Source organism: Trichosurus vulpecula, chromosome 6 (assembly GCF_011100635.1).
Source record: "Trichosurus vulpecula isolate mTriVul1 chromosome 6, mTriVul1.pri, whole genome shotgun sequence".
Lineage (NCBI taxonomy): Eukaryota > Metazoa > Chordata > Mammalia > Diprotodontia > Phalangeridae > Trichosurus > Trichosurus vulpecula.
Genome location: NC_050578.1, coordinates 6694707 through 7762804, shown reverse-complemented (window position 1 = coordinate 7762804; position 1068098 = coordinate 6694707). Strand labels below are relative to the sequence as shown.

General features: G+C 39.5%; 5 protein-coding genes and 2 pseudogenes across 12 annotated transcripts; 3 read left to right on the top strand and 4 right to left on the bottom strand.

Moving 5' to 3' along the window:
* Nucleotides 1-28517: 28517 nt before the first annotated feature.
* On the bottom strand, nucleotides 28518-28844 carry LOC118853299 (60S acidic ribosomal protein P1-like). The gene has a single exon (XM_036763320.1). It carries the CDS (start codon nucleotides 28842-28844, stop codon nucleotides 28518-28520), a length of 327 nt encoding a protein of 108 aa, XP_036619215.1.
* Nucleotides 28845-63485: 34641 nt separating this feature from the next.
* Nucleotides 63486-287914, top strand: SH3RF1 (SH3 domain containing ring finger 1). Its single transcript, XM_036763467.1, has 12 exons — nucleotides 63486-63549; nucleotides 63861-64335; nucleotides 207993-208268; nucleotides 210355-210450; nucleotides 234297-234608; nucleotides 243747-243857; nucleotides 257478-257629; nucleotides 261816-261986; nucleotides 266396-266655; nucleotides 269534-269883; nucleotides 273799-274136; nucleotides 285024-287914. The coding sequence occupies exons 2-12, from the start codon at nucleotides 63952-63954 to the stop codon at nucleotides 285190-285192; spliced, it is 2619 nt and encodes an 872-aa protein (XP_036619362.1). The 5' UTR covers nucleotides 63486-63549; nucleotides 63861-63951; the 3' UTR covers nucleotides 285193-287914.
* Nucleotides 258748-259638, top strand: LOC118853410 (60S ribosomal protein L6-like). The gene has a single exon (XM_036763468.1). The coding sequence runs from the start codon at nucleotides 258758-258760 to the stop codon at nucleotides 259607-259609; it is 852 nt and encodes a 283-aa protein (XP_036619363.1). The 5' UTR covers nucleotides 258748-258757; the 3' UTR covers nucleotides 259610-259638.
* A 19652-nt stretch (nucleotides 287915-307566) lies between the features above and the next one.
* LOC118852770 lies at nucleotides 307567-307916 on the bottom strand (annotated as a pseudogene).
* Nucleotides 307917-399008: 91092 nt separating this feature from the next.
* On the top strand, nucleotides 399009-422761 carry CBR4 (carbonyl reductase 4). Its single transcript, XM_036764858.1, has 5 exons — nucleotides 399009-399251; nucleotides 406731-406851; nucleotides 407614-407750; nucleotides 410570-410704; nucleotides 422472-422761. The coding sequence occupies exons 1-5, from the start codon at nucleotides 399110-399112 to the stop codon at nucleotides 422648-422650; spliced, it is 714 nt and encodes a 237-aa protein (XP_036620753.1). The 5' UTR covers nucleotides 399009-399109; the 3' UTR covers nucleotides 422651-422761.
* A 14544-nt stretch (nucleotides 422762-437305) lies between these two features.
* PALLD (palladin, cytoskeletal associated protein) lies at nucleotides 437306-1030533 on the bottom strand. Of its 8 annotated transcripts, XM_036763236.1 has the most exons (23): nucleotides 1030399-1030533; nucleotides 993361-994399; nucleotides 762203-762381; nucleotides 735885-735951; nucleotides 732787-732892; nucleotides 729686-729760; nucleotides 725758-725899; nucleotides 724834-724857; nucleotides 701506-701625; nucleotides 696518-696860; nucleotides 498353-499045; nucleotides 480756-480891; nucleotides 475769-475867; nucleotides 474805-474858; nucleotides 473131-473352; nucleotides 468628-468777; nucleotides 454483-454577; nucleotides 451261-451393; nucleotides 444530-444737; nucleotides 441697-441862; nucleotides 441052-441185; nucleotides 440848-440898; nucleotides 437306-439478 (listed from the first exon to the last, which is right to left on the bottom strand). In XM_036763236.1, exons 2-22 carry the CDS (start codon nucleotides 994290-994292, stop codon nucleotides 440885-440887), a joined length of 4092 nt encoding a protein of 1363 aa, XP_036619131.1. In that variant the 5' UTR covers nucleotides 994293-994399; nucleotides 1030399-1030533; the 3' UTR covers nucleotides 437306-439478; nucleotides 440848-440884. The 8 variants fall into 8 exon arrangements, with proteins under 8 accessions (XP_036619131.1, XP_036619128.1, XP_036619129.1 ...); XM_036763233.1 differs by lacking the exon at nucleotides 440848-440898; XM_036763234.1 differs by lacking the exons at nucleotides 440848-440898; nucleotides 1030399-1030533 and adding an exon at nucleotides 1000679-1000701.
* Nucleotides 963863-965094, bottom strand: LOC118853213 (annotated as a pseudogene).
* Nucleotides 1030534-1068098: the final 37565 nt, after the last annotated feature.

Sequence of the window (1068098 nt, the reverse complement as noted above, 5' to 3'; positions counted from 1 at the left end):
AACCATTTCCCTTTCAAAGTGCTCACAAGCCATTTGTTTAATAATTCTTTTTAGCATTTTGCCAAGAATCAAAACTGAACTTGCCTTCCTGTATTTTGCTGAACTCATGTTCCCTTTTCTGAACATTGGAACATTTGCCCATCTCCAGTTTCATAGCACCTTTTCTGTTCCAAGCCTTCTTTAAAAGAAACCAAGAGTAGTTTGTCCCTCACATCTTTGCATTATATAACCATATTATAATATTACACTCATACTCTCATTTAAAAAAAAAGACAATGTGACCTTAAAGAATAAAATTCTGTGCAACTAGTAACGATATAACATATCATCTAATGAAATTTAGTCAAATCTTCCTTTGAAAAAACCTTTGAGTCAACATTACTCAAAAAGTAAATGCTAGTTAGTAAGTATAATTATTACTTAAGAAATATAGTTCCAAGTTCTAGGCAGCAAATGGGAAACTGAAATATGAGTGGTTTGAGTTTGTCTCAGTTTACTATATGGAGAAAGGATCATGGTAAAGAGGAAAGAATCTTGGGGTTAGGATTCACAGGACCTGCATTTAAATCCAATTTGAATAATTTTACATACATATACATATGTATACATACATATATATAAATATACACACACACACAAACATACACATTTGTATCTAATGGTAGCCATGGGCGGGGGGAGAAAAAAAATTTACATAATGGCTTTATTATATATTTAAAAGGAAAAGTAAGTTGTACAGAATAGATTTACAGTTTCATGTAATAATTTTTTTTTAAATTATACTGTTATGGAAATGCTTGTTTTATTCCATAAATTAAAAATAAAATAAAATTTTTTAAAATAAAATAAATCCAACCTCCGTTACTACTTATGGGACCTTGGGCAAATCAAGGCCCAGTTTCCTTATCTGTAAAATGTGGGGGTTAGACTAGACAGCCTAGTCTCATCCTAAAGTCCCTTTTAGTCATATAATCCTCACAGAATTTACTATTGAAATAAGAGCTTTATGAATTATACTTAAAGTACATTTGTGTCAGTGTGGACATTTCCTCCAGTGATACAGATCATTAACCCATTCATGCCTGCCCATCCTATGCTACTCTTACTCATGTCCTCTCCTAAGTAACCTGACATACTAGGCACCTTTCCACTTTTTCTAACAATGCAAAGATATATGGGGAGCACATGAGGGGTCCATTGGTAACCCCTCTCTCTTGCCATATAGCCAACCCATCATCTTTTAATCATACCATTTCTTTAATGACTTCTTTTGCTCTGGATCAAAAGCTGTGTATAGATGAAAGCTATGATTATTTTTACATAGAGCCATAATCTATACAGGATAGATGCAAACCATATGGGGACCCTCTAAAACAGGGGTTCTTAACCTAGAGTTTGTACACCTTTTTCTTTGACATCTTGACAATTGTATTGCTCTATGGTTGGTTTCCTTTGTAATCCTAAGTATTTATTGTATGCACTCAAAAACATTATTCTGAAGAGTCCATAGGCTTCACCAGGCTACAAAAGGGGTTCATGACATACACACAAAGTTAAGAACCCCTGCTCTAGAGAGAAGAAATGGGTAAGAAAAGTTAGATTGGGGAAAAAACAAATTGCAGGTGGGAAAGTATTGTATTTACTTAAGTAATTTCCCCTATTAAGTACTTCCCTCCTACCACACCACTCCTGACACAAATTTAAAGAAGAAACTCAAGAAAAATACTTTTTTTTTTATCAATACTAAGGGTTTCCCCTCAACCCCCATCCCCCACCCATGAAATAATTTTGTGTCTTTCAAAGATTTTCCTAAAGGGAAATAACTTCTTAGTCGACAAGCATACAGTCAAGCATACTGTTTTCTTGGCTCAGAGATGGGAAGGAAAAAGCAAGGCGACTGGGAATCCTTAACTGCCACCAAGCAGCCTCATTTTATCTCTTGGTTTTTAAGGTTTTCTCCAACTTCCAAAGGACTAGGGTCACAGGATTACCAGACTAAGTAAAATAGCAAAGTGAGCAATCCCAACAACTACACACCTAACTGCATAACCAGGAGGTGACTCGAACAGCAACACTTTGGGCAGTTGTTTGAATTAGGAGAAAGAACAACAACCGTAATATTTATGTAGTGTTTTAAGGTTTACAGAGTGTTTTACATGTATTATCTCATTTAATCTGCACATCGATCCTGAGAAACAGGCTCTATCATTATTCTCATCTTACAGATGAAGAAACTGGGGTTGAGTGGTTAAGTAACTTTGCTACACAACTAGTCACACAACTAGTAATTGTCTGAGGCTGGATTTGAACCCAGGTCTTCCTGAGGAATAGACCTATATGGTAAAAAATATCTATAGTACCAAATTTTGTTGTAGGAAAGAACTAAAAACAAAGAGAATGCCCAATATTTCAGGAAAGACTGCTAAGCAAATTATATATGAATCTAATGAAATATATCCACTGTATAACTTAAATGCCTAGTTAGTATAGTATGCAGTAAAAAGGGCTGAACTTGGGTGAGAGGACCTGAGTTTGAATGCCAGCTCTGTCACTTACATGCTGTATATGAAGACTAGATAGATAAGATAGATAAAGTAGATAAATACACACATAAACATGTGTATATATGTAGAAACAGAGAGAGATGCACCAGGAGGCACATAGGATTGGAGCTGTACTGCCACTTAAAAGAATCATGATAAAAGCACAATTTAGAGATGGAAGGGACCCTAGGAGTCATCTAATCCAACACTTTCATTTTATAGATGGGACACTGGAGCCCAGGAAGAGAGGCTAAGTGACTTGTCCAGGGTCATGTAGCTGGTAAGTGACAGTACATACCATGCATGATTCCATAATAATTCACTACTTAAAGTTTGTTTTTATTCTGACTTCTTTAAGAAATGGTTCTCATTGAAGCAAGGGAGAAATGCTAAGATAAAGTAGGATTGTAGGGTTGTAGTAGCAATTTAGATTTGAAGATCTTTCTCACCCATTAACAGACCATGTGACCTACTGATGTCACAGGAAGCTTATGTCACCACAGGAGGAGCTTCCTGACAGAAAAAGGAAGTTATGTCAGAGAGGTTTTGGGAAGGCGAGCCTCCATGTTGTGATATCGTGTATTGAATGTTTTACTGCTGTGATAGATTGGATAAATAGCTTAGGGGACATGGTTCTGTGGTGTCTGAATAGAGAGTGGAGAGTCTCGTATACTTTGCAATACAGAACTCCATAGGCATTTTGACAATTATCATCTACATTGTTTTTATTGCCTTACTGATATAAGGGTCAAGTCAACAAGCAGAAGCAAAAAGTCTCTGACCTCAAGGAGCTTACATTCTAATGGGGGAAGATAATACATAAAGGTAAAGGCAAATAATAAGGGTAATCCTTGATATCTACGTAGAACTTTAAAGTGTGCAAAGCAAACACAACTCATTCTGTCTTTACAACGGCTCTGTTACATAGCCATTCCATGTGTTATTTTCTCCCATTTAGAGATGAGACAGGTACTCAAACTGACTGCCTTCTCTAACAGCAAAAAATAAAAGAAAATGAAGCCATGTTCAGAGTGGATTGGTACAAATCAAGCATTTTGGGCAGAATATTGTGACAATTTCTCAATAATTCACATCTTACTGGCACTTCTGATACAGAGCTCTAAACTAAAGCAGTGTACAACCCAAAACTTATTGTTATCTTTCCCTATCATTATTCCAAACTTCGAAACAGGCATTTTTCATCTCCCCCTCCCCCCCCGCCCCCGAATGAGTTGCATTAGCAGAAAAGATTGGGGCTATTTAAAATCCATGTTATGCAATTGAGCATATCTTTCTAAAAATGCATTTTATTGCCTTTTGATATTTTGATTCCTATCATAACATCAGAGTCATTTCTTCCAAGGAAAACAGAAACAATATTTTTTTTAAAAATCTCCCACCAATATACTCCTCCCTTGTAACAAGGAATAACCATTAAACAAAAACACTCACTACAATGCCCCATCTGCCAAAGTAGCCACCATGTTGCCCAGGCAGTCTCCCATATCAGGTCAAATGCTGGCTACATTAGTTGTCAGATACAGTTACCGTATGGGTATATGCTTAATGCCTTTTCACAATTCTTAAAGTCATCTATCTTGATTTCATCAACTGTGGTTACTATACTCTGGGGACACTCCAATATGAAGTTTTAGAAATGTTAAATACCTTTCATAACTAGATTTGTAGACAAATACAATAATATTTAAAGGTAAGTGGTATATTTTAAACTTAATATAGCAACAAATAAAAATAAACCGAAGGTATAGTGTTCTTGCCGAACATTCCTTTTGGTCAATTATAAATCTGGTATTCTTTACTTTTAGCAAACATATGTGAAAATCTAAAACTAAACTTTTTTGTTTGTCTTTCATTTGTGTGTGATTTCATTGATGTAGGGAAACTACCTCAACTCATACAGGTCAGCGGCTGTTCCACAACTCAGAGAATTGACTGTGATGCTGAGAGGCAGTAACTCACCCAGGGTCACAGTGCCCATATGCATCAAAGTCAGTATTGAACCCAGCTCTTCAAGACTCAAAACTTCTGGCCCTTAATTTAATTCCTTTTTAAAAAAAAAAGTTTTAAACTTATTTTTTAAATTGTTAAGCATGTATTATTTTCTTCCTCCCAACTTTAAAAAAGAAAAAAAATTAAAACCCTTATAACAATTATCATAGCCAAAACAAGCCAAAAAAAAAATTCTATATTAGTCATGTCCAAACATGTGTGCCTCTTTCTACATATTGGTTCATCACCTTTGTCAGTAGATGGGCAGCATTCTAGAATCATGGTTGGTCATTGGGTTAATTAGAGTTCCCCTTAATTTAATTCAAACCAGCCTGCAAAGGCACTTATGCCTAGATTTGTTTCACTGAACTTCTCCCTGGTGTAGAGGTGACTGAATTCTTGAAAATTATAGAAGTTCAGGTGGAGGCTTTTGTTTGTTGTTGTTCAGTTATTCTTCAGTTATGTCTGCACCCTATCCACTGGACCACCCAGCTGCCCTTCTATTTCTTAGGATTGGTTGGTTACTGTCCTTTGCTCTGGAAGAGGACCAAAATGACATCACTATATTAGAGTCAAGTTATAGTGTGTACAGTCTAACTGTGGCTGATCAAACCAATTTGAGCTCAGAATGCTCTACCACAAGGTTGGGCACAAGTAGTTCATGTGAACAGTTGGGGTGGGTTCTCTAAATTTGCACTTTTCACATTTCTTTTGAGCTATCTCAATTCAGCTTTGCTCATAGAACACAGCACCTTCTTTGATGAGAGCATGCCATGCTGGGCAGTCCTACGCCAGTGTCTCCCATGTCATGCAATCAATTCCAAAGTTCTTAAGAGAGATCTTGAGAGTATCCTTCTATCACTTCTTCTGACCACCATGTCACCATGTGCTTGCCTTGTGTGAGTTTGAAGTCAACAGTGGATAATGATATCTACTATCACTTGTAATCTCTAAGTGAAGAAATCTGACAATCCTTTTGAGGGAATGTCTTTTGTCAGGGAGTATGAGTATCTGTTGGGAAGCATCTGTTGTGTCAAATGATGTATCAATAAAAAGAACAAAGGCTTTTAAGCCTTGTTGATACAACAAAGCCTTAACGAAAATAATTAGTAAGAAGGTAATTGAGAAAAGGCTGAATTGACTTGGCTTCCTTCCCCTTGTAACAGGGAAGAGCTACAAGACTCTATTGTCTAAATAGGACTTCCCTCTACCATGTTCAGGAGGGCAGAAAAATGAGTCTTGAATTGTATTCTACCTCTGCTTTATCTTACTATACTATCTGTAGCAGGGGAAGCAAGGCAGGGATAGGAGGGGAAGACTGGTCCTTGTCTTAATTTCATCCAGTCTGCAAAAGTAATGCCAAGACAAGATCCCCTCCATTCAATGTGATACAGTGCGATGGATGTTCAATGAACAGTTGTTGTTGAGGAAAGAAATAAAACTGTATCTCCTCTTTCCATCATTGTTACCCTACTGGTGATGTTAGATGATCTGGGGTTTTCACCTCCTTTTGTATGTCCATGATGATGATGATGCAGCTTTAGCTGTTTCCTGGTCAAGGAAACAGGAAGATCCAATGGACCTTCAGGGAGGTCAGTTTAAAAAAAATTACTCAATAGAGGCAGAATTTATCTTACCTAAGACGAGGTGGAACAGTGGATAGTGTGCCAAGCCTGGTGTCAGGAAGACTGTATCAGGAGGGCAGAGTTTATAATCTCAAAGAGGATCATAAACATGTCTGAAAGGTTCGGAACCGCCAGATATAAGAAACTCTCAAAGTAGAAGGCAGAAGAATCAAAACATATATTTAGGCTCCACAGTAACCAACCCATGAACCAGCAACCCCATTTTGACATATTAATGAAAAGTTTCCAGGCCCAATAAGTACGCCTTGAAAGAGTAACCAGGAGGCTACAGAGAAGCATGATTGCGTAAAGCAAAATCATGCTTCCCCCTCTATGGTAATAAGATTACCCACTGGCCTGAAGTCTTTGTTCAGCTTCCTCCCGTAGGTCAGCTCTGCTACTGGCAGCTCCTGCTTCAGCTGTGGCTGTGGCTGTGGCTGTGGCTGTGGCTGTGGCTGTGGCTGCAGCAGCCTCTGGCTCCAACGGGAGCTGCTTTTAACCATCCAGCTTCTGCGGGGGTGTAAGGTACGCCGGGGAAAGCACAGGTTCTTTCAATCTGCTTAAGCAAGGTGAAGGGGTTGACCGGGAAAGCACAGGTTCTTTCCATCAGCTTAAGCAAGGGAAGCAAGGTGAAGGGGCCGACAAGCTTACTCCAGTCCAACATACAAACAGCATTCAGTTCAGGGGAAAAAGCCAAACTAGTCAAGGGCACTTGTTGACTAAGTGCTAAGGAGCGCATTTTTGGTTGCCAATACAAAGACTCATCTTCCTAAGTTCAAATCTGGCCTCAAACACTTACTAGCTGTGTTACTTAACCCTGTTTGCCTCAGTTTCCTCATCTGTAAAATGAGCTGGAGAAGTGTACAGGTAATGTAAATTTGAAGATCTTCCCCATCCATTAATAGGCCCATGTGACCTATTTACATCACAGGAAACCTAAGTCACATGTGGTGGGAGGAGCTTGCTGAATGAGTGGAGCAGGAAATGCTCAGAGGAGTTAGAGCTGAGGGAGAAAGCAGATGCAGGCAAGGAGTCAGCTAGGATTTGTGAGTGTGTTTGTGGGAAGGCCCCAGTGGGGGGAGGAGAGAATGGCTTTGAGATGGAGTGGCTCCCTACATTGATAATGTATATTAACTTCTTTGCTGCTTGATGGATTGGACTGGTTTGGGGATTGGGCTTTCTGGTGTCTGAATAAATGTTTTGCTTCTGTCTTCTAAATGGAGAGTCTGTTATATTTTGTGTTTCAGAACCTTGCCAGCGTACTCATAACAACAGCAACTGTTGTGAATATTGCCTTGGCGATACATTTGGTTCATGAACAGGATCGCAAAATATAAAATCCCCATTCGGAGACAGAAAGGCATTAGAGGAAGAAATAGATATCCTAGAATGGTAGGATTTACCTTATTCCTCCCTAGCAAGGGAAAGGGCTAAAGGCACCATACCCTGTGAAACCTGGGAACAGAGGCAACAGAAAGGAGAACCTAGAGGTTTGGAAAGTTTGCAAGGAATTCAGATTAAACCAGGGGAAGAACTGTGAGGAGTGCCTAGAAGAAGCTGGATTTTACTAACAGTTTACCTTATTATATAAAGCAGAGACAAACTGTTACAAGAGAAAACTCAGATGGAAAGAAAATTGGCTAGCCTACAGGGAAATCTTTCTGTGCCACAGCAAGATGGGGGATCTCAGGTGGCAAAAGAACAGGTTACTGTTCAGGGGTATGCTGGTTTGAATAAGGATTTTGCTGTTAATTTAGTTAAGAAAAAAACAAAGAGCAAAAAGGTTGAAAGTGCACACAAGTTTAGCACAGGGTGACCCTAGTTGCCCTGGCATGGGCTGCAAGGAGAGCATGTGGGGGCAGAAAATAGACGAGGCTCCTCAGGCAGACACACGCCCAGTACTACAAAGGAAACAAGAGACTCAGGGAGACAATACAGCATCTACAGAGGTACTTGAAGATTTTACACAGCAGGAGTTCACAGATATCTTGAGTCAGTTCACCCAGAGAATGAGGGAATCATTAATATCTTGGATGGTGAAAATCAGTGATGAAGGGGCTGGAGGAGTATATGAATTGCTTGAAATGCATAGATATTAGTCAGAATCCTTTTGTACAGCAAGCTTTTAGGGATTACCATCTGCAAGGAGGTAACAGAATGATTAATGTGTTAGCTTTAGCAGCTGGAGGATGCAACAGGAAGTATTCCACTGACTCTATGTGGCCCAGTGTAGATAGGCCCTGGTATTCACTTAAAGACTATATGAGAAAGTTAAAGGAGGAAGTAATGAAGACTGCTATTATGATGGGAAATGCAGATGTGTACTATCATACCCCCTTAGGAGTTTCTCATAGAAATATAATAGTGAAGATGGTTCCTCCTGCTTATGAGCACCTAGTTCTGACTTTACTAATTGGGGAGATGGGGCACCCTCTTTTGGAGGTGCTAGATAAGATTTCACAGTTAAGTGACTTAGGGGACTGGGGAAAAGATGAATTTCCTTGAGAGAGAAAAGTGAATAGCCAGCAGATTCAAAGTCAGAATAGATTGACAAGAAAAGAATTGTTTACTGCTCTATTGAGAGCAAGGGTAGGTTTTGGAAGTATAGATGGTATTCCAACTAATGAACTATACAAAATGTATCAACATAAGGGGCTTAATAGTAGACAGAATAGAGAAGTAAGAACTGCCCCTACAGGTCCTGAACCCTTGTATCCAAGTGTGTCACACCTTCAGGGAGACTAGGAAATAGGCCGAGCCACAGCTCAAATTAAAGAAATACACAGATGGGGTTGCAGACCCCATATTAATCCAACTATATATTGGAAAAATTAATCAAATACTGTAACAACTAGGGCAGAGGCCTCCCTTATATGTGGATACCCTGATAAGTTTAAACATGGAATTCCTATTACCATCACAGGACTGGGAGGGGCTAAAATATCAGCCAGGCAAATCAAACTAAGGATGAAAACTGGACAATTACCTAAGAAAGAATATACTGTGGTAATTGTACCAATTCCTGAAGACATCATTGGAATAGATATATGGCATGACTCTAAATTTACCTGAGGGGAGATACCAATTTGCAGTAAGGAAGACAGTAATTAACACAGTTTTGTGGGAAAAATAATAATGGACCCAACAAACCTTCTGAAGTAATTACTTTAAAGCAGTATCAGTGCCAGGTGGGCAAGATGAAATTATCAATACTATAAAGGAATATGTTGAGGCAGGAGTGTCAGTCTCTACAATCACTTGATGAAATAATCCTGTCTGGCCAGTACAAAAGTCAGATGGGACATGGAGAATGACAGTGGATTATAGACAATTGAATAAGGTGACTCCTCCTTTGTATGCTACTGTTCCAGATATTGCTACTTTAATAGAAAAGATCCAGAAATACCAGACTTGGTACACAGTTATTGATTTGGCCAATGCTTTCTTTACTATCCCAGCAGATTCTAAACAATGGGACCAGTTTGCTTTCATGTGGCAGGGCCAACAATATACTTTTACCTGATTGCCACAAGGATATCTACATAGCCCCACTATTTGTCATAGGATTGTGGCTGAATATTTGGATGAATTAAAGCTACCAGGTGTACAGCTGACCCACTACATAGATGATATTATGATACAGGGATAAAATGTAAAAGAAGTGGAGATAAGTTTAATACTTTTAATTGAGCATATGACAAGCAAAGGGTGGGAAATTAACCCTGCAAAGATTCAAGGGCCAGCTCAAAGCATAAAATTTAGGGGCATACAATAGAATAAGGGGACTGTGAGAACTCCTCCTACAAGTCCAACAAAAGATTCAGGATTTTCCTATCCCTACCAATAAGGAAGAGGCCCAAAAGTTTATAGGACTATTTGGATATTGGAGGTACCACATTCCACATGTAGGTCAGATTTTGAAACCCCTATACAAAGTTACTGGGAAAAAATATGAATTTGATTGGGGATTTGAGCAGAGTAAAGCTTTTGAAGAAGCCAAGGTTGCTATACAATTGGCCCTAGATTTATGGCCTATGCAAAGTGTCCCAGTGGAATTACAAATCACTGTACAGGATGAATATGCAAACTGGAGTTTATGGAAAAACAACAAAGCTGAAATGTACCCTTAGGATTTTGGTCTAGGAAACTTCCTTCATCTTGAGTTCAATATACCCCTTTTGAAAAGCAGTTGTTAGCTGCATGTTGGGCTTTGGTAGAGACTGAACAACTGACTCTGTGCCATGAAGTAATATTAAGGCCTGGAATCCTGATTATGACCTGGGTAACAAATACCCCAGCTTCTCACAGAAATGGACATGCATGAGAGGCTAGCATAATTAAATGGAAATGGTATATTCAAAATAGATCTAAAACAAGAGGAGTTTCTGTTCTACATGGATCTATAGCAAACACAGACACTGAGGGAAATGATAAACCCCCTGAACCAAGGCAACAGTTGGTACAGTCCTTGGTAAAATGGAATGAGGGTTATAATGGATTAACTGAAGAACAAAAGAAACATGTATGGTTTACTGATGAGACAGAAAAAATTGGGGCCATAAAAGACATTAGGAAGTGGTAGTCTATAACCCATGTACTAAGCGAACTTTGGAAAGTATTGGGACAGGTGGAAGTAGTCAATGTGCTGAACTTATGGCAGTATATCAAGCTACCAAAACAGAACAAGGAGGACAGTGTCATATATTCACTGATTCATGGGTGGTAGCTAATTGGCTAGCTACATGGATGCTCATGTGGAAAAATCAAAATTGGGAAATTCATGGTAAACAAGTCTGGGGCAAAGAATTATGGGAAGATAATGGGACATGTCTCTGGTTACTAATTTGCCGGTTTTTCACATAGATGCTCATGTAGCCCTCACTATGCCAGAACATGAGTGCATTGCACATGGTGATAGACTAGCAAAGATTCCTACTCGAAATATTGTCCCTACTCTGAAACCAACTGATGATCCAGTACTAGCAAAATGGGTCCACCAAACAGCCAGCCACTTAGGGGTCCAGGCCACACACCAGTGGGCACAAGATTGAGGTATTAGTATCTCTCATTCATTATTAAAACAAGTAGCAGGCGGGGCAGAGCCAAGATGGCGGCTGAAAAGCAGTGAGCTCTCCTCCAAGTCCCTCCAAAAACCTATAAAAAATGGCTCTGAACCAATTCTAGGACTGCAGAACCCACAAAAGAGCAGAGAGAAGCAGGACTCCAGCCCAGGACAGCCTGGATGGTCTCTGGGTGAGGTCTATCCCACTTGGAGCTGGGAGCGGAGCAGAGCAGAGCAGAGCCCAGCGTGGGCGGCTTGGACCAACCAGACCAGGAGCTTGCCCTAGCGCCCTGAATCAGTGAGCTGCAGCAGCTACCAGACTTCTCAAACCACAAACACCAAAGACAACAGAGAAGGTTAGTGGGAAAAGCTGTGGGAGTGGAAGGAGTTCCCAGTTTGGCCACCGCCCCGGGGGCAGCTACAGAACTACAGCTGCAGTTGCTTCCAGCCCCAGGCTCACCTGGTGGGAGGAATTAGGTGGCAGATCAGAGCAGGAGTGAAGAGCCTGCTGAAGATCTAAGTCCAGTCTGGGTTGGGGGTTCTTGGGGAAGGAGGAGTGCTGGTGTGGCAGAGCTGGTGCATCCGCCCAAGCTTGGAACATAGAACTCTTTAGTCTACAAGCAGTCATACCCCGCTGAAAAACTCAAGGGTCAAGTTAGTTGGCTGGGAATATGGCCAGGCAGTGAAAACGCACCCAGATTCAGTCTCAGACTTTGGAATCTTACTTTGGTGACAAAGAATACCAAAGCATACAGCCAGAAGAAGTCAACAAAGTAAAGAGCCTACAACAAAAGCCTCCAAGAAAAACATGAACTGGTCCCAGGCCATGGAAGAGCTCAAAAAGGATCTGGAAAAGCAAGTTAGAGAAGTAGAGGAAAAATTGGGAAGAGAAATGAGAAGGATGTGAGAAAACCATGAAAAACAAGCCAATGACTTGCTAAAGGAGACCCAAAAAATACTGAAAAATTCAGCTCCCAGGCTGAATTTAGATGTTGGTAACTGTGAATTGTATTTGGTCTGTCTGTCAATGTTTGTAATTTGTTTGTATTTTGCTATGAAGTTCAGGGTGCTAGCTTTTTCCCCTAAACTAAGTGAATGGTATTTGTATGCTGGATTAAAGTGAGATCGTTGACCCCTTAACGTTGCTTTCCTAAGTAAAGCAGATCAAAAGAACCTGGGCTTTGGCAGCATTCTTGTTGTTGGGCTTGTGTTGGTCTTTCACCCCCACAACAGCTGCTAGCCGGACTGTTGAAACACCCTGTTATATTGATGTGAAGTTCTGTTGACACCAGTTACCCCATTGAGCTATGTAATGGATAAGAAAGATTGTGGGGCCAAATGTAATGGTAATGTAAATTTGAAGATCTTCCCCATCCATTAATATGCCCATGTGACCTACTTACATCACAGGAAGTCTAAGTCACATGTGGTGGGAGAAGCTTACTGAATGAATGGAACAGGAAAGGTGGAGCAGGAAATGCTCAGAGCAGTTAGAGCTGAGGGAGAGAGCAGACACAGGCAAGGAGTCAGTTAGGATTTGTGAGTGTGTTTGTGGGAAAGCCCCAGCAGGTGGGGGGGGGGAAGGGGAAGGGCTTTGAGATGGAGTGACTCCCTGCTGTAATAATGTGTATTAACTTCTTTGCTGCTTGGATGGATTGGACTTACTGGTTTTGGGACTGGGCTTTCTGGTGTCTGAATAAATATTTTGCTTCTGTCTTCTATATGGAGAGTCTGTTATATTTTGTAATTCTACTCATAACAATAGCAACCATTGTGAATATTGCCTTGGGGATACAAGAAGGAAATAGCAAACCACTGCAGTATCTTTGCCAAGAAAATCTCAATTGGGTTCATGACATGACTGAAAAAATGACTGAACAACAAGGATAGGATCATTGTCCAAAGGACACACAAGTTGACTAGATGTACTATATATATATGGATCTTAGGTGAAGTGAACTAGAGAGAACAGTATATTCCCTTTATAATTTAAATGGCATATCATATTCAGCATCTTAGTATAGCAGTGTTAATTCATATTCAGTATGTTCAAATCACTATGTTGGGTTGGGTCTCTGTGTTTATAAAGCTCATGAATATCCTATTCCAGTGTTCTGTATACATATTCATGTGTGCTTATTAATTTTTCTCTTCTCACTCTTGGCTTCTTAGTCTCTTATTTCTTTGTTTTAAAAGCACTCAAAATTTTTTTTTAATCCCCCTTTGACCTACTTAAAAAAAATAACTCAAGAAGCCAAAACCAGAATAAAGAGCGGTTTGTCGAAGGATAATCAAACTTTCTATGGGAATGTTACTTTGAGCTGTGGAGCAGAAACCATTAGGAATACTGTTTATCTAATTGCACCATTAACCCTTTATGGTACAAATCAAGAATCAAGATCCTTGGAACATAAATTGGTCCTAGTCAACTGCCAATGAAAAAAAGCACTTACTAGATGCTTTGGCAGGGGAGGGGAAGGCCTCGGGGGAAGCAGCAGATCCTATTGACTCAGTACAAAAAGTAAATGCAAAAGACAGTTTCTCAAAATGGAGCCTAATGATATGAATCAGGAGCTTGAAATGTGCACTTAGTGGTCTAAAACTACTCAGCAGTAATTGCTTAATTATACTTAAATGAGGGTTTCCAATAATCAGGGGGAAGAAATCCAGGCAAAATGAAATTGCTTTTATCACAATTACAGTAATTTTGTAAACTATTCAAAATGCATCATTTCATCGAATCAACAGATTAAAACGTTAACTTTATGCACTGATTCATGACTATAGGAAGCAGGCAATGCTTATTATTGTGGACAATGCTTAGCCTCCATGGTAGTTTTTCCTTTTTGTTTATTCCGAGAGATGGGGAACCTAATCTTCACTGTGCCCTATGGAAACATTAAGGTTAGAGGCTGATTTCATAAGAGCTTCATGCTAGGCTTATTTCATGCTTGATCCTGGAGTGTCAGGGTTCAAGCATGACATTTCTTCCACATTGAAAGGGAAAGCAGAATTCTCTTATTTTCTTTTCTTCTCCCCAAGATTAGAGAAGAGCTGCGATTTACCAAATGATTTTGAACAGTCACAAGCTCCTATCCAAATGAATGCCATTTGATGTTTAATCATTGACATTTCTGGCCAATGTAACTGTGTCTGAAAGCTGTGGCTTTAGGTCAAAGTGTAATTATTTATTGCCAACTTCAAATGTATTCAAAAGAACACCATGTTCCATAACAGTGGCCTGGAAACCAAAGCTAATCTAGTGTCTCTATCGATGGCAAAGAAGGGGACTTTTATCTCAGCTGGCCAATTTGTCACCTGGGGCTGTATGACAGAGCGTGCTTTCTACTTTAAGAGGCATGTCAATGTGAACTATCTGCAGGGGTTCTACCCAGAGCTGTAAAATAATAGGTTCCTACCTTCTTTGTGGCATATTTCCATCAAGTAATAAGAATTAAAGAAATAGGGATCTTTACATTAGGAATTAATTACAACTCTGCCTGGGAAATGAGGTGTGTGTGTGTATGTGTGTGTGTGTGTGTGTGTGTGTGTGTGTGTGTGCGTGTGTTTGTGGTAATAAATACTTCTGGATTTGACTTGACTTGGAGGACTTTCATGAAGATGATGGAGTAGTCACCATGCCAGGGAACCATCATGCTTTCACCAAGAAAAATGGTGGAAACCCTACCAATAAAAAAAGAAGGAGAAAGAGGTAGAGAAGAAGGATATAAAAATGAAACAAACAGGAAAAAAACCAACCACCACAACCCCAACTAGCCAAAGGGTCTTAGCTTCTGCTGAAGCTACCAGAGGCATCCAAGCAGCTGACTTTCCACAATTCTTGCCGCTGGCCTATTCATCAAACGGTCTCATCACTATCAACTGCCACAACCATATCTTTCATAGTCTTTATAGGGAATAATGAAAATAATAATAATAGTTAGAATTTATTATAGCTCTTTAAGATTTGCAAAGCAATTTACATTTGATCCTCACAACCACTCTGTGAGCTAGATGTTTATCCCCCTTTTACAGAAAAGGAAACTGAGGCTGAGAGAGGTTAAGTGACTTGCCCAGGGTCACACATCTGGGGCAGAATTTGAACTCAAGCCTTCCTCACTCCAAGTGCAGTGCCCCATCCTCTGTGCCACCAGCTGTTTAAGAAGAGAAGAGGAGAATAAGCCCGGAGATCTTGCTAAATACTAAAACTAAATACTAAAAGTTCATCTGGTTCCAAGATGGAGGATGAACCCTGGATTCTCCAACTCTCCAGCCTGCATTGTGCTCTTCCAAGGTCTTTCTCCTAGAAGTCTCCCCCAAAAAAATGTTCCAAAAGACCCAGTTTCCATATTGGTGACTGGTGGAAATTCTGTGTAAATGTCTTGCATCTCAGTGGCCATGACAATGTGGAACTAATGAAGGAAGTGGCTCCAGCAGTAAGGTCACACTCATCAGAATATAGGGGCTCACTTAGCTTAGTCTTGTACTAAAAACTGATAGCACAAAGTCAGATGCTCATCTGTGAAATGTTCCCAGTATGCCAATCTTCCTGGCTATTTCTAATAGAAGTTGAAAGATGCCTTGACAATTTGGTTGAGTTTTCCTACACTTGATTTTTGATCATTTTGTAGCATCATGCTAGGCAGATACTTAGTATAGTTTGTATGATTCCCTGTCCATATCACAACTTAAATCATTTAAAAAACATTCCTGGAAAAAAATATTCTTGGAAAGGAGGATCTCGGAAAGAAGGTTTAAGCATATGTTCTGTTCTGGTCAAACTCTTGTAATGACATTGTGCCCCCAATTAGAAAACAACAGAACTCCTGAGATGGATTTTCATTGAAGAACATTCGAAGATCTTCCCATCCATCAAAAGGCCCATGTAACCTGCTTAAATCACATGGAAGCCTAAATCACATGTGGTGGGAAGAGGTTGCTGAATGGGTAGAACAGGAAGGGAAGAGCAGAAAATTGTTCAGAGCATTTAGAGCAGAGGAAGAGAGAAGATGCAGCTAGGCAGGCAGCTGTGCTGACGGTGTTTGTTTGTAGGAAGGCCCTAGCAGAAGGAGGGCTTGGCAATGGCAGTGATAATGTGCATAAACTTCTTTGTTGCTTTGATGGATTTGGTTTACTGGTGTTGGGATTTGGCTTTCTGGTGTCTGAATAAATGTTTTGGTTCTTTCTTCCACATAGAGAGTCTGTTATATTTTGCGATTCATATCTACTCCAGCATATTCATAGTTGCTATCGGTGCTGTGAATATTGCATGGGGACAGCATGCACCCTGCTGTCCATATTAAAATCAAGGATACAATGTGCAGAGTTAGGTGAGCAAAGGGTAAAATTTCCTTCTTCAAACTACTTTAAAAGGAATAAACTTGACTCAAAAGGGGAGTCTTCAAATACAAGACAACAAGAGAAAATTTTTTTCTTGTATTCACATGTGAATACTCCCTAATCATAAATGGCTCAGTATAGAAGCCGAAAAGGTAGTGATGGATAGGAAGGACACATGGTGAACAACTTGTTGTCCTGCCTTTGGTTCACCCAAATATTCTATTATACGATATTCCCAAATAACTGTAATGTAATAATTATTAATATTTATAATTATGATACTGAAAAACTATAAAATTTGAAAGTGACTTCTGAATAATCAAATAATTTTCAGTATCATTTCAAGTTACATTTATTTTTATCATATCTTAATTTCTGCAATACTTCAAAAGATTTGTGATTTCACTGACATTGTCATTCACTCCACAGACAAGAATCACAGTCACTCCCTGCTTCTCTTTGAATATTAAAGATCCAATAAACAAAAATTTCCAGTTAACTAGAATATTTTATTAACTAAAAAAAAACAAACCCAAAACCTTGTCTCAACCTTTACAGGTTACAGAGTTTATTGAATTTGTAACAGTCATAGATTGGACAACACCCTCTTTGGGTTTACTTTCCCAACCCCATTCACATTGGCAGGTTGTACCCCTAGTGGGCAGCTGACTACTGCCAAAACTAGTTTGAGCAGCTAGGTGGCACAATGGATGAGCACTGGGCTTGGAATCAGAATGACTCATCTTCATAAGTTCAAATCCAGCCTCAGACACTGTGTGACCCTGGCTAAGTCATTTAACCCTGCTTACTTCAGTTCCTCATCCTTAAAATGAGCTGGAGGAGGAAATATTGAACCACTCCAGTATCTTTGCCAAGAAAACCCCAAATTGCATCATAGAGAGCCGGACATGACTGAAATGACTCAACAACAAAAGCAGTTAGTCCAAAAATAATCCTTAGGAAATATGGCTTACCTAAAACTATCTTTCACAAGCCCTCATCTGGTGTGATTTTCCAAATATTGATGAATCTATTGCTACCAATTAGCTTTTACAAATAAATACAATTAATTTTCGTTATTCATAGATTCTGTATTTGTGAATTCACCTACTGACTAAAATTTATCATAACCTGAAAAATCAACATGTGTGGTGTTCTTATGGTCATTCACAGACATGCCAGAGCAGTGCAAAATTTGTATCACCTGAAGCACCTGTTCACAGCTAAGGTCAAGGACAGCTCTGCTCTGCCTTGTTTCAGCTGTGATATGGTAAATAAGTATTCTTTCCATGGTCTATTTAATGCCATGGGGTTTTTTTTTTTGCATTTTTGTACTTTTTATTGGTGATTTTACTGTTTAAAATAATCCTCAAGTGAAGCGCTAATGTGCTGTCTGATATTCCTAAATAAAAGAAGTTCATGATGTGTCTTATAGAGAAAATAGATTAGATGTTAGATGAGCTTCATTCAGGCACAAGTGACAGTGCTGTTGACCTTGTGTTCAATGTCAATAAATCAACAATATGGTTCATCCAGAAAAAGGAAGAGGACATTTACTGATTTGAATGTGAGGCCATTTGAAAAGTGTAAAAATAAATGTTATGACCAGAAGCTTGCAGGAACCTAACCCTGTATATTCCCCTAGGGCCAACGGTTCAATATTTATTAATTCAGTATTCATGGTGACTTTATAGAACATTGCTACTATGAATGATGAGAATTGACTTTATTCTTGCAATTGATTACTGAAGCGCAGCCAAAAATTATTCATTATGAAATAAATTAGATTTATACCAGAATTGCAAGGTTGGTTAAATATCAAAAAGCAATTAGCATAATCAAACAAATTAATAAAAACAACAAAAACATAACTATGTAGAGAAGGGAGGAGGAGGGAGAGAGGGAAAGAAAGGGAGAAGGAGAGAGAGAGAAGCGGGGGAGGAGACAGAAGGCAGAGGAGGAAAGAGAAGAAAAGAGAGAGGAAGAGTCAGAGATGAAAATAACAGAGAAAGAAACAGAGAACATTTATTAAGTGTTTACTATATGCCAGAACAAAGAAGTCTCTGCCCTCAAGGAGCTTATATTCTAATAGGGGAAGACAGTAAATGATGGGGTTATAGAAAGGAGGGGAGGGGAGAAAAAGCAGTGCAGATGCTCAGCATCCTCAAATAACACTCAGTTGTGGGGATGGGGGTAAGAGATAAGAATCATGCATAGAGGCAGTGTGTTCTAATGGATAGAATGCTGGCTCTAGAGTCAAAAAGATTTGGGCTCAAGTCTTACTTAACCTCTCATGGCCCCAGGTAACTTTCTAGGGCTCAAAGAGCCGGTATAGACAGAGCTTCATTGGTTCAGGAATTTCTTCACTGGGGACTCCCTACATTGATGAAATCCCAGGTTCAGGGGGGCAGAGCCAAGGTGGTGGCTTGAAAACAGGGATTTGCTTAAGCTCTCCCCCAAATCCCTGCAAACACCTGTAAAAAAATGACTCTAAACAAATTCTAGAGCTATAGAACCCATGAAATAACAGAGAGAAACAAGCTACAGCCCAAGACAGCCTGGATGGTCTCTGGGAAGGACCTATCACACCGTGCTGGGAGCAGAGTGCAGCCCAACATGGGCCACCCCAGGACAGACCAGGTGTGGAGCAGACCGGGTGGAGCAGGCCTCAGGGCCCGGAATCGCTGAACTGTGACAGTTACCAGACTTCTCAACCCACAAACTTCAAAGACAACAGAGCAAGTCAGTGGGTGAGGGAAGTGCTCAGTCCAGCCGCAGCCTCAGGGTGGCAGAGGTGGCTAAAATGGCAGCTGGGGTAGCAGCAACAACAGGAGTGTGGAGGTTGCTTTCAGGTCCAGGCCCACAGGGATTCCCAGGGAGGAATGAAGCAGCTGATCAGAGCAGAAGTACAGAGATTGCTTTGCTGGCACAGAGGCAGGGTTCTCTTGCTTTGTCCTGCTTAGATCTGAGTCATGGTTGGCAATTCTTGGGGGAGGAGGAGTGCTGGTGTGGCAGAGCTTTGTGGTGGCTGTAGAGAGGGAGTCCCCCTGGTGGTTACACAGCAAAAAAGAGTGCCTGCACTCACAGACCAGAGCACAGGCCAGGAGAGGAGCATCATACCACCTCAGAATAGTAGTAGCTCTGAAAACAGCAGCACAAAACTGCTGAAGCTTGGGACAAAGCACTCTTCACTCCAAAAGCAGTCATACCCTGACAAAAAGCTCAGAAGTCAAGTAACTGTCTGGGAAAATGAGCAAGCAGCATAAAAGAGCTCAGAATATAGAATTTTTCTTTGGTGGCAAAGAAGATCAAAACATACAACCAGAAGAAGTCAACAAAGTTAAAAATCCTACATCAAAAGCCTCCAAGAAAAATATGAATTGGTCTCAGGCCATGGAAGAGCTCAAAAAGGATTTGGAAAAGCAGGTTAGAGAAGTAGAGGAAAAATTGGGAAGAGAAATGAGAGTGATGCAAGAAAACCAAGAAAAATAAGTCAATGTGTTGCTAAAGGAGACCCAAAAAAATACTGAAGAAAATAACACCTTAAAAAATAGACTAACTCAAATGGCAAAAGAGCTCCAAAAAGCCAATGAGGAGAAGAATGCCTTAAAAAGCAGAATTAGCCAAATGGAAAAGGAGGTCCAAAAGACCACTGAAGAAAATACCACCTTAAAAATTAGAATGGAGCAAGTGGAAGCTAGTGACTTTATGAGAAATCCAGAAATTATAAAACAGAACCAAAACAATGAAAAAATAGAAGACAGTGTAAAATATCTCATTGGAAAAACCAATGACCTGGAGAATAGATCCTGGAGAGATAATTTAAAAATGATTGGACTACCTGAAAGCCATGATCAAAAAAAGAGCCTAGACATCATCTTTCAAGAAATTATCAAGAAAAAATTGCCCTGATATCCTAGAACCAGAGGGTAAATTAGAAATTGAAAGAATCCACCAATCACCTCTTGGAAAAGATCCCAAAAAGAAAACTCCTAGGAATATTGTAGCCAAATTCTAGAGTTCCTAGGTCAAGGAGAAAATATTGCAAGCAGCCAGAAAGAAACAATTCAAGTATTGTGGAAACACAAATCAGGATAACACAAGACCTAGCAGCTTCTACATTGAGGGATTGAAGGGCTTGGAATATGATATTCCAGAGGTCAAAGGAGCTAGGATTAAAACCAAGAATCACCTACCCAGAAAAACTGAGTATAATACTCCAAGGCAAAATATAGACTTTCAATAAAATAGAAGACTATCAAACATTCTCGATGAAAAGACCATAGTTGAATAGAAAATTTGACTTTCAAATACAAGAATCAAGAGAAGCATGAAAAGGTAAACAGGAAAGTAAAATCACAAGGGATTTACTAAAGTTGAACCATTTTGTTTACGTGGAAAGATGATATTTGTAACTCATGAGACCTTTCTCAGTATTAGGGTAGTTGAAGGGAATATACATATATATAGACAGAGGGCACAGGGTGAGTTGAATATGAATGAATGATATCTAAAAAATTAAATTAAATTAAAGGGTGAGAGTGGAATATATTGGGAGGAGAAAGGCAGAGATTGAATGGTATAAATTATCTCAAATAAAAGTGGCAAGAAAAAGCAATTATAGTGGAAGAGAAGAGGGAGAAGGTGAAAAGGAATGAGTGAATCTTGCTCTCATTAGCTTTGGCTTAATGAGGGAATAACATACACACTCAGTTAGGTATTTTACCCTACAGGAAAGTAGGGAGGAAGGGGATGGGGGGGGTGATAGAAGGGAGGGCAGAGCGGGGGAGGAGGTAGTCAAAAGCAAACACTTTTGACAAGGGACAGGGTCAAGGCAGAAAAGTGTATAAAGGGGGACAGGATGGGATGGAGGGAAATATAGTCAAGTCTTTCACAACATGGCTATTATGGAAGTGTTTGCATAATTATACTTGTGTGGCCTATGTTGAACTGCTTGCCTTTCTCAAGGAGGGTGGGTGGGGAGGGAAGAAGGGAGAGAATTTGGAACCCAAAGTTCTAAAAACAAATTTTAAAAACTGTTTTTACATGCAACTGGGAAATAAGATATACAAGCCACAGGGGTATAGAAATCTATCTTGCCCTACAAGAAAGTAAGGGGAAAGGGGATAAGGGAAGGGGAGTGGGGTGATACAAGGGAAGGCAGACTGGGGAAAGGGGCAATAGGGTGGGGGGAGGGTAGAAATGGGGAGAAAATTTGTAACTCAAAATCTTGTGGAAATCAATGTTGAAAACTGAAAATATTTAATAAAAATAAATTTTAAAAAATTCCAGGTTCAGAAGAAAAGGGGATCACATAAAACTCTTAATTGGGAAATGAAATTCAAAACTCTTGACTAAGAATAGATAAGAAGAGATCATTAATGAAAAATAATACTTTTCTTGTAAGGATTAAGCTGTGGCTTTTTTTCCTGCCTGGGTTTTAGGTTACATTTCAATGAAAAGCATCTTTTGGCCATCACATTCCTCACAAATGCCAGATTCATCACTCAGGAGAGTGTCTGTGCACCTCATCCCTCCCCCTTTACTTGACCTTGGAACCTGTTAATTCTGGACAAGCATGGGTAGGAAGGAGGCTCCATTTTTCCAACTTCCCAGCTATTCAGTAATGGTCTGTGTAAATTTCATATACTGATATCAGCACAAAACTAGGCACAGATTTTCTGGTTGGCACCAATCTGCACTTGATAGCTCTGAAAATTCCAGCAGCCCTATAATGGAACTGTATTCTCTGAGCCTTTACAGAGATTCTGGCCACTAGAAAATCTTTCTTATCTCTGGCAATTATGAACAGAGTGAGCACTGTTATCTTTCAGTTTACTAAAACATACAAGGATCAGTGGAAGGAATTGAGATTGTGTTGTAGAAACAGTTTCATTGTATTTGTTGTGGTGCATTAGCTGTTTTTTACTTGCCCCTCCTCCCCTAATCCCCCACCCAGGACAAGACCAGAAGATGGGAGCCAGGATGGTGGTGCAAGCCTACAGACACTACTCTAAAGCTAGAGGTCTCTTAATTCTGGTTCAGTTTTGAGAAGAAATGAGGCCCTCAACAATAAAGGAGGTTTACTTTGGCCTGACACAGAAAGGATATGTAACAAGGATACTGAGGCATTTAGTTTCTCTGGATCACTCCACCTCATCTCCATCCTGCCATGTGGTATGGTGATGCTGAGGATTTGGGGAGACAAGGTCCAGGAACCCCAACACTGGAGTTCCCAGACAGGGTAATTGAGGGGGAGTACCCCTCAAGGACCTGAGTACTGGAGAGGGTTGGGGTCATCTGAAATGAATTTGCTGACTCAAGCATTCTCTAAGTCAAGGTGGAAAAGATTTATTACGCTTTTCAGCAGGCAAGAGTTCTTAGGGAAACTGTAACCTTACAGGGGTGCAGGTAAAATTTATATAGGATATTTTGGGGTAAAACATGTGCCAAATATGCTAATTAGTTGTTTGGGGGTGGGATTAGGGAGTGGTTAAGGGGTGGTTAGTTCTTAAAGGAACATGCACTTTTTGTATCTACTGTACAGGTATCTTACCCAGAGTTCACTGGGAAATGGCCCAAGGTAGGGGCTACATGGAGGTGTGTTTTTAGGCCTGAAACATCACTAAGTCAACTGAAGGTTAGGGCTGACTGGGAAATACCCAGGCTGCTCCCATCAATGTCTTGTTAGACAAGATAATTCTAAGGGAGTATACCTATGTCTAGGTCTAGGATACATATGATAGGTCAGTAAGTAGCAAATATCACTATGACCTGGTACACAACCAGTTTAGCACATACACAGGGAGTTCAAAGTAATAAATTCTATAGGTGCAGCCAGCTAATGTGACAGGAGGAGAGACAAGTATTTTGCTAGGGCACGCTGCCCTTGAACTGGAGAGGAACTGCCTGAGACAGTATTTTGAGGCTAGAGGAAAATGTGATTTTGGAACTGGATGTGATTTTGGAACTGGGGTGCAAGCACAGGCACCCAAGCACCCTCATCATCCGCATTCTACCCTCAAAACTTTCCTGTCTTGTGTCTCATATTCTGAGCACCAGTCCCAATACAATGGCTGGCTAATCCAGAATAGAAATCTTTCCTTATATGCTAATGGATCTTCCAATCCATTATATATTAAATATATAATTTATTAATATTACCCCAAATGTACAAATATATATTTTAACAATGGCCTTTTGGCAACAGGGTATTAACCCAAACCCTTAGTAGTGGAGATTTACAATAGAGGAGATTCCTTGAGGGAGGTTGATGGGGGATGTCAAGGGATTGCACAGTCTGGTGCCCCTCAAATGACTTTGCATGTATCAGACTAACTTTACACACATCCTCTAGGAATGTATATACAATGGGGAAGCTACCAGCTTCAAAAGGTTAAAACAAGAGAGAAAACCAAATATTCAAAACTTCTGAACAAGAGATGGGATTTTTTTTGGTGAAACTGTCAGATGAACATAAAATATATGATAAAATGGAATTAGACAGACTTTCTGAGGATGAAAAGCTTGTCCCAACATTCCAAAGTGGATTCATGTAGGAAATCATCAGAATAAGGAATTCTTATGACGACTAACAGCTACACATGAAATCACTTTCCCCCAGATTCTTGAAGCAGACTGGAAAAAAAAATAAGGCAGACAAGTCCTTGTCTTACTAACATACCTCTTCTGAAACTGATCTCTAATCTATGCAATTCCAGGTAGCTTGGAAGATGTGCTACCTTAGGGACCCACAAATGCCAATCCAGGGGATATAAGAATCCCATGGGATGTTATCTGCCATCTGTAGTGACAGTACACAAAGTGTGGAAGGATTCTTCATATTCATTCTTCAGAACTCTTCCTACCTATCCAAGGGATGTGGCTGACGATGGGGAGAAACTCGAATCTAACATAGAATCTCTTACCTTTCCTCGGGAATCTTTTATGTTTAATTAAGACACATATATGCACAAACTGACTTTAAAGTGTTTAGCTTTCCCTTTCTAAATCATGGTGATTTCTCCAATGTGGTTATAATTTACAGACAGAATTGCAATTTGGAGTAGCTATTTGTCCTCCCTGGGATGTTACATTTTGTTGGCATTTATGAATGCTTTCATCCCTCAGATGATTGATGACTTACTCATATGACTGAAACTTCCATATGAATGTTGTTCCTACACACACATACACACACACACAACTTCAGCAAACAGAAATATTAAGTTTCCCACACTTGCAATGCCTATCTCATCTCCATGAGATCCAGGTGCTGAGAATAAAAAGTAGTCATAAAATAAATGTGGAGGGAGAGACAGACAGGCAGGCAGAAAGAGAGAGAGACAGAGACAGAGAGATGAGAGAGAAAGAAAGAGACAGAAACAGAGAGAGATGGGGAGGGAAGAGAGCAGAGGGAGAAGGAGACAGAGAGAGAGACAGAGAAAGAAAGAGACAGAAAGAAAGTTTTCCCTTATGACTTTCCATGGAGTTCTATTTGAGTGTTGAGGGGTTGTAAGTAACTACCTTTCAAAATAAGGTCATGTCTAAGTTTTTCAGATGAAGAAATTAAAGCTATCTGGAGTCACATGAAAAAAATGCTCTTGATTAGAGAAATGCAAATTAAAACAACTCTGAAGTATCACTTCACACCTATCAGATTGGCTAATATGACAAAGAAAATGATAAATGTTGGAGAAGATGTGGGAAAATTGTAACACTAATGCATTGATGATAGAGTTGTGAACTAATCAATGATTCTGGAGATCAATTTGGAACTATGCTCAAAGGACTATAGCAATACAACTACTAGGTCTGCATCCCAAAGAGATCATAAAAGAGGGAAAAGGGCCCCTATGTACAAAAATATTTATAGCAGCTCTCTTTGTGGTGGCCAAGAACCGGAAATTGAGGGGATGCCCATCAACTGGGGAATGGCTGAACAAGTTGTGGTATATGAATGTAATGGAACACTATTGTTCTATAAGAAATGCTGAGCAGGATGCTTTCAGAAAAACCTGGAAAGACTTACATGAACTGATGCTGAGCGAAGTGAGCAGAACAGGAGAATACTGTACACGGTAGTAGCAACACTGTGTGAGGACCAACTTTGACAGACCTAGCTCTTCTCAGCAATGCAACGATCTAAGACAATTCCAAAAGACTCATGATGGAAATGCTGTCCGCATCGCATAGAAAGAGCTATGGAGTCTGAATGCAGAGTGGAGCAGATCGTTTCTCTCTCTCTTTTTTCTCTTTCTTGTGGTTTTTCCCTTTGGTTCTGATTCTTTTTTCACATGACTAATGTGGAAATATGTTTAATATGATTGTACAACTATAGTCTATATCATATTGTATACTGTCTTGGGGAGGAGGGAGGAAAGAGGGGGAAATTTGGAACTCAAAATATTATAAAAGTGAATGCCAAAAACTAAAAATTAATTAAAAATAAAAAAGTCATGCTTAGATGTAGGGAGTAAATCGAAAGCGGGGAATTGTAGGGAGTTGGTACCAACCCCGGGGCTGCTCGGACCCTAGTGCTTGGCCTGTTTCCTGGGTAAAACCAGACAGGCTTAGTAGGAGTTGGAACGGTAGGTGCCTGGAGGAAGGACTCCCATCCCTAACAGCCCCCCTAACAGCCCCCCTCCCGCTCTAGTAGCCATCCTTTCTCATGCAGGCAGAGTCCATTCACCAGGGACTCACAAGCCCAGTAGGAGGAACACAGCTGGCCACTACCTAATGCTCTTGAACCAGTGCCTAACACAACAATGCTTTGACACTTTACTTACTGGAACATCTTTGATACTTTACAAGGGCATCCTGCCCCGTGCCTCACGTAGCTCATACAGCTCTGATATCAGCTGTTTACATCCCTGAGCCCTCCCATGCCTCCATAGATACTGTAGGACAGCACCCCCCTTTGTTCCCATACTCCCATGGAAACTACCTTACTACAGCCCTAGTTTTTCCCATACGCTTGTAGGAATCATAGTTTACTACAATCCAGATTCTTCCCACCTGATATCGATCTTCCCATCCTGTCATCCCCTTACCCCTTGAACACCTGCTTCTGCTCATGTAGTGCAAAACTCCCGCCTCATCATTGCGTACTGAGATAGGGATCCTTGCTGGTCAGGGACCCCTAACACTTAAACACATCCCTTTGTCTCCTCCTGGAATAATAATAATTATTATTATTGTAATCTAAGATTCATGGAGCACTTCCTATGTGCTAGCATAGTTATCATCTCATTTGACCCTCACAACAACCCTGGAAGGTAGGTGCTATTATTATTATCTCCATTTTAAGTTCTGATCCAAACAGACGTTAAGTGACTTCCCCTGGGTCACACAGCTAGGAAGTGTATGAGGCTAGATTTGAACTCACGTCTTCCTGACTCCAAACCTAGAGACTCTGTCTGCTGCACCACCCAGCTAAATAGAACATCGCTCAGGGTGAAGCCCCTAAAGCACCTTCTGCTGAGGGCAGAATATCACACGAAGCGGTAAGAAGGACAATATTTATGTAATGAAATCCATGGTACATCCAAGTTATTTTGTTTTTGTGAAATTTTGTTATAATGGCATTGCTAGAAATCACAATTCCCAAGATGACAATAAAAGCATCTACCTCCAAGGCAGACAGAACTGATCTCAAGATTCTTTAGTGAGTTAATCAAATGGAAAGTGCTTTTAGTCCTGATAAGAAAGTGTGTATCATACATACATACATACATACACACACATACACACATTTTCATCCACTATGGCTTATCTTTTGGAGATGTCAACATAGCTTTGTTGTACAGTATCCTTCTTTGTATTCATATTAGGTTGACATCACTCCCCCTTTTTTGTGTCTGGAAGTCTAGTGAAGCCTGCAGACCTCTCCTCAGAATGATGTTTTTAAATGCATAAAATAAAACCCATAGGATTAGAAAGGAAACCAATGGTATTGAAATATAGAGATCAAACTATTTTTTTAAAGTTCATAGACCATGGTTAAGAACCCATGGTACTGAAGAAGGCCTCCATTACGTTAGATGGATCCCCAAAAAAGGGTTTCTTGGAAGGGGAGGACAAAAATTTCAGAGAATGAGTGAGCAGTTGTGATTTGCACTGGCAATAATATTTTCTCCATCTGAAAACTTAGGCATGACATTTTTTCAAAAGGTAGTTACTTACAACCCCTCAACACTCAAAAGTCCCACACTTATGAGATCACTGAATCAATGAAATGAGATCATTCAAGAAATTCATTGAATTGTTCAGATTTCCGTAATTTAAAATTGCCTTGGCTCATCTTATCTTACAATTTATAAACACTAAACTAGTAAAGACTTTGAGCGCTGTCCTCTTTGGCTAAGTGTAATAGTAGACACATAACTGGACCTGGAGTCAGGAAGACCTGAGTTCAAATCTAGCCTAAGAAACTAACTAGTAGTACGATCCTGAACAAGTCACTTGCCCTCTCCCTGGTTCAGTTTCTTCATCCCAAAGTGGAGATAATAATACACCTACCTCCAAGGATTGTTGTGAGGATACAATGAGATAATATTTCAAAAGCACTTTGTAAACCTTAAAGCACTATTTACATGCTACTTATCATAATTATTTGAAAAAATAAAAAATAAAGAATAGGTCTGAATAATAGATATTCTCTGTGTGTTTTTATTAAAGTGCAGATTATTAGGACAGACTCTTTTAAGTAGTCACAGAGCTTGTCCGGGAGGTTCTACAACGTTCCAGTACTTAATGCAAACAACATAGTGTCATTGTTAAGCAGGACTTGAATGAGGCAAATATATCGATCAACAAATACTTGTTCACTCCTTACAATGTGCCAGGCCCTGTGGTAGGAGCAGCTTATATAAAGGTGTGACACGTCTTATTTTTTTTTCAGCTGAGTTAAGCTTTTTATTTAACATAAAAAAAATTTTAGTCAAACAGACCAAAGCCCCTGTCATCATTGGACTCCTCGGATTCTTCTTTTTTTGCTTCCTCTTTCTTCTTCTCAGCAGGAGCAGCCCCTCCAGCAGGGGCAGCACCACCAGCTGCTGGGAGAGGTCCACCAACTCCTACATTGCAGATGAGACTTGTAATGTTTACATTGGACAGGGCCTTTGCAAATAATCCAGGCCAGAATGGTTCAATGTCTACACCTGCTGATTTAATGAGGGCATTGATTTTATCCTCCATGACTGTAACCTCATCGTTGTGAAGGATGAGGGCAGAGTAGATGCAAACAAGCTCAGGGATGGCCATTTCAGGAGATAGGTGAAGAGAGACTTGTTTGTAGTAGTGCCAGTTGCTGCCTGAAGTGAGGGTTCACCCCAACACAGCCTCGGCTTCCGAAAAAGAACCAGGCACCTTACAGATAACTGAAGAGAAGGAGCGACATGCCCTATTCTTAAAGAGCTCACATTTTACTAAGGAGATACAGCTTGGTCACATTTAAGTAAATTTTAAGAAATATATAAATTTTAATCTATTCAGTAACAATCATTTATTAAATATCTATTTTTCATAGGACCACTCGTACTAGGCACTAGAGGAGATGGAACAATAACTAAGATATAGTCTCTGAACTCAGAATTCAGAATTTGTATATAATTTTTTTCACACTTTTCTTGATAGTTTGGAGTTCCAAATTCTATCCCTCCTTTCCTCCCTCTCCTCCACCCTCCTTGAGGGGTCCATGTCCAGTCATCTTGATCTATATCTTGTCACTGGACCCAGATAGCTCTGGAGGAAAAAGAGAGGTTGATAACTTTACACAGCCCTCCCTCACTTAAATCCAATTCATTTGCAAGTCATGGCATCACCTTCCTGATTCATGGTCCTTTTTGAGGATGAAGGACAAAGAACAACAACCCTCCCTCCCCACCCCAGATGGTAAGCAATCAGCTATAAGTCATATATGTGCAATTATATAAAACATTTTCATATTAGTTATTTTGACAAGAAGACGAATAAAAGAAAAAATGAAAGAAAGTGAAAATAGCATCTTCAATCTGTATTCAAACAATATCAGTTCTTTTTCTGAAGGCAGATAGTATGTTTCATCATTAATGCTTTGGGATTGTCTTGGATCACCGTATTACTGAGAATAGCTAAGTCATTCACAGTTTTTCATCAAACAACTTTAAAGTTACTATATATAACATTCTCTTGGTTCTATCCACTTCACTCAGCATCGATTCATATTAGTCTTTCCAGGTTTTTCTGAAATCATCCTGCTTGTCATTTCAAACAGTACAATAATATTCCATTACAATCATATACCATAGTTTGTTTAGCCATTCCACAATTGATGGGTATCCCTTTTATTTCCAACTCTTTGCTACCACAAAAAGAGCTGCTATAAATATTTTTGTACAAATAGGTTCTTTTACTTTTTTTGGATGTCTTTGGGATATAGACCTAGCAGTGGTATTGTTGGATCAAAGGACATGCAAAGTATTATAGCCCTTTGGGCATAATTCCCAATTGCTCTCCAGAATGGTTGGGTCAATTCACAACATCACCAACTGTGTCCCAGTTTTCTCACATCTCCTCCAACATCACACATTTTCCTTTTTTGTCATATTAGCCAATCTAATAGCTGTGAGGTGGTACCTCAGAGTTGTTTTAATTTTCATTTCTCTAATCAATAGCGATTTAGAGCATTTCTATATGCCTATAGATAGCTTTGATTTCTTTGTCATATCCTTTGACCATTTATCAATTGGGGAATGACTTGTATTTTTATAAATTTGACTCAGTTCTCTGAATCAAATGAGGCCTTTATCAGAGGTACTTGTTGCAAATTTCCCCCCAGTTTTCTGCTTTTCTTATAATTGTGGTTGCATTTGGTTTTGTTTGTGCAAAAACTTTTAAATTTTATATAATCAAAATTATCTATTATACATTTTGTAATGATCTCTATTTCTTTGGTCCTAAATTCTTCCCTTGTCCATAAATCTGACAGATAACTATTCCATGCTCTCTTAATTTGCCTAGGTATCACTTTTTATGTGTGAATCATGTTCCCATTTTGACCTTATCTTGGTATACAGCGTACGACATCAGTCTATACCTAGCTTCTGCAATGCTGTTTTCTAGTTTTCCCAGTAGTTTTTGTCAAATAATGAGTTTTTGTTCCAAAAACTTGGATCTTTTGGTTTATCATATATTAGATTACTACAGTCATTTACTATAATGTAATTTGCACCTAATCTATTCCACTGATCCACCACTCTATTTGGAATTTGTATATAATTGTTATAATGTGGGATAGTACATGAGAAGAGCATAAAAAGAGGTAGAAAGATCTAAAGCAGAAAAGATCCCAATGGGGGATTTCAGTAAAAGCTTCAGGAAAGAGGTGGTCCTTGATCTAAACCTTGAAGAATGGGTAGGAATTTCAATAGGCAAAGATGTAAGAGAGAGGGGGCAGAGTACTTTCAACATAAGAAATAGGTTTGAGCAAAAAACACAGAGCAGAGGAAAGAATGGGGTTAGTACAGGATATAGTAAACAATCAAGATTAGCTGGAGGATGTTGTATATGGCTATATGAGAGGAGATACCATATTGTAAAGAACTTGAAATGCCTGGCTGAGGACTTCGGATTTTACTCCATAGGTAATAGGGATCCATGGAAGTGTTTTGAGTAGGAGAGTGAAATGATCACTGCTTAAGCAGGAGTGAAGAACCTGCAGCCTTGAGGCCACATGTGGCCTTCTAGGTCCTCAAGTGCAACCTTTTGACTGAGTCCAAGTTTTATGGAACCAATCATTTGTTCTATGAAGTTTGGATTCAGCCAAAGGCCAGTACTTGAGGACCTAGAAGGCCACATGTGGCCTTGAGGCCACAGGTTCCCCACCCTTGGATGAAAGATTAATCTGGAGGCACTATAAAAGATGATTTAAGCAAAGAAACCAGTTAGGAGACTATTGTAATAGTTCAGGTAGGTCACAAGAAAGGCCTGTGCTAGGGTGGTGGCAGTAGAGATAAAGAGGAAATGATGGGAGAGAAATAACAAGAAGAACATGGGAGGGCAACCACTAAGCACTCAAACTTGAGGTTTCTTCAGTAATTCATTAAATAGTTTTAAGAATCACATTTGGGGGGTGCGGGGGAGAGAGTCAAGATGGCAGCTGGAAAGCAGGGACTTGCCTAAGTTCTCCCCCAAATCCCTCCAAAATGACTCTGAACAAATTCTAGAGCTGCAGAACCCACAAAATAGCAGTGGGAAACAGGTCTCCAGCCCAGGAGAGCCTAGATGGTTGCTGGGAAGGGTCTATCGCACTGTGCTGGGAGTGGAATGCAGCCCAGTGTGGGCTACGCTGGGACAGACCAGACCTGGAGTCAGCCAGCCGGAACAGGCCTTGGGGCCATGAATCAGTGAGCTGTGGCAGTTACCAGACTTCTCAACCCACAAACGCCAAAGAGCAGGTTAGTGGAAAACTACGGAAGCGAGTTCAGAGCAGTCTGGCCACCAGCACTGGGGGTGGCAGAGGTGGTATAGCAGTGGCGGTGGCAGCAGCAGGAACCTCCTGAGGCTGCTTCCAGAGCTCCAGCATCAGCTGCTTCCCAAGTCCTTGGTTCACAGGGTAGGAGAAATCTAGCAGCCGATCAGAGCAGGAGTGAAAGGAGCACTTTGTGGACACAATGGGAGATTCTCTTGCTGTGCCTTGCTTGGATCTGTATTGTGGTCCTGGTTGGCGGTTCTTGGGGGAGGAGGAGCACTGCTGTGACAGAGCCTGGGGTGACAGTGGAGTAGAAGTAGCTCTGAAAACAGCAGTGCTTGGACCCTAAAGCTTGGGATAAAGTACTCTCTACTCTACAAGCAGTCATACACTGACAAAAAGCTCAAGGGTCAAGTAGTTGGCTGGGAACATGAACAGGAAGCAAAAATGAACTCAGACTCAAACTCAGACTCGAAATCAAACTCTAGATTCCTTTTGTGGTGACAAAGAAGACAAAAACATACAGACAGAAGAAGTTAACAAAGTCAAAGAGCCTACAACAAAAGCCTCCAAGAAAAACATGAACTGGTCTCAGGCCGTGGAAGAACTCAAAAAGGATTTGGAAAAGCAAGTAGAGAAATAGAGGAAAAATTGGGAAGAGAAATGAGAAGGATGTGAGAAAACCATGAAAAACAAGTCAATGACTTGCTAAAGGAGACCTAAAAAAATACTAAAGAAAATAACACCTTAAAAAATAGACTAATCCAAATGGCAAAAGAGCTCCACAAGTTGTGAGCTGATCCACCCATTTTGGAGAGCAGTTTGGAACTATGCCCAAAGGGCTATAGAAATGTTCATACCCTTTGACCCAGCAATACCACTTCTAGGGTTGTATCCCAAAGAAATCACACAAGCGGGAAAAGGACCCATATGTACAAGGATATTTATAGCAGCTCTTTTTGTGGTAGCCAAGAATTGGAAATCAAAGGGATGCCCATCAATTGGGGAATGGCTGAACAAGCTGTGGTATATGAAGATGATGGAATACTATTGTGCCATAAGAAATGGGGATGATGCAGACTTCGTAACAACCTGGAAAAACCTACATGACATAATGCTGAGTGAGCGGAGCAGAGCCAGGAGAACGTTGTGCACAGCCACAGATATATGGATTCCATGAGGACCAACCCTAACATACTTCGCTCTTCTCAGCAACCTAAGGTGCAAGGACAACTCCAGGGGACTCACGATGGAGAATGCTATCTTCATCCAGAGAAAGAAGTTTGAATACAGATTGAGGCGCACTACATGCTCGCCTTTTTTGCTTCTCTTTTGTTTTTGTTTTTGGGTTGTTTTTTTTTTTTGGTTCTGTTTCTTCTTTCTCATGATTCATTCCATTGGTCATAATTCTTCTCCACAACTTGACTAGTGTATAAATTAATTCAATGCGAAGTTATACATGGTAGTTATATGAGATTCCATGCCGTCTTGGGGAGGGAGGGGAGAAAATCTGGAACTCAAAATTATGTAGAACCGTGTGTGGTAAACTAAAAATAAATAAATAAATTTAAAAAAAAAAAAGCTCCACAAAGCCAATGAGGAGAAGAATGCCTTGAAAGGCAGAATTAGCCAAATGGAAAAGGAGGTCCAATGGACCACTGAAAAAAATACTACTTTAAAAATTAGATTGGAGCAAGTGGAAGCTAGTGACTTTAAGAGAAATCTAGAAATTATAAAACAGAACCAAAGAAATGAAAAAAGTGGAAGACAATGTGAAATATCTCATTGGAAAAACCACTGACCTGGAAAATAGATCCAGGAGAGATAATTTAAAAATTTTTGGACTACCTGAAAGCCATGATCAAAAAAAGAGCCTGGATATCATCTTTCAAGAAATTATCAAGGAGAACTGCCCTGATATTCTAGAGCCATAGGGCAAAATAGAAGTTGAAAGAATCCACAGATCCCCTCCTCAAATAGATCCCAAAAAGAAATCTCCTGGGAATATTGTCGCCGAATTCCAGAGCTCCCAGATCAAGGAGAAAATACTGCAAGCAGCCAGAAAGAAACAATTTGAGTATTGTGGAAATGCAATCAGAATAACCCAAGATCTGGCAGCTTCTACATTAAGAGAATATGATACTCCGGAGGTCAAAAGAGTTAGGATTAAAGCCAAGAATCACCTACCCAGCAAGACTGAGTATCATGCTCCAAAGCAAAATATGGATTTTCAATAAAATAGAGGACTTTCAAGCTTTCTCAGTGAAAAGACCAGAGCTGAATAGAAAATTTGACTTTCAAACACAAGAATCAAGAGAAGCATGAAAAGGTAATCAAGAAAAAGAACAAGAAAAAGAAATTGCAAGGGACTTACTAAAGCTGAACTGTTTTGTTTACATTCCTACATGGAAAGATGATGTGTATGGATGTGTATGATTCATGAGACCTCAGTATTAGGGTAGCTGAAGGGAATTTTCACATATATATACATACATACATACATACATATATACACACACACACACACATATATGTTTATGTATATATGTGTATATATATGTTTATGTATATATATGTATATGTGAGTGTGTATGTATGTATATATATGTGTATATATATATAGAGAGAGAGAGAGAGCGCGGGCACAGGGTGAGTTGAAGATGAAGGGAAGATATCTAAAAGAAATAAAATCAAATTAAGGGATGAGAGAGGAATATATTCAGAGAGGGAGATAGGGAGAGATAGAATGGGGTAAATTATCTCACATGAAAGTGGCAAGAAAAAGCAGTTCTGTAGGAAGAGAAGAGAAGGCAGGTGAGGGTGAATGAGTGAATCTTGCTCTCATCAGATTTGACCTGAAGAGGGAATACCATACATACTCAATTGGGTATCTTATCCTACAGGAAAAAAGAGGAAGAAGATTAAAAAAGGGGGGATGATAGAAGGGAGGACAGATGGGGGTGGAGGTAATCAAAAACAAACATTTTCGAAAGGGGACAGGGTCAAGGGAGAAAATTCAATAAAGGGGGATAGGTTAGGAAGGAGCAAAATATAGTGAGTCTTTCACAACATGAGTATTGTGGAACGGTTATACATAATGATACACATGTGGCCTATGTTGAATTGCTTGACTTCTTAGGGAGGATGGGTGGGAAGGGAAGAGGGGAGGGAATTTGGAACTCAAAGTTTAAAAACAGATGTTCAGAAACAAAAAAGAAGTTTTTGCATGCAACTAGAAAATAAGATACACAGGCAATGGGGCGTAGAAATTTATCTTGCCCTACAAGAAAGAAAGGGAAAAGGGGATGGGAGGGGAGTGGGGTGACAGAAGGGAGGGCTGAGTGGGGAACAGGGCAACCAGAATATACGCCATCTTGGAGTGGGGGGAGGGTAGAAATGGGGACAAAATTTGTAATTCAAACTCTTGTGAAAATCAATGCTGAAAACTAAATATATTAAATAAAAAAAAATTTAAAAAATAGCAGATCCAAAAAAGTAAAAAAAAAAAAAAAAAAGAATCATAGCACTTGGGAGTCAGAAAGGACCTTAAAGGTCGTTTTGGGCAACCTTCTCATTTTACAGAGGAGGAAACTCCAACAGCCTGTTGTCATTAACAGTGGCTTCAATTTACAATCCAGGAATGCAGAACATCTAAAAGGGGCTACTAATGCACATCCTGTCTTCTCAGCTGAATTGTATTGTCAGCTCCTTATAGGCAGAGACTATAATGAGCTTTGCCCAGGCTCACCTCAGTACCCTGGACATAGCAGATGCTCAATAAATGTTTGTCCACTGTGAAGCCCCTAGAATTATGCTTTTATTGGCCATGATGATATGAGACTCGATGACTAACAGGAAGTTTCCATTTCTACTATGTACAGATCATGATAATTTGTAGTATAAATGTTTACAATATCTCTTATCTCATCTCCTTTGTTCTTGTGATTTTTTTCTTCTTGTCTAAATTACAAGAAAGAATTGCTGAACTGACAGTTTAGGTCTAACCTTGAGGAGCCACTTCTGGGTTGCTGGGGATAGGAGTGGGTGGTGAGTATAGGGTGGGGGAAGGGGTGCCACTCCCTTATCCACCCAAGGGGCTCCTCTGCTTTACATGTAGGCATGAAATTGGGCCAGGTCTAGTACTGACAGAGCCTGACATGTGATGAGAAATATTAGACGCTTTTTTCCCATACTCTTTGGATCATTAAAACCCCTATCCTGAAGACTCTGGCGACAATTTTACTTAGAGATGCGTATTAGGTTATGGCTCATATCTAGGATTTCCTCAAAAAGAGAAGAATAAAAGACAAAATATAAATCAGGTATAGGGCAGGGGATTTATTCCTACACACGAAAAATGCTAAATATAGAAGACTTATAAACATACCCTAAACAGAACAAGATTTGGTATCTTATAAATACGTAACTTAAAAATTGGCTTGTAGACTGGCACACGAATCTTGTCAGAATATAAAGCAATTTGAAGGATTATTTTGCTAAGCAGGTATCTTACTTTTCATCTCAGCTCTGCACTACCCAAATGGTTTGAGACACATATCTATGGGTAAAATAGACAGGCTCGAGCCAGTCTTCTTATTGGTGGCTGTCCTCTATGATGTAAAAGCTCCCCTTCCCATGAGCCACCTCCAACCTAACTGACTCAAGTTTCTGGACCTTTCAAAGGCAGCTAGGTAGAGCAGAGGATTCAGTGCTGGCCTAGAGTCAGAAAGACCTGAATTCAAATCCAGCCTTAGATATTTGCTAGTTTTGTCTGCCTCAGTGTCTTCAACTGTAAAACGGAACTAATAGAAGTACCTACTTCCCAGGGTTGTTGATCAAACGAGATAGAATTTATAAAGTACTTAGCACAGCGCCTGGCATACATAGTAGGAACTTAACAAATGAGTATTCCTCTCCTTTCCCTCTTAGCTTCACAAAGCTACCCCTAAGCCTAGTTATCTTAGTACACGTGTTTGCCCACAGGTTTGACCAGGCAGGGCAAGTGGTTTTGACACCAGGCCCATTTCTAAACCATGATGTCTATACTCTGGCCATTCTCCTATTGCCTTCCCTTCAGAACTTGCCTCTGGGATGCTCTGGTTCCACAGCTAACAAAGGGACTCATTGTTATTTCAAAGTGTAAGTCCCTCAGAGATGAGTCACATAGGGCTGGAAGGACCCCTTCCCCTTCTCTGAACCAAGCCTCCACATGGTGGCAAGGAAACAGGAATGTTGAATGGATGGCTTTTACTACACATGAATGCTACCACCAGGGGCAGTAGTTCCTCAGTCATTCTATGAACAACAAACATTTATAACATATGTTATTGCAAGCCAGGGAGAAAAAAAATAACAAGAAAAACACAGGAAAAAAGTTGCTTCCATGAGGACTTTACATTTTCCTAGGTGCATACATATGAATCTAGCTTTAAAAAAATATAAGATGTGCATTACCAAAGGGTGTGTATTTATGCTTGTGTGTATATCTCTGTCTGTCTGTCTGAGGGAAGGCTTCCCTGAACAAGATACATCTGAATTGAACCTTTTAGAACCTTTCTAGAAAGGTTTAGAAAGATGAAACTTCTGAGAGCCAAAAAGGAGGAGTGAGTATATTCTAGGTACAGAAGACAACTTCTTTGAAGGAACAGCAGCAGGAGATGGAAGATCAAGTATAGGAGACAGCTGGAAGTCCTCTTTGGTTGGAAAATAGAATATGTGAAAGAGATTACTAGGAAATGACATTGAAAAAGAAGTTTGTGTCATGATTGTCACCATTGAATGCCAAACTAAAGAGTTCACATTTTATCTCACAAGCAATAGGGAAGCCACTTAAGCTTTTTGAGTATAGCACAATTAGATGATTTGTTTATAAAAATTATTTTGGCATCTCCTAGGAAAATAGGTTAGAAAATAAAAAGCCTGGACATTAATTAGGAGGGTATTCCCATAGTCCTAGAGAGGGGTATAAGTCTTGAATTAGAATTTTTGCACTGTGAATGGAGACAAAGGAATGGATTTAATTAAGCAGGGGTGTTCTGGAGCTGATTGTTAAATTTTCAGTGTGAGCATTTCCACCTTGGAAATTTGCAAACACTACAAATCAGGGCTTGACTTATTGTTTTCTTGATTGTCTAGACTTAAGAAAGTAATGAAGAAACTGTTAAAAATGTAGACTAAGCTAAAAAGAGTGGTATGTACATTTTCATTTTCAACCATCTGGTTGTTAAACATTCACCAGCACACCACTGGATGCAAGAAATATTGTGGAACTAGAACCATAGGACTTGATAACTGATTGAATTTCAAGGGGGTGGGGAAAGTAAGGAAGAGAGAAGCCTCTAGGATGGCTCAGCTAATCAAAGCAATAGGTTGTTGTTGTTTGTTCTTTGTTCTTGAAGAGAATTTTCAAGTGAATTGGATTTAAGTGGAGGGCTATGCAAAGTCATCAACCTCATCTTCTCCTCAGGAACCACCTGGTTGGTCTCTGGCAAGGTATAGATCAGGACAACTGGAGATGGCCCTGACTGCAGTGGGAGACCTTGGCCTTTTTAAGTTAAGGTCTTTAACAGGTCTCAGTTTGACTGACGCAAAGCCCATTCAGTGATTAACTCTAGGTAAGAAATGAGGGAGAGAAGGATCTCTTTACCTAGTCAAAAGAGAAAAAATCAATTTGGGAGGGGAAGACCCTTAGGGTTTCTGGTCAAAACAGAAGCAATCGCTATTTACATTCACTCTAAGCCATCTAGGCCCAAACAAAACGACCAGGTGGGGCTTAGGGTGGTGTAATGGCAAGCAAAGTGCGAATTTTTGTCTTTTGTTTTGAAGTACTTCTCAGCACTAAGGCAATCAAGTGCCTTTGAGTCTTGCCTTTGTTTGAATCAGTCACTGATTAGAAACAGTATATCTGATGTGGTACTAGTCCTGATTAAAGATCTTTCCCACATCCTTTTGCTAATTATATGCTAGGCCTCAGGCCTACTACACCCTTTTGCTAAGTAGGTGCTAAGCCCCAGGGCCCTGAACAGGGTATATATGCTATTCGGTTAGCATTTTCCTTTGGGGGCTTACTCATGGGAAGAGTGTTCAGAGTGATTTGGCCAGACACCGGGGTAAGTAGCCCCCTCCCCGCAACCTTGAAAACCCTGAATGTTGGTGCTTCTCTCTCTGTTAACTATGTATGTATTCTCTTGGTCAGACAGCTAGAAGCCTATCTGTTAATTTGTGTTATTTGCTTGTAATATTTGTTCGTATTTTCTCTGAAGTTCAGGGTGCTGACTTTTTCCCCTAAACTAAGTGAATGATATATGTATGTTTAATTAAAGTAAGATTGTTAACCTCTTAAAGCTGCTTTCCTTAGAAAAGCAGATCAAAGAACCTGTGCTAGAAGCCCTCCCATGTGCTGTTGTTATTGGTCTTACACCTCCACAGCAGCTGTTAGCAACATTGTTGTTATAGGTGGAACCTATTGTTGGCCAATCAATGAGAGCTAGAATGATTTGGGTCTAAGGCATGGTCCTTAAGAAAGAACTCCCAAGATATCTAGCTAGGTTTCAGGCATCAAAATTTACCTTCCATTGGGCAGTGCACCCACAGGTAAGGGCATGAACACAGGAGAAGGGAGGGGAGGGGAAGAGAGGAAAGAATTTTTTTTGCTGGCAAAATAATTATTTTTTAACATTTAAATTAGGGTTTTTAGGGATCTTTAATAGTATTTTTCCCCCAATTACATGTAAAGATAGTTTTCAATATTCATTTTGGTAAGATTTGGAGTTCCAAATTTTTCTCTCCCCCCGCTTTCCTCCCTACTCCCCAAGACAGCAAGAAATCTGATATAGGTTATACATATATTATCATGCTAAACATATTTCCACATTAGTCATGTTGTGAAAGAAGAAACAGAACAAAAGGGGAAAACCACAAGAAAGAAAGAAAAAGTGAAAATAGCATGCTTCAATCTGCATTCAGACTCCATAGTTCTTTGTCTGGATGTGGTTAGCATTTTCCATCACAAGTCTTTTGGAATTGCCTTGGGTCGTTGTATTGGTGAGAAGAGCTAAACCCATCATAAATGATCACTGTGTTGAGGTTTAGGGGTTTAGGGGTGCTCAGGACTCCCAAATGCCAAAGTGCGAGGCCCTGCTTGAATGAATTTGACCCAAGCCTTCTTTTAGCCAAAGAGAAAAAGAAAGTTTATTAAAGATTCCCCATATTGGGTAGACTCTCAAGAAATCTTACCACTTTGTGAGACTTGTAGCCGGCCAGAACAATCTGAGCTGGGCTAGACTGAATCTGAGCACCTTCGTGGAGGCAAGATGGGTCTCATATACAGAAAGACTGTGGGAGGGATCTAGGGGGATGGGAGGAGGGGTTTAGGGAGGGTCTTGAGGAGGAGTCTAAGGAGGATCTTGATCAGACTGGGGTGACTAGAGGTCATTCTCCAAGAACCAAGAGAATGGGATTTAGGGTGGGAAGTTGCTGGAGGCTACCTGGAGATGATAGACAATGGAGGGCTAGGCTAGTTTAAAGGTAACGGATTTGGATATAGATATTTTGACAGGATGGTGGGGGAGGGGAAGTAGCCAAGTATCTGACAATGAAGGGCTAGTTTAGGTTAAGAGTAACAGAGATTTGAGCCTAGTGATAATGAAAGGCTTGTGACCTCAGGCAAACGCCTCATCAAGTGGGAAGATTCAAGGAGAGTTCAAGGGGACTCCCAGAGCCTATACCTCATCAGTTAAACAAAGCTGCTTTTACTGTGTGCAATGTTGTCCTGGTTCTGCTCATTTCACTTGGTTCATGTAAGTCTTCCCAGGTTTTTCTGAAAGCGAACAATAGTGTTCCATTATATTCATATGTTACAACTCGTTCAGCTATTTCCCAACTGATGGACATCCCCTCCATTTCCACATCTCTGCTACCACCAAAAGAGCTGCTATAAATATTTTTGTATGTGTGGGTCCTTTTCCCTTTTTTATGATCTCTTTAGGATACAGACCTAGAAGTGGTATTGCTGGGTCAAAGGGTATAGAGTTTTATAGGCCTTTGGGCATAGCTCCAAATTGCCCTCTAGAATGGTTGGATCAGTTTACAACTCCATCAACAATGCATTAGTGTTCCAATTTTCCTACATCTTCTACAACATTCATCATTTTCCTTTTCTCTTATATTAGCCAATCTGATAGGTGTGAGGTGGTACCTCAGAGTTTTAATTTGCATTTCTCTAACCAACAGTGATTTAGAGCATTTGAAAATGGTAATGCTTTGGGCAAAGATAAGTGATGAAGTCAATAAGCATGTATTAAGTGCCTGCTATCTTCCAGGCATCATGCTAAAGAGGTGGCTAATTCTGAGCAGTGGGATACTTGGACAATTTTATTACTTTTATGTCTTTTTTCATCACAATCCTTGAGGCAGGCTGATACTGAACCCACTAAGACTGAAACTACATGAATCTAGTTATAGATCTTGCTATATGGCCTTGAATGAGTGATTTAAGTTCTCTAAGCCTCAATTCCCTCAACTGAAAAAAAAAAGGCGGGGGTGGGGGGTGGGGGGGGGGAGAAGAGAGGGTCAGACTGCACGATCTCTGTGACAATCAACCGTGAGTTTTGCAGATGTTGTTTTAGGGGGAAACAGGTATAAATTACATAACTTTCTTCCAAATCCCTCTCTCAGCCCTACTTTATTCATCTGTAAAATGAAGATAATAAGAGTACCTAACTCCCAGGGTTGTTGTGAAGACAGAATGAGATACTATATGGGAAGTGCTCTTCAAATCCTAAAGTGCGATATAAATACCAGCTATAATGATTACATTTTCCACTATTAATTGACTCTGAATTTATAGTTTGAAGTCAAAAGCCCTTTCCAGTAGTTTGTTTAAACTTTAGAAAGGTAATGTCAAAGTGCTTCTATTGTGTATGGCACAGGAAGGGTCTCTTCATTTTGACTTTTTAAACCAATTAGAGAAAAAGAGAGTTGCCTTTCTAGCAATTAGAGTTCCTTTCTCCTCACATAGTAGAAGAGGAACCTACAAGCAATGGCTTCATGTTATAATGTATCTCAGGTGTGTAATTTTCAGAATTGTTTTCTTAAAGGGCCTAGAACCATCGTACAGAATTTGTTGTTGAGCCATTTTTCAGTCTTGTCTGACTCTTTGTGACCTCATTTGGGGATTTCTTGGCAGAGATACTAGAGTGTTTGCCATTTCTTTCTGCAACTCATTTTACACATGAGGGAACTGAGACAAACAGGGTTAAGTTGCACCATGTTGGGAGCTGATTGCTTTGCTGGCATAGAGGCAGGGTTCTCTTGCTTTACCCTGCTTGGATCTGCGTCATGGTCCTGGTTGGTTGTTCTTGGGGGAGGAACGCTGGTGCAGCAGAGCTTGTGGTGGCTGTGGAGTAGAAGTAGCTCTGAAAACAGCAGCACAAGGCCCCTAAAGCTTAGGACAAAGTACTCTCCACTCTAAAAGCAGTCATACCCTGACAAAAAGCTCAAGGGTCAAGTAGTTGGCTGGGAACACGAGCAGGCAGCATAAAAGGACTCAGACTCAGACTACAGAATCTTTCTTTGGAGACAAAGGAGATCAACACATACAGTCAGAAGGAGTCAAAGAGCCTACATCCAAAGCCTCCAAGAAAAATATGAATTGGTCTCAGGCCACGGAGGAGCTCAAAAAGGACTTGGAAAAGCAAGTAAGAGAAGTAGACGAAAAATTGGGAAGAGAAATGAGAGTGATGCAAGAAAACCAAGAAAAAAAAGTCAATGACTTACTAAAGGAGACCCAAAAAAATACTGAAGAAAACAACACCTTAAAAAATAGACTAACCCAAATGGCAAAAGAGCTCCAAAAAGCCAATGAGGAGAAGAATGCCTTGAAAGGCAGAATTAGCCAAATGGAAAAGGAGGTCCAAAAGACCACTGAAGAAAATACTACCTTAAAAATTAGATTGGAGCAAGTGGAAGCTAGTGACTTTAAGAGAAATCCAGAAATTATAAAACAGAACCAAAACAATGAAAAAATGGAAGACAATGTGAAATATCTCATTGGCAACACCAATGACCTGGAGAATAGATCCAGGAGAGATAATTTAAAAATTATTGGACTACCTGAAAGCCATGATCCAAAAAAGAACCTAGATATCATCTTTCAAGAAATTATCAAGGAGAACTGCCCTGATATTCTAGAACCAGAGGGTAAAATAGAAATTGAAAGAATCCACAGATCACCTCTTGAAAAAGATTCCAAAAAGAAAACTCTTAGGAATATTGCAGCCAAATTCCAGAGTTCCCAGGTCAAGGAGAAAATACTGCAAGCAGCCAGAAAGAAACAATTCAAGTATTGTGAAAATGCAATCAGAATAACACAAGATCTAGCAGCTGAGGGATCTAAGGGCTTGGAAAATGATATTCTGGAGGTCAAAGGAGCTAGGATTAAAATCAAGAATCACCTACCCAGCAAAACTGAGTATAATACTCCAAGGCAAAATACAGACTTTTGACAAAATAGAGGACTTTCAAGAATTGATGAAAAGACCAGCATTGAATAGAAAATTTGACTTTCAAATACAAGAATCAAGAGAAGCATGAAAAGGTAAACAGGAAAGAGAAATCATAAGGGACTTACTAAAGTTGAACCATTTTGTTTACACTCCTACATGGAAAGATATTTGTAACTCATGAGACCTTTCTCAGTATTAGGGTAGTTGAAGGGAATATACATATATATAGACAGAGGGCACAGGGTGACTTGAATATGAAGGGATGATATTTTTAAAAATAAAATAAAATTATGGGGTGAAAGAGGAATATATTGGGAGGAGAAAGGGAGAGATAGAATGGGGTAAATTATCTCACATAAAAGTGGCAAGAAAAAGCAGTTCTACTGGAAGGGAAGAGGGGGCAGGTGAAAGGGAATGAGTGAATCTTGTTCTCATCAGCTTTGGCTTAAGGAGGGAATAACATACACACGCAATTGGGTATCTTACCCTATAGGAAAGTAGGGAGAAGGGGATGGGGGGGATGATAGAAGGGAGGGCAGATTGGGAGAGGATGTCATCAAAAGCAAACACTTTTGAAAAAGGAGAAAACTGAATAAGTTGAATAAAGGGGGACAGGATAGGATGGAGGGAAATATAGTTAGTCTTTCACAACATGACTATTATGGAATTATTTTACGTAATGATACATGTGTGGCCTATGTTGAATTGCTTGCCTTCTCAAGGAGGGTGGGTGGGGAGGGAAGAAGGGAGAGAATTTGGAACTCAAAGTTCTAAAAACAAATGCTCAAAAAAAAGTTGTTTTTACATGCAACTGGGAAATAAGCTATACAGGCAATGGGGTATAGGAATCTATCTTGCCCTACAAGAATGTAAGGGGAAAAGGAATGGGGGGCGGAGTGGGATGACAGAAGGGAAGGCAGAGTGGGGAAAGGGGAAATCAAAATATATGCCATCTTGGAGTCAAGGAGAAGGTAGAGACGGGGAGAAAATTTGTAACTCAGAATCTCATGGAAATCAATATTGAAAACTAAAAATATTAAATAATAAAAATATGAAAAAGAAAAAAATTTTAAAAAAGAACTGACACACAGAAATGTAAAAAAACACAACAATATAATTTAGTCTATAGAATGCATTTTTAAATATATTATTTGAAAATTTTTAAAAATATTCTAAATCATTAATGATTAGAGAAATGCAAATTAAAACAACTTTGAAGTACCGTCTCATACTTATTAGATTGACTAAAAGGATAGAAGGAGGAAATGACAAATGTTGGAGGGGATATGGAAAAATTGGGACACCAATACACTGTTAATGCAACTGCAAACTGATCCAACCATCTTGGAGAGCAATCTGGAATTATGCCCAAAGAGTTATGAAACTGTGTGTACTGTTTCCACCAGCAATATATTAGGTCTGTTTCCCAAGATGATCAGGGAAAAAGGAAAGGAGCCCATATGTTCTAAAATATATCAGCTCTCAGGGGCAGCTAGGTGGCACAGTGAGTAGAGCACTGGCCCTGGAGTCAGGAGGACCTGAATTCAAATCTGGCCTCAGACACTTGACACACTTACTAGCTGTGTGACCTTGGGCAAGTCAATTGCCCTGCCTTCCCCCCTGAAAAAAAAAATCAGCTCTCTTTGTGGTGGCAAAGAATTGGAAATTGAGGGGATGCTTATCAATTGGGGAACGGTTGAATAAGTTGTGGAATATGATTGTGATGGAATACTACTGTACTATAAGAAATGATGAGCAGGTTGATTTTAGGAAAACTTGGAAAGTCTTGCATGAAATAATGCAGAGTGAATTGAACAGAATCAAGAGAACATCATACATAGTAACAGCATATTGTCTGAAGAGTAACTGTGAATGACTAAGCTATTCTGAGTAATATGAATATTCAAATCCACTATGAAGGAAAATGCTATCTACCTCCTGAGAAAAAACTGAAATACGAAATATATTGTACGGTTCCACATATATATCTATATAAATATATTGGCCTTTTCTAATTTTGGGCTGGGAGGAAGGGAATCAATTTGGAACCTGAAATGTAACAAAAATAAACTAAAATAAAATTTAAAAATATATTTTAATTGCCTTAAAGCAGTAATAGAACTAATCCTCTTGCAAACAAATTTAAGCTGGACTAACCCTCAAAGCCCTTAAAGGGGACTGATTTCTTGGGGCCCAGAAAGCAGCAGCAGCTGCTTGGCAAAGCTGGATAGAGCTGAGATCACAAGTTGATCTTTAACCAGCAAATTACACATCCATGGCCCTGAATGCATCCTCAAAGCAGCTTTTAAAGACAAATTCAGTTGAAGGAGAAGAGGAAGAAACTCTGAGACACTGGCTCATGTTGAAGATAAGAGATTCGGGCTATTGAGGAATCTGTGGGATAAGCTTTATTCTGGTAGCTTTCTAATTTAACTATTAGGTTAAGGTGCTAAGTTATTTCTGACTGCTAAAAGCATATGTATTGTCAGCACCTCTGAAATTCTGGTCCTTGTTGCCCTGCCTTAGTAATAGATTTGACCCCAAGTGCCCTCGTATGCTCTGCATCAGGCAGCAGGAATTTGACAGTGGCACTGAGGGGCTTTCACTGGATTGTTAAGAAGGACAAACAGGTTGAAACTCAGTCTTCTCCAAATAGCAAAGTGGTCCAGATCAAGGGAGGAAATATCAGTTACCTTCGTTGCTTGTTGTCTCCAGAAATTCTTCCTCCATTGTAAAGAAGGACCCCACTTCATTCCCCTGCCAGCTGTGCTTCTAACTCTTTGGACATTGCCATCATGCCTCAGCTGCCTTCTCACCCTGAAACTTGCCTCTGCCCTCCCATTCCCCTTCTCTAATTGGTGAGTTCCTCCAAGAATTTGAAGAATTTTGAGGAAGGGCCTGGGCCAGCCATTTTTCATTCCCCTTCTAGCTTTGCTTCTAAATCTCCAGACGTCATCCTTCTCCCCCTTCCCCCTTTTATGTGTTGTATCCCCCCATAGAATGTACACTTCTTGAGGCAGAGACCATCTTATTACTTGTATTTGTATGCACAGTGCCTGGCACGTAGTAAATGCTGAATAAATATTTGTTGACTTGACTTGTCGACTTCTTGCTAGGCGCATGACATCTAAGAAAGACATTTACATGGCTTACTTTGTGGAGAAGTCCAATCTGAATCATGGTTAAAAACAAATTTTTAAAAATAATCTCTGAATATAAACAAACAGATAAACAACTAAGGACATGAGAGAAATACCAAGCAAGAGTTTAGATGTGATCTTTGTTCTTGTTATAGGAGAAGTGATATGTTGTTGGCTGTGGTCTTCCTTTCCCATGGTAGTGGGATCTTCTCTGATGGTTAAAAAAAAATTACTTCAGTTTCTCCTTCGGACAACTCTGTGAAAATAAGTTCAATTAAGTTATGGACATGAGCACATTCATCTTATTCTTCTGGAAAGTGCTGGCTTATTGAAAATCACATGAAGTTGTTTAGAGAATTATTCCATTTTCAAATCCTTTTGCTGTTTTTCTGTTTCCTCTTTTGACATTTCAGGGCCAAGTTAATTTTTACCAAGGAGACAAGGCTTAAGATTGCTTTATTTTTCTGAAGAACACTGCGGCATATATCAGAAGAATCTGCTGCAGTGTTTCTGGGAAAAGGATACTAGAATGCCCAAGCTTTTTCTGAAACTTCTAGCCCTGTCCTCACTTCACTTTTGCTTTTGAAGTAGATGAGAATGGAAGTAGGGAATGGGGAATAAGGATCCTTGAGGTTTCCTAAGATGTCAGAAGAATCTCCTGACAAAGTAACTGATCTAGAGAGAAGCTAAGGACTACTATTGGTTTGTTTAACGGTTCATAGCAAGTGTTTGGAAGGCATCTGGCCCACTTTCAAGTAAGCTCATTCAATGCTGGCTGAAAGCCGAAGTCATGACTCCAGAAATCATTTGTACTTTATCCCTTCTGGAAAATGTACATCGTTTTTGTAGTGGGTATGGTACACCTGCTCCTTGACCTGACACTCCAGATTCTCTACTCCATCCTTAATTCTCCCCATTTTTTAGTCTATGAAATTTAGGCAGAACTCCCATTTCTGTTTTGTTTTTTAATCTAAAAATTTTTGTATTGTTTTAATTCATTTAGCCTTTTTCAAAAAAAAAACAGAAGTATTGGTATGGATTAATTTATTCATATTTAAGTGTTTTGTAAACATTTCTGGATTCCACATGTAATAGTGAGTTCATATCATATATATTTACTGTTTCATCACCAGCTACTAGTCAATACAAGCCTAGAAATGAGGTATTAAGTCTCAAACACAAACAATGACCACAGACAGTACCTAGAAAAGACAGCCCTTGCATTTCCCACTATGTTCTCACCACTGGATGGTGAGATCCACCACTTTGGTGGATACAGTTTTTCAGTCAGTCAACTATCATTTATTAAGTACCTGCTGTGCGCAAGTCACTGTACTAAGCAGATACGAACGAAGTATAAACCTAGTGAAAGAGACACTGGGAGCCACACACTATTTAACCTTCTTGAGTTGAGTGCTGGGCCTGGAATCAGAAGACCCGAGTTCAAATCCAGGGTCAGATATTACTAGCTACACGATGCTGGGCAAGTCACTTAATTTCTGTTTCATCTTCCTCATTTGTAAAATACGGACAATAGTAGCATTCACCTCCCAAGGTTGTTGTGAGGATCAAATGAGGTAATATTTATAAAGCTCTTCGCATAGTGCCTTGCACAGAGTAATGCTTAATAAATGCTCACTTCCTTCCTTTCTTCCTTCCTCTGTCCTTTTGTCTCTATGCTCCTTTTTCTTCCTTCTCTCCTAGCCTCTTCCTACTCTTCTCTCCTTTTCTTCCTCTCTGTTCTTCCTTTCTTTGCTCCCTCTCTCCCTTTCTCTCTTCCTACCTAGAATGTTCAAATAAGAGGGAGAGAAATTGCTCTTGGCAGGCACAATTAACAACAATGAGATAGCCTGTTTGCAAGGAAGGAGCCGGGAAAACCATAAAAAATAGACTCCCGAACCCCATCTGGGGCCATTTAGTATAGGGGTAAATAACCCTATACAACTCAATAGACCCTGAAGACCTAACTCAATTTATTCCACAGTAATAACTGATCATCATGAAAATTGTGAGTCGTAAAGAAAAGCTTCAATTATGCTCAGTATATTGTTTGAGAAAGGAAGAAAGTCTGTAATATATTTTAGAAAAGGAGCTATCGAAGACAGTTAAGATTGGAAAAAAAAAAGAAATTTAATGCTTAAATGTCAAAATCCAAAGTTTTAGATTTGGCAATCTAAAAATGCTTGGCTTTCCAGACTGACTTTTTTTTTGGCACCTTTATTGTGCAAAACTTTGTGTTATCATCTATCTAAGTATGTACCATTATTACATGATAAGATTCATCAGGACAGGAACAATACCTTATCCTACCTTTTCTCTATTTTGGTGCTTGACACAAATGCTCATTACATAGTAAGCACTTACTAAGGAAATTTACAGGAGTTACAGGAGCTTCTGCAAGTGAAATGCCTCCTTTACAAACCATTATTATATCTTAGTAAACAAAAATAATTTACACCTTGAGTGTTTGTTCCAATTAATTTGTGTTTTGCTGTGCTTTGTAACCATTTTTATTAGAATCAGTGTTGGGGGGAAATCATGAGATATATTCATTGGTTATAAGGTTCAGATATTGTACTGTGATATCCATAGCAGTTCCCTGGCAATTCCCAGCAAAATAGATTTTATATGTGCCTGGCATGGTTAGTTCTAAACAAAACCTTAGCACGGATGCTTTCTTGTCTTCTGATTCTCTGGATGCTCGTGTTATACCTATAAAACTTGAGATAAGCATTAACCATATCCAAATAGCTGCGGACCTCAGAAGGAGTTTGCTATTCACTGGGCAGAGCCATTATCCCAACCCTTGTTTCCATTCTCTTATGTGGCTCACAGCATGAGCCTAGAAAGGCTGTTCCCCAGCTCCTCCTCCCCCTACCCCCTAAGGTCTTCTTTGTGTCCACTTTCCAGGGATGGGTTGCCTGCCTTGTGAACTTGCAGCCGGCTCACCTGATCCCATTTCCTCCAATGTGTCAACTCAGCCATAACGGGCTTTGAGCATCTGACCTTCCCTTAACCCCAGCAATACGCACACAACTACACATAACAATATATACAGTTTCTTTTCGTTTATCAAAGGCAGGGATTCCTTGGGGAATAAAGATTTGACAGCTCCAGTTACAAGATAACTGTGATCCTTAAAAAGACAGAGAGGGAGAGAGATGAGACAGATGGTGTACACTAGAGACATGGAGGCTTTTTTTGAAAAATAGCTTCAGAAATTCAGTCGAGGAGAGTGACAGGAAGCTATGCAAATCATTCCTTTTTTTTATGTAAAATGTCACAGAACTCAAGGAAATGATCATGGTCTTTGGGCTCTCATCAAGTGACTTCTGATTGATAGGATGAAGAATACTAAAGACTGATAAATTACCTGCTTTCTGGTTTTGGCTGGGAATCTCTAACCACTCATTCTAAACTATGTGGGAACATTACTTTTTTTTCCTTGAGATTATGATGGCAACACATGTTTTCTACATGGTTGAGTTCAGGCTTAATATTATAGCATCTACCATAAACACCAATTTAAACTTTTCAGGATTGTTCTATATAGTCACACAACAATTTACATGTGTGAATGCCTCATAAGAACTTTATTGGTTGACTATTCCTGGGCATAGCTCATGTCTTGCTTACGAAGATGATAAAACTGTACTTTGATTCTTTTTTTTTGTGTGGGTGTTTTCAAATCTGCTCTTTTAAATTGGGTCAGGATGGAACTTTAACAACATTTAGCTATTTTCACACATCATGAAAAGGAATGACTTTTCTACCTCTCTTCTTCATTTCTTACCTGACCCTCCAAACATATATGTTCCAGGATGGACACTGCATCACAAGTTCTAAGGAACAGAACTAGATTTGGGCTGTAAATTGTTGCAAGTCAACTCCAAATTGAAAAAGAAAGTTTTTCATCCTCTCCCCCTCATTTTTTTCCCTTTAAAATAGTAAGGAAAAGAGATTGTAGAGACAAAGTGGAAGTCAAGTGTTGGATTTAGTCCAGCACAGCCAAAGATGGAGGCAGAAAGAGGCCTGGTAGGATTATTGCTTCATATGATGATAATTATATTTAATGGGTTGAATAAAAACACATTTTGGGGGCAGGAAGGAGGAGAGATGAAGGGCTGGTGAGAATGAAAGGCCAAAAGAAAATTTAATGGGATTCTAATATACGAAGGGTGTGTGTATGCATTTGATAGGTGTGTTGGGGTATGATCAAGTTGACCAGTGCCTTCATCTTCTGCCCAAGGCTGTAACGAAAGGAAAACTGGGTTACGACTTTGGGAAGCTGAGCAAAATACATGCAGATGTTTTGCTTGTACTTTCTGGCTGGCTTGGTTAATGACAGCAAAGAATTTTCCCTCCAAGTTGGATTCCAAAATAAGTTTGAAAATGAGTGGTCAATTTTTAGTTTATAAAGCTGGGTTGTCCAGGAGGATGAAGGAATCTAATTTCCTGGAGATAACTGGATAGATTGATATTTAACTACTCCATTTAGGAAGAAGAATAGAAGCGAAGAAGGAGGAAGGAGAGTAAGAAAAGAAACATGCATTTATTAAGCACCTACTATTGTTGTACCTACGGCAAGCAAGACACGTCACAGAGTAAAAGTTTTAAATGGAGAATGTATTAGCCGGCGTCCGTCCAGGGGCATAAGCAGCCCAAATCAGAACGGTCAGGAATAGGGCTGAAGGAGACATATTTATACAGAAATCAAGGTGCAGTGGTTAATTATCTCTTGAAACTTACATATGTTATTTTAGCAGACCCGGCAAGCCTGCTTTACCTCACTTTTATGACCATGATACAAGAAAGGGAACTTCCTTAATGGAATGGATTGTAAATACAACAAATCAGATAGCTGACAACCCAGGATCTCTGTGTCCAATTTGCCATTAACATTCCACAACATGGTACATGCCCATAAAATATCAGGACAAGGAAAAGTCACATAATTCAAGATAATGCCTGGGGCCAAGGTTTTCACCCTTAATGGCCATGGACAGACCAAAGGATGCTCCATCTGGGTTTGTTGACATAAGATGGAGCCATCTCTGAGCCTGCTCAGGAAACAAAGAGACTGTTAGGGTCAGGCTTTTCCTCTGGTTAATTAGTGGACATTCCTTGGAGCAGTCACAGGGCCCCAGGGACATAAATGGCAAGATCTCAGTCCATTTTTTCTTATGCGGGGCAGGGGTCTTCTTAGCAATGACGGATTTCTCAAGCACCACGCTATGTGCCAGGCACCGGCTAAGCACTTTCCAAATATTATCTCAGTTAGTCCTCACAACAGCCGTGGGGGTGGGGCAGTATTATTATTATTATTCTCATTTTACAGGTGAGGGTCTTTGGTTTTGTTTAGTTTTGTTTTAGTGACTTGCCCAAGGTGCCTGCTAGTTAGTATCTGAGGTCAAATTTGAATTCAAGTCTTCTTGAGTTTAGGACCAGGGCTCCAGCCACTGCGCCACATAATTGTCTCAGAAGTTAGAGTGAAATCTGGCTATGTAAAGTGATTGATGAGATCAGAGAAGGTATATGAATTTTATTTTGTTTCGTTTTTGTTTTAAAGGCTCCTGCCCCTCTGGCTACAGGGAGAGATAGGGAGAAGGTATATTTCAGAATGGGCCAGGGCTGAAGCAGAAGGTCACTATATTTTTGAGGGCCACAGTTTCCTTATTTGTAAAATAAGGGATTGGATTTAAAAGGTCCTTTCGAGCTTTTAATCCTAGGATTCTACAAGTTTATTTGGAGACAGAGTGGGACCCTATAATTTTACATCTAAATTTTAAAGATCTTTTTTTGAACTTTTAAAATCATAATGGAATTTGGTAGCAGAAATATTTTAAATAAGAAGAGAAAAACTTCCCTTCCCTTCTCTACCAAGCTTGATGTGAATGATTCTAAACTATATGTAAGTTTCTAGGGGGAATTCTTTGATTTTTGAATGTTTGCCCTACGGCTTAGGTTGGAGCTAAGGAGAGATAGGATCTACAGCTTCCCCAGGGGCCAGGTTCCAATCTACATATTAATTAATAATTAGATTGTAAATTCTTTTTGGGCAGAAACTAGATTTTTTTTGTTTTGAGTTTTAATTCTTAGCATGTAGCAGATGCTTAACAAACGTTTGCTAAATTGAATTAAATTGATTTTTCCTCCTACTATACTTTCTCAATGGTCCTGATCCACTTTTAAGAAGAGATGGGAAAGTCCATTTTATTATGTTTCAAATTGATTATTGATGGTTTCCTCCTAGGTTCCTTTCTAGGTGAATGAGAGTTTTCTGGGGTACCTGCAAAAAAGCTCAGAGGACCTTCAAACCTTTAAGTCTGGCCTTTCCCACCTTCCCAATATTAGTGGAAATAGGTTCCTTGGGCTTCCCTGACTAACTTCTGGGTATCCAGTCACCTATAATGATAAAGTGAAATGACTTTATCCAAGAGGCTTCTAGAGCCCTTAGAAATCACTTGTTCCTGACTCAAAGCCCATCGGTCCCTTTAGAGATCTATCACTCCTCTCACTCATTTGCCTCCACTAGGTTGTAATTAGGAATGTCTCCTCTGAAGTTAGCCATCAGCTTCCCTTAAAATACTCAGGCTCACAAAACATCGAACTTTATTCTGTCATGGTTATTCTCCAGCAGTTCCCACTTTTAGCCAGGAGATGGAACCAGCTGCCCAGAATTTAGAACTGCCAAAGTTCTTCATACTCGGGCCCCATGGTTCCAGGCTATTCATTCTTTCTGTTCTTCAACACTGGGGTCCCACAGCTCCACACTTCAAACTGAGGGGTTCTTCAGATGTTATGGAAATTGCTTTCTATTTGCTCTGCTCAAAAATTCCCCAAACCTTCCTTCCTGCCCCATCCTCCTCCATTAGGCAAGTTGCTTCATACCTCCCCTTGACTCTCAAAGGCTTGGAGGTACTCCATTCCCTTTACCTGATAATCTCCGTATTACTTATCTTTCTCTAGGCAGGATAGGCAGACATCAGCAGGGCCATGAAAATCTAATGCAATGTAAATCTACTTCGAGTGTCTCTGATCCACAAGTTTTTTTTTTTTAATTTTTTTTGGGGGGGTGGGGTAGGTACAGCCCCTCAGTATGTTGATAGAAAGGGGAAAGGAATAGCACTCATTAGGCAGTTACTGTGTGCCAGCCCTGTGCTAAGTGCTTTACAAATATCCCATTTTACAGATATGACCTCGTCTTCCTGATTCCAGGCCCACTGCTCCACATACTGTACCACCTAGCTGGCCATGGTATATAAAAGATAAATAACTCTCTGCCCTACCAAACACCCTTATTTCCCACTCTTACCCAAATTCTGCTCCATCTGGTAGGGCTCAGTTTTCCCCACACGCTTTAATTCAACAAACATTTATAAATATCTACCTCTCTACTGTGGCATCTACTGGGGATACCAAGCTAGCTATAATAGCAACCCTGATCGTAGGGCTCTTAGGATCCAGCAGTGATATCTTTGTAGGATTTAGAATTATAAGGACCTTAGAGATTCTCCCTTTAGAGCTAGAAACAGCTCTTGGTATTCTGATAAATGTTTAACAACTGGCTTCCCCCCCAAAAAAATTTATACATGGCACACGTTTAACTTTAATCTGCATTATTAACATTTTCTTTATCACTTTCTTAAGTCTGGAAATCAATAAAACTATAAACCAAGCACTGATTTGATTCATTTGTATATTTCTGAGGTGTAAATCCTCAGACTGAAAATTTAACAATGGGCTTCTCTCAAGGTGTCCCTAATACACCCTGGCTAGAAAGGATGTCAGAGGTCATTTGGTCCAACTCCCTCATTTTACAGATGAGGGAAGTGGCTCAGGGTCACAAAATTACCTAGCCTAATTAGATAATTTAAAAGTCTGTGCTCAGACTTCCAACTGAGTGCTCTTTTCACTCTGTAACACTGCTTCAAAAGTTTAAATAATGCCTGTATTTCAAGAAATATGATGTAATCTTCTTAAGACTAGAACTTTTTTTATTTGTGTTTTTTTGTATCCCTAGTAACCAGCACAGTGTCTTTCACACAACAGGCAATTAATAACCGTTTGTTGAATTAAGTTCTCTGTGAAGCCTTTAAAAAAACCCCAGTTGGTAAGCACTTATTAAGCACCAGTTACTATGTGCCGGGCATTGTGTTAACTGCTGGGGATACAAAGAAAGGCAAAAGTTAGCCCTTGAATTCGAGGAGCTCATAATTCTCTCCTTTCCTTTTCAAAGCCCCAAATTCTTAATGCAGGGCACAATATAACACTTAAAAATGTTATACTGTGATTCTCCAACTGGGTTTCAAGCTGGTTGAAGACAGGGCCTATGGGTTATACTACTGTTGCATAGTCGACATAAGAGGTATTCAGTAAGACCTTACTGGTTAGTTGATTTTAAGATAATCTGCTTTCTCAATAAATGAATGGTCAAAGAGTACGATCAAAAATCCTCAAAATAGAAATGGTAAACTATGAACAACCATATGAAAGAATATGATATGAAAGAACGCTCCAAATCTCTAATAAGAGAAATCATTTCGAGGCTTCATCTTAGGCAGAAATTGGCAAAGATAACAAAACAGGGGGATGGCTAATATTGGCGGGGATGTGCAAAGTGTCACTTTTGGCAATTTGCTGGGTAAAGTGAAACCTCAGAATGGTTTTGATTTTACATTTCTCTTATTTACATTCTGGAGCATTCTTTTCTTTTGTATGATTGTTAATAGTGGGTAATTCCTCTAAAATGTCCCTCTAAACTCAGAAATTCTACCCCATGAAGGTCAAGGATAAAAAGAAAAGGTCCAAATACGGCCAAACACAGCAGAAATTGTGGTGAATGGATGTAATAGAATACTATTGTGATGAAAAGAACAAGGAATATGATAAATACAGAAAAGCATGAAAAGATTTATGTGAACTGATGAAAAGTGAAGTAAGTTCGAGTAGGAAAATAGTGTGCCCAATGACTACAACAATTTAAACAGAAATAATAACCACAATCAAAGAATTGAAACTGAATGATATGGAGTTATATGAGGAAGCTTGGCTTCAAAGAAGGGATATGAGAAGACACTTCCCTCCCTTCTTTTCAGAGGTGGGGGACTAAGGGTACAGATAAAGATAATGTCAGACTTTTTTTTTTTACATACTGTCCACGTGCTCTCCTTGAGAGCAGGGACTGTCTTTTGCCTTTCTGTGTATCCTTGGCTTAGTTTAGCACTGTGCCTGGCATAGAGTAGGCACTTAAATGCTTGTTGACTTGTTCTATTGGTTAGTTTGGTTGGATTTTTTAAAAAATTTCTTTGTCATAATGGATAATTTTTTGGGAGGGAGATGGAAGAAGGGATACATAAAGATATGTAGGTGATGGAAGAACAAAGACATCAATAAAAATACATTTTTCAAAATAAGATAATCGTTCGGTGAATGGGCACCTATCCTTCCATGGTAGAACTGGGCTAGCAATGTCTGCATGATTCCAAATATGCAGTGCAGAAGTATGACAGAGAAGGGTCATTGTATAGCTTATCAACATGTTTTTCTTTCTATAAATTTTTTTTAAATTGTTTTTGATATCATTTGTTTGAACATCACCATTTCCCAATATAATCCTTCCCTCAACTCTTTGCAGGGAGCCATCCCTTATTGCAAGTCAGTCAATAAGCATTTATTAAGCACCTAGTATGTGCCAACAAAAGAAGAAAGAGGAGGGAAAGGCAGTTCAGCCAAACTAACTAACTGGCTGACTCACCCACAGTCCTGATCCATCTCTGCAAAGAAGGAGAGCTAAGCTCTCATCTCTTCTTCCCAGGACAAGCTTGGTCCTTATAATTAAGCACCATCCAGTTTTGTTTTCATCCTTGTTCTTTCCTTTGACAAGCAATGACTTTATTTCTGGTCCTTTGAAACAACAAAATCATATCAACATGATTTAGTTAGTCAGCATGTATGCAATACCTGTATGTGGATTATTTTTATATCTTTATAGAATCAGACTTAGAGACCATTTAGGACAACCCCTTCATTTTGTAAACGAGGAAACTGAAGCTGAGGGAAGTTAATTGACATGCCCCAGGTCAAGTAAGTAGTCATAGAGGCAATATTTGAATCCAAGTCCTCTGACTACAATGCCAGTGTCCTCTCCACTGTACCACTCAATATATATACTTATGATAGCATAGGCTGATGAAAAGTGGGAACCCAGAGATGGGCTCCACTGCAGAGCACATAACCTAATCAGCCTTTTTTTCCCCATCTGTAAAATGAGGTTAATTATATCTGTCCTTACCTCTTACTTCACAAAGATGCTGTGAAGATAATATATATTAAAATGCTTTGAAGTCTTGGGAGGAAAAGGACTAAGTGAATCTCAGCCACCATTAACAGCAGGTCACACAGTGAGGCATCACCTTAAAGACTTACAGTCCTTTGAGTAAATCATACCATGATCAGACAAATAAGTTGATTCTTTCCTTAGAAAGTTCAATCTGTAGGAATGAAGGGAAGGAAAATCTCATCCCGTGCCTCCCTTTCCCAAGCTTTCCCTTTGGGTTATGAGACTGTGAGGTCCTTGAGAGCTGGGACTGTCTTACTTTACAACCTCAGCTCTTAGCACAGTGCCTGGTACATAGTAGATGCTTAATAACTGCTTATTTCTTTCCTTACTTTATCCTAACTGGGGTAGCTAAGTTTCAATCTATCCAGTTACCTCCAGGAAATTAGATTCCTTCATCCCCCTAGATAACTCACCTTTATAAACTGTTTATTGACTTCTGACGAATCTTAAGGAAGAAAAAAAGTATTGGTCCAATTTTAGGAGCCTAGATTAAAAAGAGAATAAGCTATCTTCTATTATAAATATGGTTCTGGGGTAAACTTTGACTCAAATTGGCTCCTTGTATTATCAGTCAATAAACATTTATTACATAACTAGTATGTTCTAGGTACTGGGGTAAAGAAGAGGCAAAAAGACAGTCCTTGCCCTCAAGTTGCTCACAATCTAACTGGGAGACAAGCAACCAAATATGCACAAATAAGCTATATATAAGGTAAAAAGGAAATAATTACAAGAGGGAAGGCACTATATACAGAAGTGGGGAACCTGCAGCCCTGAGGCCACATGTGGCCTTCTAGGTCCTTGGGTGCAGCCCTTCGATGGAATCCAAACTTCACAGAACAAATCCCCTTAATACAAGGATTTGTTCCATAAAACTTGGACTCTGTCAAAAGGCCACACACAAGGACCTAGGAGGCCACATGTGGCCTCGAGGCTGCAGATTCTCTACCCCTTTGAAGGGTTGAGAAAGGCTTCCTGTAGAAGTTGAGATTTTAGTTGGGACTTAAAGAAGCCAGTAGGCAGGGCTGAGGAAGGGAGAGTTATTCCAGGCATGGGGAAAGGCAGAGAAAATGCCGGAAGCCAGGAACAGACAGGAGGCCAGTGTCACCAGATGGAAGACTGCACGGAGAGGAGTAAGGTGAAAAAGACTGGAAAGTAGGAGAGGGCTAGGTTATGAAGGGCTTTGAATGCCAGACAGGGTACTTTATATTTGATTCTGGAAGCAACGGGAAGTTCCTAGAGTTGATTGATCAGTGGTGGTCAGACCTGCACTTTAGGAAAATCACTTGAGTCGCTGAGTGGATTGGAGTGGGTAGCCGCCATTAGCATCTAAAAAAATATGATAGCTTTTATCTAGGAAATTCCTATAGCTGCCAGTACGTTATCAAATACTGTATTCACCAAGGTTATGTGGACTGGTCATCTTAGCCCTACTCTGGTACATGCAATTTTTTAGAGTCAATCAAAAAAAGCACTTACTACTACTACTCGGTGCCAGGCACTACGGGGTAAGGCCCAGAAATGTAACAAGGAATTTTTGTGCCCCACCATTCTAGACCCCTGTCCCTGACCACAATCCCAAACGGCACATACCAGCAAAGCAAAAAGTAAAACTCAACCACCTTCTGGCCAGTCAACATTTACTGACTGCAGGGACAGAAGATGGCTAACCAAAAGTGACCGACAGTGAGCGCCGTCAAGGCAGAAGCAGAGGATGGCTCTTTGCCCGGTCTCCATACTCCACTACTTAATCCTAACTATTCATGCCAGGGGATGTGAATTCCGAAAAGTCCCGGGGCAGAGCAACCCCAAGCACAATCGCTCCGTTTGGAAGTTGACAGGATGAAGGAATCGTCTTCTCCCTTCCCCCACTTCCCCCACCTCTTCCCTCTCCACTAAAGCCTATTTTATTTGCCCATTCATTTACGCACCACCGCCCCTCCTCCTCCTCTTGTGCCGGAGGGGGGAGTCGGTCTTACAGGTGTGTGCAGGGGGCCACCCAAGACAAAGAATCCAGGTGAAAGCCGCTTCCTTGGCTCGGAAGCAATCGAACCTGTTTGCCAGATTCCTTCCTCATCCCTGCCCCCACCCCACAACTCTCCTGCTCGGAACCCTGCACTCTCGGGGCTGCATGGGAGGTCGTACCTTACATTTCTGGTTTCTGACCCCCCCCACAGGCCGCTTGTATACCGGCACAGAACCAAGATTCTCCGCCCCAGGTGTGTATTTGTGCGTGTGAGTGCGCGCGGGTATGGGCGCACATGCGTGCGCGTGCTAGACTAGGAAGTGAATGGGTGGGAAGGAAAGGTTGGGAGTGGGGGTGTGGCCCCGGGAATACAGCAGCGAGGACTCTAGGAACTAACTGGTTTATGTTAAAATAGTGTGCCACGTTTCCTCCTCGCTGACCATTGCAGTCACTCCTCCCCCCTATCTCCTGGGGGCCGGACAATTTAAGACAGCCTAGCGAGGTTGGAACTAGACTCCCCTCTTGCTCCTTAGGGCGGCTCCCGACCCTGCTCCTCCCACTACTCAAGCCGAGGAGTCCAGCAGACCGTCTCCCGAGCACTGCAGGAAGAAAGGCTGGTCCGTCCCGTCGTTGGCCCCTGGGCATTCCAGGGTCTTCTGGCCATCTGTCCTGGGAGGAGACTGGGCACAGAGCGGAGAGGGAGGCAGGCATTGTCTTCTCTCGTTTCCACTTCTTTCTTTTTCATTCTGCCGCCTTTGACCGCTGTCTCCTTCCAACAGCTGTCTTCCAAATCTACACTAGGACCCTCACCCTAAAGCCTTTAGCGTAGAGCTTCTCCTTCCCACTCCAAGCTACGCAGCGGGGGATGGCGGTCTCTGAACCGGGCCCTCCCGACACACTGGAGTCCTTCAAGATAGCTCAAAGTTGCCTTTTTCCATCTCACCGTTTCTAGTGCCTTCCCTCTCAAATCATCTCCCGCTTACACAGTGTATATCATGCATAAATGTGATGGTTTGCATTTCGTCTTCCACAGTAGAATGTGAGCTTCCTGAAGGCACGTCTTTTATTTTCTTTCTCTTTCCTGCTACAAAGCCTGGTGCACACTTGTTGACTGAGGGACATGCCAGAGTCCTTCAAGACTCAGCTCATATCTCACCTGCAAGAGGCCACCCCTTGATTCTTATACCCCGCTCCCTACCCGCACCCCACCCCCATGACTTCCTCTAAGATTACCTCCCAGTGTATATATTTTGTTTGTATGTAATTATTGTCTCAAATCCCATCTTCTGCAAGAGGCCTTTCTGGGTCCTTCCTGCATCCCCCCTGCTGATGTGTTTCCTCAGGAATTACATTGGATCTGTCCCGTATATAATCGTGTGCCTACATAGTCATTTGCATTTTTTTCTCCCATTACAGTGTAAGCTCCTCGAGACCTCTTGACTTTTTTTTGTATCCTTAGGGCTTAGCCCAATGCCTGGCACACCAGTAGAGCTTAATAAATGCTTGTTGAGTAAGGGTTAAATCAGAGTCCTAGAATGGGCTCAAAACCACATTCTGCAGGCCTTTCCTAGTCCTGTCCCCCACCCACCTTGTGTATGCGTGTGTGTATGTGTATGTATATATCTTGTATGTACGTGGGTGTTTGCTTGTAGTCTTCCCCACTAGAAAGTGAACTTCTTGAGGGCAGGGACCCTGTTTTTGCTTTCTTTGTATCCCAGGCGCTTAGCACACGTATCTTGTAAGTACATGGTTGTTTGCATGCTGTCTCCTCCATTAGAAAGGGAGCTTCTCCAACGCAAGAACCCCTGTTTATGCCTTCCTTTGTATCCCCAGCGCTCAGCACATAGCACTTCATAAATGCTCGTTGATTAGCCTGCTGGAAAATTTTTGCCCTCAGTTGTCCCTTGGTTCAAACTCTTTGAGATGCCCGATGTACGCTACGATGAGCCGCGTTGGGTAAGCTGAACTCTACAGGACCCCTCCAATTTTCTTCCCGGTAGAGGGAAGGCAGAAGCCTGCGCTGCTGGAGGGGCTGGGAGCGGGCTGTAGGGGCAGCGGTAGCGGCGGCAGCATCAGGCTAGCCGTCCACCCCACCCCCCTCCCCGGGCCGCGTTGGGCGCCGAGGGGAGGTGCAGTGTGCTCCTGGCCAGGCGGGGCAGGACTCTGGAGTCCTGGCACCCCGGGGCTCGGGCTGCTGCAGCTTCGCCGCTGCCTCCCCCCTCTCCCTTCTCCTTGGCTCGGAAAGTGGGAGGTGGCGCGCGCTTCGTGTGTGTGCGTGTGTGTGTTTGTGTGGCAGAGAGGAGTCGTGTATGTGGGTGCGCGCAGGGGGCGCAGCAGAGAGGAGTCTCCTCTGTGCCGCTGCGTCGTCAGAGACAGACAGACACACACACATATACACGCGCGCGCGCGCGCGCACGCACACATATACACGCACACACACACATACACACACTGGCAGCGGGGCTGGGGCGGCATCGGCTGCATCTGCTGCTGCTGCCGCCGCTGCCCCCGCCGCCGTCGCACCCCCCCTTCCTTCCACTGCTGCTGCTGCAGTGCCCGCGAACAAAGAGGAGGAGGCAGCTCCACACTGGGAGCAGGGGGCCCCTGGACCCCGGCTCCTGCCTCCTCCAGCCCCCCTTGGCCACGGAGGAGCTACTCAGGAAGGCGATGGTGGGTGCCTTCTCTCTTGTTCTCTCCCGCCTCTCTCCCTCTCCCTCTCCCGCTCTTTCCCTCTGCTCTCCCCCGCTCTCTTTCACAGGGTGCAGGGCGGAGATGTCTCTCCTTCCCGGGAGCGCAGGAGAACCAGCTCGCTTTGCCGGCTGGGTCCCTGTGGGTGCCCGGGGATCCACGAGGGAATTGGCGAGGTCCGGGATATGCGGCAGGGCTTCCGTGGCCCGGGCGCCAGGCTTGGCGAGGGGGTCCTCCCCGGGCTTGACCAGCCTCCCCGCAATCTCCAGGACCCCCCACACCACAGATAAATCTGTTTCTATGGTGACTGTTCTCTCTACTTCTCCCGCCCCTTTATCTAATAGGTTTTGTTTTGCCTCCCCCCCCCCCCCACTTTGTGCAGAGCTTAGTTTCGCAACTTAAGGCCACGCATTTATTTTTAAGTCCATGAAAACTTCCAGAGAGGGAGAGTGAGAGAGAGGGAGGGAGAGAGACAGAGAGAGGGGGAGTGTTTGTGTGTGTCTGTGTGTCTGTGTCCTGCCGCAACCCCGAAGGGCGTAAGCACAGAGGATTCTCTTTAATAACCACTTACCCCATCCCCTCGCCTTGGCTGCGTTAGCCCTTAACTTTTCCCACTTGGAAGTGGCCGTGCTGTGCCCCAAACACGTTGCTGTGGGGTGTGTCTGGAGAGAGAGAGACAGATGGGTGGCTTGCCTCTATAAAGTATGTTTCCTCTATTTTGAGCCTGAATTAATAACCTATAGGGAAGCGAGGGGATGGAGGTGGGTATTGACTTTTTTACTGAGTAGTCGAATTTCCTGTTCTGCCAACAGCTTTTTAAGCAAAGATTCCCCATTGTCGGATTGATTCACAATTATTTTTGCCTGTTTTGCATGGAATTAGGGCAGGCAGTTCAAACAAAAAAGCCTATGTACTTTGAGAATTTGTGAATGACTGGAGGTGGAGATTGGTATAGATGACTGCTGCTTTTGTATTTTAGAAACTTTCAAACCAATCTTTTTAGAGATATCCTTGGAATTTGGTCATAGAATCCAGAGTTGGAAGGTACCTTACAGCCATCTAAGTTCCAACCCCTCATTTTACAGTATTGACCTTTCATTCTTTTTTATGAGAAATATCACATAACCTCATTTTTAAGACCAGATAAGAAACATAATTTGCTTATTGGCTGAGGGTCTTACTGGTTTGGGAGTCGGTAAGACGGGTTCAAGTGCACTCTCTGATACATACTTTCTGAACTCTTAATGCACCTAGCCTCTCAGTATTCCAGGCGAACCTCGAAGACTGAAAGTTACAGACAGGTGGCTGATCTGCATCAGGGGAGGGAGTTTCCATCTTGGGAGTTCCCTTACTCGTTCAATTACAGCCCCAGACTTAAAAAGAAACATATCTGATACTGGAGCCAGCTTGCTACAAGTGATCACAGGCAGAAGAATTTATTAAATTCTAAGTGGTTTGAAAATTGGAGCTTTGTTGGATGTTAATAGTGATTTCAGGTAAAGAAAACTTTAAATTGGCTTCTGTTTAGCTTTTCATTTGAGCCAAATACAGCAGTTAATAGCGCTGTGATGGTCAAAGAAATTATCTTCATTTCATTTCATAAATTGCATTTATTACAGAAATCCTTCTGTAATAAGCACTTAATGGCTATTACAAAACAGTGTACTTCTAAATAGCTTTAGGGATTATTTTTGAATTGTGTAGAAATCTTTTAAACAATGATTGACCCACCAGTGTAGGAGCAGTATTCAGAAGCAAAGCAGACTCTATTAACAATATTTATGAATGTTTTAGTTCTTGGCCCTTCTTCTATAGATCCGTGTTGCCCAAGTTGGAAGGGACTTGGAAACCATCCGATTTGATGCTCTTACTTTGCAGGTGAGGAAACAGAGGCAGGGGAAGGCCAGTGAGATTCCTAAGATCACAAAGTGATTTATTAATTTTAAATAAAACCAATATTATAGTGACTTACCATAATTTAAAGTCCGCTTCTTTTACTCTATTAAATTTCTTAAAAAGTAAACACTTGATTTAGTGAAGGAAAGTAAGCTTGTTAGTAGCAGAGCTGGGACATAAGTCTCTGGACCATGGTGTTCTTTCTGCTTTTCAATGAACTCTTTTTAAAACATTTTCCCCAGATCACAACATTATTTATTTGTTTTTCTTTTTTCTCTACCTGCCAATCCCAGAGGAGAGTCTGAACAGGCATGGATGTTACATGAATCTCTTTAAGGGCGGTGAACAACTATGAAGACTTTTTTCTCAGTAAATTAGATAAAGATGGATGAATCTGCCTTGTTGGATCTGTTGGAATGTCCTGTGTGTTTAGAACGACTTGATGCTTCTGCGAAGGTCTTGCCTTGCCAGCACACATTTTGCAAACGCTGTTTGCTGGGGATTGTTGGTTCTCGAAATGAACTGAGGTGTCCAGAATGCAGGACTTTAGTGGGCTGCGGAGTTGATGAGCTGCCCAGTAACATCCTGTTGGTTAGGCTGTTGGATGGACTCAAGCAGAGACCTCGGAAACCAGGCACCAGCAGCGGGATTAACTGCACAAATGCTCTCCGGGCCCAGGGCAGTGCTGTTGTGAATTGTAGTTCAAAAGATCCTCAAGGCTCCCAAGGTGGACAGCAACGAGTGCAGGCCCGGAGCCCCCCAGTCCGAGTAAGTAGCCAAGAAACAACTAGTTGGTGAATCACAATAAGTGCGTGGAGGACTGGATTTCTCTCTTTGCTTCCATTTATTCATTACCAGTACTTAAGAAAACAAGTGCTTTTGGAACTGGTGGTAAATTATCTCTATTTCACAATATCTTGATATTCTATATGTGTTCTCAGCTACAGTAAGTTTTTTGGGGACGATTATTAAATTATTCAAATGTAATTTAAAAGATGGCAGGTGGTGGTAACTTGTAAAATGTTGGTTAGGTGTGATTATGATTTATTTTTTTCTGCTACATTGATTATATATGTCTGGAATAGAAAATCAGCCCAGTGGCATTTTTTTTTTTTTTTGCTTCTGGTTGTGGTGGTAGTTAGGCTTTATGAAAACATGGTACTGTATTTGCTGGTAGGAGGAGTTCTTAGCCAACCATAGCCACAGGTAGGTCGGTTTTGTTGCCATGGCAACAAAATGTCATTCTGGACTGTGGACAATCTAATCACAGTTTGTTTTTTTTCTGGGAGTGCAATAAAATTAATTCAGCAAGATCCTTTATTAGAGCTTGGGTGTGGGTCTGAATTGGGGCTGGAATAAAATTTTAAGTGTAGCTCCTAATGTGACTGCTCACTACCACTTGAAATCAACCAGTGTACAGGCATTTATTAAGCACCCACTGTGTGCCAAGCAGAGGCAAGTAGATGACTCAGTGGTTAGAGTGCTAGGCCTTGAGTTAGGAAGACCTGAATTCAAATCCAGCCTCAGACCATTAATAGCAATGTGACCCTGGACAAGTCACTCGTTTACCTTAATCCACCCCAGAAGGAAATGGCAAACCAGTTCAGTATCTTTGCCAAGAAGACCCCATGGCATGCCATGGTCACTGGTCGCTCAGTCATGTTTGACTCTTCGTAGCACAACAATGTGCCAAGCACTGTGCTGGCCGCTGGGAATGTAAAGGTGAAAGTGAGGTTGCCTTTGATGAGCTTATTAGCTGAGGGGATGCGGATAGAATTGAGTTTGGAGCCAAATTACCTGAGGTTAAACCCCACCGGATACCTGTGTGACCTTGGGCAGGTCACCCTCTCTGTTCTGTAAAATGAGTGTTTGCCTAGTTGACCCTTGTAACTTTACATTTGTGACTGTATGCAGTTTGATACAAAATAGACTCAAAGCAATTTGGGGGGGCAGAGTGCTTGTGGGTTGGGCATATCAGGAAAGGCTTCAGGTAGAACTGAGCCTCAATCTATTTTAATCAAATATATTTCTTAGGAATAAACTCTTTTATTAGGTAAGGTCAGAAGTTAGGTAATGATATTATCTTGTAATAAGATAATATGATATCTTGATACTCTTGTGCATTTTTCTGGCTTGCTCCTTTTTTTCTTTTGGGTAAATGTAGGGAAAAGTAGTCGTCAAGTTAGTAGTTGCATTTGTCATGGAGAAGACTATTTGGAAATTGGACAAATTGTCATGGATCCAGTTTTAATTAGTAGCTAATCTTGCTTAGGATATTTTTCAACAGTTCATAGGATCTTAGATTTAGAGCTAAGGGACTGTAGAATTCCTTGAGTCCAGCTATATCTGATTTCGCTGTTGAGCAGACTGAAGACCAGAGAGGATTAGTGACTTGCCCAGCATCACACAGGTGGTAGAGTAAGTTCCTAGTAAGCATCTATAAACTCACACTTATTTTTAACACATGAAGGTTTATAAGGCCTTTTCCTCCCAACAACCTGGAAAGGTGAGTAGTAAAATTTTTAAAATCCCTATTTTCCATGTGAAACAACTGAGGCTCAGAGAGATGAAATGTCTTGACAGGAGTTTGCACAGGTGCTAAGTGTCTCCAGGTCTTTCCCCTGGTAGAGTGTGGGTATCTATTATTATAACCTTCCACTAAAAAATACTGTACTTTGTAGTTTCTTCTGTAGTTTCCTTTGACTTTTCATCTTGCAGGCATTAGAGAGTACAGGTTTCACCTAGAGTGGAATGAGTGGCAGCTGGTCTCTAGCTGGGATCATGTGACTGCTACAAACACTGGTTTGCCTCTGTATCCAACCCCCAGGGGATGTCCCAAGTTTAGAAAATTGATCCTTTGAACCCATCACCGGCAGACCATTTGATGATCTTTCCTTTTGATTCACATTTTAAAATTTCTTCAGGAGAGTGCATGTTGTGAGAGAGAGGGTGATCCTTTTCAGTGTTTGGAATCCATGTGTTATGGATTAAATAAATAAACAGTTCCCCTCAGCGCTCTTCTTGGCATTTGTTTATTTCCTGGACTCTTTCAAGAAAAATTCTGCAGGAAACAAGGCATGGGGAATTTCACTCATGAATATTTTAACTGGAGAACCAGTCATCACATTGGTCATTTCTGAGACACCTAACCCTGGTCTGCTTCCTTTAATGACGGGGGAGATTTGCTCCTTTGGAAAGGTTTTGTTTCACTCTTAATTAGACTAGAAGGATAGCTTCTGGCTATGAATAGAAAGTGTCTTTGTTATTGACACATCACTTGTGTTAGGAGGAATGCTCTAAATGTTTGATCATTGGTAAAAAGAATTTGGAGGAGAGGGCTCAAGTATTCAACTGAACAGCCCTAAGATTCAGAGTTAATAATTTACAGCCTTGGTTTTCTTTGTAGGGGAGGCATCTGCTACCTGCCTTCATTGATTGAGAGCTCAAAAGGACCTCAGAGGTCCTTTAATCTAACCTCTTTATTTTGAAGATGAGGAAATGGAGACTTAGGGTGGTGAAGAGACTTGCCTGAGGTAACACTGGCAGAAAAGTGAGTCAAACCCACGTCTGTTGACTCTAAAGGAAGCCTTCCTTCCAACTGTACCTTGTTATCTCCCTACATAACACACCCACACAATTCTTGTGTTTTTGAACTGCTAAGGTATTTCAGGTATGCATCGCTATGTAAACAGTTGTTGCAGTAATACCAACTTGTATTGATAGTATTTTCCTAGGTTTTACCATTTTCTTATTTTATTACTACCTAACTGATCTCTTCTGGAACAAGAATAGCAAAGGAGCTCTGATTTCATCAGCATGGGGAACTCCTGGTGTGAGAATTCCTTCCTGCAGAGCTATATATATAGAACTATATATAACTTTAGTAAATGAATTTTGTGGAGTTACTTGGTGCCTATAGAGTTAAAGTGACTTGTCTAGCATCACAGAGGTGACACAAGAACCCAAGGTCTTCTTTATTCCAAACCCAAGTGTTCTATTACTTAGTATATTACTTGTGATTTCTTTGCATGAGAAAAATTGTTTTTTTAAGAAACCCAACTTACCTTGCTGCTTACTACAACTTGGGTACTTTAGTAGAGATGGGTAAAATGGGAATAAAATATGTTGTTTTTATTGAAGCAGAATTTACCCCAAGGTGGCATAGTAGATAGAGCACTGGACCAGGAAAAGCCAAAATCAAATCCTTCCTTATACGCACTTACTATATGCCTCTGGGAAAGTCATTTAACTTCTTTGTGCCTCAGTTTCCTCATTTGTAAAATGAAGATGTTGGACTTGATGGCTTCTAAGGTCTCCTCCAGCTCTAAATCTGTGTCTGATGAGTGATGCCAAATATTTCATTACTTATAAGGACAGCCTCTTCCCCTGCTTAAAATAGCTCTTCATTGGCAGTTAACAGTACCTTTTATACTGAGAATAAACAATACATTCTATTTGATGCATGTTTTCTAAGCATTTTAAAAACATATTTGTAGGTCTGGGAGATAATTCCTTTTTTTTTTGGAGAGGGGAAGGCAGGGCAGTTGGGGTTAAGTGACTTGCCTAAGGTCACACAGCCAGTAAGTACGTCATGTATCTGAGGCTGGATTTGAACTCAGGTCTTCCTGACTCAAGGGCTGGTGTTCAACTCATCGTGCCACCTAGCTGCCCCTAGGAGGTAATTCTTGAGAAAATAAAAAATCACAGTTTGTGGGTGGCACTGAGGTTGGCAGGCTCAGGCACACTCTCAGGCACACACACACACACACACACACACACACACACACACACAACTTCTTCAGCAGATTCTATCAGAGAGTGGCCATAATGACTGCCAAATATTTATCCTTGTCAGGGAGATATTTTTAAATGACAGTAGTGTGCAGCATGCATGTTGCCACATGTTTTGGCATAGCTGAAAGTGATAACACATGTAACATTGCTTTAGTTTATTAGTTATGTCCCATTATATACCAGCAGACTTAAGATGATGCGGCTTCCTTTGCCCTTAGCTGAGGCAGTGAGTATTATCAGCAGATCTGAGCATTTCTAATACGTTCTGCATATCTTGTTTCCAGAATTTGACTTATTAGCTCAGTCCAAAGACTGAATGAAGAGGGAGAGGTAAGGGTTAGGGCCTGCCCTGCTTGAGTCAGCATTGGAAGCTTCCTTCTTGCCCTTAGGCAGAGAATTACGTTGACTTGGTTTTAAGCTGAGGACAGACACCTGCATGGACCTCAAGGGAAGGATGATTCTTGCCCATCCAATCCTTTCCCCATCTTCAGTGTAATGGAAAGAAGACTGCCTTGGAGTCTGGGGCTACCTCGGTCAACCTTTGTGATCTCAGGCAAGTGCCTCAGTTTCCTTAAAACAAAAAGTTGGACTAGATGCACTCTAAGGTTCCTTCCAGTTCTAAACTTATATGGTGCATTCAATAGAGTGCTGATCTTGGATTGAGGAAAACCTTGGATGTTATTAGCTGTGTGACCCTGGTTAAGTCACTTAACCTTTGTCAGCCTCAGTTTCCTTTTCTGCAGACTGGGGACCATAATAGCACCTACGTCATAGAGTTGTTGTGGATCAGATGCAATAACACATATTTAATCTACAGTGAACATAGTGAGACGAGGCCTAGAGAAGGCAGCCTGGCATTGTGGATAGACAGCTGAGCTTGTAATCAGAAAGATCCAGGTTCAAAGCCTGCTTTGGGGATTTTCTAACTGTGTGACCCTAGGTAAGTCTTTTAACCACTATGTGCCTTTGATCGCTTTTAGCCTGCCCTTCCATATCTTATTACTACACCATCAATCTTGTTGTGTCTTGGAGCTCAAGTTCCTTGGATTCAGAGTCAGATGAGACTTTGGAGATCACCTGGTAGAGAGGTGTCAAACTCAAGGCCCATCTGGGACTAGGAGGGAGGGATCCCTTTCTATCTGAGTTCAACACAACTGATCTAATCTAACCATCTCGTTTTACAGGCCTGGAGGAAGTAAAAGGACATGGTAAAAAGTCTCACAGGTAGAGAGATGTAGCATTAGTGTTCAACTCCAGCTCCATGGACTGTGTGGTATGTCCCTAAAGTCTCAGTGCAGTTTGTAAGCTTTCATGGTTTAGAGCTTTAACAGCTTAAAACGTTACTAAGAATTTGGGGACACTAGAATAAGTATAGCTCTGCTTTTTTGACTGTCCCACTGTGATAGATAACTGGCCTCGCCTTCTTTCATTCCACAAGTATTGATTGCTGGGCTTGGACTCAGGGAGACTCATCTTTGTGAGTTCAAATCTGGCCTCAGATACTTAACCCTGTTTGCCTCAGTTTCCTCACCTGTAAAATGAACTGGAGAAGGAAATGGCAAGCCCCTTTAGTATCTTTGCCAAGAAAACAAAAAAAAGGGGTGACAGAGAGTTGGACATGACTACATAACAAGAAAAACCTAGGATCAGAAATTGCCTGGTGCTGAGGGAGAGGTGTGACTAATGTCTTTACCCTCAAGGAGTTTACACATGAATATTTGAGGAGAAATTCAGTAGTAAACTATAAAAGACAACCAGAGGAGAGGTGTTACAAGGATATGATTGGGAAGGTGAATTTGAAAACGTTAAACCTGGAGTCTGTGGGACCTGAATTTGAATCCCTACTCTTCTATGACCTTGGGCAGCTTACTTAATCCATTTGGCTTCAGTTTTTCATCTGTAGAACGAGAAGGTTGGAATTAGATCATCGATGTGATTGTAAATGTTTAACAACCTGCTCTCCAAAATACACAAGACACATTTTAAAGTTTAATCTGCATTATTAACATTTTCTCCATCATTTTCTTAAATCTAGGCAATTCACAAAACCAGAAATCAAGCCAGTTTCCAAGGTATAGATGCTGACATCTCAGGAGGAGCTGTCTCCAGCACATCCTGGACTAGATGACAGTCAGGAGCCCTTTCAACTCTAAATTGATGATCCTGTGGTTAAGGGCCAGATAAGTGTTACAGCCAACAATTAATAACAGTAATTCGTAACACAAATTGTGGTGATCGATGACTTAGAAAGCATGTTCTCAAAACAGCTCTGTGGCGTAGGTAAATATGAGTGTTATGATCCCCGTTTTGTAAATGAGGTCACTGAGACTCAGTGAGATCAAATGACTCTCCTGTATGTGGAAACTAGGATTTTCAGGAGGAAGTGGTCACTGGGATGGCCAATTAAGGCTTCATGAAGAAAGTGAGACCAAGAGCTGGGCTTGGAAAGCTGAGATTCGGATAGGTAGAGGAGAATTGGGGAGGAGGTAGTTAGAACAGAGGCCAAGATGGTATTTTGCTTCCAGCTCTTAGAATCCTACCTTTGCTCTATAGTCCCTGTGGCTCCCTAGCCTTTCTCTTACATTTACCAATTCCATTCCACAAGACAGTGGGATTAAAAATACCTATCCTGTGCCCATGAAAAAACCAGTGATAACCTAAAAAGAGAAATCCCCTCTCTCATTCACCCTCTGACTGCCCCTCAAAGCTTATGTATGTAGCCATCAGTGCCAAGACAAGAGGAAGGCAGTGGTTGTTTCATGAATGGTGGCATATGGGCATATGTAAATATAGCCGTCTTAAAGATAGATGTGTGAGCGAGCTCTTCAGTGGAAGCTGGAAGGGAATGGAGGTGCCATTTCAGATGGATGACAGCAACAGTAGGCAGTAAATTACTTGAGTTGTGAAATGGAGAAAAGTAAGCAGTAGGAGGGCTCGAAAATGAATTTTTCGGCTGTATTAAATATAGTACAGAAAGTCAAGGGTTGTCAAGTTTTAAACATTTTTCTATTACCCTAAGGAAATAACAAATTTCCTAAAATAACTTTTTTTAAAAAGAATCCCCTCCCCCCAGTGCTTTTTTTTTAACTGTTAGAGGCCACTAATTCATGAGTGAGTGTAAATTTTTATTATTTTTATTGTTTAATTAGCAACTGTCTCCAAGTAATAAGGAATCACTTTTATCCTTTTGAAACTTAGAAGTGAGAGTCTAATTTCTGGTTTGTGGTAGAGGCTTCTGTTCAGTCATTTTCCAATTAATAGGCTTATGCTTTACTGCTTCTGGGATCCATGATTCATGTGGGTATGGGGAGATGGCTAGATGAGTACAGTGGTCAGAGTGCTGGAAGACCTGACTTTGAATCCTTCCTCAAATGCTTTCTAGCTGCATGACCCTGGACAAGCTGCTGAATCTGCCTCAGGGTCCTCATTAATAAAATGGGGTAGTAATAGCTCTTACCTCAGTGGAGTGTTGTGATCATCAAAGTGCTTTGCAAACCTGAAAGCATCCTGTAAAAGTTCGCTCAGGGATCTGTCTTTAAGATGGCTATATTTACGCATACATTTCTGATCTCCCTGATGTGTGCAGACCCCTCCTCTGATACAGATTGCAGCTGTCCATCCCTGCCTGGCCTGGTAGACTCCTGCCCATTTCCTCTCCCATAAGTTCAGCAGGGAAGGTCCATCCAAAATGCAAGGGGACTTTCTTGCTTTCTTTTCCCAGCAGTGAGGATACTAATGGAGTACTTGTCGATCTCCTGATTTTCCTTCAACAATTCTCATGTGATCACTCATAAATTTCATTGAGGGCATCCTGACTACAATGTGTACCACTTCCACTTTGTAATGTATTGTTCACGGTGTGTGGCAGCCTGTTCTTTCCCTCCACGCACATCTCTGTGGCCCTATTGATGTAGATAAATCTCCTCCACTCACTTGGCAGTTTAATAAGTGGCTGGCGCTGAGGACAGTTCTCACTTAGGGGCCAGCCTTCTGGTGAGGAGTCTCAGGACTTAGCTAGTGTGGTCCTCAGGGAAAAGACATATCATTTGTTCCCAGTGAAACACCTCAGGTCTTTCCAGATTGATATGGTAGCATCACTTCTGAGAACACAAAGTCCTGTCCATGCCATGATGAGGGATGAGCCACATCTAGTTTTAATTTATTTGAGGCATCTCAGTACTTTCAGAGAGCGATCAAGTATAAAGTTATTCTTTCAAAGATCAGTTCTATTTTAAAATGTTTAGTGCATAGATTTTTAATCTCTCTTTTGTCTTGGATACTCTTTGACATTTGGGGAGGCCTATGTACCCCCTTTTTAGAATAATGTTTTCAAATGCATAAAATACATAGGATTATAGTATATTGAAGTACAGTTATCAAAATATTTTTTTAAAAGTTCATGCATTTTAGGTTAAGACCATCTGATGTGGTCCCTTCCATTTTTTTCGAGGCGGGGAAGGGTCAAGGGAGTCTGGGTTTCCTTATTTCACTCACACGAGCTGGAGATGCTATGTCTCTCTCACAAGTCTGACCCCATTGCTGATCTTAAAAGGAAGCTCTGACCTGCTCTGTTTCCAGCTTGGGCCAGTTCGTCTCTCTTTAGGCAGCCTAGTGGCGCCCAGCTCCCAGGGGCTTGCTATATTAGTGCTGGACCTAGTGCATTGTAGCTCATGATGCCCAGCCTCAAGGAATCCAACCGGCTCAGCCTCCCCAGTACCTGGGATTGTGGGCCACACCTTTCTCAACTCACTTACTTTATCTATCAAGGAAGTGAGTGCCAGCATTTTGTTTAAGGACACACAGTAAGTAAATCAATAGCAGAACGGGAATTTTCAAACCAGCTTCAGCTCTTAGTGGATGGATAACTACTTGCTATAGGTGTTACAGAGGATATTTTCCTTCTGGTATAGGTTTGACTAGATGGGCCCAGAGGGCCCTCCTATTTCTGAGGTTTAGTGCTGCCTTCCATTTTACTTTTCTCCCACTACTTCTCCAATATCCAGCTGTACTCTGAGGAAAGAGAGTTTTATGGGGTGAGGAGGAAGAGGCAATTTTGGATTAAGGAGCACTTTGGGATATAGGAAAAGCCTCTGGGATTAGGACAGCATGAAGGTACTGGAGGTCCTGGGGATAGGAGCACAGACGGGAACTTGGGAGACAGAATTCACTTGTCTCAAATTGGGGAAGAAACTCTCCTCCCTACCCCCATTTCTTCCTGCTCTTTCTTCTGCACTGTTGGGCCCTCTACTAATAAGGCTCAGAACTCTGGCTAGTACTATTAATTAATGAAGCTTAATTATATATTAGGTATGCTTTTGTGGGTCAGTCTGGGAGCTTATTTCCCATTAATACTTCTTTTGGGGGGGTGGGGGGGATGTTCTGAGTACCAAATCCGTTAATGAACTTTTGGGTCAAACCCATTGGAAAATTGAGGAGTTGTCTGATGTATGAAATGTATGTTTTGCTTATAGCAGCAAAAACAAAACTAGCTGTGTTATGTTACATGTTGTGTGTATGAGAATTTTTTCCTTTAGTTTTTTCTTTTAAATAAAATGTGGGAATAGATACTATAATTCAAACTATCTGAACCATAAGTCTTTCAACTTGGTTCCTGTTTAGCTTTCAGAAGCTTTAGAGTGGACTCTTATTAATGGATGACAGAAAGAGTTTGGAGTATTCTGAAGGTTAATTTTAAGGAAGGCAAAAAAATTCTACTGTTGGTAAGAAAGACTTTTAGATCTCATCTTACGTTCTTATGGTTTTTATTTATAGTTGAGAGATTTTTTTCCTCCCTGGATGACACTGAGAAGATTATAGTTCTTGAAGAATGCATAATAAATTCCTTGTCCAGTTATCTGTGTACTGAATATTTCTAATAATATTTCTAAAGTCATAATATTTCTTATAACTGGGAAAGTGTATGTCTAATTATTGCATTCTCCAGCAGACACTGTATGTAAGATTTTGGGAATGCAATGACAGTAATATATTTAACTGTTTTGAGCCTAAATGTTTTAATCTATACAAGAGTACAGAGTCATCTTTTTGGCTTATCAAAAATAATACTCCATAAGAAAATATAAAGAAAGAAATTTGACAAAAGGTGGTCATCTGCTATATTTTTTTAAAAAACTTTTTATTTGAGACAAATACTAAAATATGTAGTAAGAAAAGGAAAAGAAACATTATAAACTTAAGTATTAAGCTTAAATATAAAATAAGAGAAAATCTATCATGTGCACAGCAGAACATAGGAGAAGATTCAAAATATATAGCAATAACTTATCATTTCAAGAAAGCCTACATATTAAATACTGTGCATTAAGTTGAAAGCTGTCCATCTTTTTTTTTCTTCACTTCCTTGTAGGTTTTCTTTTGTTCTCTGCTGCACACTTTTTACTTTGTTCTTCCCCCCCCCCTTCCTCCCTCTACCCACCATCCCAAGGCTAATTGAGCATGGATATATTTATATATAGGTATTGATAAATACATAAATGTATACATATAGACAAAACATATATAAACATATACTTTCCCTAAGAGATTCTACTCCTAATCTTGTTTTTATGTTTGTGCATATCAGTTTTCCTATTTCTCCTAACTCCTCTACTTTACTTCTACCTGCTACCTTGCCCTATTACTTAACCTACCCCTGCTCTAGCAATCCCTCCCTTACTGTCCCATTCCCTTAAATCTAAACACCCTTTTGTATACCCCTTTGACCTATTCTATCCACTTCCCCTCTAAAGCCCTCTCCCTTATCCTTTCATTCCCCTAAATCCAAACACCCTTCTTATACCCCCCTTTTAACCTATTCCTTCCCTTTCCCCTCTGAAGATCCCTCCTTTATCTTCTCCCCCGTCCCTATCCCCTTAGAATTTTATTTCTTTTTTAAATTTAGAAGATTTTAATACTCTTTTATTGTTTTTGGTTTTTTTTTTTTGGAGGGGGGTAAGGCAGGGCAGTTGGGGTTAAGTGACTTGCCCAAGGTCACACAGCTAGTAAGTGTGTCAAGTGTCTGAGGTCCTCCTGACTCCAGGGACGGTGCTCTACTCACTGCACCACCTAGCTGCCCCCTTTAATACTCTTCTAGATGGATATGTATTTTCCCCTCTTTAACCCATTCCCGATGAAAGTAGGTCTCCAGAACTAACAGCCTCCCTCTCCCTACTAATTCCTTTGCATTGGTTGTTCCTCTGTCTCTCTCATTTGTATAAGATAATTACTCTTTTAGCTGTTCTTGAACAGTTTTACTTTTTAAAGTCATTTCATACTCAGGTCTACCACAAACTTTCTTAATAAGCTATCTGATTACTAGTAACAACCTTAGACATAGGTTTTAGATTTTCCATACAAAAAAGTAAACATTCTATCCTTGAGCCCCTTGTAATTGGTCTTTGGTACCTTCTGTTTCTCTTGGCTTTTGTTTGTCAAATCTTCTGTTGAGTTCAGGGTCTTGTTTTTTTATTTTAACAGAATCTTGAAAGTCTGACAGTTGATCAAATGTCCATTTTTTTTTTCATTCAAAATTATGCTTAGCTTTGCTGGGTATGATATTTTCAGCTGGAGCTCCAGTTCTTTCGCTCTTCAACATATAGTATTCCAAGACCTGCAATCTTTTGCAGGTCTAACGCTAGGTCTTGTATGATTCTAATTGTGGTACCATCATATGTAAATTGCTTTTTTCTTGTGGCTCATATTTTGTCCTTGATTTGGGGGTTTTGGAATTTAACTATAATATTCCTGAGTTTTCCTCATGGGATCTCTTTCAGGTGGTGATTGGTAGATTTTTTTCCATTTCTACCGTCCCCTCTTGTTCTAATGATTTCAGGACAGTTTTCTTTAATTATTTCTTGTATTATTGTATCAAGATTCTTTTTTTGATCAGAACTTTCAGGTAGTCCAATTATTCTTATGTTTTCTCTTCTTGATCTGTTCTCCAGAGTTGTTTTTTTATGAGATGTTTCACATTCTCTTCTATTTTTTCATTCTTTATATTTTGGTTTTTTATTTCTTCATCTCCTATCTTTGCTAGCTCCACTTGCCCAGTTCTGATTTTCAGAGAGTCATTTTCTTCCTTAAGATTCTGAATCTCCTTTGCCAATTGGTTGACTTTCTTGTCATAATCTTCTTGTTTTTCTTGTATTATTCTTATTTTTCTTTTTAATTTTTCCTCTGTCTCTCTCATTTGATTTTTAAAGTCTTTTTAAAGTTCTTCAATGAATTCTTTTTGGGCAGGTGACCATTTGATATTACTCTTTGAGGTAGACTAGGGTTTCTTTGCTTCAGTATCCTCCTCTGAAGTTGAACCTCAGTCTTTTCTATTCCATAGTAGCTCTCTATGGGTTGGATTCTTTCTCCTTTGCCTGTGCATTTTTTTTTGGGGTAATAATTTAGTTTTTATGATCACCTCTAGTCCTGGGGTGTGGGGTATGATGACTCTGACCACTGATCCTCTTCATTTCTCCCTTCTGACCTTGAACTCCTACCAAGACCTCCAGCCTCCATACGTGACCACAGCAAGCGGTGTCCCACCCCACTGCTTCTCCACCCTCTGGGGCCTGTGCTGGTTCCTTCTCGCCACCCTGAGGCTCTCTGAAGCGCAGCGGGGGCTGGCGTTCCTTGTCAGCAGAGGTTCCCTTCATCTTCCTGGCTCAGACACCCAACTTCCCTCGCTATCCTGGGGGTAAAAGTTCTGGTGGCAGTGGGGCTCAGCCAGTCTCCCAACCCAGCTAGCTAACCCTTGTTTAATCAGCTTGCCACTTGTTGTTAAAGTGGACCCTAGTCTGGAGGTGTGGTGTTTACTCTTCACCAAGAGGAAATCTAGTCCTGGGATTTTTCTTCAGATCTTCTCCAATTGTCCCGAGAGGACTCCTGTTCTGCCCCTGTTCTTATTTGTTTGCCCAGAGGTGTCATTTTCTCTCTTTAGTGGAGGAAAATCATGAGAGCTTGAAATTTTCTGACCTACTTCAACATCTTCCCAGAATCCTCTCCCTACTCTATTTTTTTAAGTCTCTAGAAAAGTAGATTTCCAATCTTAATTGCTGCACACATTTCAGTATCTTAGAGTTTTCATAGCCAGCAAGTTTTTTCTTGTATTAAATGTAAATCCCCACGGCTTCAATTTAATCCCATTTCCTCTTGTTCTGTTCTTGGTGGAAAAGGAGAGCTTGATCACATGCTATCCTTTCATATCTGCAAAAATTCCTGTTAAGATTCCATCTCTCATCCCTCGTTTAGGGTGAATAACTCCATTTTCTTTTGTATTTCCTCTTAGGACCTATAATTATTTTGGTTGCTGTCTCGTGGACCCTTTCCAGCTCTCTGCACATCTTGCTTAAGTTTCAGTGTGGTAGAGCTCCCAGGACTATAATAAAGTTCTGACCAAGGTTTGGGATGGTGGAATGATTATCACGCTGCTCCCCTGCACTGTCCCGCTTATTTTTATATCTTAGTGTCATATGTGTGGCACAGTGGAAAGAACCAGGCTTTGGAGTTAGAAGTCATAGGTTTGAGTCCTGCTCAGGTTGTAAGCTGCATCAGCCTTGATGTCTGTGTCTAAAAAATAGGTGGGTGGGTGGGGCACTCTTTACCTCACAGGGTTATTTACAAATCCCTTTGTAAAGCTTAAAGCATCAGATGAATATTAGTTATCATCATCATTATTGTGGTAATGATGGTGGTGATGGTGATGGTGATGATGGTGATGGTGGTGATGGTGATGGTGATGATGGTGATGGTGGTGATGGTGGTGATGGTGATGATGGTGATGGTGATGATGGTGATGGTGGTGATGGTGATGGTGATGATGGTGATGGTGATGATGGTGATGGTGGTGATGGTGGTGATGGTGGTGATGGTGATGGTGATGGTGATGGTGATGGTGATGGTGATGGTGATGGTGATGGTGGTGGTGGTGGTGGTGGTGGTGGTGGTGGTGGTGGTGGTGGTGGTGGTGATGGTGATGATGGTGATGGTGATGGTGATGGTGATGGTGATGATGGTGATGGTGATGGTGATGGTGATGTAGATGTAGTACTTTTTGAACAGCTTCACCACATTGATGACTTATTTGAAGAGCTGGAAAGGACCCCAGGAGTCATCTAGCCCAACCTGAATTGGAACAACAGCCGATCCTCCTACAGCATCTCAAACCTTTGGTCATCCTGCCCCCGCTGGAAGACCTCCAGTGAGCAGGAACTCGTACCTCCTTGACGCTGCTATTTGCATTTTTGAACAGTCCTTTATAGTAGCAAGATTTTTCCTTACGTTGAGCTGAAATTCACCTCTCTGTAGCTTTCTCTCATTGCTCCCAGTTCTGCCACATGTTTGTGAAGTGAGTTTTTCCGATCACATTCCTGGCCTTGTGTTGCCCCTGGGGTCCTTCTCATGGCTGTGTCAAGCTATCATCATCACCGACACCGACTGAAAACATTCTGCATCATAGTAGATGGTTTCATGAGTTGTACACTTCTTCCACCCCACCCCACCCCAACTATATACACACTTACCTGGGAACCCTCTTTCTGGTGATGAGCCCTTGCGAACCTCAGGGCTCACACTTGAAGCTATTGGCAGTTGGCATAGGACCTGATGGAGCTTGTACTACCCAATATAATTTATGAGTACTCAGTGCCCCCTCCATGCTAAGATGATTCATTAGAGTAGGAATTTAGTTCACAGTCTTGTCTATTGTGATTTGGAACACTTTGGCCTTGTAGACCCTGCCTTTGTCTTCTGATGGGCTTATGCTCAGAGCCATGGATTTTTTTTTTGTTTATTTACAGTTTTATAGACATCTTGTTTATTTTATACCAATCATTGCCCATCATGCAACATCGAACCCTCTTGTTACAGAAAAAATAATTGAGCAAAACTCAAAATAATTGACCAGAAAAACATGGTATGCAACATTCTATGCATGTAGTTCCCCAGCTTTCTGCAAAGAAGAAGTGTATAAGTAAATTTCCTTGCCTGTTTTCTGGGACCACAGATATTTCATCATTTCATTGTAAGCAACTTATTAATGTGCTGGTTAATTTAATTTTTCTATTAAATTAGTAGATTGTAAGCACTTTGAAAACAGGCACTATAAGAAACAACATAGTAAATAAAGTGGATATAGCGCAGGAATAAGAGGACCTGGGTTCCAACCCCTCTTGGGTCTCATGGGATTGTCAGCAAATCATAATAACCTCCCTGGGCTTTAGTTTCTTCGTCTGTAAAGTCAGAGAGTTGGGCTAGGTGGCTCCTGAGGCCTCCTCCCAGCTCGGGACCTTCTAATAGTCTTTTAATCCTCAACGTAACTGGCACTTAGACTTGGATAAAAACACAGTTCATGGTCTTCTTCCCCACTCCAGCTGGTCAGTCACTTTGAATTCATGACCTGTTTTTGGGAGGGCATTGGGGGGCAGTTGGGCGGTTCAGTCTGGGCCTGGAGTCAGGAAGACCTGTGTGACTTGAGATACTCTTTGGGTGACTATTCTTCTGTCTGCCTCAGTTTTCTCAGCCTTGAAGTGGGGAAAGTAATAATAGCACCTACCTCTCAGGGTCGTTATGAGGATAAAAATGAAATAACATTTGTAAAGCACTTCGGACAGTGCCTGGCACACAGTCAGTGCGATAGAAAATGTTACTATGCTGTATATAATTACGTATTATATTACAATAATTATAACATGCTTATTCATTATATAATCACACAATTATATAATGGTAAGAGTTTAAAATCTTTATATAAATATTAGCTATTATTATTAACTAGCTGTGTTTCCCTGGGCTTGTCAAACTTCCCTCTGCCTCAGTTTCCTCAATTGTAAAATGGTGAAAATAATAACAGTACCTATTTCTTAGGGTTGTTGTGAAGTCCAAATCAGATAACATTTGTAAAGCACCTAGCGCGTGCCTAGCACACAGTAGGCACTATTAAGTTTATTAAAATGCTTTTTAAAAAAAGTATCTAGAATTAATTCTTACTGTAGTAAGAATTAATTGTAAGTAAGAATTAACTGTAGTCTCCTTTCCATTGTCTGGCTCTGTGATGAAAAGCTTCATCCTTCAGGTCCTATTGGAATGCTAGTTCATCGGTCAGTAGAGCCTTCCTAATTATTCTTCTTGAGTGTCACTTTTGAATCTTTCCCAGTGGTTTAAACCATCTACCTTTTAAATGAAGGTACCATATGGAATTTAATGAAACATCTTATTAAAGTCAAGACATTATCTCTGACATTTCCTTATCTGTCAGTTATACCATATGATCAGTGCAGAAAATGAGGTCAACCTGACAGGGCATGCATGCTCTTCCTAATGTAATTTTGACTTTTTTTTTTACTGAACAGCTGGTGAATCCTGTGCTTTCCTTTACACTTGAAGGATCACAAAGATATTACACAGGTGCCAGAGCTGGGATTTGAATCCAGATCCTCTCACCACAAATGCAGTTCCCTTTCCATTTTATCCAGTAGAATGCAAACTCATTGAGGACACAGGGGCTGTTTTGGTTTTGTCCTTGTAGCCCCAGCAATTAGCACATACTGCCTCTCACTTAGTAGGTGCTTAACAAATGCCCATTGAACTTAAATTTGTTCCTTGTACTACTGGTATTGGTCTTTGAGTCCATTTAGTCTATCTAGCAAATGGCTTCTGGAGGAGTCTCAGTAGTAATGGAAAATATGACATAATTAACAAAGACATCATCAAATTCTAGAGACAACATGTATTTATAAAATAAAATTAAGCCTACTGACCCTGCATGAAAAGGGATGGAGGAATAAGAAAAATAGAAAAGGAAAATCAAATGGTTCCTTTGCCCCCAGAAGTCCCCTTCACCCCCCCCCCCAAAAAAAACCCCACAATGATTTAAGTTTCCATATATTCTATATATGCAAGACAAGGAAGAACAGGGAGTTTGAGGAAACAGCATGTAGCATCAGTAAATTGATCCCAAGAGGCCCTTAATAAATTCTTGCATCAGACTGCTGGCCATAAAAATGAGAGGGGGAAAGAGAAGGTTATCAGCTTTATTTCCTTGTTCAAGTTACTCCTTAAGATAATTAATCCATAAGATAGTTTTGAATGCTTACAGAAAAGTTAATGGGGAAAATGAATGTTAAATTTTTTAACATGTAATTTGGAAATAATGAAAATAAATAAAAATATATTTAACATATTAATGTTAAATGTCTGTAATACAGACAGAGAATCAATAGAGGACTCACCGTTTCATTGTAGAGTAAATAGCATGGGAGAATAGGAAGTTCAAGAAAATGATTTTTTTTGTTGTTCTGAACCCATGACTTTATTGCCGTAAGGAGCTCTTAGTGAGGAGTAAGCAGCGTTGACTGATGCCTGTCAGCAACTTCTCTGCCAAGTTGTCATCTCACTGGCTTAGCTAGAGGAAGGGACTCAGGAAGACCTGAGTTTGCATCCTGCCTCCAATTCTTAGATGTGTAACCCTGGATTAAGTCACTTAACCTCTCTCGGTCTCAGTTTTCACATTTGCAAAATTGGGATGGTAAGAGGGTTGCCGTGAGCACACTGGCACCTTCTGTGCAATTTAAGAAGTTTTCTAGAGCGCCGAGAAGGTTAAGTAACTTGCCAAGAATCACAGCGAGTACGTGTCAGAAACAGTCCTTGAACACGGGGCTCCTGATTCCAAGATTGACCCCTCTATCCACTACTAAGTCATATTATCTCTGAGGGACAATTTAGTATGGTTTAATTTAATTTAAAACAATTTGTTTTTTAAAAAATGCCGCTGAATAATTTCTTTGTTAAGAATGAGAATGTCACTTGAATTAGGCAAATTTATATCTATTTTATTTTTCCATGTTTTGCTCTAAGCATCATCTTTCCTTTGGAGCCCAGGATTTATAGCAGCCGTGCCTTAGACGATCCAGTATTCGTGACTGGGCAGTTAGACGCTAACCATCTTTCTCTGTTGCTTTAGGGTGGGCAGAATAGCCATTTGAGTTTTCAGCACCATACTAATTTAAAAGTTGCCATGAAATTGCTTTTTAAAACTTTTTTCCCCTTTGGATATTATGTTCTTAGATCGATGTTAGTAGTAGTGGTGGTGGTGGTAGTTGTGATGTTGGCGGGAGTGGTTGGTGGGTGGTAGTAGTGGTGGTGGTGATGGTGAAGATGATAACACCTATAGCTAGCCATTTAAAGTTTCCTATGTACTTTACTTAGGCTATCTCAAGTCACAGCACTCCTGGGAAGTAGGTAGGTACTCTGTACTCTGAAAAGCAAAGTGGCTGCCTTCACTGTGGGCTAACAGGATATCACTGCCCATCTCTTAGAGGAGCCAAGCACAATTTTAGCGGCTCAGTATCAGAAGACTTATGAATGGGTTTGTTCTGTCCTTTGTGAGTAGTCTGCCTTGGACTCATTGTTTATGAAAGGAGGGCAGTAATAAACTGACTCAACTGGAAAACTCTACAGACATGGCCTAAAAATGTAAAAATGTAGGATTTATTTGGACATAGTAGGTTTGGTTTGAAGTATGTGTTTACTCTGCCCTCACTTTACACGTGCTCGCTCGCTCTCTTGCTCTCTCTCTCTCTCTCTCTCTTTTTCTGTTACTTTCTTAAGCATAGCACAGTCAGTATTTATAGAGATGTATAAACCATAGCTTACAGATTCTTACTGGCAAGTGCATTTCTTTGGCACAAATGTATTTGATCAAAGGTCATGTGAACAGCATTCAACAGAAAACGACGACTATTTAATGTTTTCCTTACTGCCACAAATACTATAGCAAATAGCAGTGATAATAAAGTAAACAGAAGAATGCAACTACCTCCAGTGATTTGGGCAGCCCTGAATTGTGGAGGGGAAATGGGGCTTTATTCTCAGACAGATTGTGTTTCCTTCTGAGGGAAGCCACTTTGTTCCATGTCACTGTTGTGGCATTTCTTACAGGTGAGATCACTCCACACTGCTTAGATCCAGCCTCTTTCATAAAAGGGGCATGTGGTCCACTCCTATTGCATTCCCTTTCTCACAGTCTGTAAAATACAGTTTAAACGTACCTATGCATTAAGACCTTTTTGAGGGCTAAAACCAACCATACAGGCTTTGTAAACCATGAATTGACAGTAAAAGACAGTAGGCTTCTGTTTTTCAAATAGCTTGTTTATGGACAAAAGGACTATTCACTCCTACCTGACTTTCAAGTTGTTATAATAAAGAAAAGGAAGGCTGGTTACCCTGTTTTATACATGGCTGTGAAAGTATGGATCTAGGACAGCTGGCGTTGACAGTTTCAGTGATGCCTCCCGATGATACAAGCCACTGGAGGATGGGTGCTGTCACAGACCTCTTTATATAGATTTCTTTAAATAGGATGCCTTTGAAGAGCATGATTCCCCTTCTTGAGACTCGGAAGATGAATATACTTGAAGAACATGATGAAAATACCAGATTCTTTGACTTGGCATATGCAGGGTATCACTACTTTGAAAACTTGTTTTGGATATGGGTAATAATATTTCCCTGATAGAATATAAGATTGTTGAAGATAGCAATTGCTCCATTGTTGTGGGCCTAGAAACACTGCCTGACACATAGTAAGTGTTTAATAAATGATCGTTCATTCATTCATTGCTGGATTGCTTCGTTCTCTGAACCTTTACATGAGCAAGGAGAATACGGTATCTTGAACTCGGAGGACTTCCAGTGTGAGAATTGCCTTTGCCACTTCTGGCAATCTGATTTATTTCCAGCTTCTTTGATGCCTACCTACCAAAACACTGTGTATAACCTACCTGAACAAAGCTGATGTTCCTTGCCAACCCACTAGTTGTTTTAAAACATTTGACTTGCCTGGTACCACATAGCTAGTAAGTGTCAGAGATGAAATGGGAATAAGGTCTTCCTGGTTCTCCCTGCCCATCGCTCTAACCACTACACTTCAGCTATATTACTCATTATTTATAAATATAACTAATTTGGTGGTTGTGTTCTTTTTTTAGAAACAATTGAAAGAACAGTCTAAACTTTACTATTCTTTTTCTTCCTAAACTTCATCTGGCTTCTTTCCCCCTAGAGATTAATTCTTCTTAAAATGGCTTTTCTATTGGCAACCCCAAAAATATTTCAGGGGAGCTTGTTGAGATCAGCACTTACTTAGCTAATGAAATACTTCAAACTAGTCCTGGGGACTCAGGAGTGCAAGTCTAGACAAGGGAGGTGTTTCAAAGGACACTTTAGTTGAATTTGGAATCAGGGAGTCTGACCTAGAGCTTGTTTGAGGCACCATATTAATTTTAGAGTCTATTCTAGGGTAGACATGGTAGTAGTAGGAAGGAGTGGAATATAGTTGGACCTGGGCCTGCTGTGGAGTTGGCCTACACCTTTATGTTAGCCCTGATCCAGGTGAGTGGGAGGCCTGTCTTGATCCGTTTGGCCTCAGAAAGCCCCTCTGGCTTCCCTCAGGTCCCTCTGGGTCAGGTCCTCTAAGCCAAAAGGTGTAAGACATCCTATACCCAGCATTCCACATGGGCTGTTGAATTGTCATTAAATCCAAGCAAGGAGAGGTCAGCCTTTCGCTGTTATCATTCATACTAGACTTTTTCTCATTCTAACTTTGTGAAACAAACAATTCTTATTTAACAAGTAATCTGGAATTTTTCAGAGGGGTGGGGGTGGGTCAGACCCATGATTTCATCAGTGGTAGAGAACTGTGGTTACAGAAACTGCTTTCACCTACACCTATCGGTATATGGTCTGTAAATTATGTCTCTGAGACATTGAGAGATTGGCAGCTAGGTGGTGCAGTGGATAGAGTGCTGGGCCTGGACTCAGAAAACCTGAGTTCAGTCTAGCCTCAGATACTTACTAGCTGTGTGACCCCAGGCAAGTCACTTAACCCTGTTTGCCTCAGTTTCCTCATCTGTAAAATGAGCTGGAGAAGGAAATGGCAAATTACTCCAGGATCTTTGCCAAGAAAACCCCAAATGGGGTCCCGAAGAGTTGGGCATGACTAAAATGACTGAACAACACAATTGAGAGATTGTCACTTGCCCGTTTTCACACAGTTGATCCCTGGTAGAGAGGTGAGCTCTCTGCTTCACCAGCGATGTCAAACTCAACTCACTTTTAAAGTATGATGTTACCTATGTTTTATTGCATTTTTACGTATTCTGTTAAAAATTTCACAATTACATTTTAATTTGGTTCGGCTTGGGAGGGCTGGGTGGTATCCACAGTGGGGAGGAACTGTATGTTGATTGATAACTCTGTATCATGCCAGGATTCCTTACTCATATGAATCTGTGCCCGTGAAAGTATTTGGTAATTGTAAATGGGTGTACAAATATTTTCCCCTCTAAAGGCCTACCCTTGTGCCTCCCCTTTCTGTGGAGATGCCCTGAATCACTGGATTATAGATTTAGAAATGGAAAGGACCTCAGAATCCATCTGGTCTACCCTCCCCCTCCTTTTATAGATGAGGACGTTGCAGCTAAAGGTTAAGTGACTTACTTTGGATCACAGAGGTAAGATTGGAACCCAGGTGAAGTGATTTTCCCAGATTCTCAGAGCATTTGAAGGCTAGCGTTCTCTTCACTATTCATACTGCTTCAGCATACCATAAATGCAGTGGACTCTAAGCTCTGATAAACCTTTCCAGTGTGGAAGAGTTTCAAGCACAGGTGTCAGTCTCCCACCTGAGGAAACCAGGTTAAAATGTGACCGGGGAGGGGCAGCTAGGTGGCACAGAGTAAAGCACCAACCCTGGAGTCAGGAGGACCTGAGTTCAAATTTGGCCTCAGACACTCGACACACTTACTAGTGTGTGATCTTGGGCAAGTCACTTAACCCCAATTGCCCTGCCTTCCCACTTCCAAAAAATAAAATGTAACTGGGGAAGTAGTTAACAAAATAAAAATACAGTTGGACATAGAAAATGTTAATAGGTGGTTTTTCTAAGTCAGCGTGCAGCCAGAAGGTATCCCTATGTACTTGCAGTGTTCTCTAGTTTCTATTTGAGTTTGACATCGCTGGTGTAGTGTAGCGATCCAGTGACCAGATGGTGGCTGCCCAGCGAGCCCCAGCTTGCACAAATGGATAGAGGTCATCACTAGAAGCTTGGTCACCAGGTGGATGATTGGGGCAGGGAAAGGGAAGGGGAAGACAAGCAATTTGTGAAATATGGATGGAGTGTAGTCTCAGCTAATGAAGGGAGTACCATTGCCAGTTACAGTTTGGATACTTCCAGCATGTATGTGTGTGTACATTCATACATATATACACATACATATGTGTGTGCATACACACACAGTGTTGTCAATCAATCAGCAAGCATTTATTAATAAGCTGCCATGTTCCAGGCATTTTGTTAAGATCTGAGGGTGCAGAAACAAAAATGAAACATATTCTATCAGCACACCAAGGATCTGTGGTTTCAGTGGAGTGGTTAATTCCTCCAGTGACAACAAACCACATCCTTTCTCTGATGGAGTGGACAGTAGAACTTAAGAACTCAGGGTCATCTCAGTGCTACTGTGAGAGTCAAGGGGTTGCTCTCTCTCTCTTCCTCCCTCCTTCCTTCCTTCCTTTCTTTCTGTCTCTTCTCTCCTCCCCTCCTCTCTTCTCATCTCCCTTTCTCCTTCCCTGCCTCCCTCTCCTTCTCCTTTTCCCTTTCTGTCTCTTTCTCTTTCACTTTTTGAGGAAATGAGACATGCAACATGGTCTCAAACTCTGTCTGTGTAACTCTTTCTAATTTGTAAATTTAGACACAAGTACCTAACCAACAGTTTATATACCCTTTGGCAATTTTACTTTTTCCTTTTCTGGTGTTTTTAAGCTGTCTTTTAATGATTTTACAGAAAAGAACATTTAAAAATATATTTTGTTAAACTCTGGTACTTAACATATCCTAGGTAGGGGAAACTGAGACTTACCGTTCCTAACACAGTTAAAGGTGTGGGCAGGACAAAGCTTTTTAAATTTGGTCTGCTTCATGACCCCAAGAAACCGTTCTGTCTTTAAAGGTCGTTTTTCTCCTAACTAGTCCTACCTAATGAGCTTCTCCAGTGTGCTCATTGCTTTGTAAGGATTAATGAGAGCAAAACACTTTTCCTTTTGCCAATTGAGTCCCTGTTCTCTGCTAGAGATAAAGGCTTGGTGTCCTAAAAGTCTTGGTTCAGCTTGAAGCTGGAAATGGCACTAAGACATTTGGGACATCTTCTATGTTACAATTAAAATAATTTGAAATATACCTGTACTGAGATTCATAAACAGGACCACGATCACAGGGTCTCAGAAGTGACACCAGCCATGCTTAAATGTAGATACGCATTCTTTGGCCTGTTGAGTCTGCCAGAGGAAGTCATAGCTCACTGAGAATGTTCCACCCTTCCCCTCCCAGCCCTGTGAGAGGCTAGCAGGTGAAGGAAGCTTTGGGTTTCTTTTATACTAAGTGCTTAAGAAACGTTATCCTGATCCTTTACAGTTTCTTGGTTAGCAGGTGGGATTTCTATGTACAAGGAGAGAAAAGTTATATTTATTGGACGATTTTGCAGGAATCCCAGTGAGGAAAAGCCCTCTCGCAAAGTAGATCTACATCTCTGTGTCTACAATGCTCTGTGGCTGCTTTTTAGAGCTACTAATTCTTGTCCAACATAGAAAATGGCCTGGAAATTAGTGCTTGTTCCCTCTCAGTCAGTGCTTTTCTTGTTCGACTCCCTTGAATCATCCTCTTCTCTGTCCCCCAAAGCTTATGTAGCCCTTCTTATCTCTCCTGGTGGGTTCTCCTGAAATTCCCCTTTTCCTTTCCTTGCCCCATCCTTCCAGCCTCAGCCCTACCACCATTTGTCAGGGCCACAGGGAAGTACCACACTGGATCAGTCAACTAATCAGCAGTCACTTAGTAAATACTTCTTATGTGTTGGGCACTGTGCTAAGTGCTGGGGCTCCAAGGGAAAAGGGAAAATAGCCACTCCCCTTAAGGAGTTTGCATTCTGATGGAAAGAAAAGAAAAATACTTTTCTGTCTAAGATAAATACAAAGTACATTTGGGTAACCTTAGAGGGAAAGGTATTAGCAGCAGAGAGAGGATACCAGAATAGGACCTATATCAGTATGACACGCTTATGTAGTTATATAATATAATTATCTAACATATGATGTAATATATTTTTATAAGTGGGACCTATCTAAACCCAGGCAGAATTATATTCCATCTTAGAGGGTCTTCCAGGTTGTCAGTCTCTTTATTAAGTATTCTCCTGTCTTAAAGTACCTTTAACCTTTCCCTACAAGGAGCATTAGGGCAGGGGTTCTTAACATTTTTATGCCACAGACCCCTTTGGCACTCTGGCTTTAATAATAACAACCACCACAACAATGACAACTAGCACCTGTATAGTGGTTTAAGGTTTGCAAAGTGCTTTTCGAGTATCGAATTTTATCTCTATAGCAACCGTGAGAGATAGATGTTATAATTATCCGCTTCTTACAGATGCAAAAACTGAGGCAGACAGAGTTAAGTGACATGCCCAGGGTCATATAACTAGCAAATATCTGAGGCCAGACGTGGGCACTGGTCTTCCTGACTCCAGATCCATCTGTTGCCCCTGGATCCCTTCCCCCCCCAATTTTTTTATGGTCTTAAAATACACAGGATTACAAAGGAAACAAATTATTTATACACAGTTAGCAAAATATTAAGGAAAACAAGCTCCTGGACCCCAGGTTGGGAATCTTTGTTTGTAGGGCTATTGGTTGTCCGACTACTCTACACTCATAAGATGAGGTCAGAAATTCTTTAGATTCTTCTCTCCCTGGCTTCCCTGTTGCCCAGATTCTGTTTTACCACAGACAGTTTCCTAACCTGGCCCTCTCAAGCTTGAAAAATCACTTCCTTGCCTTACCTCTCTGTAACTGCCATTTACTGTATTATCTAGCCCCCAAGCAAAGCCCTTTTCTTTGCTGTATCATTGAGTTCTAACCTTTCTTCTGCCTCTGTCATTGACACCTCCCCCACCCCCATGCCTAGGCTGTGCTTATTTTCTGTCTCTTTCCAGCCACCCGTATCAGACATTGGGTACATTTTTGGAGCACTCATGCTTGTTCCTTCAATTCTGTCCTATCTCCTATTAAAGTAGCTCCCTATTGCTAATAATTGCTAATAGCTTCCCATTGATACCGTGGGATCAGATACCATCTTCTGACCAGGACTTCTGAGGCCCTCCACAGGTTCTCCCCTCCTTACCTGCGTCTACCTGCTTTCCTCCTGCACGCTCTGTGCTGGTTCAGCTTTCTTCCTTTTTGCTTCCTGGAAAACTCAGGCTCCATTTTTAGTCTTTATCCTGGAGAATCCAAGATACTTGCAACATCTTCACTTCTCCTAGCTGTGCTCTGTAATCTTCAAATTGGAACCCAGTGTGGCTACTAAGCTCTTTTTGATTTTGTGCATGAAAACAGAAAGCAGAGTTAACTTTAATAGCTTTCCTTCCAGACACATAAACACAGTGGAATGGTCACTTCTCCCACCTTCATTTTTAGGTTACTATAGTAATAGTGAAAATTTCAAATTTAATGGAGAATTGCTTTATAGGGGGAAGGAGTTTGGATTGGGTTCCTTCTAAAAGTAAATGCTAGTTAGCTGACTTCATATTAGTGGAATAGACCAAGACTCAGAGATGGGGAACCTGTAGCCTCTGTGAAGTTTAGATTCAGTCAAAGGGCCACACTTGAGGACCTAGAGAGAGCTACATGTGGCCTCGAGGCTGAAGGGTTCCCCACCCCTGGACCAGGTTAATATGAGTTTATTCCAATCCTAAAGTGAAAATTGAAAAATTAAATTTGTTCTTTACTCATTTGATTGGTAGGAAGTAAGGAACAAAGGATTGCAAGCAGTGCTTTTAAAATCAGCTGTAATTAATTGCATGTGCAAATGCATCAACCAAAATTGGGAACCAATTAGTGTACTTATGTTGAAAATGTGGTTGCACACTCAACTGGATAATGATGCCCCTGGACTTGCCCAGTTCTCTACCCTCTTGCCCTGTTCAGATGTGTAGGAATTTCTTTGACACTAAGCATGACCCATTCAATTTCTACGAATCACAGCACTATGTCAAAATTCCAAAGAGCTGAATTTGTACATGCCCTTAGTCACCATGATCTTTGTTTATCATATTTGATGCTTTTTCAAAATAAATAATGCTTAGGGATGTCCTCCCCACTCCAATTACTTTGTATTTATTTTGCGTCTCTTTTGGTTTACTGTCCCCCTGACCCCCAGTCAAGTACAAGCTTCTTGAGGGCAGGACTAATGGTTTCATTTTGTTTTTGTAACTCTAGCACTCAGTACAATTCCTGACATATGGCAGGTTCTTAAAGATGCTTGTTGAATTGAATATATAAATGAAAAGGAATGATAATGTTTAACTTATAAAAGACTTTGGAGTATGTGGGGGAACCTGATTGATCGCTGTCAAATATTTGAAGACCTAAGTGAAGGAAGTCTTGCTCTGATGGCCCTTGAGGGCAGAAACAGGAGCAGTGAGTGGAAGACAGCAAGAAGCAAATTTAAGCTTGATATCTCAGGAAAAACTTTCTCACAATTAACCAGTGTTAGAAAATGGAATGAGATACTTTGAGAGGTGGTAGATTTCCCTGCCTTGGAGGTCTCCAAGCAGAGAGTGATGACCACTTATTGGGCAGGGATTCCTTTGGTATGTGGGTTGGACTAGATAGTCGTTGATATTCCTTCCAACTCAAATTCTGTGATAAAATAGCTGGCTAGCTGGGGGAAAAAGAACAGTATTGTTCTTTTAGCCAAGTTTATTTAAAATATCTTTGATAACTAGGCTTTCTTTTATGAATAAGTGCCTTTCCCTTCTGGTTGGAAATAGGATCACTGAAGTTCAGTCCTGCAGTGAAGATTGTGACCATTTTTGGTTTCAAATTATAATCTCAATAAGAATTTATATTCACATTTCAGGGTTTACAGATTGCTTTTTTCTTTTTAGTCCAAAGGGAGTGGATTTGGAGCAGACATTCTGAGTCTGAATTCTAACCTTGTTATTTTCCAACTCCGTGTCAAGTCATATTGTCTTTCTGGGCCTCTGTTTTCCTCATTAATAAAATGAGGGAATGGGGCTAATACTTAATAAAATGCTTGCTTTGTGCCAAGCACTATGCCCACCAGCTCTTGAAATACAAAGAAAAAGAGGGGAAAATTCTTGCCCTCAAGGAACTTACAGCCTAATAGACCTGTTGGTCTAAAATCTTAGGTATATAATGCATACCTTATTGTCCCTTATTGTTTTACAGATAAAGAAACCAAGATTCACAGATGCTAACTTGGAATGCATTTTATAACCACCACAATACTTAAAATTAGAATGAATGGTCACCCCACTGCATTTATGTGTCTCAGAAAGTTGAGATAGAAGTATTGCCTGCAGCTCTGCAAAAGTTTTGTGTGTAGTCTTAAGCCCCTTAAGCTTCAAATGGATATCAAGTTCCTGCCAAAGTTGTGGTTTTCTTTTTAACTAAGGGGACCAACTGACTTTCATAAAGGAGAGTGAACATAGATGTTTATGAGTGACTTCTCCCTCCTTTCACTAAAAATTAATATGACTAATTTTTCTATTCCCTGAATTAGGTTTTATTGGCAGAATCCATCCAAGGTGGTCTTATATAAATATTCCCATGATAACTTTCCTCTGGTTCCTGGTAGCATTAAAAGCAATTTACAAATTATATTTTCTTTTTACATTGTATATCCATCCTACAGTCAGGCTTCAGGTTTCGTTACAGACCCACCACAGCGTGATGTCTTTTTTTTTTTTCTTCCAGTATTTTACTGTAATTCTTGTCCAAAGTGCTTTTAGGTTTGGAAAATGCTTTACTTATATGATCTTATTTGGACCTCATAACAGTGCTGTAAGGTAGGTCTTACAGTTATAATTATCCTCATTTTACAAATGAAGAAATGGAAGCTCAGCAATATAAGTCACCTAGTAAGTGTCAGAGTGGGGATTTGAACCTAGGGTGGCTTTACTCCTGGTCCAGCAAACTAACCACAACATCATGCTAGTCCTATTGATTACAAACTACAGTTTTTCCGTTCAAGCGACTGCATCTCACAGAGACCAACACCAACAAGAAGGGAAAGATATTTTATCCTCCACGTCAACCCAGATGCTTGCTAAAGTTACCCAAACCAGAACTTTGCTCTCTGAATTATTAGGATTGTTATTTGTGACACCGATTTCTCTCTGAGATCTCCAGCTTAAGCCTCAATTAGTGATCAAAAACCCAGCACATTCTGTTGCCACTGCCAAAAACCTCAAGTAGAGAGATGGTGAACTCATTCAGTGCATCCAGCACTTATTATCTGGATAATTCAGGTCAAAATAATTTGCTATTGAGAAATAAGAGCCTTTTTTTGGCCCAAATCATTAGACCACGTCTTTGTAGCTTATTTGTCAACACAGCTTGAATTCAGTCTTCAGGCATTACATGCAGAGACACACACAGGCCCAAACAGAGGTTAGTTTGGGAAGGGGGTAGGGAAAGGAAGGTTTCCTATTTCATTTCCTGGCCCGAATTATCTTCCCCTCCTTTTAGGTCCAGCTCGACACAAGTTTCATTTGAAAAAGTTTATTGTCACCTTAATCTCTACTTTAAAATGAACTACTCTTTTTAATTGAGGTTGGCATGAGTGGATTCATTTTTAATCAATAAAAGCTTATGTTGTTTGGTTCTCAGTGACACAGCCAGAAGAAGAAAAGACTAATTATTTTAATGGAAGTGTATTGAACGCCAGTCATCTCCTCATTATGGACAAATTTCTGATTGAACTGGTCTATTTATTCAGCTGCAGGTGCCTCTCTGCATCACAGGGGCCAACCTAGATTAAAATGTCGCTTCTGTTTTGTGTAACCTTTACAAAAAAAAAAGTAGGGAGATCTCCTCCACGATTTGTTTTTGTTTTAGCATTTTTTGTAACAGGCCAGAGACTTTTTTTTTTCCGATGTTATTTCTTAGTGTTAAAAAAAATCAAATTGTAAAGTAAAAAACAAACCCACAAGGAAATGAACATGAGTTACAAGAACAGAGTTAAAAACCTGCTGGTAGGGGTTTGGTGAAACCCAGTCCTTGCAGGTTCATTTTTGTATTCTTCTGAATGTATGTCAAATTTGCATTTTGTCCTAGAGGGGACTTCATTAGACCTGCTTCTCATACCAGTTTATCTTAATTGTTCTCTTAGGTAATAAGACTTGACTAGGATTCTTCGGCTCTGGTTCTTTCTCTTTAGTCTGGTGTACATATTGGCTTGACACAGACTGACAAGTTTAGACAATTAACTTGTAGAATGGGGTGTATTTGAGAATGAGTGCCACCCTGGCCTCCATCACACACTGTATTCTTGAGTCCTCTAAAGCATTCATTGTGAAAGACTAGACTAGGTAGGGGGTGGGGGTGAGGAAGGGGGAAGGGGGATGGAGGGAGGAATCCATGGTGTGGTGTGCTTTAAAAACAACAACTTGAGAGGAACTTTATAAAAGCAGCAGGAAGTACTTACTGAATCAGCCCTGGCCTATTGTGTGGAGGGGGGTTTGCAGATTTTTTAATTAAGCTCTGAATGTTTACAATTCTCAATTCCCATGGAAAATGTAAAAGTTATAATATATAAAGGAGGAAAGATAGAAACTGGGTAGAAAGCTAATGAAAGAAAGAGGACTAGGTACCTAAAATGATATGATCAGAAACACTGAAATGAAGGATGCCTCATGGTTTTTTCTCTTTTCTTTGGGGAAAAAAAAGGCTTACTCTAGGCAACTTTGAGACTAGTGAAAGGGGTGGCCAGGGCATGATGAGAGCATGTAAAAGCTTGTTCCTAAATCAGAAAGGAACAGGCATGCCGGCCAAAACTTCATTTACTACTCCTTAGTCTGTTGCCCTAGAGACAGACCTAACATATTGACTTTGGCAGTACTGGCCCATGTCTGCCGTGGCTGCACTTGTTGAAATTTCTAAAAAAAATTAAATTGTGCTATTTTTTGGGGTTTGTTTTCAAAGTTTACTGTGATTAGCTTATGCAGTGTTTATGTCTGTTGGGAAGAAATTGACAGTCTGTTCATTCTTCTTAAAAAATGTGGGGGAAAAAAGACAGGATGTCTGTTTTATGATTTAAAAAATTACCTATGAGAGGACTATGGAAATAAGAACATGACTTCTTAAAAAGCAAAAACAAGATGTATTTAAAAAAATTTATATTTCAGCCATGATCTGATGCATTCAGTGAGGTGACATAGTGGGAATATAGAGAACAGAAAATTAATGTTGATCCAGAGTGCGCCTAAGACATTTTTAAAAGCCTCAGATGAGAACATTGAACTGGATTATATATGTAAGATCTCCATGTTTTATGATTTTTTTTAATACTTCAAGGATCTATGATTTCTGTGAGTTGGGTATACCCTTTCTTGGATACAGACTAAAGTTCCTCAGTGCCTTAGGAAATAGTCACTGTACATCATTGTGACCAAAAATTTTGTTCCACTGTAGCTAGCTTGATGATGAACTGTTCACCTAGGCTGGTCCTCAGATAATAGATGTGCGGCCCATCCCTGAGCCCATACTCAAATCTTAGAAGCTAAGTATAACATGCCAGTCAGAGTCAACAGCCTACTAACACCCAGGGTCTCTTCCAATCCACAACAAGGCCCTAGAGAAAGTAGGCTTTTAGGATTTCTAAGCAGAGTGGATTGAGCCTTTGACTTGGATCCACAAAGAACTAGGTTCAAATGTTGCTTCAGATACTTACTAGCTGTTACCTTAAACAATCGCCCTCTTTTTGACTCAGTTTCTTCTGTTTAAAAATAGGGCCAAAAATAGCACCTACCTCACAGGGTTTGTTGTAAGGATCAAATGAGGTAATATGGGTAAAATGCCATGCAAACTTTAAAATGCTATATAAATGTCAATTGTTTTGATTCTTCTATCATTTAAAAGAAGGAAATGGTTTCCAGCTCATTTCCAGAAGCATCCTCCCTTGCCTCTTGTCATTTTGAAGTTGGATTGAAAAGTACATTCTACAAAATTTCATTAAAAAAGTAAACAAGCACAAAGACATTTCTGAGGTGCAGTGCAGTGGAGAAGATAGTTTAATTAGTAGCATCTTAAACGAGTCTCAAAATACTTCACTTGGCTTGCTGGTTTCCCAAACCCAGAAACCTCAACTGAAGAAGATCCTAGCTGAGCAAAAAGTTCAAATATCTGTTCATTTCTTGTTGGGGGCAATTTGGGGAGTGGGTGTCAAAGTAATATCTTCAAACCAGTTTACCCTTAGGCCTAGCTTGATGGGATTAAGCAGCTTTACCTTGTCAGGTGCTAGAAGTTAATTCTGATGATTGAAGTCACTTTCAGGCAGAGGATTTTCTCTGATGCATGGAGGTGGGGGTATTGTTCCATAGTAGGATTTCTGCCTTCTCAGTATAAAACAAATCCTTTACTTTTCATTAAAAGAGAAACTACTTTGATTTAGAATTTATAGGTCTGTCTTTCCTCTTTATGTTTTTTCATTCAGCAGGGAATCTCTTTGTTCATCTGTCCTTCAGACCCTATTCAGATTTGAATCCAATTGCCAGGTGTTTCAAGCTGCTTCTGTGACCTCGCTTGAGTTTTTGTTTTTTCCCAGGCTTCACTTTCTACTGCCCAACTCTCGTTAACAGACTTAAAATTTGGGGCCTCAAGACTGGAGGCTGGGAAGTCTCCAAGCTAACTTGACTAAAATATCTCATTCCTGGTCTTACAGATGATAACCAGTTTTCCATTATTCACAGAAAATACTTTGTCTCTAGAGTCTAAGGTACACTGTCGAAGTTGCTGAACTGATGTTTCAGTGGAATGTCAGTGTGAACATTGTTGTTGTTTTTTGAATAGGCATGTTTCCTTTTTATTGTTGATGTACTGATGGAACACCTGAATTTCAGGCAATTTTCCAAAAGTACCAGGAACACTAGAAACTTGAAAATTTCTGCCCTGGTTAGCTCAGGTATACTCATGTAGAGACAGCTAGGAACCTGAGTCAAAGCGAATTGTTTGGTCTACTGCTAAAGCTACCCACAATCCTTTTACTCCTAATCCTTTAATTTCAATGGATCATAATTTTAAAAACAAATAACAAGCAGACCTTCTACCCCCTCACTTCTCTGCCTCTGCCTCCCACCCTCCTTACAAACTTGGGGGTGAAAATTTATCCTATTTAATTTAGCCCATTCATTGAAGAAAATCCATCTTGTTTTCTCATTAATAGATTGTTCATTTAGTCAATATGTGATTTTAAAAGTCTAAGCTCGTTTCCATTTTAAAATAGTTTTGAGGACAAGTTTAAATTCTTGACCTGCAAGCAAGAGTTCAAAACAATGACCCTTATTTAAAAATCACAAAGTGAACACATTTCCTGGAAAGAACCCCTCTCATCCCTTTTCTTTCCATCTGTCAGTCTACTGACAAGCATTTATTAACTGTGAATCAGGCTCTGTGCTAGGCACAGAGAATGCTAATACCTTACCTCTAGGAACTTATATTCTCTAATGAATAAGGGCTATCCTATGTCAATGTATGGGATTCTTGGGCAGTTGTTACTCTCATGGTCAATATAAATGGATAAACTCTATTTTTGAGTGAAGATTCTTAAGTATTAGGTAGTTGCCTTATTCGTAGTTGCACTGGCTCCAGAAGAGAAAGTGAGGCTGGTGACCTTGCATAGCCCTTCCTCACTCAAATCAAAGTCACCTGCAGGTCACATCATCACTTCCCTGACATCATGGTCCTCTTCGAGAACAAAAGACAAAACACTCCCTATTCGTAGTTGTATCTCTTGGGTGCCATGCTAGGATTGCAAGGACAGGTTTACTTTTAGCTTGAAGAGCTCGTGTGGCCTGCTGTTCTCACTGGAGATCATGACTTTTGTTTCTAGCTGGCAATCTAGTTGTTCTGTTCTTCAAGTTGGACGAGGTTGTTGGCAAATTAAAAATAGCATGCACAAGTCATTAACTCAGATTTGGACTTGGGGGGCCTAGTTTCAGTCTCAGCCCAGCTACTTTGGTCGTCCTGTGGAATTCTTCACCTCTCTGGTCCTGGGTTTCTCCATCAGTGAGGCCAATGAATGGAAATAGATCACCCTTTTTGTCTCAGGGACCCATCTGGCAGTCTGGTAAAGTCTGTGGACCTGTTTCTCAGAATAATAGTTTTAAATAACTGAAGGAAATGCAAAATTTCAGTTAGAGGCTGGTGAAAATAACAGTAGTTTCCCTCTTCCCCCATCCAAGTTCAAGGTCCCCTTGATATCTATCCTCCTATCCTTTAGGGGGAACTTCAAGTGAAGAACACGTAGACTATATGATCTCTGAGGTCTTTCTTAGTCGCCCTAAGTCCTGTGAGATTCAAAGCTGTTTTTTAATGTGTATTAGCCTTTCCACCTCATTCTGTATATCACCCCGGCTGTTCAGCGCTTAGAGTATTTTCAGCTTTAGAGCAATCTTATCCACCCCCCAGATACTGAGTGGTTAGAATTTTCGGTTTTACATCAATCCTACACATGCACACCTACCCGCAACCCACATCCACCCACACCACCACCACCACCACCACCACCACCACCACGGCTGTTTAGAGTTTTCAGCTTTAGATCAGTCACTCACACACGTAAACACACACACACACACACACACACACACACACAGCCAAATATAGGAAAATTGGAAAGCTTCAGCCTGTTAGGCTATAGATACAGGCAGAGTTTAGATAGATATTAACTTTAAACAATGGCTTTAATACAAACAAGAATCATGAGTATACTAACAGCAGTGGCCAAAGTTGAATATTCCCAGATGTCTGTTAAATTTTATGCATATCCCTTTTGTTTCAACATTCTCCTCATTAACCTCTCATTGTCTCCCTTCCTGGTGCTTGACCTCTCTACTACCAACTTTCTGGGGAGAAGGCATGTGGGCATATTCTATTTTCAATATGCCTCTCTCATTCTACTTTGTATATTAAGAAAAGCTTTCATTTTGCAAAGAGATGGGAGAGATTTACCTCCTTGACTGATGGGCTGAATCTTGGCAGACAGCAGGGATCTGCAGACTGGAACAGGCAGTACGTGAAGTGGGAGGACTGAAAGCTAAGCTTGTTGTGGGGGAAGGACAAGGGGTGGAGTTGGGAATAATGGCCAAGATTGACGGTCGTTCCTGAAATGGACCGAATGTGCCCAGATCTACACCAATACCTTACTTGTAGCTTTCAACAACTGGCCAAGGTCTTTGCAGAGCTTTTAAGCAGTCATTTTTGAGAATGCATGGAGGACTGATCTGGAAACTGGAAAAAGTCAAGTGAATTAGAAAAAGGGTGGGGGAAGCAACCCAAAGAGGGATTCTCTTTGAAATAATTTGCCTGTCAATTTCTGTAGCTAGACAGACTCAAACCAATCAACCAAGGAATCAGAGGGCCTGGATGCCACACCAGTGGTGCTTTTAAGAGAGTTAGCCCTGTAGTGGAAAGAATACGGGGCCTGGAGTCAGGAGAGTCTCGAGTATTGTCTAGCCATATGACCATGGACAAGATATTTGTCCTCTCTGAAGCTTTAGTTAATCCCATCTGTAAAATGGGGAATAATATTTGGATCATGGTATCTCATTTAGATATTTCATAAGGAAGCACTTTTTAAAGTGTTATATGAATGTGAGCTATTATGCTTAGGGTTGGAAATCTCAGTTATGAATTGATGCTATTATTGGGGCTAGCACATCCTCTCCTCACCTGCTCTGTTAAATCAGAGAGATTGTTGGTTTTTACTCTCCCAGTGGGCTAGAAGAGTGTACTAGTGGCCTCCCTAACCACTTAACTTAGGGAGCAAGTTGGCCTTAGTTGAGGGATGGGGAAGGAATCAATAGAAATTGTCTGCATCAGCTGAACTCCTGTCATGATTCTTGCTCAGTATACTCTACAGCCTTGGTTCTCAGTGTCAGCAGCCTATAGGAAGTCTTCCCCTTGATAGAGAGGTCATATTACTCTCTTCATGTCACAACTCTCTCTGCCTCTACTCAAAAACCTTCAGTGGCTCCCTGTTTCTTATGGAGTCAAAATACAGTGTTTCAAAAGTCTTATTGCAGTTTTAAGCAATATCTATATATATCTATTGAGCTGCATCAGGTCTTTTTGAATACCTTGTGTGGACTTCGTTTTCAAGGCTCTTTGTAGCCTGACTGCAAGCTGCCTTTCCAGTCTTTATCTCATACTCCTTCCCTTTAAAAATACAGATTGCATGAAGCTATTCAGGGTTTAAAACTGCACTAAGATTTTTGGGACTTATATTCCAGACAGATTGTATTATTGTTTTCCATCCCATTCCTGTTCTGCCACTTCCTGTATCATACCTAATAAAATATCATAACTGATAGGCATTTGATAAAGTGGGGCAAAATGAAGAGCCTGTCTCATTTACTAAAATGACCTAAGTTTTCCTCATTGTTGTACTACTATAAAGGCAGAGAACCATCTCCTATTGAAGACTGACTCCAGGCTTCTCTCCCTTTCCTCCCTCTTCTCCTCCTAGAGTGGTACCCTTTTCACTTCAGTCCATCTCATCTGTCATTTAAATGCTCGATCAAATTTTCTCATACAGTACCACTCAACCTTTCTGGGCCTGTTTCCTCAGTTGTAACATGAGGAGGTTGCACTGGATAGCCTTGAAGGTCCCTTCCAAGCTCTGTGATCCTTCCATCCGTCCTTTGATAGTGTGATGGTGAAGGAACCCGGGAATGTAAACTATATTGATGCAGTTAAGGTATCTCCCAAGTATAGTCACTTAGTTTTGAACAAGGTTCAAATTCTGGATTTTTCAGCTGTTGGCCACAGGTTTAAAAGTCACAGCCGACCTGTCCAGGTGCAACCTGTTGTCACTACCCTTGAACTACAAGGTTTCCCCTCCCTTCTACTAATCTCCCCACTTCCACCCTCCAATCCCCAGGCCCGGCCACTGCCTTTTGTTCTCAAATTGGTCTCCGGAGGAGGAATGTTCTTTGCTGTCCGGCTGCTACATCCTCTTTCTAGTCTTTGATAGAAGCCCTTTTAGAGGATGTTATTTTTCCGGTCTGGATTAAAGCGCGTCTTATGCTTCCTTTTCTGTACCTGGCCTGCTGTTAGTGGGCTCTGTCTGGAGCACTTTGCCTTTGTAACGGCTCTTCTTCCCAACAGGATTCCCATGCTCCTATCCTCGACGGTCTTCGTGTCCCTTCTTGCCAAATCCTCTTCTTAGTTCTTCCTAACTCTTTCCCTGGAGCTCCTCGTAGGAACGTGAATTAAATCTCTAAGAAACTTCAGAAATCATCTAGTTTAACCCACTCATTTTAAAGGTGAGGAAGCTATGGTTCAGGAAACTGAATCAAGGTCACACCAAGCTGAGATTTGAACCCGTGTCCTCTGTATCCCACAAACTACTACACCATATTACCTTCTCCTCCACTAAATATCTGGTATGATCTGGGATTTCAGAGTTTGAATTTGGGATGTTTACACCTCTGCATTTTAAAAGTACTTGCAACCCCCCATTTGTATGTTAACAGTATCACTTCAAAGTGCCCTCCCTCAGATACTTGCTAGCCTAGGCAAACCACTTATCTCAGTCTCCATTTCCTCGTATGTAAAAATACCACCTCACAAAGTTGTTCTGAGTATCAAATGAGATAATATATACACACCTCAAAGCACTATATAAATGCTTGCTATTATTATTAAATATAAAACACTTTGCAAACTTGAAAATGCTATGCGAATGTTAGCTATTATAATTTGCCTGGATTCCACCAGCCCTCGATATGCTGCCCTTAAATTCACAATCCCTTTATAATATGTGTGTATGTATGTGTATATATGTAAAGATATATATATATATGTGTGTGTGTGTATGTGTGTGTATATGTAAATATACACACACATACAGAGAGAGAGAAAGAAAGAAGTTGGATTCACACAGGTGAAAGAAAATTCCTCCTGTAAAGGGATTTTATAAAGGGAAATATTATATGTATAGGTATTTGACATTTGTATGTATATATGTTTATGTATACATGTGTATGTATATATGTGTGTGTTTACATACACACATACATATATATCCTTTTATAACATCCCTTTAGAGATAGAAGAGGGAGTATTTTTTTCACCTGTGAATCAGACTTTTCCCCTCCTTTATTTTAGAAAGTCCTCCTTGCTTTTCCCCATTTCTAATAAGGAGTGAAGAGACCTTCCTGAAACCTTGATCTCTTCAAAACCCTGGTGGTTCCTACAAATTCCTGTGGGCATGTAGTTTTCCTACCCCTTAAAATCTGTTGTTTTTCTCTCCCAAATAAAGACAAGGACCACAGCAAATGAAACTTGAGGAGTCCAAGCATGATGATGCTCTTTAGACCAGGTCCTCTGCAGCGCATGTCTGGGGACATTTTGTGTTGCAGTTTCACACCAGAAAGCTCCTTTTCAGTCTGGTGACCTTGTTCCCAGTAATTGGATGTCAGGTGCGTGTTCACTTAGTAGACATTACTGTACGTATCTTGCTGCCAGTTGGCACTGGGTACTTTGGCTCCTTCTGCTAAATCTCTTCTTTGCTGTCTGGCAGTTTGAATATTTTCATTGAGAAGGGAATATGCAAGTGTGCAGGATGGGGAATGGGAGTGCAAACAAAAAGGGGGACCCTTTAGAGTCAGTCCTTTTGTGTCCCCTTTTTATTCTGTCTCTCTTCTCACTCCCATTCTTTGTCTTTATTTCTCTCCCAATCATTTGCTTTTTCTCTCACTTTCTCTTCCTTTCTTTCTCCCTCCCTCCCTTCCTTCCTCCCTTGGTGTCTTTCTGCCTCTGTCTCTCCTCACCCAATCACTTTCTTTCTTCTTTTCCTTTGGTCCTTGTGTTACTCAGATGGGCCTTCTGACCACCAGTTATTTGGTGCCTTATGAACCAAATGTTACATTAAGATTTTTTTATTCCTTTGAATACAAAGACCAGTGATCCCATCATGACAGCTTTGAGTAAACTTGTCTAATAGTACCTAGGTAGTCTTCAAGGCTTGCCTCTAATATTGCTTCCTGTAAGAGGCCTTTCCTACTTTCTGTACTCCCCCCCCCATCTTATTAGCCCTCCTTTGAGCCCCCAAACTAATGTGATTTATTTTATATATATTCTTTGCATTTACTTATCTCTATGCATGTTTTCCTCTCCGTAGAATGTAAACTCTCTGAGGTCAGAGACGGTTTAGTGTTTGTATTTGTAACTTCAGTACCTAGCACAATGCCTAGGACGTCGTAAGCACTTAATAAATGCTACCTGAATTGAATTGAATTAGAAAGAAATTGGAAAATCAGCTGAATTTAAATGCTAAATGTACTGGCAAATGTAAGATGTTACTTACCATGGTAGTGTCCGTGCCTATGGAGAAGAAATATACTGGAATTAAAATTAGTTAGTCATCAACAAGTATTAAGGGCCTACTGTGTGTTAGGCACTTTGCTAGGTGCTGAGGATTTGAAGATAAACCTTCATCCTCAAGGAACTACCATTCTATCCAAGGAGCAAGACAGACACATAGAAGTAGAGGCAGAATTTATGCAGAATGAAATGGAATCCTATTGCAGCATAATCCCTTATCACATGGGACTTGTTACTTCACGTGCCACATCACTTCCCCCAAAACTAAATAATTGTGTCCAGAAAAAATATTTTGCTGTTGTTAGCCTGTTTCTTCCTCAATTCCATTATAAAAGAATGTCACTCTACTGACAAACCAAATTGTCATGCTAGGCCATTGTTTTTGTTTTAACAAATGAGCGTTTGGTGTCTTTGGTCAGGCTTCCCTCTCAAGAATGGAGCAATGTTTTGGACGCAGTAGAATGTAAGTTTTGTGAGGGCAGGAACTGTTTGTTTAGCATTTGTCTTTGTGTACTTGCACAGTGCCCAGTCTGTGGTAAATGCTCAATAAATACTTGTTGAATGGAACAGAATTGGCCGGGCTGTGCAGTTGTCTCCAGTTGGAGACGTGGACTTAAAATGGACTTAAAATTAAAATCATTTGTCAGTTGGTGGACTGCATTTTCCCCTAGGCACCAGTATATTGTCCATGGGATGGTTAGGTTCTCATGCCAGCCCAGATGTCTCTTTTATTTAACTGATAAAATACCTGAACTTGGAGACTGTATGGAACTGCCCTGGTGGGTTTGTAGAAAGAGCCTTGGTTTTGGAGTCTGGAGGTCGGGTTTCACATTGACGCTCCGCTGCTTACCTGTGTGACTTTGGGCAGGCCTCTTCACTTCTCTGGCTCTCAGTTCCCTCATCACCTGTAATGTGAGAAGATTGGACTAAATGGTCCCTTCTAATTTATGTGATCCTATCACCCCTTGATTCTGTATGTTTTTGCGGTCAACATGGTGTGTAACAGGGGCAGCTAAGTGGCGCAGTGAGTACAGCACTTGCCCTGGAGTCAGGAGGACCTGAGTTCAAATTCGACCTTAGACACTTGACACATTTACTAGCTGTGACCTTGGGCAAGGCACTTAACCCCAAACGCCCTACCTTCCCTGCTCCAAAAAAAAAGGGAAGATGGTGTGTAACAATAGTTTTATGGGAAAAAGCACTCTTAAGTTATGACTCGTGAATGCGGAACTAACCCCTCAGTCACTCCCCCACCTCCCAAGTGGTGGGAGCAGAGACACCCTCCGCTTCAAGCTGTTGGTGATGGCTCCTGTAGGATACATGAGGAAAGCAAGGGTCAGAGGTCAAGTCATATAGATAGGCAACTTTGAACCTACACTTCTCCTGTCTCCCTCCTTTATTTTAAAGGCTTTGCAAAATACACATCCTTTGTCTCACCATAACCCAGATAACTGGTGGTCAGAAGGCACATCCCCGTGATGCCAGGACCAAAGGAAAGAAGAAAGTGATTGGGTGAGGAAGAGAGACAGAGATAGAGACAGAAGCAGAAAGACACCGAGGGAGGGAGGGAGGAAGCAAGCGAGCAGTCGTGGGGTTCGCCTTTCTCTCCTTGCTTCCTTTTACCCATGGCTGTTGTAGCTCTTGCCCTGGACCAAAGTACATTGAACAGTAGTTAAGTGCTTCATACGTAATTACTGAATTGAGTTGGAAGAAAAGAATCCGGGTGGAGGTCGTAGGACCAGTCCTAGGCAAGAGGTAGACAAAGCAAGAACCTGTGTAAGAGAATTCCAAAGACCTGGGTTCAAATCCTACCTTTGTCACCTGTGGGACTTTGGACAGCTCTTTTAACCTCTTTTGGACCTTAGTTTCCTTATTTGTGAAATGAGGAGCCTGGACTAGCCGGCCCCTAGGATTCCTTTTAGTTCTAAATCTATGATCCTATAACCTTAATAATTAAAGGACATGTAGGTCAGGTCAATGATATTTCAACAAATAGAGTTATTTTTATAGGCCAAGTGGGTAAGAATAAATGACTGAACTAAATCCAGTGTGTGAAGGTTGGGATTCTAAAAACAAAATAACTCAGGGGCTGGTTTTGAGTTCAACAGGATTCTGTTTTTTGCTCTCCTGTAAGATTCTTTTCCATAAGAAGTTTCCCTATTTTTTGACAAATGCAGGTAGAATTTTGTTTTAATGAATTACCACTGGAATGACCTATTTTATATAATCATTTTGTTTCCACCAACTCGAACAGCTTTGCTGATGGGACTGCAGAAAATTCTGTAAAACACAACATCTCATACAACGTGCATTCACAAGTCCCTGCGCACTTAGTAATTAATCATTTTAACAATGAGTTTATCTAGTTATCATAATATTTATAGTGATAGTATTTAAATAAAAGTAAAGTATTTTTAACCATTTAAATTAAATATTAAATGACCTTGCAAATAGGTATTTAGTACAAGTGTTTATATAATTGAACTCAAAACATTTTGACATCCTTGTGACCACATTGGTTACAATATTTTGAAATTTAGCTTCAACTTATGTTTATCTTTCCTTCCTTCCATATAGGAGGGGCCGTTGGCACATAGTCTGAGGGCTTAGTATGGAGTTTAGTCGTTTCTGTGATTCCCGCCCTGACACAGGAATTCTAGTGTACCTTGGACAAAGGTACTATTACTACTCACAGAAACTATATTCCAGCCTTTTCTCCTCAACTATGTTATATACCTCCCGTTCCCTCTCCCCTTTCTTTAAATTCACTGAGAAAATCGAGGCCAATTGGTATGTATTCTGTCCTCTTTGATCTTGAAACCTGTTGTCATCATTCCCTACTCTTTTCCTTTCTCCATGATGAGGTGGCCCTTCTCCTTGCTCAAGCCAGCCTTTCAGTATGTACTAGAGCCCATTTCTCCCTGCCTTCTCATAGATTGCTCCTTCCATCATTATCTTTCTCTAAACATCGATTTTTCTCATTCTATTGGTTTGTACCCTTCTGACTTCATAAATGCCTAAGTCCCATCCCCGCACCCCTCACCCCCCAATCCTTAACCTTTTCTAAGTCCTACCATCCCCTCAAGCTACTGTCTTATATCTCTCCTGCCTTTCACAGTCAGTTTCAGGGGAAGTGCGGGCAACAGTTTACATTCATTGTCAATCTGGTTTCTGACCTCATCTTGCAGCTGACACTGTTCTCTCTTAAATTTATCAAAGATCTCTTAATTGACCGACTTTTTCCCCTCAGTTGCCTCCTTGCTGCATTTTTTACACTGCTGATTACCTTCTTGTGGTGGTTGTTCTTTCCTCTTTGTGCCTCTGGCTGCGGGTGCACCCCACAACCTTGTTCTGGACCTTCTTTGTCTTCTTTCTCTATACTGTTTCAGTGACCTCATCATCTCTTGTGGGCTTATGATCTCTTTGCTGCAGATGACTCACAGATCTATATCTCCGGCTCAGTCCTCCATCACCATTTGCCTATTGCACATTTCAAATTGTTATGTTCTGGAGACATCTTAAATTCAACATCCTCTCCCATAAACTCAAATCTCTATTCATCTACTCTATTTACAGAGTATTTACTTACACTGTATTTCTGTGGAAGGCAACACCATTCTTCCAGCCTCCAAAGTCTGTAACATAGGCATTATTCTGGACTCCTCACTTTCCCTCACTGCACATACCAAATGAAGAGGTCTAAGCAAAATGATGATGGTAGGGAACCATACGTTTCTAAGGGTGCTCGTGACCCCAAAATAACAACACGCCGGGTCCTGCCGAAAGAATTCGACTCAAGCCTTCTCAGCCAAGGGAAAAGAGAAAGTTTATTAAGGATTCACCACAATGGGCTGTCTTAAGAAATCCCACCCTTTGTGACGCCTGTTTCCACAAGTGGGCCAGATTCAACCTACTGAGCTAGATTGAGTCTGAGCGCCTTTATGGAGGCAAGATGGAAATTATATACACAAAAATTGTAGGAGGGATTGAGGGGTGGTCTGGGGTGACTAGAGGAGGGCTTTAGGGAGGGTCTTGAGGAGGAGTCTAAGGAAGACAAGATGAGGTCAGAGTCCAGGAACCAAGAGAATGAGATTAAGGATGGGAAGTAGCTGAAGGCATAGATACTGATATATCAAGGGTGGGAAGTAGCTGGACAATTAAGGGCGAGGCTAGGTAGAGATTTGGGCCTAATGATAATGTGAGGCTTGTGGCCTTAGGGGAAGGCCAGATCTAGTTGGAAGATTCAAGGACAGTTCAAGGGGGCTCCCAGAGACTGTGCCCTCATCACAACCAGTGACCAAATCTTGCCATTGCTACCTATAGAGTATCTCTTGCATCTGACCCCTTCTCTTTCCTTACATAGTCACAGCCTTACTTAAGACCCTCTTCACCTCTTACTTGGATTATTACAGTGGCCTCCTAATTAGTCTTCCTGCCTCAAGCCTTAATCTCTACCCCACACAACTGCCAAAGTGGTTTTTCTTAAGTACAAGTTGAACTACTCAATAAACTTCCAATAATTTTCTTTTGCCTATCGGATAACATCTAAACTCCCCTGTTTGGCTTTTAACGTCCTTCACAACCTACCACCAGCCTGTTTCCAGACTCCTTGTATGCTCCTTCCTTTCCTGCACACTGTGGTCCAATCAGACTGGCATTTTCTCTGATCCTCTCACACATTACTCCATCTGTCAGTCTTTGTCCTGGTCCTATCTCATGCTTAGAATGTACTTCCTTATTACTTTTTGTCCATTTAAAGTCCGATGTTTCCTTCAAGTACTATATCAGTAAGGCAAGATTCATGATCTGGAGGATGACCATGAACATGCCTGTGTTATACCAAGAGCGAGTGAGACACTCCACAGAGTATAAGTTTTAAATTTATTAGCCGGCGTCCATTCGGGGATAATCAACCCAAATCAGAATGGCCCTGGGTTGGGGTAAAGAAGTAGTTTATATAGAAAATACAGGGTACAGAGGTTAATTATCTCTTGGAACTTACAGGCCAGGTCACAGGGTGGGGGGTGACACGGGGACAGATCAAGGATTTTGACAGGTTATCGTTCAGTGAGATGATCTTATCTATTGACATTCCTTGGAGGAGTCACGGAGCCCCAGGGACATTTGCTAAATGCCAAAAGGTCTGAGTCCATTCTTTATTATGCAAACTGGGGTTTTCTCAGGGGTCTCCTTAGCAATGACTGACTTTCCAGTACCGCACCTGTACGGTTCAGAATCACCAAGTATGAAAAACTCTCTAGGTAAAAGGCAGAGGAAGTATAACACTTATTTAGGCACCAAAGAATCAAATCCCAGAACCAATAATTCCAGTTCGATATATATAGCAGTAATTGTATTCCCGAACCAGTCGATGTAGCAACAAGGAGATTAAAACACAGTCTTACAGCAAAGAGCCAAGTCATCCTGAACCCCCCCCCCCCCCGGGGCCTTCACTTACGAATCCTAACTGTTTGCTTGCCTGTGTCCTCCCCCTCCTCAGTCCTCTGCAGCTGTCTGGTCTCCACTCTCCCCTCAGCACTCTCTTCTGCAGTTCTATGGACTCAAAGTTTTTATTCCTCCTTGGGTGATCGCTACCTTCTAGGTGTATGTTCTTTTTAGGGCTCTAGGGCTTCATGCCCAATAGGTAAAAAAGTATGGGAAAGATCTTTAATCACATTATCCATACAAGCACCATCTTCGACCTGAAGCCTTTCCTGGGCATTCCAAATGTTAGCATCTTTCCTCCCTAGATACCTTGTATTGAGCTACTATATATTTACATTTTGTGTTTATGTGTTGTGTATGTCTCCATGTACTATATATGGTACTATACAGGGTATCGTGTGTGCATATGTGTCTATCTTTCTGTCTTTGGCTCCCCCAATAAACTACAAGGTCTTTGAGAGCACAGATTGTTTTACTCATTATTTTTGAATCCTCATCACTTATCAGAGTTCCTGTCACACAGTGGTCACTTAATGAATGCTTGTTGGTTGATCGAAGCAGTTGGGCAAAGTGGACAGACAGCTGGACTTGAAGTCAGGAGATCTGGGTTTGAATACTGATCCAGATAGCCTTGTGATTGTGATCAAATCAGTTAATCTCTCAGAGCCTCTGTTTCCTTACCAGTAAAATAGGTCTGATAATACTTGTAATATTTATCTCACAGACTGGCTGTGAAGGAAGAACTTTGCAGGCCTTTGTATACAGATGTTTGTTATCATTATCCCAGGCCAGTGTAGGTCAGAGTAGATGGTTGGACAATGAAGCCTAATGGACCAATTAAGGAAAAAGAGAAAGGTGAGATCAGGGTTATTTCTGGTCTTCTGGGGAAAGGGTGTCTTAAGGGTCCAGAATGGAGGATACTTGGTAACTTGGAGAGATAGAGAATGTGATTCATAGCAGCTCGAGGGCAGGGGGGAAAAAACTAGAGAAATTGCCAGGGAAAAAAAAAACTCAATTCACCTAGAAGCTAGGTTTTCAATTGTGTTCATTAATGAAATGTCAGTTCCTGGAGGATAGAGCTGACAAGCATTAAAGAATGATGGTGCTGGAGGATAATATGGTAAGGAAAGTGGTTGGCAGATTAAATCGCTCATTATTGAGAGACTGGAGAAAATTAGTCATTGTCTCACCTGCTTCAGTCCTCCAGGGATCTGTGGCACTTCATCTCTGTGGGTACCTCCCTCACCTCTCAGATGTAACCCTTCTCTGCCTTCATTAGACTATACCAGGAGGCAGGTGGCTGGCATAGTTGCTGGAGAGTTGGAATTGGGGTCAGCCTCTATTCTGCCCCACACTCTTACTGTGCGACTGAGGGCAATCACTTAATCTTTCTGAACTTCAGTTTCCTTGTCTAAAAAATGGGGATAATACCCTCCCATAGTATTTACCTTGCCAGGTGGTTGTGATTCTCAAATGAGATAAGATATGTAAAGCCTTAAATCAATCTATCCTATACATCTATATGTCAGTTTTTATTATTATTTCTACCATCATCATTATTATTGTTTTTATTACCCAAGAAGTATAATAATTTTGCTCTGTCTTTTGTAATTTCTCAATAAATATTTGTCAAATTAAATTGAATTGGATAGAGCTTTCTGTGGCTGAAGGGATCACCACTAAGGGATGGCCCCGCTTAGTGAAGAATTTCTCCAAAGTGCTTTGCAAACCTCAAAGTGCTATATTAAGTGCCAGCCATTGTTTGGATAACAGACGGACACACATCCAATCAACAAACCTGTACTTGAAGCCTCTCCCATCTGGTAGATTGTTCTTGCATTCCAGAACCCCAGGGTTGGTGCACTATCGTGCCATAATGAGGCGTCAGAGTGGTATCCAGTGGGGTAATCATCATTTCTCAGAATCTCAGCTGGGTCTCTGATCTCATCTACGAGCAAGTCCTTTGCTGCTGTGGGGGCTGGGGCAGGGTTTCCTTTATGACTCTTCTCCATGTCATAATTTTGTCGCACGAGGCCCACCCAGTGGCCCTGAATGGCCTTCCTTCCTTTCTCTTACAACCCATTGCCTCATCCTACTAAATACATAATTTCAATTTATTCAGAAGTCAAACAACCAAAGATTCCATAAAATTTTAAAAATTGTTGTTTATTTTAAACTAATACTTGAGGTAATAATTGATGTTCCTAAGGATGACTCAAGGCTTTGCATTTTTTGGCCATTTGCCGCAGCCGGATCTGGGTAACGTATGAATTGGGATTGGTGGTGGGACAGGTGGGAATTAGACAAGTTAGGGTACTGAAATAACATTTGTGCCGGGTGGAGGGAACAGCATGAGTCAAAGGCATGGAGGTGAGAATGCTTGGGCTATGTCCCGGGAATAGCAAATAGTCCAGTCTGTGGCCTAAGATAGTAGCAGAGACATCTATGTCCCTTATTGTTTATGAACAACTGGACTTTGGAGAGAACAGAAAGACCCAAAAGGTCACCTAGAATATAACCCACTGGCTAAGCAAGGACCGTTTCTCTTCTCTATGATGGATGAGTCTTGTCCATTGGTTTTCCTTAATGAGTGTTAAGCAGAAGTACAAGTTGGCTTTATTTATGCAGAATAAATACCCTTTTTCTTCATAAAAGAGGTTCGTTGTACTTGCTTTTCTATTTTAAAACTCAAACAGATTGTTCCTATGGATTCTTTTTCAGGCAACTGTAGAATTTTAACTGAAAAACAAGGTAAAAAGCTGTCATTTATTTTAAAATAAACTTCCCATCCCTTCAGAATGATGTTTCTCCATCTCGATTGCATTTTGGTGGATAAAGGTAACCTTTGGCTGAGTGGGCAGAAACACCTTTGAAATACCTTTCATCCATCTCAATGTTGCCTATAAATTGTGATTTGTGAGCTCAGACGCTTTGTTTCCTCAGACATTTAGAATGAGATATGGTATGAAAGTAAACTCAGCATTCTTTTTATTTTTTCGTAAACATTTTTTGGTTTGCTGAGCCTAGCCCCAGTGAAAGTCCTATAGCATTAATCAGTTCTGCATTTAAGGGAACTTGCCCGTATTGCTGCTGGTCAGTTGTTTCAGTGGTGTCCAACTTTTTATGACCCTATTTGAGGTTTTCTTGGCAGAGATCCTGGAGTGGTTTGTCATTTCCTTTTCTATATCATAATTTTGAGGAAACCAAGGCAAACAGGGCTAAGTGACTTGCCCAGGGTCACACAGCTAGTAAGTGTCTGAGGCTGGATTTGAAATCTGGCCTTCCTGACTTCAGCCCCAGTACTTTATCCACTGCACTTGCTCATATACAATCTATTAAAAACCAAAGGCCATTATCATATATGGACTGTGTCAGTCTGTAATCATAGCTGCATTTTCATTTTTCAGAGATTTGGAGCTAGAAGGGAACTTGGAAGTAATTTAGTCTAATTTTCATTTTAGAGATGAGGAAACTGAGTCTGAGAGAAATGAAGTGATAAGATGGTTCACATAGGAGTCATTGACAGCACCAGGACCAAAGCCCAGCTCTCCCCCCATGGGCTTTATTGTCCCTTTTGTGAACTTTTCAAAGGCTAGGCCTGGTCTCCCCTTCCTGGTGTCTCTATAATCAGTAGAGGCTCTCTTCCCCCAGCTTCTCATTTAACACAGAAGTTAAATGATGTATAATTATAGTCAGCACTTTAGATTAGGACAGTTAACAGATCTCCGTATCTGTGACTAGAAATTTATAAGCCTTGGGTAATCTAAAATTTTAGATGATTTTTTTTTAAAAATTGGGGCTTTTAAATGGGTTTTCATACTTACATTTGAATATTGGCATGTCTGGTGCCAGGATTTATTTGACAAAAAAAAAAATCATGTAACTCCACTGGTCTTTAGACTCTCTAAGACATTCTTCCCTATTCCCTGTAAACCTTGACAGTAGTGCTCCAGCCTAACGGAGATTGGACCTTCCCAGGGTCAAGGGAGATGATGGAACATTTGGGTTGGCTTTCTTATAAGCAAAGCAGGTTCAGGGAGCAAGGTTAGGCAGAGTATGTGAAAATGGGTGAGTAAACTGGACAGCAAGATAAGATACCTCCCAAAATATTGAGTGGATTAGATGTTGCTTGGTCCAGTGAGTTAAGCTGTGGTTGGTTAATCTAGCTATTCTTTTTGTGGTTGTATATTTAAAGAGCAAATAAATAGGAAACAAATGCATGTTCAATTTAGTGTGCTTATTAATTTGAGAGGAAATTACAAGAAATGGAGGCTGATTTTTCATATTTAGAAAATGGTTCTTCTGATTGCTATTCATTTTGTCTGTGGAAAGTGATTTAATTTTGATGTGCAAAGACTATGTAGAATAAAAAGTACCTCACATCCAACATTTCCTTTGCACCAGCTGTCTCCCAGGCCTGGAATAGGCCTCCCCTTCACCTCTTCCTCATAGACTTCCTCTTTTCCTTCAAGGTGCCACGCAGACACCATGAAACCTTTTTGTACATGAAACCTTTTTCGGCCCCACAGTTTCTAGTGCCCACTCTCTCCAACTACCTTATGTATGTTTATATTTATTCTCTTTAACATGTATATACCTACAGATATACTTGTGGTTTTCCCAGTTAGAATTAAGCTCCTTGAGAGGAGGGATTGTTTCATTGATTGAATTTGTATCTCTAGCACTTAGCACAGTGCCTGGTACACAGTAGGCACTTAATAAATACTTAGTTGATGGATAAGTCATTCACCAAATTTGTGTGGAAATTTTAAAAAAGCTTCTTTCATAAGTGAAAGATAATTGTAAAAGGTAACATCATGGAAATGAGTCAATTTTTCTGTTGTTTATTTAGAAATTGGAATATTTTGACTTGCTTTTAGTTTAAATGACAGCAGATGACAATTGAGCTCTGTCCTGGGCACTCTCTTCTCTCTCTTTATTCTTAGTGATCTCATCAACTCCCTTGGAAGCAAATATTCTCTTTCTTTGCAGTTCACTTCCATGTTGACATAGATAGCCCCTATCTCTCTCCAAGAGTTCCAGTTCCACATCTCCCAACTACCCACTGAATATCACTTTGATGTCCCATATGCATCTCACACTGAACATGTCCCAAACCACTCATTTTTGCCCTTATTCCGCCTGTAAGCCTCCCTTCCTTCTAGCTTCCCTGTTTTTATATAGGGTACCATCATTCTTCCCAGGAATGGAACATAGGACCTTCTTTGTCATTTCATTATTATTCTTGGTCACCTCCCCACCCTATATCCAGTCATGTCTAATTGACTTATCTTTATCTACCTCCTCAACACCATTCACCTAGGTTGCTTTCTCTTTACTCAGTTACAACCCTTCAAATCCAGAGTCTCATTACCTCTCACCTGGAATTACTACAATAGCTTTCTAATTTCCTCTTCCACCCATCTTCAGCAAGACATTCTTAAAGCACTGGTCTGACCAAGCCACTCCCAATCCAATTTAATCCAATCCAATAAACATTTATTAAGCATCCACAACAGTACCAACCACTGTGCTAACCTATAGGGGATGCAATTAAAAGGGGAGACAACACACAAAAAGAGGAAGGAAGCAGAGGGAGGGGAAGTACCAACAGGTACAGGACACAACTCGTTCCATGGAGTTGAAACCAGGCAGGGCAGCAGATACAAAGTGAAGTGATCAGAGAGTTCAGTTTTTGCCCTCTACGAAGGAAGGCATTGGGAGGAGTTTGGTATTCCACCCTCCAGCTCTCCAGTAGGGAGGTAATGTCAATGAGGGTTTGAGTTAGCATAATGGTGATGACTTTAGAAGTTATGAGCTTATTCTGGGAAGGGCATTTCATTTTTTGGAGTTGAAATCAGACAGAGCAGAAGATGTAAGATGGAATGACTCCTCTGTTCAAGAAGCTCTATGTGAACTTCCTGAGGGCAGGGACTACTCCACTTTGTGCGGGGAAGGGGGGAGGGCGGAGGGCGGGGGGGGGGTATTGCCAGCACTCAGCACAGTGCCTGGCACATGGCAAATGCCAAATCAATGCTTGTTGATTAATTATTTGATGGGCACCTGTAGTTAATTGCATAGAAGCATTAGAACTTGTGGAAAGCTGCCTACTTGTGAAACATAATAGAGTTAATGTGATGAAACAGCATTCCACTTATGCAGTTACCCTGCATACCGAAGAATGGGTCATGGGCAAGACCAAGTACCTAATAACTTTGTCTACAATCAACATTGAAAAGAGATTCATTAATTGTTAAGCCGCTTGTATGCTAAGGAGCCTTTTCTGGCAGGAGGAATAAATCCACTTTTGTTATCTGTTAAAGGTCATTTCTGTTCTCTGCTCTCCAGAACACCTAAAATTTCTTTTTAACAGTATTGCATTTTAACATAAGTTTCTTTAAAATACAGAGTTATAAAGTTGATAAGAACCTTCTGTGAAAATACTTAATATAGTTAATCTTAAGAAAATAAATAAAAATTGAGAAATCTAGAAGGGCTTGAATATTTTCTGTGTTTTAGGTGAGTATACGTATGTGCATATGTGTAAAATATATATGTTTAAAGTATATGTGTAAAGTATATAGAAATGTATGTATCCACACACATGTATATAAATGATGTATCTCTTTAATTTATCTGTCATTAAAGAGGCACTCAAACCTGTTTAGGTGGATACCTGTTTTTGAAAATCACCTGCTTAAAATAGCAGAATTTTTGTTAACTCAGATTGTACTTCCATTAGGAGGAATTCATTTTAGCTTGTCTTTCAAGGATGGATGGTTTGATTTTACTGCAATTTATGAAGCAAAGTAATAAAATAACCTTTTAAAGAAAAGCAGCAGTTGAAAATGCATTACAGTACTTTTATGGGAAATAAAATCCTTAATAAAATTCAAATCAGGCGTCTGGGACTCAGGGTTGATACAAGACGTTAGAAGTTACATGAATTCCATCAGGTCATTTCAGGATTATTAAATACCCACTCCTGTATAATTTTTATCTTTTATTATGAACTTAGTAAACATCAGTAAGCATGAACCTTTTAGTATGCAAAGAACCAAAAAGAGAATCTTATATAAACCTGGGAATTTCTGAACTTCTATTAGGCACAGCTCTAGGCCTCTCAAACTTAATATATTTAGTCCCTTCCCTCAGGAAGCTCACAGATAGCCTAGTGGCTAGAGAACAGAAAGGGAAGCCTGGGTTCAATCCTGCTTCTGACACATACTGTATGATCCTGACCAAGCCATTTAGTTGCTTACTTCAGTTGTAGAGAAGGTGCATTGGCAGAGGGAATTTTTTCATAGGAAGATCTCTGTAGCAATGAAATAAATCTATTCACCATCCCTATCCCTATGTTGGGTTTAAGGACAGCTAGGTGGGCCTGGGGTCAGGAAGACCTGAGTTCAAATATGGCCTTGGATATGTACTAGCCGTGTCATCCTGGTCAAGTCATCGTTTGCCTCAGTTTCCTCATCTGTAAAATAACTGCAGAAGGAAATGGCAAACCCCTCCACTATCTTTGCCAATGAAACGCCAAATGGGGTCACAAAGAGTTGGACGTGACTGAACAATAATATATTAAATTTAACACAGTAATATAAAATTGCCTTGTTTGTGTCCCTTTTTGAAATCTTTGTAGGTGCATTTAAAACAGTATCTTTTTTTTCCTTTTTCTTTTTTTCACTAATGCACCCTTTCTAATCTAAACTTTTCTGTGTGATAAATCAGCACAGTCAAACAAAGCAAATTAACACATGGACTATGTTTGAAATGGTAACAATAGCTAGTATTTATATAGTGCCTTAAGGTTTGCAAAGGGCTTTACAAATATTATATCATTTCATCCTCACCACCACCCCATGAAGCTATTATTATCCACCTTTTACAGAGGAGGAAACTGAGGCAAACAGCCTAAATGACTTGCCCAACTACTAAGTGTCTGATCTCAGGTCTCACTGACTCCAGAGGCACCATCTATGACTCTGCCTGTCTTTTGTAATTCTGGTCCAAAATTTCTCTGCCAAAAGGTGGGAAGCTTGCTTTATCATCAGGCTTCTGAAACCATGATTGGTTAGGGCTTTTATCAGCTCTAAAATCTTTCAAAGTTTTTTTTTTCTGTTTCATTGTTACAGTCATTATGTATATTCTCATCTTGTATTTTTTTCAAAAAAAAAAGTTTCATTGATGTTTTCTTTTAAATACTGCTCACACTGCCAACACTTCTCAATTATTCTCCTACCCAATAGTTACCTGTAACAATAAAAAACATATCAAGCCACTGTTTGTTTCTGATAACATAACCTTTTCTCTCCTCCCAGCAGTTAGAATTTGAACTCAGATCCTCTGATACCAAATTTAGTACTAGATCAAGCTACCTGCTCTTACGAAATAGTGTGTGAGAGTTTCTTGAGTGGATGCTTTTCAGGGGATCCTTCAAATTCTGCCTCATCACTTGAGAGGTTTCTGTTGGAAATCCAGCGTGACGGAATCCTTATCCTTAATAAAGGATGCTCTGGCATTTTAGTGTCCTAAGAATCTTCCCCATTATGATTCCAGTAACCCCATTATTATGGGTTTTTTTTCCAGAATATCTAATTATGATTCAGATTTTAAGCAAAGTAGCAGTATGCTCCTCTAGGCTTTTGGCTGTGTAGTGAAACAAATTCGTGTGTCTCACCTTACATCTGTTAAGGAAGAGACTTGCATTTTGGGGTGTGTAGTCAAGAGGATGATCTCCATGAATTATTTTTCCTGGGCCCAAGTTAGTAGAAGATGGGATATTTAGTGATGAGCATACTTTTTTTTAAGTCCTTTCTTCTCCTTTCTTCACAGACAATACCATTTTATGTTGATTTTCTCATCTCTAAAATGGGGATTAATAGTAATACCTACCTTGTACGATTGTAACGAAGATCAGATGAGATAATAATTACGAAGCGCTTAGCAGAGTGTCTGGCACATAGCAAGCATTATATAAATGTTTGCTATTATTGTTATTAATTATTATTATATTCTGTGAGAGCATCAGATATGTGGATTATTTGGAAAAAAGTTCACTGATGAGGAAGTCAGTTGACTTCTGTTTTTTTTCCTCTTCCTGGTTTCCTTTTGTAAAGTGATTAAGCATGAGCTATTTTTTTAAAAAAGCTTTTAGCCCAGCTAGATGAGGGAAATACTTTTCGTCTGGTTCTGTAGTGGGATGTGATTGATGAGCTGATCACCACTAGGCAATTACTAAAAGCTTTTGGTGCCGCCAATGTCTCTGAACAAGTGATGTGGATAAAGCCTCACCAGCTTCAGTTTTATGCTCTAAGATGAGTAATATCAGTGCAGCAAGTTCTGAAAAAGAAACTTGCTCACGCAGACCCAGCTGTGTGCTCTGCAGAAGCCAGTTGTGAGAAAGAGGAGACAAATATGTGAGCATGGGAAATAACATGGGAGAACATCAACTGCTCATTTAATCCATTTAATCCACTTTTTATCCACCACCCTTGTGTTCTTCTCTGTTCAAATTTAGGGATAAGGTTTAGGTACTCATAAAAAGGAACCAGCTAATTAAGTGAAAACATCCAACAACTCCCCTCTCCATCTTTCTATTCTCCCTCCCCCCAGCTTTTTATTATGATGTAGTGGAAAGAATAGCTGTGCAACAAAGGGCAAATCATTTAACTTCTCTCTGGCCCTCAGTTTCCTAAGCTGTAAATTGGGGCGAATAATCCTTACAATGATACACTTTACGATTTTGTTATAAGGAAGGTACTTTGTCAACCTTAAAAACACTATTTAAGTATGAATTAATATGATAGATGGATCTATGATTGCATCAATGTGGAGATTCTCTCCAAAGGTACAGATATCCGTCCTTCCATGCCTGCCGATCCTATGTAACTCTTGGCAGTGTCCTCCCATGGGGTCCAGTAGGGACCCAAAAGAACAGGGTTCTTAATCTTTTTTATGTACTGGTCCACTTTGGCAGTCAGGTGAAACCTTTGGACCCCTTCTTAGAATAACATTTTTAAGCACAGTCAGTCAGTCAACATTTATTAAGCACCTGTTAGGAAGTAGGAGTCCAGTCAGTTCATCTGCAAACATTTAAGTGCCTACTGTGCGTCAGAGTGCTAAGATGCAAGGAAGACAGAAAACTGAGCCAGCCTCCTGGGAGCCTTGCTTTCTTCCTTTTTGTCCAGAACTGTGATTTCTTCAGAATGGAGGATTGAGTCCTCATGAAGAAGTTGCTGTCGTCAGTACAGATCAGCAGCTGTCTTAGAGAGTCATCTGGGGTCACTGAAACATTCAATGACTTGCCATCTGTAGTCATGCAGCCAGTATCTGAGGCATGACTTATTTGAACCTTGGTCTTTTGGACTTCAAGGCCACCCTTCCATTCATAAGGCCTCATTGCTTTTCTCAGATTTATTATTAGAGCAGTAAAAAATATAACTTAAAGACAGGATATTATGTTGGGCATGGGTTCATGTCCTTGGGCTGACAGTTATGGGATATGTGATCCTGAAATACAGGATTAACAATTCTGAGCGTGTTTCCTTAATTGTATAATGGTAAAAAACAAATAGCATTGCTATGAATAGTGAGACTTTGTAAAGTTTTTTGCCAACCTAAAGTATTAATAGAAATGTCAGTTATTTGTTGATTTCCATTTTCTCTTTTTGTATTGGCAACCAAAAATGGGCTCCTTAGCACTTAGTCAACAAAGTGCCCTTGACTAGTTTGGCTTTTTCCCCTGAACTGAATGCTGTTTGTATGTTGGACTGGAGTAAGCTTGTCGGCCCCTTCACCTTGCTTCCCTTGCTTAAGCTGATGGAAAGAACCTGTGCTTCCCCGGTCAACCCCTTCACCTTGCTTAAGCAGATTGAAAGAACCTGTGCTTTCCCCGGCGTACCTTACACCCCCGCAGAAGCCGGATGGTTAAAAGCAGCTCCTGTTGGAGCCAGAGGCTGCTATAGCCACAGCCACAGCCACAGCCACAGCCACAGCCGAAGCAGGAGCTGCCAGTGGCAGAGCTGACCTACAGGAGGAAGCTGAACAAGGACGTCAGGCCAGTGGGTAATCTTTTTACCATAGAGGGGAAAGCATGATTTTGCTTTACGCAATCATGCTTCTCTGTAGCCTCCTGGTTACTCTTTCAAGGCGTACTTATTGGGCCTGGAAGCTTTTGATCAATATATCAAAATGGGGTTGCTGGTTCATGGGTTGGTTACTGTGGAGCCTAAATATATGTTTTGATTCTTCTGCCTTCTACTTTGAGAGTTTCTTATATCTGGCGGTTCCGAACCTTTCAGACATGTTTATGATCCTCTTTGAGATTATAAACTCTGCCCTCCTAATACACTTTTCCAATTCAGTTCCAAATTGTCGTTGTTCAGTTGCATCCAAACTCTTCATGATCCCATTTGGGGTTTTCTTGGCAAAGATACCAGAGGGGTTTGCCATTTCCTTCTCTGGCCCGTTTTACAGATAAGGAAACTGAGGTAAACAGGGTTAAATGACTTGCTCAAGGTCATACAGCTAGTAAGTGTCGGAGGCCAGATTTGAACTCAGGAAGATGAGTCTTCCTGACTCCTAGCACCCTATTCACTGTGCCACCTAGCTCCTCTAATTCCAAATTAGTCTCCCTTTAAAAATAAATCTTTGAACATCATTTAAATGGTTTTTATTAAAATGTATTGCCTATCTGGGAGGGCTATTATAAGGAAAGTGGCTTGTAATCATTGAAGTACTATATAAATATAAGCTTCTATTCCATCTAGATTTTAAAGTACTCTAGAGAATCTAACTATTTAAAAGAATCTTAAGGCAAATTATTTTCATTAAAGTTAATAATTGAACTCTAACTTATCTGTTTTCCTTACTCTGGACTTTTTATTACTGAGTTTACTTAAAACAGAGTTTCCCTGTATTTACACAACTGACAGACAAGGAAAGGGTGAATCTCAGTGATGATACAAGCTGGTCATAAGAATCCTAAACCAGAAACCTAAGCAGGACACAGCAGCAGCAAACGCTGATGGAGTGTGCCTACTGGTATAGACCACTGTGTTAGGTGCCAAAACTAGGGTGAGGTTTCCAGGCCTCTGACACCCTCAAGCATAGGGTTCTTAATCTTGGCAATCTAGTGAAGCATTTGGACCGCTCCTTAGAATAACATTTTTAAGCACAGTCAATAAACATTTGTTAAGCACTTGTTTCTTTGTTCAGTTGTGTCTGACTCTTTGTGACTCCTTTTTGGGGTTTTCTTGGCAAAGATACTAGAGTGATTTGCCATTACTTTCTCTATCTTCTTTTACAGGTAAGGAAACTGAGGCAAACAGGGCTAAGTAACTTGCCTAGGGTTACTCAGCTAGTAAGTATCTGATGCTAGATTTGAACTCAGGGTCTTTCTGACCTTGGCCTGGCACTCTATCCACTGTACCACCTAGAACCTACTCCCTGCTAAATGCTGAGGATACAAAGAAAAGCTAGAAAGCTCTTGCCTTCCAGGAGCCCCTCAGGGTGACACCATGCAGATAACTATGTATAAACAAGACATATACATGATAAATAGGAAATATACAACAGAGGAAAGGCACTAGAATTATGAGAGATTGGGAAAGGCTTCCTGTAGAAGGTGAGATTTTAGCTGAGATTCAAAGGAAGCTGGGAAGCAGAGATGAGGAGGGGAGAGCAGAGCAGTTTAGGTGTGAGGGAATGTCCAGTGAGAATTCTTAGAGTCCAGAGGTGGAGGGTCTTGTTGAAGGAAACTTGAGGACACTGGTGTCACTAGATCTTTGGCTATGTGGGGGTGTGAGAAAAGATGGAAGGTGTAAGATGACTGAAAAGGTGTGTATAGGGGTGGCAGGTTGTGAAGGCCAATTATATATAAAAAAAAAAAAACCCACCAAATGCATGGACTCCAGTTCGAAGGCCCCTGCCACAAAGGTTGTTAATTGGCAAAAATGAATCCCTCTCAGATCAGGAAAAGTGTTGGGATGTCTGGGGAAGCAGATATCTTGATCATACTTTCCCAGCCCTTTTCAGGAGACCATTTATGGTTTCCAAATCTGCCTGAAACAGAGACCAGCCTCTTAAAATGTTTTGAAGAAAATAGCAAAGCTAAAAAGAAAACAACTTCCTTAAGTTTCTAGGGACATATCCTGTAACCTATCATTAGAAAAAAGTTTCAAAGAGACATTGTCTCTGAGGCTTTGATGTGCTGATATAAGATATCCTCTGTGATTTCAATATGTGATTCTGAGCATTTTGAAAATTTGAGGTTAATTTGGCATAAATTTAAAGTTTAACTCATATTTAAGCTGTGAATATTAATGAAGTCAGTTAATTTAAGCATTTGGGGATAAATTATAGCCTTGCTTCTTCTCTCAAGGATAAAATATTAATGGGCAGAATAGTCAGTTTAATCAATTTGTCATCCAATGGTTTAACCCCCACATGTGGTTATAAAACTTTGTCACATTGTGAGAACTTGAACCTCTATCCAAAGTTGTGGTATATTTCTTTTTGTCTGTTTAGATTTTTTTTCCTCCCAAGATAAAAACAGAATACTAATTTTTACTGTAGCTGACTGAGTAAGTGGTTTAGCCATTGAATGGGCAGCTTTCATTTTTCTCTCTGTAGTTTCATCATCCCTATTAATACTGTAAATCCCCTTTTCATGATTTGCTTTTTTGCTTTTCTCATATATAAAGTAGCGTCATAGTACTTAGCTTTGGAAGGGAGCTTAGAGATAATTCAGTCTAGCCCCTCCTTTTTACAGATGAAGAAACTGAGGCCCAGAGGCCAAGCTTTTCTTTTATTATACCATTTTTATTACTCAATGTTCAATATTAAGGTGTGTAGTTTTTCTGCGATCAGATATGAACCAAACATAAATTCGATGAAAAGTAGAATAATTATTTTTATTTTTATGAATTTAGCTCTAACACAACTCCCAAGTGAGATACAAAATCCAAACCATGTGGAGTTTATTAAATTCTCTTTAAATCAGCGAAATAAAATATGATGCTATTTCTCATTTAATGTGGGTTTTACAGAAATCTTGGAAGGTTCTTTGTTCAGTTACTAAAAGCATTCAGCCCCTCACTTCATTACTGCCTCATTCAGCTGTTTTCAGTGGTTTTAACTACCATCTTCATTTTCCCCCTCCTCTACCTCTTCCTTGCCCTGTTCCATCTAGGATAGATGCTAGCCATATGTCCTGCCTGGGATAATGGATGAAAACCCTTCCTCAGGTTTTTACACTAAGGAAGGTCTTGGAGGACCTTTAGTAACTGATTCTGTGTGATAGGAGTTTGGATAACTGGCTAGATAGAATTATCTTCCCTTCTCAGGACACTGAACTAACCTCTTCTTATCACTAGATGTTTGGGGGCAGCAAGCTAGGAAGTGTTTCTAGCCTACCTGCCTAAGTCTACAGAGGACAAGAACGCTGTCATTCCATCCTATTTGAGAACAGTCAGCTAAGTTTGACAGCTAAGTTCAGAATGTGAGGTGTTACAGCATGCCCTCACAAAATTGAGTTTTCTCATTTGAACTCGTGCAGGGGTACTGTAAGAGGCAGGAAGGAACAAACATGCACCATAAAAGTTAAAGTATTCTGTGACTGAGACTTGTTAATGTGAGTTTTCTCACTTTTAATTGTAAAAGGCCTTTCAGAAGGTGAAAGATTAACAAGGGAAGTAATAAACCTGACGGAAACTTGCCCTCTAAATGCTTTTCCAGTTTGATTTGAACCAGAACACTTACGATTGGGTTAATAATACGAAGAAAAAATACCAGGTCTAATGGGTTGTTGCCTAATTGGGTCAAATCCTAGTATCTTAAATAACTGTTGGGAAGCTGATAAAGTGTCCAGGAGATTCAATAGTATGTGACTTTGCTGCTCATAATAATCAGTGTTGCTAGTCTGACTGGCAGGATGTATTTTGACTTGGAGGGGAAAAGTACCAAACCTTTATACAGGAAACAGAGCAAAGACTGATATGATGACACCTATCCACAGTAAAAGGAAAATGAAAACATTTGCCTTTGTGGGGAAAAAAAAATAGAGATGTACTTGAATCAATCTGTAATGTCATTGTTTTAGCCATAAGTTTTCCTTGGAGGGATTCATCCAACGTATTGATATCTTTCTAAGTTTCTCTTGATGTCACAAGGATAGCAAGTTGGGCATATGGGCTTCTGGTTAGTAATCCATTTGTATTTCCTTGTGACCTTTTTTTACTTATTTTATGATACTTTCTACATTGTTTCTCCTTCATCATATCTTTTTTTGAATATGTTGTAGCCTGTTTATGCCCACTATTTACCTCCTCATAGCACTTTGGTTGATCCTCACCCTTTCTTTGGCACTTTAGTTTTCCCATAGCTCAAAGACATATCTCATCACTGAAAGGATGTTGGTATCAAAAGGATGAGTCCCAAAATACCCAAAATGCTAAATCTTGTAGTTGATTGCCCTCTGAACCCACCACTCCTCCATGGTGGACATATCACCTCAGTGATAGCAAGTGTTTCTGAAGTTTAGAGTTAGCTTTCCCTGAGGCGTGGCACAGTAGAAAAAGTACTGACTCTGGAGTTGGGGACCTGTATTTAGCTCTCACTTTAGACATTCACTACCTGTATAACCTTGGACAAATCAATCTCCCTGGGCCTTAGTTTCCTTACCTGTAAGTTTCCTTCCTCCTTCAGATGGATTGTGCCGAGTCTATTTTAGTGGTTTTAGACAGACAACACAAATTCGCAACATAAAAATCTGTGTGATTCGAATAATTTCTTTAGTCTATGTTCAGGACAGACTTTTGGACAAAGAAATTCTTTCTCTTCAGGGAGAAGAAATGTGGAGGAAAGCTTAAGTCAGGTAGTTTTCTTATGGTTTGCAGTGTGACTTGCTTGAATATATTGGGCTATATGGTTTCCGGTTGGGCCATTTTAGCTTTAGATATGTACTCTTATGACCTAATATTATGATAGGACCACTATATATCTGTGTTCTCCCAAGCCCTTCCCCAACTTGGGTGAAGCATGTTTTCCCCTTAAAGGTGAAATAGCTGTCCCCCAGACTAGATTGGCTATAGGGGAAGAGAGGACAAGGTTCAAATTACCCTATATTTGATTTAGCTTCCTGGTAGTTTCTGGCCATATCCACATGGCTTCCTGGTTACCTAGGAACATAATGAACCCCACCCAAGTGGAGTTAGGGCCATTTAGATGTGATGATGTCCCAGTACTGTTTGAGTTACTCTGCCCTGCTGCTGACCAGATGAATTTCCACATGGGAAGGAGGAGAGCCACGTTTACTCTATAAAGTACTGGCGTGATCTTGTTGAAAAGCTTTCTTCTGTTATGGCTAAGTAAAACTTTTGTTAGTTGTTGAATGACTCATTTACCTTATTTTGTTCTAGTATTGAACTTGAACTAAAAGGGGGCCTATTTTAGGGCCATTTTCAGCAGGTATACGCACTGAAAATGTAATCTTCCAAACAAGCTGTTTGGTGGTGAAGCCACAGTGAATGGTATCCAGTTTCACAGTGGTGAAGCAGGCTCCTTCCTCTTTCTTTGTCCCACTTCAGTCCAGGCCCAAGTCACTTAACCTCATTAAATGTTTCCTCATGTATATAAAAGGAGACAATAATACAACTTTAGCCACTGCCCCATAGGGTTGTTGGAAAGCTTATGTGACATAAGGTATGTGCAAATATTTTTGAAAACCTTAAAGAACCGTGTAAATGCCAGTTGAAAATAATAACCACCGTTTATAAAGTGCTTTAAGATTTTGCGATGTGTTTTGCATGTTATTCTTCTTAGGCAGCCAGTAGTGCAGTCGATAAAGAGCTGGGCTGGGAGTCAGGAAGCCTTGAGTTCAAATCCAGCCTCAGTTGCTTACTAGCTGAGTGACTCTGCCATTTATTTTCTGAAACTTAAACTTAAAGCCATTTAGCTGCTGCCTCAATATCTTATCTCACAGGGTTGTTTGGAAGGTCCAATGAGAGAATATTTATAAAGTGCCTGGCATATAGAAGGCACTTAATAAATGCTCGTTCCCTTCTTTTCCCTTTCATTTTCTTTCTGAGGCAGGGCAATTGGGGTTAAGTGACTTGCCCAAAGGTCACACAGCTAGTAAGTGGTCCTGACTCCAGGGCCGGTGCTCTACTCACTGCACCACCTAGCTGCCCCTTCCTTACATTTTCAAGACAAGGAAACTGAGACCAAGAGAGGGTAAATACCTCTGCCCAGGGTCACACAGTTAGTAGGTTTGTGAGGTCAAATTTGAACTGGCTCCAAATCCAATTTTCTATCCACCACGGCACGTAGGAAAGCATGATGTGAATGTAAAAAGTACAAATTTTTCATATGTGTATGTTCCTGAATTCTGTTTTTGAAGGTATATTTTCCCTGAAATTTCTCATTTTTCTCAAAACATGGTTCTCACTCTAACTAAATATGACTTGCCTCAAGTTACACACTGTATTTGTTTGATGGGAGTCCTGAAACAGCAATTGTGGGAATTTTCTCTTTTGGTTGCTGTGGAAACCAGGTTTTGAAAGTGGTTCCAAACCCAAGGCTGGGGCGTGAGGGCACAGCTGGTTGATTGTCTAGTGTGATTCGTCACTTGGATACCCTACTCGAAGCTCCATTCAGAATAGAGTCGGAAGCCAGAAGCTCAGAGAGCTGAAAGTTGGAGATCTTTTCAAGATTTTGATATTTTTAAACTAACCAAACAAAACCAGAGCTGTAAAGCCCCAATGGAATCTCACTTCCTCCATGTAGCCTCCCTCTCTGATCCTCTGTTAGAAAGGTTCTTTTTCCTAAGATTTCATGTAATAGTTTGCTTTGTATCTCTTTGGTGCACTTATTAGGTAATATTGTTTGTTACGGTTGTTGATAATCTGTCCTCTACATCTGTGTCTCACTTAAGCTTTGTATCACCCCCGGGCCTAGCCTGGGCAGCTTGGTGGTACAGTGAACACAGTGCTGGATTTAGGGCCAGGAAGATATAAGTTCAAATCCTGCCGCAGACACTAGCTGTGTGACCCGAGACAAGTCACTTAACCTCCCTCACCTTCAGTTTTCTCCTCCAACAAAGTGATTGGAAAAGATCTGAGTTTGAGGGGGGCTCCAGACACGTAATAACTGTATGACTCTGGACAAGTCACTTCACTTCTGTCTTCCCCAGTTTCCTCAACTATAAAGTGAGGATGATAATAGCACCTACCTCCAAGGTTTGTTGTGAGGATCAAACGTGATAATATTTGAAAAGAACTTACCATCATGTCTGACGCATGGCGGGTGCTATGAAATGCTTATTCCCTCCCCCCCACCCTGGCCCATGCCCTGCGGTGGGGGTAATAACGGCGCCTACGTTACAGGGTCATTATAAGGTTCAAATGAGAAACAAATTTAAAGCGCTTTGCGAGCCTTGAAAGACTATATCATTGTCAGCCCAGGGTCCTGCGCTTGGGATTTAATAAGTGTTTGTTGGATTGAATTGGCTTAAACCCTTGACTTTGAAGAAAAATGATAAAAAAAACATTACCTGACTCATATTTTATATTTAATTTCTCATTTTAAATTTGTTTAAGATTATGCTTGCTCGCTAGAGAATAGAGAATGATACTGTATCAGCAAATTGAAATGCTATATATATATTATAGTGAGCTCTCATCTGTGATTAACCACCTGTCACCTTGCTGCTATGAAAGTTATTCTGTGTTTAAAATAGCTTAGTTTAACTGAATTGCATCCTGCTTTAAGCTTACTGTTTTATTTTACATTTGCCAAGCTTTAGCTCTTAATTAAGCTCTGTGTCTCACCCTCAAATTAATAAGGATTTAAATCATAGGTTCTTAATCTGGGGTCTGTGACCTTGTTTTCTGAGTATTTTGACAATTGCATTTCAATTTATATTTAATTTCCTTTGTAATCCTAGATATTTTATGCGTATAAAAACATTATTCTGAGACAGGTTCTCTAGACTTCACTAGAGTGCCAAAAGGGTCCATCAGACAAACTTGAGGACCCCTGATTTAGAATATGTAAAAGTGTATGATGTCATTCACATAAATTGTAGGAGAGATGTTTTAAATGTACTGGTTTCCATCATTTTACACTCACATTTTTAGGCCCTTTTATCCACTAGACAGCCCAGTGCAGAAAATTACTCAGCCCACTTTCAGGTCCCATGATACAAAGCCTTTCCCTGAATTGTGCTGAGATTTTGTGGGTCACTTGTTTGACAAGCCACTAGAGCTGAGCATGGTGAAAGCCAAGCCTGCTGAAACAGGGTGCCCAGGCTGGCGGATGGTTTACAGGGTTGTGAATTCCTAAATCTAAGGCCAGACCATGGGTGGTCTCTTGGAACCAATGAACATTTTCCCTAATTTCTCCCCCTTCCATTCTTAATCTATTCTCTTAAAAAAAATACTAGGAAAAGAGATTAGGGTGGAGTAGAGAAGATCAGTCAATAAACATGAATGAAGCATGAAAAATCAATTCATGGGGTTCCTTCATTTGAAGTAGACAACAGCTGGGAGAGATGTTTAATCATACAACTTGGGAAACAATGTTATTGAAATGAAATTTTTTCTCCTTTCAATCTTGAGGGTGTGAAGAATTAAAATTTTGTTTTGAACACTGAGATTATTCTCTTAACTTTTAAAAAAGCAGTGGGGGTAGTTTAACCACAGTTAGTACAAAAGATGTCAAATTGTTGGCTTTCAGTGCAGTTTTCAACTAAATGTGCTTCTTCATCGGCTTAGCTACTTTCATTTTTCATTTATGTTAGAAAGATTTTATTTTATGTTTAAATGTTTGAAACTTACAATTTCTCTCCTTTGTTTTTAAATCACTGTCATTTCCAATTTATCCTTCTCTGGCAAGCCATCCCTTGGAACAGAGAGGGAGAAAAATGAGAGGGAAAAATAGAAATATTTTAAAAGTGACTTTTCAGTGTCTGTAATTGCCACATTGGTGTGAATACAGATTAGCTGCTCCCCTAAATCTGTTCAGTAGGGGAAAAAATAGGTAAACCCTGTATAAAAGGAAAGGGCTTTAACTTTGGGTGTCAGGAGACATGAGTTCAAGTTCTGACTCTAACCCAAATGGCATGACCATAATTCATTTCATCTCTTAGAGAATCAGTTTCCTTCTGAAAAATGATGATGACAGTACTTGCACTACCTATGTCATTGGGTTATTGCACAGAAAGGATTATCAGTGGAATAATATAAGGCGTTATTTTTATCCAGAACTTCATAGAGAACTAATGGATGTGGAAATTCTATCTGCCAATGCATATTTGCAACTCACCCCTAATTTGTGGTCAGAGAAAATGACTAGCCCAGGGTCACATTGCTAATAATTTTCAGAGACAGGATTGAATCCAGGTCTTCTTTAATCCAAGGCTAGCCCACTCTCCATGGTGACACTTTACCTTTGGTTCTTATCGTTTCCTTGCTAATGTAGATTTATTTTGGGTTTTTGACCATTTCTTTCATTTCAAAGAAAGATATGTCAATCATCCTTCATTGTCACTGTGCTCATCTGTCATGTTCATTGTCCTTTTCTTGCTAATTTGCTCTATTTTTTTCTATTAGCCATAGTCTTTCCTTTGAAAGGCAGTGTTTTTCAAACCTGGATAATAGGTATTCTTTCCCAGCAGTTAACATCCATTTATTTGCACAGGAGATCTTCAGACAGCTTATTAATTTTTCTGCCTAAGGTCAGGATATGCCTTATAGATAAAAGCCCATCAGAATCCTCCTTTTGAAGACTGTCCTTGGAGAGCTTGTTCAGAACCACTGTTGTTTGTAGCAGTTCCGGCATAATTGATAATCACTGTTTTAATGCTCAAATCTTAATTTTCTCTCAATCTACATAGATAAAGTAGAGATAAGGAATCGGTATAGGACAAGGATGAGGAAACCAAAGCCAGCGGTTTTCATTGGGGAGCATATCAAACAAAGGCATTCTGGGGGCAGCTAGGTGGCACAGTGAGTAGAGCACCGGCCCTGGAGTCAGGAGGACCTGAGTTCAAATGCGACCTTAGGCACTTGACAGATTTACTAGCTGTGTGACCTTGGGCAAGTTACTTAACCCCAATTGCCCTGCCTTCCCCCCTGCAAAAAAAAAAAACAACAAAAAACCCAACCAAACAAAGGCAATCCCAAAGCAGCGTCTGCTAATTGATTGAGAACCTGTCCCTTGTTGGTCAGAGAGAAGCTTAATCTTTTAAAAATACACTTTTATTGATGTTTTATTTTTACTAAATGTCACTTATGTTTTCTACTGTTTCTTCCCAGAGAACTATCCCTTTATAATAAAGAATAAAAAAGTTCAGCAAAATTAATCAACATGCTGAAAAAGTCTGACTTTATATCTCACCTCTTTATACCCTCACCTCTGCATTTAAAATGGAAGGTATCTTTTCGTATCTCTTACTTGGTTATTATCATAATTTTGTAGCATTGAGTTTCAGTTTATTTTTACAAAGGTGTTAGAACACCTTTGTAAATTAGAGAGAATTGGAGATGATTGGATGCTTTTAAATGGACAAACAGGAGCCAGAAAGGAGAGAAGGCCCTTTGGTGGACTGGAAAGAGGGGAGGATTTGGGGTCTAGATGATTTTGGTTTAATACTACTTATTGAGTAACCAGGGCAAGTCACTGAACCAATCTGGCCCTAACTTCCCTCATTTATAAAAGGAAGGTTTGGACCAACCTTCCTTCCAGCTCTAGATCTGTGACTGGGCAGATGCAGTAAATTCATGGGCGAAGTTTCAGGACTTTTGGTCACAGAGAATTAAAGGTTAATTACTTGGCAATAATTAATTATGTATGTTGAGAAGAGGGAAAAAAAAAGCCGTATGAAGGCAGTGTACTTGGGGACAGTGTTGAATGTTCTGGAAATTCTTGTAAGAAGGCCACCATAGCAAAAGACCCTGTTCTTCATGTAGCTTAAAGACTTTTGGAACATCTTATATAAGGATCAGCTAAGCAGAATGGGTCTTGAGGTATGTACCGACCCACTCATAACCTGTGTGGGTCACACAGCGAGTGCAAAATGAATAACTCTTTTCATCGTAAAAATATGATTAATCATCCCATTAGAAGACAGGCCCCTTGTGAATGGAGATTGCTTCAGTCTTGGTATTCATAGCCCTAGGACCCAGCCATGTAGTAGTTGCCTCATAAATACTTGTTGGTTGATTATTTGTTGGCTTCAGTTGGGGCTTTTCTGCTAGCTCTTGCTCCCTCTTGTAGTTCCCAGAGGCTCAGAGTAACTCATTCACTTGGTGATATAAAGAGAGAGAAAGAGAGAGAGAGATAGTTAATAGATTTTGGTCATTCACACATTTCCCAGTCTAAATCACATCTAAAATCTGTATTCCAAATTCATTTATTAAGTGCTCATTATATGCCAAGAATTATCTTAAGCACTTCACAAATATTATCTCTTAAAACAACCCTTGTGAGGTAAGTACTATTCCTATTTTACATTTGAGGAAACTGAGGCAGGCTGAGGCTAAGGGACTTTCCCGAGGTCATTCAGCTAGTTAAGTGTTCTCCACAAGTTACTTAACAAGCATTCATTCAGTGCCTGCTATGTGCCAGGCATTCTGTTCGCCCTAGAGGTACCAAGAAAAAATGAACATCGCCCCTTCCTTCAAGGACCTTAGGCTTTGCTGTGGGTGAAACAACACGTACGTAGATAAGTAAATACAAAGTATAATTTTTTTTGAAAAGAACTAATGAGAAATGCTAAAGCTGGACCTGGAGTCAAGAAGACCTGGGTTCAAATCCAGTGGTCAGATGTTTACTAGAGGAGTGACTTAATTTCTGTCTGCCTCAGTTTCCAAAACTGTAAAATGGGAATTATAAGGGCACCTGCCTCCAAAGGTTGATGTGAAGATCTACTGATACAATATTGGTAAAGCAGTTAGCATAATTCCTGAAACGTAATGAGCGCTTAATAAATGTTTGCTCCTTTTCCCCCTTAAAAACAAAACAAAAAACTAGTGATCTCTGTGGGATTTTCTCACGGTTTCCAAGGCCTCGTCTGAAATCATAGCTTTGCTAAGGATGCTACTGAGAGGATGGGTCTAGGCTGCTTTCAGACTTTGTAGAAGCTGGATTTAGGGAAAACCTCTGCCAGACCAGTGTGGTAGATTTTCCAGGACTGAACCAAAGACACAGATATTTTCATCAGTCCAGTCATCCTAAAGAAATTTCATTCTTTTCTTTGACATGGAAACTAAAAATAAAAGTTGGAATACTTTCCCTTAAATATCTAAGGCATTGAATAAGCAGTATGGTGTAGTGGGTAGTGTTGGACTTGGGCTGATTTCCTGCCTCAGGCATTGACATGGTTTGCCTGAACGTGGGCAAATCACTTCTGAGATGCTGTTTCCTCATCTGTAAAATGAGTTGGATTGGATGACTTTTAAGGTCTCTTCCATCTCTAAATATATATGATCCTTTGAATATTTATGAGAATGTGCTTGGCATAGTCTGGTGAATTTGTAATTCAAGTTTAAATCTATATGATTTGAATAGACTAGCACATAGAAGACAGTAGCATTTAATAATAATGATAGCTAGCAATTATACACTGTGTTAAATTGCAAAGTGTTATACACATATACAGACTCATTTGATGAGGGTAGCTCAGGAGATGAAGGGAATATTACACTATTTTAAACTCTGACAACTGTGATGTGTCATGATGGTAGGCCATGTCACCTCTTAGTCATCTGAAGCAGCTTCTTAATCCTGATCCTGCTTTTCTCTTTCAGCCAACACATTCCTAGGTGCCTGTCTCTTCTCCGCTTCTATTTAATTACTCAGTTATTCAGCCTTGAGCTACCAAACCATGTTCAGGGATTGGCTTAAGCCAAAAGTAATTAGAAGGTAAACCTGTTCTCAGTTCTAAACCCAAAAGGAAATTTGGTCTTAGTTATCGTTTTGGACTTCTGTTGCCATGGCCTCCTTCACTTAATACAAATAATGGAGAGTAGATTTATAAAATATGGACCGGGTGCTTAAATAAATGCTTGTTGAACTGAGTAACCAAAAATATGCACATAGGAAGAAAGACAATTAACTAAGCTTTATACAAATGGAGACTAAAACAAGAGAGAATAAATTTTGTTTCTTAAAATTACAGAGATTCACAACAAACCAAGTCACTGTCTTCTGAACAATTTCCCCCAGTAGAATTTCAGCTTCCTCTGGAGAGGGGCCATTTTAACTTTTTTGTATACTCAACAATAAGTACTGCACACAGCAGGTGATTAATAAATGCTTGGGGGGGGATGGGAAATTGGATTGAAGAGCCTGAGCTTTTTGTAACTAGGACCTTGTTCTTTCTTGATTTCAATCCTATCTGGATTCAGCAACAGATCTTGGAACATACTGCTTGAAAGACAGAAAGCAAGAACCTTAGCATGATTAGAAGGAGCCTCTGGTAATCACCCGTTTGTTGTGAGCTTCCCTGTTAGATTTTTAAGTGAACATTATAAGAATAAAAGTATTTTCACAGTGACTTTTTGAAGTCTTTCTTATGGCCAAGTCAAAACTTAGTAATTTTGAAATGCTCTAATTTCAGCGCAATGAAAATGATATTTTTGATGATTTAATGTCTCCATGTTGCTATGTGTGTGATATTTTTGTAGGTACATGCAAGGATAAAATGAATAGCTAATCTGTCTGCAGTTGCATAGCATCCTAAAGAGTAATCCAGAATAGTGTTTGTACTGGAATCAGACCAAATTAACGTTTCCATGGGAAACCTAATTTATATTTTCTTCCCTTTTTTTGTTTTGTACATCTGACATTAATGGTTTTATTCCATTCTGTTTGTATCTGTCAATACTTACTGTGATGAGAGTGAAGACACAGCAAATACCAATATCCTTAATCCTGTGCTTGCCTGTCAGTTTGTCATTATTTTGTTTATTTGGGTGTATGTATACCCCCCACATAACGTATATTGCATGGTGTACATTATATGTATATTTTATAGAATGCATAATATGTATATTATAGATGTCATGTAATATATTTTATGGTATATAGTATATGTAACATGTATAATATATGTACATTTTGTGTATATTCTACGTGCATTTTATATTTATATGTACAAAAACCTGAACTGTCATAAATGATTAATCTTTATATATACGTATATGTATGTGTGTCTGTCTGTCTGACTAATAGCACCTACTTACCTACCTGAGTTGTTGTGAGGATGAAATTTTATATATGTTATAGCCTCAAAGTGAAATTCAGCATTTGCTGCAGTTAATGAATGTCAGCAACAAACATGATTCTGAGAAGGGCCTCACAGTCTTCACCAGGCTGCTCAGGATGGCACAAAACATATTAAAAAATCCTAGTTTAGTAGAGCCAGACCCTCAGTAGATTCTCTTTAAGAAAGGAATCAATCAAACCTCTGCCTCTCATAGAGCAGCTCGGTCTTCCTTCTAATCAGCTTCTCAGTCTCTGACCTGGCCTTATCGATTGCTGGTTCCTCTGTCTGTGCTCCCACCTACCCCCCCACCCGGCTTTGCTTCTCACCTCTGACTTCCCCCGTTGCCTGGCTGTCATGTTTCTACTTGCATCCTGCATTGGCTTATGACCTAATTTTATCTCATCCCTGGCTTGACTCTTTTCTCAAGCCTTACCTACCTTAATGCTTGGTCACAAGGCTTGACCCTACCACTTAATTCCCGTATAATGATAATTCATAGGATCATAGATTTAGAACTGGAAGAGACCTTACAGATCATCTAATCCAATCCTTCACTTTGCCAGTGAGAAAACTGAGCTCAGAAAAACAAGGGCTTGCACGTGGCCACAGAGTTAAAAAATATCTGAGACAACATTTGAACGTACTTCTTCCTGACTCCAATTTCAGCACTTTCTCCACTGAACCATACTGCCTCTTTAAATCGGTTCAGTTCAGCAAACATCCTCAATTCAGTCAGTCAATCTGTTAGTTAATTTAATTCATTTCCACAAGCGTTTATTAAGTGTTTGCTATGTGCTAGCTACCATGCTGGACAATGGAAATTTCAAGATAAAAATGAAAACCTTACTAGGGTGTGGTGTTGGGAATTCTTGGGTCAAGCTCTGGTTTGTCCTGGCTGTTCTTGGCATAAGGCAAGCATGGGCATGTTTGAAACATCACACATTCTAAGGGCAGTTTAGCTCTTAGCTCTCATCTCTCATTGACATCCCACATAAGTTAGGAATCATACCTCTTTTTTATTTTATTTCTCCAGTGACCGCAATCGTGTTATTTCTGGATGTAGCTTTTTTGCTTTTAGTACACTGGTCAGTAGACCAGGAGAGCCTTGTTAATGAGTTATGTCTTCCTAGGTAAAGAATAGCTAAAACCAGATCAGACCAGAGTCTCTTTAGATATTCATCTAAGGACAAGAATCTTTGACAGGACCAATGTGCTCTGTGTTACTTTGTTAATATTTGTAGGGCTTGTGAGAGCTGCTGGTTCTATTTGGGGTAAAACATGGTCACTCCTGAGAATGAGAAATTGGAACATCACTACAAAAATAAACTCAACCTTCCCTTTTCCTATTTTAGAATCAAGTTTAAGTGGCATGTAGTTAGTGAAAGGAAAATCATTTGAATGAACAGTTTGGTGAGTGAATTTCTATTTGGCAGCTGATCTTTCTGGAACTTTTTATTGAGGTAAAGACCTTTGTTAGCAAGCTAGTTAAAATTCTATTACTCTTTGATAGCTGATAAAACTAAAGCACATGCCTCATATGCTTGCCGGATATTCCAGTCAAAAATAGAAAATCTAGATTATGATCTATAAGGTCATAAGGGAACACAGTCCTTAGTCTGAATTAGTCATGGTATGATGTGGTCCTTTGGACTTTGGAGCTTTAGCTTATTTGTCATTGTTGGTTCTTGGATCCCACTAAAAGAACCTCCATGCCTGTCATTTCAGGTTTGGTTAGATATTTTCTCATTGTGACAGCAGCCTATGAAATAAGGGTATTATTGGAGGGAATTATTTGATGGAATAGAGATAGGGCTTATACTGGTGTTTTCCTTGACTCCCAGGCGAGGAACCTCTACTGGTACAGGTCAGCTCTGCAATTTATAGCCACAGAGAGTTCCTTAGAATGACTTGCCCAAGGACCTACAGCTAATTATGTGTCAGGAGCAGGAAGTGAACCCAGCTTCCCTTGGTTCAAAGGCCGGCTTTCTATCTCTTACACATGCTGCCTCTCTGAAATGCTTTAAAGGGCACCAAAAATTAGATGGATGTTTGTATGCCATTCAGGATTCAGGATACTGGTTTTTAGGTTGTCTTTTCCTATTAAAAAGGCACAAAAAAAACTAGGGGGGAAAAGGAGGAGGAGAAGAAGAAGAAGATAGATTTCAGTTAGTATAACTGACTGTCTGCAGCTATTTTAGAATCCCATGGAAAATTCTTCATTTTGTGTTCACACACACACACACACACACACACACACACACACACACACACACATTCTGCTACTTCACATTTTTCTTACGAGAAAGAAATGCATCCATTATGATACGAATACTAATACCAATGCATTTCTCTCTTTAGCTTTCTATCCCAGGGATAACCCTTTCCTTTGCATTTTGAGATATAGCTTCTTTAAGAACAGAAAGAAAAGCAGACAGAAGAAAATGAGGCCCTAGTGAGGCCGCAGTAGGTTACAAAAGGATGAATGAAATTCCTTTGGGGAAAAAAAAAAAGTAGGTGGCAAGCAAGGGCAGAGGTCATTTAAACTCTGGACAGTCACTGCTATTGCTTGTGGGGGGGAAAAATGAAAGACAGCGAATGAAGAAAAAGTATTTTCCCTTTAGCTAAGAAATTCTTCTGATGTCTCTAATGAGCCAAGGTGGCATAAATCTTTTTGCATCTAAATGAGACCCTTTTAATTTAGGTGATGCATGGGCACAGGATCCCAGGCAAATGAGCCCCCTAGTTTGTGCTCCCCATGTTTATTGTCAGGTATGGCTGTTGTCACATTAATCCTAGGTCTGGGGCCTGCTCAGTGGGAGGGTTTGCTCCCTTCCATGCCCTTTTGGAAAGTGTCACCTGTATAAACAGCCCTGTCTTTTTTGTTCTAATCAAATTAATCATGGTGCCTTTTAACTCACTGGACAATGGGTTAAGGAAAACTTAGCCCCCCAAATGAATGTCTTCCACAGAGCCAGTTTAGTTAGATGTAGGTCAGATCCTTAAGGCCTGTTGGATTCATTTACCTGACAAAGCTCCTTCCACCTGGCACCTCAAAGCCCTATTCCCCAGAGTTAGGAAGGCCCACTGATAAGTTGATCACATTTTACATGGTCTGCATTTTAATACTTTATGATCTCTGGGACTTCTCTTCTTTCAATTGTGGTTCATCATTCTTTTCCAAAGAAGACCGATGTCCTGTAATGTCCTGTGAGTGAATTGGATTTAAATGAGGCAGAGTTGCACAAAGTCACCAGCTTCACTCTCTTTTCTAGAGTCCAGTGCCAGGACAAAAGTCAAGATGCCTATTGATGGTCTGGGATGCAGATGACATTGGCATCTTTGATGTGTGACCAAACTCTTTAAGTGCCCCACAGTGCCTGCTTCAGTCACTTTCATGGCCATTGGAACATATTGTTCTCATCTGCCCATTCTGCCACATGCTTGGGGTAGATACTCCCCTAACTCACTAACAGGTTTGAGGCCTGTTGGTTGTCCTCACCCACGTATAGCCAAGATGGTTTTACTGGGGTGTGGCCACTGCGCATGCTACAGCTTACATTTCTGGTTTAAGAGTTAGAACCTGGTCCTAAGCAGTTTCAATTTACCATTATGACCTCCCCAGGTAATGTTTTGGAGTGAAAAGAGTTCTAGTTTTGGAATCAGAGGACCTGGGTTCAAATGTTGTCTCTTCCGCATATTAGCGGAGTGACCTTGAAGAAGTCATTTAACCTGTTCGTCTCAATTTCCTCATTTGTTTTATGAGAGTTAGATGAGACAAGTCTCTCATCTAACTCTGAATGTTTGATCCTAATCTTTTCCTACTTTCTTGCCTTTTCTGCCTTCTCTTTTCCTTTCCTCCCCGTTTCCCTTTCTTCTTCTTCCTTTCCCTATTTTCTTTGATGCCTCCAAATGCTTCAATACAAAGGATTGAAGAGAGATTCCACAAACCATCAGTCAGAGAGCCATTTAGCTAATGGAATATAGTAGTTTGAGGGAAAAGAAGAATTTCATTGCCAGTGACTAAGAAAGGTGAAAGCAAAACCGTACCTACTGAATGTGAAGATGGCCATAGATTGAGGGTAATATGGATATCTCTTCTTTCACCCGCTCATTGTTAAACAATTCTATAATATTAAATTCAACTTAAACATTGATTTTGCACCAGCTATGTGCTAGGTGAGCAGCTAGGTGGTGCTGTAGGTGGAGTACCTGGCCTAGAGTCAGAAAGGTATGAGTTCAGTTATGGCCTCAGACACTTACTAGCTGTGTGGCCCTGGGCAAGTCATTTAACCCCGTTTGCCTCAGTTTCTTCATCTATAAAATGAGCTGGAAAAGGAAATGTAAATCACTACAGTATCTTTGCCAAGAAAACCCCAAAATGGGGTCACAAAGAGTCAGACACAACTGAAACTACTGAGTAACACATGCCAGGCACTGTGAGAACATGAACTTGATTCTTCCACTAATCAGGGAGGATCAAACCAGTGCTTTTTTTTTTTTTTTTTTGGAGGTACTTCTGAATAATATTTACTCAAGTGATCTGGGGTATTTCACAATTCCCTTTGGCATTTAGATCAGTCTTTGCCGTAAAACCTTTGTCCTTCATCATCTTCAAGCCTCTGCACTTCTGAAAGTTATGCTTTACAAAATTCCTCTTAGGCTCACATATGTCTCTTTGGTAGTTCTGGGAAATGGAATAGAGAGCCCTAAGCCTCTGGGGAAGCAGTCTGGTCCAGTAGAAATATCACTGGCCTCAATACTTCAGCTCAGATCCAAACTTTAATACTCAGTATCTATGTGATTTTGGGCAGATCACTTAACTTTCCTGGCCCCACAGCCTCCTTATCTATAAAAATTTCTGGGTAGGACTAGAAGTGCTTTCTAGAAAGCTGTGATTTATGCTGTTAGACCTTTGCATAGATCTGCGTGGTCATTTCAGACTCAACAAGTCCAAAATGGAAAACACCCTCTGTCCCTCTAAACCAATTGCTTTGCCTAAATAGCTCATCCTTTTGATCTATTCTCAGTAGTTCCTCCTTTCTTCCAGTTCTATCTAAAAATCTTGGGAGCCATCTGTGACCCTCCCTTCTACATCCTCGATTTGATCTGATTTGTCACCAGATACTGTTGTTTCTTCTTGGATTTTCCACTGTTACCATTCGAGTTTTATTTCCTCATCACTTCACATCTCCTAAATGTTCTCCCTGGATTTCAGGATCATATTCCCCTCCAAGCCAATCCACATACCAGTGTCAGATTAATCATCCTCACTTGATCTTTACTCAGGTGCCCTGGAAGAAAACTAGAGCTTTATCAGGGATTATGCAAACTAACCAAGGGTTCCATGAAGCTGGCCTGTACTATTCTCCTCTGCTTTAGTCTTGCTTTTCTCTGAATGGCTATTGAATTTATAGTCTGTATCACAAAATTGAAGACTTAATTTCTAAGAAATCATTTTATGCATTTCAGTTGCTCCTCCCAGTAGGATTTTAAGGTCTTTGAGAGTATGTCTTTTATTTGATGCTGTTTCCCCACAGTACTTAGTAAATGACCTCTTCTAGCTACACTCCAGTGGCCTATATGGCTTGAAAAGGCAAATTTTGAAGGTTTACTACAGTCGATATGTAGTTTGTAGCCTGTAATTTGTAATACGTAGTCTATTGCCTGTCGGTTTAGTAAGCAGGTGTGACAGCAAATCTACCAGATGGAAAAACCTAATAAAAATACAAGAGTGGGAAAGCTTTGGTGATTTATTCAATGTGATGATCAAGTCCAGTATTGATAATAATAATAATGATAATATGGTTATTGTCTGTCTGCGGTTTTACAGATTCTTCTAAATTCTCTTGGACAGCTGAAAGTGGAGTAGACTATGTTGTCCTAGCTCACATCTAGCCCCAGACACTTACTAGCTGTGTGACCCTGGGCAAGTCACTTCATTTCTGTTTGCCTCAGTTTCCTCAATTGTAAAATGAGTGTGATAATAGCACCTACCTCCAAGGGTTATTGTGAGGATTAAATGAGTTGTTATTTGTGAAAAGCACTTAACGGCAGTGCCTGGGGTGTACTAGGTTCTGCATAAATGCTCATCCCCTTTCCTCCTTCCTCTCCTCCCCACCCCCCAGTCCTTTACAAATGAAGAATTTAGGCCTTCAAGAGGAAGAGACTCACCAAAAGTTATGCAAATCCTAAATGTAAGAGTTGGGATTAGTACATATATCCTTGACTCTCTGAGTATATATATACTTCACATATAGTTTGCTGCCTCCCCATCATAATTTACCTTTATTTTAGATATACCCATGCTGTTTACATGATATATGAGGTAGGAAATCAAAAGCTGTTGTAAAAGACTTAAGTATTTAAATGTGGCTACGTTCGTAGCCATATGAATGTACAAAAGTACAAATGTTCCCCATGGGCTGTGATTGCTTTTTGGAAAGTTACTGTTATTTGATAACTCCTTTGGATAAGGTTTGGCGTGAGAGCGTGTGTGTTTAAGAAGTTCAAAGCATGCTTTTTAAAGCGATTTTCATGAATCCTGGAAAGGATGGCAAGAAAGAAATGCCTTTGCTATTCGCCCTCTCTGTTTTTCCTTTTTCCTTTTTTCTGGGTCAGTGGTTTCTTTTTTTTGGTCAGTTTTTGATGTTGGTAAATGCCAAGAAAGAGAAAAGTATAATATATTAGTTAGGTCCTGAAAATCTGTCATTGAAAATCTGATCACAGTGACTGCTTATATTACCAAGTGAAAAATCACCCTCTAAATCTTTTCAGAAAGGTGGGCATTTGTAAAGACATAGAACCAGTCAGTTTAAACCAGCTTGTGGCTCTTGTGTCAGACTTTCTTTCTACCACCTTCTTTAAGGTAGTGTTTGACAGTACTTGGAAAGGGACCCTTATTTTAAAACTGCATGTTTTTTTTAAAAAAATCGTAATAGTTGTTGGTATAAAGAAAGTAATTCACGAGTGGGTTTAAATTATGCTTATTTCTGCCTTATGGGGGGAGGTAGGTCTTATAGAAACAGAAAACAGATTTTATGATACAAATTGGAACAATTTTTCAAATAGGGTCTCAGATCATTCCTGTATTTGTCAAAACCCATACATCTGGTGTTAATTTCAGTCTGATTCATCAGTTTTCTGAAGCCCTAACACACCAGCAGTATGTACAAAAATCACTAGACTTGCCGGCATTAACTTTCCCACTGCTGTTGCCAGCAGAAAGAATATGATAATCCTGAATTTGAATCTGGTTTCAAAACATTGTCAAAATGTCAAGATTTTGGATTTAATGAGGAGTAAATAGGCCATTCAGTGGGGTACTTGTGTTGATATTGTTCTATCAACATACTGAATAATTCTGGCTTGCTAGTGGATTGCCTTTTTAATATATTTATTCCCACTTTTTCTTCTTTTTTTTCTAATGACCAGTTAACACATGAAAAGGAAATTCAGGCCTCTCATTTACCAGGAGGACCCATTAAGGAGACAATTCAGTCTCTTGACTGGCACTCATTGACATTAGTGATGACAGCAAAATGTCAGATAACAAAATTAAGATAAGTATAGGTCCAGTCTCTGCATCGGAGGAAATTGAAACTCAGGGTAACTAAACAAGGTTGGGCTTTATTTGTGCAAAGAATTGTATATTCAGTAAACAACTTCCTCCTCTAATTGCTTTTGGGGTATGTGGTTAGGGGAAGGTCGCACTTGTGGAAAGGGGTGTCATTGATTGAAGTGGAGGTGTATCTTGCAAATTTGAAATCAAATACACTTACTGTATTGAAAGAATAGTTATCAGAGTGGGGAGGAAGTCATTTTACAAAAGCTGGAAAATATTTCTTCATTACTGTTTTTGAAGTGTGTGGGTTTGGTTTTTTTTTTTTTTTTAAATGGTGCTTTTGATTTATCTAATACCATTTAATAGCTTGGCCTGAAATTTTATTCTTTTTCCTTAGGGCTTAAATGAAGGGAGTGTATGGGGATGGGAAACAAAGGTACAAGATTTTGTAAAATCTCAGATCCAGTCTATTTGGGTGAATATGGAAACACAAGGCAGGGAAAGAACTCATGTACCTTAAATTTCTTCTGTCTCCAAATGAGAATGCTGTGAAGATACAAAATCAATGAGACCCATCGTTCTTTTGGAGAAAATACAAACTACAAAATGTTTTGAACTGAAGTAGCATCGTTAAAAACCTGACTGCAGATTTCCTATTCACTCAAACATGAAGTTTTCAGAGGATAGCAATATATGGAAAAGCTAGGAATGAATGTATTCAATTGTAAAAGAAGCTTCTTGCCTTTTCTTCTTAGCTGAGAAGACATTTTTCAAAACTAACACCCACCAATACAAATACTGCACTTTCTTACTCAAATGAATGGCTTCCACATTTTAGGGAGTGAAACATACATACATTCACTTTCCAGACATTTGAAGTTTTGCATATTCTACTATATCTGATTTAAAGTATAAATTACTGTTGTTGTTCAGTCATTTTCAGTCATATTTGACTCTTTGTGACCTCATTTGCAGTTTTCTTGGCAATGATACTGCAATGGTTTTCCATTTCCTTCTCCAGCTCATTTTACAGATGAGGTACAACGAGGTTAAATGATTTAACCAGGGTCACACAGCCACTAAGTATCTGAAGCCAGATTTGAAGATGAGTCTTTCCAACTCCATGCATGTTATGTATCTAAGTTACCTATCTGCCCCCAAAGCATAAATCTTGATTTATTTAAAGTATATTTATAGCATGACTTAAATGTAAAGCATAAAATGTATAATTTATTTTATTAGAGTCCTAAGTGGGTTGGGATTTAGTTATATCAAAACTACCTCTCTACTTGTTGTGAATTATTGGATTTTTCCTAAAACATTAGGGGATAGAGAGAAAACTCTGTATGTGTGTGTGTGTGTGTGTGTGTGTGTGTGTGTACACTCATGCCTTATGAATTTGGGTGGTTCTATGAATTGGAAGTCCTCTTGGTTCAAATTCAAATCTGACAAGAATTTAAGTGACTCCATGTGTGCAAGGCACCAGGATGGAAAATTGAAATGAGACACAGACTGTTTCCTCCACGAGTTTACAGTATAGTTAGAATTGCAGTCTGTTGTGGAGGGCTTTGTATCAGTATTCATGCCCAGGATAAGGAGAAATTTTTTTTTTGCAAGAGGGCCATTCAAAAGTTTTGAAGTGATCAGATATAATCAAAATTGTGCGTTAAGAAGACTAATCTTGATTTAGAATGGATTAGAGGGGAGACCCTAAGCCAGGAAGGGAGATGGTCTCATTTAGGGAGTTATTAAAGTGTCCCAGCAGAGAAATAAAAAAGGCCTGAAGAAAGAGGATTGATTGAGTCTGCATTGTTAAATGCTGCAAAGAAGTTCAGAAAGATTATTAATTGTAAGAAAGGCTGTTGGATTTGGAAAGTGTTATTGTCAATAACCTTTGGGAAAACAGTTTCAGTAAAGTAATAGGGCAACCCAGATTATAAAGCAACAAAGAATGAGTTGGTGAAAAGCAAGTGAAGCAATAATATAGATTAGGACCATGGAATTTAGAACTAGAAGGGACTTGGAGATGGTAAGATTCAAAGCCAGATCTGGAAGAGACTTTAGAAGTCATTGAAGCCAACTTCCTCTTTTTACAACTGAGGGAAACTGAGGCCCAGAGAGATTAAGTGACCTCCATAGGGTCATGTAAGTAAGAAGTAGCAGAGCAGGGAGCTTCTTAACTCCCAGCCTAACACACCCTTTCTACAACACCAATAAAAATAATAACTAACATTTATACAGCCCTTTCAGGTTTGCAAAAATATTGCTTTAAAAAATATTATCTTTGATCCTCACATCAACCCTGGGAGGTAGGTACTGTTATTATCCCCATTTTACAGAAGAGGTAATTGAGACAAAGGTTAAATGATTTGCCCAGAGTCTCTCGGCTAGCAAGTGTCTGAGGTTGAATTTGAACTCAGGTCTTCTTGACTTCAGGTCAGATGCTCTATCCACTGTGCCACCTAGCTGCCTCTATATAAACTTAGCAGTAATAAAAAAAACAGCTGAGAATGGTATAATGTTTTTAGGTTTGCGAAGCCCTTTATATACATTGTCATTTAATTTTCGATCAAATGAGATTTTGAGGTAGCCTCTGAGGCATGCCTCCCATAGGTAGTATCATTTTTATTTCTTTTATATTATTATCCCATTTTAAAGATGAGGAAATAGATTGAGAAAGGTTACATTCCTAGTGTGTGGGATGAAAGACCCTCACCAATTAAATTTATAATAAGGAGCCATCTCAGGGTGGAAACAGAAATAAATTTTATTCAATTCTCGATAGGGCATCCTCTGCTAGAACAGATCTAGCAAGGGAAGTGCTTTACAAGGAAGGGGCAAAGCACCAATAATTATACCTAACACAAGAGAATTCCCTCCCACCTCTGACCCTTCTCACCATTGGCTGGGAGGTGGGCTTACAATCTGAGCTCGAAAGCTAGACAAAGAACTGGGAAATTGAGGCACAGTAACTCCAATTCCCATTCCCTTAGTTAATGATTACAACTGAAGTGACATCTATAAATCTAAAGAAGGAGAATAGGATAAGGGGAGGGGGAGACTCTCCATTCTCTTACAGTACTTTTACAGTAAAGGAAAGCAGGTCACAGTGACCCTGTTCTTACTGAGCAAATCTTTAAACCAGAACCATAAGAAAGAACAAAAAGTTTCAGGGTAAACTTTCCCAGAGGCTGAGCCATCAGATTCTCATGGCCTCAGAATTTTTTTTTTTTACTTCTCTATTTCCCTATTTCTTGATTTTTAAACATTTCTTAGTGTGTGTGTGTGTGTGTGTGTGTGTGTGTGTGTGTGTGTATATATATGTATATATATATATATTTATACATATCTTCTCTGTGAAGTCTTCACATTTTATTTACCTCACACACTAGTAAGTGTTACAGGAAAGGTGTAGCATTTAAACATATAAGTAAATACTAAGTCATTTGAGGAAGGAGAAAAAACACCAGCAAGAGGGAAACTAGAAGAAAAAAGAAGCCTCTGAGCTGCCTTGAAGGAAGAAGATAAGAAGCAACCACTGTGGGGACTAGAATAGATCATAAGAAATATCCACTCATTCCCCCTCACCTGCCCTCTCTTACCTTCCAACAGAACTGCTTTTTCTTGCCACTTTTTATGTGAGATAATTTACCCTATTCTATCTTTCCCTTTCTCCCTCTCTTGATATATTATTCTCTTATCCCTTAATTTTATTTTATTTTATTTTTAGATATCATCCCATCATATTCAACTCACCCTGTGCCCTCTGTCTATATATATGTATATTCCCTTCAACTACCCTAATACTGAGAAAGGTCTTACGAAATTACACACCTCATCTTTCTATGTAGGAATGTAAACAAAACAGTTCAACTTTAGTAAGTCCTTTATGATTTCTCTTTCTTGTTTACCTTTTCATGCTTCTTTTGATTCTTGTGTTTGAAAGTCAAATTTTCTATTCAGCTCTGGTTTTTTCACTAAGAAAGATCATAAGAAATAAATAGAAAAATTTTGTCTCTGCCACTTAATTATTGGGTCATTACCTTGGGTAAGTCACTTCCTTGAACTTCAGTTTCCTCATCTATAAATTGAGCGAGGTGACCTTAAAATCTCCTTCCAGTTCTAAACCCAAAAATGTCCTTAATAAATGTTCTTTAATATTCCTTCCTCCTTCCTTAAGATTGTTGACTTTAGGGTATGATATGAAACTGAGGTTGCTTAATATTTCTTGTGTTAATGGGATTGATTTGGCTGGTCATAACTTGGCTTTTTATAATTATGAGTGTAGAAATTGATTACTGCTGCAATTATATATGTATATATATATTAATAGTTTCGGACAATAGTTAACAGTTTTGTAAACCCACATAACTTTTGACTATAGGCTTGTGACTTTTCTTCATTTTAATTTTTGGAAGGATTTTGTTGTTTCTCTTAAAGAACCAACTTTTTCCCGATGAGATGCTAAGTTAGAACAATGAGGATCTTTTGAAGTGATAGAGGAGTGGAGATTGATGTGGACATTATCTGACTAGCAAGTGTTAGACAAGCAATCCTGTCCCTATACTTGTGACCCACAATCCTAATAATATTATGTCAGTTGTAAGTTTTTTATCTTTTAGTGAAGAGTGTGTGTGTGTGTGTGTGTGTGTGTGTGTGTGTGTGTGTGTGTAGAACCATGATTAGTAAGATTGGTCTTAGACCACAGGTTTAACGAATTTAAAAATGGAAGACTGTTAAAAAAAAACACATTTTTTTTTAGTTTTCAGCATTCAGTTTTATAAGAACTTGAGTTCCAAATTTTTTTCTCCCTCCTTTCCCTCCCTCCCCTTTCCCCAAGATGGCAAGCAATCTGATACAGGCTTTACATGCACAATTATAGTAAACATATTTCCACATTAGGCATGTTGTGAAAGAAACAGAAGAAAAGGGAAAAACCATGAGAAAGAAAAAAAAAAAAGATAAAATAGTGAGATTTGATTTGCATTCAGACTCCATAGTTCTTTCTCTGGATGTAGACAGGATTTTACATTATAAGTCTTTTGGAATTGTCTTTGTATCATTGTATTACTGAGACAAGCTAAGACTTATCAAAGTTGATCATCTGACAATGTTGCTATTACTGTATACAATGTTCTCTTGTTTCTGCTCACTTCACTCAGCATCAGTTCATGTAAGTCTTTCTAGGTTTTTCTGAAAACATCCCGCTCATCATTTCTTATAGCATAGTAGTGCCATTATATTCATATACTACAGTTTGGGCATCCCCTTAATTTCCAATTCTTTGCCACCACAAAAAGAGCTGCTATAAATATTATTGTACATGTGGGTCCTTTTGCAAGGGAGATCGTCTGGTCCAGGGGGTTGGTTTTTAACCTTTTTTGGTTTTGTGGACCCCTTTGGTGAAACCTATCCCTTCTCAGAAGAATGTTTTTAAACATATAAAATAAAACAGGATTACAAAAGAAGCCAACTACAGTTATCCCTCTGTAATGGCAAACAAAATGGGACTTTTCGTTGTTCTTTGTTTGAATGGGGCAGGTAAAGTGGGATCATTTGCCTTGGAATGTTTCTCAGCTCTAAGATAATCGAGGGTCATTGAATTGTATATGATATGGTGCTGGTGGTTCTACACTTATTTCTTACACTCTAAATGGTGAGCCTCAAGTGCCCCAGGGCCCTGAGATGGGTACATAAAATCTGAGATTCGTGTTTGACTTTTGGGGGGTACACTCACTGAAAGAATGTGAGTGACAAGACTCTGGGCAAGCTGATGAACCCCACCCCCCCGCCCCACTTGGTAACCCAAACAGATAGATGTTGGTGCTTCTCTGGTAACTGTGAATTGTGATTTGATCTGACATGGTCTGTCCGTTGATGTTTGTAATTTCTGTTTGTATTTGCCTTGAAGTTCAAGGGGCTGATCTTTTCCCCAGAACTAAATGAATGATATATGTATGTTTGATTAAACTGAGATTGTTAACCCCTTAAAGTTGCTTTCCTTAGAAAAATAGATCAAAGAACCTGTGCTAGCAGCTCTTGTTGCTGGTCTTGTGTTGGTCTTCCAACCCCACAACAGCTGCTAGCAAAATTGTTGATACACCCTTCCACATTGTGACTTTCCCCATCGCAGTTTCAATATATCACAGGTCAGCATAAGAAATTAACTGGGAATTTTGGGGGAGTTTTGCAGAAGCTGCAGACAACATGGTAAGGCCAGCAGACGACACTTCTAGTTTAGAAACTCAGAAATACGTAAAATATATTTATAGTATTGTATAATATCAGCATGTTTTATCTTTTAATACCGTAATAATTCAGACTTCTTCTCTAGTACAAAGGGAGGGCCAAAACATTTTGTGCAGATTTTCCCTATCAATGGGGCTCTGCGTCCCTAACCCCTGCTATGTGGAAGTTATACCTATATAGTGAAATCAAAATGGGAAAAAATTTTAAATATCAAAATTAAAACATTAAACTTAAAATAGGAAAATTGATATCAAAATGTAAAATTTCAATCAACATATCAAAAAAAAAGTCCACCAATCCATGGTGAGGAACTATCTAGTCCAGTTTCCTCATTTAACATAGGAATAAACTGAAGTCCAGAGGAAGAATCACAGAATTTGAGACTTGGAAAGTAACATCAATCTAATCCAGTGATTCTCAAACTTTTTTGGTCTCGGGACTCCTTTTCATTCTTAAAAATTATTGAGGACTCCAAAGAGCATTTGTTTATATGGGTTATGTCTGTTAATACTTAACATATTAGAAATTACTACTGATAAAATTTTAAAATACTTATTCACTCATTTCAAAAGAACAGTAATAAACCTATTACATTAACATAAAACCATTTTTATGAAAAATAATCATAATTTCCAGAAAAACAAATCAGTGAAAAAAGTAGCATTGTTTTACATATTTTTGCAAATTTCTTTAATGTCTGGCTTAATAGAAGATAGCTGGATTCTCATATCTGCATCTGTATTCTGTCTGTTGTGATATGTTGTTTGGGTTGAAGTATATGGAGAAAATCCAACCTCACACAGATAGTAAAATAACATCTTAGAACTGGGCGAATAGATTGCCTAAGTGCTGGGCAGGAGTTAGGAAGGCTCATCTTCTTGAGTTCATATCTGGCCTCAAGACACTTAGTGACTGTTTGACCCCAGGCAAGTCATTTAACTCTGTTTGCCTCAGTTTCCTCATCTGTAAAATGAACTGGAGAATAAAATGGCAAACCACTCCAGTACCTCTGCCAAGAAAACCACAAATAGGGTCACAAAGAGTCTGATACAACTGAACAACAACATAATTATTATGAAAATAGTATTTGACTTCACAGACCCTCTGAAAGGCTTCCTGGAACCACACTTTGAGAACTGCTGATCTAATCCAGCTCATACAAAGAAGAAATCCCCACTATTACATGCCTGACTTGCCCCAAGTTCACACAGGTAATTCCTGTTTTTTTGTGTGTGAGGCAATTGGGGTTAAGTGACTTGCCCAGGGTCTCACAGCTAGTGTCAAGTGTCTGAGGCCAGATTTGAATTGGAGCCCTTCTGTCTCCAGGGCCAGTGCACTATCCACTGTGTCACCTAGGTGTCCTTCACGCAGGTAATTCTAACAGTAACTTACATTTTATTGTGCTTTAAAGTTCTACAGAAATACTTCTCTCACAGATAACTTTATGACTTAGGTAATGTGAACCCTGCTATTGCTAGCAGCCTCCTCTTTACACATGAAACTACTAAGCTGAAGAAAGGGGCTGCTTTGTTAAGGTCCAAATTCAGTTCCAAAAAGGCACAATTCTTTTAGCATCAGTCTTAGCCCTGGTCCCAATAAGGACCATGATGGGAATGAGGCTTTTGGAGCAGACAAACCCTTCCTCTTCTGAAACGTTCTGCTGGCTTCCTCACTTACCTTTGTAGTAAAGACACTGGGCCTTACTTTTTTAAGAGCTTACTTAGAATCCTTGAACTTAATACTCAGGCTACATTCCCTCGACTTGCCTTGGGGAAAAAAGAGCAACCTTGGTCTTAAGATTTCAAATGGAAAAGAGGAAGCAGCAGCATCAGAAGGCAATGTTAGAACATTCTATTTGTGACATCATAGCCTGTTGCCATGGAAACAATTATGGCATTCTGTAAAATACAGAATTATGATTTCAGTGAAAAAAAAAAAGGCTGTAAAAGGAGATAAAATGTGGAGGAACATCATGCAGTGTCCTGATTTCAGAAGGCTGGGTTAGCAGCATGAGGTGTGAATACCTGGTCTCCAAGTAGCATTCCTGAAACAGCAACATTGCTCTCCCTGGTCTTATTACCACTTTAAGAACTTGTTGAAAGCAAAATAATTCCCATGTGTGCATGTGTGTTTTTAGTTTAGCAAATGTTGTTTTTCACAGATTCCCTGCACACCTCTTCTGCCTCCCCCTTTCCTTGTTCCCAGTTGAGTCAAGGTTCTTGGTTTTTGCATCAGTAGCTTCCTCCAGGTAACATCTTAAGGACTGGCTCGTATTAATTGTTGTAGCTGCAGCTGAGCAGGATGGGCAAAGATATATGATGACTTCAAAGAGGAAAACAACATTCTTTTCTCTGTAGGAGCTGTCATTTGATTTTCAAGTGCTAGCATTCCTCTTACTCCTTAGTTTATGGACAAAATCTTGAAAAAAATTTAATTGTCTATTTAAAGAATAATGATAGGATCACAGATTGCCTGTTAGAAGGGATTTTAGAGACCACATAGTGTAGCATTATTTTACAGAAGAAATTATAATAATGACTCATTTATACTTTGCTTTTGGCCTTACAGATGTTCTGAGCACATATAGTCCTTGTGTCTCATGATCTAGAGATGAGGTGTAATGCCAGTGTCTCTCTCCCTTTCCCTTTCTCTACAGCGGTCCTCTAGGATTCACACATTTAGCTGATGTTGTGTTTGAGTGGCTCCCGAAGACTTCTCTCAGCTCACTGTTGTTATTCCTCTTACAAAGAATGATCTACTTTAAAGGATAATCTGGCTCTTGGTCTGGCACCCCAAGCTGGACGATGTATCATACTAACACATTTCAATTACAGCAAATTACTGCGAGATCCAGAGTTGGTTTTGTGGCCAGCTTTGGGGCCTGTGACTTCGGAGAATTACTCGGTGTAATGCTTCTTGATAGCGGTAAAGCTCTCTTAGATTAAAAAGTAATTTAAAGATGTAAATAGAGACAACTGAGAGAGAAACTGGCAGCAGGTAAAGGCCAGGGTGTTTTTGTGCATCATGAAGCAGCTAGGTGGCTCAGTGACTAGATACCAGGCCTGGAATCAAGAAGACCTGAATTCAAGTGTGGCCTCAGACATTAGCTGTGTGACCCTGGGCTAGTCACTTCACTTTGGTTTGTCTCAGCTTCCTCGTCTGTAAAAATAATAATATACCCTACCTCCCAGGGTCATTGAGATCCCAGGATCAAATGGGATAAAAATTGTAACACACTTAACACAGTGCCTGGCATATAGTAAGTGTATATAAAAATTAGCCTCTGTCTGACTCAGTTTTCTCATCCGTAAAATTTGGATAATAACAGCACCTACCTTCCAGGGTTGTTGTGAGGATCAAATGAAGCAATATTTGTAAAAGCACTTAGCACAGTGTTTTGCTCATAGTAAATGCTTTATCAGTGTTTATTCCTTTTCCTTCCCCTAAGGGGTATCTAAGGATCAGTCAGTCAATCAGCAAACCTTTATTAAGCATCTACTGTGTACCAGTCATTGTGCTAGGCACTGGAAAGACAAAGATGAAATGAATGAAACAATCCCTCCTTGCAAAGAGTTTAGAAGGCCAGAAGTAGCTAATTCTTATACTTGGACAAGCAATTTTACTAGATATTTTTAAAGCCCTCTTTCTTTGATCTCCTGCCCCCTGTGTAATCCATTACCTCCTCGGAGACCTAGCATTCCTCTCTTGGTACATGCACATTCTTTCCTTGGTAGCCCTCTCTTTGGTTCTTCCCACCGTACATTCATTAACCCAGATGAAAAGATCAGGAAAAAAAACGAGCATTTGATTTTTCCAGAGCTTGTTATTTTAGAAAAGTCACAACTATTTAAAAGTTCAATATTACTAGTGATGCAGTGACAACAAAAATTAAACAGTCTATCTGCCCTTAAGGAGCTTACTTTCCCCTGCTTGTGCTAATATTAATCATGTTGGTTTATTCTCATATATACTTAAATTGGCATTGTATACATGACTAATATATCAGGGTTTGCCTCAGCCAGTGGGGCAGGCTCCTGCTTGTGACACTTTTCATTGCCTGGGTAGGGCAGGCTTCTACAGTGGCTGGAGAATTGCCTCCTTCCTTTCTTCCTGTTATCTCTTAACTCTGGTGCCATCTATCACTTGAGGCTCTGCTCCCACCCACAGGAAATGCCTCTAGTTTGGATCCAGCTGCTTTTATTTATTCTCTTAGGTTTCTGATTATATCCCAAGCAAAGCAGTTTAATTAGATTCTCAGGAAAGGGTGGTAATTTCACCAAATATTGCAAAAGTTAATATAAAAACTCCCATCAACATTTTCACAATAATTGTAACTTATCATTTCCACTACTCTCTCCACTTCCTCCACCCCCTACCATCCCCAGGGTGGATTTCAAGTTCTCTCTCTTTATTATCCAGCTGCTCCTGAACTGTGGGAAAGTAAACTCAAAAGTTCAGAAGCTTATCTTAAAACTTCCTGGCTCTCTCTTTAGGAAGAGTGAGAATGATCTCAATCAGTCTTGGAATGGGGGCAGTATGGACATGGGTGCCTTGCAGAAGTTTCAGTGACTCTTCTAGATTTAGCTGCTGGCTGAGTGATACCTTGACACCTCTGTGCTCTAGAAAACTCTAGCTTTCCCCTCTTGCTCTTAACCTGAGCCTTCTTAGACATGGGAGTATAAAACCTCATAGTTGGAGGGAGCCTTTCTGTCCAAAAGGGAGAGTGTGTAAGAGGGCTGCTAGAATCTGTGGAATGAGAGGGAAATAGAAGAGCCTGAATATTTATCATCCCAAGCTGCCCCCCCCCTTTTCCTCTGCCCTTTCAATTTAATGTTGGTGAGTACCTGCCTCTTTGGGCATTTCTTCTCAGCCAACCTATCCAGATCATGCTGGCACAAAGCCACACTGGGAATGTTCCAGTAATAATGGAATCATATGTTTAGAGCTGAAATGTACTTCAGAGGTCATCAGGTCCAACTCCCTCATTTCTCAGAGGAGAAAATTGAGTCTCAGAGAGGTCACATAGCGAGTAAGTAGATGAGCCAGGCTTCAGTCTCAGAGCTTCCTCTGCCTCTAAGTCTGTCACTGGAGTTCACTGGGAAAACATCATCCAGACAGGCCCCTTATACTACTGTGTAATTCATAATTGATAGGATATATTTTAAAAACTTAGCTTAATATATCAAGAAGCATTTATTAAACAACTAGGTAGGCACTATGCCTAGAACAGGGGATAGAAAGCAAAACAATTCCTTCCCTTCCATCATGGAGCTTATGTTCAAGTGGGGGAAATAACATGAATACATCTAAGTATATACAGCCTAGATACAAATTTTTTAAAAGGTAGTTATGGGAGAGAATCTAGCATCTAGGAGAGCAGAAAAGGCTTCCTGTAGAAACCTTGATACTTGAGTTGAGTCTTAAGGGAAACCAGGAATTCCAGGAGGGGAAGGTGAGGAGGGAGAATTCTGGGCATGGGATTATCAATCTATCTATCTGTCTGTCGGTCTGTCTGTATGTCTATCTATCCCTCAGTCTCTCCATATTTGTATCATATCTATCAATTCATCCATTTAACTCTCCATCTATCTATCTATTTATCTATCTATATCTATCTCTATGCAAATAACTTAAAGATTTAGATGTATGTATGTGTATACACACATGTATGTATCCATCCAGCTTCAATCTCCTTCTGTCCTACCCTAGGTATATCTCACACTCCACAAACATGTCCAAAACAGAAATCATTCTATTTCCTTCAAACTCTCTCCTCTTCCAAACTCATCCATTTCTGTCAAAGTTTTCACTCTTTTTCCAGTTTCCCAGGTTTAAAACTGTGGCAATTATCCTGGACTCTTCTCTGTCTCTCTCTCTCTCTCTCTCTCTCTCTCTCTCTCTCTCTCTCTCTTCATAGATCCAATTATGAGGGGCTCTATGGATATACAATGAATCAAACAATCAGTGTTCCCAGGCTTACATTTGGCTGGGGGATTGAGGGGGGAGGAGGGAGAGAAAGAGAGAGAGAATAGTTACATACAAGCATATAGATGCAAATAAATACATAGTAGTTAAATAGAAGGTAGTTAGAGAAAGAAGACATTAAATAGTTGCCAAATCTTGCCATTTCTAAGTTCATAACATCTCTCGGCTCTGACCCCTTTTCTTCACTCAAATAGCTACCTCCTGGTCTAGGCAATCATCATTTCTCAGCTAGATTTTTGCAACAGCCTTCTAATTGGTCTCTCTGCCTTAAGTCTCTCATTATTACAGTCAATTCTATACACTGATGCCAAAGTAATTTTCCTTAAGTGCTGATCTAACCACGTGACTGCCCTATTCAATCAACTCCAGTGGCTTCCGATTGCCTCAAGGATTACATATAGACTGTTTTGTTTATCTTCTGAAGGGTCTCTTATAACCTGGTCCAACTTATCTTTTCTAGCCTCATTAGACATAATTTCCCCTCCCACACTCGTTGATCTAGCCAAACTGGTCTTTTTTTTTCTATTCCTCACATCTCCCATCCTCATGCCTTTGTATAGGACTTGCCTTATGTCTGGAATACATTTCCAGATCCTTACTTCTGTCTCAGAGTCCCCTTCTCTCAGAGATGAAGCTAAATCTTTTGCATGAAGCCTTTCATGATCCTCCTGCTAGTTTCCTCTTTAACCACCTTGTATTTAACTATTTTGTGCATTTTTGCATTTTTTAGTTTCTATTTATCCTCTGTATGCATGTGTACATGTATGCATTTGTGGTGTCCCCTATTAAAATGTAAGCCTCTTGAGAGAAGGGGTTGTTTGATTCATTATTTTTATGTGAGTAGATGCTTAATAAACACTTGTCGATTGATTGATTGGAGAATGGGGAGCGTTGAGGTAGGGAAGTCAGATAAAAGGCTCTTACAAGGTCTAAGTGATGGGGACCTCAACAAAGGAGGATAGCTGTGAGTGGACAGGAAGAGATGTACCTGGACATATATGTGGGATGAGTGAGAGTGAGAAGTCAATGTCATTTTGAGATTATAAATAAGGAAAAGAGTAAAATGATAGGAAAGTTTAAAAGAGGGCCTGGTTTAGGGGGAAAGATAAGTTCTTTTTTGGGCATATTGAGACTGAGATTCCTAAAGCACATAAAAATGACCAGTGGGTCATTGGGCAATTGCTGATGTAGGCCTGGAGCTCAGGATAAAGGTTAATATCTCTACAGGGAAAAATATGAATACATGTAATAATAGTAGCTGGCATTTATATAGTCATTTATGGCTTACAAGGTCTTTATATGCTTTACCCCATTTGTTTAATAATGCCCATAGTATGGTTTAAATTTTCAAATATATATTGATCTTGCATGACAAAATTATAGCATTATTAGGTTTAAAAAATATAATGACCAAAATGTTAACTGCATCACTAGAGAAGTGAATAATTACTTTCCAAGTGTTTGTGGCATTGAAAGAGAGAACCAGAAGATGGTGGCTGGAAAGCAGGGACTAGCATGAGCTCCCCGCCGAGTCCCTCCAAAAACCTATAAAAAATGGCTCTGAACCAATTCTAGAACTGCAGAACCCACAAAATAGCAGAGGGAAGCAGGGCTCCAGCCCAGGACAGCCTGGATGGGCTCTGGGTGAGGTCTATCCCGCACGGAGCTGAGAGCGGAGTGGAGCAGAACCCAGCGTGGGCGGCATGGACCAACCAGACCAGGAGCCAGGCAGAGCATGCCCTAGCGCCCTGAATCAGTGAGCTGCAGCAGTTACTAGACTTCTCAACCCACAAACACCAAAGACAACAGCGAAGGTTAGTGGGAAAAGCTGGAAAAGCTGCGGGAGTGGAAGGAGCAGCAGAGGTGGGGCAGCTACAGAACTACAGCTGCAGTTGCTTCTGGCCCCAGGCCCACCTGGTGGGAGGAATTAAGTGGTGGATCAGAGCAGGAGTGCAGAGCCTGCTGAAGATCTAAGTCCAGTCTGGGTTGGGGGTTCTTGGGGAAGGAGGAACACTGGTGTGGCAGAGCTGGAGCATCCCCCCAAGCTTGGAACATAGTTCTCTTAACTCTGCAAGAAGTCATACCCTGATGAAAAACTCAAGGGTCAAGTAAGTTGGCTGGGAACATGGACAGGCAGCGAAAATGCACCCAGATTCAGTCTCAGACTTTGGAATTTTTCTTTGGTGACAAAGAAGACCAAAACATAGAGCCAGAAGAAGTCAACAGAGTCAAAGAGCCTACAACAAAAGCCTCCAAGAAAAACATGAACTGGTCTCAGGCCATGGAAGAGCTCAAAAAGGATTTGGAAAAGCAAGTTACAGAAGTAGAGGAAAAATTGGGAAGAGAAATGAGAAGGATGTGAGAAAACCATGAAAAACAAGTCAATGACTTGCCAAAGGAAATCCAAAAAAATACTGAAAAATACACTGAAGAAAACAACGCCTTAAAAAATAGACTAACTGGGGGGGCGGAGCCAAGATGGCGGCTGGTAAGCACGGACTAGAGTGAGCTCCGTACCCGAGTTCCTCCAAAAACCTATAAAAAAATGGCTCTGAACCAATTCTAGAACGGCAGAACCCACAGAACAGCAGAGGGAAGCAGGGCTCCAGCCCAGGACAGCCTGGATGGTCTCTGGGTGAGGTCTATTCCACACGGAGCTGGGAGCTGGGAACGGAGTGGAGCAGAGCCCAGCCTGAGCGGCGTGGACGATCCAGACCAGAAGCTGGGCGGAGGGGGCCCTAGCGCCCTGAATATGTGAGCTGCGGCAGTTACCAGACCCCTCGACCCACAAACACCAAAGACTGCGGAGAAGGTTAGTGGGAAAAGCTGCGGGAGTGGAAGGAGTTCGCGGTTCGGCTTCCAGCCCTGGGGGCAGCTACAGCTGTTGTTACTTCCGGCTCCAGGCCCACCTGGTGGGAGGAATTAAGTGGCGGACCAGAGCAGGAGTGCAACAGCCTGCTGAAGATCTAAGCCCAGTCTGGACTGGGGGTCCTTGGGGAAGGAGGAGTGCTGCTCTGACAGAGCTGCACCTCCCCCCCAAACGTAGAACATAGAACTCTTTAGTCTACAAGCAGTCATACCCCACTGAAAAACTCAAAGGTCAAGTTAGTTGGTTGGGAATATGGCCAGGCAGCGAAAACGCACCGAGATTCAGTCTCAGACTTTGGATTCTTTCTTTGGTGACAAAGAAGACCAAAACATACAGCCTAAAGAAGACAACAAAGTCATAGAGCCTACAACCAAAGCCTCCAAGAAAAACATGAAAAAACAGACTAACTCAAATGGCAAAAGAGCTCCAAAAAGCCAATGAGGAGAAGAATGCCTTGAAAGGCAGAATTAGCCAAATGGAAAAGGAGGTCCAAAAGACCACTGAAGAAAATACTACTTTAAAAATTAGATTGGAGCAAGTGGAAGCTAGTGACTTTATGAGAAATCAAGATATTATAAAACAGAACCAAAGGAATGAAAAAATGGAAGACAATGTGAAACATCTCCTTGGAAAAACCACTACCTGGAAAATAGATCCAGGAGAGATAATTTAAAAATTATTGGACTACCTGAAAGCCATGATCAAAAAAAGAGCCTAGATACCATCTTTCAGGAAATTATCAAGGAGAACTGCCCTGATATTCTAGAGCCACAGGGCAAAATAGAAATTGAAAGAATCCATTGATCGCCTCCTCAAATAGATCCCAAAAAGAAATCTCCTAGGAATATTGTTGCCAAATTCCAGAGCTCCCAGATCAAGGAGAAAATACTGCAAGCAGCCAGAAAGAAACAATTTGAGTATTGTGGAAACCCAATCAGAATAACCCAAGATCTGGCAGCTTCTACGTTAAGAGATCGAAGGGCTTGGAATAGGATATTCCAGAGGTCAATGGAGCTAGGATTAAAACCAAGAATCACCTACCCAGCAAAACTGAGTATCATGCTCCAAGGCAAAATATGGATTTTCAATAAAATAGAGGACTTTCAAGCTTTCTCAGTGAAAAGCCCAGAGCTGAATAGAAAATTTGACTTTCAAACACAAGAATCAAGAGAAGCATGAAAAGGTAATCAAGAAAAAGAAATTGCAAGGGACTTACTAAAGTTGAACTGTTTTGTTTACATTCCTACATGGAAAGATGATGTATGTGATTCGTGAGACCTCAATATTAGGGTAGCTGAAGGAAATATGCATATATATATATATATGTTTATGTTTATATATGTATATGTGAGTGTGTATGTATGCATGTATATATATATATATATATAGAGAGAGAGAGAGAGAGAGAGAGAGAGCGAGCGCAGGCACAGGGTGAGTTGAAGATGAAGGGAACATATCTAAAAGAAATAAAATCAAATTAAGGGATGAGAGAGGAATATATTCAGAGAGGGAGATAGGGAGAGATAGAATGGGGTAAATTATTTCGCGTAAAAGTGGCAAGAAAAAGCAGTTCTGTAGGAAGAGAAGTCAGGTGAGGGGGAATGAGTGAATCTTGCTCTCATCAGATTTGACCTGAGGAGGTAATACCATAAATACTCAATTGGGTATCTTATCCCACAGGAAAAAAAGAGGAAGAAGATAAAAAAGGGGGTATGACAAATTGCAAATGAGTGCATTAAGAGGTTTTGCTTGGGTAAATGGCCTGTAGTGGATCTTCAGGAAGGGTGAGGGGAAAGTTAAGGAGATATTTTCTAGTTGGCCAGAAACTAGAAGGCAAGAAAATTTTGTGCAGTGTGATTGTCATCATGAACATCTACAGATGTATTAGTGCCATTGGAATAATAAATTTGATATGGTGATGAATATCAAAAAAAAAAGGGGGGGTATGATTGAAGGGAGGGCAGATGGAGGTGGAGGTAATCAAAAACAAGTACTTTCTAAAGGGGATAGGGTCAAGGGAGAAAATTCAATAAAGGGGGATAGGTTAGGAAGGAGCAAAATATAATGAGTCTTTCACAACATGAATATTGTGGAAGGGTTATACATAATGATGCGCATGTGGCCTATGTTGAATTGCTTGACTTCTTAGGGAGGGTGGGTGGGAAGGGAAGAGGGGACAGAATTTGGAACTCAAAGTTTTAAAAACAGATGTTCAAAAACAAACAAAAAAAAAGTTTTTGCATGCAACTAGACAATAAGATACATAGGCAATGGGGCCTAGAAATTTATCTTGCCCTACAAGAAAGGAAGGGAAAAGGGGATGGGAGGTGAGTGGGGTGACAGAGGGGAGGGCTGAGTGGGGAACAGGGCAACCAGAATATACGCCATCTTGGAGTGGGGGAGGGTAGAAATGGTGAGAAAATTTGCAATTCAAACTCTTGTGAAAATCAATGCTGAAAACTCAATATATTAAATAAAAAATAAAATAAAAAATAAAATAAAAAATAAAAAAAAGAAAGAAAGAGAGAACCAGTATTAAAATGACTGGCTAGGTTAATAGTCTTCCTTATTTCAGTAGCCTAAGAATTCATTCTTTCTATTATAGCTTGAAAACTGCCATTATCTGAAAATCAGCTTCTGGAAAGTAGGAAAGCAAATGAAGGGCCAGACCAGGGGACTTTGTTTTAGACCTTTTCATAAGGAAATTTATCTTTTTCTGATAGCCCAGCAGGTTGGCAATACTGACAGAAAATATCTTATTATTCGAGATCATTTAGATCAATAGTTTTTTTTAAAGAATCTGTTGAATTGTCATTTTGTAAATCATAATCAGAGTTTGTAATCTCAGTAGTGGTGTTATATTGGCAGGGGAAAGAGAAATATTTAAATGTCATATCCATGAGTATGTATATGTTTAACATACTAAGTATGATAAAAGTTGAAGCTTTGATTAGGTTGAATGTGGTGTTGAGAGGTCACCTTAGTTAAAACCTCAATTTTTTTAGTACTATTTTAAACACATATGTATCTCTTAATCCAGGGATTCTTAACCTGGGGTCCTTGAACTTGTTATTTTATTTTATTTTTACCTTTATATTTTCCTACCTGTATTATAGTTAGCTGATTTCCCTTGAAATACGGTGTATTTTATTTTACACATTTAAAAACATTCTGAGAAGGGACCTATAGGCTTCACCAAACTACCCAAATATTCTGTAACAGAAAAAAGATGAAGGACCCTTGCTTTATAAGGTACATTCATGTACAAACACATACATAATTAATATTTTCAGTATGTATGCTGTTTGACCAAATACAAAGGAGAAATATATCATTCCTTTATTATAATAGCTCTAACTTCTGTCCTCTATTTTTTTTTTAAAGCTAATTTTAGGTAATAACCTAGCATTTCATTCTGGCCGCAATTTTGTTTTACTGGATTAGATTGTAATATCAATTTATGAATGGTATTGTATTCCTTATTCATTTTGTTCCTCCCCTCCATTGGTAACAAGGTGTATAGATAGATATAGATAGATAGATTTATAGTATATAGATAGAAGTCAGTGAAAAGTATCAGTTTTGGAAAACTAGACAGCATATACATAATATTACATTTAAATGAAACAATATTTTACATAGCATAGGGGGATGAGCAGTGAAGAATCTCAGGATACAGAGGACCTGAGTTCAAAATCTGACTTTGATACTCCCTATCTATGTGACTGTGAGTAATTTCTTCATTTGTAAAATGAAAGGTTTGGACATAGGGGTGGAGAACCCTTAAGTGTGGCCTTTTGACTGAATCCAAATTTCACAGAACAAATCCCCTTAATAAAAAGATTTGTTCTGTGAAGTTTGAATTCAATCAAAAGACCGAACCTGAGGATCTAGAGGGCCACCTGTGGCTTCGAGGCTGCAAGTTTCCCACCCCTGGTTTGGAGTATGTGGCCTCTAAATCTCTTCCAGATCTGGATCTCTGCTCCTTTAAGGGCAGGGACTGTGTTTTTGCCTTTTTTTTTTTTTTTTTTATCCCTAGAGCTTAGCACAATGCCTGGCACATAGTAGGAGCTTAATAAATGTTACCATCCTTTAAACCTAAAGAAGCCAAACTAACCTATCTCTCTTTGAAAGATCTATCCCTAGCTACTTTTCCACTGGGGAAGAATTTGTGTCTTACCTGATCAGACCTGAAGCTGTCGTTGGAATTCTTGTGAAAAAATGCTCTTCTTCTCTTCCTTTTTCTGATTTATCTGGGCAAGGATTTTATTTTTGTGGAAGATGTTACACAGGTGATCTAGGAAATAGATTTTCTCTGAATTACTAGTAATGATAGAGTCAACAGCAAGCTGTGTCTACTTTACATCTCATCCCTGAATTCTTTAGCTGCCTCATTTCTGAGTCGCCTGTTTCTAGGACTGTGGTGAGGAGGGGAAAACTTCAGCTGACTCAGCTTTGATTTCTGCTGCTTGTGGCCTCTCCCTTCTGGATAGTGGCATGAGCTGATACATGCCGCAGGACCTGAAAGATGAATGATTAAATGTGGCTGAAAAACATGGCAGAATATCAGCTGTTAGGTGCTGACATTTTTACTGTCTTATGATGTATCTGACTAATTGCAAGCAGTACTCTCTCAATTGATTTGGGAAGGCTTGGGATTTATTTCTTGTGGAAAAGATTTGAATGTTGCATCAACTGGAAATAGAATGGAGAAAACCAAAATGTGCTTCATTGTAGACATCTGGAAAAGCTTTTACTTAGCTGGTAAGAGTACTTTCTTCACAACAGCTATTTAAACCAAAGCTATTTTTACTAGAATAAGACAGTTTAATTGCATCCCCAGAAAATTTCTTTCTGTGTATTTTTTTGGCTTTGCTACCGTATCTGAACAGTGAAAAAATGTCAAGGTGTCTACATAATTCCATTGAAAAAGTCAGTTACAAGTGATACATTGATAAACTATTTCCTTAGCATTGTAGCCACCAAAAAGTTAGAGAAGAAAAGAGCATGTGTTTAACTAACTGTCTGCTGAAAACTTGAGGCACATAAAAATATTGATGCAAGGAGCATGGAAGAAAATTATTTTGCCAATTTTGGCCACTTCTGTGCACAAAGCCATTCATTTAGTGTTTCTTCAACCATGGCAGGCAGGTTTAAATGCTTAAATCAGCCTGAAAAGCTGTAGAAAATTAAATTTAAACATTTCAAATGGAGACTTTTTGATGTGGGCTGTTACTCCGATTTCCTATGATAAATCGTCTTTTGAACGAAGAGAAAACAGTTGGGTGTGGATAGCTTTACTGACTTTGCACGGATCCTTCTGTTTTTATTGTTGGATTTTGCTTTGAACATCAGGAAATAAGTTTCTTCAACCCTAAAATGAGGGGGTTGGACTAGATGACCTCTAAGGTCCCTTCCAGCTTGAAATCTCTAGTGTTCTGAAGTCTGACTTTGTGAGCATGACAATGCGTAGCTCCATCAGAATGATGACTGAAATGTGAAGATGATGTGTGATCTTTGTTAACTCAGAGAGGAAGGGTGAGGCATGCTATGCCTTGAAATGGGAGCAGATATTTGCTTGTGTTCGTATTTCCAGCTCTGTGTTCTTTTTAAAAAAAACAGTTGGAATTTTATTTAGAGTAAAATTTCTATGTCACTTGAAGAAAAAAAGAGGCCTGGGGACAATATCTTTCTTCTTGTACCTAGCTCTTATTTATATCTGGTATCAATTAGCTTTAATACAGTTTTATGGATCTTAGACACCTTAAGAGGTAATCAAAAATTTGAAATTTTTGTTTGCAAAATAAGACCTGTTTGATTGACCTTTGTTCTGAAGTCTATTTTCACATTATGTGAACTGGTGATTTCAGTCCTGGAGACAGTGCTTCTGAAAGTGATAACAAGGTAGGGGGAGTGCTTATTGGTCAGTACTCTATTGTAGGACCCAGATTCCCCATGTGTCATGGTTACAAGTCTTGGAATGCTGCCCTCCCCAACAACTTGAAATTAATCATCATCTCAAGGGCAGTGGGAATGTGGCACACATACAAAGGGCAGTAGAGGAGCATGGCACATGTGAGCAAACTGCAACACCTTATGCTGTCTGTCAGCAAGCATTTATTAAGCACTTACTATGTACTAGACCTTGTACTAAATGCTAGGGATATAAAGAAAGGCAAAAACATTTTCCCCTGCCCTTAAGGAGAGACCGTATTCTAATGGAGGAGACAACATACAAAAATCTGTGCACATGTGCAATGTATGTAGTGAAAATGGGAAGTCATCCCTGAGGAAAGGCGTTAGCAGTAGAGGCAGTGTTTAACGGATGCCATCTCAAAAGAAGATGGGCTGGTCGGAGTGAGAATGAGCGGCAGTGATGGACAGTTCATGCACACCGTTAGTGTCCACCAATGTCGGGGGATTTCAGGGAAGCTCCAGAATATTGGGTCATCCCCTGTCTGATGGGCAGACCTCGTAGATGAGCTCACAGAGTGACCGTGCATACTAAATAAACTCATTAAAACTTACAAATTAGAAGGTAGATAGTTTCTAGTAGTCCTGACAAATTAAGATGTGTTACATAAGAAAAATAAAACCCTTATTTATTTATTTTTGCAAGATACATGTAAAAGTTTGGGCTTTTAAAGGAATGTATTCGTTTTGGGTTAGAGATAGAACCGTACACAGGTGTAAAGGTCCAGATTAAAGGTCAAGGCGCAGCTTCCCTCATGTGGATTTAACACCAAGATAATTTAGGTCTTAGAACAGTACTTTGAATTTCTGTATATTACATTTCCTTAGAATGTTTTTTTTTTAAGTTTTATCAGAAAATTAGCGTTTTCCCCTTAAAAGATGAGAAAATAGATGAATTTAAAATGTTTAGTTTTGAAGTTTCAAAATATCAAATATGGCCTTTCTAACTCTTTGGCACTATAAAATATTCCTTTGTGGAAACATATGTTACCCAGAATTATCTTGTATTCATTTTTTGAAGAACTTCTTAGTGTGAAGTTATATAAGTAATAAATAACCTCTCTTAACTCTTTTGAGTGAGATTGTGGGATAAGGGAAAGCATGCTGCTCTTGGTGGAAGGAAGACCAAAGCTACAAGTCCTGTCTCTGATACATGCTGTTCATGTGACCCTGGACCCTTCATTTACCCCCTCCTTGATCCAGGAAGGTACTTCTCTTTAAGACTTCAGAGAAGGTACAGGGAAGAGTACAGACCAGCTTTGATAGAAGGGGTCTCTTTATCCGAGAATTCTCTTTTTTAATGAAATATTGAGACTGGGCCTATTGTCTTTTAAAAATTATTTTTAACAGTTTTGTTTGTATATCACCTTTTATTTCTATATTAAAATCATTTCTTCCTCTCCATACACACTCATCTAACCTTCCCTTTAACAAAGAACAACGCATAAGCAGAACCAACCAGCAGAGTGGCCACCTCTAACAGTTGATGTGGCATTAAGCACCTCTACTGGCGGGAGGGAGATGTGTTTGATTATGGTTTCTGAGCTCAGTGTTGACCATTAGAGTTATTCAGTTAGTCCCCATGTAAGTGTTCTTTTTGTTTACCTGTATTTCTGTACCCAGTATTCAGAAGGGGAGATAGGTACTGGGGTAGTGGGGTAGGAATGCAGATGGGGTGGAATAAATTTCTCAATGTTTGTACTATAAAAAAAAGTAATTTTGAGTAGAGCAATTTTAAAATATAGGACAGTTAGCCTACTAATTTTAGTTGTTTCCCTTATTCTAGGTGATTTTGCTCTTAAAGTTACTTTTATGAGAACTGGTGTCACCATCTTACCCACTGCACTACAGATGTCATGGTTCTCTGACAAGTGGTCCCTTTAAAATAGTAAGGAAGGTACAAGCACAGAATCTCAAAGGTACCCTAGAGATCACCTGTCTTACGCACTTTATTTTTCAGATGGGAAAACTAAGCCTTCAGAATATAAATGACTTGCCCAAGGTCACATAGGAGTAAGTGGCAGACCCAGGCTTGAACCCAGGCTTGCTGGCTCCAGGAGCAATATTCTTTTCAAAAAACCAGGCTAAGCTTTTCATTGAGTGGGAAAAAACAATTTTTCTGTTTGCTCTGAATTTCCTAAATTGTTTCTATTGATTCGGAGGGTTTTGAGTGAAAATTTACAGTACACACTTCCCCCACAGCACTGATGTTTGTCTCTTACTCATTCATAATCCCTTTGAATCCCAGGCTGGCAGTGATGGACCTTCTGCAGGCTGCAGTATCGATACAATGAGAGAAGCCTATCTCCAGCCTCTATCAGAGCTCTGGGAATTTCTTTCCATTGAAAACTTCTTCCTTGAAGGCAGACCACCTTTGGTCACTTGGAAGAGGTTCAGATATAGATATATTGGTCCTTCTGTCAAAAAACTTTTATTTAAAAGGAATATATACAAACATATTTAAAAGGAATATATATTATGTACTATATATTTAAAAGGAATAGCAAGTTGCACATAATAGATTTTCAGTTTCATGTGCAATCATCTTTTTATTACATGCTATGGAAATGCTCGTTTTACTCCATACATTAAAAATAAAATAAATTTTTAAAAACTGTGCTCCAGGGCCCATAACGAAAAGGGAAAATTTAACAGCACATAGACCTTGAGAGGCAGCAAACACACAGACTCTCCGGTACAAGAGCAAGCCTGCCTGCCCCAGCTTGTTCTCTGTTTTGTCCTGTCTAAAGCCATAAAGACATCATTTAGGCTGTGTACCCCTAAGGCATGGATTTTGTTCTTGTATGCTCAAGCCAGTGCCAAGCCCTCTGTCCATGTTCAATAAATGACAGCCCTGTTATATCTCAAGCATTTAGGAAGTTTGGAATCCTTTCTCTGTTGCCTTCAATATCTGGTTATCTCCTTTTTTCTTTTTCTTTTTTCTTTTCTTTTCCCTTTTTTTTTGAATCCATACCCCACTGTTAATTAGTGGTTGCTGTGGTCCTCAGCTTTAACTTGATATGCTTTTGAAAAGTATTGTATCATTAAATCCGAAAGGGTCGGAGCTCATCATGTGGTTTTTGTAAAACCTTAAAATTTAACTTCAGCTGTTGATGTATAGGCCTTTAACTTGAACTGATTTGCTTTTATGCATGTCTGATATGCCTAGTATTCAATTCAAGAAGCATTTATTAAGTGGCTACTTTGGGCAAAGTATGGTGTTTTTTGAAGGATAAATTAGTGAATTTACGAGATCCTAGGGATCTGGGCACAGAATGGGTTCTGAGACATGTAGTATGGCCACATCAAAACCCTCTTCCTGGACTTTTACAGTAGTTTCTCACTCTCCTCCAGTCTGTCCTTGACACTGCTGCCAAATTAATCTTTTATACGCGTGTAATATTTCATATCATGCCACTGAAAAACTCAAGAATGTTTAATGATTCTCCATTACTTAATGTCTAAAGCAAAAAAAAAAATCCTTGACTTGTCATTGAAAACCCCCTCTGATAGAACACCAAATTGCCTTTCTAGGGAACTCATTCCACACTATAGCCGAATTGGAATACTGTTTATCCTTCAAACATATCCTGAACTTTCCCACCTTCTTGGAAAGTAATCTCTATTGAGATAGGATTCTGTATGTATGCTCTTCATCTGAGTAGCTGCCTTATAAATCTTCCTAAAATGTATGCTCTTTGAGGGCAGAGTCTGTGCTTTATTTAACATTGCGTTTCCATCCTTCCTTTGCAAAGTTCACTGCAAAGGGTATACATAAATAAAAGTTGGTCAAAATGAATGAATCTATAAGCTGCATGGAGATTTTACAATATCCCTTAGCAGCCTAGGCTCCATTTAAGTGAATCCATTTCCATCTTCAGTCCAAGTTGCTCACTAATCAATTCCAGCCATCCTCTCATGTGAGTCCCCACGATGGCAGAGACTCAAGTGAAAGGATGACAGAAGCTATTATTGCTTTAACAGGAGAAACACACCCCAAATCAGCAGGCAGTCGACTGATTTCATCTTTTTAGGCAGATGAGCTTCATCATATCGCAGAAATCCTCTGGGAAGTGAAATATTTGATCCCTCCAACTCATCATTCTAATCTCCTTAGTAAAAATGAACAACCCTGTCATAACACATTTGCCTCTCTTAAAGAAGCAGTTTAGTGTAGTGGAAAGAACCCTGGCGTTAAGAGACAGAAGACCTGGCCTCAAATTCCACCTCTGTGTTTTGCTTCCTATGTGAAGGGGAAAAGGAGGCCTAGGGGAGATCACCGAAGGCAAATTTCAGGCACTTCATGCCTTACCTTTGTGCTCTGTTACTGTACACAAAATAATTTTGTGTGTGTATCTTATGTGAATTTTACCATAACTTTGTGGTGTGGATGGGCCCAGGTTACAATGCAAAAAATTGCAGCTCAGAGAGTCTGACTAGCTTTTTGCCCATAGTCACATAATTAGATCCACATCCGATTCTTCTGAGCCACAGTTTAATGTAGAGTTGTGATGAGATAGAAGGTTGGCCAGTACTGTGTGATGCACACTCAACAGCCAGGGTACTAGTACCTTCTAATATTCTTTTCAGCCTGGATAATTGAGTTTTATTGCAGTGTTTGGGGTGTGGGGGTGGTGAGGGTGGGGGTAATGGAGCAGGGACAGGAACATTTTGTTTGTTTATAGTCCAATGTCATGTAAAGTTAGGAGATTGGACTAGATAGAGCATGGCAGATTTTTACTGATCTACAAAATTTTTATTACAAGTCTTTACTTCTCAGAATCCATGAAGTTTAAAAATAGACTCCTGCTGCTCCTGCCTCCTTCTCCTCCTACCCTCCTGGAGCCAGGGAGAACAACAAGCTGAATGAATGAAGGAGGATAGAAGCGTGAAACAATCCCAAGTGATGAATTTAGCTATCTTTGGTTGGGAAATGACCATTATAATACCTGACATTAAAGTTTTCATAGGGATGGATGTTTCCCACCTTTGACCCTCACCACAATCTTTTGATATAGGCGTGTTGTTATCTCATAAACTCAAGCTCAGAGGAGTCCTTTGGCTAGAGTCACACCGCTAGGAAGTACCATAGACCCACTCTGCTTGACAAGAGCCAATTATTAAATTTTCAGCGTACCTTAAAAATCAGCAGGTGCTACAAATCAGGGTTTGATGTTGTTTAGACTGAAGAAAGCAGTGAAGTGTTAATAATACCTATTAAAAGTGTGTCCTACGTTCATTCATTCATCCATCCATCCATCCATCCATTTATTTTTGGAGAGCTGGTTGTTAAACATTCACCAGCCACCGGCACACCCCTGGGATTCAAAGTGTTTCATTTACACTGCACTAGAAAACCTTCCTTCTAGCTCTAGAATTCTGTGACACTGACCCATGCCCCCAAACATATACAGAAATGTACTTTGCCTTTCATTTTGAGAATTAAACACTCTTGTTAGAAGTGTCTAAAAATACTCGGGCTCCTAAGAGAAATATCCCTGATTGCCAGGGTTGGCCTATATTTCAGACTTAATTTATTTTACAAAGAGAAGAACATAACACCTCCCTGTCTCTGGAGAGGGGGTAGAAGGGAGGAAAGGAAGGAGTAGCTGGTGGAAGAAACTCATCCTCCGGCTAAGGCTAGGAATGATAATAGCAAGTTGTGACTTTTGAAGAATTTTTATGTTGAAGTTTAAGAAGTGAGGGGGGAAGTGTCTGGAGAGGGTAGTTCTATGCACAGATAAATCTGATGTAAATGAATGTCTTTATCTTGTGGTATATGACAACATGCATATTTAAAATCTTTTGCAACTTAAAAAGAATTGGAACTACCCAGAGGCTTGTCCAGAAAGATCAGAATCCTGGCTGCACAGTGAGTTTCTTGTTCTCCATTACATCTGTCTGTCTCTGTCTGTGTCTGATTCTATCTTGGTCTCTCTCCCCTCCCCTACTTCTCCTTTTCCTTCTATCCTCTTTAATCTCTTCTCTCTTCCTTTCCCTCTCCTTTCACCTCCCCTCTTCTCTCTCCTCTCAAGACATGTATGAATGGAGCTGGTGAAAGCTAGTTCATCAGAGTAGATAGAATTTCCCCAGTTATTGTGGCAATCCATTAAGCCATCCATGCTTCTTGTTGCAACTGGATAATTATATAATGTTAATTCAAGTGAACAGGAGGATCAGTATTTATGCAGGTATGGCTTGGAGCTGGAGTCCTAGATACTCCAGTATGAGCACATTTTTCCTCTGCAAAGATTTTCCATTTAACCCTTTCCACTTGGGAAGGCATATGTGGAGGAGGGGAAAAAATGGGTATTTTGGTGTCAAAAAAACCCCAGGTTCCAATCTCACCTCCCAGCTGTGCCATTCACTGATTGTGGGAGAATGTAATTTATTAACCTTTCAGAGTCTCAGTTTCATCATCTGTAAAATGGTGATAGAAATGCTTGTACTGCCTACTTTGGGGAATAGTTTGTGAGGATCAAATAAAATTCTCTGTTTTACAGTACTTCTTAACCTGGAGCCCACGAACTTAAAAATCAAATTTTGATAACTAAATTTTGATCAGTTTGTTTTCTTTATAACCCTATGTATTTTTATGCATTGAAAAACATGATTTGCAGAAGGTATCCATTGGCTTCCCAAGCCTGCCAGAGGGGTCCTTGATACAGAAGACTCCTTCACTTATGAATCTCAGCTTTTCATCAAGGTATTCATCCCTTTCTCAACAGAACATTCTGCCTACTACGTGTGACCTTGGGCAAGTTACAACTTCTCTGGCCCTCATTTCCCCATCTGTAAAATGAGGATATTGGTCTTGATGACCTCCAGGATCCCTTCTGGCTCTCCACTTTTGAAACTGTGAACCCAGAGAGTAGAATGCAAAGGGCCATTTAAACAATGAATTCTGTAAAGGATGAAACATATTGCTTCCCCATTCTCCCCACCCCGTCCCCAATCATGGTGGTGAGATGGAAAACTACAGATTTTTAATGTCAGATGTTTATTTTGAAAAGATTAAGTCAAATGGTATATCAGTGATTGTGATATTAAAAAACACAAAAGGCATCAACAAAGCATTTTTTAAAAGAATGAGTTCAGACCTGTACTTTGCTTTTATTTTCCTCTCCCCACCTTTCCCATTTCCCTTATGCTGGTGTTCAGACCTTGGCTGAGTTTTTCAGCTTTTCAGAATTTCCTCTTATTTCTATTCTTTCCCTGTAGAGTGCATGTGGTTAAGATTTATACAGTTTGTATATAGCATTTGATCCAACCCTTTGATGCAACCACACCTTCTTCTAAGAGGCTTATTGCAGAATGGAAATATAAGGGATGTGTGTTAAGATGGTAATCCGCTGTGATCACCCAGATTTCTGGTAGTTCTTGTGGCAGGTAGAATGGATCTTGGGAAAGAATGCACATTTCTGATGATATACAGGGGGGCAGGGGCAGTCGGGGTTAAGTGACTTGCCCAAGGTTACACAGCTAGTAAGTGTGTCAAGTGTCTGAGGCTGCATTTGAACCCAGGTCCTCCTGACTCCAAGGCCAGTGCTCTACTCACTGCGCCACCTACCTGCCCCGATGATATACTTTTTCAAAAGGACACTAGTTAGCTGTTTGAAGCGGAATTCCAGAAAACAAATTCAGAATCAACCTTGTAGTGCTTGGGAAGTCTATGTCAAAGAACAAGTTAAGGCAAACAGTGGAATTTCGTTTTTTCCAAGTCTGTGCGGTGCTGTACTTGCTCATGGGTTTGTCAGTGCCTGGCACAGAGTAAGTGATGAAGGCACAATCTCTGGGAACCCCCTTGAACCTGGAATACAGTCTCTGGGAGCCCCCTTGAACTCTCCTTGAGTCTTCCAACTGGATCTGGCCATGGGCCTTGCAATATCATTGGGCCCAAGTCTCTGCCTAGCCTAGCCCTCTATTGTCCCGCTGTTTCCTGATCACTTAATCCTGATCGAAATATCTATACCCTAGCTCTGTTACCCAAGCCCTCTATTGTCTGTATGTCTCCATGTAGCCTTCAGCTATTTCCCACCCTGGAGTCTGACCTCAGTCCCATCAAGCTCCTCCTTAGACTCCTCCTCAAGTCCCTCCCTAAACCCCTCCTCTAGTCACCCCAGACCACCCCTCCATCCCTCCCACAATCTTTGTGTATATAATCTCCATCTTGCCTCCATGAAGGTGCTCAGATTCAATCTAATTCAGTAAGTTGAATCTGGCCCGCTTGTGGAAACAGGCGTCACAAAGGGTGGGATTTCTTAAGACAACCCATTATGGTGAATCCCTAATAAACTTTGTCTTTTCCCTTGGCTGAGAAGCCTTGAGTCGAATTCTTTCGGCAGGACCCGGCGTGTTGGTATTTTGGGGTCTCGAGTGCCCCTGGAAACCTATGGTTCCCTACCGTCATCATTTTGATTAAACTTCTTCATAAGTACTTAATAAATGCTCAATGACCAACTGTCCATGATGGGGTGAATTTGCAGGTGGCATCATGGGGGTTATGAAGTTTGGGGAGTCCCTTTAAGAATGAAAATACTGGTGAAGATCACTTTTGTCTAGAGGGTAGCCTAGGGCCTGAATTCTGGAATCCATTAATGATTTCTTACATTAAACATACAAATAAAAAGGAATTATTATGTGAAAGTTTGTTCTAAATTGCCAGAGTATTCAATTATGACCCAATTGAATTATCAATGAACTAATAGTATGACCTTCCTTTTGCTTAGATAAACAATAGCTAACATTTATAGAAGACATTACAAATGTGAATTTCATATGAGCTTCACAACAACTCTGAAATGGATCTGACACAGGTACTGTCACCCATATTTTACAGAGAGGAAACTTGGGCTCAGAGAGGTAAGTGATTCACCCAGGGTCACATAGCTAGTTAGTGTAACAAGTAGCATTTGAATCCAGGGGTCTTCCTGTTCCAGGTCCATTGTTTTCTGCACTCTGTTACAAGCCTTTTTCTGACCCTTAAGGAATTTTCAGGATATGTGACTTTATTTTGGTTTTTATGTTGTTTCTTTGTATACACACACCACTTCTGTGGGTATGCATTCAAACAGGCATATTTATTTTTAAGGCATCAATAAACACAAATTCATGGCCAAAATATAACTTGGGAAGGGAACAAGCATTTATAAAGCAGCTACTGTGCACCGGGCACTGTGCCAAGCACTTTACAAATATTACCTTATTTGATCCCTACAAACAACCCTGGGTGATAGGTCCTGTTATAATCCCCAATTTACAGATAAGGAAGCTGAGGCTGTCGGTGTCTGAGGTAACATTTGAACTCCGATCTTTCTGACTCTAAGCCACTGTGTGTAGTACAGAGCTCTATGCCATTCACTAGAGGCTCTTCTTCAATTTATCATTAAATGGTGATCTGTTAACATTCTTTGAAGGTTGAATTGTTCAGTTAGCAAATAGCCTTGAACTGTGTCAGGAGTATCTAAATCACTTCTGTTTTTTGCTTTATCGCATATTATTTTTTAGACTTCTAGAAATAAAGCATGATGCCTTCTGCTTTTTCATTTTCTTAAATTACATGTTGACCTGTATGTTGCACATTTATTTGACATTCAGTGAAATAATACTTAGGATTTTCAGTGTTGCTTTTCAAACATTTTACTGTTTTTCTGTTCTTCGGGGAGTTCTTAGCTTAGTTAATGATTTCTCATTTAATTAGATGGAGAAGAAAAGCTCTTTTTGCATGACAAATGGGTGGTTATAAAATGACAATCCCTTAGGCTATAGCAGACGGAGAACAGCTTTAGGAAAAGACCTGTATTTTCAAAAGAAATTGAAAGGAAGAGAACAAGGAGAGGAGCACACCCCTAATTAATAGGACCCATGTGCCCAGCCATCATTGGCTACATGTAAGAGAAAAAAAAAATCCACTGCTCTAAGGATACCACGTGCAGTTAATCTATACCTAAGGTTCAGAGTAGTATCTTACTGTCCCTTAAACTTGGACCAGCTAGCTTTATTTTATAGATAATTTAATGTTGGCATTTGATCTCTCTGCTCTCATGTGATATATTATGTAAGTGTGTGTATATATATATATATATATATATATATATACACACACACACACACACATATATATATTACACATATAACTTATTACATTTATGTTGTGTATTATATATGTGATACATGTATAGATACGTATATATCTCATATATCTAGATCTATCTGTATTATCTATCTTTGTAAAAGAGCTGGAAAAGGAAATGGTAAACCACTCCAGTATCTCTGCCAAGAAAACCCCAAAAAGGGGTCACAGAAAGTCAGACATGATTGAAACAACTGAACAACAATACTTTATTATGGAGAGAGCTGGAGGGAACCGTAGAGGTCATCTAATCCTAACCCCTCGTACATTTTAGAAGGTTCTTATCAAGTTGAACCAAAATCTGCTCTTTGTAATTTCCACCCATTAATTCTGACTCTTCCCTCAGGAATGATACAGAATAAAATAAGTTCTTTCTCTCATAGCTAGGGATATTCGAAATGAGTTGCCATGTGACTAGTCTGAATCCCTAACTCATCTGGTATCCAGACCCTTCATCTTCTTGTTTTCCTTCCACGTACCTCATTGTCAATAATATTCTTTTAAAAATACAACCTCCAGAACCTGGATTAAATGTTCTCTGTGTTCCGACCAGCGTAGACTACAGTCTGACTATGACCTCCCTTCACCTGAGCACTTAAATTAAGATCCTGTAATTCTGTGAGAGTAACATAGCCTAAAGTTTTAGTGGGCTTCTTTGAGCTTATAGTCAGCTAAATTCCACACGAATTTTCCCTGTGACTTCTTTTGATCCAGGTCTCTTCCCTATCTTGTACTTCTCCATGTGAAACTTTTGTCTTTTATCTCTGTTAAATTTCTTCTTGTTCGTTTAGATTCACATTCTCGCCTATAGAGGCTCTTTTGAATCTTGATTCTGTTATCCAATGCATTATATGCATCTTCTATCTAGCTTATCTCTTTTTATCATTGATAAAAGTCTTGAACAAGGTATATAGAACTCTGTTTCATCCTTCTAGAGACTTTTCTTCAGGTTATTATTAGGTGGTCTATTAATTAGCACTCCTTGAAGGTTGAGTTGTAGTTAGAAATCTATCCAAATGTACTGTTCTCCAACCATATTTCTCCATCTTATTTACAAGAATTTCTTGAGTTTCATCCTATGACTCTGAGTAATTACGTTCAAATCTCAAGTTTCTAGCTAAATGTTTTTTTTAACTTTAAAATCTGAGCCACCCTCATTTGGAGAGGACTCATATTTTCTTCAGACACTGTGACCAAGGGCTGCTTATAAAACCACAACTTTTTACCCCAACTTAGATTTCCGGGTAGCCTATGAGTTAGATTCAAATTCTTGCCTTTGATCAGTGGTCTTTTGTTGATGAAACTATAAGAGCTCATAAGACTTTAAACATAAAATCCCTATGTTCTGAGTGATTAGATAACTTACAATTCAGAATTGCAGTGTGAATTCTTTAGTTAAAATCATCAGTGGGTTCAGTTGAAGATTTCTCAGGAGAATTTTTTTATATTTCACAAATCCAGGAATTTGCATCCTCAACCTTGCAGATTCCCTCCTAGTATATGTTGCTGTAAGGTCCTGTGACCTCCACAGGGTCAGGAGATTATAGTCATGCAACTGCACTGATGAGATCACTGTGATAACCTGAGGAGTCAGGAAACCTGGAAGGAGAGATAATTCACTTGCCCTCCTTTTTCAAGAGGTAAGGGTCAGTTTGTGAATGAACCTTTGCTATCCTTAAAGACAGCTCAACACTTATCTAAACTTTTTTTTAAATAAAAAGTTCTGGATATGATTTGTGTGTTTGTATATATGAGAGAGAGACAAATAGGAAGAGAGAACAGGGGATAAAGCACCCAATTCATCCCAATAGGCCTGGCATATTGTTCAGCAAGGTTCCAATGTTAAAGTGATTTCATCCATGTGACACATGATTTCGCCTTGAATTGAGGCAGGAGCCAACAACTGAATGCTGCTGAATGCCCCAGGCAGTGGTGGCAGGCTGGGGACTGAGAATGGGGGTGGCAGGGTGGGGAAAGGTTAGAGGCAGTTGTCGGGGTCTTTCTGCCTGGTGCTTGACCAGCATTCTTCCCCTTCATCTCCTTGCATGTACCAGATGCAGCAGTTGCAAATGCTGGGGAAGACAGAGCTCTGTTCTCTGAACTTTGGTTTGGATTGTGTAAACTCTTGGAGAATGCTAGCTCCCTGGGGGATGGAGAGGCTCCCTGCAGGAGACAACTCCACTTAGACTTCCCTGGGAGTCCAGGATGAATCTTTAGTTTGCTCCTCAGAACAATGTTGGAGCTTGACCACACACAGACAGCCAGCTTGGGAGAGAGAATGGAGGAGGTAGGGGCGGCAAAGAGGAGGATGGGCCCGGTCTAACAAGATGAAATTTAACAGAGATAAAAGCAAAGTTTAATATTTAAGTTGAAAACAGCAAATAGGCCATTATGGGATAAAGGAAAACTGAAACAAACAAGTCATGGGAAAAGTATATGGGGATTTCAATTGACCACAAAACCAATATTAGTCAATAGAATTTTAGGCTGAATTGATCCCACAGAACCACAGAATCTTAAAATTCCTTCCTGCCATTAATTAATATATGGTTAGTTGTTGTCCTTCATTCTGGAAGAGGACCAAAATGACATCACTGTGTTGGAGCCAAGGTTCAGAATGTCTGACTGTGGCTGACCAGATCAATATTTTATTAAATATTAATATAATTAATATATAGCATATACTAGAATGTCAAAACAGTAACAATTTATCATTATTATATTGGTGCTGTAGTAATAATGTGAAAGCTCCCATGATAAATGATTGTTTTGTTCTTCATTAAGATCTTTGAAATTTTGAAAGAAAGCGGATTATTAAATTCTCCGTTTCTCTTAGTCTGGTAGCTGCAATTCTTACAGGTTCACAGGGAATGTTAGAGATCAGCTAATCTAAGCCCCTCATTTGACCGATGAGATAACGAACTTCTTTGATGAATTCGTGTAGCAGAGCCAGCATTCTCCAAGAGACCTCTTGCTGACTCGAGTTTCAGTGGCTCTCTGCACCATAACCCCCTCTCCTCATATCATAAGAAGGTGTTAAGGGTTTTTACCTCAGAGAGGTGTGATGAAATATGTAATTATTGCACTGTTTCTGCCTTGAGGGAATAGATGAAGTGGAGGTAGTTAGAGCCTTCTTAATGGATAAAGGATAAGTGGATAAATGAAATTATATATAGGCCATGGAAAAGATGGAATACAGTAAATGCAAACCTATGTATTTCTCCATGTTATTTAAAAATAGGTCTGTACTTGGGTGACCTAGAATTTATGCATAATTGAAGCTTTGGAAAGGGTGATATTAGTTGGAGGCCTGTATCTCCCTGGTTGAAGAAATGATACAACCCTTGGTGCTCTTTTTTAGAATACTGTTACCACCTGTGATTAGTAGTAGCTTCCCCACTGGGGACCCAACTAGCAGTTCTAGTTGAGCAATGCAACTCCCTTCCTTCCGTCTTTCCTTCCTTCCGTCTTTCCTTCCTTCCGTCTTTCCTTCCTTCCATCTTTCCTTCCTTCCGTCTTTCCTTCCTTCCGTCTTTCCTTCCTTCCGTCTTTCCTTCCTTCCGTCTTTCCTTCCTTCCGTCTTTCCTTCCTTCCGTCTTTCCTTCCTTCCGTCTTTCCTTCCTTCCGTCTTTCCTTCCTTCCGTCTTTCCTTCCTTCCGTCTTTCCTTCCTTCCGTCTTTCCTTCCTTCCGTCTTTCCTTCCTTCCGTCTTTCCTTCCTTCCGTCTTTCCTTCCTTCCGTCTTCCTTCCTTCCGTCTTTCCTTCCTTCCGTCTTTCCTTCCTTCCGTCTTTCCTTCCTTCCGTCTTTCCTTCCTTCCGTCTTTCCTTCCTTCCGTCTTTCCTTCCTTCCGTCTTTCCTTCCTTCCGTCTTTCCTTCCTTCCGTCTTTCCTTCCTTCCGTCTTTCCTTCCTTCCGTCTTTCCTTCCTTCCGTCTTTCCTTCTCTCCCTCCTTCTCCCTCTGTCTACATGGGGTAGAGCCTACAGGTGCTCTGCCCAAAGGAATATAAATTCTGATCTCTGAAACCTAGCGAGATATCTTGGGGTTTACAGGCTAGATTTCTTTCTTAAGGACCATGACCCAAATCACTCTGGCTCTCTTTGATTGGCCAACAATAGGTCCCAGCCCAAGCCTCATTTGGTAATTATTTGGGCCCCAATGCTCAGAGTGAGTGTAAACAGCAATTGTTTCTGTTTTGGCCAGAAACTCTGAGGGTCTTCCCCTCCCAGATTGATTTTTTTTGACCAGGTAAAAGAGACCATTGCCTCATTTCTTAACTAGCCTTAATCACTGAATGGGCGTTGCCTCAGTCAAACTGAGACCTATAAAAAACCTCAACTTTCAAACTGAGACCTGGGAAAGACTTTAACTTAGGCTGAGGGCTTCCACTGCATCAGGACCCTCTCCAGTTGTCCGGATCTGCATCTTGCCACTGGACCCAGATGGTTTCTGAGGAGAAAGTGAGGCTGGTGACTTTGTATAGCCCTCTCTCACTTAAATCTAATTCACTTGCAAGTCAGCTCCCTCTTGTCATGGTCCTTTTTGAGAACTAAGGACAAACAGCGTTACTACTAAGTAAACCACCCTCCAACCTGAAGAGAGGCCACCTTAGCGACATAGGCATAGCCAAGCAAAACAAATCACCACGTTGGAATTAGAAGCGTGTTTGGTAGATACTGGATTTGACCAGTATCTTACACCATACACCATGATAAACTCCAGATGGATACGTGTCACGCTATGTCATGTTAAAAAAATGGAAGGGAAGGAAAGCCTCAGCTCTTTGTTTTATAGGTGAGGAAACTGAGACCCAGATCATATGATGTGCCCAGGGCACACAGGTACCATAGCTGTATCACTGGTGTTTGAACTAAAGCCCGTTGATTTGAAACCCAGCCATGTTTCCACTGTGATCCATGGTCAGTCCACAGCATGGCACAGATCCTGATCTTGAAGAGCTTATCGTTTGTTGGGGAGAGGGAAGGAAAAGACACCCATGGACTTGAGTCTGATATGGGGATAATGTGGTATATGCAAAGGAGAGGTCCAGAAAAACTGCTGTAAAAAAAAATGTGAGGAAGGAGAAGTTGTTTTCAGCTAAGAGTGTGGGGAATAGACATGAAGTAAAACCCAGGCAAGAGACAGGCAGGGGAGTAGGGAAGTAGTCCAGTTTGGCTGGTATGTAGAATAGAGGTACTGACTTCACAAAGGAAGCAGGACCTTGAAGGAAGGGAAGGATGTCACTAAAAGAGGTAAAGGACAAAGCATTGCAGGAGGGTGGGACAGCATAAGTAAAACCAAAGAAATGGGAGAAGGTACTAGAATGTATGAATGATAAAAATAATAGTTTACATTTATGCAGTTCCTCCAGGTTTGCCAAGCACTTTACATATGTTATCTCATTTGTTCTTCGCAACATCTCTGAGATAACCGTTCTTATTTTCTGGTATTAAAGATGAGGAAACGAAGGCTCCAGTTAATGCATTGTCAACTTCCCATGGCTTGTAAGTGTTTAAAATGCTAAACCAGTGTCTTCCTTATTCTAAATCTAGTGCCAATGCACAATGCCGCATTGACTTGTTTAGTCGTTTCAGTCATGTCTAACTCTTCCTGACCCCATTTGGGGTTTTCTTGGCAAAGACACTGGAGTGGTTTGCCATTTCCTTCTCCAGCTCATTTTACAGATGCGGCAACTGAGGCAGAGTTAAGTGACTTGCCCAGGATGACACAGCTACTAAGTGTCTGAGGCCAGATTTGAATTCAGGAAGATGAGTCTTCTGACTTCTGGGCTGGTACATTGTTCACTGCGCCACCTGGTTGCCCACATTGACTTGACATGAGGCTAAGAAAGTAGTTTGGACCTTTATTTATTGTGGAAGATTTTGAACACTGGGTTCAGGAGGCACTGAAGATTCTTGAGTAGATGACCACAAGCAGTGCATTAAGAGGAAGGCAGCATGGTGTGATAGAAAGTACTGCCTCTGTAGTCAGAGAGTCTGGCTTCAAATCCCCCAACTCTTTGCTACCTATTTGACCGTGGGTAAGTTCTTGGACCTCTGTTCCTCATTTGTAAAATGAGGAGATTGGACTAGATGACTTTTAAGGCCTCCTCTAGCTCTAATTCTGTGATCCTAAGTGTAAAGTTTTGTAGCTGGATAGCCAGAAGAATGAAATGGAGCAGAGCCTCTAAGCTTGCTGCACAGGGATTTTTAAGTTCATTTAGCCTAGAATGACTGGGGATAGCATAGAGTGGTGGGAGTCTGGGGAAGGGAGGAGCAAGGAGATAATACTGATAAATGTGATGAAGAAGAAATCTGTTTGTGTTGGCGTCAAGTTTTTTTTTTTTGAGTCTTGAAAGTTCTTTGGAATGTTACTTTCAGCTATCATTCATTAAAGAAACCATTATTTGGTGTGCATTAACCAGTGTTCAGGATACTTTGGTGGGGTAAATAGTATTATTATTGTAGTTATTTTCTACATACAAAGGTATACGTGAGGTACAAAGGCTGTGTGACTTTGAACCCAGTTTATTGGTCCCCCAGATGATAAACCTGTTTTCACAAGCAAAAACCAGATCACATGGGTCTAGATTGCCATGTTTTGATGAACAAAATAACTTCTCCCCAGTGAAACATTTCTACAAAATTTGTTCTTTCCCAAAGAAAAAGGCCCCATATGTGCAAAAATATGTGCTAAGCAAAAAACCGAAAACAAAGTAAGTGCCCAGTAATTGGGGAATGGCTGGACCAACTGTGATACGTGAATGTAATGGGATATTATTGAGCTGTAGGAAATGATGGAAGGGATGGGTTCAGAAGACCTGGGGAGACTTGTGTGAATTGATACAGATTGAGGGAAGTAGAACAGGGTACACTGTGGCCATAGTAACGTAAAGGAAAAAAAAAACCGTTATCAATAGTGAGCTCAGACACCTGATGTTGGAGCATGTCTCCCTCCTGTTATCAGAGAAGTGGTGGATCTCTCAGTCAGCTGCTAATTTCATCCCCAATCACATCTCACCTAATTTATTGCAACAACTTACTGATCTCCCTTCCTGCACATTGCTGCCAAAATGATCTAACCTTCTCATTCCCTCTTCAGTAAATTCTAGTGGCTTCCTGTTGACACTGGGATAAAATATAAATTCTTCTGTTTAGCTGTTAAAACCCTAAACTGCCTGGCCCCAGCCTATCTTTCCTGCCTCACTGCATGTTACTCTCCCACACTACACTCCAGCCAAATTGGCCTTCTCTGTGTTCCTTTTGCCCACCACTCTGTGTCCTGTTTCCTTGTCTTTATACTGGCTGACCTCCCCAGGCCCGGTAAGTACTCCTTATTTAACTCCTTCCTTATAGAATCCCTCTCCTCAGGGTGCTGCTTTTACATAAGGTCTTTCCATTGCTAGCACCCTCGTTCCCAAACTACCTTGTAGCTAATTACTTTTGTATTTATTCTCTTTCCATTTATTCTGTGAAAACTTATATGTGAGTATGGATCATTTCCCTTCATTGTAATTGTATTCCCTCAGGCCTCATATAGTGCCTAGCACAGAGTAGATGCTTAATAAGTGTTTGTTGATTCATTATATTGGCATGTTCTACTGTAATTTTTTGTTACAATGGAGGATTTTTGGGGGGAGTAATTATCTGGAAGTGTCAGCAGTATTTAAAAAGCATCAATAAAACATCTATTTTCTGGGGGCAGCTAGGTGGTGCAGTAAGTAGAGCACCGGCCCTGGAGTCAGGAAGACCTGAGTTCAAATTTGGCCTCAGACACTTGACATACTTACTAGCTGTGTGACCTTGGGCAAGTCACTTAACCCCAATTGCCCTGCCTTCCCCCTGCAAAAACAAACAAAAAAACCATCTATTTTCTCATTCGCTCTAGTGGAGATATGGGGGATGGTAGGAGAAGGCTGGAATTATTTAGCCTTTTGTCCTGTGGGCTCTCCCTGTTGCTTCATGTTCAGGTTATCAAGGTGGCCGCTGGCTGCTGTCCTTGAGTTGTCATGAACTATTATTGTTTTTAGTGTAATTTTAAAAATTCTTCTCACTTCTTAATGTTGTTTGTCTCGTTGACATGTTTTCTTCTTGTCTTTCTCTATGTTTGTCTCACTAAGTCTCTTGGCCATTCCTTCCCTCTGGGGGCCATTATAGCCAACCCTGCCACTGGTTTGTTGCCTCTCCCAAAAGCTTTGGGCTTGTGAAAAACGCACATTCCTGTTCCTTTGAGAGGGAGGCAGTGTGGCATACTGAAAAGTGTGTTTGACCTGAAGTTCAAAGGGACCATCATGGCACCAAGAGGAAGGATTGGATTTGTTCTATATGGTCTTAGAGGACAGAACTAGGAGCACTGAGAGGGAGTTGAAGAGATATATTTATACTTGATAGAAGAAAAAACTTGCAAATGCTTGGAGCTCCCTCCAAAATTGAATGGATTGAACTGAGAAATACATAGATTCATTGGGGTTTACCATTAGAGTCTACAAATGAAGGCTGGATAACCGTTTGTCAGGTACATAGAGTCATATATTTAGAGCTGAGAAGGACCTTCAAGGTCATCACATTCACCCCTCGTTTTACACATAAGGACACTGATGCATGACTTGTCTGAGCAAAGTCACTCTGAGGTCACACTGAGTCAGCAAGTGTCTAAGCAGGACCTTCTAACACTAAGTCCAGCGCTTAATCCACTAAGCCACTGAGTTCTAGTGGAGGTTTTTTTCAGGTGAAGTTTAGACAAGATGGCTTCCAAGGTACCTGCCAGCTCTGGGATTTTGTGATTTATTTAAAAAAAGAAAGGAGGGAAGATATTTGTTCTTTCAGATGGGTGTATTTTCCTGTGCACAAGAAATTCTTATCCAAAATGCTTGGGGTTTTTTGCCTTAATGTAGGTGGCAAACATTTCCAACTGTCAGAGAATCAAAGTTACCTGTAATTTGTTCATTTTAGTTCTCAGTGTATAGAGAGCGAAAACAATCTGTTTGTTATTATGCAACATACAGTAAGTTCTTAATAAAAATCTGCCTTTTACATCTCCAAATGGGTTCCTAGCTAATTTTTGTTTTTATATAGATACATTCCAAATGGGTTCCTAGCTAGTTTTTGTTCTGTTTTATATAAGTACAATTTTGATAGGAGGGGAAAAACAAAAACCAGCACCATGCCTATGTGTGAGTCTGTGTCTGTGTTTGTGCACACATGTGCATGTGTACATGTGCACTTTGTAGATGTCTTATAATCCAGATCCCTAGCTCAATACTTGACACCTAGTAGGGGCTTAATACGTGTTTGTTGATTGGTGAACTTAGAGAAAACAGAACTCATTATCAGTTTATGACTAGATTAACCTTTTTTTGTTAGAAACACTTGTACAAACCATCATGTCATTATTTTGAGGATAGTGACAAACCCAAGGTTCCCAAGTTCTGCTAGTAAGGATGCTCTTCCTGTTGAAGCTTGTGCCTTTGTTTGGGAAGGTAGTATGCACAAGTAAATATGATCCAAATTAGCCTGTTTTAAGGGCAAAGAGAGAATTCACTTTCAGCTGAACAGATCTGGGAAGCCTTTAGCTGTCTTGTTTCATAAAAAGTCAATTCAGTAGTAAAATTTCTATCTTAAGCAGGGAATTATTTTGCCATTCAACTATAACTGTCTTGGTTATAGTTTAACAAAAAAAGCTTCAGAGTGGCTGCCACCAGGGACTCTCGATGACAGCCATTTTGTGTTTAGGAAATAGGACTTATTTCCATGAGCTTCTTTAAGTATCTCTTTCAAATCAAAGATTCAAATTCTTAGGACAGAAATTTGAAGTAGACTGTGCTTTCAGTCTCTTGTTCTTACTTTTTGAGTAGCTGAGTTTCAAAGCAAATATAATTTTATTCTAGTGAATAGATTCCTTTGTATTCAATGCCCTTAGTTTCACCCTATAGGCTCTATAGGGTTGCTTTTATATTCTTGTAAAAGATTGTATTTCAAAGGGAAAGGACATTGTGTTGAATGTGTTGAAGTAATGACTCAGTCTTCGCTGCATAAATGTGATGTTAAATCGACCAGTGGCCAATCCCTTTGAACAGTAGCATGTATGTATTATATATGACTTTTCATGCAACAAGCAAAAATAATGAAAGGCAGCATGAGATGAAAAAACACACACATTTCAGGAAGAATATCAATTTTATTGCAAAAATTCTTTAAAGAAATGAAAAATATTTTCTCAAAAAGGAAACTGCAGATTATTTTCTCCCCAGAACTTTCACATTAACTGACCCAGTCAGTACAAGTAAAACACACCAATTAGTCAGGAAGGAAAAGAAAATGAAACCCTGTTGAGGGCTTTGTTGGCACCTATCATGCTTAACCAGGAGATTGGGGCCCTTAGGCCTCTGGAGTGAGGTATGTGGGTGCATTTAATTCCCTGGCATGGAGGAAGGGTTAGGGTGAACTGACCAAACACACACACACACACACACGCACACACGCCAGGATCATAGCTTTAGAAATGGACATCTCAGAGGACATTTAGTCCAATGCTCTCATTTTACAGTGGAGGTAACTGAGACCCCGAGAAGTTAATTGACTTACCCAAAGTCGCACAAATAGTAATTGGTAGAACCTGGATTTTAGCATAGGTCCTCTGATTCCACATCAAGCACTCTTTCTAGCGTATCAGGAATTACCAGAGGATAAGCATACCTGATCTCTCCTGTTAGTGTTGGTTTCTCTTCCACCATCCTGGGCTTAGGTTGGAGTAAATAGGTTATCCCCTTAAATTATGTTCCAGAACACTGTAAGTGTGGCAAAGTAATGGCCCTGTCTTCAAGAATAGGCTCTACTAACAGGAAGCTAGATGGTACAGAGTAATGAGTGTGACATGGATACGTGGGCATGCAAAATCTCTCATCCTTCAAAAAATTCTTCTGAACCACATGTGGATTAGCATCGGAGGAACAAGGAAAGTCTGCCCAGTGAGATAGTGTGACTTATTCCCTTGTGCCTTATTTTACTCTATCTCAGTTTATCTGCTTGGGTTCCAAGGGCAGTGGCTGAGGCTAGTGCCAAAAACCGTGGGAAATCGATCTCAGTGTGATTTTTGCCAGCTTTAGAATAATCAAACCACGTACTGAGCAAGAAGACTGACCTCTCTTCTCTACTCCTGTTGTTGTTTGTCCTTCCTTACCAAAGAGGACCAGTGACATCATGAGGGTGATGTCTTGACTTGCAAGTGAATTGGAATCAAGTAAGGCAGGGCTGCGCAAAGTCATCAGCCTCACTCTCTTAGGGTCATCTGAGTCCAGTGGTAAGACATAGGTCAGGATGGCTGGAGATGACCCCATGGCTTTTTTAAGCCCAGGTCTCAGCTTGTCTGAGGCAACACCCATTCAGTGATTTAAGTCTAGGTAAAAAATGAGGCAAAAGGTGAGTAGAGCATTGGCCCTGAAGTCAGGAGGATCTGAGTTCAAATTCGGCCTCAGACACTTGACACACTTACTAGCTGTGTGACCTTAGGCAAGTCACTTAATTCCAATTGCCCTGCCTTCCCCCCCTCCAAAAAGAAAAAAAGAGGCAAAAGATGGTTAAGTTTGCTGTAGTATCAGTTAAGTAGGGACTTTTTTTTTTTTTTTTTTACTGTTTTAGAATGATAAATTAGTTAAGTGTCTTTGATTGAGCCTCACTAGGTGCAAAGCCCCAGGCCCAAACCCCTGTCTACTAGGTGCTGTGTGGGTCAGAAGACCACTGACTCAAGTTAAAAAAAGAGGTTTCTCAAAATAGGGAAAACAGAAGTTTTATTTGATCAAGTCTGGAAAGAGTTGGGCATCTCTCTCACTACCAGGGTGGACTAGCAGTGATGAGAGAGGTGGGAGGAGAAGGCAAGCAGGGAGATATATACCCTTGTACGAATAATTCTAAGAAATCCCACCCCAGAGGCTGGACCCCCATCCCCATTGGCAGGGACAGGTGGCCTCACAATCTAACCAGGAATAAAGAAATAAGTTTTTACCCAGTACAAGCACAGAAACTAAAGAATTACCTTATAGGGGAACTCTAATGCTAAGATGGTAGTTTGCAAGTAGGCGAGGGGTGGGGGAGAGGGAATTGCCATCTGGTTTCCCCAAAATCATATGATTTACACGAAAACGAAACTTAGGCCTGGTGAGGCTTACTGCCTGAGTTATTCATAGGGAAGCTTTCACAATCTTGTATTCCACTCAGTGCCAAGCCTATGTGGGTGTGAAGCCTTCAGGGTCTTAAGGGGAGTTGCTAACACCAGAGCCAATAGTAGGAGCCTAAGTTCTGGTTGCTCAGATGACGTTTGATGATGGCTAAAGAGTATATAAAAAGAGAGAACAGAGCTATTTGCGGTGGTGCTCACTCTTGGAGGAGTGTTGATGTGGAGACTCTGGGAAGTTGTAGTTAAGAGCCCTCCAGCTTGTGAACCCAGTTGTTGATGCCTTTCTTGGTAACTATGAATGGCATTTGGTCTGTTTATAATGTATGTTTGTAATTTGTTTGTATTTGCTCTGAAGTTCAGGGTGCTGGCTTTTTCCCCTGAACTAAGTGAATGATATTTGTATGTTGGATTGAAATAAGATTGTTAACCCTTTGACGTTGCTTTCCTTAGTAAAACAGATCAAAAGAACCTGTGCTGGCAGCATTCTTGTTGTTGGGCTTCTGTTGGTCTTTCACCCCCACAGCAGCTACTAGCCCAATGGTTGCAACATTTGCTTACTCAAAACAAAAAAAAAAAAACTGGAAGGGGAAGACTCTCAGAGTTTCTGGCCACAGTGGAAACAATTGCTATTTATACTACTTTGAGTAGTGTTCAAAACTCAAACTATGACCAAGTGAGGCTTGGGCTAGGACCTATTATTGGGCAGTCAGTGAAAGCCAGAGTGATTTGGGATCAAGGCATGGTCAAGTAGCTCTATTTGAATGCTAGTGGGCTGTATCAAAGCCTGGTTTTCTAGAGCTCAAATTCAAGAAATCATAAATGAAACTACATGGGACAAAAGAGTTAAATGTCCCACTTTTAAAAAAACAGGTAAAACAAATAAGTAGGGAATAGAAAAAAAAAAACTATCCCTCCAGACTCCAAGATGTCTTGTAAGCCTTCAGTGATCAAAATTTATATTCCTTTGGGCAAAACACCTACATGTAAGGATATGATTCCCCATGTGGACAGAGGGAGAGGAGGGAGGAAGGAAGGAAGAAGCATTGCCCAACTGGAAATGTCCAGTTGGGTCCCCAGTGGGGCAGCTACTACTACTCAGATATTGTTGCATGTCCTTCATTCTTGAAGAAAACCAATGACCTTAGGAGGGTGATGTCTTGACTTGCAAGTGAAGTGGATTTAAATGAGGCAGGGCTGTGCAAAGTCATCACCCCATTTCCATAAGGAAGGAGAAGCAGAGAAAGATAAGGGGTTTGGGAGAGAGAAGGGACAAGAATAAACACAGAACCTAATTCCTTGTGGAAGGTTGTTGAAAGCTGGACAAAGATGACAAAAGACAGAAATGGTAAATATTGGAATCAAGAAAGAAATGAAACAAAACTTATTTTCTAATAGAATTAAAACAAATAGAACACTAACTCACTGTTGGGAGAATTGTGAAAGTGGTCCAATGATTTCATAATCTGTAAAACAATTTGGGATTATGCTAGGAAAAAGCCACCACACTATACATTCCCTTTGACCTAGTAATAACATTAGTACTTGGCATGTCAAAGATAGTTGAAAAGACTCAATAATATGCCAAAATCGATATGGTGGCTCTTTTATGTAGTAGCAAAATAACAATAATAATGATAATAAAGTGGGTACTGATAGATTGGAGAATGACCAGACAAATCGTCTCATGGATGTCATGGAATACCTTAAGAAATGAATCAGAAGAATATTGGGAAACTTGTATGAACTGATGCAGAGTAAAAGGAGCAGAGCTAGGAGAAAAAAAGGGAGATGCTGTCGTACAGAGGAAGTGAGAGATCTTGGCTTCAAATGTACCTCTGTTCACTTACCATCTATATGTTTTTGGGCTAGTCACTAGTTTTCAATTTTCCCATCTGTAAAATGAAGGTGTTTGACTTCGTGGCTTCTCAGGTCACTTTTAGCTGTGAATCAGCTCAATGTGCTATGATGTGTACAACTACCGCAGTGCTATGATGGAGAGCCGTTTTGAAAGGCATGAGAGCTTTGACCAATTGTGACTTTAAGGAACTGTTGGCAAAGCATGTCTTCCTCTTAGTAGAGGTAGTGGATTATAGGTGTGGAATGAGGCATATGTTGACTCGTTCTGCCTCTTTGTTACAAGCATAGGTGTATCTAGAGCGTGGGCCATATGTACAGTATGAGTATAAGGGAAAGTTCTATGTGGCTGAGGAGAAAATGTCAATAAAATGTCTTTTTAAAAAAGATAAAGAAAAAGAAAGTTGGTGGATGACCTTGAAGCAAGTCAGGGAGTTGGAAAAGATCGTGAGAATCTGCCCTTTAGTCAGAACCAAACATAAGAGGCTACCTAATTTTTTAAAAAGCTTTCCAGTGAGAGATTTCATAACCCACTCCAAAATCTAACAACCCTCAGTGTTGGGAAGTATTTTATCTACCTTAAATAATTCATGCTTCACTTGAACTTGTTTCCTTCCTACTCCTTATCCTAAAGTGAATATGGAAACTAGCCGATCACCTTCCCTTTGAATAGAGCCTTCCATTATATTTGAAGATTTATTTTCATGCTCCTAGCCTGAGGTAGAGAGGGGGAGGGGAGAGCCTGACTGGGGAGAGGGTGGCTGTGGATATAACAACATAGCTTCTTCAACTATTCTTCATGTGCTGTATTTTCCAACCCTTGAATCATTTTTGTGGCTTTTCACTGAATTCTCTCCAAGTTCCCTATGTCCTTTAATTAAAGGCCTCAGAACATAATATTCTGTGTCCCTAACATTCTGGTAAGGATCTAGGCGGTGCTGAGCATATTGAGTAAAGTTAACTTACATTGGGTATTTGTATAGTCTTTGACTCTTTGTTGTAACCAGTCAAATTGGACCTTCTTATTGTTCTTCGTCCACAGCACTGTGCCTGCTATCTTTCCTTGTCTTTGAACTCATAACTTCCCTACGGGGTGGGTGCTCTGTATTATCCGCATTTTGCAGATGAAGAAATAGAGGCTTAGAAAAGCTAAAGTGACTTGCTCACAGTCACACAGCTAATAGGTATCAGAGGCAAGGCTTGAACAAAGGTCTCCTACAACCCTGGGAGGCAGGTCCTATTAACTTCCCATTTCACAGGTGATGAAACTGAGATAGAGGTCAAATGACTTATCTAGGGTCACACAGGGTCTGACAGATGGATCACTTCAGCATATAGGCATTATTAAATGGAACTATTGGAATGAAGAGGCATCTGGTGGCACCGTGGAGTCTGGGCCTGGAGAGTTCAAATTGTCCTCAGACACTTAAGTCATTTCACCACTACCTGCTTCAGTTTCCTCAGCTATAAAAGGGGGTAATGATGGTGCCTACCTCCTGAGATTGTTGTGCGGATCAAATGAGATAATGTTTATAAAGTGTTTAATGTAGTACCTGGCACTGGCAGACCCTTAGCAGATGCTTCCTTGCTTTCTTCCTTTCCTCCTCCTTTCCCCTTCCTTACTCCCTTCCTTGCACTTTCTGGAGGTAGATAGCATTTTTCGTCATGAGTCCTTTGCAGTTGCCTTGGATCATCGTGTTGATCAGAGTAACCAAGTCCTCCAGAGTGGATTGTCATTACAACATTGCTGTTACTGTGCACAAAGATCTCCCAGTTCTTCTCACTTCACCTTTTATCAGTTCATAAAGGTCTTGCCAGATTTTTTGAAACCATCCCTTTTCTCATTTCTTATAGCACAGTAGTACTCCATCACCATCACGTGCCAGAACTTGTTCAGTCATTCTCCGATCGATGACCACCCCTTCGGTTTCCTATCCTTTGCCACCATGAAAAGAGCAGCTATAAATATTTTTGTATGTATAGGTCCTTTTCCTTTTTCTTTGATCTCTTTGGGATATAGACCTAGTAGTATTGCCAGGTCAAAGGATATTCCGTTTTATAGCCCTTTGAGCATAGTTCCAAATTGTTCTCCAGAATGCTGGGACCAGTTTACAATTCCATCATCATTTTATAAGCATACCTATTTTCTCACGTTCCCTCCAAATTGTCATTTCTGATAAGTGTGAAGAGGTACCTCAGGGTGTTTTCAACTGCGTTTTTCTAATCAATAATGATTTAGAGAATTTTTGCATATGATTGTAAATAGCTTTGATTTCTTCTGAAAACTCCCTGTTCATATCCTTTGACCATTTATTGATTGAGGAATGGCTTTTATTTTTATAAATTTGACTCAGTTCCATTTATTTTTGAGAAATAAGGCCTTTATTGGAGAAATTTGAAGTAAAAAAATTTATATTACTTCATTGTCTGTGGTACCTTTTAGCAAAATGTAGTTTCCCTGATTGTCTCTTTTAATTAGGTCTGTTTTTGGTTTTGCTTTGTCTGAGTTCATGATTGCTACCCCTGCCTTTTTTACTTTTGCTGATACATAATAGATTCTGCTACAGCCCCATATTTTAACTCTGTGTATGTCTTTCTGTTTCAGTGTGTCTCTTACAAAAAACATACGTTCTGGCTTCTAATCTGTTTTGCTCTTCACTTCTGTTTTTATAGGTGAGTTCATCCCAGTTACATTCACAGTTATTATTACTAACTGTGTATTTCCTTCTATTGTATTTTCTTTACTTCATTCTTCTCTCTCACTCTTTTTATCCTTCTCCTCCTCAAACGTCTGTCTTGCTTTTGATCATTGCCTCCCATCATCACTCTTTTTTATCATATTCCACCCATCCTCCCCCTCCAGTTCTCTTATCCACTTCCCCTCCTCTTTCTTTATTAGGTAAGATTTTTATACACAGCTAAGTATATATAGATATTCTTCCTTCTTCGAACCAATCCCAGTGAGAGAAATTGAACCAATCTTGAGCATTACCTGCTACTACCCTCCCCACTTTATTTTTCCCTCCTCTGTAAAAGTTTTGCCTTGCATGCCTTTTTTATGTGAGAAAATTCTTCCCATTCTACCTCTCCCTTCTTCTTTCTTTCACTGCATCCCTCTTTCTCATCCCTTCATTTTTTTGGAGATCATCCCAACATAATCAACTTACACCTACGTCCTCTGTCTATGTAAATTCCTTCTAACTTCCCTAATTATGATAAAATTGTTGGGAGTTAAATGCATCATCTTCCCATAGAGGAATGCAAACTTTATTGAATCCCTTATGATTTCTCTGTCACGTTTATGCTTTTATGTTTCTCTTGAGTCTTGTGTTTGAATGTCAAATTTTCTATTTAGCTCTGGTCTCTTCATGAGATATGCTTGAAAGTCACCTATTTTATTATATGTCCCTTTTTCCTCCTGAAGGATTATACTCAGTTTTATTGGCTAGGTGATTCTTGGTTGTAATCCTAACTCCTTTGATTTCTGGAATAATTTGTTCCAAGCCCTCCACTCCTTTAACATGGAAGCTGCTAAATCTTTTGTGATCCTGATTGTGGCTCCATAATATTTGAATTATTTCTTTCTGGCTGCTTGCATTAGTTTCTCCTTGATCTGTGAGCTCTGGGATTTGTCCTGTAATATTCCTAGGAGCTTTTATTTTGGGATTTTTTTCAGGAGTTGATTCAGGAGTGGATTCTTTTAATTTCTATTTTCCCCTCTGGATCTAAGATAGCAGGGCAATTTTCCTTGATAATTTCTTGAAATGTGATGTCTAGGCTCTTTTTTATTTTTATCACGGCTTTCAGGTAGTCCAGTAATTCTTAAATTATTTCTCCTTGATCTATTTTCCAGGTCATTTGTTTTTCTGATGAGATAGTTCACATTTTCTTCTATTTTTCATTCTTTTGACTTTGTTTTTATTGTTTCTTGATTTCTCATGAAGTCATTTGCTTCTGCTTGCTGAATTCTAGTTTTTAAGAAATTTTTTTTCTTCAGTGAGCTTTTGTATCTCTTTTTCCATTTGGGCAATTCTGCTTTTTACCATTAGGCCAGTTCTGGTTTTTTAAGGTGTTATTTTCTTCAGTATTTTTCCTGCCTCTTTTACCAAGATGTTAATTAATTCTCGTTTCATAATTTTTTTGTATCACTCTCATTTCTTCCCCTAATTTTTCCTCTAGCACTCTCATATCTTTCTTATTCTTCTAGGAATTCTTGTTGGGCTTAGGTCCAATTAGCATTTTTCTTTGAGGCTTTGTAGCGGTTTTCACATTGCTTTCTTCTTCTGAGTTTGGGTCTTTGTCTTTCCTGCCATGGCAGTAACTTTTTATGGTCAGGTTCTTTTTTGTTTTTTGTTTATTTTCCAGCACAATTCTTGCCTTTATGTTAAAGTTGGGCTCTGCTCCCCTGGGGGTGGGGATACACTGTGCCAAACTTCAGGCTTTTTCACACTGCTGTTTTCAGAGCTAGTTCTGAGTGTCTGTAAGTTTTCAGTGCTTCCAAGGTAGAGTGTTCAGGGAGAGGTGTATTCACTGTTCACTGTGATCTGGTGTTTACTCAGGGAGGTCTCCTATTCCTCTATAACCTGTAAGTGCTAGCACTCCTCTTGGCCCTGGAACTGTGACCAAGGCCTCTGCTCCCCACAAGCATTCCTTTCCACCTGTGTATGAGCAATAGAGTTGACAATCAATGGTGATTACACCCTGTATCAGCAAGGGGTCCCCTGTAATGTCTTTTTGACCAGTTATCCAACTCCCTTACAGTTTCTGTGCTAGGACCTCCTGAAGCTGCTGCTGCAGCTACTATTTGGGCTGCTTCCAAGACCAGCTGCTGGTTCTATGGTGAGGTGGGCTCCGGTGTCACAGAGCTCCTCCTACTGACCTTGTAGATTGTCTTAGTCTGGAAAAATGTCTCAACCTGACCTTTTGTTGGTTCTGCCACTCCAAAATTTGATTTGAGTTGTTATTTGAATGTTTGGAGGGGAATGTTGGGAGAGTTCAGCTGGCTGTTGCCTCTAATTCACCATCTTGGATCCACTAGGCTCAGTTTCTAAGAACTCATGGAAAGATAGGGAAGGTTTTCTGAATAGGGGTCAACATTGTTCCTATATCTAGGGAAAAGCCAAACTGATAATTCTGGGAATTATTCAGAATAATAGTTTAATTTTTCAACTTGTCAATTTAATTTTTATACATATAAAACAGAGGAAATATATTCACAAATTAGATATCCCAGCACCTCAAAGGTAATGTCCACTTTTCTCATCTGTAAAATAGAGATAATAATGCCGGCAGTACAACGGTGGTTTCCTCGCACAACCATTCATTTAATCAGTAAGCATTTGTTAAGTAGCTGCTACTGAGAGGTTCTTAGCAAGTGCTAAGTGAGTCAGTATATCTAAGGGCTTTGAGCATTTCAAGTTCTCTATAAATGTCAGGTATTTTATGATTATTATTGAACTTCTCTTTTCCAATTTACAAATACATCTTTGTTTATCTTTCCTAAAGGACTTGAAAGGGATGATTTACCAATGTCATTTTAGACTTGGAATGCCTGGTGCTGGTCATCTCTCCTAACATTCCCATTTGATGTTACATGATCTCTCGAGGTCATTATTGAAAACATTAAACAAAAACCTAAAATGACAGGTGTTAGATTGACTCTCTGTCGATTGAGCGATCCCTAAAGTCTTTCACCCTATATGAAATATGAGAACAGGACCCGCAGGGCCTTTAAAATATGATTGTTAGACCTCACGTAGGTGACGGTGATCTATTAAAAAAATCAATAATCAATTGAAAAGCATTTGTTAAGCACTTACCATATGCCAGGCTCTGTGCTAAGTGCTGGGCATACAAAGAAAGGCGAAAACACAAAAATTGCTGCTGGATACAATCCCTACAGCCAATGGTGCGCTCCCCTGGTAGGGGCCCAGGGCATAAGTAGATGCTTCATAAATGCTGAATTTTATGAAAATAAGAGCCACAGACAGATGGAAGGGACGTCAGAGATGATTTAGACCAACCCCCACATTTTACAGATAAGAAAACTGAGCAAAAGAAAAATTAGTAGGTCACCTGAAATTCATAGGATCATAGATCTGGAGCTGGGAGGGACTTCAAAATTGATCATCTAACCTCCTCCCTCCTTGTTTTCCAGGCCCAGGGAGGTTTAATGACTTTTGCCTAAGAACTCACAGGTAGTAAACACTGGAGGTACAATTCGAATTCACATCCTCTCACTTTGAAGCCATTAGTGACCTTTCCATTGTACCATACCACCTCTAGACCCTAATTGCTTAGTTATACATGTGTATATCATAGAAGAGTAAAACTGCGCTAGGTGGCACAGTGAATAGAGCACTGGCCCTGGAGTCAGGAGGACCTGAGTTCAAATGTGGCCTCAGACACTTGATACTAGCTGTGTGGCCTTGGTCCAGTCACTTAACCCCAATTGCCTCGCTTCCCCCCCTCCAGTCCCTTCTCACCCCGCCCCCCTCAAAACTATGGCTTATTCAAAGAAAGACAGATTCTATCTCTTGTTTTCCAGTGATCAAAGAGAACTGTTAAAATGTCCTAGAAGCAAGACTTGCTCACAACAGCCATGCTCTGGCCTCCCCAGTCCTAAAAAGACTTCCTTTGACTTTTTTATTCCACTTAGCTTCAGCCCCATCATTGTCCTCCCCTGTTCTACTAAATTGTGTGAAAAAAGCTGTCTAACCAAATGCCTTCACTTCCTGAGCCCTCTTATCAATAACACATTTTTTCCTTAGACCTCATATAATGCTGTTTTTGTACATTTGTAATGCCCTTATCAATCAGTCAATAATCAATAAATACTTATTAAGTGTGTACTGTGTGCCAGGCCCTGTGCTAAGCCCTGGAGATACAAATATAGGCAAAAGATAGGCTGTGCCCTCTAGGAGTTTATAATCTGATGGAGGAAACAACATGAAAACAAATATATACAATCCAGCTACATACATGATAATTAGGAAACAGTTAACTGAGGGAAGGCACTAGAATTAAAAGGATTTGGGGAAGGCTTCCAGTAAAAGCTGGAGTTTTAATTGAGACTTAAAGGAAACCAGGAAAATCAGTAGTTGGAGAGGAGGGAGAGTATTTGGGGAAGGGAAGATTGCCAGAGAGAATGATTTCAGTTAGAAGATAGCCAGGAGGCCAAAATCAATGGATTGGGGAATACACGGAATAAGGTAGGCGAAGACGGTCAAGATAGAAATGACTTTGAATGCCACACACAGAGCATTTTGTATTTGATCCCGAAGGCAACAGGGAGCCAGCGGAGTTCACTTTGTATTTTATTAACTGTACTTTCTGAAGCCAGATGCCGTCCTTATAAATTCAGAATCTCCCCACGTCTAGCGCTTTGCGCACAGTAGGGCACTCGGTAAATGGCTTATTGAGTTGAAGTTGATGCCGTGCTTGGGGATTGTTGTTCGGTCGTGTCCAACTCTTGGTGATCCCGTATGGGGTTTTCTTGACGAAGATGATGGAGTAGTTTGCTGTTTCCTTTTCCAGTGGATTAAGACTAACAGAGTTTAAATGGCTTGCCCACTCACAGCTAGTGAGTGTCTGAGGCTAGATTTGAACTCATGTCTGACTCTAGGCCCGGTGCTCTATCCAGCGAACCATCTAGCTGCCTCACGCTGGGTTTTACTTATTACTTATTTGTATTTGAGAAGTTCAGACATCTATGTTGTGAGTTTTTTCCTTTTTTTTTTTTTGGCAAGTGTAGAAATTCTGTTGACTGCTTGAAAAAATAAAGGTAGTTTGAATTTTTTTCAAGATCATAAATTTTGCTTTTTCTTAAACCTAGCCACAATGCTGACCATTTGAGTTCTCAGAGGTGGTAACTCCTATTCATATAGAACTTTGTCCAGCAGGCTTTCCTGCTGTCACTAAGTTGTTGTCTAAATTAATTTTGATTTATGACAAGGCAGAAAACTGGGCTTTTGTGCAATTTGAGGCTTGACTTGTCAGTATTTCACTATGGACTCTGTTCTCAATGCATATTTTTTTCTTTATAAAAATTTACAATGGCTCCCTTCATGGTTTTGCCTAGATGCTCCATTCTTAAGGCTTTCCAAGGAGAAAATGACATTACAAACCTTGTGACGCTGTTTCTTCACAATAGCGAGAGAAGTTAGACAAATATTTGTTTGTTTTAGTTGGTAGTGAAGTAGTGGTGATCTTGATGGAATGCCTACAGTGGGCATTGTCCCTGCATCCTCCTCAAGCCTGTAGGAGAATCTGATGAAGAGTGGGGTAGAAAGCAGGGATTGGCTTTCAGTGGGGTATTTATTGAAGGAGAATGGGGCAGTAAAACATGTATGAATGAGCATGGAAGCCTGGAATAACTGAAATGGAGATCAAGAAGTATAAGGATGGATAAAGAAAAGAGATTCTTTTTTGAGCCTCCTTGTAATTTAATTCTTTAATTGGTCTGTGAAATCCTTGAAATGGGTACTTCCTCCTGAAGAGGTTTAAGTAAAAATGATGATAGTTAGAGGAACCATACATTTCTAGGGGTGCTCAAGACCCCAAAATACCAACACACCGGGTCTTGCCGAAAGAATTCGACTCAAGCCTTCTCAGCCAAGGGAAAAGAGAAAGTTTATTAGGGATTCACCATAATGAGCTGTCTTAAGAAATCCCACCCTTTGTGACACGCCTGTTTTCACAAGCTGGCCAGATTCAATGTGAGGCTTGTGGCCTTAGGGGAAGGCCAGATCTAGTTGGACGATTCAAGGACAGTTCAAGGGGGCTCCCAGAGACTGTATTCCAGATTCAAGGGGCTTCCCAGAGACTGTGCCCTCGTCAGAGTGACTTCTCTGGACTTCAGTTTTTCAAATGTAAAATGAAGTGGAAGGACCTTCAAGGTCCTTTTCAGTTCTAAATCTGTGATCTTATGATCTGAAAGAACAGTTAGATCCTAGAAGCCACTGGATTATAGCTATGATTATATTTTATGTAAAGTTAGAGACTTGTCCCCTTTCTGCTTTATAACTTTCTGTGAAACAATTAAGTACATACTTTGGGGAGAGTAATTCTCATTTCAAACCTGTTTTGCTGAATATTAAAGAATCAATACTTTCATGTGATTATCTCATTTTTATCTTCTTTCCTCATAGTATACTAGTATTGAATAGCCAATAGATTCCCCTTTGTACAAAAGAACTATTTTAAAATCTTTTACCTTTGCAGAGGGAGTTAGGTGGCATGGTGGATAGAACCTTGGACCTGGAGTCGGGAAGACCTGAGTTCAAATCCAGCCTCAGACACTTAGTAGCTGAGTGACTCTGGGCAAGTCATTTTGCCTCTGTCTGCCTCCGTTTCCCCTTCTGTAAAATGGGGATAATACTACTTCTACCTCCCATGGTTTTCATGAAGATAAAATTAGATATTTGTAGATCGCTACATAAATGCTAGCTATTATTATCATCAGCTCTACCAATTTCCCTTTTTCCTACCTCCTTTTGTGTGTTGTCTCCCTCTTTAGATTATCAAATACTCCTTGAGGACAGGGATTTCCCTTCTTTTTATTGCCCCAGGTGCCTGGCACAGAATAGGTGCTTAATAAATGTTGATTGCATTGGATCACAGCCAAGTTCTCCTTCGGTAGCCTTGGAAAACCAAGGTGAATCCAGACAGTATTTAGTGCTTATGTAGTTGGAAATATCACCTCAGTTAAAAATTAGCACTATTAAATTAAATTATATCAAAGAACTATAGATTTAGAGCTGGAAGTCCAGCCCCTCCGTCTTATACATAAGAGCACTGAGCCCTAGAGAAGTGAAATTACTTGCTTAAGGTCATGAAGTAAATGGAAAAAACTTGATTTTGACCCCAGGTCCTATGACTCCAAGTTCAACCATCTTCTGCCGTCCCAATTCTACCCTATTGCATCCTTCTGAATAAAGGCCGCCTCCCTAAAGTGAGATTCAAGATCCCTGTGAAAGAAGGAACTGTAGTACAGGGATCCACCCCAAAGCGACACTGATTACAGGCCACACTCCATGTTTCTGTGCGCCGCATTGGAGGAAATGAAGTTTGTGTTCAGGCCATCATGGTATTTTCCCCCATAGTCATTGCCGCAATATTTGGGGGGAGAAAAATCTCAATTTTCTTTGAGAGGTTGATTCTTGAACTCTTCCCTTCTATCACACAGTGGTAAGCAATGCTCAAAAGAGTTTGGATTGAAAAAGGCCGCCTTGCGTGTGAATCTGAGCATTGGAATTTGGAGGCTATAAAGCGGATTGACAATGAAGCATATTTTATTTACCGGTAAGAGTCCTAGATGGATCATCAGACTCACTCAGGCAAATCTTGCAGTGCCTCCCACTAATGGGACTGATTGAGGCTGTTAGGACTTATTCGTAATTCAGAACATTTGTTTTAAAATATTTGTGTGGGCATAGGTTTCCTATGCATTCTTTTAAAAATATTATTTAGAAATTTTAGTGCCTATCACAGAAAAATACATTCATACATATTTTATGAAATAGTAGTGTTGGTGGCATAACAGATAGAGAGGATGAGGGGCCTTGGAATCACAGTGATTGGTGTTTCGGTCCTGACTCTGACACCTACTAGCTGCATGACCTTAGGCAAGTCACTGAATTTCTGTGGGTCATTTGAAAGTGGGCACTAGCAGCTGTTTGTTTTTGCCAAGAAGAGGACAGGAGACCAAGAAATGGATTGTTATATTACAGCATGAGAGTTTCCTAGCAATATGAATTGTTTGAGAGAAGCAAGGTAACATAGTGGGTAAAGTCCATGGAGTTAGAAGAACCTGTGTTCAAGTCCTGTTTCCTGTTTCTTTACCAGCTCTGTGACCATGGGCAAGTCAGTCAGTTAGCAAGCATTAGCAAGTGCCTAATTTGTGCCAGGTGCCACTAGGTGGTGCAGTGGATAAATAGTGCTGGGCCTGGAGTCAGGAAGATGAATTCAAATCCAGTCTTGGACACTTCTTAGCTGTGTGATCCTGGGCAAGTCATTTAACCCTGTTTGCCTCAGTTTCCTCATCTGTCAAATGAAGGAAATGGCACCACTCCAGTAGCTTTGCCAAGAATACCCCAAACGGGGTCATGAAGAGTTTAATGGGTGACACAACTCAACCACAACTACACAACTGTGCGAAGTGCTCTGAATACAAAGAAAAGCAAAAGACAGTCCCTATTCTCCAGGAGGTCACGGTCTAGTAGGGGAAGATGATATGTAAATGATTATGAATAAAGAAGATACATGCAGGATAAATTGGAGATAATCAACAGAGGGAAAACACTGGCATTAAGGGGGAGTACAGAAAGGTTTCTTACAGGAGGTGGGATTTTAGCTGGGACTCAAAGGGAAGCAAAGGAAGCCAGGGGGTGGAAATGGGGAGGGAGAAAATTCCAGGTACAAGGGACAGAAAGAGAAAATGACTGGAGTCAAGAGGCTTCAGGGAACAACCAGAAAGCCATGGTCCCTAGCTTGGAGAGTATTGGGGGTGGGACTGTAAAGTGTAAGGAGACAGGAAAGGTGGGGAAAGGCCAGGTTGCAGAGGGCTTTAAAAACCAAACTGAGGATTTAATAGTTGATCCTAGAGGCTGTAGGAAGCCACTGAAGTTGATTGAGTGGGGATGGGTGTCAGGTTGACATGGTCAAACTTGAACTTTAGGAAGATTAGTTTAATAGGTGAGTGGAGGATGGACTGGAGTGGGGAGAGGCTTGAGGCAGGGACCTCAATCAACAGACCATTGCAATAATCCAGGTGTGAGGTGATGAGGGCTTGCACCCCTGTTGGAGCTGTTTTAGAGAATGGAAGGGGATATATATGAGAGATGCTGTAAAGGTAGGAACAACAGTACTTGGTAACGTTAGACATGGGGAGTGAGAGACAACATGGACTTGAAGATGCAAGCTTAAGAAGTGACTGAGCAGATGTTAATTCTCTTGACGGTAATTGGGGAAGTGAGAAAGAAGGCAGGGAGGGTGAGGCTGGAAGCTAATGAATTCTGTTTTGAACATGTTGAGTTTGAAATGTTTATGAGCTATTCAGTTCAAAATATCCAATGGTCATTTGGAAGTACAAAACTGGAGGTCAGAAGAGAGGTCAGGGCTGGACAAATAAATCTAGTGGATGTGATAGTTTAAAATCAAACAAGGGAACTGATGAGATCACCAAGTCAGATAGTATAGAGGGAGAAATCCCAGGATAAAGCCTTGAGGGACACCTACGGTTAATGGGTGTGTCCTGGATGAAGATCTAGCAAAGGAGACTGAGAAGAAGCAGTCAGACAGATAGGAGAAGAACCAGGAAAGAGTTATGTCACAAAAACCTGGAGAGAAGAGTGTCCCATAGTATCAAGGAGAAGAAATGGATCCATAGTGTCAGAGGCAGCAGAGAAGTCTCGAAGGATGAGGATTGAGAAAAGTACATTAGATTTCACAATTAAGACATTATTGATAACTCCGAAGGGAACACTTCCTTTTTTTTTAGTTTATTTATTTTTAGTTTTCAACATTTACTTCCGTAAGTTTTAAATTTTCTCCCCCTTCTTCCTCCCTCCTTCCCCAAGATGGCATGCAAGTCTGATACAGGCTCTACATATACATTCTTATTAAACATATTTTCACGTTAGTCATGTTGTAGAGAAGAATTATAACGAATGAGAGAAACCATGAGAAAGAAAAAAAAAACCAAAACACACAAAAACAGAAAATAGTCTGCTCCACTCTGCATTCAGACTCCATAGTTCTTTCTCTGGATGTGGATGGCATTTTCCATCATGAATCATTTGGAATTGTTTTAGGTCCTTGCATTGCTGAGAAGGGCCAAGTCTGTCAAAACCAGTCATGCCACATTGTGTACAGTGTTCTCCTGGTTCTGCTCACTTCACTCAGCATTGGTTCATATAAGTCTTTCCAGGCTTTTCTGAAGTCCACCTGTTCATCATTTCTTATAGCACAATCGTATTCCATTACATTCATATACCACAACTTGTTCAGCCATTCCCCAGTTGATGGGTATCCCCTCAATTTCCAGTTCTTGGCCACCACAAAGAGAGCTGCTATAAATATTTTTGTACATATGGGTCCTTTTCCCATTTTTATGATCTCTTTGGGATACAGACCTAGAATTGGTATTGCTACGGCAAAGGGTATGCACATTTTTATAGCCCTTGCATAGTTCCAAATTGCTCAGAGTGGTTGGATCAGTACAGCTCTACCAACAATGAATTAGTGTTCAGGTTTTCCCACATCTTCTCCAACATTTATCATTTTCCTGTTTTATCATGTTAGCCAATCTAATAGGTGTGATGTGATACCTCAGAGTTGTTTTGATTTGCATCTCTCTAATCAAGTGATTTAGATCACTCTTTGATATGACAATAGATAGCTTTAATTTCTTCCTCTGAAAACTGCCTGTTCATATCCTTTGACCATTTATCAATTGGGAATGACATGTATTCTTGTAAATTTGCCTCAGGTCTCTATATATTCTAGGAATGAGGCCTTTATCAGAGACACTAGTTGTAAAAATTCTTTGCCAGTTTTCTGCTTCTGGAGGGAACACTTTCAGTTGTATGTTGGGAAGCCAGACTGCCTTAGAGAGTTGAGAAGAAAGTGAGAGGAAAGGATATGGAGGTATCAGCTGTAGAAGGCCTTCTCAAAGAGTTTAGCTAAGCAAGGGAGAAGAGAAATAAGATGATTGCTCACGTGGGATTGTTAGGATTTTTTGAGGATGGGGGAGATGTGGGCATGTTTGTAGGCAGTAGGGAAAGAGCCAATAGACCGGGAGACATTGCAGATAAGAGAGTGGTGATGATAGTGGGGGCAATTTGCTGGAGAAGAAGCCAGGGAGTGAGATCTCTTGGGCAGGTAGAGACAAGTCACTTAATCCTTCAGTGCCCCAGGCAGTTCTCTTAACTAGATAAAGAAATATTTTTAAGGTGTAACTGGAGTGAGTTTCCACAGGAAGAATTTATCACATGAATGAATTCCAGGTTAGGACCAAAAAAAAAACCAAAACCCCTAAGCATATATTATTGAGGCATTCCATACTCAGTTCACACATATCTTCCTATGATTCTCTTTATTATTCCTATAAATAATTTCCTATGACACAAAACATTTCCATTATGTTAACAAACCACAATGTTTCCATACTCTCTTGGATATATTAGAGAAGGGATACATGGATGAACTAAGTGACTTCCACCTTGGAGAGTCTGTGATCCTGTGGAAATGAGACAGGTTTATTGTCATAACTTTTTTTAAAATTAGTAATGTGATTAATGTTTAAATCCTTTTCTACTGGAAAATGTTACAAATCAAGAATATTTAATACACCAAACTTTAAAATTATCATTACTAAGAACTTAAGCAACCTTTAAAACCCGAATGAATATGAAATTCTCTTTACAACTTAAGTATTTCTCTTTCAATCTTGAGACTAAGAATTTTCACTAGAGCTGGCTGGGTAAATGACAGCTGCAGAGCAGTGGGTAGGCTTCAGAGTGGTAGAGCTCTTCTCCCTCCCACCCCTTTCTCTCTTTCTCTGAGTTTTTTTTTCTCCCTCTCCTTTTAAGCCTCTCTTTCATGTGTAGCCAAGTGAAAGACTCAGAGCGAAATATAAACTCTGGCTCAGCAGATCTTGGGGGCCGGGAGGCTGATGAGAGTTTAGAGGCCAGGAAGCAGCCTGGGAAGACAGCCTGTAGGCACAGAGCAGTAGGGCCCCAAGGCAGGCTTTGGCTCTCAGATCTTTTTGATGAGGAGATGAATGTGAAGATAGTGCCCTGGTGGGTTGTGATATATAGTGCCCCCAAGAATAGAAGGGGGGGGCACTATCCAAACCAAGGGCATTTTTTTGTTGCTCTTCAGAGTCAGTTCACAATTCGTCCTTAGTCATTGGCTGTCTCAGAATAAGGCTTTCCTCCCCCTGAACTTTGTTGTTTTTTTTTTTTTAAATTATAGAGCAGAATCCGGTTTATTTCATGTGGGAAATGTTCCTTTGAGATCCTTGACAGAATCTAGCTTCTTGGATTCTGACTCTCAGGGTTTAATTGAAAAAGGAACATTGTGGGAAAATGGAGCCAGATGTTTGAGCATGGGTTCACTTTCTGTGGCCTCTGTGATCCACTGTATGTTTCAGAATTGATTTTTGCCATACCCTCAATAGGCCAGCCAGCAGTAAATTACCTAGTGGGTAATAGTCACTAGAAAGACATGAGCCCAGGCCGAGGAGAATCCTAATGTTGTTGTAGTAAACAATATTATCCTCCACCATTTGTGCTATCAAGAATATTTAATACATTTTTTGGAATAATTCATAATTTGTCTTGGAAAAACAAGCCACTGGGTTCTGGATGTGATTGTGTTCAGGGAATAAGTACCAACCTTAAAATGTCACAACAGTTTATCAAAGGAAAACCAGGTTGTAGTTCTTTGTAGCCTTGCAGATGACCTTCAAAGATCAGCTCATAAGGGGAAAGTCCATGTGGGATAGTGGTTAGGACTTGGAAGACCTAAGTTCAATTCTCCCTATAGACATTTCCAGTTGTGTGACTATGTTTTAAAATACCAAGGAAAAAACCAAGAACTTACAGTATGTTTTAAAATACTAAATACTTCTAGGAATATTGTCTGAGTTGTGATGAAGTAAACATTTTCAGGGTGTCATTGTGGCATAAATTCCTTCAGGGCAGAACCTCACCTGTAGTTTCCTCTTCTGTATAATGAGGGTAATAAATATACTAGCTATCTCACAAATTTGTTGTGAGACTCAAACTGGAAAAGAGAAAATGCTTAATAAATAATTCAGGAATGATCTCTCTCTTTTTTTCCTGGACAGTATCAGTCAGCTACTACACGGCAGGCACGGTGCCAAGGACAGGGGGTACAAAAAAAAGGACAAAAAACAATCTCGGCTTGAAAGGAGCCCACAGTCTAATTGGGAGACAGACAACTTGCAAACAAGATGTAGAGAGAGTGTAGTCTGAGAGGGAAGACGTTGAGATTAACGTTTCTTGCAGATCTTGCAGAAGTTGGGACTTTAGCTCAGATGCCGTAGAAGCCAGAGAAGTTAGGAGGTGAAGACGAGGAGGGAGAGTACCAGTCATGGAGAATAGTCAGGGAATACAGGGAGTGTGGTGTGTCAAGAACAAGGAGGCCGATGTCAATGAGTTACAGAGTTTTCTTTGCTATAGAGAATGTCTATTTAGAAAACGCTCTGCTAATGACCGTTGGCAACTTTTCTGCAGTTCCTAGTCTTTACTCCTTTTGAATCATCTGTGAGAAGTTTAACATACATCTGTGTTTATTTGGAAGGCGTGTTTTTGCATAAAGTAGGTCAGCCAGAACTAATTAAGATGGAGAAGGATTAGGGGAACTGGCCATCAGGTTGGACAAAATTATTTGTGACTAGGTTTGTGAAAGATTTGAATTTAATTTTCTGTAGGCTTGTGTGCCATATTGAAATGGGTTATGACCGCATCTGAAATATCACCTGCTACTAAGTGGTATTTGACAATGAATTTCTAATTTCTTTTATTTTTTTATCTGAAATCATTCATACCTAAAAACTGTATGTTTTAAAATGCTAAGTACTTCTAGAAATATTGTCTGAGCGTGTCATTGTGGCATAAATTCCTTCAGGACAGAACTTCATGGCATAGTGGTAGATATATCCAATATAGTCAGCAGTTAGTCAATAAGCATTTCTTAAGCACCTACTATCTTACTGGGGACCGTGCTAAATGCTAGGGATACAAAAATTATACTATGTTATGATGAAAAACATTTATGGGGGCAGCTAGGTGGCGCAGTGAGTAGAGCACCGGCCCTGGAGTCAGGAGGACCTGAGTTCAAATCCGGCCTCAGACACTCGACACATTTACTAGCTGTGTGACCTTGGGCAAGTCACTTAACCCCAATTGCCCTGCCTTCCCCCCTGCAAAAAAAAAATTATGAAAGTTACAAGAATATATTCCATAGTATTTGAAAACGTATTTTCTGCCGCAGGTTTTGATGTACTCTCTTTTCATGAAAACAAAGACAACTGAGTTTTAATTTTCCTTTATGGAGTATTTTCCTACCTATCATTTGTGAACACAATCAGAGGTGGAGTTATATACAGGAAAGGATGAGGGATTTGGCATCACAGGATCCAGGTGCAAATAAAGGCTCAGTGACTTCTCTGGGCCTGTTTCCTCATCGGTAAGATGAGGGGTTTTGACTTAATGGCCTCCCATTCTAAATCTGTGATCCCATGCTCTCCAGAAAAAAAATGATAGGCTTCTACATTCTAACAATGCAGGATGCTTCAGACCAGAAATATAAAGACTAAATGGAGAATGTGACAAACATTTACAAAATCCTGACTGATTTGACTTGTTCCTCAATTTCCAGAATAGAACTAAGAGATTTGAAAGAGAAAAATAGAAGGAAGCGTTGCTTTTACACAGCAGGTTGTAACTTAGGAAGGTCATTTCCCTGAGAAATAGTACCAGCTGAAAATATAAATGGTTTCCAGACTTACGGATGAATGACCCATATTTGTGTTTGAGAGAGTACATGTTTAATCCTTTGATATCAGTATTACTAAGGGCAGGGATCCCCTCTGCCCAGTGCCAGTGTCAGAGATAGGATCCTTTACTGAGCTAAGCGACCTTGACCCAGTATTGCACTTCCTGTAGCGTAAGAAATCTACATCCATCCTTGGAGCGGCATAGTACGTTGGAAAAACTCGATTTGGAGTTAGAGGACCTCTGTTCAAGTTGCCCCTCTGTGTGACCTTGGGCAAATCACTTGATCACTCTGTGCCTCAGTTTCCTTGTCTGTAAAATGAAATGGTGGGATTTGATGGCCTCTAAGGTCCATTTAAACCGTAAGTCTGTGATCCCATGAATGTATAATGTAGGATTATATCTATATATCTCTGTGTCTACACCTTCTCAAGTTGTAGCCTTTGTGTCATGGCATTGTCTGTGTGTGTCATTAGGCTGCTCTGACCGTCTCTTAAATCCTATTCTAGAGAAAGCTAAGAACACAAAGGAACAAGTCACCAGATTGTTTTTGTTGTTCATCCTTTGTTTTCCAAGTGGATCGATGACATCACAGGTGACGTCTTGACTTGTGCATGCATTGGGTTTAAGTGAGGCAGAGCTGCACAAGGTCATGAACCTCACTTTCTCTTCCAGACTCCTCAAAGTCCAGTGGCAAAACGAAAGTCAAGGCCATGGCCCAGGATGCAGTGGATGGCCTTGGTGTCTTTGATGTCTAACCGAGCTCTAAGCACCCCAGAGCACCTGCTTCAGCTGCCTTCATGGCTGTTAGAACACATTGTTCTCCTCTGCCCATTCCACTGGGAGAGATCTTCACATGCTTGGGGTAGACATCCCCCTAACTCACTGACAGGTTTGAGGCCTATCTTTTACCCTCAGCCTGGTTTAGCCCATCTGCTGAAATGGCTTTACTGAGATGCGGCCACTGCATATGCTGTAGCTTCTTAGAACGACAGGTTTGAGTGTCAGGTGGAGACCGAAGGTAGTTGAGCAGCCCTGAGAAGGGCTTGGGAAGCACTCCCACCAGAGATGCTCGTCCTCCTGAACATCCCTACACCCCTACCACATTAGGCCATTATTAGATAATGGTAGGATAATCAAATCAGATAAGAGTATCAAAGAAGAATGGTAGAATTTGTGGTTTTATAGAAATAAGAACTCAATTGTGATTTTCTAGTATTGGGCTTGGAGTCAGGAAGAATCTGAGTTTTAATGCTACCTTGGATACTAGCTGTGTGACCCTGGGTGAGACATCTAACCTTTCTCAGCATCAGTTTCTTCATCTGCAAGGTGGAAATAATCATAGCACCTAACTTACAGGATCGTTGTGGCTCAAGTGAGAGAATGTGTAGGGCACTTTGCAAACCTTAAAGCACTCTACAAACACTAGCTATGGTTCTCTAAAGCTGTAATCCTGTGATCTGTGATAACTGCAGCAGCCCAGGTAAGAATAGGCCTGGACCTGTGATTTCATTGGTATGAGGGGTGGGAAGGGAAGGGGAATAAGCACTTATATAGCACCTACTGTGTTCCAGGCACTCTGCTAAATGCTTTACAGATATTTCATTTGATCTGCAAAGTAGAAGCTATTATTATCATCCACATTTTACTGTGGAGGAAACCGAGGCAAATAGAGGTTAACTGATTTGCCCAGGATCACAGATAGTAAGTGTTTGAGGCCGCATTTGAACTCAGGTCTTCCTGACTCCAGGCCCAGGACTTTATCCACGTGCCACCTTGATACCTCCGTTCTCAAAAGAGAAGACTTCTCGTACCAAAGCAATATGGCACCTTCTCTGAAACTCACAGTCTTAGAGAGTTGCTTAGAGATTGTGAATTCCTGTTCGGGCTCTCCCAGTATGTGTGGAAGCTGTCACTTGAGCCCAGGTTTTCCTGGCTCCGAGGTCAGCTCTATCCACTACACCATGCTGCCTCTCAGAGGGTTTATAAAGCAAGAAGATTGCCCTAGATTTGAATTTTGAATACCTAGGTTCAAAATATAGCTTTGCAGGAAATTACCTGTGTAACCTTGGGGAAATCACATCACTCTCTGTGGACCTAATTTCCTTATCTGTAAAACAAGCAGGTTGGACTGGTTGATCTGTAAGGGTCTTTTTGCTCCAAGTCCTTTTCATGTGACTTAGGAACCAAAGTGCAGCTTTAGGAATCTCCCTTAGATAGGACCCGACTCAATGGAATCAGTGTATTGTATTGAAAAATGTGCCGTATTTGAAGTCAGAAGACTTGGATTCAGATTTCCACTGTGCTTCTTACTGCAAGCCACTCAGCCTTAGGTGAGGGCCTTACTTGCCACACCTGTTAAATGAGAGGGAACTGGACTCAAAGGCCCCTAGTTTGCCTTTCAGCTCTGAAGCTATGATGCTGAGTAATGGCATTGGCATCTTTGGTTTTCTGGTAGGCCCTAGCAGGAGGCAACTGTAGACTAAAAAAAAGTATCCACCGTCAGGCCAGGATTTGTGCTACCATTGCCCATGGACTAGACAAGGGGACTCAGTCCAGGGATCTGGGAAGAGACCCAGCAGACTATGATACCGGATACCCAAAACTATCAGCTCTCCGTCTAGTGCTATATAGAGAATGTCTGTTAGAAATTCTTTGGTGCAAGCATTTGATCTACTATTTTGGAGAAGTAATAAAATGAAAAATCTCCTCTAAAAGTTTTTTTTTCTTTCAAAGGTCTTTACAGATTAGGGTGATTTGCCATTTGTCCTCTAGGAAACTGAAGACTAAGTGGCAACGTTACAGGAATCACGCTCTAGGTTTCCAAGCGAAGCTTCTTGGTTAGACCGCTTCCTCCTGGGTTGTTTTGAGATTCTCATATTCACTCAGTCATTCATTTTGATTATTTACAAAATGGAATCCTTTAAGATGAAATTGTCTACAGGACACTATAGAAGTGTGAAGCAGGCTATTAAAATCCATGAAACAAGGCAGCCATTTTAATGTCGCTGACAGTGGCATATCAGTGTCAATATGCTCACTTGTTAGGGAAGTCTGACTTTAAAGATACGTATCGTCAGTGACTTATAGAAGAGATCAGACTTGTTTTCCTTAGCCTTAGGAGTTGTGGAAGACAGATCAAACTTGCTTTTCTTAACCTTAGGAGGCAAAACTAAGATAAATAGGGAGTTTTAATTTAGTATGAAGAAAAACTTCTAATAATTAGAGCTGTCCAGATTGGAAGAACTGCCTTAAAAGACTGTCATTGGAAGATAGCCAACAGCTTGTTGGAAAATTGTAGAAGAGATTTATTGTTCACATGTGAGTTCAGCTAGATGACCTCAAAGGTCCCTTTCCATCTTATGCTTTGTGGTCCTCAGTGTTGCTAAAGACCAAAGGAATATCAATCCATTTTTTCATGTTGTCTTCTCCATTAGAGTGTGAGCTCCCTGACAGCAGAGAATATCTTTTTAATCTTTCTTGGCATTGGCAGTGGTTAACACAGTGCTTGGCACATAAGTGCTTAATAAGTGTTCATTGTCTTGCTTGACCACTTGACAGCTATAAAATGAGTGAATTGTGCTTTTATATAATAGGAAAAGCTAACATGTATATAGTCCTTTGAGATTTACAAAGGAAGTTACAAACATCTCATTTTATCCTTACAATACCCTTGGGAAATGGGTCCCATTATTACCCCCATTTTACAAGTAAGGAAACTGAGGCAGGCTGACTTGACCGGGGTCACCCAGGCTAGTATATCTGAAGCTAAATTTGAACTCCTCTCTTTCTGAGTCCATGATCATGAGACAGCCAGATGGCATAATGGGTAAAACATTGGACCTTGAATCAGGAAGTCCTGAGTTGCTTTAATTTTTATTTCTCTAATCAATAGTGATTTAGAGCATTTTTTCACATAACTATAGTTAACTTTAATTTCTTCATCTGAAAATTGCTTGTTCATATCCTTTGACTATCAATTGGGGAATATTTGTATTCTTATAGATTTGACTCAGTTCTCTATATATGTTAGAAATGAGGCAAGGCTTTACTTTTAAAATGCTGTTAGTAAGTATTCTTATTTTCAGACCTTTTTTCTCTCTACGTTCCAGCATTAAAAACTCACAATCATGTTTTTCTTTCCTTTTAAGGGTGTACCTCAGTTACCATGTGCCAAAGCATTATACAGTTATGAGGGAAAAGAGCCGGGAGATCTTAACTTCGCTAAGGGCGACATCATCATTTTGCGTCGACAGGTGGATGAAAATTGGTATCATGGAGAAGTCAACGGGATTCATGGATTTTTTCCCACTAATTTTGTGCAGATTATTAAACCTTTACCTCAGCCCCCGCCTCAGTGCAAAGCACTTTATGACTTTGAAGTCAGAGACAAGGAAGCTGACAAAGACTGTCTGCCATTTGCAAAGGTAAACTTTCTTAAGTTGGACGTTTTGTTTGTTTCTTGTTTGTTTTGAGGCAGACAGGATGAAAGGTTAAGTTACTTACCCAGGGTCACGCAGCTGGTAAGTGTCCGAGGGCAGATTTGAGCTCAGAGCACCTCATACCGCCTTGCTGCCCCGGACATTTTTTTAAAAAGTCATTGTTGTGTTTTTAAACCACAGTCATTTACCCTTAAACCACTGAACCTGGTGACCTGCCTCTCCCCCCCCCCCCCAAAAAGCCATTGAAGCAAAACTAATAGATATCACTGTTGTATTTGTCAGGGTATACGTCATTCCGCATCCACAGTCTGACACCTCTTAATTGGGATGTTGAAGGTGGGTTTTATCATCAGTTAATTAGAGTTAATCAGAGTTCAACTGCCTTTCACCGTTGTTCTGTTTCCTCTCTATTTGGTTAACAAGGGTATGACTGAAAGGGATAGATTTATGGCCATCTGTACTTTCTTGTACTGCCATTTTATATGAACCAGTTCCTAACTTTAAGTAGGATCTTCATTTTTTAAAAATAATAGTCAATAGAGAAACAGCATGACATAATGAATAGAACTGGCCTCGGAGTTTGGAAAACACGTCCTGGTCTGTGTGATCCTAAGACCCTAAGTCAGTGCCCCCAGGTGACTCTCTGAGTTTTAGAATAGTGGACAACCTGCGTTAACCAGTTTCCTCATGGGGAGTTCCAGTGAAATTGCATGTGATCGGAAAAAGAGTAATCATAATTCACCAAAAGTAGTTTTGTGCATGGGGCAGGTAAGTGGTGCAGTGGAGAGAGCACTGGGCTTGGAATCAGAAAGACTCGTTTTGATAATTTGAATCCAGCCTCAGACGCTTACTAACTATGTGACCCTGGGCAAGTCACTTAACCCTCTTTGCCTCAGTTTCTCATTTGTAAAATGAAAGGGAGTAGGAAATAGCAAACTACTTCAGTATCTTTGCCAAGAAAACCCCAGTTGGGATCACAAAAGCATTGACTTTTGTTCACAAATATTATTATATGCTGTTCCAATTTTAAAAATCCCTAGTGTTTTCTTTTTTTGTTGTTTCATTTATCATCAAAATTATATCTTTCCCAGCCCCTTCCCTTAAAGTGTGTCTATGTCATGCTGGGGTGTGGAAGGTTGAATGCACTAGTGGGATTCCAAGTCAAAGTCTGCTTCTGTGATTGAAAGGGTACACAGTAGCACCAGAAGAGTTGTCTGCTGAGCTGATGATGGGCAGGCATTGTAAGGTGAATGTAAGTAAAGTTTGTAGAGCAATAGAAGGGCTTTTAGTTTCCTCTAAGAAATATTTGCTGTATGAAAAGTTTGAGAGTCAGTCCGACACTAACCTGGTCCCTTCCTATCTTTCCAGTCTTTTCACGCCTTACTCCTCTTCACATACTCAGTGATCCAGTAACACTGGCCTTCTAGATATTTCTCTCACTAGACAATCCATCAATGGATTTGGGGCATTTTCAATGGCTCTTCCAAATGCCTGGAACCCGCACCCTCCTCAGCTCTGCTTCTCCAACTTCTTTCAAGCACCAGCTAAAATCCTACCTTCTGCCAGAAGCCTTTTCCTATCCTCCTTCATGCTGATGCCTTCCCTCTGTGCATTATCTCCAGTTTATCCTGTAAATCTTGTTGCTACACAGTAATCTCCCCATTAGGTTCTAAGCAGTTTGAGAGTAGGGATTGTCTCTGGACTCTGTTTATATCCCCAGCACTTAGCATAGTGCTTGGTACATCATAGGCACTTAATAAATGCTTATTAATTGAGTAACTGACTAAGATTTTATAAGCTCAAGGGAGGTGGGGATGGATTGCAACAGCCTAGATATATAATATTGCAGCCCATCTTCTTCACAAGGAAATCACAGGGGAGCAACAGTCCTCAATCTGTCTGAAAAAATCATTGAGCTAGACAGCATTTGATTTGGGAAAATTGTGGATGCATACACAGACATACCCATCGTTAAGTTTTTATTCAGATATCTGAAATTGTCAAAGGGCACAAATTAAGCGACAAGTCTTCATTAGAATGTGGAGACATCATCTTTTTGGTATTCCTGCAGGATGATGTCCTGACGGTGATTCGGAGAGTGGATGAAAATTGGGCTGAAGGGATGCTGTCTGACAAAATTGGGATATTCCCTATTTCATATGTTGAGGTAAGTTAAGCTGCAGCAACTTTAAGTAGACCATTGATGGACCCAAGAAATAGACTTTGATGGTGAAATTGCATTATTAGTCATGACTCCTCTCCCTCTCCCCTCCCCAAAGAGTGAACTGCACCATAATCTTCTTTTATGAGACAAATCTGGAGTGATTCCTGACTCTTGCCTGCCCTGTGATTGCTGAATGCTGAAATTTCATACGCTGCTTCCTGCCCCCAACCATTCATTATTTATTAGCATTCTTTTCTTTTTAAATTTTGAGTTCCAAATTCTCTCCCTCCCTCTCCCACCTTCCCCCGCCCACTCGGAAGGCACGCAGTATAATATCAACTGCACATGTAGAATCACGCAAAACCTTTCTATATATCAGTCATATTGCCCATATATATGTGTGTGTGTGTGTATATATATGTGTGTGTGTATATGTGTATATGTATGTATGTATGTATGTGTATGTGTATATGTATGTATGTATGTGTATATATATGTATGTATGTGTGTATGTATGTGTGTGTATGTGTGTGTATATATGTATGTGTGTATGTGTATATATGTATATATGTATGTATGTGTGTATATGTATGTATGTGTATATATGTGTGTATATATGTGTGTGTATATATGTATGTATGTATGTGTATATGTATGTGTATATGTGTATATATGTATGTGTATGTATGTGTGTATATATGTATGTGTGTGTGTATATGTATGTGTGTATGTGTGTATATATGTATGTGTGTATATATGTACGTGTATGTGTGTATATATATGTATGTGTATGTATGTGTGTGTATATATGTATGTGTGTATGCATGTGTGTGTATATATGTATGTGTGTATGCATGTGTGTGTATATATGTATGTGTGTGTATGTATGTGTGTATGTGTGTATGTGTGTATGTGCGTATATATGTATGTGTGTATGTGCGTATATATGTATGTGTGTATGTGCGTATATATGTATGTGTGTATGTGTGTACATATGTATGTGTGTATGTGTGTATATATGTATGTGTGTATGTGTGTATATATGTATGTGTGTATGTGTGTATATATGTATTTCAGTTTGCATTCGGAGTTCATCAGTTCTCTCTCTGGATAGTTGCCAAATCTCTCAGATTTGATCATCATTACAACATTGCAGTTATCGTGCACAGTGACCTCCTGGTTCTTCTCACTTCACTCTGTATCAGTTCATACAGGTCTCGCCGTCTTTTCTGAGACCATCATCCCCCTCGTCATTTCTTATAGCACAGTAGTACTCCTTCACAATCATATGCCACAATTTGTTCAGCCATTCTCCTCTAATAAGTATCTGAAGCTAGATTTGCAATCAGGACTTAATGATTTAAAGTCAAATGCTATATCCACTGTGCTACCTAGCTGCCTCTTTTCCATAAGAAGTTATAATTAAGCCTTTTAAATTTTTTTTATTTTCAACATTCATTTTTTAAAAATATTGAATTTCAAATTTTCTCTCTTCCTTCAGCCTTTCCTTCCCCCACTGAGAAGGCAAGAAATATGATATAAATTATACATGTGAAATCATGTGAAACATATGAATGAGCCTTTTAAAAAATATGTGAGGGCCATATTTTTATGGCTCTTTGGGGGTGGTTATGGAAGTGAGACACAGGAGGTGTCTAGTTGTTGTAAAGACAAATAGTATCAGTAAAATCTATTTTTAAAAATATGTGAGGGGTCCCCAGTCCTACAGAAGCAGCTCAGTGTCTCTCTTACAGTATCTGTAAAGCATGTAGCACAGTGCCTGGTATGTAGTAGGTGCTAAATAAATGCTTGTTCCCTTTCCCCTCTTAGAGATGCCACTATCATCAGTGCTTCCATCTCTGACTGACCTTAAAGTGTTTCTTCCCACAAAAAGACAGACTATAATAGAGTCTTAAGGGAACTGAAGAGATCAGCTAGTTCAACCCTTACGTTTTTATGGATATGAGAACTGAGAGGCCAGACAGAGGACCCCTAATATGTGTCATCAGAGGATTTTAGGACTTAGAACAGCTAGGCCATAGAAATGATCCAGTGGAATGCCTTCATTTTCAAAATGAGAAAAAGGAGAAGAGAAATTACTTTCTCAAGGTCACATGGCTAGTAATTAGGAGCACTGGGTTTAAAGCTGGCTGTATTTTTATTCCCAGAACTTAGCACAGTGCCTGGTAAACAGTAAGGACTTAATATTTAAATTATCTAATCTAATCTTTTTACTCCCTACCGCCTGGTCAAATATATGACAAGAGCATACTGACCCTAAGCGTCTTGAGCTTGAACCATGCTGGGATACTTACTGATTCATTAAATGACTGATGGTACAGACTTTAGGAGGATTGCTAGTTCGGAAGCCATTATGTGAGTTAGAGCCTCTAGGAGGACTGAAAATTAAAATCTGTTACGGGTCAGGCCTGGCTCAGGCTGGTTTGAGGGTTTAGACTCAGAATTGGAATGAAAATGGGCTCTTGTTCTCTAGATAACCTTTAAAACAAGGAGGGTCCCTCAGTAATGGCACAGAAAGGATATTCAGCAAAGATACAGTGGTAGTTAGTTCATTTGGGTGCAGCTCTCCTTATCTCTACATTTGGCACAATGGCATTGGGTATATCAGTTGAGATATTCCTGGCCTGAAGAGCACTGACTACTCATGCCTTGTATTTTTATGCCTTAGGCAACCAGGAAAGTATGTCAACCATTTTATCCTTAGTCCTGAGAATCAGTTAACTATCGAGGATACTTTCATTGACTTTTTAGGAAAAACAAGTCTTTATTCATGGACCTTCTATCCTTTCTGCCATTGATACCAACTATATAGTAGCAGATATTGCCCCTGCCACAAGGGCCGAATTAAAAGGAAAATTGTTAAGGGCCAGGCATAGCCCCAGGAACCAAAGTTCCTCTGGGACTCACAAGGCCGAGACTGGTATTATAGGTGGACTGATGAGTGTTTCATAAAGAGAGAGGATGGGGTGACTGGAAGCACCAGCAGTTTACGTTGACGAGTAGAGGCTTTTTGATACCTGGGAAAAGAGCAGCAGATGCAACAGCTGTCCCCAGAAGGATTGCAGAAACTCAGAGGCCATGTTAGCAAGCAGCTGGGGTACAATCTGGGTGTAGTTCAGAAGACCTGTTGGGAAAAATTGGGATGTGAGTTGGGAGTGAAGTGAACCTGAGTGTGCCTGGGAGGTTTATTTGAACCCTCACCTGGTAAGCGTGACCAGTCTTTTGCAATAACTCCGTGTTACTTGATGCCATACAATGGCACCTTGGGATTTGCAATTGTTCAGAAATGATTGATTGCTCAAACTTGACCTTATAAATTAGCTTCCACGGAATAAGAGTGGGTGCCAAAGGAAGTGTGTATGTTTTTCTTAAACCTAAGGACTAAGAAGTTTTCATAGCCAGTGTTCATCTTATGATTGCATACAAAACATTAACAGTTATGCTCCAAATATTACTTTCCAATTGGATACATCATAGCTGTCATGCTCCGCTGCTAATTATAGATCATATGATTGGAGGGCAAATGCCTTCATGCTTCTTGAATCCTGGATCTTGTAAAGACAGACAATGATAATGCATTCCATCTGTTTGCTAGTGATGTGACCATAAGCAAATCATTTAACCTATCTGTTCCTCCGTTTCCTCTTCTGCAAAACATAAAGGAAGAACAAACTAGATAAACATTTGCAAAGGAAGAATGAATTGTTTTCAACATTTTACTAATAAGAAAAAATTTTTAAAATTTAATTAGTAAAAATTGATCAGTAAGCTTTGCTATAGTACTTTATTGATTGATTAAATATCTTGTGGTAGATACTTCAGGAGGACTGGTATGACATTTGGAAGCTATTATGTGGTCTAGAACCACAAATAGAACTTCAAGTTAATGGCTCTTTTGGGTCAGTCCTGGCTTGGGTTGGTTTGATGGGTCAGGTTCAGGGTTGGAATTATATTAGGTACTTGTATACCATATAACCTATTCAAAATAAGAAATAGGATATGTTATATTGAAGTAATTCATTTAAACCTACTAAAGCACATATGAGACTTTGCAGACAAAATAAAAAATTTCATTGATAGAAATAGGGAAGATCTGGACAAATGAAGGGATGCGCCATATACTTGGCTAGTGTAAGTCAGTCAGTTGCAACCCTAATTCTAACCTGTCCACTCCTAATAGAATGTAAACTTTTTGAAGGCAGAGACTATTTCATTGTCCTTCCCTTCCCTAACCCCACCCCCCATCATATATTCAAGGACTAACACAGTGTCTGGCACACAGTAGTCATTTAATAAATGCTTGTGGAATTAAATTAAAGTGAATTGAGTTGACTTGAACAAAATTATTCCAGCTGAGACATTCTGTGATTTCACGTTCTTGTTTAACCCTACCATATACCACTCCAACAACACTGAAGACCTCCTTTGGCATTGTCCTATTATAGACCTTAGGTGAGCACCTACTAGTATGCTAGCATAATCAGTAAGAGTTGTTTTCCATGATGGTGTTTTATATCTCAGGAGCTCCTCTAGGAAGATCTTTAAGCATCTTCTAAGTCAGGGGTTCTTTACCTTGGGTCTGTGAACTTGATTTTTCAGTATTTTGATAACTGTGTTTCAAAATAATTGATTTCCTTTGTAAGCCTCTGTATCTTCTTTTAGGCATTTAAAAACCATTATTCTGAGAAGGGGTAAAGTGAAATCCTGTGATATGGAACAAAATATTCTGGGATTTTATGTTACAGTGGAATTTTGATCATTTAAAAAGATTGATTGGATTGGTATCTATCAAGATTGGCTTGAAAAATCATTTTTGGTTATTCAGAGTATATTTAAATATTCATTTCACATTAAATGTGTGACTTCCAAAACTAAGCATGGGCAGTGACTCAGAATTCCCCCTCTTTTTTTTTCCTTTCAGAGAAAGACCTCATTTTGCATAGGCTTTATTGCAGATACCAGTCATTCAAGGTATAATTGCCTCTAATTTGCATATATACAAGCTTGTCTTATCCCCAGTCAGCATGCTTTGTGATTTGAGGGAATAGAGAGTTAGGGTAGGGTTGACCGATCCTGTTCAGAAAGAGGACTTGGAGACTAACCAAGTTGCACAGGCCTATAGAAAAGCAACGAATGAAATAAATTCATCTCCACAACCCAGATCTTTAAGGATCACTGTATACCTATGACGGTAAACAGTGGTACACCCACTGCTGTTTTGCAAAAGTTTACAAACCACAGTCTCATTTCACCTTCGTAGAGAAATGAATGAATCAGTCAGTCAATCAGCAAGCATTTAGAAGCATTGATTATATGCCAAGTGTGGTGTTAAGTGCTGGGGCTACAAGGAAAGGCAAAAACTAACAGAAAGCTAAATTTTAGCTCTTCAGTTTAAAGGAGCAAAACATACACAGTATTTGAAAGACAATTCCTAGATTCCCCTTCTTTTTATCCAAAATATCCATTTTTGCAAGCTTCTGAAAATTAAAAAGCAGTTTATCATCATAGCCAGTATTCAGTTTGCCTCCCCCAGTGTTGAGGACTCCGAGGTTTTCATAGCAAATCAATTTGTCCACACCCATTAAAAAGTGATTCAAAGCCTGTACTCATCTTGAATTGTGGCCATGCCCTTTAGGTGTTTCGTTTTGCTGAAATCATCTTCCCTCCTTTGAAAATCACCACCCAAAAAATTTATATCAAGTAGGCTGGAGTTTCGTTACATCACTTGTGTATTCTAATAGTTGTGCCAGGGAAAATTCCGAGAATTTAGTGGTCATATTTGAAAGCACGGGTAAGCATCAGACTAACGATGAAGACCTGTCCTCGCTTGCCAGGTGATATCAATTGCATGCTAGTATTTGTTTTATGATGCATCAGAGGAGGCTGCTCTGTTTTTATTGTTCACGAACAGTGCAGAAATGTGTGCCTATTTGCACATGAGCATGTAAGAACAACCTTGCCCCAAACCAGAAAGATATATTTGGGTCTGTTCAGACCTTTCATTTGGGGCCATTGGCTCTGACTTGTGACAGGTAGAATAAACAAGTCCCTGCCCAGGCAGGAATTACTATAAATCTGTTACACTTCTTTTCATTTATGGGCAATAACACGTAGGGCCCTATTTCCACAGGGGCCATAACATAAAGGCTGTGGCTAATGACCAAATGTAATTAATCTGCTTAAGTAGCAACTGGATCTTGTAGGGAGTGGCGAGGGCTCTATTTCTGCCTAATTAAGAATATTCCCCCTCTCGAGAGGGAGGATAAACTGAACAGATGTGTCTCCTGACTCGCTCTGAAGTTCTGTACAGCTGGGGGTTTTGCTCAGTCAGGCCAGGTACATGGGATCAGCTGTTGCTGCTTAGCCAGCTGGGAAGTTTTCCTGATTCCAGACCATCGGACAGGGAAGAGAGTGGAGGTACTGCAGATTAAATTAAAAAGTGTGTTTTGCACACATGTTTTTGGGGGGTTGGGGAGGAGTGAAAAGATCGCCAGAGTGAGTTGAATGCTGATTAATGAAAAAGTTAAGGACCTGGAAACACAATTCCTCTGTCAGTGATAAGAAAGGTGGACAGCCAGGTGGTCACGTAGGGCAGTGTGGTCAAACTCAGACAGAAAGAGGGGGCCACTGAACCACATATAAGGATCCCTGCAGGCTGCATATTGACTCAAGAAAACCCCATTTTAATATTATGTGTGTTTTCTTATATTTTTAAAAATTTTATTAACTGTTTTCCAATTACATTTTTAAATGGTTCAGGGGCACTTGGGAGTATTGAAGTAGGGGATAAAATGCCAGACTTTGGAGTCAGGAAGACCTGAGTTCAACTCTTACTTATCTACTAGCAGTGTGATGCTGGATAAATCACTTAACCTTTCCCAGTCCCCTCATTTGGTGAAATAAGTGTCATAATAGCCCCTACCTCACAAGATTGTTACGAGTATTAAATGAGATAATGCATCTAAGGTGCTTTGCAAAAACTTAAAAGTACCATATAAACGTTAGCTCCTAAGGTTCATCAGACTCTGTCTACAGACTGAATACTTTGCTTTAGTTGTTTTTCTTTGTGACAAGAGGGGGAGTGGGGAATGATGATGTAAAAACAAAAAGTTTTTGGATATTTAAGGGTAGTGAGTGAACCTGTGATTCATCCTTGTACTAGTTCAGGTCGCCACATCTCTGGGAGGTTGTGACTCCGTAAGGATGGTATAACTCAAACCCTGACTCTGTCTATGACATAAATTTTAACTTCTTTGTGCCTCAGTTTCTTCATATGTAAAAAATTAGAGAGTTGTACTTGATGGCCTTCTCAGGTCTAAATCCAGCTCTAAATCTAGGCTTCCATGATTGCACATAAACAGACCCTTAAAGGGTTTACAAACCAAAAAATACCAGTCCTATTCTTGCTGTTTTATAAGAGAAATCCACTTTATAAAAAAGAGCTCTCCACTAAATCTTAAAAGTTCTACATCCCTATAAGTGGTCAGATTTTCCTAAGGTTTTAATGAATAGGGATTTTTTTTAAACAGTGAAGGAAGAAAAAGCATACCCATAGCTACCCAGGCTGTGTTGAAAGTCCAACAACTCCCGTTTCTTTGTAAATATTTAACCATTTCTCCATTGAGTTAGAATTTTCCTTCTCTCTCCCTTTCCAACACTTGCCTTCTCTCCCACTGGGCTCCTTACTGTTTCTCAAACTAGATCCTCTATCTCCCAACACTGACTGTTTTCAGTATCTCTCCTCCCATCCCTGGAACTCTCTCCCTCCTCATCTCCACTTCCTGGCTTCCTTTAGGCCTCAGCTAAAGCCACACCTGCTGCATGAAGCCCCATCCTCCTTAATATTTGTCTTGTTGGTACATAATCATCTCTTCCATTAGACTGAGCTCCTCACAGCAGAGGCTGCCGGCCGGCCAGCCGTCTTTTGCCTTTCTTTGTATCTTTAGTGCTTGGCATAGTGCCTAGCACATGGTAGGTGTTTAATAAATGCTTGTTACATGACTGCCTGGCTGATTCCTAGATCAGCTTAAGAAAAAATACGTTGTTACTTCTTAAATCATACAGCTGATCCCAATGAAAGCATTCCTTTTCCCCCCCTTTTCTTTTGACCAAAATCATCCAGATTATGAAGGTAGTTCAGCTTTGCCTAAAGGTCCGAGTTAGTAAATAACTCCCCAATCCAACAAACCATCCATTCTTTTGTACTGCTCAGAGGCAAATCAGGCTACCTGCCACTATTCTTTCCACCCCCCACGCTCCCCTCGCCACCCCTAAATAGACACTAAGCCTCTGTCATATGATGTATAAGTTTTTTAGGTTATATACTGGTGATTCTTCTGGAATATCCTCTACTTAATCCAAAACTTTTTTGTTGCTTTGTGGAATGAGTAAGGGAAGAAGGAAAAAAAAATAAGATTGGCCTTTTCATCAAAAAAAAAAAGAGTAGATTGAACTGTATAAAAAGTAAAATTTAATTTGCCTTTACCTTGAATATTCTTTCTCTTTAGAATTTAGGTATAATGTTCAATTGATAGAATCCAGAGGCAGCTTTGGTAAACTCATTTATATTAACAGAAGGGGATCATAAGGAGTTCTGAAGAGAATGCTGATAATTCCTAATACTCTTAACTTCATACTTTATAATATAAATTTGACCAGTTTGATATATATTTGTACGAGAGGATGATTTTTGGTGCTGGAGGCTTTAGTCCATGTTGGAAATTTTGTATATCTTCAGAATTCTATCTTCAGATTAGTCATCCTTGTAATTTTTAGGCAACCTTGGGCTGAAGCCACTGAAAATAGTCAGCTCTTTCTTCTCCCCAGGAACAGTGGTTTAAAGTGTGGCTTGAGGTAGTGATGGTAGTTGAATTGAAAATAGGCCATTTAAAATAAGTAAAACATCCCCACGTCGTAGAGCTAGATCTGCAAGGGTCCTCAGAGGAGATTTAATCTGACACCCTTATTCTATATGTAAGGAAACTGAAGCCCAGAGAGGTTAAGATTAGTCACTTAAGTAGACAAGAGAGGATTTGAACCCTGGTTTTCTGACTCCTGAGCTGAAGTCTTTACACTAAGGTTTTTATAACCTGGGGTCTGTAATTTTTCCCCTTTATTTTAATTATTTGACTATTTTGATTATTATATTTCAGTATAATTTGTTTCCTTTGTAATCTGTGTATTTTATGTATTTAAAAGTATTCTGATATAAAAAGACCTACCAGACTGCCAGGGGGGTTCATGACAAGCATTCCTATTTTACCCTATCTGGCCTCTCCTGTTTCTTACTGGCCTATTGCTAACTTAGTTTACTTTTATTTAATTTTTATTAATTTGTTTGTTTTAAAAGTTTCATTTATGACATTCATTTCTATGTCATTTCAAGATGTACCCTTCCTCCCACCCCCAACCTTTCCCTTTTAACAAAGAAAAAGTTAACAAGATCAGCTGACACCAGGACAGCATCTGGCGTTGTAGGCAATATTAAACACTCTTATTCCCCTACGTCCTCAATGAAATTTCCCTTTGTTTTAAATCAGATTATTTTTATTTCATTACAAGGAATTTGTGTGACCAAGATTCAGTTAGTGCTTATCAAGTACCCCCCTGGGTAAATGATGCAGGACCCATACTTTGAGTTATTTTCACAACACGAAAAAGATGCAAAGCCTGTTCATTAAGTACTGATGAAAACCACAGAGTAGAGCTTTAGGATTTAGTGAAGGGCTCTATTTTTAATAGCTTATAAAATAGCAAGATTATGGCTCATCCTGTGTATATATAGTTGGTATTTTTTGGTTTGGTAAACCCTCTATGATCTTAAGATCCTAGATTTGGAGCTGGAAGGGACCTCAGAGGCCATCAATTATAACTTCATTTTTTACATATGAAGAAACCAAGGTACGGAAAAGTTAAGCAAATTGCCCAAAGTCACACAACCAGAAAGCATCAGAAGCAGGATTTGAAGTCCCATCTTCCCTTCTCTCAGTCTGGGGATCTACCCACTTCACCATGATGACTCTTTAGTGTTACATAGCTTTACAAAAGAATGTAAACACAGTTAGCTGTGACTAAAGCCCAAGAGATAGCCTGTTACGGGCTTCCGAAGCCTCGTAACTATGCTCGGGGTTCCCTCCAAGCCCCAGGCCTCTGCCTAAGCAAAGGGCCTGATCTCGCGGACAATGTACGGGGCGGGAGCCAAACAAGATGGTGAATGACTCCGTTTATTATTTCAGCAAGCAGCACATTTATACCTTTAGTGATGTAGGTACACTCTTTGGTTACATGGGTGAAAGACAGGTGAAAACTCAATACACCTGGGTCCTAGGACCACCCCGACTCCACCTACTCTCCTCCCCTTCTCTTCCCGCGCTACCCGAAGCTCCCTGTGGGCAGGCAGTCCAGGAAAAGAACCGGAAGTTCCACATGCTCTGCCAGAGAGCTGGAAGTTCCACGTGGTCTGGCAGGTCCGGGCTCCGGCAAAGACCTGGAATTACTAGGGAGGCAACAAAGGCGAGACCCCTCCTCCTGGCTCCACCCACATCCCAAAGCCCTGAGTTTATCTCAGCAGGCCCCTGGGCCTGGAGGTCTGAGGAGAGCAGGGCTCAGCTCTAACTCAGCCCCTAACATCTCCCCCTTTTCTGTTTGCAAGAGTCAACGGGTATCAACTCAATGACTGTATACAGGGCCCCAAAAAACATACTCGTCACTAAAGGAGTACAACATAGCAAAAAAGGCAAAGCCCCCATAATGGCCACAGTCTCTAAGACATGACTAAGCCAATTGAGGGTTAAAAAGATCTTAATATGACTCAAAGTTGTCTATAACACTGTCAGGTTGTAAATTCTCAAGTACTACCCCTCCTTCCTCAGTGGCCAATTGTAACACCTGGGTAATTTCTGCTGTAATGTTCTGACTATGAAATAAGGCTTAAACATAACATTCATTATCCTAAAGACACGAGGTGGACAAAAACTTACTATGACCTAACAAAAAACCTAAGGCACTGTATGGAAAATAGTCAAGAATACATTAGGAAATGGGTAAATGTTTTGAAAATACCAATAAGTTTTTGAAACTATCAATAATCAATAATTGTTCTGCTACTTCAGTACTCCACTCAATGACTTGTACTCCCCTTTTTTGTCTATGCTGACACCTCACCACTATAGGTACATCCCAATTCTTTCCTATGTATAACTATCCCCTTGTAAATAAACATTGGAAAGATTGATCGATGCATTGATAAATCAAAGGGGGCAGTCCCCTTTGTAAATACAGATACATCATTGTCCCTTTAAGATTCAAAGAGTCTTTTCCTGTATAGCTGTCCAGCAGGGAGCATCAAGTCTTCTGGTCCTTGGCATCTGCTCCAGACATCTCCAGCACAGAGGCTTCTTCTTTTTCTCTTCTTGTAGGAACCAGCTTTCTGTCCATTCTCCTACAAGAGTAATCTTAACAGAATTTTAAGTTACCATTTCTAATTCTTATAACCCTGATCATTTTACAAATTCAAAATTGGAACCTTGACCAATTGTTCTATTTAAGAAATTCACATCAGAACCCAAATTCTTATACTTTGCATTACTCATCATTAATTTTTCCTCACCAGAGGGATGAGACACCAGTACATACATAAATACACTAAATAACCAATTTTCAACACAGTACATATTAATGTCATAAACTTTTGTCATGCCATGTTTCTTTGATAGCATTGACAGGATAATACACAAACCATTCTTCTAATATTACTAATTGTAACAAAGCTTTAGACAAGCTTGATATTAACCAAATAGCAAAATAATATTCTCACTAGCCCTTGACCTAATTGTCTCTATACCATTACTGAGAGAAAATCTAACTTATGCCTATACAAAAACACTCATCCCAATCCTATAGTAATCTAAGATGTTTCATAATTAATATTAATAGATATTCACTGTGCTTACAAAACCTTCTGATAATAGAAATTTTGCCATCAAGAGAGTAGGGACTCAGAGTTAGGGGACGATATTTTCCCCAGCTTCCTGTGAACTCCAGGCAGAGGCCATGTTAAACTACAAGCTGCATTGAGCCAGGCCTAGTCTGCCAGGCTTCAATTAAGGCATCAGGTCAAAACGGTCCCACCTCAGCACATGCTGAACAGTTGCCCTCTCAACCCTGCCAAGAAATCATACCTGCAGCTCATGCTTGCCCTCTCACAGGGCTGCTGGCATCTTGGGTCAGCCTTCCTTGATACTCACACCTGGAGTTAGACTCAGAAAAACAGTCAGTTAATAGTCCCATAAAGTCTTTGAGTGGCAAGATTGAACGACTATAATCTCACATTGCTTCAGGAACATCCTTAAAACTAGCTCTAAATAGCTTGTATGCATTTCCTCCCTTGTTCATAAAATCTACCCCTTAAGATCATAAGTTACTGCTCTAATACATTTGCATCAGTTTCTCTTCAGTCTTCCTATTCTTCTCTAATTATGCCTGATCTGAAAGAATTGAGCCATATAACTTTATCTTTATGTTTTAGATGATGGAATGAATTCAAATCCACATTTAACTTTTTCCCATTAATACAGAAATATTCTACAACTTCTCTTTTGTCACTACCTGCTTAATTCTGATTACAGAGATCTGCCATAAAAAACATATCATCTCACCCAGAACTTGGATAACTCACAGAAAACTGCAACCCATTAGCTTACAGGTGGAAATTCAGCAGGCCTTCTGAAAATCATACAAAAAGAGTTTACAGAGCATTTTAAAAACAATTTAAAATTTATCGTGATATAAACAGGGATGGTCACTAAACTTTTATGAAGAAAAATTATTTAGAGAGCTTTAAAATGAGATGTGTCTCCTACTTAAAGCAAAATAACCTTTAAACATTTGGATTCATTCACAAATTAGACCGTAAACCTCCAGATTAACATAAATACAGCTTTAGATGATACAGGCTTGAAAATCACACTCCTATATTTTCAAAGTATTATAACAACTGAATTCTTTGTTATTGCAGAATTTCTAGATATCACCTATAGGAATTGTTGATCCTGTGACTTCTGGTATTTCTATATTAATGTATTAATATATTAATACATTAATATATTAAATACACTTTATTAGGAATATTTGCCTGGCCATGAATGAACTTATGAAAGAAAAGAAAAAACTTTATTTGCACCCAGCTTTCTCCAAGCTTCATCTTATGCATTCCAATCCCTGACTCTAGCTCTTCCGATTTTACAAAAAAGGGTTTGAATTAACAAAAAACCTAAGAAATTTGAAAGAGTTGAGCCACTTCCTTTTAAGCAAAAGGAGCAAGCTAAAACAATTTAAGTTTCTGAGCAGAACTGACAAAGGTGAGTTAAAAAAGAACTCATGATAAAAACCTCAGCCACAGGTAAATTACCTTGGGCCGGGAAGTCCCATTGAAAAAGAAAAGAGCCTGCTTACGTTAATTTTCCAGGTGGGGAGCTTCCTAGACCAACAGTAAAATTTTTAACATTTTTAACACAGTCGTACCTTACATAGACAGAGCTTAATGAATCAAAATCTTTCTGATAGTAAATACCCAGAGATACAATAAAACCTCTCATTAATTACAGGTTACAAATTTCTTTTAGTTTCAGCTCCTAAGGTGGAGTGGGGGGAGGGGTTGGCCCCCAAGCCACGTGGACCCCGAGGCCACGTGGACTGAACTACAGCTTCTACCCCCACAATCAAACTCCATACCAATCTCTCTCACCTTCCCAAACTTTTACCTTAACTTTTTCCTTTTCTTTTTACTTTTTACCCTCTGTATCTCCAATTACAATCTTTCTTTCCCAAACTACCTTGAACATTTCAAGCAAATAAATTACACACTCACCCAGCTTTCCCTTTCCCCAGCTGGCTTACTTTTCACCTTAAAACTCAAAGATTAAAATGAGCAACAGCTTAAAACTTTTTGGAAGAGAGAACTTTGAACTTGCCAGTCAAAGGTGAGTAGGACTCTGGAAAAAAGAGAATCCAGTGGTACCTTGTCCCCTCTCCTTGTACTGGAAGACTCAGAGTGTCTCTTTATAAGAGATTCACGCATTTTCCGAATTTGCCTTAGTGCCAAATGGTATAAAAAATTCTGATTTTATCTTAAGCCAAATTAGAACACATTTCCACTTAAATTTTAAGGGAAAAGTTCCCGCTTTCTTTCTTTTCTCTCTTCAGATCCTTCAAACTGGCCACATTTGAAGAAATGAAGTGAAAAAGAAAGAGCATTATTTTCCAGCACTTTTCCAAAACTACATTTTTCTCTCTCTTTCTCTCTCCCCCACCCCACCCGCTGCTCCGAAGAGCCTGGGGTCAGGAAGGGAGAGAAAGAGATAAGGAAGATTACACAGGGTGGCTGATTACACACTCACACAGAGACGCAGACAGAGACAGAGACACAGAGGATTTTTTGAATCCTATACACAAAGTGCTTGGCCCTCTGATGCCAGGTGCATGCTTCACTGGGGTCATGGAGACCCTGCTCTTAAGGTAATCTGGGGCAAATCGCCCCTTTGTCTCTTCCAGTTGTTTAGGAGATATTTTTCCCTTACTAGTTTCTTCCGAACTTTCCTGTAATGTATTTTAAGTTCCCAAATGCGCTGATTGAATTTGTGTAGAGGAGTTGGGGGAGGGGCCGAAGGAGACTTCATTCTTTCCTCCGGATCACAGTCTAAGTTGCCTTTTTCTGGTATCTTGTCCTTTAAATCTGCCAAGTTTGCAAGTCCCTCCTCTTGCTCTGTTCCAATAGCCCCAAAAGTCTGTAAAACTTTTGTTTTGAGGAACTTCAGTGTCTGCAGCTGCTGCTGTGATGTGATGCCCCTAACTTTTCTCAAATAAATCATGCATCCTTGCTTCTTGCTAAGCTTGTGAAGTATTCTATGGAATGTCTCTAAGTACTTAGAGTCTGTAGAGGATGCATACTGCCCCATGATAAGAAGATAGACCTCCTACCTCATCAGCTTTGTCGAGTTGTGGTTATGAAACTGAGTTGTCTGCGGAGACGAGAAGATAAAGCGTTTCTCTCTGTGTTGAACCTGGACCAAGGCTGTGCGTGCACGCGTAGTCTTCCCTCCTGATCGTCTCCTTCTTGTTCCCCGAATGAGGCACCTTGGGTACCGCGGGAACACACAGGCGTGGCCAAACCTGTGTCACCGCCCCACGTTGGGCGCCACTTGTTACGGGCTTCCGAAGCCTCGTAACTATGCTCGGGGTTCCCCCCAAGCCCCAGGCCTCTGCCTAAGCAAAGGGCCTGATCTCTCGGACAATGTACGGGGCGGGAGCCGAACAAGATGGTGAATGACTCCGTTTATTATTTCAGCAAGCAGCACATTTATACCTTTAGTGACGTAGGTACACTCTTTGGTTACATGGGTGAAAGACAGGTGAAAACTCAATACACCTGGGTCCTAGGACCACCCTGACTCCACCTACTCTCCTCCCCTTCTCTTCCCGCGCTACCCGAAGCTCCCTGTGGGCAGGCAGTCCAGGAAAAGAACCGGAAGTTCCACATGCTCTGCCAGAGAGCTGGAAGTTCCACGTGGTCTGGCAGGTCCGGGCTCCGGCAAAGACCTGGAATTGCTAGGGAGGCAACAAAGGCGAGACCCCTCCTCCTGGCTCCACCCACATCCCAAAGCCCTGAGTTTATCTCAGCAGGCTCCTGGGCCTGGAGGTCTGAGGAGAGCAGGGCTCAGCTCTAACTCAGCCCGTAACAATAGCCAGTGTGTGCATAAAGTTCCCCATTTGCCTACTGAACAAAGTCTGGAATTTCAAACCATACAGCATCTCACTGCATTCTATGGAGCTCTCCTTCCAAGCTTTTCCTGGGCCAGCCAAATTGGCTGACTCACTCACTCTTCCCCAAACACACCTTTTGCTCTTCTTTGCCACATCTTAGCTCATGCCATTCTTTCTAGGGGAAACTCCCCCTTCTCAAGTCTTGCCTGGCCTTTGAAGCCCAGCTCAAATGCACCATCTTCATTTCACAAATATTTACTGAGCTTCTAAGGAGAACTGTTACCTGTGGGAGGTTTTAGCCCCCATTTGGAGAGCCTTCTTGTGTAATCACTTCATTCTTTCTAATTATTTCTCCCCAGAAGGAGACTCATTTTATACATGAAGCCTGGGTATTCTTTTGTCTTCTTGGCCATCCAAGAATAAAAACTTCATTACCAAAATTGCATCTAGGAATGAGAAATTGTTGGAAATACACACTGTCATTGCCATGAGGCCAAATGCCTTTTTGCCCAGTGTCTTGGTTGATCCAGGAGGGGTCCAGATGGAGTTGAATTTCAGAGGCATAGCTTGTGTTTCTAGCACTGTTTCTAGAGGGCTACTAGCTGGGGAAGTCTGGGGCCCTTACTCTACTGTAAAGGAGTCCAATGTAAAACATTTTAACTGCAGATACATACTCTGACCCTCAAAAATGAAAAGCTCGTTCACCTTCAAAATTCTGGTCATCCCATCAAAGACATTAAGTGGTTTCCTCCTTGCCTACCAAATAAAATAAATTCTTGATCCTTGCATTCAAGGCCTTCAGTGGGGTAACTTTAAACTATAGTTAGGTGGTGTAATGGATAGAGCATTGGGCCTCGGGTCAGTTAGACTTGAGTTCAAATGTGGCCTCAAATACTTACTAGCTACATGACCTTCAGAGAGGTCTCTGCCTGCCTCAGTTTCCCCAACAGTAAAATAGGTTTAATAATAGCACCTACCTCACGGGGCTATCATGAGGATCAAATGAGATAATGGTTGCAAAGTGCTTAGCACAGTGCCTGGCACATAAGAGGTGTTTAATAAATGCTTCTTCTCTTCCCCTTCCCCTTCCCTTTCCAACTTCATCTCATACCACTTCCCATGAAATATTCTGCAGTTCAGCCAAACTGATTACTGTCCTTCCCCTGTTCTTTTCTGGCAGTCTCCCATCTTTCCTTTTATCATCCTCTTCCATATCTGAAATGGATTCTTCTTCCTTTCCCCCATTCTTGTCTGTTGCATCCCTTCCCATCTTTTAAGGCCCAGTTCTGGTGCTGCCTTCTGGGTGAATACTTCCCTGGAAACTCTTCAGTGAAAGTGATCTTGCTCTTCTCAAATTTCTGAGCCTCTCTTTTGCATTTCTTCCCTGTTCTTTTTCACATTCTATCCTGAATACCCCTTACTACAGAATCTACAGCACATCTACCTTTGTCTCCTCCGTGCCTAGTATAATGCCTCGCATGTCCTAAATGCTTCACAAATGCTTACTTGTATTTCTTGCAGTTCCGCGCAATAAATATTTAACTTGTCTTTTTAAGAGAAATTCCACACCAAACATTTTTGGTTCTGGAAATGTTTAATTTCAGCATGCAAAGGGCACACAAACACACAAAGCATATTGTACGGGGCATAAAGCATCCAAAAAGATCTGTCACAATGGAAGCTGGCCTTGCTAACTGCTTAATTTTAGGAGAGAACTCTTTTGTCTGTGTTCAGATTCAAAGGTGTGTTTATGCTCTCCATAACCTAGAATTATCAGTGGTGACTCATTCTGAGTCAGGTCTTTTGCAAAGGGCTTTTATGACGCAGAGGCATTGGGACAGAAAGCACCATTCTGGATGCTCAGAATAAAGTCCGTTTTTGGCGTCATCACAGAGACTTTTAACTTTGTCCCTAGCTCTTTGTCATTATCAAACTTGGTTCACCAGATGCACCCACGGAGGCATTCTGGGCTCCTGAGCTTCTTTGTAGGTGATGAGTGAGCCCACCGCTAGTGAGGAAGAGCTTAAAGGACCCACTACTGTGCTCAAACATTTATAAATGGAGTTAATCCAAATTCCATTTAACTCTTAAATCCTTACTTTTTTTTGCTAAAGGTCAGGGGTCTCATCAAAAGAAACATCTTTCAGTTTCAGCCTAATTTATTCATTAATGCTGCTGAGGGGTAGTTACCATGTTGTAGTATTGAGTCCCCTAGAGCAAGGGTTCTTAACCTTAGGAACCATGGATAGATTTCAGGGTGTCCTTGAATTTGGATGGGAAAAAATAACATCTTTATTTCAATGTAATTGGTTTTCTTTGTAATCCCATGTATTTAACATTATGCATTTTAAAACATTTGGAGAAAAGGTCCACAGATTTTACCTGCCGAAGGGGTCCATGACACACACAAAAAAAGATTAAAAACTCTACCCCCATAGAAAGCACCTCCACTCCACCCCCCTCTAGGAAGCCTAAAGACGTCTTGAAAGCTCAACAAAAGCCACACTGTTAACAGTTAGCTGCACATGTAACCTGTGAGGTATATACTTTGCAGATCTCAGAACTCTAGATAAATGTATCATCATCATTATCACAAAATTATTGATTTTGAGCTAGAAGTGATTTAGATTTTAGAGGTGATTAAATCCACCCCCTTTATTTTATAGATGTAAAAATGGGTTTCCTAGAATGAAGCAACTTATCTTGGGGTCACACAGACCGCAGCTGAGATTCAAACCCAGGTCCTCTGAATCTGAAGCTCTTTCCCCTGAGGTTATGGGGGCAGCGGGTTGGTTTAGTGAATGATGATAGTCTTTTCTTAAAGAGGCTGTACACACACAGTTTTTGTTCTTTTGTTTTGGTCTAGACTGATTTATGATATCAGCAGAGGGAATTTCCAATATGAATATATTCCCCAACCCGATAAGAAAGTTTTAAACTGAAATTTAAAGGGGAGGGAGTAAAAAGTTCCAGGAAAAAATGAAAACCCAGATATGGGAGAGGACATTAAAAAACTGAAGCACATCCAGGATAACCTAGGTGATTTGAGTATTTGAAACCAAATCATCTGAAGTTGAGGATCCCTGAGGCTATTTAGAATGAAGAAGAGAAGACTGAAAGGGAATATGATAGCTGTCTTCAAATATTCAAAAGGCTGTCAGGTAGAAGAGAGACTATCACAGAATGTTAAATGTGGAAGACATCTTTAGAAATCACCTAGTCCAACCCATTCAGACAGATGAAGAAACGGAGCCCAGATAGGGGAACTGACTTGTCCAAGCGTCACACAAACCAGCTGTGGCAAAGCTAGGATTGAACCAGGTCACCTGGTACTGTGCTGTTCCAAAGAGGAGAACTAGGAAAAGCGAAAGAAAAAAAAAACAAACCCAAATCTTATTTATTTACTGGCTCAGAATAAGGGGTAGTGAGGTAGCACAGTGGCTAGTGTGCAGGACCTGGAGTCAGGAAGACTCATCTTTGTGAGTTCAACTCTAGCCTCAGACGGTCTAGCTGTGTGACCCTGGGCAGGTCGCTTCACCCTGCTGGCTTCAGTTTTCTCATCTGTAATATGAGCCGGAGGTGGAAATGGCAAATCACTCCAGTCAAGAAAACCCCAGAAGGGGACACGAGTTGGACATGACTGAAAATGGCGTGGTTGACAAAGTATAACTTTCTCATAATTCAGAGGGTCCAACAGTGAAATGAGTGGTTTCAGTCATCTACAATTAGACCCCATCTCCCAGGCTTACAGCAGATGACCTGTCTAGGCCATCTATCCTACTTCACTGAAATCAAGGTCACCCATCTGGAGTGCTATCAAAATACCTCTTTCGTTTCTTAGAACTTGTAATATCTTCACCTATTCTCCTTTCTTTCGTACAAAGATGTCTTTACTCCTTGCTAAGGATAATTTCCCTGGCCGTATCCTTAATCAACAGTAGTCCAAATTTCTTAATCTTTTTCATTGTTGACCCATTTGGCAGTCTAATGAAACCTTATGGATTCCTCAGAATAATGTTTTTAAATGCACAAAATAAAATATATAGAAATGCAAAGGAAACCAATTATATTGAATTATGGTTATCAAAATGTTAAAAAAAAAGTTAATACTTAACTCCAGGTTAAGACCCTGATCTAGTACCTTGCTGCATTAATCATCCTCCCACACTCATTCCTCTTCTTGATTTTTCCCACTATACTTTCCCATCTCTCCATAGCCATTCTCTCTAACCTAAAAAATACCTTCCTATGACCTTTGCACCTCATCAGACTACCATCTCACCTCTCTCTTACATTTGACCACAAAGCCTGAAAAAAAATCTATATGCTGTGTCTCTATATTCTGCCAACTGCTCACTTTAATTGGAGTCTGTATGTACCATTGTTAACGAATCTGATCTCTTTCCAACGACCGGGTCACATCATCTGAAGGCCCTTTGCTCGATCCTCATCCTCCTTGACCTCTCCAGAACATTTGGCACCGTTGATGATCTCTACTTTCACCTTCTTTGTTTTGTCTTGGTTCTCTTCCTGTCTCTCTGATGACTCCTCCCCAATCTGATTTTCCAGCTTTGCCTATTCTTCTTGACGCTTTAACATGAGCACTCCCTAAGGTTTACTTTTTAGGCTCTCTTCCCTTCTTACTCTGCAGTCTCCCCCAGTTTCATTTCTTTTCATTCTTTCAACAATTATTTCCAAGCAGATGACTCTAGGACCCATATTTCTACCTTTCACAGTGTATCTTGAATTAAGTGTTACACCAGTGTATCTCAAGTTCAGTGTGTCTCAAATAGAGCTACTGATTTTCCCTTTAAACCTGCTCTTCCTAACTTCACTTATTCTGTCAGTGGTTGCCATCATTCACTTTACCTCCTATCCTTGAAACCTTGGAGTTTTCTTTTGTTGCCACCTTCTTTTCACATCTCCTATGTGGAATGGACCACAGAAGCCACCTAATTCAGCTCCCTCATTTTACAGAGTGGGAAACTGAGGCCAAAGTAGGTTAAGTGATTTACCTTAGGTCACACAAGTTGTAAACCTTAAGATTTGAACTTAAGTCCTTGCATTTCAGAGCCAGTGCCCACACTGCCTCCCTAAGTCCACTTAATTTTTCCTTTACAACATCTTTCAATCTGTTCTCCTCTCTTTATTCCCGCTGCTACAGTCCTTGCATAAGTCCTCATTGCTACCTATCTGGACCACTACCATAGCCTGCCAGTGGTTCCCTCCATTCTCTCTTCACTCTAATCCATCCTTTACACTGTTGCCATGTAGTACGCATTCCTTAACCTGGCACTCAGTGTTCTGCAATCTAGGAGTAACCTTCCTCTCCAACTTCATTTCCTAGCGCTTTTTGCCGTGTACACTAGCACACCAGCCTTGTTGGTTGAATTGAATTCTGTGCTAGCTGAATCAATTCCATTGACAGGCAAATGAAAGTAATTAAAGCATTAGCAGATGTCTTGTAGCCATTTTTTATTATCTTTGAGAGTTTGTTGGAACAGCTCAGGAAAGCCTTGAGGCCTGGAAAAATGGAAATGGACTGTTCATCGTTGAAAAAGCATGACCCTGCTAATTATAGACCAGCTGGGTCAGCTGAATTTTAATACCTGGGGAGATAACTACAACAAGTCATTGATCAATTTGTAATCACCCAGAAGAGAGCTAGGTACTGAGCAGTAATTAGCATAGCTTTGTGAAAAAATAATTGTGGCAGACCCAGTTCATTTCCTCATGGTGTTTACTGACAGTCTTTTGATTCTGGTCAATAAGACATCTTCATCAAGACACCAGGAAGACTGGAACTAATCCTACCATTCATGGGTGGGTGAAGGATATCCATTGATAGTTCTTCTTCATCATACCCACCATCATCATCCTTAGAAACAGTTATTAATTAGAGTACACATAATACTGTGATAAGGATTTGTCCGTTTGGTTTTGAAAGGCTCTTTTGTCTTACATTAAAATATGTTCTGTCAGGGAATGTTTGAACTTTTTTGATTCTTTACCTTTTATTTCATGTGGTGCTAAGTTTGCCTTTTTATAAGATTAAAATAACTGTATTTTGGATTTTTTCCTCACTGCTTTAGCTACCTGCTCAACATAATTACAAGTTGTTGTAATGTTGGAGGATTTCAGGAATATTTTTTCCTCCTCTGCCTGGCCTAAAACAAAAAGCTTATTATTTACTTTACTGCTTACGATGATTCAGTTCCAGACACCTAAAGTCTATATCAGGAAGAAGACATGAACCTTTAGCTCCTTGTAATCTTGGTTCTCTTGTTGTTATTTGTTTGAGAATGCTGTAGCAGGTCCCCATCGGTGAGCCCTGAGGTTTATGTTTGACCCCGTACTATTTTGAAAATTGAACATGATTCAAGACATAGGGACCTAAAAAAAAAGCTAGGCTTCAGACACTTACTAGCTGTGTGACCTTGGGCAAGTCACTTAACTTCTGTCTACCTCAGTTCCCTCATCTATAAAATAACACCTACCTCTCCAGGTTGTCATGAGGATCAAATGAGATAATTGTGAAGAGCCTTCTAAACCTTAAAGCACTATATAAATGTCCATTGCTGCTGCTGTCGCTGTATTATTATTAATTATCCATATCATTTTGTCTCTAGCTTTCCTGTTCTATAGTACGTGGAGAGTAATTAACTATAAAAAGGAAGACACTTTTCACTAAGAACAGCGCTGCCTTTCTGCCCATTCTCCAAAATCCAAAAGTCACCAACTTAACTTTTGAGGCCTCATTTCTTGGGCTTTGTGTTCAGCTAAAACACAGCTCCTATGAAAAATAGAGTTTAAAAAGTACAAGCAAGAGGACCACGGATTATGTGTCGCACCACAGAAATAAGTGTCAGTGTTTATATCCAATGAAACCTTAGCATTGATGGAAAATTATTTCAGTGAGAAAGTATGTGTAGACGTGTATGTATGGTGGTACAGTGGGTAGAGCACTGGGTCTAAAGTCAGGGCAGCCTGCATTCAAATCTGGCCTTAGACACTTACTAGCTATGTGACCCTGGGCAAGTCACTTAACCCCATTTGCCTCAGCTTGCTCACCTGTAAAATGAGCTAGAAAAGGAAATGGCAAACTGATCCAGTATCTTTGCCAAGAAAACCCCAAATGGGATCACAGAGAGTTAGACATATCTGAAACAACTGAACCACAACAAACGTACATATGTATGTATATATGAATGCCTTATGCCAGAGCCTTTAAAGTCTAAATGAAGATGAGAGGCAGCATAGCAGAAGGAATGTGGTACAGCAGAAGGAATTCTGGCTTTATAGTGGGAGGACTTGGGTTTGAATTTTACCTCCACCATTTATTGTCGTTGGGTCCCGTCATTCAACCTCAACTTCCTTGTTTGTAAAATGAAGGGGTTGGCCTGATGGCATCTCAGGTCTCTTCTGTATCTCAATGTATGACGAGATTTAAAGAAAAATGTATGACAAGATTATGGAGGGCTTCAGAGTCAGGAAGACGTGGGTCAGTCTCACTCCTGATAGAGGCAGCTAAGTGGCACCATGGATAGAGCCCTGGGTCAGGAAGAACTGAATTCAAATCCAGTATCAGACAATTACTGGCTATGTGACCTTGAGTAAGTTATTTAACCTCTGATTGTCTCAGTTTCCTTTTCTTTAAAATGGAGATAATAATGCTACCTACTTCCCAAGTTGTTGAGAATCAAATGAGATAATGTTTGTGAAGCACTTAGCACATTGTCTGGCACGTAGTATAGACACTAAATAAATGCTTGTTATTGTCGTTATTATTATTATCGATATATATTGTCTGGTGACTGTGGACAGATCCCTTAACCCTAAGTACACCCAGGCAACTCTGTAAGACCGTAAGTTACAGAATAGTTGCAATTGGTATTGGTAGAAGGAGTCCTCTCCCTCGGAGCTCTCTAAGCCAAAAAAATTACAGGTCCATATTAAAAATCAATAACCTGAATTGTAAGCAAGCACAATAAGGAAATTTGTTATGAATAAATAAATTTCGTTGTACCTATAAGGTTTTTCTAAACTTAAGTCTGTTGATGGTCTTGCAGTTTAACTCGGCAGCCAGGCAGCTGATAGAACTGGACAAAGCTTCGTTGTCAGGTCCAGGTGCTGACTCTGGAGAAGGCCCTTCAGGGACAGCCCACAGCAGTGCAGCAGCCCCAAAGCCCAGTGACACCAAGAAGAACACCAAGAAGCGGCACTCCTTCACCTCCCTCACCATGGCTAACAAGTCTTCCCAGGCTTCTCAGAACCGCCATTCCATGGAGATCAGTCCTCCTGTCCTCATCAGTTCCAGCAATCCCACTGCTGCAGCTCGAATCAGTGAATTGACAGGACTTTCCTGTAGTGCTCCTTCTCAGGTAAATGAATCATCAGAGGGTGGGGGCAAAGGGGACACACAGAAGCTATTGCACTGAGAACAAGCCCTGTTCTCTCCCTAATAATGGATGGTCATTTGGAAGTACATTAGTGTTCTTAAGGCAAAATGGTATCATGGCTTCATTATTTATTTTTGATCTGAACTAAAATTTCATTGGTATAGGAAACTCCCAATAAGGAATCCCACCATTGTAAATAAGCATCTTCATTGCAAATTATCATCTTGGACAACACCACAGATGTTACATGAACCCATGTGTTCCTGGATCCAAGTTTGGCTCTCTATTCACTATGCACCCTTGTCTCTCTCTGGTCCATTTTTCATGTGGGAAAGCAGACATTAGAGGGAAACTAACCTGAGTGTCTTTACCCAAGACCACCCAAGCAGTCTTTAGAAGAGGAAACATCTTGCCAACCCAACCAGTTGGGCCGAATTTTCCCATAAGGATGGTTTGGAAAAGTTTGCCAAGTAAAATTTTACTCTTCTCCAATCTTAGGATGCTGCGGTTGAAATGCTTTTGTATAAAGCTTTCGATTGCCTATATTTACATAAGCCTACCTTCCTCTTTTAGTCTTTTCAGTAAGTATTAGAGAGGAGGCAAAACAAGGTGAAGAAAGAGTTCTTTTAAAGGCGCCCCCCAAATAAGCTTAAAAGATCCCCCACACCTCTCAGTTCACTAAGACTTGATGATCCTATAAGTGTCCTTCTCCTGTGTGCTGGCATGCTAATCATGATACCTAAGGAGATCGTGAGCACCTGCTGTTTGAGAAAATACAGTCATGCCAGTGTTGGGTGTTACTTTCCATCACTATTAAAATGCTTCCTTTTCCAACAACCATTTTCATTTGCTTTCTTGCTCTTCTACCTCTGTGCCTTGTTGTGTGGCACAAACTTGGTTGAGCTTCTGAACAGTCTTTTTTGGGTGGATCCATATATGTGATCTCATTGATTGAAGGAACTCCCAGTAAGGAAACTCTCTCTACTGATGCTGATCAGCACTTGCTTTACAGCTTAGAGTCTCAGAGAATTGCAAGGCGGGGGGGTGGGGGGGTGGGGCACCTAGATGTTAAGTTTCATGCCCAGGGTCACACTGCCAATATGTGTCAAAGAGATCATTTTAACCGAGGTCTTCCTAACTCTGAGGTTGGAGCTCTGTTCATGACTGCCTCTTGATGGGTCTTTTAGTAGGGCTTTATTTTCAGCCAATCGGTAAGGCATTTCTAAGTCAGCCATTCAGTTGAGCAAACATTTATAAAGCCCCTACTCTGTGTAGAGGACTGTGTGCATGCTTTGTTTTATTGAACACCCACCTGAGGTTCCCCCCTTGGAGTTTCTTGGATAGATTTTGGGGGATCCATGAACATAGATGGGAAAAAATTACAGTATAATTGGTTTCCTGTGTAATCTTGCATATTTTATTTTATGCATTAAAAAACATTATTTTGAAAAGGGGTCCATAGGCTTTACCAGACTCCTGAAGGGATTCATGATTCTAACAGGGTTTAAAAAAACAACAACCTTGTTTATATAGAGGAAAAAGACATGGCTTTGATATCTTAGTGGGAACAGGACAAAACATATATAAAATATGTAGTGAAAAGAAACATACAAGTTTATATTTATTCATTCAACAAAGTTTGAATCCAGGATTTGCCCCTTATTAGCTCCCTGACTTCATGCAAATGAATTTCAATCTCCTCACCTGTAAAGTAGGAATGAAAATAATTCTTTCTAATGCTCACACCTCAGGCCTCATTGCATTATTTCTGAGGGAAGCGCAGTGACCTGTCCAGGGCTGTATACATGTGAGCTGCAGCTATATTTTTTTATCCTGGGATTTGAGATGACAAGAAGATCTGTATCCAACAGGCTTTCCTTTCAGGGACTGTGGCACCAAGAAACCTGCCCCACCTCAGGCTACTATCCTTTGAAAGTAATGAAATCCTGAGGAGAAACAACCTTTTGCTCCTAGTCACCCTGGGCCCAAGTCCTTCTTGCTCCTACCATAGGAAATAGGCTGTGCGTCCCAGAGGAAAAACCTAGATTCAAATTCTTCCCCTGAGGTTACCTGTGTGACCTTGAGCAAGCCACTTAACCTCTGTTTGCCTATTTCCTCCTCTACAAAATGAGGAAGTTATCTCTAAATCTATGATCCTATAAAAAAGATATTTTTAATGACATCTACAGTATATGATCAGATACACATGATTTATCCCTTCGGCATTCTCCTGTCTACTATGCTATGCTATATTGAGAGGATTTTATTGAATACTACATGGTGCAATGGATAGAGTGGCAGGACTAGAGGCAGGAAGACCTGAGTTCAAATTTGGCCCCAAACACTTACTAGTTGTGTGACCCTGGGCAAGTCATTTGCTTTAGTTTCCCCATTTCTAAAATGGGGATAATAGCACCTACCTCCCAGAGTTGTTGTGAGAATCAAATAAGTTAATACTTTTAAAGTGCTTAGCACAATGCCTGATAATCAATATTTTTAAAGTGCCTACTATGTGCTCCGCATTGTGCTAAGTACTTTACAATTATTAATTTCTATGTTTATTTTCTATATGTATTATCTAATTTCTATAGAAATATTAGCTATTATTACTAGACTGTTTATTTCTATAGTGTAAGAGTAGGTGTGTAAGGTTTTCTCCCTCGAGGTCATGATTCTGGTAGGATCTATCTCATGATGGAGATGTTGATAGAATCCCAGGATTTGAGCTAGAAAGGACCCTAGATATAACTCATATGACCCCTTTACCTTATAGATGAAGAAACTGAGGACCAGAAACGACTGGCCCACAGTCACCTAGGTAGTAAAGGTCAGAATTTTGTCTGGAAGGCATTTCACATTCTATTCTAAATCAAATCACATAATGTCGTCTCTTGAAAGTCCCCCTTAGCACCTCACAACAGCCCACTTAGCCCAGTCTAGAGATCCCATCCACCCTTTCTTATCTCCACCCGTGAATCATCAACTCCCCTTCTTCCAGGCTGGCACCTCAAATACAAAAGTAATTTATTACCATGTTAAAGATGGCCACCACCATCTGACCCTAGGAAGGCCTAGCATTGTCCTCCCTTAAGACACTGGAAATTTATCATAGCAACCTTTGCCCCTTTGGACATAGGCAAGGGTGAGAAATTCCTCTACCCTGGCTTGTTCAAAGGGACGTCTGTGGTCTGAAAAGAACAGAAACACAAATAATAATGGCTTAGTAATATTCATTCTTAGATGCTTCCCATCTTACGGTGTTGTATATGAAGGGATAGTGGTCCATATAACTTTCCTTTAATATGGAAGGAAAACATATTTGTGGAGTATTTTGTTTATCATTTTTATTCTACTAAGGTCCTACTCTGATGCCTTATGGAGACCTTTGGGTTTTCAGGATCTATATCATGGACACGCTGAAAGGCCCTGCCGAGATCAGAAGGCTTCATTGGTTGGTCGTTTAAGGACCAGCCTAACTATGTGAGAAAAACTTGTCACTAGGTTGGAGATTTTTTGGCCACAGTAAACTGTATTGTATGGTGTATTTTGGATCAGTGGAGTAGAGTATATGTACCAATAAAATCACAAATCCTTGAAATACTAAAACATGATATATTAGCCATCACTTTCCTTTCTACCTTTCCTGCTTCCACATAGGGCTTGAGATAGCTATTGTTGAGTAATACTGCTATCTCCCTAGATTTCCTTCCATGACCATGTGGAGTCCTATTGGAGACCTTGAAGGCATGCAACCACATCCCTTCCCTGAGACAAAAACTCCCCACATCTGTAAAATGAGAGTGGATTGGACCAGATAACCTCTAAGATTCCTTTTAATTCTACATCTGTGAGCCAAGATAGGAATTGCACTGGATCTGATGGAAATGATCATGTTGTCTCTAAAGATTCTGCATGCATGTGGTGTTTGTCCCAATGCCATCAGTATTTAGCTGCTCTGTTGGCCTCCTAAACAGCAAGTGACAACTGACATTGATGTAGCATTTTTAAGGTCTGCTCACTGTTTTATACACATGATTTCCTCGAGCCTCACAACAGCCCTGTGAGAAAGATACTGCACATATTAAAAATCCCTGTTTTATAGATAAGGAAACTGAAGCCTGGTAAGAAGGTCATGGTCACACATCTAGTAAATGTTGAACATAGGTTTTCCTGACCCCAAATCCAGCATTTCATCCATGATGCCATGCTTCTTGAGTGGGCCTCGTTGAATTCATATTAAGTCCCTCACCTAGGTACATTTCTCTGTTTCTTTGTTCTAGTGTCTTATTAATTGCTTCTGGTGTTTATTTTAAAATATTTGCACAATGATTTATCTTTCTATGTGTACTTGGAGGCTGTTGTGCTTGGCTACTGTTCAGTGAAAAATAAATTCCAAAAACATAAATAAATCTATTTGTTTATAAGATGTGTCATCCAGGTGAGTCACCAGAACAGGTGTTCACAGGTGTTTGTGACTGACAAGCTACGTACAAGGGTGTTGAACTAGATGATCTCCAAGGCACCTTCTGGACCTATAATTTTATGATTCTGTGATAAACCTGCGGTAATAGATAATCATAGCAACACAGTACAATGGATTTGAAGTCCAAAGACCTGAATCTGAATCTTGTATCTGCACCTTACTAGGTGTGTAATGTTGGCAGGTCACCACACCCTTCTAGTGCTATCTTACCCCTAAGATGCCTTCTAGGTCAAAATCCTAGAATGGCAGGCTCACATGTGATACTTTGCAAAACTCGTCCTCATAACACTGAGAGAGATGTACTATCACCTCCATTTTACAAATGCAGATGCAGAGGTTACATGACTTACCTAAGGCCATACCGCTAGTAAGTGGCAGAACTAGCACTCAAATCTGTGTTTTCTGAAAGAAACTAAGTCCAGCACCCACGATCTTTCCATTGCGACACATGGTGAGTGGTTTTTGCCTATTCACGAACCTCCTCTCACACAACAGTGATTGACCTGGACTTCAATCAGCCAGAGGAGTCATTAATATTAGACTTACTAGGACTGAGGATATCTTCACTGGCCTCAGGGATCAAAGAGAGTCCTCCATCTTCTTCATTCAGCCACCCTTTCATGTTGTGCTGGGCTAATCACTTTAATCTGTTGCACCAGGAAAAAGAAATGGGGCGGAGTAGAAGGTCACCACTTTCCTTCCCAAGATAATAATATTAATTGGGCTGATGTGTTGGTTAGTTTTACAGAATAGTTCCTAGGCCTCCCCCTTTTTTTTATTTGCAACAAAGGATGTCTCTCTGACTAGGGTTTATATTTGGAAATGAAAGTATTATAGAACTAAAAGTACCAATAATTTTTTAAAAGAATTTAATCATTTTCAGCCCACATTCTCTGCCTCTTTACTAGCATTCTCTGGGGCAGCTAGGTGGCGCAGTGAGTAGAGCACCAGCCCTGGAGTCAGGAGGACCTGAGTTCAAATCTGGCATCAGACACTTGACACACGTACTAGCTGCGTGACCTTGGGCAAGTCACTTAACCCCAATTGCCCTGCCAAAAAAACCCAAAAAACAAACAAAAAAAAGCATTCTCTTTATATAAGATTAAATGAAATAATATTTGCAAAGCACTTAGCATAGTCCCTGGCATACAGTAGGTACTTTTAATAAAAGTGCTTGTTTCCTTCCTTCCAATCATCCATCTCCCACTTTTCTAATAATTAGGTTTTGGACATAATAACTATTAAGAGTTGAAAGGGACCTGAGAGATCATCTACTCCAGAGGTTCTTAATTTGGGTGTCATGATTCCCTTTGGGCAGTTGAGGGAACCTACAGAATAGTGCTTTTGCAGCATAATGCTTTTAAATTCATGAAATAAGATGCATAGGAACATAAATGGAAACCAGTTATAGTGAAATACAGTTATCAAAAGATTAGAAAAAAATTTCATGGACTCCGGATTGAGAGCTCCTGATCTAGTCCAACATTCTCATTCAATGAATAATTGAAGGTTAAAGAGGCTAAGTGATTTGCTCAAGGTCACACAGGTAATAAATGACAAAGCCGATTCCAGGATATTCCTGATTGTTTGTTAATAGGTCCTGAGGGATAGTTTAGGGTCCAGAGTGATGCACAGCTGTTTGGGCTCTGGTCCAGGGCCTACAATTAGCAGCACTCACTGCATTTTGGCCTTCCTGGTCAACCCCTTTTCTCATTTATCCTTATAGTAAAAATAGCTCTATTTCTCAATACAGCATGTCCCAAAAGTCTTAGTGCAAGTTAAATGGGATACTCTGTATTTGAAGGATAGAAGGAAGAGTGAATGAATAAATGAGCAGAAACTTTTCTAGTTAGAAAGTGGAAAATGGGTTCAGTCTTTGAAAGGAAAGTAGTTCACAAAATGTGCTTTCCAAGAAAAGCACACTCTGTGTGTGTGTGTGTGTGTGTGTGTAAGAAATATAGGAAGTGTGTGTGTAAAGCACACTCGTGTGTGTGTGTAAAAATATAGGAATGGTTGGAAATCTTAAATTCCCTCAGAGGTGCTTGAGTAGAAAATACTATTATAGAAGCCAATTTTAGCTGTTCTGTAGAGTATCTTTAGTATCACTAAATCCACTCCCAGTGATGGAGTTTTCTGCATTGATGGTGTATCAATGATTTTCAGCCTTAAAACCCTATACAGGAATGTCCCAAAAGTCTTAGCGAAGTTTTGAAGTTTTAAACTTTAAGGGCTTACGATTTCACTAAGATGCCTTGTGAGCTGCTCCTAATGTGGCTTCTGTGCTTGCTGCTACTGTTACACCTGAAATCATAGCCGTGCCTAGAATATCGGAAAATAAAAAAATAACTGTGGGTTTTGCCGTAGAACCAAGCGTTTTACCCAACAGCAGTTTTTCTTTTCCCATACAGACAGTTTGTCTTACATATGGAAAACGTGTTACATTAGAATTTCCTTGTGTACGTCATCGTTGCTCTTCTTAGCGTGCCATTACTTCCTTAGGGGGAGAAATTCATCAAAATTCAATTTAGCATTTATTGAGAGAGCGAGCTAGGTTGTGGAGACCCAAAGACACAATGGGGAGTCAGGGGACTTTGATCCAAAACTCAGCGCTGATGTTTATTAGCTATGTGTCTTTAGGCAAGTTATCTAATTTCCTTAAGCCTCAGTTTCTCCAAGTGTAAAGTGAGAAGTTTGGAGCGGATAGCCTCTGATGGGTTCCCTCAGTTCTAATCCTTTGAAATAGCTTGGGCCCTCTAGGAGTTTATAGTCAATTAAAGGGAGCACAAACAAGTATGTAAAAGGCCATTTGAGAGAAGAGAAAGTGCTAACAAGAGGGATCAGAGAAGGCTTCTGAGAAGAGGTGGTAAGTGAGCTGAGCCTTGAAGGAAGAGAGGAACTGACAAGCAGAGTTTTGTCTTCATTTGCGTAAAGACTATTTTGTAGTTGTATCCATATAGTTTGCATGTGTGTCTTGGTAGTAAGACTCCCAAATATTTTATACATTCTGTAGTTATTTTTAATGGAATTTCTCTGTTGGTAATATACAGAAATGCTGGTGATTCATGTGGATTTATTGTACATCCTGTAATTTTACTGAAGTTATTTTTAGTTAATTTTAGTTCATTTTGTGCTTGATTCCTTAGGCTTCATTCTCTAGATAGATTAGGGGCTCTTGACCATTTTTCAGAAATGGACCCCATTTGACAGTCTGGTGAAGCCCATGGACCCCTTTTCAAAATAATGTTTTTAAATGCACAAAATAAAATACATAGGATTACAAATTCCAATATAGATAAGCAAAGATTTTTTTTAAAGCAAGTTCATGGATTGTAGATTAAGAACCCCTAAGATACAGACCATTATATATCTGTAAAAAAGTGATGGTTTTGTTTCCTCTTTGCCTGTATTTATTTTCTCAGTGTCTTTTACTTGTCTTATAGCTATAGCTAGGATTTCTTGCATTATATTAAATAGTAAAGGAGGGAGGGAACAAGCATTTATTAAGTGCCTTCTATGTGCCAGGCACTGTACTAAGTGCTTTACAAATACTATCTCATTTGATAACACTAGTTGGTGATAATGGGCATCCACATTTTTTAACCTCTGTAAGGCAAAGTTGAGGAGGTTAGGTCATTTCTGACATGGGGAAGTCACCTGTTTGAATGCACAGAAACAAACCACATCCCTTATTCTAGCTATGGGGATGGCAGGAAGGACCTTTTCATTTAAAGAGAAAAAGAATAAACACCTTTCCCATCTTCAAGGTACCACTTGAGTGGAATTGATTGGATGTCTAAGCATTGGACCTCAGAGTGAATGGACATCCTTCTCAGCACACATATTTCTGCTTATATAGGTGCTGCTGACAAGGAGCCTTTGAAGACAGCTACTTTGGCTAGATGTTGTCTCCCTTAGGCCTTGATAAGTAATCACTTTCTGGAGGCATGTTGAGGCAACTGTATCTTAATCACAGGTGGAAGTTAGGGGTGGGAGTGAAGGAAATGATTGTCAAAGAGTGAAATGCCTTGTGAATTAAACCCAGATTTGACTTAGTGATAGCCTATGGAAGCTGAATCCTCAACAAGATTTGAAGAGGGCTCGTGTGCAAATGATTGGGCATGGAGCTGTTTGCAGGGTTATTGAATCTGAGAGGTTGGTCCCATGAAGAGCATCTTCCAAAAAGAACGAAGGTTCTTTTCTTGTTTCTTGTTATTGTGAAGGGCCACACCAGGAGCCCTGTCTCCTGGTCAGCATAAAGGGAATAAAAATACATACTGGCTTTTAAAATAAGGGAGGCTGCATATTAAACACTGCATGATTTGTTTCTCTGGAGGCTGTGCCAAGACAGTGTGTTCGTTATGTGAAATTCACAGTCCAGGATTACATATTGAGAGTGGGGAGGACTCTCAGAGGTCATCTAACTTAACCCTTTCATTTTACATATGAAGAAACTGAGACCTAAAGAGGTAACATGACTTACCCAAGATCCCATAGGTCAGCAGGTAGCAGAGCTGGGATTTGGCCACAAATTCAGAACCCGTTCCACAGTGACTACATTACTTTTTCTTTCCAGGCTTATTATGCATTAAATTTACAGTTGGTTTTCTGATAACCCTTTTTGTATTTTTCCTTGATAGGTTCACATCAGTACTACTGGGCTAATTGTGACCCCGCCTCCAAGCAGCCCAGTCACAACGGGACCTTCATTCACCTTCCCATCAGATGTTCCCTACCAAGCTGCCCTTGGAGTAAGTACCAGATGTTTCTCCCATCCTTGATGATTTTGTCCTTAGCTGTTTATCGAACCCATCTGTTGGCATTAATTTGGTTCTCTCAACCTGTAAGCAGCCCTAGTTTATTATTGATGCTTGTTCCTTTGGGTGGAAGCCTCGCCAGCCATGTTTTTCATCTACAGTGTTAGTCATCTAGAGTGTTATTTCTGCCAGTTTTGCAGATAAACTGGGAAAGTTCCTCCTGAACTGTACCAATTTTTCACTCTTCCTTTTAATACTAAATGAGCTTATACCTAACATATATACCTATATACCTAATATATGTTACGCTATGATATATAATAATAATAATACTAAACACACAGTCCAGTCAAAATGGACTGTTCCTCAGATACATCATGTGCTATGCAGGCTTCATGCTGAATATCCTTCTGCGCAGCTGCATCTGTCCAACATGACCTTCAAGGACCAATTTAAATGCTTTCTCATTCAGGAAACTTCTCTTGATTTCCCCAGCTGCAAGGAATCTCTTTCTTCTCTAAACTAACTTTATCTATCCATCGATTCATCAAGTGAATTTTTAAACATCTGTTATAGGTGGATACTGGGAGAGAAACCGAATTTAGACAACCTAATTACCCTCATGGAGTTTACAGTCTCATGCTCTTAGAAAAAATACATATACATTCACCTTCTATTGTTCATTATAGTTGGGCGAGCATGTTTCTAATCTTTCCTACTACACAGTAACAGAACTGAATTTGTGGTTGGGAATATACTTTTTTCTCAGCAGTGCGTGACACATACTCAAAAAGTGACCACATATTAGGGCATAAACACCTCACAATCCAGTGCAGAAAGGCAGAAGTAGTCAAAGCAGATAATGATGCAATAAAAATTATTTGTAATAAATGACCATGGAAAGATAAACTAAAAATTAATTGGAAACTAAATAATCTAATCCTAAAGAATGAGTGGGCCAAAGAACAAATCCTAGAAACAATTAATAATTTCATTCAAGAGAATGACAATGAGACAACATACCAAAACTTATAGGATGCAGCAAAAGCAGTTCTTAGGGAAAGTTTTATATCTCTAAATGCTTACATGAATAAAATAGATAAAAAGGAGATCAATGAAATGGGCATGCAAACTGAAAAAGCTAGAAAAAGAACAAATTGAAAAACCCCAATTAGATACCAAATTAGAAATACTGAAAATCAAAGGAGAGATTAATAAAATTGAATTCAAGAAAACTACTGAACTAATAAATAAAACTAAGAGCTGGTTTTATGAAAAAAACAATAAAATTGATAAACCGTTGGTCATTTTGATTAAAAGAAAAGAAAGAAGAAAACCAAATTACCAGTATAAAAAATGAAAAGGGTGAATTCACCTCCAATGAAGAGGAAATTAAAACAATTATTAGGAATTATTTTGCCCAGTTGTGTGCCCATAAATTTGATAACCTTAGGGAAATGGATGAATGTTTACAAAAATACAAATTGCCCAGGTTAACAGAAGAGGAAGTAAATTACCTAAATAACCCCATCTCAGAAAAAGAAATTGAGTAAGCCATCAGTGAACTCCCTAGGAAAAAAATCTCCAGGGCCAGATGGTTTTACATGTGAATTCTATCCAACATTTAAAGAACAATTAATTCCCATACTTTATTATAGACTATTTGGGAAAATAGGTTAAGAAGGAATCCTACCAAATTCTTTTTATGACACAAATATGGTACTAATACCTAAACCAGGAAGAGTCAAAACAGAGAAAGAAAATTATAGACCAACTTCCCTAATGAATATTGATGTAAAAATTTTAAATAAAATATTAGCAAAAAGATTGCAGCAACTTATCACGAGAATAATACACTATGACCAGGTAGGATTTATTCCAGGAATGCAGGGCTGGTTCAATATCAGGAAAACGATTAGCATAATTGACCATATCAACAACAAAACTAGCAGAAACCATATGATTATCTCAACAAGATGCAAAAAAAGCCTCTGACAAAATACAACATCTATTCCTATTAGAAGCATTAGAAAGCCTAGGAATAAATGGAGCCTTCCTTAAAATTATAAATAGCATCTACCTAAAACCATCAGCAAGCATTATATGTAATGAGGATAAGCTAGATGCATTCCCAATAAGATCCAGGGGGAAACAAGGATGTCCATTTTCACCCCATTATTCAATTTGGTACTAGAAATGTTAACTGTAGCAATAAAAGAAAAGGAAATTGAAGGAATTAGAATAGGCAAAGAAGAAACTAAATTGTCACTTTTTGCAGATGATATGATGATTGACTTAGAGAATCCAGTAAAAAACTACTTGAAATAATAAACAACTTTAGCAAAGTTGCAGGATGTAAAATAAACCTACATAAATACTCAGCATTCCTATATATTACTAACCAAGCCCAACAGCAAGAGATAGAAAAAGAAATTCCATTTAAAGTTACTGTAGACACTATAAAATATTTGGGAGTCTATCTGCCAAGACAAACCCAGGGCCTATATGAACACAGTTATGAAACACTTCTCACACAAATAAAGTCAGATCTAAATAAATGGAATAACATCAGTTGCTCATGGTTAAGCCAAACTAATATAATAAAAATGACAATTTTACCTAAATTAATTTACTTATTCAGTACCACACCAATCAGACTACCAAAAAATTATTTTACAGTGCTGGATAAAATAATAACAAAATTCATCTGGAAGAACAAAAACTCCAGAATATGAAGGGAATTAATGAAAAGAAATGCTGGGAAAGGTGGCCTACCCATACCAGATATCAAACTGTACTATAAAGCAGCAGTCATCAAAACTACCTGGTACTGGCTAGGAAACAGAGTTGTGGATAGGTTAGGGATACAACGCAGAAGTCAACGACTATAGCAATCTACTCTTTGATGAACCCAAAGAATCCAGCTTCTGGGATAAGAATTCACTATTTCACAAAAACTGCTGGGAAAATTGGAAATTAGTATGGCAGAAACTGGACATAGACCAATATCTTACACCTTACTAAAATAAAGTCAAAATGGGTTTATGATTTAGAAATAAAGGCTGATACTATAAGCAATTTGGGAGAGCAGGGAATAGTTTACCTATCAGATCTATGGGAAAGGTCAGAATTCATGATCCAACAAGAGAAACCATTACAAAATGCAAACTGGATAATTTTGAGTATGTTAAACTGAAAAGTTTTTGTATAAAAAAAAACCAATGCAATAAAGATTAGGAGGGAAACAGAAAATGGGGAGAAAATTTTTGCAACCAATGTCTCTGATAAAGGCCTCATATCTAAAGTATACAGGGAACTGAGCCAAATTTATAGGAATAAAAGCCATTCCCCAATTGAGAAATGGTCAAAGGATATGAACAGGAAGTTTTTAGAGGAAAAAATTAAAGACATCCATAGGAATATGAAAAAATGCTCTAAATCACTATTGATTAGAGAAATGCGAATCAAAACAACTCTTCGGTACCATGTCTCTCCTGTCAGATTGGCTAACATGACAAAACAGGAAAATGATAAATGCTGGAAAGGATGTGGGAAAATTGGAACATTAATACATTGTTGGTGGAGTTGTGAACAGATCCAGCCATTTTGGAGAGCAATTTGGAACTATGCCCAAAGAGCTATAAAAATGTGCATAGCCTTTGACCCAGCAATACCACTACTAGGGATATATCCCAAAGAGATCACACAAGTGGGAAAAGGACCCATAGGCACAAAAATATTTATAGCAGCAGCTCTTTTTGTGGTGGCAAAGAATTGGAAATCAAGGGGATGCCCATCAATTGGGGAATGGCTGAACAAATTGTGGTATATGAATGTAATGGAATATTATTGTGCCATAAGAAATGGGGAAGATACAGACTTCATAATAACCTGGAAAGACCTACATGATACGATGCTGAGTGAGAGGAGAAGAACCAGGAGAACATTGTACGCAACGACAGACATATTGATTCTGTGATGACTAACCTTGATAGACTTGGCCCTCCTCAGCAATAAGCCTTAAAGGCTCAAAGACAGTTCCGAAGGACTAATGATGGAAAAAGTGAGCTACGTACATCCAGAGGAAGAACTGTGGAGCCTGAATGCAGATTGAGGCAAACTATTTGCATTCTTTTTTTTTCTCTTCTTTTTTGGTTTTGTTTCTTCTCTCTCATGATTCATTCCATTGGTCATAATTCTTCTTTGCAACTTGTCTGTTGTGTGAATAAGTTTAATGCGAGTCTATATCAGACTGCATGCTGTCTTGGTGGGAGGGGGTAGGGGAGGGGAGGGGAGAAAATTTGAAACTCAAGAACATGTAGAACTAAGTGTTGTAAACCAAAAATAAAAAATCTAATTAAAAAAATAAAAATAAATAAGGGATAGAAAATGGACCTCAGAGAGCCAAGAATCATCTCTATACTATAATGATGACAATGAATATAGCAATTATTAATAATTTAGAAATATATTAATGTAAATACTAACTGCTATTGTATGTTAATAGGAATAATAGTTATAGCAATAATAAATAGTAATAGGACAAGGAATAGACTTCTGACTGCATTGCTAAAGGGAGCCCCGAGCTGAGGAAACGCCATCCGCCAGTGCAGATCATCACTTTTCCTGCATTTTCTAATAACAGCCAGCATTTACACAGCACTTACTCTATGCCAGGCCCTGTGCTGTGTACTTTACAATTATTATTTCCTTTGATCTTACAAAAACTTTGGGCAGAAGGTGTTATTATTATCCCTGTCTCACAGACGAGGATGCTGAGGAAGACAAAGACTAGTCGTCGTCCGAAGCCAGACGCTGAAAGCAGACAGAGACCTTGCCACCTAGTGGCAGCTTTAGCGTCTTAGAGAATGATCTTAGAGAAGGAAATTGATTTGCTCAGGATCACACAAGGAATGCACGCAGATGTGGCACTGGAGCCCAGGTCTTGCTGGCTCCAAAGCCAGTGCCTCTCGGCACTGTACGGAGCTGCCGCTCACTTTAATGCCAAAGAATTCCATGCTCTGTTTAGTGCAATACAATGCAACAAGCATTTATTTAGCACCTACTAGGTACCTAGTATTGTAGTGGGAATGCAAAGGTGAAAATAAAAACAGTTTATCCCCTCAAAGAGCTTATATTCTACTTGTTGTTGTTCAGTTATTTCAGTTGTGTCTGACTCTTCTTGACCCCCATTTGGGTTTTTCTTGGCAAAGATTCTGAAGTGGTTTGCCATTCCCTTCTCCAGCTCATTTTACAGATGAGGAAACTGAGGCAAACAGATTAAATGACTTGCCCAGGGTCACACAGCTAGTAAGTGTCTGAGACCAGATTTGAACTCAGGAAGATGAGTCTTCCTGACTACCAGGCCCCGCACTCTATCCACTGCACCACCTAGCTGCCCCATATTCTACTTACACAGCTAGGAAAAGCAAAATACGTGGAATATAAATGTGGAATATTGGGGAAGGGGGTCAACAACTGGAGGGATCAGGAGCAAACATACAGGAGATGGCACTTGAATTGAGCCTCGAATGACGCAAGGGATTCCAAGTAGCAGAAGGGGAACGTTTCAAGTGTAGATGTAGCCTGTGCAAAGGCCAGTGACACAGCAGGCAATGCGCTTGACATTAAATTAAGGAAAAACTTCCCAACACTGAGAGCTGTCCCCAAAGTGGAAGGGGCTGCCTCAAGGGGTGGGAGGAGCCCCACACCTTTTAGGTCTTGAGAACAGGCTGAATGGCCGCTTCTAGGATGTGTGAGTGGGCTGCCTTGGGAATTGGTAGATTTACCTTCATTGGAGTTCTTCAAGTGAAGATTGAGTGACCCCTCTTTGGGGATAGGGTAGTGAGGATCCTTTGCCAGGTACAGAATACATTAGACAGTCTATTAAGTTCTTCCCAGTTCTGAGATTTTGTGACTCTGTAATGCCAAGGAGATCAGTGGCATGAAACAATAATGTATTTTCATTACATTTCTTGCTCTCTTTAGCTTTATTTCTTATAGGCCTCACCTTTATTTCTTTTGACCTACCAGTCTCCTGATTTTTTCCTTTTTTAAATTGCTTTGTTTCATTTTGTTTTTATGCCACCCTCATTTTCCATTAGCCTCTCCCTCCCCCTAGTCCCCTGCCAACTGTCCTTTGTAACAATGAAAAATATTTAAACAAAACCAGAACAAGAACTGTATGCCAGTGCTTGGCATGTATAGCTGGATGGAGTGTACATGCTGGCATTGCCATTACTGAAGGAGGCATCTGATCAATCTGATTGCTTGAATGTGGAGGAAATAGAAAAAAAGGGAGGGAATTAAGGGGAAGTGCAGAGGGGGTACAAAAGAGGAAGAGAACAAGAACAAAAAAAACCGAAGTAGTGAAAAACAAGCAAACACAACTTTAGAAAACAAAGATATAATTGGCATCATCTTAATTTCTTGAAATAAAAGGAAGCTGTTGTCAGTGTCTCAGAAAGCTGGGGAAGAATCAATTGTTCATTGAGCCCAAGGCAAGGGGTGAAAGCCCTAACAACTGGCCCTGAGATAATCATCGTATGTGTTTTTAACTCTCAGAGGGATAAGTTAGGCATTCTCCTATTCAATAAAAAGGGGAAGTTTGCTCTGATTAGATGTGGAAAAGAAACTTCAGGAAATTTTCTGGCATCTTACTGCTACAATTGTTTATAGGACAGCTACTTGGTAAAGGAAATGTGGTTGTGCTTTTCATTCCTTTGGGAAAACATGAAGTAAAACTGACATTGAGTGAGACATAATTCCCATGAAAATGGGGTCGCAAAGGATATTTTGTCCAGAGACAAGTTCTATGAAAACCCTCCTCTCTGATTTCCTAGGGTGGAGGAGGGGAGAACAGAAAAACTCTCCTCCCATCCTCCTTTCCTTGTCAACCTCTATCCCCAGTATCCAGCTGATTGGTGCTTCTGTTGCTAGTGGCCCACCACACATGGAAAACACTAATTTCATTTCTAAAAGGAGGGGAAAAAAGACTGTAACTTTCTGATCTTAGAATAATTAATTATCCAAGGCAAAATATGGACTTTCAATAAAATAGAGGACTTTCAAGCTTTCTCAGTGAAAAGACCAGAGCTGAATAGAAAATTTGACCTTCAAACACAAGAATCAAGAGAAGCATGAAAAGGTAATCAAGAAAAAGAACAAGAAAAAGAAATTGCAAGGGACTTACTAAAGGTGAACTGTTTTGTTGACATTCCTACATGGAAAGATGATGTGTATGATTCATGAGACCTCAGTATTAGGGTAACTGAAGGGAATATGCATACATATATGTTTATGTATATATATGGATGAATGTGTATGTATGTATATATCTATGTGTGTATGTATATCTATGTGTGTGTATATATATATATATATATATATATATATATATATATATATATATATATATATATATACAGAGAGAGAGAGAGAGAGAGAGAGCAGACACAGGGTGAGTTGAAGATGAAGGGAAGATATCTAAAAGAAAAAAAATCAAATTAAGGGATGAGAGAGGAACATACTGAGAGAGGGAGATAAGGAGAGATAGAATGGGATGGATTATCTCCCATAAAGGTGGCAAGAGGAAGCAGTTCTGTGGGAGGAGGGGAGAGGGCGGATGAGGGGGGAATGAGTGAACATTGCTCCCATCAGATTTGGCCTAAGGAGGGAATACCATACATACCCAATTGGGAATCTTACCCCACAGGAAAGAAGAGGGAAGAAGATAAAAAAAAATGGGGGGATGATGGAGGGGAGGGCAGATGGGGGTGGAGGTAGTCAAAAACAAACACTTTCGAAAAGGGACAGGGTCAAGGGAGAAAATTCAATAAAGGGGAATGGGTCGGGAAGGAGCAAAATATAGTTAGTCTTTCACAACATGAGTATTGTGGAAGGGTTATACATAATGATACACACGTGGCCTATGTTGAATTGCTTGACTTCTTAGGGAGGGTGGGTGGGAAGGGAAGAGGGGAGAGAATTTGGAACTCAAAGTTTTAAAAACAGATGTTCAAAAACAAACAAAAATGTTTTTGCATGCAACAAGAAAGTAAGATACACAGGCAATGGGGCGTAAAAATTTAACTTGCCCTACAAGAAAGAAAGGGAAAAGGGATGGGAGGGGAGTGGGGTGACAGAGGGGAGCGCTGACTGGGGAACAGGGCAACCAGAATATATGCCATCTTGGAGTGGGGGGGAGGGTACAAATGGGGAGAAAATTTGTAATCCAAACTCTTGTGAAAATCAATGCTGAAAACTAAATATGTTAAATAAATTTAAAAAAATTTTAAAAAAGAATAATTAATTAACGGAAAAAGCACAAAGGTGGCTGAGCTTCAATTCCCAGAGATTAAAATTTAAATTTGGAATGTATGTCAGGTCACTTGTAATCATGAATTCACCCTGGGACAGATTAGTTAAAGTTAAGTCCCAGCACAAGATGGGTCCAGAAATCGATTTACAGCAGATCATTTCCTCTTAGGATTAGCTACTCAAATCTGCATGCTGGCCAGGTAAAAGGAGGGTTTATGAGTTACTGTGAATACTGTGCCAATCACAGTCAACGAAACACCAAATTCAGTTTATGACTAGAAGGCCAGGTTTTTGAAAACTTCACATAAACATTTTGGATTGCTGTGGAATGATTCAAGTTTATTTACCCTGGATATCACATATGAATGCTATCCGGTGGTATGTTTAGAATGGGAAAGGTCTCTCAAGACTTATAGTTTTATAGCTAGCACTTATATATAACATTTTAGGGTTTGCGAAATGCTTTACAGTAATTTCATTGTATCCTCACAATAATCCTGATTAGGTGCTGTTGTTAACTAGGACAGATGCGGGTTAGGTGACTCGCCCAGGATCACATAGCTAGTAAGTGTCTGAGGATGAATTTGAACTCATGTCTTCCCGACTCCAAGCCCGGTGCTCTAGCCACTGCACCATCTTGATCCTTTTAAGATATTTTGCTTTTCTTCACTCGAAGTCCCCAAAGATCAGTAGCTTTCCATTCGTGGAAGATGTTGTTAAAGAGGTTGTTATTCAGCTGGGATTGGGTTCAGCATCTGTGATACTATAAGCGCTGGTTCCCTTAAGGAAAGACATATGCTTCATTGTGCCACTTTTTAGGCAGCAGATTCCAGGATCAGAATATGAACTGAAAATTATTTCTAGTATTTTTCAGCATTTGAGCTTGCTGTATATGTTTTACAGAGGAGGTGGTTGTGAGGGTTCCTTTAAAGTAGATACCAGGAAAAATTGCCAACATTGCTTGTTAATAGATTTTGCTGGACCAGTAAAACGGTGGGTTTTATTGGACCAAAAATCTCCATGGTAGGTAATTTCTTAAGCTTCTCTCCATTCAGTAGGACTTAATCTATTTATTAGAGAAGTGGTATTTTCAGAAGTGTTTTGCTTAGTTGTTTTTTTTTTTTTACCTGTGCCTGTATTTAAATCCCTAGAAAATATTTGTTTCATGGGTTTCCTTGGCCAAAGAACAGCACCAAAGAACAGTGAAGTGGATAGAGTACTGGGCCTGGAATCAGGAAAACCTGAGTTCAAATTCGCACTTTACTAGCACTTACTAGCTATGTGACCCTGGGCAAGTCACTTAACCCAGTCTGCCTCAACTTCCTCATCTGTAAAATGAGTTGGAGAAGGCAATGCCAAACCATGCCAGCATCTTTGCCAAGAAAACACCAAGTGGAGTCATGAAGAGTTGGACGCAACTGAAGAACAACTTAACAGCGATGACTAAAGAAATACTCACCAAGTTCATCGAGGCTGCTCTGATGGTGATGGTCCTCAGAAGGCGGGCTCAGGTTTTCCTCATGGTGAGTGGTAACAGGCTGTGACAAACATAAATGTGGAATTATGAAGAAGATCTAGAATAAAAGGATGAACACAAAAGAAGACGGTCTGTCCATGGAGTGTGAGCGAGGAATAAGCTGATGGAAAACTCGTGTGCTGCAGTGGTATCCTCATGATGTACAGCACATTGATTGGGTAGACCTCCCTCTGCCAAAGTTTTGGGAAAATTTCGACTGCAGTTGCCCAAGATGGTAATTCATGAATGACTGATGATCTGTTTCCTTGAAGGGAATTCCAATATGGAAGAAATCCCAGCCCCATTGATGCATTTGGGTATACAGTATTATGTTATATGTATTTGATAAAATTTGGCAGTTTTAAAAGTGTTTTATTAGAGGTCTTTTGAAATTTTAGAAAGTTTTTCTTATTGATGGTAAAGGGTGGTAGCTGGTGGTAGCTATAAAGTGAGTTCTGTATCTTTGAAGGGAATTTCTACATGGTTGAAATCCCAGCTCCGTTGGTACATTTGGGTATGCAGTATTATGTTAAATGTGATTAATGAAATTTGACATCTTTCACAATGTCATATTAGTGGCGCTTGGAAGTTTTTAAAGATGTTTCTTATGGTTAGTAAAGGTTGCTTGGGTTGGTGGGAGCTATAAAATGAGAGGGCTCTGGATCAACTATGGTGAAGCCAGTACATTGTTGTGAGATGCTTTGTGAAGAGCTCAGATCTTTTTGGGTACTGTATTATCTGAAGATCAGTATTACCATGTCACTTTGTGAACTCCTACTTCACCATGTGAGTTTAGCCAAGGGTCATTCATAAAACAAGTGACAGCACTTCATACTCTATTATCTTCTTGGGCATATCATATTATAATATCTAGTAATCCAGAATCCTGCTTCACCGTACCTCTATCTGTCCACCTAAGCCCAGCTCAAGTGCTTCTACCTAAGCAAGCCTTTTCTTTACTGCTCCCCTCAACTCGGTAATCCTGCCCCACCAAAATCTTTTCTTTTTACTTTATAAATATTTTGTATTTACTTATTAGCCTTCATGTTGTTTAACCTCTACCCTCTACCTACAATGAAATGTAAGCTACCTGAAGGCAGGACCTTATGGGTTTTTGAGTCAGTATCTCCAGTACATAATAGGCATTTAATAAACACTTGCCTCATTTAATAGGATCATAGAACCACAAGTTGAAAGGCACCTTCAAGATTGTGTATCCAGCTTTCCACCCAATACAAGAATCCTTTCTATCACATGCCAGACAGGTGGCCAGTCAGCCACTCTTGGCTTAAATGCTTTCAATCACAGGGAGTTTAATACTTTTCTAGACAACGTCTTCCTTTTTTTTTTTTTTAAAGCTTTAATCATTTAATTCTTACTTCTATTCAGCAAAAAAAATTAAAAAATTAAAAAAAATTGCCTTCCTTTATATTCTATTTACTGGTCCTAATTCTGTCCTCTGCAGCCTCAAAGAATGACTCATTATTCTTCCATATGACAGCCTAACATTATAACATTATGTCTATTTCTGTACCTATGCCCATATCCCCAAAGTGTCATTTGTGCATCTCAGAAAAATTCAATGTTATTAATAATTTATAAAGCATTCAAATACAGAAGAGCATTGCTGTAGTTACACTCTTGGGGACCAATTTCCAACCTATCAGAACAACTCGAGCAATGTGCTTACGCTCACCCCATCCCATCACTGTTCACATAGGTACTGTACTGTACACCTAGCATTTGCTTCGTATATATATATATATGCATTTGATATAAATGATTCAGTGTGCTTCTTCCATATTGTTGCATCTCTTGGAGAGATTCTGAGAAGTTCAGAGATGGAAGGGTCCTGAGAGATCTACCTGTCTCCTACCTACATTATTGATTTGTGAAATTCCCATGCAACTTAATGATTTTCATTCACTTCAACACTAGAACTGTGCCTATATTTTGACTTGGAGCCTTTAGATGACCTGTCATTATTTGGGTACATGGCATGTTCTGTCTTTGTCCTCAGTTAACAACCTATTTTGAGATTTGCCCTTTGGAAATTTTTCAGTTTTAATGAAAGTAAGATCGTAGGAGAATCATAGATTTTAAACTGTAAGGGACTTGAAAGGCTACACTTTATTTTACAGATGAAAAAAACTGAAGCCAAGAGACATTAAAAGACTTAGCCCAGGATTACCCCGGTAACAAATGACTCCAAATCTAGCACTCTTTCCTAAATAGCCTCTTTATAGTTTTCTTATTGATCTTAATCTCTGTTCAGTCTGGACTTGTTTATCTCCCCCTCCTTAGGCTATTGGTATTGTTCCCATCACTGAGATCTGTGTAGGAAGATATTTCCTAGTTCAGCATTTTACTGGGGGTTATCTTCCTCCCTCCACTTTTTGTTTTGTCTCTGTTAACAGTAAGATGGAGTGAGAGAGTGACTCTAGGTGGCTTACAGGTTTGGGAAAGTACAAAAAGCTTCAGGAGAACTGGATTCCAAAGCAGTGACTCACGTTCAGTCTGCTACTTGGTGTAGTTAGGGTGTGAGAAGCCTTTTTCAGGAAAGGAGTGAAATTTTGTGAACAGCCCTGGTGCTTTCCTGGCCTGTGTTAACACTGCTCTGCTCATGATCTGTTTTGTTCATTTTGTGCTTCGTAACCACTGGCATAAAGCTGCTGTGGGGAGGGTTGGGGAGGGGGGGAGACTAACTACAAGTCACTTTGGCTTGAAATTAAAAATAATGTGGGAAACAGTTGCAGCATATGTCTAGAAACCTGAGCTCTTTTCCACTCAGCCTTAGGAAATGGGCGTGTGCGTCGACAGGCCTGTGAAGTCACTGCTTGGTGAAATTTAAATTTTGATTCCAAGAACTGGAGATGAAATGGCTGTTTGTGAACTGCAGTTAGAAATTAATGGTTTGTTCTTACAATCATGCTGATGTATAGGAGCCAATTTATGCTTTCTTTAGGCCCTTCTTTTCTTTTACTTCTCCTTTGAATCATTTCTTACCCTGCCTGTGCTTCAGAGATGGTTTGGGGCTGACTGCTTTTGTGAGCCTACTTTCCCAGGAGTGTCACTATACAGACCCTCCAGAATGATTTGGGGTTTTATAGATCAGAAGATAACAATTGCCCCATTGATTTTCAAAAGGAATGGAATCCTGCAGGCTGGGGCCTCCATCAGGCCGTGCCCATAAAGGAAGGAGCAGCATTTCACTGGTATACTTGTGAAAGATTACCAACCTTGATAGTGATGATTTTCAAAAGCTGGCAAAGTTAAAAATAGTCAGAAGTGGCAACAACAGCCCAGAGGCCGTGGCCTGCTGTTATTTATGCCCATTGTAGAGTAGGCATCAAAGGGAATTTTTCAAGTTATAGAAACAATCACAGATTAAGTCCTATCAAGTGGCGGGATATTAGAGCTGCCCCTTTAGAAAGTAGTTGGATTCTGCTGGAAGCCCTGCTTCAGGGCTTTCTTGAAAATGCTATTTACCCTTCAAAATGCCTGTAGCTCTTTCATTTTTCCCCCCTTCCCTGCTGAAGTGAGATTACTTACCTGTTTGCTAAAAGGCATCTGGGGCTTTAAGGAGATTAAAAAAAGAAATCAATAAAATAATGGGATTGTACAGTCAGTCCTTGCCAGGAAGCAGCCTCGCAGTTCAGCACTGTGAGGGGGGCTCCATTGAAATGCCCCACCCCACCCCACATATGCCGTTCCTTTTTTTCCCCCACTCATTCACCCATCCTCAATAATTTGATTTCTCTGTATTTCCTCCCCAATAGAATATGAATCCTCCTCTACCGCCACCTCCCCTTCTGGCTGCCACTGTCATCGCCCCAACATCTTCAGCTGCTGTGGCATCTGGAGTCGGACAGAGACCTGCAGGATCTGCTGACCAAATTGCACATTTACGGCCCCAGACTCGACCCAGTGTGTAAGTGGTCAACGTAGCCGGCCAACCATGAAATATTTGTTTAAAATTGGGCCCAGAGTGTGTGGGAGTTGGTTGGGGATGGGGGTGGGGTTGGACGTGGCCATGGCTTAGGGACAGGTGGACATCTAGTCCACTGGGTGGTTTGAGATTCTGGCTGTCCAAGATCTCTGGCAGGTTTCATGTAATCATGCATCTAATTGGGAAACAACAGTGATCAGGTCTATCTGATATTTACCTCTCTGGAGGCCCTTGGTGTCAAGTACCACTGAAGAGGTTTTTGCAAAAATGATGATTGTAAGGGGAACCATACATTTCTAGGGGCGCTCGAGACCCCAAAATACCGACACGCCGGGTCCTGCCGAAAGAATTCGACTCAAGCCTTCTCAGCCAAGGGAAAAGAGAAAGTTTATTAGGGATTCACCATAATGGGCTGTCTTAAGAAATCCCACCCTTTGTGATGCCTGTTTCCACAAGCGTGGGCCAGATTCAATCTGAGCACCTTCATGGAGGCAAGATGGAGATTATATACACAAAGATTGTAGGAGGGATGGAGGGGTGGTCTGGGGTGACTAGAGGAGGGGTTTAGGGAGGGTCTTGAGGAGGAGTCTAAGGAGGACCAGGTGAGGTCAGAGTCCAGGAACCAAGAGAATGGAATTAAGGATGGGAAGTAGCTGAAGGCATGGATACTGATATATCAAGGGTGGGGAAGTAGCTGGACAATAAAGGACGAAGCTCGGTAGAGATTTGGGCCTAATGATAATGTGAGGCTTGTGGCCTTAGGGGAAGGCCAGATCCAGTTGGAAGATTCAAGGACAATTCTAGGGGGCTCCCTGAGACTGTATTCCAGATTCAAGGGGGCTCCCAGAGATTGTGCCCTCATCACCACCATGGGTTAGGGGATCATAAAAGCCACAATCAGGACAGCCTTTGGTTGGCTTAGCTACTCCTGCTTTCCCTGCCCACCCACCTTCATTTTTATTCCCTACTGCATTGGGGTGCTGATGGACTTGGAAATAGCCCATCCAGGTGGTCCATAACCAGGAGAATTAGTTGGGGGGAGGGGCTCCTGGGGGAAGGGACTGAACATTAAGCAAGAGTAGCTTGTCAAGCGCTTTCCCCTCGCTCAAGATGGCGGACAAAAAGCCTCCAAAGGAACCAAAGGAAAAGAAGGTCAAAAAGGAAAAAAAAGAGAACAAAAAGGAAGATGTGACTGACAAGGTGGTGAAAAAGCCTCGAAAGCATTGCAGTCGGAACCCAGTCCTGGCCCGAGGGATTGGTAGATACTCCAGGTCTGCGATGTATTCCCGGAGAGCCATGTACAAGCGGAAATACGCTGCACCAAAAACCCGGATTGAAAGGAAAAAGAAAGAGAAGGTGCCTGCTACTATCTCAAAGCCAGTTGGTGGTGATAAGAATGGAGGAACCCGTGTGGTAAAGATTCGCAAAATGCCTCGGTATTACCCTACTGAGGATGTGCCTAGAAAGCTGCTAAGTCATGGCAAAAAGCCCTTCAGCCAGCATGTGAGGAGACTTCGAGCTAGCATCAAACCAGGCACCATTCTGATCATGCTTACTGGCCGCCACAGGGGCAAGCGAGTGGTTTTCCTGAAGCAGCTGGCTAGTGGCTTGCTACTGGTGACTGGACCTCTGACCATCAACCGTGTTCCTCTGAGAAGGACCCATCAGAAATTTGTCATTGCCACCTCTACCAGGGTTAACCTTTCAGGTGTAAAAATTCCAAATCATCTTCCTGATGCTTACTTCAAGAAGAAGAGGCTCCGTAAACCTAGACGCCAAGAAGGAGAGATTTTTGACACAGAAAAAGAGAAATACGAGATTACAGAGCAGCGCAAGGCTGATCAGAAAACAGTGGACTCTCAGATCCTGCCCCAAATCAAGAAAATTCCTCAGCTCCGTGGCTACCTGCGTTCTGTATTCTCTCTCTCCAATGGAGTTTATCCGCACAAACTGGTGTTTTAAATGCCTTCCAGAGAACTCTTATTAAAATATTTGGAACAGTTTTAAAAAAAAAAAAAGAGTAGCTTGTCAAGATTGTTGTGACTAGGAAAATGCCTTTAAAAAGTGACTCTGAAGATTCTGGTAACTAGATGCTGGGCCGCGGCAGGATTTTGTGGAGTCTTAAGATCAACAGGTTACAGAGGAACAGCGTTTATAAAACACTTACTGTGTGTCAGGCATTGTGTTGAGTCAGGAATGGAGAGTCATGTACGAGGAATGACCAGGAGGCCAGTGCATATGGATCGCAGAGTATATGGAGGGGAGTCAGGTGTAATAAGACTGGAAAGGTAGGAAGGGGCCAGGTGATGAAGGGCTTTAAAAGCCAAACAGTGGATTTTATATTTCATCTTGGAGACAGTAGAAAGCCATTGGAATTTAGTGTGACTGTTACGAAAGGCTAATATTTTGCCTGTCTTAATAAAAAAGAAATATATAAACATAAGTCAATCTGTGGCCTGCAGGGATCCTTAGGTACAATTTGGCAGCTTCCATTTCTATTTGCATTTGACACCATAGGTTTAGAGCACATATCTAGTAACTAGCCATTCAAGCATCCAGAACAAATTCAATTAACAGGAGAGCCTAAGGGGTATCCCCTCTTCCAGAGAGTACTACCAACACCCCTAAGGTATGGTTGACTTTCATTTCTTTTTTTACCTGCCTTATCTTCTACTGACTGTGCTTCAGTATCTCAGTTCATCCATCACCTGTCCTATGATCAAAAACCCAGGATCACAGTACTGGGGAAAGAATGTTTTATACTGTAAGAACTGCTACAATTGGTGGGTATCAGTTTGGTGTAAAATAGGTAAATAGTAACCTTTATAACATGGCACATTTTGTTTATCAATATGCACCCCATCCATGCCTCCTTTCCTTTTCAGATCCAATAACTTAACCAGCTTGACATAGGAAATAAATGCCACTGAAGTCTCTATGTTTGTCCATTTAGTTGGCAACCACCATATGCCGTTCCTCCTGATAGTAACTGACACCACATATCTCCATTCGGAGTTGAGTCTATTTCTAACAAGTGCCTTTTGGGCTGCTAGATTTGCCCAGGGGGGATAGCTGCTCCCTGAGAGCAAGCTTGGCCTTCTTAGAGGCTGAATGAATTCTTTCACAACACTGGAGAACCCTTTGGTACACCATCCTCTCAAACAGTGGAAAAATCTAGCTCAGTAATTCTTATCAGGAAGTTATTCAGCAGTCTTCATGGTTCCTAGACAAGGCATCAAAACTTTTCACCTGATAGGATTTCCTGGCTCCATTTTGACATTTAAAGCTTATATCAAGTAGCTATATTTGGTTAAAAACTCAGCATCTCTAGGAAAAATTCAGGAGTATCCTGGAGATTTTTATTTTAGGTTTAGTCGTAATCCATCCACATTGTTTGTAATCTAATGTAGCACCTCGTGTTTCATTTTCATTATTATCCTTGTATTTTTACTGGGTCCACCTTAAAATCATATACGACAAAGACAATGCAGTTTTGCATTTGCTGGTAAAGTAACTGTTCAAAGGTAAAGGAGCACTTGGTAATTTTAGTTAAGCTACAAATTCTGCTTAAATTGGTCAGAGACTATCACTGGACTGAAGTTTAGAGGGGATTTTTTAAAAACATGTATAGCCTCGAGAATGGATATTTCTCTAGAAATGTCTGGAATGTCACAGTAGCTTCTTGCTTTCAGAAAACAATGTAAAACATTGAAATTCAAAGGAGAAAAAATGTGCTAAATATTGTAGAAAGGTCCTTTATGGGCATTAAAGAACTACTGTATTCTGATATTGGAGTAGGTTTGAGTTTTTGTAATTCTAGACAACTATCCCAAAATATGGACTTTGCTCTGTCATTAAAATGGGTTTTCTGTCTGGCATGGGGGAACTGATTCTATGATACTTTGCCTGTCTCCAGGACTATAGAATCACATGTATGTTGCCAAATACACCAATAGGACTTCCCACATTTTGCTGATTCTTGCATCATCTTTTCTTAAAAAAAAAAAGATTGGCACATATTTGAAGATTTGACAAATCACATATTTCAGATAAAACATGATATGGTAAATTAGAGGTCATATTGTCCTGTAATCACTGAATAAAAGGAAACAGACATTTCTAATTTTGTATTTCTTTTAAAGAATCTAATAGCTTCTCTTTCCCCCAGGTATGTTGCTATTTATCCATATACACCCCGGAAAGAGGACGAACTGGAGCTAAGAAAAGGGGAGATGTTTCTAGTGTTTGAACGATGCCAGGATGGCTGGTTCAAAGGGACTTCTATGCACACAAGCAAGATAGGAGTTTTTCCTGGAAACTACGTAGCACCAGTTACAAGGTGGGGTGTTAAAACTTTTTTTTTCATTCACTGGCTATATCACATTTTTAGTTATACCATCCCTGCCTTCCTAACATAAGACATGTTTTGGTACAGAGAACTTCCAAATGAGGAAACATTGTGCAGGTGGACATTTTCTCTGCAACTTAAACTCACAGAGAGTTACCTCAGGTACTGAGAGGTTGAGGGATTTGCCCAGAGAGTCGCCCAGCCATATGTGGCCACAGAATCTGTGATCCATTTTTCTGTCAATAATTTATACAACACAAGTTTTTTCTGTTTTAATGTTTCTGCCCAGATTCCTTTCACATGGGTATCTGAAGATTATCTGTAGATACATAGATCCGGACTACTTTTCAGATTACGTGCCTTGGTTTACACATAAGCAAATTTAAATTATTCTTTTTCAGTTGTCATTTAAGTCCAACCTCCAGAAATTTTATAAGTGAGTCATAAATGTCAAATTAAAGATGATGAGGGGCAGAGTGAAGATTTGAATCCCATTTCTCTTTGTTTCATTCTTTTTATTTATGTTCCCAGTGCTAAGAACAAGTACAATGTGCTGCAGCACATAGTGCATGCTTTATAAATGCTTGTTGATTGGTTAACTCCAAATCCAGCACAGTTTCCTCTCTATCACACAATAGATCATAATTTGTTTAGCAATTCCCAAATCACTGCATACAGGTCTGCAGTTTGTTGCTATTCTGAATAATACTGCTAAAAGATAATTTATTTCATTTAACTGTTATTTCAGTGTGTACTGTAGGCCTACCAGACACAGGGCTAAACATTGTGGGGGATGCAAAGGAACTGCGTGACAGTGTCCATACCCTGAGTATATTACTTCTACTGTTAGGACCCTAAAATCCGAGATATAGTGGAAGAGATCTCCACGGTCACAAGAAGACAGTCTTTAACGGTGGAGGACAATTAGAGAACAGCAATATAGAAAGGTTATAATCAAGGCTTGGATGAGAAGCGGTAGTGTTCTTCATCACTAGTCCTCAGAAATCATGGTTGGTCTTTTTTTCCTCCAGAGTTCTTAATTAACATTTACTAAGCACCTACTACATGCTAAGGATAGAAAGACAAAAGTGAAAACATCCCTGCCTCAAGAAGCTTAAACTCTTATCAGGGGAAACGTCGTATATACATAAGGATTCCAGCCTGGATGGCTGGAGAAAAATTATGGAGGACCTGGAAGGACAGGCAGAGAGGTTTGGACTTTCTATACCAGGAATTTGGGAATCACTGTAACTTTCTGAGTCGTTGTAATTTCCTAAGCTGAAAAAAGATGTAGTGATTTAATCTTTCTTTGGTTCAGAACATACTTCGAAATTACACAGTGCCTCAGGCTCACCATTATTTTGAGTTCACTGTTTTTCAGCTCAGTAAAGGTGAATTGTTCTATTATCATCATCATCCACCAAAGACATATTCTGATGCGGCTCATCTTAGAAGTAACTATGGGTTTTTGATCATGGGTTTATGCCAGAGGAGGATAAACTCTGGCTAGGCCTAGCAAGCTGAAAGGGCTTTGTCTATAGGCCTGATCAGTCAGTCAACCAGTTTTTATTAAGAACTTACTATATACCAGGTACGGAGCTAAGGAGCTGGGAGTAAATACAAAGATAAAAACATGGTCCCTGCCCTCAAGGAGTTCACATTTAAGGGTGGAGACAACATTTATACCTATGTTCCTCCAAAATATGTATAAATGGGAGGTCATGTCAGAGAGACTGGACTAGCAGTATGAGGAGGTGGAGACCAGGAAAGGCCTCTTCCAGAAGGCGTGGTTTAAGCTGAGTCTTAAAGGAAGCCAGAGAAGGTAAAAGGCAGAGGTGAATGGGGAGAGAGCATTATGGGCATGAAAGGAACTTCAGTACAAATACCTGGAGTTGGGAGAGGTTTTGTTTGGAGAATGTTTTGTTCAAGGAGGCTGTGTAGTCATAGAGTACATGGAGGGGAACATAGAGTAATAAATAACACTGGAAAGGTTATTATCCTGTATGTCTGTCTTCCACCGATCAGATTTTTAAGCTCCGAGAGCCTCATAACTCAAAGGTTCACCAGGGTGATCATGTTTTTGGCAACAGCAGCCGTATACTAAGGCGTTGGAGGGTTGCAGTCAGCCTGAATTGAAGGAATAACATTAATAATAGTTAGTACTTAGAGTAACATAAAAGGTGTTAATATAATAACGCTGCATATTAATTATTGTTAATTATAATTAACACTTACATTGATTAATATACAATATATCAATTTAATATGTTCATACTCTATAACAATCATATAATATAGATTATAAATAATAATATGATTTTATGCATTTTATGTAATTTTATGTCACTAAGTTGAAATACTCATAATATAATTAATAAACAATTATATGATGATATATTAATACATAATCTATATTAACTTAACTTAATACTATATATAACTTAATAGTAGCTAGTGCTTTAAGGAATGCAAAGGTCTTTACATATGCTATTTCCTTTGATCCCCACAATAACTCTGGGAAGTAGGTGCTTTTATTATCTTTATTTTACACATGAGGAAACGAAGGCTGAGAGTCATTCAGGGTCACACAGCTAGTAAGTATCTGAGGCAGGATTTGCACTCGGGTGTTTCTAAAACAAAGTTAAGCACTTTATGGCCACTGACGAAATCAGAGAATTCTTCACGTATCAGATAGAAGTAACCAGGTTATCATTAGAGTCAATAAAAGTGATGGTGAGCCTTGGTACATAATGTGGCCAGGATGTGAGCGATGTGTGTGGTGGACAGGAGAGGGGCCTAGGCTTAGAGTCAGGTTGAAATCCCACACCTGAATATTCCTCTTTGTGTGACTGTGGGCACTGGGCTTCATGATGAAAATAATGCTACCTCCCACGGTTGTTACAAGGTTTGAATGAGGTGATGAAGGTTAGATGCTTTGACAATTCCAAGGCAATCCCTAAATGATCTGTTCTTCTTCATCCCATTCTTCTTATTTTCTTCCTGTGGCGTTTGGATAGAAATAATCTTGGGATAGGTCACTCTCCTTTGACATCTTCTTTCTCTCCTCCTCCTCCGCCTTCCTTACGTCCTCCTCCTCCTCTTCCTTTTTCTCGCCTTCCTCATTCTGTGCCTCCATGGGGTTATTATTACTAATGATTAACTGGGAGGTAATCGTGTGCACTAGGACTTTGACTGGGTTGACATTCGATTTATTTTTTGCCTGCTCCTGTGAGTTTGGGGGACTCCCAGTTTGGAAACTTTCTATACTAATGAAGAACTTTTCTGTAAGAATTCTTAAAGTCTTAGAGAATTGCCTGGAGCACTGAGAGGTCTTGAACCCAGGTCATCCTGACACCAACTTTCTAGCCCCTGAAACATGCTGCCTTTTTTATTGTCTGTGATGATCACAAGGATGGTGATTTACTTGGAGGCAGCTGTGGCACAGTGGTTAGAGCGCTGGAATCGAAGTCAGGAGGACCTGAGTTCAAAGGTGGCCTCAGACACTTATTAGCTGTGTGACCCTGAGCAAGTCACTTAACCTTTGTTTGCTTTAGTTTCCTTAACTGTAAAAGGAAGAAAATATTAGCACCTACCTCTCCATGTTGTGGGTGTGTCAAATAAGACATTTGTAAAGAGCATTTAGCACAGTGCCTAGCACACAGTAGATACGATACAGATGTTTTTCCCTTCCCCCTACTTCTTTACCTGCTGCTTTACCCTATCTGAACTCTTTCTGGTCCATAGCATTACCCTCTCTTCTTCTGTCTTTGACCAGTCTATCCCTGTGCTAATTACACTTACCTTTCTAATTTCTACTTCTTGTCACCCCTCGCTTCCTTGAAGACTCAGCTCAGCAGCCGCCAACTCTGCAAAGCCTTTCCTTTTTCTCCAGCTCTCCTCTCAGCCTCTGGAGTTTGTGTGTTTGTTTGTATGTGTGTGTGTGTGTGTGTGTGTGTACACATAACATACGTACACATATACATATAAAACACATACACAAATACACATGTGTGTGTGATATGGCATTATAATATAGTTGCTTTATGTTACATAAATATAGTATTACATATCTACACTATCACGTATTGTATTTGCTATGTATATCACATAAATACACAATATACTATGTGTGTATCTACTACATATAGGTTATAGTTACTTGACTCTGCAGGTGTTGTTCTTCTCCGGAGAACACAAGCTTTTTGAAGGCAGCACCAGCGTAGTGCCTGGCACATAGTAGATACTTAATAGATATTTATTGAGTTGAGTTGCATTGGCTTGAGCAAATCAAGATTTACACTTGAGATGATTCTATCAGCAATTATCTACATGAGCGGGCCTTCCTCAGCTTTTATTTCTCTTTCTTCACTATCAAAAACGTTATTTCTCTATTTTGACAGATCTGTGACAAGTACTTCCCAAGGTAAAGTCTCTGTGTCTACTGCTGGTCAGACGGGTCGAGTGGTGACCATGGTCAGTCCCTCCGCTGCGACGGGGTCTTCCCAGAAACACCAGGGGAACGGCATAGCAGGGAGTCCCAATGTGGTGCCTACCGTAGAGGTGTCAGCGGCTCACCTCCAGACAAGTCCACAGGCCAAGGTTCTGATGCCTGTCATCAGACAGATGACAGTCAGTCAAGCTCGAAATGCTGTCCGTACAGGTAAAGAGAAAACTGTGAGGGGCTTCACCTTTAGAAAAGTCATGAATAATATTAGGAGGTGGAAACAGAGACAAGCCGATCAAATGGACGTCCGCCTCACCTCACCTGGGCTTATGCCGGGTGTATATATATTTGTATCAGACTGCTGTGACCTGGAGCTCAGGCATCATTTTGTGCCGTGTCCCATCATGCTGGCCGCTCCCTGCTGCGTCGGGGCTAAGCTTCTGATCGATCGCTAACTCTCTGGCTGTGTTATTTTTCAGGAACCTAGTAACAAGCTTGACTGGTATTCTGGCAGTGCAATCAGGGGCAGATGAGTTCATCTCTCTGAGTCTCCGTTTCATCATCTGTAAATTGAGGGTGGTACACTAGGTGATTTTTTTAAAACCCTAGTCTTCCTTCTAAGAGTGGGGGAAAGGGGGACGGAAGAAGGGTATAAGCATTTTAGAACCTACTATGTGCCAGTTACTGTGCTGCTAAGTACTTTACAAATATCTCATTTGTAAATTTTAAATAATATATAACAAAGATAAAACTATGTTTCTTAAGGTGACTTTCCATCTACTCTGCATATATCTCCTATGCATTTATTTACATGTTGTCTCTCCCATTAGAATGTGAGCTTCCTTGCAGGGCAGCTAGGTGGTGCACCGGCCCTGGAGTCTGGAGGACCTGAGTTCAAATGCGACCTCAGACACTTGACACACTTACTAGCTGTGTGACCTTGGGCAAGTCACTTAACTCCAATTGCCCTGCCAAAAAGCAAAAAAAAAAAAAAAAAGAATGTGGGCTTCTTGAGGGCTGAGACTTTGTCTTTTTATTATCCAGAACTTAGCACAATGCTGGCACATGGTTGTCGTTTAATTAATGCTTGTTGATAGAGTGATTGGTTGAAATACCTGTTAGCTTAAAGGGCAGTGATCCTATGATTCTAACATAGGGGACAGGGATTGAACCTGTGACTTCCTTGGTCTGAGGAATTCCCAAATGAAGAAAATCTCCTGTAACAGAACATAACAGAGAGAGATGAAGTGATTTACCCAGGGTCACCCAAATAGTATGTATCAGAAGTTGGACTTGAACCCAGGTCTTACTGACTTCAAAGTTAGCTCTCAAACCATGATGAAACTGTCTCTCGTGATTCTAACGTATGAATTACAAAAGAAATGTCTCCCCACCTTTTTATCTACCCTGAGTCTGTAGAATTCCTTACCACTCCCCAAGAGCCCACCAGTGGTACAAAACAAAACTTTTGAGTCCCCCTGAATAGCCTAAGTGTTAGAGTAAATATTGAAAGGTTTAAAAAAAATTGAAAAGAGGAAGGACTGAAACCAGAGAACCATGTATTTGGTTGGGCAGTTGCATGAGTGCAAACTGACTATGCCTTACAGTTTCAGAGACTTGCTCAGAGAGTGTTGGACTGGCCTGGTATCACAGTTAATAAGCATCAGAAATGGGTTTTGAAAGAGTTGATGGGACTTAAAGAGGAGAAGGACAGGGGAAGGACACACACTTAATACCTATCAGATGTGGCTTTTGAGAGAATTATCTGAAGCTCAAAGACAGAAAGAAGAAGGCATAGTAGGATGAAGAGGAAATGACTGAGGAAACAAAAGTTCGAACTTGCAAGCATATTGATTTATCAAGCAATGCCTGGCAATTGCCTGACAAAGCGGGAGCAGACCTCTTTAGCTTAGGCCTGGAACCCAAATATAGAGGGAAGCAGACTTTTGTACGTTAAAAACAATCAAATAAAGCCAATTAATTAAAAGGAAACTACAACGTTAGGTAATCTGATTTCTAATTGGCTCAAATATTAGGGACTTTCCACATTGGGAGGGGGAGAGCAGATGGGTGAAATTATCCAAATTCAGAAGAAGAGGTATCCCACTCACCCCAGATGTACTGATTACAGTACAGGACCAGTTTTTAGATAAGACATAAGAGTCACTTGGTGTGTACAATTGTAAGACAATTCCCTGCATCAGTCTTTGGATCTGTCTAGGTGTCTGGTCAGCATAACCTAGGTCCTTAATTAAAGGTCTCTAAGCAATGGGGAGAGGCGGTCCCGCCTCATAGCCACGAAGGGCCAGGTTCAAACAACGCAATAACGTTTTCTTCCAGTTCCCCCAATTGAAGTTTTCTCACAAGACAGAAGCTGGACTAGACCCATGATTGAATAGAAAGGGAACTGAGCTGGCTCTGGAATTGAATCACAAGATGGAGGCAGTGTGGTTCAAATTAGCCACTGGCTGGCCCAGTCCCCTCAGTTCCACCAAAGGGGAAAAGAATAAGCATTTATTAAGAGCCTACTATGTGCCCACCACTGTGCTCAGCACTTTGCAAATATTATCTCATTTGATGTTCACAACAACTCTGGGAGGTAGGTGCTGTTACCATTCTCATTTTACTGCAGAGGAAACTGAGGCAAACAGAGGTTAAGGGACTTAACACTAAGTCCCACAGCTAGCACGTGTCTGAAGTAGATTTGAACTCAGGTGTTTCTGACTTTCGGGCCCAGTGCTTGGAATACAACGCTGCCTCTTTCGGTTAATCAGGTGCCATAAAAAGTTGTCTCCAGTGGCACTGGCATCATGAAAATCCTACCCATCTTCCAGAGCATTGAATGTTAGCTGGACAGAAGGCCCCTGGATAAATAAAAAATCTGACCTTTAAAAGACTGACCTCTAATTGGAAATGCTTTTCCTAGTATTTGACTGAGACAAGACATTGTGAAGCCCTCACCGGAGAGCCTTATTGTGGTAGACAGAATAGCAACCTTTTATCATGTTCTGTTACAATGGAATGACTCATCCTGAAAAGTAATGCTTATTAGAAAATTAAAGTTTTGAGCTATGTTTCCTCCCCTCTCTACTAGCTGCTGTTCACAACCAGGAACGCCCCACAGCTGCAGTGACGCCCATCCAGGTACAGAATTCATCCTGCCTTGGCCCTGCAACTGTGATTCTACCCCATCAGCAACCTCAGCCTCCGATTCCAAACTCTGCTGCCTATGTCGCTGCTGCTGTCAACCTCAGCAGGCCAACTGTGCCACTGGCCTGTGCGGCAACTGCTTCCTTGAACTCCCCCGACATCCCTGCCACGTCTCTGGAGACAGAACTGAGTGGTCAGGCAGGGACAGCCCTCCCTGGACTCCCTACTTCTCCTGAGAATGCATTATCTGCTGGTGCAAGTGGCCTTGCCACCAAATCAGACAAGGATAGCAAGGTGGGACCAGCATCCTCTTTCTCTCTCTTGTAGTGTTCCTTGCTCAAGGACTGATTATCTGAGTCACTTATTTCTCTTCCTTTTCCTTTTTTTTGTTGCTCACTTCTCATCTTACTGCTCCATGGAAAACACTTCAGATTTATAGTCAGCCAGAGGTCATAAGATTAAATTGTGATTCTGCCACATACTTGTTATATGACTCCTTTTCCTTATCAGCAAATGAAGGAGGTGGGCTAGGTGATCTTTGGTCTTAAAGGAAATTTAAATGGAAAGTTAACCTCTTGGAGCCAATCCAGTCTAATCCAACAAGCATTTATTTAAGTTTATTTAAAATAATCCCTGCCCTCAAAGAGCTTATATTCTACTTGAAGGGTGGGGTGGGAAACATAGCACTTAAACATACATGTATGAGACTCTGTGTGTGTGTGTGTGTGTGTGTGTGTGTGTGTGTGTATGTGTGTGTGTTGTGTTGGATGGGGGCAAGACATGGGGGTGGATAGATTCAAACCAAGGAAGTGACTGACGGCAAAATTGAATCATTCCAGTGACTCTTAATGAACATTTCATAAATTTATCCCAGTATAGCTCACGTCAGCCCCAGGGCACAATTGAACTCTCAGCCATCTGGTTCCTTGCTAATGTACATAGGTCTGTTTAAATTGTTAGGTATACCTATAAACAGTACTTTATGGGGGAATAAACCTCGTAGCCTACTAAAAAGTTAATATTTGATTGCCAGATTAACGAGAGTTTATGAATAAAGCAGATCACTATTGGCTTGGTGTTTATAATTAACTGCATGAAACTAAGTCCCAGGACTGATATTTCATACTATGTGAATACTTTTTAAAGAAGATTTATTGTTGTAGCTTAGATTCGTAGGTTTAGAAAAAGCATTTCAAGGTCTGTTGCTGCTGACTGATGAAACCTAATGGTGGTCTTACCCCTGTAATGGAGAATCTTTCAGAAAGCCAAAGGAAGCCCAGCCTTTGACAACTCTTAGGGTCTTTAATAATGTCAACTTCTACTGGCATGGAATCTCTTTATGAGATGTATTTGCCCAGATGCTTTTCAGTTCTCCCAGTTCTTTATCCCTTGCCATCTAAAGCTGGCCTCTTAAGGAAGGCTGCCAAGTCACTTCCCCTCCCACACCCCCGCTAGCAGCTGTCCTTCAGACAGAGCATGTCTTAAGGATCTTGATTTTATATACAGTGAGGATGCTTCTTCCTATTGGTGGGGCAGCAGAGTTTCTAGAGAAGGTGCCTTCTAGAGAAGTATGTAGGGCACATACTTCATAAACAGAATAGAACATTAGGGCCTGGATAGACCTAAAGATAGTTTTTTTGTTTGTCTGTTTTTTCCCTAAATCCAACGCTAGTAAATTTAAGTGGGAGTTGAATTTAAAAAGACTGATCTCTGTTCAAATTTAGTAAATTCTAAATTCTTAGATTACCATCCTTGAGAAAAGGGACAAATTTTTTATGTTAAGAGGCAGTGCTAGCAAAACCAGGTCATTTCCCCCATCCCTTCTGCCTCTATTTCTCTTGTGATGCTGTTCTTGGGGTCTGCAGGGCTTAAAATAGGTTAAAAAAATCTATCTTAAAAGTTCATCAAGACCAAGATGGGGGAGTGGTTCCTTTTTTTTTTTTTTGTAATTTTATTTGTTTAGTTTCTGGTTATATTTTAAGCTGTGAACTGTCTCTCTCCTCCCTCCCCACCCACCACCATTTTGATATTTTGATACATACGTGTGTGTGTGTGTGTGTGTGTGTGTAAAACCATACTACACATAATTCTATTTATCAGTTCTTTCTCTGGAGGTGGATAGCATCTTTCTTCATAGTTCCTTTGTAGGTGATTTGAGTATTTATGATACTCAGAATAATATAGTCTTTCACAGTTACTCTTCGAACAATATTGCTGTTACTGTGTACAGCGTTCTGCTCATTTTACTCTTCAGTATTTCTTTCAGGTCTTTCCATGTTTTTCTAAAATCAGCCTGTTCATCATTTGCACAGTACTATCCTAGGGAAGTGGTTCTTAACTTTTTTTCTGTGTCATGGACTCCTGGGGCAATCTGGTGAAGCCAGAATGACGTTTTTACGTGCATGAAATGAAATACTGAGAATTACAAAAGAATCAAATTACACTGAAATATAGTTGTCAAAATATTTTTTAAAAATTTCATGGACCCCAAGGAAAGACACGCCCCTCCTCCATCTACTTCAGTCTCACTTTACAGGGGGTAAGATGTTCATTGAATTGAATGAAATTGGTTACAACCTTCACTCAAATTTGAGAACTCTTGACTGTTTGGCGATCAGTTACTCAATCTGGAAACAGCAGTCCATAGCTCTGGATTTCTGTCTGTCTTCTAGCTTCTCAGCCTAGCTTGAAAGCAGGAAAGGAAATGAGAGAGAAATCAACAGGCCTGTAAAATGCCGTTGTTATTAACACCGATGTTAACAGTTTGGGTTGGGAAAAGAGGAACAAGGCCTTGGTAAAATGAGAGGTGTGGAGGGACTGACTTCAGTTTTCATGCTGAGCTTTCCTCCTAGCTAATTGAAAGTTTGCTGTATTGGTATTCAGTATTCCTCTATAATGCATGAAGGGTGCTTCCTGCCTGATGCTAATTTCTGTCCTTAATAGTTCTTTTCAATTCGGACGCCAGTCACTCCATTAAATCCCCTGAAGAAAAAACTTGCCTGAAAAAACATTATTTCATCTAGAAATAATTTCCTGAGAAATCCACAGAGAAGTTGGAATTAGGAGGGCTCATTAAAAATGGTTTGTCCTCTTTTTCAAGGATAGTGATCTCAGAGTTTAGAATTTGCTTTGAACAGAGATCAGTCTTTTAAAATTAAGCTCCTGTTTACATTCTCTACTGTTGGGTTTAGGGAGGAAACACACACACACACACACACCCCAAAACCAAAAGTGCCCCTTAGTCATTTAATGGATTATAAATTGCTGAGTTTCTAAAACCCTCTCCCTATAGCAGCCCGTTGCTCGTATTTGTATGTAAGGTATACAGCATAGGATGAAGCACCTCACAGAAAGAATGTGGTGCTTGCTGTCAAGGGCCCACCCAGGCTTTTAACTCTTGGCAAATGAGAAGTAAATGGTGAAAATATGATCAAATACATGCAAGACAGTGTGGAATTTGACAGTTGACTTAGTGAATAATGCCTAAATTAAGGAATACTTCTTCGGAATAAGAATCTAATGAGTAACCAAATGGTCAAAATCAGGAGAAAGGAGAAGCAAATGATGTGGAAAATCTCACAAAAAGACCATCAGTCCCTTGATAATTGACATGTTTAAAACTAAATTAAATGTGGAGAAAGAGGTCAGAGGCAAATAAATGACAAGATATACATATACAGGGAATGGGACCTAGCAAATCCTACAGACCAGTGTGGTATGGATAGAAAAGCGCCAGAATTATAGTCAGAGGACCTAGGTTCAAATCCCCACCTCTGACACTACCCATGTGACCTTTGGCAAATCACTTAAACTTAGGCCTAATTTTCTTCATCTGGAAAGGGAAGGAATTGGACCAAATAACCTCTGAGATCTTTTCCAGCTCTCAACTTATAATTAATTGTTCTTAAGTCTTTTTGGTCATGTCCAACTCTGTGTGACCCCATTTGGGGTTTTCTTCACAAAGACACTGTGGTGGTTTACTGTTTCCTTCTCCAGCTCATTTTACAGGTGAAGAAACTGAGAGGCAAAGAAGGTGAAGTGATTTGCCCAGGGTCACACAGCTAGTAAGTGTCTGAGGCTGGATTTGAACTCAGGAAGCCCAGCACTCTATCCACTGTACCACCTAGCTGCCCTCAATCTCTAATCCTATGGTGCTTTGATTATAGTAGCAAACATAATACCAGACTAAAACTAATGTGTCTGTTACAGAAGGAAAGGAGAAGTCTGCTGAAGTTGCTTTCTGGTGCCTCCACCAAACGGAAACCTCGAGCTTCTCCTCCTGCCTCCCCAACTCTGGAAGTGGAACAGGGTCCAGCGGAGCTAACCCTGCAAGGGGCTATAGGGCCCGAGCTCCCCCCAGGAGGCAGTCATGGCAGGGCTGGGTCCTGTCCCTCCGATGGGGACAGCCCAACATCAGCGGTCCTAGAGGCACTTCACAGGAAGACAAGCTCGCTGGATGCCAGCGTTCCCATCGCTCCACCCCCAAGGCAGCCGTGCTCTTCTTTGGGTCCTGTCCTGAATGAGTCAAGGCCTGTTGTCTGTGAAAGGTGAGTCGTAGGGGTTACTCCAGAAGAAAGAGTATAAGCATTTATTAAGTGTCTTCTTACAGGGGTGGGGAACCTTTGGCTTCCAGGCCACACACGGCCCTCTAGGTCCTCAAGTGTGAGCCTTTGACTGAATCTAAATTTCACAGAACAAATCCCCCTAGTAAAAGGATTTGTTCTGTAAAAGTTGGTCTCGCTCAAGGACCTACAAGGCCCCTTGTGACCTCAAGGCCCCGAGTTCCCCACCCCGCTGTGTGCCAGGCACTGTCCTAAGCACTTGACAAGTATTTTCTCATTTGGCCCTCAGAATAACCCTGGGAGGTAGGTGCTACTATGGTCCCCATCTTGTAGTTGAGGAAATTGAGGCAGACAGGTAGTGATTTGCCCAGGGTCACACCGCTGGTAAGTGTCTGAGGCTGGATTTGAACTCAGATCTTCCTGTCTATGGACCTAGTTCTCTATTCACTATACCACTTCGTTGCCCCTAGTTTCCAGTTAGCAAGCTTTTATTTTCTCTCCCTCCCACCTTTCCCCTTTTAAAACACATCTGCAGTCCAGCAAAACAGATCCAGGGAAGTGCTTTGTAATCTGAGATTATTAGGACTGCTGCCCTGGGCTGGGGTGTGAGGAGAGGCAGGTTTTGTGTCAGTACCGACTCATCAGGAAGCCGCCGAAGCCTTTGGCCACCCAGAACATTCTGTTTCGATTGTTCCTCTGCCGGAAGCGTGTGGCCGACTTGCCCTGGTGTTCCAGAGAATTTCATCTCCTCCTGACCCAGTGATTCGAAGGCCGTTGGAGCCGCTCGGGCTTGATTAACAGCTACGAGAACGGACAGCTGTCCTTTGGCATAGCCGCCAGTTGCACCAGAGTATGTTGGGAGGTGAATTATTTTTAGTAAGGCAAATATCTACTAGGGCCATATAAACTCCAAGATGAAATGTGGTTGTTGCCTGGGGGGGAAAGCCAGCGTTCTCTGAGACCCTGAAAACAGGCCCGACATTTACTGGAACGTAAATGCGCTGCTTCGTGAAGTGTTCTTTCCCTCAGTGCCTGCTTTTTTCACAAGGCATGCATTCCTCATATGTGTAGAATTCACCTGTGGGGCTTCAGTATTCTTGTGTTGGTTCAAAATTACTTTCAGGCCTGTGGAATTATGGAGGCATGTTTATAAAAATAACTAGTATTTGTAGTACAAGCAATGATAATAACATGTATGTAGCACTTTAAGGTTCGCAGTCATTCTTTGGTCATGGCTGACTCTTTGTGACCCATTGGGGGTTTCTTGGCAAAGATTCTGGAGGGGTTTGCCATTTCCTTCTCCAGCTCATTTTACAGACAAGGAAACTGAGGCAAATAGGGTTAAGGGACTTGTTCAGCTCACACAGCTAGTAGGTGTCTGAGGCAGGATTTGAACTCAGGTTTTTCTGACTCCAAACCCAGGTTTACAAAATATTTCACACACACTGTCTCCATGGATCTTTGTGACAGCCCTGTGAGGTACCAGGTATTGTAGGATCATAGCTCTAGAGCTAAAAGGAACCTCAGAAGCCATCTGGTCCCACATCTTCATTTTATATTTGAATATGTCAGTCAATCAACAAACGTCATTAAAAGCCTACTCTGTATCAGATGCTGTGCTGGGTGCTGGGGATCCACGAAGACAAAAAAAAACAAAAAACCAGCCACTCCCCTCAAAGATTCTCTGCTTTATTATGGAAAACAACAGTATACATGTATGTGTGTGTATGTATGTGTATGTGTGTGTGTATCACACACACACACACACGTGAGCATAGTAAGTATAATATATACCGTTATGTGATAAGTATTGATAGAAATAATAGCTAATTATTGAATTAGGACCAGGGTTTTCTCCTTTTCTACTTCCTCATCCAGAAATGAACCAGTGTGGGAAATCTTGGGTAATGACTTACCCTGGCTAAGATCTAATCAAAGACAGTAAAAGAAATTCTCAGTTTAGGCAGATGGGTGGATTCCTGCTCATTGTGAAAGTGTGGATTCTCCCTTTTGTCAGACAGGTGATAGGGACATTGATAACTCTCTTTGACCAGTATTTGGGTGCTCAGTGTCACATACCCCAAGACCCTCATTGTGTATTATAGCCCACCTCTTATTGTAATAGTCATTCTTTATCATGAATTGTTAACCAATCAGAGTTGATTGCCACCCTTACTCCCACTCTTCCAAGGGCACTGCCATTGGGGTCTTTGGCAATCAAGAGTGCCGCTGATGTCTTTTATTAATAACATATTAGCATTATTAATAAAATGATTAATTACCCAGAAACTGTCTCTTGAACTTTTTAAATGTCACAGTATAAAAATATATATGTATAATAAAGTATAATTATAGCTAAGAGCTAGTATTTATAGATAAAGAAATTGAGGCACAGAATTAAATAATACAACCTTTGCCCAAAGTCACACAACTAGTAAATGCCTGACGCTGGATTTGAGCTTGAATCTTAACTAATTGTAGACCCAGTGCTCTATCCACTGCCCTATCATATTTGCAAAATACAGTCAGAATAAACATAATTTTACTGTGTGTTTGTATTTGTACTATAACACGTATGGTTCTTTGTTCAGAGGCACCCAACTAACAGTGACTTTCCCATCCCCTTGATGGATCCTCCGATGCGGGAACATGTAGGTATATTTGGGCTAGAGGTGACAACTGACCATGGCTATTTTATGTGCCCCCTGTTCAGGAGCATAAATCTGCAGAAAAGAGCCAGCAGCCTGTGTGACTTGTTAAGTAGGGGCAGTGATTTACTAACATATCTTTGATGTCATTCAGAGTGAGCAATTTGAAAGGGGGGGCTTGTGTAAGTCCAACCCTTGTGAAAACAATGGTCAAAAAGAAATATTATCTTTTAGATCTCAGCTGTCCAAAATGCAGCCCGCCTACAAGCATAGAAATTTACATAAATGCTTTAGTAAATGAAGCTCTCACTAAAATGGCAAATCAAAATATATCATCCATTGTTTCAATAAAAACCTAAGGTTGGACAGCCCTGTTCTAGATTGTTCTTTCCCAGCAGGCAGAAACTCTGCCTATTTCCCTCATCTATTATGCTTTTAATAAAACTCAGTGCAAGTCTACCCTGACTTTTTACTTTAATGCTCCTCTCTTCTCTTCTGCCTTCCAAGGACAAACCCTCCCATCCCTGAACCAGCTACTTCTGGTTGACATTCCCGTTTGGCCGCAGGGAGTTTGTCTTGGTTTCATTCCTGGGCATTGGTCCATGCTGTGTCTTTCACAACCTGAGGGCATTGCTTCTTTTCTCTGTATTTTTGTGGATGTTTTAGATGGTATGTTACCATGCCCAGAAATCTTGGACTCAAGCACAAAGTCCTGCCCCCTTCCCTTTCTCCGTTTCCTTTTTTGTTGCCAGATATCTCTGCACTGCCGACATCTCATCCTGTTTCTTCTCTCACCAGCTCATGTCTAACATCAAGTCCCTGCTGTTTCAGTGTTCTGAGATGTAGAAATCTGTTACTCAGATAGGCAATGGGTTTTGGTGGAGATTGGGAGTCCCATCAGATGAAACACATAAATAATTTAATCATTGGGCAGATGGTCATAGGCACAATTTAATCCATGGGCAAAATTTTTATATGACTATTTCCTTTTCTGCAGTGGCAAAGGGGACATTAGGAAAAATTCCTGTCCAACTTCTTCTCTTAAAAAAATACATCCATTCAGTGGAGGATCTTTAAATAATATTGCTTGAATAAGTAACTTCAAATTTGATTCATGCAGGGATTATAATGAACTTAGGTGAGTACTCAGTTCTACCTTACTGGACAATAACAAGACACCTAGGGCAGTAGGGAAAATGTGGGGGGAAAAGGAACATCATAAAATGGTTGGAATAAGCCATTTTGGCAAACAGAAAGTTACTACATATAACAATGTGGGATTTAAATTTTTCGGAGAAATTTTGTTGTTGTTCAGTTCTTTCAGTCATGTCTAACCCTTCTTGATCCATTGGCAAAGATTCTGGAGTGGTTCGCCATTTCATTTTCCAGTGGATCCATTTTCTCAGGCAGTCAGAGGTTAAGTGACTTGTCCAGGGTCACACAGCTGGGAAGCATCTGAGGCTAGAATTGAACTCAGGTCTTCCTGACTCCAGACCCAGTCAGTGCCTCTGGCTGTCTTTAACTATTTCAGAGAAATAGAATATATATTATAAAGTGTGTTTAACACTAAAACCAAGTGAAGACTAAATTCAAGGTTGGCATGATGATTTAGGAGGCATTTATAAAGCACCACATAAGGTTCAGTGGAAAGAATGCTAAATTCCAAGTCAGAGAATGTGGGTGCAAAGCTAGGCTTTACAAATTGAAGGAGGTTGTACTAGATAATTTCTAGATCAAAGATCCTGTGGCCTTAAAACCTAGGATATAATTCTATCATATTCCACGGCCTCAGAATCATCAATATGCATAGTTCTAATTGATAGAATTACATAAACAGAATTTATTGTATAATTCCTAGTACAATAAAACACAATACATAGGATCGTCATAATTAACTTAATGTATAATTTTAATATTCTCAAAGAGCGTTGCATACGTTATTTCAAAACAAGCCTGTATAATAGGTGCGGTCATTACCCCCATTTTGTGAATGAAGAAAACTCAGGCTCAGAGAGGCTAATTGATTTTCTCAAGGTCACAGCTACTCAAGTGTCTGAAGTAGGAAGCAAACCCAGGTCTTTCTGACTCCGTGTCCAGGGTGCTTTATGCTATACCATACTGTACCTTTCTCTCTCTCTTTCCTCCCCCTGTCTTCTTCTCATATTTAGATGTATGCTTGTATGCATCATGTGATCTATTAACATACCTCACACCTATACGAGGTTTACAAAGAACTTTTCTCACAGCCAACCTTATGAGTTTAAAATTAGGATTATCTTTATTTTACTGGTGGTGAAACTGAGCCTCAGAGTAGAAGGGTGATTTACCAAAGATCACCTAGCTACTAAGTGGAATTCCAGCCCAGATCTCTGCTGATTCTAGGCTTTCCCCACCACGACAAAAGGATAATGAGAAAGGATCGAACATTTCCTCCTAGGTACGCTAACTCAAAGTCAGAGGAAAAAGGGAAATGACTGAAGGAGGTGGCTCAGTCAATGAATAGAGGCAAGCACAAGATCTCCTTAATAAGGAAAGATGAACCTTGAATGTGTTGGAGGTTATTGGTGTCAGCTGAGAATTCTCTGAATAACAAAAGGATCCCTTTGTGTTTGCCAAGAAGTCTGAGGGAAAGAGGCCTGAAACTGTTCTGTATCTCAAAGGCAGAAAAATGGAAAATTGATGAAAACATAGAAGTGGACATTTGGACTTTTTGGACATTTGGACTTCTTAAAGAGGGATTGAGAAGTAATTTAGAGAGTTGAAATGAGGGAAAGCTGAAACAAAACACTGAAGAACAAGGACAAAAGGAGGAAAAATGAGTTTTTCCAGATTTCCTCTCTATAAAATAATAAGCTATCTAAATGGTCTCCATACATAACAGATCTCAAACTCACATCCCTCCAAGTCTGCCTCTTAAATGTGGAAAGAACCCATCTCTTTGATGAAGGACTAAGCTAGAACTCTTGGGAATGTACAGATTGGTTAGAGATAGATTTACAGAAAGGCAGTCATGCTTAACCAGCACAAATAATTTCTCGGAGGCAGTGACCATGACTGGGTGCAGCAGTGGACATAATTTACTTGGACTTCAAGCAGGCTCTATAAAGTGAGTGAGTGCGGTATTGCCAGGGAGATCCTTAATTAGATATCAGATTGCCTTGGTAACCAGCCGAAACAGTAAATGGTTACGGAACAAGCCAATAAGACATGACAGGCTTGGGGACTTTCCAGGAGCTGGGGGGAGGGCTTCTTTGGTATGCCCCGAATGAAGAAGAAAAAGAAAAGTGTGTGGACCTACAGAGGAAATGAAGATTAATGAGCCTGTCCCTACCAGAATGGTCAAAATAGTGATATGAGAGGGAGAGGATGTCATCATAGGAGAGAATAGGAGATGATATAAACCATTTAACTCAGAACTAGAAAGGCTCAGCCCAAACCATGGAAAGATCATCTCAGGATTTTCAGAAGACATTTATTTCTTCGTGGGACACGCTGTTTCAAGTCATCACGTATCTGTTCTCTGGTGGTAGCTAAAGAGCATTTGGGCAAACCCTTTGAAGAAAAAAATAATACTGCAATCGTCCATGTAGGTGGGTGAGTCTGGAAAACTGGCAACCACCTTTTTTGTGAGGAGCTACTATTGATCACCAAATCATGCGTTGGTTTATGATTTTCTTCTGTGTGGAAGGCACATAACCTGACATCTTAAAAAGAGGTCAGTTTTTGGCGTGGTGAGTACAGCACTGGCCCTGGAGTCAGGAGGACCTGAGTTCAAATCCAGCCTCAGACACTTGACATACTAGCTGTGTGACCTTGGGCAAGTCACTTAACCCCAATTGCCCTGCATTCCCCCTACAAAAAATTAAAAAAAATATTTAAAAAGAGGTCAGTTCTCTTGAAACATGCAAGGATTATTAGAATGAGTCAAGATGGGGACAGGAAAAATGTGAAGGGCCTATGCAGCTGTGCCCACACAGCTGGTTGTCAGTCTGCAAATAACCGGCCTACCAAAAAAAGAAAAACAACCAGAACACTTCATTTCCCAAGATAGTAGCTTCTAGTTACATCCAGTTATTTGTTCCTTTATCCCTCTGTGTTAGAATTCTCTGTGCAAACCAACCTTCCCAAGATCTCAGCTGCCTATGAGCCACACTCACAGGACAATTTCTAAGGCAAAGCTGTTATGGCTACACCTGGCAGTCATGATAAACGATGAAGGCTATGTCAGAGTTTCCATTAGGCCCATGGTCTTTTCCCATGGTTTCCCATTCCCATCCCAAGAGGCTTATAACTTAAAAATGAAAATTTGCTCCCAGTAGGGACTTGGCAGGAAGGCTTTGTCCTCAGTCCAGCTGCAGTTCTACTTCTAAAACAAAATTTGATAAAATGGGTTTGGTGCATGTTATTAAATGAAAATACCAATCTTCAAAAACTTCACTTTTAAAGAGGACAATTTATTTTTTCCTGTCAAACTGTAGAGCAAGCAGCTTAGGAGAAGTTGGGGATAAATTCAATAAACAATTAAATATGACCTGAGCCACACATCTTTTTTTTTTAAAGGGGCAAGACTTTGTGCCTTATTGTTAACTCAGCTCAAACGGCAATTGTTAACACCTTCCTTCCAAGATTTTTTAAGTGTAAGAATCATGGGGTTGGAGAAGGTTTTGAGATGATCATTTCTCTGCTTTCCAAAAGAACCGTACCTCAGTTCTACAAGAAACGTGAAATTGTCCTGCTTTTAAAGACCTCCGTTTAAGAGATTCCACAGCCTAATTGCTCTGGTCTATTTAACTATTCTTTTTGGTCCAGACCTGTGATTTCATCAGTGTAGGGGAAATGCTCCACAGCAATTCAGATCAGCAACCTGTCTGTAACTTAGAGTCTTAGAGAGTTACCCAGGACTTATCATCCATGGTCCCACAGCTAGTATATGTCTCAGGTAGTACTTGAACCCGGGTCATCCTCTACCCTGAGCCAAGGTCAGCCTTATACACATATACTACACTGCCTTTCATAGCAATCTTTATGCTGTAGCATAATGGCTTATTTTCTCTTCTCCTGTGCTGTTCTCTGCAGAAGCAAACAGTTAATTCTTGACAGTTTTCAAGTCTTTTATCAAACAAGTACAAGTTTGGCATACGGTAGAAAGAGCCCTAGACTAGTTAGTGCATCAGTCAGACCAGCATTTGAGTCTTGGCTGTATCACTTATTAGTTATGTGACCTTGGGCAAATCATTTAACTTTTCTGTGCTTTAGATTCCTTATCTGTAAAGTGGTAAGAATAAAACTTGTATTACCTGTTTTAATAAGCTTCTTATGGGGAGCAAATGAGAAAATGTGTCTGAAAATGCTTTATAACTATAAAAAATTATAAAAATACAAGGTATGATTATTTAGTAGCCAGCCCCTCAACTTTCTCTTTCCTAGGGCAAATGATTCCAGTTCAAGCCTTTCTCCAGAACACCATTTTTCAGTCCTTTAATCATTCTGTAGTTCTGCTAAATAGTCCCTAGGTTCCCTCCATCTCCCTCCATTTGAACGGCAACATCAGATCATTAGTCCTGGTATTTGAGTGGGGAAACATTAGCATCTAGAGACCTCAAGATCATCCATTTCAAACCCACAAAGTATGAAAGAGAAGCCTTGCCTTGTATCATACAGCTAGTAACAGGCAGTGCCAGGTCTTGAATCCAGGTCCTGTGATTCCATGCCTCCTTTTCTTAATACTCCCTCATGCTGCCACAGTGTTTATAGATACTTAGGATCTATAAAGGAAAATGCTTGTAAATTGTGGTAACTTTCATTTGGGTGCTTTTCAGATTTTTTCTTAATTTTTAAGAGTTTATGAAGAAAAATTCTACTTAAAAAGTAAGCGAAATAAATGTACATATCTGAGTGTAAGATTTCTACTGACCTTTTTTGGTTGGGAATTGGACTAGATAACCTCTATGGTCTTTCCCAGCTCTTTAAAAATATTTTTAAATGATTTTATTATTTTATAAATAGAAACAAATTCTTAAAACTGAAAGTAGCTAAGGAAATCAAAAAATCTTTTACTGGCATATAGTAAAGTAGTTCAAAGTTTTTTGCTCCAAGTAAAATTTCAGAAGGAGCCTTCTTACCCTTTTTAGTTACACACACACACACACACACACACACACACACACACACACACGCACGCACGCACACATGTATACATACAACCTCTGTCATCATCCAGTTCCTAAGTTACTTGATAGTTTTTACAGTTTTGGAGAAAATAAAGGGGGACAGCTATTAGAGGCTGTTTTCCTCTTTATGACTAGCTTGTTCTCAGTTGCTTTTTGTCCTCCCCCATGCTGTCCAGAGCCCCATAGATAATTAACTCTCAGTAAGCAAGGTGCTGTGGAAAGAACCTTGGGTTGGTGGGTATTTATAGCATTGGACAAGTCACTTAATCTCTCTGGGTCTCAGTTTCCTCATTTGTAAAATGTGATTGTACTAGAGGACTCCTACAGCTCTAACTTTATGATACAAAGAAAAATAACAGATGTTAAGATGTTGAGCTAGCAGGTAGCTCTTGTCAACCTAGAGGGTTTAGTTGAAGTGTAGATATCACGTAAATGTGCCATTTTGTTGAGCCTTTGAGTAGTACTTTTATAGTGAATACAGGTCATAGGATCATGACCTGGAAGGAACCTTGGAATTCAGCTCCCTCATTTTACAAATGAAGATATTAAGGCTCAGAGAGGTAAACAAAGTGATTTGCTAGTGTCCCATGGGTCATAGAGTCAGAATTCCAACCCAGTTCTTCTGAGTCCAGATCAAGGTCTTTTTCTATTCTGTTATCCTGCCTCTTTGGTCAAATTTATGAGTCCATGGAATAAGGAGAATAACATGGTTCTACCCATGATTCTTATTAAGGCCTTTTTAGACTCTGGGCTCAAAATTTTTGCTTGCATTCTCTGAGCATCTTGTGCCTATCTTTTTAAATGGGGAATTTGGTTTGATGCTCCTGATGTAGTCATTTCTTCAACTGAACTATGGTTTTATATGATGCAGACTGATGAAGCTCAAATCCTCTTAAAAAGCAAAACAAAACAGGTTTCTTAGTCAATCAACAAAAATTTATTTAAGTGCCTGCTGTGAATTAGGTGTTGTACTAGGTACAATACAGGTACAAAGAATGAAACAACTCAACCAGCTTCTATTTTAAGAGTTTCATTTCTTAAGGGCATCATAGGGCTAAGACCAGAAAGTTGGAGTTAACTCTGCTTGCCTTTTCTTGGGCTATAACATTCTGTACCTTGAGCGAGTGGTGTCCATGAGGATATAAACTCATTTTCTGTCTTGGAGAAAAAAAGGGAAAGAAAAAACTCAATCTTTACCCCGCCCCCTTTCTTTTTACAAATGACTATCCATTCCTTAGCAATAATGTGGGGTGAGTGTATATTGATGCAGATTTTCTCTGTTCCTAATAACCTCTCGTGGAAATGACAAAGAGAAGGCAAGGGAGAAATAAATCTTTCCTAAGGTGAATGGGGTAAAAACATTTTGGGAAAGCATGTAAGGTGTGGGATTGATAAAGGCATCAGAGCATCCAGGCGAGCCACCTCATCCTTAAGTATAGCTGCTGTTCTATTTCTTCCAGAACAGGCCAAGAAGGAGGAGGGCAAGGCTCTGTGTATATTGTACTAACAAGGCAGAGAAGCCAGTTACAGCTGTTAGTGGTGGGCTCTTGTGCACATTTGAACATTTTCTTTGAGCAGTGTTATGTAGCCCTGGCTTCCCTGAGCATGCTTTTAAAATGGAGCTGGCCTTGAAGGTCTTTGAGCATGCCCGGTTTGTCTGACATGGAACCTGCTGTGTGTGCTACCATGGATGATGGTAACCACCTTTAATTAGGTGCCTATGTCTTTAAAAGTGGAAAGGCCTATTAAGTTCATGGTGGCATCTATGCTGTTCAGCTGAAAGATGGCAGAAAGATTCCCACTTTTAAAAACAGGCTGCCAATCAAAGGAGGCTACCCCCACCCATGTAGTAGTAGATACAGCAAGTTCCATGCCGGACAAACTGGACATGCTCAGAGAAGCCCAGGCTACAATTCTATAAACTCTATGAACAGCTTCATTTCCTGTTCTTGTTCAGCTATTTCTTGGAGCTCACAGATTCTGTGGAGTACCCAGTTTTCAAGCATCCCTGCTTTGGAGGAATCTTGACAAAAATGTCTCCTTCCCTCTTTCAGGCACCGAGTGGTGGTTTCTTATCCTCCTCAGAGTGAGGCCGAGCTGGAGCTCAAGGAAGGAGACATTGTCTTTGTTCACAAGAAGCGAGAGGATGGCTGGTTTAAGGGCACACTGCAGCGTAATGGGAAGACTGGCCTTTTCCCAGGGAGCTTTGTGGAAAACATCTGAGAAGACTGTATTTAGAAAGCTTCAAATCCCATGACCTAATGAAAGAGCACAATGATCTTAGTAGAAAAAATGAGCACAGTCACCTGTCTTCAGATGATCAAGGATAGAACCAGACTGATGGATCTGCAGCATCCCACAGCAAGCATGATTGCAGCATCAACCAGAGATGATGGTGGCTTCATCTGTGGCCTTCTCCCTTTGGATTCTGATGTGTGATGTGTGCCTTGTACTGTCTGATTTCTTCTACAAAACAATTTTTTTTTAATCTGTAACAAAAATGAACAATTGTTTACAAGGTTATAACTAATTTATTTGATTTTTTTAAACTTGAATTCTTCTTGTTATAGATAAATTCTTGGGATTATGATTTTAAGAGATTATTAATTTATGAAATGATAGCTAAGGAGAAGCTGGATTCTCTCCTGATGAGCAAGTGATTCTTTTGGACAGAGAGTACATTTCCCTTTTTGGGTTGTTTCCTCCTTTTAAACTGTGTGTGGAAGATTGTAACTTGTCTTTTTGAAAAGGGGTCAATGTTGTCAGGTTGTGATGATGATAGTGTATTACTGAATTGATTAAGTCTCAACAGGTAAAATACTGTATTTTGTGCCCTAAGATAGAAATAGTGGTTATCACCTTCGCCTCTTTCTTTTCTTAAATGACAGTCATATCCCAAACAATGTAATGTTCCTGGAGGACTGAAGACTTACAACCAAATCCACACCAACAAGGGTGTACAGAAGAAGGGAGAGAACCCAAGAGAGGAGCAGAAAGAGATTCCTGCTCAATCTCATTTGCTCCGGAAATTTTGCCATGCGAGTTTTCAGTCTAATTCTGTGGGTGGGGTATGTTCAGAGAATAGTTGTCATAATCAGGGAAATATGAAGGAGGCTTAAGCACAACAAAAAATGTTATCAGAAACATATTTGTAGAATCATAGAATGTTAGAGCAGACTGGGACCTTAGTACTCATCTCATTAAACCTTTCCCCCTCCCACTTAACAGATAAGGAAACTGAGGAAGAGTGACTTTTTTTAAGGTCCCAAAGTCAGTCAGTGGCAGAAGTAGGAGTAGAACCATGGTGTCCTGACTCCCAGTCCAATGGGATAATGAATAAATGAATTAATTGAAAGATGTCTATTAAGTGCTTACCATGGGCCACACCTTGTGATAAGCCCTGGGAACACAAATACAAAATTTGCCTACTTGGTTTTATAAGAATAGCAGCTCAGTCCCTTGGGTTGGAAATTAAGTAAAATTAGAAAACATACTTGCTGAGAATGGCTATGAAATATAATTTGCCCTTTCCCTCCTAAGTAATCTGCATGACCAGAAGATGTTAAAAATATGGTTGAGCAGTAATGGTGGTGGTTCACTTGTGTTAAAGTAAAAAAAAAAAAAAGTTTTTAAAGGCTATTAGGCACTGTGAAAACTTGACTAAGTTTTTAACCATGGAAACTTTAATCCATTGGGATTCCCTCCTTCCCCCCACTGTCTTGCATGTATTACTGAATTCCCACAGTCATGTAAATGGTGCATGGTGTGTGTGTGTGTGCATATTTCATTGTCGTTTCCTGTTGTGGCTAGTTTGCACTCAGAGTGGCCCCCCATAGGGACTGTAATATAAACAGTATTCTTCTATCCACCCCAAAGTCACTGCTGACCACATCTGAGTGAACTCTGCTGCAAGGTGAGGTGCCCATTATCCACTAAGCTGTGTCGTAGTGAGAATGCACCTTTACCATCTGTCCGCCTGGCTGATGTGACACCTGGGCTCAATGATACCCCTTCTCCCTTCTATTCTGGCAGGCTCAGCCTCAGCGAATGCACCCACACCTTATGACCCTGGTAAGGATCTAGGTAGCCATCTCTCTCTCTGTCTCTGATATCAGTGGTCTTCTCAGTTTGTTGCTTTCCATAAAGCACAAAGGATTGGGATAGGCCCAAAAACAGGAGGGGGGAGGTGGTGGGGTGGGAAATCTCATGGTTGTGAAGGACATCATTGCCATGGTTTTCTAATGGAAAATGCCTTCTAATTTTTTTTTTTACTCTTAAAGAATTTCAGCTGGGAAGATAAATGTAATTTTCAAAAAAGGCTTCTTGAGGGGTCAAGAAGTGCAATTGGTCTTAAAAATTTTAGAGTGAGAGTTGAGAACGAAACATTCCTGAATTCATCATTTTTAATGAAACACTGTATATTCTGTTTCTCTGTTTTAAATATTTTTAAAATAGTTTACTTGGATATTCATGTAATATATAAAGGTTTTGTGAAATAAACTTTAGCTAGGAAGAAGCTGTTGTCAGCTTTCATAAACATATAGGTTGATACCAGTGTGTCATAATATTTTTTATTTTGGGGAAATTAGCACATTTTATAAAATAAGATTTTAAAAAAGGCAAAAAGACTACTACAGGTTAAAGTTCTTTTTTCTACCTGTCTGTTTTCTCCATATCTTGAGCTATATGGCTAAGGTACCTCTGTGAACAGTTTTCATGGCGTAAAGTCAGTTAAGATTCCATCTCTTAATAGTTCTGTTAGATAATGTATTGTATGGCTTTTCTATCGACTTTTTTGAAGATAGCAGAGTTAAGTTTTGAAACGAGTTTGTTACACAACAGTGCAGCAAAGATACAGTGACAATTTTTCTGGCCTTTCCATGCGAACGATTTGGGGGGAGATGGACCTAAGTGTCCAAGATTAAAATTTGATGTTCGGTCTTTACGCTTGTCTTGTTTCATTTCACGGTTACTTCTTTTTTAAATCAGAGGCAAAGGGAATGCAGGTGTGGCTTCAAGCTATTACCAATTCCTGGAAGAAAGTAAAGTGGCTTAATTTCTCAGGGCTCTTGGCAACTCTGTAAGACCAAGTTGCAGAGGAGGTGTCAACCTGCATCGCTAAAGGGAATTTCCTCATCTGGGACTTCCCTGACCCAATGAAATCGTAGGTCCAATGTCTATCTCTATCAAACAGAAGATCATAGAATCTTTGGATCTAGAGCTGGAAGGGACCTCAGAGGTCATCTAATTCATCTCCCTCACAGATGGGAGGTGGGACACAGAGAAAATAGATTTCTGTTAAAAAAAAATATATATATATATATATATGTATGTATTTTCAGATGAATCACAATATTATCATTTTTACTTAATTGTTTTACTTTGTTCAAGAGACCTCTCATTGGGGTGGAGGGGGTGTAATCAAATTGTTTGTAATGTAAAAACATATGAATAAAACTTTTCTTTAAAAAAGGAAACTTGAGCCTAGGAAAATTAAGTCACCTGTCTAAGGTCACACAGGTAACAAACATCTGGGGAAAGATCTGAACACAGCTAGAGCTCCAGAGCCATTAACTTTCATTGTACCATCCTGTTTTATGATCATAAAATAATGGATTTTTGAGTGGGAAAGGCCTTCTGATACTATCTAGTTGATTAAGGGTTAGAATTAGAAGTATACTGAAGTTGGTTCATACTAGCTCACAGAGCAGATTGTTAAATTTTTAGTGTGAGAATTTAAACCTGCCTTTGAAATCAGCAAGTGCTATAAATCAGGGCTTGAATTGTTTTGTTGATCATCCAGACAAGTGATGGCTGAAATATCAACTAATGCAAATTAGATTTAGCAGTCTGTTGGTCGTTTTTAGATAGTCTGTTGTAAAACATTTACCAATACACCTCTGGTTAGAATTCATTTCTAAGAAGAGCCTTTCTTAGATTTTAAACTATGGCACAAGTTTCTATGTGCTATTTGAAACCAGTTAATAAACATCAAATGCCTACTATGAGCTAGGCTTTGTGCTAAGCCCTCTGCATACAAAGAAAGGTAAAAGATAGTTCCTGCCCTCAAGGAGCTCACAGTCTAATGAGGGAGGGAGCAGAAGCAACCATAGACAAACAAGCTACAATATAGGATAAAGTAGAAAGCATTATTAGAAGGAAAGCACTAGAATTTAGGGGAAATCAGGAAAGGCTTCTTGTAAAAGGTGAAATTCTAGCTGGGACAAAAAGACCATTTCAAACCAACCAAAAAAAAATTTTTAATAGTTATCTCATAAGGATCAACATTATTGGGAGAAAGAAATCTGCACAGGAGGACAGCCTTTTAAAATTAGGATGTTAAGGTAAAGCTTTAATAATGACATGAGCTGGCAAGGATGTGTGCCTTGGGTCAAGCTAACTGGGCAGGCAGAGGCAGTCTGGGCAGTGACAGTTACAAATGGTAAGGAGGAAGGCTTTGGCCTTGGCAGCCAGCCCAGGGAAAATGAAAAGCTTTAAGCTGTAGGCTTGCTAACCCCTGGTTTAAGGATGAAGATTCCCATGTCCTCTGCAACTCTATGTAATTTGGGGATGTGGTTTTGACTTAGGAATACACAGCCCTGCTCAGCTGTACTCGTTTCTCATCTGCACCTCTGCATTGGCCAAATTCAGTCTCCCAAACCTACCTAGGGCACACAGCTAAGGAAAATCACCATAAAGCTGAGCAGTGGGACTTAATTGCATTAACTTGAGAACCTTTCTCCAAGGTGAGGGCAAGAAGAGAAACTGCACAGAAGAGGCAGAATTAAAGATGTCATCAGAGAGATGTAGCTAAAGAGGTTAGGCTGCCTGGCATGTAGCAAAAACACAGTTTAACTGATGTCTGTGTGCTCCATTTTTGTCTGCAATGTCCAAAGACCTAGAGGTAGGCCCCAGCATATTGGGTGGACTCCCTGTAATGTATATTTAGGACATAGCGATCAAGGAAAGAAGGAAGATAGTGAGAAAGGGAGAAAGGCAAGGAAAAGAAAGAAGAGAAGAAAGGAAAGTAGGAAGTATATCTATTAAGTGTTTACTATATGTCAAGCACCGTGCTAAATGTTGGGATACCAATACCAAATAGAAAATTGACACAGTCCCTGCCCTCAACACGGAACAGAGTACATATATGGAAGTGGTGGCCAGGAAAATGTAGTCGTGATGTGCGAATCCCAAAGATGGTGAGTTCGAAAGGGTGTCTATTGACACACTCCTCCTGATGGGTTTTGCCTCTTACCCCAAAAGAGTTTGGGTCCCATTTGTCTAAAGGGCCCTGGAAAACCCCACCTTGAAATCTCCTTGTATTTCCCCACTTGATCTGGTGTTTTTCCTTTGAGGCCATGAGCCTTTCATTGTCGCCATAGCCAAATCTCTGTTCAGCTAATTCCCACCCTTAATCAATCCCATTCTCTAGGCTACTGGCCACTCCCATCAAGATCCTCCCTTGATCTGACCTCTAGTCACCCCAGGATACTGGTCATTCCCATCAAGATTTTGACCTCTAGTGACCCTAGGCTACTGACCACTCCCATCAAGACCTTCCCTGGACACCCTCCCCCCCATTCCAGACACCCCAGACTACTTGGCCACCCCTGGATTCCTCCCAGTCTTTCTGTATATAAGATCCATCTTGTTTCCATAAAAGTGCTCAGATTCTATCTGGCCTGCTGGCCAGTGATACAGATGCTCAGATTCCCAAGATCGTGGATCTTTAAGAAACTTTTTCTTTGGCTAAAAGAAGGTTTGTGTTGAATTCATTCAGGCAGGACCCGTGGGTCTCACTATTTTGAGGTCCCAGCACCCCTAAACTTCACCATCCCCATTGCCACAGCTAGTGTTGATTTAATTCAAGTTCTCTGAGCAAGAGGCAGCAAGGGAGTGAGCAGAGGAAGGAATGCAGGACAGAAAATAGCCAGGGTAAGGATGTCTGCATGTTTTGAGGGAGTGCACAGTTTCAAGTTGAGTCACACAGAAGGAGAGACATGAACAGGTCACATGTTCCCCCAGGGGTACTGGCCACATGATGACACATTTGGAAGTGATTGCGGTTGCTTGCAGGATTTACCTACCTCTCAGTGCTTCTTGGAGGGTCAAGGTGTGAAAGTGCTTTGTAACCATAAGTGCTACACCGGTATAGTTTTCACTGGGTTTACCAAGGTATGGACTGTATGTTATTCCTTTCAACATTCCTAGACTTCTTTTTTCTTTAAAAAAAAAATCATTAGTCTTGTTCTTGTATCACCTTCATTTCCAAACATATAACTCTTCCCTTCCTGTCCTAGTGACCTTGTAGGGAAGAATAAAAAACACAAGCAAAAGTAGTTCAGCAAAAACAACCAATATATCAACTTAGTCCAACAGGATATGCCAGGGGTGGGAAACCCGGGACCTGGAGGCCACATGTGGCCTTCTAGGTCCTTGGGTGTGGCCTTTTGACTGAGTTCCAAGTTTTACAAAAATTCTTTTATTAAGGGGATTTTTTTTTTGTGAAGCTTGGATTCAGTCAAAGGGCTGCACTTGAGGACCTAGAGGGCCACATGTGGCACTATCTCACAGCCATAGCTTCCCACCTCTGTAAGAAAAAGATACATTTTCTCAATTTGTCTCCATGACCCTGGTTCTTGGAAATTATGATTAAATATCCTTAGGTCTCTATTGTTTCCTCATATTTCTATCCATTTATTTTCTTGAAGTGTATATTATTTTCATGGTTCTATTTACTTCCCTCTGTATCTATTCGTATAAATCTTCCCTTGTCTCTCTGAATTGTTCCTATTAATTATTGCTAACAGCACAATAATATTCTAAAGAGCTGCCAGCAGGGACAATCTCTCCCAGCCCTCTCCCCTAGTCTACTCATGCCAGTCTACCCAGACTTCGTCTGGTACTGTGGGGTAGCAAAAGCACCTACAATCCTTCTGGTGATAGGGAACACCACTCAGTTTTACCTTTTGACCTTCAGTCACCCCCTTGAAACCTCTGGAAAATTCCATTTGACTTGCCTATGCACCCTAAGGATTCTTGGACCTTTCCATCCTCCCTCCAGCTGAATTCTTTTGTAAAAAAATTCAATTTGATTTTAAAAAATTTATTTTCAGAGCTAAATTATCTCCCTCCTTCTAGCCCTCTCCTCCACCCATTCGAGAAGGCAAGAAAGATGTGGTCTCCCCTAATTAGAATTTAGGAGCCTTGAGGGCAGGGACTGTCTTAATCTTTCTATTTGTATTACCTGTACTTAGTGCTGTGCTTGGCACACAATAAGTGCTTAATAAGTGCTTTTTCACTCTTTCAGCTCCAGCATCTGTTTCATTTACCTTCAAGGCCAGTTTCCCCCTTTACAAAGTGAGGATAATAATCTCCCTTCTTAACCCTTGTCACCTGGTTCTCTGAGAAGAGAGCTTTGTTAAATCTTAAAATGCTACAGAAACTATTCATTCTTATTCTTAATCCACCTGGGAGCACCCAAATGAACTGTGAGAATGATGATGCAATTAGGTGCCATCTCTAGTGAGTCAGATGTGTCAACTTAACATATCTGAGGTAGCCAGAAGGTACAGGAGTCCAAGAGACCTGTGTTCAAATGTGAACTTGGATACTGTGAGGGGAATTATGATTTTCATAATAATCTATTAGCATATACACATATATCAATTATTAGGAAAATCGTAATTCCCTTCATAATACTTATTAGCTGTGTGACCCTGGGCAACTCACTTATCATTTGTCTGCCTCAGTGTCCTCACCTATAAAATTTGGATAATACTAGTACTTACCTCCCAAGTTGTTGTAAAGCATTTAGCATAGCTTAGAATACCGTATAGTAGGCATTTAATAACTGTTTGTTCTGTTTCCTCCTCATATTGAGGGTTGGATTTTTTGCTAGTTTTTTCCCCACCTCACCCTGTCTAAGGAAGAAAAAGAAGTTTAGGTGCTTAATGTAAAATTATAGACCTTTGGGAAAAGGTCATTTCAGGGTCAGGGCAATGCTGTGTCACTCCTATCTGAAGCTTATCTGGCTCATTAGTACCACTGAGGCCACTTTCATTTCTTCGCCAAGTGAAAATTAAAATCTTAATGGAATGACTTCCTGATTTTTTTGAAGCATTCCAGGCTGTTACAAGACATGGAGTGAGACCTTCTGCAAACACATTTCCTTATCAGTTACACCGCAAAAGCATATTAAATAATTCCCCTAAAGGCAGGAATTTACGCAGGGTGGAAGGAGGGTGAATGCCTAAGCCATGATGCGCCCCTTTAATCCTTGCCAGCTCAGATGCCTTGCCTGTCTTCATTCCTAGTACTGCCTTTTTACCCCAGCCTGGAAACCCCCATTCTGACTCAAGATCCCGTTTTGCTTGTCACACAATTCCCATGTTCCCTTGCTGGAAGTCCAAGGAAGAGAAAGCCCTCGGAAGAGGGTCCCCCAAAAGAGAGCCCAGAAGAGTGCAGGAAGAGACGTTTCCATCCTGACTCACAAGAATCCACTCTCCCAATTTCCTACAGCCAGTCATCTTTGATGCAGCTCCCTGGGGTGTGCTGGGAAATGTTTAACAAAAGACTCTGAAAAAATGTGTTAATTCATATTATTAATATTTTCTCTATTGCTTCTAGACCTTGATGAGGTAGAAAAGAGTGTTTGAGGCAGAGGGAACAAGCAGGATGCAGGATGTGAGATATGAGATAAGATACAAGATGTGACCAGCCAGAAAAGTGATCACAGAAGACTATGCATTGAAGCCCGCCACCTTGGACTTACCCCCAATTCCAGAACAACTCCCCTTTGCTGTTCTCTTTGCTTATCTGTATGATAAAGTCACCTCCAGACTAGCTGATATCCCAGGCATTTTGGAGCTGTGCTTGTTCTTCCTGTTCTCTTGTTCCCTTTCCTCCATTCCATAAAATTGTATTTAAAGCAGACACCTAACCCCAGTAACTGCCTTTGCCTCCTACAGGAAGCAGGGCCATGTTCTGCTCCTAAGGGATAAGATCCATGCTCTATCTCTCCCACTTGGAAGCAGGCTTGCTTAGGTGTGTCACTCCAATAAATGCCTTTCTTTAACTTGAAGACCGTCCAAATGAATTCTTTCAGGATAATAGGACCTGCATGTCTATTCCTCAGCATTTCAGGTGGCACCCAATGTTGGGGTGCACCCTGAACTCATCAATGTCCAACTTAAATAGAAACAAGACCATTAAACCATGTTATAAGGATTCCTTAAGGCCATATGTTGACTTAGTTTTCAAAAGTAATATTATATTTTATTATATTTTTATTAATTTTGTTAAATTTTTCTCAATACAATTTAATCTGGTTCAGACAGCAGACTGTTTGTTTGACACCCCTGGTCTAGACAGTCCAGCACTTCTTACCAGTGTGACTTTAGAGAATTGACTTTGTCTTCCTAGTTGTGAATTTTGTCATCTATAAATGATGGGGTTGGACTGGGTGGCCTCTGAGGGCCCTTCCACTTTTAGATCATCGCTCCTGGGGTTCTATTATATAGCTACCATAATACAGCTACTTGTGCTGTTGTGCCTAAAAAAGCAAGCGAGACCCGGATAGGATATAAATTTAGATGTGGATTTATTGAAGCGCGACTGTTGGGAGTATTTACTCAAATCAAGGAGCCGTAGGGATAGAGTATTTAAGGGGAAAGAACACAATTAGATTTCCGTGGAGATGGGGACACAAATAGTAGGACAAGCTGAGGCAGGATGATTTCCGTGGAGATGGGAGTACACACAGTGGGGTCCGTGGAGATAGGAGTAAAAACAGTGGGGTGAGCTGGGGCAAGATGGAGAAACTGGAGGGTGGGGCAGGGCATAACAGCGGCACTGGCGCAAGTCAGCCATCTCTCAGAATAGAAAGCTATACCTCAGGAAACCTGGAGTCTGGATGAGGGCAAAGAAACTACTCCTTCAACCCTGGCTGGGTTGGAAGGGCAGTGACCCAGGAAGGAAATGTGGGGGTGTGAGAAGCTGTCTGCCTTTCCCTCCCAGCTCAGACTCCAGATATAGCAGGCAATGCATGCTTTACTGGGGCAGTAGTTGTGGGCTTTCTGTGATGTGGTGATGGTGGCGGGAATCAAAGCCAGTCTCAAAGTTTTGCCCTTTTAACTGAGATTTTTGTTTCCTGTGATTTATGGACCCACTGAGAGAGATTTGTGGGATTGGCATATTATCAGTCAGTCCCTATAATAAAACCAAAGTGAATGGAGCTTTTTAAGAGGAATGTGTCTCCAAAGTAATGCTTAACACAAGAAAAGCTGTAATAATCTCCCCTGCCATCTACAACTCACCCTGTGGTTTCACCATGGGGGAAATGAGTTCAAATCTTTTTGGAAGTCAGCATTCAGCACGGGGTCCTGGAATATTCCTGCTGCCAGGGCACATGTGATTTTTCTTTGTACTTTCTTCTTTAAAAGGTAACTATCTCATTTGATTTTCATATGAACAAGGAAACCAAAGCTAAGACTAAGTGATCACACAGCTAGTAAGTGTCTGAGGCAGCATTTGAACTTAGGCTCACCCGACTCCAAGTTTTAAGCACTCAACCTAATATACCATCCTGCCACCGCTATTTGGCACTTTAGCACCCACCACCAAATTTGTTTCAAATGCTTCTCATCTCTCCAACCCCTCACCCCTGACTCCCACATATTTCCTGTCTTCCTTTCTGCCTCCCCTGTATAGGCAACTGGGGCCGAGTGAAGAACCGCCAGGCCAGCCAAGTGGCCCAACGGCTAGTATGCTCATCCGGCTTATGGACTTCCAGGACCAAGGTGGAACACATTCAGCTGCTTCTCCTTGTCTGGCCCATCACTTCAGCTTTACCACTGACTGTCAAATGCTGGCTCAGTGGAGGGGTAGAGGGAGAGACAGATAGACAAAGACCGTGAGAAACAGAAAGAGAGGAAAGAGAGACAGAGAGATGTGGAGAAACAGAGACAGAGACAAACAGGACCCTTAAAGAAAAACTGCCTGGGAAGCACACATAACACCTATGCCCCCTACTTTATTGTAATTGTCAATCAGCAAGCATTTACTGGGAATTTGCTGGGTACTGTGAGGGGTAGCAAAGTGGTTGATGAATCGGGTTCCTGCTCTGAGTAAGCTCACAATTCGGTGGAGGAGCTGAGATAGTAACAGCTCTAATTTCCGTAGCACTTCAAGGTTTGCAGAGCGCTGCACCACTGTCGTCCCATTTTATCCTCACAACATCTCTGAAAGGCAGATGCTGTGATTGTCCGTATTTTACAGACGAGGAAACTGAAGCAAAGAGAGGTGAAGTGATTTGCCCAGGGTCACACAGCCAGCAAGTATTAAGGCTGGATTTGAACTCAAGTCTCCCTGATTCCAAGTCCAGCTCTCTATACATTGTGCTGTATAGTCACCTCAACATAACACACAAAATGAGCATGAACAGTAAGGGTGGATGCTAATGAAGCACCAAATTGTGTGGTATATGCTATACATGCTATAGGAGTTCCAAGTAATAAATAAGTAATAAATGTTTATTCAATTCATGGGAGTAAGCAGCGGTGGAGAAGGAAGAAGACTTCCTGAATGAAGCAGGTCGTGTGGAGGATAAGTGAGATTTGGATATGAAAACAGAAAAGGACTCAAGCAACCAAAGACGGGCATCATTCACCAAGGGTTTATCTACCACGGGCAAGGCTAGTCTTGAGGGCTACAGACACAAAGAGAAGCAGTTCCTGCTCTGAAGGAATCTAGCTGGGGTACATGGATTTGTACATGGATAGGGCCACAGAAAATGTATACAAGGTGGTTTGGGAGGTACTGGAAAGACCTCCTGTAGAAGGGTGAATGTTTGAGCTGAGCATTGAAAGAAACAAGGGCTTCTGAGGACGAAGGCGAGGCGGGAGTGCGCTCGAGTGGAGTTTCTAAATGAAGAGGGCCACGTGAAGAAGGATGGATGGACAGGAAGGAGTTTGGCTCTTTTTTGTTCTTTTTTTTGGGAGGGGGCAGGGATGGGGCAACGAGCAGAAAGCACAAAATGGGCGTGCTCAGATTATGGAGGGCCTCGGAAGCTATCATCTGAGTTTAGATGTCATTTGGTCAGAAATCAGGAAGCAGTGGGTTTTCTAATCATCGAGTGGTACAATTGAAACACTTTGACTCCAGAGTCAAGGGCCCTGAGTTCAAATTTTGACTCTGCTGTTTTCTACCTCTGTGACCCTGGGCAGTCACAAATCCCCTTCTCATGTTTCTTCTTCTATAAAGTGGAGAGGTTGGATTATTATTCTATAAATAATATGTTCAGAGTATTTTTTAGAAAGGTTAGTATAGTGATCATTCAGGATAAATGAGAAAGAAGGAGATTCACATCAGGGACACCCGCTGGGCATCTACAGAATTCAGTTATTATAAAATAAATGTAATTCGAGCATCATAAAGTGACATTTATATACCCTTCTGATGAGGGCACAGTCTCTGGGAACCCTCTTGAATCTGGAATATAGTCTCTGGGAGCCTCCTTGAATTCTCCTTGAATCTTCCAACTACCATAAGCCTTACATTATCATTAGGCCAAAATCTCTACCTAAGCCTTGCCCTCTATTGTTACTAACTTCCCAACCCTGATATTCCTTCAGCCACTTCCTACCTTTAATCCCATTCTCTTGGTTCCTGGACTCTGACATCATCTTGTCCTCCTTAGACTCCTCCTCAGGATGGTCCCTAAAGCCCTCCTCTAGTCACCCCAGACCACCCCTCCATCCCTCCTACAATCTTTGTGTATATAATCTCCATTTTGCCTCCATGAAGGCGCTCATTTCTCAGATTCAATCTAGCTCAGCTTAGATTGAATCTGGCCCGCTTGTGAAAACAGGCATCACAAAGGGTGGGATTTCTTAAGACAACCCATTATGGTGAATCCCTAATAAAGTTTGTCTTTTCCCTTGGCTGAGAAGGCTTCAGTCGATTCTTTGGGCGGGACCCGGCATGTCGATATTTTGGGGTCACGAGCACCCCTAGAAACCTATGGCTCCCTACCATGATCATTTTCCTTAGACCTCTTCATTTTCACATAAATATCTCCCATAATTCTTATAACAACATAAGGTTTTTGTCTTATACAGATATTATTGCAAATGTGGAAACTGAGGCTCAAAGAGGCAATTAAGTTGTTTTTAATTTGAATTTAATTTAACATTGTTTCACTCTATGTTTTCCTTTATTCAGATCTCTCAGAAGGATGTTTGGCCCAAGCCTGCTGACTGTGCCTTTTGAACAATTCTCAGTGAACTAGTACTCACTCAACTAGTTAAGTGCCAGAAGGAGGATTTAAAACTAGGTCTCTCCTGACTGCTTTCCCACCGCTCTTTTCACTACATTGCACTGCCTCTCTTAAGAAGGGGACAATGCAGCCAGCATTGGTGGGAACAATGAGAATAGAGAGAAAGGCATGGGTGCCAAAGATATTTTGAAGGGAGACTTGAGGACTCAGTGGATATAAGGATTAGAGAGAGATGAGTCAGAGATGACTTAAATTTCAAGTCTGAGTGCCTAGGAGAATGAAAGTATCACTGGAAAAAATGTGGGAGAGGGAGGAAGAGATTTATTTTAAAAGGATTCAGATATGTTTAGTTTAAGGGAATTGCAGAGCAAATGAGTAGAACTGGTTAGTAGGCAATTGGACACCCAGGACTGGAGCCCATCTCATTCTAGGGATGGATGCAGATTTAAGAATTAGGGTCTGAGGGCCAGCTAGGTGCAGTGAGTAGAGCACCAGCCCTGGAGTCAGGAGGACCTGAGTTCAAATCCAGCCTCAGACACTTGACACATGTACTAGCTGTGCGACCTTGGGCAAATCACTTAACCCCAATTGTCCTCCCAAAAAAACAAAAAAAAACAAGAATTAGGGTCTGATAATGCCACAGAAAGGAAGAGAGAGGAGTTTCAAGAAAATGGGGGTGTGATCAACAGTGTCAGTGGAGCAGAAAGATTAGGGAGGGGGACAGAGAAGAGGCCATTGAATTCCTCAGTCCCTCTTCATACTCACCAAAAACAGATTTATTCCCTAGAGGACTAGATTTAAAGTTATAGGTGATCTCTGTACCAGATTAGCCCTGGAAATGAACCATGTAATTCTTAGGACTCCCCCTGATTTCCCTGCCATTGAAAACAATATCTGCCGTTCATCGAGGAACTTGGAAATGTCTGGAAGACCTGATACAGAGCTGAAATGAAATTGCTGTGTTGCTGTAATGATGTAATTGTGCAGTGATAAATCCTGCTGGCAGTTCACATGGGAATTGACATATCAAAAGAGTACCTTTAAAACCATACAAAAATCTCATCAAACACAGCATGACATCTGATGGCTAAATATGGCCTTGTTTTCCTTTACACTGAGCTTTTTGTGTAAAATAAAAGTGGCTCTCCTAAGAGAGCATTCATCCTGTGCCTGCCAACTATGTCTTTCATGCAACTGGCTGCAGGGAGCTTATACCTTGGCTGGAGCAGCAATTTCAGCAAGGGCTTGCTGCTGAGGTGGCTTACAAGCTTCCCTATTAGCTGTCTGACTTCATGTTGCGGCTGGTCATTCCCTTTATTCAGCTTTTTCCATCTCTGATCATTTTCTCTGCCTCTTCTATTAAAGCCTACACTTGGCATAAAGCCATGGATCCAGGGTGAGGAAATAAACAGTGGTGGCTTTATTTATTTATTATCTGTAGCGCTTGAAATGGCCCTTAATTGAGTCTGCTGGTTGACTCTAAAGAGGACATAGGCTGAAGAAACACATTGGATGACTTTAACCTGCATATCTTTCCTGACAAGAAGAGTCGCCAATCTATTCATTTTCCCTCCCTGGAGGGAATAAGGGCAGAAGACATTTGTGAAGAAGCACACATCTGTAGGAGCTCAAAGATAGCAGACAGGACCAAACGAGAGACCCAGTTTCTTGTCTGCTGGGATTATGTACTCCCAGGTTCCACATGGCAGAACGCTGTCCTATTTGCTCAAAGCTCCTAACCCAGTGTGGCCTCTCTAAGTGCAAAGGGAAATGGGATTAAAACAGCAAAGATCTGAATTTGTGTTTTCCAAGGGGAGTCATGTCCCTCTCTGTCTCAGCTGACTTGCTTGGGTTAGTAGATTGTGACACTCAGTTCAGAAATAGGAAGGAGGCTCTTTGTAAGGGCCCGAGGGAGGGCCTGCCCAGAGTGGACTTCATCACAGGTTCTCGCAGAAAACGGAAATAAAAATACTTGTTCTATTCCCCCTCACAAGCCTTGTGTAGGTTTAGAAGAGATTGTTTGTGGGAAAGGTTTCAACATAAACATACACTTTTGCAAAAGGCGGGGAAGGGCGTGGAAGGTTGTGTAGGGAAAGGAAGAGAAATAAAACTGGTCTGGAAGTTAAAGGAACCATGTTAAAGGAATCTTGGGCAAATCACTAACCTCTCTGAGCTTCAGTTTAAGTAGATTTTAGTGGCCACTGAAAAGAGGAAGCTAAGAAATGAGAGACTGAATCTTCCCACTTGATCTGGCTTTTCATGCCCAAATAACCTAGCCTAGTCCTCCATTGTCTGATTACCTCCAGATTGCCTTTGATCCAATCAAAATATTTAAGGGTAATAACTAAATCTATTGCCCTTAAATTGGCCTAGTCTTCTAAGAGTGGTGATCTCCAGGTAGCCTTCAGCTATTTCCCACCCTTATTCCCATTCCAAGAGTCTAACTGCAGTCCCATCCTCCTTCCCCCCCCCTTTCGCCCCTCACCCCAGCCCCATCAAGATCCTCCCTAAACCCCTCCTCCCATCACCCCAGAACCAGCCCTAGATTCCTCCCACACTCTTTCTGTATATAAGATCCATCTTGCCTCCACTTAAGCACTTAGATTCAATCTGGCCTAACTCTCAAAGCTACTGCCACAAATGGTGTGGTTTCTTTAGCTTGAAGAAGAAAAAACTTAGGTGGAATTCATTCAGCAGGACCGGGCATGTTGCTATTTTGGGGTCCCGGGCACCCCTAAACCTCAAAATAGGATTCCCTCACTAGGAAAAACTGCTAATCTCAATTTCCTCTACAGCTGGTACTGGAAGGTAATGTAAGCCTCTCCCTATCCCTTGGTCACTCTCCACGTACCTTGGAGGTTTTTTTTAGGGAGTGGGGTGGAGGCTGACCCCTCAAGTCCTGGTAGGTCAGACACCTACTGTATTGGCAACCAAAAATGGGCTCCTTAGCACTTAGTCAACAAGTGCCCTTGACTAGTTTGGCTTTTTCCCCTGAACTGAATGCTGTTTGTATGTTGGACTGGAGTAAGCTTGTCGGCCCCTTCACCTTGCTTCCCTTGCTTAAGCTGATGGAAAGAACCTGTGCTTTCCCGGTCAACCCCTTCACCTTGCTTAAGCAGATTGAAAGAACCTGTGCTTTCCCCCGGCGTACCTTACACCCCCGCAGAAGCTGGATAGTTAAAAGCAGCTCCCGTTGGAGCCAGAGGCTGCTGCAGCCGCAGCCGCAGCCACAGCTGAAGCAGGAGCTGCCAGTAGCAGAGCTGACCTACGGGAGGAAGCTGAACAAAGACTTCAGGCCAGTGGGTAATCTTTTTACCATAGAGGGGGAAGCATGATTTTGCTTTACGCAATCATGCTTCTCTGTAGCCTCCTGGTTACTCTTTCAAGGCGTACTTATTGGGCCTGGAAACTTTTCATTAATATGTCAAAATGGGGATGCTGGTTCATGGGTTGGTTACTGTGGAGCCTAAATATATGTTTTGATTCTTCTGCCTTCTACTTTGAGAGTTTCTTATATCCGGCGGTTCCGAACCTTTCAGACATGTTTATGATCCTCTTTGAGATTATAAACTCTGCCCTCCTAATACACCTACTTGTAATAGTAATTAAGGTGGGACTTTTTGCTGTTGACCTAATGATTCTGGCCTCTGTTTGAATGGGGCAGATGAAGTGGGATGTTTTTGTTTTTCTTAGCACTGAGACAATTGGGTATCTGATGTGATATTGGGGGTGGGGAACTTCACGCCCAGCCTGGGTGAGGTCAGAGCCACAGCAGGAGTGGCATGAGACTCTGGGCCAGCCATTCTAATGCTCCCTGGCTGTAACTCAGATGTTGAAAACTATGAATTGTATTTGGTCTGTAATTCAGGGTGCTGGATTTTTCCCCTGAACTAGGTGGATGTTATTTGTATACTGAATTAAAGTAAGATTGTTAAACCCCTCACGTTGCTTTCCTTAAGTAAAGCAGACCAAAAGGACCTATGTTGGCAGCTTTCTGGGTGGTGGTTGTTGGTGGATCTTACACCCCAACAGAAACTGCTAGCTGGAATGTTGATACACTCATGTTTTGGTCCAGCTTTTATGTTGGAGGCCATGGAACTGGGCACAGCTTCTTAAGCATGGAGTACAAGGATAGATGCCCAATCCAATTGTATGTCCAGTTTTTTTCAATTCTCAATGCTATGGCATTGGGAAAACTTTCACGTACCTTTTTGTCTTGTTTTATGGGTCATTCCTTTCAATTCCCCACACTTTCTCTTTGGGTTGTCTTTTACAAAATTTACGCTCTTTGGCTTAAGTATCACCTAGAGAGCCACGAAGCATGGGCTCTTTTGAGGACTTAGCCCAAGAAACTATCTTGAATAATGTGACCTGTTCTTAATATTTTATACTATGTTAGGGCATGTTAATGGTAGATTAAACGGAGATCCTGGGTTGTAATTTCAATGGACACTTTGTCAACTCTCTTGTCTTGTTGTATTTACAAACTTTTCAATTAAGGAAAGTCCTTTTCTTGTATCATGGTTAAACATACATGGGGATGGTAAAATTGAGTAACACAGGCATGAGTTAGGACTAAAAATGTAAGCTTTCTCATTACTTTGTTCAGGTAGTCAGAACTTATGGTATGGCTCCTTGTACGTACTAGCTTTAAGGGAATGAACATCAGGAGTTTACATATTACCTAGCTCGTTTGCCTCCTTTAACCAAACTTTCAGGTCGACAGAAGGGACCTGCTGTTGAAATTGGAAGTCAATCCTGGAACCAGAGGGCCACCAGTGCCTGGTTCTTAAGTTACCCCTGACATAATACACTACACACTCCTGAGTCCCGAAGCAGTGTGGTACACAAAACAGGTTGTTAGGAGAGCTAGGTACTAGCTTTAATTCCCTTCCAGGAAATTTTCCTTTAACTATACTCATACTGTCTGTTTGGTCATTATTTGCTTAAATACTATTTGTGTGGTCCTTGTTTGCCTTGCCAGGTTTTGTCTCCTGTTGGAGCCATCAACTTCCAGATGACTGCTCAGGCTATGTAACCCTTGAACCCAGCAAGGTAGGGACTGCTCTACAACCCTTGCCAGTAGGAAGCAGTTTCAGAATCCTGAGACTTGCCCCCCTTGCCCCCAAAGGAAAGTGGGTCCCATTTGTTTGGAAGGTGAGGAGAAATGATGGGGTACAGAATGGGAAGCACCTTATCCTCCCTGGCCACTGCCATTAGTGTCACAAACGCTGAGTATACCCATTATGGCAAAACTGGAATTCAGCAGGACCCAGTGTGTTAGTATTGGGGTCCTGAGCACCTCTAAAAAACCTCAACTTTTTGGTTCCCTGCAACCAGGAAAAACTTCTCCAGCCAAGACTTGTAGGTATGTAAGCCTTCCCCCTCTCCCTAACCAATACCCTCCAAGCAAGCACCTTGGAGATTCTTCAGGCCTGATCTCAGGTCCCATTAGGTCAGACAGCTAGGAGGCTGTTTCATACTCAGCCTGACTCCAGTGGTTATGTTAGAGGCTATGGACTGGCCACACCTTGGACAATGACATCTTTAGGTTGTCTTTTACAAAATTGGCAAGCTCTCTGTTCTGAGAACTCTGTAAGATGCTGGGATATTTTGGATGACCCTCTTATGGCCCCCAGGGTTTTGCCCCCCAACCTGCCCCACCCCTTTTATTTCTCTTTTTTCTCTGACCCCCTCCCCCCACTCACCTTCCATGTCTCCTACCCTGAATCTCTGCCCATAGCCCCTCCCCCCACCCTCTGTTCTGGCCTCAGGACCTGCTCCTGCAACAATCCCTGCAGTATCCTACTCAGATTCTGTACTGCACTCCGTCCTTTGTTCCCCTCCTCCCTCCCCCCCCAAGTTCAGCCAGCATTCCCTAGACCCTCCCTCATAAGAAGTGGTCTCCCTCAGCCCCTGTTCCACTGCTCCTTCAGGGCTTTCTCTCCTAAGGGGAACCCTGTCTCACAGGAAGACAATTTTGAGTGCATGTTCCCTTCGATTCAGATCTCCTGGTTAAAGAGGACCTGAAACTGGGGCCATACTTTTTCCTGGGGTGATTTGCATATCTTTTCCACTTGTACAAAGAGGAGAATCTGGGAACAAACCTGGAAACTTGGCAATCATTTGGCTAGCAATGACCCCCACAAAATACCTCCCAGAAACAGCTGCCATTCCCACTAGTGATCAAGAGTGAGGATAGGGGACCTAGAGACTATAAAGTAATTTGCCTGAGAGAAGGTCTAAGAACTGCATTTCAAAAGCAAATTCTCAAGAAATTACTCCAGGGGAAAAGGAAAACCCTGTCCTTTTCCAAGACCAGCTAGTAGAAACTAAAAAATGTACAAATATATCAGTTGATATAAAGAAGACCCCAGACTCTTCAGAAGTTGGGAGTCTCAAGTGTTCAAGAGGGTGAAGGGTCTCCCCCTTCAGTTCTCTAGAGAAGCTGGCACAACTCCTCAGAAGGGAAGAGTGCACTGGATACAGAAACAAGAATGAGCTTTATAGGGTTAGTGCCACCCCTCCCCTCTGGATCATGACTGCTCCTAAGATTGGTCCTGATCCCCCCCCAGTTACATCGTACCCTATGTGCCCATGTTAGTTATAAACTGTTGATAAATTGTTAATGACCAAGGCTTCTAAGCCCCCCACCACACCCTTTCCATAGGTCTTTCTAAGTTCTTTTTCTTATCTCAACAACCCTCTATGGTTTCCTCTATGGAAACTTGTTTCACAAGAGGGCTCCTATGGCTCCTTCTGCGTGGAAACTTTAAGATTGTCACAGACCCTATGTTAGCAACCTTTAGGTTGTCGTGTCCTCTATGTGGAAGATTTTATGAGAGGGGCCCTACTACAGCTTCATCTGTGTGGAAGCTGAACTTTTATATTTTACAATCTTACATCAGTCTTCGCCAGATATTAGAAGGTACCCCGAATACCTCAGACCCAATTATTGGAGATGGCCTTTGGAGTCTGACAAGAGACTTAGGAAAGAGCTAGAGACAGAACATACTCGATTCTTGGTTGCTGCCATGGCTAGGAAAAGACCCAAGGAGAGCTCCTCCAGGGTGCCCCCTCAAGCCTGGCAACTTGGGCAGTGAGGATACCTACTTTTGATGCCACAAGGAGGGTCTCTGGTCACAGGGGTGCCCCTCCAGGCCCCCCCCGGGCATCCCCAAGATCTTTGCCTCCTGAAACCATGCCCAGGTGATCAGGAGGGACATTGGTGAAAGAAAGGATTATCCACAATGTTGGAAAAGTGATGCAGCTGCCCCCCAGTAGTCCTCCTGTTCCACTTTACCACCTGTCTTTCACTGAGCTGAAGGTAAGTGGGTACACTTTATCATGGCTACTTCGTCTTTTCTTTCTTTACTCCCATACTGCCTGTTTAGTCCTTGTTTGCTTAAACTCCCTGTCCATCCCCCCACCCCCAGCCAGGTTTGTCTCCCCTGCCCTCTAATCAACTTCTAGATGACTACTCAGGCTATGTACCCCTTAAACTGGACCCAGCAAGGCAGAAACATCTCTATCACTATTATTAACTTATTAACTTAATCATTAATAATAATTAACACCCTTGTCAGCAGGCAGCCCTAAAAGCCTCAACACTTTCATTTTCTTCTTGATACCCATTTCTCTAGGTTTTCATGACACTGATCTCCTAAATTAAATCTCCTACCTGTCTGACCACGTTTTTCACGTTTTTTAAGATTTTTAGTTTATAACACTCAGTTCCAAATGATTATGAGTTCCAGATTTTCTTTTTTAATTTATTTATTTTTTTTGTTTTTATTTTTTTTGTACTTAATTTTTTTAAATTTAAATTTATTTATTTAACATATTTAGTTTTCAGCATTGATTTTCACGAGAGTTTGAACTACAAATTTTCTCCCCGTTTCCACCCTCCCCCCAACTCCAAGATGGCATATATTCTGGTTGCCCTGTTCCCCAGTCAGCCCTCCCCTCTATTATCCCACTCCCCTCCCATCCCCTTTTCCCTTCCTTTCTTGTAGGGCAAGATAAATTTCTACGCCCCATTGCCTGTGTATCTTATTTTCTAGTTGCATGCAAAAACTTTTTTTTTTTGTTTTTGAACATCTGTTTTAAAACTTTGAGTTCCAAATTCTCTCCCCTCTTCCCTTCTCACCCACCCTCCCTAAGAAGTCAAGCAATTCAACATAGGCCACATGCATATCATTATGTATAACCCTTCCACAATACTCATGTTGTGAAAGACTATATTTTGCTCCTTCCCAACCCATCCCCCTTTATTGAATTTTCTTCCTTGACCCTGTCCCCTTTCGAAAGTGTTTGTTTTGGATTACCTCCACCCCCATCTGCCCTCCCCTCCATCAACCCCCCCCCTTTTTTATCTTCCTCTTTCCTGTGGGGTAAGATACCCAATTGGGTAAGTATGGTATTCCCTCCTCAGGCCAAATCTGATGAGAGCAAGGTTCACTCATTCCCCCCTCACCTGCCCTCTGCCCTCCTCCCCCAGAACTGCTTCCTCTTGCCACCTTTATGCGAGATAATCACCCCATTCTATCTCTCCCTATCTCCCTCTCAGTATGTTCCTCTCATCCCTTAATTTGATTTTATTTCTTTTAGATATCTTCCCTTCATCTTCAACTCACCCTGTGTCTGCTCTCTCTCTTTATATATATATATATATATATATATATATATATATATATATATATATAATACACACACACATACATATATACATACATGCTCCCCCCACCCCAGTCTAGTTGTGAAGAATTGTGACCAATGGAATGAATCATGAGAAAGAAGAAACAATCCAAAACAACAAAAACAAAAGAGAAAAAGGAGAGCTAATAGTGTTCCTCAATCTGCATTCAGACTCCACAGTTCTTTCTCTGGATGTAGCTAGCTCTTTCCATCATGAGTCCTTTGGAGTTGTTTGAACCTTGTCTTGCTGAGAAGAGCCAAGTCTATCAAGGTTAGTCATCACAGAATCAATATGTGTGGCTGTGTACAATGTTCTCCTGGTTCTGCTCCCCTCACTCAGCATCATATCAGGTAGGTCTTTCCAGGTTATTATGAAGTCCATATCTTCCCCATTTCTTATAGCACAATAGTATTCCATTACATTCATATACCACAACTAACATGTTAGCCATTCCCCAATTGATGGGAATAAATCCTAGCTGGTCATATTAGCTTTGCCTAACCATGAGCAACTTCTTTTTTTTTCAACCAAACACGGGGCTCCATTTTATTCTGCTTGCCCTAAAGAGAATCCTGGGCTTGTGTGGCAGACCCTGCTGGTCCATCAGCACCCTCTGGGCTGTTCACAGAAACATCACCACTGTGCCCTTCTTGCAAATTTGCCAAGGCTCCAGGGGGTAGAACCAAATGTTAATTCAGTCCTCACTCAGGCTCAGCTCTTTGGTGAGGAACTCAAAGAACTTGACAGCCGTGGTCTCTGTTCTCCTCTGCTGTGCTAGCTAACCCATTCCAGTGGAGATCATGACCTGGGCACAGGGGTTGCCTGAACCACTCAGAATCATGGTGAGGTCTGGCCTCACAATGACATTCACTCTGTCCTGGGGCTTGCCCAGACAGCAGCACGCAGGTGCTGCCTCAGGCTGCTGGGCAGCGGGGCAGAAGGCAGGTTGGTGTCTAGCTCCAGGAAGGGCATGGCAGCTAGACAGGTTGGGACTGTGTGGTGGCGACTCTGGGAGCACCCTGGACTGGGGCTCAGTGGACAGACTGTCTGGCACAGGGACTGACTGCTGGTCCCCAGTGGTGTCTGGGGTGGCAGGAGGGGCATGGGGGAGGGGTGGGCCAGAGATGGCTAGCTCTGGGACTGGCTGGGGGTAGCCAAGCAGGGCCTGTGAGTAGGGAAACCTACTTTTGATGCCACAAGGAGGATCAATGGTACAGGTAGTACCCCTCTAGGGTGCCCATCAGGAGGGACCCCTAGGACTATGCCCATGTCATCAAGAGGGACTTGGAGAACAGATTTTCCTTGAGGTTGGAAAGGTGGTGGAGCCACCCCCAGTAAGTACCCTGTCCTCCATCTCTCAGCTGAGGCCTGTGCAAAATTGAGGGTGAAGGTAATTAATATTGCCCTGCCCTGCCCCCCTTGTTGGGAAGGGACCTGATGGTGAAATTGGGAGCCAATTTTTTCTAGTTCAGAGCATTCTGGAACCAGAGGGCTACCAGTGGCTGGCTAGTCACAGGTTCACCATACATCAAGCCTTGTTCTTAGATACATCTACATATTCCTGATCCCCAAGCAGTGTGTTACACAAAACAATTGGTTAGGAGATCTAGGTACTAAATAGTCATCTTTAATTCCCTCCAGGGAAATTGTCCTTTCTCTATACTCACACTGTCTGTTTGGTCCTTGTTTGCCTTGCCAGGTTTTGTCTCCTCCACCCTTTAGAGCCATCAACTTCCAGATGACTGCTCAGGCTCTGCACCCCTTGAACCCAGAAAGGTAGGGACAGTTGTACACCCCTTAGCAGCAGGAAGCAGTTTCAGAATCCTGAGACTTGCTTCCCCCTTGCCCCAAAGGAATATGGGTCCCATTTGTTAGGGGGGGCAGGGAGAAATAATGGGGTACAGACTGTGAACCACCTTATTCTCTCATCTGGCTTTTCATGCCCAAATAACTTGGCCTAGCCTTCCATTGTCTGCCTCCAGCTGTTACCCACCCTCCATTCTTTTTATAATTATCTATACCTAAATCTGTTACCCTTAGACTATCTAGCTCATTTTGGATTCAACCTGGCCCACTGGCCTTAGTGTGACAATGCTAAGAGTACCCATTGTGGTGAAACAAATTCAGCAGGACCAGGTGTGTTAGTATTTTGGGGGCCAGAGCACCTTCAAAAAACCTCAACCTTTTGGTTCCCTGAAACCAGGAAAAATTGCCCTGGCCAAGACTGTAGGTATGTAAGTTGCTGCCTTCCCCTTCTCCCTATCAAATGCCCTCCAAGCAAGCACCTTGGAGGTTCTTCAGGCCTGATCTCAGGTCCCATTAGGTCAGACAGCTGGGAGGCTGTTTCATACTCAGCCTGACTCCAGTGGTTATGTTAGAGGCTATGGACTGGGCACACCTTGGACAATGTCACCTTTAGGTTGTCTTTTACAAAATTGGCAAGCTCTCCGTTCTGAGAACTCTGTAAGATGCTGGGATATTTTGGATGACCCCTTTATGGCCCCCAGGGCTTTGCCTCCCCTTCCCTGTCTACATTCCATTCCCTCCTAGCCCCAACCTGCCCCACTTCTCTTTCCTCTCACCTTCCATGTATCCTACCCTCCATCTCCTCCCGCAGTCCCACCCACCCCCTGTCCTGGCCTCTGGACCTGCCCCTACAACAGTCCCTGCAGTATCCCACCATGGCCCCTATCCCCAAGGGGACCCCTTACTCAGATTCTGTCCTGCACTCTGCCACCACAGCAGTCACTTTATTTCTCCCCGCCCCCAGCCCCCTATTCCTCCTCAGGTGCCAGTTGATCTCTCTTGCCAGCTATATCTCCTGGCTTTGTAATCCAATCCAGTTTAGCCAGCACTCTCTAGATCCGCCCTCTCAAAAAGTGGGACATCCTATCTCCCTCAGCCCCTGTCCCACTGCTCCTTCAGGGCTTCTTCCCCTAAGTGAAATCTGTGTCTCATTTTTGAGTTAATGTTCCATTCTGTTAAAGAGGAACAGAAACTGGGGCCATACTGTTTCTTGGGTTTGTTTGCATATCTTGTACAAAGAGAATCTGGGAACAAGCCCCAAAACTTGGACATCATTTGGCTAGCAATGACCCCCACAAAATACCTCCCAGGAACTGCTGCCATTCCCACTAATGACCTGGAATGGGGATTAATAATTTGCCTGACAGAAGGTCTTCTAAAAACTGCATTTCAAAAGCAAATTCTCTAGGAGAAAAGGAAAACCCTGTCCTTTTCTAAGACCAGCTAGTAGAAACTAAAAAATTACATACAAATATATCAGACCCCAGACTCAGTTACAAAGTGAGAGTCTCAACTATTGTTAAAGAGGCTGAAGGGTCTCCCACTTCAATTCTCTAGAGAAGCTGGCACAACTCCTCAGAAAGGAAGAGTGCACTGCATACAGAAGCAAGAATGAGCTTTATAGGGTTAGTGCCACCCCTCCCCTCTGGATCATGATTGGTCCTAAGATTGGTCCTGATCCCCCGCAGTTACATGATACCTATGTGCCCATGTTAGTTATAAACTGTTGATAAATTGTTAATGACCAAGGCTTCTAAGTCCCCCACCACACCCCTTCCATAGGTCTTTCTAAGTTCATTTTCTTATCTCAACAACCCTCTATGGAAACTGTGGCTCCATCTGCATGGACACTTTAAGATTGGAACAGACCCTATGTCAGCAACCTTTAGGTTGTCGTGTCCTCTATGTGGAAGATTTTATGAGAGGGGCCCTACTACAGCTTCATCTGTGTGGAAGCTGAACTTTATATTTTACAATCTCACATCAGTCTGTCCCAGATATTAGAAGGTACCCCAAATTCCTCAGACCCAATTATTGGAGATGGCCTTTGGAGTCTCTGACATGAGACTTAGGAAAGAGCTAGACACAGAGCATACTTGATTCTTGGTTGCTACCATGGCTAGGAAAAGACCCAAAGAGTGCTCCTCCAGGGTGCCCCCTCAGAGGAAGCCTGGCAACTTGGGCAGTGAGGACACCCACTTTTGATGCCACTGGTCAAAGGGGTGCCCCTCCAGGGCCCCCTCAGGCATCCCCAAGATCTTTGCCTCCTGAAACCATGCCCAGGTGATCAGGAGGGTCATTGGTGAAAGAAAGGATTATCCACAATGTTGGAAAAGTGGTGCAGCTGCCCCCTAGTAGTCCTCCTGTTCCCACTTTACCACATGGCTACTTTGTCTATTTTCTTTCTTTACTCCCATACTGCCTGTTTGGTCCTTGTTTGCTTAAACTCCCTGTCCACCCTCCCACCCCCAACCAGGTGTGTCTCCTGTGCCCCCCCCCATCAACTTCTAGATGACTACTCAGGCTATGTACCCCTTGAACTGGACCCAGCAAGGCAGGAACACCTCTATTATACCCCTTGTCAGCAGGCAGCCCTAAAAGCCTCAACACTTTCATTTTCTTCTTGATACCCATTTCTCTAGGTTTTCATGACACTGATCTCCTAAATCTCCTACCTGTCTGACCCCTCTTTTTTAAGATTTTTAGTTTACAAAACTCAGTTCCACATGATTTTGAGTTCCAGATTTTCTTCCCCCCCACCCCCCACCCCAGTCACGTTGTGAAGAATTGACCAATGGAATGAATCACGAGAAAGAAGAAACAATCCAAAACAAAAACAAAAGAGAAAAAGGAGAGCAAATAGTGTTCCTCAATCTGCATTCAGACTCCACAGTTCTTTCTCTGGATGTAGATAGCTCTTTCCATCATGAGTCCTTTGGAGTATCAAGGTTAGTCATTACAGAATCAATATATGTGTGGTTGTGTATAATGTTCTCCTGGTTCACTCAGCATTATATCATGTAGATATTTTTAGTTCACAACACTTAGTTTTACATGTTCTCCAGTTTCAAATTTTCTTCCCTTCTCTCCCCCCCTCCCTCCCAAGAGGGCATGTGGTCAGATGTAGATTCTACATAAACCTTCCATTAAACTTACTTACACAATAGTCAAGTTGCAAAAGAATTATGAGCAATGGAATGAATCATGAGAGAAGACACAGAACCAAAAAAAAAAAAGAGCAAATAGTTTGCCTTAATTTGCATTCAGACTCCAGTTCTTTCTCTGGATGTAGCTACCTTTTTCCATCATGAGTCCTTTGGAGCTGTCTTTTTTTTTTTTTTTTTTATAGATTTCTTTATTTATTTTTGGTTTACCACACACGGTTCTCCATAGTTTTGAGTTCCAGATTTTCTCCCCTCCCCCCTCCCTCGCCAAGACGGCATGGAGTCTCATATAACTGTCATGAATGACTTTGCATTGAATTAATTTATGCACTAGTCAAGTCATGGAGAAGAATTTTGACCAATGGAATGAATCATGAGAAAGAAGAAACAGAACCAAAAAAAAAAAACCCCAAAAACAAAAGAGAAGCAGAAAAGGTGAGCATGTAGTGTGCCTCAGTCTGTATTCAAACTTCGCAGTTCTTTGTCTCAATGAAGATAGCATTCTCCATCGTGAGTCCCCTGGAGTTGTCCTTGCCCCTTAGGTTGCTGAGAAAAGCGCAGTATGTCAGGGTTGGTCCTCACGGAATCCACATATCTGTGGCTGTGCACAACGTTCTCCTGGCTCTGCTCCGCTCACTCAGCATTATGTCGTGTAGGTTTTTCCAGGTTGTTATGAAGTCTGCATCATCCCCATTTCTTATGGCACAATAGTATTCCATCACCTTCATATACCACAGCTTGTTCAGCCATTCCCCAATTGATGGGCATCCCTTTGCTTTCCAATTCTTGGCTACCACAAAGAGAGCTGCTATAAATATTCTTGTACATATGGGTCCTTTTCCCGCTTGCGTGATTTCTTTGGGATACAACCCTAGAAGTGGTATTGCTGGGTCAAAGGGTATGAACATTTCTATAACCCTTTGGGCATAGTTCCACACCTCCACACCAGCCAAAATGGCTGGATCAGCTCACAACTCCACCAGCAATGCAACAATGTTCCAATTTCCCCACATCCTTTCCAGCATTTATCATTCTCCTGATTTGTTATTTTAGCCAATCTGACAGGAGAGATGTGGTATCTAAGAGTTGTTTTCAGAGGAAGAAATTAAAGCTATCTACAGACATATGGAAAAATGCTCTGGATCGCTGCTGATTAGAGAAATGCAAATCAACTCTTAGATACCACATCTCTCCTGTCAGATTGGAGCTGTCTTTTGAGCCTTGTATTGCTGAGGAAAGCCAAGTCTATCAAAGTTAGTCATCATGGAATCAAATGTCTGTGGTTGTGTATAATGTTCTCCTGGTTCTGCTCCTTTCAGCATCATATCATGTAGGTCTTTCCAGATTATTATGAAGTCTTATCTTCCCCATTTCTTATAGCACAATAGTATTCCATTACATTCATAGACCACAACTTGTTCAGCCATTCCCCAATTGATGGGAAATCAAGGAGATGCCAATTCATTGCCACCACAAAAAGAACTTGTACACACAGGTCCCTTTCCCACTTGTGTGCTCTCTGTGATACAGCCCTAGGAGTGGTATCTGCTGGGTCAAAGGGCATGCGCATTTTTATAGCCTTTTGGGCATGGTTCCAAATTGCCCTCCACAATGGCTGGATCACTTCACAACTCTACCAGCAATGTATTAATGTTCCAATTTTCCAACATCCTCTCCAGCATCTATCATTTTCCTGTTTTGTCATGTTAGCCAATCTGGGCAGGAGAGATGTGGTACCTAAGAGTTGTCTTTATTTATTTTATTTAGAAAAATGCAAATAAAAACAACTCTTTTCTAATCAGTAGTGGTTTAGAGCATTTTCACATGCCTATAGTTATTTTTAATTTTTTCCTCTGAAAACTGCCTGTTCATATCCTTTGACCATTTCTCAATTGTGAACGGCTTTTATTTCTGTAAATTTGGCTCAGTTCCCTGTATATTTTAGATATGAGGCCTTTATCAGAGACTCTGGTTGTAAAAGATTTACCCCCAATTTTTGCTTCCCTCCTAATCTTTGTTGCATTGGCTTTTTTTTATACAAAAACTTTTCAATTTAACATAATCAAAATTATCCATTTTGTATTTTGTAATGTTCTCTATCTCATGGTTCTCTATCTCATGTCAAATTCTTTCCCTTCCCATAAATGTGTTAGGTAAAGTATTCCCTGCTCTCCCAAATTGCTTATAGTATCAACCTTTATTCCTAAATCATGAACCCATTTTGACTTTATTTTGCTACACAGTGTAGGATATTGGCCTATGCCCGGTTTCTGCCCTACCTTTTTCCAATTTTCCCAGGAGTTTTTGTGAAATAGCGAATTCTTAGCCCAGAACCTGGATTCTTTATCAAATAGAGTAGATTGCTATAGTCACTGACTACTGAGTCTTGTGTACCTAACCTATTCCACTGATCTGCTACTCTGTTTTCTAGCCAGTACCACACAGTTTTGATGACTGCTTCTTTATAGTAGTTTAGTATCTGGTATGGCTAGGCCACCTTCCCTAGCATTCTTCTCATTAATTCCCTTGATATTCTGGACTTCTTGTTCTTCCAGATGATTTTTGTTATTTTATTCAGCTCTTTAAAATAATATTTTGATAATTCAATTGGTATGGCACTGAATAAATAAATGTAGGTAAAATTGTCATTTTTTATGAGCTCTGCCTAACCATGAGCAACTGATGTTTTTCCATTTTATTTAGTTAGATCTCACCTTATTTGTGTGAAACGTGTTTCATAATTATGTTCATATAGGCCCTGGCTTTGTCTTGGCAGGTAAGACTCCCAAATATTTTATAGTATCTACAGTAACTTTAAATGGAATTTCTCTTTATCTCTTGCTTTTGGGCTTTGTTAGTAATATATAGGAATGCTGCAGATTTATGTGGGTTTATTTTATATCCTGCAACTTTGCTAAAGTTTTATTATTTAAAGTAGTTTTTTACTTTATTCTCTAAGTAAATCATCATATCTGCAAAAGTGATAATTTAGTTTCTTTGCCTATTCTCATTTCTTCAGTTAACATTTCTAGCACCAAATTGAATAATAGGGATGATAATGGATATCCTCGTTTCACCTCTGATCTTATTTGGGAATGCATCTAGCTTATCCCCCATTACAAATAATGCTTGTTGATGGTTTTAGGTAGATGGTATTTATAATTTTAAGGAAGGCTCCATTTATTCCTATGCTTTCTACCGTTTTTAATAGGAATGGGTGTTGAGATGATCATATGGTTTCTGCTACTTTTGTTGTTGATATAATCAATTATGCTGATAGTTTTCCTAATATTGCACCAGCCTTGCATTCCTGGAATAAATCCTACCTGGTTGTAGTGTAATATTCTTGTGATAAGTTGCTGCAATCTTTTTGCTAATATTTTATTTAAAATTTTTGCACCAATATTCATTAGGGAAATGGGTCTATAATTTTCTTTCTGTGTTTTGACTCTGGTTTAGGTATTAGTATCATGTTTGTGTCATAAAAAAAATTTGGTAGGACTCCTTTGCCTATTTTCCCAAATAGTCTATAAGGTATGGGAGTTAATTTTTCATTAAATGTTTGATAGAACTCACATGTAAAACCATCTGGCCCTGGAGATTTTTTTCCTAGGGAGCTCATTGATGGCTTGCTCAATTTCTTTTTCTGAGATGGGGTTATTTAGGTAAATTACTTCTTCTATTAATCTGGGCAATTTGTATTTGTAAATTTTCATTCCATTTCCCTGTTATCATTTATGGACGTACAATTGGGCAAAAATAATTCCTAATTATTGTTTTAATTTCCTCTTCATTGGAGGTGAATTTACCCTTTTCATTTTTGTTACTGGTAATTTGGTTTTCTTTATCAATTATACTGGTTTTATTTATTAATTAAAAGTTTTCTTGATTTCAATTTTATTATTTCCTTTGATTTTCAGTATTTTAGTATTTAGTATCTAATTTAGTATCTAATTGGGGATTTTCAATTTGTTCTATTTCTAGCTTTTTCAGTTCCATGCCCATTTCATTGATCTCTCCTTTTTATCTATTTTATTCATGTAAGCATTTAGAGATATAAAACTTCCCCTAAGAACTGCTTTTGCTGCATCCCATAAGTTTTATGTTGTCTCATTGTCATTCTCATGAATGAAGTTATTGTTTATATGATTTGTGCTTTGGCCCACTCATTCTTTTAGATTATTTAGTTTGCAATTTTTGGTTTCTGACCTCTCTTTAACCCTCTATCTCCTTTGCTGAAATTCATTTGTTTACATTTATCTCCAAGTTGAGTTACAAATTTTCTCCCCCCACAACACAGCATGTAATTGATGAAGTTCCTACATACGCATTCACAAGTGGTTAAGAAGAACTAAAACCAATGGAATGAACCTGGAGGAAGAAGAAACAAGAGAAAAATTAACAAATTTTGCTTCAATTTGCATTTAGATTCCATAATTCTGTGTATGGGGATAATGTTTCCATGAGTCTTTTGGAGTTCTTAGAACCTTGCATTGCTGAGAAGAGCCAAGATTAGTTCTATTCCCCACACTCAATATCAGATCATATTATGAAGCTTGTCTGTTCCTTATTTCTAATAGCCCAATAACATTCCATTACATTTAAATACTAACACTTGTTTACCCATTCCCCAACTGAGAGGCATACGCTTAATTTTGAAGTGTTTGCCACCACAAAGAGCTACTATAAATATTTGTACATACAGGTTCTTAATTCCACTTTTATGATCTCTTTGGGATACATCATCTGGGGATTGCTCCAATGTAGGAAGTAATGGTGGATAAAGAAGTAACTTCAAGGGATCCATGATAAGAAGACAAGTGAGACTTCTGCATTAATTTTTTTTTTTTTGTTTGGTCCTGTAGCCCTGTCTTCTGTCCAGCTGTGTAGAAGATTGCATTCACTAGTGCTTTGAATAGTGTTCTGTGTCCTGCTGGGTTACATTCTTGGGTAACCCTCTATAAGTTTTAGTTTACAACAGTGCACTGGCAGTGTGAGTTGCAAGCCTTTGGTTGATTATCTGCGTTGCTAGCCTTGGATGAAACTTGATTTTGTAAATTGCTAGAAAAAGGAAGTCCAAGGCAGCTTTCACTGTATTAACTGGGGGTGGTTGGGCCTTTTTTCTAATAGGTTAATTTTAGTGGGGTTTTTCACATTGTGCCTCTTGCTTGTCTGTAGGAAATTCCCAAATGATCTGGAAAATCCTTTAATGACCTATGAATTAAGAGAAACCAATTATTTTTTGGAAATTTTGCTTTCACCTCTTCAGGTTTATGCCTTGGTAAATATCCTGAGGATACCATTTGGTGACCTTTTGATGGAATTATCTTCCAAAGCCTTTGTAGCATTTTAGATGGTGATCCCTTGCTGTGACCTAAATGGGCCAAATTCCTGCTACTACAATGAATCCTATTGTTTCTCTTCTCCCAGGTCCTCCTAATTTGTCATACTAGGGTTTTTTACACTGGAATTTGACTTATCAATTATTATCAATGGCAATATGGCCATTGTTTTTACATCACATTCCTTACTGATGAACCCCTCATCTTGAATGCTTCATTGTAACGTTTTAAACCAAGAGACCAATTCCGATGGTCCTTTAACTCTACTGAAAAGCCAGGAAATTTGGTCATTCGTTTTGTAAGGCTAAGTTTGACTACTAGTTTTTCTGAATTTTATTTAAAACTTTTTAGCAATATTTTAAAATATTTTTTATCAAGATTTTATTTAGACTCCATCAAAATGAGTTTTCCTGCATTGTCAGATACCTGGTTTCCAGAAACTACTTAATTAGAAAGTTACCAGTTGATTTTTGTCTACAAGTGTATGTGCCTTATGGCCTTTATTAAAAATAACTTCCCCCAAGGTAGCCAGAAGCAATTTATAAATTATTTCTGAACACCCGTCTTTTACCACCTGGGGTTATTACTGAACAAACCCTGCTAAGTTCCTTTATTTCCAAAAGTATTTGAACAATCATAATGGTCAATGCTTTGAAGAAAGGAAATTTGTTTATTAAATTTTCTCTCTTGCTTGTGTTGCTTTATTTTATTCCTGCCTGTAAATGATTAATGCCTCATTCATTAATCAATCAATAATAAGTTACAGATTTCTTTTAAAGTGTATATGTAACTTTCAAAGCCTGCCTTATTTCCATCTGGTTTTCCTTTTGTAACTGTAAAAGCCAAGCTAAAGTGATTCTTTTGAGTTTTTTTTTTTTTTTTGGCAACTCTTTATTACGCCTAATTATTTATCTTTAATAATTTTTCCAATTACATGTAAAAGACAATTTTTAACATTTAAAAAAAAATTGAGTCCAAATTTTCTCCCTTCCCCCTGTCAGTACAATCATGCAAAACATTGCCATGTTAGTTATGCTGGGAAAGACACAGACAAAAGGGGAAAAAACCATGAAAAGTGAAAAATAGCTTGCTTTGATCTGCGTTTGTTGTCTTTCACAGGTTTAGACTTCTAGGTTGTGTTCATAATGTTTGTGTAGAACCTTTTAAATTTACGGTCTCTTATCTCTTGTATATACATAAATTCTCTTCACTCCTGTTTTAAATCATCTACACCTTGAATGTACATACATACCACTAGGATCTAGTTTTACTTTGTAAAATAGTGACATGGATTTGACCAGTGATCAACGTGAATCCCATGACTGACACATGAGCAATGAGCAGCATGGGAATGTGCCTTTATTGATAGGCGTGGGGTTGGGAGAGATGGGAAACTGATGTGATCACACAACATGGGAAATAAGAATTTCACATGGGGGCGGACACAATGACGCATACAATGCGAATGATTGTGTAATGTGTGAATGACGTGTGGTGTGAAAATATCAGCGGTATACATGGCCACCTACACGCCATGCATGGCACATGTGGGGCGGCATGTGTTGATCACATGTAGGCATACGTACGGGCTGTCACATGTCAATCGCATGTCGACATGCACGCAAGCAATAGCATGTGTGTTGATCACACGTCAGGATCACTATGCGTGTCAAACGCATGTCCTTCACACATGTCAGCATGCATGTACGGACTGTCACGTGTGCAGATAGCATGTTGCCATGCATTTCCGCCACATGTCAGGGCCTCCATGTGTGTCAATTGCATGTTGTGACATGTCAGGGCTGTCATGTGCGACACGAAATTGACACATGACGGTCATGACATGTCACAACATGCAATCGACACACATGGTGGGCCTGACATGTGCCGGACATGCATGGCAACATGCTATCTGCACACGTGACAGTCCGTACATGCATGCTGACATGCGATCCACATGTGACGAGACTGCCGTGTGTGCCCATCACATGTCAGGACCGTCATGTGTGTCGATCTTATGATGACATGCATGTCGATCACATATCAGTCTTGTCGCATGTGGATCGCATGTCAGAATGTATGTACGGACTGTCACGTGTGTTGATCGCATGTTGCCATGCATGTCCGGCACATGTCAGGCCCACCATGTGTGTCGATTGCATGTTGTGACATGTCATGGCTGTCAGTCAATCGCATGGAGACCGTCATGTGTGTCGAATCCATGACGGCATGCACGTCGACAGCGTGTCAGGACCCGTTGGTGTCTTGATCGGTTGTTTGACATGTCTGGCGAGACTACATGTGTGTTTGATCGCATGTCGATCACATGGCAGCGCCGTCATGTCGACATACATGTACAGACTGTCCTGTACGCTGGCTCGCATCTCGACGTGCATGCTAATCCCATGGTCATGACCGTCATGTGTGTCGATCGCATGTCGACATGCATTCAAGACCACCATGTGTGTCGATCGCATGTTGACCTGCGCGTTAGGACAGTCATGTGTGTCGATCGCGTGCTGACATGCATGTCGAACACTTGTCAGGACCGTCTTGTGTTATCACATGTCAGCACCGTCACGTGAGTCATTCACAAGACTACACTGATGGTGCCATGTGTCATTCACATGATGCTTGCATGTCAGTGTCCTTGACGTCGTTTGCATATCATTGTCATGTGCGACGTTCACATATGTATGACACTAGTTCCATGTTGGCATGCCGCTGTCGCCATGTGTGTCATTCACATGTCACTGGCGTCGTGTGGCATTCACATGTCTGCATGTAATTTGTAATTTCCATGCTCCCATGTCACTATCGTCATGTGTCATATGTTGCTGTTGTGTCGTTCACATGTTGCTGACCTGTCAATGGTGACGTGTTTCAATGACACAGGCGTGTTTTGTTAGGAGGGCAGAGTTTGTAATTTCAAAGAAGATCATACATATGTCTGAAAGGTTTGGAACCGCCGGATATAAGGAGGCTCCATAGTAACCAACCCATGAACTAGCATCCCCATTTTGATATATTGATCAAAAGCTTCCAGGCCCAATAAGTACACCTCAGAAGAGTAACCAGGAGGCCGCAGAGAAGCATGACGGTGTACAGCAAAGTCATATACATGCTTCCCCTCTATGGTAAAAAGATTACCACTGGCCTCAAGTCCTTGTTCAGTTTCCTCCCGTAGGTCAGCTCTGCTACCGGCAGCTCCTGCTTCGGCTGTGGCTGTAGCTGTAGCAGCTTCTGGCTCCAACGGAAGCTGTTTTTAACCATCCGGCTTCTGCGGGGGTGTAAGGTACGCTGGGGAAAGCACACGTTCTTTTGGTCTGCTTAAGCAAGGGAAGCAAGGTGAAGGGGCCGACAAGCTTACTTCAATCCAACATACAAACAGCATTCAGGGGAAAAAGTCAAACTAGTCAAGGGCACTTGTTGACTAAGTGCTAAGGAGCTCATTTTTGGTTACCAACACACGTGTGCGTCGTTCACATGTCGCCATCAAACAACTATTAAGTAAAAGCAAAGGACAAACCAAACAATAAATCCCGTTTGCTTTTACAAAACAGTAATTTCCAGTTCTACGCTCCTCCCCATCCTGGGCAATCAAACCTTTGCATGTAGGAAGGAAAAAAAAATAACTAAACAAAATCAGTATGGCAACTGTCTGACAATGTATACAAAACATTAACCTGTAGTCTCCAACCTCTCTTCCAAGACAGCTTTCGGTATCTGTTCTAAAATACCAAGGTGAGTTGTTATAGTTTACTCAGTTTTACTTCCCTTTTCATGTTCTTTTTTATTACATTAATATTATATTATGCTCTTAATATTGTACTTACGTCAAATAATAACTCATGTTATTAGCTAACAATATTATCGTACTCATTGCATACATTATTCTGTATCTTCTTCATTTCATACAGGCTTTTCCACGTTTCTCTGAATTTCCCATTGTCATAATTTCTTAAGACGCCATGATATTCCATTATATTCATATACCAGTTTATTTCTGACCGACATTTTATTTCCACTTTGCTCTCATTAAGGAAATGCTACTATTAATACTTTGGCATATATTTGACTTTTCTGTTTCTGGCCTTTTTTGGGGTGGGTGTGGGAAGTACATCTCCATTAATGTTATCTCTGGGTTAGTCACAGTTCTCAAGTAATTCCAAATTACAACTCTACGTGCTCCAGTGTAGGTTGGCTCACTTAGCATAACCTAAAGCAGACTAGCATCCTCCACTTGTGGTTTAAATTCTTACTCTCATTCTTCCCCTTTTGCCCCCACCCCTACCCAATAAGGTCCACACTTTAAGAAATCCTACAGTGATTACATACACACACATTTCCAGAATTGTGGGGACAGCAGTATTGCAGTGAATTAGAGTTTTAGGGAGGATTTCCTCAAATCCAGTTTATCCCCCTTCACAGAAATGTGTACATAGGGATCTAAGCAAGGACTTCTGATTCCTGCGAGGAGAGGCAATCACGATAAGACAAAAAGTTGGTATTTCTTCTGAGCCTGAACCCCAATCCAAATCCTCTTGGATAAAGTAATTTTCAGTAGACTGCAGCAAATCTGCTGCTGCCTTAAAAAGCTTTTGAAAATAGTGACTATCATTCACATTCCATCCACTGCAGAACAGAGGGATCATTTCCACCTATTTCCCATGAAAGGCTTTCCTTGGCTTCCCACCCAACAACTTAGCTCTGACCTGGGAAAAAACTTTCATTTTTCTTGGGGCTTCATTTCTGGTCTCCTTTTTGTTCCCTGCCAGAGTTGTTCTTGTATCTGTCAAATCACATAGCTTTTGAGGACAATGCCTGCCAGCTCCTGTGAATTATCTTCTGCCAACCACCTCACCACCAGCCCCAGCAGACAGTTGATGGGCAGTTCTCTCTTTTTTCCCCCCACTTCACAGTAAGAAGCTGTTACAGAGTGTCTTAGTTTTTCCTTTCTGTTCCTTTTGTTCTTCCCCCCACCAGCACAAGCTGCTTTGTAGGACTAATCATGCCCTTTTTTCCCCATCATTAAGACAGACTGTGTGGATGGAGCTGATCAAATTGGCCGCCTGAAGATGCCAGGACTTCCTGGAATGAAGGATATGTGACATTCAGCTCTTGGCATGCCACTGAATCTAAACTTCCTCAAGTCTGCTCCATTACCCCAAGGGCTGAAATTATCTGGGAGATAGGTGAAATGATTATTTCTCTCAATGCTCAAGTCAGTTAAGATTTTTAAAGACCCCACTGACAGCCCCCATCTGAGGTCTTTTATTTGTAGAGTTGAGAACTGCCATGCTCTTTTCTGTCACTAGCTCCCAGTGTAGCCTTGGGGAAATTGTTATGTGGTGGGTCTTGGTTTCTCTAACTGTAAATACCTATTCTTTCCCTAGCTGTCTTTACCTTCATCCATCCATTCAGTGAGCACTTATTGAATGTTAACCATGTGACAGGCACTATGCCAAAGATTAGAGATATAAAGACAAAAACAAGACTGTCCCTGTCCTCAAGGAGCCTACATTCAGCATATTTTCCTAATAGGCATATTTCTAAGAGTCCCTGAGCTCTCTCTTTCTTTTGCTGAAAAGTTGTGTCTATTCGCAATGGGCCTATACACAATGGGCCAGTCCATTCATTTTAGCTATATCCTTGAGGAGGCAACATATTTGAGGTCTATATTTGAATGCTATATGTGAAATCAAGACACCTGGGTTTGAATCCGACCTCTGATATTTACTAGTAGTGGGACTAGAATGTCGGTTTCCTCATCTATACATAGGAATGATATTCGCCACATCTGTCTCACAGGTTGTGAGAAAGAAAGTGCTTTGTAAGCCCTAAAGGGATATTTAAGAGTTAGTTCCTGGCATTAATGATACTCGTGATTGTTAGACAAGCAAAAATTATTAAGCACCTAGCTGCGCCAGGCACTATGATAAGCACTGAGCAAACAAAAGAAAGGAGGAAACATCCCTGCTCTCAAGGAACTCAGTCTAATGGATAGACAACATGCAATGGATAAACAAGATGTATACAGCATAAATTGGGGATAGTCTCAGAGAGAAAGCACTAGTATTAAGAGGGATTGGGAAAGGCTTCTCTAGGACTTGAGGGAAGCCAGGAGGCAGAAGTGAGGAGGGGAAGTTTCAGGTATGGGGAACAGCCAGTGAAAACACACTGAATTGTGAGATAGAGCACAATGTATGAGGAACTGCAAGAAGGCCAGTGTCGGCCATCGAGGTATGAGGTGGCCGGGTTATAACCTTTGAAAGCCAAACAGTGACCAACTAAATTCTTTAAGGTGGAAATCTTCACCAAATATCAAGATTTCTGAAAAGTATCTCTCCTTTCCTCCCTTCCCCTAGGAAAAAAAAGTAATTACTGAAGAGTATCAAATGATCTTTTAATAATATTGAAAAGGCGTTGCAACTGTCTCAGCACTAGCTACTTACCAGCAAGGATGTGTTGGTAAATGTTCAACAGCAGGCTTTCTGAAAATGAATTAACCACTTTTAAGTTTAATAAACATTCATCACTTTCTTAGGTCTAGACAGCTAACAAAACAGTAAATCAAGCCCTGATCTGTTGTGTTTGTCAGTTTCTGAGGTGTTATAAGCTGGCTTCAGAACACCTTTGTTTATGTGACAGACACGACTCAATCAGCTGAAGCTGTATTATTTTGAAATCTACCAACAATTTGTAAAACTTTCAGTATTGCCATTCAAGGTTTTTTACAATCTGACACCAACTTCTCCTTTTAGCCTTATCTCATACTACTCTCTTCCACGTGCCCTATGCTCTGGTCAGACTGAATATTTTGCTGTTCCCCATGATTTCCTCCAGCTGTGACTTTCTTTATTCTGTTGCTTTTGTCTGGAATGTCCCCTTCCTTTCCTCCATTTGGAATCTTAATGATTCTAGAATTTTAGACCTGGAAGAGCCCTAGAGGCCACCTAATCCAACTCCCTCATTTTACACACACGGAAAATGAGTCACAGAGAAGCAAAATGAGTTGTCCAAAGACATACAGTTGGCAGAGTTACTAGAAAATCTAGTTCAAACACCACCTGCTTCATGCAACCTTCTCTGATTCTCAAGTTGGTAATTCTTTTTCTCCCCTTTGGATCTCACATAGTACTTCGCACCTTTTATTATGTAATGTTATGTTCCCCTACTACTCTATAAGTCCCATGACGGCAGGAGCCTTGTCTTTTATTCCCCTCTCCCCTTTCCCTGAACCAGCACAATGCTTGGCACACAGGGAGTGCTTCTATGATAAATTGAGTTGAATCAGATGCTGAAATCCTATAATATGTATGAAGTGCTAGATGAGGTTAATGTTCATTCAGTGCTTAGCATAATGGCTGGCACATATTAAGTGCTTAATAAATATTCATTGATTAACAGTCAAATGAAAAGGAAATAGGTATGATTTAGTGTCATACTCCAGTTCTCTTTGTGTTTCTTGTCCCCCTTCCCCCATCTCCAGCCAACATTTATGCACCCCTGTGAGTAGCAACCCAAGGTGGGGACAGAGTTTGCAGAATCAAAATTCATTATTAAATAAAATAATGAAAAGAGAATGAAGACTTACAAATGGGAAACCCAAAGATTATTATTTGAAGGTGTCTCATAATTATAATTCACTATTATAGTATCTTTCACAGGATCTAGAGAAGGTATTGAAATTACTGGTAAAATTGAAAGCCAGGTTTGGATTAGTTAAACTGCTGAGTGGCCAGAGGGCTTGTAAAGTCAGTGATTGAGTCAGTATCAAATGAAACCCAGAAACCTTACAAAAGTAAAACAATACCACTTCTCACTGGTTTTATCTTGCTAATGTAGGGTACAGAAAATTGCAGTCTTTCCAAGATGAGTTTCTGCCAATATTACCTAATAATAAAATTAAATGTGTAGAATCAACAGCTGGGGATCAGGCTGTGTAATTATAATAACCAAACAGCTCAAAAGAAGAACTGAGAAAACAAATCTCCAGAGGTGGGGGGCTATGGATATGGAATATTACATATAGGAATACACACATAAACATATACACACATATATGTGACTGATGTTCTGAGTGGTTTTGAGGAACTTTTTTAAATTTTCTTTTTAAAAAATGTTTGGGTGGAGCCAAGATGGAGGCTGGCAAGCAGGGACTTGCCTAAAGCTCTCCCCCAGGACCCTCCAAACACCTATAAAAATGGCTCTGCAATTTGGAACTATTCCCAAAGGGCTACAAAAATGTTCATACCCTTTGACCCAGCGATAGATACCACTTCTAGGGTTGTATCCCAAAGAGATCACACAAGTGGGAAAAGGACTCGTACGTACAAAAATATTTATAGTGGCACTTTGTGTGGAATTGGAAATCTAGGGGATGCCCGTCAATTGGGGAATGGCTGAACAAGCTGTGGTATATGAAGGTAATGGAATACTATTGTGCTATAAGAAATGGGGATGATACGGACTTCATAACAACCTGGAAAAACCTACACAACATAATGCTGAGTGAGCAGAGCAGAACCAGGAGAACATTATACACAACCACAGACATATAGATTCTGTGAGGACTAACCCTGATAAACTTTGCTCTTCTCAGCAACACAAGGTGCAGAGACAACTCCAAAGGACTCACAATGCAGAATACTATCTACATCCAGAGAAAGAACTATAAAGTATGAATGCAGATTGAGGCACGCTTCATGCTCGCCTGTTTCTTCTTTCTCATGATTCATTCCATCGGTCATAATTCTTCTCTACAACATGACTAGTGTATAAATTAATTCAATGCAAAGTTATTCGTGGAAGTTATATGGAATTCCATGCCATCTTGGGGAGGGAAGAAAATCTGGAACTTAAAACTACGTAGAACCGAGTGTTGTAAACTAAAAATTAAAAAGAAAATTTAAAAAATGGCTCTGAACAAATTCTAGAACTGCAGAACCCATGAAATAGCAAAGGGAAGCAGGGCTCCAGCACAGGACAGTCTGGATGGTCCCTGGGTAGGTCTATCACACGTAGCTGGGAGCAGAGAGGAGCGGAGCCCAGCATGGGCCATGCCCGGACCAACCAGACTGGGAGCCAGGCGAAAGAGGTCGTAGAGCTCTGAATCAGTGAGCTGTGGCAGTTACCAGACTTCTCAACCCACAAACACCAAAGACAATAGAGAAGGTATATTAGGAAGGCAGAATTTATGATTTCAAAGAGAATCTCATATGTGCCTAAAAGGTCCGGAACCGCAGGATATAAGGAATTCTCTAGGCAGAAGGCAGGAGAACTAAAGCATGTATTTACACTCCACAGTAACAATCCCACAAACCAGCGTCCCCATTTTGATATTTTCATCAAAAGCTTCCAGGCCCAATAAGTCCGCCTCACAAGAGTAACTAGGAGGCCACAGAGAAGCGAGATGGTATAAGGAAAAATCGTATACATGCTTCCCCTCTACGGTAAGAAGATTACCCACTAGCCTCTAGTCAGCTCTGCTACCGGCAGCTCAGCTTCGGCTGTAGGCGTCTCTGGCTCCAACCGGAAAAGGAAAGGAGGATCTTCAAGCTGTCCTCTCCCCTCTTATAGAGTTTTTGACATCATCAAGCGCCGCCTGAACGACCAGGGCCGATTGGTTCTTGACTTGGCCCCTCCCCCAGCAGTAGACCACATTAACACACGTCCCCTCAGCCAGCGCCACGACTCATCACACAGGAAGCTCTGGTCCTGCCCCGGAAGAGCAAGTCCCAGCGTCCAGGGAAGGTCAACGAGGCGAGCTGAGTCATTCAAAGAAAACAAAGTCCATTCTGGCTACACTCCACCCCTCACAATGTTCTAGGATGTACAATCCAATCATAATTCAAATTAAATTATATATCCTAGAACATTGTGATCCAATTATGCAGGAAACTAAAACATATCATTCGCAATAAAGCAAAACATATCATTCAGTGACATTCCCAAATATTGGTTTACGATTCAAATGTGATCCACCCCTAGATCCCAGCCAGATAATCTCTTCAATCAATCATCCCAAAATAATTATTAATAATTCAAATGTCCACCCCTAGATCTTCGTATCCATTACATAGGATCAATAATATCATAACAATAAAACAATATAGCAAGGATAACACAAAATAAGTACACAGAACACTATCATCATCCCCCCCTCAAACAATTGGGGCTCAAAATCTTGGGGTAAGGGGTGAAGGTCTCATTTTCCATAGCTTCTTCTTGCTGAAATTGGATGTAGAGGTGTCCCTCCCCCAAAGAGTCCAATTCCAGAGTTCAGTTCTTTAGCGAGCTGGCAGGAATTCCAAGAATGCTACGTGCTTAGGCAGTCACCGGAAACTGCAGGGTGCTTAAACCTGCAGGAGACAGAACTAGCGACAAGGTTAACTAAAACAGAGAACAAAAAGAGTAGGCAAGTATGGGCTATTATCCTTCAAATAAAATCATCTCCAGTTTAGTTGAAATTTCAGTTATGCAGAGATCCAATATCAGAGCCAAACTCAGATGGGAAATGTTTCTTTTTAAACGGAACACAATGAGGAAACTAAGCCAAGAAGATCTCACCCTACATGGAGACCAGGATTGTCCTCCCAGCCTTTCCCCAGATGTATAAGGGAAACCAGGAGGATCCCATCCTAGATAGAGTAGGATTATCCTCCCAGCCTTTCCCCAGATGTACAAGGGAAACCAGGAGGATCCCATCCTAGATAGACTAGGATTGTCCTCCCAGCCTTTCCCCAGATGTACAAGCTTTCATCCGTTAATCACACAAAGTCACCTTCCCTCTGAGTGGCTTGTGTCAATTACCAGCATCAGCCATACCTGTGGGGTCCGTGAATCTAATATTATAGCCCTATTCACGGTAAAATATATGGTTCAGGGGTACGATTTGGTAATTATCTTCCTCTGAATAGACAACTGTTACAGTGTTGTTCTTCCCATGGGCTATGACTTCTGCAGCCTTTGGAATATCATCTGGCTTCCGTTTTACCCATACCTTAGCTCCCAACTTTATTCTATCAATGGAGCAAGCCCCTTTTTCCCCTCTAGTAGTTATTCTGGGAGGAGGGTCAGTTTTCACAAAGGGTATTTTTTCACAGGGGATAATAATCACTTGAACTATCCTATCATTCCTACCAAATTGTACAGGTTTTTCACCCAAATTCTGGAGTGTCACAACAATTTCTTTTTGATAATTCGAATCTATCACTCCAGCCAATACATGTACTCCTTGAGCTGCTAATCCTGGTTTAGGTAATATCCGTCCAAAATGATTCTTGGGGATTCTCATACATACTCCAGTAGGGGTTTTTCTTATCTCTTTCCTATTCAACCTAAAATTCTCTATACAATGTAAATCATATCCTGCCGAACCAGGTGTTCCTGGACATGGTAGGGGGACATCTTCCCTCACAGTCCAAAATTCAATATTTTGGATCTCACGTGTTTGCTGTTCTCTAATCTGCAAATTTGGGGTCATCATTCTGGCTAGAGGTGTACTCTTCCCTAAGGGCCTATTATTCAAATTACGTAAGGCAATAGACAAATTATCCTTCCAATGTAGATATGAATTATTAGAGCTTAATTTTCTCAGCTGTTCTTTCAACAATCCATTCATTCTTTCAATCAGCCCAGATGCTTGTGGGTAATATGGAATATGATATATCCATTCTATATTATTCAACACACAATATCTTTTCACTTCTTTGCCCTTGAAATGTGACCCATTGTCACTTTGAATCTGCATTGGGGTTCCATAGTATAAACTTACAATATCTAGGGTTTTACATGTGTTTTTCTGAGTTGCATCCTTATAAGGACAAGCCACTAGGACACCTGAATAGGTGTCAACACACGTACATACATATTTACATCCTTTATCCTGGGGTAGTGGGCCAATATAATCTATCTGCCAAATTTGGGCTGGAACTTTTCCCCTTGCTATTTCTCCAGTTACTATCCTAAGAAGATTTCATTCTTTTTCTAATTGGCATATACAACACCCCTCTGTTATTTGTTTTAACAACGCATGAGAGATACTGATACCTCGATCCTGTGCCCATCGGTGGGTGGCCTGGACCCCTAAATGGCCGGCGGTCTGGTGGACCCATCTCGCTAAGGCTAAGTCATCAGTTGGAGTTGGAGTAGGGACAATACATTCAGTGGCAATCTTTGCTAGTCGATCCGCGTGTGCATTGTACCCACGCTCTGGTGTGTTCAGGGTCGCGTGAGCATCAACATGAAAAACTGACAAATCCGTAACCAAAGACATGTCCCATATATTTTCCCATAACTCTTTACCCCAAACTTGTTTGCCATGAATCTCCCAATTCTGATTCCTCCATATAGGCAACCAAGTAGCTAATCCATTAGCTACCGCCCATGAATCAGTAAATATATGACACTGTCCTCCCTTCTCCATTCTGATGGCCTGATGTACTGCCATCAGTTCAGCATATTGGCTACTTCCCCCTATCCCAGAACTTTCCAGAGTTCGCCTAGTACAGGGGTTATAGGCTACTGCTTTCCAATGTGTCTTCTGTCCTAAGTATTTTGCTGTCCCGTCAGTAAACCAAGCGTGTTTCTTCTGTTCTACATTTAGTCCATCATACCCATTATTCCATTTCACTAAGGATGGCACCATCTGTTGCTTAGATTCAAGGGGTTTTTCATTGCTCTCAGTGCCAATGTTCACCACCGATTCATGTAAAGCAGAAACTCCACTTTTGCCTGCTCTGGACCTATTCTGAATATACCACTTCCATTTGATTATGCTTGCCTCTTGTGCATGTCCAATTCTGTGAGAAGCTGGGGTACTCATTACCCAAGTCATAATTGGAATTCCAGGCCTTAATATCACTTCATGACCCAGGGTTAGTTGCTCAGTTTCTACTAAAGCCCAATATGCAGCTAACAGCTGCTTCTCAAAAGGTGTATACTGCACTCCAGATGAGGGCAGTTTCCTTGACCAAAAGCCTAAAGGTACACTTCGGCTCTGTTGTTTTTGCTACAGACTCCAATTTGCATAGTCATCTTGTACAGTCACTTGTAACTCCACTGGCCCATTTTGCATAGGCCATAAGTCCAGGGCTAATTGTATAGCAGCCTTTGCTTCCTCAAAAGCTCTACTTTGTTCAAGGCCCCAATCGAATTCATATTTCTTTCTGGTGACTTTATACAAGGGTTTTAAAATCTGTCCCAAATGTGGGATGTGGTGTCTCCAATAACCAAATAGCCCTATGAACTTTTGGGCTTCTTTCTTAGGGGTGGGAAAATCCTGAATTTTTTGTCGAGCTTGTGGGAGAATTTCTCGCAGTCCTTTATTCCACTGTATCCCCAAGAATTTTACAGTTTGAGCTGGCCCTTGAACCTTTGCGGGGTTGATTTCCCATCCTTTGCTTTTCATATGGTCAGTTAATAATGCTAAACTCTCCTCCACTTCTTTTATATTCTTTCCCTGTATCATGATGTCATCTATGTAATGTGTAAGCTGTACACCAGGTAGCTTTAATTCATCCAAATGCTCAGCTACAATCCTGTGGCAAATAGTTGGGCTATGAATATATCCTTGTGGCAGGTGTGTAAATGTATACTGTTGGCCTTGCCAAGTAAAAGCAAATTGGTTCCATTGCTTGGGGTCTATTGGGATCGTAAAGAAGGCATTGGCCAAATCAATAACTGCATACCAAGTCCCTTCATGTTTTTGTATTCTCTCTATTAAAGTAACCGTGTCTGGAACAGCAGCATACAAGGGAGGAGTCACTTTGTTCAGCTGTCTATAATCTACTGTCATCCTCCATGTCCCATCTGACTTTCGGACTGGCCAGACAGGGTTGTTCCATTGAGTAGTTGTAGGGACTAACACTCCTGCCTCAACACATTCTCTTATAGTGTTGGCAATTTCATCTTGCCCACCTGGCACACGATATTGCCTCAAAGTAATTACTTCAGAAGGTTTGGGCAAAGTGATTGGATCCATCTTGATTTTCCCCACTAAGACTGCATTAATGCCTATTTTCCTCACAGCAAATTGGTATTTCCCTTCAGGTAAATTTAAAGTCATACCCTTCAAAATGTCTATTCCAATGATGTATTCAGGAATAGGCACAATAACCACACTATATTCTTTCTTGGGAAACTGTCCAATTTTCATCATCAATTTAACTTGTCTGGCTGATATTTCAGTCCCTCCTAGTCCTGTGATGGTAATAGGAGTTCCATGGCTGAATTTGTCTGGATTCCCATAGATAAGGGTGGCCTCGGCCCCAGTGTCTATTAATGCCCTAGTTACTGTACTTGACCTATTTTTCCAATATATGGTCAAGTTAATGTGAGGTCTGCAATCCAGCTTACGTATTTCCTTAATTTGGGCTGGGGCCTGGCCTGTTTCCTAGTATTCCCTAGCATGTGATTCACTTGGGTATGAAGGTTAAACATCTGTAGCATTTGCAGGAGCAGTTCTGATTTCCCTATCTCTCCTGTTATCGAGTCCTTTACCTCGGTACATCCTGTACAATTCATTGGTTGGAATGCCGTCTATCATTTCAAAACCTACCCCTGCTCTCAATAGAGCAGTGAACATTGCTTTTCTTGTCACTCCATTTTGGCGCCAAGTTTGCTGGCTGTTCACCCTTCTCTCTCGAGATCTATCCCGTCCCCAGTCTCCTAAGTCATGTAACTGTAAAATCTTATTTATCACCTCTGTAAGATGGGTCCCTACTTCCCCAAGTAACAGATTCAAAATTAGTTGTTTATAAGCAGGGGGAGCTGTCCTAATTATTAAATTCCTATGAGGGATTCCTATGGGATCATTGTAATATTTGTCTGCAGTTCCTGTCATAATAGCAGTCTTCATTACCTCCTCCTTTAGTCTCATGATACAATCTTTAAGTGAATACCAGGGTCTGTGCTCAGTGGGCCACATAGAATCATTAGTATATCTCTTATTGCATCCCGCAGCAGCTAATGCCAACAGAGTAGTCCTGCTAGCATCATCTCCTTGCTGATGATGTTCCCTAAAAGCTTGCTGAACTAGAGGATCGTAGCTGATACCTATGAATCTCCTACAGTCCCTCTTATCTACTAATATTCCACCGGCCCCTTGATCACTGAGCCTTACCATCCAAGATATTAATGGTTCTCCTACTCTTTGGCTGAATCTACTCAAAATATCTGTGACCTCTTGTGGTGAGAAATCTTCCTGAAATTCCCTCGTAACTAAATTGCCACCTCGGGTTTCTGTCCTCCTCCTCTCTACGGGACGAACGCTTGTCTGAGTATTTAACCATCTCCCATTCTCTGTGCTAGGGATGTCCTGAACCCTAGTAGCGTTTTCTGTCTCAGCCCCTAACACTGTCTCATTTTCCCCCCACTCGCTTCCCCTGCCACCATGGCAAGGACAAAGCAGGCAGTCAGGCTTGGTCTGGGCTGAGTTGGGATGCACTCTTGGCTTATTTGGCCTCCTGTTGCTCCTAGCCACATTAATAGAAAAGTTCTCATCTGAGTCAGTGGGTTCTTGAGCAGCAATTTGTTCTCCTGCTATCTGAGATTCCCCTTCTTGCTGTGGGGTAGGAGTGCCCCCATCTCTTTCACTTAATCTCAATCTTTCATATACTAGCCGGTAGGCTGATAACACTATCCAGCTTTGCCTAGATAGTGATGCCCCTGACTGAATCCCAACCTCTTGTAAACACCTTTCCAAATCCTTAGGATCTCCTCTCTGTAGCCTTGGTTCCCAGTTTTCACAGGGTCTGGCTTTTTCAGCCAATTCCTTTGCTAAGGAGGAATAAAATGGATCCTCCCACCCTGGGATATTCATCTCTTCCTCTGAAGTTCTTCTGCTTCTGAACAGAGATCTTATATCTAGCGATCCCATCCACCTCGTCGCCAAATATATTAGGAAGGCAGAATTTATGATTTCAAAGAGAATCTCATATGTGCGTAAAAGGTCCAGAACTGCAGGATATAAGGAATTCTCTAGGCAGAAGGCAGGAGAACTAAAGCATGTATTTACACTCCACAGTAACAATCCCGCAAACCAGCATCCCCATTTTGATATTTTCATCAAAAGCTTCCAGGCCCAATAAGTCCGCCTCACAAGGGTAAATAGGAGGCCACAGAGAAGCGAGATGGTATAAGGCAAAATCGTATACATGCTCCCCTCTACGGTAAGAAGATTACCCACTAGCCTCCAGTCAGCTCTGCTGCCGGCAGCTCAGCTTCGGCTGTAGGCGTCTCTGGCTCCAACCGGAAAAGGAAAGGAGGATCTTCAAGCTGTCCTCTCCCCTCTTATAGAGTTTTTGACATCATCAAGCGCCGCCTGAACGACCAGGGCCGATTGGTTCTTGACTTGGCCCCTCCCCCAGCGTAGACCACGTTAACACACGTCCCCTCAGCCAGCGCCACGACTCATCACACAGGAAGCTCTGGTCCTGCCCCAGAAGAGCAAGCCCCAGCGTCCAGGGAAGCTCAACGAGGCGAGCTGAGTCATTCAAAGAAAACAAAGTCCGTTCTGGCTACAGAAGGTTAGTGGGAAAAACTGTGGGGACAGAGTGAAAGGAGTTCACTGTCAGCCACCACCCCGGGGGCAGTGGAGGTGGTGGAGCTACAGAGCTACAGCTGCAGTTGCTTCTGGCCCCAGGCCCACCTGGTGGGAGGAATTTGGTAGATCAGAGCGGGAGTGCACAGCCTGCTTAGATCTGAGTAATGGTCCAGTTTGGTGGTTCTTGGGGGAGGAGAAGTGCTGGTGTGGCAGAGCTTGCTGAAAAGAACAGTGCAGCCCCTCAAGCTTGGGACAAAGAACTCTCTACAAGCAGTCATACCCCCACCAAAAACTCAAGGGTCAAGTAGTTGGCTGAGAACATGGCCAGGCAGTGAAAATGGACTCAGATTCAGACTCAGACTTTGGAATCTTTGGTGACAAAGAAGACCAAAACATACAGCTAGAAGAAGTCAACAAAGTCAAAGAGCCTACATCAAAAGCCTCCAAGAAAAACATGAACTGGTCTCAGGCCATGGAAGAACTCAAAAAGAATTTGGAAAAGCAAGTTAGAGAAGTAGAAGAAAAATTGAAAAGAGAAATGAGAGTGATGCGAGAAAACCATGAAAAACAAGTCAATGACTTGCTAAAGGAGACCCCAAAAATACTGAAGAAAATAACACCTTAAAAAATAAACTAACTCAAACAGCAAAAGAGGTCCAAAAAGCCAATGAGGAGAAGAATGCCTTGAAGGGCAGAATTAGCCAAATGGAAAAGGAGGTCCAAAAGACCACTGAAGAAAATACTACCTTAAAAATGAGATTGGAGCAAGTGGAAGCTAGTGACTTTATGAGAATTCAAAACATTCTAAAACAGAACCAAAGGAATGAAAAAATGGAAGACAATGTGAAATATCTCATTGGGAAAACCACTGACCTGGAAAATAGATCCAGGAGAGATAATTTAAAAATTATTGGACTACCTGAAAATCATGATCCAAAAAAGAGCCTAGATATCATCTTTCAAGAAATTATCAAAGAGAACTGCCCTGATATCCTATAGCCAGAGGGTAAAATAGAAATTGAAATAATCCATCAATTGCCTCCGGAAAAAGATCCCAAAAAGAAAACTCCTAGGAATATTGTCACCAAATACCAGAGTTTGCAGGTCAAGGAGAAAATAACGCAACCAGCCAGAAAGAAACAATTTGAGTATTGTGGAAACACAATCAGAATAACCCAAGATCTAGCAGCTGCTACATTAAGAGATCGAAGGGCTTGGAATACAATATTCTGGAGGTCAATGGAGCTGGGATTGAAACCAAGAATTACCTACCCAGAAAAACTGAGTATCATGCTCCAAGGCAAAATATGGACTTTCAATAAAATAAAGGATTTTCAAGCTTTCTCAGTGAAAAGACCAGAGCTGAATAGAAATCTTGACTTTCAAACACAAGAATGAAGAGAAGCATGAAAAGGTAAACAACAAATCATAAGGGACTTACTAAAGTTGAACTGTTTTGTTTACATTCCTACGTGGAAAGATGATGTGTATAATCCATGACACCTCACACACAGATATATATATCTATATCTATCTATATCTATATCTATATATCTATCTATATCTATCTATCTATCTATCTATATATATATATGGAGAGAGACAGACAGACAGACAGACAGACAGAAACAGAGAGACAGACAGAGGCAGGCAGAGACAGAGGGCACAGCTGAATATGAAGGGATGATATCTAAAAAAATAAAATCAAATTAAGGGATGACAGGAATATAGTGAGAGAGGGAGAAAGGGAGAGATAGAATGGGGTAAATTGTCTCACATAAAAGTGGCAAGAAAAAGCAGTTCTGTAGGAAGGGAAGAGGGGGAAGGTGAGGGGGAATGAGTGAATCTTGCTCTCATCGGATTTGACCTGAGGAGGGAATAACATACACCCTCAATTAGGTATCTTACCCCACGGAAAGAAGGAGGAAGGAGATAAAAAATGGGGGATGATAAAAGGGAGAGCAGATAGGGGGAGGAGGTAATCAAAAGCAAACACTTTCAAAAAGGGACAGGGTGAAGGGAGAAAATTGAATAAAGGGGGATAGGATAGGAAGGAGCAAAATATAGTTAGTCTTTCACAACATGAGTATTGTGGAAGGGTTTTGCATAATGATACCCATGTGGCCGATGTTGAATTGCTTGCCTTCTTAAGGAGGTTGGTTGGGGAGGGAAGAGGGGAGAGAGTTTGGAACTCAAAGTTTTAGAAGCAGATGTCCAAAAAAATTTTTTTTGCATGCAACTAGGAAATAAGATATAATAGAAATCTATCTTGCCCTACAAGAAAGTAAGGGAAAAGGGGATGAAAGGGAGTGGGGTGACAGAAGGGAGGGCTGACTAGGGAACGGGGCAATCGGAATATATGCGATCTTGGAGTGGAGGGGAGGGCAGAAATGAAGAGAAAATTTGTAATTCAAACTCTTGTGAAAATCAATGCTGAAAACTAAAAATATTAAATAAATAAATAATAAGAAAACAGTTTTGAAGTCAGGTCTTCCTGACTCTAGGTCTGGCACTCTATTCACTGTACCACCTAGCTGCCCCCATACAGCTCCATACACACATAAATATTCCTAAAACACCTATCTGACCATGTCACTCCCCTATTCCAGAATCTTCAATAATTCCCTATTATTCTTGGAATAAAATGCCAACTTCTCAGCCAGAGAAGTCTGACTTTTGCCTATTGTTTTAAGCATTTCGTTTCAGTTCCACTCAAAGTGTATACTCTAGCTGAATTGGCCTGCTAGTTGCTCCCTAAACTCAACTTTCCAAACTCCCACCTCCATGTCTTTGTAGCATGGTTCCCTATGGCATGCATTTCTGCCTCACCCCTGCCTCTTGGAGTCTTTGGCTTCTTTTAAGACTCACTTCAGGCGCCACCACATACACTAAGCCTTCCTTGATTCCTCCTTGGTATTAGTACTCTATACTTCCTCAGATTACCTTGTATCTATGTACATGTTGTATCCCTCCCAAGAGATTGTGAGCTTCTTAAAGGCCAGGATAATTTGTTTTTCTCTTTGAATTCCCAGCCTCTGGCATAAGGCCTTGCACATAGTAGGCACTTTGTAAATGCTTGTCAAATTGCATTATCACTGAGTCCCATTAGTCCTTGTTTTGAAATATCTCTCATTCGTCTATCCCTTCTTTTCCATTCACTGCCATCACTGTAGTTCAGACTATTACTATTCCACATCGGGATCCTGAGAGGTATATAGAGTAATGAGTAGTGAGCTGACTTTGAGGACCCAGTCCTGCTTCTGACACACACTATGTATGCAATTCTGAGCAAACCACTTAACCTCTCAGTCTTCTGGGTAACTCTCTAAGGCTCTAGGTTGCTGTATTGGAAGAGGGAGTTTCCTCATCTAAGTGTCCCCTATACTAAAGGGTTCTCTTCCTCTTTGGATTTTCCCAAGGCACGTTTTATTGGTCTCTCCTGTGCCCTTATCACGTTCTAGGTTGTATTATACTAATCTGTTTTTATGTGATAGAGTTAATAGGATTTAGAGCTAGAAAGGACCTTAGCTAGACTCCTTCATTTTACTGATGAGGAAACTGAGATCAAAGGAGATTAGGGGTAAAGGTAAAAACTGGCAAATAATACAGCAGGAATTCAAATCTGGGTCTTCCAACACTAAATTCAGAATTCATTCCCCTACATAACATTGACTCCCTAATATAATGTAAGTTCCTAAACATCAGGAATCACATAATTTTTGTGTCTCCCAGTGTCTAACACAAAGGCTTAAGCACCATGGGTGTTTTGTTTTGTTTTGTTTTGTTTTAAAGACTTAGTCTCCTCATCTTGCCCATGTTGCAAGTGCATGCTGCAAGTCACTCCTGGGTCTGATCCTACTACTGATGAGAGTGGAAGCCTTGATCTTGTCTATTCTTCTATCTTGGGCTGGTTTGCCCATCCTTAGGCAATCTGGTGGCCTTCTGCTTCCATGGCTCTACATACCAGTGCCAGGGTTAGTGTGGACACTCAACTGACATTGGCCCTTTAAATTCTGTCACCCGGAACTCCTGAGCTCAAGAGATCCACCAGCCTCAGCCTCCCTGTAGAAGAAATTACAGGTGTGTGCTACCCCACCCATCTTAACAGGTCCCTGAAATAATCTTATTTTGATTTAAACTGAATAAGTTTCTGCCCCCCTCCCCCAACATACATGCTCGACCCTGGCAAATCCCAAGTCCAGTCAAATAGGCCTTGTACTTTCCTCTTTCCACACGTTTGCTCATTGTGTTCCCTCACCCTGAAATGCCCTCTTCCTCATTTATAGAAATCTCACCCGTCTTTTGAGATTTACATTTAAATGCCACCATTTGCAAGAAGCTTTTCTTGAGCTCCCTGAAGGCAGGAATTCTATCTTATATGCATTTCCATTTCTGCACAGTGCCTAGCACAGTCCATTTGGCATATGCCAAAAAGATATTTATGAAATAAATCAATGAATTAAATAAGTCCAAATCAAAACAAGAGAGAAAGCCCCTACTATCTGCTTTTTCCGCCCCCTGCCAACTTGTTTCATATGCAGAAACAATGTCCAAGAAGTCTTTACATTTAGGGAGCTAGAAGACCTGTCATCTGCTAGTTGCTAAAGAATAAAATAGCTCTTTCTTGAATTTTTTTTTATGACAACCGTTTAGAGATTTGGGAGTAATTTTATTCTATCATTTGATCAAATTAAACTAGAACCAACCTAACACTGATGCCCACGCTAGGCCATAGCTAGGGATTTTGGTACCCCAGGGAAATTCAATTTGGGAGTGTGGTGGTGACATTGGAGTTAGAGAGAGAAAAAACCCTTAGGGAGGAAGGTGGGATCTTAAAGACGGGTAGGATTATTTTTGTGGCACCTCATAGTATAGGACTCATGACATGCACCAGAGAGTTAGGCATTCTTGGGATATTAACACCATGGACTGAAGTTCCAGTTGCCCCACCTTAGTTATGGTTCTGTGCCCATCCATGAGTTTAGGCAATCACTTCAGAGGAAGAGATTTTTGCCAAATAGCTCTCATTGGCATTGTGAGACTCAAGGAGATGAATGAATAAAGGGATAAACAAATGCTAAATATGGTGTGATTTTTTTTTCAAGACACTTGAAAAGAATGAATGCTCTTCTCTGTCCTATTCCCAGGAAGTAGCTTAGCAACCTTATTTCATTCATGGCTACAATGGAGCATAAAACCCAAGTGCTTTCCTCAACACTCAGCTGATACATGGTGCAGCTGCCTTTCTTCACCTATTCCTAGATAGCCCACTATGGCCTAACATTCATTCCTCTCTTGAAGGGAAGGAGACATAATTTCCATTTGTTTCCAACAATTTCATATTGCTGTTGTCGATTTTTCACTTTCACCCCACACAAAGCAGTTTTCTCCCCTTACATAAGTTAATGAAGCTTTTATTTAAGATTTAACTTTTTGGTGACCCTACACAAATGTTGGCAGAAATTCTTGGAAAGGATGACATGGAATTGGTCTTTTGGGGCAGATCCATTGTGAGATAAGATTTCACACTATTCATTTTTCCAGATGGGACTTGGTCTCCAGAGTGGTCTTTCCAGAACCTTTTCTCAGCACTGAGTTCATTCCCAGGAATAAAAATAGTAGTTTAGGGCCTGATTGCCTCACAAAAGGCTTCTCAATCTTGGTGCACAGTGGGAAGAGGTGCAGCTGGGAAACAGGATGAAATTCTGATGCCTACAATGACAGGAAGAAAACTGCTGGTTTATGTAAAATGGAGGATGAGGGAACAGAGAACACTGGACTGAGGAGTCTGGGGTAGGAGGTAATGGAAAGAGGAGGGAGATCTCCTCCAAATGTAATATCTAGTAGTTTACATGGCCTGAGGTGCAAGAAGTCAGAGCTTTACAAAGCAATATGCCCTCCATAATTTGGTTAATAAGTGACCTTCCTGCACCTTAGCTTTAGCCTCCATTCGAGCCAGTTAACTACATGGTTTAGCACCATGTATTAATGAAGACTTGGCTCTAGGCTTGAACTACACTGGCCAGTTAGCCCTGAGCTATTCCATGACTACAGATTGTACATTGGCCTGATTGGCCAGCCATATCATAGATGGATGCCTAAGGTTACCTTTGGGATAAGAGAGTATATACGTACAAATAAATCCATCTACCTGCATTGCGTGTGGTTCTGTGACATTATTCTTAACAAAGACACATTTACTTGGGAAGGACAACAATATAGATTTTCTCTGATTCTTTTAAAAAATTAATACATATTTTATTGATGCTTTTTTGACATCACTCTCATTTACAAATGTTTCCCCACCACCATATCCTTACTTCCACCCTCAGTCCTCTTCCTCCCCATCTCACTTCTGTGAATATGGTTAAACAGAAAAAACCAGAAAACCATTGGCCAAGTCTGACAATGTATATCTCATTAAGGGGTATGCTGAAAGCAGCATACCCTTTGTATGCCTGGAGCTAGATTGTTAAATTTTCAGTGTGAGCATTTACATCTGGGAAATACACAGATGCTACAAATGTTGTTCATCTAGACTTAGGAAAGTAATACAGAAAATTTAAATAGTGCAAATTCAAATTAAAAGTGTGTTGTTTGTGCATTTTGTTTGACAGAAAGCTGAAGGTTAAATTTTTACTAGGATACTCCTGGTCTCATCCTACATCTTACATCCACTCCTACAGTCTACTACCTTTCTGCTGAAAGTAGGTGGTGGGGAGACATACTTCTCCATGTGGAATTTGTCTCCTAAATATTAGTACTTTTTCTCCTGGATCAATTAATGTTAGCTTTATTTTAACCTAAATAATCTTGGAAATCTACCAAAATATCTCATTTAGGATGTGAGTGAAATAACAAAAAGAGCCTACACATAGATCTATCAGGTGTTTTAAAAAGAGCCTAGATTTATACTGGGATTCAATATGGGAAAATGAAGGTCCCTGGAAAAATGGTTTCCATTTAATAAGCATTTATTAAGCACCTACTTATGTGTCAGGCATTATTGGGCACTATAGACACAAAGACTAGGTGCCAAAGTGAATAGATGGCTAGTCTTTGAGCTGGGAAGAAGTGAGTTGAATTCTACCGTAGACACTAACCATGTGACCCTGGACATTAACATTCTCAGCCTCAGTTTCCTAATCTATAAAATGGGGGAGGGGACTTTTCAGCCTCTAAGTTCCCTTCTCGCTCTAAAATGAATGATTTGTGATTTATAAGCAGTCGCTTCTCTTAAAGAGCTTAGATTCTCCTGGGGGAAATGGTTTTCATTGTTCAGTTGTGTCAGCCATGTTTGACTCTCTGTGACCCCATCTGGGGTTACCAAGAGGCAAAGACATTGGAGCAGTTGGCCATTTCCTTCTCCAGCTCCTTGGATGGAGGAGGAAACTGAGGCAAACAGGAGTAAGTGACACAGCTAATAAGTGTCTGAGGCTGGATTTGAACTCAGGAAGATGAGTCTTCCTGACTCCAAGCCCAGTGCTCTCTATCTCATTGAATCACCCAGCTGCCTTGGGGAAAATAATATGTATATAAAAAATAAAATTTATGTGTATACATATGCATATATATGCACACATACACATACATGTATATGTTTATATATGCATGTATACATGTATGCCTGTATGTAGTAATATTGGGGGAAAGCCTAAATCCTTCCATCCTTATTCCTACACGCAGTTTGTAGTGGGGCTGGAATGCGATTGTTGGAGGATAATCATATGCTTCCCTGTGCCAGATATAATATTGAGACAGAATCTTTGTGCAATGGCACCCTTTTGTAATATGTTTGGTTAGCTACTCTAGCAGATTTGACCATACCAGTGCTAAAACTGGCAAGAAGAAAATAAAACTCTCCTTTGTTTTTCATGTCACACATGAATTAGCAATTTCTTGGCAGCTAGTTAAAATTCATAATATTACCATTGTCAGGACTCAGCAGCTTTGCCCACCATGCTGATGTAAGTGTTCTGTCTTTGTTCTTCCCTCCCTGACTCCTAGCTATGTAACTATGCTAGCTATATTTTGTGTTTCCAGTTCATGGCAACCTTATAGATAGAGGTGGGAGTAGGAGTGGGGGAGGGAAATCACTCAATGAATCTCCCTACTCTTTTGAGGGCTCATTGTTAGAAACGGTAAATGGTGTTCTTTGCTATTGCTACCAGTGAAAATCTGCTCCAATTGAAACATCTACATTGGCAGAGTACTGAAGAGTTATACTGTCTATGTAATATAACTTAACATGATATGATACAACATATGATATAAACACCATCATATCATAGAATATATGTGATATGTAATATTTTTATTAAGTTGTATTGTCCCTTTGTAAGGGATAAATTTGTAAGCAGAAGAATGTCCTTCTCTCCAGAATAAAAGAGTTGTCAATTAATGTGAATTTGATAATATCCAGTCTTGTGAGAGCATAAATCTCCAGGGGTCTCAAATACCTGGCCCTTGGGCAACATTCCCTAGTGTAGCCTAAACAAGTATAATCAGCAATCATTTAACAAAATAAATAAAAATACAACAGAACACAGATGATGTCAATATGTGGTTTTTCCAGTCAATATGCAGCCTGCAGTAATCCTTTTATATGGTTTATGGCTCTAGTTTCTATTTGAGTTCGATATTACTGCTTTAGACATTTAGAAATAGCCTTTCACCAATCATCTCTGTATATTCATTTACTAATGACAATCTTTGTAAGGATGAGAATAAGTCATCATTTGTGTCATTCGAGTCCACTCTATATTAGCATGGGATTCATAAGCAGGGCATCCCCATGCCTGCAGACCATCTGACAATGGCATTCAGCCCCTCCTCAGCTCAGCAGGACATCGTAAAGCACAGGTCTGGGGCGAAGCAATTCTCTGCTTGATCCTCCAGGAGCTTGGTGCTTCCGGCAGCTGGAGCCAAAACTTTATTTTCCTCCTTGTCTCTGAGAAGTGACATGATGGGGAAGCAGAGACTGCTGCTGTGCTTTCTAAACAATAACTCAGGAATGCAGAGAGTCATCCCTTTGCAGTCTGGAAGATGGGATGGGAAGCCTCCCCACCCTGCGTCAGTCAGCCTCAAAGAGATTTCTCCCCAAGGTTTATGTGACCTTTTTCTTTCCTAGTTCCTTATGAATTTTAACTAGCTGCCAAGTAATTGTCAATTCACCCATGACATTAGCATAAAAAAAATGAAATGTAAAACGAAAAGAAACCCAACAATTCTCCAGGGAAAACAAAACCTTATGTGAGAACAGTTCCATGGCTGCCGAAGGCTTAAAAAGAGGGATTGTAAATAAATATACAGTTTTTCTGCGGCAAGTTCCCTTCCAGAGTTTTCCACTCCAAGAAGAGATGGAAAAGTAGCAGGATTTACCTGAGTTTATAAATCTTTTCTGCTGATGAGAAGGCAGCATTGCTACTGATTTAAAAAAAACAAACAAACAACCTTACCATTTTAAAACAGGTCAGGCTCATTTTCATAATTTAGGGTCATGAATATAGAGCTGAAAGGGACCTGAGGGGTCCTTTGGTCCAACTCCCTTATTTTATAGATGGGGAAACAGACCCAGAAAGGTGAAGGAACTTGAATGAATTCTCATAGGTGGTAAGTAGCAGAACCATGATTCAAACCTGATCCTTTTGCTCTCTGTCCTGCTGCAACACAAGGCAAAGTGATATGAGCAGAGATACTGAAGGGACGAGGCACACAAATTCTATTATTAAGATTTGCTTTTGATAGATTGCTGTGTACCATGGATATGCACGTACTTTTGGAATATGCATGTGTTATGTCCTGTATGTAGCTAGCATGTTGTGACTATAGCTATAGTATCCTTCTAGGTGATACCCTGTGTAGAGCCATGTGTACTGTATGTACTGTTAACATGCATTTGTTTTGTTTCAGTTTTAATGGTACTAAATGTTGGTTACCTGAGGGGCCAGGAAAATCACCCTTGTTTCAAAGCACTGATATTTGTATTCTTACTGTACAGTTATAAGTTTTGGGCTTGCCCCAGACGACCTTTGCAAGAGAATACAAAGTTTCAGCTCAGGGGAGGAATGTAATCCCAGTCTCTGAGCCCATTGGTATGGGACTCTCTCGTCCTTGGTGGAAGATGAATGGCTGGTGTGAAGGGCAGCATGAAGTTGGTGAGAGCGGGAGAGAGGACAGCTTTTCAGTCACCTTCAGGTCTCTGAGTCTCTTTGGGCTCTACAGTCACTTTTGGGACTTATGGCTTTTAGTTCCAAGTTTCAGGTTGCTGAAAGAAAAGTCTCTGGGGAAGCAGACACGAGAAGCTGGCAGCCTCCATCATGACCCTATCCCTGCTTTGGTACACTAGAGACTTCAGGGAGTTTTCTCTTGGGTGAGATTCAAGACTCTTGATTGAACTGAGTTGCCTTGTTCTCACTGGAAGAGATTTTCACTCTTTATTGTTTAGTATATGTTCTCCTGTATATACTTTTTCTGATTTCTGTTTGCTATTGAACTGGTTAAATGGATTTCTTTGCTATTTGCAAAAAATAAAATAAAAATAAACAAAAGAAGAGAAAAGAAAAAAGAAAGAAAAGAAAAAGAAAAAATGAAAATGTTAAGGACAAATTGAAAAAGGAACGAATGAAAAGTCTTAACTTTGTTTTGCAATAATATGAAGGAAGGAAAGAGAGATCAGAACAGGGGTGATGGAGAATAGAGAACATTTGATGAACCAGAGGTCTTGGTGAAGACAAATTTCTTCAGGTCCATTTCCTAGGGCCAGTGACAGGGGTTTTGATGAGCCTGCTTTGAAAACTTTTTCTTGTTCTCTCCAATCTGATTTTTTCCCTGACTCTAATTACTCTCAAGTTCATTTGTTTTTCCTTTCTTCTAGGCCAAGAGTTCTTAACCTGGGGTTCACAGACACCCTTCCCCAAAGGACTTGTGGACAGATTTCAGGGAAATGTCCATGAATTTAGATGGGAAAAATTTACATCTTAATTTTCACTAACTTCTAAATGAACTTTAGCATTTTCTTCAATTATTTAGAAACATTATTCTGAGAAGGGACCTATAGGCTTCACCAAACTGCCAAAGGAGTCCATGGATCAAAAAGAAGCTAAAAATCCCTGTTTTAGACCATTCCCATTACATAGATGGCATACTATCCCAATCATTTATTTTTTTTTTAATTTTGTAGTTTAATTAAGAAATCTAGCTCTTTCCAGAGCCATAATTCCCAATTCTGCCATCTTCCACAAAACTACCACAAAAGGAGAGATACCTAGGATCTTGGGGCACAGCTAGAGTTGTGCTGGTGTTTGGTGTTTAACAAATGGCTCTCTGAAAAACAAAATGTACATGGGACATACTTATACACTTAATCTGTATTATTAAAAATTTCTCCATTACTTTCATAAATCTAGATGGGGAATCTGTGGCCTTAAGGCCATACATGGCCTTCCAGGTCCTTAAGTGAGGCCTTTTGACTGAATCTAAATTTTACAGACAAATCATTTTATTTTTATTAATAAATTTTTGTTCATCTTTTATATTTTTATTTTTAAAATAGTTTCAATGAAATAATCCTTTCAGATTGACTAGAACAGTTAGAATATTAGTAAGCCATAAGGGTGAAATTGATGGCTGCTACCATAATTATTAGTTCTAACTTCCCCTGCCTGACTGGCGCTGCAACTGCACAGACTGGTTGGCAAGAGTTTACGGGGGTCAAGTGTGCCAGTCTGTTATCAGCTTTTGACAACGGTGCACTATGTTTCTGTTTGAAGTGGAATTTATGAATAGTTGCACAGCAACAGTGTTTTTTAATTCTGTCTGCTTAATAGCCCATCATGTCAAATAAGATCAAGAGAACCCTGAAGGAAGAAAACTGATTTTTTAATGAGGATTGGGAATTGCAATATTACCTTGTTTCTGCTAAAGATAAGATGATTTGCTTTCTTTGTGGTATGCAATATCAACATTAAAGAAATTCATTGCTCATCAGCATTGTAATACTCATAGAGATCATAAATATTTTAAATTAAAGGGAGAGGTGCAAAAGGTTGCATTGTAGAAATTAAAAAATGAAAAGCAAAAGCAAAGACAATTCTTTCAAGCAGCAATAAGACCTGGAAATAATGCCACTGAGGCAGCTTATAAATATATAGCTTAAATACTAGGGGAAAAGAGAAGCCATTTAGTGATGTAGAAATTGTGAAAGAATGCATTGTCGAAGTTGTAGGATGCTTAGACCCTGATAATGTTTCAAAGTACAAACAACTGCCTCCTTCAAGGAGAACCATAACTGACTGGCAGCATGAAATAGGCTTCGACGTAACAGAACAACTTCATGCAGTATTTCAAAAGAAAAATATATTACTCATTTGCTTTGGATGAATCAACTGATACTACTGACTTGGCACAGGTTTTATATTTTATTTGGGTCATAACAGAAGATTTTCTTTACTACGAAGAGTTACTTGCTTTGGGTTCTCTTGCAAACAGAACGTGGGGAATAGATATCTTCAACAACTTTGAAAATAAATGTCATGAAGTTGGACTGAATTTGGTAAATGTAGTGGGTGTACATACAGACAGTACACTTGCCATGACAGGAAAACATGAAGGGTTTATTGCGTAGACAAAAAAGTGTTAACAGATACAGATGCTCTCATTTCTTTTCATTGTATCTTGCATCTGCAAAATCTCTGTGCTAAAGTTACTATTTTAAGTGACACTTTGCAACAAGTTATAAGTATTAACTATATTCATGCAAATGCAACATGCATCATCAGTTTTATAACATGCTAAAGTTGAACCATGAGGTACTTAGTTTGGATTTGCTATATCTTCTTAAAATGCATTAGCTCTCTCAGGGATGTGTTAGCCAAAATTTTATCTCTGCAACAACACATAGTTAAATTTTATGAAGAACAGAATCAGCAAGGTGAATTATTGAAAGAAGATTCTTTAGGAATGCTTCATTTCTGTGTGATATGTCAAATCAAAATGACTTGAACAGCTCTTTACAAGGTAAAACTAAGTTTATATATGATACGTGGCCCAAAATCCAAGCATTTCAAAAAAAGCTGTCTTTTTTCAAAATACTTCTTCAAAAGGAAATTTCAGATGAACGTTTTCTCCAGTTAGCAAAGGTCACTGATGAACATGATGATATATGCAAACCATTTGAAGAATACACAGCTGTTATAGGTCTATTATTGGAGAATACATTGAAAGGTTCACTGACTTTGAGAATCATGACATCACACTCAAATTAGCATTTCAGCCTCACCTAGTTGTTAACACCAAGACACCTAAAGAACTATAGATGGAATTGATTGAGCTCTCACTAGATGACATTTTTAGAGTCATTGTTTGATGCTAAGAAAGAGCCAATTGAAATACGGAAAAATGCAGCAGAATACCCATGCCTTTGGTAACATGCCCGAAAAAGACTTTCTTGCTGCGAATCTAAATTCTCTCACCTAACTGAAATCAAGCCACCCTTATCAACTGAAACTGTAGATCTCCATGCTGCAACCAAATATTCAAATGCTTTCCAATAAAAAGCAGACACAAGAAAGTCAATAAAAGGTTAGTTAACTTTAAAATTAATAAATAGTCTTCATTTTTTGAAATTATTAAGTCCATAGCTAGATTTTTACAAAATAAGGTTCATTTTTAAGTATATCTAATTGAAGTTTCTTCAATGCAGCCTTATTTGATCACAGCTAAATACTAATGAGGCCTTCAGACATGAAAAGGTTCCCCACCCCTGATCTAGACAATGAAAAGAATAATAAGTCAAGCTCTGATTTGTAGTGTTTGCCTATTTCTGAGGTGTAAATGCTCACAATAAAAATTTAAGATTTGGTTCTCCTGAGCTAGTTTGATCTGACTCCAGCATAATTTGAGCAGAGGTGGGTAAAGACAATCTCTTGATCAGGGTCTTTGTGTGGGTCTGAGACCACTGCTCACGTTAAAAAAAGACAGAGACTGTTCTTGAGAAAAGGCAAAAAGGAATTTTATTGCTTTCTCATGAGAAAGGACACCATCCAAGCAGTAGAGGTTGGGGGCACTTTAGTTATGTTTTACATTTATTTGGTGTGAACAGAGTACAGGAGAGTACAAAGGACTCAGATGGACACCAGTCCTTGTATTGATCCCCCCCCCCCAAATCTCCTGCTAGGCTCTTCACTGGCCAGATACAACCCCAGACTGTCTACATCATGCCCTCCTCAAATGGCTCATTTAAGTATGCATACAAGCCTCCAACCCTTCACCCCAGAGCTTTGATTAGCACTAGTTCTAACCAGTCACCTGACTTACATTCTGCTAAAGCTGGGGGTGGGGAGAGGGAGGAAGAGGAATGCTTTCAACTCTGCGGAAATAAAACTGCTTCCCCAGTTTCTTACAATTCCCTCTCTTCTTTTATTCAAATTTTTGTTTCCACATCTTTAATACTCCCTCACTGTCTTTCTCATCTGAATTTTTTCCCTTAAACATCACCCCTTTAAGTAAATATGGGTTAAGTAAATAAAGGTTGATCGATGCATTGACAAATCAAAGGGGGCAGTCCCCTGTATAAATGCAGGTACAGAAACCCAAAAGAAAACAATAATGCAATTGTCCCTTTAAGATTCAAAAGTCTCTTCCCATACAGCTGTTTAGCAGGGAACATCATCAATGAAGTCCTCTGTTCCTTGGTATTTGTTCCAGCCATCTCCAGCACAGCATCTCAACATCTTCTTCTTTTTGTCTTCTAAGTAGGAACCAGCTTTCTTTCCATTCTCCTACAAAAGTGACCTTAGCACAATTTTAAGTTACTATTTCTAATCCTTATACCCCGATCATTTTTACAAATTCAAAATTGGAACCTTGACCAATTGTCATGTTTAAGAAATTCACATCAGAACCCAGTTTCTTATACTTTACATTAATCTATTATTAATTTCCTCACCAGGAGGATGAAATTTCACTAAGGAGTTAACAATGGGCTCCAGTACATACATATATACATCAAACAACCAATTTTTAACGCAGTACATATAAAATCTTAACCTTTTAGTTGGCCATGTTGTTTCAACAATCCGACTAGCAGCTTCTGTGGGGGTGTAATGTCCACCTACAACCAGCACCCAGAAAGCTGCCAACACGCTGCAAAAGCACAGGTTCTTTTGATCTGCTTAACTAAGGAAAGCTACGTGAAGGGGTTGACAAGCTTACTTTAATTCAGCATACAAATATCATTCACTTAGTTCAGGGGAAAAAGCCAGCACCCTGAACTTCAGAATAAATACAAACAAATTACAAACATCCAGACAGACCTTGTCTGATTCAAATCCCAATACATAGTTACCAGAGTTTAACAAAGTCTCAGCATCCAGGTTACAAGCTGGAGGGCCCTTAGCTACAGCTGCCTGGAGTCTCTGCATCAACACCATCTCAAGTGAGAGCCCTGCGCAAATGGCTCTGTCTTCTCTTATAGGATTTCAGAGGTCATCGAACATCATCTGAATGACCAGAACTTAGGCTGCTATGATTGGCTCTTGAGTTAGCCCCTCCTTTTAGGACCCTGGGAGGTTCACATCCACATAGGTTAGGTTAACACCTAATAGGGGTTAGAGCCTGGGGCTTAGCACTTAGTAAGACTCAATGAAATACACTGAATTACTCAAAAGAAACAAAGCCAAACTCTTCAAGGGCACTTGTTGAACTAAGTGCTAAGAGCTCATTTTGCTTACCAACACACTGGGCTATGGGGTGGTGTCATCTGGAAAGAATTCTAGGACTCAACCCATCTTCAAGTCAAGTGGCAAAATTTTATTGTGATGCTATATATCAGGCTGAGATCCTTAGAGAGCTCAAAACTTAATGGAGGTTAAACAAAAGAGAGACAGTGTTTCAACAATCTGGCTAGCAGCTGTTGTGGGGGTGAAAGACCAACACAAGCCCAACAACAAGCATGCTGCCAAAGCCCAAGTTCTTTTGATCTGCTTTACTAAGGAAAGCAATGTTAAGGGGTTAACAAGCTCACTTTAATTCAGCATACAAATACCATTCACTTAGTTCAGGGGGATAAGCCAGCACCCTGAACTTCAGAGCAAATACAAACAAATTACAAACATTGACAGACAGACCAAATACAATTCATAGTTACCAACATCTAGGTTCAGCCTGGGAGATCATAACAAGGGCTGGCCCAGAGTCATGTGTGCCACCGTGGCTGTGGGTAAGAGCTCCGGAAAAGAGAAAGCCAACCCGTGGTTTTATATCTTTTTCAGGTCAAAGGTGAGTCACACATGCGACTCACCCACGTGACCTAAAGTCATCACAAAGAGGTGACTTAAATCCACCTGGTCTAAAAGCTTGTCACTGAAGAAAGCCTAACATATTTTTTTAGCACCCCATTAAGGCTGGCTGTGTGCTAAAAGGGCGTGTTCCAACTTGATTGGTTTGAAAGCAGAAGAGAAACAGCTTTTCTTAGCAGAAAAGTATTGAGGACCAGAAAGGGAACAGCTAGCACAGACGTAGTTTCATATGGTACAGATGTTAGTGATGGGACTAAGGACATGAAGGCCAGTAGTCCAGAGTTGTGAACAGTCCTGGGAGTATTTTTTCTTTCTCATGTAGCTTCCTTCTAGGTTTCAATAAGTATATGCCCACTTTCCTTCATGGACACTGCATTCAGTGGTGGAAAAGTGTGACCCAGGTTAATGGGTAGACTTAAATTTTTATCATTCCTGATTTTGCCTTTTATTAAGTAAAATTTATGAGTATTTTTGTATTTTCTATATATTTGCTATATTTTTCTATATTTTAATATATTTTTATATATATTTTCTATATCTCTATTTTCTATTACTATTCTAATGAATAAATGTAATGATTCTTTTTGATTTTTACCTTATCATTAAGTAAATATTTTATATTCGAGGGAATGGTGTCCAATATCTCACATTATATACTAAGATAAGATCAAAATGGATACATGATTTAGACATAAAGCATGATATCACAAACAAATTAGGGAAGCAAGGAAAAATTTACCTGTCAGATCTATGGATAAGGGAACAGTTTATGACCAAACAAGAGATAGGATAATAGGAAGTAAAATGGATAATTTTGATTACATGAAATTTAAAAGTTTTTGCACAAATAAAACCAAGGTAGCCAAAATTATAAGGAAAGCAGGAAAATGGGGAAACATTTTTAAGTCATCGTTTTACAGTTATCAGATTGGCTAAAATGACTGAAGGGGAAAGCAACACATGTTGGAGGGGATGTGGAAAAATTGGGACACCAATTCACTGTTGGTAGAATTGTGAACTGATCCAACCATTTGAGAAAGCAATATGGAATTATGTCCAAAGGGTTATTAATCTGCCTACACCCTTTGACCCAGCAATACCACTACTAAGTCTATTTCCAAAGATGAGTAGGGGAAAAGGAAAAGAACCTACATGTTCTAAAATATTTATAGCAGCTCTCTTTGTGGTGGCAAAGAACTGGAAATTGAGGGGATGTCTATCAGTTGGGGAATGGGTGAACAAGTTGTGATATATGATTGTGACGGAATAGTGCCATAAGAAATAATGAGCAGGATGGTTTCAGAAAAACCTATTGTTTTTAGGAACACTGTAAAGCTTTTGAAAGACCTATATGAACTGATGCAAAGTGACTCACAATGGAAAATACTATCCACATCCAGAAAGAGAACCGATAAACTCTGAGTGCAGACTGAAGTATATTTTTTCACTTACTTTATTTTTCTTGCTTTTTTTGCAACATGGCTAATATGGAAATATATTTTACATGACTTCACATGTATAATTGATATTATATAGCTTGTCTTCTCAATTGATAGGGGAAGGGATAGAGGTAGGGAGAGAATTTGGAACTCAAAATAAAAAAAAAGAATGTTAAAGTATATATATCTATATCTACGGATATAGATATATATGGTGTTATGGTAACTGATTCCATGGAAATGGAAAGCTCACTGGTGGGAGCTCTAGAACTAGAGAGACAAATAATAATAACATACAAATGGATTATTTCTAGTAACCTGAAAGAGAGTAGAAAGTTGTATCTCCTTGGTCAAGGCTGTGAATGGCTCCCTCACTCCAGGAAAATCCACACCTCCTCCACTTTTCCAAGAAGCATAGTTCTTGCTCCCCTTTGATATGTCCTTTGCCACTACCACTTAGCTACCTTTCCTGTACTTGTCCAGATCCTCTTGTCATCTACTAATCTCTAGGTCACCCTCTAATCCCTCAGAGACTTTGAGGCCTCAGGTCTTCCTTCATATCCCAATATCTGTATTGGTGATTTCAATACTCATGTTGATGACCCATCTAACATTCTGGTCTCTCACTTCCTCAACATCTTTAACTTCCATGCCTTCCATTTGTACTCTTCCTTGGTCACTCTCAGGAGTGGTCATCTTTAGACTTCACTTTAACTCAAAACTGTTCCATCTCCAAGATCCTATATTCTGATACTTTTCTGTCTGATCACAATTTTTTTTAACGTTAATGAAAACCATACTAAAAGGCAGTTTAATTAATCATAATTAAAACCAGCTTAACTACAATTAAATCTAGTGACCAATATCAGAACTAGTGTTAAAACAACACATTTCCTTCCTTTTTTTAAAATTGAAAAAAATCTTTAATAGTATTTTATGTTCTAAATAAGATCTAGTATGTAAGTTCTGATATGCAAGAAAATGGCATATGTACATAATATATGATGCATAACATCTGACATTAAAAAATTACATATAATAATTAAAAGTTGTACAGTATATAAATTCTAATATGATCTATATGTCATTATACATTATATACTGCATAAAGATACTAATTTTGCTTCCTCAGAAAAAGCTCTACAGTCACCCAATCATAAAAATAAGGCTGCTCTAGCAAAGAAACCCTATGGTTTTTTTATTTAGTTTTCAGCATTGATTTTCACAAGAGTTTGAATTACAAATTTTCTCCCCATTTCTACCCTCCCCCCCACTCCAAGATGGCGTATATTCTGGTTGCCCTGTTCCTCAGTCAGCCCTACCTTCTGTCACCCCACTCCCCTCCCATTCCCTTTTCCCTTCCTTTCTTGCAGGGCAAGATAAATTTCTATGCCCCATTGCCTGTGTATCTTATTTTCTAGTTGCATGCAAAAATTTTTTGTTGTTGTTGTTTTTGAACATCTGTTTTTAAAACTTTGAGTTCCAAATTCTCTCCCCTCTTCCCTTCCCACCCACCCTCCCTAAGAAGTCAAGCAATTCTACATAGGCCACATGCGTATCATTATGTATAACCCTTCCACAATACTCATGTTGTGAAAGACTAACTATATTTTGCTTCTTCCTAACCTATCCCCCTTTATTGAATTTTCTCCCTTGGCCCTGTCCCCTTTTGAAAGTGTTTGTTTTTGATTGCCTCCACACCCATCTGCCCTCCCTTCTATCATCCGCCCCTTTTTTTTATCTTCTTCTTCCTCCTTTTTTCCTGTGGGGTACGATACCCAAATGAGTATGTATGGTATTCCCTCCTCAGATCAAATTTGATGAGAGCAAGATTCACTCATTCCCCCTCACCTGCCTTCTCTTCTCTTCCTACAGAACTGCTTTTTCTTGCCACTTTTATGTGAGATAATTTACCCCATTCTATCTCTCCCTTTCTCCCTCTCTCAATATATTCCTCTCTCATCCCTTAATTTGATTTTATTTCTTTTAGATATCTTCCCTTCATCTTCAACTCACCCTGTGCCCACTCTGTCTCTCTCTCTATATATACACATACATATATACATACACACACACTCACATATACATATATATACATGAAGATATATATATGCATATTCCCTTCAGCTACCCTAATACTGAGGTCTCATGAATCATACACATCATCTTTCCATGTAGGAATGTAAACAAAACAGTTCAACTTTAGTAAGTCCCTTGAAATTTCTTTTTCTTGATTATCTTTTCATGCTTCTCTTGATTCTTGTGTTTGAAAGTCAAATTTTCTATTCAGCTCTGGTCTTTTCACTGAGAAAGCTTGAAAGTCCATATTTTGCCTTGGAGCATGATACTCAGTTTTGCTGGGTAGGTGATTCTTGGTTTTAATCTTAGCTTCATTGACCTCTGGAATATCATATTCCAAGTCCTTCGATCTCTTAATGTAGAAGCTGCTAGATCTTGGGTTATTCTGATTGTGTTCCCACAATACTCAAATTGTTTCTTTCTGGCTGCTTGCAGCATTTTCTCCTTGATCTGGGAGCTCTGGAATTTGGCGACAATCTTCCTAGGAGATTTCTTTTTGGGATCTATTTGAGGAGGCGATTGGTGGATTCTTTCAATTTCTATTTTGCTCTGTGGCTCTAGAATATCAGGGCAGTTCTCCTTCATAATTTCTTGAAAGATGATATCTAGGCTCTTTTTTGGATCATGGCTTTCAGGTAGTCCAATAATTTTTAAATTATCTCTCCTGGATCTATTTTCTAGGTCAGTGGTTTTTCCAATGAGACATTTCACATTGTCTTCCATTTTTTCATTCCTTTGGTTCTGTTTTATAATATCTTGATTTCTCATAAAGTCACTAGCTTCCACTTGTTCCAATCTCATTTTTAAGGTAGTATTTTCTTCAGTGGTCTTTTGGACCTCCTTTTCCATTTGGCTAATTCTGCCTTTCAAGGCATTCTTCTGCTCATTGGCTTTTTGGAGCTCTTTTGCCATTTGAGTTAGCCTAGTTTTTAAGGTGTTGTTTTCTTCAGTGTATTTTTCAGCATTTTTTTGGGTCTCCTTTAGCAAGTCATGACTTGTTTTTCATGGTTTTCTCGCATCCTTCTCATTTCTCTTCCCAATTTTTCCTCTACTTCTCTAACTTGCTTTTCGAAATCCTTTTTGAGCTCTTCCATGGCCTGGGACCAGTTCATGTTTTTCTTGGAGGCTTTTGTTGTAGGCTCTTTGACTTTGTTGACTTCTTCTGGCTGTATGTTTTGGTCTTCTTTGTCACCAAAGAAAGATTCCAGAGTCTGAGACTGAATCTGGGTGCGTTTTCGCTGCCTGGCCATATTCCCAGCCAACTAACTTGACCCTTGAGTTTTTCAGCGGGGTATGACTGCTCGTAGAGTTAAGAGAACTATGTTCCACGCCTGGGGGATGCGCCAGCTCTGCCACACCAGCACTCTTCCTTCCCCAAGAACCCCCAACCCAGACTGGACTTAGATCTTCAGCAGGCTCTTCACTCCTGCTCTGATCCACCACTTAATTCCTCCCACCAGGTGGGCCTGGGGCTGGAAGCAGCAGCAGCTGTAGTTCTGTAGTTGCCCCACTTCTGCTGCCCCTGGGGTGGTGGTCGAACTGTGAACTCCTTCTACTCCCTCAGCTTTTCCCACTAACCTTCTCTGTTGTCTTTGGTGTTTGTGGGTTGCGAAGTCTGGCAATTCCTGCAACTCACTGATTCAGGGCGCTGGGGGACACTCTGCCTGGCTCCTGGTCTGTTGGTCAGCGCTGCCCACACTGGGCTCTGCTCTGCTCCCAGCTCTGTTCGGGATAGACCTCACCCAGAGACCATCCAGGCTATCCTGGGCTGGAGCCCTGCTTCCCTCTGCTACTTTCTGAGTTCTGCAGTTCTAGAATTGGTTCAGAGCCATTTTTATAGGTTTTTGGAGGGGCTCGGCGGGGAGCTCACGCTAGTCCCTGCTTTCCAGCCGCCATCTTGGCTCCGCCCCCCCCATCACAATTTTGAACTTATATGTTTTCCACTGCTTCCCTCGTTCCTGAACCTATTTTTTGTATTCTTCTAATTTTTTTGTATTCTTTTTGTATTCTTCTAATTCCTCAGTCCACTCCTGTTCTTCTAGTCCATCAACTGTATTCTGGCCTCATATAATCTCAAGCAGTTCAATAAGCCACTAGGCATCCACCCTTGAATACATTGCCCTCTTAATCTTTTGCTGTTCACACCCTACTATTCCCCACCCCTGGATTACCCTCTCCTTCTGCTCCTTCTCTGCTCCTTCCCCTAACTGCTGTAGGAGATCATGAGATCATGGGGCTGGAGCCACTACAAAATTCCTGTTACCTACTTCATCTGGGCTCCCACTGTTGCTCCACAAAACTGTTTGATTCTCTATCCTAATCTTAACAATGGCTATTTAATCTTTTCTTCCCTCAAAATCCCGAAGCTATGTTCCATCCATACTGAATTACTACCTCTTCTCTTGTTTTGTCTTGATACCTCCTGCCTGCATCTACACAGACTGGACCTGGATTTCATGCCTTCCTCATTACCATTTGTTGAAAATTTTCTCTTCCTCCAAAGTGTTGTTTAGGCACTACTTTCCTATGAAACCTTTCCCCAGACTCCTTGCTGAAAATGTTTGCTTCTGTCTTAGATGTTTGTATCCTTCTCAGTAGAATAGGAATCCCCATAGAGGGAAGCAACTATACTTTTTCATTTTTTTGAGGAATGTTTCTTGTTACACTTATTGTTGCAAATAATAGCAAATTCCAAAGCTTTGGGTAAAAAAAAAAGACAGATCTTTCAACAATTAAATTCTTTTGGAATACCAACAGTGGAATGCATCTTTTCTCCAATGAAGCTGAACTCCTCTCTGATGTCCTTAGGTGTTATTTTAATTGCTCTACTCTAACAATGAAAAGAGGTCATAGAACTCCTGGAGGCCAGGTGACATAAGGGCCTCTGTTCTTTAAAATAACCAACCCTAAGATCAACTTGAAAGATGCATCAAGATGGGCTCATGAGATTTTATTTTAATTATGCTGCCTGAAGGATAATAATACTTTGTTCTTTTCTGTCATTATTCCTCAGAGGAGCTCAAAAGGGGCTTCACAGACAAATAATGATTAATTGTCCAAACATCACTTAGGAATGGCAAGTTGCTCTTGTCCTCATTCTTCAGAAGGGTAAACTGAGGTCAGGTGATTCTCTGTTCTTAGCAGGATCTTTAGTTATTCACATTTCATCATAGCCAACAGATTTTTAAAAAATCAATCTCTTTCCCACTGTAAGGGTAATTGTTTGCTTTGTGAACAGACAGTGCCTCTTACCTTTTTAAGCCATCTCTTTCTTACAATCATTTTTAAAAGGCCTTTTTGTATGTGGGTTTGCTTCTAGGACTGTCTTAGTTTTCTCTTCTGGAGAACTCTGAAGGTGGAGAATTGGGAAGACAGGTAAGCAATCTAGATTAAACCTGATAGAGTCAGGTGAGAGGTACCAGGAAAGGACAAGTCAGGTGGCTGACTCCACACCGAAGGCTAAATGGAAGAAGTGTATAACTCAGGGATGATCCAGAGGCCACAAGAGAAAACAGGGGCTGAACTTGTGATGGTATTTGAGTAAAATCAATCATCTAAACCACCTGCTGTTGAAACTGTCCCCCAGCTAATAGGGTCAGTTGATCCTGGAAGATAAACATTTCAGATTTAAAAAAAATCCTGGCATTTAGGTGATACTCAGTAGTGAAAGCTCAAACTCTAGTTCAGATTGGAGTCATGCATTGCTGAGTAATCAAATTTTTGTTTGCAGTTCATAACAATTTTTATTCCTTCTGTGGTAAATTCAGTACATCAGGGCACTCCTCTAAGGAACCAGATTAGGAAACACCATTACACTTTGCCACCTTTTTTTTTTTTTTTTGCAGAGGGGAAGGCAGGGCAATTGGGGTTAAGTGACTTGCCCAAGGTCACACAGCTAGTGTGTCAAGTGTCTGAGGCTGGATTTGAACTCAGGTACTCCTGACTCCAGGGCCAGCGCTCTACTCACTGCACCACCTAGCTGCCCCACTTTGCGGCCTTTTTGAAAAATGTTTTAATACCTTGTGTGTTTCCACGACCTTCACTTCTAAATATATCTCTTTTCCCTTCTCTAACTAGCAAGCCCTTTCTCATACCAAAAAATAAATAAAGAAGAAAAAAAAACAGCACAGCCAACCAACACTGCAAAAAGATAGCTATCTAGATGATAGAGATAGATTAAAAATAGATAATTAGATGGATAGATAGCTAGATAAAGCATTTATTAAGCACCTATTATGTGCCAGGCACTGTGTTAAGTGCTGGGTATAGCAAAATATTCTAAAGGAGTTTACATTTTAATAGGAAAATGCAAAATACAAAGGGAGCTGGAAAGGGTGAAGAGTAATGATGATGGCACAAGGCAGCTGATGTAGAGGTGAAGGGGACTGGAGAATAAGCAAGAGTGAAGTAAGCAACATGGCTGGAGTTCTCCTAGTTATGGTGGTCAGGGCCAGGACTCACTCATCACTGAGGTCTAAGGGCACATGCAACGATCTGTACCTATTGTCGTTCCTCCTTCCGGCTTCTCCAACTTTTAATGAAAGTGGTTTTATTCTAGAATCTGGAGCACAGATCTGTGCAACCGCGCTTCTGGATTTCTAACAGGCTCCTCTGCATCTATCTCACTACAATTTTAAGATTTTGTTATTTTCAGAAATGTGAATTCTTGGGTTCCGAGACGACATACGCCGTTGCATTCCTTTTCTCAAACCATCCCACCTTACGCCAATCACCAGGGACTGGCACTATTTCTTCCTGAGATTTAGAGAAGGATAATTACAGAAATTGTGTTTTTTTAAAAGGAGGTTTTTTTTAAAAATTTAAACTGTTACCAGTTTGATTATTTAGAATGAGTCTATCAGTTTAGCCAAAAGACAGGCCAATTTTGTCAAAAAATTGCCTTGGTTGGCCGCATCTACTCCTCCTCCCCGCCCCCCCCCCCCCACATTTAAATTGTCTGGCTGTTGAACCAGAGCAATAAAATTAATTGGTTATGTTAGTTTATGTAGGAAGTTATGTAGGCAGGAGTTTAGTTAAGAAAATCAGGAGGGGCTTTCTTGCAACTATAGGGCCTAGTTGTGGGCAATGCACTGGTTCAGACAAGAGCCCCAAGAGGGAAATGTATGCCCTACAACACGGCAATTTGTAAGCTAGTATGAAAAGCAGTGCTTTTATTAAAAAGTGCCTTAGGCCTGAACAAGTTAACCACTCCAGAAAAGCAAATTAAAAAGCAAGAGATAGTATTCCCAGGGAAAAGGGATTCAATACAGAAATTACGTAGTGGCTCCTTCTGTAACTTGGAACAATTAGATATCAGAAAGTAGGAAGACAGCCTTTGTACATATGTGGATTCCTAATGTAGCAGGTGTAAGCTGTCTCTTGGGAAGCTGAACAGCTCTTCTAGGCTCTTTTTTTTTGGATGTTTGCCACTGGTGGGGTGAACAAAACCCTTGAAATACAAAGATTTCATGTGATATGGAGGCTGAATAATTAGATTTTTAGATGATTTTAGACTTGCAAGATTCTACCACAGGTGTACTTCCTGAGATATTTTCTGTCAAAGAATGGAGAAAAAAAAAACTCTCTTCCCCTTCTGAGGTTAGAGGACAGATAAGAGACATTCTCTTGTGTGAAGGTGGGAGGGGTGGAGAAAGAAAAAACAATCTTCTCATTCTCTGACCAATTTCTATAGGCTATAGAAAGGGCTGAAGGAGTTGGGGGGTGGGGGGAGGTGTAAAATGAGACTACTTATTGTTTGCCTGACAGAAAGGAATGTGAACTTAGATGTTAGTAGATCATCATCCTTAAGCATTTGTAGGTGATATAGAAAACTCATGGGAACAACAGAAGGAAGGGAGGAGTATTGGTAGGTACAAATGGACTTGCAGTCAGGACAGACCTGGGTTCAAATCCCACCTCAGATGCTTACTAGACCCTGGACAAGCGCTTGACCTCTTGGTTACTCAGTTTTCTTATCTGTGAAATAAGAATATTCAAGAAAATTACCTTTCTCATCCTAAATATGATCCAAGGAAGGGAAAGGGGAAAGGAAAAGTAGAAAGCTTATTATTTTACCTATAGAAAGAGTAATGTTGGGGCAGCTAGGTGGTGCAATGAGTAGAGCACCGGCCCTGGAGTCAGGAGGACCCGAGTTCAAATCTGGCCTCAGACACTTGACACATGTACTAGCTGTGTGACCTTGGGCAAGTCACTTAACTCCAACTGCCCTGCAAAAAAAAAAAAAACAAAAAAAGAAAGACTAATGTTTTGGTAAATTTGTAAAGAACGTCTTATCTTCCCTACTTCCCCTATCACTGTAGAGGGCAACACCATCCTCTCAGTCCCTCAGGCTCACAACCTAGGCGTCTTCCTAGACTTCTTACTATATCTCACCCTTCATCTCCTGCATCTAATATGTTGCTAAGGCTTGTCAATTTCACCTTTACAACGTCTCTCAAATATGTTCCCTTAGACCCTCATCACCTCATTTCTGGATTATCACAATAGCCTTCTGCGGGGTTTGCTTGCCTCAAGTCTCTCCTCACTCCAATCCATCCTCCATTCAGCTACTAAAGTGACTTTCCTGAAAAGCAGGTCTGATCATGTCACCCCTCTGCTCAATAAATTCCAGTGACTCCTTATCTATCACCTCTAGGATCAAACACAAAAGGCTCTGTTTGGCATTCCTAGCCCCTTCTACCTTTCTGATCTTACATATTACTTGCTGACAAGCACTCTTCAATCCGGTGACACTGACCTTGTGGCTGTTACCCAAAAAAGACATTCTATCTCCTAGCTCTGGGCATTTTCTATGCCTGGAACACTCCTTCTTCCACTCCAATTGCTGACCTCCTTAGCTTCCTTTAAGTCTCAACTGAAGTCTCAACCACTTTCTACAGGAAGCCTTCTCTAATCCCTCTTTAATTTCAGTGCCTTTCCTTTGTTAATTATTTATTTAAATTTTTTAAATTTAAATTTTTATTTATCCTGTATAAATATCCTGTATCCTTGCATGTTTTCTCCCCCATTAGATTGTAAGTTCTTTGAGGGCAGGGACTGCCTTTTGCCTCTCTCTGTATCCCCGGTGCCTAGCAAAGTGCCTGGCACATAATGGCACTTAATAAATGTTTATTGATTAAATGATTGACTGGGGTGGGGAGAATGTAAGAAAGATTGAGGACAAGAGTTGGGGAATGTGACATCTACTCTGATTTGTAGGAAGAGGAAGATGTGAGAACACTGAGTGGTCAGAAAGAGCCTCTCTTCATAGAGAAGCCAGGTTATTCTTTGTTTGGTGCAAAACATTTTAATCACTCACATAAACTAAAAAGTAGTTTGAGGCGGTATGTTATATTTAAATGTGTTTTGCAGAGCTCATCATACAATCTGAACAGGTAAATCTGCTCCCACCTGAAGAACGAAGTCCCATTTGTCTGAATATAAATCTTTTTCCAGCTAACTCCTTCCCAGTAGATAGTGACAAGTACATATAGTCAGAATGTGCCCCTGTAGGATGCTGCTAGATGGGCTCTACAACAGTCATTGACAGGACAGCAAGGTTACCAAAGCATATGCATGTTCTAGTTGGAGCAATTGCCCGGAGTTGCACATCTTTTAATCTATCCAACAGTGCCGGCTTGTAGTCGGACCCAGTTATGTCAGTACAATCTAAAGATTGAGTCACCCATTTTAGGGATTTACTTTAAATTAGGGGGTATCAGGCACCTCTTTGGGTGCCACCAAGGAAAATAAAAAATGTGTGTGGATGCCAATGACACTGGCATCAATTGTCAATGGAAAAGGAAGAGAGAAGACAAAGAAAGAGAAGGGTTGATAAGAGCAAGATGAAAATGAGAAAGAGGAGACAAAGATGTGTGGAGATGAGGAACGGCTGGGTACTACCAACACTACCTCATGTGCCGCCCATGGCCACCCTACTGACCAGAGTCCAAGGCAAGAGCCACAAACTGTGCCCAGGACAAGCAGCATGTAATTCATTCTCAATTAAAGGACAGGGTAGGGATGGCTGAAGCAGTGAGAATGTCCCATGAAGGTGGGTGACTGACAGAGACTCCAGGAAAATTATGGGAGAAATCTGGGAAAAGAACAGAGGGGCAGCTAGGTGGTGCAGTGAATAGAGCACTGGTCCTGGAGTCAGGAGGACCTGAGTTCAAATATGACCTCAGACACTTAACACTTACTAGCTGTGTGACCTTGGGCAAGTCACTTAACTCCAATTGCCCTGCCTTTCCCCCTCCAAAAAAAAAAAAGGACAGAGGAGCCCCTTCTCAGGTAGCTTCTTATTTCAACTAATTATTCTTGTTATATAATTGCTAGGCTTTATTTGTTTGCTTTTTCTACTGCTAACACTTTAAACTCAGTGCCTTGGGACAAAGTCCTAATCCTGCTGTCCTAGTTTTGCTCTGCTGGGGGTACAGGTTGCTTACCTCTGTTTTAAACTATCCAAGCGGAACTAGTGCATATTATCTGCATCTCATTAAAACCATGTAAAGAAGAGAAAAAAGAACCATGTAAAATTTCAAAATTTTCTACTTAGGCCAAATCCACATTGGAGTTTGAGTCACTTTGGCAACAAGAGTGCTTTACAACCAAGAACAAACATAATAACTATTGCTTTACATGATTTTGTTACCATAGTTTCCTTGTCCAGGGTGAGCTAGGGTGTTTTTTTTTTTCCTTCTTTCTTCTTCTTCTCACAGTTGTGCTTGATGAAACCACTGACTGATCCCAGGGGGAAGCCTTTTTCCAACATAACTTGTAGCAGTCTGTGTAACTGTATTATAGTGAACTGAGATTGTCATTGGGTTTGAGATCAGTTTTAAACACTGCTAAGGAGATGGTGAACAGAAAGTCCAGGAAGAACAATGATCTTGTCTGTATCACCTGATCCAGTCAGGAGAAGGTGGAGAGGCAATTACGCAATTATGTAGTGATTTGTCAGAGCTTTCCTGAGATGAGAGAGGTCCACCCCAGCCTTCTACTTTAATTCAAAGGGAGGGCTTAAAAAAATCCCAAATTCCAGTAAATTATTAGAGGCTGTATATTTTGATCATGTTCCACCAGCTAAAATTCCCCTATCTTAATATCTCTGTACTATTTATGATGTGATCCAAATGGGCTAAGTGGGGTTTTGGACATCTTCAAAAAGAACTAGACAGCTTTTGATAACTTTCCCAAAGATGGATATTTGTTAATACTAAAGGAATTAAAATCTGATGCAAGCCATCGTGTTAAAATGTCACTCGTCTTCTCCAGCAGCCTACTTCCTGTCTCATTAAGCCAGTTGTCTAGGTGTATGTAGACAATTTCGATCTTGATTTACCGCCCTAATGCTCAGTCCATGAGGGGAATTGAAGGGTGGGGGAAGGGACATAACAATGAGGTCTTCTGTTTCCCAGGGAAGGAAGATGAAGTCCTTAGTCGCACAGCGTTAAACACAGAAGTTGAGTGAGACAATGGCCGTAAAGCATTTTCACTGCTGTTATGAGATGAGATATAAAATGAGATTTATTTGTGGCAATCTGATAGAGAAAATTGAGTCCTGGGAATTGATGTCTCGGAAAGCTTTCCAAATCTGCCAGGAGGTACTGGGGAGTACGTGACTCACACCACAAACTGTAAAGCAGTTGGAAAGGCGAAGAAAAGCCAACTGGGCTTTGACGTGTCATTTGGCTAAAGGATTCAAGCAGTTTGCACGATATGAGTTACAATCACCACTACGGTCTTCTCCTGACCCGGTCACTGTTAACAGCCATATTCTCCATGCCCTGAAATTGGTTCCATCATTCAGCCCATTGCCTTTTTTTTTCACGGAGCCCTTATTTTAAAGGTATGATATCAAAGCTACGATAAGACTTTTTCCTCCAGTTTTAATACTTGTTCGTTCATTTCAAAGGAAAATAATAACTTAGATTATTGCATAATAAAAACTGACTGAAAAATTGGCATTGCATTTGATAATGTTGAAATCCCAAGACTATGTTTCTAGCTAGTGGTAGAGACTGGGAGGATGTGGCAAATTGGACTCCAAAATTGAGCATGAAGCAAATTCAGTTTGGTGGTGGTGGATGAGTGGGTGTGTTGTTTATTTTTTGGCAAATGGAATTGGGTTGACCATGCATAAGACAGTAAAATGGGTAAGGAGGGACATAGGAATGCAGAGGATAGTCTCTGTCCTTGAAAGTCCTGTGGAGATGGTTGTACCCCGCCACCTCCCTCCACAGGACCACAAGACAAGACTCAAGGATAATGGTCACTGTGAGGAGGAAGAATAGAAGTGCCCTCCCACAGAAGAAGTATGCCCTCCTGGAAAGGAAACATCCTCCCTGGAAATTGCCACCCTGGAGCAAAACCTCATTTACTCAGTGCTAGTTATAGCTCTGAGATGTAGTCCATGCAGTTGTAGGACCACCTGGCTCCAATATGTGTTTGCATTCCTATTGTTGATCTGAAAGTTTGGTTAAAGCTAGGTGGTAAGTAAATTCATATTGTTTACTCCCTTAAAGCTAGCGGATACATACATGTATGGAGCCAGACACAATCTGACTGCCTGAACAAAAGTATGAGAAGGCTTAAACACATTTTTAGAACAGTTGCAACTCAGCATGCCTGCATTACTTCAATTTTATGATCCCCATGTATGTTTAACCATGATACAAGAAAAGGACTTTTCTTAATTGAATAGGTTATAAGTACAATTAGATAAGAGAGTTGATAGAGTGTCAATTTGAAATTACAACCTAGGATCTCTGCGTTTAATTTACCATTAACATGCCATAACATAGTATATGCTCATAAAATATTAAGATAAGAAAGAGTCACATTATTCAAGATAGTTTCTCGGGTTAAAGGTCTCATCCTTAATGGCCACAGAGTTGAGAGGAAAGAATGCTCTTAAGTCAGCCTGATCAGGCCTTGTTGACATAGGAAAAGGTATTCTCTGAGTTTACTCAGAGAACCAAGAAGCTGTTAGGTCCAGGCTCTTCTTCTGGTTGATTAGTTCAGGCTCTGGCTCTTATTGGGGTTACTAAATTAATATTAAATGATCATCACTATGTGCACCTAATGTGCACAACAGCATTTCAAGCACACTGGACAGTATAGGGGACAGAGAAGAAATTACTGAACAATCTCTGTCTTGTTATAAGGGTTCCCTGGTTCAGGTCACATATAAAAAGCAAGAAATACGAGTTTCAGAAGTTCACTAGCCCTTATTGTGTGAGGGTTTGACTCCCATCATTTGGAATTCTCAGTTCCTGATTTCTGATTAATAACTGGAAACGCCCTTCAGATTCTGTGAGACTTATTTAGAATGTTTGATTTTGATCCAACACCTGGATTTTACAAAAGTATCTCATTCCCTCCTTTGCTTCCAGGCAGACCTAAACGTCCACCCTCAGACACACTGACACCCTATTCTCTCTCAACAACCTGATTTGCTTTGAACCTGATGATTCAATTTGATCTTTACAAACACTTATTAAATCCCTAGTGTGTGCAGAACATTGAGCTGGACTGGTGTGATGGGTGAAATTAGAAGTAACTAAGGAAACCAAGGTTTGAGCTTCTGAGCATATCAAATAACTAAGCAATGCATATTAAGTGCATAACAAATCAGGACCAGGCCCCTTCAGGTTAGCTCTTGGCCCTGCATACAGGGGAAGACAGATTTTTATACATTAAATGAAAACAATTAACAGGATACAAATCAGGATATGAGATTAGGTAATCTGATTTCTAATTGGAGGAAAGAGTAGGGGCTTTCCAAGTTGGGAGGGGGAGAGAGAACAGATGCAATTCCCTGAAATCAGAGTGTCTGGGAACAATCAAAGGATCATGGAAACAATAACTGATTGATCAGTACAGAGCCAGTTTTCAGATGAGACATACAGGTTGCTTGAGATGTATAATTGTGAGAAAACTCCTTGCATCAATCTTGGATCTGACTGGGTTTCTGGTCAGTAAAACCTAGGTCCTTAGTTAAGGGTCCTTAAGCAATACGTAGAAGTGGTCCAGCCTCCTAGCCACACAGGGCCAGGTTCAAACCATGCAATAAAGTTTTATCTCAATTCCCATAACTGGATAAAGTTCTCTCACAAGACAAAAGTTGGACTAGACCCATAATTGAATAGAAAGGGAACTGAGCTAACTCCACAATTGAGTCATAAGTTGGAGTCAGTGTGCTTCACTCAAATCCCACAATTCCCACACTGGGAAAGATAGAAAATTAGATTAGACTCAATTCTGCCCTCATGGACTATATATTCTAGAGTCAGAAGAACAATAAAACACAGATAACTATTTTATAGTATTACATGATAAGTGCATTAGTTACAAAATGAAGTGCTATGTGAGGTACGGTAAGCCAGTAGATGAGAGGTATCAAACAGGCTTCCTAAACATGCCTCCCAAAATGTAATTGGTAAATATTTAACAAAATACAATAAACTATAGATGTTAATATGTAGTTTTCTAAGTCAATATGCAGGCAGCAGAGCTCCTTATGGATGGAGAGTAGTAGGTAAAGTGCTAGACTCAGAGTTAGGAAGACCTGGGTTCAAGTCCTACTGCTGACATACAACAAGTGTGTGACTATGGGTAAGTCATTTAATGTTTCTATTCTCTAGGCAACTTTAAAGTTTATCTGCTAAGTTGCTGAACTATTGTGATAGGCTTTGGCAAAGGAAGTTCCCAGCCTCTGGAATTAGTCCATCTGACATTGTCATGTCTGAGGAAGAAGACAGAGTTATTGACAGAGGGTTAGGGATGGTCTCATGGAAGAGTTGTTGTTTGGGGTGGGCTTTAAAGAATGGGCAAGAATTCAGCAGGCCTTTCTTTTCTAGAGTCATAGGGATGGAACAGAAAGGCTACTTGTCAAGACACAGTCTCTCTGGGCCTCAGTTTTTCCAGCAATGTATTGGCCAAAATGACCTATAAAAGTCCCTTCCGCTATAACATTCTATGATTCAGAACAAGTCAAAATGGGTTACATTTATAAACACAATTTATTATATGATGTAGGAAAATTACTTGACAGTTTTTTATTTGAGCTTTTTCATCTGTAAAATAGGTTTATCATCTTCATTAATCATCTATGGTACTTGTTTACCACCTCCCTTTGATACTTTTATGGGGGAAGTCTAGTAAAATAAATATCACAGCTTGCCTTGAAGGGACAAAGAAATCACAAAATGATACCCTATAGCCCTGGGTTTGGGGTGAGGTGAATCCAGAGAAGGGGCTGTCCCACCCACCTTGCCTTGGCCAACATGGAGGTGGTGTATTGTTCTGGGCTATTTTATGTATGTAAGTCTTTACTTTTACCCCCCAGTCCTATCTAGGGCAGGACTTATTAATCTGGGGTCTGTGAGTTTGTTAATATTTTGATAACTCTATTTCAGTATAACTGATTTCCTTGGTAATCTTGTATATTTTACATATTTAAATACATTAAATACAATCTGATAAGGGGTTTATGGGCTTTACCAGACTGCTAAAGGAATCCATGACATACACAAAAAGGTTAAGGACCCCTGAAAGTTCACATCTCCCCCTCTTCTCCTTCCCCTTCCAGCTGCCTTCCTAATTCTCTGCTCCATTGATGCCTGATACATAAGATCTCATGTGATTACCCCAATATATATGTTTCACTCAAAGACTAGTGTAAAACAAAATATTAGACTACTATGTATTTATAGCTTCCTTCAGAATTAATTTTGTTTTTATCCAGGAGATTTCTAAGAATAATATCCTTTTATTTCAAAGAATAATGTGTGGTAAGATTTAGACTATATTAATATATTGTGGGTAAGGTGAAAATGGGATGATAAAATATAGTTAACTCAGTTTGATGTACTTCACTTTAATGAAGGGTTGAGACATAAGCTGCTGGTTCCCAGCCACAAGTCCCCTTCAAACCATGAAATTGTACACTGCATTGTTCCCATTTGGCTCTCCCTGTAGTTATCATAGAGCTAGCCTTGGCACTACAGAGCAAAGTTTTTCCGTTTAGATTTTCACCAATAGTAAAATAGCCCACAAATCAAGAATAAAAGGAAAGATACTATTCAATTAAAGATTAGTATAAAAGTGAGTATAATTTTAATTAATTAATCATATTTATCTTAAGTGAAATTAAGAAAATTTGTTTCCAGTATGAAGGAGCAGAGAGAGAAACCACTATCCTTTTGCTCATTTTCTATCACATTAGTTCAGATGATGGTAAAATACAATGTAATTTTTGCTGCTAGTCCCTGGAAGGGGCAAATGGTGTGCTCAGTCATCCCACCTCTGTTTCTGGTAATCCACTTTGATGAGAGATTAAAAATACTGTTTGGCTTTGCAGGGTGTACATCTCCAATGGACAACCTCCTGGCAGAATGATCCAGAGAGACTTCTAGCATATGAGAGATTTATACTATTTAATAAGCTTGTGACTGGTGATATAACAAGTCAATAGTTTGTCTGAAATAAGCAGGAAAGTGAAAAAGGGTCCATAGTGACTAGCTAGGTGGCATAGGCCTGGAATCAGGAATACCACAGCTCAAATCTAGCCACAGATGCTTACCAATTATGTGACCCTGGGCAAGTCACTTAACATCAGCCTGCCTGTTTCCTTATGTGCAAAATGAGGATAATGATAAAACCTACCTTCCAGGGTTGTTTTGAGGATTAAATGAGATAATTATCTGTAAAGACCTTTGCAAATCTTAAAGTATTAAATAAATGCTAGCTATTATCATTACCTGTATGCTGTGCCTCTGAAAAATGAGATGCTACCAACCTCCTCTGTGGCATAAACATATACTGTACATCAGTGAAATTAAAGTCAGGCCAGACAACATATATCTTGAGGTAACTGGTACCAGTTCATTTAAAAAAAACTTTTTTTTGGCATGGGTAGAGATGAGCATATTGTTTCTCCTTTCCTATAGCTGGCCGCAGAGTGTTTACCTTCGAAGTCCTTAGCAATCACCTGTCATATACTATACATGTGGCAATTGATCATGTTCTGCCTTGTGATGTTTCTTATGGTGTTGTCTTAAACTCTTGTATTGGTAGGAGGAGAAAGTGAAGCTGGTGACTTTGCACAGCCCTCCCTCACTTAAATCCAATTCATTTGCAAGTCATGGCATCATCTTCCTGATGTCATGGTCCTCCTTAATAAGAACAAAGGACAAATCACAACTCTTGTATTATTATATAATTTTGTTGGCGTCCATTGCTTGGACTAGAAGGGGTTCACAGAAGATGAACCACATGACATTGAAAGGAATGGGACTGTTTATTTGGGGCATTTGTCAACAAGCCTAAGAAAGAAGGCCATGTGGAGAAAGACAAGGGAAATGAAGGGAGGAAGGAATGAAAGGGGAAGGGCACTCTGACCATCTACTGGGACCATCACATTGAGTCCTGAAATAACACCTCCAAAGTAGGGCGACCCATAAATCTCCTTAAGAGGAATCTAAGATGGACATCTTCAAACTAGTATAGCCCATTCTCTCTCACACAGGGATTGGGACCAACACCTCCAAAGTAGACTTGGACAGGAAAGGGGCACAATCAGTATGATAGAGTAGGCCATGTCTGGAAGAAGGCGTCTATGATGGTTTAGAACTCTGAGGCCCTTGCTTCAGGCAGCTCAGGGAATTCTAAGCTCAAAGTGGTTAGCACAGTTCAGGGAGCATGGTAACTTTGGGGGTCAAGGAAATTCCTGTATCAGAGCTGCTCAAGAGGGTTTGATATCTGAGAGATATAAGGGATCAATACAGCATGTAAGAGCCACTACTCTGGGGGGCGGAGCCAAGATGGCGGCTGGAAAGCAGGAACTAGTGTGAGCTCCCTGACAAGTCCCTCCAAAAACCTATAAAAAATGGCTCTGAACCAATTCTAGAACTGCAGAACCCACAAAGTGGTGAAGGGAAGCAGGGCTCTAGCCCAGGACAGCTTGGATAGTCTCTGGGTAAGGTCTATCCTGCACGGAGCTGGGAGGGGGGGGGGGGAGCGGAGCTGAGTGGAGCAGAGCCCAGTGTGGGCGGTGCGGACCAACCAGACCAGGAGCCAGGTGGACCGTGCCCTAGCGCCCTGAATCAGTGAGCTGCAGCAGTTACTAGACTTCTCAACCCACAAACACCACAGACAACAGAGAAGGTTAGTGGGAAAAGCTGCTGGGAACTGGGATAGAGTTTGTGGTTCAGTCACCGCCCTGGGGGCAGCAGAGGTGGGGCAGCTACAGAACTACAGCTGGGAGCAGAGCAGAGCCCAGTGTGGGCAGCGCTGACCAACAGACCAGGAGACAGGCAGAGTGTGCCCCAGCGCCCTGAATCAGTGAGTTGCAGGAATTACCAGACTTCGCAACCCACAAACACCAAAGACAACAGAGAAGGTTAGTGGGAAAAGCTGAGGGAGTAGAAGGAGTTCACAGTTCGACCACCACCCCAGGGGCAGTGGAAGTGGGGCAACTACAGAACTACAGTTGCTGCTGCTTCCAGCCCCAGGCCCACCTGGTGGGAGGAATTAAGTGGTGGATCAGAACAGGAGTGAAGAGCCTGCTGAAGATCTAAGTCCAGTCTGGGTTGGGGGTTCTTGGGGAAGGAAGAGTGCTGGTGTGGCAGAGCTGGCGCATCCCCCAGGCGTGGAACATAGTTCTCTTAACTCTACGAGCAGTCATACCCCGCTGAAAAACTCAAGGGTCAAGTTAGTTGGCTGGGAATATGGCCAGGCAGCGAAAACGCACCCAGATTCAGTCTCAGACTCTGGAATCTTTCTTTGGTGACAAAGAAGACCAAAACATACAGCCAGAAGAAGTCAACAAAGTCAAAGAGCCTACAACAAAAGCCTCCAAGAAAAACATGAACTGGTCCCAGGCCATGGAAGAGCTCAAAAAGGATTTTGAAAAGCAAGTTAGAGAAGTAGAGGAAAAATTGGGAAGAGAAATGAGAAGGATGTGAGAAAACCATGAAAAACAAGTCAATGACTTGTTAAAGGAGACCCAAAAAAATACTAAAAAATATTGAAGAAAACAACACTTTAAAAAATAGACTAACTCAAATGTCGAAAGAGCTCCAAAAAGCCAATGAGGAGAAGAATGCCTTGAAAGGCAGAATTAGCCAAATGGAAAAGGAGGTCCAAAAGACCACTGAAGAAAATACTACCCTAAAAATGAGATTGGAGCAAGTGGAAGCTAGTGGCTTGATGAGAAATCAAGATATTATAAAACAGAAACAAAGGAATGAAAAATGGAAGACAATGTGAAATATCTCATTGGAAAAACCACTGACCTAGAAAATAGATCCAGGAGAGATAATTTAAAAATTATTGGACTACCTGAAAGCCATGATCCAAAAAAGAGCCTAGATATGATCTTTCAAGAAATTATGAAGGAGAACTGCCCTGATATTCTAGAGCCACAGGGCAAAATAGAAATTGAAAGAATCCATCGATCACCTCCTCAAATAGATCCCAAAAAGAAATCTCCTAGGAAGATTGTCGCCAAATTCCAGAGTTTCCAGGTCAAGGAGAAAATACTGCAAGCAGCCAGAAAGAAACAATTTGAGTATTGTGGAAACACAATCAGAATAATCCAAGATCTAGCAGCTTCTACATTAAGAGATCGAAGGGCTTGGAATATGATATTCCAGAGGTCAATGAAGCTAGGATTAAAACCAAGAATCACCTACTCAGCAAAACTAAGTATCATGCTCCAAGGCAAAATATGGATTTTCAATAAAATAGAGGACTTTCAAGCTTTGTCAGTGAAAAGACCAGAGCTGAATAGAAAATTTGACTTTCAAACACAAGAATCAAGAGAAGCATGAAAAGGGAATCAAGAAAAAGAACAAGAAAAAGAAATTTCAAGGGACTTACTAAAGTTGAACTGTTTTGTTTACATTCCTACATGGAAAGATGATGTGTATGATTCATGAGACCTCAGTATTAGGGTAGCTGAAGGGAATATGCATATGTATATGTATATGTATATGTATGTGTGTATATATGTGTTTATGTATATATATGTATATGTGAGTGTGTATGTATGTATATATGTGTGTATATCTATTTAGAGAGAGAGAGCGGGCACAGGGTGAGTTGAAGATGAATAAAGGATGAGAGAGGAATATATTGAGAGAGGGAGATAGGGAGAGATAGAATGGAGTAAATTATCTCACATAAAAGTGGCAAGAAAAAGCAGTTCTGTAGGAAGAGAAGAGAAGGCAGGTGAGGGGGAATGAGTGAATCTTGCCCTCATCAGATTTGACCTGAAGAGGGTCATACTCAATTGGGTATCTTACCCCACAGCAAAGAAGGAGGAAGAAGATAAAAAAGGGGGGATGATAGAAGGGAGGGCAGATGGGTGTGGAGGCAATCAAAAACAAACACTTTCAAAAGGGGACAGGGCCAAGGGAGAAAATTCAATAACAGGGGATAGGTTAGGAAGGAGCAAAATATAGTTAGTCTTTCACAACATGAGTATTGTGGAAAGGTTATACATAATGATACGCATGTGGCCCATGTTGAATTGCTTGACTACTTAGGGAGGGTGGCTGGGAAGGGAAGAGGGGAGAGGATTTGGAACTCAAAGTTTTAAAAAATAGATGTTCAAAAAACAAAAACAAAAAAGTTTTTGCATGCAACTAGAAAATAAGATACACAGGCAATGGGGCATAGAAATTTATCTTGCCCTACGAGAAAGGAAGGGAAAAATGGATGGGAGGGGAGTGGGGCGACAGAAGGGAGGGCTGACTGGGGAACAGGGCAACCAGATTGTATGCCATCTTGGAGTGGGGGGAGGGTAGAAATGGGGAGAAAATTTGTAATTCAAACTCTTCTGAAAATCAATGCTGAAAACTAAATATGTTAAATAAAAAAAATTAAAAATAAATTAAAAAAAGAGCCACTACTCCATGGCTAAGTGATTAAAAGATATGAACAAATAGTGCTCAAAAGAATTGCGAACTATCACCAAGGACATGAAATTTGGCTACAGATTACTACTAAGGGAAATTAAAATCAAAACAATTCAGTTTTCACTTCATATCCAGCAGTGACAAAAAAACGGAAAAAGCCAATGAAGAAAGGAATATGGAAAGACAGACACATTTACACTGCTGGTAGAGCCACGAACTGGCCCTGTCATTATGGAAAGTGTTATAAACATACTTAGTCCAGGAATAAACAATACTCGTTGGAAAGCCAGGAAGGTTTTAATTATATTTCACATTTATTCATTCTGCATAAATGGGTATATGTCCTTTTATTGGCTCCTAATTCAAATCTCCTGCCTGGCTCTCTATTGGCTAGATGCAATCCCCTGAACTGCCCACGTCATGTCCCCCTCAAACAGGGTGTGTGCAAGCTTCTAACCCCTCACTGATCGGAATCCTGGTTCTGCTAGAGCACAGCTCTTGATTAGAACCAGTCACCTCCAGCTTACAATCTGCTATCACTATCCTGTGGAAACAAAAGTCCTCCCACCATTTCTCACAATTTCTCCCTCTTTTCTTTTATTCAGTTTTTTGTTTCCACATCTTTAATACTCCCTTGCTCTCTTTCTCATGTGAATTCTTCTCCTTAACTATCTCCCCTTTAAGTAGACATTGGCGGGGGGTGGAGATTGATGGATACATTGACAATTCAAAGGGGTCAGTTCTCTTTATGAATACAGATACAGAGACCCAAAAGAAAACAATAATGTAGTTGTCCTTTTAAGATTCAGAAGTCTCTTCTCATACAGCTGTTTGATGTCTGATGAAGTCTTCTGGTCCTTGGAATTTATTCCAGCCATCTCCAGGACAGCATCTCAGCATCTTCTTCTTGTAGGAACCAGCTTTTTGTCCATTCTTCTACAAAAGTGACCTTAGCACAATTTTAAGTTACCATTCCTAAGTCTTATTTCCTTATCATACTTACAAAAATCAAAATTGAAACCTTGCCCAATTGTCATGTTTAAGAAATTCACATCATAACCCAGTTTCTTATACTTTACATTAATCCATTATTAATTTTCTCACCAGGAGGGTGAGATTTCACTGAGGAATTAACAACAGGCTCCAGTACATACATAAATACATTAAGTAATCAATTTTTATCAAGCCATTATTAAGCCACAAGCTTCTAGTCATGCCATGTTTCTTTTAAGGCATTTACAAAATGAACCACAAGTCTTCTTTTAAAATTAACTAATTGTAACAAAACTTAAGACAAGTATGATATTTTAACCAAGTAACAAAATAACATTCTCACAAGCCCTTGACCTAATTGTCTTCATGCTATTACAAAGAATTAAAGGATCCTAATTTATACAGGAACAACCACACGCACACACACATGTATATGTGTGTATGCATGTGTGTGTGCGTGTGTGTGTGTGTGCATTAGTAATAGATATCAAATCTAACTAGCTAGTTGTTTGGGCTACAATCCTAAGCCTGATCTTATGGTAACCTAAGATGTTCCATAATCAATCATTTAATAGATATGTATTGTGCTTACAAAACCTTTTGATTACAGAAATTTGCCACTAAGAAATTAGGGACTTAACTTATAGCAAGGGAACAATATTTTCCCAACACCAGGCAGAAGCTATGTCAAACTGCAAATTGCATTAAGCCAGGCTTAAAGTCTCCCAGATTTCAGTAAAGGAATCAAGTCAAGAGAGTCCCACCTCAGCACATGTGGAACAGTTGCCCTCTCAACCTTCCTATGAGATCATACCTACAGTTCATACTTAGCCCTCACAGGGCTGCTGGCATCATGGATCAGTGGCTCAGACAGCGTTTCTGGATAGATTTCCACACCTGGAGTTCAGAAAAAGTTCAGGTGTGGAGTTCCACACCAGGATTCAGAAAAACAGCCAGTTAACTGTCCCACTAGATCTTTGAATAGCATGTTCCAATAATCAGTTTAAGATATGCCTATAGGGTTGGAGCTTGCTTAAGCTCTCCCCCAAATCCCTCCAAACACCTGTAAAAAATGGCTCTGAACAAATTCTAGAGCTGGGGAACCTACAAAATAGCAGAGGGAAACAGGTCTCCAGCCCAGGAGAGCCTGGATGGTCACCGGGAAGGGTCTATTGCATGGTGCTGGGAGCGGAGCACAGCCCAGCGTGGGACATGCCAGGACAGACCAGACCCAGAGTCAGCCAGCCAGAACAGGCCTTGGGGCCATGAATCAGTGAGCTGTGGCAGTTACCAGACTTCTCAACTCACAAACGTCAAAGAAAAGGTTAGAGGAGAACTGTGGAACTGAGTTCAGAGTGGTCTGGCCACCAGCCCTCGGGGTAGCAGAGGTGGTGCAGTGGTGGCAGTGGCAGCAGCAGGAAACTCCTGAGGCTCCTCCAGAGCTAGTGTCAGTTGCTTCCTGAGTCCCTGGCTCACATGGTGGGAGGAATGTAGCAGCAGATCAGACCGGGAGTGCAAGGAGCGCTTTGTGGGAACAAAGGCAGATTCTCTCGCTCATCTTGCTCTGGTGATCTTGGCTTGGATCTGTATTGCGGTCCTGGCTGGTGGTTCTTGGGGGAGGAGGAGTGCTGCGGTGACAGAGCCTGGGGTGACTGTGGAGTAGAAGCAGCTCTGAAAACAGCAGTGCTTGGACCCTAAAGCTTGGGAAAAAAATACTCTCTACTCTACAAGTAGTCATACCCTGACAAGAAGTTTAAGGGTCAAGTAGTTAGCTGGGAACATGAACAGGCAGCAAAAACCAACTGAGACTCAAATGCAGACTCAAACTCAAACTCTAGATTCCCTTTTTGGTGACAAAGAAGATATAAACATACAGCCAGAAGAAGTCAACAAAGTCAAAGAGCCTACAACAAAAGCCTCCAAGAAAAATATGAATTGGTCTCAGGCCATGGAAGACCTCAAAAAGGATTTGGAAAAGCAAGTAAGAAAAGTACAGGAAAAATTGGGAAGAGAAATGAGAGTCTCTGTGACTTGATGAGAAATCAATGCAAGAAAACCATGAAAAACAAGTCAATGACTTGCTAAAGGAGATGCAAAAAAAATACTGAAGTAAATAACACCTTAAAGAATAGACTAACCCAACTGGCAAAAGAGCTCCAAAAAGCCAATGAGGAGAAGAATGCCTTGAAAGGAAGAATTAGCCAAATGGAAAAGGAGGTCCAAAAGACCATTGAAAAAAATACCACCTTAAAAATTACACTGGAGCAAGTGGAAGCTAGTGACTTTATGAGAAACCAAGATACTATAAAACAGAACCAAAGGAATGAAAAACATGGAAGACAATGTGAAATATCTCATTGGAAAAACCACAGACGTGGAGGATAGATCCAGGAGAGGTATTTTAAAAATTATTGGACTACCTGAAAGCCATGATCAAAAAAAGAGTCTAGATATCATCTTTCAAGAAATTTTGAAGGAAAATTGCCCTGATATTCTAGAACCAGAGGGTAAAATAGAAATTGAAAGAATCCACTGATCACCACTTGAAAAAGATCCCCAAAAGAAAACTCCTAAGAATACTGTCACCAAATTCCAGAGTTTCCAGGTCAAGGAGAAAATAATGCAACCAGGCAGAAAGAAACAGTTTGAATATTGTAGAAACACAATCAGGAGAATACAAGATCTAGCAGCTTCTACATTAAGGGATTGAAGGGCTTGGAATATGATATTCTGGAGGTCAAAGGAGCTAGGATTAAAACGAAGAATCATTTACCCAGCAAAACTGAGTATAATGCTCCAAGGCAAAATATGGACTTTCTTTTTTTTTTCCTTTTAAATTTGATTTATTTAATATATTTAGTTTTCAGCATTGATTTTCACAAGAGTTTGAATTACAAATTTTCTCCCCATTTCTACCCTCCCCCCACTGCAACATAGCATATATTCTGGTTGCCCTGTTCCCCACTCAGCCCTCCCTTTTGTCACCCCACTCCCCTCCCATTCCCTTTTTCCTTCCTTTCTCGTAGGGCAAGATAAATTTCTATGCCCCATTGCCTGTGTATCTTATTTTCTAGTTGCATGCAAAAACTTTTTTTTTGTTGTTTTTGAACATTTGTTTTTAAAACTTTGAGTTCCAGATTCTCTCCCCTCTTCCCTTCCCAGCCACCCTCCCTAAGAAGTCAAGCAATTCAACATAGGCCACATGCGTATCATTATGTATGACCCTTCCACAATATCATGTTGTGAAAGACTAACTATATTTTGCTCCTTCCTAACCTATCCCCTGTTATTGAATTTTCTCCCTTGACCCTGTCCCCTTTAGAAAGTATTTGTTTTTTATTACCTCCACCCCCATCTGTCCTCCCTTCTATCATCCCCCCTTTTTTTATCTTCTTCCTCTTTTTTCCTGTGGGATAAGATACCCAATTGTGTATGTATGGTATTCCCTCTTCAGGTCAAATCTGATGAGGGCAAGATTCACTCATTCCCCCTCACTTGCCTTCTCTTCTCTTCCTACAGAACTGCTTTTTCTTGCCACTTTTATCTCTCCCTTTCTCCCTCTCTCAACATATTCCTCTCTCACCTCTTAATTTGATTTTATTTCTTTTAGATATCATCCCTTCATCTTCAACTCACCCTGTGCCCTCTCTCTCTCTCTCTCTCTCTCTCTCTCTCTCTATATATATATATATATATACACAGACATACATACACACACATACACACACAAACATATATATATACATATATATGTATATACATATATACATATATATACACACACACATATATATATACACACACATATTCCCTTCAGCTACCCTAATACTGAGGTCTCATGAATCATACACATCATCTTTCCATGTAGGAATGTAAACAAAACAGTTCAACTTTAGTAAGTCCCTTGAAATTTCTTTTTCTTGTTCTTTTTCTTGATTCCCTTTTCATGCTTCTCTTGATTCTTGTGTTTGAAAGTCAAATTTTCTATTCAGCTCTGGTCTTTTCACTGAGAGAGCTTGAAAGTCCTCTATTTTATTGAAAATCCATATTTTGCCTTGGAGCATGATACTCAGTTTTGCTGGGTAGGTGATTCTTGGTTTTAATCCTAGCTCCATTGACCTCCGGAATATCCTATTCCAAGCCCTTCGATCTCTTAATGTAGAAGCTGCTAGATCTTGGGTTATTCTTATTGTGTTCCCACAATACTCAAATTGTTTCTTTCTGGCTGCTTGCAGTATTTTCTCCTTGACCTGGAAACTCTGGAATTTGGCGACAGTATTCCTAGGAGATTTCTTTTTGGGATCTATTTGAGAAGGCGATCGATGGATTCTTTCAATTTCTATTTTGCCCTGTGGCTCTAGAATATCAGGGCAGTTCTCCTTGATAATTTCTTGAAAGATGATATCTAGGCTCTTTTTTGGATCATGGCTTTCAGGTAGTCCAATAATTTTTAAATTATCTCTCCTGCATCTATTTTCCAGGGGGAAGGTGAGGGGGAATGAGTGAATCTTGCTCTCATTGGATTCAACTTGAGGAGGGAATAACATACACACTCAATTGGGAATCTTACTCCACAGGAAAGTGAAGAGAAGGGGATAAAAAAAGATATGACTATAATTTCACATTGATTAAGGAATATCTTTAAAGTGAGCCTTAAATAGCTTACATGCATTTTTACACTTGTTTATAAAACTTGTTTATAAAACACTAACTTTATCTTATGTTTTAGATCATGAAATGAATTCAAATCAAAACAGAAACGTTTAACTTTCCCATCAATGCAAAAGCACTCCACAAGTTATCTCCCTCTAAGAAACTGACACTGAAATTCTTTTCCACAAACTGAAGATGTCTCTGATTCAGTTCCAGTAATTAGTTACACCATTTCTATTAATACCCAATTGCTCTTACACCACTTTGAAACATGTGAGGACTTTATTCCACATAGATACACAGTAACTTTAAATTCCAGCCTTAGTCTATGGGATAATGATTCAACATTGTGTTTGTATCTTTATTTCTTTTTCCCTTTATCCAATTATCCTCATAACATTTGGAAAGAATGTTATCTTTTACATGACTATACAAGAGTGCCAATTTACCCAATTATTTGATTGAAAACATCAAGATTTGCAGAGACCTTCCATCAAAAGGAAAACAAAGCAACACAGCCTTCCACAGGCAGAATGGCATTTCCCCCAGAGGGTGGTTTCCTTTACATCAGATTGCAAGATCCTTTGATGGAAACTTTACCAGGACTCACATCTTAAATTCTGATTTTAAAATCTGTCCTAAGCCAGTTACTAGAGATCATTGGCAAACCCTCAGCTAATCAAATTTCTTGTTCAGGAACTCCATATACAAAAGTTTACCAATTTGATACACTTCAATTTCATTAGATGCACTTTACACAGAGACTACAATTTAGGTATGCTGCTTTCCAAACTCCTTCTTCCAGGCTTTTCCAGCCCCAGGCGCCTTATTGTACAAATAGAAATCCCAGTAACTACTGTCCCTCCCCCTCCTTCCCTTCTGCCAGGTGGGAAAAGGTAAAGCTCTCTCTTCTTATCTAGACTAAGGAGGGGAGGGGGAGTGGAGGAAGGGAGTGAAGAGATGTTAAGGATGCTGTTTCAATCAAAAGACCTTTAGCAGTCCGAACTTTTTAACCTGAAGGAATCCCAAAGTCTCCTTCCATAGAATTTCCTGTCTCTTCCCCCATTCTGGGTTTCCCTGTCTTCCTTATCTTTTGCCATAACCTTTCCTCAATCTTTTAACCTCCTACATAAGCATATCTCCCAGACATCTAGGTCCAACCAATAGACTCATAAAATTCATAGTGGGTTTGAATATAAACTTTCAATATCAAGTTATTACAACAAATGTTCTTTAAAAATAGTTCTAAATTTATCCTGATGTTAAGAGGAATATTATCTCCTACACTTTCATGAAGAAAATCAGTTGGACAGCTCTGAAATAATAGGCGTCTCTCTCCTCCTTAAAGCAAAAATAAACCTTTAAATATTGGGATTCATTCAAAAATTCCCAAAGCGCCATAACAAATTAGTCCATAAACCTCTAGATTAAAATACATAAATATATCCTTAGATGATACAGGCTTGAAAATCATACTCCTATATTTTCCCAAGGATTCTCATTTGTACCACACAGAAGAGTTCATAAGAATTGAAATATAGGCAAAGCTTGGAAGTTTATCCTAATTCATTCATTCTTTGTTATGATGTTTTTTGCACAATTCTTAATCTAACATCTAGAACACAAGAGAAATCGCTTTTTAATAAATTCCCAAAGTATTATAACAGCTAAATTCCTAGATATCACAAAGTGCCAAATTGTCACAGAACCCTTCTGTGCATACTGACAAAAATTACAAGAGGAGATCTTACAAAATCTTAGTTAACAATCTCACAAATGCTATAAGTGATAGCAAAACAATTTTAACTGAAACTTCCTTTTAAATAAAGACAAAATGTGGAAGTTAATGATTTCTTAAATTAAAGCATATAGTCAAATAGAATGTCTTAATAGCTTCTTAAACTATTCATCATTTTTTTCTGAAAGTACAATTCTTAACATCTAGGTAAGAGAAATTGCTTTTTAAACAATATAGCTTAATATATATTTAAAACTTGAGATAGCTCATTATCAGTTTAGCTGAATACATTTCTAAGTCTCCTTACACAGAGTGTCATTCATCTCATCACCAACACGTGGAAACGATCACCCTAAACCACCATATATGTTTTCATAAAAAATCCAAGATTTCAAATTGAAAACCTGCTATATTATTTTATGTAGAGGGCCAGAGCTGAATCTGACCTCGACATGAACTCTTCATGTTTTGAGGAAAGGCTCCAAGGAATGCTCCAAACAGGGCCTCCGTGTACCCAGACTGAGATGGAACACGGAAATGCAGTATGGGAAAAAGAAAATGTGGTATGTGGAAAACAAAGTGATAATATTGAAGAAACACAGGCAACATTCTTGGCATACGACTCACACAAAGGCTTCAAAGCAGTAGAATCACTATATAAGAACTTGCCTAGTTTTCAATAAACCTGCTGTGTTCCAGTACCCACCCCACCGGTGTCTTCATTTCCTGGTGACTCTGGCTGGGGTCTGCCGGCTGGACCCCGAGAAGTGGCGCCCAACGTGGGGCAGGAACATTGCCAGGAAACCCCGGGAAAGGAGCTCTGAATCAGGTACCGGGGATGCAGGGCTATAATCCATTATAGCTCAGAGAAACTAAGTTAGTGCTCCCTCTCGGTACATCGGGTCTTTATAGGCGAGAGACAGAAAAAATGCGTCATGAGTTACTGAAGCACGCTGGGAAAAAAGATTGTAAAAGCTACACCAAATTGTTAAAAAATTTAATGAAGGAAAAGGGCTTGTACTGCACTTCCAAACAGATCCGTATGTTCCTAGATGTGTTGTATGCTTGTTCCCCCGGGTGCCGAATGGACTATAGATCCACAGAAATGGAAAATAGTTGGAGAGCAGATGAATGAATACTATTCTACAGTGGGACCAGACAATTTTCTGATAGAAGCTTTTTCTTTATACAACATTATTAAGATTTGCCTGTCTAAGCCAGAGGAGCAGAGAGAGGTTAGAAAATTTTCCCAGGAAAGCCAGACTGAGGAGAAGAGGAAGCGTGAGGATCCCGAGCCTGATTACAAATTCCCTCCACCGCCACAGCCATGTTTACCCTCCTGTTCCTCGTATAACCAGCTGGTGCCTCCGCACATGCCGATACAAAAAGCAATTTTACAAGCAAAAGAGCAGGGAGAAGATTTCGTGGAATTTTTGAGAGGCATGGCTTTATTGTCCAGTGATTGAACTGGAGGTAGCGGGCGGGTGGGGGGGGGGACCGCGAACCTTTCAGCCGTTCAGCTTAGGGGACTTAAAAATGCTAAGGAAAGCCGCTAGTGAATACGGCCCAACCTCACTGTATGTCAACAGCCTCCTTGATTCTTTGCAAGTCACGGCCCTTATGCTTTTTGACTGGCGACAATGGCAAAATTACACTTAGAGCCAGGTCAGCTTTTACTCTGGCAAACGGAGTTTCATTTTCAATGCCAAGAACAAGCTCTGTGGAACCTCAAAAATCAGGGGGCAGCACGCGTGGTCTTTGATCAATTAGCGGGGGTCGGTCATAATTCTACCCTGGACCGACAAACGGTACATTAGAAGTTTATAATCAGATAGCCAATTGTGCCCCAAGGGACTGGAATAAATTACCCGGCAAACAAGGATAAAGGACAATCTTTCACAAAAATACAGCAAGGTTCACAGGAAAATTTTGCTGATTATTTGGCAAGGTTACAAACAGCAGAGGTAAGAACGGTAGGCAATGGGCAAGCCACTGATATTTTAATCTCCAAATTGGCAGTGGAAAATAGCAACCCTGATTGCCAGAAGGTTTTAATGACCATGAATCCTAATGTCTCTATTGAAGAAATGATTCAGAAATGTGCCCGGGTGGGCTTACAAACTTTTTATGTTGACTTGTTGGCTGAAAAATTTTCCAGAGTGGCTATTACCCAAAAAAAGGGGGTATGCTACAATTGTGGAAAATCAGGACATTTTAAAGCTGAGTATAAGAATAAGAGAAAAGAGGGATCAGAGAAAAGAATGCCTCCTAAACCGTATCCCCGATGTGGGAGAGGCTTTCATTGGGCAAATGAATGCCGATCTGGGAAATTAGAATGAAAGGATCAGGGAAATGGGTAGAAGGGCTCTCCTCCCAGCCCCGGACAAACAATTGGAGCAATACTTTCCTCACCCCTGGATGGTCAGCAGATTCGGGTCTCCTCTCTCATAATTAAGATGGTAAAAGAGCAGCGGATTCCCCCAAAAAACATAGAAGTGCAGGTCATTGTTCACCTGGAGCAAAGTGAGGCTCAAGATCTTATCATTGTAATTGGCAATGTTTTACAGGAATACAGCTCCTTAATACCACAGATTTTGTCACTCTCTAGACCATATTTCAAAATGGAGATGAGGGACTGATCTTGCCTCCTGGCATATCCCTTGCCCAAGATTTTATGGGTGTCTAAGAAATCCGCAAAAGGCATTCAGATATTGTGGTCTCAAGAAATAAGGAAGGACCACCCTTTGCTCATGAGATTCAAGGAGTCCCTGTTCAAGGGCTACTGGACACAGGGGCAGATAGAACTGTAATCAATATGGAACAATGGAATCCCTCCTGGCCCCTTGAACAGAGTTCCACAGATATGCAAGGGATAGGATATCCCAGCCAACCCTTAAGGAGTGTACAACATTTAAATTGGAAATATCAGCAAAAAACAGGAAAAATTCAATCATATATAGTCAGTGGCCTCCCTATAGCATTATGGGAAAGAGATTCCTTGTCCCAGTTGAAATTCTCTCTTTATTCGCCTTTTTAGGAGGGGCCATTGATCATATAACAATGGAGCCTCATTATGCTGAACCCCTAGTATGGATTCACAGAAACCAATCTGGGTAGATCAATGGCCCCTTAGTCAAGAAAAGATACAAGCTCTCCAAACAATTGTATCTGAACAATTGCAGGTGGGACATATAGAACCTTCCACAAGTCCTTATAATTCTCTAGTTTTTTCCATAAAAAGGAAGTCAGGGAAATGGTGTATGCTTACTGACTTGAGAAAAGTTAATGAAGCCATGGAAACCATGGGAGCCCTTCAGCCAGGGCTACCCAACTCGGCTATTATTCCACGAGACTGGCAACTTTGGGTGATTGATCTAAAGGATTGTTTTTACACCATTAAATTACACCCTAAAGATGGCAAATATTTTGCCTTTTCATTACCACCCTTAAATCTAAAGGAGCCATGGCAGAGGTACCAGTGGAAAGTTTTGCCCCAAGGAATGAAAAATAGCCCCACATTATGTCAGATGTATATAGCCAAAGCGATTGCCCCAGTGTGAAAGGTATATCCTCAGGCATATATTATCCATTGTATGGATGATATTCTGTGTGCACATCCCGAGATTCCTCGGTTGGAAGAGATCCTGCAGGACATTACTACTGCACTGACACAATGGGGATTTTCCATTGCCCCTGAAAAGGTGCAATGAAGTTCACTGTTTTCTTCTCTAGGTACCTTAGTAAGTGAAAGGAAAGTCCAACCTCAAAAAATGGAAATAAGAAAGGATAGATTAAACACTCTTAACAACTTTCAGAAGTTAGGCTACATTAACTGGGTCAGGCCCATGATTCAATTACCATTACAATTGCTCTCTCCTTTATATGACATCTTAAAAGGAGATACAGATTTAAATCCGTCCAGAAAATTGACTCCCGCAGCGGAAAAAAGTTTGAAAAAGGTAGAAGTGGGGATTCAAAAACAGTTTGTAGTAAGGCATGATTTAACAATGCCAGTAGAGGGCGCCATAGTATTTACTGAAATTTCCCCATTAGGATGCATTTGTCAAAAACATGGGTTATTGAATGGGCTTACCTCCCATCCTTATCCTAGTTTAGTAGCCCAATTGGCACTTAAGCTCATAAAGTGCACCTTGTCACTCTTGGGGACAATGCCTGATCAAGTGGCTATCCCATATATACAACAACAAATACAAGATTTGTTTATGCTTAATACACATATCAGGGGCCTACTAATCATAGATATAGCTTTCCAGGACTGATTTTCATTGCCACACAAGAATGGGTCTTTCTGAGAGTGGGGGTTGACCTCCTGTTACAGGGAGGGGTTATAGCACTAAAAACGGTCAAGTGTCTGTATATATCCCTCAAAGACACTCCCGTAAAGTGATCACAACTCCTTATGACTCTACTCAACAGAATGAATTGTTTGCCATAATTTACGTTATCAGATCAGTTGGGCAACCACTTAATATTGTCACAGGTAGTCATTATGCCATAGGAGTAGCTAAGCATCTAGAGACTGCTCAGATTAAGCCTGTTAACACACCCGTATATGGATTGTTCCAGGAACTTCAGATCTGTATCAGAGAAAGAGAACATCCTTTATATATCCTTCATGTCCCATCTCATACAGACAAACCAGGGCCCATTTGTAAAGGTAATGCCATAGCAGATTCTTTACTTACCCTAACAGTGTTAGTGTTACAAGCTTAAAAGAGTCACAATCAATCAGCTAGAATGTTGGCCAAACAATTTAACATTACCAAAGAGCAAGCAAGGAAAATTGTTAAAGCCTGCTCTCCTACAGCAACAATAGCTTCCTTAACCGCATTTAACTTTACTTGTACCATGCTGGGAATAGCAGGCATGCCTTCTAATGACAGTACTCATAAAAGCTTACTGCCAGCCTGTAATCCCAGACTGTGGAACTCTGAGAAACCACTTCCTCCATTCCTTAGGAGGACTCTCACACAATATAATAATGCCTTTTTGTGCCTTGTGTCCTGGTCAGGAGGACACCCCTTTGGGGAATGGGTGCAGCTGGCATGGATCTCTCCATTGGGTCATGAATAGACTGAATTGTGGAAAGCTACGGCTGCCATAGGGAACCTCAGCATTAGTGAAACATGGCAATTGAACAAACCCCCGAGGGTGGAGGTTCAGAGCGTTACCCGAATAAGGGCATGTTGAGGTGGAAATTATGCTTTTATGTGGGGAAAAAAGGATAACGTAAATATCAGTAGAATAGAGTTTGGGTATAATATCACATGTAGAAATTGTGTAGTAAGTGACTGTATTGGTCAGCAAATTGGGAAGAATGTCACGCTTTTTGTGTTAATGCGGCCTTCTTTTGCTCTGATGCCAATGAAAACCAGCGGGTGGTTTTCTGACAGGGTCTTTGAAAAGCTGATTGAGAAGGGACAAGGCAAATCCCGAAGAAAGAGGTGCATTAGCTGTGTGATTATAGGAGTAGTTATGTTGGTACCCATCGTTGCATCTGCTGTTTCAGTGGCCGTCTGTAAGCACTATTCAGAATCAGGTGGTCACAGCTGAATTTGCAAAAGAACTTGCAAAAAATGCATCCATGGGTTTTAGAATACAGAACAGAATTAATGATCAATTTTATCACCAGTTAAATGCAGTTAAGGAAGCTATTGTTGCTGTAGGAGATGAATTGGATGTCTTAGAAACACAGTTACAAATGAGATGAGACTATAGATACCCATGTGTGTTACTCCTGTAGATTATAATGAAACCATGTATAACTGGACATACATACGTAATCACTTAAATGGATTATGGGCAATAGTACGGTGTCCCTCGATGTGGCTGGTTTACAGCAGTTAGATAATGCTATAGATGAAGCTAGCAAAAGGGACCTTAACCCCGAGAAGACAGCTGAAGAGATCTGGGATTGGTTCAAGAACAAACACCCCTTCTCTTCCACATCGCACTGGTTATTATCATTATTAACAAATGCCGTAAGTGTGTTAATACTCCTATGCCTGGGATGGAGCTTGTTCAAAATTATCTTGAGTTTTATTCACTCATTCTAAAAACAACCAGTATATCTAGTTACATCAAAAGAAAGGGGGAGGTGTAGAGGCCCAGAGCTGAGTATGGGAAAAAGAAAACGTAGTATGTGAAAAATGAAGTGATAATATTGAAGAAACACAGGCGACATTCTTGGCATATGACTCACACAAAGGCTTCAAAGTAGTAGAAACATTATATAAGAACTTGCCCAGCTTTCAATAAACATGCTGTGTTCCAGTACCCACCCCACCCATGTCTTCATTTCCTGGTGACTCTGTTTGGGGTCCGCCGGCTGGACCCTGACAATTTTAACTTGCTTACAACCAAATATAAGTTTCAAATGATCACATTTTTTATCACACCCTTTTAAAAGATCAATTCAAAAATTGTTTTAATACCCTTCCTACCTAACAGTGGTCTCTCAAATTTTATAATCTAAGAGAACTCTAAAAGTACAACTTAGAAATAAGATTACATCAGGAGGCAGAGCCAAGATGGTGCTTGTGAAAGGAGGGAACTACTGGAGCTCTCTCACAAATTCTGTCAGGTACATCTGAAAAAGTGAATCTGAGCAGATTTGAGAGTTAGAAGCCACTAGTAGATTGAGAGGGGCAGAAGCGCCAGGAACACAGAACTGCACCAGACCACACCTACTGGGAACAGCAGAGGAACCCAGCAAGCATGCCTGTCTGGGAGAGTGCTGGGTGAGCGAAATGGAACAGGAGCAGGCCCAGGGTGAAAGTGCCAGCTACGGTAGCGATTGAGCCCCAGGCCCAGGACGGAAGTCTGTCAGGGTTATGGGAGATACCAGGACAGAGCTTGGGGCCTCTGGAACAGCTACCCCGGAGGCCTACAACCCACAGCCTAAAGGTTTGAAACTTGCCTTCTTGAACTTTCAGGAGCCATGATGTCCAGGTAAATTGGCTCTCCCTCCCTCCCTCACCCAGAGAACACTACCTTGGGATAAACAGAGGAGCCAGAAGTGGGGCTTCAGTAGCCTTTTAGTGAGAGAAGTTAGGGAGAGGGCTCTTCTTGTGGTGGCAGAAGGAGACTAGTGCAGGAAGAGAGGTGTCGTAGCAGGCCTCACCTCAGCAGAACAATGAGAGTTACTGAGCTCTAGCGGGGTAGAGCTAGCAAACGTCAACACCAGGACACCAGACGTGCCTTTGCACAGCCAGAGAAAGTGGCAGACACCAGCACGGACAATGGCTGAGACCACCCATGCTATAGAGCAGTCCCAGGGAAGAGACTTCCAGCAGCCAGACCACACCTCACGAAACCAGAGGTCATAGTACAGAAAGAAAGTGAGCAGGCCCACAGATCCCAACACAAGAAGCTTGGGACAGGGCCCCCTGAGCCCCAGAAGCAGATATCCACTTTAGAAGCCAGAAGGAAAAAAAACACCATGAAAAAGCACACTAAAAAGCCAAAGACCATTGATTCCTATTACACAGACAGGGAAGATCAAAATACCAATTCAGAAGAGGACAGCATGGACACTATACCCACATCTGAAACCTCAAAAACAGAATGTGAACTGGTTTCCAGCCAAAAAAGCATTTCTGGAAGAACTCAAGGTGGACTTTAAAAATCAAATTAGAGAAGTAAAAGAAAAAATGGAAAAAATGGGAAAAAAAACTCACTGATGAAAACAAATCTTTAAAAAGTAAAATTGGTGAAATGGTTAAGGAGATTCAGAATATAAATGGAGAAAATGGAAAAGGAGATAGAGAAGCTAAAGAAGAAAACAATACATTAAAATTACAATTGGGCGAGTAGAAGCTAATGACTCTATGAGACATCAAGAATCAGTCAAACAAAATCTAAAGAATGAAAAAAATAGAAGAAAACATGAAATATCTGATTGGAAAAACAACTGACCCAGAAAATAGATCCAGGAGAGACAATCTAAGAATTATTGGTCTACCAAGCCACAATGAAAAAAAGAGCCTGGAGAGTATCTTCCAAGAAATCATCAAGGACAACTGCCCCGAGGTCTTAGAACCAGAGGGTAAAATAGTCATTGAAAGAATCCATTGATCACCCCTTGAAAGAGATCCCAAACTGAAAACTCCAAGAAATATTATAGCCAAATTTCAGAATTATAAGGTCAAGGAGAAAATACTGCAAGCAGCCAGAAAGAAACAATTCAAGTATTGCAGAACTACAGTCAGGATCACCCGGGTTCTTTCAGCTTCCACATTAAATGACAGTAGAAATTGGAATATGATATTCCGAAAGGCAAAGGAGCTTGGACTACAACCAAAGATCAACTACCCAGCAAAACAGCATAATTTTTCAGGCAAGGAGATGGACATTCAATGAAATAAGGGAATTCCAGACCTTCCTGATGAAAAGGCCAGAGCTCAATGGAAAATTTGATCTTCAAATACAAAACTCAAGAGAGACATAAAAAGGTTAAAGGGGGGAAAACCCTCATTAATCAATAAGGCAAATTATTTACATCCTTATATAAGATTATATTGTTTTATATGTTTTATACATATGTCAATCTTGAGAATAGTACAGTTATTATGACAATTGAAAGGGATATACATAGACTGTGGGTGTCAGTATAAAATAACTGACATAATGATAAAAACATAATTAAGAGATATAAATGGATGGTTCTGGGAGAAGAGGTAAGGAGGTAGTAGAAAAGGGTAAATTACATCACATGAAGAGGCACAAAAACATATAGTAGAGGGAAAGAAGGGAAGGAGAAGAGCAGTATTTGAGCTTTACTCTCATTGGATTTGGTTCAAGGAGGGAATAACATACTCTGAAAAGTATAGAAATCAACCTTGTCCTACAGGCAGTAGGAGGGGAAAGGGGAAAGAAAAGGGAGGAGGGTGGTGAGAAGGGAGGGAAGAAGTAGCAAGGAGAAAAAGGTAAGATAAGGGAGGGGAATCAAGAGGGAGGGTAACCTGAGGAAGGTGGTGGTCGAAAGCAAAACACTTTTGAGGAGTGGAAGAGAGAAGGGAGAAATAAAAGCATAAATGGGGGGAAATAGTATGGAGAAAAAGACACAGATAGTAATCATAACTGTGAATGTAAATGGGATGAACTATCCCATAAAATAGAGGCAGATAGCGGAATGAATTAAAACGATAATCCTACAATATGTTGTTTACAAGAAACACATTTGAAACAGGGGGATACACACAGGGTAAAGGTAAAAGGCTGGAGTAGAATATATTGTGCTTCAGCTAAAGTAAAAAAAAGCAGGGGTAGCAAGACAAAGCAAAAGCAAAGACAGATACAATTAAAAGAGATAAGGAAGGACACTATATCCTGCTAAAAGGCACCATACACAATGAAGCAGTATAATTATTTAACATATATGCACCAAGTGGTAAGCATGCAAATTCTTAGAGGAGAAGTTAAGGGAGTTACAGGAAGACATGGGAGCAAAACTATACTAGTGGAGGACTTCAACCTCCCCGTCTCTCAACTTGATAAATCTTACCTCAAAATAAACAAGAAAGAAGTTAAGGAGGTGAAGAGAATTTTAGCAAAGGCAGATATGATAGACCTCTGGAGAAAACTGAATGGGGAAAAAAAGGAATATACTTTCTTCTCAGTGGTACATGGCACATACTCAAAAATTGACAATGTACTAGAGCATAAAAACCTCACAATCCAGTGCAGAAAGGCAGAAGTAGTCAAAGCATCCTTTTCAGATCATGATGCAATAAAAATTATTTGTAATAAAGGACCATGGAAAAATAAATTAAATTAATTGGAATCTAAATAATCTAATCCTAAAGAATGAGTGGGACAAAGAACAAGTCATAGAAATAATTAATAACTTCATCAAGAGAATGACAATAATGAGACAACATACCAAAATGTATGGGATGCAGCAAAAGCAGTTCTTAGGGGAAGTTTTATATCTCTAAATGCTTTCATGAATAAAATAGAGAAAAAGGAGATCAATGAAATGGGCATGCAACTGAAAAAGCTAGAAAAAGAACAAATTGAAAATCTCCAATTAAATACCAAATTAGAAATACTGAAAATCAAAGGAGAGATCGATAAAATTGAAATCAAGAAAACTATTAAATTAATAAATAAAACTAAGAGCTGGTTTTATGAAACAACCAATAAAATTGATAAACCTTTGGTCAATTTGATTAAAAAAAGAAAGAAGAAAACCAAATTACCAGTATCAAATGAAGAGGAAATTCAAACAATAATCAGGAATTATTTTGCCCAATTGTATGCCCATAAATTTGACAACCTTAGGGATATGGATGAATATCTACAAAAACATAAAATGCCCAGGTTAACAGAAGAGGAGATAAAATTCCTAAATAACCCCATCTCAGAAAAAGAAATTGAGCAAGCCATCAATGAACTCCCTAGATAAAAATCTCCAAGGCCAGATGGTTTTACATGTGAATTTTATCGAACATTAAAAGAACAATTAATTCCTATACTTTATAGACTATTTGGGAAAATAGGTGAAGAAGGAGTCCTACCAAATTCTTTTTATGACACAAATATGGTACTAATACCCAAACCAGGAAGAGTCAAAACAGAGAAAGAAAATTATAGACCAATTTCCCTAGTGAAAATTGATGCAAAAATTTTAAATAAAATATTAGCAAAAAGATTGCAGCAACTTATCATGAGAATAATAAACTATGACCAGGTAGGATTTATTCCAGGAATGCAAGGCTGGTTCAATATTAGGAAAACTATCAGCATAATTGATTATATCAACAACAAAACTAGCAGAAACCATACAGTCATCTCAATAAGATGCAGAAAAAGCCTCTGACAAAATACAACACCCATTCCTACTAAAAGCTCTAGAAAGCATAGGAATAAATGCAGCCTTCCTTAAAATTATAAATAGCATCTACCTAAAACCATCAGCAAGCATTATATGTAATGAGGATAAGGTAGATGCATTCCCAATAAGATCTGGGGAGAAACAAGTCCATTATCACCCCTAATATTCAATTTGGTACTAGAAAAGTTAGCTGTAGCAATAAGAGAAGAAAAAGAAATTGAAGGAATTAGAATAGGCAAAGAAGAAACTAAATTATCACTTTTTCCAGATGATATGATGATTTACTTAGAGAATCCTAGAGAATCAAATAAAAAACTACTTGAAATAATAAACAACTTTAGCAAAGTTGCAGGATATAAAATAAACCCACATAAATCCTCAGCATTCCTTAATTTAATTTAAATTTATTTATTTAACATATTTAACATATTTAGTTTTCAGCATTGATTTTCACACGAGTTTGATTACAAATTTTCTCCCCATTTCTACCCTCCCCCCCCACTCCAAGATGGCATATATTCTGGTTGCCCTGTTCCCCAGTCAGCCCTCCCCTCTATTATCCCACTTCCCTCCCATCCCCTTTTCCCTTCCTTTCTTGTAGGGCAAGATAAATTTCTATGCCCCATTGCCTGTGTATCTTATTTTCTAGTTGCATGCAAAAACTTTTTTTTTTGTTTTTGAACATCTGTTTTTAAAACTTTGAGTTCCAAATTCTCTCCCCTCTTCCCTTCTCACCCACCCTCCCTAAGAAGTCAAGCAATTCAACATAGGCCACATGTGTCACATTATGTATAACCCTTCCACAATACTCATGTTGTGAAAGACTATATTTTGCTCTTTCCCAACCCATCCCCTTTTATTGAATTTTCTCCCTTGACCCTGTCCCCTTTCGAAAGTGTTTGTTTTGGATTACCTCCACCCCCATCTGCCCTCCCCTCCATCATCCCTCCCCACCTTTTTTATCTTCCTCCCTCTTCTTTCCTGTGGCGTAAGATATCCAATTGGGTATGTATGGTATTCCCTCCTCAGGCCAAATCTGATGGGAGCAAGGTTCACTCATTCCCCCCTCACCTGCCCTCTCCCCTCCTCCCACAGAACTGCTTCCTCTTGTCACCTTTATGCGAGATAATCCACCCCATTCTATCTCTCCCTATCTCCCTCTCTCATCCCTTAATTTGATTTTATTTCTTTTAGATATCTTCCCTTCATCTTCAACTCACCCTGTGTCTGCTCTCTCTCTCTCTCTTATATATATATATATATATATATATACACACACACATACATACATATATATATACACACACATACACACAGATATATACATACATATACATTCACCTATATATATATAAACATATATATATGTATATATATATGCATATTCCCTTCAGCTACCCTAATACTGAGGTCTTATGAATCATACATGTCATCTTTCCATGTAGGAATGTAAACAAAACGGTTCAACTTTAGTAAGTCCCTTGCAATTTCTGTTTCTTTATTACCTTTTCATGCTTCTCTTGATTCTTGTGTTTGAAAGTCAAATTTTCTATTCAGTTCTGGTCTTTTCACTGAGAAAGCTTGAAAGTCCTCTATTTTATTGCAAATCCATATTTTGCCTTGGAACATGATACTCAATTTTGCTGGGTAGGTGATTCTAGGTTTTAATCCTAGCTCCACTGACCTCCGGAATATTGTATTCCAAGCCCTTCGATCTCTTAATGTAGAAGCTGCCAGATCTTGGGTTATTCTGATTGGGTTTCCACAATACTCAAATTGTTTCTTTCTGGCTGCTTGCAGTATTTTCTCCTTGATCTGGGAGCTCTGGAGTTTGGCAACAATATTCCTGGGGGATTTCTTTTTGGGATCTATTTGAGGAGGCGATCTATGGATTCTTTCAATTTCTGTTTTGCCCTGTGGCTCTAGAATATCAGGGCAGTTCTCCTTGATAATTTCCTGAAAGATGGTATCTAGGCTCTTTTTTTGATCATGGCTTTCAGGTAGTCCAATAATTTTTAAATTATCTCTCCTGGATCTATTTTCCAGGTCAGTGGTTTTTCCAATGAGATATTTCACATTGTCTTCCAGTTTTTCATTCCTTTGGTTCTGTTTTATAATATCTTGATTTCTCATAAAGTCACTAGCTTCCACTTGCTCCAATCTAATTTTTAAAGTAGTATTTTCTTCAGTGGTCTTTTGGACCCCCTTTTCCATTTGGGTAATTCTACCTTTCAAGGCATTTTTCTCCTCATTGGCTTTGTGGAGCTCTTTTGCCATTTGAGTTAGTCTATTTTTTAAGGTGTTGTTTTCTTCAGTATATTTTTCCGTATTTTTTTGGGTCTCCTTTAGCAAGTCATTGACTTGTTTTTCATGGTTTTCTTGCATCCTTCTCATTTCTCTTCCCAATTTTTCCTCTACTTCTCTAACTTGCTTTTCCAAATCCTTTTTGAGCTCTTCCATGGCCTGGGACCAGTTCATGTTTTTCTTGGAGGTTTCTGTTGTAGGCTCTTTGACTTTGTTAACTTCTGTCTGTATGTTTTCGTCTTCTTTGTCACCAAAGAAAGAATGCAAAGTCTGAGACTGAATCTGGGCGTGTTTTCGCTGCCTGGCCACATTCCCAACCAACTAACTTGACCCTTGAGTTTTTCAGTGAGGTATGACTGCTTGTAGACTAAAGAGTTCTATGTTCCACGTTTGGGGGGGAGGTGCCAGCTCTGTGACACCAGCACTCCTCCTTCCCCAAGAACCCCCAACCCGGACTAGACTTAGATCTTCAGCAGGCCGTGCACTCCTGCTCTGATCCGCCACTTAATTCCTCCCACCAGGTGGGCCTGGGGCCAGAAGCAGCAGCAGCTGTAGCTGCCTCACCTCCGCTGCCCCTGGGGCTGGAACCCGAACAGTGAACTCCTTCCACTCCCGCAGCTTTTCCCACTAACCTTCTCCGCTGTCTTTGGTGTTTGTGGGTTGAGAAGTCTGGTAACTGCCGCAGCTCACTGATTCAGGGCACTAGGGCCCCCTCCGCCCGGCTCCTGGTCTGGTTGGTCCACGCCGCTCAGGCTGGGCTCTGCTCCACTCTGTTCCCAGCTCCCAGCTCCCAGATCCATGTGGGATAGACCTCACCCAGAGACCATCCAGGCTGTCTTGTGCTGGAGCCCCGCTTCCCTCTGCTGTTTTGTGGGTTCTGCATTTCTAGAATTGGTTCATAGCCATTTTTTATAGGTTTTTGGATGGACTCGGCAGGGAGCTCACACGGGTCCCTGCTTTCCAGCTGCCATCTTGGCTCCGCTCCCCCAATCCTCGGCTTTCCTATACATTACTAACAGAGCCCAACAGCAAGATATAGAAGAAATTCCATTCAAAGTTACTTCAGACACTATAAAATATTTGGGAGTCTACCTGCCAAGACAAACCCAGGGCCTATATGAACATAATTATGAAACAGTTTTCTTTTTTTTTTTTCTCCTTTAAATTAGATTTTTTATTTTTAGTTTACAACACTTATTTCTACATGTCCTTGAGTTTCAAATTTTCTTCTCTTCCCTCCCCTCCCACCCCCCCAAGAAGTCATGCATATAGAATATAGATTCTATATAAACCTTCGCGTTCAACTTATTTACACTATAGTCAAGTTGTAAAGAAGAATTATGACCAATGGAATGAATCATGAGGGATAAGAAACAAAACCAAAAAAGAAGAAGAAAAAAAAGATCATCTAAACCTCAGTTTTATCATCTCTAAAATGGGGATAATAATGCTTTTACTATCTAGATTGGTCTTTGTTTAACGTATTTTCTAAACTTTAACATGATAAATAAAAGTATTTAAGGCTAAAGTGTTATCATTGATAGAAAATTCCTCCCATTTAGACTCTTTATAAGACATCCTCCATGCAGCATTTTATAGTCCAGAGAACCTGGGTTCAAATTCCACCTCCTTGAGTTACTTTGGGCAAGTCACATAACTCCCCTGAGCCTCATTTTCCCCAGTTATAAACTGAAGGCGTTGACCATCTCATGTTTACCTAGATTAGCTCCAAATGGACATAACAGATAGAAAATGTCTTAATATAAACAAATTATAGGAGCAAGGAAGAAAATAACTTTCAGAGGTATGGATAGGTAAGAGTTTATTTATTTTGTTAAATATTTCCCAATTACACTTTAATTTGGTTTGGCCTGCCCTTGGGGCTGTGTGTTTGATACCTTGGCTCTAGAGTACTAATAATGAAGAATGCTACCAGCCTCCTGAGGCGAAGGATTCAAGGTACAGAAGGAGGCGTAGCTTTTTGGACATGGCCAATAACAGAATTTGTTTGCTTTACTATGCATATTTGTTATAAGAACTATTCTTTCTGTGCATACATATATAAAAATTTATATGTACAAAAACAAGTGTGGATGTATACATTTATGTGTATATATGTGTATAAGTGTATCTATATATTATGTATGTGTATATGCATACACATGCCACCAGCAAGAAAAATGGAAACATTAATGCAACAATATAGATCAAATATCTAGGCAACGAGTTATCAAGATACACAGATCTACAGAAATACAGCTTCAACATGATTTTGAACATGTATCAAAGCAAAAAAAACCCCAAATGGTGTTAATATAATATTAATAATCAAAATGGTATTAACCCTGAACGTATTAATACTTCTTTCACTGAACGAATTTTACTCAATACCAACAGATCATTTGATAGATTTAGATAAAATTATAATAATTCATATAAACACAGAAATATGGAGAACTATGAAAAAATTTCTTGGGATGATCAGGCTCAGCTGGATCTCAGGTCAAATCTTCTGAAGACTCAGTTACCACCCACTACTTTTCAGTGTTTTGTGAGGCAATGTTGCTCACAATCTTTTGTCATCCTCCTCTGTAATAATGTTTTACACATGAGGCTGTATTCTAAAATCAGGTTGTCCTTAACTTCTATAGCAAGTAGAATAAGTATTTACTGGCTAACAATTTCTGGGATTTTTTAGCCTCCATGTTGTGGTGTCCTTTGCATATGTAAAACTTCTATGAGTTGTAAATAGAGCCGATGTTTTGGTTTTTATCAATCTTCCATTTTTCAGTGTTAACAACTCACATATAATTCAAGTTGGAGCTCCTATAATTACATGCAATGATTCCTCATCCTTCTTCAGCAATTTGGCCTCTACTTAAAGTGCACAAATTGATTTTGAAACGACTATGCTATGTTTTTAACCAGTAATTTCTCTTCTGTTCAAATAAAATCAATGTCATTCATTTTGGTGATGTTGGTTGATGCTCTCCACATCCAGCACCAACTCTATTCTTAAAGTTAATACATATTTATGTTACATAGGTAAGAGACTTCAGAGTAGTCTACAAGTTGTTAGCTTTTTAATATCTTGATACCCAACCAAAAATACTTTTTGCTCACTTCTCTTGTGTGCAACTTGACATTGAAAGCATTGAGTAACAAGATAAGTGTTATAGGAGGATCTTGTGAAATTTTTGTAGAATTTCAACCTGTGGATGCTGGGGGGGGTGGTGTCAGAAGAGAGTTAGGTTTGAATTTCACCTCTGCTGGGTGATCATTGAAATGTCACTTAACTTCTCTGGGACTCAGTTTCCTCATCTATAAAACAGGGCAGTCATACCTTTGCTACCTACCTCCTCATTAGGTGAAGATCAAATAAAATAACGTATGTATAGCATTTTGTAAACCTTAGTGTTACACAAACGTCAGCTAATACCATCCCCTTCGTTGAAGGCTGCTTATACTGATAATGTACCCTATAAGGTCCCACAAAATACTCCTTGTTCCGTTTGGGTGCATAAGGAAACCAACTACTTGACTAAGAACCTGTGAGCCACCCTTCCATTCTTTTTTGTCTTCCGGCATTTTTGTTCTATTTATACCAAGAATGGCAGCATCACTATGGCTCAGTTCCTGCAGTGGTGTATTGCCTTGTGCATTGTTAGCTATTGCACACAAAGAATACTCAGTTATATTAATATTAATAAACGGTATAAAAGCTGGGAAATTTGTAGCCACTCTCTGCTCCCTCTCTAAGCCACTGGCTCTGAGGAGACAGGAAAAGGCTGTACAGTAGTGAGGGCCATTTTATATTTTCATGTTTTATGGATCATCATGGGGAGGAAAATACGTGTTAGCTGGTGGACAGTCTTTTAGATACAGTCTTCCTCAAGGATCTTACTCAAAGCTTTGGATTTTAATTACTTGGCATAACCTTTAAGAATTGGGGCCAAATGATTCTAGAGCAGAGGTCAGTTACATTTTTTTAAAAATGAAAAAACTGTTCTTAGCTCATGAGCCATACAAAAATGTGTGGTGGGCCATATTTGGACCACTGGCCTTGGTTTACTGACCCCAATCTAGAGGACTGATGTGAAGTGAGTTACCCACTTCTTGGCAGGGAGGTAATGTTTCAAGATGCAAAATGAGACATATATTTTTAAGATATTGCCAGTGTCAGAATTTATTTTGCTTAACTATGCTTATTTGTTACAAGGGTTTTTTTTTTAATTTTGGGAGGAAAAAAGGGAAGAAGGTCACTGATGCAATTTTTTAAAATGTACAGAAGACAACAGGCTACGTTGTTTTTGTTTGTCCTTTGTTCTTGAAGAGGATCAATGACAGCAGGTTAGAAGAAAACAATAAAGTGGGGCAGCTTCGGAAGTTAACACGTTGAATTTATTATATACTTAAAAGGAAAAACAAGCTGTGTATAATAGAGATTTGGTTTCACTTGCAATCTTTTTCTACTCCACTTTGTATATAGAAATGCCCATTTTATTTGGTGCTTAAGTTTAGAAGGTTTCAAAAGTTAAAAAAAAAAATAACCAGGGCCACCTCTAAGCCATGAGGATGTACAGGATAGGACTTCTGTTATAAAGCTATATTCTTTTTAATCTTAGTGCTCATCACAGTGCATGGTATCAAATGGATTCTCAACAAATATGTAATGATAATTATAGTCCGATTATAAAATATTCTCCCTTCAGGTCAGCATCAAAAGCTTCACTTACAATTAAAACAATTATGAAAGTCAAATTTAAACTTTAATCTTTCTGACTCCAGGCCCAGAGCTCTAGCCACTGAACCACCTACAACAAAAAATGTATATGTAATGTGATCAGCAGAAATAGAGGTCCAAATTCTTTCTCTGACACTCAATAACTTTAACTGTTACAAATATATATGACTATTACAACATACATATAATATGCATTGTATATTATGCATCACATATACACACATAAGTACATATAATATACATGACACAATGCAATACCATACATGTATATATAATATTCATATATATTTGTGATTTAGTTAACATTAAAGTTAAGCGTCAGAGACAGGATTTGAACCCCTATCTCTCTGGACTGCAAGTCCAGCATTCTTTGTACTGGCCTCTCTACTTCTGGGCATTTATTTTAAGCCTGGTGCATCTTCTTATACCTTTTGGTTTGTATTACTGACACAGCAGATGATGACTTGTTAAAAGTGACAAACAAATAATTCACATTCATATTGCTTGCTGTTTTACAGATGCCTTCCTCACAGCAACTGCGCTCTTCAAAAGGTGAAAGCTTCTATCCCCGTTTTAGGGAAACTGAGGCCCAGAAAAGTGTGCTTCAGATTCTCTGGGGAAAAGATCAAATGCTCCGGGGAATTTGGGCAATTCTAGCTATGATTATGATCGCAGTTATATCACGGTGTACATAGCGTTTTCTCAGCGCCAGGCATTGCGCCCAGGGCTCTACCATCATCTCGCCAGCACCCACATTGGCGTCCCCTCCGAACGCAGTCACCGTCATCTCGGCGTGGTGCCTGCAAAGGACGAGGAAGGGGAAACCTCGCATTCACTCTCACAGCCTCTGACCCGCTTAAACCTCCGTGCAGGGTTTGGGCGCAGTTTTCGGTCACGCCTTCCAAACGCGGCTCTCGCTCGCTAAGGACAAACATTGGCACCCGGCCCGGACCGGGATGAAGGACTACACATCCCATGCGCGCTCTCGCTCCCGAGCGGAACTGCACGTTCTGGCGCGTAGCGCGGCGCCTTCTTCCTAGCAGAGCCGCTTCCCGCTACACCTCGGAGAGCTCTTTCTTACTAGAACCCGAGCCGCGCTGCTGGTAGCGAGCCAGCTCTTCCACCCCGGAGTCCGAGGAAACGCGAGGACAGCGGGGACAACGTCATCACGCTGACGCGAGGGCGGGGCCCTGACCTTGCACTGGACTTTCACTCGCTGCCGCTCGGCGCTCCGGGGTTCCGCCTCCTTCCTTCCGTCCAGCTCTGCCCTCCATGGAGAAGGTCGGCGTCGTGTTCGGCGGTTCTCGAGGCATCGGCAAGGCGGTGGCCAAGTTAATGGCCCAGAAGGGCTACCGGCTGGCGATAGCGGGCAGGGACTTGGAGGCCGCGGTAGCCGCCGCCCGGGACCTCGGGGGTAGGTATGGCAGAGCCGCGTCCACGTGGTCACGCGCCCGAAGGCAGAGAGGGCGGGGCACCACACTTCATCTTCTGACCCTTGACCCCATCCTGACCCACCCTCCCTCCCTGGACGTTCTGTGCACCTTGAGATAATGAAATGCCTGTTGTGTAATAGGCACTTGTGCCACCTTCAGCAAACCAATCCCTTTCTTTCTAGGACGAGGCCCTCCTTCCGTGGCCACGCCCTTGGACTCCTCCTTTAAGTCCGGAGCTCTTTGCATGATTACAATGAAGACTCGGGGCCTTTCTTCATCCCCTTTCCCCCGTATCCAATCCGAGCCTTGTACGAACATTTCTGGGGTTCAATCCAATAAACATTAAATGCCAACAAAGCGGCAGGCGCTGTGCTGAGCCCTGGGGATTCAGTTACTTGAAAGACACTACCTGCCCTCAAGGAGCTTACAATCCAAAGTGAGAGCACGCAAAAGGGGACAGGAGAGGTGTCTTTTCCACTCCCGCCACAACCACCTTGATTCAGACCTTGTCTTCTCTTTTCCAGACTGTTATAATAGCTTGCTGATTGATCTCCCAGCGTCCATTTTTTTTCCTTGTCCCCTACACAGCTGTGAAATTGGTGCCCCTGAAGCACACAGGTCATTCTTCTGCCCAAGAAACTGAACTGGCTCCTAAGAGCTTCTACGATAAAACACACATGTAAACATTTTTCTGCTTGTTATTTAAAGCTTTTCATAATCCGGCTTCAACTTTTCTTTCTAGAGGGGTTTTGCATTGCTCTCCCTTCCACCAGAAGTGGTGAACCTCATTCAGTCACGTGCTTCCACCCATTTGCACAGATTGTACCCCCTGCCAGAAATATTTTTCCTCCTTATGTCTTCTTGGAATCCCGAGTTCCCTTCAGGGTTCAGCTCAAGGATCACCAGAAGCAGCTCAGCGAGGATCCTGAGCTCCTTTGAAGGCAGGGATTATTTTCATTTTTATCATTTTATTTTAGGAGCTGACCATAGTGCCTGGCACATAGTAAGTCTGATAAGTCCTTACTGAAGGCGCTGTGCCCAGAGTTGAGGATACAGAAATAAAAAACGATCCGATTAGTGCTGCCAAGGAGCTTACATACAGGGGAAGCCTTCCAGTGAAATCAGTGCAACAGTTTGGAGAGTGAGGGGGATATATTTAGAGCAGGGGTGAGGAATCTTTGGCCTTGAGGCCACGTGAGACCTTCTGTGTTCTCTAGTACAGCGCTTTGACTGAATCCAAACTTTCCAGAACAAATCCCCTCAATAAAAGGATTTGTTCTATAAAACTTGGACTCAGTCAAAAGGCCACACCCAAGGACCTAGAAGGCCACATGTGGCCCCAAGGTCAAAGGTTCCCCACCCCTGATTTAGAGAATACAGTTCATCAGTTCAACACTTGAGAGAGTCAGGTTAGCGTAGGTAATAGGGGTAGCTAGGTACACAGTACTGAACCTTGAGTCAGGAAGTTCAAATATTGCTTCGGACTATAGCTGGGTGACCCTGCCTCGGTGTCCTCAACTGTAAATCCAACTAGTAACAGCACCTACCTCTAAGGTATTATATTATATAAATGTTAGCTGTTCCTCGAGATAGTGTAACAGAAAATGTAATTAGATTGTTCATAGCTTAACTACTAGCAGCTAACATTCTGGGCCTATTCTTTCACCTGGCTGAAGATAATCTGTAAGGATTGTACCTCTACATTCTATGATTGTATTATTCACAGAGTATTTATAGCAAGAGGTTCAAAATTTAATTTTTAATTCATTTTGTATTTTTGGTGCTTTACTCACAACACATATATCTTGTGAGAAGATAGTACAATATACTAATAAGATATGTAAATTGAGGCCCAAAAGATTAAGTGATTTACTCTAGGTCATACAGCTAATAAAATTCAGAATCAGGACTCTTACCCAGGTCTAAAGAATTTTAAGTCCAAAGCTCTTTACATTATAGTGTAATTACAATACAGGCCCTTCCCTCACAAAGCTTACGGTTTAGAAGGGGAATGAAAGTGGCCCAGAGATTACTAGGGTACACAGTAACATACGGTAATTATATTACAGAGATGGAAAATAGTATGGTGTGTCAGTTTTTAGGGGGAAATCGAGATCTGTACCATATCAAAGTACCAAAAAATTATAGAGCTAGAAAAAATAACAATTCATCTTGAAGAACAAAAGGTCAAGGATATCAAGGGAATCAGTGAAAACAAATGTAAAGGAAGGTAGCCTAGCTGTACCAGATCTCAGACTGTATAATAAAGCGGTAACCATCAAAACTAGCGAAGAAAGCAGAATGGTGAAATCAGTGGAATAGATTAGTTATGCAAGATTCGGCAGTAAATGACCGTAAAGATCTAGTGTTTGATAAACCCAAACACCCCGGCTTCTGGGATAAGAACTCGCTATTTGACAAAAACCACTGGGAAAACTGGAAAACAGTATGGTAGAAACTGGGTATAGACAAACATCTTGCACCACATACTAAGATAAGCATAAAGGGTGATGTCATAAGCAAATCAGGAGAGCAAGAAATAGTTTACCTGTCAGATCTATGGAGAAGGGAAGAATTTATGACCGGATGAGATAGAAAGCATTACTAGATGTAAAATGGACAGTTTTGATTATATTAAATTAAAAAGGTTTTACACAAACAAAACCAATGCAGCCGTGATTAGAAAGAAAACAAAAAGCTAGGAAACAATTTTTATATCAAGTGTCTCTGATAAAGGCCTTATTTCTCAAATATATAGAGAACTGATTCAATGCAAGGCATTCCCCAATTAATCAATGGTCAAAGGATATGAATAAGCAGTTTTCAAATTAAGAAATCAAAGCTATCTGTAGTCATATGAAAAAAATGCTCTAAATTACTATTGATTAGGGAATTGCAAATTAAAACAAAGGGTAATCAAGCTGTACATACCCTTTGTTCTAGCAGTACTACTAATAGAACTGAATCCCAAAGAGATAAGAGGAGGGGCTGAGGGAGAGAGGATGGAACAATTTATACAAAAATATTTATAGTGGCTCTTTTTGTAGTGTCAAAGAGTTTGAAATTGAGTGGTTGCCAATCGGGGAATGGCTGAACAAGTTGTGGTATATGATTGTAATGGAATATTACTGCCACGAGAAGTGATTAGCAGGCAGATTTCAGAAAAGCCTGGAAAGACTTATATGAACTGCTACAAAGTAAAGTGAGCAGAACCAGGAGAATATTGTACGTAGCAACAGCAATAGTATATGATGATCAGCAGTGAATGACTGAGCGCTTCTCTGCAGTATGATACAAGATACTTCCAAAGGACTAATGGTGAAAAATGCTGTCCTCCTCCAAAGAAAGAACTGATGGAGTTGGAATGCAGATCAAAGCATACTATTTTTCACTTTCTGCATTTTTTCCTAGCCTTTTTTTTCCTTCGGGTCTGTGTCTTCTTTCACAATATGACTAATATGGTAATTTTTGCATGATTAACATATATGTGCGTTGTATATATGTATAACATGTATATCAACTTGCTCACTGTTTTGGGGGGTTGAGGGGATGGAGAGAGAAAATTTGGAACTCAAAAATTTTTTTAAATGAGTGCTAAAAATTGTCTTTAGGTGTAACTGGGGAAAAATTAAAAAAAAATTTTTTTGTTTTGTTTTTTTTTTGAGGGGGGAAGGCCGGGCAATTGGGGTTAAGTGACTTGCCCAAGGTCACACAGCTAGTACATGTGTCAAGTGTCTGAGGTCGGATTTGAACTCAGGTCCTCCTGACTCCAGGGCCGGTGCTCTACTCACTGCGCCATCTAGCTGCCCAATTTAAAAAAATTTTAAAAAGAAAATAAAAATAATGATAATCTTTTAAAAGATAAAAGAGGGAAATCATGGAAGACTTCATGTCTTCCTACCAAGGTGGTTTCTACATAAGGACAATTGAATCGGGCTTTAAAGAATGGGGAGAATTTTAACAGGTGTTGGGGGAAGGGAAACCATCTAGTCTAGGTATTGGAATTAGCATGAGCAAAGCATGACAGGAAAGTACCAGTTGTTTTGAGAGTCACATGATGAAGTAATGAGGTGACTCAGTGGATAGAGAATGAGAAAGAGCTGAGTCAAATCTGGCCTCATACACTTGCTAGTGTTAGGACCCTAGACAGGTCACTTAGCCTCTGCCTTAGTTTCTCCCACTGTAAAATGGGGGTAACTGACACCTAACTCCTAGATAGGTTGTGGGAATCAAATGAGATAATATTTGTAATGATCTTAACATGATGCCTGACATGTAGTAGGCAATAAATGCTTGTTTCCTTTTCTTCAAGACAGTGAGGAATCCAGTTTGGTTGGAGCTCAAAGAACCTGATAAAAGAAGAGATTTGTATACGGACCTTTTTGTAGCATCACGTCAATTTCAGTGTCTTGTACAGAATCAGTGTTTGATGTGTTAAAGTATCTATTGACCAGTGTGGTCATTTGAAAAGACAGTAGAGAGGAAGAGTGGGCTAGAGCTAGGAAAATTTCCAAGTTGGAAAGGACCTCAGAGGTAATCTAGTTTATCCCCTGTCTGAACAGAAGCCCCCTGTACAACAACCCCAGCAAGCTTAAAAGACCTCTTTATTTCTAGCCAAACTCTGTTTCTCAAAAACTTCCACAGGTTGTTCAGTGAGGTAATGCATGTAAGCCTTAAAGCTCTTTATAAATGTCAGTTATGATTATGATTGATTATTACTGCTGGTTCTGCTTGCTGGGGCCAGGCAAAACAAGTCCAGTCCTTCCCTCTCTCCCCCATGACTAGCCCTTCAGATTCTCAAAATAGCTCTCATGTCCATCTTAAGTCTTTTCTCCTCCAGACTAAATAGAGACAGACACAAAGACAATTGAAAGATCAAAGAAGAAAAAGTGAGAGTAAAAGGCATAGACAAACAGGTAGAGACAGATGAGTGACCAAGAAAGAGGCAGAAATGGAGTAAAAAGAAGAAAAGACAGAAGGCTGTGGTAGATCTTTGGTTGAACGTTCAAGTTGTTGTTCACTTGTTTCAGTCATGTCTTACTCTTTGTGACCCCTGTTGGGATTTTCTTGGCAAACATACTAGAATGGTTTGCCAATTTTTTTTTCCTACAGCTCATTTGGTAGATAAGGTAACTGAGGCAAATGGAGTAAAATGACTTGCCCTGGGTCACAAAGCTAGTAAGTATCTTAGGCCAGGTTTAAACTCAAGGTCTTCCTGACTCCAGGCCTGATGCACCACCTAGCTGTCCCCAATTAAAATGCTGACACTTCAAATGAAGGTGCATGGAGCCAAGAACAGTCTAGTTTATGGGCTAGTGGGGTTTAGTTTATCTGGTTATTTTAACTGCCAAGTGAGAGGATGGCTTCTCCAAATAGATACATTTTGGTAGGAAGGAAGGAGAGGTAAGATTGTTGAAGAGTGGGCATGTGGAATGTGGGTGGAGGGAAGGTAGCAACAAGAGGGCCCTGGGAGAAGATGGTGGCAAGAGGGAAAGGGAGGGCACAGAAGTAGGAGTAGAGAATGATGCAGGGGACTGGGAAGAAGGATTGGGTCTCGTCTTTACCTCTGACTTGGGGCAAATTATGTAATATCTCAGAGCCATAGTTTCATCTTTAAATGAAAGGATTGGCATTATCATGTTGACCTTACTTTGGTTTCAACAAAATAGTCACTGTGATTAGCATAATAAATAAGTAAACAGACTAAATAAATGTAAGACTAAATAAATAGTTTTTCTTGCTCATATACATATCGCTATTTGTCAAATATGTAATTGCCATGGTGATGAATAATGAATAAAATACAAACTCATTTGAAAGTATTGCTGAATTTGTAGTTTTTTGTTATATGTTTCCTCAATCATAAAATAGCATTTATTCAGTTAGGTGGTATTTTGAGAACAGGGAGCTTTGAGATATTCCCTCTTTGCCTTGAAACAAGCCCCCAGAAGAATCCATGGCCTGTAGTCCAATCAGTCAGTCACATGACTTCTTTTTATTTTATCAGTCAATTTATCAGTTATTATATTTTGTCTTATAAGTACTGGGGATACAAAGACAGGAATTAAACAATTACTTTTCAAGGACCCTACATTCTGATGGGGAGACAGCAAGTACATAGATAAATATATACAGAATAAATAGAAGGTAATTAGGGAGGGAAGGCACTGGCAGTTTCGGGGAATCAGGAAAAGGTTCATGTAGAAGGTGATGAAGTAAGGAGGGAGAGCATCCTAGGAATGGGGGCTAGCCATTATAGAGACATGTGTGAAGAACAGAGAGAAGGCCAATTTGGCTGGATTTAAGTGCAGGAAAGTAGTGTACAATAAATCTGGAAAGGTAGTATGGGACCATGTTATGAAGGGCTGTAGAAACTAAACAGGAGTTTATTGAAGAGATGATCCACTGCCATGGGAGTGGTAGAGCTGGAGGTCACATGGCCAGAGTCCTGATCTTTGGGATTTAAGGGAAATAACTTTGGCTATAGCGTAGAGGATGTACTGTAGTAGGGAGAGACTCAAGGCAGTTAATTAGACCTTTGTAATTCGGGAGCGATGTAATAGCTTGGACTACGGTGTTGGTCATGTGATTAAGGAGGAAGGGTGTGGATATAAAAGATGTTGCCGAGGTAGAATTAGCAAAGTTTGACAGCAGATTGAATATTGGGGATGAGGAGAACAAGGAGTTGAGTAGAATACTGACCACAAAGCTGTGAGACAAGAAGAAGGATGATCCCTTTAACAGAAATAGAGAAGTCTGGAAAAGGTTTAGGGGGCAGAGAGACAAGTAGTTCTGTTTTGGATGTTTTAAGTTTAAGATTTGTCTCATGTCCAGCTTAAACTTAAGTCCAGTAGGTAGCAGCTGGAGATGTAGACAAGCAGAGGAGAGCCTGGGCCAGATATCTAGATCTAAATAGGTCGTTCTAAATTCTTTAACTGAATATGGGAAATTAAAAAATAACTATTAAATTTTGAAACATTGAATCACTTTTGTTGCCCTTAAACCCCATTTTTAGTATATGAAAGAGAATTTTTGGAGTGAATTAATTGCCTAAATTCTCCCCAAACTTACCAACAGCAACTCTAAGATAAGTTTCATGAGGACAGAGCAGTGTCTCAAGTAGTTTCTCCAGGATCTAAAGGAGTACCTTTTGTAGCACTTAGTGGAAGTAGACATAAATTTAGAAAAATCTAATGTAAGGAATATAAAAGTGGTTGTAATAATTTTTATAAATCGAATTGTGGAAGATGGGACTAAGATGTCCAATTAGCTAAGACTGTAAAATTAACCTTAACAATCTCTTAGTTTACTGAAAAGTTATATATCTTTAAAAAATATGCTTTATGAAGAAGCAGAGACCCTGGATGGTGGTACCTTGAAGAGTTCCCCATTAAAAAAAGTTTGAAATACTTCAAAACTATAAAACATTACCTTCAAAATGTCACTTTATATTTGTGTAGGAAATCATTTGGCACTTTGCTGTGATGTTGCTAAAGAGCAGGATGTTCAAAACGCGTTTGAAGAGATGGAGAAAAATTTAGGTCGTGTTAATTTTTTGGTAAATGCAGCTGGCATAAACAGGTTAGTTTTCAATTTCTTTCGGAATCTAATATGTACTTGGCATATGTTATTTGTACATTTAATATAAGTTTGATTTTGAATTAACATTACATTCAAAACTTTAAATGTTGACATAGTGAAATTTTGGTTATCCATGTTGATCATTTGCTGCCAGTCACTCAGCTTGGCTTCAATTCCAGCATCACTTTCATCATACCCTGCCCAGAATACACTCGTCATCAGGATAATAATAATAATAAAAATAAAATAATCACCAGGAAACTGATCATCATGGAGCTTCAGCTTGGCTAATCATACTCTATTAATACACTCAGTTGTTTCTGCCCCTTTGATTGGAGGGCTGCAGGGTGGAACGATAGCCTCCTTTTATAGAAGGCTCAATGTGTCAGCCATATCTTAGTTTGTTAACAGCTGCTTGGCTTGACTTTGATTCCACCATCCTTTTCATCATGTCTTCCTTCTACTTTCTGGCGTTCCCCCCACCCCCGTCCCTTTCAGTTTCCTTTTGTGTCTCCCCTCATTAGATTGTAAGCTCCTTGAGAGAAGGGACTGTCTTTTTCTTATTTGTATCCCCAGAGCTTAGCACAGTGCCTGGCACATAGTAGATAATTAAGAAATGCTTATTTCCTCTTTTCCTCTTCTCCATACTGGGTAATGTATAGCTGTACTATACAGATGACCAACATTGGCAACTAATTTGAAAGTTATAAACCCTGAGGGAATGATATTTTACAGCAAAATTTTGTTTCTTGTTCTTTGTAGGGATGCCTTATTACTAAGAACAAAAACTGAAGATATGGTGTCCCAGCTTCACACTAACCTCTTAGGATCCATGCTGACATGTAAAGCTGCTTTGAAGAATATGATTCAACAACAGGCAGGCTCTATTGTTAATATAGGTGGGTTTATTCATTTTGAAATACGATACATTACAAGAAAGTTTGAATTCTCTCCACTTTGATTTGAAGTTTTACATAGTTAGGCCTAAAGCTTATTTTTGTACTCTTTATACACTTATGAATGTGATAAATTAACAGTGTAAGATTTCTAGGTCATTTCTGAACTATTTCAAAATACATATAAAAGGTAATATTGTTCAGGGTGCACCCTTTTTGACACTACAGTGGAAGTGAGAAACTTCTAGTCTGTGGGGCAAGTATCAAGCAGGAATTTAATTAGAACAAATGAATCTTCCAAATCCAACAATACATGGGCTTTGAAATGCGGTTTGCTTGATAGCTGTGAAAAAATAGTATTCCCCTTCTCATAGGTGTCCCAAAAGTCTTAGTGCAGCTCTGATGTCTGATCCTGTGATCCCTCCCTACTCTGTTCCTGTTCTTTAACTAGGCACAGTATTCACAAAAACATACTGGACAAATATTTGTTAAACACTTGATTTGTATTAGCACACTGTGTAAGGCACTGGGGAATACAAAAGCTAATATAATGATTAATATAATGTGAGCCTTCAAGGAGTCCAGAAATGAAATAACATAATTTGTTGTTTTTATTTAATAGAATTTTTAAATTTTCTGTTAATATTAAATTTTGGTGCTTGGTATATTTTGTATTTTTCTCCCAATAATTTTCTTTTTCTTTCCTTCAGCATTTACCAATGTTTTAAATATAGTAGGCACTTAATCAGTGATAGGTGAATAAATGAAGTGTCAAATAATAAAAGTTAGGTTTCCTTTTTCTTTGGCCTTTGGACCGTTTTCTATGATCAGTGACTCTGGATAGAAAAATAGGTTTTCTACCTATGCTTTAGAAAGATCTCTCTATGTATATATTAAACCAGATCATCTGGAGACCCTGAAAGACAATACAAGTTATAATAAGTCCTTGGAAGTAATTGCTGCTTACTAAAATGTAGTGCACTTCTTAAAAATAAATCAATAATTCAGATTTCCCATCTCTTGACATATCCTGGCTGTTTGACCATCTGTCTATTATTTAACTTCTCAGTCACCATAAGGAGTTGCTGATCTGCATTGTTAGAGAGAATTTCCTTACCAGAAGTCCCATATATTAATGAAATCATAGATCTGACCAAAAAAATCCAAACAAAAACTTAATGAAGTCACATTAGCCAGTCCAAACTGAGATTTTATCTTTATATAAGCCAGTTTCTATATCTAGAATTCTACATGCATTAAAACTTCTCTAATTTTATAATTAAAGGCATTTTAATTAAACAAATATTATAATTAAGGCAGTAAGGTATCACAGGGGATAGAGAGCACTGGGCCTGAAGTCAGGGAGACTTGAGTTCAAATGTGACCCTAGTAGTTAGTAGCTATATGATCCTGGCCAAATCGTTTAACTTGTCTGCTACAGTTTTTTCAGCTGTAAAATGGGGGTGATAATAGTACCTACCTCCCAGGGTTGTTGTGAGTATCAAATGAGGTGTTTGTAAAGTGCTTGGCTTAGTGCCTAGCAGGTGATTGGTACTTAGTAAACCTACCCTCCTTTCCTTCCTTCCTGTCAAGAAGACCTGAGTTTGAGTTTTGCCTCAGACACATTGTGAATATGGGCTTTTGTAGGAAGTGTCTACACTACTGACATCACAAGTCAGTTGCTAGTATAAAAATACAATTAATTATTCACCTGGTCTTTCACTCTTTCTACCCCAGGCCATCCTTTTTAGAATTTTCATTGTGTCAGTGCTTTGCCCAGGAGCTTATAGCAGCCTTCTTTTACCTTTTGGATCAAAACTCTGTAGCCCAATTCTTCTCTTTCCCTCAGACTGCCATTCATACATGGGTGACCCACATTGAGCTTACAGTTCACTACAACTTTTTCTCAAGTCTTTTTTCACATGATCTGTTGTTTAAGCAATGTGCTTACATAGCTGATTTTTTTGAACTTAAGTGTAAGACTTTGTATTTCTGTATATTGAATTTCATCTTATTAGGTTTGGGCCATTGTTCTTTGCAGATATTTTAGAACTTGATTATGTTCTGTTAAATCTTAAGTAGGACAGGTCAAAGACCTAGGAAGAGCCTGGGAAGAGCCATTAGGTAATTCCTTCTTGGTTGACATTGATTCATTAAAACATTACTCTTTAGTTCTTTTATTTTTATTGTCTTCTAATTAAACTAATTGTATTCTCATATAATCCACATTTCTCCACTTTTGGACTCAAGGATCATAGGATCATAGACCAAGTTGGGAAAGACCTTAGCAGTCATCTAATTCCATCCTTCATTTTACAGATGAGGAAACTGTGACCTAGGAAGTTAAGTAGCTTGCTTAAGGTTTTTGAGATCCTCTCGCTCCAAGGCAGTGCTCTTTCCACCCCAGCATGCTGAGAGATTTAACAAGAGAGCTTACATTGTTTGTCTTAAAGTGATTGGCCAGTTATTCCCTTATGTTCTGCTAAAAAGCAGAGCTGTCTTTTTGTCAACTCTGTCTCCATGGAAGTTATTACTGTCAGCTGTAGCTTTAGGGTCTCTGCTGTCATGGTAGTCAGCTAATAAGTGAAACCACGAGAGTAAATATGAGTGAACCAAGCAAAGTATTGGCCCAGTAGAGCTGTTGGTATTCACTTTAGAGCAGAATTTGATTCTCAGTTAATACTATTTCTAATGGGAAAAGTATTAGGATTTCTAAATGTTAAAGCATACTCTAAAAATTCTGAAGTTTTCCAATTGTAAATTAACTGAATTAACAAGTGAATCACTAATTTTTAAAAAATATTTTCTTTCTGTTTGTGCAGGAAGTGTTGTTGGTTTAAAAGGAAATCCTGGCCAATGTGTTTATAGTGCTAGCAAAGGAGGATTAGTTGGTTTCTCCCGTTCTCTTGCTAAAGAGGTAGCAAGAAAGAAAATTCGAGTAAATGTCATTGCTCCAGGTCAGTATAAGTTTATGGATGTCACACACACACACGCGTGCACAGACACACACACACACACACAGTGATGGGAAGAAAAATACCTTGTACCTCTTTTTCTTTCATTCTATTTTTTCTTAATCTTTGGAATTATATATTTGGAGTTCTACATTTTCTATGAAGTGATGCTAACAAATAGAGTCTCCTTCAGACTTATTTTTATAGCATGAAAATATATAGGTTTTTTTTGTTTTTGTCCTGATTTTGTCTGCTCTCATTTTTCCAGGTGCTGAACATCTGATTTTTTTTTAATTAGACCTCTCAGTTGCTTTTCTTTTTTCCTACCAATGCTTTCTTTTTAAAATGCTTAATTGTTCTTCTCTGTTGACTACTATAAAGATAATATAACTTACAAAAAGTCTTTTATGGCTTATTAGGAAATATAAAAAGTTTGACGAGGAATGACATTTAAACTTTTGATGGAAATGAATATTTCAATGTAATCATGTCATTAAGTCAAAAATATTTTTTTTCCCAAGTACTAAAGAGAGTTGATATTGAGTGTATCAGATGTATAGGACAGCTGTTATTTTTATCCACTGTTCAGATTAGTATGATTATTAGTATGACTTGAGTTACTCTTCCTTTAGGATTCCTCAATGATTGAAGATTGAACTAGTGAAGCTAGTACTGAAGATAGCATTTTAGTTGTTAAACTGGTAGACTATAAGAGATCGTTCAGAATGTTGTGTTTGTGGGGGGGAGTTCCCTAATTTTTATATAGGGTTTTATTTCATTAGTCCAAATCTATCTAATTTAGTGAGTATCAGGGCCATTAGTCTTTATAAGTGAGCTCATTCATTAGCTGCATTGGTACTACATCTTGGTACTGCTTTCATTGCATTATCCTAAACAGGACGGTTTATCTGCACTTTTGAAATCAAGCTGATTTTAGGGTTAGATCAGGTGAAATAGAGTCAACCAAGAAAATTTACCCAAAGTCTGTTGGTTGTTATGGATGAACTATACTATTGTTTTCTGAAATTTTGGGGAAATCAACGTAAATGTGAATTATTATTAACTAAAAATCGACTATAAATCTATTATATGCTCTTCTCTGCTACTCTAAGAACATCTTCTATGATCTCAGGAAGGTAGTGGGTTTTCTGGAGGTCATTCCCTAATATTTGATGCATATTTTATAATACTAATATTTCTGAGTACCAAGAAGTTCTATACAAAACATGGGATTTGATTAGATATGTTGAGTGGTTGGGAAACTAGTTTAATTATATATAGGAAATTTCAAGAGTCCTGGGGCAGGCTGTTAAACAGCCTTGTATTGCATCAGAAATGAACATCTCTAAAAAAAAAATACAGCTTTATGTTTCCTGCCCATTTGCTAATGTAAGTAGCAATTATCAGTGAAATGTCTAGAAAGCACATAGTGAGAAGGAAGAAAAACAAGGGGCATCACTTATTCACAAAGTGCCTTATCATTCTCTAAATCTTAAAGTTGACTGTTCAAAGAGTAATTACTTGCTAAGAATGCCTGGGTTGTTTTTTTAACTTGAGGTTACTTTTAAAACAATTATAAATTTCCTAGTAGATAAATCTTGTTGGCTGGGAAATATTTAACACAGGAGACATCCTATACTTTGTTTTGGTAAGTACTCCTTTATTAATTGAAACATTCCTATACCAACATTACTTTATTTCCATGGGGTTACCTAGTTTCCCTATACTTTGTAAAGGTGGAAAATGTTTGTGTTTACTACTTGAAAGACATTTCCACTAGAGAATGGGCAAATGGAACAGTTATTGAACATGTAATCTGGTAGGTCTATCAAATTCCAATATATCACATTATTATCACTGCTCATAGACACAAATCATAGTATGTTATTTAAAAACTGAACTTGTCTGAGGCCAGATCTGAATTCAGGTCTTTTTGATTCCTGACTGACTTTCTACCAACATCTACTACATTTATTTTTTTACTTACTTATTGATCTGTACTTCATTTCATCAGTGTGAGATTGTCCCACTGTGAAAATACCTTCTACTGCTTTAGATCAAGATCATAGCATGTGTTGGAGGAGGACTTGAAACTGAGTCCTCTCTATTCCTAGGCTGGCTCTGCTCATATGCCATATTAAAACAAATAAAAAAGAGAAGAGCATTTCCTATCAGCCTTTACCAATTCTGAAATCTCATTGGCTGGCTTGTCTTTTCTTAAGTCAACGCACATTTATTAAGTGCTTACTATTTGCCAGCCACTGTGCTAAGTACACATATCAGCAGAAAGTAAGACGTTCCTCATACTCAAGGAGTTTACTTTCTAATGGGGAAGACAGCACCTAAAATGGAGCTGAGAAGCAGGAGGAGATGGGACAAGGAGGCATGGTGGGAAGTCTGGAGAGTTGAGTGGAGCCTAGAGAAGAATGAAGAAGTGAACATGGCTATCCTGTGTACTTTCCTTAAAAAAGAGGGTTTAGGAGGAACTGACCAAACAGAGGAAGGAGCCAGTGGAATGGAATGAACTTCTAGGAAGAGAAGGATGCTTTGGCATGGTAGAGAAAGTAGAGTGATGAATGGGAGCCCAGAGAAAAATGTACTCTCTGGAGTGCACACTTCTATATTCTGGACCAAGTAGGTACTCAGAAATGTGGAGGCACTGTCACTGTCACCCTGTAAATACAGAATAGGTAGCCTAATGTGACAAAAGTTTGAGACAAAAATTTCATGCTAATAGAATGAGTAAAATAAGGTAATTAACTATTATTAATTATTTAACATAATTATATATTTAATATAATTATAATTATATCATAATATGTATTATACATAATGTATATAATGATATACAATTTTATATAACTATATAATAATTATTAACTATTAACCAAAGTTTTGAATTTAAGGGATGCTGAGGTTCTGTTACATTTTGTTAGATGGTGGTACCTATAGCGACTTGTAATCCATTGTAAATGTTGCCAGGTTGTAAGACTGATGGATATGAATTTCTTAGAACTGCAAATGTATTATCAAAGGATGACATAGGAGAAAATCCTCTGCTCTGGAGGTTATGGGAAGCCTGCTAGCTTAATTTCCATGAAGGCAGCATAGGGACAGGTCAGATTGAGGACCTTAAGAACTAGACATTAAGAAGATCCCTCCCCGGGGTGGCAGAGGTGGCTGTAGTAGCAGGGGCACCAGCAGTAGTGGCTGCTTCTGGAGTTCCAGGCCCACAAATGGGGGGAATCAAGCGACTGATCAGAGCAGGAGTGCAGGGATCTCTTTGCTGGTGATGAGGCAGGATTCTCTTGCTTTACCCTGCTTGGATCTGGGTCGCAATCCTGGTTGGTGATGCTGGGGTGAAGGAGGAGCACCAGTGTGGCAGAGCTTCTAGTGGCTGTGGAGAGGGAGTCCTCCTAGCAGTTCTAAGGCAGAAAAGAGTGCTTGAGGTCACTCACAGACCAGAACACAGGCCAGTTTAGGAGTAAACACCTCTTCTCGGATCACACCGGCTCAGAAAAACTGAAGAGTTTACAGGTGTTTACAAGTAGCTTTGAAAACAGCAGCGCAAAACCCCTGAAGCTTGGGACAGAGCATTCTCCAATCTGGAAGCAGAGTTATACCTTGAGAAAGAGCTCAAAAGTCAAGGAATTGGCTGGGAAAATGAGCAGACAGTGTAAAAATACTCAGAGTATAGAATCTTACTTTGGTGACAAAGAAGATCAAAACATACAGCCAGAAGAAGACAGCAAAGTCAAAGATCGTACATCAAAAGTCTCTAAGAAAAATATGAATTGCTTGCAGGCCGTGGAAGAGCTCAAAAAGGATTTGGAAAAGCAAGTAAGAGGAGTAGAGGAAAAATTGGGAAAAGAAATGAGAGTGATGCAAGAAAATCATGAAAAATAAGTCAACAGCTTGCTATAGGAGATCCCCCAAAATACTGAAGAAAATAAAACTTTAAAAAATAGACTAACCCAAATGGCAAAAGAGGTCCAAAAAGCCAATGAGGAGAAGAATGCCTTAAAAAACAGAATTGGCCAAATGGAAAAGGAGGTCCAAAAGCGCAATGAAGGAAATAATTCCTTAAAAATGAGAATGGGGCAAATGGAAGCTAATGACGTCATGAGAAATCAAAAAATTATGAAATGGATCCAAAAGAATGAAAAAAAGAAGACAATGTGAATTATCTCATTGGAACAACCACTGACCTGGAGAATAGATCCAGGAGAGAGAATTTAAAAATTTTTGGACTACCTCAAAGCCATGATCAAAAAAAGAGCCTAGAAATCATCTTTCAAGAAATTATCAAGGAAAACTGCCCTAATATTCTAGAGCCAGAGGGTAAAATAGAAATTGAAAGAATCCACTGATTGCCTCTTGAAAAAGATCCCAAAAGGAAAACTCCTAGGAACATTGTAGCCAAATTCGAGTCCCCAGGTCAAGGAGAAAATATTGCGAGCAGCTAGAAAGAAACAATTCAAGTATTGTGGAAACACAATCAGGATAACACAAGATCTAGCAGCTTCTATATTAAGGGATCAAAGGGCTTGGAATATGATATTCTGGAGGTCAAAGGAGCTAGGATTAAAACCAAGAATCACCCACCCAGCAAAACTGAGTATAATATTTCAGAGCAAAAGATGGATTTTCAATGAAATAGAGGACTTTCAAGCATTCTCCATGAAAAGACCAGAGCTGAATGGAAAATCTGACTTTCAAATATAAGAATAAAGAGAAGCATGAAAAGGTAAACAGAAAAGAGAAATCATAAGGAACTTACTAAAGTTAAACTGCTTTGTTTACATTCCTACATGGAAAGATGATATTTGTAACTCATGAGACCTTTCTCAGTATTAGGGTAGTTGAAGGGAGCACAAGGTGAGTTGAATATGAAGGGATGGTATCTCAAAAAATAAAATCAAATTAAGGGATGAGAGAGGAATATATTGAGAGAGGGAGAAAGGGAGAGACAGAATGGGGTAAATCATCTCACATAAAAGTGGCAAGAAAAAGCTGTTGTAATGGAAGGGAAGAGAGGGGAGGGGAAAGGGAATGAGTGAACCTTACCCTCATTGGACTTGGCTTAATTTAAGGAGGGAATAACATACACACTCAGTTGGGTGTCTTACCCTACAGGAAAGTAGGGGGGAAGGGGATAAGAGGGAGAGGGATGATAGAAGGAAGGGCAGATTGGTCGTGGGGATATCAGAAGCAGACACTTTTGAAAAGGGACAGGGTCAAAGGAGAAAATTGAATAAATGGGGGAGGGAGAGGATGGAGGAAAATATAGTTAGTCTTTCACAACATGACTTTTATGGAAGTGTTTTGCCTAACGATACAGGTATAACCTATGTTGAATTGCTTGCTTTCTTGAGGAGGGGGAGGTGGGGAGGGAAGAAGGGAAAGAATTTGGAATTCAAAGTTCTAAAAGCAAATGTTAAAAAACAAGTTGTTTTTACATGGAACTGGGAAATAAGATATACAGGCAATAGGGTATAGAAATCTATCTTGCCCTACAAAAAAAGTAAGGGGAAAGGTAATAAGGGAGGGAGAGTCGAGTGATAGAAGGGAGGGCAGACTGGGGAAAGGGGCAATCAGAATACATGCCCTCTTGGGGTAGGGGGTAGGGGAGAGATGGGGAGAAATTTTGTAACTGAAAATCTTGTGGAAATGAATGTTGAAAACTAAAAATAATAATAATAAAAAAAAGATCCCTGCTGGGCCGGGCAAGAAATCCAGGGCTGTGCTAGCTGTGATCAGCAGCATGGAGGACCAGTGGAGAGCAGGTATATACGGGATGGTATTGGGAGAGTAGAGTAGGCACACAGCAGAAGGCCAGATGATGAAGGTGATCGATCATCAAGAGGAAGGGCCTGGCAGCAGGAGTTGGGGCTCAGGCTTGGGGCATCCTGCCATTTCCCAAGGGCCCTGTTCCTGGAAGAACTAGGGTGGAAGAAAAGGTGATATCGAAAGAAAGAGCCTTCTACTCACAGTCAGAAGCCCTTAAGCCCTGGCTCTTAGTAACTAGGTGACCATGGACAGGCATTTAAACTTTCTAGATCTCCATTTCCTAATGTATAAAATTAAAGGTCAGCAAACCATATCCAATGAATGGGTCACGATTAAGTAGGCTGTGGTAAATTAGTGCTAGAGAATGGAAGTGTCAGACTCAAGTAGAAAGAGATTCCTCCTACAGCTTATTGACTTAAAAACCACAAATTAACATCATATTTATTTTGTTAAGCATTTCCCAGTTACATTTTCATCTAGTTCTGGTGCATTGGGGAGTTTTCCTGGTGTGGGTTTGACACCTCTGCCATAAAGTTACTATTAAGAATGAACATAATAATGAGATTATACAGAAATATTGAAAAGTATATATGATGTCAATCATGTAAAAGATTTGTACAGTCATTTGATGTCATTATAATTTTTTTAGTCAATAGTATTTGTGTAGTAATTTATTTGTATTGTGAATTTGATTAAATATAAAAATTTGGGGAGGGATACTGGTATAAGAACTGGACCAGTAATTTTATTAGTGTAGGGAACTGACAATTGAGGAATTCATTGTACTAATACAGATCTGGCTAGAAACTCAATTCAACAAAAGGGTCTATAACTTACAGTCTAAGAGAGCTATCCTGGGACACTGATACTTTTTTTTAGTGACTTGCTTAAGCCAGTATATGCCAAAGGCAGGACTTGAACCTAAGACTTCTTGTCCCACTATCTCCCATATCATACTGTCTCTCAATTATCAAATAAAGTAAATAAAATCAGAGGATTGGACTAGATGCTTTTCAGCTCAAACATTATGAGAATCTGTGATTTTGTTTAATGCCCAAGGTAGTTTCCAAAGTGACTTAGTTGGGCACAGTAAGAACAGGAGCATGGTGATAAGGAAGCAAAGCAAAAGGCCAGTTATTAGAAGTAGGGCTGCAAAGATAGAGAGAAATCAATAACAATTCTAATTGGGTACTGAGCTACCTGGGCAGTGGATTAATGAGGTCATGTTGAGATTGTGCTTGAAAGTGGCTCCAACTCTGAGGGCTGAAGGGATGGATGGGCAGTTAAGACGTTAATTAACTTTTCTGACGAATCTGAAATGATTTTTTCAGTATAGTAAGTACCTTTGAAAATAACAATGTACTCTAAAATGTAAAAGCCTTTTCTTTTTTGTCTTTAGAAAAAAAGACTAGATTTCTTATACTTAACCTTCTGAGATTCTTCATTTGAATCCTCTAAAAAAGTTATCATTTGAAGTTGATTTTAATTATTTCATATTTGATTATACAGTCTGTGCCATTTGATTCTCCTTTTCCTTTATTTTTCACCTTTGAGACTGTAAGCCCCTTGAGGGCAGAGACTTTTTCCTTATGTACCTGGCATAATATTTTTAAAAATATACATAAAAGATGTATTTGGTTAAATTTATTTTGTTAAATGTTTCCCATTTTACATGCAAAAAAGTAACACTCATTTAAAAAAATTTTGGGGCAGCTAGGTGGCGCAGTGAGTAGAGCACTGGCCCTGGAGTCAGGAGGACCTGAGTTCAAATCCAGTCTCAGACACTTGACACATGTACTAGCTGTGTGACCTTGGGCAAGTCACTTAACCCCAATTGCCTTGCCAAAAAAAAACAAAACAAAAAGAAACCAAGATGCTATTTTCTTCAGTATTCTTTTGGGGCTTCTTTAGCAAGTTGTTGACTTGTTTTTCATGATTTTCTTGCTTCCCTCTCATTTCTCTTCCCAAGTTTTTCTCTACTTCTCTGACTTGATTTTCCAAATCCTTTCTGAGCTCTTCCATGGCCTGAGACCAATTCGTATTTTTCTTGGAGGCTTTTGATATAGAATCTTTGACTTTGTGGACTTCTTCTGGCTGTATGTTTTGATCTTCTTTGTCACCAAAGAAAGATTCTATAATCTGAGTCCTTTTATGCTTCTTGCTCATTTTACCGGCCAATTACTTGACTTTTGAGCTTTTTGTCAGCCCAAGCTTCACGGGTTTTGCGCTGCTGTTTTCCGATCTACCTCTATTTTGAGGTGGTATGATGCTCCTTTCCTGGCCTGTGGTCTGGTCTGTGCACTCCTTTCTGCCATGTAACCACCAGGAGGATTCACTCTCCACAGCCACCACAAAGCTCTGCCACACCAGTGCTCCTCCTCCCCAACGCATCATCAACCAAGACTTCGACTAAGCAGGGCAAAGCAAGAGAACCTTGTCTCAGTGCCAACAAAGAGATCCCTGCACTCCTGCTCTAATCAGCTGCTTGAGTCCTCCCACTGTGTGGGCCAGGGGCTCTGGCAGCAGCTACTGCTGCTGCTGCCGCCCCAGGGCTGTGGCAGACTGTGTACTTCCGTCACCCACATCCAGCAGTTTTCCCACTGACCTGTTCCCTTGTCTTTGGTGTTTGTGGTTTGAAAAGTCTGGTAACTGCCACAGCTCAGTGATTCAGGGCCCTGAGGCCTGCTCTGCCTGGTCTCCTCAGGCTTGGTCTGTCCTGGTGTGGCCCATGCTAGGCTGCACTCCACTCCCAGTGTGGTGGAATAGACCCTTCCCAGCAAGCATCCAGGTCATTTTGGGTTGGAGATTTGTTTCCCTCTGTTATTTTGTGGGTTTGGTAGCTCTAGAATTTGTTTAGAGTCATTTTTTACAGGCGTTTGGAGGGATTTGGGGGAGAGCTTAAGCGAACGCCTGTTTTCAAGCAGCCATCTTGGCTCATCATTTCTTATAGCACAATAGTAATCCATCACAATGACATACCACAATTTGTTCAGTCATTCCCCAGTTGATGGCCATCTCCTTGATTTCCAATTTTTTGCCACCAGAAAAGATCTGCTATAAATATTTTTGTATATGTAAGGCCTTTTCCTTTTTGTTTTTTATCTCTTTTTGGATACAGACCTAGTAGTGGTATTGCTAGGTCAAAGGGTATTCGGGGTTTTATAACCTTTTGGGCATAGTTCCAAATTGCTCTACAGAATGGTTGAATCAGTTCTTAGCTCTACTAACAGTGCTTTAATGTCTCATTTTTCCCATATCCCTTCCAGCATTTGTCATTTTCCTTTTCTGACCTATTAGCCAATGAGGTTAGCCTCAGAATTGTTTTAATTCACATTTCTCCAATCATTACTAAGTTAAAGCATTTTTCACATGGCTATAGATAGCTTTGATTACTTCATCTGGAAACTGTTCATATCTTTTGATCCCCTTTTCTTTGATCTCTTTGGGATACAGATCTACTAGACCTGGCACAGTATTTTGTACAGAGTAGGTGCTTTCATAAATGTTAATTGACTGGATTTTACTGCTGTTAGAAGAAATGAAAAGGAATGTATACGTATACACACACATTAAATTTATGTATATTATATACGTATTTTACTAGTTATGGTAAAAGATTTAGTAATAAAGGGATAAAGTAATAAAGTCCCTCACATAAAGATAATTGGATTTCATTTATTTATGCTATACTACATAAGAAGGAAGCAGATATTTACAAATGAAAAAGAAGTTAAAGAGGAGCTAAGTATAGTTCTTCTCAGTCTTTTTCAACCTTTGTGAGTCAATTGGACAAAGTAAAACAAAATAGAAATTTTTAATCAATTCAAGGTAGTTTATGAAATGTAGCCTGTCTTTCATTATTTTCCCTGTACATTCTTAACTATATTTACCATAGAGTCTATATTTCTGTCTATTTTCTGCTGTCCTAACCCTCCACCAAAGCCTATGTGAAGGCTATGTCTGACAGATTCTGGCAGGTCAGGCTAAGCTTGAAAGTACTGAGTACAAGCCTGGCCACTGACCAATGTGACTTGTCAACTTAACCATCAACTTAGCCAAGTGCCCAGAGGCTTATCACCAGAAGATTAGTCAATCACTTGTGAAATTTTTAGCCGCAGCAATTCATGAAGATCCATTTATTAAGGTATAGTAGGTTTGTGAACTTCATTTGTGTAAAGAGTCTCAATTATAGATTCTTAAAAGTATTTTTCCTGATACTATTCGTTTCTCATACCAGTAACAGAAAGTACTAACACTTTGAACCTAAAATATTAGGATAGCTTTGGAAAGAAAGAAATGAAATTATTTTGTTAAGAATTATTCAATGTTTAGCATTTTTTGATGCTAAACATTTTGTTCCCATATCTAATATCCCTTCTAATTTTATAAGATCCTTATTGCTTTCTGATTTTCTTTTTTAGGTATAATCATATATCTGTGAAATGACTAGACTCTATTTAAAACTAGGCTGATCTTTGTTCTGCATAAAGATTTATTTTCCTGGAGTCTATTATTCTTCATAGTATGCTTTTTTGTTTAGATTAGGTTGTGTAATGCTTAAAGTTATAATTATTGCTTTAATTGATGCTTCAGTTCAGAGTAGGCTTTTTTGTAAACTGTTCTGTGTAATTTATTAAGTTACTTCATTCTTAACTTTTAACTCTCCCTGTTGAGACAAACAACATCACAACCAGTTATGACCAGCAGATTTTTTTTTCCTTTATGGCATAAAAAGAATTGCATCAAGTTGGTCCAACAAACCTTTTTCATGTCTGATTCTGCTGCTGTCATAGGCTTATTTTGTAGCTTGTAAATCTATGCGTTTCCTGAACTACTTTAATATGGAACTAATTAATTTTCATGAAGTACAGTTTAAATTAGTATCTTAGTAGACACTATTCAACTAAATAACACAATCTTTCAACCAGTGTCTCTGATAAAGGCCTCATATTTAAAATATACAGGGAACTGAACCAAATTTATAGGAATACAAGTCATTCCCCAATTGAGAAATGGTCAAAGGATATGAACAGGCAGTTTTCAGAGGAAGAAGTTAAAGATATCTATAGGCATATGAAAAATGCTCTAAATCACTATTGATTAGAGAAATTCAAATCAAAACAACTCTTAGGTACCACATCTCTCCTGTCAGATTGGCTAATAGGACAAAACAGGCAAATGATAAATGCTGGAGAGGATGTGGGAAAATTGGAACACTGTTACATTGTTGGTGGAGTTGTGAACTGATCCAGCTATTCTGGAGAGCAGTTTGGAACTATGCCCAAAGGGCTATAAAAATGTGCATACCCTTTGACCCAGCAATACCACTTCTAGGGCTGTATCCCAAAGAGATCACACAAGTGGTAGCAAAGAATTGTAAATCAAGGGGATGCCCATCAATTGGGGAATGGCTAAACAACTTGTGGTATATTTACTATTATGCTATAAGAAATGGGGAAGATACGGACATCATATTAACCTGGAAAGACCTACATGATATGATGCTGAGTGAGGGGAGCAGAACCAGGAGAACATTGTACACCACCACAGATATATTGATTCTGTGATGACTAACTTTGATAGACTTGGTCTTCTCAGCAAGACAAGGTTCAAACACAACTCCAAAGGACTCATGATGGAAAGAGCTATCTACATCCAGAGAAAGAACTATGGCGTCAGAATGCAGATTGAGGCAAACTATTTGCTTTCTTTTTTTCTCTCTTTTTTTGGTTTTGTTTCTTCTTTTTCATGATTCATTCCATTGGTCATAATTCTTCTTTTCAACTTGACTATTGCGTGAATAAGTTTAATGCGAAGGTATATGTAGAAGGTATATGTGATTCTATGCCGTCTTGGAGGGGAGGGGAGAGAGGAAGGAGGGGAAGAAAATCAGGAACTCAAAAACATGCAGAACTGAGTGTTGTAAATTAAAAACAAACTATCTTAATTAAAAAAAATAACACAAACAATTTTTTTAAAGGATTTATCCACACAGATATGACGAAAGGGATGAAAGAAGAACAGTTAAAGAAAAATATTCCTCTTGGGAGATTTGGAGAGCCTAGTGATGTCGCCCATGCTGTTGTTTTTCTTCTAGAATCTCCTTATATTACAGGACATGTTCTGGTTGTAGATGGTGGATTACAGCTTGTTTTGTAAAGTGGGCACTATTCGTAATAATAGTATTTTGAATTAAAATTATAGTTAATTTTGTTAGCAACTACTGTATCATACCTAAATGAATGATAAACCTATACATATTGGATTCCATGCTGTCTCATTCCTTATTTTCAAAGTTCATTTGATGGTAATTAAATGATCAAGTGTGACTAAAAGGGACGATGTTTGACTAGTAGCCCTTTCCACACTGTGCAGATGTGAAATCCATTCTTTGGTTGTCTTATGTGCCATCAAATGCATAATATGCAGTCATTTCCAAAGGATAAAACCTTTACTGACTTATATATAGGGTTATGTCCACTGTGCATTTAAATGAGAGAAAACATATTTTTTAATCTTCTTATTGATATCTTTTTTTCCACATCACATTCATTTTCAAATATATCCCTCTACTCCCTTCCCCCAATCCACTGAGCCATTCTTTGCAACAACAAATTTTCTTAAAAAGAGGTTGGGAAAGTATGTCCAATCAACCATATCCATGCAACATTCCACATTCAGTTCCCTGTCTAAGCAATGAAAAGGAAAGGTGGCTGTATTTTTTCAACTCTTTGGAGCCACATTTAGTCATTATAGTGATACACAATTCAGTTTTGAGAAAATAAATTTTCTAGTAGTTATCTTTTTTCTTACAATATTTGACTTTTCTTACAGTTAACCTTTTTGGCTGTTGGCCAGAATAAAAAAGTAAAAGGCATGTCTTGCATCTAGGTTATTACCCTCACTTATGCCATTTTAGGAAGGAAGGAAACAAGCATTTCATTAAGTGCCTACTATGTGCCAAAAACTGTGCTAGGGACTTTACAAATTTTATCTCATTTGATTTTTCACAACAGCAACCCTGGAGGTAGGTGTTACCATTATTCCCTTTTTATAGTTTTGGAAACTGAGGCAGAGAGAAGTGAAATGACTTGCCCAGAGACTCACACCTGGGAAGTGCCTGAAGCCATATTTGAACTTAGGTCTTCTTGACTCCAGGCCTAGTGCGTTACCTATTAGAACATCGTTAATTTTTTTTTAAATCACATTTTACTGTAAGGAGGGAGCCCCTTGTGCACCATCTTCAGTCAGTAAGCTGAATTCCACCCCACTCCTCTTTCCTGCTTTTGGAGAATCACTAGACCTTTCAGCCTCAAAGGGTTTTAAGGACCACAGGAGGTGACGTTTGTAAAGCACTTTTCAGGCTGCTGAATATTCCTAGATCTATCCCATCTCATACCACTCTAGAAGCTCTGCTAAAGGCAGCCTCGCTTGAATACCCTGGTCCCCAAGGCTCTGCCCCTCCAGCTCTATGGGATTTCCTGCTTCTTCTCTTCTTCCTGAAGAACCCTCCTCAGCCCTTCCATTAAGCCTCCCTCACTTTGCCTTCTGGGGCCCCACTGTTATACCTAAGGGGGATAGCAGCTCTAAGGACACTTGGCAATATTGTGAAAACAGAAAAGACTAATCTTTGGTGCCTTTCCATCTCCCATCCGGTACTTCTGCCTCAGCTACCTCTCCCACCACCCCAGACATATGGTGCTTTCATGCTGCCCTCTGTGTTTGGGGAAAGCAATTAACATCAGATAGAATAATATCTGTAATGGAAGATATTCATTAAGCAGGCTACAGTGTTCCTTTTGTGAATGGCCAGAAAATACAGGGATGAAAAGAAGAAGAATAGCTAGCATTTATATAGCGCTTTACATTTTGCAAAGCATTTCCCATGTTATTTGCTCCTTACAACAAGGCTGTGAGGAAGGTGCTTTTATTATCTCCATTTTACAAACAGGAAAACAAAGATTGAGAGAAATTAGGCAACTCAACCAGGTTCACACAGTGAGCTGTTGTCTGAGAGAGGATTTGAACCCAGGTTTTCCTGCCTCAGAGTTCAGTGGTCTGTCCATTGTGCCATCTAGAAACTGTCCTTAATAACATTGCACAGTTGAAGGAATTAAGAGTCAGGAGCTTTCAGATCTAGTCCAGGTTTTGCCATCAATGAGCTGCGTGACCTTTGGCAAATAGATGTAGTTCCACAGTTCCTTTCTACTCAAAACATGTAATAAACCTAGATTTCTAGAGAACTAGTCCTGGTGATGATTCTTGATCGTTCTCTGATTACTCATTTTCGATGGCTCTAGGTGAACAGATACCTCCCTAGGGATAACCCTGTTTTAGAGCTGATCCTGGTACCTGAGGGACATGATAAAGAAATACAGATGTATGTATGTGTATGGCTGGAAGACAGTATGTGATATAGGGAGATGATTTATTTCTTGAATTTAGATTAAAAAAATAAGATTTTTATGATAAAAAAAAATTAGAAAGCAAACACTTAAGTTGCTAACCACCCCAAGTAAGGCTGTTAAATAAATAAGTAATTGAAAGATACCATACAGACTGAAGCACCTTTAGAGGGAACAAAAAGACTTCTCTTTTAAAGGGAATATTTACTTGGGGTCAGAGATAAATACATAAACAGAATTTAAAGAGCCAAGCAGCATAGTACCTCCCTGAGAGAGAATGACATATTTTAGGATTTAATGTTGATTCAGATTCCCAATCTTACCAGAAAATTAGAAATTTTCCTTTAAATAAAATGATTTTAAAAATCTTTACAGTATTCTTTCCTAAGTGGGATTTTGTAACTTCTTAAGACATACTTTTTTTTTCCTTTTTAAATGTTATTTGATGTTTTAAAAAATATAGCACTTTAAGGTCCGTAAAGTGCTTTACATATGTTGCTTCATTTGGTCCTCACAATAACTTGGTGAGACTGAGACCTTAATTTACTTTCCAAGGATCACACAGCTAATAAGTGGCAGGATTTGGACTCAGGTCTTCCTGACTTCACATCCTGTCCTCCTTCTTCCTAAATGTCTCACTTCCCAGTGATACCAAATCTCTGCAAGAAGGCTACTTCTTTCAGTTGTCTGGAATCATGTTTTTTTTTTTTAATGGAAATCTATTTTATAATGAATGTCAGAGGGAATGTGTAGCTAGGTTTGTGTGGTATGCAGTATTCCATAAACTGAGGCACACCTGAACTTACCGGTTGCATTCATAGAGGTATGGAGTTTTATGAGCTCTTTGCATTTGTCAAAGGATACCTCAAATATAAATAAATGCACTTGAAGGCGCTCAGAGAGGCAGCATACCATAATATATAGAATGCTGACTAGGAGTCCAAAGACCTGAAAAATAAGAATTCGGAGAAACATAAGAAGATGTATAGAGTAATACAGAGGAAAGAAAGGAGAACCCAAAGAATTGTATATAACCATGCAATGTAACAAACATTAGAGAAGTAGCAAGATTCTGATTGTTTACAAAGGTTAAGGTAAGTAATCTACTGTGCAAATAACACACTGGTGCTTGGTCAAAATCAATAAATTGCTTTTTTTTGGAAAGTACTTTGTAAGCAGGTTGGTTGGGTGTTTGAGGGGAAGGTCTGTTGTATTAAAAAAATGAATGAATAAACCTTAAAAAAAAAGTATAAGGCAGTGGTCTTGATGGGGTGTAGGTTCTGGAAACCCTCCCCCTTTTCCCCTTCTGCCTTCCCCTGAACTCTCCCACAGGGGCTGGAGTTCACCTGAGCCTCTTGTAGATATAATCCTTTTAGCTGCCCTTTCATTGTAGCCCTCATTATCTGCACCTTGGCCCCACCCTCACTACTACTTCTTAATTCCATCTAGACCCACTCCTTGACCACAGTATGTAAGTGTCCATTTTGCCCCCATTAGATGGCTCATATTCTTAAAATCTGGCCAATAGCTCGGATTCTTAAAATCTCACCCACCCCAACCAGTGTTTTAATAAACCTTGTCTCTGACTGGAAGAAGGTTTGGGTCAGATCCATTTGAGGCAGGACCTGTGCGTGTTTGCTTTTGAATTTCGGGGTTCCTGACACCCATAGTCCCAACACCAACAGTCTGAACATGTCACTCTCCTGCTTAAAATTCTTTAGTAGCTTCCATTACCCTTTGATACAGAATAAATTATAAACTCCTGAACCCTAAAGTTCAATGATCTGGCTCCCAATTATTTTTAAGCCTTATTTCATATTTACTATTCCCCTTCACAAATTATCTATTCTAGCTAAACTGGACCACTAGTTACCCCCCAAACTTGACAGTCCCTCTCCTGCCTCTCTGTACAAGCAATCTCCATGTCTGGAATGGACTCCCTCTCATTTCCATCTGTAAGACGGATAACACTAGCACACAGGATGGCTGCTAGCACAGGTTCACTCTTGATCTGATCAGACAGGAAGAGAGCTTCCAAGGGGTTAATAATCTTACTTTAGTCTTCTCACAAAGGTTGCTGATAATGGGAGCACCAACTCCTATAGCATTCCCTAATCACCCTTCTTGCAGGGGCTGTCGAGAAGGTGGGGGGAACTACCCCTACATCTGGATGGGGTCAATAGAGACAGGCACAGCCTATGTACTCCCCTAAATCCCCTCAAGCCTCAGATTTTCCCCAAGCCTTGATGGGGGCCAGTCAAGGCACACACAGGTTGGCATTCAACCCTAAGTGTTCCCCATTCCTTAACCAGTGTCTACTTGCTTTATAGGGCGTCAGACAAAAAAGGCATATTGACAGCAATAGCCTCACAAGTTTACATCATCTCATCCCTGTATCTCACAGCACAGTTGCAGTGGATGTTTACAATTTAAGCACAAATGTTTATATTATTTATCATTATGTAACACTGCACAAGTGTGGTGGAGATGTTTTGAACCATAATTGTGAGAACTCATATCTAATACCTGGGAACAAGAGATTGTTACGGCTATGGATCCTGGAAAACTGAACTCTAAGAAATGATAACAAAAATCCATTTTACACACTCTAAAATCCACCTTACTTATACCATTTCAAGGTTCATTTTAGTGGTACTGCCTCTGTGAGGCTTCCCTTGATCCCCTCCTTCCCACTTGATAAGTGATGGGGTATAGGCACCTCATCACTATGACCAGTTCTCTGTTACCCTTAACCTAGCCCAGGCCTTACTTGTCTTACCTCTGGATTGCCTCCAGCTACTTCTCACCTTTGATCCTATCTAAATCCCGTTCTCTTGGTTCCTGGCCTCTCACCTCTAGTCATCCCAGACTTCTGGCCACTCCCATCAAGATCCTCCTACACCCCTCCTCCAGTCACCTCAGACTGCTTGGCCAACCCTAGATCCCTCTCACACTATTTCTGTATGTAAAGTCCGTCTCGGCCTCCATGAAAGTGTTCAGATTCAATCTGGTCCACTTACATTAGCTATACAAATGTTCAGATCCCTTAAGAATCTGGCAGATTTGTTTTAATAAACCTTGTCTTTGACTGAAAGAAGGTATGGGTGGAATTTATTCGGGCAGGAACCACATGTCGCTATTTTGGGGTCCCAGCACCTCTAAACCTCAACAGCAAGTGCTGTCTCCCCTCAAATAGAAAGTATACTCTCTGAAGATAGAGATTTCATTTTTTGCTTCTTGTACCCAGAAGGCCTAACTTAGTGCCTTGCATATGGTAGGCACTTCATAAGTATCTCTTTAATTGAATTACCTTTCTAAGGGTGACTTAGGCTTGGTATTAGGTTTCTAGCCCCAATCTGTCTGCTTAGCTCCAGTCCAATATCACCAACTGCTTTTTGGACATCTTGAATTGTATGTCCCATAGGCATCTCAAACTCAACATGCCTAAAATAAAATTATCTTCTCCTCACCCCCAGCCCTTTCCTCTTCCAAACTTCCATATTAACTATTGAGCATATGTTCCATCATCCTTCCATATTTGCAACTTCAGTTTTCTCCTGCCTATCCAATCTAGTTAGGATTGTAGGTCTATAGAGTCTCTTTCCTTTGCAATTTCAATGGCTGCTACCTGATCAACATTGTGCTACATGGACTGTGTGGCTAAGTTTTCTTTCAGTGTGACTAAAAGAGCAGATTAACATATTACTAAGTCAATGATGATTTTTCTACAAAAATCTTAACATAACTAAAATACATAACTTATACAAATTGTACAAATAGTTACAAATAAAAGGCTGCAATACAGAGCAAGATTTAAAGGATTATAAACACTCAAAGTACAAATTGAATACATCTTCCATTATTCAGCTGTTACTAATCACTGATTAAAATAACTTTTAAGTTTCCCTCTCAGAGTTAAGCAGATAACAATGGACTAGTCTCAGTGTCCCTTTTCTTACAGTCTGAAATCAGGGGTAAAAATCATTCCAATTCTAATTTCTTTAGTGCTTCAGGTACTAAAAAGCAAACATAAAACCCCCAGCTTTGGTATTTGTGATTTCCATTTCCAAAGTTTTTCATTCAGCCTTTGATCTGGTCTTTTAACAGGATTGAGGTATTTAAGTAAGATTTATTTGATGCTGAGTTCTTGTTAGAAATTGACCTCTTAATCTTGATGTTGTTTCTATGAGAAAATGTGTTGCGTGCTAAACTGTCTTGTTAAAGGGATCTCTGCCCCTTTTTTCTTATGCACATTTAAAGATCTCTTTGGAAGAGCAGAATAAAGTAGGCTCTGCTTTTTGTTTCAGTGTATTCCTGGAATCCGTGTTGTAAAGATTGTATTCTCTCAAAGAAATGCTATTAAAAATTAAAGGGTGCCTTCCCACATGAGGATCGTGCATCAGATGAACCAGAGATCTTTTGGTCATCGTCTTATCCTTGCCTTTAGGAAAGGCTATGTCTTGCCCTCTAAATTGTAAACTACTCAATTCAGTTTATGCCACTATGGCTTTTTCTCCTCATAGAAGAAAAGTAAAACAAAGCAAAGGGAGAAAGGAAAAAGATCATGACGATGGTTTACATTCATGCAAACTCTGGTGCTGGAAGCTGTTTCAACAATCCAGAGTTTAACAAAGTCGGAACATCCAGGTTTACAAGCTGGAGGGCTCTTAACTACAGCTGCTCAAAATCTCCACATCAGCACACCGCCAAGAGTGAGAGCCCTAAGCAAATAGCTCTGTTCTTCCTTTTTATACAGTTTTCAGACGTCATCAAATGTCACCTGAGCGACCAGAACTTAGGTGCCTACTATTGGCTGTGGTCTTAGCAACCCCTTTAGGATCCTGAGAGCTTCATGCCCACATAGACTTAGCACCTAGTAGATAGGGGTTTGGGCCTGGGGTTTAGCACCTAGTAAGACTCAATCAAAGACAATTAATCGTTTTAAAACAGTAAGAAAGTCCCATCTTAATTGATACTACAGAAGCTGATTCCTGTGCTACCTGATTCCCGACCTTCCTCAGAAGTAACTTGCTATTTACTCAAAACTTCACTGAATAAATTTTCTTTTGTCAGGCTCATAGCTCACTTTAAGAGCCCCTCCCCCAGTCTGCTATACTCTTCTAAACCAACTTCTAAAATGTCATTTGAGCAGAACAATTTTTTTTCATTGTGTTCTTGCACACTTAAAAAAACCACATCGATGTGTTTTGTTACTTACATTTCATTTACAGATTATTCCCACTTCATGAGAGAAACTTGTGAAGTGGATTATATTTTATCATCATTATCATTGTGAGCAGCTAGGCAGTTTAATGGATAGAGTGTAGGACCTGGAGGCAGAATGCCAGACCTGTGTTCAAATCCTGCCTCAGACAACTCACTGCATGACCTTGGGCAAATCACTTAACCTCTCTAAACCTCAATTTCATCATTGGCAAAGTGGGAATAAGAATAGCGCCTGCTTCATAGAAGGATTGTTGTAGGGGTCGAATGAGACAACAAGTCAAATGCTTTCTAAACCTTGAAGTGCCGCATGTTAGCTGTTGTTATTATGGCATAAGAACCTGTATCCAGGTAGGGACAGACTCCGGGTTTCCTTAGGACATCACCCACAAAGCTTTGAGGACAAGGAGTTTCCTTCATTAGGGAGTATAAGACAGATAACACATGGGAGACCCTGGAGGTTTTTGGACTCCAGCCTCTAATAGGTCAGACAGGAAGACAACTTCAGAGGGGCTAATAATCTTACTTTATTCTAGTCTACCCTTCTCAAAGGGGTTGCTGGTAATGGGACCATCATCTCTTACAGCATTCCCTAATCACCCTTCTTGCAGGGGTGGCAACTACTCCTGCATCTCGATGGGGTTCATTGAGACAGGCACAGCTTGTGCAGTCCCCTAAATCCCCTCAAGCCTCCATGGGGGCTAGTTGAGGCAAACACGGATCCCCCCCAAGTCTTAATGGGGGTCCATCAAGGCACACACAACATTCCAGCTTGTGTATTCGACCCTAATGGTTCCCCACTCACTGAGCAGTGCCCTCTTGTTTTATACAGCAACAGACAAAGAAGACATCTAGCTAGCAACAGTCTCATGAGTTTACATTATCTCACTGTGCAGTCACAGTGGATATTTACAACTTTAAGCACAAATGTTTATATTATTTATGATTATGTAAGACCTCTCAAGCGTGGTAGAGATTTTTGCAAGTCATGAGCTTGGGAAATAGAGATTGTTGTGGCCATGGATCCTGGGGAACTAAACTCTAAGAAAGAATAACGAAAATCCACCTTACACACACTAAAATTCACCTTACTTACAGGGAGTGTCTCTGACTTTTTCCAAAAGTGAGATATGGACTCTACTCTATGTTTACATCTTCCAGATAGATCCTGGTTGGGTAAGCCTGATTCTGGTGCTGATGAATGTCAGTGGAGAAGCTCAAAAATTGAAGGTGAAAAAGAGGAAATTGGGAAAAGTAATAGCTATGGATCTAAGGGGCTTTCCCTGTGTCACTGGAGTGTGCAGATACTGAGGTTCTTCTCTTGCTGATGTCAGACTTGGGGGCATTGATGCTGCAACACTACCACAGTCATTGAGGGTTTCCCCCTGCCTGCAGATGCCAGACTTTACACTTGTTTGCACTTGTTCACCACCAGCCCTTTGAGACCTAACCCATTCCATGATAGGAACACTGACTACAGAATCCTGAAGAAGCACCAGTCTGGTGTCAGGAAATGAGGGGGACCTAAGCATTGAGACCACGAACCTGCCACAGTCATCTGATGGACAAGGTATGAACCCATCTTCTCCTGCTTCCCTGGCATGGGAGCTGGGCCAACAGTCACAGCTGTGCTGAACTCCCGGCAAGGAAGGTGAGCTTCTTCACCCAGAGCAGCGTTGAATGATGGACTTACTGGAGTGTGCCCAGTCCCAGGAATTCCTAGATAACTTACTGATTGTTTGGTGACTCTCTAGTTCAACACAGACAGGTACCTCCCCATCTCATCCAAGCCATTGTGTTGGCAATCAAAATGGGCTGTTAGCACTCAGTTCAACCAAGTGCCCTTGAAGAGTTTGGCCTTTGTTTCTTTGATTAGATTGGGAGTCCTTGGTGACCTCCTTGCCTCAGGGGAGGGCCTAGTTTACATGAGTTTGAGTGGCATGTTTAGGACATCAGAGGCTTTTAGACCACGTGGGTTTAAGTTGCCTCTTTGTGACGATTTCAGGTCACGTGGGTGAGTTGCCTGTGTGACTCACCCTTGACTCTGAGAAAGATATAAAACCAGAGGTTGGCTTTCTCTTTTTCGGAGCTCTTACCCACAGCTGTGGTGGCGCGCATGACTCTGGGCCAGCCCTTGTCATGAGCTCCTGGGCTGAACTTAGATGTTGGTAACTGTGCATTGTCTTTGGTCTGTCAATGTTTGTTATTTGTTTATTTTTGCTCTGAAGTTCAGGGTGCTGGCTTTTTCCCCTGAACTACGTGAATGGTATTTGTATGCTGGATTAAAGTGAAATTGTCAACCCCTTAACATTGCTTTCCTTAGTAAAGCAGATCAAAAGAACTTGGGCTTTGGCAGCATTCTTGTTGTTAGGCTTGTGTTGGTCTTTCACCCCCACAACAGCTGCTAGCTGGATTGTTGAAACAGCCATCAACCTAGAATTAAGCTCTGTATATTGAGCAAACTGATAGAGAATGCCATAGGTGATATCAACCATGCAGACTTGAAACTTGAAACCTTGCTTCAGCATGTGTCTCCCATCGTTATCAATTCTAGCCTTGGGAATCTCAATTAGGAACTGGCTTGTATTTAACATGCTGATTTTTAGAAATCCAACATATTCACTGATCCCATTTGCTGAACATAAAAAGAATCTTCAGGACTCACGCTGGAGGGACAGGTGGTTTTCCTCTATTCCAGACGGAATGACAAACTACAAGTACACAAATGTGTTGAGCTTAGGCCAAACTGAACTCCACTTTGACCATTTGGTGCCTATAGTTTCAGAATTGGATGGCATCCCCAAAGGTCATCCAATGGTGATTCTACTTGGTGTAGATTAGAAGTAGGAGTAGAGTCAAGCAGAGAAGAGTATAGACAAAATGGTCTAGCTAACTCTTCACTCACCAGGTTGCTCCATTATCCAGTCAGAGCAGAGTTCATAGCAAACATCTTCTCTGGATGAGGCAAAACCAATTTAGCCAACTCTTCACTCACTGGGATTCTATATTGTCCAATTGAATCTGATCAACCGCTCCTATACACAAAACAGCTGTATAACCTGCATTTCTCCTTTATGCTTTTCCCTTTTAAACATTAGAGAGCAGAAAAGGGAAACAAGTACTTATCAGAGGATTCAGCTCTCTTAAGCTGGGGTTGGGGGGAGCTGAAGAACAATTTCTGTCCTGAAGCATTTATCTAATGAGTTTGAGTTTCTCTCTAATCAGGAATCATATAACTGAAGTATTTTGGTCAGTTGAATTCTCTTGCTGCTGGTCCCTTCAAACAGCTCTGACAAAAATACTTTTTACTCTCCTAAATCTGTCTTTTCTGCCAAGTTCTTGCATCAGCGCTCCTCAGCTCCTTATGTCTATACCTTTTAGTGATTTAAATCAGAGCCTCCTGGCACTCAGACACACCTTTTACTTAGAGTAAGGTAATCACAGATTTTCCCCTATTAAACCAACAGATCTTTAAAAATCATCCTTTAGCATGTAAATAATTATAAAATTTTTCTCTTTTTAATTTTACTTTGTCTTAAACAGTTATATGCAAGTGAGCCATGGGACAATAATACCCTATAAATCTAAGTTCTCTACATAGTGCAGCATATCATTTTATGTCCTTAAAACTATGTTTCTTTGTATTCACATTTTTCCAGTTTTTAATAAGTAAAAGTTCTTTCTCTGACCTTTTAAACTATTAAATGGCCCATATATAAATGAGGCACCATTCTATATCTTTTACAGGGTTGTTTACAAGGTCTTTATCTTTATGCTACAGTTCATGTTGTTCAGATTCAGATTCCATCAGAAAATTTTCTTCATGTGCTTATTTTAACAACTCCCCCCGCCATCCTCTAGTATCAAAATATTCAGCTATGACCGAGACAATATCTTACATGCTTCACCAGTTAGTTGATAGAACTTTTTTTTTAATACACAAGTATGCTTTTTCTCCTTTTCAGCATTAAATGATTGTTAAAAAAAAAGAATCTTATGAATGGATAGATGAATGGAAGGTATGAAGGAAGGAAGGAAAGGATAATGGAGAGGGGAAAGAGGCAGGCCTAGTATATATAGACAGTAGCAGATCTTTTTTTAAAAATTTCATTATTTATTTGTTTTTTAACATTCTTTTCCTTTTAAATTTTTACTTCCAAATTCTCTTCCTCCCTCCTACTGTTCCCCTACCCACTGAGAAGGCAAGCGATATGATATCAATTATACATGTAAAATCATGCAAAACATATTTTTATGTTAGCCATGTTTTCAAAAAGTAAGAAAAAGAAAGTAAGAAAATTGTACTTCAATTTGCACATTGGTTCTCTCTCTGGAGGTGGATAGCATTTTTTTCATCCTGAGACCTTTGGAATTGTCTTGCATCATTGTGTTGATTAGAGTAGCTTTCACAGTCGATAATCATTACAACATTACTGTTATTGTGCACAATGATTTTCCAGTTCTTCTCACTCATTTCATATAGGTTTTGCCATATTTTTTTCTTAAACTACCTCCCTTGTCATTTCTTATAACACAATAGTACTCCACCACAATCATATGATACAACATGGTCAGCTGTTCTCCAATTGATGAGCATCCTCTTGATTTCCAATTCTTTGACACCAATTTTTCTTCTCCCACTCATCTCTTTAACTCTTCTAGGAATTCTTTTTGGGCTTGGGTCCAACTAGCATTTATCTGTGAGCTTTTTTGGTTGTTGTTTTCACATTGTTGTTTTCTTCTAAGTTTATGTCTTAGACTTCCCTGCCACCCTGATAGCTTTTTACAATCAAATTCTTTGTTGTTGATGTTTGTTCATTTTTACAAACTATTTCTTACCTTTGAACTTTATGTTAAAGTTGGGCCCTGTACACTTTGGGAGGCACTGTCTCAAGCTTCAGTCCTTTTCATGTTGCTATTTTCAGAGCGGGAGGTCTGCAAGTTTTGGTGATTTCAAGGTGGTGTGATTCTGGGAGAGGTATGGTTACTGCTCTCCTGGTCTGCACTCTAAGCAAGCAGACTTCAGAAAAACCTGGAAAGACTTATATGAACTGATGCTCACTGAAGTGAGCAGAACCAGAAGAATATTGTACACAGTAACAGCCACATTGTGCGATGACTAACTTTCACAGACTTGGCTCTTCTCAGCAATGCAAGGATCTAGGACAACTCCAAAAGACCCATGATGGAAAAAGGGCTATCCACATCCAAAGAAAGAACTATGGAGTCTGAATGCAGATGGAAGCATACTATTTGATCTTTTTTTCCTTTTGTTGTTTTGTTTTGTTTCTTCTTTCTCATAGTTCCTACCATTGGTTCTTTACAACATGACTAATGTGAAAATGTTTAATATTAATATATGTATAGAGCCTATATCAGAGGGCACATCATCTTGGGAAGGAGGGAGGAGAGGAAGGAGGAGAAAATTGAAAACCCAAAAGCTTATGAAAGTGAATGTTGAAAACTAAAAATAAATAATTTGAAAAAAAAATCTGGATTTTGTTTATACTATCTGCTCTGCTTTAACAGGTTCATAAATTCTGTAAGTGAAATCTCTTTTCTCAGTTATGTGCTGCTTTAGGATATAAATTGTTTCAAATTTTAATTGCAGAAATTAGAATTAGAATTTAGGTTGTTTTAAGAAAACAGGCAAAAACTCAATCTAGGCTTCATACTCAAGCACTAGTGTCATTTTTATATAGCAAAAGCAAGGACAAATTTTCTCTGGAAAGGGACTAGGAAAAAGAGGCACTGAGAGGAGAAACATTCCTATAAATATTGCTAGTCCTAAAATATGAGCTCTCCTTGAAAGTAGAGACTTGGTTTTTTGCCTGTCTTTGTATTCCCAAGTGCTTAGCACAGTGCCTAGCACACAAGCGCTTAATAAATGCTTGTTGATTGACTGATTGCTATTCTACAAGGTCAGTGAATGGGAGGATCCCAATGCCTTGTGTAAACCATAAACCCAATCTAAGTGATCCACAGAATCTAAGTTGGAAGGTACGTAAGAGGTCACATAGTCCAATGTATATAGGGACATGAGATGCCACGTAGTCCAATGTGTATCTGAATAGGAGCCTACATTACAACTCCCCTTGTGTCCATTCAGTCCTTGTCTGACAACCTCACATGAAGAAAAGCACAGTATCTTCTGAGATGGCCCATTACAGTGGAATAGATCTAATTGTTAGGTCTTTCTGCACATCAAGCCAAAATAGGTCCATCTTAAACTTCTGTAATTATGTTAGTTAATGTAATTAATTCTGTAATTCTAACTAGAATTAGTTTTGTGAGGTAGGACCAAGCAGAACAAGTATAATCCTACTTCCATAGGATACTCTTCAAATATTTAAAGGTAACTCTCACATTCTCCCCTCAGTTTATTGTTCTCCAAGCTATACCAGTTCCTTCAATGGATACTGGTATAACACTCTCTAGGCCCTTGTCATACTGGTTTTCCTCCTTTGGATAGACTCCAGTTTGTCAATGTCCTTTCTAAATTGTGGGGTCCAGCTCCAAACACTTCAGATATGATCTGACCAGTTCAGAATACCTCTATTAATGTTGCCTCATGATTGTTTTGGAGCAGCCAGATGGCACAGTGTATTGAGTGCCAACCCTGGATTCAGAAGGACTCATCCTCAAATCCAGCCGTCAACAATTATTAGCTGTATGACCCTGGACAAGTCACTTAACCCTGTTTGCCTCAGTTTTCTCATCTGTCAAATGAGCTGGAGAAAGAAATGGCAAGCTGCTCCAGTATCTTTGCCAAGAAAGTCCCCAAATGAGGTCATGAAGAATCAGACGTGGGTGAAACCACTCAACAACAAAACATGATTGCAGTAGGTTTTTTGGCAACCATGACATATTGTGGACTCCTCCTGAATTGCTCCATCCTACACTTGGGAAGTTGATCTTTTGAACCAGAGGGCATTATTTTATGTTCGTCTGTTCATTTTTACCTCATTAGTTTTGGCCCAACATTTTAAAGTGGTAAGCTCTTGCTGTGCCCCGATTCTATCATGTAGTGATATCCCCATCTTCTCCCCCCAGCCCAGCTTTGTTTCACTTGTAGAATGTTTAGACAACTATTCCTTTGGATAAAATAGTGCTAGAATGTACTTTTAATGACACTGATGACATTGCACCTTTGCATTAAGAAAGACTGAAGCGCTTCAGAAATAGACAACTATCTTACTTGTTAAATATTTATTGATGTTAAAACCACATGATATCAACACGACAATCCAAAGTAGTATACTAGTACATTGTTTCTTTATAAATACAAATACAAGGTGGCAAAATAATGCTAGTGAAGCTAAAAACCAGTAAATTAGCAAGTCACATTCAGAAAATTTGGCAAGTGATACATGACATATTTCTAAAGTATAGGTAGGATAGTTCCTGGACAGACTGTGTACTGCATCTTAAATTCTTATGAGCCATGCGTATGAGCATGGTCATAAAACTAGTATCACTCTGCAGATAACAATAGCTACCCTATGTGCGAAAGTCCATCAATCACTTAAAACCAGGTTGGTGTTCTTACAAAGAGGTACAAAGCAATATATGTGTAGCTGTAATGCAAAATATATGGAGTGGTACACAATTATAAAATTCTTTAAAAAAAACAAAACAAAGTATTGACTTGAATAAATGAACTGAGATAGATTTCAACATTTTTCTTATAAATAATGAAAGATATATGTGCTTTGTATAAGGAATACAGTGTTTTCCTTTCATAGCAAAGTACCATCAAAACCTCATGTTTTCTCATTCAGCCTAATTATTTTTCCCTCACTAAAATGGCTTAGTTCTGAATTCAGACCTCCAAATCTAGTCAGAATCTGCCCAGTCCAGTTTGATGTTGAATCAGCTTGCAGCCTTTAATCTAACATCTTCATATACTGCGTGTAACATAGTCCCTTCTTAGAGGAGTAAATCGATATTTACCACCTGCCATGACCATAGGTATACCATGAAGTAAAATACACTATGGCACAAGTCTGTTTTTGCCTCTCTCCAAGCTTCATTTCCTTCAAGTATCCATGAAACCAGCTCCCACAGGTGCTTACTTGCCATTTCCATCACTCTTACAGACTCGGTCCATTTCAACTTGCTCTATACTGTTCCACTTTTCAGACAAGAAAAAATACCACACACACCGAAATTCCCTCCTCACACACGTTCTAGACTTCTAGCTGACCCCAGCATTTGAGACTTGTGAATGGTAGTATTTTATTCAAATAGATTTAAGACTCATTCACTAACAACAACAGAGAAAGGCCTGGTCTTTACCATCTCCCTGTTCCTTCCAGTTCAGTTAAATGAACGATGGCAGAATATTCTTGTATTCTACTACCTTCTTTCTCCTCTCTCGTCCATCCTCCTAGAACAATATGCCATGGTTGTCATGGGGGTGTTTGGATTCCTTCCATGGAACAGACTGTACTATATACTTTAGCTCATTACATTATACATTAAATTACTGGTACTTAAATTAGCCTTTTCAGTATGGATTGTAAATAAGCTTCCAGCCCAGGGGGAGGAGGAGGCAGGAAGAGAAAAAATACTACACATAGGGAAAAAAAAAAGAACTAAGGTGTTAACCTTGCTAGAAAACTGTTGATATCAATGAACATTTAAGGCAAGTAGCTCTTTCTCTATGATATAATAGGAAACGTTTACTTGGATGTATTTGTCCTTTTGGATTCTACCATATTGCACTTGTTCACTGTAGTTGTCTCTATGCATTGCCACTTTAGCATCATATTTTAGTTTTGACTTGTAGTTCAACTGCCTCCGATTAAGCATTTCACAGTATGCTGAAGAGCACTAGTGAGCTTGTGTTTAAAGGCACTTGGTGATACATACAAACTGTGTTTGCTTTCACTAAATTGGTTTCCTTTAGTGCTTTGGCATTTCTGACAAATATACTCATAGAAATTCTCAAAATTTAAAAATTGGATGGATGTGAATTTTTGGTGCAAGGTGTACATTTCTACGAATACCAGCTACTAATGCTCTCCACTGGGTGTAATAGTAAGTTAGAAAAGTATAGTTATGGTGTTCTTTATCTCTTGTATGTAGTCAAAGGTGTGTGTATCTTTTACATAAAGTGACAAAGGAATATGGTTGGTCAAGGCAATGGCTTTCAGTGTTTCTGCTTTGAAAATAACACAGGATCTACAGATCATCACTCTCTACCAAGCCTGAATTCAAAGTCAGGTGAGACGGGTTGGCTTCAGGCTGAAACGCTGCTTTGATGTCTAGTCCTTGGTCTGAAAGTGCTGCATAGCGACTGGCTGAGGGCCGTACTTTTTTTGGCTTGGTGCTCTGAGGCTGCTGATGCCACTGGGCTATAGAAAGGCAGAGAGAATAGTAAGTGTTTAATCAGAGTGTAGATTCTCAGATGATCAAAGTAAATTCAAAAAGTTATTGCTTAACTAAACTTGGCCATGCATTCTATTTTGAAAACAGAGGATGATCAAATCAACTAACGCTGAGACTGAATGAACTTCCTGTTTTCTGTCCTATGCCCCCTCCCTCACCCCTCAACCTAATCTTGCTTTATTTGCAGATGGTAACTTCTCCTACATTTTGTTCCTTTCTCCAGGGTGCTATGGCCATCACAGGCAGAATAGCTGCCCCCACAAATTTCCATCTCATTTTCTTCTCCCTCTCGTAGGATTTTACAGGGTTATGGTGAAGGCAGTACTTTGTAAAGCTTAAGCTGTTGTGTAAAAATGAGTGTTATTGTGAAGTTAAAATGTGCTCTCTCTCTCTCTCTACCTACCCACCCCCATTTCTGCTATCCATTGGCATGGATGTTGTTAGGTACCCTGAGTGGGCATTTTTAAACTCCAATCCATGGAAAGAGGTTGGATGGGAAGTCAGTTTGAGTGAACCTTCCCAGGAGGGACTCCACAAAACTGTTTTAAATCCAAATGAAGTTGAAAAACTGAAATAAAACAAATCTCATTTTTCTAGTGGTTATGTATACATAATCACTCACACAACATACACATAGGCAATTGACGGTAATGTGGAATTACAGCATCGAGTTCACATGAATCTTGCAAAGTGCATCAACCTTTGCATCACAAATGATGGAAATAATATTGAAGATGTTATTTGTTAATATTCGAATTAAATAAAAATTTTATTCATTTCTTGAAAATATGCATTTTTGCCCACGTGTCCAGACTTTAGGAACACCCTGTACATATATGTACATTCATAAAGGCCCACGATCATGTGTTGGTTCAGCAATTTTACAGGAACACTTTGCCTGGGCCTAAGGAACATTACTGGTTTACTTACACAAATTTCCCCTATTTGAAACATAGGAATGGTATACTCTGGTGTGCATGAGCACATCTGCACACACACACACACACACACACACACAAATGCTGGTGAAAATCCATGCTGAAGCTATATTAATATACTTTGGCTAAGAAAACAATAACAGAGTATATGCATTCTTGGCTCATTAGTGTACATTTCTAGAGTGCGCTACAAGATTATAATTATGACACAAGGGGACATTAAACATTATTTGCAGAGCCCAGTAACAACAAAAACATCTGAAAAATGAGTGTAATCATGCCTTTGCTACTACTACAGATGCTTAAGTAAAAAAGTAAAAAATATAGCTGATGACTACGCAAAGAAACATTAGCATGCATATTTTGCTTTTAATATTTCAAAGATCTTGACTTATACTTTGATAGTGTATTTGTTCTCCTGGTGTGGGTCACTACTAGTGTCGAGAAACTACAAACAGAAAGAAAGAGAGCAATATAAACCTTTCTGTGAATGGAATGCTTTTATAGAGGTTGGTCAGGATACCTCTAAGCTGACTGATGCAACATTCGGCTATCTTAATTTTCAGGATAGAATGAATACAAGAGATAAAGGGGCACTCACTATAAACATCCAGCCTGGCAGTGCATGACACGATCCCAGCTTCATTCTTTGCTGACACAGTATACCATCCAGCATCCTCTTTTGTAGCTCCTTGAATGAGCAGGCAGATGTAGCCATGATTATCCTGGTGCATGCTGATGAGAAGGAGAAGGTCGTTAGGGCTCTAAATAAAATTTAAAAAGTGTCTTTGGACATGAGGCATTATTTTTAATTAGATCATTAGAAGCAGAATTTTTCAAGTCATAGATAATGGGGTCTACTTATTCTGGAGAGGCAGGCAAGCCCCATTAACATTAATGGGATATAAGAGAAGATGTCAAGGGGTAGAATAAATCTGTGTATTTAATTTCTAGCTAAGTTTTTCTCCTGGCTGGCTATTAAAACAAATGGATTCATCTTCTAAAATAAAAAAGGTTTTGTTTTTTTTTAAATATCACTGTTAGACTAAGCAAAACTTGCTTTTTTTCCTCAGATCATTAGTAGCATTTCCTCCAAAGCTTGTTCCTCTTAATAAGGGACACTTCAGGATAGACTATGATTTTACTATCATAAATATGTTACTAAATATGAAAAGCCTTGTTTTTGGTTGAGTTCAGGTTCAAACAGTTCTAATTTAACTTGAGAGAATCACAGATTCATTCCAACCTCACGCGGTCAGTGCTGTAAGTGAGCGACTCATTTTCTTTCTTCCAGAATATCTGAGGTGGAGGAACTCCAGAAACACGGCATTCCAGTCGCACTGGGTACCCATCAGCAACTCCTGTGTTCTGCAGCTTCTCAAGAAATGCAGGGGCATGGTGTGCTTCTTTAGCTAGGAAAACATGAAAGGAACCATCTCTCAGTATTTATCCTATGTTCGCAGGGCCTTTTAAAAGTCTGAGTAGATCTTTTAATTTTCCACTTTTGCGTTTTCCCTTCTTTCTGATCTCCAGATCATTCTTTCACTAACCAAACTGATGTGCATCCTCTGTTTTGCTCATTTATTTCAGCAGTTAATTCAAACCACTCAGCCCACACAGTCCATTGACCATCTGCTCATATTGAATGGCTCTCTCAGGCGGGCTGTGAGAGTCTCCTAGCTCCAACCCTAAGCATCTGTGTTAGCCTCACTCACTAATTTCTTTTGCTAGGAATTCATTGTTTCTGCCAGCTACCGCCATCTAGTGATAAGGACAATCATGGCACACTTGTTTCCAAGGCCACCACATTAGCTGAAGTCAAATTTATTCCAGTTAACTTTTCCCAGTTATGTTCTGTGCTTGTTAAGCAGCCCTTGAAAGATGTGTACATTATCATTACACAGCAGGAGAGCCCAGGATTTAAAGTAAAATATGAAAAATAGAATGTGGAGGATTTTTGGGAGGGTCTGGACAGGCATGGATGCTTTGCTATATGTATCATTGGAGAGAATGCTCATATGGGTGAGACTACAGACTTCTGGGAGGAGTGCAGTATTTATAATCACCTCCTGATATAAGATAGTGTATAGGTGCTTATGCCTTTCATAAAACTCTTAGTTTGATCAACTGGTTTGATCTGTGCTCTTTGAAGTATGAAAAACCAGCTTTATTTCCTTTGTCTCTGAAAATAGAAGCACAAACTAATGTCATTAGAATTAATGCTTTAACTCCTGCTCTTCAATGGGGGTAGTAATCCCATAAAAGAATAAGGCCTAATGTTTTTCTTGAGTAGAAACAATTTTTGAATGTGTGCATGTCCATGTCACCCCCTAGTGGTCATTCAACCAAAATGGAGTCACTGACAAAAAAGACTGGTGAACAGGGCAACTCCACTTGGTTCAAAATTCTCTAAAACCTCTTGGAGAATTATAATTTTAGTAAGGCTGAATTTCTGGAGGGGACGGGATGTTAAGGGGGATGGGAACGTGGAGTGAGCAGTATACAAAATACAAATATTTGTATACAAATACAAAAGTGTATTTGCCATTTTTATGTCCCAGGTTGGAAAAGACAGATCATAAAATTCACTATGTCTAGAAGTCTTAGCCACTGACAAATATTTTGAGAAAGTCAAGACATTTGGCCCAAATCCTGTGGTCCCAGTATATGAGAACCAGAATTAACCAAATGCACATTTAACAAGAACAAAATTGCTCATATGGTTAATGGAAGAACACTTGGAAGAAAAAAATCCTATCTATTCAAGTGTGAAGAATCATGGCATATGTAAGTTTTTCCAAAGATCCGTACCTTGGTACCATAGTTCTTGGTCTGGGCCTAAGGAGGCCCATATGATTATTTGGTTTTCAATAGAATATACGCTCCTCATGGCAGGGACTACTTCATTTGCCTTTGTATTCTTAGTGCCTAATGTAGCGTCATGCACATGAACAGGTATTTAATAACTGTTTATTGAACTGAACTGCTTTATTTTTTGAGAGAGGAAAATCCAATATTTTTATTAGGGTTTAGCTCATGAGAATGCTATGAAACTCTCCCTTAGACACATACAATATTGAGTTTTCATCTTAGCAACAACAAATGGCTTCCATTTACATAGCACTTCAAAGTTAAGCTGCTTTACACATATTATCTCATTTAATCCCAATGGGAATTGTATTCTAACACAACACTCTTCCTTATTTTGCCTACCGTATTATCAATGAATACATTTCTTTGACCAAATAAGTCACCACCTAATGGCCTGCATACTAATAATGAGGTGAAGCCTATTCCAATGACAAGTTAGTAAATCATGTGAGAAGTAAAGAATTTCATGCAGAAGATGTATGACTGGGAAAGGAGAAAACATACTGATAGTGAGAATAAAAAAATAATACAGCAAACTTGAGATTAATTTGAATCTGGAGGCAAGGTAGAGTCATCTCTGAATGTTAAATGCTATACATTCAATTACTCATTCAGATAAGTACAGGGCATCCTCTTCTGTAAAGGTAAATTCTCAGGCACAGAGCTATAATGGCAGCTCTCAGAAAATTATATTTATCATTTTTTCCCTCTCTCCCAGTAGAGATCAATCTTTTTTTTTTTTTTTTTTTTGCAGGGAGGAAGGCAGGGCAATTGGGGTTAAGTGACTTGCCCAGGGTCACACAGCTAATAAGTGTGTCAAATGTCTGAGGCTGGTTTTGAACTCAGGTCCTCCTGACGTCAGGGCTGATGCTCTACTCACTGTGCCACCTAGCTGCCCCAGTAGAGAACAATCTTATACACAGAAAGATGAACGAACTGGCAAAAATGCTGCTTAGAATTCTTTCTCCCTTGGTTAGGCTGGTGGGAAGTAGTCAGGAAAGAGGAAAGAGACTGTTATAAAAGCAATGGCTGACTATTGGCTGGTACAAGTCATTTGCCATGTCTTGTACCTGTACTGTGTTGGTATTTTGATGGTATATAAATAGTGACTGGAAATGCAAATGGAATGGTGTGGCAAAACACACAGAAAAGATAGTACCGTAGAGTCTGGTGTTCAAAGAGACACACGGGTGTTCCAAAATAATTACCAGCAACAATGAGTTCCAGGCTGAATGAGTTCTGCCCAGCTCGGTTTGTGGCTACACATGTATAGATGCCAGCATCTCTGGATGTGACAGGTTCAATGATCAAGGAGTGCACACCATTCTCACGCACCAACATCTTGTGAGCATTGTCAGGGCGAATTGGCTTTCCATCCAGTTGCCAACTTAGATCTGGTGTTGGTAATCCACTGACCTTAATCAGAAAAGTTATTAGTTAATGGAAACGCATAATGCTTTGAACAAACAATAGCTTGCTACTGTTCCAAATTTGTAAAGCAAAACGGTGGTGAGAAGTTGGATTAGATGTCCTCCAAGGTTCCTTAGAGCTGTAGGTTAAGAAATTTTCCTTGTGTAAGATAGTTTTTTCTCCCCTGTTTAGCAGTCAGATCGATCCATTGCCAAAGATCCATAGAATAAATGACAGCTTTGGAAAGGTAAGACATCTGGTCAATACACATTTATTAAGGCACCAGGCACTATGCTAAGAGCTGGAGATACAAAAAAAAGGCAAAAAAAAAATTCCCACCCTCAATAAACTCACAATCTAATCAGGGAATAGGTGGCAAAAATAGGGCTGGATAGCTTAGAGAAAAGAAAATTTTAGGTGGACATAATCACTATCTTCAAATATTTGAAGCAACATGCAGTTGTTATTTGGAAGAGAGATTAGATTTAGTCTATTTTGTCCAGAGGACAGAACTAGGACCTGTGGGGTAGAAGTCACAGAGAGGTAGATTTTGGTTCAGAAAAGGAAAGAACTTTCTCATAATTAGAGCTCCTGAATAATGGAATTGGCTGCTTTGTGAGATAAATCAATTTCTTTTACTGGAGAGTCTGAATGACTGCTTGGGTAGTTGGCCTACATCTCAGTGATGGAGAGCATTAATGCTTGTGATAGGAGTTGGTGAAAGGAACTTCAGAATTTGGTATTAAGGGGACCTGGGTCCCAATCACAGCTCTGCCATTTGTGTAGTGTTAGGTAAATCATTCAACCTCTCTGGGCTATAAATTACTGGTAAAATTAAGAGGTTGGAATAGGTGTTTTCTAAGATGCCCTCCAGATCTAAATTCTGTGACATTATTCATGACCTCTAAAATTCCCTTCCCCTCTAAACATATGATCCTATGATTCAAGATGACCTTTAAGGTCCCTTCCAACTCATAAAGGTTCTATGATCGTGATCTGACATTTTATTGCCTAGATCCTACCCTGAGCTCCAGGCTTCTAAATAGTAAACTTTTGCCATTTCTAGCTCAGTCAACCCTCCCTCCCCCAACACACACACACAGACACACATACACACCCTGTTCCCTGGTCATCTTCACATTCTGCTCCTGCCCTCCTGACTCTTTCTCTCTGAAGAGGCACTCTACTGATCTGCCCTAGGGTTCTGGGTTTCTGCTGGTATACATTCACCATCTTTAGACTGATCCAGATCCCTATGAAGCTGTTCCAGAGCCATCTTTATTGCATGCCACTGTGCTTGCCCTACTCCCCACCTCCCCAGCTTTTTACCTCTTGCTCTGGCAACAGTAATGAAATCAGTACTACCATTTTTGGAAAAGATGTGCCAAATCATTTGCTCTGACTACATTTAATGTCTCTGGGACTTCCTTGGTCAAAAAATCTCTTCCTGGCCACTACTCCTCTATATATTTTGTCTTCCCATATTAGAATGTAAACTTCTTGAGGGTAAGGATTGTCTTGCTTTTTATAGTGCCTAGCCCAGTGTCTAGCATATGGTAAATGCTCAGTAAATATTTTTTCTTTCTCTCATTCATGATACTATGACTCCCTTGTTAGTAAAGGCTTAATTTTTATCAGTGAAATGGTTATAAAACAAAGTTTAATGCCTTATGATCTTAGTAGAATGTAAAGATTATTGAGATGATGTCAGCTGAGTTTTGGGGAAGAAAGATGCATAGCAATGACAGTGGTGGCGATGACGAATACTTCATTCAGCCCTCACACAGTGTAATCACTTATTTCACTGTGGGACTGCCAAAACTATAAGAGACACTACTTGATATTTCAATCAGTACCAAGAATGATTATTCTAATAAACCTGGAAATGGTAACAAAAGCAACTTGAGTGGGGTGGAGCTAAGATGGCAGTTGGAAAGCAGGGACTTGCTTAAGCTCTCTCCCAAATCCCTCCAAACACCTGTAAAAAATGGCTCTGAACAAATTCTAGAGCTGCAGAACCCATGAAATAGTAGAGGGTAACAGGTCTCCAGCCCAGGAGAGCTAGGATGGTGGCCGGGAAGGGTCCATTGTACGTTGCTGGGAGTGGAGCGCTGTGGTGACAGAGCCTGGGGTGACTGTGGAGTAGAAGTAGCTCTGAAAACAGCAGTGCTTGGATCCTAAAGCTTGGGACAAAGTACTCTCTACTCTACAAGCAGTCATATCCTGACAAGAAGCCCAAGGGTCAAGTACTTGGCTGGGAACGTGAATAGGCAGAGAAAACAAACTCAGACTCAAACCCAGACTCAAACTCAAATTCTAGATTCCTTTTTTGGTCACAAAGAAGAGCAAAACATACGGCCAGAAGAAGTCAAAAAAGTCAAAGAGCCTACATGAAAAGCCTCCAAAAAAATATGAAGAAGACCTCAAAAAAGGATTTGGAAAAGCAAGTAAGAGAAGTAGAGGAAAAATTGGGAAGAGAAATGAGAGAGATGTGGGAAAACCATGAAAAACAAGTCAATGACTTACTAAAGGAGACCCCAAAAAATACTGAAGAAAATAACACCTTAAAGAATAGACTAACCCAAATGTCAAAAGTGCTCCAAGAAGCCAATGAGAAGAATGCCTTGAAAGGAAGAATTAGCCAAATGGAAAAGGAGGTCCAAAAGACCACTGAAGAAAATACTACCTTAAAAATTAGATTGAAGCAGGTGGAAGCTAGTGACTTTATGAGAAATCAAGATATTATAAAACAGAACCAAAGGAATGAAAAAATGGACGACAATGTGAAATATCTCATTGGAAAAACTACTGACCTGGAGAATAGATCCAGGAGGGATAATTTAAAAATTTTTTGGACTACCTGAAAGCCATGATCAAAAAAAGAGCCTAGATATCATCTTTCAAGAAATTTTCAAGGAAAACTGCTCTGATATTCTAGAACCAGAGGATAAAATAGAAATTGAAGGAATCCACTGATCACCTCTTGAAAAAGATCCCCAAAAGAAAGCTCCTAGGAATATTGTCACCAAATACCAGAGTTTGCAGGTCAAGGAGAAAATAATGCAACCAGCCAGAAAGAAACAATTTGAATATTGTGGAAACACAATCAGAATAACACAAGATCTAGCAGCTTCTACATTAAGGGATCTAAGGGCTTGGAATATGATGTTCTGGAGGTCAAAGGAGCTAGGATTAAAACCAAGAATCATTTACCCAGCAAAAATGAGTATAATGCTCCAAGGCAAAATATGGATTTTCAATAAAATGGAGGACTTTCAAGCTTTCTGAATGAAAAGACCAGAGATGAATAGAAAATGTGACTTTCAAATACAAGAATCAAGAGAAGCATGAAAAGGTAAACAAGAAAGAGAATTCATAAGGGACTTACTAAAGTTGAACTGTTATGTTTACATTCCTACATGGAAAGATGATGTGTATAATTCATGAGACCTTTCTCAGTATTAGGGGAGTTGAAGGGAATGTAGACAGGGCACAGGATGAGTTGAATATAAACGAATGTTATCTAAAAAATGAAATAAATTTAAGGGGTGAGAGAGGAATATACTGAAAGAGGGAGAAAGGGAGAGATAGAATGGGATAAAGTATCTCACATAAAAGTGGCAAGAAAAAGCAGTCCTGTTGGAAGAGAAGAGGGGGCAGGTGAGGGGGAATGAGTGAATCTTACACTCATCGGATTCAGCTTGAGGAAGGAATAACATACACACTCATTTGGGAATCTTACTCCACGGGAAAGTAAGGGGAAGGGGATTAAAAAAAGGGGGGATGATAGAAGGGAGGGCAGATAGGGGGAGGAGGTAATCAAAAGCAAACACTTTTGAAAAGGGACAGGGTCAAGGGAGAAAATTGAATAAAGGGGGACAGGATAGGATGGAAGGAAATATAGTTAGCCTTTCACAAGACAAGCATTGTGGAAGTGTTTTACATAATGATACGTGTGTGATCTATGTTGAATTGCTTGCCTTCTTAGGGAGGGTAGGTGGGAAGGGAAGAGGGGAGAGAATTTGGAACCCAAAGTTTTAAAAGCAGATGCTTAAAAAAATTGTTTTTTGCCTACAGCTGGGAAACAAGATTTATAGGGAATAGAGCATAGAAACCTATCCTGCCCTACAAGATAGTAAGGGGAAAGGGGATGGGGGTGGGTTGGGGTGAAAGAAGGGAGAGCTGACTGGGGAATGAGGCAATCAGAATATATGCCATCTTGGAATGGGGGGAAGGGTAGAAATTGGGAGAAAATTTGTAACTCAAAATCTTGTAGAAATCAATGTTGAAAACTAAAACATTAAATAAAAATGATAAAAAAACAAAAGCAACTTGAGATGACCTGGAAAGCAATGTCCACAATGTCACAATGAAAACATCTCAAAATCATGACAGTTGTGTTGCAGATAAAAGCCATTTAATTGTTAATAACATGCTGCACTGTGAAGCCAGAGGATGGTTGCCATCTGTCAGCTCTTCCCAGTTTTGCCCTTGGTTCAGAATGGGAAGAAAGTACCATTTAAGGATACATCCCCCCCTTCTCTTTTCTCATGGGGAATTCACAGACAAAGAAGATGTCTCCCTTTGAAGACCCAGCTCTGCCAAAATCTGCCACTGAACTTCCAAATTCCATTCTGGCTACATGTCGTTCATTTGGTCCTGCCTACAGTACACAGTGTTTTGAATTTAAATCCTTTGAATCAAACTCATCATTTTAAAGGTGGCTCCTTCTCACATGTATGGAGCAGCACAGTATTCTGTAAGAATATTTAAAAAATCAAATCAAATGATATTCAAATTATTATAAGCAGTCAAATGTCTCTTGGGGATCAGATCCACAGATAGCCGGAATGAATATGAAAGCCTTTGGACACAACAAGAAGTTTAGGCACTGAAGTAGTATGAATATATAGAATTGGAGAGGGATGTACTCCTTTACCTTGGTCACCCTTCCTCCTCTATAATCACTACTTTCTCCTCATTTTCGGTAGCATCAGTGTCACCACCAGGGATAGCAATGTGGAGATGGGGATGGTGGGAAGATGCTGTAGGCAGGCCCTAGGCTTCTCTGAGAACTGCAAACAGTGTCACAGCACGTTGGATCTACTTTTCTCATGCAACAGGGCCAACCCACTAAGTTAAGTTCCTTTTCTAAGTGAGGAGAAATGCCTGGTATTTTTGTCTCTCTCTCACCATCCAATCTATATTGGATCCATTGCAGTGGGAAGAGTTACTCATGTGAAGTAAAAGGAAAATGCCCCTTCATTCCATCACTCAGCCATCCCTTTGTACTTCCCCCTCCCTTCTGCCCCACCCCTCCCCAGCACAGTAACGTTGTATAATCTTAGGGGTTAAAAGTCACCTTTTTGGACATCACTTTGGACAATTTGGGCTCTCCAGAAATATGTGGAAATGGGGAAATTCATACTTGCAATTAGTGGAAAGGAAAAAGCTGTGTTACCTCAGACCAAATCAAGGAGAGTCAGTTCCTAAGAATGTACCCAAGGAGTGAAAAGCTCAAGTTTTTGGCATATTTTGAAGGAATAAAGCTTAGTGTGTAGCTACAATGTATAATTGACATTTTTCCAGCAGTAGGTCCCACAGCATGTCATCATCTGGTCCAGTTTTCCACTAATATTTTACTTATCCATTTTAGATCCTAGCAAGGAAATCAATAAGGTAAAGATACTTGCTAATTAAATTTCTTTTACTTGTAAGTTTGTTTTGTCAGTGATTCCCATGAAACTGAGGGCAGAAAGTAAGACATTTGTATTTGTTGAATTTTAAAAAAGATTGATTTAAAAAAATTTTTGGAGGGGGGCCTGCCATCATTTTTACAATTAAAAGATCTGAACTATATTTATCTTGTTTTAAAGGCCCCTTACTAGATCAAAGTATGGTGACAGCAAAATGATAAAACACATCCACTACCTCTTGTTCCTCCAAAAAAAAGAAAAAGGCCTTTTTCTCTTTCATGGAAAAACATTGGTAAGCAGATTAATTTATTTTCTGTAGTATGAAGAGAACCAGCAGAGGGCGCCCTAAAGATTTTGGAAATGAACAATCCAGCCTTCAAATACTTGAAATGAAAATTTAGAGTCAAAGATCTTGAATAGTGCAGAATATAATGGGACACTGAAAATGAGATATCTTTGCAATTTCTCTTAGAAACAGAGAATGGAAAAAAAATCTGGACACAGAAAATAAACATAAGATGGAGGCGGGGAGAGAGATGGAGGGTGAAATATTTTCTTAGCATTTGTTATTGAGTTAACCAAGTTACCTACTTCAATACCTCCACCCATATGTTTATAGTGAGTGTGCAGGGAAGATGTTTTACTAATAATGAGAAACATAAAGAAGGAATGAGAAAGCGTATGAGAATCTCTGGGATGTAACAGTCTTGTTTGAAGCTTCTCTGAAATGTTTGTACATCGATATTTGACCTTATATAACTTTTCCACAAGAGAAGTACAAAGTAATGATACTGAGATGAAGTGAGAGAGGAGGCAGTCGGTTAGCCAATTACCTTGCAATCCATTCGGCAGAGTTTTCCCTCTTGAACAGTTAGGTCTCCAGGCGCCTGCAAGAAGTGAGGTCTGAAAAATCGTTCTTGAATTGGCTCGTTTTCATCTCCGCTGTCTCGCGATCTAGAGCGAGGTCTTTGAAACAGGGTACATAGATTTCAGCTCTCTTATTTTTTTATTTTTGTCACAATAGATGAGCTGATACATAGCTCCATTTTTTAATCTCATTTTTTTTTTGGTAACCAATAAGGGAATAAAAAAATCAGAAACTATTATTTCATTTGGGGATAAATCCTGAATTTGAGGGTGTATGCGCTGCAGTAGGCCTTACAATCAGCTGGAAAGGGCCTTAGAGACAAGCTGGGCCAATCCCTTCCTTTTGCAGATGAGGAACCTGAGGCTCAGAAAAATTAAATGACTTGCCCGAGCTATTTAAAAATTCAAAGGAAGGTAAACAAAAAATTGAGCATTATACAGGTAACCAAAAGTCTGAATGCAATGTTGAAGTTTTAATAGCACCAAGACTTTTGGATAGAGTCTGTATAGAGTAAAATGTGAGAAGTAGCAGCAGCTGTTGCCTATTAATTTGCTCCCAACTCTTTTCAACGGAAATTACTTTAACTTTCCACTGTGCTCTTAGATTTGTGGGACATTCAAAGTTAATATTTATTTTATGAATTCCTAACACATTTGCATTGAGGCTTATTTTGGATAAGAAGCCCATCCTTTTCATTTTTGTTGTTATTTAGTCGTTTTCGGTCACGTCTAATTCTTCATGACCCCCTTTTTTTTTTTCTTGGCAGAGATACTGGAGTGGTTTGCCATTTTCTTCTCCAGCTCATTTGACAGATGAGGAAACTGAGGCAAACAGGGTTAAGTGACTTGCTCAAGGTCACACAGATACTAAGTATCTGAGGCCTGAATTTGAATTCAGGTCTTCCTGATTCCAGGCCTGACTCTCTACTGTGCCACCTAGCTGTCCCTAGTCCTTTTCATACCGTCCAGAAAACACACACACACAAACACACACACACACACACACACACACACACACACACACACACGCACAGTGCAAGATATATTTTCCTTTGACTCTATGACATTTACAAAAATGTCCTTTTAAAGAAAGTATGCAAATCAAGAGAAATCTACCAGGTATATGTATGTGCTTTATTATATTCTTTCTCCCTTTTAAAAGTCTAGTTAGGTAACTCATCCTTAGGAGGAAGGTAATTTAAACTAATTTCAGAGAAGACTAAAGAAGATAACATAAGGCAAAATAAAGAGTCCTGCCAGGAGTCACAGTGAATTAAGTTTGAGAACACTTAAATAGAGAAAGCAATAGTGGAACAAATTCAAAGTGTTCTTACTGTGACCGGCAAATAATTGTCAGCTTGTTTATAATCCATTTATTCTTGCTCCAGGCACAGGTCTAGTTTGTGAGGAAAGTACTCTTTGGGGAAGCACTGATACATATATGCAAAACAGTCTCATTTGGAACTCATATTAAAACAAATACCACCAATAGCACAAAAGAATGTAAATGACCGGGGAGGCAAAAATACACTATCTTTGCATGAATACAGATGACTAAAGGAAAAAATGGAGAATAGAATGAGCCTGAATTGAAACTAAAAGGTTGACTCAGGCACATGGTAAGTTTATTATTCCATTGCATTCACATCCAGAGAAACAGGTTTTAATAGGAGTGGTGACAGCAATTAAAAATAAATACAAGGATTCCAGATGTTGCCAAAATGAAGTTTCAATTAAATTTGGACAGGGCAAACAAGGAGGGCTTTTCCAAATACCGTAGACAAAGGCTCTGTGTCTGAAATATACCCCTCCATGGGTGGATCCATAATTCAGTCTTGTGGAGGAGGTATAGACATGTCCATTGCCTGATATTTACCTAGGTTCTCCACCCTTCTGTCACATCCTGACATTTTTTTGGATCTGCTGTTACTCTCTTCACTGCATATTTATTTTTTCACAAAGGCCTTTAGATAAAATGCTCTTTGCTGTGGACTATGGCTTCCATCTAGAACTTTTTGAGGCTGCTTTTCGGTGACAGGAGCAGTATCTGTTTTATATATAGGCTGAGCTACTGGCTTTTTAAAGAGGCAGAGAGCCCATTCTTGGCACCACTCTTGCTACCTGAGTCATCATAGACCCATCCTCTGGGGAACTGATATTGGAGGTTTCAGCATAATTCCCTTTGCTCTGAGGAAAAGCCTTTCTGACCTAGCCTGATTGCCCACATAAATGAGGGGATAGAGATTTTATCTGAATTCTTATCCTTTATAATAGCTCCTATCCCACTTAATGTGGGAAGAGCTAAACAGAAGCCCTTGGAATTGCCTGGAATATTTCATAGTAATATTAAACAATATTGAAGGTGTGTGTTAAATATATTTCCTCCCTAGTATAATCATGATCAATGGGAATTCCACTGAAACTACCAACACCAACTCCTCATAGGTGGACTTTTATTTTTTTTGCCAAAGAAGCCAAATCAGTGATGATCTCAGAATGACTTCTCTGCCTTTTGTGTGCTCAAAGCAACTCCATAGGATTTATATACAAACTCAAATGCTGTAATCTATACTGCTGGAAGGAGTTCCATCCCTGATGTAATCAGAGAACTTCCCTGCATTCTTGTCATTAAATGAAGGAATCCTAAGAACACCTTATAGATGTATCTAATGATCAACTTTTTGGAGAGAAAGTTATGGACTTCCTCACTTTTTCAAATCAGATTGACAAATATTTGCTTATGAGAATAACGGGATTATAGCTTTAGAGCTGGAAAGAACATTAAGGGATACTGAGTCCATTTTACAGATGACAGAACTCAGGCCCAAAGAGAATGTCCAAGGATCCAAGAGATCTGGACCTAGATTCTCAGACTTCAAAATCCAGTGCTCTCACATATTGCACTATATACAAAGAATGTTTTTATTAGGAAACAGTGAAATTGTAAAGTCTCTTCTTCTCTCTACCAACCCCCAGGGAAATTGGACAGGCTTTCAATACTGGATAGATAAACTTTATCTTGACCCATAACATCCTGTAAAGAAATACAAGAAGGGTGTCAAATGTAAACACCTCCAGTATGTACTGACTATTTCTCTTCTGAATGTATTCTGTCTTGGAGTCCAACCATGATCCTGGCAGTGTTTTTTACTGTTATAGTATCTATGCAAAAGAAATAAATAAGATACCTTCTGACATGAGGCTGGCCTGAGGGAGAACGAGGACTGCGGCCTCTCTGGTTGACAGCCTGTACCATCAGCCTTCCAGTACAACTCACTCGGCCCTGTCAGAGATATTAGGAAAACAAAAAAGGAGGAGAGAAATGGTCAGAATTGAATACTTTCATAGCCAATTGCCCCTATATTTCTTGCCCAGTTTTCATCATTCTTGGTTTCAAGAAGACATTTTATAGTAGATCAGCCTGTACCATTAGCAACAACTCACCTTTTCCAGGAAAGCATTTTCCCCAGGGATAAGGAAAACTTTGGAGCCCAGTGATATGGTGAGTGCCCCCCACCTTTTCCTGAGGATTTGATAATACAGAGCAAGAAAAAATACTGCATACTTCCTGAGGTCCTTTTTTTTTTGTGTTCTGGTTCAGTATCTGATATCTACTGTTACTATCTGCCTGAGCTGTCTATAAACATTAGGACAGCTCTTGATGATTTGGCAAATCAATTACAATTATTGCTGCCTGGACTGTTGCTAATCAAGACCTAAGGTAACCAATGGTACCAGTGGAGAAAAGGGAAGGAGGGGGAGAGAGGGAGAGATCTTCCCTTTACATTTTTGTATGCCCCATAATGATTTCTGAGGCCTTCATATGAAATGTTTGGATGTTACACCTATGGCTTGTCACACATTCCAAAATAAAAAGTGGAACATTCTAATCCCTCTTCTGTTCTTCCCGGGAGCACATTTCTTCAGTCCCAGTAATTTTCAGATTGCATGACCAATGGCATCACTTCCAAAATTATTAAGTATTGGCATGGTGTAAGCAGCATTTTGTGATAAGTTTCTTTGGCAAATAGTATTGTATTTGGAACTTCATCCCTGTTTAACATCATAGTCTCATCCGAGAGTGTAGCCTTTCGAAGGATTTTCATCACTAGATGTTGAATAACTATAAAAATGGATCTGCTTACAGATAATGGCCAAACTACCAGGAAGAATAGTTTTTACCTGCTAAATTTTTTAAAATTTGCTTTTTAATTTATTTTTTATTTTTAGTTTACAACACTCGTTCCACAAGTTTTTGAGTTTCAAATTTTCTCTCCCTCCCTCTCCTCCCTGCCTCCCAAGATGGCATGTAATTCAATATAGTTTCTACATATACCTTTGCATTGAACTTATTTACATAACAGTCCTGTTGTAAAGAAGAATTATAACCAATGGAATGAAACATGAGAAAGAGGAAACAAAGCCAAAAAAAGAAGGAAAAAAAAGAGAGCAAATAGTTTGCCTCAATCTGCATTCAGACTCCATAATTCTTTCTCTGGATGTGCATAGCTTTTTCCATCATGAATCTTTTGGAGCTGTCTTTGACAGAAGAGTCAAGTCCATCAAAGTTAGTATACCATGTATCTGTAATCATGTATAATATTCTCCTGTTTTTGCTCCCCTCACTCAGCATCAGTTCATATAAGTCTTTCCAGGTTATAATGAAGTCCATGTCCTCCTCATTTCTCATAGTACAATAGCATGCCATTACATTCATATACCAGTTTGTTTAGCCATTCCCAATTGATGGGCATCCCCTTGATTTCCAATTCTTTGCCACCACAAAAAGAGCTGCTACAAATATAAATATTTTTGCACATACTGGTCCATTTCCCATTTGTGTGATCTCTTTGGGATATAGCCCTAGAAGTTTTAACTGCTAAATTCTTTAGGGCATTTATAAATTTGGCAGAAAGCTTTAATGTAGCTACCAAAAAAAGGTCCAAATAATATGGATTAGAAATCCCTAGCCTACCATCTTCACCTTCTATTTGAATTTCTTCCCTCATCAAACTCTTATCCAGAGTAGTTAGCCAAGTTAGCAAATGTCTTCTTTCCCCCTTATGCCCCTTATGCCCATTGCCCCTTCCCTCCTCCATGAATATGCAGAGAATTCCAGCTCCATTTGATTGTGAGCTCCTTGAAAGAAGGGATGTCTTTTACCTTTCTGGTGTCAGGGAGACATTTTTTTTTCTGAGGAGCTGACTCTAAGAGTCCCCAGTGGGAGCAAGACTAAAAGCGGAAGTGATTAGAGGAGCAGTGCCAATTTTGACCAATTGGATCTTTGAGGGGTCTCTAGATCTGAACTTCCTTTAAGGAAACTGCTATAAGAGCAAAAGCACATTAAGATAACCACATAATATGGTTCTCAAAAAATCCTTATGTCTCTTATGCAACATTGAGAAAAGCATAGTGTCCAGAACAATGGAAGGGCTGGTCCTGCCATATTGCCACATATCTGGAGGTGCATGTTCAGTTTTGTGTACCATAGTCAAGCAGAGATATTGACAAGCTGGATTTCATCCAAAGGAGAATGGCCATGAGAGAGAAGAACCAATGAGACCTGGCTGATGAAATTAGGGATGTTCCGCTTCAAGAAAAAAAAAGACCTAAGGCAAACATAGGAGCTGACTTTGAAAATGTGAAGGGCTGACATCTATAAAAGAGAATAGATTTGTTCTGTGTTGGTCCAAGGGATAGAACTAGGACTAACAGGGAAAAGTTATATGGAGGCAGATTTCAGATCAGAATGACTTTCTTAAAATCAGAGCTGTACAGAAAGGTAATGGACTGCTTTGTGAGATAGGACCCCATGACAACAAGTGCTCAAACCCAGACTGGATGACCCTGTCTCATGGATGGAGCAGGAGATATTCCTGTACTAGATGGAAGATTAGACCAGATGATCTCTAAGGTCACTTTCTACTCTGAGTCAGTGATTCTATAAAACTCTACTTGTTTGCTTTTTAGCCTTTTGAAAGATCTGTAGTGATGCAGTACTCTTAGCAACACTTGGCTCTTCTGCCTTGGGTTTGTAAAGGCTATTTCGTCTTCTGAAATTCTACCAGAATACTTAAAAACCCAGAGGTAGCTGGTGGTCTTGCTGTGAGGTAGAGTCTTCATTATCCATCGCAAATGGGACTCTGAATACCCGGCAGAAGCTGAATTTTGTATAAAGGATCACCACGGAATTCCCTCAGATGTATCCAACCTAGACAGGATCTCCATCATTACATACTTGAGCTTCTACTTGAACCCTTCCAATGAGGGGGAACCCACTACCTCCCAGTACAAACCATTCCACTTTTGAAGAGCTTCAATTGTGAGGTTTTCCTGGCATCGAGCACAAATTTTCCTCCTTTCAACTACTACCCATTGTTCACAGATTTGCCTTCTGGAGCCAAAAAGAACAAGTCTGAACAGAGACAAAGTGATATAGTGGAAAGAATGCTGGATTTGGAGTCTGAGGATATGGGTTTGACTACTGGCTCTACCCAATTACTTTGCCTCTCTGGGTCTCAATTTCCTCATTTTTAAAATGAGGGAATTGTACTAGATAATCTCAAACACAACTTTGAGCTCTAAATCTATGACCCTACATGTCTAATGCTTCTTCCACATAACAGCCCTTCAATTACTTGAAGAGAGCTATCACATTTCCTCTGAGTCTTTCCTTCTCCAGGCTAAACATTTCTGGTTCTTTCAGTTTATCTTCATTTCATATAGATTCAATGCCTTTCTTCATCATCCTGGCTGTTCTCCTCTAGATGCTCTCCAGATCAATTTCCTTCTTAATCGCTCAGTTTGGTAAAGATATGAATGTATACCATGGATTGACATTAAACTTGTTGCACAATAGTGCTATTAACATAAATGTTGTTACAACTGATGAAGCATATATTGTGTAAAAGACACACCTTAACTTTCTACAACTATTCACTCTACTAATTTTATTTGGGTACAGTAACTCATAAAGACTATCTACTAAGATATGAAGGGGTTACTTTCAGTGGAATAGTGGTTCACATTGATGAAATCAGGTCAGCTGATGCATACAGAACTATTTTCTCCTTGCATGATAAAGAAATATGGATTTTAGAATATTGGTCATTTAATTCTACCAAGGCACTATCTATCTTTTTTGGAGAAAGAGAGAATATTAGTTGGCTCCTAACGTCTGAGGGCACTGATTATTTCATTTTTGTCTTTGCTATGCCCATCATCCCATAGAACACATAGTAGTTGTATGCTTGTTAACTAATTGCTACAGAATCAGTCATTCAAACAATAAAATATTATTGAGTGACCACTATGTCCTAAGACAGTAGTGTCAAACTCAAATAGAAATAAGGCCACTAAACTGTACATAAAGATCCCTGACTTATTTTACGGAATATTTCCCAATTAAATTTTAATCTAGTTGGGCCTTACTTGGGAGTGTTGTGGGCCACCTGAGTATTTTGACACATCTATCCCAGGCATTATGCTAGGTGCTTTGGAAGATGCAAAAATAGAAGACTCAAGAAAGTTAAAATTTCATTGCAGGGACTACATTAACCATCTTAAAGAATAATAAGAGAATGCAAGAAGGTAGAAGAGAGGCAGCACAGAGTAGCACAAAGAGTCTTGGAATTGGGAGTCTGTAGACCTGAGTTTGAAATCCAAATGTGTCACTAGCTGTGTTACCTTGGGCCAGAGATTTCCACCTCTTTGGGTCTTGGTTTTCCCCTTCTAAAATAAAGGATTTTGACTTTAAACATATCTAAGGTTTCCCAGGGCTAGAGGTGATTATAAAAAATCAAGTTATTACCACAAAAAAAATGCATAGGCAAAGGAGAAAGAATCCAACCATAGAAACCTATTATGAGAATAGAGATGACCGGGGTTCATCTTCAGAGGAAGACATTGAAGTAAAGAAATCCCTAAAGAGTAATGTTAAATGTAATGGGTCACTTGCCCAAAAAGAATTTATAGAAGATCTTAAAAAAGACTTTAAAAATCAAATGACAGAGATGAAGGAAAAACTAAAAAAAAAGTAATCCAAGAAAAACAAGAAGGTTATGAAAGGAAAATCAACCAATTAGAAAAGGAGATCCAGAATCTCAAGGAGGAAAATGACACCTTGAAAATTAGAATTGGGCAAAGTGAAGCCACCGAAATTATAAGAGATCAAGAAATAATTAAACAAAACGTGAATAATGAAAAACATAGAAGAGAAAGTGAAACATCTTATAAGAAAAACACCAGATTTAGAGAATAGATCAAGAAGAGAAAATATAAAAATAATCAGAGTAACTGAAAGTCATGATCACAAAAATAATCTTGATACCATAATACAAGAAATAATTAAAGAAAATTGTCCTGAAGCATTAGAACAAAAGGGGAAAGTAGAAATAGAGAAAATCCATCACACACCACTTAAAAGAGATCCTATGAGGAAAACTCAGGAATATCATAGTCAAATTCTGAAATCCCCAGATCAAGGATAAAATAATAAAAACATCAAGATTAAAATAATTCAAATATGATGGTGCCACAATTAGAATTATATAAGACCTAGCAGCAGCGACATTAAAGGAGCACAGGTCTCCTGGGGCTCTGACCAAAAATATCATATCCTTCAAATTTCAGCATTATTTTGAATGAACAAAATGGACATTTGACAAACCCCCAGCCTTTCAAGACTTTATTAAAAAAATCTTCAACTTAATAGACAATTTGACACACAAGAACTAAGAGATACATAAGGTACATACCAAAGACTGACTGTAAGAACAGACTGCTTACCTTTTATATAACATAAAGTGAAAAATGTCTAACATTCTTATTAATAATTGTTGAGCTTATAAGAAAGAGGGGGATGAACCTGAATGATATGAATTTAAAAAGTAAAATCATTTAGAAACAGCTAAAAAGAGTAACTATTTTATAAAAGAGTGGTGCAAGAAGAAGGAAGGATACAGAGGATTAAGATGGGGGAGGAGGGCTGGTAGTTCTGGTGACCTACTAAAAAAAATACAAAAAAAAGATATCTTAGGTCTCTTACAACTCTTAGCAGTCTGTGACTTCTGAGCATGAGAGATAAGCAGGGAGAGGAATTACTAGGTTGGAAGGAGTAGTTATAAGCAGAATCATCTCTGTACTCAGGAGGAATATCACATGAGGATACCAAAAATATGTGTGGCATATTCCTTATAGCATTCCACCACTAGCATTAAAATGTTTCCTGTCATGACAGAATTCTCATAAAATCCACATTAAAGATGAGGTGTAATGTTACTAATGGAAACCAGTTCTGTTGGGATTTACCTTATGTTTATTTGTACTCAAAACACAGGCCATGGAGGCCAACTCTCCTCATACTGACCTGTTGGTTATTGCTTGGCATAAGCCTAATTGTTAAGTTGGTTTGGAGTTTCCTAATGAGGCTCATCTAAGCCTGGGAGTCTCCAATTGCCACAGGAAAGCTGAGTGGTCACATACTTAGAAGATAACTTAGAAAATAACTGATGTTTTGCCAAAAGGCTGCATGTTTGTTTTAGTAAATAAACATGTAAAATTCAAAATCATTTTGAGAAGAAGATGGAGAATAGGGGCTAGTACATTTTGTTTTATGTAAATAGTTTTAATTGTGTAAATAGGCAATATGGCTTTGATATTTTAGTGACTTTTAGAAAAAAATCTGGACCCATGACTTCAACCAATGTGTGGGAACTTACTTCATCAATGTATTGGTCAGTCTAGCATTTATAATAGAGATTTGCTTGAGTCATTGAGAGGTTAAGTGTATTGCCAATGGTCACTTAGCCAATATATGTCAAAGCAAGGAATTAAACCCAGGTCTTTCTGACTCCAGGGTTGGCCATACTTCCTCTCATTTCAGTGACAATATTCTTATACTTTGTATATGTTTTTATTGTGGCCAAAATCAAGCTGGAACAAATCGCACTCCAAGATTTCAAGGACATCTGATCAAACTCATGGGAGTGCTCCCTCCTAAGACACATACAGAAGGCATTTGATAAATACTAAGGTAGTATATATATGTATATATATATATATATGTGTATATATATATGTCAATCATTAATAACTGCAGATCACAATCCCTTCATGCCTCAGCAGAGAACTTTGTAAATTTCTGTGGCAAAAAAAATAATCATCTGGCACCTGACTTTCTAGTGATGAGTATCTCTGAACTTATTGAGACTGGTCCTTGGGTGACAGGCATGGACATGTGGGGCCTGTGCTTGAAATCTTTCCAGCTAAACAGGAACTTCCAGGGCTTGTGCTGCCTTGGTAGAGTCTTCAAGACCTCAGAGTCACTCTGCTACAATGAAAGGCTTTTGTGTGTGGAGAGGGGTGCGATGGGTAGTGACAGTGATGGAAAAAAATAAAAGGGTATCAATGAAACATTAAAAATCACACACACAGAATAGAACAGAAAGAAATTCAGAAGGAGGCATGGGAAGTCTATCAGATTAAATTTAATATATACTTAAAAAAACCTAAGCTACACATTCATGTCTTCATAGATAATCTTCTTTTCTGGTCTTTTTCTTAAATTCATATTTAAAATAATTAAAGATTTAAGAAAGGAATTCAGGGTTACCTCCACACGACAATGAGGCATCATCTAGAAATTTAGTCAGTCGTATTCTAAGAAAAAAATGTGGATTTAACCACCAGGCCTCTGAGGTCCCAAAGAGATCAGAGTAAGAGGGAAAAGACTGATATGTATGAGAATATTTATGGTACCTCTTTTAGTAGTAATAAAAACTAGAAACTAAGTGGTTCCCTATCTGTTGGGGAATGGCTAAACAAATTAAGTTATATGACTGTAGTGGAATATTATTGCATTGTATGAAATTACAAAATGGACATTTTCAGAAGAAACTGGAAAGACCTCTGTGAACTGACACAGAATGAGGTGAGCAGATCCATGAGAGCAATTTATGCAATGACAAAAACAGTATAAAGAAAAGCAACTTTGAGAGCCTAATTTAGAACTCTGATCATTAGAATGACAAACCACAATTCCAGAGGTTGGATGAAATATGCTATCTGCCTCCTGATGGAGAGGTGACAGACTTAAAAGGCATTTTTAGGCATTAGCCAAGGAGGAAATTTGTTTTGCTTGACTATCATATTTGTTAAAAGAGCTTTCCTCCCTCCCTCCCTTCTCCCCTTCCTCCCTCCTTTCTCCACCTCCCTTCCTTTCTCAGTTGTGGTGGTAGGGGAGTAGAAGGGAGAGAAAAAAATGCTTAAATAAAAAAAGAGAAAGGTGAGAAGACTTGTGTGGACTGATATGGAGTGAAATCAGCATAATCAAACAATTTTTACACACAATATCCATACTACTGTAAAGGAAAGCAATATTGAAAGACTTTAGAACCCTTATCAATGCTACGTCTAATAATAACTTCAGGGGACTGATGATGAAGCAAGCCTCCTGCTTCTTGGCAGAGAGGTGGTGGACTTTAGAAGTAGAATGAGGCATATATTTGCAGACCTGGCCAAACTGTTTTGCTTGACTGTGCTTATTTGTTTTAAGGGATGGGAGTCACTTGAAAGTGACAGTGATGTAAGACTACATCTTCAATAAAATATTAAAATAAAGCAAAACAAATCTTGGGTTTAGATTTGCCTTAGTTAGGAATTACCTGAAGGTGAGGAAGGGAACTAACTTTTATCAGATCATGTTATTTTAGATAACCCTTTAATTGGTGAAATGTATGACATTTTTGAATAGCAGCAGTCTCTTCCCTCCATGCCCAAAGCCCTTTAGGACACTAAAGTTACAAGATAGAAGTATTTGGCCCTCAGAAAGGGGCCTACATTATAAGTAAGATTCCACTACAAAAGACTTTATGAGGGTCTCCCAATTGGTTTGTTGAACTGAAATTTTGCTATAATAAGGAAGATATGTTAGATATGCTAAAAACACATTCTTTAGCTTTAGGACCTGGAGAAGAGACACAGCTGCCTGCAGTGAGTCAGTAAGTGAAAAGAGGTAGCTGTGGTGTAGTTAAAAAAAAATGCTGGATTTGGAGTCCAAGTAATTTGAATCCTGGCTCTGCCAACTAACTGTGTAACCTTGGGCAAGTGACTTTATGCTTCTGGAATCCATTTCTTCATTTGTTTAAAAAAAAGGAAGTGGAACTAGGCAATCTTAAAAATTCCCTTTCAAATCTAACGATCTAGGAGTAAAACATACAAGAAGAAAATTCATCCCTCCAACTTCCTGAATCTCTGTTTTGGTAGATGAATTGGGAAATTTTTTTGGTTGAAATATTTGAAAGATAAAAAGAATTGAGGGAAGCTAAGCATACAGCTCTAACATTATTAGCCCTGAATCCACTGCCTCTCCTGGACCACTACTTCAGGAAAAGCCCCAGCCATGCATTACTTCATTACTCACTTTGCCTTCTCCTCCTTGTTGGTTGCCTTGTCCCCATGAAGTTACCCTTTCCTCCTCTGGGCCAGTGAACCATCTGATTAGATCAACTTTCCACTGTTCTTGAATGGGGTGTGTTAATCTATCTCCTTACAATTCTGCTCATGAACTTCGTGGACCAAATGACTGTGTATTGTGCTCCTTGAAGACAGAGACCATCTTTGCCTTTCTTTTGTATCTCCAGCACTTAGCACAGTGCCTAACACATAGTAAGTGCTTAACTAATGCTCACTCATTCAAAAATTCTATTTTTAAAAGTCAAGGATCAGCTAAAACAATACTCTAAACTTTGTTTCTCCCTGAGCGCTTAGCACAGTGGTCTGACTAGAATAGGTGCTTTGTAAGTATTTGATTAATGAATACACAGATGGATGAAACCAAAACTTCAGAGTACTAAAAGGTCAGATCCCAAAATTTACACTCTCTTATTTTTGTGAGGATCTAGTCCTAAAGAACTAGGGGCCATCTATTTTTTCTCCCTATTTTGCACAAATTAGCCCTAATAATCATGATCCTTAGTTATTCCTACTACCCCATTAGATGTTACTAATTTGCCCATCTCCACCATGACTGAATAGTGCTCTCTACATGAAGGGAAGAAAGCTCTTGGCAGAAATGAGCCTGGAAGCCTCCCAATGCAAAAGGTAAACATTATCAACAAGACCACCTTTCTCTAGCAAGCCCAGTTGTGTGTGACTTTTCAATTCCAAACAAGCCTGCAGAGCTCAATGCTGCACTCCCAGGGCTATGCTAGAATGTTTAACTAGATGGAGTTTTTGCATTAAACCTTCAGCCTGCAAAATTATCCAATCCCTTGTGTAAGGCCTTTTATTTATGCAAAGTAGAAATAACATTTATATTTCACGGTTTATCAAATTCAATTTGTAGCACTCATGTCTATGCAAAAGCTTGCTTCTTGTAAGCGTGATATGCAACCAGTAGAAGTTACCAACTGCTGGAGAACATTTCCAGAATCCAGGCATGATGCAGCAGGGTCACTTAGCAACGTGCAAACACAGAGCACAACATTCGTGTTTAGATTAAATTGTGCTTTAAAGATAGGATTAGGCTCTAAAATAAACTCTCTCTTAGGTTTTCATTTTGGCCTTGTTTCTGATCTTGTGCTACGTGATCCCTCATTGTTTTCACTGAACTTCGGCTATTTCATTCTCCTGCAGCATACACCAAAGAGGATACACTGGAGCGTACATGGTCATAGCTGCATGTTTTCTCCCAAGCAGAATCTGGACATTGTCAACCAGAATTTGAAGGGTTACTTATTCCAGAAAGATTAATCCAGGTGGGAAAACATCATTGAAAAGGGCTTCTACTTTTATGGACTACAAAATAGCCCTCATTGAATTTCAACATTGAATTTCATCTTCCTCTTAACCCTGGTCCTCACCCTGCTTCTCTCACTGCTTATTATAATTATTTTCCACTGCTCAGGGAATCTTGACTGTCTGGGTTTCATTAATCAACTGACTTTTCCACTCCAGCTCTCTTCTCTTCTCCTCTGGTCATTTCACATTATGGCAGGCTGCAATATACCATAAAAAGAGGGAAGTCTCTCCCTGCTTTTCATTTTCAGCCTTCTTCTTCTTTTTTTTGGGGGGAGGCAGTAAACAAAGAAGCAAGATAGAAAATAAAAATCGTATAGTCTCCAGGTTCTTCCTCAGCACTTTATAAAGAACTAACTCTCTGAGAAGTGAAATTCAACTAAAAGCTAAATAACAATGCAAACCATCTTATGCTTTGGGAATTAAGAGAGCCTGAAAAAAAGTTTAGGAACAGGGGGTACTTTTGATATGGCTCTTCTCAGAGTATTAATGTTATAATCTGCAAAATTAAGAGCATAGCAAATAACTTTAGACTGACAGATGTTACCAGGTTGGTGTGACTCTGTTAGACAGCTCTGTGGAGGTACTGGAGCAACAAAGGATAAAGCATGCCTGGGGTTAGGCACAAAATGGTCTGCCTGTCATTTCTAAATACCACTCTAGATTCAAATGGGTGGTAAATCTCAATGCAATTTCTACGTGGTGACTCACAAAACCAACATGAGATCTGGCATGGTTCTGGGTAGTTGGCAATATCTGCTAAATGAAGACCTAGGATCCAAAAAGCAGAAGTTTTGCACTTAGGATTACGATATACTGGCAAAGTCTTGTTAAGAAGCTTGAAGAGCATCTGTCCAGGCTGCAGAAGGCAAAAAAAAATCTTCCATGACAGTTTTAATGTGAGATAAATGTCTCTATCTAGCCAGCTGCACATTATTCAAAGCCTTATTATTCCATGTGGGAAGGATCCAGACCTTTTGCTTCTTTACTCTCTCTATTTGGATATTTAGGTAGGAAACGTGACTTCGAATGAGTGGATTGTTTTGCTACCTATATTCTATTCTAGATTGGTATAGCCTATAGAGGCTATTTGGAGCCATAAGTGGCTCATGTACGAATGGCCTCTGGAATTCTGACTTCACTTAAAAGTTAGGCCCACCCTGGGGGTACCAAAGCAGGCATGTTGTTCTAACCTTTGTTGGAGAAGTAGGCTAGAAAGGCTCTTTGCAGCCTGGTACAAATTAGTCAATGATTCAGCCTCTTTTCTTGTCCTGCCTCTCCTCTTCCACTTGGTGGGGAAGAGACATCAGGAAAGGATTTCATAGGACAGGCTAGCCCCGGAGAAGGTTCCCTTAGAATTCTGCAAGGCAGAATTATGGGACCTGTGATGAAAGTCCAAACATTCTTTAGTACAACAGCATCCCCAGTGCCACAAACCACTCTCTTGTGGCTTATGCTATGGTCCTCATATCTGTTCCTTCCTCTTTCTGCAGTTGTGAAGGTTATGGAAGCCCACAGCTGCTCCCTGTGTCCTTCTCTATGTGGGTGGAAGAGAATTAGGAGAGGAAGCCGTAAATTCAGAGGACCCAACACAGGCAGTATACTGTTTGAAACTTTTCTTCCAAGATGATATTGACTCATATTCTGGTCACAGTCTATCTAGAGACTTTCCTATGCCAGTTCCACCCTGAGAGATATTTTCAACCACAAGTATATATAAGGTAGAACTATATGGACTGGGTTAGAAAATCATAGGATTTAGAGCTAGAGATGCTCTAGATATGATATATTACATATATGCTATAGATACAGTTCCCTCATTTTGAAGATAAGGAAAGCAAATCAAGAGGAAACAGCATGACCAACATATAAATAATAAGCAGCAAAATCAGAATCTATTCTGTGCCTCATTTTCTTCACCTATAAAATGATGGAGATGGACTAGATGGCCTCTAAAGTTCCTTTTAAGCTAGATCTATTATCTTTCCTTTTAAAAAAAGGCTTATATTCAATACCCACCCCCTGATTATTATTCTCTAATTTTAAGACATTCAGTTGGATGGGCAGCCCACAGAATTATTTAATTTTGGATGGGCCCTATATATGGATAATAAGCTGACCTTGGAATGAAATAGAAGATTGATTTGGATGACATTTTGGATATCATAGTACTTTTAATGATTCTAAACTGTCCATCTCCTTAATGGCAATATTCTAGTCCTGGTGATCTAACTTTATATGTCTTTAAATCAGGGAATACAATGATCTCAGAAGAATTAAAATTACACATAACTCAAAGGGCAATGTAAAGAAGTGTGGATATCTACGAGTAGGCTACAGTAAAACAATAATAATTTCCAAGATGTAGTATAGAGGAAATTATTTAGAGCAAGTTTGGTGAAAAAAGGAGGTGAGCTGGTAATACAGCAACCAAACAACAAGCATTTATTAAGGTACCAACTACATGTGAAGCACTGGGGATACAAAAACAAAAATATCCTGGTCTTCAGGAAGCTTAAATTTTCAAGAATTAGAGAAAGCCCCATAATGGTAACCCAGAAGTTAATAAAAGGAAGGAGATTAAAGTAGATAGTCTGTAAAGGATAAATGCAAAAAAGATAGGCAAAAATCAAACAGAATAGGAAGACCTGGAGAGGTTGAAATCTGCATTCGTGGTTGGAGTAATAAGAATAGCTAAGATTTGTATAATAGTGTTTTATGGTTTGCAAAACACTTTATCATGTTGTTGACATCAAAACTAGCTTCTTCAATACCTATTTATTTCCTAGTCTACCATGAAAGATTACAAAAAACATATTCTAAACACCACCTTAATAGCTATAAAAGCATCTATTTTCTATAACTGCAAATTAGCTTTTGACCTGCCACTGTGTCCTAAGGTCCTCCAGGTCTAACCACCTGACTTGCCTCTATGCCTTTGAGAACCTAGAGCATCGTAATGGATTTCCCATGCAGCTTAATGAGCTTAGACAATTCCCCTTGCCACAGCACCCTCAGGAATTCCAGGTTTTTCTCTCCACCCTGAGGCTGAGCTTTCTTTTATGTGTTGTTTTCCTTAATTATAGTGTGAGCTTCTAGAGAGCTCATATGTCCTCCATTTGTATCACAAGTGCTTAGCACAGTACTTGGCACTTAGTAAGTGCTTAATTAATTAGATAATTAGTTAATTAATTTATTCATTTAATGTATATTTAAAGGCCTTAATTCATTACATTTGTATTTCTGTCACCAGTGACAATCTAGAATTATTCCTTCAAAACTGTATGTAATGTGATTAAAAAGAAGTGATAAGTGAAACAAAGAAATGTTAATTAAAGCAAATGTTAAGGTACCTCTCTCTTCCATCAACCAAAAGGTTCTTTATTATCTAATAAGGTAGCATTTGAAAACAAAACAAAACAAAATTTCACATGAGCCAAAGGATGACTTCACTTTTCAACTAAACAGTGCCTAGGTCAGACTGAAGAATTATGGAACAGGATGCCTGATTAGCCTGGAGTGATACCTGTCTTTACCTGGGGATTTGCAGCCAGGATAGTGTAATTTCCATCATCATCTAGGGTGGAGGCTGTGGTGTGGAGAGAGCAGGTCCCATCAGGATCTTTTTGAATGCTGTAGTGATCACTTCTTGCAGAGATTTGCTTCCCATCTTTGAACCAATAGATCTGTAAGGGGAAATTATAAATGAACAGTAAGGGGATGGAAGAACTTCCTTTCCAACCACTTGTTTCCAGTTTGTGATCAGTAAAGGCCTTTACATTATCTTTTGTTATGTACAAAACTTCTTTCACTAACTTCTTGCACTTAGATGCTAATTGTTATTGTGGGGGGAGGTGGTTGAACCTTATTTCTTGAGGGCTATGCCAATGGAACAGAGTACCTGCCAGGGTTTGAATGTGGGCCCAGTGACGGACTGTTGGTCTTTGGTCTAAAGAGCAGCCCAGCTCAGTTCAGAGAGGTTCATCATTAGATGTGGCTGGGCAGTACTTAATTTTTCAGAAATCTAAAGGACCATCTACTAAGGCACGAAAGAGCAGCAATCTGTTACTAGAGCTCCCAGATCAAGGAGAAAATACTTCAAGCAGCCAGAAGGAAACAATTTGAGTGTTGTGGAAACACAATCAGGAGAACACAAGATGTAGCAGCTTCTACATTAAGGGACTGAAGGCCTTGGAATATGATATTCCAGAGGTCAATGGAACTAGGATTAAAACCAAGAATCACCTACCCAGCAAAACTGAGTATCATGCTCTAAGGCAAAATATGGATTTTCAACAAAATTGAGGACTTTCAAGCTTTCTCAGTGAAAAGACCAGAGCTGAATAGAAAATTTGACTTTCAAACACAAGAATCAAGAGAAGCATGAAAAGGTAAACAAGAAAGAGAAATCATAAGGGACTTACTAAAGTTGAACTGTTTTGTTTACATTCCTACATGGAAAGATGATGTGCATAATTCATGAAACCTCAGCATTAGGGTAGCTGAAGGGAATATACATACATACATATATACGTACATACATACATACATACATATATATCTATAGACAGAGGGCACAGGGTGAGTTGAATATGAAGGGACGATATCTAAAAAAATAAAATCAAATTAAGGGATGAGAGAGGAATATATTGAGAGAGGGAGAAAGGGAGAGATAGAATGGGGTAAATTGTCTCACATAAAAGTGGCAAGAAAAAGCAGTTCTGTAGGAAGAGAAGAGAAGGCAGGTGAGGGGGAATGCGTGAATCTTGCTCTCATCAGATTTGACCTGAGGAGGGAATAGCATACACACTCACTTGGGTATCTTACCCCACAGGAAAGAAGGAGGAAGGAGATAAAAAAGGGGGGATGATAGAAGGCAGGGCAGACGGGGGAGGAGGTAATCAAAAGCAAACACTTTCGAAAAGGGACAGGGTCAAGGGAGAAAATTGAATAAAGGGGGATAGGATAGGAAAGAGCAAAATATAGTTAGTCTTTCACAACACGAGTATTGTGGAAGGGTTTTGCATAATGATACGCATGCGGCTTATGTTGAATTGCTTGCCTTCTTGGGGGGGAGGGTTGGGGAGGGAAGAGGGGAGAGAATTTGGAACTCAAAGTTTTAAAAGCAGATGTTCAAAAAAAAGGCTTTTGCATGCAACTAGGAAATAAGTTATACAGGCAATGGGGCACAGAAATCTATCTTGCCCTATAAGAAAGTAAGGGAAAAGGGGATGAGGGGGAGTGGGGTGACGGAAGGGAGGGCTGACTGGGGAACGGGGCAATCAGAATATATGCCATCTTGGAGTGGGGGGGAGGGTAGAAATGAGGAGAAAATTTAGAAATCAAACTCTTGTGGAAATCAATGCTGAAAACGAAAAATATTAAATAAATTAAATAAATAAATTTTTAAAAAAGAATAAAAAGATGAATTTTAGGATGTCTGGGTTTATTTCTAGTTGTTTCAGTGACAAAGAGCAAGTTCCTTGAGAGGTCAGTATGCTTATGCCCCATTAGGTGCTCATCACATCCCTGGTGCCTCATGGTAGCATCACATCTATGTCATAAACCTCATTTTTCAGCCCTAGTACTAGAAATGTGGTTGTTCCTCATTCAGACCTCAGGGATGACAACCTGGCAAACATTTATAAGTACTTATGATAGGCCAAGAGCATATCTGAATCTGCAAAAGAAGGACTTAGGGGGATGAATTATATATTCTTAAAAATAAATTACAAACATAAGTTGGTGATTCTATCTCTCTGAGGCTTTAAAAAGTATTTGAACTCTGATATTCCACAAACTTTCTGAGGTTACTTGACATTTACTTTGCTTACATTAGTTATCTAATTATTTTAATATATATTTCTCAAAATGCACCTCCTTCCATGGAACTGGAGAGATCATGAGGGTGGAACATTGGCAAACTGTTGAATAGGTTGGAGAATTTTGCTGAAATGCTTTTTTCCATTTTGTTTTTAAGGGGTAGATTCCTGGGGAAAGGAGGAAGGGGTGGTGAATATGTTTGTAAAGGAAGGTGATATAAAAGAAAATATTAATTTTTAAACATGCATTTTTTGAAAAATAATCTGAAGATAGAAGATGCTGATGAGAAAGATATATGATTGGTTATTATTATTTTTTGGGTAGAAGGGACATATGAGGCAGATCCAAGTTTTCATTCACGCAACAAACTCCTGGTGAGGGAAATTCCTCTACCAATGCAGATGGAACACGAACCATTCCACAACCTAGTCTTAAAGAGCTGTCTAGGAACATTAAGAAGCTATGAGTTGCCCAGAATCACACAACTGGTATATATTAGGAGGGAGACTTGAATCCCACCACTGATTCTTCACCACTCCATGGTATTTGTCATATACTCTATTAAAAAGAACCATCACCATCACTTTGAATTTGGTTATCAGTGGAAGGTAGTACCCTAATGTTAACATTAGGATAATTTAAATTATTTGTCTTGACCTAGTTTTTTAATGAATGAAAATGAGAGAAGGGGTTAATAAACATAAATAATAACATGCACTTTAAAATGCCTTTAAACAGAGATGTGCTAGTAAATGTTTAACAAGATGGGGAGGGGGATGTATATCCAAATGCCTTTAAGTTAATATTTTCTCCATTATCTTCTTAAGCCTAACCAACAACAGATCAACAAATCAATTCCTGATTTGTTCCATTCATGGTGGAATGCCCAAGGTGTGAATGCTCATCTGGAAAATTTAACAATGGGCTTCCCTGTACTATTACCAGCTAGCTCCAGGAGACCACTGCCAATATGCCCAAAGAGAAAGAAGAACATTATTGTATCAATTATCATTCTCTCCTGAAAGAAGCTAATGACACACTCTAAAACTTCCAGACCCTAACTTAACCTTCTACAAGCCTAGGATATTTAAGGATAAAAGATTGAGTAAGAGATTGTGTGTGTTTAGGTTCCTGTAACACTGGATTCAGTTTTACTTTTTTTTTTTCTCATTCCCTGAAAAGCTAGTGTCAAAGACTGATTATTATAGGAATCCTTGAGTGCTAATATACAGAGAAATGAAAGACCTTTAGGAGTTTTATGAAAGAGTCAGATAAATGACTTCTGCACTAAATACTGTACTAAATAGTACACTTGTATTTTGTATCTCCAACTAATTAAATTCTGCAGAGGCCAAACTACCCGTAGCGGGTAGTGAATATTCGGTGATGACAGTAGAGGGCACTCTTTTATTCACTTATCATTTAAAAAATCACTTTCATAATCTAATGAAATGAAAACACAGTGGCCAGGAAAATTCAGCTTGTTAAGACAGGGGTTTTTAAACATTTTTGTGTCATAGAACCCTTTGAGAGTCTAGTGAAGTCTATGGACCCCTTTTCAGAGTAATGTTTTTAAGTGCACAAAATAAAATACACAGAACTACACAGGAAAGCAATTATATTGAAAATTAAATGTGAAGGTATATGTAGAACCTACATTGGATTACATGCTGTCTTGGGTGGGAGGGGGAAGGAGGAGGGAGAGAAAATTTGGAACCCCAAAACTTGTGGAACTGAGTGTTGTATACTAAAAATAAAAAGAAATTTATGATAAAAAAAGAAAAAAAGAAAATTAAAAAAAAAAAAAGCTTATGACCCAGGTTAAGAAGCACTGTATTAGCAGCACTATTGTAATTAAAAATTTCCCAAATTATTTTTTCTAAAGGAGTAAAAGGCTACATTTCTATCTTTGAATGCATGAATTCTCAAAATGTAGTTTTATTTATGCCCATTTTCAGGGTCAGTTAACTGCAAATTACATTATACTTAATTTTGCTTTTTTTCTCTGATGCAATCAGGAGAAATGAAAGAAAACTTTAAAAGGGAAGAGTTTGAGAAAGGAAAGTATTTTCCTAGGAATCTCCAGAATTCACAGGGTATCTTGCATCTTCTTTGCCCTTTCTCCATCTGCATCATGTACTACTGTTGGAAAGGAGATTCCTAATTCCTTGCAGTTAAGAAAATACTGCTCTTAGAAAACTCTTATTCCAGTTTACCTTTGGCTTTGGATTCCCAGCCACTCTGCATGTGAATGTCACTGGCATGCCCTCAAAGATCTTGTAATGTTTCAGCTTCATCTCAAAGTATGGTGCCACTCCATTCTCCACTGGCCCATCTCCTTGCTGTGATTCATCACCTGAGTCATCCAGGGGAGACCGTTCCAGCCTGTACTCTATTTCACTGATGAGTCTTTGCTCACAGCTGGAGACTTTGTACTCCTGCAGTAAGCAAAGAAAGGTCATGTTATCATCCAACAATCCCTTCCCATGTGGCACAATGTATCCCACAAGCTCGACCATAAGGTATTTAAAAGATATTGGGCTTTTTTTATATGTGGAAAAAATGATGTTACATAGATGAAAGACATAATCTGGGCCCAAGTAAAGTTCCTTATAAAACAAAGAACATCTGGAAATGTATATATATAATATTTCAAATTGTCTTCAAGTCCTATCATCCAAAAAAAACCTATGACTATTGGTTTCTTTTTCTTTTCTTTCTTTCTCTCAGAAATTAAAAAAAAAACACAACAACAAAAAAACCAAGGCCATCTATTTTTGAACGGTTCATAAAAATAAAATCCAACACAACACTGATTTCTTTCCTTAGGGTGAAAGCAGATTTAGGTTTGTGTGTCTCTCCAGAAGAGCAACAATACATATGGTCGACAGCTGTATAAGTCTACATAGGGCTGTTACCACAAGGATTAATAAGAAAATGGTACCATGTCCTTGTCTGTCACTCATGGCAATTCCCGGCTTTCCTGCCCTCCCTCTAACCTTCTCCTCCACACTTTCTGTCATGAACTGTTCTCTAAACTCTTAAAAAAGAAAACAAAACTAAAAAGCCAACCAAATTTTAGATTTAAAAGTGAACTAATTAAAATTAAATAGAAGACATATGTTGGCACCTTGCTGACTGTTACAACTAGGTCTTCTCATTTTCTAACTGTGCAGTATAACATTTACAAGGTGTTGAATTTAAAAATATTCTTCCAGTTATCAGACCATGAGTTTAACTGCTGCTCTCTTATCTTAAGTGGGTTACATCACAGTAGATAGGTCGCATGTAGTAGAAGATTTTTCTTGAGACTTACCGCTGCCTTGGAGCAATACTTTGGGGGCAGGGGTGGGGGGGATGGGGTGGTGCTCAAGGGACCGTCATGTCCTTTGTTTTTCTTATAGACATGCTTGTTTTATGAGATGTTTGTAATCTTTTGGGAGTTATTCAGCCTTGCTTGTTTACTCATGCAAAAAAGCAACCCATCAGCATTCCAAAAAGGAGGACAAAGAGAGATAATAAATCTCTTAAAACAAACATTTGGCCAGCTTCTTTGTCTACATCCTATCAAATCTCATCAGAAAATGTGATTACCCTTTTACAAGAAAGGCAGAACAGAAGTAAAAGAAGGCAACATTGGGTACCAAGCATCAGCTGATGATAGAAGGAGGATAGAATTACATTAAAATTTCTAATTAAATGACAGCAAGTCTGGGGTTGCAGTAATGTTGTTCATCTAAGTTAATATTAAAATATAAACTAGTAACGTCATTTAGGATGAACTTGTAAGAGACAGTTATCTGCATAGAAGAGAAGGAGTAGGAAAAAAACAACAAAGACACTAGAAGAATGAAAGGTAGAAGGAAAAGAAGAAAGATGAAAATGTTAACCTTTTGACCATCCTGAGAATTCACTATAGAAGAAGCATGAAGAGACTCAACTTCCTGTAATGGCAGAAAAAAATAAAGGTGAAGATCAGTGGTATAAGTGAGTAGGACAACAACACAATTTCTGGAGGTTTACTTTAAATGGAATTGCTGGGTTTAATATTTAACACGAGGAAAAAAAACCTTTAAATTTTGGACCTCATTGCTGATGTCTAAATAGGACATGAGGAATAGTTAGTTTACTAAGCCTTCTGAAGAATGGCTTACTTGGCCCTTTAAACTTGTATTAAAAAGCATTCTTCTGGCTTGAGACAACATCTGGAAAGCCCAGATAGCTTAAAACAAGATTTAAAAAATAATATAGCAATTTCAATGAGTTCAAGAAGTGTTTTCCTCAGTGAGAAAAACTTCAAACACTACTTTCTTAAATAGAATCCCCAAATTCTTTAAAAAAATAAATTTATATATTTTATATTTATTTCCCCAATTTTTATTAAGGAAGTTGTGGTTCCTTACTTAATGAGAAATTTTCATTAGGCTAATCTGCTTGAGGGCAGGGAAAATTTTTTGTGTGTGTTTTTCCCTTTTGTGTTATCCCCAGTGCCCAGCATAGTGCCTGGCATGTAAGTAGCTCTTAATAAATATTTGTTGACTGATGGACTGACTGAGGCATTATCACTAAAAGGTCCCTGGCCTATAGGTTTCACAGATAGGAGTTCTTCCCTTCTCAGGGAAAAATACTGAGTGAAAGGAGAGGACAAATAGAAAAATACTTGAAATGAGAAAAAATGGAGTGGTGAGAAAGGAAGGAGGAAAAGAAAAGCATGTGATGATCTTCACTCACTATTAGAGGAATGTCATGGTTTCAATACTTTGTGAGTCTTTCCCAGTCCTCGCAGAACTGATCCAAAAAGTCAAACAGTTATGATTTTTCTATTTTCTCAGAAAGACCAAAACAACACAGCACCTGTGTAGCAGGATCCTCTTCAGGTTCATGGATATTAAAGACGGTGGCACTGTCGGCACCTAGCAGTCGACGAGCCATTCTTTCTTCATAGGTTAACTTCTAAAGAGGGGCAGCCAAGATGGAGAAAAGAGGATGAGATTAGAAATTATGCTGCTTCATGAAAATAACAGGAACAAAACCGGCATCTTTCTACAACTCCCACCCTGCCATCTTCATCCACCTGCAGGAGAAAAGACTCTGGATTTCTCTCTAGTGCCTCAATTGTCCTTCCCCTTGCTTTCCTGCTGCTCCTGAAGTCATAGCCCAATGCTGAGTGATGAGGTTATTAATTCTGAGAGCTGCCCAGTGGGACACAACAAATTTAAGGTGAGAAAGGGTAAATGAGGCAGAAACTCCCATGGAAAACACATGGGTGGGGGGTGTTTCATGGTTTTAATGCTAAAGGCAAATGCAGATATTCACACAGCAATAGTCTTCAGTGGAATTTATTTCTCCCAGTTTTTCACATGACCTTCTACCACTTCTGGGGGCCCTTGGGAGAAAGCACTTAGACTAGCTGATAGTAGTGGTGACTTCACTTTTTGACTTTTACATATTAAAGAATTTCAAAGGATCCCTATACTTTTCAGTATTTGAGACTCTTCAATGTGAACAGACCAGTTTAGACAGGACTTTGAAAAGACATTTGCCAGGGTGTCATCTGCCAACTCATTTTTCAGCTTGAAGAATTGATCACTGGGACAAGAAAAACCATCCTAATTTTCAGTCTGGTATAGTTTGGAAGTAGTGGATGTTGGGTTCAAAACCCACGTCTTAAACTTACTGCCTGTGTGATTATAGGCCAATCATTTAACCTTTGTGCATTTTAGTTTTTTAATGTGTAAAATGAGGAGGCTGGATGAGAGGGAATCAGAGGTTCTTTCTAACTCTTTATTTATGATCCTCTATAAATGAACATTTCAGAAATATATCACCAGACTATTACTGATTAAGATTTGCCAGATTACTATAGATCTTCTCTTCTCTCCTAAGCATTGTATGTTGGAAAGGGCTTATCATGGAGACATATCATTTTGATGGTCAACTTCAAAGGTCACCCTCATGAGTTCTACACTTTTCAGGCAGAAATATGCCCTTACTCATCCTTACTCAAATTTCTACTAAATCTGAAGAATCAAGTAAACTTAAAAATTCCTGAACACAGACCCACAATTTATTAGAAGTACTATGGTTAAGAAAACATGATGAGAAAACTTACAAAACTAGGACTTTCTTGTGATGTCCCCACTATTGGTTTGGTGCTGGTCTCAGTTATAACCAGGAAGTGAAACCAGGAACGTGCCAAATTAAAAACAGCCCCAAAGCTTAAACAATTTCCAACTTCAGATAAAGTGTGTTTGTATTGTTTGTATGTGTGTGTATATGAATGCAAAGGAGAAGGTAAGGGCTAGCAGGGGCAGTGAAGAGCGCTCAACATGGAGGGTGTCAGCATTCAAATGAATTCTCTCATCTCTAGAAAGAAGTTGGAATAAAAAATTGCCATGTCTTCTTGCATAGTAAGTCTTGAACACCACCCAAACGTACCTTTCTAAGAGGCCACACCACTTCTATTTAAAGTATGTCCTTATTAGTTCACAGCAAGACCACCAAGACCAATCTGAAATCCACTCCTTAAGGCACAGGCTTTGAGACTAAATCAGCTGCATTTCTGTGGGTCACTGAGGCAGTCACTAGGCTCAGAGTCAGGAATACACAAATTCAAGCCCTGATTCAAACACTCCCTAGCTGTGCGACCCTAGGTAGGTCGCTTAACCTCTCCAGCCTCAGTTTTCTCATCTGCAAAATACGGATAATAATAGCACCCACATCAGAGGGTAATTGTGAGGCTCAAATGAGATAACATATGTAAAGTACTTTGCAAAAACTTTAAAATTCTACATACATTTTAGCTATGATTATTACTATGCCCCAAGGAGAAATAATTAATTTCTTATATAAAGAAGCCAAAAAAACCAAGTGAGAGAATAACATGTGATATTATGGAATTTTTTTTTCTTGAGAATATCTTCTTCCATATAGGGAAACCTGATTCATTTGTTTTAAGTTAACAAATATGAATGCCATTCATTGCTAAGTTGGGATGCATTTTTAACAATTAATAAGTACAAATAGTCTGTGGACTTGCTCCAACCAAGACACATTCCATATGAAATATTTAAAAAAACTGGAAAGGTGCCTTTACCTAGCTTGAAGAAGTTGACATTAAGTATTTGTTTTAGTATTTCAAGGGCTTTTAGTTGACAGAGCCAGGGAACTTTTCCAGATCATGTACATTTACACATGGAGCACTTATTGCAAAAAGTCAATATTTTCCTTTTGTGAAAATCTTCTGCAGGCAGAATTTTGGGCAGATTTTTATTTGTGTTCTATTTCTTCCTGAAGTGGATTAGGATGCCCTCCCAATTAAAATCAGCATTCAATATCTTTCCTCTGCTTTGGCAATGTTATAGTTCCATACTCTCACTTTCTAGTGCCCTGATAATAAACATCTTTAGGAAATATGCCTGGAATGGAGATTTTTTTGACTCTGAAAGAGACTCCTGACCAGGCAAGTTCATATCAAGAGCTCTGTCTCCTTCTTGCATTTAAAAACCAGGTAATGATTTATGGTGCTCGGCCCAGACAAAAGCACAAGAAAGCTTTCTCTCTGCCTGGGAAGCAGCTGAACTCTCTAGTCTTATTTTCCCAACTGCTTTAGAGAACTGGGACCTATTGAGAGGAGGCCAGCAGTGAACACTGAGGAGGAAATAGTTGCATCTAGTGGAGCAGAGAAAACACCTTGTACTTTCTTACAAGACCCTGAGTTTCTTAATTCGGCTTTTCTGTGGTATAAGGGTCAGTTAATTTTTCTCTAGCTGCTGCTGCTGCTGCTTCTTTTCTTTTCTTTTCTTTTTGGCCTGGCTGCTTAGCAAACTAATAAGAGAGCTGAGGGACTTCTGTTTTTAAAAAATAGCTTCATTCTAATTCCTGGGTCATCATGTAGCTGTGGTCTGGAACAACTGACAGGAATGGTCTGTGTAGGTGGGGAGAAAACCTATACCAATGATGTATCATATAAAAAGTCCATGTAGTCTCACCTATCAGATTGGCCAACATGACAAAACAGGAAAATGATAAATGTTGGAGAGGATGTGGGAAAACTGGAACACTAAAGCATTGTTGGTGGAGTTGTGAATTGATCCAAACATTCTGGAGAGCAATTTGGAACTATGCCTGAAGGGCTATAAAACTGTATGTACCCTTTGACCTAGCAATACTACTTCTAGGTCTGTATCCCAAAGAGATCATAAAAACGGGAAAAGGACCCATATGATGTATTGGCAACCAAAAATGGGCTCCTTAGCACTTAGTCAACAAGTGCCCTTGACTACTTTGGCTTTTTCCCCTGAACTGAATGCTGTTTGTATGTTGGACTGGAGTAAGCTTGTCAGCCCCTTCACCTTGCTTCCCTTGCTTAAGCAGATTGAAAGAACCTGTGCTTTCCCCGGCGTACCTTACACCCCCCGAAGAAGCTGGATGGTTAAAAGCAGCTCCCGTTGGAGCCAGAGGCTGCTGCAGCCGCAGCCGCAGCCACAGCTGAAGCAGGAGCTGCCAGTAGCAGAGCTGACCTACGGGAGGAAGCTGAACAAAGACTTCAGGACAGTGGGTAATCTTTTTACCATAGAGGGGGAAGCATGATTTTGCTTTACGCAATCATGCTTCTCTGTAGCCTCCTGGTTACTCTTTCAAGGCGTACTTATTGGGCCTGGAAACTTTTCATTAATATGTCAAAATGGGGATGCTGGTTCATGGGTTGGTTACTGTGGAGCCTAAATATATGTTTTGATTCTTCTGCCTTCTACTTTGAGAGTTTCTTATATCCGGCGGTTCCGAACCTTTCAGACATGTTTATGATCCTCTTTGAGATTATAAACTCTGCCCTCCTAATACATATGAACAAAGATATTCATAGCAGCTCTCTTTGTGGTGGCCAAGAATTGGAAATGGAGGGGATGCTCATCAACTGGGGAATGGCTGAGCCAGAATGGAATACGATTGTGCGATAAGAAATGATGAGCAGGAGGACTTCAGAAAAACCTGGAAAGACTTACATAAACTGATGATGAGTGAAATGAGCAGAACCGGGAGAACATTGTGAACATTAACAGCGACACTGTACAATGACTGACTTTAATAGACTTAGCTCTTCTCAGCAATGCAAGGATCTACGACAGCTCCAAAAGACTCAGGATGGAAAATGCTATCCACATACACAAAAAGAACTATGGAGTCTTAATGCACATGGAATTGTACTATTTGCTCTCTCTCTGTTTTTGTTTCTTCTTTCTCGTGGTTCCTCCCATTAGTTCTAATTATTTCCGTCATGACTAATGTGAAAACATTTAATATGAATGTTTAAGAGGAGGGAGGGGAAGAAAATTTAAAACTCAAAATCTTACGGAAGTGAATGCTAAAAACTAAAATTAGTTATATTAAAAAATACATGTAGGAGTAGTATTGAAGGTGGGCAAGGAATGAGTATAGCTCTTCTTTCAGAGGCCTTCAGTCTAGCACATATTCCTGGGTAGATACAAACCACTTCAGAGCCCTCCCCTACCTTCAACTTAATTTGCCTCTCCATCTTTCCTCATTTTCTCCTCAGACCCAATTCTGCCTCTTTTATTCCCCATCAGCATAGCCCCGAAAGACAAAGGGTTCAAAAGAGTATATCAAGGACTGTGTGGAAAGTATGTCATTCCAGTTCTCCTCTCTCCCCCTAAACCCCTAATCCCAAACTCAAAATAAGAACTCTGAGACTTAAAGCAGAAAGTAAAACCAAACCCAAAGGATGTTAAGAAATGTGCAAAATAAAGTATATGCAGCAATTTTCCAAGCAGCTAACCAAGGGACCCTTTGAAGTCCAAGGCCCACATTTATAATTAAGTACCGGCTGTCCATTGTTCAGAAGGTCCTCTTTGAAGCGAAGCTTCCTTTCAAGGTCTTGAATGACAGCATCCTTTGTGCCTTGAATCTCTTCATCAGAGGCTATCCTAGCAGTTCTGCCAGTCTTCTTTGGAAATCCCCTGCAGGACAAAGTACAATAGGATTCCTAAAGCAGGATAATGTCTTATGGTGCCTATGAATCTTTTAGTTTCAGTTCAAACAGAAAGACAGAGCATACAGTCCAACAGCTTGCCACACTCATTCTTTTTTCCTGCCATGTCTGCTGCACAAAGTAATGGAAAGAATCATGAAAGGTACTGTGATAATTTGAGTAACCTGCTCTTAAAATGTCTATGGGCTGAAAAGTTGACGTGTTTTTACAAAGGCAACATATTTCACTAGAAATAAGTAAGGGCCAGGAACAACTAGGACCTTAGTTTTAGGTTTTAGTCCTGTTTTGGCCACTAAAGGCTATGACCCTAATAAGGGATACTTTCATTTTGCATAGATGAACTGAAGTCCTGGATATTAGGTCTATTTCTGTCCCTAGTGTTAAGTATTCCCTTAAAACCATATGCTGTTCCAGAAGCCCAGGAGATTTAGAACCTCATGAGGTGATGTTGGGGCCACTTGGAATTCCAGGAGAAAATTGAATCCTTTCTCTCCACACCAAATTATCTTTGCTGGGGGAAGAGATAATATTCTGAGTCTGTGGAAGTAAGATGATGGTGCTAGGTGTTTGGTATATAAAGATCTTTATCTAGGCCTCAAGTGAATTGCAGAGCCTGTCTACCTGTCTACTGTTTCTCTGCTTTCTCTACCTCGCTCTTCTGCTTGACTTGGGCTATGATGAGGATTAGAGAGTAAATAAGTGAAGTCCATTGTTCCTGAAACAGCCACAATTCAATGCTTTAGTTATAGAACAGACAGCCCTGGTAGTAGAGAGACCTAGAAACATGAGACCATACCATCCACAGCACCTGATTTTGTGAGTATGTACAACAAAACTGATGGAAGGCAGGTCGGACCTGTTGAAATGAGTATTAAAAAGCTGTACTGCAGAATATTACAGTTTCACCTCCATGGTAAAACAAAAACATTCAATAAACTTGAATGAGAAGAATAATGTTAGGATTATGATACAGGTTCTATAATTCAACCTCCCCAACCTCCCCACAATGTGCCCTCTTCTCAGATTAGTCCCTCAGGGAAGAATCAGTCAACAAAAAAAAACAAACCATGTACTAAATGCTTACTATCTTCCAGTTACTGTGCTAGGCACTGATGATACTAAGAAATGCAAAAGACAGTCCTTGCTGTCAAGGATTTCATAGTCTAATGGAGGAGACAACATGCAAACAGCTATGTACAAGCAAACTTTATACAGGATAAATTGGAGATAGTGAACAGAGGGAAAGCCCTAGAATTGAGAGGAGTTGGGAAAGATTTCCTATAGAGGCAGGATTTTAGCAGAGACCTGAAGAAAGTCAGGTAAGCCAAGAGATATGGCTGCTCCCTACTTCCAATCGCTCTCCCAGAATGTTAGGAGCTACAGCTGGCTCAGAGTGTCTTTTGGCTTTCTTTGAATTCTAGGTCTTAGCACTCAGCAAAGATTCTTGTGATGACAGAGATTCATAGGCTTTTCTTTGCTGAAAAGCAAAGGTGGATAGTTAAAGCTTTTACAGTTAACATCCTTGTGAGAAGGAGCAGGGAACTGATTTTTTTTTATTTCAGTGACTCAGGCAATGAAAATGAGTAATTTCAAATCTAGAAAACTCCAAAGGACCAAAATCATAAGGTAAACAGAGTTTTAAGTGAGGGGGTTGGAAACAGACCCTTAGCTCTAAATCTATGTTCCTAGGATCTGTATCCTCATCATTACTCACAAACCACTACGTAACTATGAGAGTAAAATTGTTCTCATATCAGAACAATTTTATAATTCTACACTTTACACTGAGGGCAGTGTACTCTTCTTACGTAAAGTGGGAGAAAACAGATTATTTTCAAGAGAATAAACCTAAATTGTTAGCCAACATGAGGGTATACCCCAAATCACTAATAAGAGAAATTGCAAATTAAAACAACTCTGAGGTTTCATTGTACCCCCATCAAATTGGCAAATATGACAAAAGATGAAAATTATAAGTGATGGAGGGAATGTAGGAAGATTGGAATATGAATTCACTGTTGTTGGAGATGTGAACTGGCCCCATCATTCTGGAAAATATTAAGTATCACTACTTAAGCACATACCCCAAGGATGTCACATAAATAAATGTCTCATATATTGAAAAATATTTTTTGTAGAAGCAAAAAACCTGAAACAAAGTGCTCATCAATTGGGAAATGACTGAACAAATTTCAATATATTGATGTAATAGAATATTTTTGTGTCAAAAGCAACAACTATGAAAAATTCAGAGAAATTTAGGCTGTATGAACTGATACAGAGAGAAACAGGGAGAACCAAGAGAACAATTTTCACAATAGCCACACTAATGTAAAAGAAAACTGCATTTATAGGACAACAAAACTCTGATCAATGAAACTGCCAATTTTGATTCTAGAGGCTGGACAATGAAACAAACCTTCCTTCTCTCTGCAAAGAGGTGGCGGACTACAGGAATAGGGCACTTTTAGACATAGCAAATATGTAGGCTTGTTTTGCTTAACTATATACTATTGTGGGGAAATTACAGGGATTTTCTCTGGGCAAAATATAGCGTAAAAGTTGATAGATATCTACTCATGATGAAAGCAAGAATCAAAAAACAAGTCGATGGGAATAAAATGACCTGATCTTATAAGCTTACATTTTATTCTGGCTTGACTTAATTTACATGCTAAACCAGAAAATGTTTAACCAAACATTAGATAGTTGGGTCTTTCAGACATAGAAAAGACAATTTTAGCCAGGGAGCACTCTGCCTGGCTTTTGTTATATGAATATGTTTGGCTCTGGCCAGAGAATGAAGCTGAGATAGTCCAGAGGTGACCCTGATCTGATGAAGCCCAGAATCGGCATCAGGGAGGAACATTTAGAAAACACTGCTGGGTGAGTTTAACACCAACCCAAGACTACAGGTAACCAGAAGAACAGGATATAGCTGAGTCTATGTGCCCAGCAATACCAGGAGATAAGCTGAGCAACATGCCCAAAGGAAATGCTTCATCAAGTGACAGCATGATGGTAACGTCATGAGAAGATGAGGGTGTGTAAGCCGGCTATTTGTATATTCTGTTTCTGTAACACATATGATCCATTACATGTCCAATCTTTCAGTGTATATATTTGTGGGAGAGGGTACACCAGATTTCTGTAGTGAAGTGTTCCATATTGCCTTTCTTTACTGTGCTTTTTCATTAATGCCTTTATTCTGATTTGTGTCCTCTGGCTAATTAAAGAAAAAGGACAGATCATTGGGGGCTCATTATAATTCAGAGTAGAAGTGGTTTCAACTCTAAAATCTGAATTGGTTATGGCTTTAAAAATTGCAACATAGATTTTCAACAAAATAAAACAAAATCGCAATACATTTTTTATCTTCTTCTGAATCTGTGTACTTACAAAACTTAGTTGCTTTTATTTTTTTAAATATAGTTATACATATACCTCTAGCATGTATATTCAGATACTTGATAAATTGCTTGTTGAATAGAAATGAACTGGTTTATCTTCACTGAAAAATGTGAATTGTTTTAAGTGCCTATCTTTTTTCCACATGATGTCCTGACTCCTTTGAAAAATGTCGTGAAAATTCTTCCAAGTCCTTTTTTGCCTGCAAACAGAATATTTGGTTTTCTTGGATAGATAATTCTTGATTCGTGATATCATGCATGCTTTTTAATTTTATACACATCATATTTAATTTCTCCATTCATTCCTTGTCTCCCTGGAGAAATCTTCTATGATATTGATTGATGATCCTTGGTCAAATTTATTTTCCTTCTTGCAACTTGCAGAATTCCTTTCTTGTCACTGTGTTATTGGAATTTAATCATGTATCTTTGAAAGTTAAATTTAAAAATTTTCCATATCAGAGCTATTACAGTAAACCTGAGATTGACTCATTTTGACCTATTTTCCATATCAATAACTTGTATTTTATTTGGTCAATGCTATCCAATTTTTTTGACAGTCATAGGCCTACCACTGGTTGCTTCTATTTTTCAAAATTTCCATAATGGTCAGTAAAAAATTATTTCTTCCTGATCTTTTAAAGCCTATTTTAACTCCAGTCTTAGGTCCTTTCATGATTTAATTTTTTAAGCAATTCTTATGATTTTCTTTATAAGTATTAATTCTTACTTAATTTCTTTGTCATCTATTCATTTAAACTATCTCTTGGGATATCTTCTTATGTTGTTTATTTCTCTATCTTTGTGACTTCTAGTACTTTAGCTGTCTTAATCACCCCTTAGTTTTGTTCTGTTTTTTAAATTTGTACTGGCATTTTCCTTTTCTTTTTTTTTAAAGCAAATGTTAATTGCCTTGCATAGCTTTTAGCCATTATTTTTTCTCCCTTTTCTTTAATATAGCTAGTCTTTTTTTTTAAAGGAAAACGTGAGAAGCCTGATTATATTGTAATTTCATCCTGCCATCTTAATTGGAAATATATTTTTGGTCTTTAAATACAGGAGGATATTTCAATCCTTTGTGGGTCTATTATTTCTCTGCTCTATCAGTACAGATTGAAACTTCCTTTTGCCTTGGTTTACTGTCTTTGTGGTTTGCTGTGGCTGAGGAAGAAAAAAACCCCAGCCCCTAGGGAAGTCAACCTTGTGAGGCACAAGGGAATAATATGGTGTTTAGGGATTTTATTATGGCAACATATGATGGGCAGATTGAGACATAATTAAAGGCAGGAAGACCTTTGGTTGCACTAATGTCTAATAATGAGATGATGAGGACCTGGATTAAAATGGTGGCGATGAGAATGGGAAAGGAAAGCGTAGCTGAATTGATACATTTTGAAGGAAGGAATGAGAGAATTTGGTTATAAATTGGATAAAAGAGGATGAATATCAGGGAGGAGTCAAAAGGATTCTAAGCTTTCTACCTGGAAGAACATTTTAGTAATAGCAACAGAAAAATAAGGCAGTAAGTAATAAGTATGGGAGCCAGAACCAGTATTAGCAGGGGGCATGGAAGAGAGAATGGTGCACATAAGATGAATGAGCTTTCCTCTCATAAAACTTCTGCTAACTGCATTTGTTTGGACGTTTAGTGATTGTTAAATGAAAGGCTAAACCTTGCTAAGGCACACACCGTGCAAGCTGGCTGTGGGCATGCCTTCCCAAACTCTCTGCATAAAGTCCTCCTGCTATTCCAGGATTGAGCTTTTCTCTGTACTTAGACTAACCATTGTGCATGTTAAGGATGCCAGTCTCCTCCTTGGCCCTAACGGCCAAGGCTAAATGATATTTCATGAGGGATCCAAGTGAAACTTATTTCTTTGTTTAAACTCAGATCTCCAAGTGGAGGAAAAGATTATCTATCCTACTTTCCAACCCCAATTCACAGGTTAGAAGCAATCTATCAGAAAATAAAAGGAAGAACAAGTCTGCAAGTACAAGGGATAACTCTTCAGAAAAGATCTGCAAAAAAAAGAAATTGGGTGACTGAAACCAGAAATCTGCACAAAGACCTCACACACAGACTTTATGCCAAGACAAATGCAGCTCATGAAAGATCTCACATAGTAAATAAAACAGGGTAAATACTCTTGCTTCAAATGAACAAAATCTATTATTGACCTGGTTGTTTTTGCTTCAATACTATGTCAGCTGTCATTTTTTTAGTAATATTCATGTGGCTGGAGAAAACACACACTAAACACGTATACACACAAAAGCATCTGGAAAATAAAATCTTCCAGATGCAGCCACTGTCAAATCACAGGAGGTATTTTTTTTTGGCTACTGAATCAACCCTGAGAATATCCCTCCTTTGCAAGAGTATTCTAGGTTAGTATTGTCAGTGCATATCAGGAACTCCCAAACCTCCAGAGCACAACTTGGATTTAAAAGATTATGTGTCTGTCTACTAACTGAAAAGTCAGGGGTTTTTTCCCTCCTAAAAATTCTCTTTGTCTCTTATTCGATGAGACATGGTGATGAGTCAAACTCAGAGACATAGTGGTAAGTTCATGTGATCATAGATTTAGAGCTGGAAGGGATTTTTGAGGTCATCTAATGCAGCTTCTTCATTTTTTAGATGAGGAAATGGAGACCCAGAGAGGTTAAGTGAGTCGTTGCCCAAGTTCTCATGGTTACTATATAGCAGAGGTGAGATATAAACCCAAGCGCTCATTTGAAATTCAACAATTATTATTGCACTATGTTAAAGATATTCCTTGACATTTATATTAAAGGATTATCTGAAGGTATCTATTAAGTGAATTACTGCATGTGCAAGGTGTCATTTGCCTATGAACTACTTACAAAGTTGAAGATGTGCCCCCATAGAAATCTATTTGGCCAAGATGTAATTAAAAGCACACTTGGAAATGTAGAAACTTGTAATCACATATTTAGAAGAAAAGTCAATGACTTCAGAATTGATTCTGGACAACATGTCACCTAACAGGCTCTCTAACGAGTTGGTCACCAACACACTCATATGTGTATTTACTTTCTAATGCATTTAGTAAATGTGCAGACAAAGCTGTGAAAAAACCCGAATAATATGATGAAAATTTCCCTATATGCTTCCTACCTTCACAATTGAAAACAAACCCTGAGAGATGCCATGACCTTTGAGGCTGAATTGTCTTAGAAGTAAATAATTAAATATATAGGGGTTTTCTGTGAATACTGGGCAAAGCACTGTGAAAAACAATGTACATAAACTAATATATAAATATTCAAAAATTTGTATAGGAGCTTATGTGCAAAAGAAAGTTAATCAATTCACTGGAATATGTGTCTTCTCTTCCTTTGAATGAACTGCCTTAATTGGGTTAATTCTACACGTTGGATGTTAATGTTTACTCTAAGATTTAGGAGTTTATCTTTCCTGTCCTTTCTCACTTCTCTTGTCTCTTGGGGGGCATTAAAATGGCTTACTGTTTGTGTTCCCATTAAAGCACAGTTTCAACAGTAACTAGAAAAAATTCCTTGGACTATTTGGTGATCCCCAAAGTCTACTGGAGAATCAGTCATGTCTAAGCATACATTACTGCAGGAGGTAGTTCAGTCCTGGGCTAGACCTATTTCAGATAGTCTAGATGGTGGGGGTTTCAGGAGCGTTGTTTCTCAGCTTTCTGTTTGGCTAGTATGGCAGTAGGGGTAGGGTAAAGTAAGTGGGAAGGAAGCTAGTAGTGACTGAACTTCTTGGGAAGCTCCAAACACCAGTCTTGGTTTTGTTGTAGGGGAAGCTCAAGGCAAAACCCCAGCCAGTTGGTATTTAGATATTCATTCATTCATTCATCATTCAGTATGCCCCAAAGAAGCCCCAATACAGCATAGATATCCTACTGTTTGCCACTTCAAGGCCAAGTGGTTCAAGAGTTCAAGGTCATGAAGTGGGGCAATGGATAGAACCCTTGGCCTAGAGTCAGGACGACCCGAATTCTAATGAGGCTTCTGACACTTACTAGCTGAGTGACCTTGGACAAGAGACTTAACCTGTTTGCCTCAGTTTCCTCAAATGTAAACTGTGGATAATAATAGCACCTACCTCCCATTTCTTCACCTTGGTCCTTTCTGAGCTTTGGAAGTAGCCTTTTTTTAAAAAAAAAATCAGAATTGTTTTTGGACTCCCTCTCCTGAGGCCTCCCTGCCTCCCCACAACATCCTTTCAAAATTAAATCTTCTTATACAAAGAAAAAAAAGAATTGCTAAGCAAAAACAGTGTCCATATCTGATAATGTATAATGTAAGGTACAAATACAACATTCTGCCTTGCTGATCCCTGGCCTGGTGGCTAAGATTAGGGAAATATTTTTCATGATCTGTTCTCTGGGACCATCATTAGTTTTTCATTTACTCAGAACTTATCTTTAAGTGACCTTTTCATTTACACTGTAGTCATTTTCTTTTAGTCAATAAGCATTTACTATATGCCAGGGACTGAGAGATGTTCTGGGAATACAAAGAAAGGCAAAAACATGGACCCAGCCCTCAAGGGGCTCACATTAGTTGTATATGTTTTTTCCCCTTAATTCTATTTATTTCATTCTGCATCCATATATACTATGTTTCTTTGAATTCCTTGTATTCACAATTGCCCACTGAAAGAATGTCAAACACTGGACCAGCACACTCCTGAGTACAGCTGAATCAGATTAAAAAGTAATTGGGAAATATTTGACAAAATAAATAAAAAATACAACGTAACAGAGATAATGTTAATTTGTGGTTTTGTAAGTTAATATGTGGCCTGCAGCAATCCATTCTATTAAGTCTGACACCACTGGCTTTACATTCATAGATCAGACTTTAAGTATTCCGCAAATGATAAGCACCCACTTTAAAGGACTCTGTTGTTGTGTTGCTCTGTGTGTGTATTTATTTTTTTGGTATGCGTTAGACCTCTCTGTTTTTTATATACTCCATGTGCTACATGGGAAGTAGTTGTTTTCAAAGAGCCTCATCTTTTAGAAGCCAGTTTAAAGACTGCTGGGGGTGAAGGGGTAGTTAGAGAATAGGCAGTGGCACTTACGTGATGGTAGGAACCAGGTGGCTCAGTACTTCTCATGTGCCTGACATCTGAGTTAATATGCTGGAGGCAATGCTCCAATTATACATTTCAAAGCCCACAAAAAGACACTATTCCATTTTTAACACACAAAAAACCTCTGAAACAAAAAAAAAACTATAGAACCATGATTTGTGTCATTTGGTGGATGCAGGCATGCTTCTAGCTACTCGAGTGTCATTTGGTGGACGGGGGCATGCTTCTAGCTACTTGAGAAAAATAATTGTTTTTGTTCAGTTGCCTCAGACTCTCTGTGATCCCATTTGGGGTTTTCTTGGCAAAGATACTTGAATGGTTTGCTATTTCCTTCTCCAGCTCATTTTATAGATGAGAAAACTGAGTTAAGTGACTTGCCCAGGGTCACACAGCTAGTAAGTGTCCAAGGCCTGATTCGAACTCAGGAAGATGAGCCTTCCTGCTTTGCAGTCCAGTGTTTCATCCATTACACTACCTAGCTGCCCAACAAACAATTAAGAATGATCTGTTACTTCAGCAGGCTCTGTGGATAGGGACTCATTTCTCAGTTAGATTTAATAAAGTGGAAGAAATAGGTAAATATACCACCATAAGAATGGCTAAGGTGGTGCGTTAGAAAGAACACTAGGACTGGAGTCAGGAAAACCTGAATTCAAATCTGACCTCAGATATTTACTAGGTGTATGACCCTGGACAAGTCACCGGACTTCTGTTTGCCTCAGTTTCCTCAAATGTAAAATGGGGATACTAAGGGTACCTACCTACCTCACAGTGTTGTTGCCTGGCGCATAATAGGCCCTATATAAATGCTTATTTTCCTCCCTCCACCCTGGAATTTAATGTGCTATTACTGTGCTGGAAGAAATGACAAACATGACGAATACAGAGAAGCATGGTAAGACCCATGAACGAACAAATGAAAAGTGAAGTGTACAGAGCCAGGAAAACCATATATTCAATGCAAAAAGGTAATGTAAAAATGGAAAGAACAGCAGCATTAAAACAGCTGAAACTGAACGTCATAAAAGCATAGAAACCAAGCTCGGCCCCAAAGACGAGACACAAAAACAAGGCAGCCTGACCCCCATTCTATGCAGACAACGTTAGGCTTTTTCAGGGTGTCGATTGGTTTTGTGGAATTTTTTTTCTCTTCTTTCTAATTAAAAAAATTTCTTCATCATCATTATCATCATCATAACCTATATTATCTCACTAGAGCCTTACCACAACCCTATGAGGCAGACATTATGATCTTCCTTTTACTGGTGAGGAAACTGAGGCTCAGAGGTTGCCCAGGATCACACAGGTGTCAAAGACAGGTTTTGAACTCAGGTCTTTCTGACTCTAAATATAGCACTCTAATCTCAGCACCACCTATTGCCTTGATATAAGAGATAGTTCAAAAAGATGTCTTTTTTTAAAAACATGCTACCATGCTACTCTTATACAAACATAATCCCAATTACGTGATCCTTCAAGGATCCTTTAACACAGTGCTATGAAAATAGCATGTGTTCAATCAATGCTCATTTGTAGCCTACTCAAATGCTTGAGTAATTTGAATAAAACAAACAATCCAGCTAAAACTGTAAGCAATTTTTTGTTTGCTCATTTTGAAGTTGCTATTTTGGTCTGGAGATACAAACATCAAGCACGTGATTAAAATTCACATTAAAATGTGAATACAAATCAAAATCTTTGGAAAAAATTAATTCCTTGTAGTGTCACTTGATTTTTTATTATGAACTTGACTAATAACAATCTATCTAAACATGACCATATCCATAGACAAAGAATAGAAAAAGAGGATTGTATATAAAAGTTTGAATCTATGTTACATATAGCTATGTTACACATACCTATGTCCCTTTCTAAACTTTCTTATTTTTAAATGTTTCATTGACGTTCTTTCCTTTTTTTCTTTTGTGACATCACTATTTCTATTCCCCCCAACTTCCCCCTCCATCAAAAAAACAAAAATCCATAGGGAGTCAGAAGCAAGAGTTGGAATTTTTAGGGAAGGAAGAATGAGAAAACTGATAATAATGAGCAAAAAGGTTAACAAAAGAAGGCAGTAAATGCTAAGTGGCACATACATGATATAAACAATAAATCCCAGAAGAGCTCAAAAGAGGAATGTATTACATTCAACTCAATAAAGATGTATTAAGTACCTACTATGTGCTAGACACTGGGGTTGGAAATATGTAAAACGAAATTGTCCCTGCCCCCAAGGAGCTTATATTCCTGAGTTGTAGGGGAGGGACAGTAAGTGAACAAATGAGTAAAATACAAGGAAAAAGAAGGAAGGACAGAGCACTAAAACTTAGATCAGAGAAGGCTTCATGGGGGAGGTGGTACCTGGGGCTGAAATTTGGAGGAAGGCACTGACTTTTCCATTAGTCCTTGAAGTGAATGGGCTACTTTTGAAAAAAAAAATTAGAGGATTAGATAGTCAAGAAGTCAGGTGATGCTATTTTTAGGGGCAGTGGAAAAGTGCTTTTCAGCCTAATTTTGGCTGTGGTCCAGAATCTAAACCCAAGTTAAACTAGCTACTTGGAGAAGCAGTTTAGCTTGATGGCTAAGAAAGATGTAGGTTCAAATTTCACCTCCAACCCTTACTAGCTGTGTGACCATAGACAAGTCACTTAACCTTTTTCAATCTTGGTTTCCTTATCTATAAAATGAAGACAATACTTACAAAACTTATCTCACAAGGTTGCTGTGCAGCTGTTAAAATGAGAGAGTGTAGGATGTCCTCAAAATCTTACAGTACAGTTTTAAGCTTTCGTAGCTTAAAACTGTACTAATACTTTTAGGACCCCTTGTGTATGTGTGTCTATGTAAATGTGTATACATATATGTGTGTATATGTTATCAGGGGTTATTAACTTGGAGTCCTTAGATTTTTTAAAATGTTTTGATAACTGTATTTTAATGTATTGAGTTTCTGTATTCCTATATATTTTGTACATTTAAAAACATCATTCTGGGGAGGGGTCCCTAGGCTTTCCCAGACTGCTACAAGGGTTCATGACAAAAAAAATGAAGAACGTGCTTTATATAAATTACAATTTCCATGATAAAAAAAAAAACAAAAAAAACCCACAAAAATCCTAACCAAATAAAAGCCCTCTCTTGTTACAAATAAGTGTAATTAAGCAAAGTAAATATACACATTGTATTTGTCTGAAAGTATATGTCTCATTCTGCACTGTTAGTTCCTTGCCTCTCTGCCAAGGCAAAATCTGAAAGTCAAACTGGTTCCCCTTGGTAAGTAGTGTGACCACAGGCATATATCCCTTATTCTCTGTGTGACTATTTCTTTTAAGCTGAATGACAATTTTGTTCCTCCTACCTATTCCCTATGAGAACAAGAGAAGAGGGAGGAGTAATGAGATAATGTCTGCACAGTGCTTAGAGTTCCTGGAGAATACAAGTGATTATTAATACATTTCTAGTGGCTACAGGCTCTGGCTTGTGGAGGTTTTGGGGGTAACATTTCAAAGCCAAGGATCTAATTATATGAAAGGGACAATTACAGGTAGAAAGCAGTGTGTGGCACTCTCTCTGGCTATGTAGCATTCCTATATGAGAAAAGGTTATGGGAATGTGAAGGTGGCTGAGAAACTTGGTGTAACCCTAGTGATGGTGGAAGTATAGGTTTTACCCCCATAGACTTAGAGGAGGGCAGGTCAGCTGCTTAGCCTTAAGGAGAAGCAGAAATGTTTCCATTTCCCTGTGTGTAATTCCTTTATCCATAAGACTCCAACCATAGCTTGATTTGCATCATCAGAGGAGGAGGCTAACAGCAAATGGAAGGAAATGAACCATCAGCAACAGGGATGCAGAGGCCATTAATTTTATAAGAATGCAAAAAGATTCCTTCCTGAGGCTGTGTTCTCCTCACTCCCCTCTCCTTCCCCCCACCCCCCACCGATATGAATGGTTTAGTTGACTTAACAGTGCTACGTTTGTGTCTGTCAACAGCTTTGTGTGGGGGGCAATATTTTCTCTGCCAGTGACCCTGGAAACACCAGTGAAGAATGTGACTGACTGCCTGAGGAAGGAGAGCAGAAAAGTTGGACCTGCTGAAGTTTCCTGAAGCCACAATCAGTTCATGGTTGTTTTGCTCAAGGCTGCTCCTAGTATGAAGGGAGACTTGAGCCATTTAAAACATTTTATTACTTTTATTTATTTTCAGTTTTTTAATTAGAGACTTTTAATAACTGACTGGCATTCCTAGTTTCATGAGTATGAGCTATAGGATTCCACCTTTGCAGAATGGGAGCTCAGTACATATAGAGCTATTGATTAGGGCAGGGTTCTAATCTAATTAAACCTGGAATCTTAACTTTTTTTTTACAAAGAATTTTGATCACTGTATTGCAATATAATGGGGTTTCTTTGCCTTCTTATGCATTTTAATTTTATGCATTTAAAAGCATGATTCTGAGAGGGGCCCATGAATTGAAAAAGTTTGATAACACCTGGGTTAGAGGTATCTTTTGTTTTCAAGAGAAATGATTTAATATGTATAAGCTTATGATGGAAAAGCAGGTTCCTTATGGCTTAGAAACTGCAATATCTAAATTAGGCATTTGACTTTTTTATGTCCTAACCTGTGATGTTCTACCTGGATATTTTCCCTGCTGTCATCCTCTTCCAAAACAAACCAAAAAAAGGTCCCCAGGAACTCTCTGCACTGTGTGTGTGTGTGTGTGTGTGACACACACACACATATATGCCCATACTGCCTGCCTTTTCATTTTCTTCTAAACCCTCTGTAATCTGACTTCATTACTGAACTGAAATTGTCCTCTCCAAAGTCACCAATGATCTCTTGTCAATTCTAATGGCCTTTTTCTTAATCCTCATCCTTAACCTCTCTGCAGCATCTGACATTGAGAACCAACATTTGCTCCAGGATAGGCTTTCCCTTCTGAGTTTTCCTGATAGCCCTGTCTTGATTTTCCTCCTACTCATTAAACTGGTTTTTTTTGTCAGTATCTTTACTGTGTTTTCAGCTACCTAGTTAACTCTGGATTTCATGGATTGTACTATAGGTCCTTGCCCAAGCACCACTTAATGGTTATTTTTTGGGCCCTCCTGGCTCAGTGAATGTAAATAGTAACTGTTTCTCTTTTGGCCAGCAATCCTGAGGGTCTTATTCTCCCAGTTTGATTTTTTTTATTCATTGCCAGAGCTAGCTCAGTGTTTGGGAGGCTCCGAAGGAAAGTATGGGAGGGAAGAGGGAGTAGATTGATTACCAAACTGAAGGTCTACAGAGCCACTGTGCTGACTTCATTGTTGTATGCCCATTAAACTTGGACAGTCTACCAGTGCCATGCCAGGAAACTGAATCACTTCCATTTGAATTGTATTAGGAAGATTCTGAAGATCACCTGGCAGGATAAAGTACCAGGCACTGAGGTCCTTACTCAAACTAAACCGCCAAGCATTCAAACTCAGCTTCAGAGAGCACAACTCTGATGGGCTGGCCAGGTTGTTCAAATGCAAAACATATGCTTGCCTAAAAGATTATTTTATGGAGAACTCACACAGGGCAAGCATTCACATGCTGGTCAGAAGAAAGGATACTCTCAAGGTCTCTCTCAAGAACTTTGGAATTGATTGTGTGACATAGGAAACACTGGACCACTCAGCATGGTGTGCCCTCATCAGAGAAGGTGCTGTGGTCTATGAGCAAAGCAGAATTGAAATAGCTTAAAGGAAACGTGGGATGTGTAAATTTAGAGCATCCATCCCAAATGTTCACATGGACTATTTATGCCCAACCTGAGGTAGAGCATTCTGAGCTCATATTGGTCTAATTAGCCACAGTCGGACACATTGAAACGACTCTAGCATGGTGATGTCATTTTGGTCCTCTTTGAAGAATGAAGGACAACAACCAATCAACCAAAGGGGCCATCCTTTGATATGCTTCTTAAAGAGGCCTATTCACTGAAGGGGCATTGCCTCACTCAGTGAGAACTTGAAAAGACCTTAGCTTAAAAGGGCCAAGGTCTCCCACTGCATCCTGGACTATCTTCAATTGTCCTGATTGATATCCAGCCACTGGACCGAGATGGCTCTGGAGGAGAAAGTAAGGCTGGTGACCCTGCACAGCCCTCTCTCAAATCAAAGTCAATTACAAGTCATGTCATCATCTCCCTGATGTTATGGTCCTCTTCAAGAATGAAGGACAAAGCACACTGCTATAACATGTCTCCTAAATGTGGCTGTCCCCTGAAGTTCTGTCATAGGACTTTTCTTTCTACAGTTTCTCAGTTCCCCATTTCACCAGAGGCCATGAATTTGATTATCGTCTCTATGATGACAATTCCCAGATCTTTTTATCCAGTTCTGTTCTCCTAGTCCTGAATCACCAACTGTCTACTGAACATTTCAAGCTGCAGGCCCTATAAGTATCTCGAACTCAACAGGTCCAAAACAGAAGTCATTGTTTTCCTCCCCAAACTCACCTCTCTTTTCAATTTCCCAATTACTATGAAGAATATCGCCATCCTGTCAGATACCTAGGTTCTCAGCTCTAGTGTCATCCTTGACTCCTTTCTCTCTGTTGATCACCCCACATATTCAATTAGTTGCCAAATCTTTTTCATTTTTTCTTTATAGCATCTCTCACATATGCCCCCTTCTTTTTATACATACAGTCATAACCCTACTTCAAGGTTTCATCGCCTCTCATCTACACTATTGCAACAGACTTGTAACTGGATTCTTTACCCCAAGCCTCTCCCTACTCCCATTCATCTTCCAAAAAAGCTTCCACAATGATTTTCCTAAAATATAGGTATAATCATGTCACCCCCTACTCAATAAACTCCAGTGGTCCCCTAAAAATAGAATCAGACATAAATTCTTTTTTTCACTTAAAGCTCTCTCATGGCTACTGCCTAACTTTCCACTCTTTTAACAAACTCCAGCCAGAATGGTCTCCTTGCTGTTTCTCCCATACAGTATTCAATCTCCATTTCCATGCTTTTGCCCTGGCTGTCCTCGGTGCCTAGAATGCTCTCCTTTTTAATCTTTGCTTTGTAGAGCCCCTGTTTTCCTTGAAATCTCAGTTCAAATGTCACCTTCCACAGGAGACCTTTTCTGATCCCCCAGCTGGTAGTCGTTTCCCTTCCAAGTCTACCTTCTATCTAAGTATTTATTTTATATGTGCTAATTTGTGTATATGTTGTCCTCCACCTTTAAAATGGAAGCTCTCTGAGGGCAGTAACTATTTTTTGATGCCTAGCACACAAGTAAACACTCAATCAGTGTTTACTGATTGATTGAGGGATTGAATATGGAACTCCCAATGAGGAAACTCCTTGTACCAGTACAGATTGTCACCTGCTCTGGAACTGGGTCATTGGGAGGATAAATAATCAAGGTCAATACCCACTAAGTGTCAAAGACAGGACTTCTTGACTTTGAGACCATCTCTCTCTTCACTATACCAGTTTGCCTCACATCAGGTATTTGATTTTTGGCTAAAATGAGGCAAGCTAAAGAATTTAATAAATTTAACTTTGGGTCATCTTGCAAGACTGCTTCATGCACTATAAATCCATTGTTTGCAGCTAACACTTCAAGCCTATCTAGCTGGAGAAGCCACTCATTTAAAAAGAATTACATTTGCCAGTTTAATTACAGGGTTTTTTTGGTGAAAAACGTATGAGAGTAGCATTGAAAAATCTTATTACACAATGCACCGGCACTTTTAAAGAGACCAGATGGATTGTGAGTCAAGGCAAAGCTGTGCTCTAGTTCTGGCTCTGTTACTAACTAGCTATAAAATCCTTGGGAAATCATTTCAAGCCTGGCAGGGTACTGCATGCCTAGAATTCTTCTAACTTGGGAGGCTGAGCTTTCAAGAAATCTCAGGATTTCTTGAGCTCAGGAGCTCTGAGGTGAAATAGAGCTAAAGCTGATCAGATATCTATACTAAATCTGGCAGCTAGGTGGTACAGCGGATAGAGTGCTGGGCATGGAGGCAGGAAAACTCCTCATCTTGAGTTTATATCCGGCAAGTCACCTAGACCTGTTTATCTCAATTTCCTCACCTGTGAAATAAGCTGGAGAAGGAAATGGCAAACCACTCTAGTATCTTTGCCAAGAAGACTCCAAAAGGGATCATGAAGAGTAAGACATGACTGAAAAATGACCAAATATTAAACATCAGCTCAAGAGCTCACATGCAGTAGGATTAAAGCTGATCAGATATCCACACTAACTCTAGCACCAAGATGCTTTAGCACCCTGGAATAGGGGCCAGGAAGCTTCCAAAGGAAGGGCAAAGCGGTCCAGGTCAGAAATGGAAGAGGTCAAAACTCTTGTGCCTATCATTAGTGGGATCAGACCCATGAGTAATTGCTTCACTTCCAGGCTGGGCTAAAGAGGGAGACCCAGGCTTAAAAAAAATTAAGAAATAATAATCACTCCACCTCTGCAATGTTAATTTCCTCATCAATAAGAGGAAGGTTTTACACGAGATGATCTTGCAAGGTTCCTTTTAGCTTTGGCATTCTATAGTGTAGACTAGGTAACAGGGGGCAGTGTGGCGAAGGGGGAGAGTATCAGTTTGGGAGTCAAATGGTTCAAAACCTGATTCTGCCATTTTCTATAGAAATAGAAACATCCCATTTCTATTTGACTCTGGGCAAATCACTTAACCTCTCTGAACCTCAGTTTCCCTATCTTTAAAGTCAGAGAGTTGGATTAACATCCTTCCAACTCTAGGTCCATGATACTATAAATGTACCTGTTATACAGTATCTTGAAAAAAAGCTATCTTCAATACAATAGAGCGAGGTTAAACAGTTATGAGGACACCAAGTGGATGTGTGTGTAGACCTCTGTGAACAACAACGGGCTGAACAATATAATTGAAGGGCCATACTTACACAGGGGTAACACTTTTTGGAAGTCCTAATGCATTGACTGCGATGGGAGTAGGCTGGGATGGCAACATGGAGCTGAGGAAGGCTGCTGGTGTTTGATTGGAGTGACCAAATCGAGTATTTGGAGAAGGGCAGTAAGAAGGTGAGGGAGCTGACCCTGGGAGAGGGGGAGGAGGGGGAGGAGGGAGTGGAAAGGAATCAGACATAGGAAAAGCTGTGTTTGGACTGAAGACTGGAGGAGGAGGGGGAGGAGGAGAGGGAGAAGAAGGAGACCACAGATATTCCCCTTCAGAGGGAAATGGTTGAGAGAAGGGTGGTACAGGCACACGGCCAAACTGTTTCTGAGTAGCAGTTGGAGACATGGGAGATGGGAGGCTGGAGGTGGAGGAACTAGAAGAAGGAGTCACATAACCTGAGGCAGGGCTGATGTTCTGAGCAGCAATGAACTGTTTGGGCCTAGCATAGTTGAAGGAGCTGGAGGGCTGCATGGTGGGAGAAGAATGGGAGGTTAGAACATTCATCTGATCCGGGAAAGGGACAGATTGGCTAGCCTCAAGCTCTTGGAAAGATGGTGGAGGAGGGAAAGGTGGGGATGGAGGAGGGTTCTGTGGGGCGCTGGACTGCTGATGGTACAACTGGCTTCCCTCTTGTTCCAGTCTAATTTGGTTCTGCAGTTGTTGTATTTTCGAAGGGTCCCTGTGGGAAGAGTAGAAAATAAGAACATGTCACTTAAGCTGTGAACACAATAACCTTTATATAAAAGTTTCAAAGTTCACAATTATTAGAATGAAATGTGCTGAAAATCGAGCAGAGATCACTAGTTATCTGGAAACTTTCTTGAAGTTTTAGCCACTTCAGCAGTTTGGTCCTTAGCTACTACTCTTATAAATTGGTGAGAAACCAAGGTAGTCTTTTTATTTTCTTGGTAGGGGAAAAATGTAAGTAGAAGCAAGCTCAACCCTAGCATCAAAGAATCCATTAGCTGTAACTCTGTGTGGTCCTCATGTTGAAATCCTTCTTTATACAGCCGTGTCACAGCTGGGAATTCACCGTTCCCTTGACGCTACAGATGTCTGCGTGGTTTCAGGATGCTTTGTAGCACATGCATCCTTTTGGCATATTTATAGATACATGTTTTAGGACAGGCATAGAAATAGAAGAACCACCCACCCTAAAGCCAGGCCATCTATCTTCATAACTTATCTTGCAGTACTCCTTTCTCCTCTTACTTTTTCCTGTATGCTTCCTTTGCCATGGCCTCCTAATCCTGGCACAAGGGCACTTAAAAATTGAAAGGTCTACAGCTCAACTTAATGACTTATGTCTGGGCTGGGGAGTGACCTGGTATGGCAAGACAGCTTCTTCAAAGCCATCTCTAGATGGCTGTTTTCCAGGGATAAGCTGGCCCCAAATGGTCAAAGCCAAAGTTATGTTTTTAAGCCTGGCCTAGCACCAGCCAACAGCTGCTCTGTGGTGGCTATAAAGAGGTTGCCATGCTACACCCTCTATCTGATGTGGGGATATTTAAAAAATTCTGGAGAGCTCCAAGACTCTTGTACCAAGCTTAAAGGGTATTTCCAAAAAGGGCTTTCAGGAAGCCATCATCAACATATCAGCATCACTTTTTCCCCCCTAGTCCTAGTTTTTTTCATTGGACATGGCTAGTCAGCCAACCATATGCAAGGCCACTGAGGGCTCACCAGTTTAAGTAGCCCTTCTAGCCAATAGCTAAAGGACTATTTCCAAGTGCTCTAATTTAATCGATGCTTTGGAAATTATAAACAACCTGACATTTCTTTTTTTGATATCTCTTTTTGAAATTTTTTTGGTGGGGAAAGGCAGGGCAATTGGGGTTAAGTGACTTGCCCAAGGTCACACAGCTAGTAAGTGTCAAGTGTCTGAGTCCAGATTTGAACTCAGGTCCTCCTGACTCCAGGACTGGTGCTCTACTCACTGCACCACCTAGCTGCCCCTAACATTTCTTAAGATAATAAAGACAGTCCGCATATACTTCAGCTTATATTTACTGCAGTGAAATTAAGTTGATGTCCTGTTTTCATATGGGTCCCATTTTCAGTTGCTCAGTATTTTAGCATGGAAAAAAAATCAGAACATACCCCAGAGACAGAGATAACATTGGGAGGAAGATGAGAAAAGGGCAGGGGAAGGAGGGCAGAGGAAAATTGAGGTAAGAGTAGTATTTGGGGGCCTACGTTTTTTTTCATAAGGGCTGTAGATGGCACAGTGCATAGAGTGCCTGACCTGGAGTCAGCAGGATGTGAGTTCAAATCCAGCCTCTGACACTCACTAGCTGTATGACCTTGGGAAAGTCACTTAACCTTGTTTGCCTCAGTTTCCTCATGTATAAAATGAACTGGAGAAGGAAATGACAATCTATTCCACTATCTTTGCCAAGAAAACCCTAAACAGGGTCATGAAGAGTTGGATACAACTGAAAACCAACAATTTTTCATATCTGGTTTCAGCACAAATGATAATTTCTGAACTAAAACAGATTTGGCCACATCCTTATTCTTCAATTGCAATGAAAGAATGGTTTCAAAAGTGTTGAGTTTACCAATGTGAGATGCAATGCTAGGTTTGGAGGGTAGATACATGGTCCCTAACCTCAAGGAGTGAAAAGCTATATAGTAGGACAGAACTAGGAGCAACAGGTAGAAGTTGCAAAGAGACAAATTTAGATTTAAAGATACTTTTCTACTAGTTAGAACTTTCCAAAAGCTAGAGGAGCTGCCCTGGAGGTACTTGAGATTTTAAATCAAAAGCTGGATGATTAGTTTTCAGATAGAGTTCAAACTAGGTGTCCACGGAAATCTCTTCCAATTTTGGCATTCTGGGATTCTGAATCTACTTGCAGTAGCGTACAGGCAGCAACAATGAGAGACTCAACGAAGGGGATAGCAGGAAGAATGGAAAGGGGGAGGGGACTGATGAATGACATCTGTTTGGGAGAAGGAGGAAGGAAATCAAAAGAGAGTTGTCATAGCATGTTGGGGAATTCTTGTGGCAAACTTTTGAGAGCCCATTAGCAAGAAATGCATAGGTTGGGCAGCCAATCTGCATCAGTGGAGGCAATGTTCAAATAGATGAAATTAAAGATCCATCTGAGCAGCCAGATACTTGAGTAATCTTTGTCTCTTCAGAACAGAGCTACCACAAAAAAGAGAATCCATTATATCCAGGAGGGGACAAAATGCTTGGGAACTACCATTATGCATATGAATACTATTATACTCCTTTATCTTTACCTATCTAATCCAAATTATTTTCTAGATGAGATTTTGAAATATCAATAAAGATAAAAAGAGGCAATATGATGTTTCATCAAAAATGATGCTTCACTTTTATAATTTAAAAGTTGTTTCTTCCCTCACTTAGTAAATATTGCTATTAATTTACCAGGTAAAATAAAATTGTATAAATTCATTGAGTAATGCCATTCTAATTGAAAATTTGACTACTAAAAAAATCTTCCCAAACCTTTCCATCCAACCTGGGGAGGAATGGAATGAGAAAAAAAGAAATCTAGCCAAATGAATTATTTAAATTGTCTAGAAAAGATGGAGATTATCAGCTAGGTTGTACATATACATTTATTTCACAAATGTCTAGAAGAAGGAAGCAATTTCTAGCTGTTTTTAAACTGATAATGGGGCAAAACACTTTTTCAAAATTGAAATCAATACTTTGCCCAGGGAATGCAACAACATGTAATTCTTTGACTCTATGGGGGAAAAAAAGGAGAACCTAGGCTTATTTATTTAAAACAAAAGTAAGACATATCAGTGAAGAGTAATTGAAAAATAAAGCAATGCTAAAAATACAGATAGCCCCTGATACACATTATGTTTTACTTTCTATCACAAGTGAGGAGTATGATAATAACTTTGGGAATGCATTTTAAGAAATGTTCTCCTGGACATTCCCCAAGAACAAATACTCTGGATTCCTTCGCTAAAGACAATACATGCTTTCACTCACAGCCACAAAATGTTAAGTGTCCTAGAAGAAGGTCTCTAGCATATGGAAAAGAACCTTTAGGGGCTTTATGGAAGAACATGGACCAGAAGCGGACAGGATGAGAGTGCTTGGACAGGTCACAATTTCTACCCATGGAGGGAAGTACCCAGGCTAAAGATGCTCCAGACTCACTGATGTATTAAAATTTCACTATTTTCTAGTATTATCATTCACCACCATCAGACAATCATATGATTTATAGCTAAGGTACCATTGGTCATTTAGTCAAAATAACTCACAGATGAACCTGAGGGCTAGAGAGATGAAGTAACTTGCTCATTATCACAACGCAATATGAAAAGCATGGGTCAGGTACTTTGTTAGGCATGGGGACACAAAGACAAATAAAAATATTTCCTGCCCTCAAGGAATTTATATTCTACATGGGGAAAATAACTTGTACACAGATAAATGAATATAAAATAGGTATAAAGTAAGAGGACATGTGAGGTAGTGCAGTAGATAGAGTTTGGAGTCAGGAAGACTCATTTTCATTGGTTCAAATCTGGCCTCAGGTACTTACTAGCTGTGTGACTCTGGGCAAGTCACTTAACCATGTTTGCTTCAGTTTCCTTATGGAGAAGAAAATGGCAAACCACTCCAGTATCTCTGCCAATAAAATCCCAAATGGGGTCATGAATGGTGGATGTGATGGAAATGACTAAATAACAAATATAAAATAAAGGTCAGGAGAGGCCTCTTGAGCTAAGTCTTGACCCTTCATACCAGACATGAGAAACAGACTAAAATAAAACCCCCTCAATTAAGAGGTTAGAGATAGAATGCCAGTTTTGTTAGCGGCAAAACAAGGTCTCCTGATTCCTAGAGAAGAGAACTCTCCAGGGGATGCACCTGGAAAATTCTCTAGAATTCCTTTTAATAATAATGCTAGAATTTACTACACTGTAATCTCCAAATACCATGATGAGATATAGAAGTTACTTCATGATTAAGCCTTCCAAGAATGCCACCTAAACCCCACATTCCTCTGTGCAGGCTTTTCAGGAGTCCACTGAAGGCTGGGACACACCCCACAGGACAGAGCTTAGTAATTTTCAAAGAAATGAAACCCTAACAACTAGCTCCAAGCTTCAAGTGAGGCTTAATTTTAAGGGGGAGTAGGTATAGGGAAGAGTGGTTAAGTCAGGTAAGCAGGTAGGGTATTGTATTGAGGACAGCAATTACTATAGAAGGCTTACCTAACCCTAACCCTAAAATTGTGCTAACACTAACCCTAATTGTAACCACAAATTTAGGGTACAATTTACTTAAGAACTTAACTTTTTTTTGTTTTTGAGGGCAAAGAGTGCTTTACTTTTGTCTTTCCAGTTGTTGATAAGTTGTGTCCCTATGCTTTCTGATCCCATTTGGCAGAGATGCTGGTATGGTTTGCCATTTCCTTCTCCAGTTCATTTTACAAATGAGGCAAATGAGGCAAAGTTAGGTGACTTGCCCAGGGTCATGCAGCTACTAAGTGTCTGAGGCCAGATTAGGATTCAGGAAGAGGAGCCTTCTGGATTCCAGGCCCAGTACTCAGCAACCTGAGGTGCTTAATGAATATTTGTTGATTGCTTGATTGTTCACTCAATCAAAGGTGGGATAAGAAGGAGGCTTGTGGGACTAAACTGAAAAAGGCCTTAGGTCTGTTAACCATTTCTAAACTGAGCCCATAACTACTGAGTGTGTGGAAAAACTCCATTCTGGGTGAGCTAAAATTATTGGTATGGTTGCTGGTTCAGGCAGGGCAAATTAAAAGTTACATTTGTCTATTTACCACCTGTTTGATTACATTAATATTTTCTTAGCCCTGTTCCCCCAACCCTTATCCTTAAGTTGAATCTATTCAGAACATTAATCCACTGGCTGGGGATCAGGGAATCTATATCCAACCATTTGCTTTCTATAAGAACTAACATTTATTATACATATGGTGAACATAATATAAACAATCTAAAGAATGATCATTATTACTAAAAACAACAGAACAATAATAAATTAATATCAACCAGATGACATCTGTATTTCATTAGGTAAGGTATCCAGAGTGCCAGTTCTGGTAAATACAAACCAAGCCATCTCAAAAATTAATTGCAAAGTTGAGAGTCAGGCAGAGAAGGAGAGGAAAGAGGAGGGACAGAAATACTTTATGGACTAATAATATAAGTATAGTATTATAAGTGACCATGGCAAAGAAATGTATACTTTTTCCTATATGGAATGATGACAAAGCTTTACCCCTTTGGAGTACCCCCTTCCTCTGACACTTATTCATTCTAAACCATCCTTGATTCTTACTCTCCCAAACAACTTTTTTTTTTAAACAATACTTTGTCTGGGGCTCACTTTACCCTCAAGTGATCAAAAAATTCAAATATACGCTAGTTGAATTATAATTATATAACATATGGTTATTGGTTCTAGCCCAAAGAAGTGTATTTTACCTTTATCTTATCTGAGCACAGATCTCAAACTTTATTAGACTGTAAAGTCCTAGAGGGTGGAGACTGCGCATTCAGGCCTCACAGATGGGAAGTGTTTAGTAAATATCTGTGGAACTAAAATTTTAAATCATACTTCAACTTCAGACACAGCTTGAAATCAAAGAGTTGAAAAGGACCTTAGGTCACCTAATTGAACCCCTTCTTGACAAATGGGAAGCTTTCAAGTAACTCAGATCTCAGTTCCTGTAGTAACTCAGACAAAACATAGTTCGTTACAATAGGAGGAGGTAAAGGAAAACAGATCTGAATGAAATAAGCACAAGACAGGAGTCTACTCAGAAAAATTAGCCCTTTCTATTTAGAATAAAAGCTATACTTGGCTCACTAACTAAAAAAAAAAACCAAAACCAACCCAAAACACAAACAAGTAGTGCTCTTCTGTCTTAGTACATAAAGGCAATCTGTATCTCAAATCATTTTGTGTATGGTGAGAGGGATAGCAATTACTGACCAATTCATAATCTTCTTGGGAACCAACATTCCGAGGATAAAGGGAAATGTCCTTAATTGACTAGCATGAGGACTAAGGTATTTGGGAGATTGCTGTTTGAGGACAATGACTATTCCTCAGAAGTTAAATCCTACAGCTGGCTCCACAGATGTTGAGGCTTATTCTATAGTCATGATAGAGGCAGAGCATAAATGGTAATTTTGGCTCTGTGCAGGATGCAAAGATGTTATCCAAACCATTTGCAGGCTGGCCAAGAAAAAAGATTTGTACATTGGAATAAATTGTATGTGATGAATGACTGGCAGTGCTCAAAAAAGCAGAACGCACATTTCTTCCCCTGCTTGGACAGTGACTGCATGGCTGATATGCCTGATGAAATTGAGTCAAGTGAAGCACTGCCATACTGGGCTTAGCTTTTTCTTGTTTTTCTGGGCAGGGATCATGGGCTAGTTTCAGAAAGAACAAACTCCCCAAGCAAAATGTCTTCACTCATTTTCATTCCCGTTGATGTAAAAGGCTAAAGAAAAGAATAGGAAAGCATTAGAGCTCATGACTAGTAAAACCTATTTCAGTGAAAATAAAAGGGATTAATGTGGACCCCTGTCCACTGAAAAGATCTGGTATCAATTCCTAAAGAGTTAAAGCTTGTCCATTTTTCTAAAGTGAAAATTGTTTTTCAACACTTTTCTTCAATAACTGGGCATAGACAACTTTAGCTGGGACTCTAAAGAAACTCCCTATGATACAGATACTGAGAAACTTTTTGGCCTTAAACATACTATGTCAAAATTACTAGATTGCTTGCAAATTACCTTATGTTTGAAAAGATAGATGTGTTTAACTGTTTTGTCCCAAAGATAAATGCAAAGAATGATTAATCTAATATTTCACAGTTAGGCACAGTGCAACCAAACTTTCTAAGGCTGAATTGCAAGAACCCAAAGGGTCTTTCTGCTTCTTAGCTTTTATACTGAACAAAAGTGTGAGAAGCTAAATTATCATATTTAAAAAGAAATGGGCATCACCTTCTTAGCCAAGTGCCTCCATTCCAACTTAAGAACTAAGAATATGCTTTTCCCTCCATTTTCCTCTGGTATATTCCCCATATTCTTCTGCTGAAGAATAAGGTTTTCCCTGTACAACTATGTACCATGAAGGACTGATTTACCTTCTACATGTCTCAACTATATTATTCAAAACAAAACAAAAAAACCAATTATTCCCCAGCATATGACATCTAGGAAGACTGACTCCAACAAGTGGAAATAGAAAAATTCAGACATCAGATCCCAGGCTCCTCACTCTAGTTCTATACCCTAGCTATGTGTCCTTTGACAACTCACGTAATCACTCTAGAGTTTCACTGGCCTACATTTGGTAATGATAATTCATATTTATCTACTACAGGAATTGTCAAACTTTTTTGTATTATAGATCCCTTTGGCAGTATGGGAAGCTTATTGACCCCTTCTCAAAATGTTTTTAAATGCACAAAATAAAAATACAAATGATTACAAGGAAAATAATTACATTAGTTACCAAAATATTTTTAATAACCAAGTTTACAGATCCCAGGTTAAGAACCCCTGATCTAGAGTTTTTAAGGTTTACAAGCAAAACAAATAAAATGGTTCATAATGGATTATTTGTCTTAGAAAACCATAAGCCAAATCTAAGAATGATGCTGATCCATACATATATATGTATATACATATATGAAATTGTTGTTGTTCAGATGCTTCAGTTGTGTCCAACTCTTTATGACCTCATTTGAGGTTTTCTTGGCAAAGATACTAAAGTGGTTTGCCATTTCCTTCTCCAGCTCATTTTACAAATGAGGAAACTGAAGCAAACAGAGTTAAGTGACTTTTTCAGAGTCACAGAGCTAGTATGTGAGGCTAGATTTGAACTCAGGAAGATAAGTCTTGCTGACTCCAGGCCCAGCACTCTACCTACTGTACCACCTAGATGCCCATATATGTACATATATGTATGTACATATGTATATATATACATATGTACACACACATGCACATATTTCTATATATGTATATACACACATATTTTGCTATATATGTATACACACATACAAACACATACTGATACAGATGAATTTTACATATTAGGAATGCTTCTAAAATTCAGCACAGTAGAGGATCTCCCTGATGAAAGAACTCATACAGTAAATCCTTTTGCAAAATAAAGAGGCCTTTTATGATGTGAACAACTATCCTCTGATTTATATGTTTGAAACTTTTTAGGTATGGATACAACTGCATTTGAATTGATGCAGGGGCAATCCAGAAGTAGGAAAAGGAATCCTGTGGCTTGTAGACATTACCACCATAATTCTAAGGGGAAACACACCATTACTGCACAGTGCCAATGCTCCTGTGGAAAAACATCAGAACTATCCCTGGTTCACATTGGGCTCAGGAGCTGCAGCTCAGCCTCCACCTCTTTTCCCATTTTAAACTTTTTTTGGATTCTATAGCCCAAGGCAAACACTACGCTCTTTCTTTTTTTTTCTTTCTTCCTTCCTTCCACTCTTCTTTCTTTCCTTTCTTCTCTTTCTTTCTTCCTTTCTCCTAAGAAATCCATTTAAACTTAGTCTCTTCTTTCAAGAAGAGGGCTTAAGTTGTATCCAGAATTTCTAACCTAACATCCACCAACTTGCTTTTTGGTCCTTGCCTGTGCTATACCAACATTAACTACTAACTTTTATGTAGCAATTTAAGTTTACAAGGTCTTTTGTATGTTTTCAGATTTTATTGTCACAACAAACCGATGGGGGCTGGCAGTATAAGCAACATCATCCCTATTTCAGATGAGGAAACTGAGGTATGGCGAGGTTAAGTGCTTTTACAAGGTCCCACAGCTGGTGATTGGTAAAGTGTGATTCTGAATCCAGGTCTTCTAACCCCATGTCCACTGCTCTTATTTGAGACTGTTCCTGTTTTACTTTCTCCTTCTAAGACTAATCCTTTTTGTTTCAGTCTGGTCCCTCTTCCTCCTTCTACTTGATAAGTGTGCATGTTTCCCCCAAGGTTTAGTCCATGGTCACTTTCCCTCCAAGAGCTCAATCATTCCTATGGCTTCAACTATCACCAATATGTAGATGACTCACACCCCAGTGTACATTTCTAGTACCTACCATGCTCCACAGAACCAATTCCAAATCTCTATATAGGATTCACAGCTGGAAGGGCTGAGAGAGACCAGCTAGTCCAACACCTTTTTTTTTAACAGATAAGGAAACTTCTCTGTAAAATCTGACCCCCTGAGACCCCTAAAGGTGAAGTGCCATGTTCAATAAGGCACCATTAGTAAATAGCAGAGTCAGAATTTGAAAAAAGATCTGGGAGCTCCACTTTCTTACTTTCTACTCTAGCAGCACTATGGCCTTACCTGACATTTCCTTCTGAACACCCTGATGTCACTTCAAACTCAGCATGTCTAAACCCAAAATTATCTCCTCCAAACCCTGACTAACTGGCTTTCTGCCCAACTTGTTCTTTAGGGTCTCAAAAATTTCATTATCATCTTTGACTCCTTCCTCTTCCCTGCTTCCCTTATCCAATTAGCCACCAAGTCCTGTCAATTCTTCTCTCCCAATCTCTTGAATTAGTCCTATCTACTCTTTTCTATTCCCATGGACATCAACCTAGTTCTATTTCTCATCACCTCATGGATGCCTAGTTTATTATAACAGCCTTGTAAGTAGCCTCTCACTTTTAGTCTCTCTCCTCTCTGATCCAGCCTGCCAAATGCAGTAAAATCACTGTAACACAATCTTTTGTCACATTACTCCTTTCCCTTTCTTTCTCTGCCCCTGTTTTTTGCAAAATAAAACTGAAAATCCTCAGGCTGATGTACAAGGCCCTACTCAATTGGGTGCTACAGACTTAAAGAATATTAAAACTAGAAGGAATCATAGGGTCACCAATGCTGAGCCAGAAAGAACCTTCTAGAACATCTGGTTTAACACCTTCATTTTATTCATTAGGAAACAAAAATGCAGAAAGGATAAAGGATTCACCACTGGTCATGGAGGTAGATAACTAACAGAGTCAGGATTTGAACACCGTTCCTCTAACTATAGTGTTTTTAAACCCTGAATCATGTTGAGGGACTTTAGAGATAAACTGGTGAAATCACCTTCATTTTACAGAGGAGACAAGGAAGTTAAGAGACTCCTCCACTTGTCACATATAAGTTAGTAGGGAAGTTGAGATTTAACGCCGGCTCTCCTCAGAAGTTCAAAGGGCTTCCTAGCTATAAACTATCACTCTCTTAGGGATGTCTAGGTGGTGCCATAGTACACAGAGTGCTGGGCCTAGAGTCAGCAAGACTCATCTTCCTGAGTTCAAATCTGGCCTCAGACATTTGCTAGCTGTGTAATCCTGGGCACGTCAGTTAACCCTGTTAGCCACAGTTTCCTCACCTGTAAAATGAGCTGGAGAAGGAAATGATAAAGCACTCCAGCATTTCTGCCAAGAAAACACCAAATGGGGGTCATGAAGAGTTGGACACAACTGAAAAAGGATTCAACAACAGCAAGATCACTCCCTTCCCTGAATTTCTCCATACCAAGTAAATCGGTCATTGTTCCCCAAATAAATTTTATACTTTCCTTCTTCTACATGTCTCCTCTTTCTCTTTGCCTCTTTGGGATCCTTCCTGTTCCCTTCATGACCCAACTTATATTTCACTTAATCCTCCATGAAGTCTTTCTCTATCACTTTCATCTGGGGTTCTCTTTCTTTCTCTGAACTCTAATAGCACGGACTGTCCACTCATGTGCACTGGTCATTCATTGTTTGGTCTTATTACTTATCTTTTCACCAGCATGTGTCCTGTAAACTGTAAGGCCAGGTCTAATGCTTCTTTGTATCCCATTCAAGGTAGAACTGAGAAAGGGCAGGAATCTGGGATGTAGTAGAAAAAACACTAGATTTAGACCTGTCAATTACTGTCTATGTGATGTTGGATAAGTAATTCAACCTCTCTGAATCTCAGTCCTCTCATCTACAATATGGATATACTTATACCTGTAGTATCTACCTGAAATGGTTATAAAGTGCTTTACAAACCATGAAATGGTATGTAAATATTATGGTAGATGTACAATAAATCTGTTGTTTGGGTGACATTTTTTTTTCAAAATAGTTACAGAGTAGAGGATTGTGTTTTGGCCCAAGGGATGAAGAGCAGGGTTTTAGAAATTTTTAGTCCTCATAAAGATAGTCAGAACCGTATTGAAACTCCCAACAGAATATGACAGCATTTGGGAACCCTGTGAGTAACACAGCTCCTAATTTGGCATTGGTGAACTACTTCATCATGTCTTTGGTAATGCCAGTTGTACTGATGCCCATTTTCCGCTTGTTTGGTTATCAGTCGAAAGGCATCAAGTTTATGTTTACCTTAAGGAAACTGGCTTCAGTGAAATTTTCAGTACTCGGTGGGAACTTCAGCCATCTCTAGGCCATTCCTTTTCATTGACAGAGCTCATTCTCCCTATCACTGTAACATACTGTGGCCACACTGTACCACTCAGATAACAAAACTGGCCCTCGTACAGAATGAGGAAATGGTTCCCTTGTGTGGGCTCATTGTTTAGCAGGTCATAAAGATACAACGTGGTGCTACTAATAAGGCTGAACTGAATGCCTGTGTTGGAGCTGGAATCAGAGGCATTGATGTCTGGACTTGGAAACTTACAGGGATGTCTGGTTTTAAGGGGGTCGCTTAAACTCTACCACAAGTTTCTAATGACTTACGCACAAATAAAAGAATGTGTAGGTGGAGTCCATGCCTTGCCACTAAGGCAAACGTGTCTCCTGGTTGGCTACATGGTAATTAGGATTTTTTAAAAAAAGCATTTTCTATCCAAGCAGTCCCTGAATGTGTTACTAGGAGATGAAGTGTGGTGTAAGGGGAAAGAACACTGACTCGGGTTCAAATGCTGCCTCTGTCACTTGGAGAAGTCACTTCATCTTCCTGGGACTCAGTTTCTTCCTCTCTAACATTAGAAAATTGGACTAGACAACCTCCAAGATTCCTTCTGTACCTATGATCCTCTGATCTCCTGAGACAGTTTCTTGTATCTAAAAGTTAACACCTCAAATATGATCTAGGTCAACTGTCCTCTGACCTTGTTTTTTTTTCAGGAGTGAAAACTGAATGTTCCAAGGTGGTGGGTGGTGGTGGTAGTGAGACAGCCTGTGCAAAGGCAGAGATGGGAGATGTCAAGTGTTGTACATCCTGTCTTCTGATAGGCAACTAAAAATGACCATATGGTTAATTGCATGGGATAGGAGCTACCCCAAACACTTTTACTTTTGCAATTTTGTCCTTCACCTTCCTCATGTGGCAGCAATTTTATCAGTAAAAAGAGCAAGGAAATAAATAGGAAAAAGAAACTGCCCTAAACAGCTGAACCAGAACTCTCAGAAATGACCTTGATTTTTATATCACTAAGTAGATTTTCCTGCATCAATTCCCACTGTATGACAGTCTTCACTAGACAAAAACCAAGGCAACTGTCACTGGCTAAAGTGGCGAAATAAGGGGGTTGGCTCTAAGATCCCTTCCACCTTTAAAATGCTATAATTAATTACTTTAAAATGCCATAATCATTCTTTCTTTCAGGGCAGTCAGTAATTCACTTTTTAATCACTTAATTTATGATTAATTTATGATCTGTCCTCTAGAGATGGATCCTTAAAATGCTCAGGATTGAAAAAGAAAGACTCGTGGCAACATTAAAGAGCTCATGATTTAGAGCTAGAAGGGGCTTTAATTTTACCATGGGGAAGCTGAGAGAAAGGTGAATGGAGGGTAAAACTCGATGAGCCAGAATTTGAACCCAGGTCTGTTCATTCCAAATCTAGTACTCTTCCCATTATACCACGATGCCTTATGTTGAGTTGTAGAAAACTAATGCCTTTTGTAGGAGGATTTTTCAGTTTCCTAGTAAGATAAAAGGCTAGAAGAAGTAGTATACTAGATTCCTGGATAATTGGCAATTTGCTAATCTGCTTAAATTACAACTAAGAAAGACTCCTCGCTTACACTAAGCATAGACTGTAACTAGCACTTCCTGCATAGCCAGCTATTACAAAGGCAAATGTTTTACAGGAATGCACCGCTGGACTTGGCTATTCAAAATTATTCCATTTCCCCTAAATGTCTGCCATTGATAGTTTAAAAGTTAATAGCTAAAGTAAATAAATCAATTTTTTTGCAGTGTGAATCAGGCAATTGGCCAATTGCTAATTCCAGACTTTCAAAATAAGAGGAAAGGAGAAAGGAACTGGAAAGCAATTTTTGGAGACAAAATTCTAAACACTGCTTGGCAAATTCCAGAACCTCAGCATAACATCATGAATTAAGAACCTAGTGACTAGAGACAAGAGCTGCATGTTTTTTTTTTTAATGGATTTGACCTTTTTTAGAGCATAAGCAGCTAACCTTGACATTCTTTAAGGGCCAAATGACGCAATTCAATAAGAAGGCGTCAAGCGACCTTTCACCTATGGGAAGCTAATCCGACGGATGCGACAATAAATGAAATCCGTCCAACTCTGTCCTGGGAAGAGCAGCAACGAGTGAACTGGCCTCCCCTGGAAAAGAGTGACGAGGAGAGCCAGAGTCATTCTTCAGTAAAACGGCCCAATTACTCTTCAGGAAAACTAAAGAGGGAGGGAGAGGGAAAAGGAGAGGAAGGGGGAGGAGGTAGGGAGGACAGGGAAATGAGAGGAAGAGAGGGAGAGGGAGAGAGAGAATATGAGGGCGCTTATGGCGGCCTAAAGCTTCCAACATGTTTATATGTAGGACTCCGTGTACGGTAAACACTCCAATAACTGGCTCGGGATCAACTGGAATTTTTGCTGTTATTTAGTACTTCTGGAAATTTATAGTAAGATGATAAATGATCTTTGTTATGATGACATTAAGGCATTATGAAATTCAGGCTTGCCTTCTGAACCCACAAAAGACTACGTTTGGGACAGCTTTTGTGTTATGTATTTTATTGTATTCAAATTCTCTAAAAATGCGTAATCCGTGTAAGATAGTAAAATGAATGCTATATAAAATACATCACTCCCCAACTATACTAGATAACAGTTTTCCATAGCACAATCAGGGTTCTTGATAATGCTTTGAGCTCACATGGTAAACACTATATAGATGATCTTTCAGCAAGTGATGTCTGCTATAAATTTAGAAGTAGTGATTATTTCTAGAATTTTTCAACAGTTTTAAAAATCCAAGTAATAAGACAGGCATTATGTCCATAAAAGGAAAAAAAAAACCCAACAGATACTCGGGTGAGCCAAATCCAATTTTTTCCCCTCTCCTTGTTCCTCCTTAACCTTTCTGCAATTTAACAATACCGAGCTCTTTCTTGGGTCTCTCCCTGATTTTCCTTCTACCTCTTTAACCAATCCTTCTTAATCTTCTTCAACAGCCCTTTGTCTTCTAGCTGATCCCTTACATGACATGCAGTGGAAAGAACAAGACCCAGTGTCAGGAGAGACCCATGGTTTGAAACTTTAGGGGTTAATGTTTTGGCCTAGTGATTTAAGAGCTGGCTTTGAAGCTAGAAAGACCTTAGGTTCAGGTCCTGCCTCTGACACGTATTGGCTGTTTGACCCTAAGCAAGTCACTTAACCTCAGAACCCTCGTTGACTCTCTAGGGCTCTAAGTCGCAGAGAAGGCGCTGACTTATACTGGTAGTTTCCTTCTTTTCCAAAGGCCTAGTCCCTATCCCTCCTTTATTTCTCCCCTTATTGCTCATATTTATGGCTGCTATCATCCAATTCATCTCCTTTTTTCCTAGCGCCAACACCAGAGCAGAGGCCCTTATTCTTACCTGCTGAGACTGCCTTATGCTGGCCTTCTTTTAAGCCTTGCTACCTGCGCTCTTCTTTCTCCCCTACTCCCAACCACTCTTGTACCGCTGAAAAATAATTGTAGCGTGCCTGTAAATCTGATCACGTCACTCCTTTGCTCAAAAATCTTCGGTAGCTCCCTATTGCTTTCCTAGTGAAGTTCCTACACCTCCGCCTGGCACTGAAAACGCACAAAACTAGGTCCATTTACCTTTTCTGATATTCTTATCTTACTTACAGCTAGGGGGTAGATAGAATGCTGGGCCTAGAGGCAGGAAGACCTGAGTTCAAATCCAGCCTCGGACACCTCCTGGTTGTGTAACCTTGGGCAAGTCACGTAATCTTTATTTGCTGCTGCCTCCTCACCTACAAAATGGGGCTGATAACTGCACTTGCCTTCCAGGGTTCTTGTGAGGATCAAATAAGATAATAATTGTAGAGCGCTATATAAATAGCTATTATCATTATCTTTATTACTGCCCTGTACATGGCCAATGCTGCGGTGAAACTGCTCCTCCTGAAATCAATGTATTATTCCTGCCTCCATGCTTCTGCTCAGGCTGTGCCCTACACATGCCTTCCTTCTCTTTGCTGACAGAATTCTTTTAAAGCCAAACCCAAATGCTTCTTCCTCCAGAAAACTTTCTTGGATTTCCTCCTTTGATAATAGTAAAAGGGTCTGTCTTTTAAAAAAAAAACAACAATACAAGGCAACTCATATTGAATCCAGGCCAAGACTTGCTGGGTGTTTCAGAAAGGGAAAGCCTGAAGTGAGAGAGAGGGGGTGATCCAACGGGGCTGGCTTTACTTGCATAGAATCCTTGTTATAACTGGAGAGAAAATTTCTCCATAGATACTAGGGATTAATGCTGCATTTGAACAAGGCAGAGGATCAGGGTTCAAATTGGCTGCTTATTAGTTGTGTGTCTCTGAGCAAGTCATTGAAAGTTTGTGAGTGCCTTTCTCTGTCCTTGTATAAAGAACACTTGCCTTCCCCATTTCATGGGGTTGTCAGTCAAGTGAGTTGTACACCTTAAAGTTGTACAGAAATGTAAGTTCTTACTATTATTACTCTCAGCGTCTTAAGAGCTAGGACTGACAGATAGATGGCACAAGAGACAGAGTGCTGGACTTGGAGTCAGGAAGACCTGAGTTCAAATCCTGCTCTAGACACTTACTAGTTTCTTCGTTGGCAAAACGAGGATAATAATCCCACCTGCTTCCCGGAGTGGTTGTGAGGATCAGCTGAGAGAACACATGTAAAACATTTAGCAAACCTTAAAGCACCATGCTAAATGTCAGCTATGACTATGATTCTGCAGTAGTCAACATTTATTAAGTGCCTGTGTGTAAGGGTGCTTGGGGTACAGATACCTAGAGGAAACAGAATTGGCCTTTAAGAAGGCCCCATTGTACTGACAGAGTCCAGCCATAAGGCTGAGCACATAGGAGATACTCAATAATTACTTACTGATTTGAAATCTATCAGTTATCCAAGGGTTAGTGATTTCCAGCTCTGGACTGGACCAAATTCATGAGTCTCTAGGAAGGGCTAACCCCAGGAAGTTTTGGTGGCCATAGAGAAGGGCCTATTGGAATGATGTAGCAGTTGTCTGGCTACATCAACACAGATGTTTTATATTCCTGAATGTGATTCCAAAGAATTTAAGCTTGCATTAACATGTCCTAAGTGGAGAAAAAAAAGCTAGAAAAGTTTGTTAAAAAAAAAATCTGTCTTTCCTATTCCATTCTGCCAAGGTTTCATAGAATTTGGGAGTTGGACAGAACATTAGATAACATCTACTCATGTCCTCCATTTTGAAAAAGAAGAAGCTGAGGCAGAGAGAGGCCCAGGATTACTCAAAGGAGGCTTAGGGCAAAAGTGCTTTCTCCACCATATTAAGCAGGCTTTTCTGGAAAATTCTGAGAGCTAAGATCCCTGCTTACATTACCAGTCATGGTCCAGGGCAGAGGTCCAATTCCCTGCCTACCCTCATTAAAACACCAGAACAGCCAGCTCATTCTCATTCTCACTGTCTTAAGAACAATAAAAAACCCCTTCCAAATTGCAACGATTCCACTTCTTAAGGGTAAATTCATAACCCCAACATTTTAATGAAAGCTCTAAGGGAGTAGTTTGGCATTTAGAAACTTATTAAGTCAGCAGAGGTCCTGGATACCTCATTATGTCATCATATCCAGGCTGAATTGGTAATAGCAAAGTTAAGTACTAATAGAAGATAATCTTAACATAGGAAGCAAGGTAAATAGATTGGGCAGGTGACTATCCCCATGAATACTTGGGTTTTCATTGTCCCAATCAGAGCATCAAAAGTCACTGTATTCCAAGTTGCATTCAATTATGGGTGAACATAAACTGCTCAATCAGCTTCATTTGTTGAGTAAGATACTAAACATACAGGAATCTTTGTAGCCCTCTCTACTTTCTCTTTCTCTTCTACTTCCCCCCTTTCTTAAAAAAAGAAAAGAAAAACAAAACTCCTGTAACAAATGTGCATAATAAGCAAAACCAAATTTCCTACACTGGTCATGTCCAAAAAATATGTCTCCATCTGCCTCCCGAGTCCATTATCTCTCTTTCAAGAATAGGGCAGTATGTTTCATCATGAGTCTTCTGGAATCATGGCTGGTCTTGTCCTGATCAGGAACTAACTCATTATTTTTCTCTCAAACGCTATTCTCTTCCTAACTTCTGTATTTCTGTTAAGGATACCACTATCCTTCTATTCACCCAAGTTTTCCACCCAGTAGCTATCCTTGACATGCTCCTCACCCTTACAACTCACATCCAGCCATTTGCCAAGTCTACCACCATTAGTATTTTGCATCCATTCCCTTCTCTTCCCTAACATGGCTGCAAGCCTAGTTCAAGCAGGTCCTCATAACCTTTCGCCTAGCCTTACTGCAATATCTTCAATTTGTCTTCCACACCACTGGGAAATTTCTAAAGCACACGTCTAACCATGGTGCTTCTCTGATCAAGCAACATGGGCTCCGTCTTGCCTTTAGAATACAATATAAACACTGTTTGGTTTTCAAATGCCTCACAATCTGGCTCCAGTCAACCTTTCCAGGCTTATTGTATATTACTCCCTTTCACAGTCTTCCATCTAGCCAAACTGGCCTTCTTTCTGTTTCTTACACATGACACTCCATTGTTTGAAGGTGTCCTCAGTAAATCATGATCTTGCTACCTCCATCTCTGTTGCGGGCCGAGTTAGAGCTGAGTCCTGTCCTCCTCGGAGCTCCAGGCCCAGGGGCCTGCTGAGATAAACTCAGGGCTTTGGGATGTGGGTGGAGCCAGGAGGAGGGGTCTCACCTTTGTTGCCTCCCTAGCAATCCTAGGTCTTTGCCTGGACTGCCTGCCCGCAGGGAGCTTTGGGTAGCGAGGGAAGAGAAGGGGAGGAGAGTAGGCGGAGTTGGGGTGGTCCTAGGACCCAGGTGTATTGAGTTTTCACCTGTCCTTCACCCACGTAACCAAAGAGTGTACCTACGTCACTAAAGGTATAAATGTGCTGCTTGCTGAAATAATAAACGGAGTCATTTCACCATCCTACTCGGCTCCCGCCCCGTACGTTGTCCGCTTAGGCAGAGGCCTGGGGCTTGGGGGGAACCCCAGCATAGTTACGAGGCTCCGGAAGCTCGTAACACATCTCTTAGAATCAGAATCTTTTGTTTTTTTCAAAGCTCAGCTCAAAAGTACATCCTTAAGGGAACCCTGTTCCTCTAGCAATTTGTCCCCTAACTGCCTTGCATTTACTTTGCATATATTAATGTGTTCATTTTCTCTCACCCAATTAGGAAGTAAGCTCTTTGAAGTCAGAAACTGTTCCTTTGTGTGTGCTTCCATGTGTGTGCATTTCTGTCTCCAGCACCTAGCATAATGCTTAGTACACAGTAGGAACTTAATAAAGACTTGTTGATTAACTGATCATGTATACCCTTGATGGTATATACATTATATACCACTTCTTGAAGTTTTAGTTCCAACACATACATTGATTTTTCCATGAAACTATTGTTGTTAAATCTCCCTTTATCAAAACAATGTCATTTTTAAAGCAAAAACACTTACAATTCAAAGAATTCCATTAATCATTTTTAGTAAGAACAGACTAATAAAAGTTCCAAAGACAAATATGCTCCAAAATCAGGCAAGTTTCAACAAAGTCTCTTTTCCTATAAAGTACATTTTCGAATAATTTGTCAGAAACGTGATCATTGTGGAAGCTACACACAATTCGTGGTAACTGTACATTTAACATAGTCTGCTGGTATGATATGGTAACATTTGTTTACGACAATATAAACAATAAGTAAAAAAGTTATTTATACATTTGTATTTATATACAAAAGTTATTTATATATAAAACAAGTTATTTTAGCTTGTCAGTTATATATTCCAGTATGAAAAAATTGTCCATGATACTTGGTAGCATGGCATAGTTGGAAGGATACTTAGTTTGGGTAGAGGTTCTAGCTTCAAATCTGGGCTCTGCTGCCTTATCAATGTGACCTTCAACAACCTCAATTCTCCTCCACTGGCCTCAGTTTTTTCTCATCTGTAAAATGACAGAGTTGAACTAGGAGAGCCATGACTCCCACAGAGAAGCCCGAATTAGATGATTTCCAAGGTTCCTTTCTACTCTCTATATATGGTTTTTTTGATCCATAATTCTTTGATCCATGGTCTCAACCAAAGGTCATTAGTAAATTAGGGGATTTGTTTATACTTGCATTCCCGAAATTAACTGCCTTAAAAAAGGGTATAAAGCTGTGACTGTGGCCATTAATAAAATTATTATTCCCACAAAACTTTGGTTACTAAGTTTTAAATTTCACACCAGATTCCTAGAGAACTCTAGAGTTAATTAAAATTTAATGGAAATAATTAATAACTTCAGCAAAGTAGCAGGCTATAAGATAAATCTAAATAAATAATCAACATTCCTACGTATAACCAACAAAATAGAATAGGAAGAGTTAGAAAGAGAAATTCCATTAAAAAACAAAACTATACAAGGTATAAAATATTTAGAGGTATATCTGCCAAGACTCACCCAAGGGACAATATGAATATAACTATAAAACACTTATTGAAGAAATAACAATAGCCCTAAGTAGAAAAGCACTAATTGCTCTTGGATTGGTTGAGCCAATATAATAAATATGACCAATACTACCCAAATTAATTTACTTATTCATCACTACACTAAATACCTGAAAGTATATTTTATAAACCTAGAAAAATAATAATAAGATAGATATAATGGGACAAAAGGTGAAAAATCTCTAGGATAATAATGGGGAAAAAATGAGAAGGAAAAGCATGTGTGTGTGTGTGTGTGTGTGTGTGTGTGTGTGTGTGTGTGTGTTTATGTGCGTGTATCAGTACCAGACCTCAAATTATACTGTAAAGCATCAATTACTTAAATGATTTGTTGCAGGTTAAAAAAAAGACATGTCAATAAATAGAACATACAAAAGTAAATTAACATAGTAGCATGGTGTTTGATTAACTAAAAGATCCCTATTACTGGGGGAAGGCCTCATTATTTATCAAAAACTGCTGGGCATACAGGAAAGCAGTCTGATAGAAATTAATTATAGACCAACACTTCACACAATACAAGAAGATAAACTCCAAATGGATATATCACCTAGATATAAAAGGTAACATCATAAACAAATTAGAAGAGTAAGGAAGAAATTACTTTTCAGATCTATGGAGAGGGGAAGAGTTCATGATTAAATGAGAGGTAGAGAGCAACATACAAGATAAAACATACAATTCTGGAAAAGTTTTTGCACAAACTAAAAATATAGTAAAAATGGGAAGGGAAACATAATGGGAAGAAAAACTTTGTAATAAGTTTTTATGATAAAGATTTTGTTTTCGAGATGCATAAGGAATTATGGTTCAGTGACTAGAATGCTAAACCTTAAGTCAGTAAGACCTGAGTTCACATCCAGCCTCAGACACTTACAAGCTGTGTGATTGTGGGCAAATTACTTAACTTTGCTTCAGTTTCCTGAATGGTAAAATTGGGATAATAATAGCACTTACCTCCTGGGGTAGTTGTGAAGATCTAATGAGATAATACTTTTAAAGTACTTAGCATGACACCTGGCACGTAGTAGGCATGGTGTAATTGTTGGTTGTTATTGTTATTATTATTAAAATTTATAAGACTAAGAGTTATTGCCTAACAGCCAAAAAGACAAAGGACTTGAATAGGCAGTTTTCGAAGGAAGAATTTCAAGTTACTAAGAAACCTGAAAAAATATTCTGAGTTACCTCACACCTATCAGATTGGCAAAGATGACAAAAGAGGAAAATGGCAAATGTTGGAGAGGTTGTGGAATAGGGAGGTACATTAGTGTATTACTAGTGGAACTGTGAACTAGTCTTGCTATTATGGAAAGAAACTTGGAAATATTCACAGAAAATTACCAAAATTGTGAATAATCTTTAACCTAGATATATTACTACTAGGTCTATACCCCAAGGAAATCAAAGAAGGAAAAGGATCTATACATACAAAAATATTTTTTACTGCACTTTTCAGTGGTAGCCATAAATTGGAAACTAAAGTAGTATCTTCCTATTGGAGAATAATTGTGGTATATGCAGGTAATGCAATATTATTATGTCTAAAGAAATAGTCAAATGGATAATTTCAGAGGAAACTAGGAAGATTTCTATGAATGGATCAGAAGTGAACAGAACCAGGAAAACAGTTTATACAATGACAATAACGTTATAAGGAAAAGCAATTTGGAAAGAAGGAAGATGAAACTCATTTCCTGCAAGAAAGATGAACATAAAACACAGAAAAAGATATATTTTCAGACATGGCTAATGTGGGAGTTTATTTTGCTGGACTATGCAGTTTTTCTCCTTTTTCTTTCATTTTGCTCAGGAGTACTGGGGATTAATTGAAATGTTTATTAATTAAAACAGTAAAAATAAGCTATTTTTTTTAAAAAAATTCACACCAGATAATGCATCAGGATTGTATCTTAATGACTTCAAAGACAGTCTAGTAACTCTAGCTCTCAAGGTCTATACTTTTTTATTTTTAACCAAAGTGAATTTTAATGAGGGCATCTCAGGAAATAGTCCATTACATTTGTAATTGCCTGGCAAGTAGCTTTTAAAATATTTCTGGAAACTGATCCTGCAATCAAAATATTGTAATTTCTCTGATGAGGTTTGAAAGAAAGAAAACATTTAATCAAGCAAAAGGCAAGAGACCATGGAAGAATGAAAATGTGGGTAACTACCTCAGACATTAAAGACTCCAACATGCTGCTGACAACCGAACTAATATTCTTAGCTAAGAAGAATCAATTTCTCAGCTAGAGGGTTAAAAAAAGACAGTTCATGAAAATCAGTTTCACAGACACTCCAAAACAGGCTTGACTTCCAGCCTCTCTTTTCTAAATTGGGCTTATAAATATAATTGCATAGACATAGAAAAAGCATAGGGTAATGATGTTTCTCAGGCTGTTGATGTGCCAAGATGGTAACAAAACTTGTGTTATGCAGCGTATACAGTAGGGGTTGAACAAACGTTGACTGAATTGATTCATAGTACTTACCATTCTACACACTTGGATATTCTTAATAACTTCTGAGATCCGTTTAAACACATATCAAAATCCCTCAGATAAAAATCTTGATTAAGCCAAATAGTTAAAAAAATACCTTTTTGTTAAGTCATCCGTCTCACTGTACATTGTCTAGTCAGTACTTCATCATTGAACTATGTGCGAAGTTTTATCCTGGGGGAAGATATGTAGTCATTTGCAGCCTAGTGGATTTTTATTTGAGATGCCCACAGGGTCTATCACCCACGGAGGATTTACAGGGAGCTATGAAAGAGAAGGGCAGGGCACGGAATAGGAAGGCATGGTGGAGTTTTCTCCCTGTGCTGGTGGAATGAAGCTCTGCACTCATTCAATCACAGATCAGTCAAAGCATCTAATGATACAGGAATTACTTTATTCCACTTCCTTTTTGAAATCAACAAATGTTATTCCAAAGAAAGTTGAGACTTGATCAAAATAGCTTAATAATTAGAGGAAAAGTTGGCACCCTTGCTGAGCTAAAATTAAATATAATCCACTTTCCTAATGAATGTTATGTCAGCTTTTTTTGTTTTAACAACCAAGCATGTAAGATGAGTTCATGTAAGTGTCATTAATAAATCACAAGTATTTATTAATTATCTACTGTGTGCAAGGCATGGTACTAGTTGCTGAAATCACAAGATAAAATGAGACAAAGTTCCTGCATTCAAGGAACCTTCCTGAATAAGAATTTTATCACTTGAAGCATATTGTTTAATTCTTATTTTAGCCAGCAGCTTATAGACATGAAGACTGGGTACTTTTAAAAAAAGAATATTTGATATCAATAGAGTGAGAACAAGGCATTTCTGTATTCCGGGCAAGGCTTAAAATTATGTCCCCAGTATGTTGCTTGTCTAAGGATATAGCAATGTGATTTATAACAAAATAAAGGTTATGGAGACTGGAATTTTCTGGTATTAAAAACATGTTATTTAAATGTCCATTTAAAATGCCCCCTCCCCCCAGGTATATTTTGCACTCTGGGTAGCAATATAGGGACAATGAGATAATATTTGCAAAGTCCTTTATAAACCTTAAAATCCTATACAAATGCCAGTTGCTATTATTATTATTACTACTACTCTCTAGTTGCTAATTAGTGTTCATGCTGTTTTTGCATAGAATACAGAGCTTGTGTGTGTATGCTTTTACTGGGCGTGCCCCTTAAGAAATGGAATTCTTAGAATCCCATGACCTCGGAGCTGGAAATGAAAAAGGCACAGAAATGAACACATGGATTCAAGTGGGACGAATGGGGGTGCAGGGAGGACACCTCAGAGATCTGACTTAACAGAAAGTCTGCTATCTTCCTGGGGAAGGTACCAGGGATGTAACAGAACACATCCAAGATGTCCAACTTGGCAGTCCTTGCTTCTGGTGATTTGGATTAGAAGTCATTTAGTTCAGACCCTGCCCACTCCACTGGGTTCATTTACCTCTTCTCACTCTATGGCAGTTATTGCTCCTTTGACAAAACACAAGTACTCACCATCTCTCCTGCAGTACATAAACCTGGCCCTAAGAGCATGAAGGAGATTCCTTGGAGAATAGAGGCATTGCTATGGGCTATGATTGATAGCAGTGAGTGTCCTCCCTCACCAACTCAAACATGGCCCCCTCCACTCAGTAATAGATTTCCTTCCGCCCTTTCAGCAAGGGCTTTGTTTTTCACCTCTATAAACTATGTAGTATGTTATTCTGTATTCAAGTTCTCTACAAATGTTTTATCTCTGTACTAGACTGTAAGTACCATACCGCATCTTAATCCTAGTGCCTTCCCTCTCTTATTTCCTATTTATACTATATATAGAGTCTATTTCATTGCTTGTTTTCTCTCCCATTAGATTGTGAGCTCCTTGAGGGCAGGGACTATCTTTTGCCTCCTTTTGTATCTCTAGTGCTTAACACAGTGCCTGGCCTATAGAGTAGGCACTTAATAAATGTTTACTGACTGACTGACATCTTATTTACATCTTGCATTTCCCCCCAGTGACCAACTCTCGGTGTTTACTGAATTGAATTCATGACAGTCAGGCGAGATATTATTTGTTTTAACTATCCTAAACCCTGTTTTAGGTATCCTCTATGTTGACAACTTCCCCCAGCCACTGATAAATATACTGAAAGCATTGCCTCTAACATCGAGAGCATTTCTTTAGGAGTAGTGAGGGATAATCCCTTTGGCAACAGGATAAGCTTCATAAGAGAAGACTGAGATTTTACCTTCAACTACATCCCTCAAGGTCACTGCATGTGTCCAATTTGTATAGATAAGGTCACTTTTGTCAGCTGCATTTTGCAAAGACAAGTGTCACTGGCGAGGAATCCTCTGATGGTTCAATAGTTAAGACTGAAGGTTAGGGGAGTTGGGTAGTCTGCAATTCATTAGATCATAAAGCTAGAAATGAAACTGGGCAAAGGAAAAAAAAGGTATCTTGTAAAAAGGTATCATAGGATCATGGAGCTAGAGCTTGAAGGGGCCACATAGGCCATCTAGTCCAAGCCTTTCTTTTTACAGATGAGGAGCCCAAGATCACATAAGTAGTATCATATCAGGATTTGAACCCAGTTCCTCTGACACTAGAACCAATGTCTTCCCATTGTATCCAGCTGCTATCCTCCATTTGGATACTTAAACTTTGCTTTTATATAGGAGAGACAGAAAACCTAAGTGGTTTCAGACTATGGTATAAAGTTCTGGGATAAGATGGTCTCACAGCAAAGGCACAGCACAGTCCCAAACACAGCATTACATCCTGGAATGCTAGAAGGATCCCTCACTGATCCCTAAAGTTAATATTCCTTATCAAACAGCTGAGTAAGAGTACCGAACATGAAATATTTCCATCCTTTAACTCAGGCATCAGTATCTCAGAGAAAAACATTTCAGCTAAACATATTCTAACAGATAGTCACTTAAGAATTGCCATTTTTGCACTTGCTCAATTATGTTTTGCAAAAATAAGATGCCTGGAATAGTATCTTACAGTGGGTTGATGAGTCTATAATAAACAAAACCTCCCAGTATTACTAAGTTAGTCTGGCTAAATATAGTTAGCAGCACTCGTGGTTTGTGGGGCATTTCCCCCTGGAATTCAGCTAATATAAATAAAAGAAATGGCGAGAAGCTGGCCACCCTCCATAAACATGACATCATTCTTCCTTATTAGGAAACATTTTCCAAACTTGACATTTTCCTCTAAACAATCAAAGTTTGGTTCTCAATGAGGAACTTTTTTTTTAGGATTAAAGCATGTTCAGAGAAGAATCAACCTCTTTCTTCAGAGTTTAACTATGTTGTACTACATGGTGGTGGTGGTTGTTTGTTGTTGTTGAGTCATTTGGGATTTTCTTGGGAAAGATAATGGAGTAGTTTGCTGTTTCCTTCTCCAGCTCATGTTACAGATGAAGAAACTGAGGCAAACAGGGTGAAGCAACTTGCCCAGCTAGTAAGTGTCTAAGGCCAGATTTGTACTCATGAAGATGGGTCTTCCTGATTTCAAGTCTGGTACTCTATCTACTGCACCACCTAGCTGCCCCATTACACAGTATTACCACCATAGAAAACATAAACAAAAATCAACATAAAAGTCCTAAGAAGAGATTCTGACTTTAGTTCTATGTTCTATATACTTTAAAGGTGTCTAAGTGTCATGGTGACGCATTGCCTTTCTTTGTATCCCAGCATTGAGCAAGTTTTAATAAATGCTTGTTGATTAAGCGATTAGTGAGGAGTAGGAATTATAATGGGCTGTAATGGAAAAAGTACCATCCCTGCGGTCAGAAATTTGATTTCAAGTCTTGTAGCAAGGCATTTAATATCTCTAAACATCAGTTTACTCATCTATAAAAGGGGGTATTTTCACTTCTTCACTCACATACCAGTCCTAAGAAAACTGTCTTATAGACTGTAAGGTGTTTAAAATGAGTTGTTATATTTATAGCTATGAACACAGGATTTGCCATATAAATTTAATCCAAAGTCCATTAAGTCTCAGTATTCGGTCTCTGACTGACATGAAAGAATATTAGCAAAATACGACAAAGTTTAGAGATATATCTTTCCTTCAACTAGATATTTCCATTTCAAAGTGCTGATTTAGTTTTCTCACATGAAATTTAAGATATACAAACTCTTGTGAAGTACTTCACCAGCTATGCAGTTTAGAATAAAACTATAACATTCCAAATGGCACCAAAGCTTGAAGATATTAAGAAAGATGCGGATGCCAAGAAGAATCCTTTCCTCCTCCATCCCTGAATGCCAACCCTAGCAGTGTTTTCTGGATGCTTTGATCAAAACCTTGAGAAGGACACTTTCTTCCATTTGAACCAAAAGCTCCTATGATTCATTTTAGGATCGGGTGATTTTCTTCAACCAGGGGAACATTGACCTGCTTCAAGACTAATGTTGCCATAATAACCAAACTACTCTGTTCTATCCTTTACTATTTATTCCTCTTGAACTCTTGGAAGAGTCTCAGAATTGAATCATGGTGGTTGGTTGGGAAATAGCAGTTTTGATAATAGGCTCTCCCTTTATCTCTTTAATTGTGGACTCCTAGTAAACCACTATTAAATATAATCAAGGAATGAGCTCTTCTTGAAAATATTAACCTTTTATAAGTTAAGTGCAAAGCTAAGGACAAAGTGTGAACATGCTGATTCCAACTCAAATGTAGCCTTTAGTCTTGGCACAAGCTCAGCATTGTGCTTATTGTGAGAAATGGGTGAACAGTTAAATAAGTCAAAACGTTCTCAATGGTATTAATATAAAATTGTCTTCCATGGCTATTAACGAAAAAAAAAAGATCATGGATATACTGCGATTACTTGAAAATTGTTGCTGTTTGCCCTTTTGTTCTTCAAGAGGATCAATGACATCGGGAGGGTGATGTCTTGAACTGGATTTATGTGAGGCAGAATTGTGCAAAATCATCAGCCTTGCTCTCTCCTCCAGAGTCATCAGGGTCCTGTGGCAAGACACAGGTCAGGATGAATGGAGATGGCCCTGGCTGCAGTGGGAGAACTTGGCCTTTTTAAGCTAGTCTTTCCCAGGTCTCAGTTTTCCTGAGGCAACACCCATTCAATAATTAAAGGCTAGATAAGAACTGAGGAAAAAGAAGACCTAGTTTGCCTTCACAAAAGAGTCAGTCTGGGAGGGGAAGACCCTTTGAGTTACTGGTCAGAACAGAAACAATTGCTATTTTACACTCACTGAGCCATCAGAACCCAAACAAACAAGCCTGTTTGAGCAAGTAAGGCTTGGGCAGAGACTTATTATTGGCCAATCAACGAGAGCCAGGGTGAACTTAACCAAAGCAAATAATGCCTTCTTACACATTTTTTGAAAAGAGGCAGAAGAGAGGAAAGATAGGTAGAATTGTAGTCAGAGGACTCAGGTCCGAATGCTGGTTCTGTCATTTAATATTTTTATGACCTTGGAAAAGTTACTTCATTTGTCTCCTTTTTCTCTCCTCTGTAAAATGACTGCCCCTTTTAGGGCTAAATCTTATTTTGACATAAATAAATGTTTTTAGTTTATACTTAGTAAGCTTCTTTTTCTTACTTCCACTGAAACTTGGGCCTTACTTCCATCTTTTCTACAAAGGAAAGAAAAATGTGGCAACCTAAGTGGGGCTGCCAAAGGGTTCTTATTTTCACCACTGTAGGATTCTAGCTGTCATGTTTTACTAAATAGCCGAACTTCAATACAAAGTTTTCTCAACTGTGGCCCATGCCCCGCCTATCTCCCTGGGTGAGCACAAGACCCTCCCATAAAGCAATGGTGAAAATTATTGAATAAGTACAACTTCCATATAAATCTATGAATACTTTTTTTCAATGAAAAGAAATTTCAAATCACAGTCAAAGAAAGCAAAAGCAAATTTCCTGTAATTGATAGGGTGTGGTAGAAAGACAGTGACAGGCAGTGGGGCTAAAACTTGTTGTCCTTCTCTCCCCTTCCTTTGGTCCCAGCGTGCCATAGTTCTAGGTACCTGTCTCATTCTTCTGCTTTCAGTGGAAGCCATGAGAAAGAGACTGGACTCTCCCCTCTCGCCACAAAGAGGGTAGTGGATACTTATGACCGTTCCCTATCCTGGTGCCAATCAGGGCATTGTGGGGATGTAATTGGTGACTTCTCCTGCAGGAGCTACAGCCACAGCAGCTGAGACACAGAAAAGTGGATACAGCGCTAGGCCTAGAATCAAGAAGACCTTGGTTGAAATCTGGCCTCAGACACTTATTAGCTGTGTGACCCTGGACTTAACCACTGCCTGCCTCAGTTTCCTCAACTGAAACCTCTCATCTACGGTCCAACCCAATGGAACTGTGAGCTTTCTCAGAACCCTTTCACTTTCCAGGTGCAGTGCCTATGCGATGCTCCTGACTTGGAATACTCCTTGTTCATCTCTGCCTGTTGAAATCCTAGATGCAGATCAATCAAGTGCCTTAAAGGCTTTTCTGACTTCCCTTCCCTCATGCCCACCCCATTATCCCAAGCTAGAAATAATCTCTCTCTGCCCTGTGTTTCCACAGTACTTTATAGTCACTATAGTACCATATATGTAACAGATGCTGTAAGATCCTATTCTAGTTCCCTTAATGCATTCCTTTGTCTGTGTATTCACCTCCTTGAGGACAAGAACTCTAGTCTTAGTCACTTTTGTGGCCTCCATGGTTGCCTGCTTGTTTAAGTGAATGATCTTGGCCTTATGATGTAAATGCTTTGATCCTCCCCATCCTCCAAATTAACATGAGGTCGTTTGATGCGGTGGAAAGAGCCTTGGACCAGCTGTCAGGATCCTCAGGTGGGAGTACTTACTGGCTCTATCATTAACTAGCTGCATGATTTTGGTGGCAGAGTGGAAGGAGCACTGGATCAACCAGATGTGGATTCCAACCCTGACTCTGCAATCTTAGATGAGCGGCTTTCCCTCTCTTGGGTCCAGTTTGCTCATCTATAAAATAACAGGGTTGGCTTTCAGGGGTGGGGAACCTGTAGCCTTGAGGCCACATGTGGCTCTCTAGGTCCTCAAGTGTGCCCCTTTGAATGAATCCAGACTTCACAGATTTTTATTGAGGGGATTTGTTCTGTGAAGTTTGGATTCAGTCGAAGGGCCACACTTGAGGACCTAGAGGTCCGTATGTGGCCTCGAGGCCGCAGGTTCCCCACCCCTGCCCTAGATGATCTCTAAGGTCCCGTCTTGTCCTAATAATCCAGGATTCTAAGTTATTCTCCCCCTCTGGGCATAGTCTCTTCATCTGCGAAATTGGGTTGGGCTAGAGTGCCTCTAGGGCCCAGTCCTTTCAAACCTCACATCATTTGAATTTTTTTTCCCAGATGATTTTTTAGCAGCATCTTCATTCTTTTTCCTTCTCCACAGAAGACTGATTGGAAGGAGACTGGAGTGGCATTCAATAAAAAGGTGAAGCCTAGTGCAATCACATTTACTGAGCCTAAATTAAGCTCAGGTCATAATACATCTTGGCTGGAATAGCTGATGAGCACAGAATGACATCACTGCTGCTCTGTAAATTGTTGTGTTGATTCCCTCCTGACTTGCAGGGCTGTCCCCAGGTACAATGTCATCTTAGAAATAGAGAAAACACATCTGTTAAAAATGAAGTTTGGTGGAAAAAATTCCACTGGCATTCTCTTTTGTACTCTCACATCCATTCTAGTAGCATAGCTATGCAAATTAATTTACTATATATAGAAGACAAGTGAGAAGAGCTTCCACTTGACCTAAGTAGTGGCACGTAGGGATTATGTCATTTTCTACCAGAGCACGCCTATGAACAACATCAGAGACCAGAATCCAGAAATCTTGTACCCTCCATTACAACATTGCTATCCCATTCCTTCTTGGTTCTCCCATCCTCCCCATCTATGTATGAAATTGGCAGAAGGCCTATTCCTGACCTAACTCCAGGGGCTGCCTGTAGCTCTGTAGAGAATAGCTGTGAAGCATTTCTCAGACTAGATAGTAGGTCAATGCATGATATTTAATTTTTCTCTTAACATTCAAAACACTTATGAGAAAAGAGAAATTTTAAAGCTTCATTCTAAGTATCCTCTTTGGAGTTCTACATTCTTTTACTTAATTAAATCGGTCAGTATAGCGGTTATACTCCTAAAATTCTATCTCTAAAAGGAAAATGTATAGGCACACAACGAAAAACAAATACAGGTTATTAGTTCCCACTTAAGCTTCCTACAAGAAAATAAGGGAGAAAAGTTCAACCTATATTCAGATCTGTCCAGTACTTGTAAAACACAATACAAAAGTATAATTAGGTCTGTGACACTGTTGGTATGTTAAAAATGCAAGATGTGGTCTTTAGAATGAAGGTGAAAGAAAGACATAGGCCCTAATAGTTCCACAAACCCACTGCTTTTGGTAACTTCTCTTCCATAAGTAAAATGAGAACTATGAGATAGTATGCTGTTGGGGAAGAAACACCAATATAGGAGTCAGACCAACATAGGTTCAGCTTAAGCCCTGACCTACTGCTTGACCTGGGACAATCTTTTCTCCTTTTTCAGGCCTCAGTTTCTTTGTTTGTGAGATAAATTGGATTAAATGAGATCTCAGGGCTCTAAATCTATGACCCTATGAGCTCTTTCATCTTTTATATCTCAAAAATTCCACCATTCTGTCTATGTGTGTATATGTGTACACATTTGTAGAGAAGATTCTCTCTCTCTTCTCATCTGCCTCCTGGCTTCCCTGGCATCCCTGACATCTCAGCTATAACTCCAGCTTCTGTTACAAACTGCTCCTGCTCCTCCTTACTGTTAGTGCCTTCCTGCTGGAATTACCTCCAATTTATCCTGTATAATTCTGGTTTATCCATAGTTGTCTTCTCCTCTAGGTTGTGAGCATCCTGAGAGTAGGACTGGTTTTTTTTCCTCTTCTTCGTATCTTTGGCACTTAGCACAGTGCCTGATGCTTAGTGGGGGCTGAATAAATACTTGTTGGCTTGAAGTCAGGAATACCTGGACTTTTGTTGCTGACATATGTGACTTATGTCTCAAGTTGTTTAATCTCTCAGTGCCCCATACAGTTCTGTCAAATTATTAGTTACTGAGGAGACACCGATCTGCATGGTTAGAGTCTACATAACGAAATCACAGGTCCAGATCACTTTCCCCAGATTACACACACACACATATGCAGGGAAAAGAGGTTACTTATAGTACTTGAAAAACCAAGTTTGTGTAAATGCCCTCTGCACATTTTTAAAAATAAGATTCCAGAACTAGCAACAAAATTTACTTACTGTAAATAGTTCTGTCAAATGTCACAAGATCCGAACTCTAGATCATTAATTGACTGTTGCTTTCTCCCCTTAAGCATGGGAAAAGTTTTTGCTATTTGCTCAAAAGAATTTCTGAGGCATGGAGGTGGCATAGTGGGTGGAGTGCCTGACCTGGAGTCAGAAAGCCCACACTTACCGGCTGTGTGACCTGGACAAGTTACTTAGTTTAGTTTCCTTCACTGTAAAATGGGGATAATGGCATCCACTTTGCAGGACTGTTGTGAAAATTAAATGAGATAATACGTGTAAAGCAATTAGCATATTGTCTGGCGCACAGTATGCACTATAGAAATGCTTATTTCCTTCCCTTAAGTAATGAAAATGCACTTTAAAGAAATGTGAAAAAATGTGAAACTCTTGGCACTGCTTCTTTTGGGAAAGATGTTTTCCCATTGGGGAAAACAAACATATTAATAAGAACAATGAAGAACCATAGACCCTTGGGACTGCTTGGGACTTGAAGGATCATTTGGTTCAAATGCCTAATTTTACAACTGAGAAAACTAAGTCCCATAGAAGTCAAAGTCACTTCTTGCTCATGATCTTATATATGTGACGTGTCCAAGGTCAAGTAAAAGACAAGTAATTTTACAAGAGCTCATTTATTGATTGGCTCAAGTTGAGGTCAGTCAATGATGAAAAAATAGAAATATGCATATAAACTCCTAATACATACGTAAACTATCTCTTTATAGATATTAAATACCTACTCTTCAGTAACTAGAGGAGGATTCAAATTCTGCTATGCCTCTTTCACTTCTTCCCATCTCTTTTCTCTCTCTCTCCCTTCCTCCTGTCTTCCTTCCTTCCCTCCCTCCTCATCCCCTACTCTGTTTTTTTTCTTTCTCTGTCTCTCTATTCCCTTTCCCCCCACCCCCTCTATCTATGTCTGCCTCTTGCAATATCTAATTTGATCCGTTTGTCCATCTTATGTGGTTTTTTTCACTCTGAAATTGTGTATCATCATACCTGTGACATCAAGACATTAGAATGTGGCCTTAAATAAACAAACACACCAGGCGTCTTTCTCCACAAGGATTATGGGAGGATAATGGTTCTCTGACCCCTAGCATAGTTCAGCTGCACAGTCATAATCTAATATACTTGGGGGCAGATGACTCCCAGATAAACTTCCCCAGTTAAGAATCTGGCTTCTACAATATGCTGATGGAAATTTCACTACCCCCCCAAGTCTCTTTACCATCTCCTTAACAAGACTGTTGGAATAAGTTTTCAAGGTTTTGACATACAATTGTGATTTAGCTGGGAAGATGGGGCAAAAATTAGAACATTATGCAAGATAGAGAACTAGAACTTAAAGATTTGGAGAGCACAAGCAGTTTTCTTACCCAGAGGGGAGAAAAGAGATTGGTTTCTAGACACTCTCATTAATGCCAACCAGGATACTAGTGCCTTTCAGCAGCAATTGGCTTGGTATGAACCAAAACAGCATAGAGAATTTAAATAAAGCAGTTGTAAACCTGTGAAGGTCATACCAAACCATTACAACTCCCATTTCTATAATGGTGGACTATGGTCAACTCAACAAATGTTTATTAAGTGGCTATTATGTGTCAGGCACTGTGCTGAACCCTGGGGATACAAAGACAGACAAAACCGGGTCCCTATCCTCCAGGAGGTCACAAACGAATGGGAAAGATAACAAACAACTTTATACAAACACGATGTATACAGAATAAATTGGGGATAATTTCAGGGGAAAGGCACTGGCATTAAGGAGGGCCTTAATGGGCTTCTTGATGAGACTTGAAGGTAGCCAAGAAGCAGTGATGAGAAGAAAAAGTATGCCAGTATTATTAGCCCTATGTTATAGAAATGGAAGCTAGCCATTAGTAAGATGTGAAGCTGTAGTTTGAACTCAGGTTTTCTGACTTCAAGTCCACCAGGCTTTCCATTTCTACTATCTCCCTCTTCCATTTTCTTGAAGCTTTAGGAAGTTAATGTCTGCATGGCTTATTTTTGATTCCAAACATATTAAACTATAATAAGAGTAAATATACTTCTTAGGTCAATGACTGCTTGCATCACTGATAGGTCAACAGAAGTAGAAGTGGGTGGAACCAAAAGGAGACAAATGAAGGAGGGAAAGACTGGGCTAAGAGAAAGAATGGAGGAGGAAAAAAATGTGGTACAGTACATGCGGTGAAGAGGTAACAGAATACAAGAACCAATTGTTTCTGACACTGTTCAGTGGAACCCATGCCATTACTACTACCTAAAATTAGAATTTTAAAATAAGAAGAGAAATCCACTTCTCTGCTGAATTACAAGACTGAATTTTCTAGTCATATTTTCTGACATAAATTTAGTAGAGGCATTCCAAAAGATACTGATGACCATCTCTCCTAGAGAGTTCCCATTTGTAAATGGGAATATCTTTGAGTTTTCTCAGAAGGGATAATTATAGACTTGTAGCTCTGCAATATTTAAGGTCATCCAACAGAACATGGACTTATACAAAGTATCATTATTGTTACTTCTTCTCAATCCATCCTGACAAGTATTAGAGAAAAAACATTTTTCAGTCAATTAACAGCTGCTTATAAAGAGCACGGTGCTAATAAGGTCACTGTCAAGGGCTAAGTGGCCACCTACAGGCCAGTTAAGCTTTGCACACAGGAAAATCTTGTCCCTTAGCCAATGATGACACCTGTAACTCAGGTCATCCTGCAGATTATTTGTCATGAGTTACAAGAAGCTCAAGGTAGGAAAGTATAAACAGCTTTGTGTATTCCCTCTTTACAACTAGAAAAAAAAGTCAAAACACATGTCCTACCGATTATGGCTGAGCGGCAACATTTTTTATATTTATAGGCCTACATATCAAAACAGCAAGTTTTTTCTTTTTCTTTTTCTTTTTTTAAAGGAAAAAGGAATAGAGTGTTTTTAAACATTAAAAGAGATAATATAGCATAGTAGATGGAGAAACAGCCTCAAAGCCAGAAAAACCTGGGTCCAAGTCCTATGTCCAACACTTTGGCTGAGTGACCCTGGGCAAATAACTTAATCTCTTAGTGTTTGGGGTCAGAGGGATCTGAGGCAACACTCTTGAGTGCTCCTGGAACCAAATTAAAAAGTAATTGGGAAATATTTAACAAAACCAATGAAAATATGATACAACATTGATAATATTAACATGTCATTATTTCTAAGTCAATATGCTTCCTTAGGCATCCTTGTATAAGGTTTAGTGGCTCCTGTAAATATCTGAATTTGACACCACTGTTTTAGGCAATGTTCCAAGACTATAAATTACAGAGGAGGTGCTAATTGCAATTAAGACAGGAAAGTTTCCTCACTTGGGAATTCCTTGCACCAATGAAATCACAGGTTCTCCCTATTCCCATCTCAGAATGGATTTGGGCAAATGAGCCTCAGTTACCTGTTGGCCAGTAATTTATTGAATAAATGCTGGTAAATTACCTAATATCAAGGGATCCTATTTCCACACCATGCTGCCTGCACTAAGGCTACCACCCTTATCTTCTTCCCACTCCCCATTTCGCTGTTTTGTTTTCCCCCATTAGAATCTAAGCTTCCTGAGGGCAGAAATTGCATTGCTTGTTCTTATTTATATCTCTAACGTAGGTTCCCAAAGTGGGCGATATCGCCCCCTGGGGGGCAGTAGTAACCATGCATGCACTTGGGGAGCACTGAATAAAGATAAGGGGTAACCTAACCTCAGGGGGCACTGAGTAATCTTTTTTTAAAAAAGGGGTGGTAGGCTAAATAAATTTGGGAACCTCTGCTAGAACATAGCACAGTGCTAGACACATAGTAAGTGTTTAATAAACACTATTCGATCTATTGCATTTGTAAAAGGCATCCTGAAATGGTATCAATGTTGGAATGGGAGAAAAACATAGACTTTAATTCACATACGAAGACTATTTTAAAGTAATGCAGGTTTATTGCTTTATTTCCACTGAAGACCACTTATGGAAACAATCATCTACTACGTGCAGAGAGGAAGCAGAGTGGAGTGGGGGGACAGAGTCATGAAGACCCAACGGGTGAACAATTTGTGGCATATGGTTGTGATGGAATACTACTATGCTATAAGAAATGATAAGCTCAATGACGTTAGAAAAACATGGAAAGACTTGCATGAAATAATGAAGAACAAAATGTGCAGAACCAAAAGAACATTGCGTACAGTAACAGCAATATTATTTTAAGAACAACTTTGAGCGAATAAGTCATTTTGACTATTATAAATATCCAAATTAACTATAAAGGACATATGAAGAAAGATGCTATCTGCTTCCTGAGAAAGAACTGATAAATAGAATTATATATAGACCTGGATTCAAGTTCTGCCACTGACTCAGACCATTAAGCAACCACCAGTAAGTCATTTAGCTTCCCAGTGAGTTGTTGATCTTCATCAGTTGGGGAAATTTCCACACTGGGAATTCCAATTTAATCACAGGCTGGGAACAAAAAAAAAGAATATGAAGAGGACATAGTAGACTGCCAAATTAATAGTTTATTGTTAGTATTAAGTTGTAAATGAATTGATGGTTGAAAATAATTTTTTTTTCTTTTAAATAGGTTAGATATTTTCCCCAATACCTTGTCTACACCTTAGAATTGTTTAGTAGTTCCTCTAAGGAAGTTTACGAGGTCATAGATAAAAATCCTCCAGTGAAGAGAAGGCATTATGGGTTTTGCTCTTCACCTTTGGAATGACCATATCAGTAACATCCTGGGTCCTCTGAAGCTCTGAAGGAAGCACCTTGTCTACACTGTTAATTTGCTCACATTTTTTCCCCCTACACAGTCAAAAAGTAAAAAAAAAATTTTCACAGTTGTACTCCTCAAATCACTACAAATTCCAATTTAGCAAAGCCAAAATTAACGAGGCTACACTGTACATTCAAATATATAAAGCAATAGCTTTAGGGTTTTATGATCTGATGACTCCAGAAAGTGTCATTTGCGCTATAGCAGCTAAAGAATGGAGACACATTAAAATATTAATGAGCACAAAATATACATCAAGATATTTTTAATGAACAAAAACCAAGGAATTCTGAAGCCTTTATCATTGTGTAGTAATAATTGGTAATCAATAAATCCAGGTAAAGGTTAGTTGCAAACGTTAATTAACATTAACATTAGTCTAACTCTGAGCCATCAAACCTACATAAAGATTCCTTAGTTCAGTCCCTTAAAAACAGACATGAAGGCTTCTATTCTGCTTTGTCAATGAATGCATTGTTACTAGAAAAACTGCCAGATGCCAAAGTATACACTTTCCTTTCCTCTCTCTCCTTTTCCCTGACCAGTCTCCCATAAGTAAACTTGCTCAGGCACTCCAGAGCGCATCTTAAAACATTACCCTTTTCCCTGCTGCTGTGCACGCTCAAGAAAAATCTGATCTATCCCTTTTGAAAAAGCAAACAACAACAAAACGTCCTGAGCACTTAACATGACCCAAGGGTCTGCAGAAGAAAACTCTTGCACAATTGGCATCTTGAGGTCTGGAACCTATTATATCTGAACTCTGTCTCCAGGATTGGTTTATCTCTTCCTCAGATGCTATCTCTTGCCAAAGAACTTCAAAGACAAAAGTCAACTGTTATTGCCCAAGTAGAGAAGGATGTTAATGTGTAGAAAAATGGAGCAATACCACTTAAGTCTAATTTATGTTTAGATGTCAGCTGCTATTGGAAGGGTTTAATCAGCATATTCTGCTCCAAGTAAAAAAATTCTCTCACACCCTGCAGGAAAAGTTGGAAAATATTTCCAATCTCCCTTTATTTCCCACCCCCTCCCCATCCTGATTAACTGAAACTACTCTAGTGCTGGAATTCCTGGAAGTTCAATTATGTCTGTACTGAAGTGAAAAGTCAACCACACATCAGAGTCTGGGTAGGAGGAAAAAGACTTTAAAACTATCTTTGTATCCTTCTCCTCAGGTCAGAGCTAAAGGTTTATTTCACAAAGCACTGCCTGGCACATAACAGGTCTTATAGTCTGATTTTTCTAAACATTTAAAAAATATCTATTAGCATATTCTTGTTTGATATTCTAATTAATCTTTGAAATAAATTTTGTGAATCCAAGACTTTCTTGAGAGGTAGTGTAGTGTGGTATTAGGGGCTCTGAATCCTCGGATTCTATGATGACCTGTCACCTTCCTACCCACCTTAAAGGGGTTTTTTAATTTCAAGATTTCTCTTCCCACCCCCACCCCCCCAGAAACTCATGCATCCTAAACATTGGTAGTGTTGGGGTGGTCACTTTAACTTTCTAAAAGGGCTAACTGCACAGCTACTACTACTTTGCTGTTCAGTTGTGTCCAATTCTTTGTGACCCCATTTGGGGTTTTCTTGGCAAAGTTACTCGAGTGGTTTGCCATTTCCTCCTCCAGCTCATTTTACAGATGAGGAACTAAGGCAAACAGGGTTAAGTGACTTGCCCAGGGTCACACAGCTAAAAAGTGTCTTAAGCTGGATTTTAGCTCATGAACATGTCTTCCTGATTCCAAGGCTATTACTCTACCCAGTGCACCATCAGGCTGCCCAGTTGCACAGCCGCTACTAAACAAAAATAGAGTTCCTGCCTATTTTTAATGGTAGGTTGGAGATGCATGATTTTGGAGCAGGTCTGATCTCTTCATTCCAGAGAACATCTCTATTTCAACAAGTTTAACTACTGGACATGAAGTTTCCATGACAGTAGCACTTCACTGACTTAAGCCTGTTGATTTCTAGCACAGGTAAATGGCGACATACGGAATTTGACCAAGGGACAGTATCCTAGAGAATGTCATCTTAATTACTGGAAGGGATCCTTTAAAAATCCATGGCAGCACATGCTGCGTCTAATTACATGGACATGTGTCATGCCAAACTCAAGCTACAGGTCTCCAATTGAAGACATAGCACAGGTACTCCTCTTGAGAGCAGAACCTTTAGTATTGGTTACAAAGGAGCCTGTCTTTATAACTTAATGGTGGCAAAACAATGAACTCAGGGAATAACATTTTAATTTACAAAGCATTCTTCTCAAAAACTCTGTAAGTTAGGTAGTCAAAGTATTATTCCCTGTATTTTAAAGATAAGAAACAGATTCAGGGAGGTTAATTGACCTTCCCACAGTAATTTCGTATCTTCTTTCCATTTTAAAGGAATACTTTATTTGTCAATCGGATCTTAATCACAATGACTAAAGAGAAGTTTGTGAGAATGTGCAGAAGAATGGGACAGCTAGGTGGCAAAGTAGATAGAACTCTGGGCGGGAAACTCAAATCCTGCCTCAGATGCTTATTAGCTGTGTGATTCTGGGCAAGTCACTTAAACCTGTTTGCCTCAGTTTTCTCATCTGTAAAACGAGCTGGGGAAGGAAACAGCAAACCATGCCAGTATCTTTGCTAAGAAAACCCCAAATGGGGTCACCAAGAGTCAGACAGGATTGAAACAACATCTACACCAGTCAGGAAAACTGTTTAGGCTGACTTGGAAGAGAATATTAAATGTGTAGGAATCATAAAAACTTTTAGATCTAGATTAAACTTTAAGTCTTCTAGTCCAACCCCTTCACTTTATAGATGAGAGAAACTGAAGCCCAGAAGGGCTGAATGACTTGCCACAGGTAGGCACTACCAAAGTAGGCAGTGGAATCCAGATTATTTTACATCAAATCTAATGCTGTTAAAGGCAATCCTGGGGCAGCTAGGTGGCACAATGGATCGGGCACTGGCCTTGCCATGAGGAAGAACCCAGTTCAAATCCAACCTCAGACACTTATCAGCTGCGTGACCCTGGGCAAGTCACTTTACCCTGATTGTCTCTAAATTAAAATAAAATAAAGGCTATCCTTAAATATCAGGGAAGATCAAAACAAGATACTTGCTTAGGTTCTTCCTAAACAGTGGAGTGGAAAGATAGCTTGGTTTGGAGTCAGAGCTCTGTTCAAATTCTCACTCTGCTGTTTACTTCCTGTAGGATCCTGGGCAATTTAATTGACCTCTGTGGGCCTCAGTTTCCTCATCTGAGAATGAGAGGGTTTTACAAGGTAATCTCCAAGGTCTCTGCCAGCTTTATTTCCATGAACCCAAGTCAATCATTTGTAACACTGGGAATTTCATATGGCTCTTGGGGTTTTTGGAGCATTAAAAGTGAATCCTTTAATAGTTGAGTTCATATTGTAGGAGTACTTAGGTAATGAAATGGAAAAAAATATAGCTAATAAGAGAAAGAAACAATAAAACAAATCTTGGGGGGAAGGAGCATGATAGTCAATCCATGGGGAAAGTGTGTTCTCGTAAACTAAAAGAGCATTAAAACTTCCATTAATCAAAATCAGTGATAATTTGGAGCCTTAGGTTTCTCTCCAATCTATGAAAAAGAATTATAAAAGGAGGGAAAAGAAAATTTATAGTATAAGATTTCCAAAGTATTTGCTTGAGTGAATTGTTTTCAAGCAATTTAGAAACATTTGTTTATATATAAACTGATATATTAATTTTTGAAAAAGGTAAATAAGAAAAAATTGTAATAATCTAAAAATCTAAATCTAGCACATTGCTAAAGGTCTTGATTAATATTTTACATTGACAATAATAATAATAATAATGATCCATACAGTACTTGATGGTTTGCTAAGTGCTTTCCTCACAACAACCATTCCATAGATTAGGAAACTCAGGCACAGGGAGGTTAATTGGTTTGCTCAGTATCATACAGAGAGTAAGAGTCAAGGCCAGAACTTTTACAGATGAGGCAGGGGAGGAGAATAGGGTTAAGAGACTTACCCAAGGTCACATAACCAGTAAGTGTCTGAGGCCGGATTTGAACTCAGGATGACAAATCTTCCTGTCTCCAGGCCCAGCTCTCTTATCCACTGTGCCACCTAGCTGCCCAGTTTGAGTTAGTAGAAACAATTTTAAAAATTAAAACTGCAAGAAATGTTTTATAATTTGAAATTTCTACTAACATTTGGAATAACCATTTTCTGATTTGTATGAGCTGGCAAGGTTTTAATGAAGACCAGAGGATATGAGGATACAAAGAACTCCCCCAATACAAATGAAAGATTGATAAATAATCAGTCAGAGTATCATGACTCATTTGTGGAGAATTAACCATCTGCAAATAGGACTGTCCAGGTGTGAGCCACTTTCTCATCTCTTGGTCAATCAGCATTCTTGTCACATCACTGCTGAGACAGAATTGCTTTCTTTCTCTTTTTCAAACATTTGGAAAGATTTCCAAACTTTTTCTTTGCTTTTAAAAAAATATTGCTATGTTAGCCAAGCAGGCTTGGGTGGGGTGCTTCTTGCCTGACTCCTAATTGGGAAAATTCCCCACTCACAGTTTAGATAATCTTAGAAAGTTCAGGTTAAAAACTAGAATGTCATGATCTAAAAATACCACAGAATCCTCACAGTAAGATCCAGTGGAGGATAGGGGCAGGACTACATTCTGTCAAGAGTTTTTAATTTCTGAAGGGGATCTATTTCTCGTTGCCCCCAAAGGATAGTAGTAAGAAGGCTCCTTCCTCTTCTGCCAGTGATTTTCTGGTATTGATTTGTACAGCAAGATATACGTATAACTTTCAAACGGCAGCGTTTACTTGAGATAGTCCACTACAGGCCCGTTTTCAAAGACGTTAACAAGAGCGGCTCCCCCCATTATTTATACTTTTCCCCTCTTTTTCACATATATCCTAACATATCCAAAGGCTATCACCGACTTCTCTTGAAAACCATTTTCACAAAGGCAAAATCTCGTTTGATGCACTCCAGAGATGCCCAGACCTTAGCAAGGTGTGGTAAACTTGGCGAGGAAATTCAGTTTCCGTAACATTGTTTGCAGCACAGGAAATGTCTCAGGTGGCTTGGGCTCAGCGAGCTGTTGCCAGTTTTTTAGGCCCAGACTCGCTATAGACTTAGCTAAAATATAACTACAATACATTCCTTAATCCGGTTGCTTCATAGATGCCTTTATATTAAATTTGGCCGTATCTCATATACCAATTTCCATCTTGCTCTTTCGTGGGGGTTCTAAAATACTATGTGAATTTTCAACCCTAGCTACATCTCTTAAAAGACACAGTAGACCTACTGTCTTCGGATGACAATAAAAATAGCCAGTACTTCTATAATGCTTTAAAGTTTGCAAACCCCTTTATAGATATTATCTCAATCAATACTCTTATATGTTCATTTCCCAAATGAAGAAACTGAGGCTGAAAGAGGTTGTCACTTGCCCAGAGTCACACGGCCAGTAAATATCTGAGGCAGAATTCAAATTCAGGTCTTCCTGGCTCCAAATTCAATGCTGTAACTACTGCATCACCTAATTTATTCTATGATAAGAATAATAACATGAGGAGTAATAATTCTGTGACACATATGTTATATGGGGCAGCTAGGAGGCGCCACCTATAGAGCACTGGGCTTGGAGTCAGGAAGACTTAGGTTTGTGAGTTTAAATCCGTCCTCAGACACTAACTAGCTGTGTGACCTTGGGCAAGTCACTTAACCCTGTTTGCCTCAGTTTCCTCATCTTCGTCTGTAAAATAAGCTGGAGAAGGAAATGGCACACTGCCCCAGTAACTTTGCCAAGGAAACCCCAACTGAGGTCACGAAGAGTCTGAAATGACTGAACAACAACCACATATGCTGTATGAGCAGCAAAGGCAAAAGAATTGTGGCTCACTATAGGCACTTACCTAATGCTTGTTCATTGGCTATAGAACTAAAGGGCTGGTATTGATGCGAGGTTGTCTGTAACTAAGGGGCCTTTGAAGCATACTAAAGAACTTTAAAATATGTAAATAGGAGAGAGTGATAGGACTGTAATATCAACCAATCAACCAGCAAATATTTATTAAGTATTCACGATGTGCCAGGCACTGGGCTAAGCTCTGGGGAGACAAAGAAAAAGCAAACAGTCCCTGCCATCAGGAGCTTACACTAAATTCTAATGGCGGAGACAACCTGAATCTGGAGGGGCACAAGACGCCTACAGAGTGGATGGAAGGTAAGTTGAGCAGAAAAGGTACTAACAGAGAGAGACAACCTCTTGCCAAAGATGAGGTGAACTGAGTCTTGAAAGAAGCCAGGGATTCTATAAGGGAGAGGTGGCTGGAGAACATTTCAGGAAGGTGAAACAGCTAATCCAAGGGTAAAGAGACTAGAGATAGAGCATCCCCTGTGAGGATCAGCAAGTGCCTATAATATACTGATGGTTTTTGTACTATTCAGGTACATAATGAAAAACTTGCCTATTCAGAGTAGAACATCCACAAATAAAAACAGGATCAGAGTCCTTGGAAAAGCACTATGTGAATAGCTCTGCTTTGAGCTAGATGGAATAAATGAAAAGTTAGGAGAGAGAGAGAGACTAAGGAGACAACAGACTACGAGGTTTTGCTGGGAGGATAGGGGAAGAAAAGAGGTGCACAGGTCACCATACTTACTGGCCTTATGGCCTAGGTGGCTGGGGCGGGGGGGAATCTCCCATATTGTTTCCCTAACCCATGCATGAACAGTTGTTCTGGAAAATGCTATCAGTGTTGTAGACCTTTCTCTTAGCCTGATGCCTCTCTGGTTCCTATATCCTTTGCAAAAGTGGTGTCTTTGGGCAGCAAATTAAGGGAAAGCTTTATCTTCTTCCCCATTACCCTATTATTTGCATGATCTCATAAATCAACAAATTTTTTTTCAAATTTCAGCATATTCAAGGGCCATGTCTCCTAGAATAAGAGCCACATGAAAAAGTCCAAAAAAGGTTATAAGGAATCCTTAATTATTAAGATATGTGGCTCAGAAACAGCAAACCTCTCTTGATTTGGAATTCCCCCCTGGAAATACTAATCCCATCAATTTAATGTCAGACGTGCTTTTTAAAGCTAGGGTCAAGTTATATAAGACAATCTTCATCCTCCTTGCCTTTGGATGCTGAAATGCATACGCTGCAACTGCACAACTATTGTACCACTTTTCTCAGCAGTTCATGGGTAATGAACATGTGAGATTTAAAAGAAAAAATGCTTTTAGTTCTCATAATTTTTTGTGATTTATACATTAACCTGTAATTTAAAATGTTAAAAATAGTGCTTATTTGAAGAATGAGCAACATCACTCCAGTTTTTTCCTCTTAGGCTAGGGCATCATTTTCTGTATCTTTGGGAGTATTACCCTCCTATAAGGCAAGAAGATAGGGAGGCTCTTCTTTGCTGAAACATAGTAGGTTATACCTATATCACTGCCTTGTCTTGGCAGAGGTATAGAGTCCATAGCTCAACGAAACTATGAGCTATGCCATGTAGTGTTACCTAAGATGGGCAGATCATAGTGGACCTCCAAGCCATAGAAGTATTCTCAAACTTTCACAGGATAACTCCAGGCAGTCATGGAAAGAGAGCTGGATTTTGAGGTGGTCAAAGTCAATACCAGATGTATAGGAACCTTTCTACAGGATGACCTTCAGTTCCAGTCTAATTCGATAAAATATATATACACAAAAGTTTCACATTCCCGATACTTTCAAATACTTTAAACTTTGGTCTCTCTTCCCCAAAGCTTGAATGTCTTAAACATTCTAGTGGATACATGATTTTTTGGAATTATCTACATAATTAGAAATGAACAATTAAAAAATGATCCAAGTAGCAAAAGACAGAAGGGATATTATTATTGAAAGCTCATCTAAACTAAATGTTGAGGAAAAGCTGAGTTCACCTCAAAGTCAAAAGTCAAAAGAAATTCCAAAAGCCGTTACATACACATAAAAAAGATAAACCACATGCAAAGAACATAGTAGAGACTACTGTATAGCAGAATTTCCTTTCATAGATCTTGCTGATTTTACAAATGACTGGATATTAACAATATAGCTAAACAATTCTGTGAATATTAGATTTTTAAAAATGAAGTACATTAAACTATTTATTAGCAATCTGCACCGGATATTAAATCACTACATACTAAGGGTGCTACATAAAAGTCAAGATTCTCCATATAAAGTACAAGACTATGTTATAATGAAAGCTCTAGAGACTTATGTAAACATTTCATAGCAAAATGTGTGATTCAAGTTTGATTGTACTCTTCTTGAATGTTAATATTTTTTCAGATCCTTCCTTCCTTCCTTCAGCAAATCAACTATGAGACTAATCTGTGCAAGGCACTTTGCTAAGTCCTGAAGGGGATACAAAGATGAGTAAGACATAGCTTATGCCCTAACAAAGCCCTATATCCCATAGAGATGTACATATACAAATCTAATACAAAGTAGGACATGATACATGCATAAAAGTGCTATGAGAGTTCTTCCAGATCAACATTCAATCAAGCATATATTAAGCATTTACTGTGTACCAGGCACCCTACTAAGCACTGGAGTTGATAAGACAAAAGCAAAATAGTCACTGCCCTCAAGGAATTTACAGTCCACAGAAAAGAACACATGCATAGATGTAGGCACATGCACAAACAAAGCAGATGTGAGGTAACTTTGGAAAAGAAAACACCAGCAGCTAGAGTGATCAGGAAAAGCTTTCTACAGAAGGTAGCACTTGAGTTAATTCTCAAAGGAAACCAGGAATCCCAAGAGGCAGAAGAGCAAAAGGAAAACATTCTTCTTTTTTTTTTTTTTTGGAGGGGGGAAGGCAGGGCAATTGGGGGTTAAGTGACCTGCCCAAGGTCACACAGCCAGTAAATGTGTCAAGTGTCTATTTGAACCCAGGTCCTCCTGACTCCAGGGCCAGTGCTCTGCTCACTGCGCCACCTGGCTGCTCCAGAAGGAAAACATTCTGGGCTCTTCTAAACAAGGGCTGTCATCAAGACTTCTCTCCAGTATCCACAGGACTAGACAGTATATTCATGGACATGTATTTTACTTAAACAAATTCCAATAAGCCAAGGATCTTTTGAAGTTGGCAGTAGTACATACCCAATAACTCACACACAGATTCCTCCTTGTAAACAAGGATATGTACCTAGCAAGCACATAGGATTGAAATATACATTTAGTACTTATAGGGAAATATTAACTCAAGGAAAAATATGCCAATTTACCTGAAGGCTTCTTTACATGGGAAAATTTTAATAAATATAAGATTATTAGTATTATAGTAACTGTAAATATTATGATAATGTAATATAAAACCATAATGAATCTGAAGTTGTTAGTAGAATTTTTAGTAGATCCTCACATAGCATTTAATACTATATAGTAATAAACTTAATAATAATACTTAAGTGATACACAAGAAAGGACATGGGAAAGGGCAATAATTTTTCTTAAGAGTTTCAAGAGTTTGAGGCATCATGTCCTCAAAGATGAAACTCTACCTCATCTTTCTAGGACAGAGTTTAAAAACGGTAAGGGATTTAAAAGCATAGCAAGCTTCTTGGGAGGTAGAGTGTGTGGCAAAAATGGCGTTAATAGAAATGAACACTTAATGAATGGACATCCTGAGAGATGGTGATCATACTTTTCTTAGGAAAATTTCTGAGATGTCTTTGATGTGCACTGTCAACTGTAATTTCTCTGTAGATCCTGTACCAGGACTGGCGACCAAGCTACTAGCGCAATTAGGGCCGGCCCGGTGTGTCATTGCTGGTTTCTCACGGTAACTCAAACAGTAGTCTTAAACTGGAATAATTTCTCTGAAGCAAACTGATCTGGGTTTTAAAATCTGGGCATTTATTCTTAAACTTTTCTTCTGTTTAATGTTTGCATTTTACAGCGGCTAACTTGCGATCTGTGTTTTAGTTTTGGAAAGTAAGGCAATTGCCCTTTATGGAAGTTTTCAAGGGGAAACAGTCGGTAGACTGACATTTTTTTTGGGCTAATAGTTCCCCTGAGTGAGAGACAGCATTGGATTTGGGCTAGAGCGCTGGTTTTGGAATCAGGAAGATCTGGGTTCCAAGTCCTGCTGCTGAGAAATCCTAGCTGTATATCATTTAACCTCTGAACCCTACTCAACTCTTTAAGACTAAAAGTTACAGATGAGTTTTAAAGGTGATGACCAAAATCCATGGAGGGAGTTCCCACACCAGAGTTTCTGGAACTAATGAAATCAAAGGTATAAAATAATCTAAATAGTGAGGACAAATACTCGGTGCTTAGGAAAGCACCTTCTATTAAGAGGATTTATTCTGTGAGGTATGGATTCAGTCAAAGGGCTGCACTTGAGAACCTAGAGAGCCACATGTGGCCTCAAGGTTGAAGGTTCCCCACCCCTGTATTTAGGCATCTATAAAACCCCAAACTTAAAATATAGACAGAACACCCTTCCTATGATGATTGTAAGACCATCTTTTATCATCCATTTGCATTCTGACTCAAGATAGTTTGATTGGGCACTAGCATGAGCAAGGAAAGAAGCTGGCAGAGTCGGCTGCTTTGGATGTTGGATTTTCCAATAAGGAATTGTCACGTAGATAAATAGCATTGTAAAAGCAGGAACTAAATTGATGCTACATGGAATCCTAAAAGGGCCAAGAGATGGATGGACTTGGAAAATTGCCTTCTTATTCTTGCTGATTTTTTTTTTTTTGCCATTAAGGGGTTTATAAAAATCTCACGTACCAGTATTTTTGGAGGTTACTGATGGACAGTCAACTGTTCTTGAGCTATTACTGCAGCTGCCTAAAATATACTTCCCATTATTATTGCTGATTGTATAAGCTCAAATGATCTTCGGATAAACAAAATAGTTTGACACATTGAGAAACTATATCATTGATGATACTTGGGCTCGTTTACAACTCTTAAAAAGTAACATAACTGGAACAAGTAAAATATAACTTTGACAATCTACACCAAATTGCATCATGCACTGAGGAGTACAAATATACCCAATTCTTACTCTGTGAAGATATACAGCGCTGATGACTTTACAAGTTTTTGAGCCCTGCTTTAGAAATGATTTACCGTTTTGGAATTACACATACATACACATACTTATACAAATATTATCACTAATCTCATAACCTTTGACCTAGAAATCCTACTACTAGGGCTATATCTGAATGAGGTCAAAGTCAAACAAAGGTTCCATTTTTATGGAAGCAGTTCTTGGGGGTAGCAAAACAAACAACTAAAAAAAAACACCTGGAAACAAAGTTGTTGCCCATCAGTTCGAGAAATTGCTGAATGTTTGGTATAAGAATGTAATGGAATACTATTGCATCATAAGAATATAAGGAATTCAAAAAAGCATGGGAAGACTTGTTCCAACTGATGCAGATCAAAGCCCAAGAGAATATACCCAATCATAGTGTAATATAAAAAGGGTCCTCAAACTGATTAATTGTAATGATCAATTTTGGTCCAGGAAAACACATGACAAAATAGGAGAGGTGTAGGAGAGGAGGGCAACTGATCATAGGTTTGGAATGTTGCCTACACTGAGATATGGTTGTGGTGGGTACCAATTTTGCTTAACTGTTTTCTTTCTAACAAGACAGTCAGTGTGTGTGGAAGGGCTGTATCTGGAAAGTACTATGGTATAAAATCAAGAGACATCAATCGTTTCCCAAGTGCCTTTCATGGGACATGCTCTACTTTCACCTGATGGGCCATTTGGCAGATTCTGCCAACTACGTCAGTGGTCAAATCAGGGGGTCATTACTCAATCTTCCAACAATGCAAAAAACCCTCCAACAACCCAGGCATAATTTTAGTTTTAAAACAAGTACAGTGAAAGGTGCTGACAGAAAATCCAAATGCCTGGATCCCTCACTCACTCAGGAAGCACTTTGGGTTTGTTTAAAATTGTGCTGCCATGGTGACTCTAGTATATAAGACAAAAGTGGACTAAAATATGTGTGGTAGGTAAGCAATAAAAAAAAAATTAGCAGCTTCCTAAAGCTACACACAGGAACTTAGATGCTATATTTTCCTATTGGGGAAAAACAGACACCAAAAATAAATTTGAAGTTTTGCTAATAATCAAAGGAGGGATCCCAGAACGAAGCCATTTCATATATGCTGGTAGATAGCTTGAATAACTATAAATTAGATCACCATGCAAATTCAGAAGAGATTGAATTTGAAAAAGAAGATGTAGCTTTCCTCCTTGTCAAGGCTAATTCTCTTCCACTCATGCTGTCCTCTCCTAGCTCCTCCTATACCTTGCTCTACCATCACCACAACTTTTCATCCTTCTATGTCCAAGTCCTCCCACTTCACTGACTCCTTCCTTCCTTATCTGTAAAACAGCACTTCATTATGTCTTGTTCTCCAACTCTCTCAGGTCTACCCCTCCTAGAGAACCTTCACAATTAATCTTGAGTCACTCTGCCTATGGATCTTTAAAGTTTCTTTGAGAACAGTCTACACTGTACTCTTCCCAAACACTTATAATCTTGCTTCTATCCCCATCAGTCTAATCAAATAGCCCTCTCTGTCTCTTTCTCAGTCCCTGTACTTCTAGATATTCCCGCAGGCCTTAATATTGTTGACTACCCAGTCTGTGATATTCTCTATTGCCTTGGCTCTTATCTACTTACATGTGTACTTGTTTTTTTTTTCTCCCCCATCCATAGATTGCAAACTCCTTGAGGGCAGAGATTTATTCATGTCTGTTTTTATATCCCCAAAGCCTAGTTGGTTAGTAGGTGCTTAACGAATGTTTATTGATTGGCCCATACATTATTGTCCCAGATTTTTTTCTTCCTAATTCTCTGACTTCAACATTTCCTATCTAGATATAGTCATTTCCTAAGTCTTAATCTGTGCTTAAGAAGTAGCATGGCATAGCAGAAAGAATGCTGAATTCAAAACAAAAAGGCCTGGCTAAGACCTCGGGCATAATTTAACCTCTCTAGGTCTGTATAAAGAGGGAAATGGACTGGTTCTTTACATCTCTAAAGAATAATCTATATTTGCTATCTCTGCCTCCTCAACAATGATTCAACACACTGAAAACTGGCTTCTGGCTCTATTCACATTACTGAAACTTCTCCATCAATGTCTCTAGTCCTCATTCTCTCTGGCTTGCTGCAGCATTTGACCCTGTCAACCACGTCTCTTCTGCCTTAGCTTTGGTCAAACTGCTTCCTTCTGGTTCTCATGCACTTCTGAAAACACATTTACAATGGAACACATATTCATTGACTGAAAAATGAAAAAAGTCAATGAAATGTAGGGCTACCATAAGCCCAGCATGATGCCAATCCTTGGTGAAATGCAAAAGTATAAGAATAACTAGCCTGGTGTAATGGAAGTAACACTCTTGAGAGTCAGAAAACCTGAGTTGAAATTCAGTTTTGTTCCCTCTTGTGTGTCGAGACATTGGGCAAGTAACCTTTCACGACGTCAGTTTTCTTAACCCTGAAATTTTGTGTTTCAAGCAGATGCTCTGTTAAGTCCCTTCCAATTCTAAATTATGTTTTTTACATTTACATCCTCAAGAAGCCTGAAATCTATTGGAGGAGATAGGACAATACTAGTCTTACAAAAATATACACATATGCACATCCCACCCACATACATCTACATGAATTCAGAGAATGGGGGAATGAACACAAGTGAAGAAGATAACATTCATACAGAATAGAGAGGTTACCTGCTAAATGAATAGCTTGGTTATCAATGGTATAAAAAAAAAAGGTCTTAATATTTCCTCTGGAGCTAGTATGACTTCCATCTACTACTGAAGATTTGATTTTTAAAACTGAAGAAACAACTAATAATAATGTCTGACTTCTTAGGGAAAACTCAATAAATAGGATTTAGTAAAGAAGCAAAGTAAATTGCAATTCAGTAACATACAGTAACATGTTACTGTGATAAGGAAATCTCACTTGAAGCTTAATGCCCTGCTTGGCTTTCTTATAGTGGAAAACACCCTATTTGTCTGATCCAGCTTTGGCTGCCATTTTATATGTTAAACCAAGAATTTTACCATCCTCCAATTAATTATCACAAAAACCAATACTACATTAGTCTTCCATCCTCTTCCTATGCACCTTTCTTAATCAATCTTGTCCAGTTTTAATATAAAGTTTAATATTAAGTATTTAATATTAAGTGTCTTAAATATTAGCACTTTTTGGTAGACAAATACATATAGTAGATGTATGGGCAACACCTTCGTTAAGCTAGAATCAACAATCAGAGACAACAAAGTCATCAGAAAAAGAAAAAAACCACTAGTCTCCTCTTGCATGGTATTAGCTGGAACAGCTCTGACTGTCCAGTTATTACTTTTATTATTTATTTATGGCACAGTGTGCATAAAATCACACTAAGATCAAAGATTTGCATCCCTGCCCTGAGGATCTTACAATAAAAAGGAGAAGAAAACACAGACCTGCTGTAACATCCCTTATTTTAGAGGCTGTGAAACAATCACAGTTTTTTTTAAATGCACCCAAACTTTTCACCACGAAATCAAAATCAAATTGCACCAGCCAAAGAGGGAAAAAGTCTTCTCCCCTTCAGGCACTGCTTTCTTTCATTCCTCCTTGATAAGTGCCAAAAAGAGAAGAAATGCTTGCTGTCATCATATTTAAACTCCAAACGCCCCACCCCCCCCCAACCAAAATCCTCATTAGATGATGTAAACCACCGAACAATTAATTGGTCAATTTCCCCTTCTATTTAGTGGCTGATTCTTGAGTGGTTTGGATGGCAGTCAGAGCTACTCTCCTAGAGCAAGCTAGGAAAACTTCAGTAATGCTAGACCACTTGGCTACTCCATTTCCCTCATTGGAAGAGGAAAAAAATGCTGTTATCCCATAGGCCTCTAGTTAAATGCCTTGGGATCAGGGACATTATTAGTTTTCTGGAGTAGTCTGAAAAAGTAGACGCTCAATCTTGGTATAATACTATCCTTTCCTAAGGCCTATTCAGGACAAACACTAAGTTTGACATTCTTGTTAAATTATAGATGAGGCTGGGGAAGAACTGGACACTGGCAAAAATGCAAACCCACACAGTGGAATCTTGTAAAATGTGCTAGGGTTTGGCTTGCTCTGGTCTGTAACTAGTGAGAAAGATGGGGCACAGGCAAGTGAAAAGGGGACTAATGTTAACTTTCTAAGTATTCCATAACTCACTCTTCCCTTCTCTCAAATCCCAGCACCCCGAAGAACAGATGGGACACTCCTATTGCATATATAATGGGGCAGGGAATACAGTGACCAACTGTCTGGTCTCTCAGAGGAACATGAAGTGGGAGGAAGTTTCAACCATCACTGATATAGAGCTGAAAGGCCCCTTAGAGGTCATCTAGTTCACCCCCAACATTTTACAAAATGAAGAAACTGAGGCCTGGAGAGGTTAAATGACTTGCCCAAAGTAGCAGGAATAGAATATGACAGGAACAGAAATTTGAACAAGTCCTCTGGTTCCAAATTTAACATTTACCCCAAAGCACTATGCTTAGTTTTGTGGGGAGACTCTTTCCATTTAATGCTCAAGCAGGGAATGCTGCAAACAAGGAGTGGGGTGAGGGTGGGAGTGTGCAGGGGTGCAATCCACTCGAGGTTTCTCTAAGCATAACTTTATGCGAGAGAGGCATGTCCAAGTCTAAGTCCTTTCTAATAAGCATGACGCTGCCAGGAAACTTTCAAGTAGGCTCCTTTCTACTCCTACTCCCTCAGACACAGGACACCAGAAACAGCTGCACCAGCGCGGCTGCCGCATCTTTGGGGTTGTATGGATACACACAAGACACACATACACACGGATCTAGCTAGCTAATTCATCCAACCTTTCCCTAGGACATCCCCAGCCAGCTTAGTGACAGACTCTAGAGGAATGCCTTGGGCTTGCCTCCTCCTGAAATTCCCAAAGTAACTTGCAAACTTTCCCTGTAGCACAGTCTCAGGTCTAGGGGAGCAATATAAAAGGAAAGAGAGGGTGGTGTGACACAGAAGCCCCTGGCTGCATAGATCAGAGGGCTCAAATCAATAACACGATTCTCCCATTCCAGCCCCCAACCCCGAACTCCTTCACACAACATTACCCGGCTATGCTCTTCTCCCTTCCCACTCCCAACCCTTTCCCCCATGAAGCAGTAGCAAAGAGGGATGGAAGGCAGCAGCAGTAAAGAGACGAGTCCTGGAAAGGAAAGATGCTACTTTTTCTCCAGGACCCTGGGCTATGGTGGCTTACGCTTCCATCCAATCAAATGGGAGAGAGGAAAGAAAGAAAGGAGGAGGAAAGAGAGAGGAGACAGAAGAAATTGAGAGAAAGAGAAGGAAAAGAGAGGAGAGAAGAAAAAGAAAGAAGGAAAAAAGGAAGGTAGATGGAAAGAAGAGAGAAAGGAAAGAAAATGGAAAGAAAGAGGGAAAGAGAGATAGATATGGATGGAGTTTATAAGCTACAGAATCCTGGGAGAAAAAAAGTCATATCCATTTCCCCAGTGGTTCATAAGATTATTGTCTAGCCTGGTGGTCGGCCTGCCCTCCTTCCCACCACTTCCCGGGCAGCTCATCCCCCCTGAAAAAAAAGAGTAAAGTTTGCAAAATTCCAAGGCACCGATTATCGCCGCTTAATAACAGAATCCCCTCACCTTACCTTGCCAAATCCTTAGATCCTGGGACCACTCTAAACTTTTTTCCTTTTTTTTTAAGTTGGGTAGGGAGAGAGAGAGAGAGAGAGAGAGAGAGAGAGAGAGAGAGAGAGAGAGAGAGAGAGAGAGAGAGAGAGAGAATGGGGGGGGGGGCGGGGGAGGTGCGGGGGGAGAAACCACCCACCCAGCAGCACCAGCAGCAGCAGCACCAGCAGGGAGAGAGGTCCGGCCAAGCTGGCACTTTGGGGGACTGCCTCGGAGCCTAGCAGGTACTCAATAATATATACAGATTAGTCAAAGGAGAGAACACCAACTTCATGACTCAGTGATTCTTCATTAAAAGCTAATGTCTCTCCGGGCCTTCAGAATAAAAGTCCTCCCTCCTCTGAGTGGTTGGAATCCTCGCCCAGCTAGGAGGAGAAAAGGCGTTACTGGTTCCCTCCTCCTCCTCTTCCTCCTCCTCCCTTCCCCTCCCCACCCGAGAGCCGAGCGACTGTCAGGTCTGTGGAGGGTTTGCCCTGCCCACTTTCTTCCACACTTAACTGGGTCTGCATCAGGCCCTCTCCCCACCCCCCAACCCTCTCAATCCACAGGATTTCTTTCTGAGACTACCTAGTCAAACAAGGTTTAAATAAGTTTTCCAGAACTGCAAAGATTTTCAAAAAATGTTAGGTTTTGAACTTATCCCATTCCCCTCTGAACAAATAGAGCTCTTGGCTGCACTGCAGTGAATTCTTTTCTTCACTCCCCCATCCCCCTTTTTTTCCAAGGGTCTTTTTTGGTCTGTTTCCATTACAGCCTGAAAAGAAATCAGTGGTAAAGCAGGCAGCAGCTTTCTATTCAGGGGGAAAGGAAACTGCTTGCATTTATTCGAATGAATGTAAGCCCTGAAGCAGCAGCAGTTAAATATTTTGCTTTTTTTGGGGGGCGAGGGGAGGTAAGCTTTCAGTTGATTACTCTTTCAAGGGTGCGACAAAATCTACAAATATGGTGTATAATAAAGTTATATCAGGACAAGTCACAACACTAGGGAAATATGAACTGTTTTTTTTTAAGGTGAGAGAAAATAAAATACTGTCGTCCAAGTAGGAGTTTACTGCCTTAATCGTGTCATAGAATGCCTGAATTCAGAGCCCCTTAGGGTAAAGAATGTGTCACAGTCACCTTGCAATGTCTCAGGAATGTATTTCAGAATCCTATTCACTTACTTCAGTCATAAACTATCTGTAGCCTAAGTCACTGGCTTTAGGGAATCTCCCTGAGTTTTAGGAAGAAAGAGGTTCCTTTTCATTTACTGTTCCTTCATAGTGTTTCCTCAAAATCAAGTCAACATATATAAGCCCTAACCAGCTCATGGCCATCACCACCACCGCTGCCACCATCACTACAAGACCATATCTGTAAAATTTTTAAAATTGGCATTGAAATGAATACAAATCAAAGTTGAATAACCAATGTAATATCTAGTTAGACAGTTAGAGAATCTTGCCCACAAAGTGGATAGTGGCACCTACCAACAGATGGTCTAGGATCACTCACTTGGGAAAATAGCATACTGACCAACAGCTGTCTAGCCACTGAAAGTGTTAGTATTTGGCAGTAAAGAAATCACATTCATCTCTAGGAGACAAGGGTAGTTGAAAGAACACCGGCCCTAGGAGTCAGGAGACCTGGGACTGTCACTAACTCAATGTGTGGTGTTGGGCAAATTACTTAATCTCTATGGATCTGTTTTCTCATGTGTAGCATGAACGGTTTGGACCAGCTCTTAGGTTTCTCCCAGCTCTAACATTCAACGATTTTGTGATTTGCTAATGTAATGAAGGTTTGGTGCTTGCCTAGATCACCTAAGATAGCACCCACTGGGAGAGATGTAGGCCCAAAACTCCATTGCATTAGCCTACCTTCCTCTAGGAGACACAGAATGAATAAAATAGATGACCTTTTCCTTGAGTAGTAATCACCCTTTTGCAAGATGTTTCAATGATAATAAATGGCTTAAGTCTAGTAATGGAAAATAAGATAAACCAACCCACTAAATAACATACATTTCTATATAGCACCACCAAGAATCAAGAAGAAAATGATAGAAGAATGACAAATTTGGGCATTAACTTATTGAAACATTCAAGAGACCCATACAAAACCAATTTCAAAATGATTTTGACAGAAAGCAAAGAACTGAACAAATGGAAGGGCATCTCATGTTCATACTTAGGTTGAACAAATAAGTTTTTTAAAAATTGATACTTCCCAAGCTAAATTATAAATTTCATGCAGTAACAATAAAAAACTCCATTGATTATTTTATAGAATCAAATGAAGTTATAACAAATAGGGAAGTGATACACATAAATACCAAGAAAAAGAAAAGTGGTTCTTCTGCTTCTTAACAAAGAGGTAGTAGATGATGACCATAATGTGTTACATACTGATAGTTAAGGTCATTATGTTGAAAAATTTTACTATTTTTTTGGTTGTTTTGAAGGAGGTACTATGGAGGTGGAGATCATTGGGAAATGATTATCATAAAATATATTAATGAAATATTTTAAAACTTATAGGGTAAATGGGGACTAGCACTAACACATCTCAAAATATACAATAATGACTTCCTATGATGGAAGAAATTAGTTCTACCCACTCTTCTTTCAGCCAGGTATCACAGATCTCAGTCCAATCTCCACAACCCCCCTGCCCCCCCAGAAAGAAAAATAAATAAAAGGTAATTTGAATTAGGACGGTTAGATGGTATAGCAGATAAAGCCCTGGGCTTGGAGTCAGGAAGAACTGAGTTCAAATCTAGCCTCAGACACTTATAGCTGTATGACTCTGGGCAAGTCACTTAACCCTGTTTGCCTCAGTTTCCTCATCTGTAAAATGAGCTGGAGAAGGAAATGGCAAACCACTCTAGTATCTCTGCCAAAAAACCCCAAATGGAGTCCACAAAGAATCAGACAACTGAAAAATGACTTCTTGTTGTTCAATCATTTTTTTCAGTTGTAATGATAACAAAAATTTGAATTTCGCAATATGAAATTTGTTCATGCTGTCAAAGTTTGGGTTTTTGCAGGCTACTTAACATGTCATACTCTAGGGCAGAAGTGGTAACCCTGGTTTTACTGGTTTTCCTATAGATATACCATACAATAGTACTTTTAAGGGAATCTTAGAGCCCATGTAAAATTGCTTGCCAATAAGGAAATGGCTTGCATATGGCCTCTAAGAATGAAAGAATGGTCATATGACCATGTGACTTTTAGAGAGTAAATTTTAGTGGTTTTCATTTAACAGAACTCAGATTCAGGGGTATTCAAAGAACTAATATAAATTATTAAAGAGAATTTTCATTCTGTGAAACAACAATCAAGAATCATTGGGGAAAATAGTTTAGATATGGTACTTTCCCTCATGAACCTTATAGTATAGCAGGGAGTATAAAATGATAAGAGCATGGGGACTTTGTAACTGATAGATCTGGTGAAAACAATGAACTTGCTTCTTTAGCTTACCTTTTGTTTGGGCTCAGCTAATCTGCCTGCTGAGGAAGAGAGGATCTTGGGAGTGTCTAACTCTACTTTCGATAGTAATCCATAACTGAGGGTCGTCCTAAAGAAAAGATTTAATCTTAGCGTGGAGGCAGTTTGCCTAGATTTTGTTAGCTGATTATGGTGACTGACTAAAGAGCTGTCTTTCATTCATTTCATTCATGTCCAACTCTTTTTATTTCCACTTGGGGTTTTCTTGGCAAATATACTAGAGTGGTTTGCCATTTCCTTCTCCAGCTCATTTTACAGAAGAGGAAAATGAGCAAACAGGGTTAAGTGACTTGCCCAGGGTCACACAGCTAGTAAGTGTCTGAGGCCAGATTTGAATTCAGGAAGATGAGTCTTCCTGACTCCAAGCCTAACACCCTTATCCACTGTACCACCTAGCTGCCCACAAGTGGGTATCTTTCAAATCTCTATTCCTAGACTCTATACCTGTATCTTTTGTTGCTGCTCTAACACACTGTTGACTTGTGTAGAGCTTATGGTCCAATAAAACTGTTGAGATCTTTTTCAGACAAATTTGCTCTCTATCTATGCCTCCTCAATCTTGTACTGGTGAAGATGATTTTTGAACCCAAATATGAAGTGCTACATTGATTCCTCTTTAATTTCATCATTCAATTTGGTCCAATGTTCCAGATCATCAAGATCTTTTTGAATCCTGACTGTCATTCAGTGTGTTAGCTATCCCTCACAGCTTTGAATTATCTGCAAATTTGGGAAGTGTGCCATCTATGCCTTTTTCCAAGCCATTGATATAAATGTCAAACAGAACAAGGCTAACCATGGGTCTTCACAAAAGCACTGTGTATGATGTTAATAGAGAGACTTAAGGGATTTCCTGTGGACTTATAATGTCCTGGAGTTTTTGGAGCATAGATTTTGCTGCCCTCTCTCTAGCTAAAAAGTCCATTCCCATTTGAAAGTCCTCTCCATCCCTTCTCCAAAGCTGGCTCTTATAACTATGATTTTCATATTTATAGCTCTTCATACCTTAAAATTGGTGTTTTAACAAGGAAATGCTACAAATGTTATGAATTAGTATCTAATATGCATTTTCTAGAGTAATGTATGCTAATTAACAATGGGTTCTCCACTGAACAGAGTTTAGGCACAGCCCCACCGCTGATGTGGTGGCATAGGCCCCGCCCCCACTAACAACTGGTTCCGGGAACTAAACCTAAAATTAGGTATCGATTCTAACAAGTGGTATGAACCGGCTGAATTCCACCACTGCATGCTAAGCCTTTACCTATTATTCTCTATGCACTGCTGTCTAATGGGGGTAGCAAGGAAGAGTGAAAGATGGTCAAACACTAAAACCAAATGATACTAATTATACAGAATATGGTCCTGATAGATTTGCAGCTGGTTGGTACCACACACCAAGCTAGAGAGGAAAAACATCAGCATTGGAAATAAACATTTATAAAATCAGATTTATTAAGGCAAACTGAAACAGGACAAAAGAACCCTAACAATTACAGATTTCAACTGCTGAGAGTTTAGTTTTGAAACAAAATGTTTCTAGGTGTTATATAATCTTTTTTTGTCCTTTCTATATTGAAATATTTGTGTTTTTGATGATTAAGTTCATAATAAAGAGGAGGATCTATTTTTTACAAAAAGAAAAATGTTTCTAAAGACAAAGCAGACTTCTGAAGAATGACTTTTGTTCAATTCATTTTCTGAATGTAGTTTTTTCTTAAAACAAATAAACAACAAGCATTAAACCCTGAAACTAAGTGCAGTGTTACATATGTAATATAATTATTTTGAGAATATCACTGTCTAAATTATTTCACCTCAACGTGGGATGCTTTACAAAATTTGGGAGTGGGATCTTATAAAGTGATTAAAAAAGGACATTATTTGTCCTTGAGTACTGCTTGTTAAGGGAAGAGAGAAAGGAACAACTTCCAAGTACAATCCATATTTTCAAAGAAAAAACAAATAACTGTATCTTAATGGTCAAGACACCTCTTTGACTTGTACACAATTTTACTCAAAGTAAGGAGAGAGAGAGAAGAAGAAAGAAAGGGAGAGAGAGACATTGAGAGAGGAGAAGAGAAATAGAACTCTTTGTACTCATAAATGTTGCTAATGTCTGAATTACGATTACTTAAAAAAATCAATCTGTTATTTGCAGTGTCAGTTCACAAAACTGTAGGTGGAATCACACATTAATAGAGTTCCTTAGACTCTATTAAGACTGTAACCTTTGGCAAAACTATAATAAGGAATTATATGTTTACCATTCAAAACTCACATCTTGAGTTCAGAATGTACATTCATTTTGCCTAATAGTGATCAGTCAATTCTTCCATGTTTTTGAAATAGAAGAACTATACCGACTTTAGAAGCAGAATAATTTTAGACACTTTAATACCATTCTCAAAAAGAAATCTTAAGTTCAAATGAACAGCCATGGATTAGTAGTAGGTGGCCTCTTGCAGAAATATAATAAATTCGACTTATTTTTCTATTTAATTCTATCTAGTGACAAAAATCTGGAACAAAGTGGATACTTAAACTGAGGAATGGCTCTTCATATTATGGGATAAGAATGTAATGGCATGCTATTATGTTATAAGAAGTGACAAAGAAAGGGACGGTTTCAGAAAAACTTGGGAAGACCTGTATGAACTGATGAAGAGTGAAGTGAGCAGAAGTAGAACAATCTACATCATAACATAGAAATTGTGAAAGAAAAAAAAAACTTTGAAAGATTGAAGAATTCTGATTAATGCAAAGACCAAAGCAAATTCCAGAAAACCCATCATGAAGAATGCTACTCACCTCTTGACATAGAGGCAATGGCTGGACAAGGCCAATGTGAGAATTTGTTTTCACTATGCATATCTGTTACAAGGATTTTGGTTTTTTACTATTTTTTCTATCTCAATTGAGGGTAGGGAGGGAAAAGGTAGGATGAAGATCAAATAAATGCTTATTAATTAAAAAGTAAATAAAAAAAACCCACCCAGGATTTCTTTATCAAAAAGTAATTCTGTATCATTTTCTCTACACATCCAAATTGGAAAGGTCTTTGATCAATAATCTACCTCTAGGGAAAAAAAATATGGAAATATGTTTTCTGGGTCTTAGATGCTTTGTGATGAGAAGATAACAGAAATTATTAGCTTAGTTGATGACCACAAAGGCTAGAGTAAGGAACTAGGGAAGTAATTGAAACTATCTATGGAAAATAAACAAAAAGTAAGACCCTCTACCACTTCCCATCCATAATCCATAATACAAAAGGGGTGGGGGATGTTAGTAAATGGGCATGAGGAGAAAAATCAGATGATTTTGTTGGGTTGCCCTAAACAACAAAGACATTCTCTTAGATGAATAGCCACCCCACAAAGTTAAACTGCCTCGGGGAAAAATAGGCTAGCATTAGCATTTTCAAAGAGGTATTCATAGCATGATAAATGAAGCTTAAGTGATGGATGATTGAAGTTGTCTTTTCATAATATTGGCCCTTTCTGTTATATAGTCTCATGAAATGACATGATAAAGATTAATGCTTTTTTGCTGTTGTTGCTGGTAGCAGACTGTGGAGTATAGAGGGTTTTAAGAAAAAAAAGTAGAGATTATCTCTGATATCTATGATTTCCAGTAGCTTTGGGGAATCTGGTTATTAATAGGAAGAAATGAACTTTTGGGTTCAGTATTTTCTACTTAACTCTTTGTTTCCTATCAATTGTTAGGGGAATTCATAGAATCATACATTTAGAGCATGAAGGGACCTCAGAGGCCATCAAATCCAATCCCCCCCTTTAAAAATTTTATCATTTTTATTTAATATTTTAGTTTTCAACATTGATTTCCACAAGATTTTGAGTTACCAATTTTCTCTCCATTTCTACATTCCCCCTTTCAAGATGGCATATATTCTGATTGCCTCGTTCCCCAGTCAGCCCTCCCTTCTGTCACCGCACTACCCCCCATTCCCTTTCCCCTTACTTTTTTGTAGGGCAGGATAGATTTCTATGCCACATTCCCTATATATCCTGTTTCCCAGCTGCATGCAAAAACAACTTTTTTTTGAGCATCTGTTTTTAAAACTTTGTGTTCCAAATTCTCTCCCCTCTTCCCTTCCCATCCACCCTCCCTAGGAAGGCAAGCAATTCAACATAGGTCACACATGTATCATTATGTAAAACACTTCTACAAGACTCATGTTGTGAAAGGCTAACTATATTTCTTTCCATCCTATCCTGTCCCCCCTTTATTCAATTTCCCCCTTGACCCTGTCCCTTTTCAAAAGTGTTTGCTTTTGATTACCTCCTCCCCCATCTGCCCTCCCTTCTATCACCCCCCTTTTTTATCCCCTTCCCCTTACTTTCCTGTGGGGTAAGGTACCCAATTGAGTGTGTATGTTATTCCCTCAAGTTGAATCTGATGAGAGCAAGATTCACTCATTCCCTTTCACCCGAACCATCTTCCTTTCCCACAGAACTGCTTTTTCTTTCCACTTTTATGTGAGATAATTTACCCCATTCTATCTCTTCCTTTCTCCCTCTTTCAGTATATTCCTCTCTCACCCCTTAAATTTATTTTATTTTTTTAGATATCATCCCTTCATACTCAACTCACCCTCTGCCCTCTGTCTATATATATGTATATTCCCTTCAACTCCCCTAATACTGAGAAAGGTCTCATGAATTACACATCATCTTTCCATGTAGGAATGTAAACAAAACAGTTCAACTTTAGTAAGTCCCTTATGAATTCTCTTTCTTGTTTACCTTTTCATGCTTCTCTTGATTCTTGTATTTGAAAGTCAAATTTTCTATTCAACTATGGTCTTTTCATTGAGAAAGCTTGAAAGTCCTCTATTTTATTGAAAATCCATATTTTGCCTTGGAGCATTATACTGAGTTGTGCTGGGTAGGTGATTTGTGGTTTTAATCCTAGCTCCTTTGACCTCCAGAATATCATATTCCAAGCCCTTAGATCCCTTAATGTAGAAGCTGCTAGATCTTGTATTATTCTGATTGTGTTTCCACAATATTCAAATTGTTTCTTTCTGGTTGCTTGCATTATTTTCTCCTTGACCTGGAAACTCTAGAATTTGGTGACAACATTCCTAGGAGTTTTCTTTTTGGGATCTTTTCAAGAGGCAATCGGCAGATTCCAGATTCTTTCAATTTCTATTTTACTCTCTGGTTCTAGAATATCAAGGCAATTTTCCTTGAAAATTTCTTGAAAGATGATGTGTAGGCTCTTTTTTTGATCATGGCTTTCAGGTAGTCCAAAAATTTTTAAATTATCTCTACTGGATTTATTCTCCAGGTCAGTGTTTTTTCCAATGAGATATTTCACATTGTCTTCCATTTTTTCATTTCTTTGGTTCTGTTTTATAATATCTTGATTTCTCATGAAGTCATTAGCTTCCACTTGCACCAATATGATTTTTAAGGTGGTATTTTCTTCAGTGGTCTTGTGGACCTCCTTTTCCATTTGGCTAATTCTGCCGTTCAAGGCATTCTTCTCCTCATTGGCTTTTTGGAGCTCTTTTGACATTTGGGTTGGTCTATTCTTTAAGGTGTTATTTTCTTCAGTATTTTTTTGAGGTCTCCTTTAGCAAGTCATTGACTTGTTTTTCATGTTTTTCTTGCATCTCTCTCATTTCTCTTCTCAATTTTTCCTCTACTTCTCTTACTTGCTTTTCCAAAACCTTTTTGAGGCCTTCATGGCCTGAGACCAATTCATGTTTTTCTTGGAGGCTTTTGATGTGGGCTCTTTGACTTTGTTGACTTCTTCTGGCTGAATGTTTTGATCTTCTTTGTCACCAAAAAAGGAATCTAGAGTTTGAGTTTGAGTCTGAGTTTGTTTTTGTTGCCTATTCATGCTCCCAGCCAACTACTTGACCCTTGAGCTTTTTGTCAGTGTATGACTGCTTGTAGAGTACTTTGTCCCAAGCTTTAGGGTCCAAGCACTGCTGTCTTCAGAGCTACTTCTACTCCACAGTCACCCTAGGCTCTGTCACCGCAGCACTCCTCCTCCCCCAAGAACTGCCAACCAGGACTGCAGTCTAGATCCAAGCAGGGCACAGCAAGAGAACCTTCCTTTGTGCCCACAAAATGCTCCTTATACTCCCGCTCTGATCCACTGCTAGATTCTTCCCACTGTGTAAGCCAGGGACTCGGGAAGCAGCTGATGCTGGAGCTCTGGAGGCAGCCTCAGGAGCTTCCTGCTGCTGCCACTGCCATCACTGCACTACCTCCACCACCCCCAAGGCTGGTGGCTGGACAGGTCTCAACTAGATCCCGCAGTTTCCCACTAACCTGCACTTTGGCGTTTGTGGGTTGAGAATTCTGGTAACAGCCACAGCTCAATGATTCATGGCCATAGGGCCTGTTCTCTGGGGCTGACTCACTGTCTACTCTGTCCTGGTGTGGCCCAGGTCGCGCTCCGCTCCCAGCACCCTACAATAGACCCTTCCCGGCCACCATCCAGGCTCTTCTGTGCAGGAGATCTATTTCCCTCTGCTATTTTGTGGGTTCCACAGCTCTAGAATTTGTTCAAAGCCATTTTTTACAGGTATTTGGAGGGATTTGGGGGAGAGCTTAAGCAAGTCCCTGCTTTCCAGCCACCATGTTGGCTCCTAATCCCCTTTTTTATAGATGAGGAAACAGACACACAAAGGTTAAAGGACCTACTCAGGTCATACAGCCTTTAAGTGCCAAGGCAGGTTTTGAACCTAGGTCTTCTTGACTTCAATTTCCATGCCCTATCCATTATTCCATGCTGTTTCAATCCTACCTAACATACCTGGGAGGTATGTTGATTGGTTTTGGTAAAATTCAATCGATTACTAAAGGATAATGAACACCTAAAATCTATTTTTGGTTCAGGGATCTATGATGGTAAGGAAAGAGAAGTAGGCAGGTACTCAAAAGACATGAGTTCTAGTTACTCTGCAATTAGCTGGTTGTATGATTTAAAGCAAGTCATCTTACTTCTCGGGGCCTCAGTTTTTTTTTTATCTAGAAAGTATAGGTGATAGATGATCTTCCAGATTTCTTCCAACTCTAGTGCCCTATGACTCTATGACTCCATAACGGATTTCAATGAAATTTGATTTATAGGTAGAACTTACAGAGATTGGAAATTACACAAAGTGAGATTTACAATGAATAGAACCATGAATTTTGAGAGCATTGTGGTGTCTGGCCAGAGTAGGCCAAATGAGAAGATTTTTTTAAAAAGAGAATTAAATGTTGAATGTAAAGAAAAGACTAAACCATGGAGAGTACAGTTCCTTCCCCCCTCCCAATCCCCCCCCCCCAATCAAGTTCTTGGAAGTTACTATCTCACACATACTCCAAAAGGGTATTCATCAGAGATTAGATTTTTGGAAATTGAATTTGCTTTAGATTCTAAAGCATATACATTGCTGTATTTAGTTCATCAACTATGGATATTGGTCAGTCTTCATACTTGGGTGGTACAGATGATACAAAAACATAATATTTGTGCCATTGTTTCATTCTTTTCTTGCCCATTGTACTGAACTGTAGAGCTTTAATAAAATCTTTGGCTGTTGAGATGGGCAAACTGGTTAAACTGGAAATACACATTCCACTTCTACCCACTTATTCCCATTTTAAAGAACAAAACTCAGTGGAATAATATTTTGTGATTATGGGAGAAATCCATTTCTGATTTGGTTGTCTTATTTGCCATCATTAGCTAACTACATTAAAGGAATTAGGTAGGATTAGGTAGTTATCACAGGATCTTAGCTCTAGAGCTGGAAGGAACTTCAAAGACCATCTGGAAGCTAGGTGATGTGATGGGTAGAGCTCTGGGCCTGGAGTCAGTTAGACCTGAGTTCAAATATAGCCTCAGACATTTATTACCTGTGTAGCACTAGTCAAATTACTTAACCTCTGTTTGCCTCAGTTTATCCAACTGTAAAATGGGGATAATAACAGCACCTATCTTTCAGGATTGTTGCGAAGATCAAATGAGATAATATTTATAAAGCGCTTTGCATAATGCCTGGTACATAATAGGTACTATATAAATGCTTCTTCCCTTACCCTCCCTCCCATTAGATTCCCTCACTTGCACAGATAAGGAAACTGAGGCCCAAGGAAGCTAAGTGACTTATTTGAAGAAAGTTTGTAAAGATCAGAGGCAAGATTTGAACCTAGGTGCTCAGATTCCTGACAATGGTTCAAGAATCTTTCCACTGTACCAACAAAGTGAAAACACTAGAAATAGGGAGGGACCAAACATTTGCATAAAAAATGGTCTCCTTCTGGCAGAGCCCTTTATAACCTGACCCTGACCTATTTCTTTTCAGGCTTTGTACACCTTATTATCTCATAATGAATCCTGTATCTAGTGACACTGGCCTCCTTGCTGTTCCTAAAACAAAATACTCTAGCTTCCAAATCTTTGGCATATTTGCTGGCTGTCCCTCATACATGGAATGTTCTCAGTCCTCATTTCTGCTTCCTGGTTTCCTTCAAGTCCCAGCTAAAATCCAATCTTTTACAGAAAGCCTTTGCCAATTCTCCTACTGCATATAGCTTAATGGTCCACAGTTTACATGTTATCTTCTCCATTAACTTGTGAGCTTCTTGAAAACAGTGACTGTCTCTTTACTTTTCTTTGTATCACCAGTACTTAGCACAGTGCCTGGCACAGAGTAGGCATTTAATAAATGTTTACTGGTTGACTGACTGGCACCTGAAACAGTTCTAAATGACATTATCATTCTAAGCCATCTACCTCACCTCTTTCTTCACTCTCTCTCCCTTCCTTCCTTCTACCCTTTGTCTGTTAGAGGCTTCCCCTTAAATCCTTTCAAGGATACCCATTGGCATTGCTTAGCCTTGGGGGTGCCAACAGTAGAACTATATTCTGTTGCCTAAACAGGAACTAGCGAAAGAAAGTCTCCAATTGAATGGATCTAGTGTCTTACTACAGTTTGGGAGGAAAATCTGGGAGTTATGTTGATTGGCAGAGACCGTTTTGTCAATAATTTTAGGTATTGCCTGCTGGACAGTCGGTGCTCCTCCAGCTTCCCCAGTGAGGCCTGTGGCCCTACTGATCCTACCCCACTCAGCCATCTAATCCCACAGCCTTTTCCCTGTCCCCCCACCCAAAATCACTGTGAGATTTAATGATTTGGCTTAAGCAAAGGAAATAAAATTAAAGTCATTTTGGGATCTTGAAAAAATAATTTTAGGTATCAGAACTATTTTAGAACCTATTTTATTGTTTCACTACAATCTTACAATTTTGCATTAGTTAGTCTATTCTGAATTTATATAATCTACCCTCATCACTTTTCTAAGTGTCAAGGGCCTTCAAAATAAGAAGAGAACATGATCCCTAGCCTAAAAAAGTCTTGTAATCTAAGCGAGGAGACAAGGTAGACTGTTCATAACAGGTGTCTTACTGTTGTTTATTCACTTAGACTGTTTATGAGGTATTACTCATAATTTCCTTGGGAATCAACATGGCACATCTGGAAGAACAAAACCTCCCACCAACAAAGGAATTCCTAGAGTGTAGGTGCCACACAATACTGCAATTAATTCATATGGGCATCCTATAGGGCTTTACCAAAAACACCTAAGGCATTGAGAGCTGGTGACTTGTTAAGGTTGAAGGAGTCAGAGTCAGGGTAAAGACTAGAACTTTGGAATTTACGATTCCATTTTAATACTTTTGTGTAGTTAGATAATGACACGTGTATAGATAACCCATTTGTTCATTAATCCTTCTGTTTCCCAATTCATTGGTCAATTGTGACTGCAGAGGATTGATGGTGAAACTTCCTCCCACCTCTTAATGATGAATGATAGGTATTCAGCTTGTCAGTCATGGCCATTGTGTTGATTTGTTTTGCTTAATTGTACATAATTCTTAGCGGTAAAGATACATCTTTATGCTACTCACCTGAGGACTTGAATTTCCCCAGAAGGTTCTATTGGAGTGTCAGGGAGGGAGAAAAGAGAGGAAGCTGATCATCAATAAATCATTACAAATACTTTATTCCCAGGAATTTCTTCTTAATGTAAATTCTTTCTTGGTAGCATATCAGTTCCTTTCTATTCAAACTTGGGCAAGTCATGACTTTTCTAGGCCTTGGTTCTCTTCTCTGTAAGACAAAGGTCTCTGTGTTTCCTTATAGCTCTGAATCTATGCTATTATGGTGTACCTTCTCAGTTACAAAAAAATTTCCAGTGCAATTTCAATTTTTTGATGGAGAGTGGATAGCACTTTTGTTACCAAAAATTTATGTATAATAAAAATATTTGCTATCCAAATTAATAGCCAATGATTTCAAATCATATTCATTTCAGAAAATTCTAATATCACAAAAAGATATGCCCAACCTCTACTAAATCATTGTTTATCCTTGATGCATGACACCTTGGAAAAGAAATTATTTCTGTTTTCTAAGCCTCATTTATTCTATTTCTTTATGTAGTGACAATAATTTTAACAAGCAGTTTAATGAAAAGAACTTCATAACATTCTTTTAATCAACCATTCTAGTAACTAGATCTTCAGTGTTGAAATATCTAGAGGTTCAATGACTTGCCCTGAGTCAGAGACTCAAGGGGGTTCACTGACAGAATAGTGATTAGAATTCTGACTCCTTGACTTCAAATCATCAGGCCATGTAAATAACTTTTTGGGCAATTTGATTCTTGTAAAGATGCTTTGTCTTTTCCCCCTTTTAATCGGAAATAATTACTAATAGTGATTTTATAATCTCAAATAGAGATAGTTGTTTTTGGAGCCTCTGCTAATCAGGATATTTTAAAGTTAATTAATTTTTAATTCATGGAATAAAACAAACATTTCCATAACATAGTATAATTAAAAAGATGATTGTACGTGAAACTGCAAATTTATTATGTACAATTTGCTATTCCTTTTAAATATATAATAAAATTATTATGTAAATTTCTTTTTTTCCCTTTTTTTTCTTCCCTCTCACATACCCATCCTAGAGATGGTTACCATTAATCACTGGTACATAAAACAAGTATCTTAGCAGCCTCTGTGCTTAGGTAGTTTTCCTCAACTTGGGTTTCTTTTTCTTGCTTTTAAATACCATTTGGCAATTAAAAAATTATCCATTCATATCAGTAAGCAAAGATAACTATTTCAGTTTCAGACAGTGTCTTTCCATTTTTTCTTTTGGGAGGGGGAAGGCAAGGCAATTGGGGTTAAGTGACTTGCCCAATGTCACATGGCTAGTAAGTATCAAGTATCTGAGGCTGGATTTGAACTCAGATCCTCTTGACTCCAGGTCCAGTGCTCTACTCACTGAGCCACCTAGCTGCCCCCTTTCCATTGTTAATCAGAGATATATAATAAGAACAAAAACTGTGCTAATATTTTTAAAGGGGTACAGACTGGATCTGTGATGTCATAAACAAAGGAGGACTCCCAGATGAGGACATTCTGGCTACCACTGTAATTTGACATGTTCTTTGTAACTTAAAACCTTAACTTCAATTGTCTAGAGCACTGAGGGGATAAATGACTTGTCCAGGGTAACACAGTCACTAGGTAAGAGAGATGGGTGAGATTCTTCTGATCCCAAGGCCAGCTTTCTTACTATTATATCACCTTGCATCTTTCTGCGATGAAACCACACTTTTGAATTTAAGCAAAATCTATATATCAACAAACTATCATACATAGGATCACGAAATATTGAGCCTGAAAGGACCTCTCAGTAATTTCATCTAAAAATTCAGGTTTTGACACATGTTTGCTATATAGGTTTATTCTGGTGCCTGAGTATCCTTCATCACGCCCTATTTCCAGCCCTTCCATGCACCTCATTCCTCAAGCATTTACTAACTGCCTGAAGATCATCCCAGCCAGATCTGCCAAGTTTTTTTTAAGAAGGCTGGGACAGACACTGCATTAGCAGCTGCTTAAATAGCAGTCCCAAGAGGATTTCAGCTGCCAATATACTAGACATGTATTTTGAGTAAGAATTTTTTTAAAACCTTAAATCATCAATTTATACCACATGATATAAAGTAGTGGTACTGTGAATCTTTGTGCCTAGATCCATTCACTTTTGTGGCTTTCACTTAGATTTAAATTTCTCCTTTCTATGTGTATGCTGTGTGATTTTTCTAACATCTCTCTGCTCAAGCACTAGGTTGACTGGGACCTCCCTGTGTTTCAGTTTTCTTATTTGAAATCTAAAGCTTGTTCCAGCTCTAAATCTGTGATCTTATGATGGGGGGTGGGTGAGTCACTGAACTCCTACCCAGGGTAGCTTTACCCCTCCCCACTCTCATCCCTGGGTTCTACAAATTAAGCAAAGAGGAAGCAGTGTTTACAGTAGTGATTCTCAATCACAGCCTTCTGTTGTCTCTAATTTTCTCAGGGGACTTTCTGAAATTCCCCTTCAACACAAGCAAAAAAAAATGCCTCAATCTCAAAGCAGAATTAAGGTACTTTAATATTAACGAAATGTACACTATATTCAGTGCTTTGGAGTAGGAAGGTTAGTTTACAGGTAGCAATAGTTTTCCTATACAATGTACTTCCTTTGTTTTTTTTTTCCTAGTGACCTCTAACATGTTCAGATTCATTCTAATGAATATTTCTTAATTCCTTCCTCCTTCCCTCCCTTCCTTCCTTCTTTCCTTCCTTTCTTTTTTTCTTTCCTCTCTTCTTTCTATCCTTTTCTTCTCCCCCTTTCTATCCTCCTTTCCTCCCTCCCTCCCTCCCTTCCTTCCTTCCTCCCTTCCTTTCCTTTCTCTCTCTCTCTCTCTCTCTTTCTCTTTTTCTTCCTTTCTCCTCTTTCTTTCTCCTTCCTTCCTTCCCTCCTTCCTTCCTTCCTTCCCTTAGCACCTAACACAATGCTCTGCACACAGTAGGTCCTTAATATGTTTTTGGTTGTTCTTGGATCTTTTCAGGTTCCTAAATTCCTAAAACCAACATTTATTGTACCACATATTTTCAATTTCTGATGTGCTTATTAAGATGCTACTCCCTGTTTCAAACCTAAAGTCAGCAGAAAAAAGACAAGTCCAACTCACAGTTTTCACTCAGTGTAAAAAACTCTAGATGCCATTTCCCTTGTGTTTTTGGTGAAAGCAAGCAAAGCAAATGCTCATTTTTTTTTTCTCCCAGCTTTCCTAAAATCCCTAACGTGCTTCTATTCTGAAATACTCCAGCACTGACTTCCTTATTTGGTTGCTGGAACTGTTCTTTGTCTTGTTCAAACATTCTGCTAAAGTTGCAGCCTCTCCCCTCTGCCCTCCTCCCCCTCTTTCTTCCTACACTCTCTTCTTTTCTACACACACACACACACACACACACACACACACACACACACACACACACATGTCTGCACGTCTGGCTTCGACAGGTCACTGTGACTCAGCCTCCTTTGTAGTTCTCCTACCAATCACACATCACTTATGCCCATTTAAGGAGTATCTTTCCTTCTGGAAATCGTAAGAGTGGCAGGGAGTTTTCAGCTGTTTGAAAAGATTGTTATGTTGCGTGTGCTGTAAGGGCACTATGAAGCATGTATTTCATTCAGTTATGTTTTTTTCATTTTCAAAGTATGTATTAAAATTGTTACTTTAAATCAAGAAAAAAAAACCCCACAATGTACAACTGCCTCATTACCAATTACTTTAATCCTCAGTGACAGGGAACTCAAATTTGGCTGAGATACAATACTGTTTTTAACTGGCCAAAAATGATGGTACACATTGATTAATCTAGAGGTTTTTTTAATGTTTAAAAAACATACCAGCAGTAGAAAGAAATACCAATAAAGTAAACCAGAGGTCTGGGGCCTTAATGAAAAGACACACACCGTTCAGTAAATGATTTCCTCTATGAAGGCTGGAGTTGAAACCAGATAGGCATGCATAAGTACTAAAATTTATATTCATATTTTCTTGCTCAGCTGATCCAAATGTTCTGCTCTCTTCATTCCCTATTTAAGAAAGGAGCTGTGATGGTTGCATCCAATAAAAGAGACCAATGTTTCAGTCCAGCTAAACCAGGGGTGGGGAACCTGCAGCCTCAAGGCCATATGTGACCTTCTAGGTCCTTGGGTGTGGCCTTTTGACTGAGTCCAAATTTTACTGTTCCATGAAGATTGGATTCAGTTAAAGGGCCACACTTGAGGGCCTAGAGAGCCACGTATGGCCTTGAGGCTGCAGGTTTCCTACCCCTGACTAAACAAAGGGAACCTTTCCCTATGCCTAGCACACAGCATCTCGATGCCTGGGATAAAGGAGACCATGATTTGATTTCAAACAAATACATCATCAACTCTAGCGTGAAACCTGAAACAACAGTAAGAGGAACAGAGGTATTTTTCTAAGTTGCAAGCATCCTGTCGTTAACTCCAGTCTAGTTCAATTGAGAAAATGGGCAGTTTCCCCAGACTTCCTTTAAATCAGCAAATCCCCAAATTACTTTCTTTAAAATAGTGCTTTGTATATGGGAATTAGACCTACCACTTTAAACTGGACTGCTCAATGAGAAAACTGTTTTTTTTTCTTTCTATAAAAGACTTCCCTAATTCTCTACCAGTAATGATCTTTTACCTCAGAGTTCACTTAACACTTGGTTTTTCACTTTTTCAATAGACTTATCATGTAACATTATATAATACAGTTATTTGTATTTATCTCTTATCCCCCCATTAGACTTTAGGCATAAAGAACAAGAGCTAAATCTTGTACTTTCTGTAGAGGCTAAGACAAGATCATTACCCACTACATGCTTAATAAATCCTTGTTGAATTGGAGAATAAATGAATTATTGTGACTGGATGGATCTGTGATTTCCAGATGAAGAATCTTCCTCTACTACTCCCAGGTCAGTACCTTCTCTGTAACCTACAGTCTCAGAAAGCTACCAGTAGGTATTAGAGATAAGACCTGAACCCAAATCTTCTTGGCTTTGAGGATGGCTTTCTACCTAGCACACCAGATAGAGATTGACTAGAAAGGCCAATCTACTCTGACCTCTTCATTTGCCATAAACTATCTTTGCTTTTCTTTACCTGTGCCTAGTGTATCTCTGGATCAAGAACAACCACTATGTATTAAGGATTTACTGTGTGCAAGGAAGGTGTCATGCAAGGTTCATTGACTAGCATTTACAGCCCTCAGGTCACAGATTTAGGGGTAGAAGGGATCTTTTAGGTCATCAAGTCTTATCTTCTTATTTTGCAGATCAGGAAATCGAATCTTAGAGACCCTCTTTTTCTTTAGCTACTTTTATAGTACCTTGACTACCCCAATATCCTTTATTTCTGATCCTAGGAACTCCCTTTCCCTTCTTTATTCTCATGGAGAGACTATTTATTTAAATTCACCATAGCGACTGTGGTTGAAATAACACTTGGCTCACTTAATTTCCAAAGAGCTTGACTTTTCATATTTTGGTCAATCTGGGCCAGCTCAGCCCCAGTCATAGATTTAGAATATTAGAGCTGGAAGATGCCTGAGAGTCACTGTCTTGTTTTTTTCTTATTCAGTGTTTTGGCTCATCAGATTTAGAGCTGGAAGAGATTTAGAGGTCATCTATAATGAGGCCCCTCATGCTAAAGAGTGGAATCTGAGCCCCAGAGAAGGAAAGTGGCTCCATTGTACTTCATGTTAACAGCTCCCAAACAATTTCATTATGGGTTTCTTTTGGTCAATCCTAATAATTCTCTGGTCTCCCTTCCCATTTTAAATCTCTCTCTTGCTCTTCTTCCACTGGCTACCCCTTAACTGAATCTCTGCCACAGATCACCCATTCTGTTTATTCCTTCTCTTCTTGCAACAGAAAAACTTATGTAGAGAAAATAAGATGACTAATCTGTGTTCACAATTAGGCATCTCATCCCTCTCTATGGATAATATAATATGTATAAATGGATGGATATTAAAGAAAGAGGGATATAGGAAGACAGAATGGTGAGGAATTTTGGGAGGAAATCAAATTCACACACATATAATTTTTCTCACAACGAATTACTGCTTTAGTATACCCAACTTCCTCCTAAATTCCCCACATCTCCTCTGTCCTTCTCTGATCTGGACTTTCCAGGTTACTTGATGGATAATATTAGGGTTTAGAATGAACCTGGAGACAGCTAGGTGGCACAGTGAGTAGAGCACTGGCCCTGGAGTCAGGAGGACCTGAGTTCAAATCCGTCCTCAGACACTTGATGCATGTACTAGTTGTGTGACTTTGGGCAAGTCACTTAACCCCAATTGTCCTGCCAAAAAGCAAAAAAAAAAAAAAAATGAACCTGGGTATTTTTCTGTACCTCCTCCTGACAAAGACTCATTCTTATCATTTGCTCTCTCTATCATAAATTTCTTTCATCATTTGCTCTCTCTATCATAAATTTCTTCTTTTTAAAATTTCCTTTTCTGAGGCTTTCAAAGGTGTGTATGTGTATATACACATATGTATGTATATATACACATATATACAATACACATACATATATAAGCACATGTATTTATACACACAGAAATAAAAGCCACAATCTAGATATACGTGCATATATACACATGTATATATGTATTATGTATATATACATACCTGTATGCATGTGTATATGCATACATACACACATACATACATATCTCCTCAGCCTTAGGAAGGTATCTTTAACTGGACCCTACTATTTTTTCTAGCTAGAAATTAGAGCTGGGAGGAATATTAGAGATCATCAAAGCTCTCATTTTTGTTGCTATTCAGCTGTTTTCAGTTGTGTCTCACTGTGACTCCATTCGAGGTTTTCTTGGAAAAGATACTGAATTTGTATGCCATTTCTTTTTCCGGTTTATTTTACAGATGAGGAAACTAAGGCAAACATGGTTAAATGACTTGCTCAGGGTCACACAAGTAGTAAACATCTGAGGCCAGATTTGAACTCAGGAAGATGTTTTCCTGACTAGGTCCAACACTCTATCTATTTTACAGATAAGAAAATAAAAGCTTAGTGAGTTCATGTGACATTCTCATAGGTCATAAGTGGCAGAGCGAGGATTTGAACCAAGATCCTCTAACTTCAAAATCTAGTTCTTTCTCCACTAATATTATGCTACTTCTGCGAACTCTTTCAAAATTGCTTCATTCCCGCCCCCCCATCTATCTTCTAGTGAGTAAATAATGAATAAATAAAATTTAAAAATCAAATCTGCTAGACTTACTTTCCTTAAGTTTTCTCATTTCCATTATTTTTCCATTTACCACCTATCCATCGATGCTAAGTCAATAAATAAGTGAGTACCATGTTTATTGAGAAACTGATGATCATAGAATGTTTGAGCTGAAAGAGAACTTGAAAATTATGTAGACTAGTCCCTTCATTTTATAGATAAGGAAACTGAGGTTCAGGTTAAGTAATTTGCCTAATGGCTCATGGATGTTGGTGGAAGAGCTGAGATAAAAATCAAGGTATACAGACACTGTTTAGTGCTTTTCCCACTAAGCAGCTTGAAGACGTTAGTCTGGTCTCTAACAGCTTTTTTTTTATTTAATATATTTAGTTTTCAGCACTGATTTTCACAAGAGTTTGAATTACAAATTTTCTCCCCATTTCTACCCTCCCCCCTACTCCAAGATGGCATATATTCTGGTTGCCCTGTTCCCCAGTCAGTCCTCCCTTCTGTCACCCCACTCCCCTCCCATCCCTTTTTCCCTTCCTTTCTTGTAGGGCAAGATAAATTTCTACATCCCATTGCCTGTGTATCTTATTTTCTAGTTGCATGGAAAAACTTTTTTTTGTTTTTGAACATCTGTTTTTAAAACTTTGAGTTCCAAATTCTCTCCCCTCTTCCCTTCCCACCCACCCTCCCTAAGAAGTCAAGCAATTCAACATAGGCCACATGTGTATCATTATGTATAACCCTTCCACAATGCTCATGTTGTGAAAGACTAACTATATTTTGCTCCTTCCTAACCTATCCCCCTTTATTGAATTTTCTCCCTTGACCCTGTCCCCTTTAGAAAGTGTTTGTTTTGGATTACCTCCACCCCCATTTGCCCTTCCTTCTATCATCTCCCTCTTTTTTATCTTCTTCCTTCTTCTTTCCTGTGGGGTAAGATACCCAATTGAGTATGTATGGTATTCCCTCCTCAGGTCAAATCTGATGAGAGCAAGATTCACTCATTCCTCCCTCACCTGCCTTCTCTTCTCTTCCTATAGAACTGCTTTTTCTTCCCACTTTTATGTGAGATAATTTACCTCATTCTATCTCTCCCTATTTCCCTCTCTCAATATATTCCTCTCTCATCCCTTAATTTGATTTTATTTCTTTTAGATATCTTCCCTTCATCTTCAACTCACCCTGTGCCCGCTCTCTCTCTCTATATATATACACATACATATATACATACATACACATTCACTTATACATGTATATACATAAACATATATATATGTGTGTATATATATACACACACACACACACACATATATATATATATATGCATATTCCCTTCAGCTACTCTAATATTGAGGTCTCATGAATCATACACATCATCTTTCCATGTAGGAATGTAAACAAAACAGTTCAACTTTAGTAAGTCCCTTGCAATTTCTTTTTCTTGTTCTTTTTCTTGATTACCTTTTCATGCTTCTCTTGATTCTTGTGTTTGAAAGTCAAATTTTCTATTCAGCTCTGGTCTTTTCATTGAGAAAGGTTGAAAGTCCTCTATTTTATTGAAAATCCATATTTTGCCTTGGAGTATAATACTCAGTTTTGCTGGGTAGGTGATTCTTGGTTTTAATCCTAGCTCCACTGACCTCCGGAATATCGTATTCCAAGCCCTTTGATCTCTTAATGTAGAAGCTGCCAGATCTTGGATTATCCTGATTGTGTTTCCACAATACTCAAATTGTTTCTTTCTGGCTGCTTATAGTATTTTCTCCTTGATCTGGGAGCTCTGGAATTTGGTGACAATCTTCCTAGGAGATTTCTTTTTGGGATCTATTTGAGGAGGTGGATTTTTTCAATTTCTATTTTGCTCTGTGGCTCTAGAATATCAGGGCAGTTCTCCTTGATAATTTCTTGAAAGATGATATCTAGGCTCTTATTTTGATCATGGCTTTCAGGTAGTCCAATAATTTTTAAATTATCTCTCCTGGATCTATTTTCCAGGTCAGTGGTTTTTCCAATGAGATATTTCACATTGTCTTCCATTTTTTCATTTCTTTGGTTCTGTTTTATAATATCTTGATTTCTCATAAAGTCACTAGCTTCCACTAGCTCCAATCTCATTTTTAAAGTAGTATTTTCTTCAGTGGTCTTTTGGACCTCCTTTTCCATTTCGCTAATTCTGCCTTTCAAGGCATTCTTCTCCTCATTGGCTTTTTGGAGCTCTTTTGCCATTTGAGTTAGTCTATTTTTTAAGGTGTTGTTTTCTTCAGTATATTTTTCAGTATTTTGGGGGTCTCCTTTAGCAAGTCATTGACTTGTTTTTCATGGTTTTCTTGCATCCTTCTCATTTCTCTTCCCAATTTTTTCCTCTACTTCTCTAACTTGCTTTTCCAAATCCTTTTTGAGCTCTTTCATGGCCTGGGACCAGTTCATGTTTTTCTTGGAGGCTTTTGTTGTAGGCTCTTTGACTTTGTTAACTTCTTCTGTCTGTATGTTTTGGTATTCTTTGTCACCAAAGAAATCCAAAGTCTGAGACTGAATCTGGGTGCGTTTTTGCTGCCTGGCCATATTCCCAGCCAACTAACTTGATTCTTGAGTTTTTCAGTGGGGTATGACAGCTTGTAGAGTTTAGAGAACTATGTTCCAAGCTTGGGGGGATGATCCAGCTCTGCCACACCAGCACTCCTCCTTCCCCAAGAACCCCCAACCTGGACTGGACTTAGATTTCAGCAGGCTCTTCACTCCTGCTCTGATCTGCCAGTTAATTCCTCCCACTAGGTGGGGCTGGGGCTGGCAGCAACTGCAGCTGTAGTTCTGTAGCTGCCCCACCTCCACTGCTCCTTCCACTCCTGCAGCTTTTCCCACTAACCTTCTCTGTTGTCTTTGGTGTTTGTGGGTTGAGAAGTCTGGTAACTGCTGCAGCTCACTGATTCAGGGCGCTAGGGCACGCTCCGCCCGGCTCCTGGTCTGGTTGGTCTGCGCCACTCTTGCTGGGCTCTGCTCCGCTCCGCTCTGCTCCCAGCTCCATGCGGGAAAGACCTCACCCAGAGATCATCCAGGCTGTCCTGGGCTGGAGCCCTGCTTCCCTCTGCTGTTTTGTGGGTTTTGCAGTTCTTGAATTGGTTCAGAGCCATTTTTTTATAGGTTTTTGGAGGGACTCAGCGGGGAGCTCACGCTAGTCCCTGCTTTCCAGCTGCCATCTTGGCTCCACCCCCTCTAACAGCTTTTAATTTTTTCCCATAGTTAGGACAGAGTTAGGGACTAAAATCCCACTGGTGTAGGGAATTCCCAGATGAGGACACTCCCTTTACCAACTCAGACTCTTAGAAATTGCCTACAGTAATGAGAAGTTAGAACTTGCCCAGGGTCATGTGTCCAATATTTGCTAGAGGCAAGACTCGAATCCAGGTTTTCCTGGTTTCCAGATAGATTTCTATTTACTATAACACCCTGCACTCCATCATTATCCTGTGAATTAATTATAAAGTAACTAAGTCTTAAACTATGTGCCGTTATGAATACCACTCCAGCATCCTGGGAGAGACTGTGCACCAGGGCAAGAGGAGGCCCCAGACCCATTCCTGGGCAGAACATAGTGACAGGTACCAACTAGTAGCTTTGTTGTCCATTTCCCAATTCTGGGTCACTGATTCAGGGTAGACTGAGATGGGGACCTATGCCCAGGAATGGGCAAGTTCAGAACAAGGAGCAGCAGTATGGCTCAAATTCCAGGAACAGAGTAAGGTATCAGTTCTAGCTTGTAGTCCAGTATGAATCCTGCAGAAGAATACCTAGGGCAGGAATCCCACATCATGCCTGTCATGCTCTCCTTCCTGGTTTTCTTCAAGTCCCTGTTAAAATCTCATTTTCTACAAGAAGCTTTTCCAGATCGCTCTTAATTCTAGTATCTTACCTCTGTTGATTATTTCCTATTTATCATTTATATAGCTCATTTGTTGATAATTACACATTGTCTCCTCCATCAGACTGTGAGCTCCTTGAGACCGGTGTCTTTTGTCTTTCTTTCCATCCCCAGTGCTTATCACAGTGCATGGCACGTAGTAGACACTTTTAAATAAATGTTTATTGACTATTGATTAACTGTTTACGGTACTCTGTAAATGTGAGTTATTATATTGTTTCTGTGCTACTATGTCTATCCGTTCACTTTCAAAGTGATCTGAGTCTAGAAGCAGTATGGTAAAATACAGCAGATAAGATTTCGGTTTTTGAGTCAGGAAGAATAGCTCAAACCGTGCCTCAGACACACATTACAGTGTGACCCTTGATAAGTTATTTAATCTATCTTAGCCTCAGTTTCTCCATCTGTAGAATGAAGAAGTTGGACTCGACGGCTGCCAAGATGAGCCTATGATTTCTACCCTAGACACTTACTAGATGCATTACCCTGGGCAAGTCAACTTGGTTCTCAGGGGCTCAATTTCCTCCTTTGTAAGTGAGGGGTGTTGGAGTCAATTTAACCTCTAAAACCCTGTCCAACTCTAAATCTATCATCATATGGTCCTCGCTCTAATTGGTATGTCTACATCTGTGTGCCCATCTAGGGGTGAGGAAAGAAGGAAATATCAGTGATTGCCAAATGCCTCTTCATGTTAGATCAAAATACAAAGAGGCAAAAGCAAAAAAACAAAAATAATAACCAAAAATCCACCTCCCTTGAGTCCTCCAGAACAATGCACTTGTCTATGAAACTTCAGGTGAAGTTAATTTGAAAGCAGATTTTTCAAATTTGTCTCTAAGCTCAAACACATATCCAGGAGGCTTAACTGATTAAATTGAATTGCCACTAGCAGGGTCTACAGCAGTTTCTCCAAAATTAGCAAATCCTCACAAACCATTAGATTTGAGGGAGTTAATCAGATCCTCTGGAGGGATAACAGCCAGCCTAAGGTGTGGGAGTCCTGCATTCTAGGCATGCCTGGTCACTACTAAGGCAACTCTCCTGGATTCACATGCACCCACATTTCTCTGTCAGTTTGCAAACTCTTCTTTCCCAAAATTCTTTCCTCCTACTTTGGGTAGCCCAGTTTATCTTCTTAATTGACGTATCACATGATTAAAGATGAGCTCCTGAGAGATAGTTTTATTCTGTTTATATTTTCATGAGGAAAAGTTGGAGGTGGGAATGGATTTCTTGAACCTGGATCACCTTTACCAGTGGGTTTCCTTTGGGCAGCTAGGTAGCAGTGGATAGAGTGTGGGGCCTGGAGTGGGACTGGAAAATCTGAGTTCAAATCCATCCTCTTGACACTTACTGTGTGACCCATGGCAAGTCGCTTAACTCTGTCTTGGTTTCCTCATCTGCAAAATGAACTGGAGAAGGAAATGGCAAAACACTCCAATATTTTTGCCAAGAAAACCCTAAATGGGGTTCAAGTACTGCTTCTATCTCATACTGACTGATCCTGGGCAAGTCACTAAAAACACTCAGTACCCTAGATGAGCTCTCTAAGGCTATAAATTGCAGAAAAGTTATAAACTGATTCAGTAGAGGGAGCTTCCTTAAGAGGAGGAACAGGGAAGATTTCCCTAAAATGATGAAATCACATATCTGCTTAAAAAAATCTGGTGACCTGGGAACAGGATTATTGAGACTCCCTTTATCATTTACCACTCCATATTTGATATAACAAACTTTAGAAAAATGACAATGGAGTTGAGTTTTCTTGGCAAGGATACTGGGGCAGTTTGCCATTTCCTTCTCCAGCTCATTTTACAGATGAGGAAACTGAGGCAAACAGGGCAAAGTGATGTAACACAGGAGCTCAGCTCCAGGCATATTCATGCGGGATTTGGCCAGACCCAAGGAAGGCAGTGGAGACATAGATAGGAAGTTCATACTTTATTCTCAAGGTGGCCGGTTGAGACACGGAGTGGGAGCATCCATCTACACCTACTGACCAGTGCTCATTTGATATATAGAGAAACACACAAAGAAGGCAGCATGCCAACAATAAACTCATAAGTTTACATCATCTTTGGTTACATAATGATGTGTCAGCATGGTGTAAGCACAGTGTTAGTGTTTATGGGCCATGGATCCTGGCCGCCTGTATCAAACTGGATCCATGCCACATTACACACAAGTGACTTGCCCACTTATCACATAAGTAGTGTCTGAGGACAGATTTGAACTCATGAAGATGAGTCTTTCTATTATTGTTAACTTCCTAGAAAAAAGAGGATCACCTGCGTGGCTCATTAGAGCCAGAAGAACTTACTGTTTTGTTTTTTTTTTTTTTACTAAGGCTAAGCCATAATTATGGTGAAGCAAATGATCTTGAGTTTGAAGCTTTTTTCCATTTCTCTACTGTTGGCATATTCCTTCCCCAAACTACCTGGAATTCATTTTGCCTGTATTCTGTATATGTTCATCTCTCTCATTAAATAAATGTAAGCTCTAAGAGGGTTAGATGATGTTCCACTTTTTTCTTTGTATCTCCAGTGCTAAGCATTATGCTTGGCACATGGTAAGCATTTAATAAATACCTGGCTGCTTGCTTAACTGCTTTTGTCCTCTGTTGTTACTGTGAGTTACTTGGAAAGTTCTAGTCCAATGGGGAGGGGGCTTTGCTTCTACAATAACTCCAAATTGTTTTTGTTTTTTGTTTCTTTTTCTTGGGGAAGTCCAAGTTCTCAAGTGAGTAGCATAAATCTGAGTGTCAGTATAATGCTTCGAGATGAAAGTGGGGACTCACTAGATGGTTTTTTGGGGGGTTATCTTCCTAGAAACCCCAAGTATGTTTCTGTTTCATGGGAATTCAAGTCCTCAGGGTAGTACTATAGAGCTGGATATATATATATATATATATATATAGATATGTTTCTGAGATGAAAGTGGCACTCATCAAAATGCTGGGGGGTGGTGGTAGGGTGGTTTGCCTCATCAAACCCCCATGTTTGTTTTCCTTTTGAAAAGAATCTAAACCCAAAGGTGCTGCCATGAATCTGGGCAGCTGTATAGGAGCCCCAGGGAAAAGTGGGACTCACTGGAGAGGGAAGAGAATTGGATATTTCCACTATATTGTGCTGTTATAATTAGAGATGGGCAGTTACAAGAGATAATGTTGATACTGAGGAAGAAGCAAAGAGATGTAAATGGGAGAGAGAAAAGCTTAGAAATATTTTCCATCCCACATTCAGTTTCGAGAAATTCTCCCCAGTTCACAGCTTAGGTTTGTCTGACTTCTGGGAGTAAGAAGAGGTTGGGTGATAAATCTTCATAAATTTTATCTTAAACTAGTCACCCAATTTACTCTGGCATCCTTTTAGTGCTTTCCAGGAGACTTATATCTTTGCTAGTTTCTATTAGTTCATAGAGTATACTATTATTATTAATGGCAAAAATAACAGTAATAGTAGAGAGCATTTATGTAGCATTGTAAGATTTGTTAAATGCTTTCCAAATATTATCTCCCTTTATCCCCACAGTAATCCTGGAAGTAGGTGCTATTATTATGGTATAGTTTTGTATATATGCACATATACATATATGTATGTATGTGTATACAATACACTATATATTGTAATAATAATAATATAGTATAGGATATATTATTATATGCTTTTGTTTCTCTTTACTCCTTTTCCCTTTTTCTCTAGTCAGTAAATAAGTACTTGATCTTAGAACTAGGAAAGACCTTTTTGACCATTCCATTTGAACCCCCTCATTTTGCACGTGGAGAAGCGGAGATCCAGAGCCAGAAGAACTTACTGTTTTTTTACTAAGACTAAGCCATAATTATGGTGTTCAGTCGTTCAGTTATGTCTGACTCTTTGTAATCCCACGGACCACGCCAGACCCTTCTGTCCTCTCCTATTTCACCAAGTCAAACTCTCCTTCACTGATGTTGGACATTTTTCAACCTGAGGGGCCCATCAACAGAATTTCTATAGCTTTAGAGAATTTTTTAGAGCAAGTTTATTGTCTTTTAAATAATGGTTCACGGCCCAAGTCACATTAACACTATGAAATGAATGGTAACAAGCGTTGTGACAGTGCTGATGTTCTTGAATTGTAATTAAAGACAAGAAGTTTCATCATATCTAAGTAAAAGAGTTCAAGTGGTCTATGAAGCTTAAATAACTGAAAGGTTAAGCTCACTAGGCCATTTCCAATTGTTTATCTATCAAAGCAAAAGATATCAAAATTTTAGTTTCTAACTTTTCCCAACATAGTTTATTCATTATGATTGTCACATAAAGTGTTTAGGGATATTGTAACAATACACATAAAATAAATATAAAATACAAACAATTTAATTTCCTAGGGAGGTCATAGGTCTGATAAGGACAGTTTATCCACAATAGAACAGGGTTTAAGAAAGCACAATGGAAGGGGAGAGTGGGATGAGACTGGGGAAGAATGGGGCAGAAATGGACAAATATGAAGGAGGGAAGTACGGTGGATAGGGAAGATAATGAGCCTAGACAGACCATAGAATCACAAAGATTCTGATTGGAACCATAAGGCAGCTTTTTATAAAGACCTTTGTAGAAGCAATGGCAGTATTAATTTATTTTTTAGTACCCAGGCAAGAAGTGGTAGGGGAGGGTGGAGTGTTAGGGCATTGGTGCTGATAGGAGGTACTCACCCAGCAATCCTTAGCTAGATCAGCTGTGCCCCGCCTACCTACTTGATAGCTTTACCAATAGTTCCCACGGGTACTTGAAGCTCAACATGTCCAAAACTAAACGAATCATCTTTTCCTTTAAATACACCCTTCCTATTAACTTCCCTATTTCTCTTGAGGGCATCAGCATTTGGGGGGTATCTCTGGGTAGTATGTTAATTTTTTAAAATTCTTAATTTAATGAACACCAAAAAGGTAACAATTCCTTATGCCAAGTAGAACAGAAAAGAATTTATGTGAAACCATGAATCTCTATTACATATAGCTTGTTTTTTTAAGAAGTATAATACATACGATATATTCAACACATTACTTTCAAAACTGACCTGCTTGTCTTTAGTTCCTTTGGAACGTCTTTGTGTTTCTTCTGTGTATTTCGAAAATTCTCTCTCCCTCTTTCCTTTCTCTCTCTCTCTCTCTCTCTCTCTCTCTCTCTCTCTCTCTCTCTCTCTCTCTCTCTCTCTCTTCCCCTCCCTCCCTACCCCCCCCCCCCCCGTTCTCTTTCTCTCTCTCAACAGAATCCCTAACTCTTCTTTTTCCTTCCCCCCTTTGGGAAAACACGAAAAATGAAATCACTGTTACAAAAAATATTGAATCAAATATAACAAATTCCTGTACTAGCCATGTTTAAAAAGAATCTCAATCTCTACTCTGAGCTCATCACTTTTTTATCAGGAGGTAGGAAGCCTGTTTCATTATGAGTTCTCTGAAATCATGACTGTTCATTGTGTTGACAATACATTAGGTTGTAAGCTTCTTGAAGGCAGGAATTATAATGTCCCTCTTTTGTATCCTCAGTATTTAGTACAGTGTTTGGTGTATAATACACACTAAATAAATGTTTATTGATTAAGTGATCAAAGTCCTAAAGTCTTTTAAAAGTTGATTGTCTTCACTATATTGTCATGGTATAAATTGTTCCTTTGGGTCTGCTCATTTTATTCTGCATTAGATCATACAAATTTTCTTAGGTTTTTCTTAAAATCATCCCCTCCATAATTTCTAGCAGCACAACCGTAATACATCACATTTGCATACTCACATATTCACATCATATTAACTTGTTCAACTATTCCCCAATTGATGGACACCCTCTCAATTTCCAATTCTTTGCCATTGTAAAAAGGGCTAAATATTTTTTTCTGTACAGATGGGTCCTTTTCCTCTTTCACTGATTTCTTTGGGTTATAGATCCAATAGTGGTTTTGCTGGGTCAAAGTTTAATAGCTTTGGGGGCATAGTTCCAAATTGCTTTTCAGAATGGTTGGACCAGTTCACAGCTATACCAATAGAAACATGGCTATTTCTCTAATAACCCTGGTTCACAAGCTGGGAGTCATTCTGGATTCAATTCTCTCATGCATTCCCATATCAGTTCAGTAAACAAGTCTCATCCCTTCTGCCTCCATGACATTGATTACCTTATCTCTATACACACTGCAATTATCTATTCCTGTTTCTCCTCTCCTCTCACCTAGAGTATTATAATAAAATGGTTCTCCTTGATTTTCTCCCTTCTCTAATCAGTCTTCTACATAGCTTTCATATTGGTTATTTTAATGCAGAGCTCTGACCATATCCCCTGTGCTCAAGAAACTTAAGTGATCCTCATTGCCCTTAGAAGAAAATTCTAACCGCTCTATTTCACATTAAAAATCTTTTGTAATTTGATTTTAATCTGACTTCTCTAGATTGATATGACTCATTATTCTAACTCAAACAATGTTCCACTAAAGCCACCATTACTTTGACATATATCAAACTGACATTACACATATAAGAAGGGCGCACATCACACCCACACAGCCCGCACACCCACATAGTAGTTAAATCAATGATGTTGAATGAATTTTCTTATTGGTTTAAAACCCCCACAACTTTGTTGTTTTTCTGTCTGGAAAAATTCTCTTTCGTCATATGAGTGAGTGAGTGTGTGTGTGTGTGTGTGTGTGTGTGTGTGTGTGTGCAAAGGCAAGGCACTTTTAAGAAGTCATGTGGATTTTGAATCACCCGCCTGTATCTTCTTTGATACATTATAATAACTTTGTAACTGGCACGTTTCCCCTGCTTTCAGAGAATCCTAGAACCTACATTGTAGATAACTCAGAAAGCACATAAATTAGTTCCACTTCCAAAAGATTTCCTGTTGTAATTTCCATGATCGCCTTAAGTGTTTTTCTAATGAACATCAGAGAGAAGAAATTTAAAGTTAAGTTAAAGCCAAAGTACTAATAGTGAGTGCCAGTTAAAAAACTACTAGAAAATAGAATGACCACCAATTGGGGAATGGCTAAATTGTGGTATATGGATGTAATGAAATGTTATTGCATTGTAAAAAGCAATAAATATGAGAAATTTAAAGAAACATGGGAAAACTTATGTGAATTGATGTAGAGAAAAGTAAATAAAATCAGAAAAACAAAATAACTAATGATTAGAATAACACAAATGGGGGAAAAAACTAAAAAGAAGCTCGATGGGTTACACCCCAACTGAAGCCCACCATTTGAGCCCATGTCTCTGCCCTATACCCTGAAGTAGCTTGAAGCCGCTTAACACATAATTCTGGGTAGCGCCCAAGGCTAGTCCCCTGACCCCAACTTCCTCATGATTCAGCATTCTGCATATTCTCTCTACATCGGCATTATGTGCAAGGATCAGTTGCTAGGGTAAGGTATGGGTTTATTTTGGGGAGGAGCCCCCCAGTTGCCAGGTGGCCGCATACCCTGCGTCATTCTGCTGGCCAAGCTAGGTCCCTCTACCCAAACCATAGCAGATCAAGTAGAGGTCGCTGTTATTTTCTACACAGCAGATGTAGCGGAATGTATTTTGCATCATAACAACCACAGGATCACAGCCAGCGTCTATAGAGCACTTTAAAGCTTGAAAAGCACCTTGCAAATATTACCTCATCTTATCCTCACAACAGTACTAGCGTGCTATTGGTATCCTTATTGTACATGTGGGGAAACTGAGGCAGGCAGTGTCCATGTGACTTGCCCACGGTCACCCAACTTGAAATGTCTGAGGTCAAATTTGAACTCAGGTCATCCTGATTCCTGGTCCGTGTAGCATTTCAGGAACACAATGACGACATAAAACGTACTTTCAGCATTTTAACTCCTATTAATTATTTCCTTACGATTTCTCCCCATTCCGTTAAAGTTTTTACAGTCTAAAATGACAATGAATTGGCAGGCATTTCTCTAAACAATAGGACTAGAGAAATAGACCCGTGTCTTTTATATCTAAGACATAGGTTAACACTATTCTTAGTGAATTTAATCTATGAGGCTCAAAATAGGCAGGAAACACTTCATCGTGAGGATACGGACTGAAAATTGCTTTTATCAGAGTTTGAATTAAGAAAGCTTCTTAGTATTTCTTGATCAAATTGCCCAGGATGCAACAAACAAAGAAGCAAAAAACAGGCAACAAAAAGTTTTCTCTTTCTTGCTCCCACATCCTTTTGTTGTTGTTGCTACTTCTATTTATACTGCTGTAGCCGCTATGTGGAAGCTAGGTGTTGCAGGGGATAGACTGCCCAGCCTGGAGTCAGAAAGGCTCCTCTTCCTGAATTCAAATCTGGCCTTGGACACTTACTAGCCAAGTGACCCTGGGCAAATCACTTTGTTTGCCTCAGTTTCCTCATCTGTAAAATGAGCTGGAGAAGGGAATGCAAACCACTTCAGTATCTTTGCCAAGAAAACCCCAAAAGGAGTCATAAAGAACAGGACACCACTGAAAATAACTAAACAACAATGGTCACAGTGTATATTCTTTCCTGGCTCTGTTTGTATAAATTCATACGTCTTCCCATGCTTCTCTACATGTACCATATTCATCATTTCTAATAGCACAGTAATGTTCCATTACATTCAGGTACCATAATTTGTTTAGCTGCTCCCCAATGGATGAGCTTCTACTTCCAGTTCTTTGCTACTACAAAAAGTGCTGGTATAAATATTTTGGTGAATATAATGACTTTCTTTTTCTAATCATTGACCCTTTGGGGTATATGCCTAACCATGGAACCTCTACTTTAGCACAATTCCCAATTGTTTTCCAGATTGGTGGCATTTTAATAAATTTTTTAGTACTTAACCCTGATAAAAATGATCTTAAGGGGGAGAAATACTGAATTATGGCAACACTGAAAAACACTGAAGGTGAGCTTATTTAGATAATTTTATAATAGTATAATATTTTATTGTAGCACCCTCCTTTTTAGTAAGCAAACATTTATGCAAGGAAAAAGTCCTATGGTCATGTAGGCTGTTAGAGTTCCAGAAATACCAGCGTCTAAAGGCCCATTTAACATAATCTTCTGGAATGTGTCCTACGTTTCCTCATTTTGTGAAATCTCATTCATGGGCTCTAAAGAGGTACTGACATCCACACAACAGGTGATTGAGAAGACTCTGAAGAGGGACGCAAGCCTGGCCAACTCCAAACACCACATCCTTAACGTTCAGCATTTTGTCCATATTTGAGAACACTGAAGAGAGGAAAGGAAGCTATAATGGGCTTTGAAAGAACCCCACCCCCGCCCAGCACATCCCAGATTCAAACCAGCTTCAACAAACTAACATGCTGATGTTTTTCCTAGGCCAGTTAGTCCATGTATCATTAAAAGGTGGAGAAGAGCAGACAGGAGTGTTAACTTTAAGTATAACCATCTGTAGATGAATTGGAACTAGATCTGTGTATACTCTTACTACATTTTTTGCCTTTATGAAATTTTTAGTGGGATAATTTTGGAAATGGATTTATTCTGCTTTCCATAATAATAATAATAATAAACATATTTATATGGTACATTAAAGTTTCAAAGCATTTTACACATGTTATTTCATTTGATACTTCTAACAACCCTAGAAGGCAAGTGCTATTATTATCCTCTTTTTACGGATGAAGAAACTAAGGCTTAGAGAAGTTAGTGATTTGTGCAAAGTTACACAGACAGTAGTTGTCTGAGGCAGAATTTGAATTCATTCTTCCTTACTCCGAGTCCAGCATTCCTTATCCATTATGCTGCCTAATTACCTCTAGTGCTTTTTGTTTCTTCTTCCCAATTCCTCTCTTCCTAGTGAAACAGTAAAGCAAAACTTAATTGAACAACCAAATTCTACAAAAAGAAATTTTGTCTTGTAACTGAGGGAGTTGAACTCCATTGGCTTCTGATGTCCCTTTCAGCTCTAAGTCTATGATCTTATGATTTCAAGTGATCCAAGAGGCTGAGGAGAGTGGTCAGTCAGTTCAAAATGAAGAAAAAGACCGAAGATTAAGGCACCCAAATGAAGGGAGTGTATACTTTTTCAAAAGGTGAGCTACTTCCTGGAAGCTTATGATTTATTAAACTATTTCTAGTCTAACTTACTAGGAATTCAAGAACTTCCTGGTAAGACTGAGCGTGAATAGACAGATGACTAGTTCTGTTTAAATCACTCAGTGACCAGGATGGTTAACAAATAGTAAACTTTTGGATGAATCACAAAATATTGCTACATAGTAAGTTCTTAGTAACTTGGGAACCACTCATGCCAAAAATTGGAAAAGGTCAATTTTAAAATGATGAGATTTGATCATTTAGTCCTGTCTATTTAAATTCTTTCATTTGGTGGCAAATGGCTTTCCAAATAAATACTTACATGGTAACTCAACAACCTTATTAGGAAAGGGAAAGAAACAAATTAAGTGCCCAGTATATGCTAAGCACTTTATTATCTCAAATTAAACACTACCTCATTTGATCCTCACAATAACCCTGGGAAGTAGGTTCACTTCTTATTTCTATTTTGTACATAAGGAAACTGAGGCAAACAGATGTTAAGTGACCTTCCTGGAATAACAGAACTAATAAATGTCTAAGGGTGGATTTGAACTCAGGTGTTCCTGACTCCGAGGATATTATTTCTAGCCAGCTAGAGACAGGAATAGGATCCTGTAGGCCACTAAATCTTTGTCCAGACTGGATTGATGGTATGGCATTTTTCCCCACAAAGGGGTGGTGTAAGCAGTTCCAAAGATGGCTTCAATATCTTTCTTTTATTTGTATATGAAAAGTTCTAAAATAGTCTTTTTTTCCATGCTTGCCAAAAAGACTATTTTATGGAGAACTCACACAGGGCAAGGGTTCACATGGTAGTCAGAAGAAGTGATACAAGGACACTGTCAAGGTCTCTCTTAAGAACTTTGGAATTGACTGTGTGACTTGGGAGATACTGGCACAGGACCACTCAGCATGATGTGCCCTCATCAGACAAGGTGCTATGCTCTACAAGCAAAGCAGAATTGAAGCAGCTCAAAAGAAATGTGAGATGTGCAAATTTAGAGAATCCATCCCAAATGTTCACATGGACTATTTGTGACCAACCTGTGGTAGAACATTCCAAGCTTGAAATTGGTCTGATCAGACAGTCAGACACATTGTAACTTGACTCTACTTGGAGAATGAAGGACAACAACCAACCAAGAAAAGTTCTATCTCTTAACATACTTCAGAGATAGCACCTCCTTTAGAAGTAGTGTTTACTTGGGAATAAGTAAACATTGCTTGCTATATCTATTCCAGGTCTTTGGGCTTTGGGATCTTTGAGTAAAGTAATTGGTAGATGTGGAGTGAGAACGTGTGACGAACATTTTCTAATTGACTCATGGTTAGCTAACAAGGGGTATACGGAAGGTCATATTTATGGTGTCAGGTGCTCTGCAGTTGTCCAGGCCTAGAGAAAAACTTATCTACCAAGTTGTTATTAGGAAAAGAAGAGGAGGTGTCTTCTGCTGTTTGAGGGGCAAAAGCAAAGTTTACAACATAAATAGCACTGCACACTTACAGGACACCGACAAGTTGATATGGGCATGAATTTTCTCATGGGGTTTGGGAGAAGGACCAGAATTACCTTGTGTTTTCTTTGGTTCTTCCCCTTCTCCTTTTACTCTTGGAATTATAAAAATGAATGCTAACTTATATTCCACAGAGTGAGAGGGAGAGAAGGGAGGACAAAGTAAGCTTCCAATACACAAAGATCCTAATAGGGAAAAAGATTTATTTATTAATATAGCTACTGATGTCTGTGCATGTTCTATAGTGGGCATTATTAATTTATTTATATTCCCCTGAGTGAAGGACATTTGTTATGAAATTCAAATTCTAATAAGCAAAAAAATATTTTCATGTACATTGGTGACAGACAACCAATGTAGAGACCAGGTATTATAGAAACCATTGAAACAGTTAAAATTTGCTGGCCTTACCTACATGGCAAATAGTTTCCTAATTAAGGGAAGGATCAGAGAATGATCACCAGCTTTTCCTTTACCTGGGTGTCCTTGGGCAAGTTAGCTCCTGTAGGCCTTAGTTTCTTCTTTTGTAAAATTAGGGATCAGACTAGATAAGTATATCTATGATTCTATGATCCAATCACAAGTAAGTTATCACTTACATTGGTTAAACTGAATGCTTGTACTAACTTTTCAAGTGTGTGAACATTTTTTAATATAAAAAATTTCATACACTCCCCCTTCCTCCATGATACTATTAATGATATTAGTATTTGTTGATTGAGAAAATCTGTAACTAAATTATAGGTTCCTTCCAATAACTCCATGCCACCCCTCCTCCCCATGGGTACAGGGCCCACAGATTGGAAACCACAGCAATAAGGCCCTTTCCCATGAAGGCTAGGCTAGTTCTCCTTAAAAGATATGGAAACCTCACTCCCACGTACTGATTGGCTCAGGGAACCTCAGGCAGATCCTGAACGTAGCTTTGTGGGTCACAAAATACAAAAGCCAGGACAAAGCCTTCCCTCTGAGTGGTTAGGCCAGCATGGGCAACACAGAATTAAGGAAGCTCTGCTCAAATGAATCAATTCTATATTCTTGCTAAATACCCTTTCTTTGCCCCAAATGATATTCCCCTACTGTGGCTAAGTAAAATTTCTGCTGTCAACTGTTGAATGATCTACAAATGTTTTTTTGTTCCACTTTCAAACCTGAGCTGCCAGCCCACCCAAGTCAAGCCTGGTCAACAACACACTGAATCAGAGGCTCTGCGAATCGTAGACCTCTCAGTGCAAGCCTCTATTTCTTTAACATTAGTCAGCCTTTTGGAAAGTTATCACTGAACAAGCACAACAAATGAACCCTAAATGCCAAGCTCTCTGTCAATCAGTTAATCATTTACTTAATGTGCTGTGTTAGGAGCTATAAGGGATATGAAGGAAGTATAAGCAATGGTTCCTTTGTCCAGACAAGATTTATTAAGAAGAAATCATTAGGTAATTCAAGAGCAGGGGAGAAGGGGTGTTGTGAGTTGGAGAAGGGTCTAGCTTTTCAGGAGGCCAAGAAGATGAAATCATTTCACTTGCCTTTCTAGACATATGGCTCTAGACTAGATATTATCAGTAATCCAAAGTAAGATGATTTTTAATGGCACTTAGCATTTAGTGCTGGCAAAGCAAATTGTAATGAAGTCATCATGTGTCTTCATCCTACCTCCCTTTCTAGACTCTTCTCCAAGTTTTCTCATGTACCTTAACAGGACCAGTCTTAGGATTCTTTCAAAGGGCCTCTTTCAGCACCTTTTCCCCCTCAGATGCTTTTCAAAAGCAATGGACCTTAAACATAAATTATAATTTAAGTTTAAATCTTTAACAAATGGAGTCTTCTAAAGAACAAGGTGATGGCAATAGAATATAGATTCTTTATTGTTTTCAAGTTCCTAAGGAGTACCTAATTAATATGAAAAGTCTCAGTTTACTGATCTGTAAAATGATAAGAATAAGTACCCTTATTTTATTGGGCCTTGGAGCCTGGCAGTTCTCCTTTCAAGTACCATCTCTGATCCTTGCCAGAGACCTTGAAGCAAGCTAATTATTCTCCTTGGATCCTACTTTATTCTTCCATAAATTTAGGGAAACGGACTAGTTGGCTTCTATGATCCTTTCCATCTCTAAGTTTCTGATCCTGTTGTGCTTAGACCCCAAAGTTTTTGCGAGGATGAAATGAAATGATATATGCAAAGTGCTACATAAACTTTAAGGAGATACATAGATTTTTGTTGTTGTTGGGTTGTTTCATTCATTTCTGACTCTTTGTAACCCCATTTGGGGTTTTCTAGGCAAAGATAATGGATTACCATTTCCTTCTCTAGCTTATTTTACAGATGAGGAAACTGAGGCAAATAGGGTTAAGTGACTTTCCCAGAGTCACACAGCTAGTAAGTGTCTGAGGCCAGGTCTGAATTCAGGAAGATGGATCTTCATGATTCTAAGCCCAGCACTCCCCATCCACTGTACCACCCAGCTGCTCCAGCTATATAAAGAGCTATTATTGACCCTGTGGTTTTATGCTTAGAGGAGCTGAACTTTCCCCTTCTTTCTAAAGCTAGAGCATTCATTATGCTTTCTCAAGATGCTACTCAGACCTTCACCTGGCATTTAATCAGTGGAGGAGAGGAGAAACATGAGACACATCCTGCATCTTTGGCCTGCAGCTGGCTGAGGTGTCAGTCAGCATTTGGCACTTTTCTGGCTGGGCTTGACACGGATCAGGTCAGCTAGTAAATGACAGTGGGGGAAAATGAGATTCGTCTCTTTCCCCTTGCATTTTATGTCTCTTTACCTATTTGGGGGGCCCAAGAGTACAAAATTCCACGGTGCCTTGCTAGAAGCTGAAGTGAGTGCTTTTAAGTGGTGGCATGTGTCTGACCCCTACATAGATCCAACCTCAATTCAAGAAGAAAAAAAAGATGGAGGGTAAGGAAAATGTATACATCTCAGCTTATGATTGGATGTCCCTTTACTGGGAAAAAGGAAATGTGATTTTTAGACCCTGAAGCTACAGAATGTGGATCATTGAAGGGGCTTTGGAGGCTGGCTAAGTCCAATCTTCTCCTTTGAAGTGGCTCACTCAGGGTTACACAGTCATGATAGAACCAGGATTTGAACTAGGCTTTTTGGTTTCTAATCCTGTGCTCTTTCCATTCCTTAACTTCTATATCACATCTTGCTTCCCTGAACATTTTCAACCTTAGCTCAGGCTCAGTATGAATGGTGCTTATCCTATCCTTGCTCTTGTTAAAAAAAGCAGTAGCCGGACCTGATAAAGAGAGGAAGAAATCACGGTGCAACTGGATTGGTTACACTCTCTTCAGTTGCTACAAAGTCCTAGAGGTGACTTTTAATCTAAAGAGGGAAAACAACATGTACAGAGATAAGTAGATACAAAGTACATACACAGAAACCTCCTGAGCCACTGTACTCTGAGTGTTGCCAAAGCAGATTCACAGTTCAGGCTATGACCTCTGCGTTACAGATACCTCCAGTGTCCTCCTGGCAATATGAACAGCATGGCAGCATAGGAGACAACTGATTTTATAGAGTACACTAATAACATCATAAATCTAGAGCTGGAAGGGGCTCAGAGGCCAGCCAGTCTGACCCCTTCATTTTATAGACGATGAAACTGAGGTCCAAGGAAGTTAAGTGACTTGTCCAAGATCATACATGTACTAAGCATCAGAAATGAGAACTGAACCCAGCTCTTCTGCCTGCAGAGCCAGGGATCTTTGCCACCACACCATAGACAAGACAATGAGTATACTGTTTCCCCCAAATAGAATGAAAGCTTGAAGGCAGGGATAATTCTCTGGGAAAAGCACTAATAGCTGGGGGACTCAGGGAAAGACTTTTATGGCAAAGTGGTATGTGATTCGAGGGCAGTTAGGTGGCACAGGGCTGGGACTGGAATCAAGAAGACCCCTCTTCCTTAGTTCAAATCTGGTCTCAGACATGACACTGGGCAGGTCACTATCACTAAACTCTGTTTGCCTCAGTTTCCTCATCTCTAAAATGATCGGGAGAAGGAAATGGCAAACCACTCCAGTATCTCTGCCAAATGGGATCACGAAGAGTTGGACATAACTAAAAATGCCTGAACAACAGCAACATGAATTGAGTCTTGAAAGGAGCTAAACATCCTGAGAGGCTGAGCTGAGAATAGAGAATACCGAGCGCGGGGAAAAGGTCTGTGGAAAGCTATCAAACTGGGGAATGGAGCACCATAGATAGAAGTGTGCTCGTTTGTGGCAGGGTAGTCCGGGGGCGGTGGCCACCGAGCGGACCAATTTGCCTAGGAGTAGAATGTATAAAAGGGTGTACTCAACCTCAAAAGATAGGTTGGAGCCGGAACGTGAGGGGTTTTAAATACTGGAGGAGGTATTTTATCCTAGAGGCAGTCGGGTTTGCTTAGCTCCCAAAGACTTCCTGCTCTTACCCACTGCCCAGAGGCTCAAGGGACCGAAGTCCAGTTTACTCAACATAGCTTGGGGCTCATCCTTTTGACTAAACTGTGAAAACCATGGAGTTCTCATTAGAGAAAAGACTTGGTTTCTGCTGTATTTCTAGAGTTAGCCAATAATGTACTTTACTTGCAAAAGGTGGGGTGGGAGGATTAAGGCGTATTTTGTTCTGTTCCAATCACAACTTGATACCATGCAAAGAAGTGGAAGGAACCAGCCTGATCCTTTCTTTTTTTTTCCTAAGCTTTTTTCAATGGACTAGAATTTATTTTTTTGTTATTTTTAAATTTTTTCTCCTCTCCATCTCTCTTGACCACACTCCCCTCCCAAAGAAAAAAAAGAAAACACTTGTAAAAAGTGTGCATAATAAAGTAAAAAAAAAAACCACATTGGCAATGTAAAAAAAAAAAAAGGCAAGTCTCATTCTGCATTTGAGTCCATTACCTCCCTTGATCCTTTGTATCATTTTAATCTTTGGGGCAACAGAAAAAGTCAAAGTGTGACCTGACCTTGCCATGGTCTTCACATTTCCAGTTAACATTTAGAAATGGATGATGTCCCTCATTAAAAAGGAGCCCCACTGACTGGTTAATTGATTCACGTCTGCTAACTCATTTCATACTAACTGCTTATATTAAAAGCTAACAAAACACAGCCAGAGTCCCATTATGTTTCAGTTATAACCTTTGGAAAAAGAGAAAATGAGGAGGGTCTTTGGGATTTATTAAATGGAAAAAAGTCCGAGACATGGTCCTGTGGTAAAATGTACCCAAAACCAAACAGACCCTTGTACCAAGTCCTGTAGAAGCCTCTTCTTTTCTAGGCACATTAAAAAAAATTCCCATAAGTATCCCATGACCAGACTTTATAATGCAACACTGTTCACCATTCTGCAGAGTCTGTTCTGGCCCAGGGAAAATCTATCCTCAAAGGTTACTGGGCTCCTTTTACAACTTCACACTGTCATGTGGCAAAGCTCAAGCTTGGCTCTTATTCACGGGACTGGGGTTGGGGGTGGGGAGGAATGAGAAACAGAAGCCTTCGTCTCCCTTCTTCCCTCTTCTTCTCCTCCTCCCACCCACCCCTCCTATATTTTTGTGATGACAGCAGGCCATCCCATTAAATCATGGTGGGTATAAATTTGCCACTCAGTCTTGGGTTCTTTCCTTGTCTCTCTTCATACATTGTGTTTGTGAACTGATCATGTCTCAAGGCTTTAGCTCTTTTTTTTAATGATCACAGATAAAGGGGTATTTGGTGGCCAATTTATTGCAAACTTCTAATTTTACAGATGAAGAAACTGAGGCCCAGTGAGGTTAAGTGACTGTCTCAATTGTATTTTTAAATCCCTAGTGCTTGGCACATGGTAAGTATTTAATAAATTCTTTTTTCATTCATTCATTCATTTCAGGTCTTAAACAATAAAGTGATAACATCATTGGGATATTTTAGGGTTTTTTCACTGTTATTTTGTGTTTAATCATTTGTATAGCAAAAAGTACATTTAAATATGTAGTATCAATGGCAACATGACTTTTTCTGTATCTCCTTCTGACCCTTGTACACACACACACACACACACACACACACACTCCATCAATGTGGTTTTGCTGAATTAGAAATCTTCATTACAAGGAAAAGATTAGGTAGGAGAAGGGGAAGGGATATATTCAGGAATTAATATGATATAAAAACAAAAGGCATTAGTATAACTTTTTTGATTTGTCCTTACAAGATAATGACATTATTAATTTTAACAACATATTTCTATAGCACTTCTAAGCTTCACAAAGCACTTTCCTCACAAAAATTCTGTATAATAAATTCTCATTAACTCTTGACTGAGGAAACCATGCAGTCCAATTCTAGATGTTGTGTCATGATTTTCCTTTACTACCCATTTTGATTCTAGTCAAAAAAGTAAAAACAAAACAAAACAAACTACAACCATATGAGTCTGTGTTCAATTGGATACATTAGATTTCTAAGAATAATGAAAGGGGAAAAATACTGAAACAAGTTCCTCAAAAAGCAATTAAGACAAATTTCCTGTTGTCAGTTATTGGGTAGAAAGATTATTTTTTTTTAAATTCTGGGTCAAATGGCCAGTGTTGGTTCCATGTGTTTGAGGTTAAAATGCAATCCATTTCTTAACAGAAAGGAAGGAAACTACAGAGTGGATCATATATAGTATTAGCTGCAATCAATATATCATATTACATATTTATTACATATAATATATTGCATATATACATGTAATACATTACATGTATTACATTGATACGTTAGATATAATTGATAAATTAGTTTCACTTTTTAAAAATGGTATTTATTAGCAAGTGATAAATAAACAAAATGTGGCGGTAAAAAAATACACAGTATATTGGAAAGAGAATTGATCTTACAATGAGAACGTGTTAGTTGTGTGACTTTGGATGAATCACTATCTCTTTGAACCTCAGGTTTCCTTATTTGTAAAAGAAGGGCAGCTAGATGGCTCAGTGGATAGAGTGCTGGGCCTGAAGTCAGGAACACTTCATGATTTCAAATCCAGCTGCAGATACTTACTAGCTGGGTGGCCCTGGGCCAGTCACTTAGCCCTCAGTTCCTTATCTATAAAATGAGCAGGAGAAGGAAATGACAAACCACTCTTTGTCAAGAAAAACCCAAATGAAGTTTCATGAAGGGCAGGACACTAATAAAAAATTCTTGAACAAGGATACTAATATTTGCAATACCTACCCAATGGTATTTTGGGAAGAAACATCTTTGTGACTCTTAAAGAGTCCTATAGAAATGTGTTTTCCTACTTTATTTTTTTGACATTAAAAGTAGAATGCAGGGTGTCCCAAAAGTTTTTGGACCTTGCATAAAATGCAGTAAAACAAATGAACAAAAAAATTGAGGTTTTGATAAAACTGCTTAATGATCCTGCTTGACTCCAGTCCCTGACCCCTCTCTAGAACAGACAATATATGGGTTCAGTGAGCCATACCAACCTACAAGATGTAAGCAAGACAGAAAGAATGACTTCATCCCAATAAAAGGCTCTTTATTTTGGAAGGTTAAAAGTAACTGCTAAAGAAGAAAGGAATGATTTCAGATTTACAATATGGAGGAAAACTATGTCAAGAGAACGTAATTGTAGATAGAGGGTATTGAAAATACCTTGAATTTTTTCTCAGTTAACATTGGTAAGCTCTTTTAACAAAAAAGAACTGGGGTGGGGTGGGGGGAGGGCGTTGGTGCTAGGGTTTGGTTGGTAGGACTCCTGATCTGAGTAAATTTATAGGTTCTTAAAAAACCAAAATAAAAAATGATAAGCACAACAAACTGAGGCATGCATTGCCACGTAGTTTAGGGAATAAAAAAATAATGTTCTTGGATTTGATGATTAAATTATTTCTAGCTCAGTGAATATTACAAGCAATCCTCACTTTTTTGTTGCATTGCATCCCCAGAAATGGCATTGAATTTTCCCAAGGAAACAATGTTATGCTTGGGGATTTAATGCCTGATCAAAGGCAGTAATGTTTCAGTCCTTCCATGACTGACCCTACTAGCCACACTGGCTGAGAGTACAGGGACTTAACATTGAATCTAATTATCTTTCCACTGCACTGGCTGCCTCCCAGAATCTCTCAGGTTCTGTCTCCTAAAAGTAGTCCTTGATCCTTCTCAGTTGTTAATGCTCTCTCCCACCTCAAATTATCCTACATTTACTTATTAGTATTCATGTTATTTCCTCTTCTCCCCCTAACAGACTATAAAGACCTTGAGGCCAAAGACAATTTCATTTCTGTCCTTTTAAACTCAGCACCTATTATGTACCCTGTGGTGAGTAAGTTCTTAATCAATGTTTGTTTAATTTAGTTGAATTAAAATTATGAGTCCCATTAAATGGGCATGAATGCATGTATTGAAATATAGAAGTTTCCCCATGGAATTCTTAGGATTCAGAAAGGCTCTGTGGGGATATATTAGATAGATCATCTCTTTAAAATGCTGTCCATTGGAAGACTGAAATCAATGTCTTCTTTTTTCTCTAGATAAATCTTTCTGTAGCAAGTTGGGAGTCCAAAATCCAACTTTTTGTCCCTTTGCCCTGATGATGCTAGTGTTTATGGGATAAAATTGCATGCGGGACTCAAGGCTTTTTAAGGAATAGCTGACAGAACCAAATCCTTCTCTCCACTATAACTGCTTCCCTGAGTTACTGCCCATTGCCCAGGGGAATGGGCCCTGTTGTAGAAACCATGGAATGAATGTGTGGGGCCACAGAGAAGTGATGTATAGGTGTTAATTAGACTGTGTTGAATGAATGGAACAGTGGAATGTCAAGTGTTGAAAAGCAGAGATTGCATATATGAAGTTAACATTTTTGATAGTCTAGCAGGGGTGGGGAAGCTGTGGTCTTGATGCCACATATGGCCTTCTAGGTCCTTGGGTGGAATTTTGACTGAGTCTAAGTCTTACAGAACAAATCCTTTTATTAAGGGGATTTGTTCTGTGAAGTTTGGATTCAGTTAAAGGGTCCTAGAGAGCCACATGTAGTCTTGAGGCTACTTGAGGTCCTAGAGAGCCACAAGACATGTGGTCTTGAGGCTATAGATTACGCACCCCTGTCAGCTTTTCATGGGAAGAAATCTCAATAAAATTCAGAGAAATTGTTGGTAGAATATTATGAACAAAAATAAAGAAATAAATAAAAATAATGGGATTTGCTGTAGCTTGCATAATTTGGGTCTGCTGTCTTTTCCTCTCATTCCTCCATATTGTTTTAGCCTCCTTTCATCCTGCCACTGCCCACACTGTGATTTCACTGTTGGTTGATTTCTTTTTCTCTATGGAAAGCCACATGCCCTTAAACCTGTCTTTTATTGCACTGGCTCAGAGATAGATTCTCTCTGCCTTCAAAGTAGTAGCTACCTACTTGGATTAATTTATTGCTAATTATTGCTCCCAGGTAACATATGTGATGTTTCCTTGGACACTTTTGACAGTCTTCCCAGAGAAATATAACAGGTATTTTTTGGTGAGAGGCTGGATCATTGATTGACATGGGTGCTATGGTCCCAGCTTAGGTATGGCTGAGTATAGTTGACTTCTGCAGTTTCTGCCTGAGATTTTATTCTATGATTCTATTTTATAAGTGACTCTAATAGTGGAAATCTAAAGCCAAAGTCAAGTAGAGGGGCAGGAATTCACAATGGCAGATTACTGGAGGTGGTGGTGGGGGATTTGGAGAAATATAAGAATTGGGATTACATTTTGAAAGTATAATGCAATACTTTTGCCCTCCCTGAGTCTTCTGCTTTCCAGGCTCTTTGAACAAATCATTGTTGGCTGCAACAACCAGATTAATTTTGAGTCAGTAGACTCAAATCATCCTCTGAACATTGCCAGCTTGTCACCGTTTTCCCTAAAATATGGTACCTAGACCTGATTACAGTACTTTAGATTTGGTCTGAGTGGAAAAAAGTTCAGCAAGACTATAATTTCCCTTGTTCAGCACATTAATTGAGTTCCCTATCACACTGTTGATTCATATTCAGTTCATGGTCCATTTTCCACATGGATTTCTCTCCAGATGCATCTTGTTCCTGATTAAGCAAACATTTATCCCTCCTTACCTCTTCCTCATAGAATCCCTAGTTTCCTACAAAACTCAGCTCCCGGCACTTCCTATAGAGAATCTATCCTGGTAGCAAAGAATTAGAAACAAAGTAGATGCCCTTTGATTTGGAGAAGGAACAAATGATGCTGAGTGAATATTACTATGTGATATGTAATATCACAGTGAAAAATTCAGAGAAGCATTTGAAATCCTGCATGTTTGCAAATAGTGCCTTGACCTGGAGTCAGAATGACTCCAATGCTGCCTCAGACATTTACTAGCCATATGGCCATGGGCAAATGACAGTGTAACTAATCTGAGCTTCGTGAGTTTTTTCATCTCTAAAATGGGGATAATAAATGCATCTGCCTTGCAAGGTTGTTGTAAGGATCAAATAAAAGATGCATAAGCTGCTTTGTAACCTTAGAATGCTTTATAAATGCTCATGATGATGATGTGAACTACTGCAGAGTGTAGTAAGTATATATCAGGACTACAACAACATAGGGGTGGCTAGGTGGCACAGTGGATAGAGTGCTGGGCCTAGAGTCAGAAAGACTCATCTTCATCTAATCTTGGTCTCAGACACTTACTAGCTGTATGACCCTGGGCAAGTCACTTAATCCTATTTGCCTCAGTTTCCTCATCTATAAAATGAGCTGGAGAAGGAAATGGCATACTGCTCCAGTATCTTTGTAAAGAAAACCCAAAATGGGGTCATGAAGAGTCAGCCATGAATGAACAAAAACACAAATGGAAGGACAATAAAATGAAACTGAACACTGTGTAATAGTAATGACTTAATTATAGCTCAGGAGAAAGGCTGAGAGAATATACCTTCCTTGCTTTATTGCAGAAGTGGAGGACTTCATACACAGAATATTATATGTATTCTCATACATGGTTAATGTGTTGGCTGGTTTTGCTGAATTTTTTTTCTTCTTTTTGAATCTTTATTACAAAAGATGGTTTGCTGTGTATGGGATGAGGGAGGGCTAGACTTAGATTTTGATGTGATAGAATGACAAAAGGCACTGAAAAAATTTTAAGCACATGATAACCTCTGAATTGACCTAAGCCAGGGGTTCTTAACCTGGATCTGCAGACAAATGGTCAGTGGGTAGATTTCAAGGGGTCCAAGAACTAGGATGAGAAAAAATATATCTTTGATTGACATAAACCTCTAGCTGAATGCAGCATTTTCTTCAATTATTTAAAAACATTATTGTGAGAAGGGGTACAAAGACTTCACCAGACTGCCAAAAAGATCCACAAGAAAAAAAAGAAGTTAAGAACTCCTGACCTAAACTACCTATGAATTGAAGTTCAGTCTTTTCTGGGAAGAAAGGAAGGAAACGAGTATTTATTAAGAGCCTACTATGTGGCTAAGCATTTTTTATAAATATTATCTTATTTTATCCTCACAACAACCCTGTGGGTCCCCATTTTACAACTGAAAAAGTTTGGACTTTCCCAGAATCACACAGTTAGTGAGTGTCTGAGTGTCACTGAGGTAGTGTTTGAACTCAAGTCTTCAGGACTCCCAAACCTAGCACTCTCAGGGTGGAAACTGATCTTGAGGTGGTGAAAAACCTCTTTCTAATCCCCTGTCTCATCCAAATTCTCCTTTTCTTGTCTCTGTCATGTTTTATTTGGTTTTTCCTACTCAGAAAAAAATTATAAATTTTGATAATGGGTAAAAATCCTGTTACCACTAACTGTATAGCACTTATATGAGCTATGCTTTTCATTAGACATAGTCTGCTACATGGGGGAAAAAATCTAAGAAACCAAGCTGAAAACCCACATCACAAAATATACCATGCCTATTTAACCCATAAAGAAAATAGTGACTTGAGGGGAGAGGCCTATAAGAGGTCATTCAGTTTGTGATGATAGGAACATTTCCAGAACAATAAGGTACTGAGGAAAAGGAAATAGAAATGCTATGTAGCAAAACTGAAGTAAGTTAAACAGACATGTATAAGAGCTGGAGTATCTAATGAATGTTTCCTCCATGTGAAGGAGTGGGCAAACCCAATGTTATCTGAAGCTGGGTGTAGACCTGTGACCTTTCCTGACTTGGGTGGGACACTAGGTGGAGAGGCTGAGGTTTGTCATTAAGACTGAAAAAGTCAAAATTAATTAGAAGGCCTGAGGAGGTAAATCAGTATAGAACTTATTTTACAGGGCTTTCAGAAGTACAAACCTCAAGTTTGTGTTTCCAGATGAATTGCAAGTTTACATAGACAGGAACCATAGGCTCTCTTTTTAGTTCTGCTTCCAGGTCACCATGTGCTGGTCAGTAATTCACAAGATCACAGATACAGAGCTGGAAGGGCCATCAGAGACCATCTTATTCAACAACCTTGTTTTACAGATCAGGAAACTGAGGGCCAGAGCCATTTAAGCAATTTTTAGGTTTTCTGGGCCTTGGTTTGCTTCTGCAGATGACTGGTAAAGAATACAAATTTCACTTAATGCTTTCACTTTTTGAATGAGGATGCGAACTTCAGGCAACTGGGAAACAAGAGAGGCAAACAGTAAACAGAAATAAGAGGCTCATTTTGAATCAAAGCATTAATGACAACCTGAGCTAATTGAATCTATAGAGTCTGAGACTTAGAAGGGACCTCAGACATCTAGTCAAATCTACACTTGGGCAAGAAACTCATTTGCAACCTTCCAAGTGGCTTAAAGGTCCCCAGCAATGGAAGTTAACTGCCTCTTGAAGCAAGTCATTTCACTTTTGGAGAATTCCAACTATTAGGAAGTCTTTTCTTATATGAAGCTAATGTAGATCTCTCTGCAGCTACTCCAGGCTTCTCATTCTTACTTCTAGGGGCAAACAAGAGTCTAAAGACTCTGTGAGTCATTTCTTATTTAAATTAAGTGATTTGACTTGATATTTTTCAAATATTTGAAGTCAGCTGTCAGGTGCCCCCCTGAGTCTTCTCCTTTCCTGGCTAAACATCCCAAGCTCTTTCAACAAATCACTGTTATCTGCAATGATGAAATTAGTTTTAAGTCCACTAACCATCCTGGGGACATAGCCAGCTTGTCCTTCCTAAAATGCCATGCCCCGAACTGATTATACTCAGACCTTCAGATTTATTCTGATTGGTGGAGAGTTCAATGTGATTAACATTTATCTTGTTTGGGGCACTTTGTTTCCACAATTGAATCTCTATCACATTGTTTATCCATATTGAGTGCATGGTCCACTAAAGCTCCAAGTTTTTTTTTTTCATATGAATTTCTGTCAGATTCCATCATATCCTCGATTGAACAAGCAAATGTTTATCCTTACTCACCTATGCTTTATGGAATCTCTAGTTTCCTTCAAAACTTAACTCATATCACCTCCTACAGAAAGTCTCTCCTGATCTACCTGGTTGCTAGGCTCCTCTGTCTGGAAATAATTTTGTGTATATATGTATCTAATATTCTGTGTACATGTTCTTCTACTTATTTTTAGTTTTCAACATTCACTTCCATAAGTTTTAAATTTTCTCTGTCTCCCTCTCCTCCCCCCTTGATGGTGTGCTCTATACATACATTCTTATTAAACATAGTTTCATATTAGTCAAGTTGTATAGAAGAATTAGAATGAATGGGAGGAACCATGAAAAAAGCAAAAGCAAAACAAATCTAAACAAAAAAGAAAGTAAATAGTATGTTTTGATCTGCATTCAGACTCCATATTTCTTTCTGTGGATGTGGATGGCATTTTCCATCATGAATCTTGTGGATTTGTTAGAATGTAAATTTCTTAAGGGCAAGAACAGCTTTGTTTTTGATTTGGTGCTCCAGGTACCTTGCTATCTCCTTTCCCACATGGGCAAGAGCTTCTTATAGCAGAAGCACATAGTTAGAATAGACATGCTTGCCAGATGCTTGAGAGAGGAACCTAAGGATATTGTTTTTTGAACCCTAACTTTTTGTGAGAGGTATTTGGAAAAGAGAGAGCTTGGTGCCTGGCTTCTAGGCGTCACCGAGGTTCTGAGGGATCCGACCTGGGAAGGCTTCCCAGTGGGTTTCTATGTAACAGTGCTAGGTCTCTTTGTAAGCTCCTACTAGGGTGCTGGTCAAGGTCTTCAGCTAAACCCAGAGCTGGAAGAGGTAGAGACTACACCCAAGCACCCAGGCCTGAGGTTGTACCCAAAGAGAAGCAAGATAAGGATATCATGAGGAAACATTAGGGGTTATGTAGTCCTGGAAGTTTAAGTTGTAACTCTTCATGTTATCCCCAAGTGGAGAAGTTTTTAGCATGAACTCTATACTTGCTTGCTCTCTCCATTCCATTGATGGTATGTATATTGATGGAGCGTGTGCTCCAGGTTTTGGGGGAATGTTCTATTGTAAATCTTCTTACAGTGATATTCTGTAAGTGTTTTCACTTGTCAGTAACTGGTGTCTTTTGATTGACTATTGAAAGATAAACATACTTGTGGGAGCTCATGAGCTGTTTGAGGTGTATGAACATTGCAAATCTACACAGTACTTTGACTTTACGTCAGCTGTCTTACACGTGAGGACCCTACGTTTTACCCAGGGTAGAGAAGGGGGAAAAGACACAGCATATATGCTGAAATCTAAAGCATCAAAGAGTCATGGTTGATTAAAGATGAAAGATGATAAAGTACCCTTGAATTTTTATGCATTGATAGTAAAATACTATTTTAATTAGAAAATCATAAAGAACTTTTCAAAAATCTATCTATTTTGGGATCTAAAAAGCACACATTTATCCCGTACTATCCAATCCATTTCATGATGTGGTCCTTTAAAAAAAAACCTTGCTTGGAAACTAAACTAAACTAAAATTTGAGTTGGAAACTAAATTTAGATTTCCATTTTAGACTGGAGATGACTACCCCTGGATCCTAGTGGTGGTGTTAGACGTGCATATAAACTTGTGAACTTCAGTTACATCCAGTTTTTTAAAGATTCGTTTTTAAATGTTGTTAATAAAATTACCCCGCCTATATGTGACCCCTTCTTAAATTCTTTCTTGCTATCTTGTTTTTTTTAAATGTCGCTGAAGCTTCATACCCTTCCTTCCTTCCTTCTTTCCTTCCTTTCTTCCTTACATAATAGTCATGTTGTGAAAGACTAACTATATTTCTTCCCATCCTATACCGCCCCCCATTTATTCTATTCTTTGCTTTGACCCTGCCCCTCCTCAAAAGTGTTTGCTTCTGATTACCTTCTCATCCCCCCTCTTTTATCCCCTTCCCTCTACTTTCCTGTAGGGTAAGATAGATTTCTATACCCAATGGAATGTGTATGTCATTCCCTCCTTAAGCTAAATATGATGAGAGTAAGGTTCACTCATTTCCTCTCACCTCCCCCCTCTTCCCCTCCACTGTAAAAAGCTTTTTCTTGCCTCTTTTATGTGAGATAATGTAGCAACAATTCAACTAGCAGCTACTGTGGCTGTGTAAAGCCAACAACAACCAGCACACAGAAGACCGCTAACACAGGTCCTTTGATTTGCTTTACTAAGGAAAGCAGAGTTAAGGGGCTAAGGGTTTAATCATATATACAAATATCATTCATTTAGTTCAGGAGGAAAAGCCAGCAACCTGAACTTCAGAGCAAATACAAACAAATTAGAAATTACAAACATCAACAGGTAGACCTTGTCTGATTCAAATCACAATTCATAGTTTACAAGCCAGGGAGCTCTTAACGATGGCTGCCCAGAGCCTCTTCAAGTCACATGCCACTCTTTCAGTGAGTGAGAGCCCCAAAGAAAAACACCAAGCGCTTGAGTTTATATATTCTGTTCAGGGTCAAAGGGCATCACAACATGCGACTTACACACGTGACCTAAAAGTGTCACAAACATGGCACTTAAACCCACATGCCTGACTTAAACCCACCTGGCTTAAAAGCTTCTGGCATCACAAATATGTGACTCAAACCCATGTAAACTAGGCTTTCCCTTCAGGTAAGGAGGTCATCAAAGACTCCTGATTCAATCAAAGAAACTAAGGCCAGACTCTTCAAGGGCACTTGATTAAATAAGTGCTAAAAGAAAACAGTAAAAGAAAGTCCCACCTTAATTACTGATACAGATTATTTGTCCCATTCTACCTCTCCCTTTCTCCTTCTCCCAGTACATTCCTCTCTCACACCTTAATTTTATTTTTTAGATATCATCCCTTCATATTCAACTCACCCTGTGGCCTCTGTATATATACATACATACATATGTATGTATGTATGTATGTGCACACACATATTCCCTCCAACTACCCTAATACTGAGGAAAGTCTCATGAGTTACAAATATCTTTACATGCAGGAATGTAAACAGTTGAACTTTAATAAGTCCCTTATGATTTCTCTGTCCTATTTACCTTTTCATGCTTCTCTCGATTCTTATATTTGAAAGTCAAATTTTCTATTCAGCTCTGGTCTTTTCACCAAGAATGCTAGAAAATCCTCTATTTCATTGAATGACCATTTCTCCCCCCTAAAGGATTATAATCAGTTTTGCTGGGTAGGTGATTTGTGGTTTTAATCCTAGCTGCTTTGACCTCCAGAATATCATATTCCAAGCCTTCTGATTCCTTAATGTAGAAGGTTCTAAATCTTGCGTTATCCTGATTGTGTTTCCACATTACTTGAATTGTTTCTGGCTGCTTGCAATATTTTCTCCTGACCTGGGAACTCTGGAATTTGGCTACAATATTCCTTGTAGCTTTCCTTTTGGGATCTCTTTCAGGAGATGATCAGTGGAGTCTTTCAATTTATATTTTACCCTCTGGTACTAGAATATCAGGGCAGTTTTCCTTGATAATTTCTTGAAAGATGATGTCTAGGCTCCTTTTTTGGTCATGGCTTTCAGGTAGTCCAATCATTTTAAAATTTTCTCATCTGGATCTATTTTCCAGGTCAGTGGTTTTTTCAATGAGATATTTTACACTGTCTTCTATTTTTTCTTTTGATTCTGTTTTATAATTTTTTGATTTCTCATAGAGTCATTAGCTTCTATTTGCTCCATTCTAATTTTTAAGAAACTATTTTCTTCAGTGAGCTTTTGGACCTCCTTTTCCATTTGGCTGATTCTGCTTTTTAAGGCATTCTTCTCCTCATTGGCTTTTTGGACCTCTTTTGCCATTTGGGTTAGTCTATTTTTTATGGTGTTATTTTCTTCAGCATTTTTGGGTCTCCTATTGACTTGCTTTTCATGATTTTCTTGCATCCCTCTGATTTATTTTCCCAATTTTTCCTCTATTTCTCTTACTTGAGCTCTTCCATTGGCCTGAGACCAATTCATATTTTTCTTTGAGGCTGTGGATGTAAGAATTTTGACTTCGTTGTCTTCTGAGTGTGTGTTTTGATCTTCCTTGTCACCAAAGTAAGATTCTATAGTCTGTGGTTTTTTATGCTGTTTGCTCATTTTCCCACCCAATTACTTGACTTTTTAGCTCTTTGTTAAGGTAGGACTCTGCTTCCAGTGTGGAGGGTGTACTGTCCCAATCTTCAGGGTTTTGTGGAGCTGTTTTAGAGATACTTCTAGGGACCTATTAATTTTCAGTTTTTCCAAGGTGTTATGATCAAAGGAGAGGTGTTTACTCCTCTCCTGGCCTGTGCTCTGATCTATGAGTGACCACAAGCACTGTTTTCTGGCTTGGAACTGTAAGGAGAATTCCCTCTCCACCAGTGCCACAAGCTCCACCATGCCAGTGCTCATCCTTGCCCCAGGACTGTCACCCAGCACTGTGACCCAGATCCAGAAAAAGGGCAAAGCAAGAGAATCCTGCCTCAGTGCCAGCAGAAAGATCCCTGCAATCTCCCACCAATCAGCCACTCAATCCTCATTGTCTGAGGGCCAAGAGCTTTGGAAGCAGCAGCAGCAGCAGCAGTAGCAGGGGCTTTTGCCAGACCACGCTCCTCTCCCACCCATGTCCTACCGACCTTTCCTGACCTTCTAAATTGTCTTTTGGTGTTTGGAGTGAGAAGTCTGGAAATTGCCACAGCTGGCAGTGATTCAGTCCCCCAAGGCCCAGGTTTGTTATGGCCAGTCTGTGCTGGCCAATTTGTGCTGGACCGTGATCCTCTCTCAGACTGGTGCAACAGACCTTTTCTGTCAACCTTTCAGGTTGTCTTCAGCTGGAAATTTGTTTCACTCTATCATTTTGTGGCTTCTGCTGCTCTAGAATTTGTTTAGAGTCATTTTTACAGGTATTTGGAGGGGTTGGGGGAGAGCTCAAGCAGGTCCCTGCTTTCACTCTGCCATCTTGTCTCCACCCCCCACTATTACTTTTCACTAACTCTTAGAGAGCAGGCAATTCCCAAACATTTTGAGTAACACCTTTCTTACAAGCATTAAATACCCAAGCCACACAGTTGGGGAGATGAAGGAGAGCATGCTGGGATTGAGGTGGCCCAGGAAGGGACCTACTGAAGCAACCATGTACCAGAAACCTCCACTGACGTGCCTATAATATGGTATAGTAGATAGTGTACTTGACTTGAAGTTAGGAAGACCAGAGTTCAAACCCTGCCTCGGATACTTTCCAGCTCAGTGACCCTGGGCGAGTACCTTAACCTCTCTCGTCCTCAGTTTTTCCCATCCATAAAATGGGAAAATTAAAAACACCTACCTTACAGGGTTGATATGAAGATTTCTATATTAAACATATTTGTTATATTTAGCTAGTGTAAGAATTATTATATTTGCATATGTACATAAGCACACTGGAAAATGATCTAATTATAAAGACACTCAGAGGTAGAGTCTAACATTTATAAAGTGCTTTAAAGTTGATAAAGCACTTTCCACAAATTTTCATATTTTATCTTCCCAACAGCCCTATGAGATTTGGTATTTAGTGGCATCAGCATATGACCTGCATTTTGTAGATGAGGCTCAAATTTACCCAGTCACAAAGTTTAGGGTCAAATTTATCTTATTTGGCTCCAGAGCTGGGTTCCTTCCCCCCTGCCAGAGTGAGGTCTCTACTTCATTTTTTGCTTTAAGAATGTGTTGTATGGCGTGTGTGTGTACACGCGCGTGCGCGCGCGCTGTATTATTTAATTAACTCCCATTTTTTTGGCTTAAAGTAGCTGTGATTCCATAGGTGTAGGAAAACCTAGAGAGGAACTTCCTTTATTAGTATGGATCAGTACCTTCTCTGTAATTTATAATCCCAGAGATCTGCCTCAGGGGGCTAAGAGGTGAGATGATTTGTCCAGTGTCACAGAGCCAGTATGTGATAAAGACAGGACTTAAAACCAGGTGTTCCTGACTTTGAGGCTTCCTCTCATATTTACATTTTTCTAAGTAAATGAGCCAATGGTGGTATTTGGCACTCTTTTGGCTATGGGGAAAATTTTGTTTTAATTGGATATGACTGGTGTATGTAGTGGTGGGTGTCTTGTACCTCCTGTGTAGAGAAGCTTTTGAAGATCATTTGGTTCAAAGAGATCCCTGTTTCATCACAGCAAGAGCTGAGGTAAAACCAATTGTAGCTATATTTCCATGTGTCCATCTTTCTCATCTGACTCTTGCTCTTCCTGAATAAATCCTCTTTGTCAGTTTCTTATTTGTCATTTAAAAAGTACATTGTATGTGCGCATGCACATGTGTGCTAATTCAGGACATGATCAAATTGATTGGTTTAAAAAGTTTAAAAAGTCTGCTCTACATTTTGTTATGCCTTTAATGTTACTACAATAATACTACAACAGGAGGATACTAATGATTTTCCAAAGAAATTATATTTTACATACCTAGAGCAAGGGACTCATGAAGCAGACTATTCAAATGCATTCCAAAAGTGTATGCTAATCTTGCATTTCAAATAAAATATGAAATTTACTTTTTGCCAAGAATACTGAGGAGGTGGGAATGTAGGGGTGTTAATTTGCAATACTGATTTCAGAGATGGACATATAAGTCCTGCAACTTTTTCATTTGCTCTTGAATGTCCAAAGTCACAAAGATCTCATAGGAAATCTGGGCTGCTATAGAATACTGGAATGGCTCAAGCAGAACACTAGAGAAATACTTTGGGGTCAGAGTAGGCCCCATTTCCCCCTCCCAAATCTGGTTTGCATAAAACCAATTTTCTATAATCGAATTATTTTTTAGTGTACATTTGTATCACTCTTTTCTTTCAAAGAGTTCTCATTTTATTACTGTGGCTTACATTTGGAGCATTATGATACACATCCAACAACTAGATTAACAAGCACTTAGTAAGTGCCTGTTATGTCCCTACCATGGAGAAGCTAGGTGGTGTGGTGAGTAGAGTGCTGAGCCTGAAGTCAGGAAGACTCATTCTCCTGAGTTCAAATGTGACCTCAGACACTTATTAGCTATGTGACCCTGGGCAACTCACTTAACAGTGTTTGCTTCATTTATTCATCTATAAAATGAGCTGGAGAAGGAAATGGCAAATCACTTTAGTATCTTTGCCAGGAAAATGCTAAATGGGGTCTCAAAGAATGGGACATGATTGAAAAACTACTGAACTGAATGTTAAGGAACTATAATAGGTACAAGACATACAAAGATAAAAACAAAACAGTCCCCTGGCTGGAGGGAATTTAATTCCACTGGAGAGAGGTGGGGAGGGGACACAGCATAACTGACATTGATAGAGCTCTTTTACATTTGTAAAATACGTTACTTTTCTAATTGAGTCTCATAGCCTTTCTGTTTGGTATTTGAAGTCTGAAACAAGCTGGCTCCAAAGATTTCATCTCGATTACCCTACTCTTCCTCACACACTTCAAGTGCTGGCCAAAAGGACCTACTTGACTGTTTTTCCAAAAGGACATTCCGTCTTTCACCATGAAATTCCACCTTATGTCTCTATGATGGATGCTCTTTTTCCACACCTTGACCTCTGGGAACCACTAGCTCCCTCTAAAGCTCGTGATCCCCACACTCCCATGTTGCTACTGCCTCCCCCATTACTTAGAATTTATTTAGAAAAATAAATACAATAATAACATTTAATAATAAAAATAAAATACCAAAATAAATTGTTTGTAAGCCTGCTATCTCTCCCAAGTAGAATGGATGCTACTTAAGGCTAGGGGTGGTTTACTTTCTTTGTACTCCCAATGGCCCCAAGGAGGTGTTTAATAAATACTCGGTTGAGGTCAACTGAGTTGAACAATATTGTGAGGCAGCTATACCTACACATAGAGTAAGTTTGCAACTTTGCAAAATGAATACAAAGGAATTTTGGAAGTGAGGGGAAAATATTAACAACCAGGGGCAGTGGATCAGGAAAGGTCTCCATGGGATAATAACAATCCCAACAACAAGAATATTGTTAATATTTAAGGTTGGAGAGATGCTTCATATATTATCTTATTTGATCGTAGCTAGGTAAATGGGAAAGAGGAGACAGAGGGGGAAGGGAGGGAAAGTAAATAGACTTTACTGTATATAATGCACACCATGTGGCAAACATCATGCTAATAGCTTTTTACAAATACCTCATTAATAATAACAATGACAATAAAAGCTAACATCTATATAGCATATACTATATGCCAGGCACTGTACTGTGTACTTTTTACAAATATTATCTCATTTGATCCTCACAACCCTGAGAGGTAAGTGCTATTATTATCCTAATTTTTAATATGCTCATAGTGCTATTAAAACATTTCATCTCTCCCAACCGAGGCACTGGACACATTTGAAACAAACTAAGGCAAACAGAGGTGAAGTGACTTGCCCAGGGTCATGAAGCTAGTGAGTGTCTAAGGTTGGATCAGATACTCTATTACATTCTATGTAATGTGCTGTAATTAAAGCATCCTAATGAATAGCCATTCCAGCAAATCATATGTTCTTGACAAATAATTTCTTTCCTCATAGAAGATAAATCTCCCAGGAAAAGCTTAAATATTAACCTTGCCTAATTTTTTCCTTTTGCTAGTCCAGCTCCAAAGACAAACATAGCACTCAGATCTATCAACCTGACATCTTTATAAGATACTAAACATTAATAGCCGTTTTAAGTGTAAAGTGTATTTAATTAAATGGTCATTTACTGATCATGCAGTACATGTTTTGCTTAGTACTAAGTAGTTAAGGACAAACACAAAAGAAATCTATAATTGGTCCCTGCCCTTATGAAGTTCATAATCTTTTGGGGGAGATAAGACTAATTATGGACTGACAAACAGCCATCGCATACTTCAGGCTGGAAAAAAGTAAATTCTCCAACAACCGCACTTACATGGGAAACATAGTTCTAACTCAAGTCATGAATGGATACTCAACTCAAATAGCCAAAGGCACATAGATCACTGACCTTACAGCACCACACACTAGGAATAATTTATTCAAGAAAAGAAATCACATCACAAAAAATGAACTTGATTATAGTTTGACAGATAGGATTGATATAGAAATCATTCCACTATCAGAACCAGGCCATTAACTTTTTAAAGATCAAAACTAATACAAAACTAAAATAAAAAAAAAAGGCATGGTGAGCAACTCAGACAACTTCAACTTGATTCGTTTGAACAAATTCCTGCTGCAATCTGAACATTTTCCTTATAAATCTGTTGTTAATTATATAAAAACTCCATTATAATTACTCTTTTTTTCTCTGTTTTTCAAACACTTCCTCTTGTTCAGCTGTTTCCTTCATGTTCTACTCTTTGTGACCTCATTGGGGGTTTTCCTGGCAAAGATGCTGGAGTGGTTTGCCATTTCCTTCTCCAGCTCATTTTACAGATGAGGAAACTGAGGGAAAGAGGGTTAAAAGTGACTTGCCCAGAATCACATAGCTAATTAGTGTCTGAGGTGGGATTTGAACTCAGGTCTTCCTGACTCCAGGCCTGGCACTTTGTCCAGTAAGCCATCTAACACTTTCTCTACCCTTTCTTATCTGACTTTTACCCTGGCTTGTTGATAACACTCCAACTCTTCCAAATACTTCCTCCCCCATATACCTTTTGGTGTCCCACAGACATAGTCAATTCTTTCATGAATGTTGCTGAAAGCCCCGCACATTGTAGAACATTTGTTCAGTGCCTCAGTTGGGAGAGATGAAATGTTTTAATAGCAGTGTTTATGTTCTCGGTTCATAGATAACTAAAAAATAGCAAGATTTTATATCAGGCTTTGAAATGAAAAATATGACCCACTCAATATAAATACAAACTTCATACATTTCATTCCTTCTCCCCCCCCCAACCCCTAGGCTCTCTTAATATTATTAGAGTTCCTCCAGCTTTTCCTGCTCACTCCCAGATTTCTGAGTCACTGCAGAGGGAGGGAGATCCAGCAGGCTGTCTGGCCAAGTTTTGCAGGTTTAGCTTTCTCACGAAAATCAGACTTAAAAGGTTTCCTTTTAGAAGTCCCTGAGGCTCTTCAGACAGTCTAGAGTAGAAACTGTCTTGGGATCCATGATAAAGCAGAGACCAAAATTGCAGCAGGCAGGAGGAGTTCAAAAGGGTAATGTCTGCCCATAAGTGGCTTTCAGGCCAGCAAGCCTTTGCTTTGGGCCAAGTCTGTGAAAGCCTGGTCTTGTCATAGACTGATACAGAAAGAGCAGCCTCTGAAATGCACATGGGAAAATATGTCCAGAACTCTCAGAATCCAAGTTTGATTTTAACCTTTAAAGTCTTGCCCTCGGAGGAATTAAATGCTAAAATTCTTTCCCCTTAAAGATAGATGTTCACCAAAAAAAGCCTCAATTTTTTTTTACATTAGAAAAAAAATCCAGCTTTAGGCCAGTTTTGACTGCTATCTGTTAATACATGACCATGTGCGTAAACTTACATGGACCTCTAAATAGTGTATGAGCTATTCCTGAACACTTGATTTATACAGTCAGAAAAAAAGCTCATTAAAATAAAATTAGTGAGGGTAAAACAGGTAATTTCACTTTCAATCTTAGCTCTCCTACTTGCTGTCTGTGTGATCATGGACAAATCACTTCTTCCTCTAGGTCTCAGTTTCCTCACCTATAACATGAGACGACTGGACTACATCAGAGCTTCTTAATCTAGGATTCATGGTTCATGGATAGATTTCAGGGAGGGAAAGTGTCCATGATCTTATAAAAGGGAAACAGGAATTACATTTTTTCTTGCAATATATTTGGTTTCCTTTGTCATCCTATGTATTTTATTTTATGCACTGAAAAAATATTATTTTGAGGAGGCCTCCATTGGCTTCATGAGACTACATGACACAGAAAGGGTTAAGAACCCCTAGACTAGAAAATCTCTAAGGTCTCTTCTAGCTCTAAATTCTATGATGATCCTACAGGGTAATACTTTGGGGGTATTTATTTTTCTTCATTAATTTGTTCTCCTCATCAAAAGAAGGTAGCTAAGTTTCCATATTCCTAATAAAAATGAGTTTAATCAGCTGTAGCATACATTGGAATTTTGTAGGCTAGAGAGTAATGATACTCCCAAGAGAACTGTTGACCCAATGTTCTAGAGCAAAAGGTAATTAGGTGAGACAGAGAGCCATCACTTTGAAGAGGTACCCGCTAATCTGTAAGAGAAAATAGCAGAAGAGAGAAAGGCAGGACAAACATTATGGTCTCAGAGGCCTAAGTACCACACACAGAGTATAGGTGATAAAGTGAACTGAAAACATGAGCATAAGCTGCTACACATTATCTTATAGGTATCTCCGGGGCACAGCGTGATAGAACTCATGATGGAAATAAAGCAAGGAAAGGGTATACCTTATGCCAAAGAAACAGGTCTAATAGGAGAGGAGGGAGAAATAGCACAATATATGTTAAGAATAAAAATTCAATATGGATTTATTGCTGGTTGGCACTGAAATTCACTGAGCTATGCATTCAGGAGATGGTCCCCAGCCTTAAGGAGCTTATTATATAAGAGAAATAAAGAAATATGCGCAAAACAAATACGTACAAACCACTATAACACAATAGTGAAATGGCCAATGATATAGGAGGAGCACAAACAAAATGCTATCATGTTTCTCACTGGGGAAGGGGGAGATTTCTTTTGCCGGCTTGTGAGGAGTAGAAAGAGGAGAGGAAAGAGGAATGAAGGAAGGTCACATAAGAGAGGAAGTATTTGAATTGGGCCTTGAATGATGATAGTATTTTGATAGGTGGAGATAGGAGGGAAGGGAATTACAGAATGATGTGAGCAAGGGTTTAGAGATAGGTTTTAGCAAGGTGTTTGCACACCTCTCATAATATCCCTTTGGATGAAGTGGGAAAAAAATGGCCTGGGATGACAAAACTGTTAGGTAGATTTATAGATGTTGTTGGTATCAAGAGAGATTTAGGTTTGAATTCTAGCTGTGAGACCACTTAATCTCTCTAAGGCTCAGTTTTCTCATCTGTAGAATGGGTCTGCCAATTCTCTCAAAGGGTTTGTGAGCATAAAATTAGATGAATGCATATAAACTGCCATGTAAAAATAAAAACATCGTGTAAATGTCCACTACCATTTTTATTGTAGCTGGTTGAGCAATCATGTCCAAAGACCTTTGATTAATACAGTACTCCAACTCTGGATTAAGGGCCTTAGCAAAGTGTCACAGGACTAGTCGTTCAACATCTTTTTTTAATTTTCCTGATGACTTGAATGAAGGCATAGATAGCATGCATATAAAATTTTAGGATCATGCTGATTCTAGAGGGATAGTTAACATACTAGTTGTCAGAAAAAAAGTTTGAAAAAGATTGTGATAATTTTCAGCCCAGAATCATGGCCTAAGAAGGTAAAAGATAATAGGAATAAATGTCAAGACTTGCTCTTATATTCAAAAATTCAATTATATTCAGATAGTTTTTCAGGTTCGTGAAAAACCCGGGGATTTTATTTGGCTGTAAGCTCAGTATATAGATCATATGATACACACACATATCATATCAGCTATATATACTGAGCTTATTACTAAATAATATAATTATAATTTACAAGAATTAAAATTACAAAATTATATAGTATTTAAACTATGGCATCAGTATTATAATGTGAATATTATATTGTATTGTATTAATATGTATCCTATTGTATTTATATATTATATATCGATTATAGTATGAATATTATATGTAAATGAACAATATTATAAATTGAACAGTTTTGAAGACTTGGAATGAAATGAGTAAAACCAGAAGCATAATTTATGCTACAAAAATATCACCATAAAGACAAATAACTTTGAAAGTTGTAAGAACTATGATCAACACAGTGACCCCCTGTGATTCTGGGGGACTGATAGAGAGGTGGTAGATTCAGAGTACAGAACAAACCACCTTTTAAAAAACACAGCCAGTGACAGAATTTATTTTGCTTAACTATGAATATTTCTCACAAGCAATTTGGTTTTCTTTCCTTTCTCCATGTGGTAGGGGGTAGAAAAGAGAGAAAACAAAACACAACAAAAAACAAAAATACAACCCAAGAAAAACCCATCATGGATTATTTATAAGGTATAGTAGAAAAAGTGCTAGAGAAACTAGGTTCAAATTCTGACTCGTTACTTAACACTTTTGAGCCGTTGGGAAAATCACTTCATTTCACTGGGTCTTAGTTTCAGTCATGTCTGACTCTTAATGACCCAACTTGAGGTTTTCTTGGCAAAGACAGTGGAGTGATTTGCCATTTCCTTCTCCAGCTCATTTTATAGATAAAGGAATTGAGGCAGAGTTAAGTGACCTGCCCAGGGTCACTTGGCTAGTAAGTGTCTGAGGCCAGATTTAAACTTAGGAAGATGAATCTTTCTGATTCCAGGCTCTGCACTCTATCCACTCTACGACTTAGCTGCCCCTAGCACAGGTAGGTTTTTTGGATTACTTTTGGGTTTCTTATTATTTTTTTGGTTATTATTTTTAGATTACTTACTTTGCTAAGATTCTATGATTTTCTGAGTTAAAACCTTCTCTCAAACACTTACTAGCTGTGTGACCTTGGGTAAGTCACTAAACCTTTTCCAGCCTTAGTTTCCTCATCTGTAAAATGGAGATAACAGCTCCTCCCTCTCAGGGATATTATGAAGATCAAATTTGATAACACATATAAGCCATAAAGTATTTATATTATTGTTATTACTACTATTACCGTTATTATCATTCTGTAATTATATGTTACAGATGAATTACTGATGACTGTCTACCAGAGCTTCCCAACCTCATTTGGCCTACCACCCCCTTTAAAAAAATTACTCAGTGCCACCCTGGAAATCTATTTTCTTTAAACCTTTAACATTTTTGAAAAAATTCGCATCATTTCAAACTACTACAGCCCCCTGGCTTGTTACAGTGCCCCCCAGGGGGTGGTTTTGCCCACTTTGGGAACCTATGCTAGACTCCAAAAACTGCCAAAAGAGATCGTAATATGTCAAATAAAACACTTAGATTTATTATGGAGCTACCTGGAAACTCTGGAGTAGAGAACAGGAATAGAAGGGTGGGGAGAAGTGCCCAAGACTGCTCCTTCTTTGCTCTGCTTCAGGTCCCATTCTTGTACTACTTCTTCCTATCACACCCCTGCATCACACTGGGCAGATGCCAGGGGTGCAGTAGTTGAGAAAAAGTCATCTGTCTGCTTTTGTCCCCAACCTGCCAACAGTAAACGATGACACCACAGTGGAAAGTGAACCCAGCTGAGTGAGCCCGGAGCACAGGATGGCACAATGCCAACTGGAAGTAACTCCAGAATAGATTAGAATGGAACCTCCGACTCTTTCATTCATTTTGACCTGTGCCAAGAAAGCACTCCCTCTTTATGATTAAAAAAAGAAAGAAATCCATGTAGCAATTCAGCTGTTTATTTGGCTTACAATCATAGGAAAAGGGCTGAATTGCTTACCTCACTAGTTGCATTTCCAGATCCTGAATCTGCACTCAAAAGAATATACAGTACAGGATTTCCCTCATTACTAGTGACTTGTAGATGACAAGTTCATTAATTAAAAGACATTTTCTAGCTTCTAATGTGACTATTTTTTGGAAGCAAGATTAAAATCTGCAGTGCAAAGAGAGGCAAACCTATAGCAGGCATAGTTCAGCATCCTGAGCTGCCTTAGGCTAAGCTGGGTACCTTTCCCTTTGGTATCTTCCTTACAGTTCCCCTGAACCTGCCTTCCAGGACTTTTCCCCCACTTACTTCTCCCCCTCAATGTACCCAGGGCTAGTTACTCTCAATCTCCTTCCTTATTTATTTTTCAGAGTTTTAAAAATCCCCCCCCAACTTAATAGTATTTTATTTTTTCCAATTATATGTAAAGAGAGTTTTAAACATTTACTTTTGTGAGATTTTAAGTTCCTCCCCAAAACAGTATGCAATCTGATATAGGTTATACATGTACAATCATATTAAATGTATTTCCACATTAGTCATGCTGTAAAAGAAGATTCAGAACAAAAGAGAAAAACCACGAGAAAGAAAAAACAACAAAAAAAGTGAAAATAGTATGCTTCGGTCTGCATTCAGACTCCATAGTTCTTTTTCTGGATGTGGACAGCATTTTCCATCATGACTCTTTCGGAATTGTCTTGGATCATTCTATTGCTGAGATGATCATTGTACAATGTTGCTGTTCCCGGGTACAATGTTCTCTTGGTTCTGCTCACTTCACTCAGCATCAGTTCATGTAAGTCTCCCATTTTTCCTTGTTGAAATGACTTATTTTCTCAAGGTGAGGCTCTGTACCTACCCAAGAAGCAACTAAGCCATGCAACTGCGAAAAAGCTAAAGGAGACTTCCAGGAACCTCCTTCCTGCGAAGAAATATTCTTCTCTCTAACTTATATGGGGATAAATATGGAATTGAAGCTTCTTAAGGCTAAAGACTATTTTTCCATTTTGTCTTTCCATACCCAGTGCCTTGACCAAAGTAGGCCCTGGATTGGAGGAGTCAGGTGCCAAGATGTTCTTAACTTGTAAAATGAGTAGATTGAATTAGATGACTCCTAATAGAGGCAGCAAATGATGGAAAGGATATTGTTCGTGAACTCTGGAATACCTGGGTTTGAATCCTACCTATTGGTTGAATGATAATCAGGCCAATTGCTTAATAATGTCTCTGAGCCACAGTTTCTTCATCTGTAAGATGAAATTAGATTAGATAACTCTAAGGACCCTTTTAGGTCTAGATGGTTGTCCTGTGACAGTCACAGGGGATCTCTCTCTTAGTCATTGCTGGCAAGATTCTTTCCAGAGTCCTCCTTAATAGGCTGATCCTTCACCTGGAAGATGATCATCTACCTAAGAGCCACCATGGCTTCAGAAAGGGCCGAGGAACAGTCTATATGATGTTTGCTGCCTGACAAGTCCAGGAGAAATGAACAGAGGTCTGTTAACAATGTTCGTAGATCTGACCAAGGCCTTTGATATTGTTCGTCTTGAGGGCTTATGGAAAATTATGTCAAAATTTGGTTGCCCAGAGAAGTTCATCAGCATTGCACATCAATTTCATGACAGCACGCTTGCCCAAGTTCTAGATAATGGACAATGCCCTTGTCTTTTCCCAATCACCAATGGAAAGAAACAAGGCTGTGTGCTTGCTGCCATGCTCCCATGCATGATGTTTTCAGCCATGTTGTCAAATGCTTTCAATGAGGATGAACATGGCACCAAGGTCAGCTACCGCACTGATGGTAAATTCTTCAACTTGAAAGCCAAAGTGGAGGGAGTGTTGGGGCATGATTTTCTGTTTGCAGATGATCATGCACTGAATGCAGCCTCTGAAGCTGAGATGCAACAAAGTACTGATCAATTCTCTGAAGCTTGTGCTAATTTTGGCCTAACAATTAACACCAAGAAAACCCAGGTGCTCCATCAGCCAGTACCACACCATCCATATGTAGAACCATCGGTTACAGCAAATGGAGACATTCTGAATGTTGTGGATAAGTTCACTTACTTTGGTAGTGTTCTTTCCAGGGATGTACACATTGATAATGAGGTTGACACATGGATTGCCAGAGCTAGCTGAGTGTTTGGGAGGCCCCAAAGGAAAGTATGGGAGAGAAGAAGTATTAGACTGACTACCAAATTGAAGGTCTATAGAGCCATTGTGCTCACCTCATTGTTGTATGTCTGTGAAACCTGGACAGTCTACCAGTACCATGCCAGGAAACTGAACCACTTCCATTTGAATTCTTAGGAAGATTCTGAAGATCACCTAGCAAGATAAGGTACCAGACACTGAGGTCCTTACTCAAATTAAACTGCCAAGCGTTCAACCTCTGCTTCAGAGAGCACAGCTCTAATGGGCTGGCCACATTGTTTGAATGCAAAATGTATGCTTGCCAAAAAGACTATTTTATGGAGAACTCACACAGGGCAAGCGTTCACATGGTGGTCAGAAGAAGCGATACAGGGACACTCTCAGGGTCTCTCTTAAGAACTTTGGAATTGATTGTGTGACATGGGAGATGCTGGCACAGGACCACACAGCATGATGTGCCCACATCAGAGAAGGTGCTGTGCTCTATGAGCAAAGCAGAATTGAAACAGCTCAAAGGAAATGCAGGGTGTGCAAATTTAGAGTATCCACCCCAAATGTTAACATGCACTATTTGTGCCCAACCTGTGGCAGAGCATTCCAAACTCGTATTGGCCTGATCAGCCACAGTCAGACACATTGAAACTTGACTCTAGCATAGTGATGTCATTTTTGTCTTCTTCAAGAACGGACAACAACCAGATTTATGATCCTATATGTAAATCAGGAGTCTAATTTTTTGTTTGTTTGTTTCATGGACCTTTATCAGACTGTTTTTAAATACATGAAATAAAACATACAGTATTACAAAGGAAACCAATTATATTGCAATAAGGATATATTTTACCTCCCATTTAAGTTCATGGACTTCCTGAAGTCTATCCACATATCCTTTGGGGGTCCATGGACCTCAGATTAAGAACCCCTGGTCTAAACCCCAGGACTGTTGGCAGAAAGAATCACAGAATGGTCAAGTTTGAAGAGACCTCTGAGAGCCATTAATTTTACAAATCAACAGAACAAAACTGCAGCCCAGAGAGGTAAAATAAGTTGCCTAAAATCACCCAGCCAAAAAAGCAACAAGGTCCAAATGAAGGCCTATCTTCTCTGCAGGAAGCTGTTTACACAAACTGGAAGCATTCCAGGTAACTCAAACCAGCTGGGAGAGGCTAAAACCAGTGTTTAGAAAGGACTACAAGAGTTAGAAAGGACTACAAGAGGGAAGACACTTAGAAAAGGTTTAAGATCCCAGGGAAACTCTAAAAACCTCCTTCTAGAAAGAAAGAGAAGAAGGTTAAGGGAACTTGGGAAAATCCAGGAATTCAGGTGGTTCCTGGGAGAGCAGTTTAGACTTGAAGCTCCAGGGAGAAATGGCAAATTGTTCTCAAGCCTGGGGTAAAGCTCTTTTGCTCTTAGCTAGTCTGGGATAAAAACTAAGAAGCACCTGGTTCTTTTTTTAAGTAGGGTCAAACTGGTTTAAATGAGGAGACTGTCTAACTGTAACTTGTCTACTTGGATGAGGTTGCTGTTGCTGAGTTGTTTCAGTTATGTTTGACTCTATATGACCTGATTTGGGGTTTTCTTGGAAAAGATACTGGAGAGTTTGACATTTCCTTCTCCGGCTCACTTTACAGATGAAGAAACCGAGGCACACAGGGTTAAGTGACTTGCCCAGGGTCACACAGTTATGATCTGAGGCCAGATTTGAACTGAGGAAGATATGCCTTCCTGACTTCAAGCCTGGCACTTTATCTACTATGCTAGGACCCTGAAATCTCTTGCTTTGTCACAGAGGCAGCTGATGGCCTGGAGTCAGCAAGACTTCAATTCAAATCTGACATCAAACACTTATTGTGTGACCCTGAACATGTCACTTAACTTCTATTTGCTTCAGTTTCCTTAATTCTAAAATGACGATAACAGCATCTACCTCACAAGTTATCGTGAGGATCAATGTCAGAAAAGTGCTTCTCGCACAGTGCCTGGTACATAGTGGGCCCCATTCCCTTCTCTCCCCACATTGGCTATGGTTTTTATGTTTTCTTTTCCCTACAATGCTGAAAACCCCTGACAGAGAAGGAGTGGGGGGAAGTGTAGTCCACTGAAAAGTGCACTTGTTTCCAGTCAGAGGACCTAGGTTCAAGTGAGTCCACCTCCCTGGGCCTCGGTGTCCTGAGGAGTCACTACTGTCTCACCTCTGAGGCCCTTCCAGTTCCAGATCCATGACAATCACTCTCAAAATATCATAGTGTGCTCCACTTACACTGAAATATTCATAATATCACTTTTTGAGGAACTGGAAACAAAGAGGTCTGTCCACTGGGGAGCAGCTAACAAAATGGTGGTTCTTGAATGTAATGGAATATTTTGTTCTGTGAGACATGATGAGCATGATGAATACAGAGAAGACTTACATGCTCTGATGCAAGGTCAAGTAAAATGGGCCAGGGAAAGAATATGCCCAATGATAATAACAATGCAGATGGAAAGAATAACAACCGCAAAACAACTGAATCCATATGAAAAAGGACTTTGCCCTACTTCTTTGCAGAGTTTAGGATCCACAGGTATGGAATGTTGCATAAAACATCATTTTTTGGATGTCTGCATAGATTTTAATGGTTTTTTTCTCTTTCTCTTCCACTTCTTTCTTTTAAAAAAATCTTTGTGGTAAAGGATGGGCTCTTTGGGAATAGAGAAGGAAAAGGATACAGAAGAAAATCCAGAAGATATTAAAAAATCCCCACAAGATATGGATAGAAATCTATGAAAAACGTTATGGTGTTTTAGAGAAAAGTAAATCAGAAACATCACAATCCCACTCCATCTCCGTCCAAGTATGTTGTGCATTTAAACTTCTGGATATAATGTTCCACCTTTGGTGGAACCCAAAGGAGTGGCTGTGCTGGTGGGAATTTTTGGAATGACCTGCGATAAGATTTAGCAGCTTAGAATAGAACTTTGGAGATCATCCACTCAAACCCCTTCATTTTCTTTTTAGACAAGGAAATTAAGCCTAGCACAGGCTAAGGAACAGGTGAATATTCACTCTTAAGTAGGGGACAGAGCTGGGACTAGCCTAGGCTAGATGATTTAAAGTCAGACAGAAGAGAAATGGCATTATTGGGGTATGCTATCGAACAGAGACAATGTGGAGCAGAGAGGAGTTTGGGGATCCCTGAAGTCAGAAGTGTCAAACTCATGGCCAGCGGGCAAATGGAAAATATTCTCCAGTGGGGCCTGAACCAGATTAAAATATAATTGGGAAACATTTAACAAACTAAATAAAATATAATAAAATATAAATAATATTATATTTTATTTTTTGCCCTCAACAAAGCTTATTAATTTCACATTATTCTAAATCCAAACATTTCTGGCTTAGAGAGTGAAATGTCCAGACTGGCATAAGGTCTCCCATGCACTCAAACACCTCTCTCCAGGATGATCTCAAGTGACATCCAAAGGAATAATGACCAAGAAAAATGTCACAATATTATAAAGTAATTTGGACTTAACATACTATTTTAATGAATGGAGCTAGGGTGCCAAAATAAACAACCCAGTTCTTTCCTTGAGCACTCCCCTCAGCCCTGAAAGGGTAAGGTCTGTAGCAGTGCCAAGTTTGGGTCAGTAAGTTTTTGTCTCAGTTGCTCATCTGAATCTATCACTGTGACACTGATTTCCACCATTGTTTGTTTGTGTGTTTTTGAGGGGGGAAGGCAGGGAAATTGGGGTTAAGTGACTTGCCCAAGGTCACACAGCTAGTGTGTCAACTGTCTGAGGCCAAATTTGAACTCAGGTCCTCCTGACTCCAGGGTTGGTGCTCTACTCACTGCGCCATCTAGCTGCCCCTGATTTCCACCATTGTACCACAAGATGCAGTAATATTTAGCCTCATCCTCTGACTGTGCCCCCCTGATGGTGAGGGCAGCTTTGTTCCCAAGGAGGGACCCTGACAACTGGGCAGGGACACCTGATACAAGACTGTTGGTGTTATAAATGAGCCCCCTACGAGCTTGACCAGATTTCTGCTGGATCCATGCAGGATAGTAAGTAGAGGTGACCACCCCTGTGCTGGAGCTGCAGGTCATGGTGATTGTTCCTCCTGGGATCACAGTCAGAGCTGCTTCCTGAGTCACCACAGCTTGAGAACCTATCCCTTTTCATGCTTCTCTTTATTCTTGTATTTGAAAGTCAAATTTTCTATTCAGCTCTGGTCTTTTCATCAAGAATGATTGAAAGTCCTCTATTTCATTGAAAATCCACTTTTTTGCCCTGAATTATTATACTCAGTTTTGCTGGGCAGATGATTTGTGGTTTTACTCCTAGCTCCTTTGACCTCCAGAATATCATATTCCAAGCCCTTTGATCCCTTAATGTAGAAGCTGCTAGATCTTGTGTTTTCCTGATTATGTTTCCACAATATTCTAATTGTTTCTTTCTGGCTGCTTGCAATATTTTCTCCTTGACCTGGGAACTCTGGAATTTGGCTACAATATACAATACAATAGGGGTTTTCCTTTTGGGAACTTTTTAAAGAGGCAATCAGTGGATTCTTTCAATTTCTATTTCACCCTCTGGCTATAGAATATCAGGGCCGTTCTCCTTGATAATTTCTTGAAAGCTGATCCTCTTTTTTTGATCATGGCTTTCAGGTAGTCCAATAATTTTTAAATTATCTCTCCTGGATCTATTTTCTAAGTCAGTGGTTTTCCCAAAGAGCTATTTCACATTGTCTTCCATTTTTTCATTCTTTTGATTCTGTTTTGTCATTTCTTGATTTCTCATAAAGTCATTAGCTTCTTTTTGCTCCATTCTAATTTTTAAGGAATTATTTTCTTCAGTGATCTTTTGGACTTTCTTTTCCATTTGGCTAATTCTGTTTTTTAAGGCATTCTTCTCCTCATTGGCTTTTTGGACCTCTTTTGCCATTTGGGTTAGTCTATTTTTTAGAGTGTTACTTTCTTCAGTACTTTTTTGGGTCTCCTTTAGCAAGCTGTTGACTTGTTTTTCATGATATTCTTGCATCCCTCTGATTTATTTTCCCAATTTTTTCCTCTACTTCTCTTACTTGATTTTCCAAATCCTTTTTAGAAACATGGCCCGAGACCAATTCATATTTTTATTGGAGGCTTTTGATGTAGGTTCTTTGACTTTGTTGACTTCTTCTGGCTGTATAATTTGATCTTCTTTGTCACCAAAGTAAGATTCTATACACTGTGGTTTTTTTTACACTGTTTGCTCATTTTCCCAGCCAATTACTTGACTTTTTAGCTCTTTGTCAAGGTAGAGTTCTGCTTCCAGAGTGGAGAGTGCTCTGTTCCAAGCTTCAGGGGTTTTGCACTCACAGCAGTGCTCCTCCTTCCCCTAGGACCACCAACCAGGACTATAACCCAGATTCAAGTAGGGCAAACCAAGAGAATCCTGTCTCAGCACCAGCAAAGAGATCCCTGCACCCCTGCTTTAATCAGCCACTTGATTCCCCCCACTGTGTGTGGGCCTCAAGCTCCAGAAGCAGCCGCCACTGCCGCCACCGCTACTGCTGCTGCAGCCACCTCCACAACTCTGGGGCTGGGGCAGAAACATGCCCTTCTCTCACCCACTGACCTGCTAAGTTATCTTTGGCATTTGTGGGTTGAAAGGTCTGAAAACTGCCACAGCTCAGTGATTCAGGGTCCTGAGATCTGCTCCACTCAGTCTGTTCTGGCCTAGTCTGTCCTGGCACGGCTCTGGCTGAGCTGCACTCTCTTTCCAGCATCATCCAGGCCATCTTGGGCTGGAGACTTGTTTCACTCTGTCATTTTGTGGGCTCTGTAGCTCTAAACTTGTTTAGAGTCATTTTTCACAGGTATTTGGAGGGATTTGTGGGAGAGCTCAAGCAAGTCCCTGTTTTCATGCCACCATCTTGGCTCCACCCCCAATATTGCATTTTAAAACTAAGTCAATATGTGGCTGCAGGGATCCTTATGTATGGATTTCTCTTCCTCCCTCCCCCGTCCCCGTTTCTATTTGACTTTGGTGCCACTGCCTTAGATCATACTATCTATCTGTCATATGTGTAGAGCCCACACTAAATACAGTGTAGAACAGAATTCTTGAGGGTATCAAGCAGAATTGGAGTGGAAGAGGGAATGAAAATAAGAATTCTGATAAAAGAGATGAGCATATTAAAAAAATTGACTTTAAATTCTTGACCTCATTTTTTCTACTTTCTAGCACCACTCTGGGCTACCCCCCCCCCACCCCATTGCTACAACTTCTTATACGTTTATCTTATTTGTCTAACGTAAACTTGAAGAGTACTTTGTGTTAAATGTTTGTGTCAGCTTTCCTAAGATAAGGCCAGTTAGTACTTAGGTAAAATATTCAGAATAAAGGATTGGGCCAATAACATTTGGGGAAATAATTTTTTAAATTTCCTCTTCTCTCTTTTCTTAGTCTTGGACAATCATTGAGATACATGACAAAATTAACTGGCTCTATCAATTAATCCTTAATGAGGTTGTTAGAGGTTCCTTGTCATCTGGAGAACAGAAGAGGGTAAAATGATGATGGCACTTCTGTCTTTTAGCAGGTATGTATTCATCACTACTGGCCATAATTGCCTATCTAAATGCTCAGCTGCAATTAGCTGATCAAGAGAGGCTATGATTGGCAATGTTAATAGATGGGAAATGGATGAAGGAATATCCAAAATTATTAACAATGATCACAGAATCATGAAGAAATATGGAACAATGATTGGATAGTGAGGTGACCTTGGATCCAGGAAGACCCAGGTTCAAGTCTTTCTTCTCACACGTACCAACTGTAAGATGCTGAGCAGGTCACTCAACCTCTTAATGCTAGGGGTCTATTGGTCAGCAGACTGCAACCTCAGTCTCAGTGGTTCTCATCTGGGAGCTATATTATTTAAAAAATTTTATTGTATTTTAAAATATAAAAACTATTCTGAGCTCAGGGGTATACAGATTGTAATTTCCAAGATGGTATAGATGATAGAGAAGATGCTAAATGGCATTGGTAAGGGGGAGTTTCCTTCTCCTGGTGCTCTCTGTGCTAATGAAATCACAGGTCTCATCCTTATGCTTATCCATTGTATCATGAATTTAGAGATAGAAGGGAACTTACAGGTAATTTGGTCCAATCCCTTCATTTTACAATGATATTAGATCTGATAACCTCTATCCTCTATTAGTTCTGAAAGGTCAGGTTGGTGGAAAAACTCTCCATGGCACTGCCTTTGCACCTTGTTGTATAGTCCTGGCCCTTTGCCACCATCTGCCTTATGCCTCATCCTTTATCAGTGAGAAGAAGGAGAGATAGGGGCCCTGTGTTGAGCTTACATGCAGACAGGGATAGTGGTAATGAAGGGGAGAGATTGGCAGGCTGGAAGAGAAGGGTGTTAGAATTCCCATTATCCCCAGATAGCTAGTCATGGCCTAACTTGAACTTGGGAAGAATAATTAATTTAAGTAGAAGCTAGCAGACTTGACACAGTGGTGAGTATCTTCCAGCATCTGTATCTGTGTTTTCCTACCACTGGTATCTCAAGTTTTCTGTCCCCCAACCTAAAAGCCATTTTCATGCCTCCATATAGATCAAGAACAAGGGAAAAGGGGCAGATAGTAGTGTAATCTGTTGGTACCCATGATGTCCAGAAACCTAGAGGAAGCTGCCTAACACATTGGGTGAACCCCTGTTAAGGATTTAAGGGCCAAGTAAAGTTTGGACATGTTGCACCCTGTTGGAGAAAGAATGCTCATTAATGACATGGCATATCTTTCTAACACCATGCGATTCAATTTGATACAATTAATTAGGATTGATTAAAGGCCTATAATGTGCAGAATGATGGGTTAGGTCAGGTGGAAATACTAAGATAAAGATTAGAAATGGGTCCCTGCTCTCATGGAGCTTATACTTTAATTTTCCTTACCTCTTTCTCTACTTCAAATTTCTCTATCATCCCAATCTGAAAGGTCTGAAAAACCCATCCAAACCCCCAAACCAGTTACCCAAACTAAAATGCTACAAAATTCTGAAAGACTAGCATTTATGACCTCTTGATCTCATGAAAGGTCACTTAGCCTCTCAGCTCTCTAGACTTCAGTTTCATTTTCCATAAGGTAAAGTTAGTCTAGATGATTTTTTAAGCTCATTCATTTCTAAAATTCTAGCATTCTAGCAAATGAGATCATTCATATGAAAACATTTGAAAATATTAAGGTACCACACTATTGTTAAGTATTGTTTACTATTATTGTGCTCCAGAAGGATTAGGGATGGTGGAGGGTCCTTCAAATTTAGTACTGGACACTAAAGGCAGTGACCCTAGCCTTGGGGAAGCAGTAGAAAGTTTCCTCTGAATTCTTTATTTGGTCTGTTGGGTTCTCTTCTTTATGTAAATTACATGAGACCATAGACACATTTGAGGTCTATAAGTGGGCCAATAATCCCACCAAACTGGACAAACACTGAAGGCTTAAGAGTGCGTATTGTAACCTTTCTTACTAAATTTTGTATGATTCTACTCTCCTAATATGCCAAAAACCTAATATGCAAATGGATTGATGAGATGCTGTTTTGTCTTTGTCATCTAAAGCAAATTTTCCAAAGGAATCTCTGCATCCTGAGGGCTACTGTATAGAGGTTTAAGACATAGCTGAAAAGATAAGTTAAGTTTTATGAGATAATGATTTAAACAACCAGGAATGAACACATTTAATCATGAAGATAAATAATTCCCCAAATGCTCACGAAAGCTATTAAATCAATTTCTCATAACATGTCCTATAAAATTATCTTTCTTCCTTTCTTTCTATCCTGAACAAAGGTCATGGTGAAATAGGACTTGCAGTTTGGGAATTGAACCATTACCAAGTTATAAAACCTAAGCTTTGTTTATGGAGAAAGAATGACCAGAATTTAAATCCTTAGCACATCCAGTCCTTTAATGACTGACGGTGAGGAGAGCTGTGACAGAGAGAATATTTCCTAGTCTTTTTTCCCTTTACCCTCTAAACAAAGGCATTTGAACTGAGCTAGAAACTGAGAGTCCACACTTTTAGCCTTGGTTTGCCCCAGAGATGACAGCTTACTGTCATAAAGCACCTTATCTCATTTGATCACCATAACAACGTAATCACACACACACAGACACACACACACACACACACACACACACACACACATATGCACACAGAGAATTTCTTGCCTGAACACTTGTGATTTTTATCTGGTTGGGAACTCTCCCTATGGAAATTCCCTTTACTAGATACTGATTCGCAAATTTTCTGTAACTTATATTCTTAAAGGAGAAGCTAAGTGGCGCAGTGGATAGAGTACTAGCCTAGGAGTCAGGAGGACCTGAGTTCAAATGTGACCTCAGATAATAGTTATATGACCCTGGGCAAGTCACTTCACCCTGTTTGCCTTGGTTTCCTCCTTTGTAAAATGAGTTGGAGAAGGAAATGGCTAACCATTCCAATATCTTTGCCAAGAAAACCTCAAATGGGGTCACAAAAAGTCAGACACAACTGAAATGAAATGACACAATGACATATCATAGTTTGATATGTAGTTTAAGGATGAGAGGGGGAGAAAAACTCCAAATTCTCATGATAGGTGTGATCATGATTCCTACAAATCTCTCCCTCCTAACTTTCGTTTATGGGCAAAAGCAAGGTCATGAAAGGTAATCTATTGTTTGAAAAGCATTGGTGAATTACGTGGTAGAAGATTTTTAAGAAAGTCATATGATTACACTGGGAAAATATGAGATATAATTGGAATGAACTAGAAAATAAGAACCCTCTGTGGATGACTAATAAAATTTTAAACTTGATCATGAAGAAAGGGTAAGACTGATGGTGAGGTCATTATAGCGTAACCTATATAACTTCTGTACTTTTAGTTTAGGAAATAAGTTTGCATGAGCCTTCTTTACCGATCTTTGGCCTAGCATTTATTCTGTGGTGAAAGAAGCTAGGGATTTAAATTATGCACAAGTTGGGAATGTGAGGGAATAGGAAAAAAAAACACATTAAAACCTTTTAAATTTAAATGGTTACAAGTTTCCTTAGGAAACATAATATTTTTTTTTCTTTTGGTTGAAAAAAATAATTTGGACTAACCTTAGAAAAGCTGGGTTTAGTGTTTCCCAGTCTGTTTCCAAGCAGACTAAAATACTAACAATTTCACATCCACAGGGAGAGGTTTGTATGATTCATACTGCATTGCTTATATGCCTCAGTCATCATGGTGGGCCTTTTGAATGCAATATATGGTGTACATATGTACCAAGTTGAATTGTTTGTTTTTTTTTGCCTATGATGGACTATCACTCTTGTGATACTGAAGTCACTATTGTGACTATTAAAACAAGAAAACAGGCAATGGAAAAAAAAGGAAAGAGCGAGTTTAAATCCCTGTTCTGCCACTAACCAGCTGTGTGACTTGGGACAGGTCACTTTTCTGGGCATCATCTTCCTCACCTACAAAACGGGGGTATTATAGTGGATGATCTTTAAGTTTCCTTGGCTCGATCATTCTATGGTTCTGTGACAATATTTTATTTTCACTTTTTTTCTTCAAAGGAATGTAGCACCTAAGCCTAAATTTTGACTTGAATAGGTACCGGAACATATAGGTTAGGATGCTCTTTTGATTTTTTTTCCAAATCAAATTTGAACCCTATGAGTTGAGTAGCAAATTCTTTGACCCATCTAGGAAGGAGACAGATTCTTATATTGAAAAACAAGATAAAACAGCATCGCTACCAATAAAAGCAACAGACTAGAGGGGGCTAAATTAAAAAAAAACATTTAGTAAACACTTATCATATGTGTTACTGTGTTTGCTAGGTGCTTAGAACACAAAGATAGTTTACCTTCAAAGAGATTACAATCTAATAAAAGTAGTTTACCAAGCACCTAACAGCTCAATCTAGTTCAATTCTAACTAAAATGGGGCCTGGGCTTTTTAGTTTCCCCATTAAAAAAATAGCAACAATACTCATCTGACAGGAATGACTGAATTAGTCAGTGAATGTGACATTCCCTGAAAATGCAAAATTCAAATTTCCACATAATGTTTCTATTATTACTGCACAGCATTTCAAGGGACATGTGAGGGACAAGAATACTACCACAACTGCCAGATAATCAGTCTGGTTTCTTCTTCACTGAATGCAATGAGCAGGTAAAGGACTACTCCAACAGTTTGGCTTCTCATACTTTTGCTCCTTGGGATTTTTCTTTGTTTTCGAATCATATAGTTTTAAAATGAGAAGAGACCTTAGAGATCATTTAGTGGAGACCTCCACTTTGAAGAAGGGGAAACTGAGCGATTTTAAAGGAAGCAAGCTGAATGAGCAGAACAAATCAGGTTTTAAGAAATAATACCACTTACTACAAAGTAGCCACTGGTATTTTGGCTCTGTCCTGCATTTGATTCTGTCTCAGTTTACACAGTTGTTTTTCTTATGACTGTTCCCGTATGAAAGCTGGAACCATGTAATGAGTTTAAGAGGCATCAGAATGGAAAATAATAGTCAGCATAATTTGGAAAGCCACCAGTGTGATCTTATCTCAGGGCTGTTCTGAGGTGACTAATAACTTCGCTGTATAACAGCAATAGAGTTTGCCTGTACTTCAGCAGGACTGAACTTAAACAAATTTGGGTAATAGATATCTTTAGATATCTTTATGATGATGCATTGGTAATTAAGATGGGCTTTTAACACTTATTTAATAAAGTGCCCTTGAAGAGTTTGGCCTTTGTTTCCTTGATTAAATTAGGAGTCCTTGATGACCTACTTGCCTCAAGGGAAAGTCTAGTTTACATGGGTTTGAGTGACATGTTTGTGACGTCAGAGGCTTTCAGACCATGTGGGTTTAAGTCCCATTTTTGTGAGGCTTTTAGGTCACATGGGTGAGTCGCATGTGCGACTCACCTTTGACCCTGAACAAGATATATAAACCCGGAAGTTGGTGTTCTCCCTTGGGGCTCTCACTCTAGAAGGTTTGTTGATGCGGAGACTGGGCAGCTGTAGTTAAGAGCTCTCTAGCTTGCAAACCCAGATGCTGGGACTTTGTTAAACCCTGGTAACTATGCATTGAGATTTGAGTCAGACAAGGTCTGTCTGTTGATGTTTGTGATTTGTTTGTATTTGCTCTGAAGTTCAGGGTGCTGACTTTTTCCCCTGAACTAAGTGAATGATATTTGTATGTTGGATTGAAATAAGATTGTTAACCCCTTAATGTTGCTTTCCTTAGAGCAAAAGAACCTGTGCTGTCAGCGTTCTTGTTGTTGGGCTTGTGTTGGTCTTTCATCCCCACCACAGCTGCTGGCCAGATTGTTGCAACAGATGATCTCCCACAAAAAAATACAATGAAAGGAAGGTGATCTAAAAGGTAAGTTTAAGGTATTATACATCTTAATGGAAATAGTTTAACTTTTATTCAATACCTGCAGACAGATATTTACGAAGGATGGATGCAATAAGCAAGAGAAAGAAAGGAGCCATAATTTAAAGAAGATATGAAAGAAGCTTCATTAACTAAAAGAGACCAAGTATTAGTCTCTTTTTTTTGCAAAATTTTGGAAGCCAAAGAAAGAAGAGACCCTAGAGAACAACATGAATGAATGAATGAATGAATGTATTTTAAAATGTCAAGTGCTTACTCTGTGGGACACAATTATGAAAGAAAGGAGGAGAAAGATGAGGAAGAAAAGAAATCCAGAGGGTAGGAAAAGACTCTGGGAAAAGGCCAACATAATGGAGACTGCCAGCTCCTCTTGTGTGGGCTTGTTCCCAGAGTCTTTCCCTTCAGCATCCTGAATGGGGCTAGCCTCTTCCATCTTCTCTCTTAAAGCTCAAAGAACCTGGAGTCTGAAGAGGCTCAGCAGCTCCAAACGATTGAAGTGACTTAAGACAACTTTAGAAACTAGCATTTTCTCACTATGCACAACTCCACCTTACCCCTCATGTGGGCCAGAACATTCATTGCCACGAAGGAAGAGAAGGTCCCATACAGGTAGGCTTTGGGACTAGGGTTACAGATAATAGCAGACTACTGAGGAATTTATAGCTATTTAATTACTACAGTTTAACAGGATGTAGTGGAAAGAGTAGTGGTTCTAGTGTCATATATGATGCTCCCCCAACAGTAATCTTGAGAAAGTCACTTAATCTCAGTTTCCTCATCTAAAATGGGAAGGTTGGAAAATGGAATTATTCCTAGGCTGGAAAAATCTTGCTGTCTTCGATTTTTTTTTAAAAATTCACATTAAAAAGTTTTTAAAAGCACATCCCTCTTTTCCAGGAAAAGGAAGAGATTTTAGACTAGGATGTTCTTTACCCCAGTCCTGTGAACTTTTTTTAAGGAAATATTTGAATATTTTAATACAATTGGTTTACCTTGTAATCTTTTGTATTTTCTTCTATGTATCTAAAAACATCATTCTGAGAATGGGTCCATAAACTTCACTAGACTTCCAAAGAGGTCCATCACACAAAAAAAGGTTAGGAAGCCCTGTTAGAAGTATTTGGGCAAAAACAAATTCCATCCCAATTTGGGACCAGAATGGATCCTGTCCATTATCAATGATATCCACTACATGTATATACAGTGATATTTTTCCAAGAAGTCATGTCTATTGAGGGAGTTAGTTGGATACACACATACACGTACACAAAACTTCTATACAAAATGGATACTCGGGATCCTGAAACTTACAGGGAAAAGCTGGAGAATGTACCATTAGTTATTTTCAGTAGTCAAGTGATTATTAAAATCTCTTTGACAAAAAAATTATTCTTGCCTTAACGTGACCTCCTTTGTTTCAGAGCTATAGTCAAGCATTTTAGCAGCTGGTTTTTTTTCCTCCAAAAAATTTTGTGTCTCATAAGCAGACTGTTATGTCTTGTTATTGTTCTTTTCCCTTTCATAACTGGGGAAATGCTCTCACAACCAATTTTAAAATTAATTAGGTAGTAGAAGAATCAATAGTTTATTTTGATAACACAAGCAGTTTTAAAATCACTCCAAACTGGCTCTGAGTTGTAGAAGTCATTAATCAATATTTAAAAAAACCCACCTTCCTCACTCACATCTGACACTCTTGTCTAGAATCCAATGATCCTGGGATCAAATGGTCAGTAAGGAATATTCAGCAGAATTTGGTAGACACATCACAAGAATCAGTGAAGAAGCAAATACCAAAAGTAAAACACCGGCTTTATTAAAAGTGACCTCCGAAAGATTATACTCTGGCAGTATCACGTGCATACATAATATACTCACACTCAGTAGTAGGCTTGGCCCTTACAAACTCCCATATTTAAAAAAAGAGTACCAAAATTTAGGTCTACATTTATTCCCCTCTCCACCCCTCTCCCCTCTCCCCACTCCCCAAATGGGAACTGAGTGGATTTAGTGCAAGGAGAACAAAAAAAAACCCCAGCCCCCCCAAAACAACAACCCTCTTGCCTTGTATGCAAGAAATCTACTTTTAAACTTCTATCTGACCTTGTAAATTCAGACTGTCAAGGCCGTGGGATAATGCAAGGGGTACTATATGTACCAGAGATTACTTGGTTACATTCCAACCCATCTCAGCGAAGCTGCTCCTGGAAAATGCATTCATTCTAAATCCATCCTCATATAGGAAAATACCAACTTTACCATTTAAGAAAAACTAAAGGACCTAAGCTTTATAAGATATTTACAGAGTTCCCACAAACTATTCTCTCCCTGTCCCCATCTTTGACCTAGTTATTCAATCCTATTAAAAGCACCAAGGATGGTAGATGTTTCCTACAAGTCAGAGGCACATCGGATCTATTTGTCCTGTGTGTGTTAGCACTGTTACCATCCCTTTAAGTGAATATAATATATATGAGTTATGCATGGCAGCCTCAAACATTTTAAAGCTGAAGTTTTACTGTTCAAAGCATAGAATTCTTAGCTAAGAAACCTAACTAAAAATGTTATTAACTTGATACCCTAGTGCTCAGGTCGCTAAAATGAAGGAAAAAAATGTGATTGTATTAAAATTTCAACCCTCGAAAAGATTTCTTACCTCATATCATTACATAGAAGTTCCAATTCATCGTCTTTCAGTTAGTCTGTCTTGCTAAGACATCACTTGTAGTCAGTTATAGGACTACTTTTGTCCAGCCAGGCTGATTTTTATTATTATTTTAAAGAAAAATACACATACTGATTAATTTTGATTACTTTCAAATAAGGTTCATTCTCTGTGAGAAATCAGTAACACTTGTTGGGAAAAGGATTAGACCAATGTACTCTCTGCTATCCAGAAAGCCTTTGAAGTCTGATTCTTTTATATTTTTTGTTCATTCTCTTTTTCTTCTATGACAGTTTAGAATACACGTACACACATATATCTCACACTTGAGAAAGTATAGAGAACACTGGATTTGTAGTCAGGGGTCCTGGATTCAAATCTTAGCTTTTCTATATACTTCTATATACTACCTATACTTTGACCACTGGCCAAATACTTAACTCCCTGGGCTTCAGTTTTCTCATCTGTAAAAATGAAGGGTTTGGACTGGATAATCAATGAAGTCCCTTATAGCTTTTAATACTATCATTTTATGCGAGGTGCAACTGATATAATTATGTGGGTGACCTCTCACCCACATATGTTCCTTAGATAGTTCCATCTCATGCTCCAAATATTTCACTTTCATTTTTAACATTGGACATTTAAATGGAAGGGGGAAAAATTACAATTCACCAAATTCTGGAAAGGCTGAAAATATCTTAAGCCACGTCAGTGTTATCTCAGGGGTTAGAGTCTCTGAGTCAACAATAATTAATGAATTCCTTACATAATCAGACAACTAGCATTTTTTTAAGCTCCTACTATGTTCCAGGCCCTATTCTAAGCACTAAGGATACAAAGAATGGCAAAAGACAATCTCTGCTCTCAAGGAGCTCACAGTCTAATGGAAGAGACAATATGCAAACAACTACGTACAAACAAGATATATACAAGATAACTTGGAAGTAGTTTCAGAGAGGAAGCACTAAGAGTAAGTACTGGGAAAGGTTTCTTGCATAAGGTAGGACTCTAACCGAGACTTGAAGGAAGCGAGGAGGCAGAGATGAAGAGGGACAGTGAGTGAAAATGCTCCAACTTAGGAAATGGAGGAACAGAAACAGCAAAGGGGCTCGCGTCATTGTATCTTAGAGAACATGGAGGGAAGTAAAGGGTAAGGACTGTGAAAAGGTAGGAAGGAGTCGGTTACGAAGGGCTTTAAAAGCCAAACAGAGAATTTTGTATTTGTTCTTGGAGGAAGGAGGGAACAATCGGAGTTTGCTTAAAAGAAGAGTGATATGGTTACCCTTGTACTTTGGGCAAGTTAATTTGACAGTTGAGTGCAGGATGGCCTGGAGTGGGGAAGAGACTCAAGGCACATGGAGACCAACCAACTGGCTAATAAAATAGTCCAGGTGTGAGGTAATCAGGGTGGTGGCCGTATTAGAGGAGAGAAAAGGCCCTGCACAAGAGATGTTAAGAAGGTAGCAATAATAAGCCTTGATAACAGATTGGAGATGGGGCATGAGAGTAACTGAAGAATCAAGGATGACACTTAGATTTAGAGTCTGGGTGACTAGGATACCCTTCGCAGTAACAGGGAAATTAGAAAGAAGGGATAGTTGGGAGAGGCGAAAATGATGAGTTCAAATTTGGGCATGTTGAGTTTACTAGGACATTCAGTTTCAGAAGTTGGAGATTTGAAACTGGCAGTCATGAGAGAAGTTAGAACTGGATGAGTATTTGGCATGGAGAAGAAAGTTGAAACCCTGGGAGCTAAGGCATATTTTTCCTCTGCTTAGTAATAATTAAAAGTAAAATTAGGAAGCGAAGTGGAAGAGAAGGAATATGACCCTCATTCCATATTTCAATGGGGAGGAGGAAAGAACCTGGAATGTTACTGAAAATGTGGAAAAAATGCCCCTAGCAGAAATATTCATTCCCAGGACTCTAAGCGCGTACACACACACACACACACACACACACACACACACACACACACATATCTCATAAACCATTAATTAGTTCAAAGTGTTAGCATTTCATTGATGGTTTTCACAAGCTGCTAAGCAAGGTATTTATAGGTTCTCCATTAAAAGCCTATAATAAAGTTAGAAACATAAAATAAAGTTAGAAATAAAGTTAGACAATTTATTTAACCTCTCTGGGCCTCAGTTTTCCATATATAAAATGAAGATAAATTATAATTCCTTCTCTAAAGTTCTATGGCTCTACGAAATGGATGGCATTGGCTCCTCTGTGAACATACACCCAGCTTTCCCCTTTGTCTTCTAGGCAGTTTAATTTTAGTAGTCAAATCTAGAAGAAGGATTAACCTAGATACTCTCTCTGACCTCCACTGACCTTCCTTAATTTCTGGGCCATTCCTGAATAAAGACCATCTTATTCTAAGAAGCTTGCCCAAAATGCCAAAATAAAAGTCCTTTGTTCACCATTGGTTGTTTCTTCTGTGCTTTTGTTCTCTCCTGTCCTTCTCTTCCAGATGGATCATCAGGGCAGCCACTATATACTCAGTCGACAGGTGTGAGGACAAGATCTATAAGGTATCTATTGAGAGGATCCAGATACCTGGGCTGGCTCAACACATGCATCTAACTTACGGTCTTCAGTCTTCTTTCTTTCACCTCTACGAGTAACTGCTCAGTTTGTTCTTCAGGCATGTTTGACTCTTCATGACCCCATTTGGGGGTATCTTGGCAGAAATACTGGAGTGGTTTGTGAGGAAACTGAGACAAACAGGGTTAAGTGACTTGCGCAAGGTCATGCAGCTAGTAAGTATCTGAGGCCAGCTTTGAACTCAGGAAGATGAGTCTTCTTGATTCCAGCCTGGACTCTATCCACTGCACCACCTAGCTACCCACTAGTAGTAGACATCTGCAAAATGGGTGTCGTCTCTCTTGCTCCTTCTCCTTGAAGAATCTGGATGCTTTCTTGCTGGGCCCCAGATGTCGCTCGTAGTTCCATGTTGAAACTGGTTTCCCTGAATTCACTTGACAACACAGACAGGACAGTTGGTCCCGGGCATTCCTCATCTGGAAAAACACCCATGGATCTCTTTGTGAAGGCTCTTCCTTTTCAGGGAATTTCCACAAGGAGCTTAGATCTTGACCTGGAAGTGACCTCACAGGTCATTTATCCTTATTTTACAGATGAGGAGGCCGAGGCTAAGTGATTTACCCAATGTCCCACAGGCAGTAAGGAGGATTGGAACCCAAGACCTCTGTCTCCAGAGTCATACCAGGGTTGTCAATAGTTAAATATTTAAATTATAAACAATTCTGATAATATGATTATCAGCAGCATTTATAGTGGGATTGTTTTCTTTGAGATTGTTAAATGTACAATAAAATGATTTCAAAATTAGCAAGTCTTATGTAACCAGTTACATATAACATTCTTAAGATAATTTTTGCCTTCCTCTGGAAAGAGGTTCTCATGCAACATTTGAGGGAGAATTTATCATTGTTATCATCATCAGGGCAGCTAGGTGGCATGGTGGATAGAGCACTGGCCCTAGAGTCAGGAGGACCCGAGTTCAAATTTGGCCTCAGACATTTACTAGCTTGTGTGACCCTGGACGAATCACTTAACCTTGATTGCCTCCCCCCCCCCCCCCACCAAAAAAATCATCACTGCTAATAGCTTTAAGCCCTTCCCCTGGCTTCCCTAAGGTGGTCCAATCATCAAACATATGTAATAATTATAATCACTCCTATGGTCTCTTTTTGGAGGGGGAGGCAGGGTGATATGGTGTATACCTCTGCACCAGGAAGACCTGGGTTTAAGTCCAGCCACTGATATATCTAGCTAGGAGGCCCAGGGCAAATTGTTTCAATTTTCAGTGTTCTAGACAACTTTCTAATAGTCTAACTTGCAAAGAAGGTGCTAAGCTGTATTGGTAGAGGAAGTTTCCTCCTCTGGGAGTTCCCTATACCCATGAACACACAGGCCCAATCCCTGTCCTTTATCCATTTCCTATTTCCTATTTATTCCTATTTACCCAACACTTGCAGATTTATAAACACTAATCAAATATCCCTGTGAGGTGGGTAGTATAAGCATTATCTTCGTTTTGTGCATGCGGAAACTGAGGCTTGGCGAAATAAAGTAGTTCCCCAAGGTGACATGGTAGATAAGCTTCGGACCCAGCCTGCCAAGCATTCAAAGAAATTGTCATATTCTTCCCTTATAGGGAGAGGAGGGAAATAGGAAAACCAGCCCTCTTCGAGCAAAGGATGTTGACCCAAGTCAGTAAAGAGGAATAGAAATCTAGGAAGAGGGAAAGTCATTCTGGGAGCGAGGTGGGGCTCACATCTGATTTTACTCTGGACACATGATTTCCTGGCTGTGGCCCAGTTGTGATAAGGCTGGACTTAATGAACAAATCTGTTGGATCAGATACAATATTCCTGGATGCATGTTTAGCAATGGAGACTTACAGGTCAGAAACTTTGCCTTCAGTTCATGTCTTCTCAAACATAAACTTCAGCTCTTTTCTTAAACATACCTTATTTTGAATATCTTATTGTGGACTGTTGAGACCACCAGTGTATACGATATATGAAATAGGAGAATCAGGAAGAATGAGTTCTTGGCTTTAGCAAGTAATGACCTTTGGACAGGCATCGGAACTTTTACTACTAAGAAATAATCTGGAGTTTTTTTGAAGGGGAAGGAGGGTAACTTAGAAAGTTCAGCGAAAGCATGGGGAGAAGAAAGGAGAGAGGTAGAGAAGTTACTTAGTTAATCTACAGTAGATAAAAATCAAAATATCACACTGAATTAAGAATTATTAAAGTATTATAAAGTAAAAAGTAACAATAAAATGATATTAACAAAATATATATAAGCAAAATACAAATGATATAAAATCACAAATAAAATAGAAACAAAATTGAGCTTAAACAAAATTGAATATTAGCTAGAAAGGGAACTCAGGAAACATAGTTCAACCCTTCATTTGACACTAAGGAAACTGAAGCCCAGCTTTTACTAGAAGCCTTCCTCAATCCCTCTTAATTCTAGTGCCTTCCTGCTATTAATTATTTCCTGTTTCTCCAGTATATAGCTTGTTTATTATATATTTGTTTGAATATTGTCTCTCCCATTACATTGTAAGCTCCTTGAGGGACTGTCTTTTGAGCCTTTTTGTGTCCCCAACATACTTAGCACACGCTTTCCATCTTCTTACCTCCTCACCTCTTCTTCCTCCAAGGCTTAACTCAAGTGCCATCTCCTTCAAAAGATCTTTCCCAAATCTCCCAGTTAAGTGTTCCTTCCTTCTGACACTGTGTATATATTTTGTACATAAGTAATACATTTGCTTGTCTGTGATCAAATTGTGTCCTCCCAGGAGAAGATAAGCTTCTTGAGGGCAAGGACAGTCTTACTTTTATATCTGTATTCTTTAGGCTTAGCACACAGCAGGTGCTTGATAAATGCTTACCGATTGACTGGAGGCTGGGTTCTAGCCCTAGTTCTGCCTCTATCTAGGACCTTGAGCAAATCATGGGAATCCTTTAAAACCTTTGTTTCCTCATCTGTTAAATGAGGGAGTCAGCCTAGATGACCTCTGAAGTTCCTTCCCTTACAATATGCTATGACTCTACCAACCCACTCTTAGTAAGGCATGCATGTGAAATGGTTTTTATTGTTCACTGTGAAGGGGTACAGTTTAATGAGCTTTGCATCTGGAGCCAGAAGACCTGGTTTCAAATCTTAGCTCTGTTACCCTGTGGATGACCTTGGGTAAATCACCTGACTTCTTTATATTTTGCTTTCCTCCTCTATGAAATGATAAGGTTGTACCATATATAAAGATACCTCTAAGGTATCTTTAAGTTCTAAATTAACAGTCCTTGATTCTTCATTCTATCCTTCCCCTTACTACCCTCCCCACCTCCACTGTATCTAACCAGTTTCCAAGTCTTATCAATTCTGTTTCCATGATATCTCCTGCATCTGTCCTTCTCTAAACTTACATGACCCTAGTTCAATCCCTCATTACCTCGAAGGTACTAGAATTGTTTTCCTAATCTTGTCTCTTTTATTTTTGTGGTCCATCTTCCATATAGTTGCCAAAGCAATCTTCCCAATCTGACCGTGTTGTTCCTATGCTCAAGAATCTTCACTGGCTCCCTATTGTACCTACTTCCCAAAAGATGGTTGAAGAATTAGAGGTACAGTCTATAGCCATGGTACAGAAAAATTAAAAGGTGAACCAGCCTCCTTAGGAAGTTCTTGGTCTTACCAACACCATATTGGGCTAACTGTAGTTTAGCAGAAGCAAAAGGAAAAGAAGAATCCAGGAAATCATTATTTTCCTCTGTTTGAAGCTTTCTAAAAACATCTTAATTAGATGCACTCCAGATGGATTGCTTTACTTCATTATCTGATGAAGGAAAAACTTTATTTGGGGAGATTTTCTAGGTTTCAAGTGGCTGTCCAGAAGTGAGTACTTCTCCACTGAGAATTTTTTTCCCCAAACCAGAATGTGGAAAAGTGAGTGGGCTGCCTAATAGAAAGAAAGGAATGAAGGAAAGAAGGAAGGAAGGAAGGAAATAAGCATTAAGCCTCTACTACATGCCAGGCACTGTGCTAAGCACTTTACAAATATTATCTCATTTGATTCTCACAACAAGCCTGGGGGGTAAGTATATTGCTTTGTCCCTTGGCCTCCTTAGCAGGAAGATCAAAGGTAAAGAAATCATGACATGATTAGAGCTTAGAATTTTTTCTTCTGGGTTTTCCCTCTCTCAGAGGGACAGCGTGCTTTCGCATGAATACAGCTAATTCTCATTTTTGAATTTCCCTTATTCAATACAGGTCTTATTCTGGAAATTCTAGGAGGCCCCCAGTGATGAGCCCAGGTCTTCTGATTAGCATGTTTAAAGAACTGCCCAACACACACCTACTGAAAATTGAAAATCAGGCTACAAGCAAACTCTTCTTATGAACCTTTTTTTTGCCAGGGCTGAATAAAAGAAAGGATCAGAAAGTAAATAAGAGTAGCCTCTGAAAGGTCCCCGTCAGCAACCTCTCCGAAGCTATTTCTCTGCTTTGGGGTTTGGAGTGACTATCTCTCCGTCAAGTTAGATGTTTAACAAGCTGGAAAACAAAGACCCATTTCCAGACTGAAGCAGCATGTGCTGCCCCTGCTCATTGCCCAGTGGCTCCATGCCACCCACTAGTTTCTTCCATTACAGTCTTGGTTGTGTTGACAGAGGCATGCCCTTACAGCTGCCAGCTGTAAAGGCCTTTACTGGGATTTGTAATGTTCCACATTTTGGCCCCAAAGTGCAATAGGTTTGGTGCCAGAGTATCTGGGTTTGAATCCAGGTTCTGCTTTTAGTACCTATTATGACCTTGGGCAAGTGACTTTCCCCTCTCTGGGCTTCATTGTCTTCATCTGTAAAATTAGGGGGTTGGACTCTGACTAATATCCATTCAAGGTCTAAATCTATGTGAATGTGCTTTTTTACTCCATGTTAATTTGAAGGTGAGGGTAAGAAAGGAGGTTTTAATGCAAAAAATAAAAGCAAAACCAATCAATGAATAAACATTTATTAAATGTCTTCTATGTACCAGGCATTGTGCTAAGACTGGGGATACAAAAAGAGGCAAGAGGCAAAATCAGCCCCTTGAGTTTTCTGGGCATTAGAGATAGAGTGGAGAGTGCTTGGTGGTGGGATATATATATATATATATATATATATATATATATATATATATATATATATATATATATATATATATATATGCCTATGCTAGACACACATCTGTAACTCTAAAAGTAATTTATTTGAACCTACTAGCCAAAGTCACAAGAATTAAAGAGAAATATCTGATAATTGGGTGACCTAGGGCAGGATGGTTAGGTGAGCAGCATTCTGGACTTGGAATCAAAAGACCAGGGTCAGAGTTAGGAGGCCTGGCTTTCACTTTTGGGTCTCATGTTTCATAGTCATGTGACTATGGGCAATTTACTTGGTTTCCTTATCTGTAATATACTGATAACACTTCCATTCTCCACATCACAAATTTGTTGTGAGTAAAGCATTTTGCAAATCTTAATGCTACATATAAATTTTATTTGTGTCATAGTGTGTTATAATAATGAGCTCATTTTAAGCTTAGGGGGTAATATAATGGCCCCTTGGGTCTACATGGTTCCTTCTGCTAGTATTAGCTAGGAGCTGTATGGCATTTGAAAGTTTGCAAAGCACTTTGCAAAGCGTTTTAGGGAGTTTATATTAAATGAAGAGTTAGGAATATCATCACAATTACTCTGAGCCCCCAGTTAGGAAAATTCTACTATTTTGGCCGTGGCCTGGTTTTCTTCTTTAATTTATCTGTATATTTGCCTCCTTCCATCTCTTGGCCTCTTTGTGATTGAGGCAAACAGGTTGCCAGAAATGTATGAGTAAAGAAATAGAAAAGTTTGTTATAGTATCTGTTAATAGATGACCACTAGTGGAGAAGTTGGGGACAGAGCAGAACTTTTCTTGGAATTTCCCTCACTCCTTAAAGAGGGAGGTATATATAGCTGGTGGAGGTATAGTCTATAGGCTGAGCCTTGTGATCTTAGATGCATATAGAGCTGATGGCCCTACTTGACCTCTCCCTTAACAATAATAGTAATAATTATAATAATAATGGCAAGAATTTACACAGATCTTTGCATGTTATCTCATTTGGTCATCACAGCAATCTTGTGAGATAGGTGCTTATTATTAGCCCCATTTTACAGGCAGAACCATTTGACTGCTGTAGGTCAGTCCTACATTCTCAGATGGGACGCTATAAAGCTCCTCGGTTGTGTGATCAAGCCCCTCACCCAATTAGAACAGACTTTCTATCATATTTGATTGAAATATCTTTGATTCAAGAAGATATGCAGACCTTGTTCACACCTGGTGAACAAGCACAATGTGTTCTCACCTAGGGAACAACCATAATGTGTTCTCACCTGATCACAATCTCAAGGCTAAGCCAGCTCTGGCCTGATAAAAGTATCAGGGCTTAGCATCTCGACACTTACTTTGAATTGGGTGGGGTGATTTGACTGATTCACTCAAATCATTCTCTGACCTACCCTTATACTTACTATAGTTGTTATTATTACCATGGTTTGTTAAACCAGCTGGGATTTTGGAAGGAAGGAAGGAAGACAGACAGAAAGAAAAGAAAGACAAATCTGATTTGATCTTGCTTGTAAGGACCTGGCTAAACCATAGGCTCTCTTCTCCTAGTAAAATACTACCTTGTCTTCTACTCTTTCTCTGAATTTGAGTAGTGACATGATATGGCTGTGGCCATACTCTAGATGGCTAAAATCACTTTGGATTCAGGCTAATTCAGAGCAAAACCTAGGAGGAAAGATGGTAGAAGCTGACCTAGGAGAAACATCTAGAATGAAGAAATTCTGGGGATAGAATCTGGGGTGGTTGCTGAGCATGTCAGCCTTGCCTGGGAGAATTCTTTCAGCCTAAGATTGAAGGTTGTACTTTGTATAATCCAGAGGCTATAGAGATCAGCTGGCCTCCTGATGAGACAAGGCTAGCACTAAGAAGAGCCAATATATTTTTGTTAAGCTGAACTCTGTTATCATACTTCATACCTATAACTTGCTTAGAGATGAATCTTCTGGTGCATTCCAGTGACATACATCATTGTCAAAAACATCTTCAGTGGAGGTAAGAATAATGGAGGATTTGTTTGAATAATGGAGGATGTGGCTGTCACATGCTCCTGGGTCCCTGCCCTTCCTTCCAGGGGAGGTGGGTTGTGGCTTCTTGGTCTCCTCAGTCCAGACAAGGAGTATTCCTGACATTCAGAGGATGATCTCTGCCCTCAGCTCAGTTGCCCAGGTGACTGTGCAATGGGCGCCCCAGAATTATAGCTCTTTCTTCAGGCAGCCCCAGGCTCTGAGCTGTATCTGAGAATCAATAGCACTACCCATCTGCTAAGCTATTACATCTCCACAGGTCCAAAGTAGAGCTTCCCCCAGTCTGTTCTGTGCCTAAACCCACTTTGCTTAAAGAGGCATTGTTACCAGAGGATTTGTTAGGCAATTCCTTGTACTGCAACAAAGTAATGGAATTCTAGATAGCTTCCCCATGCTGAACAGTTATAATGACCAATGTAGAGGAGGGGAGGTGGTGTGGAATAGGAGGAAGGGGCAAGGTTTTGGTTCCAAGGTCAAAGTCTCAAGACTCTAGCAATTTGAATTGTGACCATAGACAGGGTTAGAGTCAAAGAAGAGCTTTCTCTCTGATCATGCCCCTCGCGTTTTGTGACTCTACCAACCACCCTTTTTCTTTAAAAGCAGAGTTGGGAACTAAGACTCTTCTCCCACTGGATCCTTCTGACAAATGCTGTCATTTCCTGCTACATCCCCATTCCTAGAATTGACTCTTCTCTCCTCCCCATCTTTGATGAAATTCTTCCCTCGCCACTTCCACTCTGAATCTGAAATTTTTCCAGTACCTAGCTGAAAGCATAATTTGCCTGTATGTTTCCTTACTTATTTCATTTTTCTCTTAGATCATGGCTATGCATGTGCTTGGTCTCTCCACCTCTCCATCACCCCAAATTCCCTAATATAATGTCTCCTTGTGGTCCTGAGTTCTTGAAGGACAGTGAGAGGGTGAGGAAATATTGGAACTGAAATAAACTGCTGATCACGGCAAATGTGGAGGCAGTCAAACTACCTGACTGAATCAATGTTATATATTACCCTGTTAAGCCTTATATGCTAAAAAGGGAAAGGAAGTGACACTGATACTTAAAAATCTGCAGTTTTATTAGTATGTGTATTCCTTCCACCACAGCAGATGGTAACCCTTCCATAATGTTTTGTATAATTAGTGTCAATGGGTTTTGATTCTATGGTTAAGTGGATTATGGTCCACTCAATAATAGTAAAGTCCGTGGCATACAAAAAAGGTTAAGAACTTCTGTGTTATAGGAAAATTTGAGGATAGATAGAGTAGAGAAACCTGGAGGCAGGTTGAATCAGAGCCAAAGTCATGGAGTAGAGCTTAGCAGGGATGGGATCATGGGCATAAATAGAGAGAAAAGGGCAACTTCTTCTTGGAGACTAAGGTAAAGGAGGAAAGGATAGGTAAAACTATAGAAAGCTTTTGAGGAATGGAGCAGGAGACATGAAGGAGTTCATGACTATTGGCTTTTTCATGACTTTTTTTAGTAAAGTATGAAGGAAAATCATCTGCTGAAAGATGTGGGGTTGGGGTGGCTTTGGGGGCTTGAGAATGAACAACTCTGGAACTATTACAATGTGGAACTATTCTGTCCATCCTCCTCACTGTGACAGAGAGGAAGAAAAAAATGATTGATGTGCATTTGAGGGGGCAGTGGAGAATAGATAGAGATAGGGAATGAGCCTGTGATTTCATTGGTATAAGGAGTTCCTAGATGAGAAAATTCCCTTTAACAATGCAGGGCAATTCTACTTCTTTTCAACTGCATGAAGGCAAAAGTGTGGCAATGGAGATTAAGGATAATACTGACTTCCTTTTTCACACTGTGCCTCAGAGGACATGAGGGAAGAAGTAGACAGCAGTGGAAGATAGCAAGGAAAAAAAAAAACTTCCAAGGAAAAGTACAATTTAAGTGCATGCCAGAAGGGTGGGAGAGAGATAAAGGAAGAGATCTAAGACAGAAGGACATTTGCTAGTGATAGAGTGGATAATCCAGGAGTTTCAATAGTAGATGGGGGAAATAGAGAATAGGGAAGGGTTGGAGTAAAACTGAGCTAGATAAGGATGAAAATTTGGAGAGAAGCAGAAGGAAAAAGATGGCTCACTTTGGCAGATTACAACTCTGAATCTTAGGGATTAGGGAAGCAGGAGATCAGAGTTTGTTAGCCAAGTAACTAGGAGAAATACCAGTTGATTGGAGAATGGAATGGGAGGGTGGATGATAATGGTAGTTGGATGATCATAGGGGACAGCAGGGGCAGTCATAGCATTGTTCTGTCCATCTTCATCATAATTCCATTGACAGGCAAGCGCTGGAGCAGGTAAGGTTGATGGTACTGGCTAACCACAAGATAAGCAGTTTGATAATAAAGTTATTTGGTGAATTGGATTGGTCATTGTCCAACAATCAATAAGCCAGCGTAGATTGTTTACTATGTAGAAATACTTTGTCAAAATTAAATGTCAGCAAAATATCATGTATTACTTATCATTGATGGGCCAAAACATGGATTGACTATTGGAGTACAAACCTTGAAAGAAAAATAGAGAAAACCCACCTATTTTGACCAGAGCTAATTTAAGCCTTTCCCCTCCACCTCTCTCTTATTCCCACATCTACAGAAAATCCTGGGGAAAAAATGGCAATGTGGAATATATTTTTGGATCAAATCCTTACAACCAACAGTCTTTAAAATGCTTATTGAATGGAAAATCCCAAATTAAAATCCCCAAGGTAACTATCACAAAATGTTCTGAGCCTCAGATTTGAAAGTGAAGTTTTAAAATATTAAACATTGCCAGAATTCTCCTTTCCTATTCCTCCTCCCCCTTCATAAATCTTGCATCTCATAATTTTCAGTAGAAGGAAACGTCCATTTCTTGAAAGCCTCCCCTTTTCTCCATACTACCTCCCTCTAAACCCACACTAACAAATGACTGCATACTATAATTTGGTATTGTTTCTTCATCAAAAGCCTACATTTTATTGATTTGACTTGGAGAGTTACTCCCAAAATGGGTTTGCTACAATTGCAATTCCCACCTTTGGCGCTACCCAACTGTCATTAAAAATAAAAGAAATTTAGGATGTGATTACTGCAAACCGGAAAAACATCGAATGGGCCCATTCCTAGCACTTGCTCACAAAATTCTCATAATGGCTAGGCTTAGTTAATTTTTTATATTTATTTAGTGTATTTGCCTCTCCCAATTTGAGTAGGTGTTTTGAAGAGGGATAGAAAACAAAAAGGTAGTACCATGTAGCAGGTAGAGCACTGGACCTAGAGTAAGGAGAACAAATCTAGAGTAAGATTAAATCCCAGTCTTACTAGCTGTGATCTTTGGCCTGTCACTTCGACTCTGTGCCACAGTTTTCTCATTTGTATAATGAGGAGTTGGGCACACGGTCCCTTCCTGCTCTAGATCTTTGGTCCTATAATTTCTGCCACCTTAAAAACCCTACTTACCTAGAATTATATTAATATAAAAATAAACATAAAAATAAAAAATTGTATTATATGTAAAAACAACAGAAACATGAGAACCTATACACAAAGAGGTTATTAGATAGAGAACAGACACACAGGGAGTTTTCTACATCAATGAAGTCACAGGTCAGACCAAATAAAAAAAGTAAACAGGTATGAGAATGAAGGGATCAAGTGTATCTGACTGAATGCGTGTTGTGTTCTGAACTCAACATTACATTCCAGCTCCCAGCTCCTTTGGCCTCATTGTATATTTGCACAAGCCCTCCTCCGGGCTGCAATGGAATCCCTCATCATCTTTGCTTTTTGGAATCCTAATCTTCCCTCAAGGCTCAGCCCAGGTGCCACCTCTTCTAATCACCTAAGGCAATCCCTCCTCAAATTAACTTGTATTATACTTACTTGGAACTAGAAAGGATCTCCACAATAGGATGTGAGCTTCTTGAGGGAGGAAACTGTTTCATTATCTTTTCATGACCATTTATTTTGTTGTTTCAGTCATTTTTTAGTTGTGTCTGACTTTTTGTGACCCCATTTGAGATTTTCTTGGCAGAGATTCTGGAGTGGTTTGCCATTTCTTTCTCCAACTCATTTTTACAGATGAGGAAACAGAGGCAAACAGGGTTAAATGACTTGCCCAGGGTTACACAGCTAGTAAGTGTCTGAGACCAGATTTGAACTGAGGAAGATGAATCAGCCTGACTTTAGGTTTAGTGTTCTATCTACTGTGCCACCTAGCTGCCTCTCTATTTATTAGGCCCCTATTGATATTTGTTGAATAGAATTGAGGGATTAGCTGGGGTAGAAGTTTTGAAAGACAGAGATTTTGAGGAAAAAGATTAGAAAGATCAGGATTCTTAGTATACAATCATAGATTTAGCACAAACCTTGGCACAATACTAAAATAATTTTAAAAAAGGATCAAACAAAGTCCCTTTCCTTGAGGAAGTGAGTGGCATAACGAATGACATAAGAGTCTAGAGGAAGGCTAGTTCACTAGCCTTTCTGAGGGTGATGATGGTCCGCTCAGTGGGAAATTGTCCACCTTTGTGGGTGGTTGAGCATCCAAGGTCTGCAGTATCTTCTGATTCTGTTTGCTGTACTCATTTTAAACAATAGTTGATTGTTACAGGTGAATTGGGTAATCTTCATGGGCGTTCTGTGTTGATCCCTCACTTTGGAGGAGGTGACCCTAAAGACAACGCCAGCAGAGCACAGGCTCTGGCAGGTCTTACAGCTCTGGAAAGCCCTCTAATGAGGGCCCATTAATAACAAGTTATATATCTGTCATCTGAGGAACCACCTAACCAGGTTTGGAGAGGACCATCACCCACAAGCTGGATACCAAGAGATGAATGTCTTTGACCACAGTAACTCATAAAGCTGGTCCCCTGTGGACAGGCTGAAACCTGTACTGGTTGGGATAAAGACAGAGAGAGAGACAGACAGACAGACAGACACACACACACACACACACACACACACACACAGAGTCAGAGACAGAGAGAGAAAACACCCTGGTGAAGTCATAGCTCTTTGAATACTTTAGTATGGAACTATCAGCAAAAACTACCTTCCTACTGAACAGACTCCAGTGGCTTCCTATTACCTCTTGGATCCAATAGAAACTCCTCTATTTGGCATTTAAGACCCTTCACAACTTGGCCCCTCCCTAGCTTTCTAGCTTCATTATACTTCCCTTCTTTCCATGCATTTTGCTGTCCAGACAAACTGACCTTGTTGTTGTTGAGCTGTTTTTCAGTCTGACTCTTTTTAGCCCCTTTTGGGGTTTTCTTGGCAAAGATACTGGAGTAGTTTGCCATTTCCTTCTCCAGCTCATTTTGTAAATGAGGAAACTGAGGCAAGCTGGGTTAAGTAATTTGCCCAGGAATCACACAGCTAATTAGTATCTGAGACCAGATTTGAACTCAGGAAGATGAGTCTTTCTGATTCCAGACCTGGCACTCTACCCACTGTACCACCTAGCTGCTCCTCTAAAATGACACTCTATTTCCTTTCTCCCTCATCCCTAGAATGCTCTTCCTCCTCATTTCTACCTCTTAGAGTTTCTTCATTTCAAGACTAAGTTTCTACATGAAGGCTTTTCTGATCTATCCAGTTGGGTACCCAGTCTTTCTCCCTAAAATGATTGTGTGTGTGTGTGTGTGTGTCTGTGTGTGTCTGTGTGTGTGTGTGTGTGTGTGTGTAGTACATAATCACACATATATGTTGTGTCCTCCTGGCCTAATATGGGTAAATATTTATGTATAGTGTCCTGATAAAATATTGACAACATTTTTTTTCATTTAACAAGTAACAATTTTCTTTCCCTCCTATCTCATCCTCCATTGGAGGGAAAAAAAGGAAAAAGAAAATTCTTGTACCAAAAATACATTGTCAAGCAAAACAAATTTCCATGTTGGGCACATGCAAAATACATGTCTTATTGCACATCTGGAGTCCAGGCTCTCTGTCAGGAGGTAGGTAGCATATTTCATAATTGGTCATCTGGAAATATCCTGATAGAACGTAAGACCCTCAAGAGCAGAATTTCTTTTACTTTTGTTTTTGTATCATCAGCACTTAGCACACCTGACTGGCACCAACTGGGTGCTTGATAAATGTTTGTCGATTATCTCATTGAGGAGCAGGGCAGGAGATCGTAGTAGAACATATCACTTGGCTTTTACAGAAGAATAAATTAAAGGGGGATGGAGACCTCGAAGGAGACTGAAGACAGTTAAAGAAGGAGTGGGGACCAATCAATGAATAAGCATTACTAAACACCTACTATATATCATCCACTGTGCACACTGCTCAGGAATCAAGCTTTGTAGGCAGCCAGGGGGATTTTGGTCAGGACTGGCCATTGGGATGAGCACCAAAATGGATATGCTGCTCTGTTGGTCAGGAATGCAACAGCATGAACCAGGAATAGGAGATGTGGGGTAGAGGTGGGAGGGATTTCAGAACAAACATACTGCTTCCCTGGAAGGCAGGAAAAGAGGAGCATGACCCGGATCCAGAAGAGGAATATCTTGGACTAGAGAGAATAGTGACTTTTTTGGAAGCCAGAGAAGATGGGTTGAGGCCAAGAATAGGCTTGACTAAGATGGCTAGATAGAGCTACCTAGAACTACAGGAACCCAGCCAGACATCTCCTAAACTAGACTTCTGTCTCTACTCTAGGAAGAGATAGAGTTGCATGGAAGGAAGAACTTGCAGCCAGAAAGACCCTAAAGAGGGAGCGAGTTTAAAGAAGGCTGGGAAGTCAAGTAGAAGTCAGATTTTTAAGGGCTTTAAAAACAAAGCTAAAAAGTTTGTATTTTATCTCTAGATATAGGCAATATAGAACTGCTGAAGAAACTTTCTGAGCTTCTATTTCCTCACCTACAAAATTGCTAAAGCAATATTTATCCTTCTATCCTTACAACGAGAAAAGCATTTTGCAAGCCGTAAAGCACATTATTCATCATCCATACACATGTAACTGTCTACTTGTCCAACTTTGCTCATACTAAAGTGGGTTTTGTTGTGCTCAAGAAAACTGGCCTAAGATCATGTTATAGATGGTCCTCAGATCACAGTCACAAAGGAGAAATCAAAACACGGTGGCAGTCAGACAGCTTGTTGTAAGTGATACCTGCAACTTTCTTTTCTATCAATCCAAATATTGTTTTTGTTTTGTGATTTCCTTGGTGTAAGGAGCTCCTGGTGAGGAACTTCCTACACCAAGGGGCACTTCTTCTGCAATTTATTACTTTAGAGAAGTTCCTGGACCACTAAATGTTAGAATCTTGAATTGGGAGGGACCTCATAAGCCACGTGGCACAACCTATACCTGTAAGAGAGTCTCGTCCCCATCCTATCTGATAAGTGGTCGTATAACCTTGGCTTAAAGACCTCCAGTGAAAAGGACGTCTTTTCCTCCTACACATACCTGTGTACGCTAGAGCCAACTGCCAACTTCTACTGATGCTAGAGCCTACTATTAAATTTCCCATGGGAGCAAATGCTACAAATCAGGGCTCGATTTATTGTTTTGTTGATTGTCTAGACTTAAGAAAGGCAGGGAGTCCCTCCATCTGGTTGGAGAGCTCCTCCCAGAACTTCATTTTAGGAGGGTAAACAGAATACAATCTATTCTTCTCCATTATGCCCACTCCAGAAATTTCTCCCCGACATCACATTCAGCTTCCTTTTATATGTTGTCTCCTCCCTTGTTAGAATGTAAACTCCTTGAGGGCAAAGACTCTTTCTTTTTGCTTGTAATTATATTCCAAGCACTTCATTCTATGCTTGACACATAAGAGCTTATGTTGAATGTTGAATGAATTATTGACTCTTCTGAATGAGGTTAGGACAGGCTGAAACATGGCCAGTTCCCTTTGCCTAACAGATCTCTAGGCATTCAACATTTGGGTGCTGCAGAAACTGTTAAAATAAAATATTGTCAGAGGAGTAGGTTGTACTCTACCAACCTCCCTTTAATGGTTCCATTTGGCTTAAAACATTTATCCTATGGTTTAGTATGAGCTTTCCAGTACCACACAGCAGGCAAAAAGACAAATTACCTCACCTTCTAATTATCTTAAGTATTTCTAACTTTTTTTTTCTTAAGACAGAACACAATTTTTAAAAAATGAAACACACACATACACACATGGAAGGACCCTTTCTTGGACTTGGACTTCCTTACTAGCTCAGGAGCCAGGTCCTGCATTGCAAAGATGAAGAAAAATAAAAATAGTTTTCTAGATTATCCTACTTGGGATTTCTTCCATTTTTGGTCTCCAAGAAATGTCAGCAGCTATAGTTGGATCAGAATTATTTGCCACTCAAAGCATGGTCTGGTTTTGTAGAAATGAGTTGTCCATTGGAATAGATCTTCAAACCACGGGGAAAAATGTTTAAATGTGGGATGAAGTTCATCAAGCCCAAGTTATACTTACCATTCTTCTCTGTTAGATAGAAGTTATTTCCTTGGAGATGCTATTTTGGGTGAATTGACTTGAGTAATTCTGCAAGACTGATGCTGATTAAATAGATTGACAAAATGGAAAACAGATGTCACAGAAAATTTTGAACAGATTTTAATGGTGTTCAGTCTGGTTTTTTAAATACATTTTCAGTTGCTATCACTCTCTGTGAGTTGTTGGAAAGAAATGATTTATGTCATCAGCACAAAAGAGGCAACAAGAGAACAACTTATGCTGATATACAGCTGAAGATTCTTTGTACATTTGAATGCTATAGCAACCTGACCAGCTTAATTTATTTTAGACTTAAATACTAAAACTTAAATACATAATAAGAAAAAGAAACACGTTATAAAGTTAACTATAAGAAAAGAAACAAAAAACATGTCATGTACACAGCAGAACATAAGAGAGGATTCAAAATATATAGCAATAAATTTCCATTTTAAGAATGCCTATATATTAAATACTATGCAGTGTGTTGAGAGCTGTCCATCTTTGCTTCCTTGTAGGTTTTCTTTTGTTCTCTGCTATGCAATTTTTACTTTGTTCTTTTTTCCTCCTTCCTCCTCTGCCCCCAGGCTACAATTAAGCATGGATACACACACACACACACACACATACATATACATACACACACACACACATATATATATATATATGTATATATATATATATATATATATATATATATATATATATATATATATATAAACACATACTTTCCCTACTCCTAATCTGTTTTTATGTTTGTGCATATCTGATTCCTATTTCTCCTGACTCTTCTACTTTACTTCTGCCTTCTACCTTTCCCCTCATTACTTAACCTACCCCTTCTTCAACAGTCCCTCCCTTATCCTCCCATTCCCATAAATCTAAACACCCTTTTATACACCCATTTGACCTATTCTCTCACCTTCCACTCTAAAGATCCCTCTCCCTTATCCTCCCAAGTATCCCACCCTTATGCTTCCATTCCTACTAATCTAAACACCCTTCTGTATCCCCCTTTAACCTATTCGAGAGGTGGAGAACCTGTGACCCAAGGCCACATGTGGCCCTCTAGGTCCTCAACCGCGAAGTCTGGATTCAGTCAAAGGGCTGCACTTGAGGACCTAGAGGGCCACATGTGGCTTCAGGGCACAGGTTTTCCACTCTGATTCTTCACCCTCCCCTCTAAAGATCTCTCCCTTATCCTCTCCCCCCCTCCCGATACCCTTAGCATTTAGTTCTTTCTAATTTAGAAGACTTTTATACTCTCTAGATGTATATATATTGTTCCCTCTTGAACCAATTCCTGATGAAAGTAGGTTTCCATAACTAACAGCTCTCTTCCCCCATCTAATTCCTCTACATTGTTCTTCTTCTTGCATCTCATTTGTATAAAGTTCTTGAATGGTTTTACTTTTTGAAGCCATATCATGCTCAGGTCTACCCCAATCTTTCTTATGATCTACCCAATTAGTAATAACAATCTTAGACATACATTTTATATTTTACATACATAAAAGTTAAACAGTCTGTCCTTATTGAGTCCCTTGTAATTGGTCTTTGGTATGTATCTTATGTTTCTCTTGGCTTTTGTATGTCAAATCTTCTATTAAGTTCAGATTTTAGTTTAGTTTTGTTTTTTTAACAAAGTCCTGAAAGTGTGACAATTCATTAAATGTCCATTTTTTTTCATTCAGAATTATGCTTAGCTTTTCTGGGTATGATATTTTCTGCTAGAAGCCCAGTTCTTTTGCTCTTTGATATATAGTGTTCTAAGACCTGTGGTCTTTTAGTGTAGACACTGCTAGGTCTTGCATGATTATAATTGTGGCACTAGCATATTTAATTATTTTCTTCTTGTTGCTTATGATATTTTACCCTTGAGCTGGTGGTTTTGGAATCTGATCATAATATTCCTGTTGTTTTTCTTCATAGTATCTCTTTCAGGTGGTGATTGGTGAATTTTTCCTACTTCTATTTTCTCTTCTTGTTTTAATGCTTCAGGACAATTTTCTTTGGTTATTTCTCATATTATTTTTTTGATCATAGCTTTCAGGTAGTCCAATTATTCTTATGTTTTCTCTTCTTGATCTGTTCTCATACAAGGAGCTTTTCCTTCTATCTTTCCATTCCACTGACCTGGATTCTATAAGCATTTTTAATCACCCTGTCCTGGTAGTTTTATACTTCTTAGGCTGACAGAGAAGCCATCTCCAACTCAGAGAAGTCATATCATTTTGTTACTGGCTGTGAAAACCAGAGGAAGTTTGTCTCTGTTCACAATTAAATCTCATTTTGGGTGGGATATCTGAATGTATGTGAAAACTTATATCCCTTTTTCTCATTACTTATTCAATCCCTGATTATCACTGTCTTCATTTAGATTAAATAAGAAGGGTTATATTATAGTGCCTGGGTGGAAAATATAGAAAAGGAAGAAGAGATTAGAAAAGATTTCATGGGCATCTTTCATGTTCTCTATATTATTTTATTTCCTTTGTGAATCTTTCCCAATGTTCAGTCTACCTGATGAATAAAATTTTAAAATTAAGAAGTTTCATTTAAGACATCAGTGGAAGCAGGGGAAAACCCAGGAAAATATTTTCTATGGTCTTCTCAGTTCTGTACGGAAATACACATGTGACTGTTCAAAGTTCTTAAAGCCACAGTAAATAATAGATGATGTAATAGTTTCTTGATATTGTTCATTATCTCTCATTTAACATCTCTACAGGTCTGATCATACCATTCTCCAGCTCAAGACACTTCAGTGGCTTCCTATTACCTCTAGGATAAATACAAATTCCTTGGTTTGGTATTTACAGTCCTCCAGAATCTGGCCCCAGTCAATCTTTTCAGGATTACTGCACATTCCTACCTTTCACACACTCTACAGTAGCGGTGCCAAAAACACAGTCAGCACCAAACTCCTTCAGTGGTTGAACCAGATTAAAATGTAACTGGGAAATGTTTAAATATGAAATAAAAATACAATACAACATAGAAAATCATAATTTGTGTTTAAGGCAGCCTGCAGGATCCATTTCTATTTGAGTTTGACATCATTGCTTTAAGTTAAGAAAATACTCATTGCTCTTGGTATATGACATTATATCTCCCACCTAAGTGCATTTGTATAGACTCTTCTGCTACACCTGGAATGCTTTCCCTCCTCATCTCAGCCTCCTGGAATCCCTGTTGTTGTTTGTTGTTTTCAGTTGTGTCTGATTCTGCTTGACCTCATTTGGGGTTTTCTTGGCAAAAAGTGGTTTGCCATTTCCAGTTCATTTTATAGATAAGGAAACTGAGGCATATGGAGTTAAGTGACTTGCTCAGTGTCACCCAGTTCGCTTCTGAGGTCAGATTTGAACTCAGGTCCTCCTGACTCTAGGCCTGGCACTCTATCCACTAAGGCACCTAGCTGCCCTCTTGGAACCCCTAGCTTCTCTTAATGGTTATGTCAAGAGACCTTTTCTAAGAGCTTGGGTTTGTCCTCTTCCCCCAAACTACATTATATTTACTTTGTACATATTTTGTATTTATTTGTCTGTATCTATTTATCTACCTGTTTATCAATCTATATATCTCTACCTATCTAACCATCTATCTATTCTCTGTCTATGTCTCTCTCCTCTGTATGTTATATCCCTCAAGTAGAATGTAAGCTCCTTGAGACCAGAGACTGTTTCATTTTTTTCTTCATCTCCTCTAAACTTATCACAGTTCTTTGCACATAGTAAACCTTTAATAAATGCTTGTTAAATTAATTAATACTACTAGGTTTTCCACAGCTTTGGAGGACTTTTAGGAAAATATTCTTTATTGCCTCCCCCATCCCAGGGAAGGCCTGAACCAAAAATATAGGAAGTTTAAAGAAAGCCAGCACTTCAGCTTAGGTTAGTGTTTGCCATCATTCTGACCCATGATGTCCATTTTTAGTGTGGAGTGGGGAATGAGCAGGAAGGCAATATAAGATAAAAATATGATACAAAACAAGAGGAATACAATACACCAAGTAGGACCATTTATCAAGTTTACACAGGGAAAAAATCCTCAACCTTCAGTGATTTTTTTTGAAGTGACGGGCACAGAACAACTCTCCCTCAACCTTCCCCTTTTTGAAAAGATGTCTGACTTAAAACTTCTTCCTGGTCCTGGTGCCAGTACTGGCGTACCATTCCATGTAGAGAGGAAATTTATTTCTTCTACTATTGTATAAAAATTACCTGAGAAAGTTTTCCTCTTTAAAGTAGTCATTCAACAAAAACTATTGTTTTTATTTAGCACCTTACTAAGTGCACAGCCCTATACTGTCATGTAGAAACTGATACTAAGAAATACTATGATGAAAATAGTATTTTAGGGACAACCAGATTTAGATTAATTTGCTAGCGCTGATGTATGTTTGTATGCATGCATGTGTTCATGCATGTGTGTGTATGTGTGTGCATATGTGTGTGATGATTAGATAGAGGAGAGACCAGAGGCAGGGATCAGCTGGGAAGCTGTAGGAGTAGTTCAAGGATGGAGTGTCTAGGACTTAAATCAAGGTGTTGTCAGTGGGAAAGGAAATATGGGAAACACCAAGCATTAAACAAATTAAATCTAAACTACCTAATGCTTTGACTGTTCTACCTTTATAAGCAACCTTTCTTCGTTCCATAAAGCTGAGAGGACCTAGATCTCCAAGTTGGTGCATAACACTTTCAGAGAACCTCTCTCTGCCTGGAATCCTAAGGTTGAATCTCATTGGCAGCTTGGATTAGTCACCATCTCCCTAGGCTTCAGTTTTCTCAGTTGTAAAATGAAGGAGCTGGGCTTACTGATAACTTTTAGCTCAAGACCTAAGATTCTACAATCCCTGTTCTATGAGTGTCTTTCAGGAGCCAGAACTCAATTAAAGAAAAAGAATGGAATATAATAATTGAATCCAAACTCTGACTTCCAAAAAAGCCTTAGAAACAATTTTTCCCCCTTCCCTCTTTCCTAGATTATTGCCTGTTCACAAGTCAAGGAAAGATTCAAAAATGAAACAGTCCTGAACTGGTAGGATAGGACAAAGGTGGTGTGGTAAAGAAATGAAAGAGAATGGTCAGATTCTTTCCATGATTGGAATTCACTGATGGTATTCCTCCCAACAGACTTGCACAGTACAGGAAATGAATTGTGAAACAGATGAGCCACATAGCTGTTGCCTTCTCTGGTCACAGTGCTATGGTATTTTTTTCTCTGTTCCATTTGAAATTGCTGTTACGGTGTTGCAATAATTCGGCTAGCAGCTGCTGTGGGGGTGAAAGACCAACACAAGCCCAATAACAAGAACGCTGCCAGCACAGGTTCTTTTGATCTGCTTTACTAAGGAAAGCAACAATAGGGGGTCATCAATATTATTTCAATCCAACATACAAATATCATTCACTTAGTTCAGGGGAAAAAGCCAGCACCCTGAACTTCAGAGCAAATTCATACAAATTACAAACATACATTATAAACAGACCAAATATAATTCATAGTTACCAAGAGACTATCTGGGTTGATGAGCCAGGAGGCTCTTACTGTGGCTTCTCAGAGCCTCGAGCAAATAGCTCTGTTCTCTCTTTTTATACACTCTTTAGCCATCATCAAACGTCATCTGAGCAACTAGAACTTAGGCTCCTACTCTTGGCTCTGGTCTTAGGAACTCCCCTTAGGACCCTGAGGGCTTCACACTCACATAGGTTTAGCACCTAGTAGATAGGGGTTGGGACCTGGAGCTTTGCACCTAGTAAGGCTCAATTAAAGACACTTAATTTATCATTCTAAAACAGTAAAAAAAAGTCCCATCTTAATTGATATTACATATGGTGCCTAAGAAGTCATGATGTCCTTCTTACTGGGAGGCAAGACTGCCAACAAGAGGCTACACACTTCTGAATTGCTTTTCCAGTAAAGGTGAGGGGTTTGTACTGAGACCTTATCTTATGATTTTATGTCTCTATGACTGGATACAATCAAATATTTGAGGTTAGGGATTTAATATGCATCTTCGAAAAAGAGGTTCTTTTTTTCCTCCTTTCACAAAAAGCACTAGCTTACACTTGGGTGGTACTTTTAAGATTTGCAAAGCATTACATCATTATTTCATTTAATTTTGACTAGAGTTCCCAGTCAATGGACACAGACTTTGTTTCCAGCTATTTACTAGCATAAAAAAGTGCAGCTATGAATATTTGAGCATATATGGAATTTTCTCACCGTTGACCTCCTTGGAATATATGCTCCATACCAGTATTTCTGGGTCAAGGGATATGAATAGTTCTCATGTACTTCTCTACTAACTAAACCATCCTACTTGTACAATTTATCCCATTTTTCTAGGTCTCAATTTCTTTATTTGTAAAATGGGCCAAAGGTTGGAGTGGCTAGCTTAAGGTTCCTTTCAGCTCTAAATCCATGATCCTCTGGGTGTTAGTGTCTTCTTTTTTATAGAGGAGGAAACTGGGGTTTAAGGAGGTTAATTACTTGCTCATGGTTATATTGCTAAATGCCAAAAGTGGGATTCAAACCAAAGTCCTCCTGACTCTATCACCCATTCCATTATAGCATGCTGCCTCTTCTAACTGACCTCTCTGGGACTCAAATGACTTCCTTTGGCCATCATTAGAATCATGTTCTAATTAACTGGGCTAGCCAGGGCACAGTGGTTATATATAAGAAAGACTAGGGAAGTTGATTAAAAATTTATCAGGCATTAGCAGTGAGGCCCTGGGCACTTAATCTCTTTTTCCTTCAGTTTCCTTATCTGTAAAATGAGTTATAACAACAGTACCCCTCTGAGGGCTGCTGTGAGGATCAAATGAGATAATATCTGTAAAGTGTTTTGCACAACTCCTGGCATGTAGTAGGTTCTATATAAATATTAACTGTTATTGTTATTATTATTGTTGTTGTTATATTCAGGGCTGGGAGTCATTATGGTGGTGTCTTTTTGCAAAGACTCTTGTTCTTTAAGGAAATTTCCTTATTTTTCCATTTAGCGTTTTTGATTTGTGTGTTCCATTGAGTCTAAGTAAAATGAATACAGTGTACATTGTAAGTAAGTCTAAGAGAATTCTTTTCCCCAAACTCCTCATTACTAACATAAACTAACAACTTTTTAAATATGTCTTAGTCTTAGAAATCTGTTTTTTAAAATCTCTCACTCTATAGATGTCTTCTTCATTTGGCATTAAAAAATACTTGAGTATGATTTTACTTCAACATCTTTTTCTTTTAGATAAGAATGACTGGACACAAATATACCAGACATTAATGTTATATTGCTGTCTTAAGAAGCAAACCTTTTGCTTTGTTTCTAACTTCTAGTTTCAGGATTTTGAGGAGTATTTGGTATACATATAGCTACTCCAGCCCAATTCATTCAATAGGGCAGATTAGGTCTTGGCTCTTAAAAAGGAATAATGGAGCAAAAATATGCCTCCCCATTTGCATGCATAGAAAACTTATGCAATTAAAGGCAGCCAATTTGCACATCTCAATTGTGCTCTTCCAGGCACCAGAATTTGTGGATGAGCTAGCCTTCCCATGAATCTCACAGCTGATCTGAAAGAATAAGACTTCAGAAACAAAAAAAGAGGAGAAAATCATTCTCAAATCTCCAGGTATACACTTTTACACAAAGGCAGATCAAGTGTCTGGTTTCCTGTCTGTAAACATTTCTTATTAAAAAGCAGTTTATTCCAGTTTTCCACATGGATTCCCATTCTTTCTTGCAAGCCCATGATCACAAGACCCAGAACATTTTTAAATTTGAGGAAATTTCTGAAATAAACTTTGATGCAGACACTAGAAGCATAGATTTTTAGAATCAGGGGTAATATGTAGGTGAGACTGAAAGATCCCTGGATTGGGAGTCAGGTGGTCAGTGTTCACATCTGGGCACTGAGGCCACACTAACTTTGATAACATCATCACAACATCTCACCTGTTTGGACCTCACTTTCTTCACCTTTAAAATGGGGATAATAACATTTATAGTACCTACCTCATTAGGCTGTTGGGAAGAAATTGCTTTGAGTCACTAAACTTGAATAGTGTTTATGTTACTAGGTGTATATACTCCCAAGAAGGACCAAGACAGAGGGAAATGTTCCATAGATACAAAAATATACCAGCACTTTTTATAGTGGTGAAGAACTGCAAAGAGCTAGGTATTTATCTAGCAGTACCAACAATAATTCTAAGAGACTAATTCAGGATAGGATTCATAGAGAGAGAGGATTATGAAAGTGTGGGTTTATTGCTAGAGTTAGAATAAGCCCAAGCACAGGTCACAGAATCACACTCAGAGTCAGAAGTCCCAAATAAACAGGAGCTACTGTTATGTTCAAACTGAGGGAGAAGGAAGCCTTACTAATGCAGAGCCACATGCTCTAGTATCTCTTCCTATCTAAGTTTCTTTTTTCCTTTTTTTTTTACATCAGCATTTGTCTGTGGCCAATATGCTTGATGTGGGCATTTAACTTTTGCTATCAAACTGCTGATTATCTTTGTGGAAGCAAGATGTAAAGCTGGTTCTCTCATAGATAGCTTTTATTGCTAAAAAAAAGAAACCCAAGTCTGACACTCATATCTTTTTAAAAAATATATATTTAACTCCAGAGTTGCGGCTACTGTCTTTTAAAATAAATGGAAGTTATTAAGAATAATAAATTAATGAATTCAACAGATTTTCACCTTAACACTTAACATATTCCTTGGTTAGGATTCAGAAAAAAACATATTTTTTTTAGAAAGAAGACCATTTAAAAAAGGAATACTAATAGTTAAAAAAAGGAATACTAATGATAATACTGATAGATGGAGTGTGATCTGTATAATTGAAGAGGATGCCCACATTAATGAAATCATAGATTAGTCTGAGTATTGAGAAGAAGTTGTAGATAATTAGGATTTTTATCTTTGGAAAATAATCACTGGAATGACTACTTTAAATGGAAAAATTACTAGTCATAGGATAAACTGACTAGACTATTATCTGGGTTGACTGTGATTAAGGTGGTGCCATCAATAGAAATAAAGAAGGTATGGGAGAATTGCAGACTTGGGGAAGAGTTGATGGGCTATTGAGTTTATGATGCTAGAGGGATATACAGGCATTTGGAAATATTGAACTGTGGTTCTGGGGAGGGATTGGAGTAGATGTACACTTCTGAAAATCACCTACGTGGAGGAAGCTGAAGAATAAGAATGAGTCAGCCCACCAAAGTAAAGTATACTGAGAAGAAGCCCAAAGACAGAAACAGTGGGTTCTAGATTTAAGGCTAGAAGGGATGGCAAGAGGTCACTGAGTCTGATTCTCTCACCCCCACCCCATTTTGCACAGAGAGATTAAATGACTTGCCAAGGGTTAGACAACTAGTAAGTATCTGAGGCAGGACTATGCCATGTTGCCTATTTATGTTAAAACTCTTCATATACTTGACTACATTTCCTTTAAAATTTCTACATGCTTAGCACTTCATTGGTTATATCTAAATCAACCAACTACATACTTGACAGTAATTGGAAAGAGAGGAAGAAGAAAAAGTGGGAATTTTAAGGAGAAATCACTCTCAGTCCTCCCAGAATTTTGGCAGGTCTCTGGCAAGTTCTTATGATACCTCTCTATAATGAAGCACAATAGGGATCTATCACATAAAACCCAGTAGGCTAGAGGTATGTCCTAGGTATTTCTCATTTTTCACAGTTCCTATTCACAAGACAGTTTCCGATGAATTAAAAAAAATCTTCCTAATCATCTCTCATCCAGGTTATACAACTACACTGGCATATCAGAACAGAAAACATAAGAAAACATTAATTTATGTATCATAAATTTATCTTGTAGTGCTAACAACAGTGGACATTTATGGTTCATAAAGTAGTTTTATATATTATCTTATTTGATTCTCACAATAATCAGTTGGGGTGAGTAGTGAAGACATTATAACTTATTTTTACAAATGGGGAAATTGAGACAGAGGGTGGCTAGCATAGTGTAGTAGAAAGAGCACTGAACTAGGAATCATGGGAAATGGGGGTTTTATTTAGTCCTGGCTCTACCACTAATTAGCTATGGAATTAACAAGTAAATCACTTAACCTATTTGGACCTCAGTATACTCACTTATAAATTGATGGAGTTGAGCTATCTATTTTATAAGATCCAATCTATTTTTAACAATTTGTGAGCTATATAGTTGAGTTCTCCAAGACTGTTCAGCTAGGAAATGCCAGAGCTGACATTAAAACCCAGATTTTCTAAGGTCAAACTCTTGTGTTCTTTCTTTCCTATCCACTCTTAACAGTGACATGCTGTAATATTAATTAAGGTGGGACTTTTTTTTTTTTTTACTGTTTTCTCTTTTAGAGCACTTATTTAATCAAGTGCCCTTGATGAGTTTGGCCTTTGTTTCTTTGATTAAATTAGGAGTCTTTGATGACCTCCTTGACTCAAGGGAGAGCCTGGTTTGCATGGGTTTGAGTGACATGTTTGTAACACCAGAGACTTTTAGGCCACGTGGGTTTGAGTCCCATATTTGTTCTGCTTTTAGGTCATGTGGGTTTGAGTCGCACATTGTGATGCCCTTTGACCCTGAACAAGATATATAAACCCAGAGGTTGGTGTTCTCCCTTGAAGCTCTCAGTCACAGGAAGAGTGGCATGGGACTCTGGCCAGCCGTTTTAAGAGCCCCCTAGCTTGTAAACCCAGATGTTGATGCTTTCCTGGTAACTATGAATTGTGATTTGGTCTGTTTATATTGTGTATGTTTGTAATTTTTTTGTATTTTCTCTGAAGGTCAAGCTGCTGGCTTTTCCTCCTGAACTAAGTGAATGATATTTGTATGTTGGATTAAAGTAATATTGTTAACCCCTTAAAGTTACTTTCCTTAGTAAAGCAGATCAAAGAACCTGTGTTAGCAGACTTCTGTGTGCTGCTTGTTGTTGGTTTTACACAGCCACAGCAGCTGGCAGCAGATTGTTGGTGCACCTGCTATCACAACTTTCTACACTGACGCCTTAGATCAGTCACATGACCGAGCCCTTGTAACTCACATCCTTACTTTGCCCTCATAATCATTACTGCCCCTTTCTGACATTTAGTTCTCAAATAATCATTTCTAAAAGGTTTTAAAAGAAGTCAATTTTAAGAAACACCGCAAAGGGCTGAGAATGAAAAAAAGTGCTCTTGGCAGACGGCAACCCACTGCCCCTCCTGGGGAGAAGGAAGACAAGATATTGGTGTTCTCACCGCTTCGTACAGTGCGCGGCACATGGAGTTTATTGGGCAGGCTTATTTGAGAGTCAAGGGGAAATGGGAAATGACATGGTCAGAACTTCACTTTACTTGCAAAAAAGACTGAGAAAGAGCAGTTAGACAGGCAAGAAGAAAAGAGATCAGTGTTATGAAAACCCAGAGAGGTGGAAGCAGGGGTGTGCCGGAGCCAGCTCCAACATAAGAGCTGACACATTTAGCAATCAACTCTCAGGTTGGAGCTGGCACCAGCACACGCTGACTTCCGTCTCATTTACTAGCTGTGTGGCTCTGGGTGTCACTTAACCCCTATCACTTCCCAAGGGGGAAAAATGAGCAAACACTGTAAATCAGGGCATGAATATTGTTTTGTTGATTGTCTAGACAAGAAAGTGTTGGAGAAAATGTTAATAATGCAAGCTTAAATTTAACAGTGGGTTGGTCATATTTTTCAGAGAGCCAATTGTTAAATATTTATCCCTGGAAGGAAGGACCTCAGAGGTAGTCAATCAGTCAACACATTTTGATTAAGCACTTACTAAATGCCCATGTTAATAATAACAATAATGATACCAATTAACATATCTGTATCTATGCCTATATCTGTGCCCTAGGTTAGTTGTATCACTGATTTCTCTTACAATGGTATTTCCTAAATGTTCCTTGAAAGCAAAATATAATGTTCTAGGATGAGGTTAGAATATGTTTACGAGGCTGCATGGTACAGTGGGAAAAGTCCTGGATTTGTAGGAGGAAACCTACCTCTGTAACTTACTAGTTGTGTGAACTTAAGCAATAGACCTTTACTTCTCTGGACTTGTATTAGCAAGACAATAATCACAATATAGACAAATAATAGTACCTACCTTGCAGGGTTGTTGTGATGGTTAAATGAGATAATAATTCCAAAGGGCTTAGCACACTGATTGGCACATAGCAAGCACTACATGATGTTAGGAATTATTTATTATTATTAGTATTAGCACAGGGTCAGGCACATAGCAAGTGATTAATCAAAGCATGTTTATTGATGGACCATCTTAGAGGTCCCTTCCAGGGGTGTGCTGGTAAATGTTTAACAACTGGTTCTCTGAAAAGTATGCCCAACACACTAGTAAGTTTAATTTGCATTATTTACATTTTCTCCATCACTTACTTATGTTTTTGTTGATATTGTTCAGTCATTTTCAATTGTGTCAGACTCTTCATGACCCTGTTTGGGATTTTCTTGGCAAACATGCTGAAATGGTTTGCCATTTCCTTCTCCATTTCATTGTAAAGATGAGTAAACTAAAGCAAACAGGATTAAGTGACTTGCCGAAGGTCATACAGCTAGTAAATGTTTGAGGAAAGATTTGAACTCAGGAAGATGAGTCTTCCTGACTCCAGGCCTGGTACTTTATTGACTGCACCACCTAGCTGCCCTACTTAAGTCTAGATAATCAATAAAACAATATTCAAGCCCTGATTTATAGTATTTGCTTATCTATATCTATAGCTGAGAATCTGTTTAACAGAGTAGAATATAAATAGCCAAATGGTCATTTTATTTTTTTCCACAGTGTTCCCCCAACTTCCAAAACAGTGTCATAGATTCTGATATCTATCATTCAAGTCTTCTTTTACTTTGAAATTAAAGTAGTTTCATGGCTACCTTATAAATCTAAGTCCTCAGTAGGATGAAAAACTATTTCAGCCCCACATCCTTTAAGGGTTTGCCATAAAGGAAATGCACACCTCTGGGTTCCTGTGCCCTAAGCTTCCCTCTACATTCTAGAGACTGAAACTTTTAGAAGGAGTTAGTTCGGAATGGAATGGCTCTCTTTCTCTCATCCAGTCTCAAAATAGATTTATACTTTGGTCCAGGGCTGAAAATGAGCAGGGTGCTGCATATTTGTTTGCCTATGCTCATGTCAGCTTACACATCCTAAACCATAATGGTTCGTACAGGAAGACATAGGTTTGCGTTTCATCTGCAAGATCTTGGTCAAGGGGGTACAGTGGCACGATAATGGACTTGGTCAGGAAGCCCTGGCTCAAATCCCAATTCTGTTATTTACTACCTCTTTGACCTTGGACAACTCTCACAAATTCTGAGAGCCTCAGTTTCCTGTTCTGTAAAAAAAGACATCGGATGACGTCTCTAGCTCCCTTCTAGCTCTAGAGTCTAGGAATTAATTGGGAACAGGAATAATAATGAAAAGAGTGTGTCAAATAGGGATTTCTTGCTTTGTTTCTAGCTTTGGATTGTTTCCACTATGTACTAGAATCTTTCAGACTTCAAGATGTAACATTATTATCTAAACACAGCTTTTAGTCCTTGGTTACAATGCAAAGTAACATAACAAATCCTGTTCTTCTGACCCAACAAGCTGGTAGTAAAACTGTTACCCTCAGGCTGAATCATCTTTTTATTTTTGTTTATCTAGTATTTTATTTTTCCCCAGTTACATATAAAAACACTTTTTAACATTCATTTTTAAAACTCTGAGTTTCAAATTCTCTCCCCTTTTCCCTTCTCTCCCCCACCCCCACATTGAGAAGGCAAACAATTTGATATAGTTTATGTGTAGTCATGCGAAACATATCCATAATAGTCATATTGTGAAAGAAAACATAGACAAAAAAACTCAAGAAAAATAAAGTAAAAAAAAGTACGCTTCAGTCTGTATTGTGTCTGCACCCTCAACTCCTTCTCTGGGGATGGAGGGTATTTTTCATCATTAGTCCTTCAGAGTTGTCTTGTATCATTGCATTGCTGAGAACAGCTAAGGCATTCATAGCTTACAGTATTGCTGTTAACATTGTACACAGTAAATTTCACTTCGCATCGGCCCGTGCGAGTCTTTCCAGGTTTTTCTTTTAAGAGCCTTCTGCTCATCATTTCCTTTAGTACAATAGCACTCCATGATAATTACATACCACAACCTTTATAGTCACTCCCTAATTGATGGGCGTCCTTTCATTTTCTAATTATTTGCCCCCAGAAAAGATTTGCTATAAATATTTTTGTACATATAGGTCTCCTTCCTTTTTGTTTTTTTTATCTCTTTTGGGATGCAGACACAGTAGCGGTGCTGCTAGGTCAAAGGGCGTGCGTGTTTTTATAGCCCTTTGTACGTAGTTCCTTATTGGGCTACAGAATGGTTGGATCGGTTCATGTCAATGTCTCATTTTCCTCACATCGCCTCCAACATTGGTCATTTCCTTCTTCTGTCCTGTTAGCCAGTCTAATAGGTATGAGGTCGTACTTCACAATTGTTTCAGTTTGCATTTCTCCAATCGATAGTGAGTTAGAGTATTTTTTTTCATAGATAGCTTTGATTACTTCATCTGAAAAATTATCATATCTTTTAGTCATTTATCAGTCGAGGAATGGCTACTTTATAAATCTGACTCAGTTCTCTATATGTTTGAGAAATAAGGCCTTTATCAGAAAAACGGCTTCAAAATTTTTTCACAGTTACTATTGTTAACTGTATTTCCCTCTATCCTATTCCCCACCCCCACACTTATTCTAGTCTCTCCTTTCACCCTGCCTCTCCTCAGAAGGGTTTTACTTCTAACTACCCCCTCCCCCAATCTGCCCTCCCTTCTATCACTCCCCCCACCACTGCAACACACACCTTCTCTTATCCCCTTCCCCTCCTACTTTCCTGTAGGGTGAGATATATTTCTATAACCAGTTGAGTGTGTACGTTATTCCCTCTTTGAGCCAATTCTGACGAGAGTAAGGTTCACTCATCCCTCCTTCACCTCCCTCCTCTTCTGCTGTAAAAGCTTTTTGTTGCCTTTTTTATGTGAACTGATTTATCCCATTCTATAACTTTCTTTCTCTTTCTTCTAGTACATTTCTCTCTCACCCCTTAGTTTTATTTTTTTAAATATCATTTCTTCATATGCAACTCACACCGGTGCCTGCTGTCTCCTTCTAACTACCCTAATAATGAGAAAGGTCTTATGAGTTACAAATATCATCTTCCTATATAGGAATGTAAACAGTTTAAACTTATTAAGTCTCTTATGATTTTCTTTTCCTGTTTACCTTTTTATGCTTCTCTTCAGTCTTATATTTGAAAATCAAATTTTCTGTTCAGTTCTGGTCTTTTCATCAAGAATGCTTGAAAGTCCTCTAGCTTACTGAATGTCTATTTTTTCCCTGAAGGAATATATCCAGTTTTTCTGAGTAGGTGATGCTTGATTATAATCCTACTTTCTATGCCCTCCAGAATATATTCCAAGCCCTCTGATGATTTAATATAGAAGCTGACTGTGACTCTACAATATTTGAATTGTTTCTTTCTGGCTGCTTGCAATATTTTCTTCTTGACCTGAGAACTCTGAAGTTTGGCTATAATGTTCCTGGCAGTTTTCATTTTGGGATCTCTTTCAGGAGGTGATCTGTGGATTCTTTTAATTTCTATTTTACTCTCTGTTTCTAGAATATCAGTGCAGTTTTCCTGGATAATTTCTTGAAAGATGATGTCTAGGCTCTTTTTTTGATCATGGCTTTCAGGTAGTCCAATCATTTTAAAATTATCTTTTCTGGATTTATTTTCTAGATCAGTTGTTTTTCCAATGAGATATTTTACATTGTCTTCTTTTTTATTCTTATGGCTTTGTTTTATTATATCTTGATTTCTCAGAAAGTCATTAGCTTCCCTTTGCTCCATTCTAATTTTTAAGGAACTGTTTTCTTCAGTTAGCTTTTGTATCTCCTTTTCCATTTGGCCAATTCTGCTTTTTAAGGCATTCTTCTCTTCATTGCCTTTTTGATCCTTTTTTGGCCTAGTCTATTTTTTAAGGTATTATTTTCTTCAGTAATTTTTGTGTCTCCTTTAACAAGATGTTGACTTGTTTTTTAATGATTTTCTTGTATCACTCTTATTACTATTCCCAATTTTTCCTCTGTCTCTATTACTTGATTTTCAAAATCCTTCTTGAGCTCTTCCATGGTCTGTGACCAATTCATATTTTTCTTGGAGGCTGTGGATGTAGGAGTTTTGACTTTATTGTCTTTTTCTGAGTGTGTGTTTTGATCTTCCTTTTCACCTTAGTCACTTTGTATAATCAGAGATTTTTCCATTTCCCCCCCAGTCTATTACTTGACTTTTAACTCTTTGTTAAAATAGGGGTCTGCTTCCAGGGTGGAGGGTGCACTGTCTCAAGCTTCAGCTGTTTTCAGAAATACTTCTAGGGACCTGTAAGTTTTCAGTTCTTCCAAGGTGGTATGATCTAGGGAGAGGTGTTTACTGCTCTCCTGGCCTGTGCTCTGGTCTGTGAGAGACCACAAGTCTCTTTTCCGCTCTGGAACTGTGAGGAGGGTTTGCCCTCAACTGTGGCTGCAAGCTCTGCTGTGTTAGTGTTCCTCCTTGCCCTGGGACAGCCACATAGGACTGCAACCTGGGCAAAGCAACAGAGTCCTGCCTCAATACTAGCAAAAAGACCCCTATAATCTCCTTCTGGCCAGTTGTTTGACCCCCTTACTGTCTGTGGACTGAGAGCTCTGGAAGAAGTTGCTGCTTCTGCCACTGCTACTGCTGATTCAGTTATTCCCAAGGCTGGGGCTGTGTTGGTGCATCCTGTGCTGGACTGGGTCCCATCCACTCTCACCCAGGTGAGACAGAACTTTCCTGCTCACTTTCTAAGTTGTCTGTGGACTGAGAGGTCTGGAAACTGCCACTGCTGCTAGTGATTCACTTTTCCCAGGCCTGCTCCAGATTTGCTGGGGCCCAGTGAGCACTGGCATGGCCTTCTCTGCACTGTGCTCCTCTTTCACCTGGTGCAACAGACTTTTCCTGTTGACCTTTCAAATTGTCTTGGGAAGGTAATTTGTTTCATTCTGTCTTTTTGTGGATTCTGATGCTCTAGAATTTGTTTAGACTAATTTTTTAAAGTTATTTGGAGAGGCTTGAGGGAGAGGTCAGGCGAGTCTCTGCCTTTACTTTGCCATCTTGGCTCTACCTCCTTGAACCATCTTTTTAAAGTGATAGGTCTTCCAGGGCCCATCAATTGCATCTAGAAACATCTTTTGGGCAATTCTAGGTTAATAAAATAGCTTTGACTACGTCTCTCTGTTCAGCATCAGGAAATTAAAGAAACTGTAGTGGTGACAGGCAGCCAAATGTAGTTTTTCTCTTTAGAAGTAGAATAACAGACCTGAAATGAAATTTGTTTCTAGTCTAGTGACCTCAGATCCACCCCCCTAGAAAGATACCCTGTGAGTCAAATTTTGGGGTCAAAATCCTCTCCAAACTATAGGTAATGAGCCCCCACCAATGCCTTTACTTTTACTACTCAGAGGACAAACTTAATTCTAAGTAAAGACAGCTAATGTAATAGCAATAATTTAAAGCCTATTCTTTCTTTACATCTAGAAAGTTAGTTCATCTTCTGCAATATGGTTAATCATATCCTATATTTGCTAAGTTGCTTTTCAATAAAATTAAAATGCACTTGGATATTTTATTTTGAAAATTAATGATGCCAACTGAAGAGAATAGTTAAGATAAAGGAGATGAAAATGATGGACTGGAAAAGCTGTCCCTGGGAAGAGATGGAACTTAAGAGTTGCAGCTGAACTGTCCCAATCAGGAATAACATTTCAGAAACAGGGCAACAGAATTTTAGGAAAGAAAAGGGTTTTCTTTCTTATTTAAAAACCACATAATGCACTGTATTCTCTGGCCACCTTTTATAGTTTTTGTTTTTCTTGCTATAAACATTACCACACATAATGCTACATCTATGGAACCAGATGGCATATGAAATATTTCAACCAACAGAAAGAAATAAGGAACAGAAGAAAATATTTGTGGTCTTTCCAGAAATCTTTCACAACCTTCACATTTGATGGCAATTATTAAGAGAACAGCAAGTTTGAAATTGTAGCCGAGGCAAATAATTACCCATATTTGACCTATTTATAAGCTCCCTGAGAGTCGAGAACACTAGATCTCTGCACCTCCTTGAGCTTGGTTCTTGACATATTTGATGAAGTCATAATATTGTGAGAGCATGTTAGTCTTTGTATGGTTAGACAAGCTTCCTATCTGGAGGAATAAACAGCTGGGATATCTCAAAAATATTACGAGAGAAAGTCACCTACTGATGGAAAATACATCATTAGAGTCACAAAAAGAAATATGCTTAAAGAAACCATACAATATAGTTGAAGAGAAACAGCAGACATGAACAGTATCAAAATATAAGTATAGGAGTTACAGAAACAGAGTGGGAGTATAAATGCATATACCAAACATATATGGCTAGGATTACCCTGTGTTTGATTAAAGTCTACAACTGATTTAATTTTATTTTAAATTAAAATTTTCCACCCAGAGCAGCACAATTCAGTGCAAAGAGCAGAGAAATTTAGAGTCAGAGGACTTGGGTTTGAATCCTAGATCTACAATTTGAATGACCTTGGGTAAGTCAGTTATTCTCTCTGGCCCTCAGTTTCCTTGTGGTACTGGAAAAATCAGTTATTGCTAAGGAGACCTCTGAGAAAACCCCAGTTTGCATAATAAAGAATGGACTCAGACCTTTTGGCATTTAGCAAATGTCCCTGGGGCTCCAACTCCACCAAGGAATGTCAATAAGATTATCCCACTTAACGATAACCTGTCAGAATCTTTTGATCTGTCAGGACCTTTGTTCCTGTTCCCCCCCACCCTGTGACCTGGCCTGTAAATTCCAAGAGATAATTAACCTCTGTACCCTGTATTTTCTATACAAACTACTTCTTCACCCCAATTCAGGGCCATTTTGATTTGGGTGAAACCCCGAATGGTCGCCGGCTAATAAATTCTCCATTTAAAACTTATACTCTGTGGCGTGTCTCACTCGCTTTTGGTACAACACCTCATCTATACCATGAGAGGGTTAGACTAGATCAGACCTGCAAAACTTGCTGCCCACTGCCAGCATTTCCTCTACATGCAAAGGATATTTTCCTCTACAATTTTGTAGCAGCTGAAATCCTTTGGTGCCACAAGTGGCCTGAACACAGTAAGCAGCTGCAAGTCACAAATTGTACAGGCCTGGACTTGATGACTCCCAAGGTCCCTTCCAGCTCTAAAACTATAATCCTTCATGTATACTATGTCACTGTTGCCCCAATGGTGAATCTTTTCACAAGGTCAAGTGATGTGAGTCAATCATGACTGCTTTGGCCAAGTGTGTGGTTCTGCAATTAATTTCAGTTTCGTTTAGAAGGAGGAAGCAATTTCCACTACAGGCTCAACTCTTCATAATGACTTACGAAGACGCATTGCTTCATGAAAAGAAATACATTTTATCCACATAATTCAACATGTGTACCATTCTAAAAGTTAAATAAGATACTTAATCCCTTGCCACATATGGAATAGGCTTTCTTAAGAGCTGCGTAGAATCTAGCCTGATCCATGAGGTTTGTGTATCACACCTTTACCAAAGTAAGGAAACATTCATTCTTAGATTTTTTTTTTGAGGAAATGCTTTTCAAATATGTAATAGAAACCAACTAAAATAAACCTTCCTGTTACTAATGTTCTCAACATCAGGTGATATATTAGTTTGAATGAAAAACTTGCATAATGTTCTCAACATCAGGTGATATATTAGTTTGAATGAAAAACTTGCAAACGCCCAGGAAAGAAAAATAATGAAAACAAAGAAAAAATCAATGGCAAAAATCTGGCAACTTAAGCTATTTGAGACAACAGTACACAGGAATAAATGTCCTAGTAGTAAAAGTCATAGATACCCAGGGAAATTCAACAAACATGAATTAGGGGCTCATTAATTGGGAACAATAGCTTCAGAATATTTTCTTGTGAAGGACAGACCTACTAAACAAACTTTATCTTGAAGCGTCATTTATCTATAAGAGGAGAGTGACCATAAGACAGATGAAAGGGCTGAAGCATAATTGAATCAAAGAGTGGATTACCTCTTTATAAAAGGAAACTTGATCTGCCACAGGCACAGCTCAGTCGGCATCCAACTTCTGATTACCTCACACATTAGTCAGGGATCAAATAGCCCATGTGATGAACCACCAGGATAAAGTCCTCATTAACCATACAATGCCAGAACTCTCATCGGTCATCAACTCAGTTTTCCTTTCTATTGTTCACAGATAATCCCTTCCATCCAGCCAGGTGAGATACTATTCTATTGTGCACAAACTCCCATTGACCTTAAATTTGAGCTTTCCTTTTATTTTCTCATCTTAACTAAAACCTGACTTTCCTCTGAAGACATTATGTCCCTTTAAACTCTACCCAAGAAGAAACTATGTCATCTCCTCCCCATGATTCCCAGGCCTAGAAGTAAGATCTGGTGCCTTGTTACCCTTTGGTGATTTACCTATATCTTCACCTCCAACCTATCATTCAGAAGCCTCAGTTACAGAGTTCTGTCTGACATCTCCACTTGGCATTTCAAATGCAATACAGCCCAGAGTGAGCACCCAGAGCAATTCTTCTTGTTGACTTTCCTATTTCTGTACTCTCACTCAGCCAAGATGTAAACCTTGGAGTCATCTTTGCCTCTTCCTTCTCCTTTATGCCTCACATCCAACCAGGTCCCCTTTGGATTGAATACAATGTAATTAAAAAACATTTTTCCCTAAATCTCATTCATATTTTCTCCTTAATCTCTTTCTGATCCATCTGCTCCTTTCCATTTTTCAATGACATTATCATGGTTCCCATTAACTCTCGTTTGGCCTATTGTAATAACCTCACTGTCTCCAGGCTCTTCTCCTTTCAATCAATTCTACTTGTCTTTGCCAGAGTCATTTTATGAAAGAATTGCTCTAGTTTTGTAACAGCATTCTTCCCCTCTTTCCTCAGTTCAGAACCATTTCCATCGTCTCTGTAATTAGGTCCAAACTTCTTATTTTGATTCTTAAATCTTCATGTTTTGGTTCCTTCCAACCTTATCTTCTATAACCCTCTCCACAACCTACATACTCTATACTATAGATCAAGCAAACTTTACTTCTTGCTCTTCTGTGAACATGACTCCTCTTTCCCAATCTTCTTTGCTGGATTATCACCTACATTTTACTTTCTAAGACTTTGTCTTACCTGAAGGCTCTGTCTTGAGCTCTCTTCTCTTTTCTCTCTAATCTTTCCCTTGGTGATATCATTCATCTCCATGGGCTCAATTATGTCTACCATGAAGATTCCCAATTCTATCTATCTAGCTCCATCTCTCTCCTGAACTCTAGGCCTGAGTGTCCACCTGCATCCTAGACATCTCCACTTGGATGTCTTGCTGGCTTCTTAAACTCAGTATGTTCCAAATACAATTCATTATCTTCTTCCCTAACTACTCCCCTCCTTCAAACATCTTTATTTCTGTCAAGAGAACCACCATCTTCCCACTTATCCATGTCTGTAACCTCTGAATCATCTTTGACTTTCCAAACAATTTAAAAAAAATTCTTTTATCCAAACAACTGTCAAACTCTATTGATTCTACCACCATAGCATCTTTCATATCTGTCCTCTTCTTTCTACTCACATGGCTAATGCCCTAGTTAAGGCACTCAATACCCGGGACATTATAATTACTTCCTAGTTAGTTTTCCTGGTTCTATTCTCTTCTGTTCCAATCTAGGCTCCATTCTCCTGCTTGTAAACTTTCAGTCTCCCTCTAGAGCAAAATACAAAGTCTGAAGGCTCTACATGTTCTTGTTCCAACTTATCTTTGCAGCCTTAGTTCATGTGGTATTTCACAATACACAGCTACTAGTTTTTCATTCAACACAACATTCTATTTCCTGTTTGTATGCATTTTGTATTTTTAATAAGTTTTATGGATATATTTTGTTTTTTTAACATCACCATAGTTTCTCCCTTTCATCCCCACCCTGAGAGTCATCCCACATAACAAATAGTATTTTTTAAGACTAAAAAAGAAAAAAAGGGAAAATCAATTTAACTAATCATTTATTTAACCAATCAATATATTGAAAAAGTCTTAGAATGTGAGAGCAACACTTGTGGACCTCTCACCTCTGTAAAGGGTTGGTGTGGAAGTATCTTCTCATATATTTTCTTTCAAGTCATTATGGGTTTGTATTATATTTATCTAGGTACATTTTGTATCCCTGCCTCTCAGAGGAACAGAAGCTCCCCGAGGAAAGGGAGTATTTTATTATTGTTTTTTTTTCTCATGAGGCAATCAGGGTTAAGTTACTTGCCCAGGGTCAAATAGCTAGTAAGTGTCAAGTGTCTGAGGCTAGATTTGAACCCAGGTCCTCCTGATTCCAGGGCTGGTGCTCTATCCACTGTGCCACCTAGCTACCCTTTGTTTTTGTTTTGATATCACCAAGACCTTGGCACCAAAATAGGTACCCAATAAACATTTGTTGAATTTAGCCAAATTCCCTGCTTTTTCCTTTTGTTGTGTACTATACCTGGATTGCCTCAGTTCAAGTAGAGACCTGTAATTCTACATGTCTCTCTAGACCTAACTCAACTGCCATCTCATCTCTGTTTTTCCAAATCAGAGGAAATATTTTTCATCTTATAAAAGCCTTCCCCATTCCACACAAATGGTATTTTGTTTGTACCTCAGTTGTGGAATATTCTTCCAGGACTTATATGTGCTTTTCTCCCCTACTTGGCTCCTTGAGAGCAGGAGCAATTTTTGGTCATTTTTCATCTTTAGTAGACCCTGCAGAGTCTAGCAAAGGGCTTTGCACATAGTAGGAATTCGATAAAGACCTCTTGAATGCATGAATTCAATTAAGTAGGAAAATAATGATGGTATGGTTAAACTTTTACACCTCAGTGTTATAAACCATTCAAATAAGGCTCTAAAGGTCACAGTGGAAGCAGATCCACCTTGCCAACAAGAAACTGTTAAAGGTCAGACTGAAGGGGATGACTTGAGTTATTGTAGTACTGGAGAAATTCCTCTTTTGGAATAGTCCTGAACACAGAATAGATCTGGAAGTGAAACTACACACACACACACATGCACGCATGCACTTCAAGGAACTGGGAGCTAAACAATTCAATAAACCTGGCTGAGAAAATTCAAATGTAACTAATACAGTTACTGGCCCCAAATCATCAGATCATGCATCTGATATTAGCTCTAATGTGATGTTGGGAAAGTTGCTTAACCTCTCTGTGCCTCATTATCATCATCTATAAAAAATGAGGGGGTTGGACTAAATGGTCTCTAAGGCCCCTTCCAGATCTGAGTCTTGATTTATCCTATCTGAGGAGTTGCCGAGCTTATCTTGGAGTTAGGAAGAGCTGGGTTCAAGTCTTGCCTCTGATACTAGCTATGTGACTCTGGCCAAGTCATTTAACCTATAAATGCTTAATAAAAATAGGAAATGATTATGGTTAAAAAAAGCTGTTCTGAATTTGAAAGACTTGGTAACTCTGATTTGCGGGCCCTCCAGATAGAGAGGTGATAAACTTAGCATGCAGACAGAGGAACCAATCAATCAATACATACATACATACATATATATCCACACACATGTATATATACACAATGCATTGCATAATAACTCATCCTCTGACTCAGTGAGATTAGACATGAAGAAGTACATTTGGATAAATTAGGCTTCAAAGCAAATCCACACTAGTCTGTCCTTCAGTCCAGCCTTATTTTCCTATCATCAATCCAAAAACATGGCTTCTCACTATTAAATTTCCATACTGATAACTCATCATGACAGGACAATGATACAGGGTTGGTTCTTGAAGGTGATGTCAACACAGTGTGATGCCTTATCGCGCCCTACAAAACACTGAAATAATTGATTTTAGGGATGTTGGTTGGAGGTCAGCCCAAGTTTGAAGAGGTAACATCAAAGGCACCTCTCTCATCGCTAGCATGTCAGCTGATGGATTATTTTTGCTTATGGCAATTCACTAAGGCATAAAGGAACTGTGGTCTATACTGGTTGAGGAAATACCCATATGGATGAATTCATTTATTTTTGTAGAATTGTTATGTCAAAGTTATCTTATATGAGTACTCATAGGTTAGGATCACAGAATCATAAGATAAATCAAGACTCAGAGCTGGAAGGGACCTTAGAAGCCATTTAGTCCAACCCCCCTTATGTTTTATAGATGATGACAATGAGGCACAGAGAGGTTGAGTGACTTTCCCAACATCACATAGGTGGTAAGTGGGATGAATCAGAATCCAAATCTGGGTCCTTTGGGGGCAGACCTGATGTTCTTTCTGTGTATTGTGCCAGGCTGCCTCTCAACAAAGATGGAGGGGGTGGAGCCAAGATGGCAGCTGGAAAGCAGGGACTGGCCTAAAGCTCTCCCTCCGGACCCTCCAAAAACCTATAAAAATGGCTCTGAACAAATTCTAGAATGGCAGAACCCACAAAATAGCAGAGGGAAGCAGGGATCCAGCTCAGGACAGCCTGGATGGTCACTGGGTAAAGTCTATTGCATGGAGTTGGGAGTGGAGTAGAGCACAGCCCAGTGTGGGCTGCGCCCAGACCAACCAGACCAGCCAGGTGGAACAGGCCCTAGCACCCTGAATCAGTGATCTGTGGCAGTTGCCAGACTTCTCAACCCACAAACACCAAAGACAACAGAGACGTTTAGTGGGAAACAACTGCAGGGACAGAGTGAAAGGAATTCTCAGTTTGGCCACTGCCCCAGAGGCAGCGGAGGTGGTGCAGCTATAGAACTACAGCTGCAGTTGCTTCTGGCCCCAGGCCCACCTGGTGGGAGGAATTAAGTGGTGGATCCCAGCGGGAGTGCAGAGCCTGCTCGGATTCGAGTTGCGGTCAGGGTTGGTGGTTCTTGGGGAAGGAGGAGCACTGGTGTGGCAGAGCTTGCTGTGTAGAAAAAGCTCTGAAAACAACAGTGCAGCCCCTCAAGCTTTGAACAAAGTACTTTGTACTCTACAAGCAGTCATACCACAATGAAAAACTCAAGGGTCAAGTAGTTGGCTGGGAACATGGCCAGGCAGTGAAAACGGACTCAGATTCAGAGTGAGACTTTGGAATCTTTCTTTGGTGACAAAGAAGAACAAAACATACAGCCAGAAGAAGTCAACAAAGTCAAAGAGCCTACAGCAAAAGCCTCCAAGAAAAATGTGAATTGCTCTCAGGTCATAGAAGAACTCAAAAAGGATTTGGAAAAGCAAGTTAGAGAAGTAGAGGAAAAATTGGGAAGAGAAATGAGAGTGATGTGGGAAAACCATGAAAAACAAGTCAATGACTTCCTAAAGGAGACCCAAAAAAATAATGAAGAAAATAACACCTTAAAAAATAGACTAACTCAAATGGCAAAAGAGATCCAAAAAGCCAATGAGGAGAAGAATGCCTTGAACAGCAGAATTAGCCAAATGGAAAAGGAGGTCCAAAAGACCACTGAAGAAAATACTACCTAAAAAATGAGATTGGAGCAAGTGGAAGCTAGTGACTTTATGAGAAATCAAGATATTTTAAACAGAACCAAAGGAATGAAAAAATGGAAGACAATGTGAAATATCTCATTGGAAAAACCACTGACCTGGAAAACAGATCCAGGAGAGATAATTTAAAAATTATTGGACTACCTGAAAGCCATGATCAAAAAAAGAGCCTAGATATTATCTTTCAAGAAATTATCAAGGACAACTGCCCTGATATTCTAGAGCCAGAGGGTAAAGTAGAAATTGAAAGAATCCACCAATCAACTCCTGAAAAAGATCCCAAAAAGAAAACTCCTAGCAATATTGTTGCCAAATCCCAGAGCTCCCAGATCAAGGAGAAAATATTGCAAGCAGCCAGAAAGAAACAATTTGAGTATTGTGGAAACACAATCAAGAGAATACAAGATCTAGCAGCTTCTACATTAAGGGACTGAAATGCTTGGAATATGGAGGTCAATGGATCTAGGATTAAAACCAAGAATCACCTACCCAGCAAAACTGAGTATCATGCTCCAAGGCAAAATATGAATTTTCAATAAAATAGAGGACTTTCAAGCTTTCTCAGTGAAAAGACCAGAGCTGAATAGAAAATTTGACTTTCAAACACAAGAATCAAGAGAAGCATGAAAAGGTAAACAAGAAAGAGAAATCATAAGGGACTTACTAAAGTTGAACTGTTTTCTTTACATTCCTACATGGCAAGATGATGTGTGCAATTCATGAGACCTCATTATTAGGGTAGCTGAAGGGAATGCACACACACACACACACACACACACACACACACACACACACACATATAGACAGAGGGCACAGAGTGAGTTGAATATGAAGGGATGATATCTAAAAAAATAAAATCAAATTAAGGGATGAGAGAGGGATATATTGAGAGAGGGAGAAAGGGAGAGCGAGAATGGGATAAATTATCTCACATAAAAGTGGCAAGAAAAAGCAGTTCTCTTGGGAGGGAAGAGGGTGCAGGTGAAAAAGAATGAGTGAATCTTGCTCTTATCAGATTTGACTTTTGTGGAGGGAATAACATACACACTCAATTGGTTATCTTATCCCACAGGAAAGAAGGAGGAAGAAGATAAAAAAGGGGGGATGATAGAAGGGAGGGCAGATAGCGGGAGGAGGTAATCAAAAGCAAACACTTTTGAAAAGAGACAGGGTCAAGGGAGAAACCTGAATAAAGGTGGACAGGATACAATGGAGGGAAATATAGTTAGTCTTTCACAACATGAGTATTGTGGAAGGGTTTTGCATGATGATACACATGAGGCCTATGTTGAATTGCTTGCCTTCTTAGGGAGGGTGGGTGGGGAGGGAAGAGGGGAGAGAAATTGGAACTCAAAGTTTTAAAAGCAGATGTTCAAAAAAACATGTATACTTACATATGTGTGCATATATATATGTCATATATATGTATATATACATATATGTATATGTGTGTATATATATGTATATATACACACACACACACACACACACACACACACATATTGCTGCCCTCAATCTCTTCATTTTCTAAGTCTAAGTCTTAAATTTCCAACCTCCTATGGGACAAATCTAATGCCTAGAGACAAAAGAACCAAAACAAGAAAGACTACAAAGAACAGCAGGATTTGATAATTGGTCTAGGATAAAGAGACTGAGACACAGGTTGGTGGAGGAAATACAGAGCTGATCTTGGAGTTAGGAAGAGTTGGGTTCAAGTCTTCCCTCTGATATGTGACTCTGGCCAAGTCATTTAACCTCTAAATGCTTAATAAAAATAGGAACTGATTACGGTTAAAAAAGAAGCGGTTTTGAATTTGAAAGACTTGGTAACTGATTTGGAGGCCCTCCAGATAGAGAGGTGATAAACTTAGAATGCAGACAGAGGAATCAATCAATCTATCAATCAATACATATATATGCATAAATCCACATACATGTATTCCTATGCAATGCACATGTACATGTACATATACATACATATGCACATGTATAGATGTGGCTAATGCAGGAATTTGTTTTGTGTCATTTGTTATGCTTGACTTTGCATGTTTGTAATGTATTTTGTTATTCTTGCTTTCTCAGTGAGGGGAGGCATAAGGGGTAGGGAGAGAATTAGAACCTGAAAGTAAAATAAAATAAAATTAAAATAGATAAACTAATTTAGAAACAAGCTGTTTGCATGCATTTTTTCTTTCTTTGCTTTTTTGCTAGGTATATGGGAGGCAGAGATAATTGTTGTGGTTGAACGCCCTATCACTTATATGTTTCAAGTTACATTTCTATGTAGGCCTGCCTAAATGGATATTTGCTTACCATCTGAATAAAAGACTCAAATAATTTGTCCTAGAAATGGTAATTAAAACACTATGTCCACCAAGAAATGAGCAAAACACTGTTATCTTTATTCTTATTGCCTGGGACAATATTTATATGAAAAAATCATGAGGAAGAATACATCAAAATGTCTGTAAATCAAGAGTTTCAAACTTTAAGAAGTGTCTTAATTGGCCTTTGAATTTCAGGGAGAGGTTGTTTTCAAAAGGATCCAATATCAACACATTAAATATGAAATTACCATCACATAATATTTATCAAGGGCCTGTACCTACCTAGCCAAATTCTAACTTTGATCGATTCCAAGATTCCTCTGTCATTATCCTCTGGGCTCTAATTTCAAAAGATTCTCTGTATGTGTGTTTGTATGTTTGTGTGTATTGTGTATATATGTGTGTATTTAAAAAATTTTTAATTGGTGTATTTTGTTTTTAAATTGAAAATATTTATAGATTGTCCCATTCTAGGAGCACTCCATTGTACCATGTAAAACATGTAGGCAAAACCTATAATACAGTGACCTCATTTGAAAGCACATGCAATACTCCACATCTATAGCACCCTACTCTCTACTCAAAAATGAGCTAATGGAAATTATTTTTTCTCCCTCCCATCACCTATCCACTGAAAAAAAGAGAAAAGAAAAACAAATTCCTAGAAACAAATATGCACAGTTAAGTCAAGTAAGTTTCCTCATTGACTGTATATGAACACACATATATTTTCTTCTGCACCCTAAATCTATCACTTCTCTGTGAGGAGATGGATAGTATATTCATCCTTGGTATTCTGGAACCACAGAGTCATTGTATTGGTTATAGATAGTTCTTAGAGCTTCCAAAATTGTTTGTCTTTATAATATTGTTATGACTGTATAAATTGGTATTCTAGTTCCGCTCATTTCTTTCTTCAACAATTTTTAAAAAATCTTCAAAATTGTTCATTTTTATAGTACTTATGTTAAAGTATAAATTATTCTTCTGGTTCAGTTCATTTCATTCTGAATTGGTTCATGCAACTACATCTTCCAATGTCTCTTCAAAATGATCAGCTTCCTTGTTTCTTACCATACCGTTGTTATTATCCTATGATCTATTTGATTTTAAAAGATTTATTGTGTGTATGTGTATTATTTTATGTCCATATATATTTTTTCATGGGGGATACTAGAATTTTGTTTCTGTTTTTAATGAAACTTAGCAACCATTAATAAACACAAACATTCAAATACAATAACAGGTCCCTTCCAGTTCTTAATTTATGATCATATGATCCAGAAAAACAACAAAAAAGATTGCATGTGAAATTGTGAAACCATTATTTACCATTTTAAAAAAAGCATATATTGACTTTAACAAGGTAGCAACAAAATCATCTTGTCCTTTTCTATGTCCTTTCTTTTTTTTTCTTTTTCTTTTTCTTTTGTTCTAGACTTGTTGTTGCTATGAAATCCCATTTTCCCTTGGCCTATAAATGACCCCAGCACCAGTGCTGTTAATTACTTCATATATTAGCTAAAACTAAAGTTGTCTCATACTGAAAATCATTTAATCAAGATAGCCACACCTTTCAATGGTAGATAGTTAAAAGTAAAATGATTCTTCCCTTTATAATTAAAAGTCTCTGTGGTATAATGGAAAAAGCACTGAATTCAGTGCCATTGGAGGTTGAGTTCACATCCTGTCTTTGTTACTTATTGCCTCTGTGAACCCTTGGGGAAGCTGCTTTTTCTCTGGGCCTCAATTTTCTCATCTGTAAATGAGGATGGGTAGATAATCTTTAAAGTTTCTTTCAACTATAACTCCTAACATCTTCTAAGAGTTGACTCTTCAGGAGAGGTGTTGGACAGGGTTCCAAGCCTGAGAAGTTTGTTGTCTGTGAGACACATATAACAAAGACATAAAAATGGGTCGAAAGGTAGACAATTAACCTCCCAGTTTAGCTTGACTTCTGTGTCTGATTTGATTCATTTCTATGGCAAGACCCAAAGGATCTGGGTGGCTAAGGGAAAGCATGGGACCTCAGACCCCCAATAGTTCTATGGGATTTGTTGGAATGCAACAAATGAAATGCTTTGAGTAGGAATGAGTAGGACTACTAATTAATAATTAGGACCTGACTGCAATTAAAGGAGACTTTATGAGCCCAGGTCAGATAGATATTTGGGACAGAAGCATTGATCCCGACAGCAGGGAGAAATAAGTTCAAAAGACAGACAAAATTTCTATGGGCTCTAATTATTTAGTAGTATTTCCAAAAGAGCCCTGGAGGATGTCTCTAAGATTTGAAAAAGTTCCCTTTCTTGGGTATGTAAGGGCCCTGCCTTTCTAAAAGAGCTGAAGTTCAATATATTGACTTGAATCTAAAAGAAATATAGGAAATCCCACTTAACCTCTTCTGGGAAAGGGGTAGCATCTAAGGGAAAGACTTCAGGTGAGGCCAAGTAGAGGGTATGAGAAAGAGGCAAGGAGTCACAGAAACTTAAAATGATGTCTTCCAGGGAGTGATGTGTAGGGTCAGCAGAGAACAATACCCAGGGGGGAACAGGCCAAATGAAAGCAACATGATTAAATACATCTCTACTACAATGCAAAGATGTGAGTTGTACCCAAACACGTATGTTCTGACAACATGTGTATGCCTTACCACATAAACCTGATGTGAGTCAACCTTTCCCATTTATGGCATGAGTATTTGAGGCAGAATACTCTCAGGTTTGTGGAATAATGTTTTATTGCTACTTTTATTACTATTTTATTTGTTAAATGTCTTTGTTCTGAACTAATTCTGCCCTCTGGCTGTCTAGTAAAAGCAAATACATTGATGGGGGCTTGTGCACTATGGTTTTTGCTTTTGTTTTTTAGTATAGCAGACTCACAGAGTATCTTGAGGTGGCTTTTCGGGGGTCCCATGTATAATGAAGAGTCCTCAGTTGCTATATAGACAATGGTGAATTTTCTACATTTTAAAAAATATTCAAAGATATATAATGTTTTGTTATACATTTAAAGACTAAAGTGGCAGAGTATTTTCTGTTTTTAAAATGTCCTTATGACCATCACATAATCTTCTCCAAGGAGATTGAAGAACAGAAATTTGCTTTATAACATTTGCTACCTTTCCCCAAGTGAATCCAAATGTCTTCTTGGTTTTTGTCTATCTCTTTAATTTTAAAAGGAAATCTCCTAGGTCCTACCAAACAGAACTCAGGAAACCATTAGGAGTTGGGGTTCAAATGTTGAAACCATGGAGGCATTTATAAGATCTTGAACCCTGAGCAAGGAAGTATGGGAGGAGGAGGATGGGGAAAATGTCCTTTTGTTAAATACTAACACTTTCAAGTTATATGTACCCAGCTAAAGAGAATAAGCTCTAAATCGGATTTTGAGGAACCATCTAACATAAACAGGATAGGGAGGGAGTAACACAGAAGCTTTCAGCCCTTCATCAGAAATACTGGTGATGGATGGGGGTGTTAACATTGTCCAGTAGTAGACACACTTTGAACTGATAGTTTGATTGTATCAGAGCCAACTGACAATGTGGGGATATCCAGGAGATTTGGGCCATCTGAAGAAAAAAAAAACCAAACCCGTCTCATCTTTCCTATGCTGACAAAGTGGGAATGGAAGAGAAATGAGGGAGGAATTTGAAAGGGTCCCCAAACTGAACAACTTACATCAGCTTCTCCAAAGTATGCACACTCTCAGGGATTATGGGCTAATTACCAGCGTCCATTCAGTTTCTGACAGAAAGGATGTGAGTAATGAAGGTATTGTAAAGTGAGAAGTTCAGAGCTAGGAGCTGGGGCCAGGCAGGAGGTACAGGAAAACTGAACATGGAAGAGCTAGGGTTACTTCTGGGCAAAAGATCAGCTACAGCTGTCAGAGATACTCTTAACAGAGAGCACGGAAAGCAACAACTTCCACCTTCCCCATTTTTTTGTTGGCATCCCACAGCTTGTACTTAGATTTGAGTCGAGCATTGCATTGAAAGCGCTGGATTTGTGACTTCTGAAAACCAAGATGGCAGAGTAAGCAGTAAATTGCTGCCTTACTGACCTCTGAAAAAACTAGAAAATTATGACCCAGGAAAAATCCTGGAACAGCAAAGCCAGTGGAAAGATGGGGAGGAGTAGCCCTTTAGCCCTAGAAATTTGAAGTATTGGCAAGAAAGGTCCACCAGTAAAAGGAGAATGTAGTACAGGGCAGGAGGCATCTCAGCAAGCCAGCAACAAGCCCCATCTCAGCAAACCAGCAGGACGTCCTGAGCCCTAGGGTGGTGGAGCAGGCAAGTGCCAACACCAGAATCCTCAACATGCTTTAGCATAGCTAGGGGAATCAGTAGACTCCAGCTCAGAGAAACACCATGTGCACCAAATGGGCAGGAGTCCTCCAGCAGCTGGATCTCCCCATGCTTCAAGGCAGCGCTGGGTGGGCAGGCATCCTCTGGCAGGCCAGATCTCACTGTACTCTTATGCAATACTGGGCAGGCAGTCATCCTCCAGCAGTGGACCTCTGCATGATTCAGTTCAGTCCAGGGAGGGTAGGTATCCTCCAGTGGCTAGACATGCTTCAGTGAGCCCTAGAGGAATGCAGAAAAACCCCACCTGGCCAGACACCACTACTAGGACCCCAGCTACCAGCACCTGAGGCCCCAGCACACAAAGCTAGTGACCAGGCCCCTGGCCCCTGGTCCCCACCACAAGAAGCTTGGGACAGTGGCCCCTGTGCTCCAGCAGGAGAGCTCATTTTTAAAAGCCAGGAAATAAGCGAACATCATAAGCAAAAAAACAAGAACCTTGACCACTGAGAATTACTATGGTGACAAGAAAGATGAAAACAAAAACTCAGAAGAGAACAACATTGTCAATATACCTACATCTGAAACCTCAAAGGGGAATATGAATTGGTCTCAAGTACCAAAAGCCTTCTTGGAAGAGCTTGAGAAGGATTTAAAAAGTCAAATAAGAGAAGTAGAAGAAAAATTGGGAAAAGAAATGATGGTTATTCAAGAGAGAATCAACAGCTTTGAAAAGGAAGGACAGAAATTGACCCAAGAAAACAACTCCTTAAAAGATAGAATTGGCCAAATGGAAAAGGAGGCACAAAAGCTAACTGAAGAAAACAATTCCTTAAAAATTAGAATTGGGCAAGTAGAAGCTAATGACCCTATGAGACATCAAAAATCAGTCAAACAAAATCAAAAGAATGAAAAAATAGAAGAAAATGTAAAGTACCTCATTGGAAAAACAACTAACCTAGAAAATAGATTCAGGAGAGATAATTTGAGAATTATTGGTCTACCTGAAAGACATGATTTTAAAAAAGAGCCTGGACAGCATCTTTTGAGAAATTATCAAGGAAAAGTGCCCTGAGGTCCTAGAACCTAGTCACTCAAAGAATCTACCAATCACCTCCTGAAAGAGATCTCAAAGTAAAAATTCCAAGGAATGCTCTAAATCACTATTTGAGAAATGAAAATTAAAACATCACACCTATCAGACTGGCTAACATGACAAAATAGGAAAATGATAAATGTTGAAGAAGATGTGGGAAAGTTGGAACACTAATTCATTGTTAGTGGAGTTGTGAACTGATCCAACCATTCTGGAGAGCAATTAGGAACTATGCCCAAAGAGTTATAAAAACTGTGTGTACCCTTTGACCTAGCAATATCACTTCTAGATCTATATCCCAAAGAGATCATAAAAATGGGAAAAGGACCCACATGTACAAAAATATTCATAGCAGCTCTTTTTGTGGTGGCCAAGAATTGGAAATTGAGTGGATGCCCTTCAACTGGGGAATAGCTGAACAAGTTGTGGTATATGAATGTAATGGAATATTATTGTTCCATAAGAAATGATAAGCAGGCAGATTTCAGAAAAAAACCTGGAAAGACTTACATGAACTAATGCTGAGTGAAATGAGCAGAATCAGGAAAACATTGTACATAGTGACAGTAACATTGTGCGATGACCAGCTTTGATAGACTCAGCTCTTCTGAATAAAGCAACAATCTAAGACAATTCCAAAAGACTCATGATGGAAAGTGCCATCCACATTCAGAGAAAGAACTATGGAGTCTGAATGTAGATTGAAGCATACTATTTTCTCTTTGCTTTTTCTTTCTCATGGTTTTTCCATTTGGTTCTGATTCTTCACAACATGACTAATATGGAAATATTTTTAATATGATTGTATATGTATAGCCTATATCAGGTTGAATGCTCTCTTGGGGAGGAGGGAGATAAACGAGGGGGAAAATTTTAGAACTCAAAATCTTACAAAAGTGAATGTTGAAAACTATAAGAAAATAAACTTAATTTGAAAAGAAAAGCAATGACCTAACACGTAAATTATTGTATAATGTTTATACTTTGAGATCAATATTGTAATTTTGTATAATCATAAGAAGTAATTATAAATATTGATATCAAACAAACAAACAAAAAAGAAAGTGCTGGATTTGGAGTTAGAGGACCTGAGTTTGAATCTATCTTTGTTATTTATGTGACCTTGGGCGAGATACATTTCTGGGCTTCACTATCCTCATTTGAGGGTCTTGGACTAGATGGCTTCTAATGTTCTTTCCAGCTCCAAATTTATGATTCTATGCATACTTACTAGTTAGGTGACCCAAGTCACTTAAACTCTGTATGTCTCAGTTTCCTTAGCTCTAACATGGGGATGATAATAGTATCAACCTCACAGAGTTTCTGTGAAGATTAAATGAGATAATATTTGTAAAGCACTTAGCATAAGAGCCTGGCACATATGAGGTATGTAATAAAGGTTTGTTTTCTTCTTCCTTTTCTTTACCCCCTCCCTCCTTCCCTCCTTCCCTCCCTCCTTCTTCCTTCCACCCATCCATTCATCCATTTCCAGTACTGTAGGTGAAGGATATTTCAAGTGTGGAAAGCACAGTAGAATTTTGGTAAATTACTGGCAAACACTATCCCTTACCTCACAAACCTCAAAACATATACACATACACACTTAGAACCAGATTATGGGACCCTATTAGTTATAGTGGTTATTTGAGGGCTAAAGAGAGAGGACGGGGCAGTTGGGTGGCGCAGTGAGTAGAGCACCAGTCCTGGAGTCAGGAGGACCTGAGTTCAAATCTGCTCTCAGATACTTGACACACTTACCAGCTGTGTGACCTCGGGCAAGTCACTTAACCCTAATTGCCCTGCTTTCCCCCCTGCAAAAAAAATAATAAAGAGAGAGAAGGAAGAAATAGAATAGTGTGACCCTGAACTCCAAAGAGAATAGTTGTGGGCCCAATTTCAATTCATTCAAATAATCTAATAGCTCCTTCTATTTTTCTTTTATTTTTCTTTTTATAGCATAGTAAAAATAGACATACAGGGTGGCCTATACTTCTAAGCAGAGAGTGTGCTGGACTTTGGAGTCAGGGAAATCTGGGTTCAACTCCTGCTTCAGATATTTACTAGTTCTTTGACTATTGGCAAATCATGTCCTCTCTCTAAGTTCCAGTTTCCTCCTGAGTAAAATGGGGATAATAAAATTTATAGCACCTACACCCCAGAGTTATTGTGAAGCTCAAGGAAAGAATTTAAGTAAAATGCCTTGCAGACTTTAGAACCTATGCAAATGAGTTATTCAATTCCATTCAACAAGTTATTTATTGAGTGCCTGCTGTATGCCTGGCACTCTGTGAAGAGTCTAGGGTACAAACACAAAAGCCTAAGCAGTGCCTGCCATTAAGGGGCTTATTTTCCATATAATTTATACTTTTATTTTTTAATTAGGACTTATTTATTTCTCTGAGGTAGTGTGATTTCTAGCAGCCAACTGGTTATTCAGTTAAATGCAGATCCCAGATTTCATTGTACTGTGAGTTTTTTCTTTACTCATCTTAGGATTTCATGGGTTGATCAGAGAGTTGTCTAGGGTACTGAGAGGTTAAGTTGCTTGCTCAGGGGCACATAGCCAATATATGTCAGACAGAGGTAGGCCCTTGAATGTAGATATTCCAGACTTCAGGCCATGTCTATTCCATTAATTATTAACAATGCCTTTCCTGACTCTGATGACTATTTATTTATTGTGTAGAAGCCCACATTCTATTAAGAATCAGAAAGAAATAGAAATTTATTACCTGGTCACCAACTTTCTTGCTTAAAGCTTGTAGCAGTAGTGAAAGCCTTTCTGGCATGGTAGGTCATGCTAGGAGAGGCAGGTGATGTAACAGACCCAGGGCCATCCCTGGAGTAAAGAAGCCCCAGGTTCACATTATGTTTCCCATATAGGTTGCCTATATCACTACAACCTAGTCACTTAACCTCACAGGCAACCAAGAAATTCTCTGAGTCTCTAAGTTACTGAAGAGTTACCATCTGCACTGGTGGAGGGAGCTCCCATATCAGAAGTCTTCCATATGGGTAAAATCACAAATCTGTCACCTAAAAAGCTTGCATTTTACTTTTAAAATCCTGTCACCAATCCCTGCCTTACCAGCTAGAAAAAAATCTGTTCCCTTAATGTCAAAAATTGTATATTTATATGGTGTTCTTTCTTTGGGCCAAACATTTTCCTCTGTGAGGTTTTAAAGTGCAAGCACAAATGAGAATAAACATGAGTACTTTTAACACTTTAGTGTAAATAAGTTCATGATCCTTGTTGACAATAGGAGTGAAAACATCCTGCAGAGGGAGGGGAGGGAGGACACTGAAAGGGAAGTGGGGAGGCACATAAGACAGACTTTGCCTCCCTTGAAGGGCTAGCCCTTCATTCTGAAGTTCAGGAAGAATGGGAACATCTTTCTCTTGGAGTTGGGAAGACAGGAAATGAAAAGAAGGGAAAGTAAAAAAGAGATTACACTCATACCTCTCTTAAGTGCTGATTTAAATGTGTGGACATGTGTGCATTTCAGGATGAGTCTCACAGACTCCAGGCATGCCCTGTGCAGGCTTCTTTCCCTTTTATGGTGATGTATACGTTATTGGCAGTCAAGAGATGAATAAGCATTTTTTAATCTGTAATCAGTCATGCTCCTGGGAGTACAAGGACTTAACTCTACGCTGTTCTTTCTCAATTTCCTGGCTTCCCTTCTCTCCCATTTTTGTATCTTTTTCCACCCACACACCCAAGAAAAGAAAAAATGAAAACAAACAAACAAAACCTTTCAATTTTGTATACCCAGGTAAACTTATACAAGTGTAAATTCTACTTGATTCTTGGCATACTTAGTGAAACTTGGGGAAACCGCAGACCTAATCCAAACTCTCTCATTAAATAGATGAGGAAATTGAGATCCAGTAAGTTGATGTGATTTACTGAAATTCACACAGGAAGTAGTCAGTCAGCCAGTCAACAAACATTTGTTAATTGCCCATCTGCTGTGCTAAGCTGGGGATATGAAAAAATGTAAGATAGTCCCTGCTTTCAGTTTCTCAAGGAGCTCACAGTCTAATAGGGGGTTCAGCTTGTACAAAATTATGTACATATAAGTCATAGAATAAATCAGAAATAATCAAAATTGGGAAAGGGGCATTGTAGAAGGTGGGATTTTAGGTAAAGCGTCAAGGGAAGTCAGGAGGGATGACCAGCGAAGTTGCCTGGAGTTGAGAGATGGAGCTCCTTATTTTAGAAACAGCAAGGAGATTACTGCCACTAGATCAGAAGTTACCAAACTTATTTGGCCCTTTTAAAAAAAACTGTTCAGTGCTCCCCTGGAAATCTACTTTCTTTAACCCTTTAGTGGTTTTTTTTTTTTGAAATTTGCATCATTTCAAAAAATAAAAAGTATTTTTTAAAATCTTAAATTTATTAATTTATTGTAAATTTGTGGTTTTTCCCCTGCATTGACATTTTGATGATGCAATATTGTGTCATATAACCACCATATAGCATCATATTGTAAACAAGTCATTATATACACATATTTGTGCCAATGCTTGCTGCATTTCCCAACGACGCACAACATGCCTGCCCGCCAACATTTGCTTGTTAAGACCTATCAGCTGACTTGACCACTGATTGGTCATAATTTGCATTTTGTGTATTTATTTGGAAAATAATGTAATCACTATGACTTTAACTTTGTTACACAACAGATGAAACACGTATGAGTGGTTTTTCAAAATTTTCTTTTCTTCCTTCCTTATGCTTCCATTATCCCCTTATTTTTATTCAGTATCCCCAATTGCACCACAGGCTATGACTACCCCTCTGGATCATTACGGCATGCCCCCAAGGGGGCAGTATCACCCACTTTAGGAATCCATACACTAGATCATAGTAGACTAGAACCTGTACACTAGATCCCACATAGGGCAGAGGGTGCAATCTACCTTTTCATCTTCAGATGCCACACCCTGTGTTTTCTTCAGTATACTAGGTTTTTGTTTTTTTCACACTGTAAGCTCCTTGAAAAATAAGATCTTTATCTTGGACATATGCCATTATGCCTGCATTGATTTTTTCCTGCTGTCTTAATCCTGGAGCTCCTGTTGGTATTTCTGCTCTCCAAAGCTATCATTTAGTAGGAGGAAAAAAAATCAAGCAGATGTTCTTGCTTGCTGCTACATTAAGCCCTGTATTACTTATTTCATATACATACATATATACAATATGTATGTATGTATATGTATATGTATTATTTGTACATAGACACTTCAATATGTCTAATAGATCTCATGAATATATGCATTCCATCCATTAAAGTAGATCTTAATCCATCCATGTTTTCTCAGGATGAGTGATTCTTGTCCATGTTCTTACACAGATCCTCACAGAGGATTCATTCAATGTCCTAGAGGTCATTTTTAGGGCTTTTTCACATTTTGAGGGTAGCAATAGAATAATAAGGTTGTCTATATGTTATTCTTACATGCCTGGTACACCTCATTTCCTAACCATCCATTTCCTCATGCCATTTCTTTGGTGTAGGCCATCGCTGGACATGTGCTAGAGCCTGTTGGCACTCACAGTGCCTCTCTCCATTGCCCTTTCATTCAACCGTAATTCCTGGGAGTTGATCGTATTCTCAGATTTGAAACAAAAGAACTTCATTTTGGGTTGAGAAGATGGGTCATTACACCAGGGAGTAGCTGGAGATGGTTAAAATTTCTATGAAATTTCCCCAAAGGAGATCTGCCTGTCCGATTCACTGCACATCTGTAATTCCTGACCCCCAAATACGGAAATATTCGGAATATTAGTTAGTATATTACAAACCACAATGCTTTACAAATGTAGATTATGATCCAAAAAAAAGTCACATTTAGGCAAAAGGAAGGCAAACTGTGATGGAAGGTGTATAGGACGGGGGTGTTGCCGATGGCTAACATAAATAATGCTGACATATATATTTCCTTGAGTCCTGCATGTAACCCTAAGCTGTGGTCCTGTTGCAGGTGATCAGTATTCCAGAAATCCCAGGTTAGGATCACTAGCTGGCATTTGTGTAATGGCTGAAATTTCATCACATTTAACTCATACCTCAAGGGATGAGGCCAAGCGAAATGACACTGAGTGATTAAATAACTGACACTTTATTCCCTGCCAGCTTGCTAGGAAACTCATCATCATATACTCATGTAACATGTATGATACACACAACCGCACATCTGCAGTTGTGGCCAATCCATTGGCTCCATATATCTGCTAGTTGAAAATGAGTCAGGAAGTTGATCTAAGAATACATGATTCTTCCTTCTTCTTTAGTTTCTCCTTATTTCTTAATTTCCTGACATCTTTATTAAAGTGGTATTTTAAAAAACCATTTATCAAGTACCTATTATGTGCCAGGCACTGCACTAAGTGTTTTTCAAATATTATTTCATAATGCATAGAGTAGGGAATTCTTAGAGTAGGGAAGACTCATAGAGGCTATGTGATTCTGGGCAAATTCCTCAATGTCTCAGTGCTCCAGGCAACTAAGACTATAAAGTATAGAAAATATGTTGACCTCCATACTAAGAGCTTCTTACATTAGGAAATCAAAGATCTATTTTTTAAAGTTGCTTTAGGAAAAAATAAAAAAAAATCCTCAATAGCTTTTTTTTTTAAAGAGAAGTGACCATTTTCAGGAATATACAAGCCAAATTCTAGGTTTCTTGGTCAATTCCTTCAATTCTTCCTATAATTTTTAGGAAAAAATGTTCAAACCCCATTTATCTTTAATCTTCATTACTACTCTCCATTAGTGTGATCATCAGAGGTGAAGATGGCTAAGGTGGCAGGTACCCTGTAGTGATCTTACTGAGGAAGAAAGAAAATAGCAACGGTGTCATTAAGGAAAGAAAGTTACAGCAAGCCATTCTTTCTCACTTCATGTGTCTTTCAAATGGCAAGTTTTATTGTGTAAAGAGCTGAATTAGCAATTAATCACTGACAGTTATTAATAACTATTCAAATGCTGGTGTTGCAAGTCTATTTTGCAGCTGTATTTCAGGAGTATTTCTCTTACCCAAAACCAGGATTTTTTAAAAGATGGAATCTTTCTTGAGACTGTTACTACCAGCTCTCGTAAAATTCCTAAGAGATCCTAGACCAAAATTATCATAGCTAAAACAACCATAATTCTTTTGAATAATATTCCAAAAATGAAAATGAAGAAGTGATAGATGTTAAGTCTATGAATGAATGAGAATTTGAAAGGAAATATTGGACATTGAAGCACATTTCATAGGAGTCATTTCTCTGATGCCTGGGCTTTATGGGGTTAATAGCACCGTTTGGAAATTCAGTTCAGTCTCTAGAGATGAAATTTTTTCCTTCTGAATTTTTATATAAAAACATTAATAGGTACTTTGGAAATCAAAGTCTCATTTATCTATACCTGAGTGCATGTTTAAAATCTAGGTTATGAGTAACTCATGATGTCATTCTAGAAACTTGAATCAAAGCCACTCATCCTTTTCTCTTAATAACCACAAAATTGTTTTGTCTGCTTTTCATAGACATAGCAAAAAAATAAAATAAAACGCTCAGAAGAAAGAAATCACATTCACATGAATATCCCCACAATCAGAACTCAAAGCCAAGCATTTTTGAACTCTGGAGATAAGAGGGACAGTTAATGTCTGTTAACAACTTTCAATGTTTGTGTTCCTGTGATTTATATTCAATTTAAAACAACTGCTAAGGAAGATATATTTCACTTAATCAAAAGCACAGGAAAAGTTGACTTATTAAAATGCATTAGCCCTTCTCTCTATGCCAGATCAGAACTTCCCTCAGAAAATAATGTAAAACATATATTTGAAACATAATCATGAAAGAAGCTTCATTCCAGGGGCCAGCCCCACTGTGTGCAATGTCTCTTCTTAATATGGTAAAGCAGAAAGTGTATCAGATCTGGAGTATCTAGAGATCTGCACTCAGTTACTTCCTTTGACACTCTACCCGTGTGAATTAAGCAAATCGTTTTACTCACCTGGGCCTTAGTGCCTTTATCTATAAAATGAGGGGGCTAGACTAGTTGGCCTCTGATGTCCCTTCTAGCTCTAGGTCCAGGATCAAGGAAAGATTAGTCCACTTTTAAGTTCATTCTCCCATAGAGATCATATCCCCTAGTCTCTTTACCTAAGATTATTTCGGATGCTCCACACTGAAAATTGTTTACAAGAGTATAGAAAGTCATCCACACGTTATTCTCCAAAATTTGGCTAACACAACACAAGTCCTTGGCAAGCCTCTATTGTATAACAGTGTGCTCAACAGCTCTTTAATCTCAATTTCCATTGAAGGGTGAATATATATTAAGAAGAAGATGGTTAGCTTTTGGAAACTATATATCTTTGGATTGGCTTGCAACTTATTTTGTTTTAAAATGCATTTATTATGCCTTTTGTTTTCATATTACAGTCATTTCTGGACTATCTCTGTCCCCACCCCAATTTGAACTCTCCTTTGGAAAGGGGAAAAAAAAATTTGAGCAAAAACATGCAATTGCAGTGCGCTTCTTTGACAATATACGCAATTGTTTGCCCTAGTAGCCCCCAGCTTCTTTACTGACAATATTTCCACATTTGTTCTCTGGGACCATTGCTGGTTTTTCAATTACTCAAGAGTTCCGTCTTCTTTCATTAACCTTTTTGTTCACACTGTTGTAACCATTGCGTGTGCTACTCTTCTGGATACCTACATTTTATTTTGTAACTCTCTACCTATTTATTAATAAAAGGAAAGTGTTCTGACTGTTGGTTTGCATACAGTTTGATGAGTTTGTTGCATCACTTCCTCATGGCACACCTCAGTGACTCTGAGCTCTCTTGTATTCTTAAGAAAAGATTGATGGTGGAGCCCAGTGATAGTCTGGGATGTGGAATATCAAGGGGAAGAAAAAATGAAGACCAAAACAAGACAGAAATAAAACTAAGCAAAAGAGTCTGATTTTCCAGCTTTCATGGGGTGAAGAGCTGGGAACATTCAACGGTTTACTCTCATGAAAATGTGAGCTCATTCAGTACAGACACATACTGAAGGAATTCTTTCCACTGACCTACATCAGATTAGCAATTCCAGGTTGCTATGCTATGATAGAAGATTTACTGTGACCTTGTTCCTTCATTTCTTTCTCCTTTTCTCTGGCTCTAGAATGGCTTCATTTGTAACAGCTCTCAGTCGAGTGGTGCCAATGGAAACAGTTCATACAAAGTTTATCATTCTAAGAAAATAATGGAAACTAAAAGTGAAGGTGGCATTTGGGGAAAGACTCAGTTCAAGGATTTCCTAAGCCACAGGCACCACTTATGAAGGAACTATATATACTATTTATAAAATGCTAAGCACAGTGCCAGGTACATAGTATGTATTGAAAAAAATCCTTGCTTGTTCCCTTCCCCTATACATCAGGAAAGACAAGAACAGAGCTGGACCTGAGGCTGCTGTAAGGCTGTTGGCATCCTGGAGGCGTGGTGGAAAGAGCACTGGCTCTGGAATCAGAGGACCTAGGTTCAGATCCTCTGACACAAACTACTTAGGTGATCTTGGGGAAGTCACTCAACTGAGACTCAGTTTCCTCACGTTCGAAATGAATGAGAGAATTTGACTAGCTGGTCTTTAAGGTCACTTCCAGTTCTAAACCTGCAATCTATGACCAAAGTGAGTATTTATCTCCGTAAAATAAAGCATTTCTTGAGAGGAAGGATGATATAATGGATAAAGAACATATCACAGTGATGGGAGAAAGCCTGGCTTCAAAGGGACATATAGACTGAGGGACCCTGGGCAAATCACTTTACCATGAAATGTTCGGATTTAAAGAATCCACTCAAAATGTTCACATGGACTATTTGTGCCCAACCTGTGGTGAGCATTCATATTGATCTGATCAGCTAGTTGGACATGTTGTTAACTTGACTCTAACATAGTGATGTCATTTTGGTCTTCTTTGAGAACAAAGGACAACAGCCAAGCAACAAGCATCTCCAAGAAGTGATCTAAAACTCTAAGCTGCAGAGAAGATGCTGAATTGTTTGGGTAGAGGAAATTCTTTAAACAGACCTGCCTACAAAGATGAAGTTACAGGTCCCATCCAAAAAGATAATAAAAGATATATTGTGAAGATACACAACATGTTCTGGACCTTCTTAACACATCATGCCTTGGGCTACCTCCAGGTCTGCCAGGACTCTGGCCAGGCCCTGTACTCCTGTCCAAGACCCAGGGCCATGCTATATTTCTAAGCCCTCCTTTCATTCTTCAGATGATATTCATATTCAGGACACAATTTTCTAAACCCAATGATTAAGTTCCCCTCTACCCCTCATTCTTTGGTAGAATACTTGGGTCTCTTCCCAGTTGCTTAATTCTAGAGGATTTATAATTTTGGAGGTTCAAAATCGTCTTTGCTCCATGGATTATACTTTTGCCTAAAGACAAAGACACCAGGCCACACCTACAGCCTAGCCTGTACCCTAGCATACACAGCTTACTGATTCTGCAGAAGGAATGGTCGATCACACTTTCTGGTCTTTTCAGGCAAAAAAGCAGAGTAATCCCCTAGAGTTTTAAGCCTCCCATTTAAATCCCTCGTTCTCAGTTATTTATTTTGTTTGAATTGTCCTAGATCTTCTGCCCCTTGGCAGACTGGGAGAAGCAGTGGAAAGACTCACTGGCTTGATGGCCAAGGAAGGGACTATTCTGGCCAAGTGGTTCATTCACCAGATAATTGCTTCCAGGCAGTTTTAGTTCTGACCAGGTAGAGAATTTAGAAATGAGGAGGATTTTATAAAACCATGAAGAAAACACTCACAGTTTTGGTTTGGCGAGCAGTGGAGGTGGCTCCTTTGTGGGTGAAAGCAGGACAGCTGGCTTTGGGGCAGATTTCTTACTCTTTGCTTTGCCATTAATCAGTCCATTTACTCCATGGCTCAGATGGATGCCATTGGTTTCCCTCCTGGCAGAGTTGAGTTGCAGTTGAAGGCCTGCCATGCCTGGTCCAAGCTCACGGTGGGTCACTGGCTGGTTTTCTGGAGGTTTCTCTGGAGTCATCTCAAAGGAACTGATTTCTAAAGGTGGAGGGGGAGGTGGATCATGCTGGAAATCATCACTGTTGGACTGTCTTATGAAGTCATGGCCACAGTTTTCCATGTTGGCTAAGGGAAGGAAGGAGGGAAGAAAAAAAAGAAAGGGAAAAAATAAGACTGCAACTCCAAGAAATTATTTTCACACTATACAAGATCTTTTTACAAACACTGAGTGCTGTTAATCCATCAAAGGACAAGTGACTACAGTGCTCCTGCATGATCTCCAGACAACGCCAGCTGGATTTTTCTCCTGGAGAACTTTGCTAACTTCCACATTTGCTTCAAATGACCACTGACCACTGGATTTCAGATTATGTCTTTGTCAGTGTAAACCAGCTACTGCTTATTTAGCAGCAATAGAGGATGTAGGAAATTCTGACAAAGGCTGAAGACAGAGTCTGATCAGTGTTGAATGCACTAATGAATCAACTAATAAACATTTATTAAGTACCTACTATGTATGTGCCAGGCACTATGCTAAATGCTGGGAATATGTAAAGAGGCAAAAGACAGTCCCTGCTTCCAATCTAGTTGGAGAGACAACAAATACATCCAAACAATCTATAATATAAGACAAATAAGAAATAATTAAGAGAGGGAAGATACTATAATTAAAAAGGGTCGAGGAAGGCTTCTTGTAATAGAAGATTTTAATTGGGATACAAAGGAAGCCAGAGAAACCAGTAAGCAGAATGGAGGGGAAGAGCATTCCAGGCATGGGGAGCAGCCAGAGAAAAGACCTAGAACCTAGAGATCTTGTTTCTTGTTTGAGGAAGAATAAGCAGGCAGGGTTACTGGATAGAACAGTACTTAGTGAGGAATAAGATGGGAAAAGATTGGAAAAAGGGATGTGGGGTGGGCTAGGTTATGAAGGGCTTTGAAAGGCAAATAGAAGATTTTGTATTTGATCTTGGAGGTACTAGGGAGCCCCTGTGGTTTACTGAGCTGGTGAGGTGATATGGTCAAACCTAGACTTCAGGAAAATCATCTTAGTGGCTGAATGGAGGATGAATCAGGTTGTGGAGAGACTTGAGGCAGGCAACTAGGTGGCGAAGTGGATAGGATGCTGGACCTGGAGTCAGGAAGACCCGAATTCAAATCCAGCCTCAGACACTTAATATACGTGTTACCCTGGGCAAGTCACTTAACCTCTGTTTCCTCAGTTCCCTCATCTGTAAAACGGGGATAATAATAGCACCTACCTCAACAGAATTGTTGTGAGGATCAAATGACATCTTAATTGTAAAGTACTTGGCACATGCCTGACCCGCGAGACCCACCAACAGGCCATTGCAATAGTATGGGCAGTGTCAGAGGAAAGAAGGGGTCATATCTAAGAGACGCGACAAAGTTAAAATTGATAGGCCTGGTAACACCCCCCTCCATGGATCCGATGAAGCAAACTCAATGTGCCTCGTGGACATAGGCTCCCCAAGACCTAGGAGGGTCCAGGGGGGTGGGGACTGTGTATTCTCCCCATGTTACACATAGGGAAGCTCAATAATTTAGCTAAAGGACCTGCTTGAGATCTCAGATCTCAAAGCAAACCCAGTCCATGTAGTTGGAACATCTACATTTGGCCAAAGTGTTCTGTGGAAAGTGATCAATTGTGGTGGTACACAGGAGAGTCACATCAGGTGAGAGGTCACAGAACTCATAACAAGAATTCCATACCTCATTATATTCACAGGTCCCTAAGGCAGGGACACTGGTGCTTTGCCCAAAGGCACCAATACCTATGGAGGGGAGGGGGAATGTAATTCCTTTCCATGGTGCTCTTCCAGTTTATTTCTCCCTTGCTTTCTGGTCAGCTGTGGCCTCCAGCTTTATATTGTGATTGCCTTCCCTTTTCTGTTGGGCTCTGGACCCTGCCATTGTCACCCAGTCATTGTCACACTCCTGTCCTAAAACTTAGGCATGACCTCATTCAATCTGGTTGGACTGTCATTATGCTGGGATACGAATGTCTATCCATGCCACAGCTGAACTTTCCCCCTAACCTGGCCTAACCTGGCATACTCTGTTCCCTCTCCCAGTAGACACCTCCCTCTCAGTAGAACCAGATTATCTCCACATCTCTGTTTCTGCCATCACTCAGTTTACTCCAGGCACTGGATACTAGCTATGGTTTTAATGTCACACATTTTTCTGACCCCCTGAGATTGGATGAGAGATTCTTGCGTTATTGCTGGGGCCATCTTATAATGTGCCCAAGTATGTTGGTGGAAGAACCTATATTCAGGCTTCCTCCTCACTCTAATCTTTACATCAGGTTTTACCCCTGTGTTGAAGAATGACTCATTCACATCAGTTCTTCCCATGCTGTGCTGGGCCTTGTTTTTCTGCTCTTAATTGGGAGGAGCCACAGGAAGCCACAATCACCATTATCCTATCTCTTTAACTCTTTCTATCTTGCTGCAGTTGGTAAGCAAAATGTGCCCTTAGCACTCAGTTCAACTAAGTGCCCTTGAAGAGTTTGGCCTTTGTTTCCTTGATTAGATTTGGGAGTCCTTGGCGCCCTCCTTGCCTCAGGGGAGGGCCTAGTTTACACATGAGTTTGAGTGACATGTCTGGGACAGCAGAAGCTTTTAGACCAAGTGGGTTTAAGTCACCTCTTTGTGATGATTCTAGGTCACGTGGGTGAGTCGCATGTGTGACTCACCCCTGACCCTGAAAAAGATATAAAACCAGGAGTTGGCTTTCTCTTCTTTGGAGCTCTTACCCACAGCAAGTGGTGGTGCACGTGACTCTGGGCCAGCCCTTGTTATGAGTTCCCGGGCTGAACCTAGATGTTGGTAACTATGAATCTGTATTTGGTCTATTTGTCGATGTTTGTAATTTGTTTGGGGCTCTCACTTGTGGTGGTGCTGATTCGGAGACTCCCGGCAGCTGTAGCTAAGAGCCCTCCAGCTTATAACCTGGATGCTGAGACTTTGTGAAACTCTGGTAACTATGTATTGGGATTTGAATCAGACGAGGTCTGTCTGTCGATGTTTGTATTTTGTTTGTATTTTGCTCTGAAGTTCAGGGTGCTGGTTTTTCCCCTGAACTAAGTGAATGATATTTGTATGCTGAATTAAAGTAAACTTGTCAACCCTTTAACGTTGCTTTCCTTACTAAAGCAGATCAAAAGAACATGTGCTTTTGCAGTGTGCTGGTAGCGTTCTTGTTGTTGGGCTTGTGTTGGTCTTTCACCCCCATGACAGCTGCTAGCCAGAATGTTGAAACACTTGCCTCTGCTGCCACCTAGCACCAAGTTCCCATTCTCCAGGAATCAGTCTGAAAAGAATGTCCAGCACCATTCCAGTTCCTCAAAAAACAAATCTTGATTGATGGCCTACTCTGTGTAAAGCACTATGCTAAGCAGGCACTGTGGGGGAGACTGAGAAGTATGGAAGAAGTTTTCAGAAAAGTAATGACTGAAAGAGGCAATGTAATGAATACTCAGGCTGAAATAAAATACTAAGAGGAGAGAATTGTTTTCACATTAAATGGCTTATTTGTGAGTTTATATCAACAGTATTTCCTGCGTCTATTCCCATCCCCATTTTCTCTCCCAGAGAGAAATCCCCTATAAGAAAGGATTTTTTAAAGGGGTGGGGGCAGACCAGTTGAGCAAAACTAACCAACAGATTGAAAAATTTTGGCATTGTATTTAGTGCTCCACACCCATAACCTCTCACATCTGAAAAGAAATAGGGAAAGGTGCCTTCTCAAATCTCTTCTTCAGTGTCAACTTTGCCCATTTGAATTGTTTTTGACATCCATTTTTTTTGGAGATAATCGGGGTAAATTGACTTACCCAGGTTCACACAGCTAGTAAATGTCTGAGGTCATATTTGAACTCAGGTCCTCCTGACTCCAGGGCCAATGCTCTATCCACTGCATCACCTAGCTGCCCTTACATCCGTTGGCTTTTTTTTCAAACAGGAGCCATAAACCATGCTACTCTCTTCATAAAATGGTTGTGTCTAGTTGCTGATGAAATTTAATTTCACAGATTAAAAAAATCATTTCTTCCTTCTCATATTAGCTCCCTTCTTATGCTTCCCTTCCTGGAAGCTTCACTTATGCTCAATTATACATATGTCTGGATCTCCTGTGTGGCTGGTTGCTTCACTGTCCTGCTGCCTCACCTTCAGCTGTTAAATGTTAGCAGAACCTGATTCATTTGCTTCTAAGTTTCTAAGATAATTTCCTATGGTGCTATAATCCTGGACTATATTTCTATAGTATTTTAAAAATTTGCAAAGCATGTTCCTCAGAACTAACCATGAGGCAGGTAGAATGAGAATTATTATCCCCACTTTGCAGGAAGGGAAGCAGAGGCAGAACTGGAAATCTCTGAATTCAAATGCCAATGTTAATACTTGTTTCTGTGATTCTTTACAGAGTTTGTGTGTGTGTGTCTGTGTGTGTGTCTGTGTGTGCGCACGCGCCCGTGTGCTTATTGCTACCACATGGCCTTGAAAGCTCCTCTCTTGTTTCCATGTCTTCCCATCAAAATGGCTTTTGTTTTCATTCACAAAGTTGCCTGTTAGGAGAAATGAGCAAGACTTTAGCAGAGATAACATAGGAGCATCAGCCAGGAGAACTGTTTCCTGAAGTATTGTAGTTGTCTTCTGAAGTAATTAGTTAGAACTCTGCATGCTGCCACAGGCAGTGATCTGACATCAAGATGCAGAAACTCTGCATTTCCCCATCAGTCATGTACCTGAGTTGACAACTAGCTCTGCCATGCTGGTTACAGATCCGTATTCGTTTCTTGCAGAGCAAGTGAAGATTCCTGCATCCTCAGGAAAAGTCTCTGCAATGACCAGGGTACAAATCTCCTCTGGAAAAGAACAGAGATTAGGTCAGTCCACAGGAGTGAAATGAAGGTACTCTGTTAAGAAACTGGGAAAAAAAAAACCCTACTCTAATGTGTAAAAAAAATAGACAAATCAGAGAATGATAATTAGTCATAAAAAGGGATCTTTTAATTTAAAAAAAAGTTTTCAGTCAAATTCTTAAGGGACAATTTCACCTACTGCTTTTACTTATATATTTTAACAATCAATCAACAAATATTAATTAAGCACTTATATGCCAAGCATTGTGCAAGGGACTGGGGTTACAAATAAAAAGAATGAAAGAAGCTAATATTCTAATGAGATGAGATTATAAGTATCTATCTATCCATCCATCCATCTATCTATCTATCTATCTACCCATCTCTGTCTGTCTCTCTGTGTTTGCAGTATCTTAACCTATTTAGCAGAAAAGTTGGCAGGAACTTCTCTACGCCAGTATGCTAAAACACTTTTTATTATCAGGCATTTCTTCCTTCTCCCCTCTGTACTGAGAGGATAAGATGGTGCCCTTGTCAAATACAACCCTTAATCCTTTGTCTCATTCTGTACCTTGATTTATTGATCGTCTCTATTCGCTTTGGATTCTTCAATTTCTCCTTTACTGGCTTCTTCCCAACTGCCTACAAATGTGCTTTAAGTTTTCCCACCCTAAATATACCATTTTCTGTTGACTTTGTCCCTGCCTCAGGCTAACATCCCTTTTTCTTCTTCCCTTTTCCCTTGAAACTTCTAGGAATGCTTCATATTCACTGTCTTTTTTACCACCAGCTAAACTCATCAGCCTCTAGCAATCTGTCTCCCATGCCTACCGCTCTAGAGAAACAGCTCTTTCCAAGGTCACTATCGACTTGATCTAATTTCCAAATTGAGTAGTCTCTTCTCAGTCCTCATCTTTCTTGGCCTTGCTGCTATTTGACACCACTGACTACAACTATTTCTTAATACTCTCCTCCCTTGGCTTCCATGAAGCTCTTCCATACTAGCTCTCTTTCTACCTCCGTGGTCATTGTGTTACCTTTTCCTTCGGTGGTTTCTCTTCTTTTACGAAGCTTCTTTCCTTGGAACTCATCTCTTCTCTCTCTCTCTGTTTTCTTCTTTGTTAATTTTATTCAGTTCCCTAGCTATTGTGATGACTTCCATTCAGATAATATTACCATTTATCCCCAGCCTTGACCTCTTTTTCCCAGCTCCCAAATACACTCGTCTAGGTGTCACGTCTTTGGCAGGATGTCACACGGCCACTTCAAACCCGGTCAGAACTTACCTCGCTCATGATTTGCTCCTTTTGATTTCACTATTTTTTTGTCAGTAGTACCAACAGTTACTCATTGAGCAGCATTCAAAAAGTCAGCATTAGTTTTTGGAATCGTTTCCCTCGCCTCTCATATCCAATTAATTTGTTGTTGTTCAGTTGTTCTAGTTGTGTCGGACTCTGTGACCTCATTTGGGGTTTTCTTGGCAAAGATACTGGAGTGGTTTGCTGTTTCCTTCTCCAGCTCATTTTACAAATGAAGAACTGAGGCAAATAGGGTGAAGTGACTTGTCTAGGGTCTCACAGCTAGTCTGAGGCCATATTTAAACTCATTAAGATGAGTCTTCTTGACTAGCTGCTCTCCAATTAATTACTAAGTTCCATAAATTTTATCCTGTGAACTTTTTCTCATATCCATCCTCTTCTTTGTCTTATTGTAGCCACTATTGTAGTGGCTTTCGTTTCCATATATATGGACTGCTGCTAAAGCCTCCTAAAAAGTTGGCCTTCCTCCATTCTCTCTCCCCTTTAAACCACCCTTCATACTGATGCCAGACTTAACTTCCTTATTTATGAATCTGGCCTTGTCTCTCCTTTGCTCAAAAGTCTTCCAAACCTCCCCAGTGTCTACTGAGTAAAGTTCAAACGCCTTCACCTTGTATTCAAGGCCCTCCACCATTTGGTGTCATCTTACTTTTCTAGCTTTATCTCATATTAGCTTTCTCCATGGTCTTTATGTTCTATTCCATATGGACTAATTTACTCTCTTCTGAAAATATCCTTGGGTTTATAAACCTTCATGACTGTAGCAGAAACATCCCCTTTCCCATCTGTTGAAGTCTTATGAATAAAGCCCAATTTCCCAAAGACTGCCTTCTTGAGAAAGATTTTCCTGGTTGCCTCTCTCAGGAGAGACCTTCCCACTAAGACCTTAGATAACTGTTTTATAACTCTTTAGTCCATGTAACCTTACACAAAGGCCTATCAGCAGGACTGAAATTATGTTAGCTATGGAAAAGATGGGATTCAATGATAAAAATGTGATTTGCACATAATCTTCCTTGAGGACACAGGGGAATAGAAAAGCAGAGTGGAAACAATACTGGACTTAGTTAGAATATCTGGTTTAAATATTGGTCGGTTTTCTATTTAGCTGTGTTACTAACTCTAGGCAAGTCACGTATATTCTCTGAGTCTCACTTTGCTACAAAACAGGGATGATATTTGAGGAGCCAACTTTACAAGGTTGTTGTGTAAAAAAAGAACTTTTAAAAACTGTAAAGTACAATGTAAACTCAAGGGAGAATGGTAAATAAAAGTGCTATCTGTATGTTTTGTAACTTATTCATCTAGAATTAATTATGTTTAATGTTGGCTTGCTATTCTTAAGTGATGTTGTTAATTACCTGTAAATAACCACACTGCATTGGGGAGCTCCTGGAAAATTTTAGTATTCATTGATGAGACCTTTAAAAAATAGAGTATTCCAGTTTTAAAAAAATGTACTGTTTGTCACAGGACATTATCATCATCATAGCTAGCAGTTACATAGCACTTTAAAAGTTTGTAGAGCTTCACATATGTAACTCAATTGCTCTTCACAACAATAACAACTAGCATGCTATTATTGTTGTTCAGTCTTTTCAGTCATGTCTGATTCTTTGTGACCCCATTTGTGGTTTTCTTGGCAAAGATACTAGAATGGTTTGCCATTTCCTTCTACAGCTCTTTTTACAGATGAGAAAAATGAGGCAAACAGGGTTAAGTGACTTGCCCAGGGTCACACAGCTAGTTAAGTGCCTGAGGCCAGATTTGAACTTGGGAAGATGAGTTTGACTTCAGGCCCAGTACTCTGTCCACTGTGCCACCCAGCCACCAAAACTTCCCATGGTTAGCTCTTCAAGTCTCCAGTGGGGAGGCCAGGTATAAACCTTGGGTAAATGGAAACTTATTTCCTCTTTCTTTTGGTGTCATTTCACATAATTTTGAACTTTTAGAAATCAGGGATTACTTTTGCATGTCCAATTTTGGTAAAATCCAACAGAACAGATGATGAAGTGTATAGATATGTGAGGGGGAGACCGAGACATGTTAAACTATCAATTAGGACCTTAAAATACTGCTTACTAAATTTCATGCCTTATATGACTAAATGAAAGGGTTAAACATTGCTTTCTATGCCATATTCCTATATCTACTCCATTAGTCCAGGAGTCAGGAAGGAAACCAGTTGTATGAATGTTTATAGCTTTTGATGAAAAATTACTCTGATAATGTTGATTTTAACCTGTCAGAGGGAAAGAATTTCCATGCTTGAATCACATGAAAACTCAAATGAGAAAGAATTTATTTCACCAGGAACTGTAACTAGTCATCAGCAGAGATAATATTGACTTGAGTTTTTCTAAGTTAAGTTGGAGCACTGTAGCACTTTCTGGGTCTAATGGTAAAACGTCATGTCAGAGAAAGGCCTTTGTCAAGGTGAAGAAAGATCAAGAGGGAATAAATGGTAAACAGAAAGGCTAAAAGAAGAGGGTTCTGCAGTGAGCAATGTATGCTGAGAAAGCCAAAAACTTAGCTCGCCATTCAGTGACATCACCAATGAAGGCATTTTCAAAAATCTCCATAGAAAAATGTATACTTTGGCAATGTTTACTGAATTGCATTCTACCAGTCAATGTTTTCATATCTCCCCTATCTTAAAGGAGGATCACAGCTTAATCAAGATTGCCTTGCCCTTGCTCCTCTTCTGAGCTATTATCATTCTCTCTTCTTGTCTTTATTAGCAAATTTCAAGAAAGAGTAATCTCTATTAACTCTACTTTCTCAATACCTATGCACTTTACAATGTTACCTCTTCCTCTCTTCTACTGAAACTGCTCACTGCAAGAACACTGATTTCCCCTCTACCCCCCAAAATTGCCAAATCCAGTTAGTTTCCTCAACTAAAAAAATGGGGCTTCCAGGGTTATTGTGAAGATCAAATGAAATAATAATTATCAAGCACTTACCACAGTGTCTGGCACTTAGTAAGCATGGTATAAATGTTCGCTATCATCATCATCATTACTATTGTTGTTATAATTTTCAGTTCTCGTCTCCCTGTGAGCTATCTGATGTACTTGACGCTATTGATCATCCTCTTTCTCCTTTATATTTCAGGGATCCAGAGAGTCTACATTTTCAAAATTTGGTGATTAATCATTTTATTAATAATGCTAGCACACTACCAATAAAATGAGTCAGTGACACTCTCAAATGGTGGTGGGTGCACAGTTTATATGCCCTTGGAAGAGTGGGTATTCCTGAGGGCGGCAACCAACTCTGATTGGTTAATAATTAATGAGAGAGAATGAATATTATAATGACAGGTGGACTCATTCTAATGAGGGGCTGGGGGATTGTATCTTTGATCATGTAATTTACTTCAAATCACTCTTGGCCTTGAGGAAATCTAGACAAAGGGGCTATATCTCCCCACTCTCCCCCTACCTCCTGGTACCCCCCAAGCTTGAGCAGAACACAATGGGCTGGGAGTTTCACCTTAGATTAAATTCCTTGTAAGCTTGGATGGGGTAGCAGTATCTAGATTCAGGAGAATATTAATTCTACCTGCTATCGACAATCCTGTCCCTCAGAATCCGAGCCTTGAAATGAGGACTTTAGAAAAAAGGGGGAGAACTCTGGGTCTCCCCAAATCATTGGCTATTAATAATCATTTCTCTCATTATCAACCAATCAACAAGTGTTTACTAAATGCCTGCTGAGTTCCAGACACTGTGCTTGGTGCTGAGGGTACAAAGACAAAAATTAAACAGTCCTTGTTCTCAAGGAACTCACACTACAGCATACAAAAGCAATCAGCTCTATGAATATATCATCCTCACCCCCTGGTACCTTTGTAACCATTCTTTTCATACGAATTCACTTTGTTGAACAACTTGCCACATAGCTGCATGTGTCTGTATCTTTTTACCAATTCAATTCAATAAATATTTGCCAAGTATTTGTATGTGCCAGGTACTGTGCTAAATACTGGGGATACAGAATGAGGCAAGATAGTCCCTGCTCTCAAGGAGCCTACAATCTACTGAAAGAGACAACATGAAAAAGGTTTGCAAAGCATACTACATACATTATCTCATTTGGCAAAAAGAGACAATATAAAGCAAAGTGAATAAGGACATGTCAAGTTGAATAAAGCAGTGACATTTCATACTGTTTTTCCTCACTTGAGAATCAAAGTGTGAGGAGAACAAAGGAGTTCAGCTGCCTAAGTCCATCTCAATGGAATTTCCTTAATTTAATCACAAGGCATTGGGAGCTCTGAATATTTTGTTAAGAGACAGCGCATCTGTGTCAATTAAAATTGGATTAATTTTCTTTTTTGAAGTCATTGAATGTCTAAAGACTTCCTGTTCTGGAAAGATCAGTCAGAAATGAGTGTCTAATTAAAAGATCAGCCTGCGTTCTCTTCAGACTGAAATACTTTCTTGGGCAAGCTGGTGCAATGGCTCTGAGTAGCACACATAACAGCAGTTAAGGTGTTTCATATTACTGGAGTGTGTTGGGTCTTAGTGGACCCATAATGATGACAAATGATTCATGAAAGACCCTACCAGGCAGTACTGAGTAACACAGGTAAGGTTCTAGGTTAGCAAAACAAGACAGGACAGTATTTGCAAAGTCTCATTCTGTCTTTAGTAGATATGTTGAAATGTACATCTGTTTGCTTAACACCCTACAAACTTTCTGGCTTTTATAATGCTCCAATGGTGAGGTTAAAACCTCACTGGGATCACAACGTCACTGGGATCTTTATTCCCAGTTGCTGCTGGAACGGTAATAGCAGATAGGTCAAATTTATTTCTTCTCAATTCTCCAGACATGGTAAGTGATATCCTTTGTACTTCATAGTGACTTCTAATCAACCAATCAATTCATCAACCAAAAAGCATTTATTAATTAACTAATTACTATTTGCCAGGTACCATACTAGTTCCAAAGGAAAGGAAGACAAAAATGAAACAGCTGGAAGACTTTCACAGACCTTTTAGCCTAATTCCCTCCCCCCTTTTTTTACAGATGAGGAAACTGAGGCATATGGCCAGGCTACAAATGTAGGCCCACTGATTAGACTAGAAGCCCCAACAAAACTAATTGATGCTGCTTGGAATAGTAATAAAGATCTAGAAAGGATAACTCATCTGTACCTATCTGGGTGATCACAGTTCTTTCAACCCCAATAACCCCAATAATCAGTCCAATCTCGCTAGAGAAATGCTCTCAGAATCTCCCAAAGCATGAGTCCAAAATCAGGGCACTATATGGGTTTATTCTTGTGTGCATATCTCTTCAGTTGTTCTGTGTACAATGGTGCTGGGGGATGGCACTCTAATACCTTCACTAACTCCTTATCCCCTTCCCACCACAGAAGGAATAGGGCTGAAGGACTGGTCAAGGCCAACCCTTCTTGGCAGTGTCTGGACAATCTGAGCAAAGCCTGGACTTTCTGAGCTTCTGAATATACAGCCATGTGCCTGGCACAAAGTAGGCACTTCAATATGTTATCTCTAGGCAGCTAGGTGGTACAGCGCATAAAGTCTTGGACTCAGAGTCAGGAAGACATGAATTTGATTCTTGCCTGAGACATTTAGTAGTTGTGCGATCCTGCGTTGCCTCTCAACCTCAGGTTCTTCATCTTTAAGATGAAGATAACAATAGCAGTTTTGTGATGATCAAATGAGACAGCCTATGTAAAACACCTTACAAACGTTAAAGCACTTTATAAGCACTAGCAATTGTCTACCTACCAATCTATCGTCTACCTACATATTATCTACCTGCCCATTCTATCTATTATCTATCTATCCATCCTATCTAGCTACCCATCTTATCTACATATCATCTACCAATCTATTATCTATCTCTACCTATTAGCTATCTACCCACCTCTCACTTCCTATCATCTATCTTCATCTGCCCATGCTATTATTTTTCCATCATCTATATATCAATATCTATCTGCCCCATCCTATGTATCTCTTTCATTAGAATAATGAGCAATTTCCTCATTCTGAGGCTTATTAATCATGCAGCTCACTATTGAAAGAATGTCTTCTTTGGTTCAATTGTTTTAGTTGTGTCCAACTCTTCATGACTCCATTTGGGGCTTTCTTGGCAAAGATACTGGAGTGGTTTGCAATTTATTTCGCCAACTCATTTTACAGATGAGGAAATGGAGGCAAAGAGGGTTAAGTGACTTGCCCAGGATCACACAACTAGTGTCTGAAGTTGTATTTGAACTCAGGAAGATGAGTCTTCCTGCCACTGAAAGAACTAGGTGTCTAACTGTATAAAGCCCAAAAGAATTTAAAATAAAGATTGCTTTAAAAAGAAAACTTCCTCATTGCACTTAAAATTGGACTAACCAAGATCCCCTTTACAAACTGTATTTTTTTCCTACTGCATAAAGTAAGGCATACTTTTATATCAGTTTTCTGAGCCTTACTTGAATTTCACTTTCCTTATCTGCCGAATGGAGGTGATAACACTGTGATGATCAAAGAAAGTCATAAGATCCTAGTTTTACAGCTGAAAAGGACCTGAGAGCATCTAGATCAATGTCTTCATCTTACAGATGAGGCCTACAGAGGGTAAGTGATTTACCAACAAAGTAGTGAGAATGTATGCAAAGAGCAAACCACTGTACAAATATGAGTTATTGTTATCATTATTATTGTAGGGTCAATACACAGAGGCAGTATTGAAAGGGAACTGAAGTAAAAAAAAGGCAGGAACAAAATTTACGGTAACCTCTTGACAGAGTGTATCATAGGTTATCTAGTCTTAGAAATGAGATGAGATTCTTATTTTCTTCCAATGAAGACATTTAAGCTTCTGCAAAATAAATTTTGGGAAATGTGTGGAAATCAGGAAATTGCTCCTTTCATCAAATGGAGGTGGGAGTTGGACATGTTAAGGCTTAATTGGGCAGCTGGGTGATACAGAGGATGGAGTGTCATGAGCCATGAAAACTCATCTTCCTGAGTTCAAACCCAGCCTCAGACGTTAGCTGTGTGACCCTGGGCAAGTCATTTAAACCTATTTGCCTCCATTTTCTCATCTGTAAAATGAGCTGGAGAAATAAATGGCAAACCACTCCAGTATCTTTGCCAAGAAAACCCCAAATGGGTTTGTGGAGTCAGACGTGACTGATAAAGGGCTTAATTGTCTGGGCTGAAAAACTGACTCCAATAAAAGCATCCATTTTAATAGCTGTGAATAGTACATTTGCAAATGTAAATAGCATTCCCCTCATCTCACAGTCCTGGGGTATAGTTACAAATGGGGAACTCATTTATTTTTTCCTTTGTAGCATTTTCTGCTTCTTTTCAATTATCCCTTAGATATTTAATCCTAGCAGTGTCTCTGGGAGGGTAGTTCTGAAATGCTATTTAAAGGCTGGAACACATTTGACACTATTGAATGAAAACAAAAAGCATTTTGCTCACCAACTCTTTTGTAACTCTGAGGAATGTGAATACCATATAACTTCCTGGGTTTCTTAGGAAACATGAAGAATTTTTATAGATATCTTCATTCCTAGTTTTTGTGCCCTGGCATGCAACTACAAGGAGAGCTGGCATATTAGATAAATTGGCAGCTAGGTGGCCTAGTGGATACAGCATGGAATCGGGAAGGCCCAATTAAAATCTGACCTCAGACATTAGCTGTGTGACCTTGGGCAAGTCCCTTAACTTGTCTGCCTCAGTTTCCTCATCTGTAAAGTGGGGGTTATACTAGCATCTACCTCTCATGGTTGATGTCAGAATCAAATGAGATAATTGCAAAATGCTTAGCATAGTGCTTGGCACATAACAGGCACTATATAAATGTTAGTTATTAATAATAATAATATTGTTATAAAAGAATAGCCTTGGAATTAAGGAGTTCTCGAGTGCAGTTCTGCTTCTCATCCATAATGGCTATATTATTGAAAGTTATGGGGGGGTGTGGAGCCAAGATGACAGCTGGAAATCAGGGACTAGCGTGAGCTCCCCACCGAGTCCCTCCAAAAACCTATAAAAAATGGCTCTGAACCAATTCTAGAACTACAGAACCCACGAAATAGCAGAGGGAAGCAGGGATCCAGCCCAGGACAGCCTGGACAATTGCTGAGTGAGGTCTATTGCACATGGAGCTGGGAGGGGAGCGGAGCGGAGCAGAGCCCAGCACGGACTGCGTGGACAAATGAGACCAGGAACCGGGGGAGCGGGCCCTAGCGCCCTGAATCAGTGAGCTGCGACAGTTACCAGACTTCTCAACCCACAAACACCAAAGACAACAGAGAAGGTTAGTGGGAAAAGCTGCTGGGGACAGAGGGAAAGAAGGAGTTTGTGGTTCGGCCACTGCCCCAGGGGTAGCGGAGGTTGGGCAGCTACAGAACTGCAGCTGCAGTTGCTTCCGGCCCCAGGCCCACCTGGTGGGAGGAATTAAGTCGTGGATCAGAGCAGGAGTGAAGAGCCTGCTGAAGATCTAAGTCCAGTCCAGGTTGGGGGTTCTTGGGGAAGGAGGAGTGCTGGTGTGGCAGCGCATCCCCTCAAGCTTGGAACATGGTACTCTTTACTCTACAAGCAGTCACATCCCGCTGAAAAACTCAAGGGTCAAGTAAGTTGGCTGGGAACATGGCCAGGCAGTGAAAACGGACTCAGATTCAGTCTCAGACTTTGGATTCTTTCTTTGGTGACAAAGAAGACCAAAACATACAGCCAGAAGTCAACAAAGTCAAAGAGCCAACAACAAAAGCCTCCAAGAAAAACATGAACTGGTCTTAGGCCATGGAAGAGCTCAAAAAGGATTTGGGAAAGCAAGTTAGAGAAGTAGAGAAAAAATTGGGAAGAGAAATGAGAAGGATGCGAGAAAACCATGAAAAACAAGTCAATGACTTGCTAAAGGAGACCCCCAAAATACTGAAAAATATACTGAAGAAAACAACACCTTAAAAAATAGACTAACTCAAATGGCAAAAGAGCTCCAAAAAGCCAATGAGGAGAAGAATGCCTTGAAAGGCAGAATTAGCCAAATGGAAAAGGAGGTCCAAAAGACCACTGAAGAAAATACTATCTTAAAAATGAGATTGGAGCAAGCGGAAGGTAGTGACTTTATGAGAAATCAAGATATTATAGAACAGAACCAAAGGAATGGAAAAATGGAAGACAATGTGAAACATCTCATTGGAAAAACCACTGACCTGGAAAACAGATCCAGGAGAGATAATTTAAAAAGTATTGGACTCCCTGAAAGTCATGATCCAAAAAAGAGCCTAGATATCATCTTTCAAGAAATTATCAAGGAGAACTCCCCTGATATTCTAGAGCCACAGGGCAAAATAGCAATTGAAAGAATCCACAGATCACCTCCTCAAATAGATCCCAAAAAGAAATCTCCCAGGAATATTGTTGCCAGATTCCAGAGCTCCCAGATCAAGGAGAAAATGCTGCAAGCAGCCAGAAAGAAACACTTTGAGTATTTTGGAAACACAATCAGAATAACCCAAGATCTAGCAGCTTCTACATTAAGAGATTGAAGGGCTTGGAATATGATATTCTGGAGGTCAATGGAGCTAGGATTAAAACCAAGAATCACCTACCCAGCAAAACTGAGTATCATGCTCCAAGGCAAAATATGGACTTTCAATAAAATAGAGGACTTTCAAGCTTTCTCAGTGAAAAGACCAGAGCTGAACAGAAAATTTGACTTTCAAACACAAGAATCAAGAGAAGCATGAAAAGGTAATCAAGAAAAAGAACAAGAAAAAGAAATCGCAAGGGACTTACTAAAGTTGAACTGTTTTGTTCACATTTCTACATGGAAAGATGGTATGTATGATTCATGAGACCTCAGTATTAGGGTAGCTGAAGGGAATATGCATATATATATATGTGTATGTATATATATATATATGTATATATGTGTGTGTGTATACACATATATATACATACATATATACATACATATATATATATAGAAAGAGGGACAGAGAGAGAGAGAGAGAGAGGGCACAGGATGAGGTGAAGATGAAGGGATGATATCTAAAAGAAATAAAATCAAATTAAGGGATGAGAGAGGGAGAAAGGGAGAGATAGAATGGGGTAAATTATCTTGCATAAAAGTGGCAAGAAAAAGCAGTTCTGTAGGAAGAGAAGAGAAGGCAGGTGAGGGGGAATGAGTGAATCTTGCTCTCATCAGATTTGACCTGAGGAGGGAATACCATACATACTCAATTGGGTATCTTACCCCACAGGAAAGAAGGAGGAAGAAGATAAAAACGGGGGATGATAGAAGGGAGGGCAGAGGGGGGAGGAGGTAATCAAAAACAAACACTTTCAAAAAGGGACAGGGTCAAGGGAGAAAATTGGATAAAAGGGGATAGGTTAGGAAGGAGCAAAATATAGTTAGTCTCTCACAACATGAGTATTGTGGAAGGGTTATACATAATGATACGCATGTGGCCTATGTTGAATTGCTTGACTTCTTAGGGAGGGTGGGTGGGAAGGGAAGAGGGGAGAGAATTTGGAACTCAAAGTTTTAAAAACAGATGTTCAAAAACAACAACAAAAATGTTTTTGCGTACAACTAGAAAATAAGCTACACAGGCAATGGGGCATAGAAATTTATCTTGCCCTACAAGAAAGGACGGGAAAAGGGGATGGGAGGGGAGTGGGGTGACAGAAGGGTGGGCTGACTGGGGAACAGGGCAACCAGAATACCATCTTGGAGTGGGGGGAGGGTAGAAATGGGGAGAAAATTTGTAATTCAAACTCTTGTGAAAATCAATGCTGAAAACTAAATATATTAAATAAATTAAATTTGAATAATAAAGAAAAAGAAAGTTATGGTGACTCAGTAACTCTTTGTTCTCAGTCCTGCTTGTCAATCAGTGTTCGGGAAGGTGATACCAAGTCTGCAGCTTTTTGCATTACTGGCTTTCTAACCTTCACCTACCTGGAAATTGTCGTGCTCTTGCTACCTTGGCGAGGAACTGAGATGCAAAGGCCCAACCTCTTTTGCTGACATGGACCTATGAGAATAAAACCTGGCTCTACCTTGAAGCCACTGCAGACCTTCATTGATCAGCCCATCAATGTTCTTGGCATACTAATAATAAACTCTTTTAATTCTCTTTGTCCTGAGTTTTGCCTGATTAATCAGGGTTAAAACCCAATTGAAGAGTTTTCCTTTCAACAATATAATCAAGGGCAAGTCATTTATCCTCTCAGTGTCCTGAGCAATTTTCTAGGAATAGGAGTCACAAGGGAATTACTGATCTTCATTGGTAAAGGGAATTTCCACAAAGGGATTTCCCCTACATGGATAAAACCACAGGTTTACCTATGTCCCTTAAATAAGTATGAGATGTTTTAGGACTGTCCTCAAAAGTATACATGAAAGATTTCTCATTCCAACCCATGATTTAGCAGAGAAATTCCAGGGAGTTTATTGACAAACACTGAGGTTGACTAGTCTAGGGTTGTAGAGTTATAAAGTTAAAGGCAAGACTGGAACCCAGGCCTTCCTTACTGCAAGCCTAGTAGCACTATATCTACTATATCCCATTGCCTCTATCCTTAAAGCCCTGTTGCCTCTTGGAATCAGAACCTTCTCTTTCCCCACAAAGAGTCAGGAAAACAGAATGCTGCGTTCAGTGCAACAAGATAAACTTCAGACTAAAAATAAAATCAGGTAAACAAATTATAGAGTAGCGGAGACCTGGCTTAGCAACAGTTCAGGTGAGAAAGAGGAGGGCTATAGTGGACCACAATAGTCACCTATGTGAGTGATGTGGATGCTAAAAAGGGAATGTGAACTTAAGGTACAATTAGTATAGGAACATGGGAAGTCAGTTATCTGATCTGGAGAACCATGTTCAATTCTGGGTACATTTTAAGAAGAACAATGAAAAGCTACAGTATATTCAGAAGAGGGCTGCTATTATAGTAGAGGACTTAAAAACTTGTCAAAGGAGGAAAAGCTGAAGGAAAGAAGCACATAATAATAATAGTTAGCATTTATACTTTAAAGTTTGCAAAGTGCTTTACAAATACTATCTCATCAATAACCCTTGATCAAATGGCTTACTAAAGGGTTACAGCCCTAGTCACCATCTGAGGTAAAATTTAAACTCAGGTCTTCCTGATTCCAGGTCCAGCACTCTATCCACTGTGCTACCTAGCTGCTGCCTCTGCATATAGAGTGTCCCAAAAGTATTCACGTGGTTTTAAGTTTTAATAACTAAAAATTTAAATAATAACTTTAAGAACTTAAAACCACATAAAGACTTTTAGGACACTTTGCATCTTTTCACTTTGAGTAAGGGAAATAACTTCACTGCTGCATTTGTAGACATCTAAAGTTATCCCTCCCACATCATGACTTTCCCCATTGCAGTTTTGATATATTGCGGAGTCAGCATAAGAAATTAAATGGGAATTTCTTGACAGTGTTGTGGAAGCCACAGATAACATACCAAAAAACAGAAAAATATTTAGAAACTCAGAAATGTATAAAATATATGTATACTACTGCATAATATCAACATCTTTTATCTTTTAATACCATAATAATTCAGACTTCTTCTTTGGTATGAAGGAGGGCCAAAGAATTTTAACGTGGATTTTCTAGGTCACAGGGCCTGTCCTCCTAATCCCCATGACGTAGAAAGAATAACTGTACAGGCCCCTGATGGAAATCCCCTAACAGTTGTCAGGTAGGAAATGGAAAGGAAGTCATTCAAAGACTTTCTGGAGATTCATTTGTGTCCATTCCTCCTTCAAGGGTTCTGGAACACCAGTATATACTTTATATCCTCAGCTGAGTCTAGCATCTGAGATTCTCCACAATCTGGATCTCCTCTACTTGTGCATTTTCTGCTCCAGGCCAACTGTCCTACAAGTTGTTCCCCCATGGGACAATCCATTCCCACCTCCATGGACTTTGCATAAGTGGTCCCCAACCCCTATGTCTGGAATGCAATCCTCCCTCAAAGGCACTTCATTGACTCCCTAGCTTCCTTTAGAGCGTAGCTCAAGTGCCAGTGCCTACAGCAGACCTTTCCCAATTTCCCCAGTTGTTAGTGCTTCTTCCTTTTGATTCCTTTGGATGCTCTTTTATATTTCAGTCCTCTAAGAGAATGTGAGCTGCTTGAGGGCTGGGGCTGTTGAATTTTTGAGTTTGTATTCTCAGTATCTGACAGTGTAGTGCAAATACCAAATATTTAATAAGTGTCTATTGAATTGAATTGGAATTCATCACATTAACAAAGAGGATAGGTAGGAGGAAGATCTGTCCAGCAACCTTCAACCGTTTCTTCATCCTCTACTTCTAGGCTGGATTATTGATAAGCATTAGATCAACTTTTGGTGTTATAACAACCAAATAAAACTACTCTCTCTCTGATGACTCTGAGAATTTTTAGAAATAAAACTAACTTGGCAATGTCATTATGGATGTCCAGTACCTTTCTCCTTCCCTTCTAACTTTTGCTAATAATTTATCTTCAGAAGGATCAGATACACTGGTTTCATTTTGCTTTTTCTTGAAAATATCTACTGGAACAGTAGTTTTTAACTTGAGGTGCATATACCACTGGAGGGTCTGAGGATAATTTCCAGGAAGGTTTATGAACTTTCATAACAAAAATCTCTACACCTTTATTTTCACCATCTCCAACTGAAATTCAGCATTTTCTTTACTTATGAGGGTTTAAAAAAAACATCATTATTCTGAGGTTTTGCCAGACTGCCAAAGAGATCCATGACACAACAAAGGTTAAGAACCCCTGATTTAGACTTTCCATCTCAAAACATGTATTCTTTCCTGTAGAGTTTTTAAGGGATAGTTTAGGTGTATTCTTTGCAAATGAAGACTAACTTTTAAAAACATTTTTTACTCCAGTGATCCTTTCAAAAATAGGTTCACTGAATAAATCTATATTCAAAAAAAAAAACCTACTTAAAACACTACTATTACCTCTGATTTCTTCAGCACTTTAGGATTTGTAAAATACTTCCCTTACAATCACCCTGCAGACTAGGTACCTGTAATCCTGTTGTGACTTGAGGCTTCCTACATCTTAGTGGGAACCATGATTAGTAAATAGAGATTACTTTCAGAAGGCAAGGATTAATGATGCTAAACTAGGTTACGCAGCTAATAAGTGTTTGGGCCAGGATTTGAACTTTGGGCTTCCTAACTCCAAGTCTAGTGCCCTATCCTGTATGCCACACTAATTAAAAGATTGTATGGAAAGCATGCTGTACATTTCATGCTCCTTCCCACATTCATCTTTTTTCTTTCCATCTGGTTCCTTTCCACATGCCTCTCCAAAGCCTACTAAGTCCAATTATAATGAAAGAGGCAGTGCCAGTAGTTGGAAAGTTCAGTTTCTAGTCCTGGCCCTACCCCATATTATTGGTCAGACGCTGTACCGTCATTTTCTTTCTCTGAACCTCTTTCTTTACGTGTAAAATGGACTAAGTGATCTCTAAGGGCCTTTCTGCCTCTAACCTCCTACAGTTCTGCTTTGTCCAGGAGGTATCTTCATCAAATCTAGAATAGCTTGATCCCCACTCCTCTTGGCTAATCTTGGCACTTATGTTGTGTGCCAAACATTCTGGGTACTTCATATTACATTTATCATTTTATTATCTTTATTGTGTAGCATCACAGATTTTGAGTTTAGAGGTCATTAAGTTCACTCTCACATGTGACAAATAATGAAACTAAGACCCAAGAGGCTAAATAATTTGCCTAACATCACATAGGCAGTAAATGGCAGAGGTGGGATTTGAGCTTAGGTTCCCTTATTCCAAATCGAGTGTTCTTTCTAGTGTAGTGTCACACACACACACACACACACACACACACACACACACAAATTGTATAACTCTTTAGTTTTCTCATATGTAAGTCTTGGCGCCTCCTTCTTAAGGGCAGGTCTCATTCTTGTCATTCTCAAGAGAATACAGTGAGTCAATAATAGTTCACTGGGCTTAGGATAAGGAAGACTCAACTTTATGAATTTAATCCAGCCTCAGATAGATACTGTGTGACCCTGGGCAAGTCACTTACCCTGTTCGCCTCAGTTCATCATCTGTAAAATGAGCTGGAGAAGAAAATGGCAAACCACTCCAGTGTCTCTGCCAAGAAAACCCCAAAATGGGGTCATGAAGAGTCAGACACAACTGAAATGACTAAACAACTCTTATTCAATAGTTATTTTTGATAATTACATCCTCCTTCTATGCCTTTTGCTAAACCTGGGATTTGGGCTCTGCTGTGAGTTGCTAATATGTACCATCATTCCAATAGTAATAGCAGCTCACATTGCCATGTGCTTTTGAGGCTCCCAAAGTGCTTTCACTCCATCAGCTCGGTGAGGTAGGTAGTGGAGTATTATCATCAACTTTTTACAAATGAGGGTATTAAGTCATCAAGTGGTTAGATGACTTCCCCAAAGTCACATAGTTATTGAGTATCAGAGTTGGGAATAGAACCTGAGGTCAATTCTAAATTTAGGGTTCTCTCTTCTAGGTCTAAAGAAGATAGATACATAATTCAATAAAATTAGAGCGGTCCAAGTATTAGGAACATAGATCTAGAACTGGAAGAGACCTTAGAAGACATTTAGTCTAACACTTGTGTTTTACAGATGAGGAAACTGAGGCCCAGAGAGGGGATTTGAATTGCCCAAAGTCACAGAGTTAGTGTCAGAGGTGACATTTGATTAGGTCCTCTAACTCCAGAGTCAATATCCTTTCCAATGCATGACATTTCCCAGTGAACCCAAGATACAACACTAGGGTATACCAGGGTGCCTGGTGATCTTTACCTTTTCACAACACAAATTAGGTACGATGACATTTGCCTGCTCAGTACAATTTGCCCATCGCAAATGAATGGGTTATTTTCTGCTTTGTAGTTGCAAATGTAGAGCCTACTCAGCAAAGTCCAAGGCAAGCAGGGCTGGTCTCCAGAGAGCTGCTCTGGAAGCAGGAGACATTATGCTTGCACATGTATGATTCCCTGGCTAGGTAGGAAAAGTAATTTTTGACATTTTTCTTCTTCCATGTCCTTAGACAGTGGCAATTTAGTAACTTAATACTGTTTGTGGCTGTATCCAAACATCTGAGTAATAGCCAAGGCATCAACAGCTGACAAGTGGGATGGTTGCCTTATTCTTCCCCCTCAGCAAACTGTTCTTTGAAGGATTCAATCAGTATGAAGTTATAATGTTAAGGCAGCAGCACAGAGCAGGTATTGGACTCAAGTAAGCTGACTAGCTATTAATTCACAAGACAGTTGGAAAGATTTGTGATGCAAGCTGACTTCTGTCTAGACAAGAAGGGAGTGTAAAATCCATTAGACAGATAAAATACAGCAGTGACAAGAAAAACCTGTTTCAACATCATATCAAGGCTTCATGAGCTCATGGGGACAAACTTAGCTGTTGCTTTCTTTCACCCACATTTGTTAACCTAAAGAAGCTGCATCATGATACTGGTGAATTCCAGTCAAGGAATAATTAGAATAACTAGAAGTTTAAAATAATCTGTGCACTAGAGTGGAGGGAGGAAGAGAGTGAGACAGGGAGAGGGAAGGGGAGAGGAGAAAGAGAGGGGAGGTGGGAGGGAAAGAGAAAGAAGGGGGGGAGAGGGAGAGGACAGAGAAGGAAAGAGGGAGAGAAGGAGGGGAAGGAGAGAGGTGGGGCGGGGGAGAGAGAATGAATATGAAGAAACATAATATATTACTAACAGTGACTCTTTTATGTAATTCTTGAAGCTGTTGACATTTTAGGTTTTTGAAAACAACATTGGCCCAGGCTTTCTTAATTCCCCACCTGCCAGTCTTTTCTCCATGCATCTAGGCTATAACTTACAAGGGATCCTATTCTTAGAAATGTATTAGTTGGTTAAATTTAGACAATATTCTATTCCCTAAAACATGGAATGCCTCATTAGATATATTTATCAAATGATTTAAATAAAGGAAACACATTAACATCTTCTTTATTTTGTGTTTTCGATTGACAGAGTAGGGGAAGAAAACATTCGACTATGTATTAAAAGATTTCTTCAGTTTTGGACAGTGTGCTGGGGATATTTCTTAAATGTAAATTTATATTACTATCTGGGTTATTCTGAAGATCATGTGTAACACTTGACATAATGTATTTCAACATCCCTTTGTTTATTTTTTTCTTCTTATGGATTTTCTTCTTACGTAAACATGGTATCTCTACCATTAGAATGTAAATTCTTTAAATTGGGCAAGGAATATTACATTTTTGTCTTTATATCTCCAGTGCCTGCTCTAGTGCCCTGGAACACAGTAGACTCTTAATAAGTGTTTGCTAATTGATTGATGTGGCATACTTATCACTGAATGCAATATTGTACTTCCTTATTTCTAAAAGCACCTTTAAAAACATTAAGTAATTCACCGTAAAACAAGGAGTACCAATTTGGAAAAGTATGCTAAAAAATTACATATGGGTGATGAGTACAGTCAGAGTGAGTCCTTATTGATTGTAAATTATACTTAGTGTGCATAAAAATGCCCCAAATATTTCTAGCACCAAATATTGCTAATTCATAGAGATTATTATTGCTGTTACCTAAACGGAAAATTGTTTAAAGAAATAATTCTCTCAGAAATGTTTTCAGACCAAATAGAACAAAAAAACTTTAAGGAAGTATAGAATATGGGGAAGGAGATCTAGAATTCAATAATTCAATCCAAGTGAACAAACATTTATCCCGTATCTACTTAAATAAGAGATTGGAGCGGCTTTACTTTGTTGACTAGAAATTCAAAGACAGATACGATACGGATCTTGACAAGGTTCATAAAGGAGCTTAAAATCAAAGACGGGGAAAGACAAATACAAATCAGGGGGATATAGGAAGAAAGGGACAGATTCAAGGGAAAAGCCCAGGTAAAGAAAAATTAGAGATGGAAAAGATCACCTCCGGCTGAGGCAGAAATAGAGGTAAGGAAGGTGTCGGAGAAATAGAAGGAAGAGAAGGTGGGAGAGCCGGCCCTTTCAGAAAAAGTGGGATACTTAATAAATAGATTGGGTGGGTGGGGGAATAAATCTTTTCTAGGTATGAAAGACAATGGCATGAAAAAGGTAGACGGAGAATAATCCCATTTGGCTGGAGCATAGTCTATGAAGAAGAATGATAGGCAATGAGGCTGGAGAGTTAGACACTCCAAAATCTGAAGAGTTTTAAATACTAGAATCAGCAGTTTACACTTTTTTCAGTAGGCAATGGGAACCAGTGGAAAGTTTTGGCATAAAGAAATTACGTGATCAGTTGTACACTAAAAAGGTTTTTCAGTCAGTGAGGTGAAAGATGGATTGAAAAGGAAAGGGATTACTCATAGAACTAGTTAGGAGGCCATTACAAAAGTCAAGGGCTGGAACTTGGAAGATTGTAGTGGGGGTGGAAAAGAAGAACAAAAGAAGACATAAGAGACACATGAGAAAATACTTTATAAATTTCTCAAAAGCTATTGCTTGCAAGTCTCTCATGATATGTCTTTTTCTGCATTATTGTGTAACTTCATGCCAAAAGCAGTTCCTCATATGGAAGCAGTTTCTGAAAGGCAGGCTGTTGATACCTTCTGTGCTGTTTAGAGCTGAAACACATCAAGAGAGTCACTTTCAAAACTCAGCACCAGAAGCTTCAGGAAGCCTTCATCAAATGAATATCCAAGACTGTGGACACGAGCAGGTGTCCCTTTTGGTGTCAAACTCTCTCTGTGATCATCATTTATGAATTGCCATACAGTGTTAGAGTTGACAGAGATCTCAGGGGCTTTTTGGTTGACCCTGCACCTCTATGGAAAATTCCCTCTCCAACGTTCCTGACAAGGGTCTGCTTGAATACCTTCTGTCAAAAAGAACCCACTACTTCTAAGGCAGTCCCCTCTATTTTGGGACAGCTGTAATAGACAGGAATTTTTCCTTCTCTAGACTCTAAATTTGGTTCCTTATAATGTATCCCTCAATATTTCTAGTTCTGAGGTGTCTTGGGCCAAGTATCTAATCCCTCTTCCACCTTTCAAAAACTTGCAGTCTTTCAAAAACTTAAAAACAGTTACCGTGTCTCTTTTAATTCTTCTCTTTTCTAGTATAGTTTTCTAGCAGTGTTTTTTAGCTGCTCCTTATATGGTATGTTTTGGAGTACATTCACTATCCTGGTTGCCTTCCTTTGCACGATCTTTTGCTTATCAATGGCCTACTTAAAATGTGGCAGCCAGACCCATACATAACACTCCAGATGTGGCCTGATCTTGGCATCAGAGCTATAACTTCCTTCATCGTGGATACTACTCTTTTGCTGATACAACCTAGAAATGCATTAACCTTTCTGGCTGCCAGATTTTCAGTCTCATTTCTGACTCACATTGAACTTCCTGTCTACTAAAATCACCATTTCTCTTTGACATGAATTTTTATCTAGTCATGCTTTCCCCATCTTAAACTTTTGCATTCATTTTTTGAATCTAAGCATACAATTATGTTTATCTGTATTAATGTCATCTCATTGGATTCAGTCCATCATTCTGTCAGTATTTTTTTTGCAGTCCAATTTTGTAATCTGATATATTACATGTACTGCTCTATTTGACATCATTCACAAGTCTGAAAAACCTATGCCATTTCTATCTTCATCTAAGTCACTGATCAAAATGTTAAAAGGAAAGGGATTAATCACATTTGAATGTCAGCTTGCAAGTAGAAATTGGTTGTATGTAATTGTATCACAATTCTTGGCACACAGTAGGCACTTAATAAAGACTTGTTGATTAGAAGGACACAGCATTGTGTCACTCCACTGAAACCTCACAAATCCCTATTGATCATGATTCTTTGAGTCTAGTTGTGCAATCAGTCCCAGATTTATATAACTGTACTATCCAGCATCATTACTTATTGTCAGGGCATTTCGCTCTTCTCTCCTAAATCTACTATTTCTTACCCAGTTTTCAGATTGTTTTTATTTCAAAACAATCACATCTATTGAAACCAAGGTTTGAATTTTAAATGAGTAATTTGAGCTTACCAACTGCTCTGAAATTTTTGAGCCAAGTTCATACATCATCAACAATTGTTCCTAGAACACCTACAAAGCAGATATGGCTACAAAGGATAATAATTTTATGAAACAAAGTGAACACATGGCTCTGTTAAGAATCTAAAAACAGTATCAAGAGTTGGCTTAATTAGTTCCAGTAGCAGTTCTCTCAGGCCAAACATTTTACTTTTTTTTATACATAGACAACAAAAGGACATAAAGTTCTGGCTAATTCTCTCTCCTTCCCCTTCCTCATTAAAATAATCCCCTGGGGAGCAATGGGGATATTTGGCTTCTGCTCTGGAATTTATCAAACTTTAAGAGTTCATTTAAAAGCCATTACAACCTTTATATATAAAGATGCCTATATAACTTCACTCCTTGTAGGATTTCTACATTAGATCATGGATCATGGAGTAGATAGTTCCCCAGCAATTAATTCCATATAGTAGAAAACAGTGTTTTGCAATGCCACAATTTGAAGTTCTGCATATTTATACACTTTCATAAAGTAGCAGCAGCACCTGATGTGGTGACTGACACATAGTGCGAAGACATGCTCTAGTTGGGTTTTGGGACAAGAAAATGGATCAATTCCAGCTTTTTCCTAAGGCCATTATTTAGCATGCATTAATGTTTACCTTCTGATCAACGGAGGCTGTGATTTAAAAAAAAACTACAATGCTAAGATGTTAACATTTCAGGCACCTACTGTAACAATGCACCTGAACTGCTATTTTGTATAATAAACCTTGAAGTTTGAGAAAGAGAACAAGATAAAGAGACAGCTGTGGAAAAACAACAGCTTTTCCCCTTCACACACACAGACACACACACACACATACACACACACACACACTCACACACGGTGACTTTGCTGAGGAGGGGGTGAAGTTAAGAAAGTGAGGATGGAAAGGAACAAGGCAAAAATGACATGCATTTGAGAACTACATACTCTTGGAACCTTTAGGTAAAATCTTCCCACACTTTTGGAGACTTTTTTTTATCCCTAGGGGATAATTATGTGATCTGTTGTGGGTTAGGCATTGGATGCCTAAGCTTTTGAACTAAATGCAGTGAGACAGATACTCTAGATCTCTAATGAGGTCCAATGACCTAAGGTTTCAAAGAGAATCCTGGGGTAAGAAGGCTTTTTCATAATTGTGGAATGGTAAGAGTTTATGGAAATACGTACTGAGAACACACAGGCTGGGCATACCAACTCTGCTTACATTTGAGAAACATAACTGGGATGGAAAGACTAGCACTTAGTGGTTTAACTGTGTAATAGAATTTTTGCACAGGAATTTTAGGAGGATTGTTTTTTAACATTAGTTTAACTAGTTTTCTAAATACAAAGATTATTATTATTATTATTTTTTTTTTTTTTGCTTTTTGGCAGGGCAGTTGGGGTTAAGTGACTTGCCCAAGGTCACACAGCTAGTACATGTGTCAAGTGTTTGAGGCCGGACTTGAACTCAGGTCCTCCTGATTCCAGGGCCGGTGCTCTACTGACTGCGCCACCTAGCTGCCCCTCGATTATTATTATTATTTTAAAAATTTTAATACTGTTAAGCTGCTGGACCCTTCCCCCTCGTCCAAATGGGACTTTTTTTTAAACCAATAACACAGTTGATGTAAAACACAGTCTACAAACCCCATGATAACAAGATTATCTTTAAGGGGTTTCACATTACTTATGTGTAGTAAAAACACTGTTCTTATGTCTTCAGTACAGATACAAAGAACTATTGAATGTGGAAAGACAATTTAAGAAAACTGTTTCTTACCAGGCTCAACTGTGGATCGAGGTTCTGCTTGCCACATCAGGGAAAAAGAAAGAGAAGAAAAACTATTAGAATAGGTTACATTTATATTAAGCACCCCCATCCTTTTGATTACTTTTACACTGCTCAAAATGTCTTTCTCTTTCTTTGTTTTCTCCTATTCCTTCCTTCCTTCCTTCCTTCCTTCCTTCTCTCTCTCTCTCTCTCTCTCTCTCTCTCTCTCTCTCTCTCTCTCTATCTCAGAGAAGAAGATGCAGATCAGTGATTGTTCTGCAACTAATATATTTAGAGCACCTGTTCTTAACCTTTTGTGTGTCATAGACCCCTAAGTAGTCTGGTGAAGCCTATGAACTCCTGTTTTTGAATAATGTTTTTAAATGCATAAAATAAAATACATACAATTACAAAGGACACTAATTATATCAAAAATAGTTATCAAAATATTTCCCCATCCATGTTCACAAGCCTGCTCAAATCTAACCACAGATGCCTTGGGGTCCATGGACCTTCAGGTTAAGAATTCATATACTGAGAGATTCTTGAGGGCATGGAGAGATTGTTAGGTTCACATGGTCAGAGGCAGAACTTGAACCCAGGTCTTCATGACTCTGAGACTAGTTTTTCTACACATGTATTCACACAATGCACATCCATGTATATGCACATGAATGCATGCAACACACATGTACACAATGCACACACATGCACACAGCACACACGAGCACACCTACACATGCATGTATTTGTGCACAAATTCACATGCACATGCACACACACACAGCACATAGTTCCTGGCACAGAATAGATGCTTCACAAATGTTGGTTGACTCAGACACATATGTATGAATCCTGCCCCTGACTTTTACTAGCTATGGCACCTATATCACTTAATCTCTCATGTGCCTGAGGTAGTTCCTTTTCACTTACTTTTCTGTAAAATCCGAAAGTCTGGAGAGTCCTGAATTTCAATGCCTTCCCGAAACCATGTGACTTGCAATGGAGGTGCTCCTCTGACTCGGCACTCCAGGACAACTACTTGTCCCTCTGAGGCTGTTACATTTTGAAGTTCCTGAAATTTTAAGAAAATGCTTCCCTGATCCAGCCATTTTGGAGAGCAATTTGGAACTATGCCCAAAGGGCTATAAAAATGTTCATACCCTTTGACCCAGCAATACCACTTCTAGGGTTGTATCCCAAAGAAATCACACAAGCGGGAAAAGGACCCATATGTACAAGGATATTTATAGTGGCTCTTTTTGTGGTAGCCAAGAATTGGAAATCAAAGGGATGCCCATCAATTGGGGAATGGCTGAACAAGCTGTGGTATATGAAGGTGATGGAATACTATTGTGCCATAAGAAATGGGGATGATGCAGACTTCGTAACAACCTGGAAAAACCTACACGACATAATGCTGAGTGAGCGGAGCAGAGCCAGGAGAATGTTGTGCACAGCCACAGATATATGGATTCTGTGAGGACCAACCCTGACATACTTCGCTCTTCTCAGCAACCTAAGGTGCAAGGACAACTCCAGGGGACTCACGATGGAGAATGCTATCTTCATCCAGAGAAAGAACTGTGAAGTTTGAATACAGATCGAGGCGCACTACATGCTCGCCTTTTTTGCTTCTCTTTTGTTTTTGTTTTTGGGTTGTTTTTGTTTTGGTTCTGTTTCTTCTTTCTCATGATTCATTCCATTGGTCATAAATCTTCTCCACAACTTGACTAGTGTATAAATTAATTCAATGAGAAGTTATACGTGATAGTTATATGAGATTCCATGTCGTCTTGGGGAGGAAGGGGGGAGGGAGGGGAGAAAATCTGGAACTCAAAATTATGTAGAACCGTGTGTGGTAAACTAAAAATAAATAAATAAATTTAAAAAAGAAAATGCTTCCAATCAAACTCTTGTCCTTTCCTTCCTCAATTAAACAGAAGAAAAGAAGCAATTATAATACAGAAAAATAAAAAATTAGGTAACAAAATAATAACTGGTGAGTCAAGTGGAAGTTAAACCAGAAGATCATCAGATTTTTCTAAAGACCAATTTCATTACATTGGTAAACTGCTTTCTCAAATGGTTTTTGAATACCATAAACTATGAAAAAATTGTATTTATAATTTTCACTGCATTTTGCAAAACACACATTTATTGATTCAATCCTTATCTTTCTAATTATTCTTCTCTTACCCTATTGCTCCTCAAATCACTAGGCAACTAGAATATAAACCTCTTTCTATAAAGACTGCATTCAGAGTTAACACAGATTCCCACAAAAACAAAATTTAAAGTTTATACAATGGAGAAGTCAGTTTAGTTTCTAACAAGAACAATTCTCTACCTCCAAGGTCCAGGCTTCTTGAGGAAGAGGGTAATTTGGTATAGTTTTGTTTTCCAGGTTTTAGTAAGGCACTGAATTGTGGGACCACCATAAAGATGTTTAAGTAAATCTTACTTAGATAAGAAAGGAAGTTAGTTCTGAAGGTATAACAGAAGAGGTAGATCTTTTGCATGTGATATCAAAAATACAAAGGTGCAAAAAAATACACCCTTTCCCCTTACTTATCTAAGATTGGCTAACAAGGGAAATCTGAAACTCTTAGTGCATACATTGGAGCCTACTTAAACTAAATGTAAATGGTATTAGTTTCATTACTTAAACTGGACAAATGGATACTGTACCTGATAAATGTCACTGAAATATGAGGAGTCACTAAGAGGTAAGCAATAATTTTGGGGAAAGATATTGTATACAGACTAACTGGAAGACTTTGTATTAAGAGTTGCACTCTTATTTACATTCAGGAAAAAGGAACCATTTGACAAATGGCCTCTCTAGGTCTGTAAGCCTTCTAGGAAGAACCTTTGAACACTGTGCTCTGGAATGCTAAACCCAGAAAAGGGTGTGTGGTGGCAGTGAGGAAAGACTGGTAAAATCTTTGGAAATGTGGATCCATTTGTGAGACTTCTAAATGAAATAATGCATTCTTATTCACCATTTCTGGTTATTCACAAAAGTGTATTTATATAAAATTTCCATAACTTCTGACTATCACAGTCTTGCAACCTCTGGAACAGCATTACAGAGGACTCAGATCTGTCAATTATGAAGCTGTCAAACAACATTGTGACAAGGTTGTCATTGCCCAGACTTTCAATATATGTTATTCCTTAAGACTTACAACAATTGATAGCATAGACTTTGCCCAGAAATATATACAAACAAAGTAACAGAGACACCCAAGGATAGCCATCCAGGAATCAAACTTCTGAGAGCTGCACTATTTTTTCACAGATTTTATCACCTAGGTGGATTGTTCTCTCTTCTAACAACTTTTCAGTATAGGGCCAGTTTAGAAATACTGGTCTTGAAGTTTCAGCTTGTTTTCCTTTTAGAAGCTGGCCATGGACTTACTGTTAAGCTGACTGATTGCATCTGTTGTCTTCCTGCTCCTCGTCTCTATAATCTCTACCATTTCTATCTTTCAACTTGTGGTAACACATTCTCTTTCTTATGGGGAACCTCTCGGTTTCATTCAATTTTATGTCAGGGGGACAGGTTCCCTAGAAGGGTGGCTTCAAGGGATCGTTTTGGGTAAGTGTTGCTCATGGGTCTCGGAGTATCAGTTTGTTGAGTGGGAGGCATCATGGTGTGGTGGAAAGAATGCTACTGTTTCTGGAGTCAGAGCTCCTGGGTTCATGTCCCTACTCTTCTACTTGCTATCTTTTATCCCTTAACATTTCTCATCTGTAAAATGAGAGGGTTGGGTTAGATGGACTCTACAACCCTAAATCTAGGATAGATTTTATGTAAGAGCTAAATAATTTTAATTTTTGCATCTTTTGAGGCATTAAATAATCTTTTGAGATCATTTTAAGAAGACAGATATTAATTTAGCTTAGGAGATGTTTCATTAGAGAGGCACAAATTCCATAAACCATGGATGCATTCACCCCAGATTCTAAGGCATTGAGGCAGTCAAAATATTGGTTAACAACTTGACTCCTTGGTAAGGGAAATGGTTTTTCTTCCTGGCATAAGCCATAGTCAAATGCATGAAGATAGTTGGTAAGGCTTGTAAACCCAGGAAGAATTTAGTATAGGACCAAGAGTCAATCTTACCAGACTGATTCTGAAGCCCTCTGGTGGACTGGGAAACCACAGAACTGACTCAGAATCTACTAGCATGCACAGTTTCTTGATTGATCAGAGATAATTATTCTCTTCCTTGGGAGTTGTTTTGCCTTCTTGATTTTTGTTTAAAGACAGGAAGCTGGTTTCTTTAACCAATAGCCAGTTCTCTAAAATTCTTTTTGTACTTGTAGTCTGTGCCAAACAATTTGCCACATAATTCACGGGCAGTGTCTTAGAGGAAATAGCCCTGGATTTGGAGCTACAAGCCCTAGATTGGTTTGAATCTTCTCTTGTTTTATACTACCTGTGTGACTGAGCACGTATCAGATAACTGTGTTTGGCCTCAATTTCCTCATCTGTATATGAGGGGGTTGTGCTAGGTTTCTGAGGTTCCTTCCAGTTCCAAATCCTTTGGTCTCTCATTATTCTTCGTATGTATTTTTCTCCATATGTCTTATTTCCCCCCAATTATATGGGAAATACTTCCATGGCTGCTGCTTCTTCTTCCTTACACTTCTACAATACTTGGCAGAGTTCTGGATACATAATAAGTGCTCAGTAAATACTGGTTGACTTGGCTACAAAAGGGTCATTAGCACATACATCAAGCAATGTCCTACTAAGATACTATAGAGCTGTTTATTTTGCGTCATCCTATATCCAACTTGTACCAGGGACAAAAACAAACACATAGAATGAGCATAGCAGATTTCAAACCTTTGTAAAAATGGGAGGAGTGTATGCAGAATTGGCTCCATCTAGTAGGCAGAGATATGAAGTGGGACTTTGAACCTGAAAAATCAAAACATATGGTTGAGAATGAGGGCTAGGGGGAGAGGAGGGGCAATGCTTTCTTCAGGCAATCTAGCCCTCTGAAAGAAACCTCTGCTATAGCCAATGCTCCTGAGCTGCTTCAAGAATCCAAATCTAGTACCTTTTCCCTATTGCATATCTGTTACACGCTAATAATCGAGATGATATTTATAGTAAAATATTTCTCCTTGGGGGAATTGTTTAAAAGCTATTTCCAAAAGGATTCTTTGTCTGGGACCGTGCAAGAATTTTATTTCCACAGTTCTCAAATGTATGATATTCTATGTGCATATATATTCAAATAGGGTCTGAAGCTGGTTATTAAAAATAATCAAGTTCATCACATTAGCATTAGAAAGGAGAATTAATTACCTTATCATTAATGATGATCTGAAATGTAATATTCACTGTCATTGCTAGCCAATATTAGAGGCAGGCAATGGAGGGCTCAAGAAAAGGAAGTATTGCAAATCCCACTGAGTGGCAATCCCCACAAGGAAAAATGGTAGATTTCTGAATTTGTTGAAAAGATCAGAAACTACTATGTATTTCACATTAGCCTAGCTTTCTCAGAATTTAGATTCGGGATATGTCTTCCTAAACTTTATTTGCGTACAAGTTACTTAGGTTACGCAGCTAAATGCATCAGAGAATCACATAGGTGAAGTCGACAGATTCAGTGGAGTGGTGAGGCAAGATGTTGAAAGAAAGAGTGTTTTGATTTAGGAGTCAGGACAGCCTGGGCTAGACTCCTGCCTCAGACCCTACAGAGGGTGTCTCAAAAGTCTTAGTGCAATTCCAAGTTTTAAAGCTTCCAACTGCACTAAGATTTTCGAGAAGGGAGGAAGGAAGTAAGGAAGGAGGAAAGGGAGGGATGACAAGAGGGAGAAAAAGGAAGGAAGGAAGGAAGGAAGGAAGGAAGGAAGGAAGGAAGGAAGGAAGAAAGGAAGGAAGGAAGGAAAGAGGAGAGAAAATTAGGAAAAGAGGGAGAAATGAAGGGATGGAAGAAAGAAGGAAGAAAAAGATGAAGGGGGAAGGAAAGAAGAGAGAAAGCATGAAGGAAGGAAGGGAGGGAGGGATGAAGGGAGGATGGAAGGAAGATAGTATTGCTATTCACAACTGCACTGATACTTTTGGGACATGCTATACAACCTTAGACAAGTCTCTTAACCTCTTAGGGACTTTGATTCTTCATCTGCAAAGTAGTGAAAATAATAGTATCTAGTTCGAGAGAATGTTGTGAGGATCTAATACACACAAAATGCATTGGAAACTTTAAAGTGTTAAATGCCAATAACAGCAACAATTATTATTATTATTTGGCACAACAGACAATTCACTAAGACTCCAAGCTGCAGAGCAGTTAGCTGCTAATCTACAATGGTAGAGAGTTTCCTCACAAGGATTTCCCACACTGATGAAATCACAGGTCTAGATGGAGGGCAGATTATTATATTGGACATTAGCTGTAACAGATTTAAGACTGGATTAAAATTCTGAAGAATCACAGGATCAGAAATCTAGAGCTGGAAAGGACATCAGAGGCCATCTAGTCCAAATCCTACTTTTACAAATAACAAAACCAAGGTACATAGCGATTAATAACTTGTCCAAGGTCATATTGCTCATAAATAGGAGAGCTGGGAAGTGAACTCAGGTCCCATGACTCTAACTTCAGGGCTTTTTCCAATGCCCCATAGCGATTTCTCTGTGGGAGTTTGGGGGTAACTTCTATTTTGCATCTGCTTCTTAATCAACAAATTAATTGGTAAATGAATTTTTGACCCCATGCTAGTAAACCCAAATGTACATATAGATTTGAAGCTTGTGAAAGAAAGTATGTGTGTACCCTGTGATCTGCAAATCTCAAATATCATAGAATATAGCCACCAAGCACCTTATGAGTTCTCAAATGATAATGCCCTGCATGGATATAATCCTGTCTTTTATAGACAAGTCCATGATTAGGGATGACTTTACAGCTTAAGAAAATGAAGAGAGACCCTTTGTAAGAAATGTTAGATCATATTTAAAAGGAATATTCATCATGGTACTCAGGGCAAGGAGGGTGGGAAGTGAGAGTGAAGGAGGTGGGGTATTAGATAAGAGGAGGGGTGGTGAGATGGGGGAAAAACCAACAGTGTTTGAAGTTGTACTGAAGAGAAAGCAGCCCTCACATAGGCACAATCAGGAAGGCAAGTCCCCAGGAGAGAAGCATCTGGACTATGCTGGGGTAAGAGAACAATGTCAGAATACTTGAAGCAGGTTTATGGAAGACTAGAGTGATGTGGGAACAGTGATCTCAGTACAGGTCTAGTTGACTTGAAGAAAATATATCCTCCCGGATATTACAATCTTGAGTCAAAATCCTAATGGCTTCATCCTAGTTATACCTCCGGTAAAAGTGTACAAGTTCATGCAAGGAGAAACTATTGATTGCTAATTTTACTTATTTTACTACTTGTGTGGCTCCTTGTGGAGGATGGCAAAAATGGTCATTTGTACTTATACTTTTGGGATTCCTATTTGTAAGATTCAACTAAATGCTTTATGTAATCTGTGAAATTGTTTGTTTAGGAATGGATTCCGGTTTTTCAGATATCTGCTGGTTGAGAAGAGGAGCTCCCAATGGAGAAAATGTCTAATGGGTAATATGTTTAGGAATTAAATGGGCTGAAAGGAAGGAACATAATTTCCATTTTGCTTATTGTTGCTATTCATTGTGTTAGGTATTTCATATTCAGGGTATGTTTATTTTGCTTCAGTCTTATTTCCACTTAGACAGTAAGCAGGTTAAGGATATATCTCTAAGTATGTTAATAGTTATTAAATACCAGTATATCTTAAATAGAACATCAGAATGACCATCATAGTATATTAATGGACTAGTTATAACTATATATAACTATATGTACACACACATACATATTACAACTAATATAATAAGTTATATTGCTGGTAAGGTGTGGTTACACTTGCTGATATGCCTGATACACTAGATATACCTGCTGAACAGGAACAGAGATAGGCTGAATTACAGCTGTAGTCACTCCAGTCTTTGGGGAAGATGATCCTATTGTTAAGGAAACGGAGGATGTTTTCTTTTGGGCTCTGGAAATAAGAGAAAATAAACTGTCAGTGATAAATTTTGCAAGGATTCATTGCATCAAAACATGTTTTTTCCTAACTTATCTTTGTTGGTGATATAGTAGGATGAGCTTAAATTTCAATTTATACACTGAAGATCAAATGTACCTCAGCAATGGGAGTCTGCCAGTCAAATTTTAATAATGTAATAAAATTTGATAATAAAATAATTTAATAAAATGTAATGAAATTTTAATCAAATTTCAATTCTTGGTATAAAGTTTGAATGGATTATTGTAAACTTCTAGCACAAGAGATATAGTAGGGAGGAGTATACAAACAACTCAGCCATTCTCAAAAGAAGAGTTATTTGACTTACAAATCCCAGAGGATAAGAAAACACCTGGCAGAATTCCAGTCTCCATCAGTTAGCAAATTTTTGGAATCATTAAGTTTGGGTCTCAAAGTTTTGGTTTGTTCTTCAAATCTTCCAACAGCTGGTCATTGTTCCAACTGCTAATTTTGTAAAGATGACTATTTTCGAACACTTATCTTTTTTTCCTCATAAAAGAATAACTGATATTTATATAGTACTTTAAAATTTATAAAACAGTTTATGTAAGTTATTTTGTTTGATCCTCACAAGTACCCAGTGAGGTAGGCAGTTGAGGTATATTATTTTAATTTGACAAATGAAGAAATTGAAACTCAGAGATGGTAAATGACTTGCCAAATGCCACACTGATAGGAAGTATCTGAGACAGGATTTGAAGGCTGGTCTTCCTGGCTCAAGGTCCAGCACTTTATATTATGTTGTCCCTCTTTATTAAAGCTAGGAAATGGAGACATTGGTTGCTTCTTCATCGATAGCTTCAAGTTTTTATTTGAACAAACTCTGGATAATGCAATGCTTTTTATGCAGATCTTCTTATGGTTTCCTTCTTTCTTCTGTCACCTCCTTAAATGAAACAGCTAGAGACTTCAATGGCAATCTATATCTATTTATATAGTACTATCTTTGAAATGGTTTTAATACATGATACACTTGACTTGGTCCCTCTAAAGACAAACTATTACCTCTTACCTTCTTGAAAACTCACTTCAGGTTCAATGACTATTTTTCTATCTATTTTTCTATGTAGTATATCTATCAATCAAGAAGCATTAATTGAAGAATAAAAGGTCAAGAATACCAAGAGAATCAATAAAAAAATGTGAAGAAAGGTTGCCTAGCAGTACCAGATCTCTTACTGCATTGTAAAACAGTTATCATCAAAACAATCTGGTACTGGCTAAGAAATAGAGTGGTGGACTCAGTGGACTAGATTAGGTATACAATACATAGTAGTGTTTGATAAATGCAAAGATCCAAGCTTTTGGCATAAGAACTCTCTATCTGACAGAAATTGCTGGGAAAATTGGAAAGCACTTTGGAAGAAACTAGGTATAGACTAATATCTCACACCATATATCAACATAAGGTCAGAATTAGTTTATGATTTAGAGTGATAGCATAAGCCAATTAATTAGGGGAACATGGAATAGTTTACCTGTCAAATCTATAGGTAAGGGAAGAATTTAAAACCAAACGAGAAAGAGAACATTACAGGATGTAAAATGGATAATTTTAATGACATTAAATTTAAAAAGTTTTTGCACAAACACGACCAATGCAGCCAAGATGAAGCAAAGCAGAAAACTAGGAAATTTTTTAGTAGCAAGTTTCTCTGATAAAGGCCTCATTTCTCAAATGTATAGAGAATTGAGTCAAATTTATAAGAATATGAGTCATTCCTCAAGGGATAAATGGTCAAAAGAAATAGGCAGTTTTTAGAAGAAGAAATCAAAGGTATCTATAATCATAAGAAAAAATACTCTAAATCACTATCGATTAGAGAAATGCAAATTATAACAACTCTGAGGTACAATTCCACACCTATCAGATTGGCTAATATGACAGAAAAGGCAAACAACAAGGGAATGTAGAAAAACTGATCCAACCATTCTGGAGGGCAAATACCACCACTGGGTTTGCATCCAAAAAGAGGTCAAAGAAAAGTGAAAAGGACCAATTTGTACAAAAATATTTATAGTAGCTATTTTTGTGGTGGCTAAGAATTGGAAATTGAGGGGCTGCCCATCAATTAGGGAAATGGTCAAACAAGTTGTGGTATATGATTATGATGGAATACTATTGTGCTATAAGAAATGAGGAGCAGACGGACTTCATAATAACCTGGAAAGACTTGTATGAACTGATGCTGAGTGAGGGGAGCAGAACAAGGATACAGTAAAAGCAATATTGTACGATGATTGATTGTGAATAATTTAGCTATTCTCAGCCATACAATAATCCAAGACAGTTCCAAAGGACAGAAGATGAAAAATGCTATATGCCTCCAGAGAAAGGACTGATTAAGTCTGAGTGCAGATGGAAACTGCACTTTAAAAATTTTCTTTATTTTTCTTGTTTTTTTGTCTGTATTTTCTTTCGCAATGTGGCTGATATGGAAATATGTTTGGCACGATACACATGTATAATCTATGTCTAATTGCTTGCTGTCTCAAGGAGCGGAGAGGGAAGGAAGAGAGAAGATTTGGAACTCAAGATTTAAAAAAAATGAAAGTTACAAATTGTTTTTACATGTAATTTGAAAAAAATACATTAAACATTTCATATAAAAGAAGCATTCATTAAGTTATATATTGTATATGTACATATATGACATGTAAATATATGTAAAATAAATATGAACAAAAGTATAGTTTTTGAAGGGTAGAAGACGTTGTAAGCTGGAGGGATTAAAATGCTTGAACACAAGAGGTCCTAAAAGGCAGATTCAGTCTCATCTCCTCCAACAGATTTGGCCCTCTCTGTCATCCTTACTCTGTCACTTGTTTTCCATCTCTCCCTGTCTACTGACTGACATTTTTGATTCCAGAGATTATCTCCATTTTACTAATGGAATTAATAATGATGGGGGCGGGGAGGCTGCAGCGGTCAGGAGGTACTTACTGTGGCATATTTCCAGCTTTTGATTTGAGAACTAAACTTTCACTATCAGAATCAGATGAACTGGCTCCTGGAAGAAAAATTTAGAAAAATGCCTCTTAATAATAATGATAATAATAATAAACAATAGCATTTATATAGTGTTTAAGGTACAGAAAGGAATTTACAAGGAGCTTATTTGAGCTTCAGAACAACCTTGGGAGATAAGTACGATTATTTTCCCCATTTTATAGATGAAGAAACTGAGGCTGAGAAAAATGAAATAACTTGACAAAGCTAAGGCACTCTCACTCCCACAGCTAAGTGTCTGGGGCTGAATTCAAACTCAGGTCTTTCTGATAACAAAGTCCACCACCTTAATGGCTTTTTTTTCTCTCTGGAGTGTCTGTTACCTTGATGCTTGACTGCTAGGTTTAAAGTATCATTTTGGCTTGCTTACACAGGAAGAGAGATGATTTCAGATTGCTCAGAGTTGAAGAGTTCTTTTAGGAAAAAAATTCACATATAAAGCTTGCTTCACCAGCTTGGAAACGATATTAGGGTCTGGATGCATAATTCTTTACAAATAATCTGTTATTTCCACTCAATATACACATGGTCACATACAGAGTTTTAAACTTTACTGAGTGCTTTACATACATTACCTCACTTGAGAACAAGGGTGTGGGTAGTGTTTAATAAATGGCTCCCCACTCCCCCCCAAATGCATAATGTACTTTTAAAATTTAATTTGCATTGTAAACATAAATCTAGATGATTTAAAAAAACACAATTAATCAAGCCTGATTTGTAGCATTTGCTAATTTCTGTGTAAACAGTCACACTGAAAATTTAACAATTGGCTCTCAAGAGCCTGTATGAGCCAGCTCCAGCACACCTCTGCTTGAGGACTCATAATAACCTTGTGAAGTAGCTTCTAGAGGTTCTAGATCTATGATCTATCTTAGGACCTTAAGAAACATCTAATCCAACTCCCTTATTTTACAGATGACAAAACTGAGGTCCAGAGAAGTCAATGAGTTGTCTAAGGTCATACATATGGTAAACGTTAGAGGTAAGGGTTGAACCCAGGTCCTCTGACTCCAGACGACTTTCATTCATACCACACTCCCTCCTTGTATTACTGTTCTGTTTTCATGTTTAAAATATAACAGCACATTTTAAATGAAAGTTCATTTTGTTGAACTTTCTTAAATTAAATATCAAATCTGTCAACTAAGCTTGTTAAAATTGATCCTTCAACAAACATTTATTAAATGACTACTTTGTGGAAAACACTGTTGAGGAAGAGACACAGTTTAATTAAGGCACTGCACTGTTCTGGAAGGCCTTACATTCTATTCGGGGGATGGGACACTTAATGAGACAACTAGATCCTTTCTCATTCTACAAGTCCTTGGAAACTGAGGCTGAGAGAGCTTTAGAGAAATGGCCATGACCCCATAGCCAGTGAATGTCAGAAGCAGGATCTGTTGTGAGGTTCTCTTGTCTCTCTATACTGAGCCACACTGATTTGGTGCCATCTTGGTGTCATCACCATCCAGGAATGCTCAAATGACTGATTTATGAGAGGTAAAAATTACTTTAACTTTTCTCTTTCCTGTACAAGTAGCATTGCTCAGGGTCCCGATTGTTCATTTCCAAGGGCCAGTTAGTTGGCTTATAGATAAGTTAAAATAAGGCTGCAGCTTAATCATGGAACTTGAAGGTTTTCTAGTTCTGGATCACCACAACTTGACAATTTGACACAATTATGCCAGATACTTAAGTTTTACCTCATGAACAGAACCAAGAGAACATTGTACATGGTAACAGCACTATTATATAATGATCAACTATGAATGACTTACCTATTCTCAGCAATACAGTGATCGAAGACAATTGCAAAGGAATAATGAAGGAAAATGCTATTCACACCAGAGAAAGAACTGATGGAATCTGAATGTAAATTGTAGTATACTATTTTTCACTTTGTTTATTTTTTCATATCTTTTTTCTTTTGCTCTGTATATCATTAAGGAAGAATTCATGACTTCAAAGATAACCATGAATATGCCTGAATGGTCCAGAATTGCAGGATATAAGGAATTCTCTAAGTAGAAGGCAGAGGAGTCAAAGCATTTATTGAAACTCAAAAGTAGCAGACCCACGGACCAGTGTCCCCAGTTTGACATCCTGGCAAGAACCTTCCAAAACCAGTATGCCCATCTCACAATAGTGACCAGGAGGCCACAGAAAAACATTATGGCAGCAAGCCAAGCCATACTGGTGCTTCCTCCCCAATGCCAGAGTCCTCCAGAAGACCACCCACTGGCCTCAAGCCCCTGCTCAGCACTCTCCGGTCTCCATGAGGGTCAGTCCTGCTTTTTGTAGCACCTACTGCTGTTGCCGCCACTTCTGCCACAATATCCAAGCTGTGATCCAGTTAGCTGAGTGCTTCCTCTCTCCTTCAGCTCTTAACTGCTCTCACCAACTGCCTCTTAGCTCTGCTTCAACCGTTCAGTAAGCTCCTCCCACCAAAGGCTTCATATTATCACATGGACCAGAATTCAGGAGCTCCGGTCCTAGCCACTCCCCCCAGGACCCTGAGAGCCCTGCCCCTGAAGCCCACTCAAATGGGCAGGGAAGATCTTCCCATTCACTAATTGCCTGTACACTCTGTTTCTAATTTCACAACACGATTAATATGGAAATGTCTTATGTGACTGCATATATTTTACCTATATCAAATTGCTTACCGTCTTAGGGAGGGGGAAGGGAAAGGGAAGGAAGAAGAAAATTTGGAACTCAAAATGAAAATAAGGAATATTAAAAATAATCTTTATGTATAATTGGGAAAAAATACTATTAAAAAGTTCTATTTCAGTCTCCTGACTTCACCATCTCTTTATAAGAACTGTAGGCCACACTCACATTTGCATATCAGTGAACTTTGTCCCAAGAGCTAAGTGGGCAAAGAGATTTCAGTGACAACAAAGCTAACTAAAATGGCAAGGATTACATTTTAATGAGTTCTTCTAAGGCAGTGAGTGACATGTAACTTGTGTTCCTTAAATCATTTATTATTTTGGCAACTGATGTTAGAGAGCTTATTGATATTTAAAAAGTAAGCTTTGCTTTCTGTTTAGCATTGTCTTCTTGCTGAACTTGATTCTTGCTTTTCAACTTAAATTTTTCAGGTTAGGGTTTCTGATATTAAAATGGTTCAGTTCAGTTACCATAAAATATTTACTTGCTACCATAGTAGCAAGTGGCATCAGTCACTTTTCCTATGTGACTACTCAATCAATAAGCATTTATTATGCTACTACTTTGTTCCAGGCACTATGCTGGGTACTGGGGATATGAGTCAAAAGTGAAATAGTCAGCCCAGGACAGAAGTCTGTTGGAGCACAGAACCTGCAGCCATGGGAACAGCTAGCCAGGAGGCCTCCAACCCACAGTCTAAAGTTTGAAACTTGCCTTCTTGAACTTCTGGGAGCCATGATAACCAGGTAAAATGGCTCATATCCCTCCCTTGAATAAACCAGGAGAATGATACCTGAGGAGAAACAGAGGAGCCAGAAATGGGACTTCAGCAGTGAGAGGGCTCTTCCTGTGGTGGTGGAAGGAGACTAGTGCAGGAAGAGAGGAGTCCCAGCAGCCCTCACCCCAGCAGAACAACAACAGTAACTGAGCCCCATGGGGTGGAGCTAACTAATGTCAAAGCCAGGACCCCAGACTTGACTTTGCACAGCCAGGGGAAGTGGCAGACACCAGCACAGACAAGAGCTGAGACCACCCATTCTGTAGAACAGTCCTGGGGAAGAGGAGACCCCCCCCAGCAGCCAGACCACCCCTTCCCCACACCTCATGAAACCAGAGGCCATAGCACATAAAGCTAGATCTCAACACAAGAAATTTGGGACACAGCCCCCTGAGCTCCAGAAGCAGAGATCCACTTCAGAAACCAGGAGGAAAAAAAAACACCATGAAAAAGAATAGCAAGAAACTTTCAAAGATGATAGATTCATACTATGAAGACAGGGAAGTTCAAAATACCAATTCAGAAGAGGACAGCATGGACACTACACCCACATCTGAAACCTCAAAAGGGAAGGTGAACTGGTCTCCAGACCTAAAAGCATTCCTGGAAGAACTCAAGGAGGACTTTAAAAACCAAATTAGGGAGCTAAAAGAAAAAATGGAAAAAAATTCAATGAGGAAAACAAACCTTTAAAAGGTAAAATTGGGGAACTGGTTAAGGAAAATCAGAATATAATTGGACAAAATATCTCACTGAAAAGTAAAATCAACCAAATGGACAGGGAGATAGAGAAGATAAAGGAAGAAAACAAAGCATTAAAAATTAGAATTGGGCAAGTAGAAGCTAATGACTCTATGAGACATCAAGAATCAGTCAAACACCATCTAAAAAATGAAAAAAATAGAAAAAACATGAAATATCTGATTGGAAAAACAACCGACCTGGAAAACAGATCCAGGAGAGACAATCTAAGAATTATTGGTCTACCTGAAGGTTATGATGAAAAAAAGAGCCTGGACAGTATCTTCCATGAAATCCTTAAGGAAAATTGCCCAGAGATCCTAGAACCAGAGAGTAAAATTGTCATTGAAAGAACCCATTGATAACCCCTGAAAAACATCCCAAATTGAAAACTCGAAGAAATGTTATAGCCAAATTCCAGAACTACCAGGTTAAGGAGAAAATCCTGCAAGCAGTTAGAAAGAAACAATTAAAATATCATGGAACTACAGTCAGGATGACACAGGATCTTTCAGTTTCTATGTTAAAAGACAGGAGAAATTGAACTATGATATCCCAAAAGGCAAAGGAGCTTGGACTACAACCAAAGATCAACTACCCAGCAAAATTGAGCATAATTTTGCAGGCAAGGAGATGGACATTCAATGAAATAAGGGAATTCCAGACCTTCCTGATGAAAAGGCCAGAGCTCAACGGAAAATTTGATCTCCAAATACAAAACTCAAGAGAGATATAAAAAGGTAAATGGGGGGGGGAACCCCTAGTTAATCAATAAGGCTAATTAATTACATCCCTATATAAGATTATTTTGTTTTATATATATAATATATATATATATATAGAAAACGTATGTGTATATGTCAATCTTGAGAACAGTATGCTTATTATGAAATTGAAAGGGATATTCATAGATTGTGGATATCACTATAAAATAACTGATATAGTGATAAAAACATAATTAAGAGATATAAAGGAATGGTTCTGGGAGAAGAGGTAAGGAGATAGTAGAAAAGGGTAAATAATATCACGTGAAGAGGCACAAAAACATATTGTATTAGAGGGAAAGAAGGGAGGGAGAAGAGCAGTATTTGAGGTTTACTCTCATCAGATTTGGTTAAAGAAGGGAATAACATACCCCGATAAGTATAGAAATCTAACTTGTCCTACGGACAGTAGGAGGGGAAATGGAAAAAAAAAGGAGTGGGGTGGTCAGAAGGGAGGGAAGACGCAGCAAGTGGAAAATGGTAAAGTAAGGAATCAAGAGGGAGGGTAAACTGAGGAAGGTGGTAGTCAAGAGCAAAACTTTCTTGAGGAGTTGAAGAGGAAAGGGAGAAATAAAAAGATAAGCAGGGGGGAAATAGGATAGAGAAAAAGACACAGACAGCAATCATAACTGTGAATGTGAATAGGATGAACTCTCCCATAAAACAGAAGCAGATAGCAGAATTGATTAAAATCCATAATCCTACAATATGCTGTTTGCAAGAAACACATTTAAAACAGGGGGATTAATACAGGGTAAAGATAAAAGGCTGGAGTAGAATATATTGTGCTTCAGCTAAAGTAAAAAAAGCAGGGGTTGCAATCCTAATCTCAGACAAAGCAAAAGCAAAGACAGATCTAATTAAAAGAGATAAGGAAGGACACTACATCCTGCTAAAAAGGCACCATAAACAATGAAGCAATAGCATTGTTTAACATATATGCACCAAGTGGTATGGCATGCAGATTCTTAGAGGAGAGGTTAAGGGAGTTACAGGAAGAAACAGACAGCAAAACTATAATAATGAGAGACCTCAGTCTCCCTGTCTCTCAACTTGATAAACCTAAGCTCAAAATAAACAGGAAGGAAGTTAAGGAGGTAAACAGAATTTTAGAAAAGGCAGATATGATAGACCTCTGGAGAAAACTGAATGGGGATAAAAAGGAATATACTTTTTTCTCAGTGGTATATGGCACATACTCAAAAATTGACCATAAAAACCTCACAATCCAGTGCAGAAAGGCAGAAGTAGTCAAAGCATCCTTTTCAGATCACGATGCAATAAAAATTATTTGTAATAAAGAACCATAGAAAAATAAGCTAAGGGGCAGCTAGGTGGCACAGTGAGTAGAGCACCGGCCCTGGAGTCAGGAGGACCTGAGTTCAAATCTGACCTCAGACACTTGACACATGTATTAGCTGTGTGACCTTGGGCAAGCCACTTAACCTCAATTGCCCTGGCAAAAAAAAAAAAAAAAGAACACCAGCACTGATCACAGAAATTAGCTTCACAAGAAAGTCTTGGGCCCCACTAAATAAAAACACTTTAAAAAAAAAGAAAAGAAAAATAAGCTAAAAATTAATTGGAAACTAAATAATCTAATTCTAAAGAATGAGTGGGCCAAAGAACAAATCAGAGAAAAAATTAATAACTTCATTCAAGAGAATGACAATAATGAGACAACATACCAAAACGTATGGGATGCAGCAAAAGCAGTTCTTAGGGGAAGTTTTATATCTGTAAATGCCTACATGAATAAAATAGGGATAGAGGAGATCAATGATCTGGGCATACAGCTGAAAAAGCTAGAAAAAGAGCAAATTGAAAACCCCCAATTAAATACCAAATTAGAAATACTGAAAATCAAAGGAGAGATTAATAAAATTGAAAACAAGAAAACTATTGAATTAATAAATAAAACCAAGAGCTGGTTTAATGAAAAAACCAATAAAATTGATAAACCTGTGGTCAATTTGATTTAAAAAAAGAAAGAAGAAAATCAAATTACCAGTATCAAAAATGAAAAGAGTGAATTCAAATCCAATGAGGAGAAAATTAAAACAATAATCAGGAATTATTTTGCCCAATTGTATGCCCACAAATTCAATAACCTTAGGGATATGGATGAATGTCTACAAAAATATAAATTGCCCAGGTTAACAGAAGAGGAAGTAAAATTCCTAAATAACCCCATCTCAGAAAAAGAAATTGAGCAAGCCATCACTGAACTCCCTAGGAAAAAATCTCCAGGGCCAGATGGTTTTACATGTGCATTTTATCAAACTTTTAAAGAACAAATTAATTCCTATACTTTATAGACTATTTGGGAAAATAGGTGAAGAAGGAGTCCTACCAAATTCTTTTTATGACACAAATATGGTACTAATACCCAAACTAGGAAGAGTCAAAACAGAGAAAGAAAATTATAGACCAATTTCCCTAATGAATATTGATGCAAAAATTTTAAATAAAATATTAGCAAAAAGATTGCAGCAACTTATCATGAGAATAATACACTATGACCAGGTAGGATTTAGTCCAGGAATGCAAGGCTAGTTCAATATTAGGAAAACTATCAGCATAATTGAACATATCAACAACAAAATTAGCAGAAACTATACGATCATCTCAATAGATGCAGAAAAAGCCTTTGACAAAATACAACAACTCATTTCTATTAAAAACACTAGAAAGCACAGGAATAAATGGAACCTTCCTTAAAATCATAAATAGCATCTACCTAAAACCATCAACAAGCATTATTTGTAATGGGGATAAGCTAGATGCATTCCCAATAAGATCAGGGGTGAAACAAGGATGTCCATTATCACCCCTACTATTCAATTTGGTACTAGAAACATTAGCTGTAGCAATAAGAGAAGAAAAAGAAATTGAAGGAATTAGAATTGGCAAAGAAGAAACTAAATTATCATTTTTTACAGATGATATGGTGATTTACTTAGAGAATCCTAGAGAATCAAGTAAAAACTACTTGAAATAATAACTTTAGCAAAATTACAGTATATAAAATAAACCCATATAAATCCTCGGTATTCCTAAACATTACTAACAAAGCCCAACAACAAGAGACAGAAAGAGAAATTCCATTCAAAGTTACTGTGGACACTATAAAATATTTGGAAGTCTACCTGCCAAGACAAACCCAGGGCCTATATGAACATAATTATGAAACACTTTTCACGCGAATAAAGTCAGATCTAAACAAATGGAAAAATATCAGTTGCTCATGGTTAGGCAGAGCTAATATGATAAAAATGACAATTTTACCTAAATTAATTTATTTATTCAGTGCCATACCAATTGAACTATCAAAAAATTATTTTACAGAGCTGGATAAAATAATAACATAATTCATCTTGAAGAACAAGAAGTCTAGAATACCTAGGGTGTTAATAAAAGAAATGCTAGGGAAGGTGGCCTAGCCATACCAGATATTCAACTGTATTATAAAGCAGCAGTCACCAAAACTACCTGGTACTGGCTAAGAAACAGAGTCATGGATCAGTGGAATAGGATAGGTACACAAGATGCAGTAGTCAATGACTATAGAAATCTCTTTGATAAATCCAAAGAATCCAGCTTCTGGGCTAAGAATGCACTATTTCACAAAAACTGCTGGGAAAATTGGAAAATGGTAGGGCAGAAACTGGGCATAGACCAATATCTTACATCCTATACCAAAATAAAGTCAAAATGGGTTCATGATTTAGGAATAAAGGCTGATACTATAAGCACTTTGGGAAAGCAAGGAATAGTTTACCTATCATATTTATGGAAAAGCTAAGAATTCATGACACAACAAGAGATAGAGAGCATTACAAAATGCAAAATGGATAATTTTAATTATGTTAAATCAAGATGTTTTGGTATAAAAAAGCCAATGCAACAAAGATTAGGAGGGAAGCAGAAAATTGGGAGAAAATCTTTATAACTAGTATCTCTGATAAAGGCCTCATCTCTAAAATATACAGGAAACTGAGCCAAATTTACAGGTATACAAGTCATCCCCCAATTGAGAAAAGTTAAAAGGATATGAACAGGCAGTTTTCAGAGGAAGAAATTAAAGGTATCTATAGGCATATGAAAGAATGCTTGAAATCACCACCGATTAGAGAAATGCAAATCAAAACAATTCTTAGGTACCACATCTCTCCTGTCAGATTGGCTAAAATGACAAAACAGGAAAATGATAAATGCTGGAGAGGATGTGGGGAAAATTGGAACATTGTTACATTGCTGGTGGAGTTGTGAACTGATCCAGCCATTCTGGAGAGCAATTTGTAACTATGCCCAAAGGGCTATAAAAATGTTCATACCCTTTGATTCAGCAATACCACTCCTAGGGTTGTATCCCAAAGAGGTCACACAAGTGGGAAAAGGACCCATATGTCCAAAAATATTTATAGCAGCTCTTTTTGTAGTAGCAAAGAATTGGAAATCAAGGGGATGCCCACCAATTGGGGAATGGCTGAACAAGTTGTGGTATGTGAAGGTAATGGAATACTATTGTGCTATAAGAAATGGGGATGATACGGACTTCATAATAACTGGAAAAACCTACACGACATAATGCTGAGTGAGCGGAGCAGAACCAGAAAAACATGATACACAACCATAGATATATGTATTCTGTGATGACTAACCCTAACAGACTTTGCTCTTCTCAGCAATACAAGGTTCAAAGACAACTCCAAAGGACTCATGATAGAGGGAGCTATCTACATTCAGAGAAAGAACTATGGAGTTTGAATGCAGATTGAGGCACACTGTATGTTCTCCACTTTTTTCCCTTTGTTTTTTTTTCTCTTTTGTTTTTGTTCCTGTTTTTTTTTGTTTGTTTGTTTTGTTTCTATTTCTCACGATTCATTTCATTGGTCACAATCCTTCTTTACAACTTGACTATTGGGTAAACAAGTTCAACGTGAAGTTACATGTAAAAGATACATCAGATTACATGCCGTCTTGGGGAGGAAGGAGGAGAGGGGAGAGAGGAAAATTTGGAACTCAAAATTATGTGGAACTGAGTGTTGTAAACTAAAAATAAAAAATCTTAATTATAATAAAAAAGTGAAATAGTCCCTTTTCTCACTCACAAAACAGATATAAGATTATTTTGGGAAAAATACACTAGCAGTTAGAGAGTACTGAGAAGGGCTTCAAGTCCTACCTAGGAAAGGATGGGGCATGAGCCATCCAAGACCCATCAAGGGATCTTGAATCCAGACCTATTTCTGCATTAACAAAGAGTGTGTCTATTGCCCTACAAAAGGTGAAATGGTGAATGGTGTTTGAGCTAACCTATGAAGGAATCTAGAGATTCTAGGAGGTCTAGGTGAGAAGGGAGTACATTTCAGGCATGTGGCACAGCCAGTGCCTAGAGATTAGAAATAGAGTGGTGTGAATGAGCAACAGTAAGGACAGTTTGGCTGGAGCATTGTGTACATGAAAGGAAGCCATGTATAATAAGGCTGAAAAGGTATGTTGGGGCCAGGTCAGAAAGGGCTTTAAATGACAGAGCAGTTTGTATTTTCTCCAGAAGCAATGATAAGGAGCCCTAGTGCTTACTGAATAGGGAGTGATGTGGTCAGATCTGTTCTTCTGGAAAATCACTTTGAGAGTTTTGTGAAAGATGGAAGTAGGAACTGATGAGGTAGGGAAATCAATTAAAAGGCTATTGCAATAAATGTTGCCCAGTGTTCTTTCCTTAATTTCCTTTTCTTTTTTCTTGCTCTTGGAAATGCCATTCACTGGACAAGAATGATAGCTATGTCAAGAGTGGTAGCTATGTCAATAGAGGGAAGGGGACAGAAGTATTGTAGAGGTCGAATTGATAAGACGTGATGACTGCTTGGCTATATAACAACAATAACTAGCATTCATACAGCACTTTAATATTTACAAAGCACTTCACAAAATATTAACTCATTTGATCTTCACAATAACTTTACGGGGTAGGCAGTATTACCCTCTCCATTTTACAGATGAGAAAACTGAGGTGCAAAGAGGCTAAGTGACTTACCCAGGGTCACACAGCTAGTAAGCATCTGTGGCAGGATTTGAACTCAGGTCTTCCAGACTACAAATCCCAGATGTAGGATGTGTTCAGGGAAGACTAATATGTCTGGTGTGAAGGCTGCTGAGCCCTTTTCAGGACTGCTTTTCACCTCTGGTGTCCACCTGTTCCACCTAAGTCTCACCTGTGGCTCCAAGAAGCATATGCAGGGGCCATAACCTAGTAAACTGTTTCAGTAGATGGGCTAAACCAGGTTGGGGGAAACCAAGAGGTCTCAAACCCATTGGTGAGTTAGGGGGTGTCTAACCCAAACATGTGAGGACTCCCCCAGGTAGAATGGGTGGATGAGAACAATCTGTTCCAATGGATATGAAGGCAGCTGAAGCAGGTGCTGTGGAGTGTTTAGAGCTTGGTTAGACATCAATGACACCAAGATCATCTACTGCATCTTGAGCCATCACCAATTGTCTGGATTCTGTTCTGCCACTGGACTGGGATGACTCTGGAGGAGAGAGTGAGGCCAACAACTTTATGCAACTGTGCCTCACTTAAATTTACACATAAATTTACCCATAAATCAAAAGACACCACCCATGCCATTTTACCATTTTACCTATCTTAAAGTCCTATGGTAATAGGCAAATGACGAAGCCGCAGGTGTTGATACACTGGGCTGTAGTCACAGTCCTGCACGCAGGTGGCCTAGGCCATAACGTCGTTTCTCACTGGAAGCAGCAATGGGATTTGGCAGCCCCCGGGTGTCTGAACAGCCTTTTAAGGATCACACTGCTCACTTCCTCATGTGAGGAAGGGGCTAGAAAAGGTATCCTAACAATTGTCTGCTTATCCAACCCTGGCCTGATTACAATAGCAGGCAGGGATCCCACTCTGTGGTTGAAACATGAAAAAATGTACAAAGATGTGTGCAAAGATGATTCCACTCACCATTGGCTCATGGAATGTGCTCACACTTATAGACAACACAAAATCCAGTAGATATGAAAGACAAATAGCTCTTGTTGCAAGAGGACACAGCAAGAGAACAGAATCACATCCAAATAACAGCCCTGAGTGAAATAAGGCTGGAAAATGAAGGCCCTCTTACTGAAATTGGAGCTGGATATACATTTTTCTGAAGTAGCCACCATGAAGCTGGTGTAGGTTTTGCAATCAAAACTAATTTTGTCAATAAATGTATATGCCTACCAAAAGGAGTTAACAACAGGCTTATGACGACGTGATTGCCACTTGCAGGAAAATGTCATGCCACCATCATCAGTGCCTATGCTCGCGCCATGATGAAACCTGATGAGGTCAAAGAAAAATTTCATGAAGACCTGGAGACCCTTATCATCAATGTGCCAAAAGAGGACAAGCTTATGATTCTGGGTGACTTTAATGCTAGACTAGGCTCAGACCAGACTTGTCAGGGAGGTCCTAGGGAGGAATGGAGTTGGAAACAGCAAATGAAGACTTGTGCACTCATGACCTTCTCATCATCAACACTGTCTTTCATTTATCTAAATGCAATAAAACTTCTTGGATGCACCCTCACAGCAAACATTGGCATTTAATAGACCATGTCACCATAAGGAGAAGAGACAGACAGGATGTGAGAGTGTTGAAGAACCTGGGCAAGCGTGCTGTCATGAAATTAATGTACAACGCTGATGATCTTCTCTGGGGCAACTAAATTTTGATGTAATTTTCCATAAGCCCTCATGACTAACAGTATCAAAGGCCTTGGTCAGATCTACAAGTGCTGTGTACAGAGCTCTGTTCTACTCCTAGCATTTCTTTTGGAGTTGTTGGGCAGCAAACACCATATTGACTGTTCCTCGGCCCTTTCTGAAGCCACACTGGCTCTCAGGTAGATGACCATCTTCCAGGTGAAGGATCAGCCTATTAAGGAGGACTCTAACAAGAATCTTGCCAGCAGTGATTAAGAGAGAGAACCTCCCCCCCAAATGTGGTAGAACTTTCCAAGTTTGTACTGGTCTGATCAGCCACCGTTGGACACATTGAAACTTCACTCTAGCACAGTGATATCATTTTGGTCCTCTTGCAGAATGAAAGATAACAACCACCACCACCCAGGTGCCCAGAGTCACAGTCCTTCAATATCATGCTTCATTCCTCATTGCCACTAATTCTACGTTTCTGATATGTTATCAAATCTCATTATTCTACTTTCACAGCATTTCTTATATATCTGTTTCTCTCCACTCATACAGCTACTTCTCTATTTCAGGCCCTCACCAGAGGATGTCTTGTCTTCTTCTTTCCTCTCTCTCCCTTCTTCCCTCCATGTCTGTCTGCCTTCTCTCTCCCATATCACATCACATCAAATCACATCTCTCACGTGAACTATTGTAATAACCTTATTAGTGACATGCCTCAGGACTCCTCCCACTTCATTTCATCCTCTACTCAGCTGACAAAGTAATTTTCCTAAAGTGCTGGTCTGACCATGTTATTCTCCCTACTTAATAAATTCTAGTAGTTCCCTATTATCTCCAGGACCAATTATAAGATGCACTATTTGGTATTCACCACTTAACCCTTTTATCTATGGTCTAGCTACACACTGGCTTATTCCTTGCTGCTTCTCAAACATGATGTTGCATCTTCCATCTCCATGTTTTCATCCCACAACAAGAATGTTCTTCCTCTTCGCTTCACTGGCTCTCTTTAAGATGAAATTCAAATGCTATCTACTGCAAAAGGCCTCTTCTGGTCCCCTGAGGTACAACTGCCTTTCTCTCTAAGATTTCTTTCCACTTATTTGGATATATTTTGTATATATATTTATAAATTTTGCATATTGCCTTCCTCATTGAATGTGAACTCCTTGAGGGAAGCATCTATTTTTGTCTTCCTTTGTATTCCCAGTACTTAGCATAGTGCCTGGTTCTTAATAAGTGCTAGCTGGTTCTTGGGCTCAATATATACATTTTTGGAAGGAGCAATCCAAAATAAAAATTTGTCATGCTGATGAAATCACAGTTCCCTGTATATAGTGTGTAAGAGAAGTATCATAATAGTCAATACCAAGCTGTCCTTGAAGCTGGAAAGACGTGGGTTCAAGTCCATATAAGACTATAAGTTGCAGAGAAGGTGCCAACATGCACTGGAAGAGTCAGTTTCCAAACCTAGGAGTTCCCATCATTGACATCCTCCACATGGACAACATCAAAAGAGCCACGGTGCTTTTCTCTACTGATAACTGCACCAATTCTAAGTTAGCATTACTAGTCACTATATAGAGGTTACCAGTAAGCCTGGTAATCTTGCCAATCTCTAAAAGTATCTGGATGGCATCATTCACTTTGAGAGGATCTGAATAGTATGAGCATTGTGAGTCTGTATATGGGTGCTGCTTCTCCCTTCACACAATATATACTTTGTCTTTTCAGTTGTTATCTATGAATAGCAACTGAGTCCTCTATGTCACACACAAAAGATGGAAATGTTCTCCTGTCTTCTCAGATCTCCTGAGAGCCATAAAACCCCCAGGGCAGATAAGTACTACAGTGGCTAGGACGCTGGATTTGGAGTCAGGAAGACCTGAGTTTGAATCCTGCCTCAGATACTTCCTATCTGTGTGATTCTAGGGGAAGTGACTTCTTTTACTCTCAGTTGCTGCAGCTGTAAAATGGATCAGATATATAAAATGCTTTGCAAACCTTAAAGTGTTCTATAAATATTAGTTATTTAATATCTTGCAGACCTTAGCTTCAATTTTTACAAGGGTTTACTTGAGTTTGTTTCTAAGGAAGAGGATAAGCAGGAGGTCTTCTCTGTACTTGTGCAGAGGTCTATAGATAATTCTGCAGTCAAAACTCCTGTTAATTTATCTAGGACCCAGTGTTTTGGTGCTGCTACAAACTGCAGATGCACCACAAACAAAACAAGGAGATAGGTAGGATTCTCATAGCTAAGGAAGAGGGAGATTAACAGTCCAGGAAAAGGCAAAAGAATGACAACCATCAAAACTAGTCCTCATTGCCTTTGACCTCTTGGAAGCCTTGGACACAATTGATGACCTACCTGCAGCTTCCCTGGACTGCCTTACCCCAATTTGATGCCTACCTTGGAAGCACTCATCTTTTTTTCTCATGCTTTCTAATTGGAGGAATTTCCCAAGATTCTATCCTTGGTTTTCTTGTCTTCATCCGATTTCCTCCCTTGCTTCTTCCTTCAAGCCTCTTTCCTTCCTTCTTTTTCCTTCCTTCCTTCCTCCCTCTCTCTCTCTCTATATGCAAGTGCGCATGCACGCAGACACACAATACACACATGCACACATACATGCACACACACGTATGCACACACACACACACACACACACACACACACACACAGTGCAGGGGATGGAGCAGTACAACCGGAATTAGGAAAATCAGAGTACTTGAGTTCAAATCCAGCCTTAAATATTTTCTAGCTTCAATTAACCTCTGTCTGGCTCAGTTTCCTCATTCGTAAAATGGGGACAATAATGACGCTTACTTTCTGGGGTTGTTGTGAACATAAAATGGGGCAGTATTTTTAAAGTGCCATATACATGCTCTCTACTATCAGAAATTTTATTAATTTTCATAGCTTTGATTAACACCTCTCTGGGGATGACTCTCTCATCTGTAGCCTTAGCTCAGTATTGAGCTCAGTCCCCAGATTTCCAACTACTGACTTCTCCATCTGAATATTCCACTTAAACTAGTTTTTCCTCCCAAATCAGCTTCCCTCCTGTCTTTGTTATTTCTGTAAATGGTACCTTCGTTATCTGAATGACTTGAAACCAGGGTATCCTTTTGGAATTCATGTTCACTCTTGCCACTAATATCTAATCCATTGATGGTTAAATGGATTTTTCCTTTGCTCTATCTTTTATATCTGTCCCTCCTTTCTACTTACATTGTTCTTACTTGAATTCACATCTTTAATACTTCAAAGAACTATTACAATAGCCTTTTAAAACCTTAATAACTTAAAATTTACTGATTCTTTAATCTTTAGGAAACACTTGTTGCCTAAATACTTGTTCAGCTGGACAGAGTACCTAACATGTAGCATTAAATGTAAATAGCACAATTAGCAACAAAATAAATCACAAATGTAAAAATCACAATTATTTTATAGAATTACTTTCGCATTTCCTTTAGCTAATTCCGGGTTTTAGGAATAAAATTTATCCATTGAATATTAGGTGGCAAAATGTAAAAAATTATGTCCATTAAATATATTAATGGTTCTTCAAAAAATAAATACTACTTTATTTTCCCAATAATCCCTCCCTTCTCTTGCCCTGGCCTCCCCTGCACACTTTCTAATGAGGAAAAACAGTTAAACCAAACAAACTCCCACACTGTCTGGCAGGCCGTGGCTTATTCTGCACCTGTGGTCCCCCCACCTTTGTAAAGAGAAAAGGGAGGCAGGTATAGTCGTCGGTCCTGGGGAGTCGAGCATGTTACCGCAGCGATCTGAGTTCTTAGATTTTCAGTGTTATTTTCCTTGACATTATTGTTTGCCGTTTGCTTAGTTCTGCTTACTTCACTCTGCATCAGGTCACACAAATCTTCCCAACGTGTCTCTGAATTTTTCACATTAGTTTCTTGTGATATAATAATTCATTTCATTCATATATCACAATTTGTTCAGCCATTCCCCAACAATAAGCACCCACTTTGCTTCCTGTTTTTGGTTACCACAAAAAAGTAACGATTTAAATATTTTGCCATATATGGGATAACAATTACTTCACCCTTTTCAGCCTCATTTTGCTAATATGTAAAGAGATGATAGTAGCACCTACCTCTGAGGCTACTGCAAGGATCAAATAAAATAATACTTGTAAAGCACTTTGCAGAACTTCAAGTGTTATACAGATGTTCCATGATGATGTATTATTATTATTATTATTTTCTTGTTTTTGTTCAGTTGCTTCAGCGGGTCAAACTCTCCATGATCCCATTTGGGGTTCTCTTGGCAAGGATGCTGGAGTGCTTTGCAATTTCCTTCTCCAGCTCATTTTCCAGATGAGGAACTGAGGCAAACAGGGTTAAGTGACTTGCCCAGGGTCACGTAGCTAGGAAGTGTCTGAGGTCAGTTTTGAACTCGGGTCCTCCTGACTCCAGGGCTGGCACTCTATCTAGCTGCCATTGTTATCATTATTATTAATTATTATTATTACTACATGATTTACTGTGTAGCCAAGGGCACATCATTTAACCATTTTCAGCTTCAGTTTCTGCATCTGTAAGATGGGGATAATAATAGCACCTGCTTCCCAGGATTATCGTGAGGAGCAAACGAGGTACAATTTGTGAAGCGCTTTGCAAACCTTACAATGCTATATAAACATGTTGGCTTCTATTAATAAACACACTCTATGATTCTGGCAAGTTGTTCCTCATGTATACCTTACACTTTCTCCCTCTTTTTGACTTTATGTGTCCTGTTCTTTTGACCAGGAATGCCCCATTTTAGCTGCTTGAAATTCGATGCATTCGTCAGGGCCCATTTTTCCCGAAGCCTTCTTTAATGACCCCACTGGGAAGCAATCTCTCCCTCACCTAAACCCTGACAGCCCTGAGTACTATTCTTGTGTTACTTGTTATTTGACTTCACTCACATCTTCTACGGATTATAAATTCTGTGAGAGGAAGGACAATGTGGTAGTTATCTTTGTATCACTTACAGCACCTGATATGAAGGTTTGCAGTTTGGAAAGTGCAAGGCACCTGGGGGAGTCAGGCGGTAGGCCAGATGGGTTCAGCATTCATTTGGTTCGGGAGAAGTGGTAAATAAGGACGGAAAGGTAAACTGAAGTCAAATTACTAGAAAGCCAGGATACAGAATAACTGGGGAGCCACTGAAGATTTCCAACTAGAGGAGTGACCTTGGAAATGAGGTGTTTTAGAAAGATTTATCTGACGATGACATGTAGAATCAATCGGATGGCGGCGGGAGGAAAAGGCAGAGAGATCAGGCCAAAACTAGGTCTGTAATATAGGCAGGGACAAGGTAAAAAGGGAAATAGTAATGAAAATAAAAGAAGTCAGACATCCCAAAGGACAGAGAGGACAAGATTACTTACGGCATGGGGAGTAAAGATGAGGAGAGAATCAACGTTGTTTCAGATTTCTAAATTATGTAATTGGGAAAAATATTGTTATCTTTAACAGCAACAGGGGAGTCAGGAAGAGGAATCAGGGAAGATAATGTCTTTTATTTTAGACATGTTGAGTGTGCAGTGATAATGGGACATACAAGTGGAAATGAACAGAGGCAAGTTGGAGATGGGCCATGGGACTTCAGAGAAAGGTTGAACGTAGAGATGGAGATTCAGAAATCATTTACATAAACAGGATAGTGGTCACTGTGGGAATGAATGGGAATGAATGGACAAAAAGAAAAGTAGAGGATCTCAGGGAAGGCCTGGGAGGGTTGTAGGAAAGAGAAGATGGCAGCAAAAGGACCTGAGAAGAAGCAGTAAGAAAGGTTGGGGAAAAACCAAGGGAAGAGAGTGTGTCTATATGAACATAATAGAATACTATCAGTCTTTAAGAAATGCTTAGGATGGGGAATTCAGAGGAATGAGGGAAGATTTATATGAACTGATACAGATGGAAATAAACAGAACAAAGAGAACAATGTGCTCGATGACTACAATCAATCTCCAAGCATTGATTAAGCACTTGATGAGTGCCAGGAGCTCTATTAAGCACTAAAGATCCAAGTATAAAGAATGAAAAATCTTATTCTCAAGGAACTGACACTCTTAAGTAAGTGGACAGGTAGCTAAAAAGAAGTTGAACTCTGAGTTAATGGAGGTTGCAGGGAAGAGATGAGGAAATTTGCCTCCTCCCTGATGGCAGAGACGGGGTTGAGAGCGGGGTGTGGGGGACTACTAGGACCAAATACTATATTTATTGCCTGGCTAGGATGGGTTTTTTTAATTAATTACTTTTCTGTATCACAAGAGAGGGTTCAATCTGGTTGGGAAACGCTGCTGGTCAGATAAAGACAAAAGGTATCAATAAAATGTATTTTTAAAAAAAGAATAGAGGAAGTGGTAAACAGTAATGAATATTGCAAAGATCAGGGAAGATGAAGGCTTGGATCAGATCACTTCTTGGAAGCAAACCTAGTCTGATAAATTATCTGATCTTCAATCTTTGGTTGTTAGGAAGTAATTGGAAATTACTGAGAGCCTTTATCAGGGTGGTTAGGGTAGCTATGGCACTTCTCAAATCAGCACTGTCTCTTGCTGTTGACATGGGCACACAAATAGATTAGTCTGACCTGACTTCAAATATTTAAGACATATACTTGTAAGGCAGCACTGGAAAAAAAGTTGTTATTTTAAGAGTCATTTCTGCTTCTTTTCATTTCTTGAGAGTCACAGCAAAAGCTGATACATAGAAACAGGCCGTGCTTGGTAATTTTCTTTTGGAAGGGGCAAGAAAGTAGAACAAACAGGGCTTCAGTGAGCTTTCTATACACCTGCCTATCCCCAGTCCAAACTCAATGTCACCTTTCATCTCAAGTGATAAGGCAGCTTCTGTCGGAGGTGGTAGATCAAATCCCCGTATTTGTGCCAACACTCTCACAAGGTGATTTCTTCCTCCTTCCCCATTCTGCCTTCTCCCTTTTGTCATCTGCTTTGCACCTGCTGTTCGGGGCACATCTCAGGTGTCAGGCTAGCTTCTTCTTCACTATATGTATGTCATTGCTTGAACTTGAGGAGGGAGGGACACTTGTTGGAAGACTTCTAGCATCTTTCACAGTAGCTATTGTATATGTGTGTGTTTATGTGACTGATACCAGAATATGTTAAGACACTGTTTCCTGCAGTAAAACAGAAACTTCGAAGAATATTTTGGTGCTCTTCTTTTTTCTTCCGCATCATGGTTATTTCCTAACAAACTCAACTCCCATAGAATTCTTCTTTGGAATAAAGAAAAACAATGAAGCAAAAGAAATGCAATATTTTATACTTGAAGGTTCCCCCTCTCTCCTCTGAGACATGGGAAGTATTTTTAAAGCTGTTAGTTATCTGAGATGCTTTTATATTTAATTAACCATAGATTTATAGCTAATTGACACCTTAGAGTTAATTAGTCCAATCCCATCATTTTATGGATGGGGAAACTGAGGCCCAGAGAGATTAAACAATTGTCTCATGGTCACAGAAATAGTCAAGTTGAAGAGTCAGTGTGTGAACTGAGACACTACAAAATGAGCGCTCTGTCCACTCCACCTCGTTATTGCTCACAAAATGGCCACAAAGGTGGGTAAGGAGTCTGGGGCTAGACTGTCTCTGGGATACTAGTGCTTATTGGAGAATGACATTCCTTTCTGATAGAGGAGTGCTAGAGACAAGTGTCAACAGACTGTCCTTTCCTTTTCAAGGAAGTATCTAATATAATAAAGGTCAACCACCTAGTTGCAACCTCGAGCAATAACACCAAGCTTTTCCTCAGGATCACTGCCAAGGAATTGTTTTTTCCTCTCTCATACTTTCTTAATGCCAAATATCTAGAAAGACAGAGGACTCAATGTCATTCTTTTTTACTTGAGATTTATTTCCTTTTGTGTATATTCTCTCCTCTAAGTTTGGAGCAGTAACCCAAAGAGGTTTCATCTGAGAGTTTCCCTTTATTCTCTGAATGATGTCAATGTTTTCAGAAGCATGGAGACACACAAATGGCTGCTCCCAAAAGGTGAGCAGTTTTTACCAAATAGAATTAATTTATATTATTATTAATATAAATAATAATTTATCTTAAATTAAACATAATCTTTTTTTGACTGTTCTCTCTAAGCATTCAGACTCTACAGAAGGGCCACTGTGGTCCGGGGGAGCACTTTTATTGGTACCAGTTTGCTCTATCATCAATGGGAATGATTTAAGCCATATAATCCCATCTCATGATCCCAGTTTGAGTGGAAAAATAATTGCCCTGGAAGGAGTTAACTTCACTGCAAGTAAATACAATGTTAGAAATGTATACATTCATCCTCTACCCATTGATGCCAACAACCTTGTTAATTATTATAGATTATATACCCTTGAATTTTTCTGCCTTTGTACCTTTCTTCATCTCATACCATATCAGCTCATCTCCTTAAGTCACTAAACCTCTTTGGGTCTCATTTTCCTCATCTGTAAAATAAGGGGTTTTGAATAGATGACATCTAAGACTCTTTCTAGTTCTGAACCTGTGATAAACATCTTATCCACCTGCAATGTCATCTTTACGAGTCCAAATCTGACCTACTCCAAATCTAACCTCCATGAGACCTTCCTTGAACATCCTAGCCTAAAATGCCTTTCCTTCCTTTCTTGTGTTAATTTTGTATGTGCTTGGCATAAATTAATTCTTCATATACTTATACATGCACATGTTTTCTTCCCAATTGAAATAAGGATTGTCTCTTTCTTTGTATTTATATCCCTAATGCCTATCTATCATACAGTGATTGTATCTATCACACAGAAAGTGCTTAATAAATACTTATTGATTAAAGTAATGCCACTTGCCTCTGATTGCCAATGGCAGTTACTGTCTTCACAATTCATCTGATAAATAATCACATACAATCTTATAATTTATGTTGTCTTGATTTCATAAATCTTTCAGTGTTATTTAACTTTTGCCATATTAATATTGTGCCTGTCCACCTCTAGTCTTTTTATTTTGTCTCTCCAGCTGGACTAGTCCTTTAAGACAATATCTTAGAGGCCTTGCATTTCTTTGTGATGAGTTTCTATGTAAATATTCAACACATATTTCTTAATTTGATTTGAAAAAAAAATAGTTGAATTTTTCTCTAAGCATTATGGCTAGCTTTGCAGTAATATCTATTGGTCCCCCAATCTTTTATTGCATTTTATTCCCCTATCATTTAACTGCCTGAATTTTATACTTCAGATATTTAAAGATCTATGATTTCTTTGGCTTGGGTATTCTTTCCATAAAACTACCTGTTCCTGCTTCAGTCAACTGTTAAATGGATGTCTGTGGCTAAAACAGTTTATCACATAGTGGTCAAGTATTGTCAGTGATCCCCTCCAAACTTAGCTAGGTTGGTCTTCGGAAGACAACATGGAGCTGGCAGACATGCTGATACCCAAAGCCTTTTCAGCTTGAGGTGTCCTGGCAGAGCTTGCAAGTCAGTTCGAGAACCTCAAAAGTGCCAGTATTTAAGAACCTAGGGTCCCTTCCATGTAGTTATGAGATGCTGAAATAGGGCTTAAGTAAAGGTGAGCTTTATAACTAGGGCAAAAACAAGGTTTACAATGAATACCTGTGACCTGTCAGAGAGTTTTTTGAGTTTTCTGATTCAAAAAGCATATTTGATACTCTCTATGGATTTGGTATAACTCTGTGTTGACATACTAATGGTGGAGGAACTTTAGATAGTAATTCAGTGGGAATAGATCTGAGTCTAATTTAGCCCTGAAGGAAATGAAACATGAAAATTATGGCAAAGTAGGTCTTCACTTTGAGTCACGGGGCAGAACTTCTCTCACATTTCATGTAATTGGACTTCTGGATTCTAACATGCTGTATTTGTCAGCTGTCTGACATTATTTTACATATTTTGTAAGACCAAGTAAGTCATTTTTCTAAGGCATTTAACCTTGGTCCTCCTGAGAGATGTGATGGATGGTTGAATCTCCCTCTTCTCTGCTCCCTCCTACTCCCTTCATAACCAATCTGTATAAACTCAGTATGTGGTGATTAGAGCCACTAACACTTGATGGTTGTTTGGCAACTGAAGTCAGATCAGTGCTTCCATGTGGAAAAGGGTACATGGGAAAAATCCAATGTTTTTGTTGGAGGATCACAGGAGGCATGAAACTGGCCCAGCGCATAGGTGGACAGGAACGGACTCTTTCAAGTCATCATAAGACAGACTGTCAGTCGGTCAGCTTTCATTTAGAAGCACTAGATGCAACAATGAAAAAATGTTCTGTGCTTAAAGTCCCTGAATTTACTTAATAAATATTGGAGACTTCAGGATTTTAGAAGAAGGCAAAAAATAAAAATAAAGGTGTTTAATATGGCAGGTTTGCAAATGAATGAATAAAAAGGCAGTTATTAGTATCCCAAAGAGATTATGCGAATAGGAAAAGGACTCAAATGTACAAAAATATTTATAGCAGCTCTTTTTGTGGTGACAAAGAATTGGAAATTGAGGGGATGCCCATCAGGGAATGGCTGAACAAGTCGTGGTATATGAATGTAATGCAATACTATTGTGCAATAAGATATAGTGAGCAGGCAGATTTTAGAAAAATCTGGAAAGACTTGAATGAACTGATGCTGAGTGAATTAAGCAGAACCATGAGAACATTGTACACAGTAAGAGCCACAATTTGCAATAACTAACTTTGACAGACTTAGCTCTTCTTAATAATGCAAGGATCCAAGACAGCTCTAAAGGACTCATGATGGAAAATGTTATCCACATCCAGGAAAAGAACTACAAAGTCTGAATGCAGATTGAAGCATATTATTTGCTCTCTCTTTCTTTTCTTTTTTGCTTGTTTCTTCTTTCTTGTGGTTTCTCCCATTGGTTCTAATTCTTCTTCACAACATAACTAATGTGAAAACAGGTTCAATATTAATATATATGTAGAGTCTATATCAAATTACATGTCATCTTGGGGTTGGGGAAGGAGAGAAATGGAGAGAAAATTTGGAACTCAGAATCTTATGTTCAAAACTAAAAATAAATAAATATATATTTTTAAAAATGCAGTTATTAGGCACTTAATATGTACCATGCATTTGTGATAAGTGTCAGACATATAAATACAAAAAGAAAGACAGTTCCTACTCGCAATGAGCTTATGTATAAGGGAGTGTTAGCCATAGAGTGTGAGCAGCTAGATGGTTCAGTGGATAAGAGTGCTGGGCCTGGAGTCAGGAAGACCTGAGTTCAAATCTAGCCTCAGATATTGGCTGTGTGACCCTGGGCAAATCACTTAATCTCTGTTTGCCTTAATTCACTGGAGAAGGAAATGGCAAATATGGTCAATGAGGTCACAAAAGAATAGGATACAACTGAACAACAACAAGGCACAAAGTGGGGATTTGGATTGATGATGGTGAGGATGGTGAGTGGAGCCATAGGACAGTTGATTAACATATACATTCCAAGAATGATAATGTTGCTATAATTATTCTTACCAAAAGTAGAAAGTAGGAAGGTCCAGAAAGGTACACAGGCCATAGCATGGCATGAAGAAGGCAGGAGAATCAATCTCAACCCAAGAAAGCCTACTATTGGTATACTAATATGCTTATATTTGACAGCTGTGGTACAGAGCTGTGTCTTTGGTACTTTTTAATTTATTAGGAAACTGAGCATACTATGTATGATTTCAAGATAATCCATCAAGACTCTCTTCTTCATATCTGCTCTTATGGCAATATGAGAGCAGGAACTCCAGCCATTTTCAGATAAATCTCATTGAATTCCAGAAATTGGAAGGGCCCTTATGGGCCATCTTGGGAAGCAGTGAATAAAGTGTTGGATGCGGAATTATAGGTAGGATATAAGTTCAAACACCAGTGCTGCCACTAACCAACTGTATGATCTTGAACAAGTGACTTCATCTCTTTAGTACTCAATTGCTTCCTCTGTATAATGAGGGGACTGGTTTAGGTGACTTTAAGGTTCCCTTCTAGCTCTAAATCTATGATATTATGATCCCATGACTTAGAATGATTCTTCCCACTCCCCCTCCTACCCATTTTGCATATGAGGAAACTTGGGTCAAGAACGGATTAAATGACTTAGCCAAGTTCACATAGCTAGTTAGCAGAAATGTGAATAAAACTAGATAATTTCTCTTACCATCCAGGGTTCTTTCTACTATATCACATTGATGATTGACATCAAGATAGATCAAGAATTGGATGACACCCCAGAGACCAACCCCTTCATTTTAGGAAACAGGGGTCCATAGAGGAAATTGACCTGCTCAAAGTCACTCACCTATGAAGTGGCAGAGTCAAGATGTGAATACAGGTACTCCACCTTCAAAACTAGTATTCTATAGCCTACACTAAAACAATATTTCAAGTGAATGTAATTAGGTTTAGTTCATTTTATCCTATAGCACTCTCAAGGCCACTACTCAACCTATATCTCAGCCTCATATGTGGACTTCACTGACAATACATGAAATCCATTCTCTGATTCCCAGGACAGAGCAAAAAGAATCTTCAATTAGAAGCACAGAGCACAGACCAAGAACAAACACTAGGCAAAAGCAGTTGTTACTTTTAGAAGAAAAATATTTCTTGCCTGCTTTTAGGAGGCTGGAGTTAGAGGGTATACAAATGAGGATATTACACAAGCTCATATCTGAATATTTGCTATTCCTTTCTTTTTTTAAGAAGAAAATGAAAAACTCTGAGGGCAATTATCTGGTGAAAAGTTCAAGATTCAGGTGACGGTGACTTTACGGACTTCCCTTTCCTTCCTGAACTTTAACTATTAAATTTTATAAGATAACCAATTACCAGACAAAGGACAAATCTATATGGTGGATTTTCTTGATTTCAGGAACTTTTTAAGTAAGGCAATGTTTTATGCTTTTCAGAGAGGCTGGCTCCAAGTATTTTGAATTATATTGTTGTTGATAAGATGCTGTAATAAATTTAATAGACCACACTTTGCCTTCAAGGTTATTACCCCCATCACTACTTTACAAATACTAAGCTGTGCCAAAAATGATGTTATTTTAGAGAACAAGAGAGCCATAAATGAAGGTAGAAAAATGCCTAGGGTTTAATGAAAATATAGGAAAAACACATTACAATATTCCACCTAATGGTGAATTCTTCTGCATATTCTTAGACCCCTTCATCAAGCATTCTATAATTTAACATAGTTGATAGACATTGTATTTTAAGTATGACCTTATTTTGAATTCACTAGAGAAAGATCAAAAGAACTCTTGGTATTAGTAGTGTGTACATCCATGTGAATGTTAGCAAAAATCTTTAAAATAAATATGGTCAAATGCAGGAAAATGGGACACATGTATCTGACATTTCCACCATTGAGCTTTCAAAGGCATTCTCTTGGGTTACATTTGTTTGTTTGGTGGAAATAGGTTTGGATTGCAACACTGCTAAGATGGTTATAATTTAGAAAAGTATTTGAGCCTCTAAGCTGTAGGATACTGAGGCAATATTAACTTGGGAGATTTCAACATTTCTCTTCTCCATACCTTCAATGAAGACTTCAGCAGATGTTGTGTCTGAACCACTAGGATTTGTAGCCAGGCAAGAGTAACGTCCTGTGTCGTCCTCGAAAGCCTCTGTGATGACTAGGGTATGGAGACCTCTGCTCTCACACTGGATCTGGATATCTGGGGAGTTCTGAAGCTCTTTTCCTTCACAGAACCATCTGTGGGTCATATGGAATATGAGGAACAGAACAGAAAGGAACAGTTATGTTTAAAACAAATTAGAAGTGAAAGTCCAGATGCCATATGATGAGATATTAGTTGATATAAACTACACAGATATGGCCAGTGAGAATATCTGTTCTGAACTCTTTTACAATTGGGTCTTTTCTGGGAAAAATGTGTGTAGTCTTTCCCCAGAAAACACCTTTTCTTTACTTTTCGGTCAACCTCAATTTAAAAATAAAGGATGGCAAACTCTTAAAACAACTCGGTCTTACAGAATATGAACAAAAATTTAAAATGTTTTACAAAAAAAGAATTGTCTTCTCATCATTAGAAAAAAAGAAACTAAAACAAATACCATGTACAATTTAATCAACTAAGTAAAAGAAAATAATTAGGGGGAACTAGTGATAACCTTAGCATTTCTTTAAAAATTCAGTTATTTTTAGCATTTTCCACCAACCCTTGGCTACACGACCAGCTTAGAAATACCAGATATAATTCCTTCCACATTTCTGTTACTTTAAAAAAAGTTTCTAGTAGGCTACATGGCCTTGGAGACTTTGTATAGGCACAGAGGCTAAGTTGTAATTCACTCTTAGTGCTGAGCTCTTTTCCTTTCCCAAAGAACCAGGAGCCTAGTGGGGCTGGCTCTCAAGGGCCTCAGGTTGTTATTGTTGTGTTTGTGACCCTAAAAACTTGCCAAGTTTGATTTATTTTAAAAGAAGTATGTAGGAATTTGCCACTTGACACAAATAAAAGAGCTAAAGTCCCCTTTGACAACATTGTCCATTTAGTTACTAATCACTTCTTAGACATTTTCCCTGAGCCTAATCTGCCACTGAATTCTTTGGTCTTGGAATCCTTTCCTGGAAATTCAGCACTTAGGACTGAATCTGTAGCCTTCCCTACTTCAGAGAAGTGTAATACAAGCACACTGTCTGAATTACAGTAATAATAGAGCATTTTTAATAATAACAATGGTAATAATGCAAAAGAACTTGTTATATGGTATTTCTACTTGGCAGAAACTTTACAGAGACATTCTTAAAGATGAATATTTGCCTCTTATAGAGAGCAGACTGAAATATGGAAAGTAAGGAGAAAAGCACAGCCAGTTACCATCCTTTTAATAACTGAAAGATTTGATACATAATAGTTGTACATCTCATGAAACTTATGTTTTGGTGTCAACCTAGAAGACTATACTTCCAGATTTCAAGGTCTAATTCAAGTTGTCTTTCTTCCAGTCCAGTATTATTTTCTCTGTCCTTTCCTTTCCATTCCCACTGCTGCCATCTTAATCCAGCCCTCATTACCTCATTCTTGGACTATTACAACAGTCTTCTAACTGATCCCTCTGCTTTCCATCTTGCCTGATCCATCCTACACACCAAATGTCAGATCAATTTGCCTAAAATATGCTCTCACACATATCACTCCCCTGTTCAAAAGCTTTCAATGGCTCCCTATTGGCTCTAGAATAAATCCTAACTCTTTAACTTGGCCGTCAAAGACCTTCAAAGTCTGGCTCCAACCTAACTTCTCTCCCTGACAGGCACATCCTGCTTTTATCTACTCATTGTCTCTTAAATATTCTATGTGATTGCACATATCTCTGGAATACTGTTCCTTTCCTCTCTACTTATAAAAATCCTACCAGTCTTTCAAAGTGTGGGATAAAGTTCACTTTGGCCAGTGAACCTTCCATCTTCCTCAACCAGACCAGAGTTTTATATCTTTTCTGAGAAGTCTTAAAGCAGGTATAGTTTTGTTACTCAAATATTTGTTTGGTAATTAGCATAACTTTGTATATTTGTGTGTGTGTGTACTGTTTCTGACAACAGACTATAAACTTGTGAGTGGGGAGAGGAATAATATTTTATACTTCTTTGTATCACCAATAACTAGCGCATAGTAGGGTTAAATTAAATTTTGTTCTTGTTGATGATGAAAATCTCATCGCAGAACTTATGACTCAGTTTCTATTGCTTTTTTGGCAATGACTTCCGACATTTACTTTCATACAAGATAAACACAAGAGATGACCTGTGACTTAACCCTTGCGTCGTCACATCACATTTCAAGGACTTATAGAAAGGGTTCCCAACTATACTACATTTCCTGAAGTTATTAACCTTTGATAAGGAAATTATTAAATTTCTTTGAACCTCCCCTAATGGAATATAACCTCTTTGACTGCAGGGATTTTCATATCTGTCTTTGTCTTCATATCTCCAGAGCTTAGTGCCGGTCATACGCCGTGTCATCTAAGAAAAACCAGTTGAATGAATGAATGAATGAATGAATTGAAGGCAAATACTGTGTCTTACATTTCTTTGTTTCCCCCCATGGTCACTAGCGGGGTGGCACGCGCAAGACTCCTACTCAATTAATATTCCTTGTTTGCTTGATACTTCTCATCACGAGGAAATCAAGTATCCCAACAGTATTCCAAGGTGTGCAACCTTTGTGGTTGTAATGAATTAGGACCATTACCACCTGAGCGATGAAAAAAGTTAAGAAAAAGAGAGGGAAAGTGTAGGGTAGTGGGTAGAGTGTCAGACTCAGAGTTAGGAATAATTGGTTTGAATCCCACCTTCGATATTTACTGGCAATGTTACCTACTCCCCCCTCCAACAACTCCCTGAGCCTCTCTGAGTTTCTTCCTCTGTTGAATGGAGATAACAGCCCCTGGAGATAATACTCTATTATTACAGTAATGTCGCCAGTATGTTTATACTACAATACAATAGTAACAATCAGGGTTGTTGTGAGACTCAAATCAGATAAGTGAAATACCTTTCACAGCTTAAAGCACTTTATAAGTGTCAGTTATTATTATTAGTGAGTAAGTCAATAAGCATTAGTAAGTGTCAGGCGCTGTGTTAAGTGCTGGGGCAAAAACACAGAGTTCCTCAAGGAACTCCCAATCTAATGTGGGAGACAACATGCAATTATGTGCAGACAAACTATATAGGGGATAAATCAGAGATAATCTCAGAGGGGTGGCATTAGCATTAAGGTGGATCAAGAAAGGCTTCTTGTAGAAGGTAGGATTTTTAAAAATTATTTTTAATTTCTTTTTTTTAGAAGGTGGGATTTTAATTGGGACTTGAAGGAAGCCAGGGAAACCACAAAGAGGAGATCAGAAGAGAGAATATTCCAGATAAAGAGGACATACTATGTGAAATGCCTAGAAAAAATGTCTTAGAGATGGAGCAGCAAGGAGCCCAGTCTCTTTGAGTCATAGAGTAGGGGCATGTGTGTGCACATGGGTGTGTGTAGGGATTGTAGGGGAAGGGGAATGTAAAGGGTAAGTAAATTGAAAAGATAGGAGCAGGTCAGGTTATGGAGGGCTTTGAGAGCCAAACAAAGGATTTTATATTTGATTTAACATGCTTACTTGTTGCCATGCTTGTACAATATACATATTAAGCATCTATTACATACAGAAGAGAATCCTAGGTCCTATGCAGCAAACCAGGCAGTCTTACTTCCATCCTATGGGGACCGACATAATACAGGCAGGAGAGGCAGTGTGGCTCACAGAATCACAGAGTATAGCTGGCAAGGATCTTAGAAGGCCATTAAGTCCAACCTCTTTATTTACAGATGAGGAAACTGATTTGGGAGAAGTAATTTACCCAAGTTACACAGACATTAAAGTGGTAGAGCTAGGATTATTACCCAAAGGTGTCTAACTCTACAGCAAGCACTCTCTCCATTGTTCCTTGTTTTGGCTACCATCTGGGCTGTTACTAGTCACATGACCCGGGCAAGTCATTTTACTTTGCTTAGGCCCCCACTTTCCTTATCAATGAAATGTGGATGAGAGGTGGCAGAGCAGAGGGGCTAAAAAAGCCAGCAGGGGACTCAGAAAGACCTGGGTTCATGTCTTACCTCTAACAAAAGCCCATTGTGAGACCATGGGCAAGTCACAATCTCCCAATGCCCTGGGCAACTTGTGCAGGTTGTAACATATAGGCCAGTGGCTGACCTGCATCAGTGAAGGGTATTTCCACGTTGAGAATTCAGACTCACAGATGAAATGACAAGTTCATATCCCACACCCTCTAACAACAACAACAAGGAATATTGCTACACGTGCTAAGTACCTCACAGGGCTGTTTTGAGAGGAAACCCTAAGTAAACTGAGAAGTATCAACATAAACATAAATTCTTGTTTCTCTCCCTAAGCTTTCTCAACAAAGCCAGAGGAGGTAAATATTTCTGGATAGCTATGTACCTCACAACATCCCTGTGAGACAAGTACTAAAAGTATTATTATCACCCTTTATTAGATAAAAAAAAGTGAGGTTCAAAGAATAATTGAATTGCTGAGGGTATTTAACTAGTAAATATCAGCAGTATTTGAACCTCATTCTTTTTCATTCCAAGTCCAGTGCCTCAAATAAACAAAAAGTCATACACCAAGGCAGATAAAAATTAAAAAAATACAATATACACAAACCATTTGTGTTCATCTCAAATTATAACACTGAAGGATGACTTTTATTGGAAAGGCAGATTGTAATGGATCATAAAGGGCAAGAAAAGACACAGTTTTATAACATTAAAACTTGGGAAGATAAGGTATGACCTAAGAAAAAATAGAACAAAAATCCCAAATGATAAATGTTTCAATAAGTCCGGATGTAGAAACAAAAAACAGTTATTCTGTGTCAAACTCCATCAACTCAGCCAAGGTTGCTAAGATAAAACTGTAACCAATGAATGGCTATAACAATGTAGGGTCATGCAATAGGAAGAGCTTTGGACTTCCTCTCTAGAGATCTATGTTCTGCTTTCCTCTGTGCTATGTGAATTATCTACTTTCTCATTCTTCCACCATAGAGTTTACTGTCCTTAATTGTACGATAATCATATCTTTCTTGAAGGCAGGAACCATGTTTTTTACCTCCTTGTATCAATAGTAGATAGCATACAGTGCTAGATACATAGACAGCTAGGCAATATAGTGGTTAGAGCACTGGCACTGGGGCCAGGAAATTCAGAATTCAGATCAGAGTTCAGATGTAAGTTGTCATTTAACCTGCCTGTCTCAGTTTCCTCTTCTACAAAATGGAGCATAAAATGGCACCTGTCTACCTCCTTAAGGTTTCTGTGAAGATAAAATGAGATAATAGCTATAAAGCACTTAGCAAACATTACAAGTGCTACATAAATAACTATATAGTAGGGGCTAAACAAATATTTGCTTTGTTAATCATGGTGATGATGATGATAATCTTTCTTCTGAATTATGGTTTACAAAGCACTTCTACCTCTACCAATTTAATCCTGTTACAACTATATTATCTCTTTATATAATCTCTATGGTTCTTTCCAGTTTTACTATTCTCTCTTCTTATACTCGGGTGCAAAAAAATCAGCTTCACTAGTATAAAACATAAGAGGCATAGTTAGATAGTGATTTGTCTGAAAAAAAATCTGGGGATTTTGATGGAACACAAGCTCAACTTGAGGTGAGTCAACAACAGTTAATATGCTATTGGGCTACATTAAGAGAGGCAGAGCTTCCAGGAGTAATGAATTGATAATCTTGTTATATTCTACCTGGTCAGAGCCCACGTGTGGTACTGTATTCAATTCTAGTGGTCACTATTTAGGAAGGACCTCAGTAAGTTTGAGAATATCCAGAGGAAGACAATGGTGAAGTCCATGCCATGAGAAGAACTATTGAAAGAACTGGAAATGTTTAGCCAGGAGAAGAGAAGGCTGGGGTGGGGAGAGGCACATGTTAGCTGTCAGACTTGTTCTGTCTGGCTCCAGAGGGCAAAATCAGAAATGGGGTGGGGGTGTGTGAATGCTGGTTACAAAAAACCAAATATAGGAAAACCTTTTTGCCAATTAGAGCTGTCCAAAATTAGGGAGGGCTGTCTCGGGATACAGTGGCTTACTCCTAATTGAGATCTTCAAACAGAAGCTTTTTTTGATAAACTTACAAAGTGATATTCTAAAAGAAAGAATAAAGGGATTCTATGATACAGAAATAAAGTTAAGAGAATATGCAAGATGAAGTGGAAGTCAAACTTAACTAATTTCTCACCTGGTAAATCAAGTTAAATCAAGTAAATCATTCCAAGACACAACAAATTTAGACTCCATGATAAAGTTGGTAACTTTTGTTGCAATCATGTTGTTTAGTGAAATTTCTCGATGGTCATATTTCTATCAATTGTCTGGAAAGGGATTCAAAGTGTTTACTACAAATTTCTTAGAAAAGAGATGAAAGTCATGCCTGATGCCATGCTGGGAGTTTTTCCTGTGTCACATTCTTGTTGCTAGTTTAATTTATTTTGAATGCATTTTTTAATAAAGGACTATTGATTTTTTTATAACACAGGCATTTCTTGACATCTCTTGTGTCCTGACTAAATGCTCCCTCATACCAAAGAGAAACAATTAAGCAAAACTAACTGACCAGATAACCTCATCTGACAACGTCACATGCTACGTCTATCCTTGCTCATATCTTGATTGAAAGGGGGGAAAACAAACTTTGGTTTTATAGTAAGGTGATGGGTTCAAATAGTGGGTCTTTTGCTTGCTTAGATAACCTGGTGCAAATCACAACATCCTTGGGCCTAAGTTTCCTACACTGCAAGATGAGAAGGTTAGACTAGCAGGCTTCTGAGGTTGCAGAAAGAAAGAAGGTGAAGGAAAGGACTGACAAACTTCTATATTAGATATTCAGCCTCCTGAAGAGTGAAGAGTTGGTGACATTGAGAATAAGCTGGCTGAGGTTGATCTTAGGGGTATGAACCTCTTAAAACAGTAAACAAACACCAACTAAAAAAAGGATATAAATTTGCCAAATGAATTCATATTCATAGTCTAGTGTATAGGGAACAACACAGAGATTCTTGTCCGAGAATATTAACTAATACAGCCACCTTGAGAAACAATCCAACATTTCCACTGATGTATAATCTGGCTGTATTATAGGTATTTGCTGAAAATCACTAGAGAGTGGAAACAGTTGCTTTAGAACTGGAATTGAAGTTAAAGTAAGGAAAAATTTAAGGAGAAGCAATGTTATATGATCACTATAAGAACAAAATGAATTGCATAAAGAACATGCCTTTATGTTCAATGTAATAAGTTAGAAAATATTTTAGTTTTGCACAGTAACCTCAATATAGTCTGCTGAGCACCCAATTCCCCCATAATTTAATCACAGATTACTTTATAATTTTCTTACGAGAGTTGAATATGGATCCGATAGCTTGGAAAAGTAGAAAAAAATAAAATTTTGTGTTTAGTCTCTAAAAATTAATCTTTATTTTTCCAGGAATTTTATTATGAATAAAATCTGATTTGCAAAGCCTTTGAGTAAGTAAATAATTGATTTTAAAAATGAAAATATCCAGAATCTAGAGTCATGGGCTCTAATCTCAACTGTAACTAAATAGGTGACCCTGGGCATATGATTTAACATTTCTGGCCACAGTTTCACTTGTACAATGAGGAGGTTGAACTAAATAAGGTCTGTTATAGCTAAAAAAGGAGGGTGATTTTACAAATTCAGTAGTAAGTTTAGATAGAATGTGGAAGGGCCATGAAACTTGGATTAGATGGCTTCTGAAAGCTTTCCAACATTAAGATTCTGTGTTTTTTTTTTGGTTAAGTGATTGTGGAAAGTAGAAGAAATCACATTATCTAAAAGCTTTTAAAAGCTTATAAGTAGTCCTCAAAGGAAGAGATCATTCCATTGTCCTTTTATCCCCAGCACCAATCACAGTGTGTTGTACATAGTACTGAATAAATGTTCGTTATCAAATTGACTTCTCTTCTCAGTAAAAATGGATACATCTCCAAAGAAAGACAAAAAAGATAGAAATATAAAAGATTTACAATTTCCAAGAGAATCATTAAGTCTTTTTTTTGGATAGGGCACTATGGACACCTTAATTTTGTGAATAAGAGATGATGTTAAGCACCAATATAGTCTTGGTATGAAAGTAGTTAATGGATTTAATTGACTCAACTCTTCTGTCTATTGTTATCAAATTGACAAAAAAGGACTTAGAAAGTTTAAAAATTTTAACTAATATATGTTTTTCAAATCAATTTGGTAGATAAAAATCAATCATTTTTTTTAAAGATTAATTTATTTATTTTTAGTTTTCAACATTCACTTTCATAAGATTTTGAGTTCTAAACCTTTTCCCCTCCCTCCCCTTCTCCCTCCTCAAAACAGCATGCAATCTGATATAGATTATATATGTGCATATTCATATTAAATACTACCATTAAACATATTTCTACATGAGTCATTGCAAAAGACGAATCAGAGCAAAAGGGAAAAACCACAAGAAAAAAAACAAACAAATAAAAAGAGAAAATAGTATGCTTTGATCTGCATTCAGACTCCATAGTTCTTTCTGTGGATATGAATAACATTTTCCATCATGAGTCTTTTAGAGTTGTCTTAGATCAGGGCTGTCCAACCATAGGTTATCTTAGGGTCACAATAAAATAAAATAATTATTCAAGGGCTGCACCCAGAATAAAAAATACATTACCCTGGGGGGCAGAGCCAAGATGGTGGCTGGAAAGCAGGGACTTGCCTAAAGCTCTTCCCCAGGACCCTCCAAACACCTATAAAAATGGCTGTGAACAAATTCTAGAATTGCAGAATCCACAAAATAGCACAGGGAAGCAGGGCTCCAGCCCAGGACATCCTGAATGGTCGCTGGGTAAGGTCTATCATGCAGAGCTGGGAGTAGAGTGGACCACAGCCCAGAGTGGGCCCACCTGGACCAACCAGACCAGGAGCCGGGTAGAACAGGCCCTAGAGCCCTGAATCAGTGACCTGCGGCAGTTACCAGACTTCTCAACCCACAAACACCAAAGACAATAGAGAAGGTTAGTGGGAAAAACTGCGGGGACAAAGTGAAAGGAGTTTGTGGTTCGGCCACTGCTCTGGGGGGCAGTGGAGGTGGTGCAGCTACAGAGCTGCAGCTGCAGTTGCTTCCGGCCCCAGGCCTACTTGGTGGGAGGAATTAAGTGGCGGATCAGAGTGGGAATGCAGAGCCTGCTTAGATCTGAGTCATGGTCCGGGTCGGCGGTTCTTGGGGGAGGAGGAGCACTGGTGTGGCAGAGCTTGCTGTGTAGAAATAGCTCTGAAAACAACAGCACAGCCCCTCAATCTTGGGACAAAGTACTCTATACTCTACAAGCAGTCATACCCCATTGAAAAACTCAAGGGTCAGTAGTTGGCTGGGAACATGGCCAGGCAGCGAAAATAGATTCAGATTCAGACTCAGACTTTAGAATCTTTCTTTGGTGTCAAAGAAGACCAAAACATACAGCCAGAAGAAGTCAACAAAGTCAAAGAGCCTACATCAAAAGCCTCCAAGAAAAACATGAACTGGTCTCAGGCCATGGAAGAGCTCAAAAAAGATTTGGAAAAGCAAGTTAGAGAAGTAGAGGAAAAATTGGGAAGAGAAATGAGAGTGATGTGAGAAAACCATGAAAAACAAGTCAGTGACTTGCTAAAGGAGACCCAAAAAATATTGAAGAAAATAACACCTTAAAAAATAGACTAACTCAAATGGCAAAAGAGCTCCAAAAAGCCAATGAGGAGAAGAATGCCTTGAAAGGCAGAATTAGCCAAATGGAAAAGGAGGTCCAAAAGACCACTGAAGAAAATACCACCTTAAAAATTAGATTGGAGCAAGTGGAAGCTAGTAACTTTATGAGAAATCAAGATATTATACAACAGAACCAAAGGAACGAAAAATGGAAGACAATGTGAAATATCTCATTGGAAAAACCACTGACCTGTAGAATAGATCCAGGAGAGTTAATTTAAAAACTGTTGGACTACCTGAAATTCATGATCAAAAAGACAGCCTAGATATCATCTTTCAAGAAATTATCAAGGAGAACTCCCCTGATATTCTAGAGCCAGAGGGTAAAAGAGAAATTGAAAGAATCCATTGATCACTTCCTGAAAAGATCCCAAAAAGAAAACTCCTAGGAATATTGTTGCCAAATTCCAAAGCTCCCAGATCAAGGAAAAAATACTTCAAGCAGCCAGAAAGAAACAATTTGAGTATTGTGGAAACACAATCAGGATAATACAAGATCTAGCAGCTTCTACACTGAGGGATCAAAGGGCTTGGAATATGATATTCTGGAGGTCAATGGAGCTAGGATTAAAACCAAGAATCATCTACCCAGCAAAACTGAGTATCATGCTCCAAGGCAAAATATGGATTTTCAATAAAATAGGGGACTTTCAAGCTTTGTCAGTGAAAAGACCAGAGCTGAATAGAAAACTTGACTTTCAAACACAAGAATCAAGAGAAGCATGAAAAAGTAAACAAGAAAGAGAAATCATAAGTGACTTACTAAAGTTGAACTGTTTTGTTTACATTCCTACATGGAAGGATGATGTGTATAATTCATGAGACCTCAGTATTAGGGTAGCTGAAGGGAATATATATATATATGTGTGTGTGTGTGTATATGTACACACACACACACACGTACACACACACACACACGCATACACACACATATATACATATATACATATACATGAATACATATATATAATCATACATATATGTGTGTGTATATACATATATGTATATATGTATATGTATATATGTATATGTATATGTATATATATATATATAGACAGAGGGCACAGGGTTAGTTGAATATGAAGGGATGATACATAAAAAAAATCAAATTAAGGGATGAGAGAGGAATATATTGAGAGAGGGAGAAAGGGAGAGATAGGATGGGGTAAATTATCTTGCATAAAAGTGGCAAGAAAAAGCAGTTCTGTAGAAAGAGAAGAGGGGACAGGTGAGGGGAAATGAGTGAATCTTGCTCTCATCGGAATAACATACACACTCAATTGGGTATCTTACCCCACAGGAAAGAAGGAGGAAGAAGATAAAAAAGGGGTGATGAAAGAAGGGAGGGCAGATCGGGGAGGAGGTAATCAAAAGCAAACACTTTGGAAAAGGGACAGAGTCAAGGGAGAAAACTGAATAAAGGGGGATAGGATAGGAAGGAGCAAAATATAGTTAGTCTTTCACAACATGAGTATCGTGGAAGGCTTTTACATAATGATACACATGTGGCCTATGTTGAATTGCTTGACTTCTTAGGGGGGATGGGTGGGGATGGAAGAGGGGAGAGAATTTGGAACTCAAAGTTTTAAAAGCAGATGTTCAAAAAAAAAGTTTTGCATGCAACAAGTAAACAGTAAATAAGATATACAGGCAATGGGGCATAGAAATTTATCTTGCCCTACAAGAAAGTAAGGGAAAAGGGGATGGGGGGGAGTGGGGTGACAGAAGGGAGGGCTGACTGGGGAACAGGGCAATCAGAATATATGCCATCTTGGAGTGGGGGGAGGGTAGAAATGGGGAGAAAATTTGCAATTCAAACTCTTGTGAAAATCAATGCTGAAAACTGAAAATATTAAAGAAATTTTAAAAAATACAGTACATTAATAGAAAGGGGGGAACATGTGTCATCAATACGACAGGCGAAGGTGTGAAGAGCAAAAGCAAACACAAAACAAGAAAGTGACAACACAACAGTATAAACATCGGTGCATACTGACTAGTCTGCATCATACAGACGGAATGCATCCCACAGATGGATTGAAAATTCTGTGTAATATGTTCCATCCATAATACTGCTTAAAAACACCAAAGAAAATTAACATCAATGAGATTATTTATTAGTGATGTAATTAAAAAATTGAATACACTTTCCATGGAAATTATTATTTTATTTTTTCACTCCTGAAAATTAAAACCTACAGGTGGGCTGCATAAAATCACACTGTGGGCCACATATGGCCTGCGGGCTGTATTTTAGACAGCCCTTTCTTAGATCATTGCATTGCTGAGAAGAGCTAAGTCTATCAAAGTCGGTCATTGCACAACGTTACTGTTAGTGTATACAGTGTGTTCTTGGTTCTGCTCACTTCACTCAGCATCAGTTCATGTAAGTGTTTGCAGGTTTTTTTTTAAATCTACCTGCTCATCATTTCTTATAGAACAATAGCATTCCATTAAATTAATATACCATAATTTGTTCAGCCATTCCTCAATTGATGGGCATCCCCTCAATTTCTAATTCTTTGCTAGCACAAAAAGAGCTGCTATAAATATTTTGGTACACGTGAGTCATTTCCCCTTTTTTATGATCTCTTTGGGATACAGATCCAGTAGTGGTATTGCTGGATCAAACTGTATGCACAGTTTTATAGCTCTTTGTGTGTAGTTCCAAATTGCTCTCCAGAACGGTTGGATCAGTTCACTACTCCACCAACAATGTATTAGTACTCCAATTTTCCCACATGTTCTCCAACATTTATCATTTTCCTGTTTTGTCATATTAGTCAACCTGATAGGTGTGATATGGTACCTCAGAGTTGTTTTAATTTGCATTTCTCTAATCAATAGTGAAGAATAAATCATCTTTACCAAGCATTCATGAATACTTACAGTGTTATGTTCCAGTCATCTTGCTTTTGAAAAACTGACATTTTAACATAGGGGAGATAACCTGTAGAGCATGTGAAACAGTAAAAAGATCTGGAAAGGTAGTTGGGTGCTATATGATGAAGGGCTTCACATTTTGAACGGTGTTTATATTTGATACTATAAGTAATAGAGATCCACTATAGCTCTTTAAGGAGGGGGTTGATGTAGTCATGCCAGTGCCTTAAGAATATCACCTTGGGAGGTATATAGATGATAGATTGGAGAGATGAGAGAATAAAGGCAAGTAGACCAATGAAGCAGTTGTTACAATAGTCTGAGTGAGAAGTATTGAGGGTTTGAGTTAGGGTAGTGAAGAAAGAAAGTAGAAAAAAGCTGACAGATTTGGGAGGGAATATGAAGGTTACTACCTCCCAAATCTGTCTGCTTTTTTCTTAGCCAATGATTGGATAAAACAGAAGAACCTAGAGCTAAAAGTTCTAGTCTAACACAGCACCTTTTGGCTGGGTATGGTGGTACATGCTTTTAATCCCTACTACTGTGGAGAGGCTGTGGCTGGTGTACTCCTTGAGACTGGGAGTTCTGAGCCATAGTAGGACTAATGGCTGTTATGTGTCCACACTAAGTCTGGAATTATTATATTGACTGCCTGGGAGTGGGGGCCACCATGTTGCCTAAGGAGAGGTAAATGGGCTTGGTTTGAGGAACCAAGCAATTTAAAACTTTTGTGCTGATTACATTGTCAATGGGCCCATGAATGGTCACTTACAGAAAGATAGTTGGTCACAGTTTCAGAATGCAATAAAATAGACCTTCTCAAGTGTAACTACATTCCCACATTTAGAATTGATTTAAAATGATCTATTATTTTAGAATGTTTGGTGAACATAGAGTTCTGGAATGGAATTCCAGAAGGAACCTCTTTCCCCTTCATCTTCTTCCCCTTTACTCCTATTGCAGAGGGAAAAACCCTCAGGAATTTAGTGGCTATCAAAGGTATCATATACTGGTGCCAGCAGTGGTGCGAGTGTAGGATGAAGTAATGAACCCAAAAAGACACAAACACGGGGCTAGGCTAGTCGTATAGTCTGGCTATAGACTGACTTTCATGGAGACAATGACAATCTTTTATACAGGTTAATTGCTGAGTCATCCTGACTTCTCAGAAAACTACAATGAAGTAATTTTTATCTCCTTGTTCCTGGGAATGAGACACTAGTCTCCTAATGGCTAATCAAATTGAAACATTTCTGTTCTTTCCCATACAGGTAATCATATTGAAACATTTCTGTTCTTTCCCATGTGGGTAGCAGCTGCAAAGGCAGGTATTCTCTGCCACACATTCTTATCTTTAGATAGCGTTTGCCTCACATAGACCTATCCTCAAATAACCTTGCCTAGCAGAGGTCTAGGAGGCTGCCTTGCAGAGGTCTAAGAGGCCTAACTACTAACCAGGATATAGCTGGCTCCCCACATACTGGTCTCACAATAAGACAGTGGGATTTATTCGACTAAGATACCATGGCACTATCGTCCCCACTAGGGTATCGTAGGACAGAAATATGAGCAGTTGTTGTATATGTCAAGTACAGTATTTAATTCCTAGCTTTTCACATTCCAGGCATGGACAAAGAATAATGGCTGACTTTGGTTTGCCTCAGACAGGCTTATATAAGTGAGGTCAAGGCTGACTGAAGACCAAGGAGTGATTTAGTTTAGGAATAAAAAGGCTGCTGCAGAATACCAAAGGTTAGGGACTGCAGCTGTTTGCAAACCTTGGTAGCTAACCAAGGTAGCACTTGGTTCCTTTCTTGGGCTTTCTTAAGGTCATAGCAATGCCCTTTCAGGAATATCTGCCTACCTGCCCTCACCCCATGACCCTGGGAGCAGGGTTTCAGGATGGTGCATTAGGACTGGAATATGCATCTGGCAGAATTCAAAGCATTAATATTATTCAAAGTTGCTGCTAATAGTGACTCATTTTTATGAGATGCAACTCAATTTATAAATGAAAAAGACCCACCCTACAGGCTTAACACATGTAGGTGTTTCCCACTGTTTAATGACTATTGTTTACTCCAAGAAAAAGAGAACCACAGAATTAATTTGGTTTACAAATTGTCAGCAAAGTTCATTCTGATTGGCAGTATGGTAGAGTAGATAAAGGACTGACTTTATAGTTGAGAAGACCTGGATCCAAGTCTTGCCTTTGACACATACTGGTTGCATCACCATGGGCAAGACACTTAACCTTTCACATGCTCTAATAATATGCTCCCCAAGACCAAAGAGAGGAGAGGAGTTGCTTATTTATATCAGTGAAGGGAGTTTCCCACAAGGAGTTCCCCACATCAATAAAATCATCGCAAATCACACAGCCCCCCAATCTGTTCTAATGCCATCATTTCTCAAGGTAGGTGCAGATCTTATCATATCAGTCCATTTTAGTTTTAAGTCACACCACACTTGAGTTACAATAAAATGGTAACCAAAACACTTTAATATGCTATTTGATTTGATCTTCACAATGACACTGCAAGGTAAGTGCCATTACCATCCCCATTTGAGCAAATCAAGGCTGAGAGAAGCTAAATGACTTCTGAGGGTCACATACTTAAAGTGTCTGAGGAAGAATTTGAACTCAGTTCTTCCTAATTCCTAGTCCAATACTCTGTCTCTGTCCATAGTGCCACCTAATTGCCCATTACTGTTATGTTATTTTATTATGAAATCTTTTGTGAATTAAAATTTAAACACGTATCATTATAATGGGACAAAGTTTAATAGTTATTTTTAATGGCTAGTAGCCTCTAAATGTTGATGAACATTTCAAATGAAGAAATTAAAGCTATGCATAGTCATATAAAAATGCTGTAAATCACTGTTGATTAGAGAAATGAAAATTAAAACAACTCTGAGGTACCACATCATACCTATCTGATTGGTCAATGTGATGAAAAGGAAAATGATAATTGCTGGAGAAGATGTGGGAAAATTGGAACACTAATTAATGCATTGTTTGTGGAGTTGTGAACTGATCCAACCATTCTGGAGAACAATTTGAAACTGTGCCCAAAGAGCTTTAAAACTGTGCATACTTTTTGATCCAGTAATTCCACTACTAGATCTGTATGCCAAAGAGATCACAAAAATGGAAAAAGGACCCACATGTACAAAAGTACTTATAGCAGCTGTTTTTGTGGTGGCAAAGAATTGGAAACTGAGGTGATGCCCATCAATTGGGGAATGGCTGAACAAGTAATGTAATGAATTACTATTAGGCTATAAGAAATGATGAGCAGGTGGATTTCAGAAAAACCTGGAAAGACTTAAATGAACTGACACTGAGTGAAGTGAGCAGAGCCAAGAGAACATTGTACATAGTAAGAGCAACATTGTGCAATGATTAACTTTGATAGGCTTAGCTTTTCTCAGCAATACAATGATTTAAGACAATTCCAAAAGACTCAAGATGGAAAATGCTATCCACATCCAGAGAAAGAACTATGGAGTCTGAATGCAGATAGATGCAAATATTTTCTTTTTTTTGTTTCTTGTGGTGTTTCCTTTTTGTTCTGATTCTTCTTTCACAACATGACTAATGTAGAAATATGTTCCATATGAGTCTACATGTATAGCCCATATCAGATCGCTTGCAATCTTGGGGAAGGGGGAGAGGAGGGAGAAAAAAATTTGGAACTCAAAATCTTGTAAAAGTGAATGTTGAAAACTAGAAGAAAAAAATGTGATGAACATTCCCAAACTATGCTAATTAAGAGATCAGAGGATAGAAACATTAAGATTTTAGAAAAATATTTTGAAAGCCAATAAATCTTTCCCCTTCTCTTCCCCTGTCCTCCACCATTAGCTCTCTCCTTGAGGAACATTTTGGTTTCAAAGGCCAGTCACTTGTGCATGTAAAGAAAAACAAAATAACTATGTAAAAAGATTTCTGTCTATACTTCTGCAAAACTGATGATTTGTCATTTCTGGAGAGGTTCATCATCATGATAGCTATAATGAAAAGATGGCAAATTTCAGAACCCTATTTCTTCCTCCCTTCCTTCCCCTCCCCCCAACCCAAATCAGCAAACACATGGCTTCATGAAACTTAGTGAATGAGACTAACTCCAGGAAAGAGTGCCTTGAGTCGTATTATAATGGAACACAGGGATGGAAAGGAAGGAACCCTAGAGACCACTGGTGAAGCAATGCCATGTTTATATATGCCAGGTGTTCCTTTGTCTCAAAAGGATAGGAATACTATCTTAGTAATAGCATGAGTTTTGAGAAACACCAGGAGAAAATGGTATCTTGTACTAAAGACGAGTTGGTTTTGCATAAGAACAAAGTGGAGCCATCTGCAAAAATAGCATCTTATATGCCCAAAACTAAACATAAATTAATTTATTAATTAATTTAGTCTTCACTGTCTTTTTACCAATGACTCCTTAACTTTATACACATGTTCGTATTAACCACAGGACACACCATGTTTATTCTGTCATCTGGATTTACAGGCAAACTGAAACTAGGCCCTTGTCTAAATTTACTATGGCTAAGGCCAGTAGCTAAATTTGTGTGGACAACAGATGTACTTTGACCTTGCTGTTCATAAGGGACCAGTAAAGAGATCAACTATTTCAATTCCAAAGGCCAGGAAATGCTAAGAGAGATTTTGGAACCCAAAACAGACTCACGGCTAACAGGTTCATGTCCATGTTATCAACTTTATTAATGTCATCACTCCATGGACCAAATTTTGGTCATAGCAATCCACAGGGTTTATGTTATCTAATAAGGAAGAAAAAAGGATAAAAACAAAAACATATGTAAAATGATCATTCCAAAAGGGGTCATTGTCTACTTATGTCACATTTGTACCATATGTCATGCCTCAGAACATGAGTCTGATGAGCCCAGATTTTATGACTCTTCTGTTCTGTTCTATTCAGTGACTACAACTATGCAAGTTATCACCTCCAAGGTGAAAAAGCGACAAATAAAACTATGAAATGAGTGAAGCCAATAATAGTAGAATGTAATTTTCCTAACATCAGGACCTATTTCATTTGTGTTTGTATACTCAGGGTTAACACAGTGTGTTCCATATATTCAAATATTTAAATGTATCTGTGATTTTTTAGGGATGAAGATGATCCTTTCAGTAATGCAGATCACAGCCCATCTATCCTGCACAACTTTTGTCCATTTCCTCCCAGAAGCTGTCCTCAGAGAGTCTATCCCAAGTATTGGGGCCTTCTCTCTTTTTTGTTGTTGTGAGAATAACAATGGTACACAGGGATTGTTTACAGCATCTTCTTTTTTGATTAGAGATTTATTTGGCAATATCTTTTATTGTAGTTTTTATTTGTACTTCCTTACTAATGTGTTGTATCCTGCTCGTGCCCACCATACACAGTAGGTGCTTAATAAATGCACACTAAAATTGTACACTAAATTGCTGTACTGTATTAACTTGTTTAAATTTGGGACGATTCCTTTAAGTTTTCCATATTCCAAATAGATATATCATTTCCTTAGAGACAAATCAAAGCTAGACTACATAGCACCTCATTCCAACCTTTACTGTTCATTCTTTACTCTTCATTGTAACATCTTATTATATTTTTGATCTACCATTTTGTCATAGTAGAGGACATTACTCCCCTTTGAGGCAGTTAGCTCATTGCAAAAGAAACTTGGGAAGGCCGGGTTTTGGCTTAAGTAGACTTTTGAGACTGTTTGTAAATGTGGTTCAATCTCATAAGTAAGTAAGAGTAATTTCAGTAGTGCATGAGGGAACGAGGTAAACAAACTCTACCTTCTATCACTCAGTCCTCAGCTCTTTAGGGAAACAGAGATTCCCTACTAACTCCTTTATGCCAATGGAGAAACAAGAACCATGGCAAGTTCTAACAAGTGGCACTTCAAAGTTACCTTGATGTCATGAAAAATTGTGCTGACTGCTTCCAAGTCATCAAAGCATGGAGGGAAGGATGGTTTATAGATGCCGAGGATGAGAAGCTGTAGCTATAAACCAGTCAGAAGTGTACATTCAGCTATTCTGCTGCTGCACTTATAGCTGCAGATGGTTATTAGTTATTGTTGAAACTTGGATTGCACACAAAAGAAGATAAAATGGCCAATGTTTTATTGAATAATGCTGTCAACCTTCCATGTTAATGCAGCTTTTGCAAGAGATGGGATGATTACTACAGAATTATGAAGCCCTGGAGGACTCCAGTGTAACTAGGGAAAAGTGGCAGCTGCTACATCTGGTCTCTCCACTCGATGGAGTTAACAGAAAACCATGTGAAGCCCAATGCATGAACTCCTCTAGCCCAGCAGTAATTTCTTTGCTCTTGACAGGTAATTAAACTGAAGGCTTTCTTACAACTTCCTCCTCAGCAGTGGAACATCTTATTCTTTAAGTCAAAGCATGGAAGACTTTATCTAAATTTTTCACTAATTCATTTGTCAGGACCTCAAGAGTCCTTCTACTCCCATTTGCCTTTCTTTTTTGTTCTTCCAGCTAACCATGATTTATTTGATAAAGGGGATGACAGAGGAGAGAGAGGAAGACTGATTATGAGAAAAGAGAGAGAGAGAGAGAGAGAGAGAGAGACAGAGAGAGAGAGAGAGAGAGAGAGAGAGAGAGAGAGAGACAGAGAGAGAGACAGAGAGAGAGAGAGAGAGACAGAGAGAGACAGAGACAGACAGACAGACAGACAGACAGACAGACAGAGAGAGAGAGAGACAGAAAGAGAGAGACAGAAGGGTGAAAAATCCATGTCTTTTAAAATAAGTTGGAGCTTAAGCCTTCCCAAAATTCAATTCTAAAGTCTCCACTGAGGCAATGCCAGCCAGAGCTTTTTAGGGCAGGGAGTACAGTGTCTGTCTTTTAGATCTGGTTGGTGTCTACTTAAGGAGTGAAGGAAATTTGGCTGAATTTCCTCTCCTCTGCCTGGCCTTCTCCCCAAGTGTTCTCAGCCTCACAGGTGAAACTAAATGACTGCACACATGAAGTCATGGCAAGACAACACAGCTAGTGTTGTCCTTTAGGAGCCACAAAATAAACTTACAGAGAACTACGGACTGTTAGAATGAAATGGGCATGGTTATTAAGGCCATGACTTCTCTAAACAGTTTCTTCTTGTTTTTAATACCTTTCCTTTTTATTAATCTACGCACCCATGGTTCAGAATTCCAGGGAGAACCAAAATAATTGAGATATAAGTGCAAGAGTAAATGGTTCCAATGAGACTTTAGTCAAGGAATTATGGTGGTGTTGGGCCCTTGAGTTTGGCCCAGACTAGTTCTTCTAAAAAGGGAGAGTACTTTCATTTAACTTTTTTTATTTTCAGAAAATGTTCTAGTACACAAACAGCAATGGAATGAATACATGATTTTGGATTAAAAAAACCCCAGGTGGACATGCTCCTCCTACTGCTTGAGAAGTTGGCCTTTTGGAACGACATCTTGACTAGGAACATAGATCGTGTCAAATCAACAAACATTTATTAAGCATCAGGTATGAGGTAGCTCACAGGATGATTTCCTTTCCCCTCTCTCAAATACTATTATCAAATACTAACTTTTTAAATGTATAGAAAAACAAATCCATTTTGCCATGAAAATTGGCTGGGTTAGTGTACTTCTCTCCTGCGTGTGCAGAGCTCAGGAAGGACCTAGCAAGGAAGAGCCATGTGGTATTGTGAAAAGGAAATGAGGACTGTTCACATTTTATTAAATTACTGAGAAACAGGTCTGTTTCCACAGTTGAGTTTTAAGGAAACACATCTAAAAGCATTTATCAGCTCATTTTTCTTATTTTGTCATATTTAGCACCATGACAAGACAATGGTGTTTTTCCCTCTTGTGGTTGAGAAATTAAATGGCAGTGAGGCGCAGAGGAAAGAGAACAGGATTTAGATGCAGAAGATTTGGGTTTGAATCCTGACCCTGCTACTTACTGTGGGAACTTGGACAAATTACTTGCCCTTTCTGGGACTCAGTTTCTTTATTTGTAAAATGATGTGCTTAGACTATCTGACCTCCAAAGTCCATTTTCAGCTCCAAATCTATGATCTCAATGACCATATAGATTTCATTATGACAAAATTAAAATTCTCTTCATTCAGATCACAATTAGAACCCTTTTGTGCCAGATCAAATTCCATCCCTTTTAACTATGCCATTCATCCCCAAAAGACATTGGGAGTCGATAAAACACAAGCATTTCAACTTGGCTTCAAAACTATCTTTACCACTTACAAAATCCCTTTCCCTCCCCAAAACAAAACAAAACAAAACCAACAATAAAATATGGAAACCCATCAAATTCCTTCTCAGGAGTGCCAAAAGGAAGCAAAAAAAAGTACATTACTGATTGTGTGCTATAGTAGTTTCTCCATTTGTCTACCAATGGTATGTTGTTTGCTTGCATAATAAATGAAAACATACATCTGCATGCATTGCCTTTTGGATCTGGAGTTGATTTCACTGATGGTGATGTTTATGGATATAGGTATAGGAGCATATATGTGACATGAGGTTTAGAGTTACAAGGGGCCTTGTATATCAATCTTGTTGAACCTTCTCATTTTTTAGTGATCTTGGATGATGTTTTTAAAGCCATGTTCTAAGCTGTGGTATATGAAGGTGATGGAATACTATTGTGCCATAAGAAATGGGGATGATGCAGACTTCGTAACAACCTGGAAAAACCTACACGACATAATGCTGAGTGAGTGTAGCAGAGCCAGGAGAACGTTGTGCACAGCCACAGATATATGGATTCTGTGAGGACCAACCCTGACATACTTCGCTCTTCTCAACAACCTAAGGTGCAAGGACAACTCCAGGGGACTCACGATGCAGAATGCTATCTTCATCCAGAGAAAGAACTGTGAAGTTTGAATACAGATTGAGGCGCACTACATGCTCGCCTTTTTTGCTTCTCTTTTGTTTTTGTTTTGGGGTTTTTTTTTTTGGTTCTGTTTCTTCTTTTTCATGATTCATTCCATTGGTCATAATTCTTCTCCACAACTTGACTAGTGTATAAATTAATTCAATGCGAAGTTATACATGATAGTTATATGAGATTCCATGCCATCTTGGGGAGGGAGGGGGTAGGGAGGGGAGAAAATCTGGAACTCAAAATTATGTAGAACCGTGTGTGGTAAACTAAAAATAAATAAATAAATTTATATTAAAAAAAAAACCATGTTCTATGTTTAGACTTTTGTGATGCATATTACATCCCCTCAGATAGTCTGAAGAATATCCATAGCTTTAAAAGTCTCACCTGATCTATTTTCATTGCCTGACTCCCTCTCTTTCACTTTCCTTTGAGCATCCCCAGGAGGAAGGCAATGTGTCTGACAGATGTCACCAAAGTCCCCAACCCTTACTCCACCGTGGGAAATGGAAAGGGAGCCGATGACTAATGTGGAAGATCTAATTCATAAATCATGGATTTAGAGCTGAAGGGTCTTTGGAGATCATCTAATCCAGCTTCCTATGAATTCCTAGTGAAAATACTGAAGACCCTGCTAGATAATGCTGCCACCAAATTATGTTTCTTTCAATTCCTTTCCAACCCTGATGACAGCTCACCAGGCTAGTCTGCATGGCATCAAATAATATTTTTAAAGCCCTTAGCATAGTGCCTGGCACATAGTATGTGCTTAATGAATGCTTGTTCCCTTTTCCTTATATGGCACTATTAATTTTCAGTTTTAGTTTATCATTTGAAGTTGTGTTGGAAAAAAAACCCACCAAGTTTAAAATTATTTTGGTTGTTTTTTTTAAGAGATATAAAACATTTCCTGTGGCTTCTTGTCATACAAAATACTATTTAGTATATATGTATATTTTATTATTCAAAAGATACATGATTTAAGTGATATGAGGACTCCATCCACTAGTACTAATTGTGACTCTTTGAGTCTTTAGTACATGATTTCATGAGTTGCGGTGACCAAAAAAAAAAATTCCCAACTTTATGGTGGTTATGGCAATGAGTCTCTCCATTCTTAGTTTGGATGGGCTCAAAGACCTGAGTTTATTGGGTCCTGTCAGAGCTGTGCTCAGTTGGCCTAATTCCCAGGAGTCCAGGGTCACTTCCATGGCCATCTTTCTGTCATCAGCATCATCATCATTATCATAACTAGCATTTATATATATATATATATATAGCATTTGAAAGTTTGCAAAGTGTTTTTACAAATATCTCATTTGATCCTTACAAGGGAGGGAGATGGTATTATTATCCCCACTTTATAGATGAGGAAACTGAGGCAGACAGAGATCAAGTGACTTGCCTAAGGTCACAAAACTAGTATGGGTCTGAGGCAGGTGTAAAACTCAGTCCTTTCTGAATTCAAGTACAGTACTTGAAAGAACTATGATAAATAATCAGTAAGGAACTGGTAAATGACTTTAGTGGAGGATGCATTGTCTTTCTGCAGTATCTGCCAAAGGTATATTCATTGACTGACCAACTCAAAGTTGCCATTCAATTGTCTGTCACCAACTAGACAATATGACAACATGGCAGAGGAAACCCAAGAAAAAAAGCCCTAGCAATTCCTAAAAAAGGTGATGCAAATACATACACGCACGCACGCATGCACTCACACACAGATGCAAAAATCACCCGCATCTGACTAGAAATCATAATCTAACCTGAGTTAGAAGAAGTCAAACCTGTAGCCTGGCAGCTTTCTGTTCTAGGTTCCGGATGAGAAATTATAAAAATTATAGCTTCACTCATACCACATTGTTTTTTAAGCAAAACTTAACCGCTTTTTAAATGACCATAATCTTGTGAGCTACCTACCACATCAAACGACTTAGTGAAGAGTTAATATAAAACAAATTAATATTTCATCTGTGTTTTATGTATGTTATGAGGCACAAAAGATATCAGAGAATTTACTTTTTATTTGTTTTGGGGTTTTTTTTGGGTGGGGGGGAAGGCAGGGCAATTGCGGTTAAGTGACTTGCCCAAGGTCACATAGCTAGTAAGTGTGTCAAGTGTCTGAGGGCGAATTTGAACTCAGGTCCTCCTGACTGTGCTATACTCACTGCGCTACTCAGCTGCCCCCAAGAATTTACTTTTTAAAAAGGTTTGGAAAGGAAATTAAAGGAATAGTTTAAGTCCTTTAAGGGGACCCACTGCCCCCCACCAAGACCCAAAATGGTTTCCTTGTATTAGCCTCATCTTCTTCAAGGAAAGGATGGATTAGATGATTTCTAAAGTCTCTTCCAGCTCCAACATTCAGTGAACTGTGGCCAAAATAGAAAATTACTTCATCATTTACTATAGCCATAACTGACCTATTTTAATGAAATTCAAATTATTTTATTCTCCTGTTGTCATCAATGTCTTCTTTTCCTTAATTTGCCTTGGCAAAGAAATGACAATGGCTGCTTGAAGCTAAACTGATTAGATGGAAAGTATTTTGTACCTCAAAAATGGACAGTTCTTCCCCCTTTCCTCCACCAGTTCACAAGAATCTATCATTCTTTGTGTTGAGGTGACTAAAATCTAGGGAAAATTCAGTTTTGTTGGAGGTGTGGAATTATTATCCTCCTAGCCATTCATCTTTGTCCTAGCACACCTTTCTTGAACAGGTATCAAACTCGTATTTTTGTCCAAGTATATATTTCTCCCACTTTTTCCATTTAACTGCACCTTAATTAAAGAGAAATGGAAGAATTGTTTATTTCTTTCCTTTGGTAGGTGCCTTTACATTCTCTGTGATTAAGAACCAAATGAACAGCTCCCAAATGCTGGGGAGGGCATTTATTGCAATGATAAATTTCAAAAAGAACTATTTACCCAAAACTCTGGAGCCCCATAATGTAACTGCAAGTAGGAGACTGGAGCAGATGGAATAGCTTTGTAACGTTGCTTTAGTTTTCAGGAAAATGATTTATTGTTCCCCATGCAATAATTGTTCAAAGATCTATATAACTAGACTTTATAGATATATTTCTGACTTCAGGAAAAATCTGCTTCATACTTGGACTCTAGTCCCCCTTTCATTAATACATGAATTGCAATTAACAAAGTTAAATCATGATCCTGGAAGAAGTGCTTGACTTTTTTTTCACCCTGGGAAAAGAATCTGGTTTCTAGAATTTGACCACGGTAATTGGAAATAACTTTCTTTTATTACTTTACTCAGAAGGACTTCATTAGAAAATATTTCTATTTTTAGCATTGTACTGGACAGAGAAGTTCTAACTGTGCTTACTGTAAATTAGAAAGGTCAGGAAGAAAGGCATTTTCCAAAGCAGTCCATTATGTTATCACATCGCTGCTATTTCTGATCGACCAAAGGTTTTTGATTCTATGATAACAGTAACAACAATAAGAGTATTAATAATGTATAACTTTAAAAAAATAATGTATAACTTTGAGGAGCTATGATTTTCCTTGTGTGGTTATGACCTCCATTGTGTTTTCTCAATGAGGTTCAGTGGCTGAAAACATCACTCCCTGGCAGCTAACATCCTGGGACTTTGGAAGCCTAATTAGTGAAGGTCACGGACAGATAAAAGATACTCAGTCCATGACTGGGCCCAATAATATTAACAGCTCACATTTATAAGATACTTTATGGCTACAAAGTATTTTATGTACATTCCCTTTAAGGAAAGCACGGTGAATAATATTTACATGTTGCAAGTCAGAGGCTCACAAGATCAGGAATATAAGACTGAAAAGGACCTCAGGGGACATCTGGTCTAAGCCTCTCATTTGCAGGTAAATAAACTGAGGCCCGGGAGAGTTAAATGACTTGCTGGAGGTTACATAAGTAGTAACCAAGGTGGCACTTGAACCCATATCCTTCCAACTCTAGAGCCATTATGATTTCCACTGGACCAAGCTGCTTCTTATGATCATGTTGGCCAGAGGGTGCTAAATTTCTTGGCCATATTAGCTCTTGAAGACCATGTACAAAGTTATAAAGGGGTTATGATTTGCCATCAGTAGTGGAAGTTGGGAGGGTACCCCACACTAACCAAACTATAGAACCTTTAAGTGTTGAAGTACTGGTGAGAAAACTAACTCTGCCTAAGACCAGAACTAATAATAATAATAATAATAATAACAGTAACAGCATTTATTAAGCATTTTCAGGGTTGCAAAGCACTTTATATGTGTTATCTCAGTTGGTTTTTATGACAACTCTGTGAGGTAGGTGCTATTATTATCCCCATTTTACAGACAGGGAAGATGAACCTGAGAATTCCCAGGCTCATACAACTAATAAATGTCTGAGGCAAGATTTGAACTTTGATCTATCCTGATTCCAAATTCAATACTCTATCTGCTAGGCCAGCTAGCTACTTCAAGCTAGTAAGAAAAAGAGGGGGAGGAATACCAAGTTTTCTGACTTCCAATTCAATACTCCAACATAGCACTGAGATTCCCTAAGTGGAAGAGCTTCTGATGGGAACTGGATGATAGTTGAGCAGAGTAACGAAAGCTCTTAAGATGAATACTAAGGATTAGACACAGAATGCACAAACTGTACTTTTTGGGTTCATAAAATCATACGTTTGGAGCTGGGAGGGACCTCAGAAGCTATATACCTCTTCCTCTTACAGAGGAGGAAAGGCTTGCTCAAGGTGATCCAGGCAGTATATATGAGAGCTAGGATATGAATCTAGGTGTTCTGACTCCCAACCCAGCATGGTTTTTGTATGCTGAAGGGAAACCATTTAAATTCATATTTGGAAAGTATTCTGGCCATGCAGGAACAGACAAAAACAAAGGCACAATTACTTCTACTGTATTATTTTAAAATCCTTTGTGAAAGAGTTGGACCCTGGTAGACAGCCACAAGGCAGTCAGCTTGAATCCAAGTTTTATGCAGAGTGTCTGCCACTTTTATCAACTAGAAATGCCAGCACAAAGATCTAATATGGGCTTCATTACTAGAGAAATGTTTTATGATGGATAAGCCTTCAGGGAAGGCTTTTATGTAGCCCCTACTATGTGCCAGGTACTGTGCTAAGCACTTTACAAATATTAATTCATTTGATCCTCACAACCCTTGGAGGTAGGTGCTATTCTCTCCCCCAGTCTACAGATGAAGGAACTGAGAAAGAGAGATGTTAAGTTACTGCCCAGGGTCACACAGCTAGTAACTACCTATGGTCATATTTAAACTCAGGTCTTCCTGACTCTGGGCCCAGCACTCTATTCACTGTACCACCTACATTTGGATGATGATCCAAATCGCTTACTCAATTGAGAATCAACAAACCTGAGATCACATTCTGACCCTGCCACTTATTATCTACATGGTCCTGAATAAGTCCCTTACCTTCTGCAGGCTTCAGTTTCCTCATCTGTAAAATGCAGGCTTGGACTAGCCAGCTTCTGTTCCTGCTAGCTCTAGAGCTGGGGTGTGCAAACTATTGTCCACTGCCTAAATTTGACCTTATCGCCTCTCTTTGTATAGGCCCCAGTTTTAAGAATGGTTTTTACATTTTTAAAATAAAATTTTATTGTATTTAAAATGCGAAAAACATTCTTACCTCCCAGACCTTACAAAAACAGGCAGCTGGTGGGATTTGGGCAGTAGTTTGCTGACCTCCTGCTGTCTAAGCTGTGAGCTTATGATTCTCTTTCTCCATATACTATTTTTGTTGTGATGCCGTCCCTACAGAATCCTCTCACCACTGGCCAGTGGCAATAGAGCAGGAAAAAGGCAGTTTTTTAGAAACAGGGTCACAAACCCGGTCAAATCCTTTTCTTGTCCCCTATGCTAAAAGAGAAGAGTAGGACATTTGTTCTATATATATAAGATATGGAGCGATGAATGGGTATTCATTTTTTAAAAAGTCGCATCTGCAAGTGAGTTTCTTAAGTTGCTGAAAAACATCACATGGTGCCACAAATGAAAACATGTAGAATGTGACAAGTTAGGTTGAATTTTGTTGCTGGCTTTCCTTAACTACCAAGCAATACTGTACAGAACATAAATACAAAGGATCGTAGAGTCCTAAAATTGGAGCCAGATGGGGCCTCAGTTCATTGAGTCCAACTTCCTCATTTTACAGATAGGAAGAAATGAGGTTCAGTGAATGTAGCAATAGTAGGATTTCTTTAAGTCAATTTGCCTGAGCTCTACTCTTCCAGTCAATAAGTCTTGGAGTAGAAGGTTCCATTCAGTGGCCCTTGGAAAATCTTGGCAAAAGACATCAATTGGACTGGAGGTGAAAGACTCGATCAAGGAGAGATTGAGGAGCGGATCATAAGAACATAGATTGAGAACTAGAAAATTCCACTGAATCTAAACCCCTCCTTTTACAGTTAAGGAACCTCTTGAAGGGACTTGTCTGTGGTTCAATACAGCCACCAAGTGTCTGAGTCGGGATTTAGAGGCAGGTCTTCCTGACTCCAAGTCCAGTGGCCAATCTGCCGTGGATTGGAAATGGGGAAAACGAAATATTTGATTTGTTTGTGTGCTTTATGGAGAAAAGCAATATAAAGGATCTGTGTAAGAAGGATAACGTTATAGTGAGGAGAAAGTTGATGTTAAACCTTATAGGAAAAAGGACTGATGTAAGTCTCCAAGGTAACATAATCATCAATAATGAATGATAAAATTGTACTCCTCTTCCTAAACCAACTCAAATACCATCTTTTCTCCATAAAGTCTTTCTGATTACCCTTGCTGAGAGTTATCCTTCATCTCCAAAACACTGTCTGACAGCACTCTATTTATACCTCTCCTGTATCCTTATATTCTACTTCACCTCTTAGTTTCTTTCCCCTTCTCATTTGATTATAAATTCTTTAAGGAGGGATTCTGTCTTATTTGTCTTTATAGATTCTCATGTGTCTTACATGAAAATGAATTGGGGGAAGGGAATAAGCATTTATATAGCACTTACTATATGCCAGGCACTGTGCTAAGCACTTTACAAATATTTTATTTGATCCTCACAACAAGGAACCTGTGAGGTAGGTGATGTTATTACACCATTTTTATTTGAGGAAACTGAAGTAGACAGAGGTAAAGTGACTTACTGAGGGTCACACAACTAGGAAGTGTCTGAATCCAGATTAGAACTCAGGTCTTTCTGACTTCAGGCTTGATGCTCTAGCCACATGAACATGGTAGATACTTAAGAAATGCCTATTAAATGATTGAATATCATATCACTTCCTCAAAATAAGTCCCTTCCATAACATGAGTTTTATTCTTTAAAACTGGTAGTATTTCTGTTCTCTGGGTACTATTATCAGTTTTCCTGGGAGCAATCTGTCATATTAACTTAGGTCCCCTGAGGATTAACCTAGACCAGAAAGCTTTTACTTATGACTAATACAGGATTAGTATCCCTCTCTCTAGGAGTGCATCCAATCTACTTCCTCCTCTGTGCCATTGGGGCTCCTAATTATCCTATCTCAAGCTGTTTACAAACATCTGTTGCTAATGAATTTGGCCAATTTTCAGAATTAGCACCTCTGTTGGATTAAGAGGGTCTGTCTAGTAAAATGCTTTTGGGGACCGGTCTATATCTGAAATGACTGGGGGTCTCTGGTGAGTAGGAAAAAGTGGAAGGAAGCTAGTTTAAAGACTTTGCTAAAAACAAAACAAACAAAACTGACACAAAATAAGAAATTTTCTAGCAACTCAGTTCTAAGAAAGTAGAAATAAAAAAACATTCATTCTGGATCAAACACTGTTATCATTAATAACTTGACAGATATGACTTGGTGAATTCAAAGGAGAAAAGAAAGGAAAGAGAGAGAGAGAGAGAGAGAGAGAGAGAGCCACAGACGTAGACACAGCCACAGAGAGAGACGGAGATAGACAGAGACAGAGACAGACTGAGAGAGAGGGACAGAGAGACAGAAAGAGGGAGGATATAGCAATGCAGTCATTTGATGTTTTGGAGACAAGTGAAAAAAAAAGCTTTTTCTTCTCTTAAATGAAAAATAAACTAAAGTCCCGTAGAAGCTCTCCCATCTTGTGGGATCCTCTGGAACACAGGGACTGACTACTTGGATAACTTGTGTAGAAATACCAAGGAGTATTTTTTTTGGTGGTTACATAAAAATACTTATACTAGGCAGTTGGTGGGATAGTGATAGAGCACTGAATTTGCAGTCAGGAAGATCTGAGTTCAAATTTGACCTCAGATACTTCCTAGCTGTGTGACTATGGGTAAGTCACTCAACTTCTGTTTGCCTCATTTCTTCAACTGTAAAATGGGGATAATAATAGCACTTACCTTGAAGGATTGTTGTGACGGTAAATGATATAGTATTTGTGAAAGAGCTTAGCACAGAGTCTGACACATAGTAGGCATTATAGAAATGCTTATTATCTTTCCTCCTACCACTTTTTGGAGGGAGGTAGGGTTGGGCTTTGTTTCTTGGACATTTCACATACATGTACAAATTTATTATTTGTGCTTGTGTTCCAAAAAGTTTGATTCCTTCTCTCTCCTCCTCTTAAATGTTTGTAAGTATAATACTGATATTGAAAGAAAGGTAGATAGTAATTGTTTAATAAAATGGACAAAAGACCTTTTAAGCATCATAAATGATCCCCCTAAACTTTCTGAAGGGCTGATTTTTACCTAGATTCTTAGAAGACAGTGAGAAGTGATATATGCTGCTCTTTATGCCCTGTCTACCCTTCATCCAGGTTCACAAAAGTCTTGCATTTTCTATCTGGTGAGAGTTCTCTTTAGATAATTTCCATTTCATATATCTGGTAGCTGGGGCGTGCTTTGCTACTAGAGATGATGGTATACATTTCTTTCCATTGGTGGACTTTTTTTTGACTTCTCAGATTATATGTGCTGAGCCAATTGCTGAATCAAGCCATTTTTGACAGTGCTTAAACAAGCTGTGCTAGATACTATCTGGTAAACTTCACAAGAAGGTACAGGAATCATTAGAGATGATATGATCTAGACTGTTGATGTGGATCTATCAGCACACTATTTTCACTTCATCAAATGGCATCTATAAAGTGCTTAAAAGAACAAGGTTCTGAACAATGATACCCATAATGTATGTTCTAGAATAAAAAACAAATAGTGCTGAATTTGGAGTGATGACCTGGGTCTAAATCTCAGGTGTGTTTAATAATAATAATAATAATATCACAATAACATAGTGCTTTAAGAAGAAGAGATAGTGTAGTATAGTAACATAAATATTACCTTTGGAGCCAGAGGACCTGGATCCAAATCTGAGCTCTGCTACCAATATGACGATAGCACTCACATATGCAATGCTTTAAGAAAAGGAGGCAGTATTTCTCCTTTTGGAAAAAAACACTACCTCTGGAGTGAGAGGACCTGGTTGCAAATCTTGTCCTTGCCACTGACTACCTGTGTGACCTTGGGAAAGTCATATGACCTCTCTGGGTTTTGGTTTCCTCATGTGGGAAATGGATGAGGGGATTGAACCAGCTACTATATGAATATCATTCCAGCTCAATGTTAATGATAAGATGCACAAAAGGTTTTATATATTACATATTACATGTCATTTCATCCTGAAATTTCCACTTACATGGTGACGCAGGAGCTGCCGGTAGCAGAGCTCACCCACTTGTGGAGCGAGGAGTGCTGAGCAAGGACTTGAGGCCAGTGGGTAATCTTCTTACCATAGAAGGGAAGCATGTACACGATTTTGCTTTATACCATCATGCTTCTCTGTGGCTTCCTGGTTACTCTTGTGAGGCGGACTTACTGGGCCTGGAAGCTTTTGTTCAAAATATCAAAATGGGAACACTGGTTTGTGGGTCTGTCACTGTGGAGTTTAAATACATGGTTTAGCTCTTCTGCCTTCTACCTAGAGAATTCCTTATATCCTGAGGTTCCGAACCTTTCAGGCATACATATGATTCTCTTTGAAATCATAAATTCTGCCTTCATAATACACATGGCTTTGGGCAAACTATCAAATCTCTCTGTGCTTTACTTTCATCATGTTTAAAATCATGGAGGTTTGAATTTATGAAGACATGATCCCTAACTTATAGGGCTTTATTACCTAAGACACATCACCAGGAATAGCCCATTTATTATGGGTACAAAGGGTATGTGAACTTTTCTGATTTTTTTTTTTGCTTGGAGGACCAGAAATTAAACATATGCCTTAAGAAGACCAAGGGTCTGATAGCCATATGCCACACCTTTCCTGCTTTCAGGATTCTGCCAAGTATGTATCCACTATTTTTATAAATGGAACCTGGCATGAGCAATTTCTGTTTGATGTTAAAAACTATTCTGGAGACAGGAGTGTTTCAGGAGTAGGCATAGTAGGTAGAATGGGGACCAATGGGCTGGGTTGAAATCAGTATCTCCAAATTATAGATCCATTTCTTTTCTGTGTGCAAGCAAGCTACGCTGCTTCCAGCTTAGGCCAGAACCAAGGAGTTATGTGGTGAAGAGATGGGTATGAGGAAGCAAAAATGCAGTAGTCTGGAGGTGCTTGGCACTTGTGCCAAAATAGAATTCACCAACAATTGTCTGTGTAGGTTATGGCCTCTGAACCTCTCCTAAGAGGCATGGGGTGGAAAGGGGAAGACAGGAAATAGTATACTACCAGATGTTCAGAACTCTTCTCCCTCCTCTTTCCTTATTAAGTCTGTATGGGAAAGTAAGAGCTGAATGCAGCTGGAAAGAGATCAGCTGTATTTGAGAAGTCATGTGCTGGTTTTCCTTGAATTCTTGCCACAAGACTACTTTAGTCACCTGGTGATGAAGCTGGCTCCCCTTCCCAGCTTCCCCAAAGCACAACACACGTTTCTCTCAAAGGATGTTGTTTTTGCAAGGACTGAACAAGGTTGCACATCCCTGTGAGGTCTTCTCCCAGTTTTTAATAATACCTTGTATTTATACACTACCTTTTCTCCCTTCCTAAGAGCTAAGAGTTTTCCATATGTTATTTCAGTAATCCTCATTACAACCCTGCATCTAGACTAGTTATGAAGCCAAGGTCATGTTTTCAATTCCCCTCTGAATGAGGTTGCTCCATATGGGAGAAAAAAGTCCTGTTTCATTGATTCAGACTATACCCCAACACTGACTCATTTATTTCTCAAATATTTAGCAAATGTCAAAAATGAGACTGGGTGAGATTGTGGATGGTATGCTATAATAACGACTACAGGTATGTACATAGAACGTTAAACTTTAGAAAGTGCTTTACATATATTCTCTCATTGGAGCATCACAATAGCCATGTGAAGAAGATATTTCACATGGTATTATCCTAATTTTACATATAGGGTAACTGAGGTTTAGAAAAGTTAAGTGATTTGCTGATGGTTTTAGAACCAACAAGTGTCAAAGGTGGAATTTGAACTCAGTTATTCCTAACTCTAAATACAGTTCTCTTTCTCCTATGACAGGAGATCACCAACTATTGAAAAAAAACACAAAACAACTTGATCCTTATGACCTATCGATGGTGAGTCCATAGCATGTCTTTGCATACATACACACACACATACACATGTATACACACAGAATATATGTGTGTATATCTATCTATCTATCTATCTATCTATCTATCTATCTATTTATCTATCTATTGAGAGGCAGACAGATGGTGCAGTGGATAAAGCCAGACTTGAAGAAGGGGAGACCTGAATTCAAATCCTGCTTCAGCCACTTCCTAGTTATGTGACCCTGGGCAAGTCATTTAACTTCTTTCAACCTCAGTTTTCTTATCTGTAAAATGAGGTTAATTTAAGCATCTATCTCACAGGATTGTTGTGAAGATCAAACCTTGAGGTGGTATATAAATGTTAAGTATTATCATTGCTGCAGCCCTGTAAGTTACAACATGAGCTCCCCTCTACTTAGTCAATAAACATTTATTAGCACCTACTGCATACCAGGCACTATGCCAAATGTTGGGGATACAAAGAAAGACAAAAAGACAGTCCCTGTCCTCGAGAAGCTCACAATCTAATGGGGGAAACAGTATGCAAATAGCCATGTATGAACAAACTATACACAAGATAAATTGGAAAAAATCAACAGAAGGAAAGCACTAGATTTAAGGGAGATTGGGAAAGACCTCCTGCAGAAAGTGGGGTTTTAGTTGGAGCTTGAAGGAATCCAGGGAAGCCAGGAGGTAGAAATGAGGAAGGAAAAAATTCCAAGCTTGGGAGAAAGCCAGTGAAAATTCCCAGAGCTGAGATGGAGCACCAAGAACACCAGTGTTGAGCAACAGCAAGGAGACGCATGTCACTGGATCTTAGAGTATGTGGGAGGGCATAAGGTGTAAGAAGATTGGAAACGTCGGAGCAGGGGAAAAGATTATGAAGGGCTTTAAGCACCAAACCAAGGATTTTATATTTGATCCTGGAGGTTATAGGGAATTACTTAAATATTACTCTGATGCTTAATTATGGTATGGAGTTGCAAATTCCTTCCTCTCTGAGGTTACCTTCCATTTAGTCTGTGTATATCTTGTATATATCTATTTATATACAAGACATCTCTTGCATCAAAATGTATGTTCCTTGAAGGCAGGGATTATTTTTGCTTTTGCTTTGTATCCTGAGTGCTTAGCATAGTGACTGATGCATATAAGTGTTTAATAAATGCTTTTTGCTTCCTTGATTGAGTATAACGTGCATTCTCGAAGGCTATGTCAATGGCATGTAATCACTGGCAGGTCCTATCAAGTTGTAGAGGCTGTGAATACATGCCTGGAAGTGGTCCAGACATCAGCTGTGTAAGGATCAGCCTAAATTCAAAGAAGTAGGAGGGTTAGTGACTAGGCATAAAGGACCTGCAACACGCACTGGTGGAGGCAATATCCCAACACACAAATCCTTGAAGTTGTTGTTGTCCTTCGTTCTCGAAGAGGACTGATGACGGTACTGAGATAGGGAAGGTAGGATTGTCCAGATAGCTGTCCCATCATGAACTAGGGTAAACATATCTACCTTTATAAGTGGGTGATGTGTGGGGAAAGATGCATGGTTGAGACCGAAGGAGTCACCATGAGTAATGGAGTATAGCTCAGTTTCCATAATGCCTGACTTCCATTTTTATGCTCTCTCCTAAATTCACTAACAGGTCCCTGTTGTACTGGCTTAGCCAAAGTGAGCCAGAGAACCAACATTGGACTCATGGCTAGAATACACATGCAAGTGACTGGCTCTGTGCTTTGAGTCTAGAGGAATGAATGCCATCTTTGGAGGGGCTGGCGGATTTGGAAAGAAGCTTCTCTTAAAGTGGGCACCTTACACCAACAGCTCAGAGAAATATATTCAATGTTTCTTTATGTCTATCAAACCATCTGCAACTGGGTGATTAGAAATCCCCTTTACTGTCATGCAATTGCTCCAGACATGCTCATCCAGCCTGCCTTTCTAAATGCATACTTTAGTGGAAGGGAATTGTGCTTTTTCAGCAGATAGAATTTCAAAGTGTGCTGGTGGGACATGTCGGGTGTGTTGATTAACGGCTCAGTAGATATTCATATTGGTAGTAATAACTAGCACATGCGCTATGGTAATCATACACCACAGATTGCGCACATCATATTAGAATAAACAGCAAGGAAAACTTAACCGGGGATACTCTGGATGCTTGGCTGTGACAGGAATTAACTAGGAAGATGCCAACTCTGGGACTTCAAGCTTCTTTTGGATAGAAAACCCAAAGGTGGAGGTGGGGGTGGGGAGAAAAACCCAAACATTTTCTGTGCATTATTTGAGCCAAAGAACTATATGGGAAAGAAAAAGTAATATTTATATAGCACTTTATAATTTGCAAATTGCTTCTACAGTGTTCCCTTTTTACAGATAGGGATACAAAACTGAGGCCCAGAGAGTTTAAGTAACTTGCCCAAGTTCACGTACCTAGTAAATATGTGAGGAAGGATTGGAACTAATATCTTTCTGAATCCAAATCTCACAATCTATCCACTATCCAATATGAATATTAACAGAAAGCAATACTTCCACTGTGGTTAGAAAATCATAGTACATAGGCTTAAAACTAGAAGGGACCTCAGAGGCCAAGCCCCTTATTTTACAGAGGAGAAAACTGAGGTCAGAGTGGTTAAGTGACTTGTATGAGGTCACACAAGTAATATCAGAGATGGGATTTTAACCCAGGTTCTTTACTCCAGAGACAATACTCTTTCCTGCATAGCAAGGATGCTTTCCTTCACTATCTCTAGAGCATAGAGACAGAGACAGAAATCTGTCCAATAATGCTATGAGATTTTTAAAAATGGCCATCATGTGTTGCTATCATTCAGTGACCTGCCAGATGATAACACAGACAAGAAGTTTTCCTTTCTGAGGCAGCGGCATCTATGTCAGGCTATTGCCCCAAAGCCTAGGAAGCTAGGTCTCCAACAGTCAAATGGTTAAGCTCAAAACATCTCCCTGCTCTCCCTTTTCCAGTCTTCACAGATGCTCAAGATGTGGTATTTTAGAAATAGAATTCCTTGGAGAGACACTGAGGCATAGGGGTGTTAGATAGCTAGCCTCAGGGTCAGGAAGAACTAGAACCTATATTGCCTGGTTGCTGAGCAGGTACTGACCTACATCAGTAAAGGGAAATTTCTTATGGAAGTTTACCAAGTTAATGAAATCACAGTTTTGGTTCTCCTTCCCTTCACCTTCCCTCTTCCTCAAAATCGTTAGAACCCTATCAGATTTTTTTTGGTCAGGAAAAATGTTATTGAAAATATCATAGGAGACTCAGAGTAAAAAGATTGGAATTAGCTACAGTGTTGCACCTTTGCCCTGTTTCTTTCCCTTATCAAAGTGGGGTGTTTACTGGCTTGGTCACACAGGTAGTTAGATGTCAGAAGCAGGATTTGAACATAGGTTCTCCTAACTCCAAGGCTAGCACCTCTTCCTACTACATCACATTTCCAGTTGGAAGGGTTCTGAAAAGTCACCTAAATGGCTCTGATAATGGAATCCTCAGTCTCCTCAGTGTCTTCTTTGCTGGTGGAGATTCATCTGGCACTTGAGTGTCCTCATGTAGGATAGTAACCCCAAACGTACCAGAATGGCTATTTGATCCTATTTTCAAGTTATACTATCACAAAGGATGCTGTAACTAGACAGTGAATAGAAGAGAAGAAGTAGAAATCAACTAATAGTAATATATAATATTTATGTAGCAATTAAAAAATGAAAAACTGTGATTTCATTAATTTAGAGAATTTCTGGATGAGGAAACTCCTTCTACCAATCCAGATTGGCACCTCCTCTGCAACTTGTGGTGCAAGAAAGTTGCCTGGAGTCACCAGCAGGTAAAGTAACTAACTCAGTGTCATACAGTTAGTAGAAGTCAGAGGAAGGACTCCATCAAGGTCTTCTTAAGTCAAAAGGTTGGCTGTCTATCCACTATGCCACCATGTTAATTTATACCTTCCATTTCCCGTTCTATAAAATAGTGATGAGTTTCTATTGCTGAATTTTATAAGCAAGTTAATAAACAATCACTTTTAAGTGCCTACTATATGCCAGGCACTGAAGAAAGGGCAAAGTACTTTGCAAAGTTTAGGGAGAAATTACAGAATATAGGTGAGCTCTTCTGGATAGTTTATGTGGTATAACAGATTTTTGCTTGAACTCAATTCCAAATAATCCTCTCCTTTGTTGACAAAAGGATTCAGCTCTATTGCAAACAATTCAAAGTTTGATAATCAGGGCTTCAGTCAGAAAGGAAAATGCTTAGTCAACTGCATGGGCTGTAAGAACTAAAAGGGTTCTGGCTAGAGGGAAGGAGGACATAGATTTTCCTCTTGGAAAATTTACAAGTAACACAAAGTCTGGAGGAAGAGGGTCTGAGCTGAGAGCCCTGAGATGAAGTTTTATATCCTAATCCCACCCCAAAGCCCATCAAATTCTAGATAAGCTCTAGAGTCCAGGTGTCTATAGAAAATTACAGAATCACAGATTTGGAAGGAACCTCAACTTCATTCCAGTCCATTTCCTAAACAAAAAGAATCTCCACTATAATCTAACCAACAACTGGTCATCCATCCTTTGCTTGAAGACCTTCAAGGAAGGTGAAGTCACTATCTCCTGAGGTGGCCCATTTAGACAGCACTAATTGTTAGGAAGGTTTTCTCTACACTAGCTTAAATTGCTCCCTTTGCAACTTTTACCCATTGCTTCTGGTTTAGCTGACTAGAGCCTAAAAGAGCAAATCAGATTCCTCTTCCATAGGATAATTCTTCCAGTACTTGAAGACAACGATCATCTTCCCCCTGAATCTTCTCTTCTTCTAACTAAATGTGTTCAATTCTTTCAACTAATCGTCATATGGCTGGGGCTCAAGGTCCTCCAGCATCCTGTTTGGCTTTCTTTGAATGCCCTCCAGCTTATCAGTGTCTTTCTTCAATTGTGGTACCCAGAACTAAACACAATACAATGAAAAAAGTCTGATGAGGCCAGAGCACAGCAGGATGGTTACTCCTCCAGTCTGGAAGTTATTCTTCTCAATACATTATTAGATGAAATTGTATTGCTATGCCTAAAACCCTAGAGAAAAAGATGGAGATTCTCACAATGGGCCTGAAACAAGCACGGGTCTTCTTTAGGGTGGGTTTAGAGAGGCATCTCAGAGCTAGCTAGCTATGACCACACGAGGGATCTCCTAGCGGGGTACCTCATTGATCTGTTTTTTCATAGCTAAGAGCTACCGCTATTGGCTATCCATTGAAGTTCAAGTGAATTTCCACTGTGGCAATATACTCTGGAGAGTCCCATTTTCTTGATTCTGAAGTGATGAATATGAATGACTAGTTGGACTTCAGATTTTTTTTGGAGGGGGGAAGGCATGGCAATTGGGGTTAAGTGACTTGCCCAAGGTCACACAGCTAGTAAGTGTGTCAAGTGTCTGAGGCCACATTGGAACTCAAGTCCTCCTGACTCCAGGGCCGGTGCTCTACTCACTGTGTCACCTAGTGCCCTAGTTGGACTTCAAAGGATTATTAACTCTTGCAAAATCTCATTCGAACCCAAATGGATTCCAGGGTTTCTCCAAGGGTTCAAAGCCACTGGGGATAGGACTGAGATTGAGTATAAGCAGATAGGAGTTCAAAATTCCCTTGGTAAGCTGTAGAAGTGGTCATAAATTAAAAGAATCAAATTCAGTAGGAATCAGTGCCAGATAAATACACAGAGAAGAACTCATCTTCTAAAAAAAATAAGCTAACTTTTATATCCAACTCTATAACAATATAGCTGAAAAAGGTCTCATGGTCATAGTGGATGACAAGCTGAACACAAGCCCACAGTGCAGGGCTATTATTTAAAAGTGAGCATATTGGGATGCATAAATAGGAACACAGTTTGCAGGAATGATGAGGTAATCTTCACTTATCATACCTTTATGAGACTACTTTGTCCATTTCTGGACTTCACAGCTTGAGAGACACGAAGAACTTGGACACAGTTCAGAAGATATAAACAAAGACAATGAAACAGTAATAGATAAGACCTATGAGATTTAAGTGAGTTGGTATTACATTTCTTGGTAGTTACAATTAGAATACAGCATGGCCTACTATGGTGAAAATGTGTTCAAAAAGTGATTGTGGATTAAGGGGGAGCCCCAGGCTAGCAAGGAGAGGGACTGTGGATGTTGCACCAGTAATAACAGTAATTACAATTGTAGTAATCCACAAACATTTAAGAACAATGCTCATAGTGTAGTCATGTGGAACACTTAGAACTTCAAACTACATGGAATGAAAAGTTCTCAAAACACACGGGCCTAGTCAAAGATATGAATACCACATAGAAACAGAAAGAAGTACATATCATCCCTGTTATCCCGTTTGCTAGTAGAGTTATCCCAAAGATGCTTTACGTGAGTCTACAGAAGATTAACTTGCATCCCAATAATTTCATTCAATTACAAAAAAGCCCATCATTCTATCCATCTCTCCTATAGTTTGCTGAATGCTACAGATGATATTTATAGTGCTTTAAGGTGTGTAAAGTTTTCAAAGTACTTTTATTATCCCCATTTTACAGTTAAGGAAAATGAGAGACTGAGAAAGATTAAATGGTTTCCATCATTACAATGAGACAATACTCAAACACAGGTCTCCCGGTGCCAGGTCCATTGCTCTATTGATTATGGGTCTTACATATTTTCAGTGCTTTAAGGAAGCACTTCAGAGACTTCTTGGGACAAGATGGTAGCTGACTTCAATTAATATTTTCTTTAGTTATACTTCTCCTCTCACTCTTTAGCCCTTTGATGTTCGGCTACTCAACTCTTCGTTCAACTGCCACCACTATCTCCAAAGTTACCTGCCAGATCTAATGGCCTTTTGTCAGGCCTCATTTTTCTTGAGCTCTCTGTTGCATCTGAGACTACTGAGTAAATTCTTCTCCTGGATGCTCTCTCCTCTCTTGGTTTTCAGGAAACTTCCCTCTCTTGATTCTTTTCCTATATGTCAGACCTCTCCCTCTCAATTTCTTTTGCTGGCCTGTAACTATGGGTATTTCTCAAGGCTCTGTTGGGGGCGGGGGGGGCAGGGGAGTGGTGGTTTATTCTATTTCTCTCTCCCTTGGTGACCTCACTAGCTGCCATGAATTTAATTTCTATGAAGATGATTTACAAATCTTTTTTTTTGGAGGTGGGAAGGCAGGGCAATTGAGGTTAAGTGACTTGCCCAAGGTCAAACAACTAGAAAATGTGTCAAACGTCTGAGGCCGAATTGGAATTCAGGTCCTCCTGACTTCAGGGCCAGTGCTCTACTCACTGCGCCACCTAGCTGCCCCATTGATTTATAAATCTATATACCCAGCCCCAGTCTTCACATATTACTAATTGCCTATTGGACATTTTAAACTGTATTTCCAGAAAAATCTCAAATTTAACATGCCAAAAAGAGGATTTATCTTTTTCCTCAAACTATTCCTCTTCTAAACTTTCCTTTTTCTCTTAAAGTGGTCACTATTCTTCTAGTCTCCTAGGATCCTAACCTCAGAATTATCCTTGACTCCCCACTCTTCCTCATTACTATAATCAATTGCCAAATCTTGCTGTTTCTATTTCCATAACATCTCTTGAGTTTGATCCTTTCTCTCTACTCATACCATGACTACCCTCATCACCTCTCACCAAGATTGTTGAAATTCTCCTAATTGCCGTCTCTGCGTCAAATCTGCCACCACTTCATTCCATCCTTCACATAACTTTTAAAGTGATCTTCCTTAAATGCAGATATGACTTCACTCTCATATCAATAAATTCCAGTGACTTTCTTTTGCCCCTAGGATAAAATAGAAACTTTCCTGTTTGGCATTAAAAGCCTTTCACAAACTGATCCCACTCTCTCTTTCTAGCTTCATTATATACTGTTCACCCTCCTGTATCACTTCTGTGATCTAGTCACTCTGACCCTGCTCTATTTCTCACACACGACACTCCAGTCTCTCATCTCTGGGGGATCCCTTTGTATCCCTCATGCCTGGAATGTACTCCTTCCTCAGCAACTTAACTCAGCAACTTAAGCAACTATACCTTCTTCATGAAATTCTTTCCTGATTCCCTATAATTTCTAAGCCCCACCTCCAGTTAGCTTGTATTTAACTACCTTGGATTTATTCTGTTTGTGATGATGTATATAAATATATGTATATAAATATATATCCATATACACATTCTTGTTACCTCTAGTAAAATGTTAGCTTCTCGGGAGTCAGGATTGTCTCTTTTTGTATATGATCTTTGTTACCCTGTCTGCCAAGGACACACATATCTGAGAATCAAAGTTCTCTTGCTCAGGATGGAAATTTATCAGTATGTTATGACCTTCATCCAGAAAGAGGGGGGGAAGGGAAGGAATAAGCATTTACATAGCACCTATGTGCCAGGCACTGTGCTAAAAGCCTTACAATTTTTATCTCATGTGACCTTCAGAACAACCCTGGGAGTTAGGTGCTAATATCACCCTCATGTTACATTTGAGGAAACTGAGGCAAAATAATATCAAGTGACTTGTTCAGGGTCACACAGTAAGTATCTGAGGCCAGATGTGGATTTAGCTCTGACCTGACTCTACTCCCAACATTCTATCTACTGAGCCTCTCCTGAGAGAAGAGTGGAAATCTGCAAGTGTGAGGAGCGAGAACTGAGTGAGTGAGTGTGTAGACTTTGAACAAGGTTTCTCCACTGCACAAGATAGATACTTCAGAGGAAATAGAAGGGCCAGGTTTCTCTAGGCTTGATGGCTGCTGCTGAAATGGCAGCCCATGCACTCAGATGTATGGGGTCAAGGAGAAAGAATCTGAGCTTGTAGTCTGGTGTGAGTCTGACAAACAAGATCAAGAAGGAAAGGAGATGGACTCTGAAGAGAGAGAATAAAGAGGAGTGAAAGGCTGTGGCTGGTCTTGAGAGCTACTAGGCTCTCCTGTGACCACTGCCACATTCCTCCACCAAGTCCAGGTAGGATAACTGAGGTCAGACTGAGAGGCGGACTGATCAATGGTGGACTTCCCTCACTGAGGACTCACACACTTAATGAAGTGCTTCACCTTATACTTCATTCTTTTTACCTTATTCCTTTCTATTCACAGAGATAGAAATCTAAGCCAATGTTTTCTTTGTTTTCTTTGCTTTGCTTGTACTCTGGCATCTTCCTTATCCTTCTCCCATTGGAACCTGGACTGTACCTCTGGAACTCTGGACTCTGATAGGTGAGTGTTTGTGTTTTCTTGCCTGGAACTAGGCCTCCATATTTCTTCCCAGCTATTTCCAAACCATGCCAACCATGGGAATCCCCTACCCCCCCCCATCCCTTTATATGCTGTCTTCCTCCCTCAGAAAGTAAGTTCTTTGGTGAGAGGGCATGTCTTTACTTGTCTTTGTATCCCTAGTGCTTAGAACAAAGCTTGGCTAATTGCAAATACATAATATTGATGGGCCAGGAGGTAGTGAGTTTCTTATCACTTGCCTTTCCAGGGAAGGTTTGGTGATCATTTGTCAGGGATGTGTTGAAGAAGAGATTATTAGACAGGTATGGGCTGAACTAGATGACCTTCGAGATCTCTTCCACCCTCTGAGATTCTGTGACCTCACTTCAGGTGAATGAGGCCTAGCTCCTCTGATCTTCTAAGGCCCTTATGGCTTCTTTGAGATCCCTGCAGAATCACATCTTACTATTTTCTCCTAGTTGAATAATCTTTTCTAATAAATCTCTTTTCTAATCCTTAAATCATATTTATGGCTCTTGTGAACCAAGTTGCATAAATCCTTCTCTAGTTGTTAATCCCCAGAACTAGCCATAGGAACGCAATGTAGGCCTGCCTAGTCATTCTGAGCAATATAATACAAAGGTTAGCTCATAGGGCTGCATCTTAGCCATCTTACACTACTAACTGTCAGCCTGTACATCAGTTGTAGCCCTCTCTGTTTTTGGGATGTGGTTTGAGATAAAAAAAAAAACTAAAACTAAATTAGTTAAAAGATCTAAAGCGAGGCAGGTACTGACCAGCTGATATTTCTCACTATATGGACAAAATCTGGGCAATGTTCACGTCCATCTGTATCTATGCAAGTACATTCTCTTTCGTAATATGCAGCATGGTGGTGCAGTGGATAGAGCACAAGGAAGACCTGAATTCAAATCTGACATTAGACACTAGCTGTGTGACCCTAGGCTTAACTGCTATTTGCCTCAATTTCCTCATTTGTAAAGTTGGGATAAGAATTAGCACCTATCTCCCAGGGTTTTTGTGAGGTTGAAATGAGATAATAATTGTAAAGCACTTACTTAGCATCATGCCTGCTACATAGTAAGCACTAGATTAATGTTAGTTATTAAAATTATTACTATTATTATTTGGTTGAAATAAAATCGAAGAGTCGCTATTAATGATGTAAATCTGGAATAAGAATTGGGATGAGCCCTGACTAAATAGATCCACTGTCTTTCAAGAACCATCCCTTGTTCAACACCTGTATTTTCATACACTTGATTGAAACTGACCATTAATTAGCACTAAGCCTATAATTATGTACCTTTATGTGAAAATAAGTTTGTTAGGTTATCCTCAAGAAATCAATAATATCATTGATATAGGTGATTCTTTCTGCTAGTATACATTGCATCTCACTCATACCTTCTCATTCTATGCTATTTGTGTTTCAGTATATCCCCTATAGATGATTCACTCAACACCTGAGGCCTTCCCTAAAGTCTTTTAAAATTCCCTGTGTACCAAAGTGACACTCGAGCTGTCTCATTACTTCCCTATCACCCTGTGAGCAGCCCACTTCCTATCCATCTTCATCATGTTGTCTACAAGCCAGTCATCATCGTCATCTTGCTTCTACCACAACTTTGGCCTTTGTTTCTTGGGCCACCAGCTCTAATAAGAGAGCTGTTGTTTTATCTTGCCTGGAACCAGGTCTCTACACCACATTCTAGCCATCTTCTCACCATATTTCTTGTGGAGAAGAAGTGGTACCTTCAAAGCCTGACCATGGATGAAAGTGAAAATTGGAAAAGTCTAAGAGAAGGTGAGGACGGACTTTCCCAAAATCTTCAGAGCTTAAGGGAAGTAGGTGATCATAGACATTGAGGAAAATTGCCAGAAACCAGATTTGCAGCTTCTGTAGATGAGAGTTGGGAAGATTGGAAACAATCCCAGAACATTTTCCTAATCCAAAAAGCCTAGTAGACAACTAACTCACCCATGAATTTGGGCAAGCATTTAGAGAAAAGTGATAGTAACCAAATTGAATTGGGAATGATTTCAGCATGATGTTTCACAATCTTAGCAATTGTCATGGTTGATCCCCTCCACTGCAACCTTGGATTCTACCCCTGGGTTTCTTGTTTCTATTAGGTGAACTGTTAACTTATCTTTCCTGGACCTAGGTGGAATCTTTAGGGCCACTTCCCTGACATCTTCATACCATGCTGCAGTTGGAGTACTGCTCTCTGCCCATTTCAGCTCACCTTTAGAATATAAACTCCTTGAGGGCAGGGACTGTCTTGCTTATTTACATATGTATCCTCAGAATTTAGCATAGTGTCTGGCATATAGTAAGGGTTTAACAGATTATCTATCTATCTATCTATCTGTCTGTCTGTCTATCTTTTATAACACTTCCTGCTTGTCTGACATCACTGTCATTGCGCTGCCTTTGCATTATTGTTAAAAGAATCAGAATTTTAAACAATCTACTTCCAAAAAACATTCATGTGTCCTGCAGCATCATGGAGAACTAGATGGTGCAGTGGATAGAGTACCAGGCATGGAGTAGGAAGACTGATCTTTGTGAGTTGAAATCTAGCCTCAGACACTTACTAGCTGTGTGACCCTAGGCAAGTCCCTTAACCCTGTTTGCCACAGTTTCCTTTTCTGTAAAATGAGCTGGAGAAGGACATGGCAAAGCACTCCAATGTCTTTGCCAAGAAAACCCCAAATGGAGTCATGAAGAGTTGGATGCAACTGAAACGACTTAACAACAGCAAATAGCTTCATGTGACCCATTACAGAAAGAGCTTATCCATCCCTGCAATGCGGATTGGATTAATTTAGAGTTGCTTTCTGCTTTAGGGCTCTCTGAAAAGGGCAGAGAATTATCATTCTGGGATGATTTGCAGGTAGGAAAGGAATAATCATGCTCAGAGGATATTCATGTACATTCCTGAGCGGTGTTAGGAAAAATATAGCACTATCATTTTACTCAAAATGACCTGTTTGCCTCTGTGTTGGCAACCAAGAGTACCTACTTTTTCAGTAATTTGTCCATGGCTACAGAGATATCCCATCACATCAGAGGCAAGGAGTACAAAATCATTCTGTCGGAAGCTACTTGGGAGTAACTGAAGGGATATGAGCACAGTATAGAAGAAAGTACGTTGGATTTGGAATCCAAGGAGTTGGATTGGAATTGTAGCTGCTACTTAATGCCTATGTGACCTCCAACAAGCCACGTCTCTGGATCGTAGTGTTCTCATCTGTAAAATAAGAGGGTTGGATGACATGACCTCTGAGGGCCCTTCCAGCTCTAAATCTGTGATCCTACCTGGAAAGCTGGAGAAAAGACGAAGTGAACTCTCTCAATCCCTTCCAGATGGTGATTTATTAGACAACCATTAAGAAGGGAACTTAACCATCTAGTCTAACCTCTTCATTTTGCCAGTAAGGAGTTTGAAGCCTAGAGGTCAAGTTTAAAGACAACTACTCAGCTACACAGTGCACCAAGGTTTAATAACTATTCAAATCTCTACAAATTCAAATCTCTTATACAGGACTTTCCTCACAATAACCCTGACAAGCAGTTTGTGTAAGTACTATTTAAAAGACGAAGAAGTCAAGGCTCAGGGAGGTCACTTATCTCATTAGCAATAGATTCAAGACTAGGAACCTAGAACGAAGATTTTCTGAATCTAATCTAGCACTCTTCCCATTAAATAACACTGCCTCCCATCATCCTTCCTGGCCTTGGCGTTTACATGCAGGTGAAGAAGAGACAGGACATTCTCCATGGCTTAAAAGTCATGAATGAAAGCATGAGGAAACCAGCCTGACCTCAGATGGAGCACAGACCAGCAGTGAAAAGATTCCTGAAGGGCGTCTTTCCAAGCACAAGGACAGAATAATCGGCCGTGACCCTTCAGCTCGTGGATGCTCAGCTGATAAACGCCAGGGTGCACACATGGCCCGTCACTTCACAGTTGTCCTAAGCAGTCTGACGATCCTACCTGGAGGTCACTTGGTGACACGGCCGCTCTACAGGCAGCGGAGTGAAGCAGACAGAGTGCTGCACTTGAGAATCAGGACGAGCTGGGCTGGAAATCCCATCAGCCACTGTGATGCTGGCCAAGTCACTCAGTAACGACAGTGAGCACTTACGGGGCTTTAGGGTTTGCAAAGAGCTTTCCGTCATTTGATGCTCACAAAAATTCTATGAAGTAGGTGCTACTGCTCTCATCTTACAGATAAGGAAACTGAGGCTGAGAAAGTCCAAGTGATGTGCCAGGGTCACATAACTGTGTGAGGCAGGGTTTGAACTCAGGTCTTCCTGACTCCCAGTCTATCTACTGTGCCACTTAGCTGCCATAACCTCTCTGAACCTCATTTTCCTTGTCTGTAAAATAAGGGGGTTGGACTTGATGACCTCTAAATTCCCTTCCATTTAAGAAGAAATCTATGTGAATGTTTATACCTCACATCCAGGAAATGGAAACAGCCTGGGCCAGAGCCGCCAAGGCGGAGTGATATTAACACTCAATACTTATTGCCTGGTGAGAGTGTGCTGTATACAGGGTACGAGGCAATCTTGTGTGAAACTTGGAGTCAGAAGGACCTAGATCTTAGTCCTGCTTCCAGCACTTCTTAACTATGAGGCTGGCTAAGTATCCTAACCTCTCTGGGTTGCATGTCCTTCACATGTGAATCAATATCAAAATCGGTGGAAGACCTATGATTTCTTTGGGTGGCAACAATTGCCCTGTAGCCTATCTACAATACTTAGACTTAGCTGCCTGAGTTTTATCAAGGCTAAATAAGTTGGTTAGGATCACAATGCTCATTAAGTTCTGAGGTGGGATTGAAACCCAGCTCTTCTCACCTTCATAGCTGGCATTCTATCTCCATCTTTGGGTTGGTTCTTTCCTTTAACTACATGGGGAAAATAACATTTGTGTGTTCTACTTTTCCAGGGTCATTATGGAAAAATACATGGTAAAATGCTATAGAAATGTGACCCATAAGCCCTGTTTAGTGGGAATAAGTGTCTTTAGCCATTTTCTGGTGACTCATGTAGAAGAGGCTGTTGTGGAAACTTAGCCTTAATTTTTAAAAATCACATTTACATAATGCATAAGGTTGGTAAAACCCTTTGTAAATCTCGTGTCATTTTATCATCACAATCACCCTGGGAAGTATAATTGGTTGTCTCCATTTTACAAATGAGGAAACTGAGGCAGATAGGAGTGAAGTCATTTAGCCAGGGTCACATAGCTAGAAAGTATCCGAGGCTAGATTTCAATTCAGATCTTCCTGATTCTCAGTCTAGTGTTCTATCTATTGTAGATTATAGTAAAGTGAAAAAAGACTTTAGACAAGTCAGTCAGGCAGTTGGCATCAGAGGCATGACTTGAATCTCTGAATCCAGTCTTTCTACTGAAAAGTAAAGAGCCAGAGGTAATACTTTTCTGTGACCCACAGAGGAGAAGGCATCCTTAAATCCTGTTAGGAGCCTACAATATAAATACTTTGGAAAAGATCTACTTCATTTCAGTTGGCTGCTCCATCGTGCTGCCAACACATACAGCATTCAGGATACTGATAAAACTCATCTTTTGCACCCATCTGGTATTTGGTGCTGGTATTTGGTAGGTTCTCCAGAAACGTCAAGGAGAAGAATATTCCCTGGAATATAGCAGGCCCTTTTTTGCCCTTAGATGGTATTACACTGAAGATCCTTTCCTCTGCCATTGAACAGTTAGCTCTCTTCTCCTCACTCACATGAGCTTTCTGAGTCCAGGGACAAAACCAAGTAATCTCTTCTTCCCTTGTCTTCCTGAACATAAAGGACTTTGTAAAAACTTTTCAGCAATAACTGTTTGGTTCAGCTTAAAATAAATAGTGAGTGCAGTTCATTGCTCTCAGCAATAAAAAAGAAACAAAGAAAAAAAAATCATGAGTCAGTCCAGCCAATGATTTTCATGTTAAAAAAAAAAAGTGCAAGTTGGAGCCATGTGGTCTCAATAAAGCAGTAAAATATATTTTCTTTACCATAGACTTCATGTGCCTATGACCTTCCTTTTAAATCATCTTTAACCAGCCCCAAATCACTCCCACCGCAAATCGTTTGGTGGCTTTGGTCTTTAGGCAGTGGAATGTGCCTGAGTAGACAGGGAGTTGCTACCAAGAGCACTCTGAGGCAGGATCTCCTTCTCTACCCCTGGAACATAGACTCCAGCAAAAAAGTCCTTAAAAATTCGACATCGGAGATAGCCCATGACATCATAGTCAATCATTTAGGAAAAAAACTGCAACGGCTGCAGAATAAGACAACATGCCACAAACCACAGTGGGCAGATAAAGCCAAAGAACAGCTTTTTTTTTTTTTAAAACATACACAAATACCACAAGCAGCTGGCAGAAACCTGTTTGATTGCATTTACAGAAACTGATTCTCTCACCATCAATCCCCACCATATTTGGAGCAGAACAACAAATGGGAAGGTCATTGAAATCAAGCTTTCAAATGGGAAAGCCAGAGTGCTCACTACATTTCTTACTGTGGGTTGCCATGAATTTGGGACCAGTTTCTATGTCATTTGATAGGCTTTGAAAGGATTTCCAAATGTACAAGACCTCAACAGTAACCTATCTTTAAAGTTATGGATGGAGAAAGAGTGTCCAGTGTGTGAGAAATCAATTATTCAATCAGTGAATAATTTAAGAGACACCTAGCTTGTCCCAAACATAAACAAAGGTCTCCAGCAGTACCATCTGCTATCACATCACAGGACTCAGCCTCACAGGCAAGTGCCAGTGGACTTTTTTGTTTATTTTTCCCCCAAGAGACATTCAAAGAGTTAAGTAAACAAACTTTAAAGGTTTAAAGGGGTTGGACTTGCCTTTAGTTACCCTAGAGAGACAAATACCTTGGTGAATAATGATTAAAGCAGACTACAAAAACTCCAACAGAAAGGCAAATAATATGCTGTTGCTGACAATATGTGAAATCTAGTTACAGTAATTGCTAAACTGTCTGCTATCTGCAGAGGTACTGAGGGTGTCCCTAAAAAGGCCTATGTACCCTTCTAATTTTAACTCTGAGGAGGTAGCCTTGCTGCCAATTCTAACCTGTCATTTCAGCCAAGTGAAGGGAATTTTATTAATAGAAATACACAGCCTCAGAACAACAGCGGCCAAAGTGAACACATCCTCCTAGAATAAGAACTTACACCTCTAGACTTTTGAAGTCTAATTGTGTGTCACAGATTCTAGAAGACGCTATTGTGTAGGCTGATAATCCAAGAATCTTTTCCCTCAGATACTCATGGATAAGCTTCATTTTCATGTAGAGGTAGGTAGGGAAGGAAGAAGGTACAAATCTACAGGGATATTCTTTCATTCACAGTCAGTTTCGGAAGATAATACGGTACTACTGGTTTAACCAGTGACCTTTTTGCCTCTGTGTGAGTAATTGTGAGTTGGGTCAAACTTAAAAAATAATTATTGTGTAGAAAACTGCGCAGATTCCCCATTAAATCATAAGAAACAGGAACAAATTAGGATTCCACTAAAAGACATTTGGAAGGGCTGTAATAACTTCATCTGTACTATCCTATCCGGACAAGAATTCAACTTAAACTAACAGTATCTTGAAGGAGAGTCTGGTTTGATTTGTTTAATTTGATTTCTTTAATTATGAAAAAGTTGAAAAATGAACCGGGGAAACAACCTTCTTCTCTTCCCCTCCTCCTCCCTACCTCCTTAGTGCAAAATTAAAGACAGCTCCTTCAGCATCCTTAGTGCCAGGTACCTCATTTTGAGAGTCAAGCTGAATGTGGGAAAACATACTTCTAAAAACAATCCCGGAGTCGGGGCTGGAGGACAGCTGCTTTAAAGACTACATCCATATTGACTATTTCTAAAACAATAACAACAGCAGTTTCCTTGAAGAATAATATGGAACACGGCTTCCCAGTTTATGCTTCCCATGGTAGACGAGTCGCCAGGAATGCATTTCTTTCTATTGTACTATGTGCGCCGCTTGTTCTCTGGGAGAGCAGCCTGCTGAATGGTAACACAGGGACCCACTCCTGAGGGCTCTGGGGGAGAAAAGGGGACCGGCAGAAGGAGCAAAAAGGCAACGAAAATTCATTCTTGAGACAAAGGGGAATCCACAAACAATCTTCCAGCTCCTAAATTTCCACAGGGACCAAACTCCCCATATTCCTCGTGATATCAAAGGCACATGAGGGCACTCGTCTGCAATTTGACAGAGCTACCAACTCACTAAGTTCCGAAGTAAGAGGTCAGATGTCGAGCCAGAGACTCCTTCCCCTCTGCAGTCAGGAGTCGGGCAGGGTAGAGAAACGGGCTTCTTTCAAACTCTCTCTTTTTCTTAAAACAAACCTATCAGCCTGCTTGGGGGTGGGGTGAAAGAAGGGGATTGGGAAGGGGAGAGAGGGGGTTAAGAAACACGGGGTGGGGGTGGGGAAGAAGGCAGCCCTCACACACACACACACACACACACACACACACACACACACACACACACACACACAGAGTCTCTCTGTCTTTGTCTCTCTCTGTCTCTCTCTGTCTCTCTCTGTCTCTCTCTCTCTCTCTCAGATCTTGCTTTACCGGAGTGCCTACAAGTTCCTGCAGGGAAACTCTTCAAGGCATTTCTTTCCTCCACCTCTTTCAGTATCAATGCTGCCACTTACCAGGGGAAAATGGGAGCACCCCCGGTCCCGCAAAGAAGCCAGTCCGAGGGCTCTTTTTCGTACTCCACCACTCCCAGCTCTCTTCGAAGCGTCTCCTGCTCTAAATTCAGCCTCTTTTGCAGAATATCACAGAGGAAATTAGCGGGCGGTTAAGCTGCCAATCCCCCCTCAAACACTCCCAAGCAGGAAAGAAAGAGTTTTCCCAGTTCCGAATAAGTCTCGACTCAAGCCTCCTGGCAATGCGGAAGCAGTGTCAGTCTCCTGGATGCAGCCCAAGGGTTGTAGTTTTGCCTGGGTGTAGCGTCCTTTAAGAGAAGGGGCTATGTTTCTACTGGGGTCTCTCTCTCTCTCTCTCTCTCTCTCCCCCTCTCTCTCTCTCCCTTTCTCCCTCTCTCCCTCTCTCTCCCTCCCTCCCCCGCCACTCACTCTCTCTCCCACTTTCCCTCTGTGTATTGAAGAGAGATGGGGGGGGGGGGGGAGTAAAGGGTGTGTCTTGCCGGGGAGGAACGCCTCCGATGTCCAAAAATAACATCTAGAAAAGAGGGAGGGCCATCCATCTCCCCTCACTCTTCTCCCTTATCGCATGGAGGTAGGTTTACCCTTGTCCAGGGATTTCAATATCCTAAGAAAAAGGTAAAAAAATAATTAAAAATTTAAAAAGCCAATTTCACAGACGATGTCTACAAATCACTTTTTTTTTTTGTTCGGCTGGAATTTTAAGCTTCTCCTTAAAGGAGGACTTTTCATCTTAGTAAACTCTGAACTTTTCAAGACACTTTGGCCAAGTCTAAGTGTTCATTAGGAGTGGACTGCTATTTCTCACAATTTTAATCTACCTTCTTGTACTTCAGAAACACATAGGAGTTAGGTTCGGATGCTGCTTCCCACTTATGTCCTGAATTGAACTGCTGCTGCCACTAATTCACCTTATTACAAAGCCACTATTACAAGTGGGACCCTCACCATCTCCCCCTCCTTCCCACCCCTACCCCCCCAACCCCCCAGTGCTGAGAATAAATCTGGCCTTTGTTCTCAAACTGAACATGTCTGCCATTGATCAAAAGTCATTCTATCAACATCTAGGGGAAAGTTACATCTGAGATTACCGCCTAAAGGTGTCTAGGGCCTTTTTTCAGTTTTTCTTTTTAGCATTATGTCATTGTGACTCAGTTACCGCACAGAGTAAGGGAGAACAGGGGAAACAAAATCTATTGCTTAATGAAGACCTTTTTCCTGGCTAATGACAAGTGGTAATGGTAAAGAAGTCATCTAAGAAGGTTCTGTTGTTGGAGATAATGAAGGAAAAGATATTCAAATTCTAATAAAATGTTAAACCTATAGCTGATATCAGAATCTCGATTTTTTTATCATCCTAAATTTTTTTAATTTTTTATCATCCTAAAGAGGTGACGAGTCATGAAATATTGAGTTTTTCTCTCCTTATTAAATCTTTTTCTTCATCTGGGAAGAAATGTGCAGTTAATAAGAATCAAGTTGATTTTACAACTGAAATGTCCTGAACTTGCCAGATTCAGCTCCCTTTTGGGTGTCTTCATCCTCTCTCTCTCTCTCTCTCTCTCTCTCTCTCACACACACACACACACACACACACACACACACACACACACATCTCTCATACATTAGCTGGAGAATTTTTACTTAAACCTTAAATAGCAGTAATCCAATATTTCTGTTGGAAAGAAAGAATAGTCTTTTTTCCTTTTCCCATCAGTTGTTCTGTGGCTGCCATGTTGGTTAGCCAGCCATTGATGCCACCTGAGAGTTAGAACAGTTCTTTCCTTGAAACAACCCTGTGATGATGTAGGTAGCTCATGTCTTGTTAGTCCCATTTTATAGATGAGAGAACTGAAACTCAGAGAGCTTAAGTGCTTTTGCTTGAGGACATAGAGCTAGAAAGTTGCAGAATCAAAACTTGAACCTGAGACCTCAGACTCCCACTCCAGAAGGCCTTTCTCAAAAATATGTCGAGATTTCAAGACACAGTTGTGGAGGCAGGGCAATTGAAAATAGCTTAGCAGGTGTTGCCTTGAGAGGAGGCAGCCCTCTGAATATAGTGTCTTCAACATAGGAGTTAACAATGCCTCCAGCTTCTTTGTATCCCCTTAGCACCATGCCTTGCTTGAGCAAGAATAACTAACATTTATATACAGCACTTTAAGATTAACGAAGGGTTTTGCATGCACTATATCTCCTTCAAATGCCACAACAACTGTGTGTCAGATATTATCCTCATTTAAAGAGGAAGAAACAGGTTTAGAGAGGCTAAGTAGTTTGCCTATAAAGACACACTTAAGAAGTTTCCAAGGTGCCATTTTTAACTGAGGTCTTCCTGATTTCAAGTCTGGCATTCTAAATTCTATGCTACAGTGTCCTGAGTGGAGGCGCTGAACTGACTTTATGACTTAACTGTTTTTTAATTTGATTTTAAAGAAACCTCTCTAGTCTTAGATGTGGATCCATTGGTAAGTCAGTACCCTATAAGCAAGGGAAATTTTCCTTAGGTGCTGGGAGGAGGCAGGGGTGGGGATGGGGGTGTGCTGGATGCCCTAGAAACTCAGATTTTAAAATTTTTATCTCTTTTCTCCCCTGTCCCACTTCCTCCTCCTCTTCTTTGCTGTTTTATTTCTGAAGGTTGAGAAGCAGGCCTGGTTTTTGGAGTCCTACTGGCTATTGTTTTTTTCTTAGAAGGTTCAGAATATTGCTATCATTTGATGTTGTTTTTTGTTTGTCTTCAAAGCATTTCTTCTGCTTCTCCTGATTAAAGATGCTCTACTCTGACTCATTATATATAATGCAGCAACTTGCCTGTCCTTAAGCTTTATTTGTACATATAGAACTTGTCAGTACAGTGTTATCACGATCAGGGCTAGAGGAATCAATCTTCACAGGGGAGGAAGCAGCAGCTGTCACCAATCATTTGAAGAAGAGCACCAACATCTTTTCTATGATTAATTTGCCTTTGGGTAATATATAAAAGCATCAAGGGGCTGGATGTTTGAGCTGATCTTTAAGCTAGCCTGTTAACATTGCCATAATAAAGCCATATGTGTTGGAAAGAGAGTTCATGAGAGCTAGGCAAAACGTGTTGATGGCAGAGCAGTGTGGCTGTGGATGTCTGGTGTTTCAAAGTGCCTTTCACCTGCGCTGAGTGGGGAAAAGTCTTTTGCATTATCTTGTGCTGAAAGTTGCCTGAGGTCTTGGGGCTGTTGTTATTTTGGTTATGGTTGACTCTTTGTGACCACATTTAGGGTTTTCTTGACAGAGATACTGGAATGGTTTGCCTTCTCCAGCTCATTTTACTGATGTAGAAACTGAGGCAAACAGGGTTAAGTGACTTGCCTAGGGTCACACAGCTAGTAAGTGTCTAAAGAAAATTTGAACTCAGGAAGATGATTTTTCCTGACTTCAGGCCCAGCACTCTATCCACTGAACCACCTAGCTGCCCCTACTAAAATGTTTAGATAGTAATGACCATGTCACAGGGTTGGCAATAGTTACAACTTTGACATTGCCTTTCTAGATTCTTTGGCACCAGTAGTCAAGGGACTCTACATAAAAGGTCTGAATCTCTTTGAACCTGGAAAATTCAGAGTCCAGAGGAGAGGGTAGGGATGATCTGAGAAATACTGCCTTAAAAACTATGTTGACAACCATTTCTATGCTAATGAATTGGTTACATTTTAAGACTTCAGTCTTAGTGATCCTGTCTTGTCACTAACTTTGTATTTCATGCTTCTCAGTCTGATGGCTATAAATAACAACTGGAAGAAGATGACATTCTAGAACAATTTGATGAATCCAATAATTGCTTTTATTTGACCATTTGATTCTTCCTCTAAAATATCAGTAGGTTTACCTTTCCATTAAATTTATTTTGAGTTACTTTCTACATACTACTCTATGATAGCTGATTTCAGTAGCAGTGATATTGTGAAAATATAGAATCTCAGCAATGGAAGGAATGCTAGAAGACATCTTCTTCAAGGTTTATACAAACACGTTTCACAAGGGGTCATTCTGTCCTTGTTTTAACACTGTAATGATGGGGGTGTTTTGCGTTCTCAAATGGGGAGTCATTTCCTTGCTGATCTTCTAACTACAGGCCCCTACACAATCCTGCTTTCCCCAAGAGGTTGGCACTGGTCCCTCTTCCCTCTCTAGAAGGCTAGGTCCAAAATTTTGTAGGAATTTGACTAGTATTGTCTAGGAAATCCTCTTCTGCCTCTCCTTATCCATTATATAAGAGGCTGAAGTTTGGAAATTCTTGACACTCCTCTGGAAGGCCAAGCTTCAGAAACTCCCACTTTGGCAAACTGGTTCCCCTCTTCATGGCTGCCATCTCTCCACTGGGAAGTTATGCTACTATTTCTCAACAACTTCAATCTGACCTATTCAAACAAGCTATTGAAGCCTATACATGGGAAGTGGATGAAGGAAAGGACATAAACTTGGTATAAACAATATTTCCTATAGAATTTTAACTCATGTAAAACAATTGCCACAGTAAGAAAGCCAAACTTGATCTTATTGCTAAGTGGAAGGGGGGAGGGGAGAGGGGGAGGGAGGAAGAGAGAGGGAGGGAGGGAGAGAGAGAGAGAGAGAGAGAGAGAGAGAGAGAGAAATGACAGTTAAGGGAAACACCAGTTTGAAATATAAACTCATTTGCAAAATCTTATGGAGGGTGATGGTGAAAGATCATGAGCTGCTTTGTCTAATAAATTGTGAAGAGTGGTGTAGGGAAAAATGAATCTATAGAAAGTTTGGTCTGAGAACTGGTTAAGTCAGATATTTCTAAGAGCACTTGAAAGTGAAATTGAAAAGAGAACAAACATATGAAAAATGGAATAGATCTGCTGGTATTTCTGTAGCAAACTAGTTTTTATTACTTATAACAGTTAAACAACACCTTTTGTAGTTCAATGTTTTTATCATTGGAAAAAAAATAAGTGATTAAGCACCCAGTAAAATGCCTTACACATTCTAGGCCTTTACTAAATGTTTGATGAATTGAATTGAAAAGTATATCTTTAATTATGATCCATATATCTACTTTTTCATCTCTACAAAATCTTTATAAGAATGATCAATATCTGTATTTTAAGTATCATTGATCAAAACATCAGAAGAGAACAGTGTTTAATGAATTGTTTTCTATAGAACACATCTTTATATCAATCAACTAACATTTATTAAGCACTTAAAGATATGATGACAAAATATTAAATAGTTCCTAATCTTAAGGAGCTAATTTTCTTTCAGGAAAAACAATATGTGGCTGTATCTCCATCTTTACCTCCATCTCTATGTCAATCTCCATCACCTAGGAGCACCTAGGTGGCATAGTGGAAAGAATTCTTGGCCTAGAGTCAGGAAGACCTAAATTCAAATCTGGTGTTAGACCCTTACTAGCTGTGTGACCCTGGCCAAATCACTTAACCCTGTTTGTCTAAGTTTTTTCATCTGTAAAATGAGCTGGAGAAGAAAATAGCAAACCACTCCAGTATCTTTGCCAACAAAACCCCAAATAAGATCAAGAAAAGTCAGACAGGACTGAAATGCACGTACACACACACACACACACACACACACACACACACACACACACACATACACACACACAGAGCTTCCACAGGTGCTTGTAGATGCCATTGTGCTGACTGCTTCAAGTCCTAGACTAGAACTTCCACAGAAAAAGCTCTGTAACCATTCAAAAGATTTCAGTCAAGCCATCCATAAGAGAAAAACCAAGCAAATGAAAAATGTTTATTGTCTGTCCCAATTATGATAGGTAGCTGAATGAACAATTTATTGAGTTAATCCATCAATAGATGTCTGAGATTGGTATTACAGTTGGACAACGAGCTAAACTCAGAATTGAATAGGAGAAAAAGGCAGATTGCAGTGGAGGAATTGTGAGACACTTTCAGTTATCTCAAGAAACTACCAGAAACAAAACTCCCTACTTTAAGCACCATAGTTTTCTGAAGAAGTCAAATTTTGGGTGAATCAAAGAGTAATGGACAGTCATATGGCGGGTATAATTAAGTTCCAGAATGTTACCAAAGAACTGCATATAAGTGGTATAAAAGATATTCAAGTAACATGTAAAGGGGAAAAGAAGGAGGGGAAAGAGGAAAAGGAATAAGTATTTACACAGCACCTTTGTGTAAAGTACTTTTACAAATGTCTCATTTGATCCTCCCAACAACCCTGCAAGGTAGGTTCTATTATCTCAACTTTATAATTAAGGAAACTGAGGCAATAAAAGGTTAAACGACTCACCCAGGTCACACAGCTAGTAAGCGTCTGAGGCTATATATGAACTTAGGTCTTCCTGATTCCAGGCCCCGAGCTCTATCTACTGTGCCACAAACTAAAAGGAAAAGGAAGTGGTACAGTTATATAAGCAAGAGTGATTGATATCAGATGGCTATCTTGGGAATTGTATGGAATGTCGAAAAACCCAGGGGAATCTCTCCATCATATTGTATGGATCTTTTTTGGGTAATTTATGGTAGGACAAGGACTAAATTTGCACAAGATAGGAACAGAGGGGCAGGGGAAGGAGAAAAGATGATTTTGGCTTTAGATGTCTTGCATTTGTGTTGATAGCAAGACATCCAGCAACCAGCTGAACTAGAAATGGACTAGAAATGAATACAAGGAGACAAGGATGGAAACAGAGGTAAAAGAGATGCCCAGCAGCAATAACAAGACTTGGAAGGAGTTACAGTACATCTCGATAGGGGCCAAGTAATGACAACATTTTTTCCCAATGAATCCACAGGGCTCCCAGAGCTATACCTTCAACCACATGTTAAGTTATGAGTCAGACAATATGACCAGCAAAAGAAGAAAAAGTTTTAATACCTGAGATATTTCTTGGTGCATTTTGCAGGATGTGTTAAATTCTTCTGTCTGGTTTGTTATTTAAATGTGACTATTGTTAAAAATACCCCTATTGCTGACACAGCAGTTTATCATCTCAAACTTAACATATGTCAGGGAACTCATTCAGATTTACTACTAGAATTTTTCTTTGTAATTCTCAGATAAAAATCATCCAGAATTAATTTGATGTAGGCTTCACTTCTTTGAGGAATCATTGGCTAGAAATTTTTTAAAATAATTTTTAGAACCAGCAAGCCTGTTCATCTAATTCTACCTTCCAAATCCCTGAATAGAGAGCTGGTCATAGTATCATGAAGACCTAGGTTCAAGTATTACTCTGAACAAAGACTGACTATGTGACCCTGGGCAAGTCACTCAGTACCTCAAACAATTTTTGAAGATTATATATTGCAGAATAGTAGCCAAGTGTAAGAGTAAAGGGAGTTTCTTATACTAGGAGAACAAAAACAAGAGTCCTTGACCTCAAGGAATTTGCATTCTTGTATGTGGGAAACCTGTACACGAGTAGGTAAAAACAAAGTAATTGGGGGTGTGTCTTGGAAAGGTGGAAGACTAGAGCTTAAAGATGGATAAGAGTATTTTCCATAACAGTGAGAGGCTTCTTGCCCCAGGGAGTAAAGTTCTGGCCTTAGAGTTAAGAAGACTGGTTCAAATCCTGCCTGACTCTAGTTGTGCGACTCTGGTCAAGTCACTTAATCTTTTTAATCCTTATTGTCAGTCACCCTTTGAGGGGATTGGGCAAGATGGTCTCTGAGCTCCCTTCCATTCTCTGATGTAAATAAACTCAAGTAGTGTTGTCAGGAAACAGAATACTCACTAACTTAGGCAGTGTCCTCACTTTAGTGGTCCTTCATGTCAGGGTAAGAGTGAATCTGTCATCTATTTAAACATTAGGTATCCATGATAAGATTTCAAGTATGTGTTAGAGAGCAAGGGTAGCTAGGTGGTACAGTGGCTGGAGCACCAGAAAACATTTTAGTTGTATCCAAAGACCCATTCAGAATGACTTAATATAATTAACCTCAATTTCATAAATTTTGGTTAATACTTTGAGATTTGGCAAGCATATTTATCCTTGTTTTGTTCCTCACTTGTTACTGACAGCCATTTAGCACAGTTATCTCCATGGCTGCATCCATTAAAGAATCTTTTATGATCTCAAAATATGCTTGCACAAATTCTCTAGGGTCATATAGAGGATGCTATACATAAAATCCATATAGAAGAGGGATTTCCTAGAGATGGCAAAGACCTCTAGATGTCTCTATGTGTACATGACATTATGTTGATTGCACCAAATCTCAGAACACTCCAGATCTTTCTCAATGAGCTCTACAGTCATTCAGTAAAGCTTTACCTAGGAATTCTCTCAGGAAAAGTAAAATGTAAAATACCTTTTGTCTAGATCGTGATATGTGGTTAGATGGGTAACTCATTGAGTCAGGCCATTGGTATCTATGCTTTGGAGGTTTATGGCAGATGTAGAGTGAACTGGGCCTAGAACTGATTTGGAAGAGGATCATAAGTCTAGAACTGGAAGGGCTCCATAGTCCACCTAATCCAATCCCTTTCATTTTATAGATGAAGATACTGAGAGACAGAGAGATTTGCCCAAGGTCACACTGATAGTATCAGAGGTAATATTTTAATTTATACTCTCTGATTCTAAAGTTAGATTCTAGTGTTCTTTACCCATACAAAGGACAGTTTCTTCCTTTAGCTGTGGAGAGCAGACTAGAATGCATTTGTGAAAACATGCAATGTTTTCAATGATGCAAAGGTGTTCCCTGACACAAAACACATCTTTTAAGCCCTAGTATTCTCCCAACGATGCAACATGGCTATGATCGATGGAATACTGTATTTCACCACATAATCATCATGCCCTGTTTTTTTCTTCAGTCCAAAAATTGGTTTATAACCTTTCATCGCGTATTTGTCACGTGCTATAATTCTGTTTGTCACGCAGCTTAAAAGGTAAACAGAACAGCAATATAGCATTTGGATATATATTTATCTCTCTGATATTGTGAGCCAGGAGTCTAGAATTCTCAGTGTAGGCACATTGTTAGTATTCAATTTTAATGTATATTCATGAGTGTTCTGTGCGTCCTAATCTTGCACCAAAGACAGTTTGGAATAAATTATTTTTAAGTAATACTGGCACAGTTTTTAAGTTTCACATAATGGTTGCACCCCACTTTTTTGCAAAAAAATTTTGTCATAAAATCTGCAATGATTATGCAGTGAAATATGGTAAGCAATCTCTGGAGAATCAGAATTGCAGGTGAGGCAAAGATCAATAGTGAATTGCCTGATGGGGGTAGATAGGTTTCAGGCTATTAACAATAATGGCTTACACATGAGAAGTGGCTATATTAAAGCTCTATATGACCAGAGAAAGAGGTAGCCAAGTAGGGAGAGCAAGGCATAAAAAAACAGGTAGACAGCTTGAACACTTAACTAGCATACTTGAAATGTTAAAAGACACCAAGAAAGGCCTTTCTGAGAATTAGGAAGGTGCCATAGGGACAATTTATGGAAGGAAATGGACAAAAAGTACCCAAGATGAGATGTAGGCACGCAATCTGTGCATGACCCACGTAATGAGACCCATTGAAGTGTCTTCAGACTAAATATAAAAATCCATGTAAACAGTTTCTTGATAACTGTACACCACTTTACTTATGCACCGTTATTGGGCAGCTAGCTGGCTTAGTGGATAGAGCGCAGGACCTAAATTCAGGAAGACCTTAGTTCAAATCTGGCTTCAAACACTTAGTAGGCGGCCCTAGGTAAGTCATTAAACTGCTCTCGGTCTTCTCATCCATAAAATGGAGATAATAATAGCATATCTCTCAGAGTTGTTGTGAAGATAAAATATGTATAAAAGTTTATAAACCTTAAAGCATCATATAAATACTAGCTATTATTATGACTAGTTACTAAAAGTTGTTTTGGAAGACGAGAATTTACAAAAAATGTTCGGCAGACTTTGGATGACAATTTGACATATAAAAATTAATAAAAAAAACCAAGAAATTAAGGGCATTTATAAAAACAAACTCTGCTCCCTTGCTTTACCTCTCTCTCTCTCTCTCTCTCTCTCTCTCTCTCTCCCCAGTTCCAATCACTGGCCTATATATCTTTATCTTTCTCTCAGATTCCTATGGCTAGCTCCTAGTACACTGTTATATAAATGGTTAAGGGGCAGCCTGGTTCAATGGGGTGAATATTCAAGTCAAATGACCTGGATCCAAGCCCTGGCTCTAACATTTAATAGCTGTGTGACCATACACAGCTCAGTTTTTTTTTTTATCTAAAAAATGGAACATTAACATTAACTATCTTACAGGATCATTGTGAGGAAAGCATGTAAGTTGGGACATTAAGACAGGGACTTGACCTGTGATAATTGGTGTTGAAAACTAGCAGGAAAAGAAACTTCCTCTACAAATGATGGTAGTACTTTCTCTGCAATACAGTCTTAGATAGTTGCCTAGTGCATTGAGAGGTTAAGAAACTTGTCCAAGGTCAAACAGTCACAATGTGCCAGAGGTAGGATCAGAATCCAGGATTTGATCCAGGGCAGTTCCTTATCAGCTATTCAACACTGCCTCTCAAGCTACTATTAATAAATGATAAAGAATGAATATGCCTGAGAAGATGGAAGATCAATCTAGAATGTCTTACATTATTTCATCTGTGGTTTAGGAATAACTTAAGAATTTGTTTGGGACATAGTTTATGATTATTAACAATTCGAGTCAATTAGACACTTATTAAACACATAGTATGTACAGGGTGAGGGCAGCATGGCGTAATAGAGAGATGGCCTTAAAGCTAAGCGGATCTGGATTCTAGTCCTGACCATGACAAAGGCAAATAATTGCCAATAACTGGGCAAGTAGTTTGACTTCCCAATGCTGTAAGCAACCAAGACTATAGGTTATAGAGAAGCTGCTCATCTCCTTTGGTGGAAGGAGTTCTCTGTACTGATGAAATTACAAGTGCAGGCCAAAAGAAATATACAAAGTGTTATGAGAAATATCGAGATGAATAACATGGTATCTGTCCTCAGGTAGATTAGAACCTAGTAATGGAGAAAAGATAAGAATGCTCAAATAAGGAATATGAAAAAGGCATATGGTCTATATCAAAAGGTATAAAGTATTGTGAGGATGAGAGGAGGAAAAGGTTAATTCAATTCCCCAGACATTTATTAAGCAGCTACTAATGGCAAGGCATTGTGGATGTAAAGATAAAGAAAAATAAGACAGAGAGACTTCGTTCTCAAGATTACAATTGAACGGGAGTGAAGGTCTGCACACAGAAGTTATGAGTGAGAAGTACAAAAGAAAGGACCAGACCAAGGGCCATAAGAAATGCGAGGAGTGAGAGATAATTTCCATCTGATGGGGATCAGAAGAGTGAACATTTGAGCTGGGCCTTGAAGCTGGGCCACAACTATTTTTTTCCCCTTAAGTCTCCGTTGATGTTTTCCTCTCTTCTGTGTATCATTTAAATAGCTACATCAATTTGCTCCCTAGCTTTCAGTTTTTGAATACAATTTTGGCAAAAGATCTTAAGGTGAGAAGTCTTTTCTTTTCATCATCCGTAATTAACCTCTTAGGCAGAGTACCGAAAGGCCCTCCTGTGATGAGACAGGCATTTTTCAGGGTTTGAAATATTACTATCCCTCTCCCTACCAACCTCCTCCCCCTGCCCTGTGCACCCAATCTTCCTGCCGAGGAAAGAGCCAGGCTTTAATTTTTTTTTTATAAAGACTCTGAGGCATGTTTGTTAAAACATTGGACAATTTACCTAAAGAGGTAGTCCATGTCTTGGGGGAGAGAGACGTAAGAAGAGTCTCTTTAAAAATAAGAGAAATAATACTCAGCTTTATGATGATGGCTTAAGTCTGGTTCTGCTGGAAGGCTGAAGAGGATTTCCATAACCATTAATGTCCCTGTATGATCCTAAACCAGGGGTGGGGAACCTGATGCTTTGAGGCTACATATAGCCCTCTAAGTCCTCATATGTGGCCCTTTGAAGAGGGCCACATGTGGCCTTGAGGCTGCAGGTTCCCCACCCCTGTCCTAAACAATCTGGTTTAGTGGAAAGGACATTGAATCAAGCACTCAGGTTCCTGTTTTCCTTTCTCTACTTACTACCTGTATGACCTTGGCAAATCATTTCCTATCTGTAGGCCTAAATTTTCCCATTTGTAAAATGGGAAGATAGGACTAGGTCACCTCAAAGGTTCCTTCCAGCTCTCAAAGTCTAGGTAAAATTATGTATATACTAGAAATGTGCTGTGACTGTATAACTGCTATGCAGACTTAAGGACATAAAATTATTATGCAACTAGCCTGTTATATAATCGAGCAACTTAGGAAAGACTCAATTTAAATTTAAAAAAATATATACCCTTGGGAAGGTCAGAAATAGGAACACTCTAGCAATCCTAAATGTCCTCATGTTAAAATGATTGTAAGACATCCTCTCCCTCTTCCCTTTTCCCAATCAAGAAAAAATGGGGAATAGGTAAGAATCTCTTTTGAAGTTCCTTTCATGGAACCTTTCTTTTCCACTAAGTTCAGGTTAACATTTACATTTAGCCAGATCCCAGGCTGGTCCTTAGACTGAATTATGCTAATGAAGCATTATCTGAGAAAGTCTGGAATTCAGAAAATCCTTCCCCGCTCTTAAAATCAACAAATGATAGGCAAATGCTTATATTGTGGTCATGTAAAGAAAAGCCCCCCTCAAGGTTTGGGATATTTATAGTACTGCAGGGTACTGAAGGAATGTAGATTCTGGAAGGGGGAATAAGAGGAGGAGGGGGAAGAGAGAGGAAGAGAGTATGTGTCTTCCTGGGGAGTAGAGGGAGGGGCAGAGAATTGTTTATTCAAAATCAGGCTCCCCCTCAAGGCTCTGAGGTTGGATAACAACTGGAAGGATTGTGTTATTTTCCTTGCTAGCAGCCCCATCTGTTTACAATGAAAGCTTGGCTACTTTTCTTTGGCCTACACTACGACCTAAGAGTGCCCATATAAGTCAAACAGCTGAAGTATGTGCTCATGGACTTGAAGAATCACCAGTTAGCCTGCATTGAAGTTTTATGGTTGATTTATGCAGCTCTTCATTCTGATAAAAATTCACGAGGCTGAAAACTTCTGAGATACAAAGGTGAGTCGAATGGCAATGGGATTTCCAACCCTGGTGGCTCCTTTTAGGTCTCATCCAGTGATAAACTCTGGAGGTGACCCTTGCCTGGACCAGTGTCAGAAAGTAGCAAATAATCACTTTTCACCATTAGCCATCAGTTCCTTTGAGTGGCCTCCAAAGACCCAGAAGGAGGACAATCACCAACATTGACATCAAGGTCATGGACAAAGCATGACAGAGAAGGAATAGAATTTGTTTTCAGGGAAATGATTGTCATAGCACCAGCCTTAGAAGAGTGTAGACAACTAGTTTTTTTGTTGTTGTTCTTTCGCTTTTCAGGCATTTGGGCTTTTCTTGGCAAAGATACTGGAGTAGTTTGCCATTTCCTTCTCCAGCTTATTTTACAGATGAGGAAACTGAAGCAAACAGGGTTAAGTGACTTGCCCAGGGTCACCCAACTAGTAAGTATTTGAAACTGGATTTGAACTCAGGTCTTCCTGACTCCAGGCCTGATGTTCAGTGTGCCACCTAGCTGTCCTGTGCATAGTGTGGGAGTTCTATTTGCTTCATCTGAGTTTTTCAGCCTTTGGATAGCATCAGGTACCTTCATCTCTGCCTAGCTATAAAACTGAGTTTCTCTCACTGAGATAAAATACCAGCAAAGATGAAATATATACTTATTATGCAGAAGCCTGACTCTGTGATTACATCATCTGCTAGTTTGTGAGACATCCTTGTATATATTTGTCTATGGATATTGTCTCTTGATTAAGTTTGTACCAAGGAGTCAGCAACTACATCTGACTTATATACTTGCTCTACACCTAGAACATGTGGGTGCTTAATACATTAACTAGAGTATTTAATGAGGAGGATATTAGGCCCGACAGAGGCCCTAGTTGGCTCTTTGCTCTTGGGAGAGATCATCCTTGACATTTTCCTTGAGATGAGTAGACCTAGTTGACATTTACCATTTCTTCTAATTTGACAAGTGCTCAGGAGCAAAGGACACCCAGGTTTGGCCTGAAGAAACATTTAAAAAAAATTAAAAATAACTTCTTTTGTGTATTACAACATAGCTCCCTTGATCTGTGATTAGGAGGGTGCATATGCACTTTAAGAAGATTTTGCAGTCATGAGGATCTTAATAACTGTTGGTGATAGGATACTTTATACACTGCATTTCATCAGCCTGTGAGATAGGTGTTACAGATATTATTATACACAGTGAGATAGGTGTTACAGATATTATTATACACAGTTTACCAAAGAAGGAACTGAGACCCAGAGAGGCTAAATGAGTTTGTAATGCAGTGGAAAGGGCTTTGGATTTGAAGTCAGAGGTTTGAATCCCAGTTTTGCTACTTACTACCTACGTGACCTTAGTCAAGTCACAACTTCTCTGGGCTTGTTTCTTCTTCTGTAAAATGAGAGGGCTATACTCTCTGGACTCTGTGGTTCCTTCCACCTGTAGATTTATGATCCTATAACCTTCCCAGGGACATACAACTAAACTAGTATATACTGTTGAGTTGTTTCAGTCGTGTCTCTTTGTGTCCCCATTTGGGGTTTTCTTGGCCAAGATACTGGAGTGGTTTGCCATTTCCTTCTCCAGCTTATTTTACATATGAGGAACTGAGGCAAATAGGGTTAAGTGACTTGCCCAGGGTCACACAGCTAGTAAGTGTTTGAGACTGGATTTGAACTCAGGTCCTCCTGATTCCAGGGCTGGCACTCTATCAATTGCGTGATGTGACTGCCTCCAACTAGTACGTATCAGCATATGTAGTCAGTCTTCAAACCCTTAAACATGGGTATGCTGGTAAATGTTTAGTAACCAACTCTCTGGGACAATCATGTACACACATTCTAAAGTATATTAAAGTATATATATTATATATGCATATACATATTAAAATGTATAACATTTTAAAGTTTAATCTGCATTATTAGTATTTGTCTACCCCTTTCTTAAGTCTAGAAAATCAACAAAACAGTCAAACCATGATTTATACCATTTGCTGATTTTTAAGGTGTAAATGAAAATTTAACAATCAGCTCTCATGAGCCAGTTCAAGCTGGCTTCATCATACCACTGTCTTTGAACAGCCAACTTCATGAACTAACACATACTAGCCTGACTTAGCAAACTGATGATACTAGTGATGCTTTTTGTTCTTCTTGTTAAGGAATGACAACTTAGGAAAATGTTCCACTAAAGGGGAAGAAATTGATATCGGTAGCTATCCATCCAATCCAAACTAATAAGTGTTTATTAAATGCCTACAATGTACCAAATACTATGCAAGACACTGGAAATGTAAGGTTAAAATTTAAAATAGTTCCTGCCTCAAGGAGCTTATATCCTACTGAGCTTCAAAAGAGATGAGAGTAGAGAACTGAAGCATATAGGCAAAAGAAATAACAAATAAAATTGTAAAATTAAGAAACAACAATGGATGAACAAACATAAGTGTAACTGTACTGCTTTGAGAATCATTTATACAGCTATACACAATCTGAATTGAAAGGAATAGGGGGAAATAGGAAGGGCAAAACTGACATTGTAAGAAGTGCTACCAGATAACCAAATTGTGAGTATGGTTGAACTTTGTTTAAATGAATAGGATCACAGTTAGTAGAGTTGTAATAATTTATATTTAAAAGATTGTAGAGGTTTAGTGCTTGACTTTTTGTTAGAGTGGCTTCTAAGGGCCTTTCTAGCTCTAAATTTATAATCCTATAACCCCTAAAGATTTCCTCTTCCCCCACCCATATTTTAGCTGATTGGTTTGCCTTATGATAAGTACATATTGATTCAGTTCACAAACAGTCCACTTTATATAAACAACAGCTTAGAGGAATTTGCTTATGGAGATTAGGACTGATTGTCTATTTAGGAGAAGCAGATCATGTTTTTGTGATCTCCTTTCCCTATTCACTTTTTTTGGGTATTCTTATCAGATGACCTAGAACAGAGGTTCTCAAACTTTTTTGTCTCAGGACCCCTTTACACTCTTAAAAATTATTAAGAACTCCCCAAATAGCTTTTGTTTATGTGGATCATATCTATCAATATTCGCTATGTGACAAATTAAAATATTTTATTATTATGAAAATAGTTTTGACATCTTGCATCCCCTGAAACTATGTCAGGGAGCACATTTTGAGAACCACTGACCTAGAGGGAGCAGCGAAGGGGCCCTGTCTAACTCAAAGCAAAAAAGGAGAAGAGTTTGTAAATCCCCTGGATCCCAGGGTAAGCATCCCAGGAGAATGATCCTAAGGATCTAATTTACAGACAGGCACCAGTACATAGTGCACTGCCTAAGAACAATAGGAATCGTGAATTTGTTGCTCATCATGCAAGCTCTACTTCTGAGAACTTTACCCAGAAGTGAACGTTTACATAAATTCGGTAAATTGCAAGTAAAAGTTTTAAGTTGTTTAAAGTTACAATTTCTCTGCTTACCCTTCCCCCTTTTCCTCCTTCTTCCCTTTGCCCTCTATCCCCTGGTACCCTGCAGTAAGATAAGAGCAAAACATTTCAAAAAGTCCCACATGTAGCTTGTGGAAATGTCTTCCATCCTAACTTAAAACAAAACCATTTACAGTTGTAAAAAGTCAGGGGGAGGGGAAGACAAAATGAAGGCAGACCATCTTTGAATACAGATTCTCCTTTCACATCATAAAAGTCAACATCTTGAAATAAAACCAAGTTTCAACTCCCAGCCAAGATGAGTGTGTGGGCAAAGAAGGGTCATCAAACAAAAGATACTAGGGCAATGTTTTTTTTTTAAAGGTGGCGGGGGTGGGCGGAGGAGAGGAGAGGAGCTGCTTCAGACAAAATCCCCCTTTAACAGTACCAACCCCTCCTTACTCATCACTTTATAATCATCCCCAGTGCAGTGATCCACAAATTCTTTTCATCTATAATTTGATGCCAAAGACCTTTTAAATTTGACTGTATTATTCACCTCCTGACTTACTATTAAGGGAATGATCACTGGAAACCAAAAATGATCCAGGCTGATTTTCTTCTCCCCAGAGCAAGTCACAGAAAGCATTCTTATTATCTGACATTAGTTGACAAATGACCACAAGAGGAAAACAACATTGAAAGACATCAGAACTCTGATCCATGGATAAGTTGCAAAGAAGTGTTCGATTATGGTGAAGAATGAGCCTAAGGCCTAAGTGTTCAGACAGAAAAGATAAATTGATTTTTTAGAAACTGTATTCATCCTTGGACAATAGAGTTAGAGCAAGAAAGGACCTTAGAATGCATTGAGCTTGACTCCCTAATTTTACGTGTAAAGAAATTAGAGGTCAGCAAGTTTAAGTGACATGCCCAGGGTCACACTGCTAGTAAGTGTCTGAGCTAGAATCTCCGCTGAAGTCTTTCTAACTATCTAGTGTGGCAAGGGAGGACTTGAATGGAAGTAGGGATAATTATTGGGGAGTGAACATGATATTAAAAAAATCAATACATTAAAAAAAGTATTAAAGTAGCTTATAAACCTTTAAGTGGTACATACATGGGACCTATTATAATGGTTATCCACCTCATAACAGACCCCCCAAAGATGATACGAGGATAAGAAAGCAAGTTCATAACTTCGTTCATAACTGGTGCAATGAGGATCCTTTGATGAAGATAGCATCACAGACATCTTTGAAATTTGGCCTGAGGATCTCAGTATATCTGGGCTTTCAATCTGCCGTGAGCGTAGCTGGTAAATTGTGGTTACATATGTTTTCAATTATCCAGGGGGAGTGAATATTAAAAATAAAACCTAATCCAAGAAGGAATGTAAAGCCATTCTCTTCATGCCCTGTTGAAATGTCATGGCAGGTCTTAAGAATTCCTTTTGCCACTAAATGTACACAGGCCAGATACTGAGTCAAGGACCCTTAGCCCTTTTGTTATCACTGTTTTCCCTTGTGAAGCTGCAAGGGGAATAGAACCACAATGTTCCAAGGCAGAGATGATAGAGATGATAAACAATTTCTCCACGACTGACAGCAAAGCCCCTCATTGCTAGGTGAGGACATACTGCAGTCTTTATGTCCCAAGTTTATAGAGTATGTTTTGACAGAAAGTGGATAGAATGTAAGCATAAACATGCTTTCTGTCTTTGGATTCTTTTACTTGAGTGAAAGAAGAAGACATGTTTCATAGTCGTTTTTCTTAGGGTTTTTTTTCCCTAGAATTTTCTTTCTGAAATTAGGACAAAAGGGCTACAAATATGTATTTTAGGAACCATAAGCCAAACCACAACCTACATCATAATTCATTGTGTATTCTTTTAATTATCTCTTCCTAATCAATCAGGCCATGCATTCATTCCTCACCATCTTAGTCATTCCTCACTTTTAAGGAAGCTCTCTCTCTCTTTCTTTCTTTCTTTCTCTCTCTCTCTCTCTCTTACACACACACACACATTTTAAATACCCACATAGTTTCTTATTCATTTATTCTGTCTCTGACAATTCCAATTGCTTATTGAGCCTAATGGCCTTCATTGATGTGGTTCGCTCTGCAGTTCTGTGGAAGAACACGTGCTTTGGGGAAAGGAAGCTTTCTGTGTTGGATTGATTTCCTTCATGGTACTATTGGCTTCTTTTCTCAGCATTCATTTCTTTTACTATAATCTTGTTTTAAAAATTAATTTGAAAAATGTGCCCAAGTTAGTGGCATGAACAAGGACTTGGACACATCTGGAAATATGGATGAGCCATAAATAAGTGCAACATACATGAGCTAAGACAAAATGAAACCGCTCTATAAATACTTGTAAAAACAGGCATGACACTCGTAAAATGTTTTCCACCAAGTCCCCATTTATTTATGGTTGCTTTATAGTATTCCAAATTGTATAAAGCTATTTCAAACATGTATGATACACATATGAGCAATCTCCAGATAAGAAGAAATCTTTGGCAAAAAAGATTCATTGGATCAGCCAGGGGAAATGCTCCCTCCAGCCACTTGGTCTAGGGGTGCTCCCTCTGGGCTGCAGGGCTTGTCTTGATGATCATTTTCATGGGCCTCCCATTAATTTATTACAACTATTACTTTTTAAAAATGAGTAACAGAGTTCACAGTGTCTGTTTTAATAATAGTAAAGTCAAAGGCTCTTAAAAAAAATAGTTGTGGGGCCAACATATTGCTCATGTGATGCGGATGAGACAACAGCAGCACAGGACCCAAGCCAAAAGGTAAATGGTCTCTTCATTTTCTTAGCTAGCTTGGAGATCTTCTGCTAGAGTCAAGACGTCATCCACACAGACAGGTTATATCTGAGAGACATTACTTATGGCAGTACTTATGAAGAGAAATAACAGCTGAAACCAGATTCTCCAGCTTTTAAAGCAATCCCCAGCTACAAATTCAGAAAAATAGCACTATTAGGTCCTCAGGGCAACTGGATCACAGCTCTGCAACTCAGGTTTCCTTACAGAGTATTGGTATGCCTTTGTAGTATCTATGCATCATTTATGTGTCATGACTCCTGGTTTTGAAGAATCTGTGGAATGATGCCCATGTGTATGTTTAATCTGATGGTGTAGCAAGGGGGATCAGGATATACTGGCAAGGATGGTGCAAGGAACTCCTAATTACTTCTAATGATTTCTAATGAATTGTTTCACCATGCCGCCCTGACTTGAAGTATACTCCATAGTTCCTAGAATACTTGAGGTCATCTCCACTGCTCATTATTTCTAAATGTTTGGTACCTAAGTGTGTAGGGCTGAGCTCACTCCAGGCATCAGCCAGAGGAGACGGGATTTTTCTCCCTTCTCATTCTGTTCCTCCTTCCCCTAAACAAATATGTAAGTTACACAGTTAGTTTCTTGTGGCCGAAGCTTGAAACCTGAATCTATTCCTGAAGTTTGACGTTATTATCTGGAATACCGTATGCAGCTACATTTATGATGATGATGTCATTGATTGTTGGGACACCTGAAAATTAGGGAAAGGGAACAGATGGTAGTAGGTGCTATTGAGGAGAAATGCTAACTGGTTCTGACCTAGCTACTCATTTCTTATGACACTTTAATATCTTCAAGATACTGCAATTTCTTTTTTGGTGAAGGTCATAGTTATCTGTTTAGTGGGGGTGCTCAGGGGGAACACCCTGATTTGTTAGACAGGGGTACCTCCTGGAGCTGGATTTGAGTTCTAGCTTCTGGCTGAGGTAATGGGCCTTGATGGTATAGCAAGGGGATCAGGATATACTGGCAAGGATGGTGCAAGGAACTCCTAATTACTTCTGGGACATCAGTAAGGCCTTCAGTATGAAGCTTGAGCACATGTCCAGCTCCAAGGTTTTAAAGTAAAAAAACTCAAGAGTTTTCTTTGATCACTCCTCTTAGGCCTGTTGAAGCACAGAGACATGGATTAGTAAGAGAGACTATGGGTTTCAAAGGTTGATGATGGCAATTTTCTTTTCCTGGTTTGCTACTCCATAAATATTCTTGTTGCTTGAGGAAGTTGCTGGGGCAAAGGCACATAACCATTTTCTTTCCCCAAGAGAGTTCTTCAAAGCAGAATCCCTCAGTATCTACCCTAACAAGATGGGTGTCATAACTCCACTCATTTCGCAAATGACTTTTGAGCAAAGCATGAATAAGAACTCACTGTTATACAGGGCTTTTAGGTTTACAAAGTACTTTACAAATATTTTGTCTCTTTTGATCACTAAGCCATGGCCCTGGCTCATAAGGGGCTTCCAAACTTGTAGGGAAGGATAAGATATGGACACAAATAAATACAATACAGAGTTTAATGTGATAAGTATATGAGAGCATTGTGGTACAGGGGATAGGATCCTGGCTATGTAGACAGAGGATCTAAGTTCAAATCCTGCCTCTGATAATTACTACCCATGTGACATTTACCAAAGATTCACGCCTCTCTAGGCCTCATTTTCATCATTTGTAAAATGGGAGGATGGGCTTGGACTAAATGGCCTCTAAGGATTTTTCCATCTCTAACTATGTGATCCTATCCTAAGTAGGGAGAAAGTCTTATAAAGCTATGTAGTGTATGCACGCAAGGGGAGGCATGATTCTTTGGGGATTCTCTGCTTCGTCAATCTGCCATCCTTATAGCTGCTAAATTGCAGGCATGTGTATTTTCTATTATGCAAATCATCTCTAGGCTGCTGTAAGGGAAAGTCAAGGAAGGCCACTACATCATGGTCTTAAAGATTCAGAATAGTTTCAGTGGATGGAGACATGGGGCTAAAGAGGAGTTTTCTGATGAAGAAAATGCCATCATTAAAGAGACTTCGAAAGAAAGGAATAAGATAATTTTGGGGAACAGCAAGACATTGCCATGGGCTTGAATATTCTAATGTTACAAATGAAGTTGTAACATGTTGAAGCCTTCAAAGCCAGAAGAATGTGAATGGTGCTTTCGTTTTCTTTCTAACTGCAACGTTTCCAAGGTTTCCTTGGGCATAACTGATATTCAGTACACAGCACCAAATACTGAAGAGAGGGGAGGGTGCAGAATAAGAAAGAAAAAGCTGGCCAAGGTGAGGGGCCACCAACTGGGCTAAGCAGGAACAAACCTAATGTCTCTGCTGATCAGCAATGCGGTTGGGGTGGGAGAGACCAATGCTCTGTCAGCCAAGGCAAAATAGGGAGAACCAGTCTCAAAGAAGGAAAGGAAAAGAAAGGTGAGGAGAAGAGAGGAGACAAGAGGGAGAGAGCAGGAGAGAAAAGGGAGAGAAGAAGGAGAGGGAAGGAGAGGGAAAAGGAGAGGTGAAGAAGAGAAGAGAAATGAGGAGGGGAGAGAGAGAGGGGAGAAGAGGGAGGGGGAAAGAGAAGAGAGAAGGGGAAAGGAGAGGGGAAGAGAGGATGGGACAGGAGAAGAGAGTGGAATGAAGAGGCAGAGGAAAGGAGGGGAGAGAGAGAAGAAAGAGAAAGGGAAAGGAAATGAAATGAGAAGAGAGGGAGAGGAGGAGAGAGGCTCAGAAAGAAGGAGAGAAAAGAAGAGAGGAGAAAAGCTGGATATGAATTTTACCTTTTCCTTCTGTGATACTTGAGAAACCAGTTATTGCTGACTACCAGCCCCCTGGTAAAACCCCCAGTTTGCATAAGAAAGAATGGACTAAGACCTTGCCATTTGGCATTTAGCAAATGTCCCTGGGGCCCCGTGGCTGCTCCAAGGATTGTCAATAGATAAGATTATCCCACCAAAGATAACCTGTCAGGGTCTTTGATCTGTCAGGGTCTTTGGTCCTGTTCCCCCTGACCTTGTGACCTGTCCCGTAAGTTTCAAGAGATAATTAATCACTGCACCTTGGTTTCTGTACATATGTGTCCCCTTGAGCCCTGAGCAGGGCCATTTTGATTTGGGTTGCTTGTGCCCCAGATGGTCACCGGCTAATAAATTCTCCAATTAAAACTTATACTCTGTGACGTGTCTTGCTCGCTGTTGGTACAACACTTCTACATTTTTCCATTAAAATACACATAATTTTATCTACATTAAAAAACAAACCCAATAATATGTCTGTTAGGGTTGAGGTGGGTACATGTTTAAAGGTGAAAGTATCTCAGCTAAGTGGGTCTGAACCCAATCAAAATCCAGTAAGTCCAGCCTTGGGCAACTATAAATTTGATAAAAAAAAAAAAACTGCTCAAGAAAACTGATGGTGAATATGGTTGGTTAGAAATAAATAAGGATCAGGTTGGACAGGAAAGTCAGAGATGAGTTAGTCTTAACTCATAGTCAACAGGCTGCAAAAGTAGCAGAAGGGATGAGATATTCCCAGCTGGAGCCACAAGGGGAAGCAAGCTCTCTTCCCTTCTCGAGCTTGAGAGTGCTCTGAAGTGCCACCCCCTTGTAGCCTTTGGGATCATGACTTCTCTGTCCTGTAAGGCTTCAGTTGAGTCCCCCATGATTGCCTTGCAAACCTGCCTGCTTTTCTTGGGTCAATTCTTTCCTGTTCACTAGCTTTGTGCCCTTGGGCCTCAGGTGTTGGCCACTGGAATCTGTAGGGGTCTGGAAGCTTACCTGATGCTGAATTGGGGTGCTAGTGGTGGTGTCTGACCCATGCTGAGGCCAGGTGGGGTTTTCCCTGTGTTTCCCCAGGCTACACTGAAGCATGTGGAGGTCCACTGCTAGAAGATGCCTGCCTGCCAGGCACTGAAGCAAGTGGAGGTCCAACTGCTGGAGGAGGCTTGTCTGCCCTGGGCTATGCAAAAACACAGGAAGGTCTGATGGCTGCTGGAAGATGCTTGCCTGCAGGGGGCTGTGCAGGTGCACATGGTGGTTGTCTAAGCTGGAGTCTGTTGGTTCCCCTGGCTGTGGTAAGGCATGTGGGGGGTCCTGGTGTTGGAGTTTACCTGCTCTACCACCATGGGGCTCAGGATCTCTAGCTGCTTTGCTAAGGTGGAGCCTGCTGCTGGCTTGCTGGGATGCCTCTTGTCCTGGACTGCACTCCCCTTTTATCTGAATGATATGGATCTTTTTTAAGTCTCCCAGATCAAAAGACTGTACCTATCTATCTCTCTGCTGGCTCTGCTGTTCCAGGATCTGTCCTGGGGCACTATTTTATAGGTGTTCAAGGATGAGAATGGGAGAGGGACAGAGATCTACTGCTTGCTCCACCATCTTGGCTCCTGAAGTTCTCTCACTTATTTTCAATCTTTCCCTCTCCACTGGCTCATTTACTACTACTTACAAACATGTACATATCTCTCCTATTCTAAAACACCCCTCGCTTGGTCCTTCCATCCCTGCTAACCATTGTCCTATATCTCTTGTGCTCTTTGTAGCTAAACTCCTTGAAAATGCCGTCTACAATAGGTGCCTCCACTTTCTCTCTTCTTAGTCTCTTCTTAACCCCTTACAATATGGCCTCCAGTTTTATCATTTCACTGAAACTGCTCTCTCCAAAGTCATTAATGATGCCATGGTTGCCAAATCCAATCACCTTTTCTCAATTCTCAATCTTCTTGATCTCTCTGAAGCCTTTGACACTGTTGACAACTCTTTCTTCCTCAATACTCTCCTCTCTCTAGTTTTTCAGAATACCACTCTTTCCTGGTTTTCCTCTTACCCATCTAACCATTCCTTTTCTGTCTCCTTTGCTGGATTCTCCTCCGGATCACTCCCTCTAAATGTAGGTGATCCCCAGAAGTCTGTCCTGAGCTCTCTTCTCCCTCTATACTACTTTACTTGGTGATCTCATCAGCTCTCATAGACTTAATTCCCATATCTATGATGATGATTCTTAAATCTACCTTTCTGCTCCAGTCTCTCTGCTGACCTCCAATCTTGTATGACTAACTGCCTTTCAGACATCTCAAACCTAGTGTTCAATAGACGTTTTAAACTCAATATGTCCAAAACAAAAATAATTTTCTTTTTCCCTAACCCTTTTTTCACCCTTCTACCTTCCCTATTACTGCAGAGGGCAAGATCATCTTTCCAGTCCCTCAGGCTAACAATCCTGTTAGGTCATCCTGGACTTTTCACTATCTCTTACCCCCCATACTGATTAGTTGCCAAGGCCTGTTCTCACTTTTGCACTATCTCTTGAACATGCTCCCTTCTCTCCTCTGGTACCATCACCACTCTAGTACAGGCCCTCATCACCTCATACCCTGATTACTGCTGTAGCCTGCTGGGGGTTCTGCCTGCCTCAAGTCTCTCTCCATTCCAGTTCATCCTACAATCAGTCACTAAAGTGATTTTCCTAAAGCACAGGTCTGATCATGTCACCCTCCTACTCAATAAACTCCAGTGGTTTCCTACCACCACCATGAGCAAATACAAAATACTCTATTTAGCATTCAAAGTCCTTTATAACCTAGCTTCTTCCTACCTTTCTAGCTTCTTTACACCTTATTCCTCAATATGTAATTCAATTCAGTCTTCCTGGCTGTTCCATGAACAAGATACTCCATTTCTAGGCTCTGAGCATTCTCTGGCTGTTCCTCATACCTGGAATGCTCACCGTCTTCTGGTCTGATAACTGACCTCCCTGACCTTTTAAATCCCAGGTAAAATTTCATCTTCCACAGGAAGCCTTCCCTAACGCTTCTTAATTCCAATGCCTTTCCTCTGTTAGTTATTTCCTATTTATCCTGTATGTAGCTTGCTTTGAATATATTTGTTTGCATATTGTTTTTCCTATTAGAGTATAAACTCCTTGAGGGAAGGGACTGTCTTTTGATTCCTTTTGTTTCCCTAGTGCTAAAAGCTTTTGAATATATTTAATCTTCATAATAACCCTGGGAGGTAGGTTCTTTTATTATCTTATTTAACAGTTGAGGAAACTGAGGTAGATACCACATCTAGTAATTGTCTGAAGCTGTATGTGACCTCAGATTTTCCTGATTCCATGCCCAGTGCTCTATCCATTGTAACACTAACTGCCCCTTGGAGAAGGGAGAATCTAGTGGGAGGGTGGAAAAATCAGGAGAGGCTTCATATAGAAGCTGGTGCTCTGGCTGCATCTTGAACAACGAGGAAGTTGAGGCCTAGGAGATGAAGGGATTTTCTCAGATCTCACTATAGATAGTGGCAGAGCTGGAGTTCAAACCCAAGTCCTCTGATTCTAATCCATTCCTCTTTCCCCTGCACCAATCCAATCCCCTCATTTTTATAGTGAAACTGAGGCCCAGGTCAGACAGGATTTGAACCTTTATCTCTAAATGTCCCTCTCTACTAGCTACACTATGCTGCCTTGAAGGAATTGGATTTCTATTTAGCAGTGTATAGCCCCCTTATGCTTGAGATTTCCGAATACTATATCTATATACAGGATTTTGTATTTTTCCAGTGTTATCCTATGGAGACTCCCTACACACCTTTCAATTACAGTTTCCTAGACTCTTGTTCTCTGAGTAATTTGATAAGTATTTTTCCTCTAGTGTTTGAAACTGCTCCATCTGCAAAGAAGCCCTCACGTATCATACCATAAGAGCAGCTGAGGATCTGATGAGGAATATACCTGGAATGTAGCCAGATTAAAATTGGAGAGAATAGCACCTGGTTTCCCACTGAACAGAGTTATTAGGTGACATCCCTGGGAATGAAGAGTCAGACCACAGCAAGCCTAGGCAAGACAAAGAGAGGAGGTTGTGGTCTGAAATGTAATTGGGAATATTGGTATGAGCCTAAATCCTCCCTAATATGAGAGAACCCCTAAGAACCTGAGTTGATTCCAAGGCCTCCATCTCAGGAGTTTAGACCACCTGAGGACAGCTATAGGGATCTGGTTTGTGTTAAGATTTATGGACTTACCTTCACAGTGGCCCTTGAATTAGACTAATCTCCTAGAGGTTCTGTGGACTTGAGAAGTCCAGTAACCAGATTAGCTCTCAACAACTCCAGATAAAAATTTCTGTGGACCAAGGTCTGTTTCTGATTCTGAAACAAGCCAACCATATTATACAAATAAAATGGGGGTGGGGATTATAGGGGGAAGTTTGTCATTCTGGCATCTACCTTTCTGAATTCACTGTTTTCAGTTTTCTTTTTCTTTTTCTTTTTCAAAGTTAACAGTAAGAAGGATTTATTTAAAAAACCTAGATTTCCTTCTGGGCCTGTCACCAAGATCGTGCCATTAATATCTCATGGCAAATCCAAACTTGTTCATTTGGAGACACAGAGACATAGGGAAATAATGATAGATCACTGATTTCTTCTCATCCTTGCATCATTTAGAAAAGTTTGCTGGAGGGATAGCACACAGCAAGTCCTAGCACTTTGGTGATTGCATCACAGCTATCTTATGCTTAGCTTTTCCCTTTATTCAGGAAGACACTCATGACAGTACGCCAGAACATGCCTTTCACTATTCATCAATAGCAGAGATTTTGAATCATTATCATTCCGTCACTGGTAATGTGTTTGTGTGGTTACTAAGAGGCTAGCCTTTCTTACACAGTCTTATAGCTGTTAGATGGATATTTCACTAGAATTATTTTTGTGGTTTCTAGTTTACTGGAGCAGCATGGCCTATCTTTCTCCAGAGCATTTTTGATTTAGACACAAGAGACTTCTAGATTGATGTCTAAACAACTAATTTTTACAGAGAACTGAGGCCCAGAGAGGTTAAGGGTATTCCGAAGGTCACACAACTAATATCTTTCCAATACACCATACTGCCTCTTCATGTACTACATGAAGTACTCCAATGACTCTGAGTTAGCTTACTCTTGTTTCTTTGGATGAGACAACATGACTGGTCAGACTCACGTGCATCTTCCCTCCCAGGTCATTCTGGCCAAAGTGCATGCATGGACTAGCTAGCCAAATCCTAATCCTGATCTGGAAGTTCTCTTTTTGATTGCTCCTGGGCATTCATACCTAATGCTCACTAACACAGACCTAGGCACAGGCACTCAGATTATAGAGGGTATTCTTATAGTGCTTTGAGGTCTATGATAGGCTTTATGAACGTTATCTCATTTAAGCCTCATCATGATCCTGTTCAGTAGATATCATTCCTATTTTGTAGAGGAGGAAACAGAGACCTCAGTGTGGTTAAGAGACTAGCCTAAGATCACATAGCTAGCCAGTATCAGAGGAAAAATTTGAAGCTAGGTCTTTCTGAATTTAGTTCCAATCCCACTCTGACATGATGATTCTTCTATTATTATAATGAATAAATACAATTAACCTCTGGTTTCCACAGTGCAAATAGGATGCATTCATAATGAAGACATGCTTTGTATAACATTCAGATGAAAAATATAGAGAATAATTGAGTTTCCAAAAAGCTCTGAAAAGAGAGGGAATGTACGCTAATGTTTTGGCAGAATTATGTTTTGAGCTTTATTTATTTATTCATTTATTTATTGATGAAGCACTTGGGGTTAAGTGACTTGCCCAGGGTCACATAGCTAGTAAGTGTCAAGTGTCTGAGGCCAAATTTGAACTCAGGTTGTCCTGACTCCTGGGCTGGTGTACTATCCACTGTTTCACCTAGGTGCCCCCTGAGTTTTATTTTTTAGGAGGGAGAGGCATACAGTTGAAAGCAGATCAGTATGGTTGGTAGGCTACGTTGTGGTACAGACATATTCCTCATTGTATTTGGGTAGAATGTGTTAGTAAGTGACAACTAAGATGCTCTGAATTTCTTGTGGAAGCTAACTTTACAAAAATGTACTTTAAGTTATTATAAACATCTGAAGAAAGGGATTTTTTAGAGGAGGAAAGGGGGAAGAAAGGAATGGAATAAGTATTTATTTAAGTGCTTACAATGTGCCAGGAACTATGCTAAGTGTTTTAAAATATCATTTAATTTAATTTTGGCACAAAAAATTATAGCACGCTCATTTGAAAATTAAGGTCAATGATGTAATTATACATAACATGATTATTGGACAAAAACCTTCAAAGCTTTTAAACATTTTTTTGTAAATGATGTGATCTGCTAAAGGCAATAAGACCCCGGGAGGGCTGCCATTCTCTATGTGTTGTTGGAGCCACCCCATCTGTTCACTATGTAATACAGATCTTCCCAATAAGTTTGTGCTTTGAAAAGTGTAAGTTTCTTATTTATTTTTCCATGTTTGCCAAAACAGAGAAGTTTTGAGAAAGTTAGAATAGCACAATAGTTAATTGTTGCTAGGCGTGCACATTTATTGTACTTGTTTTGCCAGAGAAATCAAAGCCCAATATTGACTCAATGAAAATAGCAAGCAACCTTATTGTCCTTTATGGTGTTTTGAAAGTCAAAGACAAATGAACATACAAGCTATGCCTTTAAATGCAATATTGTGATCTTTACCAGTCTGTAGGGTTTTACCTACTAACACTCTCCTGGAAAAACTAATTACACTTATTGGTACAGTTAGATTTTCTTTCTCCTTTACAAAAAAAAGTGTTCACTTTTAAATGATAGATCACTTTCACAGAAGCCATCTTCAGCAGGAACTTTCAGAGTCTGAATTCTGAAAGTCACACATCCAATGAATTTATATTGCACTATTGAACATTTTATATAGGTTTAGCTATACTCTTGGTCTATCATCTACGTGAATAGTATTTTAAACCAATTAAAAAAATCATGGTCATTTTCCCTGGCCAAACCAACTATACTGTCTTATTTGCAGGTGAAAACAATAGCAACAACAACAAAATATCATGGAAGAAAAGAGACGGGACTTATATATTGTTGTCCCATTAAATGACCAATAATGGATCATAGTCATGGAGCTGGTAGAGGCCTTAAAGGTTATCTAGTTCAATCCTTTATTTTATAGTGGAGGAAATTGAGGCCCAGAGGATTTGTAGTTTGTTCAAAGTCACATAAATAGCAAGAGGTAGAGGCAGAGTTTGAATCTAGGTCTTTGGACTCCAAATCCAGTATTCTTTTCACTATACCTTGGTTCCCTTTAAGTTCTTCCCGAGTTACGAACATTCAACTTGCAAGTCTCATATATCTATCAAAGCTAGTTCCAAACTGCCAAAGCTTTGCTTTCCCAGTTTCCTTCTGACAACAACCAAGCTATCTTGACCTGACAGTGTCACCTGGTGTCTGTCAATGGGAACTACAGCACCCATTTTTTTTTTGGCCACCATTTCCTTTTCTCAGATTGCTTTCATTGCCTCTTATACTCTCCTTAAAATCTCCATTTTTAAAAACCACTTGAAACTTAATTCATTCTACCTCAATTCCACATGTACACATGCATTTCAATATTTAAGGAGCTGTGATTTCCTGGGTGTGTGTTCTCCTTCTGCCAATACAGATTACAACCCAATTTTTATCTAAATGAAATGCTGTGGCTAAAGAAAAATTAAATTAAAAAATCTGATGATCGATAATTTGATAATGAATCTTTTACAATTCATTGAGGCTGGGCCTTGGATGCCAGACTAGCAGTCTGTCCCTGGGCCCATACTTTAATCCTTTCTAGCTTGGTACTATTTTTAGAACTTCTACTCTACTGGACTTGCTGTTGAGGCACTATGGTTAACCCCATTGCCATGATGGAGGATCCTCTGTAACTTCCCTTTTTTAGCTCTTTTTCTCTATTCTACCTCTTGTCCACTAACTATGAAAACCATTACAACCATAGTCATCTCAAACCCTCACTATAGCAGCATATGACTTTACTTCTGAGAACAGTCTCACACCATTTAGTTCACTCAGCAACCAAGCAAAAAGCTCTTTTCAATGAATCTCTTCAAACTCTTCACAAAGTACTTGTTAAAACAGTTCCACGAAAAAAGAAGTCCTCTTGCCCACTGAGAAAAATCTCCATTTCCCTCCTTTCTTCTTCCTTGCATTTGTGAGCCAATAAATTGCACTAAATTTGTCTGATAAGGATTCCAGTACTGCTACTGACACATATGGCATCAAAGAATTGGAAAGCTATGAATTTTCAAGTGAAATTAGACAACCACAAATGTGTTTATACATATGTGTACACACACACACACACACACACACACACACACACTCCAAAAAACTTTCCAAAAGTGGCATCAGCTTCTAAAGCTCCATGTAGTACCCAGAAATCCCCTTTACAAAATTATGTTTCTACTTTCTTATTCTCCTCTAATTAAATTTGCCTTTCTCTAAAAGCCAACATTAAAGGTAAATAGAAGAATATTGTTTAATTGTTTTTGTAATGTTAACTGTGATTACTAACATTAAAGCAGCATTTATTTTCTATTTTTCATTATGTAGACAAAAAATTTACCCTCATAAGTAGGGTTTTGAGAACTGGCAAGAAAACTATCATTTATATCATTTCGATTGAACAATGTTTTTAGATATAAACAACTGATTTACAAGTCAACTTTTAAAATACAATCCACTTTTAAATTGGGGACTACCTGTTCTCTTTTCAAATGTAGGTATATGGATCATCTATAAGTAGAGGATTTACTTTACAGAGTATTTATCTGTGGTGACCCAGGTTTACTTCCCTTCCTCTAGCTTCAAAGATAGGCAGCTTTGGGAAGAAGTTTGGGTTGGACATGGCAGTGGGTTAACCATATACTCAGACATTTCTCTCTTGTTATTGTCCAGTTGTTTCAGTTGTGTCTGATTCTTCATGACTCCATTTGTGGTTTTCTTGGCAAAGATACTGGAATAGTTTGTCATTTCCTTCTCCAGTTCATTTTATAGATAAGAAAACTGAGGCAAACAGGGTTAAATGACTTGCGCTGGGTCATGCAGCTAGGAAATGCTGAAGGTCGGATCTGAACTCAGGTCTTCCTGACTTCAGGCTCCATCTGCTGCATCTAGGTGCCCCATCTCTCTCGACTGCACTTCAAATTTAATGCTATTTATCTTTTTTTTGTGCATGACATCTTCCCCTTCCATCAGCACTGTAACTGACAAGATACTTTTAGTAAAGTCCCTTTTGATGAAACAAAATCCTTTTTTTGACTAGAATAGACATAAGAAGGGAGAATGGAGGTGATGCATCTCTTCTGATCTATGCCACACTAATTAGAGCAGATAAAGTAGAGAACAGTTGGAGAATAACCAACCTTGAATAAAGTCAGGAGTTGAGGGCTTAATGAAAGATTAGGTAGAGGAACAGAAAAAGAAATCGGATAAATTAAGATAATTGATTAACCACAATTTTTTTAAAAACGAAATACTATGGTACTTATGACTCTACCAAATGATATGAAAGAAAAGTTATATAAAACTTGTTTCTCAAAAGCCTCTCATTTAGAGACTTTAAGAACTAAATGGAATATTATTGAAATGGTAGGTTTTTACTATTATTTGGGAGAGATTTCTGAGAGTGAGGATTTGAGAGAAGTTGAAGATACTTTTTTGTTGTCATAACTGAAGAGGAGAGAAAGGAAGAGGATGGAGAGGGCATCTTTCCTCATGGAAGCATTTTTAACAATTATTTTGTGAAGATTGTTAAGAGAATTATTGAAAAAAGATTTTGCTCGATTGCTGATTGAACTAAATAGTGTGAGACTGTTCTTAGAAGTAAAGTCATCCGCTGTTATAGTGAGGATTTGAGATGACTATGGTTATGATGATTCTCATAGCCAAAGTGTTATATATCATATATCTTTGCCTTGTTATTTGTTAAATTATATATTTACTTTAATATTTACTCAGTAACTTTAAAATATAAATTATATGTTCAGTAATTTTAATATTTGTCTAAATTTAGGAGATTAAGGGATTTAATACTATGAGCATTAATAAAGTATTAATAATGAGTAATACTGTTGGGAAAGGAGGTTACTCCAATCTCTTAAATAAATAATATTTGACGAACAGGTGGGAACTCTCAGTTTAGTTGATTGTGTGATTGAGAAATATGTCAAAATTTTATTAATTAATGAAGAAATGTACAAACATAATCATAGATAACCCCATCACTCAAGATGGTAAGATTTAATATGGGATGACATAAGTAAGGGGTAACCTTTAAGTTAATGTAGGAGTCAGTCATTTTTGTGTGCTTATTTCATGGTATTCCCTTTAGTGATTTTTTTTTCTCCAGGTGAAAGTTTCTCAGACAAAGGGAATGATTATATTACTATATTTTTTGTATGTGTGTATGTGTGGAACTTTGAACCTCAAAGTAGTTGCTTTTTTAGTATAGAGATCTCTGCTAAGTTGCAAAGCTCAGTATTGTCAAGACAGGACTCCAGATTCCATTTCAAGTTTGATCCTGTGTAGACTACATCATAAACCCACATATAATAACGCTATTCTTTATAGCTTGCCTTCTGGACAAAGTGGTAAACTCAAGCTAAGCCAGATATAGACAATTTTTAAGAAAATACTTTAAATTGCTATCTCAATAGGAGTGAATGTGATATTTACAGATAAGACCACATTAAAAGAAGAGTTAGTATTCAGATGATCAAGTAAAGCAAAATGTTTTAACTTGATCCTTCAGCCTAGTTTGGTGTCCCCCACATGGTGATCCTTGAATTTACGGACTGAAGACCAATTAATTAAACATTTTACTCTTTTTCTAATAGGATCCACCTCTGAGGTATCATGTATGGACAAATGTAGTCATTCTTTTTTTTAGGCTGAAGGTAAAAAGCAACATCAACTTTTTCTGGTCATAGAATCATAGACATAGAGCTCAAAGGAACCTCAGAGGTCATCTCTTCCAATCTCCTCATTTTACAGATGAGGAAATGAACACTCAGTTAAGCAACTTGTCCAAGGTCACACAGGCAGTAAGTCTGTGTAGAGGGCTTGAACCCATCTCTGAGGGACAGCTGGGAGAGACCTTAATAAAATGAAGTTGTGTTTCAACAATCCAGCTAGCAACTTCTGTGGGGGTGTAAGATCCACCCACAGCCAGCACCCGAAAGGCTGCCAACAGCACAGGTTCTTTTGATCTGCCTTAATAAGGAAAGCAAGGTTAAAGGGGTTGACAAGCTTGCTTTAATTCAGCATACAAATATCATTCACTTAGTTCAGGGGAAAAAATCAGCACCCTGAACTTCAGAGCAAATTACAAACAAATTACAAACATCAACAGACAGACCCAATACAGATTCATAGTTACCAATATCTACGTTCAGCCCGGGAGCTCAGAACAAGGGCTGGCCCAGAGTCACACTCGCCACCACTGCTGCAGGTAGAGCTCCAAGGAACAGACAGCCAACCCCCGGTTTTTATATCTTTTTCAGCATCAGGGGTGAGTCACACATGCGACTCACCCACGTGACCTAGAATCGTCTCAAAGAGGCGGACTTAAACCCACCTGGTCTAAAAGCCTCTGCTCTCCCAGACATGTAAACTAGGCCCTCCCTGGAGTTAGCCCCGCCTTGGGCCCCACCTTAGTTGCCAATCCACACCCACTAAGGTTTTACACCTAATAGGGGTTTGGGCCTGGCGCTTAGCACCTAGTAAGGCTCAATGAATTACTCAAAGGGAACAAAAGCCAAACTATTCAAGGGCACTTGTTGTTGAACTAAGTGCTAAGGAGCCCATTTTTGGTTACCAACACAAGTTGTTAGGGAATATTTTTTTGCCAACCTGGATCCTTTAAGAATGGAATCAACTCTTTGACCTCCTTACTTCTCACTTACTCCTCTATCAAATTCAAGTCAGTAATAATTTCTTAAATCCTTCCTATGTGCCAGGTGCTATGATCCCCAAAATTGGTTTGCTCATTTAACACGGTGAAGGTAATGGGTCTGATTTCCCTTTAGGGCAATTATTTTTGTTTGATTGTCTTATAATAGACTCCATCACTAACCCCAGCCAATTGTCACTCAGAATGTGAATCCTTGACAACTACAGGAAAAACAACTCAAAATGGCATTTCCTAATGATGGCGGGCGAATGTATAAGGGGTACATTTTTATCCTTGTGGAAAGATTGACAATGAGCTCCTTAAACAGCCTTAATCAACTCCTTAGCCTCTCTGCTCTCCTTTTAGCATGGAATATCAGCCCTGAAAAGCTGATTCCTTCTCTCTTCTTCTTGCCTGGCTCCATCTTCACCTGAGGACACTATCCAATTCTGAGGAGACCAGAATGGCCCTAATTCTCTAATTGATTTCAAGTAGTAAGGAAGCCTTTACTCTAGTGCCAGGGACGCCTTGCCAAAACATAGCAACTGTTAATCCTGGGAGGGGAAAGGCGCAGGACATCTCTTTGCAAAGGATGACTCAGTTCAGACTCAGATGGATGTATGCCAATTTGTGATCTCATTCATGGGGCTTTGTGAGACACCTGGGCTTTCCCTGGAGGTCTCTTACCTAGCTGGTGACCTAGGACACACCTGTTTAAGTCTGGGGGTGACAGGCTGACAAGAGCACTACCCCCGGTGGATATCAATGTTGCCATAAGATTAAACATAGATTATAGCCATCACTTTTTTAGAGTAGAATTAATTAATGATAAAATCTCTATGTGGTAATCACCAGACGCCTGTCATTACAGAAGAGGGGAGTTTTACAATTTAAGTCACAGGTTGCAAAATGGAACAAGATAAACCTAGGCAACTAAGAGTTAAATAAAAAAACAAAACAAAACAAAAAAAACAAAACCTACCAAGCCTCCCTGCCCAAGGAGATGATCTTTAGCAGTCTTATGATACTGTTTGATGGATGCTTCCCTTACCATAGAATGAAGTTCCACTATTATTAAGTATTTCTCTGAGTACAATATATTAAGTAACACTGACTCAACTTAAATTTTTAATTCAACCTTGAAGTTCACTGTCCAGGAACAAGTGGAGCCACTTATGAGTTGAGAAATTCATGTTCTCTTTCCTTGTCCCGTATATAAGTTGACTGTAAGTTTCAGAAAGGGGGGCTCCTAAAAGAACAGGCCAGAGAAAGAGGGGTATAATTCAAAGGGATTCTTGATTGCATTTTCTATCTTTTTTTCTTTTCTTTTTTTCAAGATTCTATATTTTACATTTTATAGATTTTTGGAAACAGAAAAGACCTTGGAGATCATCTAATTTAGCTTCCTTATTTAATAAATGAAGATACTTAAGGCTGAGAAAGGTAGTTTTCTCAAGGTCACAGGGCTGGGTCTCAAACCCAGGTCTTCCGACTTTTAGTCCAATTTTTTTTCCTACTCTACCATACTGCTTCTTGCTCTTTTAACTTAATCCAGTAACCTGAGAAGAGATATTTTAATGGCACAGAAATATTTCCTTACGCCATCAAGTCCTTTCTACCTTGTCCCTCCCATTCCCCTACACAAGCTGACATTCTAACCAGACCTGAATAGACTTCTTGTGAATATTTGGTTAGGTGGGGCAGGGAAGATTTGGAGAAGATATATTGGTTTTGGAATTTTCTCCTCTATCTTCCTCCAAGATCTGGCAGACTTTGTGTGTGTTCTAGATCCTTCTAGAGTTTAGGTTACTAGGCCTAGGATGTTCTGCAGGGATTTACAAGGAAAAGCAGACTTTTCAGATTACAGATGAGCATAATGCCCAGAAGCTGACAGGGATAGGGAAGAGGAGTCAGAGAACAGAGCCAAACCAATGATCCTGTTGAAGTCATTTAACATTTTTCAGGTATTAGTTTCTTCCTCTGCAAAATGAGGATTATGATCTTCACACATGGATACACATGAGGTATCACACATGAGGTCATTGGGCTGGGGTGAGGAAAATCACTTTGAAAACTTTAAAGTACTAATTTGTTGGAAAATTGGTATTATTATCTAGAAGACCTAGATCCAATTCTACTACTTATTAGCCTTATTTAGAGTGACCATAGTCATATACTGAAGTGGAGCAAGTGCACTGGAACACTCAGGTACATCAGGCCCATGCTCTATGCATGCCTATGCCATTGACTGTGAGCAAATATATTGATTATTCTCTCCGATCCTCAGTTTCCTCATCTGCAAATGGTGTTAGTGATATTTACATTTTCTTCCTCTCTCATAGGGTTAACATGAAGAAAGCACTCTGTAAAATGTAAAGCACATTACAAATTATAAATACATGCTGTAATTAGTATTATCATCATTGTTATGACTAGATCACAAGCTCCTTGAAGGCAGTTATTGATCCCTAATTGTGTTTTTATAGCCCATACCTCTGATGAAATGTTTGCTGAATTTGTTGTATTGCTAAAAATGTCAGAGGATTCTGATTTCAGTGATAAAATTGTTTGAAAAAATGTAAAACATACAAGAAAGATCTTTCTAATAGCTGCACTCATAACCCAATGATCTCTACAGTAAGGGTAATTTGAACTTCTAAACCAATAAAGTTTATGGCCTAAGGGGCTGAGTGACAGATTTTTGATACAATCTAGACTCTCACACTCCCGAGCACTTTAGTCTTCTATGAATCCCTAAGCTCTTTGTAGGTTCTGTTTTCACCAACTGTGAAATGAATGTAGTAACTTCTTCCCACTGATCTTCTAGTCTTGTCTCAATCATCCCCTAAGGTAACTCGCAGGTAAGCATTGACATATACAACAAATTTATTATTTTCTTGGTTTTAGATTTCTCATTCTCTTACCGATTTGAAGGATCATGGATTATAGGAACATAGATCTTGACTTGGAAAGATTCTCAAAGGCCGTCTAGTTCAACTCTCTCATTTTACAGTGGAGGAAATTGAGGCCCATAGAATTCCTTGCCTAAGATCACACAATTAGTAAGCATCATAGATGGGATTTGAACCCAGTTTCTCTGACTCTGTTGCCAATGTTCAAGCATGTTTATTGATTCAGAATGCTTCAAAAAACAAATGTTTCTTTCCAGACTCAAATGAGATCACTGAAATACAGACCTACTCATAACAATGAAGAACCAGGATTATGTAGTCAGAACTGTAAGAGTTAAAAACTTTCCTGGATCACATTAATAGTCAAGGAAGTTTATCTAGTCTGTTCTATTTGTGAAACCTTGTGCCAAAAAAAGAGACTTAAGGTCTTTAAAATAGAACGTCACTGTAGGAAGCAACAACAGCAAAAACCCAGGGAAATAACCTTTTAGAAAGGGCTAAGAGAACTTCCCCAGTCATAAGTTAAATTGCAGCATTTTGAAAACAGGACTCATCCAATAGCTATTAGGTCACTGCCCCTTGACATTCCTGATATTCTATGTCCTCAACTCCCTCAACTGTTTTCTCAGAAAATAACAGATTTTTCGCCAGGGTCTTTGTCAGAAATATTTAAATGAAACCATCAAATGGAAGTCATCTTTTGTAGTGGAGCTCCTGGAACCCCCACCCCAGGTGCTGATGTCTGCCCCTCTAAGATTACTTTCCATCTATCTGTACATTCCTCGCATGTACCTGGTTATTTACTTTTGTCTCCTCCATTAGAATGTAAGTCCCTTGAGGGCAAGGACTATTTTTGTCTTTCTTTATTTTCCTAGTTCCTAGCATAGTACCTGCTACACAGTAAGTGTTTAATAACTGCTTATTGACAATAATTGTCTTCTTTTCTGCTTGATGCAATATCTTCTACCCCTTCCTAGGCTCTCCCACCAGGATGGATTTTTATGTATCACTGCTATCCATAATATATAGGAAAGGCTAAAAGCTCCTATCTAGGAATGCCTTGGTAGGGAGGGATACAGCATGTTACAAGGGAAAGAACAGTGGCTTTGGCATCAGGGCACCTGGGTTCAAATGTTGCTTCGAATGTTGCTTATTATCTGGATGAACAAGTCACAGGACTTTCCTTAATTTCCTCTTCTATAAAATAATCCTGGTTGGGTTGGCTGGTCTCTGTGGTCTCTTCCAGCTCTAGATATATCCCACAATCCTGAGGTAAGAGATCTCCCAGAATCATGAAGGATACTCAGTGGTTATGTTCCTCAGATTTATTGACAAATAACATTTCTTACTAAGTTAAACTTTCACTGAATTATGTCAATAGAGAAGGGCTCCTTTTCTCAGAATTGATTGTGGCATGCACACTTCGTTACCAGAGTAATACTGGTTTAAAATATTCATATTTAATAGCCTGGTTCATAAAATGATCAGGAAGGCTTTGACTTAGCGATATCACTATGAGGCATATACCTCCCCTCCTAAAGCTCAAAACCAAAGGGAAAGAATCTACATGAATATATTTATAGCAGTTCTTATCATAACAAAGAACTAGAAACAAAGTAGGTTGGAGATCCAGTCTCTTGATTGGAGAATGATTGAACAAATTATTGTAATTTGAGTGTAATGGAATATTATTGGGCCATATAATGGAATATTATTGGGCCATAAATGATAAAAGGAACAATAATTATAACTGTGAAAGAAGACAACTATGAAAGACTTATCAATGCAATGACCAATCATGATTCCAAAAGACTGATAATGACGCATGTTTGCCATCTCCTGGTGGAGAACCAGTAGTTTATAGGTACAAAATAAGACATTTTCAGATATGACCAATACAACACAACTTAACTTATAAGAGCACCAATGAAACATTTGAAAAGAATAAATATAAATAGCACAATGACATCAAAAGGGGATACAAGGCAATGTTGGTGTTTCTTTTAAATTTTGTACATATACTTTAAAAAATGTGTGTGGAACAGAGATGTATGTAACAGAGTCATTGTTTTATATATACTTCACTTTTTCTGGTCTTTTAACATGGAATTGTTCGTGTTTTTTGGTGATCTAATTTATAATTTTTTTAATGGTTAGAATATTTAAAGGAACTTTTAATTTTGGAGCCTATGATCTTTATTCTTTCCAGTAATGTTGTAAGGCTATGAATCATGGGACACTCTGAACAGTAGGTAACCCAAAGACAGAAGTGTGATGCAATTAATTCATAGTACCTTGAGAGAGCGTATTGTTAAATTGTATATAAGTATGAGCCCAACAGAAATCAGCGAATGCTACAAATCAGTGCTTGGTTTGTTGTTCCATTGCTTTTCTAGACTTAAGGTGATATAGAAAATGTTGATAATGCAGATTAAATGTAAAAGTACACTGTGTATACATTTTTTTCTGTTTTTAAATATTTACCAACATTCTCTTGCCCAAAGGGAAATGAAAAGATGGATAATGGATGAAAATGGCTTGCAGCATATTATAAATAACAACTTGCATGTTAGAAATTATTGAGAATGTATCATCAAGCATTGAAGAACTAGAAAAGAGGGTGGATTGATAAAAAAGAGTGAGGGATAACATTTAATGGTCCCAAGTGCTGGAATGGTTTACATGAAATACTAATGGAATTATAGCAAAACTTTCAGCATTGAGTAGACCCTCTCTGCAATACTAATGGAAAGACATAGACAAAATTATCATATGATAAAGTATGGAAGGGTTGTAAATTGTACTGGTGGAGAGAGTATCTACACAAGTGCGATCATGAATTCATTGAAATAAGATCATAGCATGGCAGGATTTTACAGTTGGAAGGGACATTAGAGATAATCTAATCTAACTCCCTTATTCTACACATGAGGAAACTTGGGTGCACATAGGTCAAGTGAGTTGCCCAAGATTACATTGATGGTGAGATAGCTGAGTTCTGTTCTGTCTTGAAATCTGATGCTATTTCCACTATACAAATTTCCATATACAAAGATGCCCTCATAACAGCTTGCATTTATATAATGCCTTATAGTCACAAGGTATATTAAATTTTATTTTCACAATACCACTTTTAGGTAGGCAATTCAAATATTTAGTATCAAAGTTTATACTTTTGTTTTAGATGTACCAGTTACATACTTATAAAAGTATTTTATGTCCTTTATTTAGTAAATAGTCAGGCTGGGATTAATGAAAATATCTCTTCTGGGTGAAGAAATTTGAATTGTCATCAAATATAACAATTAAATTCAATTTTTTATTCCACTTAATATGTACCTTAAAAAAAACCAGGGACAGTGGAATAGCACTGATTATTTAGAAGGCATAAGAGAAAATTAGCAAACCAGAGTGTAGATGCATGGTGGAAAGCATTTGGGTGGGGATCAACAGAGGGAAAAACAGAAGTGATATTGTCATGGGAGTATACTACAGACCACCCGGTGAGAAGGAGGAAACAGATGAGTTTGGGAAATATCACAAGTCAAGCATGGGGGTATAATAACAGGGTGAGAGGCTTCAACAATTTGGACATCTGCTGGAACTCTTTCTCTGCCAAAATCAGGACAGCTAAGAATTCTTGCCTTTCCATAATGACAATTTCATTCTTCAAAAGGTAGAAACAATGAGGAGAATTATTATTCCTAACCTTATTCTAACATGGACTATGTGGTTCATGAAGTAAAAATAATGGGAATCATGGGAAGAAATGACCACTCTATCTTAGCATTAGTGAGAATGGAAAGAAAGCCAGTCATGACTGTCTGACACAGGTCTTAGATTAAGAAAGAGTGATTTTCAAAGAGTGCAGAGAAAGAGTATGTAGGATTTTAGAGGAGAAATCAAAACAAGAGAGATGGAAAGTCCTCAAGAAAAAAAAAATGAAAACAAATCATTCCAATGAGGAAGACAAAGGGGAGCAGTCTGAAAAGGACAATACAGGTGCATAGGGAACTCAACAACCAGCTTAGATTTTTAAAAAGACACACATATAAGGTGGAAGCAAGGGAAGATAAATGAAGATAAATATAAAATAATATTTTATTAAGAGTTAAAAATCAGAATGAGCTAAATCTGGCGATGAATCCTAAAGAAATGATAAAACATCTTACAAAGATATTCCAGTATTAGGAAGATTAAAGAAGAGATTAGGGTAGATGGACTGATGATGACAGATGATGGGGAGAAGGCAGAACTGACCAAGTCTGTTTGCTACTACTTTCTCTACCAAAGAAAATGACTTTCAGAATAAGAAGGATAGAACAAAATTGCTAATAGCAAATAGATACCAAATACGTGAGGAATTGATAATAGGCACATAACTGCTCTCAATCAATGAGTTACAGTCACTTGCTTGAATTAACTACATCCAAGTTTTCTAAAAGAACTGGTAGATGTGAAATCTGAACCATTTTCAGTAATCTTTGAAAAATCATAGGTAACAGAAGAAGCGCCACAGTACTGGAGATGGGCATATGCCCCAATTTTTTAAAAAAGAAAGAAAGGGGAACTATCAAACTATAAGTCAGTGAATTTTATTCCTGGTAAAAGGATGGGCTTTGAGCATTTAGAAGAGAAATAGTGATCACTAAAAATCAGTATGACAACACTTCACACACACACACACACACACACACACACACACACACACACACACACTTCAACAAAGTATTTAACAGAATTTCTTAAGCTATCTTCCTAAGATGGAAAGACATGATCGAAATAATGGAATAGCTAAGTGGAATCTGAACTGTTTAAGTGACCAGGCCTAAGGAATAGTCACTAATTTAATCAATGTCAACTTGGAGAGAGGTGTCTTACGAACTGCCTTACTATTATTTAACATGTTTTATCAATAACTTAGATGAAGGAATAAGAGAATCTTTTCTGAATAGACAAATCTGGGAGGGATATCTAACATGTTGGATGATAAAGTCAGGATATAAAAAGATTCAAAAGGCGAGAATCAAGGATTGCCTTGGGAGGTAGTGCCTTTCTTATCTCTGGAAATCTTCAAGTGGAAGTTCAATAACTTTGTCAGGAATATTGGTTAGTCTTATTTAGGTATGAGTTGAACTACTTTGAGGTTCGTTTTCCAGATAAATCCTAGATTCTGTGAACCATTTACCATTTCACCAAACGATCTCTTATTTGTTAACTGACTTGGATAACTTAGGTCAAGTCAAATCAAGAAGCATTTATTAAGCTCTTACTATGTGCCACTGTCCTAATATAGGTTATATATTTTTAAAGGATATTTGGAGAGGAAGCTCAGAACTATAAATTATTCCCCTTTTTCTGTCCATTTGGTTAGATTTCTGGAACAGAGAGCTTGATTTGTCTTCTAATTTCAATTTCTGTCTCTTAGATGCTGAAGAGTATTATAGTAGTACTAGAACTGGATGAAAACATATTATACCGAAGAAAAAAACATTCTATGGGAATTTCCAAGTGTTTCTTTTCTCTTCCTTAAAAAAAATCACCTGAAGGAATGGTATACTAAGCATACAGTTTTTTTTTTTAATCATCATTAACCCACTTCCTCAGTTTGATCCATGGAAATACCTCAAGCTATTTTTGAGGAATTCTCACCCCACACGGTCAACATTTGAAGATGCACATTGTGAAATACAGCTGGATGTTTCTGAAGTTTACATATTTGGAATGGTAGAAAACAAAAACCACAGAGTGAAATAGAGGACTTTTTAATGATGCTTGTGACATGCTTCATGATTATAGCAGAAGCCAACTCCTTAGATGTTTGGGGAAAAGACATCCGTCTTATATGCCCCGCTCTTCATTAAGCAATGAGCTCTGGATACTACAAGTTAAAAGTGTTAACAGTTACCACAATTAGACAGTAACTCAAAATCAAAATAATGAGTGACTGCAAAAAAAAATGGTTGAGATGCGGGAGAGATGATTCATCAGTACTCTTCCTTACTGATATTTTTTTCCTAATGGAAATATGGATAAAGGTACTTGCTTTAAAGGTACCAGTCATTCTTTCTTCCCTGGGGTCTCATGCCATAGGACAATGCTGTATCCTGAGCATGTCCCTCTCCTTTTTTCCGCACTTCAGTTTGTGACTCTGGAGGCCTGTGGCAAGACATGGAAACTAGACCTTATGAATGCTAATTATGTTTTCTTAGACATTAAGCAAAGCATGTAAAAATGGAGTCAGAAATGAGGAGTGGGGGCAGCTAGGAGGCGCAGTGAGTAGAGCACTGGTACTGGAGTTAGGAGGACCTGAGTTCAAATCTGTCCTCAGACGCTTGACACACTTACTAGCTGTGTGACCTTGGGCAAGTCACTTAACCCCAATTGCCCTGCCTACCCACAACCAAAAAATTTTTAAAAAATTTAAAAGAAATGAGGAATGATGGAAGTAGTAATATCCTCACTTCACATTCCTCCTGGGGGTCAGGACAAGGGAAAAGCCAAGTTCAACTGTTGGAACTCTGCTCCACAAGTGCAGACCTAACATTGGTGACGAATGGTCCTTAGCCACTACTAATTACAAAACACTGAATTGAAAAGTACCAGCTGTGAGAAATTTTAGAGTGCACCTGTTTCCACAATCTGGCTAGCAGATTCTGTGGGGTGTAAGATCCACCCACAGTCAGCACCCGGAAAGCTGCCAACAGCACAGGTTCTTTTGATCTGCTTAACTAAGGAAAGCAAGGTGAAGGGGTTGGCAAGCTTACTTTAATTCAGTACACAAATATCATTCACTTAGTTCAGAGGAAAGAAGCCAGCGCATGGAACTTCAGAGCAAAATACAAACAAATTACAAACATCAACAGACAGACCCAATACAATTCATAGTTACCAACATCTAGGTTCAGCCCGGGAGCTCAGAACAGGGGCTGGCCCAGAGTCATGCGCGCCACCACTGCTGCAGCAAAGAGCTCCAAGGAAGAGGAGGCCAACCCCTGGTTTTATATCTTTTTCAGCATCAGGGGTGAGTCACACATGCGACTCACCCACATGACCTAAAATCGTCACAAAGAGGCGACTTGAACCCATGTGGTCTAAGAGCCTCTGCTGTCCCAGACATGTAAACTAGGCCCTCCCTGGAGTTAGCCCCACCTTAGTTGCCAATCCACACCCACTAAGGTTTTGCACCTAATAGGGGTTTGGGCCTGGGGCCCAATGTAAGGCTCAATGAAATACACTGAATTACTCAAAGGAAACAAAAGGCCAACTAAGTGCTAAGAGCCCATTTTGCTTACCAACACAGCACCAGAGATTCCATGTCCAGTACGGTGAAGAAGAATCAAGCCCTGGGTCTAGAGTTCTTGAGTCTTGAACAAATGACTGACCTTACTGAAATCATAGATAAAATATTGGTTGGGAACCATGTTGTTTTTCCTGCACTCCTTTGCCTGATAGCAGGAGGAGAGGCCATGGAGAATGAAATAAATAAAATAAATTTCCTTCCCTAGATCTTCTGGGTTGAATAGCCGACGGACTTCCTGAGAGCTTTCTGGGTCTAGAAGAAGTTTGATGTGGTTGGTGCTTTATTGCTTTCATTATTCATGTATTAAAGAGTAAGGTGCTATAAATGATATCTAAGTGTATTTTATTCATTCCTGTGGGGGAGAAGACTATTATGCCAAGGCTGTTTGACCAGGGCTCAGTGAAAGGGAAGTTCAGGGAAGAGGTAGAGTTTTAAGACTAGGACAGTGCCTTGGAGCTGATTCTTATGGGGGTAAATCCACATTGACTACACCTCCTGTATTAGTTGTTGGAATTTGAGGAAGGAAGGTTGGCCATGTTTTGAGACCCAAACAGAGCTCTGTACTTCCCCAGAATTTCCTCTCAGTAATGATAAAGTAGTCAAATCCTACAGCAACCTTTGTCTACTTAACTCTTTGTATTCTTTTTTTTTTGGAGGGTCTTTGTATTCTTTTGCTTCTTTGTTTCCCTCTTGGATTATTTTCCCATTTTGTCAGGATGCTCTACACATTGTTTGGATAGTGGAGATCACGCTCTTTTCCAGAAGGGAGACTAAGGATGCATTTAGAATACTCGTAGTAGGTAAATGCCTTCAGTAGGAAGTCAAATATAGCATAGTCCTATTCAGTCACTGCTATTACTTCCTGGTATAATGGTATAGTTAGGATGAAGGTTCTCAAGTGCAACCACAGCCCACTGTGTGTTCCATTGGAAATTCCCATTGCAAACTCCCTGGAAATTCCCACTGTTAACCATCCTCCTCAAACTGCCCATTTGTTGACCTGAATAGCTTTTGCAAACTTCCAATAATACAAAGACCTGATACAACCACTATTTGAAGAGGCCTAACCAATTTCTTCTCTGATATCATTGTTTGACAGGGAAGGGGACAATGAGGTCAGTTAACCTACTCATTCTTCTTCCCAGAAGAGGCACAGATGTGTAAACTAAATGGAGGGTGTTAGTTAAGTACATAGGAAGCTATTTAGAGAAACTTGGATGAAGCTGCATAAGAATTACTTGATATAACTGGGGATAGTAGGCCTGGGAAAAGAATGTCTAATGGAGAGGCATGTTATCAGTCTTCAAGTAACTGAAAGGTTGTCATGTGGAGCAGTTTTGATTTGTTTATGGTTCCTTAAGGAATAACTGGAATCATAGATTTTGAACTAGAAGGGCTGGAATGTTAGTGTCATTTATTAAGTGCCTACTGTGTGCCAGGCACTGTCCTAAGCACTTTATAAATATTATCTCATTTGAGATAATTATCTCACAACAACTCTGGAAAATAGGTGTAATTATTATCCTCATTTTTAGAGATAAGAAAACTCTGGTAGACAGAGGTTAAGTGACTTGCCTAGGGTCACACAGCTAGAAAGTATCTGAAGCCAGATTAGAACTCAGGTCTCCCTGATTTCAGGCCTTGTGCTCTATTCATATAAACATGGTAGATATTTAATTGAACGAATGAATATTATATCACTTTCTCAAAATAAGTCCCTTCTATCACATGGACTTAGTTAATTAAAACAGACTGATAGTATTTCTGTTTTCTGGGTGGCAATGCCACCTTGGCACATAGTTTCTGATCCATATTCCACCTCATTGCTCCAGTCCCATAGCTTCAGCACTTTGGGTCTCTAGTCAGTGAACTTTTGCTTTGAGGGATCAACCCAATGCTTCTGGATCCTTCTAGAATGGGAATTTCTTTTCTTGGCCTAAACCACACCTCACCTCTGCTCACAAATCTTCTGTGGCTCCCTATTACTTTCCCAGGCAAGTTCAAACACATTGGCTTGTGACACAAAGCTCTCCGCACTCTAACACTGCCATATGCTTCCAGCCTTATATTTATTCTGTTTATGCTCCAGACAAACTGGATTACTCTGCACTCTCAGCATGTCTTGTGCCCTCCTACTTCATGGTTTTTCTCATGCTCTTTCCTACATCTGAAAGTCTCACCTTCTTTCTTTTTACCTTATTGAATCCTACTCATTCTTTAAGGCTCAACTCAAATGTTCCCCCTTGGGATCATAACAAGTTCCACTTTACCTCTCACACAGCACTTTGTCTGCAACTGCCTAATAGACCTACCATGTTATATTGTGCACCATAGTGATTTCTATATTGGTCTTATCCTTCTGCCTTTCAAACATGTTTGAGCATGTCATACCTCCTACTCTATAAACTCCATTGCCTACTTATCATCTCCAGGATCAAATATTTGACTCTGTTTTTCCTTTATAACTTCCCTTTAAACCCCCTACCCTTTCCAGTATTCTTACAACTTACGCGCCTCTCTATATCCTTTAATAGAGTGGCACTGGCTTCCTTGCTATTCTTGAATAAGACATTCCATCTCCCGCCTCCAGGTGGTTTCACTTGCTGTTTCTCTCCATCCCCCCCACCATGCATGGAATACTCTCTCCCTCCCCATCTCTGCCTCCTGCTTCTGGATTGGGTATGGTATAGAAGTATTCTTTTTTTCAATAGTGAGCTGGACTAGGTAGTAGCTGATCTTTCTTCCAACTTTGAAGTTCTGTGATTCTGTGCTTGTCTGCAAATGAACTTACAATGTAATAAGGGTGATATAAGGTATTTGAAAATGACTATAATTAAATCATTTTAGAGAAATTTAAATAAAATGTGATGTGTACTAAGGAGAGAAAGATAATTTTTGACTGGAGGAATCAAGGAAGGCTTTATGGAGGAAGTGAAATTCAAGCTGGGCCCTGAGGTATGAGTAGAATGTAGCAATAGCAGACATAGCGGGAGGGAAGTTTAGGTACATAGAATGCCATGAACAAAGATGCAGAGGTGGGAAAGTATGGAGTTTATTCAAAGGATAATAATTAGTTGAGTCTGACTAGAGCATACAGCTTGTGAAAGGCAGTAGCAGCAAGCTGATTACCAGTACAGGTATAAACTTCAGAAAGGAGATTTTTCTTTTTAGAAACTCTCACTTTTGTAGGATCCAAAAGTGAGAAGCTGTATCCCTCTGAGAAATGAGCATGTTGATTCTAACCATGCCAATAACCTGGAGAAGTTAAGTAGGTACCATCAATGTTTTAGCCAACACCCTCTCACCCTTTACCCCCACCCAAAGTCATGTTTAACCTCTGTTCTCACAAGCAAAAATTTTAGAAAGGGCCTCTTTTCCTCTCAATTATGAAATGACACAGATTTCTAGTAGAATTGACCTGATCTTTTATACATAGAGACACAGAGAGGAGGCAGTGTCACCATTATGTTAGTTTTCCAGGTTTATAACTTTGGCATTAGACTCTTCATTCTTCCTCACCCCTCATATCTAGTTAGCGATCACATTTTTCTGTCTAGCTCTATAACTTCTCTCACATTCAACCTCTTCTCTATACTCTCACACAGAACTACAGCCTTAGTTCACAGGGCCTCCTTGGCTAGACTAGCAAATTGGTCTCCTTATTAGTCTCTCAAGATTAAGTCTCTCCTCACTCCAGTTCTTCTACTCAATAAGCTGTAGTGGCTCCCTATTGACTCTAGGATAAAATATAAACTCCTTTGTTTAGCTTTTAAAACTTTTTATAGCATGGTCCCATCCTATCTTTCCAGCCTTGTTTCCACTTCCTGCGCTCTGTAATCTAAGCCAAACTGTTCTTCTCTCTGGTCCTCACAAAAGACACGCCATCTCCCATAATCAGTTCCTGAAATGACTTCTTCCTTCCCTGTCTCACAGATTCCCTCTTTTCCTTTAGGAAGTGGCTCAAGAACTGCCTTCTATATGAAGCCTTTCCTGATATTCCCCATCCCACCCTCCCAATAGTCGTACCCTACCCCCTATATATAGGTATGCTATTTATTCTCTTTACATTGATTTTGTATTAACTTGTCATATTTATTTTGTGGGTATATGTGTCCTTATTGCATCTCCCATTAAATTGTAAGCTACCTGAGAGCAAGGATTTATTTCATTCTTTGTATTTTCATGTCCATTGTCTAGCATCGTCTAGTACCTAGTTCTTAGGGTTAGGAACTGGACCTGTGATTTCATTGGTGTAGCTAGGTGGGACAGTAGGTAGAATACTGGGCCTGGAGGCAGGAAGACCTAGGTTCACATGTGGCCTCACACACTTCCTAGCTGTGTTAACCCTGTTTGCCTCAGTTTCTGTAAAATATAAAAAAAAATCTGTAAAATGAGTTGGAGAAGGAAATAGCAAACCACTCCAGTATCTTTGCCAAGAAAACTCCATGGAAAGTCATACATGATTGAACAATATCGATAAAAGGGAATTTCTAGGTGAGGAATATCCCTCTAGGATTGGGCTTGGTGAGGTCTTCTAAAGTCCTTCCAGCTCCTGTGACCTAAAGCAGGTTGGTACCTTCTCTGAAGCTTTTAGCTGGAACACTGAGAAGTAAAGTGACTTATCTGGAGTCACCCAGAGCCAGTAAGGGTGGGGTGCAGGATTTGAACCCAGCTTTGAGGTCATCTCTCTATCTACTATGCCATGTTGCTTCAGCATATATTGATTGACTGAGATAGAGACTTGGCCATCAGTTTTCTGTTAGGACCATCCCTCATAGGGAGCACATATGTGGGGAGGTAGGGAGAGCTTTGAGTCTCTGTGAAATCTGATTAAAATGAAGATGGAGTATAGTGATAAGCTATAGCTAAAGAGGGAAAAGGTGGGAAGAACGGAAGGAAAGGGAATAAACATTAATACAGCAACCACTACATACCAGGTACTGTGCTAAGTGCCTTTTCACAAATATTATCTTGTAATATTGTGTCTGACCTGATCCAGATTTATACAATGGACACAGAAATCCCTTAATTACCCTAGGGCCATCCAAGGAGAAGCAAATATTTGCTTTGTCTGAGGGCTGGATTTGACCCACTAAAATGGGTCCCAACTTCAAAAAGTTGATAAGCCACAGGGGCCAGCTTTGCATTAGCAAAGGGAGAAGAACTAAATTTGGGTTTCTTTCTAATTGCTTTTTGGTGTTTATGTGGTGACTCAGTGGATGAGGGATAGTAGGCACCTGAGCAGGTTTGGAGCTCCTTATGTACTATGTTCAATTGCCTTTTGCACCTAGGAATTTTTTGAAAATAAACCTTTTGAATTTGGTGCAGACTGTATTTAGGCATCTCTTCGTTAAACCGAAAGCCAAAATAGAATATGTGATTGTACCCTTTCGGATATCCTTTCAAGCCATATATAAGATTAATCTCCCAACATGAGTGAACAATATTTTATTTTGCTTAATAAAAGATAAATTTTTTTGTAAAGATGTGAAAATAAGCATATAGTTTAATAGCTTTCAGTTTTCTGTGGACCACATTAGGAATGGGGGCATGTGATATTAGCCACAATTTTTCTTCCCTTTTGTGTTATTTTCCTCTTGAAATATTATAAAATATGATCATCTTTTAAACACTAATGTTCTTCCAAGAATCCTATATGTTCAAAATCTTGGAAACCTTGATCTCTGAAGCTCAAAGTTTTGCAGTAAATTCTGGGGCAAATAAGAGGTCGGTAGTGGGAAAAAGTATGCCTATTTCTACTGATGACTGTAGGCAAGAAGTGGTATAAAAGGGAAAACTATGATGGACCAGTCATGTAGCAACCATCAGGGAGTAACAGAAAGACAACAAAAGTGATTGTAACAACAATGTTGCTAGCAGCTGCTGTGGGGGTATAATACCAATAACACCAGCATGCAGGAGGGCTGCTAGCACAGGTTCTTTGATTTGCTTTTCTAGGGAAAGCAACTTTAAGAGGTTAACAATCTTACTTTAATTAAACATAAACATATCATTCACTTAGTTCAGGGGGGAAAGCTAGTACCCTGAACTTCAAAGAGAATACAAACAGAAATTACAAGCAGAAATTATATAAACAGAGCAAATAAACATAAATCAACAGACAGGCTTCTAGCTGTCTGTCTAAGATACTACATACATAGTTACCAGAGAGAGAAGCACCAACACCTGGGTTTTCAAAGTCAAGGGGCTCCTTAAGAGCTACCCAGAGTCTCCACGGGAATGAGTGAGCCCCAAAAGCAAAATGCCAACCTCAGAGCATATATATCCTGCTAAGGGTTCTGGGGCTTAGTGCCTACTTAGCAAAAGGGTATAGGCCTGAGGCTTAGCATCTACTTAGCAAAAGGGTGTGGGAAAGATCTTTAATCACTAGCACCACATCATATATATTGTTTCCAATCAACAACTCTTGATTCAAACAAAGGCAAGACTCAAAGGCACTTGCTTGCCTTAGTGCCGAAATGCACTCCAAAACAAAAGACAGCAAAAAGTCCCACTTCGCTTGCCATTACAGTGATGGACTGGTACCCACAAAATGTAAAAAGCAAAGGCCTCTAGCATACTAGGTAGCTATGTGGAGAATCTCTATGAGATACCAGGGAAAAAAATCATAGAGGAAGAGACAGTAGAGATGGATTACTATCAGTACCAGTAGAGGGAATGCCCTCATGGATGAGATCATGAATTGACTGAAGTGTTGGGAGAATAGCGAAACACTTTTATAGTTAGGGAACCAGGGCCATATTGCCAACAGTTGGCCAAAAGAAACAACTCATCTGAAGATTTTTACTTATGTCATTTCTAGAACAAATCTGCTGTTTATATATTAAACCTGTTTGTTGGGTTCCTAATGAAATTATTTTTTCATGTTAACAAAAAAACCAAAAAAAAATATTATTTTGTTTGATTCTCACAAAAGCCCTATGGAGGTGGGTGCTATTTATTATCCCCATTTTACAGTTGAGGAAACTGAGGCAAATATAGGTTAAATAACTTATCCAGGATTACACAACTAAGGAATGTCTGAGACTGAATTTGAACTCAGGTCTTCCTGACTCCAGGCCTAATGTTTTCTGCCCTGCAACACCAGCTGTCTTAGGCTGGAAGAGGTTGATTGTTTTGCCTTGAGGACTAGAAGGAGAAGGTAAAGAAGGACCTTCAGGTATATAACTGTATTTATTAATTGTGTTCATTGTACTAATGCAGTCTCCTTCTCCTATCTCCAGGCTACAACCCCTGTAGCTCCTGTTTCAACAATGTCAAGATGGCTATACTTGAGTACAAAGGATCTTCTCCCAGACCAGTAAGAAATTTCCCTCCTCCTACTAGGTTAGGGGAAAGAGGAGGGGATGCTGCAAGCTAAGACCAGCATCCTTGAGACATCTGCTACATCTGCCTTGTGACCAGAGAGGTCATGACTAAGTCAAATATTTAAGTGTTTTGGAAGACTGGTCAAGAGTTACAAGAACTATTCACAAGACTTGCTCTCATTTAGGCCATTATGAAATATGTAAAACAAGCTCTCAGGTCTTCACTAGTTTCAATTGTTCATGTAGCAATTTGCCAAATGTACACAGTGTGGTAGGTGTAACTGTACAGAGCGCTTAAGTGTGCTTCAGAAAAAGACCAAAAAAAATCCCTAAAACAAACCTCCAAACAAATCCTCCTCTACCTGCCAAATATAAAAGAGTATTTGTAAAAAGTAACAACTGCTGTCTAGGAAGATAGGAATGTAGAAATTGTTGTTGCTCAGTCATTTTCAGTCATGTCCCACTCTTTTGACCCTATTTTGGATTTTCTTGGCAGAGATACTACAGTGGTTTGCCATTTCCTTCTCCAACTCATTTTACAAATGAGGAAGCTGAGGCAAACAGGGTAAAGTGACTCAGGGTCACAGCTAGCCTGATTTGAACTCAGGAAGATGAGTCTTTCTGACTCCATGCCCAGTGCTCTGATGTAGAAATAGTGAAGAAGAAAAAGCACTCAATGGCATGTCAATTACAGAGAGTTATTGAAATCCAGTCTATGGAGAGCACTAGATTTGGAGTCAGAGGAAGGACCTAGGTTCAAGCTCTTTCTCTGATACTGACTCCCTGAGTGACCTTGGACAAGTCCACCTAGCCTCCCTATACCTCTCATTGCCTTTGGAAATAGGTCTTCACATGGAAAAAAAAGCACCTGCTGCTTCATAAAATGTTACAGATGCTGTTGTAGTAACACACTACCTCAACTTTCTACTGGGATTTTTCCTAAAGGGACATTTGGTGATTTTCTGCCTTGACTTTCAATTCAAGATCCAACAGAGGAACCGTCTTTTGGCATGAGAAAAATTGCAAAACAAAACTCCTTTAGTGAATGGGCTGCCAGTATATAACATACAATGTAAATATTTCAATTATGTTTTATGCAAAAATTTGAGAAGAAGTCATGGGGAAAGAACTTTTTCCTGTGCTTGAGGTATTTCTAAATGTTAGAATTGATCAGTGTTCAAAAAGTAACTAGGAGTGTCAAACCAGGGTAAAACTTCATGTGAACAACTGTGTTTCCCAATCTGACCTCAGGACATTGGATCTTTAATGTTTCCATAATATAGTTGTAAAAAAATATGTCCCACTAGTCTTATTTGCTTTCTTTAATGGATAATGCTTCTGGCTTGGATCTTCACATGGAAAAAAAGCATCTTTTGCTTCATAAAATGTTACAGATGCTGTTGTAGTAACACACTTTAATTTTATGCTGATCTCAAAAGACATAAGTGGAAAAATCCAAACGTGCAGTTGGATATTTACCATCAACTTTAAATCCAGGAAACATTTGGATTCTAAAAATGAATCTTCCCCCAGCCAAGCAAGCAACTCCAACACCCCCCAAAATTGGTTCTTTTGCTAACATGCTTCAATTGGTTCTGATAGACAACTTTGTCCCAGAAGTATTTGCACACAGCCAACCTGGCCAAGTTTGAAAAACCATCAGGGAAGGGAGAGCATCCTGATCCTATGTCAAAGTTCTTAGGTGGCAAAGAGGAGTTTATGCTTCCTTCTGCCTTAGAAACAAAAAGCTTCTCTGCTTTGGTAAAATGAGCCTCAGTTACATTTGAAATCCTATCCATCCACTCAGCAATGAAATGAATACCAGAGTTCCAACTTCCCCATTTTTTTTCTGTTAGCAAACACATTCCACTCAAACCTTTGACATTCAAGCAAGCTGTTTTCATTGTCAGCAGTCAACAGTCAGGTATTGCACCCTGAGGAGCTAATTTAGAGCCCCCTCCCCGCCCCATTCACTGCTCAGTTATATTAATGCTCATTTACATTGGAGGTGGGACGCTCCATGCCCCCTTGAGGGCAGGAAAATGAGGGGAAGAGGGAAAAAGAGGCAAAAAAAAGGAAAGAAAGACACAGAACACGTGATCTATATGACCCTTTAATGTATGAATTTCTGTTTAGAGAAATCGAGTGAGGAATAGCAAAGAAAAGTCCAAGCCTGTCTGAATTTCCACGAGCTGGTCTCTCTGCCTATGCTCTCACTTTACAATTTTATGAGTTTTCCTTTCCTGGAGCATAAAGCCAGAAGAGCCTAAGAGTTAATGAAGGGTGTGGCCAGCTCACACACAGTTGCAATTACAAACTCGGGGTGGAGGGTGAGGGTGACGTTTGCCTTTAAATCACCATATGCCCATTTCTTTCCAAAGCACAATTTGACTGACTAGTGGAATCACAGGCCTTATGACTTTATTCACTAAGAGATGGAGACAGAATTTTTTAGCCTTCCTTTCCCTTTGCTGCCCTTTAAGCTAGTCCCTCCTGGGATTATCGTGGCTCCACATTTCTATAATACTATGGTCAAATAAGTGCCCTGAATGAAACCCCAGCTAAGGAATCATCCGCGTCTTGCATAGCCTCCTAGCATATACTTACAGGTTGTTAGTAATTAAAGAGAAGTTCCTATCTAAGTTGCTCTTGAAGCAAACTTCAGCACTTTGTAACATTTTCCCTTCATAAAAGTTCCCAAGTATTTACAGTCTGCAAATGAGATCATACTCTTGAAACAGTAAAGATTCCTGGGAGGGAGAAGGAGAAGAAGAGAGAGAGGGAGAAGGAGGAGAAGAAGGAGAAGGAGAAGAGGGAGACAAAGACAGAGAGAGAGAGAGACACAGACAGAGAGATAGAGGTTATTCATTCTAACACTGCTTCCATCGAAAAGGAGCCCCAGAAATATCTTGCTCCTCATTGGTCACTTAGCAGGCTTGAACAATATTTGCCCAGTTGCTATGTAGCTAGGGGAGGCTGCCAATTCAGCCCACTAATAAGTCTGAACCTGGCTTTTTCAGATAAGAATAGTTATTGTTTGAGCAAAATGCCCCTGATAAGATGCTCTCCAATTCACATGAAATAGCTCTATTTCTTTGGTTGAGTTCAGCAAAGGAAATGCTCCAGGCATTTTAGGCCACTGCTTCTAATTCTAACAGCTGGTACAATAGGGCATAAGCTAGGAGAAATTTTTGGCTCTTTTTATCAGCTTTCTTTCCTATGTGCCCCACCCCCCTTAAGAATGTGCATTGAAAATGATCACACTTTCATGTTTTCTTAAAAGGGACACAACTACCTTAAAAATGAAAGATGTTGGTATAGCTGAGCAATTTTCCCTTCTTAGACCCCCATTAAAACTATATTTAACACATTCCAAGAATCCTTTTTCCCCCCATTTTAAATAAGGACTTACATTAGCATTTTCCTTCCTTTCTTCCCAAATGAAACAGACTACATGGGATCAGTATAGGTCCACATGCCCTATCATCCAGCTGTTTGCATAGCCATAGAATGTACACATGTACATCTATGCAAGTTTGAATAATATGGGACTAAATACAAAGCACATGCTAATTTTTAGGCAGCATAGAAAAAAAGCAAAATGGCAGATGTTTTACTTTTCACATTTAGTGAAACATCCAACTCATTTTTTCCCTCAACTAATGCTGGATATGTGTTTTTTTTTGTGGGGGTCATGTAATAGGAGAGACAGTATATGTCCTGTATTAATTTCATATGGGGGAAGAACGGAACATGTAGAGAAGCAGGTTCTTAAAGTGGGCAGGCCTACTGTAACACCAATGTTGCTAGCAGCTGCTGTGGAGGTGCAAGACCAACAACACCAGCACACAGGAGGGCTGCTAGCACAGGTTCTTTGATCTGCTTTGCTTAGGAAAACAACTTTAAGGGGTTTACAATCTCACTTTAATTAAAACATACATATATTTACTTTGTTCAGGGGAAAATCCCAGAACTTCAAGAGAAAACACAAACAGAAATTACAAGCAGAAATTATATAAACAGAACAAATAATACAAATCAGCAGACAGGGCTTCTGTCTGTCTACAGCAATACATACGTAGTTATGAGAGAGAGAAGCACCAAAACCTGTGTTTTCAAAGCCAGGCGGCTCCTGGTGAAATCACAGGAATACTCTTCCAATGAATGAGTCCCAAAGCAAAATGCTAACCCCGGAGGATATATCACAACCATGTAACTCAAACTCATGTGACTTAGGCTTTCTTGTGACTTAAGCAGGTCATCAAAGGCTCTTGATTCAATCAAAGACTCAGTCAAAGGCACTTGATTGCCTTAGTGCTGAGAAGCACTCCAAAAGAAAAAAAAAGCACAAAGTCCACTTTGCTTACCTATCTTACCTCTAACTTCTCTACCCTCCCTACTTTAAATTGTTGTGTTTGTCTTTCTTTTTGAAGAGGACCATGACATCAGGGAAATGATGATCTGACTTGCAGTTGACTTTGAGTGAGGGAGGGCTGTGCAAGGTCACCAGCCTCATTTTCTCCTCCAGAGCCATCTGGATTCAATGACCAGATATTCATCAGGATGACTGGAGATGACCCAGGATGCAATGGGAGACTCCGGCCCTTTTAGGTTAAGGCCTTTTCATGTACTTACTTAGAGTGAGGTAAAGCCCATTCAGTGAATAGGCCTTTTTTAGAAGTAAGTCAAGGGGTGGCCCCTTTAATTAGAAAAAAAAGAAAAATATCAATCTGGGAGGGAAGACCCTCAAGGTTGCTGTTCCAAAGAGAAACAGTTACCATTGACATTCACTCTAAGCTAGGAGGGCCCAAAATACAGGTATTAAGTGGAGCTTGGGCAGGGACCTAAGGGCCTATAAAATCACAGAATAGGGCAGCTTGGGGGTGGAGTAGATAGAGTGCCAGACCTGGGGACAGGAAGACTCATATTCCTGATTTTAGTCCAGTTTCAGTCACTTACTAGCTGAGTGACCCTGGGCAAGTCACTTATCCCTGTTTACCTCAGTTTTCTCATCTGTAAAATGAACTGGAGAAGGAAATGACAAACCACTTTAGTATCTTTGCCGAGAAAACCCCAAAAGGGGTCATGGAAATCAGACACAGCTGAAATGACTAAACAACAACAAACAGAATCACACAAAAGAGTTTCACAGAGGTTCCCAAACTTATTTGGCCTAGCAACCCCTTAAAAAAAATCACTCAGCACCCCTCTGGGCACTTTAATGTTTTGCTTTTTTTTGGAAATTTGCATCATTTCAAAAAAAAATTAAGATGTTTAAAATAACACATCTTAAATTTAATAATTTATCATAAATATGCAGGTCTTTTCCTGCATGAAATTTTGATGATGCAATATTGCATCATGTAACCCTATAGTATTGTATTATAAACAAGTCATTACAGGCACATATTCCTGCCAATGCATAGACTTTCCAACAATGTGTGACACCCTTGCCTGCCAACACTTACTTGTTAAGACCTGTTGGTGGACCTGACCATTGATAGGTTATATCTTGCATTTTGCGAGTTTATTTGGAAAATAATGTAATCACTATGGCTCTAACTCTGTTAGACAACGGATGAAACATGTACGAGTGGTTTTTCAACATTTTCTTATCTTTTCTTCTTTCCTTATGCTTCCACCACCCTTTTATTTTTATTCAATGCCCCGCAAAAGCACTGGAGGTTACTACTGCCCTGCCCTGGACTGCACCCCCTGAGGGCAGTAATGCCCACTTTGGGAACCTCTGAAGGACCTTTAGAGCTTACCTAGTCCATCCTTTCAGCTAGTGCAGAAATCTTATCTATTTCATCTCTGATAGAAAAAAAGTCCCTTAGACTTAGCTCGAATACTTCAAGTGATGTGTATGTAGCTCATTACCTCAACAGGAAGCCCATTTTTTAGAAAGATATTTATTAATAGAAAATTACTCCCAACAACTTCTAACCATTATTCTAATTTCTGCACCCTTGAGTTTCACAGCTTCAACTTAAATTCACATCCTATACCTGACTGTTTTTCAAATATTTGAAGACAGCTCTCATGCCCCCTTTACATTCCCTCCTTTCCAGGGTAAACATCTTCATTCCCTTCAACCAATGACCCTGGACAAGTCACTTAGCTTCTTATAAGTAAGGTGAATTTTAGTGTAGGTAAGGTGGATTTTAGTGTGTGTAAAGTGGAATTTTGTCATTATTTCTTAGAGTTCAGTTTCCCAGGATCTGTGGCCATAACAATCTCTGTTTCCCAGGTGTTAGATATGAGTTCCCAGGCTCATGGTTCAAAACATCTCCACCACACTTGTGCAGCATTATGTAAGGATAAATAATATAAACATGTGTGCTGAAATTGTAAACATCCACTGTGATTAAGCAATGAGATATAGGGATGAAGTGATGTAAACTTGTGAGGCTATTGCTGGCAACATGCCTTCTTTGCCTGATACCCTATAAAATAGGTGGTCAGTGGTCAGTGGGTTGGGGAGCCTTTACGGTTGAATGCACAAGCTGGGATGCTGTGTGCCTTGATCAGCCCTCATCAAGGATTGGGAGGCGGGAATCTGTGTTTGCTTCAACTGGCCCCCATTGAGGCTTGAGGTGATTTAGGGGAACCCTTTAGGGTTGAATGTCTTGATTGGCCCCATCGAGATGTATGGGTAGTTGCCTCCCCTTCTCTCCAGCCCCTGCGAGAAGGGTGGTTAGGGAATACTGTAGGAGTTTGTAGTGCTTCCGTTATCAGCAATACTGTGTTAAGAAAAATAGACTAGAATAAAGCTTATTATTAATCCCTTTGAAGCTGTCTTTCCTGTCTGACCAAATTAAGAGCGAACCTGTTAGAGGCTGGAGTCCAAACCTCCAGTGCCTCCAGTGTATTATCTAACACCTCTGTCTGCCCCAGTTTCCTCATCTGTAAATGGAGATGATGATGACGATGATGATGATGATGATAGTACCTACCTCTCAGGGTTGTTATGAGGAATACAATGGGCTACCATGAAAAGTGCTTTGCATATCTTAAAGGACTATATAAATGTTAGCTATTTTAATTGTTATATGATGTCATTTCCTGGCAGAGACTTGACCATCTAGGTTACTGTATTGGCAACCAAAAATGGGCTCCTTAGCACTTAGTCAACAAGTGCCCTTGACTAGTTTGGCTTTTTCCCCTGAACTGAATGCTGTTTGTATGTTGGACTGGAGTAAGCTTGTCGGCCCCTTCACCTTGCTTCCCTTGCTTAAGCTGATGGAAAGAACCTGTGCTTTCCCGGTCAACCCCTTCACCTTGCTTAAGCAGATTGAAAGAACCTGTGCTTTCCCCCGCAGAAGCTGGATGGTTAAAAGCAGCTCCCGTTGGAGCCAGAGGCTGCTACAGCCTCAGCCGCAGCCGCAGCCGCAGCCGCAGCCGCAGCCGCAGCTGCCAGTAGCAGAGCTGACCTACAGGAGGAAGCTGAACAAAGACTTCAGGCCAGTGGGTAATCTTTTTACCATAGAGGGGGAAGCATGATTTTGCTTTACGCAATCATGCTTCTCTGTAGCCTCCTGGTTACTCTTTCAAGGCGTACTTATTGGGCCTGGAAGCTTTTGATCAATATATCAAAATGTGGTTGCTGGTTCATGGGTTGGTTACTGTGGAGCCTAAATATATGTTTTGATTCTTCTGCCTTCTACTTTGAGAGTTTCTTATATTCGGCGGTTCCAAACGTTTCAGACATGTTTATGATCCTCTTTGAGATTGTAAACTCTGCCCTCCTACTACAGTTACCCTGCTCAAGGCAGGCACTAGTTTGTCAAAGACTGGACAAGTAGTTTAAGTGAGGCCTCCTTTAAGGACTTTTCTGATTCCTCCAGGTGTTAGGTGGGTTCATACCCCGTCCTTCTCTGCAGATTATTTCATGTATACTTTGTTCCTGCCTGGCCAGTAATCTTGCTTGACCTAGTTTCTTCCCAGGTCTGAGCAAATCCCTGAACTGTTTGTTAAGTTCTTTCATATACTTACTTGCTCTGCATTCTAAACAAATCATTCTTCTTGTTTGGCCTCATTCATGACATTCTATTTTCTATCTCTATGCTTTTGCCCAAACTGTAGCCCCCCCAGACAGCTTTCATTCTATGGGGAGGCATAACGTGAACACAGTTAAGTAACTACAGGACTTATAGAGGAGAGGCACCTGAGCTTAGTTTCCTTCAAGATTTAGCTTCCACACATGGCCTATCTTGATCCTTCCCTAGATATTAGGGCCTAATCCCTCAGAAAAATGTACGTTTTTTGTATTTACTTAACTGTGTTCATGGCATGTTTCCCCAGTAGAATGTAAGCTTTTTCAGGTCAGGGAGTATTTCGTCCTGGGCTTCATTTCAATGTTAGGGGTTTGATAAATATTTGACGATCAAATGAATAACTTTTTTGTATTTACTTATCCACATACCAAATTTTGTTGAGAGCAGGACAGGAACTATTTTGTGTCTTGTTGTTGTATCTCTAGTGCCTAGCACAGTGCACGTAATAAGCAGTTAGTGCAATTCTTATTGAATTGAATTAAATTACATTAGTTGAAGGCCTGATTATGGAGGGTCTAAAATACTAGACTAAGGGTAGATTTTTATCTTGCTTAGTATTGGAAGGGTACTATTTGATGTTTTTCAAATGGTAGCAAAATGGTTCAAATTCTGCCTCAGAAACTTAATAGCTGTGTGACCCTGAGCAAATCACTTAATTTCAGTTTCAGTTTCACTAGAAAAAAAGAAGATAACAGTAACTTATATGTTCAACAGTTGATATAAATATCAATTCAGATAATATATATATATACAATATTTTGTAAATGTTAAAGCACTATGCAAATGTTTGCTATTGTTAGATTATTAATCATTTCATATTCACTTAATTAGCCTTAATATGGTGGATCTACACATATGCACCTATCGAATTGTTTATATAGTTCATTTCCCATTAGATACTCCTTATGATAATAAACAGTTCAAGAAATGATGTTGGTATGTCCAATCCTTTGTCAAGACAGGAAGAGATTGGACCTAAATGAACTCTTTCAGTTAAGTAGAGAACGTTTTGATTTCCTAAATTGATAATTTACTAGGTGGCATGTTGTTAGTGGGAATGTGTCTACTCATTAGATTTTCTCTTTATCATAAATTAGATAAGGTTGAATTAAAAATATCTACAATAGATGGAGTATTATGAATACCGTACTCATAAGTTTCAGAGACAGAAAACAGTATGGGGCAGAAGTGTCTTAGAGAAACTGCTTGTAGATTGAAAGAGGTAGAAGGGACCTTCTGCCATAATGCCTTGAAACAATAGCATGTATGAATGAAGAGTGAATTAATGAATTAACAATCACTTATTAACTGCCTACTGTGTGCTAGGCACTGAGGATATAAAGGCAAAAATGAAAGTCTCTGCCCTCAAGGAACTTATACTCTATAATGTATGATAAAAGTGTATATAATTAATGACAAATTCAACTTTCATTTAAGGTATTTTTCTGTATTGCAATTAGAAGAAAACTGCTACTGGTCAATTGAAGAAATCCTCATTAGATTATCTCTAACAGATATAGTTTTTGTTATTTCAAAAGCTTTTGGAAATCCAGTAGATCAATGCTACAATTTGCACTAAGCCTTTTTTTTTTTGAGAGGTGTGGCTATAAAGCTTCAGCTCTGGTCATAGCTCAGTGCCTTGTTGTGACAGGAAGCTTGTCTTGGGTTCTCAGAAGAACCTGGGCCAGAGAAGCACATCTCTGATGTGCATCACTTCTCTCAGAGGAGCGTAAGTCCTACTAAGCTAGAAAAGCTTTATGATCTTATGACTAAGCTAGCTGAGATAAGAGAGATTGCTCACCAAAAGTCTAGCCATTGAATGGGTAATGGAGTCACAGAAACTCACAGAGATCATTGATGCTGGAATAGAGGGTCTGCAACCTGCTTCTGTGAAGGGATTGCTCACAGCAGTGAAATTGTGGAGCCTAGAAATACTGAAGTTAATAATGGAGACTGCCAAAAGGGAAGGTAAAAGATGAATATTATAGTAGAGAATGTTAGTTCACACTCTTTCTTTTCAGGGTATGCCTCTTCAATTAAGACAGTATCTTCTGGGAGGGAGTTTCCATGGAACAACTGATTAGAAATCCAACCTTAACCCATTTGCTGAGGGCTCTCTGTTCAGACCTAGCCAATCTAAGCCATCATAAGATCCTTTGTTTCCTTTCCATGAAAAACACATGCATAGCTAATAACCAAAGTCCACAGCAATTTACAGGTTTTTCTTGGCTTAACACTTAGGTTGTAATATCTTGCTAAGAATAAGTCTAGAAGACAGAAATGAGATTGGTGATATTCATATCACCGTGGGAAGAAACATGCTCAGGAGTTGGGCCCTTAAAAGCATTAATAGATGTCACCTAATGAACTCCAAAATCTGTCTACAAGAGAGCACATTTGGACTTTCATGGACACGTAAATCAGCTGAAACTCCAAGACATGCTACTTAGAATTATATAATTATAGATGAGGGTACCCTATAAAATGATTACAAACTTATATTTCTGGGTTTTGACCCTTAAGGATCTTTCACTAAACTTAATCATTTTAGTAATGACCATTTACAAACTGGAAGCGTTTTACTCTTTGTTAAGAGGTTTTAATTCTAGAAAGCAGTGTGTGCTGAAGCTAGTGTCTTTAAAAATATATTACTTTTTAGTAACTGATATCATAGCTCTCCCAGAGAAAATTTCCTGTCCTGGATGATGGCCAAAGAGATAAACTAAATGCTAAGAGGCCATATCCTTTTTCTTACATTATCTCAAACCTATTTCTCACTATTACAATCAAAATACTCCTTTGTATTCAGAATTTGATCCTGGGACAAGTCAACATTTCTATAGGTATTTTAATTATTTAATGAAAGAAAAAGAAAATTCTCTCCATAGCAAACACTATACTCTTTTCATGATATAGGAGTCAAACATTATTTTGCAGATACAAATGAGAAAAGAGGTTTCAGACTATAAGATTTCATGGAGCATGAAATTAAAAATATGGAAAAAGTCACAGCATTTAGAATGTAAGACTCTTTTCTCTCTCAATACAAAAAAAGATACATACCTAAAGAGCTATGGGGTGGGGGAGCTGCCAGTAGAAGGTAGTAGGGTAGAATGGATGAATAGAGAAGAAAGTCAAGAAGTAGAAATCAAAAGGTCATCTTTTCATTAAAGATCATCTAGCCTACTTAATTAATTTTACTAATGGGGAAATTGAAGCGTAGAGACATTAATATTATATCTCTCCTAAGGTCACAAGGTCTTCTGTCTCCAAATTCACTAATCGCCATAAGATTGAAATGTATGGATAAAAAATGGCCTTCCTTCCATAACCAAATTTTTTCTTGGTCTGATAACTAAAATCCAAAGGAAAGTTTTATAAAGTTTACAGAAATCTTGTCTTAGGAAAATGTGCTCTGTTTTCACCAGAGTAATGGTAATGGGAGCTGGTTTGGTTTCTTACCTCCCTAGAATCTAATTGCATGAAATTGGTCAAAATATTTGAGTGTACTCCTCAGTTTCTTTTCTTTAAAGGATACTACCTTTAAATGAAAAACTTGAGGCCCAACTAAAGTCTCATCTTCTACAGGTGGCCTTTCCTAACCCTTCTGAATTCAGGTAGTCTTCCACAGGTAGCTTTCCCTCCTTTAATTCTTTAATATTTATCCCAAGTATAGCTTGTTTGTGTATATATGTGTTTCCGCCCATCAGATAGTAAGCTCCTTGAGAGCAGGGACTGTTTTTTAACCTCTTTTTATATCACCAGTGATTAGCACATGCATGGCACATAGAAGATGCTTAATAAATGTTTATTGACTGGCTAAGTTATATATCCTAGGAAGATACGCTCCATACATTTATAGTACTTTACCTTAAAGGTTTTATTTTTCATTTGTTTCCTTTGTCCCCCTTTCCCACCTGTTTCTTTTGCAAACACTGGTCAACAGATATTAGAATGCAGCAGCAGTGTTTTTATATGGCATTATATATTCCCTCCTTGCCTATAGGTAGGATAATCCCATTGAATTTGGGCTCAAGTGATCAAATTTAAGTTTATCTTTCCAAATATATTCACAGAGAGTAGGTCTTATATTTCTCTGGTAACTTCTTCGGCTTCTAACACAGGCTTGTGAACATATAACAAATAACAACTCACATCCACTTAGTATCAACAGAATTTAGTGCAGGACATTGGATTAGAAATTGCTTAGGAAAGCTAGACACTAACAAACTTGTAGGTTGAAAGTTGCCTTTTAGAGCTAAATCTATGTAATCCCTCTCCACTCTCTGCCATTCCTAGCAACACACACTTTATATAGTCTAATTTTTATTAATATCCTTCAATTGACTACTTTTTTTCAATGTGCCTAGGAGGGAGAAAGGACTACTGGGCAGCTTCCCTCAATACTACTCTCTTGTTTGCATATATATCATTATGGGTCCTATTTATTGTCATTTCATCACATAGAGAGATCCTACTCTTAATGCAGGTTTTTTCTTTCCTAAGAAAAACAGTCTAGTCCAATGAGTCACCTCTAAGTGTCAATGGGGAAAAGGGGAAAGAGGAAAAGGAAAATAGCTTTGGGTGGTCTGAGAAATTCTATCTTCTTCCCATTCCTGGGGAGGTTTCACCTGGGACTCTAGTTATCTTCTGCTTAAGCTAGATATCCATTGGTTTTGAAAAAAAGTATGTTTGAACAGATAATTTTTAACAAATATTTAACCTAGGAAACTCAATATAACACCATTACAGTCAGAATTTTGCTTAAAGCCTGGTCTGTGTTGGGTAGGTAGGTGGCCCAATGGATAGAGCATCAGCTCTGGAGGCGGGAAGACCTGAGTTTAAATCTGGCCTCAGACACTTAGGAGCCATGTGACCCAGTATCTTTACCAAGAAAACTCCAAATGGTGTCACAAAGAGTTGGACATGACTGAAAAATGACTGAATAGCAACAGGCTTGTGTTGTGCTCTGTCCCAGAACTTGTAACTAGGACAGGGCAACAGGGCTTTATGTCAGAGAACTAAAATTTAGAGGGCTTTGTAGATCTCAGCAAGAAACAACTAAACTTAGCACCTATTTAAGAAGAATAATTAGTTTAAAAGGAGAAGCTATCACGTGTTCTCCCTCCTTCTTCTGAGCAACTTCCTCTCTGGCCCAGCACTGCTCTGTTCCTTCTCTCTCCTCAATTAAACTTTTCTTTAAAAATTTTACTTGAAACTTATTTGTGTCCACTTACCCCAGGGGAAAAATTGCTAGTTAGAACTGTTCTGTGGGGGCAAATTACTAGAATACTACAAGAATCTAATTATAAAGCATAGACTCCAAAGACAGATATAAAGCAAGATTATACTAGAGTATGATGGAAACCCCAGGGCCACTATTGACAATGCTCCTGCCCCATTAACGAGAAGAAGGTAGAGTGGGAATTTTAAGGACCATGGTAGAGACCACCATGGAAGGCATATTTTGGGGCAAGTGTCCCTCCAGTCAAAGTGAAGGAATAGTCTATTCTGACTACTCTATGACAACCTCTTACCTCAAGATTTGATTTTCTGTGTTGAAAAGACACATGGTTCTATAGAACTTGTCATATTATCAATAAAGAAAAGAAACCACAACCAGGTAATGCTTTACAATCAACGCCATATCATTATTGCTTCCTTTGGTTTTCCTTTGTAATGCTAACTATTATGAACTTTTTGTTTGGCTGAGGCCACCCTAAGCCATGACAAAGGAATTCCGTTGTCCTTTAGAATAAATTAATAGATTGGTTATAAAGTTAGTTTCCCATACTTAATGAACAAAGAATAAGGAGGAAGGCAAGGCCTTGAACCAGAGAGTTTTTCCTGAGGGCAAGATACCAAGTAGAGAAAGAACAAGTTGGAACATGAATCCAGAGCCCATGAACACTGACATTTCCCAGAGTAGCATAATTATAGAAACACCTGTACTGCCTCCTCTGATGTTTGGGCCTGGTACCTGAAGACTTAAATAGGAGCCACAAACCGTAGGCGGATGTGACCCAATTACTTTCTGCAGACAGAGAAGATTTCAGATAGCTCTAGCAGTTTGTGCTACTTGCAAGAAAGAGTGGACTCCCTTCAGGGATATTAGGATGATGGGATGATTGAGGGTGAACTGAACTTTATTTACAGTTAGAATCAGGTGGGAATGGAGTTGCAATGACCTCCTTTGCCCAGAAATTCGACCGGGCAGAGTAGGAGCCTGGCTGAAAGGAACTTTGCTTAGTCTCCTTTGTGGAGTTTCTCCAACTGTCCTTGCAGGACTTATGCTTTCTTACTAGTTTATTTGAGAGGAAATGTGGTACAAGAGAAACAACGCAGGACAAGGAGAAGAGAACCAACAAGGGTAGGTGAATGAGTACTTTGTCCCAAGACACCAAATTTAGAGGGCACTAACAGCACTTTCAGTGATACAGGAATATAGAGACAACAGAGTGTAGTAGCTATTTAGCAACAATAATTAGTTAAATTAGGAAGCTACTAGATAGTGGTTCGGGGGTACCCCTATCCCTCACTCCCCCTCTCATCAAGGGCCTCTCAGCAGTAGCTTCACCTAAGATCTCTCTGTCTACAATAGAGTGGTATTCTAGTTTCTCCCTTCTACCTCAACTGAGCACATGCTTTTTACTGCTCAACACGGGTTCATTTTGTGGTGCTTGTTCTGGGGCAGAAAAAAGTTACTAGCCTTGGATCTGATCAGGAGTCAGAAATCTTGGGTTGAATTCCAGATGTGGCCCCTATTGGCAAGTCACTTGCCCTCTCCAGGCTTCAGATTTTTCATCTGTATAATGAAGATCTAGAATTAAATTATATTTGTAAGGTCTCTATGAATTCTAGCAATTTAAAATGTTATTGTTGCTCAGTACGTATTAGAAAAAAAATAGCTTATAGAGAGCTCACTCCCAAGCATACAGCACCCTCACCTCCCTTCACTGAACTTTCCATCCATACTTACATGATAAGCTTCAGACTCAGAAAGTCCCTTCACAAAAGCTGCAACTTTAATCCAAGAAATGTATGAGGACAACGAACTTGTGCCCAATGTTTTTCTAATGTTCCCATAACTTAGTCCCGCCAAATAAAACAATCTATTTAAATATTTTACACTAGTAATTTTGTAAATGATTAGCTTGGTTATGGCAATGTAGCATTGTTCCTGTATTGTCAGAGGAAGGGACTCAAGAACTTGAGAGACAAAAAAAGCTTTGAATTTGGAATCGTGAGCTAGAATCTTGACTCTATTTCACACTACCTAGTGTAATCAAAGGTGAATACTTGACTTCTCTCTAAGCTACTGTTTCCTTGTCTGTCAGATGAGAAGTTTGGACTCATTTTCTAAGGTTCCTTTTAGCTTTAAATCCCATAAATTATATGATACAATAAAGTTGGGAGAGTAATGTTTTCCAAGATTTACAATATATGCAAATGGCAAGTAAAGATTCAGCTTAATCATTTAAACCAAGTTAGTTTATGCCTGACAAAAGCACTGGCATGGTTCAGTGGCAGGAGTATTGGGCTTGGCATAAGAAAGACCTGGGTTTAAATCCTATCCTAACACTTAATAGTTGTGTGATCCTGGCCAAATCCCTTAATATCCATGTGCTAATTTAAACAATTCCCTAGATCTTTTCTCCTAGGTTAGTGGTATCAGACTGAAAAATGGGGGGCTGCTTATCCATAAATGGGCAGTTAGGTGGCACAGTAGAGTGCTGGACCTGGAGTCAGAAGGACTTGAGTTCAAATGTGAACTCAGATAGTTCTAGCTGTGTGAACCTGGGTGAGTCACTTAACCCTGTTTGCCTGTTTCCTCATCTATAAATGAGCTAGAAAGGGAAATGGCAAACCATTCCAGTATTTCTGCCAAGAAAGCCCCCAAATAGTCACCAAGAGTTAGATGTGACTAATCAACGCAACAAAAACGACAGTCCATAAATAGGTCAATATGCAGGTTGCATATTGACTTAGTTTTAAAATTTGATGTATTCTATGTTTTATTGTATTTAAAAGTATTTTTTACATATTTACCTATTACATCTTAATACTGTTCCAGCTACACTCAGGAGGGTTGTGGGCTACATGTAGGCCACAGGTTGTATGTTTGATATCACTGTTCTAGATCATAGGAGATTTTTAATCTGTGTTAACTAGCTGAGGGAGTTCCCACAGAACAACATCCCCAAACAGAAAAATTCACAGATTCAACACTTAACAAAATGGTGGGAACATAGTAGTAAACCTTAATAAATTCTTGTTGATTGCCTGATTCCTCCTGAGTGCAATCAAATAACTATAACCTAAGCCTGAATTCCTTTTGTGGTTCATGAGCACTGAACATTCTTTTGCTCTTTGGCTATGTAGATAATCTTTTTTTTTTGTTTGTTTGTTTTGTTTTTTGGCAGGGCAATTGGGGTTAAGTGACTTGCCCAAGGTCACACAGCTAGTACGTGTGTCAAGTGTATGAGGCCGGATTTGAACTCAGGTCCTCCTGATTCCAGGGTCAGTGCTGTCCTCATTGTACCACCCAGCTGCCCCTGCTACCTGGATAATCAAAGACTAGACAGGACTTAAGATGAAATAAAGGATGTAAACTCTGGAATTATTTCAACCAGGGCTGTAACCACATCAAATCTTTGTTGAATTGAATATGCAAAGTCCTTTGCAAATGTCAAAGTGTTACGTAAATGTTAGCTATTATGTTGTTATTATTCAGTTGTGTCCGACTCTATTTGACCCTGTAGACTTTGTCCATAGAGTTTCCTTGGCAAAGATACTGGACTAGTTTGCCATTTCCTTCTCCAATGTCCCCATTTTACAGGTGAGGAACTGAGGCAAATAGGGTTTAGTGACTTGCCCAGGATTGCATAGCAAGGAAGTGGCTGAAGCTGGCTTTGAACTCAGATCTTCCTGATTCCAGGTCTGGTGCTCTATCCACTGCACTATTGAACTTTTAGGCAAACCATGGCAGTTTCAGGATCCCATTAGGTCAAGATCCCTGCATACAGCTCTCATACCAATGGAAAAATTTAATGGTCTTTTGCCTTTCTGCATATGTGTGTGCATACGGAGAAGGGAGGAAAGGTTGTGAGGAAAGTGGATGGATTATCTATCTGGTTTGTTGTTAAGTCCTTTCAGCTGTGTCTGTCTCTTCATGATCCCATTTGGGGTTTTCTTAGCAAAAATATTGGAGTGATTTGCCATTTCCTTCTCCAGCTTATTTTACCGATGAGGAAACTGAGGCAAGCAGGGTTAAGTGACTTGCCCAGGGTCACACAGTAGGTGACAATCCTTTGAGATTATTTGAACTTCAATAATATCCAAAGCATCCAAACTGCTTTGCTCTATTCTAAAAATGCCCCCTTTTGTGTCAGCAACTTCAAAGACCAGATAAGATTGACAAGGGGTGTTTTTCCTGTTGGTGACAGAATGTCTGCAACCAGAACAGTGGTATTTCTCTTATCTTGATATTCTAGGGACATTTGCATCTTGTGATCACAATCTCTAAGTGACACTACCTTGTCAATTGTCTTGTTCAACTAAGAACTTCCTTTCTTATGCTATGGAAACCATTAGATTGAGTAACACAGACATGCTGAATTGGGACTAAAAATGTATTTAAACCTTCTCATTCCTTTGTTCAGACAGTCAGAACTTAAGCTCTGGCTCCTTGTACGCACAAGTAAGGGAGTAAACATCATGAATTTATATATCACCTAGCTTGTTCGCCTCCTTCAACCAAACTTTCACGTCGACATAGGTGTTGGAGGCCAGATTTGAACTTAGGAGGATGAGTCTTCCTATCTCCAGGCCCAGGACTCTATCCACTGTGCCACCTAGCTGCCCCTAGTACCATAGACAGATCTTTTACAGCATTATAAATTTAGAGCAGGAAGGGACCTTAGAGGCCATTGAGTCCAAATGCCACCTCCCCAATTTTACATATGAAGAAACTAAGGCTCAGAGAGATTAAGTCACACAGCTAGTAGGTATCAGGGGTGGGGCAAAATAAAACTTTTGAGTGTCCTTGAATCTATCTAAGCGTTAGGTGGTGTAAAACAAAAATAATGGGGAGGGTACCAGGGATTCCATACTTATTGTCTGCATTCTGAAAAAAGAAAAGGGAAAGACTAAAGACCTATCACTAAAGATTTACAAATTTCCTTTATATCCTTTTTCAAGGATGCTCCAAAAGTCACCTTCTTTGGGGGGCTGGGGGAGACTGTCCTTAAAAACTTGGGCATTGGTTCTCTGTCTGTATTTATTACAAAGTTGCACATGGGCTTTAAACGCTTCTTTCTACTAGTCTGCTCTATTCTATATGATGTCTCTCACCTCAAGTTGTTCCCCTCCTGGGCTTAGCTTCCTGTTCTTAACTTCCTTCTTCACAGATACCTATGGCCATGCCAGACTTTCTTCTTTCATGTCAAGGCAGTGGCAAACCCAGTGTGAAATGGTCACATATTAAGTTGGAATGCAACAAAGCACTAGTCCCTGACCCTTCATCTCCTTGTGAAAACTTCTAGTCAGTTAGTCAAACATTGAATGAAGCAGTTACTGTTGTTAGGTGCAAAAAAGGCAAAAGCACAGTTCCCGCCTTCAGGGGCTCATATTATACTGCCAATAACTCAGTGCACATGAGTTAAATGTAGTGTAAATGGCCTCATATTCCTTCCTATACTTTCTCCTTCATTCCAGTATAATCAATGGTTGTTTTCCTTCAGGTTTTAAAGAAAGAAACAGAGGAAGAAAATACACGCTTCAGCTCTTTTCTATTGAAACTTCTTGTCCTCATGTTACCTGTCCTTTGTCTTGCAGCTTGTAACACGGTAGCCTAAACATGAGCAAAGACAGTGTGAATGGAGAGAGGATGAAGAGCTAAGCAGGGACATAGAAGAAACCATGATTTCAGACAACACTTCTCAGGGACTTGAGAGGCAGCAGGGCAGAGTGGATTGGCACAAGACTCGGATTCAGGAAGACCAGGATTCAAATCCTTCCTCAGACACTTATTAGCTTTGTGATCCTGGGCAGGTCACTTTTCCTCTCTCTGCCTCAGCTTACACTTTCTATAAAATAGGAGGAAGAGTAGTGGTGTTGGACTCAATGACCTCTCAGGTCCCTTCTAGCACTAAATCTATGATCCTGTGTTTTAGGCTTCCCTTTTCCTGGGGAAAAGTTCCAAAGAGGGTTTTTGGAGGGTAGGTGCCAGCTACCTGGTAACTCTTAACATTTGGGAACATGGTCCCACCCAGAATCTACTATATGCAAAGAGAAGTAAGGAAAGGACCAAGGTGGGCATAAAGTGTGGGACTGATTGCCATACTGATAAAGAGGCTGGATGGATTATCTAGCCGTTTACAACTTTAGAGACATTATTGATTTCCTTGATCTGGATATCTCAGCATTCAGGACACCTGCTATCAATAGAAACAGATTCCTCTTTGACCAACCATATTTTACTTCTATCTGTACCATTATGTTTCTATCAGTGTGAGAAACTCTCAGCGTAGAACCTCCCTCCCCACTAAATAGCATCTGAAACCTGTGTGAGGTAAATAAAATGTGAAGACTTCACAGAGAAGATATGTGTGTATATATATATATATATATATATATATATACACATACATACTAAGAAATGTTTAAAAATCAAGAAATAGGAAAATAGGAAGTAAAAAAAAATTCTGAGGCCGTGAGAGTCTGATGGCTCAGCCTCTGGGAAAGTTTACTCTGAAACTTTTTGTTCTTTCTTCTGGTTCTGATTTAAAGATTTTCTCAGTAAGAATAGGGTCACTGTGACCTGCTTTCCTTTACTGTAAAAGTACTGTAGAAGAATGGAGAGGGTCTCCCCCTCCCCTTATCCTATTCTCCTTCTTTAGATTTATAGATGTCACCTTAGTTGTAATCATTAACTAAGGGAATGGGAATTGGAGTTTCTGTGCCTCGATTTCCCGGTTCTTTGTCTAGCTTTTGTGCTCAGATTGTAAGCTCATCTCTCAGCCAATGGTGAGAAGGGTCAGAGGTGGGCGGGAATTCTCTTGTGTTAGGTATAATTATTGGTGCTTTGCCCCTTGTAAAGCGCATCCTTTGCTGGTTCTGCTCTGTGCTAGCAGAGGACGCCCAATTCTTGAGAACTGAATAAAATTTATTTCTGTTCCCACCCTGAGATGGCTCCTTATTAACTTTTAATTGGTGAGGGTCTTTCATCCCACACAAACCCATCTGCAAATGCACAGTTTTAGAGAATTGCCTAGGGGTACTGACAAATTAGGGTCAGGCAGATGGCACAATAGAGTGCCTGGCCTGAAGTCATAAATATCTGAGTTCAAATCTGGCTTCAGACACTTGTTACAATGTGACCCTGCACAAGTCACTTAACACCTATCTGCCTCGGTTCCTCATCTGTAAAATAGGGATGCACTGGAGAAGGAAATGGCAAACCCCTCTGGTATTTTTGTCAAGAAAACCCCATGGACTTGTCCATGGATTCACAAGGAATCGGATATGACTCAAGAACAACTGACAATTAAACTGCTTGTTCTTGATCATGTAGTATGTGCATGAGAGGCAGATTTGAACCCACATTTTCCTGACTTTGAGGTCAGTCATCTATCTATTATACTACTTGCCTCTCCAGTTAGGTAAAAGAGTAATTATCCCTCACCTAGGGACATAAACTCAGCCAGCATTTATTAAGTGTCTACCATGAGTAGAACAATGTGCTAGGTCCTGCAGAAGACATAAAGGTTATATAAAACATGATAAGTTGTGGTCCCCTGCCTTCATGGAGCTTATAGTCTAATAAGAGATATGGTAGAAATACAAATAACTGTAATACATAGTGATATGTGATAAGTGCTTCAGAGAACTGCAAACAATGTAGTCTGGGATATTCTTGGCAAAAGGAGTGAATATAACCATTGATGGGGAGGAAATCAGAGAAAGCTTCCTAGGATAGGTGACATCTGACCAGGGCTTTAAAGGCTAGTTAAAATTCCTATAAGTGGAGGAAAGGAAAAAGACTTTCCCAGTACAGTGAAGTCACATCATACATGCATTTAACTTACCTAAATCCAAGGATACCTACTCGGGAAAAAATAAATACATATTCCACTTATTGAATATATGTTCCATAGTAAACATGAAATAGAAGATGGGAATCTGTAGTACAGTGCTGTTCAGTGGGGAAAAAAGTGATATTCAAAGTCAAATGACCCTATTGGGAAATCTGTTCAAATCCTGTGTGTGTGTCCTTGTGCAAATAAAATTACCTCTCTGCAGGTCAGTTTCCTCACCTGTAAAATGATTAAACTAGATGGGAGGAAGGAACACCAGGGAGAGAGGTAGTGGATAGGGCATGTGAAATTTTGATTGATGGCACCTCGGCCAGCCTCAACCTGCGCATAGCTCTCCTTTGGGTCTCTGCCTAACCCATCCAGATCCTGAGGCAATCTTTATCCTGAAAGTGGGCTTCCCTTCCCTGCATTGGTCCAACATGCAGAGGTTCATTTTGGAGACCTGCTGTGGAGGCAAGGTAATTTTGACTATATCTCATTTTCATCTTAGGTGTTGTCTCTAGACCTTGATCCTAAGGGTAAAATATGACTTTGTTGAATATGGAATGGAAGGAGACACAGAAATAGGAAAGAACAGAATGTATAACAGAATGTAGTTCAGTTTGGCAAAAGTGCAGAATATGCTGAAGGGTGTTATGGGAGCTGGGAGGAGGGGGAAGGGAATGAGCATTTATTGAGCACCTATTGTGTAGCAGGCACTGTGCTAAGGGCTCTACAAATATCTCATTTGATCCTCACTGAGAAGTAGGGGCTATTTTTATCCCCATTTGATAGTTGAAGAAACTGAGGCACATAGAGGTGAAATGACTTGCCCAGGGTCAAATAGTTAGTAAGTCTGAGGCCAGATGTCAGTTCATATCTTTCCTCACTCCAAGTCCAACACTCTTCCATTGCACCATCTAGCTGCTTCAGGAGTTAAGTAGAGTATAAGGCTAGAAAGTAAGGAGGTACCAGATTGCAGAAGGCCTTGAATACCTGGATAAATAATTTAAACAGTATTTTGTAAAAAAAAGAAGGAGCCACTGAAGGATTTGGAGCAGAGGAGTGATCTGACCAATCTGTGCTTTCATTCAACAAACATTTATTAAGCCATTACTGTGTAGAATGCTATATAGTAGGCACTCAGATCAATCCACCTTTTAGACACAGTACATGCCTCAACGTTTGTCCAGAGAGAAGGGAGAATTAATCTGGTAGTGGTGAGAAAGCTTGGTTGGGGAGGTCCTGGAGGCAGACCAGTGAGGAACTAGGTTTAACAAATGACAAAACAGACCTGAAAATTTGTGGCATCTGTTTTGCAAATGTCTTTCTAGACATCAATTTGATGATCATAGGAAGAAATTATTTTGAGGCAGAGCTCTTGCTGATTAACCTTTTTCAAAAAAAAATAATTTAACTTTAAAATGGGTAGGGATATGTACTAGGGATATGTACTAGGCTGGTGGCAGTGGGAATACAGAAGGAAGAGAAAGGATACTGCCAAAGTAGAATAGATAGAACTTGACAATTGATTGGATGTGGGAGATAAGAGAGAGAGAAGTTGTTCAGTTGTTTCAGTTGTTTCTGATTCTTCATGACCTCTTTTGGGGTTCTCTTTGCAAAGGTACTGGCCATTTCCTTCTTTAGCTCTTTTACAGGTGAGGAAACTAAGGCAAACAGGATTCAGTGATTTGCCCAGGGTCACACAGCTAGTAAGTGTCTGTGGCTGGATTTGAACTTGGGTGTTCCTGACTCCAGCCCTGGTGATTTGTCTACTTTGCCATCTACCTGTCCTAAGAGAGAGAAGAGGGAATGCTAACATCAAAGGTTTTGAATTTTGGGAAAAACTTTGTGAATGATGGTGCCAATGGATAGAAATAGTGAAGTCAGACAGAAAAGCAGGGAATGAGCTCAAATGAGACCTCAGTTACTAACTGTGTGACTCTGGGCCAGTCATTTACTGTCTGTCCACCTAGGTTTGTCATCTGTAAAATGGGGGTGATAGAAAATAGTATCTACCTCACAAGGTAGTAAGGATAAAATGAGATCATACATGTAAAGTGCTTTGCAAATCTTCAAGTGCTATAGCTTTAAATGATAGCTATTATTATTTTATTTGAAGTAGTATGAAAATACTCCACCTTAAAATGTTAAACTTTAAAATGTAAAAAAAAAGTTTAATCAGCGAGAGCTCTGCTTCAAAATAATTTCTTCCTATGACTAGCAAATTGATGTCTAGAAAAAAGACATTTGCAAAACAGATACAATAGCTTTTCAAGTCTGTCTTATCATTTGTTAAATAATAGAGATTATTTTGGATTTTACAGACTTCAAAAGATTCGCTTAAGGCCAGCTTTGATAGCTATTAAGTTATGAATGGCTGCAGATAAATACACTTTAGATGAAAGTGAAATACCCAAGTTTTTAAAGCCTTTTGTTCCAGATTTATGTCTCCAGAGTTTCTCATTTTTCACGTGGAAATAACTTCCTTACTGCAATGCTGTTGGTGGAATTTCCTTCTAATTGGGCCGTGACATGCAGAGCAACAGACAAACACCAGAAGGACGCTGTGGAAAGTCAGAGCTGGGCCATATTACCAATGAGGAGTTAAAAGAAATACTAAGTACTGAACTGAGCAGGAAAAACTCAGCCAAGCTAAAGGAAGGAATGAAGGGTGACCTAATAACAGTCTTTGAGAATATGAAAGATTATACAAAAAGATGATGGCCAGATGTTTTCCATCTCCATAAAATAGAGATAACAGACTTAAGCTGCAACTTTAAGGATTTAAGTTGGATGTAAGAAAGGATGTACTGATAAGTTAGGCCAGGGTACTCAAGAAAATTGTATAATCATCCTTGGAAGTCTTTAAAACATAAATACATAAAAAAATTCCAAATTAAATCAGGCTCAGCTCGTGGTCCCATGAACCCAGGAGCCTGTCTCCAAGAAAGTCACCAAGAGATATGTTATGTATATATCTTTTTTATTGCCAAATCCAAAGGTTAAGGACACAGATGAAATTAACTCAACGATTTTCATAATCCATCATGAATCAGCCATCAATGAATTAATCTAATTCTTTTTAAAAAATCCTAGAACACTTTTTGGTGTTTCCTCCCCTCTCAGGACCTGTGATTTCATCAGCATACAGAACTTGAAGATTGACAACTTACGTGTTATCTATAATCTTAATAAATTGCCTAGAGGACTGAGAGATTCCACAGGCAAAGGTATGACAACCCCAGTGTTTGACTCTGAAACTACGCGTCTATCCCCTCTTTCATGCTTCTTCTCTACTTCTTGGGTTAATGAGTCCCAAAAATTTACTACCTGACTTTTTCATTTGAGCATTGGCTCTGGGTTCAAATGCCAACTCTGATGCTTATTACCTGTGTGACTTTGGGCAAGACATTAGCTTCCCTGCTTCTCAGGTTCCTCATTTGTAAAATGACAGGGTTGGACTAGATGGACTCTGAAGTCCCTTCTAACTCTTGATTTATAACCCCATGATCTCATCGGTCCTAAGCTTATTTCTTTCAAAACATCAAAGGGTACCCCTTCCACAATTAGAACTTAATATCCAGTAAGCCTTTTCTATGTGCAAGACACTGCATATGATAATAACATTAGCTGACCTGTTTATATGAGCTATCAAAACCCCACAGTGTAAAATGGACAAAAGGAAAGACATTGATTTTTATTGCCTTTTCCAAAACAGATCTCATTATCTTTCTTCCTAATTCTCCCTTCTCCCTAACCTCTTTATTTTTGTGGAGGGTACCACCAGGCTTCAGGGTGTCCAAATTCACAATCTCAGAACCATCCTCAACTTTCCCTTTTCCCTTGCTCCTTAACCAATTGTTTTGATTCTACCTACACAACATCTCTCGTATCCATCCCTTCTCTCCACTCACATGGATGTCACCCTTGTTGTCTCTCACTTGGAATACTGTAATCGCTTTTCAATTGTTCTCCCTGTCTCCAGTCTTTCCCCTCTCCAATTTATTCATGCTGCACATAGCTGCCAAAGTGATATTCTTAAAGCTGTAATTTATTGTAGAAATCTCCAATATAATTTCATTTTAGAAGCCACAAGAACTCAAAAAAAAAAGCCAGAAGGTTTTTACCATGCCACTCCCCTGCTCAAGAAGCTCTGGTGACTCCCTCTTGCTTCTCCAGGATAACTAACTACTCTGTCATTTCAAGCCATTCCTTCACATTTTGGCTTCAGCCTACCTCTCTAAGCTTACTGTACATTTTTTTCAATGACACACTCTACGTTTTAGGCAAACTTCCCTCCCTCCTCCCAACCCTCCCCCTTTTGGGCTCAGTGCCTGGTGGTGGCAGGGGTGGGCTTATTTGATTTTCCCAAGAGCTGTGAGGTAGGAGCTATTATTATCCCCATTTTATGGACGAGGAAACTTAGCCTGAGAGGAATTAAGTAACTTGCTCAGGGCCACACAGAAAATAAGTGAGTGAGGCTAGATGTAAACTGAGGCCTTCTTGTCTCATTGGATAGATGTTTGTCGAAAGAATGCCATGTGACTTGTTAAAAACCTTGAATTGTTCTCTACTGCCTACTGCCTAAAATTAAAACTATTCTTGGCATTCAAGACCCCTTACAATGACTGTGCAGCCTCATCTCATAGTACTGCCTTCTTTGTACTCTGCATTTTAGCCAGATTTTACTCCTTACTGCCCAGAGGGTGCAGTGGAAAAAAGAAAGCTAATGGGGAGCGGGGAAGGATTAGGCTGATGAGGATGAGAGTGTGTGGAGAGGTTTTCCTCTCAGCAGAAGGCATGTCAGAATCTCTGGGAATAGAGGAACTGGCAGATGGGAATTTGCTAGCTATTGCACATGGGAGCACAAAGAAGCCCAGTCATTTCCAAGGTCCTATATAGCGTGATGTGCCATAAATGTGCCATAAGTGTCTCTGCAGATCCTGGCTCTGAGGTGGAGCCCTGATTGCAGCAGAGACGAAGAAGGGGCAGATCATTTGTTTGACAGGAAACACATCAACTGTTATAACCATCAGACAAACATGCTGGGGAGCTAAAGGGAGAAGCGTGAGACATAGTCCCTGCCTGTAAGAGCTTACTATCAAAGGTGAGGGATGTTTGACAAATGTTGCCTTTGGTGATTGATGATCCCTCCCCATTGATCCTGTGCTGATTCTCAAGTGTGCAATGGGGACACCTCACCTCATTGAGAAGGTGACCCTGGAGAGAGGGAAATGAAGGTTACAGGACTCTTGACGTTTGGCAACCTGGGGTTGGGCAAGGGACCAGGGCTTCCCCGGACGTAGATACTTTTGACCCTGCTAGTTCTATTTCTAACAACACATACACAGGTAACTATGGCATTATACAAATCAATAAATTCAAAGAATTGAAATATAAATGTAACTTTCGAATGCAATTTCTAGTTTTTGAAATTAAAAAGAACAAAGCTTTTTTTTTTTTTTTACTGGCTATTGCCAGGGTAGCAGCTCTATAGGAGTAATCCTATCAAACTGTCATTGCTTCTGTCTAAGTTATAGGGATGGAGACTAGATCAGTATAGGGAATTCTCTGTTGAGGAAATTCTCTCCCAGTACACATCTTCTTTGCAACTTAAAAGTCTCAGAGAGTTGCCTAGAGCATTGAGAGGTTCAGGGAATTGATCAGGGTCATACAGTTAATCTGTGTTGGAGGCAAGACTTTACCCCAGGTCTTAATGGTTCCAAAGCCAGCTCACTAGCTACTATCATATATTAACAACAAAGATTATGATTAACAAAGATTAGAATCTTTAATTTCATCAGAACTAATGAGATATTTTGAGCTAGCCTTGGGTAAATCCTAAAAACAGACTTATAAGATCTCCTAAAATCCAGAGAGGCAGCAAGAATTTAGGGTCTGGGCAAATCACTAAACTTCTCAGTGCTTTAGGCAGCTAAAATTTTTAAGTTTCACAGAAAGTGAATACTATACTGATAGAGGTGATTTCCTCAAAAGGAGCCCATTATAATCAATTAAAATCACTGGTCCAGTCTTTATCCCTACAGTCTAGAGAGAGACAGCTGAGTTAATTCTATAAATATACTTTCTCACAAGTTGAGTCCATATTTTATTTGTCTGAATATCTCTATTTCTTACAGTTTTACATCCAAATATTTCATTTGCATCCACTCACTAAGCCACAGACAACTATGAAATTCATCCGTCCATCCATCCATCCATCCATTCAATATTTACCAAATATCTAATATGTTCAAGGCGTTTGTTATTAAACCTGAAATCAATCAATCAACAAGTATTTATTAAACTTATATGTGCCAGGCACTGCACTAGGACTAGGCACGGGGAATAGAAGAGCAGAAATGAAATGATTCATAATTGAGCTTATATTCTAAACTAGAATTTACATTCTAAAAGGTGAGATAAGCACACATAAAAATACATACAGAATATGTAAAATTAATATATGCAAAGACATCAAAGTGTGATTAAATATAAGGTAATTTGGGAAGGAGAACACTTTCAGTTGGAGGAATCATGAAATACTTTGTGGAGGAGATGGTACCTGAACTGAAAACAGAGTTAATTTTCTAATATGGTATACTGGGAAGAATCTCAGAATCTTAGGGTTGAAAGGATCCTCAGAAGCCATCTGGTTTAGCCCATATATGCCTGAAAAAGAATCCCTATTCAGAAACTCAGAGGAATCCTGTAGTTGAAGACCCCTAGTGAGAAGAAACCCAACATCTCTACTGGCAGGTCATTTCACTCATGGACATCTCTAATGCATTTTTAGGAAGGTTTTTTTTCTTCTTCTTGAATCTTGCCTCAACATGTCTCTCATTCCCACTCACTGTTTCTAATCCTGATCTTTTTGGCCCAGTCTAATTCCTTTCCATATAACAGGTCACCTAATATTGAAGACAACTATCATAGCTCCCTTCTAACATTTTTTTTCTTCAAGCTAAAAATTCTCAGTTCTTTCAATTTGTCTTCATCCAGTATGGTCTCCAGTCCTTTCTTTATCCTGGTTACTCTCTTCTAGATGAGTTCCAGCTTGTCTATATCACTCTTTAAAAACAGATTCAATTTTACTACAAAGATTACCTTTAGAGTCCTTCTCCGTTGGAAACACTTGAGTATGGGAGTCTCTCCAAGAGCAAAAATACTACTTTGACACTGAGATTGTGATTGTTTGAGTTGGGAGTGGAGAATGGAAGCAAGCAGAAGGTGGATGATATTTCTGTTTCAGAATATTGGAGAGGGATTTGGTCCATGTAAAATATTTCTTTCTTTCCTGAACAGAGAAAAATTACTTCTTCTTTCAAATAGGAATAGCATCTAGGCTTGATAGTTAAAAAATGACTATGAACACAAAAAAGGATGGAAAAAATATTGTGGAGGCATAGCTCACATGAAAGAGGTATCAGTAGCATTTAATAAAATTAATTCTGTTGAACTTATAATTTCATCTGTGCAAGGGGTAAGAGGCAGTTGGCTAGAGAGACTAGCACTTGGAAGTTCAACTTAAGCATTTATTGAGTACCAACTATATACACAAGAATTCTGAGGGTTTCAAAAGATGAGGCCCTAGACCTCAAGGAACTGAAAAAATAGTTATAGAAGATATATATATATATATATATATATATATATATATATATATATATATATACACATACATATGTATGTATATAAACCCATACACACACACACACACACACACACACACACAAAACAATTGAATAACAAGGCAGAAGCCACCATATGATTAGGTAACAGATGATTGATAGATTCAACAAGTGCTGTAGGGCATTCCAAGAAAAGAAAGATTAGTATGGACTGGTAAAAGCATGAACAATTCAATACGGACCTTTGGAAATGTGTAAGGTTTAGATACATGGAAAGGAATGGGGATGACATTTCTGATGGGAAGAACATGGCATGTTTTCTGCAGATTAATGATGAGGCCTGGTAATGGAAGGCCCTGAAATTCAGTCCAAGGAATCTGGAATTTATACTGAAAGCATTGGAGTATCACTAAAATTTTTTTAAGCAATAGAGTTATATGACAAAACAGAGTTAGATTATTCTTTCAGTGTGCAGGATGGAAGGAAAACATTGGGATATCACTAATTTTTCTTAAGCAATAGAGTGACATGACAAAAACAGAGTTTTTGTTTAATTTGTTTTATTCTTTCATTGTGTGCAGGATGGATGGCAAGAGTAAGAAACTTTCTTCAAGTCATTCCAATTCTACCAGAATTTATTAATCACCTGCTATATTCTAGGTACTGGGATAGGCACTGGATTAAAAAAAAAGAATATGCCTTCAAGAAACTTAGAATCTCCTGGGGGAAACAGCATGTACTTAGGTAAGTAAATACAAAGTATATGTAAAGCAAACGAAAAGTAAATTTAAGTGGGGAGAAGGCCAGTGGCAACCTGGGAAAGGAAATCAGGAAAGGCCTCCTGGAGCTCCACAGGCATGAAGCACAGACTGTGCAAAGGCAGAAAGATAAGAGATGGAATATTTTGTACAGAGTACAACAAATGGGCCAATTTGGCTGGAACATGGAGTGAGTGAAGGGGAACAAGTTGCAATAAGTATACAAAAAAGCACTCTGTGCTTGGAGGAAGCTTTGATGGCACTGGATTCCGTGGGAAGCTACTCTGTTGAGGCTTTGAAAGACCCACTTCTCTCCACCTTCTTTTTTAGCCACTCATTGACACCAGCTTCCAAGAGGGATTCAAACTTAGTCATTTCACATCAAGTAATTGATTCCTATACAGGCCATACCTATCAGGATTGGACTTGGCCACTTGGGTGATACTCTCTAGATTCCATTACTAGTTTCTTAGGGAATAAAATTTAAGTTTAAGACCTCCAGAATTCCAGGTCTTACCCTAAGAAACTGCTCCAGTGATGCATGGATGGAGGAAGCTGACTTTCATCAGTATTATTTCAGCAATTACACAAGATGGTCACAATGTTTATTTGTTTGTAGGAAAGACAGTTCGCTGTGACTGGGCAACAAGATTGTTAAAGATCCAGTTCCCATCTTTTTTTTTTGTTTTGTTTTACATTTAATTTATTCAATGCTGAATATGACAATAAGGAACCAAGATTTTTAGCAGCAATATTCCTTTTTCTTTGAGCTGGTGAAACTATTCCAGATGGGAATAGAAATTACTGAAAGTTAGAAATTAGTGAAAGAGGCAGAAAAGAAGGAAAGAAAGGGAAAGGAACAGGCATTTATCCCAGGCTTATGTGCCTGGCACTGTGATAAATACTTTTTACAACTATTACTACAACAACCTTGCAAACCAGGGTCTGTTATTACCCCCATTTTACAGTTGAGGAAACTGAGGCAAACAGGTTAAGTGAACTTGCCCAGGGTCACTCAGCTGGTAAGCATATGAAACTACATTTGAACTCAGGTCTTCCTGCCTCCATGTCCAGTCCTCTATTCATTGTGCCACCAGCTGTCTCAGGAGGAGTAATATCAAGAAGCAAACAAATAGACCAAGAGGGGATGTTCATGCATTTCTTTCTTCCCTAAACTCCCTGCTTCAACCTTCTCATCCTCTCTTCCAAACCTAAATCCTTCAGGATTATGGAATGAGCTGGTCTGATTGTGAAAACATAAGTAACAATGAATAAAAACATCTTTGTAAGTTGTAGAGTGTGTTTGTACCACATTTTCTGTTATGTTCTTTGAAATTTGAGATGAGTTGGACTCATGGGGAGAGATACTGTGAAATCTGTTCTGTTCCTGGAGAATGATGAGATGAATTGCAGTTCTGAGGTAAGTCAACAATGGAGAACACATATACAGTAAGTACTTTTGCAAAAATGTAATGGGAAATAACAAATACAAACCACTGCTATAAGTCAGTAATACCATAGTGCAAACATGATACTGTCTTGTTTCAGGAGGAAAACAAGGGGATTATTTTGTCCCAACTGCTGAGATATGACCCTCTTGGTTTAGAAAGCTCCTGGTAGAATACAGAGGATGCATACTGCCTTTTAGCCATGAGTGACTCATTTCTTATTTTTACATGATAGCTATTATTTTTGAAAGCTATGAAAAGAAAAGCAGAGACAAAAAAAATTTAAGCATGTCTTCTGCTTCTCTGTCATCACAAGATAAACAACCTCTGTTAGCACCTCAACTTGTATAAAATCAGTCAAGTCTCTTCAGATAAAAAGTCTCCCAGCTCTTGTTTGAGGAGTAAAGAATGGACAATATTTGATGCAATCCTGATGGGTTTTCAGGACAGGAACACTACCAGTAAAGTCACATGTCTAGTGGAGAGGAAGAGGAAGAGGGAAAGGGCTTAACAAGAATGAAGGTATGCATTCACTACTTCATGGAATCACAATTTCCTTAGTCCACTTCCATGAATGTGACCCAAAGCATGCTGGGTACCAGTACTCTGATGATATAACTCTCTAAATTTAGCTAATGAACATATGCAGACTATAGACATATAGAGGTCATGGGGCTATTAACTGAAGCTTTTCAATCTTGGTGGGACCTCTCAAAGCTTAACTTTCTGTAATGGTCTTTGGGAATATAGGGTTGCTCTGTAACAAACAGCCACAAAACAAACAAGCAAACAAACAAACAAAAATGGGGAGATCTTTCATAGGATCATACATTTAGGACAAGGGGCCTTATAAACCTAATTTAATCCTCTCACTTTACAAATGAAATAACTGAGTCCGACAGAGGTAAAGTGACTTGCTCAGGGTCACATAGGTATTACGAGGGTGATCAGAATTGGATCCCACATTTTTTCCTTTTGAAATCTATTGTTTCTGCTGTACCACACTGCTTTTTTTGAAAATTTTTTGAAATGTTTACTTATTATTTAGTCTTTGGAGTCTGGTTGAGAAAGAAACTGACATGGCTAGTCTATAAGAATAGCTAACTGGAGGGAGGCTCTTTATGAAAATTTGGTGGAAGTGCATAGGACCCCATAAGATGTCATATTCTAGCACAAAGTTATTATTTGTAACAGGCTTAGTAGACAAAATTGTATTCCACTTTAGGTACCTTTGAGGTGATTGTATTATAATATGGTTTCTTTTGTAAAAAGATTGGAAATTTAAATATGTGAGGCTGTGTTTAGTGGGCAGCTAGGTGCTGAAGGGGATAGAGTGCTGGGCTTGGAATCAGGAAGACTTATCTTCATGAGTTCAAATCCAGCCTCAGACACTTACTGTAACCCTGGATGGATCACTTAACCCTGTTTGCCTCAGTTTCCTCATCTGTAAATGAACTGGAGAAGGAAATGGCAAACTACTCCAGTATCATTGCCAAGAAAATCCCAAATGGACTCATAAAGAGTTAGACACGGCTAAAAAATGACTGAACAACAATAAAAACCTACAAGGCTGGCCAAGGGAAGTATCTTAAAATATTGGGACATCCAAATCGTAAAATCTTCTGATATCACTTTAATATGTGGAAAGTTCTCATTGTAGCTAAACTATATTAAATATTAATATATTTTAATTTAAATTTTATTTAAATTATATTTAATTTAATTGGCTGTAAATCTGGAGAGAAATGGATTTTAGGGTTTTTTATTGATCATTTTAAAGCAATAGACAAAATTTTAAATACTCAAAAACACTGAATCCCATTTAAAAATAGAACTCAATGGGAAGACTGATCCCTTACCCAGAAAGGGTGGTTGGGGGTGGGGGAGATACCATTAGAGTGAGGAGACAACCCAAAAGATAAGGAGATAAGTCTTTAGAAAGATAAACCTTGTCACTGGATGCTGCCACGAGGCTAGGGTCCCCTTTAGCACATTAACTCTTTTTAAAAATGAGCATTTATTAAGTTCCTGCTATGAGCCAGGCACCACAACGACCCTGTGAGGTAAATGCTATCATTGTCCTCATTTTACAGTTGAAGAAACTGAGACAGACAGTGATTTACCCCGGGTTATTGTTGTTCAGTTGTTTCAGACTTTCAACCCTGAGATTCCATTAGGAAAGATTCTGTTATTGAGTTGTTTTCAGTCATGTGTGACCCTTTGTGACTCTGTTAGGATTTTTTTTGGCAAACATACTGGAGTGATTTGCTATTTCCTTCTCCAGCTCATTTTACAGATGAAGAAACTGAGGGAAACAGGGTTAAGTGACTTGTCCACTAGTAAATGTCTGAGTCTTCATTTGACCTCATGAAGACAAGTCTTCCTGATTCCAAGTCCAGTATTCTATCCACTGAGCCACCTAGCTGGTCACACAGCCAGTGCCTGAGTCTGGATTTGAACTCAGGTTTAGCATTCTAACCACTGCACCACCAAGATACTCTTCCAGCTTCACAGGCTGAGTACCACCAGTTTTGCTTCCCACAGAGACATGGCAGTTCTGACCAAGGGGAATACAGATAATGCTCTATTCTTGCTTCTTGGCAGCCATCAGACTAGTGACTGGATATTGCTGCGCATTATCTGCTCCCTTTTTCCCTTCCCTCCACTGGGAATTTATGCCAGTTTTCCCTTTCAGTGAAAAAGGAATTCCACCAGATTTGGAACCAGAACCCATGTTGGAGTCTGGCTCCAACATTTCTCATCTATGGGACAGGCATGTAACCCCTCTGAGTCTCAGTTTTCTCAGCTATAAAATGGAAATAATACTTGCTTTGCCTTTCCCACAAAGCTGTTTCAAGGAAAATGATTTGAAAGCTTAGTGTGCCATACACATGACATTATAATTAGATCCAGTTGCCAAGTTCTTTTATTTCTTTCATTGGAATGAGGTAGTTCAGTCTTTGTGACTATGACAATTCTCTGCTATACCATGATACCTCTCCGTGCATACCAATATAATATATAATGTCTTTAAATGAAATATATATATATATATATATATACACACATACAAATATATGGCTGTATTATACACATGAGTATATATGAACATATATATACATATATATGGATATATATAATGTGTGTGTGTATGTGTATGTGTGACTTCCTCTTCCTATCTTGTCCAGGCTAGAAGTACAGTGGCCACTCATGCTCCACTCACACTGTTAATTGGCATGGAAGCTCTGCCCTGCTCTGTTCGGACTTGACCTGATTTGTCTCTCCTTAGATGGTCAACTTCTTCCCTGACTCCCCCTCCGCTTGAAGATCACGACATTGGTGGGGTACATATTATAGAAAACTTCACCTCAAAACTCTGAAGTTCAAGGAGCTGGGGTTACAAATCTGTGCCGTCGTGTCTGGCTGCAATAAACATTCAAGGAAAGGGAAATCAGTGGGAAATTAGAATAGTTGAGAAAGGTTTTACAGGAGAAGTGGGAATTGAATTGAGCCTTGAAAGATAGAGCTTGAAGAGACAGAAAAAAGTGGGTAAAGATATTTCAGGACAAGAGGGCAGGTGAATAATAATGCAAAAACATAGACCAATATGACTTTTTCAAAAGTGCTCATTAAACAGACAGAGAGGGGTCTGAAGAGCTATGTTCCATGAATGGATGGTGAATGAGCAAAAAAGAAGGAATGATAAAAATGTTAGAGGGAAAGTTAGCTTAATTTGGCTAGAACACAGTATATACGAAAGAAAGTAATGTGAGACAAGGTGGCATAGGTAAGTCCAAGACTGATGTGAAAGACCTCGAAGAGTTAAAAGTACTTTGTTTACTCCATTGTCAATGAGGAAGTTCAGTAAGTTTTTGAGTAGAAGAAAAATCTTTTTCGAGTGTTGTATTAGGAATTTTACCTGAGTAGGGTTGTGGAGTGGTAATAGATGGGAGAAAGAAAGACTGGTTAGGAGGCTACTAAAATAATTGAAGTGAGAGAGATGAGAAATGGAACTAGAGTGGCTGCAGTGGTGATGAAGAGAAGAATGTACATTTCCAAAGTGTTGTGAAGGAGAATTAGTAACCCTTTCCAAGTGATTGGATATCTGGGGTGAGGGAGAGATTGTACAGTTATGAACTTGGCATAGCACAAGGATGGTGGTGCCGTTAACAAAAATAGAGACTTTGGGGGGCCATGTTTAGTGGAAAATATGATGGGTTTCATTTTAGAAATGTTGCATTTGAGATGCCAATAGGACATCCATTTAGAGATTATCTGTCTATGGATCTATGGAACCAAAGTGTTGGAGCTAGGCCGGGGTAAAGATGTAGATTCAGGAGCCACCCTGAATATAAATAATGAATATGATAAAACTGATATTTGAAGCCAGAGGAATGGATGACATCAATAAAAGAGAGAATATAGAAGAGATTCTAGAAAAAAAGAGAGCACAGAAACTGATGAGAACACCCACACATAAAGAGCAGGAGGAGAGAAAGCCAAGAAAAGAAACAGAAAGGAGAACTATATGAATGCAATGTCAGGGAAGCCAGAGGAGGAGACAGAATGTCTCAAGAAGGAGACCATGCTCCATATGTCAAAGGGATGCTAAGGAGGTCAAGGAAATAAAAAAATCTGGTGATTAGAATATCACCTGTGTGCAGGCACAACTCCAAAGGACTCACGATGGAGAATGCTATCTACATCCAGAGAAAGAACTATGAAGTTTGAATGCAGATTGAGGCACACTTCATGCTCGCCTTTTTCTCTTCTCTTTTGTTTTTGGGTTGTTTTTTTTCTTTTTCTTTTTTTTGATTCTGTTTCTTCTTTCTCATTATTCATTCCATTGGTCGTAATTCTTCTCTGCAACTTGACTAGTATATAAATTAATTCAATGCGAAGTCATTCGTGGTAGTTATACGAGATTCCATGCCATCTTGGGGAGGGAGGGGGGAGGGAGGGGAGAAAATCTGGAACTCAAAATTATGTAGAACTGTCTGTTGTAAACTAAAAATAAAAATAAATTTAAAAAAAAGAATATCACCTGTGACCTTGGCCAAAACTGTAGAGTATTGAGAAGCCAGAAAAAGAATTGAGAAATGAGTGGTTGGTAGAAGAGAGCAGACTGTGTGTACAACTATTTTTTCCCCCAAAAGTGGCTCCTATTGGTTTTGTACATTAAAATTGTTCACTCACAATAGGGAGGGGTAGGGGAGGGGGAAAAGAATGGACTGCCTAAGACATAAAGCAATAGTCACATATCATTAGGATTAGATCTTTTATGACTTCAAGTTATCTCTTATTAAAGATCCCTGATAAGCTGCATATCTCTCATTTGAAGTAAATTTGATCAGAAAAAATGCTAGAGGAAGCATGGTGTATGCAATAGAGAGCAGGCCTTGAAACTAGGAAAACCTGGTTTCAACTCCCTATGGGTTATGTGGCCCTGGACAAGTCACTTACCCTCTAAGTACTCTGGAGAACTATTTAAAGTGGTAAGTTCAGAGAAGGTGCCAACCTGCATTGGTAGAGGGGGAGTTTCTGGGAATTCCCTATACCAATGAAATCACAAGTAAAGTCTCTGTCCCAGTCCCCTGTGCAAAAGAAAATAAAGGAACTTTTAGTCTATAGAGGGAAAGATGGCAATTTTCTGGTCCAGTATTCTGAAATGTAATTCTGCTAGCCATTATGATCACCCAAAGAAGATGATAAGGTGCAATTATGTTTTAGGAACTAGGAATGTGGAGTCACAGAATCTCAGATGTGGCAGAAATTCTTTTGATATATGTGAAAGCAGAGGAGAGATCATGGTGCTAGAAACTTTTTTTAAGCTTCTAGAATGTGTGCAAAAGCACTCCTTGTACCAAGACCAAGTAGAAATCGAGACTGGCAACATATTTACTCCTTTCTCATGAAAAGTTTTTGTTTTTTAATTTCAAATTTTTGGATGCCGTTTGTTGTTGCAACATTGTAATCCCCCAATATTTCCTTCAATATCAACTTCTCTCATGACAAAGAAAAAAAAAACAAACAAAATAACTGTGATCAACAACATACTTAGCGATGCAAACCTATAGTTTACCAGCTTGTAATCCAAGAGTCAAATGTGTGTATCATCATCTTTTCTTTGGAACCAAGAATTAGACACAGTGGACAATCTGATTTCTCATGGTTTTGTTTTTTATGTTGTTCCTATTTAGACTGTTTTAGTCATTGTATGTATCATTCTCCCATTACTGCATATTCCACTTTGGAACTTCATAAAAGAATTTCTATATTTCTTGGAATTCCTCATATTGTTCATTCTCATGGCACAATATTCAGTACATGTATTTGCCACATTTTATTCAGCCATTATACACCTAGTATTATTTCCAGGTTGTGGTTGTTGCTATTGTTGCTTTTAGTACTACAATGGGTAGTGTTATGGCATATATGGTCCCTTTCTTCACCAAAAGTTTTCAGGTTCAGCTTACATGTATTTTTTTTTGCCAAAAGAACACATCTTTATTTTGTAGTAAAAGATAACAAGAAAATAAGATTTATTTTATAGCTTTTTAAAAAATAATAGTTCACATATACAGTGTTCACCTTAAGGATTGAAATGTGCTTTGCATATATTCTGTTCTAAGAATCAATTCTATCCATAGAAAGAGTAGGAATAGTAATATGGGAAATGGCCCTCATTCTAGATTCAGTATTAGAGGCTTCACCTCTAATACTACCTGTGTAACCTTAGGTAAGTCATTTCACCTCAATAGGCTTCAGTTTCTTCTTTTATTAAACATAAAAAAACAAACCAAAAACAACTCTTCCCCTGTCCCCAAAACCCCTCAAAACCCAATGTCTCTTTTAACTCTCTATATAGAACTTTCCAAATAACTCATTCCAACAAACTTAATGAGGAGATGATAAAAATGTGAAATGTTTTAGTAGTTTTGAGTAAAATTGCTCATAACTCCAAAATTTTATCATCGTGTTTAAAATGTAAATAAATCCTGATTAACAACAATATGATTTTAGGCTCCAAAACAACTATCCTCTCTTCACCTGGTCCCATATTCCTGATTTTACTTTGAACTTGAATCCTCTCCTTTCTGAGATACAGAGAGCATATTATTGCTACTTACCTGAAAGACAAAAGGGTATAATTTGGTAACATCCAAAAAAAGAAGACTTGGAGTGGACTGTATTCTACTCTGTTAGATAAGGTCACCTCAAATACATATAACATTGAAAGGCTTTTCAATAATTTTCGGCTTTCAGTCCCAGAATCCATTCCTATCTTCACTTAAGCAACTATTTACATATGATGCCTCAAAATAAGAGCAAAGCAAGTAAAAACAAGTTTTGTTTTGGTATCACCACCATCTCTTGTGTGTTAAAGCTGGGATAGAATCCAAGGACATAAGATATCTTTTTGAGAGTGTCTAGAACTGTTATTCTCTTTTGAAAGGGTATACAGTAAAATTTATGACTAGAGGGGGTGGAGCCAAAATGGAGGCTGGAAAGCAGGGACTAGCTTAAGCTCTCCCCCAGGTCCCTCCAAATACCTGTAAAAAATGGCTCTGAACAAATTCTAGAGCTGCAGAACCCACGAAATAGCAGAGGGAAGCAGGGCTCCAGCCCAGGAAAGCCTGAATGGTCACTGGGAAGGATGTATCACACAGAGCTGGGAGCAGAGTGGAGCACAGCCTAACGTGAGCTGCACCAGGTCCAACCAGACCAGGAGCCGGGCAGAACAGGCGGTAGGACCCTGAATCATTGAGCTGTGGCAGTTATCAGACTTCTCAACACACAAATGCCAAAGACAACAGAGAAGGTTAGTGGGAAAAAACTGCTGGAATTGCTGGATCGAAGTGAAGGGAGTGCGTGGTTGGCCCCAGCCCCAGGAGCAAAGAAGTGGTACAGCTCCGGGCTGCCCCCAGAGTACCAACTGTGATTACTTCTGGCCCCAGGCCCACCTGGTGGGAGGAATTAAGCAGCAGATCAGAGCAGGAGTACAGAGCCTGCTTGGATCTGGGTTGCTGTCCGGGTTGGTAGTTCTTGGGGGAGGAAGAGTGCTGGTGTGGCAGAGCTTGCTGGGTAGAAGAAGCTCTAAAAACAGCAGCACGACCCCTAAAGCTTGGGACAAAGTACTCTCTACTGTACAAGCAGTCATACACTGACAAAAAGCTCAAGGGTCAAGTAGTTGGCTGGGAACATGAACAGGCAGCGAAAACAGGCTCAGATTCAGACTCAGACTTTGGAATCTTTCTTTGGTGACAAAGAAGATCCAAAACATACAGACAGAAGAAGTCAACAAAGTCAAAGAACCTACATCAAAAGCCTGAAAGAAAAATACGAATTGGTCTCAGGCCATGGAAGAGCTCAAAAGGGAGTTGGAAAAGCAATTGGAAAAATTGGAAAGAGAAATGAGAGTGATGCAAGAAAATCATGAAAAACAAGTCAGTTACTTGCTAAAGGAGACCCCAAAAAAATACTGAAGAAAATAACACCTTTAAAAAATAGACCAACTCAGAAGATGGCGTTTGGAAAGCAGGGACTAGTGTGAGCTCCCCGCCGAGTCCCTCCAAAAACCTATAAAAAATGGCTCTGAACCAATTCTAGAACTGCAGAATCCACAAAATACCAGAGGGAAGCAGGGCTCCAGCCCAGGACAGCCTGGATGGTCTCTGGGTGAGGTCTATCCCACTGGGAGCTGGGAGCTGGGAGCGGAGTGGAGTAGAGCCCAGCGTGAGCGGTGCGAACCAACCAGACCAGGAACCAGGCGGAATGTGCCCTAGCGCCCTGAGTCCTTGAGCTGCGGCAGTTACCAGACTTCTTAACCCACAAACACCACAGAGAGCAGAGAAGGTTAGTGGGAAAAGCTGTGGGAGTGGAAGGAGTTCATGGTTAGGCCACTGCCCCCGGGGCAAAGGAGGTGGGGAAGCTACAGCTGCAGTTGCTTCCGGCACCAGGCCCACCTGGTGGGAGGAATTAAGTAGCGGATCAGAGCAGGAGTGCACAGCCTGCTGAAGATCTAAGCCCAGTCCGGGTTGGGGGTTCTTGGGGAAGGAGGAATGCTGGTGTGGCAGAGCTGGCACATCCTCCCCAAATGTGGAACATAGAACTCTTTAGTCTACCAGCAGTCATACCCCGCTGAAAAACTCAGGGGTCAAGTTAGTTGATTGGGAATATGGTCAGGCAGTGCAAACACACCCAGATTCAGTCTCAGACTTTGGATTCTTTCTTTGGTGGCAAAGAAGACCAAAACATACAGACAGAAGAAGTTAACAAAGTCAAAGAACCTACAACAGAAGCTTCCAAGAAAAACGTGAACTGGTCTCAGGCCATGGAAGAGCTCAAAAAGGATTTGGAAAAGCAAGTTAGAGAAGTAGAGGAAAAATTTGGAAGAGAAATGAGAAGGATGTGAGAAAACCATGAAAATCAAGTCAATGACTTGCTAAAGGAGACCCAAAAAAATACTGAAAAATACACTGAAGAAAACGACACCTTAAAAAAATAGACTAACTCAAATGGCAAAAGAGCTCCAAAAAGCCAACGAGGAGAAGAATGCCTTGAAAGGCAGAATTAGCCAAATGGAAAAGAAGGTCCAATGGACCACTGAAGAAAATGCTACCTTAAAAATTAAATTAGAACAAGTGGAAACTAGTGACTTGATGAGAAATCAAGATATTATAAAACAGAACCAAAGGAATGAAAAAATGGAAGACAATGTGAAATATCTCATTGGAAAAACCACTGACCTGGAAAATAGATCCAGGAGAGAAAATTTAAAAATTATTGGACTACCTGAAAGCCATGATCAAAAAAAAGCATAGATATCATCTTTCAAGAAATTATCAAGGAGAACTTCCCTGATATTCTAGAGCCACAGGGCAAAATAGAAATTGAAAGAATCCATTGATCTCCTCCTCAAATAGATCCCCAAAAGAAATCTCCTAGGAATATTGTCGCCAAATTCCAGAGCTCCCAGATCAAGAAGAAAATAGTGCAAGCAGCCAGAAAGAAATAATTTGAGTATTGTGGAAACACAAGCAGAATAACCCAAGATCTTGCAGCTCCTACATTAAGAGATCAAAGGGCTTGGAATACGATATTCTGGAGGTCAATGGAGCTAGGATTAAAACCTAGAATCACCTACCCAGCAAAACTGAGTATAATGCTCCAAGTCAAAATATGGATTTTCAATAAAATAGAGGACTTTCAAGTTTTCTCAGTGAAAAGACCAGAGCTGAATAGAAAATTTGACTTTCAAACAAGAATCAAGAGAATCATGAAAAGGTAATCAAGAAAAAGAACAAGAAAAAGAAATTGCAAGGCACTTACTAAAGTTGAATTATTTTGTTTACATTCCTACATGGAAAGATGATGTGTATGATTCATGAGACCTCAGTATTAGGGTAGCTAAAGGGAATATGCATACATATATGTTTATGTATGTATATATATATATATATAAGTGAATGTGTATGTATGTATATATGTATGTGTATATATATATATAGAGAGAGAGGGCACAGGGTGAGGTGAAGATGAAGGGAAGATATCTAAAAGAAATAAAATCAAATTACGAGATGAAAGAGGAATATATTGAGAGAGCGAGATAGGGAGAGATAGAATGGGGTGGATTATCTCGCATAAAGGTGGCAAGAGGAAGCAGTTCTGTGGGAGGAGGGGAGAGGGCAGGTGAGGGGGGAATGAGTGAATCTTGCTCTCACCAGATTTGGCCTGAGGGGGAATACCATACATTCTCAGTTGGGTATCTTACCCCACAGGAAAGAAGAGGGAAGAAAATAAAAAAAAGGGCGGATGATGGAGGGGAGGGCAGATGGGGGTGGAGGTAATCAAAAACAAACACTTTTGAAAGGGGACAGGGTCAAGGGAGAAAATTCAATAAAGTGGGATGGGTTGGGAAGGAGCAATATATAGTTAGTCTTTCACAACATGAGTATTGTGGAAGGCTTATACATAATGATACACATGTGGCCTATGTTGAATTGCTTGACTTCTTAGGGAGGGTGGGTGGGAAGGGAAGAGGGGAGAGAATTTGGAACTCAAAGTTTTAAAAACAGATGTTCAAAAACAAAAAAAAAAAGTTTTTGCATGCGACTAGAAAATAAGATCCACAGGCAATGGGGCATAGAAATTTATCTTGCCCTACAAGAAAGGAAGGGAAAAGGGGATGGGAGGGGAGTGGGGTGACAGAAGGGAGGGCTGACTGGGGAACAGGGCAACCAGAATATATGCCATCTTGGAGTGGGGGGGGAGGGTAGAAATGGGGAGAAAATGTGTAATTCAAACTCTTGTGAAAATCAATGTTGAAAACTAAATATGTTAAATAAATTGAAAAAAATAGACCAACTCAAATGGCAAAAGAGCTCCAAAAAGCCAATGTGGAGAAGAATGCCTTGAAAGGCAGAATTAGTCAAATGGAAAAGGAGGTCCAAAAGACCACTGAAGAAAATACTACCTTAAAAATTAGATTGAAAAAAAAAAACAAAAAAAAATAAAAAAAATTATATTGGAGCTAGTGGAAGCTAGTGACTTTATGAGAAATCAAGATATTATAAAACAGAACCAAAGGAATGAAAAAATGGAAGACAATGTGAAATACCTCATTGGAAAAACCACTGACCTGGAAAATAGATCAAGGAGAGATAATTTAAAAATTATTGAACTACCTGGTGACCATGATCAAAAAAAGAGCCTAGACATCATCTTTCAAGAAATTATCAAGGAAAACTTCCCTGATATTCTGGAGCCAGAGGTTAAAATAGAAATTGAAAGAATCCACCAACTGCCTCTTGAGAAAGATCCCCAAAAGAAAACTCCTAGGAATATTGTTGCCAAATTACATAGCTCCCAGGTCAAGGAGAAAATACTGCAAGCATCCAAAAAGAAACAGTTTCAGTATTGTGGAAACATAATTAGGATAAAACAAGATCTAGCAGCTTGTACATTAAGGGATTGAAGGGCTTGGAATATGATACTCCAGAGGTCAAAGGAGTTAGGATTAAAACCAAGAATCACCTACCCAGCAAAACTGAGTATCATGCTGTAAGGCAAAATATGGATTTTCAATAAAATAGAGGACTTTCAAGCTTTATCAGTGAAAAGACCAGAGCTAAATAGAAAATTTGACTTTCAAGCACAAGAATCAAGAGAAGCATGAAAAGGTAAACAAGAAAGAGAAAAGATAAGGGACTTACTAAAATGGAACTGTTTTGCTTACATTCCTACATGGAAAGATGATGTATGTAATTCACGAGACCTTTCTCAGTATTAGGGTAGTTGAAGGGAATATATTCATATACATAGGCAGAGGGCACAGGGCAAGTTGAATATGAAGGGATGATATTTTTAAAAAATCAAATTAAGGGATGAGAGGAATATATTGAGAGAGGGAGAAAGGGAGAGATAGAATGGGGTAAATTACCTCACATAAAAGTGGCAAGAAAAAACAGTTCTGTAGGTAGGGAAGAGGTGGCAGGTGAGGGGGAATGAGTGAATCTTGCTTTCATTGGATTTGACCTGAGGAGGGAATAACATACACACTCAATTGGATATCTTACCCCACATGAAAGTAGGGGGAAGGGGATAAAAAAGGGGGGATGATAGAAGAGAGGGCAGATGGTGGAAGAAGCAATCAAAAGCAAACACTTTTGAAAAGGGACAGGATCAAGGGAGAAAATTGTATAAAGGGGGACAGGATAGGAGGGAGGGAAATATAGTTAGTCTTTCACAACATGACTACTTATGGGAGTGTTTTGCATAATGATACACGTTTGGCCTATATTGAATTGCATGCCTTCTTAGAGAGAGCGGGTGGGGAGGGAACAGGGGAGAGAATTTGGAACTCAAACCTTTAAAAGCGGATCCTCAAAAAAAAGTTGTTTTTGCATGCAACTGGGGAATAAGATATAGAGGCAATGGGGCATAGAAATCTATCTTGCCATACAAGAAAATGGGGCGGGGAGGGCAAGTGGGGTGACAGAAGGGAGGGCTGACTAGGGAACAGGGCAATCAGAATATATACCATCTTGGAGTGGGGTGGAGCGTAGAAACAGGAAGAAAATTTGTAACTCAAAATCTTGTGGAAATCAATGCTGAAAACTAAAAAATATTAAATAATAAAGTATGGAATTAAAAAAATTATGACTAGAATAACATGTTAAATGTGAATGTGACATTGAGTATAAATTAGTTACATGTAAGCTGGTTTTGAAATTATATTCCTTCTCTCCTATCTCTCCCTACCATGAACTTTCACCTATTTGAAGCTCTGAAATATTTGGATACATTTTTTTTCTCACTCATTTTCATGTGCCTTTGTACTTGGATATGTGAGCCAGGACTGGAAGCAGACATACTTACTGAGGCTCTTGCGAAAAAGCTCAGTTTCCCACAAGATTTCTAGCCAAATTTTGAAGGCTCAAGAGTTTTGGAGAATTTGGATAAGCCTCACAATTTTTTGGAAGCACACACAAATGCCAAACCTTGAGGGTCTTATTATTAGGATAAACATGATTCAGTATGAAGTATTTCTGTTCTGGGCTAGTTGACATGTGATAATTATAGTGTCTCTTAATTGAAATTTAATTGGTGGTACAAAATAGTGCTTGTCAGTTTATAAAGTGTCACTGACTGCTAAGCAATTTGCTCTAATCCACCAGCACAGCCATAAACCAATGAACACATCTTGTGAATAACTGAGAAACAATTAAAAAGAATAATTGTTCCAAACATTTTAGAAGTTTTTATATTGATTGATCCAACTAAAAATTTGTTTCTTCACAGAATTATCGGTTTAAGTGACAAATGAGGAGTACATATATTTTTAAATTTTTATCTCTTGTTAAAATAAAAGTATTGCAGTTGCTTCAGTTTTTTAACTCCTTAAGCTCATTGCGATACTTGGTATAACTACGATTTCTTTCCTTAGTAAGAAAAGGACAAAAGAAAAGAAATGATAATACTTCATTATGGCCAAGTGCACGTTTATGGCTGAGAAGGGAAAAGAAAAATGAAAGGTGAAATGGAGGTCAGTAACTGACAGAGTCATTCAATGAATGATTAGTAGCCTTGTATTAAAAATGAATTGCTCAATTCTTACCATTGGCTTGTTTAATGCAGGTTATTAAGGACCCTGTGATCTAACTACTATATAATTTTGTTTAAAAGACTGGGTGTGTTCTTTTCTATTTGCTTGAGATTTAAAATATCTTCCAAATCCCTAAGCACTCCACCCTAGGTATATACCTTTAAGGAAAAGATCTCTGGCTAGAAGCTGGTTTTAACATTCTGCAATCTAGAGATTAGCAAAGGAAACCTCTTTGAATGCTAAAACAAGCATAGGCATAGAAGGTGGGGAGTTAGATGAGTGAATTAGTAACTTCAATAGTAAAAGAAGTGTACTGATTGGGGGGTGGGGAAAAGGAATTTAATGCAGACTGAGGGGAAAATTTACCCCAACAATTCCTTTTTTAAAATTAGATTTTGTTGAGAGGATGAAGGGGGTAAATTGTGAAGCATAGGAGACCTAGGTTTTCTTTTGAGAAGCTCAATTTAGCAGGTTACATCTACAGATAAGGTTTTGATAAGTAGAATAAAAGGTAATGAATTAATCTTGATGCCTGAAGCACAGAGTTGGCTAAAGCCTTAAGCTTTTGTGGTCCTGTTCCAAAGCTCTGAAATAGCATTGCTATAGTTAGTTTGTTCTGGAAAGCTTAAAATCCTGAGAAAATATTCAACTTGAATTCAATTTGTCTTGATTAGTTTTCTTGCTAGGATGATTGATCCAGTAACAGATAACCATGGAAGTGTATTAAGGTGTTTAAATTTCTTTAAATCTGGGGCAGAGCCAAGATGGCAGCTGGAAAGCAGGGACTTGCCTGGGGCTCTTCCCCAGGACCTTCCCAACACAGATTAAAAAATGGCTCTGAACAAATTCTAGAACTGCAGAACCCATAAAATAGCAGAGGGAAGCAGGGCTCCAGTCCAGGACAGCCTGGATGGTGTCTGGGTAAGGTCTATCGCTCACAGAGCTAGGAGCAGAGTGGAGCAGAGCCTGCTGTGGGCTGCGCTAGGACCAAGCAGACCGGGAGCCAGGTGGAACAGGCCCTAGCACCCTGAATCATTGAGCTGTGGCAGGTACCATACTTCTCAACCCACAAACACCAAAGACAATAGAGAAGGTTAGTGGGAAAAACTGCGGGGACAGAGTGAAAGGAGTTTGAGGTTCGGCTATCGCCCCAGGGGCAGCAGAGGTGGTGCAGCTAGAGAACTACAGCTGCAGTTGCTTCTGGCCCCAGGCCCACATGGTGGGAGGAATTAAGTGGCAGATCAGAGCAGGAGTGCAGAGCCTGCTTAAGATCTGAGTCAGGTCCAGGTTGGTGGTTCTTGGGGGAGGAGGAACTCTAGTGTGGCAGAACTTGCTGTGTGGAAATAGTTCTGAAAACAACAGTGCAGCTGCTCACGTTGGGAAAAAGTACTCTTTACTCTACAAGCAGTCACATCCCGCTGAAAAACTCAAGGGTCAAGTAGTTGGCTGAGAACATGGCCAGGCAGCGAAAACAGATTCAGATTAAGACTCAGACCTTGGAATCTTTCTTTGGTGACAAAGAAGACCAAAACATACAGCCAGAAGAAGTCAACAAAGTCAAAGAGCCTACATCAAAAGCCTCTAAGAAAAAGATGAACTGGTCTCAGGCCATGGAAGAGCTCAAAAAGGATTTGGAAGAGCAAGTTAGAGAAGTAGATGAAAAATTGGGAAGAGAAATGAGGATGATGCAAGAAAACCATGAAAATCAAGTCAATGACTTGCTAAAGGAGACCCAAAAAATACTGAAGAAAATAACACCTTATAAAATAGACTAACTCAAATGGCAAAAGAGCTCCAAAAAGCCAATGAGGAGAAGAATGCCTTGAAAGGCAGAATTAGCCAAGCAGAAAAGGAGGTCCAAAAGACCACTGAAGAAAATACTGTATTAAAAATGAGATTGGAACAAGCGGAAGCTAGTGACTTTATGAGAAATCAAGATATAAAACAGAACCAAAGGAATGAAAAAGTGGAAGACAATGTGAAATATTTCATTGCAAAAACCACTGTCCTGGAGAATAAATTCAGAAGAGATAATTTAAAAATTATTGGACTACCTGAAAGCTATGATCAAAAAAAGAGCCCAGATATCATCTTTCAAGAAATTATCAAGGAGAACTGCCCTGATATTCTAGAGCCAGAGGGTAAAATAGAAATTGTAAGAATCCACCGATTGCCTCCTGAAAAAGATCCCCAAAAGAAAACTCCTAGCAATATTGTTGCCAAATTCCAGAGCTCCCAGATCAAGAAGAAAATACTGCAAGCAGCCAGAAATAAACAATTTGAGTATTGTGGAAATGCAATCAGGAGAACACAAGATGTAGCAGCTTCTACATTAAGGGATTGAAGGGCTTGGAATATGATATTCCAGAGGTCAATGGAACTAGGATTAAAACCAAGAATCACCTACCCAGCAAAACTGAGTATCATGCTCTAAGGCAAAATATTGATTTTCAACAAAATAGAGGACTTTAAAGCTTTGTCAGTGAAAAGACCAGAGCTGAATAGAAAACTTGACTTTCAAACACAAGAATCAAGAGAAATATGAAAAGGTAAACAAGAAAGAGAAATCATAAGGGACTTACTAAAGTTGAACTGTTTTGTTAACATTCCTACATAGAAAGATGATGTGTATGATTCATGAGACTTCAGTATTAGGGTACCTAAAGGGAATATACATGCATACATACATATATGTGCGTGTGTGTATACATACGTACATACATACATATATATATGTATGTGTATGTATATATATATATATATATGTATATAGACAGAGCACACAAGGTTAATTCAACATGAAGTGATGATATCTAAAAAAATAAAATCAAATTAAGGGATGAGAGAGGAATGTATTGAGGGAGGGAAAAAGGGAGAGATATAATGGGGTAAATTATCTCACATAAAAGTGGCAAGAAAAAGCAGTTCTGTAGGAAGGGAAGAGGTGAGGGGGAATGAGTGAATTTTGCTCTCATCAGATTTGACCTGAGGAGGGAATAACATACACATTCAATTGGGTATCTTACCGCACAGGAAAGAAGGAAGAAGGAGATAAAAAAAGGGGATGAAAGAAGGGAGGGCAGATAGGAGGAGGAGGTAATCAAAAGCAAACACTTTTGAAAAGGGACAGGGTTAAGGGAGAAATTTGGATAAAGGGTGATAGGATAGGAAGGAGAAAAATATAGTTAGTCTTTCACAACATGAGTATTGTGGAAGAGTTTTGCCTAATGATACACATGGGGCCTATGTTGAATTGCTTGCCTTCTTAGGGAGGGTTAGTGTGGAGGGTAGAGGGGAGAGAATTTGAAACTCAAAGTTTTAAAAGAAGATTTAAAAAAAAACATTTTTGCATGCAACTAGGAAATAAGATATACAGGCAATGGGGCATAGAAATCTATCTTGCACTACAAGAAAGTAAGGGAAAAGGTGATGGAGGGGAGTGGGGTGACAGAAGGGAGGGCTGACTGGGGAATGGGGCAATCTTAATATATACCATCTTGGAGTGGGGGGAGGGTAGAAATGGGGAGAAAATTTGTAATTCAAACTCTTGTGAAAATTAATCCTGAAAACTAAAAATATTAAAAAATAAAAAAGCAAATATATAAAATTTTAAAAATATTTTTTATTTTTAGTTTACAACACTCAGTTCTACATAATTCTGAGTTCCAGATTTTCTTCTCCCCCTCCCCCCCCACCTCCCCAAGATGGCATGGAGTCTGATGTATCTTCTATGTATAACTTCACATTGAACTAGTCAAAATGTGAAGAAGAATTATGACCAATGAAATGAATCATGAGAAAGAAGAAACAGAACCAAAAAAAAGCCCCCAAAAGCAAAAAGAAAAGAGAGAAAAAAAGGGAGAAAAAGGCAGGCATAAAGTGTGCCTCAATCTGCATTCCTACTTCATAGTTCTTTCTCTGGATGTAGATAGCATTCTTCATTGTGAGTCCTTTGGAGTTGTCTTTGCACCTTGTGTTGCTGAGAAGAGAAAAGTCTCTGAGGGTTAGTCCTCACAGAATCCATATATCTGTGGTTGTACATAATGTTCTCCTGGTTCTGCTCCACTCACTTAGTCTGAGAACTTCTAAAGGTGTCTGTGTGCGCCTGGGAAGACTTTTGAAGAGAACCTTGGACACAGCATAGGTAGGATCTTCCTGACTCTATTTCCCAATTTTACTATTTCCTTTTTGAAAAGGAAAATTACCTACCTGATTACTCCTAAGCCCTGCTCTCACCATCTAGTGAATATATGACTTGCTGTCAGACGTGACTCGTGCCTGGAATCAAACAGAGCTAAGGAAGTTCTTTTCTTCTGTTAAGATATATGACATAGTCCCTTTTTTCTTTCGTAGCAAATTTATATTATCAAGAAGTTCTGTAGATACGATGCTAAATCTATTAAATAATAGATGGGAAATTGGAACATCTCTGAGTTATTATAATAGGATGCAAGAATGAATAGCTTACATTTTTTAATTTTTATTTAATTTATTTAATATATTTAGTTTTCAGCATTGATTTTCACAAGAGTTTGAATTACAAATTTTCTCCCCATTTCTACCCTCCTCCCACCCCAAGATGGAGTATATTCTGGTTGCCCCATTCCCCAGTCAGCCCTCCCTTCTGTCACCCCACTCCCCTTCCATCCACTTTTCCCTTCCTTTCTTGTAGGGCAAGATAGATTGCTATGCTCCATTGCCTGTGTACCTTATTTTCTAGTTGCATGCAAAAACTTTTCTTTTGTTTTTGAACATCTGTTTTTAAAACTTTGAGTTCCAAATTCTCTCCCCTCTTCCCTTCCCACCCACCCTCCCTAAGAAGGCAAGCAATTCAACATGGGCCACATGTGTATCATTATGTAAAACCCTTCCACAATACTCATGTTGTCAAAGACTAGCTATATTTTGCTCCTTCCTAACCTATCCCCTTTTATCCAGTTTTCTCCCTTGACCCTGTCCCTTTTCAAAAGTGTTTGCTTTTGATTACCTCCTCCCCCTATCTGCCCTGCATTCTATCATCCTCGCCTTTTTATCTTCTTCCTCCTTCTTTCCTGTGTGGTAAAATACCCAATTGAATGTGTATGTTATTCCCTCCTCAGGTCAAATGTGATGAGAGCAAGATTCACTCATTCCCCCTCACCTCTTCCCTTCCTACAGAACTGCTTTTTCTTGCCACTTTTATGCAAGATAATTTACCCCATTCTATATCTCCCTTTCTCCCTGTCTCAATATATTCCTCTCTCATCCCTTAATTTTGTTTTATTTTTTTAGATATTATCCTTTCATATTCAACTAACCCTGTGCCCTCTGTCTGTCTATATATATATATATATATATATATATATATATATATATATATATAATATATATACATACGTATATACATACATACACACACATATGCATATTCCCTTCAGCTACCCTATTGCTGAGGTCTCATGAATCATATACATCATTTTTCCATGTGGGAATGTAAACAAAACAGTTCAATTTTAATAAGTGCCTTGTGATTTCTTTTTCTTGTTTACCTTTTCATGCTTCTCTTGATTCTTGTGTTTGAAAGTCAGATTTTCTATTCAGCTCTGGTCTTTTCATTGAGAAAGCTTGAAAGTCCTCTATTTTACTTCAAATCCATATTGTGCTTTGGACCATTATACTCAGTTTTGCTGGGTAGGTGATTCTTGGTTTTAATCCTAGCTCCACTGACCTCCAGAATATCATATTCCAAGCCCTTTGATCCCTTAATGTAGAAGTTGCTAGATCCTGTGTTATCCTGATTGCATATAAGCCATTGTGGGGAGTATAGAGAAGAAGACACAATGTTTGTCCTCATAGAACTTTTATATTGTGTGTGGTGGCAGGGGAGAGGAAGAAAGGCAAAGAGGGAGAGATGGAGAGAGAGAGAGAGAGAGAGAGAGAGAGAGAGAGAGAGAGAGAGAGAGAGAGAGAGAGAGATAGAGAAAAGGAGAGGGGGAAGAGGGAGAGGGAGCAGGGGAGAGAGAGAGAGAAGAAGGGAGAGGTTGGAGCAAGTACACAAGTGCACAAATAATGATAATAGAAGTGACTCAGGAATTGAGAAAAGACATTTCTAGGTAAAATGGTAAAAAAAAGCTCCATAGAGGAGATAATATTTGAACTGGGCTTCAAAGGAGAGGAAGGAATGATGGATCATTCCAAGAGGTAGAGAAAAACGAGGAAGTGGGCAACTTGGGGCACAGAACTATCATAAATTAATTATGGAGCCATGAAGGAAATAAAATTCCATTTAAATACCTTTTAGAAACTGCAGGAGATATCAACATAGAAATGCTCTATTATGAGTACATAGATGGAAAATATGGAACTATTTTATTGTAAGACACACAGGAGAAATGATACTCTTCTTCATAGGAACATTTTTATTTGTTACAACAAGTGACCCAAGTGACCAGTGCTTACTTTTGAGAAGTCTCAGATGGTCAGTTCTGATTAATTTTGTGGACAGAATCCTAGTAAAAGGAATAGGTCTTGTATACATGCATTAATCTGTTATTGTTAGAGGAAGGCCTTAACAATACTCCTCATGAATGAAGTCATTAGAAAGATATCAGATACCTGTTTTTCCTCCTTGGATATTTGTGTAATGTTGTTAGTCATGTTAAAATATTAGAAGGACTTTAATTTTAGCTTGATAATTCACTTTGCTCATTTGACCATTCAGTTTGTTCACTGATAATTATGGCCTACATTCGAGGTTTGAGTGCATTGAAACCTCAACAAAACTCAAAGGGTTAAGTGACTCTTTGAGGGAATTTTCCTGCATTGTGGGCCAACTTAGAAATGATTTTTAAAAAGTAACTACTTCACTACATTTGGAAATATTTCAATTTTTACCCTTAAGATAATTTGTAGATTCATAGCATCTTAGTATTAGAAGGTACCATTAGGGCCATCTAGTGTAACCCAAATCTAACACATAATACAAAAAGAATCTCCTTTACAACATACCTGTTTCATGGTCATTCTACCTCTGCTTAAAGATTTCTAGTGAGGAGAACTCACCACCTTTTTGCTCAGTCAATTCCATTCTTGGACTCCTGAGGTTACGTTTTTCCTTATATCAAGCCTACATTTGCTCATTTGCAACTTCTACCCAGTGCTTCCAGTTCTTCTCTTTGGGGCCAACAGAAAAAACTGAATCCCTTCTTTCATATGAAAACTCTTCAAAGAATTGAAGACAATTATTATGTATTTCCTCCTCCCCCTAAGACTTCCCCTTCCCCCACAACAAAGAATTCTCTCCAGATGAAACATGCCAAGTTCCTTTAATTCATCCTCATATGTCATGATGTTAAAGTGACATCCAAGCTGTCCTCCTCTCCAGAGCATTAGGTTTTTCCCCAAAATGTGGTGCCCAGAATGGAATACAATACTCCAGATGTTTTCTGACTAGGGGAAGGGAGGGGATTCCAGTGAAACCATAGCTTCTTTCATTCTAGACACTGTTTCCCTTAATGCAGTTTACGATCATGTTATCTTTTTTGGTTGCCATATGTGATCTGATGACAACAGCACTGTTTTGGTGACTTAGAGAATCTCAGAGAGTTGCCTGAGGCTCTGAGAGGTTAAGTGATTTGTCTGTAGTCATATTGTCAGTGTCAGAGGTCAACTTTGGACTTAGGTCTTCCTAACTCCGAGTCTAGCCCTCTGTTCTTTGTGCCATGTTACCTTTAATAGTAATTCCAGTAAAATAATGAACAATGAAAAACTTGAAAATATTGTTTACATTCATTTCATTGTTGATGTCTTTGAAATTAAAATGTTAGATTCCCTTTATCTCCTTTATCACAAAGAATCCAGAGTTAGGTAAAATGCTCCCTTTCCTATGAACCACGTAGATTGTCTATATTTGGGGTAACTCATTTTTAAGCATTTGCTTCATATCTTTCCAATAATTAGTTATTCTCGCTAAGAATACCAGTGGTATTGCATGTTCAGGCAGTAAAATATTTGCTATGGGATGGGAGTGGATTGTATTTTTCTGTAGCATACTGGGAAGCTCTAGTTGAGAAACCTGAAACTATGCACCACTCACCTATGTTAAACTTTCACAAATTGTATATGGGTTATGATTCATTAAACACACACAGAGACACAGACACACAATACCCATACACACACACACACACACACACACACACACACACACAGCATAAATATCCAAGGCCATTCAGGTGAATTGGAATTAAATGCTTTCCTTTGTTTAGAATGCTGGAGTCTTTAAAACTTTACATTCATAGATTTGACTTGGGTTTTATTAGAAACATTATATTTCAATACTTCAGCAAATCTCTGAGCCCATTGGGGTATATATCCTGCTAGTGGTATAGATAAAAGCCCATACAGACCTTTTCATATTATGTGACTCTTGTTCATGTTCTTCCCATCAAAAATCCATAATAGTGGTGGAGCCAAGATGGTGAAAGGATGGGACTCACCTGAGCTCTCCCCCAAACCCCTCCAGATACTTTTAAAAATGACCGTAAACAAATTCTAGAGCAGCAGAATCCACAAAAAGACAGGGTGAAACAAATTTCCAGCCTAAGACAACCAGAAGTCTCTTGCACTAGGGTAAGAAAGGTATGTAGTCCAGTGAGGGCCCTAGTAAACTCAGAGCAGTCTTTAGGGTGACTGAACCACCAGCAGCGGTGGTGGTTTCCAGACCTCTCAGCTCAAAGACTTAGAAAGTCAGCAGAAAAGGTCCATTAGACCTGGGTGAGAATGGAGTTCAGTCAAGCATGGGCCATGCCAGCAAACCAGGAGCAGGCCTTGGGAGTGACTGAATCAGCAGTGGCAGTGGTTGCTTCCAGAACTCTCAGCCCATACACAGGAAGGGGGTCAAACAAAGTCAGAAGAAGATTACAGGGGTCTGTTTGCTAGCACTAAGGCAGGACTCCATTTCTCCACACATACTTGGATCCAGGTCAAAGTCCTGGGTGGCAGTCCCAGGGCAAGAAGGAGCACTAGCATAGAAGAGCTTGTGGCAGCAGTATAGGGGGGACGCTTCTCATAGTGAAAGGGCAGAAAAGATTGCTTGTGGTCACTTACAGACCAGAGCAAAGGCTAGGAGAGGAGTAAACACCTCTCCTTAGATCATACCACTTTGATAGCCTATAGCTTCATCCTGATCAGTGCAAATAATGAATTCCCCTGAAGAGATTTCCATTAGGCTAAAAACAATCAGCATGTCTTATATAATTATAACTTCAAACACTACAAATTCAAATATATGTGATCAGTTCAAGGGATTAATTATTTACAATAATTGGAACCTAGCTGTATTTATACCCACTTGGCTTTATTGTCCTTTGAGTCACTCATTATTTTGATTCTTCAGAGGCTGCCATGATTTGTAGTAAGAAAAATTGATGTTCCTTTGCATGCAGTAATTTTGACATTGAATTACACTTGTTCCATCTGACAGTGATTTGTTTATTATATTTGAACTCATCGTATTATGATCGAATGAGATAATATTTGTATAGGCTATGTAAATGCTTATTCTTCTGCCTTCTCCCTACCCCTTTCTTTCTGTTCCCTGAAGTCCAATACAAGAGAAGCCATGACCAGAACTTGATCATAGTTTCTCTAATTTAAATATTTTTAAAAACACATTTTTATTAAATATTCATGTGCCCTGAGTAGCTGGAGTAATCTTAGGTGTTCATGGCTAGGCTATACCAATATAATATTGTCATTGTTGACAATACTACCAAAATTAATTTGTATTTTTAATGCTATATCAATCAAATTTCTATAGAATATAGAGCTTAATAAAATAATAACAAAATCATTTAGAAAAATAAAAAATCTAGAATATCAAGAGAAATGAAGAAAAGACATGACAATGAAGGGGGAAAAGCAGTTCCAGATCTCAAACTATATTATAAAGCAGGAGTCATCAAAACCATCTGATACTGGTTAAAGAATAGAGAGAGAGAGAGATCAATGGAACAAACCAGATAAGAGCTATTTATTCACAAACAACAGAACTCAATAACCTAGTGTTTGATCAAGAGTAAAGCATAAGGTACTTAGGGGGAAAAATTCCATATTTGATTTTAAAAAAAGCCAACTGCTAGGAAGACTTGAAAACAGTCTGACAAAAAATATATTCAAACCAGCATTTTATACCACACTCCATAATACATTATAAATAGATGCCTGATCTTAATATTAAAAATCAGACTATAAACATTTTTGGGAAGGGAAACAGATCATATGCCTCTCACAGCTACAGGGAAGACAAATTTTCATAACTAAACAAGATTCCAAAAGATAAAATAGATAACTTTAATTTTATGAAATTGAAAAGGTTCTGCACAGAAAACCTAGGATAAAAAGAGAAGTAGTCAAATGGGAAAAAAAATCACTGTAACAAACTTCTCTGATAAGAGTTTGGTATCCAGTACACACACACACACACACACACACACACACACACACACACACACACACACTTTATGTTGTATAGATACTGTATTGTGTTATATATTATATGTGATAATATATAACTAATACACATATGTGTACATTTAATTCTATATACATATAACTAATATTTTTAAGTATATATACATGTATGTTATATCTCATATTGTATAGAGAACAAAATTTTTACTATATATAACTAATATGCATATATGTATGTATATATGTGTATACATGTGTATTTATATATGGATATAAAGGTATATATATGTATGTATACACATATGTGTGTGCACACATACATATACATATATGTGCATGTGTGTATATTTTCAATTTAACATAATCAAAATTATCCATTTTGCATTTTGTAATGCTCTCTGTCTCTTGTTGGGTCATGAATTCTTCCCTTTTCCATAAATCTGATAGGCAAACTATTCCTTGCTCTCCCAAATTGTTTATAGTATCAACCTTTATTCCTAAATCATGAACCCATTTTGACTTAATTTTGGTATACGGTGCAAGATATTGATCTATGGCCAGTTTCTGCCATACCATTTTCTAATTTTCCCAGCAGTTTTTGTGAAATAGTGAATTCTTAGCCCAGAAGCTGGATTCTTTGGGTTTATCAAAGAGTAGATTGCTATAGTCATTGACTACTGTGTCTTGTGCACCTAACCTATTCCACTGATCTACCACTCTGAGCCAAATTTATAGGAATACAAGTTATTCCCCAATTGAGAAATGGTCAAAGGATATGAATAGGCAGTTTTCAGAGGAAGAAATTAAAGATATCTATAGGCACATGAAAAAATGCTCTAAATTAGTATTGATTAGAGAAATGCAGATCAAAACAACTCTTAGGCACCACATCTTTCCTGTCAGATTGGCTAACATGACAAAACAGGGAAATGATAAATGTTGGAGAGGATGTGGGAAAATAGGAACACTGTTACATTGTTGGTGGAGTTGTGAACTGATTCAGCCATTCTGGAGAAAAATTTGGAACTGTGCCCAAAGGGCTACAAAAATGTGCATACCCTTTGACCCAGCAATACCACCTCTAGAGCTGTATGCCAAATAGATCACGCAAGTGGGAAAGGGACCCGTATGTACAAAAATATTTATAGCAGCTCTTTTTGTGGTAGCAAAGAATTGGAAATCAAAGGGATGCCCATCAGCTGGGGAATGGCTGAACAAGTTATGGTATGTGAATGTAATGGAATACTATTATGCTATAAGAAATAGGGAAGATACAAACTTCATAATAACCTGGAAAGACCTACATGATATGATGCTGAGTGAGAGGAGCAGAACCAGGAGAACATTGTACATAACCACAGATATATTGCTTCTGTGATGACTAACTTTGATAGACTTGGCTCTTCTCAGCAACACAAGGCTCAAAAACAACTCCAGGCCTCCTCTATTATGAACGTGTACCCGAATCTTGCAAGGTTTGTAGAATAAATTTACTTTGTTTCTCCTAAAGATGTCTCTCCTATTATTTAAAAATTTGGAGATTTGGAGGTCCCATCAAGATTTGCACTCTCCATGTGGGCAGGCACCAGACTCAGGGCTTAGCCAGCCGCTCAGGGGAGACTTCTCCAACTAGCTGAGAGCCTGAGGGCAGGCCTGGTCTCACTGGAGAGTCACAAACTCGGAGGAGAGGAACTCGGAGAAGCAAAGTAAAAAGGGGGAAATTTGAGTGCACTATGAGCTGAGTGGAAATCACCCAGCCGTGAAATTTTCAGTCACGAACAGTCATATGCTGTGTGACCCGGGGTAAGTCCTCAGTGTCCTCTGTCTTTGTGATCCAGGAGTGTCGACTGACAGATTTAAGGACTCTGAGAAGACATTGAGGGACTGAGCTAAGACTGCGGGGTCTTAGAGAAAACCAAGCCACCTGGCCTTGGAGTGCCAGAGGATTGGAATTTGTGGGGTTTCTAACCCAGAGACAAGGACAACCTGTCTCGTGTAAATTGGTTGCAAATCCCAGCGCTTGGACGGCCTTAATGTGCTGTACCAAAGTAGAAAGGAATGGCCATAGAAAGAGCTCTTAATTTGACTCAGGTGGGGAAAAATGGGTTTCCCCTGGTAATGTTGGAAGTGGGTCTGAATTCGAATTTGAAATTGTTCATGTGAAATGTCTGTAACTAATGTTTTGTCTGTGTTTTTTTTTGTTCTATGTTCAGGTAAAAATGTTTAACTCTAGGAGACTGAAATGGGCTCCTTTGGTATGAAAATTGTTAGCTAAGGAATCAGAGCTGAAGCTGCCAGCCAGGAGGGCTGGGGGCTCTGAATTAAGGGTTGGTTAGATTCTAAAGGGCAAAAATCTGTGTATTTTGTATTGGGTTAGCCTATCCAGGCAAGTGTTTAAACTGTAGAGGAGAAGTAACCTAAGAAATTATAATTTCCAAGTTTTGTCTGAAAGTTCAATTGAAATTTTTTGCTATAAATCAAGTATTTATACAAAAGCCTTGTTGGGTCCTCTTGTAATCTCTGTCAATTCAGGATACATTGTGAACTGTTAAAAATGTGGTTTTATAAACAGTAATCTTTTTCTTTTACAGTGCTAAGAGTATTGGGCCTTAGAAATTAAAATGTTACCACTAGTGATTAAAATAATTGCTCTTATAATCTAGATGTTAGATTAAGAATTGTACTTAGTTAAGAAATTGAGGTTGTTAACTGAACCAAGGATGTTAGGATATTCAATCTTGTGTAAAAGTTTTCAGTGTAGGGGGATTCCTATGCACAAAGCTTTTAAAGTCCTAGTAAACTTTGTTATTGTGATAAAGCTAATTTAATTGGGTTTGTAATGTATAGAAATTAAGTGTTACATAATACTTTGAAAAATAAAGGGGTATGATTTTCAAGCCTGTATCATCTAAAGATGCATTTATGCATGTTAATCTGGAGGTTTGTGGACTAATTTGTGATCGCATACTGGGAATTTGTAAATGAATCCCAATGTTTAAAGGTTTTTTTGCTTTAAGAGAGAGACACATCTCATTTTAGAGCTGTCCAAATAATTTTTCTTCATGAAAGTTTAGTGACAATCCCTGTTTATATCAGGATAAATTTTAAACTGTTTTAAAGAAGGGAAAATACTTTTGAAAAATGCTCTGTAAAATCTTTTTGTATGATTTTCAGAAGGCCTGCTGAATTTCCACCTGCAAGCTAATTGGTTGCAGTTCAAACTACTGTGAGTTTTCCAAGTTCTGGGTGAGAACCTTATACTTGGGGAATTAATGCTTATCTATAGAAGTATTGGGAGGGTGGTCAAAGCATGTGTTTTATGTACCCCAAGAAAGGCCCATTCAATGTCTTATTCTACATTTTTGAATAAGGAGGCAGTCTGTGCATTCCTTACTCATTCCCTCCCCTTAGTTTAAATAAGAAGAAAGAATTCTACCTTTGCCCACCTGTCAGAAGGGAAGGAAGGGGGAGGAGCAGTAGTTACTGGGATTTGAGTTTTTACTGAAAGAAAGAACAGTAGGGGTCAGAAGCCTCTGAACCTGGCTTTTTAAAGTCAGCAAAAGTGATGGGTTTTTAGAATAAGATTAGGTTTTGGGGAGGATGTGGGTCTTAAGGATACAGTTTTTATTAGTGAAGCTTGCCATCTGATGGGAAAGAACCCACCCTCAGGGGGAGATGATGTGGCAGATCTCTTTAATCAGAAATAAGCAGGTAGTGACAAAAGGGAAGTTATCTGCCAAAATCTGTTACCATTTATGGGGAAAAATGGAAAAATTGAATAAATGCAAATATGTGAAATCTTGTTGTTTTTAACTAAATGACTGGTTATATTGGTACTCTTGTATAGCCAAATGAAAGATAATATGGTTTCTAAAGTATTAATGGGAATAATTTGGGGAAAAGGGAAAAGAAGTTTTATGAGATAATATTGTTTACAAATGTAAGGTGGAATCATTTTCCCATAGACTAAGGCTGGGATTTTAAAGTTATATTGTATCTATGTGAAATAGAGTTCTTAGATATTTTAAAGTGATATGAGAGCAATTAGGTATTAATACAAATAGTGTAATTAATTACTGCAATTATCAGAGACATCTTCAGTTTAGGGAAAAGAATTTCAATGTAAGTCTCTTTAGGAGAGATAAGTTGTAGAATATTTCTGTATCAATATGAAAAGTTAAATGTGGATTTGAATTCATTCCATAGTCTAAAACATAAAGATAAAGTTATATGGTTCAATTCTTTCAGATCAGGCATAATTAGAGAAGAATAGAAAAATAGAGGAGAACCTGATGCAGACGTGTTAGAGAAATAACTTATGATCTTAATGGGAAGACTTTATGAATAAGGGAGGAAATGCATGTAAGCTATTTAGAGCTAGCTTTAGGGATGTTCCTGAAGCAGTGTGAGATTATAGTCATTCAATCTTGCCATTCAAAGACTTAATGGGACTGTTAACTGACTGTTTTTCTGAGCCTAACTTCAGTTGTGAGTATCCAGGAAGGCTGACCCAAGATGCCAGCAATCCTGTGGGAGGGTAGGCATGAGCTGCAGGTATGATTTCTTGGCAAAGTTGAGGGGGCAACTGTTCAGTATGTGCTGAGGTGGGACCCTTTTGACTTGATCCTCTTAACTGAGCCTGGCAGACTAGGCTTGGCTCAATGCAGCTTGCAGTTTGACATAACTTCTGCCTGGAGTTGATAGGAAGCTGGGGAAAATATGGTCTCCTTACTCTGTGTCCCTACTCTCTTGGTGGCAAATTTCTATAATCAGAAGGTTTTGTAAGTATAGTAAAAAAAATCCATTAAAATCTATTGATTATGGAACACCTTAGATTACTAAGGACTGGGAGTAGTGTTTTTGTATAGGTGTAAGTTAGATTTTCTCTCAGTAATGGTATGGAGATAATTAGGTCAAGGGCTTGTGAGAATATTATTTTCTATTTGGTTAATATCAAGCTTGTCTAGGGTTTTGCTACAATTAAAAATGTTAAAAGAAGAATGGCTTGTGGCTTATCTTGTAAATGCCATCAGAGAAACATGACATGACAAAAGTTTATGATATTGTGTGTACTGTGATAAAAATTGGTTATTTAATGTGTTTATGTATGTACTGGAGCCTGTTAATTCCTTAAGTGAAATATCATCCTCCTGGTGAGGAAATTAATAATGAGTGAATGTAAAATGTAAGAAACTGGGTTCTGATGTGAATTTCTTAAGCAGAACAATTGGTCAAGGTTCCAGTTTTGAATTTGTAAAAATGATCAGGGTTATAAGGATTAGAAATGGTAACTTAGAATTGTGCTAAGGTGACTTTTGTAGGAGAATGGACAGAAAGCTGGTTCCTATAAGAAGACAAGAGGAAGGTGCTGGGATGCTGTGCTGAGAGCAAATGTCAAGGACCAGAAGGCTTTTGATGCTCCCTGTCAGACAGCTATACAGGAAAAGACTTTTTGAATCTTAAAGGGGCAACTGCATCATTGTTTTCCTTTGGGTTTCTGTATCTGTATTTACAAAGGGGACTGCCCCCTTTGATTTGTCAATGCGTTGGAGATTTTGAGGAATGGAAACCTTAAAAAAGGGTAATGGGGATGCAATTTATATCAGCAATGAGGTGTGAAGTCTTCAGTAAGAAATAAGAGGGGAGACTGAATGGGATGGATAATTGTGAAGACTTCACAGGGTATGTCTAATGGAGAGGTTTTGGGATTTGGCCTTGTAATTTTGGAAGGCATGCCCTTCTCCCTCTCTCTCAGATGTTAGAAGATAATGAACTTCCTGTGAGCTATTTGTTTTCTGCTCCAGGAAGGGTCTCTCCTCCCCTCCACCCTACCCCATTTCTTCTCCTAGACTTTCAGACACCACCCAGGCAGTTGAGTTCTGATAGGGAAAAAACCTGAGTGGACCAGATCAATCTTGGTCCTCTGTGTAGTTTTTGTGCCTAGACTGTAAGCCCACCTCCCAGCCAATGGTGAGAAGGGATAGAGGTGGGTGGGAATCTTTTCATTAAGACTATAAATTAAGACAGGTTCCCTTTTACCTTGCCTCCTCCATTATGGAGGTGTGCCCAAATATTGTCTTGCAAGGTTTGCAGAATAAATTTACTTTGTTTCTCCTAAAAACAAAACAAAACAAAACTCCAAAGGACTCATGATGGAAAGAGCTGCATACACCCAGAGAAAGAATTATGAAGTCTGAATGCAGATTGAGGCAAACTATTTGCTCTCTTTTTTTGTTTTGTCTTGTTTCTTCTTTCTCATGATTCATTCCATTGGTCATAATTCTGCATTACAACTTGACTATTGTGTAAATAAGTTTAATATAAAGGTATAGGTAGAACATATATCAGACTCCATGCTGTCTTGGGAAGGAAGGGGGAGGGAACGGAGGGGAAGAAAATTTGGAACTCAGAAACATGTGAAACTGAGTGTTGTAAACTAAAAATAAAAAATCTTGATAAAAAAAAGCCACTATGGTAGTAGGGAGGACCAAGACAAATTCAGAAGAAAACAACGTGAAAACAACTACAAGCGAAGACTCAAAAAGATGCTAATTGGATCCAAGCCCAACAAGAATTCCTGGAAGAGTTAAAGAAAGAGATAAGTATAGTAGAAGAAAAATTGGGAAAAGAAATGAGAGTGATGCAAGAAAATTTTGAAAAGAGAACTAACATCTTGGTAAAGGAGGCATAACAATATTTAAGAAAATAACTTAAAAAACAGAATTGGCCTAATGGGAAAAGAGGCACAAAAATGCACTGAAGACAAGAACTCTTTAAAAAGCAGAATTGACCAAATGGAAAAAGAGATACAAAATCTCATTGAAGAAAATAATTCCCTGAATATTAGAATTGGGCAAATGGAAACTAATGACTCCCTCAGGTAACAAGAAACAAGAAGAGAAAGTCAAAAGAATGAAAAAAAAAACAGAAGAAAATGTGAAGTATCTCATCAGAAAAAATAACTGATTTGAGGAATAGATCAAGGAGAGATAATTTAAGAATTATTGGACTACCTGAAGGACATGATCGATAAAAGAGCTTAGACATCATATTTCAAGAAACTATGAAGGAAACTGCTTTGTTATCTTAGATCCAGGAGGTAAAATGGGAATGGAAAAAAAAATCCACTGATCACCTCCTGAAAAATATCCCAAAATGAAAACTCCCAGGAATATTATAGCCAAATTTTAGGGCTTCCAGGTCAAGGAGGAAGTATTGTAAGTAGCCAGAAAGAAACAATTCAAATACTATGAAGCTACAGTCAGGATAGCGTAAAATTTAGTAGCTTTCAAGTTAAAGGAATAGAGGGCTTAGAATATTATATGCTGGAAGGCAAGAGATCTAGGCTTACAACCAAGAATAAACTATCCAGAAAAACTGAGTGCCTTTAGCAGGCAAAAATGGATATTTAGTGAACTAGAGAACTTCCAAACATTCTTGATGAAAAGACCAGGGCTGAATAGAAAATTTGACATTGAAACACAAGACTCAAGAAGATCATAAAAAAGTTAACATGGAAGAGTATTCATAAAGGACTAAATAAAGTTAAAGTGTCTATATTTCTATATCAGAAGATGATGCTTATAACTCCTAAGAAGTTTATTATAATTAGGGCAGTTAAAAGGCATTTACATAGACAGAGGATAGTTGTCAATTATCTTGGAATGATTTTCCCCTTGCCCCCTCCCAAAAAAATGAAGGGGTGAGGAAGAACAATGCACTGGGAGAAGAGGGAAGGGAGAGGTAGAATGGGAAGCAGAGTAATGGAGGAAGAAGTGGAAAGCATGCAACTGGAGAGACTGCTTCCAGAGTCTTAGAATTGCAGGCCCAGAGACCAGGAAAATCCCTGTTCTTGTTCTAATAATCTAAGAAAAGGAAATCATTCACAACAGGGCTTATAGAAAAGCACAAGAAGTTATCAGAGGAAGCTATTTTTATTGTTTCCTTTCATTTGATATCATTTCCAAAAGACATCAAGGAATAATTTGCCAAAAGGAAGGGATAATTTCTTGGATTAGAAATGATCTATTTCAGAATAGAATGAAGGCCATCACATTAAATGTTATTTAACATCACCTTCCCAAAGGGCTGCCATGCCTTTGGCCAATGAGATAAAGGCATCTCACATTTGATGTTATTTTTCCCTCAGGGTTAAGACTAGAAACAGTTGACATATGGTAATCTCTTGATTTTATCTTTCCCAGTTTCCTGCCTTTCTATCTCCCATTTTCTTCTGATCCTTTCCTTTGTCTCTTTCTTGCTTCTTCCTCTCCATTCTCCTGTTTTTATATTATTTTTTCAGTCTCAAGCATACATTTTTTCTCCCTTCGACCTCCACTCCCAATTGAAAAAGAAAAGAAGCAATAAAGGTAAAAATTATGTATGGGCAAGCAAAGCAAATTCCCATATTGGCCATGTTAAAAAAATATGTATCTAGTTCTGTATATTTATTCTGTCATCTCTGTGTCATTTGGTGGATAACATTTTTTTTTATCATAGTTCCTGAGGAATCATGGTTGATGAGGGTGTTGATTAGAGTTTTTAAGTCTTTCAAAATTATTTTCTTGTTTGTGAGTCTGTCTTCAAGAATACCCAGATCTTTGCTTTTCTGCAAAGCTTCACTGGACTTGGCCATCCAACTCAATATATTGGGATAGGTGGAAATTAGGGAGAATACTCCAGGCTCCAAAATTACGTACAGGAATTTTTGTGCCTTCCCCCACCACCATCATGTGGGCAACAAACAACATTTTAAGATGATTATTACGGGAATATTGTTATGTCAGAGCATTGGAAAGAAAACAGACCAGTCAACAGGATGCCCAAAAATGACCTGGAAGAGAGTTGGCGCTGGTGGGCAGCAAGTCTCCCCAAAAATAATATGAAGAAAAGGGGAATAATCTGATGCTCATTAGAGGTGAGTGATAGATGGAAGAGGAGGAGGAGATGAACTCAATTTTTTTTCTTTTTGACTGAAACCTAACCTAATTCCAGGACTGTTAGTCCTTTCAACACTTAGACCAGATCAAACTTTAGTTAAGTCTAGAAGTTGGCTAGTTTTTGTAGCTCCACCCCCTCCAAGTCTGTCCAAAAATCCGAGTCCAAGTGAACTATAGGAATGGGGGGCAAAATTGTGACAGTTAAGGTACTGAGTGATAATGACATAAGATCTAGCAGTTGTTGAATTCTGGTTTTGGAAGGCTTTTGTGATTAGGGCACAGAGGACATTCTTGCATCCACAAATATTCCAAGAAATGCAAATCCCTTAAAACTCCTGTGGTGCAGTGGGTTGCTGAACTTGGTACTAGAAGGCAATGGGGACTTTCCCTCTATAAGATACACCTTTAAATTTAAAATAAAAATTAAAGCAATCTATGTAATCTTATGTTTTTTTTTAAATTAAACAATCGATCATTAAATGTAAAGACTTGGAGATTTCCAGATGAAAGAGAGTAGGTAAGTGTGAAACATCTATTTTGGCAGGAGGGATATTGAAGGTATGTATGGCGCGTTGCTCTGGTTACTTTGATTTAGAGTAAGATAGACACACCCTGTTTTGGCCTCTAGATTGTTGGGAAAACATCATCCAACTCATGCACATCCACCCTCTTAATGAGATGATTCTACTTATTACCATATTTCCCTATGTATAAGGCACACCCATTTTCAAAAAATTTGGGATCTAAAAACTGGGTGCGTCTCATACGGTGGTTGTAGATTTTTTACTTTCATTTCCCACTTTTTTGCACTTGTTGTCTTTGCACTCATTGTTTAGCATTTGTTATGTTTTGCCATATTCTGCCCAGAAATGGCTCAGAAAAGATTTTTGTACAGTGCTGAATTCAAGTTAAAAGTGATCCAGTTTGCAAAAGTGAATGGAAATCGTGATGTTGAACGTAAGTTTGGTCCTCCTCCAACTGAGAAAACAAACCGAGACTGTCTATGGGAAGAAGAAACCCTACTGAAAACGCCACAGCAGAAGTCCATGAGAAGCAAGTCAGCAAAGTGGCTTGATTTAGAGAGGGAATTGAAGATATGGATTGAAGAGCAAAGGACAATTGGAATTCCTGTATCCACAAAGATGGTTCTGCATGAGGCAAGAAGAATTGCTGATGAAAAAGAAGTTACTGATTTCAAAGGAGGACACAATGGGTGCTCCAGGTTCATGAAACAGAATGGACTAAGCATGCATACACTCACCAGACTTGCCCAAAAGATGCCTGAAAGCTATAAGCAGATGAATAAAACTTGAGTTCAATAACTTTATGTAATACATTTTTTTTTCAAATTTCGGGTCCCCAAATTAAGGTGCATCTTATAAATGGAGAAATATGGTAATTTTCAGAAGAATATCAGGTGTTAAAGCTACCAAGAGTGATATCACCTTCAAAAATTGATATAATACTTTGATATGCTTTCACTAGCAATCAGGGAATCAGGCATGGTCTTTAAAAGGAGTAACATAAAATGTTTCTATAATTAGAGTGCTTTACAACATTTTCTAATAGATGTCAAGTAAGCTTTTGTTGTTTTGGGGCACAGTTTCTATGACTGTGTATCACATATATCTGATATGTACCATTGACCCACTCTTTGAGTCATAGAGTGAATTTCTCTTTCTCCTCAAATCTTGGCATCCTACTTGTCACCACAATGAGGCCAAGCTGATCTGGGGCCGGGAGTACCTACCATTGCTCTCTGAACACAGCTGAACTATCCCTCAATTGAGTTGGTCACAAGCTCTATTGAATAAGGATGGGGGGGGGGGGTGGTGCCCTATAGTGTCATTGGTATAAGACAGGCCTGCACAATATACGGCCTGTGGGCACTTGCAGTCTGCCAAAAGATTTCGGGCAGCCTGTGAAAAATGTAGAGGATGTAATAGAAAGTAAAGATATAATGAGTGCTTTGTCTGTGTTCTGCTGAATTGATCTTCCATTAGTCCCTATTGTGGCCATCATGTAACTCAGAGGGTGGGTTGCCTCTGTGCATGCCGTCTTGTTTGTCATGTGACCCGTGGCAACCAACCATCTTCAGTCTGTCTCTAGTCTGAGAGGAGTAAGAGTCGTATCTTTTTGCCCTGTTTTAAGTCATTACTGGTGACGAACAGGGACGAAGTGAGTGCAGTTATGCACCAACGCAGCTGATGCCCACTATGTGATGAGCAGCAGTAATACTAGGGTTTCTTTCCCTCCCTTGCTGCTCAGCCACCCGCCAAGTTACAAGAGTGTCTGGAGCTCTTTCCAAAGTCAGACACTCAGTTCAGTATTTCTGTGTGTGAGCAGTTGCTGTGCAGATTTTTTTGGTTCTAACATTAAAGATTTTGGGGTGACTTTGTAAAATGAGTGATAAAAAAAATGGAAGATCAAATCAGAACATAGTGTTTAATCCGGAGCGGACAAATAGGTACTTGTTTACCTACACAAGAGACAAAATATTGTGCCTTGTTGCAGAGAAGTAATAGTTTTTCAGAAGGAATACAATTTTTGTCACCATTTTAAATCAAAACATCCTGACTTAAGCAAATTGGACACCAATGAAAAACAAATTAAAGTGTCCAAATTGTTGAAAAATCGCAGTGGGGAACAATAGTTTTTTAAGGAAGTAAATTCAGAAAATGAGGCAGCTGCTAGTTTTCAGAGTTCTAAGGAAATCAATTTCAAACATGATTCTAGAGTATGATAAACTGATTGCTGACAAGAAGTGTAATGCATTTCGTTAACTAAATGTAAACAGTAAGAAAACCTGAAAAATATATAAAACTTGTACCACTTAGCAAAGTAATTTTTTAACATTAATGTGATTTCATGAAAAATAAAAATCTAAAGTAATAAATGTAATTAATTGAAATTTCGCTTTTTTAAAATGTGGTTTATTTGGGGCAGCCAGGTGGCACAGTGAGTAGAGCACCGACCCTGGCGTCAGGAGGACCTGAGTTCAAATTCGGCCTCAGACACTTGACACATGTACTTAACCCCACTTAACCCCAATAGCCCTGCCAAAAACCAAAAAAAAATGTGGTTTGTTTGCAAAATAGTTTAATCACTAATTATACCTTTACTTTAAAAGTGAGCCACTAAAATCCTATCTGCGGCCTGAAGAAGCTTAGCTTGTTTTAATTTTGGCCCCTAACTACTGCCAAGTTGTGCAGGTCTGGTATAGGGAATTCCCTCTAACAATGCAATTTGGCCCTTTCTCTGAAATTTATAGTTTCAGAGTGTCACACAGAGCACCAAGAGGTTAAATGACTTATCCAGGGTCATGTAGTCAATATGTATCAGAGACAGGACTAGAACCAAGATCTTCTTGGCAGGATCATAGTCCAGTAGGTTCTCTCTACAAAACACATGCTCTTAAAAATACTCGATATTTTCATTTTATTATTGACTTTTACCATTTTAACAACAGCTAATAATGAATTGTTGTTCAGTTGTTTTAGTCATGTCTGACTCATCATGACTCCATTTGGAGTTTTCTTGGCAAATACAGTAGAGTAGTTTGCCATTTCCTTCCCCAGCTCATTTTACAGATGAGGAACCTGAGGCAAACAGGCTTAAGTGACTTGCCCAGGGTTAAGTGAGTCATATAGTTAGTAAATGTCTGAGGCCAGATATGAACTCAAGAAGGTGAGTCTTCCTGATTCTAAGCCTGGCGTCCTATCCACTGCATCATCTAGTGGCCCATTGTCTAATAATAAACCAATAATAACAGCTAACATTTCTATAGCTCTTACTATGTGCCAGGCACTGTGCTAAATGTGTTACAATTATTATCTGATTTAACCCTCACAACAAACCTGTGGGGTAGGTGCTATTATTATCTTCATTTTACAGATGAGGAAACTGAGGCAAAGAGCGGTTACATGACTTGCCCAAGGTAAGATTTGAACTCAAGTCTTCTTGATTCTAAGGTCAGCCCTCTATCCACTGAACAACCTACTTGCCCATGTTATAGATGAGAAGACAGGTTATGAATTGACTGCCATCACAGCCAATAAATGTCAGTGGAAGGGTGTGAATCCAGATCCTCTTGGCTCCAAGTCCAGCTCCTTTCATGACGATCCCACACTGCTTCCATTATTTAGCATTGCTACCTATATAGTATCTACCTCACTGGGTTGTTCTGGGGCTCCAATGAAAGAATGAAAAGAAAATTAAAATGTCAGCAATTATTGTTACTTGGCACCTTTATTTTGGGAATTGAACCATGGGGACTGTGCTATACAATCTTATGACACTTTTATGGAAGCCATTGAAATAAAAAAGTAGAAGCCAATAACTCTTCCTGCTTCCTAAAAAAGTCAGATAATGGCAGTGCCTCCCCTCATACTTGGCCCATGGAAGACTTCCATTTATCAAGATTCTGGCTAATGTGTGCCAACACATGCTTAATTACAATGCTGGGTTGCAAATCACATATTGGTTGCACTCTCTCTGAAACTATTGCTCTCTTTATGTGCTCTCTTTGGCTCTCTTGTCTTGATAGGGGAAGTTGGGTCTGATTCCTTCATGGGGCACAGCCCAACCTGGCTCCTGTCTATGAGTGAGGGCCTTGATCCTTTCCCCTTGCCTTAGTAGGGCAGAATGGGTAGGGATTTTCAAGACCAGAGGCCTAAATATTCATGCTTATTTTCTGCTGTAAGATTGTTTCATATCTCCTAGGAATATGAAACAGTCTTCAGTTGAAACCGTAGCCTCCCATGGAAATAATCCCCAAATTTACTCCAGGCAGGGTCTGGTAGATCCAGACCATAAACATTAACTTTGAAGCCTTGTTTTACATTCTAATTATGCACAACCTTTCATATTGGGTCAAGGATAGAAAGAACATAAACTCTATAGTTGGAGGTTTATAACTCAGAGGACAATCTCAGTTTTCAATGGCAATTAGCAATTTTCCTGCCATGCATGGCCATTATTTGGCTTATCCCTTAGTCCTCAGGTACTGGCAGTCCCTGCTGCAGCTACTTTTGTATACAGCATTGTTTTTCAGTTCAAACAAAAGCCCTTGAAAAGAAAAGAGCTTCCACTAATTTTCCTGCCATAATAGCTTGGAAATAGAACACATCAAAATCCAGAATTTTTAATTTTGGTCAACACAAGATTCTCTGAGCATCACGTTTCAGACTTATAATTGCATTTGCTATAGTTGGATTTATAAAGCCATTCTTTCTAACCATGAAAAGAATACAATGTTCAAATGGGGGTGATTAAGTTGTTGTAATGGTGCCTAAGCAGATCCAGGGATCCCAGAGACAGTACTGCCCAAAGGCAAGGGAGCAAAAATGGCATACACATAAACCTCTCCCCAGAAAGGCCTTGAACAGCTTAGTGAACACCATAAATTTCTTAGTGAACACCAGAGGATGTTAGTAATCAGTTACTCTGGAGGTACCAGAGACATCATAGCCAAATCATGTTGAGAAGAAAGAATCTGACTTGTAAACCCCTATCCTGAATAAAGTCTTCCCGTAGCCCTTCAACTACGTACTTCTGGAAGCAGCTTGGTTCTGGAAAGTCCTTAGTAGAAGAAAAGTGATGATCGAAAACATTGAGCTCAATGGGTTTGCGGGTTGGGAGAGGCTAGGGTGTGATGTAATGGCAGAGCTTGTTACTTAGATTGTTTGTTGAAGCTAGGTTGAAAATGCAATTGCTTCATGTCCTTGGTAAACAATGTGAAAAGCTGCAAGGAGACAAGAGCCAAGGTGTTTTCAATGAGAAAGATTTTCCAAGTTAACAAAGTTCTCCTTTCCTAGCAATTAAGACTGACCTTGACAGCTTTGGGAATTAGGAAAGGAGGTGCGGTGGGATAATTAGGTCTACCAGGGGGTGGAGAGACAACATCACTCCACCTTGCTCAGGCCCTTGGGGGTGGGGGGAGGCAGAGGAAAGGTGCCAAGAGAGGAAAAGGTTTCCTGGGGACCAAAGGAAAATGCCTCACCTACTCCAGGACAGCAGGTATAGCAGTTGGGAACATCATCTGATCACGAAGAGAAATTCATCCAGTGCTCTTAGGCTACAAAGAGGTCAGAAGTACCTATCAAGAAGAGCTGTCCTATTCATCCTTAAATCTTGGGGAACACAGAATGGAAAATATACATTATATGACATCTCTCCATAGGAGACCATTGTGAATACCTGAAGACACAAGAGGCCATTTTAGAACTGAGGACTGGAAAGTATTCTTAAAGAGATGAATCAATGAGCAATAAAACTATTTAAAGCTGAATTCCATGTTTATATTTAAAAAGATAAGGAACTGAAAAGCAAAAACAGTTATCCCACTTGTTATTACAAAGCCTTCTGAGAGGATTTATTCATTTTGTACATAACTTAAAAAAATTGTAATGTCCTCTGAAATCTAAGTTGAAAGCACAGTATGGCTTCCTTTGAAGGGATCTAAGGTACTACTTGGGTTGTTACTATGCCACAGCTAGGTGCAAACAACTGACCAGAAGACTTTCAGTTCTATCACCACAATATATTTCATAGCTATCCCATTCTTTTTTTTTTAATTTTTAGTTTTTTTTTCTCTAAAACTGTAGAAAAACTATGTGGTTAAAGTGATTACAGCGTGTGCTTTTTTTTAATGACTGTTGACTTTTAAAATTGTGCTTAAATGTTTAGTTTGTATTGCTGAAATTCTAATTTTATTTTTATTTTTTTCACATTTTAAAAAATTTAATATATTTAGTTTTCAGCATTGATTTTCACAAGAGTTTGAATTACAAATTTTCTCCCCATTTCTACCCTCCCCCCCACTCCAAGATGGCGTATATTCTGGTTGCCCTGTTCCCCAGTCAGCCCTCCCTTCTGTCACACCACTCCTCTCCCATCCCCTTTTCCCTTCCTTTCTTGTAGAGCAAGATAAATTTCTGTGCCCCATTGCCTGTGTAGCTTATTTTCTAGTTGCATGCAAAAACTTATTTTTTTGTTTTTGAACATCTGTTTTTAAAACTTTGAGTTCCAAATTCTCTCCCCTCTTCCCTTCCCACCCACCCTCCCTAAGAAGTCAAGCAATTCAACATAGGCCACATGCATATCATTATGTATAACCCTTCCACAATACTCATGCTGTGAAAGACTCACTATATTTTGCTCCTTCCTAACCTATCCCCTTTTATCCAGTTTTCTCCCTTGACCCTGTCCCCTTTTGAAAGTGTTTGTTTTTGATTACCTCCACCCTCATCTGCCCTCCCTTCTATCATCCCCCCCCTTTTTTATTTTCTTCTTCCTCCTTTTTTCCTGTGGGGTAAGATACCCAATTGAGTATGTATGGTATTCCCTCCTCAGGTCAAATACGATGAAAGCAAGATTCACTCATTCCCCCTCACCTGACTTCTCTTCCCTTCCTACAGAACTGCTTTTTCTTGCCACTTTTATGCGAGATAATTTACCCCATTCTATCTCTCCCTGTCTCTCTCTCTCAATATATTCCTCTCGTCGCTTAATTTTATTTCTTTTAGATATCCTCCCTTCATCTTCAACTCACTCTGTGCCCTCTCTCTCTCTCTCTTTCTCTCTCTCTCTCTCTCTCTCTCTCTCTGTATGTGTATATATATATATATGTATATATATGTACACATACATATATACATACATACACACTCACATATACATATATATACATAAACATATATACATACATATATGAATATTCCCTTCAGCTACCCTAATACAGAGGTCTCATGAATCATACACATCATCTTTCCATGTAGGAATGTTAACAAAACAGTTCAACTTTAGTAAGTCCCTCGCAATTTCTTTTTCTTGATTACCTTTTCATGCTTCTCTTGATTCTTGTGTTTGAAAGTCAAATTTTCTATTCAGCTCTGGTCTTTTCACTGAGAAAGCTTGAAAGTCCTCTATTTTATTGAAAATCCATATTTTGCCTTACAGCATGATACTCAGTTTTGCTGGGTAGGTGATTCTTGGTTTTAATCCTAGCTCCATTGACCTCCGGCATATCGTATTCCAACCCCTTCGATCTCTTAATGTAGAAGCTGCTAGATCTTGGATTATTCTGATTGTGTTTCCACAATACTCAAATTGTTTCTTTCTGGCTGCTTGCAGTATTTTCTCCTTGATCTGGGAGCTCTGGAATTTGGCAACAATATTCCTAGGAGATTTCTTTTTGGGATCTATTTGAGGAAGCGATCGATGGATTCTTTCAATTTCTATTTTGCCCTGTGGCTCTAGAATCTCAGGGCAGTTCTCTTGATGATTTCTTGAAAGAAGATATCTAGGCTCTTTTTTTTTTGATCATGACTTTCAGGTAGTCCAATAATTTTTAAATTATCTCGCTGGATCTATTTTTCAGGTCAGTGGTTTTTCCAATGAGATATTTCACATTGTCTTCCATTTTTTCATTCCTTTGGTTCTGTTTTATAATATCTTGATTTCTCATCAAGTCACTACCTTCCACTAGCTCCAATCTAATTTTTAAGGTAGTATTTTCTTCAGTGGTCTTTTGGACTCCTTTTCCATTTGGCTAATTCTGCCTTTCAAGGCATTCTTCTCCTCGTTGGCTTTTTGGAGCTCTTTTGCCATTTGAGTTAGTCTATTTTTTAAGGTGTTGTTTTCTTCAGTGTATTTTTCAGTATTTTTTGGGTCTCCTTTAGCAAGTCATTGACTTGTTTTTCATGGTTTTCTCGCATCCTTCTCATTTCTCTTCCCAATTTTTCCTCTACTTCTCTAATTTGCTTTTCCAAGTTCTTTTTTGAGCTCTTCCATGGCCTGAGACCAGTTCGTGTTTTTCTTGGAGGCTTTTGTTGTAGGCTCTTTGACTTTGTTGACTTCTTCTGGCTGTATGTTTTGGTCTTCTTCATTACCAAAGTAAGATTCCAAAGTCTGAGACTGAATCTGGGTGCATTTTTGCTGCCTGGCCATATTCCCAACCAACTAACTTGACCCTTGAGTTTTTCAGTGGGGTATGACTGCTTGTAGACTAAAGAGGTCTATGTTCCAAGCTTGGAGGGATGCTCCAGCTCTGCCACACCAGCACTCCTCCTTCCCCAAGAACCCCCAACCCGGACTCAGCTTAGATCTTCAACAGGCTCTGCACTCCTGCTCTGATCCACGACTTAATTCCTCCCACCAGGTGGGCCTGGGGCTGAAGCAACTGCAGTTGTAGTTCTGTAGCTGCCCCACCTCTGCTGCCCCCGGGGTGGTAGCCGAATGGCGAACTCCTTCCACTCCCGCAGCTTTTCCCACTAACTTTCTCTGTTGTCTTTGGTGTTTGTGGGTTGAGAAGTCTGGTAACTGCTGCAGCTCACTGATTCAGGGTGCTAGGGCACGCTCTGTCCGGCTCCTGGTCTGGTTGGTCTGCACTGCACCTGGGCTCTGCTCTGCTCCGCTCCGCTCTGCTCCCAGCTCCGTGCAGGATAGACCTCACCCAGAGACCATCCAGGCTGTCCTGGGCTGGAGCCCTGCTTCCCTCTGCTGTTTTGTGGGTTCTGCAGTTCTAGAATTGGTTCAGAGCCATTATTTATAGGTTTTTTGGAGGGACTTGGCGGGGAGCTCATGCTAGTCCCTGCTTTTCAGCTGCCATCTTGGCTCCACCCCCATCTATCCCATTCTTTCCATGCAACTGCAACTTTTCTAGTTCAGGTCCTCATTACCTTATACCTGTATGATTTTAATAGCCTCCTAATTGGACTTCTGATGTCTCCTTTTCCCAGTCTGTCTTCCACTGAGATGTCAAAATAATCTTTTTTCTTTTTTTGGTGGCAATCGGGATGAAATGACTTGCCCAGAGTCACACAGCTAGTAAGTATCTGAGTCTGGATTTCAACTCAGGTCCTCCTGACTCCAGGGCTGGTACTTTATATAATATGCTACCTAGCTGCCCCTCCAAAATAATCTTTCTGAAGCATAGGTCTGACTCTGTAGCTTACCTACAGTCAATCAGTTATTTGTCAACAGTCAACAAACATTTATTAGGCACTTGTGTGCCAGTTATTGTTTTTGTTGTTGAGTCACTTCCAACTTTTTGTGTTTTTGCCAAAGATACTGGGATTGTTTTCCATTTCGTTCTCCAGTGGCAAATAGAAGGTGACTTGCCCAAGGTCATGTAGCTAGGAAGTTTCTGAGACTGGATTTTAACTCAGGTCTTTCTGACTCCATGCCCAGTGCCCTATCCACTCTGCCACCTAGCTGCCCGCTATATGCCAGGCACTATGCTAAACTTTGGGAGTGCAAAAAACAAGCAGAAAGACAATCTCTACCTCAAGTAGCTTAAATTCTAATGGGAGAAGACAATATATCAAAAGGAACTAAAATGGGGCAGGGGTAAAGGATGAATGCACCATGGGGAGAGCAGCCTGGAAAGGAATGAATACATGGTTGGTCTAGGCTTTCTTTTTAAAATGGAAGTTCTTGGAGGAGCCACCCATTCAGAGGGAGAGGCCACAAGGGGAGAGGATAACTTCCAATGTATGAATTCCAGGGCTGGAGTGAGCTTCCAGGATGTAGATATTTCTAGGGTATGCTAGAGAAAGTCTAAAGATCAGCTTGGAGAGAAATGAGAAAGTTTCCCCCAAATACTTCCCTCTGTCATGAAGGTGAAACTCAAGTTTTTCCAAGGGTACAAACATGGAGTACAAGGTTTGATAAGTTGTCGGACTTTGGACAGGCTTTGAGTATGGGTATCAAAGTCTTCTGGGATTGTCATTAGGGAAGTAGGTTAGTGAAAGTGAAGTTTATCATAAGAAAATTTAGGTTCTAGGACATTTTTAAAGGCTATAGTAACTCATCAAACAGAAGATTTGCCATTCCTGTTAGTGGAGGGGCTATCCTAGCTGATGAAATCATGATCCTTTGGAGTATTTAAACATATAAGCTCTTACACTCTTCTCCTTTTGGCCTGTGGGTTTGATGAGGCTGAGTTTTGCTCAGCAACAATGGGAACTGTGTTGGTAACCAAAAATGGGCTCCTTAGCACTTAGTTCAACAACAAGTGCCCTTGAATAGTTTGGCTTTTGTTCCCTTTGAGTAATTCATTGAGCCTTACTAGGTGCTAAGCGCCAGGCCCAAACCCCTATTAGGTATAAAACCTTAGTGGGTGTGGATTGGCAACTAAGGTGGGGCCCAAGGTGGGGCTAACTCCAGGGAGGGCCTAGTTTACATGTCTGGGAGAGCAGAGGCTTTTAGACCAGGTGGGTTTAAGTCCGCCTCTTTGAGACGATTCTAGGTCACGTGGGTGAGTCGCATGTGTGACTCACCCCTGATGCTGAAAAAGATATAAAAACCGGGGGTTGGCTGTCTGTTCCTTGGAGCTCTACCTGCAGCAGTGGTGGCGAGTGTGACTCTGGGCCAGCCCTTGTTCTGAGCTCCTGGGCTGAACCTCGATGTTGGTAACTATGAATTGTATTGGGTCTATCTGTTGATATTTGTAATTTGTTTGTATTTTGTTCTGAAGTTCAGGGTGCTGGTTTTTCCCCCCAAACTAAGTGAATGCTGTCTGTATGCTGGATTAAAGTAAACTTGTCAACCCCTTCACCTTGCTTTCCTTATTAAGGCAGATCAAAAGAACCTGTGCTGTTGGCAGTCTTTCGGGTGCTGGCTGTGGGTGGATCTTACACCCCCACAGAAGCTGCTAGCTGGATTGTTGAAACAGGAACATTTGAGGCTAACTTTTCCCAGCATCTATGAGGGCCTCATCTAAATCTGCCCAGTAACAGGAAGCTCTGCCAGATAACTAAAACCTTGCTTCCTTAGCCTATACTCTATATATGTGATTAGCCCCCATACTGGACCAAACGTTGGAAGCTAAATTCCTTGTTTTGTGATCACTTCTTTGAATTGTACCCAGCACTTCCCGGCACCTTTTCCCCTGGGATTAACTATTCACTAGGAACTAGAAACTAGGAACTCTTGGCTAAGTGCCCAAAATCATGTATAAAAACAAGCCCTTGTCCCTCTGTAAATTGCCAGTCCTTCTCCCAGGGCTAGCCTGCTGCTTTATGTCAATAAAGCTCTCTATCAGACTAGGAGAAAATCTGCCACTTGAGTTCTTTTGGGTGACCCAACTCTTGAACCTCATCATCCTCTTTGTTTTTGGTGCTGAAACCTGGGAGCTGACCAAAGGTCAAATCTCCTAAAAACCTGGGAGCTGTCCACGGATAGGATCTTCTCCTAGCCAATAGGTAAGGTCTCTCTCCTTCCCTACCCTTTTTGTTGTCTGTGTCCTCCAACTGGATTATCCTGGAGTGGCATTGTGGATCTCTCTGACTTCTAGGCCATCGGGTGAGATGGTTCTGGCTTCTTGAGGGGGACTGTCTCTCATTTAGGCATCTCTTCTCTTTCATTCTCCTCCTCTTTGGGATGCTGTAAAGGAGGCAAGTGGCCACATGATATCGAACATGAGCCAGGCCAAGAGATTCTCCCCCTGGTTGCCTCTTTAGGCACTGGGAGAAATTTGGGAAGGGGGAATTAAGAGAAAGCATCTCATCTTTTTTTTTGCAACACAGCCTGGCCTCAATATAATCTAGAGAACCAAGAAAAGTGATTTGTGAAGGGGATTTTTAAACAAGCCTCTCCAAGCTTGTTGGACTTCACCCTCTCCCATTTATTACCTATACAGTCTGTTTACATTTCTTTCCCCACTAGGCATTCTCCTGCAAAATGGGATATGCATTTCCTGGGAGGATGGGAATGGAGAACCTGAATACTTAGGCCAGCTCTTTCTTTATCTAATAAGTCTCAAAGGGAATTCCAGCTATTTAAGGAAGTAAAAGGTTAGTTGGAGTGGGGAATTGTCGCCACCTATCTTATAAAAATGTGAATTTATGGATAATAATATTTTCTTTTAAAGTGCCAAGAGTATTGGGCCTTAGAAATTAAAATATTACCATTAGTGATTATCAATCCAAATTTGATTTACTCATCCAACCAAAGTAAGGTCACCTGCTTGGTAATTAGTTGGTTTTGTTTTGAGTTTTAAATACATGATAATTGCTTATGGTATAGTTATATTTCTAAATTTTTTTATATTGTGTAATTAAATGTGTAATTTAAACAATTATATTACCTATGTTGTCAGAAAAGCATTTTCTCTTACAATCTAGATGTTTTTTAGATTAAGAATTGTACTGTCAGGTTATTTATATATTAATTTGGAGGCTTGTGAACTACCACATTCACTGTCTATGTGAGATTACAGAATGTAATTATTTTTCTTAATTTCTTGTGATATATTTTAAGATAAAGGGAAGAAAAGATTCCAAGTAAAATTTTTTTTAAAGGCCTGGTAAACTTTGTTATTGTGATAAAGCTAATTTAATTGGGTTTGTTCTTGGCTTATAAAAACTGAACTTCCTCCCCAAGGTATACACCTTTTTGACTAGAGGAGTGTGGTATTTAGTAATTTGTGATTGAGAATTTTGGTTTTATGGCACGTTGGGGATTTGTGATACTTAAAAGACATTTTAAATCAACTTGGTTTTGATAAATTCCAATATTTAAGGTTTCCAACTAATTTACTTCATGAAAGTTTAGTGATTATTCCTCTTAACATCAGGATAAATTATAAGCTTTTTAAAGAAATGGAAATACTTTTACAAAGAAGTGTTTTGCAGAATTTTTTGTGGCCTGCAAAGTTCAATGCCCCACTCTAAATTTTAAGGGGTGGAAATAGAAGTAAAAAAGTTAGGGCAGTAAAACATCTTAACAGATTCTGGAAGTTTTGAGATAGATCATTAGAGAGTTTCGAAACAATCTCCTTACAGTCTCATCACTCCCTTCCCCCACTACTTCCCCTTGAGTCAAGGGGGTATCTCAGTGCAGGGATTACAAATAGCTCCATGTTTTCCTGTTATCCCCTCTCATCCAAGATCAGACTATGAGAAGAGTGTTTCATCCTTCCCACTCACCTGCAAATTCACCCTCCCCCACTTGGTGAAAAGGGTGGGGGGGGCAGCAGCCACCTCATAGGTCCCACTGATAATGGCCCTGGGCCTCAGGGTACCCTATAGCCTGCCTGGAAAACCTGGAAGTATCATCCAGGTTTAGCTCAAGCAGCTGCTCGCAGCCTCTGCGAACATGGGGAAAGAGGGAAAGGGAAATGGGTCAAAGTAAAGAAGCCAGCCAGCCTTGGGCACTAGGTATAAGCCCATCCTCTTGTCAATAATTTTTATATGATCTGAAAATGCAAATGATGTCATGGGAAGTTTATTGTTTGTGTTACAGCTAAAAAAATTCAGCTATCATTTATGAAAATTGTAAGATGGTTGGTTATTGTTTTAATGCAAAAACCTAAGGCTGGTAACTGATTCTCTCTCTCTCTCTCTCTCTCTCTCTCTCTCTCTCTCTCTCTCTCTCTCTCTGTGTGTGTGTGTGTGTGTGTGTGTGTGTGAAAAGAGAGAATGAGGTGAAACCTTATCCTGATTGATTCTGCCCATTCATAGCAGTCCTCAGGGTTAGTCAAAAAGCAGAGCCCATACCAGCTCTAAGGATAGATGGAATGGATAGGAAGCCCCTTCTCTGGGGTCCCTGTTGATCCTCCTTAATTTTGTAAGCTTGCCAAAGAGGTTGTTCAAATTATGGGATTCCTAAATAATGAACTTGGCTTGCTGAGAATTTTCAAGTATATAGAAATGATCTCTAACGATTGGCTTTTGCTCAAGGACAAATTGAAATTTGAGATGTAAGTCCTGGTAAATTTTTGATTGGTGAAACTTGCCGTATGAGGTAAAAAGCTCAAAAGGGACTATAAAGGTTGTGTTTTGAGACAGGGTGGAGCCAAGATTGTGGAGTAAAAGCAGGGACTTGCTTGAGCTCTCCCCCAAACTCCTCCAAATATCTATAAAAATGACACAAATTTTAGAGCAGCAGAATCCACAGAATGACAGAATGAAACAAATTTCCAGCCCAAGACAACTTGCAAGGTTGAAAGGAAAAGTCTGTTGCACCAGTCTGAGAGCAGAGTCCAGTTCAAAATGCGCCAGCACATGGTGGAGTTGTGAACTGAACCAGCCATTCTGGAGAGCAATTTGGAACTATGCCCAAAGGGCTATAAAAATGTTCATACCCTTTGACCCAGCAATACCACTTCTATGGTTGTGTCCCAAAGAGACCACACAAGTGGGAAAAGGACCCATATGTACAAAAATATTTATAGTGGCTCTTTTTTAGTAGCAAAGAATTGGAAATCAAGGGAATGCCCATCAATTGGGGAATGGCTGAACAAGTTGTGGTATATGAAGGTAATAGAATACTATTGTGCAATAAGAAATGGGGATGATATGGACTTCATAATAACATGGAAAAACCTACATGATATAATGCTGCGTGAGCGGAGCAGAACCAGAAGAACATTATACACAACCACAGATATGTGGATTCTGTGATGACTAACTTTGATAGACTTGGCTCTTCTCAGCAATACAAGGCGCAAAGACAAGTCCAAAGGACTCATTATGGAGAGAGTTATCTACATCCAGAGAAAGAACTATGAAGTATGAATGCAGATTGAGACACACTATTTGCTCTCCTTTTTTCTCTTTGTTTTTTTTTCTCTTTTGTTTGTTTTTGTTTTTTTTTGGTTTTATTTCTTCTTTCTCCTGATTCATTCCATTGGTCATAATTCTTCTTTACAACTTGACGATTGTTTAAATAAATTCAATGTGAAGTTATATGTAGAAGATATATCAGATTCCATGCTGTCTTGGGGAAGGGGTGGGGGGAAGAAAATCTAGAACTCAAAATTATGTGGAACTGATCATTACAAACTAAAAGTAAAAAATCTAAATTGTAAAAAAAAATCTGTATATTTTTTCATTCTAATAGTAATCTGTACATAGTTAATATTTATAATGATGGGTCAAACTAAAATGAATTAAATTGAAAAAAAAGATGTGCCTGCACAGACCCTGCCCCACCAAATCTGTAGCAGGCCTCAGGGGACTGAATCACTGGCAGCTGTGGCAGTTTCTAGACTTCTGAACCCAGAAATGGCAAAGACAACATAGAAACCAATGACCTGGAGAATAGATCCAGGAGAGATAATTTAGAAATGATTGGACTACCTGAAATCCATGATCAAAAAAAAAGACCTAGACATCATCTTTCAAGAAATTACCAAGAAAAAACTGCCCTGATATCCTAGAACCAGAGAGTAAATTAGAAATTGAAATAACCCATCAATTGCCTCCTGAAAAAGATCCCAAAAAGAAAACTCCTAGGAATATTGTAGCCAAATTCTAGAGTTCCCAGGTCAAGGAGAAAATATTGCAAGCAGCCAGAAAGAAACAATTCAAGTATTGTGGAAACCCAATCAGGATAACACAAGATTTAGCAGCTTCTACATTAAGGGACTGGAAGGCTTGGAATATGATATTTCAGAGGACAAAAGAGCTAGGATTAAAACCCAGAATCACCTGCCCAGCAAAACTGAGTATAATCCTTCAGGGGAAAAATATGGATATTCAATGAAATAGAGGTCTTCCAAGCATTCCTGATGAAAAGCTGAATAGAATGTTTGACTTTCAAATATAAGACTCAAGAGAAACATGAAAAGGTAAACAGGAAAGTGAACTCATAAGGGACTTATTAAAGTTGAACCTGTTTACATTCCTACATGGAAAGATGATATTTGTAACTCATGAGACCTTTCTCAGTGTTAGGGTAGTTGTAGGGAGTGTATGTGTACACACACACACACACACACATACACACACACACACACACACACACACACACATACACACACACACACACACACACACACACACACACACACATATATATATATATACGTATGTATATGTATATATGTATACATGTATGTATATAGACAGAGGGCACAGGGTGAGTTGAATATAAAGGGATGATTTCTTAAAAAAATAAAATTAAGGGATGAGAGAGGAATGTACTGGGAGAAGAAGAAAGGGAGAGGTAGAATGGAATAAGTTATCTCACATAAAAGAGGTGAGAAAAAGCTTTTACAGTGGAGGGGAAGAGGGTGGAGATGAGTGGGAATGAGTGAATCTTACCCTCATCATATTTGGCTTAAGGAGGCACTAACATACACACTCAGTTGGGTATGGAAATCTATCTTACCCTACAGGAAAGCAGGGGGAACAGGATAAGAGAGGGGGTGATAAGAGAAAAGAAGGCAAATTGGGGGGGGGGGTAATCAGAAGCAAACACTTTTGAGGAAGGACAGGGTAAAAGGAGAGAATAGAATAAATGGGGTACAGGATAGGATGGAGAGAAATATAGTTAGATTTTCACAGCATGACTATTATGGAAGTGTTTTCCATGACTACACATGTATAACCTATATTGAATTGCTTGCCTTCTCAATAAGGGTGAGTGGGGAGGGAGGAAGGGAGAGAATTTGAAACTCGAAGTTGTAAAAATGAATGTTAAAAATTGTTTTTACATGCAACGGGGAAATGAGGTATACAGGCAATAGAGTATAGAAATCTATCTTGCCCTACAGGAAAATGAAGGGGAAGGGGATAAAAGAAATGGGGGTGATAGAAAGGAGGTCAGATCAGAATGCATGCTATCTTGGGGTGGGGCAAGGGCAAGATAGAGAGAAAATTTGGAACTCAAAATCTTGTGGAAGTGAATGTTGAAAACTAAAAATTAATTAATAAAGAAAAAAGATTGTGTTTTGAGTTGTCTGATACAGAATTTCAGTGCAATCAATTTTTCTTAGAGGGTGATAACTTATAGAAATTTTTTGCATGATTGGAAAATTCAATTTCACTGAAGGTTTGTTACTATTGTGGAAATAATACCTGTTTATACTGTGTGTCCTGTGGTGCAAGCATGTTTTATTATAAACAACTTTTTGATATGAATTTTTGGAATTAATTGTGCATCCTCCCAAGTCTTTTATGATATTTGGAGTGAAGTCAGTCTCTTATAAGCAAATTCATTTGTATAACTATTGAACTCAAGGGTAGAAAGCTTCTGCTTGCTGAAATGTTGCTACTTATGTTCACAGGTATAGGGTTGGATCCTAAATGGCATCTGATCCTCCTAAAGGTATTGGAATCAGAATGGAAACTTTTGAGGAAATAATAAGATCAGATAATTCTGTTTGCCAAAAGTAAATAATAGCATCATGGGGATCTTGTGATGTCGACATAAGAGGTACCCTAGGGGTTAGAGAGAATATTAAGGGTTGCTTTTTTCAGTACTTTGTGAAGCCCTGCCTGAGGGAGGTTGGGGCTTATTTTGTAGTTCATCCTTTAACTTGAGGGTGTCCTAAAATTCTTTTCCCCTTATCTTGAAATATCATAAAACTTCTTCTTAACTTGCACCAAAAGACTTGCTCCTTATCCTGTGTCCCCCTGTTCTCTTTATCTTGTCATCCATCTGTGAAATAAAAAAAAAATTCCTCCTTATCTTGTAAGCCACCTTCTTCTTTATCTTGTTTGTCCTTATCTTTAACTCCCATAAAACCCTAAAATTACATCATTATTCTGAAACCTCTATATAAGCACAAGTCCCCCAAATTTTGTGGTCTCAATTAGCTGTCTTGCTAAAAAGAAAAAAGAAAAAAAAAGACCCGTATGCTTTTTCACATAAAGAAAAACAGCTCCTGATGGCTAAGAGAACACTAAGTGAATTCTTTCATACTTGGACTGCTCTCCCAACTCTGACCTCAACATAATTTAGTGCCAAAACCCAGGACTCTGCTGACCTTCTCTTAGACACTGGGATAAGAGGTAAGCACCCTTTGTTTTGTTCTCTTCCCCAGATCTTTCTGCCCCTACTGTCTCCCTTGCTGCAAGACTCTTGGAGTGCCCAGACATGGCCAGCAGCATCTGAAGTTCCACTGACTTCGGGGTGGTCAGTTGCACTGTTGACGATACCTTTGCACTGGGTCAGTCACATATTTTCTCCTCTCCATCTTGGGATGCTGAGACGAATGGTGAGAAGCTGCTAGGAGACTGTTAGGATGGGACGGAACCAGTCGGTACTCTGTAATTCTCCAGTAGGATTATGGCATTGGAAGAAATTTGGGAATTTGGTGGAGGAGATCTTAAGAAAAAGCACTTGCTATTTTATTGTAATAGAGCCTGGCTTCAGTATCAATTGGAAGATCAAGAAAAATGGCCCTTATATGGGTCTGTTAACTATAATACGATCTTCTAATTAGGCCTATTCTGTAGGAGAGAAGGGAAGTGGACAGAAGTGCCCTATATCCAAAGTTTTATGAGTTTGTCTCAAGATCTTAATCTTAAAGAAAAGTGTAAAATGGTCTTGGCCAGACCATCCTTTGGACCTGGCCCCAAGACTCAGGAGAAAACTCCTGAATTCCCCAAGACTTAGGAGAAAATTCCTAAATCTCTCAAAACTCCTAAATCTCTTGGTTCCCCAGACATACTTGATGACCCTGCTGTGACTACTTGACCAGTGGCTTCACCATCCTCCCATTCCTCCAAATTCTCCTTCTCTTGTGGCTTCAAAACCCTCCCCCTTCCCCTCTGCTTCCTCTTCTACCTCCAATCTTTATCTTCAACTCCCACCCCCTTATCAAGTCCCTCCTCTGCCCAAGCTGCTCTGCTCCTTAGTCCCTCTAATACCTGTCAGGGAACTCCTTTCCTTGCTCTCTCTTCTATGAAACCCTCCTCAGCTTCAGACTGTCCCAGCCTTACAAACCCAGCCCCTATTCTCCCACTACTGGAGATTTGACACCTGGGGTGGGAACACTAGAGTCCATGTCCCCTTTTCTATGACAGACCTGGCCCAAATTAAAGAGAAGCTAGGTTGCTCTTCAGAGGACTACTAAATTTTCAGATGGCTTCTGACTGATGTCTCTCCAATTTAACATCACATGGTGCGACACCAATCTGATCCTCTCTACTGCTTTGTGGTGGAAGAAAGAAAGGATGATCTGGGATTATGCCCAGAAACATGGGGATGATATGCCCAAAATTCTAATGGATCCCATTCTCTTCCCAGGGCCACCATCGTCCCAAACTCTGATCCCTCATGGAACTATGAGAATGATAGGGATAGCAAGGATCATATGATTAACTGGGGTGAAGGAAAGATTAAAAAAGCAGGTCTTGTATGACCATTTGAGAGACATTACCCAAAGACTGAATGAGAACCCCTCCCTTTTTAGGAACAGACTAGGTGAAGCTCTTTGCGCTGTCCCAGGTACAGTCTTTCTTTGTGGACCAGCCACCCCTAATGTTTCTTACCCCTGTGATGTTGTCCTTAACTCCCACTGTCTCTCCCCTTACCAACCATTTGGACAGTGTACACTTGGCCAGGCAGTTCCCATGATCCAAATCTACAATCATACTCTGGTATCTATCCAAGGGAGCTGAGTACTTACTCCCTTGGTACAGTCTCTGGAAACATGAGGCAATTCTCTCTAACCTAACAGCTACTGTCTCACTTGTGGCAAATGACACAGCCCGTGGCTTATCTGAACTTCGAGAATCACTTGACTCTTTAGCTAATGTGGTTCTGGACAATCATATTGCTCTTGACCATCTTCTTGCCTCCTCAGGGGGTGTCTGTGCTTTGTCTAACACCTCTTGTTGTATGTATATTAATAATTCCCATAAGGTAGAACTTCACACTCAAAGGATACTATAGGCAGCCTCTTAGATGGAAGACATCCACTCCAGCTTGATACTTCTCTCTAACTCCTTCTTGGGGGTTGTGGTTCCTCTCGCTTCTTTCCCCCATTCTGACACCATCATTAATCATTTTACTCACTCTTATATTTGGCCTTTGCTCGTTTAACCTCCTGGTTAACTTTGTGTCTTCTCGCCAGCAGAAATTCTACCTTCAACTCTTAGGGTACCAACTCCTGCCCTTGATGTCCCTGAGTAGTTTGCCTCTCTCTACCCTGGACTCAGTGGGCACTGCATTCCACACTGACCATGCTGACCACCCCTCCTCAACCTATTCTCGGCCCTTGAAATCAACTCTGTGCCCCTGTTCAGCAGGAAGTAGGTATATACATACACACACATGTACATATATACATGCATAAGTATATGTGTGTGTGTGCATTTCCCTGAAAGATTTCTCCAGCCTAGTGGTTGAATGGAGAAATGATGTGCATATAGACAATACTCTAGAGGTTAAAAAGAATATTAAGGGTTGCTTTTTCTAGTACTTTGTGACGCCCCTCCTGGAGGGGTGGAAATTGGGGCTCATCCTTGTAACAAGGATGTAACAAGCAAGTAACAACAATGTTACTTGCAGCTGCTGTGGAGATGTAAGGCCAATAACACCAGCACACACAAGGGCTGCTAGCACAGGTTCTTTGATCTACTTTTCTAAAGGAAAGCAACTTTATGGGCTTAACAATCTTACTTTAATTAAACATACATGTATCATTCACTTAGTTCAGGGGAAAAAGTCAGCACCCTGAACTTCAGAGCAAATACAAATAGAGATTACAAACAGAGAAAATAACAAAAATCAATAGACAGGTTTCTAATTGCCTGACCATAGCAATACATACATAGTTATCAGAGGAGAAGCACCAGCATCTAGGTTTTCAAAGCTGGGGGGTGCTCCTTAATGTCTACCCAGAGTCTCATATGGCCAGATGACATGAACACTCTTCTAATGAGTGAGCCCCAAAGCAAAATGTTAACCTCAGAGTATATGTACTGTTTTCAATCAAGGATTTTTGATTCAATCAAAGACTCCTGATTCAAACAAAGGCAAGACTTAATCAAAGGCACTTGATTACCTTAGTGCTGAGAAGCACTCTAAAAGAAAAAACATCAAAAAGTCCCACTTTGCTTGACATTATATTCCACCCCTTTAGGATCCTTGGCATTACAATCTAAATGGCCATGGATCCTGGAGCAAATAGAGGCACTATTCTTTGCGATCCCATTACATAATAACTTGTTAGTAAGGTGGCCAAATAGTCTTAAATAAAACACATCATTCAGGATATCTTATAGCATTTCTCAGAATGCCCACATAGCATATATCATTGTTCAATAAACTAAACCATAACTTTCATAGCAACATCCTTAAGCAAAACATCATTCAGTAGCATTACTCAAAATACTTATTTACCCAAGCAGGGGGTCCCCAGGCCAGGGTCTTCCCTAACACAACATATCACCCTTAAGGGGTAGTAGAAAATACAGATGCCATCCACTCCTAGGTCACAGCAAGTTATAATCTCTTCAGTCAATACAGAGTGTCCTAAGAAGTCCTTCTTGGGGTTGTGTCCTTTACCCCACACTGCCATTACAGACTTCCTCCTGGCACTCTCAGATTCAGGTATGCTTTAATAAGCAAAGTCCCAACACAAACAAGAAAGTCCAAATAAAGTTCTCTTGAGAGTGTGCTCTCCCCACACTGCTCTAGCCCTCACCTCCGAGTCCTGAGGGGCACCTGGGCAACAAAGTCAACAGGGTGGGTTCCTTGAGGGTCCATGGCACTTCTCCCCACCAACCACTGATAACAGCACCCTCCCCCTGAGTCCCAAACCCTCCCATGGGGACACAGTAGGGAAGCATACTCACTACTTTGCTGCAAAGTCTTATCTTGCCCCAGGACTGAATTCTGAACACCTGGGTTCCTCCTTCTCCCACAGGAGATGGCTGCTCCTAGTTTCTGCCTGAGTCCCAATGCAGACAGCTCTCCATTACTGCTTTTACCTCACCAAAGTCATCAATATTGCAGGAAGGAGCCAAGCCATCCCATAACCTTCCCCTCTGCTGGGGCCTTCCTCTAAACCTCACTCACAAACTCTAGCCATCTGCTTGCCTGCATCCTCTCTGAAGCTCTGAGAGCCTGCAGTTCTGAGAACCTTTCCAGTTCTCTCTGTCTTGGTGTCTATGAGCTTAATGGCTACCCTTAGGGTATATATGCCCTTCTTAGGGCTCAGGGCCTTCCTACCAACAAGCCTCCCCTAATCAAGCTCCATCTGAGGCCTATTAAGGGGATGAATGGGCAGAGATCTTTAATCACAATTAGCACCACAATCCTGTAACCTGAGGGTATCCTAAAGTCCTTTTCCACATTCCTTGAAATACCATAGAACTTCTCTTTAACTTGTACCAAAAGAATTGCTTTTGTCTCCTTTATCTTATGTCCCCCTGTTCTCCTTGTCTTCTCATCCATCTTCCTCATCCTGTGTCATAGAAAATTCCTCCTTATCTTGTAAGCAACCATCTTCCTCATCCTTATTGTTCATCCTTATCTTTAACCCCTGTACAAAACCACAAAAATTACATCATTGTTCTGAAACCTCTATATAAGCATGATTCCCCTATATATTGGGGTCTCAATTAGCTTTCTTTAAAAAAAACCCATGTGCTTTTTCATGCACATAAAAGCAGCTCCTGATGCCTTGTATGTTGTCTAAGTGAATTATTTCACACTCAAACTTCTCTCTCAACTCTGACCTCAAAACTTGGTTTCTTTCTTTGTTTTCCTCTATTCTCACATCACTTTTTATGTTCCTTATATTTGGGTCCTGCGTATTGAATTTGCTTGTCAGATCTGTGTCTCCTAGACTGTTGGCTGTCCATCTGCAGATGGTCATGCAACAAGGCTACCTGTTACACACTCTACTCTCCCCTGGATGCTGCTTTAGCCTCATTTTTCTCCCCTTCTAATCAACCTACTGCTTCTGATTTTTTGGGCCATGTTTGTTTAATTTGTTAGTATACTTTGTGTCTTCTCACATGCAGAAATTCTGTCTCCAGCTCCTGGGCTACCAACCACTGGCCACCATGTTATCTAGTGGTATATAGTGCCCTAGTCCTCCTCCCTCTCCCCCTTCCCCCTTCCCTTAAGGGCTCTGTTCTTGAGGAGGACAGCTACACTCTGGATGTAGGTTATGGAAAATCAGAAACATCAGGCACCCCAAGGCTTCCCCCAAAGACAATAGATAGAAGTGCCCTGAGCAAAGGTTGCAGGATACATCCTGGTCAGATCTCAGATACTTGCAAATTCCCCAAACCCCCTTTCCTTGGAACAATAATAGCCAATCAGTGATGGGAATTTCTAACAAGCCTCTAATTCCCTCTCTGTTGTTAAATTGTGAACTCAGTTTGTATTTGTCCATTGTGAATTTGTCTGTCAGTATGTGTGTGAGTGTGTGTGCTGTAAATGAGTCTATTACTTTGTAAAATTTAAAATACAGGCAGCCAGAGATTTCTAAGGGCTACAAACAAAACTTTTCCTTGTGATTCCTAGTCTGGCCAACTCAGAATCACAATGGAAACAGAGCTAAAAACATGTTAGCAGATTCTGGAATTAATCATTAAAAAGTTTGGAAACTGATTAGTTGGAATTTGGGAGAGAACTCCTGAGACTGTAGATCACTCCAGGAACTCTCACTAGTGCTAAAACACCCCCTTCTAATCCTGATCACTTATCATTCCCCACTTCCTCCCCAGAGTTGAGAGGATATCTCAGTATGGGAATTTTTTTAACAGCCGTAAGGGTTCTTGTTAATCTCTCATCCCCAGATTGGATTCCAGTTGCAAAAATGTATTTTATCTCTGTTTCACCTGTTTCCTGATTTGTAAAGGGAAAATAATAATCATTGTTGTTATGGGATCAAAATGGTGATGATTGTAAAATGCTTAATATAATGACTGGCATATGTTAGAAACAACATTTTTTTTGATGTAATTGCTAACTTTGCAGTGATATTTTTAAATACCAAAAGTAATAAGTTGAATAATCTCTATGTGTGATAATCTGGAAATGCAATTGATAACATCTGAAATTTATTGTTTCTGTATTTCTAAAACTATATTGTATTTCTAAAATTGTCTTAGATTGTGAAATTTGAAAAGAGCATTGTGTGGTAGTAATGATATTACAGAAATTTTAATCTGAATTTGATATATGTGAATTGGGCTTTTAAAGGGCTATGATAAAAATTTGATGATTTGGAACTGTTATAAACAGGGAACAATAATAATACTGATATTACTATGAAAAGCATTTTTTCCTTTAAAATCTTGTCTATTAAGAGAATATATGTGGTAGTTAAAGTTATAGCTTCAGCATATTAATGATGAGATGAATGATTTTCTGTGCAAAGTGATTTAGAAATGCATTTACCTAAAATGATAATGAGTAGTTTCAAATTTTACATACATAATAATGTTCAGGGCATTATTACATTTCTATGGTCTAAATTTTGTTAAGATTGTGTTGTCTGAGGAAAATGGTGAATAGGTTAAGAAGCTGGACAATTGCTGTAACTTAAGAAGTTATAAACTTCCAAGTTTGTCTTTATTTAAAAGGAAGTTCACTTGAAATTGCATTCACTATGAATCAAGTATTTATACAAAGGCCTTGCTTGGGATCTCCTCTTGGAATTTCTTTCAATTCGGGATATATTATAAACTGTTAAAAATGTGATTTTATAGATAATAATTTTTTCTTTTACAGTGCTAAGAGTATTGGGCCTTAGAAATTAAAATGTTACCACTAGTGATTATGAATCCAGATTTGATTTGCTCATCCAACTAAGTTACAGTCAACTGGAGGGACAGAGCCAAGATGGTGGCTGAAAAGCAGGGACTTGCCTGAGTTCCCAACCAGGTCCCTCCGAAAACCTATAAAAATGGCTCTGAACAAATTCTAGAACTGCAGAATCCACAAAACAGCAAAGGGAAGCAGGGCTCCAGCCCAGGACAGCTTGGATGGTCACTGGGTAAGGTCTATCACTCATGGAGCTGGGAGCTGAGTGGAGCAGAGCTCAGTGTGGGCCACATAGACCATCCAGACCGGGAAGTGGGCGGAACAGGCCCTAGCGCTCTGAATCAGTGAGCTGTGGCAGTTACCAGACTTCTCAACACACAAACACCAAAGACAACAGAGAAGGTTAGTGGGAAAAGCTACTGGGAGATAGTGAAAGGAGTTAGAGGTTCGTCCACCTCCCCAGGGGCAGCGGAGGTGGTGCGGCTACAGAACTACAGCTGCAGGTGCTTCCGGCCCCAGGTCCACCCGGTGGGAGGAATTAAGTGGCGGATCTGAGCAGGAGTGTAGACTCAGCTTAGATCTGAGTCAGGTCCAGGTCAGGGGTTCTTGGTGGAAGAGTAGCACTGGTGTGGTAGAACTTGCTGTGTAGCTCTGAAAACAACAGCATAGCCCCTAAAGCTGGGGACACAGTACTCTCTACACTACAAGCAGTCACACCCCACTGACAAACTCAAGGGTCAAATAAGTTGACTGGCAACATGGTCAGGCAACAAAAATGGACTCAGATTCAGACTCAGACTTTGGAATTTTCTTTGCTGACAAAAAAGACCAAAACATACAGCCAGAAGAAGTCAACAAAGTCAAAGAGCCTACATTAAAACCTCCAAGAAAAACATGAACTGGTCTCAGGCCATGGAAGACCTCAAAAAGGATTTGGAAAAGCAAGTTAGAGAAGTAGGGGAAAAATTGGGAAGAGAAATGAGAGTGATGTGAGAAAACCATGAAAAACAAGCCAAGGACTGGCTAAAGGAGACCCCAAAAATACTGAAGAAAATATACCTTAAAAATAGACTAATTCAAATGGCAAAAGAGCTCCAAAAAGCCAATGAGGAGAAGAATGCCTTGAAAGGCAGAATTAGCCAAATGGAAAAGGAGGTCCAAAAGACCACTGAAGAAAATACTACCTTAAAAATTAGATTGGAGGAGCCAAGATGGCAGCTGGAAAGCAGGGACCAGTGTGAGCTCCCTGCTGAGTCCCTCCAAAAACCTATAAAACCAATTCTAGAACTGCAGAACCCACAAAACAGCAGAGGGAAGCAGGGCTCTGGCCTGGACAGACTGGATGGTCTCTGGGTGAGGTCTATCCCACACAGAGCTGGGAGCTGGGAGCTGGGAGTGGAGTGGAGCAGAGCCCAGCCCGAGTGGCACGGACCAACCAGACCAGGAGCTGGGCAGAATATGCCCTACCACTCTGAATCAGTGAGCTGCAGCAGTTACCAGACTTCTCAACCCAAAAACACCAAAGACAACAGAGAAGGTTAGTGGGAAAAACTTCGGGAGTGGAAGGAGTTCGCCATTGGCTACCACCCCGGGGGCAGCAGAGGTGGGGCAGCTACAGCTGCTGCTGCTTCTGGCCCCAGGCCCACCTGGTGGGAGGAATTAAGTAGCGGATCAGATCAGGAGTGCATAGCCTGCTGAAGATCTAAGCTGAGTCCGGGTTGGGGGTTCTTGGGGAAGGAGGAGTGCTGGTGTGACAGAGCTGGCACCTCCCCCCCAAACATGGAACACAGAACTCTTTAGTCTACAAGCAGTCATACCCCACTGAAAAACTCAAGGGTCAAGTTAGTTGGTTGGGAATATGGCCAGGCAGTGAAAATGCGCCCAGATTCAGTCTCAGACTTTGCATTCTTTCTTTGGTGACAAAGAAGACCAAAACATACAGACAGAAGTAGTCAACAAAGTCAAAGAGCCTGCAACAGAAACCTCCAAGAAAAACATGAACTGGTCCCAGGCCATGGAAAAGCTCAAAAAGGATTTGGAAAAGCAAGTTAGAGAAGTAGAGGAAAAATTGGGAAGAGAAATGAGAAGGATGCGAGAAAACCATGAAAAACAAGTCAATGACTTGCTAAAGGAGACCCAAAAAATACTGAAAAATACACTGAAGAAAACGCCTTAAAAAATAGACTAACTCAAATGGCAAAAGAGCTCCAAAAAGCCAATGAGGAGAAGAATGCCTTGAAAGGCAGAATTAGCCAAATGGAAAAGGAGGTCCAAAAACCACTGAAGAAAATACTACCTTCAAAATGAGATTGGAGCAAGTGGAAGCTAGTGACTTGATGAGAAATCAAGATATTATAAAACAGAACCAAAGGAATGAAAAAATGGAAGACAATGTGAAATATCTCATTGGAAAAACCACTGACCTGGAAAATAGATCCAGGAGAGATAATTTAAAAATTATTGGACTACCTGAAACCCATGATCAAAAAAAGAGCCTAGATATCATCTTTCAAGAAATTATCAAGGAGAACTGCCCTGATATTCTAGAGCCACAGGGCAAAATAGAAATTGAAAGAATCCATCGATCACCTCCTCAAATAGATCCCAAAAAGAAATCTCCTAGGAATATTGTTACCAGATTCCAGAGCTCCCAGATCAAGGAGAAAATAGTGCAAGCAGCCAGAAAGGAACAATTTGAGTATTGTGAAAACACAATCAGAATAATCCAAGATCTAGCATCTTCTACACTAAGAGATCGAAGGGGTTGGATTACGATATTCCGGAGGTCAATGGAGCTAGGATTAAAACCAAGAATCACCTACCCAGCAAAACTGAGTATCATGCTCCAAGGCAAAATATGGATTTTCAGTAAAATAGAGGACTTTCAAGCTTTTTCAGTGAAAAAGACCAGAGCTGAATAGAAAATTTGACTTTCAACCACAAGAATCAAGAGAAGCATGAAAAGGTAATCAAGAAAAAGAAATTGCAAGGGACTTACTAAAGTTGAACTGTTAGTTTACATTCCTACATGGAAAGATGATGTATATGATTCATGAGACCTCAGTATTAGGGTAGCTGAAGGGAATATGCATATATATATATATATATGTGTATGTATATGTATGTATATAGGTAGGTGTATGTGTATATATGTATGTGTGTGTATATATATATATGTATATATACACACAGAGAGAGAGAGAGAGGGGGGGGGGGGCACAGGGTAAGTTGGAGATGAAGGGATGATATCTAAAAGAAATAAAATCAAATTAAGGGATGAGAGAGGAATATATTGAGAGAGGGAGAAAGGGAGAGATAGTATGGGGTAAATTATCTCACACAAAAGTGGCAAGAAAAAGCAGTTCTGTAGGAAGAGAAGAGAAGGCAGGTGAGGGGGAATGAGTGAATCTTGCTTTCATCAGATTTGACCTGAGGAGGGAATACCATACATACCCAGTTGGGAATCTTACCCCACAGGAAAGAAGAAGGAAGAAGATAAAAAAAGGGGGGGGATGATGGAGGGGAGGGCTGATGGGGGTGGAGGTAGTCAAAAACAAACACTTTCGAAAGGGGTCAGGGTCAAGGGAGAAAATTCAATAAAGGGGGATGGGTTGGGTAGGAGCAAAATATAGTTAGTCTTTCACAGCATGAGTATTGTGGAAGGGTTTTAAATAATCATACACATGTGGCCTATGTTGAATTGCTTGACTTCTAAGGGAGGGTGGGTGGGAAGGGAAGAGGGGAGAGAATTTGGAACTCAAAGTTTTAAAAAGAGATGTTCAAAAACAACAAAAAAAAGTTTTTGCATACAACTAGTAAATAAGATACACAGGCAGTGGGGCGTAGAAATTTATCTTGCCCTACAAGAAAGGATGGGAAAAGGGGATGGGAGGGGAGTGGGGTGACAGAAGGGAGGGCTGACTGGGAAACAGGGCAACCAGAATATACGCCATCTTTCAGTGGGGGGGTAGAAATGGAGAGAAAATTTGTAATTCAAACTCTTGTGAAAATCAATGCTGAAAACTACGTATATTAAATAAATTAATTTAAATATAATAAGATCTCACCAGAGCAAAGGAAAATACCATAGCAAAAAAACCCCAGGTTCTCTGAGTCTAAATTGTGTAATCTTTCCTTTTATGCCTCCTTTTGTTCATATAAACTTTTAAATAAATTATAAAAAAAAGAAGTATGTGGAGGGTATGATCAGGCTGCAATACATAACAAATAAGGAAGTATGAAGAAAGGATATCATCAAAAAAGATCAGTGATTGAAGAAAAAGATGGGTTAGTTATGCTGTTAGAACATGGGTAATTGGTGGATACCCTGTGTGTTACACTGGTATCCTGAGACATTAGGAGAAAATAAGAAAGGCCCCTGGTATTTTAATAGATTCCCTGTAGGGAACTTTTTTGTAGGGACATGGACAAGAGTTACCCAGATTAGGCAGACATAGCTGAGATGCATTCTATTTCAGTATTGATAAGATCACAGGTAATAATAACAATAATAACTAACATTTATTTAGCTCTTACTTATTGGGCACATTGCTCAGGGTTCTACTATTTTTGTCTTATTTGATTCTCATCACAGCCTGGTGAGGTAGGGGTTATTATGTTCCCACATTAGAGCTGAGGAAACTGTGACAAACAGAGGTTTAGTGATGTTAGTAAGTGCTTGAAATTAGATTTGAACTCAGATCTTCCTAACTCTAGGTCTAGTGCTTTATCCAGGGCAACACCTAGCTGCCTAGCTGCATAAGTATTTTATTGTTTTTAGTCATGTCTGACTCTTCATGACCTCATTTGGGGTTTTTCTTGGCAGAGATACCAGAGTGGTTTGCCATTTCCTTCTCCAGGTTATTTTACAGATGAGGAAACTGAGGCAAACAGGGTTAAGTGACTTGCCCAGGGTCACATAGCTAGTAAGTGTCTGAAGCTGGATATAAACTCAGGAAAATGAGTTTTCCTCGATTCCAAGCCTGGGGCTCTACCTACTGCTCACCCTAGCTACCCATTTTGAGTATATGGAATATATAATAAATAATAAATAGCATATATTTATATATTCTTAATCTGTGATTTCAGCACGAGGTGGGGGAGGTGCAACCTTCATGAAGGCAGGTCAATTTGCATCCATCGTTTTCTTCCTCTTATGCATCTTCAATCTTTTCTCTACTTTTCTGTGTCAGTGGACTAGCATTTATTAGGGGATTATATTAAGAAGTGGAACTATAAAGATAAAAGAATTCCTGCCTTCAAGGAGTTTACATTATATTAAAGGTATATGAACAAATGACTTTTTATTTACTTCTCTGCGGGAAATAATGGGTTGAAGAACGGTGTTATTCCTCTAGGACTTAGTAGGTGTTTAATAGTTGCCATTGCAGTAAAAAAAATAAACAATCAAATAAATAAATAAAATAAAAGAAGACTTCAGGGTCTATCTGGTATGAGCCTTTCAGAATTCAGCTAGGCTAGTCCTTAGATGATAGTTATACATTGAGCTGGCCGATATAACGTTTGGGAACCTAGGGTCACTTCCAGTCTATGATAAAGCATCCAATGACTTTATTGGAGGATGTATGTACTTTGACAATCATTTAATCTCAATGTAGTAACTTCAATAAGGGCCAGAGCCTGAACTGGTTAACCAGAAGAAGAGTCTGAACCTAACAACCTCTTTGTTCTCTGAGTAAACTCAGAGAATTCCTCTTCCTATGTCAATAAGGCCAGATTGGGCTGACTTAAGAGCATTCTTTCCTCTGTCTATGGCCATTAAGGATGAGACTTTTAACCTGAGACACTACCTTTAATAATGTGACTTCTTCTTCTATGGGCATATCTTATATTATGGCATGTTAAATGACAAATGCAGAAATGCTGGGTTGTAGTTTCGATAGATCCCTTGTTTATTCTCTTATCTTACTTTATTTACAACCTATTCAATTTAGAAAAATCCTTTCCTGTATTATGGTTAAACATAGAAAGAGATCATAAAATTGAGTAACACAGACATGCTGAGTTGCTACTGTTCTAAGAATGTATTTAAACCTTCTCATTCTTCTGTTCGGGCAGTCCGATTTTGTCTGGCCCCATACATGTATGTATCTGCTAGCTTTAAGGAAATAAACAATATGAATTTACATATCACCTAGCTTGTTTGCCTCCTTTAACCAAACTTTCAGGTCTACAGTTATGGTGCCATAGACTGCGGATAGAACTGATGGAATGGCAGAGGAGCAGCCCAACCTCACCAATGCTAATGATTCAGGCGCCTCAGGATTCATTTTTTCCTGGAGTGTTGGCCTTGATCAGGTCAGGTAAGTTCTCCTTATACCCAGCTTCCAAAGGACTTCCACTAGTTCGATTGAAGTCTCTGATTACCTTTGGGCTAGCTCTGGGGTTGGGGACCAATTCACATTAAATCACTCTGGATTAATTAGGTCCCCTCTGCAGATAGATCTTTGGAAATTAGTATTGCCAGAGCTAATGTCAGTTAATTAAAGATAGCCCCAAATTATGTTGGCCATGATAGGGCTCTTCTGTACTGGTCAAAGTTACTTTATCTTAAAACCAAATTAAGTTTAAAGGCCAATAAAACATCTAGCTAAGAGAGGGAATGTTTTCACCATGGGTTTTGCTGAGATGGCTGAGTGATAACAAAAGGCAGAAGTCTATTCACTAAAGGATAGCAAAGCTGCTTCAGCATCACCCCCAGTACTGGCTAATTCTCTCTACCTCACTTTTCCCTCTTGTCCAACCATAGCTGTTCCTCTACTCTTTCTGCCCTATTCCTCACCTCCTTCCTCCCTCCCTTTCCCTTAAAGGCTCTGATTCTGGGAAGGATAACTGCACTTTGTCATTACTTCTTCCCTCCTCACCTTCCCCTACTTGCCCTAGACCTAAGGAGGATAACTTTGTACCACTGCCATTGCCTCCTTCCTCTCTCCCTTCTCCCCTTCCCTTAAGGGTTCTGTTCTTGAGAAGGACAACTACACTCTAGATGTAGGATACAGAAAGTCAGAAACATCAGGGAGGCCAAGGCTTCCCCCAAAGACCATAGAGGTGCTCCGAGCAAAGGTTGCAGGATCTAGCCCGGTCAGATCTTAAATCCTTGCAAATTCTCCAATCCCCTTTCCTTGGAATAATATAACCAATTCATGATGGGGATTTCTAAAAAGCCTCTAATTCTCCCTCTCCCTGTCATTAAATTGTGAACTCAGTTTGTATTTGTCCTGTCGTTAATTGTCAATTTGTCTGTCAGTGTGTGTCTGTGTCTATCTTGTGTGCTGTGAATGAGTCTATTACTTTGTAAAATTTAAAATACAGGCGGCCAGAAATTTCTAAGGGTTTCAGCTAGGGAAACAAAACTTTTCCTTGTAATTTCTGGTCTGGCCAACTCACAATTACAGTGGAAACAGATAGAGCTAAAAACATATTAGCAGATTTTGGGATTAATCATTAAAAAGTTTGGAAACTGATTAGTTGGAATTTGGGGAGAGAACTCCTGAGACTGTAGACAGTTTGAGACTGAGATCTGTAGATCAGTCCAGGAATTCTCACCCGTGCTGAAATACCTCCTCCCAATACTGATCACTTATCATTCCCCACTTCCTCCTCAGAGTTAAGAGGGTATCTCAGTGTGAAGATTTTAAACAGCCATTATTAACTCCTCTCAAACCCAGATCAGATTAAGAGAAGAGAATGCTGGAGAATTGTAGGGAAAGCTGAAATCACCCTTCCCCACCTGGCAAAAGGAGGGGAGGGGCATCAAATTCGCAGACTGGTAGTAGCTCTGACAGTCCTGTGCCCCTGGGCACCTTGCAGCCCACCCTTCTAGGCAAAGGTTGGAAATGTCACCTAGGTCCTATACATTCTGCCCACCCTGTCCCAGCAGCTGCAAACCATCCGAGGCTCAGTATATTCTGCAATTGTGGGGGAAGGGAAAGGTGGATGGAACTGGCCTGTGGGAAGCATAACCTAAGCCCAACTTCCAAGAACTATCATCATTGGGAAATCAGCCTCTTCTCTTGGTAAACTTCATGCTTCTCCATTCCAGTTGCAAAAATGTATTTTATCTCTGTTTGACCCATTTCCTGATTTGTAAAGGGAAAATAATAATGGTTTTTGTTATGGGATCAAAATGATCTAATTTAATGTAATTGTTAACTTTGCAGAGGTTTTTATTTATTTATTTGTTTTTCAGTTTACTTGCAGCACTTTTATTTTTCCTTACACAATGATGTGCTGGGCATTATAATTCTCAACTCTTAGGATGACTTACAAATTTTGGTATTCTACTGTCATGTTAGAACATTAAGGCAATGTACAAAAATCTTATATAAATTAACTAGATGCACAAATTTACAGGTAGTAAATGCAAACTTTCTTGCAACTCAAGGTTGAGTAACTTAGCCCCCTGACATTGGGGGAAAACAGTGGGTTAAGAAAAAAACTGGTTCCTAAGGCTTGGATTCAATATGTATTCCTGCTAGATATGGTGGCAAGATGCAACACACATTTTAATAAATTCTTGCCAGCTTTAGGAGAGAAATTCTGCAAGTCAGCTCTTTCAGATGCTGGAAATCTGACCTTTAGATAGCCTGTACAGGTCTGATGCTTTATAGAACTAAACTGTACAGCTGTTGAGTGTCAACCAGCCAGATGCTATATTACCATATTATCAGGTCAATTCTCTGTAGAAGTTAACTCTTAGCCTTACCTGTCAAAATGAAGTGACCTGTATCAGGGTTTAGATCAAAGATACGTACAAGGTATGCTAAAATGTACAACAAGGGAACAACTGTTTACTTGAATATGAGGTCAAATCAGTAACGGTTCAACAATCTAAAAAGTGCTGATATTTGTCTAATATCAGATACAAACTTCCCCAAGGACAAGTTTCTTTTCAAAGAAGGCTTATTCCAGTTTCATGAGGCTAACATGAGGTGTATATTTGCCAGGGCAAAGTTTTACTTTGGGAATATTCATGCAGCAAATGCTACACATCTGCTAGCAGTCCATTTTGAAACACTTGCAATGGACAGTGGATGGGCCAGATTCATCATATTCCTGCTTGCTGATCCACATCTGCTGGAAGGTGGAGAGAGATGCCAGAATAGAGCCACCAATCCGTATGGAATACTTACATTCAGGGAGAGCAATGATCTTAATTTTCATTGTGCTAGGTGCCAGGGCTGTGATTTCTTTCTGCATTCTGTCAGCAATACCAGGGTACATGGTAGTACCACCAAACAATACTGTGTTGGCATATAGATCCTTTCAGATATCAACGTCACACTTCATGGTAGAATTGAAAGTGGTCTCATGAATGCCGCAGGATTCCATACCCAGGAAGCATGGCTGGAAGAGGGCCTCAGGACACCTGAACCTCTCATTGCCAATGGTGATCACCTGGCCATCAGGAAGCTCATAGCTCTTCTCCAGGGAAGAGGAAGAAGCAGCAGTGGCCATCTCCTGCTTGAAGTCCAGGGCAACATAGCACAGCTTCTCCTTGATGTCACGAACAATTTCCCCTTTCAGCTGTGGTAGTGAAGCTGCACCCCCTTTCTGTCGGTATCTTCATGAGGTAGTCTGTCAGGTCACGCCCAGCCAAATCAAGACGAAGGATGGCATGGGGAAGGGCATAACCCTCGTAGATGGGCACAGGGTGGGTGACACCATCACCAGAGTCCATAAGAATACCAGTGGTACAACCAGAGGCGTACAGAGACAACACAGCCTGAATGGCAACATACATGGTTGGGGTGTTGAAGGTCTCAAAAATAATCTGTGTCATCTTCTCTCTGTTGGCCTTAGGGTTCAAGGGAGCTTCTGTAAGCAGAATGGTGTTCCTCAGGAGCTACGCAAAGCTTGTTGTAGAAGGTATGATGCCAGATTTTCTCCATGTCATCCCAGTTGGTAACAATGCCATGTTCGATGGGGCATTTCAGAGTCAGGATACTTCTCTTGCTCTGGGCCTCATCACCAACATAACTGTCCTTCTGCCCCTTTCCCACCATGACACCCTGGTGTCTTGGACATCCAACAACGGAGGGGAACACAGCCCAAGGAGAATCACCCCCAGCAAAGCCAGCTTTGCACATGTCAGAGCCATTGTCAATGACAAAAGCAGAAATTTCTTCTTCCATTTTTGTTTAATCTGAGGCTGTGCACTATTCTAGTCTGAGAATTTAAAGCTGGGGGAAGGGGCAAATAAAGGGGGTACATTCAAAGTAGCCTACAAGTGCTGCCGGCTACTACTGAGTGAGCTAAAGTGGTTTTTAAATACCGAAAGTATTAAGTTGAATAATTACTATATGTGATAATCTGGAAATGCAATTGATATCATCTGAAGTTTATTGTTTCTGTATTTCTAAAATTGTATTGTATTTCTAAAATTCTCTTAGATTGTGAAATTATGTGGTAGAAATGGTATTATAGCAATTTTAATCTGATTTTGATATATGAATTGAGTTTCTAAAAAAAGGATGTGATAAAAATTTGATAATTTAAAACTGTTATATTTGGCTATAAACAGTATTAATAAATACTGATATTTACTATGAGGGCAGATTTTCCATGTGAAAACTTGTCTATTAGAAGAATATATGTGGTAGTTATAGTTTCAATATATTAATGAAGAGATGAATGATTCTCTGTGCAAAGTGATTTAGAAATGCTTTCACCTAAATTGATAATGGGTTGTTTCAAGTTTTAAAATACCTAATAATATTAGGGCATTGTTAAATTTCTAGATTGTGTAATTTGGCAAACAGATGTATCAGTAATATTGTTGCAAAAGCAATTCCTCTTGTGTTATATTAAGATGTTAGATGTTAGATTAAGAATTGTACAAAAAAAGAGAGGTGTGATTTTCAAGCCTGTTTCATCTAAGGAAAGTAAACTTTGGTATTGTCAACTGGTAAACTTTGTTATTGTGAAAAGGCTAATTTAATTGGGTATGTTCTTCTTGACTTACAGAAACTAAGCATCCTCTCCATTGCAAAGACCTTTTTGACTAAGGAACTTTGTGATGTTTAGAGATTCTGTGATAACTAGGAATTTAGTTTCTTGATAATACTTTGGAATTTGTGTTACTTAAGGCCTTTTGCACCAACTTAATTTTAATGAATTACAACGTTTAAAGGTTTATTTTTGCCGTAAGAAGAAAGAGATTTATATCATTTTAAAACTTTCCAACTAATTTTCTTCATAAAAGTTTAGCAATTAGTCCTCTTAACATGAGGATAAAATTTTAACTGTTTTTAAAGAAGGGGAAATACTTTTAGAAGGGATGTTTTGAAAAATCTCTTGTGTGATTTTTAGAAGGCCTACTTTGAATTTGTAGTCATTGGTGTTAGAACTTCTCATATGTAAAAGATTTAATTCCTGAAGTATCTCTTTCTTCCAGAATGAGTATAATTAGGGAAGAATAAACAATATTGTGAAGCAAGGACTTAAACCCATCAATCTGTGGGGTTAGTCATTAACCTCTTTGCTTTGTTTAAGCTGGAATGGGATTCCAGTACAGACAGTTACATTAGTAAAAAGTAATAACTTAAAAGCTATCTTGTCTAATGGTTGCAATGCAAAGGAAGGCTGAATAATGGGTTCAAGAGATTTGGAAAGAAAAATAAAGGTTTGATTGGAAATATGAAAGACAGATAAGAATGTTTGGGAACAAATAGGGGTTATCCAAGCCCCTCCTGTCTCTAGATAATTGAGCTTCAGATGGTTTATGTTCATTGAGAGAGTATGAGGAAGCATGTTAGAAGACAGAAAAGTTATATAACTTGATTTGATTTTCAGCTCAATCAAATTTGGGACAGTCCTATCTGAAGGATAACAGTCCATATTTATTTGCTATTTAAGACTTTATGGGACTGCAATTTACTGTCATTTTAAGCTCTGATTACAGGAATAGGTGTCATAAAGCCAACAGTAGAATGGCATGTGCTACAGGCTGAGAATTTCTTTTTTTTTAGTGCTATTTAGATGCATTTAACATTTTTTTATAATTAAGATTTTTTTTTATTTTTAGTTTACAATGCTCAGTTCCACACAATTTTGAGTTCCAGATTTTCTTCCCCCCCATCCATATCTTCTACATATCACTTCTCATTGAACTTATTTACACAATAATCAAATTGTAAAGAATTATGACCAATGGAATGAATAAGGAGAAAGAAGAAACAAGACAAAAAAAAAACAAAAACAAACAAAAGAGAAAAAAAACAAAGGGAAAAAAGGAGGGTAAACAGTGTGCCTCAATCTGCATTCGTACTTCATAGTTCTTTCCCTGGATGTAGATAGCTCTCTCCATCATGAGTCCTTAGGAGTTGTCTTTGCACCTTCTATTGCTGAGAAGAGCTAAATCTGTCAGGGTTAGTCACCGCAGAATCCATATATCTGTAGTTGTGTATAATGTTCTCCTGGTTCCGCTCCGCTCACTCAGGCTGAGAACTTCTAAAGGTGGATGTCTGCGCCTGGGAAGAGTTTTGAAGACAACCTTGGACACAGCACAGGTGGGATCTTCCTGACTCTATTTCCCAATTTTGCTATTTCATTTCTGAAAAGAAAAATTGCCTACTTGATTACTCCTAAGCCCTGCTTTCAGCATCTAGTGAGTATATGATTGGCTGTCAGATATGACTCATGCCTGGAATCAAACGGAGCTAAGGAAGTTCTTTTTTTCTGTTAAGATATATGACATTGTCCCTCTTTTCTTTCATGGCAAATTTATATTATCAAGAAGTTCTGTAGATATGATGCTAAATCTATTAAATAATAGATGGAAAATTGGAACATCTCTGAGTTATTATAATAGGATGCAAGAATGAATAGCTTACAATTTTAACCTATATTCATGGCTAAATAAAAATAACATAGAGATAACATCCTCCAAAAGGAGGAAATGATTAGGCCAAGTAATAAGACAAAGATGTAATGTGATAGATGTCTAAATAAAAATGATAGCAAATTTTGAGAAAAGCAATAGGATCAGATTGATTACTCTATGAATTATATACAGATGTATATGATGGACTTCTAGAATTTATCATGTTTTGGTAATAAGATCTAAAATTTGGATTTTTGCACAAAAATTGTATAAGATAGTGGTAAAAGTGAAATTATATCTCCTTTGTTAAAGTATTTGTCTGATAATTTTAAAAGGAAGATGAGTTCATTTCATGGTTGGACCACATTTTAAAGGATTCTTATACAAGTTACAAGCTTTAGGTAAGGATAGAAACAGCAAATAATGTATATAAACTGAAATACTCTGAAGTTTCAAAAATGGAGAATCAAATTTAAGTGATTGTACTAAGTTATATTAAGTAAGAATTATCGGGGAATTTTTAGATCTGAACCATAGAAGCAGAGCTCTCTTTCGGAACTGTACTAAGAATAAGACTTTTTTTGCCAAAGAAGGGACCTTTAGGGATCAGATAACATCAGGCATCTGGGATTCAAAAGGTACTGCTTAAATGGACATTGGGAATAGGTAACTGGGGTACGAAGAATTTAATGCTGGTTAACATTGTTAATAATGATTGCATTACTTTGTATGGTTCATGTTTAAGTTTTCTTGGTTATCTAATGTGTAAAAGTAAACATGTGACATGTAAATCCAACACCAGTCTATTGTGAGCCATCTAAGTGTTTTGGTCTGTATCTGACTTAATGTAACTGTGCAATTTTGTGAATTGTGAGAAAAACTTTATTGTATTTGTTGAACTTACACCTGCATGGCTGGGAAACTAAGCTATTTATATGTGACTTTAGCCCTGCTAGCTATGTTAGCTATGTTTGCTATGTTTTGTTGTTTCCTCTCAATTATCAAATCATATGTCTTCTGGGAGCCCTGTCAGGTTCCTATGACTACTCCCATAGCTGCCAATGTGTGGATATGGACTCCTTGATCCCTCTGTCACATCCAAAGATTGCCCTTGCCCCCGAGTGGACATCTGAGCCCATAGGAGACCTTGCCTTCTGGTTTCAAAGGGGCCTGAAAAAGACGACATCAGATGTAGACAGTTTTCCCAAGAGTCCAGATCAGACCTGAATGAAGAACAGCTCTTTCCCTACCAGAGTCCCTTTGCATTCCCAAGACTGCTACCTATATCTTTGGTATCTTTAGCTTATTTTATTTAGTTGCTCTATTTTTCCCATTATGCTACCTACCCTGATCCCCCTTGCAACTTGCACCGTCTGTTTACAATTACTTTACAATTACTGCCCCATTTCTGGGGATGTCCAACCACAGGAAAAAAAACTGAATCCATCTAGATAAGGATTTTTAGAACTTCACCCCTGAGGAAGAGAGAGGTTTTTCCATACCTTCTTTGGTCTACAGGTGAAGCTTTCAGCTTGCCTTTGACTGAAAGGAGGAAATGATAATCATTTAATATCAATTTAGTAACTTCAATAAGGGTCAGAGCCTAAACTGATTAACCAGAGGAAGAGTCTGAGCCTAACAGCCTCTTTATTCTCTGGGTAAACTCAGAGAATACCTCTTCCTATGTCAACAAGGCCAGATTGGGCTGACTTAAGAGCATTCTTTCTTCTGTCTATGGCCATTAAGGATGAGACTCTTAACCTGAGACCGTATCTTTAGTAATGTGACTTCTTCTTCTGTGGGCATATATTATGTTATGGGATGTTAATGGTAAATACAGAAATGTTGGGTTGTAGTTTCGATAGACCCCTTGTCTACTCTCTTATCTTATTGTATTTACAACCTATTCAATTTTTAAAAATCCTTTCTTGTAACATGGTTAAACATAGATGGAGCTCATAAAATTGAGTAACACAGACCTGCTGAGTTGTGACTGTTCTAAAAATATATTTAAACCTTCTCATTCTTCTGTTCGGCAGTCTGATTTTGTCTGACCCCATAGCTAGCTTTAAGGAAATAAACAATACAGATTTACATATCACCTAGCTTGGTTGCCTCCTTTAACCAAACTTTCAGGTCAACAACTTATAATCTACATCTCTCTCTCTCTCTCTCTCTCTCTCTTTCTCTCTCTCTCTCTCTCTCTCAATTGATGCTAGAAAGATTATATATAAGATGTGTGTATATATGTTATCTATCTATCCATATACACTAACATGTATTCATACACATTCATATGTTATATTCATATACATATATGCATTTACAGATCTGTGATTATCATAAACATCTATCCTGTTTTATACATTTGTATTATGGCATTTAATTGTATAAGTTGATGCAATCCATTTCTGGAATGCCCTCCCTTATCATCTCTCTCTCTTAGAATCTCTAGCTTCCTTTAAAGAACCGTTCAGGGGCCCTCTCCTGCATGATGCATTTCTTGATTTTCCCTCTACCCCTGTTATTAACACTGTCTCCATCTTGAAATTACTTTTTTTTCAGTTACTTTGTTTTCATCTTTCTTCTATATGGGTCTACTCCATCCTCCTCCCCCACCTTAGAATGTAAGGCCCTTGAGGGCCTTTTTGTCTTTATAGCTTCATTGTAGCTCAATGCCCTCTATAATAGTAGGTGTTCAGTAAATATGTGGCTGCTAGGTGGATAGAGTGCTAAGCTTGGAATCAGGAAGATTTGTTTTCCTGAGTTCAAATTCAGCCTCAGACACTTATTAGCTGTGTGACCCTAGGCAAGTCACTTAACCATGTTTGCTTTAATTTTTTTATCTGTAAAATGAGCTAGCGAAGGAAATGGCAAACCACTTGTTTAAACAATTGTAGCCAGAATGGACTTTGTTTTCTTTGAATGACTCAGCTCGCCTCGTTGAGCTTCCCTGGACTCTGGGGCTTGCTCTTCCGGGGCAGGACCAGAGCTTCCTGTGTGATGAGCCATGGCGCTGGCTGAGGGGAGGTGTGTTAACATGGTCTATGCTGGGGGAGGGGCCCAGTCAAGAACCAATCGGCCCTGGTCGTTCAGGCGGCGCTTGATGATGTCAAAAACTCTATAAGAGGGGAGAGGACAGCTTGAAGATCCTCCTTTCCTTTTCCGGTTGGAGCCAGAGACGCCTACAGCCGAAGCTGAGCTGCCGTTAGCAGAGCTGACTGGAGGCTAGTGGGTAATCTTCTTACCGTAGAGGGGAAGCATGTATACGATTTTGCCTTATACCATCTCGCTTCTCTGTGGCCTCCTGGTTACCCTTGTGAGGCGGACTTATTGGGCCTGGAAGCTTTTGATGAAAATATCAAAATGGGGATGCTGGTTTGTGGGATTGTTACTGTGGAGTGTAAATACATGCTTTAGTTCTCCTGCCTTCTGCCTAGGGAATTCCTTATATCCTGCGGTTCCGGACCTTTTAGGCACATATGAGATTCTCTTTGAAATCATAAATTCTGCCTTCCTAATATATTTGGCGACGAGGTGGATGGGATCGCTAGATATAAGATCTCTATTCAGAAGTAGAAGAACTTCAGAGGAAGAGATGAATATCCCAGGGTGGGAGGATCCATTTTATTCCTCCTTAGCAAAGGAATTGGCTAAAAAAGCCGCACCCTGTGAAAACTGGGAACCAAGGCTACAGAGAGGAGATCCTAAGGATTTGGAAAGGTGTTTACAAGAGGTTGGGATTCAGTCAGGGGCATCACTATCTAGGCAAAGCTGGATAGTATTATCAGCCTACCGGCTAGTATATGAAAGATTGAGATTAAGTGAAAGAGATGGGGGCACTCCTACCCCACAGCAAGAAGGGGAATCTCAGATAGCAGGAGAACAAATTGCTGCTCAAGAACCCACTGACTCAGATGAGAACTTTTCTATTAATGTGGCTAGGAGCAGCAGGAGGCCAAATAAGCCAAGAGTGCATCCCAACTCAGCCCAGACCAAGCCTGACTGCCTGCTTTGTCCTTGCCATGGTGGCAGGGGAAGCGAGTGGGGGGAAAATGAGACAATGTTAGGGGCTGAGAGAGAAAATGCTACTAGGGTTCAGGACATCCCTCGCACAGAGACTGGGAGATGGTTAAATACTCAGACAAGCGTTCGTCCCGTAGAGAGGAGGAGGACAGAAACCCGAGGTGGCAATTTAGTTACGAGGGAATTTCAGGAAGATTTCTCACCACAAGAGGTCACAGATATTTTGAGTAGATTCAGCCAAAGAGTAGGAGAACCATTAATATCTTGGATGGTAAGGCTCAATGATCAAGGGGCCAGTGGAATATTAGTAGATAAGAGGGACTGTATGAGATTCATAGGTATCAGCCACGATCCTCTAGTTCAGCAAGCTTTTAGGAAACATCATCAGCAAGGAGATGATGCTAGCAGGACTACTCTGTTGGCATTAGCTGCTGCGGGATGCAATAAGAGATATACTAATGATTCTATGTGGCCCACTGAGCACAGACCCTGGTATTCACTTAAAGATTGTATCATGAGACTAAAGGAGGAGGTAATGAAGACTGCTATTATGACAGGAACTGCAGACAAATATTACAATGATCCCATAGGAATCCCTCATAGGAATTTAATAATTAGGACAGCTCCCCCTGCTTATAAACAACTAATTTTGAATCTGTTACTTGGGGAAGTAGGGAGCCATCTTACAGAGGTGATAAATAAGATTTTACAGTTACATGACTTAGGAGACTGGGGAAGGGATAGATCTCGAGAGAGAAGGGTGAATAGCCAGCAAACTTGGCGCCAAAATGGAGTGACAAGAAAAGAAATGTTCACTGCTCTATTGAGAGCAGGGGTAGGTTTTGAAATGATAGATGGCATTCCAACCAATGAATTGTACAGGATGTACCGAGATAAAGGACTCGATAACAGGAGAGACAGGGAAATAAGAACTGCTCCTGAAAATGCTACAGATGTTGAACCTTCATACTCAAGTGAATCACATGCTAGGGAATACTAGGAAACAGGCCAGGCCCCAGCCCAAATTAAGGAAATACGTAAGCTGGATTGCAGACCTCACATTAACTTGACCATATATTGGAAAAATGGGTCAAGTACAGTAACTAGGGCATTAATAGACACTGGGGCCGAGGCCACCCTTATCTATGGGAATCCAGACAAATTCAGCCATGGAACTCCTATTACCATCACAGGACTAGGAGGGACTGAAATATCAGCCAGACAAGTTAAATTGATGATGAAAATTGGACAGTTGCCCAAGAAAGAATATAGTGTGGTTATTGTGCCTATTCCTGAATACATCATTAGGAATAGACATTTTGAAGGGTATGACCTTAACTTTACCTGAAGGGAAATACCAATTTGCTGTGAGGAAAATAGGCATTAATGCAGTCTTAGTGGGGAAAATCAAGATGGATCCAATCACTTTGCCCAAACCTTCTGAAGTAATTACTTTGAGGCAATATCGTGTGCCAGGTGGGCAAGATGAAATTGCCAACACTATAAGAGAATGTATTGAGGCAGGAGTGTTAGTCCCTACAACTACTCAATGGAACAACCCTGTCTGGCCAGTCCGAAAGTCAGATGGGACATGGAGGATGACAGTAGATTATAGACAGCTGAACAAAGTGACTCCTCCCTTGTATGCTGCTGTTCTAGACACGGTTACTTTAATAGAGAGAATACAAAAACATGAAGGGACTTGGTATGCAGTTATTGATTTGGCCAATGCCTTCTTTACGATCCCAATAGACCCCAAGCAATGGAACCAGTTTGCTTTTACTTGGCAAGGCCGGCAGTATACATTTACACGCCTGCCACAAGGATATATTCATAGCCCAACTATTTGCCACAGGATTGTAGCTGAGCATTTGGATGAATTAAAGCTACCTGGTGTACAGCTTACACATTACATAGATGACATCATGATACAGGGAAAGAATATAAAAGAAGTGGAGGAGAGTTTAGCATTATTAATTGACCATATGAAAAGCAAAGGATGGGAAATCAACCCCGCAAAAGTTCAAGGGCCAGCTCAAACTGTAAAATTCTTGGGGATACAGTGGAATAGAGGACTGCGAGAAATTCTCCCACAAGCTCGACAAAAAATTCAGGATTTTCCCACCCCTACTAATAAGAAAGAGGCCCAAAAGTTCATAGGGCTATTTGGTTATTGGAGACACCATATCCCACATTTGGGACAAATTTTAAAACCCTTGTATAAAGTCACCAGAAAGAAATATGAATTCGACTGGGGCCTTGAACAAAGTAGAGCTTTTGAGGAAGCAAAGGCTGCTATACAATTAGCCCTGGACTTATGGCCTATGCAAAATGGGCCAGTGGAGTTACAAGTGACTGTACAAGATGACTATGCAAATTGGAGTCTATGGCAAAAACAACAGAGCCGAAGTGTACCTTTAGGCTTTTGGTCAAGGAAACTGCCCTCATCTGGAGTGCAGTATACACCTTTTGAGAAGCAGCTGTTAGCTGCATATTGGGCTTTAGTAGAAACTGAGCAACTAACCCTCGGTCATGAAGTGATATTAAGGCCTGGAATTCCAATTATGACTTGGGTAATGAGTACCCCAGCTTCTCACAGAATTGGACATGCACAAGAGGCAAGCATAATCAAATGGAAGTGGTATATTCAGAATAGGTCCAGAGCAGGCAAAAGTGAAGTTTCTGCTTTACATGAATCGGTGGCGAACATTGGCACTGAGAGAAATGAAAAACCCCTTGAATCTAAGCAACAGATGGTGCCATCCTTAGTGAAATGGAATAATGGGTATGATGGACTAAATGTAGAACAGAAGAAACACACTTGGTTTACTGACGGGACAGCAAAATACTTAGGACAGAAGAGACATTGGAAAGCAGTAGCCTATAACCCCTGTACTAGGCGAACTCTGGAAAGTTCTGGGATAGGGGGAAGTAGCCAATATGCTGAACTGATTGCAGTACATCAGGCCATCAGAATGGAGAAGGGAGGACAGTGTCATATATTTACTGATTCATGGGCGGTAGCTAATGGATTAGCTACTTGGATGCCTATATGGAGGAATCAGAATTGGGAGATTCATGGCAAAAAAGTTTGGGGTAAAGAGTTATGGGAAAATATATGGGACATGTCTTTGGTTACGGATTTGTCAGTTTTTCATGTTGATGCTCACGCGACCCTGACCACACCAGAGCATGAGTACAATGCACACGCGGATCGACTAGCAAAGATTGCCACTGAATGTATTGTCCCTACTCCAACTCCAACTGATGGCTTAGCCTTAGTGAGATGGGTCCACCAGACCGCCGGCCATTTAGGGGTACAGGCCACCCACCGATGGGCACAGGATCGAGGTATCAGTATCTCTCATGCGTTGTTAAAACAAATAACAGAGGGGTGTTGTATATGTCAATTAGAAAAAGAATGAACTCTTCTTAGGATAGTAACTGGAGAAATAGCAAGGGGAAAAGTTCCAGCCCAAATTTGACAGATAGATTATATTGGCCCACTACCCCAGGATAAAGGATGTAAATATGTATGTACGTGTGTTGACACCTATTCAGGTGTCCTAGTGGCTTGTCCTTATAAGGATACAACTCAGAAAAACACCTGTAAAACCCTAGATATTGTAAGTTTATACTATGGAACCCCAATGCAGATTCAAAGTGACAATGGGTCACATTTCAAGGGCAAAGAAGTGAAAAGATATTGTGTGTTGAATAATATAGAATGGATATATCATATTCCATATTACCCACAAGCATCTGGGCTGATTGAAAGAATGAATGGATTGTTGAAAGAACAGCTGAGAAAATTAAGCTCTAATAATTCATATCTACATTGGAAGGATAATTTGTCTATTGCCTTACGTAATTTGAATAATGGGCCCTTAGGGGGGAGTACACCTCTAGCCAGAATGATGACCCCAAATTTGCAGATTAGAGAACAGCAAACATGTGAGATCCAAAATATTGAATTTTGGACTGTGAGGGAAGATGTCCCCCTACCATGTCCAGGAACACCTGGTTCGGCAGGATATGATTTACATTGTATAGAGAATTTTAGGTTGAATAGGAAAGAGATATGAAAAACCCCTACTGGAGTATGTATGAGAATCCCCAAGAATCATTTTGGATGGATATTACCTAAACCAGGATTAGCAGCTCAAGGCGTACATGTATTGGCTGGAGTGATAGATTCGAATTATCAAAAAGAAATTGTTGTGACACTCCAGAATTTGGGTGAAAAACCTGTACAATTTGGTAGGAATGATAGGATAGTTCAAGTGATTATTATCCCCTGTGAAAAAATACCCTTTGTGAAAACTGACCCTCCTCCCAGAATAACTACTAGAGGGGCAAAAGGGGCTTGCTCCATTGATAGAATAAAGTTGGGAGCTAAGGTATGGGTAAAACGGAAGCCAGATGATATTCCAAAGGCTGCAGAAGTCATAGCCCATGGGAAGAACAACACTGTAACAGTTGTCTATTCAGGGGAAGATAATTACCAAATCGTGCCCCTGAACCATATATTTTACCGTGAATAGGGCTATAATATTAGATTCACGGACCCCACAGGTATGGCTGATGCTGGTAATTGACACAAGCCACTCAGAGGGAAGGTGACTTTGTGTGATTAACGGATGAAAGCTTGTACATCTGGGGAAAGGCTGGGAGGACAATCCTAGTCTATCTAGGATGGGATCCTCCTGGTTTCCCTTGTACATCTGGGGAAAGGCTGGGAGGACAATCCTAGTCTATCTAGGATGGGATCCTCCTGGTTTCCCTTGTACATCTGGGGAAAGGCTGGGAGGACAATCCTGGTCTCTATCTAGGGTGGGATCTTCTTGGCTTAGTTTCCTCATTGTGTTCCGTTTAAAAAGAAACATTTCCCATCTGAGTTTGGCTCTGATATTGGATCTCTGCATAACTGAAATTTCAACTAAACTGGAGATGATTTTATTTGAAGGATAATAGCCCATACTTGCCTACTCTTTTTGTTCTCTGTTTTAGTTAACCTTGTCGCTAGTTCTGCCTCCTGCAGGTTTAAGCACCCTGCAGTTTCCGGTGACTGCCTAAGTACGTAGCATTCTTGGAATTCCTGCCAGCTCGCTAAAGAACTGAAGTCTGGAATTGGACTCTTTGGGGCAGGGACACCTCTACATCCAATTTCAGCAGGAAGAAGCTATGGAAAATGAGACCTTCACCCCTTACCCCAAGATTTTGAGCCCCAATTGTTTGAGGGGGGGATGATGATAGTGTTCTGTGTACTTATTTTGTGTTATCCTTGCTATATTGTTTTATTGTTATGATATTATTGATCCTGTGTAATGGATACGAAGATCTAGGGGTGGACATTTGAATTATTAATAATTATTTTTGGGATGATTGATTGAAGAGATTATCTGGCTGGGATCTAGGGGTGGATCACCAATATTTGGGAATGTCACTGAGTGATATGTTTTGCTTTATTGTGAATGATATGTTTTAGTTTCCTGCATAATTGGATCACAATGTTCTAGGATATATGATTTAATTTGAATTATGATTGGATTGTGCATCCTAGAACATTGTGAGGGGTGGAGTGTAGCCAGAATGGACTTTGTTTTCTTTGAATGACTCAGCTCGCCTTGTTGAGCTTCCCTGGATGCTGGGGCTTGCTCTTCCGGGGCAGGACCAGAGCTTCCTGTGTGATGAGTCGTGGCACTGGCTGAGGGGAGGTGTGTTAACATGGTCTACGCTGGGGGAGGGGCCAAGTCAAGAACCAATCGGCCCTGGTTGTTCAGGCGGCGCTTGATGATGTCAAAAACTCTATAAGAGGGGAGAGGACAGCTTGAAGATCCTCCTTTCCTTTTCCGGTTGGAGCCAGAGACGCCTACAGCCGAAGCTGAGCTGCCTTTAGCAGAGCTGACTGGAGCCGAGTGGGTAATCTTCTTATTGTAGAGGGGAAGCATGTATACGATTTTGCCTTATACCTTCTCGCTTCTCCGTGGCCTCCTGGTTACCCTTGTGAGGTGGACTTATTGGGCCTGGAAGCTTTTGATGAAAATATCAAAATGGGGATGCTGGTTTGTGGGATTGTTACTGTGGAGTGTAAATACATGCTTCAGTTCTCCTGCCTTCTGCCTAGAGAATTCCTTATATCCTGCAGTTCCGGACCTTTTAGGCACATATGAGATTCTCTTTGAAATCATAAATTCTGCCTTCCTAATATAACAATCCAGCTAGCAGCTGTTGTGGGGGTGAAAGACCAACACAAGCCCAACAACAAGAATGCTACCAGCACGCTGCAAAAGCACAGGTTGTTCTTTTGATCTGCTTTAGTAAGTAAAGCAACTTTAAGGGGTTGACAAGCTTATTTTAATTCAGCATACAAATACCATTCACTTAGTTCAGGGGAAAAAGCAAGCACCCTGAACTTCAGAATAAAATACAAACAAAGTACAAACATTGACAGACAGACCTTGTCTGATTCAAATCCCAATACATAGTTACCAGAGTTTAACAAAGTCTCAGCATCCAGGTTATAAGCTGAAGGGCTCTTAGCTACAGCTGCCCGGAGTCTCTGCATCAGCACCACCATGAGTGAGAGCCCTGCGCAAATGGCTCTGTCTTCTCTTCTTACAGCATTTCAGATGTCCTCAAATGTCATCTGAATGACCAGAATGTAGGCTCCTATGATTGGCTCTTGAGTTAGTACCTCCCCTCAGGACCCTGGGAGGTTCACACCCACATAGGTTTAGCACCTAATAGGGGTTAGAGCCTGGGGCTTAGCACCTAGTAAGACTTAATGAAATGCACTGAATTAATCAAAGGAAACAAAAGCCAAACTCTTCAAGGGCACTTGGTTGAAGTAAGTGCTAAGAGCCATTTTGCTTACCAACACACCACTGTACTATCTTTGCCAAGAAAACACGAAATAGGGTCACAGTTAGAGTTAGATAGGATTGAAAAATGACTAAACAATAAAAACAACATGTGTTTGTTGAACTGGATTACAGAATACAAATTCTACTACATACAATCCTATAATATGGAGATGGCCCTGGGTTCTTGAAGGCAATATCAGCACAATATGAGCACTGATAGACCCTACCAAGCAAGAAAGAGGTTGTAGAGACTGTGCAGTAGAGAAAACATGAAATAGTGAGATGGGCATTAGATTTAGAGGTCACAGGTTGAAGTCCTGACTCTTCCATTTACTGCTGGTGTGACCTCTCTTTGGCCTTCTTTCCTTATCTATATGACTAGATCAGACTAGATCATTTCTGAGGTCTTTTCAAGCTCAAAATCCCATGTCTGAGGCTTAGCTAAGTGTTTAAGTTAGATTAGAGAAACTCATCACTGAAAAGTTGGCTACCAGGTGATAAATTACTTAGGCACTGCAATTGATGAAGCTATCCACTAAGGAGTTGCATGGGTGGGATTGCGATTTCTCATAGTGTATCCACAATAATGAAATCATTCCTAGATTCTTTGAAGTATTCAAGAGATACAAATAACATTTTAAAAAATTGTCTTCAGAAGGCATTTGGTAAAATGTGCATGTGTAGCCTGGGTGCTAGAGGAAGAAGCCTTTACAGCCTTCTCCCATTAGCACATTTGTACAATGAATTTGTTGGATTAGATAATTTTCGCCCTGGAAGGAAACAAAAGTCTGGCCCTATGGGGATAAGGTATGAGATCGTAGGAATAGAGAAGAATGGCAACTGTTTAGTAGGACAACAAAGAAAGAGAGAAGACCCAAGTGATCCCCTAGTAAAGGCTGTGTGCTTTGGGATGGAGAGAGAGGCGAGCTTGATGGTGAGTGACCTGATCTCCATAGCCTGTAAAGTTCACTATGTACCCAATGGTACTTATGAATATCTGGCCACTGGACCCAGATGGCTCTGGAGGAGAAAGTGAGGCTGGTGACCTTGCACAGCCCTCCTTCCCTCAAATCGAAGTCAACTGCAAGTGATGTCATCATGTCTCTGATGTCATGGTACTCATCAAAAATGAAGGACAAACACAACAACATTAAGGATATGTCAGTCCATAGCCGCAAACTTAGGCTAGTTTTTCTCCCCCTCAAAGAGTCATAGTTAGGTATTCAAAGAACTGTTCTAATGAAAAAAGTAGATTTTGATTCCTTTTTGCTATTAACTTTGTAGCTTTGGGCAAGTAACTTAATTTCCCTAGACCTCAGTTGCCTCATCTCTAAAAGGGGAATGATTCCTTCTCTGTCTGAGGTCTGAGACCTGGATTATTTCTTGAGATTCTTACCACATCTAAGATTGTGACTTGGGTTCTAATCCTGGCTGGTTTTTCACTAATTATCTGGGTGATGTTGGGCAAGTCACTAGACCTCAATATATTATGTGCCTCTGTAAGCAGGGAAATTAACCTGCACCGTCTCCCTTCTATTAGACTGCATGGCACTAATGACCGTGACTGCTGGTCATAGAGGTATCAAGTCCTGGGTTCACATCTTACCTCTGGCTTTTTATAACTTTGTGATTATGTGTAACTTGTTTAAAATCATAGCGCCACACAGAACTTTAGAAGGCTGTTTACAGGTGAGTTGCTATCTGGTTTGGTGGAAGAAGTTCCCAGAGTACAGATGTATTGAAGACCTCCCTCACAGGCTTGTTTTGAGAATTAGATGAAATGTCAGATGTGGGGGCACTTTGTAAACATATAAACAGCCATATAAATTCAAGTCATTTTTATTATTATAATTCTGGGGTTGCTAAAAGCTATTAACTTGTTTATAGACTACCCAAGAATTCTTTTACTTTTGTCTTTGTTGTCCCAGAACTAGCACAGTACTAGGTATGTAGTAGGCACTTAATAAAAGCTTGTTGATTGATGCATCTTTATAGGTTTTTCCTCATAATAATATGTATGTATATGTACATATATGTATAAAGACAGTTGGAAAGGATGAATAGAACATATAAGCAAAGAGTATGTACTTGAGTCCAGTCAGCAAGTGGGTGCTTAATAAAGCAAACTGTATCTGAAATCTAACTCCTTTTTGTTTAACGACTCTGGAATGAGATAATGGATTTGAAAGAGCCTTAAAGCACTACCTAAATGTCATCTCTTTCTGTTGTCTGTATATCATCTAGCTACTGAATAAGCTTTATGAATATGCTCTCAGTTGTTATAGGGAAGACTTCTCTGCAGGCCCTGACACTGCTTTGAGGAAGTTGGGGAGGGGCGACACTAAAGGAGATAGGCTCCATTTCTGCATGGCGCAGTGGTTCTTAGAGGGAGGGTGGAGCACATCCATGACTGGCCCAGTGTAGAATACTATTACAATTCTCTTTCACATCTAAATATTTCAAAGTAGTGCCTCTGGAAAGGTTTTCTGAGGTGGTGGTTTGTCTAAAACTTCATTAGAAATTCTTTTATGAGGGACACAAAAACATTCCGGAGGGTCCTGGGAGTCAGCCTACTCTCTTGGGGTAGGAGGAAGGTTGGTCCTAGCAGAAGGGAGCCATGGCAACAGGACTTTGGATATTACCCTGAAGTCTTGCACCCAGGTGTGGGGAGCCAGTGAAAAACGCTGAGACTTGGGGAGCTTTCTGGGAAGGATGTGCACCATCCCCTTCTCTTTTCATCCCCACCTGTCTTTTCTAGTCTTGGCTTTGGCACTAACTACCTGGGTGATTAGGGCAAGTAACTTGATCTTAACGTAGCTCAGTTTCTGCCAGGTGTCAGTCAGTCTTATTCACCCTTAGTAGTTGACGGCTTCGGAAGTTTGTCTAAGATAAGGCTTCTTAACCTTTTTTGTGTCTAAGACCCTTTTGGCAGTCTGGTAAAGCCTAAGGATCCATTCTCAGAATAATGTTTTTAAACAGATAAAATAAAACAAATAGACTATATAGGAAAACAATTATATTGAAACTCAGATATATGCATATATACATGTGTATATACATGTATATATTTTATATATGTCTATGCAATTTATATATAATATATTCCAATATGTACATATAAACCAATATATTGAAATATAGATACACATATGCATATTTATTTCACAGTTAAGACTTAGCTAATGGTCACAAAAGCTCAAGATTCTGATCTAAGACCAGTATTATTTCTAGTACACCTCAGCTACCTTTTAGTAATTGAATTATTGATCTAACAAGGTGCTAGAACCTGAAGGGAATCATTTGGGTTTCTTAAAGATCTAAAGCTGGAAGGGAATTTAGAAGTCATTTGGTCCAACCCCTTCCTTTTATAGATGAGAAAATGGGTTCATCCAGGTAAAGGGTCAGATGAGTAGTAAGTGGCTGAGTTAAGATTTTAATTGAGGTCCTGGAATTCCAGGTTTAGCTTTCTTTCCACTGTACCATCGCATTAGTCATCTGCTCATTTTAATTATTCCTGTACTTTTGAACAGGTAGGTTTTGTCTGTTTTTGGGATGACATGACAGTGAAACCAGCTACAGCAATCCATCAAGAAGGGGCGGAATCTTTCTGATAAACAGTGGGAATATAGGCTTCAAATCTCTTAAGGACTCTACTATCAGTGAGTATTACATAAATGCAGCCTCACATAAAATCATAGTCATCTAGTCCAATCCACCTCATTTTACAAATGAGGAAACTGAGGCCTGAGGGTGGTTTTTGTTTAGATAGGTACTGGAAGAAACAGATTTAATTTGTTTTGTAATGTAAGCAAACTTGAAAAACGTCTGCAGAAATAGGCGTACAGACTGCTGCATGCATTAAAGAGCCTTCTACTGCCCTCTGGTGTCAGCTTGCTAAATAAGAAAGGGTGGGAACAAGCTCCTTAACAATGAAGACAAAATGAGAAATTGATGCTTGCTAATAGGAATCCTCTTGACCTTGCTATGTAGAGAGTGAAAATCATACAGTATTTCATTAAAAATTACTAGAGTACTTAGGATCATAGATCTTGGATGAGAAGAGACTCTAAAAGTCAATTACTCCAACCTCCTTATATTACAGATAAAGAAACTGAGGCTTAAAAAAGCTGTTATTTGTTCACACAGGTAGTAAACTTCAGAAGTAGGATTTGAACCCAGGTCCTACATCTCCAGAACCAGTGCTTTTTCAATCATGCTGCACTGACTCCTATCTATTTCAATTTTACTACAAAATTGAAAGTGCTAATTGTTATTTTTTCAGTGTGTTTAAACCTTGGGAATGAGGAAACACTACAAATCATAGCTTGATCTAGTATTTCAGTTATTGTCCAGACTTTAAAAAGTGAGGGAGAAAATGTTAATAATATAAAGTTAAAAGCATGTCATGTATACTTTTTCTCCCTCCAGAGAGCTAGTTTTTATTTACCAGCACAGCCTTCCTTAAACAAAACCAATTTACCAGTATTCACAAACAAAATTAATTTTTATGTTATATATGTCTGTAAGAGGTTATTTGTGCCTTGCTTGGTATCCTCTTCCATCTTGCCAATATAATAAACACATTCACCAGAAAAAGTCACAATAGCAAAGGAAAACAATGCTTGAGTTAAATTTCAGAAACAGCAGAAGTTCCAGGACTTTGGTCATTGTCAAGCTCATTTTTTTGATTCTTTGTCTTTGAACAGACAGAATTCTTCCACATTCCCTAGAGTCTTCCCAAATCAATCAGAGGAATTGATTATCAAGAAATAAAATTGTTATGATACATAAAGATACTGAATAACTCTTTTTAAAGAAGATTCATGGTAGTAGTATAAAGTTATAAACTCTGTGCTTATATTATTGTTAAACAATCATGTCAAGGAGTAAGTAATGATGCAGTGCCTGCCTTCCAGAAACTCAAGATGTTACTTAAGAGCTGTAACTAGGGGAGAGTAGCAAGGGTTTCATTTTCCAGCACCAGCATTTAGACTTGATAGTATGTCACGTAAGTTGATTGAGTATTTTGCCCCTTATTCTAGGCACAAAACTTGCTTAGTGACAGCTCTGTACTAAGCTGACATCACACTCAAGGCTTGTTTTAGCTCCTGCTATGATTCTGGTTTGAATGGACTTGGGAAAATCCCAATAAGTCATTTTTTTCTAAGACAGATCAATCTGTTTAGACACAGTTTAGCCTGTAGAATGACAAGGGAGGAGAATTATTAACTAAGAGGTAATGATTGGTGGAGAGTTGGACTATAAGGAAAGCCAAATGTCATAGAATTGACACTTTCGAATTGTAGTACTGGAGAAAACTTTTAAGAGTCCCTTGGACAGCAAGGAGATCAAATCAGTCAATACTTAAAGAAATTAATTCAGACTATTCACTGGAAGGTCAAATACCGAAGTTTCAGCTTAAATACTTTATCGACATAATGAGCAGACAGGACTCATTGGGAAAAGACCTTGATTTGGGAAAGATTAAAAGTAAAAGTAAAAAGGGATGGCAGAGGATAAGGTGGTTAGATAGTGTCATAGAACCAACAAAAAATGACCCTGGACTGGCTTTGAGAGATAATGTAGGATAGAAGGGTGCTATGGTCCATGTGGTTACGAAGAGCTGGATATCACTAAACAACAAAAAAAATGATTGGCGAACAGAAACTGGAAGGAAACACTTAGAAGGAAGAGATAAGTTGTGATTAGAGTGCTGGACTTGGAATCAGAAAGACCTGATTTCAAATCTAGCCTCAAACACTTATTAACTATGTGACTCTGGCAAGTCACTTACCTTTTCTCAACTGTCAGCCCATGGTTGTTGTTGAGGATAAGACAAGATGTTTGTAAAGCACTTTGCAAACATTGGAACACTATATAAATGCTAGCTATCATCATTTGTTATTAGTATTGATTGTTAAGTGGCTTACAAACCTTAACGAGGGGTATGCTGCAGCCAGCTCTAACAGACTTGAAAGAACCAATTGTTAAGTTTTCAGCATGAGGACTTATACATTGCGAATTGACAAATCAGTGCTTAATTTAATAATAATTTAATATATGTATATATATACACACACAAATATACACCACCCCCACATCCCCAGGAGCTGATTGTTAAACATTTACCAGAGCAACTCTGCTTAGTGTTATATAAGTATAAATCTTAGCTAGCTATTACATCTCTTTTTGAGTCAACAGATCAAATATTTCTTCCTTTTTTTCGCCTTGCCCCATCCCCCAAGTTCCCACAGTGCCTGTAGGCACTTAAGAAATGCTCATTGGAGATGGCCACATGAAAACAGCGTCTTGCTGGAGCTCTCTGACAAGTTATGTCATATTCCTATAAAAAAGTGAATTTGAGCAGATTTGGGAGAGTTAGAAACTGGGAGCAGTCTGAGTAGGGCAAATTCCCAAGCAAGGAAGAGTCTGAAAGGCCGAAGGAACGAATCTGTAGGCTTGGAGAGTGCTCGGCATGTGGAGCTGCTCCAGACAGCACCAAAGTGGAAGCGGCCAGTAAAACCCACGTGGGAGATAGGCTGGGAGAAAGCTGGGCACCTGAAACTGGCAGAGATCCCCAGGCCTCCCAAAACAGGATGGCAGTCTGTAGAAGCGACGAGAGGCAGTGCAACACCACCGGCCATAAGACGTCGGCTCCTGAGGCTTGCAGCCCAGAGGTATGAAAGGCGACTTCTTGTACTTCCGGGTGACAGTGGCCAGGTAAACAGCTCTAATCCCTCCCCTCCCCACGCAGAGAATTCCTCAGAAAAAAGCGCTGGAATAGAGAGACAGAAGTAGGGCTTCAGTGGCCGAGTAGTGGGAGTTCCTGAGTCCCAGAGGGGCAGAGCCAGCAGGGGTCAACACCAGATCTTGCTCCCCCAGGGGAAGTGCCAGACACCAGTTCAAACAACAAAGAGCTGAGACCATTGCTGAAGAGCAGCAGTGCTGGAGAGCAACCCTAAGGGAACAGACTTCAGGCAGCCAGACCCCTCCCCCACACCTCAGGAAACTGAAGGCTATAATTCACAAAGCCAATAACTAGACTCACAATCCTCAGAATAAGAAAGCTGGAACAGAGAGCCCTGAGTCCCAAAAGCAGAAATTTATTGCAAAGCAATAAAAAGGCTAACCAACATGAAGAAGAACACAAAAGAAAACCCCAGGACCATTGATTCTTTTTATGGAGACAGGCATGATCAAAATACCAATTTGGAAGAGGATAGCAATGACACTATACCCACATCTGATACCTCAAAAGATAATGTGAACTGGTATGAAGCCCAAAAAGCATTACTGAAAGAGCTATAGGAGGATTTTAAAAACCACATTAGGGAGGTAAAAGAAAAAATGGAAAAAATGGGAAAAAAATCCACTGAGGAAATCAAGTCACTAAAGAATGAGATTGGCAAAATGGCTGTGGAGATTCAGAATCTAAATAGGGAAAATGACACCCTGAGAGGTAAAATCAACCAATTGGAAAAGGAGTGTCAAAAGCAATATGAAGACAGCAACTCATTAAAAATTAGAGTTGAGCAAGTGGAAGCTAATGACTCTATGAGGCATCAAGAAGGAGTAAAACAAAATGAAAAGAATGAAAAAATAGAAAAAAAATGTGAAATATCTGATTGGGAAAATAACTGACCTGGAAAATAGATCCAGGAGAGACAAGTTAAGAGTTATTGGTCTACTGGAAATCCACCATGAAAAAAAGAGCCTTGACAGAATCTTTGAAGAAATTATCAAAGATAACTTCCCAGAGATCCTAGAACCAGAGGGCAAAATAGTACTTGAAAGAATTCACCCATCACTCCCTGAAAGAGATCCCAAACTGAAAACACCAAGAAATATTATAGCCAAATTTCAGAATTACAAAGTCAAGGAGAAAATACTACAAGCGGCCAAAAAGAAACAATTCAAATACTGTGGAACTACAGTCAGGATCATGCAGGATCTCTCAGCTTCTACATTAAAAGACAGGAGAAATTGGAATATGATATTCCAAAGGGCAAAGGAATTGGGACTACAACCAAGGATCAACTACCCAGAAAAACTAAGCATAATTTTTCAGGCAAGGAGATCAAGGAGATGGACATTCAATGAAATAAGGGAATTCCAGACCTTCCCGATGAAGAGGCCAGAACTCAATGGAAACTTTGATCTCCAAATACAAAACTCAAGAGAGAAATAAAAAGGTAAACAGGGGGAAAAACCCCCACAAACCTTATTAATCAATAAGGGCAAATTATTTGCATCTTTATATAGGATTATATCATCTTATGTATGTTTTACATATATATATATATATATATATATATATATACACATATATATGTCAATCTTGAGAATAGTACAGCTATTATGACAATTGAAAGGGATACACATAGACTGTGAATGTCTGTATAAAATAATTGATATAAGGATAAAAAACATAATTAAGAGATGTAAAGGGAAGGCTATGAGAGAAGAGGTAAGGAGGTAGTAGAAAAGGGTAAATTACACCAAATGAAGAAGCACAAAAACATATTTTAGTACAGGGAAAGAAGGGAGGGAGAAGAGCAGTATTTGATCTTTACCATCATCTGACCTGGTTCAAGAAGGGATTAACATACCCTGATAAGTATAGAAATCTAACTTGTCCTACAGGAAGTAGGAGGGGAAAGGGGGAAAAAGGGACAGGGGTGGTCAGAAGGGAGGGGAGAAGTAGCAAGTGGGAAATGGTAAGATAAGGGAGAGGAATAAAGAGGGAGGGTAAACTGAGGAAGGAGGTGGTCAAAAGCAAAACTTTATTGAGGAGTGGAAGGGGAAAGGGAGAAATAAAAGCATAAACAGGGGGAAATAGGATGGAGAAAAAGACACAGATAGAAATCATTACTGTGAATGTGAATGGGATGAACTCTCCCATAAAACGGAAGCAGATAGCAGAATGGATTAAAAACCATAATCCTACAATATGCTGTTTACAAGAAACACATTTAAAACAGGGGGATACACACAGCATAAAGGTAAAATGCTGGAGTAAAATATATTGCTGCTCACCTAAAGTTAAAAAAAGCAGGTGTAGCAATCCTAATCTCAGACAAAGCAAAAGTAAAGATAGATTTAATTAAAAGAGATAAGGAAGGACACTACATCCTGCTAAAAGGCACCATAAACAATGAAGCCGTATCATTGTTTAACATATATGCACCAAGTGGTATGTCATGCAGACTCTTAGAGGAGAGGTTAAGGGAGTTACAGGAAGAAATAGACAGCAAAACTATAATATTGGGAGACCCTAACCTTCCCCTTTCTGAAGTTCATAAATCTAACCTCAAGATGAATAAGAAAGACGTTGAGGAGGTGGACAGAATTTTAGAAAAGGCAGGTATGATAGACCTCTGGAGAAAACTGAATGAAGATAAAAAGGAATATACCTTCTTCTCAGCAGTACATGGCACATACTCAAAAATTGACCATGCACTAGGTTATAAAAACCTCACAATCCAGTGCAGAAAGGCAGAAGTAGTCAAAGCATACTTTTCAGATCATGATGCAATAAAAATTATGTGTAACAAGGAACCATGGAAAAATAAGCTAAAAATTAATTGGAAACTAAATAATCTAATTCTAAAGAATGAGTGGGCCAAAGAACAAATCAGAGAAATAATTAATAACTTCATTCAAGAGAATGACAATAATGAGACAACATACCAAAACTTATAGGATGCAGCAAAAGCAGTTTTTAGGGGAAGTTTTATATCTCTAAATGCTTACAAGAATAAAATAGGGAAAAAGGAGATCAATGATTTGGGCATACAACTGAGAAAGCTAGAAAAAGAACAAATTAAAAGTCCCCAATTAAATACCAAATTAGAAATACTGAAAATCAAAGGAGAGATTAATAAAATTGAAACCAAGAAAACTATTGAATTAATAAATAAAACCAAGAGCTGGTTTTATGAAAAAAAACAAATAAAATTGATAAACCTTTGGTCAATTTGATTAAAAAAAAGAAAGAAGAAAATCAAATTACCAGTATTAAAAATGAAAAGGGTAAGTTCACCTCTAATGAAGAAGAAATCAAAACTATAATTAGGAATTATTTTGCCCAATTGTATGCCCATAAATTTGACAACCTTAGAGATATGGATGAATATCTACAAAAACATAAATTGCCCAGGTTAACAGAAAAGGAAGTAAAATTTCTAAATAACCCCATCTCAGAAAAAGAAATTGAGCAAGCCATCAATGAACTCCCTAGGAAAAAATCTCCAGGGCCAGATGGTTTTACATGTGAATTCTATCAAATATTTAAAGAACAATTAATTCCTATACTTTGTAGACTATTTAGGAAAATAGGTGAAGAAGGAGTCCTACCAAATTCTTTTTATGACATAAATATGGTACTAATACCCAAACCAGGTAGAGTCAAAACAGAGAAAGAAAATTATAGACCAATTTCCCTAATGAATATTGATGCAAAAATTTTAAATAAAATATTAGCAAAAAGATTGCAGCAACTTATCATGAGAATAATATACTATGACTAGGTAGGATTTATTCCAGGAATGCAAGACCGGTTCAATATTAGGAAAATGATTAGCATAATTGACCATATCAACAACAAAACTAGCAGAAACAATATGATCATCTCAATAGATGCAGAAAAAGCCTTTGACAAAATACAACATCCATTCCTATTAAAAACACTAGAAAACACAGGAATAAATGGAACCTTCCTTAAAATTATAAATAGCATCTACCTAAAACCATCAACAAGCATTATTTGTAATGGGGATAAGCTAGATGCATTCCCAATAAGATCGGGGTGAAACAAGGATGTCCATTATCACCCCTACTATTCAATTTGGTACTAGAAACGTTAGCTGTAGCAATAAGAGAAGAAAAAGAAGTTGAAGGAATTAGAATAGGCAAAGAAGAAGCTAAATTATCACTTTTTGCAGATGATATGATGATTTACTTAGAGAATCCTAGAGAATCAAGTAAAAAACTACTTGAAATAATAAACAACTTTAGCAAAGTTGCAGGATATAAAATAAACCCGCATAAATATTCGGCATTCCTATATATTAGTTACAAAGCCCAACAGCAAGAGACAGAAAGAGAAATTTGATTTAAAATTACTGTAGACATTATAAAATATTTGGGAATCTATCTACCAAGACAAATCCAGGGCCTATATGAACACAATTACAAAACACTTCTCACACAAGTAAAGTCAGATCAAATTAAATGGAATAACATCAGCTGCTCATGGCTAGGTGGAGATAATGTAATAGAAATGACAATTCTACCTAACTTTACTTATTCAATGCCATACCAATTGAACTACCAAAAATTATTTTACAGAGCTGGATAAAATAATAACAAAATTCATCTGGAAGAATAAGAGGTCTAGAATATCTAGGGTATTAATGAAAAGAAATGCTAGAGAAGGTGGCCTAGCCATACCAGATATTACACTGTACTATAGAGCAGCAGTCATCAAAACTACCTGGCACTGGCTAAGAAACAGAGTTGTGGATCAGTGGAATAGGATAGGTACACAAGGTGGAGAAGTCAATGACTATAGCAATCTACTCTTTGATAAACCCAAAGAGGCCATCTTCTGGGCTAAGAACTCACCATTTCACAAAAACTGCTGGGAAAATTGGAAAATGGTAGGGCAGAAACTGGGCATAGACCAATATCTTACATCCTATACCAAAATAAAGTCAAAATGGGTTCATGATTTAGGAATAAAGGCTGACACTATAAGCAATTTGGGAGAGTAAGGAATAGTTTACTGATCAGATTTATGGAAAAGAAAAGAATTCATGACCCAACAAGAGATAGAGAGCATTACAAAATGCAAAATGGATAATTTTGATTATGTTAAATTGAAATGTTTTTGTACAAAAGCCAAAGCAACAAAGATTAGGAGGGAACCAGAAAATTGGGAGAAAATTTTTACAACTAGTGTCACTGATAAAGGCCTGATTTCTAAAATATACAGGGAACTGAGACAAATTTATAGGAATACAAGTCATTCTCCAATTGAGAAATGGTCAAAGGATATGAACAGGCAGTTTTCAGAGGAAGAAATTAAAGCTATCTATAGGCATATGAAAAAATGCTCAAAGTCACTACTGATTAGAGAATTGTAAATCAAAACAACTCTTAGATACCACATCTCTCCTGTCAGATTGTCTAAAATAACAAAACGGGAAAATGATAAATGCTGGAGAGGATGTGGGAAAATTAGAACATTGTTACATTGCTAGTAGAGTTGTGAACTGATCCAGCCATTTTGGAGAGCAATTTGGAACTATGCCCAAAGGGCTATAAAAATGACCCAGCAATACCACTTCTAGGGTTATATCCCGAAGAGATCACACAAGTGGGAAAGGGACCTGTATGCACAAAAATATTTATAGCTGCTCTTTTTGTGGTGGCAAAGTATTAGAAATCAAAGGGATGCCCATCAATTGGGGAATGGCTGAACAAGTTGTGGTATATGAATGTAAAGGAATACTATTGTGCTATAGGAAATGGGGATGATGCAGACTTCATAACAACCTGGAAAAACCTACATGACGTAATGCTGAGTGAGCAGAGCAGAGCCAGGGGAACATTATGCACAACCACAGATATATGGATTCTGTGAGGACTAACTCTGACAGACGTTGCTCTTCTAAGCAACATAATGTGCAAAGACAACTCCAAAGGACTCACGATGGAGACTGCTATCTACATCCAGAGAAAGAACTATGAAATATGAGTGCAGATTGAGGCACACTTCATGCTCACCCCCCCCCCTTTTTCCTCTCTCTTTTGTTTTTGTTTTTGAGTTGTTGTTGGTTTTTTTTTGGTTCTGTTTCTTCTTTCTCATGATTCATTTCACTGGTCGTAATTCTTCTCCACAACTTGACTAGTGTGTAAATTAATTCAATGTGAAGTTATATGTGGAAGTTATATGGGATTCCATGCTGTCTATGGGAAGGAGAGGGGGAGGGAGGGAAGAAAATCTAGAACTCAAAATTATGTAGAAGCGAGTGTTGTAAACTAAAAATAAAAAAAAATTATAAAAAAAGAAATGCTCGTTGACTTGACTTGTTCAGAAAACTTTGCTAAATTGATGTAGATATTACAAAGCTATCTCATCTCCCCTACTATGAGATTGAAGTGCCAAGTTCCATGCATGCTAAGTCACTCTGAGTGTTGGGGAGAGAAATCTAGTTTTATGTTCTATCAACATGATAAAATAGTTGCTAGTTGCCTCATCACATTGTTGAGGTTAGTCTAGTTCAGGCTGTTAGATCCAGACTAGAGACAATTTGACTCAATGTCTCTTTGTTCTGTGAAGTCCCCACTGATTTCAGAGCCTCTCTAGTCTTAAAAGTCTCAAAAGAGTGAGTTGGGCTCACCTTTTGATGAGTGGGATGACATGCAGAGGTCATGTAGAGGAGATCAAACACCAACTCCTCAAATTTTAATTTTCATTGAGGAAGACATGATCAAAATTAGGAAAAACGAAGGAGTTTCTGCTTCCTGATAAAAGTTCTGTTGACCTTGAATCATTAGTGAAAATTATTTCTCATTTAAACAACAGACTATTAAAGAACCAAATGAACAAAATGCCATATTCTCCTTCACACACTAAAATAATATTAAACAATCATATAAATCAAGGATTATATACTTAGAACTAGAGCCTATATAGTCCAACCCTCTCATTTTAAGTAATGTCTAAGGTGGCTAAGAGGCTTACCCATTTTCACTAAATCATTGGAGGTAGAATTGAATCCAAGTACTCTGGCTCTTCCTATTATAGTCTTAATATTCACAAAAATTCTAAGGTAGGTTCTTTTATTATCCTAATTTTATAGAAGAAGAAACAGGCTCATTTGGGTTAAAGGAATTGCATAGGCTCACTCAGCTAATAAATATCTAGGATGAGATTTCATTCTATCCACTGTATCGTGCTGTGTCTCTATGGTATAAATCCAACCCTGAAATAGATCTGGCATTTGCCAGTATAGGTTTCAGACTGAGAAGGCTTCCTCATGGTAGGGGCTATTGCTATGATTCTCATTCTATCTGGGAACCTGTAGGACCCTTCTTGGCTCAGCCAAAGTGTCATCTCCTACAAGAGCCTTTTTTAATTACCTCTGTTGTTAGCGCCCCTCCTCCTGAAATTACTTTGCAGTAAAAAAAATGTTTCTCTGCAAATATGTTATTTTCTCACCATAGAATGTAAGCTCTTTGAGGTTAGGAAATGTTTTAGTTTTGACTTTGTATCTCCAGCGTGTAAGCTAGTATCCAGTCCCTCATCAGTCCTTAATAAATGCATGTTGAATACATTGAGCTAGAACTCAGTATTCTCTTTTTTGTTGTTGTTGTTTTTGTGTGTGTGTGTTGTGAGGGGGAGAGCACATGATCTATCTTTTTTGCTTTGCTTCTCTTCAGTGCTTCTCCATCCCACTGAGACAGGAGCACAGAGGACTTTGTCAATAAACACACTTCCAAGAAGAGGGAGAAGCATAACTGTTATAAAGTTACTATTGGAGACTCTGATTAACTAATTCTTTTTTCTTCATTGTCCTAGACCCTCCAAACCTTCTGTTTCTCAAATGACCAAACTTTCAAGCTCTCATTCACACTTTAAAATAAAATTAACCATATGAATCAAGGCAAGTCCTTACCTGACCTGAGGAGTTGGATTGCCCATGACTCGGCATTCTAAATAAACTCTGCTCCCTTCAGCTACTTCTTGACTTCTCAATTTCTGAGTGAATCGAGGGGCAGCTGGGAGGTTCATGGGATCACAAAGTGGTTCATGTAAGATGCCATTGCCAGACTGAGCCTGGCTCTTCTGGCAGTAGTCATTGATGTGTTTAGCTTTAGGTAATTTGACTTCTGTCTCCATTTCTGGGTAGTCTTCAGTTGGGCTCTGACTGGCCAAAGTACTTAAGATTGATGGCTGATTCTTTGGAGACAGGTACCCACTATCTGGTGATGAGGACTCTCCATTTAGATTTAGATTTCTTGGCTTTGCTGCCTCTCTAAATATGGAAGAAAGCTCTTCAATCAGATTGGCTGCCTTGTCACGGAGTTGGCTCTGGGACCCGAGGGACCCCTGATATACCAATTTGGACCTAGCACTTGAGTTTAGTGCCTTTGGACCACGTCTCTCAGCACTCCGAAGGCTCCGAATGTAGCTGGGACTGGCAGTCAGCAAGGGTGAGCCAGTGGGTTTTCTCTTGGATGTAGGTGAAGAAATACTCCTGTTTTGTAGGACTGGGGATTCTTGTTCTGGTAAAGTCAGACTTTGAGTTGGTCTGTTTCCCTGAGGCATTGCTGAAATCATCTGCTCATCCAGTTTGGTCTCCTTTTGAGAAGTTTTTTCACGGAGGCTTGATGGAGAGGTTTTAAAAATTTGAGTGATTTCCTTTTCTGAATCAAAATCTTCCAATTCAGAGTTGGCTATGGCTTCACGAGCCAGGTCAAGACTCTTGTTTATCTCTTCCTGGCTGAGAAAGGCAGATAGTTCAGGGAAGAACTCAGCATTCGTGGTGTCTTCCAGAACATCTGATAGGGAATCATAAAAAGATTCATGGGAAGATGTCTCTGACATTTTCAGAATAGCTCTAGTGTACTCTGTTGTCTACAATGTAAGACCCTTTTGTGGGGAGAAATGGGAAGCTCTGAGATACTGGCAATTTGCAGCTTCGTTCTTGCAGGCTGGAAGATAACATAATCTTTGTTTAAAAAAATGTTACAGTAAAATAAGTACTTTCTTCATTTTATCATGGAATGATTGCTCTTCAACTACAGCCCACTGGGCACTAAGTTGGGAAATACATCAGATTGAAATAAGATATGTTCAATGCTCACCACTTTTTAAAAATAATGTTCTTTTTCTCAATTACATGTAAAACCAATTTTGACATTCATTTTTAAAATAATTTTTGAGCTCCAAATTCCCTCCCTACCTTCTGTCTTCCTAAAGGAGGCAAGCACTCTGATGTAGGTTGTATATGTGCAGTCTTAATGCTAACCACTTATCACTTTCTTAAATTTAGGACGTGTGTGGCTGATGGCAACCCAAGAGTCAAACCTAGCTGGTTCTGAAGAAATTGGGAAAAAGATTTCTATAAAGGGAATAGTTAAGTGTAGTAGAATATTTAATGTTTCATTTTCTTTGCTCATTAACTGGAATAAGTACCACTCCTTAAAATACTACCTGGCTTCTAAATAAAGAGTACCCTGTCTAATGTTAGGTGGCCAGACTCCTGTTGATTGATTTAGTGGTGCTACATTCCTCATCTGAGCCCAAACGATAAACTGTACTACAGTCATGCCAGTTGTCACATTCTTTAGAGGTCCCATATAATAGTTTTTTTGCTCTTTTGCTCTACATTTTGAACATTACCAAGCAGAGCTTCCATTTGATAATAATTACCACTATTAAAAAAGTGGAATGGATGTCTCGGGAGGCAATAAGTGCTTTCTTACTAGAAATCAGATGCTCATTTGTCAGGAATGTTGGAGAGTGAATCCTTGTTCAGGTCTAGGTTAGACTACATGGCCTTTCAGGTCCCTTCCAACTTTGAGGTCCTATGATTGAGAGAATGCCCCTATATATTCTACTCGTCTGTGGCTGCTTGAGATATGTGTTATTTTAAACTCACAAATGATTGAATAGCAATTTGTAGATGAATGACAATCTAGAGTGTTCTCTACAAGTTCTCTGACTCATGGTGGCCTTTACTACCATAAACAGGTATACACAAGGCTTGAAGACTCAGAATGAAGGAAACCTAAGTGATATGCGCTCTTTGAGCTGCAGAGACAAGCAAATGCTATTTCTATAAAATCTGTTTATTTATCCATCATTAGAGACACAGATACATTCAAGAAGCAAAATACACATCTTTATCAATCACATGCTGTGTTCAGAACACTGTGTTAGGCTCTGGTAGAGACAAAAAATTGATATAATGAATTAGCAAACATTATTAAGCATCTACAATGTATGAGGCATTATGGTTGGTGCTGGAGGTACAAAGATAAAAATGAAATAGAACATTTTCTCAAGGAGCTTGCATTCTATTGGGGAAGAAACCAAATGAGTAGATAAGTGTATGCAATATTTACAAAACCAATACAAGATCATGGGGGAGCAGGGTTACAAGTAGCTAAGAGAATAAGAAAGGTATCATAAAAAGGTGGCATGAGTTGCGTTTTTAAGGAAACTGCAGATTAAAAAATGTAGTGGTAAAGAAGGAATGAATCCCAGGCATGGCCTACAACCAGGGTAAAGTCAGAGAGCTCAAGGAATAAAGTGTAATGTGTTAGAAACAGCAAGAAAGCTGCTGGCTTGGGGATGAGTGATAGGGAGATGAATGCAATAAGGTTGGGTAGGTAGCTTGTAGACAGGTTGTGAAGGCTTAAAAATGCCATACAGAGGAGTTTTTATTTGATTCTAGAAAGAATAGGGAGTTCTGGAGTTTGGGGCTTTTTTTTGGAGAGTTTACATGACCATACCTGTACTCTAGAAAAATCACTTTAAGATTAATGGAGGATGGGCTACAGAGGGGAAGATACTTGAGTCATGGAGACAAATTAGGAGGGCTCTTAAAAATAATCTTGAAGACAAGGGATAAAGGCCCTAATAATGGTGGTGGTTGCTTGAATAGAGAGAATGGGATGGATTTGGGAACTGATAGGATATATGAAATGGGTAAGAGTGATGAATCTAAGATAGCACTGAGAATATGAACTTGTGAATAAGAAAGGTAGCCTCAACAGAATTAGGGAGGTTCAGAAGAGGGATAGAGTATTGAGGAACGATAGTGAGTTCTGTTTTGGACATATTGAGATTGACGTACCTATTGACATGGCCTTACCTATGCTAATAAAGTACATCAAGTCAACAAATATTTAATAAGTGCTTACCGTGTGCCAAGCACTGTTGATGATGTGGGATTAGAGCTCAGAAGAGACTAGGGTTAGATATATAGACCTGAGAGGCATCTGAATAGAAACAATAATTAAAACTATAGGATTAGGTGGTTAGGTGGTAGAATGCTGGGCCTGGATTCAGGAAGACCTGAATTCAAGTCTGACCTCAGATACCTCCTAACTGTGTGAATGTGGGCAAGTCACTTAACCTTTGTTTGCCTGTTTCCTTGGCTATAATTTGGGAATGATAATAATAGCACCTACTTCCTAGGGTTATTAAGATCAAATGAGATAATAGTTATAAAATGTTTAGCACAATGCCAGGCACATAGTAAGAACTATATAAATGTTAGTTATTGTGACATTTAAAAAATTTGAGACATACTTCTGGGTAACTAATCATTTTTATTAATAATGCTAGCATTTTATTAATAAAAGGAATGTTCATTTGGCTGTCTCTCTCTTGGACGAAAGGTGACTAGTGGGCTCACAGTTTATATACCCTTGGAAGAGCCAGTGTTCCTGATGGTGGCAATCAGCTTTGATTCATTAACAATTAATGAGAAAAAATGAATATTACAATGAAAGGTGGACCTCTTCAAATGAGGGAGGTATCATTTACTTCCAAACCACACCCAGTCTGGGGAAGTCTAGACAAAGAATCTACATCCTCTACCCAAGCCTGAGCAGAAAACAATGGTCTGGGAGTTTCACCTTAGATTACATTCCTTTGTAAGGTTGGGTGAGATAGCAGTGCTTTAATTGAGGAAAATGTTAATGTTATCATCAGTCTTTTCCTTCAGAGGAGGAGCTTCAAAATGAGGATTTAGAAAAAGGGGAAACTCTGGATCTCCCCAAATCATTGATGATTAATGATCATTTCTCTCATTATTATTGTTGTTATTGTTTATTGGGACTGATGAGGTTGACAAGAGAGAAAAGAACCTAGGTCAGAGCATTGGGGTACACCTATTGTTAGGGGACCAGATATGGATGATAATCCAGAAAAGGAGATAAAATATAGCCTCTCCCTTTAAGCAATATAGTAAAGGGATCAGAAGCTAATGAATATACTTATGATACAGAATATGACAGGATAAATACCTCTGAGGGTTATGTGAAGTTTGAGGAGGTAGCATTGGATTGAGGCTATAAAGGATAGGTGGAATTACAGGCATAGGGTACAATCTAAGCCAAGGCACAGAAGTTTGGATTTTTGGGGAGCATAAAGTTGTCCAGCTTGGCTGGAACTGGGAGCAGATAATATGCAGTATTATGGAGTAGTTTTATCTGGGAAAATAGAGCTGTGCCAAATTGTGGAAGCCCTTGAATGCCAGGCAGATAAGTCTGAAGTTTACTCAGGAGGCACTAGGTTGTTACTGAAGATTTTTTGAGCAGAGGAGCGATATGACCAGAATTGTTATTATAAAAAAAAAAGATTATTCTGGAGGTAAAATGAAGGACGGATTAGGGTAAAGTAGGGTTGAAGACCTTAAAGAAGACTATTGCAATAGTCCAGGTAGGTAGACTATATTAAAGGTATCATGATATAGTGTTTAGAGCTTTGAATTAAGAGTCAGAAAGTTCAAATTATGCTTTATTAACTACATAGTCTTGGGCAATTCCTTTAACCTGTAGTACCAATCTTGCAGGTAGGATAAAATAAAATTTACAAAGTAAAATAAAAAAGGATAAAATAAAATAGTTTAAAAAGTATTATATAGGTGATGGACTCAAGATAGAGGATGAGACATACATTTTTGAATACGGCCAGTGCAGGAATTGTTTTGCTTGACAGTGCATATTTGTTAGAAAGGTTTTATTTTTCTACTTTTTTTCCATTACGGGAATGGGAATAGGAGGGAAAAATGCTTGATAATTGAAAAAATAAAATTTAAAAACTGTTTCACCTCTCCCCACCAATAAAACAAAATAACTTGCAAAAAAAGTATTATATAAATGTGAGCTATTACTAGGATGGTACTAGTTTGGATAAAAAGAAAGGTATGGCCAAAGAGGCTATTTCAGAGACATAGTTTGACAGGAACTGGTGACTTATGTGTAAGAAAGATGAGGGAGAGGGAAAGGACAAATATAACCCTAAGGGGAGGAACACGAGCAACATAGGTGAGTGTTTATCTAGGAAAGTAAAGAATGAGAAGGTATCTATCGATTATGAAAATGAAGTTATAGATAAAGGACTATGTGAGGTCTATAGGGGATAGGCTATTTCCAGCTGAGAAAATCAGGGAAAGTTTCAAATAGTAGCAAGCAAACCAACCCACCAAGAGGGGGTCAACTAGTCTTTTGTGATTATATTTACAGGACTGAATTACAGCCCCCAAAATGTTCAGGTGTCAGTTAGTGAAGGGCAAATTAACTGGGGCTGTGAGCTACCCTAGCTAGTGATTCTCTCCACACCTGTTCTTCCCTGAGCTCTATAGAAGTAATTGGAAAGATTGTATGGCTAGTGTTCAGCCATGCCTGATAGTGGGCTTATGCTGACTATGATATTTGAGCCATTCTATGAGCAAAGTTTTAAATACCTAGGACCACAGAGAATAAGACTACCTGTTCTAGGAGCATATCAATGCATTTAAAATTTCCAAAGGAGGTCTTGGTGGAAGCAGCTGCCTTGGTGAGCCCAGACCTAAAGGATCTTTTTTCTGGACTTCTTGCTTTGATCTGGACCAACTCAGGCTTTTTGCACTATTTCTCTGACCACTTAAGTGCAGAACATTGTAAGAGGATGTGTTGTCCCAGAACACACACTATTATTACAACAAAAAGTAGGGGAGAGGACTGTGAACAAACAGTATTAGCTCTTATATCTAATGTGCAATTTGGATCATCCAGTTAGGAGATTGAGGCAAAAGAATAGTTGAATGAAGCTCTCCTCTATGTAGGTTTATAGATAGTTTGAGACAACCATGGAATCTAGGTTTATGGGAGATTAGATTAAGAGTATATTTGCTTGTAGTGTTGCTTCATGAATGAAGAGATGGCTGAGGGTCAGGTCAAGCAATGAAAGTAACTTGACAGAGAGGGAGGGGAGTTGGGTGGGTCCCATGCCCAAGAGATGTCCTAGAACACTAAGGCTTCTTTTCCAACTCATCTTCTTCCTATTATTTTAGTGACAGAGCAATCATGTCAAATAAAGGATAGAGAAGATCACAGAAGATTTTGATTTGGGCAATTTTGATTATGTAAATTGAAAAAGGTTTTGGTACACATGAATCCAATGTACTTAAAATTAGAAGGGAAATAGGTAACTGGGAAAAAATATTTGTAGTGTTTCACTGCTAAAGGCCTTATGTGCTAGATGCATAAAGAACTGATTCACATTTATAAGATTAACAGCCATTCTACAACTGATGAATGGGCAAAGGATGAAAAGAGGAAATCCAAACTATCAATAATCATGTGATATTTTGGTCCAAATTACAAATAATTAGGGAAATGGACAATAAAGCAACTTTGAGGTTCTTCCTCATATCTATAGGACTGGCAACGATGTCAAAAGAGGAAATAACAATGTTGGAGGGGATACAGGAAAATAGATACACTACTGTACTGTTAGTGAGGATATGAATTGGTTCCATTATTCTGAAATGCTAAAGTGTGTACAGGTATACGTTTTACCTAGCAATACCACTATTAGGTCTATACTTCAAAAAAAAAATATCAAAAGAAGAGGAAAAGGACTGAAATGTAAAAAAAAAATACAAACACACATACATAATATGTAAATGTATGCATGTATATAATATATAAATGTGTGTGTATGTATAATATATTAATGCATGGGCATACATATAATACATATATACATATATGTGTGTATATTCACACATACACATTTTTTCATTGTAGTCCAAAACTGGGAACCAAGGAGATATCTGACTCTTAATGGACTGACTAAACAAATTATGATATACTAATGCAATAAAATATTATTCCAACATAAGAAATGAAGAAATGGATATTGTTTAGAGGAAAATGAGAAAGCTCTCTGAACTAATGTAGAACTAAGAGAATAATATGTACAATATACACCTTTGTTAAGAAAAAACAAGCTTGAATTCCGTTGCCATAGCCTTCAAGAGCACGCGGTCATCTTTGTCTATGTGGGATCAGAGTGAGACTTTATAAAGGCTCGGGGTCGTCCAGCTTGGTCTAGAACTCGGATGTCCTCGCTACCTCTAGTTCTTTCCCTGCATTGTCATTGTTGAAGTCTCACACCCGCTGCTTTTGCTGATGAAGTCTGAGGAATTCTGCTTTACAATCCTCATCCTGATTGCTGAGATAAAAACATAGATGCATATAATGAAGTTTGAAGAGAGAACTTTCACATTCTGTGAGATCTGATAGCCAAAAAGGCTGATGGGTTGAAATGTACATGATAACGTTGGATAGGGATGCACATGTCAGGTTGTGAGTCATAAGGTTAACTATACAATATAGTCTGGGGAGAGGTATGAATAGGCAACAAGAACTACGGAAAAGATCTGGACGTTAAGTGGACTACATACTCAGTATGATTAAACAATGTGAGCAAAATGAACTAGAGTTGAGGAAACTGTGGCATACAAAGATTAAGCAGCTTGCCCAGCTAGTGGTTTCTAAGACTGTATTTGAATTCAGGTTTTCCTGACTCTGGGACCTCTCAGACTGTTTACTGAGTCGCTTAGCTACCTATAGAAATAAGCTGTATTATGATCAAAGAAGGCAATCGGGATGGTAAGAGGACTGGACAACATGCTGTACAACTGATTCAAGAACCTGAGAAAGAGAATACTTAATGGGCAGGGTGGTGGGCATGAGGCATAATAGGTATCCTCAGCTACTTAAAGGGCTATCACTTGGAAAATGAACTAGATTTGCTCTTCTTGGGGTCAGGGGGTGGAAACTGCGGAGGAGACATTTTGACTTGATGTCAGGAAAACCATCCAAACAATCTGACCTGTTCAAAAGAGGAATGAGCTGCCCCAGGAGAGAGTGAGTTACCAATTTCCTCCCCTGTCTGACTTCCACTACCGTAGTTCTTAAAGGGAAGACAGGACAACCATTTATAGTGTTGGAAGGGATGGATTCTTGGTCAGGCAAGGGTTGAACGACATAGTTTCTGAGGTCTCTTCTAGCTCTAAGATTCTATGGTTCCATGATTATGTTTGTGGACACACATTACTGAACCCTGAATAAATGAATTAATAATAAACTGAATAATAATAAAATGAATAGATGCCTATCAGAAGCCTATCACATCAGTTCTAGATACCCTAGACTACCTGCTGGATAGGCAGAAGTCTTCAGTTTTGAACCTTAAATACCAGGAATAATGGATCAACATCTCTAGGAAGCCAATGCATATTTAGATAGATTGAGGACTCTGTGAGTTAATGGAAAGGAAAGCTGTGATTCTTAAGAAAGCAGTCCCTCATGAGTGATCAAAAATCATAATGCTGATTCTCTGCAATCTGAGATAGTCTACAACATGGCCTAGGCCTGGCACAGATGTACAGGGCAAAGGAAAAAGTCCTGGAAAACTTCTGACAAGAAGAAGCAATTAAATGGTGCTTCAGTCTTGAGTAACTGTCAGGGATATTTTGATAGGGAATGTATAGAAAGCTAATTGCTTTTATTTGGGGATAGGGATAAGGACTAGACCTATCATGTCATTAGTGCAGGGAACTTCTGAATGAGAAAACTTCCAATGTAGACTGTAACTGATGAGGGCACGGACTCCGGGAACCCCCTTGAATCTGGAATACAGTCTCTGGGAGCCCCTTGAACTGTCCTTGAATCTTCGAACTAAATCTGGCCTTCCCCAGAGACTATAGCCTCACATTATCATTAGGCCTAAACCTTGCCCTCTATTGTTTAACTATAGATATGCATGCCTTCAGTTACTTCCCAACCTTGATATTCCTTCAGGAACTTCCTGCCCTTGATCCCATTCTCTTGGTTCCTGGACTCTGACCCCACCTTATCCTCCTTAGACTTCCCCTCAAGACCCTCCCTAAACCCCTCCTCTAGTCACCCCAGACCACCCCTCAATCCCTCCTACAATCTTTGTGTATATAATCTCCATCTTGCCTCCATGAAGGTGCTCAGATTCAATCTAGCTCAGTAGGTTGAATCTGGCCCGCTTGTGAAAACAGGCATCACAAAAGGTGGGGGGAGGATTTCTTAAGACAGCCCATTATGGTGGTGAATCAGTCGAATTCTTTCGGCAGGACCCGGCGTGTCAGTATTTTGGGGTCACAAGGACCCCTATGGTTCTTTACCAATAACCTCTTCATTTTTGGTTCCCTAACCGGGAATACTGCTCATCTCAAGTTTTTCTCCAGCCAACACTGGAAGGTAAGCCTCTCCCTATCCCAACCCCTACTCGCTCTCCAAGCATTTTGGAAGTGCTTTTCGGGCCTGACTTCCCAGGTCCCCAGTAGGTCAGATAGCTGCTCACTGTCTCGGACTCACCCTGATGCTCTCAGGTTCTCAGTCCAGTGGTTTATGTTCAAGGCCATGGACCTGGGCACACCTTCTGAAGCATAGAGGACAAGGACGGATGCCCTATCCGGAAGCGTGCCCCCAATTTTCCCAATTCTCTCAGCGCTAGGGGATGGGAAAATCTCAGGTACCTTTTTGTGTTTGTTTTTTTTCCTGTCTTGCTTTGTTCCTTTTTGAGGCTTACTCCCAGATCCTCCTTGCAGAAGAAGGGTCTTCCAGCCTCGTCCCGGGCTCACAATGGGTCAATTCTCCTCAATCCCCAAAAATTCACCCTTGGGCTGTCTTTTACAAAATTGGAAAAAATTTAAGTTCTCTAAAGAACTTAAAAAGAAAAAGCTGGTATACCTTTGCAATACTGCTTGGCCACAATATCGCCTAGAAGGCCATGAAGATTGGCCTGTTTTGGGGACTTTACAACATAATACTCTTTTACAGTTAAAATTACATTGTCAGCGAGAAAGAAAATGGACAGAAATTCCTTACATAATGACCTTCGTGGAGCTCTCTCGGAACCCCGTTCTCAGAAAAGATTGTAAGATGCTCATAGCTAGAGCCCCCCCACAAAGTGGCAACGGGAGTCAACAGGACATTTTGGGTAACCCCCTCCTTATGGCCCCTAGGGCTTCAGCCCCAGCCCCTCCTTCTGCTCCCCAACCTCCTCAGAGCACCCTTGTTTCCTCTGCTCCCCCTTCCATGGCCATCCCCTCTTTCTCTTGGTTTCCTGTAGTGCAGCCCTCCTCTTTTCCTGCCTCCTTCACAGTCCAAGTCTCCTGCCCTGCATCTCATGGCCCCACCCCCCTTGGTGACCCCTGCTCAGGTCACAGCCAAGGGTATTGTTGAGGTGCCTCCTTCTGTGGCCCCTTCCCCTGAAGGGACCCCTACTCAGGTTCTGGCCTCATGGCCTGCCTCTATTTCAGGCCCTGCAGTGTCTACCACTATGGGCCCTATCCCCAAGGCAACCCCTACTCAGGTTCCAGCCTCGGGCCCTGCCCCCAAGGCAGTACCTCCTCCCCTGGCCCCTCTCTCTGAGGTGGCTCCCACTCAGGTCTCTTTGGTATCTCCCTCTCTGACCCCTACCCTTCCTCAGGTACCAGCTGATCTCCCTTGCCAGGCAGATGCCCTGGCCTTGCAGTCTAATCTAGGTCAGCTGGAAGCTCCCAGCCCCTCCCTCACCAGAAGAGGGACTTCCTATATCCCTCCCCAAGCTCCAGGTCCCACAGCACCTTCAAGGCTTATTCCCCTGAGGGAAATGCCTGCCTCCCCTACTGGGATAAGGAGAGTGCATGTTCCATTCTCCATTTCAGATCTCCTTCAAATTAAAGAAAAACTGGGGAGATACTCAGAAGATCCCACTAAGTTTACTGAGGGTTTTAGGGATCTGTCCCTACAATTTGAACTTTCTTGGTGTGATTTGCATATCCTTTTCTCTACCTGTTGCACCACTGAGGAGAAGAGGAGAATCTGAGAACAAGCCCAAAACTTTGTGGATAGTTTGGCTAGCAATAACCCCATAAAATATCCCCCAGGTACAGCTGCTGTTCCCACCAGTGACCCAGGATGGAATTATCAAAGGAGTGAGGATAGAGAAAAGAGAGACCATATGATAATTTGCCTGTTAGAAGGCCTAAGAACTGCATTTCAAAAGCAAATAAATTTTCAAAAATTTAGGGAAGTTACTCAGGGAGAAAAGGAAAACCCTGCTCTTTTCCAGGCCCGGCTAGTAGAAGCTATTAAGAAGTATGCAAATTTGGATCCTGATTCTATTGAAGGGGTGGCAATACTTAACATGTATTTCATTAATCAGTCTGCCCCAGATATTAAGAGGAAACTGCAGAAATTGGCAATGGGACCCCAAACACCTCTGGCCCAATTACTGCGCTTGGCCTTTGGAGTGTATGACAATAGAGACCTGGTTGCAGCAGAGGAAAAAGAATGCAGGGAAAGAGCTAGAGACAGAGAATATGCTCAATTCTTGGCTGCTGCCATGGCCAGGAGAAGACCCAAGGAGCACCCCTCCAGGGAGCCCCCTTGGAAGCCCATTGGCTTGGGCAGTGGCGAAACCTGCTTTGCCCCCTGGAGGAAGCCCCCAGGATCCAGGCCTCCAGGACCGTGCCCAGCATGTAACCAGGGGGGACATTGGAGGAAGGATTATCCCCGAGGTTGGAAAAGTGGTAGAGCCTCCTCCCAGTACCTTGTCCTCCAGTCTTCTCAAGACTCGGAAGGAGAGGAAAGCCTGGGGCTTGGCTGTGCTCTCACTTTCTCCACCTCTCTCATGGAGCCCTGGGCAAAATCAAGGCAGAAGGTAAGGTTACCCACTTCATCACAGCTATGTTCTCTTGTTTTAACTAATTGCTCTGGCCCCACATGCCCCTCGACCCATCAGGTCATGGGCATCAAGGATCTGTTGTCTGAACAGTCCTTCTCTGGCCCTGCCCCCTTGTTGGGAAGGGACCTGATGGTGAAATTGGGAAGCCAATTTTCTCTAGTTAAACCTCATAACTCCCTTTTCCCTCTTTTTCCCAGACCTCCCCATGTTCCCTCAGAGGTGTGGGAGAGGGTTGAGCCAATTGTTTGGGATCAGGGAATTCCTGGGCAAGCTACTTCTGCCACCCCAGCCATAGTTCCCCTCCATAGCCTTCAATATCCAATTAAGCCCAAGGCTTGGGAGGGACTGCAACCATTAATTGCCACTCAAGGCCCTGACTCACTCCCTCTATATTGGGGCCCCTACCAAGCAAAAGCTTTTAAGACCTTGAAAACTAAGTTAACCACCACTCCAGCATTAGCTTTACCTAATCTAGAAAAACCTTTCATTCAGTATGTTGATGAAAGGAGAGGACAGGCCAAGCCACTTGCCTGTTTTCCAAAACAATTAGATTCTCTGACTGCTACAGCCATTCAAATTGAGGAAGCTTCTAAACCTCTAGCAGACCAGCCCCTAGAAGCTGTGACTTGCCAGAGCACCCAAGAAGCAGAGGGCCACCGGTGCCTGGCTAACCACAGGCTCACCAAATATCAAACCTTGCTCTTAGATACCTCCGACCTAATTTGGATGTGCTACACACTCATGAACCCCAAAGCAGTGTGGTACACAGAAAAAGTGGTTAGGGGAGCTAGGTATGAAATAGTCATCTTTCATTCCCTCTGGGGAAATTGTCCTTTATCTATACTCCAATACTGCCTGTTTGGTTGTTTGCTTAACCTCTTTGCCAGGTTTGTGTCCTCCAGGCTCCAAGCCATCAACTTCGAGGTGACCGCTCAGAGCGTGTACCCCTTGAACTGGACCCATCGAGGCAGGGACACTTCTACACCCCTTGCCAGCAGGAAGCAGTTTCTGAAGCTGAGATTTTCATCCCTGGCCCCAAAAGAATTTGGGTCCTATTTGTTTGAGGGGGGAATGATGAGGGCACAGTCTCTGGGAACCCCCTTGAATCTGGAATACAGTCACTGGGAGCCCCCTTGAACTGTCCTTGAATCTTCCAACTAGATCTGGCCTTCCCCAGAGACTATAGCCTCACGTTATCATTAGGCCTAAACCTTGCCCTCTATTGTTAACTATAGATATGCATGCCTTCAGTTACTTCCCAACCTTGATATTATCAGTATCCATGCCTTCAGGAACTTCCTGCCCTTAATTTCATTCTCTTGGTTCCTGGACTGTGACCTCACCTGGTCCTCCTTAGACTTCCCCTCAAGACCTTCCCTAAACCCCTCCTCTAGTCACCCCAGACCACCCCTCAATCCCTCTTACAATCTTTGTGTATATAATCTCCATCTTGCCTCCATGAAGGTGCTCAGATTCAATCTAATTCAGTAGGTTGAATCTGGCCCGCTTGTGGAAACAGGCGTCACAAAGGGGGGGATTTCTTAAGACAGCCCATTGTGGTGAATCCCTAATAAACTTTCTCTTTTCCCTTGGCTGAGAAGGCTTGAGTCAAATTCTTTTGGCAGGACCTGGCATGTCAGTATTTTGGGGTCACGAGCACCCCTAGAAACCATGGTTTCCCTACAATCATCATTTTTACTGAAACCTCTTCAATAGGATCATAGATTTAGAGTTGGTAGGGAACTTGGAGGCCACAAAGTTTAATGCCTTCCTTTTGCAAATCAGGAAAGTGAGGCTAAAAGTACTTAGGAGACTTCTCAGGGTCATACAGCTAGTAAGCATGTAGGGAATGATTTGAATCCAGGTCTTTCTGACTTCTAGTGTCATAGGTTCTCTGTCATTCCATATTAAATTGATAAATAATTGTTAGTTTATTGATTGAGTAAATAGTTTCACCTCCGGATACCACAGAAATAGTAAATACAAATTAACAAAGTTAATATTTCTATAGAGCTTGAAATATTGATACTAAAATATTTTAGTACCAATGATATACCTAAGTATTATAAATCATATAATAATATATCTTGTGAAGTAGGTGCTGTTATTATCTTTGAACTTCAATTCAGCACTTTTGTCACTCCAGCACTTGGCTGTTAGTCATTAAAAATATAATTTCTAGATAATTTAAATTGAGCACCATCCATAAGGTAGCCGCATGGTGGGCTTGACTAGACTCCAAAATATTACAAATTGACAATTATACAGATGAACTCAATATTTAAGAGATGTCATCAGAGGAATGTAGGGATGAAGACAGATGGATCATATAGTGAGACTGAGGGATAAATAATTGACAACACATGACAAACTCTGTGTAATGTCAGGAGAAAGCAATAAAGACCCCATTTGTTGGATAACCACTCTATGAAGGATTTGCAGGAGGGATATGAGCAAAAATATGTGGGAGTTAGATGGTGCAGTGGATAGAGTGCTGGGCCTGGAGTTAGGAAAACTCATTTTTTTCCTGAGTTCAAATTTGATCTTAGACATGTATAAGCTGTGTGATCCTGGCAAGTCACTGAACCATGTTTGCTTTAGTTTCCTCATCTACAAAATGAGCTGGAGAAGGAAATGATAAAGTTCTTCAGTATCTTTGCCAAGAAAACTCCACATGGGGTCACGAAGAGTGGGATGTGACTGAACAACCACAAAAATGGGCAAAAATTGCCCAGGATGGTTAGACACGCATAAGCTACATTCCGTTACCTTTGGAGGGATTACCCACATAAATGAAATCACAGATCCATTAAAGCAGTGGCCTACGAGCCATTATTTCAGGGGTTGATCCATCGATCAACGATCACCATTGATTACAGTGACATGGAGCAGTTCAGCATTTCAAGTTTTAGCAGAGAAAACCCTAATCAATATGTCTTGGCACGCTGGTCTGTCAACAGAACTTGGATGGTGATTGCGTTCCGTTATACCTCTGAGTTCATCGGTGCAAACAACGGGTGTAAGACTTCAGCAAAGACAATTCAAGGAAAGAGCACAATGTGGTAGAGAGAGCGTTGGACTAGAAGTGGTTAGGAGACTTGAGTTCTAGAGCAGGCCCTGCCGTGTACTAGTGGTATGACCCCAGGCCTATAATAAAGGCCTACTCTGATGCCGTATTGCATAAAGGCGACCCTGTATTCTTGAAGGCTATACCAATGGAATATAGGCTTAGGAAAAGCTTGAAATAAAGACTTAGTAGGAGTTATTCAAGGATCAATCTATTTATTCTGTGTCCAGAAAAGCACATCACTGAAAAGCAATAACATTTTTTGGGCTGCAGTAACTCAGAAGCAATGGATTGGGAGTCCTTGCTTTGAATTCCTGCTCTGCTATTTACTTCATATGTGATCTCCCTAGGTCTCACCTACAAAATGAAGGTATCCAAGGTCCCTTTTAGCTCTAAGTTCTAGTAACTTGAAAACTCACAATATTCTTGTACTGAAGCCATGATCTTCAGGTATAATTCAATTTAATTCCAGCCAAGAAGCATTTATCAAATGCCCAACATATACTTAGAGGCTTCTAGGAAGTTTTAGATAGTAGATAGAATGTTAGACTTGGACTCAGAAAGACTTGGATTTAAATCTTGCCTTGGATACTTAATAAAGTGTGACCCTAGCTACAGTCAATTAACATCTCTGTTTTTCAGTTCCTTCATCTGTAAATGGGTTAATAGGTCAAATCTCATAGCGATGTTGTGAAGATTAAATGATATGATTTTTGTTTTTTAAAATTTAAAGTACTATATAAATGCTAGCCAGATTTGTTGTTATTTGATACTATAGATACAAAGACAAAAAAAAAAAGGAAATATTTGTGGTCTCGAGGCACTTACCTTTTACTGGGAGTAAACAAATCCATAGATAAGTAAATATAAATTTATATACCAAGTAAATGTGGAGTAATTGGAGAGACAAGTGTATCAACAATCCAGCTAGCAGCTGCTGTGAGGGTGTAAAACCAACAACAACCAGCTCACAGAATGCTGCAAGCCCAGGTCCTTTTGATCTGCTTTATTAAGGAAAGCAATGTTAAGGGGTTAACAATCTTACTTTAATCCAACATACAAATATCATTTACTTAGCTCAGGGGGAAAAAAACCAGGACCCTGAATTACAGACCAACTACAATTCATAGTTGTCAACATCTGAGTGTTCACCCGGGGAGCTCATTACAACAGCTGGCCCAGAGTCACGCATCACTCCTGCTGTGGCTGAGAACTCTGAGAGAGAATGCCAACCTCTGCACTTATATATCCTGTTCAGGGCCCTGAGGGCCCTGACCTCACCTAGGCTGGGCATAGAAAAGTTCCCCACCCCCAATATCACATCAGATACAAATCAATCAATGACTCCCAATTGTCACAGTGCTGAGAAATACAAAAAAAATCCCACTTTATCTGTCCCATTCAAACAAAGACCAAAATCATTAAAAGTCAACAGAAAAAAGTCCCACTACTACAAGAAGGGGCAAGAGGAAAAGAACTCAGGACAAGGGAATACTTGTATGAATGAAATCATAGATCTTTTTCCCCCAGACTGTGGTTTTATGTATTTAATATTTTAGTTGTTAGCATCGATTTTCACAAGAATTTGAATTACAAACTTTCTCCCCATTTCTACCCTCCCCCAAATCCAAGATGGCATATATTCTGATTGCCCTGTTCCCCAGTCAGCCCTCCCTTCTGTCATCCCACTCTCCCCACCCCACCCCCATGCCCGTTTCCCTTACTTTCTTGTAGGGCAAGATAGATTTTATGCCCCATTGCCTGCATACCTTATTTCCCAGTTGCATGCAAAAACAACTTTTTTTGAGCATCTGCTTTTAAAACCTTGAGTTCCAAATTCTCTTCCCTGCTCCCTCCCACTCCCCCCCAAGAAGGCAAGCAATTCGACATAGGCCACATGTGTATCATTATGTAAAACCCTTCCACAATACTCACATTGTGAAAGACTATATTTTGCTCCCTCCTATCCTATCCCCCTTTATTCAATTTTCTCCCTTGACCCTGTACATTTTCGAAAGTGTATGCTTTTGATTACATCCTACACCTATCTGCCCTCCCTTCTATCATCCCCCATTTTTTATCCACTTCCTCCTTCTTTCCCGTGGGGTAAGATACTCAACTAGGTGTATGTTATTCCCTCCTCAGGTCAAATCCAATGAGAGCAAGATTCACTTATTCCCCCTCACCTGCCCCCTCTTCCTTTCCTACAGAACTGCTTTTTCTTGCCACTTTTATGTGAGATAATTTACCCCATTCTATCTCTCCCCTTTTCCCTCTCTCAATATATTCCTCTCTCATCCCTTAATTTGATTTTGTTTTTTTTAGATATCATCCATTCATATTCAACTCACCCTGTGCCCTCTGTCTATGTGTACATATGTATATTCCCTTCATCTACCCTAATACTGAGGTCTCATGAATTACATACATCATCTTTCCATGTAGGAATGTAAAGAAAATACTTCAACTTTAGTGAGTCCCTTATGATTTCTCTTTCTTGTTTACCTTTTCATGCTTCTCTTGATTCTTGTGTTTGAAAGTGAAATTTTCTATTCAGCTCTGGTGTTTTCACTGAGAAAGCTTGAAAATCCTCTATTTTACTGCAAATCCATATTTTGCCTTGGACCATTATACTCAGTTTTGCTGGGTAGGTGATTCTTGGTTTTAATCCTAGCTCCATTGACCTCCAGAATATCATATTGATATCATATGATTGTGTTTCCACCATACTCAAATTATTTCTTTCTGGCTGCTAGTAGTATTTTCTCCTTGACCTGGAAACTCTGGAATTTGGTGACAAGATTCTTAGGAGTTTTCTTTTGGGAATCTTTTTCAGGAGGCAATTGGTGGATGCTTTCAATTTCTATTTTACCCCCTGGCTCTAGAATATCAGGGCAGTTCTCCTTGATAATTTCTTGAAAGATGATATCTAGGCTCTTTTTTTGATCATGGCTTTCAGTTAGTCCAATAATTTTTAAATTATCTCTCCTTGATCTATTTTTCATGTCAGTGTTTTTTCCAATGAGATATTTCACATTGTCTTCCATTTTTTCATTCCTTTGGTTCTGTTTAAAATATCTTGATTTCTCATAAAGTCACTAGCATCCACTTGCTTCAATCTCATTTTTAAGGTAGTATTTTCTTCAGTGGTCTTTTGGACCTCCTTTTCCATTTGGCTAATTCTACCTTTCAAGTCATTCTTCTCATTGGCTTTTTGGAGCTCTTTTGCCATTTGAGTTAGTCTATTTTTTTATTTTTATTTTTATTTTTGCTTTTTGGCAGGGCAATCGAGGTTAAGTGACTTGCCCAAGGTCACACAGCTAGTACATGTGTCAAGTGTCTGAGGCCGAATTTGAACTCAGGTCCTCCTGACTCCAGGGCTGGTGCTCTACTCACTGCGCTACCTAGCTGCCCCGAGTTAGTCTATTTGTTAAGGTGTTATTTTCTTCAGTATAAGTTATTGACTTATTTTTCATGGTGTTCTTGCATCATCCTCATTTCCCTTCCCAATTTTTCCTCTACTTTTCTAACTTGCTTTTCCAAATCCTTTTTGAGCTCTTCCATGGCCTGAGACCGGTTCATGTTTTTCTTGGAGGCTCTTGATGTAGGCTCTTTGACTTTGTTGACTTCTTCTGGCTGTATGTTTTGGTCTTCTTTGTCACCAAAGAAAGATTCCAAAGTCTGAGTCTGAATCTGAGTCTGTTTTTGCTGCCTGGCCATGTTCCCAGCCAACTACTTGACCCTTGAGTTTTCCACGGGGGTATGACTTCTTGTAGAGTACAGAGCACTTTGTCCCAAACTTGAGGGGCTGTGCTGTTGTTTTTAGAGCTATTTCTACACAGCAAGCTCTGCCACACCAGTGCTCCTCCTCCCCTAAGAACCACCAACCCAGACCTGACTCAGATCTAAGCAGGCTGTGCGCTCCCACTCTGATCCGCCACTTAATTCCTCCCACCAGATGGACCTAGGGCCGGAAGCAACTGCAGCTGTAGTTCTGTAGCTGCACCACCTCCGCTGCCCCCTGGGGAGGTGGATGAACTGCGAACTCCTTTCACTCTCTCCCAGTAGCTTTTTCCACTAACCTTCTCTGTTGTCTTTGGTGTTTGTGGGTTGAGAAGTCTTGTAACTGCCACAGCTCCATTATTCAGGGCACTAGGACCTGTTCCGCTCGGCTCCTGGTGTGGTTGGTCCAGGCACAGCCTGCGTTGGGTTCTGCTCCGCTCAGCTCCCAGCTCCATGAGTGATAGACCTTACCCAGTGACCATCCAGGCTGTCCTGGCCTGGAACCATGCTTCCCTCTGCTATTTCATGGGTTCTGCAGTTCTAAAATTTGTTCAGAGCTATTTTTAATAGGTGTTTGGAGGGTCCTGGGGGAGAGCTTTAGGCAAGTCCCTGCTTTCCTGCCGCCATCTTGGCTCTGCCCCCAATCATAGATCTTTTTAAGTATTCAAGTGACCTTGGGCAAATCACTTAACTCATTTGGCCTTTGGTTTTCCTAGCTAGATGAGATGATGTTCAATATTCCTCTAAGTGCTAAGAATTTATGATTCCAGGGAACTTAAAATTAACTTTCAGAAGGCAAATATTTTCAAACTTTTTTTTTTAATGTGAGTGCTAATAGCCACAGGCAGGCTACCTCACAACTTATTAAATTATACTTTGTATTTTGAGAGGAGCTTTACAGAATCCAGTTGTCAGGATTAAATACCATTTACAAACTGCTTTTGCAGCCAAAAAAAAATCACAGTTCTAAAATTTATAAGGTACAGGTTCAATTTATAGCCTAGTTATTGTTGCTGAAACTTGTACATATTGTAGTGGGGAATGTTCATTCCATTGAATGGAGTAGGCGTGTGTTTCCCAGATGTGTCCAGCATCACTGGAAAACTATGCTTTATGGATTTCCCTGTCACTCAAAACCAAAGCTTAAAAGACAGTCATGATAGGAGCAAAGTACTACTGGAAAAGTTTCAATTATTTCCCTGAGGTTTCATGCTGAAATGGTTATAGAGCTTTTGGTCAGTCTGTGGTGGTACTGGAGAATGGGAAAATAAAGTGCACAAGGAGACCCAGCTGGAGTCTCTAGAGTTTACAATTTTACAAATTGTAAAAGCATTAGGCTGTTTTAGTTTTAAGTAAGTACCATTATAATATACAACAATACAGGCAGAGGACCTCAGGGGTTATATACTCCAACTCATACCTGAATTGGAATCCTCTCTTCAACATCCTTGACATGGGGGCATTTAACTACCGCTGGAGGGGAGCCCACTATCTTCCAATGCGACTCATTTCACTGTAGGACAACCTGAATTGCTGAGGTTTTTTTCTCCTGATATCAAGCCTAAATCATTCTCTCCGCAACTTATAGGATCATAGCATCATAGACTTAAACTGGGAGACACTTTAGAGGCCATTGAGTCAACCCTTTTCTTTTACAGATGAGGAAATTGAGGATCAGAAGATCAAGTGACTTGCTCACGGTCACACCTAATCTGTGGCTAAGTAAAACAATTGACTCCTTCCATAGGATAAGCCTTTAAAATACATAGACCTCACCCTAAGTCTTTTCTCCTCCAAATTAAACATGCCTGGTTCCTTCAGCTAACTTTCATATAGGATAGCAACTAGGCCGCTCACCAGTCTAATCACTCTGCTCTCTGGATGCCTTCCAGCTTGTCAACATTTTTCCTAGAATGTGGTTGGAACACAGTATTCCAAATGTCTTCAAGGAGGGATGTTAAGGTGAAGCTTCCTAGACTGAGTTGTGTGATAAGGGAAATTTTTCTTTTCAACCTTCCCCTCTTCCACCTCCCCGCCTCCCCTCCACTTTCCCTCTCTATTTTCTAGTTTTGGTGACCATTCCCACATAGATAGCACATACTTTCCCTTAACTGATTAAAAAAAATTTTTTTGCATCTCTATGGGGGTGAGGATGAGAAACTACTCAAAGAATGCACTCTCAAACCTTTCCTTTCCCCCCACCACTATTAATTCTTGAGTAAGTGTTTGTAACCTTTTTTTGGTGTGTGTGTGTGTGTGTGTGTGTGTGTGTGTATGATGGGCTCCTTTGAGAGTCTGGTGAAGCCTATGGACTCCCCAGAATAATGCTTTTAAATGCACAAAAGAAAAAAATATATGATTACAAAGGAAACTAATTATGCTGAAATGCCATTATTAAAAACAACAACAAATTCATGGATCTCAGGTTAAGAACAACTGCCATAAAGTTGTTGAAGTAGGAATGAACCTAGTTCAGCCTTCTCATTTTGCAGATAAGGAAATTCTCCTTTAAGAGAGGAGAATTAAATTTGGGAAGGTCCCACAGCTAGACTAGAACCCAGGACTTTCAACTCCTAAGTTAACACCCTTTCCATTTCCCTCACACTAATGATTTGTCCTTTGTTCTTTTCTCCAGTGCTTTTCTCTGATAATGATCTGATAAGATAATTAGTACTAATGTATTAATGGCTATTAATAGCATTTATCTTTGCATCTTAATTGGTAACTTTTGCTGGACAATGATTTAATCCCAAGGAATTAGACTAAGTGGGAATAATGATGGATCTGTAAAGGAGAAATATTTCATTAAGTCCTTCTCAGATTCACAAAATCCAAGATTTGGAAATGATCCCTTTGGCATCACCCAGACCAAACATTCATTGAAAAATGAGCCCCTGTAAACATACTGGGTTGGTGCTGGTGGAGGCATTGGGCTGCTAGCCATGCAGATATCTCCCAGTCTCTGTAAACAATCATTTCTGATGGAATTCTGTCAATTAAACACTTTCTATTTACTCAAACTCAGCACTCCTTTTGGCAATATGAATCAACAATAATAATAACTATTATTCATCACCCTGAGAGAACCTTTTCTTAGGTGGCTTGTTCCCTTAAACCTATTTTTAGAACATAGAAGATGAGCGCTCTATTTTCAGACATTGCTGTTTGGTTGTCTCTTTTACGTGGTGCACTCAATATAGTGCTGGATCTGGAGTCAGGAGTACTTAAATTCAAATCCAGCTTCAGACACCTACTAGCTGTGTGACCCTGGGCAAATCACTTAACCTCTATTTACCCCAGTTTCTTTGTCTGTAAAATGGGGATAATAATAGTGCCTTCCTCTTAGTGTGGTGAGCATAGAATGAGTTAATAATGCCAGTGCCTGGCACATATAGTAAGCATTATACAATGTTAGCTGTTATTAATGGTATTATTATGATTAGAGAACCCTGATCAATTTTTTAACTTCTTTTGTTGAGATAGCACAGCATAGTAGGTAGAGTGCTGGATTTGAGGTTGACATCTTGGAGTTCAAATCCTGCCTCCCATACTTGCTGACTGTGTGACTCTGTGCAAGACCTGCTTCTTTATCTAAAATAGGAAAAGAGAAATCGATACCTCATAAGGGTGTAACAAGGCTCAAATGAGATAATGTATGTAAAGTGCTATATAAATCTCAGCTTTTATGGCTTGTATCCTTTCTAAAAATGTATATCCTACTGGTATAAAATTCCTTACATAGCTGTTGTATGATGGGGAAGGCCTCTGTTTTATGTGATTCACTCAAACAAAACCCAACTGTTCTCTGTCCTTCAATGAATTTGCAAGATTCTGCCTTAGTTGCCTTTTTTCTTTTCCCTGGAATGTTCTAGATTCAGACCTATCCTTTAAAGCCCAATTCAAATGCTCTCTCCTCTGTGAAACCTTTTTGGATTATCTTGACTAGTAACCACCTTCCCCCCTCAGAACTCATCTGGCACTTCATTTTGTATCTTTCTAATGTACTTATCAGTGCATAGAGTGCTGGGAATGGAGTCAGGAAGACCAGAGTCCAAAATCAGCCACTTACTAGGTGTGCCACCCTGGGCAACCTCAATCAGTTTCTTCAACTGTAAAATGGGGATCATATTAGCAACCACCTCCTAGGTTGTTGTGAGGATCCAATGAGATAGCATTTGTGAAGCTCTTATTACAGTGTTTGGCACAGAGCAGTCACTTAATAAATATTTGTTCCCTTCCTTTCTTTTGTCATGTAATAATTGTCTGCATTTGGACCTTAGCTCCATTCCATATGGAATGACCATGAGGGCAGGGATTGTCTTTTGCCTAAACCTTGAACCCTAATCTCTACCACTTCAGCACCTACCGTGATGCTCTGCATATAGTAGGCACTTAATACAATATTAATTGAACTGAATTAATTTGGCATGCCATAGAATGATCCATTTTATCATTGTTGTAATTATACTCTAAAGTAAAGACTTCATGACAGTGATTAAATACTTCCTCTGTCTCCCAAACATCCAGCCAGGGTTTCCCTTTTAATCTTATTAAATTGCCATTGGGGGAAAAAGATAAACCATTGTAATATAGAATGGGTTGCATATGTCAAGTTTGAAATGTTTGGAAAATATTCCGAGATATTATAGTCTTGCAGTCAATTTTCAGTTACATGCAGGGAGATTATATGCATTTTGGTTTATCAGGAGCCAAAAATGATTTCCAGTTTTAACTCACATTGCCACTCCCTTTATTCAATTCTCTTGCTTACATATCTTCCTTGCTTATTAATTTTAATACTGTTTCTTCAACTCATCTAGCAGCTTGGGTTGAGTGCTTAGCCTGGAGTTAGCAAGACCTGAGTTAAAATCTGACCTCAGACCTTGGCAAGTCACCTAACTTATTCACCTCAATTTCCTCAACTGTAAAATGGGAATAAAACAGTACCTACCTCACAGAATTGTTGTAAAGATCAAATGGGATAATATTTGTAAAGTATTTAGCTCACTATCTGGCACATAATAGGTGCTTAATAGATGCTCATTTGCTTCCTTCCCCACTTTATTTGCCAACTCTTGAATTCCCTTTCTACTAAACAATATTATCAAAGACAATTTGGCTATAGAATTTGCTACAAATTCTGACATATCCACAATGTTCCCAAAGTCTTAGTGTCATTTTAAATGTTCATAATGATATTAATGCATAAAATGCTACTAAGACTTTGGGGTACCCTGGATATTATTAAAGGAAATGACTTCTTTTCTAACTCTAATTCATATCTTGAAATTAGTGGGTTCCTCCTCTCAGACTATTTTGCTATAGGTATATTATTGGGAAAACTATTTTTGAGTGAAAAAGGTCAAAGAGAAAATAAGGAAAAATTAGTCTTGCCTAAACTGATCTACTTGAAATCATGAGTCGTGCCTGGTGACGGAGAATCACAAAATTTGGGGACTAGAAGTGACTTCAAAGATTTTTTTGTCCATCTCCCTTATTTTACAGAGGGTGGGGTCAAGGCCCAGGTAGAATAAGTGAATGGTGATGACAAGATAGTAAGAGAAACATGTGAGACTAAAAACCTAGGTCTTCAAAGTTCTAATCTAACGTTCTTTCCACTTCACCATATTACCTCCTCTACCCCACCCCCTTTTTTATTGTTGCTACCATTTTAGAGAAAATTCTATTAAATATGCATCAAAGGGAGTCTCTCCTGTCCTTCTACTTAGTCCTAGGATTATATGGAAGGGACCTTAGAGGTCATCATGTCTAACCTTATCATTTTATAGGTGATGAAACTGTAGAATGCAATCTCCTAGAGAGAAGGAACTATGTTGTGTTAAGGAGAGTTGCATGTGAAGGCCCACATCCTTATCATTTAGAAGTGATCTGATGTAGTAGAGAGAGCCGGCCTAGGGATCAGTATTACCTGGCTTCAAGTCCCTATCTTTGGCACATACTGACTTTGTGAATCTGAGCAAGTCACTTAATTTTTCAATGACGTGGGTAACTCTTAAGTGATCTTAAACTACAGATAGTTGCCCATCTGCACTGACAGAAGGAGCATCCTCACTGAAGAGTTGCCTACACAGATTAAATCACAGGTTCGAAGAAAAAACTTTCCCAATACCTTGCATATATGAGATACTTAATAAATGGGTATTGTGTTGGATTGGAGCTTAGGTTTCAACCCAGATTCTCCAAATTCAAATATAGTCCTCTTTATATTGCACTATGGGAAAAAAAACAGATCCTATACGTAGTATCTGGAAGGCCCCTTAGAGGTCATCTAGTATAGCCCTTTCATTTTATTGATGAGGAAACCAAAGGACCTCTCCCCCTTTGTCTGCTTCCCTGACTCTGTCTGTCTGTCTCTAGGCAGGTAGGTGAAACTGCAATCTGGAGTCAGGGAGATCTGAGATCAAATATGGCCTCAGGTACTGGCTGTGTGATGCTGGGCAAGTCATCTAACTTCTCTTTGTCTTAGTTTCCTCAAATGCATAGTAGAGATAATAATTCTATTTCTCAGGGTTGTGAAGATCAGATGAAATAATATCTGTAATAATATCTGTAAAGTACACAGTGCCTGGCACCTGGTGGAAGTGAAATAAATGCTGCTTCCTTCCTTCTTTCCTTCCTCCCTCCCTCCCTTCCTTCCTTCTTTCCTTCCTTCCTTCCTTCCTTCCTTCCTTCCTTCCTTCCTTCCTTCCTTCCTTCCTTCCTTCCTTCTCTGTGCCTCTTTCTCTGAGGTCATACAGCTAGTAATTGGAAGAGCCAAGATTTGTACCCAAGCCTTTAAACTCCAAGGTCAATATTGCCACATCAGCATAGACTCCACTAGTAGGCTATATAAGCAAAGCAGAACTGAAATGGCTCAAAAGAAATGTGAGATGCATAAGTTTAGAGAATCTACCCTAACTGTTCACATGGACTATTTGTGGCTGACCTGTGGTAGAGAATTCTGAGCTTATATAGTTGGACATGCTATGACTTGATTCTAACATAGTGGTGTCATTTTAGTCCTCTTTAAGAATGAAGTACAACAACCAGTAGCTACTAAGCACCTATTAGGTATCTAGCACTGTACTAGGCACATTGTTGGAGATACAAAAGAAGTAGAAGATTTGGCCCTTGCAGTTTTGGATGCTCGTGATCTCATTGGAGAGAACAAGATGAAGCAATGAAAGAAGAGTACCTGGCAGAGGACAACCAAGTACTGCACCCCATAGTACAGTAAAGTTCCATTGTATAGTTAGAGGATTCAACAGGAGGGAAGGACAGGGTTAGTAAAAGGGAAAGTTTCCTGGAGGAGGTGAGACTTGATGTGGGCATGTCCAATTATCTTCATTCCAGCAGAGCCCAGAAGACACAGATGGCTTATGATGTCAGTAGGGATTTCCTACTGTCAGCACATTGGATGTGCCAGGCAGCCTGGAAAGCTCTGAGCATATGGTGGTTTTTATTTCTCACTTTGAGCATTACCTAAATATAGGATGGCCTGTTGTCAAGTGGCCTGGACCTGGAGAATGGGGGGCCACCCCATTTTACCCTGAATGTTCTTAAAGCATCATAGAGTTCAGAGATGGAAGTGAGCCTAGAGCTCACCTAATATAACCAGTTCTTTTATTTTTACTTTTTTTTAGGTATGAGGAATTTAAGACCCCATGACCATAGGATCATAGATTTAGTTAGATGTCCTCTAGTCTAAACTCCTTACTTTATAAGACCTAAAGTGAGTTGCCCACAGTCATAGAGATAATAAGCATGGAAGCCAGGACTGAGATCCAGGTTCTCTGTCTTCAAATCAAGGGGCTGTTTCAGAATCACCCCTCCCTCCCTGAACCTCTTCTTTTCCAAAGCAATTAGTACAAACCCCTGCTCGATAGTGTCATCTACTAAGTTTTCACTGCCACCTCTTCCCCTAGTTTTCATGGAGTGCCCTATTACCAAGGACCCATTTAGGAGAACATCATAGGGTTTCCTCCCTTCTATTACTCCTTCCCTCATAATGAAGGTCCTATGCACGTACTATGAGACATTAGTCCTCCCCTTCTTATACTTTTAGTTTTGTTCTTGGTCTTGAGAGTCACTTAGGTCAAATACTCAAACTGTGGTTCTGACTAGCCTAGCTGCTGGGTCTCAGCCCTACATAATCTGCTTCTCTGGCTCTCAACTGTGGGTTGAAAAGTCTGAGTTTTAGGCAAACAATTCTCTTCCTACAACCCTTCCCCTCCTTTTCCCCTTATATTGGGATATTTCACTCTAGAAGGCCTGGGAGAGTCGCTCTTGATCCTTTAACCCCAGAAATGGATCCCAAATCAACCTCTCATTCAGGTTCTAGGTTTTAGTTCCTCCTTCACCCTTCCTTTACCTGGAGATATCCATGCTGAGGTCCCTGAATTCAGCTTTCTTTCTGTTTCTTGGTCACTGTCTCTGTTTCTCTGTCTCCCTCTGCCTGTTTCTCTGCCTCTGTCTCTCTGTCTCTAGGCAGGTAGGTGAAACTGTGATCTGGGGTTGGGGAGATCTGAGATCAAATATGGCCTCAGGTACTGGCTGTGTGATGCTGGGCAAGTCACCTAACTTCTCTTTGTCTCAGTTTCCTCAACTATAGAGTTGGGATAATAATGGTAACTATTTCCAAGGGTTGTCAGGATCAGATCTGTAAAGTGCTTAGCATAGTGCCTGGCACCCAGTGGGTGCTAAACAAATGCTTTTTTCTTTTCTTTTCTCTTCTTTTCTTTCCTTTTCTTCTCCTTCCTTCCTTCCTTCCTTCCTTCCTTCCTTCCTTCCTTCCTTCCTTCCTTCCTTCCTTTCTTTCTTTCTCTCTCTCTCTCTCTCTCTTCCTTCCTTCCTTCCTTCCTTTCTTTCTTTCTTTCTTTCTTTCTTTCTTTCTTTCTTTCTTTCTTTCTTCATTTTCTTCCTTACTTCCTTTCTTTCTTTCTTTCTTTCTTTCTTTCTTTTTGTCTCTGTTTCTGCCTCTTTCTTGTGGTAAGGTTATCTCCATTCTGGCTGATTTATCAGAACTGAAATTCTAACTAGTCAGATCCATTTGGCAGATTTGACCTTTGATGGAATATTGCCTATGTCACCTGTATTCTCCTTTATCTCTGGCCCTGTAGTATGGGCCCATATGTTTTAAGTTTTTTTGCCTCTCTTAGTATGGTTTCTTGAATGTTGCTTCCCAAAAGACCCATTGTCCCAAACTAACTTGTTTTCTAGCTCCGACTCTGTGTACCTTTGTGGGCCTTCTCTAGCTCCCCAGTTCATTGACTGAATTGAACTGTTAGACATATCACAGAGCAGAGTTTCTTAACCATTTTGTGTGCCATGGACCCCTTTGGCAACCTGGTGAAACCTATGGAACCCTTCTCACAATAATTTTTTTGTGCAAAAAATGCATAGGATTACAAAGGGAACCAATTATATTTAAATATAATTATCAAAACATTGAAAAAATCATAAGCTACAGGTTAAGAACATCTGTTTAGATAATGGATATGTTTCCTCACTTGAAGCTATGGGATCCAAGTTCTTTTAGGAAGAGAAGTAATCTGTGAAGCCTTGTGCCTCTTCTCCTGGAAGTATATGTGTATGTATGTATGTATGTATGTATGTGTGTGTGTGTGTATATGTGTGTAGGGGTGTGTGTGTGTGTGTAGGGGTAGTATATACAGGTGTGTAGGTGTGTGTAGGTATCCATAGGTGAGTGTGTGTGTGTGTGTTTATGTGTGTGTGTATCTGTATTTACAATGATTAAAAACATAATTCATGGACCTACAGCACCCTTTTACAATTTGAAAAGCTTATTTTAGACACATGGACAATTTCTGAATTTGATGGTCAAGGTTTTGAATATTTGTAATGTACTCTGGGAACTTACCATGATGATACTTTATTCAGCTGGGGCCATGAGATGCAGAGCTCCATGTAGAGCAAGGGAGTAGGTTATGGATGGCATCAGGTTGCATGCCAATTTACTTTGTGGGGGCTGATTAAGCTAGGGTATCCTTGGGAAGGCTGTAGACTTTATCACTTCCCAGTTTAGCCTACTGTCTCCTTTTCCAGTCCTTACTTCTCCCACTCTGAAATCATGGGAAAGGGAAAAAAGAAGTCATTGAATCTCAGGGCATGAGAGGAGGAAAATGGAAAGATGAAAAAGGGGAGAAAGTAGAGAAAAAGTGAGCGAGCATAGATCTGTATCTCTTACCACCCTTAGCTCTTTTTTTTCTATCATCTATATGACTGGGTGAGGAAGTGAAAAAGTCCATGTAAAAAAGAATATTAGCTTGATCTATCTTAATTGATCTATTTGTGGGCAGTTTGGTATTAAGGAAAAAGTGCTGACATCAGACTCAAAGGAACAGGGTTCAAATCCCACCTCTGACACTACCTATTTGATCTTGGGCAACTAATTTAACTACCCTAATCTTCATTTCCCCCAATTGTAAAATGAGAGGGTGGTCCAGATGACCTCTGAGGTCCCTCCATTTATACATCAATGATCTTATGGTCTCTGAGATGAATTCCCCATAAGTGGAGAGGGCCATCTCAATCATCCACCAAAACAGTCAGGACTATTTTGAACAGTAGATAATCCAAACATCTATTACACTTGATGAGGGCACAGTCTCTGGGAACCCCTTGAACCCTTGAACTCTCCTTGAATCTTCCCACTTGATCTGGCCTTGGCCTGAGGCTATAACCATTAGGCCCAAATGCCTACCTTGGCCAGTCCTCTATTGTCCAGCTGTTTCCCACCCTTAATCCTGATCAAAATATCTATACCCTAGCTCTGTTACCCTAGCCCTTTATGGTCTGTCATTTCCATATAGCCTTCAGCTGTTTCCCCCACCCTGGAGTCTGACCTCATCCCAGTCCCTTCAAGCTCCTCCTTAGACTCCTCCTTAAGTCCCTCCCTAGACCCCTCCTCTAGTCACCCTAGAGCACCCCTCAATTCCTCCCACAATCTTTGTGTATATAATCTCCATTTTGCCTCCATGAGGTTGGTCAGATCCAATCTAGCTCAGATGGGTCTGGCCCGCTTTCCTTACAGGCGTCACAAGGGGTGGGATCTCTTGGGGCAGGCCTATTTGGCTAACTCTTAATAAACTTTATCTTTTCCCTTGGCTGAGAAAGCTTGAGTCGAATTCTTTCAGCAGGACCCGGTGTGTCGGTACTTTGGGGTGTCGAGCACCTCTCACCCCAAACCCTCATCATTTATGGTTCCCTGAACCGGGAAGAACTGCTAATCTCAAGTTCTTCTCCAGCCAAGACTGAAGGTATGTGAGCCTCCCCCTCTCCTAATCCCCCTCCTCGCTCTCCAAGCATTTTGGATGTGCTTCTCGGGTCTGACCTCAGCAGGTCCCAGTGGGTCGGACAGCTCGGTCCAGTGGTCTCAGTGGGTCGGACAGCCGGGCGGCTGTCCTGTTCATCCTGACGCTATCAGGCGGTTCTCGGTCCAGTGGTCTCAGTGGGTCAGACAGCTAGGAGCCTGTCCCATTCATCCTGAAGCTATCAGGTGGTTCTCGGTCCAGTGGTCTCAGTGGTTCGGACAGCTAGGAGCCTGTCCCGTTCATCCTGACGCTATCAGGTGGTTCTCGGTCCAGTGGTCATGTCGGAGGCCATGAACCTAAGCATGGCTTCTGAGGCATGAAGGACATGTACGGATGCCCCATCCGGAAGCATGTGCCAGATCCTTTCAATTGTTTCAGCACTGGGAATTTGGGAAAGTTTCAGGTACCTTCTGCATATTTTGTTTTCTTGTTTTATTTTGTTTGTCTCCCGACAATTACTCCTAACTTCTCCTTTACTAAGGAGGAAGGAATTTCCAGCCGAAGGGACCCCTACTCCGGTTTTGGCCTCATGGCCTGCCTCCACTGCAGGCCCTGCAACATCTATCACCATGGGCCCTACCCCCAAGGCAATCCCTACTCAGGTTCCAGCCTCGGGCCCTGGTCCCATGGCAATATCTCCTCCCCTAGCCCCTCTCTCTGAGGTAGCACCCACTTGGGTCTCTGGGGTATCTTCCCCTCTGACCTCTACCACTCCTCAGGTATCAACTGATTTTCTCCCTTGTCAGCCTGATCCCCTGGCCTTGCAGTCCAATTTAGTTCAGCCAGCACTGCCCAGTCCCTACCTCACAAGAAGTGGGACTTCCTATATCCCTCCCCAAGCCTCAGTCTCCACAGCAATCTCAAGGCTTTTTTCCCTGAGGGAAGTGCCTTCTTCCTCTACAGGGACGATCAGGGTACACATTCCATTCTCCAATTCAGAGATCATTCAGGTTAAGGAGAAGCTGGGGAGATACTCAGAAGACCCCACTAAGTTTACTGAGGGTTCTAGGGATCTGTCCCCACAATTTGAAGGGGCAGCAATCCTTAGCATGTATTTCATTAATCAGTCTGCTCCAGATATTAGGAGGAAACCGCAGAAACTGGCCATGGGACCCCAAACACCTCAGGTCCAATTGCTGGAGACGGCCTTTGGAGTTTTCAACAATAGAGACCTGGTTGCAGCAGAGGAAAGAAAATGCAGGGAAAGAGCTAGAGACAGAGAACACGCTCAATTCTTGGCTGGTGCCATGGCCAAGAAAAGACCCAAGGAGTGCCCCTCCAGGGAGCCTCCTTGGAAGCCCATTGGCTTGGGCAGTGGTGAAACCTGCTTTCAATGCCACAAGGAGGGTCACTGGTCCAAGGAGTGCCCCTCTAGGGGGCCCCCTGGAGGAAGCCCCCAGGATCCAGGCCTCCAGGACCGTGCCCAGCATGTAACCAGGAGGGACATTGGAGGAAGGATTATCCCCGAGGTTGGAAAAGTGGTAGAGCCTCCTCCCAGTACCTTGTCCTCCAGTCTTCTCAAGACTCGGAAGGAGGGGAAAGCCTGGGACTTGGCTGTGCTCCCACTTTCTCCACCTCTCTCGCGGAGCCCTGGGCGAAATCAAAGCAGAAGGTAAGGTTACCCACTTTATCACAGCTATGTTCTCTTGTTTTAACTAGTTGCTCTGGCCCCACATGCCCCTCGACCCATCGGGTCATGGGCATCAAGGATCTGTTGTTTGAACACTCCTTCTCTGGCCCTGTCCCCTTGTTGGGAAGGGACCTGATGGTGAAATTGGGAAGCCAATTTTCTCTAGTTAAACCTCATAACTCCCTTTTCCCTCTTTTTCCCAGACCTCCCCATGTTCCCTCAGAGGTGTGGGAGAGGGTTGAGCCAATTGTTTGGGATCAGGGAATTCCTGGGCAAGCTACTTCTGCCACCCCAGCCATAGTTCCCCTCCATAGCCTTCAATATCCAATTAAGCCCAAGGCTTGGGAGGGACTGCAACCATTAATTGCCACTCAAGGCCCTGACTCACTCCCTCTAGAGTGGGGCCCCTATCCACCACAAGTTTTTGGGACTTTGAAAACTAAGTTGACCACCACTCCAGCATTAGCTTTACCTAATCTAGAAAAACCTTTCACTCACTCTGCTGATGAAAGGAGAGATCAGGCTTTTGGAATCCTAACCCAGTCCTTAAGACCTGACCGCAAGTCCTGTTTTCCAAAACAATTCTCTGACTGCTACAGCCATTCAAATTGAGGAAGCTTCTAAACCTCTAGCAGACTAGCCCCTAGAAGCTCTGACTTGCCAGGGCACCCAGGAAGCAGAGGGCCACCAGTGCCTGGCTAACCACAAACCTTGCTCTTAGATACCCTCGATCTAATTTGGATGTGCTACACACTTGTGAACCCCGAAGCAGTGTGGTACACAGAACAAGTGATTAGGGGAGCTGGGTATGAAATAGTCATCTTTAATTCCCACCAGGGATATTGTCCTTTCTCTGTACTCCTGTACTGTCTGTTTTGTTGTTTGCTTAACCTCCTTGCCAGGTTTGTCTCCTCCAGGCTGTAAGCCATTAACTTCCAGATGACTGTGGACCCCTTCAACTGGACCCATCAAGCCAGCTCTACACCCCTTGCCAGCAGGAAGCAGTTTCAGAAGCTGAGGTCTTCGTCCCTTACCCCAAAAGAATTTGGGTCCCATTTGTTTGAGGGGGGAATGATGAGGGCACAGTCTCTGGGAAACCCTTGAACCCTTGAACTCTCCTTGAATCTTCCCACTTGATCTGGCCTTGGTCTGAGGCTATAACCATTAGGCCCAAATGCCTACCTTGGCCAGTCCTCTATTGTCCAGCTGTTTCCCACCCTTAATCCTGATCAAAATATCTATACCCTAGCTCTGTTACCCTAGCCCTTTATGGTCTGTCATTTCCATATAGCCTTCAGCTATTTCCCCCACCCTGGAGTCTGACCTCATCCCAGTCCCTTCAAGCTCCTCCTCAGACTCCTCCTTAAGTCCCTCCCTAGACCCCTCCTCTGGTCACCCTAGAGCACCCCTCAATCCCTCCCACAATCTTTGTGTATATAATCTCCATTTTGCCTCCATGAGGTTGGTCAGATCCAATCTAGCTCAGATGGGTCTGGCCCGCTTTCCTTACAGGCATCGCAAGGGGTGGGATCTCTTGGGGCAGGCCCATTTGGCTAACTCTTAATAAACTTTATCTTTTCCCTTGGCTGAGAAAGCTTGAGTCGAATTCTTTCAGCAGGACCCGGTGTGTCGGTACTATGGGGTGTCGAGCACCTCTCACCCCAAACCCTCATCACACTGGCACTGGGCTATGCCCCTATATTTTCATTAGGATGTATTTATCAGATCTTCTGAGAATTCACTATACAAATTTAACTGAATAATGAAATTTTAGCCTTAAAATCTGTTCCACATCCTGTCCTATTTCTCAGTATCTATCTCCTTATTCTTCACTGGAAGATGGCCACATATGGCATCACTTCTCAGACTGATGCAAAGCACCAACCCAATTTATCTCTTCATATGTTATTTTGTGCCCCTTCTCTTTCTCTTTGCCCATCCCAGAAGTAAAGGATTTGACCAAGACATAACTGGATTAGCATAAACTAAGATCTTAAATGTGCAAGTGGAAGAATTAAGCAAAGTAGTTGACCATATTTAAAAAAAAACCTAACCCAAAACACAAAAGGAAAATAACATTTCTAAAAAGCCAAAATACAGATAATTAATCTGCTAATGGAGAAATCACTGTAAGACTGGAGTCAATATCTTACAATATCTACTGAACCCTTCAGTACCTTTATGTACTCACTACACTCACTAGGAAAATATTTGTTACATTCCTTATTCTGACCTTTAAAGAGCCCCAAATTGTAATCAGAGCTACTTTAAACTGCATGTTAATTACCTTTATTTTCTTTACTGGCCTTTGTTCAGCATAAGAATGTTAAGTGGAGAGAGATAGCTGGAATTCCTTAGTGGAACTTGGTTATCTCAATATCCTTTGATATTCTCCCCAAACCCATAAAAAGGAAGTAGGGGGCATCCAAACAGATTGTCTTAACCTCTAAGATTTCCTTTGATATTGCTTAAAGAATCTGGCAGATTTATTTTTTGGTAAGAGCATCATTTCCCCCCTTTTCCTCTGTTTTACGTGGTAACAATTCATGGCATCTATGACTGTCCACTGTAATCCCAATCTACAAAGGAACACGATGGATGGTGTATCTGGTTTCAGCATTACACTTTCAGTGATAAAGCTGAGTCCCAAAGAGAATGCTGCTAGAGAATCATATATTGTACATCTGGATGGCAGAGGCTGAGAGATTTGCTCTTATTTGGTGTCCTAGGAATGAAAATTAAATTTTTAATAGCACTTGTTAGACTTATTAATCATCTTGGTTGATTATTATCTCTCTACAGTCTTGTCTATAGTTCCAGATACGATTCATTCGTCCTTTGAACTCTTGGAATTCACCAATCGGGATCATCCAGGCTAACACTTTTACCTTTACTTCAGTTTGCCCGACAAGAGTATTTTGTTGATCTCAATAATATGAGTGGTTGTAGTTATATAGACCAGGTTCCAGAATTTCATGGGAAGTTAGGAACTCAGAGTAAGGAGGATACAATTTTAATGTAAACATTTTATGCAGTGTGTGCTCGTAAATGTTTACTAGTATATGCATTGCATGCTGGTAAATGTTTAACAACTGGCTCTCTAGAAAGGGAATGTATGCACAACACAAATTTAAGTTAAACATATAGTATTGGTTTTTTTTTTCCATCACTTTCTTAAGTCTGGACAATCTACAAAACAATAAATCGAGCTCCGATTTGTGGCATTTGCTGACTTCTGAGTTTTAAGTGCTCACACTGAAAATTTCACAATTGGCTCTTGAGAATATCACAGTACAAGCTGGCTCCAATACACTCCTACTTTTGTCCTATGGCCAGTGTTCAGGTTTGTCTTTATGATGATTATGTGTGGAGTACCACTTTTATACTAGGATATATATCGGAGTACAGATTTTTGAGCTTAAAGGGACTTCAGAAGACATCTAGTTCAAACTCCTCATTTTACAGATGACTGCAAATCTTGTGCTCTTTCCCCAAGCATGGTACATGACAATGGCTTTCAAAAGATAATAAAACATAACTTGAACTTGAAATCATAGCAGCTATATTTAGAACTAGAAGAGATTTTTGAGATCATCTAATAACACCTCTTCCTAATGAGGGCACAGTCTCTGGGAAACCCTTGAACCCTTGAACTCTCCTTGAATCTTCCCACTTGATCTGGCCTTGGTCTGAGGCTATAACCATTAGGCCCAAATGCCTACCTTGCCCAGTCCTCTATTGTCCAGCTGTTTCCCACCCTTAATCCTGTTTCCCATCCTTAATCCTGATCAAAATATCTATACCCTAGCTCTGTTACCCTAGCCCTTTATTTTCTGTCATTTCCATAACCCCAGACCACCCCTCAATCCCTCCCACAATCTTTGTGTATATAATCTCCATCTTGCCTCCATGAAGGTGGTCAGATCCAATCTAGCTCAGATGGGTCTGGCCCGCTTTCTTTACAGGCCTCGCAAGGGGTGGGATCTCTTGGGGCAGGCCCATTTGGCTAACTCTTAATAAACTTTATCTTTTCCCTTGGCTGAGAAAGCTTGAGTCGAATTCTTTCATCAGGACCCGGTGTGTCGGTACTTTGGGGTGTAGAGCACCCCTCACCCCAAACCCTCTTCACTTCCATTTTGCAGATGAGGAAATTGAGGCCCAGAGACATTAAGTGATGTGCCCAAAGCCACAAATAAGTGGCAGCAGTGGGATTTGAACTCAGTTCTTTCTTCTCAGTTTCTTTCCATTGTATGTTGCTGCCTCCACTCTGTGCTGACCTCATTTGCAGGATATAAAGCATTAATTTAATATGTAACCTAAAATAACTCATTATGGAATTGTACTGTAATGGCTTAACACAAATGGAATCTAGAGAATATACAGTAGCCTTCCTGTAGTAGAGCATTTTTTTAAACTGCATGTAAGCACAGTTCACATAAGTACATATTTAGAAAAATGGCACAGAGATTCCCAGCTTAGCTGATTAAATGATCTCTAGTGAGGTATTTATACCAATTACCAAACATCTAACCAGCGACTTTAAATGACACTGAAAATATACCAATATCAATTATAAGCCATCTGTTTTTAGCTTATTAAATAAAGTTTGGGGAATAACTGTTATTTTCTTTGTTTTTTTTTTTTAAAGATGGACCACAGACAGTCTGAACTAAAGAGAGAACCATTAATGTATTTGCTATGGGAAGTCTTTTTTAAGGGTAAAGCAGCAGTATGGGAAATTTTGAAAACTATGAAATGATTGAATAGGATGGCCCGCATTATTACAGAAAATAGTATCATAAACCTCAGAAAGCACAAATAGGAAAAGAAAAACAGGATATAGGTTTTATGTCTTAGGAAAATTGTAAAAAAACACCCACCCCAAAACAACAACTATAAAAAACTGTCTTTGCCCCTCTCCCTCCCCAAGGCAAAGCAAAAGCAAGAATGTTTTAAAATATCATAGCTTATGAAAACCTGTGGTATTAAATTATCACTTGCTCAGGATGAGTCTTGAAATGTTACCCTATTGTTTAATATATTTGTAGATATATACATTTATATCTATCTATCTATCTATCTATCTATCTATCTATCTATCTATCTATATATATATATATTACAGACCTTATCAATGGTTGGCCAATTTGAAGTCTCCAAAATTATGATAAACTTCAGATGAGCTTTTTCCTTTTCTTCCTAGGAGAGCTGAAATTTGCCTTGCCTATTTGTTAAAATTTGCTTGATCCGCAGTGAGTTTTGAGCAACTGTGGCCTTGAAGCTGCAAGTGTCCTCTTTGAATATGACATTCTTACCTCCCCCTTCCCCATTCTATATTTGGTAACTGAACTCATGTTTCAGCAGAGGGCCACTATCTGGCATTCCAGTAGCAGAGCCCTTAGGCTTGCAGTTCTGAATAACTGAGCTCTGAGAGTTCTTAGAAACTCAGGGCAATTGGTGGAGGAAAAAAAGGTCTCTGCTGCCATCAAGATAGTATTTAAAACATATGCTCTTACATTCTAATCTTAAAAGTCGACTACCACCACATTTTTATGGAGTTCCTAATCAATGCAAGACACTGCAAGCAATTTGTTAATGGGGGAAAATGGACTCCTTACAAGGACCCCAGTCATCTTAGCATTTTCAACCCTCAGCTTTCCTCTGCTACTTCGGAAAGGACAAATTTGAATTTTTTTCTTTTACTTACGTGATAATCTGTCATACACTAGTAAATCAGATTTCTTTTAAAAAAACACTGACTTCTTATCAAATTAAAACTTAGAAACCTGGCATAGCCTCTTCCTGTAAAGAATGACTGTATCTGTAGCCAGAAGACCAGAAACCCTGAGGAAAATATGAAAAAATGAGCATTTAAGATTACAGGAGCACTTTATTTATCTTATCTCATTTAACCCCTAAGAAAACCCTCTGAAGCAGTTAGATTTGGGCTTCGAAATGGTCATGAGCAAATGATAGGTATTTTGGGGAGAGTGAGGGGCATTATTATCCCTATTTTCAAGATGAGCAAACCAAGACTCTGGGATGTTGAGTGACTTCCTTAAGCCACAATATGAGAAAGAGCTAGAAATAGGTTTAAAAATGAGGTCTCTTCTGACTCCAAGTTAAAGGCTCTTTCTGAGTGCTAAGAGTAACAGATGCATCTTTTAAAGGGCCAGATAAGTAGTCAACAAACTCACTGAACAATATTTTGTGAGACATGTCATTACCCTTTTATGAGGTGCTTGAACTTAGTTGTTTTCTACATAAACAACTGAGGCAGTTATCCAGATGAATTAATTGAATTTATAATTTTCCATTTCATTTTATTTATGTAGACAGAAACTAAAATTAAGTCATTATGGATACTATGACTAACAGCACAAGCCTGACCCATGTGGGTGGGAATTTTTTTTTACATGCCACAGAACTAGATTGTAAATTAATAAGAGCTGTCACATTGCTATAGAGAGAAAGACTATTCAGAGGTGATTTGTGCATTCATCCCCACAGGTGCAAACTGCCTTACAAGTATTCTGTTAGTAATTTCATAAAAGCATTCTAGTGCATAAGAGCTAGCAGATAGGGGATATGTTAGTGGAATTATCTCTCCACGTTTACATATTGGACTTGGAGTAAAGAAGTCCCAGGTTTGAATCCTGCTTCAGACCTGGCTGTATGATAGTAGGAAAGTCACAGCTTTCTGGGCTTCAGTTCCCTATTCTGTGAAAAAAAGGATTGGGTTTATGATCTCCAAGGTTCCTATGAGCTCTTAATAAATATTTTACTTTTTCTAAGTAGATGAAAAAGAAATTTTTAATATTCATTTAAAAATTTTGAGTTACAAATTCTCTTCCTTCCTCTCTCCCTCCCCCCACTCCTCCTTGAGAAGGAAAGTAATTTGATAAAGGTTATACATGGCTAGTCATAAAAAATATTTCCATATTAGTTACGTTGTGAAAGAGAACACAGACCAAAAAGAAAAATAAATAAATAAATAAATAGTATGCTTTGATCTGCACTCAGACTCCATCAGTTTTTTCTCTGTGAGTGGTTAGTGTTTTCCATTATAAGTCCTTCAGAATTGTCTTAGATCTATGTATTGCTGAGAATAGCTAAGTCATTCACAGTGGATCGTCATTCAGTGTTGCTGTTGTTGTGTACAATGTTTTCTTGATTCTGCTCGTTTTACTTTGCATCAGTTCATTTAAGTTTTTCCAGAAGCATCCTACTTGTAATTTATTATAGCACAATGGTATTCCATCACAATCATATACGACAACTTGTTCATTCATTCCCCAATTGATGGGCATCCCCTCAATTTCCAATTCTTTGCTACCATAAAAAAACTGTTATAAATATTTTTGTACATATTGGTCCTTTACTTTTTTTTTAGTCTCTTTGGGATATAGATTGAGCAGTGGTATCTCTATGTGAAAGGGTATACACAAGGACCAAACAAGAGATAGAGAGCATTATAAAATGTAAAATAGGTAATTTTGATTATATTAAATCAGAAAGGTTTTACACAGGCAAAACCAATGTAATCAAGATTAGAAGAAAAGCAGAAAACTGGGAAAAAATTTTTATAGCATGTATCTCTGATTTCTCATTTCTCAAATATATAGAGAACTGAGTCAAATTTGTAAGAATATAAGTCATTCCCAAACTGATAAATGGTCAAAGGATATGAACGGGCAGTTTTTAGAAGATTAAATCAAAGTTTTATATATAGTCATATGAAGAAATGTTCTAAATCACTACCGATTAAAGAAACATAAATTAAAACAACCGTGAGGTATCACCTCACACCTATAAGACTGGCTAATAGAAAAGGAGGATATCAGAGTGGATGTGGGAAAATTGGGACATTGTTGGTGGAGTTGTGAACTGATCCAACCATTCTGAAGAGCAGTTTGGAATTATGTTCAACAGGATTATAAAATGGTGCTTACCTTTTTGTACAGCAATACCACTACTGGGTCTATATCCCAAAGAGATTTTAAAAAGGGAAAAAGGACCTGTTTGTACAAGTGTATTTATAGTAGCTCTTTTTGTGGTGGCAAAGAATTGAAAATTGAGGTAATACCCATCAATTATGTGTTAGTGTAATTATTATTTTAATGTGTTATAAGAAATGGAGAGCACAATGTGTTCAGAAAAACCTGGAAAGACCTTAACTGATGCAGAACGAAACAAGCAAAATGAGAGCATTATACAAAATAATAGCAATATTGTATGATGAAAAACTGTGAATGACTTAGCTATTCTAAGCAATACAATGATCCAAGACAATCCCATGATGAAAAATGATATCTGCTTCCAGAGAAAAAACTCATAGCGTCTGAATACAGACTGAAAAAACAAAATACATTTCTTTCTTTCTTCCTTCCTTCCTTCCTTCCTTCCTTCCTTCCTTCCTTCCTTCTTTCCTTCCTTCCTTCCTTCCTTCTTTCCTTCCTTCCTTCCTTCCTTCCTTCCTTCCTTCCTTCCTTCCTTCCTTCCTTCCTTCCTTCCTTCCTTCCTTTCTTCCTTCCTTCCTTCCTTCCTTTTTGAGTTTTCTTCTACAAAATGACGAATATAGAACTATGTTTTACATGATTGCACATGTATAACCTCTACCAGAGTGCTTGCCTTCTCAGAATGAGGTTAGGGGAAGGAAGAAGAGGGAGAGAGAGAATTTGGAATTCAAAATAAAAAAGGTGATTTTTTTTTACACGCAATACATTAGTGTCCCAGTTTTCCCCTATCCCCTTCAACATTTGTCATTTTCCTTTTCTGTCATATTAACTGATCTTATAGGTATGAGGTGGTACCTCAGGGTTGTTTTGATTTGCGTTTCTCTAATCAATAGTGATTTAGAGCATTTCATCAAATGACTATAGACAGCTTTGATTTCTTTCTCTGAAAACTGCCTGTTAACATCCTTTGACCGTTTGTCAATTGGGGAATGACTTGTACTCTTATAAATTTGATTCAGTTCTCTATGTATTTGAGAAATGAGGCCTTTACCAGAGGAACTTGCTGTAACTCCCCACCCCCAATTTTTATGCTTTCCTTCTAATTTTGGCTGCATTTTGTTTGTGGAAAAAACTTTTCCTCCTTTCCTTCTATCACTCTGCCCACCCCCAACCCCACCCTGCCCAGCCCAGCCAATATCTCTTTTCTCCCACTCCTTGTAGGGTAGGATAAATTTCTATACTCAGCTGAGTGTGTACATCATTCCCTCTTTGAGTCAATTCAAATGATAATAAGGTTCAAAGGTTGCCCACCACACCCCTCCTTCTTTCCCTCCACTGTAAAAGCTCTTTTGCACCTCTTTTATGTGAGATAATTTACCCCATTCTACCTTTCCCTTTCCCTTTCTCTTAGTACATCCCTCTTTCTCATCCCTTAACTTTTTTTTTTAATATCACCTCATCATATGTAAAATTTTTTAACATTTATTTTTAAGACTGTAAGTTCCAAATTCTCTCCCTTCCTCCCTCCTCACCCCTTACCCCCTCACTGAGAAGGTAAACAATTCCATATAGGTTATACATATGTTGTGAAAACATGTTGTGAAAGAAAACATAGGAAAAAAAAAACCTCAAGAAAAATAAAGTTTAAAAAAATATGCTTCAATCTGTATTCAGACACCATAAGTTCTCTTTCTGATGATGGATACTATTTTTCATCTTAAATCCTTCAGAATTGTCTTGGATCATTGTATTTTGGAGAATAGCTAAGTCATTCACAGCTGATGATCCTACAATATTGCTGTTACTTTGTACACAGTACATTTCACTTTGCTTCAGCTGATATATGTCTTTCCAGGTTTCTCTGAAAGCATCCTGCTCATTATATCCTATAGTACAATAGTATTCAATCATAATCACATACCACAATTTGATCAGCCCCTCAATTTATAATTCTTTGCCTCCAGAAAAGAGCTGCCATAAATATTTTTGTTCATATAGGTCCTTTTCCTTTTTTAAAAATCTCTTTTGGGATGCAGACCTAGTAGTGGTATTGCTAGGTCAAAGGGTATCCATGGTTTTATAGCCCCATGGGCATGGTTCCAAATTTCTCTACAGAATAGTTGAATCAGTTCACAGCTCCACTAACAATGCATTAATGTCTCATTTTTCCACATCCCCTCTAATATTTGTCATTTCCTTTTTCTGTCCTATTAGACAATCTAATAGGTATGAGAAAGTACCTCAGAATTGTTTTAATTTGCATTTCTCCAGTCAATAGTGAGTTAGAGTATTTTTCATATGGCAATAGATAGCTTTGATCACTTCATCTGAAAACTGATCATATCTTTTGATCATTTATCAGTTGGGGAATGCTCTCATTTTTGTAAATGACTCAGTTCTGTATATGTTTGAGGATTGAGGCTTTTATCAGAGAATCTTGCTTCAAAATTTTTTTCACAGTTACTATTGCTAACTGTATTTAACTCTATCCTATTCCACTCCCATTTATTCTATTCTCTCTCTCTTTTCACCGTGTCCCTCCTCAAAAGTGTTTTGCTTCTGGCTATCCCTTCCCCCAATCTGCCCTACTTTCTATCACCTTCCCCCATTCTCTTATCTCCTTCCTCCCTACTTTCCTGTAGGGTAAGATAGATTTTTATACCCAATTGAGTGTGTATGTTATTCCCTTTTTGAGGCAATTCTGATGAAAGGTTCACTCACTCCTCCTTCATCTCCCCCCATTCTCCTCCAATGTAAAAGCTTTTTCTTGCCTCTTTTATGTAAAATAATTTACCCCATTTTACCTCTCCATTTCTCTTTCCCCCAGTACTCCTCTCTCACCCCTTATTTTATTTTTAAAATATCACCCCTTCATATTTGACTCACACCTGTGCCTTCTGTCTATATATATTCCTTCTAACTAACCTAATAATATGAAAGGTCTTATGAGTTACAAATATCATGTTCCCATGTAGGAATGTAAACAATTTAACTTTAATAAGTCCCTTATGATTTCTCTTTCCTGTTTACCTTTTTATGCTTCTTTTGAGTCTTATATTTGAGAGTAAAATTTTCTATTCAGCTCTGGTCTTTGCTCAAGAATGCTTGAAATTCCTCTATCTCACTGAATGTCCATTTCCCCCCATTCATGGATTATACTCAGTTTTGCTGGATAGGTGATTCTTGGTTGTAATACTAGTTCCTTTACCCTCTGGAATATCATATTCCAAGCCCTCCAATCCTTTAATGTACAAGGTGCTAAATCTTGTGTTATCCTAATTGTGGCTCCACAGTACTTGAATTGTTTCTTTCTGGCTGCTTGCAGAACTTTTTCTTGATCTGGCAGCTCTGCATTTTGGCTATAATATTCCTGGCAGTTTTCATTTTGGGATCTCTTTTAAAAGGTGATCAGCAGATTCTTTCATTTTCTATTTTATCCTCTTGTTCTAGAATATCAGGGCAGGTTTCCTTGGTATTTTTTAAAAAATATTTATTTATTTTTCATTTTCAACACTCACTTCCATAAGTTTTAAATTTTCTCCTCCTCCCTCTGCTCCCCCCTCCCCAAAATAGCATGCAATCTAATAAAGGCTCTACATACACATTCCCATTAAACATATTTTCAGATTAGTCATATTGTATAGAAGAATTAGAACAAAGGGGAGGAACCATGTGAAAGAAAAACAAAACAAAATGAAAAAGAGAGCAAATAGTATGCTTCAACCTGCATTCAGACTCCATATTTCTTTCTCTGGATGTGGATGGCATTTTCCATCATGAGTCTTTTGTAATTGTTTTAGGTCCTTGCATTGCTGAGAAGAGCTAAGTCTATCAAAGTCAGTCATCATACAATGTGGCTGTAGCTATGTATAATGTTCTCCTGGTTCTCCTCACTTCACATGGCATCAGTTCATATGTCTTTCCAGGTTTTTCTGAAGTCTGCCCGCTCATGATTTCTTATAGTACAATAGTATTCCATTACATTCATATACCACAACTTGTTCAGCCATTCCCCAATTGATGGGCATCCCCTTAATTGCCAGTTCTTGACCACCACAAAAAGAGCTGCTATAAATATTTTTGTACATGTGGGTTCTTTCCCCCTTTTTATCATCTCTTTGAGATGAAGACCTAGAAGTGGTATTGCTGGGTGAAAGGGTATGCACATTTTTATAGCCCTTTGGGAATAGTTCTGCTTTCCAGAATGGTTGGATCAGTTTACAACTCCACCAACAACGCATTAGTGTTCCAATTTTCCCATATCTTCTCCAGAATTTATAATTTTTCTTTCTTGTCATGTTAGGCAATATTATAGGTGTGTTGTGGTACCTAAGAGTTGTTTTGATTTGCATTTCTCTAATCAGTAGTGATTTAGAACATTTTTTCATATGACTATAGATATCTTTAATTTCTTCCTCTGAAAACTGCTTGTCCATATCCCTTGACCATTGATCAATTGGGGGATGACTTGTATTCTTATAAATTTGACTCAGTTCTCTATATATTTGAGAAAGGAGGCATTTATCAGAAACACTGGTTGGAAAATTTTTCCCCCAATTTTCCACTTTCCTTGTAATTTTAATTGCCTTGGCTCTGTCCAAAAACTTTTCAACTTAACATAATGAAAATTATTAATTTTGCAATGCATAGTGTTCTATAGCTCTTTTTTGGTCATAAATTCCTCTGTTCTCCATAAATCTGGCAGGTAAACTATTCCTTGCACTCCTAACCGGCCTATACTAACAGCTTTTATATCTAAATTGTGTACGTATTTGGGCTTTATTTTGGTATACAGAGTAAGACATTGGTTTATGCCCAGTTTCTGCCATACTATTTTCCAGTTTTCACAGTAGTTTTCATAAAATAGCCAGTTCTTATTGAAGAAGTTGGGGTTTTGGGGTTTATCAAATAGTAGATTACTATTGTCATTGACTACTGTATCTTGTGTACCTAACCTAGTCCACTAATCTATCACCCTATTTCTTAGCCAGTACCAAGCAGTTTCGATGATTGCTGCTTTATAATACAATTAAAGATTTGGTATAGTAAGGCCACCTTCTATAGCCTTTCTTTTCATTAATTCCCTTGATATTCTGGACCTTTTTTTTCCTCCCAATGAATTTTGTTATTGTTTTTTTCTAGCTATATAAATTTCTTTTGGTAGTTTGATTGGTATGGCAATGAGTAAGTAAATTAATTTAGGTAGAATTGTTGTTTTTATTGTATCAGCTCAGCCTACCCACAAGCAACTGATTTTTTTCCAGTTATTTAGATATCACTTTATTTGTGTGAAAGGCATTTTATAATTGTGTTCATATGATTCCTGGGTTTGTTTTGGCAGGTAGACTCCCAAATATCCTCTGATGTCTACAGTAACTTTAAATATAATTTCTCTTTCTATCTTTTGCTGTTGGACTTTCTTTGTAATATATAGAAATGGGTAATTTCTTGAAAGATAATGACTAGACTTTTTTTTGATCATGACTTTCAGGTAGTCCAATAATTTTAAAATTATTTATCCTGGATCTATTTTCCAGGTCAACTGTTTTTCCAGTAAGATAGTTCACATTGTCTTCTATTTTTTCATTCTTTTGGTTTTCTTTTATTGTTTCTTGATTTCTCACAAAGGAATTATTTTCATCAGTGAGCATTTCGAACCTCTTTTTCCATTTGGCCAATTCTGCTTTTTAAGGTATTCTTCTCCTCATCAGCTTTTGGGAGCTCTTTTACCATTTGGGTTAGTCTATTTTTAAGGTGTTATTTTCTTCAGCATTTTGTGGAGTCTCTTTTAATAAGCTATTGACTCATTTTTTCATATTTTCTTGCATCACTCTCATTTCTCTTCCCAGTTTTTTTTCTACCTCTTACTTGATTTTAAAAATCCTTTCTGAGTTCTTCCATGGCCTGAGACCAATTCATGTTTTTTCTTGGAGGCTGTGGAAGCTTTGACTTTGTTGTCTTCTTCCGAGTGTGTGTTTTGATCTTCCTTGTCACCATAGTAACTTTCTATAGTCAGAGTCCCCCTCCATTGCCTTCCCCCCATTGTTTGCTTATTTCCCGAGCCTATTATTTGACTTTTAATTCTTTGTTAAGGTAGAGCTCTGCTTCCAGGGTGGAGGGCACACTGTCCCAAGCTTCAGGGGTTTTGTGTAGCTATTTTCAGAAATATTCTAGGGACCTGTAAGTTTTCAAGGTGGTATGATCTAAGGAGAGCTATTTAGTCCTCTCCTGGCCAGTGCTCTTGTATGTGAGTGACCAAAAGCACTCTTTTCTGCCTCTCCACTGTGGCCCCAAGCTCTGATCTGCCAGTGCTACACCTTGCTCTTGGACTGCCACTGAAGACTGTGACCTAGATCCAAGTATGTGCAAAGCAAAAGAGTCCTGTCCTAATATGAGCAAAAAGACCTCCGTAATCTCTTTCTGACCAGTTGTTTGACTACCTTGCCATCTGTGGGCTGAAAGCTCTAGAAGCAGTTGCTGCTGCTGCCACTGCTACTTCAACTGAATCACTCCCAATTCCCAATTCTGGTTTGCTGGGGCTAGGGCTGTGCTGGAGAAACCTGCACGGGACTCTGCTATACTCTCAGCCAGTTGAGACAAGCCTTTCCTATTGATCTTTTAAGTTTTCATTGGTGTCTTTGGGCCGAGGGGTCTGAAAATTGCCACTGCTGCCACTGATTCAGTCAGCCCAAGGCCTGCTCCAGGTTTGGTGAGGGCTTGTCTGGGCTGGTATGGCCTCTGCTGGACTGTGTTCCTCTCTCACCTTGGTATAACAAATCTTTCCTGCTGACCCCTTAAGGACCTAATATGTGCCAAGTACTATACTAAGTGCTGGGGATGTAAAGAAAGGCAACAACAAAATAATATATAACGAAAGAGAAAAAAACAATTGTTGCTTTGAAGGGACTCACAGATTAATGGGGAGAAAACATGCAAACGACTATGTTTGAATAAGATAGGAACAGAATAAATTGAGAAAGATGAAAAAAAAATGAAAGCAACAATAATTGCAGGAACTTTAGAAAGAGAGGCAGTACATTGTTGTGGGAGCTGTGCTTTAGTTAGTCTAGTTGATCCAGGAAAAATTCCAAACTATGCCTCTAAAGTTATCAAACTACATATACCCCAGTAGGAGAGGATGGCTGCTAGAAAGCAGGGACTTCCATGAGCTCCCCCCTCCTCCCTGGTCCCTCCAAAAACCTATAAAAATGGCTCTGAACAAATTCTAGAGCTGCAGAACCTACAGAATAGCAGAGGGAAGCAGAGCTCCAGACCAGGACAGCCCAGATCATTGCTGGGTAAGGTCTATCCCATGGAACTGGGAGGGGAGCAGAGCAGAGTTCAGCGTGGACTGTGCCCAGACCAACCAGACCAGGAGCCAGGTGGAACAGGCCCTAGCATCCTGAATCAAAGAGTTGTGGCAGTTGCCAGATTTCTCAACCCACAAACACCAAAGACAAAAGAGAGGGTTAGTGGGAAAAGCTGCGGGGGCAGAGTGAAAGGAGTTAGTGGTTTGTCCGCCACCCCAGGGGCAGCAGAGGAGGTGCAGCTGCAGAACTACAGCTGCAGTTGCTTCCATCCCTAGGCCCACCTGGTGGGAGGAATTAAGTGGCGAATCAGGGTGAGAGTGCACAGCCTGCTTAAGATCTGAGTCACTGTTCGGGTTGGTGGTTCTTGGGGGAGGAGGAGAGCTGGCCTGGCAGAGCTTGCTGTGTAGAAATAGCTCTGAAAACAATAGCACAATTTCTCAAGCTTGGAACAAAGTACTCTCTACTCTACAAGCAGTCATATCCCCACAGAAAACTCAAGGGTCAAGTAGTTGGCTGGGAACATGGCCAGGCAGCAAAAACAGACTCAGACTCAGACTCAGACTTTGGAATCTTTCTTTGGTGACAAAGAAGACCAAAACATACAGCCAGAAGAAGTCAACAAAGTCAAAGAGCCTACATCAAAAGCCTCCAAGAAAAACATGAACTGGTCTCAGGCCATGGAAGAGCTCAAAAAGGATTTGGAAAAGCAAGTTAGAAAAGTAGAGGAAAAATTGGGAAGAGAAATGAGAATGATGTGAGAAAACCATGAAAAACAAGTCAATGACTTGCTAAAGGAGACCCCCCAAAATACTGAAAAATATGCTGAAGAATACAACACCTTAAAAACTAGACTAACTCAAATGGCAAAAGAGCTCCAAAAAGCCAATGAGGAGAAGAATGCCTTGAAAGGAATGGAAAAGGAGGTCCAAAAGACCAGTGAAGAAAATACTACCTTAAAAATTAGATTGGAGCAAGTGGAAGCTAGTGACTTTATGAGAAAAGAAGATGTTATAAAACAGAAACAAAGGAGTAAAAAATGGAAGACAACGTGAACTATCTCACTGGAAAAACCACTGACCTGGAAAATAGATCCAGGAGAGATAATTTAAAAATTATTGGATTACTTGAAAGTCATGATCAAAAAAAGAGCCTACATATCATCTTTCAAGAAATTATCAAGCAGAACTGCCCTGATATTCTAGAGCCAGAGGGTAAAATAGAAATTGAAAGAATCTACCAATTGCCTCCTGAAAAAGATCCCCAAAAGAAAACTCCTAGGAATATTGTCACCAAATTCTGGAGCTCCCTGATCAAGGAAAAAATACTGCAAGCACCCAGAAAGAAGCAATTTGAGTATTGTGGAAACACAATCAGGAGAACACAAGATCTAGCAGCTTGTACATTAAGGGATTGAAGGGCTTGGAATATGATATTCTGGAGGTCAATGGAGCTAGGATTAAAACCAAGAATCACCTACCCAGCAATGCTCCAGGCAAAAAATGGATTTTCAATAAAATAGAGGACTTTCAAGCTTTCTCAGTGAAAAGACCAGAACTGAATAGAAAATTTGACTTTCAAACACAAGAATCAAGAGAAGCATGAAAAGGATTTCCAGTTTCTTTCTTTTCTTCACCACCACCACCACCAGTAGCACCACCACCACTGCCATTGCCACTGCCACCACTGAGAAAAACAAAGGTTCCATCTTCTGAGCATATCAATTTATTAAGCAATTTATGCCAGTTGCCTAACAAAGCATCACCAGACCTCCACAGTTTAGTCCTGGACCCTGAATACAGGGGGAGACACTTTTATACATTAAAAACAATTAAATAAGAACAATAAATTAAAAGAAAACAATACAAAAAAGTATATATACCCTTCAACAAAGCAACATCATTCTTAGAACTATACTCCAAAGATATTTTTTAAAAAAGAAGGAAAAGGCTTATAGGTATAGAAATATTTTAGTTACTCTTTTTATTGTAGCAAAATATTACCTCATTTGATTAAACTTTTTATGGTACACACCTTTCTTAGATGGAATCAAGGGAACAACTTCAATGAATCAATGCTGCTTTAAAATAGACAAACCATACGTATAATAGTTAAGTTATGAGGTAGTATCAAGATGGGAGGATACACTGACTGAGGAGACATTGGGAGTACAGGGGTAGTGTGAGTGGACTTTTTTCCTAATTGACCATGGGAGACACCACATTCAGCAAGGACGAGGGATACACCCTCTAGACAGACGTGGATACAGAAAGATATCATTTAAGACAGGAAGCAGATTCTAACAATTGGACTCCTGGCATCAGAAGAGGAAGTTGTCATGGGAAGGATAAGACACTGAGAACCCAATTGAGCAACCCATCCAGCAGAGATGTTACACTCAAGGGAAGATATACGAATAAGAAAAGAGAAAGAACTTTCAGTTAGAACTACTAAGAGTTGTGAGTTGCATTTAATACAAAGCAAATTTTGCTTCACATCTGATTTTCGAAGCAGAGAGTATCACATCCTTTCTCATTGCCTTTGTTCAACTGACAGTTTCTGAAATTATTAAACAGCTATCTAAAGTTATGTCATACCAACCCCTTTCCTTGCAAGAGGAATTTCTTTCTTTCTGTTTAGGAACAATGAAGGCTAAATGATATAAGTAATTCCGAAAAAGTTAGATAATCTCCAGCTTTCTGTACTCCACATTCTTAGAATATTCCCATTCTCTTTCCTTCTAATTTGCTTTAAACCCTGGAAGATCAGTAAATATTGAGAGGCATTGGGGTTAGTGGAAAGAATGCTACCTATAATTTAGCCTTTGGTGACTCATGGAGTTCTCTCCTTGTTTCTGTTTTGTGATTATAAAATAGGACAATATGTAGACAGTGGTTTTCAATCTCTTAGTGTCATATAAGTGTTACTTGTTATTATTACTTGTAACAATATTCCTAAAGTATTGAGAATTCAAATGAAATCCACTGACTAATGGGCAGTAACTCAGGGAGGGATCTAATGGGGGAAAAAGAGATGGTTTGGCCAACTGATGGCTTATCAGACCTGAGACCCATGTACATATACGTTAATCAGTTCATAAATGCCACCTATCCCTATAACAATTACTCTTAATGTCATTGATTTGACATAAAAAACTGGTATACTACTATGCAAAACATTTATGCAAATTAACTTGACTTTCAAATGAAAGTGACAGTGATATTCATTCAAATTAAAATCAATAAATATTTTGTGCTTCTAGTCAGTTCCCTTTTACCTTTTACTACATCTTGCCATCAGTGTTCTTAACAAAAAATTACTCTTGCAAGCAGAGTGGCTGGTGTGAGACAACTGTAGACAGCTATTTAATAATTCCATGAACTGCCAGCTACACAAAGAGTAATGTGAAACGATGTGACATTCCCTCCTTGGGAAAGTAAAGAGGTATATTAGGGAGGCAGAATTTATGATTTCAAAGAGAATCTCATATGTGCCTAAAAGGTCCGGAACCGCAGGATATAAGGAATTCTCTAGGCAGAAGGCAGGAGAACTAAAGCATGTATTTACATTCCACAGTAACAATCCCACAAACCAGTGTCCCCATTTTGATATTTTCATCAAAAGCTTCCAGGCCCGATAAGTCCGCCTCACAAGGGTTACCAGGAGGCCACAGAGAAGCGAGATGGTATAAGGCAAAATCGTATACATGCTTCCCCTCTACGGTAAGAAGATTACCCACTAGTCTCCAGTCAGCTCTGCTACCGGCAGCTCAGCTTCGGCTGTAGGCGTCTCTGGCTCCAACTGGAAAAGGAAAGGAGGATCTTCAAGCTGTCCTCTCCCCTCTTATAGAGTTTTTGACATCATCAAGCGCTGTCTGAACGACCAGGGCCGATTGGTTCTTGACTTGGCCCCTCCCCCAGCATAGACCACGTTAACACACCTCCCCTCAGCCAGCGCCATGACTCATCACACAGGAAGCTCTGGTCCTGCCCCGGAAGAGCAAGCCCCAGCGTCCAGGGAAGCTCAACGAGGTGAGCTGAGTCATTCAAAGAAAACAAAGTCCATTCTGGCTACACTCCACCCCTCACAATGTTCTAGGATGCACAATCCAATCATAATTCAAATTAAATTATATATCCTAGAACATTGTGATCCAATTATGCAGGAAACTAAAACATATCATTCACAATAAAGCAAAACATATCATTCAGTGACATTCCCAAATATTGGTTTACGATTCAAATGTGATCCACCCCTAGATCCCAGCCAGATAATCTCTTCAATCAATCATCCCAAAATAATTATTAATAATTCAAATGTCCACCCCTAGATCTTCGCATCCATTACATAGGATCAATAATATCATAACAATAAAACAATATAGCAAGGATAACACAAAATAAGTACATAGAACACTATCATCATTCCCCCCCTCAAACAATTGGGACTCAAAATCTTGGGGTAATGGGTGAAGGTCTCATTTTCCATAGCTTCTTCTTGCTGAAATTGGATGTAGAGGTGTCCCTGCCCCAAAGAGTCCCATTCCAGACTTCAGTTCTTTAGCGAGCTGGCAGGAATTCCAAGAATGCTACGTACTTAGGCAGTCACCGGAAACTGCAGGGTGCTTAAACCTGCAGGAGACAGAACTAGCGACAAGGTTAACTAAAACAGAGAACAAAAAGAGCAGGGAAGTATGGGCTATTATCCTTTAAATAAAATCATCTCCAGTTCAGTTGAAATTTCAGTTATGCAGAGATCCAATATCAGAGCCAAGCTCAGATGGGAAATGTTTCTTTTTAAACGGAACACAATGAGGAAACTAAGCCAAGAAGATCCCACCCTAGATAGAGACCAGGATTGTCCTCCCAGCCTTTCCCCAGATGTACAAGGGAAACCAGGAGGATCCCATCCTAGATAGACTAGGATTGTCCTCCCAGCCTTTCCCCAGATGTACAAGGGAAACCAGGAGGATCCCATCCTAGATAGACTAGGATTGTCCTCCCAGCCTTTCCCCAGATGTACAAGCTTTCATCCGTTAATCACACAAAGTCACCTTCCCTCTGAGTGGCTTGTGTCAATTACCAGCATCAGCCATACCTGTGGGGTCCGTGAATCTAATATTATAGCCCTATTCACGGTAAAATATATGGTTCAGGGGCACGATTTGGTAATTATCTTCCCCTGAATAGACAACTGTTACAGTGTTGTTCTTCCCATGGGCTATGACTTCTGCAGCCTTTGGAATATCATCTGGCTTCCGTTTTACCCATACCTTAGCTCCCAACTTTATTCTATCAATGGAGCAAGCCCCTTTTGCCCCTCTAGTAGTTATTCTGGGAGGAGGGTCAGTTTTCACAAAGGGTATTTTTTCACAGGGGATAATAATCACTTGAACTATCCTATCATTCCTACCAAATTGTACAGGTTTTTCACCCAAATTCTGGAGTGTCACAACAATTTCTTTTTGATAATTCGAATCTATCACTCCAGCCAATACATGTACTCCTTGAGCTGCTAATCCTGGTTTAGGTAATATCCATCCAAAATGATTCTTGGGGATTCTCATACATACTCCAGTAGGGGTTTTTCATATCTCTTTCCTATTCAACCTAAAATTCTCTATACAATGTAAATCATATCCTGCCAAACCAGGTGTTCCTGGACATGGTAGGGGGACATCTTCCCTCACAGTCCAAAATTCAATATTTTGGATCTCACATGTTTGCTGTTCTCTAATCTGCAAATTTGGGGTCATCATTCTGGCTAGAGGTGTACTCCCCCCTAAGGGCCCATTATTCAAATTACGTAAGGCAATAGACAAATTATCCTTCCAATGTAGATATGAATTATTAGAGCTTAATTTTCTCAGCTGTTCTTTCAACAATCCATTCATTCTTTCAATCAGCCCAGATGCTTGTGGGTAATATGGAATATGATATATCCATTCTATATTATTCAACACACAATATCTTTTCACTTCTTTGCCCTTGAAATGTGACCCATTGTCACTTTGAATCTGCATTGGGGTTCCATAGTATAAACTTACAATATCTAGGGTTTTACAGGTGTTTTTCTGAGTTGTATCCTTATAAGGACAAGCCACTAGGACACCTGAATAGGTGTCAACACACGTACATACATATTTACATCCTTTATCCTGGGGTAGTGGGCCAATATAATCTATCTGCCAAATTTGGGCTGGAACTTTTCCCCTTGCTATTTCTCCAGTTACTATCCTAAGAAGAGTTCATTCTTTTTCTAATTGACATATACAACACCCCTCTGTTATTTGTTTTAACAACACATGAGAGATACTGATACCCCGATCCTGTGCCCATCGGAGGGTGGCCTGGACCCCTAAATGGCCAGCGGTCTGGTGGACCCCTTGCTAAGGCTGAGTCATCAGTTGGAGTTGGAGTAGGGACAATACATTCAGTGGCAATCTTTGCTAGTCGATCCGCGTGTGCATTGTACTCACGCTCTGGTGTGGTCAGGGTCGCGTGAGCATCAACATGAAAAACTGACAAATCCGTAACCAAAGACATGTCCCATATATTTTCCCATAACTCTTTACCCCAAACTTTTTTGCCATGAATCTCCCAATTCTGATTCCTCCATATAGGCATCCAAGTAGCTAATCCATTAGCTACCGCCCATGAATCAGTAAATATATGACACTGTCCTCCCTTCTCCATTCTGATGGCCTGATGTACTGCCATCAGTTCAGCATATTGGCTACTTCCCCCTATCCCAGAACTTTCCAGAGTTCACCTAGTACAGGGGTTATAGGCTACTGCTTTCCAATGTCTCTTCTGTCCTAAATATTTTGCTGTCCCGTCAGTAAACCAAGCGTGTTTCTTCTGTTCTACACTTAGTCCATCATACCCATTATTCCATTTCACTAAGGATGGCACCATCTGTTGCTTAGATTCAATGGGTTTTTCATTTCTCTCGGTGCCAATGTTCGCCACCGATTCATGTAAAGCAGAAACTTCACTTTTGCCTGCTCTGGACCTATTCTGAATATACCACTTCCATTTGATTATGCTTGCCTCTTGTGCATGTCCAATTCTGTGAGAAGCTGGGGTACTCATTACCCAAGTCATAATTGGAATTCCAGGCCTTAATATCACTTCATGACCGAGGGTTAGTTGCTCAGTTTCTACTAAAGCCCAATATGCAGCTAACAGCTGCTTCTCAAAAGGTGTATACTGCACTCCAGATGAGGGCAGTTTCCTTGACCAAAAGCCTAAAGGTACACTTCGGCTCTGTTGTTTTTGCCACAGACTCCAATTTGCATAGTCATCTTGTACAGTCACTTGTAACTCCACTGGCCCATTTTGCATAGGCCATAAGTCCAGAGCTAATTGTATAGCAGCCTTTGCTTCCTCAAAAGCTCTACTTTGTTCAAGGCCCCAGTCGAATTCACATTTCTTTCTGGTGACTTTATACAAGGGTTTTAAAATCTGTCCCAAATGTGGGATGTGGTGTCTCCAATAACCAAATAGCCCTATGAACTTTTGGGTCTCTTTCTTATTAGTAGGGGTGGGAAAATCCTGAATTTTTTGTCGAGCTTGTGGGAGAATTTCTCGCAGTCCTCTATTCCACTGTATCCCCAAGAATTTTACAGTTTGAGCTGGCCCCTGAACCTTTGCGGGGTTGATTTCCCATCCTTTGCTTTTCATATGGTCAGTTAATAATGCTAAACTCTCCTCCACTTCTTTTATATTCTTTCCCTGTATCATGATGTCATCTATGTAATGTGTAAGCTGTACACCAGGTAGCTTTAATTCATCCAAATGCTCAGCTACAATCCTGTGGCAAATAGTTGGGCTATGAATATATCCTTGTGGCAGGCGTGTAGATGTATACTGCCGGCCTTGCCAAGTAAAAGCAAACTGGTTCCATTGCTTGGGGTCTATTGGGATCGTAAAGAAGGCATTGGCCAAATCAACAACTGCATACCAAGTCCCTTCATGTTTTTGTATTCTCTCTATTAAAGTAACCGTGTCTGGAACAGCAGCATACAAGGGAGGAGTCACTTTGTTCAGCTGTCTATAATCTACTGTCATCCTCCATGTCCCATCTGGCTTTCGGACTGGCCAGACAGGGTTGTTCCATTGAGTAGTTGTAGGGACTAACACTCCTGCCTCAACACATTCTCTTATAGTGTTTGCAATTTCATCTTGCCCACCTGGCACACGATATTGCCTCAAAGTAATTACTTCAGAAGGTTCGGGCAAAGTGATTGGATCCATCTTGATTTTCCCCACTAAGACTGCATTAATGCCTATTTTCCTCACAGAAAATTGGTATTTCCCTTTAGGTAAATTTAAGGTCATACCCTTCAAAATGTCTATTCCAATGATGTATTCAGGAATAGGCACAATAACCACACTATATTCTTTCTTGGGAAACTGTCCAATTTTCATCATCAATTTAACTTGTCTGGCTGATATTTCAGTCCCTCCTAGTCCTGTGATGGTAATAGGAGTTCCATGGCTGAATTTGTCTGGATTCCCATAGATAAGGGTGGCCTCGGCCCCAGTGTCTATTAATGCCCTAGTTACTGTACTTGACCCATTTTTCCAATATATGGTCAAGTTAATGTGAGGTCTGCAATCCAGCTTACGTATTTCCTTAATTTGGGCTGGGGCCTGGCCTGTTTCCTAGTATTCCCTAGCATGTGATTCACTTGGGTATGAAGGTTCACCATCTGTAGCATTTGCAGGAGCAGTTCTGATTTCCCTATCTCTCCTGTTATCGAGTCCTTTATCTCGGTACATCCTGTACAATTCATTGGTTGGAATGCCATCTATCATTTCAAAACCTACCCCTGCTCTCAATAGAGCAGTGAACATTTCTTTTCTTGTCACTCCATTTTGGCGCCAAGTTTGCTGGCTATTCACCCTTCTCTCTCGAGATCTATCCCTTCCCCAGTCTCCTAAGTCATGTAACTATAAAATCTTATTTATCACCTCTGTAAGATGGCTCCCTACTTCCCCAAGTAACAGATTCAAAATTAGTTGTTTATAAGCAGGGGGAGCTGTCCTAATTATTAAATTCCTATGAGGGATTCCTATGGGATCATTGTAATATTTGTCTGCAGTTCCTGTCATAATAGCAGTCTTCATTACCTCCTCCTTTAGTCTCATGATACAATCTTTAAGTGAATACCAGGGTCTGTGCTCAGTGGGCCACATAGAATCATTAGTATATCTCTTATTGCATCCCGCAGCAGCTAATGCCAACAGAGTAGTCCTGCTAGCATCATCTCCTTGCTGATGATGTTCCCTAAAAGCTTGCTGAACTAGAGGATCATGGCTGATACCTATGAATCTCCTACAGTCCCTCTTATCTACTAATATTCCACCGGCCCCTTGATCACTGAGCCTTACCATCCAAGATATTAATGGTTCTCCTACTCTTTGGCTGAATCTACTCAAAATATCTGTGACCTCTTGTGGTGAGAAATCTTCCTGAAATTCCCTCGTAACTAAATTGCCACCTCGGGTTTCTGTCCTCCTCCACTCTACGGGACGAATGCTTGTCTGAGTATTTAACCATCTCCCATTCTCTGTGCGATGGATGTCCTGAACCCTAGTAGCGTTTTCTGTCTCAGCCCCTAACACTGTCTCATTTTCCCCCCACTCGCTTCCCCTGCCACCATGGCAAGGACAAAGCAGGCAGTCAGGCTTGGTCTGGGCTGAGTTGGGATGCACTCTTGGCTTATTTGGCCTCCTGCTGCTCCTAGCCACATTAATAGAAAAGTTCTCATCTGAGTCAGTGGGTTTTTGAGCACCAATTTGTTCTCCTGCTATCTGAGATTCCCCTTCTTGCTGTGGGGTAGGAGTGCCCCCATCTCTTTCACTTAATCTCAATCTTTCATATACTAGCCGGTAGGCTGATAACACTATGCAGCTTTGCCTAGATAGTGATGCCCCTGACTGAATCCCAACCTCTTGTAAACACATTTCCAAATCCTTAGGATCTCCTCTCTGTAGCCTTGGTTCCCAGTTTTCACAGGGTGCGGCTTTTTTAGCCAATTCCTTTGCTAAGGAGGAATAAAATGGATCCTCCCACCCTGGGATATTCATCTCTTCCTCTGAAGTTCTTCTGCTTCTGAACAGAGATCTTGTATCTCGCGATCCCATCCACCTCGCCGCCAAATATATTAGGGAGGTAGAATTTATGATTTCAAAGAGAATCTCATATGTGCCTAAAAGGTCCGGAACCGCAGGATATAAGGAATTCTCTAGGCAGAAGGCAGGAGAACTAAAGCATGTATTTACACTCCACAATAACAATCCCACAAACCAGCGTCCCCATTTTGATATTTTCATCAAAAGCTTCCAGGCCCAATAAGTCCGCCTCACAAGGGTTACCAGGAGGCCACAGAGAAGCGAGATGGTATAAGGCAAAATCGTATACATGCTTCCCCTCTACGGTAAGAAGATTACCCACTAGCCTCCAGTCAGCTCTGCTACCGGCAGCTCAGCTTCGGCTGTAGGCGTCTCTGGCTCCAACTGGAAAAGGAAAGGAGGATCTTCAAGCTGTCCTCTCCCCTCTTATAGAGTTTTTGACATCATCAAGCGCTGCCTGAATGACCAGGGCCGATTGGTTCTTGACTTGGCCCCTCCCCCAGCATAGACCATGTTAACACACCTCCCCTCAGCCAGCGCCATGACTCATCACACAGGAAGCTCTGGTCCTGCCCCGGAAGAGCAAGCCCCAGCGTCCAGGGAAGCTCAACGAGGTGAGCTGAGTCATTCAAAGAAAACAAAGTCCATTCTGGCTACAAGAGGAAGGAAGAATATGCCAAAGGAAGAAATCAGCTGTCCAATCAAAGTAGGATTTAGTAGTTTAAAAAATGCTAGCTATTGTAAGACAGTTGGTGTGTCCAGTCAAAAATGCTGAAGACTGCCAATCATTTACTTCTATTCAGCAAGTGATCAGCTTGGTACTATTTGTAGGGACCATTTCCACAGAGTTGGAGTGTTTTCAGCCCCCATCATTTCCCCTGATTGACTGATAAACAGGTGTAGAAAAAGACTGTGACAGAAATATCACAGACCCAGCTTCTTCCTTGGAATTCTGTCACCAGACTGCATTGTGTCTGGAGCAAGTGATTCTGGCATTTCCTTTGAATTTGTAGGAGCAAAGAAAAATTGGGTTATTTGTGATACTTAATTCTTCTTCTATAGAAATATCATGCATGTTTACTGATGTAACTGAATTAGGATTTCTAAATTTCTAAATTTGCAACTTATAAAGTTATATAATTTATAAATTTATAAGTGTAAAGTGATGGGTCATATGAAGACAAAACAATTTAATGTGTGATAAGGTGGTTTTTTTAGGAAAAAGTTGTCAATGTATTGGGAGACTTTTTTTCAGTATATGAGATTAATTCCCATTGGGTAAGGTAGAAGTGGAGAAATAGGTCATAATCTCTCTCTCTCTCTCTCTCTCTCTCTCTCTCTCTCTCTCTCTCTCCATATATATATATATATATATTATACATATATATATGTATGTATTTCCTTAGAAAAGCAGAATATTGGAGGGGATTTTTGGAACAATTTTATGTCAGAATAAGAAAAAAAATCCAGATCACCATATATTTAAGGAATATTATTTCTTTATCATGCTCAGAAAGATTTTATTCCCTTAAAAACTTGAAAAAGGAGTAAATTACATTTTAATATATTACTTGTTCACATTTTCAAATAAAGGTTTTGATCAAAATGAAGATCACAAGTCTTGATTTCTTTTCAAAATCATGCACAGAAAAAATAACTTGGAATATACCTGGCTTTGATCCCCTCCCTCCCCCACCCCCCCCCCCGTTTCAGGACAAAACTTTTATTGCTCAGATCTTCTATTAGGCTCAGACCCCATTGAATTTTCTTGGCAGAAGCACTATAGTGTTCTGTTGGATGAAAGGTCATTGGGGCTTTCTTTGGCTTAGGGAAGTTGCTCAACCTTTCTGGGCCTTCATCATATGTTCAATGGGGAAGTTTAACTATAATTGCTAAATATTCTTTAAGCTCTAAGTCAACAACAAGTCAACAAGCATTTATTAAGAACCTACTATGTACCAGACCTGTGCTTTAGGAAGATCAATTTGATAGCTTACTTAAGCAGAGAAAGATTTGAGGCAAGGACACCAACCAGACAGGCATTGCTATAGTCCAGGTATGAAGTGATGAGAAACTACATGAAGGTAGTAGCTTGTCCCTCATTTCTACAGACAAGAAAACAATATTCAAGAATTAATATTTCACGATCTTAAGGTGATTTAATGAATGCTTTTTGTTTCCTTTCCTGAATACCTAGTGGTTAACATGTGAATTCTCTGATGGTTCATACTCTAACCATGTTACCTGGAAAGCCAGTTATAATGATGATGATGATGATGATGATGATGATGATATTAATGATAGCTAACTTTTATGTAAGCAGCTAGATGGCACAGTGGATAGTGAACAGTGGATAGTAAGACACTTCCTAACTGTGTGATCCTGGGCAAATAACTGAATGTCTGTCTTCTTCAGTTTCCTCAATTGTAAAAGTGGGATAATAATAGCACCTATCTCCCAAGATGGTGTTGTGAGGATCAAACGAGATAACATTTATAAATCATTTAGCACAGTGCCTAGAATAGAGTAGGTGCTATATAAATGGTAGCTATTATTATTAGTTATTATATAGCACTTTAAGATTTGCAAAGACCTTTACAAATATTATCTCATTTGATCCTCACAACAACACTGTCAGGTAGGTGCCATTATCATCTCTGTTTTATATATGAGAAAACTGAGGCTGAGAGATTGAGTTACTTGTCCAGCTCACTGGACAAGATATTAAGTATCTAAAGCAGGATTTGAACTCAGGTCTTGTCGATTCCAAGTCCAGCGCTTTTTACCCACTGTGCCACCCAAGTAGGATTTCCTTACTCATCTTTTTATGTACCCTACTATCTAGTGCAGAACATAATAGACATACAGGAAATTTTCTTGAATACTTTCTGAATCTATGAATAAATGAATGAGGTAAGGAGACTGTGATTGAAGCTCATGACCTTAAGGATAGATCAGGTGTGATTATGATGATGGGTAGATTATCTGAATAAGTGAAACATCACCAGAGAGTTGTAGGAGGGAAAGAACTGTGAAGATATTGATATTGAGGTGTGGTGGACAAATCTAAGCCTGGTATTGATGTCACCAAGGAGAAAAAAGAAGGTTATAATGTAAAGACAGTAATATCAACAGATGCCAAGAGTTTCATATTGAGAGATGAGTAGAGACTAGAGAAGCAGTCCATCTTTTTCTGCCTCCTCAGACTCCAGACTGTTGAGTTAAGAAAAATGTAAAACCTCCACAGGAAAAGAAGGTCCAAAGAGTTGGAGGAAAAGGGTGAAAAATGTGACTATAGAGGCAATCTGCCTATGATAGAGTAGAGTTTGTATACAGCACATTGGAAGGGATAGAAGAAGAGCAAAGAGTGTAGAGTATCACTGAGAGTGACATGAATATGAGAGTTTTGATGATGGTAGTAGCAGGAAGTAATTTAGAACTGGAGAGGGAGGACAGAGGAACTGAGTTGGGGAAAACACATTGGAAGGGAGACCATGACTCATATTAGCAACAATAATTCAATTCACTACTTCCCAAGGTATCCCTTTTGGATAGCTTTAATTATTAGGAAGTTTTTCTGGATCTCAATGTAAATCTGCCTCTCTGTAGCTTCTGTCTATTATTCCTGGTTTTTTTTCCCCCATGCAATCTATCAGAACAAGTATGATTCTTTTGCCATGGCAGTTTGGAAAAAAAAAAGTATGATTCTTCACCCAAAACTTTTCTTTCCTCCAGTTTAAACATTCTCAGACTGTTTAATTTCTCTTCATATGGCATAATCTTGATCCCCTCACCATCCTTGTTGCTCTCTCCCTTATCAATTTCCTTTCTAAAATATGGTGTTTTAAACTGTCCAACAGGTCTGGTATGGCCAAGGGTTTGAGGATGTCAGGGATTGTGATCCCCCTAGTCTTGGATACCATTCCTCAATTAGTGCAGCCTCACATTAGCCTTCTTGGATGCCAATGTAAATTAAACTGGCTTTTAATGGCTTGTTCAATGATCAAACATGTTAAATGTGTGTGCTGTTCTATTTTGATGCCTTCATTCTGAAAGGCATCTGTAAGGCCACAAAATGTGTTTTGGTGAGGTCTGCAGACAATGTGGGTTTTAACACTCCCAGGGGGCCTGGAACCTCCCATCTAGGTATGTGAGACACTCCCTCCATCTTCCAAACTGCTTTGACACTAGCAGGCCCTAATTCCTTAAAGGATAGGCCACCATTATGCAGTTACATTAAAATTCTCTCAAGGTTCTACTGTGTCCTACTCAATCCATCCCCTTTCAAAAGGCAGTGAGAAAGTGTTTAGCTCAATTTGAACAGCCAGTTTCATTAAGCTGGAGAATTATCAAGCTGCTCAAAATGAACACTTCTGGGTTATACAGCTAGGGCCTGCCAGGTATTTACTCACTGTCCAATCAGAGTGGTGCTGATAGCCATTTAACTTTTCTTACCAGGATAGCCAAGTTGTTACAAAAGCCGTTTTGACTTTTCCTTCTCAAGGTGGGCAAAGGTGGTGACAGAGAGCAATAAGCCATTATGAAACCGTCACTTTTTTCAGCTCTAGGTGGCTTTGAAGGGCAATAGTTGTCATGGAAGCTCTTGGTGAATGAAATCAATCATCTTCCACAAATCAAGCAAAATTCATTTTGCTGAAGCTATTTTTTAGCTGATTGCTTCTTACTGACTCAGCAGCTAGACCCCCTTCTATGTCTTCACTTCTTCTCATATTTCCTTTTCTCTTCTGATGCTGTACTTCCTGATATTTGAATTAAAAATTACTTTTACATACATTTATCTCACTCACTCTCTCTCTACTCAACAACAGCAACAAAAATCAAACCAAACAAAAAACAAAAAGAATACTCTGATCCAAAACATGCATAGTTGAACAGAACAAATTTCCAGATTGGCCTTGCCTGAAATATATATGTCCCTGTTCTCCATTTTAAATTAAATTTATACCATTACATCATTCTTTGGCAGAAGGTGAAAGCCATGTTTCTCCCTTAGTCTTCCTGACTATTGGTTAGTCATTGCATTTATCAGAGTACTAAAGCTTTTCAAGCATGTTTTTCCTCTATAATGTTGTTGTCATTTTATTGATTGTTCTTTTCCTGCTCACTTTGCCCTCCATTAATTCATGGATGTATTTCCAGTTCCCTCTGAAATTATTGATTTCACATTTTATGGTATAATAATATTCCATTATATTTATATAATGTTTAACCATTTAACAATAAGACAGTCTCTTAGTTCCTGATTTTTTTTGCTGCTGTGAAAAGAGCTTTCTCTTTCTTTGATCTCTCTGGGTTATAGGCATAGTAGTGGTGTAGCTGGACCTGTGTATGTACAGTATAGTAACTTTGGGGGCATAGTTCCATACTTTCCAGAATGGCTAGACCAATCCAAGAATACACCTGTGTGCCTTTTTTCCTGCATGTTTTCCAATATTTGTCACTTTTCTTTTTTAAAAAAATCATCTTTGTCTAGTGCATGTGAAGAAGAACCTCAAAGTTACCTTAATTTGCATTTGTTAGTGATTTTAGAGCATTTTTATATGGTTGTTGATAGCTTAGATTTTTTTTTCCTTTGAAAATTGCCTGTTTCCTTTGACTGTTTATCTATTGGAGAATGCCTCTTAGGTTTGGAAATTTGAATCAATTCCATACATATTTTGGATGTGATACCTTTTTAAATTTTTTATTTTGTTTTAGACTTAAATACTAAAACTGAAATACACAATAGGAAAAGAAAAAAGAAACATTATAAACTTAAATATTAAATCTTAAATACTAAAATAAGAAGAAAAACATGTCATATGCACAGCAGAATGTAAGAGAGGCTTCAAAATATATAGCAATAAATTTCTATTTCAAGAAAGCCTATGTAATAAATACTATGCATTGTGTCTATAAGAGCTATCCATCTTTTTTTTTTGCTTTCTTATAAGTTTTCTTTTTCCTGCTATGTATTTCTTGCTTTGTTCTTTTTTCCCTCCCCCAAGAAGGCACATATGTGTAGGTGTGTGTATACACATATATACACACATACATATGTACATACATACATAAACATATACTTTCCCTAAAGAATTCTACTCCTGATCTTGGATTTATATTTATGCATATGTCTTATCTTCTATCCCTCCTGACTACTTCACTTCTACCCACTATTATTTAACCTACCCCCTTATAATACTAATTAAGGTGGGACTTTTTTTTTTACTGTTTTATCTTTGAGAATGCTAAAGTAATCAAGTGCCTTTGATTAAGTCTTACTAGGTGCTAAACCCCAGGCCCACACCCTTTTGCTGATTAGTTGTGAAGCCTTCAGGCCCTAAGAAGGGTATATAAACTCATAAGTTAGCATTTTGTTTGGGGCTGTCACTCACTGGAAAAGTGTTGATGTGGATACTCTGGGTAGCCGCTGGAGGCCCCCCCCCCCCAGCTTGAAAATCCATATGTTGCTGCTTCTCTTTTTGGTAACTCTGTATATGATGTCTTGATCAGACAAAGCCTGTCTGTTGAATTGTGTTGTTTGCTCTGTTTATACTGGCTCTGAAGTTCAGAGTGCTGGCTTTCCCCCCTGAACCAAATGAATGATATATGTATGTTTGATTAAAGTGAGATTGTTAACCCTTTAAAGTTGCTTTCCTTAGAAAAGCAGATCAAAGAATCTGTGCTGGCAGCCCTTTGTGTGCTCTTGTTGCTGGTGTCATTGGTCTTACATGGCCACATTGTTGTTACACCCTCTCCAAGGATCCCTTCTTTATCCTCCCATTCCCATAATCTAAATGCCCTTCTATACCCCTCTTAATCTATTCCCTCACCAGCCCCTCTAGAGATCCCTCCCTTATTCTATCCCCTTAGCATTTTATTTCTTTCTGAATTTAGAAGACTTTTATACTCTTCTAGCAATATAGGTATTGTTCCCTCTCAAACCCATTCCTGATTGATAACATTCTAAACCACATAGTCAACAAGCATTCCAGTGCTTCCTGACTCTAGGTCCAAGGCTGTATCCACTGCTCTATTTCTAGAACATGTTACCATGCCATTGGAGAATAGGTTGAAGGAATTAAATCTGCTTATCCTGAAGAAAAAAAGACTTAGTAGGGGCATTATAGATGTTTGCAAGTATTTTGTTGGACTTTCATATGGTGGAGAGATTAAACTTGTTTTGCTAGCCATCAGAGGATGGATGTTGGCAGATGTTGGAAAATTTCCCAACTATTATATGTCTCCATTCAGGGTGTTGACACATTCCTGTAATTATTGCTACTAGGTGAGGTAGAGAATGGTGGGTAGCTTGCCTAAGCAGGGGCAAAATGACCTAGGTAAAAAATGGAACAGGTCAAAACTTTTGTGCCAATCAACAGTGGGGATGAGGCCCCTGAGTGGCTGTTGATTTTTTAGCCTGAGTGAGATAGGGATTCCTAGTTGGTTATTTGTTTTCCACTTTCCTACTTCTTTTCCTTCTCCTGTCTACTTTGTATATATCTTATAGGCACACAAGCATGATGTCTCCTCCATCATGGTGTGAACTCTCTGAAAGTAGCAACCCTGTCCTTGCCTTTCTTTGTATTCTCAGTGCTTAGAAAGTGCTTAGCACACATGAAGTACTTAAAAATGCTTGTTGACTATGTGGTTTAGAATGTTATTCATGAACAAAAATATCTTTGAGTTTAGGATCTTTTATATGTGATCCATGGGGAGCACAGTCAAGATAGTGGAGAAAAGGCAGGAGCTCTCCCACAAACTCCTCCAAACTACTTTAATAATGTCTCAAAACAAATTTTGGAGGGGCAGAACCCAAAAGGATGTGGTGAAATAATTTTCCAGCCCAAGACAACTTAGAAGGTCAGCAGGAAAGGTTAGTTGTTCCTGGGTAAGAGTGGAGCACAGTCCAGCACAGGCTAACCAGCAGTAGGCCTTGGGGATGCCTGAATCAGTGGTACGATCATGATTTCCAGACTTCTCAGCCCACAGAAAGCAAGCAGATATGACAATTGGTCAGAAGAAGATTGCAGGTACTGCTTTGCTGACACTGGGATCAAGACTCTGTTGCCAATACTTGGATCTTCATCACAGTCCTGGGTTTCAGGAGTGCTAGCACACTAGAGCTTTCAGCCACAGGGGAGCTGGGATCCTTGTCATAGTTCCATGGTGGAAAAGTGCTTGTGATGACTCATAGAACAGAGTAGGACAGGAGAGCAGTAAATAGACCTCCCCTTAGATCATGCTACATTGGAAGAACCAAAAACTTGTGGGTCCCCAGAATTATCTCTGAAAATAGCTGCACAAAAACCATGAAGCTTGGGACAGTTCCTGCTCCACTCTGGAAACAGAGTCCCACTTTAGGGTAGAGTTAAAAGTCAAGAAAAAGGCTAGAAAAAAGAACAAACAGTAAAAAATATCCTGACTTTAGAAAGTTATTATAGTGACAGGGAAGCTCAAAACACAAACTCAGAAGAAGATAACAAAGTCAAAACTGCTACATCCAAAGCCTCAAAGAAAAATATGAATTGGTTTCATGCCACGGAAGAGCTCAAAAAAGATTTTAAAAATCAAGTAAGAGAGGTAGAGGAAAAATTGGGAAGAAAAACGAGAGTGATTCTAGGAAAAAATTTTTAAAAAGAGTCAACAACTTCTTTAAGGAGGTGCAAAAATACTGAAGAAAATAATAACTTAAAAAACAGAATAAGTCAAATGGCAAAAGAGGCACAGAAATCCAATGAAGAGAATGCCCTAAAAGGCAGAATTGTCCAGATGGAAAAACATGTACAAAAATTCACTGAAGAGAAAAACTCCTTAAAAGCAAAATTGGCCAAAAGGAAAAGGAGGTGCAAAAGCTCACCGAAGAAAATAATTCCTTAAAAATTAGAATTGAGCAAGTGGAAGCTAATGACTCTGTGAGACATTAAGAATCAATCAAATAAGTATAGACTTCCAGGGGCGGAGCCAAGACGGCAGCTGGAAAGCAGGGACTAGCGTGAGCTCCCCAACAAGTCACTCCAAAAACCTATAAAAAATGGCTCTGAACCAAAAACAGCAGAAGGAAGCAGGGCTCCAGCCCAGGACAGCCTGGATGGTCTCTGGGTGAGGTCTATCCCACACGGAGCTGGAAGCTGGGAGCTGGAAGCTGGAAGTGGAGCGGAGCAGAGCCCAGCGTGAGCGGCGCAGATGAACCAGACCAGGAGCCGGGCGGAGTGGGCCCTAGCGCCCTGAATCAGTGAGCTGTGGCAGATACCAGACTTCTCAACCCACAAACACCAAAGACAGCAGAGAAGGTTAGTGGGAAAAGCTGCAGGAGTGGAAGGAGATCGAGGTTTGGCCACTGCTCCCGGGGCAGCAGAGGTGGGGCAGCTAGAGCTGCTGTTGCTTCTGGCCCCAGGCCCACCTGGTGGGAGGAATTAAGTGGTGGATCAGAGCAGGAGTGCACAGCCTGCTGAAGATCTAAGCCCAGTCCGGGTTGGGGGTTCTTGGAGAAGGAGGAGTGCTGGTGTGACAGAGCTGGCACCTCCCCCCCAAACGTGGAACATAGAGCTCTTTAGTCTACAAGCAGTCATACCCCGCTGAAAAGCTCAAGGGTCAAGTTAGTTGGTTGGGAATATGGCCAGGCAGCGAAAACGCACCCAGATTCAGTCTCAGACTTTGGATTCTTTCTTTGGTGACAAAGAAGACAAAAACATACAGACAGAAGTAGTTAACAAAGTCAAAGAGCCTACAACAGAAACCTCCAAGAAAAACATGAACTGGTCCCAGGTCATGGAAGAGCTCAAAAAGGATTTGGAAAAGCAAGTTAGAGAAGTAGAGGAAAAGTTGGGAAGAGAAATGAGAAGGATGTGAGAAAACCATGAAAAACAAGTCAATGACTTGCTAAAGGAGACCCAAAAAATACTGAAAAATACACTGAAGAAAACAACACCTTAAAAAATAGACTAACTCAAATGGCAAAAGAGCTCCAAAAAGCTAATGAGGAGAAGAATGCCTTGAAAGGCAGAATTAGCCAAATGGAAAAGGAGGTCCAAAAGGCCACTGAAGAAAATACTACCTTAAAAATGAGATTGGAGCAAGTGGAAGCTAGTGACTTGATGAGCAATCAAGATATTATAAAACAGAACCAAAGGAATGAAAAAATGGAAGACAATGTGAAATATCTCATTGGAAAAATCACTGACCTGGAAAATAGATCCAGGAGAGATAATTTAAAAATTATTGGACTACCTAAAAGCCATGATCAAAAAAAGAGCCTAGATATCATCTTTCAAGAAATTATCAAGGAGAACTGCCCTGAGATTCTAGAGCCACAGGGCAAAATAGAAATTGAAAGAATCCATCGATCACCTCCTCAAATAGATCCCAAAAAGAAATCTCCTAGGAATATTGTCGCCAAATTCCAGAGCTCCCAGATCAAGGAGAAAATAGTGCAAGCAGCCAGAAATAAACAATTTGAGTACTGTGGAAACACAATCAGAATAACCCAAGATCTGCCAGCTTCTACATTAAGAGATCAAAGGGCTTGGAATGTGATATTCCGGAGGTCAATGAAGCTAGGATTAAAACCTAGAATCACCTACCCAGCAAAACTGAGTATCATGCTCCAAGGCAAAATGCAAATTTTCAATAAAATAGAGGACTTTCAAGCTTTCTCAGTGAAAAGACCAGAGCTGAATAGAAAATTTCACTTTCAAACACAAGAATCAAGAGAAGCATGAAAAGGTAAACAATAAAGAGAAATCATAAGGGACTTACTGAAGTTGAACAGTTTTGTTTACATTCCTACATGGAAAGATGATGTTTATGATTCATGAGACATCAGTATCATAGTAGCTGAAAGGAATATGCATATGTATATATGTGTATACATATGTATACATATGTGTGTGTCTATGTATGTATATATGTAGGTGTATACATATATATATATATACACACACAGAGGGCACAGTGTGAGTTGAATATGAAGGGATGACATCTAAAGAAATAAAATCAAATTAAGGGATAAGAGAGGAATATATTGAGAGAGGGAGAAAAGGAGAGATAGAATGGGGTAAATTATCTCCCATAAAAGTGGCAAGAAAAAGTGGTTCTCTAGGAAGGGAAGAGGGGGCAGGTGAGGAAGAATGAGTGAATCTTGCTCTCATTGGATTTGACCTGAGGAGGGAATACCATACACACTCAATTGGGTATCTTACCCCACAGGAAAGAAGGAGGAAGAAGATAAAAAAGGGGGGATGATAGAAGGGAGGGCAGACGGGGTGAGGAGGTAATCAAAAACAAACACTTTCAAAAAGGGACAGGGTCAAGGGAGAAAATTCAATAAAGGGGGATAGGTTAGGAAGGAGCAAAACATAGTTAATCTTTCACAACATGAGTATTGTGGAAGGGTTTTACATAATGATACACATGTAGCCTATGTTGAATTGCTTGCTTTCTTAGGGAGGGTGGGCAGGGAGGGAAGAGGGGAGAGAATTTGGAATTCAAAGTTTTAAAAACAGAAGTTCAAAAATAACAACAACAAAAAAAGTTTTTGCATGCAACTAGGAAATAAAATACACAGGCAATGGGGCATAGAAATTTATCTTGCCCTACAAGAGAAGAAGGGAAAGGGGGATGGGAGGGGAGTGGGGTGACAGATGGGAGGGCTAACTGGGGAATGGGGCAACCAGAATATACACCATCTTGGAGTGGGGGGGGAGGGTAGAAATGGGGAGAAAATCTGTAATTCAAACTCTTGTGAAATTGCTGAAAACTAAATATATTAAATAAATTAAATTTAAAAAAAAGAAAAAAAGATTTATTATAACTTAATTTTGAGTATCAATATAACTAATGAATCTTGCAATGATTTACATTTAAATGAATTCATTTTGATGCATAACATTTCCTATCAACTTTTCAGTCACTCCTTTCTTTGTCTGCATGAGGATTTTCTTTTGGGGGGAGGAGGAGTCCATTCATCCTCACCTATTTTTCCTCATTTGTGATCAGTGTGTATTTTTTCAGATTCTGCAATTTACTGGTTTAAAATAATTTCTACAGTTCTTTGTAGATTTGAAAAATCTCTCATTCTTGTTGATTTTAATTGCAGTATAATATTCCATCATATTATACAATTTCCTTAATGTTTGGTTATTTAGGAATTACTTATTTCTAGGTTTTTATATTTGCTTTAGCAATTTCACATGATATGATGAAAATCTTTCAAAAATAGCTCTTTAAAATAAAAAAATGTGTTTATCCCTAACCAAAGAATTATTGGGTCAAAGGATGTGATCATTTATGTAATTTTTACTAAGTACTGTGAGATGTCTTTACAAATCATAACACAAGCCACAAAAATCTACAAGTTTTCAATTTCATCAGTTGTGTTTAAGTGTTCTCCCCAACTCTTATAATATTGAGTTTTGTTGCTTTAAATTCTTTTTGGTAATTTACTGCTTTTGAAGTCCTATCTCAGTTCATTTTAATTTGTCAGTCTTTGGCAATTGTTAAAGCTTCCTTTTTCTTTCAGAATCATTGACTGTATGGAGTTACTTAAAGATCAGCGATCATGTAGTCCATGGATTCATTATAGTTTTTGGTGACATGGACCCCAATGCAGTTTGTTGGTACCTATGAACTCCTTCTCTGAATAATGCTTTTAAGTGCACAGGACAACATACCTAAGATTTCAAGGGATATCAGTTATTTTGAAACGCAGTTGTCAAAATACTGAAAAAAATACAAAAAAAGGAAATTCATGGATTCCAAGTCAGCAACCTCTGATTGTCCAAATTGCCACCCAGTATAGGCATTCTCTCAACAATTTTTCTAACAGCTTGTCATACAGTTAATAATTGTTAGAAAGTTGTTTCTTATATTGAACTTTAGAATTATCTAATAATGGAATAGTTTTGCCAGGCTCAGGTATAGCCTATTGGCAAGCAACTACAAAGTCAAAATTCCTGTTCAGAGATTGAAATGCTCAGAAAATGTCCTTAGAAAATCCATGATCTATATCATCTGTACACGATCTTTGCCATCTTTCTCTAGCCTTCCAATATAGAGATTAATTTGAAATGTCTACAGAACACTTTCAAACAGATAAGTACCATTGAGATGGCAAAACTGTTCTACTTCCATGACAGTTTTATGACCATTCTGTTGCTCAAGGAAGAAGGTAAGCTAAATCTTTATTATTTTTTATTTTTATTCAGAAACATTTGGCATCACTGGGGGAAGTTCAAGATCTGTGCAGAATGTATTGCCTCAGTGTAGTTTTTCTGCTCCATTTGCCTCTTTCTCAGAGAGCTTGTGCCAGGTTCATCACTTCTTCCTGGAAAAACTCAATTTCTACCTTCTTGAAAATGGTAAATATTGGAGTTTAAGATATATTATCTTTTTATTCTATTTGTATTTATTAGAAAACATTTTAAAATAGATTTATATGGACAATGTCAACCTCTTGGCAAATATTTCCTATTCAGAGGGATAGAAAGAGGTTGTTGTTGTTTTTGTTTCCTAAGATTTAAGATTTCAGAATGAATTATTCTAGGTACTATCCACCTTATAGAATTGTAGTGAGGAATGCATTCCATAAATCATAAATCAAAATTGCTTGTTATAGGTCTGTGTTGAAAGGAAAATTCTTTGTTTGGGCTTTCACTCTGATTAAGGAGGCAAACTCAGGACAAAGAGAATTAAAAGTTTATTAAAGTGTGTCAAGGTAGCAACACATTGACAGGCTGATCACTGGAGAACAGCAATGGCTTCACAGAAAAATGGCATGGGCCATTGCATCTCAGCTCCTCCCCAGGTAGGAGTACTTGACAATTTCCAGGTACAAACAGGCAGAGAAGGATAACTTATTAAGTGATGAATATCAGGTAATACAAAGCTGCAGACTGAGTGATACTTTCTCCCAATTCTGATTGATAAGCACGTCTGAGAACAATAGGTCACTGAGTCAGCCTAACTTTCAATAATTGTCTACAAATCATCCCTTACAATTCCTTTTTACAAAGGAAGCTAACTATAAGCCATGAGGACTCTATTTATTTATGAGGCACTCTCTACTTTGCCTGGTTATAATATTCTTCCTGCATCTGATGAGAAGGGCCTGGGTCTGAGCAGAGAAAGCAAAGCTTACTGGAAAGAGTACTGGAATTTGAGACCAGGGTGCAAGAAGTGGTTGTTTCTTTAATGGGCTGTGTGACAAAGAGTAAACCAGTTCACCTCTATGCACTTTAGTTTCCTCATCTATAGAAGTAGGAGGTTGGGCTAGTTGATCTTCAAGGTAGGTCCCTTCCAGTTCTTAAGTCCTGTTATCATCCTATGATTCCTCTCTTCAGGGAAAGAGTCATATGGGGTATTTCTTGACAGTATTGTTTTTTTCCCCTATCTATTCCATTAGAATGTGAGCTCCTTGGGGGCAGGGATGGTTTTTGCCGTTTTATTTGTATCCCCAGAACTTGGCATACAACCTCATAGTAGTACTAGTAAATGCTTAATAAATGTGTTTTGCTTCATTGATTCTTAATGTGGATGTATAGTTTTTATCAATAATAATGGCTGACATTACTTAAAATTTGCAAAGATCTTTATGTATCTAATCTCATTTGATTCTTACAACTTGTGAGTTAAATAACATAGGGATTATTACCAACCTCATTTCAAAGATGGGGGAACTGAGGTTCAGGTTGGGTAATTGACTTGATGGTCATGAGACAAAAATGAGGGTAGTGGATAAAGTTCAAACTCAGGTCCTTCCTGACTCTAAGGCCAGCATTCTTTTCACTATACCATGGCAGCTCCTATTAAGATACATAAATGGCCTTTATCAAGTTATTCTTCCTGCTTATGCTTTCTTTTAGGACAGAATTAGATAATTGTGAGAGTCAGTATGATATAGTAGATAGAAAACTGCCCTCAGAGTTAGCAAGACCTTAATTCAAGACCTGTCTCTGATATAGAATAGGATTTATGACTCTGGGAAAGTTAATTTACCTCTCAGTATCTCAGGCAACTTTCTAACAATCTAAGTTTCAGAATAGGTATTGATTTAAATTAGTAGAGGGAATTTTATCCCTAGGAATTCTGTATAACTGATGAAATTTTAGGAGAGAGAGAGAGAGAGAGAGAGAGAGGAGAAGAGAATTCTATTAATCTGCCTTTAAAAGGAGCAAAAAAATTGACAATCTACTTTCTATTTTCAGAAAAAGTGGTGTGAATTTTTTGTTCTAAGGAATTTGGATAGTTCAGAAACATGGAAGGTGGATATAAATCATGTTTGTGATATAAACAATGACCCATTGTGGAAGAATATGAAACAGAAAATATCCAAGGTACTACCTAAATATGTTGATTTTTTTGCCTTGTGTTTTCAGGATCAAATATTCCCCTCTTTGTTGATTTGTTTACTCTCATTTATTTATATTCATGCATTTTGTTATATCAAATCCTCTAATATTTTCTCCTCCCTATCCAGGGCGTTGTCACTTAAAAAAAAAGAGATAAAAAATCAGTTCAGTAAACCCAACCAGTGCATTGACCATTTCTGTTTGCTTATGTGTATATGCAACATTTTGTACCCATAGTCCCGCACTTCTGCAATGAATCAATGAATGGATTATAGGAGCAAGAAATTAAGGTTCAGTTTCTCATCTCTTCCCTGAAATCAAACTTAATCATTCAAAATCCATAGAAAATTTGTTTTTGGCTGTATAGGTTTACATTTGGACTTGGGAAAGGCCATTGAGAAAGATTATAAAGACCTGTGGAGTACTGTGTCAAATCTGGTAAGAGAGTTTCATGTAGGACCACCACTGCTTCTCTGAATTACAACTCAACTTTTCCTTCAAAGCAAAAGTTCACCAATTACAGGTAATATGCCCCCAAAGTAATTTTAAACAATTGTCTAATGTGGAAAATGTTTTGGAATCAACATATAAACAATAAATATTACAAGCACAGAAAAAATGAAATCAAGTTGGGTGTGATGAGAATAAAAGAATTAGCCTCAATGTTCTCTGCTCCCTTTCTAAGCCCCCTTTCTTTATTTTTTTTCTAAAAATCTGAATATATGGGAGAACTGAGTATTTTGCTATAGGAGCATATTAATCTCTTACTTATTAAGATCATGGAGGAGAAACAATTGGTTAATGACTAGATATTCTGGCAAATGCAATACAAATTTTACAAATTGCATGAGATTTTTGTTGACAGGGTTTTAAAAAAGCCTTTGCAGAGATACTATGTGGAAGCCTGGACAGAGAACCATAAGGACTACTTAGAAACCAAATAGTCCAACTACCTCATTTTCTAGATGAAGAAGTATTGCGAGTCCCCAGCCTTGCAACCAACTCGTGAGAGTCTGTTTTTAGCCCCCCACACCCAGGCCTTTGCCTAGCAAAGGGCCTGATCTCACGGACAATGTATGGGGCAGGAGCCGAAGGATGGTGAATGACTCCGATTTATTCAGGATAGCAGTAAACTTTTATGTCTTTAGTGACGTAGGTACATTCTTTGGTTATGTGGGTGAAAGAACAGGTAAAATCAAAACACCTGGGTACTAGGACTGCCCCAACTCTGCCTACTCTCCTCCTCTTCTCTTCCCGTGCTAACCCGAAGCTCCCAGTGGTCAGGCAGTCCAGGCAAAGAACCGGAAGTTCCATGTGCTCTGGCAAGCCCAGACAGAGAGCTGGAAGTTCCATGTGCTCAAGCAGGTCCGGGCAAAGACCTGGAATTGGTAGAGGAGGCAACAAAGGCGAGACCCCTCCTCCTGGCTCCACCCATATCTCAGAGCCCTGAGTTTATCTCAGCAGGCCCTGGGCGTGGAGGTCCGAGGAGGGCAGGGCTCAGCTCTAACTCGGCTGTAACAAAGAAGCAGAGGACTCAAGGGACTAAGTGACTAGTCCAATCCTGTCCGGCCTTCAAAGCTTTTTGCAACCTGCCCCATTCCTACCATTCCAATCTTCTTACATCTTACTTCCTGCAGACCCTCACCTGCATATCTAGGATCCAATGATACTGGCCTCTTTGCTATTCCTTTCACAAGATACTCTGTCTCCAGACTAGGCATTTCCCTGGCTGTCCCTCATGTCAAGAATACTCTTTCTTCATTTCTGCCTTCTTGCAAGTCCCAGCTATAATCCCATATTCTACAAGAAGCCTTTCCCCTCAATGCTAGTAGAGACTCTTCCTTCTACTGATTGTCTCTAATGCATTCTTAATATATCTTGTACGTACATAGTTTTCATGTTGTCTCCTTCATTACACTGTGAGATCTTTAAGAGTGGGGGTGGGGGGGTGGCTGTATTTTGCCTCTCTTTATATCCCCATTTTCTGGCACAGTACTTGACATGTGGTAGGCTCCTAATCAGGCTTATTGACTGGTTAATGAGAGAATAGCTTAACTAGGGCTGAATATGAAA

Coding starts and splice junctions, on each gene's coding strand:
- LOC118853299 (XM_036763320.1), bottom strand. CDS start 28,844: ATGGCCATCCCTGAGCTTGTTTGCATCTACTCTGCCCTCATCCTTCAC.
- SH3RF1 (XM_036763467.1), top strand. CDS start 63,952: ATGGATGAATCTGCCTTGTTGGATCTGTTGGAATGTCCTGTGTGTTTA. Junction 243,858..257,477: donor CCTACCAAGCTGCCCTTGGA/GTAAGTACCAGA, acceptor CCTCCCCAATAG/AATATGAATCCTCCTCTACC. Junction 261,987..266,395: donor TACGTAGCACCAGTTACAAG/GTGGGGTGTTAA, acceptor CTATTTTGACAG/ATCTGTGACAAGTACTTCCC.
- LOC118853410 (XM_036763468.1), top strand. CDS start 258,758: ATGGCGGACAAAAAGCCTCCAAAGGAACCAAAGGAAAAGAAGGTCAAA.
- CBR4 (XM_036764858.1), top strand. CDS start 399,110: ATGGAGAAGGTCGGCGTCGTGTTCGGCGGTTCTCGAGGCATCGGCAAG. Junction 406,852..407,613: donor AATGCAGCTGGCATAAACAG/GTTAGTTTTCAA, acceptor TGTTCTTTGTAG/GGATGCCTTATTACTAAGAA. Junction 410,705..422,471: donor AGTAAATGTCATTGCTCCAG/GTCAGTATAAGT, acceptor ATTTTTTTAAAG/GATTTATCCACACAGATATG.
- PALLD (XM_036763233.1), bottom strand. CDS start 994,292: ATGTCAGAGACATCTTCCCATGAATCTTTTTATGATTCCCTATCAGAT. Junction 474,859..475,768: donor AAGAGGATCCTGCTACACAG/GTGCTGTGTTGT, acceptor CTGCCATTACAG/GAAGTTGAGTCTCTTCATGC. Junction 454,578..468,627: donor TCCTGGCTGCAAATCCCCAG/GTAAAGACAGGT, acceptor TATCTCTGACAG/GGCCGAGTGAGTTGTACTGG.